General features: G+C 40.0%; 1 protein-coding gene and 2 non-coding genes across 3 annotated transcripts; all 3 read right to left on the reverse strand.

Annotated features, from left to right (window-relative positions):
- Positions 1 to 1,202: 1,202 nt before the first annotated feature.
- PARD3B (par-3 family cell polarity regulator beta) lies at positions 1,203 to 973,827 on the reverse strand. Its single transcript, XM_028510082.2, has 23 exons — positions 973,153 to 973,827; positions 834,050 to 834,151; positions 591,166 to 591,337; positions 524,819 to 524,928; positions 464,660 to 464,748; positions 456,126 to 456,212; positions 450,446 to 450,571; positions 447,863 to 448,218; positions 445,155 to 445,294; positions 443,906 to 444,034; positions 409,337 to 409,522; positions 396,243 to 396,413; positions 391,773 to 391,905; positions 383,835 to 383,934; positions 374,730 to 374,845; positions 339,686 to 339,730; positions 282,238 to 282,444; positions 281,261 to 281,498; positions 185,626 to 185,736; positions 154,916 to 155,218; positions 99,751 to 99,886; positions 55,627 to 55,706; positions 1,203 to 4,632 (listed from the first exon to the last, which is right to left on the reverse strand). Exons 1-23 carry the CDS (start codon positions 973,270 to 973,272, stop codon positions 4,275 to 4,277), a joined length of 3,615 nt encoding a protein of 1,204 aa, XP_028365883.1. The 5' UTR covers positions 973,273 to 973,827; the 3' UTR covers positions 1,203 to 4,274.
- LOC114495829 lies at positions 845,926 to 846,073 on the reverse strand. The gene has a single exon (XR_003684494.1). It is a non-coding gene; the product is annotated as a small nucleolar RNA SNORA57 (small nucleolar RNA).
- Positions 973,828 to 1,084,609: 110,782 nt separating the features above from the next.
- On the reverse strand, positions 1,084,610 to 1,084,716 carry LOC114495785. Its single transcript, XR_003684460.1, has one exon. It is a non-coding gene; the product is annotated as a U6 spliceosomal RNA (small nuclear RNA).
- Between the last annotated feature and the right edge of the window lie 68,717 nt (positions 1,084,717 to 1,153,433).

Consider the following 1,153,433-nt stretch of genomic DNA (forward strand, 5'->3'; position numbering starts at 1 on the left):
TCATATATAACAACATCCAAAATGTTTTTTTTGTAGTACAAATGGAATCATCTTAAAAAGTCTGTAAAGAATTTATTCTCTACCCCCATATGCCAAAATGTGATTCACATAATTTATATTCAGAACGTAGGAACAGACTTGGTATCACATAAGCACGGGAAAACACTAGAAAAAGTGACGGTATCAACAGCAGGTTTTGTTTCTATGTTCCAGTAGTAAACAGCACTGCAGTCAGCACAGACGGAGCAGAGCACGCTCAAGGGCCGAGCCGGGAGCCGGTCTGGGGTGAGCTGGCTCCCTACCCCGCTTGGTGGTTCGGCCCAGTCAGGCTGTGCGATTCTATTACCATTTAAGGACAGGAGGGAGAAAGGGTTTCACTTACACGTCGCCGCTGCATGTGACATCCTAAGCGTGTTTCAGAGACCTAACTTTCACTCTCCTTTTATCAGACAGGTGACTTCATCGGGGTAGCTTATGAAGGATCCTCTTCGCGCTCTCATGGCGGCACCATTCCTTCCTAAGTCACGTGAACGGGCGTGCAGAGAACACTACTGCGGGCTGTTTCTGAGCCCAACTCCCGCCTGCCTCATTGTACTCAATCGGGGCTTTCTGCTGCTCACGGGCTCAGAGAGCAGTAGGGCGCCTCCCTGATTCAGCACCGGTTTGAAGGTCGATCACTGTGGATTTTGGAGTTTAATGCTGATGGGAATTTTACAGACACACACTCCTCTGCACACCACACTCTCCAGATCTCTGTCTCCCCCTGAAGTGCTAAGATGATTCTCCAAAGAGAACAAGTGGGGTGGTTACAGGTTAGGAGAATAAACACCCTTAAAGGCTTGATCTCTATGCGTACCCACTCGTGACAACTCCACAAGGTGCCTGGTAGATTTCCCTCAGAAAATGGGTTAAGTGAGAGAAGATCACGATGAATCTTTGGAAGGGATGATGAGTCACGTTTTAATTTTATTTAGTTGGTGGCAAAAATAAGGCTCCAGTGAACGAACCCTCGAATCTCCTCTATCAGGTAGTAGCAAGGTTAGTGCTGCCAGGTGACCAGGGGTCTGTGGGTCTCACCAAGCTCTCGATGACAAGATCTTTGCTCCGGGCTGTCTTGGGGGGTGGAGGGGGGGGGCGGGGGGGAGGGGGGAGGTGAATGCATACAGACCTAAAAATAAAATCTAAGAATAATGATGTTTTCCCAATGTTTGTTACTCAACTGTGATTTAAATAAACGCTCTTGTCTTGGAGCTTGTCTTGCATCCACTGATCTGATGCAGTGGAGGAGCAACTGCTGTGCCGAGAGTGATACCGCCACAGCCCAGGGACACAACTGGCTAATGAGATATTGTGTTTCCCTCCCTTGCAGAGGAATAAGTTCTTCTGCAAATAAAAGTTTGCAGTGGTGTTCTCGCTTTCACCTCTCTACTCCTGTAAGAAGGGACCAAAACAGAAGCCTTTAAAATATCTAGTGACTTAGGCCAAAACATCATTGCAAAGCTTAGATGACCCTGTGGTCATATCACGGGCCAGGTGGTGTATGTCAGTGGATCTCAGCTCCCTGCGCACCTGCTCCTGGGAGGGTTCTGAGCTATGCGGAGATATCTGATTGAGTTTTTCCAAGGCCATAAATAAACCTGGAACTATTTCCTGCAACTGGGTACCTACTGATTATAGCCTGGTCTTCTAAATACTCGAAACAACCTGTTCTCTTAAACTCTGGAAAGAGTTCTGCAACTTCTGGGTGGTGACCATTGGGGCGTTGGTCCAAAGGCATTTATAAAGCTTATATTCAAGCTGTTCTTAATTGTTGCTTGCCTCGATGGAATCTGTCATACATATAATGGTAGGTTCTTTTGGGCAAGGTCAATGGGGCACACGTTATACTTCAAGCAAAAGAGAAAACCGCTACAACCGTTTTGTGGTCCTCTTTAATAGTGCCTTCTCATCACTGGCTGCCCCTCAGAATTAGCAGCTGCTGCGCTGTGCATACGCCACGAAACCACACTTGGGGCAGCCCGCCCTGAGCCTGCCTGCAGGAGATGCTGTGCTCGCAAGGTGGCAGCGTGGAGAAAATAGGGGCATTCTTCCTACAAAGGCCACCACTCCCCAGGAAGCCTTGGCCTTAATCCAGAAGCAGCCTTCTGGCTTGGTTATGTCCAAGACATTTGGTTAGACTCCGGGCCACCATGAAGAGCTGACTCTCAGAATGCTTCTGAACAGGTCAGATGTCCCCACATGACCACTGTCTTCTTTTCTTATTTTGGTGGAGGGGAAGGCAGCTTTCAGCACGTTGACCTGGAAACCCTGCAGCTCACCTGCACTTCACCTCTAGGTGAGCAGGGCCGGAGGTCCTCGGCCTCTTCGCACAAATTGTGAACAACCTGGAGGTGCCTGGCTGGAGAGAGATGACAGAGGGCAGAACCGGCTTGACAGTCTATTTTCAAGAGGGCCACAAGTAAGTTGTAGTTTAGAAAATGATACCTCTTCAAGTCCGGGAAATAACACCATTTAAGTCTCAAACCAGCAGCTGCATTACTCTTGGTAACAGAACTGTATTTTAAATTAAGAAAAATAAAACTAAACAGGGCTAGATGGATCTCGATATATTTAATCACACTATGGTTTATTAAATCCTATCAGCCAGAGGTATTCTAATGTTGGCCAAAATACCTCTAAATTGAACTCAAGGTGTTTTTATTTGGAGGGGGGAATAAAGAAGGAACGTGAAAAGGCTTAAAGTAGGTTGAGAATCGCTGAAAAATTCAAACTGCTATCCCCAGGTTTTGCTGTTTTTCATTCTTTGTCTGCATTCTCATTTGGGTCAGGTTATAAGTTTTAGGTGTTCTGTTGAAAGAAAAAGAAAAATAGCTGCGAAGCTCAAAAGAAATTGTGATGGGTTTCGGAGGGTGGGGTTTCAGCTTTTCAAAACCACACACCTTCATTCCCTAGCTGGACACCCTGGCCTTCCGCTCGCCCTGACTTTTGTTAATGAAATGTAGCAGATACAGAATGATCTAGTTTTCTGTGTCTTCTCCCTTCCTGTCCCTTCTGCTTTCTTTTTTCCTTTATTATTCCCTTTTGCTCATCAAACTTTCCAGAAAGCATTTTTATCTTTCATTCTCATTACTGGTAATCACATACCTTCACACACATGCACACACATGCGCGCACGCACACACACACACACACACACACACACCCCATCAGTCACCACCATCTACTACCTGCTGGTAATCAACCTCCAAAGGTCACAGTCAGCCCCTCCCTGTCCCTGGGGTACAGATGGCACTGTTTGGCACTGAGTCTGGAATTGGCACCTCCAGGGCATCGCTTCCTGTGCGGCCTGGTCAGGAAGGGCCCTCTTTCTCTCAAGCATGTTTTAGTCCTGCACCCTGAAGTGGGAGGCCGAGAGCAGAGGCCTCGGCTACCGTGATTGTGGGCAGGAGATGTGGGGAAGACTGAGACCCCCATGTCCATGCTACGGTGCCTGGGGCATGGGAGGGAGGATGGTGGGGGGTGGGGTTCAGCCCTCTTCACCTGATCACCTCGGTCCTTGGAATAGATTCCTTCTGGAAGTTCTGACTAGCTTCGCACGTTCTCCCAGGACACTAATACTGCATTTGCATCTGAATTTTATATAAAACGTGAGGAAGCGTGAAACACTTATACCAAATGAATGGTACAAGGAACCTGAGAAATTCTACAAATAAACAATTGCAGTCTTCCTCTGGGTAGAAAACATTTCAAGATCACAAGTCGTGCTTGCTGTTTTTTTCTCGTTGAAAAAAAATCACTCACTTAAGATGCCCATATTTGCAGCCACTCTTCAGACTTAACAATAGGGGGGGGTGAAGGTCGGCTCTGAAGGAATGACGATCCATGGCAGAGCTGCCTCCACGCTGCCAATTCTGTGGGCTGTGCGCACGCACAGGTTCTCTGGCCGGGGGGCACCGCACAGTACATCTCCTTTGTTATTTGCCTGTTCAAATGCCACTCTCACTGAATTGAACCGCTCTAAGAGTACTTCAGATATCAGGCAGTGTCCTTTTTATGGCCCCATCCATCCTCTTTCTCCTGATGTGTCCCCTCCAAACTCCTGTCCTTTCGTTTCCCCTCTAATTAGCAGTCAGGTGTTACAAACTCAGGAAAAAACAGAACAAAACAACCCAACCTAATCTGTACCGATGAGAGTCTTAACAGGAAGAAGGCCTTAAGGAAGGTGATGTTAGATGTCTTCCTTCCTGGGCTGCGTTGAGCTTGGTGGTGTCCAGCTACACGGCTGCGGTCATGGGGTTCTTCTGCCGGGGATCCGGGGTGCGGTAGGGGTACTGGTCTGGGCTGCCCCCTCGGGGCCCTGGTCTGCCCATTTCCTGATAGCCCGGCACTCGGTGGTGCTGAGGGGGCGAAGGCGGAACGTCTTGTCGGAAGGGTCCTTTGTACTGGGGGGCCGGAGGGGGTGGGTAGTACTGGGGATACCGGAGATCCGCTGCCCTCAGATCCGGGGCGCGGGGGTAGCCCCCTTTGGGGGGATGCACAGGGTGAGCCCCTGGGTAATATGGGAGCTCCCTCTCCTTGTAGAGCCCTCGAGGCACTGCCGTCAGGTAGTCTACAGGATCGGCGGGTCCTCCCCTGGAAAGAGAAGAACAGACACGTATCAATGGCCGCTGAGCCGGCTGCACAGCTGAGGACCGCACCCCTGTCTTCCAAGCCAAGCAACAATGAAAAACAGCCTGAACGGAAGCTTCGTACATGCCTGTGTGCCAACCCTCCAAATGCCACCACCCAGAGGTTCCGGCAGTTTTCCTCAGCATTCAGAACAGGTCGGTGCGGCCAACGGGACATACACAGAAGTGACATGTGCCCTTAAAAAGAAGAGAGAAAACCTTCTTCTTCCCTCCTCTCCTTCCTGGTGGCCATTGGAGTGTCCACGTTAGCCCACAGGGAGAAAGCCACACGCTGAGGAAGGCAGAGCAGCAGAAGGCAAGGGCCAGTGTCCTTGACACCACGGTGCCACCCTATCAGCCAGGACTGCTTACACTCAGACCGGTACATGAGAGAGAACTAGGCTGCTGCGTTGTGCATGCCTGCTTGTGCTGGCCTTTATTATAGTAGCCAAACTAGTGTCCTCAGCAAGGCAGAGTCTGACTCTCTCAAGGCTGCGATCATTCCACCCCCTCCCTTCTCTGCCTCTCTGAAGACGGTCCAGCATATAAAAGTAGAAATGTATAGATTATTCAGGGCCCTCAGTTCTCATGGATTACACTCCCTTCTCACCTAGGTCTGTGGGTGCTCTTTACATGGCTCCCAGTCTGGGTCTAACTCACTCTTTTGTCTTCTGTCATGTCCCTGTGTGGATTAGTTCCCCTCTACAGTTCCTAGAAAAAGTCCTAACCCAGAGCTGGGCATCATCCACCTAGAACTTAGATAGAAAGCAATTCCCCTGCGAAGTCAAGAGGCGAGCCCAGGTGAGTAGCAGAGCGGGAGAAGCCAAACCAGCTGTGCGTTACACAGTGTGACCAACAGGCACACAGAAGGGCCCGGGGCATGAATAAACACTAACAGAGAGCGACCCCGTCTAGATCTTTCTGCTAAGACAACAAGCATCTTCCGATCCATTTGCCATAACAGAAGCAATAGGTCTCCAAACCATGTACAGATGACTGCATCTTATCTTGCCCGGGGTTAAACAGATGAGTTCTATTTGCAGCTCTTAAAATCCCATAAACCTTCTGTGCACATGCATACCACCACCACCCCCAGATCCTTCCCACTTTTTACTCCTCCCCTCCCTTTATTATTTTCTTAAAGGAAAACAGCAACAATCATAATTAGTGCAAAGCTCTCCAATGTCAGGATACACACTGGGAGACCACTTGAGAGAAATGACAAGGCTGTAAGGACAGACTGTCTGTGGTTAATCAGACACTGCCAATGAGGGTCAAAATCACCCTGTAATCTGCAGAGTTTGATGTTAAAACAGCTGGGTAAGTTCCCCAAATCGATGAAGGTCTGACAGGCTCCAAGCTCCGAGCGTGTGGGAAGCAGCACGTGGGCACATTTATAAAGATGAACAATGGAAGTCTCTCTCTACTTCTTTATGTCTTCATTTGGCTGCGTGTAATAATGAAAGATAGGTCCTCGAGCTTGGGGTAATTTAGTCAGCGAGAGTTTTCAGATAAAAAAATTAAATTGTTTACGTACAAGTTATTACAGCCTCAGCCGCTATTATTCAGTGCAGTGTGCTTTGCTCTATTTTAAATTGCCCATGACAAATCGAGCACAAATGCATAATCTGTCACTCTAGCCAGGGGAAATTAAGGATCAGGATTTCATCTCCCCTTTCCCTTCAAATTTTATTTTTGATTTAGGAAACTTCCAGCATTCCTTATATATTTTTTTACCATAAAATATCTGAAGCCCCCTCGCCTTCCCCCCCAACGCTCAATTCTATTTTCTTTGGTTCGTGTTAGAGATTTCCGAAATGCTTAAGAAGAAAAAAAAAAATCCTTAACCTGTGCTTTCTCTCAAAATCTACTGGAGATATTTCTCTGCGTGAAGTGAAACATGTGGTTTTTCTGCTCTCATTTTAAGCCCTTGGGATAAATCACTGACATTTGCAACACACAAACATTATCTGCTTTAAAATGAACACACAGCCTGTGCTCCCTGCGGACCCTCTTAGCCTGGATGTTTCCTGTTTAAAATGGAAAGAGAGAAAGGAGGAATTCCAGGCCTTGGACTTTTAGGGTCCTGTTCTCTCCCTGGAGGTTTCTCCGTCTTTTAAAACAGAACATTATAAAAGACAGGCACGCCTTTTTCTTTTCTTTTTTTTTGAGAGAGAGAAAACCCAGATCAAGTGGTGACGGGGCAGAAGCCACCCTAAGAGCCACCACGACAGCGCACGTGGGGAGAGTCGCTATCTCTTCTCCCACACCTCGCCCCGGCGACTCCTCCACCTCCCAGGGCGAGGGCCGGGAGGGCTGCCCTGGGCAGATGGGGCCGAACTCGAGACAGTTCTGTGGTCCCATGTTGCTTCCTCGGAGGGGAGATTTCACGGCTGGGAGCTTGCTTACATGTGGCGGAACCAAGTAAGGTAGCTGTTCTTTGTCAAGCAATGAAATCATGGAAATCGTCTCACTCTGTAGAACTCATCAAAAACAGTTATCGTTTTTAATATTTCAGGGAGAAGAAAAACAATGAGCTGGCCTATAAAAACACTGTTTAAGGTTCAAAGAGTGCTAGAAGAATTTTTCTTTTTTTGATTGGGGAGGGGGAGTTACTGTTGTTTATAACTTTGCTCAAAATTAAGCATTTTCTGCAGACTTTTCCCAGAACATCTAAGTGCTTTTGAATACTGTACACACACACACACACACACACACACACACATTTAAAAGAATGAGTTTTAAATAAAAAAAAAAGCCCTCCTCATTAATTACAGAACTTGATAGGAAAAAGGAAGAACAGGGAGCTGAAACTTTAGCTTTGTTAATCTCGAGTTTCCCTAATCAAAGTTTCTTTATTTGGGTGAAATGTCCTATTGGTAGGACTGCATGGAAATCAGTCTACTCTGGGGCCCAAGAAACGCTTATCACGGTGACCGATGCTGCGTGTCTTGAGCCAACCCCAAGACGCCCAGGCCGCTTCCTCTGGAGACTCGGCTGCAAACAAGGATCCAGCCAGAAGAGGTATCAGAACTTCAAGACCCCTCATTTCTCGTGTGACCTCATGATTTTCATTTGCATGTGTTATTGCTTTTCTTCAAAACAATTTCCCGTCGAAAATCTCACCCAGAAACTATGTTTACTTAAGGAAAGAGAAACAAGCCTCTATTTGCTTTCTTTATAATATAACTCCTTGAGGAAGCTGTCATGAAAACATCTATATTTTTTAAATTTCACTTATTTTTTCATGTTTTTCACTGTTTATTTTTTATTGTGGTTTTGAGAAGGCTCATTTTTGAGGCCGAAAGGATTCAGATTTTGCTTGGAAAACTCACAGGAACGATCTCAGACACACAGTTTCCAATCTCATAGCTGCATGAAATAATGAATGTTAACCTCTAGGTCTAAACATGAGAAAGCTGTATGACACTGACATGTGAAGAAACAATAAGGATCACTTTCTTTATATGAGGCTTTCCTCTTTTTGCAATTTTGGTATCTCACTGTTTTTCATTAAACAAAAAAAGGGGAGCTGAAAATCAGAGGCTAAGCGGGTCAGCCAGCCAGCCCCTGGGTATCAGTAGTCTTTGTTCTATGGAAGGATGGAAGGCATGCTCCTACATTGGCTCAGACAATCCTATATGGGAAAAGGCTCAGTACTGGATGAAATGGGTCACTGAAAAATCTTGAGCTGGGAATGAGGGGGCCATGCTCACTATACTGACTGGAATAGATGAAGGAGAATGAGCAATTTTGAATGGTCCCTTCTGTCCCTGCATTTCCCCTTATCTCCCCCGCCCCCCGCAATTGCACAGAAAATCTCTTTCTCCCGCACTCACTACAGTCAGTCATTCTCACCCCATCTGTCTTCTGCCCTGCCTGGCGGCTAGTTTATCTACTGCATGGAGAGCAAGCATCCTGAAGGAAGGAACTGAGCCTCAAATATCCAGTGAGCTCCCTCAGAGCTTAGCACAGAGCTTCGTACCTCACAGGTGCTACATAGATGTATATTGAATTGACTCAAGGGAGCTTAAAGTAAAGAGAAAATCCACAAACAGACCCAATAACCATAGAGGGTCAGATGCAGGGGGTAGAAGTTGGTGGGCAGTTAGCAGAATAAAAGGAGAGAGTGGACTCTCATTGAGATCCAGAGACTACAGTGGCTGAGGTAAGACTACTCTCTCATTTTTAGAAAAGGAGGGATGGAGAGGGGGGTAAGGGCCAAAAAAGGGGTTGGACTGAGTCCAACACAGACTGACTATAAACACTATCAGGGCACAGAGTATTATAAGAGGTCTGTGCAGAAAAAGTCCAGCCATTGTTAACATAATGAGAATGGTTCAAGTGACATTGATGTAACCAGGTGGCCAAGGAGAGCGGACTGGAATGCAGATGCATGAACAATGACAACCTCACTGTATTAGCCAGTGCAGGTGGTACATGCCATGGAGCGAGCATGTATACTGTGTGGCTGTTGTATTCAAAATGACTGAGCAAGTAAAGCAATGAGTCTGCATCATATTTTATGTTAACTTGAACATTCCTCCATGCAAACTATTCGGATGATTCAGAAAGCCTCACAGGTATGGGCAACTGGTGATTGGCAGTTTCATCGCAGCAATACTTCTGCTCATGTACCACGTCTGGTGCAGAGCTGTTTGGTGAAACATCAAATCGCCCAGGTGACTCAGCCCTCCTACAGCCCAAATTTGGCACTCTGTGACTTCTGGCTTTTCCCAAAGTAAAATCTCCTTTGAAAGGGAAGAGATTTCAGACCATCAATGAGATTCAGAAAAATATAATGGAGCAGCTGATAGCTGCTGGGAGAACTGTGTAAGGTCCCAAGGTGCCTACTTTGAAGGGAACTGAGGTGTCGTTGTCCTATGTACAATGTTTGTTGTATCTTCTTTAAGAAATATCCCCATTTTTCATATTACATGGCTGGATACCTACTGGACAGATCTTGTATATGTCTTATTTGCCAAGAAGAAAAGTATATTGTCTTATCTCTGTTGTCTTACTTGGTATGTGAAACATAGTAGGTGCTTAATACAGCCCGGACTTGAATTTAATTGCCTTGACTTACCAATGAGGTTAATATGACTAAGTGGTACAGGTTCAGTGTATTTACTCAAGAATCATTTAAGGACTGTTTCTGTTATGGTCCAGCAAGGAAATTTTCCTTGTTTCTGTCATAACATAACCATCTAGGGACATCTTAACATATGCATTTAAAAACACAGTATACGTGGTCTCAAACAGAAGGTCTCAGGGAGACAACGCCGAAGGTGAAAACCAGGTACAATCACCACAGTTGCAAGTACCTGAGCTTGAGGACTGATAAATGCCAATCAGAGGTAAAGGGGAGGTCCACTTCCCTTCTGTCACAGAGCTTCCCAACTCTTGCTCCACCAAACGCACACGGTGGGTGACTCACGCAGACCACCCATGCACGGCAGAGTCAGAGGCTCGGGTTATTTAAAGTGCTCTGCCTCCGGTGGTAACTGAATGTCCTTCCCTCCCACTCAAAACAAACAAAACAAAACAAAACAAAACAAAACTCACAAGGAGAGTCAAGTGAGTGGGGGCAACATCATGAAGGGAGAATACTTGAATTTGCTATAGCATATTAAAAGAAATGATTGTCAACCCTTCCTCTTCAAGGATCAGTGACACATCTTTGCAATAAACAGCTGATCACGATCACCTGTGCGCATGGAGCCCGAGTTCCAGAACCACGGCTTCATCCATGCAGGGAGCTCCCTTCAGGAGGGAGGAGAGGTGAAGGTGAACAACGGGAAAAAACAACTAAGCTGGAGCCAGGGGTAAAAATAAAATATGCAGCAAAAAGTGTGAAAGCCATAAGAAAAGCTTCCCCTCATAAAGAAAATTATTGTAGCAGGACCATTTTTGAGGAATATCTCCCACCACATTTCTTAGTCAAAGGACAGAACCCTGTTCCTTTTAATTTCTGTAAAATACTACACGTGCTAATAGCTGCCAAAACAAAGGCAATTTAACTTCCAAGGTAGCCTTCTTGGGTTTCCCTTTGTCGTAATAATTGACTGTGACCAAGTTCGGGGTTAAAATAAAAGGAAATAACATGATGTAACACCGCTGGTGCTGAGAGAGGTCCTTGCTCCCGTTGGCAGAGAGTCGACACCTGGCAGGGCTGCACTGCTGTCAAGTGCTCCATGTCCTGACGACTCAGTGCGGAGCTGATGCTGGTGCCTTCTCGGATTCTACGACAACTACGGTGAAGCTAAAGAAATGATCAGCACAGATAAATATACTTGTAGGTGCTTGAGTCCCCTAGGCTACGTGGCCAGAGATGCTTGCAGTCTGCGTTTGGAAATTCCTCCAGGGTCAGATTTCTAGCTACCAGGCTTTCCCCCTTCACCCAGGCATGGATGGGGTTGGCCGGGCTTAGCAGAGCCTTCTGCACTGTGGACTATGTAGCTATGATTTCTGCAGATTTCACAGAATCATGAAATATAATGATCACCTGACGGCCTATGTCACAGAGATGATTCCGGAAAGAAATCCCACTTTCATCACTCACGTCTCCCACAGCGTTACGACGACCGGACTCCTGCTCTTTGTGAAGAACTGGAGTGGGAAGAGATTTATCGGCAGATGCCTTTGGCCTTTGTTAATACCAAGGAAGTGTTTGCAAAGGAAATGAAAAAGGAAGGAGCATGACCGAGTGCTTGGAAGACATTTCTGAGACAGTTTAAGGCCGTTTCAGAATTTTGATCACCCATATTTAATTCCTCCTTTCATGTTTTGCAACAATGACCACAAACAAGAATTCAATTATTAACAAACTCCATGTGCAAGGAGGGCGGGATCCTAGATAACCTGGTAGCAGAGGTTATCTGGAAAACAGCCCTTAAGACAGGCGTTTCATTCTATCAGATGGTGGGAGGTATTCCCTAAAGATGGTCCTGCTAGAAAAATTTTCTTTATGAGGGGGAGTGAGATTTTTAAAGTGGGTAGTGAGGACAACTGAAAAGGGTAATATGAGCGCATGTATACAGAAGAAATCTTAGAAAGCCAGAACTGCTGTGAGTGCCCACAAAAAAGTCATGAAATCCATTGAGTGATGCCTGCATATAATTACCCCACGGTCTTTTTAACCCCAGGAGAGATTTTATTTAAAGAGAATAGTAACCAAAAGAAGAAATCACCATCACTTGTTAGGCCACTGAAGTTACCCCCCTCTCTCTCTTTCTCAACAGTAGTCCTAGAATTTTAATATCTAAACACCGAAGATTTTATCGAATTGTCATGCAAGAGACAACAGTTCAAGTTTAAGGTCAGACTTGGAGGGCCAACAGGTTCCAGAGTGTAGGGTCCTGAATTCTAAAGATGGTTTTGCCTGCCTCTTAGGAGAAACACTGTTCAGTTTTCTGCCCCAGGTCACTGCCTGGAGACAGGACATTCTAGGCGAAAAACACACTGTTCATTCAGGCTGTTTTCCCTGACCAATTTAGATTGATATTTATTTTTAGAGTCATGCATATAATTTTTGGATAAGGTATTCCTGTGTCTTATCCAAAGGAATTCAGGTATCGTATAGCTGCCATGCCTCTACCTGCCCCCATTGCTCTACCATTGATCTGTAACCCCTAGGCAAGAGGAGGATTTTGATGTCTCCTACCTATGGTATTAGATCATCAGAATCCCTCTTCACTAAAGCAAGTACCACAGTCAACAGGTCTTAAATATGTTCACCTGTGTGTGTGCGTGTGTGTGTGTGTGTGTGTGTATGTGGGAAAGGGCTTTCATATCACGATTTCATTAAGACCCGAGTGAAACTGGGCGCTGCATTTCTCTTACTCTGAAATTCAGAAGCACAGCTGTAAGTGTGGGGAAGAGCGCTACTACTCTAGCTGATGAGCTCGGGAGCAAACTTTGAAAGCTGAATTTAGAATTGCAGATTTGAAGGCTGCCAGGCGCAGCGGCTCTTTCCTGAGTGCCGACAGCGGGCCAGGTTCCCCCCTGAGCATTTTCCCCACGTCAGTGCGCTTGTTCCTCACAGTGGCACTGCGAGGTCCTATCATCATCCCTGGTCTGCAGACGAGGAAACGGAAAGACAGGAAGATTAAGTAACTTGATCAAGGTCACACAGGAAGTAGCAGGGCCCTGATTCAAGCCCACGCGGACTGAGCGGGAGGCCACATGCATGACCACTGAGCTGGGCCATGTTGCCTCTGATGTCTCTTCTTTGTCACCTGCTTGCAATGTGCCTCTTAGCAGCAGGTGAGGGGAGGACTAAGGAGTGTGATTTTTATTCAGTGGAAGTTGGAGCAGGAGATTGGCATGAATTACCTATGGGGATGGGTCCACGTGGAGGTTCCTTATAGGTACAGAATTAAACCATTCTCCCCAGACCTGCTGTTCCTCCAGGGGTCCCTTTGGAGGCTGACATCATCTACAGTCAGCCATTCTAGGAACCTAGGCTCCCTCTGTCCTCCCCACTGCAGCTAGACACTGGGCTCTAGGAAATGCTCTCTTACATATTCTTGGCTGTCCGTCCTCACAGAGAGGGATTCTGACTTTCCTCCAATCCCTTTTCAGCTGGGCTAGGGGTAGTATACCAGGGCTCACAGACAGGGAGGCAGAGATGGGGGCCAGCCTCACAAGAGGGCAGTTCAATAACCTGGAGCCGGCACACGCGAATCTGAAGGACGGTTGACATCTGCAACCGTGTAACTGTCAAGCCAGTCGTCACCAACTCTGAAGCCATTTCAAGCACATTGCACTTACTCTCAAATTAAAACATGGCACAATTTGTAAGGACAGGGGAGTTCAGCTTTCTTTCGAGGTCTGTGTGATCATTTACAATGTTTTGCATATGATGATACTCTCCAATTTAAATCCTGACAACTGGTAAGTTCTTTTGCTTGTGCCTGAATACCGGACTGGCCCCAAAATTTTTTCCTTTTTTTTCTTAACACCAGGTAATCTTTTCTTCCAAGTTTACTTAATGCATCTCATAAACCTCTGGGCTTACTTTCTGCTTTAAGAAATGAGAGTGCTAGTATCAGTGTTTAATTGATAAGGTAGTTGAAAGACCAGTGGACCAGGGACCAATGTGAAAATGAGTGCTACGTTCACTTTTGGGTAGGAAGGGTTTTGACACCGGCACCTCCAAACACCGACTTGATTTCATTGCCATGCAGGTGTCCTGTGGAAAGAACTTTCCTCACCCTTCTCTCACTAGTGACCTGAGCTTCTTGGTCCCACCCTCAATCGGAGGGGGCACGCTGAGGAGGTACAGTCTGGCGCCAGAGCTCTATTTGGGGTTAGTTTGCATTCTGATCATCGAGTCAGCCACAATCATGCTCACGTGTATTTTGGAGATTTCTGCTCTAACAATCTCCCTGACATCCAGCAGCAAGGCGATGGGCCCATTCCCCAGCTTCCACCACATACTAAATGAAAGCACTTGGGGCCTCCCTGTACTGCTTTGGCGTGCCACTGAAGCACCTAGTGCTAATGTTCACCGAAGTATGGAGGGCAGTTCCGGACTTCATCTCCTGTCTGTGCTCAGCAGGTTCCAAAGCCCTGGGCTGGTCCTGGTGGGCACACGACACTGCACTGTTGGTCCCCCTCAGTGCTTCTACCCAGAATCCCTCTCATTATTTGGCAGAATGCTTTGGAGCTAGCATCAGCCCAAAGGAGTCCATATAATATCACATTCTATTCATCTTTCACTTCTGCAGGTGCAATGGATTCCTAGCACAAAGGTTACTGAACTATAGTGAAAATGACTTTCAACAGCTGATAAAAGTTATTAAGAGGGTCTTGGGTGCTGATGATAGCACTGAGCTCCCCTGTCCTGCCTGGGTCTCTTCCTCCTGTGGCCACTCATTACATGGCTGGGGAAATCTGGTTATTAACATCATTACAAACCTTTTACTTTCATATCTCCTTTTATTGAAATTACAGCATCCTTTGTCCTTTCTCTTCCTGGTGTTGCATAGCCTGTCAGCCCAGCTTCTCCGGGTTCCATCCCTGCCTTTGATGCTGGTAAAATCCAGCAGCTAGCAAATCAAGGCTTATCACAGCCCAGACTGATTGGGCCGATGAAAGTGCTCTCATCATCACGTCTTCCTCCTCTTTCTGTCTCCAATGTTCTCGCACAGTTACTGGCCTGAGCCTTTGCACATCCCCCCCCCCCCCACCTCTACTTCCGTTAGCAAACTAATGTGTGGGGCCAGAGCCATTGATAAGTGCTTTTAAGAAAGGCTGAGCAAGACAAGCTTTCATTGTGAGTGAGCTCCTTCAGATGTTATTTCATCCTACATTTGTTCTCTAATTCCCTGATTTATTGATTTATTCCTTGAACAATTCAGAGAAAACTGAACATTCACCCTTGCTTCTGTTTCTTTGAGGGCCGCCCTGCTCACGGTCCTACTTGGTGCCGGTGTGTGTGTGCCAATAATGAGACACCTCCCTGTTTATCACCTGCATCCTCTTATCAGCAGGGCGGTAATCTCAGTTCTTAAAATCAGTCACGAAACGGAAGCTTTAGTAACTTAAATAAAAGCTTATTATAGAGAAGCAAATATTTACAAGTAGGAGGCATCTAATTTAAAGAAATTAATTAAAAGTAAATGCTGAGGTGATTTAAAACTAAGGAGCCATTACCAAATGAAACAATATTTACCATTTGCCCCAGACCAGCTCATTTTTGAACTTCAGGAGAAAGGGGATTCTTGGTTCTCCTCTAGGGCCCCAAGGTGCTCTCAAGGTTTTGGGTTCTGAGAGATCTCAGGGTGCACCTCTGTGTAGTGGGGATAGCATGGGACTCTGGGGCACTAGACTGGGCTTGAACTGAGCGAGGCACTTTGCGGAAATATGATCCAGGTGACTTAACTTTCCCTGGGCCTCAATGACCTCATCTGTAAAATGGGGATATTACTCCTGCCCTTTCTCCCCTTGTGGGGCTGTGATGGGAACTGACTGAGAAAGAGCAAACAATCAAGCAAAAAGACCAATCATACAAAAGTCCTCAATACTTGTTGAATTTGAAGTCACAATCATTTTTAAAAGAAATAAAACTGAATCTTTTGTACGGAGTTTAAGGTGATTGTGCAAAGACCTCGAATGAGCAAGTGAACCGATTGGCAGACAAATCTGAAATGCAGGACTGAGAGCTAGGGACCCTGTGCGTCCCAGTCCACATTAACATGGGCCAGTGCAGGAAGTCCTCTAACAGAGGCTGCGCTTGTAGGCCCCTCCCACATCCACTGTATATACAGGCTTACATGGTCTTTAAGCCATGGTCTATTTTTTTCCACTGGTTGCTGACATTTAAACATTGAGGGCTTTCACATAAAAACTCAGCTTTCCTGTTTTTCTCTAAGTGCAGGCCTTCCCACCCTTTAAGGCCGTACTCAGCGGGAGCTGCCCCCTCCTGCCTGCTTCTCTCCTTGATAGTTCCCACCTGCTCTATGGCTATTTGGGTTTGCAGGTCCTGCCGGGAGGGAGTAGGTCTCACCCTCTAGGTTTCTGCATCTTCAGGCTCCATTTACACCCTGCACTTAGAGGTGAATGGTATCCAAACTGCCCACCGTGAAGAGGGAAAGTGCCCCAGGAAGTAGACTACAGTTTCACCTGGCCCACCTTTAAATCTTTCAAAATAAAGTCTCCATCCATAGCTCTGCACTAGAGAGAGCTGCAGAATGGAGAAGGGACCCTGTCCCAGGGGGTTGTAGACAAGGCATTTCACTTTCCTCGGCCTTATCTTCAACTCTGTAAAATGAACAGGTTGCCCCAACGAGTCACAGGGGTTACGATTTCCTGACCCTTCCAGGAAACCACACAGGCTCCAGTCCAAGTTGACCTCGGGTCACATGGCTGCATTTCAGCCTGACCTCTGCAAGGCTGACCTGGCTGGACTTCTTTACTTATCTGTGCCTTGGTTTCTCCATCTGTAAAGTAATATGTGCTTTTCTTCTCGTAAGAGAGAATACAATGATACAGGTGAAAGGGTATTGGAGGAAAATTGGGGTAAAAAGAATCTAAGATCTTATATTACTTCTGTGGCTCAAAGGTTGCAATTATGAAGGGAAACTTGCCTTGCCTAATGGGATCTCTGGGTCAGACCTCGCACTCCCCACTGAAAGGCCTTATGCAGGTATTTTCCTGGCCAGCAAGGTGATATTGTGCACGTTCGGTCCAGCCCGGGCAGAGTGCTCCCAGACCTCAGTTCCGGGGCAGGCGTGCCCCACTTCAGGAAAACTGGACTGTAGTTCGCCTCCTTGCCCCACACCTTTTATGAAGAATGTATGTAGTTGACTGTTATCAGGTGGTTGAGCAATCTGACGAGGTGTGAACTAGCCTTTTAATTGTTTTCTTTACAACATACTTATCCCATGGCCACCCCAACATCCCATTGGAGAATTCTCTGCTTAGTGGATTAAGGGAGGTTTTAGTGAACTACAATGTTGTAAAACCAAAAGCTGAAAAATACTCCTTGGAGTTTTAGCAGTCATACAGTCATTTGTAAGTGTGCACCACGCTCAGTTGAGGTTAAAAAAAAAGTATCAACAACAGCAAAAATGGATTAAATTGTTAATTACTTTTATCTCTACCACTTAGAAAAATAATAACAAGGAGAATCAAGATGGAAAAAAAGCTAACTAAATTTAAATCCACTTGCTCTTGGTACTGTTTCCAGTCGAAAGACATAGCTTCAGGGAACATTTCGTTCTCAGAGATAGGTAATCAGAATTGCTATTAGAAGCCAAATACTTCCTTTAAAAATAATCCTCTTATCTTTCCTCTGTACTGGCGTTCTAAATCTGGATGGGTGAAACTCCTAGTGTTAACGTCGCCTAGAGGGCTATTTTACTTCTGGGTTGGTGGCAGTCCTAAATGAACCCCCAAATATCAAGCATCCACAAAAGGATATGCACCCCAATGTCTATCCTGAGGACCTTACCACTTAGCTGGGGAGACCAAGAAAGACACGGAAGACAGGAGACAGGGCTGTTATGGGCAAGGCTGAGTGCCAGGGGCTCCTGCGGCAGGAGAGGGCTCCAATGAGGGGGTGCCTGTGGGGAACCTTGAAGGAAGAGTGGGATACGGGCAAGCAGAGAGACCGGACGGTGAGAGATGATGACCCTATTATACACGAGGCAGTTAGTTGAAAGACTGCAGGATACTGGGTAGGAAGGCTCAGAGGCCAGGAAGGTGACCTTAGTGCCAAAACTTACTAGTCCCCAAGGCCATTTCTTCCTGATCCTTTAGTTCTGAATCAGATGCCCCTCTTATGAACTTACTAAATGCCAGTAATGTTCAAAAATTAAGTCATGATTGGTTTAAATTTATACGGTAAAATTATATAAAATCATGGAACATCTTTAATATAATGTAGATTTTATACTTGCGTAGGGAACAGCTCTGCCTCTGGAATCACTAACCACTGTATTTCATTACCTCTTTTCTCACATGTCCCCCAATAAATGAGTTTCATATGGTAAGGACTTCTCCTGAGTTCACTGTCGACTTCCCAGTGCCTGGCACGTGGCGGGCCCTTGAAATGATACTTACTAAATGAATGCTATCTGGAGAGTTTGGGCACTAAGGACTGCTAAATGGAATCCTCTTCTCTTTAAATTGAGTGGGACTTGCACTGGCTGACTGAGAAAAAAGCAATCTTCTCATTTGAGTTTCAGCCATGTGCCTTTCTCCCCATCAACTGGCATCTTTCCTGTTGCCTAGTGACTCAGCTCCCATCTCGGACACCAGCTCCGGGAAATGAGTCTCTGTTCCGATGGTCGGTGGTCAGCTCAGGGGCACTATGGTAAACGAGAGCCCTAGGCTTGGGGTCAAAACTCCTGGGTTCAAGTTCTGGCCCTGCTGCTCGATTTGAGAGAGTTAAATTTTCACATCCATTTTCTTCACTCAAAAGAGGGGATGATACGAAGCTCGTAGGGTGGTTGGGAGAAGGTCAAATTTAGAGATGTGTGGAAAAGCCCTCATTTATAAGATCCTATTCTCATTACCCCTCCCCTTTCTCTAGGCCTGAGGTTCTGCCCTACCCACTAAATCCTTCAAGGAAATGAAGTCCTGGCCCTGAATCTTAATGTCCCAAACTGGGTGCCTTCCTTCACGGCTGGCCCTCCTCTTCCTCTTCAGTCTTCCATAAGGTGCCCTCGCAGGCTCTGTTCTTCTCCGACTGTTGCGACCCTGGGTTTGTGTTCACACTGGCCTCGCCAGTGGACCTGTCCCATCTCCTTCTGTCGGGGCCCCTCCTGGTCGCCTTTTCTGCTTCCAGGTGTCTGCGTTTAGGTCTCAGCCAACTTTCAGCTGAGCAATACCGACTGTCCATCAATGCAGACCCTGCTGCAAACATTAAGAAGCGAGATGAAACAGCATGGGGGTTAGGAGCAAATAAGCCTTGGTTTCCATTGAATGGACCTGTGACTTTGGGAAGCTGCTCTTCTGTGTAACGTAGTCTCAGGCTCCTCACTGGTAAACTCGGGATAGTGATGGTTTTCTGCCTCCCTGTGTGGTTTGATCAGTTAGGGCTATGTTAGAATGTCTGTAAAGCACTTAGGCTAGTGCCTGGGCACGGTAAGTGATGGATAAAGATCGGCCATTGCTATTGTTATTATTTTTCTTCCTGCTCCAACCTTTTTCCTGGTTGTTTATTTGCTTATAAATAAGCAAATTCCTGATTGCTTATTCCTGATTCCATAATGTCTTACATGCTTTTCTCAGTCTTACAAATATTCAAATAAGTCCAGAGGCCTTTTTCTTCTCTAAAAATCTGCTTCCTCCAGATGGAAATGAGGCAAGTTATCACCACTTTCTCAACATTTATAGACTATGTTCATAAAAAAAAAAACCTGTACGAAATACACTAAAATGTACAGTCTCTCTTTGTGCAGTCTCGGTTATATTCTTTCTGACTAGTTGCTATTTATTAGCGTGCCCACACTGATGCCGCCTCCGGGGGAATCGCTGGAGGGTTGTTCACGTTCTCAGAGAGGCAGGCACAGCCGCATGCGCAGTAGACAGGGAGCCGTAGACGCACACATCCAAATGCAAAGGACGCTGGGAGGCAGCCAAAAGACCACGAAGCATGATCTCAAAAAAAGACATTATATCCCCCATCTCTAGTGTTTTGCTTTTATATCGAACTCTCTGGGTGAATGAAGCACGGGGCTGTATCCATTTGCGGAAGCATTCCTGAAGCCTGTGCGTCGGAGGGTGATCATTCCCAGGAACAGAAAGCAGTTTGGGTGCATTCGCCTGACGGATCATTGTTTAGGGGTCCGGCACTCATTCTGCCTTTTAGGTGTGTGACAAGAGCTTCACTTTTTTCCTTTATCCTTGATTTTATTTTTCTCCTTCCTGCCTTGTCATCAGAGTTGGGACAAGGGAAAGTTGCTGTTTTTTCTGCCTAGCACCTGTCCCCTCTTACCCTGCTGGTAGGTATTATCTTATCCTGGTGGTATCCTATCCTATTCTCCAGGGAGTCATCCCATGCCCACTCTCAGTTCTTGCCATCCTTGTCCACAGCTGAGCCACCAGCAGGATCAAGGTTATGGGGGAGTGACTCTACCCATGGCTCCAGAGGTGGCATGTGACCCAGGCCTGGCCATCAGAGCATCCCCGCCCTGCGCACAGTGTTTGTTTATGGTTCAGTACATAAGCCAATCACAGCGACCTGAGACAATTCGAGGACTTCTGTCAGACACGTTGACCTGAGAGGCTAAAAAGATAGGAGATAAGCCAGGTGCTGTGGGCACCCATCTCGGCCCCAGGTGGGAGAGTCTGCCTGAGAACGAAGCCCAGAGAGAAGTGAGCAGAGTCAAGAGATGGGAAGAGGGAAGCCAGCTAGCATTCTCCGAGTTCCTAGGTAGCTGAACCTGAAGATAAGTCTGCTTAATTTTCCAGGTATATTTGCCAGGAGATTTTTGTTCTGTAGGGCCTGTAGTGAAGTACCTGAATAATATACAGGGAGAACGATTATGCGCACCTACTCTTTGTGAGCGTACCTGATGGTATAAACACAAGTTCTACAGGATGACACTCAGACGGGGCAGCTGCCCATTCACTTCAGAAACCGCCCGGGGGGAGAAAAGCTCCACCACCGCTACATTGCCTCAGCTTGGCAGTTCCCAGCATCTCCAGGGGCACAGAGTGGAAAGCAAAGGCCTAGAGTACTTCTCTCTTTAAACTGCGATAGAGAGGCATGGAGTAGGGGTGCCCCATGAATGTCTGGTCCTTGACCAAATTCCTTTCGTCTTAGATGCCTGCACCTAAAACTAACTTTCAAAACTACATATGCAATTATGTTCATATATTTCCAAGAAAGTGAGTAATTCCAAACCCTCGTCCTCCAGCAATTATCCAATAGGTAACAACATTGAAGGTTTGCAAATAATTAGTAATGAGTGGCATAAATATAACACATGCCAGGACAACTCCTGCTTGCTTAGACCCAAGGGAGTAAATATAAAGGAAGACACTGAAAAGAAGATGACTTCTCATCATCTCTTTCAGCCTACTCCTCTCCTGTCCACCACGCACACACGCAGCCTTTGTTAGTTCCTCATCCCTGCCTGTGTCTCTGCTCACACACACCATTGGGGCTGGGGCTGGATCTGGAGCCACTTTGACAATGGAAGTCTGGAGAGCCTTACTTTTATGAGACTATTGGCTCATTCTACAGCATGGTGATTTCATACAAAGAATAATAAGGCTCATGATGTTTGTTTGAATGGCAAACAGATTCTTTCAGTGCCTAAGAACACGGAAACTTGTTTTTCAGGAGCAGCATGAGGCAGCCAGACTTACTTGGGTTCTCTCCCGTGCTTCTGAAAGTGTGGTAAGCATGGGCCAGGGCATCCCAGGGGTCTCAGGGAGTTGGAGTTTGCCAGGCACCAGGAAGGGACGGAGCAACTGAAGACTTCTCGAGAGCTCAAGCTCCACCATGACCTGACCTGGAAGTAAAGCCCAGGTAAAAATGGGCCTCTCTTTTCTTCTTATTTAAAATTGACTAAGGGATAATTTATGTGTAAGAAATGTGTCTGTCTGAAGTATTCAGTTCCATGAGCTTTTACAAATGTCCACAGCTGAGCCACCAGTAGGGTCAAGGTTATGGGTGGCTGTTCTTTTCACTTCGTTCAACTCCCCTTTTCCTTCACCAACTCTTAAACTAAACTGAGCATTGCACAGCTCCACAAAAGACACAAGGAAAATCCCACTTAAAAATGCCTAACTTGTCTGGAAAAACTCCAATCACTCATGTTCGATAAAAATTGTTGCATGCATTAAAAAAAATTAGGGTCTGGATGGATAACAAAAGTGAAAAATTTGAGTTTTAGAAATAATTCTCTGGGACCCATACACAAACTATTCAGAATTGAAACTTGGGAAAACATGCCAAGTCATCTCAGCGATTATGCACTGAGAAATGTTTTATGCATTTCTGTTCGCAGAAATCTTTTTTTTAAGTGACGGAAATACAACCTAAAAAGAATAGAACCAAAAAAGAATTTGCTTTCAATGAAAGAATTCTCACAACTCAATTAGAAAGCCAACCACATTTAATACAAGAAGGGTTTCCACTTAAATTCAATATGATTGAACGTAGAAAATTGTCCTTCCTGACACATGTACCATGTAATGTCTGGATATCCCCCTGTCCCCAGCTGCATATTCTTTCTTGTGTTTTTAAATTTTTTTAAAGTTATTGATTTGAGAGAGAGAGGAAAGGGTGGGGGAAGAGGGAGGGAGGGAGGGAGAGAGAGAGATTTGTTGTTGCACTTACTTGTGCATTCACTGGTTAATTCTTGATCAGGGATCGAACCTGCCATCTTGGTGTATCAGGATGATGCTCTAACCAGCTGAGCTACCCAGCCAGGACCTGTCCTTCCTGTGTCTTTGCCTTAACATTAAGTTGAATGCCTATTATGTGCTAGGTGCTATGTAAGGCTGAGGACACAGTGGTGGCAGGCAAGGTCCTGCCTTTGAAGAGCCTGTGGCCTCTGCTTTCTCTCTCTTAAGTCCACTCTTATTTTTACCCCACTTCTATTGGGTGTCTTGCTCTTTGCAAAGCATGGCCATAAGTGGGAAACTGGGGAAAGAGAGGGAACAGAAAAAGGGGAAGAGAAAAGTAGCACAGTAAATATTTTCCATTTGATGAAGACTAGCAATTCTATTTACTTTTCCCCATTTGTCATGGCTAGGGTTCATGGTAGAGAAAGATTCTAACAATCCATATCAATGAAAAACAAGAAACTAACACGAATAGCCCAGTCCCTGTGTGCTCACCTGAAACCCAGAACTCTGCCTCAGGAACTCTATCTATAGTCATGCACCATTCAGTCAACGGCACATCACACATACGACAGTGGTCCTGCAAGATTATAATGGAGCTGAAGAATTCCTATTGCCTAGTGACACTGTAGCCACTGCAATGTCACAGTGTATTGCTCATGTGTTTGTGGTAGTGCTGCTGTAAACAAATCTACTGCACTGCCTGCCAGTGTTATAAAGTATAACACACGCAATTACGGACAGTATATAATACTTGATCATGATAATAAATGACTCTGTTACTGGTTTATGCATTTGCTATAGTATTCTTTTAACTTAAATTTCAGAGTATGCTCTTTCTACTTATAAAAAAAGCTTGCTGTAAAGTAATATGCTGTATTAAACTGGCAGCAGCCTCATACATCTGTTTACTGCATCTCTTGATTGCATAATTTTTTCTTGTGCTTGATCAAATCTTGTGTTGTTTTGTACAGTAATGTGCTGTGCAGGCTTGTAGCCTAGGAGCTAGTCTACATCGTAGAGTCTAGGTGTGCAATAGGCTCCACCATCTAGGTTTGCGTAAGGGCACTGTATGATGTTTGCACAATGACAAAATTCATAATTGCCTAGAACGTCTCCCTGTCATTAAGGGGCACTTGACTGTACATTAGAAAAAGAGAAATCCACAGAGAGAAATTAAATTTAATGCCAATACAGGGAGGTGCCAGAAACTTCCAATAATTAAAGTATTTTTTACATGTCAGAAATTTGGTGAACAGGATAAATTATTTCTGATGGCCATGGTATTACTGTTCAGACATTGGACTAAACATAGACAGCATAACAGTCAACCACCAAATCTAAATCTGATCTATTCTAGTGCTGATTGTGAATTTTTTCAGTTAAGTGCCTTCTTCTTAAAAACACTAAGTAACATAAAATCTACAATCCAAGTATAACTGTGGTTTGCAAATAAATGAAAAGAAATTTTGAAGAACAAACTAGTGACTTCTTTGATTTTTCATGATGCAATGGCTCATTCAAATACTACCACTGGCTCTTTGAGACCTCTGATTTCTGTATCAGCAGCTTAGACTTGACTCCAAGGTACTGATGTGAGTCTTCTGGTCAACCATGGATGTGAATGTGGGATTTTCTTCTTGAGACCACAGGATGGAGATACTATGGATGTGTGGGTATAGCTCACTGCTCTTGGCTTCTTGGAAGAAAGGCTCCAGAAATTTACACTGCAGATTGTTATCAGAAATTTGAAATAGACAAAGGGCCTACAACTGGCACCATGTATTTGGTTCTTCCTCAGGATTTCCATCTCTCTGCTTACACTGCCCGGTCTCTCCTTTATCCACTAAAGGCCTTAGCATATAATCATAGTTGTTTGAAATGCCTGGTCTGACAATGCCAAACCAACATTCCTGCCTAGTCTGGTTCTGATGTTTGCTATCTTTCCTTTTTAATTTTTTTTGCCTTTTATTATGCTTTGTTGTTTTCTTGATAGCTAGACATAATGTACTGGGTTGAAAGAACTGCTATAAATAACAGGCCTTTAGTAAATGTCAGGGGAAGATGGCAGAGGGAAAGGGAAGCAATCCCTAGTCCTATGATTAGAGCTCAGTCTCTCAGTGAGCTTGTGCCTCTGAACTGTGAGCTTTGCAAGTGCTTCTCAGTTTTTTCCTCCCCTCTTAGGTGGGCCAGGATGGCAGAGTGGGCTGGGTAGTTCCCTTCTCCTGTGTGGAAGGCCAGCACCCGCTGGAGTTGAGTATTGCCCTTCTGGTAGGTCATTATGGCCCGACAGCACCCCCGGCAGGTTAGACTCTGTTAACCGTGTTCCCCTGAGGGTGGGCCTGTTAGGAACAGTGCGCTCCGGCATATTTCAAAATGGTCCCCCTTTTCCTCCCCCTGCTGGAAGCATGAGGGCGTTTTCTCCAATATTTACTAGCAGAATCTGGTTGAGCTCTTGGAGGTGAATCTCACAGGATTGTGGGGGACTCCCATGCCTGAGTCCCCCCTGGAATTTTTAACTCTCCGAGTTGTCCCCACTGAGCCACCAATGATCCCTCTGTTTCCCTATCCTGGCGCTGGTTCCCACAGTGTCTCTGCTTGAGTCCCTGCCCTAGTAAGCCATGACTGTCTCTCCAACCTTGGGGACAGCAGTCTGCCCTGTGTCCTGGCCTCTCTTACGGATCCAAGAAAAGTTGTTGACTCTCAGTCTATTCAGCTTTTTACTTGTTAAGATCAAAGGGTGACTTCTAAGCTCCTAACACGCAGGACAGGAAACTGGAAATCTCCACCATGTATTTGGTGTCAAAGGTTACAATTTGTGAAAAAACATTTGAAAAATAATAGTAAAGTAAGGGACACTTGGCCCGGACTAAAAGCTTGCAAACCCCTCCGTGGAGCGGTAGGAAACTCCCGCCGTACGCTGCCGCACTCCAGCGCTAATTTGTCTCCACTCACTGGGCAGCAAATAAAACGGGCAACGAGTCAAGTAGAGGACAATTTTGACTTAAAATGCATAATATTGTAAAATCCAAATCACTTTTTATGCTTACACCAAACTCCTAAAGAAATTACATCTTTTTATGTGTATCTCAAGTCTATGTATAAAGGTTAATAATGGGAAACAGAATATTTTCCACTGTGCCTTTAAAAAAAAAGAAAGAAAGAAAGAGAAATCATATGGGCTGAAATATCACAGGTGAAGAAAATTACTCAGTAATCTCCCATCAAGCCTCCTTGGATATTAGGCAACAAGAGAGAAAATCATAATGGAATAATAGCCTTCTACAAAAAAGAATTATAGTAAGTTGACATTAGGCTGAGCCGCAGTCCAGTCAAAATGAAAGCAGCTCTGAACTGAGCCTGTCCGGGAGTTTAGAAGAGAGGACAATCAATGTGTGTTTTGAAACTGGCTTCCTCGTATTCAGCCTGCAGTAACTTGAACTGAGAATTGGCTTTTTATGGAGATTTATTACAATAGCATTGCCATTCAGAATAGGCAGCTATTGTCATAAATAAAGAGCAGACACAAAGGGATCTGCAGATCCAAGACGGAGAATTTGTCAAGGTGGCTAAATCATGAACTTACTTATATTGCAAATAAATACACACTACTAAAGCAATCAGTCATTAGGAGAAAATAATTTTTCTGCCCTGGAAAAACCGAGTCAAGCTTCCACGGTTTGAATTTCCCCACCTCATCCAAGGAGTCCTTGGTCTTCCTAGAGTTCAGAAAGCAATGCCCAGTGCCTCTGTGTTACACCCACAAAGGCCTTTCTGATGAAGAAAAGGTGTGGATTTCCTTGAGCACCAATTCTGCTGTGGCCCGAGGGTTGATACTTATGATCAACAGTGCTGATTAGGCTTGCTTTCTGCATGAGACCACAAAGCTACTGCAATCCACAAAGCCCTTCCCGAAATATCAGGGGAGAAAGCCCGCAGACTTCTCATTCCTCCTACTTGCCCTAAAGGTTGAAGAGGCAGGGCTTAAGTGTCTCCCCACATTTCTTTTGGACATTGACATCTGTGTAAGTGAACGTGTTTCCATGTCCAGCTTTGTTGTTTCAGCTGCTACAAGAGCTGGGGATATCAATTACTCCTTGCCTGGAGATGCTGACCTGCACTACAGCTCCGGGCTTCCAGGCTGGCCCCTCCTCCCTAACTGCTCCACATTTCAGTAAATGCCTGTGGAGTCTTCCCGAGGCTACCACTCTGGCCCTGGCAACCCCACTAAATGATTCATTAGATTGGATTAACCCTTTAAACACTACTATTTACCAAAGGGTCCCTGGGGACTCTCACACACTCCATCATTTTTAGCCATTATAAACAGTCGGTCCCAGCAGGGCAGAATCCACTTTCAGGCTACTCAGGTTGACAATGTGGGTTTTGTTAGTCCCAATTTACTTAAAAGCTCAAGACAGCACTTACTTTGTGCAATGGGGCACGCACAGTTTCATCTCCTAGCCTATGCATTCCAACTACGCCCCTCACCATAAACACCTAAGTGGGCATTCCACAAAAAAGACCGAACCAGAGAGGAGTGATCGCGCCAAGGCGATGGGGTTGTGTGGGATCTGTGTTCATGCCTCTGTTCTCCAGGCCTCCTTTTTGGTTGCTGCCATTTTCTGCCCATAATCAGCTGTGTGCACAATGAGTGGTGCCTGCCAAATGGCCATTTGTGGGCGCAATTAGACACCTGTGCCTTCAAACAAGTTGCAAGCACCTAATTGTGCCTGCATGTAGCCACTTGTGGGTGCAATTATCCAGAAATCCAGGTGTGCCCGGTATTATGCACAATTTAAGGGGCAAAAAAAGAGAGTATTTTCCGAAAAAGGAAGGTTCAGGTTGAACACATGCCCTCCAGTCCATAACCCAGGGTGGCTCGGCAGAAGCTACCACTGCCCTGTATATGTGGAGCCTCTTTGTTTTAGAAAATAATGCAAACCGCCCATGTAATTTAATTTTTCCAATAGCCACATTAAAAGTAAAATGGAATAGGTGAAACTGAATTTAATAATTTATATTACTTAATCTATCTAAAATACTAGTTCAACATGTTATGGATACAAAAATAGTTAATGAGCTAGTTTAGATTTTGGGAGGTGATTGTACTAAACCTTTGAAACCGGGTGTGTATTTTACAATTAAAAAACATTCCAATTCAGGCTAGTCACATTTTAAGTGATTGATAATACCATATGGTAGGAGCTACCATATTGGAAAGTACAGGTCTATCAAGAACTATTTCCAATTGTGATTCAGTTGGAACTTTTAACCTTCAAGCACTTTCCTGAATATGTGCAAAATCACATTTCAAGGAAAGAACATCCGAAAATGCCATTTAGTGTTTTAGGGTTGTCAGTGGTTAACATGAGTCTTCATAACAGTTATGAATACAGTAGTTAAAGAAAGGAGAATGCTGAAAATCTGCCTCTAATGCTTTGTGTTATGATTTATGAGGAGTACGTTGAGGCTAGCTTAGGAAGTGACAGGCACAAGGTATGTAGACAGAGTTAGAAGAGGGGGAGCTCGAATTGGAAGGGGGCGGGAATAGGGCACCCAGGGCAGGAAAAGGGGATGGAGCCAAGGCTGTGGCAGACCTCTGCATTTACTCCAATTGATCCAGAAGACCATGGCTTTACGACGAATTTAACAGGAAGTATGATTCCTCTTGGTTGCATGTAGGAATCACTGAATTAAAATTTGGTGAGATACTCACGAAGCTATTTTCATTTAACTCTGAAGTAGAGACGTGACAGCGCCTGGGCAGTGCACTGACAGCGAGGGTTAGACGAGCTAACACGTGAGTTAACACTTAGACCAGTGCCTAGCACACAACAAGCAGTCAGCAGACATCAGTCACTATCGTCTTCCTTCTCACTCTCACCATCATCTTGATTTTTACTATGATGCTTATTTTCGCTTCATTCCAGGGGAGTATGCATCTATCACATACATACATACACATGTATATATATGTACATGTATACGAGGACTATCTGGAAAAATTCTAGCCATCGTTAATATGAGAATGGTTCATGTGACATTGATGTAACCTGGCAGCTGAAGAGAGTGGACTGGAACGAGCATGTGTGAGCATGCGTGAACCATGATAACTTCATTATACTAGTCAGTGGGGGTGGTAGATGCCATGGAGTGAGCGTGTGTATTGTGTGGCTGTTACATTCAAAATGACTGAGTAAGTAGAGCAATGAATCTGCATCAAATTTCATGTTAAGCTTGAACATTGTTCCTTGGAAACTATTTGGATGATTCAGAAGGCCACAGCTATGGGCAACTGGTCATTGGTAGCTTCATCACGACAACATGCCCACTCATGCATCACATCAAGTGCAGAATTTTTGCCAAAACATCAAATCACCCAGCTGACTCAACTCCACTACAGCCAAGAGTTGGCACCCTGCAACTTCTGGCTTTTCCCAAAACTAAAATCACCTTTGAAAGGGAAGAGATTTCAGTTTGTCAATGAGATTCAGGAAAATACAATGGGGCAGTTGATGGTGATTGGGAGAATTGTGTGAGGTCCCAAGGTGCCTACTTTGAAGGGGACTGAGGTGTCACTGTCCTATGTACAATGTTTTTTGTGTCTTCTTCAGTAAATGTCTCTACTTTTCATATTACATGGCTGGATACCTTCGGGACAGATCTCCTATACACATATATACATAGAGTGATTTGGGGGAGGGGGATGACTTCTTCTTTGCATATGGTTTTCAAAGTCTCCTAATCCTTCAGTTATCATTACCATGCACTCAGTTCTCTCTCTCTCTCTCTCTGTGTATATCTATCTATCTATCTATCTATCTATCTATCTATCTATCTATCTATCTATGGTGCATAGCTCTGATTCTCCTATCATTCCTAGTAGACTTCAAGCTCATGACACAGACATTACCTAAGAATTCGTTAAGCCAAGGCTCAAAGTCAGTTGGAGTGCCCTCACTTTCATTTCACAAAAAGAATCCATGGAGAACACGTTTAGTGCTCTTGCTCTGAATCAAGAACAACCAATCTCACACATTTATGTCATAACTAAGTATGTTTTTGTACAATGGGATTAGTACATATTTACATACCTATACTCACAAACCACCCCTTTCCCCCCACAAAGAGTGACCCATTCTTTATTGCTTGGCTGACCTCCCTAAGACTAGCCAGTTCAACAATCCAGCTGCCCTGGGTTCCGTGCCTTGCACACTATTTGTCACAAGAAGCTGCTGGCTAGAATATTTCTTCCTCATGCCCTCTTTTTTTCCCTCCTGCATCAGTTGCCAAGAGAATTGAGTGTGCTCAGTTTTCCTCTGGGTGCCAATGATAGACACCCAGGTTAATTCCAACGGAGACATCCCACTTTCTTCGATAGATACCTACCTCCTCCTCACTGCCCCCTCCTCATGCACCTCAAGAAAAACATACTTTGTTTCTTTTAGCTCCATTTTCTCTTTGTTCCATTGCCAAAAATGTTCCAGGAAAAGGCAATCTAGACCACTCCACAGAATATTTGAGGAAAAAAATATGCCAAGGGAAGCAAAGCCATCAACCTGGAGAGTGAATGGCCAGCTGTCTCTTTCAGAACTTCAACAGCAGCTTCCGGCTACTTCCTCATCTTTCTCTGACCGAACCTGCTTTTTCTCAAGCACAATGACTAAAACAGATAAAACAGGGCTTATTCAATTCTACATTTTTCTGCTTTAATTACCAGCATTGTCATGGTATTCTTCAAAGTAATGTTTCTGCATTCTGTTCCCTTCCATTACATCTCATTTCTGGGTTCAGACTGCAGCGTGCTCCTCCAGAAGGCGAGATGGTATGAATTCGGAGAGAATGCTCACCTAGGGCAGGTGTGGCAAATGTCCCGTGGCAACCACGTTAAAAAAAGTAACTTTCATGTGGACGGCACTTCAACTATGTAATGAGATAAGTAGGCTTGTGTGGCTGCTCACCCAGCACCCTGCTCCCTGGACAGAACGTCCTTTCTATGACGAGAAACACACTGCAAGTGCCAGGACACTTGGTACACGCACGGGCTGTAGAAACACAGCCTGACTGAGACTGGGACTGCCTGCCTGAGGGACGGATTCGGGCTGGCTCGCCCATGTCTTCTTCTGTTATTTCCAAGGGGCAACAAGAAATGAAGACAGCGGGGCCAGGTCCCACATCTGGGAGCTGGTGAGCTCAAAACCCATCCCAGAGGAGATAACTTTCATGTGCCTGAAATCTGGAGTTAGGACTTCTTCCACCACCTTTTCATTCTCGGAACATCAAATTAATTTTTTTAGGTGTCTTTAATTGAAAGTATTAGTTCATTCTCAACCCTATTCAAATGCTTGAAATGTGAACATTTTCTCAATTTAACATATTTTCAAAAATATCCAGGTATTTTATACTCAGATTGTAATCGGTTACTTCCAAGTAACTTTCAGTATGACATAGAATAATTTAGACTTCAACTTGTCATGATAATTTTAAAGCAGGCTACTGTAGTTACTGTGGCATACACACGAGTAGCTTTTTCCAAGAGATTTTACTGTTCTGCCTTTCTGTGACTCAACAAATGAAGAAGGAAACAGCTGTCTATGGGGACGGCTGAAAAATAGGAAGGTTTTACATCTTTCTTATATGATTATCATTAGTAGATCCATTTATGCTTCAAAGTTCCATTCTTCGTGATTAATTCTGTTCCCATCTCTGATCACAGAGAGATGATGTCCCCCTTTTTTCAGGCACTGAAGCATTCCTTGAATTTATGTGTAACTAAAAATAGGCACGAGCATGGCGTTTGGTACCAAGTCTGAGATGGAAGTCATTGATGCATGTTCTGAGCTCGCCCTCTGCTCACGGGCCTGAAGTCCCCACCATGGACAAATGTCAGCACGCCCTCTGTTCCCGTGTCACTGCTCGCACGTCACTCCTATTATCACAGATGTCGAGCAAGGACAGCAGAAGACTGTTGTATTGTGGCGAGGACTGACAGCAAGGGACCGAACCTCCCAGGGGCACTCTGATCAAATGGGCAATTCAGAGATGCTGCACCTCAGACTTGGAAAAGAGATAGAAATTTATTACATTTAATGTTTAAGATAAATCACCACACCCGACTGTGCTGTAAAAATGAGCTAAAATGCTGCTTCACAGACATTATTAAAGAGTCTTAAGTATGGAGCCATTTCTAATTGGTAAAAGTTCACAGACGGACATTTCTTGCAAGCACTCATTTTTAAGAACTATTTCTTCCAGTAAGAAGGCCTTTATTTCAGTGTGAGATATGATCCAGGGGACAGATCTCTCTCTGAGAGCACCGTCGTTATGTTCACGGGAGGAATCTCAGTGGAATCACTGATTTAATTCTTATTCCTCACGTATTTGCTTATGAGACAAAACCAAGGTTAAGAATATTTAAGAATACACTTGGTAAACAGTCTCAGCTCATGCACTCTGTGTAAAACTTCTGCATGTGAGGCAACAAATGTCCAGAGCCATCCCGCTATTATTAGTCTCAACAACAACACCAACACCAACACCAACAACAGAACAGAGCAGAAAATTATCTGTGCTGTCTCTATCATCTTGATTAAAGGATGTAAACATGGGTAATTTAAAATTCATCTGAGGGAGAATATGCTGCCATCTCAATTAAAGGAAAAAGAATCATTCTTCAGCTGTCCCACCTTAGCAAAGGCGCCGACCTAAACCGGGGATGTTTGGCTTCCAAAATGGGACGGGCGCAGCAAACCAATTTTCAGCCACGAAATGTGATTTGCAAAATTGGTTTCAAGTGGTGCTGGCTGCACACCACCTCTGCCGGGGAGTGAAATGAAAACTGTCATCCATTCGCACGAAGTCCCCAACAGCGAGCGTGGCAGCCTCTGGTGTGTGCTGGTTCATAACCACAGCTGCCTTCCCTGCCGGCACGAAGATCCCCCTTGGGGGACGCTGCCTCTCCTGCTTGTTTATTAGAGGTCTCCAACTGCCAGTGGGAGGTACCTCTGGGTCACAGGGCAGAGTAGGAGGGCGGGAGAGGCCAGGAAAATCTGACCAGCCACCATGGCTTTGTGCTCCCTTTTATGGGTCACTCTGTGTTTTCTAATTCCCCCACTTCAAACTTTTTCCCCTGTTCCTCATTCCCCCCTCTACACTTCCTCCCCCGACCCCAAAATGCAGGTTCTGAACAGCCGCATATAAGAATTACAACTTCCACTTCTGTTTTGAAAAGAGAACTCAGGACCCACAAAAATAAGCAATTAAAATGCTAGGAAGAGAAAACATATTTTCATATAGGTTCTAATATCTGAATTTTTGTGGACATATTTGCAGTTTTACATTTTACTGCTTTATTTAGTTGTTCATTGTATTTATACTCTCATAGCAGCAAAACTTTATTGTAACATACATTATAATCAACTTGATAAAAAAATACAGGGTGGGGCAAAAGTAGGTTGTATGTGAAACACAGAGTTTATTCTTGCATTATTACTGACTAATTGCTGTACTACTTTCCATATGAACAACTGTTAACCTACTTTTGCCCTAGCCCCTTCTTACCGAGCACCCACAATCTAGCTGGGCGCTGCCAAGGGCACAGAAGGATTTAGGACACAGTCCTCATCTTCAAAAACCTTATATTCCTAGTTGGGGAGATACGTTAATAACCCCTCCGTCCCCCCCAAAAGATGATGTGACAAGCTTCATCAATGCAAGAATCCATGTAGGGATGACATAGATTCGGACTTACTACGAAGTGGAATCACTTAATCTTTTTTTTTTTATGGCACTTAATGGTTTTATAACAGTGAAATCTGGATGTTGACAGCGTCTCTTGAAAGGGAGACTCCGGGCCACTCCATTGGTCACCACCACATTAATACTGTTTTTTCTTATGATTTTAGTGTTATCATCCACTCTTTTGATGCTGGTTTCTATTATTCGATCTCTCTTGTAAGGGTATATCCTTTATGTCTTATAGTAGACAGATGTTCACCCACTTATGTACTTCACCAATAATTTAACTGCAGCTTCTGTACAGGTGCCAAGGTGATTGTCATGATTGTAGGTGTGCCTGTCCTAATTGTTTAAATGTCACAAACTCATGCAAGGGAATGGTCTTGCTTATGGGGAGGACCTTGTTCTTTGAATGCGCATGGTTATAGAGTCGACAAGGGATTTGAAACTCTTGCTTTGAATGACATGATACTAATGAAACTCTAGCTACAGTTAATCGACTTACAGAGTTTATTGCATCTCATGCACTGGGAATGCCTATCAAGGCGGGAGAGGAAAGAGAGAGGAACTGCATCTGGAGGAAACCCGCTGTGGGGCGGCTGGCGGGGCTCATCCGTGGAAGAGCAGTTGCTCCACAGCCAGTGGAGCAGGCTCTGGGGAACATCCCCAGGGAGAAGCTGGGTAGAAGTCCCTACTGAGTGTGCAGTCACTGAGGCACAGGACAACCCGGTGAGGTGGCCCCTGCATTCGTGCCACCGAAGCTGAAAGGTAAGATACCTGTCTGCAGCCCGAGCTGCTTCCTGTCAGCATTATTCTAGTCAGTGTTCAGGGATAAATGTCAAAGAAGAGCCCACAAAATAAAGGCTCATCTTTTTTTGGGAAGGAGTGGGTGGCTCTGAACCAATCCACCAGGCGGGTCAGATACTCAGGAAGTTACCCGGGTACCTGGGAAAACCAACCGCGTTAAACGGCCTGCCTGGAGCGGGAAACTTGGGCACTCTCAGGGACGCTGTAACATATTCAAGATTCTATTAAGAGAAATATTAATTCCATTGCATTTTTGGTCTCAGGAGAACAAAGAAAAAGAAACTTTACAAACATTATCTTTAAGCTATCCTTGTCAAATAATCAAATATATGCTACCTGCTTTACTTTTATTTTTATTTTTTTTGCAATTCAGCCCATAAGGGATTAAATAAAAAATCCATATACATTTGCTCTCTCTTTAAAAAATTTACCTGTCACTCACTGTGCATCAAATCCTCCGATTCAGTACCTGTTTACAATCTTTCCCCATTTCCTTGGCCCATCTCAAGCCTAAACATCAGAAAAACATTTTCCTCAAACATTCATTTTTCTCAGCTTTGACTGACATTTGTTTTGCTTGTTTGGTTTCTGAAACAGCAAACGGGATACTCAAAAATGTGTCCTGATGGGGAACATGCCTGGCTCTTGCCAGAGCCAGCAAATAGTTAAAGAGGCAGCCTGTGGCTTTCCCCTCTCCCATAACATGGGCCAGTGACAAAAGACAGATGAGCCCTTCTTTGTAGGACAGACGAAGCCACAGGCTCCACCCAAGTCTGTAAATACTGACTTCCCTGTGCCCTCTCTGTGTTTCTAGCCCCTCAGTGGCTTCTAGCCCCTTACCACCCCTACAGGTCCCAATGCGTTTCTGTATTCTAGCTCCCTCTCTTTATTGGCACGGAAAAGAGTAAGATATTATCATGTACATTTTTAGCTCAGAAATTCCTGCTTTAACCTCATCAATGTAACTGTGGAGGGAACATGTTAAAATGACGTGGCCCCGAGTTAGAGCATTAAGTCAATGAGTTTGTATGAATTCCAGCATGCACTAGAAAATGCGGGTCTTTACTACTGGGAATGACTTGGGGGTCTCTCGGAGAAGAAGAGACGACACAAACACGAACAGTTGGCGGAGACATTTTTGGAACTATTGTAGAGGTGCCCTGGCCTACCGTGGCTGGAGCACCTGGCTAGGAGTGGAAACCAAGACCCACGCGGACAGATCACAGCGGTCCACCTGGAGGCCTCTCATGGAGCCACACTCCGAGTGGTGCCTCAGCGACAGCGAGGCTGGCAGAGAACGCCGAGTGGCCGGTGCAGTCCTGTCTGTCGTCTGCCTCTGCTAAGTCCTCTTTAGGCTCTCCAGGAACTCCCACCCTTTTAATGTGATGCTTTTCGCATTCCTGAAAAATGTGGTTCTCGCCATGAAGTCACCACAAATGTTACTGGCTTAGTAAATTTTGATGTCAATTTTCTTTCTAAAAACGACTTTTGTCCACATAGTGTAACACTGTCAACTGTGGTTTCTGAAATTCTGAAATAAGAAGTGTTCTCTCCTCGAGGACATTTTTGCTATTCTGTGGTGAAGTTGTCAACACCTTCTAATCCATAAGAATTTCTCCTCTTCCCCTCAATATATAATTTCTTCCATATTTTCAGATACTTACATCATCTAAGGCAATTTGTTGGCACATTTCACCCCATACTATAGAGAGAAACCACGGCATAGATTTTAAGTGCTGACAGAGAAAGAACTGTTAATTTGCCTAGTCTGCAACCTGTGCAATTTTCTACTTCTTCTATAGAGTAATATAAATTTCCTGATAGTTGTATCGATGTTTTATTAACTAGTGATGCGCTGGGTGAGAAAACGTAGCTTTTCTAGAGACGATTTGTTCCTATTTGTGACTTGCCCATCACATGAATACTCTCTCTCTCTCTCTAAAAAATTTATTTTATTTATTTTTAGAGAAAGGAGAAGGGAGGGAGAGAAACATCTATCGGTTGCCTTGGGAAGCGAACCAGCGACCTCTCGGCTTGTGGTGAGTCACCCACCGCACTGAGGTATGCTGATCAGGGTCTGGATACTCTCAACAGTGAGCAATGATATTGCCTCAGTTTGGAGATATCTGTATCTTTAAACTTCTCTCCTCTGGCAGAAGAACTAAGAAAAACAAAATACTGTTTAGGGATGCAATTTACACTTGCGGCATTATGCTGCTTTGTAAATCTCAAATTTCCATTCTTTTTTTTTTCAAGTTTTTTTGGGTATATACTTATCAACTCCCCATAGGTGATGTATGTGGATGACTTCTAGGTCTCTGTGCGCCCACTCAATATCTGTCAAAGGCCCAGAACTGTCACAATGCTGCCTCTCCATCAAACCTTGCATCCCATCCTCCATCACCTACTGAGGAGAATGGCACCTCTGTCCACCCAAGTGTTCAAGCCCTGGACTCTGGAGTTATCTGTGTCACCAGTTTTCTCTTGATGGCCACACATCTAATCAGCCATCAAGACATGTCAAGGTGAATCTTCTTAGCCAGACACACCTTTCTCCTCTTCCCAGCATTCCCCTCTGTCACGGCCTCCTGTCAGCCCCTCAGCATTTTCCACAGGAATTAGATCAACAGCTTCACATTGTCTTTCCTGATTCTAGTCGTGTCCTTTCCATTTACTCTCTATAAAATTATCAAGGGGGCTTTGCCTAAGTGTAAATCTGATCAAACCACCCCTTTGTTTAAAAGCTTTCAATGGCCAGAAGGCTTTTGAGTAGTCAAACTCCTTAGCAAGGTACGCCAGGTGCTTCAGAACTACATGTCTGGACACTTCCTCGCCTCAAATTCAATGTGGGCATATAAAAGTTTTAGCGCTTACAGTGTATTGCAATCTCTATTTATTTGTCTCTCTGTCACTCCTTACCGCAGCCACCAGACACCAGACTGGAAAGCTCTGGGGACAAGGACGGTGTTTCATTAAGGAGTGTTTTCTCAGTGCCTGTCTCAGTGACAGCCACACAGTATTTGTCCAACTAAAAGTTTGCTGCACGAGTGAATGAGCGAAGGCATCAGTCAATGACACATCAACCGTCTCTACTGTCATGATCTTATCCGACTATAGACCACTAGATTAAATGTCCCTCACAACCCAACTTCTCGAATTTCCTGCGTTCCTCTTAGCTGTCACATTAACCAAGTCAGAGGTTTCCTTCCTCCCATCAGATTCCATCTTGTCTCCATCTTTTCTCTGCTCAGCTTTGGCCAGATTCCCTACAAGTTTCCTCCTACACATAAAATGCACTAAATCGAACTCTAATCTTCTTAAAGAGTTAATGTGCCTCCCTAAATGACTAATTTACTACTAGAGAGTGACTTCGGCACTGGGGAGAATCTGGCTCATTATTTAATAGCCAATAAGGCCAGCTGTTTCATTTCAAGAAATTAATGGTCTTTAAAACCTTTCCATATTGTACCAACTGTGCTTCTCAATGAAGAGCCAAGTGACTTTTATTAGTAAGGTTGATAAAATCCAAACCCTGTTAGACTATGCTAGCCTCCTTCATAATACCAAGAGAGTCTTCTGGGACATCTGGTTATTTTTGCTTTACTTTCCCTGTTGATTCTTTGAGATTATTTTCTTTGCTGAATTTTCTTTGGCTGGTCCCTCAGAGACTGCAAAAGGTGGTCTGACAGCTGCGCTCCGTGGCCCGATGGCTTGACCCCCCGCCTTCCTGGCTTCTTAAGGAATGCCTCTCAGCATTAAGCTTAATTTGGCTGAGACAGTGAGCAGCTTGTTATTTTCGGGTTAGCTCATTCCATCTCTAGCCACCTGAAATTACCCTTATGTAAAAAAAAATCACATTCAGAGGATGTTTTATGGAACCATCTTTCTCTTATTAATACCCCGCCATTAGGCAAAAAGGTCAAGAAAAGGCTAGATGAAGCCACAAATCCATATTATGAGACAAAGATATAACGGCCCTTAAATTTCTAGCCCTTGATCCGTATTTGAGGACATTTGGGTGTTAAGAATAGGTATGAATAAAACACGTTTGCCATCCGCCAGCAGCTAGTGTCTCCATTCTTTTTAAATATAAACTGTTGCCCGTGGCATGTGAGCAACTCTGTTACCATACCCTCCACACATTACATGGGTTATTTATCTAAGTTATATATGGCAGGGTGGCCATGGCTTAATGTTAATATTTTACTTTCTTTGGGTTTCCTGTGGTTTCGTGCTGCTATAATTTAAAGTGGGAGTGACATAGTACTTTTTGTTCTAAAGAAGGCGGCTGCCTACTCATTCTCCTGAGTGCTTCCTCTCCGTCTTCACTTCCTGGGGGTGAGAACAGAGTGTGAGTTTCCAAACGCAGGGGAGGCAGCACTGGTGAACCCACAAACGTGGCTTCTGCCACTTAACCAAGGCACCCCGTTTCAAGGTGCTGGTGGCTGCGATGGGCGAGGGGAAGGAGGGCCCAGAGTCCAGAATTCAAGGCCATTCAACCTGCTTTCTGGGCTTTATGTGCTGGGGAGTGTTGGTCTCTCTAAAGGCAGCACAAAGGTCTGGAAGAGAAGCACAGACGCACACCACGCTCTGTCACACTGAAATGAGAGCCGTGGTGAGATTTCTGGCTAAAACTACTACATTCACTCTGATATTGAAGCTACTCTTCAGCACAGTAAGTTAGTGTTTGGGTGTTTTCTTCTCATAAATGTTGTAAATGAAATCTTCTCTGTGAAGTCATGGTCATTTTATTGAAAAAAATTGCTCACCCCATAGGAATCATAATAGGAGGATTTTAACTAGTGATCCCTTTAAGACTTTACAGTAAATCCTTCTAATTCCATAAATTTTACTGAGTCATAAAATTTTCTCACTCATTTCTTTGCCCAGAAATATATACAAAATATTTTTCATAAAAAACTTGGCATGTGATTTTGGGGATTTTGAGGATCCCCTGAACCAATCAGGGCAAATGAGACATGCCAGTTTAGGACCCCAGATTAAGACTCTGTCTTCTCATCATCTCTCTGGGATCAGGACACATACCCTGGCCCCATGGGCACACAGACTCTCTTAAGATAAGTCTCCTTCCAGCAAACCTGCATCTCCTGTCATAGAAATTAAAAGAGCATCTTCCAATTACATACTGTCCTTGAGGAGCACACTTAGAGCCCTTCTCACACAGCTCTGAGGAACGCAGGGTGCGTGTTGAGAAGATTCGGGGCACATGCATCAGCTCACCAGGGTCACGGTGCTTGCACTGCAGAGGGTCATGGCAGCCAGCTGTGGCTCCAGGTGAGGAGCACACATTTTGCAAGAGGAAGTGCTGCCTTGAGGAAGAAGTCCCTGCAGGGGATTCTCGTGACTCCCAGGACACTGAGGCCCGGGTGCTGAATCAGGTCCCCAGGGTCCATGTCAGAATGCGTCAGGACACGCATGCATTCTGACACAGGGCCTGGTGGCCATGAGAGCAAGATGCAGATGGCTCAGGTTGGTGCACGAGGATAAACTGCATGGATACCTTCCACAATGTTTGTGCAAAGCCATCTAACATTCATGTCTAGAGCACCACGTATTTTTTTATGATTGCAACAATATCAGAGAGGCTACTACTTGCAACTATGTCATGGAAGTACATTGTTGCTTAGGATGACATGTGTGTTCAAAGATTTCCTGATGTAAATAAATAAATAAATACATGAAAAATAAACACAATAATAAATGACTGGAAGAAAACACATGTTAGTAATTACACATTAGGAATTTATTGTGTTGCCTGTGTGGTTTTGACATAGACTTTTGTTTTCAGGAAGATGAGCTTAAGCACCTTCACTGTCCTGGACGTGACTGGTGCAGTTTTACCGATTTCCTACACACCACATGGGTATCTTAGATTAAAGCCCGATGGTAAGGTGAGATGGTGGAGACCACAGGTGCAGAGTGGCCTGGGCTATAAGACCACTCCCTGCATTTGCACGAGTTTCTGCTATTGTTTTAAAGGTTTATTTTATTCTATTTGAGAGAGAGGGGAAAGGAGAGAGGGAAAGAAACATCAATGTGAGAGACACTGACTGGCTGCCTCCTGCACACACCACAGCCGGAGATAGAGCCCACAACCTAGGCATGTGCCCTGACCAGGAATCGAACCGTGATCTTTTGGTTATGGGATGATGCTCCAACCAACAGTCACACTGGCCAGGGGCAAGTTTCTGCTAGTCTTAATTTGAGCAAAGGTAGCATGTTGAAAACTATGCAAAATGACCTGGTATGTGTTTACAGGCATGATCATAAGTTATTACCATTTTTCGTTGTACTTAGGAGTTAGGCTCCCTAGGACCCAGTTTCATTTCTGAGGCTTTTCCATAATCCCAGGGGTATTCCCAGAGGTGCTACTATATTTCAGTGATATTCTGAGCCTGGGCCTGACAGAAGAGAGACTTGTCAAAGACTTGACATCATTTTTTAAAAAATCCTCATCCGAGGACATGCCCAATGATTTTAAAGAGATGGTAAGGGAGGGGGAGAGAGATGGAGAGAAACACGGATGTAAGAGAGAAGCATTGATTGGTTGCCTCTCTCGTGCATTCCCACCCTGGTACTGAACCCACAACCTAGGCATGTGTCCTGCCCGGGAATTGAACTGGTGACCTTTCAGTTTACAGGATGATGCTGCAGCTGAACTGCACCAGCCCGCTCATTTTAACGGACTGTACATTTGAGTGAAACAAAGAGAAACCAGAGATTCATTCTTCTGGGGTTATGTTCTTGAGCAGCTCTGTCCGTGCTAGAGCCATGCACTGAGTCCCGTATAAGACATATAAGTCCCAATTCACAGAACACCTCCTCCAAAAACAAGATGCAGGCATCAAGACTGTCTGGCGTTACTTAATGATTACTTATTTTTCTCTCATCGAAGGCAACCAGGACTGATCCACGTTGGCCCTGGGACTTCACAGTCACTAGTGAGCCAGCAGTGCTGCTGTGCCCTGCCTATGTCCCTTGGTCACTTCCAGCCCAGGAAGTGACTGAAGTACAGCACTGACTGCAAGTATTTGTGGTTCCTGGCTTGAGGCTTCCTCTCACTAGTGCACTGGATGGGCAGAAGTGCTGGGAGTTGGCTCCTTTAGGAGCTACTCTTGGCAAATGAGGAATGGGACTTGGAAGATACATAGCTGGATATCCTTGCCGCTCAGGCGGGACAGGGTGTGCGTGCATCTATACTATTTTCAGAGGCCCCTCGTGGAGTTGCTCCCCCTTGCCCACAGCAGCACCCCGCTTACCAGTCTCCACACCAGCGTTCTTGCCCTCCCTTCCTCACTCCCCTTCCAAGGCTTCCTGGGATCGCTTCCCAAATAAAATAACTTACTCTAAAGTCTGTGTCTCAGGGTCTGCTTTGGGGGCCAACCCAGCCTAAGACTCCAGAATGAGGGCATATTTGACTTTGTTGCTGTTATTGCCACAATAGTACAATGAACTCCTTATATCATCTATTCAGACCCACTGAAGCCTTAGATTTTGCTCCCTTTATCATTCGTCCTCTTTTTCAATTTCTTTCCTTCCCCACCCCCTCTTTCTCTCCATATACAATATGCACACACATACACATATTAGTATACATGCATATTATTATTTCCTGAACCCTCTGAGAATAAATATTTCAGTGCATATTTCTGAAGAACAAGGATATTCTGTTTTACAAGCACAGCACAGTTACCCAAACGATTTCTACTGTTTCTTCTTCTCACCCACCTGCTTACGCTTTATGGGGTCAGAGCTATGCTTAGTCACAGACTGCCAGATGGCATTAAGTCACCCATATGAGAAAAATATTATTTCCAGAATGAAATTACACAGACAGTGATAGATAAGACTTTGCTGTCCATATAAGCAGTGAAGACATGTCACAATCACAGACTGGCAGCCAGGCCTGTGCAATTTGCAATGATCACCTGCCACTTTTTGTACTTTCTGAGCAGGAGCCTCTGTGGTTTATTACATCATCACCCCTGATGTGCCCTGGGGTCTTCTGTTCAGTGTCAATGAGTACGCGTTCGTCCAACATCCTCCACCAACCACTGCAGTTCCCACACACGTGAAACCATTCCCACTGCACATTTCTGGGTCTCCTCCCGGAAGTCTGAAAGGCACCTCCAATCTAGCACCGCCCAAACCACACTCACGATCTTCTCTCCAAACCCCGTCCTCTGCCAGCACTTCTTTTCTGGGGGAAGGGTACCACCACCCATGCTGTTGTGTGCATATTCATTCTGGACACCTGGCTTTACTTACCCCCCACACCCCCACATGCAATCCATCATCGAGCTCTGTCAGTTCTCGTGCCCATCTTCTCCCACCTCTGCTATCATCACCACCACCCTGGTACGCACTCCCCACATCTGTCACCTGAACCACGGCAGTAATTGCTGAACCTCTTTGCATCCACCCCAGCCTCCCTTCCATCTATTCTCCACCCTGCAGCTAGAAAAAAGTAATTGAAAGCCAAATCCGACCATGTCATTATTCTCTTAAAAGGCATAAATGGTTTCTAATTAGTGTTTGAACATATAAACACCCTTAACTTAGCCACCCCTGGTCTGGCTTCCACCTACATCTTCTGCTCTGCCCTCCCAGCCTCGCCCCAGCCACACAGCCTTCCTTCAGTCTCTCTGCTCCCCGTGTTCTCTCCACCCCAGGGCCTCTGCCCGTGTTCTCTCTGCTGGGAACACTAGCCATTTCTTCTCTCTAACCTCTTTCAGACCATAGTTCAAGTCTCACTTTGGTCCCGTTACACCTTATATTTTTTTGAATGGCATCTCTCTTTTTTTCATAATAAGCTGAGTTGCAAATTTTATGTTTACTTTGTGATTGTACAATGACTGTGTCCTCCACTAGACTATATAAGATCCATAGTACAGGGCTGTGTCTTATGGGCTTATTATTGTGTCCTCAAGGCCTACAGAGTACATTGAATTTGGTAGGCAGTCAGTAAATAGTTGCTGAATGCAGATGCAAGGGTAGCTGACTTTTCTAGCTCATCTCTTTGGGCTAATAAATTGTTCAGGCACAATTTACTTGGAACCATTCAAAGCTGATCTGTTTTTTAAAAATCAGATACGAAAGGATTGATCAGAAAAAGGACAAACTGAGGAGGAATTCAAGCTTTTGACAAGGGGTAACATCAGTGACTTGTCTATAACAACCCACAGAAGGCAGTCATCACATTAGCTTGGCCACATTACGTGCAGCACATACAGAAATTACAGAATGCAGTGGCTAGAAGCTCGGTCTTACACAGGGTCCTGATTTGGATGTTGGGGAAAACTGTAAAAGGATCCTGCACGGTCTAGACCATTTGGGATAAACTGTCAAAGGCACCAACATCTCAGCAGACAGTGACTAAGCGTAAATTCCAATCCTGATTTTATAGGACTGTTTCCAGGAGAAAAAGTTCATTGTGGCAAACTCCTTCTCAAAATAGCTCAACGTGCTTATTTTCTGTCCTAAGCCTGTGCTGCAACAATTACAGCTCTTTCCAGTTCCCTGCAGAAGCCAGGCTGTCAGACAGACACTATCGTTTCTGAAAATGGGTCTGCATTTGCCTCGGCTACATGCGAGCAATTAGCAGGCAGAACCCTTATCTGGGCAGTCAACACCCTGTCTCCGCTTTCAAGCAATGACCAAGTTTAAAGGCTCCTAATGATGTCGCCGAGCAGACTGTTGGGGGAGAGTGGCCAACGGGAATTGCCAGGTTCCTACCTAGTTAACATGTCATTCCTTGTCCAGCCATAAGGGTCAGTCTTGCTGATGGTGGGGTGGGACAACCCGCTATTGAGACAAGCCCCAATCACTTCTATCGAGGCTTAATTGAAGACTTGGAATATAAGCAGGAACACAGTCTGGATGCTGCACTTACTGTACCGCCCTTTCCACATTTGTACCACAAATGTTTGCCTTTGCTAGAAATAATGGAGCTGGACCAAGGTGTTTCCTGGCATGATGACTGAGGTCATGGGGCCTGTGTCACATGAAATCCAGGGCACAGATGGGCCCATGTGGCACCTCCATGGTAATTGACTGCCAAAGCTCTCTTCTCTGGGCTTGGAACAACCGAGTCAATAAAAGCCATCCCTCCACAGTTTTCTGGCATGTACGTCTCAGCCGTGTACCCTGAGGATTTGTCAGAACTATACGGTGAAAGAAGCAACAATACTTTCCTGGCTACAAAAACTGCTGAAGTGGAACCAACTGGTATATATATATTTTTCAACTCTAGCATAACAAAGAGGCAGTCTTTTAAAAAGAACAGTGTTTTAAAAGATATTTCAGCTGGAAGGAAGCAGGTGTTTATATATGCTTAGGGGAGCTCTGTGGTCCTTAGTAATTTTGAATGCCTATTAGGAGTTTTTCCATTTTAATGTCCTGCAGTTATATATTGCAATGATTTGAGGGTGTGTATGCGAGGGGGTGGTCAGCACAGTGAGAGCTGCCTCTGTACGGGATGGTCATTGAATGCTTTATCTGTTTACAGCCAGCCTAACACAAGACAACTTGATTCGTGGAGATTCTAGAGGTCTCGAAGGTAGGAAGAGCTGCGCGGTACTCAGAGCAGCCCCTTATTATTCTGTGTGCAATGTCATCCATTCCACTTTGCATCTCTTGGCCTCAGTTTCTTCATCCATAAAATAAGGATAATAATGTTTCAGGATGGTTACTAGAAATAAACGAAGTGACATATTTAAAACACCCTGCAGAGTTCTCGGAGTATTAATTAGATACTCGGCAAGTGTTGGCTGTTGCCCACCCACGCCCCTGGACAAGCGTGCCTGTGGAAGGGTGGTGCGGAGTGCAGTCTGCAGCTGAGGACCTGCGCCATGCCCTCTCCGGGGGGTGGGGGATGGAGCCGCCATGCCTGCAAAGTCAGGGGCGGAGCCATTTACAGCCTTCTTTGTGCTCCTCTAGACACAGAAGAGTTGTTCCTTGTTTTCACTCAGGGGAAGCTTATCGCAGTGATATAAGAATAATAATGGCATACTTCACCAGTATTTTTCACTTTCCCCATAAGTTCCCTACTATTTGTCTCATTGTATTTTATCACTTTTTCACCACCTCTAGGTTTCAACACTTTTCATGTTCTGTGGAGCCCTAAGAGACAATCCACACGGATGTGTTTTTCACATGTGCTGATACCTTCCTTGTCGTGAACTCACGTTATTCAAGAAAAGAGCTGATGTATTCTAACCCCTCCCTAACCTGTCTGTGTTTGTGGCATGGCAAAGTGAAATGAAATGGAAACCAGAAAGAACTGAGTTTGAATTCTTGCTCTGATGCCCCTTCGAGGATGGACCTTGTTGTGCTGTGAATGAGCAGCAGTCACGACGACTGTTACCCAGTCAGCAGGTGAGGGTGACATGAGGCGGCGGGTGGACGACCCCCAGCCCGTAGTAGGTGCTCAATGCACTCACGGTCCTCCTCTTACTCCTTTTGCCTTACCTGTTCTAGTTTGGTTTTCTTTTCAAATATAATTGGCTCATTTAGGAGTAATCATGCCACCTTTGAAACAATCTGTATGCAGATTTTGACACATAAAAACGAAACTAAACCCAGTGATTTTACTCTTAATTATTCCTGTTGAGTATACCATGTGTTCATGTACTTGGGGATGCACTTGCTTTTTACACAAGATGACTGTATGCTAGAGTGATGAAATGCCATTTTAAATAATCATAAAGCTCAGGCCTCATAAACACACACAACCAGACAGTATAATGAATTAATACACTTGGCATGTTCAGAGCACCTCTGCCTGCAGGAGGTTGACATGAGGACCAAAGCTGTGTACAGCAAACCCAGGAACTTGGGCCAAGGGACAGTCGCGGATGGCTGGAGAGATGTAGAAGACAGAGGCAGGCGGGTGCTGGGAGAGTGCTGTATTGTGCAAAAGAGTTCAGCACGGTCCAGAAACTCACCACGATAATCCTAGTGCTTGAGCTTTTGGAGGCAGATGACAGAATGGGAAAACAATAGGGAAACATCCAGGACCACCAAAGAATAAGGGAAATCAGTTATAGAACAACACTCAGAATTGAGCAATTGCCTAAGCACAAAGTAACCTTTCCTTTTGGCTGGAGAAGTGGGAAATACATGCTGAAGCTCCTGAAACATGTGCAAGGGAGAAAACCAAGGATGCCAGCTTACCTAGTTTAGGACAGTTCAAGTTCAAGGTAATGTCAGCTTTGACACTCTTAAAATAGCAGGCAAATACTCTTCATCTAAAAAGAATACCTAACGAGCAAATATATTGTAATTTAGAAGTTTCTATGGAAAATGAGGGAAAAGTAAGAATCTGTGGAATTTAATATATGTGGTCCATCAAAGTTCAGTTAAAAATATTTTGGAGATATCTGTGCTGTAATGGGTCTTAACATGTTTTAAATCACTAATATTCTAACTAAACTCATAATGGAGGCCTTCGATTGAATAATTAATATCAAATATTCTAACTGGCATCAAGGATATATTGCCTATGATGAAATGATGGAAAGTTTTATTAAAATAGACTTTTATCAGAGGAACCAAGTGACATACAAATGATATGGCAGTAGCGTTAACCCCCTGATCTCAGCTCTTGGGCATCTTAAGGCAACATTACATGCGAGGGCTTTTTGCTTTCTTCAGGAAGTTTGAGTTGACAGTGGAGACATCCTAATCTCACAAAGAATTCAGCCACTGCTAATTCATCATTTTGTCCTCTGCATTAAGAGAGGAGGTGGTGTCAGAGAGGCCAGTCACACAGGCAGCTGACTCGACAGGGCAGGGAATTCGAGAACAGATTTCCCATTTTGGGAGTCTGAGGAGCAGGAGAAGTTGAGTCTGCTGGTGGGAAAGAGCTTCACTGATCTTGAAAAGGCATTAAACTCTGTCATCTGCGGGTGTGCAGAAGGTACACACCGGACAAGTCCTTCAGCTCCTCCTAGCATTCCTGCAAAGTCAGGCGGCAACCGCAGCCGTGAGCTCTGAAAGGGCTTTTCACGGCAAGAAAGGGCAGTTCAGATAAAGTTGTGCCACCAGGAAGGTGTCGGAGACACTGGCCATGATCCACCGTATCAGATGAAGTGTGACAGGCCCCTGTCTAGAGTCTTGTGGACAAGGACTGCTTTGAGCTGAAACGACCTCAAGTCCTGCCATGACTGCAGGGAGCAGCACGCGTCTTCTCACGAAGCGTCTTATTTGACACACTGGCCTTGTGGCAGGGAGAAGCACTCAGTGAGGCAGCCTGCGGACTTTGTCAACTGCCACAGGCCCAGATGGCCAACCCCCACCCACACCAGACACACGCTCACACACATACACCCAGTGTGCTGATTGCTCGTGTTTTCATGGAACTCATTTTATCACTGTCCAGATTAGCTCCAGCAAACATCAGCACCGTGGCATTGGTGAATATCTTTGCAGAAGCTGAATGTCACAGCCACCTGCTTAGCAAGTGTCATAAAACAATGCAGGGTTGCCAATGGAAAATTCAACCTAGCTCTGAGCAGAGCAGAGGCTAAATGGAGAAAAGAACGAGAGAAACCAGAGGAGGCGAGTGTCTTTAAGCAGTGAGGTAAATGGAAATCAAGGACACACAGGATGCCCAGACAAAATGCTCTTAGGGGTAATACAAAGAGAGGGCGCTGTGCATGTTGCAAACTTCGAAGTTAGCAGCAGACTTGTGATCGGAGTCTTCCTGGGGATGGGCAAGAGCATATGTGGGAAAGAAAGCTGAAACTGACAGGATGAACCAACTGAAATGTTAAAGCAGAAGTATGCTCTTATGGCGTGTTCTTCTGATCTGAACACAATCCTCCCCAAATACCAAAACACTGGGAACACACTTAGAAAGCAAGTGTATTTTAGGTTCCAAGGCAGCGAGCATAAGCTGTTTGCTCCTTCTAAAGTTGCTCTTTCTACCAGAACTCAGTTCTAGGATGCTGCTTCTCATTATACAGCCAAGTTAAAGCTGCCTGAGAGACAGTTTTTCTCCCCTCAAGTAACTTAAGTAATGTGGGGTTAGAGCAACATCGGTACTGGAAGCCACACGCAGCCTGAGCGGGCCTCTGGCTCACAGCAGTCTTGGGGAAGGGAGTCTCTCACCCCGGGAGTACTCATGAAGATTTCCACCAGAAAATTTATAGTCATTTTGTGTCTTCTGGGTAGAGATTATTCTTAATCTTAAAGAACCAAAGTACTAATTTGCAGATGCTGCTTTTTCAACTCTCAGGAGTGTTCTAACAAAACAGGATCGTCTTTTTGGTAGGCAGAGTATATTGCTTAATGTTCATCTAGCAATTACGCATTAACCTGTTCATATTTCAATGGAAGGACTCGAGGGAATGGGGAGAGAATTGATTTTATGACAGTGTTACAGAGACGGTTGAAAGGCATTACCTAACCTGTATATTAGTAATGTTCTGTGTCACATACAAAGATGAATAAGACACAGTCCCTGTCCTCAGAAGCACTTACGGCTTAGTGAGAAAGACAGATGAGGAGCAAATAATACAAGGGAGTGTGGTAACTGCAGAGTCTGCACCTGACTCTGAGCTGGATAACCTTAGTCTGAGAGGTTAAGTGTACAAAGCTGTAACCAGACTGCTTGGGTTCAAATCCTAGCTCTGCCGCTTCTAGCTGTTGAACTTGGGCAATTTTACTCACTCTCTCTATGCCTGTGTCTTGCCTGTGGCATGGGGATAATAATAGGGTTGCTACTAGGTCATAGGGTCTCTGTGAGCATTAAGCCAGTCAGCAGAAGAAAAGCATTTAGAACAGTGCTGGGCATGTAGTAAGTGCTCACTAAGACTCTTACTGATTTTAGGGAAGAAAGATGTTCTCATATTGGAAAATAGGGCCCTGAAACAGTCAAGAGAGCTTGTGAGGAATTATACCCCACAACTTACTTAAATAAGAACAAATCTATTCTCATCTGTATTCCAGTGTATTGAAAACCTATTATATTTGCGGTCCTGTACCTGGTGAATGGTACAAAAAAATGATGGGTATAAAACACAATCCTTATTTCAAGGGGTTTATAATCCAGTGCAGGTGGAAAGGGACAGCGAATAATCATAATCTAATTTAGGATGTTTTCAGTAGCGCCAGAAAGATGCCAAACGAATATTACGTTGAAGTTGAAAGGGAGAAGAGGTAACAAAGGCTTGGCTTTCGGCACGGGGACTCTGAAGTGTCCTGGAGGTGAAGGGATGGATACGTCAAGCACACAGTTGTAACCGGGATCACAAGAAGAGGGAGCTGGAAGGTGAGCCAAGTTCATTTTCAATCACCATCACAGTGATGAGACTCGAATCCGCAGGAATGGAGGAGGCTGCTCAGGGAGAGTCCACACAAAGCAAAGCCTGGAGGAGGGATCGGTGGGAAGTGTCGGTGGGATGGTCAGAAGCCTGGGGTCACAGGCTGGAGTGTCGGCAGGCTGTGTGGGAACAGAGCCAGCAGGTATAGGCTGTGTTTTCCTAAAGTAGGAAACATGGGGATTGAAGAAGGAAGAAAGGCTGAGGGAAGGGCTTTGTTTTCTCTGATGGACTAGAGTCAAGGTCATGGGGCAAGTCCTGCCACGTGAGCCCTGCCTGGCTATGAATCATTATAGCTGCGTGCTCAGCACTGCCCAGTCCTGAGCCAACAGGAGTATGTTAGCAGTATCTCAGGATTTCCTCCCACCAGTAAATAGAGTGCTGCTCCCACACTGTATCTGTCCTGGGAGCAAGAGCATCATGTTCAGCCTTCCTGGCGAATTTGCACTGGATATGGTCCCCACCACTGGGGAGATCCTAGGCCTGAATCTAAGTCTTGTTGGATAGAGGCCATGGCCTTTTGCCTAGACCCAAGTCAGCATCCTGTATCCCTTATATGAACTTTCATCTAAAAGAATTGCTGTCTCCTAGCATGTCCATAGCATAGCTTATTCTGATCATCTCAGATTACTATGTCCTCTTGCCCTTGACCACCTGGACTAGTGCTTCTTTCTCACAGCTGGCTAATCCTTCTGCCTCAGTTACACTCCCAGTATACCTCCACGCAGCTATTGGCTCTCTCCTTCTCCATGCTCTGGGGTTCTCAGCGAAATGCGTGGCTGAGCCCCTGCATTGATAGCAATAGACAGAGGGAGGAAAGCAATTGCCAGGAGGCTTAAAGATGTAGCCGAGAGAGGGCTAGTGGATGGGACAGGGTACCCAAGAAGCCAGTGAGAATGAACTCTGTTGTATGGGTTTGACTCATTAAAGAGAGGACTGCATTTTCCTCAGAGATAAAATTTAAAAGAGCTAACAATGCTACAAAAAAAAGTCCATAAAATATGTCAGGCAGGCCCTTCACTATGGGTTTTGCTTGTATTACTGTATTTATTTATTTATTAAAAGATTTAATTTATTTATTTTCAGAGAGAGGGGAAAGGAGGGAGAAAGAGAGGAGAGAAACATCAATGTGTGGTTGTCTCTTGTGTGCCTGCTACTGGGAACCTGGCCCACAACCTAGGCTGTGCCCGGACTGGGAATTGAACCAGCAACCCTTTGGTTTGCGAGTTGGCACTCAATCCACTGAGCCACACCAGCCAGGGCTATTATTGGATTTAATACTCTCACCAGAACTCTGCAGAGGCCCTAATGTCATCCCCAATTCTCAGGTGAGGAAACTGAGCCTGGAGCAATTAGGTCGCGGGTGAAATCACACAGGTGAGAAGTGACGGCTGGGCTGTAATTACAGCCCGACTCCGAGTCCTGCCCTCACGTCTCTCCTCAGGAAGTGTGTGTTAACGCAGGCATTGCTTGAGTCTGAAGTGTCTGGAGCAGCAACTGTGGAGCTAATGTTGAATCTTTCGAGGTCATAAAGAAAAGGAAGTGAGGTTATCTCTAGAGATTGGGTTTGTGGGGCTTAGTTGTCTGCATAGAACTTCACGGGAGTAGAAAAGGGTTGGAATGACCACTGGGGGACAGTCAGGGGTGTCGACAGCACGACTAAAAGGTCTGGACGGCAGCCGGGGCCCAGCTGGGGCTGGATAATGTGTGTTTTCTAGTGAAACCCATGAATTCAATTTTATGAGTTTCTCTAGCAACCTTTCGCCGCCCGTGTACGGAGGACGGCAGAAGAGATGTGGAGCCTCTTTGCTCACTCTGTAGGACTCAACACTTGATTGCAAGCCCGGAAGAGTGGTGTCAGGGGCTGGTGCACCGAGCCATCTGCAGAGAAGGGATAATGGGATCCCGTGGGGCCAGGGATGGGCCAGGTGGGAATGACGGAAGCTTGAGATGGGAGAATATAGTTTACTACGGGAGGGACGGACCACGAGGAAGCCCGTACAATCAGAATGGGGCCAGGGAGAACTGAAAGGGGCTGGGAGGCTGCCGTGAAAAGGAAGCTGTTTGCAAAAATACATCCATTGATGTCTGCCTATTCTAGCAGCCTAGGACACAGCGCCTTCCCCACTCACCCAGGGTGAGTAATAATGTGTGTCAGGCAAGGATAAGGGAATGCTTATTTCATTCTGTTTACTACCAAAGAAAACCGGGGGCTGGACAGGATGGCAGAACACCGGCCCTGGTAAAACGCCTGGTGTTTGCTAACGAGGTTGTATTACAACCATGCTCTGCCTTCCAAAACAACACCCCCAGGAAAAAGAAATAAAGTCATTTTCCTTTCTAGACAGAAGATTTAACATTGCTTAACAATAACACTTAGCATCGCTGAGCCCTTAGCCTCAGGCAACCTCATAACTACTAAGTGCTAGAAATTGTCTTGTTCCTGGACTGGCTAGGGCTCTGGCTTTACTCTGTGGAGTGGCATTTAGCCTGGCAGCAGGCTGCATGGGCCCATGGTAAAGATGACAGGGTTCCATGAAAGCAGGGTGCCCCTCAACCTGGGCTACTCACCAAGTCCATGCCTGCTGCACAGCATTTTCTCTCTGTGTCAACGGCTCCAAATTTGGCACATAAATCAAGATTATTGAGTTTATCTTAAAAATTTCGGTGAAAAACCTCCACAGACAACACAGGAACCAAATCAGTCAGCACATTAAGTCCCCCATAAGGTTGGCCACCAACTTCCTAGAGATAGGATTATTCCTATCTTTATTTAAAAATTTAACTCCGTAACCATGTTAAAGCTTCCTGTTGCTGTGACAAAGTGGGGTCTGGTGCCTTGAGGAGGTGTGTTCTCCCAACTCTCCTGGCAAAGGGGGGAGAGCAGTGGAGGCGGTTCAGTTCAGTGGACAGTGAACTCTCCGGGGCCTGGGAGCCAAGAGTACCAGGGTAAATGTCAAGGGCACTCAGAGCGGCCTCTGCACACCTTCTCAGCAGCCAGCAGCATATCTGCTGTCTCTGCATTCTGCAGCTTGGTGGGTAAATACGGAGGCCCCTCCGCCCAAGGATTGGAAACATAGTTGAGGGTCCTTTGCATCTTCCTTTTAGATACAGAGGCGGAAACTTGACTTTGAGCCTGCACTCCCCATTTAAAAACAGTGCCAGGGATCTCTCCTGCATTTGTCTGAGCCCTATTCATCGTCCCTCATGGCGACACGGTTGCCAGGTAGCTACAAAGGTCTGTGCAGCTCATCACTCCTCCCCTTGTGTATGTGTAGGAGTGGGCTGTTTATCAAATTTGTTTTCCACCTAAGATACTTCCATTCAGCTGCAGTTATATTCTCGGGGCTGGCAGGATTTTATCAATTCATACATTGTGATGATAGCTTCAGAGCCACAAATGGCATAAATGCATTGCCTTTGTCAGAAAACACCCTCCGCAGTATTTAATCTAAACTAGACTTGTGTGGATGCAGCCAAGATTGAGTATTTCAAGGCTTATTAGTAAAAATAAATAGAGGTTGGAAACTCAGAGGGCTTTATGTTAATAGTGACGAATCTCGGCGCTTGTAGCGCCGTCATAGAAGCCTGATTTGCGGCCTCCTGTCCTGGACTGCAGGGTCCTGAGGGGACGCACTGTGTCTCTGGTCTCCCTACTCCGAGGGCCTGATACAGAATGGATGAACAACAGATACACTGGGAATGAATGAATGATTGACATTTACAGAATCTTCAGTGTTATTTTTGTGCTTTTGGTTTGTACCAGAAAAATCTATTTCCTCAGTCTGAGATCAGGTTGGCCAGGAAGACATTAAGCTGTTTCCAATTTTCCTTTTTTTTCTTCCCTCTCACAAGAACATACTACTTTCCATCTGCCTTAACCACAATTTCCATACACTTCAACATTAGAAGCCAGAAATTTTAAATTTAAAACAAATTTTGGAGACGACTTCCATCTTTTTAGAATGAAAACAAAATTCGAGGCCAGGGAAAAATAGGGAGAGGCAGGAAATCCAGGATGGGAAGAAACTGTGAGACAAAGTATATAAAAAATATAAAACACTTGATCTAAGGGACATAAAGGAAAAATAAACAAATGGGAATACATCAGATTAAAAAGCTTCTGCATGGCTAAAGAAACCATCATCAAAATGAAAAGGGAACCGACTGTATGGGAGAACATATTTGCCAGTGACATCTCAGACAAGGGTTTGATCTCCAAACTATACAAAGAAGTCATATGACTCAATGCCAGGAAGACAGACAATCCAATTAAAGGATGGACAAAGGACCTGAACAGACAGCTCTCCAAGGAGGACACACAGAAGGCCCACAGACACATGAGAAAATGCTCAATATCACTAGCCATCAGAGAGATGCAAATTAAAAATGCAGTGAGATACCACTTCACACCTGTCAGAATGGCTACCATAAACAAATCAACAAACAACAAATGCTGATGAGGTTGTGGAGAAAAGGGAACCCTAGTGCACTGTTGGTGGGAATGCAGACTGGTGCAGCCACTGTGGAAAACAGTATGGAATTTCCTCAGAAAACTAAAAATGGAACTGCCTTTTGACCCAGTGATTCCACTGCTGGAATTATACCCTAAGAATCCTGAAACACCAATTCAAAAGAACTTATGCACCCCGATGTTCATAGAAGCACTATTTATAATAGTCAAGTGCTGGAAACAGCCTAAGTGTCCACCCGTAGATGAATGGATTAAAAAACTATGGTACATTTACACAATGGGATGCTATGCAGCAGAAAGAAAGAAGAAAGAATTCCTTCCCATTGCGACAGCATGGATGGAACTGGAGGCTATTATGCTAAGTGAAATAAGCCAGTTGGTGAAAGAAAAATGCCATTTGATCTCACTTATGAGAGGAATCTAAGGAACAAAATAGACTAACGAGCAAGAGAGAATCAGAGACATGGAAACGGGGAACAGACTGACAGCTGCCAGAGGACAGGGGGCAGAGTGGTGGAAGGAAGGGGAAGGGGTTAGTCGAAGACCATGTATGCATGACCCATGGGCATGGGCAACGCTGTGGGGAAGGACTGTGGGACTGGGGGTGGGGCTGGATGGAGGAGGGCAAGGGGAATAATTGGGACAACTGTAATACAATAAACAAGCATAAAAAATTAGGACAGGGAGTACATAAAACATAGAGGTACTGGAGCTTTTAAAATACTGTATTTTGGGTATCCTGCCTAATCCGTGTTAAAAATTGGTTCTCTGCTAGACTTGAGATTTTATTACATTTGACAACATACTATGTGGAGCAGATGGTCACTTAGGCTACGCCTATTATAATTTCCAGGATGTTATTTTTGTTATAATTTGTTATGAATTTACACACAGAAGTTAGCACTTTTACAACTCAGCTTTGGTGATAAGTTTACCTTAGGGTCTTCCTGTCCTTTTTTAAAGGAGATATTTTGTAACATTTCAGATTTCTGGTTGTCATTGACCTTTCTTTGTTTTTTTTTTTTCTCCTCAAACTCACTAATTCTCACACTCTCAACTCATTTAACTCCCATAGTGGCTGCACTGGATGTAAGTTTGGAAAGGTTTCCTCTTTGTCATGTGCTACTGATAGCAGACTAAAATTATTCCTCATCTCACAGATAAGAGCGCCGACCTTTGAGAACTGCATCTCATTTTCAGGGGTGTCTAGTTACAGCATCAGTGGATCGCGTTAGGCCAGAGTCGCCAGGTGAACTTTTCCCACGCAGTTCCCCCTTTCCTGCACTGTGCTCCTGCCTCTCACAGATATTTGCTTATGGCCTAAAGATCACAGGCAGATTCGAAGTCGAGCAAAGGACACCTTCCCAGGTTCACATTTCTTTCCTGCATTTTAACACCCACATGAAGCCCCAAGGTTAAGGCTGGCTTGCCCTCGTGGGTACCTCCTAGGACAGAGGATTTACTATTTTATTGTCTCTGAGCTCAGCACAGGGTGTTCAATACCATTTTTATGGCAACGGCTTAGGATTTCCATTCAGGATCCAATATTCTTGCTGACATGTCCAATTCCAATGATATACTCTTTTCTTCCCTTAAAAAATAACCCACAAGTGTCTCAATTATTAGCACAGTTGTGAAGATGGCACCATGGTTGCTGCAGACGGCAGCGAGACAAAATTGTAACATATTCCCTATTTCAAAGCCAGATGTCTATCTCATGTAGATTTCAATAAAGACTTCATTTTGGGGGAGCTGCTGATGGGAGCCCCCCTCAGTGATGTACCTGGGTAAGGATGCGTACTGTCTCTCCATCCCCTCGAAGCGGAGGTTGTGTGCCTTCCCATCTGGACCCTTTCCAGGCACCTGTGGAGAGAAAAGTAATTAGAGATGAAGATCCATTATGCACCCTGGTTACTGACAATGCATCTCAAAATTATAATCAGTGCACAAATGCTGCTGTCGCCTGCCAAAAATCAACCATGGGAAAGCAAGCAAGAATTCAGTATCACTATACGAATTGGCGATGAAGCCACAAACACGGCATTTAACAACAAAGTCACTTCTTTCAAAAAGGAGTCATTGTCAAACTGACTCCTTCCTGTCACCATGCCAGGGACAGTCTGTCGGCTGTACGAACACTTTAAAAAAAATAGGCTTTAATTTTTACAAGAGCTTTAGACTTGCAGAAACACTGGGTAATACACAGCATCCCCTCACACCCGGTTTCCCCATCACTAACATCTCACATCAACACGGCGTGAGTCTCACCACTGACGGGTTAACACGGATGTACTATTGGTAACCACAGCCCACGGCTTGTTCAGACTTTAACTTACTGTCTTTTTCTGTTCCCAGGTCCCATATTAAATTTAGTCATCACGTCTCCTTACGCTCTTATTGGCTGCGACAAGGACTGTAGTTTCAAAAGTACCTTTTCAGCTAAACCTCCCTTTGCTAACGGTGTGTGACAGCCAGCTGCCTGCTGCACAGCGTGCAGGAGGCCCTTCCTCACCCAAACCTCCCTTTGTTCCCTCACTCAGGAACAACCAGAGAGGATCGATGAACTATTTTCTATTCACTGTTGGTCTTTATTGTTTGTTTTTCCTTGTCTGTTTGCTCCCTGTGGTCACCTCTCTTCGGGTCTCTTCTATTGGTGTCTGAAATTCTGAAGGGTGGTGATCGTCCCAGTAGTTTCTTGGTGAAGTGCGTTAGTTCCGTGCATCTAACAGCTTTGTATATAGTCCTTCTGTGTCTATCACACCAACTAAAACAGGATGCATGCTTACAGGTATGTAAAAGTACTTGTTGACTGATCGATTCCTCACCTGTTCATGGCAATGCCGGTGGCTTTGTGGACTACTTGTGTGCTTGCTCTTGTGCCGGGGTAGCCCGCACATAATGGGCACGAAAGGGGTAAGCAGAAAATCTAGACTGTTATTTTAGTGGAGGGGAAGTTTTTTAGGAAATATCAGTGTCAAGGTCTGTAGGAAAAATTTCTCCAGGCAATACGTACTGGATGTTATTTTCTTCCTACTCAAAGTGCTAGCGCTCTATGAAACCGGCATCCCAGCTCGGGTGGTGCATGCAGGGAGGGTCTGTTGGGGAGGTGTTGCAAAGTAAGTGTGCACACTCACTGAGAGTACGGAAGGAAGCCTGTTCCCGGTGTTGATTTATTACAGGAGGCCCTTCAGATGGATCCTACGAAACCTCTTCACCTTCCACCGGCACCTGGAACAGGGGTGGCTGGAGCTGTGTGAGAGGACAGCGCCCAGTGAGCTGCCCGGGCACAGTGAAGACTGCACGGACACACTTAGAAGCAACAGGGAGAAGGCTTCACCTTGATCTTTCTAACAAAGGCCAGAGGCAGGGATGGTGTCAGACAGATGGGACAACTCAATGGCACCAAAAAAGAAGTGGAGGGTAGAAGTGTCGTCAGCCGCTCCCATCTAAGGTGTCTTTTGTTTTCAACCTATTTTTTTTTATGGAGGAAAAATGAACATAAATACAAGGATTATGTTAAAGATGATTAACTGTGGCTGTTGGAAAAGATTATGTCTATGTGTCCCCACTATGGCTGTAGGCATTTACAAGTCATCTTTTTCTTGGGGCCACAGAACTTTCAGCGTGGGTGTCCAGACGGGCTAGGCCTGGTGACCGCAGTCAACATTGGGGTGACTCTAGGGCGCAGCACCCCTGTGCCGTTCTTCTGGTGAGCCACCGGCAAACCAGATTCTGTGAAGGATAGGGCGATCTGTATCCTTCAGGGACGTGCAGTCTCGTTGTTCGAGAATGCTGTGGGCCAATGTACGGCCCAGGGCCATTCGGGATGTCACTAACAGCAGCACAGATAGTACCTGGAGGAGTTTGGGGAGAGGTTCATGGAAGCAGCAGAACATAGGCCAGGCTTCAAAAGGTGGGTGGTATTCTTTCACATCAAAAACTATTCTGTTCTCCACCAGTTGTGTATATCTTTACTGTGCTCCTCTATCAGTATCGCATCTTTAAGGCAATCATTCCGTTAGTGATTACTGAGCACCTACTGCATCCTAAGGCTGGCTAGGCGCTATATTCAAAGCAGGAGCAGGAGCTGGATTTCGTCACTGCTTTGACCACAGAGGGGACAGGCCTGCAAACGGTCATGCTACAGTGAGATCACTGGTGGCGTGTTAGTCTGAGGAAGGAGGCAGCAGGGGTCTGAAGGAGCCGAAGTCCTCCTGGGAGAGCTGAAGGCAGCTTCACATGGGTGTTGAAGTTTCTTCTAAAAGGTGGATATGAATGAGGAGGCGTTTTAGACGGGGAGAAGGGCATAGGAGTAGCAGGAAGAGGCATTCTAAATAATGGGAACAAAAGTGAAACAATATCACGAGGCATAAAAGAAGCACTGTGTTTTCCGGGGACGTCAAGACTTGGGCTGAGGAAGGATCAGGCTGTTGGAAAAGGGTTTAGCAACAGTCAGCAGTACCGCTGGGGCTCTGGCTGCGGCTGCAGCCATCGCGGCCACTGCGGCAAGTCTGTTTTGCTTTTGTTTAAATTGACTTGGTCATTAAATGGTAATGGGAACAAATACAATAAAACATTATTTTAATTAAAAAAATTAAAAGTAGTTGAATTTATGCTTTAGAGCAGTTTTATATTCACAGCGGAGTGGAAGGTACAGAGGCTCCTCATCTGCTGCCTGCCCCCACTCGTGCAGCCCCCCCCCCTGTTATCCACACCCCCCACCGGAGTGGTACATGTGTTACAAGTCATCAGCCTATACCGACCCATCGCTATCAGCCGAAGTCCACAGTGTATGCTAGGGTTCACTTTTAGTGGGGTGCATTTTACGGATTTGGACAAATGCATTACGTGTATCCACCATTATGGTATCGTACAGAATATTTTCACCACCCTAAGATTCTCTGCCCTCTGCCTATTCATCCCTCCCCACCCCAACCTCTGGCAACTGCTGATCTTTTTATTGTCTCCATACTTTTGAGTTTTCCCGAATGTCAGGTAGTTAGAATTGTACAGTATGCAGCCTTCTTGTATTGGCTTCTTTCACCCTGTAATATGCACTTAAGGTTCCTGCATGTCTTTCAATGGCTCGATAGCTCATTTCTTTTCAGTGCTGAACACTATTCTATTGTCTGGATAAACTACAGTTTATCTATTCACTTACTGAAGGGCATCTTAGTGGCTTTCAAGATTTGGAGATAATGAATGGAGCTCCTGTAAACATCCATGCACAGGTTTTTGTGTGGACACAAGTTTTCAACTCCTTTGGGTCAATACTAAGGAGCGTGACCGCTGTGTCAGGTGGTACAAGGTGTTTATTTCGGTGAGAAACTGACAGTCTTCCAAAGCGGACACACCATTTTGCATTCCCACCAGGGATGAATAAGAGTTCTCCTCGTTCCACATCCCTACCAGCATTTGTTGTCGTCAGCGTTCCAGATTTTGGCCATTCAAATGGGTATGTCATGGTATCTTGTTATTGTTTGAATTTGAATTTCCCTGACAACAAATGCCATAGGGTATCTTTTCATAGGCTTATCTACCATCTGAATATCTTCTTTGGTGAGATGTCCATTAAGGTCTTTGGGTCTTATTTTAATTACATTGTTTTCTTATTGTGGGGTTTAAAGAGTCTTTTTTGGTATATGTTGGATAATAGTTTTCAAATGTCTTTTGAAAACATTTTCTACCATTCTATGGCTTGTGTTTTCATTCTTTTGAGAGTGTCTTTCACTGAGCAGATATTTTTTATCCTAATGAAGGCCAGCTTATCAATTCTTCCTTTAATGGTGTCATATCTACAGTTACTGCCAAACCCATGGTCATTTAGACTTTGTCATCAGTGTTAATATTCTAGACATTTTATAGTTTTGAATTTTATGTTGTGGTCTGTGATCCACTTTGAGTTATTTTTGTGGAGAGTATAGGTCTGTGTGTACACTAATTTTTTTTGCATGAGGATACCCCGTTGTTCCAGGGCCATTTGTTGAAAAGACTATCCTTGCTCTATTGCATGGCCTTAGCTCCCTTGGTAAAGGTCAGTTGATTATATTTATGTGAATCTATTTCTGTATTCTCTATTCCATTTCATTGATCTTTTTGTCTATTATTGAACAAATACTACACTGTCTTGATTACTGTAGCTTAATAGATTACTCAGTAGTAATCCTGAATTGAGTAGTGTCCGTCCTCCCATGTGGTTCTCTATCAACATTGTATATGGTGGATATTTTTCATCTCCATGTAAACTTTAGCATTAATTTTTCAAGATCCACTAAATAACTTGCCAGGATTTTGATTGGAATTGCATTGAGTTTGTAGAACAAGTTGGAATTAACTGACCTCTTGACAATAATGAGTTTTCCTACCCAAGAATATGGATGGTTTCTCTATTTATTTTGTTCCTCTTTTGTTATTACAATTTAACATTTATTTGCCACTTGTTGAATATCAAGAACAAGACTAAATTATTTTTTGCATTAGCCCTTTCAATCCCCTGAATAACTGCAACGGTTGTCCCATTTTGCAGAAGAGAAAACTGAGTATAGCCTAAAGTCATACAGCTAGTACATGGAACATATGTGTTAAGATCAGGTCTTTCTGCTCTCAGGGTCAAAGCTCTGGAGATACAGACATAGAGAAGATCTTAAAGGAGTTCATATGCTACGCCAAGGGACTTGATTTTACCTTTAGGTGACAGTGAAACCTTTGAGAAGTGCAACATGATAACTGGTATGCTATATTTATAGGTTAGAGATTATTTTTGCTATAGTGTGGAGTTCCAGTGCAGTCTTAGCCAGAGATAATAGAGGCCTCAACTAGGGGATATTCAAAAGAATGGAGAAAAGGGATTGACATAGGATGCTAAGGAGGGAGTTTCGATAGGACTGAAGAGTAATGGGAAGGATGTGTGTGGAATGACGCTCAACTAAGGTGGACTAAAGGTGGAACCAATGGCAGGGTATGGTTGAGGGCAGGAAGTACTTAGATATACTGAGCTTGAGTCGGGACCTAAGATGGAGATGTCTGATGGATAATTGAGTATAAAGCTTGCAACTTAGAAGTCTAGACCAGAGATGTAGGATCGGGAACCATTTAGCCTATAGATGGTCCCTAAAACCTTGGAAAAGGATTAGAATGCCCAGAGAGGGTCTGTGGAGATGTACTAGAAGAACATATATGCAATGAAATAGGGAATGCTGCTAAGTCTCTGAGAAAGACTATCACTTAAGGAGCAGGCAAAAAAAAAAATCTGAACCCAAGAAGGAGGTTAATAAAAAGTAGTTGGTCTAGATGAAAATTAGGACAGAGTGTTATCATAGAAATCAAGAGAAAAGGATTCATGAAGGAGGGAATGGTCAGCAGTGTGAAAAGCAGTTGAGTTTTCTCAGTAAGACAAGGTTTATGACGTGCATGGTGCACTGGTGTGCTTTGCCAAATCCTCCACCCCTGTAGAGTGTGATCTGAACCACAGAGCCTAGAAAGCTAAGAACTACCTTTCCTAGAATTCCCTTGCAGTCATTGTACTGGGTGTGATTTACTGAGGCAGGAATGACTGAAGGCTTGCTTGGTTTTTCTGTAGCAGTTTCGGCAGGTGTACCAAACATTGCTAGTTTCTGGGGTGGAGTGCTAGCTTTGGAGCTGGTGGCACTAGTGGTGGGTTCCTGATTGTGGCACCTTCCCAATTATGCTGGCTCCTGACACAGGCAGTGCTGTGTGGCTGTGGAGCCAAAGGCGTCCTGTATGGAGCTGCAGCAGCTCGCTCGGTAGCCTCATTATGTAACGTGGCTGGGGAAATTACTCCAGAAAGCTTATCCAAGAATTTATTTCTTTAGCCTTCCTTATGATTCTGCAAGCCCGTTAATATGGTGCAATAAATTTGTTTCTACTTAAACTAGCTAGAGTGGATTTTGTTCTCTGCTACTGAACAGTGACTAATAATGTCTGCAACAGTGTATGTTGGAATTGGCAATGAGATGGTGATTGGTGCTTTATTGAGAGTGATTTCAGTATACTGATGGAGAGAGGAAGCCAGAGTCTGTGGTGTTGAAAATCTTTATAGTTTTCTAATAAATAAACAACCACTGGTTGTACTGTCTTATGCTCTCATGCTCAGAAAATGAGATTAATACTTACAAGTGAATAAACATTTGTTAGTGTCTCCTAAGTAGAGTCACTTTAAGAAGCAGAGACGAAAGTCTTCTCCCTCAGGGACACACTGTTAGTTAATGGAAGTGATGGGAATAACTTTGCGATCCATTATTTTAAAAACAGATTTAACTGTTTTATTTTTTTTCCTGAAAAATTATTGTGGAAAACCACCCAAAGATGACTTCTGTTTACATTTATAAATATACTCATACTTTAACTGTATATATTTTCCCCAACTGTTCATTGTTGGCATTTTCCTGTGCTGTTAGATGCACTTCACACACATGAAGTATCACAGCTACCTAATACCCCATTGGTGGATAAATCATAATTGATCTAATCCCCTCCTGTAATTTGATCAACTTTTAATATCCCCATCAGAAATGGTGGCAATAAAGATTATTGTGTTGAGCACAGAGATTCTTGCAAATAGCTGTGAACGAAGGGTAGGAAATTGCCGAAAGAAGGCTGCCAAAGAGAAACTAATTATAAGTTGCCGTTGGGTCCTTGGGAAGTCAGGCCACTCCGGGAGGGAGTGAGGGGATGGAGAGCAGGCCCAGGCATTTAGGAGCTCATTTCTCATTTTGCTCTCCGTGCCACGAGACTCAGAAACGTTCCTGCTCAAAGAACTCCTTATTAGGTAATTTCCCTCATCACAAAAAAATAAGGTCAGTGGCTTTGCTCCAATTAATTTTTTTTAAAGGAGCCCTTTATCTTACTTGGTGTTGTGCAGATTTTTTTTTTTTTTTTTTTTTTTTTTTGTTGACCTAAATATACGCCTGCTTGAAATAATCTTGACTTAAGCCTTCACAGAAACCTAGTCTTCTTCACAGCACTGTAATGTTAGAACTTATGCTCAGATTGGTGGCACGCTTGTCTTTTTCTACTTAAAACCTCCGGAAGTGAAACTTCAGAGGGCTTACTCAAAACCACCTGAAGAGCTCACGCCGTGGTGGGCCGTGCACAGGGCCGGCCAGCTCCTCTGGCTGGATCAGGGCGGCCTACCAGGTGGGTGTGGAGTTTGGGAGGAATGTTGAATTCAGATGCTTTTAGCCCATGGGAGTTCTCCCAATTTCATTCCCTCAGTGCCTGCTGCCGGCTGGGGTGTTAAGAGCCTTGTTAAAATAAAGCTATTAGTCTTTCTTTCTACAAAAGCAAGGAGCTTGCTGCTTACAGTCAGGGTCCCTTAAATTAGTATGTATTTGTAGCCTGACATTGCTGGAATCAGCAGTTTCCTAAAGCAATGAGCTAAAGAGGCCATTTAACGCCCCCTATTTCCCTCATTTTCAGATTAATGGCAGAGGGGAAGATTTAATACCCTTTCAAACATTTTTTTTAAACAATTCACTAGAAATAAAAGAATAAATCACACAAAATTTTCGGCGAATGTCCAATGGTAAAAAGTGAAAACAATTCAAAATTCACATGTCTTCCAGAGTAGGACACACACGTGCCAGCGCTGTAATTTATGTCCCATAAGTCAATTTTGCCGAGGAAATTTAGAGGCTGCTCTAAATTTCTGATGGGAAGGCTGTGCAAAGTTGCAATGCAGCTTGCTCACCTATATATAACATCCTCATTTACAAGTGTGTCTTCCTCAGACCCATTACAAAATATTTCCTGCTGCCAGACACATCATAAGATTAAGATGCAAAGTATAAAAATTTAGATGCCATTTTAGGAAATAAGCCTTTCATTTCAAGTTGGTATCCTGACAGATATTTTTGCGGTCTCCAGAAGCTTTCTTTTAATTACATTGCTCTTACCTAGGCTTGCAGTCTTGGCTGGAAGACTTTTGAAGAAATCAACATGATGAAAATGTCTAAAAAGTTATGAACTTGGCTTTGAGCATCTTCTCATCTTAAGACATCTGCTGAAATGCTGCATATTTGGAAGGAAACGACCCCATTTAAACAAAAAGAAATTAATCAAAATAGGTTGCTTAATTATTTCTCTTTGGCAATGTGAAGTATATTATTCCTGAGATGTATTTACAAATGTGCTACCTAAGAGAAGCAAAAGTACACACGGTCGTTCAAACCATTATTTCTGAATGTGTTTATTTTCTCTAATTTAACTTCAGTAATTTTGGTAAATAACTGGGTATTCAGCTTATAGACTAGCTTAAAACATCTGCTAGTTTAGAAAATACAGCAAATAAAAATATTTTAAAAATAACTCGTGGGTAAGCCTTTTAACTATTTGTGCCTACAATTTCCTCCCTCGTAAAATGTTGAAATACTGGAGTTGAAATAAATCCTTGAAGTTCCTTCTAACTTATGCACATTTATAAAACTTATCTTGCATATAATTTCCACATTATGTTAATCATCTACACCTCATTAATATAGTGATTGTATGTAGGTACACAACAATTATTGTAAAGCTGAGTGACAAATGTAGCACATTTATCAGCAACATTATGCAGTTATAAGATATTTATTAGAATATAAGCCTTGAATATTATGCTAGCACCAAGCACTAGCCACGTGTACACGGAACCACGGCACAACTTGATAACCTGAACTTTCTCTCTTCTGATTGTCTTTGGAGAAAATAAAATCAAACATCTCCTGCCCAGCTCTGTTTGTGCCTGGGTCTAAGATACAGTTACCATAGAAACTATGATCGTGGGCACAATTTTACAAATGTGGCTTCATCTCTCAGATGTACTTTGTGTGTGCGCGTGCCTGTGTGTGTGCGTGCGTCTTGCCAATAAGCTTGAGGAGCAAACAGGCTCCAGGTCTTTAATTAAAGAGCCAGATACCATTCCTCATTTCCTGTCCTCAATCCATCTACCTACAAATAGAGATATTGTAATGCTGGCTGAAAGATAAACTCTTACTTAATGTAAGACAAAGGTTTGATGAAAAGGTGAATATTCCCTAAGAAATCTGTCTGTTTACTTGTGTTTTCCAGGAAAAGGGTAAATGAGAATTTTGTGGATTCTCACTTAGTTACATTAATTACTAGATACTAGTATTCAGTACTTGTTGAATTTGGTTTCTAATTGTTCCTTGGATGTAATACGTGGATTATTTATTACTTTGTTGTTTTATGGTGTTGGTTCTGTGACAATATTCTTTACTTCTCCTAAAAGAAACAGTTGACCCTCAAAATGTGTCCAAATCTTAAAATGATATACAAGTTTGTTCATATAATTGCTTACGGGTTCATATTATCCCTTTTAACTAATAAGCCTTATAAAGAATACTCATTGACTAAAGCACTCTAGTGTACTTAAAATATACTTGCATTTGTAAAGATTAAACAGTGTAACTACATAACATTGTAAGTTTTCCAGAACATTTTCTTTTTGTAGTTTACGCAGTGGGCAAGTTCCAAGCACTCCCATTTGCAGTTACTCGGAAGCAATGGCTCTGGAACACTGGAAAATCGGCATCACGAGGCACAATCAGCGCTACCACGTCCATCCCTGCCTCATTTGACACACGAGGAAACTAGTCCACGCCTCATACAGTGGCAAAACCAAGATCTGAACCGACATCTGTCTGCCCTCAAAATAATGCTTTCCTCACTCTCAGTTCTGCCTCAGATTTCGGCAGTGATCATTATAAGTCACCGGTGCTCTGTTCCCTAAACAAAGAAGCATGAGACCTGCAATGATGGAATGTGTGTCTGCAAGCACCTTGAATGCGTTTATGGTCATCACAGCCACACCACGGAAATGAAATTGCCTAGCAAATTTATTTTACATAGCTAGAAGCATGAATATATGCCCCTATGTTAATTTTGGTATAGTAAAACCTAGAGATTACTTTCATAGAGTTATGTTTTATAAAAATAGCCTGTGTTATGTACATTTTTTTAGTGTTCATGCATGCTGTCAGTCTATTAATTTGATTTACACAGGACATCAGAGTTTAAGCTTCATCAGAGTCAGGGCAATGCCTCTTTTTGAGCTGGTGCATTCTCAAGGCCTGGCATATCACCTTGTGCATTAGTATTTATCCAACCAGTAAAACAAAAGTTTCAAGTATCTACTCAGTGGCAGTTAACAGAAGGATTCAGCTCATTTTCATGTGATAGTTCCCTTTCCATACATGACATTACAGCTTGTCATCAAAATGTTTCTGGGGAAGTTTTGTGACATCGGTCCTATGATGAGTCTTAATAAGGCTGCCACTTTCAAGCTCTTTTGCTAATGTAGTCCTGATTTTTTCATTTTCCATAAAAATAAAAAACCTACAAACATTCTTATAATTTGGATTTGAACTTGGATCTGGAGTATAAATCAATCCTATTAGGAACCTTGATTATGAAATTGCTTAGAGTGAAGGAAAAACCCATAAGCTGGAAATAATAGCAGAGTAGAGGGGGAACCTTACCTGGCAGGATGAATCACTGGTCACACTAGGCACAACTACTACTGCCGATCAGAATGGCTACCTCAGGTGCAGCACCTATTTGATTCACAATGTTACCGGATCCATGCTACCGTTAATGCGGAAATCAGACACATTAGGCCTAAATTGATGTTAACCCAATTATTTTGCAACTCGCTACTGCATCAGCAGAGGTCTCAAGTTCTGGAAAGATGAATGAAGACAAGAGGAGAGAGGAAGAATTAAATACGGCATTTCTGAAAATTGATGTTCTTGTGCCAAAACCTGGTTTGAAAAACCAAACCAAACACACACACTCTGCAGGGGTTTGTGTTAACTGGTGAACAAAGGCTTTCAGTAACCAACAGCAAGCTACCGTTCCAGCTTTATCTCAGCCCTCTCATATATGCTCAATGATTTAATCCCACTGGGTACTTTATGCATCCTGTTTTGTGCCTTTGCCAGAATGCCCACTTCCTGTGGTTAGGTTAGTGCCTTAAACGTGGCAAGGGCTTAATAAATGCTTATTGTGTGAATGAATAAAGCAATAAATGTTGCTCTGATTGGTTGTATTTGCTGCTGTGGAGGGACAAGAACAGGTGAAAGTAGTAGTGGATATGCAAAACAGATTCTACAGGAGTTGGTGAACACATTAAAATAGCGATACACAGAGAAGGGAGCCTTAAAGGGGGGTATAGATAAACAGAAACACAGAAAGTTCCAAAAGAGAAAGGGAACTATGGAATGAAAATAAACTTGGCTATTGCAATCTATTCTAATTTGTAGCACACAGGTAATTCCTGCCCTAAGTTTCTCTCAATTATAAATTCTGGGATGCATCAGAACACTCCATCCCTCTACCAGTCTGAGTAATATGAATTGTGATCTTTTGGAATATATATATATATGTATATAATCTTTAAAATGTGATTATTTTAAGTCAACACTTAAAGTTGAATTTGATATAATCATTATAATCATTTAATTGGGCATTGATTCATCCGCACAGAATGCATTACTGACTTCTTCAATTTCACCAACACAATTTCCTTCCAAATTATCTTTTATGTAGATGCTGGAAGCCCAAGTGCTATGAAAACTTTGCCAAAATAAAAAGCTTTTAGATTTCTAACGCTGGCTGGACACAAACCCATGGAAGAGTGTCGAAGAATAATGCATGCTTGCCAACTGCCAGCAATGATTGCTTTTCGCATAATTAATGTCATTCTTGCTGTTCGAGTACCATTTCCATCCTCTAATAATTTCCATTAATAGAGGAAGTTGCTGCAATAATTCCTGCATCCTGAAAAACCACTGTGGCTTCTATAGACCTTTTAATCAAAATAATGACAATGAGCAAAGGGGGGGATGGTTAGAGATATTACTGCAGCCCTGGGCTGCATTTCCTTAGTCATTGTTTTGAATCTCCGAACACTATCCAAAGGTCTCATCGTGTTGACTGTTATTATACCAATTAGACCTTGGTGCTTTGAGTTCAATAGCATTGAACCATGTGAATTCATACCAAGAAGAGAAAAGTGTACAAAATTAGTGTATTGGGCAAGCCATCTACAAAAATATAAATGGGAAAAGAGAGTATTTTTTAAAAAGCAAAAACAAAAGATGAGCAGATGCAAATACAAGCTCAGGTCCTGTAAAATATGATAATTGTATAATACTTTTAAGCCGAATCTTCCAGTAAGAGGAAGTGACAGACCAGCTGCAAATCATACCCCCAAACCTGCCAGTTCACACTGTTTTTATTATGCTCTTGCAAAATCAAGAATTCTGCTTGGGATATAAAATTATGCAAATATACAGAGAGCAACAACAACAACAACAATCAGCTCAAGTTTCCTACAGGAACCACTAAATGGCTATAGCTGACGGCTCAGCAGCAGTCCCATGGAGAGGAGAAGGCACCGAGTTCATGCCTCACTGGGGTTCTAGGAACCCTCTCCTGACTTGCCCTACACGCGGAGTGTGGACACTACAATGAGGAACGTCTGGATTCAAGGGGAGTATCCAGTGCCCAGAGTCTTTCCCCTTCTGTCCCTGAGTTGCTTTGGAAACAGTGAGAGCCTACATCAAAGCCTCATTCTTCTTTGCCTAATGTGACTTTGAAAAAAAGTCACCTGAGTCACATCTAGCCTTAATGACTCTCTCTGTGAAGCCCACCTGGGAGGTCTGACAATGACCCTTGAGCAGAAAGCACGTGCTCTGTGCATGACCTGGAGCTGGGCGTGGGGCTCAGGTCCGAAGGCTGTGTCCAGTGACCTGATTAAAGCTCAAGAACCAGGCATCTAAGTTACTGAGGAAATAGTGCAGCAACAATACTTGTGTATGGCTTTTTATAGCCACTGTTAAAATACAAAACAGCTGGTTATGAATTGTGACAACTGTACTTCTACTAACTGAAAAAATCTGGTGGGTACTTTGGGGAGAACAGAGCGATGAGCAAGGGCTGGATTCAGGACTTGGATGTTGATGGCACCTGATCATGGACTTGGCTGGGCTGCTCACCCACTTACGCTAGAGGCTGACCCCTAAGGGGTCAGGACCAATTTTCAAAGTATCTTTGTAAAATGTGCTCGCTGTCTAGTTCCTACATACATAATGAATTACATGTCATCGTATGTTATAGTCATACAGACCTGTGCAACGATCAAAATATATTCTGAGACATCTGATCCATGCTGCTGCCCTGACCAGAGAGAGGCAGGTGTTGTCAATTCCTTGTAAAGTTATTTTGCTCAAAGAGAGAGGCATGACAGTAAGACAACCCTATGGAGCACCGTAATTCCTCCAATGTACATGCCCCTCCATTCTAAATGGAGACCAAGCAGCATGAAGACTTTTGTGTTGGACGGTGACAGGCCGTGGTCTCTGGCCTCCACACAGTGTAGCTCGCTAGGTCAGGAGCACCTGGGCTTGAATTTCACCACCGACTGACTGTGACCTTGAATAAGTTACCTTCTGAGCCTCTTTTCTCACCTACAAAGTGAGGTTAATAATAGCCCCTATCTAAGATAGCTGTTTTGAGGCTTCAGTGGCACAATGCACGTGAACCACCAAGCACATATCGTATTTATGGAGCACACGTATGTGTTTAGTAAATCTTAGTTGTTCCCACTCTTGCTGCAGTTATGTTGAACTTGGCCTTCCTTTCGGTTAAAGAAAACACCTGTAGAAATTTTTTTCCTCTCCTTTAGAATTCATTTCTATGAGCCTCTGACCAGCCCTGGTTCAGCTAAATGGAAGCTTCCTCAGTGATATTTTTCCAAATATAGTCCCCAGACAGAGTGAAGAGGGAGGAAAAGAAGCCGGAGAAACAAAGAGAGGCGGGAGGAGGATCGCTTACTTTCTGTTGTACAATAGTCTATTTTCTACACTTTATATAGGAGGAGTGGCTAGAATTGTAAGATTAAAAAGATGATATGTGTATGTATATATATATGTAAGAGTAAGTAGAGGGATTTACACACACACACACACACACACACACACACACACAGAATCAATCATCTTACTGCTCTTCACAGGAACTACTCGATGCCTAGGATACAGTTTAAATGCCTAAACATGAGACCCAAACCTTTCACAGCTGGCATCATCCTCATTGTCGCCATCACCACCATCCTTGCAGCCCCCTTTCCTGTCAGTTCATCCTACACACCGCACCCGGGCCTTCTCTGCCAGTGGTCCCTCCCTGACCACCACGCACTCCTACCCCCTCACCTGGCCTCAGCTTTCTCCTTCGCCCTTCTCTTCCACCATCAGGTCCTTTGAGAAGCTCTTCAGACAAAATGATTTACTTCCTATTTTCTGAGAGCTTGTAGTATATCTTAAAATCATTGCCTAGAATGGTATCTTTGTTAACACTTACTGTTCAGCACACATTTCAAGCTCAATAAATGCTGAATGATTAAACGAACGAACTATTGAAAATGTAATATTGAAGGTGAGATGTAACACAGGCAAGCAGAGAAACACGTAATCCTAAACTGCCCACAAAAACAGACTTGGATTAGTGTAGCTGGCCTACCTCAAGAGGCTATTAACAACTGAGTACAATGCTCCAATTCATGTGGGAACATTAATTTCACTGCATGGAATGAAGTCAAGAAACAGTAGTCTTTGTGATTTAGGCATTTAACAGTACAGATGTGAAGTGTGTGTTTTATTATAGCATATTGAGCTGTTTGGGATCAAACATAAAGACCAGGACCGTGTCTGTGTACTCCTACTGAGTGGGTTTGCAGAGGATGGCAGCTGGGTCCCATCCCAGGACAGAACAGGCTCTGTGCAAAGGGGAGTGAGGCCACCCCAAACTGCTGGCCTCAGCTGTTCCATTAGAGGTCCTACCACAGTCCGTTGGTGGGTTTTCTTAAGTGAGCACCGCCTAGATTGAGTGCTGCGCTGTGATGGAGGCCCCATCACTGTGTTTTCAAGTCTGAGAGCATCCTGGGCTTCCATGTCCAGGAAGAGGCCCAGCCAGGTATAGGTCCTCCCAGAGAAACAAAGATTCCGAGTCTGAAGGGAAGCATATGTAGCAAGAGGTCAGCAGACAGGAGAAACAGAAGAAAGAGAGAAAGGAAACCAACATCTAACAAGACTCTCTGAGCAAAGTAACAGAATCCTAACTTTGGCAGCTGAGAACTGAAAGGTGGATTCAGTGCCCTTTAGGTGAGTTCTCCTATTTTAGAAGAAAAATGTTCATTTGCTTACTGCAGGGAGTACTCATGATGCTCCAGTGGAGGATGGATGTTGAGTGGAAACCAGCACCTATATATTATCTACTATGGCCCTTCACTGTTTGGCTCAGTTGGAGAACTGTGAGGTGATTTACAAATGTTAGCCTAATATTCCTAACATCCCTAAGATATAGGCAAAGAATATACAGGGATCTTTACTCATCAATGTAAAGAAATTAAGAACAGTGAATTTTTAGGATGAATATCACAAAGAACTTCCTATGTTGTAATCCATTAGGATGAGGGATAATTTCCCGGGGGGACTTGATGTGTATGTTGGAAAATGTATAACGCCCATTTATAATGTCTTTGTGACAGATGCAATGCCACGTCCATCTATAAATCAGATTTACCTTCTGTGCGAAGCCCCAGGGTCCTTTCTCACTGAAGGCTATCCTCATGGGCTCTGACCTGAGAGGATTTAAAATCCAAAGGGCCCAATTACTAAAAAAATCCTCCATCATGTAATTGGCCTTTGGTATGGAAAATAACACCAGTATGAATCCAAGTCACCTGGAAGGAAGGGAAGAGAGCCACAGCTCCTGATTCTGCCAACTGGTCCAACGAAGTCTAGGGGCTGGGTCTCTCCAAGCGTCTTCCCCTAGGGCTATGAGGAACTCCCTTTTGCTTTGCAGACAGCGAAGCTACATAAATTACCCTGGCCATCCACAAATGAGTGGCTAACCATGTGAAGAACACTGAATTTAAACTCAGGAAGTTCATAGGGGAAACATCATTTTCAATTTCAGGGTCATCCACTGGGAGCCACTCATCTCCACAAAGAATGGGTGGACTCATCTGTCCTTAGGAACCGAGACCAAGCCCCATAATTCAAACAGCAGCAAAACTCAAGTGAGTGGGAGCAGGAGGATGCAGTGCTCTGAAAAGAACAGGCACAGAGCCCCGTTCCCTCCATTCCTGGGAACAAAGGAGCATGTGGTTCCAAAGGTATTGGAGTCACTATACAAAAGTAAAAATTCAGAATATAACGTTTTCAATGCACACAGCTCAGTTAACAGCCACCATGTAGTTGCTTTGCCCTGTCCTTCTCACTCAATGGGAATGAAAATACATGGCCATAGTATAAACACCTTTAAAGGTCCCTTATTGCCCAGGTATTCATGAAAACCAAACTGCAAGAACCTATGGAAAGAGAAAAAGCTTATTAAGTGTTGTCAGGTCCACTCCAATCTTCATTAGGCCTGTTGCCAAGTTTTTATTAGACTCATTCTGATTATTTCTCAACCTACCCTTGTGAATTAACACAATGCAGCACCTCCGGGCTTGTTTATAATCGGGAAGGACAATACACCAAGAAATTCAATTTGGGAATAATTCTCCGCTAGTGAGGGCTTGAAAGAGAAATGACCTGATGCCACAGTGTGTTTCTAATTGCTAATTTCTATGAGTCATGAAAATTGGGGATTCTTAAAATGTGGGAGCTTGGCTGTGGGGCAGTTGCCTGAGAAGCTGAAGCAAAGAAAGCAGCAGGGAGGTCGGCATGACCTTGTGCAAAAGAAGAAATTATAGAGGTGGTGGCGCGAACTCACCTACGGCAAGGGGTGGAACCCTTTAACTGGGTAATGTCTTCAAATACCTTGTGGTTTTAAACACTGGGAATTAAGGAGTCCCTGAAATCAGGCCCTACATCAGTAGTTTCATACACTTCTGAACCAAATATATTTCTTTTTATGTTACAAATATCCCAATAATGGTAGTATGATTGTGACTAGAATGGTAACATTCAGTTTGAAGCACAATATTTGCTTACAAGTTATAATGAACCATACCGGCCATGCTGTTTGGGGTTTCTAGTCACAGAGTTGCTAACTGTTTAGTTTTGAAAGGAGTTATAACATCTTCTGTAGAGATGGAGAAAGTACTGCAGGAGGGAGTCTTGGGACCAGGACTCTGCCCCTTTGTTGGTGGAGAACAACCCTGAGGGGACAATGACACACAGATAGAGCATGTGTTAATCGAAAGGAAGGACTTAAGCCCTGGCTGGCGTACGTAGCTCAGTGGATTGAGCACAGGCTGCGAACCAAAGCATGGCAGGTTTGATTCCCAGTCAGGGCACATGCCTGGGTTGCAGGCCACAGCCCCCAGCAATTGCACATTGATGTTTCTCTCTCTTTCTCCCTCCCTTCCCTCTCTAAATAAATAAATAAATAAATAATCTTAAAGAAAAAAGAAAGGAAGGACTTAGATGTCCGTGATGTACATGATCCGTGGCCGTGGCTACTTCCTCTTTCCCACCTGCGGAATTCTTAGGTAGGAGCAGTCCATGGTACTGCCAACACCCGAGGAAGGAGAGCAGATGTGGTCAGGGGCACAGTATGTCTGCATGTTAGACATGGAGCCACGAGATACGCATGATGGGACCTCATGCTCATCGGTATACACCCCTCTGTACAGTGGAAACCTCCTATGTCACAGTTATGAACAGATTCGTGAGTATAATGGCCTCTGGTATAGGCAGTTGGCAGTGAAATCCTAGGTTATCCTGAAAAGTATTCAGGATACTTTTGACTTGGGCTGTAAAAGGATAAAGCAAGCTACACCCAAAGAAAACTCTTTTTACTGTTTTCTAAGCATGTGTTGTATGTTGGATACGCACCTTAGAAAACTAGAAATGACAACCACCAGTGAGAACCATGAAGCAGAGTGAACTTAATAATCTTGCTCCAAGTGACTCACAGTTTTCACCACAGAGCAACCTCTCTGGCTTGTTCCCTGCACTGTCCTGCCTGTCCCATTGCTCTGCCCATGGAGCTACTGGCTTGCCAAGCAAGTTGCTACCCCCAGGCCTTTGTATGCACATTTCCCGCTGCCCTGGAATGTCTACTCTTCCAGATATCCACATGCTTTTTCTCCTTTGCTCATGTCTCTGCTTAAAAGTCTCTCCAGAGAACCTCTCTCTGACCACCTTATAGGAAACAGCCCAGCATCATGCTCTAGCCCCTTAGCCCAGATTTCTTTCTTCATGGAAATGACCAAGGCCTGACAGTTACTCTCCAGTTGCTTATGGTGTATCTCCCTGAGAGCCAGGCCTTGGTCCCTCCCCCATCACCTAAACCATGACTGTCCATATGACTGTCACCTTTATTGACCCTTGGAAGACAGTCGATAAATCAATATTTAAGTGAAAATGTTATAAATCCCTTTCTAAACATCCATTTGTCCTTATGTTGCCTTCCTTTTCTTTGCTTTTCATTTTTTCTTTCTTCTCTTTCCAAAGACTGACGTAAATGCATATAGTAACCCAACTTGAGAAGTCTTTCAAACACCTTTCCTAGCGTCTGTTAGAAGGGGCTCTCTGTCTAGTGATTCTTTTTTTTTCATCTCTTAGAAATTTCTATATGGGAATCTTTGTCTTTTTATACTTTTAGTATTTATTTTATTAAATTTGAGAATGATTTTGGTCACATAGAAGTGATTTAATTAACCCTTATGTTTTCTGTTATTGATTTTTAAATTGAGTGATGAAAGAGTTTTTTTAAAATGCATATTTAAAAATCAACCTGAAAAAAGATGTCTCTTGACCACAAGCTTAATTCTCATTTAGCATAAAAGGTGACAGGGGCTTGGGAGTGAGAGAAGTGAGGAATGTGGTGAAAATGAGCTTTTATTCCCAACATTTATTATTTTGAATTCACCTATGAAAACTTTCACACACAAAAAAAAATCTAGCAGCTTGGGCAGTAAAATAAGCCACTTAAAGCTCTGTTTAGAGAGAGTATGCACTTCGTTTATTGGTCTTCTATCATCAAGGTATAAAACGACACATCCAGGCACTGGACTGGTCCTCACACTTCAGTTGCACTGCTGAATTGTTTTATTGATGAATGTTATTATCCCCCCCCCTTCCTGTGGGAGGAGAGGATGCAAAAATGAAAATTTATAAATTTGGAATTTGGAGTATCTACATCTTCAAGAGAATATGTCTAATATTTTCCTTGAATTAGACAAGAGGGATGGACATATTTTGCTTTCTTTTCTTTGCAGTGGAAGTTGAAACAGTGATTTTGTGTTATTATAACACTCATCACTTCTCCTTCTAATTTGGATGGTTTTTTAATAAAGCTCCATTGATTCCACTGAAAGGAATTCCTCCTGGCAAAAGCAGAACACACATACTGATTGCTAAATATGCGGCAATTATCATATTCAGCAGCACACTTTAATATCTTATTTATAGATGTACCTATCTGTAATTTGCTTTAATTAAGTTGCATTGATTTTAATGACAGGAGAGATCCTCAGACAACGGCTGGTGTCACACGCTCCTATGAGGCCTGGTCTATCACTCACTCTAAGATGTGGGCCTGCGCCTCACCGACTTTCAGCTCCAGGCAAGCCCGTGCAGACATAGTGATGTTTTGGAGAAATTTTCAGTGTTCATACTCAGAATTTATCCTACTGCTAACAGGACAGTATGAATTAAAAGGTTGCTTGGTAGAATGAAAATGGCAACCAAATTTTAAAGTGGCTTCAGTTGTGTATAATGTCATTCATTACCTGCCCGAAGTCACGCTCTTTTGACAACTTACTCTCGATCAGGTGCGGCTAGCAGCATTATTTTGCAACTCCAGTAACTTAGCTGTTGTTGCCCCCTGCATTGCCAATACCACCACACAGATCTCAGAAGGATCCTGGGACCTGATGCATTCTTGAATTCTTAATTATGTTTCATATCCCCTCCCGGTGAAAGTTTGGAGAACACTGGAGACAAGAACTTTAAACAGTTTTGCCTTTCACGACACCCATGTTAGAGAGTGAAGGCTGCCTAAACATAACACAAAGAAGCATGAAGATAGCAAGTATCGTTTGAAGAGCTCTAAAATATTACTCATCATGACCAGGAACGATTCCTCTTTCTTTTTTAATGGATGAAGATGTAAGCACTGCTTCTATAAATCTTTGCACCTCGGAAGGTGCCAACATTCATTTTGTATAAATTATCCGTGTTAGAATGCCAAGGCATGATCACGAAGGAAGACTCAGACAGTTATGCCAGTGTTTTCGCAGATTCTGGTCACCATTTTTCACGTACTGATCATTGCTGCAAGTGTTGATTAATAGCGGTGCTCACACTGCTAGAACGCATTTCCCTGGAGGTAAAGAAAACATTCAAGGAAAGAAACACAAAGAAAGAAATGAAGGGTAATAATCAGCCCGTCCTTCCGCTTCTCTGTAACAACCCTGCGGAGCGTGTGCCAATCCCGGATCCTGATGATCTCTGTTAGTGCCTTCTGAGCCATTACACTCAAAAGATCATCCATATGCATCGGATCACCAATTTGTCAATCAGTTTGTAAGGCAATTAAATGTTCCCTAATCTCCCCTTGCAGCCCCCCCCCCCCCCTTGGGAAAGAAGGAAATGACAGGAGCAGCAGGGCTCGCAGCGCAGTGTTAGGGCATCTCCTGCGTCTGTGTGTGCTCTCTGAATGCCAGGACAAAGCTTCCATGGCAATAACATGCAAGGCTGGTTGGAACTTACTGAGGCTGATTAGCTTATACTTACTTTTCTCTCATCAGTAATGCCATACCTCTTATCCATGGAGGGAGACTAATGAATTGAATTTAGAGAGCGAGAATATTTCTTAATAAATGCAATATGACGGGAGATGTGACAAACACAGATGAGACTACAGCCCGGGGCTGGGTGGGGGGCGGAGCATGGCCACTCTCCTTCAGGCCCTGTGGAGACTTTCGCTGGAGAAGTGGATGATCTTGAAGACGCTCTGTTTCTTTTGTCCAGCTCAGTAAGATCATTTCCTGCTTTGCGTTTCTCTCTCTGGGTGGCTTTTTATCATTAATCTTATGATACGCTTTTGTTCTAATCTTAATTGTCTCTAATGAGGAAAAGACCAGGGATGGCTACATTTTGCAGTTGCCCTCTTGATTTAAGTGGAAAGACTAATTAATAGAAATTATGGTCAAAGAACTTGAGTCCCATAAGTTGGAAGAAGAAAAGCAAGTGGATTTATAATATTATATTTTCTTACACAGAGCATGCGGTCTAGTTCTTCCCCGTGGAGCCGGGTTTAAGTTCATTTGGGCTTTCCCATACATTCTTTTGTGCAGGTCCAAGTCCATGTCGGTACTTTGGGATCAGAATCCCCCTCCTTTGACATCCCATCCTTCACTCCCCTCTGTCCTGGCACTTCTCCAGGGATTCCCCCTCCCCCACTATCGAATTACTCTGTAACAATTCTTGCCCACCTGATTCCTGCCTCAAAATTACATCCTTTCTTCCCCACCGCATCCTCTTGCATCCTTAGCATAGGTCTCCGTGTGACCAATACAGCAAGATGTTGTTCTTCACTTTATCTCTCATTGGAGAATCATTTTGTAGATTATGAAGGAGAGGAATCAATTCAGCTCTCGTCCCTCCAACCATCCACAGGGCAGGACATTTTGTTCCACGACGAACTTCTTTCTCTCTGACCCTGTGTCATTCTGTGGGAGCGTGCAGTGATCCTTAAGTAGTTAAATATTTCCTCTTGTAAGGAGGGAACAGAAGTTCAGAGGCAAAAAAGCACACTCTCCTGCCTAAGTGTGGTAGAGAAGAGTTGCAGACTTTGGGTCATTGGATCTGGGTTCAAAGCTAATGAACCCAGATTGCCAGCAACCCTGTAATTGTCCTGAGCCTCAGTTTTCTTGTCTGTGAAAATGGGTTTCTGTCTTCACTGAATTGCATAGCGGTAATGGTGTGATAACACCTTCCAAAATATATAGCAGTACATAAATTACCACACACACATATATGAGGTGTCATTTTAAAGACAAAGCTTTGAATGCATAGAAATGGCCACATGAGAGTGTGTTGTTGTTGCTTAGGTAACCGCAATGTTGCTGAATTCTCACTCTGATAGCTCCCTTTAGTGGGTCATTCATATTCGGCATTTGTGGAGAGAAGAAGCAAGGCAGGGACCAACAGTGCAAAGCAGATGAGGGCGTGAACAAGGAAGGCTCCCGCGGATGGAGCAGCCTCATTGGCAGGCATGCTCTTGCTACCTGGAACCAGCATTTGCCTTTGGAGCTCCGGGGGAGGGGAGGGTGCTCTCTCAACACGGTAATCTCGGCTGGTTATATCGATAGAATCTCAGCTATTAGCTATTGTGTGAACCAGAACACGCTCCATTCTTGAAGGAAGCAAACAAATCAGAAAAGGGGGATATAAAAACAAGGAGAAGGTAATGAGTCGATAAATGTCTAAATCATTTCATAGCAACCACAAAATCCTTATTTTTGCTATCATAGAACTGACTACTATGAAGTGGTGTTGCATGGAAATGAAGTGAATGCTCTTATGACGCTGGTGCCTACGGCTCGTCCCAAAGTCCCTGCATCCTGTTAAGCAGTTGGGGGTGGTTCTGGTGGCAAAAGGTCTCAAGCGCATTAGGATAACACTTTCCCCCCAAACATCACTGGCAACTTATATGCGGCAAAGGACACGATTTAATATTTATTGACTAGCAGCTCTCAAGTTAGAAGTGTGCAGCATTTCAGTTCCATATGCTCTCCCATGCCATTCTTTTGCATCTTGGGTTGGACATGGGCATACCCTACGGACATTTCTTATCCTTCATAGTGCCGTTGGGTGGTACCTCTCTTTGCCTGCTCATACCCAGTTGGCAGCTGGTATAGTTTCTCTGTGATCTGGTATCATCTTTCACTCATGCTACCAGATGGAGGGCAGATGGGTAATTGTAGCCAATGCCCGAGTCCCGTCTAAGTCCACGCGGGAGCCTATGGGCATGGACCTGTCAGTGAGCCGACTATGATGGCGCGTCAAAGCAATAACGTAAAACTACATGCATCTGTTCCCTACTCTAATAACCTGGAAAAAATGGAAAAAAGAGAGAGAAAAACTTTTTAAAGATGAGCTCTCCTTTCACGAGATGTCACATCCGTAAGAACAGGGGGAGAAGAACCATATAGTGGCTTGTGGATGTCAAACTCACTTCTCGCTAATGGCACCTCCAAAAAAACCACCGGCTCAAACAGGCATGTTAGCAGAGAAAGTGAAGTATAATCAATATGTTCCTTTTTGGTGTACTCAAAATATTGGCTCTCAATTACAGAAGCGCAGCTCCTGTGTAACATTTTCTGAAGTAAAGCAAGAGAGAGAGAGAGTGCGCGCGAGAGAGATCCCAGATTTGAAAGGCTTCGGTGATGCCGAGGGAAGAGCGCAGCATCTAGATTAAAAGGAGTGAGCAAAAGGGACCTGCTGGAAGAACTCGGCCCTGATCTGTTTCTCTAAACTGATGCCTCTGTTGCCACATATGCCAAATTACATTAAAAAAAATCCTGGTGGATCATCTGGTTGTTTCAAGTGTGTGTTTCAGCAGTTCATTATGAAAGTTTATTTTCTAAATTAACTACAAATAAAGAGAAATCTTCTAACCATTCACTCATGCAGTGCTGTCAGCTGTTTTTTTTTTTTTTTCAACAGACATCAAAGGATATCCTCAGCCCATGCCTGGCTTTCTTCATGGAGAAGTTATCACAAACAGGTTATGTGGTCCCTCAGGTTACTATGGAAACTCTTTTCCGGCCATCCACTTACAATGGTAACATTTGCATTACAATATGTTGGAAGTTATTTTTTTAATGCTCAAGTGGGGTCATGCCACCATATCCATATCTATTATTTCAAAATCCATGAACATACATTGATTTAGTCTGTAAAAAGACTTGCATGAGGTGCGCACCCAATGGGTATAATTGCCTGTGCATCGGGTAGCTGTTTGGAACATTGTAAAATACACTAACCAAATTAACTTTTGTCAAAAAAAAATGTGAGCGGTGACCCTCTAGCTGTCATTCCTCATTATGCTAATTTTCTGAATATCTACATTTGTGTTGTCTCTGACATGGACAGAAGGGGCTGGAGATGAGAACATGGGGCAAGTGTGAAAGATATGTACCCTGTCTTCAGAGATTAATAGATGACCCTGACTCAGTTTACCCATGTGGACCATCAAGAATTCAATTTGGCAAGCATCTGTCTAGGGGGGCATTGGAGCAGTCAGCATGAGGCCGGACACAATGTAGGTTCAAACATGCATAAGACCTTATCCGAGTAAATTCTGTGAGGGCACTGGGTGGGATACATTGCGTTTTCCCTCCTGGTGCAGACAGGAAATGGTAGGGAAGCACTGACAGGAAATGGGAGGTGAGGCTGCACCAGGGAGATTATTGTGGCAGTGTAGACAGACACACTGTGGGTGTAAACTCCTCCCTAGGGTGGCTAATGGGACTGCTACTGCACTACCTTCTGGATCCCTCATGTAGACCATTGGCTGGTGACTGCAGTGACTAGGTGCCTGGGAGGCACTCGGACCAAGTAAGAATCCCTGTGCACCACGGACCATGAAGAATGTCTCCTTAGAAGCCATTAACCCATCTCTGACTGTGTGCAGACATCAGGTCCTTGAAAAAGGGAGTGGGGTGAGCCTATGCATTACATGGAAGGACCTTCACATGCACTGCTCTTAAGATGATTATGGAAGTGTCCCGATCCTCCTCCTTTTCACAAGAGAAGCCCAGAGATGATAGTGCACAATTCGAGAAGCATTTATCAGTTACAGACTTTTCATAGGAACAGCATTATGGGATGCTTTAAGTGGGAAGAAGGAAGAGGTGGAAGTTGAGCAGACTCTGATAAGGGTATGTCTCATGCCTGCCCTTACACACTGACACGGAGGCAGGAGGGGTTTCACGGCTGACCTCCAGAGAGTTTCATATGGCAGAAAAGTCCTGAGTAGCCCCACCTTTCAGTGGCCTGGTCAGTTACCATTACAGAGAAGAGACCTGGCCTGCTGTGGCCAACTGACACTGAGACATGAACGATGTGCTTCCCCAGCATCCCCAGACCATCGTCCACCTCTGTAAGAGAAGGAAGAGCTCACTCTTTTCTCCTTTACTGATGTTGGTCATGTGCCACAGAATCAAAAGCCTTACTGCAGTCAAAAATGACTTACTTTTCTATTTTTTTCCCATGTCAGAGGCCAAATACTCTTCTAGAGAAGGACATTAAGTTGTTTCGACAAGATTTGTGCTAACCCAGCGTTCCTTGTTTCCCTGCCGTGTGTGTATATGAGCGTGAGTTTATGTTTCCAAGTGGATTGTTTAATTATCTGCTCCATTATCTTCCTGGAAGCTGTACTTTATTGTATCAAGCATATTTATCAATAAGAAATGAATACCATCCTGGGAACTGACTTGCTCGAGGTAACTTTCATGATAGTTACACTTGCATATCTGATAATGGTTCCATGCTTGTGCTTTTTTATTTATAGCTGCAAACCTCTCATTTGACTTTCTCACTATCCTCAAAGCTAAGAGGGGTCTCAGTGGACACTTGTGTTTCTGAGAGCAGAATTTACCTGGAAAAGGGTGGTGGACATAAAAATCATTTAAAATTATGTTTAAATCACTATTCATTATTGATGAAGATTGGTCTCATAGGTGTGCCCACTCCACACTACCTTAGATGCTACTTCTCAGCATTAGGAAATAAAAGTAGCAAAGTTGCACTTTGGATGTTGCATACCTCAGGATTTTTAAACTCCACAAAAGTGCAATAATCATCGAAGACAAAGCACTAGGCAGAAATTCAATGGTAATCTTGTAAGTTAGAAATTTTTTCCTGTCAATTACTGAGCAACTTACATTATTTTTCTCACTAGAACTAAAAAAGGTGGGAACATGGAATGTGGCATCTGTCGTGTTTGTTTCTGAGTTAAAAATGGAAATATGGCTAGGCAGTAAGTGCCATAAACAGAAGACGAGCAGTTTGACACCGAAGTTGAGCTTGCTATCGAGTTGGAGAATCACACGTCTGGCCCTGCTGCTCGTGAGCTCCTGCGGGCTTTCTGACTGGTGTAGTTCTGGGTGCACACACTTACCAACGTCTCAAGAAAACAGGCCATAAAAGTCAACCACTTTTTCTAGAACTCTACCTTGCAGTATTGGAATGAGCTTTGTATCCACCTACCCATCCAGTTTTGAAGTAAGTCTTTGTCACTACAGGATTGAAGAGCAGCAACTGAACGGGTCAGACCAGCGACAGCTGCACAAGGGTGGGCAGAAGTGCACATCCACTACCCTGCAACCAACACCCGGGTGTAGCTGTGACCGCACAATGGGATGGGGATAGAAGACAGGTCTGAGAGGAAAGGGGAGATGAGACCTAAGTCTGAAACAGAATCTGTTCAAGATTGTCCATGGCAAGTTGGCAAGCCGTGGGATCAAGTTCAAATGGATGACCAGTCCAGGTCAGAGAATCTCCAAAGGAACCACAACCCAAGGGTTCTGGGGGTACCAGAGATAGCAGCCTCAGTGGAAGTCTGATACTCATGAGGAGGTGGAGCCTGTGACCCCAGGAGATAGGAGGTCATAACAATCAGAGCAGGGCTGGCTTGATTCTAAGAGAACATTTGAAAAAGGATCCTGCAGATTCTCCTGTACTTTTCCAGGACAAAGCACAAATTCTAGACTCTTAGGAATGCAAGAAATCATATTTGCAGGAGTGAAGGGGCTGAGGGGCCGGTAGTCAACCAGGCCCTTTTTGAAATTCTCATTGAGATAGAGTTGTCACCACAAATGAAGGGTGACTATTAGTTCAGTGTGAGAAAGGACAGCCTTCAATGATGCTGGCTATTATGTGCACTGTTCTAAATACACAGTGAGCATTTTCTACTGTTTTGTAAATATGGTTCTGTTATTAGATTAGCATCTGCACTGCAGACTTCAGTCTAGAAATTAATAAAGTCATGCAGCCAGTATCTCTCAGTGTGTGGCACGTACCTTCTCATTTTAAACGATTGTAACAATGCAGCTTGGCAGAGAAAATAAAACTTTTGCATATTGATAGGTAATTGCACATACGCAATACTTAGCATTACATTCTAATTATTTTTCACATTTTCACTGTCAACAAGAAAATGCACAACAATTCAACCCTCTGCATTTCTGTGGCCTTTTCAGCTTGGCCCTACTGCAATTATACTGATGTGTAGTCAGAAAGCCAGCTTTGTCCCTATATGTTGCAGAGGTCCTTTTCTTGAAGCAGCAAGGAAACTAATTTGGAAGCTTTACTCATGTCTCACTTTTGTGGGACCATTTTTAAAAAATAGGACTTAACAGTGGAGAAGGGGAAAAAGCCGTCCTATTTTCCACTCACACCACTAGCTGTGCATTGTTTTACTGTGTGTGAGTACGAATAAGCTGCAGCTAGAGAAATAAATGGTCTTTGTGATGCAGTAAAACTGTCTTCATCTTGCTATGATTCATCATCAAGGAGTCCCTTCATCAAGAAAGTTAAGCGTTATAATGGGTCTTGAATTCTGGATTCAATGGCAGTGTGGGCACAGGCAATTTACTGCTGAGCTCCCAGATTCTGGGCGAAAAGACCCACAGCATATAAAATAGGTAACAATTGCATCTGTGCTGGGCACTGAGGAGTATCTGCTAGAAGTGGTGCCAGGGGCCCAGCTGAAAGGAGGACATGGTGCCAGCTCACAGCCAGCCTTCCTGGGGAGCTGGCACAGGAGGATACAACTGTTCCCTCTGAGGGGTGAGGTGGTGGGCTAGTGAGGAGCTCATCCGGACTCTCTCTTGTCTCCAGAGTGGCAGCCTTTCTAAAGAGTACATGTGAAATGCTGAGGGTTCTTGAGGTGGTTCCAGCATGGGAAAGAAATCTAAGAGATAGAAAGTGCTCTCCCCTGATTTGCTGGGCAATAGTATGAGGACGAAGGGTGGATTACAGACACAAGTAACATAGCATGAGAGGGTTGGGACCACCAGAAATCAGGGCACAGAAAACGGACCCCTTGTTCATAGATATCAGAGAAACCGTCTGAGAAACTAAGCAGAAGCCCAGCCCTCCAGCCACTGATCAGGATTTTGGTTCCCTGTCTTCTCAAGCTGCTGGATCTCTACACAGGAGGTGCGAGTTCCCGTCAGCCAGCGCTCCCCTGCCGCCCACGCCCCCACCCCCGGGTTTGGGCTCACCTGTACAGTCAGGTGTAAGGTGATGAGAACCAAGGAAATCCCAACCATCTTGTTTCAAGAACCAAATCGTGCTTTCAAGTAATAATATAGAAATAACTTATCACAACGCTGTTAACGGAAAGAATTCAACAAAATATCTGGCAAAAATGAATGAAAAGAGACTAATCGGGGTGAACATTTTGAATATCATGAATAAAGAAAGAATCCCATGAGATCCAGATAGGGAAAACAGGTCACTTACAAAGAAGAAAAATCAGGTCAGCTTCAGATTCCTCCCTCACCGATATTAAAAAGCAAAATAGCATTGAATTTCTAAGAAAAAAAACCTTTCGAAAGCAGATATGCCATTCATTCACCAAATATTTATTGTATACCTCAAAGCACCAGGCATTGTTATGAGTTGAGATTTATATATAAAGGATATTATCAGATTTCAAGGATTTAGAAATATATGATCTATATATCCTCCCTGAAATAAAATTGCTCAGAAAAGGTAAGCAGATTAACCTAGAGAGGAATCACAATAAAGAACTCCAGGATGGAGATGCCGTAGCAAAGAAGGACTGGCACCAGACCCCGAAGGGAACCCTGGGATGACAGGCAGCTTGCCCTGTACAGAGCAGGAGAAGAGAGCTCTGCCTCCTTCCGGGAAAACGTGATTGGGCCTAAGATCCCACGGGTTCAAAGTGTGAGAGGAAGTTGTGATCATGTCCAGTCCTGGTGCTTTGTCTTTCATATGGAAGGGACTCCACAGAGATGATGTCATTTTTGAATTTGATAGAGAAAATAAGACAAAGAATGTTTTCGTCAAGTCAGAATGATTGAAGTTATGAAATAAAATCATCAAAGTAAAGGCAGCACACGGGGTAAAAACAGCAAACCGAAAAAGGTGTACAAGAGAGAAAGCCTGAAACTGAAAGACAGAAAGAATAATGCCAGTTATGATAACAGATATAAATGGGTTAAACGGTTCTTTGGAAGAAAAAGCCCCAGAATGAATCAAATGTCATAATTCAACCTTTTACAAGAGATAGACCTAAAAAAATGATGCTGGAAGGCCTCAGGAAAAAAAAAGCAGATGGGGCCTTTAACTTAATGTTTATCTGCCTTTGACAGATCAAGATGATAAATAAATACGTACAATGTCAAGGAACAATATAATTTATAAGATTATTTTACCATATTTTTACCAATTATAGGACATACATTTATCATGCTTAAACATGTGTGAAATGGTGATGGCTCTTAATATAAAAGCTTACATTTAATGTCATGGTCTCTTTTTTGTTCTTTTCCTGAAAAGCTGTTAATAAATGTATTGTGTGTATAACAACTATGCTGACTTCTATTTCAGAAAACACAGGGATACTGGTGTGGTATACACTATAATGCAAGTACCACAGGCTGAGATTTTTGTCTCTTGTGCACTCTGCTCTATTCGCAGCACCTTAACAGTCCTTAAAACATAATAAGCATGCAATAAATATATATTATCTAATAAACACAGAAAAAATCATTAGTTTTAATGTAATTAATTGAAATCTTTAAATGGCAAAAGTTACATATATTATATCGTTTTAATAAATGCAAAAATTGTAGAAGTCACTGTCCTTGACTGCAAAGCATTAAAATTATATATTAATAATACAATTTTAAATAGATCTAAATCCTTAAAAATTTAAATAATGATCAGATATGTCATTTGTGCTCAGAGAAGAGATACAATCTTTAATTTTAGAATACCAAGAAAAATAAGAACATTAAGATATTAACACTTCTGGAAGTACACCAAACTAAATTCGAAAGCAGATTCATTGACTTAAATTATATTGTTATTAAACAGGTTTAAAAAGTAACTGAAATAAATAAGCTAAATAATGAAATAAAATGATATAAAAAGTTTGCTCTGTCTCTTTGTAAGAAAAGAGAAATAAGTTTATGAAGTAAAAATAAATGTATTAGAAAAGAAAAACATAATTATTAAATATATTAAGTGATAAAACCCAAAATATACTGAAAGGCTGAAAATCTCAATGTCGTTTTAAGTGATTTTATAGGAAAAAAATAGAAAATTTCCAAAATTCAGTAAAGGAAGAAATCTGTATGGTAAAAGTTGAAAAAGATGTCAAAGAATTACACACAAAAAAGCATTAGGCTAGATGGTTTTATGATGAGTTATTTTATTTTATTTTATTTTTATTTTTTATTTTTTTTTCGTTTTTTTGTTTTTTTTTTTAAAGATTTCATTTATTTATATTTATTTTTTTTTTAGAGAGGGAAGGGAGGGAGATAGAGAGAGAGAGAGAGAAACATCAATGTGCGGTTGCTGGGGGTTATGGCCTGCAACCCAGGAATGTACCCTGGCTGGGAATCGAACCTGGGACACTTTGGTTCCCAGCCCGCGCTCAATCCACTGAGCTACGCCAGCCAGGATGATGAGTTATTTTAAATCTTGACAAAGAGATAATTTTTAAACTATAGAAATTGTTACAAATCATATAAACAGGTAAAAAGCTAACTCAAATGGTTTTACAAAGGTAACAGAACCCTTCTATGTAAAATTGCTAAAGTTAAAAAAAGCTTAGGGATCAACTGCACTTACAAATATAGATATGAAGTCACAACTGAAATACCAGCAACCCATGCCCAGCTCTATCTTAACAGAAAAGCATACAGCATGTGAGTATAGATTTGTTTTTTCAGAATTGTAGGGGCTATTCAGTATTAGAAACGCTATTAATATAAATCATCACATTAATAGAAAAATAAGAAAAAGCATAGGATCATCATGATGGATGTTTAAATGCCATATGAAAAACCTCTGGTTTGTTTACACAAAAAGAAATGCTTCTTTCTCTCTAAAATGCCATGAAGTTAAGGGAGTACTGACAAAGCTGGAAAAAATCTGAATGATCTTTGATTGTTAAGGCTTACTATTTCTTCTATATCAAGAACATCTACCATGCAGGAGGAATAAAAGTATAAACTGTAATTAAAAAAATGGAAAACTCATAAAAAGAAGATATATACATGGCCAATAAAAACATTAAATGCTCAAGAGCAGTTGTAATTTTAAGAAAATATAATCATTGATATTTGCTATGAAATTGGGAATAACTAAGAAAAATAAAAACACTCAGTTTTAATAGGGCTGCTCTGAAACCTGTATAAAACAGGCCATTAGTATTTGTTGACTGCGTTAATAAATATGCTTCTGGGAAGAGTAAACTTATTAACTTTTCTCCAGGCAAGTTGGGTAATTTGTATCATTTACATTTTTTCATATCCTTAAATAGTATCTTATGTTGATTTATGATAAAAATGTAATAGGAGTGTATAGATTTATTTATAATGATAATTATTACATCATTACTTATGGTAAATGATGAAAATAACTTGAACATCAAATAATAAGATGATTAATAGATTATTAAATATCATTCTGAAAATACTGTGCACTGAATGTTAAATTCACATTTTTGAAAATTATTTAATGGCATGAGAAATGCTCACAATATAAAAGAAAGTGGAAAAAGCAGCTTAAGTAACAGCATATCCAGTAGGACCCCAATTTAACTACTACATGTGACATGCATGTATGTGTGTGTGTTTATGGAAAAGAAAATACTCCAAAACATAACTAGTGTTCAGTTATTGTGTGGTCAGATAATAGATGGTTTAAATTTTTGCTTTAACGATTTTTACCAATTGTCTAATTTTTTTACAGTGACCATGGATTACATTTATAATAAAAATTTTTAGCTGTAAAAGGAAACAAGTGATTTCAGGAAAACAAGAAAGACTAGTGTATGCCAACTATATGCACATGGTCTTTAAAATACTTCTGGCTGTATAATTATAACCTCTTTTAATATGTTTATTTAATGGCTACATAAACCAATGGCTACATAAACCATTGGCTGCCAAGTTAAAGTTTATTAAAATACTTGCAAAATGTGTACATATCTGTCTTTAAATACCAACATATATGTAGGTCTGTACTGATACATGGATACGATCAAGACAAGACAACTCGGCACGAGTCACTACATGGCTCAGATAGGATGTCCTCAACAACGTTCATTCATAAAAAAATTGGAGCCCCCAGAAACAAATATCATGTGAGTTCTTTTAAATGAAATAGTATATCAATCAGACATGGAACTTAAAGTACAGACTAGAGTTTTTCAACTTTTTAAAATCCTAACCCATAGGAAGAAATATAGTTTACATATATCCTGGCAAATATGTACATGTGTGCATGCACTGGGTATGAAACAAAAATTTCACCAACCAGTACTAATACTTACTGCTTGCCATTCTTTTTATTCTATTCTATTTTTTAATTTATTGATTTGAGAGAGAGGGGAGAAGGAGAGAGAGAGAGAGAAACACCAATTTTGTTGTTTCACTTATTTATGCATTCATTGGTGGCTTCTTGTAGGTGCCCTGACCAGGGATGGAACTAGTGACCTTGGCGTATCAGGAGGACGCTCTGACCGACTGAGCTTCCCAACCAGGGCCTATTCCAGCCCATTCCAAATCTTTCAAATTGTCAGTTGTGACCACAGAATTGATTTTATGATCCCCTAATAAGTTGTGACACACAGGCTGAAGGACTAACCTCCAGGGCAGACCTCAGTTAGTAACCGGGACAGACGACGCACTAATGTTCCAAACCTCAAAAGGAGAGGCTGAGCCTGAAGACAAGTATCATCATCAAACATATGTGAGAAGCCACCTCCTATTTGCTTACAAGTTCCAAAGGGCAACTGGAGTAGCAAGTGCCCTACGTGCAGACCGAAGAAAAGGCTGAAACACAAGGGAAACATTACAAGGATAAAAGGAAATCCATCCTATTAATTCTTGGTGGGTCTATGTATTCACTTATCATTTTTTCTGTACGATTACTTCTAAATATCTCATTATATTTTAAATTATGTTTTCTGTCTGCCTTTCCCATCAGACATGAACTCCTTACTCACTTTTGAATTCTCAGAGTCAAGTAAATTTCTGGTACAAAGTTGCCACCAAATAAAGGCCTAAGGAATTAATTAATAAATGAATGAACCATATGCCTTGAAATTTGGTTCTGTAATCCTGGGGCCAAAGTGACACAACATAAAAGAAAATGGGTTTATTCTTCTTAACTGACAATAGGACATTAACAGGTTTTTTTCTTACTTCAGATATAAAAATCTTTAAGAAGGCCAGGAAAGTTGTAATAGCTTCCAAATGAGAAGGCATTCCAATTTCTGATAAATTAAATTTATGAATCAATGAAGTGGAAATATTTAATGCTTAAAACAAAGTCTCACTTTTTTTTCCTATTTGCTTGTATTCTTTTTATTCCCCTTTTATTATGTATATTAGGATTAGATTTTTTTAACCTTACACATACGCATCTATATGTAGAGAAAGGAGAACGTTACTCACTTTCTCAGACTGGAAAATTTAACAATAGAACCACATGTAAACCACAAAGTCATAAATCTCATAATATTTTTTCCCAATCACCAATTTAAGTACAATGCTAAAAGATTCCTTCCTGCCATCATTCACATTAATTGGGAGACCATGATCCCCTCTTTTGGAATGTGAGTCTCGGATTCCCCTATAAACCACATACACACCGAGCATACATAGCCTGCTGCCGCAGGGCTGCCTGACCACTGAACACTGAGAAACCACCACAAGGGAACTGCATGGTGATCAGGAAACCTGGTCCATACCAAGTACGTGAAGAAAGGAAAGGTAGCTGGTGTGTGTGTGTGTGTGTGTGTGTGTGTGTGTGTGTGAGATTATAACAATAAAAATAGACTTGCTATTCAGAAACAATTTAGGATTCTTGACAATTGTGATGATGCAGAAATAAAACTGAAAAATGAAGGTATCGCCACATGGTTGGAGGGTATCCATTATCATGGAGAGAGCCGGAAGGTTCGTTAGAGAAAAGACATCTGATCATGACTGGGAATGTCTTTCTCATACAACATTTCTTACTGTTTCTCTAAAGAAGTAACTGCAAAATATTAGTATCTTCACACATGCGTGCGCACACACATACGCACACAGCAGTGAGGCCTTCCTTCTGGGTCAGCGCTGATGCAGTGGCTGGACTTGATGAACACTTACGTAGAAACTGTCGAGTATTCAGTGAATGATTAAACCAACAAAGGAGTGAGTGATTGCAGAGAGTCTTTTTCCCTCGTGTGCTGTTTCAGCCTTGCCATCTAGGGAATGGAGCCATGTCTGGGAATGGGCTGAATGAAGGATGACATAGAACGAGCTAAATCATTTGAAAAAAAAAACCTTCATAAAGATAAAACCCAAGAGCTCCATTACTTTATGAAAGTCTTATCTGGAAAAGAGAAAAGAAACAATTTCTCAATTGTTTATAATAACACTGTTATGCCCTTTCTTCTTAGATCATTTACTTGAGTAAATGGAAAGTTTCCCTGTCAGCCTCGCTGAAATTAGTGGCATCACCTCTTGCCCTTCCCCGTAAGCGCTCTGAAAATTAGTGCTGCGATTTCAAGGTTCAGGGTGAAACACGGAGAAATTAATGGGATTCGGAGGAGGACTGTAAAGTCACAGACTCCAGTAGGAGATATTTGCAATCTTATTCGAAAATGCTAATTCTTCTTTTGGAGAGTGGCAATTTCCGCGGCTCGGTAGTGATGATTATTATTTTAGGGTTTTCTTCGATTCAAGTGGTTTTTCCTGTTTCAGAAAAGAGTTTTCTTTTTCCCACCATAACACCAGACTCATGACTAGTTAACAAGAAACAAACGATGTTAAATTTCAGAATGACTCAGAGTCAAAAAAAAACTTTCCTTCGAGTGAAATGCTGCTGCAGTGATCTGATTGGCTGATGGCGTCTGGGTGGCTGTGAAAGGGATGTTCAGACTCCGGAATCTGAATGCAAATATGGTGCAGATAGATTTTTAATTGCCTTCGTGGTTAAGTGGTACATGTGTTATAAATGCCAGTTAAGTGGATTTTCATGTCATCTACTCCAAACATCTTCATTTTAAAAATTTAGTACCCAAAGTTTCTTTCAGGACCTTTGAGTTCTGCTCAAATAAATGCATCCAACTGATTTTAAACAGCCTGGAGAATAGTTTACGGAGTTTGGAATTCATAGGAGTCTCTGCTACGGTTTTTCCTATATCACATAAAATGGCCATTTCTACCATTGCAGTTGAAGAAAAGAATGTGATTATTGTAAAAGTTGTAATTTTGGGTTTCATGATCCAATGCAAATGGTTGTGGTCTGGGGGAAGTTAACCTATTCTAAACTTGACATCCTGAGCTGGAATTAATTGCTCATTAGAAGCAGAAAAGATTTCTGTTTTTTACTGTAATGTTAGTACAGTATAGCATTTTTTGACATATTATGGAAAAATAGTGTAGTTCTGAAATTTCTTTTTCTGCCTTTTGGTATTTTGGTTTGGGTTTGAGCCAGAGATAGGCTAACTTATTTGATTATAGCATAAAAAGAATGATTACATTTTGACTTTTCAGAGAACTGAAGAAACGATACCCAAATCTGGTGTTGGCTCAATAGTATGGGGTTAAAAAAACAAAGTAAGAGTGATAATTAAAGAGGAGTTCAGCGGAGGTAGAAAACCGATTTTACAGTGCTTATAAATGACTAATCAGAGATTCCCTTTCTTCCAAACTTCTCGAAAGTTTCAGAGCATCTGCCCCGGTGATCCTCCTTTCTTTCTAGTCCCAGAGTTAACGCAGGTGAGAAAATCAGCCTGGCTCATGATTGTGTGACTACGGTGCAAAGTCTTAGAACTTTAGTTTTCTTACCTGTAAATAGGATTAAAGCTACAACTACCTTGTGGAATTGTTGTCTGGATTAATTGATAGAAGGCATTCTCACAGCATCTGGTAGAATCCTCACTGAGTACATGATGCCCTTGTTGATACTCATCTGGCTGTTGTGTAATTTATGGAGTAAATAATTTGCAAATATTCTCTTTGTGTTTCCCTCTCCCTCTTATTTTAAGACCTTACCTAGGCCCTGGTGTTTCTTTGCTTTAGGGTTTTTGCAGAGCTGAAAGCAGAAGCTTCTAAGTTCCTTCTGGTCTTTGGTCTTTGATTTTAGCATAAGGTCATTAAAAAGATTAGGTGTGCCCCCAGGGTCAGGGATGAAAGGGGTGCGATTTTGAAGGAAAAGTTTGTGTGTGGGAGAGGGAAATAGATCTTGACCTTTTTGACCGAGGGACTTTGACAAAGTGCCTTATGACCAGGCTTGATCGTCACTACCTAAAGGGATGAGGACCGTCTCAGTGGTCGCCAGAGCCAGCTTGACCAGAAGGTCTCCCAGATGCTTTGCATGTTGTATGATGTCCTGCGACATTGTAATGAAGCTCCGATAATGATTAAGATGGAATGGTTGTCGGGCTAATGGAGCATATTACTTCCAAACAACTCGGTGTGTGTACCACTTAAATTCCTCACATTTATCGAATGCTTGCTACATGCCAGACAATATTCTTCACCTGTAGTAATCACTCGATTGTCACAATACTATTACATCAATTTTAAGGAAGCCTGAGAGGTTAAATAAATTGCCCAAATTTCCAACTGGTAAGCAGTGTAGCCTGCACGTGAGTCTAGGCTGTCCAGCCTCAGAACCCATGCTCTCATACATTATACTGAGATGTTTTCCATACCTGCCATATTATTATATTTCAAATTAAGGTCATCTGTGCATTTAGAAAGACCAGGTGGGAAGGAAGGAGCGGTTTAGAGGAGCTGTCTCCAGGGCAGAGTTTTAGATGCTGCCGACTGAGGAGTCATGGTTCGTGTTAGTTGCAGCAACTGGCCACGGACCACAGAGGACAGACTTAGAAATGAAAGGTTTCCTCTGGGGAGCGTGAGGACCAGCTTGCAGGAGAAATCAGTGCCACTCTTAGGATCAGATCATCGCTCACCATACGCCAGCCAGACTGAGACATCTGGGGCCTTCAGCTCTGTGTATAAAAGAGAAATGCTGGAGAAACTTCAGGCTGTGGAGTAGCAACAAGACATCAAGAATGTGACCTCAAGGCCAGGGGCCCTTCCTCTGTTTCCTAAGTGGCAGTTTCTAGGGGTAGAGTCCATTAGCCTCCCTCCTGCTCCCTTCTCATAGACTTCCTCTAAGTAGGTAATTTTGCTCTTAATCAGGTTAATCAAATGTCTTCTTCAAACAGAGACGTCTCTGGGGGAGTGTTAAGGACCTTTATGGGTCAGATTTTGCCTCCTCCCCTCCCCAAGATGAACTGCACCGAGAGAATGGTGACATTGATGGGGGGTGTGGGGAGAGGTAACTGGGCTCCTGAACCCTTTAGGGGAAAGGGTGGGCCTAAGTGGTGTGCCATGATGGGGAGTTGGGGGTGATTAAGAGTCAGGAAACCTGGGGAGACACTCTCCAAGACTGGTAAATGGGAAGGGACTAGAAAATATCTCAAAAGTGTATCAGGGAAAGGGGTAAAAAGGGAATTTCTTTCTCCTCCTCTTGGCTCAGACGGCTCCCTGCTCTCGCTCCTAGGTTACTGTTCTGTGATTACCATGAGGTTACCGGATTTTAGTGGGCTTTTGTGGCCTGGTCTGGGGCCCTACAACCAATATTTTTTTTTCCTATAGGAAAGCATTCCCATTTCCAAATTGGCAATTTCTAAATGGGTTTCTGAAACACAGTTTATATCTATGTTGGGGATTGCCTATAAACATGTTGTCTCCTTTCAAAATGATTTACGCTCTGTTTAAAAGCTACAAATTCACTCATATGGTCTTCTCCCATAGAGCTAATATGTCAACATGTTCCTGCGAAACCCTCATTGAAACATAAACAAAATAAAGCTACCAAAAAAAACCACTTCAACTTATTTTTGCCTTCTTTCCTCAAATTTTCACTACTTCCTGAAATCTAGGTGTCACAACTCTTTGAGTGCATTTAATGTTCTACCACTACCAAGTTTGCTAAAACTTCAAAATCCACTATGCACACAGTAGGGTTTTTTTCCTGCCTTGGAACCTCTTCTGATCCCCCGTGCAGCTATTTTAGGAACTCAGGGGCAATACGAGTCTGCTGATGGAGGGGCACCCTGGGAGGGAGATGTTCATGGAGCTCGAGAGGCTCATTGGCAGCGAGGGGGCCAGTTATTTCATGGTGGGGGCCACGCTACAGCAGTTTCTGGATGTGTACAGCTGATGACTCCAGTTCTTTACTTCATTCCATATTTTAAAGATTTGCATAATGGATTTTTAAAAATTGAGATACAATTGACATGTAATTCATTAGTTTTAGGTGTACAGCATAATAATTTTGACATACGTATATCGAATATGATCTGGTCACACACACACAGATACTCTAAGAGGATGTAAGATACAGCAATGCTACCCAAAGCATGAGTCACTTTTAGTCCTTTCAAAGAATTCTATTGCCTTTTCCTGGAGCAAATTCTTAGCTTTGGGGTAAGTCAAACTTTCACTTGCCATATGGGTTCCTGGGATAACCCAAAGATACTGGGCTAGTAGCCAAAAATTCTTCTTTTTCTTTTTACCTAGCCAATGATGGCAGCAAGTTTAAGACTGTAATAGATCTGTTCTTTCTCAGGATAAACAGGAAAATATCTGAAGAAAAAGGCCTTTTCTTTTTCCTAAAAAAATCTAGGATGATGGAGAAAGTTCATATTGTTGTTAGAACTAGACATTAGAGTAGACAAGACCTAATTGTGTCTGATATCAGTTTTCTCTTTCTGTTAATAGCACATTTATGCTTTGGGGACTATCTTTTTTCCTATGTTTGTTCATGGACTTTATGTAGGTCTGTTTCCACTTTCTATTTCCAGGGGTGGCCTTGTGACCTGGTTCTGGTCATTAAGAGTACTACATCTTTCTGGCCATAGGTGTTTAGAAGTAGACATGTGACCCAGGTTGAGTCAGTAAGTTACTGACTGTTGCATTGAACATCAGTTCTAGGACTTCCTGGATGTATCAGAGGTGAGACAATCTCTTTCTACAGAGTTGGGTTGAAGCTGCTGGTGGCTGTCTTGCCACCAGATGGGGGACCCCCCTGAGAATGGTGCCTGCAGAGAGTATAGCAAAACTGAGAGATGGAAAAAGAATCCAAATAGCCTGTATGGAAGAGCTGGATCCAGCTTTACCTGAAGTCTGATATGCCAATGGGCTTTAAAATCATATAAACCCATACAATTTCCTTTTGTGCTTAGGGCAGTTTGTATTAGGTTTCTGTTCTTTGCAGAGCCATTGACTATTCAAACACTGTTTATCAATGTCCTTAGTTTTAATCAGATGCCAGTAAGGAGCAGGGAAGGAAAACGCAGCCTCATCTCAATGCTTGTATTGGACCACTGAAAGCAGGAGCTCACTGCTTTCAGAGGAGCTCACTCCTCTTTTTTCTCATTTTTAGAAAATAACATTCTGATGGTTTTTATACTTGGGTGGCCATTACACACTCCATCCTAAATCCCTTTCTCAAGATGGTTAGCATGATCTCAGCATCCTGTTCTCCCTTTCCTCTGACTGTAGAATTTACTGGATGTGTCTTTCATCGTCCAGACAGCTGCCAAGAATGGTCCCTTAGGTTGGTTGCTAGACCATCTTCATTATAGGGTGAACAAATCTTTCAGAATGTTTTCATTTACTCACCCAACCATCACCTTCCTGAATCAACCCCCTTTGCCAGAAAAATGAATCAACATGTCTCTTATGACAGTGGAAACTAGCATACCTCCTTCCCACCCATGTGTCTACAAACCTCATCTTTAGATAAACATTTTTCTAATTTAGTCAAAGAGTTAAAAAAAAAGCCAGGAGGAGGTATGGTATACTCCATGCAGCTCTTTACAAAAGACAATAATGCAGGTAGTAATAATTTTCTAAAACTCTAGAGCCATCTTATTTCCGAAATTACTTACAGGATATTCATGTGGTTGTTAAATAAGCAGATAATCTTTATCTGCTAATTAAAAAAAAAATCCTGCTTATTGCCAGAGGACTGTGACAGCCTTAACAAGTTTTACAGAAAATAAAATGCCAGCAGATAACAGGTATTATGTTTTCTTTTGGCAAATATTAACACTTCCCAGCTAGCATATCTTGCTTACTTAATTGGGCCTATAAAAACTCACCAGGCCTTTTCACTTGGAGCCATTGAAATTTGTTCTTTACAGCTTTTCAGAGCCTAGCTGGGAGAACAGCTACAGAACAGACTGGCTGAAAAGATTTTTAAGGTCTCATGTCCATATTTGCAAATCTTGCAATCTGTGTGTATTCATTGATTTTAACACAAATAAAGGGGGCACATTAGGAGCTCCTTTGGGGAAAAGAAACACATCAACTTTGAGAAAAAAAGGACAAAGTACGTCTGCTGAGGCAACTCTCCAACGGTCTCCACGGCTTTCCCAGCACTCCCGACTGCACGCCCTGCCTCTGACAGGTTCACTGCCGTTCCTCTGAGCTCATTTAGAAGCTCATACCTCTCTACAAGGTAGCGTTTCTCACATATATTATTGTCCTTTTTTGTTTGGGCTCAGATGTCTGTATTTATGGCTAGATTGTGAGTTCCCTCAAGGTAGAGATAATATCGTATTCTTGTTACGAGCACCTAGTCTACACTAAGCCTGAGTAAATATTTGTTAAAATTGAAGAGGAGATGTAGAGAAAACACAAGGAAAAGAGAACAATATTGGAACAAATGAGGATCCAAGAGAACAGTGGGAAGTCTTCAGCCCTGGGCTGCTGGGCAGGCGTGATAATGGTGAGAACTACCAACAAGATGGCTGGGCAAGACTCAGAAGGTTCAAGGCCAGCCAAAGGAAGACTATTAGTTTCATTGATAAAAATATACTTTCTTTCAAGAAAGAATCATAGATCTTAATCAAGTGATTGCTTTCATCATTTTGGCTTTGAAGACTTTTGTGAGCTACTTTCTTTCTGGCTCATTTTAAAACTACTTTATATGTAGTTATTAGGTAACTTATCTTCCTGACTTCCTTCTTGATAGTTCAGAAGTTCCCCTGGATGATGGGGCTCTGGGGAGTATTTGTTAGGCCTTTCAGTGAAGTACTAGACTTGGGGAGCCCTGACAATATTTTCTGATGACACTGGTCCATGTGACAATGATCTTGTTAGAAAAGCTGAACTACTTTGGTGCTGGGAAGTGATCAGAATTAATGTTATAATTTTAGAATTGTGGGTCAAGCAACCTTGATGGCCACCTGGAGAAGCAGCTGGGGGCCCTCTCTTGGGCCCACTCATCCCCCTCGTGGACTGTTGATCAGATTTTAACAAGTGATGCTGAAAACCAGCATGATGTAGGGACCAAATCATAAAAGCTGCCTTGTTGGGTCTGGCTGACTAACAGGCGTGAAATGTTAACTTTCTAAACTTGCTTTCCTAGATCTCTCCAAACATAGCAAGACAATGGTGTGATTTCTCAGGCCTATGCTGGACAAAAGATACTAGTGTTTTTCCTTGGCTTGGGGAGGAGACAGGAAAAGATGCTGAGATTCTAATCCCCGGTTTGGAGTATCTCAGGCAATGACAAAGACCTCTCGTCTTTTATGACAGAGCATTTTCCAAGCATCCCTTTGGGACACCTTCATTCCCAATTGTCTGGGAAGCATAAAATCTGTCACTTTTGGCATCACTCAACACACCTGAGCATGGGAAACAGAATTTAAAATAGAGATACTTCTTTACTCACTAGCTTGTCTGTCTAGTTATATGTTTGCTTGGCATAGAAATAGAATTATTGAGATGGGAAGGACCCCAGTGCACAGTTACCTAGCTCAGCTTTGGTGAAGGTCAGAGAAATGTGTAAGTCCTGCTAAGGTTAGGCATTTTTTATCCTGTTGGCTTGATATAAAGAGATCACATAAAATAAAGCCAAAAAAGCAGGACTTGCTAACTCTAAAATGACTTGTCTTGTTCTGCTCAATAGTCGCTCTGAAATAGAGGACTTTTCAGTGCATTGGGCATGGTGTTCTGTTTTGGTTATGGAGGAAAATACTTCCCTTTATTTTATTGCTTGTTTGTTTGATTTGATTAAGGGGCAAGAGTTCCTCATCAAAGTCAGTCAGTCAATCTCAATTAAGTTTGAAATGCAGTGAATTGTCATCTACATTATTATTCTCTAGAAATCATTTTCTTCAGGTACCGAGAATTTAAGTGACCAGTTGCCTTATCACTGCTAATGTGACTCTGTTTAGTCCAAATGTCTGTAACAAAACCAATAAATAGCTGTTTGCTCTCACCTATAATCACAGGATGCCTACCTCTGGAAGAGGCCGAAGCTATTTGGCCGGAGGCTGGCTATCCTTCTGACACATTTCTGACAAGAGTTGTTAGAAATCTCTCATACGTGGAAGAGCCTACTGGGCCAAAGAGTTTCAGTTGCCCACACAAGAGTGCGAATGCTGAAACCAACTTTTAAACAGCAGTGTGGAAGTGCTGAGTGTCACACATGACATGCCACAGCACTGAAGTGAAACCTTCCCAGAGGGAATCAGCTTCGACCGTGGACTTGGTTCTCCTAATCCTGACCTTGTGAGCACGGATGTGAGTGTGGAAATCAGAAAAGAACACTTTCCTTCAGTAAGTTTGCCCTTCAGAAGAGCTGGTGCCCTTAGTGGCCACTGGGGATAAGAGAGTTCCTAAGAACGTGGTTCTTAAGAAAGCACTATGAACTGCAGCAGATGGCCGTGACCATCAAGGAGAGGGAGGGAGTGCTGACTCACAAGAGGACACTACCATCACCACATACAGCTGTGCTCTGGTAACAATGTTAGCAGTGAGAGCCATTGTGTATTGAGCACCAAATTCTCAGTCACATTTATTGAACACTCAGTATTCTAAGTGTGAGACATGTACTTTTAATAAGACTCCAAGCACCCTCCACTGGGGCATTTTTCTGGATGCTCAAGAGTCAAATGTACTTTGTAAGTATAGTCTTGCCTTCTTGAAAAAGGCAGGAGAATGCATCACACTACCCTGGAAAACACCAAAGGTTATCTCTTTAGGAGGTCACGATATTCTTTCCTGTTTCAGAACTCTGAAGGATTGACAGAGAATCCTCTAACACACAAATTGTTGTTGTCTCAAAATAAAATGGTCTTAGTGTCTGCTAAGAGCAGAAATATGAATTGTTCAGATGCAAGATATGAACAACTGATATTTCTGAAGATTACCGTTCTGATGCTTACTTCTAATAACCATTTTCCAAAGGTGAGATGACTTTTGTTGCATGTTCTGCTAATGCTTGCTTAGATGTCTGAGACCCCAGAAAGGGAGGACAAAAATTAAGGCTCCATAGATGATGACAATGATAACAAAGATTCTTGTCCTCTTTAAAACAGCAAACATCTGTTCTACCCCAAGCTGGTATACAAGTGCAACAGGGAGTAAATGTGGGAGCAATTAGAATGAACTAACGTACATTAGTGTGCTTTGACTTATGTGAACGGCCACTTATGCAGGAGAGGATGGCTGTGGCTGGTGCAACCTAAATATAACTTGATGTATACAGAACCTCCTTGGCCATGCTCTTTCGCTTTAAACCATCTCAGTAAAGGAGAATTCAATGATTGGAAGCAGGCATGAGCTTACCCAGTGAAGGTCGTAATCAGATGGCCTTGCTCTTCCTTCGTCGTCCTCGTATAACGTGAAGCCTTCCCTGCGAGCCTGATAATACTCCTTCCGCAACTTCTGGATGCGGTCGGCACTTCCGCTCATGGGACGGCCACTGCAAAACATAAACACACACAGTCACACCGGGTACGTCATTCTGGGGACTCACGTTTTGATCTTCTTATTAAAGAAGCTGACCTCAACATTTGGAAGATTCAATAATGTCATTCAAATATGCAAGAAAAACTGTGACATTAGTAATCACGATGAACAAAAAAACAGTCCTGACGTGCATACCTGCAGCATCAAGGGTCAGACGATCTAACTTGAGATTAATAAATGCCTTTTGAGTCAGCAGGTAAGATAAGCTGCTGACCTTTAGCACGATTAAAAGAGCCATCCTATTTTTCTTATAGCCACAGAGTTTGGCAACATTCCAGTGTGGGTATCTCATTTTCTCACCTAACTGTTGCCTATGTGACTGGTTGTTTGACCTGAAGGTCAGCTGGGACTCAGAGTGGGCATCTGTCAGTTTTCAATTCAATGGGACATGGATTTTGGGAGTGGGAGGTGAGGTATATGTACACGTGAATATATGGGAATGGGCTGGGCTGTACATGGGGAAAGGAAAGAAGGTGAAGCCATGCCAAGAAGTAAGAAGGAAAACAGAAAGCTGGTGACAATAGAATGTCTCATCTTGGTGACCTGTCCAAGGTTGTCTCTATTTTAGCCACACTTTTCTCTCGGGAATTACAGCTTCCCCAGTGACCCCTCTTCTCAGCCCCAAACTGGTCAGCCAGTGCCTCCCTTTCAGCTAGTATTTGTCCCCATCATTTCAACAGAAGCAACACCATGTGATACAATTCAGGGCTAGGAAACAAGAGAAGAACGATAGGCAGAACTCAACAGTTGTTCGACTTCTTTGGTTCATTTGAGGTATAACTGAGAGCCCTATTGTGTTGGACCTCAAGTTAAGATCTGGGAAAGTAAAAATGAACAATTCACAGTCCTTGTCTGCAAAAAGCACACAGTCTGGGAGTCAGGGTACTGATAGCGATAAAGAAGACTGAGGTCCACTGAGACAGGTGATAGAAGGGGTCTGCAGAGGCACTGAGAAAATATAGACTGCTGAAACTTTGACAAGGCGAGAGAGCAGGGCCACAGGAGATCTCAGAAGTCCCCCAAAAGGAGGTGACACCTTGGCTGAGTCTGCAAGGATGCATAGATACTGAACAGCTGGATAAATGAGATGAGAAAATTCTGGGTAGAGGAAAGGGGGATGCAAAGGACAGAAATGAGCAAGCATCTTGCTTTGGGGGAATGCAAGTAAGTCACTTGGGACAAGCAGAGGTCCTCAACTTCACTCGTCCTGCCGTACACACCTGTCGGTTGGTATTTGCTTTCTTCCCGCTCTCATTCAGGATGCAAATCAGAATGAAAGGGAGTGCTGGTGACCAGGGGTATCTTGAATTTACGCTAGTGACAAAAGTACATCACTTGCAAACTTTGGTATTTCAACTCAATTTGTAATAGCTCATCAACCATAATGATGCTCATGTGTCATGAGTCTGTGAGAATCCCTGCTCTAGGGCACAGGGTATATGGGAGGGAGCAGGGAGGAGAGACAGGTGTGACAGAAAGAGCAGTGGGGGCCCCACCATGAAGAGCTTTACATGCCCAGAAGATCCCCAGATATGACAGTTGAGCTTTAAGGTTAAATAAGATATCTTATAAAATAAGATCTCTGAAAGCAATAGAAAGAGGTTATCTACCATTTTGTTAAAACACTTAACAGTATACTTGTAAACTATAACAAGAGAGTGGTGAACAAGAAAGTGGTGAGGAAACATCTTTTGGAGGAAAAGCATTCTTCCCAAACTAGACTGTAAGGTAACTGAAAGCATGACCACGTGTCAATATTATCCTCTCTACAACGTTAGTACTGGGTGCTCGGCTTCCTACCTGCCCTACAGACAGTGAGCAGCTGATACCTTTGAGTAAGAAAAGACAAACCTTTACAGATCACATACCTTTATTTTTTTTTAGTGTGTATTTTAAAACCCCCAAACAATTCTGTTTCTATATCATGCCTTTTTGTTTTTTAGATTAAAGTTTTTTTCTTGAGTACTTGAAAAAGATAAGAAAAAAAAGGAAGGCCCAATATGTTTTTCTGAACACTGCGAAGCCATTGGAACCATTTCCTTCACGTGTCAGCAGGAGGAGCTGCCCGTGGCGCCTGCATCCAACGAGCAGGCTGCTGCCGATCACGTGAGTTCACGAGCCTTGCTCGAACTCCCCGAAGGACTTTAACGAACACAGTGCAAACATCACATTCATAGTCTATGAGTTTACCCAAAGAAACTGAAGCATTGAATTCAAGCAGAATGAAGTCATTAGTAATAAAAAAGAGAGAAGAAAAAAGAAACTGATAAGGCACTGTTTTAAAAAAATCTACCATTTTCCTACATTTGTGGTGGGGGAAAAAGTCATACTCAGACTACAAACTATTCTTCTATGTCTATAAATATGTAAATTTGAAAATATGAGTTTGATCAGATTTTAGCTCTCAGAGAGAGGGATTAGGGCAGGAATACAAAATCAGGTGTTTAGGAGTCAGAAAATCTCCTATGGCTGACAGGAACATGACCATTCACCCAGGAAAGAAATTTGGCCTCAGAGAAAAGGAAAAAAAAAACAACAGGAAAAATGTCTAGAAAGTCATGGACCATCTAAGTTCAAAACATGCTGTCCCTTCTCCCTCATGTGAATATTTTAAAGGAGATATGGGACACCATGCTCACCTGTCATAACCTGGGACTGCATCTCAATATTATCTTTTTTTTTCTCTCCAACTCCCATTCTACCTTTAGTCCCTATGTCGTATTTTTTCCAAGTGGGTGTTTTATATAATAAAATCAGGAATAGCAAAATCCGATTTCATTTTTTTAGCTTTTTTCTGCAGCTAACATACACAAGTTCACCATCGCATCAGTAAAAATGATATGTACAGTTACTGTAACCAAAGCAGTTAATTGATTCCATTTTGTGTTGAGAATACAGAAATTTGAAACAGAATCTAAAAATGCCTGTCATAATATTAGCAATAAGCATAATAGTTACAATTTCCAGAAATTGACATAGCAAACATACTTTTATTTACTCCATTTTCTACCCAGAGCAGACATCACTAATCAACTACAGCATTCTTTCCCAATGACCCTGGACATGGTCTTAGAACACTTCTCAGTGATAACTTCAGAAAGCTACTACCAATACACAAGAGCTGGCACTTGAGTTTATTTTTAATTCTTGTGTAATGGGTGTTCTAAATATCTCCACATATTAAATAAATTCAAGGGTAGGTTTTATCATTCTGTTCCATAGAGATGAGGAATCTGAGGCTCACGGCTAATAGATGATGATGAAGGTCTATTAGACTTGAAAAACCAGTCTTTCCACCACTGCATACTGTCTTCTAACCTGTGTCTCTTCCTTCATCCTATTTGTATCTCAGACTCTGGGTCGTCTAGCAGCATATTGGGCAAGAATGACACTTAAGGCTAGTCTTAAGCATTACTTTTCGTGGACTTTTATTTTCTTTTCTCCAATACATATTATCTGTTCTAGTTTCCTGGCTTTATGGAACTTAGTAGTGATTCTAACAAATCTTTTGCTTAATAGCTTCAGAAGTGATGTCAGGTTATGATGTAACTCAAATACTCTTGCAACCATATAAAATCAGGCAAAGCATCAGTAACCCCATCTCCAAGTTGCTAGTTAGAAAATTAGACTTTCTGTATTGGTTGTTCATGGGGTAAAGTTAGCTATTATTATTTTTTTTAAATGTCCTGTTTTAACTGTGTCTATACTTTGTGATTAATGTCACTCCTATACTTTCAACGTGCTGAAATTTTATGTTAAATGAATTTAAACAGTGCAACAAAACAGATTTATTTTGTCATAATTTATTGTAAATTATACTGCCTGTGCCTTTAAAGACAGGTGTGTAGTTAAACAGGCTCTTCCTGTAAAAGTGGAAAGCTGGGTAGCATTGAAAATTGTAATGAAGTTCTAAAACCATGTCTTTTTTTTCATAGCTACCTATGGTAATACATACCCACATGCAATACATATCACAGTAAGGCGTTATGTGCTCCTTTGAAATCTAACCTTATTCTTCCTAGTTCATAATGAATTCAAGTGAAGTACATTTTAAAATGAGTGTTCATCTGGGCATGTCGTGGTCTCCTCCCATTCTTGCTCAGGCTGGAAAAGGAGACCAATATTTATTAAGCTCCTATAATGTCCTAAATATAATATTTATCCTTTATATACTCCATCTCATTTAATCCTCATCAAATGTATGGGGATGACACTACCACTGACATGTCACAGATGAGTACGCTGAGGCTCAGAGGGGTGAAATGGCACAGCTGTTGAATGGTGGACCAGGAGTTTGTGACTCCAAAGCCAGTGTTATTTCCACCACAACACACTGCCTTTCGAGAAAGGCATTAAAATGCAGCAGGCATTTTGTAGCAGCAGTTTGCAGGCGTGTCGGGGCTGAGGGAATTTAGCAGAGCGCATTTATAGCCATACCTTTTGATACATTTTTATTTGCACAGACCTGTGCACTAAAAATAGAGATAAAAATAGCTAAAATAATAGAAATACATGCAATGAAGTCTGTATTCATTAAAGAGTGATGTTGGAGCAGTTGCAGACTGAGGTTTCTGGATAATTAATACTATATTTCTAACAGGCTTATGTGGGAAAACTGGTAGAAAACTGAATGGGGTGTAAGAGAGAATCAGTGGAAGACAAAGATCTCACATGAAAGAGAAAGAAACTCTGGTCAGGACCAGGACTGACTGGCAGCCAGGCCGCTCCTGGTAAAGTTCACCACGTACTAAGAGGGAGTCGATTGTTGACGATGAACCACTGTTGGACTTGTGAATTAATTTGGGATGATTTTGTGTGTATGCCTAAGTGGGCATGTATGTAAATACATGCACCCTAACTGTGATGAAATTATGTATGGTTAACTTCAAAGAGCTGTGTTCTTTCAGATAGCTTCAGGACACGCAGCTCTTCTTCTGAAGGAGAGGTGTTTACTTTTTTGCATTTGGTGAGTACTGCCTTCATTTGTAGGTACCAGCCTGAGGTCTAGAAGCAGTGATGTGTTTAAGCAAGAGTCTTTATAAAATGGAAACTTAACAGGAGATCCCTACATGGATGTGGTAATCCTTACAAAGTCACTGAATAAAACTGTTTAAATTAGATGAATGCATGCCAACAATAATCAGTAGAATAGGGAGTGTTTTCAAGTTTGGGGTTAGATCGATTTTTAAGTTTTTTTATGAAGTTACTATAAGATGGTATTTTGATGTTTATCATTAAATTCTTTATTACGTCCTGGCTGGCGTAGCTCAGTGGACTGAGTGCGGGCTGCGAACCAAAGTGTCGCAGGTTTGATTCCCAGTCAGGGCACATGCCTGGGTTGCAGGCCACGGCTCCCAGCAACCGCACATTGATGTTTCTCTCTCTCTCTCTTTCTCCCTCCCTTCCCTCTCTAAAAATAAATAAATAAATCTTTAAAAAAATCCTTTATTACATAAATATAGTGTTTGCCTTTCTGTACTTACAAAAGAGTGGGATTTTAAAGTTTTTTTCAAAAAGGGTTAGTCTCTTGAAAGATATGGAGTGAAGAAAACACCTTTGTATCCTTTTAAGAATGCCAAGGTGCTGTTCTTTTCCTGTTTCCCACCCCCCCACCACCATGGGAAGGGTTGCTTGTCTTTCTGCATTCAACAGCCTAAAAACTATAGTTTTAACCTTAAAATTCAGTAGTACCATATTTCTGCCTTAGAAAATGGGGTATTTTTTTTCAAAGTGGGAACAGAGCTCTCAAAGTTGCTGAGATTGTGTGGCATTCACACTCTTGATAACATACATAAAATCTAAAATATAATAAAATCTATATGCAATCTTATTTTACTAATTTTACTTTTAAGTCCCAAACTAGTTTCTGGATAAACAAGTTCAGTGGAGGACAGAGATAGTCACGGACACACCTGCTACTTATTTTCTGTTGGTGACTGTGTCGCAGCCTGTCAAGGCCTGGCAGGCCCACTCGAGATTCCGACAGACAGAAGAAAATGCGTGGAGCCGCGAGGATGCTTGACATGCCTTATTCACGGGCCTGCAAGCCCCATGTACTGCAAGCTGTGTGTGCAACGGGAAGCCCCTACCTCCTTAAGTACCAGAGACAGACAAAGCCGGTAGAAAGCCGAGATAGTGTATAATGTAGTGTGACTCTGTGCATGCGAGCCCACTTGATGGTATGGGACCCATTCATTGGATCCAGTCTCAAGGCTATGGGAACCCTACTTATCAGTCCCATTCAAGGTTATGGGAAACTGCTTCCCTTAGTTACCTAGGCACCTGGGTGAGGAAGCCAGGCTGCCTCTGTTTACCCCACAGTGATAAAGATTCCTGTCAAATAAAAATTTTCAGAGATTCTTATAAATGCACTCAGGATCATTAATTCAAATTTGAAGATTTACAGAAAGTACAGACCGACAGCGCTTACCTTAATACTCTACAGATTTGCTATTAATAATAAAAATACAATTATATAGTATCCCATATACCCTAAAGGAGATTAAATAATAAATAATGGCTTTTAATGGGCTTTAATCCTACAAAAATCTTCAAGTGATAGTTTAGCCTTGAAAAGCTCTAAAAATTATCCACTGTAAATATTCAGTGAGTATTATGATTATGTAAATTCTTTGTCTTTCCCCTGCTCCCAATTTCTTATAAAGAATACCCATTTTCTGAAAGGTACTTGACAAGTAAGATTTTTCATGGTTTAGTCCAGTGAAATTTTGGGACCCACAGCTGAGTAACCATGAATAACATTTAGGAGTTCTAATTTCTTGCCAAATTCATCATCACTATTTATGATAGTGGTATCCATTTTCAATTATGTTTGCTAAAATGTTCCCTCAAATAAGAATATGCCTTTCCTCATATGGACATTTAATGTCTATCAGATTTAAGTTATCTTGTTGATTAGACAATTAATTGAGATTAATAACTTTTTGCTGACAATGACTGCCAAAAATTCTCCATTAAGAGTGATGAGTTTAGAGAAGATTAAATAATATTGTTAAAATAATATTATTAACAGACAAAACAAATTGTTCACTTCTAGGATCTCCCTTTATTTCTGGAACTCCATTTGTCAATTATCTCTGACCTTTACTTCTTGGTAGGTGAAGAAACAATGCTTAGACATTTTAAGAGAATATTTAATGTCACAGAGAAAACTGATGGCAGAATATAAGAAATAACTGTGTTCTATGCTTATATATAAAACTTTGAAAAGTATGTATCTGTATAAATCACTAAGGGCTCAACAAAATCACTTTTTACATCAGGATCCTGTGGGGAAGCTGAAAAACTGGTGCAGAGGTTGGTATGCAAGTAGGGTCATAAAGAGGAAGAAAAACCACAAAGCACAATGATGCTCAGCCTCTAATCCTGAGCATAATTCTTTCCCCAGCCATCCTGATGCTGCTTTGGGGCGTTCTGACCTAGAAGCAATAATCTGACAATGTCACTTGGCTTACCTGGACCAGACTTCGCCATGGCAACCTGAGCCTGACCTTTTCGTCTTTCTCAACCTGTTTCCTGCTTTCAGCATCTGCTCTCTTTGAGGTCCTTGCTTAGGATTTTCTGTCCCTAACTTGATGAACTAAACTTTGACTCCTATAGCTTGAAGATTTGTGCTGGAAATCTTAACCCTGGACTAAACTTGACCCCCAATGAATCAAGCTTTAGCAGAAATAAAGATCCCCTGCCCTGGGCACTTTTGATTGCATATTGCCAAGCATTTCTACTCACACTATGAACCACTGCTACCTTTTTATCGTTGAAAGCAATCTCATTGATGCATGAAGGACAACTTTCTCCCACGTGATTGATTGTTGTGACTGTGAATCTCACCAGATCAATGTCATCTTCTCTTCTGATAAAAGGCATTGCTCTACCTTTGCTCTTTATCACTTGAGACAATGCGAGGCCAATCTCTAAGCAGATCATCTCTAATCAGAACATTCTGCATCTCCATCTCCATTTCTAGTAAAGGTGGAAATTTCTTAGGAGTGATCCTGACAGCGTCCTCACAATTCAACAACACGCAAGCTATTATTCACAGCTTCGACATACCATTGTAAGCCTGCAACACATAATTGCGTTTTTCTGATAGTGTACAATGACCTCCTGGCTGTGTTTAAATTTCAGAAGCCAGTTTTGCCATCAGTCATAAAATACCCATCTGAGCTATTCATATTTTGCATAGTATTTTAATATATTTCCTCCAACAGAGGTCAGTGTATTGAGCCTTAAGCAATTTGCACAAATACTGGACACAGAGTTATATATAAGCATATGATACGTATTGTCTCAAGACACTTTTCCAATTTTATTAACAATACAAAATATGTGGAGGTCACAGAAAAAAATAAAGTGTTTCATATGCTAACTTTAGTTGTTTAAGATTTTAAAATAAAGTTGAAAAGTTCACAAGGGATGCTTGCAAAATTAGCCCTTCATTTCTACTCTACATCTTTGCAAAACAAGCATACATAGATGCAAAGAAAAATGGATTTGGATCAATTTGGAACTGTGCATCCACTGTGTCTTTTATTAAAGATGATCAACAAACCATGCTCTCAATTATAATTCATGTCGTTACAGCTATTCTTACATGGCTGGAGTAGAGTGACATTGTATCACAATTGCATTTAACTGATGCACGAAATATCTGAGCTTAGAGAAAAATGGGAATCTGGGGGAAACAGCAATGTAGGTAGTGATAGTGTTCCTACTGGCCATTCCATGTAATAAGCATATGCCCTGGACATGAGATGAGTTGGTTTCTCTCAGTTGGCATGAGTTCCTAAGCACCTCTCATAATGTAAGCCTGACATTGTGCCGAACACGATTCCAGTGTTTCAAGATATGCATTACTTGTACAGCACGGCCCCTTCTATGCAAGCCAACGCCTTCAGCTGGTGCTCCACCAGGGAACAGCCATCTGATGCCGTGCTAAAAGAAACAGTGTTGGCTGGATTTAGTGAGTCTACGTAGGGTCCAAAACAGCCTTCTCCTTAAGTGTTCTTCAAGGTTTATTCTGGCTATACACACTTTTCATCTCACGTAATGGCTTTAGAAACTAACCTTAAGACAGGATTCGACATGAAATGTTACAAGTTTTCTCAAAGAGTTTTATAGTTTGAATAATTAACAAAATATTGATTAAAAGGTAAATTGAAGAATTACATAAAACTTGTATTATTTTAACTCTTTTTCACGTTCTTGAGCTGAACAATAATGGTTCGAAGAGAAACAATAAACTTTGGTTGCTTATACAGTACTTGAGCAAATTAATGATATTATAACACACACATGTCAAAGAAATTCTCTCCAACAACTGCAGGACTTGCAAGATGGAATTATTATCTTCTAGGCTTAAATCAAACACAGCTTGCGTTTTAGAAATACACAGCTGACATTTAGATGGGAATTAAACTTTCAGAGTCAATTCTGGGAAAAATAAGCCTTTGTGAGCTGCAGGCCATAAAACCTTGGGATTTCCTAGGCTTCCATAAAATTCCCTCTTCCTCAGAGAAAAAACATAGATGTTTATGTTCTCCCAAGGGATCATAGAATGCCATCTAAAGCCACTAATTCCCGAATCTGGACACCTAGAACTTTCTTTCAGACAGTAAGGAAATAAGGTCTAATTGACTACAAAATTTTAAGGGAAAAGAAGCAGCTTCTAAAAGATTTAGTGTATGGATGCTATTTTTTCTTTTTTTAATTTAGAGGTGTATATCAGTCAGGATAGGCTATTGTATACTGTGGTAACTAAATGTCAGTAGATTAAAATAGCAATTTCTTACTGACATGACAAGGCTCCCCCCCCCCCCCCCCATGGAGGAGGTTGGGAAATGAACAAAAGTGACAAAGAGAAAAATAAATATATACAAGAACAAAGTTTTCAATTAAAAGAGCTAACAATTGTGATTAGGGGCTCAACGCTGAATGTTAGGAGACAAAGCCTTCTAAATACATGAGGTATGTTAGCTGGTCCTTAGCTGCCCATTAAGGGGATGATAATATCCCCAATAAACTGTCCAGACACCCAGAAGGGATGCAAGGGTCACACAGGTATGCAATTGTGGGGCTGATCTTAATTATCATATATATGGCGTTAAATCATACTACCTCATAAGCCTAAAACTCTGCATGCAGTATTCTCACATGATTAGCATAATAGCAATTAAGTCCAAGAATTTATCAAGGACATTTTTGATATTATCCAATTTCTTTCATTCCTTTTATACCTACATGCTTGAATACTGAGCTCTAGACATTTTAAATAAGGTTATAATAATCAGCCAATCCAAACAGATTCTCAACCCCAAGGAGCCACATGAAAAGTTTACCTATACTTAGGTCCCAGGGGATGTGCAACCCAAGAATGTCCCACTGCTCTCATCTGCCTGGGTGTAAAGTGAGCTCCGGGACCTTTGTAACCTCATGCTGAACTTCTGACACCAGGGATTTATGGGATAGGGATGGTTTAGGTTATCTCCTATGGATTGTTTGAGTTGTTTTAAAAGATATTCGGATTCCTGTGCATCCTGTCGAGGAACATGGCAACATTCTTTTCAGAAGAGAATAGAAACTAATCAATTGGCATCACACTTAGATCAGCTGCTTTTATAAAAGGTTTTCAATAATCCTCTGAATGTTTTCAGATCTGTACAGTTATTTATTTATTCTTATACATTGTGTGTCCCTGGTCCTAATGACGTCAAGGAGATTAAGACCCAGAACCCAACCCCCCGAGATTTCACAGTCATGTGAGGGCTGTGGAGACATAAAGAAAGAATTACAGTGCAATGTGGCAATTATTATGAGGAAATATCACGAACGATAATGAAGTCCTGCAGTAGCTCAGAGGAGAAGGCGGTTAGCTCTGTCTGAGGAGGCGAGGAAAGGCCTCCAGGAGAAAAGGAGAGCAAGCATGAGGAGTGGGGGACTGGGCATGCCCAGGAGGGAGGAACGCCTGTAAAGGTGCAACATGAAAGGTCACGTGGGCAAGCATAGTGGGAGGGTGGGAGTGCATGGAAGAATCCTGGGAAATGAAGCTGGTAGGTCTTGGACAGCTGCATATGCCGCTCTTTCCCAAAGGGACGATGACATGGAATCACTGGAGGGTTTCAAACACGGTAGCGCCCTCATGAGAGTCACTCTTTACATCAGGATAACCCTGAGAGGCCCTTACTTTCTTTGACCCCACTTAGCACAACCTCTGAAGTGACCCCCTATGGGATTTTCCTTGCCTTTATATCCGATGATCTTGAGTGTGGTCTCGAGTTCAAGGGACAAGGCTGACCATATTGTTAGTGAAAGTCACCTTCTATTTCCATTTCCTCACTAGTTGGATACAGTGCCTGGGGGGCCACTTTAGTTTGAGCCAATGGGACACTGAGATTCTCTTTCAGTTTGAAAATGTTTTCTACATCCAGAGCTCTTGTTTAACCAGTAACACCCACTGGTGATGAAGCATGACGCGTCGTTAATATAGTGATAAATTTCCCATTAGCAACAGGGCACTGGCTGCCGAATCAGAGGGCAAAAAGTTAAAAAAACAAAAGAAAGTAAATGAAACCAACCCATTACGGTTGACAAAGACTTTTATTTTTGCTGGCACTTTAAGGGAAAGTAGTCACAGAATCTTAATTAATAAATAGCCATTGCTCCATTCAGGCGAGGTAATGGTAGCGCCTGAGTATCTGCCATGGAGCAATTTGTAGCTGTCTTGGTGCTCTGAAAAGTGAATGAGTCGCTGACTATCAAAGAAGAAGGAAAATTAGGCACTCTGCCGTTGACAATTGAACTCTATAAATAACCTACAGTGAAAATGAGTAAAAAACAAGCCTTCCTCTAGCTTTCAGTAGCCTCTCGACAGTGTGACAGTTGCTAGTTTTTTCAATAAACACAATGTCAATTATGCTTTTGATCCGTCATGGCAAAGTCACGTGTGGAGAATAATTGAGCACATTGAGTATCTTTTTTTTTTTGGCACTTCATATAACAATGCTTTTCTGTTTTATTTACATTGTACTGAGGCAAAGCAGCTGTCTGATCTGTAATCTGTTCATAACGTCAACATTCTTTCTTCCCTAGTTCCAACAACTGTATTAGCAACAGCATTGTAGTCAGCTCTCAGTTATCTGTAGAAATAGATTTGGAAGAGCATGAAAAATAGATGCTAGAGATGATTTGGAAAACTCATTTAAACCAACAACTTTAGCTTCTTTCCCAAAAAGTGTTTTCCTAGAGCTGTAAACAATCCCCGGATTAATTGACTTAAGTTTCACATTCTTTTCCTTGTCCAGCCCCTTGTTTGGTTAAGGTGCTAATGAGAGGAAAAAAGCCAAAAAAAAGGCAGGCGGGACTTAGAAAAATAGAGGAGCTACAAAGACTCAAATGGAGAAAACCAGAATTTGGATGGCTGAGAGTTAACGTGACCCAGGAAACATTCCTCCCAAAGGATTTATTGTGTTCCTGGAGAAATGTAACTTCTCAGATTAAAAAGTAAGCGGTATTAGCGTTCTAAGTGTATAGACGGAAAGCAAAGTGCTATCTGGAACACAGAGAATTAATGAGTAGCAACATAGCCAGCTATAAGGAGCTCGCGGGTGACTGCATTTGTTTCCAGAATTCTGCTTTGTCACGAACTTAATTACTACCCTCCCCACTAACGACTATTTTTTTCTCTCTCTATTTGCAGATATATTAAGTATAGTCGTTCAGATGTCATCAGGTCATCATTTGTTAAAGAAGCTTGCTCCTAGGAAGGAAGAGGGAAGGCCATGGTGAATGGCACTGCGTTGTTTTGTGCATTCCACGTTAAGATGAAAGGAGGAGGTATTGCGTTTTCTTCCAGAAAGTTTCCATTCTACAAAATCATCCTTCATCCAAGTGTAAACAAGCTTACTAGCTAGAAGCCTTTTTCCCCTCCCAAGTTCTATATAAAATGTAAGCCACAAAGCTTAAATCGAATCTCTGATATTATTTTTTTATATATAACTTCTACGTCTTTTAACTGAATGCTTACTGTGTATCTAAGAAAGCTTCTAAATTTATAATCTTCCCCAAAAGTGGGGGTGACTTATTTCCTCTTCTTTGAGGAAGCTTTTTAATACTGTATCCAAAATATCTGGGGAATTGGAGGGAGAAAAAAGGATAGTGGGGAGGGAGGAGGAGCCAAAGGAAAGAGCTAATGGTCAAAATGCATCCTTATAATAAAATGAGCTTCTTAATGGATGCTCACTACAGGAATAACATTAATTCAGTATTAGGACTTTCACTAGAAAAATATGAATGTAATTTATCTTTTTAACTGTCAGCTGCATTTCTAAAGCTCTGAAGTCTGTAGCTTCCAGGGGCCTTTTGTCTTTCTGCCATGGCGGGCATATCTTGGACAGCTCTAAGAGCTTTCTAAGCGATCTTTCTCAAAATCCATTAGCTAATTCAAGGAACCTAATTAGAGCTGCCATTTTGATGGAGCATACTGAATGCTCAGTACAAACTAGTAACACCGTCAATGTTTATTAGAAATTGCAAAACCCAAAGTGCTCCATTCCCTATGAATATTAATGGGAATACAGCAAACAAAATATTTATTAAAACATATGCTTAATAACATCAAGGTTTACAGACAGATATTGAAGGGGAGAGGGAGAGAGGCGCCCACTTGCATTTGAAGGCATGGGCCCACGGACACACAATAAACCAAGATTGATATTTAAGCAGCATGTAATCATTATTTGTATGCCCCTCCCATTTGTCTGCCTCGGTTTTGCACCCTGGAATTCAGCAGCTCACAGCTGGGAAGACAGATGTAAGTCCAGAGAATTCTGAAGAAGGGGGTGGAGGTAGCCTTTTTTCTTTTTTTAACAGCTGCCGAGTGCCACAAATTCTTGTCAGTGAAGTAAGTCTTGCTTCTCTATAAAATCAGCAGCTCGATGCTATCAGTACTCCCTACTGCTATGCAGATCGGGGCCCCTCCTGCCCGAGTCAGTGCAAGTACAGGTGCACACCCCCGCCACACCAGCAGGCTGTTGCTCACAGTCTTCTCCATCTTCTAGAAGGAGCAATGAAAGGATCTCCATGAACTGGGACTGTCCAGCAGCTTTTACTACTCAGCTAAGGTTAAGCCGTGGCTTTTTGTCACTCTCTTCCTCCCCCTTTACCAACTACTACAAAGACTCCTCTGTTGTCTCCTTTTGTCATCTGCCATCCTCTGTTTCAGGTTGATGGCAAGGTGGTCGGCACCTTCCGCATGGCTGAGGCTGCTCTCTTGGGGCCCACGCACACCCTCATCTCTCCACAGGCCTGGACATCGACCGTGCCTGCTACTCTCACCGTCTCTCCCACTGTTCTCTAAACACGGGCCTTCTCTAAGATTCTCTAGCTGCTTGTCGTGTGTGTGTCCACTCTTGAGGACACTGTTTGCTCTTATGGTTTTGATAATCATATCCCTTCTCATGTTCTCTCATTTACTCATCCATCTGTTCAACAGATGGTTACTGGAGTGCCACATTTGGGGCAAGTCCTCAATTCAGCCTACCTGAAGACATCCATCTCTACCTGTGACACCTTGGGGGAGCTCCAGGCACCATGCCCAGTCCCTGCTCCTCGTTTGCACCTGAAATCTAACATCTTACACTCGACTTGTCCAGTAACGATCTTGTCCCCTATTCCCTAAAATCTACTCCCCCCCCCACCTTCCTGGCTTTTTTATTGCTTCTCCACACTCATCAAGGCTTGAAACAATAATTGGCATTCAGAGCACAGACTCTGGAGCCAGACTGCCTGGGGTCAAATTCTGGGTCTGCCACTGCCTCCCCTCCCCAGCCCCCTCACCCTGCCACCTTGGGGAAGTTATGTAACCTCTCTATCTACAAAAGGAGGGCAATGTAGTAAGACCTCAGAGAGTTGTTTTGAGGATTAAATGAGCTATTACATTTAAAGCAGTTAGAATAGTGCCCAGCACATAATCAGATTCAACAAACAAGCTGCTACTATTGTCAATATTATCTTATGTTACTGTTGACTTCCTTTCTCCCATATATTCTACATCCAGTCAGTGGTGATCAATTGCCTGTAGCAATGTGCCTCCCATGTATTCCTTCTTCTAAGAGCCCAGTTCAGACACTCACTGCATGCATCATAGTAACACCTGGGCAACTAGTCTGTCTACCTGATTCTACTCTAGTCCATTGCCAATTTAGCCAAAACTCTGCTCACACAGTTCTCCTGAGCTAAAACCTTTCTGCTCTCTTCCCTTTGCCTCCACTTCCAACCCCAGTGATACTTTTATTGCTTCCTAAACTTACCCTCAGTGTTCACTTACCATCCCCTCCTCCAAGACCTGGTCCATGCTACCTCTTCTACCAGTAATTCTTTCTAAACACTATAATCAAGGTGATATTAATCTTCACTTTTGAAACACCCAATGTCTGGTCATTACATGCAGATGACTTCTCAAATGACCTCTCATGGTCCATATGATCTCTGGTCACAGCACTGGCCGCTGCTTCCCTTTCCACCTCATCACGGACCATTCTCTACTGCATTTAGCAGCTTCTTTCTTGCTTTCTCCTGGTTCCATGGACAACCCAAGCTTGTCACAGCCCCAGGAGTCTGCGATTGCTTTTCCTTCCTCCTGAAATGCTCTACCTCAAGTGCTTCAAGGCAAGCTCTCCCACGTTAGGGAGTGTTCTGCAGCCACCTCATCTGAAGATGCTTCGAGTCACTTCCTATCCAGTCAGTCTGCTTGCTTCCTTTGTAGCACTGATCACTCTGTGAACACATCTGAATTATTTATTTGTTTACTTTCTCCATCTGCCTTCCTCCACAAGAATAGATGTGTGAGACGGGGGACCTTCTATGTCCTGTTCACAGCTGTCTTCCCAGTGTCAGTACCTGGCACAGTAAATAAAGGAATGACTCTCTACCTGTGAAATCCTTCAAGAGTCTTATATTCATTTATTCAGCAAGGATTTACTGAGCAACTACTATTCACCAGAACTGTTCTATGCCCTGAGAATTTAGGGGGCGTACAAGATACACAAACTTGTGGCCTTCTGCTCTTGTAGGGGAGTGAGACAATACACAAACCAATGGAAAAAGATATTAAGCAGTTCTAAGTACCACCAGAGTCTTAAAATATAATGTAATGATAAAATAGTGACTGGGTAGCTACTTTAGACTGAGTAGTCAAGAAAGGCTTCTATTTTAAGTGAAGGTCTAAATTATGAAAAGAAACCATCCAGAAGCATCTTTAACAGGCATGTTCTAGAGACTGAAAATGTTTAAAGCCAAAGCTTAAGGAGAGGTGAGTGTCTGAGTTGGAGGAACCGAGCGAAAGCGCTGTGGCTGCAGCCAAGTGCTCACGGGTGTAGTGGTGAGTGACTGGACAGGCAAGGCCGAGACCCCACATGCTCTGCAGGACCTGGGAAGATCTTTGCATTTTACTCTGTTTGAAATGAGATGATGTTAGAAGAGGTCAAGCTAGGAAGAAACACGATCTGATTTCAATATCTGGAAGATAATTCTGGCTTTTCTGTGGAGGACTGAATAGAGGTTGTTGCAGAAGTATGTCTGAGAACTGGCGGTAACCTGGCCCCACATGGGGTCACGGACATGGAGATTAAGAGATGAATTTGGAAGTTATTTTGTTCCAAGTGCAGGCTATTCCACGAACTTTTCCTAGCAGAAAGCAGTCTTTCCCGGGAGTGCCGATGGTACTTTGTATTTTTACTATGGCCCTTACTTTCCTCTTCAATCATTCATATGTTTTACACAGTTTAAACCTCTAAACCCCAACCACTAATGGCTAAGCAATATGAGGAGTTTAATCATTCTCATGTCTTCTGCAGAACTTGGTACAGTGCCCTCATCTAGGACGTAGTCAATAAATACATTTTTGTGGGAGTTGAAACCAAGAAAGTGATTTAGACAGTGTGCAGCAAGAAGTGGGAAGGAAAGAGAAGAAATGAGGTCAGGGTGAGGGAGGGTATGGGCACGGGCATGGGGGGAATTATGGGAGAGGGTGTAGGGCCAAACCACCTGGCAACACCTCCAGCTGCTGCCACCTGCAGAATGCTTTCCTTTTCGTATTTCTCCTTCCCAGGCTCATAAGCTGAACACTAGGAGTATATCCATAATTGTTTTGTGCAAGCTACTTTGTCATTCCTAGGTATTGCACAGATAGCTCAGCATTTAAAGACATTTCTACACATTTTTGATGTTTTCTCCATTGCATCACAGATTCAAGGCCTTCTGTTTTCTGCCAGCTATTGCTGTAACATCTTGGTGCCCTCCACTCCCTTAAGAATTGTCTAACGAAGCAGCAATGCACTCGGCTTATTAATGTTCACAGAAGAGATGTGTGCTGAAATGGTGTTATTAGAAACCTTTTCTATGCTATTTCATACTAAATATAGCATGCACACTTCCAGGTGAAACTGTCCAGAAACTGAGCTAACACTTTAGAGAAGGTAGGCTGGCACCATTTGCTGACCTTTAGCTTTGAATTAAATTTAGCTCCTCATCCTCATTAGAATCTAACTGCCAAATAGCACTCTCCTCTGATTAATAAAGTTTTCTAATAAGCATATCACTTTCTAGCACTCTGCCGAGGTAGCTGAAATCTTGAGCAGGGCTAAAGGAGGAACTGCCAAATGGAAACAGCGCCTTCCATATCCAGTAAAATCAAAGCATTCTCCTTGCTGTTAAGCCCAGCTCTGGGTGGGAGAGAACAGACTATGAGGTTAGAAATGAGACACAGTCACTGCCTAAGAAGTCAGCCCCACACAAGGCTTAGAGAACCATGGACACCCACTCAATCCAATGCTCTAGGTCAGCAATTTTCAACTGGCGTGCCACAAGAATTTAAAAAACATGCAATATCTAACTATTTAGTTAGGGGCACTGATCTCTTTTCCCTTAGATGGTAACATTTTAAAAAATGAAAAAAGTCAACATAATAATAGCCATCCAGTGGGAATGAATCAAAATTATACCTATTTTTTGTCATATTGCTGAAAAAATATATATTTTTGTGTGCCACAGAATATTAGTAATTAGTGTATGTGTGCCATGAGATGAAAGAGGTTGAAAATCACAGTTCGAGGTTAATTTAGAACCTAACAATCCCCTTTCTGAAATGCTCCAGTTCCAGGAGAAACTGGTTGGACCTAGTAAAGGGACTTAGGCACTCAGAGAAAAAGATGTAAAGGTAGGTTGTTTCTTTTTCCCTGGGGTAGCTGGGAAGCCCTTAGCGCCTACCCATTGCCTCCAGGCTGACGCCAGAAATTCAACCTTATCTTATTCCAAGGCTTTGATCTCCATTAAAATACAGATGGTGCTAAATATCTGCCTCTGTAAGACATCATTCATTTGTGTGTGAGTTAATGCTCTGTGGACAAGCTTTGATACCAAGGTAGAAAGTTGCAGAACCTGAGGGACTTGGTATCCTGCTGGGGCATTGGGTGCGTGGAGTGAGGCTCTCCAGATTAAACCTCTGCTTGCTCTGCATTCCTTTCCAAGTCTAGCCCTGGGTTGGGATATTCATGCCACTGAACACCAGTCATTGACAGACAAAAGGAATTCACTGAGTGCCTACAGCATATATGGTACTGCCCTTTGTGTGAGAATTCAAGAAGAAAATCATGAAAATCATGAAATCTCCCTCAAAGAAACCAAAAAGCTGTTCTCATGCATATACTTTCCCTGGCCATCTGTTGCATGAACACACACCTGCTTGCAAACGCACTTGGAGGTCAATAATGGTAATGGTAATTCGGGGGGATAGGTGGATTTTGTTTCCCATACTATGGAGCTCTATGCTGAAATCCTAGCATGTGCAGATTTATATTTAATTGCAATGAAATACAAATTGAATTCCTCCTCTGACCTCCCTAGACACAGGAGCAAGAAAGAGAGTTTAAAATCTTGTGCTTTTCAAAGTGTTTTTACTGAGCAAGAGCAGGACAACAAGGGAAGATGTCTGTTTACCTCCAGAATGCTTTGCAGCTGTAGCCATTGTATTGCTTTCCCTAAAACCAACACCTCTCGTTTACTCGAGGCATTTAGACATATTCCGCAACTCTACACTTCAGGGCAACTGAACTATTAAAAGAGGGTTCATACAGTTGAGGTATGACTCAAATTTTGTGGGAGATAGCAGCTACAATGGCAAAGGGAGTGAACCTATAAAACATTCAGAAGTCATGTTTCATTCCGCATCCTCTGCTCTGTACCAAAGAGAATATTCACAGAGTTGCTGTAGAAATACACAAGCCAGACTCAGAGGTGGTGTGCTTATCTGCTCATGAAGTATTTTAGATAACTAATTATGTAATAACCTGAAGCATATTCCTTGTTGCATAAAGGGGGGAATGCCGTTCAAGTGGAAATGCAAATGTTCGCAGAGTTATGAACCAAGTCCTACATCAGGGCTTCACAGTAAGGCTTGAAACCCTGCAATTTGACAAACAAAAGGCCGGATATATTTACTGAATTTTGTTTGAAGTGCATCTTCAAATAACTAATGATGCGGCATCCACCCACAAATAAAAAGAAATGTGAAAACACTGTTGCCATACACCAGCAACAGATGCTTTCATTGCACCACTGGAATACACAGGCAAAAGGTTAATATTTTTGCGGGGAAAAAACCCATTAATGCTGTAACCACGAAATAACGTGAACCAAAGGGCGTGATTAGGAGTCGGACTTTTCAGGCAGTAAGTTTGATAAATGATTCCAGAGTCTCAAAAGGAGACAAAATGGTTCATGTGGGACTCAAATTCAAGACTTGATTTTCAAAGTCTTCCGCACACTATAACTCTAATAAGAGGCTAATGCAAAATTCATTCATGATTAAAAAAAAACAAAGACCACAGGCAGAGGATCCAGTACAGGAATTACCATGCTGTGCACACACAGCATTTTGAAACCAAACCGAGGTCCAATAGCCGTGGCATCAGAACTTCCCACTGCACATGCTCTGCTGTAGTTTAGTGCCTGAAAGAGTTACAGGCTGCTCAGAAATTCATGCATTAAGGGTAGTGATTGAAAACAAATGGAGTGAGAAGCCTACTTAACATGGCTTTTCCTCTGGTGATTCTTTTAAGGAAAAAAATAAAAAAGGAAACGTCACCATTCTACCTAATGCATTTGTTAGAAAAATGTTAAATTTAGTCATTTGCAGTCAAAATGAACAAATTGCAGGTCTGCCTAGGTGCACTGGTGGCTCACCCTACATGCGTTCCAACAACGTGCAGGCTGGCTAAAGAGATAGCTAATTGACGACTGTTCCTTCTACAGCTTGTCCATTAGGATAAATCCAGCTTGTGGACACTGAACCTTTCAAAGACAAAGAACTGCATTAATTTTGTACTTCTAGAGCGCTTAATAAATCTGACACTGTCTGCTGGTTTTTTTCCTTTTAGACTACTTGACAACTGCTGTGATCACAAGTTTCAGAGAATCTATTTTCCTGTGTAAAATTAACAGCAATAAAACAAGCTAAATGGAATATGACCAAGTCACAGAGCTTGTCACATCATGGAATTGCAAAACAAATCCTGGAAGCATATTGGGGAGGATTCGTATCACACATATAAATTCAAAACACAGCTCTGAATCAGAGGTATTCATTTAATATCAAAACAAATATGATACCACTTCATTTGCAGAAGCCAATGGCATGCCTAGCACCAAGGGGCAGCCATGTGTGGCCGAGGCTTCTCACTGTAAAAATGCTCAGGACTTTTTCTTTCTTAGGCTGACATTTGTATTGAATCAAGTAAGTTCTTCCTAATTTTTCTTTTCTAAGGGATTGTTCCCCCTATATATGTTTGCAAGGGGGAAGAAAAGCAAAGGGCAGCAAAACCAGCCTTAAGTGCTTGGCAAATGATCTTCCCGAATCTGGACCTCATAAATCCGACAAAATGTGATATTTCAACAATAGGCTAGAAAAGCTTTTCTCTCTGCAATGATGAAGCCCAGCTTCAAAATTTATAGTTTCATCTCAGAAATGGACTATAAAAGGAGGCTGACTTAGCTGTCTATCAACTTGGTCTGACAATAGCAAATAAGGTGGGAGCTTTCAATGTCAAATATACATTTAATATTAAAATTCTCAGATTAAACATTGCAAAAGGGTTTCCTTTGCAACACATGCTAATGGGAGTGGTGATAGATGGAGCCTGGGTTGTCATAGCAATGTCCAGACCCTGACGTGACATTTCTTTCATTATCCACTATGAGGGTCTTATTTTTCTAATGCTGCCTATTCAAAGCGATGCCGCTTTGTGGGGGTAAGGGTGAGTCAATTAAAACAAGATGCAAAGAGATGTGGCTTCGTTCAGTGCATCAAGGGGCCAGGTGTATCATCATTCATTTTTGTCAAGTTGGGCATAAAAACCTGCATCCAAACATGTCTTGATAAATCCAAATACATCTTGATAAATCCAAATAGATTTTTTAAAAGAAATTAAAAATATGTTTATTCACTTTAGAGTGAGAGGAAGGTGGGGGAGAAGAGAGAGAAAGAAACATTGGTATGAGAGAGAAACATCAATTGGTTTCCTACAATATGCACCCTGACTGGGGGTCGAACTCACAACCTACGTATGTGCCCTGACTGGGAATTGGACCCTCAGCCTTTTGGGGTATGGGACAATGCCCCAACCAAGGAGCCACATTGGCCAGGGTAATCCAAATAGACTTTTTGAGGGAGGAAAAAGAGGTTGATTCAAACAACTATTCCTCCTGGTAATGGAACGGAGCTGAGGCAAAATGGAAACTTCTAATGGCAGTTTGGAACAAGCATGAGTTTCCAAAAAAGTTTAACCTTACTAGTAAGTTAAGAAGTTGAAAGTAAAATGATGAGGTACTATTTTTCACTGATAAAATTGGCAAAGATTAAAGAGAGAAAAAAGATAATAGTTGATGCTGTCAGGTACGGGGTGAAACGAGTTTTCTCCCACATTGCTGGAGGGTGCACTATTTGCTTCCTTTTTCCTGGGACATTGTTGGCATCATTTACCTTCTAGAAATCTTAAGAAAATAATCCAAGCTGTATAGCAAGATATATGCACAAAGGTGCTTGTCAGAGAGTAGTTTATAACAGTGAAAACTTTGAAATACTCAAAATGTCTACCACTAAGGAAAGGTTACATAAATTAATGTAGAGTTATGCAACAATATTTTATGTAACCATTAAAAGTGAGGGTTTTAAAAAGATTAATTGGCACAGAAAAAGGTCACAATATAATGGTAAAAATGTAAGATACCCAAAGTTATACAAGCATATAACTATTATATATGTACACAAATGTGTGAGTGCTACAAAGTCAAATGTTACATACAGAGATGGACACATATAAGACTGGAGGAAATACTCTAAATGTTAAGGATGGTCATCTTTGGATTGTGAGATGATTGGTAATTTGATTTTTGATTTTTGCTTTAGCTAAATTTAACATAAAGTAATTATTATAGAACATTTAGAAAAAGAAACATATATATTTAAATGACAAAAATATAAAAAGAAGCCCTGGTTTGTGTGGCTCAGTGGATTGAACACTGGTCTGTGAACCAGGAGGTCACCAGTTGGATTCCCAGTCAGGACTCATGCCTGGGTTGCAGGCCGGGTCCCCAGTAGGGGGCGTGTGAGAGGCAACCACACATTGATGTTTCTCTCCCTCTCTTTCTCCTTCTCTTCCCCTCTCTAAAAGTAAATAAAAAAATATTATATATACACATATACATATATACACACATATGTATACATACATACATATACATGTATATGTATACCCACTTATATACATATATATGTATACATGAATACACACACACACACACATATAGAAGATACATAACACTGGAGCCAGAACTACCTAGACCAGGGTAGAAATTTGGTATTAACTTGGCAATATGGGATTTCTCTTCTATCAGATATAGCTTCCTTATCTTTCTTATTAAGAAGGAAGGCTGTGTTGAAGATGAAATGAGACTGTGTATGTGGAAGTGCTGTGTGACCCATCAGGAAAGCTGCAGATATTAGTTACTTTAAATTTAATATAGAAAGAGTAAGAGCGCATTTCATGCAGGACATAAGAGGTTGAAGATGAAACTTACAAAAATACAGTTTGGTAGTGGAGGGGACATTTAAACTGAACAAAGAAAAGGATATTTCCCTACTCATGAGATGGCACACTGAATGGCAAATATAAAAATACATACACAAAAGGGTATATTGGGAAATGCGTAGGAAAGAAGCATTTCAGTCAGTGCACGCTATCTTCCTGTTGAATTTTATTTCGGCTCCAACTAACAATGTAAGATATCAGCAATACTAATGAGTGAAGCGCACCCCGCTCTCAGGCAGTGGCGAACCAGCCGTGGATAAACAATTTGGTCTTGGAACTACGCTAATGGAGCTTAATAAGAGAGCCAACATTTAGACACTACAGGGCTGAGACAAGATGTGACATCTACCATAACACAGCATCTCATTACTTTGTTGGTCGTCTGAATCATAAACAGAATTTTAAGTTTGTTTGTATTTTTCATAACCGATCCATGAAGAATTAACCTGTGATTTGAAAGGTAGAGTATTGCAGCAAGTAATATGCTAAATTTATGAAAGCAGCTCTCTTTTTATTAATGGGGAAAGGAGAGTTTGTAAGGTCTGGCAGTTGCAAATTATCGTGGGAGATGATTACAGTGGGGGACGCTACAGGGATTATATGTGCAGTGAGAAAACTATCACGGGAGACTTCCTAACCCAGAGCTCTTTCATGAGCTTCTTAAGCAGTTGCTGGCATTTGCAAAAAAGGTTCTAGCTAAAGGGCCACTTCAGCTTTCAGTTTGGGTCATTCTTTTTTAAATTTTTAAAAATTTTTGGTCATCAGTTGCCATCCCTTCTAATCCAGGGGACTCCCCATTTCTGTCCCCATCTTTTCCTATATTCAACCTCCCAGTCTCATCTGTCTCCCTTCTCCCCTCTGAGGACCACAGACTCCTAGGACTCGAAGGGACATCTAGAACTCATGCTGTCTATTTATTTGACTGACCATAAATATTCATGGTTGATGACTATCCGAGGCTTCAAATGATGATTTACAGATTCTGAGAGCTGTGGGGAGCACTTTTCAGCACCTTGTTTTGCCCTATATGGCTTCTGCTTCTGGGAATGAAGCATCAATAAGTTATTTATTTATTTATTTATTTATTTATTTTTAAAGATTTTAGTTATTTACTTTTTTGGAGAGAAAAGGGAGGGAGAAAGAGAGAGAGAGAGAGAGAAACATCAATGTGCGGTTGCTGGGGGCCATGGCCTGCAAGCCAGGCATGTGCCCTGACTGGGAATCGAACCTGCAATGCTTTGGTTCCCAGCCTGCGCTCAGTCTGCTAAGCTACACCAGCCAGGGCTCAAGTAAGTTTTAAGAATAGAGAATTATTATTCCTTGGGAAGGTAATAAGCAAAGTCTTGACATAAGTTATTAAGTTATGATATAAATTATGATTATATCACCACATATTCTATGCGGCCCAAAATATTTATTTCATAAACTCAATATGATGGCTCTGATGTGCTCTAAAGACAAAACTTCCTGTCTGAACAATGGACAAAGTTTAACCTACATTATTTTACTGATTCCTGGAAACCTGCACATCATGGCTCTAATTTGAATAAAACCAGGACGACTTTGAAAGGCACTAAAGAGGAAGTGGGTGTGTGTAAATTCAGAGAAGGTTTAGTTTTTTTTTTTCCTAACCTTCTATGACTTCAGGAGTTGAGTAGATAACTAAAATTATATAGTTTACGTATCCTGCATTACCTGCATAGCACAACAATATGCATTCATCTATTTACACCTTTCAAAAACCAGCACAGGAGAAAAATCGAATTCAAAGACTATAAAAGCCTTGCTGGCTGAAGGGCAGCCAAGCTAAACAAAAGGACCGTCAGACACACTGAGCGCAGGCAGGACCCACGACGCTCTTTTCTGTTCTAAGTAGGCTGAGCGAGGTTCTCTGCGAATGCGCATCACTGAGTTAGTGATGCTTTCGTAAAGAGGGTTTGACAACAATGGAGACTCTCTTGCCAGCTAAACAAAAAGTGACAACTCCATTTGAAAACTGTCCCTAGATATATTTTATGTGCAGAAATTATCTGTGACAGTCCCCATCAAAAGAGAGTTTTATTTCACTTGAACGTAAATGGACAATACAATAGGTTACCTTGAATGTTATCATTTTGTTAAGATATTTTCTAGTGAGTTTCTCATAGGTTACTATTTTTAAACTTAGAAAATGAAAGTAGGCTTTTATTGATTATGCCTTTTTAAAAAAGCCAATGCCTTTAACTTAAGAAAAACATGTACGTAGGTAGAGATATGGATATATCAATTTGAAAACCTAGCTCTGGTTTACATAAAACTGAATGTAAGATGATAAATCATGTTTCTATCGATGGATCCACAGATGGATCCGGGCAACTTCACCCTGAGACTTTTCAGGTCGCTCCCACTATTTGGATCCCACCTTAACAACGGACATCAGCATGGACGCGCCTACACAGATAAAACTGTGAACAACACTCCCAGCCTCTAAATTAAAGGGTATGAGCAAGGACACAAACTTGTAATTCATCAAATGTCAGACTACAAGGATCCGTTCTCCCTTCTGATGTCTGAGACACATTATTTCGGCGCTTGAAAAATCACAACAGACTTTGTTCTGAAGAGTACTTTCATGCGTACCTGTCTGTCATAGACTAGGGTGCTAAGAAATCTGTTTAAGAAATTCCCAGGATTCTGTTTTAAATTTCCTACACTTTTTCATGGTATTTCTAATATAGACCCAAACATTACTTTCTCTGCCTTGTCCCACAAAAGATCCTATAAACTCCTAGGAGGGAGGGGCTACCTCTGTCTGAAACTTCATTAGCTTTATAGGTAGATCTTCAGTGGATTCTGGGCAGAGAAGCTAAGTGAGAAAGGGGATTGTCCTGAAATTACTGAGTGACTCGCCCATAATTCTTTATTCCATAGTCCCTGTCCCACCTTTAAAGCCTTTGATATTATTATTGAATTAAAGAAACTCTTTTATCTTTTAATGGCTATTTCTTCAAAAACAAATAAAATTTACAATAGCATAATTACAAATTTTTGATATTAAACTGGAGTAAGAAAAAAATTACAAAGTATGTGTGTATGTATTTGTGTATGTGTATATATATCACATTCTATTGCCAAAAGCCATTTACAAATCTCATAGTCTGAGTTTTCATTCTTCAGGACCACCTGGATAACAGACAAAAGAGATTTCTAAAGTGAGAGTTTAAGGTAGTTCAGACTGGTGTTCCAGTTCCTGGAACCTGGGGTCAGGGTGGGGCGCTCCTGCGTGGGTGGGGAGCAGGGGGAGTTTGAGGGTGGCTCCACGGGCACCATGGTTAACAAAGAAGGTAGCAAAGAGGCATGAAATGGGAGAAGTGAAGCTCAAAGGGGCCTTGTGGAACAAATGATGACATTAAAGATTTATTTTTTTACCTAATTGTTTAAAGCTACTTTGAAGAATAATAAGAAAGGATAGGTCGCTGCTGGGAGGAGATGCTTTGACAAGATAACAGCACCAGAGAAAAGGCAGAGCAACCTGAACTCCTATTTTCCTTCCATTAAAGAATCGCAGAACCATATAATTTTGGAGCTGGAAAGAAATGCTGAGATCGCTTAGTCCCACCCCCCTGTCTTTATAGATGAGGAGAGATACACAGAGCCATTAAATGACTCATCTGACATCTCTGTCAAGAGAAGGCAGGAGAGAGGCAGAGAAGAAAGGACCATGGGAGAAAGAGAGAAAATACAGGATTGAAAGGCATTCTGGTTGCTGGTACTCACAAGTTAGATCCAGGGTATTGAGAGAGCCGAACAGTGAGCCCCTGGAAGCAGAGCTGGTATCACTGAGAAATTATAGACAGTGGGAGAAGTGTCTAGGTACCGGAGGTGAGCAAGGAAGTCATCTTTTTTTAAATGGCCAACGCAAACTCCGGAAAAACTAGAGGGCAATAAATTTAACACTCATTTCAAGCAAAATCCTCTGGAATGAAACAGTAGAGGCGATTAGAGATTATCACCAGGAGCCAATGACAAATATTAGGTATGGGAAAGAGATTTACAAAATGTAATTTCAAGAACAGCCATTTCTCTTAGTGTTCCAATCAGATCAGGATGACAGGAGCTTCTGAACTGAAAATACTACCCTTCGGAAGTTTCTGAAGCAGAGGCGAGATGGGGAAACAGTGACCTGTTGTGTCTGGGGAAGTCTCTCATGTAGGGGTACTTGGCTGGGAGGCATTTCCTGTCAGAACTGGAATACGATACGTTGCCCCCAAGGTAGGGGCCAAGGACGAAGTGAAATGAGAGGATTCACTGAAACCCAAGGATCAGAGCAGATCAGAGGGGCGAAGCAACCATGGGGAGGCTGTGCTGACCAGGAAACCAGAGGAGTCATATCATCCTGGGAGGCTGGCCATCAAAGAGTGGGACCAGAGAGCTGTGTGACCTTGAAGTCAGGCAGCTAAGACTGGAGCCACTTGGATTCATTCATTCATTCAAAACATATGTATTTATTGAGTACTGGATGCTACAGCAACTGTGCTTGGACCAGAAATACAGTGCCTGCATCAAGATTTCACAAGGAAATGAGCAAGTACCAGTTAATTCCAATATGCGATCCTTCTGCGGTACAGGTCTCCACGGAAGCTTTGGGAGGGTCACTGAGGGGTGGGATGTCTGGGCTAAATCCTGAATGACACCTAGGGCTTAACCTAGAAAGTGACAGGCACAGGGAGGAATGGCACCGTGGTCAGTTGGAGCAATGGTCTTGGGTCATGCAGCTCAAGTTGGGGTCCTTAGAAAACTGGGACGATGGGGTGGGCTTTGGCAAGAAGAACGCAGAATAGAGAGTTGTATTTTGAGAGGCATTTGTAAAAGATGCCACATGTAAGAAGCACAGGGCCATGTTCTCCCACACAGGCACCACACACTGAGCTGTATCCAGGTTAATGCAGCATGCCGAAGGGACAGCACAATGGACCGAAAGAGATGCTTGAGGAATGTTGGACCCAACAACATTTCCTCATTGGCCAAATGCAGGGCACAGACATGGGAACCAAAGCTACCTTATTCTTCTGGACCTTCCTGGGAAGGAGTCCGGGTGTGTGGCTAAGGGAGGTGGGAGCCTCCTGAAGGGCTCCCAGATTTCTGACTTGAGCCCCAGGTGAATAATGGGGCTCTGTATTGCGGTTTCACAGGCACAAAATAGCAGCCACAGTAGGCAGGAAATACTTGCAATTAGAAATGGACATTGACCTGGCTGGCGTAGCTCAGTGGATTGAGCGCAGGCTGCGAACCAGTGTCGCAAGTTCTATTCCCAGTTAGGGTACATGCCTGGGTTGCAGGCGATGACCCCCAGCAACTGCACATTGATGTTTCTCTCTCTCTTTCTCCCTCTCTTCCCTCTCTAGAAATAAATCAATAAAATCTTTAAAAAAAAGAAATGGATATTAATACAGTGAGGACCATGTCTGTTGTTACGTAAACTTTTAGAGACGTGACATCTTGGGAGGATGATCAGTTTACCAAGAATAAGAATGAGACTGAGGGAGAGAGAAGGTTCTGGTCTAAGACACCGCCTTTCACTGTTCCTGGCTAGAATGGACACCTACTGGTGTAGAAGGAAGGATGTGTAGTTCAGTGAGTATCAGTTGGTGTTGTATTTTTGTAGTCACTCATATGCCTGAGTTAGTTGTTGATGAAACCTTGTGTGGGAGGGCCAGGCTTCTCTCTCCTGGCTCAGATGATTGCCTTAAAGGCAAGCTAGGCCATTGGTGCTTTCTTCTTTTATAGGCAAAGCAAAGGCAGATCTGGGAGGTGAGCTGGCCTGCTGAAGGGACTTGGCACTGCTCTGGTCACCCTGTCTGGCTTAGCCCGTGCAGAGGTTGCCTTGCTTAGGTGCAGCCACTGGCACCTAAGGTGGCGTGCATCTCTCTAGAGGTAGAAAAGGCAGGGCTGGCAGATCGGCCTGTGGCCTGGGAGTAGGAACAGGTTGTTTACATGTCTTTTTCTTACCCTACTTTGGAAACTCTGTGAGAGAACAGTGGTGCTTGTCTAGCAGCAGTTTAGGGTTTAATAGGAGGACGAGTTTTCTGCCATTGGAGCTACCCTAAAATAAGAGGGTCCTTCCATGACCTTGAACTCTAGTACCTGGAAATCTTCAAAGTAAAGCATCAGCCAGCATTGGGAGTATGTTGAAGGGATTCTAGTGGTGTCCAATATGGCGGCCAATGACCACATATGGCTACTGAGCTTTCAAAGTGCTGCCGGTCCAAACTGAGATATGCTGGACAGTGTAGAATGCACACCGGGTTTCAAAGACTTAGCATGAAAAAAAGAAGGTAAAATAGCTCTATAGTAATTGTCTTGAATGCATAGTGAAATTATATTTTGCATACATTAGGTTAAATAAAAATATTATAAAATGAATTTTACTTTTTAAAACGAGGTTCATAAAAATTAAAAATTACATCTGTGGCTCACATATTTCTTTTGGGCAGAGCTTCTCTAAACTGAACTCAGACAGCCCCACTCTCCTGACACCAAGCTGGGCCCCGTGGTCCTGTTCTTGATTTTGATGGTTTCCCTGCCAGGGTCGGAAGTCTCGTCATTGAGGACATCTTCCCGTTTACTGTCAGTGGGGGAAGCGCTGATATGCAGCCCAACCCCCCCCAGAAACATTCTTTCTTTCTCTTTTTTCATTCAGTTATAAATGGTTCTCATGTTGTCAACTTTGTGTTGTTGTTCAAAAATAAAAACAAATAATTTAACATAAAATATTGACATTCAAACAAAAATATCCCAAAAGACACACTCTAGAAAACTTTGTGCTTATTTAGGATGCAGATCAATGAAGACGATATCCCTTATCAGAGAAGTTAGTGGTTAGTTAAGGTCATATCTAGTTAAAATAACGCCAAGCCACAAGTATTAGGTGAGTTGAATATAATTGGTTTCAGGTGAAATGATGGAATAAACAGAACCACTGAAACTCTTAATTGAATGGGATGTGGTGGAAAAAATGCATTACTTATTTGTATTGCTAAAACTTCTCTTGTAGGTTTGTAACAGCGCTTGAGGAAAGAAATTTAAATTTATGCCTAGTCAACTGTGGAGACAGAGCATGTTGCTAAGGTGCAGGAGATTTCTCTGAGTGCAGTGCGAGGTCAAAGCAGGGACACTGGTGCAGCATTTACAACACAAATCTCTCCTTCCCAGAAAACAGAACCAGAGCGGCACCAGGGATATTCCGCCCTGTACAGGCATGACCTTCCTCACGCCTCTCATTCACTGATACGAGTAAATGACAGCTGACACTTGGGAAGGTCATAAGAAGACAGCTGCATATTTATCTAAAATGATGTGTATAATCAGTAACGATGAATCACTGCCGTACTCTAGTCTACGCCCTTGCTAATCACAGCGTGGCCCCTGGACCAGCAGTGTGAACGTTGCCAGGGAGCTTGTTAGAAATGCAGAGCCTTGGGCCCCACCGCGGCCCTCTGGAATCAAAATCTACATTTTAACAAGGTCCCCAGGTGATCCGAATGCAGGGGGGTTGAAAAGCTATGTTTTTTCCTTTGTAGAAATATACCTCTCTGTCACAGCTGCTTACTTTCTGTCTGAAGAGCCCCACGGAAGGTGACCTGCTGCCTCTCACTCTGCTTATGAAAAGAGCACCTGAATGTTAGGGATCCTGGCTGGAGGCAGCTTTCAACCCATCACTGGTCAATTAATGCAGCTTTTAGCCGCAATTATTGGACATCACTGCTCCCCACATGCTTCTGACACCTGCACACAGGTTTTTACCCCCTTCCTTCCACGGGGCAGGTTTCCTCCCAGAAGTACCTATTTTCTCTCCTTTGGCATCATTCGATTTTCACCAGAATGGAAAAGCTTTGAATTATCAGTTTTTCTAAAGCGAGCCGCTACTGTCTTTCTTAAAGTAGAATGCACTTGCCACTCAACTGCCCGTAATTGCAGCCAGAGCGGCGCTGACCTGGGGACCATTATTCAGCGGAGTGCTATTACTTTCCACAGGGAAAGTTTATAGATTTAGACTTTACACACACGAGGGAGGAAAAGAGTCCGGAGAATGAAAGAGAATTTTAGAGAAAGAAAAAGATTTTTTTAAAAAATAATACAATAGTCAACCTAGCAGAGTGGGGAAGCATCTAGGCTCTAGATTCAGGCTAACTAGGTAGAAATCCTGGCCCACCCTTGATGTCATTGGCCAGTTCCTTGCAACACAGCTTCCTCATTTGATCCTTGGAAATAGTAACAGTGCTACCTGCCAGGTGGTCAGGAGGAGTAAGTGATACATGCAAAGCAATTGGCACAGTGCCTAGCAGTGGTAAATTCTCAGTGATGTTTAGTGTTGGCTACTATTAACAATGTTTAGTGTTGGCTTATATTAACAAGAAATATAAAATAATTTTATATTTCTTATCACAACACTGTGATTTGGTTTCTGAACTACATAACATTAGGGCAAACTTCAATCTTATTTAACTAAGTATGTAGATAAAAATGTAACAAATTAACTTATTTAAAACACGCTAAAATATCAGATTGCTCTCCTTCACTTTAGACCAGGAAGAAAACTATTTTGAGTTATTAGAGATGTAACAAAATCCTCCTTTTACTACAGCGCAGGCAATGAGCCTGGCCGGTAGAAGGCATGTTGCGGAAGCTGCAGCAGCCCAGTGTTGACTAATTAACTTCTCAAGGCTTCTAAGGGGTCTCGTGGGTATTGTACAGGTTCCACCAACCCAAAGAAGGCTCAAGAAGAGGAAATAGGATTAACTTCTTGATTAGAAGGGTGATTAAACACTGTAACAGGATACCAAGAGAGGCTGCACGATCTCCATCTCTGGGGAACTTTTAAACAGGAGACATAACTGTCTAGCTTGCATGATTTGGGTCTTCTGCCTGGAAGCAGGACATTGAGCTAAATTAAATGAACTCAAAAAGAAAAAAAATATGTATTTAATACTAATGTGTTCTTAATTGGAAGAATTTCCTTGCAATTTATAGGAAAGTCCTGACTGTCTCCAGGTCTCACCTGAGATTCCTAGCTCCCCTCCTTTGTCATTCTAACTGTACTCGACATGACTGTGATTTACTTGTTGACATGCCTGTGTCTCCTCCACTAGGCTTTGTGGTCCATGAAGCTGGGACTCTCATTGTATAGTCACACATTAATACCTGGTGCAGGAGAGGAGTAGGGGGGCATTTAGTTGGATAGAAGGAAAGGTATTTAAAAGAGCCACTGATATTCTACTATGAAGCTTTTATGTGGGTCATTAATTTATTTATTCAATATTTATTGAGTTGAGCTATGACAAATAAATTAAAAAATATTTTTACAACACCTCCTATGCACAAGGCAAACCCCTACCCAAGGAGCTGATGGTAGAGGCAGGTACACAAAATCCATGATTCTGCCACCAAAAGGTCTAGCAATTTCAGACTTGAAGAAGGATCCAATACAGGTTGAAAATGATGTACTGCAATTCCTTGTCTCTCTTACAGAATTACTGAGCCTACTCTAACTCAGAACTCTGCAGCACGTGGGAAGGAAATAAAATACACCTGGTTGTCTGGGATGAAGGTGTTAATGAAGATCCCTTCAATACCATGCTTTCCTGGTCCATTTTCCTACTCGCTAGCTTTTATGCCAAAGGAAGGTCCCTGAGACTATTGCTGTGCATGGCTGTGTGGGTGAGAAGCCGTGGGTTTTCCTCCTGCTGGAAGCTTGCTTCATTCAATTGCTTTCTCAGTTAACTGAAAGGCCACAATCTATCAGGATTTCACTTTCAGCATTCAAGTGACTGGCCTATAAACATAATTTTTAACAGCTTTTCTTCAGCAACTCTGACTGTTTAATTAATCTTCAGCCATTAACCATTCATTTAAAATGCCACTTATGAAATCTTAATTTTGCACATTATCAGCTGGTTCACAAATAGCTAACCAGGAGCAGAAGCGTAATGATCGCTCTCTCCCTGTTCTTAGAGCTCACCAAGCTTACAGCCAATTTTGGCTTCTTAATTAACCATATGCATATAGCATTTAAAATTAAATGACTTTTTTTTAAAAAGAATTAATGCACACTGAAATGTTAACACTGACATCATCCTGCTGCCTTCTGAAGGGCCTGAGGGCAGTGCCTGGCCAGGTCACAGCCACGCCGGATGCCCAGAGGGGCTACGCGTGTGGGAATGTTCCTCACCTGAGTCAATGTCCCATAAATGAGTACACACTCGCAATGGTAGTTTGGGTCCACTGTTCAAGTTCTCCAACTTTTATGTTTAAAGAATAATAATAAATGTCCTCCCCAAGATATTCTTTAACACTGGGCATTTGGTAACATCAAATTCAGCAGCCCACCCTTTTTTGGTGGTTGACCCCAATTTGGTAAGTCAGTTCAAACCAAATAATGGGATGGGGGAGGATATTTAGGGCACCCCCCCAGCCCCCCAAAAAACCCAACCCGTCAGCTGATGCTGAAATGCCTTTTTCTCTAACTAGGCTCTGGTTACTAGATACTTCAAGGAAGTCACTTACAATTTTACAGGTGTCCTCTAGGGTCAAGGTCCACGCTAAAAGCTGGGCACAAAATTGTTTAGGCTGGTTCATCACAGTATATGGGAGGCTTTTCGACCTATGAGCCGTGCCTGGGTCATGTCTGAGACCAGAAGGGTGGCTCACACCAAAACCAGCTGCAAACTTCAGGGACTACACTGGGAGTCTCTACTAGATTTGATTGGCGGCAGTGATATGCTTCCAAATTACACACATTATCCCTTGGAGAATTATGGTAATCCTGGGCACTTTTTCTTTTTATCCCACTATAGAGATTCGAAGGATAAACAAATGAAAAATCGCAAATGAAAATTATGTAGCATCATCTACTTAAGCTCCGTGCTCTTGGAATGAGAAAAATTAATGGAGTGTTGTTTAAAAATGTTTTACAACACTGTGGCAGTGAAGATGGGAAAAACAGCGGACCATTTTCTGAATCACTGTGAACTGAGGTAGAACACCTCAGAATTCACTAGCCACATAGTGTAGGTGACAACGGTGGTTACGAGCCCTGTTTTCGTTATCTTGTACCTGTGCAAATTACTCAGGCTGCTTTTGACTGAAAATGTATGTGCAGGTGTCAAAAAAAAGAAACACCCACAAAAAACCCTACCACAGCCAAACCATTCAGATTGTAATTAGAAACAGAGATGCACTCACTGAAGAAAGAACTTAAAACCAAACATGCATGTAAACAGTTAGAGTCTCAGTAAACTTGGCATTTTGTAATCCTGTTAGCAATTCGGCTTTTAATCCAAGTAAGTACGTAAAACACAAGCATAAGTTGAGTCTGCAATTTCTGAGACTGTATTCCAAGAGAATGACAATAACTTATTCTCCTAGAAGGCCTTTCAGACTGAAATAATACACATGAAAGCCACCTGGATAGTGCCCGACACCTAGTAGGAACTCATAAATGATTTGACATCTGAATCTAAGTATACCCTGATTTTGGAAAAGCTGTAGAAGGCATTGGTCATTGGCATTCAGTTTTTCATGTTCATCTCCTCTGTTGCGGCCCCACAGAAACAGCAACCACGCTATGCTCTCAGGAACTTCCCATCAGTGACATTTCCAAAGGCAACCTCCCCCTACCATGCTCTCATTTGGAGACCCTGTGGGCCATCCTCACCATTTCCATGGCATCATTTAGCAGGGGAGAGGACAGGTGTGTGTTCTTTTCTTGCAGCTCACGTCTCAGTGTTCTTCCTTAGAGAATAACTGATCGGGTGGTGCTCAAGTTCAGCCGTTTCGCTGGTTGTGTGTTTTCCTGTGGTCTACCACAGCTTCCACAATCCTGGTAGTTTTGTCCCAGCCCTTTTCTTTGGGCAGTGAGGCCATGTTGGCGAAAGCTGGCAAGTATCTTGGGAATTGGCTAATCTGGGCACTGATGTGAGTGAAGACTATGAAATGCCAAGACAGTGAAACTAGGTGTACGGATTGCAGAAATTCAGGGCATCATAGTACCAAAAGGCTTCTACATGCTTAATTTCAGTTTAAAGGTTGGGAAACAAGTTTCATGAATGTGTGTGATATCTAAGTTTCAAAATGAATTCACTGGAAAACAAAAAATGTAAAGCAGTAGACTGCAATGGTAATTTTCAGACCATTTGAGTCTGCATGCAGTTTTGAAGAGCCTCAGTTCATAAACTTCCTTTTGGGTCATTTATTTCTGAGAGGGAATGTCTCTAAACTTAGCTATATCAGAAAAAAGTATTTCCAGAATCCATTCAGATGTGGGATTTAGAATCTAGACGCATACTGCATATGAGGATTTTAAGTCTTACATTGCATTGTCTCTCTCCTAGTAGTCAATCACATGGAATTTGAAATTGGGCATAAACCCTAGGTATAAAGCCTAACGTTGTCACTCTGTGGTCTTTGGACACAGTACGCAATACCTTCAAGCCACTCTTTCTTCCCCTCCAGTGTGAAGGTGAGACCATGACTCCTAGGACTCGAGGAGACAGGAGGAGCTACTGCATGTTAAACCTGCAGCACAGTGGCGGGCTCCTATTGAGTGCTCGGCACCTTTTATCCATCATTGTTTTTCCATCGTTCTCCCACTGTGGGCCAAGTTGCCCTTCAGTAGGTCAGTCAGTGAAGAATGTAGCAAATATCAATAGATATATCCCAAAGGAAAAAAGAGGGGACCATAGGAAGCACTGCTGATGTACTATGAGCCTGCTTAACGCCCAGGCAGGAGCTTAGGAAGCATGGTTCTTTAACACTCATTTGAATCCCATAAAATTTACAAATTAAATCCCCACTTATTCAACAAATATTTATTGAGTAAGATTTGGACATAGTTTGTACTATCAAGGACCTCTCCTGGAGAAGACAAATGTTAAATAGTTTATTTTAACTACCAAGGAAAAGTACAGGGTCCTGTAAACATATTAGACATTGTGAAGGATCAAGGAGGAATTAACTGAGAAAGTGCTATTTGAGACTTGAAGTGTGAGTCATTAGTCGAGAGAAACTTGGTGGTGAAATGGGCAGAAAAGGCAATTCAAACAGAAGAGCAGCGCAGGGGAGAGCCCTGAGGTGGAAAGGGCTTGGCACGTGTGCAGGAGTGGAAGAAGGTCTCTAACCAACACCTGGCAAAGAACACACAGCAGAAGCTTAGTAACTGGGTGAGTTAATCAGTCTGCATGCCACCTGCCATCTTTTCCTTGGACTAGAAGATATGCTCCACCACAAATCACGATGTAAGAAAGGTCCCCATTTCCTTCATTACCACATCACAGGGTACCCCTTATTCTCAGCCTATCCAGGGACATGTACTTTCTAGCTTCTAGAGATCGAACTTATTTCCCACCCCTTCACTCATTCTCAGGGCTATGAGATTCCTCATTAATATAATAGATGTCTGCTTTGGCAGTAAAAGTTCAACCTTTAATTGTCTAAGGAAGTGGTTCTCAGACTTGAACTTGAGTCAGAATCACCAAGCAGGCTTATTAAATTACAGGTCTGGGATGCACCCACAGAGTTTCTGATTTTGTAGGTCTGGGATGGGACTCTAAAATTTGCATTTCTGAGAAGCTGCCAGGTAATAAGACTGGTGTTGCTGGCGGGAATCTCATAGTTGGGAATCACATTTAAGGTGTCTTTCTTCATTCAGCAGCTTTATGATCACGATTAGTCCCGTACAGCATTTTCCAAAGGGAAAATAATAAAATCAAAACTAAAGTTTGTGGGTAACTCCCACATTTGCCTAATGGAAGTGTACATTTTTGTGGGTGAGACTTACCAGAAACATCTGCACCCCAGTGGTCAGTGCATAGTCGGTACCCAATACATGTCTGTTAGAGGAATTGAGCTAGTGGAGGAATCACATAATTGATCTAGCTCAGTGGATTCTACACATTATTCTTTGGAAAGTTCTTGTGATATTATTTGTTTAATCCTCCAACAACAAAATTTATTAACTGTAAATTGATGTTATAACACTTAACATGAAAAAAGGGTGAGGGAGTTGCATTTTCGGCACTGACAGAATAGCTTATTTTATTCTCACTTTTCTAAGAATAACCAAAACAACTGAACAAACTAGGAAAAAAAAAAACAAACAACCCAACAACTCCTTAAAGACACTGGAGAACTCCCAAGGCAGCCAGAATTTGAGGGTCCAAGACTGATTTAGAAAAAGTAAGTAAGCACATTGAAATAAGACCAATATTCTGTGCACTTCCTTTGCAAGTTACTTGCAAATTCATAGGTGTCACAGCATCAGATGTTAAAGAAATGGGCAGAGTTTAGTGGCTAACAGACTTGCAGACTGAGCAAAGATTTCGACATTCTCATAAGGTTGGAAAATTAGAACTTATAGTTCACAGTCTGTTAAGAAAGACAGGCCTGATAAATAACCCAGACTTCTAGTTAGGATTACAGGAAGATTACAGTCTAGGATTGAGGGTAAAATGTAAATAGACTACCTTCCCAATGACTAAAACTCCAGACATCTCAATCCAAGGCTGGATTAAGGCAATATGATCCTGCTCTAACTGCCCTTCAGAAAGCAAATATAAATCCTCTCTGGAAAAAATATAATATTAGCTTGAGATTATTTCTACAATTTTTCAAGCAGTATGTCTAGAATTTGATCAATGCATATCAGGAGATAGTACCAAATGACTAAAAACCAAGTGGAAAATAATAAAAATATGAATTGACCAATAGATAATACAGATATTTACCTTATTAGACATGCTTCTTAAAAACACCGTAATTAATATAGTCATGAAGAAAGATAAGATGGAGAATGTTACCCAGAGAAGTAGGATCTCAGGGTCAAACAAATGGACATCTAAGCCTGAAAATTACAATAACTAAAATTAAGAACTGAACAGATGGGTTTAATAAAAGATTGGGCAGAGCAGAGGCAATATTAGTTAACTGAAAGAATGGTCATTCAAAAATAACGAAACTAAAACATAGAGAATGAAAAATAGAAGCAAAGAACAAAGAGCAAGGAATATGTACATTTATTCTTTTGATTTAATGTTTCTATTAAATTTTATTGTTGTTCAACTACAGTTGTCCTCATTTTCTCCCTACCACTCTCCCTAACCCCACCCACCCTCACGTCCCACACTCAATCCTACCCTCCATTGGCTTTGTACATGGGTCCTTTATACATGTCCCTTGAAGACCCTTCCCCTTCTGATTTAATGTGTATTGTATTTTTCCCATTACCATTTAGTCCCCTTATGCTCTCTCTCCCCCACCACAATCACCACACTGTTGTCCATATCCATGAGTCCTTTTTCCTTTCTGCTCCATCCCTCCATTTCCTAACCTGCACCCCCAGCTGTCATCCTACTCTCCTTCTTTTTTTCTTTTTGCTGAAAAAGAAATCTGCCTGGGCATTGTTTTTCTACCTTGTCTAAAGCAGAGGATTGGATCTTCTGCTTTATCTACGTACTGTCTATTCCTTCCAGTGTATTATTTCTTCCAGATACTGCAATTTTTATTTCCGACTGGCCATTTTTTATGGTTTCATGTCTTTTTTCATGCTGTTGAGCTTCCTTATAATCATTACTCTAAACTCCCTATCAGATAAATTGCTTGCCTCCATTTCATCTAGCTCTTCTTTTGGAGAAATCTCTTGTTCTTTCATTCAGGGTCTGCTTCTTTGTCTTCCCATTTTGGCTGCTTTTTTGTGTTTGTTTCTGTGTTAGGTAGATCTGCAAAGACTCTGCTGTAGACCTTTGTCAGATGCTGCTTGTGACTGGCCCTGGTCAACCTATTTGGAGCTATCAGTGATCTACTGTATGGCTTCCTCTGCTGGGTCTGTTTGTGTGCAGAAAGAACGAGGCTGCTCACTAAGGCCAGCTCTTATTGGCTCTGGGACCTGGGTAGGGTCAGCTGAAGTCTCATAGAGCTCCCAGAGATCTGCCTTAGTTGTTAAATTAATCAATGATGTAGCTTCAAGCTGTAATCAGCCTGGCTTAAGCTCTACAGGGTGGGGTAGAGTAATTCCTGCTGGTGGGGCTATTGCTTCTCCTCAGGTAGATGCCATTTGGAGAGGAGTATTCTGCCTGAGAAAGATGGTTTCTGCAGAATGGGGAATGACTCAGCACAGGGGTCCTGGTGGCTGTTCCTTCAGTTCTTTTCCCAGAGCCACCAACTCCAGATGCTCCTCAAGCACCTCTAGTCCATTCTGCCATCCCTTTGCTGGAGCCCAGGATAAGTGGCTACAAATGGGATTTTGTGCATTGGCTCTGTAAGAGGCTCTCTGTGTCTCCAGCCATTTTTTCCCTGGCAGGCAGAAACCCTGGCATGCAGCTTTTCATAGCTGCATGTTATCTGGGTTCCTTCCTGGCTCTGGTGCTGTAGGCTTAGAGCCCAGCTTGGAGTAGACCTTACACTTCTCTGGGGGAACCCCCTGGTCACTGAACCATCCCTCCAGAACTTCTGCTGCCACCTATTGGAGCCCAGTCAGCTCTTTCATGCCTCCTCTGCACTCTCTACCAGTCTTGTTGTGGTGAAGTGGTTTCTTCTGTCTGTCAACAGTTATAAGGCTTCTCTGCAGCTAGTGTTCAGGTCGTTATTCAGGATGATTTTTCTACAATTTAGTTGTAATTCCAGATTGGTCCTTGGAGGAGGTTAGTGTAGCTTCCACTTACTCCTCTGCCACCTTCAAACATGTACATTAAAAAAAAAGTCTAATGTTTTTCTGTCATTGGAGTTTCAGAAGAAAAAGCAAGAGAATGAAAATAAATAGGACAAAAACAATATTTTGGGAGGTATCAGCTCAAAAGTTTCTGAGATTGATGAAGGACATTAAACTACAGATTTAAAATGTACAGAAACCAACAGTGATGGGAAGGAAATGGGGACTCAAATCAATGGTTTGGACCAGAAGGAAGAAATAAACAGTCAACCAGAACAGAATGAAGAAACAAGAATTCAAAAAAAATGAAGAGAGGTTTAGGAACCTCCAGGACAACTTTAAATGTTCCAACATCCAAATCATAAAACTGCCAGAAGGAGAAGAGGAAGAGCAAGAAATTGAAAACTTATTTGAAAACATAATGAAGGAGAACTTCCCTAATCTGGCAAAGTCCAGGAAGTCCAGGAGGCTCAGAGAGCCCCAAAGAAGTTGGACCAAAGGAAGCACACACCAAGGTTCATCATAATTACATTACCCAAGATTAAAATGAAGGAGAGAATCTTAAAAGCAGCAAGAGAAAAGGAGACAGTTACCTACAAAGGAGTTCCCATAAGACTATCTGCTGATTTCTCAAAAGAAACCTTGCAGGCAAAAAGGAGTTGGAAAGAAGTACTCAAAGTCATGAAAGGCAAGGACCTACATTCAAGATTACTCTATCCAGCAAAGCTATCATTTAGAATGGAAGGGCAGATAAAGTGCCTGCTTCCCAGAGAAGGTCAAATTAAAGGAATTCATCATCACCAAGCCCCTACTATATGAAATGTTAAAGGAACTTATCTAAGAAAAAGAAGATAAAAAATATGAACAGTAAAATGACAACAAACTTACAACTATCAACAAATGAACTTAAAAACAAAAACAAACTAAGCAAACAAATATACCAGGAACAGAATCACAGAAATGGACATCACGTGGAGGGTTATCAGTGGGGAAGCGGGAAGGAAGGGGGGAAAGTATAGGGAATGAGTAGCATAAATGATAGGTAGAAAATGGATAGGGGGAGGTTAAGAATAGTATAGGAAATGTAGAAACCAAAGAATTTGTATGTATGACCCAAGGACATGAACTAAGGTGGGGGAATGCAGGTGGGAGGAGGTGTGCAGGGTGGAGGGGAATAAAGGGGAGAAAATGGGACAATTGTAAGAGCATAATCAATAAAATACATTTAAAAAACTAACTAAATAAAAATAAACTACAGATTTAAGAAACTCTACAATTCTAATTCAGTTTAAACACAGCACACACATACACACAAACCATAGTAAAATTGTGAACAACAAAGACAAATTTTACAGCAGTGAAAAAGATACATTATTTTTAAAGTAGTAACAACAGTTTGAAAACAGATTTGAATGAAAACATTGAAAGCCAGAAAATAGTGAAATATTTTTAAAATGTTAAAAGGAATAAAATCTGATAACTACATACCCAAAGAAAGTATATTTAAAAGAATTAAAGATGAAATACAAAAATTTAAAACAAATAAATACTGAGAGAATTTGCCACAGGAAGTTATAAAGAAAATAATAATAATATTCTAGGTGGAAACAAAGTTTCTAAAAGAAATAAAGAGAAATAGAAATATTAAAAATACATGAGCAGTTGTCATATAACACAATTATTGTATTGTAGGATTTAAGACATTTATAGATTTAAAATACATGAAAAATATTCTAAGCATAGGAGGGGTTAAATGCAGTTAAAGTGTTGCAATTTATTTTGGATTACAATAAAGAATGCACATTATTGTCTTCTGAGTACTAATGGTAATAAAACAGTAAAAGGATGTATAACAAAGTCATCTAGGGGAAAAATGGAATCATACAAAATGCTTGATTAATAATCTTTAAAAAGGCAAGAATAAAGAAAAATGTAAAATAGGTAGAAAAAATAGAATATAGAGAGTTAAGACAGAAATTATATGTAATTAAATCAAGTTGTATCTGCAGTATTATTAAATGTAAGCATACTATTACAATTCAAATACAGATATTATCTGACTGGATATAAAAACAAAACTATATACACATGTATATAGGTTTTTATATATCTATATACCTCTTACAGAAGATACCTTTTACATATAAGGGTTCAGGAATATTGAAAATAGGATAAAATATATATATTAAGAAAAATTAAGCAAAAGAGCTGTTGCTATCAGATGAAGTAGATATTACTGCAGTAGTCATTGCTAGACATGAGATGAGTTATAATAACAAAAGCATAGATCTTCCAGAAAATTAGACAATCCTACATTTACATGAACATAATTAACAAGCTTCAAAATGCATGAAGCAAATACTGACAAGAAAAAAAAAATAGATAGAAAAAGAAAATAGATTTTAAAAGAAAAAAATAGATAAATCCACAATCATAGGAGGCTACTTTAATTTTAATAGAGAAAGCAAAAAGATTTACAGAGCATGTTCTTTGTCCACAGTGGAACTTAACTAGAAATCCACAACAGAAAGATAGCAGAAATATCTCTCAATAGTTGGAAACTAAACCACAACTTGTAAATAATTCATGGGTCAAAGGGATAGCTCCAATAGAAATAAAGAACCTTAGTGAATAGAATAAAAATGAAAATGCAGCATATCCAAAATTTATGGGATACACATAAAGCAGTGCTGAGAGGGAAACGTGCAGCATTAAATACTTACATTAGGAAGATAAAAGGAGGTAACACTTTCCTACTCACAACGAAGCCAGTATTACCCTGATACCAAACCTGAGGAGATTACAACCCCCTCCCCACAAAACGACAGACCAATATTTTTTATTACTATAGATGCAAAGTGCTAATCAAAATATTAGCAAATACAATTAATATATGAAAATAATTGTATACCACGATCAAATAGCTTTTAATCCAGGATGCAAGGTTGGCTCAATGTTTGAAAATCAGTAAATGTAACCCAATATGAAGAGAGTAAAATTTATAATGTATCAATTGAAGCAGAAGAAACATTTGACAAAATTCAGCATCCATTTATGATTTAAAAAATCATAAAATTGGGCATTAATGAGAACTTCCTTAACTTGATAAAGATTTCTACAAAAAACTTATAGCTAATATTATACTCAGTGGTGAAGGACAATGCTTTCTCCTAAGGTCAGGAAAAGTCAAGAATGTTCACTTTCACCATTGCTTTTCAACATAGTACTAGAAGTTTTAGATAGTGTAATAAGGCAAGAAAAAGAAATAAAAATAGGAATTTACAGAGAGGGAAGAAATAAAAATTATAGTCACATAAAAATCTGTAGGTGATTCATAGAAGCTTTATTTGTAATATTCTCCAAATTGAAAACAACTAAGATGTCCCTCAAAATGTGAATGATTAAACAACTTGTGGTACATCCATTCCACAGAATGCTATTCAGCCACAAAAAGAAATAACTATTGATATTCACAACAACTTGGATGGATCACAAGTGCATTATACTGTGTGAAAAAGGTCACATACCTGTCTATGTGATTTTATTTATGTAGTATTCTAGAAGTGACAGAATTATAGAGACAGGAAGCAGAGTAATTATAACCAGTGGTTACAGATGGTGGAAAGAACAGTGAATAAAAATAGAGTAGCATGAGGGATGAATTGCCTTTGTTTCTTGATTGTAGAGTGGTTACATGTATGATAAATGGTGTAGAATGATATGCACACATTTACCAATGCCAGATTCCCAGTTTTCATATACTATAATTATGTAAGGTGGAACCACTGGAGAAAACTGGGTGATGAGTACAAGGGACTTTTTTTGTATTATAGTTGCAAGTTCCTATGGCTTTATAAAATTTCAAAATAAAGAGTTAAAAATAAGTATAACTATATATAGTTATGGCTATATTTAATAACTATAAGCATCTGGTTAGGAAAAAAGCAAATAAAAATACATGAGGTCATGGTAGCAAGAACTGTCCATCCAACCTGAAAAATAAATCTACTAAATAGAGAAATGATACTTTGAAATTCTCCATTTAACTTCAATTCACTCCTAGGGGATTAGCAGTAATCTTTTTTTTTTTTTTTTAAGATTTTATTTATTTATTTTTAGAGAGAGAAGGGAGGGAGGGAGAGAGAGAGAGAGAGAGAGAGAATCAATGTGCGGTTGCTGGGGGTTATGGCCTGCAACCCAGGAATGTACCCTGGCTGGGAATTGAACCTGGGACACTTTGGTTCCCAGCCCACTCTCAATCCACTGAGCTACGCCAGCCAGGGTGGGATTAGCAGTAATCTTAATGGCAGAATGGTGTAAATGCCCTGGTAGCAAAAATATGTATAATGTTAAAGTTAAATGGTACTTATTAATGCCAGATGCTGCTTTTTTGTTTACATATATAAACTCAGTTAAATTCTTGTAACAATAGTTTTTTGTAGATACTATGAGTATGCTTATTTTATAGATGAGGAAACTAAGCTACAGAGAAGGTAGAGGGAGTGATATAAAAATATCTAGTCAGGTATTACTCTAAGGACAGGCATGGTTTGGGCCCAGGTCACCTCCTGACTTTGACATACAAAATCTACTTTGTCTGCATTGAAGAGAATATCCCTCCTAGTCTTGTGATCAGAAATCTTGGCAATTTGGAAAGTCAGAGGCTAAGTAATGGCCAAATTTAAAGGAATCCAGAGTGCTTGCTCAGGATTGACTAAAAGTCTGTGCAAAAACAGTGGCTACTGAATTCTATTTCTACATGGGTTCATATCAATCTCAGTAAGCTCTGCAGAAGGGAGGTTAGTCCACAGCACATAAATATTAAACGATCTCTTTAAGATGTTCGATATTTATGAATACTAACATTAACACTATCTTTTATTGCCCTTTCTCATCCCACTGATTATTTATTGTTTGAAAAGATAAATACAAGAAGGCAATTGACCTAACAATGGCCTATTCTTGATTACACATTACATTAAATACAGAAATTATAAAGAGGGCACTTTGGAATTTGTCTTTAGCATCGGCAAAAATTGTGTAATGAAAAGGTATGTGGTTTTGCCTAATAGATTAATGTAAACCACAGGTCACAAGAGGCCTGGAGTAAGTGTGGTAGATCAACACAAACCCAGCACTACTACAGAGAAGTAGGTCCAAATCCAAGGTTTCTGACATGGTGTTGTGTCTCCATGGCCTTGAGTAGGGTGCTTTGCAAATAATAGACATCCAATGTTTTTTAATGGAATAAAATCAATCAATCAATCTATTTATCTATTTATCTATCCATGAGAGATGTCTGGCAGGTAAGGCATAACATGCATGCTCTTTGTACATGCTTATTGGATTCCAACTCTTTCTACTGCAATTGACAGTGAGAAATGCATTTTGCATCACATCCCAGTACTCAGCTATATACATACCCTGTATACATACGCACATATGTAGATTTTACATATGTATACAACTTAAAGAAATTATGAAATAATTCTTACACTCATTATAACATATACAATGACATTTTCTATTCTTTTCTATTCTATTTTCTTAAAAAAATGTTGGTTGTTTTCACCAAATTGATTTCAAGATGTACTTATACATTACAGCCTGCACTGTGAGAAACCCTAGCATAGCTGGAAACTCCTGCGTGGGTTTTGGATTTAGACCTGTGTTGAAATCCTGGCTCTGCCAACTTATTACCTGAGTTACCAGAGGTAAGTTTCTTAATTTCTCTGAGGCACCAGTTTTCTTATTTGTGAAATACAAACCTACTCTGTTATCTAAAGCTTAAATCTCAACATACCATCTCCATTTCAAGGGTCCCCTGCTGCTCTTGAGCTAAATGCTTTATCTTTGATAATGCGGCCTTTAACAATTTGGCCTGCGTTGGCCTTCATCTTTTTCCTCCAGCTGAACCTAATTTACATACCACTCTATACCTCTTCTGATGCATAAAGTTTCCTAAATATTTTCTCTTTGGCCTATGTGCATGTTCTGCTGCCCACTTGATTAATTTCTACTTGTTCTTTAGGTCATAATATAGATTCCCTCATGGAGCCTTCATTGACCATTTCCACCAATGCTGCATTTGGTGCCCCTCTATTGTGCTCCTATAGCATCTTTGGCTTACCCTCATCATTGCCTATCACCATTGTTATTCCAAAATATCAGCTGCATTCTCTGGAAGGCAGAAGACTCTGTATTCTGTTCTGTTCTCTTTGTGTTATTTTATATGTCTAAAAAAATTATGCTCTCTGCACCTCCTCTTAGTAAACAGGATAAGTTAGATGAATATATCCTAAGAACTGGGTCATTTATTTGAAAAACAGTCAGGTCAATGCTTAAACGACAGCTTTAAGAAATCAGAGTAGCCCTTTGGCAAGCATTCTTCAAATGTGCTCACTTACTACCAGTGACTGAGGATGGCAGGGGGGTGGAGGCCTTGGAAATGGATGGTCATTGGGTACCAACCCTCCTTGCCTAGCTCATGCATAATAAAGGGCAAGGTTGTCTACATTTGTCACCCCTGGAAGCTGACAAGTTATGCAGACATAAGTCTAGCTTAGTCCCAAGAGTAGAGCTTTCAGGAGATAGAAAAAATTAATGAGAACATCAAGTTTTAAAGAGAGGGAATGGAGGGAAGTAGAGTTAATGGTATATCAGTTACTATTAGCACTTATCTGGTCCTAGAGATTCTTTCATTAAGAGATTCTCATTATTGTTTAAAAGTCACTTAAAAATTGATGGTAATATGTTTTAAGAAAAAAATCTGATTGCTTTGTTCAACTGATGAAGTTTAACTCTATGGAAATGGCATTTATTACTGGATTCCCAGATTGAAATGAGATTACTTTGGCTCTCTTGGTAGAAACTGGAAAACATATTTCCAAGGAGTCTACTATATTCACTCTCCAAGGCCCCCCACATAGCCTCACTAAGCTACGAGTCAGAAGTGAGAACAGAAAAGCATCACATCTAAAAAAATAAAGTAAAATTAACAGGAAACATCACTAGAGATAGAGATTGGGGACAAACACCAGCAGAGGTCTGAGCTGTGCATGACAAAGCTGTGGCTCAATGAAATGCAGACTCTGAAATCAAGCTGTGAGGTATCAAGTTTCCTGCATTGCTCCAATAGCACAAGATATGTTCACATCCAGCTGTTCACACCTGGCTATGAAGCTTTCACGTTAATACTTTTTTCTATCCTTCGTTACTCTTAAATTTGAATTTCCCACAACATACATTTTCGGTGATCATAAAAACGAAGAATGTATGTCCCCCACTTGTATCACTTAAGTGATATTGGAAGTTATTCACACGGAAATATTTTTGTGTCAGCTATAAAAGAAGGTCGACACAATAAGGATAGCCTCCCATAGGGAGTTAATAAGGATAAATTTGAACAGATTGCTATATGGCATTAATCTGCAACTTTTACATTATTAAAGGGAAGTGAAGTCATTATCTTGAGGTAATCGGTTCATGGTGGATTCCATGGAATGACTCCCTGAAAGCTGCTTGCAATTCCTTTCGCCTTTGCCTCTGAAATACTGTTTCTCAGTGCCCTTTTACAACTGCCAGAGACTTTTAAAAAGACCTTTTTGCCAACTTCCCAGAAGCTGTCTTCTGGGAAATGTTTTCAAAGGGGTAAACTTGACCAACACATTCCATTGGCTGTTTGCCTCTTTCTCCTTGGAAAGTGGACACGAAGCCGAAGCCGGGAGCTTCAGTAGCCACCTTAGAATCATGATGCAACATGGGGAAGAGACCTGAACACTGGGGACGGCCAAGAGAAGAATGCAAAGAGGCCACTTTATAAGGCCAGGGTCACCTAGCTTCCTTACAGGGTGAGATAACTATGCCAGTTGAGCTTTGTGTTGTTTACAGCCAGACAGGATCTGACTCGACAGGATGCTGCTATTGGCAGCTTTTCTGGGCCCCGCAGAATTCCAGCTAGTCCGTTCTGGGGACAATGGTTGAGCCCAGCTCTGAACCAAATGGACATTCAAGTGACATGGCAGGAAGAAAGTGTTAGTTCTAATGACAAGCTAGGGGCATCCAATGAGCTACGGTTTTTAACAAGCAATTGACAAAGTAGGTAAGTGAGTAATAACTCTGTTCTTATGCACTTATGCATGTTATGTGACTGATCTGAAAGAATCTGAGCTGGTTTTCGCCCTTTATCCCCTCACCTTCTTTTCTGTTTCTACTTTTTGTTTCTGATGATTAAAATATACCAGCAGAAGCCTGGGCTAGAGTTTGGAATTGACCATTAACCATGTATCCATGGAACAGGTAGAATATAGCAGGTTCCTAAACCAATGAATTTAAGGGTCAGTGGCTAGATAAAATGAATAACTTTTCTAAATAGTTATATTTAGTTCAATAATCTTATTAATATATATCCCAGTAATATGTAATGGAGTCCAATAGTATATAGTGTAATAGACTTTCTAAATAGATATAGTCAAAATTTATCGAACCAGTACTGGTATAATTTTATTTCATCCACAAACAATTAACAGGAAATAGGATATACTCTTGTCCCTATTTTGCAGCAAGAAATACGATGCCTTGAAAAGTTTATACATTTGAATCAAGATTGTAGGAAGACCAAGCCATAGCCTCCAGTTTTCCCCAAACTGAATGCCTATGCAACTTCATGATCTTTGTAATATATTCTGTATATATCTCTATTTTAATGGAATACATTATACTGTAATTATTTGTGTATGAGACAGTTTCAGCTCTTTGACTGAGTTTCTTGAGGGTAAAGATAGTTTCTAAACTTGTTCGTCTGACCTAAGAAATACAACAGATGCTCTGTGAAAGCTTCCTACAAACACTGGTGAGTATCTCCTGGGAAATCAAGGCTGCTTAACTGGAGTACTGAGGAGCTATCTGCCACTTGCCACTTTCATTTCATAACTGTGGTATATCAGTAAATAAATATTTAGTATGTATATACTAAGTGCTTAAAATTACATTGGACAAAGTCTTATTTTGCATAATTAAGTCCAAATGGACACATTATTTACAAATACCTAGAAGAGAAAAAAGTTATCTTTGGGATTTACTAAGAGCAAGTAATTCCCTTTCTTTTCTGGGTTACTGGGTTGGTAAATTAGGGGATATGTACTTGCAGACACAGTGTGCCTTAATCAGTAAGATATTTGACAAAGTCTTCCCTGATGTCCATGGATGAACTGGAGAATACACACTGGATAAGAGTAGACTGGATTAATAACTAACTGAACACCCCAAAAGGTGTTGATTAATGGAGGTTTTGAGTGATGAGTTGCGGAGATTACATTTGACTTTGATTAACGATCTTATCAGTGATGTGGATGAGTCTACAATGATTAAATACAAGGATAATATAAAGCTAGGAAAAATAGCTAATGTATTGGAGGACAAAAATAAATACCTTAAAGTATTTTTATTGGTTACAACAATGGGCTAAACTTATAAGCAAATATTTAACTTGAATAAAGAGAATACCCTACATTTAAAAAATTATTTTACAAATGGTTGGATTTTTACAATACATTGAAGAAACTGGCTCGATAGCAACTCAAGTGAAAACAAAATGGAGTTTTAGTTAGAAAGTGCAATCTAAGCCACTAATGGCAACTGATATAAAAATTAAGTTCACAGTAATAAGTTTAAAGGATTAAGACCAACAGATGCAAGAGTCCTGTTGATTGCTCTGCTTTTCTGACCATATGTGAAATACAATGTTTATATATCTTCATGCCACACTCAACAGATGGCAATCATAAATTCTATAAACTTAGTAGAGTGTATTTAGAACTATAAGAGAAGAGTGTACTTTGCCCATACAGAGGGCTCACCTCAAGTACCCAGCTTAGGTGATAGGGGAGGTTGTGCCACTGGCCCTTCAGGCCACCTACTATATTAGGCCACACTAGCAAGACAGGGAGTCATAGCAGCTCTACCTAATACATAGAAACAAACACAGGAGGCTGCCAAAATAAGGAGACAAAGAAACATGGCTCATATGAAAGAACAGATCAAAACTCCAGAAAAAGAACTAAACATATGGAGATAAGCCATCTATCAGATACAGAGTTCAAAACACTGGTTATAAGGATGCTCAAGGAACCTGGTGAGGACCTCAACAGCATAGAAAAGACCTAGTTCGAAATGAAGGATACACTATTTGAATAAAAAACATTTTACAGGGAAAAAAGCATAGAGTGGATAAAGCCAAGAATCAAACATGATTTGATATGTATGAAAGCAAAAAACAACCAATCAGAACAACAAGAAGAAAAAAGAATCCAGAAAAAAAATGAGGATAGTATAAGCAGCCTATGGGACAACTTCAAGCATTCCAACATTGGCATCATAGAGGTGCCAGAAGGAGAAGAGAAAGAACATGAAATTGTGAATCTATTTGAAAAAAATGATGAAAGAAAAATTCCCTAATCTGATGAAGGAAATAGACACTCAAGCCCAGGAAACACAGAGTCCCAAACAAGATGGATGCAAAGAGGCCCACTCTGATACACATCATAATTAAAATGCCAAAGGTTAAAGATAGAGAGAATCTTAAAGGCAGCAAGAGAAAAGAAGTTAGTTACTTACAAGGGAGTTCCCATAAGACTGTCTGCTGATTTCTCAAAAGAACACATACACCTGGGGGAGTTAACACCTAAAAACATTTTTACTGATATGGTGTGTGATCAACCCACATGCCAAATAATCATGTGAACTTATGTAAAACTGCAACCATGTCAAATGTCACATTTTCTATTCTCCTTATTGGTACTATTCTAAATTTATTCAGACATGAAGCTTTAGTGTTCATACACTGTGGGAGCCGCTGGTGTGGCAGCTGGTGTCTCACCAGTGGAGACTAACACATTATAAACAGGACTTAACCCATGCTATGTTCGTATCCTGGATGACCAGTGCTGTGCGAATCCAGGCCTATGATTCTGTCATAGTGGCAGTGATTTTTTTTTAACTACCATCATTTACAGATGAATTCTTTCTAAGCAAACCTTTGCTTAGAAAGGCTGAAAGTTCAGGGCCAAACCTTGAGAAGCAGAGAGACAAGAGGCAGATGTTGCCTCTGTTAGGAAGCCACTGTGGACCACACACACAGGATGCATTGCTGTGATACAGAGACATATGGGCAAATAGAGGTTTAGTGATACCAAAGAAAAAGCAAAATGTAAAATTACACTTAACCGTCATGACATGTGAGGGTAAACCATCTCAGGCATTTAACAGCCAGTTGAATCCCAGGACTTATGTCTCATGTTAAAATCCTCAGTGATTCCCTCCCCTACTTCACCTCTGTCCCACATCTCAGGATGGAGTCCAAACTCCTCATCAAGAGTTTGTCATCCTTTTGCCTAGCTCTCTGACTCTCCCATCTGATAACTTGCCATGGACTCCTCTCACTCAGCTTTCTATTTTGTTGAGCTTCTTGTAGTTGCTCTAACACACCGGGCTTCTTCTTACCTCCACGCTGCTCTTTGTGCCTCCAACCCAACAGCTCTGGCTGCAGCAGTTGCCCCATGCTGTATGGTAGTGCTTTCCACACTGTGTTCTCACTGTGTGTTTACATTTTTGTAGCCTCCGTTGGACTGGAAGCTCCATAAGGAGGGGTAGGTATCCATCTTCCTCCTTTTTCCCTTATGAGTACCACACTGAACTCAGGTTTGGTACTGAGCAGACAAGAAATATTTGTTGAGTTATATGTGTCAGGTTGAGAAATAGCATCTTGGAGACATTAATTTATGGAAGGTCATGAAGTAGTATCTGGAAGATAACTGGACCCAGCTCAGCCTTATTCCCACGGCCCTGATTTAACCTGCTATTAAGAGGTTGGGAGCCCACCTGGATACCACTCTAAACCTAGTTATTTTGTAAGTGGAAGTCTGTACCCTTCATTCCTCTCATCTATTTTTCATCCATTTCCCCACCCTCTCCTCTGGCAACCGTCAATTTGTTCTTTGTGTGTCTGAGTCTGTTTCTACTTTGTTCATTTGTTTTGTGTTCCACATATAAGTAAAATCATGCAATATTTGTCTTTCTCTGTCTGATTTATCTCATTTAGCACAATACCTTTGTAGGTATTATGTTATCACAAATGGCAAGATTTCATTTTTGTTCATGGTTGGGTAATATTCCATTATAGCTTATATGAATATATACCATGTGTTCCTCATCCTTTCATCTGCTGATGGACATCTAGGTTATCTCTATAACTTGGCTATTGTAAGTAATGCTGCAGTGAACATAGGGGTGCATATGTCTTTTCAAATTAGTGCTTTTGTTTTCTTCAGATCAATACCCAGAGGTGGAATTGCTGGATCGTATGGTAGTCACAACCCTTCTTAACACAGATTTCTGGACGGCTACTACCCATCAACATGGATGAATAGGTTTTCCAGCCTCACTTCCTATCACTTTCTTTCCCAGGCTCACTCCATGTTCTGGATGCTTCTGAGCTTCCTTGATATATCATCATGCTCTTTCAGGTCACTTCAGCCTTGTCCACGCTAATTATTCTATAAGGAAGACAATTTTTCTACCAGATGTGGTCAGTTCTTACTAATCCTTCCAGAACCAGTTCCAATATCACTTCCTTTTGGAGACTTTTCCTGAGCAGCAGAGTTAGAAGAGAAAAGCTTCTTTTTCCCTCTGTGTACGGTGCATTGTAATGATCTATTTCCACGTGACTTCATCCCCTTCCAAAGAGAACATGACTTCCTGTAGCCTGGAACCATATCTCAGCCATCTTTGTATCTCCCCTAGGGCTTACTATAGTAGCTGGAACACAGTCGGTGCCAAACATACACATACTGAAAGAGTGAAAGACGGAGCAGAGGGTGAAAGCATGGCGGCCTCGAAGAGCACGTATAGTAGTGTTAGAGCTCACAGTTCCTACTGCAGGCCCTGTTGGGGACCCTTCCACCAACAGCTCTTTCCTTAGACTAGCCGGGTCCTGGTGTATCAGGAATGTTTATAAGATCATTGACGAAGGGCAGTAATAAAAGCAATGATAATGATAGTAGGTAAATTATTGAATGCTTATTATGTGCCAAGACATAAACTGCTTGCTTTGAAACTTGAAGAACAAGGAGGAAAGCAATCTTTAAATAAAATTAAAGATAAGGGCAGAATAAAGTAAGTTCTGAGTATAAAGAATCACACTTTGATCTTTTATCCCAACATATGACACCTGTCTAAACCTCCACTGAGAGAACTTCAGATCATTTATGAATGCAAAGAGGTCAGAGTCGAAGGGAAGACTGTGGCTTATGCACATATCTATGCTGGGCAGTAACTGCATATTTTTTCTGGCATCACTCTATAGTAGCTCCAGTTATGATTAGCCTACACAATTTCTTTCCTAGTCAAATCTCCATAGGTGAAAACTAGCTTCAGGGTAGTGTCTCCTAGTGTTCCAAAGAATAACCTTAAGATCTGGGGGCAGAAATCAGTGCTAGGTGACAAAAATTTGGGAGTGTTAAGTGCTGATTGTTGTATGATCCTCATAGAGACTGACAATGCATATGAGTATATTAAAGACAAAAAGACCACAGGAAAGAAACTTGTTCAGTGTTACTTAATCCGGAATTCCCCATAGCATTTGACTAGTGAACATTTTTTTCAACAGAACGCTTCATATTTATTTTCTTGGAATTAGAATTGAGGAACACTGGCTTTGGAAGTTCCTAGAAAAAGGTCTATGCTGGGATTCTAGCAGATGGTGATGAAGACCAGTCTGATTTAGAGAAAGTAAGATTTCCTACGGTCTGAGCCAGAAGAGACTCATGCTTGGTATTATCATTTACATGACAAAAATTCAACCCTATATAAAAGCTTGGGAGAAAGAGGCCAACTTTTAATCAGTTGTTTGAATTAACAGTTTAGTTATTACGGCTGTCTCACACAGTCATAGAAATTTATATTTTCATTTTATCCCAAAGAAAAACTTGACCATCTTTCTTTAATACTATCAACCTGCAAGCCTGACAGTAAGGATTAAAAATTGCTCCTTCCTTCCCACTTGGTTATTGGAAAGGCTCTGAAAGGTAATCAGTCTTGCGAAGCTACACTTTACAGTCTGCATAAAAATGCCATGATTCCCCTGCTTCTCCCCAACCTAATTGAAAGTGCATAATATCACCCAGCTGGGGAAATGTAAACGGTAAACATATGCAATATATCATACTATCACACAAAAGTTGGTTACTAATAGGACCAAAAGGAACCTGGAAAACGAGTCTTTCTTTCCATCTAGAATGAGAGCTCTTTGCGCCTTATACCCTTCCCCCTCCCCCTCCTCCCTCCAGACTTCAAGCTACAGCCAGATTAAACCAAGGTCAGTAAACTCATTCCTTGCCCGTGTAATTCTAAGGGTCACCTAACAATGTATATTGACTAACACTCTTTTATATCAGCCTTTCAAGAGATGAGGCATTTTACTTTTGGCAGGAGGTGGGGTTGGAGTCGTCTTGTTCACTACCTACTTCAATTGCATGACAGACGGTCCTATTATCTCTTTCCTTAGCTGCTGCACCTAAACATCCTTGGCCTTGTCACTTCTTATCTTTCTCTACTTCATCAAACTCCTATTGCCAAGATTATCTCCTTTTCTACCTCTGATCATCCATGAATATCTGTACAGGATCGCATTTTCCATGAGTAGAAAATCCCAGTCTTACTTTTCAACGTCCTGTACACCTCTGCAGTGATCTGATTCTGCTTCGATTATTACGCCTACTTAGAAGTCATCATCCCCTCCTCTGACTCCTCACTTCTTTTAAATAAGACAGTAGGGCTTTTAGGAGAAAGGACCATATTCCTTCAAAGTTTGCACCATTAGTCCTCTGTCACAATATTCCTTCACAAATCACTCCCTGTTGTACCATGAACTCAACTTCTACTACTCATTCATGTCATCTTATAACTGGCTATTGTTTTATTTTTGATAGCTGATACCTTACAGTTAGGTCAAAGCATAGCACTTGTCAAGGATACTGTGTCATTTCAGTTTTAATAGATTGAAGGATATGTTTTTTTCTGCTTCGGAAGTGGAGATGATTTGAAACTTACTGAATTAAAACAACATTCATCTTTCAATAAGTCATACTACCTGTCAACTGGCACTGGTGGATGGTATGGCTTGTTGACCTTGGCATAGAGACCCTCTAAGTGGTCTCTCTCTGGAGACAGTGGACGGCCATCTCGAGGATAAACCAGTGGTCCAGTCCGAGGGGGAGATGGCGACCTATAGACATTTGCTGATGCACATGGTTCCCGGAAGTGGTTCACTCTGGCATAATTGGGGTCCATTTCATCATCGTCCATATCATGCAATGATCCAATTGTACCAGTAGCATAATCAATGAGACCTCTTGCCTGCTTTTCCCTTAGCTCCTGATGTTTTGCTCCGATCCTGAAAATGTAGAAAAGATAGAGATATATGTGAGTTTATATGCTAATACGACACATTCTCCTGACTGTATGTTAATTCTTCCTAGTCACTTTCCTATATTCTCAAGACCATACCATGCAGAAATGTGAATAGCATATTCCACGGGATTATTTTTATATCTATGGCCTTTGTTACAGAGTCTTTACTTTTACAGCAATACTGTAGGTATTTCACCATCTTGCCCGCTGATGGCTAGGCTGATTGCAAAGTCACAGGCTGATTTTCATTAACATTCCTTCTCTGTAAGTGGGATGTGCTCATTCGTGAGAACAGTACATCTTTCGTGTGATATCATGGAGGCCTGCCTTGGAACAGGGATGCATGTTAAAAGAGCCCATCAGAATCTTATACTTTGCCTGCGATTTCAATTATTTGGCACCCTAGAGTTCCAGTGTATTCTTCTAAACAAAAGAGCTTGCAAAAATTGATTTGAATATGAAAAAGAAATAACAGAGGCTTTCTGGTCACTAAAAGCAGTTGGGATCAGATGTAATTTATAAGAGACTCTTAAGTTTTTTTGTTAAATAAATGGGAATCATTGTGTCTCATTATATAGGGACTAGGGATAGAGTAAAATAGTGAAGAAATTAATAGACTCCTGACAGAGATGAATTGGCACATATAAGTGAATTTAATACCATTACTGGCAGACCTCCATGGCGCTAAAGCCTTAAGTGATATTACAAAATGCTTCTGCTAATCAGTGTACTGTGTAGACTACTGGGAATGGGAGCAGAAAAGTACACTTAGGTGGATTCCAAATCCATCTGAATTTGGAGAATTTGACATTTAATCTGGAAAGTGTTAGATCAGCTCTCCTAGGTTCCCAGTTAGGTGTTAAAATGGAAAGGTCACTGTGCATCTTATTGGACAATGGTGATCGGATGGTGTCAGGAGGTTTTCGGTGCTAATGAGCAAAGAATGTAATCTTATACATCACTGGGCAAACGAGGTGTATTGTGTACAGGATGAGAGAGGGAAGATGATGAAAGAAAGACTTTTAACAAAGGACGGTGACAAACCCGAAGTCCTGGGCTCAGAGAATACAAGAGAGCTGTGGGCTAGAAGCGAAATGTCTATATACACTTGGCAGTGTGTACTGCAGGTTCAGATGAGCGAAAACAAAACCTGAACTCTCTCAGAATCTTCTCCTCTTCAAACAAAAACAGCTGTTTTTGCACGTGGCAGCTAGTTTTATTTTACAAAACATCAAACTCTTAGTAAAAATCTTTAAAAGCCATGTTCTTTCAAGGTATTTTCTCTTTTGGCAGAATGGCTTTTTTTTTTTTTTGAGTAGACAGGAGGGAAGGAGGAAAAAATATGAAATATGAAAAAAGGATAGGATGGGAATAAAAACAACCCAGCATCTATCCTCAAGTCACAACAAATGAAAATAAATGCCGGGACCCATCACTGCATATCTCTTTTGACTAGGTCAAGTCATGTACCTCACACTACACACATAAATAATTAGAAGAATTTATATTTTCGCAAAAGAGAGTTTGAATCTCCCAGACATTTTGAATGAAGATGAAAGGAAGATTACACAGTAGTTACCCGGGAAGAGACCCTGCCCATCCTCTTTCAATGTGTGTTAGTCCTAGATTTATGGATGTTTGTTTTGAATAATTTTTGATAAAGGAGATAACCTGCTCCATTCTGCGACAAAACAATCTTTCCAGGGACAGCGCCGACTGGATTATTAGAATGCTCGCTGCACTACGGCGATAGGGATGGATTTCCATTGCTAATAGAGTGCAGGACATCAATAAAGTTAGGGGGTGGGGTTCTGTGTGGTTACTGTCCCTCCTAAGTGGGATGCCTTCGAGAGAAATCATTCAGCAGAAAGATAAACATCTCATGGCTGCCCCATAGGGCTATACTTGTGCATTAATGAAGCAGGAAAACACCAAGCTTGACTTTTAAAAATCACAGAAACAGAACACGAGTATCCACATTCCTTTTTTCATCACTTTTCTGTCTTTGAGGTTTTCCTATTAAGTGTGCTGAGTATGCAGAGATTCTCAGATGAAAAGTACTCTGTGTATGCAGACCAATATTTTACCTTGTGATTTTCCTTTCTAAAACAAAACCACATTTCTCCTTGATCCTTTCCACACCATTAGGTGTTGCAGTAATAATTTCGTATTAGCCACTCAGTAGGTGCAATAGTAACTTCTCTGAACCATCATTATTACTCCATATATCAGGGTCTCTCAAGAGAAGGCAGACAAGGCAATCTCTGAAAAGGGGTGTCGGAGACAGAGGAGACTCAAGAGAGAAATGGAAAAAATGTATATATTATTATTTAATATATTATATAAATATAATGATGTTTATATTAGTATATAATGTAATAATATTAGTATAATATAATATCAGTATGTAATATAATAATATAATAGTACATATTGTATGAATACCTATTTATGTGTATATAAATATTATATATTATGTATATAAGTATATATATATATATATTTTTTTTTGCTTCGACTTCTTGCCCCAATTCAGCATGAGGTTTCTAATTCTTTATAGTCATTTCCACTTAGAGGTCTCCTTATTCCTGGGAACTCAACCTTTTAAGGTATCTATTTTTTAAAAATAGCCCTAGATAACATATCCTTTTTATTGGATGGTACCACCTGGTTCCCAGTTCTCACCAGTACTCTACCTTTAAATTGTTTAAATCTCTGTTTTCCCTTTTCACCTATGAAAACATAGATTCTTTTTTCCCATGACACATCTAGGATGCGTTCTTCTAATTCCCTCTCTCTAACCACAGTCCAGTATTTAGGCCTTAAACAGCCTACATCTGCATTGTCCAACACGGTAGTCATGAACTATATGATGCTATATAAATGGAAACTAATTACAATTAAATAAAATTTAAAACTCAGTTTTTCAGTTTCACAAACCACATTTCAAGTGCTCAGTAGCCACATGAGCTCATGAGTACTATATCGGATAGTGCGGTTAGACACTAATTCCATATGATATTACATTGGATTCAGGTGTATAACATAGTGACTTGACATTTATATACCTTGTGATGTGATATCCCACTTTAATCTGTACCTTAAAAGGCTGCTAGATTAATCTTCCTCAAAGGGAATTTCCATCATATCTCTGTCTGTCAGTTTCAATTCACAACAGCTCACCTGTTCTCCTTGCATATTTTAAATATATGACTCTATTTTCTTATGACAAAGTGTTGCTGTTGAAAAGTCAGATAATAATCTAATTTTATTTCTCTTGTAAATTTCTTATAAGAAACTTGCCCTTTTTGCTTATCTGGTCAAGTTCTTTTCTTTAAAGTCCAATAATCTTAGTAGAAAAGTCCTTTTGGGTTGATAATTTTCAATATGTATTTTTAAGTATATATTTTTTCTATCAGGGAGGATTCTTTAAATTTATATATTTTATTGTTACTGTTGAAGGATGCAAGATAAATATAAAAAAGTCAGTTTTATTTCACTATGTACTATAGTGAAATTAGACACTAAAATCAAGAAAACTATGCCATTTAAAATAGGATTAAAGAACATTGCAAACCTAAGGATAAATTTAACAAAAGATGTGTAAGTACTCTACACTGAAAACACAAAAAATATTGTTGAGAGAAATTATACAAGATTTAAATAAATGGAGTTTTATACTTCCTTCATGGATCAGGAAATGTCATTATTAAGATGTCAATTCATCTAAGTTTTTCTATAGATTAAATGCCATCCCTCTTACACTTCTAACAAGTTTATTTTCCAAGAATTAGCAATGTGATTTTAAAATTTAGATGGAAAGCTAAAGGGAAAAATAAAGCCAAAATACTTCTGAAAAATAAGGTTGGAAGACTCACATTGCTAACTTCAAGACCTACTATAGAGCTTCAGCAATTAAGCCAAAGGTCAGACACACAGATGAATGGAACAGAAGTCAGAGTCTAGTAACACACACACACACAAACACACATTTGGTGAGGTAATTTACAACAAATGTGCTGAAGTAATTCAATTAGAAGGAAAAATCTCTTCAACAAGTGGTGCTGAAAAATCAATAAAAGAAAAGTCGTCTCTGAGAAGAACCGTGGTCCCTACATAACACCACAGCAAACATCGATTCAAGATGGAAGATGAGCCTAAACATAAAGTCCACAACAATAAAGCTACTAGAATAAAATAAAGGGGATTATATGCACAACCTTGGGGTAGGCAAATATTTCTTAGAGAGAATACAAAATAATGAACCATAAAGGGAAACAAACATGAAAGGAAAAGGGAAAAACCAAAAAGAAAACATTCCCTCTAATTAAAACCTTTTCATTAAAAAGCATCAAGAAAATGACAGGCAGAGATCCGAGATGGCAGCAGAGTAGGTAGAAGCTACACTCTTCTCCACCCAGGACCAAAGAACCAAACTGGAATTACACCTAAAATATGGAACAATCAACCTGAATAACCAGCCCAGTTATATTCAGCCTTATAACTGAATAACCAGTTATAAGGCTAGCTGAACAGAAGTCTTATAACCAAGTATTTACAGAAAAGCCACATCAAGATGGGTAGAAACGGTGGAGATGCAGAAGGGATGGCCCTGCTCCTACAGGCAGTGGCTAAGAACCCAGAGAAATATCTCAACTGCAGAGGTTCCCCTTAAGGAGCTTGAGTGTCAATCCTGAGCCAGACTCCCAAGCCCAGAGCACCAGAGCCAGGAAGAGACACTCACAAAACATCTATCGCTTCTTGTATATGCTCTGACCAGGGGTCTAACCTGCAACCTTGGTATATGGCGATGACACTCTGGCCAATTGAGCTACCAGGCCAGGACCTAGTAAATATGCCTTAAGTTATGTCATATTAAGAAGCATACAACTCAGGCCGTCTTACTTGAATGACGCTCAGTTGACAAACTGATGCCTCCATTGCTCATTGGATCATTTCTTCCATTAGTGATTTTTGCCTGAATTATTTTATTAGAGGTTGCAAAATGATACTTTTTAAAAATACTTATTCCTTTTACATTTATTAGTTGGAGTTCTTCTATAAAGAAAAACTTTCCCTCAAAATTTTGGGTGTTTTGCTTACCCTAAATTGTGCATAGTACGGGGAAGGCAGGATAAATGCTCAGTTATTTTTAATTGCTGATTTGCAGAGTAAGGACTTAGTATTCTAGATGTTTCCGGTGGTGTCCAACGAGTTGTTAGCTACCTTTTGGGGGGAAGTGGGGAGAGTGAATATTATTGTGAACTTTATGTTTTAAAAAACTTCTATGTTTTCAATCAAGTGTACTCCTTACTCTTTTTGTTGTGGAAATTGGTCAAGATTTAGTCCAGGGGGGCACTTTATGTTGGCTCCTTTGTCCTCCTGATTTCACCCAGTTGTCATTAATGGCTTTTTTGCTATATGACAAACGAGCCACCCCAGGCTCCTGTTGAGTACTTTGTGTCCTTATCCTGAAAACAGCCACTTCTCCAAGGAATTCTTCTTCTTTTTGTTTTTGATGGGAAATTATCTCTAGAGAACACAGTCTGGGCCCTAGGATGGCTCATGCCATGGGTTGTCATTGCTTCTACTTCTTTTTTACAGACGCAGCTAGGACATATAACTTTTTGAAAAAAATCACAAGCCCATACTGATATTTTTGATTCAAATATAACATCACAGAATTTTGACCTTATTTTTAAGACAGTTATATTTGCTTCTGCTTTCTTTAAATGAAAAATCTTGATTCTTAATACCATTGGTATAATTATTTGTACCATTACACACGATTTTAAATACACATAGTTTTACAATAATAATACCAATATTACTAACAGACCATTGGATGGCAATTTAAGATGTTTGTAGCTCTATTTTTTGGTTAGAAAATATTCCACTAGATTTGTAGAGTCAAACTGCTATGTTCAAACATCACTTGAAGTAATTCATTTCTCTAAGTCGCTATGCAACCAATTTCTTTTACTGTAGGTTTATTTGTTTTGGTTTATTTTTGATATTTAGGGATTGCTTTTTTCCTTTGATTCCATTTCATTTGTTAAATATGTAAAACAACTGCGTATTAGCAAACAGAAAAAGACTGCATATTAGCAGACAGAGATCCTTCTCATTTAAAAAAAGTTTCATAGTAGTCTCCTATGTGAACATGCTTTTGTTTATCTAACGAATCACTATTCTTGGATGTTTGGGTATTTCCAATCTTTTACTATCACAAATAATGCTGTAATGATGAATCTTACACAAAAGTCAGTCCATATTTTTGCTATTGTGGCTTTCAGATGAATTCATAGAAGTAGGATAGCTGGGTCAAAGAGAAAGTCACATTTAATATTCCCAGATTATGACAAATTTCCTCCCATAATTGTTCTATTTTGCATTACCACCTGCACTGTAGAAGAATACCTATTTCTCTTCAGTCTCACCAACAAAACAGGTTCTTGAACTTTGAGATATTTGATAAACATAAGTGAGAAGTAATATTTCAGTGAAGTTTTAATTAGTCTGTCTCTTATTATGTGATGCTGAGTATCTTTTCATATGTTTAAGGGGCATTTTCATTTCCTCTTCTGTGAGGTGTCCATATCTTTTGCAGATTTTTCTAGCAGATTGTCATTTTTTTCCCCTCGATTTTTCAAAGACCTTTGTATAGCAGCAATATTAGCACTGTATCTGTGATATAAGTTGCACACATTTTTTCTGTTTGTCATTTGCCTTTAATAATTCCACTTCAAGTTATTGATCAGCATTCCATACTTTATACTTTACCATCAAACACTTTATAAAATGTTGTGACTTTTGCAAACTATTTCTTGATTGATTTGACTCATGCAGAATGAGTCAACAGTATAGTTCTGATCAACCCGCCCAGTGCTAGAAAGATGCAGCCACTGGAATTCTCTTTGTTGGCTACTGTGTGAGCCCAAACAACAGAGACACAGATGAATAGGCAGTAGAAGAGAAGGTTTGCTGCCTGTAGTGGTGACAGTCGCTGAGGTCAGAAAAGGCTTTTCAGGGGAGATCTATGGGGCAAAAGAAGGAGTATTGTGAAAAGAGATCACAAACTACCTGCTGAACAGCTTTCTTTTTGGACAGTGGAGATAATTTGTCCTGCTATCATTTCTGCTTTTATAATGGCAGCTGCAATTAGGTCACTACCATTATCCTTTGTTCCAGTGAACAGGCCCCGTTTCTTTAGCGTTTCCTTCTGAATGCCATTTTAAGCTGCAATATACCTGGCCAGGAAAAATTACAGCTATTTTTATTATTATTATTCCTACCAGCCAATATAGAGTCACATACAGTCTTTGTGATCAATGTTTCATCTTTTCAACAAAACTATTTTGACTGCATTAATATTTTTCACGACTTTCTTATTCCTGCCTGGGTGTCTGTAACATTTTCTAAACGATCTCTCCTTTTGTCCTGTGCATTTTTCTTGTCAGCCTAAAGCAGACCTGATGTGGAAAGGGAACTAGATTGATGGGATAATTCATCACTTATCTTGTAATACATAGGTAAATTTTCTGGAAAGTAAAATTCACATTCTATAATACTGACATGCAAATTCTTTAATGCTGTTAACGGAATCTTTTCAATGGACTTTTGCTTCCTGTTTTTCTTTTTGCACAGAGACTCGTGGCTATTGTGCCGGAATATGGATATGGTACGTGAATTTGTACTCGTGGTTCGTCAGATGTCATGAGGTAAGGGCAATGCAGATGCTCATGAATGCAGGCCAAGGCACTAACGTTTGCAAAGCCTGTGAGAGTCAGGTGTGGACTCCGAACACTCAAAAACTGGAGATCGCATCGCTGAGAGGGTCACCAGTTCTTTGTGTTGGTAGGATGACCATGGGAAAGATTTCATATCCCGCACAGTCCAGCTCCTACTGAATTTCCCACATTAAATGGTTTGTACGTATTTGACACTGGGCGCATTTCATATTCTAAAATCACGGCAATCATTTTCAATTCCTACCTGTTCGCTGTATTTTTTACAATGTCAAATGGCAAGATTCTCCAGTATTTCCCCATTGCTTCTAAATACTACTGTTTCAAGACAATTGCCATTCAGCAAAGGCTCTCTTATTATTGCAATTTACATTTTCCCTAAATTTATACCTTTCCCAGACCCATTAAACTTCCTCCATTGCTAATGTATTGAGTTCCTGTAATTTGTATTCTCATAATGCGGACAAATTTCTCAGAAGTGCTTAGTAAACATCTTTTAGCTTTCATTGGGGAATTAGCCCCCCAAGGGGGGAGAGGGGACGAATGACACAGTGCTTGCCATCTTCTCTGATAATGCAGGAGTCCCTTACGGCAACCCTAGACAGTCCCCCTACAAATGGTGACCTTAGGCCGTGGAGACATTCAAAGATGTCCAGGTTGCTGGCCAGACTTACATTGAAGAAAGCTGTAAGAATCCGCCCCTTTAAAGGGCACATGGACAAACACTAAGGGGAGGGTGGTAATGGGAAGGAAGAGGAGAGGGTTGGGTGGGTGGGCTGGATTGGGAGTAAAAGGGAGAAAACTGTACTTGAACAATGATTAAAATAAAATAAAAAAATTTAAAAAAAAATATAAAAAAAAAGAATCCACCCTTGAGAGGACTATGCTGGTTGAACAAAATTTACAAGTTATTGGTGTGCTTTATTCTTATTCTTTATGCTTATTGTTACAACATTTGTATGTAGCAAGCAATAGCCTTATGTATTTTTTATAATCCCCCCATTTATGTGTGTCTACTGTGGAAGGCAGAGGGAAAAGTAAGTTTTCTGTGTTAAAATTATCTGGATTACAGCGCTTTAATCCTAGGAACTGTCTGGGGTGATATCTGCAAAAATAAATGACTGGCCTTTGACATGCTGGTGCTTGCCATCATATGGAAAATAATGGGAATAAATCCCTAATGCTGACTGAGTTGCTGTACATCTACATAAACTTCCTGGGGAGAAAACAGGAAGAATCCAGAGAATAAGAGGAAACTAACTACATTTCCCTTTCCTTTCCTTCACACTCTTCTTTTCCATCCACTCTGTCACCTGGAATGTCACACCTAGCCAGTGCTCCCCTGAACGTGTCTTTGATCTTTGTCTCTAAAAGCTTGCTCACATGGAAATATGCTGATGCACAGGGACATGGGCATCCATCCACACCGCATAGGTGGCTCTATTTCCTTTGTTTTCTCAGCCGTAAATGTCAGATGTCTCAAGGTGATGGTCACAGAATTTTTGGGGAAAGGACTCTGGGTTTACAAAGAGCTCCAGAAGGATGATCAATGTCCACAAGGCCTGGGCATACCATGTATGGAGAGTGGACAAACCGAGTGTGGAACCACAACTGTATCGGAGACAGGAACGGCACATTTTGCACAGAATGTCTCTGTCATCACGTACTCTGCATGATGAGGTGTGTTAAAAGAAGCAGTAAAAAGAGGAGGGAACTCTTTTCCCTCCTGTTCCATCTATACCAGAGACTTTAAACAGGTCCGCAGAAATATTTTATTAAACCACTGCATGCTCTGCAGTGCTTGTTAGGATTGTTATTTTTGTCTTTTCAAGATTTTACTTTGTGCTGGAGAAACCATACAGACTATTCTCTGAAGTCCAGACACATGCCAAAAAATGGAACCTGTGAGTCAATTTGGTTTCTCTGGTTCCAACCAGAGAAACGTTTATTATTGAGCGTTTATTATGTACTCAAAACTATGCCAGGCAAGAGTAAAAGCACAGGGGACTTTGACAGGTGGGGGAATCACTGGCTTGTCCATCATGCCTGCAAACGCAGGTCCTCTCCTAATTCCAAAGTGATATCAACAGGGTCTCCTTAACAGGGGTCCAGTTCAAGATGAACTGGCACCAGGAGTATCCCTGTCGTCTGGCCCCCTTCATGTACAGGCTAGAATGGAACATGAGAAAAAGCTGACCACTACCTTTGATGATTATCCCCCCACACCCATCAGAGAAGGTCCAACAAGCTAATCCAGAGGGCACCCACTGTGTGTACAGTGATTCAGCCAATGAGCTGTCGGGCACTTAGTAAGAAGACAAGTACGAGGCATCACTCCATTCCTGCTCCAACGGATAATGAGGAGAAATGTTCAACCACAACCATTGGTTCCCACCTCGGTGTAGTTTGAGGGAGGCTATTTAAGGCAGCACATACCACCCGCACATAGTGTTGAAGATGACAGTGAGGATCTCTTATTTGCTATGAGAGCCAGTAGGTTTTTGCGCATGGGGCCTAATGTCTGATCTATCCTCATTTGTCCCTCCACAAAGACCAACAGACATTATGTCAGACATACTCTGTTGAGCGGTCATTCTCAGTTCTGACCACAGCATTCCATTACTCGACTGGCTCCCTATTCTTTGGTCCACCTCGTGGCTCTTTGCTCCAGGTTTTGTTTATAATTAACATAAGAAATCTCTTAGCAATTGAAAAGAGGTTTGGTTTATCTCCTCTCAGAACCATGAATTGCCAAAGGGACTGTAAACTTGCGAATAAGGGACAGGTTGACATTTTTTATTGCAGTTAGCAGGATACTGCAGTGGTCTGAGTGCTCAAATGTGGGGAAACAGCCTTCATTCCCTTCATTACTATGAGATTTAGACAGTCTCCACGTAATAGCAATAAAGAAGCATACATTTTAAAAGGGAGAAGGGTGTGGCTACAGATCTCCCTGCTGGAAAATCCATTCTTTACATAGCAGCTTGGATGATCAGGTAAAGAATGAAAGTGTAACTGCTTCTCTATTCGAACACTTCCATGTCTTCTTTAACACTCAGTTAACATTAGTCACCTCTCTATGACTTATGACGCTATATCTTCAGACACAAGTCCTCCTTGACTTGGGCTTCTGCCACTGTCTGTCTTAGTTACCTCACTCCAGGCCCGTGGCTTTATTTGCCTTAGGCTTGATTAGCACCTGCTGCTCTTTCTGTCCGAAACCCTCTGCCTTCAGGGCTTCCTGTGGCTGGCGCAGCACTGTGATTTGAGTCTCTGCATCTCAGACTGTATCTCAGACACCCTCCCCAGTCCCTTCTCCCTCTCACATTATTCTATTTTATTTTCTGTATAGTTATATCACTACATGATTTGGTCTCTTTCATTTATCTCTTTACAAGAATGTAGGCTTCACAAGATTAGGGACCTAGTTGCCCAACTATTGATGTGACCCCAACATCTACCACAGTGCTTGGCACATGGCAGGCACTTTTGAGGACAGTGGAAGCAGAGGCAGGCAGAGTCTAGGAGAGAAGGCCATGTGACAATGGAAACAAAGACTGGAAAGATGTACTTTGAAGATAAAGGAAGGAGCCACAAGCCAGGGCTGCAGGCAGCCCAAAAAGACGAGGAAATGCATTCTTCCCTAGAGTTTGCAGAAGGAATCAGGCAGCCTACAACTTGGCTTTATCTCAATGAGATCGATTTCTGAACAGTGGCCTCCAGAACTGTAAGAGAATCTAGTCTTTGTTGTTTTGAGCCACAAGGTTTGTGATAATTTGATACAGCAGCAATACAACAAAACTAATATGAATTATATATAAATAAATGGAATTGATAACTAAACGTGTTTAGGCAAGACCTATTTTCTTTCAGAGCCTGGGATGGTATGTCAACGTGTCTGTCTTGCAATGTAGAAATATACGCAATGAAACCAGCCTCACACCCTAGAGCACATAAAGGGATAAGGTAAGCCAAATGCTGGAAGCTGTCATACTATATGCCACTAACAGATTAAAATTAAAAATATATGTTTACTGTGGAACATAGAAGAAGGAACTGAAATGAATGGCTCTAAATGCAAACACAGTAATTTTATTGGAGACGTTACTGTGGGCTCCTGCGGGCACCACGCCTGCACAGGCCAGTCCTGGCCCATGGCACCTGCGACACCAGAAACGACACTCCAGGAGGAGAATTGTGGGTTTAAAAGAGCTGATGTCAGGCCCTTCCTAAAGATGTTTTCCTACTGTTTCCCCAAAATACATTACACAGTACACATTTTCTTTAGCATTCTTAATAACGGAAAACTTAAAGGTAAGCAGCAATTATTTTATTCCCTTTCTTAGAAAATCTACAGTGACCTGCTTGCAAATACACAGTGGAAGTTGTCCCAGAAGAACCTCTTGGTTCATTAAAATAACCAGCATATTCCAACAGGCATTCGTCCCTGAAATAATAACCATTCGCTTTCAATAAATTAATTATGGTTTTAATGAGTGAAATTTACATTTATGCTTCCGCCTTAAGATCTTCACAGAAGGTGGCCTCCTCGCCCTACGGTGCCACCGAAGCGAGGCCTTTTTCCTGGTAGCCCAGCGGCGGCTGATGGACATGCCGACCCGCCGCCGCTTCAGAAACGGAGGGGCAGGGTGGCGGAAGGAGCCAGGGAACCTGGGTTTGGAACGCAGGTCTGCCACGTTCTAATTTTGTGACCATGGGTGAATTATTTAACCCTCTGTCCCCTGTTAAATGAGAACTATGATAATACCTACGCAGAGGGAGAAGGCTAGATGACTTAGTACTACAACTAAAGCTGTTGGAAGAGTGTGGCTGGCACGTAACTGGCAGCGGTTGCTAGCGAGAACAGCAGCAGTCCTCCATCTCTGACATAGGCGAGGGGCAAGGAGAGAGGAGATGCTCAGGTGACCTTCACGTGCGCGCACGAGCAGCAGTGCCTGAAAAGCACGTGCGCAGTTCCTCCAGCTCCCTCCCAGTTCTACCTGGAACCCCAGATAGAGGAGATGCTTTCACTAACTGCTGTGTAATCTAGGTCGGTGAAATGCTCAGGGGGTGGGTGTGTTACGGCTCTTCGAATTTTTAGCTTGATTGAGAGCAAAGCAGAAAATGCTGCTGGTTTGAATCTGTTGGCCACAAATGTATCTAAAACATACTAATCCTTTAACCTATCCTAAGTGAAAGCACTGAACAGAGTGTTTTTTAGAAGACTGAGAACAGATAACACTTGAAGACCATCCTTCTCAGCTCCAATATTCATCCTGTAACACTTGAGATATTGAGGAGTCAGAGTGGAGAAGCTACACATTGGCTGTTAATTGACTTGATACATTCCATCTACACTTGCTGGCGCCTGGCCCGCGCCTGGCCCTGGGAAGTGTGGCTCATTTTCTCCTGATTCTCCTCCCACTCCCAGGAGTGCAGTGTTTGAGGGAATTATAAAAGAATCCAGTTGGCTGAGCCCAGGGTAAGGAGGTTTGCGTAGTATTACTAACCTGAAAGAGTTTAAAGGGTAAGAGAATTGTATGAAACATGGAACTCGCTTTTTCAGTTAGCCTGAGTTTTGTCATACCTGTACTGCTATATGGGGCAAAAGGGGGAAAAATGGCCTTTTGTTACCCTAGTTAGTTATTACAGTTTTTTATCAAAACTGTAACAAGTTCCATTTGCTCTACCTTTTTTGAATATGGTGTGTGTGTGTATAATTAAGAATATTTGTATATCTATATGCATATATCTCTCTCATATATTTGGAGTGCATAGACTTATATACAACTAGATAGTATGCAACCCACCTATCAACTGGTATATTTTGGCAAAATTTGAGCAGACTACTGGAAAATGAAGCTATCTGCCTGGCACAACTAACTGCTATTTTCCCAGAAAGTTTTGCCCTAGAATTTTCAGCTGTTGCCTCTGTCAGCTTTGGAGAAAGAAACTATAGTCAAAAGCACCCTGATTGCTTGGAAAATCCCTTAGATTTCAAATGAAAACTTTTCCAGAGTCTTACATTCTTCTCTAGTTAGCAGCAAAAATATCATATATTATTGATGGGATTAAGAATTTCAGCTTTCAAAAGTCTCTTCCAATATGCTGCACAGTTATGTTGTACTTTATAATTGATTGTAATGATTTCACTGCAAGTGTCTAGGTGTCCCGGACAATAAAGAAGCTCTGCTCCATGGTCTCGGCTCTGACACTATTTATTCACGGTGACTTCTCTGTGATTACACAGCAGTTTACAGGCCATCACACTATGTGTCAAAGTTTAAATTTATTGTAATTAGTTGTGTATTGGTTTCTCTCCCCTCTCTTAATCATGAACTTGTTGAGGACTAGGTTGTGTTTTACTCATCTCGAGATTTACTCACAGTGTCTAGCTCTTCAATTATTGCTCGCTGAATTATTGAAGAGCTCAGGCCAAAAATAATTAGGAAATCAAAAGTGAATCATAGCAAAAAGTATCTACCCAAATCCTCGAAGTGGAAAAGTTTCATGTAACTGTGATTTAACCTCAGATTCAAAAGCATGGTGGTGAATCCTGTGGGAAAAGATCTGGGGATGTAAAACAGATCTTGGTTCCCCAGGTGATCAAAAATATTAAAAGTAATCGAACTACAAATCTTTCTTATGTGCTTTTAGAACTGACACTGGAAACTATTCAACTGAAGTGACCAACTAAAGGTGACCTTTCACATAAGAAATGTGAAAAATTTAAAAAAGAAAAAGCAAATACAAGATGGCAGAGATTAGCAATAGCTTGTCCAAGCAAGTGCTGCCTGTTAGAAACAAGCATGCTTGTTAGATCTTAAAATTCACAGACAGTAAGTGGAACTCAACAAAGACCTCCGTTGAGGGCCCCTCCAAAGGCCAGCCTCTAGCACTCTTCCCATCTGACCGGTACCTAGGACTGTTAAACACAGAGCCGATTAAGAGACATTTCTGCAGTTCAGTGGAAGGTAGAGGCAGCTGAGTTGATCCTCCAAGGAACGCTGCAGCATGTGGGGATCAGGTGGAGGGTTACAAGGAAGAGATGCAAAGGGGTGTACTCAGTAAACTAGGGTTGGGATGGAATATGCCACCTTGTGTTTGTGCAGATGACACAGTCTGGTGTCCTCTCAGGTGCTCTCTCTGAAGATAGGGGTTCACTTGTTCCCTTAGCTTGAAGGCCTTTGTTCAAGAGAACACATTTTAGATGTTCACCTGGGGTTGGACCTCCTTTTCCTGCTTGAAAACAAACAAACAAAAAACAAGCAAAAATACCCCTAATCTCTGAGTCCTTAACATCTGTTATGGTACTTGGACCACAGTGAGCATGGACCGAATTTTGAATGTATCAACTGTCAATAGAAAGGTATAGTTAATGTCGTATCAACCTTATTCTCATGTTACCTTACTTATCTGAGCCAACCGACTATGTTCACCAAACAAAACGGAAAACCCACTTCTGCTCGGCGGCAGGTGCAGCCTTCAGGAATTCCAGGGATGATGCGTGGAAGGGGCATGCTGTGCTGGCTTCCCCACGTGGTGGTCCGCTCCCTGTACCCGGCCATTTCTCCTCTTTCCTTTCCCATACCTTCCCTTTCCTCCAAGTACTCAGTTCTCTTCATGAATAGTCTTTCATACAGTGCGTGAACTGATGCTCTACAATAATTGATTTAAAATGGAAAACTCCTGCTTTTCTAAGCAGTCAGGAATGATTATTGGATGCTTGAGAGGGGCTAAGAAGTGCAGGGCCGAGCACTAGTAAAACTGTACGCACGCTATCTCTCTATGTGAGTACCAATCTCACAAAGACAGGCGGACACATACAAACACACACGGCCTTTGTAGAGTTTCCAACATTAGATATTCCCACAAACAGTAAAACTTTCAGACAGCTCAGCTCTCTTAATACCAGAAAAATGTACTTTGATGCCACAAACTAATAAAACTTAAGCACTCCTCAGCTAGACTATGTCTGAAACTGCTTCTCATGTTTTGTTAGATGGAAAAATTCCTTTCCTATGTCATCTGATTATAAGGCAACGTAAAAACGAGTGTGTAAATAGAATCATAAACATGTCTGTGTAGTTTCATATGTTTTCAAATGCTCCAGAAAAGCTGTAAAAACATACTACACATTTTACTTTTAACTTGGGATATTTGGAAATCTTCCCCAATTTTCTCTTCTTAATTGGCATACTTTCAGCAAAATGTATTCCTCCTCTCCCGCTTGGAAGCAAAAGCTCTAAGAATATATTTGATAAGTTGAATTCCCATTTTGGTTCACACCCCATATTGGTGTATTGTGTCACTTTAAAAAAATTATCTGAACGTAGGCAGAGCCAAGCTGACGTAAACCGTGGCGGTGCGAGTGATGGCCACGGGCAGAGTTGATTTCGGACTGATCGATGAGGGCTGCGTGACTGGTTCCAGCCGAGTGTATATATTTCCTCTGAACAGTTCTCATCTTATAATGTGAATTGGTCAGTGCTATTAGGCATCCATTTTAATCTGAAGTCATATGCATATGTGAGGCAGGGAATATTTTAGCACAATGTCGGTTTTCTTGGCGCTGAAATTTTGTTTGTTGGTGGAAAGAAGAATTATGCTTTCTCAAGAACTGACTGCCCATTTCTTAACATTTTGTAAAATGTTCTGGTTTCACTTAAAGCCTTTTAGTGTTAGGCCTTACCTGTCCATCCTTTGAAATTGAGAAGGTAAATCTACAATTACTGAGGGTATAACTGATTGTTAAAAATTAGAAAACTTACTATAACAAGTTTTTAATCTGCTGTGTAAGAATATATAGCAACATATTCAATTTAATGTCAAAAGCAGCCAACTATAATACAAAAGCATTTTGTTAAAGCTATGATCTTGCTTTTCCAAAGTGGAATATTTAATGGTCTTTGCATAATTTTTTTCAATGTGCATTTGTTTATGTGACCATTACAAAACACAGCTCTGAAATTTCAAAGTTCAACCAGTAAATAACCCTCTCATGATTTTCTTATTACATCTACTATAACCAGATTAAAAAAAACATATGAGTTACACTATGCATTTTCTTGACTCTGGTTTTTTTCTTAAACAAAGTCGGCCTACTAAAATGTCCTTTGATTCTCATTCAGCTAAAATCTTATACTTTTCTGCAGACACATTATTTGGTTTGAACGTATCTTTAAATACCTTGAATATATATGTAGTTAGCATTTGAAACTTTCTGAGGCTATCACAGCTTCTATTAGAAACTGTGAAACATTTTAGGATTATTGAACAAATATCAATTATCTCTGTGTCCTCAGTGTCAATCTGAATTGGAAATGTGCCATCTTTTACAGTTTCATGGATAGAATTTTTAATTAGCTGTTGATACTGTCACTAATAGAGTTTGCTATTATTTTAAACAGATTTGTCTGAGCAATTCCTTATGTAGTCATTTTTATTTTTATTTTTTTTAAACTGGTGCTTACTATTATAGTAAGGGTAATTTTTAAGCAGAACACTGCACTTTCAAAAATATGGAAAAATTTTAGGCAATCTATTTTATCTTTTTAAATTTGTTGAATTTATTGGGATGACATTGGTTAATAAAATGATACAGATTTCAGGTGTACAATTCTTTAACACATCATCTGTATATTGTACTGTGTGTTCACCAATCCAAGTCGAGTCTCCTTCATCACCATTTATCTCTCCTTTACCCTCTTCTACCTCCCCCCATGCTCCTTTCTTTCCCTCTGGCCGTCGCCACACTGCTGTCTGTGTCTACGAGTTTATTCTTTGCTTATTTCCTTGACCTGTTTACACCAAGCCCCCAATTGTCTCTCCTCTGACGGCTGTCAGTTTAGGCAATCTATTCTAACACATAGTTATTAATTACTTTCCCACTGATTTTTAGGAGTTTCTCAAACTTTAAAAATTACATTCATAACTTATTTTAAACCTGATACTATTTTATACTTCTAGGTCAACCAGGACTTGACTACATATGTTCTCACAAATGAGATGTAAGGAAATGAAATAAGTAGTAGTTACAATCTATGCCCCAAGAGAATTGGGATCTAGACAAGAAGAAAAGACATGAAATTGCAGGAGAGTGTAAAATAAGAAATCATAAGATAAAAACTGTAATGTAAAGGTAACGTGGACTCCTAAACATGGGCGAGAATTTTAGTGATGTTGCCGCCGGGAGAGAGGGGCTCCATGGCATCTGGTGTATCACCAGTGGCTGTTACCGTTTTTCACAATCCCCCCTTTCCACTAAAGTTTTTTATGCCTGCACTCCTGAAATATACCATATTTTGCCATGTATAATACACACATTTTTGCCCAAATTTTTGAGGGAAAAATAAGGATGCACATTATACATACGTAGTACCTGAAATGCCTTGTATCTGTTCTTGTGTTTTGTGATTATTTGTTACATAAAATTTTTTGTACCACAATATGTTTTTAAAAAGCTAAAATTCCTTTACAACACAAAAAAACAAGTACCGAAATATAAAGAAATAATTTAATTAAAAATGAAAACAAAAGTTGTTTTTTTTCCTTGAAAGTTTGGGCCAAAAATGTGGGTGCGCAGCATACACAGCAAAATATGGTAGTCTGCAGCATGCATTCTGACTGAATGGGCTCCATGTGCAGTACAGGAAAGATTCTCCTTTGACAGAGAATAAGCCAAGGGCAGTGTGTCTCATCTACATAATCAGATTCAGTTTTCTCCATAAAGGCAAATCTTTTATTTCTAGAGGATGAAATGAATGGTACAGTACTTAAAAATAATTTCAACTGGTTAAATTTAAGCCAATGGAAGAGGATGAGGGCAAAAAACTAATTAAAAAAATAAGCAACTCTCTAGGACCATATCATTTCCATGCCATTCACTTCAGGGTCTGGCCTCTCAGGATCTGGTTCGGTGACAGGAAAATAGGTGCTGAGAGTCCTGATGGGTGGGCCACCATGCACCAAGGACCCATGTCCACTGTTCTACTGCCGGTGACAAATGACCTCATGCTCCTCAATACCACTTCATAGCCCAAGGGACCATCTTATTTTTCTAAACTCTGTAGCTCTGTCAACCATTGATTTAGCCTCTTCTGCCTCTTGGTTCCAATCTAGTGATTATTCACTTGAAATATAAAGTTAAAATTAGTGCCGTTTTATATTTGTTCATTCATTCATTCACCCATCACTCAACAACTGCTTCTTGCATGCCTCCTCTGTGACATGTAATGTATTAGATGCTGGGAGAAAGAGAAAAGTGAGTATAATGTAGTCCTTGCCTTGAGGAAATTACAAGATCGTAAGGGAGAGAAGGCACGTTTGTAATCACAACCATCTACAATTCAATGAAGCAAAATAACAATAATGTGTATCTACCACATGCCAAGACCTGCTCTAGATGCTTTAATTATTTCATCTTATGTAAATTTCATGGGCACTCTGAAGGCTAGATATTATTTCACTTTTATGAAAAAATTTTCCAAACGAGCATGCGGAGGCTCTGAGGTTTTCAGCAAAACATGCACACTGCACAGCCCAAGCAGAGAAGAGTCGGGCTTGGGGCGCAACACTGCTTGATTTCAGTGCTCACCTTCTTTCAGAGAAACGCTGTCCCTAGGAAAAATGGTAAGTGCACCATTTACTGAGCATCTCTGTGCCTGGCAGTATTCTGAACGCCGCACATCAGTATCTCATTTAGCCCTCACCACCACATCCCGGTGCTCCAACGCCCACAGACCTGTTCTGCAGTTAAACAAACAGGAGACAGGAATATTAAGTAACTTGACCTAGGTGATATAGTGGAAGAGTAGTCTTCCAATTTAGGCGGTTTGGAAAGGTATAGTGGAAGAAGTGAGATTTTCTGAATTCCCATTGAATTCGACCAACTTACGCAGAAGGAGGGCTTCTAGGCAAGGGAAATGGTATGAGGAATGGCACAGAGACAGGAAAGGGCTACGGTGATTGCAAAAAAGTGAACATTCCAGAGTGGCTTGGGTGTGTAGGTCATCTTGGCCAGAAGTAAAAATTACAGTTGGAAAGCTAGGCTATTGTCAGGTACTATCAGTCCAAGAAGTTTGAACTGTATACAGTAGGCAACCCAAAGCCATTAATAGTTTTGGAGAGCGGAATGGCTGATCAAAAGTTACTTATTATTTACTGATTCCTTTACCAACCTGTTATGTTTAGCAATCTCTACTTTAAGAAATCACGATTTCACAAATTATTATTTATTTTAGATCCCCCCAAGAACATGAATACTTAAACAGCATCCATCTAAACAGCCACTTGTTCTGTTTCTTTTTTATTAAATAAAGGCTCTTTTAAATGACCTCTTAAAAAAGCAGACATTTATGCCACAGCCCAAAGCACTTTAACTTCTGTAACTTTCTATACTAAAGTCAAACAAAGGGCACAAAGGAGGAGGCCAGAGTCTGAGACTGGGAGAGGGGTCAGGCTCCTTTAGACATCAGTCTGAAGTCAACTCAGATGCACTATAAGGTCATTAAATCATTGAAGTACAGAGCAAGAACAGGTAGGTGGGAGAGAGTGAACGGCCAGAAAAAGGACCTGTTTGTTCCATTTCCACCAAAGACTGGATTAGAAATATTATCAGTTCAAAGGTCCCCTCCCACCTTTAATGTCATACATACAGCAAAAATGCAAAGTGAGGATTTTGTGCATTTCACGAGTGTGGTTACAAGTGTCTTCTGCAGACGCATACCCCGTGGACTTGGAGAGGCTGACAGTCACCCATGCCATTTGTGCCCCTCCTCTTGAAGTTGTTTCCATGATGCCCAGCACTGGTGACAGCCAGCTCGCCCCCCACTCCTGTGCTGCCATCTCATGCCAAGATCACTGTGAGGTACAACTTGCAAGTGGCCATCAATAAGAAATGAAGAGAAGCTTCTTGAATGGAACTATCTGGCATCATTCCCCGCTGGGCAAAGCCTGCATTCAAGTTGGCCTTCTTCATCATGCCAGTATCCAGTTCAGCAATTTTCACAGATGGCGTGTCTCAGAGCATTCTGGGCTCCCAAAAGCTACTGAATGTATTGTCTGGGGTCTTGAATCCTCAGAGCTGGTCAGTAGATAGTACCGAGCACCTAGAGTAAGCCAGGTGCTTGCTTCATAGATACTACTTTTCACAACAGTCTAAAAGAGAAGCTTCTCATTGAACTGATTAGAACTCAGCATCTTGAAACAAACAGTTAAGTAGCTTGACAGTGCGTTCAGGCAGAGTCAGGTCTTTAACCCTGGTCTGACCCACTCCTGGGTCTCGTAATCTTTCTGCGTGGCCACCACCTGGGCAGGCGATCCCAGTCACGATTATAACAACAATCATTTCAGAACTGGTTTTAAAATACACATCCTCAGGTCCAGCTGCAGAGGTACTATCTAGAGCATATTTCTATTTACATATGTACATCTATACCCATATTATATAATTATCTATTTATTTAAAACAAGGTTTTTTTAACCTTGGCACAACTGACATTTAGGGGCTTTCTTGTAGCGGGGCTGTCCTATGCATTGTAAGATGGTGAGAAACACCCTGATTCTTTACCTACTGGATTCCAGTAGCACCTCTGACAACTAAAAAGGTCTTCGGACATTGTTAAATGTGTTCTGGGGGGGATCATCACTCCCTGTTGGAAAGTGCCTGGGAAATTTGGAAAAAAGCATATTTGGAGTTGGTGTTTGTAGATCACAGACAGGCCTAGGTAAGTCACTATATAAAGAACGTGGGAGGAAAACAGCAGATTCTGGAAGACAATAGGCTGCGTATCCTTTCAGCCCGCAGAATTGCCAGCCTCTGTGAAAACCACTAACCTGGGCCTCCAGAGTGGATGTGTTGTGCTGGAGGCTTTCCAAAGCAGGATACAACGTAACGTACGTCCAGATAAGAAAGGAAGGTGACATATGTACTTTAGAAATTCTAGAAAATACCATTTGACTTATAAAAATTTGATTTTTCCATATTTTTTCAGAACACTCTTGACAAATTATTTGTATACTGCCTAGCCTCAAACTAGTCCACAGTAAATATTCTGAATTCACTTAACTTTTACTTAATTTTTTTTTCTTCAGAGAAACTTAGCTGCTAAAAATCACTTTATCCAAGCAAAATGTACAAAACTGAGGCCTTAAAACATTATCACCATTTCATTTCATGGTAATAAAAAGAGGGACTTGAAGAATACATTCTCAAAAGTGGTTTATCCAAAGCCATGAAAACAGTTGATAAAATGAGTACTGGACTCTCATTCGTAAATTCTAGTCACCAAGTGGCTTTCCACCCGGTGACAGTTACCCAAAGCTTCCATGGAAAATGGTCTTATGAATTCTGCCACTGCTGTAGGCAAACTCCATCACCTGAAATATATCTGTATCTCTGACTGGCATAAAGTTCAGTGCATAACCAAAGTTTATCGATTATGTTGAATATATTTGCATGTGTTTATTAAAAGAAAATATCCAGATAAACAGAATTTAGAACTTCTTTCTTGGTGGTGTTTTTTAAAAAAATTAGATCGAGTATTCTATATATATCTGTGGGATCGCTCTAAGTAGATTAGTATAATTTCTTTTTAGAATGTATTTCAACTGTACTATAATTGGATACAATAATATAATATGTCACTCCAGGGTATTTGAATATACAAGTATCCTCTTAAAACACTTTTTAAAGAGCTGGTGTACTTTAATCTTAGAAGTTTGTCTAAATGGCTATTGGAAAGCATGCCAGTCAAGTGATTCATTTTATGTATTAATCCCGCTTGGCTGACAAGTAGTTGCTAATACAGCACTTCTAGCATTGATTCGAGCTCCATGAAAGGACGCTGGCTCATAAAAAATGCTGGCATGGCATTAGGAGGTAGGTGTTCCCATCTCTTGTCTAGAGGAATATAGTCACGGGCCAAAATTTTTGGTGACCACAAGCATTTCTGAGAAGATAGGTATTACAATGACCAAATACATGTACAGATATCAAAGTCACCAGCCTCCTCCTGTGTCTCACCCCCTCATCCTTCTAAATCAGAAGTAAATCTTGAAAGATGGCCTCTGCAGGAGGGGTGGTGGGGTGTAGCCGCTATGCTGTGTGTTCTTCTCTCTCTCTCCCCCCAGCCCCACCCCCAATTCCTCTTCTAGGAAAGGAGGCCATCCTTACTGTAACACAAGCACCAGAGGTCATTACTGGGATACGGCAAATCTCTCTCATTCACGGAGCTGGTTAGCACTACGAAAAACAAAAATCTGATAGCTCTTTTCTGCCAGTGTGAAATGAGAACATGACCTTGTCCTGAGACACATCATGTAGTAATATTTTTCATAACTTCTGTGCAGTGATGATCTAATAAGAATCTAAAAGTAATTAACTGGATCTCATTTAGCCAACCAAAGCTTTATTCAAATATACATTTTTTTAATCAGAATTCTAAGGGAGCCATAAATTGGGGCATTTTGAAAAACTGGGATCTAATCCAGTCCATGATCTGATCAGGGTTCAGTGGTAATAATAAATTGGGACTATTAAAACTGGGAAGACTTCCAACATTTTATTTTGCCCACACTACAGGACCTAGCAAATTCTACTGCAGAAGACAGGGATATGCAGTGAGGAGTAAAACCATGCTGAATTAATCATTTGAATGTAATCATGCCAAAACATGGGTGTTTTCAACAGTTTAAATACTGCCAAAGTTTAAGTTCAGTAAATAATTAATTATAGAGAGTCTCTTGGCATATTGAAGAAATCAACCTTCTGGTTTCTGAAATAAAATAAGCACTCTTTTTAGGATACAATAATGCAAAAATCCTATCAATTCATTTTGTTGCCCTGTGTATTTAGGAGGGTAATACTTACGTAGGTTACAACTAAAATATTAATTCAGAATATAATACTTTCATTTCCTTTCTTAGAATACAATAAGCATCCTCATTTTTCAGCAGGAACAAATGTTGGCTAAACTCTAGCCTTATTCTGGATTTCATTTCAATTTCCAGTAACATAAAAATTTCCCAAAATTAAATAAAATGCTGAGAGGCTGGGAATAGATTTTCACCCACTTGTATTCTCAAACTATAAATGGTTTCTGAATGTTTTTATTTCTCTAAGATGCATTTCGTTTATGTGGGGAACTTGCAGCTGCATAATTAAATCTCAGTTTGCCAAATATCAAAAACACATGTTATTGATTTAAACTAAGGGAACAGGCCACAAGCAGCTCAGCTGATAAGGCAGGGAGAAGCCTCTGCAGTTCTTGGAAGGCTTCCTAAAAGGCAAGAAAACTTAGAACCTTGAATTCAGACACTGAAGCAGATTAACTTTCCCAAATCCGAGCTTCACTTTCACTTAGACATTCCGTTTGGGCCAGTTGTTGAAAACAAGAGCCATATGTTTTCATACTTTTCAATCCTGGAACTGGAGAGGTCGCCTCTCTTCCCCTCACCTCTTCATTTACCCTCCTAAGATTCTAGTAAGACCTACAAAAACAGCATTTTGCTAACGCATTGCATGAACTCCCCTGCAAAATAATCTCTGACCATGGTATAAGAGTAATAGAGAATGTTGGAGGGCAAGCTCATATTATTAAACTCCCCTCCCCGTACTAGTAAGACGCTTCATTTGGTGAAATTTTATTTCAGTACTACGGGGCTTTAATGGAAGGCAGCCTTTGGTGTCAAAGGAGATTTTTTCCCCCTCAGTGCAATCAATAATCCTAAATAAATAAGGGGAACATATTTCTTTTTTACCTGATCTCCACCTGACTACTGAGAAGGTATTAAAAATACAAGTACAACATGCATGTAGTTAGGTACTTTATAGGTCCAAGAATCTGGTGAATTTCACACTTTGCAAAAGGTTACAAATTTAAGTTCAAGTCTCAGAATTAAAAAAATATGTTCACCAACTGGCTAAGATTATCTCTTGCTTTCTGATCAATGCACCAATTTACATAATCTGAATGTTTAGAAAATGCTAATTGAATTGAGCTTGATAGAAAGATTCTAGAAGAAATAATCTTTGAATACAATATTGAATTCATCTTTCTAGCCATGGACATAGGCATTTGGAACTAATGTTTTATTATGGTCAGTCTCACTGAAGCATGGGAAAAATGAGCTCATTTAAAACGGGGCTTCACAGCAATGGACTGTTTGACTCATTTCAGGAGGGGGCACACAATCAGCTCAGGGAATCAGATATCAGACAAAGGAGGTCCTAATGTACAACGTGAGCCCGAAGCTCAGGCTTACCCCCTCAGAGAAGAATAGAGCATATACTACCACATGGATCAATGTAAGTTCAAGAAAGCCTGCTCTAGGAAATTCAAAGTAAATGCTTCCATACTTAGCTATTTACATATTTCTCAAGCCCTAAGATCTGGGAAAGACCATGGAGATAATCAAAGGACAAATGCAGCATTAACAATATGCAAGATGATTTTTGATGGTATGTGGTTTAATGTATTTAATTACATTAACTTCCATGATTTTGCATTTACATATATTTTATTTATTTGCATATGTATAAATATAAATAAGGCAATGGAGGCAATATATCAATGACTGAAGCTTATGAAACTCTGATCTAGTCCAATATTTCCCTGATGCACTAATTCTCGCTCATTCAGATCCTCAGTAGACATTTGCAGTGGCAACAAGTCACTGCCTCATGAGCCACTCTAATTGTTAAGATGTTTCCCCTTCTTCTGAGCTGAAGGCTACCTCTCTTAAAATAACTCTTCATTAGTGTCTTCAAGAAAATAAGTGTATGAAAGAATGAATAAGGACACACACACACACACACACACACGGAATGGATGGTATAAAATATGTCTAATTCCTCTCCTACGGGCAAGTTCCTCCATCATGTGACACCAGCTAACTGTGCAGACTATGCATTCCCAGGTCCTTCAATGCTTTAAAGGCCTAGGATTCAGCGCTGCCATTCTCTGTGTGTGAGGGAGGCATAGGATATTCCAGGTATTACCTAAGCTGTATCAAATTGGAATTATTGTTTCCTCCTTCACTTTGTACATGAACTTCCATTATGTAGCCTAGGCCTGGATTAAGGTTTTTGGCAGTCATACGCTCATGTTGACTCATGCTAAACCTACCCTCAGCTGAAACCATCAGGCCAATTTCTTATATATTTGGTATTAGAGTCAAACCTTCCACATCCTGTGTTTGTCCCGTTCATTTCTGGACCTAAATGCAAGGCTTTACATATATTCCTATTAAGTTCCTTTGTGTTTGATTCAGTGCATCATTCCAGATGCTTCTGTCATCGGACACATTATCAACCCCTGTGGCTTCTTGGCATTCAAATGTGGTCAACAGTCACCATCATTTGATGCCAATGTCAGCAGGCCACGGTTAAAAATAAATTTTGAGAAAAACTTTTTTCTTGCAAACTTATTCTGATGGAATTTTTATTAGCAATCTTGGGGTACAGTTTTTTCAATAGCTAACAATCCCTGGCAGGGGTGTCCAACCTGTGGCCCGTGAGCCACATGCATCCCAGGGTGGCTATGGATATGACCCAACACAAAATCGTAAACCATTACGTACTTAAACCATTATGAGATGTTTTTGTGATTACATGTTGCAATGTATTTAATGTGTGACCCAAGACAACTCTTCTTCCAGTGTGGCCCAGACACGGCTGGACACCCCTGCCTAGGGTTATGTCATCTGGTGTATATTTCTCTGTGTTATCCACAGGACATCATGAGACAATCAAGTCTAATGTCCAAGACAGCACACTCACCCCTTTGTGAAGTCCAGAGACTTGCACAGGGGTTTTCAAACACCACACTGACAGTGTGAGTGGGACAAGCCATTGGTGGGGGAGGGGCTGCCTTGTGCATGGTAGGATGCTTAGCCGCATCCCTGGACTCTGCCCGGTACATGGCAGCAGCGACTCCCTCCCCCACCCCCTATGCCCCCCAAATTGTGACAATCAAAAATGTCTCCAGATACAGCCAAATGTTCCGTGGGAGACAAAATTGTGCCCCCCCCACCTCCACTGAGAAACACTGTTCTGGACTCAGCATTCCTCCACTCCTAATCTAGTAACTCAATCCACCTGTTATGGCTTTGTCATAGCTATAGTTATGAATAAGCTGCTCATATGCAGTGCCAAATAGTTCCATATCGTATATTAGATATGTGCATAAATAAAAGATGAGATATGGACATCATAATAAAAATAATGGGAGAAGTGGAGAGGTATGATATAATCCTAAAATTTAAAATTGAAATTAGATTAACCCTTAAGTGAAAGTGTTACAAGGAAATTGAGCCTTCAAACAGGAATTATGTGATTTAAAAGTTCATCTACAAGGCTTTTTGTACCTGAGTGCTCATCAAGGTATTAATACTTAGAACAGTAAAAAATGGAAGCAGACTCTATGTTTGACAATAAAAAGGTAAATAAGTTATGGTATACCGATCTCACAGAATATTAGGCAGTTAGTTATTAAAATGACGTATTTTCAAAACATCAGTCACATGGGGAAATGCTGTGAAAAAGTAAGATAGTAGATGAGTGTGTGCTGTATGGATAGCAAGTTGTCAAGGGAAATATATACATAGTAAAAAGATCATAAAATATTAATTGTGGTTATAAATTATGATGGAATTATGCATGATTTTAATAATCCTTTTTATGCTTTTCTATGTTTCCTAAATTTTCTTCATGAACTTACTGCTTTTCTAAGTTTTTCTGTGCACGGGAGCTGCTGGGGGAAAGCGACCCACACTCCCTGAGATGGGAGCATGGGCAAGGGATCCTCCTGTGTGTGCAGACAGTGTGCTTGGTGAGACAGGACGCTCCCGAGAGGGCTCATAAGCTATGATGAGATTTTTAGACTGGGTTATTCAGTCCCCTTGGGAAAAAAATCTGTGTATCATTTTTCATAGAATAAGAATAGTGTAATCTAATGTTCCAGCCAATTCCTATTCCTCCAGTCAGTGGTTCTCTGATGTTAGGGTGCTGAAGAATCACATTGAGCTTACCTATTAAACACAGATTCCTGGGTTTCAACTCCCAAGTCTCATCCTGCAAGTCTGGTGTGGGATTCAAGAATCTTCATTTTTAATAAGCACCCCAGGTGATTCGTTCTGATGCAGGTGGTCCTCGAATCACACTTCGAGAAACACAGCTAGAGGAAGGCTGTGGTTTGCTCTGGATGAGTACTTTTTTGCCTCTGTTTTTGATAATCTCTTCCTGGTTATGCACTACATAGAGTTGGTTTAGCCCCTCGGTGGTACAAACCGGCTCTTTGGAAAAGCAAACCCAGCTCACTGTGTTTGCCAATTTCTGAGGAGCAGTGGAGACTCTCACCATAGCCAATTTCTACGGTTTCCCAACTAGCTCACGGAATCCTCGAAAGCTTAATGATTATCTTCCACAAGCTGTCTTCAACACTATATGGTATACATTTATTTAAGTGCTTTAAATCCTTTGTAAAAGAGATATGTTAATGAGAAACTGAAGTCTAAGATACTACAAAACCAGCGAACAATGGGAATGCTTGAATCATCTTAATAAATTCCAACTGTTTTAGAAAAAAGACAACTTTATGAACTTATATACACTATTTCTTATTTTTTTTCCATAGCCACGCCACGAAGAGTGATGCACTCGCTGAGTTCTTTAAGAGTTGTGAATTGGTTTCCTACGGATGATGGAGAGCTAAGAAATGGGACTCCAGGGTTGGGAACGATGCCAAATGTTCAGCCTCCACCTCCACCCGCTATGGCCCTCGGGCCCCCAAGCTGTTGAAATGCCCCTGGCCATTAATTCTATCACACGCAACCATAAAATCAACTCCTCCAACTTCTTCCCCTCACATATGATTGAGACAATGTTGTCTCTAGGAAACCCCCATCAGAGGTGTTTTATGTGTTCATGTGTGGGACGTAGCCTAAATGAAGGCTAAGAGCACCGTTCTTACCATGTTTTGACCAGACATATTTTTTAAAAATTGGATCTGAAGCCCATATAGCCAGCTGAGGCAAATTTACAGCCTTGCTTTAAGAACAAAACTCCCTCAGGCACCAGCTTCCTAAAGGCAAAACCAGAAAGGAAATGAACTCTTGCTTAAAGACAACCCACCTTATTTTATGGGTTATCAATTTTCTAGCTGGCACACAGTTCTCTGGCTGCTCAGGGTAACCGCCGCCCCCCATTTCCCGCTCCAGTCCCAAGCAAGTGTTGAGCCGCAAAGAATATGAAGTCTTCATTCTAGCAAACAGCTCAGCTTGCTGAAGATGAGGCATAGGATGTGGAGCCTCGCTAAGTAAAGCCAAGGGAGCAGCAACGACCTGTGAGGTGGGCTCACCACACAGATGTCTTTGCCAATATGTGCATTAAATCCTTAGCCTGAATTACATTTTACATTCCAGGATCACCGCAGCCTGGGCTGCGATGGAGAATTCATCTTTCTCGTTCTTAGGCAGCTCCGTCAGGTGACTAGTCAATAACAATGGAAAGCACTTGATTTCCTTTTAACTGCTCCACTGACCCTGGGATGGAGCTTATCAACCTCTCAAAAAATGAGAAAGGACCAAATAGGCTTTTTTTTTTTCTCTTGCCATTGATAATGTCGGCCAATGGGAATATTCTACAAGATAAGGGTCAAAGTTTAACAGTAGATGCTCTTAGCCTGCTCTGTGCTAGAAAACAATGAATAAGTATGATTTTATTCATACACATACTGGAGTATTAAAATAAGTATGAGAGACTCTTTACAAATAAAAGAGCTGTTGTTACTGAATGAAAAGCAAGTGAAAAATTGGACAAACCTGGCTTGATACATGATGAAGTCAGAACTGAAGACTTAAAATTACATGCTAGTTTTGTCACATCTCAGTTTTTCTGCAAGCTTCATTTAGTTTTAAAGGTGAAGAATTTTCAGGAGAAATATGAATATTCAACTACATGTTTCAAAATCAGATATTTACACATGTACTTGGGAGGAGTGCCAGGGTTAACATCGCGGTTATGAGGAGGACCTCTTGCCCAAATGGGGACGTTAAGCTCCCCCAAAAGGAGAATTTGGCCCTTATGAGCTGTCATTGTTTCAGTAAATGGAACCGGCCCTTTAACAGATGGGCAACATGCTTTGCAACTTGCTGATAGCCTAATAAAAGACACTGGCTTTTAAAAAAATGAAGGACATGGACTTCTCAAATTGCAGTACCCAAATGGATTTAGCAGAATAAAATTAAGAAGGCAGACAACAGTTTGACAAAAATTAGAAACAGACTACGGAAATACGATAGTCCTAAACAACGACATCAAAATGATCTTTTTACTGAAAAAAAAAAAAAACCCTGATGTTTAAACCATAGGGAAAATATGCACCGATATAGTCAAAACCAGGGGTAGCATATTATGAAATTGTAAATAATGATATAATAAAAACATGAAGTTAATTTCTTCTCAAAATATAATACAAATCCCCCAAGACAGGCCGTCTCCTTTGATATCAGGTGCCTTTCCCTTCATATCAGTCAGCCTCTATGCCTCTTAAAATAACATTTCTCCAGTCGACTGCTGCAATAACCAAGTGAAATACAGGCCACGAGCTCAATCAGAGCAAGGCCCGGCATTTCCGCTCACCTTTCCCGTTCCTCCTTCATTTTCTCCAGCTCCTCCTCCCTCAGGCTGCCGTGCTTCAGAGGGCCTTTGGCCTCAGCCTTGCCAGCCTTGTCGTCTTTCTTTTTCCCAAATCTAGTGGAACAGGAAGGGGAAGATGACTGTTAACGATGATCATGTTCTTCTTGTGGTACATTTAAGATATTTATGAGATGAACTCATTAAACCCTAATTTTTATTCTAAGTTATACAAGATCATGTTGCATAAAATGGAAGTAAAATAAGATACTGAAAGCAGAAAAGTAATAGTGACTGAATTCTCTTCCTTCTACCCTCCTGCTCCCACTCAGAGACTGATTGTGCAGCGCACACAAAATCAGGTGGTGGAAGAGTGAAAATGTCAAACCATTCATTCAGTAGAGATGAAAGAACTGAAAGCTTATCATTCATATATAAGCAAAAACTGATCGACCTCCTAAACAGGCCTCCTGGACCCCAAGTGGTTCTGACATTTAAGGTTAGACTCATAGGATCATATCACGACGGTGCTGCAAGTGACCTTACCGAACATCTACTTCACTACTCTCATTTACTTCACTACTGTCGTTTTACAGATGAAGAATGGGAAGCTCTGAGAGGCCTCAGGCCTTGACCAAGACCATGCAACAAGTTCAGGACAGGGCTGGGGCTGGAACTTGGGCTGCCTCCTACTCTGCCCTCTTTCCTTCACAGCACAGCCAGTCTCTTATGTGGCTACACGCCTCCCAAGTGCGTCCAGGGTTGGTGTGCTCTGGCACTCCTCCATGCCCAGCATATTTGTTAACTGAGCGCAGCAGTGATTACGATGCCTTATTTTTCCTCAACTTTTACTGACATACAATGGACACATAACATTGTGTACATTTAAGGTGTATAACGTGTTGATTTCATAATTTACAAATTGCAAAATGATTACCACCATAAGATTAGCTACCAACTCCATCCAAGTATATAGTTTACCTCTTCTATTTTGTGGTGATGTAAGATCTACTCTTTTAGCAGATTCAAGTACATGATGTTTTCTTATTAGCTATAATCACCATACTGTACATTAGCCCCCCAGATGTGTTAATCTTACAGGTAGAAGTTATGCCCTCTGACCAACATCTTTACATCCCCCACCCCAACCCTTGGTAACCACCGCTCCGTGCTGTTTCTCTGAGTTTGTCTTTTTTAGATTCCACACAGAAGTGGTGCCATACAGCATTTGTCCTCTTTTTCTGAATTATTTTACTTAGCATAATGCCCTCAAGGTCCAACCAAGTTGTCCCAAACCACAGATGCCCTTCTTTCTCATGACCGAATAATATTCCCTTGCATATGCAGGGTTGGGCAAAAGTGGGTTCACAGTTGTCCATCTAGAAAATAATACAATCATTAACAAATAATAATACAAGCACAGTTGCTGTTTTGGGTACCCACAACTGTAAATCTCCTTTTGCCCTGCCCTCCGTATACCACATCTTCTTTATCCGTTTGTCTGGTGATGGACACTTTCTTGAGGAATCTCCATCCTGTTTTCAATAGTGACTGTACCAATTTACCTTCCTCCCACAGCCAAGAGTGCGCTAGGTTTCCCTTTAAAAGAACAGTGTGCTTCCTTAGCATTTTTAGGAAAATATAATTGCACATTTGAAGTTTTAAAAAATCTGTTAAATTATTAGGAGGGCACATTCTTAAATGACAGGCATTTTTTCCCAAAAGATATTTTCTTCAGAAGCAATCTCCCATGGTCTTGGTATCAACACACATTATAAGAAGAGAAAATGACTTGATGCTTTGCTGGAAGCCAGGAAAAGAAGTCACTCTAACCTAAGGACATTTTTCAAATTACATATTCTCAGGATGACTGCCAACACCCCCCTCAACTCCCATCCCTGTCCCCCAACATCCTGACAAACACACAGTGAGTCAGAATCTCCTCACGGGGGGACCTTGGAAGAAACTCATGTCTTGTTTTGTGTTTCATAAAAAATGGATTCGTATTTGTTTTCTTTTCTAGATTGTGTTTCAGTCCAAAGCAGTAGCTGTTAGTCAAGTGGCAGCTGTGAGCATCACACATGGAAGACATCACTGCTAACATCCATAGTCTTGCTATTAGAATACAGACGGCTTCCTGCTTCCTTCAGAAGCCTGTCCCAGGCTTGACTCTTCTGCTTATTTTTTAAATTTATAATTCCAGTTAACAAATCCTCTTTCATGAATGTTCTCTCTCCCCATTGCCATCTCTCCATTGGCCTCTGCTCCCACTGCATTTTTTCCCCTGTATCCAGTGTAGTTTGGGGATCTCGGTTGATCAAGCATCAGCTGTAATTACATGATCCTCGGCTTCTTTTTTCCCCTCCCTCCCTTCCTTCCTCCCTTCCTTCCTTCCTTCCTTCCTTCCTTCCTTCCTTCCTTCCTTCCTTCCTTCCTTCCTTCCTTTCTTCCTTCCTTCTTTCCCTGCCTCCCTTTCTGAATCTGATCTTTCTCAATGAAGAAATGACCTAATATTATTTATAGACATAAATAGGAAGAGAGAAAAAATACAGACAAAATATAAGAACATTAACCTTCAAATGTAATTGAGATGTATTGGTATATTTAAGATCTCTCTTTAAGCTACAAAACAGGAGCTATCTAAACAATGTGTGTTTCCACGAATACATTCTTTAGTTTCTCAGACCCGTGCAGAAGAGTCTTAGGAATCAACACGATTATTCTAAAATTCTTTATGTAACAAGTTAATACCTTAGTACCCCCAAAATGTCATCAAATATACTAATGTTTGGTTAAAAATAAAAATTGTAGGAAGTGAGGGCAGAATAATGCTTCAGAAAGTTGATAAGGGCAAAACACTGTCAAAACTCTATAGATATTAGGCTTGTTTTTTTCTCCATCTCTTAAATATCTTCTAAATTTGGAGGTTTTGGATTTTCTGAGACAAGAGTAGTCTTGTTTTTGAAAGGTGAAGCTAACTTATGCCCTAGTCTACCTTGATCTTTATTACCGCAACCACTAAAGTGCTTCCCCTTCCTGCAGCTCGAATATTTCACGGGTACTGCAGTTCAAGAATAGCTTACTACACTCCTATCATAGTGAAACATGTTTGATAAAGAAACCGTTGGTTAAGTAAATTCTGCAAAGCATTTCTTCTTAGCAAGCATCATCAATAATACTCAAATTAACCAATTCTACAAATATCATAAATGTTTTGATTCAAAGTTCACGATCATTTACTAAAGTTTCCAATAAGAAGGGCAGCAATAGCTGAGAAATTTATGTTATTAATAGGGAGAACAGTCATGAGAACAAAATTGCAAAACAAAATCTTTAGAAGGACTCCCATATTGTTCAGATGAGTAAATTAAGACCCAGAGAAGTTAACTGCATTTTATTTCTACACACTCTTTTTTAAAAAAGATTTTATTTATTTATTTATTTTTTAGAGAGGGAAGGGAGGGGGAGAGAGAGAGAGAGAGAGAGAGAGAGAGAGAGAGAGAAACATCAATGTGCAGTTGCTGGGGGCCGTGGCCTGCAACCCAAGCATGTGGCCTAACTGGGGATTGAATCTGCAATGCTTTGGTTCGCAGCCCGCGCTCAATCCACTGAGCTACATCAGCCAGGGCCACACTCTTTTTTTTTTTTAATCAGACAACTTCACTACCAGTGGTAGATTTTACAAGCTATGTTCTGCTTTTCACAGCAGCCTCTTTGGGGGTCACTTCCAAGCCATTGGTACTTTCACTGACACGCAGAAAGAGGACTTGCGGAAGTTGGAATACACTGATTCCTCCCCCCCCCCCCCCATTAGCTATTTTTGTAAGAAGAATCACGAGGGCCCTAAATGGCTGAAATTACTGTGTTGCATTCTAGGGTTTCAAATATCCACTGCATTCCAGGCGTCCCATTATCTATTAGCTAGGAAATTTGAGAGTTGGCCATTCTGGGCTAGGTGCCTTGAGGAAATTGCTTATAGGTCAACCTTGCTTTATATAAAAGATATTTTCCTGAAAAATTCTGTGCAACCATATGGTTTTAATCAATAAAATCTTATGTTCCATGTACCTGGGAAGGCTTTTTAAAGAATTTTATGATGGATCTTTTTGTAAAGTGGAAAAATCACCTTTCAACATACCCTTTATGTAAATTTAGATTTTCATGAATTATAAGTCTGCTTAAAACACCTGTCCCTGTTCATTTCTATAGAGAGGTTATATGAAACAGCTTCATGGAAAACTAGCTTGCTTGCTTTTTTCTTCTCTCCTTCATGCATTTGTTTTAAGAATATTTATTAGGCATCTCTTCCGTGTCATAGCGCTTGCTGTAGGTTGATACCAGACAGGACCCTCATGGAATTTACATTATAATAGAGCATTCAGTTACCAAACAAGTGTGTATGTGTGTGTGTGTGTGTGTATATATATATGAAATTGTTAAGTTGTGAATAATGCTATGAAGGCTGTTAAGAGAGACAGTACGAGGATATTGGTCTGCTGGGGAAGTGTTCAGTGAAGAAATGACATCTACACTGAGACTATAAAGGTGAGAGGTTCAGACACGCAGAGATGGGAGGGGAGCCTTGCTGGTGGAGGAATCAGCACATGCAGAGGACCAGAGGCGGGAGAGGCTTGGTGCATTCCAAGCCATGACAGAAGGTCAAAGTAGCTGAAGCAGCAAGAGCAGGGCAGGTATTCGCATGGGGTCCAGCTGGAAAGAGGATAAGGACCATAGAGTGCAGGCCTGAGAGAAGCTTGGGGTTTATTCTAAGGGTGACAGCAGGTCATTTCTTAGTAACTCAAGGGACAGATAAGCTAGTTACGGAAACTGGGGAATTTTAGAAGTTGTTAGAGGGGAAACCAAGCCATTTTAGGAAGTGACACAATGTGATGTATATTTTATTTTATTTATTTATTTTTAAAGATTTTATCTATTTATTTTTAGAGAGAGGGGAAGGATGGGAAAAAGAGAAGGAGAGAAACATCAATGTGTGATTGCCTCTCACGTGCCCCCTACTGGGGACCTGGTCCATAGCCCAGGCATGTGCCCTGATCAGGAGTTGAAGCAGGGGTCCCTTTGCTTTTCAGTACAGTGCTCAATCCACTGAGCCATGACAGCCAGGGTGTGATGTACATTTTCATAGACCGTGCTGGTTGCTGGAGTAAAAACTAGCAAGTAAAAGCAGTAAAGCTAGTTGGGGCCTGCTGCAGGGGTGTGGAGGAAAGACGATGGTGGCTTAGGCTAGAGAAGTGGCCACTGACAAGAGAAAATAGTGATTTGGAAGTGGTGGGTCAAGGGAGAGGAATCAGAAGTTCACTTTAAACATGATTACATCAAAGAACATATATGAATGACCCACGGACATGGGCAACAGTGTGGGGATTGCCCGAAGGAGTGGAGGTGGGCTGGGTGAAGGAGCATGAAAGGGGAAATACTGGGACAACTGTAATAGCATAAACAATAAATACTTGAATTTTAAAAAATAAACACAATTATTTTAGTATGCCTTTAAAAAATCCCAATGGATGGGCTGAGGACCAGGACAAAGTCCTGAGGAACTGTACCACTTAAGGGTTGGATGGTAGGGGCGGGTGGTAGGTGTACAAAAGAGACAGGAAAAGAACAGCCAGAGAGACAAGAAGGAAATCAAGAGAGTGCAGGGCAAGGCATGAGAGGAAAAGAGTGCTGTGGGAGGACGACATGGTCCCAGGTGGATGGACACAGCCGAGCAGTCCGTGGAGGTGGGAACTGAGCAGAAGCCACATGGGAGTGGTCTCCAGAGTGACTGGCAGGTGAGTATGAAGTTTTGTGTCTGTGTGCACCACCACTGCCAGGAGTATAGCTGGTAGGATGGGAGCTGGAGACAGAGCGGAATGTTCAAGAAGGAGGTTTTCAATTTGGCTGATATTGAAGGACTTTTATTTACTAAGTGGGAAAAAATGACAGTGTGAATGGTTAGAGAAACAGAGAACAGAATAAAGTTTATTTTGTTTTGTTTTTTTTTAGTGTGGTAAAATACATACAACATAAAATTTAACATTTTAATACTTTTTAAGTATACAGTTCAATGGCAGTAAGTACATTAACATTTTCGTTAACCATCACCCACCATCCATTTCCAGAATATTCTATCACCTCCAACTTAAATTCCATACCCACTAAACAGTAACTCCCCTCTTCCCCTTTCTGGCTCCTGGTAATCACTATTCTACTTTCTGTCTGAATTTGACTATTCTAGGTACTTCATATAAACAGAATCATATACTATTTGTCCTTTGGTGTCTGGCTTATTTCACATAGTATAATGTCTTCGAGGTTTATCCTTGTGATCGCATACATCAGAATTTCCTTCTCCTTTTTTAATCCTCATCCAAGGACATGTTTCCATTGATTTTTAGAGAGAGAAGAGAGAAAGAAACATTGATGGGAGAAACGTTCATTGGTTGCCTTCCACATGTGCTCCAGCTGGGGAGTGAACTTGCAACCTAGGTATGTGCCCTGACCAGGGATTGAACCCACAACCTAGGTAATATTCCCTGGCAAGGTTTCAAGCTGGCAGCCTTTCGGTGCATGGATCATTGCTCCAACCGACTGACGCATGTGGCAAGGGCAGAATTTTCTTCTTTTTAAAGGTTGAAGGACCTTCCATTGTATGTACAGACCATATTTGTTTATCTATTCATCTGTGGCTATTGTGAATAATGCTACCTTGAACACTGTTGCAGGAGAACAAAATTCTTGATAAGGGAAGAAGACAGATATACAGAACCTCTGGGGAGACTGGCCATACAATAGGAGAAGATTCAGAAAAGAGAAGCAGAAAAAGAAGCAGCTAGGAGAGGAAATTAGTTTGTTTACAGAGTTGATAAAGAAGAAGTGAAGGTAGGCCCAGGTAATTAATTTATCAGATAACATGATACAACATGTGCACAAGAGATGGTTTCTATGCATAAAATGAGATTTCTTGGTATAAATTAAGAAATCAAAGGGAGTAGAATGTGTTAGATTATATTGGGACATGGAGGGCCTAAGCCACCACCTACGCTGGAACAAAGAAGGTATGTGTCACTGGTCGAATACCTGACCATGAAGTTCCCTATTATGGGAAGACACTGAGGCATAGCCACTGGCCTCTTGCTGGAAACCGGTTGAATCCTCACTGCCCCACCCCTTTCCCTCCAGCTTTTCCCAGAAACAAGGCCCATAAGTCTCCCAGACTTTCTGAAACCTAATCAGCCATCACTGATCTGAGGACATTGTCTAGCGAACACCTATACCCTGGACACCAGGGGCAGATCAACAGGTGGCCCACCCTGCCCAGGGGTGTGCTACACACCCTTAAAAACCCTCCTACCCTTTTCCTTGCGGCTGCAGTCTGCTCCGACACAGCCCGCCTGGTCGCAGTGTCCTGCCTCAAATAAAAGCCTTTAATTGGACCTTTTAGACTCCTGGTCCTTCCTTAGCCACCTCGGCTACCTAACAGAATGCACAAGGTGGAAAAGAACCTCAGTAAGGGTTATAGAAAACTATCAACAACAGATTGAACTTATGGTGTGATTTTGCCTAGGTTGGGAGTCTTTAAGCAGCCATCAGAGGAAACAGAATTCCATAATGGTTCATTCACTGACTCTATCAATTACTGAATAGACATTATACATCATACGGTTTACATATGTAGAATTTAACCATTAACAATGTCAACTGTCAGGTAAGAATCAACTCTTCAATCCAATTAACAAAACAAGCCCTTGGCATCTTATTGTTTGCTATATAATAAAGATTTTAATAAGATTCTTGGTAAGGTATTCCTTAATTTCTGAGCAAATATTTTTTTTTCTGTTTCTGTTTCTTTAGTTTTCTACATGCTGATGACATTCAAATACTTCATAGATTTCCATGCACACTGACAAATGATCCAAATACTTGATGTGTACAGCTCTATTTCCGGCTTTTCCACGTCTATTCTCTCATTTAATTCACTTCTTAATTCTGCTAAGTAGTGTCTGTCTACAACTTCCCTCCTAGATCCCATTGGGAAGTTTATGCAGCTATTAGCATCCACTCTTCTTCCACTAAGCACACATATTGTATAACAGCAATCCCAACCAATGGCTTAAGAGGATTGAAAAAGTAGGGCAAGAAAAAAGTTCAGACACTCTTACTCCAAATTAACGGTGAGCTACAAATCCAAGGAGAGTTGAAAGTTTGGAACAGAATGTATTTTTCCTTCTCCAATCAGGAAATATCTTTAGGTATCATTGGTGCATTTGGAAAAGGCTACAAGATCCAAGTCACCATTCACACTAAACTTGGAAATCTCTGGAATGATGTCAGATGTGAAAATGCACACACCTCACAGTCATAATATTTCCTGGACTTGGATGAGGTTCATTCTCCCTGTAACTAGCTGACTTACAAACTGCCCATGATATTGTCCTAGCATTTTATAAATTACACAGTTTGAAACAGCTCAAGTAAAACACAGGGGTGGAGGAGTTCAAAGACCTTTGACTACATTTCCATAGTTTATTCTGAAATTCACCCATAAAAGGTTTCTGTTGTCTGATGTATTCAAATTGGGTTGTAAATTAGCATATGCATATGCCAAAGAAATTAACTTCCACGTATTGTAATCTCATATGGTTTTGTGCACTTCAGCTCTTGCTTCTCCCTAAAATGTATGTTGCAAAGGTCTTTACTTGTTTACCTCAGATGGTTCCCACTGTACTAGTTAATGCATTGATAAAAATTCAGTGAAAATTCACCAATTAAAGAGTTTTTCCTTCTTTCGGTGGGTACCTGGGGGCACTGCCTGCTTTTATGTTAATACTATTGATAGAATAATGAACAAATTTGTGTTTGTTGTAAATCAACCTTGATTGAGAAAGGAAAATATTCAGTTTTATTTTTAGCTTTCCACAGCAGGCGCGATTGCAGCGGCCGACGCCTGCGCCTGTGCAGCCGGGAGGAGGGGCGCTGTGACACGCCCCGCGTTCCGAAGCGGAGGCGGTGTGTTCGCACTCTGTCGGGTCCACACCCTGGCATGGGACTGGAGACAGGGAGTTGCTTTATAGGCTGTGTTAGCAAGCAGAAGCTGAGCTGATGACTTTTTTTTAATAAGTGAGGAAGAACTTAATTTAAAAATCTCACTTGTTCACTCTAACTGGATCGAGCAGTTGAAGCCCTACAAATAATTTTTCGAATTAACATTTTAATTTCTGGTATATTGTTTAGACATTTATTTGCAGTATGTTTACGTGTTTCCAAGTTGACGACAAGCCCTAAAAACAACAAACATATTTAATCCCACTGGTATCTGTATCTACCACTTCCTGTGAGGCCCACCTGCCCACCAAACCTAAAACAGCTCCTTTCCTCGGGGCTGTCCCTAACTCCAGGTTGTGACTCCATCATTGGTGGTCACGGTCACTGTTCCAGTGTTCACTCTGAAGCAGGGAATCTTCAGATCTCAAATGTGCTGATGTTTGCTGTTTAGGACTGAAAAGCAGGGTGTAAGGGAGAGGAGGGGGTGTGGGGAGGGGGATTCTTATAATGTCCTAAGATTTCTGCCTAAGAGGATAAAACACCTGCTGGGTAGAGTCTTGGGCACCTCTCTGGCTCAATTTAACTCCTGGGAATCCTTAAGCTAATTTGCTTTCCCTGACCGAGGAGCTAGGAAACATGAATTTGGAAATACCAGATATATTAAAAGTGATTCTGGGGGGTCCAGAAAATACAGTAAAGCAAAACACACATCACTTACACTCTATCTTCCTAAAAATAAACAAGTGTAAACGGTCTCTGGAAGACCAACTTGTAAGAATCAGATAAGGAATCTGGGAGCCACTGGACAGTTACTTTTGCTGAGTTTTTTTTTCTTCTTTTTTTGTAGCAAATGAAAACTCTACTGTGAGATTATTAAAGCATCGCTCTGTTAGGAAAGAGAGGGAAAAACATGAAAAAGCGGCCAGAAAGTAAAATTAAATGAAAATAAGCCTGAATGAGTGAGCAAGAATGATAAAGATACTAATAAGGTATGATTTTCAGATCCACATGGGGACTATAAAAAGCTTATTAACTGTCACTGCCACACTGGGTTTGAAGTTATTCTATCCCTCTGCTTTCCAGGAGAAGAAATACTCTTCAGGAGCACAGTGAACTTTGATTAATTGCTTTCATGCGCACTCACTGGCTTTGAGACATTGTAGGCAAGCGCCTTAGAGAATCAGACTAAATGCTTATGATTTCTGGGAAATACACTTAACAGGAGCATTAAAGAAATAGATCTTGTTGCATTTTTACATTTTCTTAATGGTTAGAAAGGCTTTTCTTTTGATTAAATGTTTGTTTCAAAGCAGGAGAACATGTGGCTTCTTCCTTTTTATTTTCATGACTGTTAAGTGGGTCTTGGAGCACCTCTGAAGGCTGCTAGAGTCAAAGGCACAACTGAAGGTCAGTGCAAAAACCCCTACTACTGATTCAAACAGATCAGACGGCGGGAGTTCCGGCTCTGGCTGATAGCCAGGTGCTCTGTTCTCATTTGGCATCCACGGCATCCCTTCTTCCTCGTTTCTTCCGTTTTCTCTACCTCTCTGTCCCAGAAACCCCAAAACAAGGGAAGAGTGTTCTGAGACCAAATCACACCTCATGTCTAAACTATTTGTCTGCCAACTATGGGAGGTTCCCCAAATGCTAGGGCTTTCCAGTGATCAACCTGCTAGGCTCTCTCCATACTGACCATAGATTCATCCTGCAGAAGGAAATAACCCCCACCCCCAACACCACAGGAAATAGCTGTGAGGTTCATTCATTGGCAGGTGGGGTCGTTTCAGCAAACTGCCTGGGAAGGGAAAAACTGACTTATGTCAATGAAATTAACTCCAGGGAGGGCTAACCAAAATTCTGTAGAAACTGTAGACCTCAGCTACACATTCTAAATATAATGTAAAATACAACTTATAGTCCAATATCACAAATTAATGTCTATGTAATTTGTATTGAATCCAAGACCAGAGAAACAAATGAGAGTGCTCTAACTTGTTATGTGTAAAGAACAAAAGGATAATATTAAGAAATGACTGATTTTTTTGGGGGGGGGGTAGTATACAATTACTATTCAAAGGACTACTTTAAAGGAAATCCTGGATGTCACTGCTCCATCTTCAGAAGTTAAGAGAAACAGGCCACATTTTCTTTTCCTGGAATTCATCTGCACTAAATAAGAATAAAATGATTGAGCTCCAGATCCAGTCTAATGGGAGTAAAACTTATCTTTATAACTCTGATTAAACAAAAAAAAATTATCACTTCTTTGATGCCCAAATTAGCATCTTTTCTCTAGCATACTGAATTAATTAGTTGAGTGACAAAAGAATTAGTCCATGTAGGATCAAAGCCGAAATCATATTTATCTGAAATTTAAAATTAAGAACACAGCATTAACCCTCTACAGCTCATGTAATATTCTTTTATGTTCTCTATATTCTAAACCTTCTGCATGTCACACAAAGTATAACTTCGGCTTTTTAAAGCACTCTTTTATTTCATTTTTAATATATAAAATCTTCCCTAAAAGACAATGAGAAGATCAAAGAATTTTTTTTCCTGGGGGTGGAAAACTTTTCCATTGTGCCATAAAAGTCTTAAATTATGTGGCTTTTTTTGTCAAGCATTTATTGTACAAGTACAAAAGAAGCAAAATAATTAATGCATGTTAGGGCTGGTAAGAGAACCTTAAACAATAGAAAAGAGTTATTATATTGATTCTCAATAAGTAATACTAAGTTGGAAACTGCTCTTAAAAGGTGGAAGCTCTCTTAACTGGGCTTCTTTTTTCTGAAGAAGAAAAAGCAATTTTGAATAAGGGAGAATTGTTGGGAGTTAATATCTGGGATGTCTGAATTTACTAGAACTCGCACTTAACGGTTTTAATATTTTTTGATGTGCACAACATTGTTACGAAACAAAACAAACTTGGGTGGGCACATTTATCTGTAGTCAGGACGGGATGGAGAGAGGACTCAGGGAAGGAGCACGGAGTGGAGGAGGGTCTGTGCTGACGTTACTAGCTGTATCTGGGGTAGGGCACTGTTTTAGCCATTGTGAAGTGTGAGCTCCTCAAGGGCTAGGGCTGGCTCTCTCTATGTTTTCTCGTTTATGCATACATGCATTCGTTCAACGATACTTGCTGAGCACCTGTTTCGTGCCAGATTCTCTAGCAGGATATAAGTCAATTAGTCAAGCATGGTCTCTGCTCTCATTCTTAGTGTGTAATACACAGTAAAAATTCAACAACTGCTGCTGGGCTGAGTTACAGATGCCGTCTGAATTTCAGGGAGTATATCACTTGTCTCCTTTTTTCATAGCCTCTATCCTAGAAGGACCCAATGGTTCCTCATAATTCAGCATGTTATCCCACCAAAAGCTCCCAAGCTAGAAGATGCTTTCCTTGTAGAAACACAAATCACCAAAGCAGCTTAATCTAGATGTGAGAACTCCAAGCTAGTCGCAGCCTTGATGTCTACAGCCACAGCAAGATCAAACAGGGGACAGACTGTTACTCACCCAGAGAAGGCGATGAACACTTGGCTATCTAAGTGTCACAGGGGGCACTGAGTCACCTAAGGGACCTATCTCACGGTGACCAGTTCTTTCATGTTGTAGAAACACCCTGTTTAAAAACACCAGGCTAAGTTCTAGAATGATATTTAAACCCAAAGCCATCATTAAAGATGATTAATCTGCAAGATGTCATCTATAAAAAACATGATGTCTATCTCTTACTTAGACCTTTAATTTCAGAGTTGCAGAAATGATGACCACTTTAATCTTAGGTTCCAGACAAAGATCTGTGTGAGGTAGTTGCTGGATTCTCTGGAGTTTTGACACTACTCATCTTTGTCATGAGTTCATCCTGTCCTTGACAGAATTCCAAATATTAGTACCTCCCTCTGTACTCCTGAAGAGAAGCTTCTCTTAGGACAAAGAGATTCATTTAAAAAACTTGAGCCCTAACTTAGTTTATAAGGCAAAGGATCAGATTTCAATATTTTTATGTTAGATTTGAATAAAGTTAATATCCCTTTTATTCTACAAGTCCCTTAAGAGCAGGTCATAAAACTGAACAGACCCTCAAGTATAAATGGGCTGATAAGAAAAATAAATATCTATCCTGAATGTTTCCAGTGAAATTATACATAACACTCTGCTTATTTGGGCCAGAAAGTCACAAATCTAATGAAATTTTTTAAGTCTGTGTTGCCTGCAAGAGTCTCTACTCAGTTTTCAAAAGTCTAGAAACTCCGTTTCCTTTTGCTTTACTTGAGTTTGAAAATTTGAGACCCATGAATAAAATAGGGTGGCCAAATACAAAACGAGGTGTAATTGATTATCCTAACTAGAATTTCTTTTTATTTGTTAAGTCCCACAGTAAACACTGTAGGCATCTTCCAGGTCCCAGGACACCTTATCCCGAAGGAGCTCTGCCTAAGTGACAGTCACTTAAGGGTTTTGAGCAATGGATGTTTTCCTTTGTCCAGAGGGGCCACAGCAAAAGACAGTAATCTTTATCATAGGAATAGATTTCCTGTGGGATATTAATATCATTTTATAAAATGAATATAATCATATTCTCCAGCAATAGAACATCACTAAAGAAAGTACATCCAGCATTAAACAACAACAACAATTTCATTTCTGCCAAGGTTTTCTAATCACCTATAATTCAAAAAGAGCTATTACTAGTAACACACAATCATAGAAGTATGCCTTCACCTAGAAATGTATAGGGGCTTAGCACAGTGATGATTTACAATTTGACCAAAGAAATCAGAAATTGATTTATAGTCTGTCCAAAACATCAGGCTCTTATTTGCTTGTCCACTAGACTGTGAAACTACTATTCTGCTATGTAAGTATATTTTCTTGTTCCACTCTTTCCTGTACCAATGGCTAATTTTTCTTTTCTTCAATATCACAGATGAATAATTCTCCCCCGATTCCTGATACTGTTCTACAGTTCAAAATGGCTGCCACTGTTCTCACAGAATCATAAAAGAAACCAATGCTAGGAATGTTATGGATATGTAATGAAATGCACTATCCTACAAAGTACACAGTTAAGTAAATCAGAGGTCTGAGCCTCTGGGTAGAAAATTCCAGATAGGATTTTTGATGAGCATATCTTAAAAAAAACAATGTAGGTGAATCAACCAAGTGAATTAGCTGACGAGTGTTTCCTTATCTCTGAAGCTATTTTTAAATATTAAATCAATGTTGGATCACACCATATAAAAGGAATGATATCGGAAACTTTACTCTTGCCCAGCTCCATATTTATTCAGATGACAGAAGTGTCTCCTAATCTGCCACAAGTCACCGGTCACCTGTGTTTCAGAGAGGCCCTGGATGGCTGGTGCAGGGTAGACAGCAGCATCACTCGGTTGATGGCTGGGCTGGCAGTCCCCACCAGCACATCTGCAACCTGTGTTTGGCTTCAGATTTAATGCTTCTGGTCTCCTCAGGTTAGTTATTTCTAAACTCCACCACCTAATATTGAAGTGACTTCCAATAACTCATCCTTTTCACAAACACTGCAGCCCTATTTGATTCTGTAGAAACCCACGGTATTTGTGCTTTTCATTTTGGAAGGTTATTTGGAAGACCAGGCCAATATATTATTTCAAGTGTGACTAAGCTGTTGTCATTCATTTTACATCAACCCTAACACTTTCTAGGACCCATCCTACTGAGCTCTGCGGGCTCACTAATCCAGTCAATCCACAGATACAAGAACAATAAATCCGACCATTATCTCAGTTCTGTAAAAGTAATATTTGAGTGTATTAGTAACAAAGAAAAAAGCGAACTAGAATAATGTACAGTTTGGTGAAGAAAAGTCTGAACTTACATGTTTAATATGTTTAGCAAGTTAGGGGGAAGAGAGGTGGTCCTAAAAGGTTGGCATTAATGGACTCCAACTCAGGAGATTCATGAATAATAATCCCAAAGCAATTCATTAATATGTTACATCTAAAATAATGATTATTTATCCACTCATCTACTGATGGGCACTTGGGCTGTTTCTAGCACTTGGCTATTTTAAATAGTACTGCTATGAACATGGGGTGCATGGGTTCTTTTGAATGGGTGTTTCAGGATTGTGTGTGTGTGTGTATAGTATATATACTATATATACAATAAAACACATTTTTATGATAAATATACAATAAAACATTGTGTACATGTATAAAACACATATACAATATTTTTTACAATAAATATAGAAAATGTACAACTAAAAACTGTGGTACATCTACACATAGAGTACTACCTAGCAGAAAGAAAGAGGGAATTCCTACCCTTTGCGACAGCATAGATGGAACTGGAGACCATTATGCTAAGTGCAATAAGCCAGTTAGTGAAAGACAAATACCATATGATCTCACTTATAAGAGGAATCTAATGAAAAAAAATAAACTAATGAGCAAAATGGAACCGGAGGTATAGGATCATAGAAAAGACTGACAGCAGTAAGAGGGGGCGGCAGAGGGAAGACTGACCGAAGAAGGCGAGGGGAGCAGTCAGAGCACACATATGCATGACCCATGGGTATGGACAGCGGTGGGGAGGCTGATTGTGGAAGGGGGGGGGGGGCGGGCTGGGTGGAGAGGGGCAAATGGGGAAAAAGTGGGACAACTGTACTAGCATAAATGATAAAATAAAAAAGAAAATAATAATTGCTTGATGTGGCAAAATTTTCGAGGTTACTCATGAGTACTTTGAAATATAAAATTCCATTAAGAACCTATCATGTCATATACAAAGCCATGGTTGTTTACTTATTTATTGGATTTACATTGGATTTCTACATAAGATATACATATTACATATTGATTTGTTACAAACACCAATATATTGTAAAATAAATTTGTTCAATAAATATGTTTAAAATATCACTTATTTAATAATGTATCTGTGGAGAATATTCCATTTGCATTTTTAGTTATAAAGAGATTTGTGTGCAAAGTGTTCTTATTGGTTCAACAATTGTGAAGTTACAGAAAGTCACTTAAGGCTGGAGGGATCTTTGCTGTCATAGTTTCCAACCCTTCTCAAAGCTCAGAGAGTCATGTGAATTGCCTAAACCCACACTGGCCGTTGGGACCAAACGGACTTGAATCCTTTGGTTCATTACAAAGTCTTTCCATCCCATCATGGTCCCCAATTTTTGTACATATGTTATGAATTATTCACCAAAAATTTCAAATCCTTAAGAAAAATCTATTCAATAAAATTCAGGTTCTTTTTTTTTTTTTTAGAAGTTCCAATTGCCCAGAAATGCAATTAGTCGTAATGACAAGGTCCAATTTAGTAACTACTTGGCCAAATACAACATGCCAACCAGTGTGAGGACTTGATGACTTTCCCATTATCTTAAGCTCCCTTGTTCACTGACATCCTTACCCTTGTCCACAGGCAGACCCTTAATGTGTGCCAGCTGATTTGACCAGATTGCTTAGAAACAATTACTTATTATTTAGCTCAATTGGCGAGACCACTGTGGTAATAGGGTCAAGGTCATGGGTTGGCTCCCTTGTGTGGGCCAGTTAACTTGGACCTATTCCATAACCACAGGCTCTACCACCAACACAGACAGTCTTACAAATATGTGCCAGTGGTCAAAAGGGCACTCGCCAAGAATGTGTGGACGGAGCAGCATAAATCCATCAATTCTCCCAGAAAAGCAGCTCAGTGCCAGTTTTGTTGAACACGTGTGGATTAATGGTAACATTTTCACAGGTGAAAGACAGAATATAGTTCCAGATTTTGTAATATTATAGAATTGCAAACCTAGTATTTTAAAAGAAATGTTTGGAAAACAGGAAAGCCTATGGTGAAACAAGTTCAGGCAAACATTTGAGATTTACAGGAAAAATTTTAATATGATCCAGTGATTTCTACTACCTTTTAAGAAAGTTAGCAAATTTGGCCCATCTTTGTGAAATACCTTGATTTTTAGATATTGGCTCAGTTGTCATTAAAAAACAATAGCCTATGGTCCGAACATAAGTTATCTATGAGCTGGATTCAGGCGGTGGTATCCCACTTTGCAAATGCTGGGATATCTAAGCACCTATGTATTTATATCTATGTATGTATATACACATTTTAATGACTGTAGTTATCTTAAATAAGTACAATTCATTGAGCTTTTCACTGATTGACGTCTACCACTCAGCTCTTAGCTAATGTTGAAGCAAGGGAGTCAGAACTGACATTCTCAAAACAAAGATGTGCTACTTTTCAAAGTGACTAAAAAGAAAGATTATTATGGAATGAAATTACTGGTGTTCAACCTGTAGATAATGGAGGATCGCCCAGCCTTCTACAACTCAGCCCAAGTATATTTTTGAATAACAAAACACATGAATTATCAATGTTTTCTTCTGAAAGCCCTCTATAGGAAATCATAAATCAACAGAGCTAGAACAGTAAATTCTGCCTAAGAACACAGTTTTACAGTTTAGACCTTACATCCAATGTTAAAAAACTAAAATAAAACTTTTTTTTCTACATGATTTCACACTACCGAGTAATCTTTTCAAGATCAGTCAAACCTGCCCTTAGGTAGCAAAACAGAGAGGGGGAAATACATTCTGATTTCTCACCAATGCAGGCCATGGGGATTTAGAAAAGGAAGGCACATGATGTAAATATGAAAAGTGCCAGAAAAAAGGACTGGTTATACTCAGTTCGCATTAGTGATTTACTGCTAGCTGATTAACTGATATATGACAATGCCTTATGGATTCCTGCAAACTAATTAAATTATATGTCTCATAAAATGCAGGCTAATCAGATTTCTTATGTCAATGGACTAAATAGGCCTATCAATAGCCTAAAAATATGGAATTCATTCAGAAAATATTCATCAAACACCTATTATATACTAGGCTCTGTTCTAGGTGCTGGAGAGAAAGAAATAGGTTCAGGACTATCTCTGAAGGATTTATTGTATAGTGAAAGCTTCTTGAGCCTGAGTGAGTATTTCTTAGACTAAAAAGACAGGATATGAGGGCTGTCAGAGTTACCGCGGCAATGTTAGAGGAGTTGGACAGGTGATCTTTCTGGTTAATGACCTTAATTTTGTTTATTTTGCAGTTTTGAAAATCTGATTCAAATTAGGTCCTTCCTCCCAGGAAATGTGCATATGCCAGTATATATAATTTCCAGAGGATCACAGATCCCTAAAAGACTAGCCATGCGTGCCTATCCATGGATGTACGTTACAAATATCTGCTTTGCTGCAATGAAGACTCTCCCAGCACCACACATTAATGCCACGCTTGGCAGTGAAGAGCACACATGTAGCTGCATGAGACCACGGAGCTAGGAGGCTGGTATTTTCTGAGTAGGAATACATTCTTTTCGGTAGACTTTTAAGACAGACCATAAGTCTATCAGTGAATCAACAAGTGCCAAGCATTAAATGGAAATCTAAAATGAGTCAAAGATACATAATCCCTATTCGGATCTATTTTGCTAGAGTGCAATCAATTCTCAGTGACACAGAGGATTTTTATCCACTATATAGATTACCCACAGCCTGGGCTTTCCCTTTTTCTCTGTCTTTCCATTTTTATGGCCACCTGAGGACTCATTAGTGCTTCTACCAGAGGATGAGTAGAGGAAGGAAAAGGATATAAAACCTAAAATGAGTCAATTCTGCTACCTTTAAGTAGTTGGGGGAAGAAGAAATAGCTATTACAAGGTTTGTATTTTATGTGAACATTTCAATTATCCATACTCTCCCTGTCAATCTTACCCCAAATCATTAAGGGCTGGCTCTAATCATCCTTGGAATGTTAAAGTGATTGATGGTTGTAGAAAATAACCACAGTAAATAAAAGATAAGGAAACTATGTCCTAAAGAAAGATAAAAACATACTTTCAAAGTCACAGTTACAGAGTCCCAAGGAGCAGCAGTCCTGGGGGCAACTGTATGAATATGCATATCAGATGCACAGACAAGGGTCACGAATTATGTCACAAGCAGGGGGTAAGCGTCCACACAATGGAATACTATTAACACAACAACACAGATGAACTTCAAATGCATTTTGTTAAATGAAAGCAGCCATATCCCAAAGGCCACATATTGTCTAATTCTATTTGTGACACACTGGAAAGGTGAAACTATAGAGATGGAAAACAGATCAGTGGTTTTTTAGGAGTTGGGGGGAGAGTTTGTGGTTGTGGCCCTGTTCTATGTCATCACTGTGGAGACACGACTCTTTGTCCTTATCAAAACCTCTAGAATTGAATACAACAAAAAGTGAATTTTCCTGTGCACATTAGAAACAATCAACCAAGATGTGGGGTGAGGAGTCTGCCAAATAGGAATACAACTGTAACAAATGAAGCTAATTATACTACAAAACACTAACATAACCACATTGAAGGGCTTGGAAATAAAGGAACTAACCTAAATAACATGGAAAAACACTATTTTTACTGGCTGTGATAAGAGTAAGGACAAGTCCTGACTGGTGTGGCTCAGTTGTTTGGAGTATCACCCTGTAGACCAAAAGGCCACGGGTTTGATTCCTGGCCAGGGCACATGCCCAGGTTGTGGGACTGATCCCCAGTTGGGGCGTGTATGAGGAGGCAACCAGCCGATGTTTCTCTTTCACATCAGTGTCTCTCTCTCTCTCTCTCAAATCAATGAAAAAAAATCTCCTCAGGTGAGGATTAAATTTTTTTTAAAAGAGTAAACACAAAAAGAATTATATACAAATACTATAGTTAGTACAAGGGTATGAACTAGCAATTCTGAAACAACTTCAGGTGTATGCTAAAATGGTAAATGAGAAAGTAAAAAGCCAGCTTTTTTTCCCAGGGTGAAAAAGAAATTACAAATGAGAAAAGGGAGAGGGCTACAAGAACATTGTGTTGTTGGGATTGGAATTGGTGGTATCAGCATAAACTCATAGTTTTTAAAAGTATGCACAGATTCAGAAATAAATATAGATGTGTGGGTATGTACAGGTTAAGATAAATATATAGGTTTCCAAAGTCTGCTTGCTGAGAGGGTTTAGCGGCAATGACTCCAGCATGAGCACTCCTAGAACCCCGAGCTTGGTTTCTGAATGGAGTTCTCTAAGAAAAGGAATCGGGCGCCTCCTAGGGAAACTGGTGATTCCCCGGTGGTGCCAAGAAAAACATGAGATGATCCTGGAGCATCACACAGAGCCAAAAAGTAAGAAAATTCTAAAAAGAGCCCTGGCAAATCAAAAGGGAATAGGAGCAATACTGATAGGGCTCCCAATAGCCAAAGCTGGAATCATTTGACCAACAAAAATAATGATAGGACTGGATTATAATCTAAGGAATAAAATAAATATCCATGAGTCTCTAATGTTATAGATAACTGGATAAATAAATGAATGGTAGGGCGAGAAAGCATAGCTCTTTGTTAGAGAAGATTTCCAATTAGTGAATGTAGAAGGAATAAATAAAATAAAAATGATTATTGAAATACCATAGTAATGATAGCTGCCAATAAGAAACACTGATGGATTCTAAAATGAGTGGGTGAAAGTATTGAGGAGAAACAGGATATTAGTCTTAAAATATATCCCCCTAGGTATGTGTTAATTACAAAGGGAAAAACAGTAACTTTGCAGTGAAGAAACCCAACAGGCACTACACATTAATGACAGGATCAAGATTAACATCACTAGTTTGAAGACATATCGATATCATGTGTCCCCTGAAAAGGGCACCTCACTTCTTTAGTATTCTAGCCAAAAATACACAACCTCAATGTGATCATGCTAAATCATCAGATAAGCTCAAATTGAAGGATGTTCTACAAAGTAACCCAAACTCTTCAAGGTATCAAGGTCAGAAAAAACAAGGCAAGGCTAAAATAATGTCCTAGAAGGGGTGTCCAACCTTGTGGTGTCTCTGGGCCACACTGGAAGAAGAAGAATTGTCTTGGGCAACAGATTAAATACATTGTGACACATAATCACAAAAGGAAAAATCTCATAATGTTTTAAGTACATTTATGATTTTGTGTTGGGTCACATTCATAGCCATCCTGGGCCTAATGCGGCCCACAGACCTTTAAGAGTTGGACAGCTCTGTCCTAGGGCATAGGAGACCAAGGAGATGTAACAATGTGGAATCCTGGTTTGGATCTTGAAAGGGAAAAATAACATTAATGGAAAAACTGGAGAAATAGGTTTGTAATTTAGTTAATAATTTTGTACCAAGATTAATTTTTTTATATTATAATAATACACTATACTAACATTAGAGAAAGCTAGGTGAAAGGTAGATGGGAACTGTACTATTTTTTACAACTTTTATGCAAGTCTAAAATTATTTCAAAATAAAAAGTTATAAAGTGAAATGAAGGAGAAGTATAAGGATGATCAGGAGAACCTGAAGAAACGTAGTTCCTTTTACTCTACTCCGTCCATCCCAGTGATTTCTGGTTGCTCCTCTTACTGACCTGCACTCCTCCCATTAAAGGCGGACCTCTCCCAAAGAGGAATAAATTGTCTGCACGTTTCTGAGACTTCCAGAAACGGGCCCATTTGTTTAACTGCCTTCCCAGTACACATTGCTCCCATTGGCTTTTTTTTTTTTTTTTTTGGCTGGGAGTTCACTAGAGTTGAAGGAAAAGGAAATGAAGCAATGAACACAGGGACATTGCTTGATGAAGGATTAACCTACAACTCCACAAAGATGTGGTGGAAATGAGAAGCAGAAATGGGTCGAATGGAAGGAGATGAATTATTCAACACATGTAAACGGTGAACACAGAGTGCCTTCCAGCCTCCCAGAGCTGTGGCATTCTCTCCTCTGAGCAGCACCCTTCGGAGAGGTTATTGTTTAGGCCATCTGGAATGAGCTGATCTATGTGATAGGTAACTTGATTTTGACTGTGAAGGATTGAGGAAAGGTAAATATTAAATAGCATCTGTAATTTAAGAAATATTAAGTTTGAATTGTACGTGTACAATATGCCACAGAAAAAATTTCCACACATATTTTTTAAAGTAAAAGGATTCAAATATGAGTTCTCCATCTCATACCTGTTAAATTAAATCATGCAAGAGGCTGCTTTTTTTTTTTTCTTTGCCAAGTACTAGGAGTTGACCCGGGAAGTACTCAGGGTACAGAATAATGCAGAAGGCATTTATGAAATTATATTTTTAAATAACTATATAATAGCTAGAAGCTTCTCTTTGCTAGTGTACCTGTTAAAATCAGACTCTGCATTTGCTTCAAAAATAAAAAATCCAAAACTAACATTAGACTTCACCGTAATTGTCGACTTTGGGTACATTCTAGAATCATCCCCACAGAGTCAGCATGCACACATAGATTTCACTCAATAAAGTTTTTCAAAGGCTCAGGTTTACAGAGGCCAAGATCGTGCAGCTCTGGAAGGAGGAATATGTCTGCTTGTCAATAGAGCAGCTATAAATTATAACTGTATTTGATTGCCTCTAACAGGTTTGGTGGTGGCAGGGATTTAAAGCAAAAGCAGAGGCAGTTCAGTGACTCTGTAGTGAACTAGCTGAATTATGGAGCCTTTGAGAATGACCATTGCTCATACCTTTCAAATTCACTACAATTTTTCAATCAAAGTCTATGAGAATCAGTACTTAGCTTCACAAACTCTCCTCCATATTTCTTCTCAGATGGTTTTCATGCCTTCCTGCTCCAGGACTTTGAAGGGACCTGCTTAACTACAGCCCATCAGTAGCTGCCTGTGAAGTACCCAGAGATCATTCTCCTATTGTTTTTTTAAACTATGTATCTTTTCTGCTAACTTCATTCCTCTAAACCCTCACAAGCTGTGCCCCTGAGAAGCTGCACCTGGGTGAGCTCCGGCAATGTTAAAACACCCATGGGACTCCCATTTGGCTTTTCCACACTGTATGTGAACAGGTCAGCCTTGGGACTTCTAGGGTGAAATGAAGAAAAATTAAACCTGTTTGACACCTTTCTCTTTTTGCTCTTCCACCTCTCTTCCCTAAAGAACTCCAGGTGCCCAGTACCTCGGCCTCCACTAGGCCCCAGTCTCTTTGTTCACACTGCCTGTTCCCAGGTCTAAACCCCATGGTAGCGATGGGGGAACTCGAGTTAAACTTTTTTAATTTGAAGTTCCAGTTAACAGGCTTGGTAATTACTGCAGGCAAAAAGCTGTTGTTCCAGGAGCTGGAATGTATGACAGGACCTACCCTGCCTCCAGGAGACCTGCAAGCGATGCGCTCTTCCTGACCCAGGAGGACTGCAAGCTTTCAAGCTAGTATCTGAGCCATTATGCTCCAGGGAAAGAACGTCACTGACCAGGACCCAAGGACAGAATTGCTGCTGAAGGAAGGCTAGGGAAATCTCCGGACTGCCGCTTCTATCTGGTTAACTTTTTCCCTGAGTTCAAACCCCTGACCCACCCTTTTCTGCTCCTTCTAAAAAATGTCTCCTTGAGATGGTAAGACGGTTTTTAAGGTACATAACCTGCTTCAGATCCTGGGCCATCTGGATAAAGTGCCCCAAAAGATTCAATTCCTGTCTCCACTAACTGGTTCTAGCAGTGACAGGCAGCATGAATGTGCCTTTTCCAGTTTCAGTAGTATTTCTCAAACTTTTTATAACCATGAAGAGCTTATTTAAAAAAAAAATCATGTTGCCAGGGACTATGTAAACTTTGAATTTCCAGACTCAAAATCTGCATTTTACTAGGAACCCCAGGTGATATATGGTTCCTTCTAACTCTAAAACTGCAATTTCTTATCTCTTCATTAAAACCTTTCCTACAACTCTTTTCTTTTAAGTAAAACCTGGCTTTGCTCACGGCCCTCACAGACGGGAGCTGTGTATTCTCCCAGTTACCTCTCACGTAGTTCTTCTTTCATAGGCCTGCTGTGAAGTGTGTAGAGAAGTCCCAATATATCCGAAGTGCTCAATTAATACTAGCTGTTATTTTCATCTCTGCACACGGAGGTTGTTCCAGCATGTTCCTGCCTCTGCCTTACTACTTAAAGAGTGTATTCTTCCAGACTTATTAAGAAATATAACAAATGAGAAAACAGCTTTTCTCCATTCTCACTGCAGACACCTACTTTCCCGCAGGCCTCCTGTGAATTCATGCCAGTTCCTCCAGGCCCTCCCTGCACCACACCATAATGCTATAGACTCTTACATTCTACCTCCGGTTCGCTTTCTCCTGCCTAGGAACTGCTCAGCAGTGATTTTACCTCCTCCTCCTCAGCTCTCATTTACATTTCATTTACATTCCCCATGGCAGTGATTCCAGATTTTTATGCTGCCATCAAACTGCATGCACACCGCTTCCCTGTTGTCTGCATGCAGTTCTTGGATGCGGCGGCCATGATTTCCTCTGTAGTCCCTGCCAGCACCCTTAGATTTATCTAAAGCAGCCAGCAGACCACCAAGGTTAAACCTCCATGCCTCTCCACCTCCCTCAGCACCTGTCATATTTCTCTCTACTCTAGGTTTGCCTGACTCTTCCAGTTCTCAGAAGCCGATGCTGCCCAAGGGTCTTCCATGTGTCCTAGGGGTGGTAATTCCCTGACTGCTTCCCAGCCTCTGCCACTCAGCCCCACCAAGTCTTGCTTTCTCTGCTTCCTCACTTCCCACATGTTCTCTGACTCATTACTCTGTGTGGTAAGGACATGTGTGGAGTGTGGACTCTGCCTGCTTTGATTCCCAGTCCTCTCTACCTGGTAGCCTTCCATGGTCCTCAGCCTGCCTAATCTGGTTTCTCATCCAGTGGAATCAGATGAAAAAGTGAAGGTAACTATAGAAAATATTACAGAAGATTGTGGGAAGAGTTAAATGAGATAATGTACGCCATGGTGCTTGGAACAGTACCCGGCACATAAAAAACACATGAACTTTATTAAACTACTCTTGCCAAGGTCACTGATGACTTCTGTGGTACATTTTTGGACTTGACTCTCTGTAAATCAGCTGTGGTTGAGCACTGCTGAGCGTAGTATACTTCACGAAATTCTCACTGCTCACAGGACAAGCTTTCTGGGCATGCCTACATTTCTACCTTTTCCATCTTAATGTCTAGAAACACTTTTTCTCCTTGTCCCACTTTCAGTGTACTACCTGAAAACAAGACCTCTCCACCAGCGTGTCCAGACACTCCTCAAAATCAAGTAAAAGCAGAATGTGTTATCTTTTTCTCCAAGGCTCTTCCTCTTCCTGCTCCTCTGTAGCTTACCTCTGCCTGCATCCATTCTCCTAAATTACAAACTGAGGAGTTCCCTCTTTCTTTCTCAGTTCCTTCCCTCTGCCAGTGTCTGTCAGGCCCTTATCTTTACCCTCCAGGCTTCCCCCTGTGTCTCCTGTTATCTGGGTGTCTTGCTCCAAACTTGTCCTGCCTCAGTCCATTTTCCTCACAGTCCTCAGCACATTCATTCCAAAAACATTTGCGAATGTGTATAAATAGTTAAGCCTTGCTCAAAGATCTCTGTTGGCTCCCTAGAAATTTGAAATGGAATTCAAGCTCTTTAGCCTGATATGTAAGGCTCTTCCCAAATTTTCCCCCAACTCACTTCCTTAGTGTTATTTTATATTACTCTTTTAATAAATAAATGAATGAATAAGTTAATGAATGAATGAGGAACTCATCTCTAAGGTCAGTTGAAATCAGAAACTATATCTAAATTATCTGTGTCCGTAATGTTGTTTTTTATAGTACTTTACCCACTGTGAATATTGAATAATAATAATTTCTAATAATAAAATCTAAGAAGTTTCATTTAGGGGAAAATTTAATCCAGTGCAGCTGAGTAAGACAATTATCAGGGTAATACTTGGCACTGAAACTAATTACAAGTACAAGAAAACTAAGAGAGGAGGAAAATTGAAATTGTTTGGCTATGTGAAGGTATCCCTAATTAAATTATGAGATTACCTATGTCAACAGACATCTCTGGACCCGGAGAGTAATTTATACCTAATTACCACAAAGGGCCATTAAAATTTTGCATATAATTAAATGTATCACATATTAATTTAAGTTTTATTAGACTGTACATAACCTATTTATCATTTCTTTTCAGTCTTCAGTGTACTTTGTGTTTATGCCTGGTGATCTGTCTAAACTTTGAAGAATTACAAGGACTTCTAAAACCTTTCTCTTAATTTTCTTGGTTCGGTTCTTTTTATTATTATACTTATAATATACCTTCTTTCTTTACACACACTAAACATTGTCAAACTAATGCACACTAATTAAATTCTGTTGCCTTGACTTGATAGAGTATTATATAGCCATTAAAAATGATGCATGTGAGGACTGTAGCAGTGTGGAAAATATGGACATCATATTGCATAAAAGTAGGAAACAAGATTATATGCAAAAGGAGGCAAGCTATGTAGATAAAAGGCTGAAGGAAAATATTAAAGTGGTTATGTTATAGTAATGAGATCATAGGGAAAGAGCATCTTATCTATATTTTAATTTTACCTAATTTTATATAATGTGAATTTTGATTTTAAATGAAATAATAAAAACCAAAATACTGTCCTCATTCTCTTTGGCCACTAAACCTCCATTTTATTTATTTATTTATTTATTTATTTATTTATTGTTTTTTTTAGATTATATTTTATTGATTATGCTATTACAGTTGTCCTGATTTTCCCCCTTTGCCCTTCTTCACCCAGTACTCCCCACCCCCTCAGGCAACCTCCACATTGTTCATGTCCATGGGTCATGTGCATAAGGTCTTAGGCTACTCCATTTCCTATACTGTGCTTCTACATCCCCATGGCTATTCTGTAACAACCCATTTGTACTTTTTAATCCCCTCACCTCTTTACCCATTCCCCCACAAACCCCTTCCATTTGGCAACCATCAAAATGCTCTCCATATCCATGATTCTATTTCTGTTCTTCTTGTTTGCTTAGTTTTTTAGATCTAATTGTTGATAGATATGTATTTTCTGCCATTTTATTGTTCATAGTGTTGATCTTCTTTTTCTTGAATAAGTCCCTTTAACATTTCATATAATAATGGTTTGGTGACGATGAACTCCTTCAGGTTTTATTGTCTGGGAAGCTCTTTACCTGCCCTTTCATTCTAAATGATAGCTTTGCTGGGTAGAGCAATCTGGGCTTTAGGTCCCTGCTTTTCATGACTTTGGGTATTTCTCACCAACTCCTTATAGCCTGCAAAGTTTCATTTGAGAAAGCAGCTGACAGTCTTATGGGAGCTCCATTGTGGGTAACTGTCTACTTTTCTCTTGCTGCTTTTAAGATTATCTTTTTATCTTTAACTTTCAGCATTTTAATTATGATGTTTCCTGGAGTGGGCCTGTTTGCATCCATCTTGTTTGGGGCTCTCTGCACTTCCTGGACTTGTATGTCTATTTCCTTCACCAAATCAGGGACATTTTTTTTCTTTATTTTTTCAAATAGATTTCTAATTTCTTATTCTTTCTCTTCCCCTTCTGGTGCCCCTATGATGTGAATGTTGGACTTCTTAAAGTTGCCTGAGAGGTTGCTTACACTTTCCTCATTTTTCTGGATTCTTTTTTCTTCTTCTTGTTCTGATAGGTTGTTGTTCGCTTCCTCATACTCCAAATCATTGATTTGACTCGTGGCTTCATCTACTCTACTGTTGTTTCTACTGTTAAAATAAAGATTGTTCTTTATTTCAATTAGTGTACCCTTTGTTTCTGACTGGATCTTTTTTATGATGTTGAGGTCCTCACTAGTTTCATTGAGCATCCTTATAACTAGTGTTTTGAACTCTGCGTCTAGTTGATTTCTTGTCTCCATTTTGTTTAGTTCTTTTTCCGGAGTTTTGATATGTTCTTTCATTTGGGCCATGTTTCTTTGTGTCCTCATTTTGGCAGCCTCCCTGTGCTTGCTTCTATGTAGTAGGTGCAGCTGCTTTGACTCTGAGTCTTGGTAGTCTGGCCTAATGTAGTAGGTACCATATAGGGTTCAGTGGCACAGCTTCCATTATCATCCACACAGGGTACTCAAGGTGCACCCTTCATGTGGGCTGAGTACACCCTCCTCTTATAGTTGAGTTCTGGTTGTTGTTGGCAGATCAATGGGAGGGATTTACCCAGGCCAGTCAGCTGCAAAGATTGGCTTTGACCATTTACCACCAACCTCCACCCTCTGTGGAGCATCAGCTGTGTAGGGACAGGGTTTTCTGGTGCTCCATGGTCTGTAGCTGTCCACTGGGTACACTGACCCTGGGGTTTCTAGAGTGGTGTGGATCAAGGTCAGCCCCAACCTGTGTTTTGCCTGGGGCTACCCTTCCTGAGCTATAAGCAATTTGAAAAGGCTGCTGCTTGTGCTGGGCTTGGAGATTCCCAGGCAAGGCCAAGCTGTGAACCTAGGCTGGCTGCTACTAGTATCAGGCCTGGGGCTGAGGCCAGCTGTCGCTTGTTTGAGAGGATTTAGGAAGTATGAAGCATGAGCCAAGACCAGCCACTCATTCGGAAAACCAGTTTGGGTGGGCTCTGGGTGGGCTCATAAGTTGGGTGGGGTGGAGCCTCTAGGGATTTCCAAGGTGAGTCAAACAGTGTTAGCCAGGTTGATGGAGTTTTAGCTATGGTACCAGCTTGCCAGCCCTGTGGGGGGGAGGGTTTAGAAAAGGGACAATGGCCTTTACTCATCTTGATGCCAACACTTCACTTTCTCCCCGTTGGCCACTGGCACCTTTCAAGCTGCTACTTCAGTGCTGAATCTCAGAGGGAGTGAGTCTGAGTAGGTGAGTCCGTGTGTGGGTTCTTTACGAGGAACTGCTTGGGGCTCCAGAAGTTTCTTCCACTGACTCCACTTTATTTTTTCAGCCAGATGTTGTGGGGACTTACCTTCCTGGCACTGGAACCATGGGCTGGAGGGCCTGGTGTGGGGCTGGAACTCCTCGATCCCAAGATATCCCTCCCTTCTGAGTTTTTATCCACCACATGTGGTGAGGGACCAGCCTGTTCCACTCTGCGTCCCTCCTACCAGTCTGGAATGGTGTACTTTCTTTAATTCTGTAGTTGTCAGACTTTCACTCAACTCTATTGCTGACAGTTCTGAGTGATGGTTGTTCTATATTTTAGTTGTAATTTTGACGTGGTTGTGCGAAGAGGCGAGGCATGTCTGCCCACGCTGCCATTTTGACGGGAAGTCCCTCTAAACCTCTATTTATCCTCCTTGTGTTCTTATCTCATTTTCCCACTCATCATAAAGACTCTCACTTAAAAAATGTGTGTGTGTATATATATAAATATATGTATATAGTTATATATATTTCCACTGCCTGGTGCAGTAGCCACTAGTTGCCTATGGTTACTTAGCACTTTAAACATGGTTAATCTATATTGAGATGCACCGTAAATGTAAAATACACACCGGATTTCAAAGACATGGTAAAAAGAAGGAATGTAAACTATCTCATCTCACTAATACTTTTTTTAAAATTAATTACACATTGTATTGGTTTGCTAGGGCTGCCATAACAAAGTAACAAGACTAGGTGGCTTGAAAAACAGAAATGTACTTTCTCACAATTCTGGACACTAGAAGTCTGAGATCAAGCCGTCAGCATGATTGGTTTCTTCTGAGGCCCCTCCTATTGGCTTGTAGATGATTATCTCCTCCCTGTGTCGTCACATGACCTTCCCGCTGTGGGTGCCTGTGTTCAAGCTTCTTCTCTCTATATGCACCCCGATCATATGGGATGAAGATTGCCCCCACTCAATGGGCCCATTTTAACTGAATTAGCTCTTTAAAGAGACTATCTCCAAATACAGTCACAGTCTCTGGGTCTGGGAGTTAGGACTTCAACAAAATTTGAGTGAACACACTCAGTCCATAACACATGTCAAAGTGGTATTCTGGATATATTCTGTTAAATAAAATGTTACTGAAATAATAAAAGACCTTTACGAAGATCACTACTGATAGTTATTCTGTTTTGTCATTTACACATGCTCAGTAAATATTAAGAGAAAAGTCTGTAGAAAACAGGGCCCTGAAAATAGACCTCAAAAATAAACCTAAACATAGAACTTACCAATAGAAGATTTTATAATGATTAAACATTACATATTTTTAACATGCAGAAATAATAATTTCATTACATGAATCTATATGGATGGGGCAAAGAAGAAAATATCTGAATTATTACACTGATAGAGGGCACCCTGTACTGAACAGTCACTGGATTTAAACAAGATCACAATTATCAGTCCAGAATAATCATCCATTTACTCAAAGGATTAGATGTTAACCCTTCTTGTAGCATAAAAGTATCAAGTATAACTGAGGGTGAGAAATATTGACATGGAATTAAGACTGCCAGCTTTATTCCTTTTTGATATACTGTTCCTTTTTAGTAACAAAACTTCAACAGGAGCTTTGATTGCTTAGTTCTTGAATTTTCCCCCTCCCACTTGGAATGGTCCAGGGGTGTCCAATCTTCAGCCCTTGGGCCACATGTGTCCCAGGATGGTTATGCCTGTGGCCCAACACAGAACTGTAAATTTACTTATAACATTATGAGGGTTTTTTTTTGTTTTTTAGTGTTTGTGTATTTAATGTGTAGCCCAAGGCAACTCTTCTTCTTCCAGTGTGGCCCAGAGATGCGAAAAGGTTGGACACCGCTGGCAGAAGACTGTGCTGAACCTGTTTGAATTCTAATAGTATCTCTTTTACTTCTGGTGGAAGGCACAAAGGAGGCAGCAGTAGAAACACAACAAAAAAGTCTATAATAATTCATGGCTGTAGAGAGAGGTTCTAACAGATGCATCTTCTCTATAAAATATTTCACAGCACTGGGCGTCATCCTCCTGTTCCATAGTCACAGGTGTCTACTGAGTCTAGTTGGGGTCAGAGTAATGAGGGAACTAGGGTTTTGATTAGATCTTTTCTTGATACTGAAAATAGCGTGAGACTGAAATTTTGATTTTCCCCTGGAGAGTCACAGAAACATCCAGCATCTGGGACTACATCCTTGTGTCTGGAACTGACCATCTTCTCTGCTGATCATATTTGGGTCTTTCTAACAAAGGATTTCACCCAGAAAGAAAAACAAATAAAAGCCATGCCTCTGGATTTTCAATATGAGAAGTGTGGTTTGTAAAGAAGAGGAAATCGTGTTTGTATAAAGGTTTTAAAATGTTACTCACTTTGGGTAAGCAATAGAGTTTGAGAGTCATTTCACAGGTCATATTATAAGAAAAGGGACAAATCTTTATAGGAACCCAGTTCTTTCCTCTTTCACCCCCACATTCCTCACTTTCTAGTTCCTTACATTTTAGATTCATTCTTTTTGGAACATGGGTATTAAAATTAAATAACTTGGATGTTAAGAGACATTTCTTCAGAGAGGATATACAAATTTCCAATAAGTACAAAAATATTCAACATTATTAGTCATCAGGGAAATGTAAGTCAAAATGATGGGTGATATTACTTCACACCTAGTGGGATGCCTATAATAAAAAAAGACAGGTAATGACAAGTGTTGGCAAGGATGTGGAGAAATTAAAACCTAAATACTGCTGGTAGGAATGTAAAAAGATATAGTCACATTGGAAAATAGTCTTGTACAATTACTATATTACCTAGCAATTCTACACCCAGATATATATCTCTCCAAATGAAAATATATCCATACAAAAATTTGTACATGACTACACATAGCAGCATTTTTATAATAGCTAAAAGTGGAAACAACCCAAATGCCATTCAATTAATGAATCAATTAATAAAATGTAGTATTTTTATGGAGTATTATTCAGCACCAAAGAGGAATGAAGTGCTGATACATGTTATAACATGGATGAACCCTGGAAACATTACACTAGAGTTATAGAAGACCAGGTAGTGGATGATCCCATTTATATGACATATCCAGAACAGGCAGATACATACAGGTAGGGAATAGATTAGTGCTTGTCCAGTGCTGCAGGGGAGTCCGAGGTTAAGGGAATGGGAGTGACTGCTAACAGGCACAGGGTTTCTTTTTGGGGTAATAAAATACTCTAGAATTGACTATGGCAATGGTTGTACAATTCTGTAAATACACTAATAACCACTGAACTGTACACTTTTAATGGGTACATTCTATTGCCTCTGAGTTACATTTTAATAAAGGTATCTCCACCCATCAAAATTAAATGACTGAGTTACAGTGCAGTTTAAGCTTTCGAGAGGATGATTTATAGTATCTCCAAAGGGAAAAAAGCAACTACAAATGCTGATGATTTGAATATAGGTTATTTTCTCCAGAGAATAATCTGGAAATATATCAATATACACACAAGTCAGGAAACTCTTGAGCCTCTGATGCTGGTTTTCCCATTTCTTACAGGCACAGTGAGCAACCAATAAACACCAACATGAAAGACTATGTCACAGTCACGAACTGCTCTTGATTTGCCAGACCGTAGCTCACAGCTTGGAAGCATCTGTCCATCCACCACATTTAGTAAATTCAACCATAAGGGAAAGTTGGCCCCACCAAGAACAAGTTTCATTACGTGTGGCTATTCATTCCTTATGATACTAATGTTAAAACACCAAGTTGAAGGCTGAACTATTTGTAACTTCAATCCATATTAGAAACCTTAAAACTGAATATCCATTTCTCTCTTAAAATAACAATGCTTAGCAAATAGAGCGATGGAATAGATTCCCACATTACTGAGATGATTTTCAATTATGAGAGAAGTCACCAGTACCTTGACCTGTGGCTAAGGTTGTCAAGCACTTAACCTTGATAGGATAAGGTGCCAACAGAAAAGCCACACAACACCACAAAATGCGGTTGGGGGAACTTCAGCAATACCAAGGTGCCCACAGCTGCTCCTTGAGGGGTACTTGTGGTTCAAATGACAAATGTGGTTCAAATGTAAGAAACACAGCCTGCAGACCACCTACAAACTAAAAGCAACACAAGACAAACTGTATATGGATATAATTATTTAAGGTGACGGTTGCCATGCCAATGCAAATATTACCTTACCACCCACTTCACCATCAACAGATTTCAGTAAGTAACCAAGATGACAGAATGCAGTTGAAGTGCTCTTTTTCCTTAAAGTGCTACCATCATCCATTAGCACTTTCAGACATTCTTAGGTAATAGCTTAAATTCAGCTTTCAAGATACAGGTTCCCCTTTTCAGTGCCAGGGCCATTCTCAGCAGTGGAAGCATCAGGAAGACAGGATGAATTGAGCCTCCCCCCTGGAAATTGGTGGTTCGTAAGGTCGGTTCAGAGCAGCAGCAAGAAACCTCCTTGCTACTCCTCTTGCCCTTTGGCTGCCCTGTGGTTTACAAGCCATCCCTTCCTTCTCCAGAAATGACACACACACTGTGTGTTATCCTGTGCTGGTCCAGCGACACAATGAGAAAAGCAAGTTCAACTTCACCCAAGGAAGTCTCATTACATTCGTTTAATTTAAGGAATTCCCCCCACATTCTGTGATTACATCCTCCTTATTCTGTTAATATTTAAATGTGCTTTTCTTTATGGAATAATGGTTAAAGCAGTTGTAGAGTTTTATTTGCTTATATTTTTAACTGAAAATAAAAACCTGGTTGTCGTATGGTGACCTCCATTTTTAAAAAAGTTGATCAGCCCATGAAAAGTCTGGGAGCTGCTCTTCAAGGAAACAACGTAAACCTACCAACAAAACCTAATTTTGCCCTATCATTAAAACCACTAGTGAGCAAGGTGGAAAACGACTGTCTTCCGCCTTTTCCTCCCCAAGGACTCCTCTATTGTTTGCAAGGGTCCTCGTGTCACGCTGAAGGCACGTCCTTGGGGTATGGCGAACAAGATGTTCTTGGGAGCAGTCCAGCAGGCAGGGCTCGGGGGACAAAGCCACTAGGAGTTCCCATGAGCCAAGCAAGAGCAGTTAAGTCTGCAGAGTGACTTGCTGCTAACTAATGACTAGGGCTCACCATGTTGCATGTTTATTTTAAAAGCATCTAATTTCTATTTTACTCTAGGCCATTTTCTTCATTAATGCATTCACTGAACACACAACAAAATTACTTTTCAGCTTGTATGTTCCGGGCTCTGTCCAAGGTGCTAAGAATGTAAAAGTTCAGCCCTGAAATGGCCCCATGTCCCACAAAAGAAAGTTATACAAACAATAGTTGCATTGTGATTGTCTGTCACGGGGGAGGTAAGAGCATTCAGGTTTCACTGAGTAAGGTGAAGATGTCTCCACAGGGTAGAATGGGGGACTTCAAAAGGGAGAAGACATTGTTCTTCAAACTCATTTTCCAGTCTGAAGAAATAGAATTTATAACTGGATAATAAATGGAAGATGTGGTGAGACAAGGAGATAGTATCAGAACGTGAAAAGGCTCAGAGCCTGTCTAAAGAATGTACATTTAATCCTTTAGGTGACGGCAAGCTACTGAAGGACAGTGACTGACCACTGGAATGAGAGAAAGCTCCTCCTTGCAGTCAGCGGGAAGGTGGAGCACAGGGGAAGGATGCTGGGTGTTGGTAGACCAGTTAGGAGCCCATGACACTAGTCCAGGTGAGAGGTAATGCACGTCTGAGTGAGGAGAATAATGGTGGTGAGTGGAGGCTGGATATCAGGCACAGGTAATGCTAAGAACTGGATATTGAGTAAAACCAAACACAATTAGTCCATGACAAATTTCATCATAGGCTGTGTCCATTCATACTAATGTATTTCACACGATCCTGTCAGCAGACAGCTGCACCCTCTCTAATAGAACCTTTATACTACTGAACTTTCTTTCATTTACAGAAGAGATGGCAAGTGTTTCAGTAGGTAAAGCTATAGCTGCCCCTGAAATACGCAACAGAGTCCCATCAAACTTAACAGCACAGGAACTTACATTTTAGAGTGTTTTGCCAGGAGAGGGAACTGAAGTGTGGGCTATGAAGCACACTAACTTCTGATTCATTCCCTGAGTCCAGAGGAAGACGAGTGATAAAGGAGAGATACGAGGGCTCTCCAACGTTATAGGTGTTGGTTGTTTTTTTCCCCCAAGCACCCTGGATTGAGAGCAGGCACATATTTTGCATGACAAAGTAGACACGGTGGCTCTCTGAGAGCAATGACAAGCCTAACAATCTAATGATCTATCAATACTTTGGAAAGATCAGAGAGATAAAGGTGAGACCATAATGATGCTGTCAATTTTGTGTCTGAAGCATGCCATTGTTTATTTTTAGATTTGAATTTATTTTTTATTGAGGTGTAATTAATATACAGCATTATATAAGCTTCAGATGCTCAACAGGATGACTTGAAATTTGTTTGTAGTGTGACGTGACCACCCAATGAGTCTACTTGATATCTGTCACCATACATAGTTACACATTATTTTCCTTGCAGTGAGAATGTTTACGATCTACTCTCTTCACAGCTTTCAAATACGGCATTATTGACTATAGTCACGGTACCGTGCATTGTGTCCTCATGACTTATTTATTTTATAATTGGAGGTCTGTATCTTCTGAACCCCTTCACCCATTTTGCCCACACTCCACCCTCTGCCTCTGGCAACCACCGACAATCTGTCCTTTGTATCGATGAGCTTAGATTAGAAGTCGTTTTACTTTGCAACTTTTAAAAACAAGTTAATAAGATATATACGTATATGCTACAGAAAACTTGAAAGACTCAAAAAAGTTTCAAGTGAAAATACAAATGCCCTTGTAATTTTCTATCACTAATATCCCATCAGTATTAGTATATTTTGTACTCAGATTTTTGCTTTCTTATATAAAGACTTGGAATCAGGCCATGGATACAGCTTTGTCTGCTGTTTTTTCCTACATAAAGCATTTCTCCATGTAATTAAATGTTCTTGAAATTTTAAAATTGTAATGACTCCACTATATTTTACTATATGGACATACCACTATTACTGTGGTGAATTCCTGCATGTTGAATATTTAGGTTCTTTCTAACTTTTTGCTAAGAAAAACACCACAGTGACCATCCTTTTTGTTTATAAAAGTAATATTATTTAATTGTGAAAGTTTTAGCATTAAAGCAATAAAGGGAACCAAGGACCAAAGGAACGGAATCAAGAATAAAAGGAACAACAAAAAAGGACCAACTGATTTAACTGTATAAACTCTAACACTCTGAAAAAAACAAAAAACAAAAAACGCAACACCTCTGTGATATGCAGATTGTTTTGAGCCAAAGGCAACTTCAGCCACTGGCTCAAGAAACACTTCTGCCCTCCCTTTAACTACCCAGGAGAACTTGAATCAGGGGCCTGGCCTATAATAAGCTATTATCAGAGATAACCCCTTAGGACCTATGGACAGGGCAGGACAAACTTCTGTTTACTAAACATTTCTGTTCTTATCATCCCACAGTGACCTCTGAGGACCCCAGGTGCAGGACCTCATCCCTAGCTCAAAACCCCTTACACGCCTCCACCCGCCTTTCTAGCTCTACACCTCTCCTGCATGGGGCTCCCCGATTCGCTCATGCGCACAGCGTTCCCATCCATATATGTGTGTGTTCACTTGGTTATTTTCTCTTGCTAAAAAACCAGATGAAACAAAACCAGAAATACCCCATTAAAAAAACAGTAGAAGCACAAGGTGGGAGAAATGCTGGGCTTCTTAAACTTTGAGGCAGGTTCTCGGGACAAGCACCCTGAAGCTGGTAATTGTGAAGTTCGTTATCTGTGAGGTTCATTATCTGGAGGGTCAAGACGGTTCCTGCAATGTTTGCTGATTGGCCAATTACTCATACTCCAACTGCCCTTGTTTACCATAGGACTCAAAAGAACCTTAAAAGATAATCTAATCCATTGAGAGGCTTTTAGGGTTGTCTGTTCTAAACCATCTCAGACGCCCGGGAATCTATATATATTGTCTTTAAAGGTCTCTAGATAAGAAGATTTCATAGCCTCTCTTGATAACCCATTCCAGGGTTTAAGAATCTTATTGTCAGGAAATTCTTTCTTTAATCTAATTTAAATCCCTGGTGCTTTAGTTTAAATCTATCCCTTTCCACTGCCCTCATTCAGAGGAGGAGAAAGACCATTTGATCACCGTCCTTTACAGAGTAACTCATCATGTAAACACCACTAGGAGAGGATTGCCGTATTTGTTCTTAGCTTTATATTCTCTTCACCGTTTAACCCTGGCGCCTTTTCACCCTTAGGGACGGCCGGTCCTAAATCACTTAATCATCCTGATGGCACTCTGAAATGTCTCCCTATTTTCCAAGTTTGACACAGCTCTTGTGAACCTTTGTAATGGTTCACAAAGACACAATTCACTAAATAGAGATATCAGGAAAAGTTTTATGGGTAGAGGTTATTTTTCTAGAAGCCACTGCTTTCACCGAGGGGGGATGTTAGGAGAGCTCAGAGTTCTTGGCAGACAAAGATATTGGGAGATGTTTCCGATAGAGAAGAGGGTGTGCTGTGTGGAACCACAGATCTTGTCTTTGCAGCTTCCCAGACCCACGTGTGAGAGTTCAGCTTCCATACCCTGAGGGGACCTGTGGCAGCAGCTAAAAGCTAGACCCCGTTATTACTGCTGACACCTTTGCTAGCGCAGCATCAACCAGTTATTAGTGGGGACACACATGGCCTTTGAGCCACCTCAGTGCCTCCAGGGGCACACGGGAAACTTCAAAGACTGTGGAATCAGGCAGTAGGTGACTAAGTGCTAGATACCCTGGTTGCCTCTGTCCATTGAGGTTCAGTCACAGTTTTAAAAAAATCTGCGAACGTAGCATTGAGAGGAGGCAGACTCGAGTGTCATCCATATGCTGACAGGCAGCGTGATAAGACAGAGTGAAAACCTGGAGGTTAAGAGAGCTGTGTTCTGGCATTAGCTCCGACCCTCAGGCGTGACGGGATGTTTCTATTCCTCTGGGTCCCCACACGTAGAAGGTGGCAAATTACAGATCTCTTAAAGTCTTCAGAAAAAGACACCTCATACATATAAGCTGCTGGAATAACTAGTGACAGCAACACATTGGGTTGTCATCATATGTAAGTAGGGAATTCCTCACCTGTCCCATTTCAGTACTGAACAGCAAATTTAAAAGTTGAATCAACATTTAATTATCAGTCTTTGGGGATTATTCGGGAGAAGTTTAAATTTCTAACTTCACCAAACAAAAAAGTATAGTCTATCTCTCCTTGCCATCAGCATTTGAGTGCTAATGAAATATGCAACTAATTTTAATGTTTCCTAAGTTGAATATAATAACAAAGAAAAAAACCCCAGTGGTTGAAAGGAATTCCCCAGAGTTCCGGCTAAATAAGTACAGATAAAGGGACTGATGGATGAATGGATGGATGGATAGACAGACAGACAGACAGACAAAGAAAGATGGATAGGTAGTCTCTTGCTTTCATGGTCTTGGCTAATTCTGTCATTGACTTCCTTCCAGTCAGTACAAGAGCCGACCACTTTCTGTGCTTCTTTTTCCCCTGTTACAGGGTGCAGCCAAGAGGGGGGACTCCAAATGGGCATTTGAAATGGGGTCCAGAACTCAAGGTGTCCAGGAGATTTTAAGATGTCTTCACCCCTTCCCCCACAGGTGTGAGTTGGGGGAAGGGGCACACGGAGCAAGAACGTGCAGGGCTGTTTTGTACAGCAACAGCTTTGCAGCTAATCCATGGCATAGTCACTTAACATACCTATAGCCTTTGGCCGGTCACTTAGATATGCTAAATAGCTATAGCCATGCTCTGGGCCAGGAAAGGCCCCCCCCCCCCCCCCCCCGGCAAGATGTGACTGGGGGCAGGTCCCCGGAGTTACAGCGCCTGCATGGGAGCTCAGAGAAGATTGGCTCCATGACATGGGGCCCCACCTGCCCAGACCCATGATGGCAGCCAGAAAAGCTGGAAAGAATGGGAGATTGAGGGCAGGTGTGGCCGAGTGTGGGAGGAGTCAGAAATGGGGCTGCAGAGGAAGATTGGCATGGGGATTTAAACCCTGACATGGCAGCCATTGGGAGAGAACCACGCAGTTTTGGCTGAGTGGGGACTCCCGTGGCCCTGAGGGATAGAGGACCATGTGGCTGGAGCGGTGGAGAGAGGACCACGTGCCTTTGCCAGAGTGGGGACCCCCACAGCATTAGTAGGGGGAACCACCACCCAGCTTTAGCAGAGATCCCGGCGACACAGCTGAGGGTTCCGGGAACCCAGGGAGGTCTCCCCGCCAAGATGGATTACTGGGAAGAACGGGGGGCTGTCTGAGCCAAGGACTTGTATTTCCTTTCCTGAGATACGGTACCCCAGACTGGGCACAGGGGGAAGGAAGGACTGTATATGTTTGTGGGTGTTTTAAGGGACTTTAGGATTTTGATGAAGACATTAGGTCACTACTTGTTTGTATAGCATTAAATAAACATTTCCTCCCCTCCCCTCCCCTCCCCTCCCCTCCCCTTCCCTTCCCTTTCCTTTCCGTTCCTTTCCACAAATCTCTGGCATTGAGTGACATCTTTCCTATAGACGGCAGACATAATGGACCTGGGGGTACCTTTCAGTAATAGTATATCATCCCAGGCCCCCCTTGTTGTTCTGTAACACCCCTACCCTTTTCCAAAGCAACCAGGAACATTCCATTTGAAACACTATTCAGTTAGCACCCTGTGATTCCCATGTGTGGTAATACAGCCAAGTGCCATTTTCTTCATCGGCGTTTATTCATTGGCTCATCCAGAGACTACCTGAAACACATCAGTGTGAATAACAAAAGGCGTGAGAAACACCACATTGCGCTCACAAGGTCTATCCTCCTGTGATGATAAATGCCAGCTGTTGCCTCTAACACACCTGGGCACGAGGATTAAGTCCCCAAAGAAGATACATTTCATGAAAGCAAACTAGCATGGAGACAAGTTTTTCTTTCCTAAATGATATTACCTTCTTCCTTTCCTATAGACTAAAAAAAAAAATAGTGCCCTGGGCAGCTGGGGCCCTGCTGTCATACCCAGAGCCCAGACAGAAGGGAAGGAAAGTGGGGACTGTATCAGCAAGCTGGTCAGATGCTATGTGGCTGGGGAAAAAAAAAAAGTTCCAACCTGCTAGGTCACAGCAGACTTTCAAAGAAAGGTCTTGGGATAAAAAAGACTTAAAAACTGCCAACAGCGTGAGCAACCTTTCGTGCTTCTTGAGAAATGATTACATGTGAGTAGGTATTATAATTAAACTAATTGTAGGCCTCCATCAGGGTAGCCACAGCCACTTGACATTCCTGCCTAGCCGGTAAGTGTCTTCATTACCAGAGCCCGCGTGAAGTGTGGAGGGAATGTGTGGCCCCTCTTGAGGCATCCTTGCACTTCATTTAAGCGTACTCCAGTTGACAATAAAAATCACACTCTGAGTTGCAAACAAAATGAGTCTTTGCAATTTCAAGAGGGCTAATGCCTTGAGCTTCCTCCACACAAATAAAAGATGGAGAGGATTAAAGTCTGGGGGATTACCGGCCCAGTCCAAGCTCCTGTGACAGGCTGGAACCTCAGAGCTCGACTGCATCAAAATGCAAAACAAATGCTGTTTGTTACCTGTAACAAGGAGGGCTCAGATGTAATTTCTAGGCTTGAAGGGTCGGGGACATAGAAAACGGTACACTGGGGAACGCCAGGTCTCTTACTTACGTCATAACTAACAACGAAGGGATGTAAGCGGAGGGGATCCTGTAAGTAAGTGGATGGATCTCTAGGAAGTGCATCCAGGAAATCACTAACCTCTGGGACTTCCGAATCATGAAGCTTGGCTGGAAGTTCAGTTTATTAAACTTTGAATGCCTCTGAGTGCCTTGACTCCTGAAATAAAGTCAACAGACAGCTGCAAAATCCTTTTCCTTATTCTGTTGTTCTGGCATCACTGATTGACTTGGAGATCTCTAAGAATTCCATTTCTTACTCTGTTTTGGAACTGACAGGTGCACTGGCCTTGCAGAAAGGGTGTCTAGGCTGTGCTTACCGCAAGGTCTGGGAGATGGGAAGAGGAGAGGCGCGAGAGGCACATTTTGCTTCTTGGCCTTTCCATGTGTTTTTTTTTTTTCCTCAGGAAAAATTCTAATTTCTGTGCAGTTATGCCCTTCTGCTTTGCTTTCTTACTTGCAAAGAGATGTTGAGGATTTACTATGTGCCAAGTACTATACTGAATGCTTTTTATGTCCTACTTCATTTAACTTGACCTTTATCTGACTCTTTTTACTTTGACAGACCCTAGTATATAAGGGGACCGGTCCCAGAAAAACCATGCAATCAGGTGGTAAAGCCCATCTCCTCTCCCACGCTCGCTCTCCTGCTGTCTGGGTTTCCTGTCCAGGCACCCCACTGTTGTGGCCCTTCCGGGGCCAGTTCTGTGTTTGGGAAGGACAGTGGTATCTTCCTTGACTTCTGTTAAATCTTCCCTGGTTCCTAGCCCCTGCGGTCTCAGCTAGGCTTGGTGTGTGGTCACAGCACACCAAGTTTTACCTTGTTAGCTGCTGCTGATGGCTCCCTGGAGTCACATCGACAGTGAACACAGCACTGTCACAGCGCCCTTCAGTGTGTTGGGAAAAAGGAGAGGAACCTGTGGGAATATGACAGCCCACAGCTTCGGCAAGAGTTGGAGACACTTTACGGCTTCTCCAATGTCAGTACTTGTGGGGCTTCTCCAATGTCAGTACTTGTGGGAGGCCTACTCCACCCACAGATATTTACAAGGAAGGCTGTTCTAGAGCTTTCTCATGCTGTCCTGCCTGTGGCCCTGCAGTGCCTGCGAGTCACAATGTTTCCTGAGAGGAGAGCTCCATCACCAGGCGTCCAGTGCAGAGGCACAGAGCAAGGGCAGAAGTCGGGACAGCAGGCTTTTCAGTTCAGCCCTCTGTGACCTCAGGTGTTTACCCCACTCCGTCCCCCATGTTCCCACAGTCCAAACACAATATCTCATTCTCGAATTTATGTCACATGCACTAGTTAGTGTGGGCTAATGAAGGTGACCACTGTAACGAGGTCAAAGTATCTAAGATACTCATATGATTAAAATTACAGACTGGGTTGCGTCTAACAGACTGTGTAAGAATTTACAAACTTCCAGATTCAGATGGTACAGAAAAATAACAAAAGGAGAGTGGGGCATTTTAATTTGTGACCCAGGCATCTCGAGATGCTCCCTGAGGAACACAACACGCAGTATGTGCTCTGCAGCTCCTGTTTACCTGAATTACAGCAGCATGACTGATTGGGACGAGACAGATAATGTTATTTAACTATAAATTTGTTGTGGAAACTATTGAACACGAAGTCAAAATAAGTTATGAGTATACCATAGAAATAAATAGCTATAAGTACAATGGCAACGTGAAAAATCAAAACAAAGGAGGCTATTATTTTGTCCTGACATTAATTGTATAATAATACCTATATTTAATGCTGTGACTCAATTTTGTGTGTCAAGTCAGAAAAACAATTGATATAAAGTATTCGAATCAGCAGTGACTGCTTTTCATTGTCACTAGCTTCTAGCAAGAATCTTCAGAAATGAAATTTGATGCCGCAAACATGTCCAGGGCCATAGGTTAGATAAATGGTTGTCCAGAGCAAATGGGTTTAAGTGGATTCAGGAAAAGGTCTGGCTGTTTGAACCCCCAAGCCCCCGAAAAATTATTCTAAAGACTGCAATTCTTTGAGCTTCCCACTCAGGCACTATGGTGCCAACAGATGGGCACTAATGTGAGATAGAGGCCCGGGGGGGGGGGGACAGAGTGGGGCAGGTGTGGGTAGATGAGTGTGGTGGGGGCCACTAATGGGCCTGGGAACAAGTCGTGTTTGGGAGGAGATTTGTTGGCCAGACAAGATTTTAAAGGGGAGAGTGACGAAGTAGCCAGATAAAACAAAACCCAGTTCTATATGGCCATGATGTACAACACGGAGAGAAGCAAATGGGGCCATGTGTTATCTCCTGGACTTGGAAAGAGTGTTGTCCTCCTAGTTAAACTAGTACGACCTGCTTCTATTGGAGGAGGTGACTAGCTGAAGGTGTTACCTTAAGGGGCGAGATAAAATCCAGGGTCTAATCTACTCAAGGTATATGTGGCTAGAATGTAGGAAGATAGCTGAGACGTAATGGTGTTGACAGACCTGAAGAAGGTGGGAAATAACGTGTTCTGCTGAAACCCACCCAAGAATAGTGGGCAAAGGAGAATCTGCCAGTGTGTCCTCAGCACTGCCCAAGAACAGAGTGGTCTGGGTAACTCTACTGCTTTTTGCCTTGCTCAGCAGGTCGGGCCAGCTCTAAGTGGGGTATTATATTTTATAGAGTGTGTATGTCTCTGGCTGCATGGTAGGATGACACTGAATCTTCCATCTATCACCCTCTCTGGTTCCATGAGCTTCTTACTCTAAAATGCTTTCCAAATATACTCCCCTGCAGAGAAGAACACACAGATAATCAAGGAAACCAAGTACCTAAGTCTGTTGGGAAGTAATTATATCTCACTGCAAATTAATACATTGCATTGGCAATCTGCTTTGTGCATGAACATCTTCCAAGACTTTTTTCCCCCCTCTCTGTATCAGTTGTCCAAATTATATCTAACTAAGGAAACATGGACAAATTCAGCTTTTTCAGTCTGCAAAACTGAGGGCATCATCCTGGGTTGGGGTAGTGAAAAAAGAAGTGAAGAAAAAGAAGAAAGGAATGACAAAGGTATATAATAAGTAGTAGACAGGCATGGTTATAGCATATACTGGTACTTAAAAAAATGCTAATAAAACTGAGTGAAGAATAATGGAACTGCCATAGACCCATGTACTGCTCTGTGCTGCTTAAAGGCCAACAGGTTTGGAGAAATGCATCATTAGGAGATTTTGTCATGTGAAAATCATAGAGTGCTCATGGTTTGACCACTACACACCTAGACTCTATGTTCCAGCCTGTTGCTCCTGGGCTCCAAGCCTGGACAGCATGTCACTGTACTGAGTACTGTAGGCTACTATGACACAATGGTAAGTAACTGCATATCTGAACATAGAAAAGTTACTGTAAAATATATTATGAAAGATTTAAACATTGGTACAGCTGTAGAGTGCACTTAACAATCAACAGAACTTACAGGACTGGATGTTGCTCTGGGCAAGTCGGTGGGTGAGCGGTGAACAGATGGGAAGGCCTAGGGCCACTGTGCACTACTGTAGACTTTCTAACACTGTACACTTGTGCTACGCTAAATTTATAAAACACCGCAAGATTAAATCAAGCTCGAGAGAAAATGATGCAATCAAGACACAAGGTAAACAAGAAACATATGAAGCTGTTGTTGCCAGTGGAACACGACACACTATTTTACAGCAGAGTTTTTTTGGAAGTACAGAGAGTGCACCCTACAATAACCACTAAAAGTATAGTAGGGTAAATATGTAAACCAGTACCCTGGTCCCTTATTATCATCATCAGGTGTCATGAGCTGCATGTAACTGTATGTGCTATATTTCTGTATGAGTGGCACTGCAGTAGGCCTGTTTACATTGGCACTGCCTCAGACATGTGAGTAAGACATTGCTGCACCAAGGTAAGACGGCTACAGCATCACTAGGTGATGGGAATATTTCAGGCCCTTTATAATCTTATGGGACCACTGTCATGTATGCTGTCTGTTGTCGACTGCAACATCATGACTACATGTACAAGAACCCGATAAATAATAACAAAAACTGAGTGCTTTCCAAGTGCCTGGAACGTGGCATGACTTCCTCACCGAGACCTGGGGCACTGCTAGGGAGTTGCCTGTGTCACGCAGTTGGCGTGAGATGGAGCTGGGATTCCGGCCTGGGGTCAGGCCCTTGAGCCCAGGCTCCCAGAGCACCGACAGCTTCAGGGAGATGAACACGGTCATGAGTGGCTGGTGCTGGGGAAACTACCTCACTATGTTAACAAAAATAATAAAGCTGGATTTCTACATCCCTATTTATACTATAATCCAACGTGGAATACAAATGAATTAAAAACTTAAATATGAAAGGTCAACCAAACAGAAGAAAATGTAGAAAGATAACTTTGTGACCCAAGAGTGAAAAAAGATTTCTTAAGCCCCTAAACGCTCAAACTGTAACCAAATTCAATGAAAATAAGACAGTGGATTGGACCAGCGCAATATTAAGAAGTTCTGTTTCATGAGGTAACACCACTGACAAATTCAATAAAGGATTACAAATTGAGAAGGACATGGGGCACTCAAAAGAATAAACAACAACAACAACAACAACAAATCCAACAATAAGCAGACAAAGGATATAAATAAAAGTTGCAGAATAAAAAGCCCTGAGAGTTAACAATTGTAACTGCAGTTATAAAAAGGTGCCCATACTCGCTAGCAATGTGAGAGAGCCATCTCACAACACAACAAAACACAACTTGGTGCGCACTAGAGAAGACACACATTAGGAAAGTGAATCATACTAACCACTGGTGAAGATGGTGGGAGATGGACATGGGCATCGATGCTGTGAGTCTGAGATGCAACCTGGCAGCACTTCCTGCAGGAAGGATGCCTGATTCCCTGACTCCCATGACTTTAAGCCAGATTAACCTCCTCAGACCCACTACAGGGTGTGTGTGATGGTATTTCTTCACGCCTTTGTGTAGTAAAAGGGGTTGGAAGCTACCTAGATGTTCATCACTATGGGACATCAAAGTAAAATGTAGTATACATTAACTATAAAATATGGTAAAGGAACCAATCAGGTTGATATAGAAGTATGGGGAATCGACATGAAAAATGCTGGGTAGAAAAAAAAAGAAACAGAATATTTGCAGCAAAATACCATTTCTGTGAAATAAAAGTATCTATACAAAACAACTTCAATTACTTATAGATATACACCAAACACTTTACATGGAATATATATGGAGGAGAAAGGTACAGGGGTGTGAATTAGGAGTAAAAAGGAGGCAACAGAAACTTGAACACAGAAGGGGTTTTGTGCAGACCAGTGATTTTCAACCAGTCTGCCACAAGAATTTTTAAAACATGCAATACCAGACTATTCAGTCAGGGGCACTAGCCTCTTTTCCCTTATACTGTCAAATAAAAAAAAATGACAACACCACTATAGCCATCCATTGTGAATGAATCAAAATTACATATTTTTTGTCAGATCAGCAAAAAATATATTTTTGGGTGAGGTGCAGAGTTTTAGTAATTAGTCTATGTGTGCAAGGAGATGAAAAAGGTTGAAAATTGCTGATGTAAAGACAAATTATGAGAGAGCTAGGGACTGAGGATTATCGTCCACTCAACTCTTTGCACTCAGTCCCCTCAGAAGAAGAAATAGAACTGAACTCATGTGGCACCGTGCCAAAGGAGATACATTACAGACAAGCTAGCCAGTCGGAGGACAAGCACACTATGTCCCTTATGTTTTGCATATCATTATCATGGAGGCAAGATATAGTAGTGTTTAGAGGAATTCAAGTTATTTCCAAAACTTGTACTCTCCTAAAAGCAGAACAGATGAATTATTAATTTGCTGACAATTTAATTTTCCAAAAAATAGAGGGGTTAATGAGAGAACCTATTGCTGAAAAAAAAAAGTTTTAAATAGAGTTCATCCGAGTAAGGGAGAGAAATGTTAGGCAGAGTCATTCCCAAACATTACGCACTTACTCATCACCAGATTCCCTCCCGGGAGCCACCCCAGAGCTGCTGATTCCAGAGACCTAGAGAGGTCCCAGGAATTGACCATTTTAAAGCAGGGTGCACCACAGAGCACACTTTCTAAGACTGGCGGCACAGACAGTTCTAAAAGATCAGAGGAAAGAAGGGTACCATTCCATTAGCACAGTCTCAGGAAACAAGATGGCTGAAGGGGGAAGCAAGGCATCCAACAATACCATGTTGATGATAGAACAGGAAACTGTACAGCTGAGTCAAAATGCTGTGGAGGAGGTGGGGATGTAAAGAGCAGCCTGTGGCCGATGTAAGAGGAGTCGTACAAAAGAGAAGGGGAAGAAAGCATATAATCAAATGCCAATACAAAGAGCCTGGGAGAAGAGCAGTGTCAGGAGGGGTTAAACCTGAGAGGAGCTCAATCTTTGGAAAAATGCAGAGGACAACAAAAGGAATTTTTAACGCATGTTTAGAGTGACTGCAAGGAATGATTCAGATCCCCCTGGGGCAGGATATTATAGTATTAGCAGATGATAGTAGGAGAGAACAGAAACAGTTGGCATTCTGTTTACTCCCACCTTCCCTATCAGTGAGAATGATCTTTAAGCCACAAAACAACAGATTGACAAGGAACTGAAGCCTGAGAGAGATGATAAAACCAAAGGCAGCATCTAGCTCCTTTTTGTGAGTTCACATCTTTAGGTCCAAATGAATCTTACCCGGGTTCACTGAGGATGCTTGCAGATAGGACCACAGAACTTCTGTGGTGATCTCTGAGCTAGCCTGGAAAACGTGGGCAGTGCAGGAGAGAGAGCCGACGGAAACAGCCTGACTTTTAAAAGGGCAGTAAGGAGTAAGTATGGTGTAAGGAGGGGAGACATTATGAAGATGGCAGAATAGTGAAGTTCAAGTTGCTGGATAAAGAATGAAATAGTTTATAGGAACTAAAAAAGAATGAAAATGCGATAATTGTTAGGGATTAATAAGGGCTCTGAAAACAACTTATGGAAAACTCATCTCCTTTCCATAGCTGAAAGACTCACCATATGATGGATGTTTGCATTTCTATATTTCCAAAGCTTACTAGGCGATTCTGAAGGCCGGCTAGGTGTGGAAGACACACCCCCTCCCCCGCCAAAGCCCCAGATCCAGCTATAATGTGTTTTTCCCCCAGTGACTTTGCTGCATCAATGGCTTCTTGTTTTATCAGTATTTCTTATGCCTGAACATTTCTTAGAACTTTCTGACATCTCTGACAAAGAGGAACATTAAGTCCTGGGCACTTTCCCTTAATCTTTAACAACTACAGACGCTACACCATCTTCTCCCTCCTATTTGATTTCTAGAGCAGTCTGCATAATTACAACCTATAATTAATTTTTTCATAAAACTCTGAAAGGTTCTTTCATTTCTCCAGCTAAAACTTTCCCTTAAAACTTCAGAATCTTTCACGTCACATAGTTAATATCTTCTATCCTTTTCTGGTATTTTCCTTTCTTTTTCTCTGGCATCTTGGGCCCTGCTAAAATAATTTTCCAGTTTTACTCACCCGAGCAAGTTCTTCACCTTTTATTAAACACACATCCATGCCCATGTCAGCCCTTTTTCTCCCCTAACTCAAATCCTTGGAGTTCTTAACGTTTGTCAGCCAGAAAGTAATTCTGCTGTTCTTCCAAACTGAATTTAACCCATGAAGTTTTCGTGGGGCGTATTCTGTCCTCAACACCCGATCCGAAGAGGGTGAGACACATTTGTCTGCAAAGGCTTCAACATCGCCAGAGCCCCAACACACACTCCTAGGGAACTATCAAGACTAATTATGATTAAGCAGTAAAATATGTCCTTTCCTCCCCACTCCCCCCCACACCATGCTTAACATGTAGCAGGCACTCAATCCTTCTCTTTGTTTTATTAATGAGTGCACAGATAAACATGTGTTGGTCCGGACTCAGTGTCAGAGGAGTCTGGCAGGGAAATGACAACAATGGAGCAGAGGTGGAGAGCAGCCACATGATTATTATTCAAATAAGAAATATAATATTTCTAGTTTGGGTGTAGGGCACGAGAAACTTTTTTTCTCAGAAGTTTCTTGTGTTTATTGTTAATGGACTGATATTCTTTTTTTGAAAGATTTTGCTTATTTATTTGTAGAGAGAGGGGAAGGGAAGGAGAAAGAGAGTGTGAGAAGCATCTACATGAGACAGAAACACAGATCGCTTGCTCTCACGTGCACACTGTCTGCAACCAAACCCGCAACCCAGACATGTACACTGACTGGGAATCGAACCTGCGGCCTTTCACATTGCAGGGTTATGCCCAACCAACTGATCCATACCAGTCAGGGCTGGACTGATATTCTTTTCTGCGTACATTCAGCAGAGCTTCCAAATGAAGGATAACATCTAAATCAATTTTAGAAATAGTCCCCCCAAACAACTCCCCTTTTAATACAAAGATATAAAAAGTATATTGCAGTTTCATCTTCAAATTTTATGTTGAACCATCCCAAGATAGAATTGAGAAGCAATATAAAGTTTAATGAAGAATCCGCTATCAGGAGGAACAGGAGGAGAAGGACCTTTCAGGCATTGGGCAGTAAGGGGCAGCTCTGCAAGCTCAAGGCCTTTGGCTGATTTTACACTAGCTCTTTGAAATTTCTGGGCAAGTATGCAAGCTAGTTAGAGGAAAAATATTAACTTCACCCCCATGAAGCTCTCACGATTGTTCAGTCACAATCATTTTCTCAACATAAAAAGAGCGATCACTTACCCTACATCATTGAAGCGGCGTGCAAAGATTCAAGATGAAAGATTTAATTGATCATCTCAAAAATTCTAATATTTGACATATCATTTGTTGATCATTAAGAAATTCATCATAAAGAACAGATTTAACAGAATCACTTTAGGGTTATCATTTTTGCTTAGTTTTCATTGCTGGTACTACCTTTGCAATCTCCCCTTTTTTTTTTTTTTTGTAGAGAGTATGCATCATGGTTCAAAGATTTCTCTATCCTGAAGAATTAATCACTTGCAAAGGAGGAAAAATATCCCACATAATTAGAAAAAATTGGCAGAGTCCCAGTCTCCTAACCAGAACTGGCTACATCATTTTTGGAGCCTAGTGTAAAATGAAAATATGGAGCCTATTGTTCAAAAGTTATGAAGGCTTTCAGGAGGGCAGCAGCAGAGCATTAATCCAGTGCAAAGCCTTCTTCCTTCTGTGAGCAAGGCCCTGCGCAGTGAGCAGCACAGGCTGCGCGCCCAGACAGCCGCCCAACTCCTGAAGAACAATGGAAGGATGAGACACGCCAAGCTGAGAAGTAAGGACCTTCCCAAGAATGGTAAACAAAGACCTATGTTGTTTTGTATCAGAAACGTCTCCTCTCTTCTGTACCCTGATCACACAAATCTATCATTTCTCAATGTGCTCATTCTCTGTATTTCCTACTCCCTCCACCATTTTAAGTTATCACCTTAAATACCTCACTCTGTCTCAAGAGACTTACATTTTGGAACGACCTGTAGCCTCCATTCCTTTCCATTCCAAATTCACAGCCTACCCAATCCAGAGTAAGCTTCATTTCTAGAGTGTTCTGAAAGGCTTCCTGCCCAATTCTAAAATGTTTTGGATGGTAAAAAAAATCTTTGAAAGTCTCTGGGATAAATGCTCTTTGGAAATATCAGTTCATTCTCTCAGCACCAGAAGACAGACATGTGAAAGAAGGAATCCTCACGAGAAAATAAGGAGTTGAGTCCTAAGCTCTGGGCAGGTCATTAACTGTACTGGGTCTCAGCTTCCTCATTTAGTAAATGGGACACTATCTTCCTTACCGACCTCACTGAGAAAACACAAGTAGCAAGTGAGAGAGTGTTTATTAAAATGCTTTGTAAGCTCTTAAGGGCTTTGCACACAAAAGATATTATTTTGGTGATTCTCATTATGTGTTTGTTTCTGTAATGCCAGCAAACTACAGGCAGCTACCAATTTGGAGTGCAAAGAACACTGAGTTGTAAATCAGTGCATCTGGCCTTAATTCCTGCTGCCAGTGACGTGCGGCGGGATGGTGGGCAAGGGGCTCCATCTCGCCAGGCCCCAGTCTTCGCATCCGTGAAACAGAAGGTTTCAATCATATCACCAAGGTTCTTAACAATTCTAAAATAATTTTTAATTCAATTTACTTCTTTGACAAAATGCTTGTTGGGTTCCTTCTATGTACCAATTAAGAACCTAGAGTCCTTGAGATTCAAACACAAGCCAACTGTTTCAAGGCGTCCTGACTACTCGGCATGTTCCAGAAATTGTGCTTCATGTTAGTGGGACACAGATGAGCGAGAGCTGGTCTGTATGCTCAGGGAGCTCACCAGGAGGATAACCAATGAGTTGAAAATGACGATATTCCGGTTCTATAGAGACTTACTCATACGCTATAATAGTAGGAAAGAAGGGTACTTAGCCTGGCACGAGGCTGGGGCTGGGGGTGTGTTCAGGAAAGGTTTTCTGGATAAACTAATGTTGCTCTTGTCCAGGAGCACATTTGTGTTTCTTTTGCATGAGCTCCTGTGGTCCTCTGAAGTTTCTTTCATTCACGGTTAATCTGTGGAACACATTAATTCCAAGCGGTGGCACAGGCTGGACAAAGTAACAGTTTAAAGGAATCCGTAGGACCAGAAAATGCTAGTCTATATGAATCCTTACTAGATTGTATACGGAAAACATCCTGCTTTTAAGGTTAGCAGATTCTGTTCTGATTTCTGCCTGCAAACATTTTGGGGAGACTTAAAAAATAGATGAAACATTTCATTGTTTTTCCGTATGACACAGCCACCGGTGGGGATTACTCTTTTCTACCCTAATAGGGCACTGACGAGTTCTGTGATAAAATGTGGGCTGGTGCTCACCAGAACAGGGAAAGTAGATGAGTCAGCAGCCGCAAGCAACAAGTCAGGGGCATGACACAGGAACAGCTCCCGGCTGCAGTTATGAGCACAGTTTGGGCGATGAAGAATGAGGGGGTGAGAGAGACCTGAGGTTATGGAAGTCTGACACTGCTGGCATGTCTCTGATGTCTCATACCCAGGAACTTAGAAGGTGACATTTGATGCCACAACAGAGACCAAGCACTGCCCGTGTATCTGAGCCAGAGTGCTCACTCGTGAGTCCTTTTTGTTGTTGTTGTGAAATATTTAAGTGACGGTGATACAGAGGTAAATCAAAGCAAATATTCAGTTTTCTTAAACACGTTAACCAATCTAATACAACCCGATATAATGAAATACAGAACTGTGAGTGGCATAGATCTGACTTAAAACTGTGAAGTTAATTATCTTAAAAATAGAGTCCTTCAGGGTCACCAGCTACCATATGAAACCCATTTACAAGACTCCCTATAATCCAGCACATGAGAAACCACAAGAATCTGAAATAAATATCCAGCCAGCAAAGATAATCCATAACTGTACGGTGCAAAGAAAAGCTCCACTATGTTTCTGCTTTTCCTCCTTCACACATGGTTTAAATATTCGCTCCTCCGTGTTCACTTGATGTAAGATTCTGTTATCGTGATGAGGGAATGAGAATACGCCAGCTCTGCAAAGAGGACTAGCTCAGTTACAAACGCCGTCTCTATATACACGCAAAACCCCAGGCTCTCATGGATAGCTGTGTAGCCAGAGCAAACTGGGTCGAATTTAGCAGCTGTAAGACTATTCATCTCCAAATTCCCCACATCTATTTTAGTCTAATAAAAGAGCTTACTGCTCCATAAAAATGGTTTTCTTTTAAACAGTTAGCTTTGGTTGTGTTTCCTCAGCAATTATGCATGTACCTGGGAGGCAGGACGTCTGACAGAAAGACACCGGGTGCTACATACACAAATAAATCCCACGGAAGCCGTAATACACCTCTGTAAGGGAAGTCTCTGGTCTCTGGAAATCAATGTTTCCTTTCGTTTCTGCCCTACGCCACCAATTTTAATAATCTGAAACAGACTAGCAACCAGATTTACTCCTAGAGCCACAATGAGCTATCCTAGAATTAAAACCATTTAAAGAATGGGAAAGTATCACCAGAAACAGAAGGATCGTCTCCAATTTCCAAGACAATTGCTTCTATTGTGGAGTCTCAGGTAGGTACAAGAACTGTAGAAACCTCTGGCTCTGGCACCTTCTTATTTAGTTAGCTGGATTCTCATTCCTTAGGACTTCCCGAGTTTTGGCTGTAGCTTCCTCCTGCCAGTTCACATTGCAAACTTTCCCACTCGCTCAGCACTGGGCACCCTTGGCAAACCGCCCCCCCAACCAAGCCTACAGATACCCTTTCACAGTTTTCCGAGTACACCCACAGCACCTTAACCACAGGAGGTGAGCAGGGCCCACTCTATCGAGATTCACAGGGAAGGAGGAAAGAAAGAGAAGTGACCAGCTAGGATTAAGAGATTGTCACTGATACAACTTCTCCAAGGAAAGATCTCAGCAAAACACTGGTTTAAAGACTTCCACAACATACCCGAGGTGTGAGGTGAACGCGCAGGAGAGAGTGACGTGAGACAAGAGACAATGGCTTCATGACCATTATTCACACACCACAGCCCTGTTTCCAATTGAACTTCACATTTTTACCCCACAAGGTAATATTAATCTTTTGAAAAATAACAAATACAAAAATTTGACTTAGTTGGAAGAGAAAACCAGGAAGTGAACCAAGAACGTAGATAAAACAACCGTTCTTAGCATTAATCTGATATATAACTAGTAAAATATAATCTAAATGCCAAAACGTGTTAAATAGTTTTTAAGAAAACATTAAAGTCATTAACTGTATAAATAATTCAAAAAAGAGAGAAAGGCCAAGAATATACTTTTGCAATTACTAGAGATAAATCATTATAGAAATGATGAAAAATGCTTTAACACAAGGCCAGAGACTTTGATTCATAGAAATACTAAAAATATTGTGGGAAAGTAGAAATGAGTATCTGGGGGACAATCCAGAGACTCTCTTCCTTTCAATAGCATTAGGGTTACAGAAAAGGAAAAAACAAAAATGCAGAGAAGAGAAAGGGCCACATGTGACTTTGCCTCAGACTATTAAGATACCATAAAAAACATGATTAAAAGTTACAAAAATACAATAAAGGAAAAGGAACAAAAAGAAAAGAGTATTTTTGGAAGTGTTTAGAGAAGTGGTGATGGAAGGGGCCCCGACACAAAAATAGCAGCACCACGGAGGGGCGGGGAGCCCCATTTCGAACAAGATTATACTTCTCTCATAACGTCAATATTATTTCAGCGCAATCAAGTGTATCACTAATGTGCAGAATCTAACTTTATGAGATGCAGCAAAGCAGAGGCGAAAGTCGCCTTTGAATGATTACTCCGAAAGTCTAATCAAAGACATTCTCCCGTGTTATCAAACACAGATGTGCAAACGAAGGAGGCTAGAAATGGTTTCTTATTGAAAAAGATTGGCAATAAGATTGAGTACCTTGAATTGAATTCATCTCATCATATGAAATCCTGCATATACCTGGGAGGCGCTTCAAAGTCTACACACACAGAATAATGTTCAACACATGTTTGCCTGTGATGTGCTTTTAACCCAAACCCAATCTTCATAAGCCAATCCAGAAATCCAGGGCTTTCTGATAAACAGCGGCACACAAAGACTACTGACCTAACTGGAGAAACATTCAGATGTTGGGAGAGAGCTGAAGAGAAGCCAGCTGAGCCCACGCGATCACGCCTGTTTGGTGTTCGCTCAGGCCCACTCCGGTGCCTGTGTACGGGGTGTCCACACTCCGGGTGGAAGGACCCTAACGTGTCTGCATTGTACCAGGTGACAAAATTAAATAAAACACTGTGCAACACAGTATCACATTTCCCTCTTTTCTGCCCCCCCTTTTTAAAAAAGGGAGACAAGAGAGCTATTTCCCTTCTTTTTGGCTAAAATATTTCCTTCGTAACATTTTATTTTATGATTGAGAAGGTGCCAGGTTTCTGAATGCTACCTGCTTGCTAATTAAACCCTGGTTTTCATTTCAAAGTTTAATTATATCTTCAATTCTTATCTCTGTAGAATGCTAATGGAAGAAATTCTTAAATACAAATGAGTAATTAACACCCACATATTTCTTTTAAAAAATTGTTTAATGTACCCGAAGAAACCCTGGGTTATAGTGAAGAGTGGGCCATGCAGGGAAGTGATTTCTCTTCACTGTTTATCTACTTAAAAAAAAAACAACACACTAATCCAACAAGAAAACAATAAATTAGTTGTTATTTATTCTCTGGCTATGGCAGGCCTTCCACTTGCCAGTAGAATGTGGAGAAGCAAGCTAAGTAAGGACCAAGGGGGATTACATATGAAATAACTGTTTTTCGTATTTCCTTCTCACTCTTCCTGGAGGTCTGAACCTTGAAGCTTTAGTTGTAGCACCTACGATACATGGCAGATTCCCCAGACAAACAGCTAATGCAACCGTATAAAAGAGCAGAACTAAAGAGATGACCAATCCCTCTCGTACTTCCTGCAGATCCTCTGTGGACGTCTTCTTCTATCTTTCTGCCCCAAAGTGCAGGCATCGTTCTGAACAAAGGACAGAAAACAAGGACACGCAGGAAAGGCCAGTCATTCGGGAAATAGCTATCATTTGGTAAATGGCATAATAAACACATTATGATCTTTGATGCAGTGGGTAATGAGCCGGTATATATACAATATCAATGCTAAGATTATTCTCTCTCTCTGCATGCATTTTTCCTTATTTTACCTGAACTACTCTTTTCTATTTGTTTGTATTTCCCAAAATTCAATAAGTCATTTTGTAACATCATCTAAGAGTTATTATTATTATCCTTTGCTTTTCACTATTTTGTGTCTGTTCTACTAAAAATGAAAATCTCCCTTCTCTAACTGCTGTAGACTATCTGTTAAAAGAAAATAGTCAGAGGCAAGATTCAGTGTGAGGAGACCTGAAGGAAACGCATGTCTCAAAACTAAGGTTGATCGGAAGTTTAAAATTCCCAGTCTAACTATCTCCATGATTTTCTGAGTACTGCGAACTAACCGTTTTTGAAGGGGCAAATGCCCCCATTGTGTGGAATGAATGGGAAACCGCCATTTTGGATAACCCTGGCTCATGTCTGATTTCTCAGTCACCTGTCTGTCATGTCCTTTTCATCTACGGGTAGGACCAATACTCAGAGAGTCCCTTTCCTACCCAGCTCTGTGCTGTTCCTTGCCCATTCCAGTCTTGCACATTTTGGTCTTTACTCCATCACCCAGCCACTTCAGGTATTGGTAACCTCGAGACTCCTGTGACTATACAGCACTTTGATACAAAGGAGTGGAATTTTCAGGTGTTGCTGAAACACTGAAAATCAGAGGATAAGAATGGCAAAGCCACCTCTAATGGTTGTTCAGCAATAAGGGGAGTGTTCTCTGATCACAATGGAGAAGCACTGCCGATATCTCCCTTCAAGAAATAACTTGCCATTCAGCTGCTCGGAGCCAAGATGTAGCTGACAGCCCCTAGCTATTCAGGCTTTTAGGGTCCTCCTCAGTTTTTGACTGAAGGCCACAGTTGTTCCAGGGATCCACCAGTCACCGACTGCACACAGTAGGGTTCCAGAGCCTGGCTATGTCTGCTCAGTGTACAATTCCTCTACCAGGCAATCTCTGCTCTGGAGCTCACACTGGGTTGGCCAAGGCTTTGTTGAATTTGTACTGTGGTCAAAGTTCTTCCCACCCATCCAGGCTTCCTCCCTTTTCTTTTCTTTCTTTCTTTTTTTTTAATCCTTCACAGGTGTTACTCTCTCAGTTAACCTCTTGTGCTCCTATTTTGTTTTCTCCACTGCTTCCTAGAGGATGCAGCTGGTAAACTCTGATGACTATTACCCGACTCTGGAAAGCTTCCTTTGCTTAGTCAAAGCTCGCAAACTCTCCCTAAATCACCTGGCAACAGGCTTGGTAACAAATATGCATATGAGATGATAGAGATCAGTAACTCAAATATTAGTAATATTTGCCAGGACAGCAAATGAAATAAAAAACTTGCAGGCTGTTTCTCAGATTATCCTGAATTCGACAAGCATACTTCTCATTAGTCTTACTACGTTCAAGCTGTTTGTACAAAGGGCTCTGACTAACATACTCTTGGGATTCTTCCTGATCTACTTTCTCTCTTCTGTTATGGCTTTTTTTGGTATTTGTATATTATTTGCAGATTATTTGACATATGTATATCTGAGACTAACAAATGCTGTAAATTTTTATATATTGAATGTTCTTGTACAGCTTATAGTTTAATCATGTTTACTTAATAAACTTAATAAACTCTTTACTTAATAAATTTACTTAATAAACTCTTAACTACTTTAAGTAATTGGTTAACTCACTTAAAGTTTTTTTTAACACCATTTTCAATGACTCACTGGTAGTCTTAAATTTTATACGTCCTAATATTCTGTAGAGACTGGCCACTGAGTCTATATTATTTCATATTTTAATGAGAATGATTTGAATGACAAAACAGCATCATTATAAAGTGTGATAATTATAACAATTCAAAGAGAGGTAACCAGCACCTTTGACAGCAGTAGAAAAATTAAAACCTACTTTGACCAATTTGGAAAAGTGTTTTGAATAAGAAATGCGAAATTTAATGGCAATAAGTAGAGGGCAATGCACTTAGGGAAGAAAACTCCAGTGCATAAGTACGAGATGGAAATGTGTTCAACCAAGGTAGAAAAATACACAGGAGTCACAGGAGGCCACCCACTGAGCATTAGCCATCAGGATAATGGCGCTATTTAAAAAGAAAGCAGGACACCAGGATGCAAGAGCTGAAGTCAAGTGAGTGAGAGCTGGGAAGTAATCAGCAGAGTCATTCTTCATTGATCAGGGCCTCACCATGTGGAGAGAGACAGTGTGGAGAAGATCAAGAGTGTGTGGGTATGATCAGAGAAATGAAAAATAAGAGCTTTGGGGAGAGCAATCTGGAGAAGAAAGAGCTGCAGGGTGACACAGTCTACAAAACTCATGAAAAGGGGACCATATATGAAAGACAGTGCCTGTGCTATAATGGAGCTTAAAAAGCTGGTAGTGTGTCATTGGGGATTTTAGGCAGAAAACTAGCATGCCTTGGAAGCCAGGCAGAGTACTGGTGCAGTACGCCAGGGGAAACCCGCGGTCCTCTTGGAATCTCTTTCATCATCCCACTTTCAGTGGAGGCCTGAGCATCCTTATTCCTTCTCATTCTTGTTAACTCTCCAACAAGTAAGATGAGTGCATAATCACAGTGCAGAATACCATCCGATGTTCAGCCTCCGCTGCAGAGGAAGACGATGGTAGAGGCTGTGGCAAGCTGGAGAGCATGTGCCTCAAACTGTCAGACAGAATATGGCTGGGGGTTGCATATTCTGGGGGTTAATTTTCTAGGGGAAGCCAGGAATCTGCATTCAGGTAGATTTGAACATAAACTTTTGTGTTTTTTTTTTAATTTTGAAAAAAATTCCATGAAAATAACACATGCACATAATTCACAACTTTAAAAGTTAAAAGGTACTACAAGCAGTATCTCCCTGGCCCCCTCTGAGGCTGGCTTCTCTGGCGCAACCCTGTGGAAATGTTTTAGTTCACACCCACCCTTCTGGAAAAATGAGCAGATAAAGATATTTCTTGATTAATCAACTTTAGCCACTATTTGGTGTCCTTCTGTGATGGCAAACAAAGATTTAACTACCTATGTTCCTCACCCTCCTAAACTCTGCCATACTCCTACTGTTACACCACAATTTGGCTTTAAAAAAATACTCGGTTTGATGTTCATGTTGCTCTAACCCTGTAAACATTGCTCAGTGCTGAGCCAAGTAGTGTGCTAATGATCACTTCTTTCTTGTTCATTTTTCCGTAAAATTAATCTTTGCCTCTCTAAAAAATTTGCACAGTTTTATATATTGTTACCAGTGCTTCCCAGTCACTCCAGCACTGCCACCGAATCCCTGAATTTGCCCACTTCTATCTGTGGAGCTGTCAGTCCTGGAGCCCCCGTCTCACCGTCCCACTGTCTCCCTCATCTTGCTGTGCCCCCTGGGGTGGACGCCGCTGTCAGACGGGCTTCCTTCCCTGCAGTTCTAAGTTTCCCTTTGTTCCCGCTGGACTGGAGCCTCGCCTCCTGGACCTGACGTCTTCCACTTTCTTGATTTATGCTCCTTTATCTGGTGAAGATATCCTCCAGTAAACCCCGAGAAGGGATGCATGACAAAGAAGCTGCTCGATTCCTCCTGCCTGATACTGTTTCCCGCCTACCTTTGATTGATAGTTGGCCAAATAAAGCATTCTAAGTGGGGAAATCACTGACATGGGATTTTGAAGGCATTTCAGGACTGGTTTCTAGTTTCCAGTATTGCTGCTGAGAAGTCCAACCCCATTTTTATTCTTACTAATCCTTCTTAGGATCCTTCTTAGGAAACCCTTCTTATGTTGTTTGTTTGTTTTCTTCTCTAGAAATCTCAGGAATCTTTTCTCTAAGTGTTCTGAGGTTGTATGAGAAAACGCCTTCATTGTGCAGGACACTTGCTGTTTTTCTCTCCCTTTGCCCTGTTCTCTCCCTTTCAAATTTCTAATCCTCTGGAGGTAGGACATCACAAATGAATCCATGTTTTGTCCTTTTGTTCCACTTTCTAGAGGAGTCCTTCAAATTTACTTTCTTTTCCTACTATTAAATTTTCTTAATTCATGATTATTCTTCCATAACTGCATCTAGTCTTTTCTCAAAGATAAAATATCTTTTCTTGCTAATAACATTATAATTTTTGGATGACCTCTTTCTTGGCCTTGTCCTCTGTCTCTTTTTCCTCTTCATTCATGTACCTATTTGTTTTTTTTATTTTAGTACATTTCTGAGAGACTTTCATCAAACATCTGGTGACTCATGGTCACTGCTGCATGTGCTGACGTGTCACGGAAAGGCTGGACAGACTTTCTGTGGCCGGGTAGATGCTGTTCATCAGTGAGCTTCGCTGTGGCCTAATTAGTGGTGAGCCAGGTTTGTGGTTGGAGCCTCTCCCACTGTTAGTATCTACAGCTCTTTCTCTATGACTATTTAGTTTCTCCAGAGACAAATTCTCTGCAAAGAATATACTGGACCTAGAGATTCCAAATGTTCATTTGATTCCCTGGTTTCAGCCCCGTCCCTTTTCCTGTTGTGCTCGGTTTCCTCAAACATGGAGCTTTTCTAGTTTAAATTCTCCAGGTCTCTGAGGAGTGGGAGGGGAGGGTGACACTTGGGAGTATGAAGTTAGGGGAGGGATGTCTAAATTCATACGGAAACATTCCACCAAACAACTTGTTTTCAGCTCTTTGCTGATGCCGGCTCTCATTGGTAGTTAATACCTTTAAGAGCTGAGATTTTGAAAAATGAATGAAAAATCTTCCTTTTGAATATGAAAAGACAAATAACTGTTAAATGCCACATGGGAGATAAAGAGTTAAAAAGATAAAATTCCTGAATATTCAACTTTTGAATGAGAACTCTTGAGACATATTTCCTGAACTCAGAGTATTTTCCTTATTTTGGTTCTTCAGCATTCTCTCTCCTATCCAACACATCTACACAATTCTACCTAGAGTCCAAGCACCTTAAGTGAGTGTAAAATGTCCTTAAATTTTCAAATACATACCCAAGCATTTCTCAGAAAGACCATAATGGCAACACTGTAGAAATAGAACTCGTGGCTCCCAAGACGTGGCTCTACGTGAAGACCAGAAATGCTCATTTGTCAGCTGAGGAACTGAAGACCATGTTCTGCATTTCTTAGGAATACACATAGAGAAATTCAAAAATCAGACATACAAAGTCAAGGACCACCTGAAACAGGTGGGATTTGTGCGTTCTCTGTCCGTAGTCAGGCCAAGAAGGAGATGTCAGAGTTGACAGATGGTCTGTGACCTGCCCACAACTGGTGCAGAACCAGATAGCAGCACAGAAATCATTTCACCCATCCATTGTCACTCTCCCTCCAGGGTCGTGCCTGCTGGCCTCTCTCTTTCCAGTTTCACTGGTAGGTCCTCATTTAACATGTTTCTGTGTGTCTCATTTACTCCATATCAACATGCCCCTATTTCTATGTCTTTTGATTATTCCACAGCTGTGGGTCTCTGTGGTCTCCCCTGTGTTGCCACACAAAACAAAACCAACTAACACATTTCCTATCTCCGAAGCTCTGATTTCTCACCATCTCCCATGTTAAAAAATGTATCAGGCCCAGTGGCAACAACACCCTTAAAAGATCAAACACTGCATATCCGCTGGAAGCTCTAAGTTCTTAAGTGTTCTTTCCTTAACCCCCTACCACTTCCCGTGGCCACAAAGGAAATACCCGTCTCACTGTTGGTGTTGTTCTCCCCCATTGAACAGAGAAGAGAAGAAAAGAAAAGAAAGTTCAGGGCTGGCAACTTCAATTTCCTTTCTTTCCATGTACATAGTATATTAAAACATCCTGTACTATATGGGGCCAGAGCAGGTGTGAGGGGCAGGGTCAGTGTGGAGGGGGCTGTTCCAGGGAAGACAGAGAAGATATTGGGGTGGTTAAGAAGGCAGGGGGCTGAGGGGCAGAAAGGAAAACACAGCTCAGGAGGCTCCCACACAAGCATGCCGTCTCCACAGCTGTGAGCCAGGCCAGGGTGGCTGGACTGTGCTTTTATGAGGAATGTGTCAGAGGCTTTGTACTTACTTCTTAATTTTACAGATGGTCAGAGAAAGTGATTATATTACTTGCCTACACTTACCACCAAAGGCTGATTAATACAAGATGTCCTGACACAGGACCCATGTGTAAGGCAGAAGAAACAAGGGAAGGGGGACAAGGGTCCCCGGGGAATCCAAAGTTAAATTTTGAAGCAGCGAGGGCAAACCATGTCTGAAGGCAAATTGGTGAAGAGAAATCATGCTGGAACCATGAAAGTAAAGAATCTGAACAGCATTCTAATTGCGCTCCACAGCTGGCTTTCTAAGAGCCACACCGTTTCCATCCCCTTCATGCTTAGAGTGCGTGGCACTGGCTATCGGCAGAAAGCTGGGGAAGGTGCTGGAGATAAGACGGAGCATGAGGCTGATTCACTGAGAGCCATTAGGAGATATTTGACAGGACAGCTTTCTTATGGGGGTGGTGGGAAGGAGGGGGCGCTTTATCCATTTGGTCATCTGGCATCGCTTTCATTAAAACCTGAAGTAATATAGAGGGCCAGAATGACCTTCGTCATAATGAGGATATTTATTATAAATAGCCTTGAGACGCAGGAGATTTAGCGCTGAGGACAAGGCTGAGAGAAGTGAAGTCTGGGAGTTTCCCTACTAATGAAAAGCCAGATGAAAGAAAAGAGATTTAGTCATTCCGTGTTGCCAAATTGGTAAAAGCTTTTGAGGACAAAGTAGTAATATAGATATCGCCTGGGTAACAGACAAAAGAGATTCCAGGAAAGATTGTGAAAAGCAATTTTCTGGTAAATGAGTCCTGTTTTCCTACTGACTTGCATTATAAAATCAAAGAGGTGTGGTGATGAGAAAAGAATGTTGGCACCTGGATGGAAGAAGGCTCACAGGGTATAGCAATTCACAGAAAATAATGCATTTCAGGTAAAATTTTTAAGTCAAAAATAGTTCTAACATTAAATATTAACATATTACTTATAATACCATGCTGTAATCAAACAAATCACAAAATGAAACCCTGACAATACAGTCAGAGCACGTTCCCCAGAGTTCTTTGGTCATAGAGATGTACGGGTTGCCCTGCCTCATACTGTTCCCATTAGGAGTCTCACAATCTCCAAAGTTTTAGCAACTTGTCCAAGCTTTTCACCAGCCTTATAGCACCTAAGGGCTTAACGTCACATCCAAGGTAATTTTAAAAAAAGGAAGTGAGGTCTCTATCTCAATTTCTAAATGCTTCATGCTGGTCTGGCTGATCTCTAAGATATGTGCGCTGAAGGTGTTAACTTCCTCAAAGATGTGCTGCTCCAGCGAGGACATCTGATGCATGGTCTTCACTCTCTCTCTCCGGAAGAGCTACTGGTAAATGCCGGGGCCTCTGTAATCCCGTGGGCACATGGACTTTTGGGGCTGGGATATTCATCTGTTTTGTTCTCTTATGCTTCTCCAATGCCTACACAAGTGCCTGCCCTATCAAAGGCAATCAGTAAGTATTAATTAAATATACTACTGAATACATTTTCCAATCCTCCCTCCCATCCATTCCTTTCTTTCTTTAATCATGTAAAGAACATTTTCTTCAGACCCTGTGCTAGAGGCTGGGGATGGAACAGTCAGTGACTAAAGCAGACAATCCCTTGCCCAGATGGAACAAGCACAGAACGCTTTTAGATTACTTTTAAATCACAGCAGCGATGCGGCGAGGGTCACCAGAGTGAAGTACAAAGTGCCTGGAGGGTGTTCAGCAGGAGGACTCCCTCCAGTCTCTCCTTGAAAACCGCCGGTGATGTAACTCTCTACTTTCAGAAAAAGGAAGGTCTATTTTGGGACACATACAGTTGTTCCGAAGTTCATCTTTATATTTAGCAAAGATATATCTTCCCAATTTACTGTCTCTATTAATTGCTTTATTTCTGTCTTCTTTTCACTTTGGCTGCCTTTTGAACCGTGGACACAGCTAGTATAGCCCCCCTGTTCTCTCTTCTCTGGGTCGAACATTTCCAGTGTTTTCTCCAATCATTCCCTATATGAAATTGGTTTGAGCTACTTCACCATCCTGGTCAGCGCTCTTGCCGTGTATTCTTAAAGCCTGGGCCCATAACCAAACCAGGTGACCAGAACAGGAAGTCTGATTATCCTCTTCCTCTTGATACTACGTGCTCAGCAAAGTGGGCTATGCTCACTTAATTTTCCTTGGCAGACATACCATGCCATTAACTAAAATCAACCTTACACTTTACCACCCAGCATCTCCTGAGCTTTCAGTTGTATGCATACCCCTTGTAGGACTGGTTATAGCTCTTATTCAGTAAGCCTGAGGTAGGTTCTGAGATCATGTCTAACAAGCTCCCAGGTGAGCCTCTAGGCTGCTGTTCCACAGACCACACTGTCAGGAACAAACAACTAAACTGAGACCAAAGCAGTACAATTTTCCTTTTAGGCGTTAACTCATACTTTCATATTTTTGAGTCTTGATTCAACAATACTTCATGTGATCCACTCTGTTTAGTTCTAAGATTGGTGACTTTACTCTCACCAAAAAACTTATTTTCCTTGATGTTAAAGTGGATTACTACTTGCCTTAAGGTGCCTCTTGGATGATGAACTGTCAATCCAAGTGAGGCATGTCCTTATTAGTCCAGTTTGTTCTTTAGATTCCACATATGAGTGAAATCATATGGCATTTGTCTTTCTCTGGCTGGCTTCAAGCAAAATGGAGACAGATTCACAGATACAGGGCAGGCTAATGGGAGTTAGTGGGTGGAGGGATTGAGCAAAAAAGAAAAAGGGCTCATGGACACAGACAACAGTGTGGTGATTGTGGGGAGGGTGGAGGGGGATAGGTGGACGTGGAAGGGGGTATAAAGGGGATAACTGGTGATGGAAAAATATAATAAAAAAGAAACAACACCCCCAAATAAAACAAAGTAAGGCACATCCTATATAAATATAAATTATTACTACTGTGCCAAATGTTTCAAGTTTGATTATTTCAGTGCATCAACCGGAAACAAAATGGTGTTCAATAAACTTCAAGCTAACTTTATAAATTTTTCATGTTGGCAGAAGCTACCAAAGATATACGACTGTTTAGGTAGTACACACTTCCCTGGACCATTAGCTAATTTTTGTCCCTCCACCCTCAGGTCTTTGGATTCCTTCCAGGCCGGTTTTCCCAGGAACACCTGTTTAATCTGTTATGGTCCTCCTCCTTGTGCAATCTGTAGAATGAAGGAGGGAGAGGGCCAAAGCTAGCTTGGCTGTGGAGCTTCACCCTGGGTCTTCTGGGACATAAAGCTATTTGGAAACTCACTGCAATTCAGCAAAGACCTGTTACTTACAAGCTGGCTCTGTAGAATTCTATTCTTGCTTGAATAGGAGAGACAAATTCCATGGCAAAACATCATGTTATTATACACCCTTTCAGAAGTCTTATAGATTGAGCAGGAGTAATTACCATGAACTGATTTGCCACATGATCATACTGGGGCACAAAATAGAAATGGATTATCCAGAGTAGGTGCTTGATCTCCACACAAGTCAGGGCTGGCTAAATCAGGGCGCCGGAAGCACGGAGGAGCTACATTCCACACCACTGCGACTGCCAAAACTGGATGTGATATAAATAAACTTAGGTTTTCCCATGGTAATATTCACCATATCACTACACTTGACCAATTTAACTGGAAATGAAAATATTTAATAATATAAAAGAATAAGAGCAGATGACAAAATGTAAACACCGTTAAAAGAATGAGTTAAAACATCTATAAGCATACATCGGGAGGAAAGTTTTGATGTGGGGCCACGATAACTCAACAACAGAGTCCTCCTTAAACCTCTGGGTAGACGCTGTGAAGGGGGAATCGACAATCACCCCCCATCATAAATAACATGCCCCAAACTCCTTTGCAAATCCCTTTGCCATTTTAAAATACGAAGTACACTAACTTGATAATTATATCCAAAATAAATGGACTGGACTGCCATAAGCCAGTTGTTCTTGATATAGACACTCATTAAGCTCATTTATGGAAAGAGTAATTAATGCATATTACTTGAACACCCATACAGAAAATAACTGCATTTGACTTGGAAGTAATAGTAAGGCATCTTCAAATGGTCACACTATAAGAACAGGAAGAGAATAACTAAGATATTTATTATGGAAAACAAATTAAAAGTCTCTAAGTAGTATCAGTACTTCCATCAGAGTAAACCTGATGAGAGCACAGAGGAAATCCAATAGCCAAAGAGTCAGAGAAGACAGGGTAGGTCGACTCGAACATTTCCACTTTAACAAAAGTCTGCCTAATAAATGATTCACAGTCAGTGAAAGCATCCAGTGATGCCAAACCATTGTTTTCCAAATGCACGTGCTTTCTAACAGACATAAATATTATGCTGGAATTGTGACAATACCTAAATAATATGTTCCTAATCCTATGCACATTCACTCAAGGGCTTTAATTAAGTATAAGAAACACACAAAGGATGCAGAATGCCAACACTGAAAATCATGTTCAGAGTCGGCAAATTATTACTGCTTGTATCGCAAATAAACCTCCAGTCACAGAGACACTTCCACGCAGATGTTTTCACCAGGTGATGCTGTTGAATGGTCACTTGTGTTTGCCCTGAGAATCGTGGGTTTGGTTGGATTTCTTTAAAACTGAAAATTGTCTGTTGGAAGTATCCAGTTGGGACACCACTGCCTTGGCAAAGGTGGAGACAGTCCCCAAAAAGCTAACAATATTTAAAAATTGATACAGGTTAGGTTAACTTATCAAAGCTTAGTTTGCATTAAAACATTTTTATAGCAGTTTAATAAACATATTCCACTAAAGAAAGAGTCAGCCCTAAAAGTGGTCCTTAAAATGACAAAATGGGAGAGGAGCGAGTTGAACTGAATCCTAATTCAGCATTTAGGCCTCAATCTGCATCCTGGTTCTCATAAGTGGTCACTGTTCTCACCCAGCCAAAGGATTTGGGGTCCCCCGTTACACCTTCATTCTTAAGGGTTACTATGCACTGTAACATAATTACCACCTTATTATTTACCTTTTCCATCATAAAATAAGTTTCTTAAGAGCAAGAGCTATAGATCATTAATGAACATTTCCTAGGTAATTTATTTCTAGGAAATCATAGGCATTTAGCACATGTTTGGTGAATGAGTGAAGGAATGGAAGCTTCTTGAATTCATCAGGGTGTGGGAGTCAGCAACCAGAACGGGCGCTCTCAAGTGTAAGCTGATTGTGCAACAAGTTATTGACTTCAGTGGAAGTTAAAGGCAGGCAGGTAGAGGTACGCACTGAAGAGAGGGAAAGATGAAGATATTCAAGTCCAGGAGCATAAATGTTGCCCTTTTTTTTGGAGAACAAGAGCAGTGAGTCTAGATACAGCATAAGAATCAGAAACAGCTGCTCCTTTGAGCGCAGTCTTTCCACAGTTTTAAGGGAAAAGGCCCAAGAAAATGCTGTATGTTGACTTGCAGATTGTGATGGCTAATTTTCTGTGTCAGCTTAGGTGGAGGGATGCTCCAACAGCTGGTACTGTATTATCTCTCTTGGTGCCTGTGAGCATGTTCTCAGAAGAGGTTAGCATTCACCTCAGTGGACTGAGTGTGGTGGCATCATCCAAGCCACTGAGGGTCTGAACAGAATAACAACGCAGATGAGGAGTGACTCTGACCTATGTGCTGAGCTGGGACACCCGTCTTTCCCTGGTTCTACTGTCTTTGGACAAGGACTGGGTCTCACACCATCTGCTCCACTGGTTCTCAGGCCTTTGGACTCAGACTGAATCACACCATCAACGTGTCTGGTTTCCCAGCTTGCAGACCACAGATTGGGGGACTTCTCAGCCTCTGTAATCAAATGAGCCAATTCTTACAATTAATCTCTCTCTCTCTCTCTCTCTCTCTATATATATATATATATATATATAAGATCTATATCTATATCTATCTCTCTCTCTGTCTGTCTCTATCTCTGTCTTTATCTCTATCTTTCTCTCTCTCTCATTAGCTCTGAAGAATCTGGGCTAATACAGATTTAAACTGAACTCATGGCCAAATGGTATGATGGTTGCATTCACATGTATTCTCTCACTCATGTGAAATTTTCTAAGAATTACTTATGCTGGATCTTGAAAAGTTCTTAATCAAAGAGAAGGGCTCTGAGCCCAGTGTCAGAGGCAAAATGGTGTTGAGGGACCACCATCTTGCTGTATATTCTAATATTGAAATCTGTATTCACCACCTTTCATAGAACCCCAGGTATACAGGGTTTGGAAGAATTACAATAACCAAATTTAAGCTGGTTATAAATATGACACCTTTAAACCTGGGAAGTTATGTGACTCTGACAAAAATGACCCCACATGTTGGTGAAAAAGCCAAGTTTTGAAGCTAAATCTCCCTCTCTTGGGGCCAGTGGTTGTCCACTATAGCTCACTGCCCCTCAGGAGGACATACAGGAATGCACAGTTCACATGGCATGTAGGACTTGGCGTCATGTAATATACTAAACATACACCCCCAGCAAAAAGACTATTCAATATGTCTGACAATTCTACAACCAGTGTTACTGGTCCCTGAGAGCAGGGACTTTCAGAGAGCATGATGGTAATCCCTGGAGATAAATTAGAGCCAGTGGATCATGCAGATATTTGCTGTCTGTTCCTGCAACTTCCCACCAGGTCCCAAAGGTGGGGCAGGCTTCATGATGTGGAAATGACTCATTTAGTGGCATTAGTGGCATGGCTACTAATGCTTATAGTCGGATTGAATTGAAACTACACAGAATGTAAATTCCATAAGATGGTCTTATTTGTATGTACACTTCCCACCATGCACCACTGTTGGTTCTTTGAAAAAGGAAGAGAGAAGAAAGGCAAGGAGGAAGCAAGGGAAGGAGGGAGGGAAGAAGGGCAGGATAGAGGGACAGAGACAGGGAGGGAAGGAAGAAGGTAGGAAGAAAGGAAAACAGTACTTAAACCAGGGGCTTGTTCCTTACCTGGAATTTCAGATACTCTTGCTTTTAAAAGGATGGCAAAGTAAATGCTTTCTCTGTAACTTCAAGATAGAATTCCTTCCTTTTTGATCATGGAGAAATGTATAAAACCCACATTTGAGGGAGGCGCATGTCAATTAGGTTATATCACCAAGTATGCACATCTGCCCGAGGTAAAAAAGGCACATGCGGAAAGAATTACTTGATCTAGTATGTTCTCACTTACACTCCATCCTTCACTATGGTGCGATCTATGGATTAACATTTTGCAGAAAAATGAATTCAGCTAATGATAAGCAAGCTTTCTCACATCAGAATGTCTCCTTTTCATAAAACGTGTAAAAATTGTTAGAGTGAAATTAACAGGCTTTTTGGAGGACCAAGTAGAAAGGTCACCGCGGAAGAAAAACTGTGAGGCTTCCCAAGGCAGAGATGATGTTCTAACCAAGACACGGTCTGTTCTTCGTCTTGGGTCCCTGGATGGACTCGCAGACAACTAACACACACAAACGTCCCTGGAGGCTCCATCAGTATTTTTGGTTACAATTAGTGTCAGGGAAATCAATGGCTTCTCCACAATATGCCCTGTGTTCTCACCTTTCCTCTACTTACTTCTATCGCTCTCAACCTTAATTCATGGTATATATTCAGGTATGTGACCACCTGCTAATTTTATTTTGAGGAGGTGTAATTAAAATGGTCTGGATCATTTATTTCTTAAGAAAATAAAAATTTACAAAGTGGCTGAAAAGCTCTTCTCTGAATGAGCAGCTGGAGACACCAGTAAAACACACATGCGCGTGTACACACACACACACACACACACACTCACCCAAACACGCACATAAAGTTATGTGCTGAAGAGACGTCAACACCCCTTAGAGGTTACAGGTTAGTTCACTGGTTAAAGAAGAATGTGCTGAGTTGAAACTGATCTTTACATAGGCAAATACATATTTCCACAAGAGACCACTCAATCATCCTCCAACCGCTGTTGCTAAGGGGGCAGGGGGAAGAGGTCTACATTTTCCAGAAGAAAAAGAATTCCTAATAAAGTCCATCTGTAGCTTGGCCCTCCATGCTATCAATTAGGAATACTTAGAAGACATTCCGTTGCAAATAAATTTTTTACAATGTACAGAGAAGGGGTAAGATTTCCCTAAGAAATAAACCTTTGATGAACTCCCAAAAGAGTAAAAAGGAAAGAGGCTGCTACTATCTTCCTGGGAATCACAGAAGGGTGTAGTAGCCCCTCTGGTTAGTGCATGGTGCAGTGGCCGGGAACGGAGAACAACGTTTGAGTTTGGTCATTTCATGCTACGTCTTTAGAGGGCATGGGGAATGTTCCAAGACCAGGGTGGTCAAACGTTTTGGCTGCTGATTCTTTCCTTCAAAGACACTCATAGTCAGAAACCTGATTTGGTCAACAAACAAATAAGAGTCTCTCTGAGGGAACTGGGCCTGGCCCTCCTTCTGTGTCTCTGGCTGCCACGCTAGGAGGAAGTTCAGGGTCATTAGGAACCCAGTTCGAAAATCTATGGCCTAGAACAGTGCTGTCCAACAGAACTATAATGTGAGTTACATGCAGAATTTTAAACTTTCTTTTAGCCACATTAAAAAGATGAAAGAAACAGGTGAAATTCATTTAATAATATATTTTATTTGACCCCACATACCTGAAATACTATGGTTTCAGCATAATGTCAATATAAAAACCGCTAGGATGTTTTACATTCCTTTTCCCATGCTAGCTTTGGAAACCAGGCACACCTTTCACACTCCTCCAGTCAGACCTGTGGCGTTCCCAGAGCTGCAAAGGCACTGAGGGGCGTGGCTGCCACACCGCACAGAGTAAATGGGGGATACTCCCCCCTCCCCACGCTTTTCTGCTCTCTTCTCTCCTGCCCAGCACACTCAGGCCCTCTTCTGTTTTTTTTTTTTCTGCATGTGGGGGAGTGAGCTTTTATAAAAGTCCTTTACTAAATGAAATATTTTTGTTTTGTTTTGCAAACTGAAACCATAATTACGAGTTCATCACAATTCAGTTCTATTAACCTTCTAACCACTCAACCCGTGGAATCTTTTTAAATGAAATAGGAAACTACAAAACTGGCTCTGCTACTTACCAAAGAGGAACAAATCATTCACCTTCTCCGAGCCAGTTTCCTCACGTACAAAAGGTGAACGAGAATACCTTTCTTGTACAGGGTTATGGGAGGGGTAGGGAAGACTCACGTCCATCACCTAACCAGGTAGCTTCCACACTGAGTTTTCAGCAAGGGGTGGCCACGGCTGTTTACTGCAAGTGGGTAAGGGGTTGTTCCCCGGATCCTCCTCATTGTCCTGGCCGGCTCTAGTCCAGAGGAAGGGGGGCGGTGGCGAGCAGTCCTGAGTGTTCCTGGCTTCCTAACCTCCCCTCCCAGCCCTCTAAGAGTTCTGCTTAAAGCCTTGGCTTCTAATAAGTGGTGGGAAAAGGAACTCTAAACATTTTCTTTTTAGTCCCTTTTTTTCTTCATTTCTACTTTTGTTTCTACTTCTTCCCTCTCCAGAGCTCCTCTCCCTTCTCTCTCTCCACTTTCCTCTGTCTTCCTTCTCTCCTTACTTTCCTCCCTTCTCTTTTCTCTCTTTTCCCAGGCAATGGACTTGAGGCAAACTGCCAATGAGTTGGAGCTGCCCATCTCTAACACTCTTGTTAAGACTCCAACACTGCTTTAGACATTATGTAGAAGTGCAGCATATGATCACCGATTGTTGTAACCACAAATTATAAATGAGGAAGTTCATCATAATACACACGTAGTACAAGTTTACCTCTGTAAAGTAGCTAAGATGATACAGAAAAGGAGGTTAGCTGAAAAAAGTAAGCACAAGTTGGGAGGCTGAGAGTGGGCCCACAGAAAACATCGTCTTCCATGTCATGACAACACCAACACCGGGTTTTCAGAGTGTAGGAAAGGGGGGTGGAGGGGACCCGAGGGAACACAGTACTCTGTACCCCGGCCCAGATGGGGCTGCTCCGTGGGGAGCTTTCAGCCTGGGTTTCTGGGAGAATGGCTGCCTGCTCATGGGTGTGAGGTCCCGGACACACTGAGACCTGCTGTCAGTTGAGGAGCTGTGTGTGTTTGTAACAGTATGTACAGGTGTGCTTGTGCATACGAACATGTGTGTATAAGTGTCCACATGCGTATGTGTGTGGTTATCTATATATGTGTATAGCCATATACTCGCTTGCGTGCATGTACATGCATGTGCGCACACATGTTAGGTGTGTCTATACACAATGGGGGTGGAGGGAAGCCTCATTCTTTGCCAAGAGACTGCGTACTGTCTCTTCCCTTTCTCTGCCCCCTCCCTCTCTCCTCTTTTTCTTCTCCATACAGGAGGAGAGAGGAAGAAATAACAAAATACCATTTGGGAGAAGTCACTGGCTGTGGTCTAGGTTTCTCCATCAGTAGCTCTAGAAAAAACTGTCTGTTTGGTGAATAAAGACCAAGGAACCTAATCATAGTTTAGAAATTAACATGCAACCCTTCATGATGTGCAATGAAACAATATATTCTATCATGTGTCCAGGTTATCCGCTGTCCGAGCGGAGCGGCCAGCCGGCCAGCCTGGCAACCCACAGCCCACAGTAGCGCCTTGCCCAGGCCTGCCCTTGCTCCTCCGGCTTCACAAGGGGGAGCAGCCCGACACCGTTCCTGCTCCCCGGATGGTGAGCCACTTCACCACACTCAAGGGGCCCGGAGCACTGGCTGGTGAAACGTATACAGAAAACAAAATAATTATAAGTCGTCGTTGCCCTTTGTAACACAGACACCTGAAATATAACTAATGATATCAGGCAGCCGGTGACAAGTTACTATATTCCAAGTTCTCTGAGGGCAGTGCGGCCTCTCATCCATCACTGTACCCAGTGCAGTGCCCCTGCGCACTTGGTGCTTGACGAACATTTGTCAAGTCGCTGAGCGCAGTGCACTCCGGGGAAGGGACCAGCGAATGAGAAGTCCGGGAGCTCTGTGGTGAGGGTCACTTGGGGAAGAAGAAATGTCATAGAAGAGGTGGGACTGTAGGGTTGTGGTTGGTAGTGGGAGCGCACGGAGGGAAAGGTTTGAGGGAAGACACATTTTGTGGTCTGTTCTGCTCCTTTATAGTCCCAGTAGCTGATGAGTCCAGGGCCCACTCACCAAAGCAAACCAACCAAACTTTAATACACTGACCTTTCAGGAGACCTGGGATGAATTCCTTCAAGAACCTGATTTTATACAACTTCCAGTTACTGGGAAAGGGATGGTCTGTGTTAAACACAGGCAAGCATTCTGAAAGACTAGCTCTGCGGCGATTCCAGGTCTGTTATCTTCAATTAAAAAAGGAGGGGGGGGCAACCATTGTAGAAAAGCATAGTGAAATTTAAAAAGTATAGAATAGGCAGGTTTTAAATGTTAAAATTTCTAGCCCTAGTTTCAAATTAATGAATTCATTTGATATTTGAATATTTACAATTACTTTAATATTACTCTATTTTTTGTTGTTATTGTTCATAATGAAATTTTCTAATATTGATTTTCCTGCTCTGATAATTTCATACCCAGTATTAATTTATAAAAACCATTAAGTTACTTATTATCTGCAAGATAAATCAGTGGTGGTTATATAAAACAGCTAAAAAAAATGAATCAAGATCTAATACAACTGAAAATTGCAAATGGTAGCAGTTATTACCACGACTTAGCTGCATCTAAAGCTCATGAGGTTAAGGTGACAATGAGAAGGAATGGGAGAATGCCCATCTCACAATGCGATAGAGAGAAAAGCAGGGCATGGACACTAAAAAGTAGATAAAATAGGGTTTTCTTCCACTCCTCTTATAATATATGCTTTGGAAATATTGGCAGTTTTGACAACTTACCATACCATGGATTATCCTGTATATTTTTTAAATTTCTAATTGAGTGGCATAGTTGCTAATAAAAATTTAATCTTTTCTTGTTATAACAGCTTTTTCTTTAACCTGACACTTTCAGGAAAGAGCCCCAGCTAGACGATGGAATCCTTTCTTCCTACATGAGTTTCTCAACAGAAATAACGGAACAGGGAATGGTCAACCCAGTGATCCTGAGTTATGACTATTCCTTAATTCCGTCACGTGACATTTATTTGTCACACGAGGATTATAATAATAAGAGTAACATGAATACTTATTTCTTTAAATCAGTAACTGAGCTAAGCACTTTGTATACATTGTCTCATTAAATTCCAACATAATGATAGAACTTATTCTTATATTCTTATTTTTTTATTTTTTTTTTAAATTTTGGGCAAGGAAAGTGAATGACTTTAAGGTGGCCAACACTGCCTGGGAGCCGGGCGTCAGCAGTCTAAAGAGAAAGCAGTATGTACAGAGCCAGATGGTTGGGGCCCATTCCCAGCCATTCCGCCCATTCAGGAGCTATTTGCCCATCCTTTCTATATCCCAGTGTCTAAATTGATAACATGGGTACAATAACAGTGTCTGCTTCACAGCATCCTTGTGAAGAGTAAATGACTTGATGAATGTAAGAAACTCAGGACAGTATCAGTACGTATACAACAATAAGCGCTATAACATACAGGTGTGCTATTCCTACCACCGCTGTAACACCTGAGGCCCTGGTACAACCTTAGTTAGCACTGCAAGTAGGCAGGGGTGTCCTCATTTGCAACAAAGCTGGGGAGATGCAACTTAGAGTCCTGTCTTTATAAAAGTGGGGAAATGGAGTGCAGAGGTACAAATTACAGACTGAACTGTCAAGGTCTTGAAAAGCGATGGGAGTGATCAGAACAGTACTAAACCCTTCCATCAGCTTCACCTTGGGATGCCCAGGTAAGAAAACAGTGCGCACGTCTGTTGAAGATCTTTAAAGAGAATTTTCACACTCTTCCTAAGAAGACACACAGAAACAGAGCTGGATGTTCTGACAATCCGACCGAGACATCAAAAGTTAAAAGATCTTACATGAGAGAGATATTTGGTGTGCGAAGCAGAGAATGTTGTAACAACAGCAACAAAAGTATTGAAGAGAACAGCGAGTGCTTGAGGGTTTTCAGCCATTACTAGAAGCATTTGTCTGCTGTGATTAATATTGATTTTTTTCTGTCTTGCTACATGATAGTTATCTTACTAAGTATTTACTATTGTACAAGAATGTAGCAATTATTTCACCTAATGAACAGCCCATTTCACACCAGGTGGTTGCTATAGTAAGTATCCTCAGCCTTGGGCGATGCAACATCGCTCTGCATAGATGTGGCCTGAGACCTTAAGAAATTATTAAAATCCAAAGAAAAATGTTGTATCATTTAATTATACCAAGCTTCAGCCTACCAGGATTGTTTGTAATTTTTCCCCCAGTTTTCCTCAGTAGAATAATACCCTTTCTGGTCCTTTACAACTGAATAACATGTGATCATATAAATGGTAACTGTTGAATAGCTCCCTCGTTCTAGCTCTTAAGAGATAACACTTTCACTGCTACTCCCGGACTCGGTCATCGCTTTCCGCTGCTTTCCAGGCAACGAGGCCCTAAAAGGATTAACCCCCCTCTCTGGGGTTGGAGCCAATTCTTTCAATGGATGCCAAAAGTTCACCCAAAAAATTCAATTGTCAAATGGTGTCTCTAATGGAATATGATTTTTGTTTACTTTAGATTATGCGGTCGAGGAAGTTGTGGCTAAGTACGTTGGCAGAATGGAAAGTGTCATTAAGATGTGGTGTGACTGCTTCCGGCTCTGCTACATAAAATGCATTCATCTTTGCAAAGCATTCCCTATCGCTAGCATACAGTTTTTAATAGGAATTTTCGTATAGGAGCTATAATCAAGGCCCAATCCACTTTGTCACAGCGGCAGGAACGAATGCCAGTGACTTGCTCGGAGTCAGTAAGCTGCATGCCCAATCAGTCTCTACCTCCTACTGGGAACAGTGTACTTCACAAGCAAATCAACAAATTAGGCAGCTTTTCCAGATTCTATTCCCTCAGGTTTAAGATTTCATAAGATACCACATGATTTTCACACTAAGATGCACAAACAATGGAGTCTACGATGATACTGTATATTTGTGTTATTTGCCCTCATAATTATCGGTAAATTATAATAATGGGCTATGAAATTCAAAAACCTTATCTGTAACCAAATTCCTCCAAAGGGGAATAAGGAAAATTTCTGGTCTCAACGTTCGCATGTCTAACTATTCAAAATAGTGGGACTCAATGAGCAGCCCGTCTGGCTGGCACCGAGTTCTGAGAGTGGTTTTCGGCAAGGACTCCTCAGGAGGCGGCCCCGGCACTCAGCATTTCAGCATGCCTACGAGTTGGCCAGGGGAAGGGTACAGGCCTAAGGGTGCAGAGATGACACTTTATTCACAGGAAATAGAAAGGGTCCCAAATGCTGACTGGCTTCATGCTCTCGTGGCACATTCTGATCATTCCACGTACTTATCTGCGGCTGCAGAAGAGAACCAAAGGGGGTCATTGTGTGGTAAGCTGAGACATCTAAGCACTTCAAGGCACTGTGAAGCCACTGCGATGATTTCAGCAGGAGATCAGACTTATGTTTGGGAAGATCATACAGGCAGCGCTGTAGAGGGTGGGTTGAAAGAGAAAGTTAAGACCACTCAGAAGGCCATTGCTTTAATCTGGAGATTAATGAGGAGCATCTGAGACAAAAAGTTCATCAAAAATGAAGAGAAAGAATTTAGATACTTAGGAAGTAGAATTCATGGGACTTGGTCACGAATTAGGTTTTGAGGAGGAGGGAAAAGGATGCATCTCTCTCTTGGCCTCCTGGATAGCCTTAGTAAGGGCAGACGAGCAACGTCAATGCTGCAACATTCCAGCTGATTTGGGGGGTAGGGGATACAGGGAAAGAGATAATGGTGAGAAGAGAGGATGGAATAGAGGGGTCCAGGAATGCCAGCTTTTAATAAGAGGCTAGTATGAGGAGCTCGAAGGAGCAGCCAGAACGCTAAAAGGAATACACAGAGGGAGCAGGATCACAGACCTTAACAGCAGACGTAGGGTTAAGGAAGGAGTGATCTCAGTGGAAATGAAAGAATTCATTTTCAAACATTCCTCATTTTAAAAGAGAAGGTCGAAACATTACACTACAACTGTCCTTGTATCTCTAATTGCCTGCCCTTTCAAGAAAGGAAATTACTGTTTCTTTCTTGAATGGTTAATTTGTGTCAAATAGGATATCCTTGTTTTTTGAAGATATATCAGGTTTTTTTTATTGTAATAAGACTGGCATTGCTCTACAAGGCTAAGCATAAATTATTTCACTATAATGTTGAAATTTATGGGTAAACATTATACATTTTATTACAGCCACTTCTTATTTTAAGTACCATCATGTTAAAGATTTTAAATGTACAGAACTGATAAATTAATTGGAAAAAATTACTTTATAGATTTGCAAGTCCCAAACTGATCGTTTCACAGTTTGGCGTTTATCACGCAATGTGGCAATCCTCACGGCCAAGAACACTACAGCCTAGTCCTATTAGACACGGTAAAAACCCTGACAGAAAGCAGAAGGTTGTAATACTCTCCTAGAGGCATGAAACACAAGGAGCTCATCAACACACTTGAACTTTTCTTGATCTGAGTTGAGATAGCAGATAGGAAACATCAGTATTTCCTGAAAAGCACAGATAAAACATAAACACAGAGAGACTCCACTGAACAGACTCATAATTCTTAGATTGAGGAAAGCTGTATTTTGTGTTCACTTGATAGAACCTAGCTGGAGAGTACTAGAAAGGAGACAGTCTTTAATAAACACCCTTCCGTGGTGGGCAGTGTTGCTTCCGCTGACACTGCCCCGAGGTGGTTATCTCCACACCAGGGTCTATCTGACGGAGGCCTCGGAGTTGTAAGAGATGTTGAGGCGGGCACTCCATACATCATTATTCCTTCCACAGCAGGGGACATTCCTATCCCAATGAGAGATGCGTCCATCCAAGGGCCACACAGAGGCTGCATCCATCGTAAAATGGTCCTTAACCTCTTTTTAGTAGTAAACCATTTTGAGAATTAGGAGGAAATTATGGACTCTTTTTCCATAAAATTATGCATACTCATTTATGGTCAAAATTTTGCATATAATTTTTAGATACTCCTAGGACTGTGTCTTAGAAGTTTAAATTCCATGTGCTTCATAAACACTATCATTCCATGTGGAGTCTCCGCAAGATTAGGAAAAAAAAAAGGATTTGTTTTTTAGAAATTCTTTACCATAAACCTTGACAGGACATAATTAACCTATAGAGTACAGCATAATAACATGCTAGCCTTCACAAAATACTTACAATAATGCTTTCTACCAATTTACTGTTAACTGAGTTAAAAAGAGATATTAATGATAATATAATGACATATACATTACCTTTCGGCTACAAGTTTCAAGGTGCCTCAGAAAGTTGTATTACCCTTTTTATGGAAGATATTTGGTCACAGGCACTCAAAGACATACTCACTTCACAAGAAGACGAGAGTGACTCACTGTGACTAACGAAACCCTGACGTGCAGAAAGAAGACAAGGACCTGTAACGTGCTTACCCCATTTTGTCCGTTTTTGTCTTACCCAGAACCAAACTACCTTCAGTTAGCAACAGAAACGCATTCAGTAACATGTGGCCATGTGCACAGGAGGGTTGTTAGCACCACAGTCATGTCATTTAGGGACAGCCCTGTGACGAGGGACACTCTTGGATACTGCTATTTCACATTCTGTATAAGGTGCAATAAATGTTCATGGAATCACGTCTTTTCTTATTTAGGTACTGATCCTCAACAGATGTGTATCCCCGCATCCTCTACCAACGACATCTATACATTATATTATTATATGCCACATATTACTATACCTCCTCTTCTCTCTCAAGTCACAAGCACTTGCCTTGGGTGGTGTGGCTCAGGGGATTGGGTGTGGGCCTGTGAACCAAAGGGTCTCTGGTTCAATTCCCAGTCAGGGCACATACATGGGTTGTGGGCCAGTAGTGGGTGTGTGAGAGGCAACCACACATTGATGTTTCTTTCCCTCTGTCTCTCCCTTCCTTTCCCTCTCTCTAAAAACAAATAAATAAAAAAATTTTTAAAATATTTTTTAGAAATAGAAAAAAGACTCAAGCACTTGCCTAGAGTCTGATACCTCTCCAATATAAATCACCCTGAGCACCTAACAAATGTAATAAAAAAGACTGGCAGAATATATTATATTTTATTCTCTCCAGGTCTTCCCTCCTCATTAGGCAAATTACAAATTTTGTGGATGAATTTAACTCCACAATTACTATATCATACTCCATCTATCTTTGTACATTTTTGTTTTCAAAATGTGTCTTCAAATGCACAGATTTTGACAAGAAAGGCCCTAAGGTGATCAAAGACTGGGAGTGCTTCCCCAGCTCTCGTCTCCAGTCTTATCAATAAATTATTTGCAGCAAACTAAAGAAGAATAAGCAGCCTGAGAAAAAAGTAGTACCGGCAGTCTAAGAATCTTTCTGCAGCAACTTTAATGATAATCAGCAGGACATTTTCCTATTTACCATCTCATTCAAGCACATTGTGCTCATAAATTTGAAGGTTAATGAGGCCTTATCACAGGGATGAGATATTTGCATGTTTTCACAGAGGTCTTACTTTTGAAGTTTCATTAACCATCAAAGAAATAAACCTCACTCTTGGAAATGTGAATTGAGTCAGTACTCAATGCTGACTTAACTTACAGATTAGACGGTGATAAGAGAGCCCACAAAAAATGAAAGAATGACATATATCGGTTTTCTTGACCTGTAATCATATTTGAAGTCTCTGCCTTCCTCGCTTTATAATTTTAATTTCACTGGTTTGAGGTTGATTTGAGGCCAGCTCTTTACTTTTTTCAAATGCAGGATAAAAATGATGCAATGACATAGCCCTAGCTCCGAACTCGGTTGAGGGGTAAAAGGTCATCGGTTTGCAAATCCTCTCAAAGGATTTGGACAAAAAATGCAAGCATGCATGTATACGCACACACATCCACACGGAGGGAAAGGAGGAGGGAGAAAATGCTAGAGTTGATGGGGTACAGTGTTAACATCTGAGGAATCTGGAAGAAAGATATATAAGAATGCCTTGTACTATTTTTCTGTAACTTTTTTTGCAAGTCTAAAATTATTTCATAGTAAGAAGATTTTAAAAATCTAAGAAAGCCCTGAGTTAAAAAAAGACATAGATGTGAAAACAGATCAAAGATTTCATGGACGTAGTACATAAGTATGCTCTCAGACACAATTAGTATTGGCCTCAATCTTGTAAATCAACAATCAATACTCAAACACTTATGTTGTTTAAAGTCACTGGTCTATTGGCAAGATGCAGTAATATACATTACAAAAGCCATCATCCCTAAATGACATTAATGTTTCAGCTACAGCTGCCATCAATTATTTAAGACTTACTTCCTAAGCACGTTCATAGACTAGAAGGCAAGATTTTCAGAGAAGGTAGGGAGAACTATAGGAAGAGAAACAAAAAATAACTTTATCCTAGTAAGAGGATAGTTTTCTGAGCCATCTAGAATCAGATGTGTGTGTGTGTGTGTGTGTGTGTGTGTACAAGACTGTTTTCATCTGGTGGTCTATCCACCAGATATAGAAAACTGTAAGACTACCTAAGAGAGGAGGCAACTTTCCCCCAGGCTATATATGCCAGCAAAATAAAGGATCAACTTATTGAAATATCGGCCCAGCTAGACTTTCTTCCATTAGCAATCAGTTGAGACACATTTTTAGAGCAACAGCTTAAATGAATGGCTGCATGTCTGTAATAATTTTGACTTAAAATGTCAGCTGTATTTGAGATGCCATGTGCATTTAATCAATGTCTCTACATTGTAAAATAAATATAGTTCAGTGTGACTGCTATGCCAGCCATAAATCATAATTCACAAAGACAAGAACATTTCATGTTCTCTATTGATAGTTGTTAATGACAATACTGATTAAAATGGTATCTGCCTGCCATATTATTGTTAAACAGCTTATTAGAATTTCTATTACATCCTATCACCCACCACTATTTCCACTATTTCTCTGTATGCTGATACATCCCTTGTGGAATAAAACATGATCGTTAGATTTAAAGTTAAACACTGAAAATGTAAAACTAAAGAGCTGAGCTTATCAGTACGTTTTAGCCTATATTTCCATAATCAAGAGAGTTCCTTCTGTCAGAGACTCCACTATTCAGAGGACTTGTTTCTCTCTTTTGGAACTAATACTTGAGTTTTTCCAAATGGATGATTTGGGAAAAAAAAAGCACAAGAGAAAAAATATCAATTGTTATGTATAAGTCACATCAGCCAATGGAAGCAATTTCAAATAGAAAGTGATTGTCAGTCACTATTTCTAAAAGAGGTTTCTTGGAATCAAGCATTAGCTCAGCAATCCATTGCTGGATGCATGCTATGGCCCAGGCAGTTAGCAATAGCAAACTGGAGTCGGATATTCCTAACACCACAGCGTCACTGGGATGGGGAGTAGATAGAGCCCCACTGACTAGGATGAGTAACGGCTGGAGAATTTACACAAAGGCGTAGAGTCTGACTTGCAGAGGTCGGCCAGCTAGTCTTCAAGTAGTTCATTCAGGCATATTTCATCAGAAACACAGGCTATTCGAGAGAGGAGAGCAAATGACAGATGAATAAAGTCAGATAAAATACATGAGGTTCAAGAAGAAATGCCCTGTAACTAGATATATGGGGCTGGACATGGAGCCAGGAGACAGCATACCGGGTGTGACCTGTCAGCAGTAAGTTCTGCTGTAACAGTGCTCTAGTCTAGGACAATGGGCTCTACAGTGGGGTCCACGTGGGGACGGTGGGTTCCAGGCAATCGACTGAGCAGACCCTGAGGTAGGAGCCAGCATGGCAGGGAGGTGGTATCTGCTTAAGAGTCATGATTTCTCAGCGTGCCACAGGTTTACTGAGCTCTGTGGCTGGGCTCCTAGGTGTCCAGTGTGGAGAGAATGGACACAAAGCTAACCAGAGTCAGGGGAGAGACTATGGACAATTGATTTGTCTCTGTGTTTAGTTCCCAAAACTGGGACCAGGAGGAACCAGAAAATTGGGTTACAATTATGAGAAGATATGGGGGGGCAGGGGGTCAGAAATGAAGCAGAGGCTTAAGTATTGGGGAGAACACAACTATTCATAAGGCATGGGTCTTGTACTCCAGGTAGTTATGAAACCAGTGGAAAATACCAAGATGATCCAAACCAGCTCTTATGCAAGCCTGGAGTCATCAGACCTGAGACGGAGGAGATGCTGGGTGAGATGGGGTTAGCAGGCTCGTCGAAGGATTGGAACTGTCAGGGGCGAGTTCAATCTGCTTGAGGGAATAATGACCTATCATGTCCCCACACCTGTATAAATGCCTAGGTTTTGGATTACTTAGTGTGTGTGTGTGTGTGTGTGTGTGTGTGTGAGAGAGAGAGAGAGAGAGAGAGAGAGAGCGAGCACACGCAAGCGAGTGAACGTGGGAGCATTATAATTGAAAATAGAAAAACAAAATGAAGGGAAAAGGGAAAAGGTAGGATAAATAGGAAAAATATTCTCACAGCAAGAGCCAATTAACTTGCCAAAGAGTTTTCACAAAGAGTGACATGTTTCAGTCATCGTACGACTCCAGACATCAACCACCCCAGTAGAACGGGGATGATGAAGGCACGGCGCAGACCTGCAGGCGGCACCATAGTCTGGGCAAAGACTGGGTCAAAGTTCAAGGAAATTGGTCAAAGCCTCCCCTTTCATTTTACAGTCCATCTTCATCATAAAAGCTGTTCCTTCACATACTTTGGAAATTCCAGGAGGCAAAAGGAAAGCAGAACAAATCTATGATATTGATTTTCTACTATCCATCGACTAGAGTTCAAATTTAAAGTGGGAAATTATAGTTCCTGGGGGAGAAGAAACCTATCAATGGGAGAAACTAATACTGAAAGCCCCAGAATTAGGGTTTTTACTGTTCACTGGCGATTCTGTCTGCTATCAGAGTCACCACCATTATTTCTGGGTGATGTGCCTCCAGCTCTCTCCTTCTTGAGTTTTAAATTATATAATATTTTAAGAATTCTTTTGTTGGCAAGTGAGGTGCTGCTTTTAGTCATTCTCTGCTGAGACATTTCTCCTTTGATTTTTGGAGCTGTATGGATTTTTCAGATACTACAATGCTCAGAGGAGTAAATGGTAGCTGAGGTTAAAGCAAGCACAAAACACAAAGATAACAGCAGAGCTGTTTTCTTTTATACCTTCCACTCTCTTGTATTTTTTAAGTTTATAGTATAAATTTTTTAAAATTTGTGGAATTCAAAAATTACTCTTTTATTTTTCAAAAAAAAATTGTTATGCATATAAACGAAGGGTGGAAAAGGAGGGAAAAATTAGGTGATGATTCTTCAGGACAGTGTTTCACCCTGGGAATGCAGACCAGGGTGACTGGCTGTCCTGATTCGCTTAACATCGAGGAGCTTCTTTAGACGGGGAATCTTCAGGGCTTCGCCGGGGATGAGGTGGTCACCCTAATGCAGACCGAAGGGCATTCTGAGTTTGAGCACAGGAGCGGGCAAAGGTAGGTTAATAATAATTAATAATATACATAATAACACAAGAGTAAACTGTGTCATGCACTCACAAGGGTAAACCCACTTTTGCCCACCTCTGTATGTTTAAAAGCCAAATTTTTCATTTTGCCGCTAGTTAAATTTTCAATTCTGGCAAATTAAATATTCACAGTCTGGGCAATTTCCTTCAGTTGAGTGTCATTTCACCTCAGGAAACGTGTTTCTCAGATAATCAACCCTTCTGTATTTTAATCTAGAGACACATCCACCCTCTAGTCACTTCCAGCCAATGGCTAAGTGGTTGATGGCCGTAATGACAATTTATGCACATGTTGCAAGGGCATGAAAAGTGTGCTTTTTCAAGGGAAAGCAAAACTTCCATCCGAGAAGCCAGTTACACAGCTGAGTTTAGATATGAAGACATCTCACTATTCAGTATTTTCACCAATACACAACCAGTGCCTCAACCATCCTAGAATTTACAGGATCTGGGGATGCTCTGGTTATATAAAAGGAGCTTAGTAAATTCTATGTCACTTCAAAACTAGAATATTCATGGCCCACCAGATTTTGAAAAGTTACAGGTAACAAGAGAACACATGGACTTGTTCACTGTGGGCATCTCCAGACTGAGCAGTGGGACTGCCACTGATTAGGCAACGTATCGATGTCTGTTCATTGAAGGAAGGAAGATGTCAGGAAAAAAAAGTAAGAAAAAATTGGTTTATGCTTATCACAACATCCTTCATGCTTTTTGCATACTTAGCAGTTTCTTGCCCAATAGTATTAATTACATTATTTCAGAAAAGATTGGGGATGCTCAGCTCAATCTAGAAAAGCAACTTGGAAAGAGATGTCAAAAATCCACTTATTTAAAAAGGGCCTGAGGTATATATTTCTTTAGGGTTGGGGAGGCAGGGAGTAATTGGAGGGAACACATCTGAATTCCAACGGCACTTATGGTCACAACCTCACCATTCAGCTCCTAACTGTAAATCCTGCTTTCATTGCTGATACTTTCATGTTTATGGGTCATCTTAATTAGACAGTGAGTTTAAGTGAAGGGCTCATAGTGTATATTCTTTCTTGGTTTCCCCAGAGTAGCATTTAATAGATATTCGAGTAAGAACTGACTGACATTTTTTCCCCTATCATTTTAGATGGATATGTATCCTTCCTACTTTGAAAGTACTTTAGGGAGGTCAATTCCACAACCTGCTCAGAAACCTCATTCCAGTGCTTAACAACCATTTTCTTTTTTATATCTAACCTCATTTTTTTCCCTGATAGTGGTTTTGTCCCATTTTCTCTAGCTCTGTCCTCGGTGGGGGTGGATAACAGCCGGTTACTTTACCAGTTAACACAGCCTTCAACCTTTTTGTTGAGCAGAAATTAATAAAAAATAACTCCCAATGCAGTTTACCCTCTTTATTTTTGAAACACTTCCACTGTTTTCATTAGTTTTAATACTGTTATCTAGAATGACTAAAGGGCACAACACTTTAATATCCAAATAAGTCTACTCCAATTAGCATGCCTTCTAAGCCAGTCAGTCAATCAGCAAAAGCTTATTAAGGGCCAACACTGAGAAAAGCATCGGGAGGAGGTCCCTTGGCTTAAAGGATAAAGTCCCACTAAGGATATGAGACAGATAGGCAAAACCCACACTAAACACACCAAGCTGGCCTATTGGAAGCACTAAATGAGAAGACAAGAACTAGAAGAGTTTTGATGAGAAAGACAGGAATGAAGGTCAAAGGAGTCATGAAGGACAGGGGGCTGAAGGTGGGTTTCAGAAGCCTAGAAAGACTCAAAGAGAGGGAAGGAAGGAGGGAGTGGGAGGGAGGTCATCCTCAGAGAGGGTGCAGTCTTAGGGCTTCACAAAGAGTGTTTTGGGGATTAGCAATACTGGTGATACCAGTCAGTATGCAGAAAGGAATGGCAAAATAAACAAAAAGTGATATAAAAATAAATTGGGATAAACATAGAGAGGGTATTAAATGGCCAAACCAAGTAGTTTGAATCTGGCTGCATCAGAATTATCAGAGATTCTCGGGCCCCACCCTAAACCTAACAAATTAGAATCTCAGATGATAAGGTCCAGTGATCTTCAACTTGAACAAGCTCTGTAGATGACTCTAAAGCACAGTTGGATTTTGGAGAACTACTAGGTAATTGGGAATTATCTTAGCTCCTGGAGCTGAATACTATTAATAACTTATATTTGAAGAACATGCTATGTGCCAGGCATTTTCATACATAATCTCATTTACTCTCAAACCATCTTTATTAGGTAGATGCTATTATCATTCCAATTTCACAGAAGAGGAAACTGAAGCACTGAACAGTTAAGTAGTTGCTAAAGAACTGACAGCTAGAAAGAAATAGAGCTGGGATTTGAACCCAAGGAGAATGCTTCCAGAGGACCTGTTCTTCACCACTGTACTATATGGCATTTTAGTATAGAAGGTGTTCATTAAATGTCTGATAACAATGAATGAATGATTGGTAGCTATGCTTAGGATGAACTGGAATGAAGAGAGGGAAAAAGGAGGAAAATCAGTTATGAGCCTACTGAAACAACCTAGTAATAAAAAAGAAAGACCATGATTGGAGTATGGTGTTGGAAATGGAAAATAGGCCCAGATGAAAGAGAGAGAGTACTTTCTGAGTACGAACTGGATGGCTGTGGGGATGGGGAAAAGGAGGCTCCCAGATGTCATGGGATTCCTGGCAGGGCCTCAGACAGAATTAGGAGAGTCAGGGTGAGCTGGCGACTTAGATGGGTGGATGATGAATTGGACTGTAGACATGCTGAAGCTGAGGGTGAGGCAGGGCCACCGGGCAGAAATGATCAGCCAGTTAGCTGGAGAAGCAAAGCTGCATTGTCTCCAAAATCCTGGTGGACCTTATTTAGCAAGGTTGAGATAATAGTCCTAGATGTGCAATCAAATGATATTTGTATATCTCTTACCCATTTTTCAATTTGTGTACCTTCTATATCTGTCTATAATTGTTCTGGGAAGTCTCTTTCTCATTCTATGAGGAAAACAGTTAGGGTTATTATGCCAAAGACTCAAGTCTTGTCCCTTAACTATGAAGCATCTCATGTTATTAAATTGCCATTTTATATGTTGGCTTAGGACAAGAAATCCAATGAATGTCTGAAATAAAGAAGTGTGGGTTCTACAGGCTCTGTGAAAGTACACAGAATTATGCCTGGTGTCAATACACTATTAGATGCTAATACAATAGTAGCAATGACCAAGGCTAGTCTTCGTATTATATCAGTCCAAAGTCTGTTTCACTTTTAAATGTGTCATTGCTTCATCATCCACAAAGTAAAACTACTATTTGCTACATTCAACTCCTGTGCATCCTGAAGACGGTTGTTAGTAAACTACATTGAAATTATCAGATAAAAGGTGCTAAACAAAGAACTGATTCCATTTTTCCCCTCAAGCAAATTATTAAATCTATATATGGCTTTATCTAACAGTATTAAGTAAACATCCTACAAGGACATGACATTGTGCTGGACATGGTAAAAAGCAAATACAGTCCTAAATAGGAAGTTATGAGTATTTACATATATGAATAAAGCTGTTATTAATATGTTTTATTAGTTACTTAATATAAGTATGCAAATAGGTCCATTAGAAAATCTTTTGCATTTTATAAACCCAGCATCTTAAATGATTAGATTTCACCTCAAATGCCAACGGCGTTTATTTAGTAATCTGTATCTTCCACTTTAACACCTGTGAAAGCCCTTTTTAGCATATCAATTTTTCTAAAAGTTGAGCCAATTTTTTTTCCAGTGGACTTCTAATCTGTTAACAAATCTAAACCTCATTATCTGAAAATGTAATGAGATAAAGGGGTCTATTCTTTTTCAATGCTCTTTCATAATTCACATTAACATTAATGGGAGTTGTGCACGCATATTAGGAGGAGAAAAAAACCTTAATTAAACCAATAAGGCTTTCAGTTGATACTGTATGTGATCATTTTTACTGTGTTATGTATGAGAAAACCATCTTGCTTTGAATAGCCATAAACAGAGCTACAGAGTAATCAAGATTACATAGGGTAGAAAGGGAAGGTGATGGAGAGCAATCAGATTCTAAAATGATTTTGAAAATAAGCTAACCATCCACTTTTATACTAATTAACTCCATCTATGCCCCTCATCCATCCATGAACACATTCAAAAACAGGACAAACAAACATTTGCAGATATGCTTGACAGCTGAAAAAATTATTAAGAAGTACAAATTGCCAGTTGTAAAAATAGTCATGGGGATGTAAAGCACAGCACAGGGAGTATTGTCAATAATATTGTAATAACTATGGATGGTGTCAGATGGGTACTAGAGTTATTGGGGTGAACACTTTGTAATGCAGATAAATGTCCAGTCACTTCGTAATACAGATAAATGTACACCTAAAACTAATACAATATTGTATGTCAACTATAACTGAAAAATTTACTTAAATGTTAAACGCAGAGTTATCATATGACCCAGCAATTTCCTGCACCATATGTATGTCCCACTGTATCAAGATATATGCCCAAGAGAAATAAAAATACATATCTATTCAAAAACTTGTAAAAGAATGTTTATAGCAGCATTATTCATAATAGTCAAAAAGTAGAAATATGGCTAAATGTCCATCAACTGATGGACAAACAAAATGTGGTATGTGTATACAGTGGGATATTATTTAGCAATAAAAAATGAATTATTGAAATGCACTACAAAATAGGTGGGCCTTGAAAACATTATGCTAGGTGAAAGAAACCAGCCACACATTGTATAATTTCTTTCCCATGAAATGTCCAGAATAGGTAGATTCACAAAGACAGACTGCAGCTGGGTGGTTGCCTAAGGCAGGGCCATGGGGGTGGAGGGTAAGTGGAAATAAGGAGTGAATGCTAATGGGTACAATGCTTCATTCTGGAGTAATAAAAATGTTCTCAGTTAATTGAGGTGATTGTCATACAACTCTGTGAATATGAGGTCTGTCCAGAAGGTATTCAGTCATATAATATGAAAAATAGAGACATTTAGTGAATAAGATACAAAATACAAGAAACATTGTACATAGGACAATGACACCTCAGTCCCCTTCAAAGTAGGCACCTTGGGACTGCACATAGTTCTCCCAATTGCTGCCACATTATATTTTCCTGAATCTCATCAACATCAACAGATTGAAATCTCTTCCGTTTCAAAGGTGATTTTAGTTTGGGGAAAAGGCAGGAGTCACAGGGCACCAAATCTGGACTGTAGGGGGTCTGAGTCACCTGTGTGATTTGATGTTTCACCAAAGAACACTGCATGAGACATGATGCATGAGTGGCTGCGTTGTCATGATGAAGCTGCCAATCACCAGCTGCCCATAGCTGCAGCCTCCTGAAACTATTTGGATGCAAACAGTTTCCATAGAGAAATGTTCAAGCTTAATGCAAAATCTGATGCAGATTTGTTGCTTTACTTGCTCAGTCATTTTGAATGCGATGACCACACAGTACACATGCTCACTCAATGATATCTACCGTCCCCACTGACTAGTACAGTGAAGTCGTCATTGTTCATGCAAGTGTATTCCAGTCTATTCTCTCTGTCTGTCAGGTTACATCAATGTCCCACCTACCATTCTCGTTATATTAAAAATGAGTGGACTTTTTCCAGACAGACCTTGTATACTAAAAACCATTGAATTCCATACTACAAATCAGTGAATGGGATGATATATAAATTAAACCTCAATAAAACTGTTATTTTAGAGAGTAGATATGCGAATCTAGCTGTTTTCTACTGAGACAAGGAAATTTGCAAAATGTAAAAAAAATTAACAAAGTCAGACACCAAACATACTCTGCACACTGGGCCCTGTGGCTGCCCATTGGTTTTTGCACTCCGCCCATCAGAGGAGTAGCCCGTCTGGCTATGGGTCCCCTTAGAGTTAAGAAATAAATGCCAAAGAACAAGCCTAAAGTGTTTGACCCAACGTAATCTATGCTTTTCCATGCATCTATCTCCATCATTTCATATCACTTGCCCCATTCACAGAGGCACTCTCAGTCACTCCTTTATGCTCTCCTGTGTACAATTTATTCACATAAAGTGCTAATTCTTCTCTCTGGTGCTTTGTTGCAAAAGGACAAAAGCTGGGATGTATAATACAGGCATATAGAAATATTAGCAGCTCTCACACCAGTGGGTTTAGTGGAAGTCAACATCAGTGTGTTCTCCTCTCTGCTTTGCATTTCTGTTATGGGCTCAACACTGCTGGTCATTTGTTGTAGCAGTTTAAGCCCAGGCCTGTGATAGTAACAATGAAAACAAAAAAAAGGGCCACGATTCTGGCAATTTGAACGAAAAATTAAAATTGCCAGGACACTTAGCTCAAGGAAAAATAGGCAAATTAACAAAATGAAGAAACAAAATATTAGTGGCTCATATGGGGAAAGAGAATGTAAATAATGTAAGATGAACTGTGAGGTGAGAAAACTCCGTTACCAAAGAGACAAATAATGAACATAGCAAAATTCTGACTTTTTTTTTCAGTTCCTGTTTCTTTCCCTCTGCAATCACAGAAAGCCACGGAGAGAAGGATGGATGGCTGTACTCATAGTAGCCTTTGCCAGGAAAATTTTATTATTATTATTATTATTTTGCCAAAGCCATATATTTCTTCTCTCAGGCTCAGTATATGCAGCCATTTCCCTCTGATTTGTAAGGTTCTCTGTATTCAATGCATGAGTATTTCTATATACAGCTTGAGGCAGAATTAAGAACTCTGACCTACTTTGGCTTTCATTTCTCATTTGAAATTCCATGTTTCAGACTGGCCTCTACTTCGTGAAGCAAAACACCCTAACTCTAGCCTGTTGTTGGCCTTTTGACTTTGGGGAAATGACTGGTAAAATTTCACTGGCCGGGCTACATGAGCGAGGCTACCCTTCACTCCTATAAAGTTGAAGGGACCCCCAGGCATTTTACATCCATGGTCTAGAAAGAGGTAATGACAGGCAAAACCACATTACGTTTATCGTACACAGGACCTGTAACAGCCGTTATGCGATGAAGGTAAAGAGGAGAAGTGTATGACAGATGTCATGCTCCCTGGAGATAGAAGTATTCAGTCTCTATCTAACCTAATTTAAAAATTGAGTCAGAATGCATCTTTATGGGGAATGTATGAAAAGGCAACTTCTGAGGCGGCCCAGGGAAAGAACTATGAGCTGTGCATTAAGAATATCAAGTCCAAAACCCATCCATACACTCTGTTCTCAAAGACCTGAAAAATAAAAAAAAAAGGAAAAATAACCCTGTTTCTCCGTTTCAGTCCATTTTCATCTTCATGCAGCACCACCAAGTGATAAGATAACCTTGAAAACAGTTCACGGTTACATTTAGAAAGGGGTGAGGCAAAGCTTATAAAGTGTAAATGATTGAATGATTTTACCCATGTCATTACTTATTGTAGTTTATTATGCCAAATTGTCCAGGCTAAAGAAAAAACAGTGTGCACACCTGAAATACAAAATAGAGATTAGAGGGAAAAGAAAAAAGCAAAACAGAAATTTAGTGGGCTTGAAGTCACAGGCACTAGGTGATAGCTGGCTCTCTGGGGAGGGGCCGGGGGGAGGACAGCAGCCAGCCCGCCCAGCCGGTACTGTAGTGCAGTATGTTTGTTTACGTGAATTGTTGTTTACACAACTTGAAGAGAATCTGTTATTATCCCCAATTTACTGATGAGTAGACTGAGACTCAAAGGGATTAATGAAGGTCTGGAGATTTAAATATTCAGAGCCTAGAAGGGACAGATAATTTAACTAGGTTAAGTATTAATTGCGTGGCGGTGATGTCTGTGTTGCTTGTGGTGGTGGACGAAGAGTGTGTGTGTGTTTGTATATATGTGTCTATGTGTGCGCGCACAGGAATGCTCTTTTTTCAAACAACTTGAGGCAAGCTGCCATCATACAGAGTTGCCCTGATTTCAGTAAGATATATAGTATATTTTGGTATAGAATAAATGAACATCAATGCTTTATGTTCGCAAAGCTTAGAAGTAAGAAGTTGATGCCTCTAGATGTTTAAAAATACCTCTCTCTGTCATTAGGGTTCGTGCTTTAGGCTTTCCCGTGCAGACACTGAACCAGCATACCCTCGGGCTCACCTACATTAGCTGAGTTAAGAAGTAACAATACAGGATATTCAACAGATAGCCAATGGAGTTGTTACACACAGCTGCAACCCAGGTTCACCGTTTAGATTCAAGACCATATTTCTTTAGAATGTTTACTTCAGGTATAATAGGGCTTTGTATTCTAAAGGAGACACAATTTCGCTTAGCTTTTTGTGATAGCTTTATGTGAAGTTGGTTTAAAAATAACCTTCCCATATTCATAGGCTGCAAAAAAATTTTTTGAAAAAGCAAGCATAAACGTGATTTGGCATTAGTCCCACAGCGTGCAAAGTTCTGATAACATAGCTGCGGAGAATTCCGAGTAGCCTGGGCAGATGCACGCTCTATGACCTGTGGAGACAGTTACCCAGGGTGAGGTGGCACCATCCCTTCTGACTTCTTACCTTCTTAGAGCACCTGCTACAACCGGGAAAATCTCAATTATTTTGAGTTAGTTGTTTATTCTCTCTCCCTCACTGGGATGTGAGTTCTACAAGAGCCATGGCCTGGATGTCTCGTTTGGCACAGAAGGAGATGACTGCTAATTTCCGTGGGTCGACAAGGTGTTGCTTTGTCCCAGAGGTATTCTAGGCAAATGGCTCTGCTACTTCCTGAGAAAGTCATTGTTACAATAATTTACATGGTTATGCAATATTTTACTTGTTTTTGCTTTAAAGTCAAGAAATCCAAAAATCTCATTCTTTCTGCCTTCACTAAGACACAAAATATACCATAAAAGCAGAAACTTCATTGCTCTATGCCCCGGGTCTAGAATAGTGCTTGATGCAAAGCATGCCTTTAATAGAATTGAATAAAGGAAGAATAATTATTATTGTGCTTGGCAAAGAGTAGGCATTCAATGTGTGTTATTAATCAAATAAGTTAAGGCAGACCAATTTTAAAAACAGAGATGGAGTTTCTGTTGGCAGGTCTTGCAGTTTGTTCTTTGTTAATCCACTGAAAAGGAGTTTACTAGGCACAATTCCTTTGAGTACGAAATCACACAAAAGCATACAGAAAAAGGCACTTGATCAATGATATCAAGGCTTCCCATTCAGGGTTCAAATCCAGCTGACAATTGAGGAAAATACAGCAGCTATGATACAAAAGCTATGCATTTTAAACACAAATCTATGACAGAATTTAATTTAAAGACTACAAGGATTAACAAGGTTATTAAGTGACTAAGAAATCAGGGACTGACTTCTGGAGTTTTCACTCTAGACAGGGCCACTTTTGTTAGCCAAAAGACACTTCTCTGCAGTGCTTAGGAGGTGTCTGCTAGATCCCAGGGAGGCGGCCAAAGACTGAGAGCCATGGGCGTGTCTGTTGTGGGGTTTGAGCTTCATTCGCCCTTGGGCTACCAGGAGCCACATGCTGTCTTTCTGCAGGGTAGTGCCACCCTGAGTACAAGGCCTGAAGGAATCTGAACACATCAGGGAGAAATTTAAGCAGCTCGATCCCCTCAAGTTCTCTCTCAACAGCAGGCAAAGAGAACACAGGAAAGCTACCAAAGGCAGTAGGTTCTAGAGCTGCCTACCTTTCCATAGTAAGTTCTGGCCTGTGTAAGAGCCACAGCCATAGTTGAATCTGCAAGGCATCAGTCTGAAATTAGCAAAGAATAAACATCCTGGAACCAGACAACACATGTAAAGATAAGGATTAATGAGATCCCAGGTAATTTTTCCAAAAGGATCAGGAGTACGTTAAATTACCTAATGAGCTAAAGTGTATTACTTACTTCTTATCATCAACATGAACGGATCAGCTCCTATCAGAAAAGCACACAGCACTTAGCTTCCTACCAGCATACCACGGTCAGCACATTCACACTTCCACCATGCAAGGCCCAGTGAGGAGGAGAAAGAAGAATCCCAGTCCTTGCTCATGCCCTTGGCCAGGTGCCACGGTGCATGGTACAAGTACACAACCTGTATGAAAGCCCCAGGTTCAGGAGACTGTCCGTCCCTGAAATGCAGATAACGGGAAAAATAATACATATTTAAACCACACATCTAACTCCTAGAGAACCTTAAAGCAATCAATCTTTTTTAAATAAGAAAGAAAATAAGTCAATAGCATTTGAGCAACAGATGAGAATTAAAGCAAAATCTGTTGGCTAATGGTAACAGTTTTTGTGTTCTTTGTTGTTGAAACTGTGCATGTCGCAGAAGCTCCAATATGCTCACAAACTCAGATGCAAAAGGCTATGGAAAACACTTGCTATTTTTACACCAGAGATACAATCAAACACCACCTTTCAGATCTTAGTTTTGCTAAAATAGTAGAAGAGAACAAACCCTGAGCTGCTAGATGTCTAAAGGATCCAGGGGGCCCTGTGATTTCTACCAAAGGAAAACAGAGTGTATATTTAACAACAAAAAAAGCCAGTTCTGTGTTATGGAGTACGAACCTGTGAATCAAATAATCTGAAATGAAATATAACATTGGGGCTTAATTTAGTGATATTCTAGAAAATGGGAAGCTCTAACAGTTTTTTATATTTATAGACTACTCTAGTTAAACCTTTCTAGCTGTTTTATACCTTAAACAGGGGTTTTTCCTTGTAAATTATAATACTAAGACATTATAGAAGTAGTTATAATTATAATATAATTATATTAGTTTTCTACTGATGCTGTAAAAAAATACCACAACCTTAGTGGCTTCAGTAATAAAATGGGCTGAAATTAAGGAGTTGGCAGGCTTGTGTTCCTTTCTGGAGGCTCTCCAGAAAGAATCCGTGCCCTTGACCTTTCCCCCTTCTAGGGGATGCCCACATTCCTTGGTGCATGACCTCCTCCCTCAGTCTCAAAGCCAGCAAATATAGACATGCATATAGCATTTCTTGCTACCTTTCTTACACAGTCACATCTTCCTTTTCTACTTTTAAGGTCCCTTGTGATTACATTGGGTCCTCTGGGGAAAATTCAGGACAATCACCTTATCTACGGTCTGCTGATCAGCAACCTTAATTCTCTTTTGAGGTGCAACATCACATATGTACAGGTACTGGGCACTGAATGTGTGTATCTTTAGGTGACCATTGTTCTGCTTACCACAATAATTAACATTAACGGAATGTTTATTACTTGCCAGTCACTATTCTAAACACATTATATGTAAGTAAGCAAATAGAATTTTCATGATAATGGTAGATTCTATTAAGATTCCTACTTTTCAGATGAGAAGACTAAGGCACAAAGAGATTAAATGACTTCCTCAACGTTACTTAGAAAGTAGAAGAGCCAGAGCTGTAGAAGGGCCATCCGTGCTTGACTCTGCCCTGGAGAATTCTGAAGATGCCAGGCTGGCCGGGGCATCCCTGTGGCAGGGGAAGGAGAAAAGGAGCAGTGGGAACAGGCTGTACTTCTTTCATTTGGAAGCGCACGAGATCATGATTCTAGTGAGCCAAGTGGATGCTCTAGCAGGAAGTCAGGCTAAAGCCATCTCGAACTAAAGTCTAGTAGCTGGGGTAAGGAGACTCCAGGGCTGTACCACCTGACATCAGGAGATTCCAGGAAGCCAGTGAGAAAATGAAACTCCTACATCAGTGATTGGTGCAATATGAAGCCCCCTGAAAAGTCCACAATTGTGGCCCACAAAAGGGCACCCGACAGCCCGATAATACCAGATACAACCGGTTTAACTCTGTTTTAATAGTGCCCTTCCCTTCCCCCTGGTTACAGAGACTGAGCAACAGGAGAAGGTGTGATCTTGACCTCAAACTGCAGGTTGTGTTTTGAGTGGACCCTGATGAGCCATGCCTAGTCAGAGGAGGGACCGCGCACGAAGTCTCATCTCTCATCCCCACTGCGTCAGGAGGGCAGGCATGCTAGCCCCAGTCTGAAAGGGGAGAAAGTGAGGCTCAGGGAAGATGTGTGTGTGAAGCCCAGTAGCTGCTGTGTGGAGGGCTGCGAATTCAGAGCCGGGCCATCTGACTCCAGATCCAGTGCCATCTCCACTGGACCACAGAGCCTCTGTTGGTGACAGTCAATGCACCCACAGTCCTGGCCATACACACACCTAGACTCATGGGGGTGGAGCAGGGGTGTGCTTCATTTACACAATTTAGGACTCACATTTGATTTATCCACACAACACTTAGGTACCAAGGGCTCTAGGAATTGCCTGTGTCTCTACCAAGCACTGGCTTTTCTTGGACAATAGATACATAACAGCTTCCTGTCATCACCATGAGTTTCAGAGCCACCCAAGAAGCCTCATTCTGCCTCTGCAGAAAAGGAGCAAGCACATTCTCTGTTTATATTTTTATGCATGCAGCCAAAGAGAAGCAAAAGCTTGCATTTCTTTGAGTGCACACAAATGAATGATTTTACCAGGAGAAACAAACAAAGAAATAAACAGCAAAACCAGCTTAGCCTTCAAAGCAAGCCCATACCTCAGCATGGCACCGAATCCCTTCCTCTTTATTTTCCTTTCCGGATCTTCGTTCTCCTCTTTCTGCTTTTTCTCCTTGACTTTCATTTTGCCCTTTTCCTTCTTCTTCTCCTTCTCTTTTGTTTTTTTGACTTTCCTGGATTTATTTTCCACGTCCTCTAGCTCGGAGTTCCCATGAGGGGCAGAGTCACAATTCAGAGCTCCGTGGCCGGAGTGCGAGCTCTTGTCAGACAGTCCGTCTGTGCAGAGAAATAAAGCAATACTCGTGGTCAGGGGCACTTATGTTTGTGTATCAAGGAAAGTTCAGTGTAAAATACAGAAGAAGAAATAACAGTACTCTGGAGTTCTACTCTTTCATGTGGCTACTTGCGCCCTTTGAAGAGTCCACTGCCTAAACCTGGTGACTTCAAGCCAGATTTGGTGTGGGGAGTGGGAGACGACCGGTTGCCTAGCTAGTCGTCTGAAAGGTTTGATTCGTAGAACAACAGTAATCTCTCCGAACGCCAGCTTGTTAACCTTGATCAGCTCAGACAAGCGCACATGCTGGGCGGGAAACACGCGGCGTGAGTTATTTCCAGGAGAGGTTTCTGAGTACAAAAATAACCCAACTGCTTCCACCCAATTAATGCAGTCAGTCCTCGGGTTGATGCTGCTTCTAATGACTCCAATAAGAATGTCAAGAAATGCATACTTAGTGCTCCCACCCCGAGGGTAAATGACAGTTGGTCCTTGTAGGAAAGTGAAAGAGAACATTTCTTTAGCGTTTGCACTGTAAAATAAATTGCATATTGCCTTATCCAATTCCATGTTCGTTAAGCCAAAGGGCAAAACATATCAGGAAAATGAATTACTTTTAATATCAAAAATATAATTGGGACCCTTAAATCATTTTTCTCCGTAGTTAAGCACACATTCTTGCCTGTGATTCGTGGATAATAACGAGATGAAGAAACCATTTAAGGAAGCATGTCGCCCTACCAGCTTCTAATTCTTCGGGTCCATCGTAAGATTTGTCAATGGCTGCTCTGAAGCTTTCGTTGCAGCCGCGGCCGCGGACCATGTGCAGCCGGGGCCTGTGGAAGGGAAGTTCATTCTTTCTGACCTCGGCAACCGCTGTCTGCAGGCTCTCCAAGGAACTGGACTTTTTCAAACCCAGAGTTGGCCCGAAATCTTTGCTTGGAGATTCTGGAAAAGAAAGGGCAAAATGTTACCTTTTCCCTTTTGAGGCAATGTGGTGTCCTGGAAGGGTTTGTTGTTCCGGAAACATTTCTGACTGGGCAGCTTACAAAAAGGAGTGGTAAGTGGGTGGCAGCTGAGGATAAACCCAAGCTGTGCCACTTTCTGTGACTTCAAGCAAGTGGTTTGGCTTCTTCGAGCCTTAGTTTCCTTTTGCAGTAAGATTTAAAATTAAAATTGTATCATATATATAATATCTATGCGTATATATATATATGCGCAAGCACACACACACATGAATTTGAAAGTTCACAGCAGTTTACAGAGCTTACGTGTGTACATGACATGCATGTGAGCACACACACTCCCCCCCACACACAGAGCCTAATATAAGTACTTTTCCCCTAGTGCCCTCCTCAAGCACCCCAGACATTGTAGCTTGTACTATTTTCATCCCTGTTTTTATAATTATTAAGAACCATACTATGCACAGAAATCAAAGAACATTGATGTGATTTCAATTTTTGTGATTAAAAACTTTACCTCACTCTGGTGGCTATTCGTGTACAGCTAATGCAATTTATTTAGTCTATAGATGAATAAAGCAAAGCAAGAAAGAAAACAACTTTTCTGTGTCAATGCTTATCACTACAAATTATTTCTCACTGGGTGTCTACAAAAGGGGAAACTTTTATATGGCATAATACTTCAAAAAGATAAAAGCAAAACCTAAATAAGTTTAATTGTTTGTGTTCTGATACATAATATTTTTCACTTGTACTGTTTGTCTTGCCCTGTCTCTGCCCTCTGTCACCCAGGCCTTGGCCTTGACCTTGACCTCCATTCCCACCCACAGCCAGGCTCCCAGTTGTCCATAACAGGATTAAGCTATATAAATACCAGCAGCACAGGCTTACTTTAAAGATGGAAGGGATTCTATCAGGGCTCTTTTCCACCAGAGCCAAAGCTCACAATCCTCTCCAGTTATGAAGGGGATTATTATTATGGTGCAGCTATACTTGCATTACTGGAATTGAATTACTTTGCAGTTTTTCAGTAGATATACATTGAGTGCATATTAAGGGGTAAGTATGTAAGTACCTACACTTCAATGTCTAGCATACAGAAGGGCTCACTAAACAGCATTATCTTTTTTTACTATGATTGCTATTTCCGCTCTGCTACTGCCCTCACCGTTAACACTCCCACTAATTGCTTAGCACAGTACTAGGTAAGACAAAGAGTACAAAAGAAGTACAAAAGAAGCACAACAAAGATGAAATAAATGCCTATATAAACACACATAACATTCAGTAACAATACACATTTTATGTTCTGTATATATTAAGAATAGTCAAAATAATGACAATAACGCTGACAGCTGACAATGCTTAGTCCTAAGTGTTTTGTTTTGTTTTTTTAAAGATTTTATTTATTTACAGAAAGAAGGGAAGGGAGGGAGCATGAGGGAGAGAAACATCAATGTGTGGTCGCCTTCTCAGGTGCTCCCAACTGGGGACCCAGCCTGCAACCCAGGCATGTGTCCTGCCTGGGAATCAAACCGGCAACCCTTTGGTGTGCAGGCCGGCACTCAGTCCACTGAGCCACACTAGCTAAGGGCCTAAGTGTTTTACTTATATTAACTTACCCTAAACCTTACAGTTGTGCTACTGCACTATTGTTAGTCCCCAGATGAGGAAACTGAGGCACAGAGCAGTGAAATACCCGGTCCAAAATCACATACTTTGTAAGTGTCAGAACTGGGCACTGTCCTGAGACAGGCTACCTCCACCTTTTCTGCTCCACACTGCCTGAAGCGGCACACTGCCTCTGCTCTCGACTTGCTATGGTCAAGCTACTCCAGCAAGGACACAGGTTGCTCATCTCTAAAATAAGAGCGTTGGTTTAGAATAGCCCCGAGCCTAGTCAAGCAGGCAAACCGCAAAGATTGGATTTTTGTTTACAGTTTAATCATTAACGTACAGGATGAAATTTTTCCCTTTGAACAATACGCATGATGGCAATACACACCACCTTTTAGAGAGTGACCACGTATCTCCCGTAAACACAACAGAGATGTGACTAAGCAAAAACAAAATTACAAGAAATTTCAGGGACATATTTCAGTACCACTTGCGAGTCATAAATACAGAGGATACATTTAAATCCAGAGAGGGAGATCTTTCTTATATTCCCAGGAAGGGTAGTAAGTGGAAGAAACAGAAATCGAAGAAGATCATTTCTGACAAGCAAACAAAAAGCAAGAGAGGCTTGGGGCACTAAAGCAACAGTGAAAGCTTTGGAGTTTACAGAAAATATTTTACACCATTAAGCCCTAGGGAGGTCTGGTATGAAGTTTGGTGAAAATGTGAAGATGAAAAATATCTGAGAAAGCCTCACTCTTCTGTCCACAATACTAACCATCTTTTATTTATTAATTGCCATCCAGGAGATTATATTAGAAATCAAACTGTAAGTATTCACATCAACCTTCAGCAATGGATTCCAGGGAACATGAAAGTGAATAAATCATCCAAGATATAAGACATGTTATCTAAAAGGAGCTCCTCTGAAGCTTAGCAAGAAGTTATATTTGAAAACGAACAAACACAGTGTTAGTCATTCTAAGCAAACTGGATTTTGCAGGATTAATAGAGCCAGCAAGGAATTCACTTTACATAAAGAGAAGCCGCAAATTAGAAGCATCAACTGATGTTGGCCAAAACGACAACCTAGCTCTCTTGGATGTAATGAATAGTCCCTAGTAAAACTAAAAGCAAAAAGGGTGGTTGAGTCCTATGTGGACTCTGGGGGGTTTCAGGCTTGAAAAAACATTTGCATTTATTCCTAGGGAGCAAACAGGATGTGGCAGTGGGAGAGCAACTGAGGGTAGAGAGAAGAACCCGAAGCATTTACAAAGGCTTACAGGTGCATGGGCCTAACGGAACTGAATCTCCAAGTGAAAGGGCACTCTGCCATGGACCTTGACCCAGGCTCACGTTTCCTTATGTGTCAGAAAGCTTCGGACCAAAGGTCAAGGTTACTGGGAGGGATTGTTATGTCAACTCATGGGCATCGGCACTACATGCCAATAGAACCCTTGGAATAAACTACCAACCACGTAACGATTTTATAATGCACAATAAATTGTCACGTTCAATCCCTCCTTTCTGCTCTGACCCATACCAGTTCTAGCTTGGGCTCACATTGCATTGGGAATTCTGTAGCTTTTAAAATGCAAATATTCACTGTCTATTTTTAGCCTATTTACCCAAATCATATTTTTTTCAAGGCTCCCACTAAAAGTAAAAGTCTCTTTGAAGGGATAATAAAAAAAATAAGTAATTAATCAAAATCAAAACCTCGGTCATTCTATGCCATTGAAGTCATCCTAAACTACGATCACTCCTCACGTTTTCATCTGTAGCTGATATGATACTGGCTGCGGCTGAGTTTAAGTAATTGTCTGGGAGAGAGATCTATGAATACCACGTGTTATCAGTCATGGGGTGGACCGTGTCCAAATTTGAGCATTTACTTGTCCCACTTTGAGCCGCTACAGAGCTACTCTGAGTATGACTGTTCAATGATTTCCAGGCCAGCTTAGGTTAGCTGCAAACGCCAAGGAACAAATCATCTTCCAACGTTCAGTAACGAGACTTTATTTTTTAACTCATGACTTCTATGTCAGTGACTACATTCTCTCAGATCCTGATAAACTTATCTTGCCATCAGAAATACGAACTTGACATACACAAACTTCTCACAGGAAATGATAAAGCAGTTATCAAGGGTGCCAGAAGAGGGATCTCACATGTTAAAGATTATTCTGAAGGTGGTATTATAAAAAATATTCTTCAAGTTCCAGGTGCCAAATATTCCCTTAAAATAAAGGCCTCATAAAGAAATACCATTGTAGTCATTTTTAAAGAGATGTTACAACACTGTCAAAGATTCTTTTATTCTCAAATCAAAAGGATTGTCTTGACTTAGACCCAGAAGCCTTCCTTACACAGAGTACAGGGAAGTGTCGCAGTCACGTCTTCTGGCCCCACCAGTCCTCAGACACACTCACCACTCCATGCCATCCAGGGAAATACAGTGTTATAGAGAGAATTAAAGATTTAAAGGAGTCGGGCCACTAATTCCCCCACGGGCATAAAAAATGTGAACAGTGGGGAGTACAGAGCTACTGGGTAGGTAGAGAGGCGTCGCCTATGTAAAAAACGGATTCTTTTTTTTTTTGAATTGTTGTTCAGGCACACTTGTCTCTAAACCAGATTCTTAAGATGCCAAAACGCCAGTGCACCAGCCGTCTAGCTAGAAAGCCTGTTTCACACACAGTGACACAGACATCCTTCCAGTAGGACCGAGTGGGTGTGAGCCTCGGTTTGTCAGCCCCGGCCTTGGATTCCTGCCCGTGCTTTCGGGCTGAGAACTGCTGTTAGTTCCCTACACCCAGGTGATTAGGGTTAGCAGAGAAAAGAGTCCACAGAGTGGTTAATAGTGAGTTCTTACAAGGAGAGGCTGTGGAAAATCCCAACATGCCCCAGTCCGCTACTTAGTAAGTTATTAAACACTCTTAGTCTCAGTTTCTTAATCCGTAAAATGAGGGTAAGACGAAGACAGAAGAGTGCCTGGTACATAGTATGTACTCATAAGACAGTGGTGATAATTATTATTACTGTTATCGCTAACCGTTAGAATAAGCAAAGGCCCAGCACAAAGCATGGGTTCAGTCTACCGCTGCATTCTTAAATACAACCATTTCTTTTGCAAAAAGCTGACAAGGGCTTCATACAAAAATACTATATATTTTTTTCCTTTTAATTTAAAAGTTGACCTGAGTCTTTTTTGCAAGTAACTCCTTACACTTTTCTTTTGAAATAAGGTATACTCATCCACCTGTTCATCAGCCACAGAGGCCGTTGGTGGGAAGATGAATAACGGGGCCCTGGCTGCCCTTCCCTTCAGGCTACAGTCGTGTAATTAGTCAGGGATTTCATTGGCAATGTCTGAACTTCCCGTTCGAGCACTCAGACCCCACATTAAAAGGATGCCTTAATCCAGGAGACCAGTAATTGGATCTTCCATTATTGATGAAATTGCTTCCAATACATACTTATTAAAACATAAGAAATTATTTTGGGGAACGTATTCACTTTGAGATACATGGCCAGTTTTTCTTCCGGCTCAAGTTTAATAATGCACAAATATTTATGATAAACTAACAATAAATAATGTATGTGTTAATCTGCACATTTCAATAACATCGATGGTTCTCCAGGCACTTAGGGGAGATTAATTAACCTAGAGCCCCTCCCTCTAAGACAAAGGGATTGTGCCCTGTTGCAAACTGGGGATCAAGATGATTACAATGCTGCCCAGGGTCACAGTACGGAACTTGAGAAGGCCAGGAATTTGTCAAGATAGCTTTCATTATCATTTTGGCCTTTCTGTATCATGAGCAATGAACTTGGGCAAATAGAATAAAAATGCTTTACTTGCTTCATGGGGAGTTGAGATGTGAAATTAATAGCCTCAAAACTCTTTGAATGAAAAATTATTATACATTCCAAGTAGGAAGTCACAGCATCATTTTATTTTCAACATATCTCACTTTGTATTTTTATTTTAGATTACACTTACTGAACATTTTGTATATTTAATTTTTTTAGTAGTTTCCCTAGAGGCAAAATGTCTTATGTGCTTTAATAGATATCATTGCAAATCCATTAGCCTAGAAAAAAAATTCCCCATAAAATCCAAACGTATAATTTCCCAAATTGTGTTATCTGTGCTGTGTCCATAATGGGACTAATTACTTTCTCGCCTATCTCAGTATTCCAAATATTGATCATCATTCCAAGCTTATCACAGTGCCCCATTTCCTATTCATTACTATCAGGCATAATGTAATCTGGCTTGTACGTTATCTGCTGTCATTTGGGTCTCAGCTCTTTTTCTGGCAGTTTCTAAGTTCTCCAGGAGCAGAGTTGATTCTCTTAAGTCTCAATAAATCCCAAGGTCTTTTATTATTTCCTGAAATTCATGTCAAAATGTTCAATAATGAACTTCTCATTAAGATTCATGTATTTGCATAATCTCTCCTACTCTGTCTTCAAACATTATCTGTTTAGAAGTGAAGATATCTAGAGAAAATAGGGTAAGACGAAGTGAACAAATACAACTAATGCTTTGATTGTGTGTATGGTCATAGCCTTCCAGGGGTTTTTAAATCTTTGCCAAGAGTTGCTATACACTTTTATTTTCTTTACTAAAGACTCCTTCTTTTATAGACTGAAAGTCAAATTCTTATGTCATATTTTGATTTCTCCCCTGGACTCAAATTAGGTTCAACAAAATTAAAAAATGTTGAATTTATTACACTAAAAATATTTTTGTAACATTTATCTTTCTTTTAGTTTCTCTTTTATGGATAAGAAAAATGGTTCAATTTCATTGGTAAATTATTTTAAAAAATATATAAACATATCTCTAGGTAGACTCTGTTAAGGCAAATGAAGAACTCAGACAAATTCACTCCCAGTAGACTGGTTTGTTTTAATCTTTTGTTTTTCCTCTACCTGCCTTATCAGGAAAATTCTACTAGATTAAAAATAAACAAAGAAACAAAGAAACCACTCAAAATTGGCATTCAAGACAATAATGAATTAAAAAATTAGGTAAACAGCATTGGTCTCTGAAGGAAAATGTGGGCTACTTAAACATAACAAAACACCTCACTACTTTTATTGTTTACCTGGAAATAAAGATTCATTTTGAGAGCCAAACAAACTAAGGTGGCAAGCTTTTCCACCTATGAAACAGGGTCAAGAAGATGGATAAATGTCACCTACCACGTTCTTGGTCTTGCCGATCTTTGCATCCTCAGCACAGAGGTATCAATACATATTTGTTGTAGAAATACATGAAGGTGAAAGCAGAGGGTAGTTACAGCACTTGGCTGCCCCTCGGCTCCAGTGCTGTGAGGACCAACGAAGTTTTCCCTGGAGACACACACCCCACAATTGCTTCACCTACTCAAAGCCTACACATGGCTTCCGGTTCTTTGTTAATACAACCCTTCAGCTCTTTTGGGCCACTTTCAAGGGTTTAATCATTTCTACGCTACCTGTAACTACTCATGCATCTTCCCTACATGCTGCTCTTTCCTTTGAAAATAGTCATTCCTTTCTCTCAACTTCTCTCTTCGTAGTATCAACCTTTTCTGCCATTCCACCTCCTTACATGCACTTGAAGCCATCTTGTTCTTATGCACTGCCAAGAACACCTTTATTTATCTTCCGGTTCCTCCCTGAGTATCTTGGTAACAGGTGTTTCACGGTGAACAGAGACTCTTTCAGTGATACCACCCCTTTCCTTTTTACCATTTACTTTTTGTATGACTTGCTGCACACTTTTCTTCTGCTTTCAATTGTTGAATGGCTTATGTATTATGTGAGTTGTGTATTACAATACTCTCAAAATAAAGTATAATATAAATAACTCTAATACATTTCTTAGAAAACCATTAGCATAGCTAGAAGGTCAAACTGATTTCTTGGGTGGTATCCACATGAAGATATTTTTACACAGTGTATAAACTGAGTGTCTGTATTTTTTAGGCTCAAACATTAGTTTTGCATTTTTTGCTTTATTACTTTATCTCTGTTTTATAGCTGACTATACTAAAAACAACTGCAAATTCTCAATTACTGAGTTATTTACAGAACAGAGATAAAGTGAGGTTTTTCAGTTTCATGTTAATATAAATAATGATCTCTTTATAGATACACTTTAGGCAAGATTTCAATCCAGTGTATGACAAGCCAAAATCGAGTCAGCTATCATTGAATGTTTACTGAGTGTTTTTATTGCTCAGAACTATGAGTGGTCCTAAGAGGAATAGAAGACAAGTGTAATTAGTAACTAACATTCCCTTGCTGTTTTATAATTTACAAAGTTCTTTCCTGTACAAAATGAGATCACACCATACACAATTGATCTTTCCCAAATTTGCTTGTACATTCATGTCCAGAGAGAGCTACGAAGGCAGAGAAGGAGGGGGGAGGGGCAGGATAAAATAAGTTAAGCAGTGAGAGCAATTTCACTCACTCCAAGTGTGTTCTGGAGTGAGTGTGTGTCTAGGAGAGCAGGAGTTTGGAGAAATGAACTGTTTTCTGTGAGTCTTTGCTTTTTTTTTTAAATACCTGGGTTACATTTTATTGTTTATCATTGAGAGATCATTGACACAAAATAGTGTGTAAGGTTAAGGTATAAATGTGATGATTTGATACATGTCTATATTGTGAAACCATTACCGCAATGTTGGTTACCACCTCCATTAAATCCTCACATAATTGTGTGTGTGTGTGTGTGTGTGTGTGTGTGTGGTGAGAACATTTAAGATCTACTCTCTTACCACCTTTCAAGTAGGTAACACAGTATTGTTACTATATGTACCATGCTGTACATTAGAAATTACTTACCTTATTACTATGATCTACATCTCCCCGTTACCCACATCTCTCTGCTCCTGGCAAACACCATTCTATTCTCGAGTTCAGTTTCTTTTGATACCACATATAAGTGAGATCATACCATATTTGACTTTCTCTGTCTGACATATTTCACTTTGCATCATGTTCTCAAGATCCAGGTGTGTTGTCACAAATGGTGGGATTTTCATCTATGTAGTGAGGGTGTATCATATTTTCTTTACATTCATCCACCAATGGACACTTGGTAGTTTCCATGCCTAGGTTATTGTGAGTAAGGGTGGGATAAACATGGAAATACAGATATCTTTTCAAAATTGTGATTGCACTTCCTTTGGGTGTCTATCCATAAGTGGAACTGCTGGACCACATGATAGTTCTACTTTTTAATCTTTTGAGAAACTTCCATACTGTTTTCCCCAGTGGTTGTACCAATTAACATTCCCACCAATAGTGTGTGAGGACTCTCTTTTCTCCACATCCTAATCAACACTTATTAACTCTTGTGTTTTTTACATATGTAGTAATCATTCATGTAGGTGTGAGTAATGGTCTCAGCTTGATGTTCATGTCATTAGCATCTTATCACAGGGATGTGACTCTTGTGTTTCAAAATTTAAATCTTTCATGTGTCCCCATCCTTAATCACAAGCCAATCAGTTAATCTGATGCTTCAATTAATTTCAGGGGAGAATGGGTAGGGTTTACAGGAACAGATTTAAAGGGCACATGGACAAAAACTAGGGGGAGGGTGGTAATGGAAGGGAAGTGGGGAGGGTTGGGTGGGTGGGCTGCAATGGGAGTAAAAGGGAGAAAACTGCACTTGAACAATGATTAAAATAAAAAAATAGAAACAAACAAACAAAAAAAAGACAAAGCTATCTTGTGGAAATAATTTGGCATTCCCTACTTTAAGGTGCACTTGGGGGATTTCAAACTGCATTTTGTGATTTCCCACCCCTGATGACTTGAACAACATTCTCAGAGGCAGTGCTTTAGTGTGATACTATACCTTTAGTGCAATACTATATCTTTAATACTAAATCTTAGCACAATCACTGGTCTCCACTCTCTTCCAATTTCTCTCTCAAATGCCCTGAATTCTCACACACACACACACACACACACACACACACACACACATAATGTTGGCCTGTTGACTTGGCAAAGCTACAGAGGTGTGACGTGAGGCTTTGTGGTCTGGACAATTCTTGAGCTAACGTTCTCCTCAATTCCTCTGATGCCTCAGAAATGAAAGATAAGGCATCTATTTTCCTCCAGAATCCTATAATCCCTGAGTGAAGCCCAGAGGAGCACACACGAAGTGACAACACCAGAGGATGTGGAGCAGTCCCCTGACATTTGTGACGTGTCCTCTGAGGGCAGTAAGCTTTCCAAATTTTAGAAGATAGAAATGTATGACTCCCAGCTTCCTCTGGAGTTGTATTTCCAACGAGCTCCACGTTATCTCTTTACTCCACTGATTAACTGCCTCTTCAGCACCCACTAGTAATTTAATCTTGAAAGCAATACCTATTACAAGCATAGGTCCTAGAATCAAACTGTTTAGGTCCATGTCCCAGGCCCATCCCTGCACTGTGTTAACTTATTTCTTTGTGCCTCAGTTTCTCCATCTGTAACACAGATGATAATAGCATTTCCCCGTAGAACTGTTTAGAAGACTATTTGGTATAGAGCTGAAATGTGGTACCTGACACGCAGTAAGTATTCATTAAATATTGGGTTGTACCATGTGTCTTCTATTATGAGCAATGTTCATGCTCATTATAAGGATTCTGCACAACCAAGAGAATGCCAGGAGGGTTTGTTCCCATATCCATACAGAGTGGGCCTGAGTCATCATTAGCTTTGAACGTTCACCTTGTATTCAAAACTTCCACTTTCAAAAATTTTGTTTAACACTTCATCACTTTTCCAATGATCTTTCATGCCTTTCCTTCTTTCAACAGCCCCCAAAGCTTATTTGTTACAGAGGCATTCTCCATAAAGACACCGAGTGCTAAAAATCACTTGATAAAAATAACCACGTCTGGGGCAGCGAGTAAAGAGCTGGTTAGGCTCTTTCACAGTCACGTGACTCTCCTCCCTCAGACAAGCGCATGACACCATCAACGAGATGACAAACCAGACAAGGTCACGGACTTTCGGGGTCATTGGCCGACAGGCATCTCTGTGAATAATAGTGCTGGGAATGCTGACATGTAGCGCAGTTCAGGGCTGCTGTCATTTTGACCTGTGGACAGACGTCCAGAGAAAAGAAAGCACACTGTGCCTGAGTCCCTGTATGAGGGTTTCATGAATGAAGCAGGACTCGTCCTTGAAGACAGACTGAGCATAGGCAGGAAAAGTGGGAGGTGGACAGTCACTCATAAATGGGGAAAAGCATGATATATTTACTGCGTGGTGGGGACACAGGATGGATGGAGTGACCGCAAGGAAAATGACAGTATGGGTGATGGGTGGGAAATAAGTGGAGGGATGGCTTGATAGTATTGGTATTCTGAGAAAAGATAACACAGAAGAAATATCTAGAATAAACTAAAGAGAAAAAAAAACTGCTCTGTTATACAGTAATAGGACTCACAGCTAAAAAAGATAACATTCTTTACTTTCTTCCTTTTTGCCATTTTGACTTCAGGCTTTTGTGAAGCAATTTCTTTAGAAAAATATTTTGGTGCTCAGTCACCTGTCCTCACGGTGAACAGCGCTCCTTCCCTCGGATCCCTCTATGGCCAGGTGGGAGAGCCCGAAGAGACGCGTGTCCTCATCCGCCGCGAGGCGAGCGGTGCTGGCGGCTCTGCCTCCCTGCCCGCCATTCCGACCCTTTCTCCTGGCACAGCTTAGCTGTGACTGTCATGCCCAGACCCTGTGCTATCTCCTCGCAAGCACGCTTTACTATGTTTTGTAATATATAATGATTAATGGGCAGTAAAACTAATAACTTGGGGACACACAAAATAAATGAGGTGGCAAATATGAAAAGGAAGTCCCACTTAATGTTGTTGTGAAATCTGACAACACACCGGAGTTTCCCTATAACTCAGCCAGAGGAGCCCTTGCCAGAGGGAACAAGGTTACAAGAAGGTGGTCTTTCCATTAATAACTCCCCCTCGGGAAAGTCTATGATCAATCTCCCTTGTACTGAAATTCTTGCTGGGTTGTAATGAAACATTAGGGCACATGGAAACACTGCTTCACTCAATCTCAGGGAAGCTCATGGAGACGTAAGAAAAGAATCACATCTCTTTAGTTATCCTGATCTCCCCCTTTTTTTCTATCCCTGGTATCGACATCTATTCATTTTATTCTACCCAGTATCCACTATTGTATCCGGAATGAGCACCCTGTTTTTTGTTGTGTTATTATGTCTGCCCCACTCTTACCCACAAGGGTGCCTATGAGCCAGCCACAGCTAGTCAGTGCACTTCATCCCTCTGGTTGATTCAGGGAGAGGCTGTTGACGCACAGAAGGATAATTGGAATGGGTCATGGTAGAATGATTGGGAAAAAGTCACCTTCTCTGGTACTGGGGTTACTGGGAAGAAAGCCTGGAGCTTCTGGTTAGCATCTTGCCCTTCCATAAGAATGACATTGAACAAGAGGAACTAGAGCTGCAAGAGTGAACATTGTTGACACCGAGACCCAAGATCTAGCCAGGTCTTTATGTAGATGTTCTCTGAACTTCTCAGTTGTATGAGTCAATAAATGGTCTTCTTTGCAAAAACCAGTCCAAAGTTAGTTTCTCTGCTAACCTACAGAGTCTTAATGCCCTATTCTCAATCTTTCATCCATATAACAATTCACTGCTTGGCTCAAGTTAAATCAGACACTCGAGGAGCAGGGAAGATTGTTCCTTGGCTATTATGTCTACTTGGCAAAAAGGATCATAAGTACAGAGTGGACCACAGCAGTGAGAAGTGTGACTGATGCCAGCCTATAGGTGGGCGCATTCTAGTCCCTTACTGGGTAGGTTTTATGAGAGACAAATGCCCCAGCACTGAGAAGAGTTGTACAATACTAAATTGATCTGCTCATCTTGGCCCCTGACACCTCTGTGAAGGGGGTGGGGCATTCTCCAGATCATTACTAATAACTACAGACATACTACTAATTGCTACATACTTCACAAAAATAGAATGGCTTTCCAAAGGTGCATAAAATCAATTCTTCCTATAGTTGACCAAGGGTTCAAACAACCTAGATACAATTGCACTAATTAAATATGTTGTTATGGATGTTAAAGAGAGAAGAGTAATGCTGACATTACTCAAGTTCCTGACCCTCACACTGTACTCTCAAGGCTGCTCACAATCGGGAGGCGTCAGAGCCAACTCACAGGGAGGAGGTGGCTGTTTCTGGAGGAGGGTTTGGGCGGCATAGATTTTCATTTCAAGCTTCTGTTTAACCGAATTTTTGAACAACTATGATTTGGGAACTTACCTGTAAATGAACTGGGGAAATGATGGACAGAAAGCTATCTAAGCTGGTCCCCAGTAAAATCCGATGTAAGAGGCCTCTTTGGTGTGGACCTGGAATGTGAGGACTTGGGGTCTAGGGAAGTGGTTTAATCTCTCTGGGTTTCAGTTTCCTCATCAGTAAAGCTGGAATCATGAAAAATACAACCTCACTGATGATGATGACAATGGTGGGGAAAATAGCAACTACCTGTACTAGGCACACACTGAGTAATTTTATGTGCATGAACCCATTTAATTATATGAGGGATACGCTATTGTCATCCCCACTTTATGTTTGAGGATTTGAGGCACAGACAGGTTAAGTAACTTGCCTGAGTTAACAGAACGCTGATCTCCCGGGTTTCTGTTGAGATCAGAGGAAACTACACACGTACAAGAAAGCTGTGCGGCTGCAGCAGCCTGCCTGTCACATGTTCCCATTAATAAGAAGAAAGGAGGTGTTTTCCTCCACATCTGTCACAGGTGTTGGACCCAACTGATCAAAAGAAGACACAGAAGAGAATCTCTTTGTGAACACCTGTCCTTCAGGAACAGGTGGTCTATATGGAAAGCCAAAAAGTGGCATTGGGAAGCTCCCCAAGCCGGCCAGGATTTAGCAAGACATGGAGAGAGTGTTGGGAGTCAGGGGAAGAAGGCTCTGGGCTGACATGGGCCCCTGAAAAGTGGACAGCATAAGACAGATGGGGAGACACAGCTGGGGACTGAGGGGTGAGGGGGTAGAGCAGCAGCCTGCTGAGAGGCGGCAAGCCCAATGATTGGTCTGCTACAGAGTAGTCACGTGGTGCAGGGACGTGTGTGTGGAGATGAGGATGGACAGAGGGAATGGAAAAAGAGCGAAGAAGCCCCTACCAGCCGGGGGACCAGGTGTATGATTGCCCCCGTAGCCAAACGAGGCCTCCGAAGTCTGTGGTCCTGGGTGCGAACCCGGTCGCTCAAATACACTTGTTTCTTTCTGTGGCCAATAAGCAAGGTATTCCAACTGCACCATGTACCGAGTGGACTTGTTTGCCCGGTGGGTATGACCTAAGCACTCAAAGTTGGGATGAATGTTTTGGTTCAGCAACTATAACAATAGCTAATCTTTATTCAGAACGCACTCTTTGACAGGCTCTGTGCCAAATGCTTTTCGTCCTCTGGACAGCCCCAGGAATATCGTTATTCACCTTTTATAGAAGTCAGCCTCCCCGAACAGACGCCCAGCTCTGCCTCAAACATCGCAGAGCCCTATTTTATTTTAATAATTAATTATAGCACAAACACAAAAACATGCAGCTTTCCTGAAAACTATTTACATCAAAAAAAGAGAGAGAACAATTTGGTTCACTGCTAATACTCCCACAGAAAAAGAACTACTTTTGTTCTTATTTTAAAATCAACTTTCAAGCAAAATGTCATATTTTATTTTCCCTGCCTTGTTCTGGGTAAGAATTTAGAAAGAGCTTGTGATGCATCATTAAATAGTTTTCCCATCATCTTGTGACTGAGTTATTGGCACTAGATATAGCCATGGGGGGAAAAATAAATGTTTATGATGATTTAAAAGACCAATTATAAGCCTTTGCCTTGTTCCTTACTCAGCATTCTGCATGGGATATAAAAATGGCAATGAAAAAAATACTACACTCGAAATTTCAGCGGAGCAGAATGTCAGTTAAAGAATAAAAAACATTAGGATACCATTAACAGTTTCAGAGTAATGGAAGCAAAGTGGGATTGTTTTCTGTTATTATTATTACTTCCATTAATGGGTCAGAGCCTTCCAAGGGAGAAAAGCTGGGGACAATCTAGACACTTTCAATATAGCATTAACTCTTTCAGGTCAAAGGGGGCCCATTTAGTGGACTGTAGCAGCCACTTAATAAATGATACTCTTGTGGCCTTGAAGAATTTATCTCCTGTCTAAAGAGTCTCGCTGATACATTTCTATGTTCTGCGTTCCATCCCAACAACTACTACAGTAAGAGAAAAAGTTAATTTGCAGATAGTTAGGGAGGGAGGGAATATTTCTTACAGTAAAAAATAAAAACAAGCCGTCACAATGCATCAGTCACTGTGTGCAAATCTGGAAAAGGATAATGAGCCTCAGGAAGTAACAGAATTAGGTTGAAAAATTAGAGGTGCAAGACAGAACGATTTTCTTCTAAGGGAAGTACTTGGTGAAATAATTTTTTCGAGTTGTTCGCTTTGTGCAGCTTATATGTCACTAAGTACAGCTAATCCTGTCTCTTTTCAAAAGTTAATGTCAGCTACTAGAATAATCTGCTTTCTTGATTTAATTGCATAGTTTAACCTCTGACATAACCTTTTAATTCACACCATGACAGCTAACCTGACTGAAAGTTTTTCTAGAAATCTGAGTAACTTCCCCAAGGTAAAAACTGCTTTCCCTTGCGTGGGTACAGAGGGGGACATTCCATCTCAGATCATCCCATATGAGGTGGCTCTGGCTGCAGGGGTGGTCTGCTTACTGCAGGGAAGAGGGGGATTTAGTAGGGTATCTGGGATGTTAAAAGTCAGTTGCACAATAATGTAATGTACTCGGCACTACTAACTGCATGCTTAGAGATGGTTAAAATGACAAATTGTATGTTATCTTGCACTATAATTCCTTTTTTAAAAAAGCTTACTTGGTTACTTTGGGAATAGTGATCAGAAGATATTTGGGGGAATGAAAGTACCTTGATTCAAATGCGGTTGTAGAAAAAGAAAACACTATATAGTTTTTGCTGCGTTTAGTGAATTAAATTAAATTTGAAGGACTGAATTACTTAGAATCCCTGGTTCCTTAAAACGCTAAGACGGAGCCTTTGGTCACAATAGTGTAAGGATTCACACCCGTTGGTGGCTTTGGTTTCGTGTGAAGACCTAACCAGGTTTCGGGCAGTGTAGGACCTATATCCAATGAGTTTAGGAAATTAAAGAAAATTCATTAAATTTATTGTGGCGACATTGGTTAAAAATTATATAGGTTTCAAGTGTACAATTCTATAAAACACCATCTGTATATTGCGTTGTGTATTTGTCACCAAAATAAATTTTTTTTTAAATTGAAAGGTGGCAAAATTCTGATGCTGAACCTAGATTTTTTTTCAAATTATTAGGAAAGTTTCTCCACGTGCTGCAATTAAAAAAAAAAGGAAATATGATTTGGGGAAGCAACTTAATTTTAACAGCAAGACATTTCAATATGTTTTTTTCTTAAGTTACTGAAATAGTCAAAGAGAAGATACATATTAAGGGTTATCTTGTAAGAATCACTGGAATTATTAAAAATACCTGGCTCCCACCCTGACCCATGTGGCTCAGTTGGTTTGGCGGCCTTCCACAAAGTCAAAGGTCACTAGTTCGATTCCGGGTCAGGTCACATGCCTGGGTTGTGGGTTTGGTTCCCCTTCAGACAGCATATGAGAGGCAACTGACGGATGCCTCTCTCTCCCTCCAATGTACCTCTATATGTACCTCCCTCTCTTTGTCCCTCCCTCCCCCTCTCTCAAAAATAAATAAATAAAATCTTTTAAAAAGAAAATGTGGTTTCTTAAAATTCTAGGACTGAAGTCTTTTGCCAAAGGTATCATCAAGAAAGAAAAATAAGAGAAAGATCAGTACAGTGAAATAACAAACCAAGCCTAAATGAATCATTTGGGATTAAATTCCTCTGCAAAGAAATATAAAGTGGAGATGGGGTAGATATTTCCTCATTCAACATTTTGTCGTATGTTTTTTTTACTTTAAATTATTTCAATGTGAGTTTTTCTCTTCATAGCTAGATGTTTTTTCCTACGATGAAATGATAATTCTTTGATTGGATAACCTCACTGATGCTATATTAGAGTTTTGCAGCACGATCAAATAAAAAGGGGTCTAGGGGTCGAGGAAAGAAAATCTTTTTAAACAAACATCTTTGATAATTAGAAAACTGGTTGGAAATGTTCTACAAAGCAGATGGAAGCTAATGATGTACATAAGATAAAACCAAGAAGCCACACAAGTAGAACTGTCTTTAACCCCAAATACAAGGCATTCTCACCTACTGATGCATTTCAGGAGTAAACATGTATAATACCTCTTTCTCTTCTTTTTATGGAAAATTAGGTCCTTTCAAGTGTATACAACCTGGCCAAGAGGTTCATTATTGGGCTACTTCCAGATGAAATGGTTTTGTTTTGTTGATTGATACAAAATAGTTCTCTGGCCTCAGAGGAAAAGTTAAGCACTTACATGTAAGACAGTGTCTCCTAGATCTTATTCCAACCAATCTATAGAAAGAATGTATTTTCAGAGCTTAGGAAAATACATTAGATTTCTTGTCTAGTAAGGATTTCAGAGATTTAATGTTGTGCTGGGTACCTGGGGCCATAAAGACCAGGCCAGTGGAACCAAATGGGCCTCTCTAGTGGTCTCCGGCTCCACCTCATTGTTCAGCTACCTGGTCTTCCGTTTCTTGTTTCCAAATAGTGCTCAGGATCTGAGACGCTAAGGTAAATGTTTATTTAACGCGATCAACCCAAATCCGCATCTCTCTAGGCCTGCCCCTCCTTTCCTGCACCTGTCTGGTACTGCATCATGGGATCTTACATCCTTGAAACGTTTCTGACTTCACGTTATAGCTGCCTCTGCCCCTCCCCGGCAGTTGAGCAGCCGCTCTAATTTAAGAAGCCCTAAATACTGTTGCCATGGGTGACACAAGAGCATCGAGAATGGTGGAACTCAACTAATAAAAAGGCTTTCACAGCATTTCAGCCTTTGCTCATAAGTAAAGTTAAAATTTACGGCTTCTGAAACACTGGATCTGGAAGAGGTTAGGTTTAAACGGCTGCTAGTAATAAAAGGAATCAATACACCACAGCATCTTGACACAGCCAGCAAACTGAATAAACACTTCATCCAAATCTACTTGGCCCTGAATTAAAAGAACATGAAATACTGTATTTATTTGGTTTGTCCCACATCCATCAAGAGTTTGCTTCTCTAGGTCTCAGCAAACTCTGCCCAGACATCAGATGTTTGTTTGCGGAATGGCAGTTACAGGACGAGGCAAGGCTCTGGGTAATTAACCAAGTGTTAACTGTATCAGGGAGGCACTTGTAGATTCATTTACTACAAACACACACATAAGACAAACAGCCTGGCCTGAGAAGACAACAGACTTATTTACAAAACTGACAATGCAATTTGATACCCTCTGAGAACCAAAGCCTTCCCGTAGGGGGGGGGGGGGAAGAAAAAAAAGAAAAGAAACAACTGTTTTACAATAGCTCCTTTCTTTCACGCTGAATTCTGAAACTTAATCTAGGTTTTAGAATGAAAATTAGACCTTTTGCAATAATGAACAACATCACAAGTCTGTAAACCAAGCACAATTGTGAATTATATCAGAAAAAGAAAAATAAGTGAAGTTTGAAAGCAGGGCAAGTAAAGATTTTGCCTTTGATGATTTTTTTTTTCCTACTGTAAATTATCCAAAGCACAAAAATACTTTCTACTTTTCTTTGGTGACAAATACCTTAATAATCTGTTAATGTTATTTTTCTCCTCAAAAGTTCACGCATAAGAAAAAAGAGTAGTGACTGCATTTTGTCCTAAAGCCGTTTTTCCCCTCTAGAAAGTATTATATGAAAGCAATTTATGTCAGAGAAAGGCAACCGCTATTCATTCCATCAGACGGAAGAAATCCTGACACAAAGAGACTCTTTTACCCCCCTCTAATAGCTTACGGTTTAATATTTTAAATGTATTTTTGCTTTTCATGGTTCAGCACAAAGTATGACTCTGGAATGAAAATAAGTGATCACAATTTACAGACATCTCAGGTAAAAGAGGGGCACTTCTTTTTTGTAGCTTCGGGCTGTATTTAGGCTCCCTGCTGGGCATAATCTTGAATTTCAGAAACCCAGTTTTATGGCTGGAAACACTGGGAAACTTCCCAGAATGCACTGCTCTCCAGTCTGGTTTGATTCTGTTGGAAAATGAGAAATGTCCTCTAAGTCAGGGTTCACTTTAGGAGAGGGATGTCCTTCTGCAGAAGTGGGACCAGCCGAGCCACTGAAAGCAGCCTGCCTCCTCCGAGGGGTCCTGCACACAGGGAAGTGATGCTGAAGAAGCTTTTCAGAGTTTCAGGGGGACTAGACTGAGGTGATTCTAAGGTCTAAACTTCAAAGACACATAAAAGCAGTGATTTGAAGAGAAATTCTGTTCCAAATGGTAAGACATCCATTTAGCTTGCCCTTTGGACAATTTGACATTTTAATAATGTCATTGGGAAATTATGGCAAATGTACGTAATTAAGAAAGCAAAAAACTGAAAAATGCGAGAGGATATAATGAGGAAAGCTGGTAATAAGATGGAATGTATGAATAGGATGAATCCTCCAGTGTGGTTAGCTCACATCAGAGGCCGTAAGAATGACAGAAAGAAGAGTTAGTTACCTTTCGGGCAACCTGACGGGAACATTTTAAGAAGCAGAGAGTTCTGAAAGGTAACCCACATTGAACCAAGGGAAAGGAGCAGCGGCACCGGCAACACTCACGCTTATATTTGGGCTGTCTTTTGAAAAGCAATGTTGAGTTTGGGGGAAAAGTTCACATAACTAAGGGACTTGGAGAACAAACAGTGTTTTATGAAATTCGGTAGCTTCTTGAAATTCTGACTTAGAATGAAATTCAAATTTCTGAAGGAATTAAGTGGACATAAAGTTTCCATTTCAAGGTTACAAGAGGCTCGCAGACAAATTAAACTTATTACTTTACTGTGAAAGAGTGGCACTTGGCCTCATGGGAGTCTAGCCCTTGTTTCACTCATTTCTCATTAAGTCCCTAAGGCCTCCCCCATGGCAGCTGACTCAAAACCTTCGGCAGGAGCAAGCCCCCTATTCCTACACAATTCCCCTCATTCTCAGAACTTGAAAAAACAATCCTCTAAGTTTCTTCTTTCTCAGCCTCAACAATGGTCTCAGTTCCCGCATCCATCCTGTCTTCTAAGCCTCATGTCCAATCAAGAGGGGCCCTCCCCTTTCTGAGCCCATCAGTTGTCCTTCTTCTCTCCATCCCTCAGGGTCTAGAGATTCACTCAAATCATGTCTTGGGTCTCTCCTATTCAAAACACCCCACAGGACTTCTATCCTTTCTCGTCTTTTAATGCCAGGTTGGGCACGCCCTGAGGCCTCTTCCAAGGAGCCTCCTTTCTCCTTCGTCCCTGCATCCCCTGCCATACGGCTTCCAGCTCCAGAGCACCAAGGTGACCAATTACCTCCTAATTGCCAGAACCAATAAACTTCTCTCACTCCTTATTTTGTTTGATCTCTCCGCAGTACTCGATACTCTGCTTCACCCTTTCTGCTTGAAATCCTCCCCTCCCCCTGCTTCCGGCCTGGCGCTGCCTTTCTTTCCCCTTTCCCCGAGTGTGGGCCTTCTCTGAGGTTAACCCTCCGCCCAGTGCTGTCTCTAGTGATTCCCTTCTCCTTCTGGGCATCTGCTTCCCGGGTTTTGGGTCATTTGATCAAATTACTTCTCCAGGCTCCCCACTGCTTTTGGGAAAAAGTCTGAACTCCTTAGATGGTTGGCAAAGCCCTTCACGATCTGGCCTCTTTCACGTATCTCGCCTTGCCTCTCTCCTTCCTTTGCTCTTCCCCGCGTATTCCAAATCCTAGCCTTTTTGAACTAATTGTCGTGTTACTTCAAAGATGCTGGCTCCCTGCGCAGTGTCTTTGCACATGTTCTCTCTCTCTTCAGGATTCTCTTCTCTCCTGTTGGGACAGCTTTTATTTTCTGAGGTACCACTTCCACCAGGAAGCCCTGCCTAACAACCTCTGCGTCAAGGAAGAAGGGAGAGAAACTTGGTCAGGTTCCTCGTTTTCGTCACCATAAGGCAGTAACAACTGGCATTTACTGAGTGCCCAGCATTGTTTGAAGCCCTATACAGTATTCATAAGATGAATCCTCACCTTGGCTCATGAATGCAAGTGCTATTACTCCTTTTACTGATACAGAGGAAAAACTTGGACACAGAGAGGTTAGATACTTTGTCCAAAGTTGCACAGCAACAGAGTTGGAATTTGAGCTCTCCGTCCCTAGGTTCAGTGACCTAAGCAACATGACACAGATGCTCTGATGACTTACCTATCCTTCTGTCCATTGTATATGTCTCTGTCTTTTTCACGAAACTCAAAGCTTTTGAAGGGACGGATGAAATCATGGTCACCTTTGTGTCAATGCCCAGTAGAATGGACACTCAATAACTATTTGTTGTTTGACTAATTAATTGAAACCTTCCCAACTGTGGTCTCAGAGAGATCGGCCCTCCTTCATTGCTGACAGCATGGGTTCTTATTTAATTGCATCCTGGTGTTGCAAATATGGAGATCACTCAACTATGATAACAATTAACATGTTTGGAGGTCGTCCAAAGTGCCAGAAACCGTGCTAGCTGTTCTACATAAATCGTCTAAATTCATCTTCATCTATGAGGTTTATATTATTATTATTATTATTCATGTTTTAGAGCTAAAGAAGCTGCATCTCAGAATAACCGAGGGCCCCACACGGAGCCAGCAGTGGCACCAAGACAAACCCAGGCCTGTTTGCAGTGAAGTCCGCGCAGCTAACCGCCGAACGAACTCCAGGTCTCCCTACGGCGATGGCAGCCAGGGCCCTCTGGGCCTCCACAGAGACTGCATGTGGAGCTCAGAGGCAGCAGTTTCTGTGTGGATGATGCCTGATCACTGCTGCAAGCAAAAATCTGAAATTCCTCTTATTTCCCCAGGGGAAACGTTCCCGTGTTTCCAAAAGAAGCCACTTGTGTGCTCTTGAGTTCTGCCTCCCTCTGCCGCTACCTAAGGCCCCACCCAAATGCCTTACTGGTATCTCTCCTCTTTTCTGGACTCCCCCATGGTCATGCTTGGCTCTGATGCCTCTGCCTTCTTTTAAATTCTTTCAAAAAGCTCTATCTTTGCTGAGGCTTTTGTGCTTTTTTTCTAACAAGGATGAGTAAGAAAAGAAAGAGGGAAATACCACAATCACTGTATAAATACCAAGGAACTGGAGGCCTTTGAGACTTAATTACCTTTTCAGAAGGTGCATATTCTTTCCAGGTGGTTTTCCAAAGCTCTCCTAGCACCAGAAACCCTGCTGGCTTGCCACAAAAGGAAGGAATGGCAAGTAGGATGAGGCTGCTGAATGCTCTTCCATTCAAATGTCCACTGCCTCCCACCCCCCTCTGACTTCTTCCAAATGTGACTTCCTTGTGCCACCAATTAATAAATGCTACATATAGTGTATTAAGTACATTATATCCAACAAATAAATTTTCAGGAGGTGAACACCTCAATAAGGGTAACAGCTTTAGTTGTTGTACTTGCATCAAGACTACCTCTTAATAGATTTCTCAGACTACATAATGACAAAATCATGAGCACACCTGAGGTTATAGCTTCTGCTTCATTTGTTAAAGAAAAACTAACAGTACTGGCTGGTGTGGCTCAGCGGATTGAATGCTGGCTTGCAAACCAAAGGGTTGCCAGTTTGATCTCTAGTCAGGGCATGTGCCTGGGTTGCAGGCCAGGTCCCCACTAGTGGGCACTAGAGGGGCAACCACACATTGATAGTTCTCTCCTCTTTCTCCATTCCCCTCTCTAAAAATAAAAATATAAAATCTTAAAAGAAATTCCCAACTAAACAATAGTCCCAAAATGGAGTCACTTGTGCTAAGTTCCATGTGGGCAAACCAAGACTTGAAACTTAACCTAACTGTAGTTTCAAGCTTCCTCAGGAATGTTACCTTAACAGGTAAGTCTGGAATTTTATGGTCAGTGCCAATGAGGTAATCTGACACAGAGGACCCCACAAGAGAAGATGAGGTAATTGGTTCTCCCCTATCCCTTCCCGCCTTCTGCCTATATGAGCCTTTCATTTTGTACATCTCTTCGGTGCTCCTTTCTACTTGCTGGATGGGATGCTACTTCATCCAGAAATCATTCAGTAAAGTCAGTTAGGTCTTCCACTTTGAAAGGACAAAGCCAGTGCCATTTGCTGTCACGGCGCCATTTGTGGAGCAGGCCTATGACCTTGTTAAACATGATTGCCATTTTACTCTTCCAAGCTTGTCGCCAGGACTGGAAATTACCGGAAAGCAAGAACAGAACTAACTGCTCCCTACAGCCACAGGCAGAAGCTAACATTGGAACAAACTGCAGCCTCTTGGTGGGTCCACACCACAGCAACCCCCATCCTTTAATCCAATTATAATCTAATAAAAGCTCAAAGCTCCCACCATTCAATTCTGGTGCATTTCTCCACACCTAGCCCTTTCCCTCTCCTGGGAAAGTAAAATAAAACCTCTACTCTCTGCACTTTCTTCTCTTTGTGAATTCTTTCACTGTCTGTATCGCCGATCACCCTAACAAAATTTACTCAGTCAAATTTTGTTTTTTTTAACAATATTAAAATAAACACTGCTCTCATAACCACTAAGGGCAATCTGCAGTAGTATTTGAGCAACTGTATTGATAGGAAAAATATCAGTTAAACTTCTTGTCTTCCAAAGGAACGTCTAATTAAACTTTTTGTCTATAGTTTCTGTTTTCAACAAAATATAGAACTCAGGATTAAAAATAAGAATGACAACTTCAGATTTTTTTAATACTATTATGAAGCCACAACTACCTCTTTTGGGTAACAGAAAGAGGCAGAAGTCTCCTGATTTTTATTGCTGGATCTCTTAAATAAATATTTTGAGATAAGACACATGAACTTGTATTTCATAGCTTCATTAGAATGTGCTTTGCAGAAACTAATTTCTCTTTTCATTATCTTTCTTCTCCCCATACACACTGTTAATTGTATTTTCACTGCATGGTAAATACAAGAAAATTCTTGCTAATCTGTGAAACTCAAGAGATTTTTCCTTTCCAACAGGGCACTGACAGAAGCCTAACACTGGGCCTTAGGGTTGACTTGTGATTATGTTTATATTACCTCTTCATGCACTTCCTGCTCAGTCTGCGATCGTCCCACACAACTGGAGATGCTAAAATAAGCATTACCCACATTGTTTTCTCTTCTCATGTTTAAAAATGTGTCCAAAAGGCACACAAGCAGATAGAAATTTAGAAGAAGCTAAAACTGAAAGCCCTTCAAGACAACATGCAACTCTGTGATGAAGGATGATAAAAACTAAGGAAAGGATAACAATAAAACTTTAAAGTATTAAAAGAAGGTGGAACCAAGATCATGGTGGAGTAGGTGGAAGGGACACTCACCTCCTTCCAGGACCAAACTAAATTTACAACGAAATTATAGAAAAATCATCCTGGATAACCCCCAATGAAGACTAGCTGAAGCAAAGCCTTATAACGAAGGATTTACAGAAGAAGCCACACTGAGACTGGTAGGAAGGGCAGGGGCGCGAGGAAGACTGACCCTGCTCCCATGGGCCATGGCTGAGGTTCAGGAGGGATCTCTCAGCTGTGGTGGGTTCCCCCTGGGAAGTATGGGGTCTCAACGCCAAGCTGGGGTTCCCAACCCAGGGAACCAGAGCCAGGAAAGGCACCTACATAACAACTGACTGTGAAAATTGGCAGGGATTCTGTCTGCCAGGGAGAGACAGGAGTCCATTGGAGACACAGGCTCCCTCTTAAAGGGCCATCGCATACAATCTTATTTGTAGTCACTCACCCTGGGCTCTTGCAGAGGGAGGCAGAGCAGACTAAAGGTGCATAAGGAGAGTCTGGGGTTTGCAGCTCTGGGGAGAGAGCTGCAGGGACAACTGCCAGGATCCCTGTGCTGGGTCATTCTCCCACACCTCAGACACCATCATCCTTGGGTGGAGCACTCCCTTTCATACAGCATCAGACTAGGGGAACGTAATAGCCCCACTCTCTGGACTCCCTGTTGTTCTGTCCTAAGGAGCTTATGCCCTGCTGAAAAGTCAGCTGCCTTGGCCAGGGTGTAGAGGTCTGGACAGACTCAGGGAATGTCAGTGACTGAGCTGTGTGGCTTTGCGGGGAGGGCCATTCCCCCCATTATCCCATGAACCTAACTGGTGCTTCCTCCTCACAGGAGGTCTGCTAGGCCTACCCTCTGGGCTCCCATCCGGCCCACCCTCCAGGTTCCTGCTGGTTCTGCCAGACTCCTGGTGCTCTGCCCAGCTAGGGCTTGGCAAAAGTGGGGGCAGACTGAGTTATGTGGCTCTGGAATGGGGACCACAACCCCCAGCTTCTCCAAAGCCTCACTAGCATCTCCCCCTCACAGGAGATCCACTAGCACCATCCTCCTGACTCCTGGTGGCCCCACCCTGCTGAGCTTAGGACAGAGCAAGTCATGTGGCTCTAGGATGAGGGCCATTTTTCCCGCACAGGCCCAAGCAGTACAGAGCCCTCCCTTCACACGGCCAAATCTTGGTCTGCTTGGGCCTTGTGAACTCTGCTGGCCTCACTCTGATGACTCCCTGAGACCCCACCTCAACACAAAGGTATGTAAGCTCCCAGGGGGTGGCAGTTAGACCTGGTATACCCAGGGACTTTTGCTGAGTGACCTCAGACCCAGAACTGGCATTGAGGTTGGACTTGTATTAGTGTGGTACCCACCACACACCCCTACCTAGTGACTCACTGAAAGCCTATCTCATGCAACCCGAGTATGCCACAGGCTAAATTAGTGAATGAGCCTATACGGCCTCTGACAGGTGAAGACAGGCGAAGGTAAAACTTGGGGTGTCTTGGGACTTTTGCTGAACTACCCTCAGCCTCTGTTCTGGAAATTGCTGCCTTGGTGTGCACTTGGTCCTTTCCACACACACCCAGGCCAAGCAGAGGCAGCTGCAAACTGTGGATCAATTTGTAACTATGAGCAAGTTGCACAGGGCCAGTCATAGGCAGCATCTGACATTGACCTGAAAAAGGGTCCCTACTAGAGACCTACACTCAATACACCCAGTGTCCAGCCTCAGACAGCATCAGAGAAAGACCCAATAAGCTTCACAAGTGGCACATCCAAGGGGAGCTCTCGCAGGCAGTAGGCCCTATCGAGGTGGATTCTGTGTTACGTGGTCAGTACCTGCACAGCAGCTTGCATGAAGTGGAAATAATAAAAGTGAGAGCAGAAACAACAAAATAGAGTCTAAAAAATAATATAAAAGATCAATGAAACCAAGAGCTGGCTCTTTAAAAGATGAACAAGATTAACAAAACTTTAGCCAGAAGACTCATCAAGAAAAAAAGACAAAGGACCTGGTTAAAGAAAAAATCAGAAATGAAAGAGAAGTAGCAACTGACATTAAAGAAATACAAAGGATTGTAAGAAAATATTATGAAATATTATACATCAACAAATGAGACACTCTGAGAGAAAAGGACAAATTCCTAGAAACAATCTTTGAAAACTGAATCAGGAAGAATCAGAGACTCTGAATAGACAGATTACAAGTAGTGATACTGAAGCAGTAATTCAAAAAATCCAACAAACAAAATGGATGGCTTCAGAGGTAACTTTTACCAAACACTCAGAAGGAGATACTCCCAACCTCAAACAATTCCAAAAAACTCAAGAGGATGGAAGACTTCTAAGCTCATTTCACAAGGCCAGCCTTATCCTAATTCCAAAATCAGATAAAGACATACCAGATGAACACAGATGCTAAACTCCTCAGCAAATATTAGCAAACCAGATCCAGCAATACATTAAAAAGATCATACACCACAATCAGGTGGGCTTTATTCTGAGGATGCAAGGTTGGTGTAATATTCTGAAATCAATAAACATGATATGCCACATAAACAAAATGTAGGATAAAAATCACATGATCATATTAATAGATGCAGAAAAAAGATTTGATAAAATCCAGCACCAATTTATGATAAAAACTCTTAGCAAAGTGAGAATAGAAGGAACAGATCTAAAAATAATAAAGGCCATGTATGACAAACCCATTGCCAGACAAATATTCAATGGGCAAAAACTACAAGTATTTCCCTCAAGGTCGATAACAAGACAGGAATGTCCACTTCCACCACTCTTGTTCAAGGGAGTACCAGAAGTCCTGACCACAGCAATCAAATGAGAAGAAGAAATGAAAGCCATCCAAACTGGAAAGGAAGAAGTAAAACTGTCATTATTTGCAGATGACAGGATATGGCATATAGGAAATCTTAAGAATCCCCCCCCAAAAATTACTAGAACTGATAAATAAATTTAGTAAAGTAGCAGGATACAAAATAAATACCCAAAGAGCAGTTGCATGTTGCATCAATAACAAATTATCAGAAATGGAAACTAAGAAAACAATCCCATTCACAGTTGCTTAAAAAAAATAGCCCTGGCTAGTGTGGCTCAGTTGGTTGGATCACCTCCTGTAGATCAAATGTTGTGGGTTTGATTCCTGGTGAGGATGCATACCCAGGTTGTGGGTTTAATCCCTGTTCAGGGCACATACAAGAAGGCAACCAACCATGTTTCTCCCTCACATCAATGTTTTTCTCTCTCTCTCCCTTCCTCTCTCTCTAAAAGCAATGAAAAAATATCCTTGGGTGAGGATGAAATAAATAAATACAAAAAAAGAGAAAATACCTAGGAATATATTTAATCGAGGATATGAAAGATTTTACTTACAAAATTATAAGACACTGAAGAAAAAACTGAAGAAGATACCAATAAGTGGAAGTATATATGGTGTTCATAGATAGGAATAATTAACATCAATAAAATATCATACTACCCAAAGCAATCTCTAGATTCAATGAAACTCCTATTTGTATACCAATGGCGTATTTCACAGAACTAGAACAAATATTCCATAAATTTATATGGAACCACAAAAGACCCCAAAAGCCACAGCAATCCTGAGAAAGAAGAACAAAGTTGGAGGACTCACACTACCTCAAACTATAGTATAAGGCCATAACAAGCAAAGCAGCATGTTACTGGCATAAACAAAAACATATGGATCAATGAAACAGAATGGGCAGCCCAGAAATAAATCAATGCCTTTATAATCGATTAATATTTGACAAAGGTGGTGAAAACATACATTTGGGTAAAGATAGTCTATTCAATAAATGGTATTGGAAAAATTGGACAGATACGTGTAAAAATAAATCAAAGTAGACTACGAACTTATACCATACATAAGAATACACCGAAATGGATTAAAGGCTTAAACGTAAGTTGCAAAACCATAAAAATCCTAAAAGAAAACATAGGCAATAAAATCTCAGACAGTTCTTGCAGCACTATTTTTTCTGATGTAGCTCCCCAGGCAAGGGAAACAAATGAGGAAATAAACAAAAGGGACTACATCAAAGTAAAAAGTTTCTGCACAGCAGAGGAAACCATCAACAAAATGAAAAGACATACCACTCAATGGGACAACATATTTGCCAATAATACATCTAATAAGGTGTTAATATCCAAAATTTATAAAGAACTTATAAAAATCAACACCAAAGAAACGATCAATTAAAAACGAGCAAAGGATCTGAATAGACACTTCTCCAAAAAGGACATATAGATAGATGGCCAATGACATATGAGAAAATGCTCAAGATCACTAATCATCAGAGAAATGAAAAATAAAACCATAATGAGATATTACCTCACATGTGTCAGAGTGGCTATCATCAATAAATCAACAAAAAACAGGTGCTGGCAAGGACATGGAGAAAGGGGAATCCTTTTGCACTATTGGTGGGAATGCAGACTGGTGTAGCCACTATGGAAAGCGGTATGGAGTTACCTCAAAAAATGGAACTACCTTAGACCCAGCAATACCACTTCTGAGAATATATCCAAAGAAACCTTAAAAACTAATTGGAAAGGGTATATGCACCCTTATGTTCATTTCAGCATTATTTATAATAGCCAAGATTTAAAGCAGCCCAACTGTCTATCAGTAGATGAGTGGGTAAAAAAAGCTTTAGTACATTTACGCAATGGGATACTACTTGGTCATAAAAAAAGAAGGAAATCTTACTCTTTAAGACACCATAAATGGACCTGGAGAGCACTGTGTAAGTGCAATAAGCCAGTCGGAGAAAGGCAAGTACCATACTATTTCACTCATACGTGGAATCTCATGAACAAAATAAACCAACAACCAACACAGAAAGACTCTTAAAGAGAACAGGCTGACAGCTGTCAGAGGGGTGGGATGTTGTGGGACTGGGTTATAAAGGTGAAGAAATTAAGAAGAAAACAACTCACAGACAGACAACAGTGTGGTGATTTCCAGAGGGAAAGGGGCGGGGGGAAGGTAGAAGAAGGTAAAGGGGGATAAATGGTGATGGAAGGAGACTTGACTTGGGGTGGTGAACACACATATTACAATATATAGGTCATATATTATAGAACTGTACACCTGAAACCTATATAATTTTATTAACCAAGTCACCCCAATAAATTCAATAAAACATATTAAAAGAATATTTAGCAAAATTAAATTTTTAAATTTTACTGCCATTTTTAGTAGTTAAAATTATAAAAGTAATAAGACATACATATTATAGACTTGCTGAAAAGCCAAGAAGAGACAATGCTATGATTTAGTATAAAGTAATATCATAATTTCTGAAGTGGACTTAAAATTTGTCGTGACAGATTTTGCATTTGGTGCTAATTGAAGACAAATAATTTATTTAATAAAAGGTATAATGAAGAAATTACAGATCTCCTGACATAGATATCTAGATAATTTTGGGTAGAAATTAAGTAAAAATGATGATTTTAAAAATCACCAATGTAAAAGTAAATTATATAAAAAAGGAATATAAAAAAGGATGTGTTCATAAAAACCAATGTGATATACTCTATATTTGTTTAACAATCAATACTGCAGAATTTCTCACTGAAGTGAGTAAGATGACTAGTTGTGTTCTCAGTAGTATTGAAAGTAATTGCAGTGTGTCGAAAAGGGCTTGAAGGTGGAGTATTTTCCTCCATGCATCATGGAATGAAATCAGTTGGCCAATTCTCCTGCAAATTTTCCAAGTTTGAAATTTATCATATATCCTAATCCCAAACGGAGGTGGACATGTCTATTCACAAAAGAATAAAGAAAATAAAGAACACAGGTACTAATTTCTCTTAAGAATTTTAATATTTATGGAAATTAAAAGCAAGACTAATTTATCTAAGATTCAGATACATATGAGGAAAACTGAGCAAAAAAACCCAACATCACCAAAACCTCTGTATTTGTCCAAATCTAGATGATCTAAGCCAATGTCATGGATAACGCAAACCAGAAACCAATCCTCAAATGTGTAGTAAAGCAACCAGAGACACTATACTCACTCATGCAGATCATATGCTATGTGACTCCTGGGGGACCATTCACAAGACTCACATTTGGTCTACATGATTAACTCCCTCCCTCGCCACAGAGATGTACAATAAAGCAAAAGGTGACTTATGAGGATAATAGTTTTCCAAGCCACATTTAGGAATACTCAATTGGGCTGCAGAATACAGAATGACTATATCCATTGTGAGCTCAGCATGATATACAGCACATAGTAGGAATTTAACAGGTATTTGCCAAGTGAGCACATGACTCACTGAACAAACTGAGTGTTTTCCACACTGGAAATTCACAATATTTCAAACAAGAAAGTGACTACCTGATTTGGGAGGAGCTGGTAAATTCTTATGCAAATGCATTTTATATTTTTACTCAGTATTTTTCACCTCGATTCAGGGTTAAGACCAAGAAGAGTGGCCCGAAGTAGCTGCTTCTTTACATAGCTGCCTGTGTTCTTATATTTTTGCTGCAGGAGGAGAAGGTCACGGGAGGGAAAGACTTTGTAAGGAAGATGACCTGAGTGTGCAGAGGACACTCACCTACGCTTCCACGCAGGCCTTGCTTTGCTGCAGCAGGCAGCAGGGTTCACCCTTCAATTAACAAAGGAAGGAAAGCTTTGCTCTCGGTTACAGTGCTCAGAAGAAACAGGCAGATTTCCCAACAATAACGGGGAGTCAGAGAATTCACCCTTTTGTACGTAATTAAGAGTTGACTATATATATGAATAGTTAGTTGCAACTGTTAAAGTAGAAATTTAGGTTAAGGGAAATCACTGAAGCAATCAACACAATTTAATATTCATTAAATTTCTGCAATGTATGTGTTAGTTGCTGTTCAGAGAACACTGAACTTGTTTACAGATCATTTTCAGTGGCTGCATTGCCAAACCGCTTTCTTTTCAATTACTTCAGGCTTTTTAAGTTAAATTTAGGGACAAAACCTAATATATAATAAATGGGAAAAGTTTTATTTGGTTAACTCATCTGTTCTAGGCAAAACTATTTGTTATCTATCTGGAATCCTTTTCATCATCTTCCTTCTAATAAAAATCCTGACTTTGGAGAAGAAATATGACTTATTAAAAATACTCATCTCCGCATATAGTCATAAAATTCTGGGTTACCGTGCACTGGTTTTAAATAAACAGATGTAAACAACATGTCTGAGGCCAAGTATCTAGAAAGCTATTGTTCTCTAGATAAAAGGGGCAGAAGCAGATAGCATGTCTTATGTCTTCTGCCTTTCATCTATCTCCCTTGTCATTGCCTGGCACAGGAAGGAGCAGCAGCCACCTAGGACCTCTGAGTTGAAAGCCACAGGGTATGGATGCAGGAGCAGGAAGCCACAAGGAGGCTAGCACTCGGATGGCTTATGTGAGGAACTGTCCCAGCTCTGGCCTGCCTGCTGCTACCATTCTTCAGGCCAGAGAAAAACAAACCCTTTTGGGGAAACCACTGTCATTGATTATTCCTCTCAGCCAAACACATACCGATTGACAAAACAACTAATTATAAATATTTACTGGCCTCAGTATGCTGAAGCCCACACAATTTAACACCAGCTATTGGTACTATTTATTTATGGCAAGTATGATCAATCAAATAAAAATATAATTATGAAAATGAGGGGATGGATATCTGAAATAAGAAAATATATGACAAGGTGGTAACATATATATTACAGTACTGAATTCTGATAAATCAAATCATGAAACATCTTACAGAAATTAGACTTCTTTCCTTTCATTCAGAGAATAAGGCAAAAATATAGCATCATTTTCTAAGTTTACTACAGGAGGGCTAATACGCTGTTAGAATGTTGTTAATTTAAGATAAAATGACACATGACACAACTTTTCTTTTTTAATTGACACACATTATAGTAGTTTCATGTGTACAGCATAATGATCTGGTATTTGTATATATTGCAAAATGATCACCACAAGAAGTCTTGTTAACAAGCACATGATGGTTTCTTTTAAATGCAATGTGGGAACATCAGTGGAAATGATTGTCAGTGGATGATCAGTTGAGAATAATGGTTTGCAACCTGGAGACCCTGGTCTATGTCTGGGTTTCCTTATGGAGATAATGAGCAATGAGGATCTGTGAGTTACTTCCAAACAATGACTAGCAACCGAACATTTTAATAACTTACATATTTTCTAAAAGTGCAAATATTTCTGCTTAGAGAGAAAATTATGTCAACTTAGGGGTAACAGGTTATTTCAGGTGCAAATTCTGATATACCTCTTCCATAGATGTGTATGTGTTTAAATATATATATACACACACACAAGAGGTATTCAGTCATGTCCAGAAGGTATTCAGTCATGTAATATGAAAAATAGAGAGGTTTCTTGAAGAAGATACAAGAAACATTGTACATAGGACAATGATGCCTCAGTCCATCATCTGTTGTATTTTCCTGAATCTCACTGATGGTTTGAAATCTCTTCCCTTTCAAAGGTGATTTTAGTTTTTGGAAAAGCCAGACATCACAGGGCACCAAATCTGGGCTGTAGGGGGCCTAAGTCACCTGGGTGATTTGATATTTCACCAAAACACTCTGCATGAGATGTGATGCATGAGCTGGTGCATTGTCATGATGAAGTTGCAACACCAGTTGACCACAGCTGTGGCTTTCTGAATCACCCTAATAGTTTCCACAGAGGAATGTTCAAGCTTAACACAAAATTTGATGCAGATTCATTGCTCTACTTGCTCAGTCATTTTGAATGTGATGGCCACACAGTATACATGCTCACTCAATGGCGTTTACCACCTCCACTAACTAGTACAGTGAAGTCAACATCATTCATGCATGCACATTCCAGTTCACTCTCCTTGGCTGCAAGGTTACACTGATGTTGCACAAACCATTCTCATTACATGAACAACGGCTGGACTTTTTCTGGACAGATCATGTGTGTGTGTGTGTGTGTATGTGTGTGTGTGTCTATAAAACTATATACACACATAGTTATTGGCACATTTATTCATGTTAATAATTAAAAGTTGAACAATCAATCACTATTACTTATCAGTGCCATTTTTTAAAAATGAATGGATATCCTGCAAAAATGGGGACTGAGAAGGTTTCCTGTCATTACCCTCTGCAGCAAATGCTTGACATTGGAGTTTCATATGTTTTCAAGTGACTCTGATGGTCTTTGTCTAAAAGGAATCTGATATTTTGCTGAGGCATGAATTTGAGTCACTTTGCAGAAAGTGCACCCAGCTCAAAGTTCAGCTCCTAGGACCTTCAGGGGGAAAATTTTTCTGTGTTTGTCTTTGGATATATAGGAATTCTCTTTAAGTGATTATTTTCTAGATCCCAGTAAGCTCATGGTGAATGCTATAACTCTAATGGGAAATGTGACATATGGTGAAGCTTACTTCTGTGACAGAATTCCTTTACTGTCTCCAGAGTGTAGGCTAGAAAGTCAAATACTCATATCTAGGCTTTGCTGCCAGGGTTGCCGGTGCGTCAATTCTGGGCAATGTGGTCTGTGTGGAAGGGGGTGGAGCCCTTAGCTTGTACTTGGGAGATAGAGAAGCCCGGCACTTCCCTCATCCTGCCTCGTCCTGTTTTTACCACAAGATGGTCAAGAGGAAGAACCCACGAGAATCAGAGACGCAACAAACCCAATACCCACTGACTCTCCCTCCTTCTTTTCCCTGCTAATAGGGGCCTATACTCAGACTACTTGTTATGTCAGAAATATAATCCTGACATCTTAATGTCACTAATAGTTGAGCTTTCTGTTATTTGTAGCCTGGAGCATTCCTAACTGACACAAATAGTATTATGAATTAATTTAGTTCTGTACTCAAAACATTATTGTCTGAAGGATCTGAAGATGCCCCTTTAGGCCATCAATTATTATTTGCTCTATTTCAGGGAGAAAATGACAAATTATACTGGTATTTGTGAATTAGGAGATTGGCAAAAGTGTCAGGAGGAATCCCTAGAAAACACTTAAGTCTGTGATACATTCCAGTGATGGAGAAGAATATAGCTCCTTTCAAGTAATCCAATTCTCCTTGCTTGCTCATCTGGGTAAGTATCCTTCAGATCTTAATTTGTTTCTGCAAGTAAATTTTCTTACTAAGAAAAAGATATTTCTGACAGCTAAAATGACTATTCCAGTTCAGAGGGAAATTACTAATTATACCTTGTCACAGAGTAAAGCATTTTTGTTTGCCAGGTATGAGCTTGGTTATTGAGAATCAGCAGCCCGGGAGCTCCACTGTCCCTAGGGGTCTTAAAAAAATCAATAAAATTCCTTAATATAAATTCCTGAACATAAAAGTTCTTGGAAATTCTACTTAGGTGCCAACATTGTCTTCTCTCTCCTTACTCATGAAGCATTACCTGAAAAAGCCACCCTGCTTCCTTTATCATGTCTGAACTATAATACTAATGAAAATAATGAAGTTGAAAAACAATTTGAAAGAATCCATTTGGCTATAAGAGTATGTCATTATTTCCATAGAATTAAGTACCCAAAACTTTCAGTACAAAAATCTAAATGAGTGTATTTAAAAACACTCGAGAGACCGTCAATTATTGAGAACTTGACTTTGATAAATGGGAAAATTATAATAAAAAAGGCTCTGTTTGGGTTGGAATTTATCTACATTATGTATCTGAAGGCAAATGAACATTCTCATAGTTGTGAGTGATTTAGGTATTTAAAAAGAAGTTTAAAGTGACTTAGATTCAGATCTAGACTCCGTTCTTATTTGCATCAACATCTCAGTTTCCTCATTTATAAAATAAAACAATATCCGCTCTTTCAACCTCATAGGCTTTCTGAAACTGGGTGATTTATACTAATTTTATTCATAGGGTGAACCACTTGCTTGGAAAATCATGCTTGAATGTATCTTTTATATAAGAACATTACATTTTCTTCTTTTTGAAAAGTGCCAGCTCACAAATGAAGTATTTTCTAAGACCGTTTCTTAGCTCATTAATGAGATTATTAAAATGATGTGATTTCTTGTTCTTCCGTTTCTGTTCCAGTCATGGTCACATGATAATCTTCACTCATTTCACATTTCTTCCCCAAAGAGTTAAGAGGTCTTCCCTTTTGCCAAACCTCTGCTGTTTTCCTTAATATTATACTATTTTATATATTTTTTAACTTATTTTGGACTGGCCACATATCTCAGAAGTAAATTATTTTTCCATTTTTCCTTATTTTATTTCTTATTTTTTTCATTTTTTATTGAACTTATTGGGGTGAAATTGGTTAATAAAATTATATGAGTTTCAGGTGTCCAAGTCTATAATACATCACCTGTACATTGTATTTTGTGTTCACCACCCCAAGTCTCCTCAGAAGTAAAATTTTAAAATATTACTTGTAGACCTGTATTTTTGCTTTTTATCCACAAATTACTGTCTCACAACACTAGTGGCATTAGAGCACAAGGTTCTTTCTACTTCATTTCAAATCAAATGTTTCAATGTACTTGAAAGTCAATTTTCTTTCTCTTATGTTCCCGGTAGATTTTTAACACCCAGAGAAATACAGCATCTTCAGAGTGCTGACCAGTAATTTGAATCAATACTGCCTTCTGCCAGGATCTTTTACTACAAAATCCTAAGAATTCTTGTGTTCAGTGTTCTAAAGGAGCCACTCTGACTTGTAAGTTTATGCTCATTTTTCTCCTAATATATTGAAATAAAGTGTTTTCAAGAACCAATTATGTAAGCAGAGCTTAATCGGTCTGTCATCATGCTTATTTACTTTTACTAATGCATGTTTGTCACAGACACGGTGATGCACAACCCCTAATTTACTTTGTGATCAAATCCCCGATGATCAGCAGTTCCTCCTTTGGCACAGTATTAATGAGTTCTTGCAGTTGACTCTAAAATATTTGGGTGTCAGCATTCTTTCTCACTGGAGATGGCAAGCAGTTGAATGATGGTTACATTCACCAGGGCTCACTCACTAAAGGCCCTGGGAAGACAGCAAGTCTGAAGTTTAGCCTTAAAAGAGTTTGATGAATACCCAGGAGAATTGGTGCCATATAAAATATGGTGGCAGCCATTTTTATTAGAGCATTAAGAAAAACATCTTTCTTCTCCTACACAGATTAGATTAGTTTTCTGGAATGTTTGAGATACTTTATGATGTCCTCAGAATTCAGTCTCTTCTGTTTTTAAAAACAAGCCCTGGACTAAAGACTATGCTTAGAAGAGCTAGAGACTAAAATTCCAGCTCTTTCGTATTTCCGTTTGCTATTATTATTTCTTAAATGTGTGGATTCAGCATTTACCCTTCAATCTTCCTTATCTTTAAATGAAGCTAGCTATTAAACCAGAATATTTGCTGCTGATATAAATTAGAATGAGATCAAAGTCACCTTGTAGGACTGCAGAATCATTAAAATTAAGGCATACTATGACATTTGCATGACATTTCTACTTCCGAGCTTGCTTTCACTTTCCCTGCTGCCCAGAAGGCCTTGCCCTCTCCTCTACCGTGGTCCAAATCCAACCAATCCTTCAAAGCTCAGGCCAAATCCTTTCTTGATGAACAGTCCACGCTGATCTTGCCCATCTTTAAGCCCCTGTTGCCCTATTGTCTGTGCCACACAATCTGGCACTTTCTACTTCAGAGGTTAGTATTTACAAGTCACTGGCTCTTAATTGTTTCATAGGGATAATCAGTTTCACCTTCTCCAAAAATTTGTCTGCTCCCACACCTTTTACTTTGCTTGGACCCTCACAATATCTCGTGTGGTACCGGGACACTGTGAGAAGTCAAGTATCACAACTTGATGCCATAATTTGCATGAGTGTTTAAAGGTTAAAGGAGTTCTGTTATCTTTGCTGGTTAAAGTGAAAAAAATACTATTGGGACTACAAAAGAAAAATAAGAAAAAGGAGAACTTACAATAAATAGTCACTTTTGAAAATTCAAGGTATGCATTACTAAAATTCCCAAATGAGTTCAATTACCTTATATTTTAATTAAAAAAATCCTAGATTTAGATTTTCTAAATCTTGTGCGAAAAATGTTCTTTGCTTCTTCTTCTTTATTGTCATTAAAATGGAGGATGGGGTTCTTTTAGTTGGAAATTATTTTAAGAGCCCTGTCTGTACGGGCAAGCCAAGAATAAGGCTGAAAAGCGGCATGTCTCACTGAAAATCACTTCCATTCTTACAGCCCGACTCTAAAAACCACGTGTGCCAGACACGTCTGCCAGGAGACCACCGCCATCGCCAGCCTGCTCCTCTCTCCTCAGTGAGAGTGAAATGGGGAAAGGTATGGAAAGGAATCCTTTTATTGTTAAAAGAATAGAAGCCGGGGTTCAAAATCTAGGTGAGCCAAAATCATGCTTCTTGAAATTAGTCCGAAGGAGAAAGGTGAAGAAAGACAGAATGGGATAGAAAACGGCAACAGAAAACATAGTAATTGCTAATTTTTATTGCAAACTTGCAGTGTTCCAGGAGCTATGCTAAGTACTTCCCGTGTATTAATTCTCAGTGCAGGATGTTATCCTAAAAAAAAAAAAGACTCCAATAATTGCATTTTTGATCTACAATATTGCATGGGGTTATGAGCTACAAAACTAAATTCATTTTCATTTATTTAGTACATTGGGCCGCCACCTTATTATTATCCCTCCTTAAAACACCACTGCATCCTGAATGAGATAAAATACTGTCCACATTACTTCGTGTTCTAAATTCAGTGCATTTTCTGTGTCCAGTTAAACAGTTGCCAAATTCCATTTCAGCTGCCAAAATTTATTCTAGAGGTAACTGCATTTTAGTCTTAGAAAACTCCATTTGGTGGGCCCGGGAGACAGTAAATCAATAGATATTTAATCAAAAATTACTTTTCCTTTCTTAAAATGGAAGTCTAAAAGGCAAAGCATATTCAGATAAGAAGCTGTGTATTTTCAAGAATAGAGTGGTATAATCTTAGTATAAGAATCATTTTAATTTTTTAGTATGATGTTCCTAATGAGTCCTGTGATTGATGTCTTACAGGATGTGCAAGTTACTTTTAGCAAAAATCAAACGCCCTTCTCTCAAGATTTATATTTTATGTCACTGGCAGAGTCCCAAGATGATAAAAATCTATATGAACAGAGGATTTCTAAGCTTTAGGTAATAGCCTGTTTAATTTAATAAATATGTATCTGGTAAAATTCACTTCTGGAAAATCCAAAGATTTGAATATTTCTTAACTTGCCATATCAGCATGTGATTTGCACTTAATGTAATTAATAAGTATCAAGTGTTAAAAAGAACAATGAATAGTAGTTAAAAAAATATCTTCCTTGTTACCAATGTTCCCCTAGGAGAGTTTTTGTCTCCTTTTTGAGAATAAACTAATGAAAAGTGACATTCATATAAGGACACTGCATTGACCACCTCTTCAGTGAAGTCTCGATATCCGTAGCAATATTGAAAATGGTATATCAAGAAGCACTGACATTCCACCCTAATCACTGTAACAGAAATTATGCCATTTGTAGGCAGGAAAACAATGCCATAATTACAGCAGCATCTCAAAAGTCAGTGAAGGAAAAGAAGCTGCAAAACTATTCATATTAATTTCAAAAGTAAATATTCCAGACTATTACTAGCATTCAGAGATTGATGAACAGATATTAACTCCTGAAAGTGCATCCGTTCTGTTCACCACCCCAATTCTTCCCAAAGGCCACAGGTAAGTATGTGTTCGATGCACATTCTTAGAAGCTTTTTCTTTCTCTAAGCCTAAAAAGAAATATTAATTTATCATGGAGAATGCTATTGGTGCTGATTCCATCCAGTTTCAATGTTATGCTCTTCCTGCTTGTTCTGAGGACAGCATACAGCAATCTTTGTAAAAACTTCAGCATTGATACCAGCGAACATGGCATAATGAGCATGCACACTAAAATACTGTATATGTGTGTAATATGAATTCCCAATTTACGATAGATATAAAAAAGTCACTCTTTGAAAACCTGTACCTTTTATGCATATACAATAAAAAGTATTTTTAAATAAGAAGACAATTTATCTATTAACCTGTGAAGATAATACTAACTACTTTAGGAAGAACATATGATAATTTATTCAACATTATTTTACTAAGTGGAAGTATGTGTATAAGCTGACTTTAGTCAGTTGATCAAAACAGATGACTAATATTATAAACACACATATAACAGCATCTTTAAAGAAAACACAAGACTGCATGGGCAAAGTTAGTGCCAATTTCCATGCATAATGACTTCTCTGCACTCTTGTCCCACTAATATTTAAAAACTCGCACAAGGATCACATTTGCATGTTTATGATGTCTTATGAACATAAACATATAAATTGATTTAACTTGGTATCAATTTTATAACTGCTAGAAATTTCGCCTTTCCAGACAGCTGCTCATTTTCAGAGAAACATCGTAGTCATTTTAAGCCACTGAACATGATAATAGCAAAAATGAGACTGATCATTAACTCTAGTAACTGCCTGTGCCTTCATCTGAGGCTTCTAGTTAACCAAATCAATTAATGGCTGCTAACTCTTTAAAAGAATTATTACTTAATTTAATCTGTGCAATCATGTGGACAAAACCAAGATCCAACTATTGGCTTTATGTAGATAACTTCTAAATCTATATTGCTGACCTTGACCCGTCTCTTGAGTTCCAGATTCATATTTGCAAAGCCTTCTTCATCATAACTTGGCTTTCCTTCATGGGTGTTTTTTTTTTTCTATTAAAGATATCACCTTTCTGCTGATCTTCCAGCTTCAAAGTCTCAGGTTGGCTCTGGGTCCCCCTGTCTCTTGTCCCCAAATGTAAGAAATTATCAAGTCCTATCCATTTGTCTTATACATCCTTTAATAGCAATTTTACCCACTTCCTTCTAACAATTGCCTTCAGCCTCTCACTACTGCTTATTGAAAGTAGCTCAGTAGTCTTAGCTGACTCTTGGCTTGTCCTTAAACACTGGTGTTCCTTGAGGTCCAGAGATTGTGTATATTCTGTACACAGATCTTTTTCTGGATATGTGTTTTCAAACATTTTCCCAGTGTGGCTTGTCTTTTCATTTCTCAATAGTATCTTTGGAAGAAAAAGTATTTCTCATTTTGATAAAGTCTAATTTCTTGAATTTCCCTTTTATACTTCATAGTCTTATTGTGTCCTAAAAAATTGTTCTGTTTAGGCCCTGGCTGGTGTAGCTCAGTGGATTAAGTGCGGGCTTCGAACCAAAGTGTCGCAGGTTCGATTCCCAGTCAGGGTACATGCTTGGGTTGCAGGCCATGACCCCAGCAAGCACACATTGATGTTTCTCTCTCTATCTCTCTCTCTTCCCTCTAAAAATAAATAAGTAAAATCTTTAAAAAATTGTTCTGTTTAATCCACCATCACTAAAATTTATCCTATTTTTTTCTAGAAATTTTTCAGTTTTAGCTTTTACATTTAGATCTATGAACCATTCTTAATTTCTCGTGCAGTAAAAGGTATAGGTTCTTTTTTTTCCCTTTTTGCATGTGGGTATCTACTTGCTCCATGTTGAAAGCTTAGAAGAACGGATATGACAAGGTCTGATTTTTAATTTTCAGATGGTCACTCTGTTATTTCCATGACAAAGGGAGACTTCTTGGCAAAAAACACAAAGCTTTCAGGACCTAGTTACTGGCTGTACTTACTTCTGCCTACTGCTTTTTTTTCTTTTAATCCACTTCCATCTGTTTCTCCTTGCTCCTATATACTTGTATTTCCACTCTTTCCAGCCCACCATTTCTTTTTCACCTTGATTATTCCTCCTGGTTTAAAGGAAGGAGCCAATGATGAGGAAGAATGTAAAGATGGAAGAAAAAAAGCTATTAATTGATTGAAGAAGGCCTTGGAAGAAACAGTTGGGGGTGAATTCAGAACAAAAGAGACAGGTGAGCTCAGGATAAAGAGTGATGGATACATCTTTCCTCATACCCATCTCTTTTCCTTCATCTGTTCTGACTCTTGACATTTCTCCCGGACCATAAAGCATTATCCTCCCAGCAGTGAGACAGTAACCTGGGGCCTCGGCCTAGCCCTATGTTGCCATTTGGTAGCATTCTCTGAAATGAGTTAATTACTCCAATAAGTATTTGCATATAGAAATAAAAATTTTAAAGGAAATGATATATCAGCTCTTGAGAAATCAATACAATGTAAAGCAATAAACGAACTCTCCCAAATTTCCCCCCGTGCAGGTACTGCTGTAGTCATTTCAAATGCCACGTAAGCTCCTTAACAACAGAGGTCAGATGTGTATTCCTATTGGGCAGTACTTACTTTGGCTTCTATGACTGCAGAGCATCGTGTACATTTTAATTTACTGAGGACAATTCACAGGCAGTTCTACTCACACCCTCTTAATACTCAAGTAACAACTAAGAAGCTTCCTCTCTCTTCCTCTTTGAAAGCACTGCTGAGACAGTTTCTCATCTGCCCCCTCTGCCACAGCCATATGCTCTGAAATGCAAGCTAGAGGGGCAGATGCATAATCTGGGAAACGGTCCAAATTTGCGACCTCTTTGGAGCCAAGGGTATTGTGTGCGCAATGCCAGCCCTGGCTGCCATGTCCAGAAATTCTAATCCATAGAAACAAAAGATGAAAAGGCACAGAGAAAAAAAGAAAAAGTTTACTAATTTCCTCAGCCACAACTACAACTAGCACCTCCTCCATCTTACTGAAGCTGGCCAAGCTGCTGTTTTTGGTCCCGAGAACGCACGGGGCTCCCTAGCTCCCGCAGACTCCAACAGCAACGGCAGCTCTGCTTCAGAAACAGGACTGTGAGCTGACACCTCATCGGGATGCTCATCATCCCCTTGGCCCATCTCCCTCTCATACTCGATGGTAACACAAGTCTTACGTAGCTGATAAATTGCATTAAAATTCTATAAAGTATCAGCATTTCTGGTCTTCAGAAAGATGAAAAGCTAAAGAGTATCTGGTACAAAAAGAACATATGGGAGGACAGCTTTCGCTGGAATGAACTGGACTGGTTTTGATTTGTTTTAGTGCCTAAAGGACCCATCAAGCAGCCTTCTCAGGGGCTACACTTCGGGTGTGGTCATGGCTAGGAATTCCGTCTAAAGGGCTTCCCCAGGGGTTCAGAAAGAATTCTAATAAGTATCTGATCCAAGGCCCACATAAGCAGTGACAACAAATAGCCAGATACGCCTCTTCTTTCCCACTTTACGACAGGGCACATTACAGTCTGATAAAAGCTCCTTTGTGAACCCTGTTTTATTTCTTCCTATAACAATGAATCACTACAAGATTCTCTAGACAGAGTAATAAGCCATAGCTTGTAACTACAAATATAACCAGAACTTTTTATTATGTGGTTTCTTATTAAAGGGAATTTTCCATTTCAAACTTTCTCAGCATATTATGGACATCATCCTCCACTTTGTTCCCATGTCATGGGGTTTTCCATATTTTTCAAAGGAATATTTTAAATTGGTTTGTCTTATCAAAGGTAATCCAGACCCAGTGAGATAAAACCTAGCTTAATGTGTGTTTTAACCTGCATCGGACCCAAATGGTTATCCTTTGAAGGATAACCATTCATTCATTCATTTGTTTATTTGTTCATTCATTCAGCAAACAATTACCGGACTCTAGACTTCTGTGTCCAGTAATATAGCAATTCTCAAAATCCTGATGATAAAAATACAAATAGTTCTTGGATAAATTAATGCAAATACACATTTAAATGCATTGCTTGGCTTACATAAAATTCAGGGAAATTCTTAAGCAAACCCTTTGGCAAATAAAAAATAAACAAAAAATCAAGCATGAATCATGCTAAGCAACCAAACACGAAGGTTGAGCTGCCCTTCAGGTATATGCTGATACTGGGAATCTGGAGCTTGGGGAAGTGGTGTGATAATGATATCTTGGAGGATCTGGGAGACAAATTGAAAAGTATGTGAGAGTTAAAGCAGGGACCCTCAAAAGGACCTACAACCTCAGTAAAGGGTGGGCTCACAAGCTTCATCCCCTGAATAGAGGACCCCCTCAGCAAAGGGGGTCCAAGACCATCTCTCTTTGTTGTGGCTCTGGATAGGGAAAATACTAATAATATGTTTTTTTAAAAAATTATTAACTTTTGAGAATTTTCAACCATAGGACTACCCTCTTAGAAGTATTAAATCAAATGTTATTTTATCTCAATTAAGCAGTCAGCCAAGAAATTATATAAAAGTGGAATCTAAAGAACAATACAAATGAACAAACAAAACAGAACCAGACTCAGAGACACAGAGAACAAACTGATGGCTGCCAGGGGAGAGTGGGTTTAGGGGGGTGGTTGAAAAAGGTGAGGGGATTAAGAAGTACAAATTGGTACATGCTAAGTAGTCATGGGGATGTAAAGGGCAGCCTAGGGAATACAGTCGATGATACTGTAATAACTCAGGCGGGCACTGGAAATAGGGGGGAACACTGTACAGTGTGACTGGCCCTTACGTTCCACACCTGAAACGAATACAAAATAATGCTGAGGGTAAACTGTCATTGAAAAGTAAAGTGTAAAGTTCTTTAAAGAACTACGATAAATGGAGAACCAGTAGTTTGCTAGTACAAGATGCACTAATACACTGATAGATACTTTTTAAGAATACAAAAAGTTTGCCCATGTACATCACTGAAAATGGTTCACGGGCACGTGGCCACTGAACTAACAGCAGCAGCGTTTTCTCTGAGGTGTGTCAGTACAACAGCAAATGAAGGACTCCAGCACCAGTGTGGCACCGATGTTTCTCATACCCCTGCCATCTCCCGGATAGCACCTCACGATATTTCACAAAACTGTCTCAATTTTACCTTTCTCGCTCTTTGCAGTTGCAGCTTGCCTTGTTTTAAAAAGGCATGCATTTTTTAACCTTGTTTAATGAAAGCATTTTTGCTCAAAAGGTAAGTTTGAACAACTTTGTTTTGTTTTGATGGGGTAGCATTTGTAAATTGGTTTCTGTGGGTGCGTGGTTTCTAATACCCAATAGAGTGGGAATGAATTCACATTTTAGCAAGAAGTAATCTAGGTTGCTTTAAGCTTTCTCTTTAAGTTTTACATATTCATCATTAGTCCTATTATAATTCTGCTTTTCTTGGACACAGCTGGGCATCATGAAACTCTAAAAAAGAACATTTTTATACATAGCCCGATGTGGGTGCCTTACCAAATAAATTACAAAGACTAGATTCCTGATTTCTAGGACAGGAAAAATTGACAGGGGAGTTCAAATTTTCCTAAATATGTTTTTCTTTGGCACTTTTTCTAACAACCCATAAATGAGGTGGCTCATGCTTACTCCCCTCTCCGCTCCTTTTCCCTGAAGTACCTTCGGGCCCCAGGTAGGTTTCCAGCGTGGCTCAGGGTGTTCGGCCTCCCCCTCCTTCCTTTGCCTGGGGTTCTTCTGCACACACTCGGTGCTTGTCCCTGTGCCTAACCCTCCCATTTGTGCCCCATTTCTATGACTAGATTCAGCAAGTGACGCTTTATAATGTTCAAAATGTTTTCATTTATAAAAATCCATACATTTTTCATTACCCAATAGGCACATAATTACAGTCTCAATGCAAAAATTCAAGTACTAGAGATAATGCAAAAGTCCTCCTTGAACCCCAAATTCAATCTTCTTCTCTCAGTAAAGGTAACCGCTGCTACCTTTTCCACATATTTGCATGTATTTATAAGCACGTGGTATTTTCACTGTTTGCACTCCTATTGCTGCACCTAGGCTGTGAGCATGTTGGGGGCAGAATCCCTGTTCTGTACAACTTTGCATTCACAGTACCCGGCATAGTGTCTGACAGATGGTAGGTGTTCAGTAAACATCAGTTTAATAAAAGTTATTGGTTCCTCCCCTTTTCTGCAGTAGCTAACAGAGTTCTCCTGCCTATGTGGGGAAACAGTGAGCCTTGGGATTATTATTAGTGTAAGGGAACCAAGACTGCTGATCAAAGGAGATTAAAAAAAAAAAAAACAGCTGGAGGGGATGTTGTGGGCTGACTGGCTCTGAAGCACAGGTGTGAATCTGGGCAAGAAAACGTGAGAGAAGTTAGGAAAGTATAAAAAGGAAGCCTAGAGATACCCGAAGTTAAAGAAGGCTACAAACCAGAAAAGCCCCCTGCCTGAGGGAGCGGGAGGGTTCCTAGGGGGGTAGGGCCTCAGGAGCTCGGCTGGGGCTCTGAGAACGGAAGACCAGCCTGCGGGTCAGGCGGCAGCGGGTGAGCAGCGCTGTGAGAAGGGCCTGTGGGGATGCGGCTGATGCAGTGGGGTGGAGGGGGTGGTGGCAAGAGGGAGGGCTGGAAGGGCTCTGTGAGAAGGGCCTGTGGGATGCGGCTGATGGAGTGGGGTGGAGGGGGTGGTGGCAAGAGGGAGGGCTGGAAGGGCTCTGTGAGAAGGGCCTGTGGGATGCGGCTGATGGAGTGGGGTGGAGGGGGTGGTGGCAAGAGGGAGGGCTGGGAGGGCTGGAAGGGCGGTCAGTACTCAGTGATGACAGGCGTGGTATGACTTAGACATACTGACATTTATCCCTGTGGCTGAAGCCTGAACATGGCAACAGATGAATGTTTTTTTAAGTAGAAAACACTGTTCTAGTGAATGTTATTCATTTATGAAACATGTTTTTATACTCACACATACACACACCATCTAATATAAAGTAATGCTGAAATTATCAAAGCCAATATAGTCTAAAATATTTCTGACCTTTAGTTGGCAGTATTATACCCTTATCAGGTATTAACAAACAAAATTTAGGTCTCGACACATATTGTAGTATTCAACGTAGATTGGGTATCTATTATGTAAGAGCTCATCTTTAGATTTTCCAGGTTGGATTTTAAACTTGTCCTTCTATGTGTTAGCTAATTTTCAGCTGAGAAAACTTCTGAACTAAAACCATGGTTGGAATGGCTAAATTGCCTTTCAGTTAACACTGGCAACTAGGTTTTCCATAGAAGTTCAACATCCAAGGTCTTGCAAGCAGATAGCTTACAACCTCTCTGGGTCATTGGAATCGAAGTGTCTCCATTTTTTACTCCACAACAAATTTACACATACAGTATCTTCCTTAGAGGAGTGATTTTTTAATTCTAGTGTCAACATAAACCTTCTAAAATAATTAGGTAGGAATTAAAAAGCTTTTTAGCTCCTCCCAAGTCTACTCTTCATAAGGGCTGCCATTATTTAAAGCTATTAGGTTAGCATCTAGTGATTTTATTGAGATATTCTCATTGCAAAAAGTTTACTGAAGATATTCTAAAGCTACATATAAAGGAAAGAGGACAGAACAGATGCTCACACTGTAAGTTAAAATGTATAGTTACTGTGTTTTTGAGAATGTGATTTGTCTTTACCCATGGTATGTCTAAGTTCATACACTAATATTCTGACTGCTGATGGCCTCCGCGAGTCATTTTGAAGTCACTCCCTACTGTTGTTCCTCCCCAGTTGCAGAGCTAGTTCATCGTTGGGTAGAGATGGCTCAGCATACAGTGAAGTTTGATGTCAAACATTCGCTTTGTATCATCAACAATCGTGTCACCGTTTAGTAGTGTTTTCCCTGCAGGTGTTCACTCTGGCATTTAGAAACACTATTAGAATTGTCAGTTGCAAACCACTGTTTTCCAAACATGAAGGACACATATTCCCCATGGATGGTGAGGTTTGAGAGTCAGCCACATTGGAAGAATTTGACATATATAGGAATGGTCTCTTCCCTTTATAAAATTATTTCTACTTCTCCAAATAATTCAAAAAATTTTAGAAACCATAAATTTTCTAATCAGTGCACACTTAAGCATAGTGAATTTTATCCTCAAAGATAAACTGTTTAGCTCTGAATAATGGGAGAGACAGGATAATACAAAAATTATTACTAAAAGTTTTGTAATGTAAATATCAATATACAAGGGCATGGGGAAAAATACGTACCAAAATACACCACATCAACAAATGTTCACTGGAACTCATAATAAAACAGTCTGTCCTATGCATTTATATTTAAGAAAAAATAAATAGAATGAACCTATAAAAGTAAAAATTATAATTAATAGTAACTAGAAATAAATATAGACTGTTACAAAGTCTTTAGTATAAACTTTGAACAAAATAAGGACTTTTTGTGTACAGGACCTGATTCAATTTTGGAGGGTCTTAATGCAAGAGTCTCGAAGGAAAATGGCAAGGGCTGTGCCAGATCACTCTGTCTTTCTGGCATACATGCTGGGCTTGGGGGAATTCTGAGGTTTCAATGACAGTTCAGGTGAAACCTGGCAAAGCCTGTAGAATTCACAAAGCAGGAGTTGGTTGAAATAGATCTGAGCTTAAGTCCCATCACTGACCAGCTGGGCCCTTGATAGGGAGACAGCTTCCGCTCTCTAGGCCTCGATCTTTCAAACAAGTACGTTGATTATAGTAGAGATATATAATGCTCCATTTAGGCCTAATGTTACCATCGGTATTTAGCTAATTATTAACAAAGAAAAGGGGAACAAAAGGAATTAGACATTGAGTTTAATAAACTGGGGAGTGTAAGCCTGTTTGCTTCTCTAGAAAGCTACAACTTCGCACCCCAGGAGACTACAGCATGGCACTGCCCAGGGGAGTAGCGTTCCTCCCGTCATCCCCTCTGGTACTGGACTGTTGTTGGTGGAGGGGAAGGGGCAAACTGGGAAGGCCTTGACCAAAGAGGCTCATCAGTCTAACTAGGGGGTGGGCCTATCAAAAGCCCAAGAAAGCTTGGGACATTGATTGGTTCTTTTGAAAAAGCACATGGTCTGTCCCAAGCCCAAGCTAATATTATCCCAGGGGAACAAAGAAGTACACTCTCTCTCGCTTATAACCCTCACTCACCCTATTTGTTCACACACTCTCTCTCCCAGTAGATTAGGACTATATGGCAGCTACTGGGGCCCACAGTAGACAGTATGGGCTCCATGAGGACTAAGCTTTAATATGAAGCAGAAACTCATGACACTGGATTTTGCTTTGGCCTTGCTGAGAACAAGGTTAGATTTTTTTCCATGGTGGGATGAACAGAGCTGGGAAGATGGAAACCCAGGTGCAGCTTTTATTTCTATCCAAATAAACCATGTCACACCACAATCTCCCATGCATGGGTCCTTGGAATGCTTTCATTGTGATCCCGTGGAAGAGCCTAATTTCCACTGACAACGTCTGGCAAGCCAGCCAGGAGGAGGGAGAAGACACGGACATGGATCCTGGTGAAGAGCAGCCTGGGCCATGCCCTTACGCCATTCTTCCCTCACTTCTTCCCCCTACAGACACACATCTCCTAAACTCTAGGGGACTCTGAGACTTGCAATCAGAGGAGTAGTGGGCAGCAGTAGCTAGTCCTAGGCTAACTTCCTGAATTTGGCCCCAAAGCCCCCTTTTCTCTGACTTCCCAGTGAGCTAAGGCAGCCAAGCCTAGGCATTCCTGTTGCTTCTTCTATACTAAGCCCTTCCTTATTTTGCTGTTCCCAACTTTAACAAACACACCCTCAGAATCACCTGGACTTGGGTTACAAAGTCTTTCTCACATGAAGTCAGGAACCCACACACTACCAGCTAGCCCTAGGCCAATGCACTCAGGGCCAGGTACCCTGTCTGCTAACACTAACAGTCTACAATTCCAACATAAATAGAGTATTGAAAATGTAACTGTAAGTGGTAACAAGATTTTAGTTGGGGGGAAAACCGTAGTTTATCTGTAACCCAACCTTTGTAACACTACTTTGAAAGTAGTGTGCATGTATGTGTGTAGGTATAAAAGTATTATTTTTTTTTACTTTCCCGTCCAATTTTGCTTCAATGATTTAAACACAACTCGACATGAGTTACCTATCATCTACAGTGTTTATTATGTTCTTGGCCAACTCCATTATGTGCAGATTTCAACATTACTGAGAAAATTGAGACCATTATTGTTCTTAATTTCTCACCTCCTCCATCTCAAATTTATCTATACACCCATGCACCCCCACCATTTCCCCTACAATTTGACCCACCTTCTTTAAGGCCAACTGCTATAAAACTACACTCTTAATCCTATCCTCTAACAATTCTTTCTTATTTCTTCATTCTCTCGTAAGTGCCTCTTTCCTCTCTCATTCTTAAAACATGGTTCCGTGTTTCTCATTAATAGCATAAAGTAGAACAATAAAACAATTTCTCAGATACATCTCTCTGGAAAGGCTATCTAGGTGGTTTTTTGCCCCTACTCTTCCTTACACCACTTCTTTAGCTCCTGTTCTCCTGTCAACTGAAATGAACTCTAGGTGAAATGATCACTAATGGCCATCTTTCAATTTCCAAACCTAGTGAAAATTAGGCATCTTCTCAAACCTTCTGTAACTCTGAGACCATTTCCTCCAGAAACTCTTCATCTTCTCATCCGTTAGAGACAGGAGCCCTTTACAAGAAGTAATCCATTCAGGTTACCATTGAGTCTACATGGCCCAAACCTTCTCCATTCACTGAAGAGTAAGTATTAATTCTCTGGCAACTGTACAGCAATATCAGCAAAACAGGCCAGTCACTCCTGCCATCCTCAGTCTTTCCCGAGATGTGAGGCCCCTGGCCATTCCTTCCTTCCTGTGGTGTCAACTTCCTGTCCGTGTTCCTGTGTGACTCACAATTCCACTTTCCCTCCATCCCAGACTTCCACCTTGACTTCTTGAGTACCCCCATCCTTCCATGGTTGCCAAAATACTGTTCAGTTTCAAGCTGTTCTCTGAAAATTCCCTGACTTAATTGAAATCTAACTATCCACTGAGACATCTGCTTCTCCTGCAGTCCTCCCATTTGAAGCTGTTCCTTCTCACCTACACCATGCACACCTGGGTTTGGAGCGTCTCAATTTCCTCCTTATTTGTTCTTTCCACTTTCAAGTGCATTGCTTCTCCGCCCTCATGTAGAATCCCTCCTCCTTCCCAGCTCATGCCATTCTGCCACACTGCCCTCTGCTCCTTCTGTTCCTTCCCCTCTTCTACCTGTGCCTGCGTGGCACTAACTACAGAAAGGCTCTGACACGCAGCTCATGCATTTCCTCTTAATCTACCCTATTCTCATCTTATCACCCTTGTTTTCAAAGGTACTTCACTCAGGAAACATTTGGTTCAAGGAAAATGAGAGACACATGCAGAAAACCTGGACCTAAACTGTAGGCTGGAGCCGAGCTCAAGCAAACACTTCTGAGATCAGCCAACCCCAGGACACATGAAGAGACATGATCGAGAAATAAATGTGTACTGTTCTACTGTGCGGCATGGTTGCAACAGTGGCTGACCAATACAAAGAGATTTGAATTGGATCCTCTTCCTCACTCACCTACTAAGTTTAATTAAAAAAAATGACTCAAGGCTTTATTTCCTAAAGATTGAATATTTCTTATTTTTCTTTCCATTCCCATTGCTATCCATTAAATGTATGCCTACATGATCTTTTATCTGGAATATTGCCATGGTCTTAGCTTTTTTTCTCGCTTTTTGTTTGTTTGTTTTCTGTTCAATTGGGAGGCGTAAGATTCCCTAAGATTAAATATCTCCCTACTTGCTCCTTGTTAGTCTGCCTTCCTGACACAATGAATTGCTTAAAGTTTCTTGAACACACCACGATGTTCTGTGCTTTTATAACTTTCTGCATGCCTGAAATGTGTTAGCTCATTGACCTTTTCTATTTCTCAAACTTTTATTTACCTTTCAGGTCGTTCCATGGAAGCACTTCCTTTCCGAAACATGACAGCTGACCCCCAGACCCAATAAGAAGCAAGCAATACATCCTCTGTGAGACTTCTGCCCTGCATTCTTTAATACAAATGTACCAAACACTTAACTAGGTATTTATGTCTTTCTCCTCTACTGCTCTTATAAACATTTTTTTCTAAAGCAGATGTCATATTTTATGTCATTTTGTATCTCCAGCACTTAATGCAGTACCTGTCACAGAATGGACATTTAATAAATGTGAGTGGAACAGAAATAATTGATGTTGAAATTTGATTTGTAAGAAATTGTAGATTCTATCATAAAATTCAGAGATGCACACACCTTTGCCATATTTAAATAGTGAAGAATCTTACCTCATTTCTAAAAAGACTGACATTTTTCTAATTCAACTCGATTCAATGAATTTTAGAGACTAGAGTACAGTAATGTTTGCAACACAGAAAATGCCAGGGTTGCTTCATAATCAAGTTTGCATGGGAGAATTCTAGACATATTGCTAATTTTTTAATAAAAACTTGCTGAACCCCATGGAAATGTAAAGCAAAGCTGGAACATATGAGAAATGTGTACATTTCTTGTGTGTTCCAATTACAAAATCTTTCAAAGTACTCAGTTGAGATATTTGTCCAAATAGATAACCATGCAGTATTGCCTTAACCAATTGCTAAGGAAAGAAACAGAGTTCAATTCCACTGACTTGAACTAACCCCTAACTCACTAACTCCAAGGTTTTACTTCCTCATCAGCAATAATAAAACATTGCAAAAAACAGCAATCCAATCAGAAGACTCAAAAATGAAAAATTACCATGGTGGTGCTCCAAAATATAAATGCATATTTAGATATTCTCTAAAAATATGGAATACTATGACTCAACAAAATTTATGAAATGTCACTTAATAACTCATTGCTGTCTCATTAAAGTGACTACCCAATCACCTTACATTTTTAAGAGCTCTATCCTTTTGCAATGATCCAGAGATTCCTTTGGCCACATTGGAACACTCTAGATTTGAAGTTTACACACAATGCATTTAGTACAGAATGTAGGGTCTGCCAAGTCAGCAACTTGCATATTACACTCTCACCCTCTGCTATAAAGATGTACATCACATGCTCTTTTGCTATAATTTATACATAACACATGCACATCGCATACACATTTTGTCATACATCTCTTACTGTGCCTCACACATTCATACACATATACATGTGTACACACGCATGCAGGGAAACAAAGGTAAGGATGATCAGATGTCCCGTTCTGGCTCACTGAATTAAAATAGTTTGCTAGAGAAATTATACCTACTGTGTTCCTTGTTCGGCTGGCTGAGGTTACAAGAGGTGAATAAGGATTTATGGACTATCTTGGTGTGTGTACCGTGCCCCCCAACTAGAACTTTGTCTTGCTCTTATATTCTTTTCAGTTACCGGGACTGTGAGGTATTAGGCACATGGTGGTGGAAAATGAAATGTCCAAAAGCATGTCTAACTGGGTTCATATCCTAAACCCACTGGTTAGCAGCTGAGAGACCAAGTTCTTAAATGCCCTGAGCTTCAGCTTCTTCATCAGTAAAATGTGTTAGGATATCAACAGACTTAGTGGCTGCAAGTTACCTCATACAGAGATATCCCCCTGGATTGTTAATGAGAATTTGCTCATTAATTGATAAACTTGTCTCAGAAAAGGTCTAGAGTTACTGCCAACCATTACTTTTACAGACTTGCCTGCTTTACAGCTCTACAGACAGGTGTTTGAGAATATAAGAAATTAAAATAGAAATAGGAAAGCTTTTTAGTCCATTTTGCTAATTAATGTGTCAGAGCTCATAAAGAAGAAGTCATCAGCTTTCTTTAGTACTGCATCATCTGGAAGAGCTGGGTCAGCAAAGATCTTCGCAGACAGTCAATACATATTAAAACAGCTCCCAGCAGTAAATCAAAACAACAAAAAATGAAGACACAGTAAAAAAAGTGAAATTTATAAGTCCTTTCTGTCTGAATGCTGAGGAGTATGAAACCACTGGTTTAGGTGTCAATTCAGTAAGCATTACAGAAAGAAAGAAAGAAACGATAACTTCTCGGACATACTATATGAGTCTGTATAGTCAAAATTAAACCATTTTCTTAAATCTATGCCAAATTTGATGCCATTTTCTCTGGATTCTAATGTTCCCTTATAATATGTAATATAAATCAATATTTATATTATATAAATAATTATATTTTGTTGTTTAAAAATATATTTTGTTGTTTAAAAATATATTCTATTGTTTAAAAATATCATTTAAAATATGTATTTTAAAATATATCATTTAAAATATATATTGGTTTTATTGTTTAAAATATGTATAAATATACTAAAATGTATATTGTGTAAAATGTATATATATTTAACTATATGTAGGATTTGAATATACATGTGTGATATATATCCTACATGTTTTATATATAGGATATACATATCCTACATATATATCTTACATACATATCCTACATATATATCCTACATACATATATACACACACATAGAAATACTCATTGCTAGGGTTTGAATTTTGTTAGAATTCAATTAGTGAGATAGGGAAAGAGGTAGTAGACACCTTAATGGTTTTTTAAGGCTCTCTGAAACTTGTGATTTTTCTTTAAAAAACCAAATGAAAGGCAAAAATTTGCTTCTAACTTCTCTGGGTTGGTCTGCCCATTCTGTAGACACCTCTTGTAAATGGAAAAGGACCCTGGAGTTACAGGAAGGAGAGCATCCTGCCATCTTTTTTGCCAAGGTACGAACGTGAGGTGCTGCCAGGGGAAGGAAGCACCTGAGAGCGGGCACTAGAGGAGTCTTCAGAATATTTGGATTGATTCAAGAAGGGGCGAGGGAACACTACCTTTGAGGCCAAAAATGTTGGAAAGATGATGTTACCTGAGCCTTTGATTTGATCTGAATTCTGAGGAATCAGCCATTTAAAGATGAAGCCAAGGAAAGGATGCCAAAAACATTGTCACAAATTTGGGAGGGATCCAAGCCAGACCAACAGATGGAAATTGGCACAGAATGGCCCTCTACACACTAAGTAGCTGACGCAGAAGAAATTTTAACTCAGATGAATTTATTAAAATCTTGCATATCATCCCGAGTAAGGGGATGGATGATAGATTTAGGTCATCATATACTATTTAGTTTAACTTCCTGATGGTCTTGGATTGTGTGAAAACTGTTCACATTTCTACAATTAAAGACAGACAGAGGGAGATATTCTTTCTTCTTAGTGAAAGAGAAATCACTTTTGTTTCTAAACCTAAATATTCTGGAGAAAGGATCTGGGGAAGGGAAAGGTGAAACAAAGTTGAATGACTCCTTTTGATGTTGGTGAGAGAAGTATGATCACAGAACAGTATACATTACAATTCAAACTCGTAACTAGTGGAGTGGCCACACACTGTAGCAGACTGAGAGTACAGTTATATATTAGGTTAGTTTTTTCAACGTTTCTTTTTTCCACTAAAAGAGGTTGCCAGCATTGGAGAACCCTTAATCCTCTTTCACTACCACCACCAAAGCCTAACGAGAACTTGCAGAACACAGCCCTGGCTGGTGTGGCTCAGTGGACTGAGTGCTGATCTGTGAACCAAAGGGTCACCAGTTCCATCCTCAGTCAGGGCACATGCTTGGGCTGTGGGCCAGGTCCCCCGTGGGTGCTGGGCAAAAAGCAACCACACATTAATGTTTTCTCTCCCTCTCTTTCTCTCACCTTTCCCCTCTGTCTAAAAAATAAAATAAATAAAATCTAAAAAAAACCTTAAAAAAATGCAGAACACAGGAGGGGGTTGCCCATTAAATGAGACATGAGTTCTTGAGCATCATTATAATTCAAGGCTAATTTTCCAAAGAAATAAATATAGAGCATGGGGGGAGGGTATATTCTCGAGCACATAAACTTACAATGTTAGTAGCATATTTTTCTTCAATGCTGCTCTGTATTTTCTCAAAACTGCTAGTAAGGTTTTACAGAATGCTTTCAATTTAACTCTAGAGTGTATAATTTTAGGGAATTATTTAGTGCTCTTCACTGTGTTTTATCACGTGCCACTTTTGCTCCAAAGTTATCAAGTTTTTGGTTCTTTTTCAGCATTTGCTCCGGTTCCACAGATGGCCAATTAAAAACTCAGATGATGCCGTGATAGGATATAAAAGTACTTAAAAATATAAGGATAGTGAATATTGTATGACAGTTCCATTATAACCCCAAATCTTCTTTAAAACATCTGATGGATGTAAATAGTATGGCTCATGTAAGCAACACAGAGACTGGAGCTACGATTTCTATCAATCAGTTAAAGCCGCCACGTGGAGCTTACGATGAACCTACCTGACAGCTTTCAAAAGATGCCATTTTGACATTTTTATTTAGAAGACTATTATAAGTTTTGTACTTAGAATAATTCCTTATTAATATTTTCATATCACACTATATAAAAACATATCATTCAAATTTACCTAAAATAATACAGCAAGATCCTAAGGTAACAATGCTCTCATTTAAAAAGACTGACAATAACTTTTAGCTACCAGCTAATAGTAATTTGTTTGGAAATTAAGAATATTAGCCCTGGCTGGCGTAGCTCAGTGGATTGCGCTTGGGCTGCAAGCTGGGGTTTCGCGAGTTTGATTCCCAGTCAGGGCACATGCCTGGATTGCAGGCCATGGCCCTCAGCAACCGCACATTGATGTAATAATAAAAAAAAGAATATTAGAATAAAATTTGAGTTCTTGGATAAAGCCAGAAAGTTTATCATTGACTCCTTTTCAAACACCAAGTTGATAGACATTCTTAAAGACTGCTTTTACTTTTTACCTCGAAGCCTATCCCAATATGTAAAAAGGCTTTCATCTTCAGGGGTGAAAGTGGAAGAGAACTAACTACAAGCAGTACCATGCATTTAAGATGAAAATAATAGAGGCCATCCTTTGGGGTTCCTTGATCATGAGAACTTCCTTCTCAGGCTCCTAAAAATATTTTCAGTAGCAGAGAATTTAATGGATGAGGATGATGGGAACAATCCTCATCCATTGTGGCAATTAATCCTTTGTCCAGAATATGGCAATTTATCCCTCCGACAGAAATCTTTTCTTTTGTAGTGATCCAACCTCTCAGGCTCTTTATTAGGATGAGCAAAATAAAAATAAAAATAAAAAAGGAAAAAGAAATCTAAGTGTTGTGAACCAGCTCTTCCCTGCTGTTATCACTAGAGAATGAGGAGAAAGAATAAAAGAGAAAAATCATAATTTTACCCTGGAACATGATGGAGGTAATGAGGCATCAAGGCCACTTACTGCTGAAAACAAAATTGGCACATAAGCCCAGGAGATGGTGGTGGCAAAGACTTCTTTGTTTTAGAAACAGAGGGATGTCAACAAATTATAACCTTTCTGTTGTTCAGAGTGGCGATTCTAAGAGTAAAATAGATATTTCTCCCCCAAATATTGTACCTGTTGAGAACAGCGATTGCTGCAGTGTCTACTAGCCTAGTGGCTTTCAGTGTTTTCAACTAATGTGAATGAATGATGGGGAAAGGGTAAAGCACTAGAAAGCAGGCCATTGGCGACGAAGAAGAAGCTTGGATTTGAGACCTCAACATTTCTCACACATGATAAGGAGCCAGGAGACACTTGGAGATCCTTGTGGACTGTCTAGAGAACCTCCAGGAAGCTCATTCTTGAGGCTAAAGAAACAATACAGTTGCCTTGGGTCCAGTCCCTTTTGATGTCACTTAGAAAGACGATTCTTTTTTGAAGAGAAAAGATGAGCAAATGTTCTTATTCTGGAACTTTTTGTCCAATCACTTTAATATGAAAGTCATCATGGGAAAAAATTCCAAACTTTCCTGGGGTTTCTTTATAATGTTTTTTTTTTTGTTGTTCTAAGGGTTCTGCTGGCATACAGGTTTAAGATTTTTGGTTTCAGAATCATTTTTTTGGACACGTTTGTTCTTTCCTCTCAAACATTTTGAGTCAGCATACATTATGCCACTGCATGCAGAGCCAAGCAATAATTCATCTTCGTGGAAGTCAGGGACAACTCATGTATTAATTAGCAAGCCTTTCAGTGACTAGTGGATGGAAATACATTCCAACTGCTCCTCAGACAGAGCCAGTGATTTCCAGGAAGAAGAATATAAAGTCAGTTACAAGGGATTTCTTACCCAATTTGTGTCCAGCCAATGAATGGACTTTGCTCTCATCTGGCACTGAGGAGAAATAAGAGAGACAAGGATCAGTCTGCTTGCAAATCAGCCATTTTTTTGAACGAAATTAATATAGATTTATCATAAGTTAAATCTTTTACTGGCAAAGATTTGAGAAAAAACTTTCCCAGTTTACCTGAGGTACCTCATTTCTAGTGGTAGATATTTTATTTGTTTTTCTCCATTGTTTTTTTAGTGTTCATTCTAGTATAGTTGCTCCATATTTTTCCCCGTTTGCTCCCTCCACCCAGCCCAGCCCTGCCTCCCACAGTCAACCCCTCTCCATTGTCCATGTCCGTGGGTCACGCATACATGTGCTTTGACTAGTCCCTTCCCCTTCCTTCCACCCCTCCCTCTGTCTCCTCCCCTCCCCTCCTGCAGCTAGCATTGGTGGATATATTAAATAGCTATTAAGATACACACACACATGATTTCTATAGTATAACTTAATTTTCTTTTAATTTTCAGTACTCCCAGTTTTTTAAAACTGGATTATTGTTTTCATGTTTGCAAAAAGGAGAAACTAAATGCATGGGCCTGGAGATGTATGATATATAGCAAAACTGTTGAACATAATAGCAGTATATACATTCAGTACTGAACTCCTGTATCTGATAAAGCTGGAGTAAAAGTGAACAGACTTATCATCCCCCTGAAGAAATTTAAGATAGACAAAACCTGAAACAAGAGGTTAGACATCAGGCAACAGAGAAGAGCACTCCTGAGAGATGGAGAACCAGTGAGGTGAGTCCGCCACTGCTCTAGTTTACTGTGTGGCACGTTTCCAGGCTGTGCTGCAGGGAGGGGAACACAGGCGGAGCCCAGCGTTCTCCCCGCTTGAGGGCGTGCAGCTGGGTGTCCAGGGAAGCCAAGGCAGATGGAGTCTGCAGGGCAGAGAGCTGGAGAGGAGAGGGCTATACACAATTCTTTCTGAGACTTGTAGAAGAGGTATTGTGTTGAATACTGATGATCACGACCTGGCATGGCAGAGAACCACCTCAAAGTAAAAAGGGGACAGTGTCCAAAGTTCACACGGGGCTGGAATAGGCACTATTTCCAACAGCCAGAGTGAAAATCTTTCTAATTCACAAACACCAGTTAGAACAGAAGGAGGTACCTTGCTACAGAAGTGGAAGAAAATAACTCTAGATGAACCGGCTCTAAGGAAATAGACAAATTTTTGAAAGACACAAATTACCAAAGCTTAAACAGGGAGAAACAGATCATCTGAATAGCCATATAGGTTGTTTCTTTAATGAATTTTTAGTTAAAACTTTTTTCACAAAGAAAATTCTAGACTGATGGCTTCACTGGTGAAGTCTAGCTACCAGACTTTTAAGAAGAAATAATATCAATTTTTTGGAGAAATCCAGAGGAAGGAATACATCCCAACCCATTCTATGAGGCTGGTGTTACCCAGACATCGGGCAGAAATATTACAGGAAAGCTGTTAACTAATATTTCTCATGAATACAGACACAAGGTTCTTAATCCTGAAGCATCTCTGCATGGACTGTCCTGTTAACATTCAACAACAGCTTGTCATTGCTCACCAGGTGCCACTGTTCACATTGGTCTATAAAACTCTGGTGCTCGTGGGTTGAAGCAAGGTGAGGGGAACTTTACTAACAAGGAGGACCTCTCGCATTTACCCACAACCAGGCAGGTCTCAGAGTAGTACGCCCCTCCTTCCTTGGCCAACTAGTCACGTTTCATTCACCCAGTCACTAAACATCGATCTTTCCACTCCTTCCCGACCCTCCTTTCCTTAGTGATGTCTTTATTTTCTAGATAAAAGCCCTGCATGTCTGTAATTTTTCTGGTATTAACTGCTTAAAAATACTGTTAGAGCTCTCTTTGTACTTCCAGCTGGAGATGTCAGTTTGTGCTTATTAGGCTCCAATTTGGAGGCCAATTCTGTCTTTCCCAAGTCTAAAAAATGTTACAGCGGAATCTACTGTATAAATAAAAAAATACTGGAAAATAATCGTAATGATTAAAAAATACTAGTTGATAATATTTATTGAGTACTTGTAATCACAGGCTCTCTTCTATGCAATTTACATCTAATTCATTTAATCCTCACCATGGTCTGTGAAGATAGGTGTTATTATTATCCTTTCTTTTTTTTTAATTTTGTTTTTAATTATCCTTTCTTTACAGACAAAGAAAGTGAGGCGTATCTCTGAGGTGGAGGGGAAACACAGTCTTTTTAACCACTCTAGTTGTGATGAGTCACAGAAGAGATGTTGTATTTTTTGAATCACCAGGAACATAAATTAAACACTTGACAGGTATCCATGTGTTAGAAAGTTCTTATTCTTTTTATCTGAATATATGTTTTTAACAGAAATCTTTCTGTGGTGACAAGTATTAACAAGTGTTAGCTATAATTTTGTTAAACATGTTTGGAAATCTATAATTTTAGTAGGTCCAAGCTAAAATATCCATTGCCACTTCACAGATGAAAAGTCACTGGTCTGAGTTAAGATCTTGACATGGAAATTTACTAGTTGTAGGCAATTTAATTTAACTTTCTGTGCTTCAATTTCATCATGTATAAAATGAGGATAATGTGGCTTACTCCACAGGTGTGAAGTAAAAATTACATGTGAAGATTTATGCAAAGTATTTAGAAGATCATATAGTAAGTGCTTGAGAAATATTAGCTGTCAACATCATTATTAATGAGAAACTAAATAGAAAAGCAGAATAACATGACAGCTAATAATGAGATAGGTGTGGGTTGAATCCCAGCTTTACCAGGCAAGTTACAAAGTTCTATCTAACCTCAGTTTCCCCATGTGAAATAAGAAATAAAAGCACTATGCAGGGAATTGTGGGAATAAAATAAAAAAAAAAAGATGTACAAAAGCACTTAGCACAGTGCCAGCTACATACTTCTCAATAAACACAAACTTTTGAGAAATGGAAACTGTGAGAGTGGTAAAGGTTATGAGTTTGGTCGTGGTGGTGGTCTCTGCCATGACGGGATTTGAAAGGAATGTAGGGATAAGATGATTGAGAGTGCAGTGTGCTTCCGGCGGGGCACCAGGTGCTTTGAGTTGTTATCTCACGGATAATCCAACACCTGCCACAGGTTTTGCCTCCCAGTTTGCCCGGTTCCTAGCTCATCTTATAGAGGAAGAAAGCAAAGAAAATGTAATACTCAGACTATATGGTGTTATTATTTACAGTCATTCTGAAAAAGAGATTCATAGAAGGGTAGAATTTTGTTGGTTTGTTTTTGCCTGTATTTTTTTAAACAGACATTTTATCCCACTAAATCCAAGCCAATTTACATACTGTAAATTTCCCAGTCATATTAGGTTAAACATGGTACTTTCTTAATTTTTTGGCTGCATACTGAGTATTATTCTTAGTAGGCATACTTATCATTATTTTAATTGACAATTTGAAATTCTTTACAACACTAACGTATGCTATTTTTAAAACCGATGTAGAAACTCCAAGTGAGTGATAGGCATAAAAATTAAGGGTCTCTCACCAAAATATTCACCGACACAGATATCTATCTTTAGGACAGAAGATAAATGAATAAACATAATAGAAAGAGAGAGAACTGTAATGACTTAATTAATAGAATTCATTTTATTTAAAAGGTTAAATTGGGAACAATCATCTTTTATGCACATACTTAGTGCTGGGAAACGATTTAAATAACAGTACCAAATGAGAAAATGAGGTAAAATTATACACACCATCACCACTTTTTTAAAATGACAAGTGTTATAATTAATACTCAACTTCCTTTATAACTCAGATTACCGTAGAGCGACTATAAAGTTATCTCTTGGGGCTGGAACTTAAGTCTAGTCATTTCGTTGCATAACACTGAGATGGCACCGTGAGTGGAGCAGCAGCCGTGTGAGCGTGAGGGCAAGTCATTGTGAACACAGACAGCCCTTATTTACCAGAGACTGGAAAATCACCGGCCTGGGTGTGGGAAAGGTCTTTCCTCCCAAACGGGAAGGTACCAGAAGCACCAAGTAAGAAAGTGTTGATGGAGCAAGAGCCAAAGCTTCTTGTTCTAGTGCTGATGACAGGTTGCTTTTTCTTTCTTTCTTTTTAAATTCTCTTAGCCTATATATTCCCTTTCTTATCCTTCAGTGCTGCCCAAGGGATAGCACTACTTGCTCTTGATTACTTTAAAGGGATATCGCAGTAATTGAAGAGATATCAGTGAAATCCTCAGTCCTTCTGAAGGTATAATTCAGATATTTTATTGTAACTGTTATTGCGTACTGAATACTTAAATACCATGAACTTGTCCCTCCTGAGATACCTTTGGGTGTATTTAGATAATGGGATTTCTACACTAAGCTCGTGCTTCCTAGTATTCAACTCAATATTGATGGACACCACTTGATTTGATCACCGGAAGGTGCAAAGATTGCCATAAGGACACTCTCTCGTGTGGATGGTTGACAGTTTCATGGTCCACCCTCTGGTTCAGGACGATGTGCTTGGAGCATACAGCAGCATGTCTGCTGTCAGCAGCCCGAGACCTTTGAGCTAATTAGACCTGCTCAAAGCCCATGGCACCTTTTTTCAAAAGCACAGATAAACACACACGGCCTTCTAAATTCAGCCAGGTTCATTGTATGGAAGGGAAACCATAAATAAAGAAAATACGGCGAGAAAAATCTGTGAACAATATGGCACGCTGAGAACTTGTTAGCGGCAAACATTAAAGCGCATGTAATACTTAAACATATTGGCTTCCCAGTAGGGTACATTTATATTAATATAGCGATCACTTAAAGTGTTTTATTCTTTTGTCAGGCTTTCTTATACACTTCAAATACATTCTCACTAGGGTGAAATAATCCCCTCGCTTATTGATAGCATTTGATATGAATTGTATAACATAAGTGACTATTAGGAACTGCACTTGCTTAATAAAAACTTGCAGAACAGTGGCAGATTTGGTGAGCTAATGGGCCCCATATGCTCTTCAGAGGCTGACAGAGATGGTATATTGCTAACATGCACAGATCTCTTCAGATAAAGATTGCCATTAGCTACACTTATTCTCTTGGAGAAAGCCAACCCTGTGTCATGAATGGGGAATATGCAAATGTGTTCTGATTCTCACTACTTCATATTCAGGTACTCTGATGTAAAGCAGCACTCTACAATATGATGCAATGCTTGCCTTTTACATAGACAGTGCTATTGCATTTAAGTTTTGATTTCCATATCTTTGACATACTAGAGACTGTGGTTATGAAGGTGGTGTTTGGCACAGCACAAATGTATTTTCTAATGAGGCCGTAAGTACTTCTCTTTGAACAGCTTGCTAGGAAACTAAATATCAAATAATTTCTTAATGGTTAATAAAGTGGTTTCCAAGACTTGTTCCTTCATAACTTAAAATAAATTGATGTAGTTGCCAATATTTAGAATCATGTTATTCTCTTTTTGCAGATCAATGGCTGTATCCCTGATCGATTTCCAGAATTTTTAAGGATGGCAAACCTGTTTCAACTTGTAAATTAAGCTCCGTCCTTAGCAACCATGAGCTATTACTGCATTGATTTATAGTGTTTTCTTATATCGATGACTTTTTAGCATACTGTTTCTCTTTAGGGAGACTTTTTGTGTATCAGCACTATGCATTTTTATATGTTGAAAAATTATTCCATTTCTTAAAAACGAAAAAGGGAAAACATAATCAAGGTGTTTTCTGAAAAAGTGGTTAGGGAATTAGTACAAGATAATGGTGCTAATGTGTGTCTTGCTGCAGCCTCTCCCAGCAAGCTTCCTCAAAGCACCGTGCTGCTCCCTGGCTGTGTGGCTGGCTGACGGTAAGCTAGTGGGAACTCAGTAGCTGAAGCTTCTTCTAACACGACAGCCAGGGTGCCACAGGACGCAATGAGGACCTGCTCCCTCGCCCTTACCCAACTACTCCTATGTTCCGACGTTTCAGTCATCTCTGCAACATCTCCTCCTTCTACATGAAGCCTGGGGGAGCTTAAACCTCAAGTTAGAAAAATCCAATACTTTTCACATGTTCTTACGCCATTGTCTTTATCTCATTAAAGAGTATTGGGAAAATCCAAGCATTTCTTTATAAATTCATTAATTAATTTGTTTTGAATCCATTCAGTAAACACTATCTTTCTGCAAAGAATCAGAAACTGTGTGAGCTCCGAGTACTGCTCCCTCCATCCTTCTGCGAAGGGTCCTCCTGGCCCCGGGAGCCTGTTGTCCTGCACGCTCTGGGCCACACTCAGGCGGTTCTCTAGGTATTTCTGGAGTTCACTCTCTCGGCACTTCTTTCTTCTCTGGGACTGCCGGTTCCAACCACTCTGCTTCCCCCGGACTCTCAACCCCATTGCCTCAACTTAGATATTTAAAAATGTGATATAAGCCCTGGATGGTGTGGCTCAGCAAATTAAGTGCCAGCCTGCGAACCACAGTGTCATGGTTGGATTCCCAGTCAGGGCACATGCCTGGGTTGTGGGCCAGGTCCCTGGTTGGGGGCATGCGAGAGGCAACCACACACTGATGTCTCTTTCCCTCTCTTTCTTTCTCCCTTCCCCTCCCTCCAAAAATAAATACATGAAATCTTTATAAATAAAAAAGAATTTTAAAACTGTGATACAAATCTTACAAGTTTCATGCTATGGTGTTATTTAATTTCTCTGGAATAAGTTCCAAAATAATCACACTATTTAATAAATTGAAACCTTTTTGTCCTTAAAACCATAGCTTCCTAGATCACAGAACCAACGGTCCTATGATACCCTGAGTAACTCTCACCTAAAGTGTAATGGGGAGAACACTAAGCTAAGAATATGATCAGTGACTAAGGGCAACAGTCTTTGGAAGTCCCATTGCCTGCTCTCTCCTGCATAAGGGTACCATGACATGAAGGCTAAGAGTAGGCAATTAAAAAAATTGGGAATAGAGGGCCACATACAGAATGCAGCTGAGCTGCTGAACTGAAAGGAAACCAAGTCTGGACTCGGGGCTCCTTCCCTGCCCTGACGGCATACATACCATACTCATGGGCAGCAGTCACAGGCCTCCCTTCTGAGTCCTGCCACCTGGACCCGAGGCTTGTCTACTGCATGGCTGACCTTTGCAGACAGCTTCCAACTTGCTCTCGACCTCCCTCCCTCTCCTCAACTCTACCGTACCTCTCATTTACTCCACCCAGGTTAGCCCATGCTACACATCACTTTGAACATTTTTCTAACCTAACCAAATGCCTTCTTGAAATTTAACTGCTTAGCAAATAATATAGTCCCCCTAGCCTAATAGTCAGGTTTCAACCATTGTTACCTGTCTCATTACATTTTCCTCTATACTGAAGTCATATAAACCCATTCCTGGTTTTTTCCCAGTTGCATTTATCCTTGGCTGGACATGCCGCAAACCTCACGTGTATAAACACTATTATTCCTCCTGGGCCCAGCTCCCCATAATAACCTCCTCTTTGCCAGATATTCTCTCCATCTCTGTGTCCCCCAGAACACTCCAAGCAAACATAGCATTTTATACTCTGTATTACATTGATTTGTGTGCAACTTCAAAGACAAAGATAGTATTTTATTCATCTTTACATGGTAAACAGTCACTGATTACAAAGGTCCTCAAAGATTAGTTGTATGGAGTCTCTGTCCTTTTTATACAACGACAAAAGGACTGCTTGTGTGATACCCCTCCTGGGAATCTGCTTTCTGGGAGTTCTTGGGATCTACCAGGCTTGGACTGTTTCTACTACTCAGACTGTGGAAACTCCCATGTTTCCTAGACCCTTGATAAACATTTCTGTTATCAGCAAGAAACCGATACTGATTAAACTGTAGGAGAAGCAAGGGCTCGGGCTATCCTGTAAGCCACACAACAAACAGCCATTATTCTCTATTAGCAAGTGAAACAACACACCTCTAATTCCAGTATTTCTAGAAGGTGCATTTCCACACAGTGACTCTATCTTTAAGAGGGAAAAGGACAAAGGAAACTAAAACCTGTTACCAACTCACATACGTCAGAAATCATGCTAAGCCTTTTAACATGTGTTATCTAGCATAATCCTTACAAAAGTTCTGTGAGTTGGGCCCTACAACCTTCACTTTACAGAGCAGGTAACTGAGGCCCAGTGGGGTTAGGTCAGAAAGTTAGCAGGTAGGACAGCAGGGATCTGCAGGGTCCCTGACTTCCAACTACAAATTCCTTGTCCTGTGTGAGTCCGAGAGGTATGATTCTACTAATGGCTTTATGATCAAGAAGTATATACAGGGTCTGGCACAAATAATGCCCCTATTTGATTACAAAATCTCTTATCACAAAATCATACATGTATAACATAATTCTGTAACATGACAACATCACACTCAAGCACACCATATGACATTTTAGGTGAAATGTTCAAATTAAAACTATAGGTTATTACACCCATATTATTACCCTACCAACCACCCTCAAGCAGGCATTACTTCTGCCAACCCTGTATTTCACTAGTCGCCACTACCTACTAAAAGTAGCATTTCCTAACAAACTAAGCGAAAGAGCACACAATGTCTCTTAAAAAGGGTTGTTTCTACTCTCCGAAGTAGAAAATAGAGTTGTCATAAGTTGTCTGGAGCTCACACGCCTGGAAACCGTTCCCAAGGAGAGGCATGAACTATTATTGTTCAGGTGTCACAGTAGTGGAACAGGGAAAAAGACAGCATTAGCTTTTTTGGCAGCCAGACTGCACTGTTGTCAGCTCATCAAGTGTCCAGTCAACTAAAATCCTGGAGTCCTCTTTATATTAACTCCTGTTAAGCCAGAACTTTGTCCAATGAGTACCTGTGAAGAGCCAATTCTGTGCCAGGCATCACGCTAGGCACCGGGATTACAGAAGAGAACACGGCAGCCTTGAGCCCTGTACCGGCGGGGTTTCTAGCACACAGCTAATCTTGAACAGTGTGAGGAGTGTTAGCAAACCTTCCCCAACAAAGCTACCTCCGGTTCTCACCCTGACAGATGTAATAACCCCTGGACTGAACTTTGGGATTCTGTACTTACTCCCTACAGGTCATTATCTGCATAGAAGCCAGTGTCATCCTTTTTAAAACAAAAAACAAAGCAAAAACCTTAATCACGACAGTCCCTTCCTCAAAGCCTCCTACTAGCTTCCAATCACATTTAGAAGAAAATCTAAAAGCTTACAGCCTCCAGGCCTAGTCGGAGCTGGTCCCCAGGGGTCATTCCCAGTTCATTCTGCACAGCTGTCCCCTTGATCAGCCTCCTTCTGTAAACTTGTTCTGACCTCCCAACAGTTCCCCAAACCCAGAAAGCACGCTGCTCTTCAGAGCTTCGGGACATGTTCTTCCACACCGACTGGTGTGCCATTCTCCCAGACAGCCCCACAGCGCACTGCAACCCTTCATTCACATCTCCACAGACATTGCATCATCAGGGGTCCTCCCTGGCCACCTTACCTAAGGTAGGAGCTTCCCGCCCAAACTCACTGTCATTATCTCCTCCTCCCGCTTCATTTTGCGACAAAGCACTCATCACTGCCTGCCATCTTCCCCATTAGCACCTAAGCTCTGTGTAGACATGGGCTTTGTTTTATTCACCAATTTGTTCCCAGAGTCTGGAACAGTACCTGGCCCAGAGTAGATGCTCAGTAAACACCTGTTAAATGAAAGAAGGATGACCAGGGAGCTTTGTGAACAGGTCATGAAGACACTGCACCTAGCTTATGGATTGGGCCTTCCTGACGACTTTGAGGCCTGGAGTTACATAGGGAAGTGTGGAGATCATGTTTGGACAGAGGAAACATGAAAGCCCCCAAAGAGATCCCACACATGGAACCCAAAGATCTTCCATGCAGCTGGGGTGCTCAGGATGAGAGAGAAACTAGTGCAAGACCAGGGAGAGGAGAAAGGAAGGGGCCAGCCATGGGCGATATCAAAAACCCCATAATGAGTTTTGTCTTTATTCTGAGGGCAAGAGGATGCTGTTAAGGGATTTTCAGCAAGAAAGTGACATGATCAGATTTGTGTTTTAAAAAGATTACCCAGGCTGCAGCGTGAAAAATGAATTGAATGGGAGTTAAGACAGGAGGTAGTGGCTTCTTTTTTTGAACTCCAGTACAGGAATTTACATTTATCCCTATTAAATTTAATCTTCTGAATTGTAGCTCATCAGTTCTCCCTATTCAGATCTTTTGGAATCCTAGTGCCGTCTTCCAGTGCCTTAGATAACCCACCAAGCTGGGTGTCACCCGCACATTTGAAGAGTAAGCCTGCTAAACCCAAGTCACGTGCAGGGCTTACGTTACTGAATGGCCTCCTGCTCTTTTCATGGTGCTTCTGCACGTGCTTGTGAGCTGGCTAGCTGGTTAAAGATACACTCGTCCACCACTCAGTGTTTCTTCTCGTAAAGTTAACTGGCCATCCCAGAACTGAACCGCATCCCTCAAGTATCTAGTAAACTGAGCTCCCCAGGAATTTCACCTGCATTTCACCTAGAGCCTGCGGACTTCACAATAACATGGTAACCCAGTTTATTCCCACGTGAATTAATTTTGGCACCTGGTTCCTGGCTGGGGATTGTGTAGCTACTTCTGTTCTTGGCTATAATAGTGCTATCAAATGATTTCTCTTCTGGCATGAACTGAAGTATATAATACTGTTTACATTTCTGCCTAGAATCTACTATCTGCTTAATATGCAAACAGGGCAAAACCAGAGCTACTAGTATGTAATAGATTTTGAAGAGCTGTCATCCAGATTCATTGTTTATTAGAGAATATTAACTTCAGGGGTTTACGGGCTGTCTCTCCAATTCAGAGCACAACCATCCACTTAAATGGGATATACAAAGTTTTGCACACACTCTGGTGAACTGATCTGGTGGTTTTCTTTTTTAAGATTTTATTTATTAATTTTTAGAGAGAGTGGAAGGGAAGGAGAAAGAGAGGGAGAGAAACATCAGTGTGGTTGCCTCTTGCACGCCCCCTGCTGGGGACCTGGCCTGCAACCCAGGCATGTGCCCTGACTGGGAATTGAACCAGCAGACCCTTTAACAGGTCTGTACCCAATCCACTAAGCTACACCAGCCAGGGCTGATCTGGAGTTTTATACTGATCTATGAGATGAGCTCATTTACATCAGCCTCCTTGTTGCATACAAGTGATTACATATATAGATAAAATAGCCACTGCTTTTTTGGAAAGTATTGAGGTAAATTAAGGATTTGGACATGTTTGAACTAATAAAAAACACTAATAGGAAGAATAGAAAGTTGCTAGACCAGAGTCCAAAGTGATGTTACAGGCAGCAATTTTCAAATCTCTTTCCTTTGACCAGGGATTTCTTCGGAGGCCTCTCAGGCTGCCGATGAAGGAAGGGGGAAGGGAAAAGCACTGGCCTGTATCTATGGTGCGTCATCTCCCCCTGCACTCTGCCCTACTCCCCCCGCCTCCTACCTCATATTAATGTTCCTCGCTGTGGAAAGGTTACAGAGATTTGGGGAAACTGATTCAGAATTATTTGGGTATAAATTACTCATTTAATAGACGTTGACTATGTTTCCCCCCAATCTTTGCGCATGCCTGCCTAGACATTCCTGTGTACTGGAAAATAATCCCAAAATATAAACTGTTTTCAAATGTAATAATATTTTTCAACGCATTCTCAATGTAATATAAGTAAAATTGGCAGAGGGTTACATTAAGGGGATAATCAAACATTCATTAATTTTACATTTATGGCTTTATTTTCATATTTTAGAGCCAATAATTCTTTTCACATCTCAGATATGCTGGTAGATCCTTAGGAGGCTCATACATTCTAAGCCCCATGCCTCTAGTGACTATCAGGAGAAACAAAATCCTGGCCTGCTAATGAAACCAGAGGAATGGTTTCAACAATTCAGGGCATGAAAACATAAAGTTGAAACCCTTGCTTGAAGATGGTTAAAAATATGAAAAAATAATGATATGCTGTCGTTCTCTCTGGGTGTCTCCTTCTCCACCTACACTAGATTCTGTGGTTTGAAAATGGCACCATCATTGTCCCAAGCAACCCTGACTCTTGTCCACTGCTCCAGACTAAATATAATTGCTCAAGGTTGACTTTGACCATGGAGAGGGAATCAGGTAATTGCTCTCCGAGTCTACAATTCCAATCAAAATAGGGTTGAGATAACAGTCTCTACAGACTGAGAGCTAATAGAACTCAGAAATCGTGCCCAATTCACCCGAGACTCTCCTGCACTTCTGCACACAAGCAGAAGCTCACAGCCTGGTAGGGCAGCTACGCCAGACACTGGGGGCCGGCTGACCCCATGTCCCGACGACCCTGTTCTCCCTAGCCACTTTCTAGCTAGAAGATATAGGGCATGTCATTGTCCTGGCCAATGAGGTAAAAGTGGAAATCTGGTGGGCAGCTCTCCTTAGGCAATATTGGATTTCTTCATATACGGGGAAGAATGTTGGCAATACCCTTTTGCCTTCTGCTGCCCACCCTGCCTTTCTCTTTTGGTCTAGAACATGGATATGACTTCTGAAGATACACAGCCATCTGCACACTGAAGAAACAAACATGAGGGCAAAAGCCAAAAAATCAAGAACGACAGATTGGGACAAGAGAAGGAGCCTAGGCCTTTCATAGCTTCACTGAGCCACTGAACTGGATCTATTTGAACTCCATATTACATATGACAAATAGACTTCTGCTTATTACACCATTGTTGGCAGAGTTCTCTGAGCGCTGCAGTGGAATGTGCCACTATGTAGTACCATTTTAACTGGTACGGAGTAACTGTTTGTGTCAACCTGAAATCTGTTAACATTCGTCACATGTGCACACTCTCATCCTCTCAGGTGACAGCCCTCAGTGCTGTGAAGTCAGCCAGTATGCTCCTCACCCCCTTCATCCTCTCTGTACCTACATATCCCCACTTCTTTCCACCGTAGACGGGATTATCTGCTTTTCATTCTATTTTAAAATTATTTTAATGCTGCCTATTGATTTTATTCTAATTATAAACATAGTATATATGTGCATTAAAATATTTGAAATATACAGAAATGTACACATAAGAAGATAAAAACTATCCCCCTGCAACTTCCACTAAAAGATAAATCAATGTAAACATTTTGCTGAATTTCCTTCCATGTGTAAACACACACATATACACATATTACATACACTGATATAATTGTGTACTCTGTTTTTGTCGAATGTTTTATCATTAACATTTTTATATCATTAGTCTGAGGATTTTTATTTGTTGCTTAACAGCCTATTATATCTATTAGATTAGCAGTCAATACTTTCCCCAACCTTCTGATTGCTGGAAAATTAAGTTCACTATAGTGAAAAATCCTTAACCTTAAATCTTGGTCAAATCTTTTACTTTTTTGTAGGGTAATTCTTTGACATGAAATTACTGAATAAAAAATAAAAAGAGTGCTAAAGTACCTTATAAAATTACCACATTATCATGTAGTAAAGAAGCATTAACTTCAGTACCCCGCAAACACATACTGTGACAGTAGCACATGAATATTATACATTTCTCAATGTTTTCCAACAAAAATCTTAATTTCCTTAATTACTTGTGAGGTTGAACATATTTCATATACTTGTACATTGGCCAACCGAATTTCCTTTTTCTTCTGTAAATTGTCTAATCATATACTTTTCCAATTTTGAATTGAAATATTTATTTTCTAATAATGAGAGCTCATCATATATTAAAGATGCTAATTCTTTGTCATGTACTTTATGTTTATTCCTTTATTCTCCTGAACAACAAGAAATATGTGGAAAATATGGGTGATGATTAAGTGTCTCTTAAGCAGGCTCTCTTAATCCTATCTTAAGAATGTTGTTGTTTCCAAATTAATTAACTTTTTAGGAAGCTGCTGGGTTAAAAAGGAAATAGTGTAATCCAAAGTAAACTCTTACTATCATTTCATAGTTTTAAATACGTCATCCATACTAAATCTCTTCTCCAGCTGAAGAAAAAAGATTGTTCTCTCTTCCCTCAAATAAGCTTCTCCAAGTATTTCTCATATAGTAGCATTGTATTTTCAACTGAACCTTCTAAAACACACTTAGAAAAGTACATGGCAATGCTCTATTACACACCTGTGTAAGACTGTCGCCTTCCTTTGCACACATAATATTCCTAATCCAGTGATGATACAGCATGCCATCACTTTCTTTCCAGGGGGTGGACAATTACACTGAGCTGTCTTTAGAAATTCTTGCCCTAAAGACTTTGTGACAACATTTTCAATATAATGACATCTCTAAATTATGGCTCGGCTATGGATAAACCCTTTAAGAACTATGCTTTATAGGGATATAGGTTTAGACATCTAAGGATTAATGTAGTTCTTTTAAGAGTTAACTTATTCATCTATCAATATGAAGGAGCTATGCTGGACACTATCAATTAGGTTGCATGAATATGGAACACTTTCAGATTCCTTGTTATCTTAGCACATGAGGCTTGGTAGATTATATAAAAAAATTCTTTGATTAAACCTAAATACTAAAATTGCTTCATGGATGAAAATGTGTGTCACTTATGAAGGTATAATGGGTGAACCTGTCCCAAGTATTTAAACCACATAGAATATTTTCCATCCATTTTGAGTCAATCATGTTTTTTGATTCAGGACTTTTTTTTGGTATAACTTTAGGGTATTTGTCATGAAGTCTAATACTACATGACCCAAAGTGAACAAAACCTCTGAATATTCAGCTCACACAATATTTGGGACAACTAACATGCAATCGAATTGCTCTATATTGATGTAATTCAATTTCATGTTGCTGCAGGTAAAAGCAGGGAACTCAAGAATGTTTTAAATAAAATTCCCATGGTGCTAGGTTTACACACTGAATACACTTTTCTGCCAACAGATTAACAGAAAATAAAAACACAGGATTCATAAATAAGAAGCACAGATTTTTTTGTTAGAGAAATATTTATATCTTTAACTTTTTCTAAGTCTACAAAAGGAAAAATTTCATATTAATGAAAATAAAACAACATAAATAAAACACGCATTTCTTGAGATTAAAGAACACCGATAAAAGTGATGTATAGATTTACACAAAGGGAAAAACAGAACGTCAGTAATAAAAGACGAGGAAGGGCCACGGAACAGTCTGATCTAATTAACCCTCTCCGGCAGTGCGAGTGAATCCAAGTGATCTAAATCAATTATGTCAAGTGATTGCGTAATTTATTCATAGATTCCTCCACTTAGGAAATAAAGCACACAGCCCTCTTCCTCAAGTTTTAAACAACTGCTTTCACTCTTTTCTATATAATGATATTAACAGCCTTGGCCTTCTATATTTCGTGCATTTGACTCTTTCCCCAAGTCTGTTCATTCATTACTGTGGATCTTCTCCAAAAGTTTCACATGAACTAGTCTGGGTAAGTGAATGCGAGTGTAGAGTGCCCCATTCTACACCCTCCTAAAACATCTTTATCTCTATTTTATTTTGCTAACCAAACATTTATTTGCACTTTTATTCATTTACCCTTGAAGTATTTGTTTGCACTGTTATTCATCTATTCATTCACTCTTTTGATGTAGGAATGGGGAACCTGCCTGCTTAGTAAGGTCAGCCAGATCAATCAGGGAGATCAATAGAACTCTGAGACTGCACCCAGACTGCTCTCCCATTATCTACACGTGTCACCAGGCTGGGATCCACTCAGCAGCTACGCATTCTAAAGAGCAAGGAGGGTGCCAAAGAAATGTAAGGTATGACACTGCAGGAACTTCTCATCTGATTGGATTGAGAAAATTTTTCACACAGTAGGTTCCCCAAAGAGTATGCAATTCTGTGCTAAAATTAGTGATGCCAGTGGTAATTGCTTCAGGAATTCAGAGAAAGAGCTGGGGGAAGAATGACAGCTCCCTGGGGCAGGCAAAACTTGAGTGGGTCCTGAATAAAAGATAAAATTTAAATAGGAGAGAAGATGGGTCTTCTGTTTTTAGAGTGAAGACTGAGAAATTAATAAGACTTACTCAAAACAGAAAGATATAATAGTTGGGAGCCCAGACATCAAAGTTAAATGTTCCTGACTTCCAGACTTGGCTGCACTGCTTACTAGCTTTGACACCTTACACAAGTCAGTCTCTTGAAACCCTGTTACGTCATCTGTAAAATGGCAATAGAATTACTGTGCAAACAAACAAAAAACCATGCCTAGCATACAGCAACCACTCAAAAAAGCATCAGCTACTACTACTACTACCATTACAGTTACTACTGTTTTCCCTCTTTTCCATCTTCCTATTCTAGATTAGTAGGCATCATCACTGCCTTGAATATTGAGCTGAGTTTGTTCTTTGTACCATGTGTAAAGTTAAGGCAGCAGTGTCTTGCCACTGACTTGCAGTAAAGCCTTAGAGGTTTTTTTTTTTTTCCTACCATACATGCACTAATCTTTCTGAGGCATGTTGCTTGCAGTCAGCCACAGTCTGTCATAGTCCATGGTTAATTCATGCTCAGTTACAGCCTTGTTCTTTCATGCTGCTCTGTACTTCATTCCTCCCTATCCAGCCGCCAGGGACACTTCCCTGCCCTGGATAGTCTCAGGTTGCGTCCTGTTTCACGCACTGCTTGATGCGCCATTCCACGTGTGTGCCCCAGCTTGTTGGCAACACTTTCCTCACCCTGCTCTGCTGTTGCATGTCGTCTTCAAGCTTCGCAAACATCTCTCTGGCAAGGACATTCCTCAGAGCACTGGTCCTATGAGACAGTCTGTACTCAAGGTTTCTGAGAGCAAATCAGTTTGGGAAATGTTGTGTGTATTGTATCTTTTAATGTTGACATTAAATTTATTGGGGTGGCATTGGTTAATAAGATTATATGTTTCAAGTGTACAGTTCTATAATACATTATCTGTATACTGCACTGCGTGCTCATCACCCAAAGTTTTGTCTCCTTCCAACACCGCATATTCGGTCCCCTTTGTCATCTTCAACCTCCTCCAAACCCCCACACGCTGGTCACCACCATACTGTTGTTTGTGTCAGTGACCGTTTGTTCTGTTTGTTCATTTGTGGCTTTGTGTTTTACATTCCATATATGAGTGAAATCATATGGTTCTTGTGCTTTTCTGTCTGACTTATTTCACTTAGCATGATATTCTCAAGGCCCATCCATGTTGTTGGAAATGGTGGTATTTCATCTTTTCTTATGGTGGAGTAGTATTTCATTGTATATGAGATCTGTCCAGAAGGTATCCAGCCGTGTAATATGAAAGACATCTGTCCAGAAGGTATCCAGCCGTGTAATATGAAAGAGACATTGTAATATGGAAGAAGACACAAGATACAAGAAACACTGTACATAGGACAATGATGCCACAGTCCCCTTCAAAGTAGGCATCATGGGACCTCACACAGTTCTCCCAATCGCCATCAGCTGCCCTGCCATATTTTCCTGAATCTTATTGACAGTCTGATATTTCTTCCCTTTCAAAGGCAGTTTTAGTTTGGAAAAACCCAGAAGTCCAGAGCACCAAATCTGTGCATAAGGGGGCTGAGTCACCTGGATGGTTTGATGTTTTATCAAAAAAACTCCGCAAGAGATGTGATGCATGAGAGGGTGCATTGTCATAATAAAGCTGCTAATTATCAGCTGCCCATAGCTTCGGCCTTCTGAATCATCCAAATAGTTTCCATGGAGGACTGTTTAAGCTTAATGTAAAATTTGATGCAGATTCACTGCTCTACCTGCTCAGTCATTTTGATTGCTACAGTCACACAGTACACATGCTCACTCAATGGCATCTACCACCCCCACTGACTAGTACAGTGAAGTCGTCATTGTTCATGCATGTGCATTCCAGTCCACTGTCCTTGGCTGCCAGGTTACATCAATGTGGCAAAAACCATTCTCGTTATATTAACAATGGCTAGACTTTTTCTGGACAGACCTTGTATATGTACCACATCTTCTTTATCCAATCATACATTAAAGGACATGGGTTGTATCCATGTCTTGGCCCCTGTGAACAATGCTGCATTGAACATAGGGGTACATATATCTTTATGAATAAATGTTTTCAAAATTTTGGTCAGATGCCCAGAAGAGGGATTGCTGGGTCATAGGGTAGCTTTTGTGAGGAATCTCCATTATCATTTTCCATAGTGGCTGTACCATTTACATTCTCACCAGCAGTGTATAAGGGTCCTTTTCCCCCCAAATCCTTTCCAACAACTGTTATTTCTTTTTGTAAAATATTTTATTGATTATGCTATTACAGCTGTCCCATTACCCCCTCCATCCCCTTCCATCCTGCACATTCTCCCCCACACACATTCCCCCCCTTTAGTTCATGTCCATGTGTCATAATTTCTTTAGCTTCTACATTTCCCATACTATTCTTGCCCTCCCCCTGTCTATTTTCTAACTACCATCTATGCTACTTATTCTCTGTACCATTTCCCCCTCTCTCCTCCCCGACTCCCCTGTTGCTAACCCTCCATGTGTTCTCCATTTCTGTGGTTCTGTTCCTGTTCTAGTTGTTTGCTTAGTTTGTTTTTGTTTTTGTTTTTGTTTTAGGCGTGGTTCTTAATAATTGTGTTTGCTGTCATTTTACTGTACATGTTTTTTATCTTCTTTTTCTTAGATAAGTTCCTTTAACATTTCATAAAATAAGGGCTTAGTGATGATGAATTCCTTTAACTTGACCTTATCTGAGAAGCACTTTATCTGCCCTTCCATTCTAAATGAAAGCTTTGCTGGATAGAGCAATCTTGGATGGAGGTCCTTGCCTTTTATGACTTGGAATACCTCTTTCCAGCCCCTTCTTGCCTGCAAAGTTTCTTTTGAGAAATCAGCTGACAGTCTGATGGGAACTCCTCTGTAGGTGACTGTCCCCTTATCTCTTGCTGCTTCTAGGATTCTCTCCTTCATTTTTACCTTGGCCAATGTAATTATGATGTGCCTTGGTGTGTTCCTCCTTGGGTCCAAGTTCTTTGGGACTCTCTGAGCTTCTTGGACTTCCTGGAAGTCTATTGCTTTTGCGAGATTGGGGAAGTTCTCCTTTATTATTTGTTCAAATAACTTTTCCACTTGTTGCTCTTCCTCTTTTCCTTCTGGTACCCCTATAATTCAGATGTTGTAATGTTTAAAGATGTTTCAGAGGTTCCTAAGCCTCTCTTCATTTTTTGAATTCTTATTTCTTCATTCTTTTCTGTGTGATTGTTTCTTTCTTCCTCCTGGTCCACTCCATTGATGTGAGACCCAGCTTTCTTTCCATCAGTATTGGTTCCCTGTGTGTTTTTCTTCATATCACTTACTGTAGCCTTCATTTTTTCATCTAATTTGCAACCAAAATCAATCAATTCTGTGAGCTTCCTGATTACCAGTGTTTTGAACTGTGCATCTGATAGGTTGGCTATCTCTGGGTCGCTTAAAAGAGTAGGTTCTGGGGCTTTCATTTGTTCTTCTGTTTGAGACATTTTTTTTTTTTTTTTTGGTCTGGTCGCACCTGTTACGTGTGAGGGGCGGAGCCTTAGGTGTTCACCAGGGCGGGGCAACCTAGTTGCTGGGTTGTGACGCTGTATGTGGGGATGGGGTCCAAGAGGGAACAATGGCACTTGCTTGGCTCTCTGCCAATTTCAGTCCCTTCTGCCACTTCCCCCGAGCAAACTGGATCTTTCTGGTGCTGATTCCCAGGTGGGTGGGCTTGTGCATCCCATGGGTCTTTCCAATGACCTCACCTGAGAGACTGGGAGTCTATCCCTGTGCCTCAACTCCCACAGGTGTTTTCAATCAGTGCCCCAAGGCTCTATTTCCCAGCGTTGGGATCCTGGGTTGCTCAAAAGTGCCTTGCTTCACAATCACCGCCTCTCTGGGTCTGCTGGTTGCCACCCCTCAGCCATGGTTTGTCAGCCACCGCTTGTGAGCTCAGGGTCCACCCGCTGTGGTCTTATGCACCCCGTCCCAACACTCTTTGTGCCGCTCAACCCCTCTCCACCTGGTTGCCTGACTCCTCCCCTCCTACCAGTCTGAATGAACGAGCCTATTTTAACTCCTTGGTTGTCCAACTTCCACACAGTTTAATTTTCTGTCAGTTCTGGTTGTTATTGTTTCTAAGTTGTTGTCCCTATCTTGGTTGTGCGAGGAGGCACAGTGTGTCTACCTATGCCTCCAATTTGGTCGGACATTCCGAAGGGAACCCTATTTCTTTCTTTTTGATAATAGTGATTCTAACAGGTGTGAGGTACCTCATTGTGGTTTTGCTTTGCATTTCCCTAATAGCTAGTGAAGTTGAGCATCTTTTCATGTATCTGTTGGCTGTTTGTATATCTTTTTTGGAAAAGTCTCTGTTCAGGTCCTCTGCTTCCCCTTTTTAAAAAAATTAGATTGTCTGCTTTATTTTTTTGTTGTTGAGTTGTGTAAGTCCTTTATATATTTTGGATATTAGCCCCTTTTGGGAGGCATTTGCAAATATATCCTCTCATTCGGTGGTTTCCTTTTTGTTTTGTTGATGGTTTTGTTTGCTTGTTTCTAGTTTGATACAGTCCCATTCATTTATTTTTGCTTTTACTTCCCTTGTCTTTGGGGTTGCATTTATTAAGTCCTCTCTGAACCAAGGTCCATAACTCTAGTACCTGGGTTTTCTTCTGTGTATTTAATTTTTCAGATCTTATTTAGGTCTTTGATCCATTCTGAGTTAATTTTTGTATATGGTATAAAAAAGCAGTCTAGTTTCATTCTTTTACATGTGATTTTCCAATTTTCCCAGCACCATTGATTGAAGACTATTTCCTTTCTCCACTGTGTTTTTGGCTCCTTGGGCAAAAATTAGTTGCCCATATACATATGTGGGTTTATTTTTGACCATATATCTTGAAAACTTGTGGAGACTCTTAAAAGCCTAGAAATGTACATAAACATATTGCAGGTTGTGAACAGTCTTGCACTTCAGAAGGCTGTTTAATTCAGAATTTTCCCATCTGCCTTGACTGTTCATTATTAGCCTCTGGCTAGAGGACCTGGCCACTTGTGGTTGTCCTCTAGCCTTGCTGAATGCAGACAAAGTGCAGATGATTTTTTTGGCATCCATTGATTTGTCAAAGCTGCAAATGGGAATCTTGATGTAACTCATTTTTCACTTATTTTGGGTGCTATGACAACTTTTTCCAAACTTAGAAAATGAGTGTAAATTTTTCCAGTTTTTCTGGTGTCACCTTGTTTCACTTTTAAGGAATTTCAGCTGAAACCTGCAGCCTGGAGCCTTTGCAGCCTCTCACAATTCTTTCAGGACAATCCTGAAGTACTTGGGGGTGTGCCAGTCAGTTCCTGGATCAGCAGAGGGTAGGTCAGCTTTTCTGAGCTCACTTGGAATCATCACTCTTGATTAGTCAATTTCCAATTTGATCTCTACTTTAATTTTAATACCATCATTGGATAGAGTTCCTACTAACCTTTTCTTATGAACTCTAGCCAAGTGGGCATCGAAACATTAGCCTTTCCAGCCATGCTTCCTCGGTCCACAATTTGTAGTTTATGTTTGTGACACTGAATATCTTTCTGGTGTTCTTGTTCACTAATTTTATGATTACTGTTTATATCCCTAATCTCTGAAACTTTGTTCATGAGACTATTTCTGCTATACATAGCTTAACAGAAACAAGCTATTGTTGTCTGTTGTCATTGATAAGTCTCAATTATTTAGAAGAATACCTGGCTCAGAAGAAGCACTCAATAAATATTTGTTTAATAAAGAAGGAAGAAGTAGATGGATAAATGAATTTTACATGAGACTAAATTATATTTTCAAGTGTTGGAAAACTTTTCAGTCTTATAAAAGCAGAGTAGTAGGTGTTTCTGGTGACACCAGCCTTTGTACTAATGTGTTCTAAAGCAGTGAGCTATACGCAGGGTGGGGGAAATGTAGGTTTATGGCTGTGAGTATGTGAAACACAGAGTTTTCAAAGCTATTGTAATAATCAAAACCTGCATGCCTTTGTCCATACGAACAACTGTACACCTACTTTTGCCTCACCTTGTATAAATTATAGTAATTTTAGTGCTTTGATAAAGAACTAAAAAGAAATTATTTTTAAAAGATTACTTAATTTACCCAGGATTTAGCAGATTTTATCTTAAATAAGTCTGAGTTCTATGATTCTGTTTTTTATTCAAATTGAACTAGATATTTTCCAACTAATGAAACACAGATTCATTAATTAATATGTATTTTGGAGCAGAGAACATATTTAGATTTAGGAAAGTAGAAGCAAAATATCTGTTTTTCCCCTGAGCAAGAGTTAAGATTTGACCTTTAATGTAGAATAACATTTTATTTTCAGAAAGGTGATATTTAATTTAGAAATTTCAGCCTTACAGGGCAATGCTCAGCTGATTCATAATAGAAAACATAAAGTCAATAGATGTGTAAAAAATGTTTAGCCACAGAAGCAATTTTAAAAGTAAAATAAAAATAACCCTTTAACCCTATAAAATTGGCAAAAATAAAAAAATAATGACACCCAGATTCTTCCATATACTACTGCTAAAAATCAAAATTTCCTTTCTGTGGGTGACTGGTCAAAAGCCTCAAATCTTTATACAACATTTGTCCAAGGAATTATAGACATTCATAATGATACAATAATCATGGTTATTTACAAAGGTTTATGCACTAACAGCTTAATGCATTGCTATTTCTATGAGCAAAAAAATTGGAAACAACTCTTATGGCCAAATATAATATTAGACAAATGAAACAGGCCAAATTTGTTCAAGAGCAAACTTTACAAATAAATGATAATATACAATAATAATCTATCTATATTAATAATATAGAAGCAAAGAAATAATAATATTTAAGCTATATTAGTCTTAAAGGACAGAAATTTAAAAGCATATGTTCAGTACAAATACTTTCGGAAAAATTAGAGCATAAAACATAAATATGTATATAGACAAATAAAAATATGAAAGGCTGAAGATGTTTTGCTTTTTAAAGGACGAACTGCAACTACTACACCTAAAAATGAGGTAGTTGTTCCTCCCTGCAGTTGAATCAGTTTCCACCTGAAGTATTGCCAATAAAAATATCATGCCAGAGAACATTCAGAAGACAATGAAGACAAAGAAGACAACTATGAAATCGCCAAGCTTCATTTAATATATATTTATATAATATTTTAGTATTATATTATCTTTAATTATATATTTATATATAATATTTTCAGCTGATGAAACTCTCATTTCAAAATGCCTAAAAAGAATTTGGTTCACATTTGGAAGGAGAACTTAAGTACTTTGTATAATTCTTTAAACAGCCCCCTTAGCTTCACATTTTTATGAAGATGTTCTTGTATTCATACAAAAGTCCTTTAAGAAGGAATGCAGAATTTCATTTAAACAGGAATGATGGTTTATGAAACAAAGGAAGTGAGAAAGACAGGTTCATTTTTGGCTTTACTTAAAACGCTTAGCTGCCTGCGAGGTGGCGCCCCCATCGAGACGCACCACCAAATGAGGCAGCACCCCACGTGCTAACCTGAGACTCAAGGGGAGCCCAGAAGGTTTCGGTGCTAAAGGACAAGGCCATTTCTCTATTGATCAAGACTTCCCATCAGAGCATAAATAGTGCTCTAAGTATACAGAGGCGAATTTAATGAAGATCTGCCCGGGTCTGTTTTTGGCATATATCGTTGGTGAAGTTTCAATTACAAGCATTTCTGAGCATAGTTTTCTATTTATACCTCCTGTGGGAAAACAGAACCTGGAGTTTCTGTTCCAGACAATGAATTTTAAGTTATCTATGTATTCCACTAAATAATGCTCCAGCTTAAGAAGATGCAATCTTAGTGAAAAACTGCATGGCCAACACTTGAGATCACTTGTGACCCCGTGATTGATTAAGGATCCACATAGTAACCTTTCCCCCGTATTTCACATGCTTGCTTGAAGAGGATTTATTTACACTGATAATGCAAGTCAACCAGCAATTACAAGAAAAATATGTAGATGCAGAGGCTCACCTCTAATAACACTGCTGACATTATCCTCTCCGTGGCTGCAACTCCTACTAACAACATTGAATCTCATGTTGCAGGCATCAGGCTACATGTTTTCATATAAGAGAGATTATTTCTTTTTCCGGATGGAAGCATATGAAAGAATTGTGCCTCTTAACCAGCCATTCAATAAATGATAAATGAAAGCAACTGTGCTTATGGTACTCGTCACATTTATTCATTAGAGATGGTGTGAAGTGCTGGGATAGAATGGGCCCATGACTTAGGGCCCAGATGAAAATGGAAAGTACAGCTTCAGCACAAAAGGCATCATTTTCCAATACACGGTAATAATGAACACACAGTGGAATTATTCTTGAAAATACATTTCTTAAAAAACAGATTTCTTCAGGAATGCAAAAAAAAAAAAGCAGGAAAAAAGATACACTTGGACTTACAGGAAGAAAATTATGTCCTTTGTATAAAGAGGCATTTTTATGACTTTGCTTCTAATGCAAATAGTTATTCTAATTCATTTTAAACAAAATCTGTATTATTCTGCTATCTCTAAGATTTTAGTTATATTACAGACATAGAGAAGTAATCTATAATTCAGTTAATATTAATACTAGCTTATAATTCACTTTCATTTTTAAAAGCATAATTGTCTACAATTTAATTATATGTTAAACTTTAGGTCACTCAAATGTTGGAATTTTTAATGTTTTGAAAGAGGCCCACCTTGGATGGCAGGGCAGCAAACTATTTGTGAGGTCGGTTATTCCGGGTGTCCTCGCTGGTTTCCCTTTTCACGCCAGAGCTGTCTTCCTGGGAGTTCAGCCTGAGTCTCGATAAGTAATTTCTCTAAAATCACTTGTTTTCATTAAGTTGCCACACTTGAGTTATAACCTGTGTGGTTATAGTAACTATATAAATATGTTAAGATACACTAACAAGACCCAAAAAGAATGTTTATCCTTTATCTAATAATGAAAAATACACGATGGTTCCTTTTCCATAATTCTGATGAATTTAGCTTCTCTTTGCAGTTTTCACGAGTTGTTTTAATATATATACATCTATTTTTTTCTTGCATACCAAACATGCCACAAAACAGAATTTAGTCTTCCATCACTGTTAACTCCCTGCGTTTCAAATCTTGTGAACTTGATGTATCTTCTGATGAGGCTATTACTACTTGATATATTTGGGGTGCATATTTGATTTTAAACAGATTTGAGTTTTTCACTATTAGCCATGAAAATATCCAAGGAGAGCTCTCATACACCTCCAATCATCTTTCTTCCAAGCAAGTTACCTTTATTTCTGTCAGTGGGTGTTTACTGGGCATGGTGTCTAGGCCTCTCCCCAGTATCTGGCTGTGTCTTACACTGTTTTTGTCTCTGTTAAAATATTGTACCCAGAGCTGAATACGGTACTATACTTAATATACAATTATATAGAGGCCAGAGTATAGTAAAGCTGCCGTCTTCCTTGATCTGGCGACATAAAACTAGCTTTGGGGTGGCCATGTCGACAGGCAGCTAAAAGCCAGGGGCATCTTTAGTAACTGTTACAGTACCACATCTCCCAGGCTGCACACACGAACATTTCAATCCTTTCAACTGGACTTCAGGAGGCCGGCTTTACCTTTCCCCACCCTACCTAAAATAGGCTCACCTCTCCCCAGTCTTCTTCACTACCTGATTTTGGCCTTAGAAATTCAGGAATTTCTATCTGAAATTTTATTATTTATTTACTTGTATACGACTTTATCATCTATTTACCCAAAGGGAATGAAAACACAATAAGAGTAAAGCCTTTGTCTTATTCACCTAGGATATTGTCTGGAAAATAGTAAGTATCTAAGAAATGCCCCTAAGATGAATGTATCCATCATTATTTGTTCAATTCTTCTATCTTCTTTAATTCCAGAAGAAATTACTAGAATTCTATCAGTCTAACATATAAACCAATTATCTGAGACAACATCTACTAAAAATTTGGAAGGATGCTTTACATGCCTTCATCCAAATTATACATATCTATTCTTCATCAAATTCTGTTGTTTTATTAGAATATAATGGGAAAATCCAAATACAGAGTCTTATAGTATATATTATTTAATTTCTTTCAGAATGACAATGAGCCTGAATTAGCACATTCTGGGAAAGGGCATTCTAATGCTATTATCTATCTTAGGGTGTAATTTGACTCATGTCTCAATCAAAAGTGAATTGAAATACCTTTATAATGACCAAAATAAATTGTACTCATAGCATGTCCCAGAATTATCAGCTTAAAGATTCTATCAAAAGAGATAAGAAGACATCCTTGTTTCAGAGATCCCCATGGAGGTTGCTGGTGACCACCATGGTTTTCCCTTCACATTGTACAAACAGGGAAATTTTCAGAGGATCAATATTGAGATCACTAGTTTCACCAGAAGTTTCTGAAATTCATTAACTTTGTGAAAATTGGTAATTTGCTTCCTGTCCTCCAGGGTGAGACCTCCTCTTCTTAATTTCTAATGATCAGGGACAGTCACTTATAATCGCAGTCCTTTTAGGGTACAGAGATATAAATTATCTGGTATTCCATTTGCTGGCAGCCATGCTTTTCCAAGTCCAACACCTTTCTCTAGTGTAGATGAAGATAAAATTAAGGTAGCAACTGGGTGACTCCACTTTCCACCTGACAGCTGTTAGGTGAAATAAACAAAGGGCCACCACACTTTGTTTTTTGTGCTCTAAAAATAGTTTGACCATCTAATTCTTACAGGTTTTGCAACCTCACCTCAAGCAGCTGTTTAGCTCTTCCTGCACTCACTTATTTATTTATTATCATTTGCTTCTGTCCTCCTTTCTTCTACACAGTCAAGGTTATCCATTAGTTCCTAAAGCAGCTGCATTCCTGTCTTCAGATGCCTCTCCCTTTTCTTCTTCTATGAGATAAGTTATCATCATAGCTCAGCATTTCCTTTTGGAAATCTTAACTCAAGTTTTCCTTTTATTTTTAGGTTTTTTTATTTAGGTATATGCAGCAAACACCATTTCTCTCATTTACTATCAAATCCTCAGTGTTTTGTCAGTTTATTTTGTTCATTAGATTCTACATATAAATGAGATATATGGTATTTGTCTTTCTCTGACTGGCTTTATTTGACTTAGCATAATAATCTCCAGGCTCATCCATTCTGTTACAAAATGTAAGATTTCTCTATATTTTTTATGGCTGAATTGTATTCCATTTTATATAAATGTATTGCAGCTTTTTTGTCTGCTCATCAACTGATGGGCACTTAGGCTGCCCCAGATCTTGGCTATTGTAAATAATGCTGAAGTGTAGGGGTGCATATATTCTTTTGAATTAGTGTTTTGCATTTTTTGAATATATTCCCAGAAGTGGGATCACTGGATGAAAAGGCAATTTCATTTTTAATTTCTGAGGAAATTCCATACTGCCTTCCACAGTGGCTGCACCAGTCTGCATTCCTACCAACAGTGCAAAAGGGTTGCCTCTTCTCCACATCCTGGTCCACTCATTTGTTGATTTACTGATGACAGCCATTCTGAGAGGCTTGAGGTGATATCTCATTGTGGTTTTACTTTGCATCTCTTAGATGACTAGTGATGTTGAACATCTGTCCACATGTCTAAGGGCCATCTGTATGTCCTTTATGGAGAAGTGTCTATTCTGGTCCTTTTCCCATTTTTAAATTGGATTATTTGTGTTTTTGGTGTTGATTTTTGTAAGTTATTCATAAATTTGGGGTATTAACTTCTTATCAGATATATCATTGGTGAATTGCTCTCCCATTCTGTGGGTTGTCTTTTTATTTTGTTGATGGTTTCCTTTGCTGTGCAAAAACTGTTTAGTTTGATGTTTATATTTTCATTCGTTTCCTTTACATGAGAAGGTATATCAGACAAAACATTGCTACAAGCAATGTCCAAGATTTTATTGCTTATGTTTTCTTATGGGAGTTTTATGGTTTTGAGTTTAACATTTAAGTCTAACTCCATTTTGAGTTTATCCTTCTGTATGGTGTAAGAAAGTGGTCTAGTTCCATTTTTTTTGCACTTATGTGTCCAATTTTCCCAACAGCATTTATTGAATAGACTGTCTTTACCTCAATAGACTGTCTATACCTACCTCATGGTATATTCTTGCCTCCTTTGTCAAATATTAACTACCCATAAAGCCATAGGTTTATTTCTGTGTTCCCTATTCTATTCCATTGATCTATATGTCTGTTCTTGTGCCAAACCATGCTTTTTTGATTACTTATGGCATTGTAGTTTAGTTTGATGTCAGGTAGTGTGATACCTGCAAATTTATTTTTCTTTCTCAAGAGTTCTGAGGCTATTCAGGGCCTTTTGTAGTTCCATATAAATTTTTAGAATATTTTCTCTAGATCTGTGAGATATGCCATTGGTATTTTTAATAGGAATTACACTGAAGCTGTACATTGCTTTGGGTAGTATGAACATTTTCATGCCAATTTTTCCTATCCATGAACATGGTATATGCTTCCACTTATTTGGATCTTCTTCAATTTCTTTCTTCAGTGTCTTATAATTTCCTAAGTATAGGTCCTTTGCTTCCTTGGGTAAATTTATTTTCTTGTTACAATAATAAACAGGATTGTCTTTTTAATTTCTCTTTCTGATAGTTCATTATTGGTGTATAATAATGCCACCAATTTGTGAACATTAATTTTTTATCCCAATACTTAGGTGAATTAATCTATTAGCTCTGGTAGCTTTTTGGTGGAATCTTTAAGCTTTTCGATGTACAATATCATACCATCTCTGAATAATGAGTTTTACTTTGTCCTTTTTCATTTGGATGCTTTTTATTTCCTCTTCTTATATGATTGTGGTGGCTAGGACTTCCAGTACTATGAAAGCAGACATCCCTGTTTTGTCTCTGATTTTAAGTGAAATACTTAAATTTTGCCCATTGAGTATGATGTTGGCTGTAGGTTTGTCATATATGGCCTTTATTATGTTGAGGTATGCTCCTTGTATTCTCATTTTGCTGAGAGTTTTTATTACAAATGAGTGCTGGATTTTATCAAATGCTTTTTCTGCATTTAATATGATCATATGGTTTTCATCCCTCATTTTGTTTATATAATGTGTCTTCAGTGTTTAACCTACTTTCTGGCACATGGTGAACACTCAATAAATGTTTGTTTAATAAAAAAGTAAACATTCTGTGTAACTCCTTAATTTTGACTACCTAAAGCTTAGGGCTTACACCTATGTCTTTATACTCTTCCTCCGTTATAAGAAAATGGACATTCTCTTTTGGTGCTACCATTAATTCTGTACTCTCAGTTCTCTTTTAAAAAGGAGTCAAAGTTATATCTTAAATAGCAGTACTTGATTCAGCTTTTATGATCTTCGGCATTATTCCCTTACTGATGAACAATAAAGAAGATCCATGGATATAAAAAAACATTTATGGTTACAAGTGGGGACTACCCCCCAGAAACCAGAATTATCTCCTGGAGGGCAGGCCCCTCGTGGTCCAGGCGTCCCTGACTAGTTAAGGTGTTCTGGGAACCCATCTGCATCAGTGCACCAGCTGGTGTTCTGAGAAGCTGCATTTGGCTGCAGCGAATTTTTTGAAGACTCTTTCATTGCATTTGCCTATTTCATAACTGGTGATTTACTTACAAGTACACCTGCCCACACCATAATGTGTTTTCAGCAGTGTTTGACCAAAAACAGCACGACCCCCGTGCCCCACCCTCCCTATTCACCTGCTCTCACACCCTGAGCAACTTCTCTCTCCCCCTGATGAAAAAAGTCCTCAAAGGGAAACATTTTGCTGATGTGAAAGAGGAGAAACAAAAAATTCCAGAAGCACTAAAAAGCATCAAAACTGAGGAGTTCAAAAACTGTTTTGAGCAGTGGAAAGAATGTCTCAATAGGTATATTGATTGATATGGTGAGTATTTTGAAGGTGAATGAAGTTTAAATATGTTAGAATAAATACACAATTTTTTATAAATAAATTTGGTTTTTTGGGGGTACCCCTTCATATTAACATGTATTAATATAATATAAATATAATATACTAATTTAAAAACCAGCATTACAGTTATTAGAATATACAGTTTTATAAAAATTTTCCAATGCATTTAGTGTTCATGGTTTTTGTCTTATTACTAACAATGTATATGGAAGTACTTCACTATAAAAATAATTTTAAAAAGAATGTGTTCTAAAAGTAGAGCAGGGTTAATTAGTTTTTTCATGTCATTCTTCAAACTGATACTTGATGCCTAGCTGCACTCTGACAGGAATGTCTGACGTTTATGAAAGGGCTCTAATATGACCCAAATATTTACTGCTGTTGATATGAGAAATCACTTGTTACATAATTTACTTCAACTGTGAGTGTCTACAAATAGTTTCTGCCTTAAGACAAATTTTGAACAAGCAACTAACATAATAAAATTGCTGAATCACGGATCTTAAAAGGAAACCAGCCTGTTTATTTATTGCCTTGATTTTAGGGGCTCCTAACACATGCACTGTAGGAGAGCCTGGGAGACAAGGAGCGTCAGCAATGTTTGCAGTCAGGAGATTCTCCAGCACTGTGCCCGAGTGGCCCCTGCGTCACTCAGAGCCCACTTCCTGTCATCCAACAGGGGTGGGACAGCTGGCTAGGTCTTCTGTCTGCACTTCCTCAGTGTCCTCCTGACTGTGTAACAGAGCAGCCCTCTGAAATGGGAGTCCAGGGCCAGTTGGAAACAGGAGAGAAGACACTCAAAAAAAAAATCTTTTGTGATGTAACATTTTAAACTTCACTTTGAATGGGGCTATAGATTTGGTCAACGAATGGGCCAAAATACGGAAGCACTATCCCTAGAATAATTCAGACCAATTCTTAAACAGCATTCCTGGGTCATAAAACACCAGGCCTGGAAATTAAAGATGTTTATTCCTCATCAAAAAGTCTTTGGATGTAACTCTTTGGCATGCTGCCAACAAGGGCAGCTCTTCAGGGGAGAACCCTACGCCAAAGGCCAAAGAGGCAGCTGTGTTATTCAGCTCCTGAGAGCTTCCAGCTCAACACCCACACAAGCTCAATTATGAGGAAATTAAAGGGATCCAGACTGAACACAGTAATTCTGGTAATTTAAATAAATAGAGGAAAGTCTACAATTAGTAGGAAAAGATTGATTTTCTGGAAAACCCAGAAAATGACACCCTAACCCCTTTGAATAAGCATAGTTACATCTAATTATTTAAAAATAAATTTCCTTTTATTCATCATTTTAATCATTCCTGATCTGACTTAAATGCAGCCATATGCATTCCAGCAAAAGTATCCACAAAATACTGAGGCCGATAGCCTCAAAAAATCTATAATGGAAATATAGGAGTTAATGACACTGAGTAAAATAACTGGAGTTTTGCATCTGTTTTGGAGCACATAGAAAAAGTTACTCATTTCAACCTTCTCTAAGTGCAGAGAAAAACTTTGAGTCATTCAGTAAGAGTAAAAAAGATTTAATGTTGGGGGACTCTATTAACATAATTTACTACATTAATGAAATAAAGAATAAAATGAACATAATCATTTTATATAGATCCTTAAAAATCACTTAATGAAATTTAACACCCATCCCTGACTAAACAAATGAACAAATCAAAACCTTTTTAAGAAGGTAGGAATACAAAAAACATATTTAACTTGACGAGAATGAATCAGGAGTCATCAGCAAACACTGAGATGAACACACACATGTGCAAGCACACACGTGTGCACACACACAGTAGAAGCATTCGTGCTTAATTTTTAAGTTTATTTTGATGAGCTGACCTAAAGTTCATATAGGAGAATAAATGCATATGAAGAGCCAAAGTAACTTAACAAAAGAAAAAGAATCAGAGGAAGATGGTCCTGCAAGTTATCAAAACAGAGTGTGATGGCATTGTAATTTCCAAAGGGCGGTTCGGGCATGGGGCAAATGAACATGTCAACAGGACAGGTCAGTAAGCTGACCCATGGACGTCGGGCAGGCGGTGTGCACTGTGACTGCACTCTGAACTAATGGGAAAGGAGGCAAAGTCAACAAACGTTACTGATAATCTGCCTGTTTACATGGAGGAAAACGTTCCCATCTCATAAGACACATGTAACAATACATTACAGGTTGCTACACATTAAAAGAAAACCAAGGTTTTAAAAGTACTAGAAGAAAATAACTAAGTGTGAAACTCAAAAGTCATGGAGAAAAAGATGAAAATATTTGACTGTAAGACAAAAACCTTTTTCATAACAAAAATACCATGCTCAAACTAAAAGGACACATTGCAAGAACTTTTTTGTAACATATATAATATTCTCAAGAAGAAAGAAGAAAAGAACCAATGGAAACATTGGCAAAGGACATGAATAAGCAAGCTATAGAATAAGAAGTACAAATGGACCCTCCCAAATCCCCAAACAGAAAAAAAACTCCTAAAACTCTCAGTGAAACCCAAATTTAATCAAAAGCAGAAAAGCAAATTGTAAATGAAGATTCATTCATATAACATAACACCACACTCAAGAAACACAATGAAGAAACACAATGTCTGATACAGACATATGTACATATAGATGGGGCAGAAATAGGCAGAGTGCTTTCTAGAAGGATGCACACAGCAAACTATTTTAAAATTATGTTTGTGTCTGGGAACTAGGGGAAGGAGACAGACACAACCTTAAAATAATTTGAACTTATGAACAATGACTCACTAGTAGTAGAGTTAAAATACTACCTTCGACTCAGTAGCAAAAGTGAAACAAACAAAAAAACAAACAAAATACAGTACTGGTCAGGCCTGTTAGCCTTTGAAGTTTCTTATAATCTTCATGAAGGAGAAATAGCCAACATCAATTAAATATACAATAAACAGAAAGTTCTCTTTTAACTTTCCTTCCTTTTTGAAAAATGGACCTTGACCCTGCTGAGATTATTCCTATAAGCATAGTAATCAGCCTTTTAGTAAATTCCTTACATTGGTGTAGGGTTAAACACAGAGCACTACACTCCGTACAATATTCTCTTCACCTATCAAACAGGAAAGGCACTTCCAATGTTTACCATGCTGGTATCATCTAAATTTATTCCCTGACAAAATCTCCATAGTTATTGAGCTCACTCCATCGTTCTGGGGACAAGAGATCAGAATGGTCCTAGAATAGTGACCCTCAGAGACCTCTGCAAGGCTGTTAGCTTTAAATTGGCAATTTCTGGAAAGGTCCAAACTTTGATGGTTACTTTAAAAATGTTTTTACAGCATATTTTACCGCTTTTGCTGTATGGTGCATTTTAGCCAATGCTTTTAGTGGGACACTTGTATCCTGGAAGCAAGCAGCGCGTGACCTCTCCCCAATTACGTAAGTTGATCAAACCCTACTATTATTGTTGTCATTTACGGTAGGGGTACAATGAAATGTAGTTGGTGACTGCTAACCATGCATATTTTGCAAGGACTATTTTCAATTTAGAGAGAAAAACTTCTCAGATACAAACTTCTCAGTAACAAAAAAATATAAAAAGAAATACTGTTTCTGGACCTGCCTTAGGTTTTATTTTTCCAGATTTGATCATATTTATTCCTCCTTAAATTTAAAATGGATGCTTTTTGCCTTTTGTACAGATTTTTTTTAGAACCATACTGTTGGCTACTTGTGTTTTTTTTTTAATTAAATGAGGAAAATAGTAATATGTTTCTCACCCATAACAAAGAGCAGTTTGCATCCATTCATCTTCTCCATAGAGAAACTGGGAAGACAGATCAGGAAATGTTTATCAAGCACTCTATGAAAATAAACTGCCCCTTAAATTATTAGTAATAACCTATGTCACTGTCGCACATTATTCCTCTGTTTTGTCACAGGTTCACGTGAGAGAAAACGCCGCTTGCTGACCAGTGCTGAAGACGGCGTCCCTCAGGGCTTTCTGCCGCCTTTCACTATGCGTGATTACAGTGAATGTGTCCCGGTGATCTGTTTAATTTATAGAAAATGGAATCAATTTCTCTTGTTTCATCACGACTGAACATTTTTCTGAACTCCTGTAAATGAGTTACAGATAAGTACTATTTATCAGATTGCTGTGTGGAACATGCAGTTTTGATTATTCTATTTTCTACTGTCTGCTACTAATGAAATATGTAATATGCCTCAAGAAAAAGCATTCACGAAGCTTGGCCTCTGAGCATTCAGGAAGCAATGAATAATTTGCTGAGAATTTATCCTGTACCCACACTCTTCGCTAATAGTTTTCTCTCTCCAGGAGCCCACGGGAGGGCAGCGATGTCCTTGGGTGACTGAAATGTCTTCCGGGGTCTCACCTGCCAGGGCCGGGCTCTGCCCCGGCAGTAGCCAACAGTCACCGAGGTTCCCTGTGGGGCTCAGAATCTCAGTGGAACTGGTCAGGTACAGACCTGGGGCACCTCGATGCCCTCAATCTGGCAAACCCAGGATGCTTCCTCCCTCCGGGGTCACAGGATTAGGAGATGGGCGCTTAAAGACATGAATTCTTTGCTGCCTTTCCTTCCTACTGCACTTCCTACTGCACTTGGGAAGCTCTGTAGAAGAGGATTCATTTAACCACATCATCTTCCGAGGCTCTGCAACAGGTTATACAAGATATGGAAAGGCAGCAGCAAAAGCCAGTGCAGATACAAGGGCCGGGGAGTTACATAAATGCTTGTGGCACTCAGGTTCTCCGGAAGGAAGAATCGTATTGTTCTGACCTATATGGACCACATTATAAAAATAAGTCATTTATCTCTCTTTTAAAAGGGGGTAATTACAATTAAGTCTGTGAGAGGAGACAGGAAGATAGAATGACCATTATCCCCCCCTCAAGGCTTCGGCAGGCCTGGCCCCGTAAGGTTGGAGTTGAAGAAACAAAGGCAGGACATTTGGGAAGACAGATGGGCTGGATGACCTGGCTGTCACCTCACCCTCACTTACCAAGGTCCATGCTCTTTGAGGCTTTCAGATTCATTGACTCGGGCTGCCTGGCGGGTGTCACAGATTTGAAGTTGATGCGCTGATCTGGAAAACATACTGCTGAATCCACTCCAGCGCTGCAGAAAGAAGCCATATACCATATTTAGGTTTCATGTAAAATCTCTCTCTCTCTCTCTCTCTCTTTTAAGGAAACAGTCCTCATTTTGAACAGAGACCCTCATCCCTCTCTCTGCAGCTCACAGCCATGCATTTTAAACTAATTCTTGAATCTTGGGCTTCTTTTATGAGATGCAGCAATTCCTTTTTCACGTATTTTATCACACTCTACAATTTAAATAAAATAATCTCGGGCTAATACCGTGTTTTCCTCTTCACTGATTTCCACTAATTGGGATCCTGCTGCACAGTGTGTAGCAGTAAGCGTGTAAGGCAAACTGGAATGCACTAACTCTTCAAAGGGTATCACCAGACAGTAGCAGAGCCTAACAGCAGGTCACGAGATACCTGTGGGCTAAGCATCCCTTCCTTTAAACACAAGTGAAAGGGGGTATCCTTTAGAGAGAACCATCCTGCTGAATGATGGATGGCTGCCGTAGGCTGGTTTTCTGCTTTCTTCTGGTCCCATTTCTACCACTAATGCTAATGCTGAGCAAAGAGTCTACTCATCAATGACACCAAAAGGAAATTACGGGAAAAACACAGCTGACAATTTAGACACAAGATACATCAAATGTCTGTTATAGGTTTCCTAGTACTTGTAGTCAATCTCAAAGAATTCTATTTCTGTTGAATATTGTATTTATTTCACTTGAGAATGGAAGGGATTATATAAGGGAATTACAGATGATACCTTATTTCTTGATCTGAAAATACATTATATTTATGTATTTTTTAATAAATTAAATTATAGCTACCTTCTCTTTTGGTACTCTTGTATGTTTAGAAAGTCAATATGGTGGCTCATTTTAATGTACATTCATCTTAACCTTAAACACTGTGAGAAGTCAAAGCAAGTATCCTTGGTGAGTCTGAAAGCACTGAGGCTGAATTTTTCAAACAGGTGGGATTTGACACTATAAACAATAACACAACAACAAAAAATAAACTTTTATGAATGAGAACCTTTCTAAAATGTATAGGAAATCTTGGTTTCTTAACCAAATATACTAAAATAAGTTTAATCTTTCCTTGAAACTCATTAGTCATACATATTTAATATTGCCTTGTAGCAATATTAAAATTAATATGCAGCTATCTTAACATTGCTGAATGAATGAATGAATGAACCTCTGTTATTATAATCAAGTGGGGAGATGAAAAAAGTGCCCGGGACCAGCAGCACAGCGCCGGGCTCAAGAGCACACACGTTACAGCAGGTCTGTCCAGGCCTGAGTCCTGGCTGTGCCACTTACTACCTGTGGGACCAGGGCACATTACTGGACATCTGTGTGCTTTAATTTCCTTACGTATAAAATGGGTATAATGATATTCCCTATCTTTTATCTTGTTAAGAGATACAGTAAGTTAAGATTTGTAAAGATAATAGTGTCTGGCACAGGGTTAGCTCCATAGAAGCTTCTAGGAAACAAATACACAGATAAATAAATAGATCTGCTTTAGCTTCTCAAATGACTGAAAATTTCTGCTTTTTGGGATGTCTAGGCTTTTCAGGTTTTTTTAAAGATTGTATTTATTTATTTTTAGACAGAGTGGGTAGAAGGGAAAAAGAGAGGGAGAGAAATGTCAATGTGTGGTTGCTTCTCACTCACCCCCTACTGGGGACCTGGCCTGCAACCCCGGCATATGCCTTGATTGGGAATTGAACCCCAACCCTTTGGTTTGCAGGCCAGCACTCAATCCACTGGGCCATACCAGGCAGGGCTTGGCTTTTTATAGGTTCTTTGCCTTCTCTGTTTTTTCAGCCTCTGGCTAGGTGTGTGTCTAAGAGCCCTTCTCTACCCCTGTTCAGAAGGGGAAGGGGGTATGCTGGTGAGTGCCCTGCGCTGGGCAGCGAGATGCCAGCATCCACAACTCAGTTTACTAGTTCACAAAATGGGCGGTAATGCATTTACTTTATAAGGTTGTAGTGAGGATTAACAAATTAAATGTGTTAATGCAGACGACAGTGCCTCATATGCAATATGAGCTCAGTAAATGAGCTCTTAATCCTTTTCTTTATTTCCTTGGGTTCGAGTGGTCTTTGAGTGAGGGCCTGAGACACTCTCCAGGGAAGAGATTATACATGTTTTCATGAACATTTATCAAGAAGTTTAAATCTAGTCTTTAGAATTTGAAGCTTTTTTTGCTTCTTTCTTGATGTCTGTCTACATTCTCAATAGATAAGGCCACTTACATATAAAGTGTATTAGATGTGGTATCTATTGAGGGCAAAATATGCCAACTGTGAACAAAAGTCCTTGACCCGCTAGTGCTCTTGCCACTGGCCTAGCATAATAGCAATACTTTAATTGTTTCAGCTCACCTTAAAGAGTTCTGAGGTGCTGTTGTGAATGTAAGGCTCCTTCTGAGCCTTGATGTTGGGAAGCACTTGCCTTTAACTATGTTATCTGCCCTTTATATGTGCTTAGTTTTTCATCCTTTGATCTCTTGCGATGATGATGTGGTTTTAGTGTCAGAAAGACTCATGGCCTTCATAGAATCAGAGACTTCAAGAGCCAGGAGGCATTAAAGGTCACCTCGTCTAACTCTTCATCTAGTAGATAAGACATAGAGACCCAAAGAGGAAGCTGATGTTTCAAGGTCACACAGCTGGCCAGTGGCAAAGTTAGAGACGGTACCGTGGTTTCTTGAACTTTTCCCAGAACCACAGAAACTTGGCCTAAAATGGTGGCCAACCTGAGGCAAAGGTGGTTGTAAATCCTGAATCCAAAGAAATCGAAACTTTCCTGTTAGTATAGGTTTGCTCAGTCTCTTATGCGTCTTCAACTTTAGGTTTGCTTTGGTTTCAGTAGAGTGGTGCATATCACGAAATAAGGGAGAACCAAAGGGTTAATCAAAACAGATGCTGTGTGTTACAGTGAAAGCCTTCAGGGAGAAGGTGTGAGGCCAACAGGGACAGTCCTCGTTCGAACTTAGGTCGCACTGCATTTAAAGCCTTCTGCTCAAGGCAGACTATGGGAATCTACCCACATGAGTAACATACTAGTTATCCCACTTCATTGTCTGAGATTACTTTACTAAACTAGGCAGTAATTGACAAATTAAGAACAAGAACTCAAATTTTTAAATTACTCTTGGGAGACAATTATCGCTGTTCCTATCAGGAAAAAAAAATGTGGCAATGAACTTGATGCAATAACATCAAGTAAGGATCTGTCTTAATAAAGTGAATATTCATTTGTAGAAATGTTGAGAATCAAGGATGGTCAAAGAAAAAAAAAAGCTGCTTTGTACATAGACACATAATAAATATTCATGTATATGTATACCTATATATGCATATGTACATTAACTCAATCCACAGTGATATATATGCCTGCTACCATTGCTTTGAATGCGGGCAAGTGTACTTTGAGAACCTTCAGCAGAAGTATCCCTCTTGCAATGCTACCAACGGGTATAAGGCAAAACAGTGCTGACAGCAGACTGGCAGATATTTAAGGAGGGAGGAAAGTGTGGTGTGAGGCACTGTGTGATTAAAGCCCATGTGGGCACACAGTGCACTTAAACAAGGATGCAGCATTGAATTAGCTCATGAGAAAATATTTTAGACATGTAAGTTAGACTAGCAAAACACTTTCAATTTTAGGCTACATATTACAAGTGTTTCCAGTGGGAGAGTGACACAGTGATTCAAGGTGCAATGTGACATATTTTGGTTTTGAGGGGGTAGCATGTGCTTGTGGCTGAGCTAGCTGTGGTTGCCGTGGGTGCGGTGGGAGGCTGGACACTGACGGCAGGCCAAAGGCACATCTTAGATAAAGGCTGTGTTTTCAGCATGAACAACCAGGGCATCTATCAAATTAGAAGCGATACTCAATGTCAAATTATGCTGCCTGATGAATACATAAAAGTAGCAAGAAACACATGCCAGTGTCCTGAATGCAGGGACAAATCAAGGATGTGAAAGACATGTAAGACCAGCCACAAATGTTCAAGGAGCACTGGCTGAAGTAAACACAGGGGAGGAAGATTTGGAGGGGCATGCCAAAAAATTGCCAGAAGCCTCAGGTGTCCATGAGTAGGCTTCAGCAATGGGCTGCTATTTGTGAGAGTGGATGCAGGTCATGTGGGTGTGTTGTGTGGGGCGGGGTGGGGGTGGGGGGACAGAGAGAGAAGTGAGATAGAAGCAAGATAGAGGGAAACACGAACAAATAGAAAATAAACAAATATCTAAACTGTGAATCAAACTATGCCTTTGCCAGTGTGGTTCACTTGGTTGGAGCATTCCATAAATCGAAAGGTCACGGGTTCGATTCCCAGTGAGGGTTCCATTCCTTCTTTGCGGGTTCAGTCCCCCACTGGGGCACAGACAAGAGGTCCCCCGTTGGAGGGCATATGAGAGGCAATCAATTGATGTTTCTCTGTTGAATTGATGTTTCTCTCCCCATCTCTCTCCCTCCCTTCCTCTCTAAAATCAATAAGCATGTCCTCCAGTGAGGATAAAAAAAATAAAAACAAATTAAATAAACTGTAAATAAAACTCAATAACATTCTGTCTGCTGTTAATTTGCCTGAAACTGTCCCTGAGATATCACAGTAGGAAAATATCTTTCTTTTACATTTGCTAATTTTTTACTTAGACACACATACTCTAAACTTCTGTCTAATAATCATTGACACAATAGTACAAATAAGTTCAGTAAATTCCTGATTTCACTTTGGTTCAAAGTGCACACATCAAGTCGGATCAGATTTGTTTTTCACTGTGCATGCGACAGCAGTTTTCTGCTTCAGAAGATGGGCTCCATCCCTAAAGCGTCACTTTCCCTTTTAGACGGCTTTCAACTTTTATTTATTTATTTATTTTGACAGACAGGACAGCCTCCCAGCCTTGTTTGCTCAGCCATCCTGGATCCCTTCCAATCTTTCCTCCACCCCAAGTTTCACACATCCAAACCCCACTGCTGCTGGTCACCTAGGCAACGAGGCAGCTTGCAGGATGGTGCAGGTCACGAGATCCCAGGAGGGAGAGAGTTTCAAAGCTTTAGATTTGCTCCTTCCAACTCAGAAGTGTCTTTGTCTCTGTTTCTTCCTCTTCAACCATGCTGCTAAGCCCTTCTCTTCTTGTGCCAGTCCCTAGTCCAGTGAGCTTGTCTATGGCTTCTTTCGTCCACTCATCCCCCACAATCCAACTCACTTGACTTGATATTGTCATCCAGGCTTGAAACCCTTCAGTGCTTCTCCACTGCTCTCTGGAGAGACATGGTGTGCACGGAGCATGACGGACAATGCCCTTCCCACTGATTCTTCCTCCAGATACCATATGCTTCAGCCGTACTGAACACACCCTGCATTTCCCTTTCCCATTCACTTGGTTTTCCAAACCTAAATTGCCCTTCCCACCGCTTCTGTGCCCAGTAAGCCCCTTTCTATTCTCCCAGGAGCCATTTCAACACTACTTCTCCTGTAAAACCTTCCTCGATGCCTGCAGGCAAGGTTAGTGACCCATCCCTCTGGCTTCCAACAGCATTTTGTATCTAATGCTCAGCAGGCAGGCTGCTTCCTGATGATCTGTGTGTCTGTCTCTTCAAGGGGAGACGGCACTCCTCCCGGGCAGAGGTGTTCTCCAATCTGTTTGAGGTCCGCCTTGCCTCGCTTGGAGCTCCATAAACACTTTTGAAAGGATGAGGGAGCAAATTAATTACTTAATGAACTAATACTATGGAAAAATAAAAAAAAAGAATGAAGCCTGAGATAATAACATAATTCTGATTGAAAGGAGATGACCATTGACTGTTAGGAGGGCAATCCTGGTAAAGTGGTGAGAACAGAAACCTAAACACAGGGGTTAGGGAGCAAGAAGGGGCAAAAGAAACAAAAGTTGCTGTTTCAAATCATGTAATAAACATTTATAGCAGTCAGGGCTGATAGAAGCTGTTTTTCAAGATCATGGAGGAGAGAGCTTTACTAAAAGGCCGGGGGCTGAGGGGGAAGTTTGTGGACACATTGAAGCATCCAAAATGGCAGATGCTAATTCTCAATAATTCTGTCTCTGTAACCTCTCTGAACTCTAACTCACTCTCTCTCTCTCTCTCTCTCCCTTGAAGGTTGTTTATCTTCGTAGCGTACGCAACTAGTTCGGTATTAACAAAAGGGAAGTGAGAAAACTGGCTGAGCCTGATGATGACACTGGGAAAGTAGGGTTTCCCAGTATCTCCAGGGAATAGCGGCCATCGCTCTGCCAAACGGATCAACCTCTGAGTGGGTGGGAAAGACTGGCTTTCCAGTCACCCCAAGGAACACAGACAGCATCCCCTGGGTTAATGGGGAACGATGGACAGGTTAAGGGGGAAGTCCTTTCACCTGAGGCCTGTGCAGTAGAAGCCAAAAAACGGCGACTGCAAAGGAAGGAGACAGACCTGGGAAACAGACTGGGTAGGAGAAAGGCACAGAACCCAGCAGATCCAGGGAAGAGACTGGATAGTTTGAGAGAAAGCTTAACCCTTCCCAAACCCAAGGAAATACAGAGAGACTTAACAAAGGTCCATGTCTGTTTGGCAGCTACACAAGCCAAAGTGCAATGCCCACATCTGGCCAGACAGGGCGGGAACAGAGGCTAAGCTGGACTGCTGGAGCCCCAGACACCAGGGAGTGGCATGGCAGCTCTGGGCCCCAGCTTCTCCCTGAGCCCAGTGGGTGAGGTGCGGTGTAGCTGGGGGCAGTGAATGCGATCCACCAGCTGAAGGAAGTGCCTCACTGAGTGCAGCAGCCTGTCCTTCCTTCCTCCCTCCCTCCCTCCCTCTTTCTTTTCTTTCTTTTCTTTTCTTTCTTTCTCTCTTTCTTTCTTTCTTTCTTTCTTTCTTTCTTTCTTTCTTTCTTTCTTTCTTTCTTTCTTTCTTTCTTTCTTTCTTTCTTTCTATATTTATTTATTTGTTTTTAGAGGGGAAAGGAGGGAGAGAGAGGAAAACATTGATGCTAGAGAAACATCAATCAGTTGCCTCTAGTATGCCCCACATGGGAGACCTGGCCCACAACCCAGGCACGTGCCCTGACTGGGAATCCAACTAGACCTTTTGGTTTGCAGGGTGATACCCAGGCCACTGAGCCGCACCCGTCAGGGCCCGCAGCAGCCTTTTCAAAGGCACTGTGATATATTGCCATGATAGCTTAAATTCCTCCTTCGTAACTGTCCCTGAAATTCCTTTCTCGCGTCACAACAAGAACCTATTTCCAGACCATGCCAGGGCAGACCCAGTCTTTCTCTGGTGACAACCTGAAGGCTTCTCCCCATCCTCCCTGGGGCCAGTCCTCAGTGCCTTTCACTGTGATTGCCTCAGAAGGTATCCCAAGCACCTGCGGTTTTAGTAAATATTAGCCCTCCTCCATTTGCCTAACCCATGTTCACACAGCTAAGACCTGGGTCATATCATGCTACCGCCTTATCGGGCTGAAACCCTGCCTGCTGGAAGCCTGCAGCAAGATTTTACTGTCTAATGAATGAATCTGTGTCCCTCATCCTTGCATCTAGGCTTCGTCCTCTGGCCGATCAGCCACGATACGCGTTGCCCAGATCAGCTAACTTTCCCACCGCCGGGCTGCTCCCGTTACCCTGCTTTCTCCCTGAGATTCCCTTTCTCCCTGGGCTCATCTCAGGTCCACCTCCCGCTCACATGTTAAGATTCAGTTCGCAGGTCACATTTTCCCACAACGTTTCCTCTTCTGCTCTAGCTGGAGGCATTCTCCTCTGCCTGGGGTGTTCAGAGCATTTCACTTACACGTCTTGGTAAACGCCACTTTGTCCCTTGTGTTCTACTTGTCACTTTTACCTGTGAGCCTTCCATCTTCTTGCGGGTGTGGTTTGAAAACTGACCCTTCTTCACTGTATCCCAGCAGTTTTGCATGTATACTCACGATAAACACTGAAGTAACGTATACAATTATTTTTAAATGGAATTTTTAATGCCACCAGTCTGCCATGTTTGATTCAGGATTGAGGCAGGAAATGGAAATGAATGAACCAAATTAAATATGTCCAGATATTCTTTCAAGAAACCCCTGGATGTACTGACTGATCTGGCACATTATTGCGATTATGAATCTAGTTTGTGAAGTTGTCTTTGAGCAAGACAGCTGACTTCAGACATGTAGGAAGCAGACAGGCAAAGGCAGGGAAGCTCCCAGCTAGTAAACTTAGCTGTACCCTTGTTGTGTTGCTTTATTTCTAGCAGACTGCGATAAAAGGTGTAATAGGAATAACACTAGCATGGCTGCAAGGAAAACGAAAAAAACATTTCACAGGATTATCATGGGACATAGAATGGAATAAAATACACAGTTTTTAACAGCCATAATAAATACAGAAAATAGCAAAGGGGCAATTTAATGATTTTTAAAACTCATCAGAAGAACAAAATCTATGAATTCCACTAGTCAAACAGTGTGTATGCTTAGTAAATCTCTTTCTTTCATGCTCGTGTGAGTCTAAAAAACATTGATTTTTTTTTGGTTTCTATTACTGAATGCACATAACATTGGGCACTTTTCAATATTTTAGATTATATATGGTATTGCTTTAATTTTTAGATTCCATTAATTTTCCTGGAACAGCTATTTTAAAAATACCTTTAGGGTTTGCCAATTATAAACAAAGGAAAAAAACCCCAAGAATGATATCTTTTCAGTTTTGTTTTATACCTCCCCACATTTTTCTTTGAGGTCTACTGTTCTAGTTTTTAAATGGACAAAAGAAATTTCAGCAATTTTGTTAAATATTTTATAATATGATGAATCTATATATAACACATTCCAGTAAGCAAAATACAGACCATCGAAGCTTTCAGATATGAGAAGCTTTCACTGGGAAGGAATGACAGACCCTAGGAGATTCCCATTCTAGAAAGAAATAGAGTTACAATGAGGGTGCTGGGTTTTCCCAGGAAACCCACAACAAGGAACATCCATGGCCTATCCTTTCACCGATACCTGTGGCTGTAATCTTCCAGGCCCAGCTCCAGAACGCCATGTGGTGGCGGAGAAGGCGGTGCTGCGCTCTCGGCCCATCCGTCACTGGGCAGCAGTGGCTCTGTGCACGAAGAACAAACGAAGCTGTCATAAACTGGAGGCAGAACGGTTCAGTGCCTGGTTTTGCTTCAGCCCAACTCTCAGGCACAATTTTCACCAACACATAAGCCAACCTTGAAACAAGTAAGTCCGCATTTGGAACGGAAGGGTTTGCAGGAGCGCTAATGCAGCCTGTCCCAGGAAACCTGAGTCCGCTAATATGTTTTTATGCTGGTGACCTGCTGGCAACTCGTGGCAAGTCCATGCATCCTCGCTGCCTTTTCCAACTCAGGAAAGGCTGACACACATTCATTACTTGTGATTTGTGGAAGATTAACAAAGCCGTTTCTTTCATGACAATAGCTTTGTAAACAAGACTCCATAATGAATGCTCTGGATTATATGGTGATTTAAGCATTTGCCTTAATGACAAAAACTACTTAAAAAATCATGAGATACATTATATCTACTAACCATTTAGACACAGCAGAGGGAAAAATGTTCTTTTTGCGTGTGTTTCATAATCAAAAACCCCTGGGTTTGAGGCCTGGGGAGCAAAAGAGTAGGGTCTGAATTTTGGTTTTCCCACTCACCAAAAACACGTACTTTTTCAGCCTATCCTAAAAAAAAAAAACTGGACAGGTGTCCTGAATATTATTGTGGAGATCTTTTTTGTGTATCAGTGTGCTAAGTAACCTGTACATTATGTCATTTAATGCTTATTTTAAACAACAATATTAAATAATGTATAAAAAGCATTAGTGAGCACCCTGGGTAAGAGTATAGTGTGTGTGGCAAGACTGCATGCTTTCAATCATGGCTCCGAATACTATTTTAAGTTGGGCAAATTGGCCCAGCTTCTGTGAGTCTTGGATTTTAGGTCTATAAGGTAGGGATAAGAATACCTTTATTGGAGGAGTATGAAGATTACATAAGATGGTGTATATCCAAGCAGTGATTTATAAATGCAAAGTGCTAATAAACTAATAAAGGATTTATTATTCTATATATCATGAACTCTAGCTTATAGCTATAACAGTCAGAGAGATGGTAAAAAATGAACTCTATGTGTTCTTGATTTCTGGGACAAGAAGTCTCTTTGTCCTTGAAAAGTGCTGCTGGTGACAGAACTCTGACTTGCCCATGTCAGGTGTGATGGTCAATTTCATGTGTCAGCTTGCCTGGGCCATGGGGCATGTAGATTTTTGTCGCACACTATTCTGGGTGTCTCTGAGAAACTGTGTTTTGGGTGAGATTGACACTTAAATCAGCAGACAGAGTAAAGGAGAGTGCCCTCCCTAATGTGGGTTGGCCTCATCCAATCAGTTGAAGGCTTGAATAGAACAAACAATACTAACTTTTTTGAGTAGAAGAGAATTCTTCCTTGACCTCCTTCAAACTGGGACATCAGCTTTTTCCTGCCCTCGGCCTCACACTGAAACATCAACTCTTTCTGGGTCTTGAGACTTTGGCTCTTTAGACTGGAACTGCCTCATGGGCTCTCCCAGATCTCCAGCTTGTCACCTCGCCTCAAAGATCTTAGGACTCGCCTGTCTGTCTCCATAAATGAATGGGCCAATACCTTATAATCTCTCTCTCTCTCTCTCTCCCCCTCTCTCTCCCTCTCTTTCTCTCTCTCTCTCTCACTCACACACACACACACACACACACACACACACCCCTGGCAAGAACTTGCTCCAAGCTTTGCCCCAGGGAACAGTATAAGATGGAGGTGGTTCTCCAGCAATGCTGACATGGCCTTGGGAATGAGGCTTCAGGCAGGAATCTGATACCTGAGATGACCAGGGCACAGAAGCATAATGACCAAAGGTGACCAGCACTGTCCCCCTGCACTGCCCTCCTCTCCCAGTAGCCAGTTGTTTGGTAATCCGACGGCCATCAGGCAGCCAGAGACTCGCTGAGAGAAGCCGAGCAGAAGGACTACAATGCAAACTGGGGACCGGTGACATACTGGGACTGCGTCTTCCCTGCAGGCTCTGATTTCTCTACCCTCAAATTCTCAGTCCATTTTCCATGCTGGGGGTTACCATGATGCCTATGACCATGTAACTTCAGTGCTCAGAAACATTTCAGTTAAGCAACGGCCTACAGAATAAGGTCTGTGTCCCTGGTTGCCACTTTCATCTCCACTACACATTAGCCACCTAAGATTCCACACTACTCCCCAGCCACAAGCCTGGGCTTTTCTGCTACATGTTTTGGCTTATATCATTGCAAAGCTTACTCCACCAATCAAAGCCTCACCCTTCTCCCAATGTCCGCCTCAAGTACTGCTTTCTCTATGAAACTTTCACCATTGCCCTGAGACCTGCCAATACTTCTGTAACAGTGGCAGAGAATAGTGGTGCTCCCTGTGTCTGTGCTCCTCCTTCCTTCCTGGGCACACACCTAGATCTGAGACCCCATATCCCTGCCCTCTTTGTAATTGGACTAGATCTTACCAATAGAATGTGAGTTACTATCGTGAATGTCATGTGACCCCAGTCTCAATGGAGAGGAAAGGGTGCACCTTCTCTAGCATCTCTCTCTTCTCACCTACCAGCTCCAAGCACAGGTACAGGAGGCCCTAGAAGGTGGCCCAGCTACCAGTGGAAGGAGCCCGAGTCCCTTAGTCTCAGCATAGAGCACATCCCCCTGCCTCCTGCTGCTAAACCTGATTGGGCTGTGATTTGAGTAAAGAAAACAGAAACAGACTCATCGATATAGACAAAAGACTAGTGGTTGCCAGAGGAGAGGGGCGTGGGAGGCTGTGTGAAGAAGGTGAAGGGGTTGGGAAGTATGGATTGGCAGTTTACAGAACAGCCACAGGGCTGTAAAGTACGGCATAGGGAACACGGTCAATGGTATTGTGGTAACTGTATGGCAGCAGGTGGGTACTGGAAACATTGGGGGAAATACTTTGTAAAGCACAGGATTATCTAACCACTATGCTATACTCCTGAAGCTAATACAGAATAATATTAAAGGTAAACTACAATTAAACAAATAAAAAATTAAAAGAAATATAATTTCTCTGTCTTAAGAAATATACTCTGTCTTAATCCACTGACATTTGGGTTTATCTATTAATATTTTGGAAAATAATTTCTGTATAACATTTATGACATGCTGCTTTTGCGATGAGATAAGCTATTAGTTTATCATCCATTTATTGATATTTACTTCTTTTTCTCCTCTTCCATCTCTTCTTCAGCATCTTCTCTGGCCAATTTAAGCTTTATTATAGTGATTATTCTTAGTTTTTAATTCATTTACATGAACAACCTATTTATTTTTAAGGCAGTGATAGGAATAGAAGGTAAATATCTTTTTTGTTGATTCTTTGTCTTTGGTACATTGTTAAACAATGTAATCAGAGGTTATAAGAAATATATATATATATTTTTTCTGGGTCTTGATGTTCATTCTACAATTGTGGGCAAAAGCACGTTTATAGTTTATTTTCACATGCAAAACAATGCAACAGTTAATAAGTAATAAAACAAGAATAGACTGTGTTCCACACACTCACAACTGCGATCCTGCTTTTGCCCCACCCCTGTGCACGTGTGCCTGTGAATGCTGATAATGCACTCTGTGGTCCCTACTCCTCTGATGACCAAATGACCTTTACCGTTTCAACATCTTGTACTCTTACTTGTTACAAAGAGTCCCCCCTTCCAGGGCAAGATCAGAAAAAAAAATGAGTAAAAGCATGGTGACTTTAGACAATAGCTAGGTGAGCTAACACTCTGGTTGAAAACCTGCCCACCCTCTCTGCCTCGTACCTGAGGTTGCTTTACACACAGCCACGCCCATTCACTGATGTCCTGCCTACAGCTGGCAGACTTAAGGAGTGACAACAGAGACTCTCTGGCCCCCAAAGCCTAAAAGCCTACTGTCTGGCCCTTCACAGCCAACGTTTGCTGACCCCTGCTTTAGACTGTTCTTGACACGAACAGCAGTGCCTTCATCTTGGCATCCCTGACCGTGTGTTCTGCACAGCGGAGGCATCCAAAAACATCAGTCAGTCTGAAAAGTGTAATTCAACTTTTGGTCCCCACTGTAGAGGTGGGGCCTTACATACTATGGAGGGGTAGATATAGGCTGGTTCCCAAGAAAAGACACGTTAGGGATCATCATCCTCATATGTGTTTCCTCCGAGGACCCCAGGAAACATGGATTCAGTGGGACAGCACTTAGAATTAAACGTTTGATTTGGGGTAGGGGTCAAAGGCTTCAAGGAGACCTCGGTGGGTGACCCTGGGCAGACTTTGGGCAATGAGGGACTGAGGCAGGGGCCGGGGTGAGCATGAGCAGAAAGGGGGGGAGTGGGAGCAGGGCATGGGAGGGCGACGAGAGAGGTGACGAGAGCCGCAAAAGGAGAGGTCAAAACGAACTGGAGGCAAACTGCGCTTAGGCTATCGCGTGGCATGCGGTGAGATCTGCCAGCCAGATTCTTCCGAGAATACAGTGTTGGTGGACTTCATTACCATTCAAACGCCTAATAGGATTTTACACTAACCCCCCGGGATGCCACCTTCATCCTTATTACCATCTTGGCACACCACACTTTTTCCACTGCGGGCACTGCTAGCAATTCCCCAACACAAATGTGAATTTTATGGTGTTACAATTTCTACAAATGTTAGTTCTAAAAATGCCTTTTCTGTGTAACAGCTTGACAGGAATATGTATGTATAAAAAATAACCGTGGAACTGTGGGTGGTATGCACTATTATTACGAAAATAGATGGAACACAGCGTATCAACATTGGGTTTTTAAATACACAAAGGAAAGGGAAAAAGGGAAGAAAAAAAAGTTAATGTTTTGGCTGTAACAGTTCCTCTTCTCACTAGACATTACATTTTGCCAAATCAATCTTGTTTGTCTAAAAGAGCTCCTTTAAAAAGTTGGCTTTGGTGAATCAACAGTCACTCAGGTTTTATGAGTCTTAGTGGCCTGTCACCACCTCCCATGCATCTGACACTCAGGAACGCTCAATGATTCTCAATGTTTCAAAGGTTATGAATATTACAAAGAGGTGATGATCGTGGCATTCTTCTAGAGCAGCATGTTTATAAATTCTGCTCTCTATTTTTTGCCTCTAAGTCAATAGGCTTATATAACAAGTAAGAAAATTTTATCTACTGGCCTCTTACAATTAAAGTTTAATGAGTTTATGCCTTTATAGGCCTCGTTCTTATAACATAGTATATCACAGATACCTAAGAAAATAACAACGTAGATGCTTTTGGATTTTTAAGAAATGACATTTATTGAGTCACTTCTTGAAAGAGCTGGATTTTTTTTTTAATGTTTACTGTAGAAAACGGAGGGCAGGGCAGGGAGGGTGGAAGGAACCCTGTAGGCAGCTGATCTGCCTGGGTTTTTCATCGGTGGGAACACCGCCCCACCTGGGCCCACGTCGCAGGAGGAAGAGACAGAACCTCCTAGGGGTCGTGTGTGGCCACGGACGCCTACAGAACTCCACTTATTCAGTGTGAGTACAAACTCTGAACACTCTATTGACATTCCAAAATATCACTCCATTATGTTTTTAGCACATTGTTTTGAGTATACTGTATTATTTAAAAATTTTTTCTGGTTGCAGTCCTACACTTCATTTAGTTCCACAGCTTCATTATTTTAGTCTTTGTTATTCTTCCTAGATATCATCAACTTCCTTGAATATTTCAATGTCCTCTAAAAATATACTGTGTAATTATCATTTCGGCATCAATATTTTATAGATAGTGAAAGTGAAACAAGATAGGAGTAACGCACCCAATGTTCCTGTGGATGTAACTGGTACAATTAGGAATAAAATCCTGAACTTGGATGGTTGCTGAACATGTTGCTTGAGAATTAAATGACAACCCAATTGTATTAAGGCTGGATATTTTAATATGGTCATGGTGTGGAGAAGGCTGTTTTGCTCTATGGAAAACTAGCCGTCCCTTCCCCAGATTCTCCTGCTGCTGGGACTTAAAATCGCAGGAGGAGATCTTACTTTGTAAAGGAAAATTTTAATTTTTAAGAAGAGGCATAGTGACTCTGGCTGGTGTGGCTCAGTGGATTGAGCACCAGCCTGAAAAACCAAAGGGCTGCAGGTTCGATTCCCAGTCAGTGCATGTGCCTGGGTTATGGGCCAGGTCCCCAGTAGGCGGCATATGAGAAGCAACCACACAGTGATGTTTCTCTCCCTCTCTTTCTCCCTTCCTTCCCCTTTGTCTAAAAATAAATAAAATCTTTAAAAATATATAGTAAGTTGATAGTTGGTGTCTTCATTTGAGCTAATGATAAAACATTAGATTGACATGAGTAAATGCAGAACCTTTCTTTCAGAACACACCATTTCCCCAACTACTCTGAATAAATGTAGGGTTTTTAAAAAAAAAACAATTAATAAGAGACATACTGAGCATTTCTTCATCTGATAAAAAGTGAAGTCTGCTTCTAATGGGCATTTTTAGTATCAGGTAAAAGGATTTCAACAGTTTCAAGGGACCAAGTGAGACAGGGCCCGTGCTGAGGTGCAGGGAGTGAGCCTGAGTCAGACAGACAGGAGTTGAATCCAGGCTCTGTGTGGGTCAAGTGTGTGGTCTTGGGTTCATTGTTTATTCTCTCTGACTTTCTTCATCTGTGAAAGGAGGATAATAATATTACCCACTTCGAGGGTGTATGTAAATTGCTTAGCACAGTAGCTAACAGCCAGTACACAGTAGGTGGCCACAGCTGCTGCTACCACTCACCCTGACACGGAGGAATTCAGAGGGAGGAACAGCATCCCACCCCGATGGAACAATTTAATCTACGGAGACCTCAGTACTAATCTCAGAGTTGAGAAACTGTTCCCACACACTTAACTTCTGGTAACGTCTCAAGTGTAAATATGGGACTGATTACATAAACAACTCCATTCAACAGATCACTGCGCAACTACTGAGTGTGCTACTGTAGACTATTCAAGGACACAGTGAGGTGTGCATAATGTGTTATTAATTAAAAAGCAATTTCTTAAACATTATATATAGTATATTCACTTCCATTTCACTTTATATACACATATTGTGTGAACGAAAGACTTGAAATATATACATAAAATGTTATTGATTAGTATCTTTGACAGAAATATGTCTAACACTGAATTTCCTTTTTATTGTTTCTCTCTTTTTTTTGTAATGAATATGTATTGCTTTTACAATACAATGAAAGTTATTACAGAAAGGGGATTCGGGGAAATCGAAGACTTTTCTTGGTGACCTGAAGTATAGTTTTCAAAGCACAAAGAATGGACGCCCAGTGTTTTCTGTCCGGAGCTCGGCTGGAAATGGGGCCCATGGCAGGTTGTGAGGGAAGGACAGCACCGTGAGGCCGTGACAGGGACGCCCCACTGTCCCCGAGGGGCCTCGGTTCACTGGACTCACCGCACTGGTCCTGGAACTCAGGATAACTCTGTGAATCATGTGATCGCCACTGAATGATTTAATACCAGTCCACACATTTTTTTAAGTTTAGTAATTTATACTTCTTAACTTCCAATATTAAAAGACTGTAAAAAAAATAACAGTTGCCATTTCGCTTCTCCAGGCATGGTTTGTTTTACACATAACCCTCCGTGTTTGGGGCATCAAGCACAGAAACTGTCACTGAAGCTGGAGCCAGTGCCAGGAATCTGCTTCTCACTTCTGAGTCAGTTCTCCCACCCACCTCTCTGTTCACGACTTGGAGTAACAAAGTCTGCACTTACTTTAATTAACTCCCCTTTGTTTCTTTGTTTCTTCCTTTTTTAAAAATGGAAACACACTGGTGTTTGCTCACACCATGCGAGTGGATGAAAATGGATAGACCCTTACCTCTCTGTCTGTCTGGCGGACTGTACGTGCTAAACGGAGGCAGCGTGCCATTATCCGTTCTTCTGTAGGCGGGCACAGCATTTTGACAGTTCTCAAAGCATGGCTTAGAAAATGCCCCACACTCTGCAGCCTCCTACGGGATGGAAATAAAAGTTACATTTGTGTTTTAACTGTGCCCCAACTCGGTCAATGAAAGCAAAGCAAAAACACGATCAATGTATTAATAATCATTCGAGAGTCTATTGGATATAAATCCTCGATCGGGGAAAATCAAAACGCACCTGTGAGTTAAAACATCCTTTGATACGAAATAAAAAACACTGACAATGGGGTGTTAGGACTAGCAGTGCTGATAGCCAACACAAAAGAGGGTTAACTTTATTATTCTCCCTCCCCCCCACCCCCACCCCCACTCCACTTACAACTGGCTTCTTTCAATTTTTCTTCCATCTGGGAGTACAGCTTGCGGCAGTGTCAACACAAGAATACAGTTCATGCCAAGGACGTTTCTCTGCCAACCAGCTGGTTCCCCTCTCTCCCTGTCGCCTAAGTGCACATGCTGCAGGACAAGTCAGAACCCATGCACGGTTGCCACTGAAATGTCACGAGTGTGTCCCACTGCTGACACTGGGTCCCTTGGCCAGGAGCTTAAAACAAAGTGCTGTGACAATGCCAGGCTGTGGTCCTCCTGAGACATTTTTCTTTGTTTTCCCCTTATGTCTCCCTCCTATTTTGAATTTCGGTAAACAAATTGAAAGTGGCCTTAAAACTGCTTATCCAGAATAACATTCCCCAAGCCCTGTTCCACAGGTGTGGGAGAAGCCATAGGAGGGGCTGATTAGAGAGAGCTATCTGCTCAAGAAGAACGAGCCACAGAGGACTGGGTTTTGTTCTGGCGCACACTGAGTGTCTTCCTAACAGATTTCAAGGGAGTCACTTGGAAGCCATCTCTCGGCTGTGCCCTCGACCACGTATGAGAGGAACGTGCCACGAACAGAAACGAAGATCCGAGCCCCCAGCCTCTCTCCTTCTGAGAAAGGCATTTGGCCCAAACCACGCGTGTGATTTATACTTTCCTTTTCAGTTCCAAAAACTCAGTATTGTGCTAGTTAAACAAAATAGTTAGAACATTTAATTTATGCATTCTTAATAACTATAGTGTTTTCAGCTGCTGAAGGTCCTTTAGCCATTTGTCAAGCCTTATTACGCTTTTTCCACACCCAGTGTTTCTGCACCCTTTGCCTCTGTGCTGCTAGGCAAACCAAGGCTGGTACTCAGTGAACAGTGAACTTTTCAAGTTAACGCTGGAGCCCTGGCAGCCAGGAGAGGCAGGACTTACCTTGCATAGCCTCGTGCTATTTTTAATTGAATGTGTTGGCTAACAAAACTATTCGGTTTCAGGTGTACAGTTCTATAACACATAATCTGTACATTGCACTGGGTGTTCAGCACCCCAAGTCAAGTTTCCTTCCATCACCCTTTATATCCCCATAACCCTCGTCTACCTCCCCCACCCCCCCTCTCCTTCTGATAATCACCGTAGTGTTGTCATGCTCTGATTTAACAACAAGAACAAAAAAATTTTTTTTCTGCTTTCCCAGCTCTTTGATAAATGACACAATCGATATCCCAACAACTGATCAGTAACCAGCCTAATTAAAGTATTCAGCCTGTAAAATAGAGCTGTCGGGCAGCCCTCCATTAGTGTCCCAGCCAATAAAAAATATAATGGATTTTTAAACATACTCTGCTTCCACCGAGATGAGCTTGCAGCAGGAAGGGAAATGTTTTGGGGAATGGAAGGAAAAAACAGGTCATAACCCATTTTTTCACACCGAGTCTCGAGGCTCAAATAGAATTACAATCGAACCTCAAGCTCATCCTTTGAAACACATGTTTCTGTTTGAAATGACTTTGATTCAATCACAGGCTCATTACGTATTCTTTGCAAGGTCCTCATCAAAACTGTTTACGTATTTTGTACATCTGGGTAATGTGGGAAAATAACCCAACAACGATATATTTTGACTTTTCTTAAGTAGCTTCTTCAATTTTTATATCAATATAAGGTTCAAGTAACCATCACGGCACTCTTGCCAAGTCTAACCGATGTGCCTGAACGCATGCGCCATGGGGGGACCGCTTTTCTAGGTTACAGATGCGCTTCCGCTGTGCTGGGGGTTGGGGGGCGGGGGTGGACACACACCCGCAACACCCTCGCAGCTCAGGCTCTGACAACGGTGACACACAGATTGGGGAGATCAAATAGCTGCAGATTTTTTTTTCAATTTAATAAAGATTAGCTGTCTTTAAAAGAAAAAATGCTCTTTAATCTTCAAGGTTCCCACGTGATCTTCAACAGCTGAGAGAGTCAAATACCTGCTTATTCCCCATGGAAAGCATGTAAATTTTAAGAAAACTAAAAATGGATCTTGATTAAATGTCCTCAGGAAAATTGTTTTTTGTCCCATTTCTTATTCACAATGGATTCCCTGGCGAATTGTGTATTAACAAGACTTTTCTGAGGATGGGCAAACAAACTGAAAGTTTAGTACTTTCTTCCAATGGCATAACTGTCAACTCACCCCCGAGTGTGAGAATTAAAAAAAAAAAAAAACTATAATGAAGGAGAATGAAAATGATAAAATGTCTCAACTATATGAGCCAAAATACAGAACACTTACCCACTAAGCATTCATATGTTTCAGAGAAACACATAAAATTTGGGAAGATGAGACGCGGGGGATAACTAACTCTTACAAAAGTACCTTTTTTTTTTTACTTTTGCTATCTGCACAGGTATGCTCCTCTACAGCACTGTTCTCCTGACTTTTCCGTTAGTTTAGGTATCTTTTTTTCTAAAAAAAAAATCTTAAGAGAGGTCAAATACCCTGATGGACAGACGAGGTGGTCATCCTTCACACCCATCTCTAACCCCTGAGTCCCGTGAGGTCCCAGGGTTCCAGAGTAAGAACCAAATTAAACCATAAAGGAGTCAACCCTCTCATGGATGGAAGCAATAAATATGGGTTTTATAGCTGTGTACATAAGTAAAACCATTAAATATTCATGGAAGCCTCTCTGTCACTTAAGCAGACACAAATGTTGAAATCGAGTTGGCTCATTATATATAGTCTCCAGTAATTGGCCAATTTACATTTATTTAACATTTACAAGGTTATGTACAGGGGAGTAGAAAGGTACGGTTACTCCTTTCCAACAGCTGAGAACATAACAAAGTAAGATACAGTTTAGGTTTACGGCTTCGGCTTACCCTCTCAGATGAAGTGGGCCTCAGAGGTAACCTCTCCTCATTCATTCCATGGTATTTATTAAGTGTCTACGATGTGCCGGGAAATGAGGACACATTAAGGGATAAAACAGACAAAAGCGTCTGTCATACAAGTCCCAGCACTCAACCAGGGATGTCTTCGCATGGCCGGATAATGGCCAGCCTGGGATTTCAACTCACGGAACCCAAAACTGCCTTCTTCTCTTGTGGGTTTGAAAACCCTTTATTTCTTCTAAGTGGAACTGATTATTAAAACTAATATTTTATAATAGTATGTTTTAATAGTATCTATCCTACTTTAACTTTGCTTATTATTATATTGCAAACATGACTTGTTTTAGAGACTATATGTGTGATTTGTTAATGCTTTTCTTATTAACCACTGTAAACTTTTCTTCTTAAAATAATTTTAACAGCATTTAGTAATTTCTTTACATATAAAAAAGTGTTAGCTTTGTAATATAATAATTGTGTAATATAGAATTATATAATTGTAAGTGAAATGTTTAGAAACACTAGCATTCGAGAATATCCTATGCTTCTATTTCACGTGTTAGGTAAAACTTTTCCTTACATTAAAAAAGTCCCTAAAGAAAACCTAATAGAAGATTTCAAGTATATTTATTTAATCAAAAACATTTATTTAATAACATGAAGCAAGCAGCTTGCTTAATAGATCAAATTTTAAATTAGTTGCATCCCAGCGCTTTACTGCCCATGTGTGTATTATGGGGAGGAGCACAGATAGCTGACTGCATTGTAACACTCTCCACATGGAGCGCTGTGTGTATCTGATTAAGAACTTCCTATGATATGGACACTGCTGACACATCAACCAAAAAGTATATAAAGAAGTTATACACTTCAATAATTTAGTATGTGAATAAAGCCTTATTCATAAAGTCCAGAGCTCTAGGAATTTCTGGGGGGAAAAAGCTAGAAAATATGGACCTGTTACATTTGATAAATTACTTACTTTATATGCACATTTTTACACCTCCTAGTTATGCCTAAAATATACAACCACCTGTTCACCACATAAATCCATCAGAGAACTTCTGGGGCATATTTTTCCAATTTCAGAATCAGTATAAGTCTAGCTACCACACTAGTGATGTGAGTTTACGTATTCAGGGGCCACTTAGGCAGTTTGCTGAGGAAAGGGAAGGTGCGCTCACCTCCATTGGCCTCTCTGGCCTCCTCAGAATCACCAGCTGGATCATCCCTCGTATGTTTCCCTCCATGGACATCGATCTCCTAAGTGTTTCCATAGCTTCGTGGTTGGACTTTCCCAAGAGGGATTCCCCATTAACTGCAATCAGCTGGTCATTCATCCGCAGACGACCATCCTAGTGCAGAGGAAAGAAAAACAGCATTAAACAGAGAGAAGTTTGGTGATGACATGTGGCTGCTTCAGGGAAAAGTTCAAGTTTAAATATGAAATTAGAAAAAAAGTATTCAGCTATTTGGAATGATTTATTGTCTGTGGCAGAAAAAGGTTCTGGAGTTTATCAAATAGTCACAAATACAAATCAGAATGAATTGTGTGAAAGTATTTTTTAGAAATCTTTGCGTCCCAAGATGCAACAACTTAGACATTTGGACAATGTCTCTTACCGAAATCTTTGGCAAGCACGCTAACCTCGTCTGAGCCTGCCATTTGCTCTGGCGGGGACCATGGTGCTGACTCCAGGAAAGGGGCTTGCCAACAAAAGGAAGTGGTCACATCACTTGAAACAAGGGTTTGCGTTTTCAGGCACAGAGACACGTCATGCTTAAATGTCATGTGCTTGACGATGGTAATGTGTCTCCTGATATCCTTGCTAGCTCTATTGAATAGTGCTGAGAAAAAAAATCCACATGGTATTTTCTCTGACACAACCACAAAGCTGCTAGTCTGACAGTCTGCAAAAGAACACGGAGCTGTGAAGTGAAGGACCAATTTGCTGTGATGTCTTCTGGCAGAAAAGCTTGAGAAAGGGGACTGTCAGGCTTTTTCCAAGAAGGTTCTGACTGATGAGAACTTTTATGCAGCACCTCCAGGAAGGAATGGAACCTTACTCAGCATGTGGGTAGGCGGCCTGGACTCTAGACTAGCTCAGTCCCAGCACCCCGTCATCTGCAGCCAGAATCCCTCACACACGGGAATCTGGCAGCAGCCAGCTCTGCCCAACGGAAGTACTTGAGGGGACCAGGGTGTACCTTCTCAAGAGGCAGACTGGAGGTACAGAATGCTTAAAATATTAAAAGTCAGATTAGAGACATTAATTATGTCTTACACCCATTTTCCACCAGGGTCGAAAGTTCCTGCTATGAGATGCAGATACAGTGTTGGGGATGTTATGCTGCTGCTGACAAATTTCACAGAAATAACAGTAGGTGCACATAACAGCTTACCTTTCCAGAGATTTTTTTCCCCATTAATTATCTCAAGTGAGTCATAGAACTCCAAGAAATAAATCAATGTTTTTGTTCACATTTTACAGACAAGGACACTGAGGCAGGGAAGCAAGGTAATTTCCCCCAAGTCGCAAAAGCAACTCAGAGACACACCAGCCCAAGATCAGGTTTCACAAACCTCGTCTCTTCAGTCTCTCTGCTAGAACTCCCTTGTTACTCCTTTCTAGGCTACAGCTGTGCAATGCTGAAATGGGGCAGGGGAAATATTTAAGGGGTTTTGCAGTTGGAAGTATCTGGGATCCATGTTCAAATGAACAGAATGAAATGCGAAAGAAAAATACTTCCTTAAGAAAGGAGAACACCAGATACACAGAGAACAACAGGACCAAGCGTATAGCTCCGGGAGAGAACTCCTGTGCACAAGTTGGTAAGTTTTGACTAATGCAGTAGCAGATGGTCAGAGGAGGCACCTCTGTGAATAGCAGGGAACAGGGTGAGTGGTGAGAGCTGCTCTGGAGAGCTAATGTCCTCCTGGAGAGCCACGGCACAGGCCGCCTGCTGGAGAGGGTGTTGGCCACGTGGGGTCATGGGAGGCTACCCAAAGGGGCACGGCTCTCTCGATGAAGAAAATGAGAAGGCAAGGCAATGGGGCCGATGGAGACGGGGGAGAATCGGAGCTGTAAGATGTCTGAGTGGGCTGCCTCAACAGAGCAATGCCCCCTCCCTTCCCCTTGTTTTCCCTCTCCACTTAACCTTTACCCCAATTTGGAGCAAATCTGGAAATGAGATTTACAGGAAAGGCCAAACGAGAAAGAAATCGCTTCATTTCTGTTATCTGTTTTGAGTGAGGCACATAAGGAATAAGATTAAGGTTACTGGAAGTGGGGGTAAGACAAAAACAACCTTAATGGTTTAGTCCTATGAAGTGAGACGTGACTCAAGAAATTATTCTATTTCGGCATTTAATGGAAGGACTATCGGGCTGAATCTTGAGAAGGAGGTTAGGCGGGTCACACGATCTTTTTCAGAACAACTGGAGATGGGTGTGTGGTTTTTAAAGAGGAGGAGGAAGCAGAAGAGTTGGATCAAGATCCTCGCTCTGTTAACAGGAAATGAGGTCTAGTGTTGGATTTGTAGAGGCTTAGTCTTGGCAGGACACTTCATGCTGTGTAACAGGAAGAAGAAAGATAAAGACTGAAACGTTATGAGTATCTGTGGGATGAAGGAAATAAAATCTGAGTGAGATCCCACCTGGTAACCTCCTGTGAACCTTCTCTGTGAAGTGCGGGGTGAGGGCTGCATGAAGAGGTAATGAGGAGACAAGGAGACATAAGAACATTGTTTTTTCTTTGGTAAAATAATCTCTCACCAACAGGTATTAAGCACACACTTTTATTTGCAGCTACATTCCAAGTCTCAAGCATGCAGAACTACTACTACTACTGAAGCAGAACATGTTTGCTGCATCCAAACCTCAGGCACAAAGGCAGGGCAGGTCACCCCAGGGCAGCTGGGATTTTTCTTTTTTCTAGAAGACATTCACATTCATCCCAAGTGTCACGTAGAAGTGTGGGCACAATAAAAACCCACACACTCTCATTCTGAGGCTTGGCCTGTCTGCTGCTATTGGCATGTGCTTTTCTCTGTAAGGCGGGTAATTTCATTCATGGTGAAGCAAGCACCATGCCGTCCTGACATGAAGCATATTGTAATCGCAGAATTCAGAGCTGCAAGTGTCCTTAGAAGTCATCGTGCCCAACGTTTCCTGGGCACGGACAGATAATGTGATGGTCAGAGTGGATGATGAACCATTCATCGAACTTCTTGTAAGAGAAGCCACTTGGCTTAGGACTTGCTCAACTGGTTAAGGGTGGAGCTGGGTCAGAAGAGCCCAGGCCCTGGCTTCTCAGCATTACCTACTTGCTGACCCTTGTCTTCCACATACGTGACCATGACTACTCCCTACGGCAGCAGGGCTTCAAGGAAAAAAAAAACTTCCAAAACCGTTGGCAATACGTTACATGACATCTCCTGGGAGAGAGCCCTACACAAAAGCCAGTCGATGACAAAGACAGGGGGCTGTACTGGGGGATGGAAGAGCAAAACAGCAAACTTGCAGAGGAAGAAGAGAACCACCTCTTTACCCAACCAGCTCCACACGCATGCGTATCTACGCCTAGTCTGGATCTAAATTCAGTGAGGAGCTCATTGCTCCTCGCTCACCAAATAGTCCTCAAAATTGCATACGTCTATTCTGCTTTGGAATAACTTTGACAGGAAAAATAGGTATTTATGGTTTTATTTTTTTCTACGAATACTATATTCAAGTAAACACTTAGGCACTCGGATGCTAACTCTCATAACTGATTTTACATAAGTGAATTCAAGTATGTAAGGATATTGCTCAGTAATCTTAGGATATTTATTTCATTATAACCTGGGCCATACTCACATTTGTTTTAAAAAATATCCCTTTCTGCTCAATGTTTGTATCTCTGCTCCCCTCCCCTCACCCACGCTCCAAATTTGTACTTTGAAATCCTAACTTCCAACACGAGGTTATTAGGAGGTAGGGCCTTCAGGAGGTGATTAGGTCACGAGAACAGAGCCCTCATGAATGGGATTAATGCCCTTGCTCCCTCGGCCAGGTGAGGTGACAGCAAGAAGATGCCCATTGATCAACCCAAAGGGGCTTCTCACCAGGCATCAAATCTGCTGGTGCCTTGATGTTAGGCTTCAGCCTCCAGAATCATGGGAAAGAAATTTCTGTTGTTTATAAGCCGGCTACTTTATGACATTTTGTTATAGCAGCCTGACCACACCGAGACACCTTCCTTCCTAACCAAAAAGACAGCAACTACACTCTGCCCTCTGACAGCCCCATAACCAACTCTATCTGTCCTCAAGCTAGGAAGAAGCGCAGGAATTTCCAAAAGAAGGAGAACAGTATAAAAATAAGGAGTAACTTCTTCAGGGCATCTTAGGACAAATAAAAACTGGTGTGAGATTGGGTCTTCTTCAGATCCTGGGCTTCAGATCCCATCAGTCCTCACCTGGCTCTCATGCAGGAAGAAGAGTGGAGGAGGAGACAAGATGTTTGAGTTTGACATCTTCCTCTAACTGAACACCTAATATAGGCCAGTCCTCGTGCAAATATTTTGCATATGTTCTGCCATTCATTTCTTACAACAGCCCTTTGATGCTACTCTCTGCTATCTAAGAGACAGAAGAGGGACGCTCAGAGACATGAAGTGACTTGCTAAAGAGCACTAGCATTGCAGGTCTACTTGTTTTCGAATCAGACATGTACCTGTCATGCTATGTTGCTTCTAAAATCAGAGCTCGAGGGATGATTAAAGGCACTAAAAATTGTTCATGGCAATATTTATTAATGTCTTGCTACTTTGTGCTGAAGTCTTTACATGCATTAGACAAATTATTCCTCATAAGAATCATATACATTGGGGACGACTGCCCCGTTTTTTAAAGGAAGACACCGAATATCAGGCCAGCTGAGTGCATGATTACAAGTCACATTTCTAAAGGCAGATTTGAACTAGGTCTGGCTCACTCTGGAGTTCATGTTTTCAACTGCTTTGCTAGTGATTCTTGTCTTTTTGGGGCTTGCAGATTCCTTTGAGAATCTAGTCAAAGCTACAGATTCTTACCTCTTAAAAATACATATTTGCACCCCAGTTTCTCCATAGGTGTGCATTTGGACCAGGTAGTTCTTTGTAGGGGGGGGGCAGTCAGGAGGGTGTTTCATGTGCCCACCAAAGCATATCCATGCCTTCTGGGGGATCCGGTGACCTTATAGTTCAGCTCCCATTATATTCAATGGAGCCTGGTTTCTACCTCTGCCACAATTACTGGTGACATGGCATGGCTTAATCCATCACTTTGGGCCAATTTCTTGTGAGGCTCCTTACCTCTAGAGGTTTCATGACTACCGAGGGGAGAGCAAGAAAGCCATGGTAAAGACCTAGTCTCTGCAAAACCTGAGGCAGCATTTGAGAGTGGGCTGGCTTTCCCAGGGGTAGCTGGCTGGGGTCCAAAGCCAGTCCGCATTAGGCCATGGTGTTGAGAGGATTAATCATGACCAGATGTCAGCTTCTGCCTCTGCGTGTTTCTAAAGGGGCCCTCGGTAAAGCCTTCTGGGGTAGTATCAATACCCAGAGCCCAGACCCCGAAGCCTGACTTCAGACTACAGGGCAGGGTTCTCCCAGAGTGGGGTGGGCCTCCCGGCGAGATGGCACCCGATGGAGGGAGAGGACTGTCCTGAAAACAACTTTCTCAAGGCTCTAAAATCATTCTGTGACCACTTCTGCCTGTTGCACTTTTGAAAATAAAAGGAAAAAAAATCCCAACCTAGAAGAAAACCTTGCAGTCCAGACTGAAATCATTTCACTTCATTTAAAAGCAAGAGCAATGAAAGGAACAGAATAAATCAAGATTGTAAAGTATAGTTTTTAAAATTAAGAAGTGGGATAAAGAGAGTTGCTGAGACTGGGAACACATCAATTCTTGTCTGGAGGAGTCGCTGCCTACATTAGCCAATGCTTTCCATCATATGCCCCATGACAATTTCAACCAAGATTAACGGGACATTCTTCCCCAACCACAGCTCTCTTTTTTAGGGACAGTAAATTGCATTCTGGTGTACACACCATGGCAACTTGACCCACACTCTTCCTTCTGTCCAAGACGTCCTTTGCATTCCTGCTCACCTGTTGGATGTGTATCCTTTGTAAGAAGGCTAAGCAACTGCCTTCCATTCATCATTTTCTCCATAGGCAGAATTGCTCAATCATCTCAACATCCATGATACTTTTATATTTGTCTCCCATAACCCAGATCACAGTAGAGTTGTTTACACACTTACTCTATCACCCTACCACCTCTACAGGTTATGGAATGAGTCGTCTCAAGTTCCTCACTGCAGGTCTTCAAGAAATACTTGCTAAGTTGAGTCACTTGAAAAATATTTCATTCAGGTGCTTTGGGCCTGGTGTAAGTTTCAACTACAATAGACAAACTGTTTAATTTACAGACTATGACTATGAGAGATATGTGAAACCGGGCAAGCTTGGCTACCCCAGCACATGTTCGGAGAGCCTTTGTAATTCTGAAAATGAAGCTTGCTTACCTTCTGTGAACTGACCCAATATCCTGTTGTTCAGCTCTGCAAGACTCTCTATTTATCTAATTCAGTTACTGCCGTAAAAGGCTCAGTTCAGTTCTGTGGCAAACCAGTGAAGTTTCGGTAACATACCATTTACTCAGCACCAGCGGCATGAGACTTTTTTTTAAAAAGACATCTGAAGAGTATTTTTTTGTGTGCATCAGAATCTACATAAATCCATTCTGATATAATGTTTTCAAAATGTATTATAACTCTTTCCATTTTGAACACCTCCTGGAAACATGGGCATAAATAAATACATCATAACGTAGAGCCTGTATTATAGTCACTACTGAATCTTATCATTTCCTCAGCAAGAAAGTTTCAGAAGCAGTGACTTGGGGTCGTCACAGTATTCATTGGCCTACGATGAAGTAATCGCACTTGGTGCTCATTTCACTCTTTTTCGGTCCCCAGTCATACCAGCTTCCTCTCCATCCCTTCCTATCTCCTTTCTGGTTTTCTGCTTTCAGTTTACTTTGGCCTAGAAAGCCGGATAATAAAAAGCTTACGAAGGCCTATGTGCGATACATGAATCAAAAAGATTCTGCATAAATGCCTAATTGGATTAGAATCTCAGAGGCCTTTCCAACTTATTGAAAATTATTTACTTAAAAAAAATAAACAGTGCTCCTGTTTGTGCTATGATGGCTAAAAGCCTGGTTACTAGAAAAATGAGCCCCAAGTAGAATATCTAGAACAAAACTCTGAGCATATTATAAACTCCTATCCATGCCTATCATGAAAGTGAATATAGCTTCTTAGGTGAAAGGTACTGTTTGCAGATCCAAAGTATCATCATCTTGGAATATCAACTTTCACAAGATTATAATTTCCTTTTTGATTAGATCTACCAACTCTTTTTTGTTCAAGCCTACTAAGACAACCATGGAGTTCAAAACATACATCAAATTGATGTAGACTTCCAAAATTTCATCCAGCATGGTATAAATTTATTTTTCATTTGCATGTCCATGCATGAAATAAAAATGTGAGAGTGATAAAGATCAGCAAGAAAAGTAATGATTGATGCTGGTGTTGTGGGATTTTAAAAGTAACGTTATATACTTATAAAATAGTTACTACTGCAGAAAGTTCATATAGTCAGGCTTCTCATTTATGGGTTAACATTCACTAACATTTTCAGCTTTTTAGCAAAAGGAAATTGGTTAAAAATAATTGGCATAACATTATCATTTTTTTCTCATTTTTAAATTAGTAATTTCATTTTTTAAGGTAAAATTCTTAATGGATAAATAGTGAGTATAAATTTCTCCTGGTAAAGTTTCTGTTTTTGCTTTTTTTAATACTCACCCAAGGATATACTTACTGATTTTAGAGAGAGAGAAAGTGGAGGGGAGAGAGAGAAAGAGAGAGTGAGTGAGAAACACTGATCTGAGAGAGAAACACTAGAGATCAAACCTGCCCCACTGGGGATCGAACCTTCAACCTTTTGGTGTATGGGATGACATTTCCACCAACTGAGCTACCTGGCCAGGGCATAAAGTTCCTGCTTTTAGTAGTCCACAAGATGTATAATGTTCCTCTGACTAGGATGAAATGCTAGAGCTTGGGTTCTAACGTTTGAGGATTTGCAGTGGAGCTATTTTTCACTCAGATTGTATGGTCCTTTTGTCAAAGGTAAAAATCTGGAAGACATGAATACGAGTGATGTTCTTTACGGTTCTCTCCCAGTACAAAACATTATCAATTTTAAGGGAAATGAATAGTTGAAGAAATCATTTAACATTAGTGTTTCTTAAAAAGCTGTCCCTTTTATCTTCCTTTGAATTCATTAATTATAGATCTGTCACATGATTTATAGATGCCAGCAGAGATGGAGGTGGAGATTACTCATGCTGGGAACTCCTACTGGACTCCTGTTCAGAGCCTGGAAGCTATTAAATGTTCCTTACTATGAAGAGACATGAAAATTTAGAATCAAGCCCCTTGTTCCCAGAAATTCCAGGACTGTGCATAGTCTCTCCAAAACTTCATATTTTAGTCATTTTAAAAATAGGAGGATTGTTTGTATTGGATAAAACTTTTTCTTTCACCCATTATTAAATAGTGTAGATTGTGAAATTCTGCATCTCTCAGAGGGAAGAATTCGAATTTCCTAAGCACACAAAAATCAAATCATTCAAATTATGTCTATTTCATATTCTGAGTGCATGCATTTGCAATTAGCTATGGCAGGCATTTTTCTTTCACCTAATTTCATCATCATCAAGTAGTATTTATTAAGCACAAACCTGGCTAATTAATTTTCTAGAGAATAACAGGAATTCTTAAATGCATTCTCTCTTTTTAAGAGCCCTTAAATAATCTACCTTATATATGACATTATTCCCTAGGCAAAAATTGTTTTTAAATTTAAATTATTACCTTATTATTTCAAAGTTTCCATAGGACACATTTAAATCCCAAAGTAGAGTCAAATAAAAAAAATCACGTTCTGTGAGATTTGTTTTTACTACATGTTAATTTTCTATCTTTAAAAAATTGCTATTCTAGTTGTATATGTTTCTAAAAGTGATTCATTTTTAGGTAAAAAATAAGCAGTTTAAATTAGTATAATCAATAGATATAAAAATGTATTTATTTCAAAAAAGGTTTAATTAATATGGTATGTCAAAAGCAAAAAAAAAAAAAAACAAAAACAAAAAACAAACAAACAAAAAAACCCCTGATCTCAGAATTCAAAATGTTTGGCAAATAAGAATGAAAATATCTAAGGCCTTCGATCTGCTAGTCAGGATTTTGTGTGTGCCTCAATGGAGAAAAGGAAGAGCTACTTTTTAGTGGATTTTGGGAAAACGGAGTGAGTATTCTTCCCAAGGTTTTTTTTTCTCACTACAATGAAGGCAATGTTTCTTTTTCACTTACCAGTCACACATTCACTTTAAATTCCAATCATAAAAGTGAAGTTTTAGAAAAGCATCCTCATGACACACTATTTTTATTCAATTCATCATTGTCCTTGGGTCATGAGACGTTAACCCATATACTTGTATGTAGTATATATTGGTTCTGGAAGCACCTGCCCTGGACTTCAGGGGCAAATGCCCAGGAAGAAGGACAGCACTGAAATGAAACTACGGAAGACAGTAACCCATGGTATTGTTTAAGCATGTTAGTATCACTACGCTGACTTGTACTTGGCTGTTACGGTGGACGGTTACTTTGGACATCACAAGGGGAGCTCAGAGGGATGCTCAGGAGAGGTCCGCAGAGACCGCAGGATGCAATCACATTCTGAAGTGGCAAATGCTGGGTCCTAACATGAGTGGGGAAGAGTTTCTGGGCTTCTTGACTAGAACTTAAATATTTAAGCATTTGGATAATTCTGAATAGAGTAAAACACCATTTTGCTTGCCCTTGGAGTGAGTGACGGATTCACTTCCAAGAGGCAATCCTACTGTAGCTTACTTCTCTATTAGAAGTGACTCAGATAGGAGCCAACATGATAGAAAGCAGTAGCCTGAAAGGTAAGGGGGAAAAAAAAAGAGGCCCTCAATTAGAGTCACAGTCACTCAGGGAGGGTTTTACATCTGGTAAGAAGCAGCCTATCTGTTCACACCAACGGAGGCCCCCAGGAGAGCAGAGCACAGAAATTCCACAGGAAGAATTTGGTCATAGTTTTCAGAGTAGTTTAGTTTTCAAAAACCCACCTTCTCTAAAGGGAAAAAAAAGACCTTGAGAGCCAATTAGTGGTATGAAGGGCCAGGAGAGAAGGACTGTATTCTGGCAGAAAGGTTATTTTGCTGGTACCAGGTAGAAACCTGGGGCCAGATGCTGAACCCCATGTCCCCCACGCTCCTCTCCCCTTTGCCCCAGGGACGTGCAGTCTGCTCCACTTGTGTCTTCTGAACGGGGTCAGGAACAGAGTCTCAGAACAATTTTTGTAAAACATAATCCTGTGTCACAGAACAGGTGGCAATGTTTTGAGGGGGAACAGTGGAATATTGGAACAGCAGAAGGAGAATAGAAAAAACTGTCTCTTTTGTACTTAATCAGATGTCTTGCGAGCAGCGCTTAGGCCTCTTCCCTTTACACTGCGAGTAAACAAGACGAATGGATACGAAACACTCACAATAAGGCTAAACTCATGATTGATGCCCCTTGCTGTTTAAGATCAGCTATAAATATGCTGTCCAGTGGTTTTTAATGGTGTGACTGTCTGACTCAGCAGACCAGTGTCAGGAAAGAAATTTACATAAATGGAGAGTGAAATCTTTCTGTAAGAAACAGGACTGTTAGAAAGTGCTTAGGTAAGGAGATGCTCACTTGCACAAATACAGATATCCATATTAATCCAGCTCTCCAATATCTGCTTGAGCTTAAGTTATTGCCCATAGAAAAGCTAAGATGTTTGCTTTTAATTTCCAAAAATTCATTTCAATTTCAATTTTACTTGGAATAAATTCTGCAAATAGAGCTGTCATTAGGAATGAGAAGAATAGCATCCAGCTGATGTCCACAAACGTGACCAAGACCCATCCTGAAACACAGCGCATGCTCAGATGGCTTGGCCAAGAATGACAAGCCTGATGCAAGAGAATTCCAGGGCAACAGTCCCTGATCTCCAGGATATGAATAGAGCAGATGAAAGAGCCTTCGGCTCAGGGCCGCAGAGCACAGAGTCTGAGGTCAGGCTGCCTGGATTCAAATCTCAGTTTAGGCAATTCCTGGCCATGGGACCACAGGCGCACAGATGCCATGTGGACAGGCATTAACTGCTGCAACCTGCAATCTCCCCTTGGTGAAGTGACATGATAATAATCCAGTGTGAGCGTAAAGAATAAAGCCAGAGAAGCCACCCAAAACACCTTTCATGCTATCTGGCATGTATTTACACTAAGAATAATGAATGTTATTTGCTGCTGTTGTTTTATTACTATTATTTTCCTTCTGCTCCTGATTCTGCATTTCTGAGCCAGATTGGAGAGTCAGATAGGTTGGATGATGGGCCTCAATTCTTCATCCTTCTCTGCTTCACAAGGGCAAAGTGTGGGCGGGCTATGTCTCCTCATGCCATGGACTGACTTTGAATTCAACCATATGACTAGTTTTGGCAAGTGTGTGTGTGTGTGTGTGTGTGTGTGTGTGTGTGTGTGTAACAGTGAGCCAATTTGGATCCCAGATCTTAGGAAGCTTCATACATTGCTGTGGGCCCTCTGGCAACTCATAGCATAAGAAGAACATGCTGCAGCTAGCTTGCTGGTCCAAGACACAGGTGAAGTGTGGGGAGCACAGTTAGACTTGTCAACCTATGGTGTGACAGAGAGACACTGGCTTGAATCTACAGCCCTCCAGCTGCCCGGCAGAGTCACGAGGGTCCTGAGGAAAATAAAGACTCACTGATGTCTGTTACTAAATTTTAGTCATTATTTATTATGCAACAAGAGCTACCCGATCCAAGGAATGCATTGAAGAATCGTCTATCCACAATGCATTTCTTATTTTTCAAATGAAAAGACATTACCTCAGTGCCTATGTCTGCAACAGAAGTGATACGGTAGGTTGAAGAAGAAAAATGCTTCAGCAAAGCTAGGATTCCAGGACCTGGGCTGCTCCTATAAATCCTAACTAGGCTCTCTTGACGTTTGTGTAGGAGGTGGCATACCTTATTAATACCAAGATTGTTTAAATATGGCTAACAGTTATAAAGTTTATCATAGGCACTGCGCTAGGCACTTTATATATTTTGCCTCTTTTTGTCCTTATGAGAGCACTGGGACATAGGCACCACTAATTGTGTTCTTTTGACAAACAAGGAAACTGAGGCGTATTGAGGACAAGCCACCTGCCAACATTCGCAGAGTCACTAAGGTAGGGTTCAAACTCAGGGGGTCTCATTGTCCATCAGGAGCTGATGATGAGCTCAACACGTTTCCCCCTCTGTAAGCACTTTATTGCTTTAATAACATTTTCTGTATCACTTTATTTAGTCCTTAGAACCCGTGGGTTAGGCATTATTTAGTATCTCTATTTTACAGATGGGGAAATGGGAACACAGCTGGTCAAGTTCCCTGCCAGCCGGCGGTGGTGCTGGATTTGAACACACACAGTCTAGTCCACTACACACCGCCCTACGTTAACACAGCTGTGATCACACTCCCGGTCCATTGTGAAAGGGCAGAATCACGTTCTTCCTTTTTTTTTTTTTTTTTTTTTGAAACATATAGACTTCTCCTAGTTCAAAGGCAAACAATGCACTCCCAGCACCAGTTATCTTCCAGTGTATGAAATGTGATCAATGACCTTTAGTTTACACTACAATCACTCGCAGGCTCCACTGAGCTTTTTTTCTTGCTAGCACAATTTTTTCTTATTTGCTACCTTCACATCGACTTATTCTTTTTTAGTTCTGTTTTTCTGATGGTGTATTTTTAGGTTCAAGTCTTTCAGGTTGCAAATTCAGGGTAATACTAGCAGAGTAATAAAAAAGAGCGCAAGGAAGAATGTTAATCATGCTGGGTTTGTAGACCCATCTCTAGGAAATGAAACGAGCCACTTAAAGTATGAAAAGAGGCCATTGTTGCCCAGACGTGTTCACACATCCATTTCCTGACCACGGCAGCAGAGCCGCAGGGGTCTCACACCTTCACACACGTTCTCCAGCCGGTCCTCCAGCACGAAAGCCACTTATCTCCACACTGACGTGGAAACATCATTCTTACCCACCTTAAACGCAGCACCTCCATGGATGATGGATTTGATAAAAATCCCCAGGTCTGTTCCAGTTTCTCGAGATTTGTTTCCTTTCAAGCTCACCCCAAGACCAGCAGAGCCAGAATCATTCAGGGGGATCTCAAAGGTGAGTTGATCAGTTGTCTCCGGAGAGAGAGCATGGCAGTCAGGTTCTCCTTTCTGATGGGGAAATGCACATGAAAAGAGTGAAGGGAAGAGAGCAGGTTAATATTTACACACCCACATGGCCAAACACGGATGCATTTGGGAAGAGAGGATGACTGGACCTCTAACAGTGTGTTCCAGCTCCCACCGGGCAAAGGGTGGTCTTTCTCCCTGCAAGGGGCTAACACCACATCCAGGGGGTGGCGGGAGAGCTTTGGGGAATAATGTTTGGTCATGGGCAACAGAGAGGATTCTTTGGCAAGGCGGAGCCACGCCACTTGAAACATAAGTATTTGAAATTTCAGCAAAAAATTCTTGATAATTAAAGAGGCTGGGCATTAGACTTAGGGAATGTTGGGTACCAGAAAAGACCTTAGAGTTTACATGGTTGTAGTCCCTTTATTTTACAGATGAAGAAACAGAGCTTAGTGCAGAAACAAGCTAAAATTTTAAAGAAATATCTGACTTATATAATTTAAAACATATCATTTACCATGAAAGCAATGCTACTGATAAAGATTGTCAATAGAATACAGAACACTGAAAAAAACAAAATGTTATTTTAAAGTTAGAGAGATGTGATTTATAATAGAGATCACTGAACTACATTTTACTTTGTCAAAATTCAGGCCTTAGGCATGCTTCTTTGGGTAGAACTGACTGGCCACTTCTGAACCTAAAAAAATGGTAATGCCCAATAAACACTGATGTCCTCTCTGTTGAATGACACCTTGCCACAAGAATAGTTGCCCTTAAAAAACACAGCATGTGGTGGTAAAAGGCACACTTAGGGTTCAGGAATCCCCAGAGAAGTCCATGGTTAATTGTATTGCTCCTTAGTGTTTTCAAATGTGCACCAGTGGTAACAAGAAAGTGTACCCCAGCGGTAATAAGAAAGTGCTGTCCACATGGTAAACTTTGCAGGTGCCCGTCTACATTCCTCTTAAGCTTGCGGAAATGTGAAACTCTGCCACGGGGTTTGAAATTTGAAAATGAGATAGCCCTGGAAACCATCAACTCATTCTAGGCCAGTAGTTCCTTCCTCTCTATAATTATGTCTAGAGACTCTCCTCTGAAGGTCACTCTGAGGGACTCTTATGTAAAATTATGTATTTTAAAAATCACTGGGCATGTCTGAATGTCAGTCACCAAATAGCAACTATAAAATCAGAGGTAGCAAAGAACCCATAATTAAAACAGGATTAGGAGGCCTGAGCATAGCCAGACCCACTGGTGTGGCGTTTTCAGCTCCTACCGAAACAGAGAAAGCCCATGTCAAACTTCACAGAAGTAGTTCCTTCATTTAATTTCACTGTAAACCAAGTTAGCTGTAAATATTTTGACAAGAGGTAGCTTTAAAGAAATGAAACTTTATTGCTTAATTTAATAAACCTATTATAGGTTAGTTCTTTTAACTAATTCATTTCATTATAATCTAAGAAAAAAATCCTATTATTTGATTCAAACTAGCTGTCTTTTTTCCATTGGAATGCCAGAGTTAGATACTAAGTGTAAATTACTGGTCGTCATCTTTGTCTTCCAAAATGCCCTGTTGAGAACCCACAACATTTCATAATCATTTACGTTTCCGGGCTTCTCTGGGAGTTGGTTAATTTATGTCTGATAAAGTTCTACTGAATTAAAATATAAACTAAAGAGCCGCTATTTTTACTAGAAGTGTGTGCAAGGGACAGACCGGGAGGCTGCTCTGGCTTCTTATCTCCCGGAGACCAAGTGACTAGAGCACAAGTCCTGCTTGAGTGGCACCCCCAAACCACCGTGTTCTGTGCCCACACCAGCTGCAGACCGCCGTTCAACTCTTAGTAAGTTCCACAACCACCGTCTGTGTGGACACCTTTCCTTTATCACATAAGTGGTGAAAACAAAATGGAAGTCAGGCAATAGTATGCTTATCTTTTCATTTTAAACTTAAAATTGATCTTTTATAAGTCCTTGATGTCTACGAGCGACAAACTAGTGCTAAGAATGATTGGTTCTGTGCTGAGCGCTTTACGCATATCAGTATGCTCACTGTTTGCATCAAGCCTTTGGGGATAATTATCATGCCCTTTTAGAGATGAGGACACTGAGGCGCACAGCAGTTTGTAAGTACTGTGTGTGTGTACGCACCGTGTTCATGTGTGTGTGCTGTGTGTGCACGTGTGTAAGCATCCTGTGTGCATAGTGAGTACCACGCCTTGCCGACTGTCAGTGCTGAAGTTCTGTGGGGCCCACGCACTGTGGCTCTGGTGTTCGACTCCTAGCTGCTGCGCTAAGTGTTAGGGTCTGCGACCCACCGTGACTTGGCCTCACCGCAAGGAATTCCAAGACAGAGTCCCACAGTCACGACGTCTCACATTTCCCACCCAACTGCAGTGATGCTTTATGTCTTTCTTATGCTATATCAGGCTCAAACCATAATTAGTGGTCTCTAATAACGGCAAACTTTCCAATGGCGAAGGAAGCCATTACGGTAGTTAACATAGCCATTTCCTCTGTTAGAAATAAATGTCCCTTTACCTAATGCACAAAAAAATCAATATGCTGAATGCCTTCCTCCAATGATCTTGGCTCATCGAGTGACTCTGAAAATTAAAGTTGGATCTTGCCAGACAACATGAGGGAGCAGGACGGAAAGAGGCCTGAAGTCCTCAAGGGGGCCCCAGAGGCAGGACCTTCGCAAGAGCCTGATCCCAAAGGATTGTCCGGACCTTAGACTCTCCTTGGCTTCCTGCTCTTCGGACAAGAGCTCTTCCCAAACTGTGTCAGGTGCATCCCTTGCTTTTCCCATCCAAGACGTCCAGTGGGGGGAAAAAATCCAAAGAGGCAAGCCTGGCATAGTGAGGGAAATCTTAGGAGTTTCGTTTAGTTTCTGTCTCCTCATTTTCTCTTACACTTGCCGTGAGAGGCCACGTGTCTACATTCCACGTGCTTGAGGTTCCTGGAGCAGGGTCCAGGTGGGTGCTCAGATGCCCGGACTGCGTGTGCCCAGGCCTAACTCCTAGCACCTGCCCTGGGCCAGCCACATGGGATCCTCAGCTCAGGCTTTCCCAACCTCAGCACGACTCACATCGGGGACCTGATCATTCTTTGCTGTAAGGCACTGTCCTAGGCATCGTAGGATATTCGGCAGAATACCTGGCTACCACCTGCTGGATGCCTGTGGTAGCTCCTTCCCCAGCTGTGACAACCAAAAAGCCTTTTGACATTGCTAACTGTCTGCCGGAGGCAAAATCACCTCCAATTGAGAACCATGGCCCTGAATCAACAATTGCCAAATGTAGTCGAGGTGAAGGCCACCAGGATCCAGAGAGGAATTTGAGACTTCAGAGGTGCCTGTCCATGTGTTCCCAAGTCCCAGGAGGGGTTGGCAGTAAAAGGTTCATCAGTGACCACTTAGTTAGTCAGAATGAACTATTAGGGAATTCTGCACTTAGTTATATCTGGTTTTACAGCATTTAATTTTCCAGAGGCAGGAATGTGATCTTTGTGGCACGAACACAGTAGGAAAAGTGGTAAATATTAAACTTATTGGTTCATATGCAAAATACTACCTTTTACTTACATAAGAGTAGAGAAGAAAAAATGCGGCCCATCAGCGGTATTAGGTTAGTTATGCTTGTCTGTATGTTATTTTTGTACTCCTATTTATTAAGAATCATAGAATGATATAAAATAGCATTGACACAAAGACATAATCATGTGAGAATATGGTATGAAATTAAGCACAAAATCTTATGTGTACGGTTCAGGAAGTCTGTCCAGAAAGTATCCACCCTGCCATGTAATATGAAAAATAGAGACATTTACTGAAGAAAATACAAGATACAAAAAAACACTGTACACAGACAGGACAATGACACCTCAGTCCCTTTCATAGTAGGCACCTTGGGACCTCACACAGTTCTCCCAGTAGCCATCAACTGCCCCATCGTATTTTCCTGAATCTCACTGACAGACTGAAATCTCTTCCCTTTCAAAGGTGACTTTAGTTTTGGGAAAAGCCAGAAGCCACAGGGCACCAAATCTGGGCCATAACGAAGCTGAGTCATCAGGGTGATTTGATGTTTTGCCAAAAAACTCTGAATGAGATGTGATGCATGAATGGCACACTGTCATGATGAAGCTGCCCATCACTAGGTGCCCATAGCTGCAGTCTTCTGAATCATCTGAATAGTTTCCATGGAGGAATGTTCAAGCTTAACACAAAATTTGATGCAGATTCGTTGCTCTACTCACTCAGTCACTTCGAATGCAATGACCACACAGTGCACATGCTCACTCAATGGCATCAACAACCCCCACTGACTAGTACAGTGAAGTTGTCATTGTTCATGCATGTGCATTCCAGTCCATTGCCCTTGGCTGCCAGGTTACACTGATGTTGCACAAACTATTCTCATTATATTAACAATGGCTGGACTTTTTCTGGACAGACTTTGTATTTCACTTATGTAACATATATACTTTATATACATACTCAGACACTGACCTGTCTACCTATTACCTACCTGCCCCCTATCCTGCCCCACCTATTTCTATAGAAAACAACTTGGTTATCTACTGGCATTGGGAAATGGACCACTCTAACGTAGTAATATACATAAGTAGAATATATGCTATATATATTCTTTCAATCTACATACATAATATGCACTATGCATATATATCCTATAAACATGTATGTGTGTGTCTAGTGTATTTAAGCTCCTCTTAGAGTCACCAATGACCTCCACGTTGCTAAATTCTCACCTTTCATCTGCCTTGTTCTCTAGTAGCATTAGACTTTTTGAGCCCCTACTTCTTGAAATCCTTCCTTCTCTTGGTCCCAGGACATGATTCTTTCATAGTTCACGGTCCACTTAACCGTGCACGCTTTTCCAACCCCCTTGGCAGGTTCCATCTCACCAACCCCTAAATATCTCAATGTCTAGGGATCAATCACGTGACCTTCCATTTTCTTTCTCATTCTCCCTTTCTAAGTTACCTCATCTAATTTCCTGGTTCTCGCTATCATTTTCACAGTCATGAGTCACAAACTCATATCTCCACTTCTCTCTCCTAAACTACAGATGCATATAACCAATTTTCTAGTGATCAACTCCATTAGGATTTTTACCTTGAAATTACCATAGGCAAATAGATCATCCCTTAAATTGTCCCTCCAGAACAAGTGAATGGCAATTGTATTCTTTTGGAAATTCAAGCAAGAGACCTCAATGTCATTGTCAACTCCCTTCTTACCACACACTCGACATCCAACCCATCAGCAAGTCCTGTAGACTCTACCTTAAAAACACACACAGGATCCTACCACTCTGACTATCTCAACCACTGCTTCTCACCTGATGCTCTCTGTAATAGTCATCTCCTTTCTACTTAACTGCTTCTACTTTTTCCTCTTCAAGCTGTTTCTCAACACCATAGCCAGAGTGGTCCTGTTCAACCAAATACCCAAAACCTCCTAGTGACTTCCCACCTCACGTGGACAATAACCTAGTCCTTAACCATGTCCTGTAAACTCCACTGAAGCTGGCTGCCCCGACTCTGATCTCTGAACACATACATCTCCAACTACCCTGCACCTACCACATCGGTCTTCCCATTTTCTTCAGCAGCACCTGCACACTTCTGCCCCGAGTCTCCCGCATCACCTCAGCCCCTACATTCCTGCCAACCTCCTTCCCTCATTTCCTTCAGTTCTCCATTCGAACACCAGTTTATCAGTGAGGAGTTCCCTGACCATTCTGTTTAAAATCACTTTAAGGGCTTCTCAACACCACCTTAGCCGTGTCCATTATCCTGCTTAATTTCTCTGCATAGCTTTTATCATGCACTGTGTATTGACTTGCTTATTTTCAAATAATGTCTCTTGAATGCAGAAAGTTTTATAGTGTTCTGTTCTTTTCCACCAATATATCACCAGTGTTTAAAACAGTACCAGACTCAGAAAAAGGTACTGTATAATTGTTGAAAGAATTAATATATGAGTACATATCCAACAGTATGTGCTTTTGTGTATATATATTTGTGAATTGCATTTGTGGGACTGTATACACCATATGCAGATGAATAAATTGCTGGCACCACACTTAATTCCTACAATTCCAGATTTCATTAATTTAAATATTTATACAAACTACTTTTCATATTAAAATAATAATAAAGTATCACAGTTATGAGGACTCTTAAAAGTAATGTAGTCCAATTTCCCTTTTCATACCATACTTCCCACTTCTAGGAGAGATAACAACCCAGTTCAGCTTCAACATCAAATCCTCAACAAAAGCACCGTGATGTGTCATAGCCACCAGTTTGTGAGAGACATTGGGCTGTTCATGGTTTTAAATTGCATCATGTACCTCAAATCATAAGTGAGCCTTGCAAGCAGCAACATTCATGGTCCATTTCATCAACTCTGGGCAGCACTGTGATCAAGTACCACATGCACATTATCTATCTACTTATCTGTCTATCCTTCCATGCACATACATACATGTGTGCACACACATACACACACGTGTAAACAGTGTTTTGCACACACACATGTAAACAAAAGTTTCATGAGAAAATACCCAGGGTGCAATGGATTCTAGTATTTTCTAAGTTATTTAATTTTTTATAAGCTTTGAATATAATCCACTGCATTAAAATAATGGAGAATAGTTCTCAATTTTAAAAACACTGCAGTGATATATAGGTGTGTATGTGCAATATCTTTATTAAATAAAAAAGAGTAAAACCAAATGGTAAGTAAAATGTTCACTGCCTTTTCTTTTTTAAGTTTTATGAGCCATCTTAATGCTTTATCCTATCCATCTCCAGCCTTAACTTGTTAATGTTTTTTAGGTAAGCGTTCTATGAGTTCTTGTAGCTGTTGATCTGTTATCACCCTAATTATATATATATATATTTCCTTCTATTTTCCATTCAGTTATTTCTTTTCCTATTTCCCCATTCTCTCATTTTATTCTCCATAATACTATGGCTATCCCTAAGCATACTAAATAACCTGTCATGGTTGGAATTCATGAATGAGACTGATCCATTCTGGCTCACATGACAAGAGATAATCTTTGCAAACCATAGTCACTCAACCAAATTTTTATCAAGCATCTACTATGCACTAAACACTATAATTGGAAATGGCCCGTCTATATAGAACATCATTGGCAAAAAACCTTGTTGAACAACACGGGAGGACCTTGCATTTTCATTCACAGTTATTATCTGAGAGGAAAAAATAGACTTTAAGCATAGGAAAAGAGGAAGCAGGGGAATCTACATGGCTGGACCTTGCCAGATATGCTAATCGTTTTTATCAAACAAATATCAAAAGTAATTACTTGGTGTGAGAGGAGGAAAGAAAGGCAGGAAGATGGATGACTAGGGAGGCATCTATATTATTAGCTTAAGAGTGTTCCAAATGGGGCCATTTCTGGAATCACAAATGTTCTTGTATTGTAAAGCAGTGCTGGATTCACGTATGCAAGTGGTAATAACCCAGCTTCCCAAAGCCCGGGGGAATCCCCTGGTCTGCAGGGCCAATGTTCAATTTCCCAGAAGCCCAGGTCAGACCTGAAAGCATCCATGCTGAACCTTTTATGGCCCTCATTTCATTAAATGCTGTGTTCTTGGCTCAGCATGAGTAAGCTCTGGATGTCTTTGCCTTGCCTCCCAAATGTGTAATTAGTCTGTGTTGTGAGCAGCTTACTTTATGCAAGACTTATGTTTCACATGCAATCATTTTGTCAATTACCAAAACTCAAACAAAAGGGCTTTAAGAAAAAAACGAACGATTTTTTTTCTAACATCAAGCAAAAGCCATACCTGGCAATTTTGCCAGGATATTTTATAATAAGCTTAATCACTGTTGACTTTTTTTTTAAATAAGTAAATTTTAAGGAATTTCAGGTGATGAAATTTTTGTTATAGCTAAATAAATTTTCACAATAATGAAAGGATAAGACACCTGCAAGACACTTAATTTTATGAAAATTTTTAATCTTCTAAAAAAGCACGAGTAGCTATTATGAACATGAAAGCTTTTTGGCCAGTTGGATTATATAAAATTCAAAATGTGGATATCACCCTAGAGTGGGGATCAGAGGCTGATTCCAACAGCTGGGAGGCATTTTATTTTAGATTATATTTTTCAGAAAGTAAAGAAAAGAAGACAATGAGCGATGAGCGGGCACATGCAAATGCAAATGGTAATCGAGGGATGATCATCGTAATAAATGGTAAAAGGCTTTCCCACCACTGCTGCTAATATAGAAATGAAATCAGCAGAACTCATGGTGGTTTACAAGTGGATAGATTATCTTTTGAAGTCTTTTGTCTTCTGGACAATATAGACAAATTACCAAAATGAAGCAGAGATCATGGTGCAGATAATTTTTTAAAAAATATACTGAATTATACTATAGGCTGTTGAGAATTAACACAATGATCAATATTATACATCAATCATAAGGAAAGGAAAAGTGTAGGTTAGTGTTGCAATAAGTAGGAGAAAAGTTTTATAGAGCTACATGTAAGTAACACTGGCATTTACTTTTAATGAATACAAAATTTTAATGTAGATTTCTTCTAGTTAGTTCAATAATAAATATTTAAAATATGTCCTTATGTGTTACTCATAAGTGCACATTTATTCACTTTAAAATAATATTTTTAAATTATTTATTTAAACCCGCTGCCTATTCTACTTGCACTGTTTCTCTTTTCTTTTTTTTTAAAGATTTTATTTATTTATTTTTAGAGAGGGGAAGGGAGGGAGAAAGAGAGAGAGAGAAACATCAATGTGTGGTTGCCTCTCACGTGGCCCCCACTGGGGACGTGGCCGGCAACCCAGGTATGTGCCCTGACTGGGAATCGAACCTGCGATGCTTTGATTCGCAGCCTGCGCTCAATCCACTGAGCTACGCCAGCCAGGGCTTAAAATAATTTTTAACCAAAGACCTGACTGAAGAAGATCTTATAAAATATTTGTAATTGACACACTTAATTTTTCATGTGTTTTGAAAGGGGGTAGGAAGAGGAAACTACTGAAAGCAAGAGTTAACCTCTGACTGAATTTATCAGAACACAGGTTTCTTTAAGTAAAGGATTAATCTAATACCAGGAAACAAATGTCAAAAAATGGCATTCTTTCTTGCCTGTTCAATCTAAAAGTACCTCAATTTAATACTAAGTCAGAGATTAAAACTAACAAAAGTAAAGTAAGTCAGAGTTAAGATTCCCACAGCAACCTCTGTCCCCTCCTACTTACAGAAAATATACTTGAAACATCAGCAAATTCAACAGTTTAGTGACACTGGCAACTTTTTTCCTTTTCAGATAAAGATTTTAAAAATGAATATAATATTTTGTCATTAAAAATAATGTAAGTGAGTATTTTATATTCAGACAGCATGGAATTTTATAAAACTAAAACCTGCTTTGTTAACAATGAGAAACAGCAGGTCTTTCTGTTCTTTCTACTTCTTCCTATTAAAGGTAGATTAAAGAAACCTGATTACAAATGTCTTCAATATGTTATAAGCAGTAACTCAGTGGTTAATATATAAGAATCCATGCTCTGATAGGAATATATGATCCAAGAACAAACACTGTGACTGTAAGAATTTACTGATCTATGAAGGAGGCAAAATGGGTCTGATTCTAAGAGGAATGGATCTGGTTGAGAAGCTGGGTTCTTTTCACTATCTTCCAGATCACAAATGCTTTGTATGCCAGGCTACCTGCACTTAACACCTTTAAAAGACAATGCAACCATCAGGGACAAAAGCCAAACATAAAAACAATACGCAGCACCTCATGGAAGGGAACACACCAGTCATGGGGTCTGCTTCACCCACAGCCCGGCCCACTGCTCAGGAAGGGGGTGGCACTGAGGAAATTGTGGGTGACCTCTGACCCCACAACACAACGGTCAGTCTGCAGGCTGCTCATGCTTCCTGAGGAAGTCTGGCCTGAGACGGTCCAATTAGAGGAGCCTCCAGGAACCAATGAAGCCAACCGACCTGGTTCTCCATCATGCCTGGCTCAATCTAAGGTCTAACACACAGGGTTACAATCATTGCACATAAGGGAAAAATGATGAAACATTTTAGGAAAGGAGTTTCTTTATTCTGGAACTTCTCAGGGCTTCTAAAAGGTCAGTATATGTGTATTTCCTAACACCTGAGCATGCAACGCATTTCTGCATGAAGCATATTGTAGAAACAGTGTTCCTTAGCATACACTTAACACAATGGAAGGAAGGTTAGGCTAGAAACGAACGGAATGGAGCAGAGATGTTTCCAGAAAGAAACATCGGAGGTCAAGAACAAAATCCTGGAGTTACCGCACACCTTCATGGTTCACCTTTCCAGTCCCACATTTTCCTGAGTCACACTTTGTGCACATCCTATAGGTCACAATTGGCATCAGCAGCAACAGAGTGCCACAAGAGTCCCGGCCGGCTTCAAAGGACTCAGAACGGCAAGAATGTTCTAAAGTGTTTACAATGAGGGAGTTCTAATTTCATGGGGATAACTAAATGGCTAGTTTCCTTATGAGAAATTCTAAAACATCATTACTATTTTTCAGCTTTTGGTTGGGAGACTTCTGTTGATAGTTTAAAGACAGTAAACTACAGGTTGCTCCCACTATGATTTTAGGAAGTTATACAGTCACAGAATAAAATCTTCAACCATTACAGTCAACGTGTAAGACTGTTCTACACAACATCCTCTATTCTTGGTGTATGTGTCATTATTTAGGGTCCAATAACTCTTTTAGTAAATATAATATGGCTTTCTTCCCGACTTAGGAATTCCAAAGGCGGGAATTACATCTCAGTTGCCTACATCTCCCTAGAGGACCCTGTTAAATGTTCTTTCTCTTTAAGGCACACAGAGTCACATTTACTTAATCACACTTCAGTGTAAAACAGTACAACCACAGCCTCAAGAAAGTAATATGCATTTAAAGGAGGAGGGGCCATTTCTGCTTGTTGGTTTTATGGCTATGAGAAAATCAAAAGACAAAAATATAACCTCTTTAACCCTCCCCTTTTCTCTGATGTCTGAGCTGCATCTAAGGACACTGCAGCTGGAAACCAATCCCCTTTAGTACACTATTAGTGACAAATATCCCTAAATTCCAAATAGAGTTTGAGAAATCTCAGTGCGTAACAATTTTAAGTTCATAGTACATGCTTACTCTTGTAAGGAGAATGTTCTTACCACATATATATTTACAAATAACACATACGTATGTTAAATACACCATTTTTAGATAGACATATAATTTGCCTTTTAATAATTAATCTGTTAAAATTAATTTTCTGATATAACTGACTATAAAATAAAGTCATGTAGATTCTATAGAGTAGGAAAACCCATTAAAATTATACTGTGATATGCCTTCCTATCCTCGTTACTACAAACAATTTTAAGGGAGAGAGGAAATCAACCCCGGGTTAATTGTTGGGGGAAAGTGAATGAATGTATCAGTTGGCTATTGCCATAAAAATGTTGCATAACAAGCCATCTGAAAATTGTGATATCAAAAATAAGGCATTTTTTTCTGGCCAACACATCTGCAGGTTGAAAGGGGTTTGGCTGATCTAGGCTGGGCTGGGCCCGGCTGCCTCCAAGCTGTGTACCGGGTGCACATCTGCCTGACATCCAGGGGCGGGCAAAGATAGGGCTACAGCCGTGAGCTCGTGGGACGCGGTGTACTCTTTCAGTACTGTTAATTCTTGTATTGTTTTTTTGTATTATGACTGTAAACCTACTTTTGCCCACCCCTGTATTTCTCATCTTCCTTAGACCCCTGCAGAGCTGAGCCATGATTTAAAACACAAATGCAAAAATATGAAATTTTAGAGGTTTTGATCATAAAACATCCATTAACATCTCACTGGCCAAATGAATTCATAGGGCCAGGGCCACAGACTACAGCTGGAAAAGTACTCTCCACACACCACGAGACCAAGACAAGAGCATGGATGTATAATGCTAGTGTTGGAAGTGAAGAACTGAGACCAATAACTGTATTCACCCACTGGTGATTTTTATTTTGACTCATGGGAGAAACCAAGGGTTAGTGATGCATCACAGGGCTTATGTTTCCCTTAATCAGGTCTTTCTCTTCTGTTTTTGGCAATATTTTCTTTTATTTTTAGAGACTGGGGAAGAGAGGGCAAAAGAGAGGGAGAGAGACACCTACGTGAGAGAGAATCATTGATCAGTTGGTTGCCTCTCACATGCCCCCAGACCAGGGACCGAACCTGCGACCCAAGCATGTGCGCTGACTGGGAATCAAACCTGCAACCTTTTCCTTTGTGGAATGACACCCAACCAACTGAACCACACACCAGTCAGGTTCTTTCTCTCCTTTTAATACTACATATTCTATTTGACACATACATCCTTCTGCTATCAGCTGAATGTTTGCGTCACCCCCAAATTCATACGTTAAAACCCTAATCCCCAGTGTGATAATATTAGACGTGGTGGTCTTTGGGAAGTGATTAGGTCATAAGGGGGAGCCCTCCTGAATGGGATTAGTGCCCTCAGAGAACCCACGGAGCTCCCTAACCATTCCACCACATAAGGATACAGTGAGGAGTCTGCGGCTCAAAGAGGGCCCTCACCTGACCACGATGGCATCCTAATCCTGGACTTCCAGCCTCCAGAACTATGAGAAGTAAGTTTCTGTTGTTTATAAACCATCCAGTTATAGCAGCGTGAACAGACTAACACACCATCTCATAGTCTGAACTTCACAGAGGCTTCTGGATCTGTACCATTTTTCAAAGGTAAAGGAAGCAGGTAACCTAATTCTAGCAAGATCTCTCCTTCCACATCCCTACACTGCTCTTGCCAAGTTCTTGAAAGAGTCTGTTCAGGAGGCGCCGGAGTCCTAAATAACTGGCCTGAACTACTGAATGTTGCCTTTCACTTTACACAATTCTTCTTCAGGATGCACCTTCCAAATGCTCTTCTGCCTTGCCATTATATATAGGAGAGCAGGACAAGGGTAAGGGAGCAGTTTCTATGGCCTTAATTCCTGTAAAATCAGCGTGTAATTACACGAAGTTTAAAAGTTCAGCACACTTCCAATCAATATTTCCCCAGCTGTAGGCTGAGCAGGACTTCTTTCTTTCCTGAACTAATGGATCTTAATTTCCCAACGACATCAAGTGTGTTTTAAAGGCTAAGTAAGGACTATCTCAGTTCAGTTCATATCTAAGGAATTTAATTAAAAAAAAACTTAATCCAACACAGCACCAAGTTTACTTGCTGAAACATGAAAAAGGAGAGACTCATCTAAACACAATGAGTGAAAAAAACATTTTAGTTAAACATTTTCCTGATGGTACAGCCCTGCAGTTTTTATGACATTCAATGAAATCACATGTAAGAAAAAGTTTATTTCATATGTATATGTGTATACACCAAGTATAGAAATTATCTTCACCACCCAAGAAATTTTACATTGAAGGTTTAATGGAATAAAAGACTCTTTACTAAGTATCTCTAAACACCCCGCCTTTACGCTGCAGCATGTAGGACACCGCCACCTCCCCTGATTTTATCAGTGGGAGAACAATCTGCACGCATCTGAGCTTCCATGTCAGTTTCTTTTTCCAATTCTTACAATTCTCATCACTTTCTATTTTTACAATTATTTGCTGGCCTGTCTTCACTCCACAGCACCATTGTGATCCCATCGCAGGCAGGAATTACGTTTAATTCAACTTAGAATCCAGTTTAGCTTCCAGTAGGATGATGCATATGTATAATAAATAATTGTTCAATGGTGACTTCATAAATTATTTTGTTGACACTTCTCTGCCACAGCGCCCTTCTTAAAATAATAGCAATAAAAGATCAAAAAAGTGATTGCTATATAGCTTACTTATCTATAAAAACAGCATTTCAACACTTCCAGCCTTCCACGTTCTCGCATGCTTGTTAGATGGAAATAAAATGAATTACTTAAATGTTACAAAGATCTCCTCTTACTTTTTAGGTGGAATTCTTTCTACCTAAACATCACTCCCTCCCCCAGTCCCTCTTTGACACCCACTGGCAAACTCTTACTTCCCGTCAAAGCCTGTCTGTCTTCATTGTCACCTGCTCTCTGTGGCTGAGCCCTTCTCTGGGTTTCCTTAACACTCTAGACATACCATAATTAGCACTAATCACACTGTATTATGGTTATCTGTTATTATATAAGCCTATGAGAATTTCAAGGCCAACAAAGACCATTCTACTTAAAATTTATGCTACTAGTACCTATTCTAATGCATGCCTGAGAACAAATGTATGCAAAATAGTTTTTAGAGTGTTGCTGACAAGTGCTGCATCAGTTAGTTCTCCCTTTGTAGCCCCGTGTGGGCCATGTTTTCTACTAATATTCAAAAATAGTTCAAAACTCTTCATTAAGTTTCAGTATGTTGCAATAGAGACCGCTGTCACAGCCATCGCCATCATCAAATGGACTTTTGTTACACCAGGCTGTGTATCCGGGGTATCTACAGCAACAGTGGTTCCCCTTTCCCATTGTAACAGTGCTAAGTAAGCTTAATCATGACCTGTTTGCACTTTGATACCTATGAAGGGCTGAGCTATGCAAGAAAATAGCTTGCAAATGTTTCTGCAAACTCACATTTATTTTGGCTCATCTGATCTCTATATCCGCTCTTGAGTTTTGATATGGGGTGGAGTAAATCTGTCATTCACTTCTGCTTTATTATGACAGCTGGTACTATTTGGCAACTACCTTGTTCAAATTAACCCTTAAAAATACTTTTTTACATTTGAAACTAAGACTGTATCTGTATCAACTCCTAAACAATTGGTTGAAAAGTTTAAAATCACTTGCTGAGACAATTCATTTGTTCTAAATTAAAACTGAAGACCAAGTAAACTAAAGATCATTTTGACAGGTTTTTTTTTTTTCCCCAAAAGTAAGCTGGGTAGTACTTGGGTATAAATACCAAGTAAAACACTCTTAATATACTTGGTATCTCCCCATCTTCATCTTTTTAAAATCATTACACATTAGGCTCAGATAACTCAGAATATATTTTACATTGTGTTTGACCTGAAAGAAGAATCAAAGTCATAATTCAAATATGTTAATGACTGGCAAAAGAGACACCTAACCAATTACGTTCTCGTTAAGGCAGTCCTTAATCCCAGCCTTTGTCTATGTGGATACAGAGTTCATCCCATTATTTTAGCCACATCAAAAGCAGGGCACTGGCTAAACAAATATGTGTGATTTACAAAGGCAGCCATATTTTAGTGATACAAAGCAAGCTGTCCAGTGCTTAATGGGGACCGTATGTTCAGAAGCTTCTTTCAGTTATTTTTTTTTCTGTTACACTGAATGAAAACCCAATGTACTTAAAGAATGAGCTGAGAGAGAGAATCCAAGAGTCAAAAAAATTCTAGAATTATCAATAAGTGCAAATCATTTTTAGCATAACTCAATACAACAGGTATGTATCAATTTTAACCATTATTCAGCATATCATAGACTGTGTCCTCTGTCTAGATCACTGACTTCTAACGAAACTATCTGTGCTAGTAGAAAATTCAGCTGCAACTTCCTAAGAAACATTAACAGTGTTCCAAGAACATTGTGTATGATCAAAACCCCACTTTCCCCCCTACCATTCTATTAGGAAAAGCTCCCACACTTTCTTAAAGAAAAATGGATTTGGGAACTTTAAAAAAAAAGTAGAATGGTTGTCCTCTTACTTTCCTCACTCTCTGGTCTGTGGTCATTAATGTCCACTCAATACCACGCTCAGTCATCTGTCACTCCAGGGACAGTACTTTCAATTAAACCTTTTCTTTCATCCAGGAACGCCTGTTTTCATTGACCACTGCACTTTTTATATGTGTATTTATGATAATCTAATGCACATCTCCTCACGGGCGGAATGGCCTTATGAATCCTCATTGTTCTTACACCAGAAGAGAAGTGAAAAACAAAATTAGCTCCTGCGGAAGACAGGAAGGAAAGCACATTTGTTTAACATAGCAAGAGGCCTTTCACTACCTGCCCAATGGCCTAGACCATTATACTGCCCTGGCCTCTCAATGTGCTGGCTGCCCTTGCCTGGCTGCTTACAACTGATAAGACTTGCCGGCCCCCTCGAGAGTCACTGAGAGCTGAGGGTGAGAGGCAAAGCCACCTTCGGGTTACATTTTCAAAGATTTCTGAAGTAAGACATTTACATGCTATCGCTATTTTCTTCTGGGGGGAAAAAAACCCTACAGGTTAAAGAGGAACCTCTGAACTATTATCTGGCAGCAAAGGCTGGACTTTTAAAAAAGTAAGTGACTTCTTATCCAGCCATCCCACTTCTGGGAATATATCTGAAGAAAAAGAATATATGCACATATATGTTTATTGCAGTGTTATTTACAATCGCCAAGATTTGGAAGCAGCCCAAGTGCCCATCAGTAGATGAGTGGATAAAAAAGCTGTGGTACATTTATACAATGGATTACTACTTGGCCATAAAAAAAAACCCCTTTCCTTTTGTGATAGTATTGCTGGACCTGGAGAGTATTATATTAAGTGATATAAGCCAGTCAGAGAAAGACAAGTACCACATGATTTCACTTATTTGTGGAATCTATCAATAATAATAATAAACAAACTACAATTATAGAAACAGACTCATAGATATAGAGAACAGACTGACAGCTCTCAGAGGGGAGGAGTTTGGGGGGGCTGAGTGAAAAGGTGAAGGAATTAAGCAAAAAAAAACAAAACCAAAAAAACAAAATATACCTCACAGACAGACAATACTATGGTGATTACCAAAGGGAAAAGCGGGTGGGAGGGGGTAGAAGAGGGGAAAGAGAGGAAAAATGGGGATAAACGGTGATGGAAGGGACTTGACTTGGGGGGCGAATGCACAATGTAATATACAGATGATGTGTTATAGAACTGTACACCTGAGACTTATATAATTTTATTAACCAATGTCACCCCAATAAATTCAATAAAAATCCATATACTTTAATAAATAAAGAAATAAGCAAGTGACTAGCTTCTTTGTATCTACTTTGTCTTTACTTTCCTTCCAACTAGGAAGCACATGATATGGTTTCTATTTCAGAAGCACACAAATTATAGTGACAGGTTATTAACTTAACCGCCATGAAGAATTACATATATATATTTTTATAATCCTGCTCAGTTATGTAGCTGAAAACTAGTATATTTCTATCTCTGCACGATACAGAGAATAAGTCACTCCTATGTATGTCCTCAAATATAAGCCAGTTCAGCAACTCTTCATCTTTGTTTAATTTCCCTGCATGCCTACATAGCATATAAAATTATCAAGTTAATAATTGCATTAATATTTATTTATATAACTTATTTACAACTTGTCTAGTATCAAAGAGGAATTGAAGTGGCTTCAATTGATAATTACATTGAAAATATCTGTCAAGTTTTCAACGAATTGCTAATGTTGACACACTCCTATTTTTTCAGTAAAAGACTCTAGAACCCAGAGATTTTTAACTGCATCAAGGATAGCCAAAACCTTAACCAATAGCATCTGAAATTTATTTACTTTTTTTATGTGTAATACAAATTAGCTTTAAATAAACTGACCATAGATAAAGACAATTTCTAGTTAGAAAACAAGTTATATGTTATATAAGTTTGTTTGTAAACTTGGTTCCTGCAGCTTGAACTTTTTTTCTCTCAAAAACAAAACAAAACAAAACTGATAAATTGAACCTAGGTTTCAATTAGATAACAGATTCATTTACTCCACACTATCTCTAAAATATAACAGCAGGTAATAATTTACATCCTATTGGATGGGCTGTATTTAAGAATGTTTTAGGAGAAAATACACCTAAACTTCCACTTTAGGAAAGGAGGAACACATTTCCTTTTCAGCTGGCTACGGAAGGGACGTCTCTTACGGATGGTGCCCACAGCTATGACGACGGCATCCGGCGAGGCCTGGAAGACAAGCCCCGCCTGCGACGATGAAGTACTATGGCAACAAGCACCACAATGGCTGGAGATCAAAAAGGTGCACATGAGAAATATGTCTGCTGGCCGTTTCTTAGCTCTACATTTCCTTGGCAGAAGGCACTCTTTAGGTCACATGCTCCCGAGCATTCTGAAAGGTGGAACAAACAGAGGTGGCCTCCCGCTCTCCATTCACATGGCAGACAGGTCATTCACGGTTCTGCACTGTCTGTACTGAGTGTCCTGCCAAGATCTGGTGTGTGGAAATTCACAGGAGAGTATTTTGCATCAGGAGGAGATCTAAGAGACCACTTAGTTCAGTCCCCTCATTTTATAGGTAAGAAAACTTTTCTCCTTATTTACTGTCAAATCACTTTTTCGTTGGGTAATTTAATTTTAGTATTTATTAGTTTACCACTATCCACACAATCCAACTCCTACTCCCAGTCCCCGATCCAGGTAGTGGGTGTTGTCGACATGAGAAACACCCAAATCTGTAGAGAATTTTATGAGTTTATTTGAGCCAAACTGACAACAGTGCTGGGAAGCAAAATCTCAGTGGGTTGAGAACATGCTCCTGAGAATGGCAGTTTTGCAGCTTATTTTATATATTAGAGGAAAAAGGATGAGACGTAAGAAGGGTCACATGAAATCTTCAGTGGTAGATTAAGGTGGTGGGAGAAAGCAAAGCAGGGAAATTTCTGGGGTTGGATAAAAGATAAAACAGAAAGACAGATTCCTTTACACTGGTGGGTACAGGATGGTTAATAATGAACATTTATAGCACACGCACATGGTATTCAGGGAACAAGACTACAATGAGGAGTTCTGTGGTCCCGTGCTCTGGTGGTGGCTGGGCCCTCAGGGGTCTGGAAGAGGAGATTACTCTGACATTTCAAAGGTGATGTGATCTTAGATGCAAAAAGGCAATAGCCTCATTGAAGGTTGAGATATGTCAAGGAAGCTACAGGCCCAGGATGTAACTACCCACCATGACTCACTTGCAGTTAGGAATTTATGTGTCTGGACCATCCTGGGTAGTTACGATTGGTCTCTGAGTTGGCAAGGCCTGCCGAGGCTGCCATTCCATCCACAGTGTCTACTGCAGAAGAGTAAACCTCTGCGTGTGGTCGGAGGGAAAGGGAAAAGCATATCTATCCCTCATCTACGGAGAGGAGTATCTAGACTAGGAATAAGGATTTATGTTTAATGAGAATGCCATAGTTAAAAATGTTAAACAATGAAGTATTGAAATGGATATGCCTTGTTTACTTTTGTATCTTTTGCACTCTCTTTGCACCAAGAAAGAATTCAAAATTTTTGTAAATGTCATTAAGAAAGGCAAATAAACCTAAAAAAACAAAACCAAGACTAAGCAAACAACTAGAACACGAACAGAATCACAGAAATGGAGATCACAGGGAGGGTTACCAGTGGGGAGGGGGAGAACGGGGGGAAAAGATACAGAGAGTACATAGCATAAATGGTAGGTACAAAATAGAGAGGAGGAGGGTAAGAATAGTATAGAAAATGGAGAAACCAAAGAACTTATATGTACGACCCATGGACATGAACTAAGGGGGGAGGAGAATGCTGGTGGGTGAGGGGAGGTATAGGGCAGAAGGGGATAAAGGGGAGAAGAAAATTGGGACAACTGTAATAGCATAATCAATAAAATATACCTTAAGAAAAGAAAGATAAGGCCCAAGGAGTTAAACAATCTTTCTAAAATTCAAACATCTAATGGCAGTCCCGGTCCAGTAACCCGGAACCTACGTCCCTGGCTTACGCTCCTTCTCCTGCAGAACAGTGCGCTCTCCGAATTCCCTAACCCAATGTGCGAGCTTATTAACAACATCGACACCTATGAATCATGCCTCCTGGAAATGTGACCTTGCTAATCTTTCCATGTAATCATGGAACCTGTCGTCCTCTCCCTTGGATATTGACTGGCCTGGGGACAGACTTCGGCCAGAAGAATGAGGCCGAAGAGACCGTGATGGCAGCGGAGGCAAACATTGTGCTCGCCTCCCCCCACACCAACATCCAAATTACGACTGAACTACAGAACTGTCACTGGGAACCATCAGAAGTCTAGCTAAACAGAAGTCCTATGACGGGGGATATCGAGACTGAAGAAGCCATATGGAGTCTCGTAGGAGGGGAGGAGACAGGGAACAGGCTGGTCCCACAACCATGTGAGGCCAGTGAGAACTGAGAGGGCTGTCTCAGCTGCAGAGGTCCCCCGGAGGAGTGAGGCATCCCAGCCCCACAGCAGGCTCCCCAGCCCAGGACCCCAGTGTGAGAAGAGAAGTCCCTCGAACCTCTGGCCATACATATCAATGCGGATTGTGGCTAAGAGAGACAAAGGGCTGCTGGAGACTCAGGCATTCCTCTTAAAGGGCCCATGCATGGATCCACTCACTGACATTCCCATTTGGTCTAAGCTCCAGCCCAGGGGCAGCAACTTGTAATATGCCAGGGACGCACAGGGATGCACAGGGAGGAACTGAATTATCTGGCTTTAGGACGAGGGATGGAGGGGCAGTTTTCTCCCGGACAGCAGTGGTGGCACATGACATTGTTCCTTTGTAGAGCCTGCACGTGCAGGTGGGCACCATATCTGAGTTTCCATTAACCCAGCTAACACCATTCACCTGCCCTGGTGATTCTGAGACCCTACATCATCCAATGTGTGGGCCCAGCCAAGCTGTTTCCAGTTGCTTTTCCATATGAACAGCCTGTCTTGGCTCATGCTACTGAGTTTTATAAAATCACTCAAAGATTCGGAAACCCCAACAAGGGTGTCTGGCTTTGGCATGCCCTGTACTTCTGGCTAAGCAGCCCAAACCTGGCACTAGCTGCACCCGAGCTCAGGTTGCTGCTTGGCCTCTCCCAGGCACCTCCAAGCCCAGCAAAAGGGACAACCATCTGCAGACCACTTTGTAGCTCATACCAAGGGGCCCTGGACTGGGCACGGGCAGTAGCTGACCTCAGGCTGCACCAGACACCCTCCCAAGAGGTCTCAGAACCTGCTGGCTAGCTGTCCACCATGCCAGATCACCACTCAAAGGGGACGCTCAGCAGGCTCCAGAGCCCTGCTACAGTAAATCCTGCTCTGTGGGGTCGGCCCCTGCACAGTAGCTCCTCTGCTGTAGTCCACAGCCGGTCCTCACAACCAGTCAGCCTGCAGGTCAGTCCTTCCCATTGGTACCAACACAACACATTCAAAGTGATGTACAAAAAGGACCTACAACCAAGATTACTCTACCCAGCAAAGCTTTCATTTAGAATCTAAGGATGGATAAAGATTTTCCCAGACAAGAAAAAGCTGAAGGAGTTCATTATCACCAAACCAACATTGAAAGAAATACTAAAACGACTTCTTTCAGAAAAAAAGACAGGTCAAAAATATGAATAATAAAATAGCAATAACAACATACCTATTGACAATTGCTTTAAATGTAAACTGATTAAATACTCCAATCAAAAGATGTAAGGTGGCTGAATGGATAAGAAACAAGACCCACACCTATGCTGCCTATAAAAGACCTACTTCAGATAGGAAGACACACAGACTGAAAGTAAAGGGATGGAAAAAGATATTTCATGAAAACAGAAACAAACAAACAAAAATGCTGGCTTAGCAATATTCAGATTACAGAAAAAAAGACTTAAAACAAAGGCTATAATGAGACAAAAAGGGACCCAGCAATTCCACTTCTGGGTATTTATCCAAAGAAACCCAAAACACTAATTGAAAAAGATGTATGTATCTATATGTTCACTGCAGCACTATTTACAATAGCTAAGATACAGAAGCAACCAAAGTGTCCATCACCAGATGAGCAGATAAAGAATAGTGCTTACATAAAATGGAGTATTACTGAGCCATAAAAAAGAATGAAATTTCGCCACCTGCAACAACATGGACGGACCACGAGGGCATTATGCTAAGTGAAATATGTCAGACAGAGAAAGACAAATACTATGATTTTAATTATATGCAGAATCTAAAAAACAAAACAAACAATAACATAGAAACAAAGTCACAGATACAAAGAGCATTCTGATGGCTGTCACATGGAAGGGGGTTAGGAAGACGGGAGAAAGAGGGAAAGGGATTATGAAGTACAAATTGCCAGTTATAAACACAGTCACGGGATGGAAGTACAGCATGGGGAATACAGTCATCAACACCGAGATCCATAACCATATACAGTGTCACATGGGTAATAGGGTTCTCAGGGTGATCACTTCGTAAGTTATATAAATGTCTAACTGCTATGCTGTACATCGGAAACTAGTATAATATTGTATGTCAACTATGATTAAAAAAATGAAAAGTATTTTTTTAAAAAAGAGAAGGAGGCAGAAGTGACACTATCTATAACTTGCAAGTCTAGGCCTTAAGAGTCCTTGCATCTTATGCGTTTGCTGTCCTGAGTTGTTATGTCAGGGGGCCAGAGTCTGGAAGGTAAGAAATTACATGAAGGAGGACCAACATGCCCCACCCAAGAGCTGGTGCCACTGACAGGCAGGTAAGGGAGGCAAGCGGCATGAGTTGGCCCAAACACGGAACTTGCATACGGATAAGTCATGAACACTGACTTTATAAAAGAGGGCCTCAAACAGATCTTAAATTCACGTTCAATGGCATTTCTACCCCTAGACATGGTCCCGTTATGGACTTGCAACTTTTGCACACGCAATAGCATAAGATGTCAACAATATTAGTCCTATAAGTAAAATATTCCTTTCCTCTACTCTCCCTTTTCCTCAGTTTTCCTTCCTGTCTTGCTTCATGCTTCTCCATATCTTTAGAAGTGTTTTCCTCTGCTTCTCTGAATCCATCCACAGCCCAGAGTCCTGTCTCCTAAATGAAGTTTTCCATGATTTTAAGGCCCTGTCAATTTCTTCTTTTGTATAACGAACTTCTAGTTCACTGTTAACCTCTTGGCTTTTTCCTTAAATTTGTGCTACTACTGCCCTCCTCTCAGCTTTCTCCACAGAAGACAGGCACTACGTTGTATTCTCTCCTTGTTTCTCTAATGGCACTTAGCAACGTCTATAAGATCCTGATTTAGTACATCTTAACGTACCTATGGCATGGCACAGCATCCAGCACAAATAAATATTCAATAAGCCTTTGATTGGCTAATCTGGAAGTAGTAGGTGTTCAATAAATATTTGTTGAATAACCAGACCCCAGTATTATCCATGTGGACCCAGAAATAGAGGGACATGAGGCCCAAAGGGACAATTTGGAACACCAGCCTCAATGAGCACCATTTTCATCTGGTCTCCAGGAGATGGAGGGCAAGCAAGTCACGGGTATGATGTTATAGTTAGATGTTTTTGTGCTCTTCCATATTTGTGTGTTTTGCTTGTTTGTTTCTGTGTGTTTCTCCCCTTCTGTGGGAAGTCAAGGGTCTATAGATGAAATACGTGGCTTCTGGGCAGGAGACAAGGGGGAGGAGGAACCCTCTTGTGTCAGGCTGAAAGCAGTAACTTGCCCGCAGGGGGTTAAGGCCCACAGGTCCCTAAACCAAGAGTCACGGGTTCCAGTGCATGGTGGGGAAAAAGCAGGTTTACAGTTATCCATATAAAAGATAACACAATAATTAATAAATAATACTACAGGAATAAACTGTGTTTAGTGTACTCACAATACTCACAACTGTCAACCTACTCCCCTCCCCCCACCTCCCCGTCAGCAACAGTGACGAGCAGAGGCTTTGTTATTCTGGGGGACATTATTTTTTCCCCATTCTACTACCATTTCCATATATCATGCGGCATTTTAATGTAATTTCACATAATATACTATTACCTTCCTCTTCATCACCACCTGACATCTTAGTGTAATGTATAAATAAATATATCCTGCAATTGATAAGTACCACATTGAGTGTTATTTACTTCCAGAAAGGCAGGATACCAGATCAGAAGCAAGAAAGGAAAGGATAAAAGGAAGGAAAAGGAGAGAACAAGGAAATACAAGAAAACTGAAACTGAAACAACATTTCAAGCTGTTAAACAATGCCTCCTTAGATCCCCAGCCACTAAGAAATGCAAAGAATTAATTACGGAAAGACTGGTGATAAAAGTCCCTCATATAACTCCATAAGTGGTCAGGAAACATAATTGAACTTGTTTGTAATTGAATATCCTGCCATCAGGGCAGATTTAAAGAAGGGTAAACTTAAAGAGACGGAACAATACTAAATGTTCTTTTGTCTTTTTAGCGTTTGTGATAAAACATTCTTCGTTTAAAGGAGAGCTCGGACTGTGGTGGGCCTTCATTTAGGCAGCAACAGAAACGGAACAGTATGTGATTTGTACTGCAGCATCTTAATTTAAATAATTATAATATCTTAGAGAAAAAGGAATCTTAACTCCTTGGATGTTTTATTATATCTGACAAGTTCAGTAAAAGGGCACCTATTTATTGGTGCATTATGCGTCATATGTTCTGCACACTCATTAAAAATAATGAGAACACACTTAAAAGTCATTGCTCAGAGAATCTTTGGGGACGGAGCCTGGGAGGAGGTAAGTGGCAACAGATTGTTATTTAAGTGTCTATCTCTGCTTTATCAGCCCTCAGGAAAAAAAAAAGTACCAATCTTAAGCTGATATTCTTTAATGATAAAGATCACACATTTTCCTGAGAAACAGGCAGATGAAACATGTTCAAAGCTCTAAGGATACTTTCAAAACCAAACGGACTGTAGTGGCAGTTTCACATGTGTGGTATTTACTTTGATAACAGCTGGAAAAGTCAACTACAATCAATTAAGGCAGTACTTTCCCCCCTTAATCTTTAAATATCTTTTACAAAACGAATGCATTTCCTTATCTTGCACCAAATGTACCTTAACAAATGTACAGATCACAGGAATAGAGGTAATTAAGCAAATCAAGGTCTTCCCCCGAGTTTTGTAACCACCTTCTTACCCAGCTGCTCCGTATCAACAGCTGGCATGAATTACTGGTAACATTTGGCTAACTGGATAATAAGAAGGATAGAGTTTGTGGTTGGTCATGATATTACTTTTTTTCTAAGATGTTTAAACACATATATTCAAAACTTTCTTGTTTTTTTTCTTTCAGCCTTCAGAAGCCTAATCATGGCCACAGAAGCCACTAACAAGACATACTCCTTGTGCCCTCAGAGTAGGGCTGAATCTCTTGGCTCTTCATCCTTAACTTTGCAAGAGAATGTAATTAGGCCCCAATCCTCTGAAATGTCACGAGAGCTTCTTTCCAGCATAGCACACTCCTCCTTCCACCACTTTCCCCTCTCCAACAAAACCAGTCTTGTGATAAAGGCCATTAAGTATTTTCATTCTGACACCTGGAAGCCATACAACCAGGCGAAACGGCCAGCACTTCCTCCATCTGTTTTAATAATGCTGAACCAGAGCATTTATCATCATCTATTTTACCAAGACTAGATTTTGCTGACAAGGGTTCAGTAGAATTCTTTCAGGTATAAGTACTTCCCAGGGAGTAGCAAATGACTATTAATCCCTCAGCCTTGTGGGTTATTGAACGCATTCAAAAAACTGGCAGAGATTGAGGACCCAGAATCTCAGTACACAGCATAAGTGAGCCGAGGAGGTATGATGCTTATCTCCGGGAGGTGCGAGTCTCACTTACAGAACATCCCTGATTTCGACAGGCAATGTGAATTTTGAAAAGGGCCAATATCTCTGGGCCCCATTTTTACTATATAAATGAACAAACACGCGAGCAAACAGAAGAAGAGATAAATGGGAACAAGTAAGTAGTTGCTTTGTGATAGCAAATGAGGATTACTTTCTTAGGACCTTTAAAATCTTTGCATGCGTTCAACATTTGCGGGGATGGTAGAGTGCGGTCCATGCCGGAGGCCGATGGAGCATTTCTTACCCTATGGCATCTCATGTTGGAGATAAAGGGGAAGGGGGAAAGGAAACTTGTGTACCTGCACACAGGTTACCAGCACCCCGATCTTTTAAACTTCCCTATAAATACCTCCCTTTGTTAAGTGTCTTAAATCGACAAATTACAAGGGGGGCATGTAACAAATTTTGAGCACAACCAAACTGAGCATGAAAATTTTAAAGTGCAATGGAGTTGGGCCTCAAAAAGTCCAGTACAGCTGAGTTTGCCTCAATGAATCAGGTGTAATTGAGTTGAGTAACTGGATTGTGTTTGGCACTGGCCCTCGGCCAAAATGAGAGGCACGTGGCCAAGGAGACATGGGGCTTAAATTTTCCATGGAATATTTTTCACACAGGAAGAAATTGTTTGCAGAATAGAAAAACTTGAAAATTTGATTATTGAGCCTAGACAATTATAGTTGCTAAATTACCCTATAGTCCTTGTGCTGTATGTAATGAAACCACTATTCCTAGGGTTCTCGCCTTAAATGAACCTCAGAAATAACTATCTGGCAGACCTGCTAAAACATCTCTTTGAGCACCATCCCCAGAGTTTTCAGTTTCTTTGGTCTGGAGGGAGCCCGAGAACTTGCCTGTGTCTCAAGTACCCAGGCGGTACTGTACTGCTGGTCTGTGGCCACACGGTGAGGGCCACCATTCTAACACATCACAGTAGCCAAGATGGAAACATCTAAAGACGCTTTTAATACTGTAAAAATACCTGTAATATTTTAAAATACAAGGTAATAATACTTACCTATCTCTTCACGAGAAAATTGTACTAGATTATGCAAATGTCCTGAGATAATTTAAATGTTAAACCACCTAAACTGTCATTTACATTCAATACTAACCAACCGCACCCTCTCGTCCTGTGTAGCTATAATTAAAGATTGCTAATGCCCTGAAATCTGAGGAAATCTCTGCATATTTTTTATTTGGTTTAAAATAATTGTAGCAGAATGAATAATGCATTAGATAAAGATTAGGTATGGATTAGGGGTAATAGCTCCTCTAGCAATACATTCTTTAGCCTTCTATGTCATCTGCTTTAATAATGCAGAGCTTTAATTTATTCAGTCAACAAATATTTACTGAGCATATAGTGTGCACCAGGCACAGGAAATAACAAAAGTGGACATTATTTGAGACTTTCCATTTGCTGGCATCGATGCTCAGCTAATTCTCACAGTTATGTGTGGCTGTGACTACTTGACAGATCAGGGAATTGAGGCACTGAGAGGCTGAGTAGGGTAGGAGAGCAGGATTCACATTCAGGCCATGAGACTCCCAAGCCTGGGCTTTTACTGACTTTCTCTACTGTCTTCAGGTCTAACGGAGAGATTCCAACAACGAGGTGTGGCCCGGGGGCATGGGAAGGGGAGCCTGCAAAGGAATGGAAAACAAGGTGGGGCTCCGTAATGGACATCTGGGCGTTCCAGGCAGCTTTGCCCATGGGAGGGGCCTGTAAGTAGAATCTGAAGGAGCTGTGAGGGGAAAGGAGGGGTTTCCTAGATGGGGGGTGGGGGGGAGGCTCATAACAAATCTTTGGCAAGGAGAGGGCCCTGGTAACATTTTACTTAAAAAAAAAAGACTTTATTTTTTATTTTAGAGAGAAGGGGAGGGAGGGAAAAAGACAGGGAGAGAAACAATGTGAGAGAGAAACATCAATTGGTTGCCTTTTGTTTGCACCCGGATAGGGAACCAAACCTGCAGCTGCAATCCAGGAATGTGCCCCATCTGGGAACTGAACCGGTGGTCTTTCCCTTTGCCGGATGATGCCCAGTCAACCAAGCCACATCAGTCAGGTCTGCTGGTAACATTTTAGACAGATGGAAAGAGTTTGGAATGGCTAGAAAGTAGGGAGGAAAAAAGTACTGATGATCACAGGCCCATAGACCAGCTTGGGATCCATGGAAGGAATACAGTTCTAGGACACAATAACTGTTTTCTCCTCCAAACCAACCTAATATCTTTTGATGCCATCCCTAGACATCCAAACTCAGAACTTCAGTTATCAATATTTCTTACTCTAGCAGCCCGATGTATATCAAATGCCCAAACTGGAGTTTTCTAACATCATTTTTCTTTCCCCTCATCTTTCTATCTCTTCCTCTCTCTCAGTTACCAATGGATGGGGAGCCCTAACTGTACACTTAATATCCCTCATTCAGATGACCGATGATGATAACAGTAACATCTGTTGAATCCCGTTCTGTATTCTAACTACTGTATACACATCTCCTTTAATGTGAACAGCCTCTTAGGTGGACAATAACCTGATCCTCATGTTAGGGATAAGAAATGGGGGCTCAGGGTGGTAACTTGAGGCCATTCAGCCAATCAGTAATAGAGCCAGGATTCAACTCATGTCTGACTGGTCCCAGATCCCAAGGTCCCAACCGCTACATGATAGTGAATTACAATGAGCTCCTAGCAAGTATCCTAACATCCTTTCACTCCTTACAATTTGTTCCAAATAACACTTCTCATGTTAGCCCCTTGCTCGGTAGTTTGTCAAGTTGGGCTATTCACAATCTCCTTGAAGAATTTTATATCTTCCAGTATCTCAGCATTTGAAGACACTACTTCCTTCCACCCCCACCCCCCTCAGCTTTGCATTTTAACATTCTACTCAGTCATCAAAAACCCTTCTGTAAGTCTGTTGTGTTTTTAAAGGTTTTCTTGGTGCCCAACTTTTAATCATGGTAAGTAACATTTTATGTGTAATTTCATCAACTCATCATTTTTCTTTTCTTTATGGGCCAGAAGCTCCCGTAGGACAGAAACACGCCTTATTCACCTCGGGAGTTTACGCTGCAGAGACTTGACTAGGATTAAATACAAATTGGCTGAGTGCAAATACAGTAAGAAGGCAATGGAAATTGTTATAGGGAGAAGCAGAAATGGGGAATATATCTCAGCATGGACTCCATCCTGAACTGTATTACTTGGAGAATCCATAAAATATAGCAATGCATTTTACTCTTTGAACAATGATTTAAATTTCAACCCATAACTTGGGCACTTTTGTTTACGTAGAAAAATAATTCTGAAATTATTCTTCAATTTCCACTACTTATCCAGAATAACTGCTATAATATCCATTCCTCTTTAAGTACCATGGTTAATTAAGCATGGAATCATTTGAATCAAATAGCCAAAGGGAATAAAATAATATATCAGTTAAATGAGGTTCATCTAAAACTTCAAACAAAAATGGTTGCGTGATTTATGATGCTAAATAATTTGACATTTGAAGATGTGAATTTTTCACTTAGGAAGACAGAGAAAACCAAGAAGGAGTTGGAGCCACATGCCACTGGCTAAGGTAGTCCCAGGGACTAGTAAATTTGGCAATGCTGAAATACACCATGGGCAGCACCATTAAAGGAGTCTCCACACATATGTGCATCCATTTTTTTTTTCCACAAGAGCAATATTCCTCAGTGAAGGTCAAATCAGCATGACAACCATGGCTAACTTTTGGATTTCTATCTAGCCAGGCAGGAGCAACTTGCTTCTTTGAAATATAATTAATCCCACTTGCAGGGGCCATCACTTAATAGCAGGCAAACTTGGCAGGTAGAAATTATAAATACATTTGAAATTTTCTCAGCTGGTTTTACCCACCAGGGATTGCTGTGATTTTCAGGATAATTTAAAGATAAGGCAGTAGGTCAGAACAGGAAACATTAAAGAGGTTAATGAAGAAGTGGCAGAATTTTCCTTTCTCCACAGTAAACGAAAGGACCCATACACATACATGCACACAGGACAAATAGCACAGCGTTGCTCTCTCTCTGAAGCTCTTAAAAAAAAAAATAAACACATGAAATAAATAGAACACCTTCAGTTTTTCAGGATCTTTCCTAAACGGAAAGAGAGCTTCATGCAACCTTTTGTGTTCAATTTTTTTTCAGGTATCAGGGATGGAAAAGAACCTGTAGACCAGTCTGTAACAGAACAGACCAAACAAACCACCGATTAAGGAGCACAGTTTTCATTTCAAGTGCGGATGCAGACACAGCAGTTCCACCTTCCGATACTGTTACCAACGCTAATCTCAAAGTTCCTTCTGCAAAAATGTTCCTTATGTGAACACCTCTTTAATAAACTCTCACCCAGTCAGGGGGTGAGGAGATCAAAGGATCTTCCAGATTGGGATACTGGAAAGATTACCTTTGAAGCACAGTTCATTTGGTAAAGATACTAGAAAGAGCTAAACAGTTGTAATGTTATTATACATCCACTCGTCTCATTTGATTTTCAACCCAGCTTGCCACAAATAGAAAGGAGGGTGGCTTAAACGTGTTGCTAAATTTATGAGACTAACCAACTGCTCAGGAAGGAGGACGTGGCCCGGCAAATATGAGAATTCAGCACACTTCTCTTATGTGGCGGGCGGGAGAAATGACCAGGAAATGGATGCTATGGCCTCTGGAATGACAGAGGGTCACATCTGAGAGGCCATCCTATACTGGGGCTTCCTGCATAACTGCTGACCACATGCTCCCTTGGCCGTAAGCGCTAAGACTTCACAATAAGCTAGTGATAACAAGGAAGTGAGGAAGATTTAACTGTCAGAAAATAGGCAGGGCTGCGCTGTGAAAGGGTATGGAGCTCGCGAAACAACAAGGCTTAACAAAAGGGAGAGGATTCTCAGAACAGAAAAACAATAAACACGGTCTGTTTTCTTCAAAGGAGATACAACAAGACAAAAGCAGGAAGTGCTGTCCTTCCTTCATCCTGCCAGGTTTTCAATGGAAAGTCAAGTGGGCACATCAATCACCGTAGGGGAGAAGAGACCAAAGTGATACCATCCTCAATTTCTGTTTTTGAAGAAAACTACAAAGATGGATTGCATAGCTCACTGTTCTTCATTTTGCTCCTTTGAATAGTCCGATGCATGCCACGCTCTGAAGGAATGAAGTAATTTCCACCGAAATACTCCTGTGTGTGCCAAGCACGGCCTCTCTTTAAACCTGCTGTATGATTTGTGCCATGTATCTCGCAAGGCAGAGACTTGGGGCTGGAAACAGAATGCTCTCCTGTATTTCTCTAAAACAAAGATTCTGGGCCCACATTACTTAGGGGCTTTCAGCCTCAGAGGCCCTTGCTTTGCTGTGGTTACAAAGAATATTCCACATACTTGGATAGTTAGAAGGCAAATATTTTTTAAAGAGTTGAGATGATTTGCCAGGAATTCTAAGGAAATGGCTACTAATTAGATGCCCTCCAAATTTTGTATAAAGCTAAAAACAATGAGAACAAATAATTTATTTGCACTCAATCTCATCGTTGCACAATTAATTGAATATGTTCTCTGGTGGGTTCAGCCTATGATGTCACTTTCTGGGACAGAAATCAAATTTTCCTAGATTCTATTAAATGAAAGTGAAATAATATATACAGGCTGTTCTGAATTAGGGATTTGGTTGATCATAAAAATTGTTTATAATCCAGTATTTTGGATACCAAAATACATTTTTAAATAATAAAAAACAAACAATGTTTGAAATAGTGGCTAATCCAAGGCAAAATGGCATAAATTGATTTACCCCATAATACATCTACAGTATAGTATTCTGTTCACAGTACTACAGAAGTGGTAATGTACTAGAGAAATAATTATAGCTCACATATACTGATAACTTACAACTGGCCACAAGTTACGCTAAAAGATTTACATGTATTGTATCTTTTAATTCTCACAGTAATGTTAGGATACAGATGAGGAACTGTTACAGCTGAGTCTCAGAGTGATACTGTGACCTGCTCTACAGCACACAGTGAGTGGTGAATACAGAAGGTGGGAGCGGGGAGTTGAACTCCAGGAATGACACTAAGAGTTAAGAAACGTAGATCTCTGGTTCCTACTCCTTGTGGGACCCTGGACAGGTTACTCTACCACATGAACCTCTGTTTTCTCAACTTCTAAATCGGAGTTGTACTCACAGATTCTTCCAGTTCCCTTTAGTCTGAAAAGTCTATTATCCCATTTGCTAAATTCCACATGTAATTGCCTTTGATTGAAAACGTACGTATTCAGAGTTTCAAACTGGGATAACATCAACATCCTTTCCCCCCTTACCTGGGGGAGGGCCAGAGCTTCTAGGAAGAAGGACTTAGCAGTGGCGTTGAGAATTCCAGCAGACGCATGGAGAGGGGCACACAGAACTGATAGATGGGGAACCAGGGGCACGTGAGGGTTTGAGTTTCCAATTGCAGCTCTGCCCTTGGAACGCATAGGGGCAGATCGGAAAGTTTCTCTTTCTATGCAGGGTTTTACACCTTCCAGGACCATAGTGCAACAGAATACACAGTTAAAACTTCTTCCCTTGTTCTCCTATCCCTGAAACAAGTACTACATAATCCCGTTGAGGTTTCAAGAGTTTTCATCTCCAGTAACCAAAGAAGTGGACAGGAAGTGAAAGGGCTTCCGGCCACATATACACGCTGCTTTCTTTTTCACTGTTTCTTTTCACTTAGACTTTTGTAGTGAAAGACTAAGGTGTTTGGATAGTAAAGGATTGACGGAAGAATCTATCTGAATTACAGAGAAAAAATCCAGACTCCAGTTTCTGCAGCGTTTCTTTTTTAAAAAAGTAAGGCGCTTCAGCGAGGAGTTGAGACAGAAATTCAAGATTCTGCCTCCCAAAATGGTTGGATACGGAGGAGAGCAGTGGAGGCAAGGAGGCGGGGAGTGCAGCCCTATGGTTTACACCACTCCTTCTTCCTTTCCCTGTTTTCCTGCGAATCATCTCAAAGCATATAACGGGGCACAGAAAAAAACATATCAGGTGATGGGAAAGAGAAATGAAACTCCAAGCCACAAAATCGTGGAGGAAAGGGGCCTTTGGCCGGGAATAATGAGCATTAATATATGAGAGAGGAGATTCAGCACGGCTCTAGATTCAAACATGAACGTGAACACATGTAGCAGAAAACTGGGCTCAGAGTAGCTGTCTTAAAGTGTGTGTAGTTTTATAACCTTATCAATGCGAGAAGTTTTCCTTAGAGTATCTTAGATAGATGGTGAGGCAGGCTCTGTTTCAATATTCTAAATACCCATTTCTTTCTTGGACAGTTCCAATTGTTAAAAAGTGTTTGGAACATTAGCATTTCCAACTATTGGTTTTGGTACAAGCTCAGACAGAGCAGAAAAAGACTCTTATTTTTGTATCTCAGAACCTCCAACTTAATGCACAGCAGATAGTCAGTAGATTGTTAGCTTAATACACAAGTAAATTAATGGATATAAACCATTTGAAGCAATAGATTAAGTCCACTTTCTGATCCACAAAGTAACTCTTTACATATCTGATAACAATGATCGTGTGTCCTAAACTTGCTTTTTTTCAGGCTAATAATCGTTTTCTCAACTAACGCTCTCTGTTCTGATGATCTCACTCTGGGAACCTATCATATTACCCATATGTACCTTTGTCATTTCTTTTAAACATTCAACAGAAATAAAATAAAAACCAAAGGGTAATAAAAATCCTCTTAGCACATTTACTCCTCTTTATTAGCCATAAAAGTCCTTCAGAATTCTATAGCCTTCTTAAATATTTCAATAATAAAATAAATAACATGTATTCATTATAAAAAATGAGAAAATGAAATTCTCTCATGTTCCCGACTATTCAAGTACATTTCCTTTCAGTTCTTTTTTTAAAAAGATGTTTAAAAGTAATTTGATCATATTTCATATACCTTTTTATACTCTCCTCTTTTACTTAACAATATACTATGAACATTTTCTCATGTTATTATCAGTTCCTCACAGAGACCATTTAAAGTACTTACATTTCATTAAAGAGCTAGCCAGTTATTTAGCCAACCAATACCATAAGGCTCTACAGCACTACAATAAATAGGACTTGGGAAAAAAAACTAATGTGCATGATTTTTTTTTCACATCTCTGCTGATCAATTTGGGGCAGATCACTAGAAGTGTAGTCACTAGATGTAAGGGTATATATTTTTAACAAGACTTTTGAAATACTCTTCCTCAAGATACCTGCCCAACCCGCAAAGCTAGGTTGTTAAATTGCCTAGTTATGTCACTGTAGCTGTGAGCAGTCCCCTTCCATCATCCTCATCACCATTTTGAATACTTGATTATATTTTTACTTCCTTTTAGACTGCAAATTGTAGTAAGGTAGCTCTATGAACATTTTTGCTAACTGTTTTGCATAGGCCCTACAACATAACACATACTCGATGTACATTTTATTTAGTTAAATATTGCTAAGTTATTGCCTCAAAAGGGCCTTTGAATTTGTACCTGCATTAACACCCTAAAACTATAATACCCCAAGTGAAGCAAAATACTCTTGGTGTGATTGAACTGTTACAAAATGAAGCCTGTGACTGAGAACTCATCTTTCAGCTAATAGCAATTTGCTCAGTGTATTAAGCTCTATCTTAACATTACCAACTCTCGGGGCAGAAAAGCTCCTTCTTGGCGGGCAATGACCAGCGATGCTGTCTCTCCCTGCTTGGTGCTCCTCAGCATGGCCACGAGCTCCTCCTGAGTCCGTCCGGTGACATCTCTGCCATTTACCTATGGGCACCATCATATGAACAACCACGATTACAACACTTGACATCTTCTACCCTAATTGGTTTTGGAAAGTAAGCAGCAAATGGGCTCCCCATGATCAATGAAGATCTGGAATAATGAATAGCAAACACATGGGCCCAAACCAACCATGTTTAAAGTAGCAATAATGCACCAACCATCATTAATTATGGTGCTGGACAGTCTCAGACAGTCAGTAATTGATATGAACAGTTTCTCCTAAGACATCACATTCTTCTGAGGAGAAAAATCAAAGTGAAAGACACCAGAGAATGATTCCTCGAGTAATAAGGAAGCACATTTCAGATGCTTAATGGGGGCCATTTTCTGCCTAATATGAGAAGCAGAAATGGACTAGCGTCACATGGCTAATGCCTCTGGAAATAGGAACCTTCTATTATCATGCTACAGTGTTCTCTATGTTTGGAAAATTATACTCATCATCAGGTTATTACAGATTATTGGGAACTCTCGTTTGCTGCTATACCAAGTCATTCCGTACATCTTCTTTTATGACCTGGAACTGCATACAAAGCCATGTAGTGTTGCTTCCAAGCCATGGGAAAGTTAAGTGGAACCCGTTTCAATGAAGATTGATTTCCTGAAAGGTGAGCTGACAATATATGTCCAGCCAAGGAGGCTGTGCTACCAAACAAAGTAAATGAGGGGAAAAGAGCCTCTTGCATTGGGTAGTTCCAAATACTTCTCTATAGGCGTAGATCAACCTGAGACAGGCTGCTCCATTCTTGAGAAGTTTAAAGGAATTGTTACCAGGGATTGGGTGTAACTTTGAAATTCTTATCCCTAATTAAAGGAACTCTTTGATCCAAATTCCCTCAGGATCCTAAGAGGTGAAAGCAGAGAAAAGAAGACAGGGAAAAGTTTTCAGTTCTGTTTGTCCCATTATCACTGGCCTTACTGGGGGCTTACAAAGTTAGGCTGCTTACTAACCACTTTTATAATTAAGGTCCTTCTCTAGTCTTTGAGTAATAATTTTCAATATGTTATATTCAAAACATAAATATTAATATGCATGTTGATATGCTTCTTTATTTAAAAACCAAGAAATATTTTATCGATGATATTAATTATAATTGCTTACCTCCAAAATTCTGTCCCCTGATTGCAGGCGGCCATCTTTTATTGCTGCTCCCTTGGGCAAAATGTTTTTTACAAAAATGGGACCAGGACCATGTATGGAAGAGTCTCTGGTAACCACAGTGAACCCAAGTCCTTCAGGGCCTAGTGTATAAGACCAGGAAAACGCACGGTCACCTTAAGCAGGAGTAATGTTATATTCAATCCTACAGCAAAGCTACCTAATTTAGACTAACGCAGAATAAGTAAAATATTTACATTCCAGTAAATATTTTAAATATGCTTCCATTGTTCTGATTTCAAATACAGATCGTAGTTCCTGACAGGCTATGATGCTATCAAAGTGCATCGAGGGCCCAATATAGATGCATAACACTTTTGTTTACTAAGGTCCCAGAAGAAATGTCATGTTATCCATACGCCTGGGAGACAGATTTCTCAGCAAACCATCAGAAGAAAGAGGCCATCTGATGTGAGTTTTGTTGGGCTCTCAGTCAGCGAGCAAGCCCGTGGCTGCCCCTCCACTTGTGTCTCTTCCTTGCCGGCTGCACCTGCTGTCCCTTCACTCACTCTGGGTGCTCCTGTCTGTTCTCTTGCACCTGCAAGCTATCTCTGTAAGGACATGTTTTTTTTTTTTTTCCACACTAAAGGTATGCTCAGATTGCTCTGCCCTAAAGAATCCTTACTTTGCTCTTACTGTGTCTTCAGTCTTCCATCACCAGTGACCCACCTGTGAGCATACCCAGTAATTCTTCCAATTTTTGACTTTTCCCCCTTTTCTAGTTTTGACACTTTTCACCATTTGCTTGAAATTTGCTCCCCCCTTGGTGTCCATATATTTCTTTTCTAATTATGTTCCTATCTCTCTGATCACGGCATCTCTGTCATCTCTCTTACCCAGTGATCTCCCACAGTAACACAGATGTCCCAAAAGGATCTGTTGTGGAAGAATTTTTCCTCTGGACTTTCTGCTTTGCCCAGCTCCTGGCTCAAACTACCATGTCCCTATAAATGACACCTAAACGTTGTTGTTTGGCCCTAGTCTCTCTGGCATCAGCTTCCTAATCATCACTGTGCACATACTTCCACCAGCATTTCAAACTTCACTATGAGCCAGATCTTCACCATTTCAAATCCAGATCTTCACCCCTTCAAATATACTCATCTACATAAAATTCTGATTTCTAGCAATGGCATCTCCATCATGCAAGCTACTCTGGCTGAAGCCCTCAGCAATAACAGTAATTCTTCTCTCTTCCCTCCTACATCCAGGCAGCTCCTAAGGCACACATGTATATATGGCATATATATATATACATTTTTATATATGGCATATATATTTACATATGGCATATATGCGAGTGTGTATATATGGTGTGTGTGTATATATATACATATACATACACGCAATATATCTAGACACATGCAATGCAGCCTTTACTGATCTTTCGCTGTTTGGTTTCTTCTTCACTGTGTCTTTTTGCTGTCAGATTAATCTTCCCAAGGTGAAGCTATGATGTCACATTGTTTATTTTTAACTTTTTTTTATAGTTGTTCAAGTACAGTTGTCTCCATTTTCCCCCACCACTCCCCCCCACCCCAGTCATAGTCTTTATTTTTGCGTTCAAGGCTTTCTGATGGATTTTTAAGGGCACATACTGCTTTTGAGTCACCTATCCTCAAAGCACTCAACCCTATATCAACACATAGTTGGATCATCTTTATGAAAAACACAAATTATGCATTTATATAAAGAGCCTAACTTCTAAGCATACTGGAATATTTATGCCCCCCTTCAATGCATTTTCTTCCTAGTGTAGAATTCTCATAGGGGGATGAAATTTTTACCAGAGGAAATTTCAGAATAATCTCTAGTAAAGGTGCATGTTATTTGCTTTTAATATATGTTAATAAGTATTCTAAATCTACCTGATGATCATTAAATTATCTATTAATAAAGACAAGAGTCAAGAGTCTACGAGCTCTTAGTTTCATCTGAATTGAGTCTTGAAAAATCACATAGGATCACAGAAGGTGGCCGTGGGGGAGGGGAGTGACAAAATAAAGACAGCAACGCACGGATGCTTGCATGTGCGTGATAATGCTGCATAAATATGCATGCGCACACATGATGTGCTCCCACTGATCTGCATTTAAATGGAGAGAAAGATTGAAAAAGAGGAAGAAAATGTTATACATGCCTTTGAAATTAATTATGTTTTAAAAAATTGTTTGCAGTGTTGAATTAGTGAAATTACTAATTATTACGTATTTGCTTTCTAAAGAGGAAATTTTTTTGCTGGTCCAAAACTATCTTTGACAAGCAGAAACAGTATGCTTTTTGAACTTGGCCATGGATATTTCAGAAATCACTAATCTTGCTCCAAACAGGGACACCTGAATTTCAGTGTCTACTTAGTATTAAATTGTGACACAGGATTGCTGTTTCTATCAAGTTTGCAATGATTCTTTCCATTCCCCAACTCGTCTCCATTATTTTCTTGTTTCAAATAATCTGTACTCTCCAGAAGAAAAGATTAATAAGAAAGTACTACAATTTCGAGAAATTTGTTTCCCAAGTATACACTTAAATCTATTCTTTGACACAATTAAATGAGGGGAGAATTAACAAAATTAGCCTTAATGCATTTCTCTTAACCAATTTAATATGTTACAATAATAGAATGCTATTAAGTGTAATTTAATAATTACCTTTCTTAAGGTCAATCTTAATTTTCTTTGCATTTTTCTTGCTGCCAAACCCCATGAGAGGGGAAAGTGAGGGAGAGGATGGCTTTCTACCTATTCTTGGTACTCGGGGGCTCTTGCTTTGTTGCAGGGAAGCTGACACGTCTTCTTCAGGACTGCTTGCTCCCGTGAGATTCACTGACTTTATTCCCGATTTTCCATGCACTGACGGTGGTGGCTTTGTTCTCAAAACACCATCGTTACCAAAAATGCTCAGAGGTCCGATAACCGACTTCTCATACTGTTCACGGTTTTGAGGGGGAAGCACGTGGAGCAGCACGCAGGGTGCTTTCATCGCCTGGCGGAAGACGTCTTGAGCCCTTGAACGAGAGTGAGAAAATGTGTAGGGACACTGCACACAGGCACGCCTCCGCCTAAAGCGCCCGGCAGCACACAGCGGGCGCAGCACAGCAGCACGTGGCGGGCGCAGCACAGAGCATGCGCACAGGAGAGACCCCCCGACCCCCCCCCCCACGCTACTGCTGCTGCCCGCTGGGCTCTGCCCACTGAGCTCTGCCCACTGAGAAACAGTTACCACTCCCGTCTGCCCTCGAGGTGCCCTGCCCTAGGCTACACATGCATCAGTCTCTCAATCTTCTGAACAACCCCCTTAGATTAGTAAAATTAGCTCTCATTTTGCAAAATGAAAAAAAAATGGAGGCTTAGAGAGATTAAGTCATTTGTCCAACAAACCACAGCTTTTAAGTATCTCTGAATTTATCCAGAAGTGATTACTGACGTAAATCTAACAGGAAGCTTTATTTTTAGATGGAAGAAAAATCATCTTTCATATTGTTCAGATTATCAATTAATTTCCTGTTAGGACTTAGTTATAAAGTACAGGACTTCTCTAACATAAGTTGTGCTTTCCAAGTTCGGTTCTGACACGACGTTTCCGCGCAGGGGCATTTGGTAGGTGTGTCGGCTCTGCCGGACGCCACCGCGGGTTGTTAATCCCATATGTGCCCTCTGGGTTATTCTGGTTACTCTAGGATAGACTGACTGTATTCCTTATTTTTTTGTCTTGGCACTTTGTGTCTTTCCTTAGATTTCCCAGTACTTTTTCTCTCCTTCTTCCTTATGCCTCATGCTGAGGTAAAATAACTCCCTTCCCCAGCCCTTCTTGCCAAAGAGATGCGCGTGAGAGGGCAGAGAAAAGCTGGATTGTCTGGGAGGCAGAAACTTTTTTGTTCTTCAGTTTCTCTTTCCTGTTTCTTGACACTCAGGAGTGATGGCGGGAATCCCAGCAGCCGTCCTGAGACCACGACACACCTGCAAGGTGGCAGCCACCGGGGGGAATGGAAAAGCAGAAAGATGGAAGGTGTCTGGTGCAGCTGCCACAGCAATGTTGGACTGCCACCTGCGAACCCCTTGTCCTTAGAAAAAAGACATTTTAATCTTGTTCGAGCTACTTTTATTTCAGGGTCTCTGTTACTTAGCAACCACCCTAAATAATAATCATAATTCCAAACTGCCACTCAAGCCCCCTGTACCTTACTGAAGTGCTTGACTGTCCACATGGCAAGCGGAGGGGGGAGAAGACTTCACACGGCAGCCCATCTCCCCAGTCAGTTCCTTGTCCAGGAGTCAGTTTCTGCTCTCAGCTGACTCTATCCTGAACTTTTATGGGCCCCAATTCCCACCTCGCTAAAATGGGGATCTAGTGTTTGCTGTACACACCTATCAAGTACTTGTGACAAGCACAGTGGTACATAAAAACAATGCCATTATGAATAATGACTATCATTTTATCTATTACTCATTATTTTCAGAAATAGACTATTACGCCTTCATTTTCTCCCACACTTAAGCAGCCGGTGCCCACTGCCCCTCAACCTCAACCACGGACCCCACCTCCACACACTATATTGACAACTAACGGCCACTGGGCAGATGCATTACGAGTTGTTTTGAACAGAAACAAGAAGTTGGTGATTATTACTAGGAAGTATTCACATTTATTTTCTTGCTCTAGAATCCCCCCTGCAATGCCGACACATATTTTAAAAATATATGCAGACTGCTCTAATTCATAGGTCCACAAACCTATTCCCATAACATTTTCATGCACAGAGAAATGATTTCTTCAGGGAGAATATTTTAATTTTTTCTCTTTGTTTCCATTATCCAGTGAGTCCTTCGCAGACATCTCTCACAGGCATTTAGTTGGAGGAAGACTGCTGACACCAAGTTAGTTAATTAATAAGCTGAACTAACAGTCTGTGAAAAGAGTCATTAAATACCAGTCTAACTGACCCATATCCCAAGGAAAACAAACCCATCTATCGATGCCTCAGAAAGACAGCCAGGCAGGCAGGCTTGGTCTGGCCTATGGCTTACCATTCCCGGGCACAGCCTACCAGGGACACACGCAGGCCCCTTCTGAGCATGCTAAAACGTAAGATGCCTTTGAAAACAGGTGTTCTGGGGTCATTCAAAGGGAGCTGACAGAAATTCTACCTAGAATTTTTATCGTAATGAGCTTGGTAATGATTATAAACATTCTAGGAAACAATAAGTAAATAAAGCAATGGAAAAAATACTCACTGAACAAAGGTTTTGTCTGCGAGGTCCACACTGTTGATTTTCACAATGCATTCGTTTTCATGAAACAGTCCTTCCCGCGTAGACCTGCTGTTTTCCTCGATGCCGCGGATGAAGAGTCCTAGAATCCTAACAGGAGGTTTGGGTGGGAATGGAACTACTGAATAATAATATGCTAAGTAGGCCTTCACTTGCAACTATTCAGAAGTATTGATTTCTGTTTATGAAAGAAATTGTGCTTTATATTCAGGCAACTCTTTGTTTTTTAAACCCTTAGTTAAAAGAAAGACAAAAAAACCCCAACTCAACTCAGTCAAAGAAAAAAATCCCTTCAAGAAAAATACACATAAACATCTATCCAGAGTACATTAATCTACAATCCCATTTCTAATGTTTATAGTAAAACTTAGGAATGGCTCATGGACCTCGGTGACATTGAGGACGCAAAGACTCCTGGTGTGGAGGACGGCTGACCACGGTACATCGAGTCAGTGCTCAAGGAGCAACATGATATTAGTTAACAGGAGGGGATTATTCACTGTAATTTTTTTGGCAGTCTTACTACGTGTTCCGATAATTTGCACTTTAGAAGTAAACATGTAAGTACAGGTCTGTGGCTCACTTTAGAAGGAAGTGTGGTCCCCTTTGTCAGTGCCCCGGAACCCAGGGTGTGTGAGTGTCTTCTGTGTGTCCAGGACGGAGGGGTGTGAGGCCAGGTTGTGGGACCAGGGCACTTGGTTAGTACAGGCTTAGAGGACAGTAGAAATTCAAACTCTGGGCACGTCCATAAGCCTAGACTCTTCATAGAAGGATATGGGAAGAAAGTGGGACATAAACTGGATCAGGAGAATGAGTAGAACTTGGATAGGAGCAGAGAGAAGCTGCAAGGAGGCAGGACAGACCCTGTGTGCTGGCGTAAGTGGGGCTTGTATGAGGAGCAGTGTGTGAAGCTAACAACCGGAGAGGCCAGTGCCCCACAGAGGGGCCTCGAACACCAGCTGGTGGACTTAATGTGATAATGCTGGAGTGGTATGCCCACCAGCCGCTGCTTCTGAGCACGGCAGCGGCGTGATGAAGGCAGGACTTGAGGAAGGTGTCTGAAGTTTCAACCAGGAAGGGGCCAGATTCACAGAGGAAACCTGGAGAATCCTGGTGCTTTGTGGTTGTGGCTTAAAGTCAGGAGGGGAGGGAATTGGGAAAAAAAGGAAAGGAGAAAGAAAACTTCAGCAATAAAAATAAGGAATTAAATTTTACATGTATATATGTATGTGTGTATGTGTGTCAATCTGCTACATATGAGTAATATCTAAATTGAATACTGAAGTGTACTAAACTTGTGTATCTTTTAGCTTTTTCTCATTTGAGGGATTTCCCTTCTCTGTGTAGTGTGTCAGGTCCTAGATGTATCTCAGGGTAAGGGAAAGATATCTTCCCCAGGAGTAGTTTGCTGAGCGTGGAGAAACTGCCATCTCCTCTTCTCATGTTCTCTCTTTTTTCCTCATCATTCTCCCTCATATAGAGGCCTCGTGTGCTTCTACATAGTGCCTTCGCATTACAGCTCAAGTCTAAATAACATATGAGCACACTGAACGCGTGAATGAGGGTCAGCCATGGAGAAAGGGCCATCGCTAATAAAAGCAAAGGAGAAAAACAATCTTCCTGTTTGGAGCAGCCACAAAGTGGAGCTTCTGCCTCCAGGGCCTCAGTTTGCTTAATGAGCTCAAGTCATCGCAAGGTGGCAAAAGGAGAGGCACATGCAGTGGTACTTGGAGCTCTACTTCCGAAACGTTCAATGAGTACAGTATGTGTGTGCCAGAGAGAGAACGGCAAAGAGTCACACCGCCCATTGCAGGGAAGGCTCAGGGTCGCGGGCCCAGAGTGTGGTGAGGTGTCCCGCTTCATTTCCCAGTTCTCGTAGGTTAGTGAATTAATCTCATTCTGTGTGGAACAGCAAAGGAGCCAAACCTGGCATTTGATAAAGGACCTGAGACTCAAGTTAGTATTTTTAAGATACTAATCCTACCTTAATCTCCTAACATAATATTAAAAGTTGAACTATTTGACATGCAAAAATAAAAAAGTAAAAGAAATAGAACAAAGTAGTGTTTCTTTTCTAAATGAAACAACTCTGTAACAGTTCACATTTTGGATTTTTGTTATGGTGGACTCAATAACATGATCCATTAGGGGACTCACATGTGGTTATAAACTAGTTTATGTAAGCGATATTTTTTTAACAAGCATTCAAGTCTTCCTTTAATTTAATTCAGTACATCATCAGTCATGTAATGTTACTCCCTAGGATTTAATTTCACATTTTGGGAGATGAATTAATTCTTTCAGGCCACTGGGTTGCAATTTAGCTGGCATATTACAGCTGGAGTATGCTATGTGAACCCCCTGATCTAAATAACCTAACTTTCCATGAAAAATTTATTGACAGAATAAGCCCAACTCTAAAAAGCCATGTGTCAGAGGTAATTTTGGTAAAATGTAAAACTGACTGAATTTATTAGTTGGTCTCTGGCGCACCACTCCTGCCTTCACTCTTCCATGGAAGGAATGGATTCCCACCGGTTTGATTTCACCCGGACCAGTACGAGAAGGCTCCGAAAAGACTCACTCATTACCCACTTTGCCCCAAACTGGTGGGCTGCAGTAGCTGTCTCATTTGAGACCAAGACTCTCAGGGTTTAAAGATTAATGCTGTGAGGAGTTACAAACTAAGATAAATCAGTTAATTTGCATTAATAAAGGGGGCTGAATTCCACTGCCCTGCAGAATAAGAAGGGTAACAATTGCTTCTTGGCCTTTGGGTAATCATTTAGGCACCACCCCACCTCTCCCTGGCGCCTGACATTCTTCCCACAGAATCACATGGCCAGGATGACTGTACTCGCTTAGCATGTTTATCTAAACATCTGCTCTTCTCACTCTGTGTCACTCTTTACCCATCCCTTCCTTCTCTGTCATGCAATATTTAGCTGTTCTTACTCTGAAAGTAAGGTGTTCGTTTTTATTTACTGAAAAACAATTAGATTCCATGGTTTTAATTATAAAACAAAACCACGTTGATTGGTTTTTAACTAAAATTAAGTTGTTTTTTACCTGCCGGAACTCATTTTTTGTGTGTGTATTTGTTTTGTTTTTACTGCGCAAGCCAATGGTTCTCCATACAAGCAGCATTTAGCACCCTGTACTGTGTGATATCTAATGAATCCACTGAGCCTTTATCTAATACAACAGCCACTGTATTGTAGTTGGGGCATTCTAACTTAGATTAGGTTTCTAATTCAACAACAGGTGTGGCAGTATTTAAAAAAACATTGGAGGCAAAGCCAATTACAGTAGTCCTAGTAAATAATTAAATGTAAGTTCTAATTTAAACTAATGACACAAACCAATAAATGGAAGGAAATTAAGGACTAAGTATACCACTGTGACCTTAGCTCACCGCCACCCCTGCTCACGCAGTGCGACCATATGGCGTTATGAAGTCAGACACTTGTTTGACACACTCTATACGTGGTTGCATCTAGACACATGGGTTGAGTTAAGTGTGCTGTTTCAGCCTGGACTCATTACTTCTTAACTTTTATTGGCTCATGTCTCCACTTCCATATTATTTTTATGTTTTTAAATTAAATTTCCTTTCTATAATACTAGTGGATAGCCAAAAAAAAATTTTTTTACACAAGTATTTCACCAAGTTGCTGAACAGTTGACCATGAACTTACAAGTTTGTTGTTGAACTAAGCTTTTCTGTTGTAGCCAAAATAATAATAATAATCCTGATAATTCACACGTTTATATGATGTGTGTTTTACAAGGAACTTTCACATTGTTAATGTCACTGAATGCTCACTACCTTGGTGTGAAATAGGTATTCGCAAGAGGCAAATTTAGGGGACTCGCTCGAAGTTCTAAAAAAGAGAGCACTGAGAGTCAAATCCAACTGTTCTGCGTCCAAGCCTAACACTCTCTCAACTATTCCATGAGGCTTCTGCTAGAGATCACAACCGGGAAGCAGAAGGGAGGAAATCAATAAATTCTGGTGTGTTTTCCTCATTTGAAGTGAGAGAAGGTGATTTCTGGTCTAAAGGGTCAATTTGTTTTCCAAACTATTGAAAATGAAGTATGGTGATTGCCACGTGGTGTGTTTCTTCACGGTTTGGAAATCAGGATGATCTTGTGCTCCATTCCAGCTTCATTAAGCTAACGGGCCTGGTAATTTAACCGCTCTGGTATTTCACAAAGCTCTCTCACTGCACTTCTGCCAAAAGCCATTAGACTTTCTCCTGACAACTGGGTAAATACTCTCCCTGTCTATCAAAAACAACCTCGGCTTGTCCTGTGCCATCACCCGTAACATTTATAAACACGCTTATTAACACATACAGGAAATGAAACAATAAAAGCCACTAGTTTTCCAGTTCATTTCTTTTTAGGGAACATTCATTCCAGCAACAGCTTGGCATCAGATGTTATTTGCAAAAAAAAAAAAAAAAAAAAAAGGTGATGACTTTGCAATTACAGGTAGCAGATGGCTACCTACTCAAAATAATGCCAACCAAAATATCATGAGTGAATCTGCTCTTCCCACTACATGGCAGACTGAATTGAGTAAATATTCAGAATCAGTAAATTAATACTATATAACCTTTGGGAAAATTTCTATTTTAGAGAGAGCAATGGAGTGAGAGCAAGTCAGGAGATACGGATTTTGTGTGACCTTGAGAAAATCAACGGATTTTTCTGGTCTTTGGTTTCCTCACTAAAATAGGGCATTCTGTCTTTTCAGTGATGCATTTAATTTAAGTCAACAAATTTAGTAAACTAATTAAAATCATGTCCTTTGAGATACTGATTTTCTTTTAAGTTTCTTATAGTCCTTGTCAGTATCGATTTAGTGCTAAGGCAGTCAGTCATCTTGTCGAAAAGTGACATAATATCTAATACTAGTTTTGTATGGTCATTAGAGCGGTATTAGTAGGAGTATTATCTCTCAGGTACACCCTTAATTTCCATCGGTATCCAGTTATATAGACATTAGTTTCAAGAAATGCTGACACAATCTAAATTACCACATAGCAATATAAACATTTTAAAGGATGTGGTAAATTATTTTTAATTGATCATGTTTTATTTTTTAAAAATAAATAGTCTGATGGCATTTTACTGCTATGGCTAAAATTATCAAAACCTATATAGCTTCTGATACAGCTACTTACAATGTTATAATGTTATACTATTTATTATTCTAAAGTCTATATACCAGAGGAATGTCAGGAAATATAAATTCGGAGTTACTATATTCACTTGTTTTAGTGTATTTTACAATATTGAAAAATTCAGTCGCAGTATAAATCTAACAACATGTGAACTCTTTTCCAAGTATTCTGTTTATGACATATTACTGATAAGAATACTTTAAGAAAGTATTTCATAATTAATTGTAAATGCAGCAACTGAGATTTATTTTTTCCCAATTCTACTACATCTTCAAAGTAAATGATTTGATTTTCTTTCTAACACATAAGTGGCCAACAGAAGTATTATCTGGAGATGTCCATCGGAATAACAAAGATACACACTTAAACCTCTTCTGAAAAATATTTGGGAAAATGAGCGCCAGTCAAATTTTTCATTAGCATGAGCTTTTGATACAAGAAAAGCATCTTACCTTCCACTCAGAGAAGAAAAGAAGGGCACTACATGTATCCCCAGGGGGCCTCCTTCCCCGGAAATCTCCACTGTTCTTGTCATATCACTGGGGCAGAAAAAAGTAAGAGCAACGATGAGTCTCTGCTAAAAGACCAGATGAGGCACATCAAAAATTTTTTTAGGTTTATATCAACTACTATAAATTTAACAGCAGAGATAAAAATCAAAGGGGTACATGATTTATAAGATTCGAGAAATAAAATGTTTCAAAGACTATCTGATTTCTCATTTTTCCCCTAGAAGAGGAACAAATGGAAATGACTCCCTACAAAAATAACTTCCTACTTAATCTACATAAATCAACATATTTAAAAGGATGTACACAAAATAAAATTTCTCCCCATTGAGACACACTTGAAAATTACTGTACAGATGAGAAAATTCATAGAACTAAGCACATCTATGCTTAATCATAAAGTATGATTCCTCCCTAAAACAGAGAGAAAATGAAATAAAATATGGATTTATTAGAAAAAGCACAAAATTATATTTTAGAGCTTTTTGAAGCCACATTGGTAGTATACATGTGCATGTTCAAAGCATTATAAAGCAAAATTTAAAGTTGCCTTTCAATAAAGCATCAGTTGTATTCAGTGGAACAATTCCAAATTTTCACCTCCTATATTTTTTTTAGCGGTAGGAAAAGAAGTTGCAAAGCCTGAAGAAAACGTATTACAGAAAGAAATAGAAAGCCTGACCCACCTAACCTACTCCAGATTAAGAAAAGGATGAGCTAGAAACATTAATGAATAGTGTGTATGTCTGAACCGTACAAGACATTGGGAGCTTTTGAGTAATAAAAAAGTGGAACTAACATGTTTTTATAAACATGAAAAAGAATAACCGTGAACAATTATTGGCTCCTTTAATTCCAGAGAGAGAAAATAAAGTTGCCAGAGGAAAAATGATAAAGTTGAAGCATACATCCCACTTGCGGAAATTGTAAGCAGGTCTGTATTGTTTCCTATTTACATGAAAATGACCTGCAAACTAGATGTCAAATTAAGAGCTACAGCTGCCAGAAATGCTTCTCTGCTCCAAATTGAAACTGGTGAAATTTGGCTCCTTGCTGGAAAGTTGAGAACAGCATTAAGAAAGCAAAATGCCTGATGAACTCTCGCTGCATGAAGTATTCTCTAAATTATCAGCAATCTAAAATAAATACATTAAATATATTCTCATCAGTGGCTTAGGCTTATTTTTAATGTGTTTTCATGGCAAACCTATTATCATTAAGAATTGCAAAAAGAAAAGCATGTCAGTTTCCAACACTTGTGAGATATGATGGAATTTCAAATCTGATAATAAATTTCAAATGAATCGTGCTCAGATATTGCTGATAGATTTGAAACTTGTTCAGTCAGGCAGGTTATATCAGATGCCTGGGATAAAAGTTAGAAACAAAACAAATCTTAGAGTGATAATATCATGGGATAAAATAGATTCTTCTCTGTACTTTCTGTATGAGAATATAGACATTGTATGAATGTATGTATCTAAAATACTATATAAATGTATGCATTAGAAGTCATGAATATAAATTGTTTGGTGGGAAGAGAATGTTATATAGCTTTTAATGGGCCACAAGGCAATCATTTTTATATAATAACAGATATATAGTGCATTTGAAGGCATCTCAGGAAGACTAAACCCAAAACATTCACATTCTAGGGTTACTGTGCTGTGTTACAGACTTCTAAACACAGAGACTAAAATCCTATTTAACCTTGAAACTTTATTGTCTCTGCCTTCATGATGTATTTTTATAGTTTTGTACTTAGAGCATAACTCTTATCTTTCCTAATAAATGTATTAAGTATCCACATGCTGATAGACTCATGTGTCTCATATAAAGGTATGTGGAATGTGTTTAGTCTAGAATAGAACTCAAGATTTCAGTTTAAGACGTTGTAGAATGGCTTTATGCAATCTCGTTTTTTCTATTTTGCAAATATTTCTCTGCCCTACTTAAAACCCCTTGTGTGAACTTGACTTCTTTGTATCATACTGATATTTACTCATTAGTCATTATCAATCCACTATTTTTATATTCATGTAATAAAGTAAATCTCACAATCTGTTAATCAATCTTGTTTCAAATACTAAAAAATTGGGGGGATGCACTTTTAAGGTTCATCTCAACTTTGTAAGATTTCCTTTCTCAATATTTCAAAATAAACATTTATGCTATCTTTACACATGACAACACAATTTTTGGCTTGAAGGATATTTGACAGCTGTTAAATTACTACCATAAAAATATTATTATACCAGAAAAAAACATATAAGACTTTTAATTTTGTGGATTGTAATATGCAGGCACTTTTAAAGAATTAGATCTATTTAATATAGACAAACATTGTAAGTTTTATACAGACCATGTTTTACCATGCTTTTTATAACTTGTTATCTGTTATTTGTTTCAAGATAAAAAGAAAAGCATTTTAAAAGAGGATGTCTCAGAAGCCAGTTCATAAAATTTTATTTATTTTAAAAGGGAAAAAAACCCACACAGTGTTATATATACTTAACAGAGTACAGTAGAAATCTCTCTATATATACTGTTCATGGAAGCCAAACCCAGCAAATAGGGCTAAACGCAATATCTTATAGAGTGAAAATAAGCTATTAAGGCTATTTGTTTAGGTAAATTACAGCACAGAGTTCAGGGACCAGTGAGCAGGATATACACACATTTATTTACATATGCAGGGGGAAGCTGAGACTAGAAAATGAAATGAAAAGCATATTCTAGCAGCAGAAAGAGAACAGGATTGGCCACTACTTCTGAGAAATAGATAAGAAATGAACTGTAGGGTAAAGGAAAATACTTCAGTTATATAAAGAAAAGTTGAGTCCTGCCTGGTGTGGCTCAGTGGACTGAGTGTCGGCCTGCAAACCAAAGGGTCACCGGCTCAATTCCCAGGTCAGGGCACATGCCTGGGTTGAGGGCCAGGTCCCCAGTAGGGAGTGGGTGAGAGGCAACCACACATTGATGTTTCTCTCCCTCTCCTTCTCCCTCCCTACCACTCTCTCTAAAAATAAATAAAAATATTTTTTAAAAATGTTGGATGGTTTCAATACAATCAAAATAGCTAAGCTTATACAACTTTCTATGACATACTAAAACAAAAGCAGATAGTCAGAAAACATTAAGTCCAATAATAGTATTAAGAAAGCTAAACCTCCTGAGATCCAATGACAAAACTGATTCAATAATCACTGGAACCAGCTGCTACCTATCTAAGAGTTTAGGACAAAGCGATGGGTGATGGTACAGAACCAGTGGTTAAAAATGAGCCTGCTCTGAATGGCTATTCTGGGAAATCGAGATGGAGGGGGTGCCTTTGGTTAGAGTGACGTGAAGCTTGAGGGAGAGAATACTGTACAACGAGAGCTGCAGATGTTTGTATGTCTTGTTTCTTCCCACACGGCAAAGGGACAGCGTTTTCAACATTATGGTTATTTAACTCGTTTAGGGAGGGAGGAGACAGGACTGAGGGTTAGGGAGGGGAGACACTTGGTTCCCAAAGGAAATCATGATTCACTTACGAAATTCAACAGGAAGTATATCCTAGTAGTGACGTGATGTCAGGTATCTGAGGAAATCATTTCAACTAAGACCAAAAGCATCTGTTTCCTTACTTGTACAACGAGAAAATTAAGATAAATCCCTAATAGAGTTGTTGGTTCTAAAGAAAAAATAGAGAAGCTAACAAATATGCATTGTATGTCAGTATCTGGTATATGCAAGGGGTTCAAGAACTACCAGCTATTAGTATGATTATCAGAACTTTCTACAGGAACAAATGAGCTTATGGATTAAAAGGGAATAACCTATTTCAAGCCTTGCAATTTTTCTCAATTGATTTCCTCAGTAAGACTTAAAAAAAATCTTTAAATACTGTAGGGCTGAGGAGCATTTCTTCACGAACCGACTGCTGACAGCAAGAGAGGGGACAAAGGGCTGGAACGAATGGACAGAAGGCAGCAGTCAGTGTTCCTTAGGGACCAATGCACAGATCTGTCACACGCAAGGGTGTGAGCCAGGAGCTGCAGAGTTAAACGTCCGAGAGGAGTTTGCATAGGGCACTGAAGTCGACCTGATGGTAAAATGCGAATATACTGAGTAAAAATACCACAAAGGATTTGTTGTTGATGATGGTGGGATTCACTTAATTCACTTGAATTCAAAAACTATTAATTGAGTAATTCTAATGGGGAAGTTCTGCAAGGAAAAAAAAAACAAAGGGCCCGAGGAGTTCATAACCTAGGAGGCAGGTTAAGACAGGTAATAAAAAATTATGCAAAGAAATAAAACAGAAGCAATAGTAATAGTAGTACCTTCTCGGTGAAAGGAAGCTATCATCGGGAGGCTCTGTGCTAACTACATTCTGGGTATTACACCAGGTACTCATATCAAATGTATGCAAGCACTTACACCAGTTCCATTTTATAGATAAGTAACCTGATGCCCTGAGGAGTTAAATAATTTGTCCAACATCACACTGTTTATATAAGGTAGAGTCAGGAATCAAACTGGAATTGACTGCATTCCAGAGCAGTTGTTTTAAACCAGTCTGGCATGTACTTCAAAGCAGAGGCACCTTCTGAGCAGGTTCAGAACAACAGGGTACAGGACCAGAAAGGGAAGCTGCAATCAGGAAGGTCTTCTGAAGCAGGCTGCATGTGAGATGGACTAAGGGCAATAGGTCTTTGATCAGAAGAGGGAAGAAAGGTGGCAGAGGTTGTCCTCAAAGAAAAGCCATCTGCACTGAGGCTGTGAGCCAGGATGGTGTGGGCACACGATTGGGGGTTGGGGGGAGGGAGAAAGGGAGGGGAAGATGGAAAGAGTGAGCGAGAGAGAAGGAGAGAAGGGGGAGAGTAAAAGAGACTGACTGATTGTGGTGGGTAGGAGATAAGGTTGAACCATTAGTTTGAGATCAAATCTCAGAGTGATGTGTCAAATTCTACGCTGAAAAATTCACACTTAATATTGTAGAAAATGAAGTCAGTAAAGGTTTTAGGACTATGGAGCAGTGTGATAAATGCTGTGGTTTAGAAATATATACCTGGCAGTGATAAGTGTGATCACTTAGAAAATGAGAAGACAAGGGAGAGACTGGTACTGGAGACAGGAATTAGTAAATTACTGCAATCATCTATCTGATAGGCAATAAGATTTGAGCAATGGTCATAGGCATGCAGCATTAAAACATGGAGGAACTTTGAGATACTACTTTGAGATGGACTCTGCCAGAAATTTGCTAAGTGAATGGATATTAGAGGAAAGGAGAGAATGGGACAGAACGTGAGGGAGGTTTGAAGCCTGGCAAAAGAGGCAAGTGTGGGGGAGGCGGATTCGGGGAAGTGTCAAGAATGAGGTAAATCAGGAATGAGATCGAAACTAGGGAGGAGGGGAAGGTCTCTGGCAGCCATCACTTGCTATTTAAAAAAGAAGCTAAAGTGTAATTTTATAAAGAAAAAGTAATTCCTGGAAACGTCTTGCTTCATTGTCTTCTTAAAATCAAAGTTGGCCTGGCTGGCATAGCTCAGTGGATTGAGTGCGGGCTGTGAACCAAAGTGTCGCAGGTTCGGTTCCCTGTCAGGGCACATGCCTGGGTTGCAGGCCATGACCCCCAGCAACCGCACATTGATGTTTCTCTCTCTCTCTCTCTCTCTCTCTCTCTCTGCCCCTTCCCTCTCTAAAATAAGTAAATAAGTAAATAAATAAAGTCTTTAAAAAAGATCAAAATTAATCGACTAGTGATTTACTGGAGATAGATATTATAAGACTATTTGGGGACTACCCTCTAAGTGTTAGTTTCCTTTAAATACATATGTTTGTGTTAATAATGGATAACCAGTTGATAGTTATGCTTATCATATATGGAGCAATGTATTCTATCCATTCAGTCATCCAGTCAACAAATATGATGCTATTCTATTCCAAGACTTGTATCAGGTGTCAGGAATCTTAGTCTTGAATCCATAGTCTTGTTTGAACAAATGACAAATAGTTACAATAAACTGTAGTATACAATTGCAATTCATGTTCATTCAGCCTTTCATTTAGCATTGTACTAAGAGTACTTGCCAATAGTGTATCTCGTAAGAATGAGTTCAAGTAGTGAACTCACAAGAATGAGTTCAAGACATTTAGAGATGAATTCTGCAAATGGTTTACCTAGCGTCTATGCCACCTGCAGGGAAGTAAGCCCGAAGTCCTACACTTTGGCCAATCTCTGTGGAATACCAGACCCTCCTTGCCCTTGGAGAATGCTGACCAGGTAACTCAGCTGCAAATGGCTTCATAATGTCTCTTCTGTTGTTTCATCATCACCCCATACCAGTTAGAACCAATGTCCTCTCCTACGAATGTAGTTTCCAAGTCTTCCCCTGCTAGCTATTTTTCCCATGCTGTTAAGATTCTTCTGGCCCAAGAGTCTCCAAGTGCTGGGACTTTGCACACACTCTGCCTTCCGAACTTGGCCTCAAACTGACTTCGGCTGATTTCTCCCATGCTGGTGCTGACCACATGAAGTTCCCTAGCTCTAGTTGTGCGGCATGAAACTAAACACCAGGAAAGTGCATAAAACAGGTAACACTAGTGTCAAAAGATTTGGAGATGGGGGTGGTGGATGTAGACTGGGTCTTTAGTGGTACTTAATTGCTCTGAACTTTGCAATTCCTTAGCTGACTAAAAGTGATGATAAAACACAGGTGAGAGGCAGTTTTGATAATGAGATCATACCTATATTTTAATTAATGTTATTTTAAAAAATTCCTATACTCCATTTCTCTTAATTCCTCATACCTAGCCAAATCTTAGCTAATTTGATTATGCAGCCATAAACTGAATAATTGGTCATTCTTGACAACAATGCACATAACATTTAGCCATGATGTTAACAAACTTCACAAAGTTAACATTAAAAAAGTAAAATTAAAGTCGAATAGAATAAGAGGATTATATTCATTATTCCTACCCCCCCAAAAATAACAATCTTTTTTTTAAATCGATTTTTAGGGAGAGAAAGAAAAGGAGAGAGAGAGAAACCCTGACTGGACTGGAGATCAAACCAGCAACCATGGCACAGCCAGATGAGGCTCTAACCAAGTGAGCTGCCTGGCCAGGGCCATGCAGAAACAATCTTGTCTAGCTTCTGAAAAGATAGGTCCCTGAAGATTTTCTGTATCAAATTTTTATTATTGTGTAACTCATTAATCAAAAAAATCTACATAAAGAGTAACTATGTCATCTGGCTATAAAATACAAGCTTCAGGAAAATCCGCACATTAAAGCAGTGTAATAAAGCATGGTCACATATATGTTTTTAAAGCTAATGCCATGTAAAATATTTGCCATCTATTAGTAACTGGACTGAATTAAAGGAATATGTTGATTAAATGAGTAGGTGAATGACCATCAGAAGCATCACTTTCTGGTGTTGAAGCCAACAATATTAAATATGCAATAACTTTCATTGTATAAAGTGTAAAGCAACTTAGAATGATAATGATAATAATATAGATAATGATAATAATGATGTACTAGTAGCAAATGCTCACAGGGCTTACTCTGACTCAGGCACTATTCAAAGTGCTTTACATGTATTAATTCATTTAATCTTCATACTAATCCTCTAAAGAATTTAATATTATTTCTGTTTTACAGACCAGAAGTGAAGGCAAAGAGAGATGAGTAAATTGCCTAAGTGATTAGAACCAGTTAACAGCTGGGCTGGGAATTGAACCCAGGTAGCAGCTAGGGCAGAACTGGAAAATTAGTGCAGAGAAAAGAAGTATCAGTCCAGATGAGAGCAACAGGCTTTGTATAATAAATTACTTACATTAAAAACATGTCCCTGGCTGGTGTGGCTCAGTGAAGTGAGTGCCGGCCAGAGAGTAGCCAGTTCGATTCCTAGTCAGGGCATATGTCTGTGTTGTGGGCCAGGTTCCCAATTAGGGGCATGCCAGAGGCAACCACACACTGATGTTTCTCTCCCTCTCTTTCTCCCTCTCTTTCCCTCTCTCTAAAAATAAATAAATAAATAAAATCTTTTAAAAAATATGAAAAATCTTGGCTGATAGGCTGGATTCATTTTATACACATCAAATAAAATACTGCAAAATTGTTAAAAGATAATGCAAAGCAATATTCAAAGAGCTAATGCCAAGGTAAAACACTCAACCAAAATGCACTTTACACTATTGTTCAAAGAGAAGAGAAAAGTGGTTAAGAAATTCAGGTTGCAGAATTGTTGAAAGGATTGAGGCTCATCTGTGTATATGCTTGTCATGAAGTTCCTGTATCATATAGAGAATATGAGAGTAAAGAGTAATTAAGTTAATTAATTTTAGAATTGGGACAGGTTTCGCACCACTATTCTAATTATCTTGATCATCCCTATAAAATAAAAACACCTATAAGCTATGAAAGAAACAAACACTGAATTGAAGGGAAATATCCCATTCACACAAAGAGAATACCTCAGTGCATCCTTAGTTTTCGGTGATGTCAGTAGTTCTGTCTGCACACCATTCATAACTTCCCCATCTTCTAAGTGTTGTATGGAATCCTGTGGAGAAAGAAACCCATAAGCATGTGGATGCTATGTATGTAGAATTGAAAATTTGAATGAAATGTCTCAACATGGAGAGTAAATGGTTTTACTCTGGATATATACAATATGCTCCAATTTCTCTGAAGACTGGAAACAGGTGTTAATCTTTTCAGTGCTTTCCATTTTGTTTTCTCTTCTGTTTGGGTTCTGAAATACTCAAATGGGCCATTTACACAAGGCAGTATGTGAAGAGCTTCGGAATACATCATTTAGGGACCTGCTACTCCACCATAAGCTTTTGGGACTCAATGTTCTCAATCAGCAAAACAAAGGGGTATCAAAGGGAAGGTGCCATTGATGTATTAGCTTCAAAATACTGTACTTATTTGTGTCCCCCTCCCCCAGTGACACTAAAATATGAGAAAGCAAAATCCATGGGAAAAACGCTGCCTGGCAAGGTCACTCTGTCAAAAGTGTAATAGGAATATCGCACAAGAAGAAATCTGGAGTTCTTCGTTTGGTATGAGCCTTTGATTCTGAGGATGATCTGCATCACAGAGAAAGCAAAATTAACCATTTGATCTCTAAGACGGTAAACACTCTTCCCCTACAGAGAGGTAAGAGTGTCGGAGAGGCCCTTTACTCCAGGACAGTGGTAAATTTGAGCTGGAGGTCATATGAGGAGAGACCAGGCTCTAGAAAGCACACCTGATACAGATCTCCATTTATGTACAACATTAGAGCTCCATCAGGCTTCGGAGCGGCACTACAATGAAGTAATTCGGCAGATACGCTGCTGTTCGGAAGCAGAGTCACAAATAAACATGTCAGTCAGGGACGCGGGTTTCAAAGAAACAACAGACCACATGGCGAAGGACCCATTCTTCGCAATCGGCACCTGTACACAGGGCTCTCACGGACCTGAAGGTACCATTTCAACCACAAAAACACAACATAGGAGTTAAGAGTTGGCCATAACAGGATTAGGTTAATATCTTGAAAATAAGAAGACACAGAGCCACAACTTAAGCAGCTTGTCATAGTGAATCAAGCGAAAATACAAACGTATTTCACTTTTAGACGAAGAAGCAACATTTCGTATAGGGATTGGTAGTTTTATGAAGGACTTGCTGTACATAGATTTTTAAAGAAGAAGTATTTGTTTTCTCCTCTCCAAAGATCAAGAAAGGCACCAAATCTTAAAAGATTTGAACACTTTCAAGCATTTGTGTTTTTATGAAGGGCTAGGTACAGGTTTACATAGAAAAGACACAGGGCTGGGCAGGTGCAAAAATACTTAGGAAGACAATTTAACAAAACACCGACCGAATTTGTGCCTGTCACACATGTCAGAACATTTGATGTCAAAATCACGAACCTTCCCAGCTGCCTGTTTTGCACAAGGCAGCACTCCAGGAAGGCACGTCCATCCATCTCGTCCTCCGTGTGTCAAGCACGGAACACAGCAGTCATCTAAGAATGTTAATGGATGAATGAGCTGGGTGCAACTGAGTTAGTTTTCAGTTGCTGTTTAATAAGTGACCCCCAAATTGAATGGATTAAACAAATAAACATTATTGTTCATTTTCTGAGAGTCCAAGATGGAGAAGCAGCCTGTCTGGGAGGTTCGGGGGCGGCAGCTCTCATGAGGTGGGGGTCAGATGCCAGCAGGACCTCGGCTGCAATGCCCCCAGGGCTGGACTGGGGTTTTCAGACCTACACTTCCTCTTCTTTTTTTTTTTTTTTTATAAAAGCTTTATTAAGATATAATCCACATAACATTAAGTTCCTCCTTCTAAAAAGCACAATGCAGTCATTTTTAGCTTTTTAACAGTGCTGCACCTATCTCCACTGATTTTAGAACAATGTCAAAGCCCCCAAAAGAAACCCCAGATGTATTAGCTGTCACTCCCCATGCTCCCTGGCCCCCCACTGCCCCTAGCAATTGATTTGCTTTTTGTCTCTAAGGGTTCTCCTTACAAACATTTCACATAAACAGGATCATAACATGTGCAGCTTCTGTCTCACAGTGTTGTGTAATGCTCTCAAGTCTCATCCACGCTGCAGCGTGGATCAGTATTTCCTTCAGTTTTATAGTCAAATGATATTTCACTGTATCGATACAAGGTCTGTCCAGGAAGTATCCAGCCAACACACCATGCAAAATGGAGACCTTTATTGAAGAAGATACAAGAAGCAGTGTACATAGGACAATGACACCTCATCTAAGTAGGCAACTTGGGACCTTACACAGTTCTCCCAATCTCCATTAGGGGCCACGTCATATTTTCCTGAATCTCACTGACTTTCTGAAATCTCTTCCCTTTCAAAGGTGATTTTAGTTTGGGGAAAAGCCAGTAGCCACAGAGCATCAAATCTGGGCTGTAGAGGGGCTGAGTCACCTAGGTGATATGATGTTTCACCAAAAAAACTCTGCATGAGACATGATGCACGAGAGGGCGCATTGTTGTGATGAAGCTGCCAATCACCAGTTAGTTGCCCATAGAACCATCTGAACAGTTTCCATGGAGGAATGTTCAAGCTTAATGCAAAATTTGATGCAGATCTGTTGTCACTTTGAATGTGATGGGCACACAGTACTCAACTGCACCTACCGTCCCCACTGTCTAGTACAGTGAAGTCGACATTGTTCACACACACATTCCAGTCCATTCTCTCTGGCTGCCAGGGTACATAGAAACCTTTCTCATTGTATTAACAATGGCTGGACTTTTTCCAGAGAGACCTCATATACCACATTTTGTTGACCCACTCAACTTGATGGGCATGTGTTTTCACTTTTGCTGATTATGAATAATGTTGCTATGGACATTTGAAATAATAGTCAATTATGGAATAATGTTAACAGAAAGAAGTTCTTGTGTAGGCATATATTTCAGTTCTCCTGGGTATACACCTAAGACTGAAACTGTTGTATCATATGATATGTCTAGGTTTAATATTTTCAGAAACTGCTATACTACTTCCAAATGTATGCACAATTTTATATTCCCATTGGCAATGTATGAAGATTCCAATTTCTCTGTATCCTTGCCAAAACTTACTTTCCTTTAAAAATTTTGTCCCCATACTTTTGCATGTGGAATGATTTGTATTTTTGTGATGTCTAATGATGTTGAGCATCTCTTCATATGATTATTAAACATTTGTATATTTTCTTTTGAGACATGTCTAATTACATGAATTTTTACTATTGGGTTATAAGAGTTCATTAAATTGCTATACAAATTCCAGTTCTCCCAATTTTTTCCCTTTGCCCTCCTCCACCCATCTCACCCCCCACTCCCAGAGTCAATTCCCACACTGTTGTCCATGCCCATGGGTCATTCATTCATGTTCTTTGTCTAGTCCCCTCCCCTTCTTCCCATCACTATGCCCCACCCTCCTCCCCTCTGGTCACTTTTAGTCTGTTCCATATCTTTGCTTTCTTTTTTTAAAATATATTTTATTGATTATGCTATTACAGTTGTCCCATTTCCCCTTTATTCCCCTCCACCCTGCATACCCTCTTCCACCCACATCCCCCCCTTTAGTTCATGTCCACGTGTCATAAGTTTAGCTTCTACATTTCCCATACTCTCCTTACCCTCCCCCTATTTATTTTCAACCTACCTTCTATGCTACTTATTCTCTGTACCTTTTCCCCCTCTCTCCTCCTCCCACTTCCCTGCTGCTAACCCTCCATGTGATCTCCATTTCTGTGGTTCTGTTCCTGTTCTGGTTGTTTGCTTAGTTTCTTTTGGTTTTGCTTTAGGTGTGGTTGTTCATAATTGTGAGTTTGCTGTCCTTTTACCATACATGTTTTTTCTTTATCTTCTTTTCTTAGATAAGTCCCTTTAACATTTCATAAAATAAGGGCTTGGTGATGAGGAACTCCTTTAATTTGACCTTATCTGAGAAGCACTTTATCTGCCCTTCCATTCTAAATGAGAGCTTTGCTGGATAGAGTAATCTGGGATATAGGTCCTTGTCTTTCATGACTTGGAATACTTCTTTCCAGCCCCTTCTTGCCTGTAAGGTCTCTTTTGAGAAATCAGCTGACAGTCTGATGGGAACTCCTTTGTAGGTTACTCTCTCCTTATCTCTTGCTGCTTCAAGAATTCTCTCCTTCATTTTAATCTTGGGTAATGTAATTGTGATGTGCCTTGGTGTACCCTTTGAAGCACATAAAACTTTTTAATTTTAATGAAATTTAACTTTTCTTTTTTGTTGCTCACATTTTTGGTGTTGTATCCAAGAAACACTGCCTCCTACAAGACCACAGAGATTTACTCCTGTATTTCTTTCAAGAGTTTTATAGAATTACCTATTACCTTTAGGTTAATTACTACTTTGAGTTAACTGTTACATATGGCATGAAGTAAGGGTCCAACTTCATAACTGGCATATGAATATCTAGCTGTGCCAGCACTATTTGTTAAAAAGATTCTTTTTTCCCCCAACTGAATTGTCTTGACACGCTTATGAAAATTCAGTTGACCAAAATGTAAGGGTGTATTTCTGGACCCACAGTTCTATTTCATTGATCTTATGCGAGCCTCATGCCGGTACTACACAGTCCTGAGTATTGCAGCTGTGTACTAAGTTTTGAAACCAGAAAGTTTTTCTCCAATTTGTTTTTTTTCAAGTTTGTTTTGGCTACTCGGGGTCCCTTGCATTTCCACATGAATTTTAGAATCAGGACATCAGTGTCTGTAAAAAAAAAAGAAGCCACTGGATTTTTTGATAAGAACAGCATTCAATCAATCAATTTATGGTTTTATCCTTTTAACAATATAAAGTCTCCTAATCTGTGAACAGTTAGTAGTGGTTGTTACTTGAAATAAATATTCTTTTTGGCTTTGTAATTATGCATAGGTTATATATCTCCGGGACGACAAAGAAAACATTGGCATTTTTGCTCTAAAGTTCTAACTAACTAGTTTTGCCTCTTGATCCCTCCTCCACATGGGACTGCCATGTTGGTCCCCAGCCGACGGAAGAAAATAGCATACTTTTGGGATCAGATCAACATTCTTCAAGGTTAAAAAGACTATTTTTCTAGTTCTAGTTAGATGGTAAGTAAAGACTCTATTTATGTCAACAACATACTTAATGCTCCAATTACATGGAAATGTCAATTAGAATTTGAAAGCAATATTGGGCCAATTGCTACGTAATGATCTGCTCAAGGGTAATTCTGAACTGACTACAGTTTTAGAGCAATCATGTCAATAACTACAGATTTAAAAAAGAACACACACAACACAAACTTATATGTCCGAGAGTCGAACTAGTTTAAAAGTAGCATCAAAAACCCTTTGCTTTGCCACAGCTAACAAAAAGGGCAATAAGTGTAGGTTATCATCTCAACTAATGGGCAGCATTTGTCACTTGCCAAAATCACATCTATATATTGCAGTAACAGAATTCTCTGATATTCTGTAGCGATGGGGCCGGCAGACAAATGCTTAGGGCATCCTAGACGGACACAAAGTCAATTCCAAATTTACTTCAGCAACACGGCAGCAATGCAGGACTTCAAGAGGTACAGGCCAGGACCGTTCATTCATCAACAGAGTTCATAAAATAACTTTTTCTAAATATTAAAAATAATGGAGAAAGAATAATTTAGGAGCATTTAGGATTTTCCCTCAAGAAATTAATTACATGGGGATATAGTCACAAAACCAAAGATATCTAAAAATAAAAATTATATTTTTCTCATAGAGTATTTAAATGACTTTGAGAAAAAAATCTGTAAAACTAGGACTTAATTTGCAAGTGAAAGGGAAAAAGATCACTCTGAAGAAGCCGAGGTGTAAACAGCTGGTACTGAAGGGCCACGGTCAGTTTCGGCTTTAGACCCGAGGAACAACATGTGATCTCAAACCCTCAAATGTGCTCTAGGAAACACAATGGTGTGAGAAGCTCCATACTTGACTTATTAACAAAATTCTTACAATTTTTATTTTTAATGTTAACTTGAAATAGAGGGATTTGATCAGCTGCATGGAATATTAGGGCACAAAACTACTTCAAAAGGTATTTTGTCCTTCCCTCTGGCCACATTACAATCCTTTGCCCTTCCATAAAGTTCAGCGGCAGGTCGTGCCTCGGTAACCAGGCAGAGGCCTTTTAAGAAGCTTGTTCTTTGCTTCTTTTATCAAAACAGGGGACAGACTATCATGTATGGTTCTCGCAAGAGACAAGTTTAATTACTACAACTTTTAAGAAGTGAACTTTTTTAGCAACACCTTCAGGATCACGGGAGCATTTCTGACAGGCAGAACGAGTTAGATTTAAACATCCCCGCACTATTTTTAGCTTTAAAATCAACACTTAACATAAATATTCCCAAACCAATTAGCAGCAGCTGGAAAGTGAAGGTGTTTACATTTAGTGAGCAGGAGTGCTAACAACCGCCAGCGCTCACAGGCAGCATGGAGGGGCCGCGCACCAGGCGGGGCTCCCCCTCTCCGGGGTGAGCGTGGTGCTGGCGCCAGGCTATCCTTTCACAGATCACAATTGGTGCAGGCCGCTGACCTCATCCAGGAGAGGGTGTTCGCTATGCAGCATCCTTCACGTCTACGTCTCCACGTAAACTTAGCACGTTTGATAAAACTTTTGGGAAGAAAACCCTACCCAAATTGTCATTGCTTTACCCTAGCTGACCACAGCCATAAAACAATATTATAAACAGTTTTACAGCTCAGATTTTCATCTCTCAGGTGAGGACTAAAATAGACGTCCCTTTGACGTACACTAGGCGAAAATACACAGCCGTGATTGCTTTCCCCGTCAGTGCATTTCACCCATATTTGCAATGACTTGCCCACAACATTTTAACTGCAACTGAGTTATGTTTCAAAAGTTCAGGTGCATTTTAAAACAAGGTTTGCATTCTGAAAAGTCAATTGCACTTTTTTAAAAACTGCATGTGAATTTTAGAGTGAACGTAATAGAAAAATTACACAGAGAGGTTCCAAGTGCCACATATATGTGTCTGGTATTCATACATAAACAATGTACACATAATGGATAAACATAATGTAAATATAATTTTAGGCATACTTTCAGAATATTTGTTTCAATTTTTAGAACAAGAATATCTGTGCTAAAGTAAAAACAAGGTGCATATAATAAGCCCACATATGAAATGAGCATGCATTTTGGTAGTCAAGCAGTTATTCAAGCATGGTCTAACAATTGTTCGTCATGCCTTGGTCAATGCATTTCATGGAAACATCTCTCAGCTTCACAGACACTACCCCAAATGTTTCAGTCCTAGTAATTTAACATGCCCGTAATTTATTTTATATATATCAAAATAAACAATTAAATATAATAAAATAAAGAAATGTAAATTATATAATAAAATAATTTAATATAACATGTGATGATATATAATGCATATTAGATTATATATTCATATTTCTAAAAACTGGCTAGACAACTAGAGATTTGAAAAGTGCTGAATCACAAGTTTCTTAAGACTAATAACTGCACTTTCTTTTATTCAATACTTGTACTAGAGCTCCGCACACTCGAGTGTGAGTCAGAATCACCTGGAGTCCTGTGACAACACATTGCTGGGGCCCATCGGATGTTCTGATGGAGCAGGTGCAGGGTGAGGCCTGTCAGCTTGCATTTCTAACAGGGTGGTGATGCTGCCAGTCAAGGAACAATGCTTTGAAAAATGCTTCCTTAACGCAACTAGTGCACATCCTCAAAAACCCTGAACAATGTAAACAAAGCCCCGGACACACTGTGCTGATGACGAGCTGGCCTAGTCAACTCATTTCAGAGCTAAGGAAACTCAAACCCAGAAGAGAGCAACTGCTCCCTTTCTGCCATAGCGATAATGACAAACCCAGGACCTAGGATCCTTGATTCTCAATTCAGTGTTCTTTCTGTGAACCAGGGTCAATGGCCAGAGAGTTAATAAGTGTGGACCTTATTCACTTTATGGATCCTTTAAGCTTTCAACAATGCTAACAAAACTCTAATAATGTCTTGAACATACTTTACCTTTCTTTCAAAGATTTCAAAAACATTTCACATGTAACTAGATGCATATTTGTAAAATCCTAAACAATTTTTTTGGCATTCATATTTGAATTTTATACATGGACATATTGAAGTACAAAAAGATTAATATTTTGTCCCAGGTGAATCTAAGGGTCAAGGAAAGAACCAAGATTACTTAGGACTGGTATCTCTTAAGAATTAGACTTGCATATAAACATTTTAAGTATATTTACCTTGTAATTTCTCCTAGCTACTAATTTTAGACAAATGGGGTAAGGAAATAATATCATATCATGATTTACATGAAAAAAAAATCAAGTGTTTCATTATTCTAGAGATTGATCTCTAATAATAGCATTTTTTAAGTAAAAAGTTTTGTTTTGGGAACACAATTAATTGGATTATAAATAATCTATTAATTACTCTCTGGCTAATCTTGAAAGCAGTCAAAAACACCAGCACCAAATGGGTTGCTGGAATCCTTGGCTGCGTGGTGAGTGTGCAGACACACACACGCTATCGCTGCTGAGCCATGGGGTAAGGTACCTCAGTGCGTGTGGGGTAAAACTTTTGCACTGAGTTTCAACAGCTCTGGGCTTTGTACCCTGAAGGTCAACAATCTTCCAGTTGACTGTCTCACAGAGCTTGTGCAGTTTTGGATTATGCACTACACAGGTGAAGCACCACTGACTCGTGCCCTGGCATCATCCCACAAACCAAAAGGTCATGGGTTCTATTCCTGGTCAGGGCACATGCCTGGGTTGCAGTTTCAGTTGCCAGTCAAGGTGGCCATGCAAGAGGCAAATGATCAATGTTTCTCTCTCACATCGATGTTTCTCTCCCTTTCCTTCTCCTTCCCTTTCCCACTCTCTAGAATCAATAAATGAAAAAAAGAAAAGAAAAGAAATACCATTGACTCTCAACACACTCACATGAGTTGGCCACATCTGTGTCCAAGAGATACTGAATGGTTTTAATAGATTTAATACAAATAAATTTGAAAGGAGAAAAACCAAGGTACAGCAGTAAAATTAAGCTCTGGTCTGAGACAAAGGAGACAGAGTTTCCAATATTTCTCTCACTGCTTTGCCTGGTGACCATACACTTAGTTTCCTGGCCTCACTTTCACTATCTGTCAAATGGGGACAAGAAGACTTCTATTTCCTTTCCAGGTATAAAATATCCCAAAACTTCGTGGAGGGACACCATAGAGTCAGGCGGGCAAGCCCTCACTAAAGAAACAATAAAATTCTTCGACAGGTAAATTTGAGCAAATATTTTCTTGGAAAACTTCCCTTGAGAAGCAAACTCTCACAGAGATACACAATTTTATACTTTCTCAACATACTGATTCTAAATAACGTTTGAGGAACAAGTCTGTGGCATGAATAAATAAAACTAAAGCCTTCCCTCCACACCTCATTTACTTTCTTTACATCTTTCCATGACACTTTCTCGGACATCTCCTTTCCTTATTGTTAGTAATTAGCACAGTTAGAGTTCAGTGTTAAGATTTCCCAGTATTCTGACTGAGATTCGAGAAGACAAATTTTAAAATAAAATTTAAAAAATGCATACCTTTTATACATTTGCTGAGTTTTTGGGGGGTGTGTGTGTGTGTGTGTGTGTGTTTTGTTTGTTTGCTTGCTGTAGAAGTGCATACAGTGGCCTTAACTACACCTGATACGAGACAATGGCAACACAGCTATGAGTTTTAAACAAGGTGGGGAAGAAGGGGCAAATTCGGTTTGGTTGGTGAGAAGTGAGTGGACTAGATACATTGACCAATTTCATGTAAATATCAAAAGGGAAAGCCAGTCTATTTCCTATGCTGTGCTTCACACCCCCGTGACTATGGAACTGTGATGGTGCCGGCTGGGTATTGGAAGTATCAGGGGAGAACTCTGTAAAGTGATTGTCTAACTACTACATTGTACACCTGAAAGTAATACAAAATAATACTGAACATAAACTATAGTTGAAAACATTTAAATTTTTAAAAAAATATTAAAGCAAAATAAAAAGAAAACCACTACTGATACCGTGATCAGCAGTTCACTGCTCTGCTGGTCTTTCCAGCAGAAGACCAACACCCATGGGTGTGCCACCTCCCACTCAGATGAGGTTTAATGAAGAGCTGCTTTCAAACCCTCAGATCTGTGCAAGTTCAGAAGTTCAACGAAGACAGTGTGCATGCAACCCCTACATCAATGTCCACTGTTTCTTCCTCACGCTCAAACAACATTTTTTAAGAATGCTAAAAATAAGAGTGGCAAACAAATACATTTTTTCAAATACAAGACTGACACCAACAGGTCTACAATGACTACTTGGACTTACGATTGGATTATTTTCTCCAACCAGTTACAGCTAATTTCCCTGGCTCTCTTTATCATTAAATGCTACCACACGACTTGCGCCCAGCACCTCAGTTTACTGAGATAATGCCGCGTATTACCGAAAGGATGAAGATTCGGGGCAACAGAGCACACGCTCCCATCAGGTCTGCTTCGGATCATGCGTCCATCACACAGCACATGATCAAAGGTATTGTAAACATCTGCTTCTCCTCCCTTTAATCTCTGTTTAAACTTCCTCATCTTCTCAAATATTTAGAATACAGGTTTGTCAGAATGGGCGGTTTGATGGCACCAGGGCCTCATGTATAACTCCAAACCATCACTTAACGCTGGTAAAAATACATAAAGACTTGATGACGCCGGAATAATTCAGCAATTATAAAACATTTCTAGCTGAACCACTTTCATTTGGCTGGCTGAAATATATTTCAGTCAGGTTTGACTCTGGTAAGTATACCACACGCTTTTAAGTAAAGTTATATAGATTCTGGGTTTCCACAGGAGAGTGCAAACATTGAAAAAAATTCATTATTTAGGGAATACTTTCATTTGCACGGGCATTTCACTTGTGCTGCTGGCACAGGCACATGCGAGCAAAATCCTCACTAGGAGAAGTTGCTGCAGACACTTTTGCATCAACAGACCAAGTCTGTGGCTGTTTCAGGAAGGGAAAAAAACATAGGGACTTATGTGGAGGCTTAGCCTATTTGTATGTTTCAAAGAGAACTTCTCAAAAATAGAAAGCCAAAATTCTCTGTTGGAAAATCCTCTGTCATTATCAGGAGAACCAAGTTTACAACTCATCTTCATTCATGAATAAGGCATGTTCAAGGACTTTGTAAAAAAGGCTTTCTTATTGCTTACACACGCAGGCATTTCACTATCTTCTCATCCAGCTTACATGGCCAAGTGCACTTATTTCTCTCCTATGACCCTCATATATTTTCCCACACAATCACTTGGCCATTCACTTTGTCTTTTTTGCACTTCACTTTGTGACACCTTTATTGGAAGCCTCTGGTTGCAAAAACTACCTTACTCGCTTATGTTGTAAGGTCTACTGAAAATAAGCAATTTGGGGAAGAATTTTTTTTGCAGACTGCCTAAGATGCACTTGAAGCAATCCTAACTATGACATATATGAAGAATGAAGAACAGCAGAAGGGGAAAAGCACTGTATGGAAAAAAGAAGTGGGTGATCCAGAGCTGGCTGCATTTTGGATTTTAACAGCACATGGAAAGAGCTTTAAAAAAGGTGCAGAAGTCTGAACTGCTGACAACAGCTGGGTCACGGGTAGCAGTCAGCAAAAGGTTTGTTTTTGCTTTTGCTTTTGGACATAGAGACACCACAGCAAGCTGGAAGAAATTCTGCAAAAGGAGCTATAGACAAATCAGAATGTACTGTAATCAGTCTAGGAAGCCACTGCCTTTCTATTCAAATACAAATACCCTTTACTTAAAAGTGTTCACAGTGCTTCAGGGGTTTGGGAAACCACTATCCTATTAAACAGATCACTTAGGTTAACTGTCAGCAGCTAACATGTAAGCTCCTTGAGGGCTCACTGATATATCCTCAAAATCTAGACGAATGCTCGGCATAGACTAGATGCTCAATGAATATCTGGACACACCAGCTACCTAGAACACCTCTGCCTGTCTGGCAAACACCCACCCATCCTCTAACAGGGTGGGCCCCTTCTTGCTGAGCACTCCGCACAGACCCAGTGTTGCTCCTCAGGGCTCCCTGTCTGCCATGCAGCAACTCTCCAGCGACATTCATCTCAGGGTAGGCAACGATTCCTTTACAGGTCTGTCTCCCTTGCCTGGTTTGATATCCTTAAGGTGGGGATGTAATGGGGTGCTGAGCTAGAGGCCCCCAATAAGGGGAAGTCCCTCACTAACCTGGCTGGGGGAAGCAGAGCAGGGCCTTTGAGAGTTACTTCGCATATCTAAAGAAATTGGCCAGTGTTTTAGTAATGCTAATGGCTGTGTGCTCTGATACAGGGAGATGGGCTGACTCTGACCCCTGATGAAGCCGTGAGGCAGTGCCCCCACTCCCTGCACCAGCAGCTTGAAGGTGGCTCCTAGGTCACAGGGCCATGCCTGGCCAGACCAACAATGGCAGCCGAGGAGGGCAGGAGATAGGAGGAAGGGCAGATGTAACCCAATGTGGGAGGAGTCAGAAATAGGGTTAGGGAGGAAGATCCACGCTGGGATTTAATTTAGGCACAGGGCAGCCATGCTGTCTCAGCCACCTGGTTTGAAAGGATGCAGAAGGACCCCTGCTGGCCTGCCATGAGGAAATGCCTTGTGCTTTTGGATTAGGAGCAAGAGGCAAGCCAAGCACCGGTGACTGCAAGAAGCTGGAATACAGACGGGAATCTGACCGGCTAAACTACAGACTTCTACTTCTTTTCCTGAGAGACAGCACCCCTGACTGGCCTGGTCTGGCAAGGGGAGGCAGGACTGTGTGTTTGTGGGTGTTTTTAGCTTCAAAAGGGAGTGGGATGTAATGGCAGGATTCCACCATTACTCTAACCCTGTATAATTTTTGAATAAATAGTTCCTTTTCTTTTCACAAGACCCTGGCATTGGGGGTCACAGTTTTTTAGCGGCAGGCAATAGAACCCAGAGGAACAGAACCCAGAGTGGTTCTGTTTCATGGAATGTGTCTTCTCAATTCTTGTATACCTATCACCTAGCACAGGCCTGAAAAATGATAAATATTCCACTTCAGAGGTGTTTACTTTATAAAGAAATCCTTTCCCTAGAAATCCTTCCCCTTAGAAGCTCTTAGGTTAACTTTCAACAGAAGAAAATATATCCCAACATTTACGAACCCTCTACAGTGTACAGATTATTATGCTGGACTCCGTGGGGGGAATTCAAAGATGAATATGACACTGTCTTTGCATTCAAAGCTGCAAGCTAGCTGGAACCATTGCCAGAGGCATCTCTGGCAAGAGAATTTAAAGTGGAATTGAAAGCTAATCTTTATTTATGGATTGAAATAATTGAAGTAAAAGAGACTGCACCTATTTATACCTGCCTGGTTATGTTTCTTCATATATGCTTTTATATTTTATTTATAATAATGTAATTTAAAATGACTTCCATTATTTATAAACTGTATCTAAACCAATATTTAAAACTGTCTAAGTTCCACAGTTGCTGGAAGCTTGAATTTGCCGGCTCTTGCCAGCTGGGAAAGGAATCCGGCCACGTGAAACCTCCAGATCTTGAACCTTCAGACTGGAGATTACTGATCACGGTGGGGACCTCCCACCTGAGGCAGGGCTGTAAGCAAGTCCCTCCCCAACCTCGCCCCCCCCCCCCCCCCGCCCCTGCCTCACACTGCAGTTATGCTATTTTGAAACTTTTGTACAATATTCTTCTCTTCTTCCAGCTATCCCATCTCTTTAGATCCAAACATGGTCAAGGCAAAGAAAACTCTTGGGTCAACTGTTTTCTCCCATTGGGCACCTCCTTATTGTTCAATGGCTATGGGTCACCAAAGGCCTCCAGACCCTTCTCCCCTATTATTTTCAAGAAGGCCCTGAAACTCTTTCACCCACTCAAGAATATCTTCAAGTACTCCCTCTTCTCCCTTGATTTCAATGGAGGCTGGCCTTCCCCAGGGACACTGCTTGCACAGCTGCCCTCTGAAGTAGGACAGGCTCATTCTCTTTGTGCTGCCAACGCCCACCCTGGACCTGCTTCCAGACTGAGATCCTCTGTTTCCTCCTTTAGGGCCTGCACACCCTTCTCATTGCCTTCATCTGTCGGTCTCCAGCTTGGTCTCCACCAGTTCCTCCAGTCCCACAATTTTAAATTATTTCTCTTTCTTCTTCCATGCCTTATCTCTCACTATCATCCCGTGGCTTCCGCTTCCACAGTGCTCTAATGCCTTAACTTCACTCAGTACCTTCTTTCTGTTTCAGAAACTGTAATCAGAAGGGAAATCAAGGATATACCAAGGGAGAGGTTCCAGGCTAAGTCCTCATTGCTCATCCATGAGATGTTCTTGATGGCTCAGGGCTAGCAAACCCACGAGCAAAGCAGGATTCACTCAATGCACATTTATTGAGGATCCCCTTTTGCACCAGGCACCATGCTAAGCACTGGAGATATACAGAAAAATAAAAGCATGCACGCATATGCACTCACATACACACACTGCACCTTAATGAGCTCATTCTGGGGAGGGAGGGGAAAGGGGACAGAGAGAAGGTGGTAGTGACTGGCCTTTCTACTGTTCCCCTTTCGTATGCTCTATAATTCAACTCATCTGAGCACCCGTCAGATCCCAACTATACCGTTATTATTTCTTCAAACTCAACTCCTTTCCATGTGCGACAGCAGGTATATACAAATAGACTAACAGAAATTAACCATTCTCCATGCACAACAGTGTTTTTAAGTTGTTTGGGGGGGATCATCATCTCATCTGCAAAACTAACGATAGTAATGTTTCCTCTCCCAGTAGAGATATACATATGCACACACACAGAATTCTGCATAAATTTTTAGGGCTTTTCAATCTCCCCAATCTTGACTATGATCTCAAGGTTAAGACCTGATATGTAGCTGCTAATCCAAGTTCAGGTCTTTGACAGAATCAGAAGAGATTTATAATACAGAAATGATAATAAATGTTTTCACAGACAGATCTTTAAACAGTGATTGCTGCATGGAAAAATAATGAAACAGAGGAGGTGGTAGCTGCTACAGATAAAAAGCCTAAGTGAATATGGGGAGGGTATCCCACTGGCCAGACTTCCCATCAACTTTCCCGAGAACCTCTGCGAAGGCGGGAAGTGCCGTATAGACGAAGATGCAGTATAGACAAAATGTCACAAGTGCTGCGATCATTTCTGAAGCCTCCTTGACAAGCTAAGTCACTCCTGCGCACAGACCTTCCAGTGTGAGTGATTCATATCATGCTGTGGTAGAATTACAAATCTCCATGTACTCTGCATGTTCGTCATATTAGCAGTATACATGAAATTTCAAATGTTACATCTGTCAGTACTAACGGTCTTATATTCTTGTCCAATAGTCCATTTGTTGGCTCTTCTGGGATTGACAAATCCCAGTTTGGCGTCCAATACTTAAATCTCTTTCTTCTCCAACCCCTGCCCCAGGCAACTCCTAGAAGTATGTGGCAAAACTAGATTCTAATTAGATTTCTTAATTCACAGTTTTAGAGCTGATTCTAACAGACAATGACGGTGTCAGCTCTGGATTAATCTTTGAACCCCATCCAGATCCACCAAAGAGTCATAGTTGGTGACACAATTCCTAGGACAAGAAATTTAAATGAGGAAAACTGGTAGAGGATGAAATCCACAGATTGTTTGTAAGTTCTAACTCCTCTTACATAAGAGATAAAAACCAGCTTTATAAAGGACTTCTCAAAAATCACTGGGCCGATCTTTCCCCTATAGCAAGTACATCACTGCCATTTCTCCCACCTGCCCTTTCGCTAGGCTTCAAAAACAGCAAACACGGTCTAATAAATGTCACCTGACATCCTCATGAACTTTGACATGGCTTCCAGCTTACAAAGGTGTAAAAAAGCAAGGCAGGTCCAACCATCTTAGGGTCTCTGTTGGAGTTTTATCAGCTTATTTTATAGTGGATACTCATTTTTTGAAGATACTCATATTTATTGAATAAATCAAGCAGTGAACAAGCCAACCTACACGCCCTGCTATGTGATTGTGAACCAGACTACATACCATGCTCCCCCCCAAAGAAATGTGGGCCAGTGCATTTTTTCATAACTGCATTCAGAAATAACAAGCCAAAGAGAAACTGTGTCTTTCTAGTCACTCAGCACATTGTCAATTTATTAATACTTATATATATTTGAACATTCCCTGAACTATACTTTTAATAAGTGATGAACATAACAGAAAGAAAACTTAAAAAATGAACAGGTATTTTTTTAAGATTTTATTTATTTATTTTTAGACAATGGGGAAGGGAGAAAGAAAGAGAGGGAGAGAAACATTAATGTGTGGTTGCCTCTCGCAAGCTCCTGACTGGGGACCTGGCCCACATCCCAGGCATGTGCCCTGACTGGGAATAGAACCAGTGACTCTTTGATTTGCAGGCCAGCACTCAGTCCACTGAGCCACACCAGCCAGGGCTGAAGCAGGTATTATTGATATCTTTAATGGATCACTTAATGCTATAAGAGACAACAAGACAGAGTCTCAAATAAAAAAAAAATCTTTCTAATCAAAGCTTCTGTTGCCATGAACAAAACAGAGATTTTCTTTTTTTTAAAGAACATTTTAGACCAAGTAGAATTTTTTTTTAAAGACAACTTTTTAAAAAGATTTTATTTATTTATTTTTAGAGAGGGAAGGGGGGGAGAGAGAGAGAGAGAGAGAGAGGGAGAGAGAGAGAGAGAGAGAGAGGGAGAGAGAGAGAGAGAGAGAGAGAGAGAGAGAGAGAGAGAGAGGGAGAGAGAGAGAGAGAAACATCAATGTGCAGTTGCTGGGGGTTATGGCCTACAACCCAGGCATGTACCCTGGCTGGGAATCGAACCTGGGACACTTTGGTTCCCAGCCTGCGCTCCATCCACTGAGCTATGCCAGCCAGGGCAGAGATTTTCTTTTTACTCAATATCTGGTAAGGTTTCTGCCACAACACCATTTCCCAGCCTTTGGCCATGTCTAACCAGTGATACAACCTCACACCTCTAACGAACTCCTAGAATTGCATAGATAAGTGTGTGCTTCTGGACAGATAAGGGTTCTTCACCTGAGCGGACATGTAAACCCCTCTCTTCTCTTCTTATCACCAATGAAATACTTCTACTGTTGCTGAGGGCACTCACTCAGGGGACGTGTCTCTACAAAATAGAGTTAAACATTTTTATCTTTAGTTAGTTATATGGTTTAGTTATATTTAATTATATGGTTTAGTTATTAGCTTTAGCTTTTAGTTATATTTAGTTATATGATTTAGTTTAGGTTTAGTTATACAGTTTACGTATATAAGCTTAGTAATTACTGCAGGTGGAAGGCTGTTGTTCTAGGAGCTGGAGTGTATGACAGGACCCGTCCTGACTCCCAGAGGCCTGAGAGCAATTTGACCTCCGTGCCCAGGAGGACTGAAAGTGATCAAGACGGCATCTGAGCCACTGTGCTCCAGGGAAGGAGTGTCCGCCATCCTGATACAGATGAAGAGTCACTGGGATGCTAGGAAAATCACTAGACTGCAACTTGTACCAGACTAACCTTTTTCTCTGAATTTTAAATCCCTTACCTCTCCTTTCTTTTCTCTTTACATAGAATGTTGGCTTGAGATGAGGTGTTAAGATGGTTTTTAGGGTACATAACCCGCCATCTTCTCAGATCGCCGGCCATCTGAATAAAGTGCCGTAAAGATTTCAATCCTTGTCTCTACGTATTGGTTCTGGTAGTGACACGCAGCATGAACACCGACTTTTCCAGTTTTGAAATGACCTCTTCACTCATGAGGCACTCAGAGCAGATTAAAATTATAGCATTTAACAACTCTTCAGAAAGAATGGCAATAGGAGGCAAAAGTAATTATTCTATATAATCAAACACATTGCTTAATTTTCTGTGAGTGAACTTCTTGTGGAATGATCAAACTACGAATACGACAGTAAAGAAAAACCTTGATTTTTACTCATTCTTCGAGTCTGAAATATATGCATGCAGAAAGGGTAATGGTCAGCACATCCACTGGACGTAAAAGAGTAGTGTAAACAAAATAACGTATTCTGTCTTACCACTGCTCCAGTAAACGGAGTGTCCCTGAGATTTCAGGACCCAGTCCATCATCTCACCAGGGGGAGAAATATCTAATGATTTGGGATTTGGTGTATGTAGGCTGCCATGCCTAGTGCAAAGAGTCAGAGTATGCAATATGTTTGGTTCATTTTGCCCTCCCCATTCAGGTGGTCAGGTGTCCTCATCAATATGGGACATGGTTTTATGTATGGGCACAAAATCAGGAGCTTGAAGAAAAGAGGGGTCATACATTTTGCACCATTCTATACACTATACCTCCCACTTTGCAGTCAGCAGTCATTCACATAAATCTATATTATTGACACTGATGGGTACCAGGATATATCACTCCAAAGTATGTCTCTTTGACATCAGGATTATTTTGAGCTACAAGCAATTGAGAACCAGAAGACACAGAAACTACTCTTTACCTCATCCCAAATGCCTAGAAATAAAGATTTCTCCTTTTGTGAAGGAAAGTTCATTTTAGAAAGATGTCTTCTACAGTCTGAAAGACTCTTACCTACATAAAGAGACAATCTTATTTACCATAACATTTCCTCCCCTTATCTTCCTATAACTTGCTTCCTAAGCTCGGGGTCCCCAAGTCCCTTTTCCTTTCCCTTAAAGTGGTAAATAAGCTCCAATAATTTGGCCTTCTCCTAAAGCCACATTTTACTTTGTAAACTCCCAGTGTGCCTGTGTTTGTACATAATTGAAACTATTTTTTCTTGTATTAGTATGTATTTTATCAATTTGATTCTTGGATCTCAGACACTGAATCTAAAAGGACAGAAGGAACAAGGTTTTTTCTCCCTCACAATACAAAGAAATTGAGGCCAGGAGGCAGAAAAGAGACAAAAAGTCATGAAAAGGATTACGAAAGGAAGAGTACAAGTCAGTGATCTGAATTTGTCTCACTCTACTCCCAGGCTTTTGGCCTAAAAAATAGTGAAAATTGAGGGTCAATTTTTAATTAACATAATTCTCTTCCTCTGCATTCTTATGGTTATGATCCAAATGAATTGAAATAGAGAAAATTGGTTGGCTTTTCTCCCATTATTTTTCAAAGCAATTCATTCCTCAAATCCAGTTTATCAAATTCCACCCTATTATCTTACAATGCAATATACCAGTCTACTTATTTTATTCCTATCTACCTGAATAATTCAATCCTTACTGTGTCCATGTATCTAGATGTCTTGCCTTAAAGTAATTGATTTCTTAAGCATAAGCTCTGTCAAATTTTGATCTTTCCCTCTAAAGATGTTGGCTCTGTACAATTGTCAAATGCACCACTGAATATGTTTCTATCGTGACTCTCAGGTTCCACTAGGGTGCTGATTCCAGTGTCTTAGTGTGTGGGTCTGTTACTGGTGTGGGGAGGAAGAACCTTTCCTGTACCCTTCTAGGTTCTTCCGGCTGGTCTAACAATCAAATCCATATACAACAGATAACCAAGAGTAAATAAGCAAATTTAATTACGTACATATATACAGGAACCTCAAAGACATGAGAGAGCGGAGACCCCACATACACACACCAGAGGTCCAGGGGCAGAAAGAGAAGAAGGCGGTGCCTATGGCACTCAGCACTAAGGTTGATGCAGGGCACCCTGGGGCTTCAGAGAGGAGGAAGGTCACGCTCAGGATGATAAGAAAAGCAGATGTTCAGTAGTTACAAGTTTGACCTGCCCTACAGATAGGTCACAAAAATATTTCTGGTGATACCTCTTATTATGGGCAAGGTTCTTAATTTAAATTCTTTAAGAGAGAAGTAAATGTTTCTCTTGAGCCCACAAGGTCTCAACACTTTCAGCTCAGAATTGTTCACATGCCAAAATGGCACATCTTTGGGAGGTCTGTTCTGACTCCTTTCACAGAGACTGGTAAGTGCTTGAATTAAAGTCTCAATGCAAAAACTTTAGTTTGCAGTTGCAAACTCTTCAAAGCCATTTATTTGATGCCATTTATTTGACCGTTTTGTAGAATCATATTCATCTGGATAGCTCTGCATAAAAATAGCTCTCAATATATAATTGCTCTGGACTAGAGCAGTTGGCCTAAACTTATCATCCCCTACAAATCCGCTGCCGTGTTTGAAACCAAGCTTTAAGGATTTCTCCGGCATGGGTGCTAGTCAGCACCAATATTCATGCGGAAAGATACCGTATCCATTCTGCTTGTTCCTACCCTGAATAGCTATTTTGATGGAATAGCTATTGTGATCAGCATCGCTTTAAACCTGGTAGAGGCTTTTTTTTTGTTTGCTTGCTTGTTTTTTATAATGCTGTCATTGGTGATATCACCTTGCCGTCTGAAACACCTAATGTTAACAAGGATGAAATGGCGACATGCTTTCCTGGTTGATGCCCCATCTGAACCGCCACCTTTCAGAGACTTCCTCTGCCCACTTTTGGATGAAGCCAGAGCACAGCAACAGATTCTTAACTGTAGCTCTTTCATTACTCAAATAATCTCATTACAAAAAGATGCTTTAAAAAAGAAGTACAGAGAACCTGCTGAAAGAGGACCATTTTTTTCCTGTAATACTGAAGACAGCAACGAAAAGAGGAAAACATTTACTGATCGAGTGGTATGGTTGATGACTTATGGTTGATGACTTTTCAAAAAAGTCATCAACTATACTGCTAAGGAGCTGTCAGGACTATGAAAAGCCAAGTTCTGCCCGGATTTTGGCCTAAGGACCACTGTAAATTGATTAGCATAAAAAAAGAAAGCAACTAATTTATGGGAAGTGTATTTTATAATGAACAAAGAAGAATGACAGTTTTAATTAACGGAGGAACAAGTAGGTGTTGTTGTTGTTTTTTAAGCTGAAACTTAAAAGAAGAGCACAAACCTCTTTCCCAACCTATAGAACATTTTTCATCTTCTGTTTAGATGTACTTTTAAGATCAGACACTTCTCCTTTGTTTTTATTATTTATACTCTTCTCATCAAAAGAAGAGTTTTAAAAAGCATGAGGAAAAGAAGTAAATAAAAAGGCTTAATTAATTTTGACAGTAATCGCATTAATATGAACTGTTAGATATACTTCTAAGGCTCTGAGCAATGAAAGCGAGAGGCGGGCTGCTAACAATGTCCGTATCTCAAATCTAAATTTCAATTATCTGCTATATTTACAACTTCATGCTTTATAATGTGCCGGAAGGGATGGCTTAGTGGTCTTGGTATCTTGTTTAGAATTGCTCTAACCCCCAAATCACACAATGTAATTAATCCCTTAGTCTTTGTGGGGGCTGGGTCCATAGGCAAGTCACTCCAACACTTGCGGGTTATTCGCCCAGGGCTTTGAATACTGGTGGTGGAGTGATATTAGGCTGCTCTGCAACCTTCGCTTCTGTTTTATCATTGCGGCGGGCCATCCTCTGAATGGAGAGTACTTTCTCTCTCCATACATTAGAAGTGCTCCCAAAGATCCCGTCAGTGCAGTGAAACAGATAAAGCAGCAAGGGATTCATTACTTTTAAAACATGACAAAAATATTTAATAATAAAATATGGTCATAGTAACTAAAGTTTTCCAAACTGGACTGGGACTGATGCAGAGACAGCACAAACACGCGTAACGAGGTGCGAATGGAGGTCTTGGTCTCTGAGGAAACGAAAGAGGCCTCTGTGATCGCTCCCTCATAAACCATGTGCTTCGTCCCTGTCTCTCCTACTCTGTGCAAATTTTCCTGGGAAACAAAAAGGCCACAAGAGAGCTCACTTAAAACACTCCTGTCATGTAAATATGTCTGCACTACGTGGCTTTCCAAAGAGCTGCACTTTGATATTTGTTTCGGAGAGTATACTGTTTGTGTAATGTTTACTGTCACCCCGGAACAAAACCGGCAGGACCCATTGAAGTCTTTACTAAAATAGCAAATTAAGTAAGGTTAGGCATGCCATAATTAATTAGACCAGCTCTTCTTCACTGGAGGGGCCAGAATCTGCACTGAGTGATGATAACCTGCAGTTACTAATAAAGCTACATGTTCTGTGCTAGCCCCATCGCCACCGGACGTAGAAGGTGTTAAACTTGATCTCCCATTGTTTGTCAGCACTCCGCATTCTTTTCTGTAATGAACCATTCTGACCATCTTCAAAGCTACCAGCACAGCCCCTGAAGATAAAAGATGGTTCCAGTTACAGAGAGAGAGTGACAAATCTGCCATTACAATGGAAGATTTTCACACACTTTTCTCAGTAACTAATAGCTATCACAGACTACAGGATAAAGGGTATTTAAATATCACCACTGACGTGTTTGGTATAATGTTTGAATGGACATGAAGTGGCATCTGGCAAACAAGTACCATATAAAGAACACACAAGCAACATCTAAGGGGAAAAAAACCTGACCATATACTCTAACATAAAATGACCTGCATAATCCCTAAAGAGACCATAAATAAGCACCTTGTCCTCTAATCACAGTGCAATTAATAAGTTAAATTTAATAATAAAAGGAAAACTAAAAGCAAAAAAACCCACAGTCACATATTAGGAAAAAAAAATAAAGGCACTTATATAAATAAATAACTCAGCTATCAAAGAGCAAATGACAATGAAAATGTAGAAATACCTATAACTATATGTTTAAAAAATTTTATATCAACATTTAAAACTTGAATACTTATATTATAAAAGAAAGCTGTGTAACCCATGGTAAAAACACCAACTGAAAGGGCAACGGAGGGCTTCATAACATAAAGGGAAGCTCAGGGCACTGTCACCTGAACACCATGCACATGGAAAAGGTGGACCCCACGATGCGATTCAAAAAAGCAGTAAGTTCACAGCGCCATCTGTGAAATATTTTTTGCTAAAAGAACTGATCCTGAATCTAATCTAGCCTCTATATTTAACTGTTAAAAAAAGCAGGAAAAGATAAAACAACTTAAATGATACCACGAAATTAGCAAGATTCTGTACAGTAAAAAATTACCTGTTTTTTCCCAAAATTCAAAGAACTTAAAAAAATAGGGTGAAGGATAGTTATATAATCAGAATCCTAAGGTAACGACAAACAGACACAATGCGTGAGCATGCTTTAGATCCTATTGAGAACAAATTTGACTTCTAAATACTGTTTTGGAGATATTTGAATGAGTTTCAATATGAACAGGGTATCAAGTGATACTTAAATAAGTATTTATTAATTTTGTTGGATATGTTTAAGATTTCCAAACTGTTAGTGATGCTTACTGAAATATCATATAAGAAATGGCATGATATCAGGAAGTCACTTTTCAGTATTAAAGTAAAATTAAAAAGAGGGAGAATAGATTAAACAAGATGACAACACATTGCTGATTATGGAAATTAGTTGACAGGTGCATGGGGGTTCATTATACCAATCTACTTTTGTGTATATTTAAAACTTCCAATAATACAGAGGCTAAAACTGTTTTTAGGAGTATTTCCATAAATTACTTTTTAAAGATTTTACTTATTTATTTTTAGAGACAGGAGAAGAGAGGGAGAAATAGAGAAAGAGAAACATCAGTGTGTGGTTGCCTCTTGCATACCCACTTATCAGGGACCTGACCCACAACCCAGGCATGTGCCCCAACTGGGTCTTGAATGGGCAACCCTTTGGTTCACAGGTCCACGTTCAATACACTGAACTACACCAATTGGGTTTTTCTATAAATATTTTTTATTTAATTTATTTATTTTTAGAGAGGGAAGGGAGGGAGATAGAGAGGGTGAGAAATATCAGTATGTGGTTGCCTCTCACGTGCCCCCTACTGGGGAACCTGGCCCACAACCCAGACATGTGCCCTGACTGGGAATTAAACCAGCTACCCTTTGGTTCGCAGGCGGACACTCAATCCACTGAGCCACATTAGCCAGGGCGTAAAGTGTTTTTAAAAAATAAAATATGAGGCTTAAAATTAAAGAATAAAGCCAAGAAAGGAAGAATAATAACAAACACAAAAGCAAACAAGAAAAATGAAATAGAAAATAAAGCCACAGCTTAAAACTTCAAAGCCAGAAAGTTGGTTCTGAAAAAAAAAGGTAAAGAAAAAGAAAACAGAAATGCCACTGGTAAGACTGAGGAAGAGAAAGAAATGAAAAACAGGAAGCACACATAGATGACATTAAGAGCAAAAAAGAGGGTATTGACAATGAACTGGCTGAGGTTTTTGAAACCATAGTTCGCCCCTTTCCTATTGTGGTGTCGATTTTCGTAAGTGCAATCAGCCTATGACTTGCTCTTTTCATACTGTACTTGCCTAGCTTTTATATTAAGAATATAGTAAGGATATACTAACAGAATAAGTTGGAGAGTCCTTCCTTTTCTTTTTTCTATTCTTTTGAATTATTGCTTTACTACTGAGGTTATCTACCCTTGAGGGCCTGGGTGAATATCACCAATAAACAGTCTGGGACCCCCCTTTTTAAATGGGTATGTGTTACCTTTTAGTTCAATTTCTTTTATAATCATATGTCTAATTTGGGGTTTTAATTTTTCTTAAAAGTGCTCTAGTAATATATTGTCCATTTAAGCAAAGGTTTCATACTATTGGTCTAAAGTTGTTTAAGTAATCTCTTCTAAAATAAATTATCTAAGCTTCCACTATAAAAAGCTATGGAAGGGCAAAGTAAAAAGAAAGAAAAGAGTAAAAGTAAGAATGGAAACTAATAAAACAAAATATACCCATGATAGAGAAATATAAATTAAATCTAAAGCTAATTCTTTGAAAAGATAAATAAAATGAACAAATTGCTAGCCAGAATAATTTAGAAATTAAGTGAGAAGACACAAATTACTAATGTCAGAAATGAAAGAGGGAATACCATTATAGATGCCTTGGATAGTTAAAGAAAAATAAACACAAATATTACTTATGGCAATACATCTGTCTACTTCAATGAAACTGACACATTTCTTCAATGATACAAATTACCAACACTGACTCAATAGAAATAGAGAACTTAAAAGGCTCTGTGTCATATAAAGGATTTCAATTTAAACACCCTCCCACAAAGACCACTACTGGCCCAGATGACTACACCACACGCATATTAGAAAGAAATAATACCATTGCTACAAAACCCTTTCAGAAACAGAGAAGCAGGGAACACTTCGTAACTCATTTTATGAGACCATAATTATTCTGAAGATAAGATCATACAAAGACATTACCCCAAAAAGAAGAGCATAGACCAAGCCCTGGCTGGCGTAGCTCGGTGAATTGAGCCCGGGCTGGGAACCAAAGTGTCCCAGGTTCGATTCCCAGCCAGGGTACATTCCTGGGTTGCAGGCCATAACCCCCAGCAACCGCACATTGATGTTTCTCTCTCTCTCTCTCCCTCTCCTTCTCTCTCTCTCTCTCTCTCTCTCTCTCTCTCCTCCCTTCCCTCCCTAAAGATAAATAAAATCTTTAAAAAAAAAAAAAAGGAAGAGCATAGACCAACATCCCCCATAAACAGAGATGTAACAATTTTAATAAAACATTATCAAATCTAACCCAGCAGTATAGACAAAGGATAATGTATTGGTATCTTGACCAAATGAGGTCACCTGAAATACAAGCTTGATTTTACATTTAACAGTCTATCAACGTAATTCACCATGTTAACAGAGCAAAAAAGAGAGATACAAAAAAAGAGTTTCATGATTAAAAACTCTTGGAATGTTAGGAATAGAGGAAACTTCCTGAACCCAACAAGAGTAATCTATGAAAACCCTAGATGTAACATATTTAATGACTACAGACTGAATGCTTTCTACCTAAGACGGGGAAGGTGACAGAATATCGGTTCTTGCCACTTCTATTCAACACTGGAACCAGCCCAGTTAGAGAAGAAAAGGGACTAAAAACATAACAGTTGGGAAGGAGTAAGTAAAAATTTTTGTTGTTGTTAAAAATAAAACGATGCTGGGTCAAATGTGCATAAACATAAGAAAAAAATTGACCTCTAGTTTACACCACAGAAAATAATAAATTACAGGTAGATTATAGAGTTAAAAATGAATAGCAATAATAATAACGTTTCTCAGAAACAACAAAGAAGAATATATTCACTATTTTGGGATAGGAAAAGACATATTAAACAGGACACAAAAAGCACTATTTCTAAAGTAAAAGACTAATAAATTGAACTACATTAAAAGTGGCTCTTCATCAAAAGACACCACACAGAGCGTGAACACAGCAAGCCACAAACAGATATCTGCAACACACATTTTCAACAAAAGGGTTCTTGCAGAAAATATATAAAGGAAACCTACAAGTCAACATAAAAGGGAAGAGAAACAAGAAATTCAATAGAAATATAGGCAAGAGATCTAAATAGGTACTTCATAGAAAAAGATAAAAATATGGCTAATAAACATATGAAAAAGTGTTCAATCTCATTAATCATATAGGAAAGACAAATTCAACCCTAATTTGACACCACCACATAATCTATCAGGACGGCTAAAATGAGGAAGCCAAATGTATCAGCTGCTGGTGAGGCTGGGGAACCCCTGCTGTTTCAGCGTGGGTGCTGGTGTGACATAGAGCAGCCGTGGGAAAATCTAACATGCACACAGCCGTCAACTGCTGAGTGTACAGACTCCACCAAATGTGTGCATCTGTGCACCAGAAGACAAATACAGGAACACTTATGGTGGCATTATTAATAACAGTTTTGAAATAGAAATAACATAAATATTTATCAACAGGAGAAGAGTTTTTAGGTAAAAATAATAACACAAATACAGTGATAAAGCAAGGAAAATTTAAATAGGGAAAAGTGGGTCTAGTTTTTTCTCTTTCATAGTAAAGCTTAAGATATATTGCCTATGGTAGGTGAATCAAGAAGTAGATGTTTAAGTATATTATTTAAAGCTATAAAGGCAACCATTAGTGGAAAGATAGGCATTAACCTGAAAATTGTATGTTAACCAACAGGAGGTAGGAGAGGTGAGTGGGAGGTGAGGGGGGCAGGTGGATGAAATCCTTCATCTATGATAGCAGGTAGACAAGAGCAGACATTACATTATACTAACGACATATCAAGAGAGGGCAATGATATAATAATTAATTTAAAGCTATATGATAGCCACCAAAAAAAAAAAAGGAATAACAGCAACTGTGAGCAAGCTTAGGGTTTGCCTTTGGGATTGGGACTGGATAGGAGTCAGGAGGCCAATATTCATTTTATTCTTTTTTTCGTATAACTGTTCAGCATGTGCGTATATTACTTCTATAATATAAGTGCTAGAAAAGGGACATAAAAGAAATAAAAGGCTCTGACTGAGGGCCTGAGGAGTTCTAGTCTCTCCCGTGGCTCAGCAAGACGATCTTATTGACAAATGGTTGCAGTGGGATATGATCATACAAACTCTCTTAGAATCCTAAAATATAAGCTAAAGCCATTGCCTGTGATTTTATAATTCAAAGAAAATGAAACTCTATAGCCTTTTAGCTTTCACTTTAGCATAGTTATATTAAATATTTTTGTTTTGAAATATGCCTTTATGACATACATTTTCAACACATATTAATCATGTATAATCAGAAGAACATATTGCTAATTTCTAAAGATTAACTTACAAGGTAGTGATATAATAGGTTATTTTGTCTTTGAGACAAAATAATTTTAAAAATCATGATTATCTTTTGTAATATATTATTTCGTGTAAGAACAGATCTATCTAGTTTAATAAACCTACTTGTCCTGGTTAATAATATTGTATAACAAATCATCCCCAAACTGAATGGTGTAAAACAATATGCACATTTGCTTACATATCTATACTCCCCAGGTCTGTGGGTCAGGAATTCTGTAGGTCGAAGCGGGGCAGCTCTCACTTGGGGTCTTTTGTAAGGTTGCAGTCAGGTACAGGCTAGGGCCACAGCCAAGGCCGCACAGGTCTGGGCTTCCACAGCGATGCACTCACTCCGCTGGCAGTTTCTGCAACCTGGGCACTGGAAGCTCTGCCATGGTTGTCAATCAAAAGTGCCCAGACATGGCCTTTCCACCCAGATGGACTCAGTGTGATAGAACTTCTCACTGGCAGCTGGGTTACTCTCCAGTGAGTTTCCCAAGGGAATCAGGTGGAAGCTGTGTGGCCTTTTAGGACCTAGTCTCAGAAGTCACACAGTGTCTGCTGCACACTAGGAGTTGCAAGTGAGTAACCAACAAGAAACTACAGAACCATGGAGAGAATGCACAACCCCCCTCCCCCCTATGGAAGTGGTGTCAAATACTTTACAAACACATTTTACATTTACCACACTACTCTATGAATTTAAAAAAGTAAAATACTACAATTTTAAATTAATAAAGTCACATTTACTTTGAATTTCTACCTTAGCAGAATACTACTGTGAAAAGAATACTTTTAATATATAATGAATTATAAATAACATTCATTGAGTGGAAGAGAAAGAGAAATTACTATGGAAAAAAAAGCAAACAAAAAACCCCCAAAGACTTGGCTCATCTTTAGAAAAAGAAATATTCTTACCTGAAACTTAAAAGAAAAACTGCAAGTCATAAAAATTATGGGGAAAGATACAGTGATAGCCATAGAGTGAATTTAAAATACAAAATTGTTACATCAAGTAAAAAGAGCAAAGCTAAGTTAATAAACACCCAGTCAGAGTTTTCAATGCCTTAACTTATCAACCAAAGCCTTTATAGCTCCTAATTAGTTCAGGTCAAACATTTAGCCTCAGTAAGCTATACTTTAACCAAAATAAACTATAACATTTAACCAAATAAAGCTATACTTTACTCTTAATTACATAAAATTCCCTTTTTGGAAGCCATGTATGTTATAATATATATATTAACTAATTGTGGGATCAAAATCTCAATGAAGTAATTCCTAATTGTTCAGTCAAGAATCAGAGGTACAATTTTAATCCCTACGTGAGTTCAATGTGTGACAAATGCAAGTATCTCCTTTCTATTAGGACAGTGGACCAGTTACTATGTGTCCTATTCCTTCTTGTACCTCTTCCCCACCCCAACATTAACTTCCTATGGCCACTCTCTTCTATTGTTTAAATAAGAAAATGAGCTGTGAAGGTGGGTATTCCACAGAACAATCCCTTTAAATACATGTTATTCTTTAATGTTGTTTTATTTTTTCATCATTTAAAAAATATTTTCTTTTATTTATTTTTAGAAAGAGGGGGAGGGAGAAAGAGAGGAAAAGAAATATCAGTGTGTGGTTGCCTCTCACGTGGCCCACACTGGGGACCTGGCCCACAACCCAGGCATGTGCCCTGACTGGGAATCAAACCGGTGACCTTTTGGTTCACAGGCTGCACTCAATCCACTGAGCTACACCAGCCAGGCAATGTTCCTGTTTTCTGCAACCTATCCTCAAGTGTATATTCACCTCAGGCTTCTCCATTGCTATTATTTCTCAGTTACCTCTCTCAATTATTCTCTAAGAGATCTTTGAACTGGTTTTAATTTATTTGGAAATCATTTAAAATTTCATTAACAACAAGATTTAGGGAGCAGAGGGACTGACTCCTCATTCCTGGTTTCTTCACATACAAGAGACCACTCGTAGAACTAGAGAACAGTAAAGGAATGAACTCCACTGGCTGCCTCTAAGGTCAAACAACTAACAAAATACTAAGAGAGCATGCAAGACGTTATTGACAAAATTGCTAACCTTTTTTTATTTCTACACCATGGTTCTTAAAAAAGGAAAACAAAACAAACTCAAAGAAGATTGCCTGACCTCTTTAACTGATAAACGGGAAAAACAAGTCCAACAAAGAACTTCAATTTGCTCATGGTCCCAAATGAAGTCAATTCCTCGGCCCTTTCAAGCACAATGGTTTCAGACATTTCTCATAAATAACGATACTCCTTCCCTTGCTTCCAAGTCACCTGTTGACTACATCTAGATATGTTATTTTAATTGGCGATGAATTAAACCATGTGCAACTGGGGGACTAGACTTAGGGTTTATTTTTGTTGCTATTAGTGAGATGTAATAAGACTGGTATTTCCGTGGGCTAACAGATCGCACTTGCAAAACAAGTCTTATGGTCAAATAAATTTGGGAAACACTAGTTTAAATTATATAAATTTTTCATATAATACTCCTCAGGATTTTTAATTTGCTACATTGTGAGCCCCCGTGGAGGGAATGTAATGGGCAGCATTTCCCAGTCTTATTTGAACTGGGATTATCTAGAGAACCAGAAATCTCTGGAACACACTTGGAGAAGTCCTAAGCTACATACACTGCATGTGAAGTATATTAACAATTATTGAAGCGGGATCTAGCCTGAAGTTCTCATAGCATGTGGTCCTGACTATGTAAAGGGTAATTCCTACAATTTACTAGCTAATAGTTGGAAATATTCTTGAAGTCCCAACAGCCAAATAATTGAGATTTTTTAATGCACTGGTGACCAATGGTTTTCCCTAGTTTCATTGATTTTGTTAGTTGCATATGTGTAGTTATGTAATACAAGACTTGGCCGACTGAAATGTCGACCAACCAGCTTTACCTCTACCCTGCACATCAGAGTATTCAACATTTCAGGTAATTTAAGCTACTTATTTAATTTGAGGGCCACATTTTTAGTTTTTAGTTTCCTCGTTGCCCTTTCTAAAACTTTAAGAGTCAATTACTAAACCATTCAGTGTCATGAAATTAGGTAAAACTGAAGGTTTAAAAATTAATTATTGTGATTTCCCTGTTAATTATATAAAATAAAATTTGTTATTTAATAAAATGCTCATATCACTTCATAGCTTTAAATAATTATAAGCAGCTGTTCATTGTTGGCATGGGGTATTTTGTGTTTATGATGGGTGAAGTTTAGTTATGTTTTTTAAGTATGAGGGTTATAATTATGGTTAAAATTTGATGCATAGTATGAATGACAATACAAAGCAGAAGCATTTGTTTATAAAAAATATTTAACTGTAGAGGCCAAGTAAAATCTCCAAGTCTTTGGGTAGTGTCTTGGGTATGATATTATATCAGAAAAACTGTCTCCTCAGAAATCTCATATAGGTATGGCAACTAGAGTTAACATTTATTAATTTATTTCTTATAAGGAAATAGTCACACAAAAGAGGTGCCATTTCTCATTTTCTTGGAAATAGGTTAAACTTTAGACTCCCACAGGCATATGTTTCTTAATGTATGCTTGGAAATTTTCCCCACTTTTTATCAGGGTGAATGAAAATGTTATTGAGCTCACTTGGACTTTCTACCTATAAATTGCAAACATTTTTAATCTAGAAGGGTTTGGTCATTTTGTTCAAAAAACTCATTTTTCTACCATAATCATTGGGGGGAAAAAATCTTTACAAACATGTAACCAAAGTTTACTAGTACAGAAATTATAAATTTCATGAAAACCGCCCCCATTAAATTCACTGTCTGGCTTCCTAAAAGCTCTCGAACACTTTTTCACTGTGAAACTTGGTGTAAATATCTATAGGGCTAGAAAAGGCTGCCATTACAATACATTATGTGTAATGCCCCATTCAAAGTCAGATTTTAAGTAGTAATGACTTTAAAAGGCCATCCTATATAGTCCTCTTTATTTCAGAGTCATATGAAAATACTATTTATTAATGAGTGTGAGTTACATGGCAATTTTTGCCTTTGGGCACCAGGACAAAGTTAAAAACATTCAGTGTGTTACAGAACACTTAACAATTATAAAAGCAGTCAGGAGCACCATAAATCACAATTATTCTGAAACAATACACCAAAAAATGCAATTTAAACTGATAATGTATCATTTAATTATATTTTGATGTAGAGCAACATTTGTCTAAATGGCCTAGGAAAATATGGAGTCTTGGAAGATTGTTTTTATTAAGAAATAAATTGGAGAGCTGGCTTTTTAATTTTTTTTTTGAGTGTGCATGAAACAAAAGGGCAGTCTGAGACTTTGGGTGCCCCTGTTTCCAGCTTAAGGGGAAGCCAGACCCCGAACGTCACAGATTTTGTGATGTACAGAGCCCAGCAATGGAGCAGCTGCTGCTAACATTTCTGATACACCAGGCAGTCATGTAACCAGGAGTTCACCCGATCACAGTGTTTTCACCAGAAATGATGCAGAGGGCAGAGCTACTAAATCAGCATCGTTTTCTAGGAGGGTAAGTTGTTATTCCTCCTGGGTGAAATAGTCATTAGACGACATATGATAGTTTTTTTTTTAAGATTTTACTTATTTATTTTTAGAGAGGGAAGGGAGGGAGAGAGAGAGAGAGAGAGAGAGAGAGAGAGAGAGAGAGAGAAACATCAATGTGCAGTTGTTGGGGGTCATGGCCTGCAACCCAGGGATGTACCCTGACTGGGAATCAAACCTGCGACACTTTGGTTAGCAGCCTGTGCTCAATCCACTGAGCTACGCCAGCCAGGGGATAGTTTTTCTTAAATAGTTATATAAACCAATATTAAGCTTTGCTGTAACATTCTACAAGATAGATAATTTTCTCCCATATTACCAACTTTTAAGAATTCAAATGCGTAGGAACCTCTTCATACATGCAAATGTGTTATATAATATATGGAATTCTTACCATAAAAGCTGATTAAATAAAAGTTCCTTTAAAATATTTGCAATTAATAAGTTTTTGTTTTTATTCAAACAGACAATTTTCCTATTAGTAAAATTATTTCAGAAAGCATTACATAAGTCGAGACTTTTTGATTTAAATATTCGAAATAAAGTCCAAGCTTACAAATCAGGAGCACCGTGGCTAAGTGCATCCACTAAGGGGAAAAAGAATCCCACATCAATATGAAATAAACAGTGGATTTTTAAAAACAAACAAGGTCAATAAATGTCCACTAAGATTAGCTAGGGAACAGCCCTGCTGTTTGTTCATTAACAGAAGCTGTTAATAAAATAAAGAGGAATATTTGCAGGTCAGGTCGCTGGCATGTATGGCTATCAGGAGAATCATACCTATGGCTTCAGTACATTGTTTATAACCAATGAAACTAAAAGGCATTAGGGAGTAATTGTTCATATTCCTTGCTTGGAATTGCTTTAGGTTTTGTATTCAACGTATCTTTCCAGTAGCAGCTACAAATGTCACACATGTGCCTAGGGCTTTTTAATGGTGTCCTATTCTGATCGTTGGTGTGAATCGAACAGAGTAAGGACTATCCTTGCTCTCTTAGGGAAGGAGGGAAAAGGCAACAAAGAAACCTAATCAGGTCTAAAAACGAATTTATCCTATTTTGTACAAAGCAAACAGAAAGAGTCTGGAGAAGATAAACTAATTTCCACCAGTTTCTGCCTACCACATACACACTAACTCAATTTAGATTGATCCGATAACGTCTACAGACTTACTACCAAGACTCAAGGTTACTATATACATTTGGACTTTTTCTTTTTTTCAAAAATAACATGAGATGAAATGTTGTCTAAGCTCCTTTTAATTTTATTCTAGTTTTATCTTGGTCTCTTACTTCAAAGCAATTAACTTTTCTTTTTCTTTCTTTTCAAAATTTACCACAGCAGGACAATGCCAGAACCAATGTTATGTGTAACGCAACTTTAAGTCACAGGATGATGATTTTTAAGAGAACACACCTTGGTTTACTTGAAAAATTCTGTGTATGCAGAAGAAAAATAAATAGTAGCTTTATTTTACATTTTAAAAAGAGGCCAATTTAATCATGAACAAAAATAACCATTTGTTCAATGTGGAGGCAATGTTAAGATAATTGGAATAGTAACCAAGAGAACTAAATCTGAACTTTCTTATTTTCCACTGATAGCTTTTTGCTAATAATATTTCTGCTAAATTTCAAGAGCAGAGTTTCAAAAATTTTAAAGATATATCTTAATTTATGAAAAACTCATTTATTCTCTTGGAAACAGAATGTACAATTTGATATTAACTAAGCAAGCACTGTGCTATATGTCATATACTAGGCAAATCACAAAGGATACTTCTGTTATCAATGAACTGAGTTTGATTCTCATAGTATTTTAATTTTAATAATCTGATTTATAGATATTATTTTCAAAAACTATATTATCACTGTTACTAAATAGAAGTAGTATAATTAAAATAAAAAATACTGTCATAGCAAGTAATATGTATATTTTAAATTTATTAATTTGAGAGACAGAGAGAAAGAGCGAGAGAGAAGGAGAGAGACTTCAATTTGTTGTTCTGCTTATTTAGACATTTATTTGTTGATTCTTATATGTGCCCTGACTAGGGGTCGAACCTGCAACCTTAGTGTTATCAGAACAATGTTCTAACCAACTGAGCTACCCAGCCAGAGTCATAATATAATTTTTTAAATAGTAAATAAATGAAGTTACAGAGAAGGATTTTTTCTTTCTTATTACATTTGATTTTCATATTTAAATTCATTTCTACAAAATAAGAAAATGTTATTTACATCTTAAAATATCTGAATTATAGGCTCTAATATAGTTGTGAGCCAGTGATATGAAATAAATTTGGGTATCTCTTCTTATCCTTTAATAAGTAGCTTTATTTATTTTACTTACAGGGGTAGTCATAAATAGGTTCACAGTTGTAACACAAATAAATAATATAATAATTAATAAATAATAATATAAGAATAAACTGTTGTGTTTTTTGTACTCACCATTATAAACCTACTTTGCCTACCCCTGTATTAAACTCAAGTACAAGTTTACAAAATTGTGGTCAGTCCTTAATGGAGAATTCTTGAATATATTATTCAATGCCCATGATTTACTATAACAGAAACAATGACTTCAAACTATATCTTATTTCTTCATAAAAAATAAAAAGTACTAAGTTTACTTTTATGTGTAGGATTACATAGATTTATAACAGAACATATAAGAACTCATTTTATTTATATCCAAAATTTTAATATAGATGCACTATACAATGAAAAAGACTTTGTTTTATGGTATAATATCCCATTAATAATGCACAGTATTCATTCTGTAATAAAGGAGAAATGGAAACTTTTCCCATTTCTTCTATTAAAAATTATCTTTAGTGACTTTCCACAAAGAGGAAGAAGAAATGTCAAGAATTGATATGTTTACTTAAAGTGCACAGAAAAAAAAAGATAAAATAAAAACAGAAGAAATTCTAAACAACAAGCTTAATTCAAAAACAAGATAAACATAACGGTGTACCTGAAACATAAAGCGGTAAGTGAAGCCCAAGCCATATACTTTCTAGACTTTATGAGAACAGGTTGGGAGATCCCAGGGGATGTCTAAAATGAATGCCAGAGGAAGCAAGTAAGAAAGAAAATGATGAAGAATCACTGTAGTTTGAGATAATAGCTAATACATTTTCAGAACAGAAGGAAGAGATATGTCCTTGGGTTGAAATTGTTTCTCAAATACCACACAGAAAAAAAATACTGAAATGAAAAACATCAAGAATAAAGTAAAAATGCATACCCCCAGCCAAAGAGTGACAATTAGACTTGCATCAATAATAACAGATTGACAGTAGATAAAGAGTAATCTCTTTAACACTTTAAATAAAAATAGCAGTCAACCTAGAATTTTGTACCCCACTAAACTACCATCCAAGAATTAGGGCAAACTAAAAGCATCTTTGGGAATTAAAACAGTTTACGTTTCACATATCTCTTTCATAGAAATCGTCGAGAAAGTACAATGATGATTTTTAAAGCCAATTCATGGAAAGACATGAGTAATTAATTAATAGCTTTAAAATGTTAATTATCAGTGTTTTTTACTTGATTTTTTTTCTTAGAGAGAGACAGTGAGGAATGGAGGGAGGGAGAAGGAGAGACATCGATTTGTTGTTCCACTTATCTATGCATTCATTGGTTGATTCTTATATGTACCCTGACCAGGGGCTGCACCTGCAACTTTAGTGTACTGGGGCGATGTTCTAACAAGCTGATGTACTCAGCCAGGGATAATGACCAGTGTTTAAAGCTTAAAGATAAAACTTATATTTATAGATAATAGTAACAAGAATCATAAGAGTAATAATCAACATATAATGTACAAGTGACTGTCATGTTTAGCAAGGCAAATTCTTAATAACAAAAATTTATTTTAAAAATTAATATGTGCATGTAATTGAGGAATCTCTCTACATACACATTCATATACATACATGATAAAATACAAAGTAGAAAAGATTACTTCAAATGACTTTATTTTTTAAGCTTTTATTTATTTCTTTTAGAGAAAGAGAGGGTGAAAGAAAGAAAAACATCAATGTGTGGTTGCCTCTCAAGTGCCCCCTGCTTGTGAACTGACACGAAACCCAGGCATGTGCCCTGACTAGGAATCTAACCAATGACCCTTTGGCTTGCAGGCCAGTGCTCAATGTACTGAGCCACAACAGCTAGGCTAGGGATCAAATGACTTTAGACAAAACACCTTGATGGTACATCTTATGTTGTTTGTAGTAATATTAATGCTTTTATTTTGAAACTTTTAAAATAGTATAAATCAAGCATGTTAAAGTTAATAGCAATGAAGACTTTCACAGAAATGAAGATCACTAGGAGGGTTACCAGGAGGAAGGGGGAGGGGGAGAATGGAGGGAAAAGTACAGGGAATGAGAAGCATAAATGGTAGGTACAAAATAGACAGGGGGAAGTTAAGAATAGTATGGGAAATGGAGAAGTCAAAGAACTTATATGAAGGACCCATGGACAGGAACTAAGGTGGAGGAATGCTGGTGGGAGGGGGCTACAGGGTGGAGGGGTATAAAGGGGAGAAAAAAATGAGACAACTGTAATAGCATAATCAATAAGATATAAAAATAAATAAATAAATAAATAAATAAATAAATGAAAAGACTTTCAGGGTGAAGAAAAGCAACCAAAACTCAAAGAAATTAAATTGAATGCTAAAGCTGAATTACAGATATTGATCTGAACTTAAGATTTTAAATAGATACATTTATATATTTTCTAACCCAGGCCAGAAACCTGATGCAGAAGTAATGTATTCTCAGAGAAAAGGTTGCACACCTAGGAACTGGGTTTTTGGTCCAGGACCATACCATTCTCCATAGATCTTTAAAGAGAAAATTGACAGCAGTCTACGGTGAGGAAGGTATAAGGTAACCCTGGGAAGTCAGTTGCAGAAAGTGAGAAAGTTTATAAAAATTAAGTGATGTCAAGGACACAGAAGCGAGCCTAAAGGGATTTCCCGCTCACCAAAGCTGAGGCGTCAGAAAGAACTTTGAGTGACTGACACGCACTACATCTCTGAAGGTCTGAATCCGACATGTTCCTCAAGGAAGAAAATGTCAGAGAAAACTCATCTGTCACCCTTTGGTATGTCTATGAAACAAATGAATTACTCTGAAAATCACTGAGTCATTTAAAGCAAAAAAAAAGCATTTTTTCCCTATATTCCTAGTACGAACTAAATTTCAAAGTAATCAAATAGCTCCAAATGAAAGTTGAGAAAAGCATTATAGTATAAAAGAATGCTACAAGTGTAGAAAATGGAAAGAATTTGAAAAGTGTCATATATAATGCTAAAAGAAATGATTGCATCAGGATAGAATTATCAAATGTTATAAAACTATTGACAGTAACTAGACATGGTACACAAGTAACTCCGGCTGCAAGGAGAAGAAATTCATGTTTGCAATGGAGGGATGAGGCTGTCACCTTAATCCAATAACCAAATTTAGGTCATGATCATGACAAAACAGATATTACTTGGTTTTTTGATCTGATGCATAACATGTATATATCACCTATGATATAATCTTGCTAAAAACATTTAAATTTAATCAAGACTTCAGATATAACTTCCAGTTAACAGAACCTACAGGGACTAGAGAAGCAGGTCAAACTATCGCAAGGAAACAAGCAAATCCATAAGAACATGATATACTAGAGGACAGTGGGTTGCTTTTTCTGCAAGCCAGTGCTAACAGAGAGCCTTTTCTACACTAGAAAGAAGTAAAAGGCATGGCAATCAGATGTGTTGTCTTGGATTAGACGTGTGGTCTTAGATTAAATCCAAATTTAAAATACTATTTAGAGGAAAACTGGGGATATTTTAATATAGATTAAGTATTAGATAGTATTAAAAATTGTTTGATTTTATAAGGTATACTAGTGTTATATTACACCATAGAAAAAAGACTTTCTGTTTTTTGAGATACACACGCATTTTTTTTAGGGGTGTGGACACCCTGGGCCCTGTCTTGCCATGCAGATCCTTTAGTGGTCACTGCCTATCAGGGAACTGGGCTCAGGGACTTCACAGCCTCACAGAGGCCAGGTAAAGGAGCAGCATTGGGGGAATTTAAGCCACAGAAGCAGGGAGAAGAGCCACAGGGTCAGGGGGAAGATGAGAGGGACCAGGGTGTTCTGCCGAACATGCCACGGGGAGGAATGGCAGGACAGGGCCCGTACCCATTACTCCTACATTTTTATAGGTCGAATGTGAGAGTAACCCTGTCAGTGGCAGGAAGAAAGAGGCAGCTTGGCACCCAGGCAGAGCAGAGTGCAGACATCCAGCCCTCTGTTGTGGTGCAAGGCCAGCTGCCTTGAACCTGGAGATTTGGGGTTTGTGGAGTTTTTTTGTGCCTGCTGCTACTGCCAGGGAGCTACTGGCCCTCTGGAAATGAGCGGAAGTGCAGCCATACCCACCCAGGGTGAGGGCCATGGTTCTGGTCCTAGCCAGCTTCCTTTTCGGGCAACCCAGGGCGAGCCCTCAGGGTCATTTCGGCCAATTCTGTCTTTTGTACCACAGTGCTTAAATCTACTTGCAAAATCTTATTTTTAATTTTTATTATTCCATGATAACATAATGGGTAACAAGTAAACAATACCAATAAAATGTATAGATTTGAAACAAACAAACCAGAGCTGTCAGTCCAATGGTAATCGGAAATAAGACCAAACAGAACAGTCATCATGATAATTTTAAAAGGTTGGACTAATCCATTTAAACACCTAGTTAATCACAGTGGATTTAAAATGTCCATTATCTGTATGCCCCTTATACCTCTTTCACACCAAAAGGATGAAAATAAAGGAATAGAAAAATACATGAGGAAAACTATCACCAAAACAAACTGGTGGTTGTAAATGTATGAACCAAATATATTTTAACAAAAATTACTTATATGGATAAAGGGAGGAAGTTTAAACAAAAGGACACCTCAATATGATAATAACCATGAACTGTAAAGACCTAATAACAGCCTCAGCATACAGGAGACAAAACCTCACAAAGTTAGAAGCAAAATTTGACAAACCTATAACCATAGGTGGAGATTTAAGTATACTTTTATCAGAAATCAGAAGGTAGGATGAACATTTTTTTAATTCAGTTTTTTTTTTATATTTTAATGTAGGATAAAATTTTAAAAAATATTTATAGATACATATAAATTACATATATAATACACACACACACACAGAGAATTTTGAACAAAATGAACAATCTTGAGGTAACAGAGAAATAAGTAGGAGATATGCATTTATTTTAATACCTATCTTAACTGCTCACCATAAAACTGTATCATATAAATCTCTTTGCAGATGCTGTGATTAAGTTAGCAGTGAGTCTAGAGTGATATATTCATACACTTTAAAATGTATTACTAAATATTTCATAGGGCAAAGAGCAAAATCACAATAAAATCAAAGCATTGTGAAATGAATTATAAGTGAAGGTATTGTGTATCAAAAATTAAAGGATGCAGCCACAGTAACTGTATTTGATAAGGAGAAAATATATTTTAAGTGCATTTATTTAAAGCAAGTAAATGAAATATAAATAACCATATAAGAAGCTAGAAAAAATAGAACCTAAACATTTCTTTCTCTACTCTTACTTTACTTAAAACTAATGTGAACTAAAGGAAATGAGAGTGTAAGTTAATAAAATAGAAAAAAAATTAAGGAGTTAAAAATCTAAAACTTTCTTTGAAAACAATTCTAAAAAACCAGTCACATAGACAAATCTCCATTAAGACAGAGCAAGACAAAACAAAAAACAGAAAATATACAAATAACATTATTAGAAATGGGGAGAGAAGATAACTACACATATAATAGAGATTATTTACAATTTTAGATTGTTTATACCAATAAATTTTAAAAGCTTGTGACAATATAGATAAATTTCTGGAAATTTTAAAAATTGGCAACACAATACAATTTAGGTAGACCAAACAGAAAATCTGAATAAGCCATCTCCCCCTTTGTTCCACACTCAGAGGGACAAACATCTCACACACACACACACACACACACACACTCAGAGTCCCAGGATGCAGAGGTGAGTTTACAAAAAACACAGTCTTGATACTAAATACAACTGATTCACAGAAGGAGGGAATAGCACAGTACAAGCTCCCTGCTCATTCCGTGAAGCTTACCTAGGGCATACCAGGCATAGTGCCAGCACTAAAGAAAGACAATGCAAGAAATAAAAATATAGAACTATTTTGGTTATATAGATGATAACATGTGAGTTAAGTAGCAGTAAGTTGAATTCAGCAATAAAACAGAATACATTATGGCCAAGGAAGCTTTAGCATGGCAATGTACAGAAGGCTGGACATCAGAACATGTAGTGATGAACACATTAATTACATTAATTTAATGATTAAAAGGAGAAAAATTATCATCTGAATGAAGTAGCATTGATGAACAATGTTCATTATTTTAATTGACACCACAATACCAAAATAATAAATAATAAATAAATAAATAAATAAATAAATAAAAATGGATCCCCACACATGTCCCTTAAAAATTTACAGGTGAATTTAAGCTTAAATATGAAAAATAATATAAAATTTTAGGAAAAACTAATATCGGGGAATATCATGTGATTCAGAGTTGGAAATTATTTCTTTAAACATACACACAGACAGCACAATAATAAATATAAATATCTTAAAATGGAAAACCTGTCTGTAATTTTAAAAACTCAAATTATGACTCAAGTCATAATCTGGAAAGATCTTTCCAACACCTACAACCAAAAATGTCTGATACTCAAAAAACGAATTAGAAAACATAAAAGCAAAAAAAAAATTCAAAGAATAACTTGGTGACTAGAGAGAACAGTGCTGGCTTCCTACTAAGGTCATTTCATTTCACCTCCCTCCCAGTTAGAACCACCGGTTCTGTTCAGGTAACAACTCCCCACCCCTAATGCATTGCATGGCACTTCGAGGAAGCCAACTCCGAGACAGTCTCAACTCTTTCAGTGTCCTTTTTGGCCACTTGAGAAAGATAATGAAAAATTGGAAATAAAAGTTAGATATACTCCTTAAAATCAGATGACTCAGAACTAAAGAACAGCTATAAATATGGGGAAATAAAAAGTAGGAAACATGTTCTCTTATACAAATCCTTACACTGAGAATTAAGATCATTGATAATTACCAAGTATATTACACTGATTTATGTTCCTACCACAATTACATGAGAACTCCCATGTGAATAAGCCATCTTTGTCATTGCACAGGTGAAGAAACCATTCCTGGGAAGTTGAGATACTTCTCTAAGGGGACCGAGTTCTGCCTTTAAGCTTACATCAAAAGGTGGGTCACAATTCCTAGCCCACAGGACATGTGCTGCCATTGTTTAACCTGAACACCCTGTGTTCTTGACCAGGTAGAAACAGCCAAAATTATCTTTTGATCTTTTGTTTGGCATTTTCTGCTTAGCTGATTCCTCCACTGGTCCAGGCTTCCTCGAGAGTTTTAACTGCTTCACCAGAAATGAGTTTCTCTTTTTGCTTGATGTTAGCCAATCAACCCAATGTCAGAACTCCTGCCAGAAGAAGAATGACCGCTGAGAGGGCAGGTTTGGCGGTTCTACAGAACCAGATTAAGATTAGTGCCTCGGCCCAATAGAGACCAGAATAAAATACTCAGAATCTTTGGGAAAACTTTATCTGTTCTTATACTTGGTGGATGGCAGTTAGTTTCTTGTGATACATTAACTTTTCCAGACCCAAGAGAGCCTGTGTCCTGAACTATTGCTTCTGCGTCCAAAGACAAAACTTCTTCTAGGGAGAAAGTCAAGTGATGGTCGTTTTTTTTGTCTTGTCTACTTATTCAGTGAGGCTAATGATACTAAATATGACATATTAAATAGCAGTAAATAAAAATACAAGCTTGTGTCTTAAAAAATGTCATGTCAAGGTGTCATGGTCCTGTCAGATTATCCTATTTATGTTCCACCGTCCTTTCCTCTTTGACAGAATTTCTTCCCACTTTCTTCTGCTTCTTTTTTGGTTTGGTTTTGTTTTCACAACTTCATACCATTTCGTGCAAAATGTTACAGCTAATTTATTTTCACAACTCCAGTGTGTTTATTAATTTGTGAAATACCTTGTGATATTTTCATGCTACCTGCTACATTGTTGATTAAATTCATGGAGATTGTACTTCTAAGGCTTCCTTCCACACCCCGTTGCAGGAGGCTGGCCACAGCTCCTGGTGCTCACGCCAGGTCCAGTCTCTCGGCATTTAGCTTCGTACTCTTCTTCCCATCACTGGAAACTGCAAAGTGTCTTCATTTACAGTGCGGATTTTTTGGACCCTGCTCTCAAAGATTCAGATTCAACAGATTAGCCTATAACCCAGGAACTGGCATTTTTTTTTTTTTTGCCAAGTCTTCAGGTATTCTGAGGCAAGTCATCTTTCAGTTACTCTTTGAGAAAGAGTGCATTCGAATTCTTCTCCTTAGGCCATGTATTACTTCCATATCCTTGTTTGCTGTGAATTTAATCACTGAATTCTGCATGCTTATGTAACACTCATCCTTCAAGGCATCATGCTCCTTGAAGCCTGCTTGACCACGGGGGCATGAAGCTCTTCTCAAACTTACTGCCCTCACTCTCATTATCGACTGTTTATTCCTGGCCTTGGATTTGGGTATATGTCCATAGGAATGTCTATCTGGTCTTCTCATGCTGGAAACTACTCTTCCCCCAAGGAAACCATGTACCACACGTGGCATGGCTACAGACTCCTCCTCCGAACCCTGACCGCCACGGCTGACTTAAAGGAGCCACAGCTGTTCCAGTCACTAATCTGACTTCTCTCCTAGAGCCGAGAAAAAGCCCAGTGCCTCCCTGGCAATGCAGAAATTGGAGTTGTAACCAGGCATTTTCCCCCCGTGCTGAGGAAGCTGCTCTGCAGATAAGCGTGATGAAGGCTGTCAGAGAATGAAGCCGAGGAGACCACCTGAATTTGATTCCCGAGTTTCCTGAAGCCCAGCGGCGTCTCCTGCTTCCCAAGATGTGGGTACCGAACACGCTCATAAGATTATATATAACAGTCTCAGAAAAAAAAATGCCCCTCATTTTTTAACTGGCATATTTTAGTTGTACTTTTGTCATTTTCAATTAAAAGAGTCCTCAAATTGTTCCTGGCATATAAAATTTAACTCTGTGTGCTTTCCAATATGATTCGAGTTCCCACTGCTTTGCCTCCACTCTCTTTCCTCAGCCAAGAGCATAATAGTTTATACCCGACTCTCCTCTACTGAACTCGCTCTTAACAAGTTGACTCACCACTTCAAGGTTCGAACTCCTGTTTCTTTGATTTTCAAGCACCTCTACTCATGCCTTTGCCTACAAGCTGATTCTAAGTTCTGTATGTGGGTTGTCAGAACATTCATCAACCTTACTACACCAAGGTGAAACTGGGAGTTACTATTGACATATCGGTATGCTCTACTGCCTTATCTGAGATCTGTGGGTTTTTATTTTCTAAATATTTGTGGCACTTATTAGCTTTATGAATAATTAATTTGACCTTTACTTAATCTCTATGTGCCTCATTTCCTTATCAATAAAATGGGAATATAAATGCACTCAAATCATAGGATTGTTATGAGGATATCTAGGACAATATATTTCAGGCACTTAGAATAATGACTGGCAAAAGTAAGAAAGTGTGGTTATGGATGTTTGTAATTATTACTGAATCAGTCACTGAGTTTATATCAATTAAGATGTCATGATATAATTCAGGTCTTTGCACCTCTGAATCATATTATAACAAATTTCTAAGTATTTTCTTATCTCTGTCCTTTGATTTTTGCCAAGCTGAACCTGTAAACCCTCTACTTAAAACTCTTTGATGGTCCTCGCATATAAACATCAAGCTCCTGTGTGTGACTCATATGGTCCCTCATGATTTTGCCCCTCATCTCTCAGGGTCTTGCCAAAGTGCTTGCAATTCCTCAGGGAATCCTCACAAAAAAAAAAAAATGATTTCTTGCACCTGTCTTTATTTTTATAATTCTCTGGTTAAAATGCATTTTTCCATGAGTTGGCTTGGTTGGTTGTCTCCGATTCACCCTTTAAGACTTAGCATTTCCATACAATGTCCTCCTCTCAAGAATTATTTTCAAATTCCCCTGTTAGTTTTCCATATATTTTCCTTGTACATACAAAAATCATTGCACTTGCCATATTATATCATGATTTCCATTTATATGTCTATACTCCTCAATGGATGAGGGAGAGAGACACATAAATGAGACTTCTCTAGAGGGAGGCCCATGTTTTATTCATCTTTTAATCGCTAGCAAAAACCATGGTACTTGGCACAATGTTTGCGAGATGAAGGAAGACACTGTAAACCATTCTGCAGCGTCAGCCCAGCATATGGATAAAGGATCTCAGAAAATTCACATAGTCAAAAGTGGGAAAATATTATGAGAACTTGACAAAGCCTTCATTTTCCAGGTATAACAGCAGTTGGGAATCATGTAATGAGCCAAATCCATAAAAAATTTGTCTTCAAATTAGGCCAGAAAAAAATTTATCTTGAAATTGATGCACAGATTCATGGTTTTAAAATATTGAATTTTACATGTTATCTTTGGGCCACCGATTTGAAAAATAGCAAGAACTTTAAAACCAAAAGTCGGTTTGGAAATTTCTAAGGTAGATTGCTTTAGACTAAATGATGCAGTGAATCCTGTGGTAGAATAGAAGCACACAAAACAAATATTTCATCCAGAGGGTTTCTTAGCGTGAGGTGTGTAAGAAATGACTGTAGTGTGCTTTCACAATTTATCTGTATCAGTACTAAAGGTGCCTAAAGGAAAAATATAGAAGCAGAAGGCATTGGGAAGAATTTTTATTCTACTTATTATTTTAGGGAAAGTAGTCTACAGATATTAATTAAATATCTGGTCCCAGATCAAACTTTTCCTGATGCATATGTTCAATAGCACACACTTGCACAAAGCCTCTCATGTCTAATTTACCTACTTATCAAAAGAGGTCTATAAATCCAGAAAAAACTCATATTCTGATATTAAATGGTCATTTTTGTAGGCTCCATAATTTATTTTCCAAAATATATACAGAAAATTAAGTTAAATCACATTTTCAAATTGTTGAGAAAGCACTTATCAGAGGCTAAACGTGAATGACCATAATCATATCCTCATGAATCCTCCCCCCACCATTGCCATCATGTTCAAAATGAGAGAAGCTGGAAAATGACCGGAGGGATGGAGTTTGAACTACATTAAAAATGCAGAAATGGCACAGGACTCTCAGAGGTCTATGACTGCTCTGCTTTATTTGGTGATGTAGATATAAAATATAAACAAACATATTTCATACTGAAGTCCATTTGTTCATCATTTAACAGTGAATGAACACAAAAAACATGTATTACCTTTAAAAAGACAATTCTTTACTTAAATATGTCCTTTAAAATCTTTTCTCTATAGAAAATTAACCTGTTAGAATCTGAGAATCTGTTCATTTCTTTCTTTCCTTATGTGCTTCTTTTATTCATTCATTTGTGCATTCATTCATTCATCTACCCAGCCATCCATTCACTCATTCAATCAGTCATTACCTACCATCTGCTAAGTTCTGGGCTACAAAAAGCACATTCTCTGGCCCCACTGCACTTTCACTCTGGAGGAAAGAGGGAGACATACAAATACAAATGATAAGTATTCAGGACATAAGTATGACCGTTCTCAGTGAGGGAAAAGGGGGGGGGGCAGCAGGACCCAGGGAGGGAACAGTTGGCTTGACCTCTGAGCACAGCAGAGCTCCCTGAGTCTGGGAACCGGGTGACATGAGAGGCACCCACGCTGTGCTCTCTAGGTGTTTTCTGTCTAATCTCTGATATTTTGGGCCTTATTAAATGCTGCCTGCTGCCAATAATATTTTCACCCTAATCTCAACAAATGCCATATCATAGATTACTTTAAAAATTATTGCTGAAATGGCACCTAGGTGGGGAATAAGGTTTCCAAACTAGATTAAAAAAGGAGGTGCTGTTTTAGCCTTGTCTTAACCATTGAGAAGGCATCAGCCCTGCAGACAACTGAGGAACAGTGATTCAAGATAGAGGGGGCAGGAGGAGCACTCCGGGGTGACCCTGAAAGGCAGGGGCTTTCAGAGAGCTGGTGGGGGGGACAGGGGGACAGGCTTGAGCCATTTGAAATTCCCCTGTTCCTTAATGACCAGTTCTTTCCTATTTCCTCCAAGGTTTTCAATGTACAAAAATGTTTACAAGGAAGAGAACCATTTCACATCAAGAGAGGAAAGCCAAGGCTGAATTTGTTGGTGCAGTTTCAACATTGCCTTACGAATTGGTCTTCAGAGGTTTTCTGGTTTGTTTGGGTTTTTTTTTTTGGTTTTGTTTTGTTTTTAAATGAAAACAAAGGTTTTCCAGAGTTTCTATAAGCAAAAGATGTTCAACATACATTTAATGTTTAACTTTGAAGTCAATATTTTCTTTTTTCTAGCTGTGTGCTAAGTGTCTTTCTTAAATTAAAGCTAAACTTAATCAAATTCAGATTTTAAAAAAAAGATTATTCTCAGAACTACTTCCAGCTCAACTTACCACCTTTTCTTCCTTCATCAAACACATATTTTTAACAAATATATATATAGTACTAATCATGCACTATAAGAATTTTTACGAATAATCACTCATTTATTTATCAATAAAACCCTATGAGGTAAGCACTGCTGCTATCACCATTTTATAGATTAGAGAAGTGAGAATGGAAATACTTGACAAACATCAACCAGCTAGTCAGCTGGCAGGACTAGATTTGAACCCAGCAGTCAAGCTTACGAGTCCATGTTCTTAACTACTCCAGCCTGCCGCCTCTCCTGGCTCACAACTCCTTCCTGTCATTCTGGACCCTTATGAAGTCACAATACTTTGAGTTCAAAGGATGAATCTCTAAGCCAAACTTCATGGAGAAAATGCTGATGATTATTGTTTCTTCTTTCCCACAAAAGCCTTTTAGAGACCTTCCAGGCAGATCTGTTACCCATTCCTGGGATGGTGTCCAGCTTCTAGAAAAAGTACCTTTCTCTCATAGAACTCACAGAATGTATTATGCGGATAAACAGTGATTATAATGTCCAATGCACAATTTCATGTGGTCATGCTCCAATCACAAGAGTCCCATGAGGTTTTCCATACGTAACCATATTTTCCAAATCAGACAAATGCCTTCCTAGTTTCTAGAGCCTGCATGACTTCTCTGTGCACGACCCTAGTGAAACTATAATCCTAATTGGATTTCTAAATATTAGATTCACATGCATGATGTTAGTTAGGAAGCTAAAAATAAAAGCTGTGGCTATCTCTAGATTTTATGTGCATGCATAATAATTTGTCATTTCCCTTTTATTATATTTAACACGCATTAGAAATTCGGTCATTAGAAAAGACCTTTAATTATCAACATTCATTATTATCACTATTATTAACATATATTAAGCACCCTCAGTCTGCTAAATGTTACACTCGAGATAAAAGGCATTAACCTTGCGATTCCACTGTGAGCGAGATAGGAGACAATCTTCTTCTTCCAGACAGAGAACAAAACTATACTCGCCTAACTTGACGAAGAGCCAACAGATGAGTCAGGGATAAGACCTAGTTGTCTTAACCACTAGACAACTGAATAAACAAAGAGTGTCTATAAAAATCTGCTGCTTTAAGCACATCTGAATCTATTTTTCCATATGTATTTTTAATGCCTACATCAGATATTTTTTGTGTGGTGGCAAATCTTTCTGCTGCAGAGGGATAGCTAACTTTTATAAACAGTCAAGCCATTTGAGACCCACTTTACAATGTAAATGTTGGCATCATATAGAACAATTCCATTTTTGGTAAAAATAAAATATGACTATAAAATAGTGAAATAAAAATTTTTAGGAGGCGGCTCATAAACTGGCTTTGAAGGCAGTTTCTAGTAAAGATTGCCCAGAGCATTTCAGCAGTGGCAGCATCCACGAGACAAAGGTGCAGAGGCCAGGGTGGGCCCTTTAGGGCTAACGTTTAAGCGCAGGATGAGAAGAGGCTGTACTTTGGATTAAGACTTATTTGGAATAAAACTCTAGCACTTCTACTTATTAGCCATATGGCCGGAGGAAAATGAGTTAACTTGCTTGAGTCTTAGCTTCTTCATCCACAAATCAGAGTCATTAAAATGGGACTTGCAAATTTTTATGGGATAAAATATCTGAATAGATACAATAAAGTGTCCACATCTGACGTGAACTGGAAACTGAGCAGAGAAAGTCTCACCTTCCATGATACTCCGGGTAATACTATCTGGTCATTTGTCGGCCTACCTAGCACACAGATTAATGCTATTAAAACTGCAATTAAAGTCCTTTGTGGTTTAAAACAGGCTCTTATGCAATGAGAAAATATACTCTATTTCTTATACAAACCTTTTATACATGCCCCTTGTTCTTTAGGCACAATGCTAAATTAAGGGTATGTGGAAGGAAATTCAATCTACCCAACAAGGGGCTCAGAGTCTAATAAGGAAGATATAAAATGTAGAAAATAATAAAGAGGTATAAAGAATTATATTAACAGTATGCCCATGTGCCAAAAGTAGAGAGTAGTTAATTCTGCTCATTACAGAGAGGGGTTAGGGAAGGATTAGTAAAGAAAAAGGCCATGGAGATCATCACACTGGATTTTGAAAGAAAATTGGACATTCATTAGGAAAAAAAGAAGAAAAAATGACATTTGTCATTTGCCTGGCAGAAAAAACAGCTGGGCAAAGAGACACAAAAAGACTTTGCATATGTGAGAAACTGCACACATGAGTGTCTAGTGTGATGTGGCTGGAGATAAAGCTAAACACATAGACTGGGGTTAGGTTGTGAAGTCATGACAAGAACCCCAAAATGAACCCTCACCTGTAGGGTCAAATGATTTTTGACGAGGGTGCCAAAACCATTCAATGGGGAAAGGATAGTCTTTTCAACAAATGGTACTCAGAAAACAGGATATTCGCTTGCAAAAGTATGAAATTGGGCCCTTACCTAATATTATATGCATATATTAACTCAAAGGGAATTGCAGACCTAAACATATGAGCTAAAACTATAAAACTCTTAGATGCAAACTGGCAAGAGCTTCACAACATTGAAGTTGGCCATGATTTCTTGCATATGACACCAAAGATGCAAACACCGAAGTAGACAAACGGGACTTCACGAAAGTGAAACACATTTGTGCCTCACAGGACACTATCAAAAGAGTGAAAAGGCAAGCTATAGAATGGGATAAAATATTTGCAAATCACCTGATAAGGAATTAATATCCAAATATATGAAGAACGTCTAAAAGTCAACAAAAACAAACAACTTGAATAGACATTTCTTCATGAAAGACCATGAAGAAATGGTCTTCATTTCTTCATATAAATGGCCAGTAGGCACATGAAAAGATATTCAACATCACTAATCATTAGAGAAATGCAAATCAAGATCACAAGATGCCACCTCATAAACATAAGGATGGGACTACCTAAAAAACAGAAAATAACATCTGCCGGGGAGGATGTGGAGAGACTGAAACCCCTGTGCACTATTGGTGAGAATTTAAAATGGTTCAGCAATGGCAGAAAACAGTATAGTGGTTCCTCCAAAAATTCAAAATATATTAACCATATGATCCAACAATTCCATATCTGGGCATATACCAAAATAATTCGAAGAGGGTCTGAAAGAGATATTTGTACACTTCTGTCTGTGGCAGCACTATTCACAATAGCTGAAGGATGTAAGCAACAGAAATACCTATCAATGGAAGAATGCAAAAGCAAACTGCAGTATATACACACAATAGAACATTACTCGGTTGTAAAAAGGAAGGAGTTCTGACACATGCTGTAACATGGATGAACCTTGAGGACATTATGCTAAGTGAAATAAGACAGCAACTGAAAGATACTTCCTGTAACATTTCCTAGCACAGTCAAAATCACAGAGGTAGGAAGTAGAATGGTAGGAGAGTGGGTTTGGGAAGTTATTGTTTAATAGGTATAAACTTTCAGTTTTGCAAGTTGAAAAGAGTTCTGTAAATGGATGGTATGATGGTTGCAATAATGACATAAATGTGCCTAGTGCCACTTAACTGCGGACTTAAAAATTATTAAGATGGTAAACATTATGTGTACTAACCCCAATAAAAAAGAGAGAGAAAAAAAGCCATAGCAAGAAATTTAAAATATTTCGTGCATGTGTAGGCAATGGTTGGACATTTCAAGGTAGATATTCATAGGTATTTAATAATTTTCTTCATGAAACAATAAGGTATCATCTCATCCTAGTAAAATCTCTATTTTCATGCCTATTTGTTTATCACTGGAGTATTCAAAAAACATAGCTAAGTGTCAAAAATATATTTTAAGTGGAAATTTTTAAAAAAGACAGGTGATTGACACAGCGCTTGAAATTCAAGGCAGAGAAAAAGGAAATAATCCAATTTCTTTAAGCAAGCCCACTCTTTCTGACTTCCAATGCTTAAGAATCTACCTCTTCCTTTTAAAGGAGGGTAATCCTTTATGGTTCTTGCAACACATCGCACCGTTCCCTCAAAAGGCAGGGAGTTCGGTGGGGAGAGGAGGCTGGAAAACATCAGGACGATGTCAGTCTGAATGAAAGTTGTCTGCCAGTTGCAGCTCAAAAAGATTTGCCAAAGTAGCGATGTTTTTACTGGTTCTGGTCTGTCAGAAGGCTTTGGATTTTCCAGTGCTTCACACCAGCAACTTCAAAACTAACTCGCTCCAGATGTCCCTGTGATCATCTAATCAGACATCAAAAGCTGTACACTGTGACAAGCTCACACACTGCTTACCAGGACGCTGTGTTTCCGCAAGCGTAAAACACACACAGTAGCTACTTTTAAAATGTGATTCATCTAAATCAGAATTTCATTTTCAAGTATACAGCTATTAGGGAAGAGGCCACCCTCTGGAGAAGGAGAAAAGTCCTTTAAATGTCTCTACCATGCCAGTTCTGCATGAGAGTTTGAAAGGGAAAACCAAAATGAGACTTGCACTTCAGAAGAATTTGTGTTGTGAGAAAAAAAAAATATCCCCCATCAAAAGAGATATCTGAGAATCGCACCATGCTCAAGGAGAAAACGACGCTTTTCTTTTCCCCTCATTAGGGATTGTCTTGCTTCTTCTCAAGGTGAACGCTCATTAACCCTTTCCGTCCGAGACAACGGTATTCAGGAAATGCCCACAACATGGAAGGAAGGGACGTGTAGAATCGGAACACACAGGACGTGATCTACATCCTTGAGCTTTCATGTTAAAGTACCATGACCTCCTTGCACTTCCATCTTCGGACTGGAGTAGTGCTCCCCCGCCAAGCCAAGGCTCCAGTGTGCACATGTACGTGAGTGTGTGCTTCTGTGCTGCTGCCTGTGTGTGTGCATTTGGCTTTGGGAAAAACATCTATTTCTTGAGCAATATAAATAACTTCTGGTGTTTTGGACAGAACTATAGCCTCATTCCATAAACATATAAATATTGAGACACTAAAAGGAAATTTAAAGTTGAATTCATACAAACCAAGTTAGTAATTCACATCTGGAAAACTGAAGTTGCTAGTTTGGATGTCTGAGGCCCTAAGAACAGCAGGAGTTCATATAGAATTTCTATTTATTAGTTCCTTTTAGTTACACAAGGTTTCTGAGGAAATCACCCACAATTTAAATAATTTTCTGAGGGTCACAGAGTTTTGGAGGCAACCAGGACATGGGATCTTGACCTTTAGAATAAAGCTACTTCAAACATCGTCTTCACCAAATTTCAAACAGCACTGTCAAATTACATTTGCTCCTACCTTGAGCTGTTTATTAGTGTTTTGCTAAGAAAGGCCTTGTAAATGTTCCCATATTCTTGAACTAATTCAAATACCAGGATTTTTATTTTCTTCAAAATCACTTAAAACCAGATGAACTTTTTAAAGAAAACGGAATATGAGAAAAATTTGGAAGGGGAACATCTTTATTTTTATGGGCATAAAAGATGCATCCTGTCCAGAAAATTCTAATCTACTCAAGAATTTTCTAACTTTTTAAACACATTTAATAGTAACTTCCAAAGCCGTAACTACCAAGAGTAGCTTTTTGAATGTAGAACTCATAGTTTTATTGACAAAGAAGAACTCGGATAGTTGACTCTATTGCATGCATATTAATTTCTATTCTTTGTTAATATATCTTGGGTGCTAACAACATCACCTTTTATAATGGTTAATCTCTAGAATTATCAATGCTGGTCTCTTTCTATAATGTCTATTCTTCCTCAGAACCAGTTTCTACGATGGACTTTTCAAGAGCTGCAAGAAGGTGAAATGGATCTCAGAGCTGACACTGCTGATATCAGCCACCCACTCGCATTTTAATTCTAAGTGGAGGGTTTGTGTCTAAACATTCTTCTTCCCTTGACAACACAGGTAACACTGTCCTACAGCAGGAAAGTCTAAACTAAAAAGCTACTTTAGGAGCAGAACAGTATGTTAAACAGATTATTGCCCAACTTTTACATTGTAATTCACAAACACAAACAATCTATATACACACAACTATACACACCTTTACAAAATAATTAAACGTTGTTAAACTGAATTCATCTTGCCCATCTCAGAAGTACAAAAGTTGTAATCATCTAATCACATGTTCACGTGTCAGGCACCGTGCTTGGGGGCTGGAATACAAAAGTGAATATGGTGGCTCATCCCGCTGAGGCGCTCAGCCTTGTAACATGTGCAAACAGGCAGTTGTATCCGAGAGAGACAAGAACTAATAGAGATACCACACACGGCAGCTCCCTGGAGGGGCTCCAGAGGCTGAGCAGAGTGCAGACTTCCGGCAAAGGACACTCGTTTTCATTGTTGACAATGCATGATTTGATCATTTGATACTCGCGGGCAGCTCGCTAGGGCTGTTTAACTGCTTTAGGTCTGGTCTTCATAACTAGGTTGTAAGTATCCTGAGGACAGGGACCATATTTTATGCTTTCCAGATGGTGCATGGCAGGAGTCTTGAACATCTGAGGGATTAATCAATTAATGTTGACATGAAGGCAAAACCCATTCAATTTTCATTACGTGCAGGTCAATCTAAACAGCGAAAGATGACATGTCACGGTTACCTTTTCAATTTCTGAAATTGACCTCTGCATAGTGAGCCTTCTTTAGACTTTCAGGTCTGGACTAGACTCAGGAGGAATGATGGGGGAGCACGCACCTACACAGGGGTCACGTTTGCCAGCTTCTTTGATTAGTCATGGTACATACGTTCAGACAATCCGATTCTGATTCACCGACGTCTACAAGATTTGCTGAAAATCTCTGTTGCAGAGTAAATTGGACATCTGGATTTCCCCCACCTAACCTTGAGTCTTACAAATATAAATGCTTCAGAAATTAAGCTACCTACCTACACTTGCCAAACTAAGTAAACATTTGGCCCCATGAAATATTAGATGGCAGCTTTATCTCTTAAAAACAAAGCCATATGAAAGCCATCGCTGCAATGCGTCTCCAAGCTCTGGTCTTATCAGCACGCAGCGTGAACAGCTGGAGTTACAAACACCAGGACTATTATTAAATCACTGTGTCAGGAGAGGGAGAAAAAAGAAAAACCTATGTAGGCTTCAGTATCTCTAAATAATGCAATTATATATTACATGCTACATCTGCCTCCCTTTTGCTCTGCAGTATCCATCTCTCTTCTTCGGAAGACAATGGACAGAGCCCGCCTTCCGATTTGCATTGGTATCTACAACAATTAATTTGGTTCCAGTGTTTGCACAGTTATTTAGTTGTGTACCTGATGGATAGAAATATATTAGTTGGTTATCCAGAATTTTTGTGAAGTTTCTATGTTAGATTTTGACAGTAAGTGACCCATAACCAAAAGCCCTCTGACATCTCAGTGGCAATTCAATGATTTGAATCCTAAAAGCCAAGCTATTTCCATTTTTCTGTTGTATCATGATTATTTCTTTCATGGGTTTGAAAATGCTTAAACTGGGAGCAACACTGACTATAATTTCAATATATGTGACATACAAGGGAAAAATTCTGAAATCAATTATATGCAAGGCATAAAGATAATGCTTTTGTTCACTGGAGATACTTTCTCCCACTAGAAGCTACCTGCCACTCTCTTTGCTGAAAAAATACCTCAAACTCCGAAGAATCAACACTGGATTCTCCCTTCTCCTCCCCTCTGAACAAGGAGGACGGCTGGAAATGCATCCCACCACTTTTCCCACAGCCAGTCCCTGCCCTTCCTCCCCGACCTCACTGTTGCTAAGAATTAGTTTGCTACTGACTGAAGAGTTATTTTTGGTCTCTCACTGCAGCAATTCAAAAGCATCTATTCATCTTAACATCTTGAATTTACATACGATGTGGTGGATAGAAAAGGTGAAAATACGATGAAATAACCTTAATTGTTTAATACATATTTGCAGGGGTGACAATTTCCACTTTACTTCTTAATCTCTGTGATTTATCATACTTTGAGAAATGGTGTCTTTCCCACATTATTTCATCCGAAACCCCAAAACTAGCTCTTGCTCTTTTCTTTTCCTTTTAAAATTTAATGACAGTGATGGAGTCTCCTTCATGAAATATACACACACATCTCTCTCTCTCTCTCTCTCTCTCTCTGCCCCTATGCCAGGGCAAAGACTTCAGAGAACTGACAGACCATGTGAGACACGGACTTCCAGCTTCACAGGCGCGAAGGCTGCCATGTTATTACTATTGTGTGAAATAAAGTGTACACGTTATTGACATGGACTTTAAGAAGACAGACCAGTATTTGCTTAATTTATTATGGTGATGTAAGACAAGTAATAGTTTTAGAACAAAGTCATTCACTGTCTGAAAACAACCACAGCCTTAGAGTGCTCGGAAATCCACTTTTTAATTTACTCACCCTGCAGGATCTTTTTTGCTTTAGGGGGTTAAATGTGAAACTATAAACAGTCATTAAAACTCAAAACAACCATAGTAGTTAACCGGATATTAAGAAAAAAAAAGCACATCTGTTTTAGAGTTCTCTTCCATCCGCAAATTCGGGGACATCAATTTCAAGATCCCGGTTTTATGGCATGCCCTGAAGCCAAGAACACCGGATTACAATCAAGGCGGGGAAGGTGAGGCGTCCCATAAGCTGACTCTTACTACAATAACTTGCCCCCTAGGATTCTCTTTCTTAATTCAAAAGCAGTCAGTAGAATTGGATTTTCTATGGACTTGGAAGAAAAACAGTCATTACTAGTTGCGCACTAATAATAATGCTATTCTGATCAACCAGATAGGTTTATGAAAAGAGGAAGAAAGGAAGGAAAATTTTCACGCTGTTTATCCGGTGGTGTTCTACGTGACAATGGGGTTCGCTGGCTTGTCATTGTTCAAAGAATCTGAGGCTTGCAGAGAATCAGATTTTTCTAATTTAAATCCTTTTCAAAACTCCCACCTGTCTGAGGGTGTCCATCTTAAAGAAGCAATTTGTAATAACTTAACCAGGTAGAAAATAAGTCCGACTTTTCCAACTTCACAAAAACACATAACTCCAGGCATCAAAGAAAACTCTTCCCTCTACAGTAAGCCTAATGAAGTGCAACTAAAAATAACAGTCATCAACTGTGGTTTTAAAGGCAATATTTCAACATAATCAAATGTGTCAACTATTCAGCCTTACGGCTTCTTATGCTCTGGGTTATAAGTAAGTTTCATTTCTTGGGAAAGATTGAACAGTACCCACTTGGGGCTCTGCCATCTGTGAATTACTTACATGTGAAAACTCTGCTTAAGAGATGGAAATTTTGATTGTTTTTTCCTTTCGATATTGAAATGAAATGCAATTGTAGAGAGCAATTTAAGCAATTATTTCTCATGCTAGTTGCTACATGGGTACATTATCACACACTCCCCATATTCGTCATCACTTATCAAATCATGGGAGTCCGGGGTGAAGTCACTGGGCTGTGGAGGAGGCATCGAGTAGAATTACGGAATCGGAGAGATGGAAAGGAATCTGCAGTCTCCCATTCTGCACTCCCTGGGCTCGGGGCCCTTGCCACAAAGAACCCTCTCTGCAGTGTGATCCGATGTGGGAGCCGTGGTCATGTGACATGGCTCCCTGGAAAGACCTCTTGTCACTGAGCAAACGGTCAAAGTGACTATAGGGCTACAGTGTAGGGTGCCACATAATTCATCATCCACGGGCGAACGCCGCTGAGAGCTAGTGGGGACACTTACTCATCAGGCATGGACTGGGACTGCCCCAGGCAAACCGAATCACACTGCTGCCCCGGACCCCGAGTGCAACTCACACAGCCCTCCCGAGGGCCCCCGGCCGCTTCATCACTGCCTTGTCAGGTTTTACTTCCGTCTGGGGCTGCTCCGTCCAACAAAAACAGAATGTGATCCACGGATGTAATTTTACATTTTGTAGTAGAATGGTTTTTAAAAAATAAACACAAGTAATTTTAATAATATATTTTGTTCAACCCAATGCAGCAAACTTAGTATAATTTCAACATGTTGTCAATACAAAAATTATTAGTGAGATATTTTGCCTTGCTTTTCATATTTCAATCTTTGAGGTCCAGTGTGGACATCACACTTAAAATACACATTTACTGCTCAACAGGCACATGGAGCCAGTGGCCATGACACTGGACAATGCAGTTCTACCCAGTCCACAAGTCTGAACATGCAGGGATGAATCAATGGAGTTATAATACACACACGGACACAAACGTACTTTTCTTCTAGGTAAAAATAGGTACACCTCCATGTCTTCACTAACTAATTTGCCTAACCTACACAAGAGGGCAATTACACTATCTATCTGTCTCTTGCCCGGGGTGAGCCAGACCCTGGAGCAGATAAACCTTCACCTGGTACATTCTTTTGGGGGAGCAGAACGAATGGTCAAATTAGAAAAGCTGGGTAATTGCTGAGAACTTCTAGGCCTCTTCCCAGAAAACTGTGTGTCTTGCATTTGTAAATGCAGCCCATACATTCTGGGCACCCTTCATGTACTTGACACTAGCGATAAAGAGATAAAAAAGGCACAATGCCTGGACGCTGGGCTGTTAATGCTTAAAGTTTTCACGGAGATTATTTTACGACTGCAGCGAGAAGGATGTGCTGCTATTCTGCAGCAGGTCAAGGACCAGACGCTGTTCTCTGGGTCCCACGTCTACACTTCATCATCCACAGAGAGCACTGTGAGAAAAAGAGGAAATATGTGTTTTCCTTTTTACTGTTTCCTTTTTACATGTGGACTTGGCCCATGTCTTATAACTTGCATATTGTTGGATAAGAGCATTTGGAATGTCAGCATTTCTTCCTGAGTCAGGATTTGCATCTTTGTTAGTAACAGTGTATCTCTCACCCCAAATACTCCAACTTAGAACTCCGTGGTATTGTATTTTGGTAAGGACACAGAATCTATCAGAAAGAGAGGAGCCCTCACCCCCTCTAGGAAAAGCAATACTGATGTATTTCCAACTGGTCTAAACACAGAGCACCAGGGATAAACACACGGAACTAACTGGCGGCTCTTCTGCATGTAAACGATGGCAACACAATGAGACGCACTCTCATTTTAGGGTATCTGACATTGTCAAAATATGCAGTAAATTGCAGCTTTTCTCTTTTATGTAATTATTCTCTTATTTACATAGTTCTTTTTTCCTTCCTGTCCAATACATTGAGACGTAACACGGTCTCAGTCAGTGTGCGTTCAACACATACATGCAAACACATGCAAGCACACACCACACCACACCACATACTGCTCCTGTTTCTACTAATCAGTACAGCAGCACGCCTACACCTAATTTTTGTTAATTCATTTTCCATTACACATATTTCCTTAAAAGGATAGAGAGTAAGAAGTATTACATTTAAACTACTTTCAGGATACTCGCTTCTTTGTCCACAGGAAAAAAAATGCCAAAATACTGCCACTAACCTATTAGTAACTATCTAATGATTTGATATAGTAAATTCTACCTCAAAGAGATTGACACAGTTTCTTGATAAGAATGTTCTATACAAAAGTGGAAGAATCCATTTTGTTTATTCAGCATCAGCTGATTTCTCAAAAGAAACTTTGTAGACTAGATGAGATTGGCAAGAAACAGTAAAAGTGATGAGAAGCAAGGACCTACATCTGTGATTGCTCTACGCAGCAAAGCCTATTTAGAATGGAAGGGCAGATAAAGAGCTTCCCAGACAAGAAAAAGCTAAATGAGTTCATTTCATCACCACCAAACCAGCATTATAGGAAATGTTAAAGGGTCTTCTTGAAGAAGAGCGAAAATATGAACAATAAAATGTCAACAAATACATATATATCAATAATTAAATATAAAAAAACAAAATAAGGAGAATAGAAAAGGCTCATAGATACAGAGAACATTCCGATGGTTGCCAGAGGGCAGGGGTCAGGGGATGGGCGAAAGGGTGCCGGGACTGAGAAGCACAGATCGGCGGTCACCGGACAGTCACGGGCTGTAGAGTGCAGCACAGGAAGGGGTGTTGCCGAGGAGCACAGAGGCAGGACCCACGGACACGGACAGTATTGTGGGGACTGCCTGAGGGAGTGGGGGGGGGCTGGATGGATGGGGGCAAAGGGGGAAAATTGGGACAACTCTAATAGCATAATCAATAAAACATAATCAAAAAGGCATCCTCATATGCCTGTAAATACTCCCTTTTCCATAAGGTGTTACAGACAGTATGACTTAACATGGGGAAGAACGTTGCTTCTAGGAACCGTTTGCATTACTGAAGACCACTTGTGCAGCGATATGCAGCCAGTAACCAGCAGCCTCTTCTCAGCCCATTTCAAAGAAGGAACCACAGATGCAACTCTTCAGAACTACTCAGGGTTAAGCAGGGAGACCCACAAACCCATGTGAAAGGAGGACGTTATCTCTTTAGGAAACTATTCTCCATGTAATCCATCAGTTTATAAGTATAGCATATGAGTGTATCTGGTTATCAGCACTCTGGGTATGCAATATTATTTTCCTTTAGTTTTAATGTTAAGTTCTAGAAACCCAATACTAGTGCCACATATCCATGATATGGGTTATCTTGAAACTGTATCACCATTCGCCATGTTGGGACTTCAAAAGCATTTTAGTGACACACTGAAAAGATATCAATGACATCCTTGGGCATTATGAAGCAGGAGGAGGATGGAATTCAGCAGGGTAGTGCACAGGGTAGTCCAGGGTAAGGGCATGGACTGTGGAGCCAAACCACCTGGGTTGAATTCCTGGCTCTGACACTTTCCAGTTGTGACCTGAGACAAATTGCTAAACCTTCCTCCACCTCCGTTTTATCATCAGTAAAATGGAGACAAACACACATGTTGTTCCTTTGATGCACAAGTTCAAATGACTTAAAACACTGCTACGCACATGGTCAGTGCTGTGTAAACAAAAGCCATTATTACAACTAAGACTAGTAATAGCTCATACTAGTTATTATTGTAACTAATATTATATATCCTATCAAAAGGTCTCTCATGGTCAACTTACTTAAGACTGCAAATCTATTTATGGGTAAGGTACTTTGATATTTCATTAGAAATGCGAACGGCAAGATACCTACTAGAATAACAGGTTTCAGACTCTGGCCACCGGGGTGTGCCCCGCTCAGCTGGGCGTCAGCAGGTGGGCCGGGCGCCGGGTCACTGCTCCTCCTCACCAGCAGCGGAGTGCCTGTGTGACAAAACAAGAGGTGAGAGGTCACAGGAACCCTGGAGGGGAGGGACTGCATGGTACAATGCCATTTAATTAAAAAGGTTTACAACTGGCTTTCATGTAAAAACATTCTATTTCTTACGGATGCTTGTAAATTAATCCATTTAATGATCTTTTGTCGTCTGTTCACAGAATGTAACATGGAAACAAAATCTTTCAACTCTCATCTTTCCCTACTTGCATTTCAGAATAAGTCACTGTACTTAAGCAAACACTGTCAGGCCCGGCCAATGAGGACCATGTTCCATCTGAAACTGATCTAGAAGATACATTTGAGTCCTGAAAAGAATTATTGTCCGGCAGACCAGTAAAGAGGTTCCCACAGCCAGTGCAATTTGCTTTTCTGTAGAGCTGGAAGTATAGTTATTACTGCCATTTGGGGCTTCCCAAATCTTCTGAATGATGATATATACAAAAATAAATTATTTGCTGGGGTTATAGCATTAATGTCTATTTAAGTACACAAAGAGATCAGTTTCATTCTCCTCTTTCCTCCTAAAGTAGATAAAACTGATAAGGAAAAGAAATTACTTCTTCTAAAAATATATCCTGATTTCTTTTTAATTTAATGAAAGCTTCCACTATTAAATATTTGAGTCAGTTATTAAATTCTGAAAAAAAAAAAAGATCATACCATTAGAAAGTTCAAATGAAATTCAACCTTAGCAGAGCTAGCGGCCTAACTATTCTGCTAGCAATTAGGCCTAAAATAATTTGTTTCATGCAAAATTGGCCACTATGGAGGAAAATCTCAAAAAAATCCATTTGTAGTTTAAAATTGCTCTCGTATAAAAATTAAGTTTTTATTTGTATGCTTGTGGGTGTGGGAAAAAAGTGGAAAACAGTAGAAATGCAATTCCCCATTAATCAATATTCTGAAACTAATTCCCCAATTCTCTCAAGCTACTGCCGTTTAAAATATCACATTTCATACTTCATTTTATATGGTACAGTTATAAAAGGGTAAATCTATTTAAAATTATTTACAAATCTGAGTTTTCTACGTGTTCCAACATTCTTACTCTGTCTACGAAACAGAATTGCTGATACTTTCACCCTTGTTCAGATAAAAGTTGCTTTTTAATAAAATTACTTATTTTATAATAAGAAATTATCATGCTGCTTAGGATGAAACACTATGCCAAAAGGCATTATGAATTCCAAGTTCACATTCGACTATTTATTTCTTATCAATAGGTACTTCACTACATTATTCCCCCACCTTCTCCATCTCCATCTAAGAAATTTCTCAAGCAAGTGACACAGCAATGGTTGAATGGCTGGCAACTGTTCCTGAACAAAACAGTTAAAATCAGGGAGAGCAGAAGGAATACGAAGTACCGCACAATCTGAAGGCGGCAGAGCTCCCGCCCTGCACCACTATATTGTTCCCTCCTTCAGGTAAGCTGAAGACTAACTGGCTCCCGGGTGAAGCTCCTTTATTACCACGAACAAGTGAACAAGGCAGTCTGACTATGATATCCTCAGAAGTAACCCATTCTCTTTAAGATTGAGAATGAGGCCAATTTCATGAAATTCTGGTTTGTTTGCAAGCATTTAAAGCAGATCCATACAATGCACATCAAATTGGAGAAAAACATATGAATAAAATATAACAAAACAAATGAAAAGCAAGTAAAACCACCATGATGCCAAGGTCAGTAGAGGGACAGAAACAGGAATGTGAGGGAATGACGCTTTTAGTTACACTGAGTCCTGTGCATTCATCTGAATGTTTATAGAATATGTGTTTGGAGTGTGCTTGTGGGGAAAAGACCTGTTGTTTTTTCTTGTAGGATAAATATGTTTTCCTTAAAGAATCCAGGCTAGTTTTCCTTCAACTTTAAGGACATGGCTGTGACTCCTCACTTACTGTTATGTAAGACATAATTTTATAACAACACAATTGTATTTGGGTGTCTGGATTCAATCAACATGCTGTGCTATGGCGGTGCACCTCCCATAAGAAGGCACTTCGGTTCTGTGCAAGTGTGCGCGCTGCTCGGAACGCACACAGAAAGGGACTGTCAGATGGCTACGTCTTTCTCAAACACACTCCCAACTCCGTGGGAATGTTTCGTTCTTCTCTGCACTTCCTGTATACCGCGCTTTGTCTCCTGTTGAGTTACCTCCTCATTTTATTTTGGCTTTCTTAATGTGTTAACAACAAATCCAAATCATTTCATATTAGAATTAATAAGGAGCGTCTTTAAATGTGAACTCCTGTCTCAGAGAATTTTGGCAATTCAAACTTTACTTTTAAATTGTGCAAGTCCCATTTAAAGGTAGGTGTTAGGAACAGACTGAATTCCTGACTTCAAGACAAACTTAAAGACACAGGAGATATGTCCTAGTATGTAACAGAAGGCAAGGAATCAACAGTACTGAGGACGATTTGGGTAAATGCTTGGATATATGTGATGGAGTAGAAGGCATACCTCACAAGCAAGCCTAACTAAAATGAGAAGGGAAAAACTAACCTGGTATTAGGGAACCTCCTAGTGAATAAAACACAACCCCTGCACTGAAGGAGCTCATAACCTAACAGGAAGATTGGAAAGCTAACACAACGAACTACCATGCGTTGGTACAATGGAGACGACCATGGGTTTGGGGGTCAAATAGACTGAGCTTCACCTTTCCTGGCTTTTTGAACTGCTTGGTGACACATTCTCATCTTTTAAAACCTGGTGATAACAACACACTGCAGAATTGATGGGGGGCTGAAATAAAATAAGGCACGCATGGCACTGGCTAGCACGTTGTGCTCACGCAGGAAGTCCCCCTTCCCTGGATATACAGGACACAGTGGCACTTGCTGTTGTACAGTGTTCCTTACATGCTCAAAAAGCAGAACTCCCGAAAGTCAAGTTAATTTTCATGGATGAATATGTAAATTAAAATAGTAAAACGTAATTCTTTGCTTAACCAGGTATATAGCCTTATTATAGAAAGCAAAGCTTTTTAAGGAAAAAAAAAGATACTAAAAAACAGGTAGTTCACTGGTATTTTTCAGCTAATTGAGAAAAGCCTCTCAGCTGTTAGAGGCAAAAGCCGTCGGTTCAGCTCAAGAGAATAGCAGTGCTACTTAAAATCATAGTTTCAAAGCCAGTGGCTATAAAACCCAAATAAAAGAAGAAATTGCTATGCATTTTAAAGCATCAAGTTTTATGGAAACAACTGCATTATAATTTTCCACACAGTTCAATATTCACAGCCTCGTGCTGCATCTAGGACTCTGCAGGGCAGGCGATGTTAAGATGAGTAGCCAAGGTGCTTCCTCTGGCTTATATTTTAAAGGGGACGTGACAGCACAGACTGTTTTAGCGCACAGAACGGCGGTACCAGTGCAGCATTCTGGGAGGGTGATGTATGGGTTATGGAGCCTGTAACAGCGAACACACACACTGTAGCCTGGGTCCAGTCCCATCTCATTCATCCAAATGCACAGAAACTTACTGCAAGCCAAAGATATAGCCAAAGAGAAGCTGTGCCCCTCCATGCACAAGGGCCCCCAATTAGGTGTGTAGCTGCTGGTGACTCTGTCCTGGCAAGATAGGATCCTGTCACATCAGGTGAGTTTGACTCTCCCTGGAGCACTGCCTATATATATTTAGAGCTCACGTCACACTCAGGAAAAACTCACACTCTCACTGCTCTTCCCTTTAAGGAGATGGCTGGATCCCTCAAGTTCGCCCAGGCCTTGAGCCAAGCAGCATTAGACCCAGATCCCAGGTGTCTCTGAACAATGATACATATTCCAATTGTAGAGCAATCACCATTTTAATGACAGTAAAACTGGAGTTAAAAGGGGTACAGTTCCTTGTCTAATGTCCCCTATAAATGGAATGAAGAGAGCCTTAGGAAGATCACCTAATCCATTTTGAAGAAAAGAATTTTTGAAAGAGACAGAAACTAGTTAAAAGGCTCAAACTGGTACATCAATGAGTCTCATAAGATATAAAGGCCAACACAAATTTATCTATGTAATTTTAAGTTTCTGTCTCTTTGCTGTAATATCACCCACATATGCACACACACGCGTGCCTCGGCTGATTATTTCCACATTTAGAGGATGTGTTTTGGATGGAGCTGACTTCAATGACAGATGATATGTTACACATAACATTCTATATTGGGCGTTTTGAAGGATGTCTCAGAAAGACAGGCAGCTACACAGATTGAAACCACGGTCTAGAAGAACTATCCATGTGATGCTGCAGTGGGCTGACGGGGCATGTGTAAGAAGGGGCCTGGAGCACAGAGAGCCTGGAAAAGCCATGGGAAGGAAAGGAATGGGAACCCAGCAGTCATGGGCAGAGATGCAATAATAAACCAGAAGAAAACGTGGGAGAAATTAGCACTGACTACACATACAAAGCAAGCAAGGAGGGGCATAAAGCAGAAATCTAAAACTTGGGGAACAGTGAGCAATAGGAAAGTTTCAGGAAGTGTTTTTGATTCGTTTCAGAAGAAACCATGCCTCTTGGCTTTAGCCCATGGAGGGTTAGAATTTGCTTATAATCTAAGATATCTTTTTTTTAAAAAAAGATTTTACCCATTTACTTTTTTAGAGAGGGGGAGGGAGGGAGACAGAGAGGGAGAGAAATCTCAATGTGTGCTTGTCTCTCCAGCATCCCCCACCAGGTACCTGGCCTGGCAACCCAGGCACGCATCCTGACAGGCAATCGAACCAGTGACTGGTTTGCAGGCTGGCACTCAGTCCACTGAGCCACACCAGCCAGGGCTAATCTGAGATATCTTGATACACCTGAAAAATAAGACACTAGATTTTCAACTGGCCTTTCATAAAGACGAGTATGAAGCTCATGTTGGAAATCACATCAGCATCCAGGGTAAGTGAGGAGAGACAAACAGGACCTAAACAAAGATTGAAAAAAGAGGAAGAGTCGGTGTAGGTCTATCAGTATCATCACATGCAAAACAATGAGAACATCAGGATGCTCAATCCTCACAGAATCTCAGGGAGAACAAGGGTACGTAGGATGGCAAGTGGTTAACAAAGCCACAGAGGCAAGCCTAGAGAAAAGGTGGGGCTGGGGGAAGGACGGAGAAACCGGAGTCCACATGCAAACTGTTTATGTACAAATAGGGGTAAATCCTGGTCTTTTCAGAGTTTCAATTTTCCTGTGCTCTAAGGGATTACTTCTGTGCTGCTGGATTATCAAATCACCAATCACTTATTTGAAGAAAGAAAACACACTCTCCTTCCAATTCTACTGACACTGCTGTTTAGGATAACAAGATAAACATGAACGGGGCCAATGCCACTGAAATACACCTAAATTGGTAAATATTCACCTTTGCTGATGACAATAAATTGTAAATGGTTAAATGTCTTCTAAACTTATAAAGAGGTAAACAGGAAAATATACATTTACCAGATAATCAATATTCATAGTATGTTAATAATATTAATACTATACATCGGTGCATTTGGGGGTCATATAATACATTTCCTTAATAGACCCTGTAACTAGTCAGCCTCAACAAGAACGCCTTTGCCTTGTAGTTGAACACTTGCGGAACGAATCTGACATTAATTGAATGAATATGACCTTAAAATACAGACGTGTCTTCCAGAGACATGGTGCCTTCCACAGGCAGGTCAGGCTGTGGGTGACCTCCAGAAAGCTGCTTTCCCTGAGTCTAGCCCCTCATCAGCTAAGCAGGTGTGCCAGATAAGCTGCACCAAAGTCCCATTCCAGATCCACAAGGAGATAATTCTATGATTTATATAGCTAATAAGAAAACTGAGGTCCAGAGAAATTCAGCTTTTAAGTCCTCTGAACTTGATTTCTACTCCAGTTTTATTCAGTTGGCACTTCTATGGAGGGGTCGCATTCTCTATGTGGGTAGGTGCATGGAAGTAAGGGGGATGATATCTCGTTAATGCAGTAGCAATTCTTTCCATCTACAGAGGTCAATAGAAAGAAAGATCTGAATAGAAGGATACAGATAAAAGGAAAGAGTGGTGGAAACTCAGTCTCAAAAGGCCAACGTAATCCATAGCCACATGGGAATATCTGGCAGGATGCTTGACCCATCAGTCAGGACACAATAGCACCTCTCCCGGAGTGCGTGATCTCTCTTACAGACGCGTCAAACAGCTTGACAGCCTTCTCGTCTATTCGTCCTGTCAGTGAAAAAAGGTGAGTGAAAGGGCACGTCACTTGTTTGGGGGGGAAACCAGGTTTTCTTTTTTTATGTGGATTTTATGGGTTGCTGATAGGGCTTTTCAAATGATGCCTAACCAACCCCACTGCACTGAAACCCGGAGACCTGTTTTTAACAGTGGGCAGTGATATCAGTAGCAGCACGATTTATGGCCAAGTACCAACAGGAGATCACTTTCACGACAGGAGCGCCTGCCCCGGTTCGCGCCTGGCCTGTGATGATGAGTGCGGCAGCTGTGACGGGCTTTCAGACACCGTGATGAGGAAACCACGCGAGAGAAGCCAAGTCAGATTCAAGCAGGATTTTAGCTGTCCAAATACTTTAGTCTTAAGTATCACTCCATTAGGAAAATGACTCCCAGGATTGCCATAAAAGGAGCAAAGAAGTTCACATTGATGAACAGTATCATTTTTCTTTTATTTTGGGTTGCAAAAACCATGCCTGTTCAAACAGGCAAATGAATAGTCACTCGCTACACGATAGGTATGAGTGAGCACGTACATGATACACTGCCTTTTAGTATTTGTAACGCTGCCTAAATTGGAGCACTACTGCTATAAAAATAAGCAGCGGGGTTTTTAACAGACTTTCATTGGGAACCGTCCTTTTCCTCGAAGATGGTTAAGCTTTCAACTGGAAGTATATTGTTGCCACACTCCTGGGGCACGTGCTTTTTCTTCTATTGAAGTTTTCACATTTTACCCTGTTGACATATACAAATCTAGAATTTTATGTATTGTTTAAAATACTCCACCACATCAGTTCAGCCGTGTTATGTACAGTCAGTGGAAGCTGTGTGTCAGACATGAACAGTCCTAAGTTGTTCCGTGAGGAACACTGATAAGCAGGAACGGGACAAAACTCCCTGTTTGAGCAATGCTGATGGAAGAAATTCATAAGTGGTCACTTGGTTACAGTAAAATTCAAAAGATTAAAAAAACAACCACCAACAATGACAAACTACGGAAGAGGTTCAGCAGGAGCCAAGGCCCTGGTTTTTAAAAGGCATACACCCTGAAAAAGGAACAGAACATTAACAGACACAATTAAAGACGCCTAAATTAATAAAGCCACATAAAGGCTCCTGAATGGTGGCGGTGACAGGAAGAAATCTGACACGTGCATGACAACCTCCGTCTTCCTGTTCTGCTATTCACAGGGCTCCTTGCTTTCCCCCAGCCCACCTCTCCGATTACAACGTGGGCTGCCTTCTTTGCCAGGTGGGACACGTCAAACGGGACTGCCTGCCATTGCCTGAAAGTGCCCTGCAGGCCCTGACCTCCCCGAGCATGCGAGCTCTGCTCTCTCAATTACACTGTAATGCTACAATCGGTTCTAATCCCATCTATTCTTTAAGTCGTAAACAATCTCCACTTCTTCAGAATACCCAGACACGTCAAGGTTTGATGTGGAGCTAGTGAAGCGTAACTTCAGGGCCCTTGATGGCATGGGCGCCTTACAGGAACCTGAGCACATGATCGCGTGATTACATGATCGTGTAAACTTTACATAAGTGAAACGGCTTAACTGCAATCGATTAATATTACCTCTTTCAACTCTAATGTCCCCTCCATCACACTCTCCCTCCTGTCGGGTGAACCTAGGGGGCCAGAAGCATTTTGGGGATCCAGTTAAGGAGGAACTGAATTGGGGACCTATTTCCTTTGAATACAGTGGACGATATTTGTGTGGGTCACCAACACTGCTGTGTATGGTTGCTAGGCACTCTGGTGGGGAATACAGATACACCCCTGTCACCCACTGTGCGGTTCACTCAGCTTCATCACGCAAAGAAACGGGGCCGGGCAACACAACAGAACCACTGCTCCTTTTGCCCCAGGAAGGGTGTGAGTGCTGGAAGATAAACCAGGTTCAAAAGGTATGGAGCTAGAAGCTAGTCTGTAGAAAACTCCTTTACTCACCCAGTGTGTAACAGTGTACACATTTCAGTATTCAGGTAATTCAGTTCTGACTAATACCTTGTCAACTGCAAAGTTCTTTCCTACATAGAATGTACTTGAAAATGTGGCATAGAACTAAAATTCGTACGCTAGTAAGACATAAACCTCTAGCAGTTTCACAGATTACAAGCCTGGTTAACACATCCAATTATTTAAACAAAAACCATTTTGATTAACCATGCTAGAGCAGAAATCAAATTATCCATTTATTTAATGTACAACACAATTGATGTTACACATGAAGAGGTTATTAAAGACCACACAGTCAAAAATTGTAGGGAAAAAGCGTACAAGTTATTTTTAAGCACTAATTAATATGTAGTCAATTAACATACCATTAACAAACTTTTGTTTTTAATATTTTCTGACATCCCTAGAATATTAGCTTCATTAAGTTAATAAATTGTGATTTTTTCTCATTCTAAATAAGTATTGATTTTCATGTTTTTTTTTTAATTTAAATTATGTGTTCCTTTTCTTAAATAGCAATCTTCCCAGTTCCATATATTGAGAGCCCCACCATATATTGAGGTACAGAGCTTCTGTACCTTCGAGCACATGTCACATCCTCTTTTTTCCTTGGGTGTATAGTTGCATTTTTCTTTTACCCCTTCATTTACTCATTTAACAATACTATCTAAGGCCGCCTTCCAGACCCTCTAGACTGGCACACAATACACAGAGGTCCTGATCTTGTGGAGCTTATGCGCAGCTGGAGGAAGGCAGATGCTAAACAAGTACACAGTGAGTGTGGGCATTTACGATAGAGAGAAAGCAAGTTCTTCCACAGGAACAGGAGAGAGAGTGACGGGAGCGGGTACCGTGGGTAACGTAACATTGTAGCCAGCGACTCCTCTCAGTGAATCACTGAGGATCCCTCGCAGATGGGGCACTTCACAGGTGCACGCTGAACTGAGAGCTAAAGAGAGCTAGAGGAACAAAGGCCAACATCGAAATTCAGAAATCTTTGGAATCTGAAGTGTCCCCGACTAGGACATGTTTTTTGCCCATTAGAGGTGTCTGTGCCTCCAATATGTAAATAAATTGCTACTGTCAGGTTTGTTTCCCTTCACCTAACACGTTTTTTCTTCAGCATCAACGTTTATTTTAAAACAAACACCATTCACACTAATGCGGCATACGTTATCACCCTTGCGACTTAATGATAAATGAGCATATAAGTGACATCAACATCAGTGCTAAACAATTCCAGGAGACGCCCTGAAATATTGACTGCACGCTTGTCAATTACTGTGGTTTATGGGGCAATCTATTGCCCGGTCAGCTGATCTTTCAGTTTTCTATAGTTTACAGTCTTACACCCTAGAGACTTACGAGGTTAATCTACAGTCCTTAGATTTACGGCAACCCATGGAATAATTAGAAAAGTAACAGTCGAGTTTACTTGAAAAGATCCTTCAGAAGAACTTGCTTTTACACAGAATTTTGAAATTCAGGAGATATATCGATTGATAAATAAGTATAAAATGATGACTGAGGTATTGATGGGGCAGATAGGCACATGGTCTTAGCAGCCAGAGACAAGACATTCGTTCACAGACCTTGGTAAGATCTGCTCAGCGAGCAAGTGGGCATAAGCCAGGGGACGGAGCAGAAGGTGCATGCAGAGTAAGGAAATCTGCCTGAAGAACATTACTAGCAGGTTTTACAATGAGAGTTTTCAGATAACCTAACTCAAATAGCAGTGAGGATTCCAAAAGAGGGACAATCTATAGCACTTTTGGAATGACATTTGTACCTAAGAATACATAAAGAGTGTTGACTAAAAGAATAAGTGAAGATATCCCAGTGGTGTCTTTAGCAATTCCGTTATAAAAACCATGAAAGGAATCCTAATATGTGTCCAGTGAAGGTCCTGGGGGATGGTGATTTTGGTCTCTATGAGGATTTACGAAACCTTTGTTGTGCCCTAAATTTTCGACACTGCTACCATTGAGTTGAGGTCAGCCTCTGAAAAAAAACAAAAACAAACAAACAAAAAAAAACACTCCACTAACTCTTTGCAAGCCGAGAAAGGGAGAGACCAGCAATGCCTTCAGGCCATTCAGCTACAGTTGCAAACAATTACTGACAACATCAAAGTACTAAATTCAAATCACCAAGTCCTTCATGATAGATGAGAAACATCCACAAGTCAATTTAAGGCATCCTGGGCACAAATCTCTATGATTTATCAGCCACATTTGAAACCTTTGATCATGACATTTCATTGGACTGTTCAAAGTCCCTGGCGGGACTGGAAGAAGTGCTGCATCATGCAGCCACTGTTATCTCTGAGGGACGTGCAAAGGGCGGTTTTCTGCCAGTGTTTCTCAGCTGGTGTGCCGTGGGCACACTGGTGTGCCACGAGAAGTTTTAAAACATGCACTACCTGAGTATTTAGCCGGGGCACTGACCTCTTTTCCCTTAGATTGTCAAATAAAAACAACAACAACAGCCAACATGACAACAGCCATCTGGTGTCAATGAATCAAAATTACACCTATTTTTGCCAGACCTGTGAAAATAAAAAATATTTTTTTTGTGTGCTGCAGAATCTTGGTAATTAGTTTGTGTGGTGAAAAAGGGTGAAAATCATCAGTGCCTGTGTGCCTCAAATACTGTTTCCTGTTTGGCAGCAAAGGAACCCAGCATTTCTCAGAGCCTCACTTCTGAAGTGGAAAGCACAGTTGCCACTTAACAGAAGACAAAATTCTAAACAAGAGTCAGTCGGGGGAGACTCGATTCAGAACACAGCAACAGGGCTTCCCTGGCCGGGAACATGTCGAATGAAGTTGCCAGGGGAAAATCTGACTGGATCTTGTCCTGCCCTGCATGCAGATTTTTCTGACATCTGTAACTGTGGCCGGAGACCTATTGGTTGACCCTCAGCTACACCTGGAACCCAGGGAGCAGCACTGAACTCAGGCGCCTGTTACCTCTTGCATCTGGTCGGCAGGGTCCGTATTTAATCCATGGTGTGGAATGGGCCCCAGATGTCCAAGCCTTTGTGACCTCGCATCAGATAACTGAAATCTAATCTACCTGAAAGTGTCCCGGAAGACCACCCAGGTGTTGCGTATGGCTTCTGTCTTGCTACTAAACGTGTGCATCACACAAGCGGGGGTGCAGGACACCAGTGGATGAACGCACCCGGGACAGAGCCAGGCCGGGGACCACGGACCATTACTGACTTTTCGGCATGACTCCTGGCAGCAGAGCCGATGTGCACCCACATCCAAAGGCCACAGGGACAACACTGGACTGTGTTCTATGGGTCTTCAAGGGAAGAGGCAAACTGCTCTCGAGAACGGCATTGAAGCTCTAACTCCCAAAGGAAAAGACATCTGGGCTAAGAGGGCTCCTGCTGAGTATGGGGAATACGGAGTGTGGTTTAAATTTACTTTCTACAGCGTGATTTGAGGGAGTCACAGGAATGACTCGGGTTTTATGAATTCATGTAAAATAGGTCTACGACCGGAAATCTATGACTATTTTAGGGGACAGAACAAATTAAGTTTACATGGTTATTTTTTCCACTGGTCCTAGGAATAAACCCAATTATACCAAAATAAGAAGTGTGTGTTAACTTCAACGTGAGTCTCGTTTCATCCGGCTTATGTCACCAGCCCAGTGTAGGCCCCGGGGCTGCGTGACACTAGGTCCGTACTCAGTGTAACTGAATAGCATCAGTAGACAGTGTTGATAAGTCACAGACGGATGAGTTAAAGCACAATCTACCAAGATTAGTGAAAAACTGAGAGCCCAATTTAACAGCACAGACCCACCACCTCTGAAAAGCGTTCGCGTGCAGGTGCTGATAAGAGGCCAGTATCTACATCGGGCAGTATTTGAACCTGTCCAACGGCTCCCGAGACAAGCCTCCTGGAGTCAGAGATGGAGGATCAAAATCTCATCTTCGGGTCTTCTCAGGGCAAGCATGCCAATACACAGTGCTGCTTTTAAAAAAATAGATTGACAAGGGGAAAGGAGGAATTTGCCTTATGAGGTAAGAATGAACAGCTCAGATGCTATCGGAGTTGTCTTCGCACAGAGCTGGTCTAGGCCCCCTCACAGGACGGTGTCTGTCGGGGTGGGAAACACACACAGAGCTCTTTCTACAGATGACAGACTCGGGCCTTGTGTGAACCAGGTTGACTGCTCAGGTGTGCAGTGACAGATCATGTAATTTGTTCCTTTCAGGGACACACGACAGCCACCTGGGATGTGTGACGGGTGTCTTTGTAGCCTGTATCACTGTTTGGTTGTGTTCTTGAAATCGATCCAATATTTTCGCAAAAGTTTTTTGATACTCCTTGTCCATAGCCCCTGGTAATTTTCTTTTATTAACAACAAAACAATTTTATTTATTTATTTTTAGAGAGAGGGGAAGGCAGGGAGAAAGAGAGGGAGAAAAACATCAATGTGAAAGAGAAACTTCGATCGGTTGCCTCTCCTGAGCCCCAGCTGGGGACCAAACCCGCAAACTACACCTGTGCCCTAACGAGCAGCACCTTTCACTTTTTAGGACGATGCCCAGACAACTGAGCCACACCAGTCAAGGCAGCCCCTAGCCACTGTCAAATGTAGCTCTTAAATGGTCTTCAAAGAGGAAAAATGAGCAATTTCAGACTAGACTCACATGTCATAATAAAAAGACTTACTACCCAGCAAATATTGGATTTTTAGCAGAGCTCGTGAGAGCACTTTGTAGCAAAGGGTAAGAAAATGTGCTCTCCCTTGGGATGGACGGAGCAGCAAGATCACAATAGGAAGGGTCAGACAAAGACGAAGACCGGATGAGTCCATGGCCTTGATGGCTTCCACGCCTAGATACTAATTTCATAAGCCCTTATGTTTAAAATACAGATTTCATAAACCCTTCTGTTTAGAATGGATTTTATTTCCTATCTAAAACAAACATATGGTATCAAACAGTCTTTTAATGCTCAGATTTAAATTAGTCTTAAAGAGATAAAAGGACTGAAATAGTTCTGCTATTTGAGTGCGCTTAACGATGGGAATATTTATATAAACATATTGGCAGAGGAAATGTTAAGTTCCCTGCATCTATGTGGGCCTGCGTCTCATGTTAGAAGCAACACATTTACGTACAACATTTGCAAGTGTTGTACATAAACATGGTGGCCCGGATGACGGGGAGCCCTGCTCCCGGCAACTTCTCAGCCTTCGAACAATTTAATTCTCACTCACAACGGTGCCCCAGGACACAACCCACGTGTCCGTCCATGAGCGATGGCTTTTTTTGGATGCCCCCTGTTCACTGCTAGTGTTGTGCTAATATTCAACAAACAGGCAGAGTGTACCCAGGCAGCCGGGTGCCAGGTAGAGTTTGCTCGGCTTTCTCTGAAGTTCACCTCAGGGGAATCTCTGGACCCTTGAAAGCGAGATTTTCTCCTTCTCTGGGTTGCAATGCATTCATGAGTCTTGAAATCAATTTAAGAGGCCATGATCAGCATTCTATACTGTGAGTGACATAGGAAATATCAGACTGTGTTGCACATGGTAAAGATATGCTTTGTTTTGTGGAACAGTGAGACACACATGTGTGTGCTGCGTTGCAATGTAAAATGCATTTTCTTGCTTTGAGTCATGGTTAAAGTGTTCGGAGGGGGGAAAAAAAAGCTATAAATCTGCCTCACTGGAGGATGTTAAATAGCAGGTTTGCAACCCCGACTGGCTTGGGAAGTCTCTGGGGGATTGCAAACTCTTTAAGGAAATATATCTAGCCCAGGAATGAGTCTGATAATCAACTTCCAGAGCCCTTCTGTTTTGGGGGCTTTATACCCTGTTCAACATTATGATGCTCAGGCATTTACTGGAAACTTGCTAAGTGCTAGAAACTGTGCTAAGTCCTGGGAAACAAAGATAAATACGACATGGTCCTCGACCCCAAAAGAGCTCTGAAGAGACTGACACGATAATGCATGACAATTTCACTAAAGATATCCAAGAGGGAGAACTATAGCTGTAGCTGTTGGAGAGGGCTTCACGGGAGGTTTGATGTCTTAGTGGTACTCACATTCATTCATCCATCCATTCATCCACCCACCCACCTGCTTCCTGCTTTGTTCACGGCACCAAGGTAGAAGTGTGGGAAGCTTAGATGAGTAAGTTAAGGGGTAAGTTAAGGGGGAGCTCTTAGAAGAGCTCCCCACCCATTGGAGGAAAAGACTGACAGGACGAGGTAGCAGAGCAACAGAAGTGGCAGGGACCAGGCACAGAGACCCCACGGCATGGGAGGGCAACCTCTGCTGGACTTACAGAGGGCCTCCTGTTGGCGGGGGCGGGGGGGGGGTGGGGGGAGGCGGCGCTGTGAGTATCGGAGGATGATGGCGGATAGTGGAGGAGGCTCTGATACTCTCAAAAGAAGCTGGTCCATATGTTAGACAGAGCAAAATAATGAGAACCAAGTGCACACATATTTGTAAACGTTTTAGAAACTAAATGTCAGAAACATAAGGCAGGAGCTGAGACAGGGCCTCGTACTCTGGCACTGGAGGTCAGGTTTAAATCAAAGGGGTGGAAACAGAGACAATGGCATCCAACTTTAGTACTTTCTTGTTTTAAATCCTCATTTCTGACCATTTCCGTTAGAAAAACAAATCAACTCTTTACCAAGACCTACAAGATGATGTAATCAGGCCTAGCCCCTGTCTCACCTGCCTCCCCTTTCCCTTAGTCACTGCACTCAGCCACCTGGCACCCTGCATGGCGCTGGACCTTCCTAGGTGCGTCCCGTCAGCCCTGGTGCCTTGTACCGGTGGATCCCCTGTTCGGAATGGTCTTCTACTCTCCCCTCTCCTCTCACAGTTAGTCTCTGTTCCTTCAGCCTGTTCAATGTTCTTCATCGCGATGTTACCATTGTAAACACTCTGTGCATCTGTTTACATGTATCGTTTCTGACTCGGCCAGAAAGAAAACTACTTCTTTTTTAAAAATAAGCTTTTATTTATTTATTTTTAGAGAGAGGGGAAGGGAGGGAGAAAGAGAGGGAGAGAAGCATCAATGTGTGGTTGCTTCTCATGCATCTCCCACTGGGGACCTGGCCCTCAACCCAGGCATGTGCCCTGACTGGGAATCCAACCTGCGACCCTTTGGTTCTCAGGCCAGTGCTCAATCCGCTGAGCCACACCAGCCAGGGCAGAAAGAAAGCTTCTTGAGAGCAGAGTTTACCTTTTTCCTGCCGTATGCTCAGATTCTAGCATGCTGCAGGCACTGCACATGTGTTTGTTTAATTAAGAAAAAAACTGGGACAGGTATAGGTTGAGCAATCATACAGGGGCCCGGGTGGGTCTGAACCAGGATAAACAGAATTAAATGACAAATCAGCAGTGCAGGTTCCTGATTTAATTTATAAGGTCAAATACAAAGTGTCTGTTGTGTCAGGGGGTCAACAGATCCCGGGTCGAGCATGAGGGATGTGGAATAGGAGTCACCCTTGGGCCTCAGAGCCAGGCCGATATTAAGCGCAAAGAGCATCTTAACACCTTACGTGTCTGCTCAACAGGCACCTGGACCCCTGATTCAGCTCCACAGATACAGAAAAACCAAAACACACAGCATCTCGCTGCTGATTCTCAAGTGCGTACACAGTTAAACCGAGGCAGGCAATCTGGAAACCAGACCACCCGAGAAAACACTGTGGCACACATTCTGTCAACAGTCACAAAGTAGCAATTAAGAAAACAATTTATTTATTCCAGTCGATCCTTCAAGGGAGTGGAGGGAAACGACTCCAAGATAATAAAAGTTACCCATGATGTGAGCAGTTAGCTATTTAGCACACCCAGAGAACCCGGTGCGTGTGTCCCACGGACAGGCCTGCGGGAGGCGCGCTGACATTTTTGGCAGTGACAGCAGTCCAAAAGGAACGCAGAGCCCCCGCGGGCCCCTCTAGCGGGCGCCGTGAATTGCGCTGATTACGAGCCACGAGCAGGCAATCACTGGCACAGAGAAACTCCTGACTCACAGCCGTGAGCAGTTTGCCTTTGCTATCTAGGTGTCACAGACTGAGCGCACCCCTGCCTGACCCGGACTCGGCATTAATACCTGAATCACAGCCTGGGGAAGCTCGGCATTCCACTGCTGGGAAGAAGATAAACGGCACCAACACAAAGCGAGATGCAGCCCTTTTCAGTGTCGCTAGTTAAACCGAATGCGTTTAATCTTTCTCTTGCATCTCAAATGTCTGTCATCTTCTCTTGGTGGAATGAATGATAGTCAAACACTCCTGCAGAAAGCCAGTTTCTTGAAGGCTTTTCTACAGACCAAGCGGCAAACAGAATAAAACACCCTGGTTACGTTCAGCACCACAGGATACAAATCATTAGGTTGCCGGAGGGCATGCTGTTTGTTCCTGGTTCTACAACCGGAGGAAACTGCGTGATCGTTAATGGTGGTAACACCTACCTATAGCATTGGATTTCTGTACTATGTGACATGCATGATCTGCTCTGGAAACAAATGGTCTGTTTCATTAACTATCACGGTATGAGTGTATCACACATCTATAGGGAAATTACCCATATCAAATAGTTTCTTCTCACCTTGGTCCAGCATGATAAGGAATTAAATCATAGTGCCTTATCAGAAAGAGTTGATCAATATATCTGGACAAATGCCCACTTAACCACCACCTCTATTTAGCACAGCTAGTAGTATGTCCTATCATTTTGGGGGGGGGGGGGCGGGGGGATTAAATAGATACAAGGTACATTCTCAAGGAAGCGTGAACTCCTGCGGAAAACGACGGTGATGCAGGCATGATCGTAGCTAACCTCATCAAGAGCTCACCAGCACCAGGTGCCATTCTGAGTGTTTTTGTGTGCCTGTCAATCTTCAGAGCAATTCTAAAGCTTGAGGACGACTATTCCCCCAGTGAAGAGCTAAGGAAACTGATACCCATAGAAAGTGAAGTAATTCACCCCTGGCCAGACACCTTGTACACAAAGTGGGATTCCAACCCAAGTGCTGCCTTGGAATGCCTGCAACCTGACCCCCGACACGGTACAGCTTTCCAAGGAGACTCCTGGGAAGAAATCTGCTGCATATGCTAATGTCTATTGACACATTCGGTTTCTTAAGGAAGGACAGTGCAGTCTTACTAAACACCTGAATGGCTGAATCCATTAATGCATTCTTTAAAGGAGGAAAGCCTAACATCTTCAGTTATATTTAATTCAAGTTGTGGAAGAAATAGCACTGCGTAGAGCATCCTTTTGTAACATTTTTCCTGGCTGCGGTGCAGCCCAGGGCATCGGAGGGCATCGCTGGAGCACCACAATTAAGGTCCTTCAGAAACTGGAACAGAGTCGGGCTCAGCGTAGCCCCAGACCCCCGCTCCCCAAAAGCCAAACTGAGAAAAACAACACTGCTGCTAAAAAACAAATAAATACATGAAAGTGAATGTAAAGCAGGCGATCTGAGGAAGGTGTGCACACCAACAAAGACGCAAACCCAGTGACCAGGGTTCCCAGAGGGAACTCCACAGCTTTCCCTTTCTTCCATTTTCTTCCCGGGGAGGCCAAAGGTGGGGACCTGTCTTGGCAGCATTGCTGCTGTGGTCAATTATTATTTTAATCGACATCGTGCTGTGTTAATGAGTGCCAACCATGTGCCAGATGGTGTCGAAAACAAAGCCTTCTCTGCAATCCCGCCCGGTGGGATCACCGTGTCTCCTCTCTGTGAAGGCGATCACAAATGCGTAATGAGCTAACTCCGATGCAACCGAATTCTAATCCCCCCGGCGCTTTCTGATTGGGCAGCGCACCAAGTTTTGGCATAGAAAAGGCACCTGGAGTGCTGTCGGATGATCTCTTCAGGGATAATGGACCAGGGAACTGAGCCTGTAATGATTTCATATCAGTTTGTTCAAGTTCAGTTGCTATTAATTGGGTTCAAGTTCAGCTCCAGTTCACACAATCTAAATAAATAGCTGTTGAAACCAGCTTAGTGCCTGGCACAGTATGTATCTTTGTAACTAACAAGAAGCAAGCGGAAGAGAAAGCTGTAGAGGGAAGCCTTGCATGCATGCTGTCTGGTGTCTCCAGTCTACCTAGTGGACATGCGGAGTAAGGGGGTGGAACCCCGCCGTGTGCTGGCTCGTTACAATTGTGCCTGGTTATACTGCTTAACCGATGATAATAGTCTAATGAATAGAGCCTCAAAACAGTTTGAAATGTAGTAAAATGGGCACATAATTCTTGAAAATACCTGCAGGCAAAACACTGGCTTAAAGTTAACCTGGTTTAGAATCTAAAATTTCTCTGTATTTTGCTTCCCTCTTGGCAAGTCTAAGGCATTCATTCTATTGAAATCTAAGTAAAATCTGAATAAAAAGTTTTAGAAAAATTCATTGTTACAGAAAAGGAGCAATACTGCAGAGAAAAAAAATCTATTTAAAAATAGGGCTCTGCATATTTTATGGAAGAAAATCAATCCCATATCTATTTTGTTCTAGCCCATTAAGACTTACTCTAAGTTGGTTGCAGTAGAGTAAAATTTGAAATACAGTTTTAAAGGCTGTTTATATGAAATTTTGAATGAAGTTACTTTCTAATTCAACTTTGGCTAGCAAATTCTGATTTCTGTTAGGATTCAGTCATAAATATTGTATTTAAATGTGGACTATTTTGACAAGATACTAGCATGGTTATTTAACAGAGTAATAGAATTACATACTGAAGGCAGGGTGTGCAGGTAATATTAGACACGGCGTATAATATGAATCCAATTTTTGTGACATAGTAACACACTATTTAAAATATACCTAATGTAACTGAATATAATCATTAGATTTATTTTATTATCTATTTATATTACTAATTACTGATTACTAAAACAGCAAATCATGAATTGTATTTTTTTAAAACAGGTAATTTCTGCTGTTTTGGCATTCTTTATTTTATTTCCTGTGGTAAAAGCAAGAGGTGTTTGATTGGTATGGCAAATTTGGCACCATGGCAATATACTTGAACTATAAAGTATAGTGTTTGAATAAAATATTCAAAGTGCTATGAAATGAAAAGGACCCAGAGTCCCTGTGTTTGTTTCTACTATTTATTTGATGTATGAATAGGTCAGGTTCCTTATCTTCCTTGCATCTTAGTTTCCTCATATTTAAAGTAAGAATTAAAAGAAAAAAGATACAGGTCATTGAAAAGACTGTGGAAATTAATGTATAATGTGTCCAGCAAAATGCCTCTAACATTATGGGTGTTCAATAATAGTTGTCCCCTCCTGCTTGCTGCAGAGGAATCCTACACAGTGTGGTTCCACTTTGCAACCAGTCCTTCCAAAGTTACCACTTCTAGAGACAGTATAAGAAGCTGCTGAAAAGCTGACCCCAAAACGTGAGCCATAATAACCAGTGCCCCCAGCAGGGCCCGGAATCAGGAAAGTCTCCAATATATAATGTACTTACTAGTCACGATACATTGTATTGTTTCATAACAAAGTCTAAATAATTATATCCTACATTCCAGTTATTCATAATACGTTTCCTAAACCCCAGAGGTGTTTTAAAACTGGGATTCAGCCCCTGTGGATGCATTTCTGTCGAACTATTGACATCGTCCTTTTCAGAACACCTTTCCAGCTGTAGACCTATCTACACGGCTTCCTGCAATCATTCACATTTGCCTTATTTGCTACATTAGAAATTCGCAGTTCTGAGGCAACCCATAGGTAATTGTGCTTTCTTGGCCCTTCTGTCACCCATCACCTTTCTCTGAACTCTGTCGCCCCTTCGGCTGAGGTGTTCTGAAGCAAGGTCACTCAGGGAGTCCCTTCCTGGTCAAATTTCCAGTTCAAGCAGTTTTGGTCTCTGGAGGGAAGGCCTCTGGCGGGACCTCCCTTCAGGCTGACAACTCCCATCTGTTTCCTATTAGCCTGCCCATATTAACCTTTGCCTTGTTTGCTTGACTTTGCCCATCTCTAATTTCGAACTGAGAGCTCAAGGATAGCAGTGGAATGCAATGTTCTAAAAGACTAACCTTGAGGACAACTCAACAGTAGAATCCCTAAATGAAGGGTCCCACCCCCGGGGACCTAGGGCTTTAACATTTGGAGGGAAATGCACCTTAAGTCAATATTACCCATCTGACTTTGAAACCGCACAGGCAGAAGTCTGAAAGGTAATTTCACATACAGAACCAATCCCCTGAATAACAAGTGTAAATGGATCCCCCGGATGCTTCATAAACTCTCAATTCCATAAAATGTTATCATTGTAAATGTAATCTTATCTCAAAATAAACTTATTTTTACCTGAAAAATATAAGCTCTTCTTCTTGTTTAGTATTAATGAATTTATAAGAAGGGGTATTTTTCCTAAGGCCACAGAAAATCTGTGTGTGTTTGTGAATTTTTAAGAAGACTGCAGATGGAAACAGAAGAACACTTCGACTTAGTTCAATGAATGTGTGCTAAGCACCTATTATGTTTCTGGTTTTATAGGTAATATTAAGTAGCAGAAACACATTCCCTCCCGATAGGGAGTAAAGACACAGAGGGACACCCGAAACCAAGCCCATGTTAATGCACACAGTGTGAGGCAACATCGTCACGAAGTAGGAAGCGCAGAGGTGCAAACCCCTGAGTGCTGTCAGTGCTACCCAAGAAGTCAGAAGAGTGTGCAATGAGCAAGAAAGAGGTCTGGGTGTCGCTCAGCATTCAAGGTGGGATTAGGACGGACAGAAAATAGGGGAAGTCATTCCGAGTAAAGGGAAATGCAGAGTCCATGAGGAGTGGCAGGAATGGCCAGAGCATGTAGAGCTGGAAAAGAGGCAGGTAGGCGGAGTGAGCAGACCAAACCACTGTGACTACACCAAAGAAGCAGCTTTGTGCCGGCAGTCCTGGGTGTGTGAGTATGAGCACACATTCTACCTTTCCATGGGCTGTAACTTTACCACCACTGAGGCTGGCGCCGTGTTTATGATGGAGAAATACGGGCTCCAGGGAACACTGTCCTGCTTGCCAGGCCCTGTCCCTCGGCCGGCGCTCTAAGTGACTGACTTCCGCATTTCCATCCCCGAGATCCTTTTCTCTCTCCGTACTCTCTCCGAGGTTCTGTCGTTGTCACTCTGACTCTTTCAAGGGCTATCCACTTCGTTTTAACTTCAGGGACATGCTTATCAAAACCATAATGAGATACCCCTTCACACCCCCTCGGATGGCGATCCCAAAGAAGGCAGACAGTAACAAGCATTTGCGACGGTGTGGAGAAACTGGAACTCTGAACACTGACAGTGGAAAAGCGTGGTAGGGTGGCGGCTATGAAAACAGCCTGGCAGGTCCAGAGGTGATTAACTACTGAGTTACCACGTGATCCAGCAAACCCCCACCCCAAGCATGTATCCAAAAGAAATAGAAACATGTGTCCACACAAAAACTTGTTATGTAAATGTTTATAGCAGCACTATGTACACTAGGCAAAGAATAGCAACAACCCAAATGCCCATAAACTGTCGAATGGGTAAACACAATGTGGTAAATCCAGAAAATGGAATATTATTTATCAGTAAAAATAAATAAAGTACTGATACTTGCCACAACATAGATAAACATTGAACTATTATGTTCAGTAAAAGAAGCCAGTCACAAAGGATCCGTTATTGTATAATTGCGTTCAGAATAGGCAAATCCCTAAAAACAGAAAGCGGAGAAGCGGCTACTGAGATGGAGGCAGGATCAGGGAATGTAGGGAAGGAGGTGAGGAGGTACTGCTAAGGGGTAGGGTATCATTTTGATGTGGTTAAAGTACTCTAAAATTAATTGTGATGACAGTCGAACAGTTCTGTAAATACAGTGGCATCACCGAATTATACACTAAATGGATGAACTGCATATTATAAATGAGGTGGTATAGGTATTGCAGGTATAGGCTACTGATGGTGACTGCTTTAATAGTAGAACTTACTGGTCAAGCAAAATGTTTCATGAAACACAGTAAGTACAACTGAAAAAGCAATATTTTATTAATCTGCAGGTGCATTTTTTATTTATACAGCTAAGTCAAACTGGTAACCTTCTGGCCACTTTTGTAACATTTATTTACAAGCTTAGGTCTGGAACAAGGACGCTCTCCTGACGAGGCAGATTCTAGGTCTATAATACATTTACTTACGGACGCACATTTTTATGCCACCTTTCAAAAGCACTTACAGTCAAATGTTTCTGGAATCTGTGCAGCATCATTTGCTTCTGCAAGAGATCAGTTGGAAACGTTTCACCTTTTCCAGTGTTTCTGCTTCATAAATGAGAAACTGGGGGCTTAGAATGAGGGCCGTGGTTGGAGGGCTAACACCTTCCACAGTGCCTGTCCTCCTAACTTCCACCCTTCTTTCCAGACTGAATGATCACACTGCATGTTCTGGATGTTAAATGGAAGCAATTAGGTTATGAACAAGCAAGCAGATACATCACACCTTTTTATTCCTACTGAGAGTGACTGTCTTAAAGCATCCCAAGTCCCTCAGCTTTTTGTTTTTTGAAAAGACAGTTTTTTTTAAGATTTATTTATTTATTTTTAGAGAGGGAAGGGAAGGAGAAAGAGAGAGAGAGAAACATCAATGTGCGATTGCTGGGGGCCGTGACCTGCAAACCACATTGGCATGTGCCCTGGCTGGGAATCGAACCTGCGATGCTTTGGTTCACAGCCCACATTCAATCCACTGAGCCATGCCAGTCAGGCCAAGTCCCTCAGTTTTGTACTCCTGGTGCTTATTAGCATGGTACCTGGAAACAGCATATGCTCACTAAACACTTAAGGAATTAATATGTGAAGAATGAACTTTATCTTCAAGTACTCTAAAAAAAAAAGATTTTTTTTTAAACTCTAAACTCTAAAGCTCTAAACTCTAAAGCTCTAAACTCTTTTAAACTCTAAAGCAGTACTTTAGAGTTCTCGTGCTTCATCTCTAACCACCTAATTGTCACCCATGCTTGAACTAATTGTGTTATAAATCACACTTATCTTTTTCCTCTGGTCAGCTCCTCTTTTGATCTCAACTGTTTCTGTTGATGGTCCCATCTTTCTGCCAGGCACCTGGTGACAAGGCCAGGATTCAGAGAAAACAATTTACATGGGACAAGTCAGGGGAGTCTAGATCCACTTCACTCAGGCCTTCAGAGTTGAGAAGAAATCAAGGCGTTAAGAAAATCACTGACGTGGGTGTGACGAGGAGGAAGCGCTGGGTGAGTGAGCATGGCAGTGCCTTGGCAAGACCAGTGAGCAAAGGCTGGCCAAAGGATGAGACGTTACTGCAGACAGCAATCGGAGCCAGGGCAGGCATTCACACTCGCAAAAAACATGAGTGCAGATGAGGCCCTGGTAAGGTGCTGTTGGAACCTGAGGTCAGGGAGTGGTTTCTCTGTAAAATGTAAAAAGCAATTCACAGTAGACACAGAGTTTAGCCATCTGCCAAAATGTTCTCGGGCAAACAAGTGATGGCAGAACAATCAAGATGTATCTTCAGAAGCAAGATGTATATTTAGTTATAATATGACCAAAAATGGAAAAAAGAAAATTTGATTTTATTCAATAAAGGTCATGATATTTATGGCAACAATAACTACTATATTTCATTTACTAGTGTATAACGTTCTGTCTGCGCTACTGAACCAACACAGCTACCTTAAGCATTTATAAATGACTTCCACTCCGTTTCCACAGGCCAGGCACCTTATTGCACACCTTCCATTACATCGATGAACCCTGCGGAGGTAGATACAATTGCCTCATTGATAGAGGAAGAATCCAAGACACAGAGAAGACACATAATCTGGGGAACACCCCAGAGGTCGTATGTGGCAGAGTCATACCCAGGTCTGTCTAACTCCCAAGCCCGTGCTCCTCCCTCCACACCACTATGGTTTCTAGACACAACTTCTTTCTAAATAACAAAATGCAGACGAGGAGGTGTCTGGGGCCGTAGAGGTAGAATTCACAGATTATTTGCGGGGCTCTGAAGAGAACAGCATGCTCGGCTTCTAAACATATAATCCAGGATATTTAGATAGAAAAATCTTCCAATAGAAAAAAGAGTAATTAATTCATCAGACAGCTCAAGCTCCATGGAAATATCCCTGATGGATAATCAATTTCCTTTGTTTTCATTCTTTTTGCACTGAGTAACCTTCTGCCCCATGATGTGGTCTCCTGAGCACTTCCCTGAGCTAACAACCCCCGTTCCTGAGACAGATCTTTCCCCTGCAGTAGAGTGTCCATGTAGGTTCACAAATCCATCTCTTAGGAGGGTCGGCCCTTGGAGTGTGTTTGCCTTTGAAGAAGTTAATAAAATTGCACATATGGACCCTAACAACAGAGAGGCCTGCTTATATAGAACTTCACAGCGCTCAGAGGACGTTCACATTTATTCCGCACCACCGTGAAGTCGATGTCCCTTGAATGCATCCCCTTTGTGTCCCTACCGACACCGCTCTGTGTTTGGTTATTTTCAGAGCAGGGAATTCTGGACAGGGCATGGTTTTGGATGAGCCCAATGCGATAGATCTGTGTGCAGGTCCTCCTCGCCTGTTGACCTGAATGATGTAAAAAATGCCCAGCTGGTTTTTCTGTTCTGGTTCCTCCATCACAAACATTAACAGGCATAGAATCTAATCCTGCCTGCCACTTACAACATCTCTATAACTCTGAACAAGTAGCTTAACATCTTTACCCCTCAGTTTCCTCATCTCTAAATGGAAATAATTACAGCATTAACTTGTAAGAATTGTGAAGATAAGGAATTCCTATGAAGTGCTTGGGGCAGTGCTCAAAACACAGTGTTTACTGAATGCATTCAGCTACTCCTTCAACTACACTGCATACGTTTGTGGCCCCGTTCATTCACAGCTTTGGATCTGTGTCCACAGTGTGGCACCCAGTGCTTCTACAATGTGATGTCACATAAGTTTGCTCCAGGACTTACAATGGGATCACATCCCAATAAACCTTCAGTATCAATACATTGAAAATATTGTGAGTCAAAAATACATTTAATTCACCTAACCTACTGAACATCAGAGCTCAAGCTAGCCTACTTTAAATGCGCTGAGAATACAATATCCAAAAACAAAAATGCTGACAACACAGCACAGTGCAGAGCGGCGGTTCTCTACCCCTCATGGTCACGTGCCTGCACGGGGACGGCTCACCGCCACAGCCCAGCCTCACAGGAGGGTCTCATAAAGGTTATCGTAGCCCAGCAAAAGATCGGAATTCAAAAATCAAGGTTCGATTTCTATAGAATATATATCAGTTTCACACCAGTGTTAAGTTGGGAAAATCATAAGTTGAACTTATGATCAGAAACTGTATTTTTAAGCCTACTTCATATTGTAAGTGAGGCTGTTATGGGCTCTTCCTTAGTCACCACAATTTCCTCTTCCCCTTTGAGCCTTTGCTTCTACTATAACATACGGTAGACTATCAGGTCAGTGTTTCTTCTATTGCTATTTTCTCATGCCCATCTTAAGCCCCAGCAATTCTGTGAGTTACTCCTATACCCCTCTAACCTCCAGTGAATTCTTGCTCTCTGGACTGTTATGATGCTTATGAAAGTTATTAATATATATGTTTTATTTAATTTTCATACACCCATCTGATTTTCCCTCCTAGATTGTTTCAACTTTTTAAGATTGCAATGCTTGGCTGTGTAAGAAGGTATGTTGAGAAGAGAGCGAGTCGGGAGTTCAGCTGAACAGGAAACACATTCTGTATGCCTAAAAGGACGGCAGTCCAAGTTCGGAGAAGCCACAGACAGTAAACACAGAAGACCAGCAGGCACCACAGGACTAGGTCAATGCCTGCAGACCACAGTCCATGAAACCCTGTGATTCCAAAAGAAGCAATGGCACCCAGAGGTGGTTCCTAGATTTTTTTGTTCCCGTGGGAACCAGAAGTAAAACCACTTTCATTTCCTTTAAATGTTGGAGGTCCGCATAAAATTTCTTTGGAAAGAAATAACTCCCCAGGTTAAACAGCATCTGAAAACCCCAGTAGCTCCTGAGCGCCTGTTCTGGGCAGGATCCTGACCTGGGAATAAGAGGTGTGTATGTATGTAACACGTGGGGAGGCCAGTGTGGCTGTAGCATGAAGAACAAGAGGGAGCCTTGGCCCATGTGACTCTGTTAGTTGGAGTGTCATCCTGTAACCAAAAGGTGGGTTTGATTCCCAGTCTGGGCACATGCCTGGGTTGTGGGTTCAGTCCCCAGTATAGGAGGCAATGAATCGATGTTTCTCTCTCACATTGATGCTTTTCTCCCTCACTCTTTCCCTCCCTTGCCCTCTCTCTAAAATCAATAAGCATGTCCTTGGATGAGGATAAAAAAAGAAGAACAAGGAGGCAAAGGGCATGATATGAGCCCACAGAGGTGGGCAGGTGTCAATACAGGTGGGTCTGGCAGGTAGAGAAGTGTTTGAACTTCATTCTGTGTGTCCGAATAGGTCATTACAGATCTCAATGCCATTATCTGATTTGTAGAATATTTTAAATCCTACATTTATATTTTATATTTGCATATCATATTTTAAATTATCATTTAAGCTGCTTTGTGGACAATGGATTGTAGGGAGATCAAATGGAGATTATTGTAGTTGTGCTAGAGAGATGATGGTGGTTCAGCTTAGGTAGGGAAAAAGACAGTTTGGGGACATAACTAATCTTTCTAATTTTAAAAAAATTTATAGATAAATTGACTTAAGTGTAACTGTTGCGAGTCAGGTACTCAGAACATAAAAATGCTGTAGGCAGGCAGGTGAGATTGCAGATTTCAGAGGTCAGCAAACAGGCTAAGATTATAAGGCTAACAATCAGTAAATAACCCATTCTTTCATTCATTAATTTCTTGCCTACTGAATAGGTAAGTGCAGGCATTGTGCTCATCCATGTTAAATAAGGCTGATTGTCCAAGAGGAGGTAAGAAGAGGTTCCCAACAGCTGGTGCGAGAAAAATAGATGCAAAGGACAAAGCAGGCAACAATACCCTCTCCTGCATCCTCCAGTTTGTTCATTCATTAATTCATTCGCTTCAATCATTCAATCATTCACTTCCCCAATATTATTCAATTCAATATTCTATATTATTGAGTTGGAAAACTCAAGACTGGGTCATACCATCATGAGTAAGACACAATCTGTATTTCCCAGGAACCCAGGTTGTCTCCTGCTGTGGAGAAAGACATGTAAACATGTCACTATCACGTGAGGTGCTGAGCTGTGCATGGGGCACAGAGAATGTTGCCCCTGCAGCCTACAGCACAGCTCTATATACATAAAGGCACTGAGACGGGAACATTCCTCCTGCCTAACATGCACTCAGCTTAAACTCCATCTCTTTATGGAGGTTTTCTCTAACTCTAATTGAACTGCATTCCCTAAATACTCTTGCCTTTGTAGCGCTTCTCAGAGTGTGCAGTTATATGCTTGCTAAGTGCCTGCCTCTTCTACCAGACGGCATGCAGTGTGTCTGCCCTGCTCTCCACCGCATTCTCCACGGCTAGCTAGCACAGCACTCATCACAGAGGAGATGCTCAATAAACATTAGTTGAGTAAGTGATGTTTTTAAATCCAAGATGATCGTGGGTGTATTTGGTTAGAGCATGCCAAGCATCTTTATAGAAAAAATTAGCTGCCAAAGCCTGCAAGTAGATGTTGATGAATAACATTACTCAGACCCCTTCTCTGCAGCCCGCAAACTGGGCCCCCCAGGTGTGAACTACCCTTGTTGCAACTATCCCTTCATGCTCTGTACCTGAGAACTACAGATAAGAAGGTAGTTCCACCCCCAGGGCTTCAATAACCACACATGTGACAGTCACACATCAGGATAAAAACACCAGGACAGAAATCTACTTGTGCCTGCAGAGAGGTTAAAACAGCACTGGCTGAAGTCCACCTGTCAGGAAATTTCTTAGGTGAAAAAACTTTCAGCTAAGTTTTGCAGACTTAGTTGAAAAGGCCATAGGAGTCTAGTTGATATTAGTGACAGCTTGCAAAAGACATTTTATTTAGTGTATGGTGCAACTCGTACTTTCATCTAATTTAAAGTAGCAGCATGCAAATATAAACGTAAGAAGCCTTTCCGAAAAATTCTCCAAGTTCCAGGAGTGAAGTTGGTTAGCAAGACAATTTAGAGAGCCAAGTCTGCAGCTGGGCTGTTGACAAGGTGAGTCCCACTACACTAATGAAATCGCCTCCCCCACCCATCATAGGGGACATTGTACAATGACTAATATAGTTGGGATATCATTAATGTGGGGGTAGGCAGGGGAGTGCCACTGGTATCTAGTAGCTGGAGGACAAGGATATTTTTCAACGACCTCCAATGCAAAAGTACAGGACAGCCTCTCCACAACAAAGAATCACTCAGTCCAAAATGCCAATAGTCCCAAGGTTAAGAAATCTTGCACTGCACCACAGGATACACGAAGGAGCCGGAGAATATATGCTCTACTACTGAAAATTAAACAATCTCATTGGGGATAATGACATTTATACACAAGACCATCCAAGCAAAAAAAAAAAAAACAGTTTCAAACCTGTAACAATAACTATTTGAATAATTAAACTGTGGTTATAAATTATGAATAGCAGAAGAAGACGTGTGAACAAAAGAAGACCACAGAAAAGAAATTAGAATTGGCATTTGAAGAACCAACCATACAAACCACCCTGGGGTACGACTTTGCCTGCATGGGGAGGGGTTGGACAGGAAGCTGTCGCCTCACCCAGAAAAAGCACATTTGCTCCTAAACTTAGGATGGAATCAAGGAGGGACAGGCAGGTTCCTAGTCTCCCTGGGGAGGGACAGCGTGTGAGCAAAAGTCGAAGACACTGAAAGTACTACCTAGATTTTAGGTCCATTGGCAAAGAAAATGAAAACCTTAAAAATATCTTATTCTTCTACTTACGCTAGACAAGTATAAGTTACTAATTTTAGAAATGCTGTATTTTGGAGGTGCCTTCCATCGGGGAGTTCAGGACAGCCTCTCGTGTGTCTGCTACCTAGCAGTGCAATAAATCACTCGCGGCGGGACTTCTGTGGTTTCACCTTGAGGTACTATAATAAATATTTCCAAGTTGTTTATAGCTTTCCATGATCCTAACACTGAAAGGAACAGGCAGGTTTACACACTGAAAACTGAGGTAAATACAGGCATACCTAAGTTACACATGTAGCTAAACCATTATCTTCAATGAAGTTGCACGCGTTAAGCTATTAGGTGTTTATTTGTGGTTGGCACTTTAAAGAACAACCCAAGATCAGTAAAAAATCCTTGGATTTCTAAGCCGATTCTCTAAACATTACACAACTGACCATTTTCATCTACTCTTATTTCCTTAAAAACCTACATTCTAAATCAGCCAGAAGAAATTCAGCAGTATCATGGAAAACAAAATCCATTCTATTCTCATCTCAAAAGCTCTGGGCAGGAGCATAAGCTGATTAGTCTGTTAAAATCTTCAATTCTTCCTCTAAAAGTGAACTTTGTAAGAAACACTATTTATCAAGGTTTACACTGAAATTAGAGAAGCAGAAAAAAATAAAATACTAACTAATGCCTGGCTAGTGTAGCTCAGTGGATTGAGCACGGGCTGCAAACCAAAGTGTCGCCAGTTTGATTCCTAGTCAGGGTACATGCCTGCATTGTGGGCCAGGTCCTCAGTGGGCGCCACGTGAGAGGCACATTGATGTTTCTCTCTCACTTTCTCCCTCCCTTCCCCTCTTTCTAAAAATAAATAAATAAAAGCTTTAATAAAATAAAATAAAATACTAACTAATGGTGGGCTAAATATGGAAATTCATACATCCTAAAACCTTATCGCAGAAAGAGTGCCATGCTGAAAAAGATACAAAGCTGCAAAGACAAAGAAAACAGGAGAGAAAATGAGAGCAGGTGAGTGATACAAACAAAATGTGGGAAGATGGCAAGTGGAGATACAAGTAATTATTTTACCAGATGGGAGAAAGCTCAAAAATAAGATGTGGCAGGAGCAGGGAAGCCCGTTGAAACTGCAGAAACCTAGCAACGCTCAAGAACTGGGGGGATCACGGACCTCTCAAGGCCAGGGTAAGGATGACTGGCAGGCAGACTGACAGAAAACCTATAAAATGCCCAGCTAAGTTTTGCCCCGTTTTGATCCATCAGCCTGGGCGCTCCTGTCTTGCACACGGCCGGGTCACACTTGCTGGCCGGCCTGACTGAAGCGGATGCATCTACAGAGGGAGACGCCAGGGTTGCACGGGGTGCTGTGTCGCAGGGGACTGCAAACCACAGAACTAAGGAAAGGCCGCATTACTGAATAGTGCGATTCCGCTCTCTTCCCATGCAGGTTCCCAAATCTCTGACACCCAGGCTTAATACTCCAGGCAAGGAGCCGTGAGGAGTCTTCTCTGGAGAAACAGAGAACTGAGATGCACAGCAGCCTGCCCCACGACAGCCCCGGTGACCCCTGCCTCCTGGAATCGAATGCTGGTAGTCCCTTGGCTCACTTTACCAAAATTAGTCTGTGTGATGTCTACACGGTGGCAGGAGAACTGATGGGTCATTGGGATGTCATTTCAGAGATTAGGTTATAAAACCACACTTCTCTCTTGAACCACTCATTCTGAGCGAAGCCAGCTGCCATGCCCTAAGCAGCCTCATGGACACACCCGAGTGGCGAAGGATGAACAACAATCACATAAGTACAATCATGTAAGTGCACTTAAGACTGGATTTGCTGACCTAGTCGAGCCTTGAGATAACTGCTGCCCCAGCTGACAGCTTGGCAATGACCTCTGGGGAGACCCTCGGCCAGGATCACCCAGCTAAGCTGCTGCTGCTTCCTGGTACTGAGAATACGTGCACCATAACAAACATTTGTCATTTTAAGCTGCTAAGTTTTGGGTAATTTGTAAGTAACTAACACAAGATCTGCAGGTGAAAACATTCAGGGGACCCAGTGAAAAGTCAAGATGTTGGTCCAATTGGCTTAAGGTTGCTCCCAGTTTAGGAGATGCTCCACTACCACGTGGGACCCCATACACACACGGCCTGTAAACAGCTTCTCTACGGGATCCTTTTCAAATATGAAGAGGCAGTTGAGGGTAATAGGAAATTGAGAGAAACCACTAAAATAAATTACCAAAGGAATCAGAGGGGAGAAACTCGGAAGTAACGCAGACAATGCGAGAACTGAAGACTAAATACGGAATACTGAAGACAAAAGAAAGACACTGCATTTATAACGTAAAAATGGTATGATATAAAAAGGAGCACTCAGGAAATAAGAAAGAGCTCTTAGAAATTGATAGTACAATGGTAGAAATGAAAAATAAATACACCCAAAAGTGCTGGAGGATAAATTTGAGAAAAATCTCTCATAAAGTAGTACGGAGACACAGAAATGGAAACTAAAAGAGAAAATCATTTAAAGTTAGAGAATTGATCCAAGATTTTTTATCCTGCAACTAATATAGAATTCTAGAAAAAAAAAGTATAGAGAAAATAGAAAAGGGTATTACTTGTCAAACTGATGATACGAAACAGGATTGAGATTCATATGAGTTTCTAGGTTAAAAAGTCCAATGGAGGGCCCCGCTCACTGAAAATGCACAGACCTGATAATGCACATCACTGAATCTTCAGGACACTGGAGGGAAACAGAGGATGCTGAAAGTTTCAAAAGAAAAAAAAAATTCACGCACAGGATCTAGAATGAGAATGGCACTGGACCTCTCTGAAGCAACACAGGGAACTGGAAGATAAAAAAGCGATGGCTTTAAAATTCAGAACTGAAAACATTTCCAGCCTAGAGTTAAATATGCAGCCAAACTATAAATCCAGTGTGAGGGTAAAATGAAGCATTTTGGGGAAGGGGGATATGAGGTCTCAAAAAATGTTTGCTTTCACGTAATCTTCCTTAGAAAGCTACTGAAATGGTGTGCTTCACAAAAATCAGGGAATAGAGCAAAAACGAGAAAACATAACATTCTGACGGAGAGGAGATTCAGCCCGGGCAAAGGTAACGGGAACCCCCAGGTTACCGCTGTGCAGAGACCCTGAGAGAAACCAGCATGGCGGAGGGGGAGGGCCCCAGGAGCACGCCAGTGGGGTGATGCCAAGGAAAAACTGAAACTGGGACACTGACATCCCTGACCATCTTGTGGGCAGTTTTTTATTTCTGTTGGAATTTTTTAAGTAAAAATGTTTTATTTATATGCAGTAATTACTTTAGAAAAGTAGCATAATGCAAGAACTGTGATCACAAAACACTACATGCTCTGTGGTGTATACACACAGCACACACATATTGTGTGTGTGAACATAAATATACATATATATTCACACACACACAGAGGAAATAGTAAGTAAAATTGCAGATAACTTTTTATGATAACTTTTGGGAAAATGGGGAGAAGAAAGCTTAGGGCTGTTCCCATAAGAGAGTTTAAATCTTTATCTTCCATAATTAGAAAGACAAAAGGTAATGTCCCAAATTGAAAAATCAATAACAAAAAGGGCACAAGCCTTCTATTCAGAAATACACCAGCACTTGAAGAAACCACCAAAATGATTGTGAATTGATGTCTGACAGTAGGAATTAGGGCTGGGATATTGCTTTCTATTAAACCTTTGAGATAGTACTAGACTTTTTAAACTTTAGACATTTTTATTGATAAAAATTTTAAAAATAGGTAAAAAGGGTGAGTTAAGAGATACCAGACAAGAAAAATAAAGAAGAAATATGATATTCACATGAGTAAAGGTGAATATAAGCTTAAAAGTACTAAATATGATAAAGTAGATATTAGGAAATAATAAAAGGTATAGCCCCCCAGAAGAAACCTCTAAGATACACTGACCTTGAACTTGTATGTACCAAAAATATAGCATGTTTTTATTATGTGAAAATAATTTAAACAAAATATAAATACAAAGAAGAGTAGAAGATGCAGTAGCACCTTCTCATGCTACTGATGATTGAGATTTTTTAAGGAATGAGATTTGACTTTAAACTTGGGGTCACATTGTAGTGTCCCCAAGTAAAATCTTTCATTTCCAACTTTTTCCATGTGTTCTATATGTTGTGCATTAAATAATGCATAATTTTTGTAAAGAAATGTGATTTATAGGCACAAGTCTTCTTTTTTCACTGAAGTGAGTAGTCCGCGTGAAGACCAGTTCTGAAAATATGTCTAGGCTTCCTTTAGTATGAGTATTTGATGAAAGTGATGAATTCCCCTTCCCACTTTCAGAAAATATTTGCTTTTATTTTTAAACTAAGGAGATGTGCCTTTCCCTGCCATCAGCTCCACTGAATTTTGACATTAACATTAATATTTTTAGAGACGTGCTTTTGAAAAGTGTATCTCCCCCAGGCTGCCTCCCACTTGATCACGCCACTATGGCCCTTCCCAGTGCTGCAGAGTCAACGGGAACCAGCTCCACACACCCCTCAACTAAATAAACTGGGAGATGAAGGAGAGATGTAACGGCTAACAATCCTTTAAGTTTAGAATAGGGCAAAAAGGGTCTTTTTCAAATCAATGTAAGACTTGCTAGAAATGATATTAGTCAGAAGAAGTTAGAGTTTCTTTTTTTTAATATGTTGTCAATGTTACTTATTTTTATTATTTTTTAAAGATTTTATTTATTTATTTTCAGAGAGGGAAGGGAGGGAGGGAAACATCAATGTGCAGTTGCTGGGGGTCATGGCCTGCAACCCAGGCATGTACCCTGACTGGGAATCGAAAGAAGTTAGAATTTCTTGTTGCAATAATATACCGCATACATTATTTCCGTGATGCAGGTAAAAATTAGTCCCTGATTTAAAGATGACAACCTTTGCATCAGAGAGGTTAGGAGATTTTTCCAGGATGATACAACTTCTAAGTATATAGGTCACAGAGCTATTCTTACAATCAAGAATCAGGTACGTGAGAGACATCTCATAAATGAATATTATAATACAAGTTACATTATGACTAATCATGATAAAATAGATAATCAGAAGAGAAAGGATAAACTTTTAACACATGAAGTAAAGCTCTGGCTGGGTATCTCAGGTGGCTAGCGTGTTGTCCCAATACACCAAGGTTGCGGGTTTGCTTCTGGGTCAGGGCACATGTAAGAATCAACGAATGAATGCATAAATAAATGGAACAACAAATCTCTTTCTCTCTTCTCCCCACACACTCCCACTCTCTCTAAATCAATAAAATAATTAGGTAAAATAAAGACAGTACCTGACAGGTAGTAAGTATACAAATATTTGCTGAGTGAATTCATTTATATAAAGCAAGTTGAACAGATTTATATGACACCTTATTTTCATAATGTGTGATTAGTTCTACTTTGATGTAACTTTTCTTTCTAATAATATGGAGGCATTTGGAATATACATTGTATTTAAAATAATACAAAATTTGTATCATCTAAATAGTGAATACTGTGATATGACTGCCAAGTACTTCCAAAAAAATTTAGAAGGTATAAATTGATACTGGGAGTCTTTGAATATATTTACTTGGGGTGTTGGAGGAGTGTATTACCAAGAAAGCACATGCATTATGGTCCCATTTCTATTTAAATAGGGTTTAGAAGTCATATATGTAAATAGAAGTATGTTACATTTATGCTTAGATGTGGTTAGTGGGATTACAATAACCTATTTTCTTCCTTTTGGTTACCAATAGCTTTAATTCTCCTACAATGAACACGTTACCTAAACATTACCTATACATTTTTAACATGTGATTTAAAGGTAGAACTTTCATTACTGGCTCCAGGTAGGCTCTGGCTTGAGCTAGGCTCTTTATAGGCAGAATCATAGTTGTTCTTCATGACAACCTGCAAGGCTTCCCTTGTTCCCATTTCACAGGGAAACTGAGAAAAGTGAGGTGCTCTCTCTCATCTTTGAAAATGTAATTTTAGTGAGCCAATGTAGTAAGATTTCCCTCAGCAGGCCATTTCAACCAGTAACCCCATTAAAAATATGAACATAAATACCCCTTTGAGGAAGGAAGGAAGGAAGGGAGAGAGGGAGGGAGGGAGGGAGGGGAGAGGGAGGAAAGGAGGGAGAAAAAGATGGAGGGAGGGAGCAAGGAGTGAAATCAGCTTGAGTGTTCAAAGAACCAAACTGAAACCAGAGGGTTGGTTGTGCAGTGTGAACTCGAGGCTTGACATAATTATACTGACTCTCCCACTAAATCTCGGCAGAAACTCTGCTTCGGGAAGCAGAGGAGTGCAGCAGACAGGCTGCTGGAGCACACCGCAGGGAGAACCTGCAAGCCTGAAACAAACGTGACAGGAATTTTGAGAGTGTACCAGGTGGAAAGACAAATAGCACCCTTTCCATGGCGGCCGAGATGCTTTATATCTAATTTCTGGCTTTAATCCGAAACGGTCATCCTCGCATATTTGAAGTGATAATAAAGAGAAATGCATTATTTATTTGCCATATGTATCTTAATTTAATTTATGAAAACATTATCGATATGACATTGCCTTGGCAACTTAACATTTTCCACAATGGACACGCATTACCATCATCTCATTTCATTTCCTCCTGCCTTCATAATATTACCTGAGCTTTGTAGGAAAGTTCTCGGGATAGTGATGCAAATCAAAGGTTCATTACCGAGCCCAGTGAAATAGCATTATTGTAAGGACATTTCATGAACGGTAACTACTGTGCATGCTTAGGGCCTGAATTGAAATGATAAAATAGAGATTTCATTTATTTTTATAACAAAAACTTATTTGAAAAAAATAACACCTGGGCTTCCAAATCCTCACTCCTCAATTCATTTACTCACAGGGAGAAGAACTCTCTCAGAAGCAGGAGCCCAGGCGAGAATGTTCAGGCTATTTCTCATCATCCACGCTGACAATGCACTGAATGATTAAATATTCTCTCCCACAGCTCCCTCCACGAGACAGGAACAAAAGAGCCCTCGGGGATGAAGACCCAGAGGGGGTAATTTCAAGAAGCAATATAGTGATACCCCAAGTTTTAATAAGAATTCAGGCACACTTCCACTACGTCGCTAACCTAGCCCATCTCCCGAATTACACTGACTATGAAATTGCCCAAAATGCCTTCATTCTGTTTCTGGAATCCAGTCTAGACCAATGAAATGAAAAGGGCTTCATGCCTCCCCTAACCCCTGGATCCTGTTTTGGTAATTCACCTTGACTCACACCAAGTGTCTACAATAGGCCGGTTCCCAAGGAAGACACCAGGGGAGACCCTAAGACATGCCATGGCCCCTGCAGGGAGGCTACTGGGAGGATCTGATGCATGCAAATAATTTTATTTATTTATTTATTTATTTTTTAAAAAGATTTTATTTATTTATTTTTAGAGAGGGAAGGGAGGGAGAGAGAGAGAGAGAGAGAGAGACATCAATGTGCGGTTGCTGGGGGTTATGGCCTGCAACCCAGGCATGTACCCTGGCTGGGAATCGAACCTGGGACACTTTGGTTCCCAGCTCGCGCTCAATCCACTGAGCTACGCCAGCCAGGGCTTATTTATTTATTTTTAATTAAAACAATCTAACTTATAGAAGCAGAGAATAGAATGATGGTTGCCAGGGGACAGGGTGGGGAAATGGAAAGTTTTTGTTCAAAATGGGCATTAAGTTATAGTTGCAAAGACGAATAATTTTACAAAATTGCTGTACAACACAGAACCTATCTTTAATACTGTATTGTGCACTTGAAAACCGTTAAGAGAGTAGATCTCATATAAGCATTCTAACCACAGGAAACAAGAAAGGGGCCACGCTACAGCTAACAGAGGTGCTGCATGTAAGCATGGCCTTGAGTGTGGTGCTGGTATCACAGGTGTATGCATATGTCCACCTCATCAGCATGTACACATTAACTGTGTGCTATTTTTTGGTATACAACACATACCTAAATAAAGCTAAAAAAGTCAGACAAACAACAACAAAAAAGAATTCACCCATTCCGCAGATATTTTAAACCTCAGTGCTGGAGACATAACAAAAGGAAACGCAGGGATCTGCGTTCTCTGGGAGCTTACATCACAGACCACAAACATAAGCTCCAGTCGCCGACTGCATTAGATGTGGGTGAGGGCTGTGGAAAACCAGAGCACCGTGCAGGCCAGGGGCAAGTGGCAATTTTAAAGGTGTGGTCAGGACAGACCGCACTGAGAAGGTGATTTTTGAGGAAACACCTGATGGAAGTGAGATAGTTCACTCTGTGGATCTTCAGGGGACTGACAGTGTCAGGGCAAAGCCTGAAGGTGGGTGCATATCAGGCATTTGTTCGTGACAGTGAGGAGGCCGGCGAGCCTAGCCTGAGGGGAGCACGTGGGGAAGCGGTGGGGCATCAGGTCAGCCAAGTAACATGGGCGAGGCCTTGTAATCCTCCACTGGGATAGGCAGAATCCTGATACTCTCGCCCAAGAGGTCCATGTCCTAATCCCCAGAACCTGTAAATACCTCACCTTGGATGGAAAGGGGAAATGAAGGTTACAAATTAAACAAACAAGGTTAATCAGCTGACCTTAAGAGAAGATGTTCCTGGATTACCTGGGTGTGTAATCGCAAGGGTCCTTTAAGTGTGGAAGAGGGAGGAAGAAGAGTTGATGTCCCAGTGATACAGCAAGAGGAAGGCCCTATGGGTCACTATTTGCTTTGAAGATGGGAGGGGACAGGAGCCATGAACACAGGTGGCTAAAAAAGAGATTCTTCCCAGACCCTCCAGAAAGGAAGTCAGTCCTGCCAACCCCTTAAGTTTAGCACACCAACATTCTAGAACTATAAGACAACCAATTGGTATTATTTTAAGCCACCAGGTTTGTGGTAATATTTTATGGCCAAAATGAAAAGAAATAATCTACCTACTGTGAGAGTTTGACTTTTACTCTAGATGAAATAAGGAACCACTGGATGATTTGAAGCAGAAGAAAGACATGATTTGAGCTACACTTACAAAATCTGCTAACTGCAGTGGAAGAACAGACTGTGAAGCAGCAGGGCTGGGGGTGGGATTGCAGGGAGAAGGGTTTCAGATGGGGAGAGGACGGACCCCTGGCCAAGTTGTTGGGGTGGAGGCAGTTGGAAATAAGAAGGGGCTGGATGATTAGGGTGAGGAAAAGACACTGCCACGGGAGAGCAGAACGGACTCAAAGACAACTCTCTGAAAAAGAAAGTGCTTGATTTGGACCTGGAAAGACCAAATGCTTCCCTTCAGGTAGAAATGCCAGTGGGGGGAGGTAGCTGGGTAGGGCTGAGCACGGGGAATAGCTCACACTGAAGAAAGGATATTAAGGCAGAGAGCTGAAAAGTTCAGTATGGAGACCGTTCAATGATATGGTCTGTCTAAAATGTCAGCGCTAGACCATGATTTCTTCAAGGATTTAGTTTTTGTTCTCTGGATATAGTTTACAGTCTGCACAAAGGTAGGAACAGGACTGCTCGAGAGAAGGCCGGCATTTATTTATGACTTGTTTGGCTGGTAGGCGAGGAACATACACTTTCACCTTGTAAATGCTGTCTGCCACATGACCATTGACAAGCTTTAAGGGAATTGACCGGTGGTTGGGGTTTTAAACTACTCACATGAGTAATATGAATGTTACTAGTAGCTACTTATACTAGGGAATGGAGTAAATATATTTTTGTTTGGGGAGGTTTTTCTGATATTTCTTGTGAAATTTTATCCATAAAGGAACCCAATTAAACTTTAATATACAGGATATTTCCGCTTTTCTCTTTCTTAATCAATCAATACTGTATAAGAGATACATGTGAGAGCCTATTTCACAATTTAGTCTTCATTACTAAAAGCTTCTCCCATCTCGGGGTCACCCTGAATTACTTTTACTTAACAAGGTCCACATCCGCCTGAAACATGTTTCAAGCAGTGCGAGTCTGGGGTGTTCTTGCAGAGCCTTAGGGTGCTCACTCCACAGCCGGCTCTCTCCCCTCAGCTGCCAAGCATGCGGGAGGAGCGCTTTCTGCTGCCTGCTGACATCTTCACGGAGGAGTTCTGACCGATGGGTGGAGAGCAGAAGCAGCAGCTTAAGTTTCTGAGTCAAAGGTTTTTTATGCCTGTGTGAGTCCATCCAGAGTTATCACCCCGGTGTGCTAATCAGGAAGGCCAGGGTTTCCAGAAGGTAGCAGTGCCTGTCTCCATGGATCGCTGAGTCACCACATGCAGACCGTTGCTCTGAAGAGTGACTCAGATCTGGGGTGGACTTTGCATGCAAAGAAAATGAATTCTGTGTATGCAGCTACCAAGTTACGTGGGTTTAGCCCAGTCAAACACAAATGGCTATGAATCAGTAACAAAAGAAAAATATTCACACAGAGTCCATATTCCTGGGGTTCTATCTCACAGCTTTAAGTATTGGATACTTTTGCAAATAAGAATTTAAATAGCACTACTAATAGCAATAAAGTAAAAATCATGCACTTACACACATAGGACCAAAAAACAAAACAAAACAGAACAAAAATACCCCTAATACCCCCTAATGTGTAAAAGATGACTTAGGATGAATTCCTGGTGTTGGTGTTTTCACCATAGAATCTTTGCCCCGTAACTAACTCGCCATAAGGCAACTTTGCCATGAAAAAGGTAAAATAACTGGTTGATGGTCTGCTTGTTTGGTTTCATTTTTCATTGATGAACCAATCAACTACCTTCAGCAGACAATGCATTTAAGCTAGTTGTGAGTTTGGTTTCAGTTTTCCATTAATGAAGTTCCTGAAGTTATCGGTTTTTATATTATATATAAACCTTAGCCCTCACATTGGTTAATACAGTGATAAGCAGATGTGGTAGTGGTGATGGTCTTAAAAAAGTTAACATGTCTTCCAGATGATGATGATTTGCTCTATGAGTTGGTTCCTTATTTAGAAACACACTACGCAGACCCAGGGCCTCTTGGAGGGTGCAGAATTGGTTGATCCCACATGTCCCACAGATTGAAGACAAGTGCTTAGGTACAATCTACAAAATAAGATCAGTTATTTACACAGCATTGTCATGAATCTACACAAATTTTAAATAGGCTGGTTAATTTTGCCATTCATTTTTCGATGTGTCATGCTCTTTTTAATGTCCCTCTTTAATTTGTTGTGATTTTATCTTTTTTTTTTAACAGCAAAACTGCCTTATGGCCAATTAGTTCAGGGTGAAAATATTTGCAGCAAAGATGCTTAAGGTGAAAGTACCTATAGCCCAAATTTGCAGGGTGCCATGCATATATTACAGAAATTCAGCATCTCAAGCAATTTGGACGGAAGTAAGGATAACATGTTCAGGAAACCAGTGTAAAAAATAAAAAAACTCTTAAGATAGCAAGACTTTATCATAATAAATATGTTAAGTTAGTATAAGATATTTCTGTAAAATGTGAGAGTAGAAAAAATGAACATTTCTCAAATTAATTTACAAATGTAATTATAAGAATGCAAGTTTAAGTTAGTAAATTAAACTTAAGTTGACATTTGGCTATTTTACCTATTTCTTTAAAAGTTTTCATATCCTCTTTGGGAAAATGGGGGTCACCTTATATTTGACTGTGCTGTATATTCAGGGCACATATGATATGTAACATAACAAACGTGAATTGTCAGGGAAATATAATCAACACCAGGACAAAGAAGGGGAGTAACTCCTCCAGCACGAGCTACCAGCAGAAACACTATCTAGTCCCCAACCACCACAGGCACTCCGTAAATATCAGCAACAGGTTTTACAGGCCACACCTGAGCAGGCTCACTCGGCATAAAATGCAAGGCCATGGTCTCACTGAAAACACAATTTAACAAGCCTAACGCAGCACATCAAGCTGTGCAGCACCAGACCTGTTAGGATAGGAAAGGGCTTATTGCTAACGTTGCCCTGTCCAGAACTTCTCCCACATGGGGCATCTGTTCTGCCAGCCCCTGATCGCTCTGATAATGTTTCAGTAACAGTTTTGCTAGTAGAGCAGGGCTGCCCTCCCAGTTTACCCCCACAGATGAACAGTTTTTCCACAAAGGCAAACGGAGCAAGCCAAATGTATACTTCAACTTTAGTAGTGCTTATATTTCTCATTGATAACAATTCTGCAAACTCCCAGGCTGAAAGAGCTTGAAATGTATACTGCCCTTGTATCCTATAAGTAAATAGACTGTTTTTCTGAACACTATTTCGTTGAGATAAAGCTTTAAACTTTCTGTGGTCTTGAATGCACGTCAAACATTTTCCTTATCATTCTAAAAGTTCAGGTAAATGTATCATGTACCGCTTGCTTCCTAAGAAAGATCAAATTCACTGAAGTAAATTGGATAGTTCTCAATACCACTTTATCTTTATCACCTACAGAACTATTCTTCAACTGAGAGTACTCCAGTTCCAATGGCCTCCTTGTGAATATTACAGCAATTAAGGAGAGCACTTTAATATATAGGGAAAAGAAGAATGATTATCGGCGAGATTGGGACTCTGGAATTAAGTTTAAACATCACAGGAGAAATGGTCTCATCTCCAGCGGATAGAAAAGATTTGGGGCACTTGGCATTATTATCAGGTGAGATTGAAAAGGAACATGTTCCAAGTTCGAAATTCAATTTTAAATAGTTTCTCTGCATATTCTATAGCAAGTTACTGAGACTAGGAGAAAATGCTGCACGAATCAAATTCAGAAAGTATGGGACCATGAGAATTCTAAGTAAATGTTATGAAAAATCATTCTCAGGATGGTCGTATTTTGAAATGTACTTCCACTTAACAGGGCAACACTGGCCTTTCTTCTCATTTCCTATCCTTCCCTATTCATTTTTCAGGAGTGAGGTAAATGATGATAAAGATCATGAATGACAAAACCATCACATTTTAGGGTTGGGGTGAATCTCATAGGTCGTTGGGCAACCAGGAACACTCTGCATCACCTCCAACCTATAAATGAGATAGGGGTCTACGCGTGAAAGGTGATTGCACTTTTTCACACTCCTAATTATGGTCCATATCGGAGCTACACCCCAAAATTAAGCAGATAATTCACTCCTGATGAAACATTTTCAACTAGTCACAGTTCACGAATGGAAATTATAGCACAATCTCATTTAAGAATACAGACACAAAAAGAAAATATTAGCAAACTAAGCCCAGTAATGTTATAAAAAAACCCAAAACTTTATTTCTAATTGTGAATTACCCTAGGAAGACAAGTTTGATTTAAACTTGAAGAATCAAACATAAAATCTACCATGTTAAAGGAGAAAAATATATAATTGCCTCAGTCAATATTTTAAAAATTTAGTAATATTTAATATTCATTCATGTTAAAAAGTTTTAGTGAGCTAGAAATTGGAAGATATTTCCTTATCCTAAAAAAATCTTTCTCATTTATTCTCTAATCCTTATACTTTTCTCTTGCCTTATTATGTCAGACCTTAAATGTTGAACAGAAGTGATGATAGTGGGTGATATCATTCATAATCTTTACGATAATATTAAATAATATATGAATAAGCATATGACTATATCATAAATGTGTTATAATTCTGTAGATATGTTTATATACACAAATAATATAAATTATATAAAAATACATAATGCTCAATATTGTTATATGATTTCTCCCCAAACTGATCTATGGATTCAATTAAGTCTCAAACAGAATGAAAATCAAAACATGCTTAAGTTCAATCACAATAAAATATTTCATACCCATACAATTGGAAAAATTAAAAAATTTGGCAACATTAAGTTTTGATGACCATGTAGAAAACCTGGAGTTCTTTTACACTTAGTAGTAGAGAAGAATTTGGTAAAATTGCTGTGAAAAATAATTTGTCATCTGATATATCTGAAAAGTAGTATACTCTATATGAGTGAACAATTTTGTTCTTAGGTAGGTATATTTCCTAGATGAAACTTTTACACATGCTAATCAGAATTTATGGAGACAAAGGTTTATAGTCACCCTGCATGCAAAAACCTGGAAATAATACAGATATCCATTACAGGAAAATGGGAAGCTATGCAGGAGTGAAAATAAATGGATAACAAGGACATTTAATGTGGTGGGTGCTTCTTAGGAATGAAACATTAAAAAGGCAAGGTGCAGATGAATTTTTACTTGAAACTCCATTTGTAAAGTTCAAAAGTCTTATAAAACTGAGCATGATCCTCAGGAATAATAATAAGTGGTCAAATTATAAAGGAAAGCAAAACATGATTATTCCCAAGAAAAGTGAAATGGATGGAGTTGGCAAGGGCCACACAGGGCACATTAAAGGTGATGCTAACACCCACTGTTTGCAAACCAGGTGCTGGGTGTATGGGTGCTCACTGCATTGCTACTTTTTCTAAAGCTCTGTGTTGGGTATGAAATCTCTTTTATCTACTTGAGATTTAATTTAAAAAATACATTTCAATGGATTAAAAAAAAAAGTCTGGACTCCTTATTGGCTATTGGGGCCTTTGGATAATTTCTATTTCCTTGTACATACAATGCTATTCATTTTGTCTAAACCATTCTTTCCACTTTCACTTGCCTCATCAATGCCTCGCTTCCTTTGAGAATCAACCTCTCTCTCTCTCTCTCTCTCTCTCTCTCTCTCTCTCTCTCTCTCTCTCAGCCAGACTTTCTCCTGACCACCTCCTTCCCTGGACTCTCCTCCTTTTCTTTTCCACTTTAACAATCCCTCTCCTGTCCAGAGTTTTACTTTACTAAGCCTAATGCTCTCCAGGTCCATCCATATGGTTTCATAGTATAAGATTTTCCTCTCTGTTATAGCCAAGTATTCCTTCTATAAATATACCACAACTTTCTTATCCACTCACCTACTGATGGACACTTGGGCTGCTTCCAAATCTTGACTGTTGCAAATTATGCTGCAACAAACATAGGGGTAGATATATTCTTTTTTTTAACCTTTTTAATTTTTTTAATATATTTTATTGATTATGCTATTACAGTTGTCCTATTTTTCTCCCCTTTATTCCCATCCACCCTGCACCCCCTCTACCACCAGCATTCTCCCCGCTGCCTTAGTTCATGTCCACAGGTTGTACATATAAGTTCTTTGGCTTCTACATCTCCTATACTATTTTTAACCTCCCCCTGTCTACTTTGACTTTGAGTAAATTCCCAAAAGTGGAATTTCTGGATCTAAGGCCGTTCCATTTTTAATTTTGGGGGGGGGGGGCGGGGAGGGAACTCCATACTGCTTTCCACAGTGGCTGCACCAGTCTGCATTCCCAGCAATAGTGCAAGAGGGTTCCCTTTTTTCTCCACATCCTCACCAATACTTGTTTGTTGATTTATTAATGATAGCCATTCTGACAGGTGTGAGGTAATATTTCATTGTGGTTTTAATTCCCATTCCTCTGATGATTAGCTACATTGAACATCTTTTCATATGTATATTAGCCATCTGTATGTCCTCTTTGGAGACGTAGCTATTCAGGTCCTTTGCCCATTTTTTAATTGGATTGCTTGTTTTTTGGGTGTTGATTTTTTAAGTTCTTTATATATTTTTTTATATTAACCCCTAATCAGATGTATCCCTGGCGAATACCTTCTCCCATTCAGTGGGTTATCTTGTCATTTTGTTGATGGTTTCCTTTGCTGTGGAAAAACTTTTTAGTTTGATGTAGTCCCATTTGTTTATTTTTTCTTTCGTCTTTCTTGCCCAATGAGATATATCAGAAAAAATATTGCTATGAGTAATGTAAGATTTTTTTTGCCTATGTTTTCTTCTAGGATTTTTATGGTTTCAAGTTTAAGTCTTTAATCTTTTTTAAGTTTATTCTTCTATATGGTGAATGAAGGGAGTCTAATTTCATTTTTTACATGTATCTCTCTGATTTTTCCAACACCATTTATTGAATAGACTGTCCATATCCCACTGTATGTTTTTGGCTCCTTTGTCCAATGTTAATTGATTATAAAGGTTTCATTTTACTTCTGGGCTCTCTACTGTGTTCCACTGATCTATATGCCTGTTTTTATTCCAGTACCGGGCTGTTCCGATTACTATGGCCTTATACTATAGTTTGATATCAGGTAGCACGATTCTTTCAACTTTGTTCTTCTTTATTAAGATTGCTCTTGCTATATGGGGTATTTGTGGTTCCATATACAGTTTGGAATATTGTTCTAGGTCTGTGAAATATACTATTGGGATCTTGATAGGAATTACACTGAATCTATACATTGCTTTGGGTAGTATGGACATTCTAATGATGTTAATTCTTCCACTCCATGAACAAGATACATGCTTCCACTTATTTGTATCTTCTTCAATTTCTTTCTTCAGTGTCTTATAATTTTCCAAGTACATTCTTTTACATCCTTGGTTAAATTTATCCTTAGGCATTTTATTCTTTTTTGAAGCAACTGTGGGTTGGATTGCTTTTTTAGTATCCTTTTCTGAAAGTCCATTATTTGTGTATAAAAATGTAACTGATTTCTGGATATTTATTTTGTATACTGCTACTTCACTGAATTTATTTATCAGTTCTAGTAGTTTTTTTTGTGTATGTGTGTGTGGAATCTTTAATGTTTTCTATACACATTACCATGCCTTCTGCAAATAGTGACAGTTTTACTTCTTCCATCTTAAATGTCACTTTTGTATTCTGCTTGTCAGCTGAATTAACACAGAGAAAAATCTGTGAACTCCCCAGAAAGGAGCTAATAGAATGAAACCACCCCCCCATATGGGATCATAGATGATGTTTCTAACTTTTTCTGGCACGTGATTAACATTCTTGTTGAATGAAAAACAGCAAAATAGGATTAACATTCTCAATCTGAAAAGACACTGAAAAGGCTTCAGTCTTGGTACGTTGAAGAAAGTACTTAAGATTAAATATGTATTTAGAGTTCAATTTCTTTACTCAGTTTGTCCCTGCAGTCCCTGCAATACTCACAGACTGCTGGCCACACACAAGGCAGTGTTCCAGGGCATGAACGTACACTGGTGCACACAACATGTACTGTCCCGGAGTGCACGCGACCTACCTTCCAGAAGACCACGACAAATGCATGAACAAATGTGTGTCACCTTTATCATCTGTGAGTGAAAATAATGGAAAAAACTATTCTGAGACAGAGGTAATTCCATAAGAAATATTCCTGATGAAAGTACATATTTTATCAGTCAACAAGCATTCCGTTCTGGTGATACTCTCAGAATGCAGGAAAATATATCTTCCAAATGGTTTTATTCCTAGAGAAAATAGTCTTTTGCATTTGCCTATCACCCCAGGGCTACATTTTAAAAAACACATTTATTTGTAAATTAATTGCCTTCATTTTACTAGTAAGTGCTTTTATTTTTTTTCTTTTTGAGTATTTCAACCAGGTACTTCATAGTCTGTATTTTCTCAAAGTCAAAGCTATTCTCTTGTAAGGAAAGACACCTTTGGCAGTTGTGTTAACTGTTACAATAGGACACGAGAGTGCTATTTCATACACCGAGCCAGCACTATTTAGCAACCTTACAACACAGTCCCTTACACACCTGGGAAATTTGATTCAGCACCTGTACTATTGTCTTAGCATTCCTCCCCAAAGGACACATTTTTTCCAGGTAATAAAAACTACCTTGAAAAGGGAGAGAGCTCTCACATTTTGAGGAACTGCACTGAGGGAGATATGCAACAAATGACTGTTGAGAATCTTATCAGTTGAGTTAAAATGTTGCTGCTGCATTTTATGGCAGGAAGTAAAAGGTTGGCAGAGACACGGGAGAATGCTGTCCATCAAGTGCCTGTCAAGTTATCCACGGAAAAGGTCATTACAATGACAATTATTCTTCTAGTTGATATTGTATTAGGAATTTTTGCCCAAGAGATTTTTTTAAACTCCATAGAACAGACTGAGAAACTGTGAACAATCCTTAGCTATGAAATCTAAAAATCACTCCAGAATATTAATAAGAATACACACCAATATTAATTACATACTTTGGAGACATAAGCTTGCTAAGAATACAATTATTCTAAGTGCTGGATGCTTTCCTCTCACTCAGAAATAGCTATCAGAGCCACAAAAAAGGAATGTCGCCTTTGAGGGGCCGTCCCGTTAGTCTTCACATTTAGTTTGATGCATTACAAAATGAAACTTACGAGCTCAGAGAAAGGTTACCGTGATTTACACTAGAAAAGTGATGATTACTACAAATTGACAATTGTCAATGCTGAAATGAATCCCAGTTTAGTGCTGGTTTGTGCTATCTATAACACTTCACAGTTCCATAGACATGGTTTAAGGAACAATGATTCAGAAAAGTATATTTTGAAACGACAATTCCCTGTGTACTTTTGCTGACTTCCATTCCTGCAGCCTCTGAGGATTCCTTTCCGTCAGCGATGGCACTTGACGGGCTTAGTGGAACAAAGGAATCCGGTAGCATTTGATTTGCCATCAGAGGCCACTATCGAAGTCTGCAAAAGGTGCAACAAATCTGCCACATCCGTGAAGGTTTCTAGCCCAAGGCCCCACTTATGCCCTTCTTCAATGCAATCCAGCTGCTTCCCCTCCTCACATCCTTTCCTGCCTGTGCCTCTCCCAGACTCTTTCAAGGGCCTCCCTCCAAATGAAGCCAGCTTGGTTCATGGGGCTGCATCACTTGTTTCCACTTCCTTCATTGGCTTTTCGCATTTAACTACATTGACATAAGAAAGGCTCCCTGCTACTGATAGAAGAGGGTGGTGGATACTCGGTGCAGCTTCCGCAAAACCGTCTGTCCATTTCAGTCAAAGCCAGCCATGTTCATGTCTGTAATGCATGGCAACAATGTGTTAAAAGTCCCTCCTCTTTATTTTTATGCAGAATCCTAGCCATGGTGCATGTTTCCTGAGTTCACAATTCTAACTTAATTAATCAAGTGGGAAACCTCTCCTTCCAGTACAAGGAATTCGCTGTTTTGATATCAACAGTGTCCACTCAACAACTTCAGCATTTGGTCTGGGTATCCAAGTTCACATGCGTAACTGTTCATCAGGAAGAGGAACATTAGGAGTTACCTAATTTTGCTATGTGAGCTCTTTGGAAAGTTGACATTGTGAGAGGAAGAAAAGAACGAAGAGAGGGAAATGAAGAAAGATGGGGGAAATGAAGACGAAGAAAGGAAAGGAAGGCTTAAAATAAAGAGATAAAGGAGAAATGGAGGAGGGGTTAAGCCACAGAATTCTTAATCTTGTAGTGTACAATATTACTGCCTACGTTGGGGTAAAGTCTGCAACCATGATTAGATGTGCCAAATGTGATGGTGAAGGTTGTGTTGGTGCCGGAGCTCCACAGGACTGTTTGCTGGGACGATGGTGAATGAAGACACCATGGAGTCCCCTGGGATGCCAGTAGCGCAAAGGGGAAGTGATTCTTCACCCCAGTCGTTAGTCCATGCCTCCTTCTCATTGCCGCTGCCAGACCTGAGTCCAGTCTTCACACACCTGTTGGTTCACGCATCTGCAGCGCTGAACCCATATCTAGTGTGTAAGTGGGGGAAAGGGGAATTACAATTTTAACGCCTGCAATGTAGAAAGGACCCTTATCTTCCTAATCACATCTGAGTCCCCGGAGAGCAGAAATGCCCTCCTCCAAATTCCAGTCCCACTCCATCTCCAGCTACTGAATTAAACACTTCCCAGGAAAACGGACAACTCACATCCTGTAACATCAATTTTTGGCTTATCTGTTATACACATTTATCTTCAATATTAATGTTATTCGCATTAAATACAGAAAGGGAACTTTTACTCTTCCTAGGGGCCCTAGCTATGACTAATCTAAATTTGAAACTCCTTGAAATCATTTTGCCAAATCTTCCCTTGAGTGTTACTCAATTTTAATTCCATTCCATCTTTCAACATAAAACTCCAACAATTTCAGTGATAAAGTAGCAGAACTTATATGTCTAAACATATGTGAAAATTGTTTTAATATTCTCAGTTGACTAATGAGAAGCTTAAAAAGTCTTGACTAGTATTAATACATTTTAACAGTAATATATTAATATTTGTCAAATTATGCAAGTCAAGTTCTTCTAAAAAGAACTGTATTTTTATTAATTCTCTTGCTAATTTGGCCATTACATTATAAATACAATGAATATTTCTCATATCTCAAAATTTCTTTAACAATTTTTATTTAGATAGCTTTACAGGTAATAAAAGCTATCTGAATATTTTCTCCATACATGCTGAATTTTCTCCTCTAAATTACCAACTATATTCATTAGTTGAATTTAATAATATCAGATGTCTTCCTTTGGTTTTCACTTTCTCTAACGAGAGCTCTCTCCTGGCCCACCTTCCTTCCCCTGTCTCCGTACAGCACACACTCACTCTTAGGCTGCTTTCTCCACCACGGCCTCAGTCTGAAACTCTGAAACTTTCAGTCCGCAATACACACATTACAGAGACAGCAAGTATATTTGCTCAAGATTTAATAACACCAATAGATTTCAGCATAAAACTACAAAGTAAGGAAATTCTTAAGTGATGCCTAAACAATGTCAGATTCAACACCCAATTGGACAATCAAAATTGCATTGCCCCTCCCGCATTTCATGGTATCAACCACTTCAGCTTCGAGTCATTGTGCTGCCTCTTGGAAAATACCCTGGCTGCGTCTACCTACACTGACTCAGGTGGAAAATGGAGGTCGTTATCCACATAATCCAAGCAAAACGAGACAAAAAGTGTCCCAACTATTTGTATACTTTAGGTGAAGTAGTTTTAGTTACCTACATTTAGATAACTATGTGTGGTATCATTTTAGAAATACACAATTTGAAATTCTCCCAAGTAAAAATCCAACCAAGGAACAAAAAGACAAATCCTGCAGACACAGGAACCAGTCTGCACGGCAGCGGGGGCGTGCTGGCACACCCCTCGACTTGGGTGGGTCTGGGAGCCGGCTACGGTCACACTCATCCCCCAGCCCTCCAGCTGGGCCTGCGAGTTGGAGGAAAGGGAGTGAGCTGTTCTTCCAAGCAGCTGACGAGGGGTCACCAGCAGCAATTCCTTATCAACATCAGTACTAAGTTTTGCAAATGGCTTACCTTTCAAAAACATAATTAGAGTGGTTTTAAGGTTCTCTAATAATATCCCTCACATTCCTTACTCACTGCCACCCAATTTAAAATGTTATTTTAAATATAAATTATACCGTTGGAATAATTCAAACCATGAAGAAATAAAACAAAAAAACAAAATTCTTTCCCTTTTGCATTTTCAGCTTCAAGTGCCCAGTAGTTACTCTTTTATAACATTTCTATTTTTGACTCTTTTGGGGGCTAATTGTTAATAGTATAATATACTTCTTTATTTTTCCAACTTTAAATAGCACTCATTGATCCCTTGCTCTGAAGGATAAGGAATTTTCCTCATGTATAAACCTCTCCCTCCCTCGTCTAACCAATCCGTACCCCTTTAACTCCCCGACTTCCTTCAAGTTTCCGTGCAGACACCACTCTGTTTAATGCTGTGCTGCCGTTCTCACCACCAGACAGCCCCTTTCTCCTTATTCCACTTTAGTGTTCTCCCCAGCACTGGTAGCGCTTTCCAACACACTACATCCGTAACTCATTCCTCAAAGTTATTGTCTCCTCTCGGTAGTATATAAATTACAGGAGGACAGAGAGTTTTTTGTATTTTTTTTTTTGTTATTTACTGTTATACTTGAAGCACCCACAAAAATGCCTGGCATATATTCATTGAATGAATTTGTTATTAATTGCCACTTTAATTTTTTGAATATCTTCGCTTGCTTGACTCAGGTGGTTCTGTCTGCATTTCTCATTCCCCCACCACAGACGATGAAGATATCAACATCCCTATTCTATTTTGTGAGTTTCTTCTAAGGTGTTTTGTTATTGTTGTTGTAATGATTAGTTCGATATCATTGTTGTAAAGTATTCTGTCATATGAATATACCACAATATATCATTTTGTTATGAATGGCCATGTAAGCTGTTTTTCAATTTGGGACTATTAGAATAAGGATGCTGTGATACCTTTCTGTGAGTGCTGTGTACGTGCTCTCCTCCTGCTGAGTAGGTCCCTAGTGGAACTGGGATTGGCATGGCGAGTCATGGGGAATGTGGAAGGGCAGCTTTAGTGGACACTGCTAGAAAGTTTTCAGAAAACACTGAAACAATCTAACTTTGCATTAGCAGCGTATGAGAGTTCTAGTTACTCCACAGCCTCACCAACACTTGGTATTATCTTTTTCATTTTAGAACTTCTAGTGAATTATTAGGTCTCACACTTAAAAAAAAATAGACCAACTTTTCATTTTTTACTTTAAATTTATAAAACCTTGCCAAGATAGTATGGAGAATATCAGTTACTTCTGTGTTAGCATTTGCATCGCCATGGTACATATGTGAAAACTAGTAAGTTAACTTTGGTGCGTGACTATTGACTAAGCTTGTGACTTCATTTGGATCTCACCAGTTTGCACATTAACGTGCTTTCTGTTCCAGGACAATTCGGGACACCTCATTTATTTAGTCATTGAGATTCTCTGGCCTGAGACCATGTTACTCTTTCCTTGCTGTCCACGAGGCAGTTGTGAAGAGGCTGGTCAGGCATTGTGTAGAACCAATCTGGGTTTGTCTAATGTTTTTCTTAGATTACCAGGGGGTTATAGATTTCAGGGAAGAACACCACCGAGGTGAACTGCTCTGCTCATGACATCATGGAACATGATGGAACATGTATCAGGGAACGTGACAGCCGCTCGCTTCTCCCTGGGGATAGTGATCTTGATTAGCTAGTTCAGGGAGGGTTCATTGGGTCTCAACACTGTACCCTTATTACTTTTCATTTTGCATATCCTGTTCTTTGGAAGTGAGTCCCCAGTCCAGCCCACACTCAAGGGGAAAAGGCATGGCTACGTGTGTTATTTGGAACTCTTGTAAAAAAGGTTTCTCCTCCCTACCACTTCCACCACCATCTTTATTTATTTAATGTCATTTATCACTATGGACTCATAAACATTTAGTTCATACTTTGAGTTATAAACCAATACAACATTATTTTGTTTTCTAATTTGCAATGTGAATTTACTATGCCTTTCTGTGAAGATTAATGAAGTTCAACCCCTTTATCTATTTACTGGTGATTTTAATATCTATTTTGTGGAGTGCCTGTTAAAGGATTTTGGGGTTTTTTTCTTTCTATTTCTCTATTTAGTTGCCTCTTTTTTCTCTTGTCATTTCTGAGAGATCTGCACATGCACTGGCAGGACCCTTTATCCGGTGTATGTATTACACGTATCTTCTCCGAGTCTGCAGCTTTTCTTTCCCACTCTTTAGGGTTATCTTTGAATGGACGGAAGTTCTTTATTTAACATAATCCAATTTATCAGAACTTTTACTACAGCTAGAACTTTTTATGTCCTGTTTAAAAAATAAGCTTAACTCTAAATGTATGTACATATTCCCATTTGTTGTCTTCCAAAATTTTTTTCTCATCTTTAATATTTAGATCTATAATTTACACAGCAATGATTTTTATTTAGGGTGTCAGGTAGGGACTGGGATTTTTTTCCTTTATAATGTTGAATGGACTCAACATAATCCTTTCCACACTGAGGACCAGTGTCTAACCTGACATAAAACTGTGAGGGTCTGTCACTGGAAGTTTCTCTTCTATGCCACCCATCTGTCCTTGTGCCAAAATCACACTGAATCAAATGCTACAACTTTATAAATCTTGGTATCTGGGGAGGTAGCTCCTATAGCTTCTTTTATTTTTCTCCAAGGCTGTCCTGTCAGATCTGTCCTAGCATTATCTCTTTGTTTGCCTTCCTTTGTTTAAAATTTAATCTATACTACATTTTTTCCCATTACCATTTAGTCCTCTTATACCCGCCTCTACCCAGCAATCACTTGAAGTGGTTGTTTTCTTAAACAGCTGGTGAATGGTAGTTGCCCATTGGTTCTTCGGAATGAAAAACTCAGTTGTTTGAAAATAACAAGTAGCTTCAATTTTTGTTGTCAATACATTGATCTCTTCTGAACGAACTTTGCTTCTGAATTAGGTGGGGGACATGATAAAGCATGTTCAGTGACAGGTCTCACTCCGACAGACAAGCACACGAAACAGGCAGGCAGGCTACTCACCCCAGGCCGCACACCAGAAGGGAAAAGCCTTTACTTCAGGCGGCCTAGCGGCCCAGTGACGCATCTGCTCATCTAGTTCTACTCACCTGCCATCTCCCTCGCTTCCCACTCCCCGTGTTTCTTATTAACCCAAATTCCCACTTCATAGTTACTTAAAACTGCCATTTGTATTAAAGTTTGGGAAGGGGGATACAAAAGAAATACATTTCATGCACTTTTTGTAAACTGAAAGGTGATGTGCTTTATTAAATTATAAAGGTAGTAGAATATAGTCACCAAAATGGTAATAATACATAAAGGTGGGTACTATGTTTCAGTGTATTGTGTGTGTGCACGTGTGTGTGTGTATATACATTTGTAAATATTACCTATGCTATGTCTCAATAAAAAAATAAAAAGTAACAACGATTGCACTGAATTGTAATGACCTTCAGGAAAAAAAGTTTACTTTATGGCTTTCTAGTTTTAATAGGTAGGTTCTATGACAAATATATAATCAACTGTTTGCTAATGTTAAAGCATTACTGATCTATCTCTACCAGCACCTTATTTTTTTAAAAAGCTGCCTCAGAGACACGGAGACACAGAGACGAGGTACTGGTGGTGGTCCATCGCCATGCTGCTATCTAGAGCCACGCTCCAGCATTGAAAGCCCAGCTCTGGCCCCAGGAGGCTGACTTCCACTCAGTAACCCCGTGCATCGCATAGGCCAGTTCCTCTGGCTGCTGTAGGGTTTGGCAATGAGGAAGCAGAAGGGGATCAGTGGGTAGAAAGAGAGGGATATTAGAATGTACATTTTAGGTTGTTATCCCCCACTGGGCTCCCTCTCTGCCAGCTCCACCTTTGAAAGTGGCAACACTGGACAACATTGGGTCACAGGTTCTGATCCTCCGAGGACCTTCCTGCCACATCTGCACCCACAGCCCTCGCCAGGCCAGCAAGAATTTTCCGCCCTTGCCTTTCTCAGGCTTGGGCTGGTAAGAGCTCTCCAGTCTTTTTAGAACACGAGTGCCTCACTTTCATCAATGCTCCCATTTTAAAATTCTCTTCAATTACACCTTTGAGCATGCCATCTGTTTCCTGTCGCCACCCTGACTGATACAGAAATCTAGGTCAGCTGGGTGAGTGGAACAACATTAAAAATAAATTGTTATTCCCTTGGGTAAAGTATTGTCAAACATGAACAGCATGCACTTACCAATTGTAAAAGAAAATTCTTATGAATAATATGCTGGATCAGGGTGAGGACATGAAAGTAAATACTTGAGTTAAGTAAAGATAAAAGAAATCAAAGCAATTACCCTTCCACAAATCTCTAAAAATAAGCACAAAGGTATTATTTGAAAACTTTGCAGCAATTATACTATGTGGATTAATGTCCCTGGATATTGCTTTGGCTTCAATAAACTGTTTTACCATTTATTTTATAAGCCTGAAGACAGAAAAAAACAAATTTATTTTTGAATTAAGAGAAGGCATAAGATGACCAAAATCTCCATTATGATAAATGAAAAGAACCTCCATAATGAGAGAGAGAGAATATAGTGTCACGCATGGAGAGCTGAAAATGGGAAAAGGGGAGAACAAAAGATCAGATCAAAATTAAAAAAACACAAGAAGATTTAACAATTTTCTTCCAATGATTAATAATTACAAATGTAATGATGAAAATAATACTAGTACCTAGTAGTTATTTACCACTTACTATATGCCAGGCACCATGTTAAGTGTTTTATATCTGCATATATATATATACAAATGCTTTTGTGGCTCACAACTTCATTAGCCCATTGCTAATATTAGCCATTTTACAGATGAGAAAACTGAAACGCTTGCCTAAGGTCACCCAGCTTGTGAAGGACAGAACCGTATTTGATTCATGCAGTCTTACCCCATGGCTCATGCTCATAACTTTTACACTATACTGTTGTAAACACGTTATATACCATCCACATCCTTCTCTCCCCCTTATTTCTTCTGTAAATAATACATTGCCTACCTGCTCAGCTAAGATATTACAGAAGAAATGAAGTCAAATACATTCAGGTTACATTTTAGGCACTGAGAAAAGAACCAATTTTCAAGAAGATATGAATCACACAAGAATTTTGCCTAACCTCTCATAACTTTTCACCTTAAAAAGATGGAACACAATCATATAAAGTATGTGATAACTACCAAACAAATGATAAGCTTTATTTTTAAAAGTGGGGAAATAAGGTAATCTAGGAAGTTCTTTTATGTAAAATTAATTTTTCAGTAAGTTTTTAAAGATGGTGGTGACTACTTTGAAAAGGAGAAAAAAACACAACATTCACTCTCTAGATTTCCTCTAAGGGAATTTTCCAAGATGGTCCAGATGCTCCTTGTCAATACAGCCCACAAGGTAGAGGAATTCACTTACAGGATAAGCCTGTTTAGATACTCTGGACATTCAACTGAAGCATGGTGTTTTGAATCAGAAAAACAGAGAGACTGAAAACAGAACATTCTCAAACTTTATGTATCAGGTAAATAAATGAGGCTGAGGTGTATAGCCTATAGACTCAGAGAAGAAAAGACCACCCTTGGGGGTCTATGTGTGGTACTCAGTGAAAAAGAGGCAGGGAGTGGGTCGTTGACATCTACCTCCTGCTTGGAGCTCAACTGATTCTTTTGAACACTGAGTTTGCTGAGCTTACCAGGGTAGAAATCTGGTCTCCAACTTCACTACCTATAATTAAAGAAGTGTATTTGACTGGAGAGTCTTTGAGGAAAAGAATAAAAAGATGAATGGACAGATAGATAAAATATTCACCCATCAACCCATTAAGTCCTTGGAGACCCATCCTGGGCAGCAGAGGACATTGTTGGTGGCAGTGGGGAGACTTGGAATTTAGTTATTTCTTGTCACCTAATAGGATGCAAAACTCACGCTGCCCAAGACAGAGAATCATGAAAACTGTAGAATCACAGATAGTCTACAAAGTTTAAGTTTTATTATTTCCATGAGCCTCTTCATCAAGCAAAGACTCAAAGAAAAACAATGAGCCCAGCAATGGAGAGACGTTGCACCTGGTAACAGAACACACAGAGAGCTTTCCTGTCCATCTAAATTTACTTATGGGGTAAGATCTTTGTCAGCTACAAGGTTTTGTCATGGTATGCTCTGCATTATTATAAGAACGGTTGTAAATTATAAAAATGGAAACCTAACCAAGTTTAGAGACTCACTCAGCAATTTACTTTGTCAACTAGATTGCAAGCTGCTTGGAAATGAGTTTATGATATGTGATATTTTATATTCTTCTGGTAGCCTAGCATAAATACTTTCCATCCATTGGACCAGCAATAAATAATTATTGATTAACAGAAGTCAGGGACGGGCATGCCACCATCTCCTGCAGCACTGACATCAGATACACCGATTTCAACAGCTACATTCTCAAACCCAGTCATCGGAGAAGAGCAGATGTTGGCTGCACAAATGCTGCACTCTGTCATGGGGGCAGTTCAATGTAACAGCAGACTCAAGTCCTGAGGTCAAAGGACATTATTACTGAACTGTGAAATAAGAAGTTTGACCCATGATTTCAGATCTCTGGGGCAGAAAGTCTATTTGTTTTAAAAACACAAGAAGAGTTTAATTGATCATCACAATCATGCGGAGCCAGATGACACAAAGCCATTCAGCTTGCTGTTATCCATGCCATTTTTCAGTGCAAAAGGATATGGAAACACCATTCTTACTAACAATTTCAAGAAATACGGACACTGAAGTAATGGCTCCCTTAGTCAATATTATCTTAAAACGCCAAATGCAAGCATCGTGACTTTAAATAGGTTGTGGTAGGGCAGGAAGCCCCTCCCGAATTCTCCTTGATCATGCCATATTCCACATTCGTGCATTAAGTAACCATAGCCAAGTTTTCCACATAAACAAAAAGAAAATAAGCAAGATGGACCACATAATTTCCTTTACTTTAATTTTACACACAGGGGAAAAAAAAACATAGAGCCCCAAATTTCTTCCATATGTAAAGGAGCTTGAGGAGTTTTAACAGAGTCTCTTATTTATCTAGAAGAATAATCAGATTTTTGTCTGGCATTTTTAGAGCGGTACCTGTATTTTCGGATAGCTATCAAGATTTTTCTCATTAAGTCCACGAATAAACAGAGGGAGAACCATTTTCTGTGTACCAAATGATGGATGCGTTGTTGCAATGATAAATTGACAGGGTGTGGTGGTGGTATCTGGGAGGTTGTCTTCTTTTATCTGGTAAACATTAAAAAAGGGCAAACATGAGAGAGATAGCTTTTCTCATGGCAATTGCTAGCAAAGGCTGTCACCTTTTCTTATCACCTTGGAACATGATAATGAACAGATCAAGCTGTTTCAGTATTTCTGACTTTCATTGAGCTGAATCAAGATCTCAGTAAAATTTCAAATTGGGTATAGAGCAAGGAAATAACCAAATGTGTGTATATTGGGGCATAATTCATCATACGGCTTTATCAGATAAAGCAAATGAGAAAATCCTGAGCCAGTCATAAAAGCGTGTCCAACTCTGAGTGACTTGTCCTTAAGATGGATCTTCTGTAAATAATTAAATTAGTGGGCTTTTTTCCCCTTGCTCATCTGGGCGGAAAGAAAAAAAAAATCAAGCACATGCACACACACACAGAAAAAAAAATCCCAAAGGCTAAACCTTATGTTTAAGTTGTTAGTGCAAAAAAGGCTTTGCCATGTATTGAATTATTAGCAAGATGCTTAAACTTCAGACTGCAAAAGAAAATCAGCACAGTTATTATAAATAATTCGTTTAGGTGTGATTAGAAATTTATGAGAAATGTAATCTATTTTACAGTCACAAAGATTTATGTGTATAAAAATCTGAGTCATATTGTTAAAAAGGTTTTAATACAGATAAGTAATATGAAAGCATTTTGTAATAGACATGTGAAACCCTACAGAGGAGGCTCGGCAAAACAGCACTGATGTCTAGAAAATGAAGAGCCATTCCGCTGGGTCCTGGCGGGCTCAGACCACCTGGTCAGGAGAACAGGAAAGTCAGGACTGGGAGTAGGAAAGGAGGAAGGGGGGCTGTGATGGTGGGTGGGACAGGGAGGAAGAAGTGACTACGGGGTGTGTGGGTTGGGGTGGGGGTTCTTTCCTCTCTTTTATCAAACATACGAACTGCAAATCATTTCATCAGTGGTCCAGGTGAGTACAAGGAGCTGCACATGACAGCATGGTTGAAAATATTTTCACTACTCAGGGACTAGGCCTCTGCAAACACGGCCTCACTGGACTTACTATTAAAAGCAATCTGCAAAAGAGGCTTGAAAACCCAGGGGTCTAATATCAAGTGAGCAGTCGGAAGGTGACCTTTCATTCTGCTTTTTTATGAGAGGATCTGCAGACTCCATCTCAGTGCGCATCCAGCATCGGCGAGAGGCCAAAGGGGAGATGGTGAACTGGTTTTTTTTTGTTGTTTTTTTTTCTTTGAGGTCATATAATCGACTTAGAGAACACGGCTAAGAAAGAAGAATGGAAGCTTGGTTTTTATATACTATCTTACATGTCTGGGTAAATAGCTAAATGCAAATTTCCCTTAATACTTTTTATTAGAGTCCAACAAACTTAGTGACAATTTAGCTACTACATTCAGGCATTAGATATAAGTACAGAAAATTAATTAAAGAGGCAAAAGGAGAACTGAACAAGGTAGTTGCAAAGAAAATTGCATTAAGACTAAAACACAAAGACAAATTAGAAAAAAGACAAACGAAAATGTTCTGTTAAGATGATGAAGATTTTTTTCATTGTTCTTACATAGAATTCTATTATTTAATACATAATATCTCTTTAAAAACATTCATAAGCATGTAGAGTACTTTCAAGCAAAACTCATCTTACTTTTACAAAATGTTATGAAGTGGCTGCCTGTCTGTGAAGTATACACATATCTACCATCGATCTGTAATTACTCAGAGGAGGCAATGCTAGGTATACAGAAAATTCCGTATTTGATCGTTCAAATTTGTACTTAGCTAACACAAACAAAATATACTCCCATGTGGTAATTACCTTTTAATGTTTGTGAGGGGTGGCTCGTCTTTAGGTATTGACTTTATTCTCTTATTTAACCAAGTACCTCAGGCTCTTTCCCACAGTATTAAAATTAAAAAAAAATTTCAATGTATAACCTGACCACTTCCCCAAAGTAACATTCGCCTGTGCTGCAAACGAAGTAAAATAAAACCCCATACCACAATAGCAGAACGGGGCCAGGAATGGGCGGATGGGTAACATTGCGGCCTTCTCGGTCCTGCTCTAGCTCCTGATGTGCCAGAAAGCATGCACACAGTTTGTTGACTGTAGGACTATGACGGATGATAGCCTGGTGAGGTTACCATAGCTAATTACAACATCATTCATCTAAGCTTGCATGGGAAAACATATATATACCAGGCTCCTGAGGAAGAGAAAGAAGAGAAAGGAAAGCTAGGCTAGAGCTAGCTGTTAACTCTTGAATAGTCAGCCACAACAGGAACCAAATAGGACGGAACTCAGTGACCAAATTATGACTTATGGATTCATCCAAGCAAATGACCTCAGTTCCCTGGTAATTTCAACTTGCAGTTCCACAGCCCACAGCAGAGAGCTTCCAGCAACAAGGGACCCTCACATGCTGGTGCGCTTTGTAGTTGGAATTCAAAGGCTCGGGCAGAGGCCCGGCCCGGCCCCGAGCTTTAGTTCTGCTATGTGTGTGGTGTGAGCGTGTTTGTCTAGGATCAGATGCCAATACTTAAACTCGCATTACGGGCACGGCAGCTACTTACATACTGCAGCCTAATTAAAGGAATAAACTTCCCCCTTCTTTATTTTTTCCTGAAGTTCAGTGCCATAAAGGGATTTGGTTTCATTCAAGATTGAGACAAATGTTCCCATATGCTTCCCTTATGCAGTGAATTATCAAAATCAGAAGAAACCAGTCACTGTTTCCAACTTTAATCTATGGCTATACAATATTTTCTGAGAACTACTGAAAATAAAGAGCAAAGAACCCAGTGTTTTGAAAATAATTATAATAAACACATAATCATAATTTCCATTTCAGTTCTGAAGAAGCACAAACACACATGGAAGCAATAAAGCATCTGAGGCACCTTCCAGCTTTCGAACCTCAAAAACAAGAATCACTTTCAAACAGCAAGTAGCTCATCTTCAAAGTTTCACACACAAGAGGAGAATAAAGCCAATACCATTTCAACTGCAAACTTTAATCAGATTGGCTTTGTATCTGAGTAACACAGATCACAAGAGTAGCAACAACCAAGTTTAAAGGACTTTTTATCCTGACATACTATTTGAATTAAATTGCTAAAATAATTACAACTAAAGAAATATTTTCTCATGGCAGCTTGAACCCAAAATAGCAAGTTTCCGTCAAGAAGTACTGAGAAAAAGCATCAACATGTCTAAAATAAAACTACTAATTAAGTGGGGCCATGGGAAGAAAAGTGACGGGCGTGTGGCATCAGATTCAAATTCAGCTTGGAATTCATGAAATTCTCCTGAGGCAATAATAGCCCAGAAGAGCAAGAAAGGTTTATTTTATGGATGAGAAAACTGTGGCCTGCTGAGGGACAGGGATGCATGAGGAAGTGACCTGGATGGTCTGAGATAAGAATATTCATGTCTATGAAAGGCCAAATGTGTTCCACTTTTTTTGGGGGGGGGGGGGCGAGTGGTGGGGTGGGTTGAAAAAGGTGGTCCTGATAGGTAAAAGTTGAATGGCTTTTCTGGGAACACATCTAAAGGAAGTGCTGTAGGGTCTGGGACCAGCTCCCTGTCATTGCTATTCAAGGGACAAGGACCGGGCCAACCTTGGGCCTGGTGAGGCCTTTTGAAGAAGAGTACAAGGTCATAGGGGCAGCACAGGAACCGCTGGGGGAAAAGCTAAAGAACTTGTTCTTCCACACTTCAAAACAAATTGTTCTCACGCATCTGTCTGATTTACAGAAGGCCCCATGTGCAGACATTTGGAATGTCAAAAACAATGCAACGGTATCCACGCTGCAGAAAAACAATCACCTGGGAGTCCCATCAACATAATGCTTTTGGTGCAATTTTCCCCTAAACACACACACACACACACACACACACACACACATCCGTACACATGTGTGCACAAATATGTAATGAAGAGACAGGAGCAAATTCATTTCAGAAACTTAGACAAGGATTTTTTTAAAATGTTCTCCATCTTAATTTTCTAGTCTTTATTCCCTTATTAGCTTTTGATTTACAGCTATTCATAGTATCTGTTTATTAACTTACACTGTATCTCAATTCCAAAAGAGATGAGGTGCTACTTTATCACATATCACATTAAAAAACATGGATAATTTAAATCTATAATTACTTCAAAAATGTCCTGTAGTTGGAAGAGCGCTGTACTAGAAGTCAAGACATGTAGGTTCCAATTCTAGTTCTTTAACCAGTTATCTGAGGTCGGAGCACACACCCTCCCTAAGCTTTTACTTTCTCCTTTGTAAAGTAATGCCAACTGTCATCTAGACAATTGCTGCTTACCGAGAATCTTGGGAACTGGCTCTTCCTAAACAAGCATTTCACAAAGGGGTGCTAACGATTCTTTTGGTGGAGATGGGTCTCTTTGCTGTAGGAGTTCTGAAAAGCACTAGGAGGACCCTCTGCTGCCCACTCGGCAGCCTCCCCATCCGTCTCTCCCGGCAGGCACAACTGACCCTGCCTGCTCAGCAAGTACGCATGAATGAATCAGAACAGCTTCTAGAACCTAAGTGCTCCATAAATGTTGCTTCTTAAGTAACAGCACATAGAATCAAATATATGCTGAAATCCCAAAACATGTTAACAGGGACCATATGGTTCTACAAAGAAGACTTGGACAATTTCTGAGTCAGGTAGTTTTAAAGTGCAAATGGTCTCCGTAAATTTGATTCTTAGCAAAGTGTTTGTTCCACCGTGTCTCTCCTTTTAAATTGGCTATTGAGCAATCTCTAGGCTACAGAGTAAAAAGCATCAACCAATATTAGAAACAGAATCTTAAAGTGTTAGTATGATTTGCTAGTTAGGGCTGAGTCAGGACTTGGTCACTTAGCATTACATTAGAAAATCCATTAGAAAATGGTAGGAAATACTTTAGACGAATGAAGTTGGAATTATGTGGTTGCTCACTTGATTTAAAACTCTTACAAATTAAAAATATATATATCCCATCCTCTTATAGGATACAAGACTATATAAACCCTCTTGGGTCAGTAGATTTCTTCAATACATTTTGTAATACTTCATTGTTGACTAAAGAATTAGGATGTATATATATGCACACACACACATATACATATATATATATTACATCTACTGTACTATCTTGGAGATTTGGACAAGGCATCCAAAAGGAGGTTATATTTGAGCTGGAGCTTAAAGGTCCACAAGTTCACCAAGTAGATGAGAGGCAAAGGGGTCAGCGGGCTACGGGGAATACCTGCAAAGGCATAGAGGTTTGAGAACACGAGGCAAATCGGGGGAAGAGTAAATAGCTCATAGTGGCTGCATGTTAAGGTGACTGTAGACGTGTAGCCAGAATAAAAGTGGGCGGAGAGGACGTAGCCAGATCATGAAGGGTCTGTGAATATGAACTTTCTGCATATCCTGTACATAAATATTTCATCTTGGAAGATTAAAAAAAAACAACAATAGGAGGGGCCAGTAGAGAATGTTGTTGGTTTTCAGCAGAATATTATTGACGATACTTTTGTGTTAGAAAAAGATATAAAAAGTATACTGAACCTTGAGTTTAATTTAATCCCAGATATCAGTAAAAAATTTTTGGTGATTCATATGACCCAATCGGAAAAATGTCTAGATTCCTAACATTTGTTAAATTGTGTCTCCTTAAGTGAGAAAAGCCCGAGGGCTGATCAATATTACACTCCCCGTCTTCCTGAAGGGGTCTCCAGAAAGAAAAAACAGTGAGAGTGAGCCCTAGTTCCTGCTGCACCAGCCTGGGCATATGGGCCCCATGAGAAGTGGGACCAGTTCCAACGGCCTCCAGGAGTTGCGTGGGGAGCAGGGATTAAGGGCTCTGTGTTTGGCATTTTATGTGCACAGTGTGATGACAAATCCCTGGGACACAAATGCTGTTCCTTCTCTAACCATCCCTCCCACCTTCCATGTAAATGGGATGGATCTCAGGGTGGGCCGAACAGTGCCACTGCTCTGGCTCTGGGAGGGACTGTGAATAGAGTCTGCTGCCATGCACGTCTGTCCATCCTCAGAGGACACTTGTCCAGCCTGCCACTGCACCATGCCCTGAAGGCAACAAAAAAGAACACAAACAAAATGAGGAGAAACCAAAGCTGGTTGTGTTGCTTCCTTCCTTAATTTCGCTGAGAAACTGCATAAGTGTGTTCTTTTCTTTGCTTTTCAAGTTCCAGACAGGAAAAGTGCTCAATCTGATGGAACTGTGAGTGTAGATAAGGGATGATTTTGTCATCATTCATCCCTGCCCCAATTCCTCCAGCTAGTTCTGAGGAACCATCCGAATCAGCTTGCTCATGAGTTTGGACATGGTTCTCTGTGCAACAGGAAACCACTGCAGGAGGTTGTTAAGCAGTAGAGTTATGTAATCGATTTGTGATTTAGAAAGGCAGCTCCGGCTGACACAGGGATTTGGAGAAAGCAGCACAGCACACACAGAAAGAGGTCATTCGATGCCTGTGCAAGAGTCTGATTAATGATGAGGCTCTCCTTGCTGCGATGGTCATGGACATGAAGGATGAAGAAAGTGGAGATGGTGGGAAGAAAAAGGAGGAAGTGGAGATGCTGCCATGACTTCAGACCGAGTAACTGGAAGGCAACACTGGTCACCTAATGGGGAAGGTCATCCCATCTCATCCTTCATCTACAGTCCTGGGTGAAACGGAACTTGAAGCCAAAGAATTCGCTGTTTGCAGAGTTTTGATACATATTCACAAAGTTAATCCCAGGAAAATAACACCAAATATTATTTTATGTTTTACTATTTTATTTTATTTTATTTTATTTTATTTTATTAATAGAATATGTGAGGGACACAGCAAAATTGCTCCTGACACAGGAGCCAGCAAGGGTTCCAACTCTGGCCTGGCCACCTAATAGTTTTGTGATTTTGGATGCGTTACTTAATTGCCTTGTGCCGATCTCCTCACCTCTTAAATGAAGGGAATAATAGAACTCAACTAAGTATTATGAGGCTTAACTGAGTTATTCCGAGTGAAGGATTTAGAATGCTCCATGCATGGCCTAGATCTCAGAGACTGTTTTATAGTTACCATTTAATAAATACTATTTTCTATCTCCGTCTTACCAAAAATCAATATTGAAGAAGTAGAAAGTCCACTTACAAAGAACAGAAACCTCAGCTTACTTTGCTTCCTGCATATGTTACGTTGCTGAGATGGTTCACAAAAGAAACCATGAATAAACTGAAGAAAAACCAACTTTGTTTTTCAGAGAATGCTCATAAGAGAAAGGTAAAAACAAATTCCCAGACACAGGGGTAGTCTGAGGTTCAGCCATTTGAAGACCACAGTGCTTGCTTATAAATAGAATATTAAAACAAGCAAGAGCAATTTTCTCCTTTCGTCTTCCCTTATTGCCTAATTTTCCTCCCATGCCATTTGCATAATGGATAAAAAAAAGGCATCCATTATGCAAATGAATGGCAGGGCTGTGAGGCTGCTGAAGCCACAGACCTCGCTTCTCATGAAGAGAAGCTGCCACCAACCCCCCCCCCCCACCCCCCGTGTTGGTGTTCCAGGACACTGCTTCACTAGCTTGCTTTCCAGAAGATAGAGGAAACTCGTGAAGACTACAGATCATTAATTTCCATTTGGTTATCTTAAAAAGGGCACTACAGATGCTTTTCAGAAAATCAGTGCAAAATATGGATATTCAGCATTGTGGTATGTAAAATAAACTTGACAGCATACATTTTTTTTCAAATGTGAAAAACCAGTAGTATGTACACTTTTTACAATTTTGAGCATATGCTTTGCTTTAAAAAGCAAAGTGGAAAAAGCCTCTGTTCTAGTTTGGGAATTAACCGATAACAGGTGCTTAGGAGCTGTCTTGAGATGTATGCATACATTCAACAGGAATAAAAATTGTTTTAAGTATCAAAATATTGAAGTCCTCAAAAACTTCATAATGTTAGCCTGACCTAAATTTATCTATAAGAAGATCACCAAAAACTGACATTTTTTTTCTCTTATAGTTGTAAATTCACTGAAATGTGGGAAGAATGTTTATTTTTTCCTTCTACCCACACCTTCAACACAAATATAACAGAAAAAGAATTCTGAGCAAAATTACTGGGTGAGTTGCTCTTGTTTGAATAAACCAGTTGGACAGAATTAAGAAACCTGCTTCAAAATGTTTTTCCCAAACTCTGAGATGTGTATAATAGTTTGGGAGAAAAAGAAGGTGTTTTAAACAGAAAGTGACCTTTATTTCTGGTCTAGATTCCTTGATCATGCTTCGCTTATTCCAAATGCCATTTTCAGGGGCTTTTTTTTTTTAAGTGAGCCTCATAGGCTAGAGACGAAACTCATCGCCTACATCCTCATCCCCCCGCTATGATGTACGAAAGGCACACAATTCAGACTCAGACTCACCTGCATTCCAAGGAAAAAACTGCATCCACTTGTCTGAGCCTCAACAGCGGCAAAGAGCTATGCAAAATACTGCTAGTACTACTAACGTAGAGAAAGAAACCAGGTATTTTTTTAAAGAAAGATACGAACAAGGTAAGTCACAAAATAGAAGCAATTCATAGCAAGGCGATGTACATCAACCAGGTGGAAAACATGCCACAACAAACACACGTACCTAATTTCAGAGCAGAAGGGGTTACTTCGATTTCCCCACCAATTGGTTTAAACGCAGCCAGTTGGGCAGCCACTTCTGTCTCAAAAGCGTCTGGGCTCTGCCGGCCTGCCGGGTTTCCACTGGGGCTCTCAATCTTGTGGAGTGGTTCTTGCTCGTCAAACACGGCAATCAGCTGCAAACAAATCCAACAACACTAATTACTTCATGGGACACACATGTGGCCCAGACACTGTAGCTGCCTGAGATTTACATTTGGTTTTAAAGAAAATGGCCTCTGAAAACTTACAGCTTGAACGTGATCGTACCCACAACTCTTAATTCAGTATTATGTCTAAAAGTACCACTGCCAGGATGTAATGAACGGTTTATTTGTTGACTCCTGAAGTAGAGAACCAATTCTGGTTATCTCTCTTGAAGGAATGAAACAGCCACTTCCTCTTCTCCCCTTTTCCAATAAGCCTGAATGGACTTCAGGATCTCTTTTAAGAGTTTTCCAAAAAATAAAAGTTCAGTATACAGAAATAGAACAATAAATGTTATGAAACCCATAATCATATCTTTCCTTTGAGACCCAATCATAAGGAAGGGCTAAAGTGTGCCCATTTACACAGGATTTGTGTCTATCTGGTACACACGGATAACCCATAGTTATGCATGCATTTAGTTTTGTCCTTTTCCTCCACGACTGACAATTTGACGAGTTTAAGTCCAAGGAATGCCAATTTGGATGAGAATAAACATCAGCACCTTTAACCTAATGATTGCCATCTTCACCGCCACTTCATTTCACATGTCATTAATATAAAAATGCTTGCCAATTTCCAAGTCATTTTTTTATAAAATAAGGGCAAAATATCATAAAATAGTCCATTAATGGGACAAACACCGCTGTATGCACAGTGACGGCAACCCGGCAGAAACGGCCTTTTTGGCCAGCCGACAGCACTGCCCTCCAGGAGCCCTGAACGCCTCTTACTTTTGGTGTGCAAAAGCCCAAATGTGAGCGCCGTGGGCAGTGCAGAGAGTGGTTTGTCAACCCCGTAAAGTGCAGTGTGTGCAAGTGTGAACCCTGCTAGTGAACCTCCACATATTTTCCATTCACTGAGTAAAACAAGCCTATTTATGACCCCAACATTTAATCAGGAAAGGCACTCAAAGCCCCACTCAGAAGGGAACCTTATCGGCCACAGTGTTAATGACACAAGCGCGGGGGTAACCAGTCAAAACATCACAAATTCCAAGTTCAAACGTTCCAAAGAAATGAATACGATTAGCAATATGCAAATTGGATATTCAAAAATAATTGTCATAATTCATTGCTCATTTCCAGTATGGAGACTTGTTTAATTGGAAAACCCGACATTCCTCTCAACACAGGAGACAAATGCTACTCCAAAGGCATTCCTTTAATTTCTAAAAAGTGAGTGCACACATTTTCTCCTTTTATTTGGTAGCTCTGATGAACTGATTTCAGAGAAGGCTTGCATGGATTAATCATGAAAGGTTATTCTAGCATAAAAATAATCCATAGAACTATCTCTTTCTAATAATCTGGCCAAAGTGAAGACTTGAAAATTTTAAATCCCAAAGAGGAAAATAAAGTCAATTTTTAAAATATGGTGGAAGTGTTATTTTCATCCCTATTTCTGTGACAGTTATAATTTCAACTTCAGATACTGGGGGATTCTAACACATATTAGTAACATTTATTTTAGTGCCCTAATCAACTAAGCAACGTGGCTTACTATACAGGTACTATGAACAGTTTCATGTAAGTTGAGAGCAATACCTTACTTTTCCCTCTTGTTACACCCTTAACTCTTAATGTATGTCTTAAATATTGGGCCAAAGAGGAAAAAAACAGAACACCAATCCAAAATATAATACAAAAGCCATAATAAATGACTCATAAAATAAATAATTATCCATGGCTGTTATGTCACATTTTTCTTAAGATACTTTACTATTTTCCAGTTCAGAAAGTATTCAGTAACAATGTTATACCAATGCATGAAATAGGAAAACAGTAATTTGGAGATTGTGTTTCTCAAAGTGACAACTAAAGAACGATGTGTCACTTTGTTCTTTGCACGGATGCAACCATTTTCCAAAAAGAAAGCTGTAAGAAGAGAGGCCATACTGAGGAATATTTGTAGTTGTCCATGCGGCTGTTGTGCCCTAAAGAATGTGCTCTACCATTTGAAGATACAGGGAGTGCATGGCTTTCTCGAGGACCATGCTAGTGAGGCCTAAGGTCTCCCCAGACTTCATCATCTCTGTCGTTAGCTGCTTGGTCTGTCTCCCAATTCCGTGACTGACAGAAATTGTCTCTGCAGAGCCCACTCTGAATGTATGGGTGAAGTGCTGATGAATGAAATACAGTCTGTGTCCTTGGAAGGAAGAGGACCAGTCCCTGAATCTGGGGTGCCCAAAGTCACCGGCACCGTGGGCGCTGGCTGATGAGACTCCCCGTCCAGCGTTCACCTCCACAGCTACAGTGCATGCAGGCTTAAACTTGTTTCAGCACTGATAATCTAAACCGCATGTTGTAGGTGCTTGTTAGCTCGATTACTTGATTCATCGGGACACTTACAGAACCGGATGGCAGAGTTCCTAGCAGACACCATTACACAGATATGCTACTTAACATAAACCACTGTTCCGGCTCCTGGGCAGAAGGCGTGCTGAGTTCCAAAGTGTCCGGGGTATGAAAACGGCTTCTGCTCCCCGCCTTCAAACCCATTCAAAATGACCTCTTGCACAGAGATGAGCTGGACATGAAGGGAGAAATTCTATTACATTTTCTCTTGTTTAAACTTCTGTGGCGTGGGGAAGGTTTTTCACTGACCCCATAGACACTGCAGTCAACTAACTTCTACGCAAAATACAAACAGGCAATATTTGGTTTGGAGCCTTCCTCTTCTGTTGTCTTACCCACCTTCTGGGGCCTCTGCCCGTCTCCTTCTATGATGCCGGAATTCTCACGTCACCCAGGGCAGCGCTGACATTTCCCAAAGTCCCCATGATCCAACATGACCTGTTCACACAGCCTTGACTTCCAATCAAAACTCCTGTTCCCACAGGTCTCTGTTGGAAATTAAGTATCTAATTCCCAGAGATGCACAGAAAGCTCAGGCTACAAATATATTGTTTATTCTCCCACTCTAAACAAAAACAAAAACAAAAACAAAACAGCCTTCTCAGGACTCACTTGCGCCTACAGGTACACCCCATTTCATCCTTCCCTCTAAGGTAAAGCTTGAAAAAGCCGTGCACAGAGCAGTTTCCAAACTCTCTCCTGCATTTCCCACTGAGGTCATGCTAGTCAAGCTCCCTCCCCTCCACCCTGCTGGCCGGGGTCTGGTCAAGGTTGGAAGCAGTCTGCCGATTGTAAAGTCCCAGGTACTCCCCCGGTTTGATTTTAGGACACAGCTGATCACCACTTCTTCTTTAAAGTACTTTCTTCACTTTCCTTTTAGGCAATACATTCTCTTTCTCTCTCTTTTAATAATTTTTTATTATAGTTGACTTTCAATATTGTGTTATTTTCAGGGGTACAGTATAGTGATTAGGTATTTACATAACTTACAAAATAATTACCCAGGTAAATCTAGTACCCGTCTGACACCATGCATAGTTATTACAATATTATTAACTATATCCCTAGGCTGTACTTGACATTCCTGTGGCTGTTTTTATAATTAGCAATTGGTATTTCTTAATCCCTACCCCTTTTCCACCCATCCCCCAGCCACCCTCCCATCTGTCAACCATCAAAATGTTCTCTGTATCTATGAGTTTGTTTGTTTGTTCACGTTATTTGTCTTTCTCTGTCTGACTTATTTCACTTAGCATAAAACCCTCTAGATCCATCCACATTGTCGGAAGTAGAAAAATTTCATTCTTTTTAATGGCCAAGTAATATTCCATCGTGTGTGTGTGTGTGTGTGTGTGTGTGTGCATTTAACTCTCTGAGCTCTTCATTAAGTTTCTTTGTACTTATTCTTCCTCATCTCTAAAACTGTTCGAGGATATGTCTAAATGTGTTTGGCAATCTCTTTGTCTAGTGGCACAGATATAAGCATATGCCAATAAATCCAACCCAGAGCCTCTTCCAGGCACATCTGGTCTACTGCCTGACCGAACACGTCAAGAACTGAAAAACTGAAAAACTGCTCTTCAAGAGCTTTTACACAGTATTTTTACATCCCATTTAATGGAAATCCATCCTTCCAGTAGCTCAGGACAAAATCCTTGTATTAACCCTTGATGCGCTTCCCTCCACCTCTCAGTTGCTCCGTTGCTCTGTCTCATATACACCCCCACACCCGATTTGTCAACAAATCTCAAAATGTAACCAGAGTTCAACCACTTCCTGCTGCCTCCACTGTCACCCGTCACCACGGTCTCTCCCCTGGATCACGACAACAGCTTCCTGACTGGTCTCCACGTTTCCACCCGTGCCCCTTTTCAGTCCGTTTTCCGCAGGACAGCCACTGTGGTCTTGCTCAGACATAAGGCACTTCACGTTGCTCCTGCAGTCAGAACGCTGTCTCACCTCCCCATCTCACTTAGAGCAGAGCCCGAGGCCTTGCAGTAGCTTATACAGTAACGGGCTCCCAGTTACACTTCAGACCTCAGGTTCTGACTCTCCTCTCCCTCCTTCTCAGGATACTGCCTAGCTACGCTGTCTCTGGCTCTGGTGCAGTGTCTTTGCATTTGCTATTCTCTCTGACTGAAAGGATCTCCCACCAGATATCCACATGGCCTGTTCTCCATTCTTCAGATCTTTGCTGTGATGGCAGGCTTTCACTGGCCACACTGTATACGATGCAGCATCTCCGTTATATCCTATATTAGCTCTTCCTTTATTTTTCTTTACAGCATTCATCACCCTCTCAATGTTACATCTTTTCTTTTTTGCCTTATTTTATTGCCTGTGTCTCCACTGCACTAGAAAGAAAGCTCAGAGAAGACAGTGATTTTGCCTATTTTATGACTGGCTATAGGTCCATCACCTAGAAAAGTAGACATGGCATAATAGGCACCCAACATATATTTCATGGAATAAAATGAGTGAAATGAGATAAAAACAGATACTAAAACCTAATAGAGAGACAAAATAAGATACCTAGATTTTTCATGTGTTTTTTAAACATTCAAATTGAATGTTTTAAAGAATGAATGCGTACAAACAACCCCTACAGTGCTCAAAGTGTCATCGTCATTGTTTTGGTGGTTGTTTTTGTAATTATGGGGAGGAATTCCTCATCTTCTATTCAGCCACGGGAGAAGCTGCGTCTGCAACACCACGCACCTAAAATGGAGACCATGTGTCCTTTCGGTCCCTTTCAGGCTCATTTTTGAAAAGGAGACTCTGCTCAGTGGTTCTGTGAAGGCGTGGGAGTATTGCGGGAGGAGTGGACAGTGGGTGGAGTGATGGGAAGGGCTGGCAGTGTGGCCCCAGAGACTCCTCTGCTTGCTCTTCTGCCAATATGCCACTGTGATGGATCTGGTGTGAAGCTTCTGGGTGTGTGTGAGTTCCCCAAAGGTGTTTAAAAACAAGTGTGAGTAAAGCTCCAGGGGAGTGGAGGAGTAACCTGAATTGGCATGCTTTGAGCTCAAAATTAAAGTGCTCAGCTTTACTTAAAAAGTTTGGCTCTGGCTGGTATAGCTCAGTGGATTGAGTGTGGGCTGTGAACCAAAGGGTCGCCAATTTGATTCCCAGTCAGGGCACATGCCTGGGTTGCAGGTCAGGTCCCCAGTAGGGGCCACATGAGAGGCAATCACACATTGATGTTTCTCTCCCTCTTTTTCGCTCCCTTCCCCTCTTTCTAAAAATAAATAAATAAAACCTTTAAAAATAAATAAATTTACAAGTATTTTATAGTGTATCCGATTTCTGTGCTTGTTTTAATAAGAAAAAACTTTCTCTTTAACTGCCATTAAATTTAAGGCATCAGGAATATATACAATGTTTATCTTATGTGTTTTGTTCCTCTATTTGAGTGGTCAAGGTGGAGTGGTCAGCTATTTATAAGGACCTACCTTATAAATAAGACATAGAAAAACACGTAAAAATATATTAATGAGATAATATGTACATAAATTATTTCCAATAACCGTATTTCAATGGCCTATGCCGATGATGTTCCCAATGCAAAGAATAGGCGCTAGATTTGGCGGCAACAAGTACCCCCTGACCACTAGCGCCCCGAGGGGCATCTGGCAGGAACCTCTGAAACTAGGATTGGCCTAGGAAAACTATCACCCATATAGTTTATTTTAGAGAATATTTTAATTTTTTTCACATTTACCTTGTCATGGTTAAAATAATGTAAAAGTCACCGCCAACAAAACGAAGGTCAAAAAGAAACTAAGGTGCTTCGGGTAACTCCCAACATCCGTGACCCTGAGGGACAGACTTGATCCAAAGAGCCACATCTCCTCTGCAACTGCAACTGCACGCCGTCGCTCTCTCCTCACGGGCTCACAGACGTTTCTCTCCTCACATGAGAAGGCTCCAGGACAGGCCTCACTAGCAAAGGTGTGAGTGTGTGCGTGCAGGTGTGCTGGCTGGGGGCTGAGGGGTAGCGGTGGAATATGAACTTTCTTCATAACACACCAGGGTGCTCAGCACGGAGCCTGCTACACACGGAAGGCTGAATGTCCACTCCTTTCCTTGCTGGAGTTAACATTCCCTGGCTTGCAGACTGAGTCCCACTTGACTTGTTTATTCCTATTCTACTCTCACTTTGTTGCTTCTCTTTAATCTCTTCACAGGGTTGACAGAGGAACAAAGGAAGTACCAAGATCAAACACATCGAATAGGTAATTTCTGTTTTCATTTTTTTTTTTCCTGGCTCTTCATCACGCAGGAACACATAACCCTTAGACGTGCACGCGGTCCTGTTCTTCCACCCAGCAACACACGGTTTGTGCTGTCTGTTCTCTTTCTACCCTGACTCGAAGCACTATCCTGATGCCTTTGGTTTTTACACTGACAAGTAAATATTTTAATAACAATGCCATGAAGGGCCTTTAGTGCAGGTCCTTCAATATTCATGATGTGGTTTGCGCTCTCGTCAACCTAGAGCATTCTATCACTTTCACAGCCTGAGTTTATAATCTGATGCTATTATCTCTGGCCTACATAGAGAATAAAAAAAGAATGATTCAAATGCCTGTAGAATATAATACACTGTATTTTTTTAGAAATATTTTTATTAGTAATTACACTGAGAAATGCATGGCTCTATTTTAATTACACGTCAAGTGAACTAATGCACTGCTAAGAAATGCTTGTTTGCAGTATTGAGTTCTGTGGGTTAAACTGTTAAATTTAACAACCTCGTGCTATTTTTTACTGTTTGAGACAGATTCTGTATTTCCAATAACTATCAAGTAAAATTAAAAGACAAAGAAAAAAAACACTACCCTACAAAATAAAATTGGAATCATTTGTCTCAAATCTTAATAAACACAATTAAATCTAAGCAAGACTGTGAAATTACAACAATTTCACAAGTGGAGGAAAACACATTATCACCTTTGGGAAGAGGGTGAAACACTGCAGAATTTCATTTAAATGTATGCATCTGCTTGCAACTAAATAACAATTGGTGATGGGAGCTAATTTTATGCCACTTTAAACAAAGGTTGGAAAATAGGTTCTTCTCCTTCATAGGATTTTGACAGCGAGCTAAAAGCATTTAATCTGTATTTTTAAAATTAGCAGGGCTGTGCATAGTATCTTAATCAGGTGCTAGCCATCAGACTGGCATCCTCAGAGCAAGTTTGCAGCCGCTCAGATTCTCAGAAAGTTCCATCAGCATTCAGTAAATGAGATGAAACCAATTTTCAGTCCCTCTCAAACTGAAAATCTATAACAGGGACCTTTACAAACTTTACAACTTTAAGCTTCATTAAAAGAAAATAACGTGATTTATTTAACTGTACTAAGGATGTTATTTATCATTATCACTTTTTAAAGAGGCAGCTGCCTACATTGCCCTATAATAAAAAAGATATGCCTATTTAAAAACACCCATATTTCAGCTAAAAATACATTGACCTTCTTTAATTACGTAGTTACTAGAAGCCAAGTATACATTAAACACATTTTATACTAAATCATATTTTTTCCCTCTGACTTGAATTAAAATTTCAAAGATAATGCATTATTATTATCATTTGACAAGTTTGAGGGAATCCTGAGTTTGTTTTTGCTGCATTCTTTACTTTCCTTAGTAAGAGAGCTCACCATGCATGAAGCAACACTCACAACTCAGGTCTGATACACACAGGGGACCCCGAGGAGCCTGTCCTCTGGGCTCTCCAGCACCCACAGCAGGGCCAAAGGGTCCATGGAGGTCAGGTGCCAGCCACCAAGCCCTACTCCTAGGGGACTCCTGGGCCAGCTAGAGAAAAAGCAAACAGATGGAGAAGTCTGGAGAAGTTTCAGACATAGTCAGCATAACACAAATGCCAGAGATTTTAAAAAACTGAACATACCTGACTTGTTAGTAATAATATTTCCACTGTCCCTAAATTACACATGTTTAAAAAGCAGATACACAGGAAAGTAGAAGATACGTGGGTTAAATTGGCTAGGGAATCCTCAGAGATGACCCCAATGCACTGGGTGGTTTGCCTACCACTTACCCAGGGTACTACTAGACGGTCCTGATAAGAGTGGGCAGTTAGACAGACATGAGCAGAGAAGGACCAACAGACCAGACACAGACGGTCACCAGGGCAGAAAACGGACCCTAGCCCCCACAGTGACCTTTCCTCCCCTAGTATGTCTCTGGTCAAGCTGTTCAGATCCCGACGTTTCAGATGCCTGGTGATGTGGTTCGGTCCCTCCCCTGACCTTCCTCCCCTGGCATGTCACTAGTCATGTGGTAGACCCCCTTAGAGGAGGAACACGGGGGCAGGAGAACAGCCTCACAGGACTCCCACACAAGCCCATGCACAACCGCCCTCTTAAGCACTAAGCTTTCGGGACAATGTGGTTCTGTCCAGCATCAACTAATCTTAAGAACAAAGCCTCAGTCTGTTGACCACAGAGACAAGAGTTTTGGTCAAACTAGAGATAGCATCTAGGCCTCAGTTTTGTTTCAGCTCCAGGCCCAGAAAGGCAGCAAAGCCAGGTGGGGCAATGTCATGGCTGATGTCAGGACCAGCTGTGATGACCATGACCCAGAAAGGGCACACTTGGAAAGCTGATGAATATTTTACTGAGACCCTCCCCAGGGACCTCCCCTAGTGTCCCCACCTTTGGAAAGCTGATAAAAGGCCTCAAGACAAAGGACCCTGAGCTCAGCTCTCTCTCTCTGGAGCAGACTGTGCCTTTCCCCCTCTTCTTTCCTCGGGCATTTTCTCTCTTTCTCGTTTTCCCTCTCTCATGCCTCCATCTTTCTTCCCTCTTTCTTCCCTCAAGGCACATCCCTTTGCTTCCTTTCTCCTAAGCTCCAAGGGCCCTCTTTTGCCTCTGTAACTTGTTTCCTGAGCCCACGCAGCCCAGCTGGCTCACTTCTTCCACAGCTCACTTCTACCTGTGACTTTCTAAATAAACTTTGGCTTGTATTTGAGTTCCTTGGCTGTGAATTCTTTTCTGAGCTGAATTCAAGGTCCAAAGTCTCACATCTGGGTCTTTTTGCCATTAATAGTTCCTCAATTTTATTCAATCCCAAAGGCTTTGAAGGTCTCAGGACAGAATGTATATAGAAGGTACACATTACTGAAGATGAAGATACAAATTGAGATTTTTTAAAAAGGTTTTATTTATTTATTTTTAGACAGAGGGGAAGGGAAGGAGAAAAAGAGGGAGAGAAACATCAGTGTGTGGTTGCCTCTCACATGCCTTCAACTGGGGACCAAACACACAACCTAGGCATGTGCCCTGACTGTGAATAGAACCGGCGACTCTTTGCTTTGCAGGCTGAAGCTCAATCTACCAAGCCACACCAGCCAAGGCCAGGTTGAGATATTTGAAAAAGCATGGACACATGAATATACAATTGGCTTTTCTTCAAGTTATTCTTATCTAAATCACACATATCTAACCTTTTTGAAAGAATATTTCATTAGAAGCAACTATATCTCACACTAGAAGACATAAAATAGAATTTGGAAAAATATTTTGTTAATTATAAAGCATACATGCCTTTACAATGTTATGAGATCCAGGTTGAATATATTTTACTGGCTCAGTTTTATTTTCCCTACTTCCTTGCAATTTCTACTCTCTAACCAAATCAAAGTGGTTGCTGTCTCAGAAACATATGATTTGATCATTTCTTTGCCAAGGCTCAGTGCTACCACAGCCACCCACAGGTATGTGAATAGAGCAAAAGCAATAATTTACTGGAATCTGAGGATGATTTCTCTCTTCAGGGGTCAATGGCATGGCACAGTGCCTCTGGCTGGGTGCACATATATCCACTCCAAGGGCCTCTATTCTCCTGCGGGTTCCAGTCCAGCCCCCTGAAATGTACCCACAACACTATTGCCCAAGGGTTCTTTCCATCACAGATCTGGCATGAATTCTTCATTACATATTCTTCTGCCTTTCAAAATGAAGTTCAAATCTGCCATAGGAGGCCCTTGATCAGGTTCTGTGGTGTTTCTACAGCACTGTGTCCACAACTCTATCATCACAGTCACATGGCACACAGATCCTTGATGCTCTTGCCTATATCTATAAGTGAACCTACACTGGGGGGTAACATCATTAAAATTTTATAGTTCATAAATACTCATATAATCCTCATCGTGTGCTAGGCACCATTTGAAGTGCTTGCATATTTTATTTTATACTCATAGGAAACCCTATGAGAAAAGCACCATCATCCCCATTTTACACATTGGAGAACAGAAGTACTACTGACATTATGTTCCAGACTCTTACTGTGGTAACTGGAGGATAGAAGGGGAGCAGGTAACAGAGCGATTTGTTTTCTGCTATATCCAAGATGGACCTCAAAGCCTCTTTTATGTGAATGTCTACACTTTTGTGTGGACACTATCTTCCGGTGTCCTGATTTTCCACGCAATTAGGAATACAGATACCCTCCATTGCCACACATCCTCCTATATAGGGTAAGATAGCTTCTGCCCATACTGAAGGATCAATGCAAATTTGCATTCCGCAAATTCTTCATCTAAAATCCACTTTAGTATATAATGATCCCAATCCCATTTCCCGGCGGACTATATTAATGCATCTGATTCTCTTCCAGAGGAAGCCTTTTGAAACTGGAAAACTAATTTGCACATTACTATACCTAGTTTTGAAACAAACACCGCTGTACAGTGTTCTCCATTACTTCTGACTATCAGAAGAACCCTGCTTATTTGTACTAATGACTGCAATCCAGGGTGCATTGCTTAATTCTGTGGATTAATGAGTAAGCAATCAAATGTGATTTTAAGTCATGAATATAACAAACATACTATTCATTTATTTTGACAAGTATTTTAATTTATGAGACTTGGCTGCAAATAGAGCAGTCGATTTCGTAAAAAAGAAAGGAAGAAAGAAAGAAACCTCTCTGCTTTTAAGACAACACCTTTGAGACAACAAACCTCTGCAGAGAACAATGACAAAGTCACCACCTTCTAAAGACAGATAAAGAACTGATAGGTTGCTAGAAAAAAACAATGGGATCTTACTATATCATTAAAATTTTCAAAGAGAATATCATTTGCATGCACTTGAGCTGTATGCAATATCTTTGTGGGTTGCAAACCACACAGGACATACTAATTAAAATAGGTCAGTGCTGGCCTGAAATACGCGTCGCCTAGCCTGTCACCCTCATGGCCTACAGACAAGTTTCAGCAACGTCACATGTCCCTGAGGTGGCCTTGTGTTCCAGGCCTGAGATTCCCCCAAAGCCAGGTAAGGCAGTGAGTGGACTACAAATACAAAGAAGGTCAGAGCTCCCTAAAAATGAGCTGCTGACTAATTGGTACTACATTTCATCAGACCGGTTAGGGAGCAGACGCTTTAGCATGGACACATTTAGCAAATTGGCCTGAGCACTGGATGATTGACCTCACGACAGGCCCAACGATGTTCTTCCTTCCCCGGCATTTCATGACAGCCAAGCAACTGGTGGAGACCGCGGAAAGGTCAGCGCGCAGCCTGAGTGAGAGACGAGGATGCACTTCTCTTAAACATCCCATTCAGACTCAGACCTGCCTTGTCATGAGTGACAGGGCTTCAAAGCTGATATTTTTTAAAAAATTACCACTTCTGTTGCAGGTGGGTTTAGCTGCTGAACTCCTTCCATCTGAGTGGTAGGGCTAACCTTTTCCTTTAGCTTCTAATTGCTCTACATCTCTTTAACTAGTGATAATGTGGCTAACCCTGCTGGGGTGGGTGTTGACTTGGGGAGCATCTAAATGTCAAGATTTGTAATTGTGATTGTGGGTTTATTATACTCACGGAGAATGATGTCTTGCTAATTGGGGCCTGGAGACAAGAAGCCTGGGGTCCCTGCCCCTGCTCGCAGTCACGGGAGATACGTTACTTCCAGGAGTAACTGCATTTCAGCTCTTGTCTCTAACTGTAGGGAGCTGGTCTTTGCAAGTCAGTGATAACTCTGTAATTTTGGGGCCTAAGGTCTTCCTAAAGCATCGAAGCTATATTCTATAGGCATAAAAAGCATGATTTATTTCCAAATCTAAAACTGAAACACATTGAGTATACTTATGGCAATAAAAAAGGGAATGCAAGTTTTAAAATTAGGACTGGATCCCCAAATGCAGGTTGCTAGGACCATCATCAATACTGGGTTTCTAAAGGCAGTCTTTAGACTCCAAAACCCAAGGGCTGCTTTTGAACTTGGTTACCCCAGGCCTTTATGTTTTCTAGGCAAAAAGAAAAGTGTGGGGGCAAGGAGATGTGGAGATCACACACTCCCCAAGTTCCCTACAGTGTGTGGTGGGCGTTGGCTGGAGATAGAAAGGATGTGGGAGAGGGGGAAGGAGAACAAAACTTCAAAAGGCTATCACCAGGGAGACTTCTGAAAGTATACAGTAGTAAAGACACACAAGATCATCAGAAATCCCAGAAAACTTCTACTGCATTGTTGGTGTTTTTCCCCCAGTGTTCTTTTCTATGTATGACGTATTTATCTTAACATTACTTGACCTGTACTGCATAGCACACAATTTCATTTTCTGATATTTTTCACTTAGAATTTTCTTATAAGTAACTTTCTCTATTTTAATCTACAAAAAATAAATTTACAATTGAATAATATTTCATAACATAATTACCCATATCATAAATAATTTTACCATTGTGGATACATGAAAGTAGAGGTTATCTTTGTACAGTAGTATTATTTTTTCAATCATTGCTAATTTTGCTGACAAAATTATCTCCTCCTGTTTAAAGGTCAATTATTTGATTACTACAAATACCAAAAATTATTGTATAAGCCACTTTTATTTCTTCAGTGGATTGTCTGCTCATAACCTTTGTCTTTCATTTCCATTTCACTTTTAGTGTTTCTTATTAATGCATATAAACTCTTTCTAAGTATATTAAATTTGTCTTTTAATCTTGCAAATTTATTTTTCACCAGTTTACCTTTCAATTTTGTGTATGATGTAAAACTTTCATTGCATGGTATTCCATTCACTTAAAATCCTCTATTAAATCTTCAAAGGTCACTTGTAAAGACTTACTCACCTGGAACCAGTAATACTTTACGGTGGACAAGTAGTAAAATAATGTTGGTTTCATTAAATTTACTACATTGATAGTCCCCTAAGAAAGAGCAGGTGGGAAATGTTTTGATTGATAGGCTTTTGGTTTTTAAATCATACCTTCATATTCTAAACAAATACAGATGGACAAATGCTATTAAAATAAAAAATCACAAATAAAATTCTAATGTTTCAGTGGGTTTTGTAATCCAAGTGTCTATCATTATTTTCTGCAAATTCTTCATGTTGAAATTCCACATTCAATTTATTATTAAAATGAGATAAATATATTTACAAAATTCATTAAAAGGAAACCTTTCATGTGCTTAAAGACTTTAAAATTCTCTTAGTTATTTTTGTCTTCCAGACAAGAGAAAGTTTTTGTGTTACTATCTTTTAAACTTTCTTCTATATCCCCTACTTTCCAGCCCTCAATCATGTTGCTTTCCCGTAAGCTCTCTCCCTGCCTGTCAAATTGCCAAGGATTAAAACCTCCTGCAAGCCCTGACTATTGACAGTGATGGATAAAAACAGGTATATGTGTCCTTAACTCTCACCCAACCATTGTTCTCACTGTTTATTTAACAGCATCACTGTCATGGGTCAGCTGACCTACGGCCCTGATGACTACTGGGTTTCTCGCCACATTTCTCTATTTACCTAAAAGCTCTTGGTTATATTCCATCACCCAGTCTGCTCTGCCAGCGAATTCCACTTTCATAGAAGTTTTAAACTTAATAACATTAATTTCATCTACAACATGTAAGTAACATGTGAGGAACTTCTTAAAGAATCAGGAAACATGAATTCTCTCAGAGTTAATCTATTCAATAAATAGGTAATGGTCTGTTTATAAATCTACGAAGTCAATTTAAAGATATACACCCAGGACAATATTTAGTTAGTTATATACACAGGCTAAAGAAGTACTTGTCAGAGGTAAGAGAGAAAGTAAGAGAAGTCAGGAAAAATGGTGTCAGAGGGGAACATGCTGGCAGTGCACTTTAAGCATCATCTAGTTGAAGGGATCCACTGGATCACAGAAGGAGCCTGCATCCCATGAACAGGAATGCCCTTACTGTGAAATGGGTGTCACATGGGATTATAGTGTGGTACCATCAAATTCATATTTCTAGGACCAAGTACGTAGCATCTGGGCCCAGTGAAAAATAGAATGTAGAGCCCATGTTCAAAAATGTTTAAGAATTTCCAGATAGTGAGAGCAGAGCATTTAACCAAGCTCAGGGAGGGCTCTGATGAACATGGGACCCTGAGCAACTGTGCAGCGAACACTCCACCAAGTTGGCTGTACTTGAAGCATGTGACTTTGTAACCCTATTCTGCTGTCATGTTGGTTGTGGAATAATCTCTGATTGCAATTGAACTTCATCACTCCCTCCACAGGGAGAAATGCAGCCAGTGGGTATGCAATGTCTGGTCCCCTTAGCAAAAGTTATGCACATACTTAGGGACCTGGCGAACTTTTCTGGCTGGCGTCAGAATCCTTGAGTCAAGTCGACAACACAGAGCAGTGAGAAGGCAGAGCTGATGGAACTACAGCACTTGGGTTGTGAATAAAAAGAAAAAAGGTTCAAGCATATTGCCTAGTGATACCTCTTCTGTAAACTCCCTAATCTTTTTATTTTTTTTTAAATTCTCGTCTGAGGATACATGCACTAATTTTTGAGAGAGAGAGAGAGAGAGAGAGCAAGAGAGAGAAGAGAAACATTGACGTGAGAGAAACATCGACTGGTGGCTGCTTCCCACTGCCATGTACATGCACAGTATCGAGCTGCTGCACCTGCTGTTAATCTTCCCTTTACTAGAATCTGTAGCAGTTGGAACCTAGACTCTGGACCCAGGTTGTCTGAGGTCAAATCCTGGCTCAAACTACTTTTTAAATACACAAACATTACTTAGCTTCTCTGAGACACAATCATTTTCTTCATCTATACAATAAGGAGGGTAGTAGCTAACATTTATTGAGTTATTACTATGTTCAAAGCACATAATACCAGACTGTATATTCATTTCTCATACCACTGCTAGGAGGTAGTGACCATCAATATCTCCAAAACTGGGGGCACTGACAGGCTAGATGGATTACATGGCCAGTAAAGTGATAAAGCCAGAATTAGAAATCTGTCGGTCAAACTTCAGCACCTCCCCATTATTCTGGGCTTACCTCTCAAGTTGTTGTGTCACATGAGACATGACTTACCAGAGTGCCTAACCACAAAGAGTGCTCCTTTAATGCTAGCTCCTCGCTTTCATTAAAATAATGATCTTTATCATTATTATTAATCAAAAGTCCTATTTATCCTTGAAGACCCAACTCATTTTGTATCCTGGGTAACATCTGGTATCTAGAAAGTGCTTAAATGTGTATGTAGTGTAAGAATTTACTCTACTACTAGCGAATTAGAAATACACAAAGTCAATTTAAAGAGACCAAGTAACTCCCAGCCTGGAACAAAATCTGAATATTTGACTGATAAGGTAGACTTGATTTATAAAGCATAGATAGACTAATATCCAACAGATACAGACATTTTCTTTACAAAAGTGTGTATATATTATATAAAAAGATATATAGTATTATTAGTAGATATATTACCATATCAAGTGATAAGCATCAAATAAAATTTCTTAAGAAAAACAAGATGCTGATGGGAGAGGGAAAGACTCTAATTAGAGCATATTATCCATTCCCCATTTTGTACCTAGTTCCTACATGTGGGATATTGATATTAGAATCAGGAGAAATAAATCACATTTCCATAGAAATGTAACATAATCTATTAATAAAATATAGCTCCAAAAAGATCTTTTTGGAGCTATATTTTATTAATAGCATCTTTGGCTCAGATGGAAGGGAAGATGCTCGCCATTCGGTAATAAGTACTTTTTCACACGGGGCACATGACTAGAAACGCTGTGCAGCATTTTCTCAGAAAGGACTCTAGAAAGCTCACCCAGTTAATCAACCGTGGTCTCCATCCTTATAATTTATTGTGTTCTTATCGAAAAAAGGACTTGGAAAGGTTCCTGTGAAACATAACAAAATACCAAGATCTGTCAAGGATAAACATGTTTCATCCCCAGGCCCTTGAAGTCAGTGAAAATGGCTTCCAACAATGAATCACCAAAGGAAGAAGCTCTCTTCTTATTGGACTAATAGTAATAATTTCTATGAAACGAGAGGAAGAATAGAAAGCGGAGGCAGGCGAGCAATGGAGAATGCCTGATACTGCAGTTAGAAAACCCCGTAACACAGGTACGTGAGTACTGGAGAGGAGTCTGGTGAGACGACAAGATCCTTTTCTTCTGCTTTTCAATGCTCACGTTCAGCCTCTGCGTGCTGGGGAAATTGTTTTAAATGTGCTCGTAACTGGAAGCTTTTGGCAAAGGTGAACCCATTTATCTAGTCAAATCCAAAAGGAAGTCTGAAGTAAGTGCACGGCGTAACATGCAAATTGCTCAACTAATGCAGCTAAACTTGACAAATGGGAGCCAAACACCACACATCTCTAACGGGCTTTCTTCACACATAAGTGGGGGGGGGGGCATCATTTATGTGTAGCTGCCAAATACTATATTCTCACTAATTTAATAAGCAGGCACCATTTTTCTCTACCTCTGAAAATTTATGTTGGTCTTTGGACGAGTTCGGCTGCCTTTTTAAATCTAGTGGTCTGTGACCATGGAGGGCTTTAGCCAAAGGGAAAACGACTCCATAAATCCACAGAGGCTGTCTTGCTTTAAGTTATAGCTCGAAGGCTTCGGGACTATATGAGAAGACTTGAACAAGAAAAGTCATCCCACACCACCACATATGCATAGAAGATTATCCTATTTTACATCAGGAAGCACTCCCCAAGCTTTAGAGCATGCACACACACAGTCAGGCACAGACTTGGCAACGCCCATGGAGACCTGCTACCTCACTATCAAGAGATCTGGTCAAATTACATTAGGAAGCACATTAGTGTTCACTGTGGTTTTCTGATACAAAAATATGATTAGGATATTTCTGCTCTTGATATTTTTCAAAAACAACAGACCTACTGTCTCAAAACAATTCACTACAGTGTCACTGGAAGGTTATGTTGCTTCAGCGGATGACATGCCACTTTCCTCTGAATTCGTGTTGGACATCTTTAGATCAGCAAAGGTGTTATTTCATAACCTCCCAAACTTAACCGGCACGTAAAGTGCACAGAAATTTTCTTGAGAATACAGATTAGTGATCTAGTCTAATAAAACAATTGGAGTTCCACAAAAATTAAATAAATTTCTAAAGTCCTGTAGCTAGTTAACACCTAAATAAGGAAAAGAATCTAGCCAAAGGCTAGTTTCAAGTAACAGCTTAAAATAAAAAATGTGCACACCTTTAGCTAGGTCTTGAGTTCCCCTGTGTGCCACAGTTCCCACCATGCTGGGTGGGCATATATGCAACACGCTGTGCTTGTTTATTAATTTGCCTAGCTCCTAAAATCATTTAATTTGAGACTCTTGCTCTACGTCTGATTAGAATATATAGGATTCTTTCCACTTTATACTTCTTCCATGATTAAATGCAATTATCAAATGAGGCTAGACTTCAAACTTTTGGCAAAGACTTTAATTTCATTATCATATGCAAAATAAGTGATGTTTGCTACAGAAAGAATCACTTCCTTAAGTCACCTGTCTGGCGCTGTCGGCAAAATACACGCCTCTGTGATGGTGAATTTTATGGCAACTTGCCTAGGACTTGGGTGCCCAGGTATTGGGGCAAACATTGTTTCAGGGTGTGTCTGCTAGGGTGTTTGGTGACGAGATTCACCCTGGAATAAGGAGACTAGGAAGCAGGTCCCCTCCCCGGGGAAGGTGGGCATCAGCCAGTCCACAGAAGGCCTGAAGAGAATCCGAAGTTTGAATAAGAAAGAGTGTTCTCTCTCCCGCCTCCCTGCCTCACCATTTGAGCTGGGACACTGGCCTTTCCCAGCCTTCAGACCCAGACCGAAGCACTGGCTCTCTCTGGCTCTCCACCTGCCGGCTTTCAGACTGGGCTTTACGCCATTGGTTCCCGGCCCTCAGGTCTTTGAACTCACACTGCAACCACGCGCTGGTTCTCCTAAGTCTTCAGTTTGCCGACAGTGACTCTTGGGACTTAGCCCCCATAATCAGGTGACCTGAGTCTTTAAAATTAACATACACACACATGTGCCCACATGCACATACATACACATCCTACATCCCGTTACCTACATTCGACCAGCTGTCTTCTCTAGAAAACACTGACTAATAAAGTCTCCTCACCCAGAGGGCAGAATAATACCAAAGTCTATACAAACACTGTGACGGGTGATAAAACAGCTGAACGAGCAAGATGCCGGGGAAGGAAGAGGGGGGAAGGTTCCTTCTACGTGTGCTTGCAGGGAAGCGGTTGAAGAAAGTAGGGAGGGGAAGGTGACATTTAAGCTGGACCTTAATTAGCAAGATTTCATAGGACAGTAGGATCGGGAAGCCTGACAAGGCAGAAGGAACCACACGCACAGAAAAACACGGGAGCTGGAAATGGCAAATTCACTGTTTGTGAAATGCCAACCAAGTAGCCTGACGTGTTTGCAGAGCAGGTCCCTGGAGGCTGTGAGGAAAAGAAAGAGGGCAACTAAGTCTGGGCTGAAAGGTTAGAGACAGAAAATAAAGGACCTCGAGTGTCTTGCCCATGAATATTTCCTAAAATTGGTACAAGGTTTTATGACTTAAAGTGTGCTCATTAAACTCCCCATCCCAACAAGAACCTAGGAGGAAGGCCACCTTCAATCTCTCTGGGAGCAATATTAGATGTAAACAGAGATCCTGTGTGAGAGAGGAGTACTGTGTGCCTATCGCTTCATCGCCCCTACCTTAGCATAACCCCACAAAAGATTAAAATCCAGAGTTTGGGCACTTGCAATCTGAGTTATCTGGCATACGGAATTGAAAAGTTGCTCCACATGGACTGGTGCGAGACTTAGAGGGTGAGGGGTGAAGGCATGTGTGCGTGCGTGTGTGTGTGTGTGTGAGAGAGAAAGAGAAGTAACAACAGGCAGGCAGTCTTAGGTGATAGCAGGTATAATTACAACAAATCACTCTACCAGCACCGGCAAAAGCAGAACTTTTCAAAATAAAGCTGTTCTAAATGTAAAAAGCTCACTATTATTTTTACTTGAAAAAAAACTTGATTATAAAACATCAAATCAGTAGGATCATAAAAACATAAAACTATGAAATCGCTGATCACGCGACAGAGTGGACAGCCGGGCACACCGTTCCTGGTCGGCCCGCCTGCGCAGCGTGCACTACACGGGCGTCCTTCCCTCGTGGTGCGGGGCTCACAGAGGATGGAGGTGGCGGAGGCAGCTTTCACGCCTCTGCAAAGCCAGTGAGGGGAGCTGGCAGCTGGCAGCTTGATGGGTTGTTATTTACTGAAGGGCACATCTCCTCGCCCTCTCAGGTGTCCCAGAGGGAGCTGGGGGACAGGAGCCATTGGTGGGAGACCCCCCACAGTCTCATCTTACCCTCCACAGCACAGCTCTGGCTCTGCCCTTAGAGGTCTCCACACGGAGCCCCCACCCACGGAAGCTGCCTCATTTCAGGGGACCACTGTAGAGCCACCTACCTCTTCTCCATCTACAGCTCCTTACAAGGCTAACTTTTGAAGTCAGTTGGCTTTGCTTGTTTTACTGTACTTCATTTTGAATGTATCAAATGTTTCTTTCATTCTTTTGTTTTCTGGTTATTTCCTATTGTCTCATTTTTCTTTCTTTTTTTTTTAAATCTTGGTTTCTAAAGCATTTGTAATACTCTTAGTTTAGTTTCCTTCAGGTGATGTTAGGTCGAATGTCTAATCTCCTTTTACAGTTCTACTAACTTACTGCTAGCATTCTTTTTAAAGTTCCCTTTCATATTTTTACTTTCAGCTTTAATTTTCTTATGTTTTCCCTCGGAAAACTCCATTCCTGGTGTGACAGCTAACACTGTCACTTCAGTATTCTGGGCTTTGCCAGTGGCAGAGAGGGAGGACAACACAGAAACGGCACCAGAGAGAAGAGCATTCTCTCAAACAGGACAGGGTGGTTTTTCACCCTGCCTGTGCGGAACAGTCTCTTGTCCTCCCCTTATTTGGCCCCTCCAACACTTTTATTAATATGGGCCCAATAAAATAAAGCACATTCCAAACCCGGGACCTTAAGACACCTTCCTGCTTGCTTTCTCATGGCATAAACCACTTTCCTCCACTCTGAGCAGTCTGTAGGGTCTCAAATCTGGCGCACATACTCAAGGGCAATGTTCGACCAGAGGGTCCCCCTTGGGAGAGAACGTGAAGTCAGCTGCCTGGGTGGATCTGGGACCGCTGACGGTTCCACTGGGGAAGCAGCGGTAAGGGCTCGTGGAGGGATCTCAAATTCTCTCCTGTAGCCGTCAACCTGCCTCTAACCTGTCAATCTCTCGTCACGAGTCACAGGAAGATACATTTGGCAGATGAGGGTCTTTCAAGTTACATGAAGAGAGAAGATGTCTGGGTTTGAGAAAAGCAGAGAGAAGCTGTTTGGAACTGTGATCATCTCTAAACAATTTTTTTTAAGTCAAGAATCATTTTTAAAAGTGGCACATTTGACACAAAATACTTCCTAATTCTTTCTTCTAAAAAAAAAAGGTATCAACTTAGCTTGCAAAAGTAAAAATCACTTTATAAATAGTTTACGGATTTTCTACATATTCCACACAGTGCTGCCATTATCCAGGTCTCGCCCCCAGGTGACGGAAAACCGGCCGCACAGGGGACTGTTCCTGTTAGCACGTCCTGGTAAGCAGCACCACACTCGTATGACCGCTACTCCTATTTTTTAAAACACTGACCTTTCGAAAAAGAAAATTAAAGCTCCGTTAAGATGTTCAAGTCTGTGGAAAGAGTGGAGGGTTTTTCTCCCACTTGGCTTGTCTCCTGGGAACCACGTCAATAAAATTTAGAATTCAGAAATGTTTCAAATGTTCTCAGAAAGGCTTGTGATCCTTCAGAGTCCCATCAATAAATCAGCTCACAGAATCTGGTAAGGTTTATTTATCTGACTAGAACTAAGGAATTTGTACTAAATCACTACATTTTTTGAAATATTGGTTCTCAAATGAAATATCAAAACAGAGAGAGAAAGAAAAAAATATCGTGACCTGACATCTTAATGCAGCGTTACTATAAAAACAGGGAAAGTAAAAGTCACATTTCCAGAGACAGTCAATTTTAACTGCAACCAGCGGCAAGACACCCGTTGGTCTCAGTTACTCATTGCAGTGGTGGGGGCGTCACACCTGCCCCGCTTCACTTGTGACGGCCTGAGGAAGGTTGATTTACACGTGCAAAATCCAGCTTGGTTCAGTTGTACAAAGGAGTAATCACTAAATAACTACAACTCAGATTTTCTTTCATACATCTGAATCTAGTTACCTGAAATAAATATCAAAGAATCCAAACAGCTCAACAGTGCTAGAATCAAAATTGCAAAAGACCAACGAACAGATATGCATTTAGAAATGGCTAAGTTCAAGTTCTACACTTCTTTTCATACCAAATAGTCCAGCAGTTATATTTGACATTTAGAACATACCCGAGGATGTAATTTTTAAAAACATACACCCTCAGAATGCTGTGATAATGACAGCTCTAAAAAAAAACAGATAAAACTCAGTTTTTAAAGAAATAAATTTTTTCCTCACATTCTGCACAGTCTCGGCTCATCATGTCCAGCATCTAAAACTGTCGTCGAAGGGAGAATAAATCTTTCAGGACAACTTCCTTTAACTGGAACCAGAGGTTAAAGACCCACGTTGGAAACCCTGAAGCACAAAGGAGGACTCCAATATTCCCTGAGCAATTTACAATGAGCTTTAATTTGCCCACTTAGAAAATGTGATTTCCATAGGAAAGGTGCAATAGTAGTAAATTCTCGTCCTGCTAGGAAGCCTAAGAGGCTAAAACAAAACAAAATTTCACCACCTATTTGCGCATTAACTTGTTCATGTCACTGATAACGAGGTTGTGAAATACATTTTCAGGGCATAATTATCATTCTAAAAGATTAATATGTTAGAACTTTCTAAAACAGGGCAGTTTAATCTATGGTCAGCAATGGAACAAAGCTTTCAAAATATTTTGCATTCTTTGAAAAGTATGATAGGGATGTTGTTTTCATTCATGAATCTTGAATTTTAATGTAAACATCCACAAAATACAACACTGTGGGTAGCCCTCTAAGTTACGAGATAAAACAAAATGTCGTGGCTAAAGCTAAGCATGTGGAAATAAACACGTAACAAACCTCAAGGTTTGTCACTATGAGACGTGTGTTTCTAACTCCTTTGTGTTAATTGAATAGACCATATGACACTGAACATCTGCTACTCGATCAACTAACTTGGAGATGATTAATTTGCTTGCAACACATCTTTTATGGCTCTTCCACTCTTCCTTGCACCATGGTTCTTCTTCTTTTTGCTCCTAATAAGCTGTCATGAATATGAGACCAAGCATGCTCTCCTACTGATATTGGTGGCTGTGCACTGGTGAGCCCATGCCTTGAATGAGGCAGGTTCTCCCGGAGTATATGCATTGTTGTTACTGGAATAACGGCTGGCCAGTCTCAGCCACTAAACCTAAAGTCCAGTTTTGAGGTGGTGCTCAAAACCACTGGGACAGCAGAGCCAGCCTTGGGATCGTTCCACCCATATGTCCATAGCCAGTGAATTGTTCCCATGGCTCCCAAATAGTACCTTCTTGTAGCACTACTATTTACTGCTTCTGCTTATCTTCAAATTGCCTCAACATAATTTTATGTTTAATGATATTCATGTATATGAATCATGGAACCAATTCAAGACGTAAAACATGTAGATGAAACAAATGAGTTAAAATAAAAAAAACTCGTAAGTTACTGAAGGGACACAATTAAACAACGTGTACTTCTGCAGTCACGCAACTGTCATTCTGCAAGCCGCAGAGCCCAGGGTGTCCCAGAGATCTTTCACAACTTTTTGGTTTGATGCTCTAAGTCCCAGAGGACAATTCTGCTGTTCGGATATTATCAGATTTCTTCAGGAGGAAGTAAACACGAACCCTGCCTGAGAGAGGGGCCCGTGTTCTCTGTCCTACAGCCAGTCTGGCTCTCAAACTGGACAAGTCATCAGGTACTTTCAGGTTCTCCTTCAAAAGCATACATTTTCCTATATTGTATCCTAGAAGTATTATGGTATGAATTAAAACCCCCCACAGAGCCTGGTAAGCTCTCACATGGGTATTTTTCTAAAAGGACTGGTGTAACAAAGCAATGCTTGTCTTTCTTATTTCGGGGGAAAAAAGAAATATACTTCAACTTACAAATTTGTTGCCAAGGTAATCGAGCAGGTATGTTATCATGAGACACCAGAAAAACCACAGGGATAATGGTAATTTATGTACATTTGGGGACAGTCAATGACCTGAAAAAAGGCATGCCAACTGAGAAGTAATAACATGATAATAAATAGTAAATAACTTTTGATTATTGTAAGTTTCCGATAAGTGGTAGAGTTTCCCCAAAGAAATAAACAGTTTATCAATGATTTGTAATAAGCTACAAGGCCCTGTAAATTGTAGATATAGAGAATACTGGCTTTCTATTCAATAATACCTCTTTTTATTTCCTAAAGGTATTGCCCAAGGGCCACATTACACAGTGTATATACCAGGGCCTTGAGATGATAATGTACTACTAAAATGCAATATTCTTTGCCTCAGCAGCTGAATGACAAAAAATGATAATCTTATTCACAGATTTTTTAAATTTCAGGAATGATGTATATATCACAAAGGTTAATTTTTAAATATCAAAATAAAATTTTTAATATCAAAATAGAATGGTCATTTATAGTGCAATTTCTTGATTACTTTGTTATTTCGTTGGCTTATTTAAGAATGCCGAATGACACAGAGTACTGAATAGAAGACGTCTGTGACATATTTGGTCCTAAATTTTGCCACCTGCCCTCTAGTGATCCAGTCAACAGCTCAACCATGACTGTGAAGAACAATGCCACCTCCCTTTGAAATCAATATATCACTCATCCCTCATTTTATTTGGGTTAATGGAGAAAGAATCTGGCATTATTTTTACATAAGGTATAAAAAATCCTTTTTATTTTTTTGTTTTACAGGGTAGGGAGCTGATAACTAGGTTGGCCGGGGCCTTTAGCCTGTTATGGACCTGTTTGTACACAAGGCTCCGTGCTAGGCAGTGGGCATGGACACTGGTCAACAGAAGTCACCTTTGCCTTTCTGCCCCCTATGAACTGGCCCAGTGGGTCTCTGCCTGGTTGCACATTAGAATCATCTGAAGACTGTTTGAAAAATACTGATGATCAAGCTCTAACCACCGCTTCAGTTGGTCTAGGATGACATCTGAGCAATGGCATGTTTAAAAACTTCCCTGGGTGACTCTAAGGCACAGCCATACTGAAGAAGCAGTAGTCTAGAGAACAAGAGGGGAGTAAGATCAAAAGGTAATTGTAAACTTTTACAAGGGTGGTATAGGAAAAGTATAAGAAGGTATGAGGGTGATTAATGAGACTGAGGAGCTGAGGAATTAGTCGAGAAAGGCCTCTCTGAATCTGTGGTGTTTCAACTAATGTCTGAAAGAGCTCAAAGACGATGGAGTTGGAAAAGAGAGTGTGTGGTAAGGAAGGCCTTGGCGAGCAGGGAGAGCAGGAGAGAGCCAGTGTGGCTGGAATGCAGTGAGCAACAGGAAAGTGCTGCAGAAAGTCACTGGAGAGCTGGCAGGGGCCAGACCTCACTGGCCCATAGAAGGCTGGGCGCAGGACTGTGGATTTCTCTGAGTGCAGGAGACAGCTATCTGATGCATTTTTTATGTGACATTCAGGTTAAGGGAAAGCACAATGACTTCTTCTCATTTGTTGAATATGTTAATTAAAAAGTTAATTTAAAAACTACATAGGCAGTCAGACAGAGAAAATCAACAAGACTCCAACAGGCAGAAGGCATCCTTCTCCTCTTCCTGGGACAAATGGCAATGATAAAAGCAGTTATAAAAGCTGAGGGCATGCCCAGGAGTCAGGCAAGAATGTCCCCATTCCTTCCAATTTTGACCTCAATATGAAATTTCCTAACCAAACTTCCTTGGCAATGGGGAAGACTCCCCAAAGAGAAGCCTCTTAAAATGGAAACTATTCTATTTTATAATCACACAGGAGAACTATAATTTATTCAATATTTACTTGGGGGCCCAGAGTTTGAAATTTATTAAATTGCCTGTTTGTTCTTAGTACCACAGAAACCAAGAAACATAAAAGTAAGTGAAGAAAAGTGAACAGACATGGGTTGAGGAGACCATGGTAGCTGGTCACAGCTAGAGAGGAGGCACGTGTTCAACCAGCTGAGAAGGAAGAACGTGTTGGTCTCACCATAGTTCGTCCGTCACAGTAACCTCTACTGATCAGTAACGCGTATTCAGAATGTCAGAATGATGCTATATTTCAAGAATCAAGGTCCAAAAACATTCACATGTAAATGTTAGGTAGTAACTTCTTGGGCGATGCCACTGAAAAGCTTATATTGTCTGTGAAGCTAGTCAATCCTGGGGTATCCCAACGCATGACATAATGGCACGCACCAGCAACCACAACCAAGAGCTGAACAATCATGTAAAGGCACATTTATAATCTTTCTGGAAAAGAGATCCACAGGATTACAGTCATGTAGCAGTTGGGGTTCCCGAGGCCAGCTGAGTGGGTAAGGAAGGGCAACTATGCTGGAAATATCGTATCTGTTTATAAACTGAAGAATGGGGGAGAGTCAGCATGCAGGATTCAAGTGCCTTCGGGAAGGAGTCAGGCAGACAAGCCACTGTGGTTCTCTCCATCTCGGTCCTGGGATCATCCTAAGTCAGTGATTCCCTTCACCCACGGAAAAATTACTGGGGACCCCAAAGAACTTCACTTCATGTGACCTCGTGCAAGTTATTCAAGCACTATATGTCTTCAATTCTTGGTCTTTAAATGGGGGTAACAGCACCTAGTTCTGCTGACTATCTTCACAATTGAATGTCCTATTATTACAGGATATGCTTATCATCTTGTAAGTGCGTAATACACACTAACTATACTTCTGCTGGTAATCTCTCTCAATCTAAATGCCTGTGTGTTTTTCCATCAGTTTCTGTACTTTTCATTTTCTTTTCTTTGATCTATCAAACTACATGTATGTCCATAACACGGTTTTAAAGATTTCACCATTGTAATTTCTTTACTTCTCTGATAGGGCCTCATCATGTCGCTATGTAATCATGATTAACACTAGACATATTTGTATTCACGGAACTCATACCAAAGCAAAGAATAAGAGGTCGATGGTGGTGGTTAGGAGTTTGGGTGTGGTCAGGGAAATCCTCAGTTCAAATCCCGGCTCTACATCATACTGGCACATGGCTAAGACGTCTAAACCTCTGCTCCCTCCTCTGTAACATTAGGACAAAGATATAATTTTTTCAATGGAATTGTTAATAGGATTACATATGATGGGCAGTGTCTGTCATATTTTGAGTTCTCGGTAAATGTAATATTTTAAAAAGCAAGAGAGAGAAAAAATGCTAAAGCATATAGCCTAAAGCACACGAGAAAGAAGAAAGATGATAACCTAGAATTTTAATAGATAATCTACAAAGTTTTACCTTTGTCAATTTATGTATAAGTAATACAGCATTTGGAAACCACAGATGAAGAGAAAACTAAAGAATCATCTTATTCGACACAATTGCTACTAATATGCAGAGAAGTCAAGGACTGTCCCCACTGAGGACCCCCCAGCCGCACGGCACACGGCCCGGGAAGACCGTTAGGTGAAGGCACTCAGAGTGCAGAGCGGGGAGCGCAGAGCGCGCAGATCCCATGGGCCTGGGGTGAACCTGCGTCTGGGACTTCGGGCTGGAAGGGCAGCAAGCGTGCCGTTTCTCCTGAAGCGCCTGGGAGAAAGACCGCTGAAGCAGTATCTATCACTGTCCTCAAAGAACATTTTAATCAAAATTCTTCGATGTAGAAGATAAAAGCTATACCTAGGGCCTTCTCTGAATCTGGTACACAGTGTATACTCAATTAATATTAAATAATTTGAAATTTGTTTTTAATTACTCTTTTGGTGAAATTTTAAAGCCTCAGAATAGCCTACAATTACCTACGAGTTTACAACCTATGATTATAGAATCTGCAGTTGAAACAATGATGTTTTAAACCAGAGAAACTAGAAGCTCCATTCAAATTAGGTCTCAAAACATTATAGACACTATGGTTTAAATAATATGGCCTATGACTTGGCAAGCAGCTAATTCCTAAAGAATATGTATCAGTTACACATGATATACTTGACAACAACAAACAACTTTTTTATTTTATTCTCATCCGAGGACATGCTTATTGATTTCAGAGAGAAGGGAAAGGAAGGAGAGAGGGAGAGAAACATCAATGTGAGAGAGAAACATCGATTGGTTGCCTCTCACAGGCACCTCCAATGGGGACCAAACCTGCAACCCAGGCATGTGCTCTGACTAGGAATCAAACCTGTGATCTTTCGGTTTATGGGATAACACTTCAACCAACTGAGCCACACCAGCCAGGGCAACAAAACACTGCTCAAAATATGAGAAAGATGAGACTTGGACTGTATTTTTTTAACACACTCTCAGAAAATTCTAACACAAGAGATGCAGTGATCTTGTGTGAAAAGGACAAATGAAGGTAAAAAATATATATATATATAAAAAACAAGAATTAAAACAGTGAATATAGACAAGGAAAAAGAAGTAAAACTGTGGGATAAGAGTGACTAATTGAAGTCTGATTATCAAGTTATAATCAGGCATCAAATAACCAATGCGATTTTGTAAACAAGGGCAAGATGGCAAAAATAATAAGATCTACTGGTCATCAAACTACACTTGTTTGTCAATAAATTTGTGGTCAGAACAATTAAATCAGTTCTTTCTATTATTAACTCAATGAGTGATATGTATCAGACCCAAACGTCACGGGAAACCTTGGATGGATATATCCTTCAAGATTTTTGCCCTTCCATAAGGCACCCCCAAATAAACTAATAAGTGCACATCCAAGGTCCCAATTTGCTTTCCAAACTGATCCTTTATCCAGAGGAGCAGGGATGTGGAATGTCCAGACAAGGGCTACAGTTTCACACCTCAATGCGTAAAGGAAGACAGAACATTTCAATTAAAAAAAAAAAAGCATGGTTAATAGGTTGCAATTTCAATAAATAAGTTTTAAATATATATTAACAGAACCTCAAAATCCTTTCTATACATTTAATAATTGAGCATTAAAAGACATATCTTCTCAGTTTTTCCCTTCCTAGGGAAGATTTGTTTTCAATACTCAGAACTTGCTAAAGCTTTCAAAAGTTGAAGGTTTTTGTGCTCCATTCCTGATAAGCCTTTTTTTAAGGATACAAGATTTCTTTTATTGAGATTCTTTGTGAGATTTTTTTCACTATTGTTATTCTATTACAGTGGAAACTGCACAAAATAAACAAGCTAAAATGGTGTATAAGATGTTCTGAAATTACGTAATTGTGGCCTGGAATATCTTGACCTGGGGCAGGAACTGGTAATCTGTTGAAGCTTGATCTAGAAACTGAAGTGTTAAGATTGTGAAAATTCATGTATGATAATAATCTTTCTGAATGTGTGTTATATTTTAAAAAATACTATAGATACTAAGGACATTCTATAATTTAATATGTAGTCTATATTCATATTTTCCTTGTTTATCTAAAAGTAGGTTTATTATTTACATCTATCTTAATCAGGATCCAATCGAAGTTCAAGCACAGTATTTGACTGCTACTTTTTATTTGTTTAATCTAGCGCAGTCCCCTTCCTTTTAACTTGTTCCAAGACCCTGAGAGTTGTGTTGAAAACATTCTATATTCTAGGTTTGTCTGACTGGCTGCTGGTACCTGTAGGCAGAATTCTAAAACAAACTCCCGTGATGTACGCCCTTGTGTCATCCATCCCCCACAGTGACAGCAGGACCTGGGAACACGAGGGGACACCACTCCCACCAGAAGGTTGGCAGATACTGAAGACACACGTAAGGTCCTGCATTGGTGGGCTATGAGTTCAGTAAAAGGGAGGTTATCCCTGGTGGCCCAGACCTGACCGAGGAACCCCTAAGAGACATTCCAAGCAGCAGAGACATTCTCCTGCTTACTCTGAAGAAGTAAGCTGTCATCCTGTGAGAGGAGGGGCCACGCGGCGAGGATCTGAAGGTGGGCTCAAGACCACTGTCTGGCCCACAGGCATACAATTGCACCCCAGGGAATTCTACCAACCACCGGATGGGGCTGGTCAGAAGACTTTGAGTCTCTGATGAGATGTCCCTCCCAACTCTTTGATTTCAATCATGGGAGACCCAGAGCAGAAGACAAAGACAACCCACACCCTGAGTCCTGTCTTGGGAAAAATTATGAGATAATAAATTTGAGTCATTTGAAAAAAAGACATACCTGCTAATTCAGTGGCCACTTCACTGAGTACACTTCACTAATGAAGTAATTGGTCGCGTTTTGCTGTGGTTGATGCATACAGGAAAACCAGATCAGTGACTTCTAGACAGGTGCATCATTCAAAAAGCACCATCTAGGCAAAACGTGAACCCCAGTGACCTCCAAACTGGTGATGTTCATCAGGCAAGCCAAGCCCAGTAAAATAAATCTCCTGCCCTGGCCGATGTGGCTCAGTGTTTGAGCACTGGCCTGTGAATCAAAGGTTCGCTGGTTCAATTCCCAGTCTAGGGCATGTGCCTGGGTGTGGGCCAGGCCCCCAGTAGGGGATGAGCAAGAGGCAACCACACATTGATGTTTCTCTCCTTCCCTTACTCTTGCTAAAAAATAAATAAAATCTTAAAACAAAAAAGCATCTACCTGTCCTCCCCATAAAGGGTCACTGTCTCTCTCATGCTGCATTAAACATATTTTCAACAGAGTGTATCTGTTCCCTTTAGCTAATCTTGCAGTAAAATGATATTAAGTAATTAACAGCATGGCTATGATGGAAACAGATGTCACAAGCGAAAAAAAATTGGAGGCAAAGCGATGAAGAAGATAGAAAACTGGCCTAGAATCACGAGTCTTGGCTTCTTCCCATCAGCGTCTCTGATTGTAACTACCCCAAGCAGGTCATTTAACCTGCTTACACGTCAGCCCCCCTTTCTGCGGCCATCTGCTTTGCTTATAGAAACACTGTGACGATTCACAAGTGACAATATAAGTGCTTTGAGCTCACAGGAAAAAGGCTGTATAAATGTCCTATGCAAGGTATTATTACTCTGATTACATGGGAGTATCAAGCAGACTTTTGTATAAGTTGTAATTTTAAGGGAGAGTAATCCTCAACAGCAAAGGCAATACAGCAGATTATTGTCACTTTCCAAACACTTATTCTAGGCAATGATATAAAAGATATGACAAGAGAGAGAAATAACTCCAAGTGAGATGCTGAGCAGATGCAAGAGATAATGACTAGCTAAACAGGAAAACTTACAATGCAGAGTGATTTATTAAATGTAGGTTTGGACCAAAAGTCACTAAAAAATGGACTCTGATGGGTTATAATAATATCTGGTATTTAGTAGTCCATTCACAACATTAAAAGCAATTTGGGGCCCCAGTAGGGTAGGTCAGTTGGTTGGAGTGTCATCCAGATACACCAAGGTTGCAGGTTTGATTCCTGGTCAGGGCACATAGGAAAATCAACCAGTGAGTGCACAAATAAGTGGGACAACAAATTTCTCTGTCTCTCTCATCCTTCCCCCCCCTCTCTCTCTAAAATCAATAAAAATTTTAAAAGAAAAGCAAATTGGGGCTTTATGGTTACAACCATTATTTCTAACACAGCACATATTTTTAAGTAAACCTAAATCTTCCAAATGTCAGTATTTCTTTTAAGTGGAAGTTAATTGTTAACAAGTTCTATACAACATTTTCTATAAAATGAACAAAACATTTAATAAAGCCACACTTCATTGCCTAAACCCCCTTTATTTCCAATTACCAATAATCCAATCTGCCTATGTTTTTATTTCTTAATTAAAGAACCTCTGAGGTATCAGGGTATCATCAATTAAAATCAAATGTAAATTAATTGTGGCTCTAGATCCCTAAACGCGTACACCATTTTTATTAGCCAAAATTCTACTCTTCCTCGAGAGTTTTTGGGTAGGTTTCATGTATCTGTAGCTTAGGAAATAATTTTACTCTAACTAGATATGCACATAGCTGTACAAATTCTATTAATTCTAATGAGGAAAAAAGTTATTCATTTAAACTATTCTAAACACTGTCCTTACAGATACCTTAGAGCAGTAAGTTCTTAACACTACAAGTACCCTAAGTGGTTTGAGATTCAGGTCACTTCAGGGCTCACTCCCAGACTGCAGCATCTTGAAATTTGCCACAGAGGATTTAAGACTTCAGGTAATCTAATCGTAATGACCCTTTGCAATCAGTTCTTCACAAGCCAAACAAACTAAGCACAGGAATAGCTGCATCACCTGGTACCAAGAGCCTGACACACAAGAAATGTAAGTTTTTTTAATGAGATATCATTGACTAAAGGTAAAAAGGAGAAGCACAGGTTTAACTACAGTTTGTTAGGGATAACACAAGATGGTTTTTATTTGTGTGTTTATTTAACCTCTCTTCCCTTTCATAAACTACTTCATTCTAATTAAGATATAAAAAATTTTAGAGCAAGTAAGGTTCACAGCAAAATTGAGGGAAATGCACAAAAATTCCCCTTACAGCTCCTACCCCCACACATGCACAGCTTCCCTCAGTGTTGACATTTCTTACCGTTGTGGTGCCTTAGTTACAAATGATGAACCTACATTGACACATCGTAATTACTCCACCTTCACAGTTTACACTATGGCTCACCCTTAGTGTTGCTCAGTCTGTGGGCTTAGACAGATGCATAATGACATGTATCGCTTATTATTATGGTATCACACACCAGTATTTCACTGCATTAAAAATCAACTGTGCTCTGCCTGTTCATCCACCTACCTCCATCCCAATGGACGATGCCCTGTGGCTGATCTTTGTACTCTTCATAGTTTTGTCTTTTCCAGAATGTCATATAGTTGGAAGTATACCATGTGCAGCCTTTTCAGATCGGCTTAAGTTTTCAGGTCCTGCTAGTTCTTTTTTTGTGTGTTGAATAGTTTTCCATTGTCTAGATGTAACCAAATTTATGTATCAATTTACCTTCTGAAGGACATCTTGGTTGCTTCCAAATTCGGGCAATTATGAACAATGTTGCTGTAAACACCCATGTGGGGAGCTGGTGTGGATATGTTTTCTATTCCTTTGGATAAATACCAAGGACTATGATTGTTAGCTTGGGTGGTAAGAGTATGTTCAGTTTTGCAAACTGCCAAACTATCCTCCAAAGTGGCTTCCTGTTTTGCATTCTCACGAGCAATGAATAAGAGTTCTTGTTGTTTCAGAACCTTGCTAGCAATTGGTGGGGTTGGTGTTCTGGATTCTGGTCATTCTAACGGGTGTGTAGTGGTATCTCACTGTTGCTTCAGTTTACATTTCCCTGATGAAATATGATGAGGAGAATCTCTTTCTATGTTTATTTGCTAACTGTGTATCTTCTTTAGAGTGTCTGGTAAGGTCTTTGGCCCACTTTTTAATCAGGTTATTTTCTTATTGTAGAGGTTTAAGAGCCCTTTGTATATGTTTGGTCCCCAGGCCTTTATCAGATATGTCTTTTGCAAACATTTTTTTCCCATCTGTGGTTTGTCTTCTCATTATCTGGATCCTTATTTTTTTTTCACAGTAAATGATTATACTACTGTTCAATTCCTGAGCACATTTATCTCTAGTTAAACAATATTTATTAGCTTAATCAGAAATGTGTTCTTTCTTGACAAAATCGTTTCATATTTCTGTTTTCCTGTGGCACTTAAAAGTGTTTTCCTTTCCTTTACAATCAAAAATTGCACTTCAGTGAACACTAAGTACTCATTCTATACAAAAAGGATAGAATTTTTTTAAGAATAAATTATATTTCACCTACTTTAGAAATAAATGGTAGTTGATGATAAGCAAAATAAATTTTTAGGATAAAAATTAAACAGAAACCACTGAAGACAGATGTTGACTTTTTCCCCTAGGGGGGAAGTTAAGAATTAAGTGGAACTGTTTCTTTTAGCAAAGGAAAAAGAAACAAAAATTAAAATTTTAATCCCATTAAACAGATGAAATACAGTCAAATGTAGAGGATTATCCTGAAATTAAAATCTATACTCTGACAAGAAAATCTTAGGCCCAAGCCTGAAAATTACTTTGAGTTATGGTTTTCAAAGGGCTATAAAAACTATTTAAATGCACAATTTATATATCATCCTTTATACTGAAATAATATACCACATTACATTGTAACCTACCAAATGCATTAACAATTAAAAAATCTCTAAGATAACACCATGTGGAGCTCACCTCCGACCTAAAGGAACAAAAGACTAGAATCTGGCGAATCCAGATAAAGGAATTGCTAAATAAATCTATTTCTGCCCAGCATCAAAGGCCATGAGGTCTGCGTGGCTGTGTTAAATACTGCTCGTGATCAAACATTTAAAAAAGCAACAGCAAAGTACTGATTACGAGCATCTGAGACAGATTCATACATTCCGAGAGGCCAAGCAAACTGAGTTGCAAATATACTCCTCAGTTTTGAAAATTTAGCAACCAGATTATATTCCTTTTTTCCTTCCTGTGTTTTAATGAGAACTTACAGTTCAAAGAGGATTGAAGTAAATTAACCAAAGTCAGTGAGTGAGTTAGTAGGAACCGGTCTGAGAGCTAGATCAGATCTAAGCATCCACAAGGTCTTCAAAAGGCATCAAAACCTGGAAAGCTTGCCAATATTGTTTTTCCTTAGGAAAAAAAATAAACTTAGAAAAGATTGTTTTTTTTTTCCCTTTCTTTCCTAAGGAAAAACAATATTGGCAAGCTTTCAAGCTTTTGATACCTGTGTCAGTTTGAAAACAAAGGTGATACACTATGAAAAATCTCACAGTGATATATACTACATGTATTTGAAAATAAATAACAATTAAGCAGATCTTTTCCAAACCCTAAAATGAACACTCCTACATTGAAAAGAAAACTGACCTACTGAACAATTATCATTTATTAAGCATTTTCCATATGCCTGGTACTTGCCAAGGGTCTGAATGAATCATCTCAACCAACAGTACATGCTACAATTATTTCTATTTAAAACAGTGAAAAAATCTGACTAACATCATACAGCTAATATGTGGGAGGCAGGATTGGAAGTAAAACAGTTTGACTCCAGAGTGCTCTGTACACAATTCTTAATTTGATATCATAAATATCCTTGAACATCTACTTTTTTTTTTGCTTTGGTTCTATATAAAGGCTAAGCTGTTTCTTCCTTCAGCATCCAGCCAATAAATGGAAGTTCTCCGGGGCCAAGACCATCACATCGACCCAGAGAACGCTGCTTGCTTTCTTGTTTGGCAAAACAAAAAGGCAAAATTATAGACAATATCAGACATATAAGACAAAAGAACTTCACCATTGAATTGAGGAGATAAAATATATGGAGCACGTGTTAAACTTGGTTTCAGACAAATTTTATAGTAAGAAGGAGAGCAGAGGAAGTACGACGAGCCGTGGACCTAGCAGAGGGGAACAGGGCGCTGGAGGCCGCTGCTGGGGAGAGAACTGCCTGAACAAGCACTCAGGGGAGCGCGGACAGTTCCTGACGTCAGCAGCAGCTGGGGGATGAAGCGTCAGGCAGGGAACAGGCCCCGTGGGTTACGAGTTATAATGGCCTCAAGACAAGTCACAGGGTTGGACCGCTGTGTGGGGACCCGCTCCTTTAACAAAGACTTTCCCCTGAAGTGGTGAGGGGGCAGGGCAGATGGAGAAACTGAAGGCTGGATCATTGTATTAAGGAGAGAGAGGGAGGAAATGAAGTAAAGTTGGTGACTACAAAGTAATTAAAAATGTTAGACAGGAAACGAAAAGGATAAAAATAACATACATTAAACGAATACAGGTTTTTTTTTAGAAATAAAAAAATTGAGTGTGTTTTTATGTATAGGGAGTACAGACTATATACAGAAAGGAATTAAATATGTAAATAGAGATTTTCAAACCCTCTAGGAAAATGTAATTGTTTACATTTCTTTAGGAAAAGTTTAGGAAAGATGTAATTGTTTGAGAAAAGTCCCAGAGACTCAAGAAGATGGGGGGTTATGATTAAAAACATAAATTAAAGGGCTGGGCTTGGCAAAGAAGAGCTCTATTTATTACTTAGACACAGTAAATAGAAGCAAATGAAAACATACCAAGATTTTCATGTCGAGGGAAGGGGGAATTAAGGGAGCTAAACTTGGGTAGCCTTAATATTCTCAGCAAATTAAAAGTTAATGTCATCCCGCTAACTGTAATAAGAGTAGGGATAGAGCTGGATTTGGGAAGAATTAAATTGTCTAGAGTAGTCAAAAGAGTGAATAAGAAAAATAATGATGTCTTATGAGTTGAGGCACAACATTTGTTTTCATTTGCTGTTTTGCCAGCGTTCTAGGGAAAAGAATTTCTCCCAAATGTCCCAAATGCCGATCTTCTGGGGAAGAACCAACACTTGCCTATGTAAGCTTCTCATTTAGTTGATCTTCTGATAATCTACAGAACCAAAGGAAGTAACGTTCCATTCAATTCACATTTATTTAATCCTCTACAAAGATTGCTGCCTAACCTCATCCTGGCTGGAGAGTATAATTCTGTATACAAATTTAAGTACAGAAGAATATCTCTTCATTTTACCACTTAAACACAGTTTATCATCCATCATCTCTTGTCATTTTATTATCAATTTACAATTTTTATTTAGCCTCCTATAAGATTGTAATATTAAAATGTTTTCTTAATATAAAATAACAACAAATGACCTGTCTTGACCCACTGTTCAAGTCACCAACAACTGGCAAGTTTGAAATTCAGATACTTGGGGATCTTTAGCATTCATGTCAGTCAAGTGTCACTGCGTCCACTAGCAGATTATCTGACTGATCCACAAAACAGCCCTTTTGCTGCTAGTGTAGCTACTACAAAGCAAAGAGTATCTACCTATGATGCACACAGTAATATATTTTATTAACAATAAATTCTAGCCCTGGCTGGCGTAGCTCAGTGGATTGAGCGTGGACTGCGAACCAAAGTGTCGCAGGTTCTATTCCCAGCCAGGGTACATGCCTGGGTTGCAGGCTATAACCCCTAGCAACTGCACATTGATGTTTCTCTCTCTCTCTCTCTCTATCTCCCTCCCTTCCCACTCTAAAAATAAATAAATAAAATCTTAAAAAAAAATTCTTTTCAAAACATGTTTTAAAAGTCCTTGTGATTTTATGGAAACTATTTGTGATTAAATTCAGGATTGCTAAAATGTAAAGCATTGTGATCACAAAAAAACAGATCTGTGGAACACCCACTGATCAGGAGGATGAGGGCTTAGTGAGTGGGAGTCAGTTGCAGATATCAGAACAGTAATCCAATGTCTCCGTAATGGAAAGGGTGGCCAGGACAGAAACCATTCCAGGAGAGACATTTTCACCTAAGAAACACTGCACGGCTCGAAGACCAGACCATCTTCACCTGCTCCAGTCTGTCATGTGGTCAGTTACAATCTCGACCACTCCACCCTAACCACGGCTAGCCTTGAAGAAGGAGATAATTCAAAAGTTAAAGGCAGGTTCGCCAAAAGATGAAAGAAGGAACCTGGGAAGGACAGTAAATTGATGTGCCCCAAGCCCACTGACAGTAAGGGCCGGCAAGGTCCTTTCTTTCCTCCCTGTTTGGGCTGGATGCTCGGCCACCCAGGGCACTCAGATGATGGGACTGACCAAGAGGCCTTTGATGAATCTCCTCTCTGGAAGCAATGTTTTCTTTATTGCTTCACAAATGATTTCTTCATCACTTCACCTTGTTTCTTAAAGAATAGCAATTTATGTTGTGAATCCATTTCCCAGTTTTAGGTACATTTTATATATGTTCTGTAATAAATCTTTGGATCATTTGTCTTTGCAATGTAACTGAAGCTGGTACCATCAAAGGTGGAGTCCATTTTCCCCGCGTCCTGAATCCAGGCAGACTTGTGACTTATTTTGCCCACAAAAATTTGGTAGGACTGATACTGTGCTATTACAAGTCTAGGCTTTTAGACACCTTGCACATTTCTGCCTGCTCCTTTGGAAATCTGCCACCACGAAAAGAACAAGGTCTAGGATGCTGAGGGTAAAAGATCCATGAAGAAGAGCCCAGCGGTCTTGGTCAAGGTCATCTTAGACCACCCAACAGCCAACCAATTCCCAAACATGGGAAAGAGCACACAGCCTAGGTCGGCAGGTCTGCCCTCCTGACTCCTGACTGCCCGAGAGACACGGAAACCCAGTCAGAACAAGAACTGTCCAGCTAACGTGTGAACTCACAGGCAATAAAAAATTGCTTGTTATTTTAAAGTCACTGAGTTTTGTGATAATTTATTACATAGTTGTACTATGGCAATAGATAACTGATGCATGGTTTTACTCTGAGATACATAATTTTTTAAAGAAAAGTATATAAGTATATATATATGCATATATAAAAAAGTTGTCATTAATACTTCAGCTATATAGCTTCCAATGGATTATTAGGTCTTATTAAGGAGCAGAGATAACAGGCTACAGTAAAGACTTGGGACTTGTTACCGAGACTCCATTATTAGATCTTCTTATTTTTATAACTCTTCTCTAGTGGAATGGATTCCTGTATCAACCCAAACCCTTGATATGATTTTTAAGATTATAATTCCAACCTAAAATAACTAGAATAGTAATTTTCCAAACACACATACAATTTTATTGTTAGTTTTGATGTATCTTCCACAATGACTCATGTTTTCACAATCACTGATAATATGCTCTTCTTCATTCCCGCATAGGGCTATGGGCTTGCTGCTAAAATATTGATGAGAACAAAGATTCTTTTCTCTCTCATGTCTGGACTTTCCTTGAATCACTAATAATAATTCCAGTTACGTTATACTAGCGTCTTTCAGAGAAACATCCCACCGTACTACTGGAATTAATTACTCCCCTGCCAGTGCAGGCACCGTTTCAGGGTTAGCTGGGCTTTCAGAGGACACATACAGATCTTTTGTCACATACGTTTGGACGTCATAGTTTAAAAACCTTAACCTATAGAAGAATACTATTTGGTACAAAAAGAATAGGAAGTGTATTTGCATTTGTCATTCATCACATAATAAGAGAACTCCCCTGATGGGTCTGCTAGACAACTGACTATTAGGACATTTTTGTTACGGTCTAGCCTTGGGTTTTGGGACACTGCATTGGAAGTCGGGGGGGGAGGTTCAGTGGCTCAAAGGAGACAGATTATTAACTGGAGAAACGTAAACGCTGCTATGGAAACCTGGTCTGCTTGGGAGAGAAGTAACAACATGGTTCCACGGGCAGAGCTGACACGCAGCAAAGGGATCCTGCCAGAGCACTGCATAGCAGAGCACTGCATTGGGACCTCCAGCTGTGTAGTCCCCTAGCGGTTTCATTAGCTTAATTGGAACTGGGATTAATTAGCAACACTCAGGCTCTATTCTTAGTGGTGAAGGGTGTACCAATTCCCTTGGAGAACTATTTCACCGAGGAACTTCTTTAGAGAAAAAGAAGTTGCTTGAGAAACATAGTTTATATAGAATAAACTGATAAATATCTGCTTTATATGTTGAAGGAACTAGAATAAATGGCTCCTATTTTTCCACTCAAGTTCCAAAGATAAAGAAGTAGGCATTTCTCAAAATGTGGGCAACCAACATCTATTCCCTATGTCCAGCAGGCCCTGATTTTCTCTTAAGAAACTGCCCTTGCGGGTGGTCTTGCTTGATGACAAATCCAGGGGTCTGGTGCTCACTAACACAGCCAAAGGTTCTAGATATTTCCCCGCTCTCTGGCCTGGTGCAGTGAAGGGGTGGGAAGGAGGCCTGAGCTCAGTCAATACTGTTCTGGACTCTGAATCCTCCTAAACACGCACAGGATGGGAAGAGATCGGTGTCTGCTTGTTGCAGAATCACGTCCTGACCAGACAGATCATTCCTTTGAAAGAGCAGCTTCACTCCCATCTTGCCTTGATTTCTCCCATTCACAAATCAACACTTCTCAGCTCCCCTCTGGTTTTTATGGCCCTCGTGTTTTTCAAATGTATTCCCTCTTGTTTGATGCAGCCACAGCTGGTATTTGCTGCCTGGAATTAAAGAGGTCTAACCATTACAATTACTATATCAAAACATGAATACTCCACATCAAATGCATGAGGTGGGGGGGGGTGCTTTGTTTCAATCCAAACTACAAAGTTAATCAGTACACTCAATAAAATAATCAAAATTGATTTCTTTTCCTTCATACTTACTGCTGTCATAAAAAGAGGTAAAACATCCCCTTCAGTCTCAAGATTTCTAGCCTCAAAGGTATAGGTGTGGTGAGTAACTACATTTTTCCATTCTTACTTCTTCCCCAGATTGTCTGCCTTTCCACTCAGGGAAAACTGATTACCATTCCCATATCTGCATCTGTTATTGGCTTTCTTCTACCTTTACCTGTTAGATATTTTACACATGACAGAATTTCTTCCTCCTTTGATTCTAATTTATGCCATTCTCTTCATTGAAAATCTTTCTCAGTATTTAGCTTCTGGGAAGTTGTCTTTTATTAACCTCCTTGACTGATCATTCCGTTATTGCAAATGCAATTCAACACTTACATGTGTCACCTGCATTGCATTTTCACTGATTTTAGTTTGTGAATAGTTTTGGGATGTGTGTGTGTTTTAGCTTTGCCATTAAATTTTCAAGTTCCCCAAGAGCTGGAACAAAGTCTTTTTTTTCCCAATCCTCAATGTTTTTATGACAGAATTCAGACAGAATTTATGACAGAATTTTATAGCAGTGGGGATTAATACTGTTGAATAACCACTTTTACAAAGATTTTCAGAAGATATTTAAGATAAAATGGGATCTCGAAAAAGGCTATTCACAGATAAGTTTAGTAATTTTATAGTAGTTGGTATCTTGATAGATTTTAAAAACATTTAATTGTTCTGAATGTACATGATTTTAACTTTTCCTTTTGAATGCTGAATTAAAGAAAAGAGGGTCAACAAAATTAATCCTCACTTCTTTGAGAATGCCAGTCTCATATGACTCGGACCAAAACAAGCTCCCAGCAGCTATCCACACTGTGTATAAATGATCTACTACTAACTGCATGGGAAGACATCACTCATAACACTTCTAACAGCTTGAAAGAGAAAGCATCTTCCCCCCAGTGAAAGGTGTTTTTGTTTCAGGTTGTCCATGGCTAGTCTTTGTCCCCCTTGTGAAGTCCCTGGAGGCTCACGTTCGGTAGGGCGGCTGTTTCGGTTACATCGTCAAATCACACATTTGCCATCCTTCACTTGTTCCAGGACGAGATGCGTTGCTCCAGGTTTGCCTTCACAAAGGATGGCTCTAGTCCTTTGTGTTATGGCTTCCACAGAGCCCCTCCTGAGTTTAATAGGCTTTGCCCTGTGACATCACTCTGTCAGGTGCTGCATCACCAAGGCAAACAGTGCACTGATGACAAATCCTTCGTGTTTAAAAAATTCTGGGTTATATTGAAATTCAATTCAGATCATTAAAACTTGAATGGCAGTTTTAGACATTTCAACTTCTGAAATTGTGGCTATCATTTTCTGGAAATCAACATTATCTGTGGATATAAAAATCATTAAGTGTACATTCTCTATAGGTCTTACGTCTCTAAAGGAGTAGGTGTATTTGGTGAAGTCAGTATTAGTGGTATCGCATTGTTTAGTAAATCTCACAGATAAGTCACTGCTCAATTAAAATAATATTAAGAATCTTTTATCCAAGTATTTCTCAACCCTTTTTTTTATGATTGCTTCCCTAAGGAGTCTTTTAAGATATTGTTTTTCTAATTGCCACCCCACATGAAATTTTAATATACTGCATATCTTTTATGTACCATATGCATATCTACGCTTATTGATCAAAGGAGTAAGTATAAGGCTTATAATTTTTATTCAATGCAGAGCTAAGAATGACTAAGTACTTTTTTAAAAAGCTATTAACATTTAATTTAGCTTTATAACTCTTTGTGCTGAGCAACTTTTAATGAAACTTATTTCATTCCATAAATTTCAATTATCAAATATCATATGAAACTAATTTACATAAATCCACATTAGTGATATAATCAAATTTCTAAACAATAATTCAAAATTATTACAGTAAAAGCAACTTTACTGGAAAATTTTGATTAATTGTTAAAATCATATATTTTAATGAACTGAGCTTTTGAATTTTACTTGATAGGAAAACATTTTTAACTTAACCACTGCTAGATAATCATTCAAGTATTGTCAACATTTTTTTTTCTTTTTCATCCCTTGAGATAACTTGTATAAAAGTGATAAGATATAAAACTATTTTTATTTATTTCTAAAGCCCCAGTCACACACAAAAGCACTGAGGGACAAATGAAAAAGAATACCCGCAGGGCAGCCAGTGGCAGCTACCAAGCGGACACAGGCCACCTCTCCAGTTACGACTGTGCGGTGCCACCGCCGCAGCAGACTGTGAGCCCTTCGGCCACGGTGGCCTGCTCTCCTCGGTCCCACAGCCCTGACCTTGTACGCGTCTGTGTGCCTCCCGTGAGTGTGCTCAGTGCCGCTCCCAGGATACCCGAGAAAACCCAACCAGAGAAATGAAATGCTGAGAGATAAGATGTTGTCAACAGACTGAACTTTTCTGGGACATGACACATTGTAATGTATTTTATATACATAACATATAATACATATATACACATTTGCTCTCTCACCCCCAAAGAACTGGTTTTCATTCCTTTGGGGGTGACATCTGACAATGAATGCCCTGTTTTTTTTTTTTAAAGAATTCATGTGCCCTTCAAGCTATAAGCCTAATTTCCTTCTTCCTTTTACCACCAATGTCTTTTAAAGAGCTGTCAATATGTTCAATGCCATGCCATTCATTCACTCCTCAGTCAAATCCAGTATGATCTCTAGGTCTCCTCTTCCACCGAACTTGCCTTGGCGCTTGACAAACTCTTAGCAAACATTCTCCGCATAGACAAAAGACCTCTTACATTTTTTTAAGTCAACAGTACATCCTCAGTCCTCCTTTGCTAACTCTGCCGTTTTTGGTAGTGCTGACCATCCCCTAGCACATGCCCACTTCACAATACTTCTCTCTTTTCTGGATAATTGCTCATTTCTGTCTTTTCTCAATTTACTTTGGTACAATTTTTCCTTTAAACACGGCCTTACCCTCAAGATTTCTTTGTTCAGCTGCTTCTCTAGGCAAGGTAACTGGAACCATCCCTATGGCTTCACTTATTCATTGTACACACAAAAATTGACCACCAAATATACATAACCTCCTCTACCTCCTGACCACTGCTCAGAGCTATTTGGAACTCCCATGGGAATGCCAGATTCAGCACAAACCAACCTGAGTTCATGACTTCACCCTACCTCTACTGAGCTTGGTCTTCTCATGTAAATGGCATCACCATCTACCACACCCTGTTTCACCCGGAGACCTGGGAGATATTTGTGCTTCACCTTCCCTTCTTCGCCACACCACCCCGCATCCTGTCATATCCAACCCACCTGTAGAAGTACAAACATTAGCTAGTAATGATTTCAATATGTGTCATACATTTCCTGCTTCCACTGTCATTGTCCTAGTGTGGGCCCTATCTCTCATCTGGTCTACTGCAAGAGTCCCCTGTTAAATGTCCCTTTTATTTCTTCTCTGGTCCTTTTATACAACTGTCCAATCTTTCTTTCTGAAAATTCAGGTTCAACCACAATATAGACCTGTTCTAAAGGAAAAAGATGACCCACTCTTGTCTACAAAATCAAGACCTTTCCCATATGCTCCCAAACTGCTTTCTAGTCTTACTTACTACCACCACAATGAATGACTGTTTGACTGAATAACTAATGCCCTCCCATGTCTCCGGTTTTGTTCTTGTTCTTTCTTGAATGCTTCCTCTCCCCTTTTCTGATTGTCCAAACATTTTAGTAAACTTCAAAAAGAAACAACAGTCACTTCCTTCCCAAGTCCGCCTAAATCCCCCCGTATTCTGTATTTGTCTAAGATGATGCAGTGGAGGCCTGTTGTTTCAGCCTCCTCTAGGCTGGAAGCTGGCATATCATTCTGTAAATAGGTTTTGCTAGATTGTTAGCTACTTTTGCACATTCAATAAAGTGCATGATCTTAGACAGGAGCACTCTTTAACATTAAAAATACCTACCCATAACTTGCTTTTTTAATGGGAAAAATAATTCTCATTCCCTCATACATAGACAATGAATGAATTCTATTAAAAATGCTGAAGGCCTAATGAACCAGCACTGATTACTTGGTCTCAGGTTTGTAAAGAGATATTCGGAAATGAAATAAAATTCATCAAACCTTAGGAAAGATCTCCAGTTTAGCCTCACTTATCTTTTGCACATCTGCCTGACCACATTATCTTAGTGCTTAAGCATCGTTTTTGCATTTCAATGTGGCATTTTATCAGATTAATGCCCAAGATATTCCAGCTGCGCTGCAAGTCAGTGAGTGGACATATAGGAATATTATGCATGGCTTGTATCATTGACATTGAGCAAAGGAAATGTGATTAGCACCAAATTGCATCTGACAGGGGAATCAGAAACCTGTCAAACACGATGACATGGATCCAATGTTCAGAAGACGAAAGGGGGAATAAAGGAGCAGGGCAGTCTGGCATGGAGACAGCAATGAAACACAACAGCGATGATAAATTAATTCATTTACTTATGAAAAATTAGAGGCTTCCACGCACAGCTCTCATTTATAATCTTGTCAATCTGTTTGAGTAAATAAAAAGGCTCTACATGATTAGTTGAAAATACCAGCAAGTGAGAGAAAATGCAAAAATTGGATTCTTGGCCTCATTTTTAATCAAATACAATAATTATTTGGTATGAGCCACAATGGTCTTTGAAAGGAATTTGTCACTGGTGGATATACTCCATCACCTTCTATGTAGGCCTTTTTCCTGGGCTCAAACTGTAAAACCCCAATGCATAAGAGCGTAACAGAACACTAGTTTAATCAGACAGGTTATTCAGATGAAGGGACACACCATGATGACCTCTGTGCTTTGCTCTTAAGGACGCTGATATTCAGTGGTTGTAGACGGGATGGCAGTCTCGCCCTAGGAAAAGCGATGGCCTCACAGAGACCAGCACATCCTGGTGGTTCACGGTCTAGACCGAGGGCTTGGGTGAACCTTACGCCTTTCTGTTTTAACCATGCTTCAAACTGAAGGGGGCACTCGGACACATAATTAATTACCCAGGACCCTGTAATTATTCTTCAAACACACTCCCAAAAATCTATTTCTTGCTATTATTCATGGAAAGGGGAAAAGCTCTCCTATTGTCCCACAATTAGCACGACCGCGGAGACAAGCGCTCAGGGGCTGGCTCTTCAAGAGAGAGCCACTGCGTGCCTAGACAGGAGACCCTCAGAAAACACGAGACGGCCTGGAAGAGGCGGCTGACGGGAAGGAAGGTTGGCACAGAGAAGTCCCTGAAACCATTCATCTCAAGTCCCCCAGAAGAGCCGCTTCTCATATGCAAAGTGTTCCAGAAATTCAAATGAGCTATAATGTACAGATCTCCTTCTAAAAAACCTGAATAATAATAAGACTTTTTTTTTTGGAGAGGGGGGCTATTTATTAGAAGAAAGAGGAGTTATATTTTAAGAGGAGGGTCACACTGATATCATTAACAGCAACTCCACCCTAGAAATATTCCAGACGCTCATAACAGGAGACTAGATAGATAACTTGTGGAATATTCACACGATGCAATATTACCCACCCTTACAAGGGATTTAACTACTATAGACCCCAAGAAGGGGCAAATTCGAAAAGCACTGAGTGACGAAAAGCCTCACACAAAGGAATGCGTTCTGTATAATTCCATTTATACTGGTGTTCTAAACCAGGCAAAACTAATCCATGATAGAAAACCACCAAAACAGCGGTCACCATTGGGGGCTGCAGTAGACGCTGATGGAACAAGGTGCCTTTCTCAGGTGAGGGCGATGTTTTACATCTCAGCAGGAGTTTGCCACACAGGGATGTGTGTCACAGGCTAGCAAATAACACGCGTGGGGTCTGCACATTGCATCATGTATAAATTTCACTTGGAAAAGATCATACACAGTCTTGCACTCTCATTGGTAACGTGAATGCTGAAGTTTTAGGGGTGAAGTACACTTGTGTCTGCATGTCACGAGGCGTGCCTGCATCACAAACGAGGTGGCCTAAAGAATGGTTAGAGGGACAGACAGGTGACAAAGCAAATAGAGTACAGTGTTAATTACAGAATCTAAATGTTTGAGTATAAGGGTCTTCACTGTGTAATTCCTTCAATTTTTCTGCACACTTACCATTGTTTTCTTAATAAAATGTTGAAATAAAGGTGTGGGGGATTAAAGAGGTAGTAAGTATGAGTTCTAAGCAAAGATGGAATGTAGTGGGACCCACGCTGTGTGTCTCAAGTACCGCAGAGCAAGAAGAATGTCACCAGAGCCATGAGCTGCTGTGAAGTCATCAGGACTGAGCAGAATCTGGGTGACAGCCAGAGGCTCTTCAGAGGGGACAAGTCACCCACCAGGCAGAGTCAGAAAAGTCACAGACTCTGTCACAAAGGACAAATGACATATCAGAGTTTTATCAACTACAGAATTTTGCCATAACTTTTGCAAGTTTTAGACCTCAGCAAAAAAGCAAACAGTATTTTCTATGTGAAGTTTCAAAGCGAGTCTAGTAAGGAAATTTCCCCCTTAGGAGAGAACACTACTAAGCATTGTGACGTTTAAAAAACAAGTTGTCTATCTGTAATGTTTAAAATCCAGCCGCTTTCTTCTTATCTTAAGAATGTTCTCAAAAACGGAAATTTGAAGGTGAGTATTTTTCATTTTTTTGTACCCATTTAAGTAACCATTTATCCCTCTGTGGTTTAACTCCACTCTACAAAAACTCTCTCCTGCTGTTAGAATGTCTATCAGATCTTAATAAAATGTATCAAACTATACATATGGTACACTACAGGAGTGTATTAATTTTGAAAGCTTTATTTTAATTGCTTTAACCAATCATGTAAGCTCTTGTAAACTAGTCTAACAAAAAAAGCTTTCACTAGTCTAAACTGCAAATTCTAATATTAATTGGATTACAATCACTTTTGGTATTACTAATGCCAGAGTTCACTATTAAAGGAAAAAAACCCTTATATTGGCCAGTATCCACAAATCATAACATCATCCACAATAACCTTTCATAACCTAAAACAATTAACTTCTTATTTGAACAAATGAAGTGTCTGAATAAAAGAAAAAATACCTTTAATTGTCACAGGTCAGTTAACACATTTCTGATCCAAATCGGAAGCCAAATATTGTAGGAGTTAGTATTCTCTCCCTAGATCATGAAGATGGAACTCCCAAATTTACGTCTCAGTCCAGCTCTCTTTCAAATCTCAGGTTTCTGAGAGCATTCATCAGATCGGAAATTCCCTGTCTTCCCCACCGAGTCAATCATTTCATCCTTCCAACTGCTCAGGACAAAACTCTTGGTGCTGTCCTTAGCTTTTCCTTTTCTCACTCCCCATGCCCAGTAAGTCCATTGGTCCTGACTAATTGGAACAGAAGCCCCCCACGGTGTCTTCCCTGAGTTACTGCTGAGGCCTGCCGACTGGCTCCCACCTTCCACCCGGCCCGGCCTCCGCTCCCCAAGAGGTAGTCAGACTATGTCACTCCCAGCTCAAAATCCTTCGCCGGCTGGCTTCACAGACTGCAGAATGAAAGTCAAAATTCTCAGAATAACCTACAAGGCCCCATTTGATCTACCCACTCACAAAGCCCCAGTATCTGCCAGGCTTCAAATACCACTCTCCTAGGGAGAACCTCTCTAATGGCCCTATTTTAAATTGGCCAACTCTGGCTCTCTGTGTACCCGCCCTTCCCACTCTGTATTTCTCCAGAGTACTTCTCACCCTATGGCATGTTATATATGTACCTCCTTCCTTGTCTTTAGAGAGGGCTCCATTTGCTAAAATGTTAAAATCAAAGACGCAGGACTTTTTACCCATTTTGTTCATTGTTCTATATGTCCCCTATATCTAGAAAAATGCCTAAAACTTTGTTGACATTCAGCAAGTATTGGTCAAATAAAAATGAAATGAAATTTATTTCCTATGCATATGTTCAGAAAAGAAGAGTGACTTAGTATCGGGAGTCCTGTCCACATTTTGAAAAGTTATTTATGTAAATGGTAAAGTAAAAACTACAAATAACTAAGAGTATGGAATATACACGCTCATTAAGAGAACTCCACGAACAAATGGATAAATCACTTCAAATTACAGTTTTCTCACAGAATCTTTTTTATTATAAAAAATATCTACATCTTTACACTCTGAAAATATTTTCTAATTTAGCTTTTCTTATAAACAAACTCTTCTGGATTATTTATCACTTAAACTGCAATTGCACTGATAGAAAAATAATGTGAATTTTAATAAATCCCTACAGCATTTTAAATTTAATATGCTACCATAAAAATTAGACTATTCATATATTACTTCATCCATTCTTTGGGTTAACCAAGGAAATTTTTTAAATATTACATGTCTTCAGAGAGTCTCTAACTATTCTGTGGACGCCAAAGAAAATGCTGCATGTGATTAAGGGAACTGTATCTAAGGAAGACCTATAAGGTTCAAAATTATATATCTTTAAGAAAAGTGGCCTAGTCAGTAAAATAATGTTTTCTGTTTCACAAACACACAATATATTCCCGCATCTGAAAGTGTTTTTCATAAATAATGAAAAGTGAATAGCTATATGCCATCAGACCCTAAGGTTGTTTTTTTTTTAATCTTGGAAAAAAACACTGTCTTTACCTTCAACAGTAATTTTAACTGTTATTTCCAACAGTTATTTGTGCCTTCAAAATACAATCATCACAAAAGCATCCACAGCAGCCATCTATAAAACATGACCAGGGCAGCTCCTGAACTTGGAATCAGCCATGCAGACCTATCGAGAACGCTTACGGGCCCACCACTCAACCTTCCGGCAGTCAAATTCACAGCCGCAAACCGCAAATGAATTTTTAATTACTCCATATTTGATTTTTTCAATGCTTTGAGACAAGCAATTGGGAAAGGCACTTTATTTGTCTGATGTCATTAATGAGCATCAGTGACAGTGAGACCACAGAGAAACCTAGCAAAGGGGGTATGTCGAGTATTAGTTAAAAAAAACTTGCCAAAAATCTCTAAAGATTTCACAGAAGCTCCAAGTATTCTTATGACTATTTCACACTATGAAGGCGTTCGAATTCTCAAAAGGTTAAGCTCTCTAAAATATCTTATGTTTACCTGTAGGTTTTTACATGCTGAAAGAGTTTTGATTTGTTCAACTAAACTTCAGTGGCATTTTGCTACATATAACCCTACAAGTGTTAAATATTTTGTTAAATATTTATATTGTACATATTGATAACTAAAGTTATATGGGAAAATAATGACTATTAAAATGTCCTCAATTCAAAATTTTCCTTAAACAATGCGTAACAACTTTAGACATTACAATTATTACCAAAGGAACAATGGAAATTACTCATAAACTTAAAATGAAACAGCTTCATTTGGGGGGAAGGCTTCTCCAGAGAGGGGACTTTTGTAAAATTAAAATTAAATTTTATTAATTACATAGTTTATTAAGTGTAGAACGAGCCCTTTGATGAAATAAAAAGAAAGTAATATAATTTAACTTGGAGGAAAAAAACTGGCTGAGCGAAGGGAACTAAAAGAATATACGTTCATATAGGGATAGTTAAAAGGAATTAGCTAACCATGTTCTCTATTTCCATGTAGGAAATGTCTTCCAGATGTGACAAGTGTTTCCCCAGGCCATTCACTGAGAGGTAGAGTTGGGGTGCAGATTAATAGCTGAATGATTTTCTCAGTACCTCCGCCCCTGCAGTCCACCCAGGGGTTCCAAACAGGTGAGGAACGAGAGGGAGGGGGAGGGCTTCTCCCTACTGCCTCTCCAGCCTCTGCGTTCATGGCTGTGGGCCTCTCCCTGGCTGCGAGCCTGGTACAGCTTTCGGGAATTATAACCCAGCCCGGGTGACTCCCACGCAGACCTCTGAGCTGTGGGCTGGAGCCAGGAACATCTGGGCAGCCTTGGGTCAGAAGTGGTGGAGCCTCTCCCTACTATGCGGTTCCTCCACTCCGGGCACCACACACCAGCCCCTCCCAGTCTGCTGGAGGCTCCTTCCCTGTCCTGCCATCTGCCCCGCAAACCTCCCTTGGTTTCTGTCCTGCGCTCTGCACAGCTGCCGCTGACTGGTCATGCTTCCTGGGTTTAGGCTGGCTGGCAGTGTCCCGAGGAGGTTTTCTTCTGGCTCCAGAGCAAGCCCTACACGATAAGCCAGCCAGTCTCCTTCTGGAGGCTGGAGGTGGCTTTTGCTTCCACACCCATGGTCAGAGGTCCCAATTTCCATCGTGTATCTACCTATTTCATTTCCTTCCTTCTGCACTTTTTTCTCTTCCTCTCTTTTCCCTCTAGCTGTCATTATACCAGAAGAAAAGAGTGAGAATGAAGATTGGAGAAATTTCCATTAAATTTAAAGAAACAGCTTCTCACTTTTTAATTGTCACCATGACCAAAAATAACAACCGACCCTCGCGGAGAGGCTTGCTGCACACAGAAGATAATGCCGAGCCACAAGGTTTCCAAACTTTCTAGGTTCCCAGAGCCTTTAGCATCTCAGTCATTTTTTTCAGAGTGCAGTGAGGCCAAATGAAATCCTTAGCAGTTCTATTCATTAAGTAGTTAGGTACAAGGAATTTAATTATTTATGTCCTAAGAAACCTCAGTAGCCATTGGAGAAAATAACACACATAAAGCAAATGAAAATATCTTAATTTAATATTTAAACACAATCACTAACTAAAAGGCTGTGTGTGCCGATCGGGCACTACACAACTTCTAAATCAGACACACCCCCATTTTCTGTTCTACATCATCTTCACACAGTACTTGTTTTTTTAGAGTAGCAACTGATGAAAACCCAGCTTCGTGAGGATATGACATCATCAAAAGAAATATAGGGATCTATTATTGAAACTAAACTTCCCCAGGCTAGGGGTCCGTGGGGTGTGTCACAGAAGTTTAAGATGTCATGCAGTGCCCCTGGGAACTTACTGGGAGGTATGCTATGGGCACCCTAGCTCATAGTTTGGGGACCGTGAGAACTGTGATGCTAAGCATTTTTGCATTAGCTCAAAATCCTCTCCTAGTCATACAAGGTCAGTATTGTCCACAGAACAGGCAACTAACAGAACATCACACAACTCTTAAACGCGGGGCCGGATTCTATTCCAGACTGTCTGACACTGGAGCCTAGGCTCGTCACCAGCCCATAACGCAGAGGACACACACAGCTGAAGGACACAACAGAGCATTTCCACGGAAGGTATGAAATTCTGCCCATGGAATATTTTTAGGAACCAGTCTCTCCAATTCCCATCTCTCTGTGATGGCTGTAAGCACAGCATTTGGGGATTTATGAGATAAAGTATCTCCTGAGAACATAATATTAAATGCAATATTGCATCCTTAGGAAACATTAATTTGAGAAAGTTAAACATTTGAAAAATTCATTTTATAAACATATGATGCTCATTTTACCTGTAAACTAAATTACCATCAGTGGGCTGAGTCCATTTCCATGATAAATGATAACAGCCCCTTTGAAAGTCATCACTTTAATGCTTCCAAACATCTATTTGTTATGATTACTATTCAGATTTGCCAGGTGAACACAAAAAAATTTTGATAAATGTAGGGAGAAGAGAACAAAACAAGAGCTAAACTAAAAGAGGGCCCATAATAACGGTGGAGATAATAAAAGAGGACTCAACATTCCTCATGGATTGCTTTCAGTTTTCCGTTGAGTTTTATATTTAGCTATTTCCAAATTAACCTTTCAAGTTTTTTTCTCTCACTGCTCAAACACTTGACAGACTTACCAATGTTCAATACCAGATGGCAAACATACTTCGGGCATGCTACAAGATTAATTCTTAGTGGTTCTTAGTGGCTACATCTCTTTAAAACAAACCCACTTGAAATGCATTTAAAATTTGTATACTTTATACTTAAATTTGATAATGCTGTTACTACAGCACACATTTGTGCTACATGAGATATCTTCTTTAAACACATAAAACTCACCATGAAGATTCAAACACAAATACAATGGATCTATAAAATATTTAACATGACATGATAACAGGTGTAACATGACATGATAACAGATGTAACTTGAAGGTCAAGTATGTACTTTATTCATTTGGGTTATTTCCTTAGAAATATTTAGGGAAGATCCATAGCTATAAAAACATGTGATTAAAAGACTGCCATAATCTTTCCCTGGCTGGTGTGGCTCAGTGGACTGAGCACTGGCCTACAGAGCAAAGGGTCGCTGGTTCAATTCCCAGGCATGGCACATGCCTGGGTTGTGAGCTACATCCCCAGTCTGGGGAGGGGGGGTGAGAGGCAACCACACATTGATATGTCTCTCCCTCTCTTTCTCCCTCCCTTCCCTTCTCTCTAAAAATAAATAAATAAATAAATCCTTAAAAACTAAAAGACTATCATATTTTAGTATATAAATCAAGAATTAGCATTACTTCCAAATTTTCAAAATTGTTTACGTTGCAAGTTAATCTATTTTACTTGCTTTAAAATTATCATACACTGCTTCTAAAACATTTAAGCTAAAATACCCCATATGCTCCTTCCAGAGATAAAGCTAAGCAAATAATCCAAAAAAAAACATTGGTCCAGAATACTGAGAGCATTTCTACAACAGCCCTTAATAATCCCAAACTATCTTTGAATTTGGGTATTTTAACTAACAAATTCATACAAATACTTCATTGTATCCAATATTATATTAGTTTAAATATGTTCTATGTCTCCAAATCTTCAAGTCCATTTTGCTACGGGCAGATGATCTGTGCTTAATTTTAACTTTCTGTTGGTGCTGACAAACAGCTGCATATACCCTGAGGCACAAATATCAAAGGCTGAAATTCACATTTAGTGCATCACTGCAGACTGAAATAAAGGTTTCTGAGCCCAGAAGCAAGTTTCTGATAATGTTCTTCTGCCTTGGTGAAATGGCGACAACTTTGGAAATGTAAAACAGAGAAGTTTTCTGAATTGTTAAAGACATACTGATGAGCTCCTGATTCTCAAAATAATGCAGAAAGGAGAAAATATAAGGAGCGTCACAACCTCTGGCCATTGGTGTTCTCCAGACTTCCTTGTAATCGGGCGAAGACCTCTGAAGATGGGGAGCACAAGCACTGAGCTTACCATGTACCCGGCATGTGCCGAGTACCTCACACAAAGAAGCGTACTGAGTTAAGCTTCCTTCCTAACCTGGAGCCACCTGAGTGTCTACCCCACCTCCCTGCTTGGGCACACTGGAAACAATAATCACCCACACACTGTCTTGTTTGTCTGGGCACTTGTTTGTTTGTAACTTCATTTACTCAGGCTTGCTCACAGACACACAAAGAGAACATAAAAAGAGGAAACACAATGCTATGAAAGGAAGTGGTAATTGATGAACAATGAAGTAACATCCTTACAATCAGGGTCCTCCCTTACTCTTAGATTAGGTTTTACTCCTTTTATGGACCAGCCCATCAGAATAAAGATCCTGCTCTTAAACTGATCTTATTCATTGGTATAGGCAAGACCCTGATTTCTCCCCCAGTAGCCAAATATCTCAGGGTCATTTCTGATTTGTCAATTTTTTTTTTTTTGCTTTTTTAGGTTTTCATTCAATCCTGTTATATTTAATTGTTTTCTCTTCATCTAATCATCTATTTATTTTAGCTAGAAAGTAAGAAATCAACATATATTTTTACAATGGTTATTCCAAATGTCCTTCCCAAATTTTCTGCCTTTCTAACTTCCCTTCCTTAGATAATTCTTTTTCCTTACTAAAAAAGGTTCTAATTATTATTATTATTATTTTATTATTATTTAACCAAGGCCAGTTTCTTACAGCCTTAGCTCAGCTATCCATTACACTAAGGAAAAGAATAAAAATTCTCAGCCCATTTTATAAAACTTTCAAGTGCCTTTGTTACAACCTCTTACATATCCCAGCTGCTTTCATTTCATTCCATGTCACTTACTAATGTTTTCCTCCTCCAATCAAATCTCCCAATCTTCCATGCTGTCTTTCCAAGAACATTTTGCTTCGCATGCTTTCTTCACATTTGCTCACAAATACTCCTTCCCTCTATCTAATCAGCCAGTCAGCTCAAAACACTCAATCCCCTTCTATGTCATTTCTAGAGAAGAGACAGGTCATGACCCTTTTCTTCTTGTATACTTTTGTTTATACTGTTTCTTCTATCTGGAATGCCATTAGTTCGCTTATAGAAAAGAAAGAATAATGATTTAAAAATCTAAATGTCTAGCAACAAAGAAAATACTGCATAAATTATGGCAAATTCATGCACTGGAATATTGTGTAACAAATTTGCTTTTGATTCCAAAAGTAAAATCACTTATATTCCCACCATGTTTTTAAATGATACAAACTAAATGGGAGTTCTTTGCAAAACTCTGAAATCCACTCACCAACACCAACACCAACATGCAGAAAATCAGATGAACCACTATTAACAATTGACTATGTAAGCTTTCATGTTAGTTCTCTTACTGCCTTTATTTTACAGGTGTGATGGTTAATTTTAAGGGCCATGTTAACTGAGCCACTGAGTGCTCAGCTCTTTGGTCAAACATTCTGAGGGCTCCTGTAATGATGATTTTACATGAGATTAACATTTGTATCAGTGGACGGAATGGGCTCCATCCAGTCAGGTGGAGATCTGACTAAAACAAAGAGGCTGACCTTGCCCGGAGAAAGAGAATTCTTCTGCCTGACTGCTGTGGACCCTGACATCAGCTTTTTTCCTGCTTGCAAATTCAAATAGAAACATGGGCTCCTTCTGGTTTTCAGGTCTTTGGGCTCAACCTGGAAGTGAACCCTCAGCTCTCCTGGATTCTCCCGTTGCAAAATCACCCTGTAGATCTTAGGATTTGTCAGACTCCATAGTTATGTGAAATAGCTCCTTATAATAAGTTGCATCTTTGCACACACATACACACACACACACACATCCTGTTGGTTTTGTGTCTTGGGAGAACTCTCATGTAACAGGTGAGGACACTGAAGAGCATACAAGGGAAGTGACATGCCCTTAACTTCACAGATCTAGGAGGTGGGAAACTTCTCATGGAAACCACATAATCTGGCTTCACAACTGGAGCTGTGAGCACTACACTCTATTTATGATAGGGATATTCCAAGAGTAGTGCACACAGATTTATCTTGTTTTAGGGGGCATATACTTTCAAACATTCTATTATGAGTGATATGAATGGGCATTTATGTTGATTTTTTAAACAAAAATACTAACAAAGCTGCAATAAATACCCTATGCCTATCTTCATAATTTTCCTTTCATTTCTGTAATATGGATTCCCAGCCAAATATTTTCTAAGTGAGAGAGCACGGGCATTTTTAATTCTAATAGGTGTAGATGTAGACAAACACTCTCCCCAATGTGGTACCAATTTACACTCTTGAAAAAAGTATATCACAGTGTCCTTCCTTGTTTTAAGGTGTGATGTCTGTATGGTTCCTAAGTGCATGACACCTGAACTCTTCCTGCAGAACCCTGAGCTATGCAAACCCCTGGGGACAAATTCCCTTTGGCTTCAATTCCTTACAAATAACAGAGTGAGGCCTGAAGAGGAACACAGCTGGTAGTAGGAAAGCACTCAACTGTTGTGCCAGCCAGATGATGCATGCTTTTCTCTAAGCCACAGGGGCTCCTGAAAGTTGTCATTATTCTTAACACATCGTACCTAAGACAAATACACCATTCTGCATAGAAACTCCTCGGTCAAACATTCTTGTAGACCTACAGAAAAAGGAACAGCTCTCCTGGCTAGACAGTCTGTTTGGATCTTTGGTAGCAGCTATTACTCTTTTAGACACTGTTAATTCACATGGTTTGCAGAAAACTGAAGAACTATACAATGATTGCATCAAGCCCAACAGAACCCAGACTCTACCAAAACAGTTTCTGCTCTTGATTCTCTGGCGCTTAAGCCAGTTTCTTATATTCTTTTGTATCTCCGAGATTTTTATTCTTTATAGAACATTATGCAAATGGTAAAATAATTATTTTTGTAGGAAAAATTATCATGATTCTCCCCAATGTGCAACTCCAAATACATATTTTTTTCTTGGTAGAATAATTTAAAGGTACTTCTGACATTTTATTATCCTAGAAGTCTGATGCATAAGAACAGTGGTGAAGGAAGAGATCTGGTATTTCAGTTCAATTTCTTCCACTTGCTTTTTGTATGAACTTGGGCCAATGATTTATATAGGATTCAATTTTATCTTCAATATATGATAATTAAACTTAAATATATTTACATTTCCTTTTACCTCAAAATGTTTATAATACATTGGTTAAGAAGTCTTAGAATGTGTTCATATTTTTGAATGTTCTTACTATTTCCTTTGTTATCATTATTCTATTGCATTAAAAGCTTAGAGAAGAAAAAGTATATCTGCTTAACTCATTTGGTATAAAATAGCATCAAGGGGCTCAGAAAATGCTTTAAATTATTTTGATAGACAGGCTAGTAATGATATAATTTGTACTGAATCCAATGCATGTCAAAAAAAAAAAGAAAAACCTTTAAAAAAATTATAGAAATAAGTCTGGGAAGTAATGTAACTCAAGACAGTATGATAACATACATAGAAAACACAATTTTATGACACTATACTGACTGAAGCCCGCATCCCATGAAAATAAGGGCATGGCTGGGCCTAAAATATCCCTTGCATTACTATCAAGAGATTCTGAAAAGAATAAATTTTTCTACATGATCCCCAGCAGGGTACTCTAGAGAAATTAGCTGCATTGGGAATCCTCCTCCAGAAGACTGTATAACATAATGTAATTTGTGCTCAAATGAAAAAATAGAAGGTATACTAAAATTTAAGCTTTTAAAGACAAGACCGAGAAGTGCGGCTTCGTGGGTTCAGATCATCTACCACAGATCTAGTCTTAGTCTTCCATGGACATTTTCCTAGTTGCTAAAAAAGCTTACATGCTTTTCACATTTCAAAAGGAATTATATTTGCTTCATTTTTCAATCTACCTAGTTCTCTAGAGATGTGTTGAAATTTCCAAAGAATGTTCATAATCAGTATATAGCATCATTCTCCAGCTTATCATCCTGAGTATCCCAATTAAGATGGTTTAGAAAATTTTGTAGATTAGAAAATGTTTAAGGTAGCCCTGGCCAGTGTGGCTCAATTGATTTGAGGGTCATCTTGTAACCAAAAGATTGCAGGTTCGATCCCCGGTCGCTCTAGGTGCATATAATCCCCTGTCCAGGTGCCCAGGGGAGGCAACAATTGATGTTTTTCTCTTGTATCGATGTTTCTCTCACTCCCTTCCTCTCTCTCAAAAGCAATGAAAAAAAATAAACGTCCCTGGATGAGAATTTTTAAAATGTTTAAAATAAAAGTAAGTCTGGGAGAAACAAAACTTGGTGATCACATAAGAATGCTATATACTGATTATGAACATTCTACTAAGAAAGCCTCCCCGTGGCTGGAAGCTAGATGGAATATGACAACAAATTTTGGACTCACTCCTTTTACAAATATTAGTTAGGCAGCTAATAAATCTTTCACACTGGTTATTAAACAGAACAATAGTTAAATTATCAACATAAGAGAAGGCACTGAAATTATAGCCTGAATGCCACACTGAGCAAAAGACATAATTAACAGTACCAGTCCAGCCACCATGCATTCATTCTCTAGTTAATAATAAGGTCTGCTGCCCATACACACAATTGGCACAGGAGCAGGATTCTCCCTCGCTGATATTCATTTACACACACACACACGTGCCAATAAAAAGAGAAAACAAAGGAAAAATAGGGCTTTGGCATCCTAAATGCAATTTTCATTTACTGAGACGATGGAGTTACTGGGGCACATCACAGCACAGAAGGTCTGACTCGATGAGTCCTCTGCATCCTGACAGGGGTATTTTGAAGCTACATACAAGAAAGACAAGAATGGTTCGTTTCACCCCTTTGAACAAATGGTTACCGTGATTTCCAAGTACTACACTGTCCCCGCTCAGTTTAGTCACAGGAAAAGTATGCAACCAGTTACACAGTTCAGACAAGAAAGAAAACGTGGCGCTCCGTGGATCACAACCCACCATCAGGAATTCCTCCCAACACCGGGAGCCAGCAAATCCCTTCAACCGAAAGGAGAGTGATGGCCACAGCTGCCCCTGGAGTCTTGTTCCCCTTGCCTCCCACCTCATTCAGAAAGACACGTAAATTTTTATTTTCTTACAGTAACCCCTAAACTCTTGTGTTTCTGCTCCCACTGAGGCAGCAGCTTCTCATTTCCAGGAATGTTTTAAGGTGTAAAAACTGCTGCACGGCTGCCTCTGGTCCTCAAGTGTCATTACATTTTTTTCCCCCACTAACCCACTTAAACCGTGTGCGGAGTTCATTCACCTTGAACACTCCAAGTGTGGGGCAGCTGCCCAATAAACTCGAACGTTAACACCTCCGCTCCACTTCCACTCACTATGCCTCCTTGCATTTCCCCCTTGTGCCCACCACGCGCTGGAGCTCCTCACCCCGAGCAGATTGGGAGACTCTTAACGCAGCTCAGAGTGGGGGTGCAGTCTCTGGGAAGTCAGTCCGGACGGATAACAACCCTCCTCTTGTTAAAGCACTACTGCGCCCTGGACAAAGTTTAAGAACAGTTTCATTGAGTGATCCAGAGTATATTTGTATTTGGGTACTCCGATGCCTCGCTTTTAAATGGTAAAGATGTTTTTCTTTCAATACAAATCTTAGGCTGAGCCACGATTTATTCAACAGATTTAAAGAAAAATCAGCGGTGAACGGAGGGAAGGGTCAGAACCCCCACTCTGTGACTCCCCTCTGCTCCACCCCCACCTCCCGCACTGTGCCCGGCGTCACGGGCACCAGACACACCCATTCTCAGCACCCTTCGGGAATGGCACTGCTCCTGCGGGTGCTTCTTAACAGCCAGCTTCTCGGTCCCTCGTTAAGATGCAGGGAGGAAGGAGGAACACCTCTATGTGGTACTGCTGTGGGAAGGATTTCTGTATGTTTGCTCCATAATTCCCACAACAACCTACACATTTAGAGTTTAAGCTATTTTTTCGTGGAACACAAAGAAGCCAGGATCGAAGCCCAAGTTTCTCTTATTCCAAAGCATATGCCCTTTGCACTTCACTAGGCCGCCTCTCCAAGGCCTGATGTTAACAAAACTCAGTGTAACAGTGATTCAATACTGTGCCCACACTCTTTATATGATACATTTTTAAAATCTTAAAAGAAGGTGATTAACACTATCAAATGGGTGGACCCAAAATCAATTCTGAGGAAGACAGAGTGAAACAACACAAATGCAGTGAATCATATAAACACTTATCAAAAGGATTAATGTACATTTTAAAAGAAAAATACAAAAAATAGATATTATATAAAAGATAAAAATAGATAATATCCCAATTAACAGCCCCATAATTTTTAAAATTGCTTTTCAATTACAGTTTATATTCCATATTATTTTGTATCAGTTTTGATGGGGAGGAAAAGGACCCTTTGTGCACTGTTGGTGGGAGTGCAGATTGGTGCAGCCACTGTGGAAAACTGTATAGAAGTTCCTTAAAAAGTTAAGAATGGAACTCCTTTATGACCTAGCAATTCCACTTCTGGGTATATAAATCTGAAGAAACCCCAAAACACTAATTTGAAAGAATATACACAACCCTATGTTCATTGCAGCATTATTTACAATTGCCAAAATATGGAAGCAGCCCACATGTCCATCGATATATGAGTGTATAAAAACCTGTGGTACATATTATATAAAGGAATACTACTTGGCCATGAAAAAGAGTAAAACCTTACCATTTGTGACAGTATGGATGGACCTAGGGGGTATTATGCTAAGTGAAATAAGTCTGAAAAATGCAAATAGCATATGATTTCACTCATATGTGGAATCTAAACACAAAAATGAACAAACAAAACAGAAACAGACTGATAGATAATGTCCCAATCTCAATTTAAATTTTCTATACAAAACCTTTCAGGGACATTCCAGAATTTCTAAAAAAATGAGTAGAAATTAAAGAAATTATCATAATTATAACTTATAGATGAGTATAATCTGATGATAGAAAATTTGCCTGTCAACTAAGAGATGATTAAAATTAGTATAAATACAGTAGAAGTAATGGTTTACTCACGGATTTTGAATTATACAAAATTTCCAAAGGTACTTGATAAAGTTTCTTGGAAGAGGCTATAAATGAAAATAACCTCTAAGTTAACAATTGGTACCTGAGGTATATTAATAAGAAGTTAAGCAAAAGAAAATAAACAAATAAATAGTCAAATTAAGGTCTATGACCAGGCCTCCATCAAAACAGTTAACAGTGGTAAGGGTTAATATTTGAATTAACTTGTTTAATAATGATTATAGGTGTTTTAATATCAATAGGTTGGGTCGAGGTAAAGCTAAATTATTTTAATTAGTAAAACTATCCTAGATGATGAAGAATGCAGGAGGTGTTTCACAAAAGAAAGCAATAAAGACTTTTTAAAAGTTTAACAAAGGGCAGTACTGAATTGAACCTAAAGAACTGTAAAGGAGTTGTTTGAAAAAAATGAGAGCCTCTTTTATTGTAAGGGTACAATATCCTCTGATGGGAAGATTTCAAAACCTTTATTTGTGGTAGAGATCAATGGTGTTCTTTCAAGTGGCATTCAATAGCAAATGGGATACTTGAGCACAGAGAAATTACAAACAGTAGCCCGATAATTACACATTGACAACATAATGAATAATCTCAGCACTGAGTCAAGGTTAGTCACCTAATTTTAAAGAAGATTCTATAGAGACTGTAAATATAGCTCTGTAAATCTCCTCTGTTTGCCACAGGTTTTTAAAGTTTTAGCTTCTCTAAAGCTCAATAATGGTTAGAGGCAAAATAAGATTTACATATAAAAGGCCACTGTAATGATTGCTTTTTTTAATGAAAAGGTAGAGAGGAAGAGATGAAGATAATCAGAATTATATTTATTCCTCATTTTATTTCAGATCAATAACAAGAAAATGAGGAAATTTTTCAGGAAATTAAAGGACAGAAAATTTGTGAACCAATTGGGAAAGCTTCTCCTTGCAAATGTTACAGTGTCCTTGGTTTGCCGGCTTCGCGGCATTGAGATATTACCAATATAAACAAAATTGCTAGGTTTCAAAGAAAGAGGTATGTTTTAGCAAGTTATAATGGTTCTAGACAATTTGTGGTTATGGGAAACAGAATATAAGTACCCACACAGGGAAGAAATTCCTATGTGTTACATGATGTGTCTAGAAGAACTTGTTGCTCAAACACCAAATGTTAGCCACTGGTCTCATTATAAATTAAAAAGCAATATTTATACTAACTTGAGTAATAAGAAAGGTACATTTTATTCAAGCTGTTGCTAATTGGTTTCAAACTCAAACTTCTGCTTCCTTATTGCCCAAGTGCTTTTTCAGCTCCATAAGGTAAGCTAAAAAAAACCACACCTTTTCTCTTTTCAATATATATACTCACTTAAAACTAGAAGTAGCACAAAAACCTGAAGAAAAACAGCTTTTCTGGTTTATATAACTGCTACAGACTGAGTGTCTGTGTCCCTGCCAAGTCACGTTACATCCTAATGCGCAATGTGATGGTACCTGGTGATGGCAACTTTGAGAGGCGCTACACAAGGCGCGGGGTGAACAGGACCAGTACACAAGGGGAGCTGGTGAACTGGACCAGTGCCCTTATAAAGAGGCCCCACAGAGCTCCTCACTCTTTCATGTGAAGTTACAGTGAGAAGACAGATGTCTCTGAACCAGGAAGCGGGCTCTCACCAGACACCAAATCTGCCAACACCTCGACCTTGGACTTCCCAGGCTCCAGAAGTGTGACAAATGAATTTCCCTCCCTTATAAACCACCGATCTGGGGTGTTTTTGTTATAGCAGCCTGAGCAGACTAAGACAATGATAGATGTGTACCGACTATCCTCTCATTCCATGACCTCAACCATGGTTCACCCAGCTCTATTCCCCATGAGTACTCTAACTCAAACACTTGCTCCAGCCATAGAACACCTTGAAGTATTCTTCTTGTCATCGCCACTTATATTTCTAGGAGTCGTAAACAGTGCCAGCATTCCTGTGACCGGTGGACCACCTCGGAACTAGAACAGCGATTTTCAACCTTTTTCATCTCGTGGCACACAGGATCTAATTACTAAAATTCTGCAGCACACCAAGAATATATTTATTTTTTGCTAATCTGACCAAAAAAAGTAGGTATAATTTTGATTCATTCACACCAGACAGCTGTTGTAGTGTTGGCTATTCTCTGTGTTTTATTTGACAATGTAAGGGGAAAAAAAGTCAGTGCCCCCAACTAAACAGTCAGGTATTGCATGTTTTAAAAAATTCTTGTGGCACCCCAGTGCGCCCATTGCAGGAAAGTACACATCAAATTCAGGGGCCGATGGTGGGTTAACAACTTCATTTTGTCCAACTGCAGTAACAAGAGGTGAATTAAACTGATTAAAGATCCTAGAAAAGCAGGACACCTCATTTAGGGAAATACGTAGGAGATGACTATAGGAACAAATAGCAGACCATTGTTTACACAGCTTAAAAGCATGTAACTACTCAGAAAGTATCTCTGGATCCTTGTAAGTCATATTTAAATCCCAAGCCTAGATTTTAATCCCTAAATTTATCGGTAAAGAACACTAATCAATTAATGTTTAGAACCATTTGAAACATACCTTACATTTCCAATAGCTCTTTAAAGAAAATAACACTTCCTGCCTAAAAAAACTGATGTTTTTAAAAAAGAAAGTTATTCTCTACAATAAAGCTTCTGAATTATAGTTGAAAGATAAGAAATGGTTGATGGATGTTTTGTTGTTGTTTGCTTAATAGTTTTTATTGTGATAAAATATCCATAACATAAAATTTACCAATTAACCATTTTCTAAGTGTATTAATTCCATGGCATCAAGTACATTCCCAACATTGCACAGCTGTCTTACTGTCCATTTCCAAAACCTGTTATCATTCCATGATGGTCAACAGTTTTTAGTTAAGTTTTTCCTTTAGTCCTGTTACTGTCTTTAGAAACACTTTGTTAGTTGACTCGATCAAGGTCTATCAATTATATTAGGTTTTCTATTACTTTAAAGTTATACTAGCAATAGTCTTTTGTTCTCTACTGGTGACCCTGACTGACTGCCACAACATTCCAATTAGGAGGCAGAAGTTAATGATCAATGTTCTTTTGGTAAATTTCTAGCTTCTTTGAACTAAGCTCAGAATTAGTTGGATCCCTTTGAGGTGACTTAGCCATCAAAAACTGGAGCTTCTAAAAATGCTGTGCTGTACCTTTGACTGTATCAGTGTCGACACCCTGGTTATGATATTGTGCTACAGCTTTGCAATGTCTCATCACTGGAGGAAGCTCAGCAAAGTGTACACGGGATCTTGTTGCATTATTCTTTCCAACCACAGGTGAAGCTGTAGTTATCTCAGGAAAAAAAGTTTAATTATAAAAACAAAGCCGAGTTTTTAGGATACAGTCTATTTACTCTTTCAGTTATCTGCCCATTTTTTCTGTGATCTAATAATATGATGTTTATCATAACCTATACCCTAAAATACATAAAATTTATTTATGCAACTAGTCACCAACCCTTTGTCCTTCAAAATTTGGTTGATGGCAATTACACTATAGTCTAAATGAGAAACTTCTAATAAAGAAAGACACAAATACAGCAGTCCCTCCTAAATCCAAATTCTCCTGATATGTCTAAGCCCTATAGCAAAAACAAGGCTGGGAGAATGAAGAGTATTAGTAAACTTTTAAAACATCTTACAAATTTGCTTCCTGAGAATATTTATGAAATAAAACTACAAATAAAAAACAGTAAGTCCTAGCTGGTGTGGCTCAGTAGATTGAACACTGACCTGCAAAACGAAAGGTCACTGGTTTGGTTCCCAGTCAGGGCACACACCTGGGTTTTGGGCCAAATCCCCAGTTTGGGGCATGTGAGAAGCAACTGATCAATGTTTCTCCCACATGGCAATGTTTCTCTCCCTCTCTTTCTCCCTCCCTTCACCTATCTCTAAAAAATAAAATAAGTTCTTAAAAAAGAGAATAAACACTTTAAAAGAATGTGTAAGACACTGCAACACTGGATATGTTGATACTGACTAATATACATTAACTTCCTTTTATCATCCTTTACTTGCTAAAATCTTTTCAACCTTTCTCTTCCCTACAGATGCAATTAACTACTAATATACTCATTTTGATGTGTTAGAGATCATATCCCTACCAGGCAGCAATTTTTTCTTTTAGACAAAAGTTCAAAGCCTTTCTTGTGTTATGACCTCCAAACAATTAGGCTCAGCCTGAGTCTCAGGGATTCAGAGTAGCAAGGATGTTAACAATGGTTAAAGCTTTAGATAACCTTTGTTTAATATACTAGACCAGGCTGAATAGATATTTCTCAACTCCCTTCTTAATTCATAAGACTACAGAATAGTATTTATGTCTGTATAACTACCTCTCAAATTGCACCATTACTAGTCTCTAACAAAGAGTATAGTTAACAATAACAAAACAATATTGATGATGATTTTAATTGTTAACATTTATTAAGCTCTTACATTGTGCTAGGAACTGGGTAAAGTTATTTACATATATGATTTTAATCCATCATTTCAAATCTCTATGTAAGTTTTAAAACTTATCTCCATTTCACAGATAGAACTAAATTTCAGATCAACTAGATAAAAGCATCCAAGTTGTTACCACTGAGAGAGGGGCCCAGGGGGGCTAACTCCAGAGCCCTTGGCTAAACCTCATCAATAAGCAGTGTACCGCCCTTAGTTAATGCCCAGAGACAGACATGGGTCACAATGTGGAGACCAAAGCCAACTTTCATTTACCTTCATTTACTTTCACTATTGCTTTCATCCCCAAACCTCAAACCTTGCTGACATCTAAACCACTCTCCTTTTCAAAACCTAACCTCTAATTGTCTCATTTACTAATTATCCCAAAGTACAGTCACATATTATAATAGCAGCAGCTAGCATTTGCAGAACGCCATTTAACAGAATAAACAAGTGCACACAGAACAGTGTCAAAGGTCACACAGAAAAAAGTTTGGTTCAAGCACAATCTGAGCAGAGAGCCTACAGATATTTGAAGCTGAAGTTGAAGAAAAGTCGTAAGGAAATTACTTATGCTTGAATTTCATTTCAGAGGACTATGTACTCTTTAGGTAAGTCAACAGTTTTGTTCTTTCTTTGTGTCCTGTCTACCTTTTCAGACACTGTTTCCAAAACAAAAAATAAAAAAGGACAGGTGTCACTCCTTTCCTTGGACTCCCTACAAATATTAAGGAGGAGCATTCCTTTTGAGTATTTCTAACGCCTTTCCTACTGCTTGCTCTCATGTGTATAATTTCAGTTTCCATAGTCAAAAAGCCATAAGAAGTGAACTTAAACAGAGATACAGAGATCATGAATTAAATCTACATAGAATCTGATTAAAGAGAAAAAAATACCATGGAGAAAAATGCACAATGAATCAGTTAATATTAGTTCTTTGCTTTTGGAATTCACTAAGTTTGAATATATTTACTTCAGTAAAACAGCAAATTTTTAGTAAAGAATTTAATGCAAGAATGATATACAAAGAGATCTGTCCAGAAAAATGCCAGCCATTGTTAATATAACGAGAATGCTTTGCATGACATCGATGTTACCTGGCAGCCAAGGAGAGTGCACTGGAATGCACATCACGAACAATGACGACTTCACTGTACTAGAGCAGGGGCACTAGACGCTGTTGAGTGAGCACATGTACTGTGTGGCCACCGCATTCAAAATGACTGCACCAGTAGAGCAACGACTCTGCATCAGATTTTGCGTTAAGCTTGAACATTTTGGAAACTATTCGGATGATTCAGAAGACCACAGCTATGGGCAATTGGTGATTGGCAGCTTTATCACAACAGCGTTTCTGCTCATACATCACGTCTCATGCAGGGTATTCTGTCAAAACATCGAATCTCCCAGGTGACTCAGCCCCCCTACAGCCCAGATTAGATGCCTTGAGATTTCTAGCTTTTCCAAAAACTAAAATCACCTTTGAAAGGGAAGAGATTTCAGACCATTGATGAGATTCAGGAAAATATGACGGGGCAGCTGATGGTGACTGGGAGAACTGTGTGAGGTCCCAAGGTGTCTACTTCAAAGGGGACTGAGTTGTCATTGTCCTGTGTACAATGTTTCTTTTTTTTTTATTTTAATAGATTTTATTTTTTTCACATTTTTTATTATTGTCCAAGTACAGTTGTCTCCATGTTCCCCCCTCGACATCCCCCTACCCTAGCCATCCCCACCTCCCATCCTGGATCCTGCCCCCCTTTGGTTTTGCCCATGTGCCCTTTACACATGTTTCTTGTATCTTGTATCTTCTTCAATAAATGTCTCTATTTTTTATATGACATGGCTGGAAACCTTCTGGACAGACCTTGTGTTTTTCTTAGCTTTTATTGCCCAAACACCACATGGTATTGTGAATGTCTGTAGAATAACAAATGAAAATTTAAGTAATCTCACTCACAGACAGCATTTAGACACGTGATGCAGTGGAAGTGGCTCACGCTGGCTGGGCCGTCCCACCACCGTTTACAGAAATGCTGGTCTGCACGCCCTTCCCTTTACACCGCCACATGCACACTGAATTACAAATGCAAAAAGCCTTCCTCCTTCATCATCTGCTTTTCCAAAAATATATTAATTTAGTCCACATATTTTTAATCCACTTTGTCTCTGCCTTAAAGGAATAAAGCCCATATTACCTTTATAACAAATTTAGTTTTATTTTTCCAAATAAAATTTATTCTTTTTGATAATCCCTCCTCTTACAAACAAAAGGCATTGTCTTTTATTGCTGTTTGCAAGACAGTTTCCAATATTTTATCTAGGTAGTCTGTAGTATTTGATATTTTTAAAATATGAAAAAATAAATCCGAGGAATTTATTTTCCTGAAGTTAATATGAAATGTCCATCTCTGAAGCAGCAATACCACCACCCAGGGTGGCCTCCAAGCAGTGCTCCACAGTGTTTACTTCTGTATTTCCTTCTCCCATCACTCGGTGCAAACCATTTGTATCCAACATGGTCATTTGCTACAACCTTGCAATTTACTGTGACCACCTCCACGTCAGAGAGAATCACAGAATTATGTATCCTAAGGAGAATTCAGTCCAGTTCCTCCTTTTAAAAAAGAAACTGAGGGGTGTTTGACTTGTCCACAGACAGAAAGTGAAGTGAAAAAATAAAAATAAAAATGCTTATGACTGTAACATGGACCTAACCACGTTTTTCTAGTATTCCTAACAAATGAGTTTCAACTTATTCCAACCCTGGTTTGCACTCCTTTCTGTTTTTCCTCACCTCAAACTATTTGTTTAAAGAAAATGTCTATATAACATACAACCTTGCAAAAACGCAATTCCATTACTACAATTTCAACAGATTCAAGTAGAATACACACATTCTTTACAAAGGACACCATTAATCTCTGAGTACCAACATGTATAATTCATCAAAGAAACCCTTAATGCCCTTTAAATCACCCAAAACTTTATAAATGTTATAAATAACATTAAATCCATTTCAAATTTCACTGCAACTACATGGCTGAAATGGCATTTTTTTTTTTTACTAAAATAAAAAGTTTAAGATAAAGTCTTGGTGACTTTGGGAAGGACATGGTCATATTTTCTATTTTAAAATAGCTTTTTACTTACCTAATATAAATGCAACAAGCTCAATACTGCATTTTTATTTCTTGTTCATTTTGCATTAACTGCTATAAATTATATACTTTGAATAAACAACATAACTTAATAAAAACTATTCTACTTCACCTTTAACAATAGCTCCTTCTCATCTTTGAGGGCCAGGCTCAGGAACTGTCCTGGCCAGTCTGGGGGCCACTGGCCACACGTGGCTCACGAGAGCCCTGAACTGACAAGCATGATGTGTGGATGTAAAACACACCTGAATGTGGAAGACTTAGTGTAAAAAGAGAGCATAAGCTCTCTCAATAATCTTTGTATTACTTACGTTTTGAAATGATAATTTTCTATATAGTGAAATGAATAAAAATTATTTGGCCTTTTTTTTACATTTTAGTGGAGCTACTAGAAAATGTGTAAAATGACACATATTGCTCACAAGCTCCTTCTTTGGACAGCATGCCTTTGGAATCTGCACGCATGTGCTGACTCACTCGCTGTTTGTCTATCATACAAATACCATCTGGTCACTTAGCACCACCTTACAAAAATCACCCTCCTGTGACCCTGTATTTCTCTCCAGGCACGCTCCCATTTCTCTACCTAACTTCTAGCATAGCCCTTCAAAAAACTTTGCTATACTGCCTCCACTGCTTCTCCACCATTTCACTGAAACAGATTTCTTAAAGGTGACCTGTGGCTTCCAAGTTGCGAATTCTCAGCCCTCCTCTTTCTCACCCTATGTGGTTGATCATTTTCTCCTTGAAATGCTTTTTCCTCTTGGCTACCAGGGCACCACACTCTCTTCTCATTTTCCTCCAGTTCCAGTTCCTCCATTTCCCCCACCTTTTTCTGGCATTTGGATACGGGAAGGTCCCTGGGCCAAGTCAGAGGCCCGTACTTACTTCTTAAGGCTGTTCACCCAGTCTCATCTTTAAAAAACCCTTTCTATGCTGAAATACCCACATGCCTTTCTTCACATGGACCTCTTCTATAAACTCGTCTTTTGTAACTATCTGTGAAATGACCTTCTTGCCTAGATGTGTAATAATTACCTCCAACTAAACACATATAATAAGGACTTACTGACTGGTCCTTCCCCCAGCCCAGATCCCCTCAACCAGTCTTCCTCATCTCAATAAACAGAGAATCCGTTCTTACAGTTACAGGGACAAACTCTTAAAATCACCCTTGTTTCTTCTTACTTCCCCGCATCTAATCCATCATTAATTCCTATAGGGGTGTCTTCCGAATGCACCCAGAACCTTGTCCTGTCTCTTCACCTCCACTGATGTCATCCTGCTTTAAGCCACTGATACCTCCCACCTTGATTCTCACCTCCTAACCCATCTCCCCCGTCATCGACTCTCAGTGCAGCAGCCGGAGCAATCCTCTCACTGCCCTGACATATCAAATGATTTCACTTCCCTGCTCAAAACCCTCTCAGCTAATCTAATTTATTCCAAGTAACAGCCAAGGTCCCTACTGTGGCTACAACCATCTGAGATCCTCCCCTTCCTGCTGTACTGAACTGACCTCACCTGCTCCCACCCTCCATCTTCACAGCCAACTCCAGCCACAGACCTTCCCTTGCTAGTGCTGCAACAGACCCATCTCAGCGCTTTGCCCTCCTTGCCACCTTGACCACATTTTTCTCAGTGAGACCTTCCTCTTCGCTCCATATAAGATAGCAGTTCCCATTCTGCCCTGGCCCCTGTTGCTCTCCCTGCCCACCTATCACCATCTGTTCTACATTACTTTAACTGTTTTCCTTTCTCACCATAATGTAAGCTTCAAGAGGCACTCAATATATTTGTGTTAAACAAAAAATAAATGCAAAGCATTTCACTAGCTGCCATGTACACAGACAATCTAAATATTAATTATTGCCTTCAAAGACTCCTCATTCTGAGGCAGACAGACATGGACATACAAACACAGGGTCAGAAGTGCCGCGACAGCAGTCATCCGCAGGGCTCCGGGAGTGCTCGGTAGAGGCACTCCTACCTGCGCGCAAGGCTGGAGGATGGGCAAACTCAGGAGAAGTCTCCCACAGGGGAGACTTGAAGCTGAGTGCTGGCTGGCAACGACAGCTCTTCAGGTGCAGCAGGGATGAGAGTGGGGGAGAACTGTCCCAGGGAAATAAAACAACATACTGAGGGGCCCAAAAGGATAAGTGAGAGAAGTCAATTTTAGAAGTGAGTAATTGCTTTTGGCTCTCATATTGGTGTCTACGTAGAAAGCAGAGATGGAAATAAAGAAGATGGGAAAGGGAAATACAGGCAGAAAGACCCACGCATGCCAGGACAATTACAAATTAATTTAATACGAACAAATGTACATGCATGTATGCAGATATATCCATATGTATGCAGGTGTGTATGAAATGCACATATGTGTGTGTAAACGTATGTGTGTATACGTATAAGCATGTATATACAAGGTCCAGCAGAAGTAACGCCTGTTTGCCCTGGCTGGTACAGCTCAGTGGACTGGGTGCCGGCCTGCAAGCCAAAGGGCCACTGGTTTGATTCCCACTCAGGGCACATGCCTGGGTTGCAAGCCAGTCCCCAGTGAAGGGCTCACGAGAGGCAACCACACATTGATGTTTCTCTCCCTCTCTTTCTCCTTCCCTTCCCCTCTCTCAAAAAATAAATAAATAAAATCCTTAAAAAAAAAAAAAAGAAGTAATGCCTGCTTGAGTGTGGTTGGTAGGGTAACAATATGAGTGTAATAATTTATAGTTTTAATTTGAACATTTCACCTAAAATGTCATATGGTGTGCTTGAGTGTGATATTGTTGTGTTACGGAGTTACATGCTTATGATTCTGTAATTAAGAAGGGGCATTATTTTGTATATGCTCATACATGAAGATGATGACAGAATTCTTAGGAATACATTTACGATCTTCTACTCAAACCTCCTATCTTTCTTTTGCTATATATTATAATCTTAATAGGAAATTTAGAAGGCCACAAGATGATATAAATATGAAAACCACAATATCCCTAAATTCCAAACATTTTCTCTTCTCAAAAAAAAATAAAATAAAAGCAATATCCTGACATCTACTTCTATCAGTTCACAAAAAGAGTTTATAGAAGTAGGTAGATAGCAGGATTAATGCCCGATGTCAAAGCAAGTTCTTTTTTCTAGGAATGTCCTCTCTGCACTGTGGCCCAGCAAATGGTTCATCAATTTACACAAAATGTTCCTTGGCAGAGACTCCCTTCCGTTGACCACACGCTGCCAAGAGCCAACTCCCAAATGGTGGCCCGCTGGTTTTTCCTTTACTGGCAGAATCCAGATCAATAAGTGATCTTTAGCACACACACAAAAAATTAATCAGAGTGAAAACAGATAGGATAGCTAACTTCAAAGCTTGATTAACGTGTGAATGGAAAGCAGTTGTGTGCACAAAACTCTGGCAGGACTTTTAAAAGATGGTATGCATTATCAAAATGGCATACATTATAATAATAAAGTAACCTGAGGATACAGTTTGGGGAAGAATGTGGCTGGTTTTCAATGCGACTGCAGTGAGCATTTTACTGCAGTGTTGCAAGTATCTCTTCATAAAGCAAGATTACAATCTATCCAGTGAAAATATTTGCGTTATTTTGAACACGGATTAAAACATTTTGTGTGGATCCAGCACGGGAGTGCCATATACTATGCACGACCCACTGTGGTACTTGGCAGAAAATAAATCACTGAGCTCTAAAACCTGCTGCGGTTGCTGTCTTCATTACAGAGACCTCGCATGCAGCATACAAAAACGTCTACGGTGTTTACAGCACCTGGATGCCTGCACTATTAAACATCAATACAATCTGTGTTTATATCATCTCCATGCTAATCAGATCGATTACTACTGATACAGCGTCTTGTCAGAGTATCGTAATGCTAATCAAACAAATGGAGCTATGGGGAGATGATTCAGATATATAGGTATTTAATAACACGCTGCTAAAGTAAAAAAGAAAAGAAAGGAAAAGAAAGAAAGAGCCCAAAAAGAAAGAAAGAGAGAAAACATGCAAGGTGCAGCTGTGTCATGGGCAGGCAGATTTCTCGCCAAGTCCTGGGGGGGTGCTGTTGTAATTTTGTCAGCAGCCATTAAAAGGGGAATATAATACAGTTTGATGCCATAAAATGGACTTGAAAGGGAAATGAGATTACTGCTGCTGCTTAACATGGCAGAGGTAATTAGCTGCACAGGTAATTAGATACAGATTCCTAGCATATCCTAGTGGAGGCAGTGGATGATGGCAGGAGATAATATCTCCTGCCCCTTGAAAAGGATCAATGTCACAGTTGTTTTAGATCCAAACAACATCCGCATCAAACATTCTAATCCTCCAGACAGCAAAGATGCTGTAGTAGCTGCAGTGCAACGCGCCATCACTTAATAAAAATGAACGAGGGACTGGCGGCGGGGCAGGCAGGGACATCTCTACTGCACAGTGGCTGGCAGGCCTCAGGCCATGTGTCTGTCTATCTCAGTTGTCACTCCGTGACACTCTCAGTTGAGAATGTCTCCTGGCTTCTCTTCAGCTAATTTCATTTATAGCAAAATTCTCAGACAAAGACAATGAGTGGGGGGAAATCAATGATAGCGCCCAAAACATGGAAAATCCATTAACACAGGGATCCTTTAAATAATTACCCACTGAATTTAATATATGTCTAATGTACACACATTTGGGCCAAAAGCTTATATTTCATCAACTTATGTCTGGTCCTACTGTTGGATGTGAAGGCAAATAAAACTTCTTGACTGGTGACCCAAAATTAATCTCTCTTACTACTAGAAAGCAGGAGAGTTCCCAGTACTACTGGCCTGTTCCGTGTTCTGTCATCTTCTGCTGAAAAGATATTGACTAATAAAATAGCAAATAAAGCTCTCCATGTATTTATTTAATAAAGATTTGTGAAATGACTCCTAGATGCAGTGCTGAACCGAAGCATACAGTCCTGCACACACTGGGGCCCCCGAACTGTTATGGAGGCACCTACCCTGCCAGCTGGGAGCCATATGGATTGGAAGCGTGGTGAGTGCTGCCCAGCTGCAGCACATGGAAAAGGTGAAGGAAACGCGGTAAATCCTGCATTCAGCTGCAATAAAACTGACAGCCCTGGAGAATGCATACCAACAGTAAAATCCAACTTCTGGAAAAAAAAAGGCTTCATGCCTCTTTCCTTGAGAAAAGAAAAGAGATCACAAAATTCAGATGGTTTTAGGGTCAGCAATTTGGGGCAACTGACTAGAAGAATCATGGCTACTAAAAAATAAAAGCAAAAAACAAACAAACTAAAAACCCAGTTCCTCAGTGTCCTGAGAAAGAGACTTTCAGTTGTCTACTCTGAAAGAGTCCTTCCACCTTCAAGTTTCTCATCCCTTCCGCGCCTATTGTGAGAAGTCAGTGGTGGACTGAGTGGAAAGGTGGACACTGTTACTGATGATCAGAGATACACCTGGTCACATCTGCTGGCCAGTGGAAATCATTTGACATCAGGAGTGTGGACTTTAGTCAATAATGTTCACTTTTCGTTGAAATGTTCACAGTACTTTGCATCACATTTTCTCCTAGATGTCAGAATGGTTGCTGTCATCCTGCTGGCCTTGAACAGTTCACATACAGGGCCAGCTTCATGGGTGTGCAGCCTCCGCAGTCCAAGAGTCCACGCTTGGCTTGGTTCAATGTTCTGCTGATGCTGCCCTGGATTTCTTAACGTCTCAGTCCATTCTGAACAAAGCGCTTCATTTTCATTCTGCACTGTGTCCTGCAGACTATGTAGTTGGTCTTGTCCACTGAGGAAGCTGGCAGACATCAGCATCCCTTTTATCTGTGATGGAAAGACAGAGAACTGCCCGATTCACCGAAAGGCATTCATTATAAAATACTTTTGTGTCTTTAACTCTTCAGGATGCGAGATGAACTGAAATGGTGTAGGAGGAGCAGAGAAGATGTTGAGGAAGATCCAAGCATCAGGGTGTAAAGTGTGTGAGGCAACCACTTCGGTGTGCTCCCCCCCTGGTCTGGAGTGGCCCCAAAGAACTCAAAGGTCTGGAAAACAAATCTCGAGTAGCTGAGAGGCAAAATAAAAGAGAAGTGTGGCTGACTCGGGGGTGTCCCTAAAATGTGGGGCCATCCCTGGGGTCCTGAAGCACGGACCTGAGGGCCCAGTGACACCACATCTACTTAACCATTTGCACAGAACATTCCTCTTCTGCCTTTGCTTATCCGAGAGACAGATAGCCTACTAAAGTATCATTTGTAATTTTTCAACTTCTAGAATCTACCAGTCTTAATGTTCCACAGGACATCCTTCTATTCTTTCCTAAGCCAACAAAATTGTTTCTTACTGTTCCACCGGATTCTCAAAGGTTTCCACTGTCATGATTAATGGATTTTCTCAGACCTTGTCATGTTGGCACCTCCACACCTTCTAATATATTTATGTCTCTTTCGACACTGACTTCAAGGCCTTATCTTCTCCTTCTACTGTGAGACACAATACTTTCCTCAATGCGTTATCTGCCCTCTGATTGCTATCATCTCTTCTCTCCTAGAAAGATACCTTGGTCCCCTGTTCTAGGAACCCAATTCCCTCTGCAGGGAAGGCTTCACGACCGCCATCCTCACCCTCTGTCTTATTGTTGGTGAATCTCATTATACACTCGCCTATTCAATGACAATGCTGACACGAATGTCTAGAAAAGCATGCATTTCAACCCTTCTAAAATCCTCTCCTACCTTCAAAACCAGGGCTTGCGTCTTACAGCCTGCTTTTGTCCTTTCGATCCAACCTCCCCATTGCCCTCCTGCTTCTCACCTCTCTCTAGTGGCCGCACCATGCAGCACCCTGCCCTTCTCATACCACCCCTCCTGGTGGGAATGCTGGGGACTGATGCTCCCACATAGTGCTTGTGATCAGCTCAACATTTCACCACCTCTCTGAAACAACTTTTCAGGCCACTCAAATCAGTAGTGAGCTCTTTGTCATAAACTCAGGGCACCACATCCTGCCAGCCTTTACTACTCAAACCTATGCTGTCTTGTCTTATGCCTTCTGTAGAGTTGTCCCGTATTGCTATTTAGCATTTCATGTGTGTTCATGTTATGTCTACAGTTACACTGTCTTCATTTCGAGGGCAGGGATGTAATTTTAAATTTGTTGACAATCCCAAAGGGAATGAAATGGAGCCAAGTAAAGAATAGCGCTCAATCAATATTGCTAAATCAAAGAAAATAGCATTCTCATCTGTAGCAGTTTGGCCTTCTTTGGATTTACAGAGCAGTTTACCACCATTCTCAAATAAATTAATTTTACTTTTAGAGTCATATAATTTCCGGAGTGTGCTGCTTTTAAAACTTGCTATAACCAGCCAACAAGCAGGAAGGACATCCCAAACGTGGTTGGGCTTTGTCTGGATAAAAACTATTACCATTTACTCCTCTAAATCACAAACAAGTAATGGCTTCAGCTTCAGTAATATTCCACTAATGCATTTTAAACAAAGATATATGCAGGCGACGGGTGACTCAGCTTCCAAAATAGACTTAAATAAAAATAATCACATTGTTTTAGAACAGAAGATTGTGTTTAATTGGTAATTTGTGGGTTCAAAAATGGAAATACACTAGTGTGGATTCTATTGCTCTGTTAATAAATGAATTACAGTAATATAATCCAATGACTATTTGTCTCAATTGAACAGATAACTTTCCCTAAACAAGAAACAAAGGAACCTAAGAGATCTAGTTTACCTAATTTTGAACAGATGAAACTGAAAACTGATTTTTAAAAAGAATGCCCAGATACCTCAATGTGCTTCCTGCATACAATGCTCAGCGTAACAATACTTACCCGCAGGCCTCTGAATGCCTGCGGCCTCAACTCCCTGCCGGACACCAGCAGGGACTGTGAGGCAGTCACCATCATCAGGCTAAAGTTGCCTCTAAAAGAATGCCTTTGCATGACACCCTTGATATTCAACAGACCAAATGTCCAACTATTCCTCAAAGGACAAGAATCCCCAGGATTCCTCAGCTCTACATTATTCTCAGTCCACGAAAGACATTTATTCTTCAGCAGCTCCAGGCAGCTCAAAATGAACCAAATAGTTGCCATGAGGCTTGCCTGGCACTGAGGAGATATTATTGATTATATTTGTTTGTATGATTTCCTATGTTACCTAGACGCCAGTTTCAAATATTTTTAATTTCTGATTCCTGCATCCCCAAAGCAAATCCAAGCAGGTCTTGCTTAATAATAGCAAGTATTTTCCTTTGTTGAAAACTAGTATTCAGCCTAAGGACCATTAATCAGAACTGTCAAGTGTGATAGAAATACAGAGGCTAAAGAAAAATTCATAAAACATCAAGACCCAAAGCACTGGCAGGCAACACCCAGGAATTCACCAAGTGAAACCTCGGAGCATTCCCAATCTCCACTGGAGACACCAGTGCTAGAACAATGGCGGCAGCTCTCTTGATGTATCATAATGAGGGTCAAATGCTTATGTTCCATGGCGTGATTTATGACGGGAACTCATAAAAACAGACTGAGAACACAGGACTTCATTTTTGACTTTGGCTCCTGGAAAAGCCCAAGGTTAAGACTTGTCTTTCCCAAATCCCTGTGTGAGGATGTAACCCACCCACCCAGGCCGGACTCATTAGATGACTGAGTCTTGTCTTCTTTGACAGTCGGCTCAGTTTGGCAAGTGCTTTGTAGGTTCCATAAACAAAACTGAAGGCTTCCGACAGTTTGAAGAAGTACATTATAAAGCCTCAAAACTGTGGACGGGAGGAAACTACGGAACAGTGGGTTTACAATCCAGCTCTTCTTTGAAGATGTCCAAGGGCACCTTGACATCACTTAGACGAGGAAAGGTGGGCGAAGCGAATCTGTTCAGCTGACACTGTGAGGCTGTGCCTGCAGGTCACACACGGTTCAGAGGAGCCACGTGCGGCTCATGCAGCATTTGCGCCACAAACACTTTCTGAGCGACCTCACAGTGTGCCCTACCAGGCTCTACCTGAGATATAAAACTAGAGCCACTGAATCTCCAAAGTTTTCCCAACTCAAATCTAACAATATAGCTGAAACACATCACATTATTGTCCTCCACAATAATCAGGTTCAATAAACTCTGTCTCATATCTCAATATCCTTCTTTTTGTCCAACACTTGTTTTAACAGACAGTCTCTAAGTGGAACAAGCATCAATCTCGAATGAAGTTCCAGTTTACTACTCTCTGAGACTATTTTCTTATCTTTGAAATATGAATAACACAATTTATCTCACAGGACTCATAAAGATGAAACTAAACATGTACCATGGCTAGGATAAATGGTGTTCAATAAATATTAGTTCTCTCTGAAGAAAAATTTATGTACACACTCACACATGCAATTGCTTTATGTTTGTAGAGAACATTTCACTATTGCCAGTAGGAAATTTTCTATTCTGCGTAGAGTTTCATTATTTCTTCAAGGGAAAAAAATGTAGAAGGTTAAAAAAAAGATTCACTCTATTGGCTACAAAGCCACAATTCTATTCACAAAGTATCCAGATGATAGAACTCTACGTGTATAGATCCTTAGTAACGTAGGTCTGTTTCATTTATTTCAACAGCTGCATTTCGAATTTGTTGACATAATCTACTCATATTTCCGCCCCACCAGCTCTTGACTAGTAGCAACAGCCTCACTGCAGTGGTCCTCCAGGACTCAATGGGCTCTTAGATACCTTCTACCTGCCACTACCAAAGGCTGGGGAGCCTAACTTTTAGCCCTAGAAGAAATCGAAGACTTAGCTACTACCTTGCATTTATTCCTGCAAAGAAAATGTGGTTCATGCATCTGAATATAGAACACACGTTAATTATAAAAAATGAAACACTGAACAACAACTTAGGTCTCAATAGCATTTTGGAAAAGAAAACATTAACATAATTACTACTGGAGACTCTGAGTGTTGGTGAGGATGATGAGGGGGAGGAGAAGGAGATGATGGTGATGCTGATGATTTCTACCATTGCCTGGATACATGCTATTTGTAAGGTACATAGACCATCTCAAATCCTTCCTTGGTGAAGTATTTAAGCAAAGGGAAGTAAAGAGACTGTAAACAGCTGGCCCCACATTCCCATTTTGCAGTTGAGGATACTGAGGTTCAGAGAGATTAAGTAACTTATTCAAGGCTGCATAGTTCTAATAAGAGGTAAATTCAGAATTTAAACCAATTTCCATTGGTTCCAAAGCCTCTACTCTCCCCTTTACTTCACATTGCCAACAGAAGAAACAGTTACTGAAAACAACAAAGGTAATTCAACAACCATTAAGAACCTTATTCTTACAAGCATCTCCAGAGATATGGAGAAAACGTATAAATTATTTTTTTTACTTAATTAATAAATAATTTACTAATTAATAAATTATTTATTAATTTATTTTTAGAGCGAGGGGAAGGGAGGGAGAAAGAGAGGGAGAGAAACATCAATGTGTGGTTACCTTTCACGTGGCCCCACTGGGGACCAGGCCGCAACCCAGGCACATGCCCTGACTGGGAATTGAACCAGCGACCCTTTGGTTCACAGCCCATGCTCAATCCACTGAGCTATAGCAGCCAGGGCAAAAACACATGAATTATTAATCTGCATGACATCTCAAGCAGATTGGAGAAAATCAAGGAATACATTCTGGATGTGAACTGCAAGTTGTCTTCACAAGAACAACGGAAGCTCATTTCTGTTCACAGAGAAGTCTAGTCTGTTGTTCCCTGTAAAGTTACACAAAGAATGGGGTTGGGATAATCCCCCAAGTTCCTCCAGGACTCCCAAACGCATCCTGAATGGTATGTTGTGGTACTGATGGTTAACTTTCCAAGGTTCTATTACAGCTGTTTCGAATCTTTAGAGAGAGCCTTCTAAGTCAGTGACTGAAAGAAAGGGCACAGTTTTGCATTTCTAAAAATCTCCCAGCTGTTGTCACGTGGGCCATAAACCTCACTTTGAATAAGAAGATTCTAAACCAAGGCCATAACTCTGAGAAGATCCTGTAGCAGGATCCCTGGTTTGGAGCCCAAAGAATCAGCCTGTAGACTTTGAGGAGGGTATTCTGTCAAGGAGCCCGACTGCCAATACATTAAGCAGTCCTTCGTGAGGAATGGAAGAAGAGAGGTAAGTAAAACAGAAATGCATAGAAAAATCTTTTGTAATCAGCCATATGCCAGAAAACAAATCAATCCAGTGGCAAAGTGGTCTACTGACATTTCTAGATTACCCAACAGCACGCTAAATTTTAGAAGGATTATAAAAGGAATATCAGATTATTGTCCCCATGGAAGATGTAATATAGAAAAATATTTAGAGCAATTTGTCACCAAATTTAATGATAACTATACATGGAATGGGACTAAAGTAATGGCAGGTAACAAGGATTTGTCACTGGAGTCCTACTTCCAGGAAACAGAGGAATGGTACAGGTTTTTAAACATGAGGAATTTACAAAACCACTTTTTTGAACAATGTTTTGAAACTAAAACCAACCCCAGCCACTGTATTCTAAGGCATGAAAGTTAGTTCACAGCTTCAAACTTCAGGGCAGCTGAGACTCTGCTTTATCTAAAGGAAAAGGAAGAATGAATGTACATCTAAGAAGGTCTTTGTGCTGCCTGATACCAAAATGTGTCTCAGAGATACTTCATTCAGGGCTGCCAGCTATCTACTGGGCCGTCCAAGAAGGAGAGCCACTGCACAACCCCAGTCCCTGGGACCTGGCTCTAGCTAGGCTGTCAACCTACTGCAGGTTCGGGGACAGCGCAAAAGCTCTGGGGGTGGAAGGCTGCTGCCTGGACTACACTGATGCCTCCCACACCCACAGTACTCCTGCCTCCCAGTTATGAACTTAGTCTCTTTCTGAACAACCTACTCCTCCTTCGCCACTAGCCTGGCCTGGAATTCACCAGGAGTTTGCCCTTGAAAGTATCCCATTTGGTTAGCATCAGCATGCCACTGCTGGGGACTACCTATGAAGTCCAAGAGTTTTTCTTATTTTTAGACTGAAATATACAAGTTAAAATAAATTCCCCAGCCACTCAAAAGGACAATGGTGAGTCATTTATGACTAAAAGGGGGGAAAAAAAGCTTAAATCTTCCTAGTTGTTTGCTAATTTCATTAAGCAAAATTCAAAAGATTAGGTTACACTGTCAATGTATAATAACCAAAGTTATGCAGAAAATATACCACATCCTGCTGAAGAAACAAGCTGCCCATTAAGGTTTACCAACTTACAGATATTGGATCTGGTTCATCGGCTCTGATTTCAGCCAAAAATAAATAATTTCATTATAGTTTTGAAAACAGTACATTACATCAACACAGATGACAAAAATCATAGGGGATGGGACTAGTTACAGAATGTGTGTGAGTGACCCACGGACATGGACGACAGTGTGGGGACTGACTGTGGGCGCAGGGGGGTGGGGGTGGGATGGACGGAGTACGGCCAAGGGGGAAAAACTGGCACAACTGTAATAGCATAGCAATTTTTAAAAAAAATTAAGAAAAAATAAAGTAGCTAAAGATAATATCTATAGGTCATGTTTTCCTAAAGCACAGACCTCAAGAAGACCGCTTGCTTCTACTTAGCTACAACATAAACATGAATTGTTTTCAGCAGTGGGAAGTTATTTCACCAAGATGGGAAAAGTTTCATAGACATGTCCTAACCTTACATAACAGGTAATTCCAATGATACAAGGCTTCTCTGGTTTGTTTTTTTCTTAATGAAAGATGATAAAATATTAATTCAAGATGCCAAGAGACACACAGAAACAGAAACACTGCAGCACGTTTGTCCTATTATAATCGCAGGATGTTGGCTCCACTCCTGGATAATTATTGCATTAGTTAGCTCGGGCTCCCTATAGGATTATGCAATTTTTTTAAGTCGTTAGACCAGATATCCTGTCCATGGGAAAGTCATGTGTGTGCAGCCCCACATCAGCTGTACATTTCGGGACGATAACAAGGCTTTTGCCTACTCTGCTGTACGCCAAGCTGCTACGTACTGTACGGAACTTGCAGGCAGCCCGCCAAAGCTAGAGATGGGGAGCAGCTGATAATTCCAACACACCAAGTGACGGTGGAGAACAAACCATTCTTCCAAGCTTTCTCAAAAAACATCACTGACAAACCTTTTCTTTTCTTGGGCTTTGACAGCTCCTTTGAAAACAGTGAGAAGACTCTTTCAGAGAAGGGGAGCATTTTAGAGAGCAATCTCCACGCATCAGAAGTTGGCGGCCTGGAAAAGAAAGGTGTGGGCCCAATCTCTTCCTTTTGAGAAACATAATCCAGGTACAGCAAAGAAATAAATCCTTTCGGGGTCACATTATGTCTGATCAATATAAAAGGATGCTTAGCCATTTCACACTTAATAAAACAAGCAAAGTTAAAAGAACATTGCCTTCCTTTCCCAGTGTAACTCTACTAATCATGAGTTAGAGTCCATTTAAATCTGACTGGAGTCTGACACCTGGCTTTTGTTGGCCAGTCAACCCAGCACTGGCAAAAAGAATAAGCCCAGTGATATCCAGGATCTGCAAACCTAATTTCAGAATCAAGCAATGAGCTGAAAGTACAAAAATTGATTAGGTATAAGAATACACATACATGCCAAACCACCTCCAACCAAATACTCAATTCCCCAATCTTTGAGTGCTGATAAGAGACAATCTTTAGTAGATTTACAAAGGACATGCAAAGTGAGCAATCAAGAGTAATTTTAGAATATTCTACTTGCCCTTACAACCCATTAAGGCATGTGGTTCCCAAGCCAATGCTCTGACCTAGATTTTTAATAAATTGCCCATTTTGCGGTGGTTTCCTCCATGAGTGTCACACTAAGCAAACTTAGAGCTGACCATGGCATTGTCAGACACTCAGCAAAGGGAGTGATTTGGCCCATGTCGCAGAACATGAGTTAAGACAGGGATAAACATAGCCTGATTACCTGTACTCACACATTATGGGTTCAATCCCCTGGCTTAGTTAATACCTCTGCTTCACTTCATGATTCCACAATCACGAAGCTAAATAGACTAAGCATGTCCTGGGAAGTTATCCCATGCCAAGCATTAAAACAACTACTCTGTCGGTCGCCCTGCCATGGTCTCTGCTGGGATCACTGCCTGAGCTAGACAGAGGAAGCTTCAAAATCCACGCGGCATCTGGTAACAAAAATGGGTTCATTTCTTTCACATTCACGATTTTTAAAAACTGAATGGTCAACATTAGAGAATGCTTCTAGAAATCATGTCTTCATGTGCCTTTCCTACAAAACAGCTATAATTGAACCATTCTGAAGTGATGACAATTACAGGAGTGGAACATTTATAGTGTACATCTTTCCACATCCCAAATAGCTAAGGGCATCTACAGCAACCAACAATTACAGCTTTCTGCTTTAAGTGCTGAACTTTCTGTAAAGAAAAAAAAATCATTGTCAATCTTGTAAACCTAAATAACTACTGTATGCTTCATTTCTTTCTTCCTGTGCAGCATTCCTATAATTTACAATTTTCTAAAAAAAGACATCACTAATAATCACATACATTCTGTCAAAGCTAACAATAAAACGTTCTGCTCTTAACCCTTATAAATAGAACAGCAGGGCTCACTTCATGTTCACCCTTGACATGGCTCTTCAAAAATTAAAATTTAAATTCATATGTATATGGTATGCTTCCCACAGATATACACACATATATATTAAAAGTACAAAAGTATAAAGATACTTACACAATTTATTGCCCTTAGCTAAGAAGATTGTGTTTTTTAGGAGCCTATATATTACATATGTATCTAACAGCTTACTCTTTCTATTCCAGGTTAATTGAGATGTAATTGACAAATGCAAATCATACATATTTAAGGTATGCAATGCAATAATTTGATATACCTATACAATGTAAAATGATTACCACAGCCAAGCTAATTAACCCCCCCTTCATCTCACCTTACACAGTTACCTTTGGGGGGTAGTGGGAGTGGGGATTCTTAAATTCAACTCTCTTAGCAAGTTTCCAGTATACAGTACAGTATAATTAACTATAATCACCACGGTGTACCTTAGATCCTCAGATCTTATTCATCTCACAGCTGAGATTTTATGCCCTTTGACTGACATCTCTCCATCCTGCTCACCCCCTTGCACCCCAGCCTCTGGTAGCCACCGTTCTGCTCCCTGCCCCTGTGAGTCCAGCTCTCTCAGATGCCACACAGGCGCTCACGCAGTGTTTGTTTTTCTGTGTCTGGCTTATTTTGTTGGGTTCGCCAGAAAGTCAGTTTATTTTTTTTTCCGTAAAAGAAAAGACACATTTTTTCATTTTCACCAATAACTTGACTGATTTGGATATTTTGAGTATGTCAGCTATCTCCCGAGTGGTATAATGTTGACTGTCCTCAATCAACGTCTTGATTTGATCACTACCACCTTCGACTGGTCTACCTGACTATGGAGCATTGTCTGGCACGAAACCTCCAGCACGAGACTTCTCGAACCACTCTTGACATGCTCCAGCAGTCACAGCACCTTCTCTATACACTGCATGAATCTTTTTTGTGTTTCAGTTGCAATCTCAGGGGGGAAATATTTTTTAAAATCTTTTTCTTATTGTTGTTCAATTACCTTTCTTGAGATAATAAAGTATAATGTGCTGAAAATGTTGGATGCGTTCTTCCATCTTCAATATTAAAATGGCTACACAAAAATTCACCAATTTTGATGTTTTTTTTAATGCACACTGTGACAGCTATCCCAATACAATCTAACAAAATTGTTTTGAACAAAGTTAAAGACAACTAAGCACTACTAGTGCTATCTTATGGAAAAAAACACATGAAGTTTTTGACCAGCTCAATACTTAACATAATGTCCTCCAGGCTCACCCACATTGTTACAAATGGCAGGACTTTCATCTTTTTTTACGGGTGACTAATAGCTCATTGTGTGTTATATACACATACACACATGCATATATAAACATAAGTGTATAAATGATACACCCACAATGTATTTACATATATACACACCATGATATCTCTACTCACCCATCACGAACACTTAGGCTGCTTCCATATCTTGGCTACTATGAGTAACGCTGCAGGGAACATCGGAGTGTAGACATCTCTTCGAGATACTGATGTCACTCCGTTTGCACACATACTGTAATGTAAAATTGCTGGATCATCTGATAGTTCAATTTTTAATTCTTTGAGGAACCTCCATACTGTTTTCCACAGTGGCTGCACCAATTTGTATTCCCCCCAACAGTGCACAAAGGTTCCCTTTCCTCTACACCCCTGCCAATACTTTCTACTTCTTGTATTTTTTATGATAGCCATTTTAACACGTGAGAGGATATCTCGTTGTGATTTGATTTTCATTTCCCCAATGACTAGTGATGTCAAGCATCTTTTCATGTGCCTGCTGCTCATTTGCATATACCTGTTGGCCATTTCTAAAAATGTCTTTTCAGGTCCTTTTGCCAAATTTTAATTGGCTTACTTGTTTTTGTTTTTGTTTTTGTTTTCTACTGAGTTATATGAGTTCTTTATATATTTTTCAATAGATATGTGATTTGCAAATACCTTCTCCCATTTTGTAGGTTGTCTTTTCGTTTTTTTGACTAACAGTTTATTGTTATGAAAATCTGCTATACTCTTATTTCAACATAAAGTAAAACCTTCCTGGGTATAAAAAAAAAGTCAGGAAAAAACTGAGTCTGTACTTAGAAAAACAGAGATAGACTCAGTTTTAAATCAGCCTATATTTCTGCAGCCCAAAACCATTGTTCCGATTTTTATGTTTGACCATTTTTTTCCCCCACATTATTGGACAGTAACATGTCAATTAGCTAAGTCTAATAAGAATTTAAAGAATTTATATAATTATACACCTAGTTTTACTGCTTTGCCTAAGATCATTGTCACCTCCTATAAAGTACTTTTCATTAAAAAAGGCAATTTCTTCAGTCCTTTGATGGGACATAATTAGCTTTTCTGACATATCAAAGTCACCTTGCAACTCTAACTCTGTTCTATAAAAAAAACACTAAAGCCAGGTGTGCTGTTACGTGATTTTTTTCTTTACAGTGCCAACAGAACTGTTGATGGATGCCTCTGTAGTTTAATACCTGACAGTAGGTGCAAGTAAATAACATTTTTATTTAAAAAAACTATAATACATAGTGATAATGAAGAGCAGAGGCAGCTTTTTCATTTACAACCTGTCTATAAATTTTGGCAGGAAATTGAAACTAATTTAATACATTCAGTCTGAGGAAGTTACTCAGTTCTAAGAACACAGAATCATAGTTAAAATGCTGTAGCTGGAATTATTTTCTCTGGAATGAACAAAATAACAATGTAGGGCACCTCATTGATGTTTCAAACGAACACATGGTATTTGGCTAGACTTGAGTAGAAACAGAATTTTTCTGTCTGCAAACGCACTGCAATTATTGTCATTACTAAATAAATCTTAATTTGCTACCCCTCACTATTTGAACAAATTAGTTGTTGTTTTTGTTTTTAGAAAGTCATTGAATATTCAGCCTAAAATACTAGCATCTTTGGTGATGTTCTTTGGTAGACCCACAAAATTATGTACTTCGCTTGAAACACTCTCACTATACAAAATTTCTCTAGAGGAAGGCTTTCATTGACATCATCACCTTTATCTTCAAATGAAGGGCTTTCAGTCAAGATTTCAGACAACGTATGGCAGTGGCCCCTACTGGTAAAATGTAACACCTTAGTACAATTTAAAATTGATTAAGAATTGGGCATGATGGAAACCACTCCAAGGAAGCAAGACTGTGAATGGAGATCACCAGGCCGGGACCCTGTGAAGAGGGAATGACTGTCACAGTAGAGGCATTGCTGAGGCTTGTTGAAAGAACTAAAAACAAAAAAAAAATCAAGATCTATCATCTTCCTTGCATTTTATTTGTTAAGTTTGCACATCTGCAAGGCTAAAAGCAGTGTGCAGTATTTGCCACTTCTATGTTTTTTTGTAGAAAATTAAAATCCTTTAACTCAATCCAACAATCATTTCACTGAAAGCCCATATAAACATCTCTCCAACTGCCTGATCAAGAATGACTGAAAATTCTGGTTTGCTCTACAAAAGTGTACATTACCGCTGGCTTTAAGAATTATGTGAATGGATGCTAGAGATACCAGTGCAAAGCTTCTACCAAGGACTGATTCAGTTAAAGCCATTATATTTGCAAAGAGGGCTTTCCAAATGAGCCCCTGGATTATTGCACTTTATGAGACAAAATATTTAAGCTCAACATAACATAGGATGCAATTACTGAGCGTCACGTTGTCCTTTTGTGCACTATCTAACTAATAATCCATAGCCTGGCTGACACAGAGATGGCTGTCGCTCTGTTTCTGGAGGCCCAGGCCAACCTCACTCAATGGGCTCTGACTCTGCGTACAATTCCTACTTCACGCCTCGACTTCAAAACACTCTGGGCGAGTGCAGTAAAGAAGTAGGTCCAGAGATGGAAGAAAGCCCCTGCCAGGGCTTTGAAGAAATCCTACTCTGAGTTAGCTAGTCCCCTCAGGGGCCCTAAAGGGTTCTCCCTGCACAGTTGTTTCTCATTCATTCTTTAGCAGGGTCCTTTGTAAGCTATCAGCGAACTTAATGACATGCTGTAAGATTTTGGGAGCCTTTACCTTAATCCTGCGTTTAAAATTCTTCAAGTCCATTCCCTTTTACACACTTACAAAGAGATGCGATGAACTTTTTAAAAATTCAAAATGGATTAAGAACTGCTCTGTCGATAAAAGTGTCACCTGCATATAAAACATCAGATAAAGAATGTTAAATACAATATATAGTCTCTCTTATACCGTCCCTCTTCGAGACAGGCCAGCCAAAACTTCTTACACTGCAGTTCGAAGTGGCCCCATGGACCTGTGGTGGGGGGGGTGGGGGGGCATGTGAGAACATGTCAGCAGTGCAGACTCTCGGCCCCACTCCAGACCTCCCTCATCAGAATCTGCATTCTGGCAAGATCTTTAAGTGATCTGAATGCACATTTAAGTTTGAGAGCACTCCATCCAAAGCTTTTCCCATGACCTACCAAGGAATTTGAAGAGATACAATTATTAGGAACTACACCATCTTCATGCTCACTGTGAACAGACATAAAGCCAATGGAGCTCTTCAGTAAGACCTTGATTACTTGTGTCTATTTTTATAAAATTATATATGACATATATTACATATAAGCACATTTTAAAACATATAGATCGAGCATGGGAAATGATTGCTCATGGGTACAAGATTTCCTTTTGAGGTGATGAAAATATCCTAATCTTAGGTTTTGGCCATAGTTGCGTAACTCTGTAAATAGACTAAAAACCACTAAATTGCACACCTTAAATGGGTGAACTTTACAGGTCGTAACAGTAAGACTGTTAAAAACAGATTAAATAAACTTTTAAAATCATAAAAAGAACAAATAGCATTAGTCATAAGGGAAATGTAAATTAAAAATACCACAAGATATCACTCCGTGACAACTAGGATTGTTCTGGAGGAGAATAAACCATAGTACAGTCACACAGTGGAAGAGTATTCTGCAATAAAGAATAAGCCACTGCAGTGTACAACTATATGGTTAAATTTCACAGTCATTATGTGGAATGACAGAAGTCAAGCCCCCAAATTATAAACTGAGCTTTTACTGATAGGAAGTTCTGGAACTGACCTAGGGTGATAAAAATCAGGGTCGTGACTGCCTCTGGGGGCGGGGAGAATTGACTGGAAAGGGGCACAGAACAAAATGTTGGAGTGACAAAAAGTTCTCCATTCTCTGAGTGAAAGTTGTGCAAGTGATGACATTTGGTAAAACTCTCTAAAAGTTTCATTTTAAAATCTTTGCCTTTTGTTGTATGTCAATTATACTTTTATAATAATAACAACAAAAAAATCTTACTTCGCTTCCTACACCCATATATCCTATATGCCTTTAAAAACTGGGAGACATAAATGTTGCATTTAGGTCTTCCTTCTCTGTCTTTGTCGGGTATTGTAGTATTCTCTTAAGGTGGACTTGCTCCTAATGGTGCTTTATTCAAACTTATTCAATCTAAATTTATTACTTTTTTGTAAAATTCTTCACAAGTGCTTAGTTTCTGCAAAACGAATGCACATATCTCATCGTTTTCTGTATGAGCCACTTGAATCGTCACAAGCACCAATTAGAGTTCTCACCTACAACTCAGGGCTGCTGTCAGAGGCATGTGTGAGGAGGGGCTACGGGCTGAATCCACAGTGAGAGCTCCCACACTCCTGGCATCACAGTTGTAGTCCTCTCTTTGTCACTTGTTTGCTAGTAGCCTGCCTCTTCTCTCACTGCCAGCTGCCTCCTGTCTTTTCTTTCTCCCCAATTTGCTTCTAGAATCATAATGTGGACTCGGGTGTGACTTCAGCAGAGACACGTCATGATCAACCAACCCAATGTTGTTTATGGTTGCCTTCTCACACAACACCGTTTCGTTCTTTACTACCATGCTACGCTTTTATATTGTTTTATTTTTGCAACTTGTTTACTATCTGGCCCCATTCACAAGCAGACCTCATTGGTGTCATTTACCATGTAATGCTCAGCAACTTGAAGAGTGTCTGGCACAACAGGCATACTTGAGAAAGTGCATTGGACCGGTGGCAGGTGCTGGCTGCACACATGAGGGCTGAATGGCTAGGGAAGGAGGCACCGATTTGAGAATCAAACCACTGAGTCTCAATCGCTCACTTTACTAACCAGAATAATTCAGATCATGGGAATGAACCCGTTGAGCTATAACTTCCACACTTGATAAAATGGCACCATGCCACAAGTAGCAGATATCACTGCTATGAAGGATTAAATGGCCTTCAAGCCTTCTGTAGGGGAAGAGGCTGATAATGAGCTCAGTCTAATTGTTTGTAAAGAACACACAGGCAGGTCTTGAATAAGATTCTGCCTGTAATAGCTATAAGTCTTAGTGCACCCCTTCTTGCACATATTTTAACTGTTTTGGTCCTTCCGCTAGATAAATGTAAGACCTCTACTGATCTATTAATTAATTTTTATTATGTATTATTTTATAGTAGCTTACCATTGCTGCAATATATCTATTTGTATTTATAATTTATCTAACATCTAGATAGACAATCTACTCTTAGAGTGAAGTACTTATTAAAGTCAAACCAAGAACCATCTGTCTACTCCTTACAGCCTTTGGAAACTGTTTAAAATACTGTTTACTCCTCTAAATTTGAAAAGCAAATAAGGACAGAATAGAGAGGGAGAATGAAGTTTAAAGAGATGCAGTTCCCAATAAAGGAATTAGGTTAAAGTCTACAAGCAACTTAAATGAGACAAAGAAAGTGTAGAGTTCAAATAAGTACTTGATTTCGGTAGTATTTGCCAAATTAGGTAAATGAAAATCATCCACATCATCATTCAGCTATCTGAACAGAACAGAGCTAAAGCTAATCCAATTAGAGAAGCACACAGAAGAATTTATTACAAATAGTTTCTCAAAGTAAGCAGATGACCTTTAACAACTTCTGTCCCAACAGATATTCGGCAGTAAGACAGAAGTCTGGGCATATTTCTCAGGCCCTAAACACACTGAATAACAAATCCAGACAACTGCGCGGCTGGCCCAATAGAGAGCTGGGAGAAAAACAAAACCACCACACACAGAATAAATGGCATTCTTCTCCGGAGCGTCCTGTAGGCATGCACCAGTTTCACTGCTGAGACCTTCTAAACACCGCGTGCACAGGGCATCTCTCACAGTCACGTCTGAATTCTAACCAAAGCCTTTAGGCAAAACTTTTAGTCCTCCTTTGTGAAATATGTTCCACTCTTAAATAATTATATATACATAGATGCATATATATACACACGTATATGTATATATATATAACTGTGTGCATACATTAAAACATGTATTATGTATATAATCCCATGTATCTATCCCAATGTGTGTGTGTATAAAATTTAATGATGAGTCCTGAAAATATTGCCATATGCTCCTTTTCCCATCACTTTCTGTACTTTGCAGATTTTTCAGAAAATTATACTCTTTTGGAAAAGAAAACAAATATATGTATTTTTAATGACAAAACATTAATCTGGTATGAGTGTTAAGGGCAGTTGCATCTGTTCTTGTATGTGTGTTTTTTCTTTGAGCTTTGTTTTGGGGAATTTTTATGTTTGTTTTACCACTGCATACAAAATGATAATTAGAGAACTTGGAGGTTATCTGTTCATTTTAATGAGGCTTCCAAAGTGTGGATTTTTCCATGTTCTCTTTAAGGTGAAAGGGCAAGGCTTTTAACCTGGGCATCAGGCACTTACTGTCACGCACAGTCCAGTAGACCCACTGCCAGTTGCACATTCACAGAAGATCTCATAGCTCCACCTAGCTCCAGACGAGGGAATTCAGGAAACAGTGCACAATTACACCCAACAGGACAACCGAAACATAAAAGGCAGATGGGGAACAATTCAAACGAGCCATTACGCAAGCCCTGGGTTCGTGAGTGCAGGAAATGTGTCAATTAACACTGATTAAAAAGAATATTCATTAATTAATTGGAAGTTGATTTTCTCAATAAAGAAATCATTCATATGGTCGTTATTTACTTTTTTAGCACATCATTTTTAAAAATACAGAACAGATATGTGAGAAGATTAGAACTAAACTTTTTTTCCCCCCCACTGAAAATTTCCTTCTGTCTCACATTGTTCTCACAGTGTTCTCAATGCTGCCTTGAGATCAGGAAAACAAAGAGGAATCTACTTCTAAAGTTAAAATTAAAGGATAAAACAGGATATGATGCAGAAATCTGACCTGATTAGTGTTCCTTTTTAAAATCCAAACAATAGAATCTGTTTTGAGTTGTTTATAGTCCACAATAAATCAAAAGGAAATTTACACAAAGCCTCCAAATGGGATTTCATGAACAATCTACAAATATTGTAATATGAAAACACAAAAAAATAAGCAGTAAAATATTAAACAATTAATGGAAATTCATCTAGGAAAAAACTTTGGGCCTTAAAGTAAAGAAATACTAGGAAGAACATGTACTTGAAATAGAGAATTTATCAAAGTACATTCAAATTAAATCACACTACATCACAACATATGAAATTGGAGTTCGCATTTGATATTACACAAACAGCAACATAATGTTTTTTTTTAAATGTCTCCAAAATCGTCAAATGTTTTCATAATGGACAGGCAACATCACATTTCTCTAAATACCTGAGGACCTCAAAACAAACATAAAATCCCTGAAATCAGAACCAATTGGTATTTATACCAATTTGATTAGTTAGATTTCAAATAAATTATTTGAAACACAGAAAGGAAACATTCTATATACTTCTTTCTTCACTTTAAATACTAACTCATTTTCATGTGTTTTTATTCCATTGAATTGCAAAATTCTCCAAATTAACATTATAGAGCTTTGTGTAAAAGGGTATATTGCATTGTTTGTGTATCCTCGCAAACTCCTCAACATGAATGTACATATGGGATTCTATTTAGCACAGTGAACAGATGACCCTAATGAGCTAGGACAGCTCTGGCCTCTAATGTCGTACCAAGTGGCTCAGGACTTACAAGCTAGTTCCTACTGGAGCTACTAACAGGAATGTGTAGACCTCAACATACAGGACAAGATGAGCGTAATTATGATTTACAGCCAAATCTTTGCCACTCTTCTCTAAGCTGTGATTCCATGGATGTGCTTCTTACACTTGGCAGATAGACAAGATAAGCATTTTGGTGACAAACACTAATTTTTTTTGCACATATTTAATTTCACTTCAGTGTGGTAGCACCCCTGTTTTACTTGAGCAGTCTTTCTGGTTTTGGTCACCCACTAACTCTGTCATTCATCTTCCAAATCTATCCTTTTGTTTGTTTTCTATTTTCTAAGATCCTCCTTTCATCACCTCAAGGCTAGGTTACTGCAACAGGTCTCCAAAGTGGCCTCTCTGAACCTCCAGCATCCTCCCCCTCAGTTCCAATCAGCACATGTCCTCGTGGTGAATCCTGATATGCCTCATGACCGACATTTGCTCAATAACATAAAGATGCTCCCATGGCAACCATGGAACATCGCAGCCCCGCTCAACTTGAACTGTCAAGGCATCCACAGTCCTTCTAGAGTCTTCTAGGCTCTCCCAACCACATGCCCTGTCCTTCAGCCATGATAACCAGCTCTCTGTCTCTGCTGTGGCTAAAGCACATTCCATATTGGGAGTGGCCTTTTTATTTCTGTTAACTAATCAAGACCCTCTTTCCTCCAGGCTCATTTCAATTCTGACTTCTTCTACAATGACATGTTTCATGATGGCCCAGCCCAGCGTATGGTCTCATTCCTCAAACTCCCCGCAGCGTTCACCTATGTGGCTCACTTGCCCCTTAATAAAAGTGTCCAGGCACCATGATTTGTCTGTGTGACTTCTATCCCTGGAATACAAACCCTTCGACACAGAAATCACAGCTCTATTATTAGTGCTATCGTCACCCTGACTCGCTCAGAAGTGCCATTCAGTAATGAGAAAGCCATAGGTTTGGGATGTAAGCACACCGCTTGTGTGACCTTCATTTTCTTCACCTATGATGTGGAGACATGGCTATCTACACCTCTGTGCTTGCTGTGAGGATGCAATCCCCAGCGCGAGCCAGAACTGCACTGCTTATCCATCCCTGCCCTTGCTAGCCATGCCAAAACCTAGCATGCAAACAGTGCAGACATTTGGTGAGTGCCCTTAGAAACAGTCAAATTAATTAATACCATTTTTTTAAACTTCAGCTAAGGATATTCTGAATTACAGTTACAGTAAGAGGTGTTTTGGTAGTTATCCAATTAATTGTCACGCTTAGCACTTTCTTTGGCTTAGAGCCTGACAGAATACTTAAGTTTATTTGCTTCTCAATCTAAGGGGGACTTTCTCTGCATACTTCCCCCATCCCTCCTTAAAGTGCTCAATTTGAGGGCCTTGGAAAAGAGAGCCAGGGAAAGAGAGAGAAATGGGCTATCCATGATAAACGTGAGCCAGGTTTACCCTTGGGTCTGGGTGGGTGTGGGAACTGCTGGACAGGCTGAAGCCGTGAATTCTGCATCCCACTCCATACTAGCTGTAGCCCTAACAGTGAACACCACGCTGACCGAGGGCTAAAAGAACAGAAACTGAACCAACTGGACAGTATGCACCTACAGCCATTATATAATTGTTATATATAATTATATAGAAATGGACATTCTGAAATTTAACTATGAACTAAACATTTAAAATAACACACATGTACCTTTAAAACATAATTCCCAAGCACTTGAGGAGCAAGGAAAGGGGGTACCACAAAATTCAAGGGAGAAAGAAGACTGGATACCCACAGAGCTTTGTTGCCTCTCGCCATTCTCAGTAGTCTTGATTCTGGCAAATACAAATGTTAATTGCCTCCGTGTCTCCGTCCAATGCTGCAAGACTGAGTAAAAAGCAGCACAGTCAACAAAACTGTCTCCATTACAAAGAAAACCTCCTACTGCAAAAAAGAAGTGATCAGAATATTTTGTTTCCTCAGATTTGCAAGTATTGCTGTAGTCTCTGTAGAAATAAATAAATTCAGTTCTAAGGTTCTAATTTTACATTTGGCAGAAAAGAAAATTACCTGTGGTCTAATAAGCTAAATATTTCTTTTCAGAGAGATCAAAAGCACACGCTTCCTGTAATTCAGCATTTGTCAAAGTTTGGTTATGAACCACTCACATCAGAATCTCCTGAGGTGGGAGAGGGGAGCAAAGGAAAACTCCTGGGACCCAACCCAGGATTTTTAAATGAAAATCTTTCACCATGTTCCCCAAGTGGGTTTCTACTCACAAATTTAAAAAGCGATGGAATGAACAGAAAAAGACTAAAAAGATTCATCTTCAATGGTGGTATACAGTCCCATACAAACCACATCATATATAATGCCTCTTGCTTTCACAAATAACATTTGCCCAATGTAAAAAGCAGATATTTGGTAGCAACAAAAGTCTTTGAGAGGAAAAACTATACATCAACAGCCTAAAAGGTATGTATTACAGTGGTCAGTGGTGACTTTCATATTTCATAGGTAAGTGGGTAGATGTGGTCTGATTCTCTACTGTTGACTTTTAAATACTGACAGGCAACCAGCAGTCACGTCCTCTGTCCACCTGGCCAACGCTGCTCAGGACCTGCACGATGCACCCGGGCCTGGGCAGACTCTCCGGACGCAGCCAGCCCCAGCGCAGCGTCTACCCCATGCAGCCCCTCCCCACTCAGCAGACTAAGAAAAGCTAAATGACCAGTTTAGCACAATCCACCCACAACCTGTCTAAACCCAATGTACGGGTCATAAAGCAATATTAATATAAAATTCAATAAAAGCAAAGCCTTCCTAAGTATTTGTTAAAGTAACAGTTTGATCAGGATATTTTGAAGGAAAACTCAGAAATTCTCAGAAGTTTGGGGTCCTCCTCATCTAAAACATTGGTGGCAGGGTGAAGAAAAGATTGAATGATTTCTAAGGTTTCTCTAGATTTAAAATTCTATGACTGCAGCATGCCACAAATAATTTGAAGCCGTATATATTACATTCTGTTTCCTTTTACTGGCATTGAGTCTATGGGTAAGTTACTTAATCACTATAAACCTCAGTCCTCCCATTGATAAAACAAGGATAATGGCACTAAGTATTACCTGAGTGGAATTATTGTGAAGGTTAAAGGCAATAAAGCTTTTAAAGCACTAAGCACTATCTTTGGCTCACTGTAAATTCTCAATAAACAATAGTACTTCTATATAAACTTTTCTCAACAAAATATGTCATAGTCACTGGCAGTTAAGCACGGTTCCTTTACATTTGTAAAGCCCAACTGCGCCACGGCCATGGGAAAGCTAGTACCTCACCTGGGTCCAGCCCCACGTGAAGTCATTCGCATCAGCTCTTCGCCCCACCAGACGTGAGTGCCACGTGCAGATGTTTTCATAAAGCACGTCCGTGCTTTACCCAGATGGCACCTGAAATGTTCCCCTCTGGGGGGACTTGCCCCTTGAGGTCCGACTCTGTCTCACTGAGACCCCACTGCACAAGAACGCCTTGTCTGTGCAAAATGCCCCTTCCTCTCACATGCTTTTGATGGTCGAGTGTCTAGATTAGTCTGTTTCAAATCTCAGGCTTCCAGTTTGCCAAATAACACCAGTTAAAGGCCAATAGAGCAGTAGTAGGACTTTATTTTCTTTCTTTTTTTCCCTTTCCCTTTTCTTTCCCTTACGTAACCAAGTAAACCCATTCAAAAACAAACGTCTGCTCAATACATCCCTGGAAACTAAAAGGAGCTGTGTGAAATGAAGCGGCAAAACGTATAAAACGGTCAGGGATTTCTCTTTCATTACTGTTATCAAATTTCAAAATTAAAAAGTCAATAAGGGTATAATATTTATTCAGGGGACACAAAGCACACGGAGTAATGCTCAAAGGTGCATTTTAAAGACCTTCAGACACGTTAAGGAAGCCAAAGTTATAAGACAATAAAAATACTACTACAGCCCATTAAGCATGCCGTAATGGAGCTCAGGGATGATGTAGCCATGTTTTACAAAAAGTTGTTTTCACCCATCTGCCAAAGAGGAAATTCAGTACAATCTAAATATTCCCAGACAGGAAGATGCAAGGAAATTTCCAGGTAACACAGAAATATTCTTCATCACCCAAGTAGACCTCAAACACTAACCTGACTTTCAAGGGTACTCAGAAGTACAATAAATCAGAGAAGAGGATCAAACGGAAAAGCTTCTTTTTTTCCTTTCTGATGCTTAAATCACTCTGATTTGTCAGCGTCAATAGCTTAAAATTAATTAGGTCAAGGTTCAGGTTTTCAATACCCTGCATTCATTGCTTCTGAAAAAGAAACATGTCCACACACGGCGGTGTTGTATTTTTATGATACAATAGTTCACATGATCATACTCCTGAAACGACGGGTCACAGAATAATGTTCGGTTGTTTTTTCACTCCATGCACAACTTGGTAAAGAAGATATCTGAGAGCTGCATCACTGTTAGTGACTGCTGTTGACTGCACTCTCTCTCTCATCATCCCACTCCCCACATCTGCAACAGCGCCCACCCCTGGTGAATAGGTGTTCAGTAAATGTTCTTCAATGAATATGCTAATTATGGAATGACTAACCATGTCTACTTATGAATGGGTGGAGGTATGAATATATACATGTGTACAAACACACACAGACGTGGCTTGAGAAGATTCAGAAAGGAGGGGCAAGAGCTCTCCTGTTTTAAGTGCCACCTACGTGCCCAGCTCTGACTTAGTGTTTCACTTACACATTGGGATGCCTGAAAAGTCAGTTTGGTTTTTCCGTAAGATGGTCCTAGTAGTGCTTAGTTGTTTTTAACTTCATTCAAAACAATTTTGTTAAGTTGTATTGTGACAGCTGTCACTGCATGCATTTAAAAAAAATCAAAATTTGTGAATTTTTGTGTAGCCATTTTAATATTGAAGAAGGGTGAAGATATGCAACATTTTCAGCATGCGATGGTTTATTATTTCAAGAAAGGTAAAATGCAACTGAAATGCGAACCAAGATTTGAGCAGTGTACGGAGAAGGTGCTGTGACTGACCGAATGTGTCAAAAGTGGTTTGTGAAGTTTTGTGCCATAGGCTCCTCGCTGGACCATGCTCCAGAGTTGGGTAGGCTAGCTGACGCTGAGAGTGATCAAATCAAGACATTAACTGAGAACAATCAACATTACACCACGTGGGAGAGAGACGACATACTCAGAATACCCAAATCAATCAAGTTATTGGTGAAAATGAAAAATGTGTCTTATTTTATGGACAAAATAAGTGGGCTTTTTGGCCAACCCAATAGTTTCACTTGACCCTTACAAAAACTGGCAAGCAAAGCTCACAGAAAACAAGCAATCAGAACATACACAATCAGCCTTACAGTCAATAAGGGGTGGAGATAAACTTTGAACTCCCGGGATATATTTGACTTTTAGCACTCCGGTGTGCTACTCCTCTGCCCATGGCTACCAGTAATGGTCCATCAGGAGCAAAACAAACTCATGTAGCTAAACACTGGGCACCGGGAAGAACCACTAAGCGGTGCAGGACAGGATAATAACCCGGTACAATCCCTCCCCGAAGACACACAATGCAGATGAGAGGGGGGACCTGGCAGGAGCGGTCTGGAAAGCAAGCACTTCACGCTAACCCATATATCTGCAGCCATTTAATTCTTACGATGACCAAGATTCAACGATTAACCAGTGCTGGAACTGAATTCCACGTATCTTTTTGGCTTTTATCATTCTAACATACGAATACTGAGATCCATTCTTCTTCCAGTTAGACCAGTGGTTCCCAGTCAGTGGCAATGTCCGGTAACATGTTTTAACTGTCACATTGGGAGAGTGTTACCAGCATCTAGTGGGTGGAACACAGGGCAGCCAGGGCTAGAAATCTTGAGCTATAATCAATATCCAAAGCACCCATTTGATTCCCTCACTAACGCAGTTGAGTGCCCACACTGTCCTGAGCATCGGTATTATGGTGTTATGCAAATAAGGCAATGTCCCCTGTCTGAGAGTTCTTACATTCAAAAGTGGGACGTGGGCCTTAAGGATGAGCGAGAATGGAGCCACAGGAGTAACCTGGAGTATATTATAGTAGTACAGGGAAAAGACGATGGTGACTTCAAGATACAGAAGAGTAGAGGTATAAAAATAGAACAGGAAACAGCCTATTTGCTATCAAAAGATTTCCCCAGTGAAGCACTATCAAAATAAAAGCAGCACCCCACAGAAAATCAAATCACAGATGACAGCTTAAATGCAAATAATCCACTTAAAATTTCATTTGAACTGTAAACAGTGGGGATTGGCAAAGTTTGTAATAATAAAGCCTTTATTCAAATTCAATTTTTACAAAGTTCAATGTTACTTTGCTCTCATAGTAGATGCATTCTGGAAGGGTTCTGCTTAATGTGAAAATTTGTACTTGTGGGAAAAGCCAGTGACTGATTTGGGAATTCTCTTTTCCTTTGTCACAATCTAAACAGTTTTCTTTGAGGTGCTACAGATCTCGTGTACTTATGCCAATGTATGCTTCTAGATCTATAGCTGAAGGGCCATCCTCAACTTACAAATGGGTTACCTTATGAAAGTTCATCAGCAAATCAGTTACTTGGAACCCAGAATATATACTACCAGAGAAACAATATCGTGTTGTAATATATATATATATATATTCCTTGGCCAGGAAACAAAAATCTATCTAACTCACTCTGTATCTGTGTTAAAATGCCCAAACTAACAACAGTTTTCAACATTGCTGCTATGGGAAAACATTGGAAATTCCCATTCCTAATGCCTTACTGACAATGAGAACGAGGGAAATGAGAGACTCTCCCACACCCTGACGCCCGCCTTGCTGCAGACGCGGGGCTGTGGCAGTCCAGAGCCCTGGGACTGGAGAGATGAAAGTCTTTACCAGGGCCCGAAGTGATGGGAGGACGGAGACTCCAGTGGCAAACAGAGACATGGGAGTCGAGCTACAAACGTTGATGCCAACTCATTCAACCAGTGCCTGGCTAGAAGCTGGAGACGCGGTGATGCATGCAGCTGCCCCCTGTCCCTCACACCAGAATGCAGAGACCTGGAGTTTGTCGCGGCTCTATTCTGCTCGCTTGCTTGTTTTGTTGATTAGGTTCCACTTACAGGTGAGATCATATGAATATAACCAGAGACATTGAAATTAAGAACAAACTGACAGTAACCAGAGGGGAGTTGGGAGGGGATAATGGGGGGAAAGGAGGGAATGGCATCTAGGAACATGTATAAAGGACACATGGACAAAGCCAAAGGGGGGTAGGATAGAGGGCGGGAGGTGGGGATGGCTGGGGTTGGGGGAATTGGTGGGGGGGGGAATGGAGGCAACTGTACTTGTACAACAATAAGAAAAACAATAACAAAGAAAAGAATTTGTCATATAGTGACAGAGGAAGCAAGTGGTAGAGGGAAAACAGGGTGAGGCAGAGGTGGGATCTGGTACAAGATGCGGTGAGTGCCCTAATGAGAGGTTCCCTTTCTAGAAGGAAAATGGAAGAAATAATGAATTTAATAAAAATCATTCAATAAAAACCTTACCGATTTCATCCCGCTGAATTAGCTCTCTCATTTCACGGAAGAAGAAAAAAAAAACACATTCAGAGAAATCTCATTGTGAATCTGTAATAAGGTCTGAAATTCTTGATAATCAAACTTCTATTAATATAAGTGTCTATTAACATATGCTTTCTGGATCTTACTTTGCTTTTTCATGGCTTCAAAATAACTGATACCAAGTCTTCCTCTAGTTCATAAGTTGTACCCTGGAGGAGAAGGAAAAGCCTCAGCGATTACTAAAAGAAGAAGGGACCTTAAAAGCCAACTTCTTTCCTTTGCAGGTGAGAAGAGACTTGGAGACTTCATCAGGAGATGAAGTCGTGCACCTGAGACTAAGGCAGAAGGCGGGCTGCTGGCTTGTGTGACCTGGCAGTTTCCAGGCAGTGCCCCGTCATCAAAGTGCTGGCAACCAGGGAGAAGCAATACCTCTGGGAGCAGACATTGTACGTAGACTATGAAGGCGCACTCCTCTAAGCAAAGGCTCTGAATATAATTTCCCACTTATGGAAACCATAGATCAAAAAGTCATCTATGATTTTAATCACATTATGTAAGTATGGAATGAATGTTTCTAAAACATCAAATTTTCTAGAAAATTAATGTTTGCCCTACAGATGCCTAAAATAATTGACTATATTTTGAAGAAACTTATTTTAAATTTCTTAATTACAGTCTACTGAAATAAGTTTTTTTTCTCCTTGAATTCTTTAAGCCATCATTTTACTCCTCAGTAATTGGGTAGTTTCTATGGGTTCTCCATTATGTGAAGTACAGCTGGGGCTTGTATCCAATGCTTTCTTCTCACAGTCCTTTAATTCCAGTCAGATGCTTCTAGTCTTCTACACACTGAGAGATCGGATCACAAAGACGGAGAGTGCTGTGGAAGGTAGGGGTCCAATGGCTGTAAGAGGGGGCTTATCAGAGTTAAATACTCATTATGATGTTAATTTTGGTGGCTCAGAAGCATCTCAGGTGACACTCATTCTGAATATATCTTACTTAGCTCTTTAGATCTCAGCTCAGTAGCACTTCATATTATGTCTAGAGGTGGTTTTCTGAATAACTGAGATACTAAAAGTTTAACCTTCAGTAAGCAACGTTGAATAATTGTGAGGAACATACAAAATTTTGTCTTTTTTCTATTTCTAGCAATGTTTTCATTTTTAAATCTAATTTCAAACACTCCTAAATATTTTTCTTAATACTGTTGTTGATACATGAAAATAATGATTTTATAACAATCAAGTTGCATATTTCAGTTGAAAGTGGATATAACTTATTAGGTAAATGTGATCTAAGCTAATTGATGTTAGAAACACAATATCTAATCAGAGGCATGTGAGGAAGAGATATTAGGTAGCAATAGGTGAGAAAGCTACAAATGAAAAATTGTAGCAGCCCCAATGAAGTCATTAGGAACTAAATGCCTATTTGTTACAGGTGGCTTCAGAGCCTCCGGAAAACAAATGTGATACATGTGGTAATGACTGTAACCCCCAAAGTAATTCAGTGACACAACTGCGTACACCCTGTGCTAATAAAACTCCAAGCCCATAAGTCACGTTAGCCAAACCTGACTTCACCCCGCATTATTTCAGCAGGCCGAGCATGGCTGAAGGGCACTTTAGGTGTACAAATGAGAACCACAGTCCTAGTCCCTACTATGTAAAACTACAACTTTATTATACCATATAAATGCAGGGAAACAGAGTCATCAATAAAGATGTTTTAAAGCCTCATAAAAAGGGAGAGTGGATCATATTTTTTGTAAATAAAGTTTTGAAGAGGTTACCTGTTCAGTAATAAAAAGAGCGAGTGTGTGCAAACCTTCAGTCCCCACAGTCGGTGCAGATGGTCTCTGAAGGGCTCTTCCAGATGAAACTAAGTTTAAGTCACACCAGAGGGGGCACACTTGACGAAAACTTAGTAACAATGATTCTTTGCTCTCCCAGCAGTTCACAACTGAATATCTTTTATCAGTCTCCCTTGTGCCAAAACGCTCTCTGTGTACAAGCTGGCAGCACTGGAGAAGTTGTCTTCTCCTTTCTTTCCAACTCTTAGCATTGGTGGCCAAATGTGTCTTTGTTGCTCAAATAGTCCATGCCATCTGCCAGCAGCTTCTCCAACCTGCACCGCCATCTGCCAGCCTCTCTGCTTCTGAGTCCAGGCCATGCTGCCTGTGTGCTCTTTCAAAAGGCTTTCTCCCCAGAAGAGAGAGAGAAAGAACAAACCAGAACCTTCCAATTTTAATCACTCTTGATAATCATCCCAAACATTGTTCTCTAACCCACGGGTTCTCAAGAGAATAAAAGGCTCAACAATTTGAAGGGTAACAATTTCCTTTAATTTTTTTCCTTCCCTGTTGGAATAAAGAATTAGATGGGTATAGTACATTAATACAAACAGTCGTTAATATACCATGTTTTTATGGCTATGTTCTCCTTTTGTTTTTTAAAGGTATTCTTAATGATAATAAATTGCTCTTTGGATAAAGAAGCAAAGGGGAGAAAACAATCCGTATTCTTAATCCTGATAGTTTTAAAAGCAACTTTGGGTAGAAATTAATAATTCAGTTGAATGTTGTTAGGAGTATAATGTTAACTTTATGCTGCACTGCACTGTTCTTCATTCTAATCTACTTAAAATTCCTGACTTTAAAGTAGAAACAACAAGAGCTGCATAACAGTCTCTTAACGAGGTTAAGCCTAAGGAGTTCCATTAATATCCTCCCTAAGGCCACCAGGAAATTCCTTAAAGCAAGAGGGTTTCAGGCTTTGCTGTGGATTATGCTCAAGAGGTTTTCTTTCTAGATTTGTTACTGCTGGGAATTTATCTAACGTCTCCATCACTCCCCAGGCTTCAGAGGGAGGCCCTTTTTATTCCTCATCACTCATCAGAATCCCCACATAACTCACCTACCATGAAATTTGGAAGCCCTGGCTATCCCAGTACCAAAATTAAATTAGCATTTAAGTGAATGTCAGGAATCAAGTTTACTTATAAGAAATGGTATCATTCTACCCAAATGTCAGAAAATATACACAAAATCTGAGGTTCCCCAATCTTTAAAAACAGATGGTAATGTTCTCTGCAGGCATGTCTGACCTTTAGAAATGGTGGAGGGTGCTCTTATTGTATTAACCTTCACATTTCTTTTAAATCTTTTAGCTTCTTAAACCACAGATCTTGATGTCGGGGCATATGGTTATTCTAATCGATTTCTAAAAATATGCCATGTTTTCTATCCCCAAAATGTGTGTAGTAAAAAGTTTTTAGTTTTAATTTACCAAGCTTCTATCTGCAACGGAAGAGTAAATATCACTTACAGTTGAATACTTATGAGTATCACTAAGTAAATTTTCAGAATAGCTATCATTATCCACATTCTGCTCTTTTTAAGTAAAGAAATTAGCTATTAAATTTTGCTCTAAAGTGTCACAAATACTTTTTTCTTGAAGAATAAAATTGTTAACAACAATTATATAAAAACAGTATTTAATTCACATTTAAGGTTTTACATTTCAAGTTAACTAAAATCAGGACATGGAAAACTTCTTAAAGACTTTCAGTTTTCCTCCGATAGTCAGAGCCATGCAGAATGTCTGAAACATGGGAATGTCACATAATTTTGTGAGAGCCAAAAGACAAATATTCGGAAATATAAAATTGTTTTTAAAAATTCTAATTCAGATCACAAATGAGTGTGTTTTAAATGGAGGTGATTTCTCTCTGGTCCTTGAAATTGAAAGAGATTTTACCAAATGATGGAAAAACAACAACAAAGAGGTAAATATAATGGTCTCAGTAAATTATCTGATAAAATGATCAAGAAGTTTCCATAAGTTTAAAGTTACTAATGTACTATTGGATCAACTGATAAGCTAATATAAGGTTAGCAGTTATAAACACAAACAGATCAATTCCATCGAGAACTGAGTTGAAAGTCAAACGATAGAGAGCAAGTGTTCAGAACCAACCTCAAATGATTAAGGATCTGTTGGGAGATACGTTTGCCTCAGTCCTTCTCTCTTGAGATGAACTCTCTTCCAAATAGGACCACTCATTAAGGCACCAACAGTGTGAGAGACTGATAAAAATTATCTTCATTCTCAGGAGTAAGGGTTACCTTCTGGTGAGGAGCCTCTCCTCTAAAATGCAGCTCTGACTGGTATGGCTCATGTGCTTGGGTGTTGTCCTGCAAAGCGAAAGGTTGCCAGTTTGATTCCCAGTCAGGGCACGTGCCTGAGTTGTGGGTTCGGTCCCCAATCTGGATGCGTGCAAGAGGCAACTGATTGATGTTTCTCTATCCTGTTGACATTTCTCGCCCTCTTTTTTTCCCTCCCTTCCCCTCTCTCTAAAAATATATAAATAAATCTTAACATGCATGGTGCAAAGTCATGAACTGATGAAGAAGCTGTGCCCTCCAGAGCCTGTCAATGACATTGACTGAAGTAGTTGAAAAAAAGATGCTGAAGATTCACCAGGGAAATGATATGCACCACTGGAATAATGATACAAAAATGCATGAGTTTTGCTAATTTTTTTAAAAGTATATTTTATTGATTATGCTACTATAGTTGTCCCATTTTTATTCCCCTTTATCCCCTTCTGCTCTGCAACTCCCCCTCCCACCAGCACCCCTCCACCCTTAGTTCATGTCCTTGGGTCATACATATAAGTTCTTTGGCTTCTCCATTTCCTACACTATTCTTAACCTCCCCTGTCTATTTTGTACTGATCGTTTATGCTTCTTATTCCCTGCACCTTTTCCCTCATTCTTTCCCCTCCCCCTCCTCACTGATAACCCTCCATGTGATCTCCATTTCTGTTATTCTGTTCCTATTCTGGTTGTTTGCTTAGTTTGTTTTTGTTTTTTTTTACATTCAGTTGTTAATAATTGTGAGTTTGTTGTTATTTTATTGTTCAAATTTTTGATCATCTTCTTTTTCTTAGGTAAGTCCTTTTAATATTTCATATAATAAGGGCTGGATGATGATGAACTCCTTTAGCTTGTCCTTATCTGGGAAGTACTTTATCTGCCCTTCCATTCTAAATGAAAGCTTTGCTGGATAGAGTACTCTTGGGTGTAGGCCCTTGCCTTTCATGACTTGGAATACTCCTTTCCAGTCCCTTCTTGCCTGCAAGGTTTCTTTTGAGAAATCAACAGATAGTCTTATGTGAACTCCTTTGTAGGTAACTATCTCCTTTACTCTTGCTGCCTTTAAGATTCTCTCCTAATCTTTAATCTTGGGTAATGTAATTATGATGTGCCTTGCTGTATGCTTCCTTGGGTCCAACTTTTTTTGGACTCTGAGCTTCCTGGACTTCCTGGAAGTCTATTTCCTTTGCTAGACTGGGGAAGTTCTCCTTCATTATTTGGTCAAATAAGTTTTCAATTTCTTGCTCTTCCTCTTCTCCTTCTGAACCCCTATGATTCGGATGTTAGAATGTTTAAAGTTGTCCTGAAGGTTCCCAAGCCTCTCCTCATTTTCTTGAATTTGTTTTTCTTCATTCTGTTCTGGTTAAATGTTTATTTCTTTCTTTTGCTTCAAATTGTTGATTTGAGTCCTGGTTTCCTTCCCTTCACTGTTGTTTCCCTGTACATTTTCTTTATTCACTTTGCATAGCCTTCACTTTTCCTCTATTTTGCAACCATACCCAATCATTTCTGTGAGCATCCTGATTACCAGTGTTTTGAACTCTGCATCTGATAGGTTGGCTCTCTCTTCATCACTTAGTTCTATTTTTGGAGTTTTGATCTGTCCTTTCATTTGGACCACATTTCTTTGTCTAGGTGCACCTGTTACATTGTAAGGGGCAGAGCCTTAGGTATTCACCAGGGCAGGGCAACCCATGTCTCTGTGTTGTGGTGCTGTATGTGTGGGGGAAGGATCCGAGAGGGAACAATGCTGCTTGCTGGGCTCTCAGCCGGCTGGCTTTCACTCGCTTCCCCAGCTACCCACATACAACTTGGGCCCTTCTGATGCTGAATCCTGGGTGGGTGGGTTTGTGTATGTTCCAGGACCCCGTGGTCTCTCCAGCAAACTCTCCTGTGATGCCAGGAGTTTCTCCTGCTCCCGCAACCCCCACAAATTTCTATAGCCAGAGGTTTGGAAGCTTTATTTCCCTGAGCTGGAATGCCGGGTTGCATGGTCTGTCTTGTTCCCCAGTTGTTCTTCCTGGTTTACTTGCACGCAAATGTGGGGCTGCCTAGTCCACCAGCCACTGCCCTGCCATGTGTCTGCTCCACCCTGGCTGCCCGTCTCTGCCACTACTACCAATGTTTCTTCCAAAGAAGAAACCAATGTTTCTTCTTTAACTCCTTGGCTGGTGGACTTCCATACAGTTTGATTTTGTGGCAGTTCTGGTTATTTTTTTTTGTTTTTAAATTTGTTGTTGTCCTTCTTTTAGTTGTACAAGCAGGCAAAGTGCATCTACCTACCTATACCTCCATCTCGGCTGAAAGTCTTCAAAGGAGCACTTTTGAAACTGCTGAGTGGGAGTGTGCAGCCCAAAAAGAGAATAGCAGTCTTATTGAGTGGAGGAAAATGCTGGAGTTCAAACATCAAATTTTGCTGACTTTTTAAGCAATAACTGATGAGTAGAGAGATTATTTTTAAACTTAGAAAGTGGTGGGAAGAGAGTCATTTAATTATACTACCATGACATCACACAGCTGTTATTTGCCTGGCCTGAAATCTTAGAAGTCCACATACCTTTATGTTAAAGAGGCTAATATTTATTTTTCTACTATTCATCCTTTTGCATAAATGATAGAATATTCTCTCTTGAGAATACATTTAGCCCTGTACCCCAGTGATATCAAACAATCTAAAAGTTACGTCTACCAAGGGATATTCACCATAGGGCACTTTCCACCTATTCCTGGTAGGAAAAAAATTGGCACCATCACTAGAGTCCACCAGAATATTTGGATTAAATCTATTTTCTGCTTCATTGTCATGGTCTTTGCTCAGGATGTCCAGACTGCTTTGCAGCCCTTACTCCCTTCCTCATTCTAAATGAGACTCCTTCTATTTTCTCAGCCAAATTTTTGAAAGGCTTTCCTTCTAATCCGCACCCTTAGTATAGATTACTCCCATCATTTCTATCTTACTGATCCACCTTCCTTATTACATTAAATAAGCTCCTATGTAAAAGAATAATACAAGAAAGACCCCCCTGCCACTGAGTTCTGACTGAACTGCACCACTCCCATACAGACCTGAAAAAGGCTTGGTTCCTCATTTCTTTGTCCCAATTTACTCTTTATCTTCTGTTTCTTGATCCCTTGGAATTGTTTTATACCCATTCCTCCCTAGCTTCATCTTACATCACTGTTTCCCCTTCTGTACGTAGAAGACTCAAGCCTTGCTCTTCCATCTCTCCCTTCAGGTCTCTTATAATCTCTCCTCTAACAAAATGCTTGTATGACCCCTTACCTACATTTAGATAAGACTTCTCTATCCTCTGTCAAATCCTTCACTTCTTCTAACTGGCATTGACTGTAACTTGTAGTTACACATTTATTTGTGCAAGGACTTATTAAAATGGGTCTCTCTAGCAAGACTGATGCCCACGTGGGTAAGGATCATATTAACTACATGCTCACTGTTGTCTCCTCAGCTTCCAGAACCATGCTTCGTACAAAACAAGCGCTCAGTTAGTGTTTGAGGAGGGGAATGATTGAACATCTTCAAACTGTTTTTACATCTTTGGGTTTTTTTTTTCAATATTTTATTTATTTATTTTCAGAGAGAGGGGAAGGGAGGGAGAGAAACATCAGTGTGTAGTTGCCACTCGCATACCCCCCTACTGGCGACCTGACCTGCAACCCAGGCATGAGCCCTGACTGAGAAGCCAACCAGTGACCCTTTGGTTCACAGAGCAACACTCAATCCACTGAGCGACACCAGCCAGGACATTTACATCTTTGTTGTTTTGTGTAGTTCATTCATCACTCGTTTAGTTATTTGTTGTGAATGCCAGCATGACTTTGCTTGGCTAAGCTTGTGTGCATGAGAAGTTTAATACTCCCCGACTCAGGACTCCCCAAACTCCCTGAGCCTGCCTACTCTTCTGTGTAGTTCTGTCACACACCCAGACTTCAGGACAGCCAACACTGAATTGTTATTCCCAACTCAGCCCAAATGTGACATCCACCAAGAGGACTTCCGTGTTTCCCCAAGCTGATTGAAATCCTTTTTCTGTGCTTCCAAAATCCCCTTTCTGTTTTGTTATTATGGAGGTTTCAAATAGTATTATAGTTGAAAACTTATCCAACTGTCCCTCTCACAGGGAGCTCACGTGCACTGAGACCGTGACCAGAGGCTGATGCCTTCACCTCTGTGGAAATACGCTAATCCCTAAAATCCCACTGCCTCCAGAACCTGTTTGTGTATATGGATTTTTTCAGTGTTTAAATATCAACTCCGATAAAATCTGTGCCTAATGTTTACCACGTTATTCCAATTTGTGGCTCAAAAAGTATGACTATTCTTTTTCCAGATGGATGCTTGAAATATTAGGGAAAAAGGAAAGACAATCATCATATACTTTATTATAAAATTACATTTATGTGTTCTTTAGGAAGTTGCAAAAAGCCTTACCTAGTCCTACCTATAAGCATACATTATATATAATATTCTGCATAACTACAATTATGAAACATGAAGAGCACTGTACTCCACTGGAATTTAAAAGCAGGGCAATCACCTAAACACTATTGAAAATAACAATCCCCAAAAGGTAGATAGCTTTTACCAAGCAAAACTTGGTCAAGACTTAAAAATAAAGACCCTAAAAAATAAAATAGCTCCCAAATGTGTTAAAAGGCAACGATGTGTCAAATAATGCTGCCATTTTATTTTCTAATACCTCTACTTACATCACAGTGCGGGAATTGTAACAATTTGATACTCAAATTTGTTTCATCAGTTAAAACCATCTATAAAAAAGAGTTCATGCTTGGTCCATGGGTTTTTGTGTTGTTGTTTTTGAGGTCATTATGTTGTCCAGTTGATAATGAGCATTTCATTGCAAGGTGGCCATTTGTTAATGACATAGAGCTAAGCTTGCTAATCTATTTAACGTACATAAAATAGTTAATGGCAAAGTCAAATACAGTTTAATAAAGAAAGTGATAAGTATCAAGGAATCTTGTTTTAAAGTCACTCTTAGAATAAAAAGCTATAAAACAATTTTTAAAATCTGAATCTAGCTTGGTACAATGCTTATTTACCAGTCATACTGATAAGCAGTTAATGTCTATTCTTATTATGTTCTCATATTTGAATAATCCATCATTTCTGAAGCCTTGGGGAAAGTTACTTGGATTAGCATGAGAGGTACGGGGGTGGCAGTGGCAATAATTATTTCTTACCACACTCTTCCAGAGCACACAAACAGCGAAATCACACTGCACGTTGGCAGGCAGACTTGAAATATTTCCTGTTCTTGTTCACTAATCTTTATTGGTGACTGATGAGGAAAAGCAGAAAGGGAAGTATGTGCGTCACCAAGTAGAATAAACAGGAAATAAAGGAGTATGCTGGTATAAACTAGGGTAAGTCCCCGTGCTACATTTTCTAACGACTTACATCACTGATATTCCACTGACATCCAACTCTGCATTACTCAAGTTTTTCTGACCTTTAGGAGCATTTTCCCAGCTCTAAGGAAAATTCCTACTAGAAAAAATAAGCACACTGTAATAACCAAATGCAGGCCTAATTGAACTCTGCAGTGTAGAAGTGAGGAGACCAACAGTACTTCTATACTTCTTCCTCGTACTTCACCAGATGGTAACAATATGATTCTTTGAACAGCACTCCGTGCAATTTGCCAGACAGTCATAATGATCAAGCTACCAATATGAAGACAACATATACCATGTGTGGAGCTCTGTAAGACATTATGTAAAACCATAAAAGATACATTAAGCACAGTCCCTGCTCAGGCTCACAAAGCATACAGACTCATAGGTAGAGTCATGTATTTCAGCATTTGGTCAGCGGTTGCTTAGATGATGAAGAGCCAGTGACTCTGGGAAAACCTCCCAGCACTGCCTACTGGAATTAAGCAAATACAGTGAGCTTGTGACACACATTTATATCAGCAACTTCCTGCTAAGCCAGGATCACCAAATGTAACAACTTCACCAGTCTTTTACAGGCTTTCATCACATGCACCCCATTAATCATATATGCATGCACATGCTTTCACTGATTAAGGCAGTTCACCAGGTTCACCTCTCAAAAGCTTATGAGCCCCAGACACAATAAACAGATTCACTTTCTGCAAAATATCAAAGGGAAATAGTGGCCTCAATTACTTCTTTTATACTGGAAGGACAAATTCAATAATGGGATATTTTCTTTCCCATTGATATCTATCCAGTAGGAAAATCAGAAGAAAAAGTAACAAAACAGGAATGTCATATTACCAAATATCATATTACCAAATCATGTTTTAAATGAAACAGTACACAGATAAAAAAGTAAACTAAGCTTCAAGTAGCAAATCTGCAAGCACTAAATGCTGGGGCTTTGCCAAAACAAACCATCCGAATCACTCAATAGGACTGACCACCACTGGAGACCTAGCCTGTACCAGCTCGAATAGAGCTGTACATTCATATACATGCATGTGGGTGCAGCCATAGGTAGATATGCATATATAATATATGCTGACCACTCAGGTATTAGAAACATAAACACCAATTTGTTTCATTCTCTGTGCACTAATGCTCAATCTCTCCGTTAGCAAAAACCACCACTACTTCCAGAAACACTAAATTGCAATCTGCTCATTTTTCTAAGAAATAATATACCCACTTAACTCCACATTTTGAAGATTACTTAGGCCAGCTGAAAAAAAAAAGTAATGCTAAGTTAAGTATAGGCCCTAGCCATAATAAGGAAGTACATACTCCCATGGATAGAAAAAAAAGGGGGTTTGAAAAACTATTTTTTTTTCTTTTGAGGTCTGGCCCATTCTTAAAAATGCTTAGTGAAGTGTCACAAACAGTCAGGATTCAGATGCTCATGAAGCCCTAATGTATAAAAATGTAGTCCTTTAAGGATTCTTTATGTGAGTGTTTGGGGATGATAACATTATACTAACATTTAAATTTCATCAAAAGGTTCAGAAACTAGATTACAGGGATGTCAGCACTTCACTATTCCCTAAATGCCAGCATGCTTCTCACATTAGTTAGAATTCTGCACCTCAAACTCCATTCATTTAAAAGGTGGCGAGGTCAGTGTGCAGGCTAGTCACATGCTGAAACAGCAAAGCAGAGCGGCAGAGTTCAGAAGTCTTAATTACAAATATATTAACCCAAAGAGTTTCTATTTTTAGAGGATATACATATAGGAATTTATGAATTAGGAATAATCATAATCCTCAGGAGACTGAGTGTCTTGTACATCTTACAGAGTATTCATTTTTTATCTGCTTGAAAAATGACAGCATCCTAATTATTCTGTCAAGGTTAATATGCCCCAAATTAGACTCTTAAACCTCAGTGGCTGCCTTTCTCCAATAGCCACTGCTTCTCATCTGTGACATTTTCCCTCCCTAAAATTATGTTTTGCAAGAATTTTCGTAAAGTCAATTTGTACACCCAAGCAACCACTAAATCAAAGAACTAGAGTGGTACAATCATGAAATCAATGATAAAACCACCTTAAAAAATCCTACCAAGTGCTTTAAAAAGAATCTTAAACATGCATTTTAAAGATTGTTAATAAGCTTGAAATTTCAACTTCTAGTAAGATAGATAAACTTTCAATGGGGAACATACAGCCAGATAATATATTTTCATTCAAAAAAAGGAAAGTTTTGAATTAAAGACAATAAAGAATCCATAGAGGCAAATATTGGAATGAAATATGGACCCAGGAAATTAGTAAACACTAAAGCCTAATTTTATTCTGAGAGTAGATGACAAAACTTAGTCACACTGACATTATTCATGGGCATAGGATACAGGAGAAAGGAAATAACCCCTAGAGAGTGTTGATAATAAAGAGTTTAATGTAGGCCTTCATAATAGACATACACAAAAAGCTGGGACGTGTAAAAAAATCTATACCCCATGGGCAAGACTGACACGTAAACCTGACTACCTTGACACCTGCAGTAGGTGAACCCCCGGGGGATGGGAAGTCACATCTGAATACACACCTACTGAATTCCCAAAACCAGAAGCTGGGAATGTAATTTAAAGTTATTCTGTCAGTAGCGCTCCCAAAGGGCTGGCAGGAAAAGAAAGATACAAATTCCCAAACACTCCCCACAGTATTCTAAAAAACACAGCTGAAAAGAAGGGGGTAAAAAAAAAAAACTTACAAGGCACCATAAATGAGATGGTGAGACTGCAGAAACAACAGAATCAAGTCTTAAAAGATATCACATACTAATTAGCATATTAAAACTGGGAATGTAAAATAACTGTTTCATGTATTCCAGAGATAAAAAGAAAGCTTTAAAAACATAAGACACCATAAACATGATGCAGCTGGCTCTACATAAACAAAGGAGAAAATATACCTGAAATGAAAAGTAAGATCAATATGTAAAGTAGAATAGTTGACATTATTGAAGAAAAACTTGGTGAAACAGAAGGAAATGTAAAGAAGTAGCCCAGATGCAGTGCGTCCAAGTTAAGAGGTGCAAGATACAAGAATATGGGAGTCGAGAACAGTGAAGACAGAAGTACACAGTCTAACCCACATCTAGTCAAAGTTTCAGAAAGATAATATGCAGACCACCTCTTCAAAGTGCTAATTGCTGTTGTTTTCCAGAACTACTGAACGTTATCAAACTTCGTATGTAACAAACGTCAAACAGGATAAATTTGGAAAACAGAAAACAAAAACCCATAACCATATACTTCAGAGTAAAACTCCGGAAACAAAAAGAAGAATTTCAAAACAGTGAGAGGAAACTAGACCAACCACGAAGGAATGTAAGCTCACTAACAGCTGATGCCTTGAGTGCACAGAAGCCACGGTGCGGGGACCGGCTCATCCTACGAGCTAACAGTGATGGTCAGTTTACAACCCCACACCAACTGAAACTAATTTCTGAAAGCAGAAATAAAGGAGACAACAAAAATGAGTGTGTTCACTCTTTAAGACACTGTTAATCATGCATGTTAAATCATATAGTTTTTAAAATGAATCTAGGCAAGCTAACTCTGAAATTCTTACGGGGGATCAGATAGCTAAACAACAAGCAGTACGTTCTGAAGATAAACAAGATGAGGAGACCTGCCCTGCCAACAAGTGTACCCTATTAAACACTGCAACCCTTCCCCCAGCCTTGTCCTTCTCAATCCTGTGCTTTAATTGTCCTTTTATTCTCAAAAGTGAGATCAGGATTCATCATCTTTTAACATGCTAATTAATATTGTTTATGGGTCCAACTCCCCATATTAGAATATATGCTCCACAGGCCAAGGATTTTTGTTTTGTTTGCTGAGTTGTCTCAAACATTTAGAAAAGTGCCTGCCATATAACAGGTATTCAATAACTGTGTTGAATAAATAAATAAAATGAGAAATTTAAAGCTATAGACAAAATGGCCAATGGACCACAGATCTCAGAAACAGACCCATGCTATTTATGGCATATTTAATCACTGGGGAAAGGGTGAATTTTCAGTATATGGTCCCATAGTTAATTACTTATCCAAAGGGGGAAAAAATAAAAGTAGACCACTAATTCATATAACATTCAATCAGTTATAGGTGGATTAACAATTTGATATAATGCTTTTAAGACAACCAAACCATATCTTTAAGAAAACAACCAAAATGTCTAACAAACCAGAAAACAGATGGAGAAATCAATTCAGATGTATTCTTCCAAATAAGGATTATGTAATAACTAAGATGAAATCAATTTACTGGGCTATGATCAATTTTTTTTAAGATGAACTAAACAATACAAGAGTGCTCAATTCCCAGTAAATGTTGGTATTTTGCCAAACTTCACTTTCAGTTCTGCTGAAAGTTCGGTTCTGTGTGTGTGTGTCCTAATTGTCACTAAGGCATATTTCTTGTAGTGGCTGCCGGTCAAAATTAATTGGGAAGCACCGGTCTATGGTAGTAACAATGGGTGATCAGCAGCTACTTACTCATCATCAACATGGATGAATTAAAAACACAATGTAAGTTACAGAAAAACAGGTATCATAAAATTCCATCAAAACACAAACATGTCTATGCAAACAACATATTGATTAGGGATACAGAAATACATAGTAATCATCTATTCCTTAGTGCATGTAGCAACTACATGAGACTGCTTATTATACTATCGAAACTGTGCATGAATTTTTAGATGTGGTCTTTGGTATATGTGTTTTACAATAACACTAGCAAGCTTAGAATATGACTATTTAAAATATGCAATGCGCTTGATAAACAGAGAATGATCCCTGTTTATGGTTCTGTAATTCCCCCCTTTCACCTCCATGGTGAGACGGTGAGTAGGAAGAGGAGAAGGGACACTGGTATTTTTTGTGGTTCAGGAACTCAGACACATTTCAGGCAGTCAGAATCCTCTGGCACGAGAATTGTTTCTTCTCGACAAAGAGACAATACATTCATCCAAAGACACATAGAGAGCAATGAGATAAATATTCTCAGGCATATGAAGCCTGAGTACTATTTTTGACTACAGTCTAATACTTCACAATATCGTCATCGTAATAGATATAAACATTTCTTATTGATGACCATAAAGGATTATTACTTTTGTTTAGCCATTACAATTCTGCAATGTACACACCTGTGTATTTCTCTAGGGTAATGCATTTAAACGTAGCATCAAAAGTTTGCATGTTTGGTTTTGACAGCTACTCCCTAACTGCCCTGCCAGAAAGGCTTTGTTATTTTTCATTCCCACAACTGTTACATGTGAGTGCCTGCTTGCCCACATCAGTATAAGGGCGCCAGCACTGGATATGATCAATCCTTATGTATATTTGCCGATCTTCACAGTACTTTAAAATGTCAATTCCCAGATAAATGGTGTAAATGATAACTTTTTTCATTGCTGTCATTCCTTTTCTTTCTGTACATTTTTTTGTTTAAAACCTTCCTATTTCTTTCCTAGTGTTTTCATCATTTTCCATTTTGATTCATAAGGACTTCTTTCATATTCTAAATTAATCCTTTGACTGTTAAATAGGTTGCAGGAATTCTTGACCATTCTGTCTCTTACCTTTTAATTATGTATATCGTTTTATCACATACATGTTTTCCACTTTATGTAGGGTTATATGTCAAATGTTTCTATAGGTGAGAAGGATGATTAGTATCTCCAAAAATATTTTTCAAGTCAATTATTATCTACACAAAATACCTAGAAAACAATTGTTTAAACAGTAAATCCAATAGGTTTGAGATGAAGGTATACTTGTGAAGGTTACAGTTTTATCTGAAACAAAATCAGCTGAAATCAGAACCTATTCACTCCTTCACCTGTACAAAGGCCGGGGCACCCGCGCAAGGCTCTCAGCGCTGAAAGGAGTCGGCTGCGCTTCCCCATCCCACGGAGGAGCGAGTCCGATCGGATGCACGCGTGCGATCCTCAGAACCTGTTTCTCATGTAAAACATGAATGGGTGTCATCAAGTTTGCTAAAAAAATATGGTTTTTCCCTTTACACTGTCTGTTTATTTAGAAATGTGGCCTCTAATACCTGAATGCACAGTGTTAGAGAAATGTATTTACAAAGTTGTTTGGTTTTTTTTTAGTCCAAATGAAAGTATGATTCCTTAGGGATAAATTTCTGTTTAATTTAGTGACATAGTGGTGTAATAAAACCATTTCTTATTTAGTTCACTGAATGGATAAAACAATAAATAAATACTTTACCCATATGATCAAAAGATTTAGTGAGCACTTCAATACATTTAGTATTTTTTTATTGCTGTAAAAATAGTTTAATGCTATCTCTTACATACCTAACAATGTAATTTTTAGTCTCTGAGTAAAATCTGGGCAACATTAATATATATTCCCAGTTGGTATATTATGATTCTACAATACAGCTTATTATAAAAAATCTATAAGCATTATGCAGAATAAAGATTATGCCCATCTAAGCCTAAGATTTTCCATATGAAAAAGTTGTTCAGGACAGAAAGTTACATCTTAAATTATCAGAATATACAGATTTACATAAACTAGTTATTTTCATCTTCATACTTCCCTTTAAGTTGGCAGGAAGGCTGTAGAACATAATGAGAGGTGGCTACATACATTTTTTATGGCTTCTAGTTTATTCCCTTTGAAGGTAATATTAACACCTGTCAGATTATACTCTATTACATCCCCTCAAATTGACTTTCAATTCAACACATGCTTCTACTTGCAACTCTCATTTAGCTATAGTTAATCTTTAGCATGCATCATACATAATCCTATTTTAAGATATGTACTCTGTGAGAATTTGTATCTCAAAAACTTTGTATCTTTCTTCATCCTCAATAATTGACCTAGAAATGTAGTTCAGTATGGAGAAGATGGGTTAAAAGGAGTGGAAGCCAGATGTTAAATGCAAATAAAATCACATATAAAAATATAACTTTGTCACATGTAAATGTATACATAGAATGTAAGTCAATAATGTAGGTTATTAATAAAGTTTGAAATAAAATGCAACTTATATTGTACTTGTTACATTTTTATTTGAAATCAATGTCTTACAAATTATCTCATGAAAATTTAGCAAGTTGATTGGAGATGAAATGAAGTTTATAACTCAGGAGAAGAAGTGCTTTATTGTTTGCTCAAAAAATACTTCCTGACTACTACCATATACTATCACATACATGACACTATGCAGGCTACATGTATGGAGTAAAAATATAACACACAGCCCCAGCCATCAAGATGCTCATTTGAATTTAGTATTTTTTAATATGTTTATTGATTTTAAAGAGAAACGATGGAGGAAGAAAGGGAGGGAAGGAAGGAGGAGGAGGAGAGAGAGGGAAAGAAACATCAATGTGAGAGAGAAACAACGATCAATTTCCTCCCATTTGTGCCGAATGGGGATCAAACCCGTACCCAGGCATGTGCCGTGACTGGGAATAGAACCCTCAGGCTTTTGGTGTATGGGATGCTGCTCCAACCAACTGAGCCACAGCAGCCAGGGCTTGTATTTACTATTTTTAATAATATATGACTAAAAGAACATCTCAATGAGGCCTTTTTTTCATGTCTCATAAAGCCAAACTTTGACAGCAACTATTTTTACAAATTAAAATATTAAACTCGCCATTTCTAAACTAACATTGCTAATCAAACAGCTTTAAGTGGCTATAATCTGTGGCTCAGAGTGAAACTCATGTTGTTGTTTTTAACTTACCTGAGACTTTTGTACTTGTGATGTTACTAGAATAATGTACTGTAATAAACACGGATAGATGAGTAACTTAGGAAAGATCAAGTGACTCATGTGACTTTTGTACAGAAACATTACGTAATTCCATGACATCAGTTTAGATAAAAACAAACACAATGAGAATCCATATTCCAAAGGCAACAATGATCTTTGAGACGGGCTCATTTGAGGTTAGGTTAGATAACATCAGATCCTTCTTGGCATAGGTCTTGGCCAACTCATTTTTTTTCTCCCTAAATAGTTTCTATATCCTCTCCACCAATTTGTTGAAATTATTTAGCAGAGTTTCAGCCCTTTCATTTGTGCCTCACCACTACTCACATACAACATTGTCAGTAAGTAAATTAGTGCTGCCTGACAGGGGGCACTACTGTTAGAATGTAATTTTAAAAATCAAAGACAAAGACAAGCAACCTCGAGAGCTTCTGGTTAGCAAATGTGAACAAAGAAGAAAAGGCAATAAAAACTCTTAGGGAACAAGCACAAAAGCAAGTTTTGATACGAGGAGGGGACATTTCAGGGCCGAACAAAGGCAGACCATCGTGGGCAACTGCCAACCTGGCTTCAAACACTGGCTGAGTTAATTAAAGAAACCGAGTCCTGTACAACAGGGGATGTTGCAGCATGGATGTCACACTACTCGCCTCACAAGGCTGGATGAAAGGTCTAATGTCAAGACGCAGCACAGTATTTAGTGATTCATAAGTCGTAGTTTCCTCATCTGTCCAATCGCAAGGCTCACTGCCAAACTCTTGGCCAAGGCTTGCCTCGGTTTTTCTATTTTTCCTGCAAGCTTTCACTAGTGCGACAATTTCCAAAATGGGGGCCCAAGATTGGCAGTTTTGAACACGTTCAAGGTGTAAATTCTCAGGCCCCAGGTCAGGACCACTAAGTCAGAAAATGCAGATGAAACCCAGAAACCCATGTCATTAAGCGAGGCTTCCGAAGGGCTTTGGTGCCCCCGTCAGTCTGAGAGTCACTGTTATTGTGGGTCTGAAGCTCATGAAAATGTGGCCAAGCCTTGTAAAGTGACCTCTGTTCCCTTATCCTTGTACAAGGTTTCCTGGTGACTCAGTCCCTTCATGGAAGTCAGCAGTTTGGAGGAATACGGTAGCAGTGGCCGGGGAATCGGCTCTGGAGAAATTAGGGAAGCAGGGCATAGTCCAGTCCTGCCGCACAGGGTAATTTTCCTCATCAGGAGTCTGGTTGAAACCAAGCTCTAAAATGTTTTAAAGTTTAAGAATACATTGTTTCGAAATCACTTTTTTCCAGCACATTTGCTCAGAAATCCTCCCGAGCTGTAACAGAAGCCATTCTCCTGCTCCAGGGAGTTTTTAAAAGACAAATTTAAGTGGGAACATCCCTCTAAATTTTCAGGCGCATTTTACAAAATTTAATAAGATTTTCACCTCCATTCTTGAGGGACAGGTTTTCTTCTTTTCTGACACTGACCCCTCACCATTTACAGTAACTCTTCACACCAGACACTGTCAACATATCACTTCTCTTTTCTTTTTTTCAAGGCTCTTATTTAATCTTCTTCATTTGGGCAAACATTATTCTTTAAAGAAAATGAAAGCATCCAAGGCCACCTGACTCTGCAGCACATAAATTCCGTGTAACTGCTTTCCCCCCTCACACTACCACCCATACACCCATGCTGGTGTCAACACCTGTGATATTTAGTAGCCACCGGGGACTCTTATGTCGCCTCATTTTAGAAGCCAGACAGATTAGAGATGGACTTGACGGATTACTGCTTTGAAAAATAACTACTATTAAGTGTGTATATACACACACACACAGAGACTCCTGATGTAAGGTCAATCCTAAAACAAGAAGTAAATATATTTTAAAACTTTTTAATTTTTCAAATAATTTCTAGTCAGACTAAAAATTATTCAGTTATTTAATTTCTATGCAGCAGCTAAATCTTCTGGAATATTACCAAGCTGAATTGCATTACTCATTTAAACTAAATTCAGTTTGTTATTTTTTCTAACTTCCTACAAATAACATAAATGTTTTTTCTCATTCTTTTAATTTTTAAGTTGTATTAACACTATATACAGTCATTTTTGCAAAAATGTAGCTGATTATTACTGTGACACAGTAATGACAATTTGTATTTTATACAACGGGCTACTTAAAGGGCACAAACATCTTAATTACAACAAGGAAATGACGATATTTCCAATAGAAGAAGAGGAGAGAACATTGTCTTCACTTGAAATAAGGAAAAATAAACCACATGAAATTTATCCTCATCATAAAACAAAGTAAAGCCAGTACTTCAGTTTCTATACAAAAAAAAAACCAAAACCCTGCATGTATTTGAAGATTTGCGTCATCTGAGACAAAATCATTTACACAGGAACATATTGGAGTCATGGTATTCAAGAATACCCAGGCAGACACTGACACTAACAAGACACCATTCTAGAATGCTACTTGTTGCATTTGCAACTTGACAAGACACAACAGTGGCATTTTTCAGCTTTACAAAAAAAATTAAAAAAACAAAGGTGCACTGTCAGAATGCCTGGAGTTTTTTGCCTTGCCCTCATGCACGTTCTACGCTTTCTAACCCAGTAATTTTGCATTAGCATCAGTTTTCTCATCATGGGCAAGCACTATCTATTGGGCTCTTTGTCAAGGATACCCTTGAGGCTATAATCTCCATTCTGCTGTGTTTGGGAGCTATCAAGCTGTAATATCTTTCCCATCAGATTCATCCTATCACATAAGACAAGAGAAGCCCTACCAGATGGAAATGAAAAATAATAATCAGAAAACTGCAACTTTAATCAAGAAACTAGAACTGCTGAGCAAGCTACTTTGATTCTGTAGGAAAAGACTGAAAATTAGGTATAGAGGCATTCTTCCTTCCCCTTTTTTTTACAAGAGATAAAAAAAACAGAGTACAAATCCACTCTCATTTATTAACTTTTCAATAAGTTTCAGTCTTTGAGGGGTACAGCATTACATGCATTCTGTGTCTAGTGGCCTTAGCAAGAGGGTTGCTTTGGAATTTGGCACGAGCCACGCCACCGATTCCACGAGCATGAGTCACCTTTCCCCAGATCGCTCTGGTTTTGTTCAGTTTGCCACCAGAATCACTGTGTTGCTCTTTGCTTTGTGCACCTAAGCACATCTCTTGCCTGGACAAAATTCAGTTTCATCTTGAGCATAAACACCTTCAATTTGAAGAAGAGCTGTGTGATCCCTCTGGTTCTGGAGATCCCATTTACAGCCAGCAAAAGTGGCCTTGGACCACAACCTGCTAGACACCTTTGTTGCTTCAAAAGTCCTATTCCAGCAGCCTCCACAGACTCCCAGATGGTAGACGGAGGAAGGCCGACATTTCTCAGGTTTTATATCACGTAGACCCCACTTTTTGAAAGTTCAGTTTAGCCACTTTACATTGATGAAAGGCCTACATTAGTGCTTGTTTTCACAAATGGAAAAAATTGAAAGAGGATTTTCACTTTGACACAGAAAAGGGCGCTCACAGGTGACAAAACAACTGAGAATGTTTCTGCACATTTGAAACTTTCTCGGTCCCTTAATTTATGGCCCTTAAATTTTGATCACTCTATTTTGATATGATTTATTATACTACTACTAACTTGAAGATAAGCTGATATTTTCATTATGTTTATAATACTAATTATATTAATTGTACAAATTCTGATGTTCTGATGAACAAACCTCGGAAGTACAGCCCTTATCCTTACTTGCTACATGTGTGTGTTTGGAGGTAGGAGAGAACTAGCCACAGTAGAAAGGAATGACGCTTTCAAGTAAAATATATTAATATATTTTGTAAGTGGCACTGGAACCTTTATTGTTAAATAAAATAAGTTTCTTCACATGTTAAAACCACCAGAAGCCCAGCATTGCAGATGAGGAAAGCTTTTTGTTCAAGTTTTCAACTTCCCCACACCTCTTTCAAAGTATTATAATGAACAAAGTATTGTTCCTTATGAAGAATTTGGTGACCAGCTCTTAGGATGGTCTCACTTTCTGTCGATTATGCTAATTTTATTTACCTCCCTTTCTCCTTCACTTTGTGTGGGAGAATGCCAAATTGCAAAAAAAAAAAAATAATTAAATTAAAAAAAATAAAGAGACATCAAAGAAATGGAGAGTAGAAGATACAAGGAACTGCCAGTGTGTGGGGGAAAGATGAAAACAAATCATCTCTCTCTCTGCCTCTCTCTCTGTCTCTCCTCTCAAAGAACACAAAGAGAATTAGGATCCAATGGCCATTCACCTCAGATTAAAGCAGGGAGCATATGCAAGGAGTTATCAAAAAGCTGTGAACAGGCTTAAGATAAATATTTCTAAGAGGAAAATGGAAAATATGAGAGTTAATCAATGGGCACTTTGAGTTTATTGAGTTATACCTGTAATACCTAGGGGTTTTCCTAGAGCTAGCTCACTGAAATTAAGAGAATACTTTCACTATTTCAACAAAATATCTACTCTCATGGAAAAAGTATAATTGACATGATAATATATTATGTGCCATGTTATTACAGGTGACCTTGACCTTGGAAAGTTATGCTACTATTAGAGCGCAGACTTGGTGCTCTATAAAGCAGCAGTGAGATAAATATGTCACCATTATTATAATGCCCCAGAGCACCAAATTCACCAAAGAATAGTAACTCAGAACAGGGCTGAACTTACAAGGTTTTCACTTTAACTTTATAATTTTAAAATTCTTTTCTCAAATTACTATCTATCCAAGCTAACAGAAGACACTCTAGAACTATCTCACACAGATTTTGCTAAGTAGACCAGTCATGTCATTTCATGTCTTGAAACTTTATTCTTGGTCAATAATGTCTGCACAGCGTGCCCTTCCTTCTGCTCCTGGGGATAAATTCCCATTTGCCTCAATATCTGATTCAACTATGACTTTCTATGAAAAGCCTCTTGCTTAGCACTAAGCTCTTAGGATCTTATTGTTTGCATAGCCCTTTGTCAACCACTCTTCCATAGCACACACTCTTTCTATTTAACTGTACACATAACTGTCTCTCCCTTACTACATATGATCTCCTCGGTGATACCAATGTCACCTTTGTCACCCCAAGGCCTCAAGTACTGTGCTCAACACAGTTTGTTGAATGAACCAAACTGAAAGTGGGGTGTTGGGAGTAAGCCTTAGAAAAAAGTCACCCAGGACAAATGATGTTCTTCTCACATGTGATGAGTCATCTGGTAAAAGAAAAAGCCGTCATGATCACTAGTACTCTAGAGAGTAAACAGTAAAGGGAAGCAGAGATCAGGTGAAAATTTCTAAATGAGCAGAGCAGCCTAATCTGGGATGGCCTTCTGGACAGAGCAGGGAGCGTGCCCCCGGAGGGGAGTCGGCAGGGCCCCTTCACACCCTCACTGAGAACCGAATTTACCGCCACATTCAATGCTGAATGTGACGTGCACAGGGGAAGCTCCCTTTTGAAAAAAGTGTGATTTTAATATTTTTATCAGAATACAATCCAAACATTTAAAAGACCCTAGATCCTTTAGTCAATGACAGCAAATTCAGTCATTAAAAGTTAAACCAAACATATTCACCTCTAACATGTTTCTAGATTTTTAAAAAATAAGGCATCTTGTAAAAGTCTATTTTGAACTATTTACTATCTGACAAATATATAATAAAAAGGAAAAGCTTAGATTTTTATATAGTCGTCTTACTTAATCATGAAAATTTACCAGGTGGCTTCATTGTGTGTTATATCATAATAATTTATGTGAAAGTAGGCGACTTCAGAGGTCCTACTGAATACACCAGGGAATGTTAATTAAATGCCCCATGTTTTGAGGGTGAAACATCTAACTGGGCACCAAGAAGGTGATTTAAAAGCAGGAGAGGAAGCTGTTGTTGTAGAGGACTTTAATTTCCAGGGACTTTTTCCTTTAAGACCTTTAATTTTACATAGCATATCAAAATTCACTTTTATAATATATTGATGACCAACAAAGTATATACTCATTGTAGAAAATCTATGAACTAAACACCTTAGGAAAAAATCACCCATAATCCCATCTCCCAGAAAGAACCAGTTAGCATCATATTTCTTCATATATGTCTTCACACAAACACACGTGCACTCACTCACACATATGTACACACACACACACACCATATTGTGCTCTCTGGTATAATTTAAAGATATTTTAGAAATGCATATGGTCGCCATGTTATCTTTCATCTATATATGGTTCTTAAGTTATGCATAAAATAAAATTTATATATTTCATATTTATGATTAACTTGCTTCACAATTTCAGAGAGAGAAAATTCTAATTTTGAGGTGCAAAATGATCTTCTCTAAAACACAGTAAAATAATACCATCCATCCAATGTGTCTCCCTCAGTAAGTGCGATGGTATCTAAATATACACTGAATTATCCCACATAAGCCTAAAGAGTTCCATAATCATTCAATGGAGAATAAAGACATAAAAAATTATAAATGAAGCTAAAAGTTTCATTCATGTTAAATGCTAATTTCATAGCACATTCCAACTATATGGAAAAACATATTTGCCAATGATACCTCAGACAAGCGTTTAATCTCCAAAATATATAAAGAACTTACACAACTCCACTCTAAGAAGACAAGCAACCCAATTAAAAAATGGGCAAAGGACTTGAACAGACACTTCTCCAAGGAGGTCATACAGAGGATCCAGAAACACATGAAAAAATGCTCAGTATCGTTAGCTATCAGAGAAATGCAAATTAAAACCATAATGAGATACTACTTCACAGCAGTCAGAATGGCCATCATAAACAAAGCAACAAACAACAAGTGTTGGAGAGGTTGTGGAGAAAAGGGGACCCTAGTGCACTGTTGGTGGGACTGCAGACTGGTACAACCACTACGGAAAATAGTATGGAATTTTCTCAGAAAACTAAAAATGGATCTGCCTTTTGACCCAGCAATCCCACCCAGCAGTCTTAGGATTATATCCTAAGAACCCTGAAACACCAATCCAAAAGAACCTATGCACCCCAATGTTCATAGCAGCACAATTTACAATAGCCAAGTGTTGAAAGCAACCTAGGTGCCCATCAGTAAATGAATGGATCAAAAAAACTATGGTACATTTACACAATGGAATTCTACTCAGCAGAAAGAAAGAAGGAGTTCCTACCCTTTGCAACAGTGTGGATGGAGCTGGAAAGCATTATGCTAAGCAAAATAAGCCAGGCAGTGAAAGACAAATACCATATGATCTCACCTTTAACAGGAACCTAAACAACAAAACAAACAAACAAGCAAAATATAACCAACGACACTGAAATAGAGAACAGGCTGACAGTGACCAGAAGGGAGAGGGGAGAGAATTTCAGGGGAAAAGGGGAAGGGTTTACAGGAACAACTATAAAGGACACATGGACAAAAACTAGGGGGAGTGGAAATGGGAGGGGGGTGGGGAAGGATGGGTGGGTGAGCTGGGATAGGAGTCAAAGACAGAAAACTGTACTTGAGCAACAATTAAAATTTAAAAAATATTTAAAAAAGACACCATGGGATCAACTTAGCTTGTTCACATTCTGTTTTTCATATGATAAGCCATCTAGTCCTACACTTTAAAATATACCTTGTATTAATTAAAAATAACAAAAGGTAAAAATAATTGGACAATTAGCAGCAATGTATCTACCACCAGTTTAAAAAATAAAGTGGTACCAATACAACTGAAAAAAAAAGAAAATGCATGTGTTTATTTCACCTCATTTTCAGATGTTTTGATAATTATTAAAATATTTTTAAATTAGGTTTGCAGATTGAGTACTTTACTCCAAATTGAACTTGTTCATTCCTTAGACCGACAAATCTCCCTTTTCCAGCCACCACACTGCTTTTCCAACACAAGTATGGGGAAAGGAGAGGAGAAGAGAAAGAGTGGTAAAAATATGCTGCTTCACACCTGCGTCATTCCACTTTCTGTACCAAAGTACGTTTTTTGGTGTGGATATCATCTAGCAAGTAGAATGTAAGTTTGTCCAGAGTGGGGCACAGGGTGCCCTCCCTCATCTGCACAAAGTGCCTGCCTTACTCAGAGACAAATACATGCCTCCTCTAAAGAGCTCATTTTAGTGCTGCACAGAAGTCTCCAGAGCTTTCCTGTAATTATCGCATTTGATACACGCAAGGCTCCTGCAGGGTACCATTTCATAAATATTGTAAAATCACCCTGGTTGAGGTTAAGTGACTTGTCCCAAGTTTAATATATAAGGTAAGTGGTGACGCCAGAACTTAAATGCAGGTGTTCTAGCTCTAAACCTAGCGCTTTTTCAACCACATCAACTACTGCAATCAACAGGGTACTTAGAATCAGAACTAAAAACAATTACTCATCAATTCATGAAACGCAGGTGTCTTTTTCAGCCCACGCTGACACAGGAAAAGTGATTTGATCACTTTCTGTCTAATAAACACTCTGCTGCTGAACTGTGGGAGGAGGACGGGGTAGGAGAAATTTCCTCTTTCCCTGTGTTTTAAGCTTTTGCTCGTATTTTCCTTTTTCTGGCTCCAGTCTATTAATTGTCAAAATGCCTCTCCGGAGTGGAAATGTATTCCTCTTAATGAACTGTTTTTGCTCTCCTAGTGAAGATCATAATAAATATATACATGCTACTCAAAATAATTTTAAGACCATTTTTATATTTCAACCCATGCTTTACCAATGGCCAGATGCATCTCACTGTACCTTCACTTAGAGGTACTTTGTCCAGTACCATTGTAATGCAGCTGCTTACAGGATTCGTACTTCATTTGAGAGCAGAGAGAATGTCACCAAAGGGGTGAAGCGGGGACTGGGTTGAAGCAGCTGGAACACTCCTGATGTGGGAGATTGTGAGGCTGGAGGCAGGGAAAGGCAGCTTCTGTGGCCGGGAAAGGGGACAGAGAAAAGCAAAGGGGATGCATCGGGAGAGGTAGAGCTGCCAGGACACTCAGGGCTCAGGGCCATGCTTAATAAAGACCCTGGATTTTCTTCCGGGTAAATCTATGACATTAAAAGGTTTAAGCATAGAGAAGATATAAGCTGATATATGTCTTTGGTTAAACTAAATCACTTCCAATACTGGTCTGGAAACCAGTGTTGATTTAGTGCTCAAGCTCTGTTAAGCAGCTAAGAATCATGGGACTGGCTACTCACACGTCTTTTCACCTTTCCCCCAACTGTGGAAGAAAAAGGGAGGGTAATCTCAAATCTTCCTGCGCTGTAACATTCAAAAATGCCAGTGAATATCAAGGGTTTTTAATGCTGAATACTTGGACTCATCAAGATTTATCTGTAACATGGTCTCCATGTGTATGACTATGAAATTCCTGATGATCAAACTATAATAGGGCATGCACTACATGCTCACCATTTTTCATGATAAATGAAAGCATTGTTATGTAATAAGCTAGAATTTGAGGGTATTTTCAGTGCAATAAATCTTCCTCTGTAACTTTAATTGCCTGCTTAGAACAATGCTTTTTCTTTTACTATAGCAATAATGCTAACTTACATCTGTGAAGCACTTCCGTGTTAAAGCAGGTTTGTTCTCTCATGATAGGGGCCAGGTGTTCATTTTCCATTTTCTCTTTACAGTGCCCAGCATACTTTGCTATACAAGTAAGAGTTATTTTTCTTTTAAAGACAACTAATAACTACCACTTGGAAATGCCACTGAAAAGAAAATGCGCTACCTTGGTGTGGGGGAGGGGGCAGCCTCCCACAATGTGGCTGTGCTGTGTCATAGCCCCGTCTGACCATCGGAGACCCTGCGTGGTTGGTTCCTCAAGCTTCAGCCCCAGTGCACCAGCCACAGCCTGGAACCCACTTTGTCTTGCAGGTTACTCTCACCTCAGCTCCCTCACCAGTCTTCTGTCACCTCCACTGCACCTCCACGGCACAACCCTAATGCTTCTGTTCTAGCTATTCTTTTAATGTGACATGGCCATTCTTGCCTCCCATGAAATTCAACTCCTTCCAGTGAGAATACAGTATATATGCAGACAACGTGTGTGCCATGAGATGATTCAATATTCCCTCACTTTCTGTATTTGAATGGCTGTTTAATTCTTGTCTATACAGGGGAAAAAAAAATCAGCTACCACTGAATCAACTCCAAACACGAAAGCAAGCAGGGACACTGGATCCTGTGGAAGTACGATTTTAAAATGTCACTCAGACAGTGCAGAATATAATCACTAATATTTAAGACCATTAAAATGATAATGGGACACTCGACTTGTGGCTCTCCAAATTAGCATCTACATATACCCAGGAGTCCATAGAGCCAGTGTAACAAGTTCTATTCAATACAATTTAGTTATCTGGTAGCAGAAAACATTCTGGAAGCTTCTTTCACAGAATCCATATACCCCTGTTGATTGGAACAGTCTCCTCTTACATAGGAAGGCCCCGTGGCTACAAAGTAGGAACTATGAAATGAACCTCTACAGTGAGAAGGCTTTTGTCTGAAAGGCAGTCCATTCTGTAGCTGCCAAATATGTACAAAAATAAGCCAAGTCAATTCAGTGCATTTGGTTTGGGTGCAGAAAAATTTGTCTCCCTCTAATTGTAATCAAACCCTGTTCTTATGCATCTTTGGCACATCACCATTTTCTTTTACTTTTCCTCTATTCTAGACTTGATTTTAATATTTCTGCTATGTGATGCTTAAATAAGAGCAGTTTTATTTCTGAACACAGTTATAAAAACAATGAAATGTCTTTATAGTAGCTTCCAATTAAGCATGTGGATTGAGTTTGTGCAAGTTTTTATATAAATGTGATATTTAAAGAATGTTGTCCTCATTTTTTAGATGCAGTAATAAGAAATTGTTCTTCTTTTCCAATTACTTGTAATGGCCACCCAGGTCACCTCTCAAATGCTTTTGATCTCAGCCTCCGTAGCTCGAAGAATAAAATTACATTTCTCTTTGAAGTACAGTTTCCTATTCCTAATTTTTCTATTCATAGCAAAGTTCACGTAAAATTTTTAAATTACATAGCATGTAAGACAAAGCTATTGGGTTAAATTTGGGGAATGAAGGAGAGTCCAGACAACAGAATTTTCTTACCTTGATAGCTAAAGCCTATAATCTATTCAATTAATAATTTAAATGGTAAGTATAAGAACTCAATTTACTCAGCTACTTAGATTATAAAAGTAGCTAATTATTTAAAAAGTATTATAGGCATATTTCAGCAAAGATAGCTTGAATTCTTCATTGTAAACACGTGCTCACCAGATCCTGGTTAGGACATACACTTCACACATATAACGGAGACCTAGGGGGCAGCACTTGTCCCGGGGGAGTGCCCGTCTCTCTTCTCCGCAGCTGCAGAGGATGGAAGGTGTCCACCGTCTCCGGTGCCCTGAGAGTCATTGTCGGCTGCACAGCAGCTTTTGTGGGACACCTGCCTCATTTCCCACTTCAGAGACAGTGGTGGGAAGACTGATCCCTCTTTTTGAAGGAAGTAAACTTTGTCGCATGGACTTGAAATGTTCATTAATCTAAATCTCAAATAAGAAGAGCAGAGTTCGAATCCATGTTCATTAAAACTGTTTCTTAGAAAATTCATATGCTAGATAATTTTAGAACCTGTTTAGCACCATGCCCACAAACAAGGTGTTATTTAAACAACTCCGACAATCCAATGCAAAAGCTGTTGCTCCTCCAGCGGCAGCCCTTCCACTTGGGACTGAATTTAAAAGGGCTTTGGGACGGTGACCTGGAAACTCCAGCTTACCCTATGACCCTTCTCACGTTTTCTTTATTTAATAACTACCAAATTTTTCAGACTGTAAGATGAACTGGACCGTAAGACATACCTAGGTTTTAGGGGAGGAAAGTAGGAAAAAAACTTTGAAGCAAAAAATGTGGCAAAATATTTAATAACACAAATAACAAAGGCTGCTGCTCCCCACCCCCCGCAATCAGCCAGGTAAGCTACATTCGGACTGTAAGACACACCCCTTTCCCCCCAAATTTGTGGGGGGAGTGCATCTTATAGTCCAAAAAATACAGTATCTATCATATTTCAGGAAAAAATATTAATAAAGTAAGAGTGTGCAATCCCTGTCCCCTACCGAAGAGCTTACTAACTTGGCTGAGAGAGACAAAGCACCAGGTTAGTACTCTGAACACCCAAACTGGAATCCCTGTTGTGCTTGTAACATGAAGAAGGTAGATTACTATTGTTGGGCCTCAATTTCACATGTTAAAATTGAGATGACACTAGTTCATTTTACATATAGGTAAAATAAATTCCTAGCACATAATAGCCATCCAATCAGTGTTGGTTGACTAGAAATTTGTAGAAAAACACTTTAAGATATGCTTTTTCTGCCTCTGACATCCCCATTCCTTACACATTGCTGCTATGATACATAACCCATGAGTGACCACTTATGGAGCTTTTCTGATGCATTAAAAAATGTCTCTGATAAACAAAAGCAAGTACATATTTAGAGAGGTTGCAGGACAAGATCAGTTAGGATTTTGTCTAGGCAATAGCCAAACTTAATAAAAGGAGTTTCATGTTTTAGTGTGTTGCTCTACAATAAGACTAGGGGAGGAAAGGTAGCCATTATTTGGAGACATCGAGGAAGGTTTTGTGTAGAAGGTGGGAATGCAACAGGCCAGCCTACAAAAGGCTAAATAGGCATTCTATGAGGAAGACAACCTGTGGGTCTGGGTCCAGATTTTTCAAGCCTTCTTGAAAAGAAGGTATTTTTAATTTAGCGCTGCAGTCAACAGACAGCCAACAGCATTTGAGTAAATGAGTAGCTATTACTAGCCTGCTCCATCATTTTGATCATAGTGTGCTAAAGATATTGACTAGAAGAAGGAAGGAAAGCCAAAGATTAACAATTTTGAATTGGAATTAAAAATAAAGATAAATCAGGTGGTAAAGATTTTTTAGAGAAAGCAGAGAAGTGGCATTTCTAAATGGAAATATCTTCTTGGCTCAGAACAAGCACTTAAGTGAAAGCAGATACTGGTATGACACTAATCAAGAAAGACAAAAGTGAAGTCCTGATACACAAACAATTCCCTGGATTATAGTATAAAAAATAGCTCTCAACTCTAGCTGTGCATCAGAATCACTTATGGAGCTTTTAAAATGTGTCCATGCTTGGGGCCTCACCCCAGAGGCTGTGATCATAGCCAGGGTTAAGAATCACCAGAGCAGAGAAAGAACAGAGGGCAAAAACTGAGCCTCAGGGAACTCCCAAGGCAAGGTTGGAAAAGGAGCATAAAAATGAAGCAAATTTTACAGGAGTAGAAGGCAAGCCAGGAAAACGAAATCTGGCAGAGTCTGAGGAAAGAGGAAATTTCCAGCAAGAATGGATGATCTCTAAATGCTGTCGAGACATCAATGGTGAGGTGTCTAATTTGGGAGACAAGAGAAGAGGAACCTGTCTAAACAATGTCTGGCTCCTAGTGGGTGCTCAGCAGACAAGTACTGAATGGGTGAGTCCTATGAAACTGGCCGTCTCCTCCTGGGGCTTAGATGCTCCACAGTTCAGGAATTCTATGCTGGACCAGCCCTGTTCTGGAGCAACAATCTTCCCAGGGTTGAAGTGGATTGATTAGGTTAAACTTGGGGTTGTAACCTCCCACATCGTAGACTCTACTTTGAGTATGATAAAAAAAAATGGCCATCTGGCATAGAAGAAAATTTACCAGGTTTCAAAGCGGAAAAGATTCATTCATTCTTTCATTCAGCCCACCAGCCAGCCAGTCAGATATTTATATACCCATTCTTCAACAGCCATTTACTCCAGGGAATGAAGATAGCACTTCAAAACTTAATCTTCAAGCCTCATGATTTGCATTAATTTGCATATAATTTTAACCTATTTCAAAACTGTAGCAAAGCACATTTAACATGCATTTTTTAAATAGTTGGAATTCCTTCTGACAGATTTTTCAAGCAAAAGCACATTTTTATTGTGATCAGATTATTTTTTTTGCCTAATATCTACCACTGTTCTTCCACATGTCTCAACTTCATGAGAATTTAGTTTTGTTATCCTAAAAATGCCAGACTAATGGGTACTTTTAAAATTATCGCATTAATGTTCTTAATGCAAATTTCAGCTTTGAAGTTATTCATTAACAAAAGAGAAGGCCATATCTCTTTAACTGAGCATGAACTCTCTTCCTACTTCTATTAACTATCACTGCCATTCTTACAAAAGTCTTAAAGGAAACCAATTAAATTAATATTTCTATGAAATACACGAATAGTTCCTCACCTCTGTCACCAGCTTTTTTTCTTCATATCAAAAGCTCCCTATCTGTAGTAATTTCATGCATTTCTACCACTTCACTGATTTGCAAAAACCTGCAAATGTATAAGGCATGATGTTGCCAATGCCGGATTGCTAGCATTAGTTCAATACACAATATTTCAACAACTATAAATATGGATCACTGCTTAATTCAAATTTCATATAAATAATGACTCATTTTTCTAGGGTTTTTTTTTTCACTTCCACATGAAATCAATCAGTACAAAACTCCATGAATTTCGCATTATAGGACAACAACCGAAAGGGATGGAAATAGGACTTTCAAGGAAACAAAGGCAAAAAGACAGACATCTTAATTTTTCTAAATAGGTACTTTTCTCACATATTATATGTGCACATAGATCAAGAAATTTTAAAAAATCTATTTCCAAGGGAAAGGTAGTACTATCTATCAGTATTTTAACAATTTTTTTATATCACAGCTATAACAGGTAACCTTTTACAATAAACATCTAAATATATTCTACTGGTAAATTGCTGTGGTGTTACTCCTAAGATATCTGAAAAATAAAACTCAACTTTTGCTCTTAGGAGCTCAGAGGTCAATGCATGGAATTCATTCACGGACTGGAATGGAATTAAGACTCTGATTACTCCTCTTTGACAGCTCAGAAACTCTGCCTCTGCCAACTGCTGGAGAAGAAGAGTGGCTGCAGTTGGACCTACACTACTAAATCAAGAGTTTACATGGAGGATTACTGCCGGAGCACTACTAGTGACCGGCACTCCCGCTTCACTGCAAAGGCAGGTCGCGCTGGCGATGGAGCCACAGCAATTTCGGCCCGAAGGCCTGGTGTGGGCCAGGAAGGTTAGGGTCAGGTTCTTTTGTTCCCATCCGATAATATCCTTCAAGACTACGGTGATTTTGTGAAATGTCATTTCAGAGGCTCCTTTCATCTTCTTTTTCCCATAATTGAATTTCTCATTTGACTTGGAATGTCTGGAATTTCTTTAAAAGTAAAAAAAAAAAAATCCCGAAAAGCTGAAGTCAATTTTTGGGAAGTCCAGTGCAGTGGGAGTGAGTCTAAGAAGGAAGTTAACACCGTGGCTTGATTATGCAGCCAATCTCACGCTAAGGTTCGCAAGATGTTGTGAAAGAAGGAAGTGACTCAACAACAAAAACAACTAAAAAACTAGGTAGAGCAGCAGTCAAGCACGCATAAAATGATAGTCACCAACTACTACCTCCCTAAGAGCTACATTCTGTACCCTCATCTGGATGTGGATGGGGTGGAGTCAGGGCCTTTTTCAAGTATATGGTTGAAATTCATACCAGCTGCAGTGGATAACTGTCAGGAAATGATATGAGAGTGCAGTATTTATGATTTTGTCTACACTTCATTCTTGAGTCACACATGGATTCTCGGATGAGAATGAAGTTTTCTCTGCTTGGCTCTCATGAGAAATTTTGCTGCCACCCATATAACAAAAGAGCTGTCAAGGTTGTATCCTGGTCATATTAATGACTGACAAAGTTCCTATGCAAAAAAAAAAAATCAGCTACTCTAAAACCACATCCCTAAGGCATGAATATGCGTGACCCGAAATATGGCAAGTGCTATTCCTATTTGCCTCAGTCTAGCAGGCTGTCTACAGAACTGCTCAATGGTACGTCAAATTTGTGTTTCTCTTCCACCATCCTCCAGAGGGCCACACTTTCCCCTCCTAGACTTGCTGAACTGTTCCCTGGAGCAATCTATAGTTAATCCACTACTGTAATTTATCTGCTACTCAGCGGTCCCAGTTCCTTCAGATGATAAATAAGAAAGCCTAAGAACAAATCAATTGCATTCATGCTCAAGAGACTGATTACACTAATAGATAATAGCTGGATCATATGTGACAATAAAACTCTGACCCACAAACTCGCAGTTACCACCCAGAAGGAGTACCATTAGGAAGGAATTGCAAGTATTTAAAAAATGCATGTTAAATAGTCCGGATTTGGACAGTGACAATCAGTTTCCCTATTTACTTTTCCCCTGCTTCTAATTCAGCAACAAGGAGAGAAAACCAAATATGCTTCCAAACCAATCAAATCAGTTATCTCACTCCTGCTGACCCCGCCTCCAGCTTCACCATGCCAACAACCTCCAATCCGAGCATACGTGGAACTTTATTTTTTCCACATTACAGCTTTTCCACTTCCCTGTCTGCCTTGGAGTCTCTGCCAGACAAAAGCCATGGTGGTGGACTCATTTGCTGTAGCAAGCTCTGAATAAACAGCCTCTGTTCCGACCATTTGGGTGGTCTTCGTTTACTCCCACATGCTCAAAAGCTGAATGCTGGAATGTTCATTGCTTCAGTTTCCAGAAGCCTTGGATTTGTAAATAAAATTGTAATATATTTCCATAATTTCAAAGCAGATGGGAAATGAGAACTAGGAAGAGTAGAAATTGGCATGCATACATTCTAGACCAGCCATTACCATTAACTTACATACTTATGAAAAGCTGAACTACTTCTGGCCTCATTTTTGTCGTTTATAGAATGAAGTGGGAAGAAGGCACATGATGACAAGCATCTTATAGCTCTGATTTTCTGAATACGCCAGTTAGGAAACCCATGATTCACTCGAATAAGGAACATTCAAGAAGAATTTAAGATAAGGGCCATGTACAAATGTGCGGGCAGGTGTAGAGAAACCTCAGGATAAGAATCCGTACTCCAGATCTAGTAATCCCTGGGCTATTAGCATGCCTGAGCCTGAAGGAGCAAGAAGAATGGGCCTCAAGATTTGGAATGAAAGTGTTGGGGAAAGAACTCCTTTAATATGACCATGGTCTTTGATAGAGGAATGTAGCCAACCTAAGGGAACCCCTGGAGAAGGGAGCAAGAGGGGGGAAAAAAGACAAAGCCTTAACTTCTCTTTCTTCCTCTCTCCCATTTCTCTCTAGTTCTTCATTAGCCAGGCACAAGTGGAACTGAAAAGAAGGGATCTAGACAAGTTGGCCTCCCTGTGTGCCAGCAGAGTGAAAAGGGGTGGAGGGTAGGTTTGGGGAGAAAAAGGACAGATGGTAATGCCTTGAAATTGTACACGGATTTGGCTCATAATGCTTCTGTTTGGAGCTCAAATTTGTATAGTCATATTTTTTATCATCCAAATTCCTACCCTAACTTATTTCCTCCTCTTTATCTTTTTCATTTTCATTTCTCCTTCTTAACTCTTGCTATCCCCACTGCAGTCCTTTACTTTTTCCTGATAATAATAAAGAAGCATTAGTGACAAAGAGAATAAAAGTTCTCAGTAAGCATCCAGAGCATCTCAGTAAGCAGTATCTCTTGGCTCGCACTATTGCTTTTCCTGTATTAATTATGGTGATGTATGTACACACTAGACTGTAAGGTCCGTGAAGATAGAACTGCCATCTCTTATCCCTGCATCTTCTACAATGCCCCATGTTGTATATAAGTGACACTCACATTCCACAATTCCTAAGCATTTCACCATAACACATATCCTTTCTTGGTTCTTACTCTTCACCGACACCAGTAATCTTTACACCACTGATACTGATCAGATAAAATAAGAGCACCAGATAACTGAATGTCTCATAATAAACATGCAAAGGGTATATTTTGTAGCACAAGAACAGAGGTTAGCCCTGGCTGGCGTAGGTCAGTGGATTGAGTGCGGGATGCGAACCAAAGCATTGCAGGTTAGATTCCCAGTCAGGGCACATGCCTGGGTTGCAGGCATGGCCCCCAGCAACTGTACATTGATGTTTCTCTCTCTCTCTCTCTTTCTCCCTCCCTTCCCTCTCTAAAAATAAATAAATAAATCTTAAAAAAAAAAGAGCAGAGGTTAAAAACTACTGGGAACACTTGCTGTGGGAAATGAAAAACAAACTGAAATGCAGTGCAACTTTAAAATCTGGTAACTCCCATTCCTTCAAGAGATGGATTCCAAACCAATGCTGAGAGTGGATGAAGTTGAAGAGTTTATCAATATGTGGCTAATTAATACTCTAACCTTACAAATGAAAAAGCTCCTGTTTGCAAAAACTGTTTCAAATGGTAGTTCCATTGTGGCAGAATGCTTCTCTAAAAGGCAACCCAAGGGCTTAAATATTTTGTTCTCAATCAAGGAAGTTAGCAGGAAAAATATGTTCCATGTTACACAGCATGAAACAACATTTGATGAGCTAAATCTGTTTTCCTCATTTCTTCTCTCTCAGTATTTACTCAGTACCATCAATAAAGAAAGTAGGGGTGTTGCCTTCAACCAAAAATAACTGGGAACAAGTTGTGCAACAACTTAAGAAAGATATTTATTATACAGATAGACATAAAAATCCATTGAAATAAATGGATTTGATTTGAATAGTAAAGTCTATTTGTAGACTGATTAAATTTCCTTTCATTATAAACTCATTACCTGCTAAAATGAGGCTAAAATAAGCTAAAGTTTTTAAATAGTTTTAAAAATTTAGAATAGACTTAGATTTATAAAAACACTGTGAAGAGAGGATAGAGTCCTTTATACATTATACCCAGTTCCCCTTGTTATTAACATTTTGCATTAATATGGCACATTTGTCACAATTAATGGACTAATATTGATATATTAACAAAAGTATATACTTCATTCCTGTTTTCTTTGTTTTTACCTCCTGAAGTCTTATTTCTTTCTACTCCAGGATGGCCAGGATTACAGTTAATTTCATGTTTCCCTAGGTTCTTCTGGGCTATGACAATTTATCAGATTCTTTGTTTTTGATGACCTTGACAGCTTTGAGGAGTACTGGTCAGGTGTTTTACAGAATGTTCGTTATTTTGGATTCTTCTGAAGGCTTGCTTATGATCAGACCAGGTTTGCAGATTTTTGGAAAGAAGACCACAGAGGTAAAGTGGTATCCTCATCACATCATATCAGGGGCATGTGCTATCAACATGACTTAGACCACTGCTACTCTGGACCACCTGGCTAGTAGTACTTATCAGTTTTCTCTAATAAAAGTTTATTCTTTCCCCACCCCCCACCCTTTCCACATTGCATTCTTTGGAAGGAAGTCACTATGCATAGCCCACATTAAGATATAATGATTTGTTCTTCAACCTCTTGAGGACAGAGTATCCACATAAATTACTTGGAATTATGCACAAGAGACTGTACTTCTACTTTATTTATTTACTTACTTACTTACTAATTCATTTGTATTAGTATAGACTCATGGATATTTACTTTTCACTGTGGGTTATATTCTCAAAACATACTTTTTATACTGCTGTTCATACTGTTCCACATTTGGCCTTTGGGAGTCTCATTCACCCCTGTAGCCATCTGACATGCCCTTATCATTGGGGGATTATTTGAGTACACCAAAAACTTCCCTTCCTTACTGGCACTACAAGATGATTTAGGCTCTCTTGCATAATTCTCATTCTAGGCTTAAAATCAGTCATTTTCTAAGAACCCTTTGCTTCCTTCTATTCAAATATGTTACTAGAAACCAAAATGTGGGTGTTAGGAGTACCAGTTACTGCTGGTATGTTGCCTCTAGGCACTCGCATCCTCCAAAGCAAGGAAATGTATATTGGTGTAATAACCAATATTACATGTGTAACTATGTATACATGCATGCCTGTGCATGTGTGTGTGTGTGTGAATACTATCTCCCTCTGTGTTAAGCCAAATATGCATTCATACTGATGTCCCCAATTCTAATTCACTACCAAAGGATCATTCTAGCCTCTCTCTTTCCTTATTTATAAACTTGCACTCTAGCTTATTCAATGTTAACAGGTCCTAAACTGTATTCCTGCATATTCTCCCATGAAAATACCAAGATTTTTAAATAAAAGAGTGATTTTCCAATTGATAGGTCAATCCATATTATAAGACAAATTATATCAAGGTACTGATAATAAGAGATACTACCAAAGGTTTCCTTTGTCCCTATGAATCCTACCTAGTCAAAGCTAACACAAGCAAGGGTTTTAGTTGAGGCTGAAACGTTCAACCTTCACTTGATATTTTCTCTTGGGGCAAGTTATAATTGGATGTCACACCTATTAACTCAACTTCAGTCTGATAATTATTTAATAATTTTCCTCATATTTCTTCTTACAACTGCATTTAGAATAGCATTAATATATGCAATGATAACATTTTGAGACATATGAACTACTTAAAATTGTAATTACTGTATGACCATCCCACAAAAATCACCAAAACTACATGAGTACAATCAGATAAATACAAAAACAGTACTTAACTGTATTCTAGATTTCTATAAAGGTCCATATTTTTATAAACCTTATTTTAAAAAGAAACAGCCTGCATTAACAAACATATCTTCAAAATGAGACCTCCATGTGAATAATTAATATCTACTTTCATTTGTACTCATAAGCTGATTAAACCAACATTTCCACTTACTGAGAGAACTGATGATTATAGGTAAAAGATACATAATACTCCCAAGGTCATGCATTTGTTAAATGGAAGTCAGGCTACAAATCCAATTCCTTTCACCCCTTGCTCTCTTACTTAGGGAAGAACTACTAGTTTACTCTTATTACTATATTTTTGGATTCATTATCACTCAAGAGCCTTTGCAGAATAAGTCATTATACAATGTGTCCAAATGGCTGGTGACTGTTAAAGCACATGCATATCTGTCTGGTGAAATTATTCTTAGCAGTAAGCAGCTTATGCCATTAGCATGTACCTTCACTGATCAACACAAAGAGAGAATTTTGGAGTAAACCTTTATGCCAACTTCACCCTTCAAAAATACTCCAAGTAGACTTCTGCTCCAGCCAAGAGTAACTAACAGGGACTAAGTATTTAATCTGCTTGCCCCAAACAATTAAAAAAAAAAGACAAAATATACAAAACAGCAATTTGCAATTTAATCAACAGGCAACAAAGGAAACCTGATACATGAGAAACATTTATGGTGAACCCAACAATTGCTTCAGTTTACTGTCCTCAACCACTTTCCGGGCTACAGACCAGGGGGATGAAACCCAACAGACTACCTTTCCAGAAGATGGAGCTGAGAAACTGAGGAGTCCCAGGCAAACAGAGGTCATAGGAAAGATAAGGGAGCCATGCAAAGAAGTGACTCCAGGGATCTGCAGAAGGTCTCTGTCAAATAACCGGCTGAGTATTGATCAGCACATGTCTATTAGGAAACGATCTGAAAGGATTAGAAGTAACAGTGCTAGCCCACACACAAGACCAATGATAGTGCTTCTTCCCAGCATGCAGACAGAACCACTTCAAAATTCACCAAGAACAGGGCAGAGTACACAGAAGGTTCAAGGCTCCGTCGTGGGGAATAGTTAGACCTATACTAAGCACTTACATGGTCCTACCAAACAATTTTGTTATCTGCAAGAAAAGTAATTTATTTTTTCCAGTTTTATTGAGAAATAGGTAATTGGCAACACTTGCATAAGTTGAAGGCGTACAGAATAATGGTTTCATTTACATATATTATGAAACAAAATGATTAATACAATAGGTTTAGTAAACATCCATCATCTCATAGTGATATAAAAAAATAAAAGAAAAAAATTTTCCTTGTGATGGGAACTCCTACAATCTACTCTTTTAACAACTTCTTATACTTGCATGACAAGAAAGGTTTGTGCAACATTGATATAACCTGCCAGCTAAGAAGAGGGGACTAGAACGTGCATGCATGAACAATAATGACTTCACCGTACTACTAGTCAGTGGGGGTGGTAGTCGCCATTGAGTGACCATGTGTACTGTGTGGCCATTGCATTCAAAATGACTGAGTGAATAGAGCAATGAATCTCCATCAAATTTTGCATTAAGCTTAAACATTCCTTTGCTAAAACTACTCAGTTGATTCAGAAGGCTGCAGCTATGGTCAATGGTGATTGCCAGCTTCATATGATATCCAAGGTCTGTTCAAAAGGTATCCTGTCATGTAATATGAAAAATAGAGACATGTATTGAAGGAGATACAAGCTACAAGAAACATTATACATAGGGCAATGACACCTCAGTCCCCCTCAAAGTAGGCACCTTGGGACCTCACACAGTTCTCCCAATCGCCATCAGCTGCCCCATCGTATTTTCTTGAATCTCAGCAGCAGTTTGAAATCTCTTCCCTTTCAAAGGTGATTTAGTTTTGGGAAAAGCCAGAATTTGCAGGGTGTCAAATATGGGCTGTATGGGCTGAGGCACTTGGGTGACTTGATGTTTCACCAAAAAACTGCACCAGCATGATGCATGAGCGGGTGCATTATTGTCATGAAGCTGCCAGTCACCACCTGCCCATAGTTGCGGCCTTCTGAATCATCCAAATAGTTTCTGTAGAGGAATGTTCAAGCTAAACACAGAATGTGAGGCAGATTCATTGCTTTACACACTCATTTTGAATGTGACCACCAGGCAGTACACATGCTCACTCAACAGCATCTACTGCCCACATTGACTAGTACAGTGAAGTTGTCATTGTTCACCCATGCACATTGCAATCCACTCTCCTTGGCTGCCAGGTTATATCAATGCTGCACAAACCATTCTCATTATATTAACGATGGTTGGATTTTTTCCAGATAGACCTCATACATCTTTCTCTAATTTATGTCACTTAAGCATATAATGCCTTCAAGGTCCATCCATGGTATCCCAAGTAGTAGGATTTCCTCATTTTTATGGGTAAATAATATTCCTCTGTGTGGGTGTGTTTATCTCAAAACCTTTTTACCCATTCATCTATTAGTGAACACAGGTTGTTTCTATACACTGGCTATTGTAAATAATGCTGCTGTGAACATGAGGATGCAGATACCTTTTTGTTAGTATTTTTGTTACCTTTAATTCCCAGAAGTAGAATTGTTGGATCATATAGTAGTTCTATTTTTTTTAGAAACATCCATATTTCTTTTAATAGTGGCTGCACCAATTTACAATCCCACCATCAGTGCACAAAGGTTCCCATTTCTCTACACCCTTGCCAATATTTGCTCTCTTTTGTCTTTTTTATGATAGCCATTAAAACAAGTGTGACATAAAATCTCATTGTGGTTTTTGCATTTCCCTAATAACTAGTGATATTGACCATTTCGTCCTGTACCTGTTGGCCATTTGTACATTTTCTTTGGGAAAATGTCTATTCACTGCTATTAAGTTGTATGAGTCTTTTTATTTACATATAATTATATATAATTAGAAAGTACTTTGAATGGAGTGAAAATTAAAACACAGCATATCAAAAGATGCAGGATGCTGTTAAAGCAATTCATAGGGGGAATTAAGACTAAATAAATGCATATATTAAAAAAGAGAAAAGAACTAAAAATCAGTGATCTCAGCTTCAAAGTTAAAAAAAAAGAAAAATAGAAGAAAATAATTGAGAACTAAGCAGCCAAATGAAAATAATAATGATGAGAGAAGCAGAAAAAATAAAGAAAATTAGCTAAATGAAAGCTGATTCTTTGATACATTAAAAAAAGAAAAATCCTCTTGGCAAACTAATCATGTTAAAAATGAAGAGCAATTAAAATAAAAATAAACAATAACAGGAATGACATAGGTAATATCATAACATAGTCTACAGGTAATACAATTATAGTAAGAGAATGTTATGAAAACTTAATGCCAATAAATTTAACAATTTATATTAAGTGCAAAAATTTCTTAAAAAGCACAAACTATCTAAGTTCACTCAGAAAGATATAGATAACCTTGAATAATCTCATATCTAATAAAAAAATGTAACTTTATTTTAAAACATCCCCACAAAGAAAACTTCAGGCCCAAACAACTAAGGAAGAAATAGTGTTAATTCTACTTGAAGTCTTCCAAGAAATGAAAAGGAGAAGATACTTCATAACTCATTTTATGAGGCCCAGGTCACACTGACAACCACATAGAGGCATTACAGAAACAGAAAACTATGGAAACAGATGCCACAATTTGGAGCAAAATTTTAGCGAATCCAATTCAATAATGTATAAAAAATAGCATGAACAAGTTGAATTTATTACATATCTATGTGTATTCAAGAATAGTTTAACATTTGAAAATTAATCAATATAATTCACCTTATTAACAAAATTAAAAAATAAAAGCCATATGGTCATCTCAATAGGAGCAGAAAAAGCATTTGACACATCTGATATCAATCCTGCTCTTTAAAGTAACAAACCAAACAAAACCAAACCACTGCTCAGTAAACTAAAAGTATAAAATAAATTTCAACCAGAAAAATAGCATTTATGAGAAAGCCTACAGCTAATGTTTTACTTGATGAAAAATTAAATACTTTCCCTTTAAGACCCGATACAAGACAAGTATATTTACTGTCACCTATTCAACACTGAACCGAAGGTTCTAGTCAACAAAACAAGGCTAAGCAAAAGATATAAAAGACACTCAAGTGCAGAAAGGAAAAAATACATTTCTTTATTCACAGAGGACAAGACAATCTATACAGAAAATCCAATAGAAAAATATATAACTAATGAATGAGTTGAGGAAAGTTCTAGGATACAAGATCAATATAAAAATCAATTGTATTTCTATGTTTTAGCAACAAAAAAGTTAAAAATTGGAATTAAAAAAGCAATACGACTCAAAATAGAATTTAAAATTATGAAAAACTGATATAAATCAGGTAAGCGATGTGAAATATCTATATACTAAATCAAAAGAGATTTCTGAGAAAATTAAAGAAAAATAATAAACGGGGAGATATACCTCTTATAAAAATTTCAAGGGTATAGAATAATCAAAACAATTTTGAAAAAAAGAACAAAGTTTGAGGACTAAGTTCAAGACTAATATTATTATAAAGTTATAGTAATCAAGATAGCTATGAGTTCGGAAATAAACCCACACACATATCGACATCAGATTTTCAAAAAAAGTGCAAAGGCAATACAGTGTAGAGAGCACAGTCTCCTTAAAAAATTATACTGAAAATATTGGACATACAGGAGCAAAAAAGTGAACTAGGACACATATCTCACCCATTATACAAAAAAACAACTCAGAATGAATCACAGGCCTAACTATAAAACCTACAACTACAAAATTTATAGGAAGAGAAAATTTGCAACCTGGAACTAGTCAAGGTTTCTTTACTATGACATCAAAAGCATGACCCATAGAACAATCAATTGATCGACTTAATGTCATGAAAATCTAAACTTCTTACTGTATTTTCAAACGAATGAATAGTAACCCACAGACTGAAGTATAATCAAACCATATATCAAATAAAGACTTTTACCCAGATGCAATCAAAACTCAATTAGAAAACAATTAACCCAATGAAATAAATGGGGAAGCACTTTAAACAGACTTTTTCATCAAATACAATGTATAAGTAGCAAAAACACACACGAAGAGAAACACAACAGAAGCACAAACTATAATTTATATCTATTAAAATAGCTAAAGCTAAAGACCTTAACCATACTAAATGTTGATGAAGATGTAGATCAACTGGAATTTTAATACAATACTAGTAGAAATGTAAAAATGTACAACCATTTCTGGAAACAGTTTGTTAGTTGAAATATACACTTATCATAGGATGTAGCCATTCTACCCTTAAATATTAATCCAAGAGAAATAAAAGTATATGTTCATAAAAAGATTCATATATAAATATTTCTAGCAGTCTTAAATGTAATAGTCAAAAATTGGGGGAAAAAACTCCATCAACACGTAAATAAATAAATTGTGGTATACCCATATAAATACACTACTTATGCAGACTGCAACATCAGTACATCTCAAAGTAATTCCAGTGAGTGAAAGAGGCCAAACACAAAACAGTACATGCTGCATGCCTCCATTTCATAAAAATCTAGAACATGCAAACTAATACTCAGAGATAGAATGCGGCTCTTGTGTGGGATATGAGTGCATGAGGGATGGATTATAAAACAGCTCTTGGAAACATTTGGGAAAATAGATATGTCCACTCCCTTAACTGCGGTGACCGTTTCATGAATGTATATATATGTCAGAAAATAATACTCCAACAAAACATATTTTGAGACAAAATATCTCCAAAAGGGCCATTAGGGACCATAATACAAATAGCACAAGGTGGTGGTGCGGGGTGGGGGGCAGTTAGTGGGGAAACTTACAGAAGCATTAGTTTGCAATGTCGGTGAAGAGAGTGGAGGCCGGGGAAGAACTTCTCTGCCCCGCTTGAAGAACTAACAGCTCTACTGCGAAGTCAGTGTGTGAGGATGTGTGAGGCCAGCGATCCTTGTCCCTGGGATTGCACTCTACTGTTTTTCTCTCTAATAGATTTACGAAGCGCTATATTGGGAGCTATTAATCTAAGGAACATTTTTAGTGTGTTATCAGAAAGATAGTATCTTTTTGTATTCTGGTAAAATATACACATTGTAAAGTTCACCATTTTAACCACTTTTTGGTGTGATGTTCCATAACATTAACGTCACACACACAATCAAGTACAGTGCCAAAGATATAAGAAAACAGAAGAAGAGAAAAGAAAGCATGAAGCAGAGTCCCAGAACTGTTCTGTTGTACATTGATGCCCACCTACAACAAAGGAAAGGGTAAAAGGAAAAAGGCAAAGACAAAAAAAAGAAAAAGAATAAACATACTTAGAACAACATAAATTCAGATACAACAAAGTATAAGGGAGAAGCCAAAACTATAGGTATATTCAAATAATTAAGACAATAATTTTAATTACTGAAATTAATTTCATCAATAACTAGGGGAAAGTATGAGGAAAACTCAACAGTAACGAAGAGAATACAAGGATCACCAACAGTAACCTCAGAGGTCTGTGGACAACCCTACCTTCTTTATTTCCTAGATTCTATGGAGACAAATACCCAGAAACCAGACCCGTATCCCATCTCACCCTGCACTCCCATTTCAGTAGGCACTTCCAACACTTCAATCCAGCCAATCAGGAGACTAGAAGGCCCTAAGAATCTGTCTCACCCTGCCTCAAATTCCACAGCACTAAGGGGCCCAATTGCGCTTAGAAATCTATAAGTCAACTTCTATTTCTCTCTCTTGCCCCAAACGTTGTGCTGAGCCCTGTGAGAGATGAAAGAGAGACTTCAAACATTTATGCAGGCTTCACAAACCAGTAGAGTATGATGCAATATACTCTAAAATAAAGAATAAAAGGGGCGATCTGTGATAAGCACTTCAAACTATTTTCTTACAACAGACACAAAAATTCCACCCCACCCCAACCTCAGGGGAAACAAGAGACCCAGGCAGAACTTCATGAATACAAATGCAAGGCACAAAGAGATTCATGCAAGGGATCCACAACTGTACAAAATGAGTATGCAAACAGGTGACTTCACTCTTAAGTACTACGGTGGAGATAAAACTGAAAATCTCTTTCAATGTAAATAAAACTGGTTAACAAAGGCAAATACAAATAGAAATGCAACCCAGTATGGAGTTTTTATGAGTCAAAACTTAGTGAATTTCTTATAGAACATGTTGGAGATCATTTCAGTATCTATGAATGTGATGGTATTTCCCAAAAGAATTATATTAATTTTAAAATGGCCTCCTTAGCATTTTAGTCACCAAAAGAAATGTGTTTTTAAATTACACAAAGCGTTTCTCCTATCTCATTTGGCCAATGGCATTCTTCCAAAAAATCTCTTCTGTTGTAGAAACACTGATATAGCAATAAATTTCATTTGAAAAACTTCAGAAATGTAAGATGTCTCATATGCTAATATGAAATATATTTATTTCCCAAAGAAGGGAAGGCAAATAAACTACCAAGATCAGTGGAATAGTGAAGTCTCTTTATAAGTGAACATATTTTAATCTGTGAGTTCGAGCTCTCTTCTTTGTATCCATGTTTAATGTATTTTTCCTGTAAGTCAGTGTTATTTACAGGTGTACTTTCCTGGTACAGTAGTTATTTTAATAACTTTCCCTTATTAGAAAAACATAATACAATAACAAAAGAACCATGCAAAACAAGACATATTTAGCTCCTCGTGTTACGAAATGATTTTTTGAACTGATTAGATTTTCTTTCAGGTAATAAAATTATTCATCAATAAAATGTGGGAATTTATTTCAGTAGTCTATTTAAATAAGAAATAGAAGAGAATATTATATCTTGACTCTTATAGAGAAACCATATTTTAATCAAGAAATGTCTCTCACATGCTATAACTCTTTGTAAGTTGTTAAATTATTAATGATATATAAACCAGTTTGTTTTCCTGTGAAAGCTAAAACTGTTCAATAGTATAATTTTCTTAATCTAACAAATGGTTTAAAATGAGTGTGGTCAAAAACCAATGCAAATTTATCTAAGTATAATCTAGCCAGAGACATCTGTCTATTCAAAGCCAGATCCTGCGCTGTAGTCAAAGCGCAGGATCTGGCTTTGACTACAAGAGGCCAGACACTGGAAACCACCACACCAACCACGTCACCATGCTGAGTACAGCTGTCAGCCAGGGATGGATCGTATGGAAGGCAACAGACCCACTCAGTCTCACAAGACCTTGTATGACATGTAACACAATGGATATTAATTATGTCAGGGTGTTGCGCCCCCAATTATGCTCACTCTGCCTTTCTGATTCTAGCAATGAGAATGAAGGATCATAACACTTCACTATGTGACAGGCTCTTCTGTTTCAAATGAATGGTCTATGTGGCGAAATTCAGAGGCCAGTGAATCTAATCTCTGAGTCGCCTTCTCCTTCTTGGGGGTGGTGAAATTCCTTTCTCTGGCCTGTTTGCGGGATGCTGGTGGCACTCTCCAGGTGGGATCCATGTCCTTCCCATTGTCTGAATGGGAGGCACAACTGCCTTTTGTACAGTATCGTTCAGCTATGATACTTGCCCTCTTTGTGCAGTGTCACATTACTCCCTGTGAAATAATACCAGGTGACGGCATTTCTAAACACAGCCACTCAATTGTGTCACGTGTTTCCAAAAGCAACAGGTCAATCATTGTGTGCTGCAAATCCTGGGATCCCACCGACAGAGGACGTGATGCAGAAGGGCATCGTGATTGGGGAGAGCAACTGGGATCCCAGAGAGCCAACGAGAGTCACCAGCATGGCAATGATGATATCTCAAATACTAATGATAGCTCAAACATTGATGGAGAAACACTTTCTCCATCCATGACTCTTTGAACTAAAGTGATTATGAGTTATGCCCTACCTTCTATCAGAAGACTTAAAGTAGCTTATACATAGTGACATAGAGACAAAAGAGAGAGAAACCAAACATGTAGAGTGACCAGGAAATAAGTGTCAATTGCCATTGTTAACACAGACTTAACTTTGAATTCCTGGTCACCAAGACAGAACTGGGAGGGCTGACACACCACAGAGGGCCCTTATCTTGAGAAAAAGGAAAACGATGTGCTGTAAGGGGAAGAAATTACCTCCTGTTTCAGTAAACTCTAAAAATAATTTATCACATTGGTTATAATACAAGAATATTAAGTATAAAGTTAGAAAAATATTATTTAGCTGCTGCTTATAATTGTTCTGAAAGCAAAAATATTAAAACAGAGTTCTAGAAATGCACTTCTTGGCAGACTTAGCTAGTAAATTCCTTAATAATCTAATCATATAAAAGGTTGGGCTTTTCTGTAGCATACCTCTCTTGGGAGAGAGCTTGGGCTGCTACCAAGTACTCTTTGTTGGGAACAGAAGAGAAATTCATACGCTGCGGTGTCAAGTGGCAAGATTGGCATCTCGCTGTCAGCTCTAACCAGCCAGCTGAGCGCTTTTCTCTTGTAAAAGGAAGCACCCACTCCCGTCATTATTTGCTAACAAGCCCCAAACACTCCTCACATCTGCCCACTCTTCTCAGAAGTCCATCCTGGGCAGACTGGGAGTTTCCCATGTTCTTGGAGGCTGATCTGGCACAAAGGAGCATAAATGACTAACACTGATTTCCTGTTTGGAATGCAAAGAAATACCCCTCAAATCACTATCTATTCATTTGCACAAAAGAGGTAAGGCTCAAGAAAATATTATTGTAACCTGCCAAAGGTATTACTGGATTGATCAGAACAGAAGGAAAATCTCTTCCTTCCCTAAGCTTGGGAAAATATGAAAACTTAACTCAGTTATTGTTCAGTGTTTAGATTTTGAATATACCTCTTCTTTCCATGACTAGTACTATCTGTCTTGGGTTTTAAGTTTCAGAGGGACAATGACCATATATGCCTAACTCACTTTATGTGGAAACAGTCAGTTTATTATAATGGTTTATATTGATGATTATGATAAAATAATATAAATTACCTAGAAAGGATAAGTAAGGGCATTTTCAAAGGCAAGGCCAATAATCAAAGGAAGAAACCACGTGTGAAACAGCTCAGTGTCACACTCTATTCACAGTGGAGCACTAAAGCTGGCTCGCGCCGACTCAGGGAGCCGGCTGTAAAACTTCAGGCACTTTGTGAGCCAGCTACTGAATACCTAATTATGTAAATTACATGAAGTGAATGTTAAAAACAAATGCAATAAAATCTCAAAACTCATCACTTCCTCAATATTTGACATGTACTGTTACCTGTGCTTTTGAGGCTATTTACATCGACTTATATGGGTATGGTGAGGAGATTGTATAATGTTTTGCTGTGCAGTTTTACTGGCCTTCCACTTACCAACCATGTTACTACGCTGGAATGTCCAGAGTGGGAGTACTTCTATAGTGGTAATTGGCACACGCTACACAGCAGCCCCACCCACCTCACCCTGGCCTTGAGCACCGGCTGACAAATGTTTACCAACACAGTATGCAGATGCTTAACCGGAATGAGTTGAGCACCGTGTCAGGCGCCATGGGACAGAGAACCCCAGTTACCGCTGTTGAAGGACTGCTAATGCCAAATTTAAGGAAACAATTTTCTGATACTGACATTCTTTTTTTTCTTGAAGTAACAATACATCTCCTTGGTTACGTGAAATTTACAGAGATTTGATTCTTAATATCAACGGCTGACTAAAACTCTTGTATAAGGGAATTCTAACCTTCAGAAGAGAACAGTAGTGCTGCTCTGAACATTACCAATAACACTTATGAAACCCCTAAGTGCTTCATGGCTTGTATCCAAGTCTACTGACCACTTGTGACTGTAGTAGATTTAGCTTCTTTCAATCTCCCCTAGTTCTCTAAAAATTCCACCGCCTTTAAACGTACCCATATTGAGAATGATCTCAATAACCCTGGGTAGTCTCTGGAGTCATAAAGTGCCAGAAAAGTACCGAATTTTTCAGACTGTAAGATGCACCTAGGTTTTTAGAGGAGGAAAATAGGAAAAAAATTTGGAGCAAAAAATGTGGTAAAAATATTTGATAACATAAATAACATAGGCCGCCGCCCCCCCCCCACCCCACAGCAAGCCAGGTAAGCTACATTCAGACTATAAGACACATCCCCTTTTCCTCCCAAATTTGGAGAAAGAGTGCATCTTATAGTCCAAAAAATATGGTAGTTATAAAACACTACATACAAACATGCTCCCATGTGAATGCATTCAATAACAGTAAAAATTCAGTCTTGAAAAGTTATTTTGACATGTATGTAATGATGAAAAGGAAAGAAGGGAAGGATTTATACTGAAAGAGGTCAATATAAGTAAGAATATAAAAAGACAACAGAACTCATTGGAAATACTTGAACTATACTCTCACTTAAAGGATGACCTTATGCATTATAATCCTAAAAGTATATATATTTTTATTAGCACCGACAAATAACCAAAATACACCTATGATTAAGTAAGGAGTCTGCTCACTTGCAAGAAAAGTTAGGACTATTTTGCAAATCAACTGAGGTACAGGAGAATTGCTAAGAATCCCTGAATGATGAAGGCAAACAGTCCTCTAAAATATGAATGAAATATTCTGGCTAAAATTTAAACTTGTTCTCCATCAAAGGGAAAACGAAAAAATAAAAATTAAAAGTTGGAGCAGAGCCAGTTTCACATAGTTTGCAAATACAAGCCACTGTCAAAATCAGTCCATACTATTGTTAGTGACTTCTCTTGATCACCAGGGATTAAACAAAAACTGGTCTTCCATTTTTCTTCCTTATTCAGGCTCATGACAATCAAGGACATTTTTTTTTTTAAAGAAAGCCAAAAGAGCTGTAAAAGAATGTCAGTGATACTGCGTGCCACCAGCTGTTTGTGAAGTGCCAAAAGATCCTGATGATGAATGGGTCTGTATAAAAAAAAAACAACCTTATTATTATGTTCAGTAACCCAGATTAAAAGAGATGTAGGAGGTAATCAAGTAATTTGTGTATGAGACATCTAAAAGAATTAAAATTAGCTGAAACACACCAGGTTGTAAACTCTTAGCATTAGAAACCATAGGTCTTTCTAATTGACTACTTAAGGAAATCTAGGACTTCATCATAGGACTGAGTTTGTACTTTGCATGCGATATCTGAAGTGCCGGGGTGCTGGGTACAAGTGGCAGTGGGTGTTGGGGGTAGAAGGATGGCAGTGGTGGGCAGAGAATATGTGATTGTACATTGAAAAATCCTAAATTCCAAGGTATTGTTCTTTCAGCTTCTCTAGCTATTAAAAATAAAATCAGCTTCATTTCAAGGGGAAAATCAGGGCTTTGTCTGGTTTTCTTTACAATAAAGCACTGTGAAAAGAAAGGGTACATATTACTGTTCTTTGGTCAATATAACACTTGATAAAAAACACAAAAGCTCTGGTCCCAATGATTTGTTTTAAGATTTCAGGTTTAAAGCCATTATTGCTGTATTCTTTAATAAGCAAAAATAGTGAAGCAGGTTCAAAGGGATAATATTTTAAGTACTTTTGGAAAAAATGTGAGAGAGAAGAAATACAATATGTTCTGATATTTGTGCTTTTATCCATAAAGTTCAGCACATATCCAAAACCAATCAAAAGTCTAATAAATGTGTATTTGCTACCAGATTCACTATTCAGAATTTTTCTATTTACCAAATTGGTGAAGTCTTTCTAAATTAGATTTTTAACACCCCTCTGACTTTCATTATCAGATGTCTCGAGGGCATTAGCTCCAAAGAACTTTTTGTTAAATGTAAAAGATATAGTCTAGCATTCTTTCTGAAACCACATCCTAGTACACATTTTAGTAAATGTGATAAAAGTAAGTTGCAGGCGCTATAAGGCAAAGGATTATTAACATTAAAGAACGTTTAAAAGTATCCAAAGTTTCTTGTTCTTAGATCTCAAGGGCAGAAGTAATGTGGATTAATAAATAGGCATAGCACAGGAATCGTGAAAACCAATCATTATTAAGCACTTCCATTTTTTATACTCTAATAACCTGGGAGTAATAATAACAAGTATATAGACAAGGTCAACGGTATAATGGCCCTGACCCTAGCAAAATCTGATTACTGGTACAATCCTTGTTTTACAAGAGCAAGGCAATCTGATACACTCAAAAAGAGCAATGCAGTGAAAAGTAACCAGAAAACTGGGATCTGAAGTTATCACTGCCATGAACTTACTATTCCCACTTGAGTCCCTGACATGGAGTCTCACTTTCTACCGCTGCAAATTGAGCCTCCTTATGCAAACGGCTTCCAAGACTCATTCCATTCCTAAAATCCTCTGATTCTCCAAAATTCTTCTTTGAAGAAACCAAATGGAAAGTGAGAATTATTTTTGAAATTCATTCAATAAATAGCCAATGCTTTCTTGTTGCTAAACAATGATTATGAATGAATATTAAGATTACTATGAATGGCAATTTTCTTACATGTATAAATAGGATGGGATGATAGAACATGGGTAAGACACTGTCAATGGGAAACAATGCTATACAAGATAGTATGAAGTAATACTGTAGAAAACAAGGGCTAAGTTTATTTATTTTTTAGATTTTATTTATTTATTTTTAGAGAGAGGGGAAGGGAGGGAGGAAGAGAAATATCAATGTGTGCCTGCCTTTTGCACACCCCCTACTGAGGACCTGGCCTGCAACCCAGGCATACTCCCTGACAGGGAATCGAACCAAGGACCCTTTGGTTCACAGGCCAGCACTCAATGCACTGAGCCACACCAGCCAGGGCTACTAAATTTAAATCTGGAGTGAAATGCTGTCGTTTTCATTCTGATAGGGGGTAAGTTAGAAGTCTGGCTGTTGTGTTCAAGGGTTCACAACTCCACACAGCTGTCAGATGACTAAAGAAAAGCCTTAAAGCTTGCTCCAATTCTAACATGAAGAAGGTTTTACTTTTTTATTGCCTTTTGAATGAGCATTTTTTCTTATGCTACAAACTTAAGCCATAAAAGTTAAGGACAATCTTCCAATTTCTAGACCCTTCAGGACACTGACAAACACTAAATAAAAACAACAACCTAGAGGCCATGATTTTGGGAAAAATTCATTCTCTCTTATTATTGGTTGGTTATCTCAGAGGCTGCTTCATCTGTAGATACTCTAAATGGCAGATTCGTGGATGGTGCTTTGGAAATAAGGTGATGCCAACTCCAAAGCAGAAAATCATTCAAACAGTCAGTGGTACTAGAGTGTAAACATCAAGACCCAGAGGATTTTCTGCCTCATATTAGGTCCCTATCTCTTCTCGGAAGCTTAACTGCAAAGGAAATAATTCCCAAAGCTTGGGTAGATTTAACAACTCCAAGACTTCGTTAGTTTATCAAAAACAGGAGAGTGACTTAAGTAACTTCCACTGAAGAGTCACTAAAATAAACCCCCATGATGAAAGCTATATAAAGTGGAATTTGGGGCTCCCAAGACGACCAGGAACGCTTTTGGAACAGTGCCACACCCACCTGGTTCACTGCAGAGCGACCACCTGGAGGCACGTAGCTGGTGGAAAGACGCAGAGCAAGAGGTCTGAATTGTTCCACAAACGCCCCATTTTTCAAAACTATAATAAAGCTCAAAATTCACCCTCACCAAGTGATAGAATTTATATAAAGAATGGGAGGGGCCACACAGCTCTTGGAAATGGAGGACCAAAACTACTGTTGACAATAATGATGCGATCAACTTAAAATTCCTGAGAATAAGCAGATTAGCTTTATGAATTTTCTGAAGTTTAAACATATAATTTTCATGAACTGACTCGGGAATACTATTCGATAGCTCTCCTGGTAGTCCCTGCTTCATTACAGAATTCAAATAAGCCTTCGCTGTATCACTTTCCTCAGGTGTATAGTTCTGTTATGCATGTGACTCAGAAGTCTTATTTCTTTTAAGGGATTTAAAATAAATATCAAATATCTTTCCATTTTTGCACCTTTGTGTTTGTCATAATTATATTTTAAAAATTACAAATGTTAATACTTTGTCACAAAATAAAAAAGATTTCACCTACTTAAAAAATATACTCCATTTAATAACAAGGCATGACAATTGTTTAACAAAGTCAAGTAACATAAATGTAAGTGAATGAATGACAAATTTTTCTAAAGTTCTAAAAATTGGTTATCTTAATTCATGAGACACAGCAACAAAGGAAATGTTCTACATAATAAACATACAATTTATATAATACCATGTAAACCATCCTGTACAAAAGGCTCTCAAATACACTATGATCTCTGTGTTTGGAAAATACATCCATAAGCCTCTTGCTATTACTTTAACCTGCATAACCATCTATGTATCTTGTCCTCTCCTACCTACTTTTATGCGTATCTCACCCAGTATTTTTAGATGAGGAAGCCAATGCCCAGAGCTTTTAAGCGTGTGTCCTGTATCTGAGGACAAGGGGAGATCTAGAGCTAAAATCAGGATTCCCAACCGGAAGTTCAGATGTTTCTCTAAAAGAAAACTTACTATCAGAAATGACAAGGCATGCAAAGGTGGTTCAATTTATTAGGTCTGAAATATTTGATACAATATGAGAAAAGGTCATCTGCACCTGGATGGTTTACTTTTCCTAAAGAATGAGTCGGATTAAGAATTCCACTGTGTTCATCACAAAACCACCCACAGACAGACAGGTAGCTTGTCATCCCTTTTACACATCCCAGGCTGTGTTGCTCTGTGTGCAGCAGGGGACGCCAACAGCCCCTGGGGAGCAGTGAAGCAGGGCTTTAAGGAGGCATATGTCCCATGGATTCTGCCCAAGTAGAATTTCAGGCAGAGGAGGGCAGCTAATTTTTTTGACCAGTATCAGCATATCTCAGACCTCTAATCAGAGTGTTTGGTTTTCCTATGTAACAGTCTCCATTAATGTGTGTGCATTTTGCTGCCCCAGTACACCCAGTAAAAAGCAAATGGATATTCGGCTGGATACTTCAGATTCTAAGCGTAACCAACAGGAAAAAAGACTGATTTCTGACTTGATACATAAATCATCCAGGAGTCATTATAAAAGTGAATTTATTCATAAAACGTGTATTAAACATCTACTGCAGACGAGGAAATACATGGATGTTCAGAAATGATGGTCGGGATGCCCCAAAGGGCTCAGCCCAGCAGCACCAACAGACAAGTTCAGTTGAATTACCACACTCTGCAAGACAGAGAACTTTCAGAAGGAGACGCCCAGAGTCAGCAGGAAAGAGAGAGAACACAGAATATCAAAGTCAGTGTTGAGAGTCCCCCCCACAGTTTTTTTCCTTTAAAGGCAATTGACTTTTTAACAATGTTTTCTCCTTGAAAAGTGGTGGAAGAGAATTAATTTACACCAATTAAGAATATATTGAGGGTCTCAAATTCTGGTATCTAATCAAGAAATGTCTACACTAAACTGAGAAAACTGAACAACTTCCTAACTTACGTGGTCAAGGGAAAACAAGGCTAATCTTGCTCATATTATAGCTGCTCTCCAGAAAACTTGTTCACCAAGAGCGTACCTAGTGTAACTAGATAAAACTCACACTGAGCTGGGGATGGCCTTCCAGGATTGCCACCTTCAATGGCAGTGGTGCTGAGCCTACGTATTTCGCCAACAGAAATTTCCCATCGGGGCTGGAGTCTCACTCTTCTAGAAGTCCCTGCCTTGGCACCTGATGATACTTAGGGAGACTTTTCTCTCTCCCATGTGACAGGTTGAGGAAAGGTAAGAAGTGTCTAAGAGGGGAGAGGGTACGATAAAGCCTGACATATCATATCAGGGCCTTTCGTGGGTGGATTCCGGGGCGGCAGGTTAAATGTGCCCCAGGAGACGGGCCCCCTATCCTCAGGGTGAGAAACTCGGCGCTCTGCACTGAGCAGTGTGCCCCAAGAGGAGGGATTCAAAAACAGACAGACGCTGAGGAACTCCTAGGCTGCCATTAAAAAGAATTAATCCTTTTAAATTTGATGACTTGACGCCGAAAGCGGTGCAAACAAACAAGAAACAAGTCTGTTTAGCTGATCTGGACTCAAACAAAACAAAATATTGACGTCCTATGTGCCTGGAGAACTAAGCAGCCCTCTAAGTCACAATCATTTCAGGGACCATGGCTGGAAAATAGTCTTTAGTCTCATTGATATTTTTTGTCATAATTACATTGAGAGTGGGAGCAAAAGGCTTGCAATTTTCACAGTATTTGATGCTCAGGGTGCCTGTATTATGATGAGTATTGTTTTTCCTTTCGTTGGTGGGACTGTCGTGTACCATCTCTAAAATAACTTGTTTTAGATGTGCTGTTTTGTTATTTGCTCCTTAAAGAAAAATCAATATAGATTTTTTTAAGTTAAAAAAAAAAAGGCCTTACTCCTTATAAATTCCTAAGGAGCCTAGAGCAATACAGACAAGGGGAAATATATAGGACAAAAAAACGTATTAGCCAGACTAAGTTCCAGTGACCTCCTTTGGTGCCCTGAGATGCAGTAATTTTTCAAATGTTTAGCTCGCTGCCATCCAAGGAAATGGCAGTAAATCCAGGCCACTGTGTACAGTCCGCAGGGTATGCAGGTCATTGGAACTCTGGGCTCCAGCAATTCCCAGAAAGGAGCAGAATCAAACAAGCAAACAGAAGGCAAACAGGAAGCACAAGAAAGGCATTCTTTGTTTGACTGAGACTCATTTTTCAGAATCCAAAATAAAGGAATTCAAGTACCAGATTAAGTCTGTGTAAAAAACACACCTAGAATTTCCTGACTGTGAGATCCCAAAGAAGCAGGCTATACCCATCACCATATACTAGTTTCTAACGTTGCTTGAATAATCCACTCCACCTATGATTTATGTCATGTCCAAAATCAAGAAAGGAGCAATTTTTTAGTTCCACACATCTGTACATTTTGATGCATTAATGGTACCCAAATGAAGACTCTAGCTATCAGTTAATTAAAACAGTTTGTAGAGAGAAGAGGTAAAAATAAAAACCTACTAATTTATTCAACTTATACATATCTGCTGAGTACCTCCCACATGTCAGTCACTGGGCTGAAGTGTCAGAGACGAAATAATGGGAAACAAGCTGCCTAGTGTCCTAGATAAGGGAACGAGCCTGTGGGACTCCTGTAAGAAGGTCTCTGTCTGCAGGTTTGGTGGGGCATGGCAGGAGCATCTATGTAGCCCTGAAGTGTCACATCAGGAAGGATGGCCAAGGAGACCTGACTTCTGAGCTGAGTCCCAGGAAAGAGGGGAGCTGCCAAGTTGGGCATGGGGGTGAGGAGACAGGGCAGAGCAGAGATCGGGAAGCCTGGTTCACCTCAGTGCCTGCTGGCACGTAATCAATACTATGGATTCCAAAGTCTGTGGGAGAGGATGGAGACAGGACATTGCAGGTACAGAGGGGTCAGATCACAGGAGGGGAAGAACTTACCTAGTTCCTAGGAAGAGAGGCAGACTGGAGGAGCTCAGATGATGAGCAAAGTATTATAAGATATAAAGGGATGATCACAGATTAATAAAAATTTATTAGTAAAAACTAATTAAGGTTTTAGAAATACAATTTTCTTATGGTATAAACAGTAGGTAAAATATAATCATGATTTCAGCTTGGGTAGTTATTTTATCAGTATTTGTATTGTGATTTATGTTTGTGTACTACCTGTCATTATTGATTCTTAGAGTTTCATGGTCACTGTATTTAACTAAGTGTTTGATTCCTCACAGCTAATGGGGTAGTATAACTCCATTATCAATGCTGAAAATGTAAACTTGACCAGAAATCTCATCTCTGTCAATGAAGTCTTCGGTTATACACCGAGGTTACATATGCAAATCAAATGTCTAAAACAGAAACAATCTGCCCCAGAAGAACGTTATTCTTGGTATTTGGTTCCATGACTAGCTCAGGAATAGCTATTTGCCACATAAGATGACTAAGGGTGAGTTCAGTTATACCTTGTAGCCACTGAACTTGACAATCAACCTTCAGGACCCGACACAATTTCTCTTCTTGTTGATAGATTCCAGCATCTCAAAGCAGAATTGGTTCCTTTGGCCCTGGCATTGAACCCACTACGTATGAACACAGCCTTGTCCTTTTCCCGCAATGGGCTGTGAACCCACTGAGCCTGACTTTTGGCACAAAAAATAATAATGGCTTGTATATTTATATTTCTCCTGGGGGAACTAAGAAACAGTCAAGAAGTGTTCCCTGCTTTCTTGGTGCCCACCAGCCCAGCAGACCAGAGGCAGAAGGCAGAAGGGTCTGCCTTGGCTCTCCCCTCTCCTTTTGGAGTTTTCCTTCCCCTTCCTAGTCTCCACCCCACTGCTTCAGGTCCTGTAGAAACAGAACTGGGGATGAGCTGGGAAGGGACATAGCTGAAGGGTAGCAAGGGTTCTGCTCACGCAGAAGTAGAATCCGTGGCAGTGAAAGGAAACGTCAGTGTCTGGGCACAGAAGGAGCACCCCAGATAGACGGCCATGTCAGGGGCACGTGGGGGTTGAGAACATCAATACTTTAGACACTCTGGGTACTAGTCTTATACCAGAAAGGCCCGGGCTGTCCTTTAAGCATAAAACTTATAAAGATCTTCTGCATAATAGGAATTTAATAACCTACTGCTCAAAACAAATAAACCAAAATACTTCTTGCTATCTCAGTCATTTAGAGAAAAAAAAAATTGAAAACTGCATTCCCGTGGTAAAGACCTGCCTATCTGACAAGTTTGCCAGAGCATGTAAATTCTGTGGAGAAAGCCTGTGCTGTCCCAAGTAAGCAGGCATGTGAGATTTACAACAAAGCACTTCCCACAAGGCGAGCCTTCCCTGAGACAGGGAGGAAAACTAACCTTTTGGCCTGAGATCATCCTGTATTTACCGCTGCCCCATCTTACCACCCACTCACACTGGAGTGTGTGCAGTGCACTGGGCTGGCTTCCAAGCTCTTTACGTGTTCCCTTATTTAACTATCACAACAGCCCGATGAGGTCATGGGTTCCTAGTCCCTATTTTCCAGCAGAGAACACCTTTGAACCCTGAAACTGTGGCTCCAGAGTCTGCCCTGTCAACTGTTACAACAGGTAAAGTGTGAATTATGCCCCCTCCCCACGAAAAAAGGAAAAGAAAGCTAAAACCAACTTTATAGTCTATACAAAAATACAAGCCAAAAGAAATCTTATATACTATAAGACCGTAAGTAAAGTTAACTAGGAAAGGCTATAAATACAGTAGTAGTATTTTAACGACAGAGGGGGAAATAGGTAAGGACACAGGTTCCAAAGCCAGGCTGCGGGGGTGTTACTCCTAACTCTTCCCCTTACTATCTGTGAATTTCAGTGAGATGCCTAAAATCACTTGGGATCTCGGTTTCCTCTTCCGGAAAATAGGTTGTCTGTAAATGAGAGTCTGGCTCATAGTGAGTGCCCCTCATGCATTAGCAATGCATTATGAACTGACTGTGCCCCCAAATTCATTGTGTGGAAATCCTAACCCCTGGTGTGACCGTATCTGGATGAAATCTTTAGGATGGAGATTAAATGGGATTATAAGGGTGTGGCTCCAATCCAAGAGGACGAGCATCCTTTAGACACTGGAGATCGCTCTCCACGAGTGCACACAGGCCACGTGACAACACAAGAAGGTGGCTCTCTACAAGCCAGGAGGGAAGACCTCCCCCCACACCAGCCCTGACTAATACACGCGGATTATCGCTACTCCAGGTGCTCTCCATTCAGGTCAGCTTCGACCACTGCATGAGGTCACCGGCAAGTTCCTCACTTCACTGTCTCCCTGGCAGGAGGGGACAAATCAGGTTTCCCAGCTCAGCCAAAATTCCTTCACCACCAGCCCAGCTCTACGAGAAAAATAGAATTTATGGGACAGACATTTTCTTGTTGAACCCAAATGAAAGGAAAATGCCACAACAGGTAGATAGAAGAGTAATTTTCAAAACACAATCACTGCTTTGAAAGTATAAAAGAATCACGAATCTGAAATACCACCCTTCCTCTTGTCAGATGTAGTTTGAACTAACCAGCATTTAATGCGGCTCAAGTTATTATTAGCAACCCACAGTATAAAAATAAACAAATTAAATACAATGTATTAAAAATATTCATACTTCACTCTGGAGGATAAGGAAATTGTAAAAAGGGATAAATAATGCATTGCCTAATTTAAAAGACCTGGTGGAGAACTACTTTTTTTGCAGAATTATTAAAAATAGCTTTAGTTCCACTGAATTTCCTTTTTATATGGATGATTTAAAATGATACAAACGGATGACTCGTGTGGCTTTATTTATGCAGATAAACAACCAGGACTGTCTTAATATATACTTAGCGAACACTGTCATTTTAACAAGGAATGGAACTCGTAAGTGAATTACAAATATGGAGAAAACACATTCTCTCCTGCACATGCCCTGTGGAAGAGTTATTACAGAGACCAAGGGAGAGCCACAGCTGTAACGTGCCGGAGAGTCAGAGATTCTTAGATAATTAGGCTGATCAACATTCCGGCTTAACAAAACCAGTGACATTACACTCTCCAAAACAGAGTCTAACACACTCTCAGTTCACAACATTTGCCACTTCAGTTGTTTAAATAAAAGATTTAATTTTTATCATTTCTCGTCAAGCAAACTTTTAACAGCATGATTAGCCTAGAAACTTGCAGGGTAAGAAAATGCATACATAGTAAAGGCTAAATCCACGATCAAGGTTGAAAAAGCTATTAACACATCTTAAGATATTTTAAATGGCACAATTCATGATGCCACAGTAACAACAACAAAACAGACTGTGAAGCGCTTTGATTCACAGGAGCAGAATTGTACTAAAAAATACGTGAGCGAAAAAACAGAGCCAATAACAGGCTCAGGTTGGCCGTACCCATTATAGAGTCCCATTATACTGAATGAAACACAAGGTTAGAAACCTTTCAAAAGGCATCTAGTTTTAAATCAGTAAATCATTAATCTCTGTAGTAACTCACATTTCTGACAAAAACAAATGATACTTAATTTTTTAGTAGAAACTCGACAATGGGAAGCAATTTTTGCAACTGCTGCCATTGTTGCACTCGGACTAGGCTGACGGCTCAATCCCATTGCCAAGATCTTTGTTTTCATCTGAAAAGTAAATACTCAATTTTAAAGCTATTGCTTTATTCTACAATACAAACAACTGTGGAAATAAACTAATTTTAAGAATTAGACTGTGCAGTGTGAATGAGTAGACAAAGTGATCCACGTCTCAAGTACGGATGTTTACATGCACACTTTTATTTTAAAAATGTTCACAGAATTGTTTCCTAACTTTTTATTTACCAACATTGTGGAACTTTGTGCGTATTATCTACAATTGTACATAAAATGCAATGATCTGCTCTAATAAATTCCCAAGAATCTATAATTGAGCTAAGAGGCAGAAAGAAAGCTTGTTTGTGTATTATAACATGCAAATAAATCACTATTGTTACAGATCACCAACATCCACTCTGCCGGCGAGAGAGGAGAGCACCGCCTCCTCCAAAGGGAGTGCCGCCCGTTCCGGAACCAGACGACACGCCAAGGACAGCGTGCGTGTGGCGGTTCCCACTCCCGCGGTAATGTTCGCGCCCATTCAGGCTATAATCCTCGTTAAGCTTCACATTCAAAAGTGCAATGACATTATTTTTTCTTTCTGAATTAGATGAAATTTCTCAGAACAGGCAAGAAAAAAATCTTTATCTGCTCTCATCTTTGAAGAGCTATGACTTCAAGAATGTATTAATACCAATAACATTTTGCAATGTCAGTATTGCCTGTTTATGTACATAACCATTAGCATCTATACGTACACATATATGAAAGTTCCCAAATTCATCTGTTTCTGCCCAGATTTGCAGCTTCTACGCACTAAAAAATCACTGCACTGAATGGTAGTCAGGAATTATTGTAGACTCCAGTTAGGATGGTTCTAAACATTTTTCATGGGGGAGCGGAGGAGTTAGCTTATGAAAAAGCTCTGTAACAAATACAGACTTGGTATAAAAGCCTTTTAACCTAACAGTCAGAAATATCCTACAGAACACATTTCTATTATTTATAAACTATTTAGAACACATTTCTTTTATGTATAAATTATTTTAAAATCTTAGTTTCATGCAAACTTCTCTTTCTTTCTAGATTATAACCAATTATTTAATTATTTCCTCTCTCAAAGGCTAAAATGGTTTAAAAACCAAATGCCATAATTTTAGATAATAACTAGTACTGCTAAGGTTTCTATAGTTACCCAGAAAAGGGTCATGACTGTCTGAAGCACATACATTCTCTCTGATAATTAACCACATCATGATAGACTGACAACACTTAATGATTAATTAGGCTAAGAATTCAAACCCTTAGCAGGAGGTAAAAGCACAGAATTTCATAATGTGCTGAATACCTCCCAGAGAGACACAGAATACAAATAGAGCTAAATTTTAAAATTCAGGTTTGCAAATTCAGTATTACTAATATAAATGTCTCCTTAGGAGTCTCACAGCAGAAGAAATTAGAGATTCTCTGCCTGGAAAATACAGCCATGCAATCACAATGAAGCTCTTTGCAAAATAGCTCAACTTGATTCATTCAATGCAGCCTTATATACAAAATTCACTACTTTCCTCTCTTCTGAAAGTCAATGAAACATACAATTTAAAGTTCCTTCAAAGAGCAAATTGGATACATCACCTGCATGCTACTTCTGAGTGTGTTTGGTGTTTTACAGCTTACAAAACATTTTTGCAGACTTGATGGTCCCTGATTTCAGCAAGTAAGTGGCTAGGTCCAGGTTTGAGAGTTAGAAAGAATACCAACCACCCTATCGCTATAGCTATGGGACCCTGGGATTGCTTAACAGGGCATTTCTATTGTGATGTGACCCTGGCTAATCAATAAAGTGGTTGGTAAAAAACACGAAAGAGCAAAGAATATGTCTTCAGTTCTCTAGATTTCTGGCCTATACTTTCCCATTAAATCATCAGAACATTCCATGTTTGACTTTATTCTGACCTCCAAAAAACTGTCAACTCAAACACAATCTACATTATATCCTCTGTTTGAGAGATATAAAAAAATGAGTAATTACTAGACAGTTTACTAAATATTGCTAATGGCCCATATAACCAATCCATATCAGTTGTGTTAAAGCCATTAATCCTTTCATTAGAATATATTTATTAAACTGCTGTTATGTACCAAGCACTGCATTGGCAGTTTAGCAATTTTAAAAACTGGAAATAATCCCTGCTCTTATGGAGCCTAATTGTCTAAAAGGTGTCCAACCTGTGGCCCACAGGCTGCATGCAGCCCTGGGGGGCTGTGAATGCAGCCCAACACGAAATCATAAATTTACTTAAAACATTGAGTTTTTGTGTGATTATATGTCACAATGTATTTAATGTGTGGCCCAAGACAACTCTTCTTCCGCTGTGGTCCAGAGCTGCCAAAACGATGGACACCCCTGACTGCTGTATAAGGACAATGAAGTCTGAAAAGAAGTCGACAAGCCTCGTCAAAGAAGGTGGTGTTGGTGGGGAAAATAATAAATCAGAGACTATGGAGAGAAGAAGTCGGCCAGTGAAAAGGACAGGCTAAAGCATCTCACGTGTGGACAATGCATGTGCAGAAGAAGCGAGTCTGGCAAGAGCCTGACACCTTGAAAGCCAGACAGCTGGAGCTGCATAAACAGAGTACAGTGGTTTGAGATGAGGCTGATGATGCAGGCAGGATGCAGCGTATAGAGCTTTGTGGGCCATGTTAGAGAACGTTAAGTAGGAGAGTGACCTGATTAGAAGAGCATGTGAAAAGGATCACTGCTGTTTATTAGGAAAATGGAAGGAAAGGGGGAAATAGCAGATACTATGACAACAATCGAGAGGATATTGCAGTAGTCCAGGTAGAAGATGGCAGCTTGGATTAATGATGGACGCGAAGTCAGCAGGAAGGATTTGCTGTGTATTTTGGAACATTAATCAATAGGACTCGGCAGTGATTGTCTTGTGGGTGATGATGGAGGAGATGCTCTGTCTAGTTCCAGTTCTACAGAGTTGTCGTATTCTCAACCACGCTAGAAATTTCAGATTTTATCACTATACTTGACTACTATCATCCAAGTTCAACACATTCTCCTCAAAATTATGCTCAGGTAGACCAGCCCTCTCCATTATCACCATCTCAGTTCAACAAATTTGTCCTAAATGGCCTGCATCTCTACAATCTCTCTCAGTTCCAACACAATTTCTACCTTTCAGCCAGTGCTGCTTTTTTCTGAATTGACTATAATTTCACTGCTTCAAAATGTTCAATGGCTCTCAATTAACAACAGAATAAATTACACATAATAACATCTAATTTGGCAGAAAATATTTTGCAAAGTTGTGTTTTAATAAAAGCACAAAAAGCAGAATACATAGGATGATAAATTCAAGGGTATAGATTAAGACATAGTCACCTTCTTTTAAATTCACAGAAGCCTTCATGTTTCCTTCCATTACTCTCTTTCTGCACTCCCCCACCCCACCCACCCCCACTCCACACACAACAAGCAGTGTACTAGAAAGAGTACCGGCCTGAAGTCAGGATGCCTGGGTGATAACCAAGGTACAATGCCTTTAAATGTTCATATGAGTTCTATCTCCAAAGAAGAAACAATTAGTTGTCTATTCTTATATCAAATGCTTTGTAACCATCAGAGTTGTTTGACCACTACTCGGTAAACTAATAATGTTCTGTACAATTTGTTTACAATTGTCTTTCTGGACTTTCATTCCTCTTAGTTTTCATTAATTTGAAAGCCAACTTTCTCCACAACAGGGATGAATGCATCACTGTGTATTTATCATTTTCACTTGGCAAAGGTGCTATCAGGGGCACATGAGGCAACATTCAGATATAAACCTTTGGCTTCCTTGTGCTCTGGGGCATTATCATCCACTCGCTTGCCTTCTCCTGAGCATGTGCGAACTCCTACTTGCCTCACCCCTGTCATGCCAGTCATCTCCGTGCGATCTGTGGATTACAGCCTAGCCATAACTAAAGGTGAACAAATCCTCCTCCCCAGGACTTCAAATTTCCTTCTTTAGGGGAAGGAGAGAGAAGAGACATCACTGTGCACCCCAAATTTCTCACACCTTCTCTCTAGTGTCTTTGGTTCAAGGTAGACTCCTACCACAGTGGCTCTGTGATTTGGCTGCTCAGGCCCAAGGCAACAGCTGGCAAACTTCCCACTTCCCTGTGTCTCACTATGGAATAGTGGCCAAGTTTTATTAAGCATAAGGCAAAGTTTCACAATTATGTTCTGTCTATGGGGAAGAAAGAATAGGCTTAGAAAAGGGAGTCATAAATATTGCATACGATTCTGCTTTTGAGAAATGGCCACTTGCCTACTGAAGCTCTAACCAACATAATGAAATATCACTACTGGAAGCCAGACTACCACAAAGTGATAAAGATATTCTATCACTAATAATCTACTCTGTGCTCACGCAGGTAACCTAAAGAGACAACTATGCTATCATCTCACCTCTGAGTCTAACAAGTTTATTTGGAATCTATTTCCAATAAATTACCTTCATATTAAAGATCTTATTCAATTAATACTTGTCATCCTATCAAGCCACTCTTGCAAACACTCAAAGCTTTCAACTCTCCTTCTCCTCACTCATGTTAGTCCCAAAGCTAGAAAACATATCAACAACTGTAATTGCTATCTGAAGAGTATTTTTCATCATTTCAGCAAAACTTCTCAAGAGATTGTGTCATTCAATAATATTCATACAGAAAAGGTCAAATAGTAACAAAATTTTCTGTTAGAAGATCATCAGACCACATATTTGGTTACTGGCAGCTTTCTCTAGCTTGCAAACCCACAGAAATGCCAAAGCTTCTGCTGACAAAACAAGTGAAAGGAAAATAATTTCTGCTATGAGAGTTAAGTATGGCAATGCTGTTTCCTACGCCAGTCTTCAGACTTTTCGGAAAGATGCTATTACAAAATCTCCCCCAAGAGAAGTGGAGGCACATTCAGGCAGAAAAGATTTTAAACAGCAAGACTTAGTCTTACTGACTTAACCACGTTTGTTCAATCTCTCTCCTCGGATAGCAGGGAGCTAACAGAGTCTACATACTGAGGGTACTTGCTAGAAACCAAAGCCCTAAGAACCAGCCAAGAGAGACAGCTGAGTCGGCAGAATTACTCACTATCTGGGGCTTTAGAAGGGGAAGTGAACAAAGAGACTTACACACTCTGAGGGCGGCATTCTACTCTGATGGAAAAAAATTGGGACTTTGTCATGAACTCAGCCAAGTCATAAGGATTCCTCGGGTTGAGACCCTGGGTGTGAGGTCTAGGAGTCCTTAGATTCAATCCTGATTCACTATCGCCATCAGCATAACCAAGGACAAGCTAATTAACTCTACCCTTCCTCAACTCAAAACAAGCATAGTAAGAGGCGCTTCATAAATGTTTTGGGGATGAACTGAGATGACTTTAAGTGAAAATCTAGGATAGTTTCTGCCACATAAGCATTCAATTACTATTACAATCATTATTAGCTATATCTGTGATCAATATTTAATATAACAGACTTCATTAAGGAGAAATATTTTGTAAAACTGCCCAAGTGTAGTGCTTAATGTTCTCATCGCAAAAAAAAATTGCTTTTATGCCGTGCATCTCATTTCCTGATAGCTCATATATGAGATTTCTCTTATGAGTGTTTACCAAGTAAATTACTTTAACTATTGGATTTTTAAGTTATCCAACAATATCATCTCCATTAAGCATAATTAAAGCAGAATGGAAAACTTCAAGGTTATTGTAATCCAGAAATTCAGATAATAGGTATTTCTGTTGACAATAGGAAAGGAAATTACACATCCTGAGGATATCCATTGGCATTTCTAGGCCTTTAGAGAGCATCCAGTGAAATGTTTCTTCCTAGAACATTATTGTAATGAAAAGAGTCACTAATCATAGGGATATGTATACTTTTCCCCTTCCTCACAAGAAGAAATTATTGAAGAGTAACACTAAAGGAGACACAGGAGATGAAAGCTATATTGGGCCAATTCTGACTGTGGGTGCATTTCAGAAATATACAGAATGATAAAATGGTAAAAATGTCATAGTAAGGTTTATACAAAGGTATGGTAACTGTTTTTCAGGCTATAAGTAAAAAATCATTATTCTAAATGGTGATTCTAAGAAATGAGCCTTCAGAAAGTAAAAGGAACAAGGTTTAAGCATGAGTGGGACAGAAAACACTAGGGACAGGCGTTTGCACTGGTGGTGAATCTCAAGAGCTTTAAAATGACCAGCGTTTACCCAGCTGACCTGTGACCCCACTTATACTTCAAATCTACTCTTGATCACCTATTCGAAAATGTGATTTCTATACCCACTCACGCTTAATTCTTTTGAATATTCATTTCCAAACAACCATATCAGCTATTATGTGGCACAGGTAGGTGCTGCTAATTCAGAGGAGGACTAAATAAAAACTCCCCATCCTCACAGGCCACGTATTCCAATGCATGGGAGAAGACAATAATACATAATATTATGTCAGGGAGTAGTGCGTGCTGTGAAGGAAAGTAAAGCAAGACAATAAAGAGGGAGAGAGGTACCACGGGACACGTGGCAGTGAAGCAAGGCTTCTGGGAAGACATGGTGTATGCTGTACGCTGAATGTCTGTGTCCCCCCCAGACCTGACCTGCGGAAACAATGCTCAGTGCAATGGCCTTAGGAGCTGGGGCGTTTGGGAATTGAGTGGAATGGTGCCCTTAGAAATGAGTCTCCACAGAGCTCCCCTGTCCCTTCCACAACGTAAGGGACAAAGTTAACCATAGAAGCAGGCTTCTCCCAGACACCAAGTCAGCCAGCACCTCGATCTTGGTCTCCCCAGCCTCCACAACTTTGAGAAATAAATTTCTGTTGTCCGTAAGCTACCTAGTGTATGGTGTTTTTGCTGTAGCTGCCCAAACAGACTGAGCCTCGAAGAAGAAATCAGGATGCAGCCAGGCAGCTAGCTGTTAAATATTTGAAAGACGAACCTTCCAGGCCCAGGAAACAGAAGGTACAAAGGCTCTTATTTGGGAAACTAGAAGTTCCGAAACACAGCTCTGAAGCTCTGTGGCTGAGGTTTTGCAACCCAGCGGAAAGGAGGCCGGGGCAGCAGGCAGGCCCCACACCAGGATGAACACCTCAGACCTTTCCCTAAGCAAGGGGGAAAGCCACTCAACGGTTCAGAGCAGGATGTCGCCTAGTCAGATTTATAATTTTAAAAGGTCATTCTGGCAAGTATGCGGGGCATGGAGGGAAGAGGAAGTCAGGATAAAAGGGGAAGCTGGGAGAGAGGTTAGAAGGCTACTGCAGTGGTCCAAGAGAGGTGATGATGGCTTGTATTACCCCACCCAAAGCCACAGTGGAGATTACAAGAAATATTTGGCTTCTGGGTAGACTTGGAGGTGAAGGCAATTCGAATGTCAGAGGCAAAGGCAATACACAATATGTGAAAACTTTCTGAAAAGAAAATAATCTTTTACCAATTCATTAAAGACCTTCGGCATTCTTTAATAAATAATGTCATTAATAAATCTATCCATATCAATTATACCCAATTCTTCCAGAGATAACAGGAAAATTATCTTAATGTTGATGTAAAATACATAAAGTCAAAATAATAAAATCCCCTTTTGCATCCAAGGTAAAGCGGAAAGTTGAGAAGAAACAGGAGATGGCTTTGAACATATTGAATCTGAAGATGCTTTTTTTTCCTGTAGCCTAAACTACTCCAGCAAGCACACGTCCATTTATTTTTCACAACAACCTACACCACATGCTGTTTTATGCAAATCACACAGAACACAACAATTTCCCATTTGCTACATTTCCATGGGGATACTAGAAATTTACCATTCACATCTTTCAGAAAACTCGATATTACTGTAATTTTACGGAGAAATTGAAGTTGCCATCATTTAAGTTTAATTTTTTCCTTATTTACTCTCAATCCTATCTCTGTCTCTGCTTTCTTAAAAATGTGCTTGTCAACTGTTCCCTTATGAAAATGAAAACTATAAAATGTTTAAACTTCCTTTATATTAAACTTGAGTGGTTGCTGGGGAATCCAACCACCTGAAAAATAAAATGCAATGTAGTCCTGTTAAAACAACACATCTTAAAACCACAAATAGCTAATTTCTTCTCAGAATCCTCACCCACTGGGATCAACCACAATTGTGCTTGTCTATGAATTAAGACTTTTTCCACCACTGACTTTCCATGTCTGCCAGGAGTAAGCAAATAACAGTAAATTGGTCACTGTGGTTACAATGCTTCATCTGCAGACTAGGAAAACCTTAACCCATTCAGTTCTAACTCTAATTAAGAAGATAAAAAGCACACGATATATCTTCTTGTGTGTGAAGTGCCATTATAAGGGCAAACATCTCATTTAGTGAAATCTAAAAAGTAAGTTATATTTACACAATACTAACTACTACGGTAAACAGTAAAGATGCCAAGGCTTACTAAGACAGAGTCTAATCTCCGTATTCAATATGAACTTGTCAGAAAGAAAGGCACTCTCACCAATTTGTTTTGTTCAGGCAAAGACAAAGTAAAATAAGCATAAATTGTTATAAGGAATTCTTAGAATTTAAAACCATTGAAGTTACTTCAAAAATACAGAAGAAGACTGCTATATAAAATTGTTTTCGTCTTTCTACTCTACTGAAATGACAAGTTTTGCACAGTGAGCACATACGCGGTCAACAGATTTTAAAGTCTCCCTCCAGAAGTCATATGCAGAAAATACTGCTGTTCTTATGCACAAGCATCAGTGACATAAAAATGCAACAAAGTATAATCATAAAACCCATAGCTGTGTGAATAAATGTATTTTTTAAGACATTCAGGAAAAAAATGCCTCTTTAAATCAAACACAGCAATTTTAAATGGTTCCATGGCAAACTATAATTAACCAGTGAGACACAGAATTGCACAGAACAGTCCTCTTATTATTCTCCAAGGGCCTGAGCTGCCCGACAGCAGAGCTGGCACAGCCGTCGCTGGGTGTCCGTGCACACCACACCTCATCAGCCTGGGTGCAGATAAATTCCTAGAGACTAGAGGAGTGCCACCCAGCACATTCTTACACACACACAGTCTCCAACTGAGGAACCCAAGACAAAAGACAAAAAATGGAACCCGTTTTGAGATGGAAGGGGAAAAACTCTATAAATTACTATAATTACTTTAATAGCCATTTCCGAAAGGATACTAACAAAGGCCTGGTTTCCTCAGGCACGCACCCGCACGCCTGTTCGATCCTTGGAGGGCCGCGCTATTCTTATCTTCAATTCTTACCTCACACCAGCCATTTGCTAAACAATGGGCCTCATTTGTATCATTTCAATTCCGTCCTGATTGGATGTTTTTCCTTCTCCCAACAGAAACATGACAATCTGCAAGTTATTTGTTAGGAAAAGCAGGGCTCAGACTGCTGTTTGCCAAAATCACACAAGAGATCAAAATTTTCCTAAACACGTCTTGGTCAATGATAAGACAGCCACAGAGCCCCTGACAGTGGAAGCTGCCTGCGGGGTGTTACTAGAGGTGGGTGGGGCCAGGGGGGGTGAGGGGTGAGCCGGTTCCTGGGGGTGCCAGGAGCGCCAGTAGTTGGGAATGAGAGATCGGATCTTTCAAAGGGGCACAGAAATAAAAATCTTGCATAAACCTCCCAAAATATTTCATGCTTAATGCGCAACAGATTTTAAAACACATTTATTGACTGACTTAATGAACAGTGAGTGATTCATTCTGAAATGTAACCTCCTTGCCACATTATTTTGAAACTTTTAGAAGAACAGAGAGCAGAGTATTATAGTCCAGACTTTCCTACAGGAATACTACTATTAGGTTAATTTCTAAACCAACTCTGCAAAGTAATTTCCTTCAATCAATCCCATATTAAAATCTCATAATATATCATTTTGCAAAAGGGTATCTCTCTGCCTCATAAGTTTTACAGGCACATTAGTTTGCTAGTTATTTCCTTGACATTTTTATTTTAGTTTCTCTTGGCTTTTATTTTTGATGGCATTCAATATGAATTTTAGGAGGATGGAATATAAAGATTTCACCAATATACTAGAGTCTGGCCTAGATTTGTCAAAGGAATTGAAACTTGGACTATGAATATAACATGAAACAAAGTGTAACAACGGTAATGCATTGAGAGTAGTATAGTGCACTAATATTTTAATAGTGCAATTTAGAAAAAATATCTGAAGAAATGTGTAACAATGATTACTCTGGATAGTGGCCAAATGTAGTGAAATTATATTCCAAGGGGCTTTTATTTTTTTATACTATACCCTTCTATAACATATAAATTTTCTACAAAAAAGGATTTATGCTTTTATAATTAGAATATTAAGTATTATTAACAAATGGACTATTTAAACACATAAAATGGTCAATGAGATTGAAAAGATATTTTCTTTTTTAAAACAATTTTAAAAAGAAGATATTTTCTAAGAATTGTCAGGTACTGATTAGATAAAGCAGAAAAACTTTTACATCTGTTTCGCTGTTCTGATAAACTATTATTTGATGTCTCTTTCTGCCCATCATATAAAATAAACTATATCAAATTATGTGAGAAGTTAGAGCATGACACAAATATCAAGTGTGTGAGAAATGAAACACAACAAGCTAGCACTGAGTGCAGAACTTTATAATTCATTCGTTTTTAAAACATGCCAAGTAGTACAGGAAACCATCAATATTAACTGCTTCCTTCATAACCATTTGCTGGCTACACCAATTGCACTAGCTAGACAAGTTCAATGGGCTCTAAATTGCTTAAATTACACTTGGTTTTATACTCCAGCACATCAAGTACCACTAAATATTTCAACTGTTCTTGTCAAGTGTCTTCCTAAGCAAGGCCTACAGGTGTCTGGAAGACTCAGGGCCATTTCTGCCATTATTGGTTTGTAGCCTAAGGGCACCTGACAAATGCTCCACTTTCTTTTCCCACTGTAGCTTTAACTCACAAATATTGAATGATGCTTCTTTCAGGCTTTGTATTTTTAATTGCATAGCAATAGCAGAAGAAATAATACAGTTGAAAGATGTTTGAAATTATCAGTGCCTTGGACCCTTTGAAAGAAAGGCACAGAACACAATCCCCCCATTTTATAATCAGGGAGCAGGGATACAGAGAGGCCAGGTCACACAGCTGACCAGAGCAGACCCCAGAGGTTTCTTCAATTCAAGGAGCAACACCCCATTCCACTAATGTTACTGCAGTAACAAGATGCAATAGACCAATGGTTCTCCCACCTCAGAGAGTATCAGAGTGCCCTGCAAAGCTGGTGAAAACTCAGATTACAGGTGTCCACCCCAAGAGCTTCTGCTTCGGTAGGGCTTGGATGGGGATGATTTTCCCCAAGTTCTCAGATGATGCTACGGCTGCTTTGGTGACTGCACTTGGAGAGCCCCCTGCACAAGCACCATAAACCCAGAGGAACAGATTTCCTCACCTCTATTTTATCCCGGTCAAACCAGTTAAGGTAGGTCATTTCCCCAGTTAATTAAAACTCAGTTTGCTGATGTCATCGTCATCATCATCATCATCATCATCTGGTTGGTGGTAAATCTCCATTTCACTTTCTCTCCATAACCCAGAAAAGGATCTACATGACTTTTAACTTCATTCCTCTTCCCCTCCAAATCCCACCGAAATTTCGTAAAATGCATCAGTTCTTCCTAAATTGATTAAAACAAAAATTTGTCAAATACACAACTGCTTCCAGAAGCCAGGCAGGTAATATAAATGAGCGAAGCAAGCCAGTGCTGCACGAGAGAAGATGGAATTAACTACTGCACCTGCAGAATGCCTGCCTTGCCAAACATTTTAAATTTAAATAAAACATGTTCTCCACACACATCCACCTGCATGCCAAATCCTGCCCGCAGGTCAGGCAGCCAGCCTGCCCAGACCGAAGGCACATGAACACCCAGGTATGTAGTATGTTCCTCCAGTTTTTCAAGGTTCAAAAAAGTTCTTAGAAAAACCTACAGAAATTGTGAAGGAATCTTCCCACAGAAAAGAAACCTAGTCTCCTAATTAATCCTCGTCTCTAGAAGTAATTAAGTATAGACCAAATGTTCATTCCCTATATATTACAGATTATAGATTAAGAAAATCATTCTATCATATAACCATGGAAAACATTTGACCTAATCAATGACCAACACACATCATCCTTTCACATGAGACTCAGTACTCAAGCAGGGATGTTATCCTTGAGGGCGCTCCAAATATTCTTCAGATCTCTGTCTGGCATGATGTACACGAGAAATATCTTTTAAAAAACTCAGGCTGTGCACTTGTTAGTAATTTCCACTATTGACAGTCAAAATGTATTACTTATCTCCATAAAAATAAATTCATAAAGACCTATAAAACTTTTAAAATCATTTTTACTTTCCAGGTCTATGCTCTTCAGTTTAGTGGAAACTACTACACTAGCATCTGTTTGTAAAAAAATAACTCCTATATTCTGAAGAGCTTTGAGTCTTTTGCTAATATAGCTAGGAAGTCAATTTGTCTAGGCCAGGGGTGTCAAACTCATTTTTACCGGGGACCACATCAGCTTCACAGTTGCCTTCCAAGGGCCAAATGTAATTTTAGGACTGTATAAATGTAACTACTCCTTAACCAGGGGCAAGGAGCTTGGTGCTACTGCTGAGTAAAACAAGGTGGGGGGCTGGATTCGACCCGCAGGTCTTGTGCTTGCCACCTGCAATATAGGCAAAGTTGCCTATGTGTCAGACCTGAAACATGCAGTTACACAAAATAGTCAAATAGAATTAAAACTTTGATCAGTAAAACTAAATTAAAAGAACAAACGCAAAGCCAACTTAATCTGTATATGGTAACTTTACATAGGGGGTTCTTTGGCGTTGTGTTAGCTAGATCAGATTTAGCTGTATCGAACAGCAGAGGTGTTGTCAACGGTGAAATAGAGTTTAGAATGCACTATGATCCAGAATGCAAGAGGTGCAGATCTGGTGGGAGAAATCATGTAGCTATGCCATAGGGTTGCACATTATGAGAAACAAGGGGCAGTGCAGGAAGCTCAATGATCAGCCACAGCAAGAGAAGCAGTTGACAGCAAAGTTCTCTGATCAGCAGCAGGCCTCTCTCTTCCATTTCAAGTCATTATAACATTGATGAGATGGCATCAGAAATTAACTCTTGTTTATATCAAGTAGCCTATGGTAAATTGGTTTTGTTATGTCATTTCACTTAAAGTCTCAGATCTTATGGAAAACATTAAGTGAGGACTTTACTAAAGAATGTATGTATTAAAAACAGTAACCAATGGGCCCTGACTGGTGTGGCTCAGTGGATTGAGCTCCTGCCCATAAACCAAAGGGTCAACGGTTCAATTCCCGGTAAAGGCACATGCCTGGGTTGCTGTTTCAGTCCCCAGCTGGGGGTGCACAAGAGGCAGCCAATCAGTGTTTCTCTCTCTCATCGATGTTTCTCTCCCTCTCTTTCCTTCTGCCTTTTCCTCACTCTAAAATCAATAAGCATGTCCTTGGGTGAGGATAAAAAGAAAGTCAATGTACAGCTAATTCCTAATTCAAGGCAAATAATAGTTACCTACAGATGTATCAAGGCTCAACTCTAGGTTTACTTCTATCTTAATACAAAACCTGCCTTTGGAGTTTCTAGAAGTTTATTTGATTTAGCTTTAGAAAAATCTTTATTAGACAATGCTTATTTATTAAAAGAAAAAAAAAGAAGATTGTGGTCTCAATGACAAGACATTTTCCTCAAATATTAAAGGCAAAGATCACATTCATCCCAGAAGCATAAGGGAGTAAATGAGAGATTTTTTTACATTGACAACCTGAGTTATACAGCCATCATAATGCCAAGGCAAAACATGTAAGAGGTATTGCTGTACCACATGCTTTCACATTCCAAAGTACCACAAATTTTAAAACAAGGCTTGTAACTATTTACGCCAAATATATATGTTTGACATAGTTCATTAAAGCCGATACAAAAACATTTCTATCCTTAAATATAAAAACTAGACAAGCACTTATTCTTTGGTTTTATAAAAGAAGTTTTAAAATATTTTAATACATATAAACTGTGATAAAATTACTGAAGGCATCATAGTATGAAATTACACTTTAAAGAAACTATAAAAATCTATTTTTTATACTTCTCTCATAGAAATACAAGCTCCCTTTATCAAAGAAAACCTATGGGAGAATTTAACACATGGAACAAAAATAGCCCAGAATCAACCAAAAACAGAACTCTTTTTTGAATTGATTTCTTTAAAACCAAGACAGCACGACAGACTGATGCAGTGGCTTCAGGTTCTCTACTTCTGCTCTCACCTTAGGTGGTGTTACCTTAGAGGTTGCCTCTTTAGCAAAAGTACTGGTGTGCCTTGGAGCACTTCTGCATTAAGATGGGAACTGTAAAATGTGGTCACTCCAACTTGTACCTTCTGGAATAGCATAAAGCTCAAGTGGCACACAAAGGCATAGAAGCCGATGGAAAACTAAAATGAACATTCTGGAGTCGCGACTTGCTGGCCGAGATTCATCCTTGGGCATGCAGGGACCATGGATTTGGAGTCAGGCTTGCATGTCAGGCCTGCCCCTGAAAAACTCTGTCATCAATGGCTAGATTGCGTAGCCTATTGGAAGTTTACTCTTGTCGGTCATAAAATGCAATCATAACACTTCAAGGGGCTCGTGTGAAGATTAATTTTTTAAAAAATCTGCAAAATAGTATAAATATTGGAATATAGAGGGTAGTCAGTAGTTTTGGTAGGTATTATTTAGAAGCTCTCCTATAACATGCAGAATGAAATTCCCCTAAAGAGAATGAAGCACTTATAAATAAAAAGCAAATAATTCACACATCTTGAGTTTCATGAATCCGTATTAAACATGTAATGACTCACATCAGTGATGGATAACACACGTTTTAAAAGGAAAGACATTTGATAGCATGCTACTCTTTCCCTCACTAAAAGTACATAGTATCCTATAATATATCCAAACAATAAATATTTCTTAAAATCCTAGAGAACATACAGCTTTCTACATTTTTTATCACTCTCAAAAAAACGGCAAGATATTTAAGAGATAAGTTTAATTATGAACCAGGAAAATTCTATTTGCCTCAGAGTAAAAGGTTAAATTTTTTAAATTTCCTTATTAATAAAACAGTTTCAATATATTAAAAGAAAAACTACAGAGGCCAGATATGAAATGTAATTTATAGTGTCATGATTTTTTAATCACAATATAATAAAATATTGCTCAATCCCAATTTTTTATTACATAAGGTATAATTTTTCTGACTTTCCTAAATATTCTACTACCTGAGTCAGACTCTCTTTTCATTAGTCATTTCCTCTATTGTTTGCATACAAGAGGAGGTCTCCGCAAAACACAGATAAGTACACACACTTCTTCACTTCACAGTTCAAAAAGGAAACATACATATAAACTATTCAAAACTGCTACAACCCACCAAGGGCAAAGTACCACACCAGTCTCACACCAATGTCAGTGGGTTTCTAGTACTTTATATTGATACACACACGTATCTTTTTTTTAAATTTTATTTTAATCATTGTTCAAGTACAGTTTTCTCCCTTTTACTCCCAATCCAAGCCCACCCACCCAACCTTCCCTTCTTCCCTACCATTACCACCCTCCTTCTAGTTTTTGTCCATGTGTCCTCTATACTTGTTCCTGTAAACCCTTCCCCTTTTCTCCTGAAATTCCCTCCCCTCTCTTCTCTGGTCACTGTCAGCCTGTTCTCTATTTCAGTGTCTTTGGTTATATTTTGCTTGTTTCTTTGTTTTGTTGTTTAGGTTCCTATTAAAGGTGAGATCATATGGTGTTTGTCTTTCACTGCCTGGCTTGTTTCGCTTAGCATAATGCCTTCCAGCTCCATCTAAGCTGTTGCAAAGGGGAGGAGCTCTTTCTTTCTTTCTGCTGAGTAGAATTCCATTGTGTAAATGTACCATAGTTTTTTGATCCATTCATTTACTGATGGGCATCTAGGTTACTTCCAGCATCTAGCTATTGTAAATTGTGCTGCTACACATGTATCTAATACAGGCTATTTGGTGACTTTTATTTCAGCATAAGGTATGGTTTCAAATAGCGCCAGGGAGTGTGTACATTACATAAAATTTTTTAAATTGTTTTTAACAAAAGCAGAGATTTTCTAACCCACCGCTCTTCATTCCATATAAGGAATCTTTCATGTGTACCAAACTCTGTTCGTGTCTGTGTAGAGAGTAAGCAGAGAAAATAGATTATCACAGTAGTGCAGCTGAGACAGAAGGGCCTAAACTGAAGCAAAATATTTAACAATTGGTTAAAATCCAGTATAGATGATGATGTGGAAAGACAGGTATCCTTATACATTTTTAAGGGAATATTAAACTAGTGGCATCGTTTTGGAGGGCTCTTTGGCAATAGCTATCAATATATAAGTATATAAACTATTTGATACAGTAATTCCCCCGAAACATATTTAGAATAACAACTGACCAGAAAGGATGCAAAGGTTACCAGAAGAACATAATTAAAATAATTTATATTATAGCCAGAAAATAAAGTTATAATGGAATACAAAAAGCCAAAAGTCACAAAATCTCTAAGATATAAGATAGTTTTTAAAAGTTCACAAAAATAGCCCTGGCCGGTATAGCTCAGTGGATTGAGCATGGGCCTGCAAACCAAAAGGTTGCTGGTTTGATTCCCAGTCAGGGCACATGCCCACGTCGTGGACCAGGTCACCAGTAGGGATTGTGTGAGACACAACCACACATTGATGTTTCTCTCCCTCTCTCCTTTCCTTCTCCTCTCTATAAAAATAAAAATAAATAAAATATTTTTAAAAGTTCACAAAAGTAGATTACTTTCATTGCTATTATTTTAAAATATATATATTTTACACATGCCTGACACTTTTCTGGAAACACAATAAAGCACTAATAATGTCCTCTGCAGAATTAAACTGTTGATAGGCATGTATAGAAATTTTCTCTTTATGTTAGACTTATCTGAAAAGTTTTGATTTATCAAATATATATATATATAATACAGTTTGAAACATGCTAACACCATAAAAAATAAAGGTATGTCCAACCATACATATACATACACACGCATACAAATTTTAATTCCACATAGAAAGAAAATAAAAAAATAAAGTGTTGGACAAAGCCGAAGGATGGTAGGACTGAGGGTGGGAGATGGGAATGGGTTGGGGGGAAGGGTGGGGGGAAAATGAAGACAACTGTACTTGAACAACAATAAAATAAATAAAATAAAACCCGTTGGTAAAAAATAAAGTGTTGGATTACAGAAATCACTTAAGTAATTGCAGTCATAACAAATTATTCTATGAAAAATGCTAGGAGGAAGAAGGACAATAAGGAAAGACTGCCCACAGCTTACATAGGACAGAGGCATCTGCCCTGGGAAGCGGAAGAGTCAGAGAACTCGGAGTGACAGAGGCGGACCTAGGAGGATGACAGGAAGTCTCCACGAGACATAAGTGGGCAGCAACAACATCAGAGAAGGAACGCTGAGAAACTCCACTCAGACATATCCACAGGAGATACTGTGATGTCACGGATGGCATAATATTGAACCATTTTAGCATCCTGAGAGGAGGACAAATACAACCACGATGGTATCTCAGGGCGAAAAAGTGTCTGATGTAAGTGGAAGAAGTCATAAACTCAGAGCCCAACAAAAGTCATAAAGAATGCCATGCCTGACTTTTTATTTATTAAAGAATCTGGCAAACACATTATCCATCAGTGATGCCAAGAAAAGATATGGTCGTTCTCCTTCCAGTCCATCCAAAAGGAACCTGCCTCTAAAACAGAGATTCTCAACACTGTGTCCCATCAGAAAGTCTGAAAATTTCCCTTTCCGAAGCACCTGCTAGAAATTTTTATTTAACTGGCATGGATGCAGTGGAAGCACATGGAATTTTCCAAGTTCCTCAAGTAATTCTAGAGTGCAGCCCACGCAGAGAACCACCGCCCTAAAACATCCTGCTTCTCACACTTACAGACTAATCCAAACTTTCGTCATTTAAGCTTGTCCCATCTCTCAAATGCTCTTTAGGTTTAATCAGAAATATAAATAATTCCATCAGAAGCTTCTTTCTCTCCACAGTTGCAGACTGCTTCACTGCTGGATCCCAGTGAAAAACAAGCAGTATTCATTCCTTTGTGCAACCCTCTCTTACATTGATTCTGGGCTTGGCCACATGACTTGTTTTAGCTAAGACACAGGCAAGCACTTAAGCTTTGGGGCTTAATCTCTTGGAAACACCATCTTGGTACCCATCTGCCAAGCTTTAAGTAAGTCCAGCTGCAGAGAGAGACTGCATGCAAGAAAACCAGTAGGTCCTAGCTAAGCCTGGGTGAATACAGATGGAGCAACCAACCCGAACTGAAACCCACGTAAAGAAAACACCAGCCGGTCAACCCGTACATTTGTGAAATAATAAAAGTCATTGTTTTAAGGCACCAAGTTTTAAAGTGCTTTGTTGCCCGATGAATAATTGAAGCATGTATTACTTGTAACCTCTACAATTAGTGCTTAAACAGCATCCTGGGCTCACCACTACCCACTTAATAAAGTTACACATGCCCAACTCTAATTTTTCTCAAGCTTGATCATTTTGCTCTTTATGCATCTTATTTCTGTTACTCTGCTTAGAGCAGTATTCCTGAACTTAAGGGATCTGGGAACTATTTAACAAATGTTCTGCACATTTGTTAAATAGTTGTTAAACAAAAAAACAAAGTCATCAGAATGTTTCAGTAAAAATTAAAAGTTTTTAAATTAATAATTTTATATTGCTGAGACATTATTTGCTGTTTGCAGTCCTTCACTACAGTGTCTTTATCTGAACACAAGCTAAAGGTCAGATTCCACATCCCTTTCGTTTATTTTCTTACTCTTTATTTTATATGAATTAGAAACTCCTTTACCATTACAGGGCATTAGGAATGATAGCAAGTGTTTCGTGATGCTCTCAGATAATTCAGAATATTTGAAGCAAATACAGATCTAGAAATTCTGGGGAGATTTCTCATTGATATGTGCCTTCAGATAATCAGAGGAAATACCTATCACAGGTAAAATGAGGCCGACTGTTTCTTTCAACACAAAGAAATCTTTGCATTCTGCTGCAGCATTTCTATTAAGTTTTAAATACACTATTCAACTCCATCTAAAAGAAAAAAATCATCAAGTTGGGGGGGAAATAAAATTCTTGGTAGGAACCATTTGGAATCAGTCTTCTTCAAAACCCCCAATAACTTACTCTTTATGTTTATACACTGTGATAAATGCAGCTCTGAAAAGGCAGGGCCCAACTAGTCAAGAAACTGAATCACCGCAGAGAAATACCAATCAGGGAACCCCTTAAAATAATATGAATAAATTAATCCACGGGCAGGAAAAAAGGCTTTTATTCCACTTTTCAGATAAACATATTTGAGCCTCTCTGCCCTGGGCAGCCAGCATTCTTCAGGAGGATACAATGCAGTCATATTTCTTTGCCCAGCATGCTAGGTATATACTTAGTGACTGCAATTCTATCCAACTCACAACTTTCACTATTTTCTTCATGCTTGAATCATAAGCAGGATTGATGACCAGCAACTGCTTTTGGAGGAAAAAGCAGGAGATGGACAAGTACTCAGGTAAATGTAATTTACAAAGCAAATACCATACTTTCACCCCACCCCCAAAAGTGTTTTACTCTCTCAGTAGATCTCAGTGGATGCTAACCTATCGTTCTCAGTCTAGGTCAGAACTCTCAAAACAATCACTCCTTTTACCCGTGGCACAGGATCTTAAGTGATAAATAATGCTAGAAGTCATCAAACGATTCTCTCTCCTTAGAGTGTAAGTTCTGTGAGAGCAAGGACTCCATCTCTTTTGTTCAATGCCATATTTCCAGTATCTGAAATACTTCCCAACACAAAGTAGATTTTCTGGGGAAAATAAAAAGCATTTGTTGAGTAAATGAATATATGTAGTTCATACATTTCAAACTATGAGTCAGTCTCTAAGTCTCAGTTGTTTTGTCTCACTATGAGAAAAACGTTAGTACACAAAGTCATGAATGTTCCTTTACACATTGGTGCGTCATTTAACAAAGAGGTACTGCCAATAATTAATCAGCTTTCTCTCTACGGCCTTTTGTCATTAGTGCTTGGGCTAGTTGATAAGCTTCTTGGTAGTCATGTGACAGGTCACACCAAGGAGGTACATTGTGAATGATGCCTCTAGGGTTTTAGCCTCTATCCTCCCCTATCTTTGGGGAGCAGGGGAGATCATTAACTTTACATCAGAAAGATTTATTTTGCAAGTTTTATAACAAGTGACTAGGAGACAGTGGATCGCCAGTTCCGTAAAACCTGAACGCTAGACACCCTGTGCCATTCACAGGTTTCCTTTTTCGGAAGCCTCTGGTAAATGATGGCACCAGCAGAGTCCCTTCTCCCAGCTCACACAGGCTTAAACTCAGTATTTGAACTAGAGTTCAGATGCTAATATTTTCATTCTATTTTTGTCTTTTCATTCATGACTTTCGAGACATCAATCCATTTTGGTATGCATGGGAATTGAAACAACACAGTAGTGGGAATAGAAAAGAAATATTTAAGCAAACAAATCACATACAAATAACATAAAATATTTTATCAAAGTACTTGTAGCTTTATCGAGGAATCCAGGGAACCTAGTCTTCAAAATGTAGTAAGATTTGTGGATAGGTGCTAGTTGTTTCCAAATACACTCTTTCATTCTGAATAAAACAATCCCATTGGACGCATCACATAGCCCTCTAGATTAAAGAGCACATTTTATACACTCCTTTGAAGCTAACTTACAAGGCCAAACTAAATTCTGGTCAAAAAGATGTAAACCAAATGGTCATGAGTGACCTTTAAAACTTGTGCTTGAAGGAAAGGCACATTCCCTTCAATCCTTTCTTGTCCTGGCCGGAATGCAACACAGAGGTTTAGGCAGCCATCTTGGACCATGAGATGAAAACCACCCACGGAAACTGATCAAAACAGAACAAAATGAAAGAAAGAAGCTGGTCCCTAACATTAGAGGACATTGGCTACCTATGGATTTCTTTTTAACATTTAAAAGAAATAAGCTAGCTTATATCATTGCTGTTTAAGAATCTGCAGTTATTTGTGCCTAAATCTATTCTTAATACTATAAATTTTCTGCAAAAATAATATGATAATAATGTCAATAATATATCACACTTACATAGTACGTACCAGACTTTATTCTAAATGTTTTGCAAATTTAATAACACATTAACCCTTAAAACAACCTTATAAGGCAGGCACTATTATTTAATACTCATTTTATATATAAGGAGATAGAGGCACAAACCAGTTAAGCAACTTGCTCAAAATCACACAGCCAGCCCTGGCTGACATAGCTCAGTGAATTGAGCATGGGCTGCGAATCAAAATGTCGCAGGTTCGATTCCCAGTCAGGGCATGTGCCTGGGTTGCAGGCCACAGCCCCCAGCAACCTCACATTGATGTTTCTCTCTCTTTCTCCCTCCCTTCCCTTTCTAAAAATAAATAAATAAAATCTTTTAAAAAATCACACAGCCAATGAGAGGCAGTGCTCATATTTGAACCCAAAGAGACTGGCTCCTGAGTTCCCTTTCTGAACCACTGTGGGCTCTATCTATTGCCTCTAACATTTATTCATAATTAAATATGCTATACTGCTTCCCATAGTCAATTATTAACATTTAAAATCTGTGGAATGTCTGTGAATGAAGTTGCCTCATTATTCTTTTCCTCCCCAGTGCTGGGCCCCAGTGAGCCATGGAGGTCCATGGACCCACTCTGAGGTTCTCAGGTCATTGTGTTACACAGCAGAACTGAAACTGTCTCATGGTGGCATTGCCTCCCACAGATGCCCGCACTGCTACAACCCCATCAGGCAAGCAGAAAGTTACCGTCATGTTACACATGTCCGCGTCAGCATGGCTCCAACGGCAGACTGAGGCCTGCTTTCAGCACAGGCGTAGTAGAACCAACCTGACCATCAATTACCTGTCACAGAGTATGGGCCAGAAGCTCAACAGTAACATGAATATTGGTCATTGTCTTCAAATGTATAATAAACAACTCAGACTACACATGACTGTGAACTTCATTCCTGACCACTGAATGCATTCCAGGAACCAATGCTTAATAATACTGTACCATCTGATTTTGAAAAAAAAATTTCATATGCTACTTTGTGACAATAGAATCAAAAGCTGTTAGAGCACAAGGGAAATCAGAGATCCATTTAACCCAACCTTTCTTGTTTTACAAATCAGAAAACTAAGGCATATAGAAATGAACTTATTTTGTCAAAATCATATAACAGTTCTGTGATACAGCTGGGCCCAGACCCTGGGTATTTCAGTCAAGTATCAACAGAGATTTGGGTTTGTTTGTTTGTTTGTTTGTTTAACTACACTACCCTTTCACAATTCTAAGTAAGTTATATTCAACATTTTTATGAATAGGTGAACTAAAAGTTCCAAGATTGAGCTGGAATTTTTTTAAATAACTACATGCAATATGTTCAGCTATAAATTCACAGAACTTTGTGACTCCAAATTTTTATTCCTACCTATGATGGCTTGTTTCTGTCAGATAGACAAATTTCCTTAATAATGTATGATTCATAATATCATTCAGTAATAGAAAATTTTTAACACATTTGGAGCACCTAACTGCAATACAGATGAAAAGCGAAAGAAAGATAAAGTAAAGTGTGTCCCGCATTAAAAAATCTTAGGTAATAAAAACATGACTAATTACAACTTTCAATGGAAATTTCTCACTTTCAGAAAGACCTGAAATCTCATTTAGTGGTGATTCATTCTTGAATAAAAATTATAACTAAACAAACCAAAGGCCTCTGTATATAGACAGAAATGTACTGTATACCTCCCATATAGGTTCTGGCTCCTAAATTCTGAACAGAACTTCTGGTTTCACCTAAAAGTTACCCCAAAATTCAACTGAGTATCAAAAACACATTATTTTAAAGTCTATGTGTTTAGAAAGCAAATGATTATTTCCATTTTGCTTTTAAACTTGTGTCAGGAAATACGGTATTCACATAAAATGTGCCTGTTTGGTGCGGTATTGGAGGCCCTAGACGGTGTGCAGGGTTGGCCAGTGTCCCAATGAAGTCTCAGAACAACCCACAGAACAACTAAAACCCTGCAGGTGAGGACCTGCCTGTACCTGAACGTGATGAAGATATTAATGTGGAATGGGGATAGCCCATCTCAGACAAGTTACTCCTATTCCAAAAGGCTTGGTAGTGATTTATGGGTCGAGATAGTACAAAATTAGAAATTAGAGAATCAAAGAGAATGGGGATCAACTTAAGAAAGCAAAGTAGTCATTCTCAGACTTGAACAAATTATGCCATCGGAATAATAAATTCAGGTATAAACCTCATTGATACCTGCGACAAAAATAAAAATAGGCTGAGCTACATAGTTCACTTTTTCTTTTTTTTTCTGCAATGTTTTCTTTTTCAAATTGTATTGTTGTTCAGGTACCGCTGCCTCGCCTTTTCCCCCATTGCTCACCCCACCCCACCCCGTCCCCTCAACTCCCACCATCAGTCCCCCCACTGTCCATGCCCATGAGTCCTCCCTCTATTCATGTTCCTTTGCTCGCTTGATTTTCTGATAAGAAAAAAATAGGCAAATTTGTGAAGACACCCATTTTTTATTTATTTACTAAAAGTAGCAGTTTATCAGGTGTGTATTTGTGTAATGCTGAATCAAAGGCAAAATGGCAGCTGCAGCATTAGGTAGACACGTAGAAGCGCTCACCGTATTCCAGACACGCTACCAAGAAGCCCGCATTGACCACACCATCTAACTATTGCAAGAACCTTAGGATCCTCCATTCACAGATGAGAAAATGGGCACACACAGATATAAAGACTGCCCGATGCTCGGAGTTTGTAAGTGACACACGCAAAGCTCTAAAAGCCACACTTTTAAAAGTAACCTTCCTTTCTGAATACTTGTAACTAGTGTGCTTTCTAATATTTTACAATGGATATAAGAAAGTGTCCCTGAGGTATGGTGACTATACTTAAATATTTTAACTTCGAAAGCCTGTATTTTTTCACACAACACTTCTCTATTTCACTAAGCAAATATCTACTAAGACACATTATACGCTGGGATCAGCAAGGTGGGTACATTTGCCTGACATTTGACAGACAAAATTTATTATGTAATAATTATGATTCAAGAATACACTTCCAACAGATGGTTCTCCTATGGAGCCACTATAACACATAACATTAAATTATAAGTCTGATTACATTTCTCTGGGAATAATGTGATTCACATACTTTGCTTGCTGGCATGCTGAACTAAAACATTAAAACATAGCAAAATCCAAAAACATGCCAACCGTATCCATGACACAGTTTATCTCAATTTTCAACAACTTTGGCCAAGTGCTCTAAATCTCAGTCAACTCCTCGTCGACCAATTAAAAAATATTTACTGAGCAAGTTTCATTTGAAGATTTCCATTAATACGTAGATGCTTTGTAAACCACGACTGGAGGACTTGAGATGGAAATTCTCCTGCAGAAGAAAACCTGTTCAGGTGGGAGTGGCAGTTTGAAAAGCATGGCCAGTTGCTGAAGAAACTCTGGAGGCTAACTAATGCCCATCAGCAGAACCCACGGTCCTCCTTTCCTCACTGAGAGGTGGATTTACCTTAAAGCTTGTGAGGCTTAAACTTAAGGGCCCGTCTTTAAAGATACCCTTTTCTGGCCTGGGAGGAAATCCAGTGTTTTTGCTTAGAGGCTTTCATAAATTTCCAAAGGAAAATATTTTCTGTTTTGTTTTCTTTAAAGAAAAGCCCCAGATTCACAGCCCATCACACCTGGTTATGGCCCTTGCTGGCTCCCTTAAGACTTTAAACCTCTCCAACTTTTGCAGTGCTGATTAGCCATGAGCCCATGGTACATATCCCAATTCAAGAAAAGAACTTCCTTCTACTTTTCTTCAGATATTTACTTCAAAATCAATTCCTTTCATTGTGATTCTTGTCTACCTATCGCTGACAGGTGGTAGCAGTTCTAATAAAAACTCATAGGACGATAGAAAAAAAATGAGTATGAACTTTTCCACAGGCATACGACATAACCTTGTTTTTATGTAAATTCAACCTTCAAAAAATGCTAAGAACTGTACTGGCTGTTTGCCTATGGTGAAATTGTAGCATTATCATGGTTTATGAGAAATTTTTAATGCAAAGCCTTTGTAAAAGTTACTCCAATTACATTAATCTGATTCATATATAAATTTTTTTTCAATTCTTTTTGACAATTTTCAAGATAGTCAAGCAAAACAATCCAGCTGTAGAACACTTGAAATAAGAAAATAATAGTATGTATTTTCTTTTAGAAAAGCAAATAGTTCCCCTCTTCATTAAAAGTTAGATGATGATATGACTATTTTAAAGAAATAGGATAAACTACATCTTCAGAATCAGATCTTGGAGTACCATCTCTCAACTCTAAGGTCTAAAGTGATAGTGTTCAGATTTCCCAATGACACCAATGACACATAAAAAACTTGAGTTAACTGAGATGTGGCAAATTCTTATTTAATTCTTTGCCACCTAAGTAAAAATGCTGACATCGGAAACTCCTTGAAAGCCACACCTGTTTGCTCTTCTGCGTGCATCACAGTGGAGTCATCCTCTGAAAAACAGTTCCACATCAAAGCTCTTTTTCTTTCACACATTTCAACCCAATTAGAAACAAGAGAGATGAGTGTTAACAAGACAGTTAATTTTAGAAAATGTATGCGAAAAAGCCAAATGTTTTTAATTACTGTAATATTTTCCACATGTAGAACTTTATCTTCTTAGGCATTAAAACAATATCTAAAACGAAAAAAAAAAAAAACCACCAGAGCCATCAGCACGCTGTATGAGGTAATCAGCTGTTCACAATTTATTTATGTTCGGAAACGTCCTTGACCTTCTATCAGGTAGGTGTGTATGGAGTATTATATTCACGTCTTCTCAAGCACAGTTAGCCCACACGCTCTCATCAAGTAAGTACTCGAAGTTCTTGCGCATGTTCCGGTTATCATCTAAACCACAGCAAGAACTAAGGAAAAATGTGATTCAGATCCTATTACTCTTTTTTATTTATGTTTTTCAGTGTGGCTTTATTTTTGGAATGAAAAAAAGATAACACCTGGTCTGCGGTCTCATTAGCTCAGACCTGAATTGGTGGGATATGAAACTGAAAGAAACTAGCAAACCCCAACTCTGAACCATCTATTTTACCACTCATATTCTCTATGAACTTAGAATATTTCCCTAGATGCAATTTATTCTGCATATTTAAGAGACATCTCTCATTAATATAAGACAGTCTAGAGATTTTTAAAAATCCGTAAAGCATTTTTTACAGTTCAATGCTACATAAGATTGTTGTTATAGTATACCAAAAGTATTCTCCTCAACCAAAAATTAGTATGGAAGTCTTGAGAGAAAAAGTCATTAAAATGAGCTCTGTATTTCAATACCAATAGAAACCATGCCTTTTAAACATTGAACAAATTGAGAAATTGCTCATTTTATATTCAAATGACCCTTGTTAGTATTACCATTCTAAGGAGAAAGGCTACAATCTTTGAACTTTTGTACTTCAATTAACAGATGTTTGGAGGAAAAAACAAAAATTCCCTGTGAAAATGTAGAATTTCAATTAATTGTGAATTTGACACAGGTTATAAAAAAACTTATCTTTGATATTATCAGTGAAAAAGGGGTTAGATCAAGTACACAAAAGCATTAAATGGTAAAGTCTGCAAGGAACAAATGATCCTTCCCAACGAATTAAAAGGAGTGCTATTAAAATAACATTTGAACACATTCTCAGTCATTAGTTTACTAATATGGACATGAGTGCATTAAAAACAAGAAAATTTCTGAAAAATACCATGTAAGACATTCCCCTAACTCAGTATTAATACTTTTAAGTATCACCCAACACCATTTTATTTCCCCTCTGTGGAACCATGGTGCTCAAGGTCTGGGCTCGGACCAGCGGCATCCGCTGGTTAGAAACTCGACTCTCTGGCCCTGCAGAAGACCTCCTAATTCACCCACTCTGAGGGGCTGCCCAGCAAGCGTGCTTTAACGAGCCTTCCAAAAGATTCCAGTGCGTGTTAACTTTGGGGAACCACTGCCCTAAAAATTATGAGATGAAGCAATATTCCTATGGTTCACTTTAAAAGTACTCAAACACAAAAAGGAAACAAAAAACAAACCTCATCCCCCTACAGTTCATATCCTACTTCCCCATACAGCGGGCATCCTAGTAAATTCGGTCCTCAGCCCTGATCCAGGCTAAGGGAAGAGTGAACTCAGACCAAGAAACAGTGGCAGTTGATTCCCAAGCTCAGACCACTCTGCTTAAAACCATCTTACTGCCGTTAGCAAGGCTGAAGTTTTTGTTATCCTGCAGTGACATTTTCTACGCATCTTCAGCTGTCATCCAGTCCTCTACGAAACTTTTAAAAAGTTTGGCATCTGACTAGGTAGGTGTACCTACATTGCTGACCCTGATTTTACTGAACACTGTATTCAACCACATTGTTTTAACCTGCATAAAACTCACTTTGCTTACACCGACATATTATCACAAAGACCTCAGTACACCACAGTGCTCCTCTTACCTAAAGATTTTCCTGAAGCTCTTGTTTTTCACATTACACAGGGCCTGTCATTCCCACATCACAGTGCTGGAAGTCATCTTCTGAGGGAACTAGGTTATTTTTATCTTATCAGCCCCGAGTGTTGGGTAATTCATGTTTTTTTCCTTCAGGTTTGATTTTAAAATGGTAAGAACCAACTTTACAGCCTAGTAAAGGTGTTAAAATTAATACCACGAGTTTGTATACTAACCTACCCTTGATTACATGTTTATTTTTTACAAATAAAATTATTTTTATTTTTATTGAATTTATTGGGATGACATTTTAGTAAAATTATATAGGTTTCAAGTATATGATTCTAAAATAAATCACCTGTATATTGTACTGTTTGTTCACCACCCCAAGTCATGTCTCCTTCCATCACCATTTATTACCCCTGTCCCCTCAGGGGATCACCAAGCTGCTGTCTGTGCCTATAAGGGGTTTTTTGGCTTGCTTATTTTTCCTAATTGTTTTTACTTTTTACCCTTATTTCTCACTTATTTTTCAATCCTGAGTTATTACGTTTTTTGTCAGTTTCAAGTCATTTTGTGGAATGAAGGAAAGCATAAATAAAGGAATGAAGAACGAAAACTTCCTTGAAGGATTCTTCTAGTCATTACAAATAACATATGTAAAATTGGTAATAATTCCCAGCACAGAAAGGGTTGTCAGGAAATGTTAGTTATCGTTATTAATGTTCAGGTGAATAGCCCATTTAAAAGCCCAAATACAAGTTCCTTAACTTTTTTCCAGGGCAAGGGTGTGACCATCGCTGTAAAAATCATTGGCTTTAACCTGGACCCTGACACTACCCAGAATGGGTTTACCCCCAACACCATCAGTTCTGAAATTCCACCTTCCCTAGCCCTAAGTGTGAGCTTGAACCATTGAAACCCTCAGGTTCTTTAAAGCTGTCCCGTTCTTCCAAGTTTCTGCCCCTTCCTGTTTTCATTCCTTTCCCTACTCAGACTAGTCCTCACAACTAAGTTCTACTTTCTCACTTGCCAAGTGTATTTTTTTCAACCTCTGTTTCCTCAGTCCTTCTGCTGCATCTGACTGAACAGTCCCACCCTGTATTAATTAGCCACTTCGAAGGGAGAGTGCTAAGTGCTGAGGGAGGATGGAGCAAAGTGGTGACTATTGGTCCAGACACCAGATCTCCAACTTCAGTCACACCCCTAGAAACCCTTTAATTCACTCACACATCTCACTGCTACTCCACATCTCGGTACCAAGACCTTCACCACATTCTTCCAGGCCCCCGCCCAGCCCTGTCTCTCTCACTGACACCCACGCCTCTGCTCAGGAAGTATGTTTAGCTCCCAAACTCAGACACACAGTCGACTGATACTCCCTGGTCTCGGAGAATAATGTATCTTTTCTGCTCAAGGCCAACAACTCATCTGACTGGCCCTGGACAACTTTCTTCCTGAATCCTCTTAGACCTTGTTTTAGCCATTGAACTCCCTCTCTCTCATTCACGTTCTTTCATCTGCTTCCTCTCCAATTTCTCATTTCCCACTGATTAAAAACATTCACTTGTGTCTCCCATCTGAAAAACAAGAACTCACAGTTTGAGACTGGCAATTAATTAGGAAAATGTGACGTGAAAGTCAAAAAGGTTTGCATCAATTAAAACCACAAACCTCAGGTTTTTCCCTTATTCTTTTCTCTTTCAGCCCAGCTTGAGTCGGAGCACACAGGACCTCACAGGGGGACACGGTGATGGAGGGCCCGCACTGTGTTTCACCCGTGGACTTTGTCTTCCATCCACATGTGTTGGATGCAAGGGAATGCATATTCCAAGTTGGGCCAATCTCAGTAATTTTTCTGGTACAAAGATCTTATAATTCAGTCAGGCATAGTCTTACAAAAAAAGAGATAGTTTTACAATTCAGTGGCTCTGGTTTAACCATCTCTACTGAACCCACTTCAACTGCAAGCTGGAGCAGAGAACAGAGCAGACCAACGGAGAGAGGCGGCAAACAAATCCGGCTTCCTGACAGCTTTTCATGTCCCTTTGCAAGGTTTATGCTTTAAATTCCCTACTTCCGGGTTGTGTTAGATTCTTAAATCAGGTTTTTGTTGTTATTACTACCAACCAAAAAGTTAAAATGCTTCTCAGTGAGAGAAACAAGGACTTCTCCCTCTGTTGCCTGTCACACAATCCCTCCTAAAATGTAACAGTGACCACAGACAGACCAGGGTTAAAGGGAGGGGAAGGACTTGGAAACGTCTGGGATTACCTTACAGGTGATAACTGAGTACTATCAGACTGATCAGGGTAATGTGAGAGTGAGAGTAGAGTGGAAAGTGAAAAGGTGAGGATGTAGAGGGGAAAAAACAATTTGAAAGGTCACTTAGAACCTGCAGGGAGATAGACACAATAAAAAGGCAGAAACCCAAATGAGTCTGCTAGTAAAAAAGTCTGGTGAAGTTCTTGTCCTATCTCACAACACCATTAAAGCAATATAACAGGTTCTCCTTCACCCACCGTTTGCACATGATGAGAAACCTTACCAGCAAACCCCATAGTATTATTCTTTATAACAGCACATTTTTCAAGGAATGTCCATAATATCTAACCTAGTTGAGAGCTTGTTTTAAATTCCCCATTTGAAAGTAAGTGCAACACTTAAAACAAAGAACCATAGAATAAAGATCAACTTTAAAAATCCATAAGCAATTAAGAATTTCAAAAAGAGATCAATATTTAACTACAAAAATATACCATACTATAAAAATCAACTCAGAGGAGTAGCAAAAATATTTCCAAGTCCCTCTCTAACATAAAAGCAGCTTTCTCACATGAAGGCAGCTTTCTCAATAAATTGTAAACCAAATTTAAAAAGTGAAAGTTCATTCATTTAACCAGTATTTATTTTAGTGGGAACCTACTATGGGTTCCCACATATGCCAAAACTAAAATTTACATTTTTAGGTTATATTGAAATTAGGAATAACTATCATTCAAAAAATCAATAAACAAATTTTATAAAGGGTTAACTTACTCAAGCCGTGTAACCAGTTACTTCCCAAGCTACCACAAGATAGGAAGTGTGGACTTCCAACAAGATAAAATCTGAGAAAAAGCCTTGTGAGAGGAGACAATAAGTGAAAGCTTTCATTTGATGAAACAGTGATATTATGTTCTTGAAGGAGGCAACTGATGCCTCTTTTCAGACGGACTCCGCCTCTAATCCACCAGCAGTAACACACCCATAATCCACATACCACAGCACTGCAGTGTGTTCTACAACACATACCATAACCCTATGATGCATTTTAGGGCTACAACATATAGAGTACAATTTCATAACCAAGTTAACAACAATTGTGCCATCATTAAAGTCATCTTATTTTACTGCGAGGGTGGCTTTACACAGGGCTGAAGGCAAAGGTAGCTCGACTATCAGGAGATTGCATCAACTGAGGAAAGGATGTTGACGCAACCTCCCCCTTAGCACTGGAAGGGAAGAGTTCTGACTAAACCCAAACGGCAGAGCATCAGCTTTCACTGTATTCCCACTTCGCTGCCCTGATGGGTGCTCTCAGCCCAGCTCCCTATAGAGGGCGCACACCTAGTCACACCCTCTTCCTTCCCCCCTTTCCTCAGCACCTTCTTTCCACCCTCAGGTCGCTGTCAGTCTCCAGCTCCACAGAGTCCCACCCTGCTCAGGGTGTGTCTACATCATGTGATTTTCTTTGTTTCTAGCTCAAAATCTTCAGGGGACAATGGCAGAGACAGTATTCTTTTGTGTTTTTTTAAATTAGTATACAAAATCAAGAAAACTAAGTTGACGTGTATATACACCTATCATATGTAATAATGAATAACTAAAATAATACACATGAAACTGTCTTACATGGATAATTACTAATACTTTTGCAAAAAGATAAGAAGGCAAAATTTATGCTGAATGCTAACACCAACAGCAAAAATCTTAGACAGCTGTTCTCAAACTTAGCATGCATACCCCTGGCCATGGCCTGTTAAAACACAAACTGCTAGGCCCCAAGCCCAGAGTTTTTGAGTGAATAGGTCTAGGGTGAGTGCTAAGAACGTGCATTTGTAAGGACTTCCCAGGTAATATTAATGCTTTAGAGACCACACCTCTGGACTTTGAATGTCAGCACTGCTCAGTGCTAAAGTTCTACCTCAGGGGTTCATGAATTCTTAAAAACATGATTTTCAGAGAAGCCCAATATGTAATGAGTAGAAAGAACAATAACAGTGTGTCTCTTCTGAGACAACCACCTAAATTGACTTAACACTATATCTGCTAAGTGTCAGAAAGCATAATGTACAAGCTATGGTGTTAAACACTAACAGAAGAGAAACCCCAAAATAAGATGTGATTTTTTTTTTTTTTACAAGGCAACCAAAATGGAAGGTCAACCCAGGAGGTTTTTCAGGACTTTTCCTCTCAGATTAGTGAAAATAAATATAGTCTCAATAACATATAGACTAACAGAAGAATAAATATGGAGCTCTAGGTTTAAATAAAACACCTGAAATGTTCAAAATACGGAATAATGAATTAAAAGTTTATCATGAGAGGTTTTTCGAGGTAAGTTAGTACTGCAAGTGAGTGGCTGCTACAGCACATTTCTGTTCGAGGCCCATGAAGACTTAGGTGGGTGGAGTCCTGGCTGGGGTCACAGGGGTCTATCGTAGAACTGGGCATCATCAGATCGCCCCGCAAGCAACACAAGAAAACATTCTGCTGTCTTTTATGTGAGAGACTCAAGAACAAGGCAAATAAAATTTGATTTCATAAAAACTGTGTTTATGACTTTCTCCTTTCTTTTCTAGCACTCTTATGTTTTCCATCCTCTTATTTCCAAAAGTCGATAGCTAGCTTCTCCACCAAATTCTAACAGTTCATTAGTGATGACACAGGAACAGAGCAAAACCTGCCATACTTAATTACGCTGCGATCTTCTTAACGTACAAAATCTATGCCTCATGCAAATTGATTCCAATTATTTTTAAATGAAATAAAAATGCTAGTTAGCAAAAAAAATGTTACTTAGCTGTGAATAACATATATGGGTAATACATATTTTTTCACCCATCCCAGAGTCTGAATTTTATGATTTAGAAGTCATATTTGCTTCTTCTTTGGCGACAATATTGTAACTTAGAATATCTGAGAACACTGTAAGTCATACAAAATACCAACTTATCAAACATCGAAAATAATGTTGGGACGTGTCTCATTTAAAATAAATGTGAAAGAAGATTTTTAGATGAACACTCAGTTGTGCTGAGAACCTTGAGGTGTCACACATGACCTTGACTGCCCTGGGGTCACACAGTCCCAGCAGAGCTCAGCCTCGGAGTCATCCAGGGCCTAACCCAGACAGGAGGGTGAGGAGGCCTCTGGGGATGTCAGCACCAGGGGCTCGGAGCCACCCCTGGTGGTGGAAGCCTTCCCCAGACATCAAACAGCAGAGACAAGGCCCCCCTGCTGTGCCCTGCCTGAATTCCCAACCACCCCATCCATGAGCAGAACAAAATGGTTTTTGTTTTACACTTTTATGGTTGGGCTGGCTTATTAGCTACAACAGATATCTGGAGCGTGCTAGCAGTGAAGTTATGGCTGAATTTGATTTGCTGTAGAGCAGTTGGAAAAGAAATGTGGTAAGCATATAAAGAGAATTAATATTCAGAGAATAACTTTGAAATTATAATACAAAGAACTCCAGAAAGAGCATCACATATTTCCTTTAAAAATGTTCATATTTCTATCAGTGATATGATTACAAAATAAAGCTGAGATTTTTTTCTAAGAAGCAAATGCCTGCCTTTTTACATTGTATTAAGACCAAAAGTTTTTTCTAATCAAAATGTCTCTTATTTAAAAAAAAAAGATTAAAGAGATACAATTCCTTCATCATTACAAACAATTTTTGTCTCCTCGAAATCAGAGAAGAAACCCTTAAGCCGAATTACAAGCATAAGCCCCTCTTTGAGCACAGGTGGGACCCGCGGGTGCGGTGACACGTCATCCCTGTGATTATTTTGTGTCTAAATCACAGTTGCACTTCAGAGAGAGATTTTCTGATAGACTTGATGCAATCATGCCAGCTCTTTAAAAGGCAGAGAGATTTTTTCCTGATTTTTTCCTGATGGTTTCAGAAGAGAAAGTCAGGAAAGATAAAGCATGAACAATAAGATGAGGCTGGTGTTCAGATGGAGGGGAGTATGTGACAGACAATGCCGGTGGCCTCTAGAAAAAGACAGCCACCCCACACCACAGCCAGCAAGGACACAAGGCCCCAGAACTACAACTCCTGTGAACTGAATTCTGCCAACAGAGCCCCCAAAGCCCCCAAATATAAGCTCCGCCTGGCTTGACAACCATGACTTTGGCTTCGTGAGTCCCTAATCAGAGAAGACAGCTCAGCCTCCCAAACTGCTCAGCGACAGAACTGTGAGCTGATAAACTAGTCTTGTTTTAAGCAGGGAAGTGTGTGGTAATTTGTTACAGGCAATATACCCTTGAGCCCCAATCTCACCAGCTCCATATAATGGTAAGTTTTAAGGCTTTGTTGTCACTAGTTGCATTTTCTTTTTAATTTATTTAAAATAACTTAATAATCAGTTAATCTTTAGTTTTTCAAACAGACAAAAAATTATAATTGTAGTACTCAAAAGTTTCCCTCCTCTACACAGAAACATAAATGCTTAGTAAACCAGTGGACTTAGTAAAACTGATGTTCAAGAACAGTGAGGAAAAGAGGGATGTGCCTTCTTAAGTGGCCACATCTTTTAAGAACTAAACATTTCAGAGTGCCTTGAGGTATGCGGTATTTCAGAACTATCTTTCCAAAAAAGGGACTACAGATAGAATTTTCAACATTTTACCATAAAAAATTTCAAGGACACAGAAAAGTCACAAAGGATAAACTGAATATTCCTAACGGTCCCCCTGGATTTGACAACCGGTGTTGTGCCACAGTTGCTTCATTCACACGTGGGTACATAAGGTCATTGAACCACGGTAAGTTGCAGACAACGGGAACTGCCCCATTGTCCTTCTAAGAATGAAAACATTCTTGTCATAGGCATGATGATAATGTCATGTCAAAAAAGTCAACGGAATTCCATTTTGGCTAATGGCCCAACCACCTACATTTTCCAATTTTCCAATTTTCCCACTTGCCCTAAAATGTCTTTTATAACTTTTTTCCTAGTCAGAACCCAGTCAAATTCTACACACTGCATTTGGTTCTCTCTCTCTCTCTCTCTCTTTTTATGAGTTAGCACTAGAAAAGTTCCCCTAACTCTCCTATTTTTTTTTTGACACAATTTTTGAATAGTCTAGTCCAATTGTCATGTAGAATATATCACCTTTAGAATTTTACCAATATTCACTCCTGGTGTCCTTAATCTTGTTTCTCTATCCCTGATATCTCTAATTGAAAATTAGATTTAAGTTTTGTTTAGATTCCAGTTAGGCAACTTGAACAAGAACGTTTTTTTATCAGGTGCATTTCAGGAAGCCCATGATGTCAGGCTGTGCACTGCCAGTGAGGCAAATTTTGGTGACAAACACGGGTAACCACAGGAAAGGCACATGTGCCCAGTTAAAGTGGTCACCGGTTGCAGGGTCATCTGCGAATGTGTCCTTCTCCGACAACCTCCCCAAATGGTTTCAGATGACTCTTGATCAAATCAATCTCTACTTTAGGATTTTCAAAATGGTGATCTTATAAATTCTATAATTCTGCTTAAATTTATTAATTGGCAGACTGCTGAAGGGAATTCTTCATCAAATAATACTATGGTCTTAAACAACTTTATTGGGAAATAATTTACATACAATAAATGCATCCATTTCAATGGTAAAGTTTGAGTTTTAACAAACATGTACCATTGTGCACCCATCAGCACAGTCTACAGACAGGACATTTTGACCACTCCCATTCCCTCCCACTCACTGTAGTTAATTCACTCACGTCACCCCTGAGAAACTGCTGATCTAGTTTGCATGATTATGGTTTTGCCCTTTTAGAATTTCACTTAATGGAATCATATTACAGTGTGCAGTCTTTGGTAACTGGCTTCTTTCATCTTGCAAAATGCTTCTGAGATATATCCATGCTTCTGCATGTAAAAATAGTTGTTCCACTTTACTGAGTAGAATTTCATTGTATAGAATAGATATAACACAATGTGTTTGTCACCAGGTGATGGACATTTGGGTTCTTTCCAGTCTGAGGCTATTATAAATAAAGTTGCTCTGAACATTCATATACCAGTATTTGTGTGAACATGTGTTTCAGTCCTTTTGGGCAGCACTTAAGGATGAAATGGCTAAGCAAGCGTAGGTTTAACTTCAGAAAATGTCAGGATGTTTTCCAAAATGACTGTGCCATTCTGAATTACCACCAGCTACGTCTAAGAGTTTCAGTTGTTCTACACTCTTGCCAATACTTATTTTTATTTTTTATAATTTTAGCTGTTTAAGTTGGTACAGGGATATCATTATAGTTTTAATTTGCATTTGCCTGGTGACTAGAGACATGGTGCACCTTTTCCAGGTGCTCTTGTATATCTCTATTTCTTCTTTTGTGATGTGTTCAAAATTTTTGCCCATTTTTTAATCAGGATGGTTTCTTGTATTAAACTGTAAGAGTTTTTTGTAAATGTCAGCTACTAGTCCTTTATCACATATATGTTTTACAAATAGTTTCTTACAGTCTGTGGCTCATCTTTGCACTTTCCTAATAGTGTCTTTTGAAGAACAAAAGATGACAATTTTGATAAAGTTCAATGTATAATTTTCCCTATAGTTCAGATGCTATATAAATAATACTTTCCTAATCTACAAACTGAAAAACTTTTTCCAATGATTTCTTCTAGATATTTTATAAATACATTATTTATTTAAAATAATTTTTGTATTTTTTTTTGCATATAAATATCCAGTTTTACTAGCACCATTTGATGAACAGATGTATTGCAATAAATTTAATTACTTGCATGTAATTAGATTTCGGCATGTTTTCCAAAAGTTAACAGATATAAACATGATCTATTTCTGAATTTTATTCAGCTCATCGATCTATTTTTCTATCCTAATGACAACACCACATGGTTTTTACTTAGATATTTTTATAGATCTTGAAATCAGGTACTGTAAGTTCTCTTAATCTTTTCCTAAAACTGTTTTTGCTATTTTTGGCTCTTTATATCTCCATATAAATTTTAGAAGCAGCAGCTTACCAATTCACACACACAGAGACCTCCACACACAAAAAAAGCCCGCTATGTTTTGGTGAGACTATATTGACTCTATATATTTGAGAGAGATACGCATTTTAATAGCAGAGTAATCTGACCCATAAAAACTTCACTTCGTTTTTCAGATCTCTTTTCATTTCTCTCAGCAATGCTGTGTAGTTTGAAATGTACAGATCTTGCACATAATGTGCTATATTTATCCTCAGTATCTTATGTTTTATGATCCCTTTGCAAATGGCATTATTGTGTATTACTATGCACACTGCTACTCTCAATTTTTTAATTTACTATTTGCAGTTTAAAGTCTTTATTCATCTCTGATGCTGAACATTCCAAATTTTACCAACGCAAGCTTTGTCCAGCTGGCTTCCTGATTCCTTGTGAGGCCACCTCATCCACTGAATGTCTCCTAGGTTAGGGAAACTAAGCTTCCCGAGCTTACTTTGTTTCTTCCCTGGTGACGCCCTTTAACATCTCAAACAAATGTTCGCCACTCCTTCAAACAAGCATCGTGAATGGCAGCGCAATGGCAGGCCCTCTGCTGGGAGTGAGAGGGAGACCTCAGTGAGGCACACAGGGTGCCATCTGCACCCTCCCTGTAAAGTTGAGACAGAAAGGCAGAGATTGGGCATTCCTAGGTTGAAAAAATATTTGTATTGAATTAGGTATTTTTCTCCAGTAGTCTACCCTTACCATAAAACTCAGGACTGTAGAGATAAGTAACCATCCAAATACTAATATCTACCTAATGACCAAATATCCATGATTAAGGTAGCTATTATCACTAGAATTAGACACAAAATACGGTTTTACCTAGACCAAATGTGTTCTCAATATTCTACTAATTGTTTAAATTTGGAAGAGTCTCCAAATGGGAAAAAACCCCAAGGCGTCCTTATTTCTTCCTTTGCGAAGAGATGCACTGCAATGTTAGACTAAAGATCAGTGGTCTCCTGCCGCGGTTTCCTCCCCAAGCACCAGGTTATCAGGGCGCTGACAATAACCACAGAAACCAGGACCAGAGTAAAAGTGGGCTGCTTCCCCTCTAACTCCCCCTGCACACGCGCTCTTCTTGCGTCCTCTTCGCCAAGCAGGTCCTAGAAGTGACACTGTGCCTGAGAATCACGTCGGGTGTCTGAACCCCTGCTCTTCTGCTTTGCGCAGTGGCTTGTGGGTGACAATGGACTTCATGTGTGCGCAGTAACCAAGGCAGTGTTTTCCTAGCTTTTTACCAAGTGATACATTGGTAAACAACTTCGCTTTTTTACTCTAAAAACCATACTCCAAAGAACCCCACAACATACAATTATTTTTTTAATGTCGAAAGAGGATGGCGAATTAAGGGTAAATCAGTAGGTGTATAGAAAACAGCCTCAGCGCAAGTGCAGCCTGAAAGGGAGAATTGCTGGTCCAACCCATCCTTCCCCTGTGAGGGGGAGGTGAACAACTTCGGGAACCGAATGAACAGGGCATCCGAGAGTTCAGGTCCTTCCCCTCCGGTGCTCACAGCTAAGAAGGCAGTAGAGCAGAACTGCAACTCGATCTGGTCAGAACAGGTTCGAGCCCAACTGTATACTAAGAACTCAAAAACAAACGTAACTTTCAACTAGACCACACACGTAATGGTATATTTTACTTAAATGCAAATCATTTCACTTTATTCAACTGTAACTCAAAGAGCTCCAACTTTTATTTGGTTAATGTTTTTCACTCATGTTTTCATGACCATGTCCGACTTCAGTCAATTCAAAGGTGGCTGTATAATGAGCGCTGCATAGAGTCCTGCCCAACACAGCTCTCTGCTGAACTAATTCAGAGAAAAGTCATCTCTTGAGTTGCTATTTTGTGACAACAGATAAACTCCTAAGTGGGTCTTGATTGCTTTCACGTAATCTAAGCCCAATTTAGAAGAAATATTAAAACTTAATCATTTATAAACCTATCACTAATTCATAATTCATATGCGGAATGTTCTTTTGTTAGTAAAATGTAATTTAACTTTGTTTTGATTTTAATCACAGACAGTGGTAGACAATAAAGGAGCACAAGTTACTACAAGAACCAACAGCCCATAAATGTTTTGATTGGTTTTAAAACAGATAAATTCAGTAAGTGGTGATAAGCATTGTAAACCACTTTTTAGAATCCACAATAAAGTAATAGCCCTAAGGCAGAAGGATCACCATTCATTGCTTCAATGACTGAAAACCAGAGCATTAAGTGTGTATTATCATTTTACTACAAGCAATAGCAACAAAAAATGCAAAAACAAAACTAGGAACAGCTTTCCATCACTAGGGATAGGGATATGGTCAGAGCTTACAAAGCACCCATTTGCAAATAGCCAGTGCCCTCCAAAATATCTAAAAGTGTGTTAACTAATTTCTCTGTTTCCTACTTTTCCAATCTCTTAGAATTCTGTTTCTTTTTTAAAGCTGTTGCCACTGAAATTTGACCACTGAAAGACTGATTTTGGTCAAACACATTCAATGCAAAAAAAAAAAGGAAGCCTACACATCCCAAAGAAAGAAAAATCGTGGCAGAGAATTTGCCATCCTCTGCAGCACCAGATGGCACAGATAGAAGGGTGTTGTGCACTCCAGGCTCAGCAAAGAGGTAGTTTTATCACCATCATTCATTCATGCCCCAAAGGTGCTCGATCCAAACTGATGTGGAAATTCTTCGATGACAGCTGAGACTGAATTCTTCCATCTGTGTTTAATTCAGAGATTGCATCCTTTATTCTTCGATGAGGGCCTTTCAGAAATACAACTGTGCAATTTTTTGTCTTCTGAAAGACAACAGCCTTTCCACTATTTTTTCCTCTGCATCTATCTGCAAAATTGCTTTTAGGAAAATGGCATAAGTTTAAGAAAGCATGCTAAGTACTCTTCCATCTCTACTTTTAATATCAATTTGAGGCCTTGCAAAACTACATACTAATTTTGCTATATATGACAAAATGCTAAGGTACAGGAAATTTGCTTACAAAGCAGAATAACTATGCTATAGAAATTAACCATCTAAAACCAAAGACAAAGTAGCATTTAGATAGATACAGATATTTATATACATATATCTTAATGTATATATGTGTGTGTGTATGGTGAGATATCTTAAACAGTCTGAAACTGGAGATGAAAATGAAAGGAATAATAATTTCTGTAAAAAAAAAAAACAAAAAAAGGAGGAATCAATGATCACAATAGAGCTACATAAACGCTAACTTGATTTTTCTATTTATTTGCCCTTTCAGGATGGAAAATAACAGGATGTAAAAAGTGAAAAAAAAAACAGTTAAAGCAAATATATAATGAAGAATGTGGGTCACTACTAGATTATAAAAATAATAAATAATTTAACAGTGTACTCTAGTGACTTTTAAAAACAAAACCAAAGCATTTAACCAAATACCTAAATGGTACTCTGCTACATGACACAGGGATACACTTGTCATCCTCTGAAGGTTCATGTAATTAATACTACCTGAAGGGGATAATTTAAACAAAGTTGAAGCAAAGTTGAAACAAAGTTAAAATACAGACATTATTGATATATTAATAATTTTGACATAGGAGATGTCTAGTTGGTTCCACATTTTAAGATTATATCACAGAAATCAAAACTCAAGCATCTTTGAGATGGACAATCATCTGTAGGTTTATCAGCATGAGAGTTTTAGCGTTACAGGAATGAGAGCCAGGGGAATGAGCCAGTTAATGCCTCCAGAAGCACAGTTTGCCTCTTCTTATTGCAGAGTTAGGCAAGAATCCAAGAAACATGGTGAGAGTTTACAAATCTCTAAGTTCTTTATCCTGCAAAAGCTGGTTCTCAAAGAAGCATCAGGATCAATGTGGGGAAAAACCTGGCAACCAAAGGAGCCAAGGGCTTGGTTTCTATACCCAAGTGGCCCATGAATGCTGGCAAATAGTAGCTACAAACACACTGTTGCATAACTATATCAGACCCAATTAAAACTTTCAGGCAAATGTATTATTTTGTATCATCACCAGAGGAAGTTCACTAAAGGCTTTGTGTCATGCTTTACCCAGGGAATGTATTGAATGGGGCCTCACCCCACACCTACCAAGACTCATAACACATTCCAATTCCCAGACTCTATATTCAGCCTATCGGCCTATCCTAAAACAACAGAGAATGAACATCTTTCTCCCTCTTGAGGGATAATATTTCCTCCAAGTCCTGAAAGACAGTGTCTTCAGAATCAGCCCTTCCATTCCCAATATCTCTCTCATTATCTTCAGAAGTTTCCTTTTTTCTTCTTTTGTATCAAATAGTCTTGTGTTGAAAGTAGAGAAGAATCATAAAGCAGAAAGATAACAGGAGTGCATTAACATAACCTCCATTCAAATCCCAGCTCAGTTACTCTACACATACATGGCCTACACAACTCACACTTTGAAATGATTTTCTTTCAGTAACCAGAGAGGAGGTGGGAGGGGATAAAGGGGAGGAAGGGGGAAGGGTTTTCAAGAACTATAAAGGACACATGGACAAAACCAAGGGGTGGTGGAAGCAAGGGAGGGAGGCGGGGATGGCTGGGGTGGGGGTAGTGGTGGAGGGTAAATGTAGACAACTGTACTTGAACAACAATTAAATACCATATTTTTCAGACTATAAGACACACTTTTTTATCACATTTTTTGCTTCAAATTTTTTTTCCTATTTTCCTCCTCTAAAACCTAGGTGCATCTTATGGTGCAGATCCCAGATGCACCTAGGTTTTAGAGGAGGAAAATAGGGAAAAAATTTTTGAAGCAAAAAATGTGGTTAAAAAGTATGTCTTATAGTCTAAAAAATATGGTATTTAAAAATAGTCTATTCAATAATAACCTTAAACATAAATGGATTAAATGCTCCAATCAAAAGACATAGAATAGCTGAATGGGTAAGAAAGCATGACCCACACATATGCTGCCTACAAGAGACCCAACTCAAGACAAAAGTCCTACACAGACTGAAAGTGGAAGGCTGGAAACAAATTTTCGAAACAAATAGATAGGGAAAAAAAGCCAGGGTAGCAATACTCATATCAGACAAAATAGACTTCAAAAAACGGCCATAAAGAGAGACCCAGAAGGACACTTCATAATACTCAAGGGAAAAATCACCAAGAATACATAAACATTGTAAATATATATGCACCCAACATAGGAGCACCCAAATACATAAAGAAAATCTTAGAGGTCTTCAAGAAAGATATGGAAGCAACACAATTATAGTGGGGGATTTTAACACCCAGCTGTCAAAAATGGACAGATCTTCCAAACAAAATATCAACAAAGATATTGTGGCACTGAACAATGCCATAGATGAAATGGACTTAACTGATATACATAGAGCCCTTCATTCCAAAGAAGCTAAATACACATTCTTTTCAAATGCACATGGAACATTTTCAAAGATTGACCACATGATAGGACACAAAACAAGCCTCAACAAATTCAAGAAAATTAAAATCATACCAAGCGTTTTCTCCAACCACAAGGGACTAAAACTAGAAACAAACCCTAAGGGAAAAAACCCAAAACACTCAAAATCATGGAGATTGAATAGCATGCTATTAAACAATGAATGGGTCAAGAATGATATTAGGGAGGAAATCAAAGTTTCTGGAAACAAACAAAAATGAACTCACAACAACCCAAAACTTATGGGACACAGTGAAGGCAGTCCTGAGGGGGAAGTTCATAGCGATACAGGCCTACCTAAAAAAAAAAAAAAGAAACATTTCAAACAACCTAACCCTATGCATGTAAGAGCTCAAGGAACAACAACAAAGACAGCCCAGAGCAAGTAGAAAGAAGGAAATAACCAAGATCAGAGCAGAATTAAATGACATAGAGACTAAAAGCACAATTCTAAGGATCAATGAATCCAGGAGCTGATTCTTTGAAAAGATAAACAAAATTGGCGAGCCTTTAAGCAGGCTCATCAAGCAAAACAGAGAGAGGACCCAAATAAACACAATCAGAAATGAAAGAGGAGAGATTACAACTGACACCACAGAAATACAAAGGGTTGTGATAAATTACTATGAAGAACTGTATGCCAAGAAATTTGAAAACCTAGGTGAAATGGACAAATTTCTAGAAAAATATAATCTTCTAAAACTCAATGAAGAAGCAGAAAACCTGAAGACAATAGCAGCAGATGAAATTGAAGCAGTAACCAAAAATACTCTATTCAATAAAAAATAGGAAAAGCAATTATCTTCTTATCTATAACATGGGAATAACAATAACAATTTTACTGTCGCACCTAACAGGATCTTCAGGAGGATAAAAGGAAAAATGCAAGTGAACACGCTTTGCCAGATGTAGAGTACAAGTACGTGATACAAAATAAATCATTTATATGACTAAGCTCAATCTAACAAACACCCAATTTCTCCTTTACAGTTCACAAACTTCTTTTTTGATTTTATTTTCAGTTTGTTTTTTCCCATTACCATTTAGTCCTCTCATACCACCCTGCCCCCAGCAATCACCACACTGTTGTCCATGTCCATGAGTCCTTTTTCCTTTTTGCTCAATCCCTCCACCCCCTAACCTACCCTCCCTGCAGCTGTCATCCTGCTCTCATCTATGAGTCTGTCTGATTTTCCTTGTTAGTTCAGTTCATTACATTTCACATATGAGTGGAATCAAATGGTGTTTGTCTTTTTCTGACTGACTTATTTCACTTAGCATAATGTTCTCCAGGTCCATCCATGCTGTCTCAAAGGGCAAAATTTTCTTCTTCTTTGTGGCTGAATAGTATCCCATTATGTAAATGTCCCATGGTTGTTTTATCCACTCATCTGTTAATGGACACTTGGGCTGCTCTCATATATTGGTGATTGTAAATAATGCTGTAATGAACACAGGGCTGCTTATGTTCTTTCAAGTTACTGTTTTTGGTTCCTTTGGATATATTCCCAGAAGTGGGATGGCAGGGTCAAAAGGCAGTTCCACTTTTAGGTTTTTGAGGTATCTCCATGCTGTTTTCCACAGTGGCTACACCAGTCTGCGTTCCTATTAACAGTGCAAAGGGGTTCCCCTTTCTCCACATCCTCACCAGCACTTGTAGATTGTTGATTGTAGATTGTCACTGGTGACAGCCATTCTGACAGGTGTGAGGTGATATCTCATTGTGATTTTAATTTGAATTTCTCTGATGATTAGTGATGTTGAACATCTTTTTATATGTCTATTGGCCATCTGTATGTCCTCTTTGAAGAGCTGTCTATTCAGGTCCTTTGCCCATTTCTGAAATATTTTTCCTAGTTCTGTGAAATACATCATTGGAATCTTCATAGGAATTGTGTTAATCTAAGGATTGCTTTGGGTAGAATGGACATTTTAATGATGTTAATCCTTCCTACCGATGAACATAGTATGTGCTTCCATTTATTTGTATCTTCTTCAATTTCTTTCTTCAGTGTCTTATAATTTTCCTAGTACAGGTCTTTTACACCTTTGGTTAGGTTTATTCCTGGGTATTTTATTCTTTTGGTAGCAATTGTCAATGGGATGGTTTTCTTAATTTCCTTTTCTGTTAGCTCATTATTGGCATATAAAAATGCAACTGATTTCTGGAGGTTACTTTTGTATCCTGCAGAGCCAAACTTCTTGATTAAGCTGTAGACACTTACTGCTGCAGTCCTGATACCTTGTACTCTTTGCTGAAGTGAGCCCTCACGATGGTCATCCCTCCATTAAACACAGCCCGTTTGGCCGACTCCACAGGAAACACTGCTCGTGGTCTGCCATCCCGAAGCCCTGGTCCTCCTTAACCTCTTCCGAATTTCCTTCTCCTTGATCATATCACTGTGGTAGTAACGCTGTGCTGCAGTCACTTTTCTGAGAACTTTCCGGAACTAGGTTGAGAATAAACCATAAATAATGGGTGAAGATATCCCACAGATAATCCACATGTTTATTTGCTATTGTAAAATTATGGAAAACCACGACTGAAAATTTTTCACATACCTATGTTTAGAAACAAGTTATCAATTTGCAGTTTTCTACATAACTGACTCAGGAATTCTGGACAATGTTTTAGTTTACTGAATTTGAAGTATTCTTGAGGGACTGTAAGTTAAGTTCATTAAAAATGTAAATCTAGCTCTGGTACTGGTGTGGCTCAGTAGATTGAGTGGCAGCCTGAGAACCAAAGGGTCACCAGTTCAATTCCTGGTCAGGACACATGCCTGGGTTGCAGGCCAGGTCCCCAGTAGGGGGTGGGTGAGAGGCAACCACACACTGAAGTCTCTCTCCCTCTCTTTCTTTCTCCCTTCCCCTCTCTAAAAATAAAGAAATAAAATCTTTATTAAAAAGAAATGTAAATCTAGGCCATTAGCGAATACTTAGGTGTGGTCCCTCAAATGGAATTAAACACACACACACCAAAAACATGAGAGAAATTGGCAAGAAAAAAACTGCTTATCACCAAGGGTTGCCTTACCTACCTAGCTGGTTGGGGCCCATCAGCTCTGACATCGTCTCCCATTCTGGCCTTCTTATTTGCCATGAAGTACTTCCCCTTACTGCATCCTTAGCGACCTTTTCAAAGGAGCTTCAATGAATGATAAGGGAAGAAACCAGAATTACAGGTATAAGAAGTAGACTGAGAGCATCATGCTTTCCTTTAAACAACTCATTTAAGCAACTTGTCTAAGAAAGGAAGAGTGGAGATTAGGGAATTGCAGAGAAATAAATGAAAGGAGGAAACATAGAAATTTTGTTATTTGTTTTCCCTGTTTGGTTTTAAGCACACAGAGCAGAGGTGGGTCAGTAGAGTAGAAAGGTTGAAGACAAGGAGAGGAAGGGGCTAAGGTGAATGAAAGGTCTGGGATTAGGAGGAAGGAAATGAGAATGAAAGGGCAAGTGGAAGAATCAATGTTGAGAAGAAGTAATTCCAAGTCTCGAGGCCAGAAATTAGTAATTATTTTAGACAATAAGGTGAGGAACTGAGCATGTTTATTCAAGCCTCAAAGTCTCTGATTTTCTTCTGTAAGGCAGTTAGGAATCACCAACTAAGAGTTAAGAGGCCAGGGATGTGGCTGGGGCTTAATGAGAGGGGAAAGATTTCAGAGCCACTGAAGGGAAACAGGAACCAAGCCAAGTAAAGACACCCAGTACGTGGGATATAAAACTGAAAGCAACAAGTGAACAGACAGAACAAATAAACAAACACTCCTACACTCAAACAGCCATACGGTGGTTACCAGAGGAAAAGGTGGGTGAGGAGTAGTGAAGGATAGAGGGGGGTTGAGTGGATGGTAAAGGAGATTTGATTTTGGGTGGTGGACAACAATGCAATACACAAATGATGTATCATAGAATCGTATGTTTGAAACCTAAATAATATTATTAACCAATGTCACCCCAATAAATTTAATTTAAAAAAAAAACAGTTTGATGATTTTCTACAGGAGTGCGCAGCAGCCAAGGTATAGTGGATGAAATACCAAAAGAAGACAATATGTCCATGTTTTTAATCTCTGAGTCTCTAGGCTTTTGACTCCACTGCCCTAAAACACACCCCAACTCATGGGCTGCCATCTTGAAAAAGTGTGAGATCAGGGATGAATGAGGATGAACCAGCATCTGAACTGGGAATAAATTTTAAGTGATGCTATGAGTGAAGGCTCAGCAATTCTTTACCTTCAAGGTCAAATTCACATTAAAATTGCATTACTCTTCATAACAAAAGGTGCATTTCTTACCTGTCACTGTCGAACATGGAAATGAACAAAAACATCCCTTCCCTTTACTGAGAGAAACTGCTGCTGACAGTAAAGAACTTCCACGTGTGCAAGTGTGGCAGAGCCACTGACGGGCATCCTGCAGCCCTCACTGTACTCAATCTGTCTGCTAGCTAATGTTAATAGCCACTGTTTGCACAGGCTGTCACTGCTGTGTTCTGCTTCTTAGCCTCCTAGTCAGCATGACATTTTTCATCCAACTGAGCTAGTCCATTTCTGACTTCCACTGCGCCAACATGGTCTGTCAGCTACTGTCACTTCCCAGATGTCAGTGGCTATGTGACACTGGTGGGGATCATGTCAGAATTGTCCTTGAAACACTTACTATCACCTCCTACAATAAAGTTAGCCACAGAAGTATTTCTTTGGTTTTCTGTTGTTTTCTTTGAAATCCTCTTTGAGGTCCCCTAATAAAGGAAAGCAAGAGTTTACTAAATTCCAGATGAATATATTCCAGAGCCTCAAACTCATTAATGCTTTATACCTAATTGCTTGAATATGTAAAATATGTAAAGTAGATTTCGCAGACTCTCAACTCTTGTATGAAAACAGTCCAGTGGATATTAAATCAAAAGTTAGCATTAAAGAAAAGAGGTCCTTCTGACTTGATCCAAGTTCTAAAGTGTTTTTTAAATTTTAAGATGTTGCAAAATATGAATTCAAGTGATTAGAAGGGAAATATGTGGCAAATTAAAAAGATTACAGCACACTAAATAGGTAAAATTACTATGCTCACTTTAGTTCTTACTTTATATTAACCATATTTCCTATCATGTTTATTAAATTGAAAACATTAAAATACACTTCTATATGTATGTTAATGGCACTTCCTCTCTTGCTTTTCCCATGTAAGGAAAGCTAACACCCTTTTCATGATTCCTTATTCTTTAAGTTACATCCTCAGTTGTGTCTGCCAAACTACCTCTTTGTGGCCTACACGGAGTTCCTTCTCCTGTTGGATTAACTGAAATTTTGAAATGGATCATTCAAATAGCCAGGGTTCAAACAAAAAAGGGAAACCTCCAAGGAGAAAACTTAGATTCATTTATCCTTCTTCATATTCAATTTCCCTCATAGTGAATCTCCTGTGTTTTTAAATGTGTTCCCCACTGTATCTCAGTGTAGAGATTTCTATCCTGCTGTACTTTTTTATGACACGATGCCACTTTCCCAATTCTTACTCCCTCTTGCCCGCCTGGTGGCCCAGTCAAATTCTAACAGTTATAAACAGTCTGGATCAGCCTTTGCTCTCTGTAACTTCTCTCGCTCTCACCCACACCCACCCTATAGCATCTATCGCCTGGAATACTTCTGAATGCACATAATCAGACTTCCAAGTTCACCTTGTCTCCCCAACAAGATCATGAACTCTTTGAAAGCAGGGACAGTATTTTCTACTAATTTGTCTCTCCTACTACTCCCCTTTCCACGTAGTCACTCCATAAATAATTAATAAACTGAATATCAAAGGGCTACCTCTCCAAGTTACGCAGCACGCCTATTATTCAAAACAAAATGTTGTAGATAATCAGGGGAAATTCCTGGAAGGGAATTTTTAACTATCCACTGATGACAGAGGTCACACCTAACACAATGAAAAGCAAATTTATACTGAATGAGAAAGCAGTAATTTAACAGTAAGGGAATACCTGGATGAATGACACAAATAATTAATTCTAAAGTGTATTCTCGCTGTGAATACATTACTGAGTATTGCTCCATGTGGGGCATGAAATCCATAAAACATTTCACTCTGAATCAACCATAAGATTGGTGGATATTATCTTTTTTCACATTTTATATTAACTATTTGCTAGAAAAGGCAAGCTTGCTATGAAAGAGAGAAAAGAGGCTAAAAATTAAGACTTTGATTAACAACAATGCATAAGAAAAAATAAACAATTGCCTGTCAAACATTCCTTAATGAAAGTAGCTACAGACACAGCTCTTTTATAAGGTGAATGGAGACATAGAACAACGAAAAGTGCTTTGGAATGTCAGAGGTAATATCAATGCTTCCAACAGAGTCGTACATAAGGGGGTTCTGAGCAGGAAGAGAATATAATGAGACCAGTATAAGGAAAAAGGTCTTAGTCATAAGGTTAGTAATTGTAAGAATAATAATTTTCATGTTCTTGTTTTGTGCCTGGAAGGCATATATAAGAACTCAAAATCAGCAAATTTATTACCAGCACAGAAAAAAAAAAAATCACTATTTCTTGCCAGAAGAAATTTGGAATTTATTCTCAGGTCATAAAAATAATTAGGTTAGACCAACATGTCAATCCTAATGTGCTGGCCTCCCTGAAAACTCTTACCTGCTCAGCCTTCAAATTACCACCACCATGCCTGCTCTCCCCTGCAAATGATCGTGACCTTCAGCACGCTAGCCATCCTGCCCTGGCCCTGGACTCACAACTCCCTCTAGTAAGTGACTCCCACTCTGCCCTCTTTACCCATTCCTCATCTCCAGCCCATTTGCTATTTTAAGTGACAAGACTACTTTTGATTTCCCTTAAAAGAGCAAGGTAGCGTTAAAACCGGAGGTTCTATAAGCTAAACATGCAACAGAGGAACTCCCTTCATAACATGTAGTCAAGCGTTAAACATTATTTATCTTCTGACAGGTGTTGTAGGGAATAATGAAAAATCCATAAACCGAATGGCAAAACCTCCCTTTTGTCCTCTCGCCAATCTGAGAGAATACAGATGACAACATTGGTTTCCTGAGAAACATAATCAAGCAAAAACTTTCTTCACAAATTGCAAAACATATATATTATGACTAAAAGAAATGTCAGATAACTCAAAGCAATTTATGAATTCACCATAAATCTACCATTCTTATTTTTTAATACATTTCTTAAATAAACATGAAATGCACTGAATCCACAAATGGCTCAGTCACCTTAAAACCAACTTACTTTGTTCAAAACTTATGCAACAGCACCTATAAGTTTGTGTTAGGGCAAAAAGATAAATTTCTAACAACTTTAGCTAATTTTTCTTAAAAAAAATTAAAGACTGCTGGTTCAAGAGATACCTTACTCCATATTCAAGAATGGACAAAGTATTGTATATGGGACATCAACTATTCATTTTCCAGAGATAGGTAAAGTATCAAAATAGTGGCATTTATAAAAATAATACTACTACTAAATGTTGATGAAACAATCACCCTTTCTACACTAATCCCCAGCCACCATCCTTGACCCACCATCTGCAGCCCAACAAAACAGCAGGAAGCAGTGGGTGAAAGTGGGCTGCAGACCCCACAGCCTCTGTCCCTCTTCAAATGACCGAGGGACAGAAGGACAGCATCTTGCCTGTATTCAGAGGACATCTCTACAGAGCTTCACACGGTGAATGCATTATGGACTTGAGAAATTTAAACACTCAGAAAAGTTGTGGCATTTCCTCATCCCCATTAACAAATGCAACATTACACAGAATCAATAAACATAAAATAATTACAACACCTGTCCAAATTCCAAGAGCACGTATCAGCCCACGAGCCTCATCTCTTGTCTCACAGTCATGCATTTTAGAGACAAAAGATGCCTCGGACAAAAGGAATACATTTCCATTTGTGCAATGGGCACAGTACCCAAGCAAGTAAGCCCAGAAAGTAAGCCCATCTAATCCAAGAGCACTGCCGTCCAAGAAGCTGCCACTGCCAGAGCATTTGCCAACCAGAATTTGCCAGATAAACAAATGTGTTCCAACATACAAGTTAGACACTTTTAGAAATGTATTTTATGTCATTATAAACCATGACAAATTTATTGCATAACATCTTGACCAACTAAGCAAAAGAGTCAACTTTCTACCCAGTAATGCACTCAATCAGTGGGATCCAATATTTGTCAATGGATATAAAGCTTATTGAAATCTACCTAGTTTATAAAATTGAAAAAAGAATAATATGTCAGAAATACTTCTTGTTATTTCCTACTGATATTAGTTTCAGTAAAATCAGTAAAGGTCTGATATTAGGGATGCAAACACTAATGATTGTTTAACAAAGGCATCATTTATTCATTGGGTGCTTTTGTGCCAAATACAGTGCAAAGTACTAAAAATATCAGTATAGTGTTATACAATTTACAAAGTGCCTCTGCAGAAAAAAGTGAACAGTCCCAAATATCACAAAATCATTGTTAGAATAAAAGCAGCCCAAATCCATTAGCTTATTCACTAAGAGTTCATCCACAATGCAAGTCTATAAGCATCATTGAAAAATGTAACATTAATTTGAGTATAATAACTTAAGGATACCAAAGCATCACATAGAGTTTTATTTAAATAATTATTAATAAAAGTTTTGTTGCTATTTTTAGCAAATTTGTTTTTACAGTTTTACATATTAGAATGAATTTTGAGGAACATAATTCTGTCAATGAGAAAAATGCTCTCTTTGTCTTCTAAATATTATACTATATAATGAGGTCAGAATTTGTAAGTAAATGGCTGTTAAACCATATCCAACTTAAAGATATGTTAAATTTGGCTGATATTTCAATAAAGATCTAGCTTTCTGTCTGGATCTATAAAGGCCTAGTCCACTTTCCTAACCAGCAACCACTTGTAGAGCTTCCCCTTTAACAGAGCCCTTCCATTTCTGGGAAGACCTGGCCCTTTTCACGTGCATGACTCATGCTGGATTTTGGGCCTCCTGTAGGTACTCAGTATACCACCACCCCAGTTTTCCTTATGCTAACTAACCTCACACTCCATCACTGTCTTTTCTTCTCTACCATTTGACCTTAAATCATTATTATTCTTGAGTATCTCAACCTCTTAACCTGCCAGTAAAAAAACAACTAATCGTGCCCTAGTATCTATCTGCTTTTCAACAGTAAAACCCAGTCAAGTTTTAGCTGCGCTCTTGCCTGTAGTTAGAGACTATCTTCCTGGCCTCCCTTGCAGCTAAGTGAGGTCTCATGACTAAGTTCTAACCACACATTCTGATTCAGTACGTCTGAGGTGGTATGAATTGTCATAGATTAAATTGTAATCTGATACAAAGCCCAGGAATCTTTTTATTTTAGCTCCCCAGATAGATCTAATGTACAGACAGGTTTAAGAACCACCACGAAAGTATGATAGAATGGTAAGACAGAGCTCTGAGAGCAGAGATGCCTGGTTCCACTCCAAAATCACCTTCTGCTCTGCCTTCTCCACAAGAGAGAAATAAACCTATCTTGATTAAAAACACTGTCATCTGCTCTTTGTCAAAGCAGTGGAACTCAGAAGCTAATACAACCCTTCTAGTCAGCAATGGATCATCTGGATGCTCACTAATTGCTCACTGACAGAACCAAGTCTGCACTGTCTGACCAAGTTCATGGATAAATGATTTTTTATTTATTTTTATTTTTTTAAAGATTTTATTTATTTATTTTTATAGAGAGGGCAAGGGAAGGAGAAAGAAAGGAAGAGAAACATCCATGTGTGGCTGCCTCTCACACACCCCCTACTGGGGACCTGGCCTGCAATCCAGGCATGTGCCCTGACAGGGAATTAAACTGGCAGCCATTTGGTTGGCAGTCCAGCACTCAATCCACTGAGCCACACCAGCCCGGGCTTTTTAAAAATTTAATTTTTTCCCTTTTGCTTCAAGAACTCATAAAAATACAAAACATATCAACTCATTCTTTTTCTTTTTCCAATCATGCACTATATGATTCTTTCCCATATTCTATCTAGCCATTCAATGGATATCCTTGTTCCAACTGATTGATCATTTTAATTGTTGTTTATATATTAAGCAATATACAGTTTTTACCTTGATTCCAATATTTTAGGTTGAGTTATTTTATCACATTTAATTTTTGAGAGGCTAAGTACCATCCTTTCATTCAGTTTGAGGCAGACCACATACAAAAGCAGAGTTCCAGCTGCGACTCTGCAAGCTGCACCAGGGACTGGCCACGGTGGCAGAAACGCCCAGGTGGCAATAGACCTACTGTGGCTCCTAGTTGTTGCCTATTTGCTTCGGATAATGACAAATAACAGGTGCCATCTCATACTCGGATGTTTTTGCTGACTTGCAGTGATCTAAAATTTTAAGAACAAAGTTTGTGTTACCACTTTAACATAAGTAATCCAAGCCACCAATTAACGCATCGCTAAAGGACGGTTTCCTGTATTTTCATCTGAGCTTTATACAAATTCTGTAAAGGCAGCATAGTTATATGCCTCTTGCAGATACTGACAAAGGAACTTAAAAAGGAAGTAACTTCAAGAGATAAATACTTAAAATTTTTACTTTAACAGAAAAAAGAAGAAGGGAAGTAGGATATGAATGGACACATTCCTGGGATTTATTCACAACTCTAAAATAGTACTTAAATAGTTTGGTTCCTGATGTTATTACATTGCACAATGAAGTTTCAGGTTACTAACTTCTTATCATGTACTGTCAATGAGGAGGTGAAATATTAACCTAATTTGGAAGTACATTAAAAATTATATAGATCATCTTGAAATTCATGGTTATAAAAAAGATACCTATGTGAGTAATAATACTTCTGGTTTCTCTTTATCATTTTAATGTAATTGAAAACATTGAAAAAAGTTTTAATTAAAAATAAATAAAAGTTTGTACTATAAAATAACTGTCTGAAAAGTTAAAATAGCCAGTGAGTTACATGGGGTTAAACATTTGCATATTTTCATCAAAATTATCGGCTTTAAATAAAAACACATCAATTCACATAGCATTACAGTGAATTGAATTAGCAGTTAATTTACACTTTAACAATATCTATTATTAAGATGATCAAATATGTTCACTCATATTTTCTGTCTATTCAAATATCAGCTTTAATATCAAAAATAAGGAGACAAGCATGTGCAAGCACTTGGGCCTAATTCCTCAACTCTCTGCTAATCCACTAGGCCTTGAAAACACACCTCCGTCTACAAACATTCCACACTAGCCTTGTTTGCCATAGAATGATTACTCCATTATAACTATTATAAGAAAGTACTTTCAACTAAAGTGACCCACAACATGTGCTTTTGAAAAGTTTCATTAGAAGCATTTCTTTACAAAATGAAGTCAGGTAATAAGTAGGAAGTCCAACAGTATTATAAAATAAAACTATAGATACACTATTTTCAAAACAGGAAATACAACTGTTCAGGCTAATCAGCTCTTGTCTCTCCACTAGATAATAAATTTTCTCAAGGTGTATTTTATTCATGGTTGTAAATTCTACCAAATGTGTCTTGAAATGAATCAGAGCTGTACAACTGTCAGCTACGTAACTATGTCATGGGTAATCGTGATTACCCATGCAGTAGTACATATATATCCTATTGCATGATGCTTCTGCAATCTCTGAGGAACAGGTGCACATGTTATAGGACCTGCCCCAAACTCAATGAAGCTGACTGACTAGCGATGCACATCTCTCCAAGGCAGCCAAGCACTTGTTTGACTTGGCTTACAGAGATAAAATAAAGAAATCTGGTACTCTCACTCCCTTTTGAATCTGATCCAAGACTCAAGAGGCTATTGCCAGTCAACAGTGGATACTGAACCTAATAAGTCATGACAGTGCTGGGGATGGAGGCCATGAGCAAGGTCAGTAAGCAGTAAGAACTAATCAGGGGGAAAGGGGAAGAGAAACGGGAGACAGAGACTAGATCCCCAAGAGAAAGACAGATGAATAAAGCCAGGCACCTCCTGAGAGAATAACTGCCTCAGGTCCTGAGAACATCCCCATCCCTGCTTTCATTTCAGAGCGGCTACCTTCCTGCTCTAGGGTTCCCTGAAATGTCCATGCTTCATTACAATAACACACTTTGAACTAGTCTGAGTCAATTCTGCCCCTTGGAACCAAAAGTGCCATAATTAGAACATTTGCCTTACATTTGAAAAAATGCAATACATACAAATTCGGTCCAAGGTGATTCGGCAGAACTGTCATCACAAATGTCAGTCACTGTGGCCATGGAGCACAGACACTGAGAGCTCACTAAGCTGAGGCTGTGCCTGCCTGGTTGCCAGTGGCTGACAGACAGGCCAGCAGCCACACCCTGGCTACTGCTGCTCCATCTACCTTAGGGAAACCTGCCACTTGTGACTCGCCACCGCTGCAGCCGTCTCTCCGGACACTTCTGCTACCCTCAAGCTCTTTTTTTCCCGGTTTGGCTTCCTGGCTACCTGCCTACCTTCAGCTGATCTAGGGATGACTGTAATTCTCAGTACTTACTTTATAATAGTATCTTATTTAAATTATACAGCATTACTTCGGGTGTCTGTTGGATCGCTCCTTTCCTAGTCCCTTAGCGACTCCTGCCTTTAGCCCATGCCAGCACCAAACTCACCAGACACCCAAACTGGCTAAATTGAAATCATAGAGAGGAAACAAACTTCCACTTGTTTGTACTGCAGGACTAACTAAGATGGGCAAAAAATGGGAGGAGCACTTTAAAGAGGAGAAGAAATAGAAAGACTTAAGTAACAGTTTCTTACTTAGCATCTACAAGCATGTAAATTCGATTACGAAGAAAACCATATAGAAGTAATTAACAAATTTTAATTATTTAATTATTATGTAGGCAGTGATCAGACTTAAAGAAGTTAGAAATGCTTTAATATTAAACCAAAATATATCAGGCCTATGTACCCAAGTCTCAAGTTGCCACTGAATCTGTTTCCTACAGTTGAAAAATGTGTTTCCCACAAAGGTTCTTACTGTATGCTTCTCAATCTTAGATCACCTATTAAACCTGCAATCACTATTAACTGCCACACTCTGCAGTTATTAATGGAATCAGATGCATATTCCATTGAGGGAAATCCAGGTGGAACAATGTAAAAATGAAATTTCTCCCTAGTGTTCCAAATCAATCTCCATCAATATAAAGAAATCAGGTAACCTTATCTATACATGCTTCTTCTACAGCACATCATTTATATAACAACCCATTCCCACTACCTTGTCTTCAAAACAGTCAATCTTTTGATACATATTCTTTAATGATTCAGGTTATATGGTCTCATTAAGTAGTCACTCCTTGTCTAATGCATTGTAATTCTGGCCCTTTAAGAGTGTGCTTCTCAAATTTTAATGTACAAACAAATCACCAGGAGTTTTTGTTATGGTGCAAGTCTTGACTTAGTAAGACTTAGTAAGTCAAGACTGGGGCCCAAGATTCTGCCTTTCTGAGTGATGCAGATTTACCCCTTAGGAACAGTATAGGGCTCCATATGTTAATATTTATCTGCCAAGCACCTATAGATCATCTAATGAATGTGCAGCACTCATACAAATACAAGTAAAAACTGGCCCCTACCTTTAAAGTATACACTTCGATGCAGTAATGTTCCAATGTTAGTACACATAAGAATTTCTTGTAGGGCTTGTTAAAAATGTAAATCCACGGCTCACTCCCTGAAGCAGAGCTTCAGAATGTCAGGGTCAAGTCCCATGAGTGTGCTTGTTAGGCAAGTCTGATGGTCCACACTGAGAAATACTGCTTTAGTGGAGCAGGCAGGCAATTACAAAATTCTGTGACAGGCTGACTTTGATTCAGTGCAGTGTAGAATGGAAACTGAGGGGATGGGACTCTGGGACCAGGGGCAGACTCGCAGAAGGTATATGAGTGCGCCTGGCAGTGAAGGGAGAGAGGAGTATAAAGGTCTGTAGTGAGGATAGGCCATGGCTGGACCTCAAACCAAGAAAAACTGAAAGCCACATCTGGAAAGAGGTGTGAGATAGGGAGTGGGGTGGAGGTGTGTGTGGAAAATAAGTTGGAAAGACCAACCAAAGAAACGTCACAAAAGACTCATGACTCTAGACTTGATCCCTTAGATCTTGGGGAGCTAATTAAAATGAACAAAGGGAGTTAAGAAGTCCTAATTCAGCTACAAAAAACTGAGCATTCCAAAGTCTTTTCCCTTTCATAGAAGACCACTGTCTTTCTCATATGTCTTGCAAATTCCAGACTGGGCCTCCCCATACACTTTGCACAGAAATCTGGTTTACAAACAAAGTAGTCTGGGTTTCAGTTTAAGTTCTAATTGATTAAGTGCCAGGAATAATCAGTTTCATAGTCAACAGCAGTAGAAATGTAGAGAAAAACAGCATCTGCTTTTAAAAATGTTGAATAAACTGATATAGCTTAAAAAGCATATTTTTTAAAATGACAACTAAAATTCTTGTCTAGCAAAATCTACAGGAAAAAGAATCCACCCACTGGAAAAAAAATGATTGATTTCCAAAAAGCACACTTTAAAAAATCATTCTCAAAATGTGTGTCACAGGGAGTTAAACTGTACTAGGATTAAGTACAAAGTCATCAGTAGAGACAGAATTCCCATATTAAATTAAAAATTTTTAAATGATTGGTTCATAACTACTAATCTATTTTAATTATTTTATTATCTCCAATAGTTCCTCACTTGTGGTTTCTGAAGACTAAGATTTCTATAGAGCATTCCTTTCAAACGCAACTATAACCTCAACTGAAACAGTTTAGTAGCGACTAGGAAGGCGCACTCCGTATTCACTCCAAGAATGCCTTGTTTGTAAGCCTTTGAAAAGCTGGTTCTTTGTAGGTGTCCTGTAATTTTGTTTTTAAAGGATAATTTGCCACCTCTTGTTGCTTTGGATACCTCTAATTGTGACATGGAAGCTATTCAGCCATTAAATGTAATATCATTTCTGTTGTATAGCCTAAAATGAAAATTACAGCACATCACTCTATAACATACTGTCAAATTGGAAAGTGAATGGTGAATCCACAAGCAAAGTGATTAGGTATGAGATACTGACGACTTGCCATGATTTTTGTTTTGTTGGTTGGGATTTTTTTTTTTTTTTGTAAATTACAGTGAAGAAGTTATCAGAACTTTCATTTCATATAATTTGATGTCATAAAAATAACTAGAGAGTATAATGGAGTGTTCTCAAATAATTTGGAGTGCTTATGTACATATTCTCACTGTGTCTCATTTCTTCTCCCAAAATACTTTCCTTAAGTTACGAGAGATTTTTCCTATTGTTCTCTGTGGAATGGCAGAGCTGAACGACCAATCGCCTTGCATCTGTCAGGGCAGGTTGGCAGCGACAAGGGACCAGTATGCAAACTAATGCAGGCAAAGTCTAGTACTGGCTCACGTAACTTAGTCACAGAAATGGTAGGAACCTTATTTAGATTTTCACACAAACTAAAAAAAAATGGAAGAAAAGATTTAGAAGACAAAGAAATAGGAACACTTAGTGTGTGTTGATTCTTAGAGGGTTCTTTTGTCTGAACTAACAAATGTGTTATGGCTAAGCTTGGAAAGAGTATTTAAATAAACATATTCTAGCCAGTAAATTTCCGTTATACAAGGGTATGGAATAGCAAACCTGAAATTACACTGGGTAAGTAATAAGATGAGTAAGTGCATAGTATAAATAGTGATAGCCAGATTTCTCATTCTCAGAGCAAGACACTGTATGCAAGGAGAGAGGGAAGGCTGGAATTATGTCTGCGGCAGTGGATTGAATCAGTATCAGTATAGCTTCAGAAATTTTAATAGATAAACAAGCCAGTAAGGATAAAAATAAACATAAAAGTGCATGCATACATGTGTTAATAAACATGTGTTTCCTAGCTTTGTATGCTGAGGAGGCGTAGAAACAACACATCAGTAGTAAGAAATAAAAGTAGTGCCTAGATCTTCCTAAATATTATTCTCCAATAAAAGGATCCCAAACTTGGAGAAATTACTGATTGCAGGGCTAGAAAGAAAAAAAAAATTACAAGATGATTACCGAAAAACGTCGAAGGATGAATGGATAAATGAATGACGTATACACATACTTTGGAACATTATGTAGCCTTGATAGGTGAAAGAAACTATGGCACAAGTTATAGCATGGATGAACCTGGAAGACATTATGCTAAGTGAAATAAGCCAGTCTCAAAAAAATAAGCATTGTATAATTCTAGTTAGGCACCTAAGAATAATCAAATTCATAGAGACAGAGTAGTAGAATGGAAAGTTAATGTTTAAAGGGTACAGTGTTTCACCTGGAGAAAATGAAAACTTCTGGAGACAGATGATAAGGATGGATGCACAACAACGCGAATGTGCTTGCTTAATGCTGACCAATCACACGCTTAAAATGGCCAAAATGGTAAAAGCGGTGTTACTCATATTCACCACAATAACACATAAGGAAATAAATACATAGGTAATGAGAACTGATACATTCAACTTGGCAAACAATTTGTCATCTGGTAAATGATGAAAATATTTCTCTCAATAAATGTACTCCTCTGCTTATACCTTAAGTATATTCTTAGCATAATATTCGCAGTACCCATCCATGTTGTCACAAAAATGGCAGTATTTCATCTATTCTTAGGGCTGAGTAGTATTCCCTTTTATATATGTACCACATCTTCTTGATCAAATCATCTGTCAAAGGACACTTGGGCTGTTTCTATGTCTTGGCCAACCACGAATAATGCTGCAATGAGCACAGGAATACGTATGTCTTTATAAATAACTGTTTTCAATTGTGTGTGGTAGATACCTAGAAGAGGGTTGTGCGGGGTCATATAGTAACTCTATTCTTCATTTTTTTGAAGAACCACCATACTGTTTTCCACAGCAGTTGTACTAATTTACACTCCCACCAGCAGTGAATGAGAGTTCCTTTTTCTCCACATCCTCTCCAACACTTGTTATTACTTGTCTTGCTGATAACACTCATTCTAACAGGTGTGAGGTGGTATCTCATTGTAGTTTTGATTTGCATTTACCTAATAGTGACATTGAGCATCTCTTCATACACCTGTTGACCACTCATATGTCTCCTTGGGAAAAGTGTCTGTTTGGGTCCTTTGCCCATTTTTTAAGTCAGATTGGTTGTTTGCTGTTGCTGTTGTTGAGCAGCATGAGTTCTTTATATATTTTGGATATTAACCCCTTATTGGAAGTGTTGTTTGCAAATATCTTCTCCCATTCAGTGGGTTACCTTTTTGTTTTGTTGGCAGTTTCTTTTGCTGTGTGGAAGCTTTTTGGTTTGATATAGTCCAGTGCATTTATTTTTGCTTTTATTTCCCTTGCCTTTGAGGTCAAATTCATAAAATCCTCTGTAAGACCCAGGTTCATAAGTTTAGTACCTATGTTTTCTTCTATGTAATTTTTGTTTCAGGTCTTGTATTTAGGTCTCTGATCCATTTTGAGTTACCTTTTGTGTATAATGACAAATATCAGTCTAGCATGTGGCTATCCAATTTTCACAGCACAATTTATTAATGATTCTTTCATTTCTTCATTGTATATTTTTGTCTCCATTGTCAAAACTTATTTGCCCATGCACATGTGGGTTTATTTCTGGGCTCTCCATTCTGTTCCATTGGTCTCTGTGTCTGTTTTTCTGCCAATTCCATGCTGTTTTGATTATTGTCACTTTGTAAAACCATACGGTTTCACCCATATGTGGGATATAAAATTGAAAGCAACAAATAAACAAGCAAGACAAACAAAAACTCGTAGACACAGACAATGGTGCAGTGGTTACCAGAGGGAAAGGTGGGTGGGAGAGGCAGTAAAGGGGAAAGTGGGTCAAATATATGGTAAAGGAGGAAGATTTGACTTTGAGTGGTGAATACACAATGTGATATACTGATGATCCATTATAAAATTATATACTTGAAACCTATACAATTTTATTTAGTAATGTCACCCCAATAATTTAATTAAAATAAAATATTTAGTTATGATTTTTTAGCTTATTAAAAACAAAAAGATGATTGTTTTGTTGATTAGGTTCTACTTACAGATGAGATCATATGGTATTTGTCTTTCACTGCCTGGCTTCTTGCACTTAGCATAATGCTCTCCAGATACATCCATGCTGTTATGAAAGGTAACCAGAGACATTGAAATAAAGAACAAACTGACATGAACAAGAGTGGAGTGGGGAGAGGGATAATGGGGAAAAATAAGGGATGGGTTGTCAAGGAACATGTATAAGGACCCATGGACAAAGCCAAAGGGGGAAGGATTGAGGGTGGGAGGTCAAGGAGGGGGCAGGGGAAAGTCGTGGCAGAAAAATGGAGACAACTGTACTTAAACAACAATAAAAAAATGAAAAATAAAAATAATTATTTTCAGTAGTGCTTCAAAAAATTAAAAATAAAAAGATGAAACTTTTAAAAATGCAACTACCTTTATTCCTCAATCACTTAAAACATTTAAAATCTTTTTTAAAAATTTTAAATAGGTTTATTGATTTCAGGGGGAGAGAGAGGGAGAGGGAGAGAGAGAAAGAGAGAGACATCAATGTGAGAGAGAAACACTGGTTGCCTCCCATATGCACCCCAACTGGGGACTGAACCTGCAACCTACATGTGTGTCCTGACCAGGAATCAAACTCCCAACTCGTTGGTGTATGGGACAATCCAATCAACTGAGCCACACAGCCAAAGGCAACATTCAAAATCTTTTAAAGTTAATATTCCTTTATTCAGCAAGTTCTTAATCCTGAGGCACATATAAAATACTAACCATGCAAAGGTACAATGACCCTTAAAATTTAGCCTGCAACTCTATAATATTACAAATTGGAAATTTTTATATTTTGCCTTAAGATGTCTCCATGTTGAATTCCAGAAATTGGGTCCTAACCTATACAGATATGTACTAAAAACTGAACACTTCAGATATATCTCGTATGACACTACCACAGAGAAATCATCTGCTTCCCCAGCCACAAAGCAGATGGTCCACTGTGCTTAACAGTAGCTGAGTTCTAAAGAGAACTAAAGGTAGCATGTACAATGATATTGCAACCCAGAAATCATACAAACGGGAGAAGAGAATATTAAGTAGAATAATAAAATGCACAGATACTAAGACTAACGGTCCTAAGACTAGTCCTTTCCACATGAACAAACACAATTCTAGAATGAGAACGGTAGGCCTGAAACTCACAGAAAATTGATAATAGCTAGGAAGCATTTCATTTATGCTTTCCCTCTTGTTCACTTGTTTAACCCAGGTGAAGCATGGTACCGTGTTCTACACCTTGTGGAGATTATTTACTGGTTACTCACATGACATGAGCCCAAACCCTGAAAGTCTTGAATTCTCCCACCGTAACTAGACCAAAGTCATGGGGCCACACAAGCATTTCAAAACACCCTTATAATTCTAGAAACCAGAATAAAATATAGCAATAGGAATGCAACAAACTTATTTTACCATTTTGTATGTATCCTGCTCCAAAAAAATTACCTCTGTTTCAATTGAGTTTCAGCCATCTTCTATATTTATAGTGCAAAATGTTAAATTAGAAAATTCCATGCACCAAAATAAGATTTTAAAAAATTAGTTCTTAGATCAAAAAAAAGGGAAGAAATTTTCTTTTATCATTCAATAGTCCAGGTGGATAAATTAAAGCACTTAAGAAAAATATTTTGAAAGATTTCTATAGAAATGATTATCAATGTAGATTATATTTGATTACAGCTTCTTGAAAGAAATACCACCATGAAAGACTTTGTAGTTTCTGACCCAAAACAACATTAAAAACATAAAAAGATATACCATGCCCTCAAGGAGACATTTTTATATATAAACTTGCCCTGGTAAAATTCTCCAAGAGAAGAGTTTTACATTACACTTGGAAGTGAATCCCTAGAAAGAAAAATAAAAACTAAATTATCTGAGATGACAAAAATCTAAGTTCTTAGAGATACTGAGAATTTTAAAAATATTTTATACAAGTGAAGGTTATACAGTTATATCATTTCACTATGTAACAATTTAATCAATGAATTCCCAAGCCTAGATATTCTTCACCTGTGTCTACATTCTCATGCTGGACGATCATTCTGAAATCCAATGACTGAAATGTTCATGTGCTTATTTTACAAGCCAAAATCAAATTGTGTATGTATGTGTGTATATATATATTTTTTCCTCATTTTCTTCTGAGAGCAGACACTATCAGGGTGGTGTCTCAGGGTGTTCAGGGTGGTGTGGCTAGACACTATTTTTTCCTTATTCTATATAAAGGACATTTAATTCTTCCATAATCAAAAATCATACACCATTAAAACACATGCATGCACTGAAAATCTGCCTTCATAATTAGACTATTTTCTTTTTACCTAGTTAAACAGATTTTTCCAATTATAAAAAGAGACTTACACCTCCTGGTTCAGAGGCTCTGAGTCTTGAATTATACCCCAGACCTGTTGCTGGTCCCAATTTTAGACCAGGCGACTACGTTTCCAAGGAGACCCCTCACACTGTGCCCAGCACCCCCAGGCTCCCACTCCAGGATCTCTCCAGCGACCCCTTCAGCATGGACCTTCGCAATCTTCAATATGGAACACTTTCAAAGTGAAATGAAAAGCCCAAAAGATTACACCCATAAAAAGGTTGTTCCCCATTAATATTTAAAAGAATTTTAATATTAGGGTTCATCACTTAGTATTTAGATTACAATATTCACTTGAGATTATAAAATCAACCACACAAATATCCACTAATATGGAAATTATGTGTTAAATTACATCAATATTGAAACATAAATTATAATCCCTTTTTTGAAAATATACAGACCAAAAGTTTGTTCACAAGCACACACACACAAGTTATTCAGTCATAATTCATTTACAATGAGTTATAATAATTCATAATTTTACTAACTATAGTAATTCACTTATTCAGTAATCAGCCACCTACTATATATATCCAGGCACAATGGCCTACATAGGCTTTCTCAAAAAGCCTCCTAAAAACCTCAATAATTTCATCTCTTCTTTAACTCTCACTTTAAACTGTATGCCAGTCTCACAATTTAAGCTCCTCCATGCCAAAGGAATACATGCCATTCAGGAATGATAAAGAAATTAACTTGGAGTCCTACGCTTGCTTAATTCCCTCTGGATCACCATTCAGGTTGTCAGCATCAGATCCCACGCGTGTGGTCAGGAAGGGTGCACAGAAAAGCTCCAGGATGTGGGGATGAGGTTCAGTAAGCACCCACTGTGCCATCTCAGACGTCACGGCAGCCACCCTACATACTCCCCTGCTCAAAATACCTGGTGCTTCCCAAAGCTAAATACCTGGATCCTTTCCATTATTCCTGCAAACATAAACAGACAGTGCAAGTTGCACAGGTCTGCAATGCCTTATCCAGTATTCCAACATCCAAAGTGCTCTGAACACTCAATTGGGTTTTTCTTTATTTTTTAATAAATTTCGTATGAACTGCATTGACTGGAGGCCATTTATCATCTTTATCCCACTGAGTGTGAATGTGACTGTGTTTCACTAGAGCAGTGTGGGTGCACGTCACTAGGGGGTACTGCATCAGACCGATGGGGGTGGTAGTACTGAGTATATGGTTTGTGCACCTCTCACCTTCTTAAAATCTGAAAAATTTTCCATTCCAAAATCCAGCTCTCTTTCAGAGCTTTTAATCCCTCTTTGTTTCCGGTGGTGTCCCTTTCTCCTTCATAAAAGGGTCTAGGGTCATAGACCCTAGACCACTCTCTCTACACATCAAAATGGTTCTTCACCTATTCAACCTCTAATTTTTTTCTCCTTTGAAGGGAATATGTCACACCAAACTTTTCCAGATCAACCTCCCTGGGGCGGGCGACCGCACTCCATCCAGTTTCCTGGAGTCATATTCTACCACTCCTCTCCTCATTCGCACCTCACTTCTTCCTCTCCCCTGTCCCTTGTTTCCTTCTTAAACTTAAACTTGGATGGATTTTTTTCCTACTCTTCAATAAATTTCACCCTTACAAATACATGCCAGGCATGCTCTCTCTCACTTCCTCTACGTTTCTGCAAAACCTTCCTTTATAAAGGCTTACAGTCTGTCTATCCTCTGTTTTCATTCACTCAAACCATTCACACAATCATAGAGCTTTCACTGAACACCCACCCACAGCGAGTTCTTGGAATGAATAACTGATCATCGTTGAAGGACCTCACAGTGTTGGCTGGGGAGGAGAGAGCAGACGGGAAGAGACAGAACTGTAACCAACTACCACAGCACACTTTGCTAGTGTTTGGCTGCAGAAAACCTGCTCTATCCCACACACTTTGCTTTGAATTGCCCGTTCCTCTTCTCTTATGAAACCACAATGATTTGTGCGATTTTCCTGAAGGTAGAGATGCATCTGTCTTTTCTCCCGCTCAGACTAGTTAGTACCTAGTCAGTGTTTTGCTCATGACAGAAATTTAATAAACACCTATTCAATAGGCCATTACTATATTTGCTTATTTAATAGCTTATAGTTGTTTTATTTGTTTTAGTATATTTTATAGCAATTTTATTCATACTATGTGTAGCATACATAGAACTATCTGTGTGCTCACTATTAAAATTTTATATGACTAACATTTCAAAATGACTTCATTCACGACTATTCTCAAATGTCACATCCTCAGAAGAGCTTCCCTGCACTACTTTATCTAAAGTGCCTTTTCCTCCGCAGCCCCCGAGACACTCGGTCTGCGTTCCTTTACTCCGCCGTGTTGGTCTTTACGGCACTTACCACGCATTGCTCGGTATATCCTTGCTGCTGCTTTGCTTGTTGTCTATTTTGTCCCCATAAGGATAGAGGCTCCACTGAGGGAGACACTTGTCTTTTACATTTCTTCAATATCACCAGTGCCTGGCACACAACAGGTGCCCAACACTAACCAAAATGGAAATAAATCAAGAATAAGGTCTGACCATGATCACGGCATCCCTGAAAATAAGATATTGAGTCTCAGCGTGAGTAGATGACTAATTCTCAATTAATTCCACCCTCCCAGTATTATACTTGATAGTGTTGCATGCACTGTGCAGTTTTTCTTCCCACTTTGGTGCCAAAACAGCTTAACCTTTTATTAAAGTGTCTCTGGTCCAAAAAACATTAAAATTGGGCCGCTCGAATAAATACTACCACATAATGACTCGATCCAGTTCTCTGCAGTAATTAGTACTCTGGTGATGAAATGTGCCTCTAGGTTCAAAATTTTATGTTTTGACAGTTGGAATCTTACCAAGCATGAAATGAACCAATAAAAAATTCTTTTTTGTTATTCTCCAAGCATTAAAAATACATATATTCTCAAAATATAGCAGTAATGCTCTAGAAAAAAAATATGACCCCGTCAGATTCAAAGGGGAGGGTTTATGTAGCATTCAAATGAAGGGTCGATAAACATAAAATCCCTGATAACCATAAGGTGAAAGCAACTCCTATTTAACAGGCAAGTGCATCTCAATCACCTTGTTTAACAAAGCAAGATAATGTGCATTAAAATCTTCATTCCAGTCAAACATCTCATAAATACCATATCTTTCCGGTTTTAACTGTTTCATGATCCTGGTGTCTTGAATCATGTCGAATTGTTCTAGATAAGATTGCTTTTACATGAATCTAGTTTCCCCTCCATGCCCTTGCATCCCAAATAAGCATGACCCCGACAGCATTTCAACAGCTGAGCAAAAACTCACTCACAATCACTGGATGTCGTGCTTCTCACCTGGAGTCACACAAACTACAACTTTCAAGTTTAGTTTTACATCAATTGAAAAGTCAAAGCTTCAAAGGTCCTGAGCATCTCTGTGAATGCAAACATATTCTCAATGATGTCCACATTGTTCCCTTCAAAGTAAAAAACAGTCACAGATGAAAAGTTCTGAAGATGAACCATAATCGCTGTACTTAGTGCCAGTGAACCGTACAAGCAGAAATGGTTAGAATGGTCAATTTTGTTAAGTATGTTTTACCACAATAAAAAAAATACTCCTTTACGAACTACCTCTCTTACTTGAATGTTAATTTCCTGATATTTTATTCTGAGACATTTATGCTTTTTTGTGAAGGAATTTTATAATCAATTTCCTAAATGTGTACTCCGACACCTGTAACAGGTTCCAATGAACCTTTTTGATATTTGGCACACATTCTTCAACTTCCTTTAATTTTTTAAGGAGCCAAGAAAAGTGTTAAAGGAATTACTAGAAATGTGCCTTAATTTATAGCATCAAATTTGCCACCATAAAATATGAATTTTCCTTATAAATTATGTAGTAACATAGAACAAGCTTTGTGGTAGGTGGTCATGGACACGCTCAGCATGTGGCAGGACACGAGGCAGAATCCAGGAACACCGCAGTAAGTGATACTGTAACTGCACCCCTCTAAAATGAAATGCCAGGCTTAGAAATTGGTTATTTTTTAATGATTAAGCTAACGAGTTCTGAACTTTTAACCTATATGGGTTTCATAATTACACAGCTTGAAATCCTCATCAAAAAATCTGTCTGCTCCTGAAATTCAAATCATCACATAATCTTGAATAATGCATGGCAACTCTACAGAAATTAGAACATTTCATAAAAAAAAATTCACAACCTTGGCTTTTAGAAAAATCTTTACAAGAGCAGAAAGCAACAGAAATAAATTAGTTGTTACTTCCTGTGACTCTCCAGCTCAACCCCTGTCTCTATACACTGTATCTCTTTAACAAGAAGCATCTTATTGCTTTTTACATAAACTACATCAGGGGTATGGATTCATGGCACGAAGACTCTAGTGCAGAGACAATTCTATAAAGTTCCAGATACCACGATCATGAAAGAGCAAACTGCTGTGTCTAAGCAGAGCGGTGAAGAACTCTGGCTTTAGAGATCTGAGTGTGACTCTTGGCTCAGCCACAGACTGGCGCTGTGGCAGTGGGCAAACCACTGAACTCTGCTCTCTTAGCAGATTTTTCATATATAAAATGGGGGTGACAGCTCTACTCCACTGGATAATCCTAAAGATTCATTCAATGAGATAATGTAAGTATTTTAGTAGTGTGGCTCATACTTGGTAAACTTTCAATAAAGCAAATTCTAATTAGAATCATAGAAAGTACTCTAATTACAATCTTGTAATTCTATAATAAATATTTTCATGTTTAGTATACCTTCCTCGGTAGAAGGTATCTATAAGGATGTTTATATTTAGTTGGTAAGAAGAGGTATTCTATAGATTATTAAAATGCTACACAATGGTTAAATCCATAACAAAATAATACTCAACAGAAAACAGATGTTTTACACATAAAACAGATTTAAGATTTTTAAAAATTTAGACTTGCCTTAAACTCTTCATATATGTATTCCAAGGAAAAAAATGTTTTCAAAGCAAATTACAGCTGATAACTTACCACTGTTTTAAGATAAATGTGAATATTCTTACAAACACCATAACAGAGATCAGAAGCAGTACCTAGCTGCTTAGGTAGGCAACCAGCTCAATAATCCCCATTAACATGGTCATTTACAATACTTAACTGTTTTCTAAACAGGGACTCTGTGCTTAAAGTTATTTTCCTAAAATATCCCAAGAAAATACATCTTGCTTTCAAAATTTACCTACAGCCCTGGATGGTGTGACTTGGTCAGCTGGAGCGATGCCCCATGGACCGAGAGGTCGTGGGTTCCATATCCAGTCAGGGGTGCATGCGCGCCTGTGTTGTAGGTTCGGTGCAGTCGGAATGCATGTGAGAGACAACCAATTGATGTTTCTCTCTCTCATCGATGCTTCTCTCCCTCCCTCCCTCCCTTCCTCCCTCCCTCCCTTGCCCTCTCTCTAAAATCAATGAGCATGTCCTCAGGTGAGGATTTTAAATAAAAAATTACCTATGGTATCTATAGTAATTATTGACCATAATTATAGCAAAAGCTTCAGACAGATAGCAAGATGCTAAAAATCCTCATTCAAACAAGAATACAACACTACACTGACATTAAAATTACTTGTCAAAGAATAAACACATAGCAAATGATGTGTTAAGTTTAAGAAAAGCATGTAACTGTACCAATTTTGTATGTTTGAATATCTTTATGAAAGAAGTTTATATGCCTGATTTTTAATGATTATTTCTGCTTGGTGTGATTACAAATGATTTTGGTATTCTTTTTACTATACTTTAAGTTTTGAGGTTTAACAGGTATTGACTTTTTTTAGTAGTGGACTAGTTTTGTATAATTTCAAATGAAAGGAAAAAACCTGCAAAGGTGTCTTTTGTTCAAAACTCCTGTCCTACCACCTTTTATTCTTAAAATATTACTTGTTTAGCACTGGCTGGTGTAGCTCAGTGGATTGAGCTCAGGCTGGGAACCAAAGTGTCCCAGGTTCAATTCCCAGGCAGGGTACATGCCTAGGTTGCAAGCCATAACCCCCAGCAACCGCACATTGATGTTTCTCTCTCTCTCTCTCTCTATCTCCCTCCCTTCCCTCTCTAAAAATAAATAAATAAAATCTTTAAAAAAAAGTTAAAAAAATTATTTGTTTCGGTGCTGGGTGTCACTCAAATGCAACAAGAAAGTCACGTATAAAGGTTGCCTGGCCTTGGATGAATTCTGAAAACAAAGCATTCAGACTCTACTTGAAACACCATGACCAAGGCACTGGCGTTACCCCAGAGTGAGGGATGAGGAGCACAACGTGCCTGCCAGGCTGCATGAGTGCTTGCAGCTCCAGACCCAATGAACGGTGAGAGGAGAGATTTTAAAACAATGATTTGGTTGAAGTATTAATCAACTGGATGTCATAATAAAAGATTATTTGTAAAGAAGTTAATCCAGAGCTGCATTCCTCTCCTTATATGAAGACAGTATCAATTTTTAAATCTGTCATTTATTTTATATAAAGTCTACTACTGTCAAAATAATGTTCTGAATATTCCAGACATAATTAATTTCATTGTCCAAAAATTAAATTTTCAAATAAAGTTATAGCTGAAATAAAAAAAACTTTAAATTCCAAATTATCATGTTTACTTTTGGTAATATTAGGCCATCAGATAGTATAATTGAATAAAGAAAAACTTTCCCATTTAAGGGGAAAATATTTAATTTTGGAAAAATCTAAGCAGTCTGCTGAATTAAATTACCAGGAAACAGACTTCCATAAGTATTCATTTCAATAAGTCTGATATTTATTTTCAGCTTCTGACTCGCAATGAACAGTAAAGATCTAAAGAACAGTACCTTAAGGATGTTTAATATTCTACTTTTATTTCAAATATCAATAAGGCAAGAAGTATATATGTTCTCAATCTAGGTTTTCTTGAAACATTACAACTTGATACTTTTTCTGTTTGTGTTTATATATTCAAAAGATACTAAAGTTTAAAATTAAAACTTGGCCAACCAGAAGTTGCATTCCATATTTTAATGCATTATATATGAGTACAAAATTCATCTCAGATTGAAGTCGCTGTCAAGTGCAAAATAGTTCATCCATTATATTCAATCACTGCAGTTAAATACTTCCTTAAATAGAAGTTTCCATTTGGAAAAGAGACATCTAAATAGCTTGAGTGTTTATGCCTTTGACATTAGGTCTCCCTGAGGAAGTGTCAACAATTATTTTTATCATTTTTTCCATCATTTTCTTCTTTATATTACTCTTTGTTGCTTGTTTTATTTTGACGTTTATCACATCACTTTTTTCCAAGTCATCAGCACCCTGAATCCGCAGACTATTTTCCTAACCTGTCACACTCATGCCCCCTAACCCCAACACTCCTCACTTCACCCTGAATCTCCCTAAATACACCAAAATATCCCCTGTAGTTTGAGGAGAGGGGCAAGTGTTGCAGCTAGCTCAAAAGAATCTGATTTTAACTGCCATGCTGCTATTTCAGAAAATAATGACCACGACTGAAGAACCACTGTCTTCATGTTAATGGGAATATAAAATGCACTATCACAAAAATATTCCCAGTGTCCGTACTGTGAGCACTCCCACTGCCGTGGTCATGGGAAAAATCCCCATGATTCCCTTAGATGATTCTCAGGGTTCCCTGAGCTGCCCTTGCTCTTTGTAATGTAGGTAACAGTTAGAAGGAAGAGAACCCTGTGTCAGCTCAAGGGCTCCATTTCTTTCTAGACGATGTCAGAAAACTCGGATCATTCGAAAACTTCACTTCTCAGAGGAAGCTGGAGTATTCACCACATTCTCTCATGCCACTGAAGAAATTATTTAAAGGGTTATTATACTCCATTCCAAGTTGTAGCAAACTTCTTAAACGGCCTGAGTGTTCTTTTTTTAAAAAAAAAATGTGTTTGCTTTAAACATAGTTTTCAGTTTCCTGATTAAATAAGAGTACATCTAGTTAAGAAGAGATCCCAGCATTTCAGGATTAGCTGCAAATATTTCTTCGTGATGGTAAAAATAAATAAATAAATAAATAAAATTTAGGAAAACTGGATCAAGGTTGTCAGAAGAAATGGCCTCTGTGTTCCTCTGTAAGGCACACATGACTTGACTATTTCTAAGTATCTAAAAAGGCCAAAACCAGGGCTTTCTGATTCTCCAGTACTGAGAATACTGGCTGTCAATATTGAATTTCAAAAAGAATCAGTGAAATAATGAAAATTTGTGGCAAACATAAATCTAATAGTTTAACATCATGAATAGTTTCCTTCTACAAAATCAATAATCATAGATAAGGAACTTAAAATAAAAACATATAACTCTCACCAAATAGAAAAATTCCAAATTGATCTTTCCTATTAAATCAAAGTCCTGCAAACTAAACAACTGAAATACATATTTCAACCTGAAGCAGCTTAATTCTTCCACTGACAATTCAAAAACTCCTGAAAGGAAGAAGCTAAGTAACTTGGCAGAAGCATAAACAAAATTCAGACAAATTTCCAAATTAAAGATGTGTAGAACTAAAAGAAGGAAGAACAAACAGGCGCTGATCCAGTGAGAATAAACATGAGTGGGAAAATGAAGCCCAAACTCCCATAACAGCATGTAACAATGAGGACGCTTTAATCTGTGAGTCACAGAAAAATGCAACTGAAATAGGCTTAAGTATAAGGTAACGTGTGGCTCATACAACTGCAGGTCCCCAGTTAGGATGGACTGATTTCAGAGTTGACGATATCCACTGGCTCACAGGCCCTGTCCCTGAGCCCCCTGGGCTGTGGGTCCCCTTTCATGACAGGTTCCACCCCATGCTGGAAGCTAGACGGCTGCTGCGGCTCCAAGTCTCTAAGTGAACAAATTCACAGAAACCCTCGCCCACAAGATGCAGAGAAACACTTTACCAGAAGGCCTCAGCAAACCTCTCCTTGAACATCTTTGCACGATCCCATGACCATTCTCAAAGTAATCACTGGCACAGGGAACTGGATCACAAATGACAGGCCCCCAGACTCCCACTTGGAGGTGGGCAGCCATACAGACTAAACCATACGGGTTGCATACTGAAGTGAGAGAGAACCTTGAATGAATTTGGAGTTCTCCTAGGAGGGAGATAATGAAGAATGGATGCTGGGTGGGGAAAAAAAAAAATAGAGCTGTACTCCAGTCGGCTACATAGGCCAACCCTAAATTTCTAAATTGAAATTCATGTCCCATAGGCTCATGGTGGGCCCGCAGAGGGTCTAATGAAACTCCAAACCTGAAAGAGGGATTCCTGGCAAATGTTTGCTCTACTCTTGCTTATATATTCTCAATGACTGAGAGATGGTGCTCTATAAAGCAGCTTGTGCTTCACATTTTATTGAGCTGACATGTACTTCCTTAACACTTCACTGGCCCACCTTCCTGGGATATCAGTGAATGAATCTATTCCTTCTTTTCTATAATCACCCAAGTATCTGAGGACAGTCATAGCAGGTTCTCTTGAGCCCTCTCTTCTCCAGCACAGTCCAGCTTCTTCCGTCTTAGCAACATTAAGTACTTCCATTTTAAAATAAATCACCTGAAAGCTTTGTCAAATTTCCCTTTAAAAAAGTGGCTCTTTAGGACACCACATTATACCATCACGCTACATTCATTTCAAACAGGTACAGGGTGGCTATACTAAGCTAGCAGCCTAGAACATCAGCTTCTAACCCTGTTACCAGGAATCATGAGATTCTTCAACTTTTGCTCATATATATAACTGCACATTTCAGATTGTCGGGCTATTGGAACCATCTCAAATCATATTAGCTTCCAGTCTTTCTGGTCTGTTAATGGTTAAGTGTTGTATAAATATGTGTTTCATTTATAACATTTTGAATTTAAGATTAATAAAGACATTATATAAGAACAATCTTCCATGCTATTTTACTTTTCTGATTAAAGTCTACACAAGGAGCCTTTCTTCTTTATTGCTCAGGAAATGTCACTTGATCCCCCAAAGCTGATTCATAACATCGGAAGAAGGGAAGCTAAAAAGAGAATTTAAGTTGAAGCAGTAAATATAAAGTTTGGTAATCCAGCCAAAAGTCTCTACAATACACTTGATTTTTAAACAGAAAAATTATATACTTACAGGACTTTTTAAAAAGCTACAATTTAGGAAGTGAAGTTTAAGGAATTAAATATTCTTATTTACCAAAAATATATTAAATGTAAGGCATCTGTACATGTAAATGGAATTTGGAACAAATGCCTCAATGAAAGTGTTATAAGCCTTAATTTGATTCTAAGAGCAGCCCCCCAAAAGTCCAAGTGACTTGCAATGTAGCTAATTAATAATATAAAGTAAGTTCGAGCTCATGGAAAGAGAAGAACTAGCATAGTAAAAGATTAACTAGGAGTCTGGTACATGACTAGTTTTATGAAATGGTTCAATAGCTAATATCTCTTGGTGAAACTATCAAGGACCTAAATCACCACTTGTTTAAGTTTCAGGGATCACTTGTCAGTACAGGGCAATATCCCTGCTATTGGCCTTTTCTTTCTTTTTTTTTTTTTCTTTTCTTTGTGCCTTAAATCATGGGATCTCAGGTATTCAAGTGTTTTTCTTCTTTTCTTTCCATAATATTATGTCTTATTTCTTGAGAGCTCTCATAACCTAAAACAGACAAACAGACACACACACACCCCATTCAAAGACTCACCCACTTCCTTTCCATTTTAAGAAACCTAGTGCTAATCGTTAAGAAGAAGAACCAGCTAGTGAACACATAGACACAAATTGTATCAGGCTCCGGAATCCTGAGTAGCTCTGGGAAAGTGTCCTTGTACTGTAATGTATTCTTTCCTTGCTGTCTGTGTGTGGGAGCTGTGATATCCTTCCTTCTCACCTATCAAATCCCTAAGGGCAAATCCAATCTTCTGTTCAGTAACCTGCGACTTCTTACAATCCCCACCACCATTAAAAAATGTCCCTTATTTCCCGAACACCTCGTTGCATGATGAGAAGTGAAGACTGTTTTCCTCACATAAGCACCTCCTTCCTTCCAAACCTCTCTCAGATCCCTCTCTCCTGGGTCAGTGTTCTTACACCATAGTAACTCCTCCCGGACAAACAAGTGAATGTTTCCTTAAATCCCTCAGGATTTCTGCTGCAAGGGGTGAGAACAAAAGAGCTATATTTGTTTGGTACATCGGAGTTCAAAGTGTCACCATATACTTAATTTCATTTGATCCTCCTCCAAACCCAGCGTGGTCAGTAGGGCAGAGGTGGCTGATTTTACAAATGAGGAAACTGGGTTGAAAGAGGTTAGAACAATAACCAGGAAAAAAAAAAACTAGATTCAAATTGCCAAAGCCCCATGCTATACTATACACTCTACAATATACCTTTAGCGAAGCTGGGTTTAGCTAGGTATTAGGCGGAGGCTATCTGATTTAAGCGATACACACCTAGGCACTGATGACGGATGCCCCATTAGCACCCAGAGGCATTCGCCTTTTTCAAGGAAGATATTTTATAACTTATATAGCTTTCTCTTTGGTGTAATTTGAGGTATTTTAATGAAACTGCTATTTATAAGTTATATAAATAAAAAATAGATGTATTTAAAAAATAGTGGCCCCATGCCTCTTGGGCATAGATATACCTATACAAATAGCTTTGAAAGAAGTTAATGTGTTAGAGCACGTTGGAAGAATCGGGTCCAAGAACATAGCATATGGCTATAGGCATGTGGTAACGGTGAAAATGCCCATTGTTTTCTTTTTTGAGAATTACGCCTTTAGCTCTAAGTCAAGCATTATTGTAACCTCAAGTTGGATTGTCTTTTTCCCTCCAACCAAACTTGAAGTTTTACACATATATCAAACACTTTCTTATATTCTCATCTTCACGGTACTCAAAAGCCTAGCTAAATCACAGGCACCAGCAAGCCTGATATGTCCTTTCCGGCCCCTAGAGGACACTCTGCGTCCCTCACGTGCACCATGAGCGCCCACGCTTCCCCCACACACACATCTGTGCGCAGACCCCCCCCCTCCTTTCTCTACAGCTGCCAACCTGCTAAATTGCAGAAGGCGCCAGGGAGAACATATCTGACATGGCCATCATCTGGACAACTTTGGTTTAAGTCACTATCTCCCAGCACCATTTGTCTTTGCCACAGTAAGGTCACAAAGGCATTGAATCAAAAGTGCCCCTCTGGGGTTGAAACGTGCCCACAAACTGCCTCCTACTGAAATATTTAAAAGAGACAAGGCAGTGTGGTGAAAGAAAAAGAAGGACTAGCAGAAATCTTTCACTCTAGTTCCAACTCTATCACTATCTAAAATTAAATATATCTACTAAACACTAAAGCACAGGTAAGAAATACAGGTATTAAAAATATATTAAAAGACCATTCCAATTGCAAAGGAGCATATAATTCAGTTAGGGATATAAACTAAGGCTCAAGTTACACCGTGATAAAAATCCTTACAATTTCTTAAATTGGTAATTGATAAATGTTATTAGGCAATTGTATTTCTTTAAAGACTACTTAATGATTTCTACAAAATTACGGAGCACAGAGAATTCACTTAGGATTGGGATGGTCGACAAACATTGGTTGGAAAAAAAATAGAATCTGACCTGGATCTTAAAAGATCAATAAGAATTGAGCCTCAGGAATAAATACATTTTACATGGACATAATACTTTTATTTCCATTGTACTTTCACATACAACTTCTTACTTTTCCCGATGACACTGTCAAAAAGACATCACTTACCACTCTCATTTATCAAGGAAAAAACTGGAGTTTAGTGTGGTTAAATGGCTTATTCAAACCTGAAAATATACACACACATATTCATCCATGCATTCAACTCCACTCTACAACTATCTGAACAGTTATAAAGCGCTGCTGCAGACACCACGACACAGCAGTGAAGAAAACAAAGGCCCTCTCTTCGTGAGGTTTACACACTGTAATATATAGAATGCATCTTGGGTAGGCAGGGAGAAGGAATAGGGACACGCTAGACGAGTGAAACATTAAGAAAGCTATGGAGCAAGAAAGCACATAGTACATTAGAGAACAGTCAGATAGTAGTTTTATTACTACTGAGGTTTGAGTTTGAGAAAGATAATTTGGGGGCATTCTGGGAGTTTGAGTTTGAGAAAGATAATTTGGGCCTCTGAATATAATGTATAGATAAGAGGTTTGGACTTGATTCAGTACACACTGGATAAAAAAAGGGTGTGACTTAAGCGTCACTTTAGGGAGAAGGTAATCTATATTAACAACAGTAGTATGTTAATTGCACTTAACACACACTGCTGACTTACTATAGGCTAGATACCCTCCTGAACACTTTACATGCATTAACTTATAAAGCTGGTACTATTTTTAGTTCCAATTGTCCATGAGGGAACTAAGGACACACACATAGCAGAGCCAAGAAATGAACTGCCTTTGCTGTGGAGAATCCAAACTCTCAGCCCCTCTGCTTGCACTCACGCCATAGAACACGTGGCGGGCAAGAAGGGAGCTAAAGGGAAGCCCACCAATTCCTTACCAATTAAGTAACCCTACCTTAGATTTTATGGGTTTTAATTTGATAGCTGTAGAGATACAATGAGGGGAATGGACACATGAGGGAGGTTAAAGAAGAATGGTTTATTACATAACTAAATTTTAAAAACAAGTGCATGTTGAACCTTAGAAGACTACGAGATGACATTCTTATCTATAGAAATAAGGTCATCAAAGGAACATGTATAAAGGACACATGGTCAAAGCCAATGGGGACGTTAGGACTCATGGTGGGAGGTGGGGGTGGGTGAGGTGGGTAGAGTGCTGGAGGGAAAATGGAGACAACAGTACTTGAACAACAATAAAAATAAAATAAAATAAAATACAACAACAAGAAATATTTTAAACAAGAAATGAAGTCAAATATAGGAAGCCAACTTGGAGGGAGGACACTGAGTAGTTTTCATCTGCACCAGATGGTACCAGCCTTCTAGGGAAGAAATGCAGAAATGGACTCAGGAAAGACATCAGCTGGAAGTATGGTGCCCTTTAAGCTCTTCTTGGTTCAGATATTTCTCTTGCAAGACTATGGGATTAGGCCACATGATGGCTGAGGTCTCTCTGGATCTATGATTCTATAACTGTGTAATGCTAAAAGCACAGAATGGTTTTTTAAAGTTCGAGATGAAATTTTTTGGCCAAGGTAATATCTTTGTTCTTTACTGGCTTCTACATTTATTTCTGAAACATTTAGCACACTTTGCCTCAAATATCATTTCAACACTTCAATACCTATAAACCAAAGAAAAAACTTTAGGAGAAAAAACCTAAAACCCCATATTCTTATTTGTTAAAAATCAAGTGTTTAAAATACGGGTTTCCCCTTGAAATAGGAGTCTTACTGATAAAATGAGAACTCAAAAATTAAGTAATTAATTCAGAACCCTCCCCCCTTTTTTTGTTATGGAATCCTACTTAATTTAGCATACCCTGTCCTCAGAAAAACACAATATATCTCATACTTTGTTCAACTCCATACTGAAAGTATTACAGTACCTACTTCATCACAACTAGCCATTAACCTTTCAACTAGTGAATAGCAAGATGAGAAGTCTGAACCAAAAGAAGGGGTTTTATAAATGCAAAGATTTAGCTTTAGACCTTCTTAAAAAAACTCACAAAAGTATAGGTAAATATCAGTAGAGTTGGTGACCATGAAGACATGAAAACTACCAGTTGAAATATAAAGTATGATTTTACTGTCCATGACTGAGTCTGTGGGTTTTACTAAAAATATAGTGAAAATTAATTTAGAATGAAATAGAACCAAATACACCATCACATTCAGGGAGTATCGCCTGTGAGCTGGTTTCTAGGTAACTGTGGACTCCACTAGAGGGCAACAGAGTGTGCTCGGAAAGCAACTTGGACTTAAGGATGGTGTCTGGTTTTAGGTCATAGTTCATTCAATGTGCAAACCAGCCTCCGCTTCAAAACCACATGCCATCTATGAATGCTTCTTATATTACCAAACACTATATTCTGATGAAGGTATTCTTATTCTAATGTTAATTCCATATCATATTGGCATTTTGATCTGTTAGTAATATACAAATCCAAACATTTTATCATAATAATAAAGAATCCTCCCATAAAACTATTAAAACAATTTAATAAATTTAATGAAGATTTTTTAAAAGACTGTGCTGTAAAATAGTTTGATGTTTTAATACTTAAATTTAAAACATTAACGGTTAAATAAAAACACAGGAAAAAATAAAAACACAGGAAAAAATACACTAATAACACCACCATAATATTATTAATATAACAGCTAACATTTGAGCACTTACTATGTACCATACTGTACTTAAAACTTAAGGTAGTTTTCTTACACTACCCCTATAAGATAAAAACTAACATTCTATCCATTTTACAAATGGGAAACTTCAGGCTAATAGAAACGAAGAAACTTGCCCACGGACACATAACTAAGGAGGAATAAAGTGGAGCTGAAACCTTAATACCTGGGTACCGGGTGTCACATATGACCCAGGAAGCCAGCTCACCCTTCCAAGGCCAATCTACCCTAGCTGGAGTCCAGGAGGTTTTGGCATCTCTCCAAAATAAACTCTGATAACAGTCAAAACTTTGTGAAAAATAGAGACATTCTCCCAGTATACTTTCCCACATAATATAGTTTTCCTTTTGTATATTCAGTAAAACCATGGCAGTAATCCAATTTATATAATACAAGTTTTAGACTCTAGTATTTCGGTATTATATTGCAATTGTCTTCTACAACCAAGTCAAAATAATATAATGACAATTCACAAGGAAAACAATCATTGAAAAAGTTCAACATTCAAATGTTCTCACAGTCAGAAATTAGCAATTAGCGAACAATAAACTTTGCAGTGGCTTGTTAAGCATTAATCTTTAGACTTCTTAGAGCTGTAACATATTGCAGTGACAAACTGATAAAGGGATGTCACTGGCTCTTGGGGATGGCACCGAAATGACTTCTACACAATGGAAGAAAACAGCATAACATTGAAGTCCCAAAGAGTGAGGGCTCACCCAACGGGCTGAGAATCAATTTGTGATAGACTTTGGAAGGAACACACAAAGCAATCAAATAATCTGCAGATGTATTCCCTGTCCTACAAGATCTAAAAAGCCCAAAGAGTATGAAACCTGAGAAAGCCATTATCACTTTAAAACTTTAAAATTGGATAAGGAACAGTGTATAAGTATCCTATTGCTGCTATGATAAATCACCACAAATACAGTGCCTTCAAACAACACAAATTTAACTTACAGTTCTGGAGAAGTCTGAAATGATTCTCAGTGGTCTGACATCAAGGGGTCAGCAGCACTGAGTTCATTCTAGTGACTCTATGGGAGAATTCATTCCCTTGCTTTTTTCCAGCTTCCAGGAGCTGACTGCATTCTTTGCCTACATTTTCAAAGCCAGCACTGGACAGTCCAATTTTTCTCACACTGTATCTCTCTAATATGAAATCTCCTGCCTTTCTCTTTCATTTATAAGGACCCTTGTGATTACACTGGGCTCACCCAAATAATCCAGAATAACCTCTCCATTTTAAGGCCCTTAATCACTTTTGCAGGGACCCTTTTGCCACAAATTCTGGGGATTAGCATGTCGATGTCTTTGGGGGCTATTATTCTGCCCCCTGCAGACAGCACAGTGCATAATTTGTGCACATTCTGCAATCTATCTGAAAAGTACCTACTGGAATATAGCATTTATTTATTTGTGTCATTTCTCCAACAAATGTAGTCTATATAAAGTCCACTCGGAATTAAACTGTACCTGAACTGAGTAATCTGAGACCTGCAAAGGGGGGTGCAAGAGAAAGCAACAGAGGTAAAACTGGCAGGCATTTACAGGAAATTAGATGCAGGCTTCAGGCAAAGACAGTTGAAGCCAACTATATATGCATGACACACTAATTCTGAATTAATTTTGTTATATTCCATAGTTCTGTTATCTTTCCTCAACAATCATGTAACTGTATAAAAACAAATCTTGATTACTTATGATTGATGAATTTTCATAATTAGAAATTACAGGTATAAACACCCAACACACTGTTTGGCACATTGAAGAAGAACCACACAGAGTGTTGAAATATAAACTCCAGGCTCCAGAGTCTGATTCTGCCGATTACTATACCTGTGTGGTCTTCAGCAAGTCACCTACAGCTTCTGTGGCTATTCTCAGAAATTAAAAATAGGGGTAATATATGGTTCCTGCCCACAGGGTTGCTCTAAAATAGAATATGTAAGTGCAAAGACATTCTGGGCTACTGTTAGTGCTCAATAAAATATTAAGTAGTTGTTATTAGGTGAAATAAAGCAGTAGCCTTGGGCAGCTGGAGAAGAGACATTAGTGAAAAGCTGTAAGTTCTTAGATATTTATCCCGGAGAACTTGAATCACCAGACTGATATATAAAACTGAAGAATTCTGAGAATGACTGTCCCAACTGGATAATTATTAAGTGTCATCACAAATCTTATACAACTATTATTTATCATAAGATACAAAATTCCAAAGCTGCTCCAGCCAAAGGAATGAGAGCGGTAAGACCAAAGACAAACTATTTCTGGTGCCAAAAGTTCAGAAAGTCATTGCTTTTATTTAGAAAACTGACTAAACTATATTAACCCCATGTCAGATTTTAAGTAAAATACTATTTAACCTATAATTTTAGCCTTTACAGAAGTGTACTCTATGGCGATAAATGACCTCAGACTAGAGTACTCTCTAAGTTTCTGCTTTTCCTGTTTCATCCTTTGCAGCTAAGCTATCAAAGTTCCTAATTAAAATTTCTTACATGTAGTGAGTCTTCTCTAAGAGTTGAGGTGTGTGGGCTTTGGCACCAGGATTATGTGCATCCATCAAGGTTGCTAGGGGCTTTCCATCTATATTCTAAATGCAATAGATTATTAAATAGCCAATTTGAAAACAGGTGAGTTGTAATTTTATCTAAGCTCAATGTCTCAAAGGCTCTTGGGTGAATTTCGTATGTCATTAAACATCCAGAAGGATCATTTATAGTTACTGCTTAATCTAAAATGAGAAAAAGTAAGGCAGAATAAAGCCTGGCAAAACCTTCTTTCCACACTAGACATATGCACTATGAGAAAATCTGAAGTCTGCGGAGAGGATGTAAGGAAAAACAATCAGTGATGCTCTCTTGGTTGCTTAAATTATTTTTAAAAAGAGATAGGAGTACAATATTTTCTGGCAATATCAAAAGTATAAATTCCCGTGAACTCTGCAGAACAATACAAGTTAGGCTTCATGGAGAAGAGAAAAGTACATTACAGGAATGGCTAAATGTCAACCCAAACAGCACTAACCCTTTGCTAGCATTTTAACTAATTATCTCACCCTTCCACCTTATCTCGTAGTGACAGTGAAGTTCCTTTAAAATGGACATTACATGCAATAATGCTGTTTCTGAATCTAAGGTAATTAAAAAGAATTCTCTAAAAGGAAGAGCTCTATAGAACAAATTATTTCTCTGGGCACTGTTCATGGAAACAACCTTGTAACAAGATCTTGGATGAGCTAAGGTGAGACATTTTCTTCAGCTCTTCTTAAACTTGCCACTTTTTGGCTTTTCGTGTTAATACACTGGACATCGGTGAAACTTGAGAAAGGAAGAACTTCTTTATTAACAACCCAAGTACCTAACCTATTTCAAAGGATGAAGATGGCTGTGGAGAAGCAGCCGAAAGTAAAATAGTGATATACAGAAGTCAAAGTCCTCCTTTAAAGTTATGAACACAATCAATATGTTATTATTCACTGTGAGACCAAACAACAAAAACAACAAAAAAGAAGTATGCATTCAAACCATGTAAAGACAGAGTCAATTGTAGGGAATAAAGCCTTCTTTTTCACTCATTAATTCAGTAAGTGTTCTTTGAGACTTGAGTTTGGATAAGACATTGTACCAGATGTTATTAACACAAGGAACATAATAGAAATAAAAATATCCTGGTTCATGTCCTCTAGGAGCTTACAATCTATTTAGGGTGACAAGTCCCTTATAAAGTGGCTAATTGCAATGCAAGGCAAACCAAACCAGGATCAAGTCCCAACAGGAAACAGGGCAAATAAGTGGGCAGGATGTCTGCAAAGACTAATTAAATTAGAAAAGCCCAAAAAGATCTTATGAAAAAGATGTAAATTTTACCTAAGTTCAATAAATCACTAATTTGCATTCCAGTCCAGCTGGTTAACACACACGTACCCATGCACCCATACCTGATACTGCAAAAAACAATGCAGAGAAACGTGTTTATAGATATAAATTGGCCTGGTGCACACGGCACGAAGGGTGCACAGTAGGAACTCTGATGCAGTGATCTCCCAGGGACAGCTGTAGTTCGATTCTCAAGGACACATTAACCATTGTTAAGAGGCGCCTAGCACAGAAGTAGTAATAAACAATACCCCAACATCAATAATCCAGTTTATTGCAAATGAACACTTTATACCTTTTTTATTTTGGCATCAGAGGAAAAAATTCCATTAAAACAAGATATTTTCAATGGGATTATTCCCAAGTAGGTGGCAAAACATGTTCAAACTTTTTCTTGGAATACTCAATTCAGTGTTTTACTTTACCAATGAAAACAAAACTATCGCAAAGATAGTTGTGGGCAATTACTTTAAGTAATTACCTTAAGTAAGTAAGTACTTGTGGGTAATTACTTTTGTGTCTTCACCACAGTTCATTACAAGGCTTTCCTCCCCATTTTATTCTCTACTTTGAAACATGTTCAAATCTCAGGCATAAGTTGAGTATTTAGCAAGGGCCAAGAGTAAACTCCAGAGACATCGATGACAGTGAGAAAGAACTCCGACAGCCTCAGAGCCTGACACTAATTTACTGAGACATATCAGGAACTCTTGGGAATGAAGTGCCTGCTAATTAGGCTACCCTGAACAGGCTCCCAAGCTTTGACAAAGTTTCTCCAAACACCTAATGGAGAACTTTGATTTATGAGCTATCCAGGTGAAACCTGAACAGATGGTATCTTTTAATAATAACTGACACATGAGTTTGTTAAGGATCTCAATCCCTGGAAAAACACATAGGTCTACAGAGGAAAACAGAGAGGAGTATTTTCACAGTCATCTACCTTATCTTTGTCTTCCACAACATCTGCCAAGATATCATCTGGATCCAGAATTCCTCCATCTGTGTATTCTAAGTGGTGGATCTTCACCCAGTAGCCAGGATCCTGTAGAACCATCAACAAGTTTCATGACTCAAGCTTTTCAAAAAAGTAATACATGTCTTAATTTAAAAGAAATGAACTGGCTCATTAAAAATATGCTCTAGTAATAATAAAATGTTTAAATGCCAAAATCAAAAGTTAGCTATTTACTTCAATAAATATTCAGCATTTTATCCTGTTTGATGTGAATAAGTAAATCAAAGAATATATATACATTTCATCGAGAATTTTTTTATAAGCTACAATTTAGGTAATCCCAAGAGTACTCTGGAAAAGAAAGATCTGCTTGAGGGTACTTTCTGAAGCTGAGGATTGGAAGTTCAACTGAGATCCCAAAGCTGCAGAGGAAAAAAATCAAAAGGCAGAAATCTGGGATGGCAGTAGCAATCACTTTGGAATGCACGAATGACGTGGGGCGACCACCGACCCTGTGCCCACTTGGAGCACCACGTGCTCTGCGGGTCCTCAGCTCTGAGACTTGCAGTGAGACCGGGAGGAAGGTCTCCCCTGGGTTCCCTCTGCTGTAGCGCAACAGCAACTCAAACTGTGTCAGAGTTGAAGTGGGGATTCACTCAGCTGGGGTACTGATTTAGGAGACTTCCAAGTATTGTTTTAAAAACAACTGCTTAGGGGTGTAAGGCTTAAGGAAGGAACTGTTTTCTCAACTTGATATATGGCTAGCTATACTGATACTACAGCTTAGAATTAAACAATGTAGCTCATTCAGTTACTTATGCACTTCCCATTTCTAGGAAAGGTATGAGGGTGAAGCATTATACTAACGAGACAAGAACATGAACCCATGAAAAAAATTAGTAAATTTTTTACCAGAAGAGCAAAGCTATAATCAATTTGGTTCTGTGATTCTTAGAAAGCCTCTCCAACTGGGAAACTTTTGAGCTATAAATCACTTAGTTTCCAATAAAAGGATACCAGTTTGTGAAAAGAAATGGAAATTCTAGGATAAAGCTCTCAACCTTTACTACATAAATCTTTATAAAGTATTAAGAACTAACATTACCCATGGAATTCAAGTGCAATTCTACAAAAACGAATAGAAACAAGAGGAGGTTGTCACACAGCCTCCCCTTTAACTGTCCTGTACTATTAAATAGTAAGTCAAGTGCAGACCATTAAATAATAATTCTTGTAAAGCATCTATGCAAAAGGCTACTGAAATGTGGCCCAAATACATAGCTTTTCAGTAATCGGACTTGATAAAGTAATGGGCTTTAAAAATTCAAAGGAATTCTCCTTAGCTAAGCTTCTGACATTTCAAAATTAAGTTTTCTATAGAGTATCTTAAGAGATATTCCAAGCACAATGAAAGGAATTCTTTCTGCTTCTAATACTAGGCTTTTAAGTGGAAACATTAATGATTTATTAAGAAATTTTGCCTGATTCTTTTGCCCAGATACAGTCTACAAGGATGTGAGCAATGATTATACAACCAGGTAAGAAAAGCATAAGATACCCCTCAATCAGAATCTTTAATCAGAGATCTTTACCAACTCAAGGTCATTGTACTATGAAAGGTGAGCTAATGATAATAGACTAGGTTCTAAATAGGGAGAATACTGGGGTTCTAAATAGGAAGAATACTGGGGTATACAAAGGCCACAAGACTATGCAGAAAAGAGAGCAAGAAATAATTCCCCCAGTAATCTTTCAGATCTCAATCTTTTTGCTACAGCCATGCCACAAGCAACACACTTTTCCAAACCTACCCAGGACTTCTGGCTTAAATCTATGGAGCATTACATTACCCTGGTAAAAAGAGCCTTCCTACAAAAGGAGCTCAATTTAATTAATTTCTATTAACTTCTGTTGAGTTAGTTTTTGATATATTACAGCACTATAGATAAAAATCCGTTGATTTTAAACATGTTTATAATAGATGATGTATTCTAAAAAGTTTGCTTTCTTATATTTAATTACTTAAAAGTTGGCATTTATTAAGTTGTCTACTTTTTTCTCAGGTTCAGTTTGTAGAAGCAGATGTTATCAACTAAGACTAAAGTAAACAATTACCCCTCAAAAACAACAGTACAATTTATAATATACATCTTCCTGTCTAGAGGTAGGAGCAGAGAGAAGAAAACCAAAGGCTGATTGAAAATACGGAAATCAAGGAACAGCAAGGGAGAGGATCTGATCGGGGGCAAAAGGTGCAGCAGACAAGCAGCAGCAGGTGGGGTTATCAAGTCACACAGCCTCTCTCCCTCCCACGAACTGGTGGGATCTAAGTGTTCTGGAAAATGAAGCACGGGAGTTGAAACTAAGACATTTTTTCCCCTTGATTCAAAAGAGTACAGAAGTTAAAGGTTTTACAGAATTAAGGAAAGGGATCAAAGTAATTTGTTATATTTTGGAATCACATATGCAGCACCCCCTAAAAAAGTTTTTAAATGAAATACATGTTGACAGAATATAAAAAAGACTGTGCAATTTTAACTTGCCCCATTCCATATTGATATTGCATATCATTTATGTCAAAGAAGGAATGGCTAATTGTGATCACATGTCTAATCCTGCACAAAAACAGAAGCTATATGAGAGGAGCCTCAGTTAATATTTTACACATCCAATAGAGGTAAATGAACAAGCACAGTACACACCAACTGTGCTTTTTGCCCCCATGGTATTTTGGCCATGGTGAGATAGATCACTATAAAAATATGCATAGAGCATTAACAGCCAACAGCTACCACAAGACCATAAATTCACTCTGACTCCTTTATGCATGTAAAAATTTCAACCATTACCTTGCAGTCAACATTTTGCATTTCATTTACTTGCTTTTATTACCATCAGGAATAAAACTGATCAAACATGAAAAGATGTTCACATACATGTCATGGTTCACACAATTAATCACTTGGAAAAATATACTGTATTTTTTCATGATTGTGACACTTAATCTACTTTTAGATTGTAAAAATATCCAACACATATAACTTTTAAATTATTTTGAAAATGTCTCAAGAACATGTGCTATGAAATAAATCTTATCACACTCCTAGGATCATTAAAGTATTGAAAAATCACATAATATACATTATGTTTTGTCTACTTCTGATAGTATCTTATCTGTTTTTTTAAAATAATGCATGGTTAGCCCTGGCTGGCGTAGCTCAGTGGATTGAGCGCGGGCTGGGAACCAAAGTGTCCCAGGTTCAATTCCCAGCCAGGGTACCTTCCTGAGTTGCAGGCCATAACCCCCAGCAACCGCACATTGATGTCTGTCTGTCTGTCTGTCTGTCTCTCTCTCTCTCTCTCTCCCCCCCTTCCTTCCCGCCCTAAAAATAAATAAATAAAATCTTTAAAAAAAAGTAAATAAATAAAATGTTTTTAAAATAATGCATGGTTAACTTAAACACTATTGGAGTTTTAAAACAGTCAACAAGGATGAACTGATACAGGAAACTAAAACATATGCATTCTGGGAAGAAGACAATTATGGGGTACTTTTAATGATCAATGTAAAAGTTGTTCCAAAGAGGCATGATGTTAACAGCAACAGATGTTTTTTCACTGCAGGTAGATGACATGAAATTTGCCCCTATTACTTAGAAAATTTATATTAGCCATAGTTCTGAAGAACAACAATTTTCTATCTCCAATACTTGGAGGAGTGAACTAGCAAGCCAGACACTAAAATGCTGTGACTACGAGCACTGAGATTATGTCAATAATCAAAAGAGGGAAAATGTGGAGGTTTCTAAATAAAATGCCTGTGGTCCAACAGGACAGAAATACCCTACAATGGTGGCAAGGTCGGAACAAGGGGAAGTCTCTGCAAAGAGAAGCCAATGTCCAGAGGAGGGCTGTGTTGATCAGTGGTTGTAATCACAGTGCTCAATAATGTAACTGCTTTTTTGTGGCTTGTATTTTCACGAGAAAAATCTTAACCACTGGAATAAGAACAATTGTAGAATGAAAGTTAATGGAAAACTAGAATTTTCCTTGTAGCATTGAACTCTGTGAATTTGGTGGAATATAGCCAGAAAATAAGATTTTTAACATGTCCATCATTATCTTTATTGTCAATAATCATCATAATAGCATGTAATTTGTTTTACTACCTACTATAGGCGAGGGCATATAACAGGTACTGCATGTTTTATATGATTAAACATTTATCATGAAGTGGTTACCAATCCATTTTAGAAGTGAGGAAAGCAAGGCAAAGGTAGGTAAATTAACCTACTCAAGGTCAGATGTTTAATAAACAGCAGAGACAAAGGTGCACTTATTAACAGAGAAAAAAATTTTAGATGAAAGAACTTAACAAAAAGAACCATTATTTTTAAGGATAAGTCAGGGGATCATATCCATTCTTATCACTACTTAATTATATGGATCCAGGCAAATCATTCCTCTTGGCCTCAACTGCTTCATCATTAGTGATCCTAAAGGACCTACGGTCTTCTGCACAATGTACCACAGAGAGTCAAAGTGTAGAGGACACAAAAGCACAATAGTGGAAAACTGTAAAGTCTTTGCATAAGTGTGTCTAGTGTTTCACAAGTGAGGGAAGGTTCCAAACTTAAATCCTCAAAATCATGAAATCAAATCTTTGGTAAGCAACGAAAAGAAGATTTTCCTGCAAAGGAAGAAGTTGGGTCATTAGAACTTGTGTAGAGAATTATGAAGTTTTATATGCAGGCACATTCTAACTACTTCTATCATCATCCTTTGAAGTCATTCTCCCCTCTGTGCAAGACCAGGAGAGAATCAGGTGCCCCAGAATGCACCCAGGAAAGACACAGTGGTCAGAGCCGGTGTGGAAACTAGGGCAGGCAGGGCACAGGAGTAACACCAAGCACAGACAGCAGAGGGAAAACAAGGAGTTCCAGAAAGTGGTGCCAGAGCAAAGACTAGCAGAGCAACCCTGACATGTGAAAGGAAAGAATTAAGCCAGAAGAGGCACAAATGAATATAGACTTGATTATGAGCTAGTCCGGTCTACAGAATACGCCTCTACCTTCCTGAAACAGATCAACCAAAAACAAACTTGAGAAGTTTGCCACCTGATACCACCTTACCCAAGTACGTTTCCAAAGAATTCAGGAAAACTAGGAGGGACCAAGAGGTTTTATGCTGCATTGAAAGTGATACCTGGAGAGTTCAAAAACAGAACTATAAATTTCTACTTCTAGCTTTAAAAATCTATAATCTAACATCAGGTAAAAGAGACCTTAAGAAATATTACTAAAAGTAAAGGAGGACATCACATGATGGTAAAAAAGGTCTAACAGAAAAAAAAATTTTAATTCTAAATTTGTACATACCTGATAGTATAATTTCAACACATATATGCTGCCAAAATGAACAAATTTGAAAAATTCACAATCACAGTGTCAAATTTATGACAGAAAAATAGAAAACAAAAAATGTCAGTGAGACATAAATCATCTGAACAACACAATTAACAAAGTAACCTAAATTATTTATATTATATACATATACCCAAAACACTGCACCCTAAAAGATTAGAAAATACTTTCTTTACAAGTGCACATGAAATAAATATACACCAAGTTTTAGAAGTCTAGAATTATTCAGACTATGTTAACTGATCACAGTGGAATCAACTACAGAAAGGTATCTAGAAATTATCTGGCTGTTTGGAAATCAGGAAATACATTTTGAATAATCTATAGATTAAAAATGTAAAAATTAGAAACAGTTCTAACTTAAAAACAATTAAAAACAAAAGTTCTGTGATGCAGCTAAAGCAGTACTTAATGGTATATTTATGCAAATATTAGCAAAAAAGAAGACCTAAAATCAAGGGGCTAGAAAAAGAAGAGCTAGCTAAATGCAGACAGAAGAAAGAAAACATAGAGCAAAATTCAACGAAATAAACAAATATAAAACAAATATATCAAACTTGGTTCTATAAAAGGTTTCATAAAATTGATAAATACCTAATAGGAATGGTCAAAAGTAAATGAATAAATTTCCAGCATCAAGAAGGAAAACAACAAGAGATATCATCAAAGATCTTACAGGTCATCCAAGCTATGAAACTGACAATTTATATAAAACAAACAAATTCTTTGAAAAATACAACTTATCAAAACTGGCAGTAGCCCTGACTGGCATGGCTCTCTTGGTTGAGCACCATCACAAAGCGCAAGGCCCCCAGTTGGAAGTGTGGTCAGAGCACATGCCTGGGCTGCTGGCTGGTTGGGGGGTATGTGTGAGAGGCGACTGAGGGACAATCAAACATGTTCTTCTCCCTCTTTTTCCCTCCTTCCCCCATCTCTAAACATAAATAAGTAAAATCTTTTAATAATGATTAAAATGACAATAAAAATAGAAGCTATGATAGTACAAAATGACAATTAAATAAATTGAATGTATTACTTATAAAAATCTTTCTCATAGAGAAAATACCAGGCTCTGGTGGAATACTACTCAGCCATAAAAAAGAAGACAATCTTGTCCTTTGAGACAGCATGGATGGACCTAGAGAGCATTATGCTAAGTGAAATAAGCCAGTTGGAGAAAGATAAATAATGATGAATAAATAATGCTCTATAATAACCCATCATAAATAATGATGGGTGTTGTGGGACTCAATAAAATAGGTGAAGGGATTCAGAAAGAAAACAGAACAGTACAGTGCACAGTGATTACCAGAGGTAAAGGGGGAGGGGGATGATAAGAGAGGGTGTAAGGGGGATAAATGCTGATGGAAGGAGACTGGACTTGGGGTGGTAAACACACAATACAATGTACAGTTAATGTATTATAGAAGTGTACATCTGAAACCTATATAATTTTATTAACCAATGTCATCCCAATAAATTCAATTAAAAAAGTAAAAAAAATAAGGTAAATAAAATAAATAAAAAAAAATACCAGGCACTGATTACTTCATAGTTAAAATGTTCCTAATGTTTAAGAAAGATATAGTGTTTATCTCATACAAATACTTCTAGAAACTAAAAAAGAGAAAATTTCTCCCATCTCTTCTTATGAGAACAGCATAATATTAATACTTTCCACGGACAAGAAAAAGTATAAAAATAACAAAAATCTACATGCAATACACATGCAAAATCTTAGATTTATCTAATTCAGTGATATATACAAAGGATAATACACCATGACCAAGTAGAATTTATTCCAGTAATGCAGGAATGGTTTAAAATTCAAAAGTCAACCAAGGTCACTCACCAAACCAAGAGAGGAAAAACAAGCATAAAAATTAGATGATCATCACAGGAGATGAAATACAAGCACTTGAGAATATTCACCACCAATGCACAGTAAAAAGTATCTCAGTCAATAAGACAAGCCAGTAACAAATAGAAAAATGAAATTTTTGAGAATAATATTTATGATGGCATCAACAATAAAATATTTAGGGATGAGTCTAACAAAATATATAAAACTTCTATATTAAAACTTATAAAGAATTGGAAAAAATTCAAGAGGAGTTTCATAGATTGAAATCTGTTTTGTGAAAACCAAAGCTCAATATTGTGAAGATGTTGATCTTAGAATTAACTAAGGTTAGGGTTAGGATTGCAGGGACGTTGGAGCAGCCAGAATTCTCAGGTATCTATGATGGGAGCATATATTTGTACAATAACTTTGGAAAACTAGTAGTATCTAACAGGAACATCCTACTCTCAAGTATATATTCAACAAAAACAAGTATATACAATTACCAAAGACCGGCACTAAAATATTCATAGAAGCTTATTCCTTACACCTACACAGCTGCAAACAAACCAAATATTCATCACCAGTAGAATGGACACATATTGCAGTGGAATACTAAACATCAACACGAATGAACAAACTACAATATAACGTTATGCAATAATATGAGTGAATATATGCATAACATTAATCAAAAGCACCAAATACCAAAAAAAAGCACATACTGTGTGTGATCTCATGCAGATAAGCTCAGAAACAAGCAGAATTAATTCACAACGTTAGAAGTCAGGAGACTGCTTACCCTTTGAGAGAGGAAGAACAGTGAGTCAAAAGGGGCACAAAAGCTTCTGGAGTAAGTCTACTCCTTGATGTGTGTACTGGCTACACTCATTTGAGCACTTTTCTGTGTGTTACACTTTTAAAATGTTTATATGAAAATGAGGAGAACTTTTACTTCTAAAAATGTGATTTCTTTTTTAAACTCTAATACCTAATAGTTCCCTTCACACATGACATCTTGACAGGTACACAAAATAAAGAACACTAAAAAGCTATCTGGAACAAAATTCTTTAGAAGTATAGGAAGGAATCTTAATGCAAAAGAAAGAAAGGGGATGTAGAAGTCTCAAAAACTGGGGAGGCCAGATGATCCCACTAACGGGACATGGAGCTGACTGACCACATTATTGACAGCCTCTAAGACCCATGGTGGAGGCTATGGACCACAGGCTCAAGTGAATCAACAGTGTGACCAGTCTGCTAAAAATGTCACCACCACTTTAAGCTATGATAATAGAAGTACTGTGCCCAGAATAGAACAAGTCATAATCTCATTCTATACGACAGTGGTCATGCCACACTTAGAGTATTTTTTCAAAATTTAAGAGATGATTATTAACAAACTGAGGAGCACTCATACGGGAGATAAAATTTGGCTCACTCATCAGAAGGCATAATTTAGGTTTGCTTACATTGGAGAACAAAAAAGGAAAAAAGAAGAACCACAGTTTATAGGACACTGAGCCCTTGATGTTACCTAGTAAGGCCCAAATTTCTTACTGTTAAAATTATCCCTGGGAATCTCTCAGGGAGACACCACACTGGAAGCGTAACTCCTTTGAATAACTCGGACACTCCTTGTTTTCAACCAGGACTGCAGCAAATCATTGTCTGTTCAATTATGTACAGATAAAGTATCTGGATCATGTAGGAGACCATGTTCTGTGAAAACTGCTTATCTTACACCCTTCCAATCATGCTCCAGCCATAAGCACATGGGAGCTGAGACAACAAAGCCGTAGCAGAGTCTCTCATTTTGTGCTTCCCCTGAGATACACACCATACAGTATTCAAATTCTTATCCCGCTCTTTTTCTTTGGCTGAGCTTTTATAGATGAATTTGTCTAAGTTTTAAATGACCACATGAGACTCCCATCAAATGAAAAGGCACAAGAAAGATGTGCTTGTTATCCTGGAAAGTTACATAAACAATAAAGAAGTAGATTGAAGCTCAACATAAGAAAGATCTTTCAAAAACAGTGGTTTTAAGAGTATATTAGGTTCTGTGATGAAATAGTGAGTTCTCCATTCCCGTAAGAAGTTAAGCAACAGCTAGATTGCCATATCTCAAGGATGCTGTAGGGTAAGGAGAAATAGAAATGACATGATCCTGAAGACCCTTCCAACCCTCAAACCTATAGCACCTGGAACCTTTAAACCTCCTCCAGGCTTTACATCAAGGCAATGAGAAAACATTCTTGAAAGAAAAAGAATCTCTATCTCATAAGAATACTGTTTTAAAGCCCTGGCTGGCGTAGTACAGTGGATTGAGCATGGGCTGCGAACCAAAGCATCGCAGGTTTGATTCCCAGCCAGGGCACATGCCTGGGTTGCAGACCACGGCCCCCAGCAACCACACATTGATATTTCTCCCTCTCTCCCTTTCTCCCTCCCTTCCCTCTCTAAAAATAAATAAATAAAATCTTTAAAAAAAGAATACTGTTTTCAGTAGTGCAGCATAGTTCCACAATTACTGCGCATCTCTGAGCAGAAAGTCGATAAGCAAACCACTGTGTTTTAAATTTCCTAATTCATCTGACGATACTAGTGTCTTGCTGTGTGACCTAAAAATTCACTAATTTATATACAATTTTTTAAAGTCTTCCAAGGTAAAAGAATTACTCTGGGAATGGAAAAAAACTGAGAACTTTATATTACTTACATTATTTACAAATAGGTTAATTTCTTACTTTAAAACAACTCATCCCCACCGCCCTTCCCCTCAACCACCAAAAAATTGGTGTTTTCGAACCCTGACCAGTAAATTCTTAACTTCAAAAACTAGTAGGAACTCATTGTTTCATAGACCATCTATACCAGCTGTCCTGTTTGACAGGGGAGGAAACAAGAATATACACAGATTAAGCCACAAGGGAGGTAGTTGTTTTTTTGTGATACGTAATCCTAAATGAAAGTAATTGCAATATAACAGCACCAACAATTCCAGGAGAAATTTTCTATTTTACCTCGTAATCAAAGTTTTGATAAAATTATTCTCTCCTTTTCAAGGAGGAGGAAATATATTTAATCATCAAAGTATACATTTTATTTTACAGTTTACTTATCACTTACTTTCTAGTTTATTTATTAAATAAACCAGATATTAAAAAGAATGTTAATAAGGCCATGTCATTTTTCATTTAGCTTTGTGAAGTATCCATAATCTCAGGAGTCTTCTCTATATAAAGAACTTTAAAGGTTAATTTTTCATTCTGGGATTAACCTAAATTTATTGAGAAAAAAAGGTTCAGATATCTAGATTAGAGCTTTAAAAAAATAAAGGATAAATTTTAATTATTTTCAAGTCTACAGCCTATGTCATCTCAGCGCAATCTAACTCTTCACAAGAACATGTACATTTCCTTTTCCTATGGATGTAAGGGTGAGTTAAATGCAAAAAGGTATAAGTCATATATAAATCTTTAGGATAAAATATACTTTTAATCTTAAAAGTAATCTTAAAACCAAAGTTTTATCAGAAAAAAATAAATGTTAACTTCTGAAATTCATAAAAATTACATATGCATTTAATTGATATATCTATTTCAAAAGATTCCCAGTATGACTTTTAAAACATTAAACTGTTATTAACTTAATAACACAGAAATACAGTGCTTCAAATTTAAATTCTGTTTCTCATTCATTGTTTTCAGTGAAATTTCATAGTCCAAAGACCTGGATGCCAAGGTTTTGGAAGCTTCTGTGCTCCAAAGAAATACAAAGACTTCAACCAAAGAATGGAAGCAGCCATATCCCCAATGAGAAGGAAGGACAAGCTAGAAATTTTAAAATAAGTTATTCATTACAAAACCCCAAAAAGTATTTGGCTACAAAATGGATTTTAATAAGAATATAAGAAGCAAATTAATACAACTCAAGATTACTTAACGCAGCCAATTAAATACTGCTATGTTGCTGGCATCTTTTTAAAGTAACTTCGAAGACTCCCTTCACAGATACTGCCAAGTGTGTGTGTAGCTTTGCATATATGAATGAATGAAGAAAGTTTAAAGCATTCTACAGGTAACTACCATGACCTCTAACTCTTTATTCAAACACAAAGTTTATGCTCCATCACTGAGGAAATTAAGACATAGAAAAGAGAATTTTAACTTACATCGCAAGAGATACTGGTGGCAGTGTTTATAAAAATCAGTTAACTAAAATAAACATAAAGACCTCATCAACTTTATTCCTGCTCACTGTTTACAAGACGGCTTTTCAGTCTAGCAGTAAGAGGAATGGTGAAGGATTATCTGTCTGTGATTTTCAGAAGTACTGGGACACCATTGTCTGCTTGTTTCTCCAGAGCAGTCATTCTGGAGGATACAGATGGATCATAGATACAGCAAAAGGGAGCACAGAAGCACAGGAAAGCAGGTAGAAAAGGTCGAGCTCACATATCCCCTGCTCAAAGATCCCTTCCTGACTGTCCGTCTGAAGCTGATTCTCTTCCACATTGCCTGTATCAAACACTACATTATTTTATTCAATTATTTGTTACCCATGTGCCAATGTGCCAATTCTTTTTTTACCCATGTGCCAATGCTTGAGGACAGAGCCAGTGGACTGGAAACCATGGGCATAGAAAACATGACACTAAAGGGGCAGGAGTCCTTTCCCTCTGCCTCCTTATGTTACAGGGATCTGACCGCACCTCCAACCTCTACCAAGAAGAGGAGGGTTGTTCATTTTTATGACTTGTTCTCCCCCGACTAGAACATGAGTTCCTTGATACAGAAGTGTTCTTCACATTCATATCCCCAGCACCTAAAACTACTTTTGGCATTCACTATAAATTTGTCATATGATTGAAGATGAGGAGAAACAAAGGGATAATAAAGGAGAAAGTGAAAGGAACTCATAACACTAAAATAAAAGGTTGAACCACGTGACCTAGACCTTTTGATAAAGCCAAGGGCAGTAGAAAGAAAGTAGAAACACTCTGGATTGCACCCAATGGCACTTGTTGTCACTTCTGCAACAAGTATAAATTGGATTTTTACAACCATCCAAGAACAAAATGGAGGAGAAAAACCCCATCCTTGCAAAAATAAAACTTACATTTTCAGTAAGGAGTGAAACCAGGCAGAAATTAACAAACCAAGTAAATTATTAAATGAAATGATATGTTAGGAAGTTGTAAGTGATTTGGGAGAGAAAATAGAAAAGGGTGAGGAAGGTGGGGAGCACAGAGAGCTTATATTTTTAAATGGGGTATTAGGTCAGGTTTTATTGAAAGGATGGCATTTGAGCAAAGATGTGAGGAGGCAAGTCAGTGGCAGTCTGGAGAATGGGAGTCAGGTCTCCTAACAAAAGGCTGGGCCTTTGGGCAAGTCCGTTTGCATCATTTATAAAAAAAAAAAGTCTCTGGCTGGCATAGGTCAGTGGACTGAGCACAGGCTGCGAACCAAAGCATCATAGTTTCGATTCCCAGTCAGGGTACATGCCTGGGTTGCAGGCCATGACCCCCAGCAACCGCACATTGATGTTTCTCTCTCTCTCTCTCTTTCTCCCTCCCTAAAAAATAAATAAGGAAAATAAAATAAAAAGCTTTAAAAAAAGTCAAAGCTCAGAAAAAGGCTCCTTATCCCTTACGTGGCCACTGAAGTGGGAGAGCTAGCCCACTGGTCAGCTGAATAAGCATGGCATAGACAAGAAGATACCAAATGGTAGCAACTGCCTGTCTAGCCTGTGGAAGAATGCCTTGCCCCACACCAAGTAAAACTTTTATACCACCAGCTAAAATTCTACTGCTTTTTCAACATCACTAAACATATTAAAAAGTAACTTTTTGTTTAAATAAAAATATTTCCAGAAATATAGAAGAAGAGGTCTATATGTTATTTGCATCTCAGGTGTTCCCTTTTAAACTACTGCAGTAAGACATTCCAGGTGTGACTGGGCATGGACAGCATAAAGAAGGTGATTAACTCTGCCCCTCAAAATGAAATTATTTAGCTGGGAAAGTATGAGCATTAAAGTAGGTAAGACTAGCTAGAAACCCAAACTCCACCCTTTACATGAGAACAATGCCATCAACCCTCACCAAATTGTGAGAAATGCATTACATATTCAAACACAGGCACATATATAGTAGGCACACAGGTGTACACCTCAATATATTTTCTTTCTCGGTAGCACACTCTTGAATTCTACAATGGCAGAGCCATTTCTTTCTAACTCGTGTACTGCTGTAATTCCAACATCTGGTACAATTTATCTTTATCACAGATGTGCAATAAACAGTGCCCGTTATTATTACTGTCCTGCAATTATTCAAACCTGAGATTTACTGACAGTTTAGAGGGCAAAGAGATCTCCTGGGCTTTAAAAATAAGAAAGTCAACAAAAGTACACAAAAGATCCAGAAAGAGAAGTGTCAGAATGCGAGGCCAGTTTTCCTTATGTCAAAATTCTGACCAGGAGGAAACACTCTTCCCCACTTTCTCTCTATGCTGATGACCATGAAATCTATGTAGTTTTGCCTAAAATTATGGTATCACTATACCATTGTTATACTATTCAATTGTAAATATAGAGGAGGAAAAAACCCCAAGCAGAAATGCCAATTCTGGAGCAGGCAAGCAACAACAATAAGAAAAGGACTCAAACTTCACCTTATGAAGAAATATTTCTAAGATTATAGAAAAATAATCAGAATGTTGAAGAAAAGTTTTCTGAGAGTGTATCATAATATCATTTCTATAAATTTATATATATTTATACATCTATTCCATCACACATACATATTAATATAATATAAAAACTGATGACTGTAGATCTGTTCTTTATTTTGCAAGAACATTAATTTAGTGCTTTTTTTTTTTTTTTAAGTTGCAGATAGAAAGCCCAGGCTGGTGACTCATTTGGTTGGAGCATTGTCCCATACACCAAAGGGGTGTGAGTTTGGTTCCTGGTCAGGGAACATACCTAGTTTGTAGGTTCAATCCCTAGTTGACATGCATACCAGAGGCAACAAACCTATGTTAATGCCTCACATCAATATCTGTCTGTATGTCTCTCTCTCCTTCCCTCTCTCTCTCCCCCATTCCTCTCTCTAAAATCAATAAAACATATGCTTGAGTGAGGATTTAAAAAAAAGAATGATCAGTTAACATATACCCATGGTTATACTTGTGAATACCATCCCATCCTTTCTTCCTTGGAAACCATCCCCAAACAAGGAAATCTAAATACAACACCATACACTCTATCTTCCTGAAACTGGGAGATATATGCAATTCAAAGCATAATACGAAAGACAGAAAATGGATAAAGAAGTAATGAAATATCAGGGAGGAGGAAGGTCAAACCCAAGTGTCCTTAGATGGAGACAACTAGCATGAAAAACAAACCAGTCCACCTGGGAAACCTGGAAATTAGAGGGCCCATGAAAAACAGAAGTAGGTGGGGTGAGGTTGGTGGTCAGTGGTCACGGTCAATCTTTGCAACTGACTGGCTTTGGTAAATCCCTCTCATTGACCTGTCAATAGCAACCAAGACTCAACTACAAGAAGAGGGTGTATTCAGCCCACACAAAGGGCACACCTCTAGTACCCAACTTAGGTGATAGGGGAGGTTGTGCCACTGGATCCTACAAGATACTTACTACATGAGGCCACACTACCAAAACATGGAGTTAAAGCAGCTCTACCTAATACATAGAAACAAATATAGGGAGGCTGCCAAAACAAGAAGACAAAGAAACATGGCCCAAATAAAAGAACAAATCAAAAGTACAGAAAGGAAAAACTAAACTAAACGGAGATAAGCAATCTATCAGATGCACAGTTCAAATCACTGGTTATAATGTTGCTTAAGGAACATAGTGAGGATGTGAACAGCATAAAAAAGATCCAGTCATAAATGAAGGATACACTAATTGAAATAAAGAACAATTTACAGAGAAACAACACTAGAGCGAATAAAGCTGAGAATCATATCAATGATTTGGAACATAACGAAGCAAAATACAGCCATGCAAAACAACAAGATGAAAAAAGAATTCAAAAAACAAGCATAGTATAAGCAGATTCTGAAACAACTTAAAACGTCCCAACATTCGCCTCATAGAGGTGCCAGAAGGAGAAGAGAAAGAGCAAGAAATTGGAATTCTATTAAAATAATGAAAGAAAACTTCCCAAATTTGGTGAATGAAATAGACATGCAAGTCCAAGAAGCACAGAGCCCCAAACAAGATGGATGCAAGGAGGCCTACTCCAAGACACTTTATAATTAAAATGCCAAAGGTTAAAGAGAGAATCTTAAAAGCAGCAAGAGAAAAACAGTTATCTCTAGGGGTGTCCCCATAGGACTGTCAGCTGATTTCTCAAAACAAACAGTGCAGGCTAGAAGGGATTGGCAACAAATATTCAAAGTCATGAAAAGCAGAGATCTACAGCCAAGATTGCTCTACCCTGCAAAGATATCATTTAGAACCGATGGGCAGATAAAGAGCTTCTCAGACAAGAAAAAACTAAATGAGTTCATCATCACCAAGCCATTATTATATGAAATGTAAAAGGGACTTATTTAAGAAAAGAAGATTGAAACTGTGGACAATAAAATGGTAATAAATACATACCTGTCCATAATTGAATTTAAAAAAACTAAGCAAATAAGAAGAATAGAGACAGAATCATGGATTCAGACAGCATTTTGAGGGTTGCCATATGGGAGGGGAGTGTGGAGGAATGGGTGAAGAGATGAGGGGATTAAGAAGTACAAATAGGTAGTGACAGAATAGCCACAAAGATACAAAATACAGTATAGGGAATGGAGTAGCCAAAGAACTTCTATGCATGACCCATGGACATAAACAATGGTGGGGGGATTGCCTGAGGAAGTGGGGGGGGGGGGGGCTGCGTGGAGGGGAGACAGAGAGGAAAATTGGGACAACTATAATAGCATAATTGATAAAACATAATTTAAAAATTATCGGAAAATGTATTTAAGTAATGAAGAAACTCCTAGTTGCCAACCACTATCTCCCCATCAAGAGGCAAGAGACATAGTATCTAAAGAAACTGACCTTTAGTAGGATCCAGACTCCAAGACATCAGGTACAGAAAAGGGCTGAACACAGAAGGCTATAGACTGCAAATAGGGGTCTGCACAATTAATGCTACACATTGCCACCCTGTTCCCTCATCCAATCCCAGAAAAACTAGCATCCAGGCTTAGAGCCAACCTTCCTCAGCCACTCCTCTCAGGCAATTAGAAAACTCTGTGCCACCAAAATGGAGGACCCAGGAAACAGAAGACCCAACACAAAAGAGATGGGAAATTAATTTCCAAAATATAGCAACAGCTTTAACATGAGAGCCATGCAGGAGGTTAGGCAGCAATCATCCCAGATTGGATCAGCACTCCTGCAGGGCTCCATAATATCAGGGGAAAATACAAAATTGATGATTCTATGACAATTTTAACTTTATGGAAAATGGTACTGAGAGTCATTTCAGACAACAGTTACGAAAAGAAAAGAGAAAGCATGAGTGTCAAAGAAAACTAAACAAAGGTCATTAACTCGAGGAGAACCAAAAATTTGCAGAAGACAGGAAGCAAGCATCGTTACTCAAGAGCAAGCAATACCTGCATGGTTACAACAGTGAAAATGAGGGGGGAACTCAAGAGTTAAAAACTATTAACTTTAAGTTACAGTTAACAGGTTTACTGATTAGTGCTGGTGGAAAGCTATTGTTCCAGAAACCGGAATGTATGTCTGGACCTACCCTGAGTCCAGGAGGCCGGCGAGCAATTCAACTTGTGTGCCCAGGAAGACTGTAAGTGATCAGGATGGTATCTGAGCCACTGTGCTCCAGGGAACAAACATCCCCTGACCAAGTGCAGATAAGGAATCACCAGTCGGCAGATAAAGAGATGCTAACAAAATCACCACACTGTAGCTTTTATCTGATTAACCTTTTTCCCTGAATTCCAATCCCCTTACCTACCCTTTTCTTCTCCTTCTAGAAAGAGTCAGTTTGAAATGAAATGTTCAGATGGTTTTTTAAGGGTACATAACCCACTGTCTCCTCAGATTGCTGGCATATGAATAAAGCGTCCATAAAGATTCGATCCTTGTCCCTACATATTGCTTTTGGTAGTTACAGGCAGCACAACCACCAACGTTTCTGGTTTCAAAAACACTGAATGTAGATTTAAGCAAATCTTCCGATAACAATTTTGAACAAACAAGAGTGAAAAGGAGAAGAAGTTGTAAGAAAATTGCATTTTTTAACTGTCCTAACAGAGCATAAAGAGACTGTCTAAAATTGATGAATCAAAAGATAGTAATAAATTCATATTTTGAAATAAAAGTACACTGGTATCCCTTGATTCATAAATTATTTAGAATTGTGGAGATAAATACTAAAAAGAAAAAAAAACATTTAAAAAGTTTAGAGTGGCAGCTTCTTAGAAGCAGGATGGGTAGGAGGGTCTCAACAGACCATTGCTTTTTGACAAAGTCTTTTAGCACTCTTTGACTTTTTAAACAAGAAATCAGGGCCCTGGCTGGTGTAGCTCAGTGGATTGAGCGTGGTCTGCTAACCAAAGCATCACAGGTTCGATTCCCAATCAGGGCACATGCCTGGGTTGCAGGCCATGGCCCCCAGCAATTGCACATTGATGTTTCTCTCTCTCTTTCTCCCTCCCTTCCCTCTCTAAAAATAAATAAATAAATAAAATCTCTTTTAAAAAAAAGAAATCAGCACACTATGGCCATCATCTACATTTGTAAACAAATTTTCGTGGGACACAGCCATGCTTACTGGTGAAAACAATGTGTATGGCTGCTTTTATACTACAGCAGCACAACTGAGTATCTTTGACCAAGGTCATATGGCTTGCAAAGGGTTAAATATTTACTATGTGGCCCTTTACCAAAAAAGTTTGCCAAAGCCCTGGCTAGTGTAGCTCAGTGGATTGAGCTCGGGCTGCGAACCAAAGCATCGCAGGTTCGATTCCCAGTCAGGGCACATGTGGGCCAGGTCCCCAGTGGGGGCCACATGAGAGGCAACCACACATTGATGTTTCTCTCTCTCTTTCTCCCTCCCTTCCCATCTCTAAAAAATAAATAAATAAAATATTTTTAAAAATAATAAAGTTAGTTCACTCACTATAAACTTTAACAAAAAAAGTTTCCCATATCCTGCTTTAAACCATGTGTTAGAATTACTTTGATTTTACAATAAAATAGTGCATGTGGGTGGTCCAATTGTACAAGGTCTGTCAGAAAAAAGTCAAGCCATTGTTAATATAATGAGAATGGTTTGCATGATATTGACATAACCTGGCAGCCAAGGAGAGCAGACTGGAATGTGCATGTGGGAACAACTACCACTTCACTGTACCAGTCAGTGGGGGTGGTAGATGCTGTTGAGTGAGCATGTATGCTGTATGGCTTTTGCATTCAAAATGACTGAACAAATAGAGCAACACGTCTGCATCATATTTTGCATTAAGCACAAACATTCCTCTGTGGAAAGTATTCAGATGATTCAGAAGGCCACAGCTATGGGCAACTGGTGTTTGGCGCCTTCATCACAACAACATGCCCACTGATGCATCATGTCTCTTGCAGAGTTCTTTCATGAAGCACCAAATTACCCAGGTGACTCAGGCCCCCTACAGCCCAGATTTGGCACCCAGCAACTTCTGGCTTTTTGAAAAACTAAAATCACCTTTGAAAGGGAAGAGAGTTCAGACCATTGATGAGATTCAGCTGATGAGGCAGATAATATCATGGGGCAGCTGATGGTGATTGGGAGAACTGTGTGAGGTCCCAAGGTGCCTATTTGGAAGGAGACCGTGGAGTCATTGTCCTATGTACAGCATTTCTTGTATCTTGTATCTTCTTCAATAAATGGCTCTATTTTTTATATTACATGGCTGAATACTTTCTGGACAGACTTTGAATTTCCAGAGGCAACTCTCAGGACTTTGTTTCAATCTATTTGATTGTTAATTCCTTCTCTCTAAAGAATAAGCATTCCTGATGGTCTGGACTTAGTCAGAAGCATCTTTTACTTTCCAATGCCATTGATAACAACTAGCATACTTAGAGTCCCCCAACTTTTCCCACCCTTCTTTCTCCTCATAAAGTGATTCGAATATGCTTATTTCCTTTCATGGTTACTATTATCTTTAATGAATAACTTAAATTTCTGCATTTAATTCTATCATCTAAAGATAGCATCTCATCTTTCTTTAGAGCAAAACATGACATCACATTTTTTACTTTTACTTTTCTCTCTCTGCCCTTTCATTTTCCATTTCCATCAGCTCTACCTCTTCTTTGCCTTTACATTGTCAAAGTTGAAAACATTCGCATTCTCTTCTACAATGATAACCATACTTTGTCTATAATTTGATTCCAAAATTTGAAAGTCAATGGATGGTATCAACTTTTCTGTCAGCCTAGATAACAGTGTTCCCTGACAAACCAAATAAAAAATGACTTATTTGTCATATGCTAAAGTCATAACCCCTAAGCCATTGAAACAGGAATGTTCAAATATGTGCTCCTTACAGTTTTCTCATTTTGTCAAAATTATGTTGGATTACTTTGATATATAAGCTGTAACAGTTGACCCCAACAGCAAAAATATATAATAAACTATCCCAAAATATACTTTCATAATAGTTTATATGTATATATACACACATTATACATGTGTGTATGTTCACAAACAAACATGTAGTGGATATAATCATATTCAATAGCAAAATAAATTGTGCCCAATTTTCTGTAGGATAGAAATATCATTCTTTGAAAATAAGCATGGTTGCCTTTGATATAAAGTAAAAATAAGCTATTTTCTAAGAAAATTATAAATCCCTGTATCTAAAACATGAGAAGAAAGCCCAATTAGCAATAAAGAAGAGAACCGTTAGTTTCCTATTGCTCCTATAACAAATTACCACAAGCTTAGTGTTAGGCAACACGCATTTACTATACTACAGATCTGCAAGCCTGAGGTCTGATGCAGATCCCACTGGCATGGAATCAAGGTGTCGGCAGAGCTGAATTCCAGTCTGTACTCTCCAGGAGAGATGAATACTTAGCTATCTTAATTCCACATGCTACCTCGGTTATAATTTGACATGGAACATAACATACACAAAGATTTAGAGAAATAGGAAGTAGATGAGAGGGGTCAAATACAGCATATTGCCTTTTTTTAAAGTTATCCTAACAACTCTAATACTTATTCCCAATTAATTACAAATGAAAATCAGTGAGTTAGAAGACCCATCTCAGAGATGTGTTTAGAATAAAAAGAGTTATAATCTAATAAAGTAACTAAAAGATGTATCTCCAGAAATTTTCACTGTTAATTTCTAAGCCCAGCGTTCATAAAATGAGGATTATATTCAATTTTTGGCCTGACATTCCAGAGAATGTTACCCAAGAAGAGCTTTCAACTTTAAACAGAAATATGAAATAGAGATAGAAAATTTAGGATTAAAATAAGTAAATGATAATTTAAAGTAAGCCAAAATAATATTAATCTAAAGCACAGAGACAGTAACCAATCAGAAAAAAAGGCCAACTAACAAGGCCAGATTCCCTACTTGACCTTCAGTGCCACACCTATCAACAGAAAAATACTTCCAACCAAACTTTCTTCTCTTCTGCTTCTTTGATCATTTCAGGTTGGGGAAAAGATTACACTGCCTTCAGAGCCAATGACATTTCACAAACTTGAAAGGCTTTTTATTTTACACCCCTTCCACAATGGACATCAGTGTTGACTATGAAATCATACCTTGCTTTCTTTTTTCCATGGAAGAATAACCAAAGCTTTGAATCCCTTTATAACTACCTCATTAAGCCAACTTTTTAAATACTTTTTTTCTCTGAAATTTTACAAGTCTTTCACGTGCTAAAAGGCAGAATCCAATGCATTAAAGCCACAGAATAAGGCATAGTGGAAATATAAAGATTCTACTACAAAAGCAAAACCTTTTCACTATTTGTGAGTCCCCATGAAGGCAGGGGCTGACAGAAACAAACAAAACACACAAACACAGAATTCAAGACAATAAGGGAGTCAATTATAAGATCTGTAACAAAGATGAAAATATTGAGGAAAAAATGAGAAAGTAGAAAAAACTAATACAGTTTCTACATGTGTTGAATGTGAGGTATTTCCAGGTGATCCAGGTTAAGATGTCTAACAGGCAGATTAAAATATTGGAATGGATCTCATAAGAGAGGTTAGAGCTAAGACATATGTATTTGTAAGTCAAATGCACAGAGTTAATACTTGGAGTCAAAGAAATCATAAAATACCTGGAGAGTTAGAGAGTTTTATGAAATACATCAAAAGCAGTGCTAAGAGGGAAATTTATAGCACTGAATGCATATATTAGAAAAGAAGGAAGATCTAAAATCAATAATCTAAGTTTTCACTTTAGAAATTAGAAAAAAAGAGCAAATTAAATCCGAAGTAAGCAGAAAAAAAGTTACAGCAGAAATCCATAAAATTGACAATGAGAAATCAACAGAGAAAAATATCAATGAAACCAAGCTGGTTCTTTTAAAGGATCAATAAAATTATTAAGTCTTTAGGACAGGCTAACTAAGAAAAGCAGAGAACTCAAATTACTAATATCAAAAATGAAAAAAAAGACATCACTACAGCTCCAATGGATATTACAAAAAAATAAAGCAATATAAACAACTCTGTGCCCACAAATTTGTAACCTACATGAAATGGGCCAATTCCTAAAAGACACAATCTGTCAAAACACATGGAAAGAAAGAGAAAATGAAGACCATATCTATTAAATAAGTTAATTTAATAAGTCATTATAACCTTCCAAAACAGAAAGTGCCCAGACCAGATGGGTTCATTAATGAATCAAACAAACACTTATGGAAGAAACTATACAAATTCTCTATAGTCTCTGTCAGGGGACAGAGCAGAGGGAATACTTCATAACTTGTTCTATGAGGCCAGCACGACCCTAATACTAAAACCAATTGAAAACATTAAAACTATGGAACAATCTCTTTCATGAACATGTATGTAAAAATCCACAGCAAAATATTAGCAAGTTGAATTCAATAATGTGTAAGAAGAATTGTACACCACAACCACCACCAACATTTATCCTAGGTATGCAAGGTTTGGTTAACATTCAATAATCAATTAATGTAATCCATCCTATCATTAGGCTAAAAACGAAAAATCACATGATCATATCAACAGATGCAGAAAAAGCTTTGACAAAATGCAATACTCATTCATAATAATAAAAAAGCTCTCAGTGTATCATATTAGAGGGGCACTTCCTCAATTACATAAATAACATCTACAGCTAACATCGTACTTAATGATGAGAAACTCCAAGGTTTTCCATTAAGATTAAGTATAAGTCTAGGATGTCTCCTTTCTTCACTCCTTTTCAACATTTACTGCTAGTTTTCACTAATGCAATAAAATAAAAAGTAATAGGTATACGGAAGGGGAAGGAAGAAATAAAACTAACTTTGTTCACAGATGACATCAGTGTTGATTCTTTGAGATTTTTCTACATAGCCAAAAAAAAACCAAACTACTGAAACTAAGAAGGGATTACACAGAATACAAAGTTAATACACAAGTCAATCATTTTCCTATATACTAGCAATGAACAAGTAGAATCTGAGGGTATAAGCAGTATACTATTTATGTTAGCACCCCCCAAAATGAAGTATTTAGGTGCAAATCTAATAAAATATCTGTAAGATTTATATGAGGGGGCATGGGAGGGACAAATAAAAGAAAAGGGATTTTTAGAGCAGTAAAAATAATCTATATGATAACATAATTATGGATCCTTATTATTATCCTTTTGCCCAAACTTATAGAATATATAATACAAAGAATGAACCCTAATGTAAACTATGGACTGTGGGTGATAATAATGTGTCAGTGTGGGTTCATCAATTATAACAAATGCACCACTATGCTGAGGAATTGTAATAATGGGGAGCCTATGCGTGTGTGGGGACAGAGAGGACACAGTTAAATCTCTCTACTTTCTCTCAATTTTGCTATGAATTTTAAACTGCTCTAAAAAATAAAGTCTTAGCCCTGGCTGGCGTAGCTCAGTGGATTGAGCGTGGGCTGGGAACCAAAGTGTCCCAGGTTCGATTCCCAGCCAGGGTACATGCCTGGGTTGCAGACCATAACCCCCAGCAACCGCACATTGATGTTTCTCTCCCTCTCTCTCTCTCTCTCTCTCTCTCTCTCTCTCTCTCTCTCTCTCTCTCTCCCCCCTCCCTCCCTAAAAATAAATAAATAAAATATAAAAAAATAAAAAAAAAATAAAGTCTTAAAATTTTTTTTAAAGTAGATGGCTTCCAAATGTCTAATGAGACATTATTTTTGAGCTCCAACCTGACATCTCAGCATAGATGCCTTACAGATGCTTTAAACCTACAGGTCCGAAACTGAGGGCATGACCTTCCACGTCCTACGTACTTCTTTCCTCAGAGAACAGCAGTACTTTTCCAGTCTTGTGAGCCCAAAATCTAGAATTTGTATATACCCATCTCCTTCACCTCTCTATGAAATCTATCTACAAATTCTATAGATTCTAGCTTCTGAATCAACTTCAAATCTGTCCACTTTTCTTCACTTCCACAACTACTTCCCCAGTAAAGTGAACCACTGACTCCTGCCTCACTATAGCAATGGTCACCTGATCATCACCTGTCCTCTTCCCTTCAAATAATCCACAGCCTTCCTGTGGTCATGTGCTTGGGCTCCTCCTGCTGCTTTCATCCAAAACACCCTTCCTCCTTGCCTGAAATGACCTTTATTTTTCTCTTCCTTATTTTAATCTTTGCCTTCATCTCTCTAGGCTCAACTCAGACACTTCCTCATCTCACATGGGGATCCTTCTCCAAATCTTCAATTAGAATAAATTTCTTCTTCTACCATGCTCCCACATTACCTTGTTCACATTTTGTTTACATCTATTTCATTTTGACTCTATGATCAGTTGTAGCTATGTTTCATTCTCAAGTGTATGCGCAACGTCTTCTTCATCTAAACATACTCCCTCTACTTCCCCACCCAAGACCCCAGCCCAGAATTATAAAGCCAGCATGAGTTCAACAAGCAGCAAAGTCAATTAGGGGTGGTCACCATATGGATAATATCCTCTTTAGACATAAAAAGAATGGTTAGGACTGTAGCAAGTTCAAGAAAGGAAATCTGCACTAGTAGGCAACAAGAAACAGTCAATCATCATTCAATAAACAGTTACCAAACAGCTTTAGGTTCTGTGCAAGGAGCAAGTCACAGTCACAACATTTTTGAAGAGTTTGGCACTTCTCACACAGTGCCCAGATGTTCCCATGATGCCTTCAAAGCCCTCTAAAACTTGGTAAGAAATACACCAATCAATGTCAACGCCAAACCTCACTTTTCAGTAATTTCTACTGTCTCACAGTACAGTTCTATGGAAAAAATATGAAAATTAACAGGCTGACTCATCAAAATGGAACTTGAATCAAATTACTTCATTTTGCAGATGAGGAAACTGAGGAGTAAATTAAATGTATTCCCTGAGGTCACAAAACTGGCCTCTGACAGAGCCAAGATCACAGCACGATTTTCCTGAGTCTTGGTCTAGAGAGTCGGCACTTGCTCTGTGTAAATTAGAAGGGGTCATAGGCACGGAGAGTTGGAATGGTTGGAATTTCATATCCACTGGTTGAGGAATGTGGCTCACTTCCTCTGAAATAAGGAAATTTGCCATTGGGTGCGGGGCCCCAGCCCTGAACCAGATGGCACAGAAGAGCCATGCCTGGAAGAATATACTTGTTGTGCTGGCAGAGCCCTCGTAGCCCTTTTAACAGGAGCCAGACAGCTGTAGGGTGAGGCATTCTTGGGCTGACTCCACCTTTTATATGGTCAATAGCCATAGCCTATTCTCCAAGGCTATACCAACGCTGTTCACAAATTTTATTTATACAGTATGTATATAGAATAGTTTTTTACAAATGCTGAAGTGGGGACTTTTTAAAGAATTAGAAAAGCCTGGATTAAATACAAAGTAAAAAAATACCAAGAAAATCACAGCCATAAACACAATTAATACACTGCAGGCTTTGCGGAGCCACTCCCCAAAAATTCTTAACATTTCCAAGTCAAAAAAAAAAACATTGCCTCTGCAGTCTTCTTTGTTGAGAGCAAAGCTAAAATTGGCTAAAACTGAACCAAGCAAAAATTTACATTAAATATTTACATATGAAGAAGTTCCCATTAAGTAGAAACTTTAAAACTAGTGCCCAATAAACATGATAAAGAATGAGGTAGAGAAAGGGAGAGAGCTGGAAGACGCGATTTGTCTTTGGACGGCCTCACTCCAGCTCACCCTGTGTATATCCACTAACGAGAACAGGAGACAAATTCTGACTCCTTCTACTACCTGACATTCGCATATCTAAAAGAAGACTATTATCAGGAAATATAGCCAAAAGAATAAACCCTGCTAATGAGTCCATATTCTCAGAAGCTATTTTCCTTAAGTTCTTTAGAATGGATTTCACCTGAGCCCATATGGGCCGATAAGAAAAGTTCCTTAAACACCAGAATCAATTCTTAAATGTGAAAATAAAAATAGCCTTGCATAAGTGCTTTTATGAAGTCATTACCATTCAGTATCATGTCAAACAGGAAAATCAGCATTCTTCAGCATATTAGACCAATGGTCAAAAGTTTGCTTTTAATGACTAACTTGAAGGGAGAGTGGCGAGCATTTAGCTATGCCTCAGCTAACAAGAATTTTATTTGCTTTATGTATTTGCAGGCCACAATTTCTACAGTTCATTTGGCATACACAAACATAGTAAATACTTCCAAAGGAAAATGAAGGTATTTCTCCATTACTCGGAAAAAAAGTCTAACATCTGAGCACAAGCAATTGATATTTTAATTCCATTTTCAGTTTTATCACCCCAGACATTTTCTGCCTTGCCATTTACTTTTGCGATTCAAAGAAAGAATGGATATTCAGGAATGTCATGTACAGCATGGTGACTGTAGGTAATAATATGGAACTACACATTTGAAAGTTGCTAAGAGAATAGATCTTAATAAGAATCCTGAAGCACCAATCAGAAAGAGTATATGCACCCCTATGTTCGTAGTAGCATTATTTGCAATGACCAAACCTGGAAACAGCCCAAGAGTCCATCAGTAGATGAGCAGATAAAAAAGATGTGGTACACTTTTGCAATGGAATACTATGTGGCTGTAAAAAATAAGGGGCTCTTACTCTTTGCGACAGCATGGATGGACCTGGAGAATACTATCGTAAATGAAATAAGCCAGTCAGAAATAGATAAATACCATGGGATCCCACTTGTATGTGGAATCTAATGAACAAAATAAACTGATGAGCAAAATAAAACTAGAGGCATGGACACATGGAACAGACTGACAGATCTCAGAGAGGAGGTGGGGCTGGGGAGACTGGAAGAGATTAAGATTAGCCAAAGAACATATATGCATATATGCATAGCCCATGGACACAGACAATGTGGTGAAGGCGGGGGTGAGTTTGGGTGGAGGGGGGCACAGAGGAGGAAACTGAGGACACTTGTAATAGTATCAACAATTAAATAAATAAATAAAAAGCTGTTATTACGAGGAAAAAATCTGTAACTACAGTGATGAAAGTTAACCATATTTATTGGGGTGATAATTTCACAATATATACAAATATTGAATCATGTACATTTGAAACATACATTGATTATGTCTCAATTAAAAAATGAAGGTTCTCAGAATAAAGCCTACCCACTCATACAACTAACTAATGAGCAAGTAAGTGATTATAAAAAATGAGGTTAAAATATATCAAAGCAACAATATTAGCCTCAGATTATATATGACTCAAGTAAAAATTCCATCCAGTTAAGGGTCTTACTCTTTGAAAAACATGAGTTTATTTGCTATCATGGTTGAATATTGAAAAAAGATTTATTGCATTTTGTTTCTCATCTGCTGTTCATTAAATGTACATATAAAAATCTGTTTTACAACTTTAGCTAAAGCACACATGCCAAACCACCCCTTTTTTAAGGGCACCATTTCATTCTAGAATAACACAACTGTATGTGACAGTGAAAGCTAGACCTGGCAAATGTCTAAGTACCAAATTAACAAATAGTTATAATTTTTAAAATAGTTATCTACTATTTGAGGCACATTGTGGTAACTACTTTATTATACATAATGAGATTAATCTTCACTATAATCTTTATGGGTAAACAACACTAACACTGTTACACAGATGAGGGAAAGAAGATTCCAAGGGATGGTACACCTCCCAGAAGGTCCAAGAGCGGGTAAGTGGGGGGACCACACCTGGAGTTTGCAGGTGCAGGCCCAGCCCCACATTTCACGTACTCTACTGCCTGCCCGCCCATCTGCCTTCAATCTCATGTTCACAGTTTCAAACCAAAACAAACTAATTAGTGAAATAATTACCTTCATTTGGTACGACCAGTAGACCTATTAGAGAAAATAGAGAGGGTATTTACTTCCAGAAGTGTGCCTGACCTTAACATTTATATTTCAGAGCATGGGTGTACGTTCCACACATATGTTTAAATACTGACACTGTAACCAAGAACAGGATGATATCTTACCAAAACAGTATCAAAATTTGGTAAGAGGATGTCTGAATGCAGAGCTCAGGATAAGCTATGGGGAACTTCAGGAAGGTGAGTGAAATTCACAGCAGGATGACAGGATGGGCAAAGATGGGGAAGGAGGGATGTGCCAGCCAACAGGTAGGGCCCAGGCTGAGGATAAAGGTACTGATGTTACAGGTCAGAAAAAGCTCATGCCACCTACCCATAACAGCAAATTTAGAGGAAGAATTACTAAAATGTGGCAGATGTAGGTGCCTCGTTAGTGCATTAAGTAGCATGTCAGCCTCATAAAATGTAGGAGACATAAAGGGAATTATGTGCTTAGAAGGGGGAAGAGGGGGGAAATAGCATATTCCACGTCTTCACAGTATACAATGGTGTTACAGTACGGATGTAAGTCTGGAAATGCAACGTGGGGATTCAGAACATCCAGGGTGGGGGCAAAAGTAGGTTTACAGTTGTGAGTACACAAGCTACAGAGTTTATTCTGCTATGAGTATTTACTAATTATTCTACGGTTTTCCATACAAACAGCTGTAAACCTACTTCGTCCCAGCCCATGCGTACTAGAGTGGCAGTTCTGCCTACCTGCCCATCGCTGACCTACCTGAACGCTGGTCAGCAGACAGGCAGCAGTCTGCCAGACCTGTCCACAGGGTCCAGGAGGTCAGAACTGCCATAACAACCCTGTGGTGTTATTTGCCTTATTCACTGTGTTGCCCTGGGGGCTACTGGTGGGGAAAATAGCTGGTGCCCCCTCATGGATAACGTCAGAGGCGCCAAATCCTATGAATAGTCATGTTATTTTCACATTACTCATTCCCAGTTGAAAAAGAAAACAGTTTCAAGATCTTTGATAACGCAATAAACACTATAAATTTCATTAAACCTCTACTCTGGAATATACATATCTCTAATATTCTCTGTGACAAAACAGAATATATGCATAAAGCACTTTTGATATATGATGATTCTCTAAAGGAAAAGAATTTGTGCAATTAAGTTGCAGGCAGAACTAGCTGTTTTCAAGAAACATTATTTTTACTTAAGAGAACAACAAACAGACAAACTGTGGTTTTTCAAACTGTGGTAATTGACATTTTTCTTGAAAATTAATAAAGCCAGCCTGCCACTTGGCAGTAATAAAAATTCCAGGTTTTAAATGAAAATTAGAGTTTTGGATGACTTCTATCCACCATAGTGAGCTTCACAGCTTCCCAAAACTTAAAGACCTTTATGGTAAGATTAGTGGTGATATTAATTAACATAATTCTGATACCATATAATGGAATATGTTAATATTTAGAATATCTGTATAACATCTACACACATTTTCCAAGGGGCAAATGTTTGATGTTACAAAATCATGTCTAAGTAAAAAATCCATTCAAAATCCAAGATAGAACAATGGATTTTAAGTTCACTGATACGGTTTCAGTTTCTTCCTTGGAAAAAAAAAAAACTATGGTACAATTTTCAAAAATAACATATACAATTTTCCAACTACACATCTGTGTCAGGTCCAATTTTCTTTATAAACCCCAACCAAAAGAGCATATCAAAACAGAGTGAATGTAAAACAAGATGTGAGAGTCCATCTCCCATTAAGTTAGACATTTTTAAAACAATATGTGAAAAATATAAAAACACTTTCCCAATATTTTTGTTTTAAAAAATAGTTACTTCTCAAAAAATGTGATTTTGTTAGTGTATAATAAGCTTATTTATGAATACATTTTAAAATCATTTAGACATCTCAGGTCTAATGGGTGATACAAAACATTGACAAATACAAACCACAAGACCTTAAGTTCACTGAGGTCCTCAAGGATTTAAGAGAGCAAAGGGGTCCCGAGACCAAGTGTCTGAGCACGTCTGTAGCAGAGCAGTGTGTTTCACATGGAGCTGAAGAAAGGGCGTCTGACCATCGTGGCTCATTCTGCCTCTGGTGGTGCCGTACTCGGTTTGATTATTGAACGTCTTGTTTAGAGATTATTTTTTGAAGGAAAAGCAAATTGCAGCTGGGTTCAACCCTGTGGACTACAGAGACTCCAAGACTTGCTAGAGCAACATCCTCTTTTTTTTTTCAATATTGTTTTGTATTAGGTTCAAGTGTACAGCATGGTGGTCAGACAACCATGCACTTTACAAAGCGTTCTCCGAATACTTCCGGGCCCCTCCGGCATCATACTTAGTTATTACAATATCATTGACTACATTCCCTACGCTGTATTTTACATCTCCATGACAATTTTCTTGGTAGTTCTTGACACTGCTTCCAGGTATTCTTGCTTAGCGGGAGGGACACAGCCAGCAGGAATAGGAAAGTCGTCAGCACAAGGGTAAAGGCTGGTAGAAAGCGAAGCACCCCCATCTAGGATGAATTATCTCACTGGATAATCTTTCCTAGGACATTCTTTTGGGGGTAAGGTAGGGAGGAGGAAGAATTACTGCCTGTTCCTAAGAAACAACCAAAGGTATGACTGAGGAGGAACTGGGTGCCTAAACAAGGCTCTTGGAACTACCAGATCTTAACAGGAAGAGCGACGACTGCCAATGACTACTAGCCTACCTTCAAAGGAGTGTGGCGCTGTGGGAACAGCAGAGGAGCTAGATGGCAGTACTCTCTGGGCAAATAATCAACACTCCACTACTCAGTCTCATTAACACAACAGACAAGCAAGCAAAATACAGCCAGAGACACTGAAATAAAGATCAAACTGACAGTAACCGGAGGGAAGGGGGGAGGAGGATATTTGGGGGGGGGGGGGCGTCATCAAGGAACATATATAAAAGACACACGGACAAAGCCACAGGTGGGATAGGACCCAGGGTGGGAGGTGGGGATGAGTGGGGCAGGGGGTGTGGTGGAGGGGAAAATGGCGACAACTGTACTTGAACAACAATAAAAAAATAAAAAAGAAGTATTCAGACTCTGAAAAGGAAGGAAATTAGGGTTTAAACTCCCACTGGACTTCTCCCAAAGTTCTATGACAATTTGACAATTACAGGCTTCATTTCTGACATATCTTACAATGAAGTATGGCATGCCCTGTACACTTGCTTACTAATACTTTGAAATTAAAGTTATATTGAGTTAAGATCAAGCAAGATTTTGGTAGCACCCTTCTCTAGGAATTATAAAACATCACATAATTGCTATTATTGGTAAAAAATTAATGACTTATGTTCCTAAAAGAAAATACAGAGCAAAAAAAAAAGTTTTTCATGGGGGTAGGAACAGGGGTGAGGTTACTGAACAGGAGAAGTAGTAACTTATTTAAGGGAATATAATTTAATACAGGAGTAGTGACGTCAGAAATACACTTTGGTACCTTTATGGAGCCCAGATCAGCACTTAACTAGAGACTGGCTTGTGCCACAAATGATTATATACCATCTGAACTCCTGCCAGAGACAGTATTGATATAACAGTATATTAGCATCCTTTTTAGAGGCATACATTTCTGTTATTTATTTTCATACTCCCTTCCAGCTTTGCATATTACCTGGCAAGCTATAGGTATTCAATAAAATAACTTTGTTTTAAATGTTTAATGGCTGGGGACGAGAGGGGAAGATATTTCTCTTTAGGAGACTTGAAAGTATCTGGTTGTTGCTTTAAAAAAAAATTGCAAAGACCAATTGGAAGGAGACGGTTAACTTCAATGACCAACATGGATAAAATGGAAACTATTGATTGAAGGAGAAAACCTTCAGAGCAAGGGAGGCAACACAGAGGATGGGAATTTATAATTTCGAGGGCCCAATACTCAATAAACATTTGTTGAATGGCATCTTCCCTAAGGGGAACAGATGAAAGGAAAGGACTTTATCTAGAGGCCTGACTGAGAGCAATCAGCAAGCACTTCACACCTCTTCCACACGCACAGACCTTTCAGGCTGGAGGTGAGTTATCTGCAGGGACTTTTTCAAGTAGAGTCACATTGCCTTGAGGCCCCCACACAGAGAGAAAACAGGTTTAGCTCAGAGTCTTCCCATCTGAGAAAAAGCATAGCATTACTGCCAGAATGATATTAAACAGTAACTGGAGCCACTCTGTGCTTAGTGTGAAAAGAAATTTTGTCCTGAACCTAGATGTTGCAGTGTAATCTTTTTCAAAAATAGTGCCCACTATTTATAAAGACGGATTAATGTTAGTTCAATGCCGCTATTAAATAATGTATGAAAGTACTTAAAACGATGATAAAATGGTCTCAATACCACCATCCACGTGTAGGGAAGTCCAGAACAGGGTACAAACCACAGCCTGACCCATGGAAGTGTTTTGTTCGATTTGCCCAGTATTTTAAAGAGGGGATATTCTGCATAGGAATCTGGTTTTCCAGCAGCTCTTGAAAAAAAAAGTAATGCGGTCTGTTAAAAGTAGACCTGTATTACAGTGTGAATTAAATGGATCTAGCCCATCACGTTGCGCACACATGTACACAGGCACACACACACAAATTGTACTTCACTTTGGCAGTCTCCAGCACCCCGAAATGCCTTCACATAGTCCACCTCATTCATTTGACTCCTGTCCTGCTCCACTGGGGCTGAGATAAAAACCCTGGGCCTGCCCAGCTGTTTCACACAGAGTATGAGAGGATCCCTCTTCCCAGTGCCAGCCACTGAACGTGCAGGATGAGAATACAGAAAAAAAAGTGACGTCTTTGAGGCTATCTTTGTGAGCCAAATATTAATGCAGTGGAATGCAACACCATTGTCCAATTTTGTCAAAATTACTAGGATTCTTCCAACTAAGTAATAGAAAGCTAAAATCTCTGCTATTGATTACTCTTTGGGTCAAGAGCATTTCATAACACTCAAAGCAGAAACATATCTAAGAATGCAAATTGAGGACTTAGCATTTTCTGACATCAGCATATCTACCTTGCTATTATAGCCAGGGAATGCTAAAACGCCTCAAACAATGTGATAGCTGGCCTGGCTACTTAAACTTTCAAGGACTAAGCCATTTGCTATAAATACCTTCAAAGAAATGGAACCAAGGTAGTACATTTTAATATCTATAAGCTTTTAAATGTCTGCAAAGATCATGAGGATTGATTGGGCACTTGACTACTGCTTTGCATAAGTTATTAGGAGGAATAAAATACTCACAGACACATTGATAATAGAAGATTACACCATGGAAATAGAAGCTGGGATACTTCAGCATGATGACTTTTGTTGGATCCTGGGGCCAAAGTGTTTTTAATAGTAGAAACTTACACACTGGAAATGAGTAAGAATTGTTTGAAATGAATGTGAGTCTTACCCACAATTTCTAGAAATTTGTTTAATGATAAAAATGGTATCTTTCTGCTAAGTATTTTGTATATAATATTTCTGTGAATAGTTCTCCAAAGTTTGAAAGGGAAGGAAAACACTGTTGAGTGTCTCTCCTGGGTGTTCTGCAGCTCTTCCTTCACCAGTCTTCAACCTTGAGGTCACTGGTGAGAAGAATGGTCACCAATACTCACAAGAAGCTATGGCCTGCATTGTGGCTACAAACAATGAAGAAACTGCTTCCTAGAAATTTTTTTTTCAGCTCATTTACAGTATTTTTGGACCGTAAGATGCACCTAGGTTTTAGAGGAAATTAGGAAAAAAATTTTGAAGCAAAAAATGTGGTAAAATATTTAATGACATAAATAGCACAATACTTCACCAATGTAAATGTAAACAGAGCTCAACAGCAGCATTAACCACCATTATTCCTCCCAAATTTGGAGGGGGTGGGAAATGTGCGTCTTACAGTCCAGAAATACAGAATTTATTAAGACCAAGAGATATTTTAAGAAACTTAGGGACAATAATATATAATCCTTTTTTATGTTCTTTAAGCTGCAGAATTTAATGAAGTAGAAAGTCTATCTACAGGGATGCAAAAGAAACTGTATAAACCAGTTCCACACCTAGTACTCAATCCTACGCTTACTATTTAAAGCAACTCTAGTTTGCCTACTGTCTTCTACAATAGTTTTGACATTAAGAATTTAATTAAGGTAGTCTTTTTTAATTTTTAGTCTTTAAAATGTCTTTGAATAAAGGTCAAAATATAAAATTCCAGCATGTCCCAAATGCAAAATGAAAAATTAATGTCATCTAGCAATCAGAAAAACGACCTGCCACAGTAGAGTATTTTATAACAGTTACACATTTGTCTTTCTTTGCCCAATAGGTTTGGATAATGTTTAAGTCATCCTTGAATCATTTAAGCTTCTAGCACAGGGCTTTGCACCTAGACTTATCACTTAAATCTTAAATACCCGCCAAATAGAAATAATATAAAATCAAATGTATATATATATATATATATATATACACACACATATTGTCAAAAAGCTCTTATAGTTTAATTTTTAAAAATTAGTAAGTATTTTGCCTGATTGGGCACTCAGTGATTTGAGTGCCCACCTGTGAACCAAAGGGTGGTCAGTTTGATTACCAGTCAGGGTACATGCCTGGGTTGCTGGCCAGATCCCCAGTAGGGGGCACTCGAGAGGCAACCACACATTGATGTTTCTTTCCCTCTTTCTCTTTCCCTTCCCCTTTCTCTAAAAATAAATAAATCAAATATATTTTTTAAAAACTAATGAGTAATTTTGTAAAGTTCCTTGAGTTTTAGTAAAATGTACCGCAGTTTGGCAAACTACATTATCAAAACAATGTAATGGAGGAAAATTTTGACCATTCACACTACTTAAAATTAAGCACAGTGAAGAGGTTCAATTCACTTTGTATCTGTTCTAGGTATAATCTTCAGACAAATATTCATATGTAAGTGAATGATCATGCTTTCATTTGTCTGTTTCATGTAATTAGTTTAAAAAATATGGCCTGTAAAAAGCAGGCCGTACAAAGATTTAAGCACACAGTCTTCATTAAGCTCTCAGCTAAGTTCCAATTCTCTTCAAAGTGCCTTGGTTTCTCCCGCAGGAATTATGACTCATAATTGTTAATACATGAGAAACAAAGTTTAAGTACAAGCAAGTGTGAAATTATAAGGGACACATCTGGAGTAGTTTCCTCTATTTCTCCTCCAAGTCTCTAAACTCTTAGCAAGGAAAGCACGTGACAGAGCAGTGAAATGTAATATGTGGGTCAAACAGGATTGTTCAGAACTCACCAAACGTCTATGGCAATCATTTGACCCTGGTCCCAGGAAGCAGCCGTGATAAAATTATTCCTGTGACTCGGGCACACACTCTGGGCACCCAGAGACATCATTATCTTATCCTCAATGGCTCAGGCTATGACCTCAGAACTGTCTAGGACACTAGAGGCTCAGATGCCAGAATGAGATGACCTAAGAAGCCACTACCAATGAAATAATGTGAAGCTTATCTATTCTAAGCATGAGGAGGTGGTGGTACATGAGGGTTAGGTATCTGTCCTTGTGACTTTCACAAGCCTCCCTGGTCAACCCAGAGTGAGAGATTCTGTGAAATAATATTAGCGTGTTAGAAGGCAGCTCACACTGAGAAACTACCTGAAATGAACTGCCTTTCAGAAGTGTAAAACTGGAAACACGGAAAGAGCAATGGAGAACAGTACAGAAAGAGACCCCCAAGTGAACAGGTCCACTCCAATCAAGAAAGTGGCCTGAGAACTGGAGGGGTCCCAACATTTCCCGATGTTCCCTCATTTAAGAACGACTGTCCTCAAATCTCCTCAGCCGTAGACGGTAAGACCCTGAACAGTGGACCACACTGGAAAATAAGACTAGCACAAAGTACTATATGAGGACCAAACTTGAAATTAAACTGTTCATATTGTACATATTTTTTGTCATTTGAACTCTTAGTATGTCCATGCTCAATGTCTTCTACCCACTTTGCCACCTCAAGAAAGCCTGGTTACCCATTAAACATCCAATTTGAATGTTGTTTCCACCGTGGTGCAGTGGTAGACTGATTATAAAAATAACCTAAATCGTTCCCCTCCCTGGGTCCATGGCTTCTGCCCTTTGACTTTGCAGCACTTCTCATCAAAAGGTGGGATCAATTTCCATCCTCCTTGAATTGCTGGCTGGCTTTCTCACTTTCCCCGGCCAACAGAATGCAGCAGAGACAGTCATGTGCCAGTTTTGAGCACAGACCTCCAAGGGCCTTGTGTGCTTCTGCTTGTCTGTGGAAGGTTGCTCTGCCATGGGAAAAGGCCCAGACCACTCCGCTGGAGGAGGAGAAACCACCAGAAAGAAGTACATCCAGATAAGCCATTCCAGGCCAGCCTACAGCCAGTAGAGCCCCAAATACCCAAAAGGGCCCAGTGAACATCAGCAGAAACACACTCCAAACCTGTAGCTGACTGTAGGCGAGAGAGTAAAAAACAGTCAAAGCCAAAATCAGCCAACCCACTGATGAGTGGGCAACAATAAATGGTCAGTATTTGAGGCTACTGAGTTTTGTGGTGCTTCGTTAGGTATTGTAACCTAATACAGGTGTTCGTGCTGATCCATTTTAAGTCTCCATAACAGATTTAACCACATCTTCTGTGTCCCCACAGTACAGGTTTATAATGCCTTCACATCACAGAACAGTTAAGCATGGACATGGATATCTTGGGTTATGATCTCAGGGACCACTCCATAATCATCTTTGTATGCCCCAAACCATAATGTATTGTCTATATAGATGCTTAGCACATGTTGAATAAAAATGAACACATGGAGTACAGTTTCAGAAAATAAAAATAAGGAAAGGGTGCTTAAAACTTCCACAAGATGGAATGACTTTTCCACTTCCGGAGCAAGAAGAGACACACCTAGTGTAGAACAGACGAGCAGAGTTTGCCAGAGACAGAGAAGTATGAATGGGAAGAGAAACAAACATAGCTAAGACACGGAAACTTAGGCTCTATTATTTTTACATGACTTTAGGGAGAGGTCTGAGTTGACCGAAGCACTAGGCAATCACAGCCCTGTATATAAAAGTGAAGCTTAAAAACAGAAGGAGTTCTCCACCTGGGCAAGGAATTTGGCGGCAGAACTAAAAGAAGAATCAACACCGAGAGATGAATATCTCCAGCAAATGAAATGATGACAAATTTCTAAAGTCACAAGAGCTCTCTCCTACTCTAACAGTCATGGTGAGTAAAACCAAGAGTAAAAGCAACAAACCTAATCATTCCAGAGAGAAAAGGGGTGTTGCTCCTTTGGGGTTGCTATTCCTCAGCAGTACATTACAAGACACTCTTGTGTCAGAGAGGCCTCCAAGAATTCTGCCCTGAATGTATCGCACAGTCTGCTCTGTCCTCTAGGGGCTGTAAAAAATCTACCATTTCTCCCCTCCTTGCTCCCTCTCTCCCTCCCTCTCTCCATCTTCCACTCCCTTCCTTCCCCACTCCCCATGCCATTCTGGTTCTCAGTCTCAGTGGAGAATGTTTTCTCTCCTGTGCATGTCCTCTCTGCCCCTTGCCTACCTTTTTTGATTGAAGATCCTTGTTAAGCTTCAGAATAAATACTCCAAAGTAAAGAGCTTATGATCAACATTGATTTTGTTTCATATAAATCACTTCCTTCATGAGGCCCCTCCTAAAATTTTAACTTAAGTCCAAAGATATCTTTTAGAGTTAACTCTCCATTATCCATGCTCCAGTGGAAAAATAAAGCCTACTATATGGATATAAAACACACTGTCCAATCCTGCATGGCATAGGAACTTCCTATATGTAAAAGCCCATCATCCCAAATTAGCTAAGATGCAGAACAATCCAATCTCACTGAATGGTTTTTTACCCCAGAGTCTGTCATCATCAGATAATTGGAATTAAGCAAGGTGGTACTTAAGGACTCTCACTGAGAAATATCCCAAAACAGATGCATCTATTTGTCCATGACACTAGGAATAAACCCTTAAATTTAGTTCTACCTCAAAGCTAGAAATGAATCCTTTTTATGCAAGAACTAATATTAGGTCACCAGAGCCCTTTCATGCTGAGATGGTTTTCCTCAGCCAGCTGAATTGTCTTGCCTTACTTATATAAAGTGTACTGGATAGATGCAGGCACCCACCTAAGTCAGCCAAGCAGCAGGGCCTCAGGCTGGGGCTCAACTTTCTTTCTGCAAACTCTACAATTTGCAAGACGAACCTAACCTCAGGACCTCTCTACAGAATGGGTAGAGAAGGTTACATGACAAAGAATACTGGTGCAGAAAGCAGGACCAACAAAATGCCATTGGTCCAGTCAAAAGAGCATAAAGTATATAAAACAAAATGAAGTCACTCATGTCAACCAAGATGGCTGTCCAGTCAGCCCTGACACTTTGGTTCAAGAGGGAAACTACCTAAGTCAGAGCAGACACATCTGGCAAGGAGACACACCTATGGTATCTGTACCAGTGGTCAGAGCAGCCACATCTGCAGAGCAGGATCACCCATGGATAGGCTCCTGAGCAAATTCCCCACTTGCCATCAGGGGTGCCAAGACATATATCAAGAGACCTACGAGGGTAGAATACACCACTTCTTGTATATTAAGGTTCCAGACCACTGCTGAGACAGCCGGGCTCCACACACCAGAGTGCTGCTCCACACCACACTGACCTCCCTTGGCATCGGCTGCCAGAGGCTCTACCCTGCTGGACTGAGGACTTTGTCTGCCCTGCTGCCCACCTGGAAGGAGAATTCTTCCTTGCAAGACACTGAAGACTCCCTTACCCACCGTGCTCTCTTCCAGACCCGCAGACTGAGACTCTGGGAATCAGGTTTGTTATTCCCCATAGACTGTGCTGTGTATGTGTTATATTTCTCTTAGATTGTTAGAACGTGAGTAGGATATTAATGTATGCTGATGTTCTACTTTAAGTGACCCTGCATTCAATAAAAGCTGAGTGAATAGCATAATTACCGTGTGTAACTCTGGTCTATTCTGCGGTGCCAGGCTGCTCAGCAGGCAGCTAGCTAAGTAGCTGCTTGGCTGACTAATAGGAAAGACTCTATCGTGAACTTACACTCATGACACCTGGGTCTTCAAAGCAGTGATGTGGGTAGTCCATGAAGACACAAAAGAGAAATATTCATTGCACAGGTTTTTTAAGCTGAAGTCTTTGGATGAGCACTAGGGGTTGACAAATCCGCATGAGTAAATGCAAAACTGTGTGTGTATACATGTATATGTGGGTTCATAAACAGTTATTTTTATCTGGGGAAAAAATACATAGATGTCATCAGGTTCTCAAAACTTCCCCTCAATATTCAAGAGCCAGTGCTTTATGAGGTCAAATGTGTCCCAAATATCAGGTTCCCTTCAAGGAGTAATTCAACTTATTTTCTCCAACATTAACCTAAAGCTGACAGAGACCATGAGAAACAGTTACACTAGGAGTCTGGGTGCCACATAAAACACTGTTCTGACAGATGCTTTTCAAAATCACATGTATTTACAACGGAACAAGCTGTGTTCATACTTTAAAAGTAGTTATAACTAGTGTCACAGGTTCGATTCCCAGTCAGGGCACATGCCTGGGTTGCAGACCATGGCCCCCAGCAACCACACATTGATATTTCTCTCTCTCTCTCTTTCTCCCTCCCTTCCCTCTCTGAAAATAAATAAATAAAATCTTTTAAAAAAGTAGTTATAACTCTAAGTGTTAATGTGACCTTTTTTGCCATAATACTCATCTTTCCTTCTCATTCTCCCACACACGACCACACACACACACAAAGTGAAAAATGTAAGGAGACCCTTGTGAGAGGAGGGAGAGTTTAGAACTCATCCATTCAAAACAGGCAACAAAGCAAACACTTCTGATGACACTATCACTACAACAATTTTGAAACTCTTGTTGAAGACAGTGTGGCAAAGGACTCGTAATCCAAAATACATCTTTAAAAAAGTATTTTCAAAACTCAATAAAGCCAAACAGACCAATGAAACAATGAGCAAAAGGTCTGCACAGGCACTTGAAAGAAAGTGTTTATCACTTGAAATTACAAGCGCAGGCAGGGATGTGGAGCAATGAGAGCTCTCATACAATTGCTGGTAGGAATGCAAAATGGTACAACTGCTTTGGAAAGTGATTTAGCATTGTATTATAAAGTTAAATATATACTTGCCATATAACCCATAACTTTTTCCACTAAGTACTTGCCCAAGAGAAATGGAACAGGTTTAAAAATAAACTTGTATATGAATGTTCATAACATCTTTGTTAGTAATAGAAAAAACTCAAAATAACTAAAATGCAATATATTCAACAATGGAAGGTCAGGGGTGCATATCCAACAGTGAATGTATGGGAATATATACATTTGTCAAAACTCTAAAGGTATGGAAACTGAATTATAAATAAAATAATGCACTAAGTACTTACAGTTTACATGGTTTTAATGTAATTCCAAAAGCATTTAAAACTTAAGAAGTAGCAGCATTTCCTAAATATCTGAATAGCCTTAAAACTCATCCCTTTGACTAAAGAAAATATCAGCAAAATAAAAAGGAAACCAACCATATGAGAAAATACATTTGCAAGTGATACCTCAGACAAGAGTTTGGTCTCCAAAATATACAAAGAACTCACACGACTCCACTCCAGGAAGACAAACAACCCAATTAAAAAATGGGCAAAAGACCTGAACAGACACTTCTCCAAGGAGGACATATAGAGGGCCCAGAGACAAATGAAAAGATGCTGAGCACCCCACTAGCCATCAGACAGATGCAAATTAAAACCACAATGAGATACCACTTTACCCCAGTCAGAATGGCCATCATAAACAAATCAACAAACAACAAGTGCTGGTGAGGTTTTGGAGAAAAGGGAACCCTAGTGCACTGTTGGTGGGAATGCAGACTGGTGCAGCCACTGTAAAAAATGCTATGGAATTTCCTTAGAAAACTAAAAATGGAACTGCCTTTTGACCCAGCAATTCCATTGCTGGGACTACACCCTAAGTATCCTGAATCACCAATTCAAAAGACTCTATGCACCTCAAAGTTCAAGGCAGCACAATTTACAATAGCCAAGTGCTGAAAGCAATGTAAGTGCCCATCAGTAAATGAATGGATCAAAAAACTATGGTACAGCCCTGCCTGGTATGGCTCAGTGGACTGAATACCAGCCTGTGAACCAAGGGGTCCCTGGTTCAATTCCCAGTCAGGGCACTTGCCTCAGTTGCAGGCCAGTTCCCCAGTATGGGGGGGACATTTGAGAGGCAACCACACATTGATGTTTCTCTCTCACCCTTCCCCACTCTCTAAAAACTAAACTAATTAAATAAAATAAAACATAGCAGCTATATTACATTACACAAAGGAATACTACATAGCAGAAAGAAAGAAGGTGCTCTTACCCTTTGCAACAGCATGGATGGATCTGGAGAGCATTTTGCTAAGTGAAATAATCCAGGTGGTAAAAGACAAATACCATATGATCTCACCTATAAGTGGAACCTAATCAACAAAACAAACAAGCAAGCAAAATATAACTGGAGACATTGAAACAAAGAACAAACTGACAGTAACCAGAGGAGAAGGGGAAGGAATAATGGGAGAAAATAGGGGAAGGGTCATCAAGGAACATATATAAAGGACACATGGACAAAGACAAAAGGGGCAGGATTGAGGGTGGGGGTGGGGGTATGGGGCAGGGGGAGTGGTGGGAAGAAATTGGAGACAACTGTACTTGAACAACAATAAAAAAAGAATTAAGAAAACACCTCTTTGAAGCTTAAAGACTTATAATACTTTTCTGCACATTTAATAATATCACCCTTATTAATGTGTAGTGACCTTATCCAAATATACATAACACTAAAAATCTTTTTAAAAGTATAATTATGTGCAACTAATGAAAGTAAAATAATAATAACAGCAAGGAATGTGAACAGATTCCAGACTGTGTCACAGTGCTAGGCCTTAGCACCCAGATTAAATTTAGTATCTCCCTTAGCCAACAGGTATTCTGCCTCCTTATCAGTTACATTATTTTCACCTTTTAAGATTTCACAGCTTTTAAATCATTCTGGCAACCTACCCCTCTAAAAAACTGTCATTTAGCACTATGTATATATTGCATTTAATTATTCACTGCATATTTTATCTCTGCGCCTCTTTTAAAAAGTTCTAGAAACAAGAGTCCTTAAAAACATTTAAATTATACTTTTGAAATGCATCAAGCTAGAACTGGATATTGCGGTGATGAGAGTACAGTGTTGTGGGTTAGTTTAGAGATGGCACAGTACACCAATGTTTCTCCCAGTCCTGTTTCATATCACTCAATATGAACCCAAAATTTTACAATGAATCAGAAATCACAGGGTTACGAATAAAATATCCAAATAAAGCATATAAGCCACATACAAAAGGTTGATAAATTTAAACTAACTTTTCTGGTCATAAGATGTAAACCGGTAAGCCACAAATGGGAGAACAGATTGGTAACAACAATATACACCAAGGGACAGACACCTAAAATATATAAGGAATGCCTCAGAAAAACAAAACTGCCAATCCAATTCATAAAAGTCCAATAAAACCTTCACAGAAAAAAAAATGCCAATAAACACATGAAAAGTACTCCACTCTACTGGTTACCAAGGAAATACAAATTAAAACTACAGCGAGATACACTACCCACTCGCCCAAGTAGCAAAAGCAATCATTCTAATAATAGCTAAGTACAGATTAGGATGTGGAGGAACCAGAACTCTGGCAACAGAAATGCGAACTGACATAACTAATTTGCAAAACTATCCTCATCATCTGGTGAAGCTGATCCGATGACCCACTCAGCTACAGACTAAGGAAAGTAGCACACTGCCACACGGGGGTGCGTGTGTGAGACGGTTCATTGCAATCTGCTCCTAACAGCCCCAAGCTGGAAACAACGTAAATGGTCATCGAGAGAACATATAATTTAAAAATTTTATGAGGGACTTCCACATGAAATTAAACTACAGCCTCATGCAGGAAATGGATGAATCTCACAAATGTTGAACAAAAGAATTCCAACACAAAATTGTGTGAGAACATTCACATAAAGTCTTAAAAACATGTAACACAGAACTGAAATGTTTAGAATTCAATACTTAGGCAGTCAAGGGAAATAAGGAATAATTGTTTTGAGTTCAAGGTAGTGGTTTCTCGTAGCGCAGGGGAGAAGGGTTTTAATAAGGGTGCTTAAGGATTTTTGGCTGCAGAAGACATTCCATTTCTTCCTCAAGGAAGTGGTGATATAAGTACAGGGGCATACAACTTATAATGTATAGTTTTTCTATAAACTGTACATACTTTATGAATGTATGTGTGCCTACCATTTTAAAATATACTAAATGAAGATACTCACAAAAAAATAAATAAATAAATAAACCAAAATACACCAAACAAGTTGACTGTTTAAAATCAGATTAATACATTGGCTACAACCAGGAAACATCCTTTGAGGAAAGAAAAAGGGGGAAATATGATTGTAGTCATACCTAATGATGAAAGTAATTGAAAAAAGCCATGAAAAGGCACTGACTATCCAGAAAATGTATCTCAATCATTTTATGCTGCCACATCAAGAAAGTAATGCTGACTGGTGCAGCCCCTGTGGAAAACGCTATGGAATTTCCTCAGAAAACTAAAAATGAAACTGCCTTTTGACCCAGCAATTCCACTGCTGGGATTATATCCTAAGTATCCTGAATCACCAATTCAAAAGAACCTATGCACTCCAATGTTTGTTGCAGCACAATTTACAATAGCCGAGCACTGGAAGCAACCTAAGTGCCCATCAGTAAATGAGTGGATCAAAAAACTATGGTACATTTACACAATGGGATTCTATGCAGCAGAAAGAAAGAAGGAGCTCCTACCCTCATGATGGCCTGGATGGAACTGGAGAGCATTATGCTAAGTGAAATAAGCCAGGCAGTGAGGGACAAATACTATATGCTCTCACCTATAAGTGGAACCTAATCAACAAAACAAACAAGCAAGTAAAATATAACCAGAGACATTGAAATTAAGAACAAACTGACAGTAAACAGAGAGGGGGAGGGGGAAAGGGTTGTCAGGAACATATGTAAAGGACCCATGCACAAAGGCAAAGAGGGGTAGGATCCAGGGTGGGAGGTGGGGATGGCTGAGGTGGGGGGAAGTAGAGGGGGAAAAATAGAGACAACTATACTTGAACAATAAAAAAGAGGAAAAAAATAGAAATATTTTCTTCAAGTGCTTTTGGAATTTGAAATTGTTTAGTGAGATGCATTTTGTTCTAGTTAGCCAAAAAAGTTACACAATCACTCTGTTTGCATCTCATAACAGCCATCATTTAATAAACACTTAAGCAGTAACGTACTCTCACAAGACTGGACTATGAAGGTGAGTCTTAGGGAGGTAACATCAAAATTTGACTGCTAACTTAGAGGCTGATGAACAGTAATGTCTACAAACAAGGGTATAGGAGTTGGAAATCATAGGAAAATTCCTTATAAGATATTTCACGTTAAGCAAAAGCATAGGTTGTTGTTTAAGAAAGCCATCAGGCCAAAGATGATTTTCCCTTCAAATAATTAGAAAAATCTCAAAGAAAAAAATAGAAAAATATAAATATTCCTCTTGAATAATCTCCATTATGAACATCAGTCAAAAACAAATTTAAGTTATTGCCCAGATTCTGCCTAGAACAAATAATGGGCACACTTTATCACTTTATTTTTCTAATATATTACTGTGCTTGAAGAAGTACATATTTTACATCAGAAGGCCTGAGGTTCTCCCACTGTTTATTTAACAGTTAAGCAAATATACAGAGCCAATGATGTAACAGGCTGTGCCTCGGCCTCAGTGACTGAGTGTAGATGGTTGTCAAACAAACACACGATGACTTCTCTTCATTTACACTCTCATGGCTTTAACATCAAATAAAAATTCTCCGCAACTCTGTAAAGAATCTGAAGTCTCTGACACGACACCTCAAGGTAATTCCTGCCTGAGCCACCCAAAATTTAAAAATGTTGTCTATCAAGCACTTACTGAGTACATTTTAGGGAAGTGGAAATAAAGAGGGGAAAGATAATTTTATTGGTTTACCATCTATGAAAGGGAGTTCATATCTGCCATAGGTTTATAACCTGTTCTTTGGGGAGGAATATTATATAAAAATATCATAAGAATATATGGCAAATAGGTCCTGGCCAGGTAGCTCAATTGGTTAGACCATCGTCCTGAAACACCAAGGTTGTGGGTTCAATCCCTGGTCAGGGTGCATTCAATAATCAACCAATGAATGCATAAATAAGTGGAACGACAAATCAATCTCTCCTCTCTTTCTCTCTCCCTCTCATTCTCTCTTTTTCTCCCTAAATCTATAAATTAAAAAATGTTTTAAAAATCTATTTGCTTTTTTAAAAAAGAATATATAGCAAATACATGCAGATCCGACTCTTAACATAACATGATTTTATGTACAATAAACCTCAGTTAGGATTTGATGTATTCTAAAATTTTTAAATTGCATATTCTTTAAAAAAAAAACTATTTATCCTATGAGAAACCCTTCACTTTTTCTTTTATTAATGAGTTAATAAAAAGAAACTCAATTTCCTCTCTATACCTTTCTCTAGAAGGATAATCCCAGTTGAAAATGTTTCTCAATCTCCTGATAAATGGATGCATGTTTTGATAGCTACAGCCTCACATAAATGCCCTTATACTACTATTACCATTGATGGGAATCAGAAATGTCCCTAGCATCATAACATAACCAACTTTAAGAGTTTTCCATGTAATTTTGGTGCTGAACTGGCAACTTCCCTGTGACAATATCCATTTAATCACTAGCAGAACCATACACCATTAAATTACTATGGCTGGTTCATAAAAAGCAACACGATAGCCATGTTTCAGTTTAAACAATGGCATGGCAAAAACCCAGCCCAGCACCGTGTTGACTACACTGCTCACATTCCCGCCCCATGGCTCCCTGCTCCTTTGGTCCAGTGGCTTCAGGAGGGGCCCTTAAGCCAGGGCCTAGGTGCAGCGGAAGCCAGGGCAGCAACAGACAGTCACACGGAGACAAGCTCTGGTAGAATCCCATATAGCTTTCCAAGGAATATGATAAACCGAGAGGAATCAGAGGATCAAACGGGCTGACCTGCTGCATACACACAAGCTCTCAAGTTCCGCCCTACCCTCAGGTTTATGTTGGAAGCAATTTAATTTCTAAGTAAGGTAAAACCTTATTTAGTCATTTGAGATAATGTAAGCCTCCAGATGTTTGCCTCTGAGGTAAGCTGATGATTTCTTCTTCCCTCTCAGTATTTCTGAATGGAAGAACATAAGTCATTTTGTGAATATTCTTCTTATTTAAAGTCTTCCTTTTCAGGTTCTACGAAGAGGTGCCATCTCAAAAAGGGGACTTTTATTAGACAATAGTTTTGTTCTGAAGTACAATGGAAGCTGATTTCTCAGAAATTCAAGCATTGGGAGAATCGTTGTGACAACTGGTACTAAGCACACGATTTTCAGTGTTCTCAATACTGGAATACTCCCAAAGAATGGATTTTATTGCTGTAATTACAAACTAATGCTAATTATACATGAAAGTGTTGTTAAACCAAGAGTATGAATTACAACCGTGGTGTGTCCAAACACGACAGCAGGCCTGACATACGAAGTCAATATACACTCAAAGAAACTCAGTTTCCTCTCCAAAAAAGGGAGGGGGGCCAGTCTAGGCATTATTACTTACATCAAATCAATTTTCATTTACCACAGGCATGAACGGCCACATGTTTAACACTAATTTGGGTAAAAATATTTTTCAAAAATCAAGATGAAAAAAAAAAGCTTTTCAACACGTAAGTGCACACCACACCTGCCCCCACATTCCCTCTCCAGAGCTCTTAGCTCCACCTAGACTTACCTACTCATTATCTGAGAGCACATTTTGCAAATTTTTTCTTTCATTTTTACTAAATGTTACCAGTCCTTAAAAGCTCCAACTAAGCATCTGCTCATCCCTTCCCCTGCCAACAATAGAGAACTCTCCGGTCTCTAAATTTGTGTTGCATTTAGCCCATGCTGTCTTGCATTATTCCAAATGCACTGTCTTTCTAGATAACCTTCTGGTTTTTTTTAAGGGCAGGGCCCATTCCTCCTCCTTCAGTCATCCCACTACACCTAGCACAGTGCCTCAAGCCTTATAGATACTTAGTGAGTGAGTATTTGCTGACTGCCTAACATGCATACATTCATTTGCTTGAAATGGGAGAGCTGGCAATATCAGTCGGGATTCTGGCAAGAAGAAATGGCACACTCCAACTGAGTAACTCGAGAGAACTTAATAAAGGCCTATTTACAAAATGTATGGGCAAGGTTTATGGCAACCAAAAAGGGACAGTGCAGTATGTCAGGTCTAGTAACAAGAGCTAACCACTCCCTGAAAGGAAAAGGAGTGACAGCAATCACTAGAATCCTGGAGAGGCCTCCCTTGCTAGCCATGCAGATGTGGGTAAAGAGTTACAGCCGACCGGGCAGGGAGGGAGCCAGGGTGCTGATCACTCTCATCCTTCTCTCCTTTTGCCTCACGTTCTCTCTTCAGTCAGTACACCTCCCACTGGTGGAACAGTTCTGGAAGCCAAGCACAAGGGTGCATGTCAAATGCGTTCCAGAAGGGGCACCACCCTCCCTAGGCACCGGTGGTGAGGAGGAGGGTGAGTGAAGAGTGTATCTGGAAGGACAAGTAGAGGACACACAGCTCGGACAGCACGGGACAGCAGTCAAACTGCCGGCACTGGGCTCAGACAGCTTGCCTCCCCTCTCCTACCCCCACCACTTGGACAGCACATCGTGGAGCTTTCTGTGCTGGTTTCTGCACTGGATAGAGATAATAAGAACATCTATCTTCAAAAAGCACATTGGCAGAATTAATTTTACTATATATGTAGAAGCACTTATCACAGTGCCTAATACAGAGTAAGCACTAAACAAAAGTTACTACTACTACTAATAATAGTGATTTTCATTCTTATTAAAATCACACTTCCCTTGAAATTCTGTTCAGGAAATCCTGGTCTTCAACAAGGAGACCTAGAATATCTGAGTTTAATGTTCTTCCCCACCTTCCCCTAGAAATGCCTATCTGAATCAGAACTGAAATTCAAGACGATTATTGGAATGTTTCCCTCCAAACACCACCCCACATAGGAGAGATTTTTGTGTTCAGTTTTCCCAGTCCCTGGACCCTGAGGCTTGGTGTCTAACTGCCCCCTGCCTGCTCCAGCTGGAGTTCCCAGAGTACTGCTGGCACTGATTTGTCAGGCAGCAAGCTGGGATTTGTTGGAATTTATGATTTATGGCAGAAGCACAGACTAAGAAGAATTAAAAAGACATTTGCCCAAGGACATACAGTTGATGAGCACCCAAGTCAGCTGTCCATGGAGGGACCTAAAGGCTTAATAGACAATGAGGGGCAGCCTGGGTGCTGGGATTAAAGAATGACACTGTCAGCTTCAAGGGAGCATAAAACTCTGTACAGCGGCCTGACGTGACCTACACGTCATCAGAGCCAGCGGGCTCCAGCCTGAGTCTCATGTAACAGAGCACTTATAGAGAACACATACCATGCATAAGGCATGATTCATGCATGGTCACATGAAGGCCAAAAACCATAGTTTCTGCTGGCATAACCCACAGAATAATGAAATGGCTTAATATTATATTCACATGTCTATTTTCATTAGACATAGCTTCTGTGTAAAATCTTGTTAATACAGTCTTGAATGGGTGACAAAAATACCACTTCCAAAGACCAGTTTGCTCTAGATAACAAAATCGCACTTAGCTAAGCCAGTATGCACACACACACACACATATACATGAAGCAGTGATATTCGACGTGTGAAAACCAATTCACTACATTGCAGTTCTAGGTCACACCTCTCCAGTTCTCTCTGCACACGGCCACATTCACTCAGACAACCTTGGCATGTCTAATCACTGTTACATAAAGTAGTAGATGATATCTGCGAAATCACTGCAATAAACTTACAGGGTTGCTAAGCAATCTTTAATGATTTGCTGGGGAATGGCAAACTTCCACTTTTGTATGTGCCTGACACGCAGTAGGTCCCGAATTCTGAGACCTGATTACCACATCTTCAGTAAAGTACACACATCACAATCTATTCTTTGTACACTTAGAGACCATTGCTTGAGGCTTTCCAATTTTTTTTTCTATGAGCAAATGCATAGTTTGATTGCTGAGGATCTACCTTGCTCATTTTTATAATCCAGTCACAGCTTTATTCCTTAACATAGGACATGGACACTCCTACAGCTCAGAAACACCAGAGAATCAGGCTTACTTTGCCACCCTCACACTGGCCACCTCTACAGCCAGGGTCTTCTAAGACCTAACATCTCTTCTGCATCTCTCTCTGGTGCGCCACCGCAGTGAAATGCTCATTCTCCTTTCCAAACGCTATGTGGCCTTCCAAAGCAGAGGCCTGAACTGTGCTGGAGCTTAAAGGACATATTACACTTCCAGCAAATGAGCACTGTGTTTGGGCTTGGGGCCTTGGGCAAGGGGGAAACTGAGACCAGTTTTCTAAAGGTTTCATAGAATGTTACAAACTCATAGAAGGCTATTCAGGAATGTAAATCAAGAGTAATACAGTATTTTTTAACCTAGTTGTTTTACTTCTGGGATTTTAACCTAGAGAAATAATCCAAAATATGAAAAGACCACATTCACAGAAATGTTCTCTCTGTTTACAACAGTAATATCTTAAAAATCAGTAAGTGCCTAATAATAGGGGAACTGCTGAATGGGTTGTGCATATATCTCAGATGTTCTGCATTTTTTAAACTGGTGGTTATGTCAAATCTAGACGTATATTAAATCGGGAAGGAAATACACTGAACTGTTAACTATGGGACAGGCATACAATGCTTAGAAACTTTGTAAAATTTCAAATAATGTATCTATCTTTAAAATGTATTAACTTCTACCGTGAGAACTTATAAAATTTGTCTTTCAGTACTCATTATAAATCCTATGAAAGGACATACAAATCTTTCTGTTTATATCTTGAGTTTACTGGGCACGCTGATAAAAAAGACAAAACTACAATGTACTCTAGACCACCTGTATACAAAAATAAATGGTAATGGGACCACAAGGGAAATAGAATAATGGATTTATGTATTTCCTTTATTTTCTAAAATTTTGTAAGATGGGTTTTTATTTTATACTAGAAATATTGAAGAATAGCAATAATTTTTAACGCCTTAGAGAGAGATAACTTTTGGTAAACTGCTAATGAGCGTTATGAATCTCTGTACAGAAATATTGTAACAGTGTTTTAGAAGCCCAGCCTACAGAGAGAAGGCCACTGCTAACTATACGGGTTGGCTAGAAGTGCCACTAGGGCTGGAATGTAGTTGTAAAACAATAAAGTGTAAGTGTTAGACAATTATCATTGACCTGTGGTAAGAAAAGCTAGAAAGAAGGCTAAGCACAAGAAATCCAGGCTACAATAAAGTAAGGCTCCAAACCCAGAGGGAAGGTCAGATTCATGGCCCTGAGAGCACAAGACGGCGGGAAGGCAAGAGAACAGGGCTCCTGAAGGCACCTGTCCAGTTAGGGAGATATCAGAGCTGCTTTTTATCAGATCTCAAGTGGATAAATAACACCAAGATAGACAAAAAAAAAAAAATACCTGCCTGAGAATATTAAAAGGACTTTTTTAAAAAACACCAACTGGATCTTCCGAGTCTTGGCGAGGAAAGCTCTGAGACAAACAATGACACAACAGGCCTGTTGATGCCGAGCGTGTGACCTCTAGGTCCAGCTGGCTCGTTTGACCTGTGCTTGCTGTTTGTGTCCATGCTGCGCAGTCGCAAGTCTAGAGTCAGGTTCTCCCAAAGGAAGAGCTCAGTTAGACATGCCCACAGAGGTGCCTACGCTGGGGGCTACAGTATCCGGGGCACTGAATAAAAGAAATGAAGCATTCTCAAAAACAAGGGGCAGGCTTTGATGAAAATGTCCTCTCTACTTTGATTCCCGCCCCCAATACTCACTTGATGTGATAAATTAATTAAAACAAACATATGTAATATTTAAGCCAAACAAATATTTAAGCCGTTGAGTATTCACCTCAAGAGAAGCCTGCAAACATATAAATTGAACTATGAAGGAGTTCAGTTAAAGAAGATAATTATGAAGGCTTTTCCAGCAACCTAACAGAAAAGAAAAATGGTATATTATTCTGCAAGAATAAACAAACCTTGACAAAAAAAGTTAATCAAAAGTCCAATGGTTCAAAGACTCATTATTTTTTAATAAGATGGGGAAATGATTTCTATTATGATATATTAATAATTTACAAAGCATTCTCACATGTATTATCTTCCATCAAAGACTTGGGATACAGATTATTACTACCCAATTTCATAAGACTGGGAACAAGTGATGGGTAAATGGGCAAAGCCAGACCTCAGACCTCAATCCAGTATCCCTTCTATCATTCTCTTACTAGAATCCATCTTTAGCACCTCCCTGTAGTGATGTGGCATACAGAATACTGCCCAGGTGTTTGCCCCTCATTGAAATTGAACTTGAAATTCCTTCCCAACATATGTAGGCTCATGACCTGTGAATCAGTATATGATCTCTTTTAAGGAAGAATAGATAACATTTTCAAACACCATGCTAATTCTTTAGGAAGCAACATATGTTAGAGAGGCAAATATAAAATCAAGTTAAGGAAAACCATGTAATTCTAAATTTTGGTTGAAAATACCAGCATAAATTCAAGAGGCACTTTTGTTTTTAAAAAGGTCTATCTACTGGAAAAAAAACCCCAAAAAACAAAAAACAAAACTAGATACCATGCCCAGCTCTTCATGGAGCCCGGGTATCTCTCAGTGTGGAACTGGACTCCATGGAGAGCAGCTGACCTGGCCCGGGGTAGGAACGGTCCAGTGTGAGCCTGGAGATGTGGTCACAGCAGAAAGCAAGCAAGCCTTCAAAGACTGTCACCCTGCAGAGGCTCCCACTGGTTAAAAGATGAGGAAACTTGAGCAAAGAGAATAGCAATAGGTTTATTACCTATATGTTCATAATAACATTTATATTTTATATGGTACATACTCACCTCTAGGAAACTAAGGAACCAACTCATTTTCTGAACATCAGCAGAAAAGCAAAAGTATCAAGGCTTCTGCCTGTCCCTCAGAGTGCAAACAGTTGATGGAAATATCTCTTAACTATTATTCCAACTAACAAATGAGGAAAGAATATTAAAACATTACCCTTTTACAAATAAGTAATGAAGCAATGGCTCTAGACAATGATCATCCACAGCCACTAAAATCAGAGAGAAAGATAACTATATTATGTGATATCTGGAGTACACAAAACAGCTACACAAAACTCCTACCCCCTCAAAAAATTTTCCTTTGATTCAGCTTTCAAAACAGGTCAATTTAAAGCAATAGAGACACCAGAAAAAAACATATTAAACACTGCCATGGAATGCAATCAACAAAAGAAAGACTACAGAGAAGGGCAGAGGACAAACGATACTGTTTCTTCAGCAAATAAATTATAAGAATGAAAAGGAGATGCGAGGAGGACCCATATATGAGAGACTTAAGAGATACGAATTAAATGCAATGTATGGGCCTTGTTTAAATCCCGACTCAAGGAAACTAACTATACAAATATGTGAGGCAGTGAAATTTAAACCTGGGTCTATCAATTGATGATATCAACCTGCTCATTGTTTCCAAGTTTGAAATCTGATGGTGATACTTTAAAAGAATCCTCATCTTTTAGCACTACACAGGGAAATATTTTTGAATGAAATATGACATCTGAGATTTGCTACAGATTGTGCCAGGGATGTTGGGGTGTAGGTTACATATTCGAACAAGTTTAATCTGGAAGTGATTGTGGTTGTAGTAACATAATGTAGCAGAGGATATGTTTTTTTCTTACCTACTTATTTGTAAGTTTAAATTTTAGCACAATTATAAAATATATTTTATTTAAAATTGCTCACTACTATATATACCCATTTATCCTTTGTGTTAAACTCAGTGGGAATAAATAAACCCTCTTGTACTGAAGGCTTTTATTTTTAAGGATCATCAATTTTAGCTCCAAAATGCAAAAACGTTTTCCTGAAAAAACCTTATATTAGAATATTAATTTAAGCATGAACATTAATAAATAGGAAATACCCTAACACATAACTCTTTTTATCATGCTTAAAAATTATTATAATACTTCCCACAACAAAAAGTTACGACTGCATGGTGAAAATGTATATGTGCAATTACATAAATTTTTCATAAAATATACAGTATATCCAGAATAAATCATTATAAAGTAATGTGTTTAATTTCTTACCAAAACAAAGATATCTATCTATAAGATCGGTAAGATGTCAGAAAACACAAATCACAAATATTTGTCTATTCCCTTGCTTTCTAGGAACACCTGCCACCCCAAATCATTCTTGTGTCTTCAAAAATTGTCAAAGTTCCCTAAGCAGGCAGTTAACACATAATTTTAACGTCACCCCTTCGGGTCCCCTACAGTCTCTTTACACTAAGTTGACACCACACACAAGCCCCATCGCCTTTGCCTTGTCACTGCTTTCCTCCATGAGCACAGCAGCTACGACTGCCTAACAAAAACCAGTGTGGATCACACGGACTCCAACACCGTTAACATACAGGACAGAGAACACCAGGGGGGTCTGGTTTATGTGGCTAATGCGAATCACAAGCTCAGGATTTTAGGTTCTCATTTCAGATCACTGGAAGTTAAACAGAGTGGCGTACTTCCTTGTTTAAGGCACACAGAGAGAGACCAGGAATGTATGTACTCTAGGCCTAACTTCATTCTCAACTTTGGAGATACATGACTATGTGTGATGCTATATAAACATCAAGATTTTTGGGGGGGTGGGGAGGGCGCTATATTTGTTAACTATTTCTTGACCTGACCAGGTCTACAGAGTTTGGTATATAGTAATTTTATAAGAAAGGAAATATTGGATAAGTTAGTATGTTCTTTTTAAAGAGAAATTTCAGAAAGATACTAGTTTAACCTACAATGGAATATAATTCAAAAACCGCAACATGTGAGGCAACGAGACGTCAGTAGGATTTATGTTACAGAGACACAGTGAGATGGAACACGTCATGCAAAATGCCCAGAACCACGCCTGTCCCCGGTGACAGGGTGCAGGTGTCGGCTGCTGTTGCCACCACTGCCACTGCCACCACTGCCACTGCAGCTCGTGCCTCTGGTGACAATAAACTACCAGGGAGCAGTGATTAAGAAGAATAAGAGCAGGAAGAGCATACAGAAATGCAGAAGTGGTAGAAAAATTAATCTACTGCTTATTCTGATGGAATGAAAGGATAAGTCGTGTGGCTTGGTTGCAGACACGATGTCTGTCCAGGGTTTGACAAGGCTCTTCCAATCGGAGAAAAGAACACAAGCAAAATGCAGGCAGAGTAAAACCGTTCACACAAACATGAAAGCAAGTCTTCTGGCAGGAACATGAGATGTAAAAATGCCAACAGAGTAGGCAGGGGGCAAATTTCTGATTCTTAGAAAGCTAATTCTGCTATTGTACTTATTAACAGATTTTCAAAGAACATCATCTCTCCACTTGAAGTTTTCTACAGATTTCAAAGTCATTGTTTTATTCTTTTCTTCTTGCTTCTCTTTGAGCAGCTACAAGTTTGATCATCTCTTTTGTTCTTCTGTAAAAGCTTTGGAGGGTGTCCAACTTCATGAGGTCTTTTTGAAGCAAGTTTAGGCATTGGGATGCACATACTTTTGGAATTGTATGTGAGTATTTACTAATTATTATCTCCCGCAAGCTCTTCCAAGCAAACATTGTTAGGCAGGCAAAGACCTAACCAGCCTCACCATATATATTTTACAACTGCTACACTCCACGGGGTGGGTGTCTGCTTCCCTGCCCCTGCCCCATTATACTAAAGAGACGTGTTTTGTTTCTCAACAGAAATTGCCCCAGTCAGGATGTCAAGATATTGTGATCCACAGATAACATTACCAATGCACATTCAAACTTCTCCTAGGTAAGCAGATAATCTCGAAAGCCTGAAAATGCACACCAGAAAGCTTTTACTTATACAAAAATATGTTAAAAATATGAGGCTGGAGGGTTTGTGCCTTTCTGAGCTGTGTCTTCCACTGGAATTATCCCTTTGATGAAGAATTTTGAAGCAGCTCTTCCCCACGTGACCCGCTGCTGTCCTTCTAGCCTCATTCTTCCTGTAGGTAGTGTAGTACGGCCCAGGTCCCTCAGTGGTGGGGCAGCCACCTGCAGAAGAACCAGTGGGGGTGTGGCCAGCCTGCCATGGGGTCCACAGAGCAGCCTGAGTAGAGGCCCCTTCCAGTTTTGTTTGCCCTGCTTGCCCAGTGGGGAAGTACAACCCTGACACCCTTCTCTAAGGTGGGTCTACAAAGTGAAAAATAGTGTCACTGGCAATTGGATTTTAGCTGCTGAAAACCATATTCGTTTCAGCCAGACTTCTTGCTTCAAATAAAAAGTATTGTTGTGAGCTGGAAAAAAAAATAAAAAAGAATATGATGCCATTATGAGTAAGTTCACCTTTCCCTAACCCTGAGTGTCATGGTCAAAAATGAAGTCATTGATCACTTTTGAGTATCTACTCAGGCTCCACTGAATAATGAGGATGGGGGAATGTTCTGAGAAATGTGTCGTTAGGCAACTCTGTCCTTGTGCGAACACCAGAGTGCACTTCCACAGGCCCAGATGGAAGTGTACACTACACATCTAGGCTCTATGATACAGCCTACTGCCCCTGGGCTACCGGCCTGGATAGCATGTCACTGTACACGACAACATGAGACCAGTCAAGCACAACAGAAAATGATGCAATCAAGAGACGAGGTAAACACGGGATGTCTGATGCTGGTGCATGTTACATGCTGTGTTACAGCAAACTCTTTTATATGCAGAAAGAGTACACTCTAAAATAATGACTAACTACCATAAGTACATAAACCAGTAACACTCACTTACCACCACTATCGAGAGTTGTGCACCGTACATAGTTGTGCTGCTGCACACTTACACGACTGGCAGCACAGTGGGTGGTTTACACCACCAGCACCGTGACCGTGGGAGCAGAGCACTGTGCTGCAATGCTATGAGGCTACAGTGTCACTGGGCGAGAGGAATGTTTCAGCTCCATTATAGACTTAAGGAGCCGCCATCGTACTGATGTGGTGTATGTGGTCTGTGGTTGACAGAAGTGTCAGTGTGCCGTGCATGACTAGTTGCTCACGTGCTTATGTGCAGTTATCTGACTCTTCATGATGTTGCAGGGAGAGAATCAGCAGAACTTTAACACAATTTTTTAAAAAGCAGCAGTCCAGTTCTCCCTATTTTAAGTTTATGCATGTATACATCACCCTTATGGCAATAGTTTTTTGCAAAAATATTCGCTAATTCTATTTGTTCACCAGCATTAGCACCAACAGCCCCAACAGAACCTGCTTCACAGACTAAAAGCTAGCTTGACATTTTTCCTCTAAAGAAAAAGAATGGCCAGAATTGAAGCCCAAGTCTGTGGACACTACACACAAACTTTGCCGTGGCATTGCCTAGATGAGCCTGAGGCAGTGGGGAGGGAGGAAGCAGGTAGCAACATCCTTTGGTCACCAGAGGGAAGGCTAATCATTAAAGTCCAAAAATTTTGCCCAAGTCAGCCAAGTCAGGCAGAGATGCAAGCATCTAGATTATAAAATGTACATGTAAATGTTAAAAAGTTTTCAAAACTGAAGTTGTTAAGAGATAACTGTATGAGAGACACTATAATTTTAAGTGAAATGCTACTGTACAATCTTCAAATTCATTTCCTGAAATCAAAAGCCTGGAATCTCAGCTACCTACCAATAAAAGGATATACTATAAAAAACCTACAGTATATTCATACAAGAAAATAATACTTATGAATAAAAAGAAAAAATGCTGGCAAATGTGACATTATAGATGTTTTTCAAAACACCATGTTGAGTAAACAAAGCCAGGCAGAAAAGAGTATCTATTGTATGATTCCTTTTACATCAAATTCTAGAACTGGCCAAGTAATTCTAGTACTGGCCATCGGGAGATGGGGACCAGTTCTCGAGGGGCATGCGGGAATTTCTGGGAGTCACAGCAATGTTCTGCATCTTGAGAGCAGTTTGGATGGACACAATTATCAGATGTGTGAATTCATTATGTAAATTTTAAATAAAATATAAATTAGTGTTGAGCTCAATGATTTGCACACTAAATACAATTTACTTTGAAATACATCAATAAATGATGGATTAATAGACATAAACTAGATGTTAAATATATGGGCATTCCCGTGGACTTCTTTTAATTTTGCTTAACTTTTGAGAAATTTCAATCAGAAAATGTTGGGGCAGAAGGCAAATTCTGATTTTCTTCAAATGGGAGTAGGGGAAAGCTAAATAACAAAATGTAGACAAAAAAACTTTACTTCATTATTACAGAAAACTTCAATTGTATTTGCCAAAAGTTTAAGAGAACAGATTTAAAAAAAGAAGAAGAAGAATCCAAAAATCCAAAGAGAAGGAAAAAAAACAATAACTCTAGATTTTTACTTTTTTTTTCAGACCTTCATATTTCTAACAGGTTCTTTTTTCCTCCTGGGTTTGTTTTCCTAGCATGTAAAAAGACATTTGTAAATCTTACATTTACCTATGCATGCCCAAATGACATAACTGTGTCTACTTCATGAACACTTCTAACTGCAGTAACAAACTGTTTTTTTTTTCTTTTCTTTTTTTGTTGGAAACATTTACCACAATAGTAGGACTTGAATATAAAAGAAAAGTTACACTGTTTCTCAGCAAATAGACTCATGGAAAGAAAAAGAGTACAGAGAATGGCAAGGAGTTCATTCCTAAATAGACTTAACTAAGCTGACTTGCCAAACACATAATTTGGTGTCAGGTTGCCCTCTGTTTACACGAATGCAGTTGCCCATTTATCAAAACCCACACAAATCACCCATCTGTGGGGAAAAATAAGTAGTTCTACAAAAGTAAAGCCAAATTTTTTATCAGAAATAAACTGTCACGTCTTTATTCCAGAGATATTAAAGTTACCATTTATCTCATATACAGAAAACTTGAATTGTCCATCCCATAATACTTCACAATATGTAACTGAACCAATTTCAACTTGAATTTTATAATTTTAAGCATATCTATGGTCTCAAGGAATTAAAAATGTATGAAAAATATGATAAAACAGCTATAAATGATACATCAGTAAATCCTCACATTCTTCTAATAAAAAGGGAATTTTCATGGTATATAAAGAAAAATATAATATAAATATAAAGATGCTATACATTTTATATTGAAAAATGCTGAGTCAAGCTTCCCTAAAAGCTCTGAGTCATAGTCACCTAGACACGCTGAGTGCTCGAAACCTAAAAATGCTGAGTCATGGTCGTGAAAACACACCGATTCGTGGCTATGAAAATGCTGAGTCGTGGTTATGGAAAACACAGACTCATGCTTACCTGAAAATGCTGAGACATGGTGGTAAAAAGTGCTGAGTCATGGCTGTGGAAACCACTGGGTCATGGTCATAAAAATACCAAGTCACGACCACCTAGAAATGCTGAGCACTCACTACCTAAAAATGCTGGGTCATGGATACAAAAAAATGATGAGTCACATTCATGAAAAATGCTGAGTTGTAGCCCTGGACTGGCATAGCTCAGTGGATTGAGCGCGGGCTGCGAACCAAAGTGTCGCAGGTTCGATTCCCAGTCAGGGTACATGCCTGGGTTGCAGGCCATGACCCCCAGCAACCGCACATTGATGTTTCTCTCTCTCTCTCTTTCTCCCTCCCTTCCCTCTCTAAAACTAAATAAATAAAATATTTTTTTAAAATGTTAAGTTGTGTTTATGTAAAACACTGAGTTATGTTTATGAAAAACCCTCGATCTTGGTTACATAAGAACCCTGAGTCATGTTTTCCCAACAGCCACACGCAGTGCGGGACACTGCAATGCTGCCTCTCCCACAGACCTCACACACAACAGTGCGCCCCTACAGCCCTGCCAGGCTAGCAGGGCCGGCTACTAAATTCAGACAGAAAGTGCCCGAATCCCTTGGGGGTTGCTACTGCAGCTGTGGGATATAGGGGTTGATGGCATTTTGCTCACGGGGATGAATTAAAACATATGTCTTTTGTCATCACTCATCCCTCTCTGAGACAAAGAATTAATAAGGCCAGAGCCCAAGTCGGTCACAAAACTACTCTCCTTATGTAGCTAATGGCTGGCTGTAGGGCAGCATGGCCTAATGAGGGGGATCTACCCTCCTCTAATCCACGCTGAACCAGTTTGCTAGAACTCTGATGGATCAGATATGGAAAGATTTACCATGGGAAAGAGGACTGGGTTGTGCACACAACAACCCCAGCTTACTTCAGCACCCTAATACCTATTTTGTCCACCAAGGCAGACAATTTTGTACAAGTGGCAGAGAGAGTTGCTGGCCTAGAGGAGGTAGAGCTACTGACACAAAAGAAAGGAATGAGACAGGCAGAAAAGAAACACACGGGAGGAAAGAAAGGAAGAGACTATAATTGTGAAACATAAGCAGAAAGGCCCAGTGAAAGTAACCCACAGACTATGGAATGGTCTGGTAAAGGCTAGGGTAGATAAAGATCACAGAGACAAAAAGTCTAACTGCATTCTTGTAAGTTTGTGGCAGCAACTGAAACCTGAGCAATACTTCCAGCCCATAACACCCACTGTTGCAGAATGTTCTCTTATTTATGGTAACCCAGAGAGATTTAGGGGGCCCATGACTGCCAAGGATGGCTAGGGAAGACAGTTCATTCTAACACTGACTCTTGGAATTAGGGCGTTTACCACCACACCCCTATAAGGTATATGTCTCCCCTATCTCTGAGTATATGCTAGGAATTGACATTCTAGCTGGCATATGCCTACAGACCACCATGGGGGAGTTTCACCTCCAAATGCAGGTTGTGAAGGCTGTTTTGAGGGGGCATGCCAGGCATCCCCCCGTGTCACTTCCCACTTCCCACAGAACAGTGGCCACTAAACAATACCACCTTCCAGGTGGCCACAGGAGATCGGGGAGACCGTAGAAGAACTGGCTACAGTGAACAACATCAGACAGGCCCAGAGCCTCTACTACTCACTTGTGTGCCCTGTCTGAAAGCAGGATGGAACTTGGTGCCTAACTATAGATTGCAGAGAACTAAATAAGGTAATTCCCCCTCTCTTTGTAGCCATACCTAACAGAGCCAGCCTCCTAGACCAGCTCAGCCATGATCTGGGCACATATCATTATGTATTAGATTAAGCTAATGCTTTTTGCTCTATTAATATTGACCCTGAAAGCCAAGACCTTCACCTGGGAACGTCACCAGTGGACATTGACTGTTCTGCCTCAGTGTTACCTGAACTGCCCTACTGTTTGCCATGGCCTTGTGGCGGAAGACTCAGCTGCATGGACCGTATCATCCTCTGTGAAACTGTACCATTACACTGATGACATCATGCTGACCTCTGATTCTCTTAGAGTTAGAGCATGCTGCTTCTCAGATGCTGGCTCACCTCCAGGGTCGAGGATGGGCAGTCAATTCCAACAAAATCCAGGGGCCTGGAAGGTCTGTCAAATTCTTGGGTGTTGTTTGGTCAGGTAAAACAAAGTGATGCCTGCTGCCATGATAGGTAAGATTCAGGCTTTCTCCATCCCACAGAAGACAAAGCAATTACATAATTTTTAGTGTTGTTGGGGTAAACTGGGGTAGGTTTTCATACCACACTTGGCTCAGCCAGTGCACCCCCTTTATCGCCTCACCCACAAAGGAGCAACCTGGGATTGGGGAGAAGAGGCCTTTAAGGCTGCGGAGCAAGTGGTGAAGACTGTACAAGCACTGAGAGTCATAGATCGGTCTCAGGTGTGTGATTCAGACATCCACATCACCCCTGAAGGCTACACCTGGGTCCTCTGGCAATGGCAAGGGTACACCAAGGTGCCAATTGGCTTCTGGTCCCAACTCTGGAAGGGGGCAGAGGCTTGATACAGCCCAATTGCACAAATGAGTGCTGTTTACCAAGCTCTCCTGCCTCCTGAAGCCATTACTGGACTTCATTTAAAGAGAAAATATAAAGAAAAATACCTCTGTGAAATCAGTGTTCAAATTTGATAAAAGCTAAATCTATAAGTAATATATTCAAAAACAAAGGTTAGATCAGTCTTCATTGCAAATGTCATTCCAAGGCATGTGTTATACATACATTTAGAGCTAACAGCAATGCATTGTTTTAATTGAACAGAGGGATCTAATTACTTGGAATAAACAAAGCTGAGGCAGGGGAGATATGTCTAAAATCAGCTGGTACCAATGTCATCCCTTTTATTTATTACCTCTGTTGCTCATTCTTTGTTAAAAGATTTACTCCAGTAAGGCAACAAGAATCTCTCATCCTGTCAAGGATCAGTGGTGGTTTTCCACTAAATGGCAACAGCAATGTTCTCCATCTGAACCGCATGGAGGACGGCCCTCTCCAGGCAATCCCTGAAGGAGTGTGTTCCCGGCCCCCTGCTTCAGAGTCACTGTGCTGGAGAAGTGATGCCCGTGCTTCAGTAGAGGGCGCTGTTTCCTCTGACTCAGCTCAGCAGCCCCTGAACTTCTGACAGGGTAGAGGGCATGCACTACTGGCATAGTTTCATAGTTTTATTCTTGTGAAATCATGACTACGGTCCTGGCAAAATATTCATCTCTGTCTTCAATAAATGAAAATGAGGACAGAAAAGACAATCTACAGACAAGGAGAAAATACTAGCAAATTGTGTATTTGACAAAGGATTCATATCTAGAATATATAAAGAACTCTCAAAACTCAACAGTAAAAAACAAATTAGAGAATGGGGGGAAGACATGAAGAGACATTTCCCTGAAGGCACATGAGCACAGGAAGAGATGGTCAACATCACTAGTCATTCGGGAAGTGTATATTAGGACCACAATGAGACATCACTACACACTTACCAGAACTGCTAAGAAAAAAAGAACAATAGTGATAACACCAAATGCTGGATGTAGATAGACTGGCTCTCTCCCACACTTCCAGTAGAAAGTAAACTTGTATGGCTGTTCTGGAGAACAGTTTGACAGTCTGAAAACTAAATATACACTTAACATATGGTCCAGCAATGACACTCCCGGACATTGTGCCACAGAAATAAAAACTTCGTCATTTGTCCACACAAACTCTGAACATGGTTGTTCTCATATGGGCTTTGTTTATAACTAAAAACTGGAAACAACCAAAATACACTATAGTAGGTGAAGGGTCACACAAACTGCACAGCAATGAAAGAAACGAGCTATTAACACATGTAACAACTTGCAGAGATCCAAAGACATTGTGCTGAGTGAAAAAATAAAGCCAACTTCAAAGGTCACACACTACATGAATCTGTGTATACAACAGTCTTGAAATGACAAAATCACAGCGATGGGGAAAAGGTTACTGGTTGTGAGGGAAAAGGTAAAGGGGGAGGTGGCACAGGGTATGGGTGTGACTGGACAGGGTCAGCATGAGAGATTCTTGTGGTAAAGGAAGAGGCTGTATCTTAATTGTAATGGTGGCTACATGAATCTACCCACGTGATAAAATGGCATAGACCTAAATACACACTTTGCTGCAATGCCAATTTCCTGGTTTTGATATTGTACTACAGCTGCTTAAGATTCAACCAATGGAAGAAACTTACTCAAATGGGTAAGTTCTACCTTTGAAACTTCCTGGAAATCTATAATTATTTTTAAATAAGTGTTTTTTTTACTTAAAAATAAACCAATTACCATCTGAGAATACAGCAACAAACCACTAGATACACAATACGAAAAACTAATTTGAATTCTAGAAATTCAGAACTGGAGATGAAATTTATAGCCTATCATCTCTGAGATGGGATTGGCAAAGCAAATGACAAAGGCATAAAATGTAAGGGGAAATATCACTTCAATCTTAAACTACAAATTTTCTTCCCACTAGCTCACTATACATTAGATGAGTCGTAGCACTAATCCAAACGCTTATTGATAAACTAACACATGCGGTAGCCTTTGCGGGACACAGGATGAAGCCTAGGTCAGCACTGAAGGTGAAAGAGCCAGATGGTCTGAAGTCAGAAACTGGCCCAGCCACTGCAGCGCCATCTTGGACAAGTTGTTTAACCTCTTTATGACTATTCTGCCATCTGTAAACTAACAGAATTATAATAAATATAATATGTATTATAAATGTCACATAAATACTAGACTACAATTATATAAAGAAAATGATAAAAATATAGGGTCTAACACAAATAATGCCCCCTTTTTGTTACAAAATCTTTTATTACAAAATCTTTTATTACAAAATCATAAGCATGTAATTCTGTAACATAATAGCATCACACTCAAGCACACCACCTGACATTTTAGGTGAAATGTTCAAATTTAAACTATGAGTTACCATACCCCTATTGTTATCCTACCAACCACACTCATACAGGTGTTACTTCTGCAGGACCCTGCATTAGTTCAATATAATCTTTTATGAAGAATTAAATGAGGGAATCTATGTGACATGTTTAACCTAACAACCAGACCATACAAAAGCTGAAAAATGTGAGCTATTTATTTCTCATAAAATTTCTGATTAATTAGGGGATGAGTTACACATCATTGTCTGTACAATGAAGAGACTATCTGTACTCAACGGAGAATGACACGCAGGGACTACACAAAGTATTACAGAAGTTTAGGGGCAACAGATCATTTCAGATACAATAGAGTGACACTGGCTTTGTGGAAGAAATGGCACTTAAGTGGTTTTTGAAGGGTGGGATTTCAACGAACAGATATGCTGTCCGTCAAATCAGTGGGTATCACACACATGGCACTGGGAAGATGGGAAAGTGACAGGCGTGCTCAAATTGTCCGGCCTTGCTAACTGCAAACACAGAACCCAGGCTGAAGGACTCCTGCTTGAATTTCCCAGGGTCCCAGACTGGGCCATCACCAAACATTTCCCTTGCTAAGAGTTTGAAACAGTAAGTGTACTGTAACGGGAGGACCAATGTCAGAGCTGAAATAACCAGTTCTCCCTGATGAAGTAGAAAGAGGTGAATGGACTGGTGTTAGAGCTATGATTAGACAAATTGACACGTTCAAAGAGCAAAGTGATTCATAGCTACCTACACAACCTAAGACACACCTTATGAACACAAGATCTCACTCGTCACTGTTCATAAACAAAAGCTTGTATTATCCAAATATACTAATGATGGCTAGTTTAGAGTGAATGCTGAAGGATATTCTATTTTCTTTTCCCTGACTCAAAGAAAGCCTTAGAGATAATGGGGACAGACCACATAAAGCTATTTAAATAAAACTAAGTAAAGGATTTCTAGGAATGTTTTACCATGTTTCAGAATAAAACTAGGAAGTGAAATATATGGCTCTGATTATAAGAAATTTCAAAAAGTCAATATTATAGCTTAAAAATGGAGGAAAGTCAGGTTGATAACTTAGAGATAATATTTGATTGTACTTCTCCATTCTCAAGATATGTTAAACAGAGTCAAAATTAATTCAGGGAGATTACAAGTTGGGTATTTGGGACTAGATTGCATTATTTAGTAAAAATATCATTAAGCAAGGGATCAGTTTCTAGAATTTATTAAAGCATAGTGCTCAAGAGGCTTGATAGTATAGGTGGGAGCAAATACATATTTGAAACTGAGTAAGTTACTCAATCTCCAACTTAGTGCAAAGAAAAAATATATATATATAAATGTACACACACAGTATACACACACACGTGTGTAGAAAGATATCCCTCATTTGTTTAGAAGTTTTGTTCTCCTAACCCAAACCTTTTTATATTAGTTACCCTTATAGCCTTGAGTATTTTCTAGCTACTTTTTTAATTATCCATAACATGCCACATTCTTTTATGTTAGAGCATTTAATAGCCTTTTGTATCCATTCACTAACTAAGCATTTATTGAATACCTACTATGGGCTATTGGAGATGGAATTATTTTCAAATCCTAAAAGAAAGAGAGAGAGAGAGAAAGAGAGGCATATGTAAACTTGGCATTCCTCTTATTTGATGCATACATGTCAGATCAGATGTTGGGTATGGCACTTAAATATCCTTGGGGCTGAAATACCAAAAGTAACTTCATCCAGACGAAGGCTTTAAAGAGTTCATTGGTTTGGGCTATATACCCTGGTTTGCTGGGACTTGAGAAAAAAAAATGACATTTTCTGGAAGAAATCTCCAAGGACAGGCATCAAAGCTAAAAAACCTGCCTGCTTCCCTTGCTCCCTCCTGTAACTCTCTCTTAAATAATGACCACTGCCACAAATTGTGGGACATAGATTTCTCAAAGGTGACTGGGCAGAGTACAGCAGGAATGGAGATAAACTGGAAGGAGAGTGGAAGAGATCATCAGTGTGGAAGGGGCTGCACCTATCCCCCTTGTGAAACAGAACTGGCGGGGGCGGAGGGTGGAGTAAATCTCACAAGCGACACTTCCCACTCCAAAATGCCAGTGTGCATGATAGGGTCAGTAAAGTTTTCCAAAATTCTGCCAGCCACACTGGGGTTGGAGGAAGGAGGCCCTGCAGGCACTGGGAAGAGCTTTTGGAACCAGCACCACACAGAAGTGCACTAGCAATGCTAGAGAATCCGGGGCTGTCTCAGGCTGGGCCACCCTAGTGCTGAACTACTTGGCTTCTCACTACTACAGAAGAACCAACAGACAAAAAAACCTGAGGATCCCAAACTTGCTTCCTATCCTTTCCTTATCTATTGTGTAAGAAAGCAATCAAAGAATTTCTTCCTTACCCCACTATTAGGTAAGAACATCCCAGAGAATCCTTTTACAGGTTAAGGTATATTAGTTGCAAGCAATAATTGAAACAAAAATAGAAAAGTTATAAAAACTATCACTCTTTAGTGACATTTCACGACATATCCACTAGCATTTCTAAAAAGGCTGACAGCACCAAATGTTAGCGAGGATGTGAAGCCCCCAGCACTCTCATTCACTGGTGTTGGGTGTGTAAAATGGGACAATCACTTTGGAAAACTGCTTGGTGGTTTCTGTAAAAGTTCAACATGTGACTCTGCAAATCTACTTGTAGGTATTTGCCAATGAAAAACAAAAACATCCACAAAAGGCCTTGTGCAGGAATGTCCACGGCAGCATGAGTTGGAACAGCTGAAAACTAGAAGCAGGCTGGATATTTAACAAGAGAATATATAAACCCACTGAGGTATATTCATGCAATGGAATACTACTTAGCAATAAAAAGAAATGTCATGTTAATACACAGAATAACAAGAATGCATCTTAGCATTCAGAATGAATTTCAACGAACAAATGTTAAGTGAAAAAAGCCAGACCCCCCCCCCCACAAAAGCATATACTGTATGATTCTGTTTACATAAAATTCTAAGGTGGGCAAAAGTGGCCCATGGTGATAGAATGAGATCAGTGGTTCCTTCTGTAACTGGGGAGAATTAGTTGAGAAGGGGCAGGAGAGAATGCTATGGGTGATGAAAATGTTCTTAGTAGCTCACACAGTTGACAGTATTCTTCTTCTCTGTGTTATAAAGCTTCAAACAGGAGCCTGCTACTTGTTAATGGGAAATCCTGAGCCAGGGTCCAGCCATTGTTGGAAATGTCACAAATACTGGGCAACAAAACCAGGAGACAAGATGGTGATGGATGCATCACCAGAAAGAATCAAGGTTTAAGGAGCCAAGTTTATGAATGAAAATGGCAGGCATGCCTTCTCCTATGTGGATAAAAGTCCTGGACAATGGAGGGGTTACCCAGTAAACTTTGGAAGCCTGCATAGAGACATTGTTCAAGCTCTGCAATATGCTAATTCCTCTACTTCGAGGAATTATGGGAAATAACACACCATAAGTAAATAAACCCCACTATAAACAACCTAGCCATAAAGGTAAGCAATTCAAGGGTATCACTTCTGGACCAAAAGCATTTAATTTCCGGAGTCCAACCTGGCAGGCTTTCCTTACCTTACTGTAAATAAAGGTCATGAACGCCCGTGCTGACCTGGAGACCCATGGAATGCTAGGCTAACACTGGGAAGACAACTATTCAAGAGTATCGCTTTGATGCCTAGAAGACTATGTGATTGAGAAATAAACCTCTGTTGTGTTAAGACACTGAGTATCTGAACGACTGGGTTGTTAGTTACCATGGCATAATCTAGATTATTCTTACTAGTACAGCCTGCTTTTAACATATTTCTAAAACTCATCCATTCAAAAGAAATAATCTGATTAATAATCAGATATGTAAGACACTAGGATGGCTCCACTAAGAGGCCCCCATTACAACAGGACTTAGTCCCCACGCTCTCGGTGGCTATGAGTTGGTTTGGGAGAAATAGCATGCACTGCAATAACCACGGTATACTAGTGTGATGCCCGAGGTATTAACGCAGCACTACAGTGTTGGATCTGGGCCTCCCAGAACCGGCTCCTCTCTAAGCTACAGGAAACCACAGGTACTCACATTTCAAAGTAATTAAAACTGTGCCATACATGTTATTTGCCAAAATGTAGATCAATACTTATCAATATGAGGAGGGGGCATTCAGAATAATCTACAGAACTTCCTCAAATTCCTTTCTTTCTTGCCTCATTCCCCTCGCAGTCTCAGACACACCAAACTGTACACCCCTTGCCATAGCAAAACACCATTACTGGTCAGGAGCGTGTAGCTTGAACACCCCTGCAAAGCTAACATACAATGTGGGGCTAAATATACAGTTCATGCCCCCACATGTTCTTTTTTAACTTATTGGGGTGACACTGGTTAATTATATAGTTTTCCAGTGCACAATTCCATAATACACCATCGTTACATTACATTGTATGCTCACCACCCAAAGCCAAATCTCCTGTCACCGCATATGTGACTCCCCTTTACCCACACTGTTGTTTTAGTGTTAACCTATGCAGGTGCCCCATGAGTTCAGACCTGGCTTTAATGCCTTCTCATGTCTTCTGTGCCATCGGCATTATTTCAGAGTGTCGCCTCTGGCAGATATTGGCACTGTTCACAAATACTCCACACACAGTCCTGCCCAGCACATGACAGCATCACACTTTCCTAGCCTCTCTGAGAGTAAGGTATGCTGCTGTGACTTGCTTTGGCCAATGAATCATGAACAGAGATGACGTGTGTCACTTCTGGGCCATGGCCTTTAACAGCCAGACGTGAGACAATATGTAGTGTTTCTCCAGCATCGGTGCTTGGGAAGGCTGGGTTGACGTGGAGCTCCATCGGCCTCAGCCCCTGGGTGTGCACACGGAGTGGAGCCCCACTCCCAACTCGCTCTGAATCCCCAGAGGGGCCAAGCAATACCACTCGGTTGTCCTGAGTCATTGGGGGTGGTCATCCAAAAATAACTTGGACAATCCTGACAGGACTCTCTTCCGTTATTTCTGAACTGTTACCTCCTGCTGGCATTCTTTTCTCTGCAAGGTTTCAGACTTCTTTGCCTCCTGCCCTTCCCAACTTTTGTACAAAAAAAAAAATTGGCCCTTAATCAGAATAACTAACCGATTAGAAAACCCTCCAAGCACTTGATTCATCAGAGTTGATAAGACACAATTTATACTCTTTTATGACTCTAAGCCAAAATGCTATAGCTGGCTGTATTTAAGCTTTTTATTCAGAGATACAAGAATGAAAAGAGGGAAAAGAGAGACTGAATGGGGGTGAATGGCCATTGGTGGGTGGGAGGGATAAAGAAAGAACTACACTGGTTAAGGATTCAAAGAGATCAGAGAAACTAAAAGGGTTCTGCACAATACATAGGAAGCATTCTTCCATGGTAAAGTGATAAATATTAGACCTTTAAAAGCAAACATAAAGTTCAATCAACCATGAAGACAGACTTTAGCAGGTATGTCCCGGGGCTTAAAGCAAATGTAGCATTGGACTCAAATAAAATCAAGAGTGCACCGATTGTTTTCTCATATTCTCTTTTTACTCATGGGAGTCTACTTGTAAGGAATTACACCAAGGTGTGCGTCTGCTCCCAGAAATGCTTCCAGTCATTTTGCTAATATGGGGAGGGGAAGGATGGATATGAGAAAAAATGGAGCCTGGCAGGAAAGGGCAGAGATAATGCTGACAAGAAAGACGGGGTTTATAAAACATTTATTGGTCATAAGTGTTAAACATGTAGAGACTACTTAGAATTTGAAATTAAACAAACAAGCAAAAAACCAAACAAACAAAAAACAAAACACAACTTTAGCAATGAAATCCAAAAGTTTAGAAGATGTTCTGTTATGTGTCAAATAAAAAGATCTGGAATATGATATGCAGAATCTTTCAAAAAAATATTTCTTAGGAATAAAGAATAAAGGAATGGACCAATTTTAAGCATGATAAATGATTAAAATGATAACATTAGAGAGAAGGCAGCCTCCACAGTGCTCAGTCCTGAAGACTTTATTATACTCCACTATGTGTCCTTCCCGGCACCCAGGGGTGCAAAATGGCAGATGCTTAATAAATGCTTAATATAACCATTTAAGGGCTTTACCTCAGAAGCATTGTGATCTAATCACAAGCCTTTGATTGCTCCTTGACTTTCAGTTTTAGTCTTGCCCCAAGGCCATCCAACATATGTAAAATCTCTGTAAGCCCAGAAGAATAAATTACTACTAAAATGTGATACGACTTTTTGGTCAGTGGCTTCAGTGAGATAAAGCTTAGATTTGTTTATCAAGTCTCACTTTCTCCACTGGCACAGTGTCAAAAATGTCTTCTCTAAGGAAAGACAAAAGTGGGCCTAAAGTATAAATTCACCCTTAAATTATCCTAATATATCTCAGGAAGACTCATCAGTTGATAAATACAATAGTACACTAAGCAGATCCTCACAGAAAACCCCTGTCTTAAATTAATGGGACGATCAAGGCATTAATTTCAGGAGCATACCCACAAGCCCTTGACCTCTGTTACAGCCACAGGGCAAAGCAGCTTAAGGAACATGGCTGACTACACCTTGTCAAGAGGTATTTAACTACAGCATGCAAGTCACAGATGGGGACCTTTAAAAGACTGCCAAACCCTTGTGCCTAATGAGAAAGACCCACGTAAAGTTACAAACAGTATGCCTTTAATGGTGTTTTTCCCTGTTAGGTGGTAGTTAAGTCTCAGGGTTCATGACCTGCAGGTGGTGGGGTGGGGCAGGGCAGAGAGTAACACAGGAAAAATGGGGACAACTGGAAGTGAGCCACAAGAATTTTTTCTTAAAAAAACACAAAATTGTACAATCTCTATAAGGTAGTGCAACATATATGATTGGCTTTTATTAGTTTTATAAGCAAGTTAGGGTCTTCAAAAAGTATATAAATCTTGGGGGGAAACCAGATTGCTTTTGTAGGGTGCCTGACATCACAAGATTGGTTCACATGGCTTTAGATATGAATGACCCAAGTCATTCTGATGGCAGCTTACACTTAACTTAGAAATAAACCAAGTGCTTCTGTCAAAAATGTTGGCTTATTCCTCCCTACCATTGCATCAACTTAGAGTACACCGTTTCCCTTATCAAATAGCCTTTAGCGCTCATTTTTGCCATATCACTCACCCTGTGGCAAAGGACACTATTAACATAACTGCTTGATAATAGTGACAACTGCCATACTTGATATAGGCTCAAGACATTTTGTACTTTTGTAAAAGCAATGAGTGAACGGGAAAAGGACAGCTCTGTATTCCGCATCCAAGAACAATGATCAAATGCCTGTCGATTAATTCCGCGACCATCCCTCAGCTTCCACGAGAAGCTGAAGACATGAGCTCAGCAGTGGTCATGCAGTGAGGCTGCCGGACTGCACGCATTTATAATGCAGAGAGGTGTCCCAGTGGTGACCTTCCTCAGTCTCGGCAACTGACCAGCAGCCACAAAGCCAATAGTCAGCCCTTGGCTAAAAGGGAATAGGAGGAGATAAGGCAGAAAACTTCTCTAAAAACAAGGAGGGCACAGCCTCAGGTGAAGTCCAGGTGATTTAGGGCAGGAAACATCTCAGCAAGAAAGTACTGAGCAAGAAAAACCAACAAACTAATGTGGAGGCAATTAGAAAAAGGGAAAACAAAAAGAGAATCATTTGTTCAGGAAAATATTTATTGCATAACTACCGAACGAACACAAAATGAGAGAAAGAAAAAAAATCAGAAGTATATTTTAAAAAGAAGGAAGAATATATTCCCCCAGGAGTATTTAGCAACACGTGCAGGTGTTAAACACACACAAATCTAAAGACTGCAACACAAGACACTCCTGGATAAAACTGAAGGGCTTCAGTCTCACCTTCCCCAGCCTCTCTGTTGTCATTCATTCCCTAAGTCCTCTTTCATGCCTTAAGAGTCTAGAATCTCTGGCTGCCTTCAATGCATGAAACACTCTATGAAGTCACACTAGGAAATGTGTAGCTTGATCTCTTGCTCCTAAGCATTACCACAGGAAAGGAAGTGGATGAGAAAGGACACCTCAACCCAGAGGAATTTCCCTAGGAGATGGGTCCCCGACCCATCTTTCAGGTAGCACCATCACGTTCCAGGGGTGGTCACGTCCACGGAACATATGATCGCAGTGTTCCAATCACTCTAAACAGCATTTTATTCATGTTCATGTATTTACTTTCATCTCCACCACAACCCAACAAAGTATCATTTTATGGATGTGGAAACTGAGATGAACAAATTAGCTGTCAGAGGTCCCTCCGGTAGTAAGGGGCAGATCAGGGTGTCCAACCCAGGATGCTGCAATGCCTGGGCCTGCCTTCCACACCCCATGCCTCGGCATTCATCAAGACACACCACTTCCTCATAAGGTTAGTTTGTGGCCCCAGGGGAAACGTTAGAGACACGCATGTGGCCCAATAAGAAGAACGTATTTCAGATCACAAACAGTTTAACAAAAAGAGATAACAGATGAGAAAAAACTCTCCTCTGTCCAGTCACTGGAAGAAATAACTTTGGGAAAAGTGAGGTTATGCGGTTTAAAATGTTGGAGAGCATCCCTAAAGTGCATTCATTTATGCCGGCTGCCTTCGACTGGTTTACATTGGTATGCAGACTGGATCTTGTCCGTCTCCCCAAAAGGACCCAGACTATGCCCTCCAGGAGGGAGAGAAGAAATTCTGCCTGGGAAGACTTCAGAAAACAGCAGGCATGTGAACTGCGCCTTGCAGGAAGAAGAGTTGCCTGGCAGAGAAAAGGCTCACTGTAGCTTCTGAGGTTTGAGTCTATCTACCATTACAGACTAAAGAAAACTAGAAAGAATGGGGCTGAGGTCAAAGCATCAGCACAGGAGGACAGCTGGTTTCCACAGGAGGCTCCAAATGGCACCGTTTATCTGTATGAATTTACACCAGCCTTGTAGTAACCCTTAACCTTGTACGCTTTCCAGAAGGAATTTTTAAGTTTTTTTATTGTATTTTTTCCATTACCATGTATCCCCAGTCTACCCTCCTCCTCCCAGAAGGAAGGTTGAGACAGCCCTGCAACTCTCCAAATGAGAAATCTTGGAAAGGAGGAAAGAACGTCTGAGAAATCTGAATGACTGCAGAGAGGAAAAATATGTTAGATTTTTTAAAGGGAGAAATATAAACTATAAAAGGTTTAAAACAAAGACATACGATAAAAGAAAAATAGTTTACAAATGGCCAGGTTTAAGGGAAGAAAGAACTCCACACAAATTGCACACACATATTGGCCAAATCTAATGCTAAACTGCTACATTCCTGTCAGGTTCAGGGGAGACCTCACAGCTCCAGATAACACAATTCAGAAACCACAATACGCAGGGCAATACGCAGGCCTTACCACATGAGCTCATGGAAAACCCAGTTCACGGCTCTTAACCACCCTGTTAGCCACACCAAGAAAAATAAGGGAGGGAGGTGGGAAGTAGTGGTTGGAGATCTCCGCAGAGCAGACGTACTGTACTGAGAAGGAAACCCTGGAGGGCGTGAGAATTAACTGTTGGATTCTCAGCAGCTGGGGAAGGAGCTATGTTTGACCACCCAGAGGACTGCAGCTGAGGTTCTCAGCAATGGGAGTTGGAGGTGGATGGTCCACAAAGAACTCAAAAAGCCTGCAACGGTCAGAAGGAACATCAGCCATTCCAAGAGAGCGCATATGCAGGAGTATCCAATAGTATTAATCGAGAGTTTTGTTGCCAGTGGTAACAGATTAATGACCCCCCCCCAAAAAAAGTCCTATTCTTCAAACCTATAAGTTTTTATGTCAGAGGTGAATAAAGTCTGCAACTAGAACTAAGATCACTTGATCAGCTGATTTTTAAAATGAGGGATTATCCTGGTTTATCCAAGTAGACCCAACTTAATCACAAAAGATCTTAAAAGTGGAAGAGGAAATGGCAGGACAGAGTCACAGAGATGGGGACACACCATGAGGACTTTGAAAATGGAGGCTGGGGGCCTTGAGCCGGGGAATGCAGGTGGGCTAAACACTGGAAAAGACAAGGAGCCTGGTCCACCTTGATTTTAGCCAGTGAGACTGTCTGTCTTCTGAGCTCAGAACTGTCAGATAATAACTTTGATTTAATATGTTAACAGCAGCAGTAGAAACAATACACCACCCCACTTACTAGCCCTCCCCCTCCCTACTGCCCCAGTGAGTGTGTGAGACCCTGAGGTTACTAAGCTGGGGAAAGAGGAACAGAAGTGAGAGAGGGAGAAAAGGAGCCAGCTGTACCCCTTTTCCTCTTGCTGGTAACATCCCCAGAGCAGGCCTGAGCTGGGCTTAGGGCATAACCATTAACTTTGAATGAAATTTGAATTTTTGCCTATTCCACTAGACTATATTAATTACCAACAGGAGGGCATTTTATTACTTCAAGTTGACCAGAAGAGTCTTGGGACTAGCTCTACATTTCACCCAAGGACATGGGAAGAACTATGGACAAGGACTAAATTTAAAGAGACAGTGGGAAACAAAAGTAAAGTTGTCCTCTGATTATCCCCCTTCAGTCTTGCTTATTCGGCATGACAGTGACATACAATCGAAAAGGAATGGGAAACAGAGCGCTCAGAGGAGGGGATAGCATGGCAAGTCAGAAACTTGACTTCCTGCTCTACTACTGATTTTTACATTTGAGAAACAATGAAATTAATGAACGCACTGTAAAGCTACACAAAAAAATGAACAATATAAAGGAAATGTTGAAAATAATAAGATGGCGTACTACCGATGGTATTAGAGATGTACACACACAGAAGAGTGGGGATTTGGAACTGTATGAAATCAAAGGTGAGTCAACACAATTTTCTTCCGTTGAACTCTGCTACTGACTGAATATCTGTGCCCCCTCCCAAAACGTGCACGTTGAAACCTGATGCCTGATGTGATGGTATCAGGGGGTGAAGCCTTAGGGAAGTGCTTGGGTCAGAGGGCGGAGGCCTCATGAATGAGTGAATGCTCTTATAAGGCCCCACAGACCCTCCTCATCCCTTTCATCATGTGAGCACAGAGTGAGAAGACAGTAATCACTGAGAAGGAGACACTGAGTCCGCCAGCGCCATGATCTTGGACTTCCCAGCCTACAAACTGTGAAAAATGTTTGCTGTGTGTAAGCCATCCAGTTCACAGTATTAACAGCCTGAACAGACCAAACAACCCCAAAAGGAGATGATTTCTAGATGATCCTGGTGAGTTGAACACAGGTAGATCTCTTGGCAACTTCTCTGTGCACCCCCACCCCCAAAGTGTCATGAAAATAAAGAAATTTAAAATGTTCCAAACCACACGAAAAGGACAGAAGTGGTGGCTGCCACAGATGAGAGATGGCAATACAACTAGGAAGGCTGAAAGCAGACACATGGGCACTTTGGGACTTAAAGCAGAGGCAACCAATAGCTGAGCCAATACGGAAAGAAACCGAGAAGGAGCAACCAAATATTTAGGATGAGGAGGCCCCCAGGCACCCTGAAGGTGGAGAAAAGGGCTGAAAATAGAGAACTCTGCATAGGCAAGCATCTCCCCAAGTCTAAGTGAAAAATGGAGAAATAAAGAAGAGACTTTTCACTTAGGATATGAACTTTGTAGACATTAAGCCCAGTTAAGCAAGAGTAACCACTGAGAAATAAAGTGGAAGTCTGCACTAATAATGTATAAGGCTTCCCCCGGCCCACTTCTCACTCTAAGCAACCTGGACACTGGTTGGCCAGGCAACACCTGGGAGGCCACCTTGGAGGCATTAGATCAGAGGATTCCTCCAAGAGTGAGGTCCACAGACTGGGAGGCACAGAAAGGACTATGAAACTAGAACTATTTTCATAGTAATACTTTCACAATACCTGCCTTTCGCCTGTTGAAATGTTGCACTATGGTACAAACGCAACAGTGAGAAACGCTGTTCCTTTCTCAGCAAGAATCAAGGCAATGGCACAAAACTGTATTCACCATATTCCTCATCATTAATACAGGGTTTTAAAGAGCTGAGTTCACTTCAAGACCTTGATGAAGCAGTAAAACTAATTTTATTAATCTCCACCTCGGATCACACATCTTTTCAACGCCCTACGTGACGGCCTGAGAGGCAGATGTGAAGCCGTTCTGCTGGCCGCTGAGGGGTGAGCACGGCCTCCAGGAAAAGGACACCTGCTGACATCCGACCTGCAGACTGACCCACGGGCTTCTTCCCAGGAAATGCCTTTTCTACCCGAGGAAATGACTGACAGAGGAACCACAGGTATTCAGACTGGAGTGTCTGGGAGACATTTCCTAAAAAATGAACACCGTGAGCCTGCCACTTCCAAGACTAAAAACTGACAGCACTTTTTTGCCGAGGATAAAATTTCAATTTTCAAGCAAAAATTTAGGGGTTTGGTTAAGTTATATCCACCACCATGGCCTTGACAGTTTTCCATTCTGAATGATTTTTCAGATGAGACAGATGGTGACATGAGCAAATGTGACACTCTGATATTGTATAATGAGATCGTCAATATTTGGGAGACTGGCATAACTCAGTTGACCAGTAGTTTGCAAATGACTAATGTATGTTACTAAAGAACTCAACCACTTGTTGAAAATTTTGCTATAGTATCAAGAAAATAATATCCACAATTATCCAAAAATACTATTGAAATACCCCACCCTTTTCCGACTAACACAGCTGTGCGGAACAGCTATTCTCCGTGCACTTAAAACAACGAACTGCAACAGGCTGAACAGAGAGGACCCAACTGTCCTTAGGGTCAACTGGAGGGTCCCGTTGTCTTTGACCGAGGTGCACATTATGGCGATCTACAAGAACGTGAAGCAACTCCACTCTTCTTCATAGATTTTGTCTTGAAAACCGTTATTTTACATAAAAATAAGTTATTTGTGTTAACACGTAATGGGTTTACTACTGCTGTTATTTTTAAATAAATGAAGTAACTATTTTTGTATTTTTTCAGTTTTGGTTTCTAGTACATAAACATTGGAAACTGCAACCCCCGTGAACAGAAGCTCTACAGCTGTGCGGTCCGATACGGCGACGAGAGGCATATTGGCTACTGACCACGTTTTTGAAATACGACCAAACTGAATCGAGATATGCTCTAAATGGAAAATATACACTGGATTCCAAAGACTTCACATTAAAAAGGGTGTAAAATCTCTCAAATTTTACATTAGCTACATGTTGAAACAATATTTTGGATGTATTGGTTAAGTAAAATAGGTTAATTTCAACCTTTTACCCATAATGTGGCCATGAGAAAATTTAAACTTACATATATAGCTTGTATTTTTGATTTGCAGAAAGAATATTTCTATTGCGCCGTACTGGTCTATAAAGTCCTTCATAAATTTTAGTATGTAAAAGGGTCATGAGATCCACGTTTTGAAAGCTGCTACTCAGCAGGGAAGATGGGCTAGCTGAAGAAAACACAAACCTACTTGGACACGTAGGGGGCCCATCGGGGCACATATGACCCCACAAGGAGAACCACCACCAGTTAACAGGCCAGAACACAGATTCACTCAAATACGAACAAGTGATAATGGTAAGCAGACATTTGTGGAATCCTCTGCCATGAAGGTCTGAGGCCAAGACAAATAAAAATAAAAAATAAATATCTCTGTGCAAAGGCAGTATAAATAACAGAAGAAAACTTCAAAAAATACTTTAATAAATATCCTCAGAGATGGAAAAACACGGCATTTGTGAAAAAATATCAGTGGTTAAAAATGAACACTCATAAAGCAATCAAGCAATTAAAATTGTACTGTCAGGAAATTTTAAAAATCGATAGACAGATAAACCTCAGAAAACCTTCAAAGTAGAACAAAAAAAGAAAGGAAAAATAGGTGAAAAAATATAGGAAATTTAGAAGAGCACTCCAGAAATTACAAATTGCCAAATAATACAAGAGCCAGAAAGAATGACTGAAAAATTGCGTGTGCATGTTTTGGGGGGAAGGGGATTACAAAATAATGCTTCCCAAAAATGAAAGACAAGTCTACAGACTTATAAGCCTTAGCAACTGTCTAAAATGTTGTAGAATCGAAGGAGAAAAAAGAGGAAAGGTTTGGAGGTGCAAAGCAGGAAGAGGAGACATTTTCAACAATAGCATGGAAAACTGAAAACAATAAAATACTACCTTTGAAATTCTGAAGGGGAATGACTTCAACCTAAAATTTATGACCTTGATAATCAAATATGAGTAAAATATAAAGACATTTACACACATGAGTTTAAAAAAAATAAAACTTCTGAAGAATTCTTTCCTGAAAATCCACCAGATGTGTTTGAAATGTATTTACAGTAGTATCACTAAATAAAATAAAACCGTTATTAAAACCAAGAAAATACATACTTCTGTATAAGCAAAAAAAATTAATTATAGTATACTACGTGGCTCAGCTTTGAACTCTGTTTTACAGTCATACTAATGTAAAATCTGAATACTGGCTTGTAGAAAAGTTGAATAATGTAAAAACTGAACATTGATCTTAACTAATAAAGCAGAGAAAATGCAGAGTGGGTTGGGGGATATAAAATAGGAGGAAGGAATGAAAAAGTACTAAATCAAAATTTATAATAGGATCAACTGAAAACATCTTGACTTTTAAAATCTTAAGCATATTACTAAGAAGTGAGAAGAAACACTTAAGGAAGCTGAGAGTGCCTTCCACTAAGGGGTAGGATATGAAATTGCCGATATGTGTCTAAAACCTTTTAACACATACATAGTTTTAAATGCCTTACTTCAAGTAGTTTAAATTTTGAAATATTTAAATTGAAATCACATAACAGAAAGGCAATATATAGTTAACTTTATAAATATGTTTCCCAAGAAAATAGGCATTTGCAAAGAAATTTGGAGTTTATTAACTTTTGTAGACAAAGCAATCTCACCCATGGAAAGCTATCAAGATCAAATAAATGTATTTGTAAATGGTGTAAACACATTTTCTGCCCAATTTTTGTTTTAAACTAGATATAACTGGAAAGAAAATTCAGTGATTCACCAGGGATCACAAGCTGGGAACCACAGTCCGACCCACCCTACAGACCTGTGTCATTCAGGCTGTACCGTTTGCTGTTGTTCTCATGTAAAAACAGAGGAGAATGCAAATGAACCCAGATTGTTATCATTTCTCATAAAAGCAAAAATACGGCCACAGCCAGCCTGCATTCCATCTAGGTACTAACCAATCAGAGCCGAGCAAAGGGCAGCAGGAGGCTCCCCAACCTTCAGCATCACACATTCCAGCACCAAGCAGTGTGTACTTCTCTGTACACGCCTCTGTAAACAGGGAAATACAAGATAGAACAAGAAAAACCTCTCATATTCATTCCAAGAATAATCAGAAATATCACACATTTCCATAGCAATAAAGAAAATTCTCATTGTCTAAAATGAAACAGATGTTTATTTCCCAATTATTCATCCAACCCCTGCAGTAATCTGACTCAGACTCCTGGTTTAAAAGTTTATAGGCTTGAAAAAATGAATTCAATTTAATTTTGCTATGTCCTGCAAGCTTGCATTTACATATTTATTTTTTCCTATGCATTACAAAGCTCTATGAGACACAGGCAGAGGAAATTATTTAAGTAGATCAGTTGTTGTTAAGTAACTGCAGACTTATTCCAGTTTAATTTGTAACTCTATACATTAAAAGTATTGAAAATCAGACTGCTTTATTGTTTTCTTCATTTGACTGGATTTATTTTATACATATTATAATCCTATTCTTGCAAAAAGTCTGCAAGATCTCAACCTTAGAGTAGGGGTGAGGAAGAAGGGGAGAGACAGTGTGACTTTAAAACAAAGATGCCGTATTAGTTTTATTTACATGCCACAACATGATCTCCAAATGACCTTTGCCTCCCAAGTAACATTTTAACTAAAGTGACAGAGAATGGAATGCCACATTAGAACTGAAAGCAAGATAAAAGGTAGAAGTGCTGTACCAGAGGGAAAGTGGAGTGGGAGGATGTAGATGAGGTAAAGGGGGGATAAATGGTGACACAAGGAGACGTGACTTGGGGTGCAAACACCCAATATAATATACGGATGATGTGTTACAGAATTATACACCTGAAACCTACATAATTTTATTAACCAATGTCACCACAATAATTTCAATGATTTTTTTTTAATGTAGAGGTCCTAACCTACTGCGCTACATAATATTATTCATGACAATGCTTTCTGGGGTTCAAAATGTCAGCTTTAACTATGCTGCAAATTTTAATAGGATGTTTCTAAATGGGTGTCTTAAGAGGGCTACAAGGCTTTCTTCTTAGCACTTTCAAGATGACACTAACTACTCACCACCTGGCCCTCCGAGTAAAGAAAATCTCTCCAGCTGATTTCCTTTCATCTCTGATGTGTTTAGGCTCCTGCTGAGCTAACCACTCCCTAGCAGGATAGAAGCTGGAATAAGAATTTGGTTTTGTGTTTACAAAACATCAAAGTATAGGCAAGAAAGCCCTCGCTAAAGGCTTGCCTGTACAGAATTACTTTGCCAGCAAGGTGCTCCTCTACTCTCTGACTGCTGGAGGGCAGGCATCAGGAAAGTGGTTTGGAAAAGCAGAATATGCTATGTTGGAACAACCATTTTCAGTATAAATTGTGAAATATTACTGAGGTCTTCAAAAATCTTAAGAGCAATTTTTCAGGTATGCATCAGTTGAATTATATGTGAATACTGCTATGCAAATAATACACTTGGAATTGTTGGAAAGCAGTGACAGAGACTGGACCCACTGGCCATGGATTGTTCTCAGAAGGCTTGGAGGTGGAGATGGTTCTTCTATGCAGAGAGAGAAGAGCCTGCCGTGGACTAAGGCATCAAGGAGATTCTATAAAGGACAGGGAAACAAAAACCCAGAACTATGCTAATAAACTACTTAAATGATCATTAATATTTGCCACATTAAACTAAAAAAATACCAGATTTGATTTTTTAAAGCATATTTTTCTTTCTTTCTTTTTAAAATATTTTATTTATTTCTTTTTAGAGAGAAGAAGGGAAGGAGAAAGAGAGAAAGAGAAACATCAGTGTGTGGTTGCCTCTCATGTGGCCCCCACTGGGGACCTGGCCCGCAACCCAGGAATGTGCCCTGACTGGGAATCGAACCTGCGATGTTTTGGTTCGCAGCCTGTGCTCAATCCACTGAGCTACACCAGCCAGGGCCTTGATTTTTTTTTTTTTTTTTGAGTAATACAGACTTTAATTTGTCCTAGATATTTTCCCACTGCAAAACACTTAGTAAAATATTTGGGGGTTAAAGAGTTGATGTTAGGTTCATCATGCTTTACTTTAATACTCTCAAAGACTTTGTTTTAAAAATCAAAACTTTTTCAATAGATCCAAAAGCCTACTGGGGGAAATACCTTAAAAACATCATTCAAATTTAACATTAGAAAAAAAAAGTATGAGTAAAGCTATAACTTTTAACCAAGATATCTTAAAAGTGTAACTGCAGAGCAAAATAGCAAGGTATTACCTGAACCGTAAATTCATCATAATTGAAATGATTTATAATACAAGACTACAATCAGATTATTAAAGTACATAATTATCTCATACCCTTACTTTAAATCAGAGTTTCAAACCTCCCTCTCACCCACAACACATTATAACCATTCTCCTCTTAATCCGAGAAATGCACATTAAAGATTGAAATCCTTTCTCTTCACCAATATCATCACCATCACACAAGCATCTGTGTTGTATGTGTGTGTGATGAATATTGAGCAGATCATGTAAAAATCAGAATATCACAACCTACTCCTGAGTATTTCCCAAGTAATTGGCACCTCTACACCCCTATGCGGTGGTTTATGAATGTTAACAGCACTCCCAAAATCTACTGGGCCAACCAGTTGATTTGTTTGTGCTAATAAAGTGTTTATGCTTTCAAAACACATTACACCCTAATCCCATCTCCTTCCAGGCATAACCCTGAGAAAACAAGACCCAGCCAATTCAGAACAGTTCCATTTGGCTTGAGATTCTGGGAGCGAAGGAGCGTTCTGCAGAGCATTACTCCCAGTGCCCTCCCCCCAGAGATGCACAGCCGCCCACACACACTAAGGGTAGGAGAATGGGAAAGGGCAGATATTTCTTTCCTGGGAAATAAGCCAAAGTGAAAGTTCTGGAGGACATAAACATGTAACAGTTAGTGGAGAGCCATGGAAACCTTCTCCCCAAGCAAATGTGCTTTGCTGCAAACTTTTCCTTGCCCCTTACAATATTTAGTGTTCTGTTGAAGCAAGTATTTTTAAAATCCACAAGCATGTGCTATTGAAGATGCCTAAAATTAAAAACAAACAGACTCCCCTTTATTGCCTGCCTAAAGCCACTAACACATCCACTCTTTATCACCATAAATATTTATGAAGTAGCTGACTGCTGGGGATACAAACTATTTTGCAAATTCCCCCTTGCATGTCCTGCCAGGATTCTAAACTGAGGGTCCCAGTAAAACCCTGAAACTAAACACAGTATGGCACACACAAGTGGATCTTTCTGGACAGAGGATTATTAGGTTTCCCAATTGTCAAAGGGGTCCAGGGCTTTAAAGGCTATTATGGCTCTAAGGGGATGACCATTTACATTAATAGGTCATAATATGCATTAAAAGATTCTCCCAGTCATCCTAGTTCAGTCACCCTAAAACTCCTAAGCAATAGCACTCTAAGCAACTAATATTAACAATATTCAGAGTTAATACCCCTCTCAGGAAGTCCTTTAATGCAGGTCTCCTAGTAGGAATGTGGGACTATATCCCTTTGGTTCTCTGGGCATTAAGACCAGCTGGACAGCTTCACAGGTACAGCCATTCCCACGACCTTCATTCCACTGGTTTTCGAATCCTTTGCTTCCACTGTACTATTTATTTTATAATTTTATGCCTATTCTCAATCCCTGTTTTTTAAGGCCATTCACAAAATGACAAGTAGATACACAAGCACTACTTTCTGGTCCTTCCAAGACCCAGTTAAGCATCATGTTGCCAACCTAGCATGTTCAACAGAAGCCCCACTCTGCTGCATATTCAACCAGTCAGTTATGACCCTTGCTCCTTTAACTGCCATTGTTACCTTGAACAAGTCATTCCCTGAGACATACAGATTTCTGTAGGGTGGTTAGGTCTTAGAACGCCTTAAAGCAAAGTTCTACGGTAAGCCTTCATAAGGCTTACACTATAAAACAAACAAAAAACTTCCCAATCATTTAATAAATTTGATCTTTCATACAGTATGTAGTAATCCATAATTTCCTTTTGGTTACTGAAATTTTGATCTTCTGAACATTATCGTATGTTTATGGACTAACTTTCCAATTGGCTGAGATCACTATCACTTCAAATTATCGGATGTGCTCAATGTGGGGAAGCCCGGAGACCTAGTGACGTGTCTGGGAGCCTGTTCTGTAGTCAGCGGATGCTGGTTCTGGGATGCTAGCACCGTATGCCTCATATTTTACTAACTAGTGTTTACTTTCAAGCAAGAATCAAAGTAGGGAACAGGGGGAAGAAATGTCTTTCTTTAAAGAGAAATATATGAAAAAGATGGGAGAATTTTTGAGGCTTTTATATTTCTAAGAAAAATCTTAGAAAATGGATTTTGTTTTGCTTTCCTCAGGTAGAAGAGCATCCAAGTGAGTCTAAAGACGTGTCTCTATAGACTCACCTGAATTGAATGTTCTAACCTAATGAAGTGCACACAGGGGTAGCTTTTACACAAGCTTGGTCCTGTTAGCCTAGTGGTATATCACTGAAATAGGTAATGAGGCCCAGGGGCTCATCTGTGGCAGCCACTGGAGTTTGTCCATAAACTGTTGATGCTCATGTTCTGAGACCAATCACACTTTACCACCCACTTGAACTTGGGGTTGATCATGAATTGCCCAAAGACATGTGAACCAAAGTAAAACGGGCCTGTCTGTGCAGAAGCTCTAACAGCCAGTACATGGATTCACACTTCTCTTTTCCCTAACTTCCTGTAACCATGGAAGCCTGTTTAAGATACAGCCTCTGACAGCGGAGGCCCCAGTGATAAAATGAACAGAGCTCCTTATGACCCTCCAGGGGCTCATGGCATGACCAAGAGACAAACTAGTCACTTTAAGCCACTGAGGTGTTCAGCTTTTGTTACTGCAGCATAACCTAAACTTTCTTGACACTACACCTAAATTTAAGAACCAATATGTAAGGAGCAGTTCTTTGCTAGACCTATGGGACACTCAAAGATGAAAGTCAGGGAAGTAGGTACTACCTGGGTAGTACCACCCTTAAGAAGTATATACTAAAAACAGAGGGGCCAAACATAAACAAGTTTTGGCCATGAAATTAGGTTTCAGTTCCCATCTGTTGAAAAGCCCTCTGAAGCCTTGTGGTAAAACCACTTGCTAAAGGAGAGTAGGAGAGGTCAGCTTTCTATTGACAAGCAACAGTGTGAGTGAAGACAAGGGCAGAAAACACAGAAAAACATGCCAGTACAAGAGACAGTTGAGTGGGGGGGGGCAGTCAGGAAATAAGGTCGGACATAGAAAGTGCAAAGACTGTGACAGTCCTTGAATGCCTCACCATAAAAAGGCTAAGAGCATCCTGGCCAGGTGGCTGAGTTGGTTGGAGCAACATCCCATACACCAAAAGGTTGTGGGTTTGATTCCCGGTCAGGGCACCTACCTATATTGTAGTCTGACTCAGTCAGGGTGTGTATGGGAGGCAACCGATCAATATTTCTCTCTCATATTGATTTTTCTCCTCCCTCCACAAAAAAAAATCAATAAAACATATCCTTGGGTGAGGATTAAAAATTGTTAAGAGCAACAAAAATAAAAACAACCACTATATCCCAAAATCATCAGTAGAAATGATGCTCTTCCATGAGATAGCAAGAAAAGCATTCCAATAATAGCCCAGGCCCAGGAGATTGTGACGTGGCAAAGTTTATTCAGGAGGAAATCTGCCCCTGGGTTTACAATGTCCCATCGCCCTCTGTCCTGCCATGGAAAAAGTCCAACAGAGCCTTCAACAAAACCAAAACAAAGGCCAAGGTCCAGAGTTTGTTTCATATCAAAGCTTTGTCCTTTGGGAGCCCATGCACCTGCCATGGGTCCCAGTAGCTTCTAGACCTGCATGGTCACATGTTCCCGAGTGAGGGAGAATGTGCAAGTGACCAGGGTGGGTGCAGGTCACTGGGAGAGAGAGAAAGAGAAAAATAGAGAGAGAGAAGAGAGATTGAGTGAGCTTTTTCCCCATGGGATTATATTAACTTGGGTTTGGTATGGACCAGGTGCCTTTTCAAAATAACCAATCAACTTTCCAAGCTTGTGCAGGCTTTTGATAGGCCCACCCCTAGTTAGACTGACAGGCTTCTGTGGTCAAGCAGCTCCCTCTGCACCCAACAATCTGATACCAGTAGAGGGAAGGGGAGAATGTTAATCCCCATGGCCAAGAAATGCTGTAGTGCTCTGGAGTTTGAAGCTGTAACTTCCTGGTAAAGCAAAAAGGCTTATGTTCCCCAATTTATTAAACTCAATGTCTAATTCCCTTTGCTCTCTTTATTAATGTCTAGCTAGCTACCTATGGTAACACCAACACCTTTTAGGCATCACATAGATCACTCAATGCACTGTCATAAAAACCCACTGAAGGAGGTACTTTTTTACTCAGTAAAACAGAAAGTATAATAGTAAGGCGCAGGTAGAGTGCATTGCCCAAGTCACAAAGCAGGTAAGTACAGGGACACTTTGTTTTATTGTATTTTACTTTATTACACTTTGCAAATGTTGTCTTTCACACCAGCAAAAAAGTTATGACTCACTTTATTACAAGACTCTCTTTATTGCAGTGGTTTGGAACTGAACCCCAAAATATCCACAAGGTATACCTGTAGCAGAACCAGGACTTGAACCTGGACAGTCTCATCCCAGGGTCTGCGATATAAACCACTACACTATACTTTCAGCCACAGAATTTAGACTGTCTTCTATACAGGCAATGAGACCCATCTATACTTTTGGGAAAGGAAGGTCCACGATTATTAGAATCCTGCTTCAAAAATAGTAGTTCTGCCATGTATACTATGAATCAAAGAAAATAAGAGAGGTGTATAGGTAGAGATACCTTTTACAAATTAACTGAAACCAACCAGGTAAAAGGTAATAAGTCCCTGTATTAAATTAAGATAGTCCCCAGTAACTATGAATCAATAATTCAGAAACCTGTGATGGGGCCATAGTGACATGGCCTCTGTCTATTACTGTGTGGGGGCTGAAAGCTCGTTGCACATTCCTTGCTATTTCACTCATTCACAGGGAGAGTCTAATTCCCTCTCCTTAAGTCGAAGCTTTTTTATAGACTTGCTTGACCAGTAGATTGTGGCAGAAATGATGCTCTGGGACTTCTGACACTAGGTCCTAAGAAGCCCTGCAGCTCCTGTCTGGCTCTCCAGAAGCACCCTGCCTGGCAAACAGTAGGGACCCTGAGTAATCTTGTAAGAAGCACAAGTGCTTTGCTAAGAGACTTTGTCAAAAAGCCCCAAGAGTACCTGGAGAGGGCCCAGCTGAGGCCCACCTCCCAGCTATCCACGCCTGGATGCCAGGCATCCTCCAGACCAGCTACCAGGTGAATATCACCAAGTGACGCCAGTTGACTCTGTATGGAACAGAAGCACCCCCTAGGCAAACTGTGCCAAATTTCTAACCCCAAAAAAGGCCACAAGATATAATAAAGTAAGTAGGTTAAGACAATGTTTTGGAATGGCTCGTTACACTGGGATGGAGAACTGGAACTCGGTGCTTATTAAAGGAACCCTGAAGATCAACCAAATCATTTGAATGCTCTGCTCCTCACTTCACCGTGAATGAGTTAGAATTTGTGCATATGGCTCCATGGACCAGCCTATATCAAATCTCACAAGTGTTTCTTAAATCACAGTTTGAGAAGATTAGAATCAAAACCACCCACACAGTAGAAAGGGAAGCAGAAGGGCTGCTTCACCACAAAATGAGTGATACACGAAAACGTACATTGTTACTCATCTCCTGCTCCCTCCACAGTCACTGTCTACTCTGGCTTCCCTACGAGTCACTTGGGAAACTTCTGAATATTGCCCGGAGTTTTAAGCCCCACCTCAAACCTGAGAGAGGAACATCCAAGTGATTATAACTTGCAGCCAGGATTGAGAGCTGCTGGTCCAGAGTTAACCATTAATATTTTATTGCTTTATGAGCAACAAAGGTATTTAAAAAGGCTTCCTACCAAAAGAATCACTCAGAAGAGAAAGAAAGGTTTGGCTTCATTCCGCAAACTGCAGGGAAGATCTCCAGGTACCACTTAAGTAAAAGTGATCAGAAAGAATTACAATGTCTTGCCTCCCCAAAACTCTAAAATTACTTTCATACGTGTATCATTTTGGTATTATTTTAAATATATAAAGTACTTTTTTAAATCTCCAAGCATGTTTCAGGAAGCAGTTTAAAGCACATGACTTTCAGGAACAGATTTATATTTCTGCTTGAAAAATGTGTATTAGAAAGACTGGAGATTGGATGGCTTTTAAAGGGAAACTTTAATTTGAAAAAAGCCTTGCTTCTATGTCCCAAGCTACTCCCCACCACACAGACTGTAATCTCTCAGTGAGCTAATATCCAAACTGTTTTTCAACAGGAAGAATTCCAGAATGGATCTCTAATATGTAGAGTTTATACAAAAAGAAATAGAAATAACCTCCACCGCTTTTGTAACAAAGCATTGCCCTATCCAATTTTCAGTGGTGAGGAAAAACATTCAGGATGTAAAGGAGTATGACAGTAGGCCATTCCCTGTCAAACAAATATTCTCTCTGAACACTTAATATTCAGGGATTAGGAAATGAGGTCATTAATGATAAATATAATCATCTCAGCAGCTATATTCTCTCCCTCATCAAGTGCTATTTGAGTATGAATGGAAATGGCCAAATAGTCTTCTTTGGTAAATATTTATTGCTCAGCCAGCAAACAGTAGCTACTACTATGTGCCAGGTAGTAGTGAATCAGGTCAACAGAAATCACCCAAGGATTTCCCAAGAGAAGGATGAATGAACCAGATAAACACAAGAGTTCATGCCCAGGTGGGATTACCCTAGAAAGGCATGAGGTTTTCTCCTCAAGTGGAAACCAAGTGAGAAGGTAAACAAACGTCTGTCACAAGGATGTGAAACGCTCCTGGAACTAGGAAGTGTTTCTGCAATACTCCTGTTGGGTTTGCACTGCGTACTTCACACTCTGTCTGGGCAGGGTCCTTTCTGGAATTAGCCAAATGCATGTGTGGTTGGTGTGAATCAAGTCTAGTCCATGTAGTCTATAGGGCACAGTCTCTATCAGACTCTAGTTAACAGGCATTAAGGGTCTATGTTTTTATAACACAGGATTATTAGGGCAGTGAGAATGTACTATGGTTTGATCTAAAAAAAGTAATATTGAAGTTGGGTGGGGTGGTTAATTTTCAATATGTTCATTGTCTGTCCCTGAAGATACTCAGGGATCCAAAACAGTTCATGAAGACTTTGTGAATTACTTTACTTCTCAAGACTTAATTTGCCCCAGTAGAGAAATTAATGAAAAAAAAAACACTAAAGCACTTTTTATGAGGATTCCTGAAGTAATCCTGGTGAATTAATCAAGACCTACAAATTATTTCAACCAGAGCTAAAATACTTCCTTTCTCATACAAAATGTACTATTAGAAAGTCAGATCCAGACAAATAAAGAAAATTCTCTAAGACGTTGACAGACAGCAAATTTAATAAAATAGGAGTTATAAAGGCATAAAAGAAAATTAACTTAGATGCCTCAGGTAATGTGATAAGGATTCAGTATTTCCAACTTTAAAAACTATTCCATCTACACTTCCTCATGCCTCAGGTGATGTGATAAGGATTCAGTATTTTCAGTTTTTCTGATTTAAAAGTCTATTCCAGCTATACTTCCTCATTCCTGTGCTGAGCAAGAAGGCTATTTTATTGACCACTTTAACAGATAAGTGAGCACATGGCTATATAATTTAGAGAAGTAAATTTGCTCTTCTTAAAGTTTCAGAGGGTGCTATTAACCTAGCATCAGTAATAGTTGTCCTGTGAACTGTTTTTCTAAAAGTAAAGAGGGATTTATAATAATTATCCTGGTTCTACAGCTTGTTTCAAAATACTTACTGACGTCTGCTAAGAGGAAACAACTAACACAAAGAGGTACAAAGAGAGCTCCTCTCCCATCCCCTGGGAAAACAGAATCTGTTTTATAAAACCCATACGACCAAATGAGTGAGTGAGAGACCCTTCGTGTCAACCTCTGACTTGTGTATAACATGCCATCTCCTAATCAGACCAAGAAGTCTAAGGAACCTGTCTTTTATCTTTTGAAAGATAGAATTTTTACCTTTCTATCTAACCCATAAAAACCAGCAGAGAGCTGTTTACACAATAAGACCAGGTTGCCTTTTTAAACAGGGACTCTTACTCATGAAATGTGTGGTGAGAGGTACAGTCTGTGACAATGGAAAACATAACCAGGACAAAATGCAGTTTCAAAACCAACATTCTGACCCAAATGAACATCTTATTAACCACAGATTAGGAATGATTGCATAGATCTAATTATAATATCCTACCTTCTCCTAAACTCAATACCAGTCAGATTTTCACTGTTTCTTTGTGTTATTACCTAAGAAATGTTTTGGGCAGAGTTTGTAGAAAGAGAATATAAGACTGAAAAATAAGACAGTTGAATGAAAGAAGTGTATTTAGCTTGGAGGAGACATTCCTAAGAGTGACAAGGTAAAGCTTCATCTGGAACACAAACAAAGACACATCTCATATTTGCATTACTTAGAACATTTATAAAGTATTTTCACGAGCAAGTTTTCATTTATTCTGCCCATGTGATCAAGTTTGTATACCCATTTACAAAACCTAATACTGAGACTGAGTGACTGAATGGCAAATACAGAGCTGAGGTACAAACTAGGTGTTCTCTCTTTCCCTACCCTGGACCGGAAATGCCTCTCAACTAGGGCATCGAAACCAGTAAACTCTAGGTCTTAGTTTCTTTGTGGCCAAAAGTTACTGTGATTAGAAAAGGCTAGCATACCACCTCCAGTAGGCACAGGAAAATAAATTGCTTATAGCAACTTCATTGTAATCAGCAAAGCAAAAAAAGAAATTTCTATCAACTTCCATTCCTTAAGAAGATGAATATCATCTGTTTGATAATTTAGAAGATGAAGTTTACCTTTGACCCACTAAAGATTACTTCCAAACTTGTGTTTTAATCAGGGACCACAAGAATAGATAAATTTTGAACAATAGCATTCATAGGATAATAGTGACAATCACTTTCACCAAGTTTCTTAGACTCTTAAACAGTTCATAAACAACTTCAGTTCTACCTTATGATTTTTTTTCTTTTAACAGGAAATCTATATATTAAAGCACTGATTCTTGATTCACAAAGAAATTCATTTGGAGGAGTCCATGTATTTAAATATATATGTATATACTTATATATACATATTAATATATACACATATATATCATTTACATATAAGAATTCAAAATTCTTATCACATATCATAATCACTCTTTAAATAATCAAATTTGATGAGGAATTCTAAGAAGGTTCCACAATTAAGTTTTTTTATATATTAAAAAACAATATAGCAATCACCATTTAATGTGTAAGACCTAACCACTGCACAGATGATGTTCTAAATTTGAACTTGAAAGCAAAACCCATCAGTGTGCCTGCTTGATTTCTTTAATCTATTCATGTAGGTTAATTACCTGACACTCATTAAGATGACTCTGGGCTTCTTTAAATTTCTGACCATATTAACCTTTCCAACTAATCCTTATTAGAAAAATATTAAAGAGTGTTCATTGCTATTATAAATTGAATTTGAAATGATGAAACAATTACCAAATAAATGGAGTAGAAAACGAGGTTATATGCATGAGAGGATTCAATGCATCAAATATTTTACTTCTATTATTATAAAATAAAGGTCTTAAGGTCTATACCCAGAAAATGTGCTTAAAGATCAGTCTTTGAAAGAAATATCCCCACTGTATTCTTATCCCATGAGGTGACAAACAAAAACCTCAATTTCATCATTGACAGATTTAGTGAGAAAAAAAATATTTTAAACTAAACAACTGGACAAACAGCTTTAACTAGCTAGCTCAGTAAGTCTACATAAAACATTCAATGTTATGAGTCTAACATTCCATGTAACTCACCTTGCAAATAAAAAGGTAGAGAAACACAAAGTACTGGTCAACATTGAAAAAGCACAAAATATGAGTGAGATGTTACTTTTAAAAGCTGAAACCTTATCACTTCAGTTCTAGAACCAAAATGAAATTCAAAGACATTTCTTCTCTACACAAATTTCATTTAAAAACTGTCCTATGCCTTTCAACAACAGATATATCATCTCTGCAGGCTCCTTTTCTAAAAATATTATAGTGTTAGTGATGGTATTTTATAAATGTTCACTTAAGTTATACTAGAGGCTATACTGAAAAAAAAAAAAACACAAAAGAGGTGGACAAGTTTAGACTGAGTTAATAAAGTGAAACAATTGAGAGAATTAAGGGGAAGATTAAGATAAAGGGGGGAAAAGATGCAGAAGACATTTACAACAAATGACCAGGGATTAAAATCCTTAATATAGAAACAGTTCTCTCCCCACCTCACCCCCCCAAACACAGAACAAAGAAAAGATTGGTCCTTTGTCCATTTTTTCCTTTGAAATTATAAACAACCAAAGGGGAAACACAAGTGGCCGTCAATCCTTACAGCAGAGATTATTTTCACTAGTAATATTTTTAAATGGGAAAATGTTCAACCCCCCACCCGTACTGACAAGAATTCAAAAAGACAGCAGTCTCAGACTCCACTGATTGGATCCCTTACCAAGTTCTGTAGAAGACTATACCAAAGTTGTGAAAACACGCAGTGGTTCTGATTTAAAAATTAACCTAAGGAAATAATTACGGATACTCAAAAGAAGTGAGCAACAGTTGATCATGACAGAACTGTTCATCACTGGGAAAAATCTGTAACAACCTAAATATCCAGGAATGGTGCACTGCTTAAATAACTGGTGGTGCATGCATACTATGTAATATTACATGCACATAAATATGTATATTTTGTGTACATACACATTTTCTTTAACTTAGTCCTTACATAAAGTCTATGTGCCAGGTACTATTCTAAGCACTTTCCAAATATTAATTCCTTTATTCCTCCTAACACCATTATATGGGCACTCCCATTATCCCCACATTAGAGAGGAGGAACTGAGGCAAAAGGTGAAACAACTTACCTAAAGCTACCAAGCCAGCAAGTGGAAGCACTTGGAGAATATACACAACAACATATAAATAAATAATAATTATCTCTGATAGTGGAATTAAAAAGAGTTAATCATGTCTTACCTAACTACACTTTCTAATTTTTGCAACTTGAATATGCATTTTTTATTAAAAAAACTGTTGTTTAAAATGCACAAATTAAAGAATAACACAGGAAATAGGTAGGGATCAGAAATGTAAATCCAAATCATAAAGACAGAGATAATAGTTGAGGCTTCAAAATAGGAACGAAAGGAATGACTACAAGACAAAAGCAGAAGGCCAAGATCTGAGGTGAAGTTTTAACTTGGTGGTCTTAACTGGTAAATGTCAAATACTCTAGAAAGCCATTCATTTGGAGCTGTATTTCCAAAGGCTATTTATACATAACAGTAATTCCATGGGACATGAAAAGATGTGCTGTGATCAGAAGGCACCACCATCAATGGTTTTATACACTGGATTAAACAAAGGTAAAATTATTTCTCTGCTGTAAGGCAAACCCTCAGTGACTCTACCAGAGGTTAGTATTTCCCAACTTATTTGTCTGTGAACTTTTCTAAGATTTCCTCATAATTCCACGGCTCTACAAAAGATACTCTGAAAAAAAAATAACTGGTTTGTAACATTTCCACTCATTCATTCATTCAAATATCAAGTGCCTGCAATATGCTAGGCCCTCCTAGGGATAGCAGTGCATGCTAACAACAAAGGAGACGAGCTCTGGTCCCAACTCGCCACTCCCTGGCCCATCTAAGACTGATTACTCAAGAGTAGAAAAGGGTCGATATCATCTGCTCCCCTGTTTCTCTAACTGAGATGTTTAAGGACTAAAGTCAGTTTGCAAAGCATCTTCACACATGCTCTCAGTATAATCCTCTGCAAACAACTGCCTTCTCTCCACATTCTAGGGCTAAATTGATTTTACTTATACTGTATCCTCACAGTTCCCATAGTTCCCATTACCTTGCCTGGAGATCTGAGGAGGTATTTTTAAAGAGCATTTCAGGGGGACTCTCAGTAGTGAATATAAAGCACCCACACTTGATGACTTTTAAGGACTCTATTAGTGAGGACTTACTCATGGGAACCCCTTAGCTATCCTATGGGCATCAATGGTTCACATCTCTACAGAAGAAAATCCTCCTCAGCCCTTGCCACATTAGAGAAACAGCCCATTCTCGGAAATGAGTTGTGGAAGCATTACACAGTACTGTGAAATAGTGTCCTAATCACAAATCAGGAGCAAAATCGAGCCAATGAATTAGGCAGGTTAATTTCCCATACCCAGTTCCTCAGCCAGCTTAAAACCTTAAAAGCCTGGAATTTCTGCCTTTACACAACATAAAATATAGACCACAAATACAAATGTTCTCTGCAATGATTTTTTTTCTTGCTCAGCTGTGCTTACTTGAAAGATTATTTGGAGGGCGTTCCATATTTTTATCCCTGGTAAGGGTTTTGTACAACCAACACTCCTTACTCCTTACCACGAGGCAAACAAGCCTCTCTGCTCCCAAAGCCAGCAAAAAGCAGCCCCCTTCATGAGCAGCAGGACAGACTCATCCTTGATCCTGGAAGTCGACTAAACATTTTATTGCCTTTTTGCTAAACAACTAAAAAAAACCCAGCCATGTGGCTGGCAGGCATCCTTTGTTTCCAGCCTGGCAAAAGAAGGAGCATGTAAGAAGTTACTGGGAAGATAATGTTCAGTAAGGCTCCACTATCACACAAGAAGCCCTGCTCCACCAGTCATCATCTCTAAGAAGGAAAAGCAAAGTAGGAACAAAATAGACAGAAAAAGAATAAACAGTGAGGCCAGGCAGGCCAGTGGTTGATGATTTGAGGGGCTGAGTGATGGATACATACATGGGGGTGAGGAGCTCAAAATCTATTCTAAGTGTGAAGATTTTCATAATAAAGTTTTTTTAAAATGAAAGATGGAAGAAATAATGGTTTTTAGACAATAAAAGCTGAGGACTTTATATTCTTTTATCTCATGATTTCATAATTCTAAATGTATTTATGAAATTCATTCTCTATCAAAAAAAAAAACCTACCACAAGACTCATTATAGTGCTGTATTGTTTTTACTTAATTGTCTTCATACCCAGTAGTCAGAGAGCTCCATGAGAGCAGAGCACATGTCTTGCTCGCAGCATTTAGAATAGCACCTGCAAATGATCAGTTGCTCAAAAGAAAAGAAAGTTAGCTGAATGAATGAATAAAATCTTATTTCTTTGTTTCCCTGGAGAATTCAAATTGAGCCCAATAGCATGGCATCCTCTCATTTCCCTTAAAAATAAAATTCTAAATCTCAATTTTTACCAGGGCTCTAATTATCACAAAACATAAGACAAAACAAGAACAAGTGAAACATCTGAAATACATACTCATTCTACTCGTGTGGTTTAATACAAACATGCTTGACTCTCTTAAAGAGATTGCCCAGTCACAATGTGATGAAAAGATCTTACAAAATGACTGTTTCCAACTGGATAAAATATATAAATGTCCTGCCTCTTAATAAACACCAATAATGCTTGATATTCATCTATAAATTATTTCTTCCTTCCCACTCAACCTCTTCCTTTCACACCCCCTGCACTCCCCTCTGCCAATATTGTACCAACACAGGCAGTAGTCTCACCAGCACTGGGAGGGGAGTGACAAGAGCCAAACCGTCAACCACTGTCTTGCACACACTATCCCCTGGGGTACCCATCCTCACCACAGCCCTCAGACTCCATCTCAGTCTTTCATCTGTTCTGTCCTCGGCCTCATCATGGGACCTACCACCAATGATTTAGAAAGAGAAAAATTCCCGCTGTTAGTAGGGGAGGAGAGGAGGAGGAGAGGGCAGGCTAGACTTTGCTCTCCTTTGGGGACTGTAAAGGGAGCCAAGGTCTTCTTGGCACCTCATGCAGGCATTCTGAGTGCCTTTTCCCACAGAAACAAAAAACTTCCATGGCACTAAGTTATAATGCAGGTAGAGCAATGGTCAAACAGGACTTTCAGAAGTGAAGCAACATCCGAGCATCCTGTAAAACAAAGGGCAAACTTGCAAACAAGTCTGGGAAATTCTTAGAGCAAGCCCTTTCCATGGTAGACTCAGAGCCCTAAGGAAGAGGCATTTCTCTAGGCAGCTCACTGAGGCAACATTCTGATTTCTAAGAACCCTTAAAGACAGGAATAGTGAAAAAAAATTCACAAAGGGACCCGATTAAACCACCTTACAGACACCATCGCAACCGAGGCCTCTATCTTTCTTTAATTCTGTGACATTTACATTGCTGGGTTTCAAGTCCTTTTTATTTTCTTCTTTGTCCTATATTTTCTGACATTTTCCTCCAGTGAGTATGCACTACTTTCATAGATCAGGAAATAAAACACCAACAGAGCTAGCTGAAAGAAAGAAAGGAAAATATTTCTCGCACTTGGAAAGCACATTCACAGCACTCGGTGGTGACGGGAAAGGGCGATTAGGAATTCAAGTGCTGCGTGTGGCAGTTCAGCACCGGAATCCAAAGCATGTGCACTGCAGTTCCACGCCTGGGTGCAGTCTGGCTCCACCACTGGACAGATGTTGGATAAAATAACTTACCCCTTGCTTGTACATCTGCAAGATGAAGAAGATTAGAGTTCCTGCTCAAAGGGCGATTCTAAGGATTTTATAAATCTGTGTAAGGCCTTAGCACATTCCTTAACACTGTAAAGTTCTGCACACATGGTCACTATTGTCACTGTCTCTGAACTCCTTTCACATCTTATTTAGAATGATGATCGTCTTAATGCTTTGCTCTTATTATGAGCGTGTATGTTGGTAAAGTCTATAGAAAAGGACTAACCACTGTATTTCACATCATGCTAGATAGATGCTATTATGAATACATGGTTATATTCACCTAAATGCACAAGAAGTCATGATAAGGAGTGACATAGCAAAACGATGACTGAGCAAGGTGTGCAGATCTGAACAGTCACGACTCTTCTGGCACTAGCACTGGCCTCACCCTGTAACAATGCGGGTGACCTCACAAAGCCCTTTCTACCCACTATCTGCCTTATTTTAATCAAGTCATCTTAGACTCCTTTTTATGTATTCAGTTCTGGATATTTATTCGGGGGCAAGTGTGGTGGGACCACTTTGTGACATCTTAGAGTGCCATAATCACCAATACCATATTAGGACTCATGACAGGGTTTTAGATTCAAAGAGCAGGGAAGACACTGCTGTTGAATTCCTTCGTGAAAGCTTTCAGTCGAGTCATTGTCACACTAAACACTTAGATGCCACCACAAACGTTCCAGAGGGTGCTTGCTGGTCACAGTTGACAAAGGGAGCTAGGGAAGACAAAGGCAGAAGGTAGAGAGGTGTGCAAGCCAGAGGATATTTGAGAACAAGCACAGGTTCTGCATTTTTTAAGACCTGGAATCAAGTTTGACCCTGCTGGTTAGAAATGAGTCCGAGTCATTTCTGATTCCAGAGTTTCTGGCAAATGAGATGACTCCATGCTCTACTCAGTATTTATCTAGAAAAATTAAATGGAGCCAAATAATGCCCCTCAATAGATGAATGAAGAAACAAAATTTGCTATATCTATACAATAGAATATTATTCAGCCACAAAAGGAACGAGTACTGATACTGCTATGACATGAATGAACCTTGAAAACATGCCAACTGAAATAAGCCAATCACAAAGAACTGCGTATTGGTTCTGATACCATTCACGTGGAACGTCCAGAATAGGCAAATCTAGAGAGACAGAGTGGAACTAGGGGTTGCCAGTAGCTGCAGGGATTAGGGAATGACAGCTAAGAGGAATGGAGTTTCTTTGGTGGGGTAAAGAAAATATTCTAAAATTGATTGTGGCAACAGAAGCACAAATCTGAGAATATACTAAAAGTTATTAAACTGATTTTATTTTTTAAGTATCTATGTATTCATTTTTAGAGAAGGGGGGAGAACAGGAGAAAGAAAGGGAGAGAAACATCGATCAGCTGCCTCTCTTGTATGTCCCAACTGGGGACCACACCCACAGCCGAGTCCATGCCCTGTCTGGGAATCAAACCAGCAACCATTCACTTCGCAGGATGATGCCCAGCCAATGGAGCCACACCAGTCAGGGCCGAACTGATCATTCTAAATGGGTGAGTTATATGATATGTGAACTCTATCTCAATGTAGCTATTATAAAAATAAACTGGTATCATAAAAAGTACACATAAAACAAAGTTTAAAAACATCAAGATGTTTTACAAAGACAAGTTAAAAGTAGAACACGTGATTATTTCATTTAAGCTTATTTTCATTTTTGGAATTTTTAGTATACACAATTATCATTAAAACATATTTTCACGGATGCTTTTCTATTCACAATACACACACACCTTTTATTACAAAAATAATTATTTTAAGTAGGAGTGAAATACATGGATCAGGCATGCTCTTTCCCTTCCACTGGGCCATAAAAATATTGTACTCAACTCATTTTATGGATTTCCAAGGGAAAAAAAAGAGCCACCATTCTACTCACTGCTGAGAACATGAGTAGGCTCAGCATTTTTTTTACAAAGTACTCTAGCTCCCTAAAATGGATGTGGTTAGTCCTCTCAGGCCCTTGGCCTCCAGCCATCTCCCACATGGCCTCAACTGCCGAGGTCACGACGGGGTCGCCTTTCTCCCCTGCCCTCCAGGCGGGTTTGAATTTCAACCATACCTAAGTGATAACTGTCTATCTTTACTTGCATCTCAGATCACAAAATTGCCAGTACTAGTAGAAAAAAAATGACACACAAATTATTCAGTGTGGGTATCTTATCAAATACATATGTTTTTAAAAGAAAACGTTAGCACACTAAGAGGTAAAAAACACCATATAGTAATTTTGCACTATGCCTTCATGATAAAACTCATGCCATTACATATGAACACAGTATTTTTAATTCATGTTGCACAGTAGTATTCCAAGAAAATAATAATGTCCCAAATAAAAAGTATGTAGACATTTGGGGAAATGTATCCAAATCCTGCACGCTTCTCAAAGACACCACTCCTCTCATCCAGATGCAGTTATAAAATTAAAACACAGAGTTATTTTTGTTACGTGCCCATCTTTCCCAAGCCTGACACTTGGCACACCATTTGCTTATGAACCTTAGCCCCTAAGCCCCAACGGACATTCTTTTACTACACCATTGAGTTGGCAGCTATTGTTCTAATTTCCCGACTGATGAGCCAAACAGTTAATCTGTTTTAATACACAATGCATAAAAGGTTTCATTTCACTCCAGAAAAGAGAAAGAGACACTTATAATCACTGGGCATTCATATTTGAATGACAGCTAAACATAAAGGAACATCAGGCATGCAGCCATCTGGAAAAAAGCTGGTATTCTTTCATATTATCTGTTCTCAAACCTTAAGACAAAAGGGTCAGAGGTTGGCCCAAGACTTCCATTTAGTAAGATGCTCATTTCAAATCCATGGCCATTAATAAACATTCTGTCAGCTCCACAATAAAAGACAATCAGCTTCCCTCTTTTTCCATTTGGTGCTTCTGAAAGATGGCTTCATAATACACATATACATGCACACTTAGAATTATTTTATTTACCAGGATAAATTGTATGTGCCTGCTTAGAAGTATTATGTTTTTAGTTCTAAATGAAAAAAAAGGAACATAGTTTCCTAGGTATTAACACACAGTAATTGAAACATTCATTTTAATACCAAAGACAAAGTAGGCAATCAACCTGTGCTTATTATTAAAATTGCAATTTTTCCCCACTTATGTTATATGAACCCCAACTAGAGATACTAAATTTATTATAAAATGCTGAAAAAAACATAAAATAGAGCAAAATATGACTGCCTATCTTTAAAACAAAGCCTTATTTTATGTTTATATATAACTTGAAAACACTTTTTAATCCTTGTTACTGTCACCCAGTACTCAGCTTTACGAGGAACAGAATAGCTACTCAGTCCTTCCTAAGAACTACAGGTGAAGTAATTTAACTAGTTCTACATTAAGAGAGGTATTTCAACACAGAGAGACAATCATAGACTTGGGCAGTTTATAGAAATGGCTGAGCCACAGTCCTAAAAAGAAGTTCTGCTAACTGTAAGCTGCATTTCCCTGTAGACAGTTTGTAGTTGCCTCTGGCCATATGCAGTGTATTCTGTCTTGCTGCTGGAACAGCCACAAGAGTAAGGTCCCTAATGGCAGGTTCCCAGCTTCTTTCTCCCCACCCCAGGCATGAAAGTCCGCATCTTGCCGTCTGCACGCACAGGACAGGGGGGCTCTTAATGACTGATCATTGGCATCAGCACCAGTGTCAACAAGAATAAACTAAGCCATCCATAAATACAGCATTTGAACAGTATTCTCACCACCATTCCCTCATGCATTCTTCATAGTCACAATGAGACAGGGAACAGACCACTCAAAACAGCAGCTGATCAATGGAGGACTAGAAGTCAGGGCTCAGATTCTCAAGAAGCAAACCCCCATCTCCCACCCCCCAATCAGCCTACAGGATCCAATCTCTCCTTTGTAACTAGGAACTCTTTGGGGCTTGTGGCCCATCAGGCCCTCCTATACTCATCCACTCACCCAGAATGTTGTTGCCACTCTTTGTGGGAGGTTAGGGGGAGGGTACTTAGCTCCACACCCAGCCCATACACATCCAGTACTTCTAAGAAGGCTGTTCTGCAAGATGGGTCTTGGCTCACGCCAAAGAGCAGAGTACAGAGAGACCTCATGGCCACCTTACGGCCACCTTAGAGCCTTGCTATGCTGATGTGTTCATAGTGGAAAAAATTTCTCTGCTGAGGGCAACCAAGCATTCTAACATGTCTAGAGCAGTCCCAGTTCACACCTGCGGTCCAGGCACAATTATCACCAGTGCCCCTTTTACTCCCCAGCGTGCCTCAGTCTGAATAATAAATCATAAGGTAGCCCTGTGTATACCTGTCTGGAGGAGTCCTGGGTATAGTCTTCATGCCCCCTCCCATGATCCAGGACCATTCCCCTTCCCCCACCTTCCTTTTCCCACCTTTGAGAAATGGCCAGGGGGAACTAGCATGGCTACACTTCTATGTGAAACAGCAACTGGGTGCCAGGGTTCAAAGAACATTGAACACAATCCCCTGAAACATCCTTTTCCACCCATACCCCTCATTTCTTCTTTGGATGACACCTACTATCCAAAACTCAGCTCAGGCACCCCCTCTAGGAAGCCCTCTTGAATATTCAGCCATTTCTTGATCCCCAGAGAGGATGTCTGCATTAGGTGTTTCTCTGCTTCTCTTTCTACAGCTTCCTGTGCATCCAGCTGTGTCACACAGTTAATCTGCACCTCCCACTGGACAGTAAGCTCCTTGAGGGTAGAGGCTGTGCCTCCTTGTAGGGTCGTGCTGGACTGGGTCTCCCAACACCCATAATGGAAGGCTGGCTGGAGGGTCCCTGTCCAGAAGGAATGTATATTGCTTTGGGGAACAGATTGCAATTCCCTCCTTATCTTCTTTTGGGAGTGGCTTCTTGTCCTGAGACTGCTTCTTGACTGTTTCTTTCTGCATCTACTCACTGAGGTAATATAGTTTAGAGTCACATGCAAGGCATATGTGCCCTTTCTCTGAGACCCCTTAAAACAAGTCTTGGACTCAGGACAGTGTGGTCCTGCTTTGCCGATTTGCTACTATTGATGCCCCCCCACCCCATAATGTGAGTAATTAAGGCTATGTCGTCCTCCTTGGGGTTTTTTTTCACCTTATCCAAATGAGCAGTTGAAATCCCTGGGCTTGACCTCCTGCGTTACATTCCTGACCTCTGTATCTTCAGAATTCAGCTCAATGCCTGCTGTAGACTGGGCATTTAAATAATGTTCAGCACGTGATTTTGGTGGGGGCGATGCAAAATGTCAAGGGCCTTGAGGTCTTGGTCAGTGGGTAGAGTTTCAAATATGGACAATGAAGACAAAGGAGTAGGAAATAATTTGAGTTAAAAATTACCAAATTAAGCCCTGGCTGGCGTAGCTCAGTGGATTGAGCGTGGGCTGGGAACCAAAGTGTCCCAGGTTCGATTCCCAGCCAGGGTACATTCTTGGGTTGCAGGCCACAACCCCCAGCAACCACACATTGATGTGTCTCTGTCTCTGTCTCTGTCTCTCTCTCTCTCTCTCCCTCTCCCTCTCTCTCTCCCTCCCTAAAAATAAATAAATAAAATCTTTAAAAAAAATTACCAAATTTATTTTTAGAAAGATATTTTTGACCAAAGGGGATCTGGAGAGCCTCACCCAGTCTTCACAACCTTTACTATCCAAACAGATAGTTGGATAATCACACCTTCAGCTGTTGTGTTGTATCAGACCATTTCCCTCTTTCCTACCACCTCGCCTCCTTTAAAAGTATTACCATCTTGCACTTGTACAAAACTTGAAGTTCTGGCTTTTGGTTTCGACTGTTGTATTCCTAACACTCTCCCTCACTTCTTTTTGTTCTTACCATAATCTTAAGGGTAAGTAGATTCTAATACAGAGAAGTTGATTTGCCCAAGACACATACATATAGTAAATTTCTATATGTCAACCGTGAAATATGAAACAAAATAATTCCATTCCTAATACTCCCATTGTGTCAATAGCACCACTGTCCTTGCCACCTTCATTAAAAACTATGGTCACCTGAGATTCAACTTCTCTGTGTCATTGACTACCTCCAATAACCCTTTTGATTTTCCTTATCTTCCTTTCTGACCCATCCATCCTAGGCTGAACCTTTCTGGTCCCATCAAACATGAACCCAGAGCCAACAACCTTGAGCAACAGCCATACCAACTCTTCTAGATTCCATTCTCTTCCAATTGTAGGGCATTCCAAATAATCGTTAATAGTGGTATAATACATTAATACTGGTAAAAGTACTGCCTTCATTTAGTCACACCAGTGCTAGAAAACCTATACTGGCTCCCAGTAACACCAATGTCAAGATCAAATTCAACAGGGTTGAATTTTGTCTTCTTGGTACTTGGTCCTATTTTATTTATCCTATCTTATTACTACTACCTTCCCACATGAACACTGTCCAGTCAGATCAGCTTCTGTGCAAAGCTGCTCCCATAGCTATTATCACACCGATGCTTCTGCTCCCCATCTCTCTCTCTGTCAAGGTTCAGCTCTTCCCTCTCCTGTCTTATGAACACTTCCCAACCACTTTGCTTGCAGCACTTATATTTTAACATATGTTTTGCCACTTAATAATCTAGTGTCAGAACCTTTTATATTCTGTCCTAATTATACCACATAAACACGGGCTGCCTTCTCCACTGTACACAACTCCTTCATGATGGAGGGTCCTATTCAAAGCCCCTGCTGGTCTCACCTGCACCCGTTTTCCCTGAGCCTTCTAGTGAGACTTCATCGAAACTCACCTGGTTTTATATGAAAATTTAATCATATCTTCTAAGTCTTTTTTTAATGTGGCATCCAAAAGAGTGAAAATGAAGACCATGAGCCATATGAAAACCACATTTTAGGAGTAATGTTGGAGGAACAGGAAATTTTTAGGTTGAAGGAGAGATGCCCCAGCTTTTTCTGTGGCTCTGGAAATGAGAGTTCAAAGATTCCTGCATTGAATGGGAACTGATACAGATAATTTCCAATTTTAAATGTTATAATTCCAGTAAAAAATAGAAAAGCTTTCTCCATGAAACTTTTCTTCATTAAGGGGAAGAGAAGAATAGAATTTGTCTTCAAATGTATTTTTAAAGTAAACTTGAGAATCCACTTTAAGTGATATATACCAAATGTTTAAAAAGCACCTTGCACTAAAATATTCCACAATAGAATTTTATTTAAAAATAAATATTAAGAATTATTTTCAACATAAATGAAATTACCAAATACAGTGATATAGTACATTTAAAATCATAAAAACCAAAAGCCCAGGAAATATTTGCATTTTTTAAAAGATTTTGCTTATTTTATTTTTAGAGAGAGGGGAAGGGAAGGAGATAGAGGATGAGAAACATCAATGTGTGGTTCTCTCCCATGTGCCCCCCACTGGGGACCTGGCCCTCAACCCAGGCTTGTGCCGTGACTGGGAATTGAACCTGCAACCTTTTGCTTCGCAGGCCCATGCTCAATCCACTGAGCTATCCCAGCCAGACAAATATTTGCATTTTTAAATACTGGGCTATGAAAGTTCCTGCCGGAACCAATCAAAAATCCAGCATCAAATAATTGTGAGGGCCTTTCCCAAGATGAATTCTTATGATTCAGTTCTTGAATTAAACACACAGGTTAGCTGCTTACTCCAAAAGTTTTGCCATCCTCAATATTAAAAACCATTGTTTTATTATAGGCCAGCTTTATCTCGTGTGTATGATGAATGTGTCTCTGTAACTCCCACGTATTGTTTAGCTTGTTCTGCATGAAAGAATTCTAAATCTGACATAACCAATAGAACCTCCCTAAGCCCAATTCACGAAGTCTATGCAGCAACATGAGAAAATTGGTTTGGGTTCTAAGTCAGATACCATGTCTTGTTACAGTGTGTTTTTTCTACTTCGATCAATACCACAATAATTCTAATGTGCATCTTCCCTCTGAGTATTATGAAGGGTATATGAGCAAATAAAAAACCAATTGAGATGACCCAAGACCTGCTAGTCTCCCTCAGAGCAAAACAGAAAACAATTGTGTTGGAGCTGAATGAACTTAATTTTAGTAATTCAGGGCTTTAAAAAATGAATTTAAAATCAGTGAAGTGGCTTTTTTATTTTTTGCTTTGAATCCAATACATAAAAAGCTACTTCTTGTGTTTAAATGTCCTCATAATGTAGTCCAAATACCTTCACATTTCAATTATAGGAGAGCTCCAAAGTGAAAGTATCTATCAACAATTTCACTTATATGTGGACAATTCATGGCCTATGATGGATAAAAGCCCCCTAAAAGTAATTAAGGTAGATGGAAAATAGAAAATTCAATTTTTTTAAGATTCACTCAGTTTTAAATAATGCAGTAATCTGAGCAGAATTAACCATCATAAAATAGCCTTTTATCTTCTTTATGTTCTGTAAAAGATAAGATTTATCCTATAAGCATCTATCTTATAATGAGCTTTCTGGCTTTTCCGTATGAGTTATGTCTTCTCCATCTTACTGGCATATCCTCTGCTGCACCATTGGCATACCTCCCAGTGTTTAAAAGTCACACACACACACACATACACATACACACAAAAACTTTACAGGACACAAACAGTCAGTAGTTTCCTAAAATTAAGTGTTTCCATTCATTCCATTTTTGTAATTGCACTTATGTAATATGGTCTGGTTTGTGCCATTATTCAACACCTCTGTATACCTCAGGAAAAACTGTTACATACTCTAGACCCCAATTTCTCTATTAGTAGATATTAGAAGCAAAAAATTATTTAAAAAATACCATATTCATCAATATTAGTCACATGTATTTTTAATATTAGGTAATGGGGCACAATGTTTAAATTTTGAGATTTATCATATTTAATATTGACCATTAATAATTCATGTGCTATGTCAAAATATAAAACTTCCCCCAAACTAAAAACAGTCCAATTAACTGAAGGATAACAGACATGCTAGGAGCTGACTCCCTGGCAAATCTTCCTGGCGAATATGTTGGAAAGAAGAGTATTTATGAAAGTCATAAATTCCAGTCATGCATGTTCTTTTTGTTGTAAAAAACTGTCATTAACCACAGGTTAATTCTGAGGAAAAATAAAGTCAGAACATATTACTGGAATTTATAGTTGGCAACTCAAGCAGAAGGCTAGAAATTTGGAACCGATTTTAACCCTCCTCTGCGGGTAGCCTCGGGGAAGCATTCAATCTCTTACTATTTAACTAGCTTCATCCTCAAAACAGGGGCAGGCCTCAGTATCTAATTATTCTCACAGCCGGTCAGGGAGACGGGTCCAAACGGACACAGGACTTCAGAGTATGACCCACAGAAACACCCAACACGGGCACCGGCGTCAGGGTGAGGACGCGCTGTCAAAAATACCTCTGACACCTGCGGTGTCACTGACTGGAGCCCCTCTGCCGCCTCTATTGATTAGAAGAGTGTCAGGTATGCACTTATGATGGAGTTAATCAGAAAGCCATTAGAAAAGGAACACGGCATTGTATTTATTTTAATAAAGCTCCCCTCGTGACATCAGACTCATTATCCGAGCCTGAAGAGCGCCGCGCTCTGCGGGGGGCCTGCAGCGGGAACCGCGGGACGGCAGGGCTTGGCTCCGCTGGGCGCAAAGTACTTGGCCCATCAGGCAGAACAAATAAAAGGCAATGTATTATAATTCCATTTTTCTTTAAAGCGCCTTCAAATGATACAGTAAAGCACAGTCTACCATCTCATCCACATGCACGGAGTCATCAGACTTCAGCAATATAAATAGAAAGTATGTAACTAGTCCACAAAGGAGCATGTGCTTAAGATCTAACACAGGTAAGTTTACCAAGGGGTCTTTTTAAACATATATATGTATATATTTTTTAATGTAAAGGCTGTAAAACTGTAAACACATTAAAGGGAAAGAGATATGGCCCTGAATTGAAACCAAAAAAAATGGATTAATGAAAAGGTGCACACCTGTATTAAGCCTTTTGATCGTACCACTTATAAAAATCAACATAATTATCTGCTTTAATGTGATTATCCCCCCCACCAAAAAAAACTGTTGTTCCCTACTCTACCTACAATTTACTGAGAAACTCCCATAAGACTGTCCTTCATGAAAACAGCATCCAAACACAGAGCTGCCCCAAATATACGACTTTGGCACATCCGGATGACCACAGGCTGGTCACCTGCTGGTTTTCTCTCAGGCCCCTCTTTTGCTCTGGAGGGAGCCACACTTTCCAACTGAAGTCCCAGTGCAAGACCAGAGCCCATGGGCAAAGAGGAGAGAGGGAAGGACTTTTCTCCTGTCCCCTTCTGCTTCAGGTGGCATCTCCAGCTCCCTCTACTAGTCTCTGCTCCTAATGCAGAGCTCCCCACCCCCACCACAGTCCTAATACCGTCTTAGACTCCTCCGGCCTCCTGGCTCCAGAGACGCCATCAGCTCCCACCATCCCTCAGGCCTAGGGGTGATGTAGCTGCTTCCCTCTGTTGCTGGCCTCAGAGTTGCCTGACTCTCTCCAGTTTGCCTCCTCGACTCTTACATCATCTGCCGTCAGTACCCTGTTTTTAATTCCCTTTGCTTGTGAGGCCAGGAGTGATTTCTGGACCCTGAGCTAAGAGTCAGGAGACTTTTGTTTATTTAATCCTGTCTCTGCTCTTAAAACCATGTGACCTTGGAAAAATTCATAATCTTTCTAGACCTGAATTTCCTCATCTAAAGATGAGGGACTGAACTGATGGTTGCCAGATGGGAGGGCGGTTGGAGGGCTGGGAAAAAAAAAATAGTGGAGGGATTAAGAAGTACAAATTGACAGTTACAGAACAGTCAAAGGGATGTGAAGTACAGCATAGGGAATAGAGTCAATAATATTGCGATAACTATGTGTGGTGCCAGGTGGGTACTAGACTTATGGGGGGGAGGGATAATGTCATAAGTTTTAGAAATGCCAAATCACTATGCTGTACATCTGAAACTAATATAATACAGCATGTCAACTGTAATTGAATTTTTTTAATTTTTAAGTAAAAAAATAAAAAGAGTTTAAGGCAAAAATAATAATAAAAATGGAATGGAGAGCTTTTAAAGTCCCAATGTCCAGATCATACCCCCTACCAATTCTATCAGGCAACAGTATTTTTTAAAACATTCCACAGGTGGTTTTGATGTACAGCAAAGTATGGGAAAAACTGCACTAGGAAGTTGGAATGTGTGCTTATGTAGTCGCCTGTTTTCTAGAATATTCTAAGATTTAGAGTAAGAATAGCACATTCTCACAAATTAACTTGGCTTGTTCTTAGTATCTTAACTTTTAGTGTGCTCCTATCTAGCCATCTTCGATTGTGCCTTTTACTGGTACAGAATATGCACACCTAATCCACGTGATACATTATACTCAATATCTAAATATTCAATTATCAAACAAATTCCCAGTAGTTAAACTGACCAGTCATATCATAAACACCCGGAGGAAAAGGCCTGAGATTAATTAGTTCCAAAGGTCCCTTGGGCAACGTCAGCTCTGTACCGCCACCTCCACCCTGTCCCCGCCCCCACCACCCTCGCTGGGGCCTCCTGCTGCTTCTGCCCTCTATGCGCTTGAATCTCACTTCTCTCTTGCGCTCCCTCAGACAGCTGAAGTCAACTCCACAGAGCACAGACGACCTCTGCCTTGAACCGAATTCCATCGACAAGGTACTCCTGGCTCAAGCCTCGCCTCACTCCACAGGCATCACCTCCTGAGCTTCTGGTCTCCCTGGCACCTTCATCCACCACTCCCAGCACTGCCTGCCAGGGAGAGCCCAGGGAACTTTCACCAGCAGGCTGCCGCTGGTAGCGCCAAGCCAAAGTGAGAGAAAATTAGTCCTGAGAATGCTGTGCCAAGATCTGAGCAAGGCTGAATGATGTGCTAAGTCCACATTGCTACTTTTCATCAAAGAGAAATTTGATCAACCGTGAAAATAATACTTTTAAACCACAAATAATGACACTGTGATTCTGACTCAGTGGATCTGGGGTGGGCCAGGAATCTCTTTATTTAATAAATACCCAGAGGATTTTCACACGGGTGGTCCTTGGACCACACAGGAGGAATCATGTCATAGGTATACACATGGTGTTGCCTTAAATGAAGCAAATGGCATCTATATGGATATGAAGATACTCCTGTTAAATTCTTCTTTCCAGCTGTGTAAAAACTTTCCTTCTACAACTAAGAACTGGCAGGGGCATGACTGGGCAAGGGGTCAGGGAGAGGGTAGGGAGGAGCTTCCCCATAACCCAACCTGGTTCAGGAGTCATACTAATCTGCACACCCTAGCCATCTGTAGAAGAGAAACCTTGAGGTCAGGTGCCCCCCTTTGGGGAATCCAATAATAATAAGCAAAAAAAAAAGGCACTACATACTATATTCACTCAAACTTGTGAAGAGTTCTGAGCATGTCACCCCAAAATATGCTGCTGGCATATTATTTGGAGGTAAAGACACTTGAGAAATAGCAGGTGCAAGAAGGGAATTCTGACCCTCATTTTTATTTCTGAAAGCAAGAAAGGTGCCCTCCCTATACCAGGAAAAAGGAAGGCATTCCATCACCAGACATGAGGAGTCAAGGGCCCAGGGAAAGCTGTACAAAAAAACCTTATTAAACTAACCCTTGCCATCCTAGTCGCTTCTCCATAATTTACTGCCCCTAGCCCAGACCCCTTTGTTTTATAAATTCTTCAAGAAAAAATGTATTGTTTCTTTGTCTAAAAGACACACACAAACACACACACACACACACACACAAAACCCTCTGCTCTGGTCACTTCTTTGGGTCTTTGTTCCCTAGTGAGGGCTCCCATGATCAGGCAAAAATAATAATAAAAACTTTTATGTTTCTCTCCTGTTAATCTGTCTTTCATCAGTTTAATTCCAGTCAAAGACCCTAAGAGGGTAGAGGAGGATTTTTCCTCCACTAAGCTTGTTTCTCCCCCTTCTCAATAGTTCAGAAAAAAACTAATCCAAAGAAAGATGTCAAGGACAAAAAGAAGTCAACATTTATCTTCCCTTAAGTAAAAGAAGTCAAGGGTGCTGGGAAAATGCCCTCACTCTCCTAGGACAGACCACTACAAGGTCAGTACTACACTTGGCAAAATGCAGCACTAAAACCCCTTGGAGTCACCACACCACAGAGCAAGAGGAAACCTTAGAAAGTTCCCAGCTGTGCAGGGCATGTATTTACACAACCTGTGCAGAGCTCTAAGAATGTAGGAGGTGCCTCATACCTCTAGGACATTTAGGGTGAGTCAGGGCTGCCAGCTACCACCACCACTTCCCCAGGACAGAAAACCAAAAGGAGAGAAGGCAATATTCACCCAGCAACTTCTCCGTGCCAAACCACTTACATGCATCGTCTTATTTAAAATTCTCAACAACTCTAAACTGTACGCATTATTATACCCACTCACAAATGGGGAAACCGGTTCAGACTGGCTGCAGAACTTTGCCCACAGTCACAGAGCTGGGAAGTAGAACGTAGGATTGGAACTTGGGTGGAGGAATTCCAAGTTAGTTCTCCCATCAAGACCGTTGTAGGCTGCAACCCAACTGCCTAGATTCAACTTACTAGCTGAGTAACCTTGGACAGCAAGGTAGCTAACCTTTTTGCGCCTCAGTCTTTGCATCTTTAAAATGGGAATGGTAACAGTACCAATCCCACAGAGCTCCTGAGGTGACTGTAGGTGAATCCATGCAAAGCCCTTACACAGTACCTGGCACATAGTAAACACTCACAAAGTGGGCTGCTGGACGTAAAAGCCTCCTCCCCCTCCTCCCCCGCCATACCTAGTTCTGCTTCCTCACTCGTCTGCGGAGTTCACTCCCCCACCACTCTGCCTTTCTCCAATGAGAATTTTTAAAAAATAAAAATCCATATAGCTATTTGAGTTCAGCATTTTAGTTGTCAAGTAATTATGATGCATCTATCAACACATAAGAACACAGCAATGCTTTAATGACTGTGGAATAAAAAAGCATAGAAGGTAGAAGAACAGGACATAAATGTACTTATAAATGCAACTCAATGTCTAAAACCCCTATTAGGAGATTAGATGACCTCAGAAAGAACAGGCAGGCTTGGAACAGAGTGCTCGTGCTACAGCCACGAGCTCAGTGAACTAACAGCAGGCAGCTTTCTGTTCCTCCACACCCGCCCTCTAATTAAACTAATTGGTTTAAGATAAGTTAGACTTCTTGTGTATAAAGCCCTAAATGGTCCCTGCTTTGACAAAATGTACTAGGATATATCCAGTGTCTTGCATTTTACTAGAATTAGGGATTCATAATTATATCAAACAATCCGATACTTAGGAAAGAAAATGAGGCTTTTCAAAGTGGAATAACTAGTCTACTTAAATTTAAAATTTTTCTGATAGAAGTATCATCTGTTTTCCACAAGAGTACTGCCACTTAAAAACATACTTGAAGAAAAGATGCTATTGCATCCAAATTTATGGTTTCGCTTCCCCCAACTCTCTTCCTGGGAAGGGACTCACTCAGTGTGTCACACGAATTGTTATTTCAGGGTTTGACAAGATCACAACCTCTCTTACGCTGCCCCATTCAGAGCCCTAGGGGCCATGATCCTGCCATATTCTGTAAATTAATAAGGTCAGATGGCAACAATGTGTAGAGTATATTTTTAAGAAAATAGGTACTTCCAAGTGACACGTAGCAAGTAGGAATGTATACATTAACCTGTACTTCAAAACTGAGGTGATGCCCAGCATGATAAATGCTCCCTCACATTAGTGGAGTTACTTGTATGTATTTGCTATGTTTTGTCCAATATAGTACTTTCAACATCCCATATACATCCGGCTGCCTCTGTGATGAGTGACAGGATCGCCTAGGGTCAGAGGAGAGAAGAAAAGGAAGGATGCACGGCAACAGGAGCGCATCAGTATTAGAAGACCGTAGTGGAGCCCTGGGTACGTCTGTGGGTGTGAGTCATACAGAAGAAAGACAGCAGCCCCCCAGGAGAATGCAGAGGGCCGCGACCATCTTGCTGGGTTACCGGGGGACTCACTCTAGACAAGAAGGAAAACATGGACTGAAGGGCAGGGTGTCAGTCCAAGACAGCGGATGAAACGAAACAGAGAGAACACTCCCCAGAATTACAGGCTGCCTCCTGGCCCCTCCTCTCTCCCTCTAGCAGGACCCCCTCCTTCTAGGGGCTGATGGACATTTTTCTCAACCTCTGTCCTTTCATTCCTCGCACCCACTACGGTGCTTATCAGTTCCCACGTCTGTCTTTCCTCCCGGAGTCTAGACTATGAGCCTCTCCAGGTCAAGAACTGGCTTCCTATAAACGCTTAGTCAATGAATGAATAAGGAAGAAATGGAATTGAATTCTCTTTGAGCTTGTAGGTCAAATTAGATTCATCTCCTATAACAAAATCACTTGAGAAAACAAAAATAAGCATCAAGAATTTTTTGATACACTTTTAACTTGTTATAACCAAACCCTAGCGTTCAAGTCATCGTCATGAGAGTGGCGATGTGGCAGAAAGCATAAAATCTAAGAGAGAAACAAGAAATGCGTGCACAGAAATCTTAGCTATTATGGTCAAGCAAGGAAAGAAGCCTCCTCCCCCTCTATACGGAGTCTCCGCCCCCACGCGGGGGCCTGCTGTGGGTGGAAGGGAGGAGGAGCTATCGTTCCGCTCCCACGGCTCATCAGCTCATTGAGAGAGCCGCACATTCCACGTCGGCATGACCCTGACTCTGTGGTGCAGGAACACTTTGTGGTAATAATTTCCATTTGTTTAGTCTATAGTGATTACTCTCATACTTAATTGCCCAAATTAATCACTTTGGCCAGTGCAACTCAAATCATACTTCTCCAATTTTTCAGGTCACAACATTTCCAGGAATCCTACTGACACCAAGCATAACAGAGCCAATTTCCTCAAATGAAGTCCAAACGTTCTCTTCTTGACACAGAAAGCTGCTGTCAAGGGCATTTCCTCCAGAATCACGTTCACCTGGCCACAGCACAGCCCTGCTCATATCACTCCCCGGTCACACTGGGAACTGCCAAACCTGAACCGCAATAGCTGCTGCCCCGGGCCTGCCCGTGACCCACAAGAGCCCCGGGACTGTGGACAGGCACTGGGCCTGGCTAAGGGCCAGTTTTTCTATCTGTGAAGATTATAAAAAATACCGACGCCATGAGATTGCTCTGAGGATTAACTGAGTTCATCATGAAACCCCTAGACTAGTGCCTCTGCACAGTAAGTCCTCGATATATGGTAGCCGTGATTCTTATGGACAATTATGATTTCCTTTTCTCTCCCCTTCCCCAGCCTGCCCAAAAAAGGCCACACTTTCACCTAGGATGGTATTGGACTTGGATATCTCCTAAATTTCTCTTAAAACGAGGTCCGGTGCAAAGACTGCCTCCTCCCTCACAAGCCTTCACTCTTAGGTCCTCACTCCTCAGCACACAGAGAAACGAGCATCTCCGAGCTGCTCCGACACTGGGTCTGCAGCATCACTCCGCTGCTTTTCTGCCTTGATATCTGAGTAAATCCCATCTCCGCACATTATGCCCTGTCTCATGGAATAAACATCTAAACATTCCTCTATACAGGTGCATATGGCGCGTTCTTAACCACGATCTGCGGAAATATCCACAAACACGACACTTTCGTTGCTTAAGGGAAAATGCCAGACTTCAAACACACATTTTGAATTTTTATAACCTGTTTAGGCCTTAAGCTTTTGCATCATTGGAAATGGGGATGATAAATCAAGCACCCAAATATTACATCATTATAATAAACTAGTTCACATCTTTCCCATGAGACAAGGATTACTCATGCTCTTACCCCTTCAGTGAGCACATTACCTGCTGTGTTCTGAACTCTGGCAGATGCCATCTTTTATGAAGTCACTTTTACATGCCACACACACATGCACACACTATGTACAAGGAAATGCTCACCACACAGATGCCCGGAGACACACACTCCAGACCAAATCTGAAACACAGCTACATTCCAGAAGGTGAAAGGTCTTCAACCTTGGAATCTGTGATCCTATGAGTCCACTGAGGCACAGCTTTTAAAATGAGAATGAGTTCGGCCCACAAAAAAGGGCTCTCTAAGCTAAGACCCTCCCTAGTATAAATTTATTATCAGTTCCACCCCCTTTTTCTTTTCACTCTCCAACCTTAAAAAATCTTTTGCACAATTTTAAACTAAGACACCGATTCCGACGAGAAAAGGCACTACTCAGAACAACGTGAACTAGGGTTGCTCAGTCTCAGCACTACTGACGTGTGGGCCAGTGCTGCTCTGTTGTGGGGAGCTCTGCTGCCCGCTACGAGATGGTTGGCAGCATCCCTGTCCTTTGGCAAATGCCAACAACACACTCTCACTGCCTGTCACATCCAAAAATGTCTCCTGACATTGTGTGATGTCCCCAGGGGACAAAGGCATCCCCAATTGAGGGCCACTGATCTAAACAAGTTGTGACTCTTCCCTACCAATTTTAAATTCCCTTCAAGAGATACTGAGACAGGAGATCAAGGTTCACATCTCCCCTCTACTCCAGGGTCGCTGTGCAACTATGAGTCAGGCAGCCAGGGCTTGGAACCCAACTCTGCCACTTTGCCGCCAGAGTGACACTGGAGTAGGCACTTAGCCTCTAGGCCTCCGTTTCTCCAACTATAAGAGAGTCATGATGACAGTAAACTTCATACAGTTTTTGTGAGGATGAAGCAGGTTAACAACAGAGTGTTCGGCACTTGTCTGGCAGGTAGTGAGCACTCATGAAATGCTAGCTATTGCTGTCATCATAGCCCTACACCCTCTACTCCTCAGTTCCCTCATCTGTAGACTAGAGAGGCAAAAATCAGAAGTACTTTGCTTTTGCAAGAACTAAATGAAATGATAAAATGAAAGCACCTGGCATGGAGTCTGGCACATCATAAGTATTAATGAACACTTGTTGGCCCCAACCTGTATTTTTTAAGAATATATAAATAAATTACTTTGATATCTGCAGAGCTAAATTTACAAAGCTTACTTACACCACCATACTGCAAGAAAATGGCTGATTCAGGACCTGAATAAATCAACTCTAAATATGAATGTGTGTCTGTATGTGTGTGTATATATATTACCTGCCATACACACACACACACACAGTTCAGTTTTACTTCAAAATTTAATATTATCATGTTATAATTATCAAGCAAGTGGCATAATTCAGCACGAGAGAAAAAATATCCATTAAAAAAAGTTCCTGGCAAAGAATCATTCCTCAAAATATATTAGCTATACTTTTGTTGTTATTATGATCCATGACCAATGACTACAACCCACCCATGAGCACTGTCCAGATACAACATAAGGAAAGCGTATGGGAGCTTGTGGATGACTCATAAATACCCAGCACAACCCTGTGGCCCTGAATGCATGAGTGGGGGAAGAGACTAGACATGGAAATTGTGGGAAAGTATCACTGGTGATACCATTGTGTAATACAGCCCTTTCACTTACACGCATGCACACCTGATGCTGTCATGTTGACAGCCACTGACCTACCGCATTGGCTTCAGGTGTGCAGAATTAACACTATCTTTAACTTAAAAAGAAGTGGGTTACAACAATATGCAGGTATCCTTGCTTTACAGAGCAGATATTGCTACGTGAAAAGTAAGTTCATGGACTGATTCCCATTCCACTCATCTTCCCCCTTTTCCTGAGATCGCACAGAGACACGTTCAGATGTGCATTGTGCCCCAGGGAACCTGTGTGGAATTTTTAGGGTGGATTAAGGTAGTTCTACCTTCAAAGCTAGCAGCACCCCTGCTGCTGGTAGGAGGCAGGTGTCTACCAATTACTGTCTTTAGGGTGCCTCCAGCTACAGTATAACTTTAAAAATAATCAAATCTTCAAGTCCAATATTCAAAATCAGACCAAAACTAGACAGTGTTAGGACAGAGCTAGTAATTGCAAGATTCTAGTTGGTACTACAGGGACCCTAAAATAAGAGAGGTTGGGGGTAATGCAGTACCCAGAAAGGAAGACAAGAGGTTATAACCTGGGAACTTTATAAAATAAGTGACAGAATTTTTTATTCTTTATTTATTGATTTTAGAAAGAGAGGAGAGGGGGGAGAGAGAGAGAAAGAGACATCCATTTTTGTTGTTCCACTTATTTGTGCATTCATTAGTTTATTCTTACACATGACCTGAATGGGGATCAAACCCACAGCCTTGGTGTCTCAGAAGTGACATTCTAACCAACAGAGCTACTTGGCCAAGGCCAGAATATCTGAATAACGGGAGCTAAAAGCCATGTATCATGGCTCCCTGTAACAAGGGCGGGACTGCCTGAGAAGTGACAGGATAGAAATAATAGACTTGTATCTCCAAGGTTATCTAAGGGGCCAGCAAAGACTGATCCTACTAAAGAAACAGCAGGAATTGGCCAAGACCAGAAGCTGAATTCACTAGGTGAATGGGGTGTTAAATAAGCAGACGTATCTCAGTCTCCAGCGTTTCACTGGAGCAGCTCTCGGAGGCACTGAGGGATGTCAACAGTCCAAGAGAACTGGGAGGGCAGCAGGTAGAGCCCTGAATCTCTGGCAGAGATGACGCCAGACTCGAGTACCACATCATTCGAGAACATTTCCAGCTTAAGTCCATCCTACACAAAAGGGAGGGAAAATGCCTGTTTATCTGCATCAAGTGTCAAGTGGAAGATTAAAATTTTAAATACTTTCTTAGCATCAGTATGTTTCAGAGAGTCAGTAATCTACATGTTCTTGAACTAAAAAAGAAGCCTAAACACCACATATTCCAAGCTATTTAAATATTTAAGCCCTCTACAATGTAAGTTTTAGGTTTTAAATGAATAGACTTTAAAAAGAAAAATGCAGTAAATATATAAAGAGCTCACCACAACTGTTAACTATTAACCAAGAATAAATTCATTGGAAATATAGCATTAGGAGACACACAGTCATGAACGTCCATTTTCATAATTTCAGAAACCATGCATGCTTAATTAGAATGCTGATTAGAATGAAGCCATATACCTCATTGTCCTAAATAAGTTATGTTTGGTGGACTACTCAGAACCAAAAACCAGTTCTTGTGAAATGTTTAAGTTAGTCTCCTTGTAACTAAGGACTGCTCCTATGACAGCCAGAAAGAGTGTCAACAAATCATAATTAAATCAATGAACATCCAATGACTAAAGTAGAGTCACTCAAAGAACAGAAAACTGAAGCTCAGAACCGTTTAATCAATGAAAAAATACTTTGAAGGACTAATGAGATTTAGTAAAGGGTTTTTGCCATTTATTTATACACTCATGCATCTAGTCAACACACATCTCAGTGGAAACTACATATCAAGTTCTATGCTAGTTCCTGGGAATAGAACCCACAACCAAATCTGCTCAAAGTCTACTTGAGAAACCTGACTATTACATTGGAGACACATTTAGACTTTTATGGTGTATCAGGCACTCTCTAAGCACTTCTTTGTGAAATCATTTAGTCCTCTGTAACAATGCTACAACCCCATCTTACAGATGAGGAAACGAGGCACAGTAAGTATAAGTTGCCCAAGGTCATACAACTAGTACATAGAAGAGCTTGCATTTAAACCTAGGTAATCTCACATTAGAGACCACACAAATGACAAACAGGTCATGTTTCCTCTCAAAACTGAGATGTCCCCATGCTAGGTGTTAAGCTTCAGACCACTATGTAAAGACCAGGAAATGTAATCTCTTATGGGTGCTAAGTACCAAAATAAAAGGGGACACTCAAAGTGCCCACTGAAGGGAGGGATAATTCAAGGAGTTAAAAGTACAAAGTGCATGTTTGAAGCCACATGTGTTATGAACAAATATTAGTTGGGGGTTCTGCTATAGTTCTTTTTAAAAAGAGACAACACAGAAATGGAAATCAAGATTTAGGAGACTAGAAGTCTTCTTTCTAATTAACAGTTACTAATACTATGAACTATCATGCCTGGTACCATGGTTCCCAAACAGCTTCAACTTAGGAGCTGTACACAACAAACGAACAAGCAACACACAGTGAGGAGCAAGTAATAATAGCCCTGGGCCCACACATCCAAGAATAAGAGGTTCTGACACAGTTACTTGGTCAGTTCACAAGCGAAGTAAATGCCCAATTGGCCAAGCTCTTGAAATTGATGCTGAGACACACTGGAGGTCCTACAGGAGAGGGAGAGACTGGACAGAGGAGTAAAGAGACTGGTCAACCCTGGGCTCAGCGGGGGCCAGCAGTGCAGAAAGCAGCTGGGGATTAGCCACAGTGACAGAGCAGGCATCCAAACATTGATGCCCACGAGCAGAAGTCAACTGAGAGAGCTAAGTTATCCTCGTAGACTCTGACAAATGAGAAGAAAAGAGCCAGTGGTGGCAAAATAAAAGGCAGATAGATGATCAAGTCTGAAGGACAATCAGTGACCTGAACCTCAATGCCTTAGCACCTGCGGGCATCTGGAGACCACTCTGATGGCATATCAACCAGAACTACAAGAAAGCAGGGAGCATAATCACCTTACAGAGCCAAATCCATCACTTAATAAGTACTCAACCAAAACCAAAAAACTATTCTAGCTGAGCATATGGCAGGGAAGAAGAAATTATAATGAGACATCCATACACTCAAAGAGAATGGGCAAGGGACCACTCCACCAAGCTGATGGCTGATACTGACATGGCAGACTCACCCAACCTCTCGAAGTCTCAGTGGCATCTTTGGTAAGACAGGGGTGAATGGCGGCCCCCATCTCTGAGGCTGTGGGCAGTGGCTGAGATAACGTACACACACCGTCTGTGGCTGACGAATGCTCAAAGAATGTTAGGTACTATCATCACTACTGCCTACATCAATGTCGCTGTCATGATCTCATAACTGTAGCCACAAAAAGAGCTTACAGTCTAGTGTAAAAGATATCAAGAGTGAAAAATCAGTGTAGATAAGGAAAGTATGGAGATGGCAGTGTGGAGACTTGGCTCAATTTCTAAGTGTCTCTTACATCTCGCTCTAGCATCATATTTAAGGTAAAAAAAAATAACCCAAGACTGGGGCTAGAAGAGCAGGCAAGATGGACTGGTACAGCAACCAGCCATACTGGCCTGTCCCCTACATCATCTGTCTCAACATGTGGTCCCTGTGACTTCATCCGAAGATCATTGTTGAGTCGATTATCTAAGGCAGCAGAGGAATCTCAAGTTCCATTCCTTCTAGGAGGGCATATAACATTCCACTCCCCAGGCAGAGTGGCCATTTCTGAGACGCAACGCTGTATAGGTGAGGGGCACTGTCAGACAGAACTACAGTTACCTGCAAAAGGGTAGGAGACACACAATATCTTCATTGTGTCTCCTTGGCTGGAGAAGTGTTTGACACATGTCTACCAGCCAGTGAATAATGGCCACACAAATGAATAACTGATGTTATGATTTTTACGTATACAATTTAAATAGCTTTGTAGAGCGTCTAATTACTGAGCTCAGCTCCTCAGAGAGTGAAGGAACTAAGGTACTGTCAGAAGACAAACCACAAACTTACTGTGTTTATAGAAATATTTCTGATATCAAGAAATTAAATACATATCTGGTTTAACTGGCTTCTGATGCAATGCCTGAAAACATCCCCATTTGCACTAAGCACAGGTCAGATTTCTCATTATGAACATCAGTAAATGTTCTGGGTTAAAATATGAAGCACGTTTAGGATGCTGCTGATGTGGACAGAGGTCAGTTTCTTCCCACAGTGAGGAGGGAAGCACCTCGAGCTGCGTTCTTTCCTCCCCACCTTTCCCCTGACAATGTCTGCCCCTCTCCCTTGTCACCCCTGCGCGCACCCACCTCCTCACCCTCCTTCAGCCTCTCCTTTTATCTTCTCTTGTTTCTGCTTCCCAAAGGAACTAAAGGCAGACGCCAGGCACCTCATACTGTGGAAAAGCTTCCATTTCCAAAATCATCTCTACTCAAGACAAGTGTCCTTTTCCTTCTGGCCAAACACCTGACACAGTCTCTGTTCTCCGTGTGGCCACCCGCTGCTGCTTCTGAACTCTTGGCTTTATTTTTTGTTCCCCTCCTCCCCAGTTGCAGGGTTCTGTCCTGGATCCAGGTGGTAACTCAAAAACTGATCTCTGGAACCTGATATCTCCTTTCAGAGTGAAGAATAAAAGTTATGCAATTATGAACCCATTCCTACCATTGTTTGCATAGCAGTGCACCGTGGAGACCTTGAGCCCTTTCTGTCATACATACATGTAGCTGTGGCAATAATAAATACAAACACATTATTTAATTCAGAATTATTATAACATATCATAGGCCTACACCCTCATTAATTTATGCTTAAATATTTCAGAGTTCATAATACTTTGGTATGAACTTAAGTTTGTTCTCCAACTACTCATTCACTGATACACTTTAGTAAGTGCTTTATGTATGCATAGTGCTATTTAAGGCATTACAATGCATTAAAACAAACAAGCAAACAAAAAAAAAACAAAGCATTCTGCTTTCAAGGAGGTTACAATCTAATTAGGAAGGTGAATTATATATATTTCAGACAAATTGATTTCCCAAATAAATTAAAGATGCAAAAAAAATTTCAAGGGCTTAACTCTACTTAAGGGGTTAGGGAAGACTCTTATGGGAGACTTAGAGCTCAGAAATTGTATAGAAATATACACTGTTAATTATAAATGAGTTATCTATTCATCATATTTGATCATAATAGGCCCCTAAAAGACCACTCCTTGGAAGCAGGTAGAAGTTATTCCTTAGAAATGTGCATCTGAAAGTCATAGATCATAGCTGGGAAAGGGCCTTAGAAATAAGCTACTCTGTCCCTGAGGTCTTGAGAGCTCAAGGCCTCGCCCACAGTTTCAGAGCAGCTCCTCACACTCACAGAACTGCAGCGCCCCACCCCACGGCCCAGACACCAAGTCCAGTGCTTTTTCCAAAACCCCCACGTGGATCTGTTTGCCTTTCTTTGCCAGCCAGTCTAAGTTAGCAGATTTTCTACTCAAAATATTGCCTGAAGTACTAGAAATAAAGTATACAGAAGTCAGAGCTAATACCAACAGGATTTACATGGCTCAGTTATAACAGCTACCTATTTGACCTTTGGTTTTTCCCACTTGCACTTCATCCTGTACACGGTCCTGGACAATCTACCTACAAGTCAGCCTTTAATTTTTCCTTACTACTGCTTTCTCTGGCCTTTGGAGTAAAGCTCCTAGCCAGGCATTCAAGATTTGATATTCTTGAGAGAGGTTCTAAAACCACAACATTCTCAACTACCAGTCCTCAGTAATTGAGCCCCCTACACCAGCCAGATAGATATAATCCTGACCAGGACAACAAAGAAGTTGTCAGGCTTTATTCTACCTGCTGTTCTTTGCCAGGCTAATCACAGGAGGCGGCACAAAGCGGTGAATTGTCATCCCAACCTCAACTGTAGTGATGAGGTCTGGTCTGGCCATACCTCGTAAACAGAGCCAAATTCTTCAGGCTCCCCACCTATGCCAGCTCTTGGGAGTAATGGACTCACTACATGAACCAGACACTCTCTGGAGGCAAGGTGCACCATACACAGAGTACAAAATGCTTTCCTTCCCACTGGGGTTTGAGTTCTTCAATTTACCATGCATGCTTGGTGCCTCTATGGTCCTCATATACACAACCTCATCAGACTTGGTCTTCAGAAAAGGCCCAATATTTTGACTCCCTCAGTACTGGTGACCAGACAAACCTCCAGTTCAATGATCACCCAAACCACCACCTATAAACTTCACCACATACTTTACAATTCCAGGCCCAAACAAGGCAAGGCATGGCAAACATGCATGAAAATGGTTTTTGGGGTTTTTTTTTTAATGCCACCTTGGTAATGCTTAATATCCTGACCTCTGAGGCCACAGCAGCAAGTGACCCCAGGCATACAGAAGCATTTCCACTTAAGCATCATCTCCCCATTGTTGCCGAAACATGTACTTTTTTATAGTGTTCTCACCTCCCCGCCCAACTAGTTTGCATCACCACCGCATGGGAAATTTAGTGTTCAAAGCTGCATACCTCATAACATCAAAGCCAAAGGAGAAGTAACTAAAGTTTCTCTAAACTATTTTTATTTACAAAAGCCTATCTTATATCTTATCTTATTATATTAGATATTAGATATTATCTTATCTTATATTATATCTTATAATAATATCTTATTATGCAAGAATCTACCTAAACAACACGCCCATAACCAAGAACACAGCACCTGAGACTGGCTGCAACACGCATGTGGGAGGTTTGATTTGTCAGATGGTATGAAGTCCACATTCTTCACGTAACAGTCACATGAATATCTGTCATTGTTGATATCATTGCTACTACACATTCTGTCTTGTAATTCCAACCTATATATTGATAATTTATATACAGCATTATTTAAACATTTATAGTATACAAATCTACTCTCCATGAATCCGAGTTTAAAGAAAGGCAATGTGATTTTCCACAGCACCTCCAGTCCTACTATAAAGATGAGTGATCATCATCTCTGACTTTTTGAAAAACAAAAGAAAGGAACTGTACAAACGGAGATGATTCATATTTAGGGAAGCCCCTTGGCAAGAGAGTCTAAATGTGGAACTCTGAAGGAAAAGCAAGAAAGCAGAACTGCGCAGGCCGCCCTGACCGGAGCACCACCGACTCAACATCGCCAATTCTCCACGCTCAGTAGGTGGCTGATGAAAAATAAAAATACTCTTATTTAAATGTTGACATTTCGGGTATGTCATTGAAAATAGTGATACAGTTGGGTTATAAAATACAAAATAATGTCCCTAATTTTTGTCGTAATTTTGTTAATCAAATTTCCATGGTTTCAACCCCTACTCCAGGCATGCTAACAGTACCGTACCCTACATGCCAGCTGGTGTTCTAGCAGTATATTTTTAATGTTTTAAATAAGTTTTGCCACCTCTTTTTCAGAGAAATCTTTTAACTTCAAGATAAAGGTAAGTACAATCTTTTGTACTTACATGTACATCCTCCTTAGGTTATCTTTAAAAATAGTACTAAAGTAGGCAGACAACATATTCCTGTTTTCAAAGAAGTAGAATTTATTCCAACCTTCTGTTGCCAGACCCTAAGTAGGCTCCCAGTCAATGACAAAACATTCTTCTTTCCCAACCGTAGTTCCATGGCAACTGGTCTGTTTGTAACTCCTTTTCGATAAAATATAATCTTGGGTGGAGATTATGAAAAAAATTTTTTTGAAGTTCATGGATTTGCAGACCAAGAGAAACAGCTTCTGCCTACCTGAGGAAGCAGTGTCTGACTCACTGTGAACTTGTCTCCAATGCTGTGACTCCAGCAAACAGCTCTCAGAGTGGGGCCTGGGAGCCCGGGGCATCTCGAGGTCTGTTGAGGAGGCCCATGGAGCCAAAAATCTCTCCCCAAGCAATTCTAAAAGGTTATTTATGTTTTATTTGTCCCTTCACAAATTTATAATAATATTTTAATCTTTTCAAAAATACTTCTAAATGTTCAAATATATTAAACTATCATTTAGAATTTAATATTTTGTTTAAAAATAAAAGAAAATGTATAACTGTTTATATTTAAACATGGACATTAGTTTAAAAGGGCAGATTAGCTACTTCACATCCATTAGGGTAGCTATTATATTTTTTAAAAAAATAAAAGCAAGAAGGAACAAAAAAGCAATGTTGGCAATGAATCAGAGAAACGGAACCCTTTAGACGTTGTTGGTGGGAATGTAAAATGGTGCAGCCAGTGTGGAAAACAGCACGGCAGTTCCTCAAAAAATTAAACATAGAATTACCTTATTATTCAGCAATTCCATTTCTGAGTATACATTCCAAACAACTGCAAGCAGGGACCCAAACAGATATTTGTACAGCTATGTTTATAGACCAATCTTAACAACAGCCAAAAGGAGGAAAAACACAAGTGTCCCCCAGAGGATAAGTGGATAAATAAAATGTGATGCATACATACGACAGACTATTATTCAAACCTGAAAGGCACAGGCATTCTGATACATGCTACAACATGGATGAACTGGGAAGACATTAAGTGAAATGAAATAAGCCAATCACAAAGGACACATATTGTATGATTTCACTTACATGAGGTACCTAGAGTAGTCAAATTCACGGAAACAGTGAGTAAAACAGTGATTACCAGGAGACGGGGGAGGGGGAAGGGGAAGTTGTTTAATGGATACAAAGCTTCAGTTCAGGAAGATGAAAAAGTTCTGGAGTCGATGGTGGTAATGCTTGTACAACAATGTGAATGGACCTAACGCCACAGAGCTATACACATAAGAACAGTAAAAATGGTAAATTGTATGCTACATATAATTTATCACAATAAAGAAGTCCAATATATAAAAAGGGGGGATTAAAAAGCCTTCCTTCTCAACAGCACAGCTATACCATCTACATCTAAAGATACCAAAAAAAGGCAAAACTAACACACCAGGGGTCTCCGATCCATGGAAGGATCTACTAGGAAGGAAGGAAGGATGGAAGGGTTAAAGGAAGGAAGGAAGGGTTAAAGGAAGGAAGGAAGGAAGGAAGGAAGGAAGGAAGGAAGGAAGGAAGGAAGGAAAGAAGGAAGGAAGGAAGGAAGGGAGGGAGGGAGGGAGGGAGGGAGATTGAATAAAACTGAAAGTAGACAAAGACATGAAAGTTATTTTTTCCTTGTCCTTAACTGGTATTAGTAATTTACATAATTGTGTCTTACGCAACAGAACATTTTCAAGTAGTTAAGTTATAACATCATTTTGAAATTAATCACTAAGAATTTACAGAAGTGAATATTTTCAAATGCAGCTAAGATGAGCACTTTAAAATCCAAAAATGATTACAGCTTTTCAAAACGAGACATGAAAAAGCCACTGAAGCACCTTACAAGGCGAGCTATTGTATTGCATTAGCTGAAGAAGTGCACACAATGCCTGAGACACTAAGAAAACCTCATACAATTGACATTGCTGATGATGTTAGCTTAAAAAAGGTATGACAGTACCACTTCCCAGTGATACAGTAACTCCTCAAATGAAAGATCTGGCAGAAAATGTGAAGACTGAGTTAATATCTCATCTGCAGAATTATACCTTTGCCTTACAAATCTATAGATATGTCTGAAATTGCAGTTTCTTTGCTAAGAAATGACTACTTGGTGCTGATCCCGATGGAAGAACTTTTTTTTTTTTATGTGAAGCCTGATGATAAACACTGGTGCTGGAATGGTCCACGTATTGAATAACTTGTTGGAATCTCATGGTTTATCCTGGAATAACGATGTTAACACTTGCATTGCTGGTGAGGAAGCAATGGCGGTAAAACCGCTGGTGCCTTTGCTCGCATCGGGGCAGTAAACTGTACTAGCACTCACTGCATTCTTCACTGCCTCTCACGTGACTTAAAAGGCAGAGGGGGAAACGTATGAATAATTGATGCCCTTGATGAAGCAATAAGAATGTTGTCAATCTTAAACCCTTGATTTCACATTTTTGACACTTTCTGGAGAAGTAGGAGGTGCACAAAAAGTACTTCTGCATAATGACAAACAGTGGCCACCTTTGAGAGGAGCACCCGTATGACTGATTGAGTTGAGCTGAACTAAGTGGCATTTTCATGGAGCGCCATTTTCATTGAAAGGCTGACAGACGAACTATGGTTTTTTATACTTAAGCTTTTAACAGATACTTCTCAAAAATGAATGATGTAAACCTGGGCACTTCATGGAAAACAAATGATGGGATGTGTTGCCAATGATAAAGCAAAAATTAAAATTTTGGAAAAACTGTATCTGCCACTGGGAGCTTGACAATTTCCTAATACTTACACCTTTCTAATGAAATCGACGGAAATATAAGTGTATGTGTTTTTTTTTTAATTGTATAAGGAAATGTGTCAGTATTTGGAAGAGCAGTATAACCTGGAAAAATGGGACAGTGGAAGATTTGGAAGAGTGACGAAGCCCAATAAACCAATGTCTTCCACATGACCAATGTATGATGTCAAAAGATCACACACGGATAAAAGATCTATTCAATGTACAACAGAAACCAATGAATTGTAATGGAACAGGGTTTGAAAATTTTCATTGGTATGATTTCAGATTCCACACTGCAACCAACTAACCGTTAAGAAACCATCACTTACTGAGAATTATTCCCATGATTATATTATATTATATTATATTATATTATATTATATTATATTATATAAGATTCCATCTTGCTTTAGAGATCCTCCTTGCTTGCTGACATAAACAACTAGGTCGGGAAATTCCACATGACGTGGAATTGCAAGTGACCTCTAGGAGCTGAGGTTCAAAGCCAGGGCCCTCAGTCTACAGCTGCAAGAAATAAATTCTGCTAATACCCTGAGTGAGTGCAGAAGCAGATTCTTCCCAGTAAAGCCCCCCGAGAATGCAGCCTAGCTGAGATCTTGAATGTAGCTGGTGAGATTCTGAGAAGTCAGCTAAGCTGTACCCAGATTCCTGACCCACAGAAACTGTGACATAATAAATATATGAGAAAGAATGACATACAAACCATCACTTGTTGCATTTGCATGTGGTATACAAAAAGCATGTCTACTGTTAACTGAAAAAGCTATTAAATTATTCCTCCCTCTTCCTACTACATACCTGTGTGAGGCAGGATTTTCTTTATATATTTCAACCAAAACAACACATTACAACAGTGTACATGAAAAGGCACATTTGAAAATAGAACTATCTAATAACCAATCATCAAGGAGACTTGCAAAAAAAACATTACTCTGTGCCACTCTTCTCACTAAATTTTTTTTTCTTGTTTTGGAAAATAGTTATTATTCATGACAATAAGTGATCTTGTTATAGGCTCATTGTTATATTAAATCAATTAAATATATTTTAATTTGTTTTAACTTCTAATATGCAAAATAGAAATTGTCATAGTCCACATAAGAAGCACTCCCAAGTCCTCTAAAATGTAAGGTTGAGAGAGAGTGTTGGGACCAATAATTTTGCAACATTTCTATCTCTCTGTCTCTGTCCCATGAAACACTTCCCCCTCCTTTCCTCCATTGATCTAAATTCTGTCCGTTTTGACATATGGCAATGCCAGCTGTGAGCACTCTGCCTGCTGAATGCCCAGAGAACTCACCTGGTATCTGGCTGTTGCTTTCTGAACTTTCAATAGGCATACGTGTCTCTCCAACTGGAGAGTAAAGCCCTGAAGAAAAGGGACTGTACTGTGTGCCCAATGACAGGGACTCAAAAACCCCTCCTGCCTTCTCCAGGCTAACTTCATTATAGAATGAATAGGCATGCAATTAAGACCAGCCCCTGGGCTTCAAGCAATGCTTGATACAGCCACACCACAAAGGACGTGGGATGAGATGGAATTGGGGCAAACGTGAGTCTCTGAAAGGTCACCAGAAGAGGCAGGTAAGGTACATGTTTATGTGGAAAGGGAAGTACTAAACGTTATCAGGCAAGAAGACCTTTATTTCTCAATAAAACAGAGTGCAAGTTATTTGTGTACAATTTTGGAATTTTGCAGGGGAGGGAGGGGAAAGGGGGAGAGAGAGAGAGGAGAGAGGAGGGGAGAGAGAGAAACATTGTGAGGAACTGACAGAATTCCCCGAATGACTCCTACTGTGAAAGCCAGGAAAACGCATTAAACTGAGTAGCAATTGTTTATCAGTTGAATTGTGTCCCTCCCCCTGCAAAAAAAGAGATGCTGACTGCAAACCCCTGGTATCTATAATGTGACCTTATTTAGAAACACAGTTATGCTGCCACAAGCTAAGAAATGTCTCAGGCAACCACAAGCTGGAAAAGGCAAGGAAGGCTCCTCACTCTGAGGCTCTGACAGGCACGACCCTGTCAACACCTTGATTTTGGACCTCTGGCTTTGAGTGCTTTGATAAACTAAATTTATCTTGTTTTAAGGCCATCCATTTATGGCCCTCTGTCATGGCGCCTCTAGAAAACTAGTAAGCGATGGAGTGAAGGACCCCTCAGTAACCCGTCACATTTCCAACTAGTCCTTCCTCGCCAACCCCCCGCCAAAAAATCTGAAATGCAAATCTAGCTGCAGCAACCAGAAAAAAAAATCTTTTAACTAGAAATTCCTGAAGTGTAGTTAGATTTTTATAAGGTTCTGAGAAAATGTCTCTGATCAGACACTGCTGTCAAAACTCAAGCCCACTGAATCTCTATAAATGTGCTTTTAAATACAGAGACAAGGATTATTTATCCATCTCGCATTTCCTCAACAATCTGCTACAAAAGGAAGTAATCCAGAACCTAATATTTAAAGTTACCAATACTATTAATATGTCATGATAAAAGAAATATAGGATGACAAGTAAAACTCTTTTCATGTCTCCAAAATTCTATGAAGCAACCCAGACTTCTAGGCCAGGAAGACCCTTAGCTGATGTGCTGCGCATTCACAAGTCTCAAGGTCCAAGATTCTATACATACACTCATATGTGCTACTTGACATTTTAGTCCATGGGAAAACTCATTTGTACACTTATAGCACGTTCTTGACTTTAGGAATTTACCTTCAGCTTCACACTATACCTCAATCTGTAAGACAATGGGATCTTAGTGCTATGGGGACTTTTGATGACCCATCCAATGTCCTCTAAACATCTGGTAGCCAGCCCCATTGGCTTTCTAAATGTGGACCCTACCCATTAGTGGACAGTGAAATTAATTCGATGTGTCCCAACAACTTTTTTAAGTAAAAGAAAAAATAGACTAAAAATATCAGACGGTGTCATTCACAGGAAGAGTACATGCACTCATGAAACTTTTATTTCAGTTGCCTATATGTTCTGTGGGTGCTGAGTCATGAAGGAAAATCTTATTATTGCTGTATTTATCGGTCAAAAACCCAGCAGGAAACAGATGGTTCACTCAAATTAGGTGCTTAGGAGTATAACAAAGACACTGTTAATAAAGGCTTGCACAGGGTTAAGAGAAGACATTGAGAGGTAGTGCCCCTAACAGTGGTGAGCCCTTGCCGCCAGCTAGGACTCGAGGGGCCAGAGAAAGAAGCAGGTGCCAATGCAGTGAACACAGGGAGGGCTGCCTGATGGGAGCTCTGGCCATCAGTAGAGAGGCAGGCAGCCCACAGTGACCTCGCAGGAAGGGAGCTGCCCACCCTCCCTTCTTCCGTGGGTGCCTCCCCCATGGCTGACCCCAACTAGAAGCCAGAGAGCTAGAGAGTCCACACCTCTCAGCCTTTCGGGTCACAGAGAGGACTGGAGAAAGGTCAAAAGCTCATCTGGAGGAACAAGCAGAGGACTTCCAGCCTCCTCAATCTCTTATCACAAAAGTCAAAAAAAAAACAAAAACAAAAAAGCAGCAATATACTCCATGCATTCATCAACTACTCTGAACAGTTTTATTTCTGGAGGCTGCATTTTTTCCACACCTGTCTTCAAATTCCAATCCTGCATCAAGGCTCTAATCTGATGCCAAACAACCGATGCAAGAGATTAGTATCTAGATGAATGCATGATTTATGACCTCAGCCAGGCCTTGGACACTCCCCAGCAACCCCGTTATCTGTCCTCAGCCTCCCACCTGTCTTACCCCTACCTAAAGGTCTCCTGAGGGCACAGACCTTGTCTCACTTGTCTCTGTATCCCCAGGCCTCAAGGAAGAGCACAGGGGTGTAGCCACTGAAATGTCTGTTGAATAGTGACTACAGAAACCTCACAGGCTCTTTCTCCCCATTTCTACCCATAGACAGTTAACTCCCAAGTCTGATTACTTTGCCTGGAAATCTCAAAGACAATTTCTGATTCTGCCTCAATATGTCTAACCCCTGCTCCCACAGCAGGGACATGGACCAGTTTCTCCACCTCCAGTCTCAGCTCCCTCTGTCTCCATCCCCCAAAGCAAACCATACGAAACAGCAGATCACAGTATCAGCACCCTGCCTAGACTCCTCAAGCTCTTTAGCTAGTCATAACGAAGGTCTCCTGGCTTTGACCCTGCCTTTGCCAGAACAGCCACATCCCTTACTACTCCTTCCCACAATCACCCGTGGGAAAGTTCCAACAGCATTCTCCTCTTCCCCAACTCAAACGACCACTTGTTTACCTTCAGTCAGATGTAGGTGCTCAAGGTCTCTGTCTCTGCCTCTCTCTCTCTCTCTCTCCCCCCCCACCCTCCCTCCACTCCCTATCCCCATGTCCTTCCCCATCCTTACTGAACTGGCAAGTGTCTATTCATCCCTCAAAGCCTTGCCTAGGTACAACTCCTTCAATGAAACCTGCAGAACTTCCCCAACTCTCTCCACACCAGGCAAAGTCAAAGTGAATCACTGCATTTGTCCACCACTCTAGGGCTTCTCCACCTACCTGTGCTTTGTTTATTTACATTGTTCTCTCTGCTCTTTTAGTCTGTAAGTCTGATGGAGGCAGGGTCTATGCCTTATTTTATTCTATATCTCCAGCACAAAACACAATGCTTGATGCAAAGTCACCTCTAAATCATCTCTTTCCAAATAAAGTGACATTTAGATTGTTAGATTGTTACAGGCAACCACAGCAAAGCATGCACTCCTTGGAGGTCTAACTAAAGCTTTCTTGAGTGCATGATCTACATTTTATGTGATGCAGATAGGACTGCAGTTTTTTTTTTCCATCATTCTTAAAAATTAGGTATCCTATTATCTCTGTATCCCTTCCCCAAAACAGGCCAGCTACCTGTAAAGAGGAAGGAGTACAAATTATATCTATACACCCCTTGTCAAAAACCTGTTTCACTTAGAGGTCCCTCTTTCTAGGGTTCATGTCTCTATAAAAGAATTGGGGTAAAACTCATCCTAAATCTCCCTAAAGAGGTATCGGAAGTCTATAACTGGAGCTCCCCAAAAACCCTTCATTTCGGCCTCACATAAAGCAGTAAGATGGGTCTGATCATTTCCCCTGTCAATGTGCTTCTCTGGTCTTGCTGGTAGTGTCTTAGGCAAGAGCTGCAGACATTTCTGTTATCTGCCTCTGTTACTGAGTGGACCCCACCGGCTCTTCCTCCAGGGTCCAAGACCACCTGGTGAGTTTAATAACCTCACCTGGAGGCAGAAGACAGAGGCAGTATTAGGAGCATTTGTCTGGGTGATACTTGGCACTGCATCTGATAGGGACTAAATCGAGTAAAACCTTCTTAACCAGCTGTCCCTTGGTATCCACAATTCCATCTCATTGCAGTCCAAAAAGTGAGGGTCCAGCAGTCTGAGGAATGACAGGGCCCAGAGATGAGAAGCAGACCTGGCAGCTCCTCAGACACAGACACTGTGCCTTTCAAAAATAAGGAATCCATGCAAATGGAGATAATCCAAAATCATTTTTAAAATTACTGTGAAATTAATGAATAGGATACTGAAGATCACATATAGTTTAAATATAAGAGACAGTGCTTTACAACTCTTCATGACACAGAAACATGATGTTCCCCATTTGAAAGTTAGGACTACAGAGCACTCAGTCTCAAAAATATGGCAAGTGAGTCAACCTGTCAGAATTTAAAGACAATCAGAGTGGCAGATACAATGGACCACTGAACCACCGCCTGCCGCAAGTGTGCATGTGATGAGGCATTTGAATGCAATCAAGAGAAAAGTTGCATTTAGTCTTTTAGAAAAAAAGAAAAAAGCAAATTCATACCAACTATAAAGATTCCAAACTTACAAAACGTTAGTTGAATACAAGGCCAGTCTCATTTTTATGGGAAAAAAAAAGCAACATGAAATTTAATATGATTTAACAAGTATTGATGGCAGGGGTGTCAAACTCATTTTCACCGGGGCCACATCAGCCTCAAGGTTGCCTTCAAAGGGCTGAATGTAATTTTAGGACTGTATAAATGTAACTATTCCCTTACAGTTAAGCGAGAGCTCGGCGCTGCCACCGGGTAGAAACAAGGTGCCCAGCCAGATTGAACAACGTGGAAGGCCGGATTCAGCCTGCGGGCCTTATGTGTGCCACCTGTGACTTATGGTATTCATATTCCATCAGCAGGTACTATGCTCAAAACAGGATAGGAAAATAAGAAGACCCATTTTTGTCCTTAAATACTTGATAGCACAGTAGGGAAGACACAGCAATTGCAGGATGTGGCAGAGCCTGGCGAGCTGCTCACCATATCCAAGTGGGCTGGTCTCACCAGTGGAATGCTAGCACAAGTGATGCCTGCCACTTCCAGGCCAGGCCCCAAATCTCCTGTGGCCTCCTCTATACTCTTTATCCATCTGTCAGCACAGTGCAGGAGACCTACAGAAAACCCCAAGGCCAAAGGGAAAAGCAGGTAGGGGATTGTGTGGGTCCGAGCCCCACCTCCCACCCAGAAAGAGAACCCTTCACTGCAGCGATAAGCTCTGGTCATTTGGGGTTGTCTGTTAAGTTAGCAGACCCTGACTAATAAACAGGAATGTAAGAGGTAGTATCCAAATTCAAAGCACAAGCATGGGGAGCTCTGGGAACACAAGAAAGAGGGCAAAGGGAGGGAGGAGATTTTTAAGGAAAAGGAAGATGGAGCCTCATCCTGAGGGAGGGACAGGATTTACCTGGGGCAGGGCAAAGTGCCAAAGAACACTAAATTGCATGTCAAAATTTAAAGGGGACAAAGGGATAAAGAAGACACTAGACAGGTAAGCAAGGTGTGGATTTTCACCTAAAAGCAATGGGGAGCCACTTGAGTATTCCCAGAATTACTCTGGACATGATCAGATTTGTGGCTGTAAGGCCGTCAATGGAAAATGCTTTGGAGGAGTTGAGAGCCAGTAGAGACACACAGGCCAGCCAAGGGTCGGCTGCAGTTCTGCACAGTAGAAATGAGAAATATCATGGCTCGGGGTTGGAGGTGGATCTGAGACATATCACCTGAAACTAAAGGAACTTTCTGACCAACCAGAATATAAGGGAGGAGAGGTCACCGAGGAAGGAAGACATTCCAGGTTTCTGAATTAAACCACCAGGTGAATGACGGCACCAGGAATGGAGAACGGGGACAAGCAGATTTACAGAGAACAGCCTGGGCTGGAAGTAAATGCGGACTGTGAAGGGAGTAAGGACCAGAGGCAGGTGGATACTGGGGTCCACAGTAAGTTCGGGGCTGGAGGTGTGTATTTAGGGAAGCCCTGAAATAGATGAGATCCCACTGAGAACAAAGCCGGAAAGAAGCCTAATGTACCAGCACACAAGGACATAAAGAATTTAGGGAAAACCTGCAAAGACTGAGAAGAGATATGCTTTACAATCCTGGAAAGTTCATAGGTAGAGAGAGCTTTAAAAGTGTATTAAAAATTAGGACTGAAAACCATGGTTTTTAGGTACCAGATCTTGATAATCTTTTTGAAAGCAGTGTAGCTGAGGAAGGCATGAGAACCAGGGAACTGGGCTAAGCAAGCACATGATGAGGCCTTAACAGATATTTCTAATTCTCTAAAATCCTCTCCACTGTTTATTTCAATACCTTTAGACAGATGCAAATTGAATAAAATATTAATGTATTTGTAATAAAAGCAAAACTGCATTAAGGAAGCATGAAAATACCTCAGGGTGGCCCCCAAGGCCGTCACAATCTGGCCCCGGTTAGTCTGTGCACCGCCACCCACCCCCCCACCCCCGGGCTCCACTCAACTCTGCACAACTCTTGTCAACCAGCTAATGCCTTCTCACTTTACTCCCCCCACCTGGAGTGTCTCGTCCCACGTTCTACCTGGCAAATTCATGCTTCAGAACAGCTTCAATGTCTTCTGTTTCAAACAGCATTCCTTATCTCCACTGTATCCCAGCAAGCACGAGCCACAGCTCATTCACATGTGTGCCTCGTCCCACGGAAGGCTGTGAAACTCATCAAAACTAGAGACAACCGCTGATGAATCTTCATGCTTTTGTCGCCAAGGCTGGCTTTGTGACAAGTTACATTGGTAGATCTTCAAAGAACTAAACTTCTATTACTCAGCTTCTTGTGTAATCCTCTCCCTTGAATATAGGCTGAGCCTGCTACATGCTTTAGCTAACAAAACATGGCAGAATGCACACCAGCTGAGTTGCAGGTCTCAGCCGTAACAGCACCTGGCAGCTTCCACTTTTGTACTCTTTGGAGCCCTGAGTTGCCATGTAAGAAGTCTCAATGTCCTGCTGTAGAAACCATAGGAAGAGGTCATGTGAAAATGACCCGATGCTAAGACTACATGGAAGAGAACCTAGAAACCCAGCTGTCAGCAAGAACCAAGGCTCCAGACATGAGTTCCCCAGATAAGCCATTATAGTCAACCCCCAGCTACTGAAACCACCCTCTCTGGGGCACTGGTTTCAGGTGGTATCTCTTAGATCTGTTGCATGTGGAGGAAGGTGACAATCTTGAACATCCCAGACCTAGAAAACATCACACTGAGCCCTCTCCATGTATTGCCGGCTATTATTTTAAGCGACTACATCTTTGGGTAGCTCCTAATGGAGCAAGAGATAACTGCAATGAATGACAGCAAGAGAACAATTTACTCAACAAGAGACTTATCAATAGCCTACTATATACCAGGCACTAGTACAGGAGCTAGGGATTCAACAATGAAAAAATAGATACAGATCTTTACCTCTATTGAACTAACATTCTAGTGGGGAGAGACACACAACAAATATGGTTAAAATAATCAGCATGGTAGTTCTGTGGAGAAAAATAAAGCAGAAAAGGGCAATATAGAGGGTGACAGGAGGGGTTATCATTATAAATAGTGTGGTCAGGAAAGTTTCATGGAGAAGACAGCAATCTTTTAAAATAGAAAAAATAAGGGAGTCGGACAGGTGGATTACTGCAGGCAAATATTTCGGGCAGAAGGAACAGCACACAAGGCAGAGCCTGTCTGGCGTGTCTGAGTAACAGCTAAGACATCAGTGTGCACGAGGGAGAGTGAGATGGTTGGAGGTGAAGTCTGAACGGTATGAAATAGTATCTCATAGTCCCCAAGACAGCCCAGGTTCGGTGATTCACTAGGATGAGACGCAGGACATATAGCCATTCTCACAGCCATGGTTTATGAAGGTAAAAGGAGAGAAAGCAAGACCAGGAAAGGAACCAGGTGTGTGGGTGAAGTTGGAGGGAACTGCACGCGAGCTTCCACGGGTCCTCTCAAGGTGGACCCACCCCTCCAAGCAAGGAGTTTTGGCAACACATGTGAAATATCGTTTACCTGGGGGGCTCGTTAGAGACTCAGCATCCCAAGTTTTCACCGGGGGCTGATGACAGAGACCCCTCCTTTCCCTGGCATCCACAAAAATCTCAGACCTCCAGAAAAAGAGCAGGTATTTGGCACAAATTATATTGCTTACATAAACAGTTTTGGCAAAATGAGTCATTCTCTTCAGGGAATGGTGGAAACCCTCCACAAATCTAAGTTCCCAGATGCCAGTAAAGGACCAGCCTTAAGAGCGGGCCGAAGGCTAACAGTCCCAGGGTACTTAACTTTTTCCTGCAGACAGCCAGGCCATTCATGCAGCACATCACAGGCCATCTCACAGAGCTGAATAGAAGAATGAATGGCATGACACTTGACTAGAACTTTAAATGATCACTTTAGCTTCTGTCTGCAGAAGAGATGGTAGCAGGGGCATACATAGGAAAACTAAAGTCCATTGTGGTGGGGGGTGAGGGGCAAGCCCTAGCAGGCTAACAGAAAAGCTAAAGAGAAGTGGTCCGATTCTAGATATATTGTGAGAGTAGAGCCAATATGATTTGCTTTTGACTGCATATGAACCATAAGAGGAAAGGGGCAGTCAAGGATTATTACCAGGATTTCTGGCCCCAGCAACTGGAAGGAGGGTATAGTCATTCAATGAGATGGGAAGACTGTGGGAGGGAGGGGTTTGGGGTAGGGGATCCAGAGTTCAGTTTGGGCCATGCTAAGTGTAAGGTGTCTCCCTAACATCCAAGCACAGGTGTCAAGGAATCTGCTATATTGGAGTTTGGAGTTCAGAGGAGAGATCTGGGTTGTCACTAAAGAGGTGGGATTTGGAGTCATAATGCTAGATGAGCTCATCCAAACACACCTAAATCTCACTGAAAACGTCCCAAGTTTTGTTCTCCACTCCTTTTGGTATTAAAAATGGAGGATGTATACCTCAGGCTGGTGCTTCTCAGATGCAGACCTCAACTTATTCTATAATTCAGCTGGGTTTTGCTCATGTCTAAATACAGGATTTAGGATTTTAAAGGCTCTCTCTACTACCTATGGATACGATAATAGAGACGCCTTTCCAATGGCAAAGTTCTCAAGAGAACAGATGGCAATGTCTATGAGCAAGTCAGGCTGAGGACGGCCTCGGATCTGAGCTTTGGACCAGTGGTTTGCAAAGGCAGCTGAGAGGCATCATCAGAGGAGCTTGGGACCTGAACTGTCCATTAAGGTAAGCCATTTGTGACTTTAAATTAATTAAAATGTAAAATTTAGTTCCTCAGTTGCAATACCATGTTTCAAATATTTACTAGTCATATAGGGCTAGAGGCTATCCTATTGGAAAACACAGAGAACATTTCCATCATCGCAGTCAGTTCTTTTGGACTGCACTGCTTCAGACTGTCTAAGAGAGGCCCAAAGTTCTGTATTGTAATATATCCCTTAGATGGTTTTAATAATCACCTCAGCAAACAGTCTCATAAAAACCTGCCATTAACACCTGCCCAACTTACACCTGGCTAACGGAGCCATCTGAGCACAGCATCCAAACTGCAAATCGGGGCTGTGATCGCCCCAACCCTGGCTCGGTTGGAATCACCTAGAATGCTTTTTAAAACACTTATATCCAGTCTCCACTCCAAACCAGTGAGTGAGAATCTTGGAGAAAGGATCTCAGGCATTTGTATTATTTAAAATGTTAAATGTTAAAATCAGAGGTGACTAATAATCAGCCGGGGTTCAGCCCCCGAAGGATATGGCTCCATCACCCCTTCACCTGTGACACATAATTTTGATGATAAATTAAACTAATTACTCAATGATCCCCATCTTGACTATTTAAGAAGACAATCTCCTCCCTACTAACTACTTAACTAAATTGGATTTAGGGCCCGGGACACTGATAAACTACCAGAATCCAAAGACAAGTGATCCCATAATTCTTGCCCATTAGTCAATGCACCTCCCCACGAAAGTTCATGAAATGGGAGGGTGTGGGGAGGCGGCAGACATGTCCACTTCCCAGATTTCAGAGCATAATTAAAACCTTCCTCAGCTTCTGCAGCATCCTACCTACTTCGGGCCTTATCTGATGCTGACTCAGCTGGTTCCCCACATTCCACAAATACCAGTCTTCTCTGTTTTTTTCTCAGCAAGAGGTGGATGCTTCTCTGTTGCTGCCCACAAAGTCCAGAATAGCCTCCTTGGCCTTCACTTACCCTCCAAACTTTAGAAACCTTGAATCTAGCCTCAATCTTGAAATCTGACTTTCTGCCACCTAAATTATTCAGGGCCCCAGAAGACACCGACTTAAGTTACATTCAGTTCCCGCCAAATTTTGTTTTCTGTACAGCACTTCCTACCTGGATGCCTAAGAGGAACATTTTTCATACTTGATTTGCAAATCCTGCAATATCTGCCTCAGATCTGTACGGTGAAAGATCATGGAGAGGAACTGTGGATGTCCCACCTCTCAGCAAGAAACAAAATTGCTCTCGTTATGTTGTTGTAGCGATTTGCAGATGGAATTGCCTTTTAAAACAAACTAAAAAATTAACAAGATGGGGAAATTCCAAAGCAGAATAACCTACTGGGCTGTGTAATTCATGACAGCCTAAGGACCTAGAGAGGCAGTTCTAGGGTTCAAATCCCAGTTCTGCCATGTACTAGTCATATCGCCGACTCTTGTCCCCTCTCTGTAAAGTGGGAAAGACAGTACCTAGTGGAGTAAGTCCTGGTGGAGTAAGTCCTTTGACACATGTAAAGACCCTAGAACATTGCCTGCACAGTGTAAGCACAATTCATGTTGGTGATTATTATTGCATGCAGGTTTTAAAACCTTGCCGTCCAGGAACAAGCCTTTTCAATTGTTTTTACTGATTTAAAGAAATGAACTTCTGACAAATTGTTTTTCAAATTGAATTTTGACATTTCTGGTCTTTTCCCATTATTTTCTAAATTCAATGGATAAAAGCATGGAATTTGTCAGAGTATTTCTTGACATTTTAGTTCCATTAGGAATTCCATTTAATATTAGTTAAGCCTTATTATGATTACAATATTATTTAAAATGAAACTATGAGAGAGGAATATTTTGGGAGGGGAAAAAATATCACTTGCCACGTATTAAATTGAGATTTTAAAAGCCAAGGAAGGGAGGGAGAATTTATAAGCTGCAGGTGACCTTTATATATTAGTGAATGTGGCATTTAAATGTAAACAGAAAAATGTAATGCCTGGTAATAATAGTAAACTGGATCAATACAATTACATTACGGGTTCTGTGATATTATAAATTATGCTTTCAGTCCAGAAATATCAATAGCTTTTTAACACCTTTTAGGATCAAATTATAATACACTAAATATCATCTAGTTAGTTCCCTGTGTGTTCTTTATAAGCTTATAGCTTATTTCTATTACTTAGCCCCATGTACTAAACTTCCAAATGTATATGATTTTAGGGCATAAATTATTTTTAATAATGAGTTAAAATAAAATAACTCATCATTTCATTATGACAATCTTTCAATAAGATCTACTTCAATAGTTAGTCTAGAATAATGTTACTATCAACCTTAGCTTACTTTCAAAGTTAGTGAAACTTGACTTCAAAGACAACTGGTTACACGTGTAAATGTCAGTTTAACTGAATTACACAATGTAAACAGCACACGCTATTGTAACAAAGAAAAAAAGCATGAGGGTGGATACTCATATAGTTTTATAGGCCACTTTATTTTCCTCAGTTCTATTAGTAAAGAGTTCAGCTTCGGATATTATATTGAATGTATGTACAGACCTTTCACTAAACAATTCCTGAATGTTTGACTGATCGAGGCAACACAAACATGTATTTATCCAAAGTAAAAAATTTTTCTGTATAATAATTTTTAGTGGAAGCACAGAAGGTGCAGAGATTTTTCTTAAATGCCCAAACTATATATTTGGAAGGAACAAAATTATTTTTATGCCTTGGATAACCTGTAAGACATTGAAAGAAATTACATCTTCCCATCATTACACTGGTCAACACGCTATTTCTACAGTTCTCACAGTGTGAGAATAAATGTTGAAAGAACAGTTGGCCTCTAGAGCAAGCGTGTATGGTGTGCCTGTTTCAGCAGGGTTTGGGGCACACAGGATGTTCCACGTGAATGCCTTGAATGCTTTCTTCTCCACTGAATACACAGTAGCTCAGCATTTTACCCAAACACCTGACATGAGTTCTAGTGTCCAGCTAAGTCTTTCTGAACACGCATTCCACTCTAAAAAACCCTCTTTCTGGGCTTCACTTAAGTTTTACTTGTTTCTGAGTTCAGGGACAGAGTTGGGGACAGTCTTGGTCTTCATCTCAATAGTCCTCCAGGACGAGACACAGACCACATGGGTAGTAAATGCTCATGAAATGTGCGGCATTAAACTATAAGCCCTGGAAATGTAGACTGCTTGGCGTAAGCAAATAGCATCCTTCCACCAAGTTCCTTCCCAGTCAATCAGGGAGGACAGGTCATGAGGTTGAAATTCCAAGGCCTCCATCAGTTCCAACTTCCCAGTATGTTACTTGCACCAATCAACTTCCCAACTCCGAAGAGCCAAATGCGGTGGGCCTTAGTGGATCAAAAATTGCACCTCAGGTCAGCAGCACCTTCAAGAGTTCCCCTGAAAAGTATTCCTTCAAACAACTTTCAAAGCAGAGCTTCTCAAACTCCAATGGTCATTCCAGTCACCTGCGAACTCGTTTAAAAGTGGACTAAGGCAGTGAGTTTGGATCAGGATGCCAGACTGAGCGTTTCTAACTGACCCCCAAGTGACTCCCAAGCTGCGGTCCCTCCCACCTCCCTTTGAGAAGCAAGGCCCACAAACTCCCAAGGACAGCAGTTCACTTATATCAGCAACATTCAAAAGTTGTGGCCACAGGTGGTGAGAAATCAAGTTGCCTGGGTGCTCTGCGTCCCCTGAGAATCGCCACCAGGTCTTCAAGGCACCTGGCAGGTGCCTTGGCCTCTGAGCGCTCGCAGATACACAGCCCAGCAGCCGCGCCCCCCTCCTCCCTCCCGGCGCGCGCCCCCAGCGCTGCGCTCACCTTCTCCCGGGTCTTCAGGTACCGCTGCAGTGCCTGCTGCGTGAGCTCCCGGACACGCAGCTGGCCCTCCTTGCAGGGCACCACAATGCCGATCCTGCCAAAGCACACGGTCACTTTCATCCTGGCCCCTGCAGACCACGCTGGGCCTGGCCGAACAGGTGTTTGGCTCCGCGGGTGCAGCCCCCACTCTCGGGGGACGCGCAGCACGGGCAGGCCCGGAGACCCGGGGCGCCTCTCTTCGGCGCCCCCTCAGGGCCCGGGGCTCGCAGCAGCACCCCTTCGTCCCAGGGAGGCGGCCACCGGGGGGGCGGGAATCTGGGGTAGGGGAGGCTGCGGGAAGGACTACCTCCCAGGTGGCCGGGGACGAAGGGGTGGGGGGCCAAACGGCGGCACCGCGACTGGGCTCCTCCTCCTGCTCTTGCTGCAGCCCTGGCCCGGCCGAGGCGGCTGCTACGCGCGCACCAAAGCGAAACTGCCGGCCCGGCGCAGCTTTGGCCCTGGTCCTGGCCCTGGAGGCGGCGGGGTCGGCCCCAGGCCCCGGGCTGGAGTGGGCGGTGGCGGCGGCGCGCGGGGCCGGAGTTGGGAGGAAACTTTTGCGCCGGTCCCAACTCCTCCGCGGCGCGCGGCGCTCTGGGCTCCCGCGGCCCCCGGGCCGGCCTGGGCCCGGCTCTTAAAGGGGCCGCGGCGCTGCCCGGCCCCGCAACTCACTCGGCGGCGCGGAGCCTGGACCGCGCTGGGCGGTAACTGGAGCCCAGGAGCCTGGTCCCCTCACTGGGTCTCTCCCTGGCTCTCTCCCTCTGGCACACACATGGAGCCCTGGGGAATTGTAACGGGACCTGAGAGCTACCCACCGGGGACTGAAACCAGATCTCATAAAGCACGCTTGAGGGAATAGCTAGGAGACTGCAGAGCTACATCCTTAAAATGAGGGGATTGGAGCAAGATTCACGGAGAACCCGGGAGCAGGTGCTTCTTGGCACGCCCACCCAAACGCCTCAAGCAGTGGCTGTTCACAGGTACTGAGCTGCAAGGATGGCGGAAGGGCCTGTTAGGAATTTGTCTTAAACACAACACCTCATCTGCCCTCTGGAGCCCTGAGATAGCAAAACAGAAAGGATTATTGAAGATAACGTGGCAGCCAAATCATCCCTTTTACAGAGGAAGACACTGAGTGTTCCCACAAAAGTCACATCGCAGATCCAGATGTGACCACATATGCTTACATGTATTCTTCTGAAATGTGCCTCCTGGGTATTTTTATTATTTTTTTAACGGGAAAAAACAATTTTAAAAACGAAGTTCATGATTTGGAAGATGTGTATCCATCACCAATTGAAATAGGCATATCTGGAAAAAAAATTCAACAAGTAACACCTGCATCACAATTAGCTCACACATCGAATGAGCTCCTTTGCGCCCAACATCAACCCTGTAAAGTAAATATTATTTTCCCATTTTGTAAATGAAGAACGGTGTTCAGCGAGGTTAAGGGGCTGAGCCGACCCTGTAGTTAGTTATGTTGAAAGGAAATCAGCATAACCGATTCTTCCGATGCTGAATTTCTGCTCTCCCCGAGCAGTTTTCTCAGCAATCAGGTTCATCCAAAATGATCCTTGGGGCTACATCATATGTTTCTATATAAAAGGGTTTGTTCCTATGTCAAGACACACTTCGATTGAACTTGAATTGCCCAGGAAAGTATGATAATGCACAGGAGATTAAATGTATAGGCTTGCCGACTTTGAGAGTGTTCAACTTTTTAAACTCATTCCTACATGTAGTAAGTATATATTGGTTGTCTTCTATGCACAGGGGCTTTATATATGGGTCAATGGCATCGAAGAGGATTACACAGACCAAGTGGATTTGAAGAAAATATATTAGTAAAATTTGGTAGCAAATCCAATACAAACTAATTTAAATAAACTAAAGACAGAATCTATTTCCTCCTAAAATTAGAAGACCCAAAGAGCACTCTTTTGGGGCAAGATTGAAACCTCTGAAACTGATGTCCTCAGGGACCACCTCTCTCCATCTGTTGGTTCTGTGCTCGTTTGTGTTAGACCCAGTCTCGGGCAGGGTGTCCCCAAAGGAGACAACAGTGGCCACTCTGGGTGTTGTAGGTTTACAAAGCCTTAAAGCCAGCCATCTCAAACATCAGTAAATCGTTCTCTGGTGAGGACTTGTACATCCAAGCTTGGGTCTCATACCCTCCCTCTGGCAAGGTGAATACAACAATGATTGGCCAGAACGGGTTCACATGCCACTATATCATATAGACTGAGAATAGGGGAGGGGGTGAATGCTCAACAAATGGGAGAAGAAAAGACATGAAGCCATCACAAAATATAAGATTGCTTCCCAACTCTCAAGGAGCTTATGGGTGGGAGGGAAGACAAGACCTACAGGTGTGAGAAGTTAAATGGAAACTATAAAACAACAGTGAACTTGATAATTCTATTGAACATCATTGATTTAGATATCTGCCAGGCACTGTTTTCAGTGAATATAAAATACATATATCAAGATATATATGTATTATGTAGTGTGTGTGTGTATGTATACACACAAAAAAATGAATCATATATTATATATCTACATTTTTCCTTTACAATAATCTTATAAGAGAGGTAATTTTGTTATCTTCCTTTTAGAGATGAGGAACTGAGGCCAAGAGAGGTTAAGATCACAGTCTTAGAAAGTAGCAGAGGCTGGATTAGAATCCAGACAGTCTGACACCAGAGTCTTCAGTAACTGTTATGCTGATTTTACATAAGTACCAAGTGAGCAGAGCAAACAAGCAAATAAATACTAATACTGTGGATTAATGTGTAACCCTTTTAATATCGGATACTATATGGACATGTAGAGTGGTACAGAGCAAACTTTTAGCTGATGAAATATCTTTGCATGTTGCCCTTCTTTATGCTTCCTGGCTTTTCTTTTCCCTTCACTATTGCTCCAGAATCCTCCTCTTCTCCTCTAATAATGAATAGCTCCTGCTCTTCTTCACACCACAAACTTCCTATTGGCCCAGCTTCAGCCCCTCCCTAGAGCCCTGACTTCAAGAATGTCCTGGCTTTGAGAAGCCCTAAGTGAACCATGAAGAATACCCAGACTCTCCAAATTCCATTCCCAGAAAGACTGGAATTGGGTCTTGTGAGATACAGTAGATTGTACTGAGATGAAGGAAGGCGTGAAACTAAGCATGAATATAAACAATGAATTATGCAATCCAGCATGCCATGGAGTGAACTTTAATGACCCCAAGTTAGTAATTGTAAGAAGAGTTTAGTGTTTATATTTCATGTTTATTAAATAGCCAGAGTTAATTTCTTATTCAGCCTTACCATAGCATACAGAGAAACACTTGGTCATATATTAGGAAGATCTATGAAAGAACATGGTTGCAACACACAGACATTCATGCCCAGCAAATTCCTAAACCAATATTTCATGTCCCATGGGACCTCCTGGGCAGAAGACAATAAATAATTTGCCTTGATTAATCCTAGAGGATTCTAGGCCTGGGTTCCATTTTCTTGTTTTGCCTGTTGGATGGGTAAATACTGCCTGTGGTGTTATATTTTCCCATTTGCTATCCAACATCTTAGCAAGCTTTGGAGTAGCCAGTGAAAATGTGTTATGCAGAGACCAAAAATACTGACCAATATTATTAGACTGCTCTGCTTTATAAAAATCCTAACTAAAATGTCAGGTACCATTAGCTGTATATTGAATAAAGTATGATAAGTTTTAATATATAGTTGACTAGTCCTTCATTCTGATGTTCTGCACTATTAAAACAGAAAGTATTTTCACCTTTCAATGAATTATTTATAACAGCATTATTTATCACAAAGATTAATTGAATTAGAGATAATCTCTTTTTAAGACCCTTGGAGCAATTAGTATAATAGACTATATTCTTAGCTTCCTTATGAAAGTAGGTGCCAGAGTGATATCATAAGAGAGGAAAGAGAAAAATTAGTATGTTTTTTTTTTTTTAAATCCTGTTCTTCCATATTTAAAAGCAAAGGATCTGGCAAGAACGCATTTTTATTGAGATGTTTGCCTCTAACTGCCTGATGGCATTCATTTGTTGACTGTTTCTTTGTTGACTGTTTCTATAGTTTACCTAAGGCACAAATAACAATGCTTTCCATTGTGGGCTATCAGCCTTTTGAAAGTTTTTTATTCATGCCTGTTTTATAGTAAGACTCGCAAGTCTCCACAATGACTGGGCTACACCACCCCTCCTTATACTGAATTCCACTCTATGAATTCTAATGTCCTACCTTGATTTATGTTTTCTTGAAAAGGACTTAAATCATGAAATGAGTGTCTCTTTAAAAACCAATAACAATAAACAAACCAACCAGAAGCAAGGGAACTGTTCCAGGGATGTTGCATTAAGAGTTGATCCATAGCTGGATGCTCTTTCCTCGCTGTGTGATCTCCTTCTCTGAAGCAGGTTAGGGCCATGGGCACTGAACATGAGTGATAGGTCCTACTCAGAGTAGCACCAGGTCCTCTCACCACTAGGCTTCAATGGCAGACTTTAGAATGGGCCAACGGCAAGGATGAGGAATGCTCTCAAACAGCCTCAGTTATGCGAGGATAGCTCCTGAACTGAGGTGAAGTTGCAATCAAGAATTCTCTTTTTAATCCTACTCACCTTTTCTAAGGCCTCCTTGTATTGCTCACGTATACCTCTTTAACTGGAGAAGTGAGTTGGTGTTCATGTAATCCATAGGAGGTAGAGAGAGAGAGCTGATACTTGGCACCAGATGCTTCAGTGCATAAAAGGATTGCAGGCAGAGCTAGTAGACTAGATCTGGATAGACCTATGTTCCAAAGTAGCTAGGGAGTCTTTAGCCAAGCATTGCTGTGTTCCTTTATGCAACGGGATGATAAGCCTATTTTTAAGTATAACATCTACAAGGTATACAATACATAGTAGGCAAAATATATTGTCCCCCTTCCCCTTTCATTCCATTTACTACCATTTCTAAATGCCACTTATTTTTCACTGGGATTGAAACTACTTGCAAAAAGAAACAAAACAATTGATACTTGGAAGCTACATATCAAACATTGACATCAACAGTTTCTGAAGCCCAAGTATACCTTGTCTGTAGTGACAATGCCACACTCATAGCAAAAACAGTATACTCTGTGTTATATTTGACAGTCTGCATGTTTAATTTGGTGTTCAAAGAGTAATCCTGGGACATAGTAGTCTAGTACCTGAGAATCCTAGAATAACAGAGCCAAAAGGGGCCTTGGAGGCTATGCAATCTCATTTTACATTTAAGGAAACTAAGAACTGGAAAGGAAAGGTGACCAACAAAAATTAGGACCCAGATCTTCTGTTTTATAGTCCAGTGCTCTCTTTACTTCCCTGTCTTCCTGGTAACAGAATTTAAAACAATAGCTATTTGACCAACATTGGCTCAAGTTTTTGAAGTTTCATTGGGCCAAGAGGTGATGTAAGGAGTTCATTCTCCTATTTATTCCTGAACTTGCAGTTTAAACTTAAGATTCTGAACCCTTGTTCTTCCCATAGTTGTAAATCTCAAAAAGATTTGCTAACTGTTAGGAAACAGAAAATCATGAAAGGATTTTAAGCAGGGCAGTGGCGTGATCAGAGTTGTGGGTGGTAGAATACAGAAGACCTGTGAGACAGACAAAACCCCCTGCTTAGTTTACTCGTTCCATCACTCATATCTCTATTCAACAGTATTTACTCAACACCTATAATCTGCTGAGCATAAAATGAGGAAAAAGCTTAGACTCTAGTGAGAAAGGCAGATTATAAATGACTAACCAAATGAACAAAATATTCACAGATTGTGATAAGGTGTAATGAAGGGTATTAACAGCAGGCTGCTGACAGAGAATATTGGGATAAGGAACAACCTGTTTAGATTGAATGAACAAGAGAAAAAAATAACTTTGGAAGAACTTAGAGAAAAAGGAACAGCAATCACAAATATTCCGGAGACAAGCCCGAGACTGGTGTGTTTAAGGAATTAAGAGAAAGCCAGTTTGGTTTGTGCATTAACAGACCAGAAAAGAAATCAGGGGATGAGGTTGAAGGGATTGTCTACAAGAATGGCCTCCTAGAAGGTTTAGGTAGTATTGATGATGAGGAAGGACAAATTCTAGAGATCTTTCAGAATTTATGACCAATCAAAGATTTTAGGAGGCATCAAGAAAGACTTGGGTTTCTAGTTAAGAGGTGAAATCATTAATTAAAGCTATAGAATCTTGGAAATGGAGGACTGGGGATGGCGGGGAAAGAAGAGTAAGTTCAGTTTGGGACATTTTGAGTTTCATGTGCCTGCAATGCAACCACGTAGAAGTGTTCAGTTAGATGGAAACACAAGGTTTGCAGTGCAGGAGAGAGTCTGGAGACTAGGTATTTAAATTTAGGAGTCATAGATTTGGAGTTAAACTCATCAGAATAGAGGATATCATTCAGAGAAAGAAATTTAAAATAAAAAGGCAACAGAGCTTACACTAGAATCCTGGAAAATGCCAGTATTTAAGAAGAAAGAGGTCCAGAAAAGTTACCCATGCATGTGATGATGCATTATTGTTCACTAGTCATTATTCTTATTCTGTATACAGTATTAACAGTGTCAAATTGTGAAAAGTAAGGGTGCTTTTGACCTAGTGAAGACAAAATGGTAGAAAACAAGAAATCAAATGTTAAGAATGGAAAGCAAGATAGTTTGACTGGAACAGATAGGTTCCATAGGACCATAACGTAGGATATAAAGTTATAAAGATATGGAAAGAAGGAAGTGATGGAGGACAATGATTGAAAGAGAGCTGTGAGCATTGGACTAAGGAGCATTGATCTGTTTCACCAGAGAAATAACGTCTAGGTGCTTGAGCAAAGGAGTAACGTGCATAAAATAGCATTTGACAGTCATTATTCTGACATCTTTATGTATAAACAATTAGAGTAGAAAGTAACTGAAGGCTGGCAAGGATCCCAAAAAAGGATGTTTGAGAGAATCACATAAAACTAAATTTAAGTGTAATATCATTTGTGTATATATAGTTGTAGAACATCCCACCTATACATTTGTTTATCTGAAGTAGTAGACTATACAATTGCTTAATGTCCAGTCCTACTATTCTATTCCATGCACGGGAAGCAGGGAAGTGCCATTTGACTCAGGGTCCAGTCAAGTGAACTGAAAATGCACCCTATCTCAAACAGAAGGAATTAAATACAAGAAATTAATTATACTGTGATGGAGGAGCTGAAAAGCCAAACAGGAAATGGCAAGGCAAGTCAGAGATTAGCCACTGCAGGAAGCTGCTTCTCTCTCTAGGGTTGGCTGGATGCAGGAAGGAGGTAGTGTTAGCAGAACCCAGAAGCTGGGCATCCTGGCAGGAGCTAAAACCATAGCAGGACTTTCTGGCAGAATCTGGGAGCACAGAGAGAGGGGTTATCCATAGAAGACCTGGAACTATAAAGAGCTGCAGTCATGGAAACACAACCAGGGGAGAGAGAGAAAGAGAGTGCCATACCCACCCCTGGATTCCTTTCTCCTGCTCTCTGTGCTTCCACCAGCATTTCACACTAGTTCAACTGGCCAGAAGCCAGTTAGCAAGGAGAAGGGCAGAGAAGTATTGGAGAGCAAATACAATGACTGGCTCAGGTCTTCCCTGGTAGGCTACTACAGTAGTTCATAAATAGATATTTTAATTTTCCCCACCATTTTAGATTTAGGAAAAGCACTAAAGTATTTCCAATTCAATTTAGTATATTTATGAAAATAATTTTTCCCAGCCTTGACTAAATTCATGCTTTTCTCAAGAGAAAGTACTTCTACATTTTAACAATGAAATATAAGCTGTTTCTTGATTGCAAAATAACTGTAAATTTTCATCATTTAAGAAATAGAAAATTCCTACATTAGCTCAGTCATCAAACTCAAATTAATAGTTTTGTTTAGCTTTGATCACATAAGACTATAAGCAACAAATCCAAAAATTCTAGTAATATTGAATACTAAAGATGCCTGACTGCAGGGTCATCTGATAATGTTTCATTTATTTTATATGCTATAATTTTAGATGTTAATCCATGGGTTCATAATGGAAGCTTGGAACACTATGAAAAATTAAAGGTGTGATTTCTTTGTATAAAATTATTTGAGAAAACCATTAATACTTTACCATGTGTATACATGAATAAGTATAATTTTTATTTCAATACTATCAGAAAACTTCATTTACTTAGTATTTTTTCTTCACGAGTATTCAATCTTGTTAGTACATGTTTTTACAACTTTTTGCAAGTATCTTCAAACTCTTTTATGTAACCAGGATACAAATATAATAAAGAATACACATAAATTATATGTGGACTTTATATCTCACAGATTTGAAAGGAATAACTTCATAGCAAATATTGTGATCCCTACTACTTTGCTCTTCTTTCTCAAAATTGCAGCAGCTATTTGGGGTCATTTATGGTTCCATATAAATTTTTGAAGTGTTTGTTCTATGTCTGTGAAATATGCCATTGGTACTTTAATAGGTATTGCATCGAATCTGTAAATTACTTTGGGTAGTATGGACATTTTAATGATGTTAATTCTTCTGATCCATGAACACGGTATATGTTTCCATTTGTTTGTGTCTTCCTTGAGTTCTTTCTTCAGTGTTGTGTAGTTTTCTGAGTACAGGTCTTTTACTTCCTTGGTTAGGTTTATTCCTAGATATTTTATTTTTCTTTTTGCTATATCAAATGGGATTTTTTCTTGATTTCTGCTTCTGCTGTTTTATTGTTTGTGTACAAAAATGCCTTTGATTTCTGGATATTGATTTTGTATCCTGCTGTTTTGCAAAATTCATTTATTAGGTTGAGCAGTTTTTTGGTGGATTCTATAGGATTTTCTATGTACACTATCATGTCATCTACAAACAGTGACAGTTTTGTTTCTTCCTTTCTAATTTGGATGCCTTTTGTTTCCTTTTCTTGTCTGATCGCTGTGGCTAAAACTTCCAATACTATATTGAATAGAAGTGATGAAAGTGGACAACCTTGTCTTTTTTCTGATCTTAGTAGAAAAGATTTTAGTTTTTGCTCATTGAGTATGATGTTGGCTGTAGGTCTCTCATATATGGCCTTTATTATGTTGAGGAATGCTCCCTCTATTTCTACTTTGCTGAGTGTTTTTATCATAAATGGGTGCTGTATCTTATCAAATGCTCATATTGATATGATCATGCTCATATTGATATGATCATGTGATTTTTGTCTTTGTTTTTGTTTATGTGATGTATTACATTTACTGATTTGTGAATATAGAACCATTCTTGCATCCCTGGGATAAATCCCACTTGGTCATGGTGTATGATCTTTTTAATGTACTGTTGGATACAGTTTGCCAATTGAGGATTTGTTGAGGATTTTAGTGTCTATTTTCATCAGCGATATTGGCCTGAAGTTTTCTTTCTTTGTTGTGTCTTTATCTGGTTTTGGGATTAGGGTGATGCTGACTTCATAAAAAGAGTTTGGGAGTCTTCCATAAATGGATTAAGAAACTATGGTGCATTTACACAATGGAATTCTATGCAGCAGAAAGAAAGAAGGAGCTCCTACCCTTTGCAACAGCATGGATGGAACTGGAAAGCATTATGCTAAGCAAAATAAGCCAGGAAGTAAAAGACAAATACCATATGATCTCACCTTTAACAGGAACCTAAACAACAAAACAAACAAACAAGCAAAATATAACCAAAGACACTGAAATAGAGAATAGGCTGGCAGTGAGCAGAGGGGAGGGAATTTCAGGGGAAAAGGGGAAGGGTTTACAGGAACAAGTATAAAGGACACCTGGACAAAAACTAGGGGGTGGGGTGGAAATAGGAGGGAGGTGGGGAGGGCTGAGATGGGAATAAAAGACAGAAAAGTGTACTTGAACTACAATTGAAATTAAAAAATGGACAAGAAAAAAAACTTCATGGCAAATAAAAAGAGCTATCAATTTGTCAAGTACACAGTAAACAGTTGGTACTTGATACCCCTAAAATGGAAGTCTAACCAATGAGTTTCATATGTTGATCATGACCTTTACCCAATGACCTTTTCCTAGCAGCAAGCTCCCTTACTGTAGCCCCTACTCAAAACAGCAGTGCCAGGCTCTTTGAAGGACTAGGATAGCTACTGATTAGACCAACAGTGGCTCTTGACTCAAGGACAGCCATCCATAGCCTAGCTGATGATCCAAAACATAACCTGATACCAAGAGCTCTACCTGAGAACATAATTGGTGACTAGCCAAGCCAATCAAACTGATTCCTTCTAGTATGGAAGCTGGAGAACAGAGATGATTGGTCACTTGTTATTGAGAGAATTGAAAGGACAATTCAGTTTTTGAGACCCCAGTGATCCATGAGGAAGAAGAAAGCACATTGGAACTGCCTCAACTCTCCATTGACCACCTAGTACCCATCTGCAGGTGTGGTCACAGGAACCAGTCTTTACCCAATTACATTTTTCAATACACTATTCTGAGTGAGACCAGTCCTTAAACTAAAAATAACTATCCCTGGAAAAAAACCACAAATATTAATAAATTCAAGCAGAAATAGGTTATGAACAATAAGGTATTGGACAATAAGTCATGGACCCAAGGGTTTTAAAATGCATTGTTGCCAGGATGAATGCAGGGCCTACATGCAATGAATTGGATTATAATTGGAGTAACCTAGAGGTCGATGGATACTTGAATAAATTTTCTTGAGAAAGGGAAGTCAAACACTGGTTTCCAGGAGTTGGTAAGGATATCAGGAGTGGGGAAATCCAGTCTAAGAACAGAGCCAAGCCTTTGACTTTTCTAAACTGCAGAATAGAGGGATGTATGTTTCCCTCTGAAGTCCAAAATAACTCTGTTTGAAGATAGTCAAGTATGGCCAACACACTCAGAAGCAATGAAACTGCATTCTTGAGAAATAAGAGAACTCCTCGAAAGAGCACCTGAGCCCTACCATAGTAATAGTATGTGCTGTGATGCATCATAAAGATCCTCCCTTTAGAACTGAACACTCACGTTCCTGGTCCTGGGATTGTTGGAAGCTGATGTTGTCAGAGTTCTATTGTTCAAGAACTTCCCTCAGTGGAGTAGCACTCCCCTGCCCCAAATCTTACCTCATTCATAGGGAAGCCCCCATTCTCACATCCACTGTGTGATCTCTGGTATGTGTTTGGAACAGAAGAGAATGTAAGGGTCCAAATCCCATGCCTTAAGACTAGTCAGCTCTGAAAGGTTATCACACTTACAGTAGACCTTTGTTGAAAAGGCACCCCCATGCATTTCCTCCCTCTGCACAATCCTACTTCGGTCACTTCTACACAATAATAGATTTTGAGCACACTCACTTCCCAGTATATTTTTACACGTGAATCTCCATCTCATAGTCTGTTCTCAGATAACCCAACCTAAGACATAAAATAATTTTTTTAAAAAAACCTCTATTAAGAACTCACAGATACAATACTTTGCATATAAATGAGAGCTCAGGTAATGGCTGATCCACAGCCTTAAAGATAAAAATGAATGAACACATAAATAAAAGAATGTATTGTACATGCTTCCAGATATTTTTTTAAATACCCAAAAGGACAGACAAGCAGCAAATGAAACTAGAGACTTAGTGAATAACTCAGTAATGGTGGCTCACGTTGGTCTCAACACAATGGCCAAAGCTATTATTACCTGAGTGCTTTTGCCCAGCACTGCTAAAGGCATAGAAGAGTCAACCTGAACTTCCAGCATCTTGGAGAAGCAGTAATTGCAAGGAAAATACACCTCTGATTTCTCATATTCTGATTTAAAATGTTATTTGAATTTTATATTAGGCCCCATAGAATTTTTTTGACAGATTTTATTTATTGATCTTTAGAAAGAGGGGAAGGAAGGGAGAAAGAGAGGGAGAAAAACATGGATGTGAGAGAGAAACACTGATCAGTTACCTGTTATACCCTCCCTGACCGGGGACCAAACCCACAATCCAGGCATGCACCCTAACCAGGAATAGAACAAGTGACCTTTTGCTTTTCTGAATGACCCCCAACCCCCTGAGCCACAACAGTCAGGGCCAGACAGCCTATTTGAACTGCATTAAGTGATGAGGCTTTCGTAAAGGAATCACTCATAGGTGTGGACAGCTTTAGGCAAACCAAGTAGAATGTATGAAACTGAGCATCTTTATGACTGATTAAATTTAGCTTTAAATCCCAAGTCTGGAAGTTCTCTCTCATTCTTTCTGTCTCTCTGTCACTCTTTCTCTCTGTATCCCTCAGAGACCTAGCTTTTCCCTTGGATAATCAGCAACCCCCAAAGCAGCAGTAACCCAGACCTGAGTAATGGTCACACAGTCCAGACCTCTGGCCACTAAAGATAATGTCCTGACCTAAGTTATGTTTCTGTTTCTGAGCCCTAAGTGGAACAACCCTCTGGCTACTCTCCTTTGAGACTGGACAGTGGGATGCCAGAAAAGACCTCAGAGCTGTCCTCAGAAACAGAAGAAATAATTCATCACCCTGACCTCACCTCTGACCAATTAGCCCCCAGCATGACCCTGAACCCTCCATCCACTCTGTTTTGTGATTTTGCCCTATATAATCTGTAACCTGAACATCATCAGGGAGTTTGGATTTTTGAGTTTTAGCTTCCTGCTTTCCTGGATGGCACCTTTCATTGGTAAAATAGCCAGTATTATTCACTGCAATTCTTGGTGTTCAGTGTTTGGCTATGCTAATGCCTAGTAGTTGAACTCTTCCTGTTCTATGATGTGTATAGTACTTCAGGATTAGTAAAATGAGGAGGTGTTACCACCTCTATGCAGATGGACATGGAAAGGGACACCTGATACAAACATTAGCCTAGGTAGAGATGTAACAGGAATAGAGCTGGGAGAATAAATACACAAATGATATATTCACCTATAGCTGATTTCCTACAGGTGTATTTCATAGGTCAAGTCCACTAGAAGGCAGAGGGCAAGGGAGTCCAATGAGGCCTTTGGAGCTGAGGAGGGGAGAAAAGAATGGAGACTAGTCACCATGAATAATGCATTTTCAAGGTGTGCAATGGTGTGGACCATGGACTTCCCTTCTTGGCATTTTACCCATTCTAGATGTGGTCCCATTAAGCAAGTTTTCTTGAGGCACAAAGGTTTCCAAAGTCTCTTTATCTCTCAAAACACATACATTTTTTTAGATAAGAAAAGCCCTCATTACCATTGAAGCGGATAGGCTTTTACTAGACTATTAAGAATTTCTAGGGATGCTTGAAATGTTTTATCTATTCTCTTGATGTCAGTTTTTGTTGGGCAACCATGCTTTCAGGTAAAACATCTCCTGGTATCATTGTTAGAACAAGAACACTGACTTGAAAGGATTATTTTTATACTTCACTTGGCATTTTCTTTATTCTCCCTAGACAATGCTATCATATATTTTAAATACATTATATTATTATATATTAAATATATTTAAAACATTAAACTAAAGGCATGGTCTAGATTTATGTCACAGAATATATAGTCTCAGATTTGTGAGCAACTTACGAATGGCATAAGTTTATAAGGCAGTTGTAAAACCTGTAAGCTTATTAACTTATACAAGTTTATGAGGCAGGAAATTGAAGATTGGCTTCCTAAGTTTGTGTTCTCAGGTCAAAACTGGTAGCTGGTAACAGTGAAGAAAATACGTGGAAAAATCAGATTTCTTTTTTAAAGATTTGTTTGAACAGTCACATCGACATCCTTCCCAAGTTAAAATGTTTCACTTTTCAAGATTATGCAGGGGTGCAAATCACACTGCCCCTTGCCATGTTGTTGTCCAGTACAGAAGTACCTGGCATTTTTAATATCATCTCATCCTCTCCCTACATCTCCAAGAAAACTTCTTTCAACTCTATCTAGTTGACTTCAGGGAGCTTTGAACAAAGTCATCAGAATAAAATAATGCGTTAATTTCTAAATGTGCACATTAGTGATGATTATTTGCTAACAGTGAATGGCACCAGATGTTAGACCTCGGTCCTTGCATTTTGGCTAAGAAAGAATTCAGAGTCAAAACTCAATTACAAGCCTAAGTTTATTTAGAAAGCCACAGAGGTAGAAGAAGTGAATCATGGAAGAAGTGAGCCAGCTGGGCTGCATGGACTCAGGAAACAAGTTACGGAAGCAAAAGAAGGGTGCTTGGAGCTTAGGAGAAAGAAACCAGAGGTATGTGCCTTGAGGGAAGAAAGGGGAGAAAAGGTGCAGACTGGAGAAAGGGAAAGAGAGAGAGAGAGAGAGAAAGAGCACTTCCCCTGAAGAAGGAGGTGGGGAAAGGATAGAGTGTGATCCAGAGAGAGAGAGAGAGCTGCCTGAGGAAAGAAGAGGGTGGGGAAAGGCACAGGTGTGCTCAAGAGAAAGAGAGTGGCTCTGAGTCCTTTGTCTTGAGGGTCTCTATCTGGAGGTCTCAGGTAATGATCTCAACAGAATATTCCCTGCTTTCCAGATGTGTCCTTTCAGGGTCATAGTGTCTGCTGACTGGTTGGCGCCAGGGCAGGGGGGTCATTAGTCAATGGAGCTGGTCCTCATGTCAGCCAGTGTGTCGGAGCATGGCCTTGCTGCTTTTCTGAGCCTGGAGCTGAAACATGACTGAGGCCTAGATGCTATCTCTAGTTAGACCAAAACTCTCTCTCGCTCTGTGGTCCACAGTCCTGAGGCTCTTTTCTTAAGCTTATTTGATGCTGGTCATAATCTCATTGTCCTGAGGGCTTAGTGAGTGTTTAAGGGAATGTTCATGCAAGGGCTTGTATGGGAGTCCTGTGAGACTATTCTCCTGCCTCCTGTTCCTCCTCTAAGGGATCTACCACATGACTAGTGACATGCCAGGGCAGGAGAAGCCAGGGGAGAGTCCTAACCACATAGCCAGGGATCTGAAAGGTCAGGGAGATATAAACCGCATGACCAGCGATATGCTAGGGGAAGAAAAGTCTTTCTGTACATGGCCTATTGATCCTAATATGCTCATGTCTGTCTAACTGCCTACTCTATCATATTGACTTGGAAGATGTCACTCAACATTAGAAAAAAGTAAAAAAAAATCAGCTTTGGAAAGAAAGGAATTATGAAATTACATAAGAATGATAGTAGAGCACCTCAGAGTTAAACAAAGCAAATCAACACAAAAGGATGAGGCCAGAGCTAGTAAAAGCAAACCAGAAACATAATTTGTGAAGGGCTGGCTAACGAACTTCCAGATTAAGTTTCAATGCAGAGAATAGAGAATGGCTGCTCTCAAAATGTGGCAATTAATATATTTAAAGCTGTGGGACAATGACATGAACATATCTAAGAGAAAAATGTGTTAAAAGAAAACTCAGTGGCAGAATGAAGAAAAAGGAAAAAGCAACCAAGAACTTGGCCCATCAGTCCCCAACAATGATGGAGAAAGAGGTTCCTGCACCTGAAGATTCTAGTTATCTCTTTGGTTGATGCTCTCCATGGTGGAGGAACAATGTATTTCAAGCGCTCTTAGCTGAAGAACCCTTCATTAAGAAAACCTAATTCCCATGGGTTTGCACTTAACATTCACGGAGCAATCTTGATTGTAGGTTTCCTTTTCATCTGTTTGTGTCCTGGAGAAAATGTGAGATCCCAACACCTCTTTATGAATGTCCAGTCTAAGTGGCACCTTGAAGCCCAGATGCCTGGGTCTGAACCCGGGCCCTGTCACTACCTGTGACAGGCTATTCAACTTTTTTGTGTTTTACTTTCCTAGTGTAAAAGGGAATTAACAGTAGAAACTGTGGACCTTTTAGAAGAGTTACAGTAACTGATATGATAAGATAAAAGACTTCAGAGCAGCGGTTTTTTGACTGATACTTCAATTGTTGTGAATTCAGTTGATTGGAGTCAGGTCCCCAAAACTTCATTATTTGCGGGCACTGAATGGCTTCATATCTAAACGCCCAGGCTAAGAACCAGCCTCTGTGACTACCTAAATCATAGAAGCCTTGGAAATCACTTCTGGGCCACACTACCTTTCCGTGGGCTGTGAGGGAAGAAAGGGACAGAGTAGAGTGGGAATTGCTTACAAACATGCATTCCTATAGCTTTATGAGGGCAAGTCTGGGGACAATCCGAGAACTGAATCCGGCTGTGGGGCAGCTTCTCAGCCTCTTTACTTGCCTTTCCCTTCTGACTTTCACCCTGGTAGAAAAAACCCAGAAAACTCAAATGAGACAGAGCTGAAAGTCCTTGGAAAAAAGACACTGTGCCCATACTAGGTTTTATTGTTCCAATCACTTTGCTTAAGGGCTCAGGTTCGAAGGCTTACGTCCAGCTTTTGAGGAAGTCCACTTATAGAGGTGTGTCTGTCCTCTGCCCTAGCCTGTCTAGAGGCAGACAAGAGTCTGTAAGAGTTGCCAATTCAAGCTTGGAGCAGGACAGTCAAAAACTAGGGCAAAATGTCAAAGTCTGGTTCAGAATGTAAAGGTGATACTGGCTAAGAACAAGGATTTGATAACTGGTCAGCACAGCAGGAGGCGCCCAATTTGAACAGGAGTAAAAAAGCAGAGACTGAAATCTACTCCTAAAGCAAAGTCATTTGGCACTGGAAAGGTGACCAGATACTCCGAGCAGTGCCGTACTTTGACTCCAAACAAATCACGGAACAAGTTTAAAAGGTACATGAACCACAATTTTAAAAATGTGGGAAAAAGCCTAGAAGATAAAAATAATATAAAAGGTAAAGGCACTGCATCCCTGAATACACTTGTCCATCCATAAACCTTACAAGTGAAGTCCTGTGAACTGAATCCATCAGCGTGCTCTCTCCAAATTTCCCACTAGCAGTTTCAAAACCACCAACAAAGTTTACATTTGGGATGCCGTAAGCTCAGCTTCTTCCACAACGCTCTATTTACCCCACCTGAACCCCGACTCTTCAGTAACATCATCACTTTTCTTGAAAAAGTCTCCAACCAAATCACTCTTTAGGCAGACTCAGCTCTCCGTTGCTTTTCCAAGACACTGATCTTACCATCGAGCAACTGCCTCTGCTTTCTTTGAACACAAGCCATCTGCTTATTCTGCCCTCTCTGCAGCTGTTGCATACTCACCTTAGACACGGTACCAGTTGGGGGCCTGGCAGGATACAGATGGTGCACACATAGGGTTAATTGAAAGGATCTTAACGAGGGGACAATTTGCAGATGTGAACAAGGTAATGGGAGCCAACAAGGGTTAGTGTTGAGAAATTAGGAAGCAAGAACCCTACTGGCCTGAGGCCTGAAGATGCGGGAAAACTGGGTGGCTACCAGATCCTAAGAGGGAGACACAGCTATAGGAAGGAGTCGTTTGACAGCATCCGTCACCAGGAAAGGTAGCAGAGCCACTGTCCAAAGTGCCTGGTAGCCAGGAGACTAGTTAGCCCAAATGCTATTGTCTCCTCTTTTCCATTCTTTTGATCAAATCCAACTTGCAACCATGGCAAGGAAGTCTTAGTGATGCAGTCCATAGGAGTTGGCTTGTCCTGGGGCAGAGCAGGGCTGGCAAAGGATCTAGGAAGGCAAACAGAGAGTAATTGGCACAGACATACTCTACTACTACTCTTTTTAAATAGTATTTACTAGATGTCTTAACTTGATTATAATCTGTTACCCCAATTCTGTTACCCCAAGCTAACTACTATCTGTATAGTTGTGGGTTCCAGTTTTCATACTTAATGAGATATCATGAGCATTTCCCTATCTCACTAAACATTCTTTGAAAACATTAATTTTTTAGTGGCTGCATAGATTTCCATCTTTTGGGTTCTCTAAGATTTGTGTACTCATTTCATTACTGTTAACATTTACAATATTTCTAAATTTTTTACTATTAAACATAATACGGAAATGACAACTCTCATATGTCAATCTGATTATATTCTTAGAAGAAAGTCTTAGGAGTAGAATTACTGAGCATAAATTCATATACATTTCAGGGCTATTTATGCGTATTGCCACATTATAGTCTGCCAATAGTATATAGGAGTGCCCATCTCCCCAAGCCCTGGGCTCCTGAAAGAGCGAGTCTAACATTTAACTTCACTTGCTATAGTCGTGTAGAACAATAGTCATAAACATACAATAATAGAGACATAAATAATGTGGCAGCAAGTCAGGGAAGGAAATAGGAAGAAATGTTGATTATGGAGAAGAAAGTAGAAAGGAGGCAAGGGCACATACAATTTCACTTCGTATTCTCTAGAACCGGACACATTGTGTAACACAGACAATGTGTTTGTTGAGGTTTTTGAACACAGGAATCCAGTTTCTAGCTTGCATCCTGACTGGTGAGGTGCTCTAAGTTAAGAGATAAACAAAAATCCACCCTGGCCCTATCCTGTGAACAAAGCCAGTCCTACCTAGAACTGTAAGGACTGAGTACACCTAAGTCAGTCCTGGGCAACAGTGCTGGTTTACAGGTACTCGCCCAGGGCCACACTTGAACCACTGCACCCTGCTTTTATTTCCCTTGCTCCTCAATGTCTCTTTCTTTAGCTCTTGGTGTCGGCATTTGGACCTTCACTATGTTTGGGTCATTAGTTTGGACAACACCTTGGGGTTTAGCATTGCAGTTTAAGAGCACGGGTGGCCAGCCAAAACTACCTGAGTTTAAGTCCCAGCTCTACCACCACTAGTTGTGTGACATTAGACCAGCTATTTAAATTCCTTGAGCTTCAGTCTTCTCATATGTAAATAGGCTAATAACAGTACACTTATGCTGTAATAAATTTCACAAACTGAGTGGCTTAAAACAACACAAATTTGATATTTTACAGTCAGAAGGTCAGAAGTCTGAAATGATCTTTACAAGGTCAAAATCAAGGTGTTTGAGAGGATGGCATTTCTTCTGGAGATACTAGGGGAAAATCCCTTTCTTACCTTTTGCTGCTTCTGGAGAGGCTGGCTGCGTCCCTTGGCTCATGACTGCTTCACTCCAACCTCTGCTTCCATCTTCACATCCCTTCTGCCTCCCTATTACCAGCACACTCTGATGACATTGAGACCACTTGACCAGTCCAGGATAATCTTCCCACCTCATAACTTAATCACATCTTAAATGTCCTTTTTGCCATGTAAAATAACACAATTACACATTCTGGGGATTGGGACATAGATAGACATCTTTGGGGAGACATTATTTTACCTATCTCACCACCTCATAAAGTTGTTGTGAAATCATAAAAGACAATAAATAAATTATCTATGAAAACTGCCCAACACAGTGCTTGCTGTATAAGGAATAGGAAATAAAACTTGGCTATAATTTTAACTAACCCTCTTCCTCTCCTCTCTTCCTATTCTTCAGGCTGCAGACTCTCTTCATTTGTTCACTTTATCCAAACTCCTTCCCTCTCCTCCTTTCTGGGGAGGAATTTTACAAACAAAAGAGAAGGATCTGGTATAGGGGAAATTGATGAATTCTGTTTTGAATGTGTTGAGTGTGAAATGCTTGCAGAGCAAATATAGCAATGTTTAGTAGGCAACTGGGAATATTGGCTCAGGAGAGATACTAGGTCTAGATATAGGTTTTAGAATCATGGGTATAGTCAAATTTACAGGATTTGATATAACAGAGGAGAAGGTATATAAAAAGAAGAGCAAAAAATTGAAGACAGATCTTGGGAAAAATCAAAATTTAAAGAGAAGGAGCAGGGAGAGGCAACTTGAAGGACACTATGAATAAATGGATGGAGAGGTAGGAGAAGTTCAAGAGATAGCACTTCTAAGGCTAGTGTCAGAGAGGTTTCCATTGAGGAGAGGTGAGGTAATAAACTCTAACACGGAACAAAGAGATGGGGACTGAACTTGGCAAGTAATGGCATTTTTAGGTAGAGTTTTTGCTGAGTGGTAAGTACATAAACCAGATTTTGGTTGTCATATATACTTGTTGCATGTTTCAATGAATTGCAGGATGGTGAGGAATGGAGAGAGTGGGGGTTCATAAAACTGTGGCTGCTAATAAAAAAAAAGGAGAGATGGCAGCTTAAGTGGTCATAAGCAAGGAATATTTGTTTTAAGGTAAAGAAGACTCACCTGTATGTATAGGTCTTGGTGAAAGAGCCATTAAAAGGCTAATATTATTGATATAAGCTCAGGGTGCTATGCATGGAGTGAATTTTTAGGAGGTGCTAGGTGACAAGGTAGATGAAACACACAAGGGGCAGGTAAAGACAGATGAGGTGATGGAAACGTCTGAATATCGAGGGGAGCATTTTCAAGGAAGTTCCTACCCGATTGCCTCCTTTTTGTGTGTGTTTTTTGTTTTTTGTTTTTTCCTCTGAGGTTGGAGTTAAGGTTGTCTATTCAGAATGCATGATTAACACTGGGATCCCGTTACTTTACCATCAACATTCTTTGGCCACACATATCATTCCCAAATCTTTTCATTGTTCATGGCCTTCAACTTAACTTGACTTTAGACACCTATCCACTGATCCCTAAACCAGACCTTCACATCATTTTAAACTGCTTTCTCTCAAAGCTCTCAGTTTCTCAGATCCTTCTCTAATCATGATTCATACACTTTTCACCTATCTTGCTCCTTCTTTCCATTAAATTTCCTTTTTGCTGTCTCCTTGACCCTCCATCTCTCAACCTTTCTCCTTGTCTTTGAATTAGTCTGCTTTTCTGCCAAGCTTACACTCTATATTTAGCTTTTTCATATTTCCACTCTCATATTTCTGTGAATGAATACAAAGGATAAATTGGCATTTTTCTCCTTCCCCACATCTCTTTCATACAGAAAACACACAGTTTGAGAATGAATGTCTGGATTGCAGCTGTTTGGGAAGGTTCATACTATCTGAAATAACTCTGGTCCTGGAAGACTAGTTAAATTCTGGGAAATTCCCAGAGTTTGAATATGTTTTTGAGTAGGCCCAGCCTGCACCTTGTGGTTAGCAGGTGGAAATCAAATCCTGGTTTTGATTAAGAGCACACACCCCCATTCCCAACCTTAGACTTTCTGAAGGTTGACTTCTGTTTGTCTAATTTTTATTCATTACTCTTTTCCATTGGAAGAACCAAATCACCTTCTGGCAGTTGGAAAGCATGGTATTATTTCACCAGGACTCAGTACTAAGTCAGCTCAGGGGAGTGTGATATATTTTGGACTCTGAAACACTACAGAGTTAGGGATCACAGTTGGTGCTAATCTGAAAAAAAGAGAACTTGGTAAATTATTGATATTTATTTGCAAAACATGTTCACCATTACCCATCTTATCATTTTCATATACTTTATTTGTAAGATAAGAAATGTTAGCTCCTATGTTGATGGCAATTAGGACAATTCTTAAAAGGAGCATGAGCTTTCATAATATATATGGGCTAGGGGGATATTATGGAAAATTAGACAAGTGTCAGTATATAAATCTTGTTTCTTTGTATGACCATGTACAAGTTACTACTTCTCTTTGACTCCTTTTACTTATCTGTGCAATAGGAATAAATATACTTGCTGCATATAATTCTTGTTGGGATTTAATAAAAGTGTGTTCTAGAATACCTAGCCTAGAAAGTGCCTGCTGGTGCTTCTGGTGATTTCTGCTGTTGACTCATCACCACCCCCTTTGAAATCCAGGAACTAAATTTCCCAGGACCCCTTTCCCAGTGTGGTTCTGGGTTATAGTTTGCCAGTGAAAATCAGACATGGCAGTTTCTCTACATGGCTTTTTACAGACCTCTCTGAGACCCTGCATTGCAGTTCACGGGTCCCCTTCGCCTAGATGCTCATGACTTCTAGACTCTGTGGGTGTTCTGATTATGCCACCCATGCTGGTGCATCAGAGAAGTGGTTTGTGACAGGCTCTGCGTCCTGCAGTTGCAGGTGCCCGACCCTTTTTCCCCCAACTTGAGATATCTTTGTTTTATTGACCAATCCTAGCTTGGTGCAGTACCAGAAATGTTCTATGAAAATCATCCTTAAAATTATGCAATTTATGTTTGGAAATAATCTCACTGAAACATTCACTCTTTGCTTTTTTAATTTTTTTACAAGTTATTTTTGTTCTATAGGTCTCCAGTGTTCCAAACTTCTTTATTAATTGTTAAGGCAGATTTTACAACCTGTCAAAATGGGAATTTTATGTTTGTTTATCCATTTCTGAAAATCATCAAACATCTAATATTGTGACTACTTCTAAAACTGGACGTTATTGGTATTTTATGAGCCTCTTTAATTAATCTGACAAACTGAAATTTATGACTCTTACCATTGCTAGTCTGTGTTATTATCCCAGTCTGTTCCTCCCTTGATGATTTACTGAGACTGGATCTCCTGTTAAGAGGTTAACAATTAGTTTTTCATCTATTTCTCCACAAATTATTCTGTTGCATGCATATACCAAAGTTATAATTCATGAACAAGAGTTAATGATGTGGGCACTCAATGTATTTTCTAATTGTGTTGGTAATTTTTTATATATTTTTAACAGTGTGAATATGTGATTTTCAGAATCGTTTGCTATTATCCAGTCTCCTTGCTGGACAATCTGGAGAACTGGAGTCCCAACCCCTGGGTCAGGGAGGGGTTTGGAACTGAGATAGGCATGGGATAGAGGGGAACTGAAGGCTGATTTCTAGGCTGAGTTGGAAAGTAAGACAGAAAACTAAGATTTCAGAAATGGGTCATGAGCAAGATGATAGTGGCAGGTGTTTGTTGAGCTCCTCATCTCAGCCCCTGTTCTAATCTTTACACACATCATATATATAATCCTCAATCCACAAACATAGACAAGTGCCCACCATCTCAGCAGGGTACAGAAAGCACTCCAAAAAATGTGATCACAAAGACAATTTAGTGAAGAGTCTATTTATTTAGCAGGGTGTGGGCAGCATTATGAGAACCAATAGGGATGGTGAGGCACCAGAGCCTAGTATAAGTGTGAGCTTCCCTAGGATGTAAGCAGAGAGAAAAGGAACATTGTTACTAGAGCCCAGTTATTGCTAGCACCAAGGCGGACAAGCCACTGCCAAAGCTGCTCTGAGAGGCATAAGGCCACTATTAGATCTGCAGTGCTGAGAGGCAAGAGAGGACTAAGAACTATCCCAACCTCTCCTCTGCATGCTGGTCTCCCACTGGCTATGCCCAAGTGAATCTCAGGGATGCTATCTATAGGCGGTTAGACTCCCAGGGCACAGAAGGAAGGATTATGGGCTTTGTCTGGGGTGAGAGCCAAACAGAGATTAACCAACACTATGTTCCATTTTACAGATGAGGAAATTGAAGCTCAGAGTTGTTAAGTGCTTTCCCAAGGTCACATAGCTATAAAGTGGTGCGGCCAGGATTCATATATTCACACCTAGTTAGTCTGATCCCAAGGCTCTGGAAGATTCGTCAGGGAAGCAAGCTGATAAGATAGACACATGCCGAAATCCTCTGGGTTAATTGTAGAGAAAGGGCGTGATTCAGATGGTTGAAGTTATAGCTGAATTCTTAAAGAAGAGCAGTTATGTTCAGACAAACTTACTGAGGATTAATCCTTTTGTATACGGGGTGGGGAAAAGTAGGTTTACAGTTGTATGTGAACAGTTTATTTTTGCATTATTATTTATTCTTGTATTATACATTTTGTATATGAACAACTGTAAACCTACTTTTGCCCATCCCTGTATAGAATCCACTTCATTTTCAGGAAGATACATGTGCACAGAAATGTTATAAAAGTATCTGTGGTTATGCATGCATGATGCCAAACATCCAGATGAAAAATAAAATTCACTTAATCTTTCTCAATATCCAACTTTTTGACAGCAAACTACTTGAATCTATCAGTCAATTCACTAGCCAATTTTGATAACAATAACTAAGATTTGGATAAGTCTGTAGTTTTAACAAATCTTTCATATGCATTACCTCATCTAAACTATATAACAAGCTTAGTCTTTTACACTTCAACTCCAATTTTATAGGTGAAGAACCAGAGGCTCAGAAAGATAACAAATGACTTGTTTGACCCCCAACAGCTAGTCTGGGCAGATCCAGGTCTCCAAAGTCTTATCTTCTGTCTGTAAGTCCCATGTATTTTTCCCTGGCTGAGAAGAATCAGTGACAAAGCACAAACTTCAGCACCTTACCCCCACATTTGGGAAAGTATTACAAGAGAGTATATTATTTTGCATCACCAACAAGGAGGAAGGTAATTCAAGAAAGGAATGAGTGTGGAGAGACAGAGACATGAGAAGGACAGAGCCAAGGGATGAAAAAGAGGGGGGGTGGAATCAGTAAAAAGAGAAGTAAGTGGACAAGGCTGCAAGGCCATCCACTGACAATAAAATACAAGGCATTAAAAACCAAAGGAACACAAAGGAAAGAATAAATGAATGGGACTTCATCAAAATAAAAAGGATCTGCAGGGCTAAAGAAAACATCAGCAAAATGAAAAGGGAACCAATTATATGGGAAAATATATTTGCTAATGATACGTCAGACAAGGGTTTGATCTCTAAAATATATAAAGAACTCATGCGACTCCACTCCAGGAAGACAAACAGCCCAATTAAAAAATGGGCAAAGGACCTGAACAGATACTTCTCCAAGGAGGGCATACAGAGGGCCAGAGACATATGAAAGGATACTCAGCATCACTAGCCCTTAGACAGATGTATGCTAAAGCCACAGTGAGATCCTATTTCACACCAGTCAGAATGGCCACATCAATAAATCAACAAACAAGTGCTGGTGAGGTTTTGGAGAAAAGGGAACCCTAGTGCACTGTTGGTGGGAATGCAGACTGGTACAGCCACTATAGAAAACAGTATGGAATTTCCTCAAAAACTAAAAATGGAACTGCCTTTTGACCCAGCAATTCCACCGCTGGATTATGCCCTAAGAATCCTGAAACACCAATCCAAAAGAACCTATGCACCACAGTGTTCACAGCAGCACAATTTACAGTAGCCAAGTGCTGGAAGCAACCTGGGTGCCCATCAGTAATTGAGTGGATCAAAAAAAACTATGGTACATTTGCAAAATGGAATACTATGCAGCAGAAAGAAAGAAGGAGCTCCTACCCTTCACAACAGCATGCATGGAACTGGAGAGCATTATGGTAAGTGAAATAAGCCAGTTGGTAAAAGACAAATACTATATGATCCCATTTGTAAGTGGAATCTGTATAATCAACAAAACTAACAAGCAAGCAAAATGTAACCAGAGACATTGAAATAAAGAACAAACTAATAATAACCAGAGGGGAGGGAGTGGGGGATAACAGAGGAAAGAAGGGAAATTGTTGTCAAGGACCATGTATAAAGGACCCATGGACAAAGCCAAAGAGGGAAAGGATAGAATTGTGTGGGAGGTGGGAGTGGGCTGCGGGGAGGGCATGGAAAGTGGTGGCAGGAAAAAGGAGACAACTGTACATGAACAGCAATAAAAAAAAAAAAGAAAACAAACAAAGGAAATCTGAAATGAAAAGAGCTCTTATTACAAAAAGCACTTCTGATACAAATCTGCTAGAGGTTCAGATGCAGACTTTGTTGAGCTGCCAAGTGAAGGGAGCCAGGAAAGAGAGGGTTTGGTTGAAGTGGGCTGTTACAGGAGTATGGGGTCAAGCAAGAAAATGCACTCCGTTCGCCCAAGGCAGACACCACGTGTTCGACTCCTAGTAGGTGATTAGACTCAGAGTTAGCTTAATTTATATGAATTTTCCACGTCCCAAACAGATATTAACATCATATAGACATAAATGATAGCTGGGTATTTTTGTGAAATGAGCTTAAAATTACTGAAATAGAGGAAAGAGCTGGGGTCTCTGCCTCCCAGGTGCTATATCTTGTTTTTGCTCTTCTGATGGGATGCAAGAAAGAAAAGTTAGATTTGCAAAACAGACCCCTAGGGGATCCATATTTAACTTCACCTTCACCATCCTGGGGAGCAGCACAGTTGGGAGTACACTTCAGAGGCTGATGGCATTATTTAATTATGCTGATGTTTCCCTGTGCTCCTTGTGCTCCCTGCCTGGCGTGTTAATACGCTACCAGGTGTATGTGTAGGGGGGACGGTGACCGCACAGAAAGGAGTGGCTTTGCACCAACATTCTCATTGTAGTGTTTAGCCTCATCATGCAGAAGAGATGACTGATGAGAAATTAATGCACAGACAATTATGTTAGGATAATTAAAGATCATGAAGTTAAAAAGGGAAAAAGTTTAGGGTTCTGCTGTGTCTCTGGAAACTATTGCTCTCAGAGATTCAGTCTTGTATTTAGATTTTCATGTACATGTCAGCAAATGAAACGTTTCAGACAGCATTAAACATAGCTTGAGAGAAGGGAATCTTGGTATGTATATTCCATATTTTGCCATTTTTTTAACATTTATCTTTAGATCAATGTATTTTTACTGTTTATTTCTCGGCTTTCTAATGTCTAGTTTATTGTGATGTATGTGTCTTATTGGCTCATATGATGCCAATTAAAAATATCTACCCTGAAAGCTGGTTTCCTATTTTTTTAATATAGCTGTTCTTATGCCACACATGCTTCTAGATGTTTTTCTTCCTTTCAGAGCCAAAATGTAGTGTAAACAGTTTAAGATCATTTAATTCCAGTATATATATTCTTTATTTGAAATTGGAATTGATCTTCATTTTGTGCTTTTGAAATAAATGTACTATTTCCAGAAATTTACGGGTCTTATGGTTGCTTGATTTCTCTTCTATATCATCTTCAGTTCATCAGCCCAACCCTGGTTGGTTTTATAATCATTTTAGGACATAATCCACTTTTTCCACATTGTTATGAATATGAAATCAGATGCCAGAGTGACATTTCGTTCTCTATCCTTGAACTCCCCAGTGTCTGGGGTGAAAGTAAAACTCTAGTGGGAAACAGTTTTTATAAAAATATCCTTGGTAGTTCTCTTTAATCCCTTTAATTTGAGCATCTGTAGCCATTTAATTCTTACATGTACGATTATTGGAATATTAAAAACAAACATATACAATATACTACAATACACTGTAAATAACACTACAATAATGATGCCAATGCCAATTAATACCTTTTGAGGGCTATGACAGACTACCATTGTCCTCAAAGTCTGTTTCTCTTTTCTTCCCATAGTAACACATTTCCTGGTTTTCAATCAATCACTGCCCAAGATAAAGATAACGTTTCCCAGCACCCAGCCTAGGCCATTTGCTGACCTTGGGAAAGGCAGCCACTCAGCGCAGAGCAACAAGCTATAAAGTCCCTGAGTCCCCAGCACAGTGAATGCCATATAACCCCTGGCCTGACATCTTGAATATTGGAGAGAAATAAACTTCTGTCTTTTAAAGTCATTGCTGTTTGGGAGTATTTCTGTTATTTGCAGCTCAATCTAATTGTACATATTATTATATGTGGTCCTCTGTCACAGACAGTTGGCTGGTGTTTTACCTTTCTTAATTTTGATAACATCCCTACGATAGAAGTATGATTATTTTCCCCATGTAACAGCTGAGGAAATCAAGGCTGAGCGGTGTTGAGTGACCTACCCGTGTGAAGTGAAACCAGCTCTGTCTCACTCTTAGCATCTGTGTTCTCCACCACTCTGTCTCTACAGGATTAGAAGGGACCGGGGAACTGATGCCTCATTTTTATGGGTAAGGAAATCAAGGCTTAGGGATTGAATGTCATCTGCCAAAGGCCTCTCATCAATTCAGTAGCAGAGCTAGGACAGAAAGCTAGGTCTCCTGGCTTGAGTGCTCTCTTTCTCACCACACTGCCTCTGAATCACAATATACCAGCCTTTGGGAAAAGGTCCTTCCTCAGGCAGGGCAACTGTAAGCCTTAGAAACTTAAACACAGTGAAAACCATTTTTCCTGGTCTCTGGCTTGCTAGCAGCTGCACCCTCTGCTTTATTCTCCTTTGACCTTTATTCTTACCTGTAGCAACATTTCCACTAACAAAGCCACTACTTTCCTCCACTGTCACATGCCTGGGGCCAGCCCAGTGATCCAGCAGTTTTTTGGTCCTTCCAGGACCAACTGTCCCACGACTGGATCTTCTATTCTCTGACTTTTGTTAGGCATCCACTTTACGGTCTGGGCCTGGTGCTGAACCCCAATGTGGCTCCTCAGTGGCTCCCAGCCTGCTATTTAGTGCCACACCCTCTTGCTCCTGACCCAGACAGAATGAGGATTTGGGGGAAGATGAAGAAGAGAACCAGAAGCAGCAGCAATGAAAGTATTACTGTTCTTACATAACTTTATTTAACAGTTTTCTAGCACTTTGGTCAGATAATGATGGAGTGATTGTATCTGTTGCTCAAGTTGGGACCCTTTTGAAAGAACAATAGAAAACCAGGACATATGGTCACTTGTGGCAATGAGGATGATAATGATGATGGATGATAATGATGATGCTATGTAAGTGGTTATATATGAACCTTATGCCAGGCACTGTTCTCAGGGGGAGGAAGATGGAGTGATTCCACATTCCACTTCCTAGCTCTAGTTTAGAAAATATGTTCCCTGCGTGGTGCTCTTAGGAAGAAGTATAGTATATGTCTCATTTAATAACATCTTCCTTTTTGAAAGTTGCCTTTTCTCTCCACCCTTGAATAGGTTCAGTATTTGATGAAACTCATGAAAGTGGGAGGGACCTGTCTCTCCCTCCTTTTTTCTGGGATGCACTATAGATGTGACTGACTCTCAGGAAAACTTGTTTCCCATTTGCTGATTTTTTAAAGTTAATTCCTAACTTCTTTCACTGATAAATTAAGAAAAGTATTGCAGGTACATGCAGATATTTTAATTAGCCTGGAGTGGCAGGTGAGGGATCTTAGGCACCCCAGGTAAGCCTCTTGCCTGAGATCGCCCAGGGAGCTATTGGGAGAGTCAGTTTGGGCTCAGGCAGCCTGCACCAAGTCTGCTCTTAGCCACACTACATATTCCTCCACCAGGGGCTCTCAGTTAACCCTCACAGTAGCTCTGGAAAACACACTCTACTGTTTACAGTTTTTCTATGCTGTTTTGAAAAAAAATGTGAAGACAGCATAAAGTTCATTAAAGAACAGCATAGTGACACTTGTATGCCCTAACCCAAACTCACCAGTTGTTAAAATTTTGTCATGTTTGTGCTTGCTCTCTCTCTCTCTCTCTCTCTCTCTGCATGCGTGTATGTGTTTAATTTTTTTCAGGGACTATAGAAAGTGGCAGACATCATTCCACTCTGCCCATAAATACTTCAGCATACATCTCCTGAGAATTGGGATCATCTTCTAAATAGCCAAAGTATCACTATCTTACACAAGGAATTTAATATTGATGTCATAATGTTACTTAATAGGTTGACCATATTTAAATTTTCTCAAGTATCCTAATCATGTTCTTTATGGCTACATTTTAAAAATCCTGGATCTAATCAAAGACCATGCTCTGCATTTAGTTGTCATTTGTAAATTCTCCCTTATACATTCTATTTTTGTTTTTAATATACAGACCAAAAAAAGAAAAAAGACTTAGAGTACGCAGCAGGCACTGCTGATGCCCTCCTCCTATCCCCAGGGCTCACCCAGAGCTACAGTGGCACCTGCAGCTGCTGTGGGCACTTCTGACACAAAGACAGCTTCTCGCCTCAGGTGCCATGGTCTCAAGGCCATTCAGCTTTCTCCAGAAGCAAGAGAGCTTGCTCAGCCTGCTAGTAGGGCAGCCTGGAAGAGCTGAGTGTTCCATCACTTTCAGGGACAACTTTCAATCAATGAAGTTCACCATATGATCCAGCAATTCCACCTCTAGTTATATATCCAGAGAGAGAGAGAAGAAAGAAAACAGCATAGAGAAGAGATGAATATGCACTCTCATATTCATTGCAGCATCATTCATGATAGGGATTAAGGTTAAGGAAACAACTTAAGTGCTTGTCAGTGGGTGAGTGAATGGATAAAGAAAATATGATTTTATATAATGGAATATCATTGGCCACAAGAAAGATGAAAATCCTTGTCATTTGCAACATAGATCTTGAGGACAGTATGCTAAATGAGATGTCATAGAGAGAAAAATGCTGTATGATATCACTTAAATGTGGAATCTAAAAAATTCCAAACCCATAAACACAGAGAGTGAAATGGTGGCTGCCAGGGGCAGGGGGGTGGGAGAATAGAAGAAATGTTGTCTAATGTTGAACTAGTAGACAAATATGTGCTGGTGACCTATCGTGAAGTACAGTGAATACAGACACCAATATTCTATGGTTTCATCAAACTTGATAAGAGACTGCATCTTGATTCCCACAACAGCAACAACAAAATGATAATTATGTGATAGAGGCACTATTGCTACAATGACAATCATATTACGATATGTAAATTGTCAAGTCAGCTTGTTGTAACCTTACAGTATTACACGGTATTACCTGTGAAATGTATTTAAATTAAAAAGATAAGTTCACAAGCTGGTGCATGAATAACAGCCCACCTCCCCTGAAAGAACAATCCTGTGGCCTGCTCGTCATCCCACCCCATGGACGTGGAGGACCTCCTGGACTGCTGAGCTCTCCCAGTTGTAACCCACCAATAGCACAGGGTGGGGAGCTTTCTCCACTTTCCTGTGCTTCTCCTTCCACTCACTCACTTGTGATTCTTGGGATTACCCCCCAAGTAAATGACCTGTACCCAAGTCCTTGTTTAAGGGCCAGCTTTGTGGGAAACTCACACTACATTGTCCACCATGATGCAGTTAACTGGTGACAAAGCTGGGGTATGGGCCTTGGCAGCCCAGCCACAGGGCTGAGGCTCTTAACCCCCAACCCAAACTGCATTTTACACACAAATAAACTTCCCTAGAAGGGTCAAGACACACTTGCCTCAGGTCTCACAGTCAGTAAATTAGGGCTGAAATGAAAATGCAAACTCATATTTCACTCATGGAAAAACTCTTAACAGTAATACCGTATAAGCCAGTAGAGCCTCTATAATGTGGAACCTGACCACAAGGCCAGCAGAGACTTCTGGACAGATCACTTCTCTTCTTCAAACACTGAACTATAATTTTTAATTTTTTACTAAGTAAAGATTTTCTTTATTATAATTTATAAATCAACAACTGTTCACCAAACTATGATTGAGCTTAAAGAGTTGTGCTGGGTTGGGGAGTCATCTAGTTCCTACCCTCAGAGAAATTATAGTGTAGTCATTGTAATTTATTCTTATATTAACAACATTCATAATAATCTCTCTCTCTCACACTCACACACTCACATACTCAAACACACATACACAAACACATACATACTTCTATCAATACAGAGGATTTGTCATTTCCTTCTCTTTTCCCCCAAGATTTCTCATAAAATTTCTTGCTATGCCACATCTCACACTTCATTGTAGTGGCCTGTTTATCGATCTGTGTCTCCCACTAGACTCTGAGATTCTCAAGGGCAGGGATCCTGTTTTATCCTCAGCACCCAGCATTGGCTTTAGCAAATAGCTAATAATCTATCAATGTCTTCCATATGGTCAGGGACTGTACTAAGCATATTAAGTGAATGGTCTCATTTAATTTTCAAACTAAGTCTATGAGGCAACATCTATTCTTTAATAGACCCTGGGGTGGGGTGAGCTAAACAATTTTCCTCAAGTCACACAACTAGTAAATAAATGAAGGAGACAGGATTCAGTCCTAAAATTTGTCATCGCCCGTTGTCCTTATCTACACTACGCAGCCCTATTACTTTGCTCTTCTAAACCAAAAGATCACTGAAAATGGTTCTGATCACTTTAAAACTGTGCAAAATACCGTCACTGCCAAGCCTCTCGATGTGAGCTGCATCCCCCAGCAGATGAGACAGCTGCCTTGTCTCAATTAACCTTTACTGAGATCAACTTGGGTTGACATTAGCTCCCTAAGCACCTCTTCAATCACTCGTTCATTCATTCATGCATTCATAGGTTTTCATTTCAAATCGCTCCTTTGTGAACCAAGTTAGGAAATTCTCATTTTCACACATCACCTATTTTGATGGATTCTGCTCGGTTATTTTCTATTTTCATGATTGACCAGCAGCCGTTTATACATTTTTCCAACCATCATCTCCTTTGCAGCAGTGGGCCTTCGACCTGTGATTGCTTTCAAGGAGGCATATTACCAGTAGTTGTGTGTGTGTGTGTGTGTGTGTATTTTTACTGTGATTCCCGGTTAGCTTCAGTTTTCAAATGAAATTGAGCGAGGTGAGTATCTGTCACTTCTGAATCTATGAAATCTTGAGATATATATGCATAGATTTAGATATGGATTTAGATACATATTAGATACATACTGGGATATAGGCATATCTGTATATATCATATATATATATCTGTAGGTGATATAGATGTAGATATAGTTATAGATATATAGACATAGATATAGAGATAAATTTTAGATAGGTAGTCTGCATCCTTCGGAAGCCATGGTATCAAACTTTCAGCACCTTTGTTAGCACTGTTGGAGGAAGGTGTAGCCACTGACTTGGAGGGTGGAATGTCAGCCACAGACATTTCCTGTGGGGTGCCCTAGGTGGTTTTTGTAAATAAAGTTTTAATGGAATACAGCCACACCTATTCACGTATGTATTGTCTACTGTTGCTTTTGTGATACAATGGTAGAGCTGAGTAGTTGCAATAAGAGAATGTACCGTCCGCAAAACCTAAAATAATGTATATCTGGTTCTTTACAGAAAAAGTTTGAAATAGAGAAAAGGGCATGGTTATAAGATTTCTGTTTGAATCCTGACTCTAGCACTTAATAACGGGGAGCACTTGGCTAAATCATAATTTTTCTCAACTCTGGTTTTCTGATCTATAAAATTATGTTAGTAATGAATGACAATATATGAGATCTGTCTGGAAAAATTCCAGCCATTGTTAATATAACAAGAATGGTTTCTGTGACATTGGTGTAACCTGGCAAGGAAAGTGGACTGGAATGCACATGGGTGAACAATGATGACTTCACTGTACTAGTCAGTGGGGATGGTAGATGCCTTTGAGTGAGCATGTGTACTGTGTGGCCATCACATTCAAAATGACTGAGCAAGTAGAGCAATGAATCTGCATTAAATTTTGTGGTAAGCTTGAACATTCCTCTGCAGAAACTGTTTGCATGATTCAGAAGGCCACACCTATGAGCAACTGGTGATTAGCACCTTCATCACAACAACATGCATGTTCACGCATCATTTTCTTGCAGAGTTTTTTAGCAAAACATCAAGTAACCCAGGTGACTCAGTCCCCCTACAGCCCAGATTTGGTGCCCTGTGACTTCCGGCTTTTCCCAAAACTAAAATCACTTTTGAAAAGTAAGAGATTTCAGGCCATTGATGAGATTCAGGAAAATACGATGGGACAACTGACAGCATTTGGGAGAGCTGTGTGAGGTCCCAAGGTGCTTACTTTGAAGGGGACTGAGGCATCATTGTCCTATGTACACTGTTTCTTGTATCTTCTCCAATAAATGTCTCTATTTTTCATATTACATGACTGGATACCTTCTGAACTGACCTTGTATATTGAAAATACTTCATAATCTGTAAACTTTTATCTAAATTTTAGCTGTCTGTGGGAAGAATAGCAACTATATTAGTTACCTATTGCAGCATAACAAGCTACCCCCCAAACTCAGTGGCTAAATATAACAATAATTTATTACTTTCTACCACCTGTAGGTCAGCTGGGTGTTGCCTAATCCTGGCAAGGCACAATTGAGTGGATTTTCTGGTCTCTACTGGACTCAGCTACACACTTGGTGGCTAAATGAGGGTGGTTTTTCTGTGCTTACCTCCTACCCTCTTCCTGCAACCAGTGGATGAGCATAGGCAATGTCATCGCATGGTGATGGCAGAGGTGCAAGTGATCAAGCCCAGTTACGTAAGCACTGTTGAAGACTGTCTATGCATCATTACTGCAAACATCCCATTGATGAAGTTCACACAGTCAAGGTCAGAAGCAGGGAATTATGCTTCAGGCATAGCAGGAGACCATTGCAAAGTCACCTGGCAAAGCATATAGATATAGGGAGTAGTGAAGACTTAAGATTACTCAGACAATGTACTAAAATTTTTTTTGAAAAAAAAAAAACAAGCATTCCCAAATTGTGGTGATGAGAGTAAAAATCAGTACACATTATTTGGACTGCAATTTGGCAGCACATCAGAAAAATATTATATTGGATTGGCCAAATTTTGTTTGGTTTTTCTGTATGATGGCTCTAGTGGCACTTAGCATCTTTAACTTCATTTGAAACAATTTTGTTAAATTGTATTGTGACAGCTGTCATATTAGTCAGTTTAGTGTACACTAAAAACTTATCAAAATTGTTGAATTTTTGTGTAGCCACTTTAATATTGAAGATGGAAGAAAATTAGCAACATTTTCAGCATATTATGCTTTATTATTTTAAGAAAGGTAAAAATGCTGCTGAAATGCAAAAAAAAATTGTGCATTATATGAAGAAGGTGCTGTGACTGATAAAATGTGTCAAAAGTGGTTTATGAAGTTTCATGCTAGAGATTTCTCATTGGACAATGCTCCATAGTTGGGTAGACCAGTTGATGTTAATCATGGTCAAATCATAACATTAATTGAGAACAACCAACATTATGTCATACAGGAAATAGCCAACATGCTCAAAATATCCAAATCAATAAAGTTATTGGTGAAAATGAAAAATCTGTCTTTTATTTTAAGGGAAAAACTAAATGGAATTTTTGGCCAACTCAATATATGTGTATGGCTTTGATTGAGCTTTCACATTTCTAAGAATTTATCCTAGGTGAATCATAGATGTATACAAAGGTTTAGTCTAGGGGATCATTCTGCGCGGCATGGGAAATGTAGCCCAGCCCCCATTTGGAAAGGCCAGTGGGGACTGAGATCTGGTATATAGGACCCATGCTCACAGACAGGTTCTCTCATGGGGAATCAGGCCTTCATTGTACCTAGGCTGCTATGAGACTTACTTTTGCCAAAACTCCCTCACCCTGGAATGAGGTAGCAAATGCTTACTGCATATCTCTAAAGTAACTTCCTAAAATCTGTGCTAAACCTCCCAAGTATGGAGTGTAAACAGTTCAGCCACTTTTCCCCTTGATCTGTAACATCCTTCTCTTTGAAGTAATTAGCAACATTCTTTCCTTTGTTATCTGTAAACGGTAATCACTTACAGTGAACCTGTGCATAGTAAATGAGGACCATCCTCAGTGTAATGTACTCAGAAGAACAATAAAAGCCTGTCCAGGTAGGGGTTGGGGCTCTCTCTCTCTCAGAGAGTAGCCATGCCATCCCTTTTTCTCCACAGGACTTCTGTAGTCCGTGTGAATTCATCTCTTGCAGCCACAACACATGGATCCTGCCAGCCAGGGTCCACATCAGTTTACCAATAAAAATGTTTACTACAACATTGCTGATAAGGGTAAAGAACTAGAAACAAATGTTCAAAAACTGAGGCATGGTAACTAATTATGGCTTGTCCACATGATAGAATAATATGGAACTATTAAAAATGAGGATAAAGAAGAATAATGCAGACAAAAACTATGTATAATCTATTGCTTAGTTTAAAAGCTCATAAAATAGTTTCTATAACATATTCATATTTTATTAAAAGTGTATATATATGCCAAATGTTAACAGTGCGCATATATATATATATATATATATATATATAAATATTGAGATTAGTATTGAATTTTATTTTTTACATGTCAGTTTTTGGATAGTTTAAATTTTCCAAAGTGACCACATCTTACTTTTTTAATTGAAAACTGTTTAAAAAAAAACAGAGCAAATTATCTTTTTTTTTAATGTGGAAAAAGTGGATTGTAGTAGCAACTATGTATGTCCTGGATTGCTGATTCTTGCTTTCCGTTTTCTTCTTTGTCCTCCCAGAGGCATTTAAGATAATAGGTGCTTCACCTATTGATCAAAAATACACTTTATTTCAAATGAATAAACTTGTTGGGCAGGAGTCGCTTGCAGCTATGTAGCTATTCATCAGTTGTACCACTCTTGTTTATTCACTGTGAAGTAAAATTATGATTATTCTCTATCTCTGCCTAAATATTTCTTATATATACTACTCCCTTACTACTTGAAAAAAAAACCTATCTTTTAACTTTGAAACACCTAAGAGAAGGCAGATTGCAATGGCACTGTGAGTTTTTATAATATAAAAGTATTAAAAATAGTATAGTTGCCCAGGTTTGACATATTAGGAAAAAAAAAAAAAAACAAACTAGATTCAGACAACATATGGGACTCACCTGCATTCTTTTCCACTCAGTCTCTGACCTACTCTTATATTTCCTGTTTTTGCATAATACTTGTTAAACTGTGGAGAGGATGCTGCCCTCTCCATAACTGTCTCTGGTCAGTAGAAATGTGTCCACAAAGTATCATTTTTATTTTCAGATGAAGACGGCTCATGAATGTCTATGGACAGAACTGGGCACTGCATTATGTGTTAAGAATACATAGAAAAATAAGACAATGCTACTGGCCTTAGACATATAGGCTACTTATTTCAGAACAAAACAAAATAATAGTAACAATAATAATAAAATAACAAATATGATCATTGCAAATATCATATGATTGTCAAAAAAAGAAATAAAGAAAATGGTTTAGCCACAAACATTCAAAGACATGAAGTACATATGTTTCAGGGTCTGCCACCAGGGACCACATCCCACCAATATTCAGGTAATGCTTACTTCAATGACATTAGTGCACACTGAAAATTACAAAAATGTGCTTGTAATTTATATAATAATTACAAGCTGTTTAACAGAAAACATCTTTAGGGGAATGGTTAAATAAATTATGGAATCACTACACAAAGCTATCTAGTGATGAAAATGAATGAACTCAATTTGCAGGCATCAACAAGGATGCCCCACCAAAAATAATGTTGAACAAAGTAGCAAGTTGCAAAACTATACCTATATACCCTTAAATGATTCTATTTCTATAAATCTTAATAATATGCAAAATAATAGTAAATATTCCTTAGAGATACACATATAGTACGTAAAGTATGTCTATATACTAGTTGTTCACTATCTGTACATTTGTTGGGCATTAGGAATGATAAAAATCCCAAATTCAGCCAAGGGGTATTGCTGAGGGTAGAATGTATTTGAGGAAGAGTTTATAGAGGGCTTCAAATGTATTGACAATATAATCCTTTAGTTGGATGGTGAGATGGAATTTATTATATTGCTTTTACAGCATTCTGTATGTTTCAAATATGTTGTAATAAAATTAAAAAAAAATGCTCTGGAAGGTCCTGGTAGATGCTCCTAAATGGAAGTGTGATCTATATGAAAGAAAATATTTCCATCAATAGTAGATACAACAGTGACAAATAGATGGAACAGGATTTACAGCAGTGCGTTAAGGTAGAATGCATTAACGTAAGAACTTGAACAGTTTTTAAGAGTATGAACTCCGTGTGACTATGCAGAGCCAAGATATTTTGTCCATCTCTAAACTCATTGCTCCTGACACAAAGATTTGTACCCAAGGCCCTGAATTTCAAGAAACTGCTTACCAAATGTTGGGGAAAGTTTCCATGCCTGAGAATTTAGTGCTGTTAATCTTCTGCCACATTTGTGCTAGGTCCATTAGACCATTTCAGGTCTTGTCTGTTTTTATTACTTGTTATATTTCTAGTAAAGTTAAAGCTTTTAACACTGCTTGGGTGCCTATGAAGTTGATGAATTCCTCTACTACTGATGGTGTCTCATGCTGATCCTCTAATGGGTGCATTGAAATATAATCTGCTGGGTTATTTTCTTTCCCTGGCCCATGCACAATTTTATAATCATAGCCATGTAGATATTGTAAACCCCATCACTCAGAGCACATTGCCTCCATGAACTGTGAACTGCCAAATATTGTCACGAGTGCCTGATGATCTGTTACCACATAAATGCAGAGCCATAAATGAGCAAGAGACTATGAAAACCAGGAAGGCTGGCAGGCCTCTGTCAAACCCCTAATGTAGACGTGACCCTCTGAAAATGGATCTTGCCTAGAAGAAAGAGCACTTTCACCTGGGTTGGAATGTAAACTATATTTTCACAGTTTCGAGAAACCCTTCATAAATCTGGTTGCAGCATCTTTTTATTTTAACTGTTAGATAATGGCCTGTAAGTTTGGATATAGCAAAGCATACAAGAGCCATTACTTTACTTTCTATTTGTCAAGTGGCTGGAAATACACAAAATTATTTTACATGCTTGATATTATAACAGTCTCCCAGTCAACATGGCAGCAGAAAACCCAGATGTCTGACTGGGTCCCAAATTCTAAGTTCTTGGCCGGATCGGTGTGGTTCAGTTAGTTGAGCATCATCTCACAAAGCAAAGAACAACTGGTTTGGATTCCCCATCAGGGCACAGGCCTGGGTTGTGGATTTGGTCCCCAGGTCAGGGCGCATGCAGGAGGCAACCCATCGATGTTCCTCTCCCTCTCTGTCTCCCTCCCTTCTTCTCTCTCTACAGATAAGTAGATAAATAAATCCTTTTTGTTTTTTGAAGTCTAACTTCTTGAGGAACTGAGATGTGTGTGGTCTTGGTGTCCGCACCTGTAAAATGGAGTCTCTCCAATTGTCAAATGAAGATAATAGTTTCTGGGTCCTGGGGCGCTGTAAAGGTTAGTTCATATTCAAAAGGAACTTTGATAATGCAAATGCCTGCATTTTCAGTAAATCGAGGAAAACAAGTAATAGGATACCTAAATTTTGATTTTTGTTTTTGATACTGCAAAGCTCAATAAAAATTATAGTATTTCCTTTCTATACCCCAGTAAATCATCTTGTGCACCACCTGGGGGTATGTACACACACTTGTTTAATTTCAAGAGGAATGACTATTCCACAATGAGCATCACTCTGATCTTACTCCTTGCAATATAATCACACTCCTTACAAGATCTAACTCCTGATGGAGAACCACGTGGACCTCTATCTGGGTCAGGTAAGATGAGCAGCACCATTCTAAAATAATTTCTCTTTGATCACCCTTTTTGAAATGTTTTCTTATAATCCACATATTTCTCCCCAATTGAAGTGATGGGAATTACAGAGTGAGCCAGGAGAGGGACTGTTTAAGGTCATCTACCTCACATTCAATGCAGTGAGATAGCAATAAGTCAAAAATTGCATAGATGAGTCAGAAAGCAAGAGTAGGCAGAAGTAAGATTTAACCTATAAACTGGCTGGAAATGGGCCACAAATCTGGTGCTGAGCTTTCTTGCAGCCAAATGAAAATGGAAATGCAATTGCCCATAAACTTCATAGTGATCACAAGTTAAATATTAATCTGTTGCTCAGGAAATAGCTCAAGTATTCCTATAATTTGACCAGAATAATTTTTTTCCATAGGGCTTTTATGTCACAGGGGACTTATAGTTGTGCCTCATTTTTTCCTATCTAAGAAGAGGGGGCTGATCTGGATCATTTCCTTGGGCCTTCTAGCTGTTTCGCTCTGCTATTTTGCTTTATTATTATGTTAACTTTTTGTTTGTCTTACATTATCTGACAAGAAATGAACTGTGGACATATTCTTCTGGTCCTATTATTTAGTTGTGTAGAATGGCAGAGCTAAGTGTGAGGTGCAAAATGGAAAGCTCTCTCCTTAAAGATGAATGTAGGTCTTTGTAAAGACTCTTTGTATTCTATACCCAGGGTTTGGAGCCAGTAAAAAACTTTTTATGTCAAAATACTACATCTTCAATCATCATTATCTTTGTGAATAATCACCATTCATGATATAAATGAGCCACTTTGCTCATTGTTGGTTGATATAGCAATTTGCTGAGTGAGTGGCTTTAGGTAGAAGAGCTTCAGTAGTTTTTTTAATTAGCAGGTTTTATTTTTAAAGCAGTTTCAGGTATACAGAACATTTGCAGATTGTACTCTGAAAGTTCCCACATACTCCCTCATCTCTCACTCAATTTCCACCGTTATTAACATAATATGTTAGCATAGTGCATTTGTTATAATTGATGAGCCATCATGGTCATTAAAGTCCACAGTTTACATTAGAGTTCACCCTTTATGTCTGCATTCAGGTTCGACCTATGGGTTTAGTCAAATGCAAAAATGTCACGTATCTACCATGGCAGTATAATACAGAACAGTTTCACTGTCCTAGATTTAAGTGGGATAACTCCAATAGTTATTTTATCACCTTAAAATACCTTATGTAAGGCTACATCATTCATATTCAAAGATAAAAATTATATAGTGCACAAGTGTTCCCCAAATACACCAAATATTTTAATTTAGCATAGAGCCAGCATTTCTTTCCTAATTTAGGATATTTATTTTGTGGGGGTTCATTTTCATTTTTCATAAATATTTATAAAACTTGAAAGGTTGTCTGGAGTACTCAATCCTATCATCAATTTATTATTCCAAAAGAGCACATGGTGGTTCACCACAACACCCTGATGTTACAACAAGATGCCAAATGATATATTCAAGTGGTAGCACCTAAACAGTCCTTTCTAGGGAACATTGCACCCTTCTAAATATTCGATGAATTCAGCAGAGTGATTTAGTTCTCCAAGTTTTTAAGAGTTGTGGATTTACACTCAGTAGGAAGGATTTCTATCCCAGAAATAGGGAAGCATGCCATTCTTACATTATTTCTCCATTTGTCCTTGGGAATCTTGCCTGTGTAAGAAAAGGACCTACTGCTCAGATATCCAGACACCTACACGTGACTTTTATTTCATGTTCACATGACCCTGATGTTTCTGAGATCCCAGGCATGGCGGGCATCTGTGACAATCAGGCAAGTTTTCAGCTTTAGTTAGTGAGCATATATCCTGAGTGAACACATCCATATGAGGCAGAGAGAGACAGAGAGAAAGAGATTTGTATTTACTTCCATGTGATTCTTCAATCACTCTATAAATATTTATTGAGTCCTTACCATGTGCTAGGTATTGGGCTAGATATAAGAACAAAAGAGGCCAGTGAGGAGATAGACAATAAGCAAGTATAAGACAGAGTAAATGTACATGAATGTGGTATTTTAGAACACAAGAGTAATTAAACCCTCTCAGTTCACAACTAAGTTGAAGCTAAGAAAGGTCAAAGGTCAATGGTAAAACTAAATGGTAGAGCCTGGAGTAGAACTGACTTTTAGTTAAGCATTTCCCAGCCTCCCCTTTTATTTTTGCTTAAACAGCATTGCATTGTTTTGATAAATCTGAAACATCTGTAGTACTTTAATTTGTGCCAGCTATATTCCTTGGGATGGTAAGAGGAGAAGGAAAGTGTCTACAGAATTCTAGTGAAATTTAATTGCCTTGGGTAAAATTTAAGCTAAAATTGTTAGCTGAAAGACATCCATAAAGAGGTATGAAAACACAAGAGTACTGTTGTTGCTTTTGTCCAAGTTTGTTACAGATTAGAATTTCATCACCGCAGTTAAAGGCATTGGGGATATGTTGAATTACTTTTCTGATTGTATCTTAAAAATTTTTCAACAGCTGAGTTTATTTTAGGCATTAATCTTTGAGGCTGTCTCAAGAAAATACAAAAATAAAGTGTTTTTCAAATAATAAGATCTTGTAACAAGTTCTGAGGGTCACCTCCATTCAAATATGGCTCAAAAAAGACAGATGAACCATGGAGCGATTGAACTGTATCTGGTAAAACTGACCAGATAATAGAGGTATCTCCTCCTTCCTATCTCTTGATCTGAGTGATTCACTCCAATGCAAATTCTGACCTACCTCTTTCATTCAGTTTAAGAAGAAAAAGTATAAAAGATATATTAGTACATGGTGCTGGATCAGTCACTGTCTTGATTTTATCTCTGCATTTTCCATTCTGTTAAATTAGATTCTTCATTTTTCTTAAGGTTTCATGTTTCTTCATTTTATCATGCAGCATCAATAATTTCTCTACATTTGCAGCTAAGTCAGGCAGTAGAATACATCAACTATATTTTTAATGGTACACATGAAATTGCACTATAATATCCCAAAGGCAGAAGACTAATTCTATTAAATTACAAATAAATGTAGAACATTCAAGGAGGCTGGAATTACAACAAATGGTATGTTGTCTAACATATGGAAAAGAATGTTTTCTCAATAGCTAAAAATTGCTTGTATTGTCTGAATCTCTTAAAGGAGTTTTAAGTTGTGTTTAAAGTAAGGTAATAGAGTGGAACACACATTTGAAAGGAAATATTATATTATATACTAACCATGTTCTGGGGAAACTTTTCTCCTTGCAGGTGTCCTGCTTCTGATAATTTGCCGTGACCCATGGTCCATCTGAACCTAAGAAATAATGAGTTGAAAAGATCTCAAATTAACATCTCTTTGCCCTTTATAGTTTACAGTGGTGCTTTCATATAATTAGATCATTTTGATCCTATTTATGACCACACAAGGAATATGACTCTCAATACCTTACCTATTATTCCTATGGCCCTTTATCCCCAGGGTGCTGAGTAGGAAGAAAACTGACACTATTAAATACCTCCTGTAAGACTCATTGCTTCGAGTTCTTCTTCAAATTCTTTTTATGTCTTTTTGTTACCAGAAGATGTAAATATTCAGAACATGAAGCATTTCCCATTTTAATCAATAACCACAAATTGGGAAGTAATGAGAAAAGGAGCAGGAAGAAAATGAAGTAAACCTCCAGACATGGAGGAAAAGGTAAAAGCAAAGTAACTCTAATTGTGGAGAACATTAATTTTCCCTAACGCATGCCTGGGAATATCACTGCCCAAAGCCCCCCTTCTCTCCTGGCCCCATTCACAGGGCATGGCAATCTATCTGCATGCTTGCACAGATAACCAAACCATAATGCTTGCAGCAAACATCCTCACTGAGAATACCTTGCCTGCATGCTCAACCAGGGGCCCCTCGCTGACAGTTCCCTTCTGGGAAACTGCATCTCCTGGCCTGTGGGGGTCTGCTGCTTCTCTGAGGTGGATGGAACCAGTGCATGGGGCTCATTGGAAATGCTGGATGGAGCTGGAAAGCATTATGCTAAGCGAAACAAGCCAGGCAGTAAAAGACAATACCATATGATCTCACCTTTAACAGGAAACCTAAACAACAAAACAAAGAAACAAACAAAATATAACCAAAGATACTGAAATAGAGGACAAGCTGACAGTGACCACAAGGGAGAGAAGAGGGAATTTCAAGGGACATTGGGAAGGGTTCAAGGGAACAAACTTAAAGGACACACAGACAAAAACTAGGGGGAGGGTGGTAATGGGAGGGAAGTGGGGAGGGTTGGGAGGGGGGGCTGGATTGGGAGTAAAAGGGAGAAAGCTGTATTTGAACAATGATTAAAATAAAATTTAAAAAAAGAAAAAAAAAAGAAATGCTGGGCAGTTATGTCCCCAGGAGCGACCCTCAGCCTGGGAGAGATGGGCTGTGGAGGATGTGCTTAGTTGGGTTATTGGAGAAGCAGATGCTAAGAGGGAATTCAAAAGGGAAATGCCCTGCGAAAGGAAATAGGGAGGGAGCCAGGAAAGCTGAGGAGAACTGTGAGACCAGGATGCGTGTCTGACCTGAGGAAGTCCGTGAGCAGGAATTTGGTCATGCATCCCACATGGCGGGAGCAGGGATGTTAGGAAGTGCTCAAGCTGAAGTCTCCAAGAAAGGAGTCGCACATCTGTCAGGAATATATCTGCCTCAGTAACCCCACCACACCAAGTCATTGGTGGGAGCAGCCCGTGGGAGGAGCGGGCTCAACACACATGTGGCCAGGAATTTCGTGCGGGAGCGCTGGGTCCTCAGCCCAATAGTAACCCCAGGAGCTGGTCTGCGGCGTGCATTATCATTGGCTCCTGCAGTGGATTAGCAAACAGCTCTGTGAGGGGACAATTTTGAGGTGTGTCCCACCCAGTTAGTTCCCTGATGGGTGCACAGCAGGACTGGGTCCCAGTTGTCCATTGCAGAAACCCATATTTTGGGGGTCTCCTCCCTTTCTTGTCTCACTGCCCCACTCTCACCATGCTTCTGGGGGTCACCTCCCAAATAAACTACTTGCCCTAGATCTTTGTGTCAGGGTTGGCTTTTGGAGAAACGCAAACTAAGACAATGATTTTTACTTATTCTTTTTAAAACCACTTTATTGAGGTATGACTGGCATGATAAAACCTATACATATTTCACCATACAATGCCTGAGTTTGGATATAAGTATACACATGAAATTTTCATCACCATCAAGGCCATAATCATATCCAGTACTCCTGAATGTTTCTTCCCAAACCTTCCTTCAATATTATTATTTTCCTTTTGTGGCAAGAACACTTAACATAAGATCTACCTTCTTAGCACATAGTAAGTATGCAATATCATATCGTTAGCTGCAGGCATTATGCTATAAATTGACAGCAGACCTCCAGAATGTATTTATCTTGCAAACTGAAACTTTGTATGTTTGATCATCACCCTCCCCTCACCTCTGCAACCTCCCTTTTACTCTCTGCTTCTATGAGTTTGACTATTTTAGATCTCACATATATGTGAGATCATTCTTCAATATTTGTCCTTCTGTGATGGCTTATTTCATTTAGCATAATATCCTCCAGCTTCATCCATGTTGCTGCAAAGGAAAAATGTTCCTTCTCCTAAAGGCTGAATAATATCCCATTGTGCAATGTAACACCTTTTCTTTATCCATTCCTCTGTAAATGAACATGTTGTATCTGCATCATGGCTATTTTGAATAGTCCTGCAATGAATATGGAGTGGAGGTATTTCTTCCAGATTCTGATTTCAAGTCCTTGGGATAAACACCCCAAAGTGGGATTGCTGGATCATATGGTTGCTCTATTTTTAACATTTTAGGAACTTCCACACTGTTTTCAATAATAGCTGTACCAATTTATATTTCCACCAACTGTGTCCCAGGTTTTCCTTCTTCCCACATCTCTGCCAACACTTGTTATCTCTTATTTTTAGTAATAGTTATCCTGACAGGTATGAGGTGATATCTCATTATGGTTTTGATTTGCATTTTCCTGATTATTAGTGATATTGAGTACCTTTTCATATACCTGTTGGCCATTTATATGTTGGAGAAGTATCTATTCAAGGTATTTTGTCATTTTTTTAACTGGATTACCTGTTTTTGTTTTATTTATTCTTTTTGCTATTGAGTTGTATCAGTTCCTTACATATTTTAAATATCAATCTCTTATCAAATATATGGTTTACAAGTATTTTCTCCCCTCCCCTAAGTTGAAAATAGTTTTCAATGTCATTTAGTTACTAAGCTCTGTCTACTTTGAAGCAGGTCCTTTTGCCATGGCTGATTTGGGTAGTCATGTTTATGCTCAAAGTGGGATTACTGAATCATCAAAACAGTTGGTTATTTCTCTCCAGTGGCCCCAAAGATACCCATAACTCTTACTCCTCTCCTGAATTCTACCATCTCTCTGATTCTAATTCTTGATCTTTACCTAAAGAGGTTTGAATAGACCTCAACAAAAATGTTTCTTAAAATCCTTGCTTAGAATTGTTCTTTCTGAGCCAATCACACAAGAATGTTGTTAATTAGGGCTGAAACAATCCAGAGTGTTTACAGAAATACTCTATTTTATCTTTGAGAGCTTTGCACAGCTTATGCATATTTTGCCTGGTGGTTGAACGTGGACCAAGGTAGCAAAGAGAGAAACACTTGACTTTCACACCAGGTCTGTCTCCTAAACCCAGGAGATCACCTACACTCTCATTCTGGCAGAAAAGAGTGAATTTAGAATTTCACTTCTGTCTTATTGAACCCTCTATTAGCAAAATCATCAGTCAGGTAGTCAGAGCAGGACTCTAGTCCCTGACTTAAGTCCCCAGGTAGATTTGCCTTAAAGTTGCTATGGCAACACAGATGGTGTGCCGCACTGTACACCAGCCTATTAAGTGAAGCCGTAGTGAGGCCACCCAGACACATTTCAGCAACTCGTTCTTTGTACTCACTGAGTCAGACTGAGCCAGCACCGAGTTGTGTGCAGGACATTCTCACACAGCACTCTCCTGACACCCCCCTGCGCCTGCCACCCTCGCCACAGATGAGTATCATTCCTGTCCGAGCTCCTGTCCCCTTCCTTAGATCTGCGGGCCTCCTGCTGTTACAATCCAGATGACAGGATCATGGTCCTCTCAGGAAGCCCCCACTCCTAATATGCCTCTGTTCATTTTTTCTATTTCAATCCCAAATTATAATGGGGGGAGTGTGACAGTTATGGTATTGTCAGGGATTTATTATTCAAATAAATAAGTGCCCATTTTCATTGCCATTATTTTCATAGGAATAAATACATTCCAACAGTAAAAAATTAGAAAGAAAGTTATCTTAGGGTAAAAGAAGATTGTTCCCAGAAAAAGACATTTTTAACTTTACAGTATCATTTATATATGTATGTACTTTTTCCACATGCCAGCACTGGTCTGAGAGCTGGTATTTAGGAACTAATATGAAACAACATGAATGATGAACACTTCTTGTGTGCTTATGTGCCAGGCACTGTGCTGTGACTTTACACACATTATCTCATTTAATGCCCACAACAGCACTTGAGGTAAGCACTGTACTGTTCCCACTTCACAGGTGGATAAACTGAGGCAATGAAGATAAGCAGCTTATTTAACATTACACAGTCGGGATACAAACTCTGCACTTGAACTCCAGGCCCTGCATCTTTAATCCCTCTGTTTTACTGCAGTGGTTTGCAGAGTATGGTCAGGAACCAGCGGCATCAGCCAAACCTGGGAATGCATGGAAAACACAAGTTTTGGGTCCCACTGCAGACCCACTGAATCAGAAAGGGAGGTAGGGCCCCAGCGTTCTGTGTTTTAACAATGCGGAATTCTGAGATGTGCTAAAATTTGAGAACTTTTACTGTATGTCATTCTATGACACCTTAATACACTACTATTTATTCTCTATTTTATACCTCTTCGACTTTCATTTTCTGTAGTATAGGTCACTCAATAAAACATTAATTAAATTGGAAAGGAATGCAACCATTGGTCTTGGATGACAATTTCAGATGTCTATAAAGATGAGATGCTAGGTTAGAAAACTTTTTGAGATTTTTGTATCTCTGGAAGTCCCTACTATTGTTTCTGTCTTGTGTGTATTTGTGATAATCAGGAATTACATGAATATAAAACTAATACGGCACTTTGCTCGCATGTGCGATAATCCTTAAAAACACAGCATGAATTGTAGCAACATATGGCATTTAAAAATAAGCTTTTCCATTCTGCCAGGGAATGCAGAACTCGTTTTGTTTTGCCACAGAGTGTGTAATATTGGTAAGTAAAGGTTCGAAGAAAGTGCCTTTCTTTATAATACATCAGAAAGATTTCTCTTTGTTATGCGCAACCCTGGGCTGCATCTGTCTCACAGGTGCAGATCCACAAGACAATTCTCTGAACTGCTTTTAAAGAAACGTCCTCTAGAAATACAGTGTCACCATTACTGGTGGCATTAGAAAACAGAAAACTTGCAGTCTTTCAGCTGAATTTCATCTCATGTGATGGACTAGATAATGCGTGTGATCGAACACTAGTAACATGCTTTGAAAAACATGAAGGTTAAAATTATAAAAAGAATTTGAAGTGGCATAGATATTCTGCAGCTTTTTTTTTATCAAGGGTTTAATTGAAAACTGCCTTCATTTCACTATCTCAAGGGTGACATTACATGCCCATCACTGAAAGGAGAGAGAGAAATAATTTGATGCTCCTTTTTTAGTCTCTTGGCTAGTAACAACTTCCTTACCCATCAGGGTGAGTTTTTCACACAGAATTTGTTAGATTACTAAGATTTAATAATATCTATTTACAGAGATCTAAAGGGTACTTTTCTATTTATACTGCATTCCCAGATGTCTTTATTATTATTTGCTAAATGTAATTGGCAATGTATACTCAAAATGTTCTTCCCAGTTATGATTTCTCTCTCTTTTTTTTTTTGCAGAGGATATGTCTACATAGAGTAATGTGCTAAGAAGACTATAGATTTCTGAAACTTTTTTAGCACCTCAAACAGAAACTCTGTAACCAGTCAGCACTAAGTCCTCATTTCCTCTACTTCCCCTTCTGGAAAACTTCATTCTACCTTCTGCCTCTAAGAATTTGCTTATTCTAGATATCTCATATATGGGGAACCATACAGCATTTTTCTTTTGTGTATGGCTTATTGTATTTAGCATAATGCTTTCAAGGTTCATCCATCTTACAGCATGTATCAACGTTACCTTGTTATGTGCGTAGTGTTGCATTGTATGTAACATATACCGTGTTTTGTTTATCCATTCATCTGTTGATAGACACTTGGGCTGTTTTCTACATTTGGTTATTGTAATACTGCTATGAACATTCCACCCTAGTTATCCATCAGAACCACACATGGAACTTTAAAAAATACTGCTACCTGGGCCTCACCTCAGGCCAACCAACTTAGACATTCTGAGGATGAGGGGGGATGAGGGTCATGTGTCTTTGAGTCCCCCCAAGTGACTCTGTGGCATAGCCAGGGCTGCGAAGCACTGATTTATGGCCGCACCTCGTGTTCTTGCACTTCATTGCACTTCACTGATATTGCAGTTTTTACAAATTTAATGCAAGACACTCCTCCACCAGCAAAAAGATTACAGCTCACTTTACTGTGATACTTGCTTTATTGCCATAATCTGAAAACAAACCTGCACTGTCTCGGAGGTATGTCTGCCTGTACATAGGCCTAAGTCCAAGTCTGGGTGCAATTTCTTTAAGGGTTATTTCTTAAAATTTAGTGTGTAGGAGTTAGCATGGAGAGTGGCACCTGGAGGGCTTTTTGAAGAGATAAAGTTCCAGTTCACAGAGTGGGAGAGTCTGATTCATTAGATATTAGAGAGGATTTAGGAATCCTGTTTGTAAACAAGATACTTTTCAGGGGAGTAGGTGGTCTGGAACCCCACTCTGTGGAATGCTGACTTCAAGGCTGGTTAGCCTGACATAGAGAAGCTGCACATCCTTGTTACATTCTGATTATCACACCATCTTTGCATCTGCAGTTGCAGGAAGCTATGTGCCATAGGAGAAACTGAGGGAAAGCACAGGAATGGCTCAGAAAATGCCATTCGCTATAACACAGCCACAGTTCAGGACCGATCAGAAGATAGCTGTAGCACGCCTAACAAAGGGGAATGAACCCATCAGTAGAGCAGAGTTGAATTAAAGATCTTGGCGCTCCTCTCCCACTTGGCTCATTTGCGAGTTCTGGCCCTTGTTGTATTAATCAGTTCTGATATTTGAAGGATTTTATAGTTAGTTTGCATCTACCAGTGGCTTTTTAAAAAAGAGGTGTTAAGATACTTGAGCATCAGTCTCTTACACTTTTCTGACTCCCGTTTGGTGCGTGTTATGAATGCATATAAGATAGTGACTTGCATCAAGTTGTGCCTCAGTTTATTAAGCTGGTGTTCATTTTATAAGATAATATTTTATACCATAATACTCCAATTCTGAAATACATATAATAAGTAGATGCATACTATATATATATTTTTAACTTATTTAGAAACAAAACATCTCTTTTTATATGCTTTGCTTTCTCCAGTCACACTTCCAGGGGTGTTGATCAATTGTTCCACACCCAGGTGCCAACATAATGGAGTGACAATGCATTTTTCACCTCCTCATGTTCGCTACAATAAAAACGCTTTCAAACTCATCCAACTTTCTCTTCTGGTTCCTACATGGCAAGGTTACTGGTATCTGATATGTCAGACATGAGAAAAATTCTCTGCCTTCACAAGTATGGACAGAAATGCAGTTCACTTAAGTGTAAAAATTGTGAAGGATGTAATTTTGCACTCAAACTTTGATTGCAATAATTCTTTCGATTAACATGCCCTGTTTCTTGCTTGCTTGAGCCCTTAAATCTGACAGTCTTCTCTTCCCATAACAGAACAAATAGAATTTTGCCAAAATACAGCTTGGAGGGAAAAGAAGAGTTGGCAGTTTTATTACTCCTCTCTTATTTGTATTATCCTCGAAGTTTAACTCCCGTGTTTTGACAACATTTGAAAAAATGCTCTTAAGACTTTGTGCTGTCCCAAGAATGACAAGTTCATGGCAAATTTTGACTGTTGTGTCCCAGCTGGGTCACATAGCACATGGTTTCCTTTCTGAAGACCTCCAGGAGCTAACATAGAAAGGCAGTAACCTGACAACGTTGAAGGGTAAGTGGCAGTGATACGGCCCTCTTTCTTTGGATCCTGATGTCAAGATACCATGTATTCTGGGTCTGGGGCTCTAGCCTTGGTCTGAAAATCCATAGCAGCTTTGATATGCTCCTGGCTAGGCCCAAGAGGGCTTAAAAGTTGAAGTATACAGGTAGGGTTTTGTAATCGTATCTTAGGATTAAAACCTACAGAGGACCTGGCCCTCTTAAAGCATCTTCTGGGTGAATCTTACCAAAATGATCACGGCAACCAAACAGTCTCTAAAAAGGAATGAGGGATGAACTATGGATGTTTAACTGGAGAGAAGAAAGGTTCAGTAGGGGACCTAAGATTGGTCTTTAAGGATCAGTAAGAATTCTGAGTCTTCCTGTGTATGTGATGGCAACAGCACCCTGGCTCTCTGGCTCATGGTGGCACCCTCAGCACCTGGAGCAGGTTTGAATATCTCATCAATGGGCATGGTCTCTAGGATTGAGGAGCAAGACTGCAAGATTGCTGTTCAGCTCTTTCCCTGGAGCTCAGCCAGCAGCTTCCACTCAGCTCTAGCAACATTGTCCTGGCCTTTGGTTGCAAACAACATGATTCTGTTAAGATAGTATAATTTGAAGCAAGAGGCAAGCATTTTACTTTTTTTTTTCTTTTCTAGTGGGAGCTTGTTGTCAAAACAATAAATACTAAAATATTAAATTTTAAACTAATAAGACCATGGGGAACATATATGCCCAGTGGGGATTTCTAGCAAAGGTTTCAGTAAAGGCCTGCCTCACAATTCCAGGGAGTCTCCAGCAGTTTCACTGACCTTTTGTAGGATTCCTTGCAGCCCATCAGGTGCTTGGTAGATATTTATACTGTCAGGCTTGTCAAATTATTGCCACTCGATGAATGTAATGAATGATACAACAAAATACATTATTTAAGTGCTATTAATAGAAAAAAAGCACTATACATTTTTGTGGATGCCACATCTTTGCTGGAATAAGCAATTCCTTGAGTAGCAATTGATGCTAATGGGAAAGCACTCTGGCTTCACATCATCCAGCATGTTTATCTGATTCTCAGGTTCAAAGTCATTGTGCAGCCCGAGACTTCCATGGTCTGTAACTGTTGTTCTGAAGGGTGTATATGCTCACAAGTTAGCTAACCTTGTGTCTCTGTTACAACTTTCTCATGCAAGCTCAACAGGTTTTATTATAAGTAATTTCCTGGAAGATATGATTGTGACTTGCTGTAGTCTTCTTGTCACTCATGCAGAAGACTGCAAAGGGATGGTATGTTAATGGATTCACCTCCATCTAACTGGCTTTCAATGTCGTAGGTCCAAAAAGCAGATCTTGTTATTTCCTAGGAAAGAGTAATACCAACCAACCAAAATCAGGGCAAAATGATGTATGCATCAGAAGATGAATTTCCATGAAAGCTCAAATCACCTCATCAGATGGGATAGTCATTTTCTTAACACTGGCACACCCTGTCCCACTAAGGAAATCTATAAGGGAAGGCACTTGGTAATCAGATGGTCACTTTTGTCACTATGTCATCAAAGTATAATGATAATTTATGATTAATGGCATTAGACAAAATAGCTTAACATTTTTCAAGTGCTTATTAAGGCACATTCTAAAGGCTTTACTCTTGATCAACTTATTCTAGTCCTTATGTGTTAAGCAGCATTCTAAATGCTTTCATGTGTAATTTATTTCACTATCTATGACCTAGATATTATTATCATCATCTCCATTATACAGATGAGAAAACAAACCATTGGGGTTAAATAACTTGCCTGAAGTCACTGGTAAGTGGTGGAATTGGGATTTGAACATAGGCTTATGCCCTGGTTTTGCCCCCAATATACTCTTCCACTCTGTGGGGATGTGTCTAATACCGCTGCACCATCTTCTCAATGCACCCCTCCTGCCAGATGATAATATGAACTCTAAAGTGTTACCCCCTCACACTCATTTTTTTCTGATTTTCAAGTTGCTGATTCCATAATGTTAATGCGTGCTTTCTAAGAATATATTTACCTCATTGATTAGCCATGGTGAAGGCGTGACCTTTCCACTTTAAGCCTGGGCCCCCCTATCTTTCAAGGTGACTTTTGCCTATATCTGACCTTATCCATCATGGGCTGATTTTGTTTGTGTGCCCTTCAGAGTGCTGGGGATGTCCTTTGAAAAAAAAATGGCCCACTTGGTATTGTCTACAGATAATAGTCAAAGGTTTTAGGAAAATATGCATGCAGTGAAAGACCTCAGTTAAAATTCAAAAGGGAAGAGACAGGATGGGAAGCATGTGATGAACCAAGTCATCATACACCTCATAGTATGTAGTCCTGGAATCTTTACTGACATGATTGGTAAATATACTTCTCTTTTTATTTAACTTTTGCAGAGCACCATGCCCAGCAGTGTGCAACTAGTAAGAAGCAGTTACTGAAATCTGAGAACAATGTAAGAGGTAGAAAAAAGAAATGGTGGTGCAAACCATATATAAGCCAAAGAGACAGCTTGTACTTATTCCTTCACTTCTCAGAGAGAAAAAAATCAAATATCAATGAAGCAGGCACTTGCAATGACAGAATTCTGTCAATACCAGTTGGGGGAGTGTATTCCAATTACTTGTCAATGTACTCTTTGGTCACCAGAGACTAGGGCTGTGCCTACACAATGGCAAATAGAAGGCTCTTTTCAAACAGCCAGGGCCTCCAAACATTTCAATATATATTATGATGTGAGAAAAATAAGATTTTCTAGTGTCTCCCTCACATATTATCAGAAAGTTTTAGCATGTGACAACGATCGTGAATCTCTACCATGTGGCTTAAATGGATTGTGTACATTAACTATTCCATTTGAAGTCTCCATAATGGGCTGTGCTTTGCTTATCCCTGGCATTATTTTGCCATTAGTACAGTACTCATGAGAATAGCTATAGCTAGATGTTTGAAGTAACTAGAATGAAAAGCTAAAAGATATTTTGAACACAATTAAACCACTTAAATATTTCTATTAAAAGAAGAAATGACCATATTGCAAGTTAAAAGTAATATGCTTTAAAAAAAATTGCTATTAAATACATGTTAATAGAACAATCAGTTAACAGTCCAGAAGAGAGTCAACTGGAGTGCTGGGGTGATATTTAGTGAGTGTACTCTTATTGGTTGATGCTAACTTCTGATTTGTTGGGCTCTGTTCTGATTGGTGGATACTTTGTTCTGGTTGACTAATTCCTATCAATTGTTAAATATTTTAATTGGCTATGAAAACACTTATTAAATATTTTGAATATGAACTTCACTTGAAGCCATACTGTAACATCATATAGCCAATGATATCCAAATAGTCAGAATAGTTATAAGATAACACAATCCTTACTTATAAAAGTACATCCTTGGATGTATTTATTTATTCAATTAAATATCATAGCATAAATATCAAAAAGAAAGCAATAGAATGGAAAAAGCCATGGTATATTTACACAATGTAATACTACTTGGCTGTAAAAAAGAAGGAAATCTTACCATTTGTGTCAACATGGATAACCCAGAGAGTATTATGCTAGGTGCAATAAGCCAGTCAGAAAAAGACAAATACCATATGATTTCACTCATATATGGAATCTAATGAACAAAATAAACCAACAAACAAAATAGAAACAGACTCATAGATACAGAGAACAGGCTGACAGCTCTCAGAGGGGAGGGAGGTTGGGGCTGGGAGGAAAAGGTGAAGGGAATAAGCAAAAAGAAAAAACACCCCTCAAAGTTAGTAAATATTTAAAAGAGATAAACAGAATATATAAAGAAATAAATTCTATAATAATTACATTAAAATCACAGCCTTGTTTGAAATTAGACAAATACAATTGAACAGTCATCCAGTAAATTTCTCAAGTTAGCAAAAGGAGTAAGTGTAAGAAAGCTTCACTTATTAGGGGCTGGGGGACAGTGACACATTTCCAATGGCTGCTGGCACAGTGGACTGATGTGTTGCTCTGTAGGACGATTTGGAAGTAGTGTATAGACACTTATGAATCATAGTTTGTTTGCTTTTCCTTTAGGAGTTCCAGTTTTGGAAAAAATGCCTTAAAAATGACCAAAAAAGAAATAAGTGATATCCTACACAGATATTTGCACCATTGGTATATATAATAGTAAAACTTTGATAATAATTTAGGTGCACTATAAGAGGGAAACAGCTAAACAAGCTGTAGTATGTTAAGAATGCAGAACATCAAATAGGTATTAAAAATAAGAAATGAGTAATCTTTACAATAGATGAATGAAAAAATGAATCTGAAAATAAAGTAGACCCAAATATTCCAAATATACACCAACTGGACTATGGAGAAAAAAACCCCTATAGGTGTAATTTGTTTAATGTCTGGGAATATTGGGTTTGATTCTTTATTCATCTTATGCTACTTAAATCCTCATTGGCTTGCTCTCTTGTGAATATAAAAACAAATGAAGAAAATAAGGGAACACATTTCAGAAATGGGTCAATTTTATATCTAAATGAAATTACTCCATACATCTCTGATGTGAACCCATACGGAGCTGCCTGGGAACCCCATCTGATGCAAAACAGTAGGAGCATGCACAAGAGGAAGAAAAAACAAGTAAATGCACGTAAGGTCAGGAAAAATAGTCTGAGCATTCATCATACTTGGCTGAAACAAGTTGCAAGAACAACCCCACCCGTAACTAGTCACAAATGATCTGTCAAAATAAAAAGTAAAATAGCAGCATATGCTGGAAATTTTTGCTGTTTTTATGATATGCAGAGAGACATTTTCCTTCACACTGCTGAGAATCCAGCCCGCTGTTTGCTGTGATTTCAAACTTTTTAACTGGGCAAATTTTCGACTTCTTTCTCACCCTGCCTAGTGATCTTCAGCATCCAGGCTGAATGTGTCTGTTTGATATTTCAAAAATAACTTTGTTCACCAGAGCATCTATTTCCATTTAACTCCCCCCCTCCACCACAATTAACCATTTACTGGATGTTCTGCACAGACTCAGATTTGCTTTCATTGGTGTCATTATGAATATTAAAAATAGAGTTTCAGGCGAGAACATGTATACACTCCCCTGTCCTGTACATTTCTCCGAGAAGCACAACACTGCATAATTTTTCCAAGGCAACCCCATTTTCACCTTGCCAGCAATTTGGCGATTCTCAGTTCTCAAAAGTTGACTGCTTCACATTTGTTTTCTTGGTAATCTTGCAGCCCATTTGCTCTGCTTCATGTTGAAAGTCTATGTAAGATCTTGACCTCCATATGCCATACACCAATAGATCTACTCTTTTTTAAAAAATTTTCTTCTGTGCTAACAGGGAAAAAAAAGAAAGTGTTTCATGACTTGTTAAAACAGCATATGGATTAAATGTTTAAGATTAAAGTTGGGGGGTCTCAAACCTTAGGCAGGGCTTAACTACCTGTAAGGGCTGATTTTTGAGAGTAACAATATCTTTCCAAATTTTTAGCACACACACACACACATTTATCCTTGAAAAATAGGCTCAGTTAATGCACCAGGCCTATTAGGTACTTGCCCTGAAGGTAATCCCACCTCTGTTTTAATAGTCACATAAAAGGGAATGATTATAGGGTAATAAACTAAAACCAAAAAAAGTGAAAGCCAGCTATATATACAAAATAATGGGAAGATAAGTATTTAAATGAATAGTAAATTTTATTGTATGGCCATTTTCTATACATTTATTGAACAGAGTTTTTCCAAGCATCCAAGTGTGATATCAGGTTCTACAGAGCCAACAGCATTAAGGCAAATTTTCAAACGTCAAGAGACATCTCTTTGTTGAGAGAGATAGAATTAACATGCCTGAAATAATTAGAAAACAACAAGTGCTAAATCATGGGACTCACTATGCATTTCAGGAAAAAAGAGAGCGACTGAGCTGCAGAAGCAAGTATATTTTAAAATGGAAGTACAGTGTGAAGTGGTCATTGAAGAGTAGGAAGGAAAGAAATGAGCAAAGAAGAGAGAGAGGATGGTGGGCTGGCATGTGCACGGCCAGTGTCCCTGGCAGAGGAACAGCATGGGCAGAGACCCAAGGGAAGCATGAGTGGGGCAAATGTGGGATAGGGGATGTGGTTAGATAAGGAGGGCTGAGGATGGATGGCGGAGGTCTGGACTCTGTGTGATAGGTGATGCGGCTTTCTGAAGAGAGGCCAGCACTCAAGGAAGAAGTGTCTGGTACTGGCTGGGGAGCGGGCGAGTCCAGACATGGGGGCTAGAAAGCTGCTCCCCTCACTCATGTGTCTGTGAGTTCCAAATATGATCTTCTCTTGGGGAAAGAGAATAAAGTAGAAGTTTGGGGGAAAGTCAAAGAAGATAAGAGAGAACTTGATGGGAGTATTTTATGGTGGCTACGTCTAGGGAATAGGGTTGGGGAGTGTGTGGTAAATGGGGGACTTTCCACTTGATGATATACTCTTCAAACATGTCAAGACAAATTTGTGTATGTGTGTGACTTTTTTTTTTGCAAAGGCCATGTGTTATCTTTAGGGAAAATTAAACAATGTTATCTTTAGACCTATGGAGGGCTTTAAAAATAATGACATCACTGGCAAATTCGGGCAACTGTGGAAGGGTGCTGGCCTCATTTCCAGTAGGTGAATCTGTACACGCACGTGTGTGTGCGCACACACACACCCCCCTAGATCTTAGGTGCACAGTGTACATTTCTTTTTGAAAGATTTTTATTTATTCACTTTTACAGAGAGAGGGGAAGGAAGGGAGAAAGAGGGAGAGAAACATCACTGTGTGGTTGCCTCTTGCGCACCCCCTACTGGAGACTTGGCCTGCAACCCAGGCATGTGCCCCAACTGGGAATCGAACCAGTGACCCCTTGCTTTGCAGTCTAGCAGTTGATCCACTGAGCTACCCTAGCCAGGACTGTACATGTTGTTAATCATCTATTTTCTGTTTCCCAGAGCCTTAGGCTTTGTGGGCCTGGAGCTGTTTTGCCTCTTGCCCACTGCCGCCTCCCTTTCATGATGTCCCTTCCATTCTATCTCTGAGGCTTCCATGCCAGAAAGATCTGGCCTTTGCAGCAGCGTCTCAGTTGTCGTGGTCTACTTGAAGATATTCTACTGAGTCTTTCTCAAGTTTCTCAAGGCTAAAGTCCCCGATGTCCTTTGCATTCTCCCAGGGCTGTGTGAGTTGCTCTGCGATCCATCTTCCACACTTGTCCAACTTGGTGAACCTGACTTGCAGTCAAAAGTGCGCCAGCGCTGGTGGGTTGGCCCGACGCCAAGACTTTGTTGACTGCAGCCCTGCGTGTGGATTAATGCTCACAAAGCACACATCCACTAACAGGCTATCAGGCTTTCCAACTGATTTCATGATTTATAGAAGAGATGGCCCTGCCTCTATAATATACAGCAGTGGCATCATATGTATGAACTAAGAGACTGCAGAATAAATCAAGCCCCAGAACCCTCAGAGGCTACATGTGTGCCAGCTGGTCAGCGGGAGCTTTGTGATGTAAACAGTGAATAGGCAAGGATTTATTTATTTGAACTCTAACACATATGCGTGACTTTGCATTAAGAAAACTCTAAGGAGAGTGCACCACATTGTATAGTAAGGAGACAAGGGGTGAAGAAAAATGTGTTGGAAGTGGTGATTTGGGCAATAATAATCACAGAAGAGGAATAGTTTTGTTAAAATAAAATTAAAGATCTTAATGCATGACCACAATAGTTACATATCTGAGAACAAAATGCGGTCTCGTGTGTGTTACTTCTACTGGTTTTGCTTTTGACCCTGTCAGCTGTACAAACTGCTCCTCACCCACAGGGATTCTTTCCTGGAAGTTCTAAGCTTTTTCAGAGAGATAATGTGCCGATGACACAACAGAATTTTAATGCTTTCTTTCACCAAAGCATGCAAAATTATTTAAACTAGAAAAAATGTCACAAACTATTAAAATCAAAATTCCTGTCTGAAATTGTAGGACAAGTAATATTTATGATTTTCAAAAAAAGAAGACTTTAAATAAAGCCAAATCCATAGACTTTTGAACAACTACCAAATATATTTTGTCCGAAATTTAAATCCTTTGTTACTTTTAAAAAGACAAAGAAAATTTAAGTAGGATGAAAATCTATAACATTTATGAGGTTTTTGGCAAAATCAGAACACTTAACAAAATTCTTTTAGTAATTTTACAGTTTAGGGAAAAAAACTGTCTTCAAAGAACTATTGAGATTCCAGGAAAATCCAGGCACTTTGCCAGGGGTTTGACATTAAAGAAGAACAATAGGTCCTGCCCTCGTTGAGCTTATTTCCTAGTGGGGGAGACAGGAATAACAAGTAAGCAAATCCATGAGATAATGATACTTCATACGAAGGCAGTCAGTAGGGCATGCCTAGGGGGCACAGGGATGGGGCGAGGAAGTGCCATTGGGGCTGTGATTTAAAGGATGCAAATACGCCAGTAATGTCCACAACATTCCCAGCAAAGGGAACAGTGAGTTGAGGCGGTGAAAGGAGGCCGTCTTAGTGGTTGGGGCAGAAATTAGGGGAACAGGGACTCTTAGGGAGACTCTGGCCTGCTTTTGTGGGATCTTTTCTGCTGTCACAAGGAATGTGGGTTTTTTTCTACAGCAAAAAAAAAAAAAGCCATTGGAAAGTTTTGAGCAAGGAAGTAGTCTGATCTGATCTACATGATCCTATTTACATTTGTAAAAGATAACTTTGGCTCCTTGAAGAAAGTGGATGAGAGGCCCCAAGAGCTGGAACAGAGAAGCCCCCAGTGTTACTCAGGCTAGTCCCAGGGAGAGGGGACGGTAGCTTGATGTGGGGGTGACAGCAAGATGGACAGAGGTAGACATGCTTGGATGTGTTTGAAGGCAAATCGGGTAGGACTGAGCAATTAGAAAAGAAGAATCAAGGATGACTCCTAAGTTTTTGGACTCAGTAATGGTGGATAATGGCAGCAGTGTACAAGGGTGAGAAGTCTGATGAAGGAGAAACAGGGCCAGGGAAGAGGAAAAAGAGATAACTGAGGCAGACAGAAGAAAATGATGGGGACAAAGAGGCCTGAACGCAGATAGATCATGCGGTTGAATGAGGCCTGGGATGAAGCAATGGCACGCATGGGGTTCAAGAGAAAGTGAGCTGAGTGCTAAAGTCCTTAATGAGATCAGGAAGAGGATGGTGATTGCTGAACACCTGAAGAGGAGCAGGGGCGGGTCCTGAGTTTCATCTGAGCTGGGGTTTTTAAATGAGAGAGGCAAGACCCATTGAATGGACTGTGCGCATGCCCAGAGAAGACTGCAGGGGCCGACTGCCCTCAGGGTACAAGGCAGCCGCAGGAGCACTGGCAGAAGAGTTTGAGAATACTGAAGCATGTCCTGAGCGGGCAGGTGTTCCAGAGGGCACAGCGATGTGTAACTGATATATGCATATATCTTACCTCCTTTGACCTCATTTCTTTCTCACACAGCCAAACATCCACACCTTTGCACCTTGGAGCTAAGGCTCTTATCTTTTGACCTGGATCCTCTGGCTCACTACAAACTCAGAGAGTTGCCAGATGGAGGCCAGCCATGACTCCTCTTGATTTCTGTGGGTTAGAGGACATTACCAGCAACTTAGAGTTCTCTGGGTGGTGACAGAGAAAGAAAAAAGAGCCCAAGGAAAAGAAATTCCATACTAGACACACAAGGCACAGATCACACTGATAAATTGTAGCCAAAAGTTGAACATATCATTGTTCCCACATGCAGGCAGGTACAGAAAGCCTCACCTGTGTAGGAATAGAAATCTATGCCTCTGCCCTTAGTCAGAGATAATTTGTGCACACCTTAGGACCTTAGGTTGAGTCACCGTGGGTAGTGTAGCTGCAGGTAGGATGAAAGTGGAGTTAGAAATAATAAAGGTAGAGAAGAAATTATACCGAACAATTGCTCTCCAACTCTGGAACCAGAAAGAGGAAACAAGGAAGACCCCACCACACATTTCCCGCAGTGGTGGATCCATAGGCTATAAGGCTTCACGGGCCTGAAGAGGTTATTACGGAATGCCCTGGGTATTTGGTACACACATCCCAAGAGCCAGAGGCACTGAAGAAGGTTATCTGAAGAGTCTCAAGCAATAGGGTTCCTTCCACTGAAAAACTGTATTTTAGGTTGCAGACTCAATTACTCACAAACCATGCAGTCCTGACAGTTTATACTTTCTACCTGGGACAATGAGATAGAGGAAGCCATTTAAAACTTACCACCTCTCCCTCTCCCTCCTGTACGCCAAAACTCTACAGCTCTAATAAATCCCAAAGGGACCTAAATGCCAAACCACTACTTGCTTCATCATGCACTTTATTGGCTTGCATATAGCTTCAACTTGAGTTAAGTCAAGCAACTTAGTTCATTCCCCCAAAATTTCTAGCTATGGTATGTGAGCGATAACCTCTAGTATACAAGGTTCTGAGTTCAGTCCCTTTCTAGACCTGGCTTTCTTTCTGTTCAAGGTTGCAGACTCATCTTTAACTGTGGCCCATGTGAGACCGTTTGATGTCCAAATAGATTCAGATCAGAGTCTACTTCATAGATGGTGTTCAACAAGGGCTGTTTTCCTTATTCCATTATCATATCCTTACTAGTCTTAGGGCATTCTTACCAGCACATAGTCTTGGCATTTTCTATTCTTTTTTTAACCTTTTAATATTGCTAATAGGATATGCAGAAGTGATAGAATTTTTCTTCCCTTGGCCTCTTAGCAATTAAACAGCTAAAGCTGGAGGGCTCAGAAAATTGGATTTATTATAAAGATTAAATATAAAATATAAGAGAAAATCAGGGGTGAGGTACTAACTCATAATGACAAGGCAGAACTGACAACATGTAAACAATTATTGAGGGAGGCTTTGGTTAGGGTAAGGTGGTAGGGTAGATTTGCCAGCAAATGGAATGGTAATAGCCCTTGATGGTTTAGGAAGAAGTCAGCTCACTATCAGCCAGAACACACTAGGGATGAAGAGAGAAGAGACAGTGCAAAACTGGATTTCTGCCACAGGCTCAAAAAAATGCAGGAACACTCTTGGTCTTGGGATACTCAGGCAAGAGGATACGTTTTGGTTTCAGTGAGCACCCCTGTAGTCCCACAATGATAGGACTTGGTACAACTGCCAAAGCAAAGATCGGATGGCAGAATCCCAGCTCATTGCTAGGACTTGGTCAAGTCAATTTTCCCACCCTTGGCAGGGGAGAAAGTGTGACTCTCGGCACAAGAGTGATATGAGTGGCCTAAGGATTGGTCATCTTCCAGGGCACCTGAGGCCTTTCTCCTTAGACCTAGCACTTCCTTCAGGCAGAATTTTATTTTTAAAAAAGTACAGCAAAATTTAATGGAAGGAAATTGAGCCTGTTGCAAGTACTCAGCCAGCTACTGCAAGTCTTGTCTGAACTGGCTCATGGACATGCTTGGCTGGTGGGCAGCTTTTACGCCAATGAGAACTCTTCCAGTCACAGCTACCAGATTATCCCTGGCCCAGAGGAAGACTGCTCTGGACAGGTGCTGGTTGAAAACACCTCTTCTCCCTGAGGTTCTTCTCAGCTCATAAAAATCTGAATTACTCACTATTCGTGTGTTTTTTTTCTATAGATTCATTGTCTCTGATTTGGTGAACCTGAAATGTCTTTCACTGGGAGGATATGTGGGTAGAAGGTGTGTGTGTTGATTTTGCTTTGGAACATGCAATAAACAGAGCTCTCCACAGAAGAACTCTAAATTAGGTCTTTGAATCTAAAAATCATGTGATTGCCATCACAATCAACCGGAGCCCCACTTGTACATCTATCCCAGGTGATGGTAGCCTGGGTTCCGGAACTAGCTCATTAGGCAGCTGCTTTGATCTTCACCCTGGAAATGTTAACATTGTACGGCTGATACTATCATGGGCCTCAGGTAGCAAAGAAAAACATGACATTTAGTTTTCTCAATCTATAAGCAGTTTGGCTTTCTTCATAAGATAAATCAGGAAAATCCAAAGAAACTCTAGTGTAGCATGTTGGTATTTGACAGCCATGGAGTATATTTTTCTATTTTAAGAGTTAGATGCCTCAAGTGCAAAAGCAAGGGAAACAACTGCATATTAAGGGTTACCAGAACCAAGCCAATATTTTCCCCAAGGCTGAAAAAAAAAAGGTACCATTTAATAATACATGACACAACTCCCACACTTGGCAAAGCAATATTTTAAAACTAAAATTATATTGTAATTAGCCTCTCAAAAATGTGAACACTTCAATATAGGAGTCCATTAATAATCTAACCGCTGCTGCTGCAAAGCATGTTCCTCCCACACGTGTAACTTAATTAAACTCAGTTTCTCGTTCCAAGCGTCAGACAGTCCGGAGGAACAGGTGGCTTCCAACTTGGAGATAATGGAAAGATGAATCTCGCTATGACTTCACACATCCAGATGAAATTATCTAAATGTCTTCCCTGTTTTTTCTTCTGGCAATTTCTATTTCAAACACAGATTCTGATTTTGCTTTATAGGATTTAAAGTTCAAGCATGACCTAGGACAATTCTAATGAAAATTAAATGTAGATTTATACAATGGTGTGTGTCATTCCTCATGCAGAGATCTCAAAAAGCCCTTGCTTCTTTTATAGAGCTAGGAGGTTAGGTAAGTGCTAAGAATAATTACACACTGAATAGTGTGATTTCAAGGACACTGACAGAGGAAAACAAATAAAAGCTATAACCTCTAAGTACCATCTCTTTCATCTCTAATGGGCTGTAAGTCAGGTGTCATAAATTCGAAAGCTTGCAGACTCAGGCTGTTGGCTGGGATGAGTGAGGATGGCTGAGTGTAGGAGAGGCAGGGATTTTCTTAACCGGAGAATGCACACTCTGTCTAGACTGGCAGCCTCCACCCCACTCCAGCCAATCTTCACTTTGCCATCACAAGGGTCGGTCGGGGTTGTCGGATTATCTGATGATTCAGGGAAAGAAAATTCAAATTTTTAGGTGGAATCTCTCCATTTAAAAAAATTTGGTAGCTAGTCAAAAATTGGAAAGCCATGGGTGGTCCAAACCAAACCATATATAGGTCTAGATCTATCTGTGGGGACCACCATTGCTTAGGACACTGATCTGCTTTGCCTCCTAAGAAAAGAGGTGTTCTAAATTGTGGGTCAGACATGCCTTGGAGTAAACCTGTGATCTGAAAAGAAACTTTGGAGAGGTCAGAGGAGAGGGCCTATGACAATGAAAAGATACAAATCACAGGGATGTCAGGGGCACAACTGCACAGAAAAGAGAACTCAGGTCCATCTGTCCATTCTCACTGAGTAGGTTTGGCCCTGCAATAGGACAGCTGACACTGGTGATATTGAACGCAGGAGCACTTTCCTGGGCACTCGGGCTTCTGCTGGCTCGCCTTGGTGTCCTACAGCCAGGACCTGGTGATACTCTGAGAGTTTTCTCTCAGCCTAGAAACGGTGCCAGAGAGTTCATCCCATGCGCCTTCCAAAGAACAGCCTTCGCGCAATGGCAGGTGGGAGTTGGAACATTACTACTCCAGTTTCCCCACCTTCAGTTCCCACGCTACCTGCCCACAGAGTTCCCCCACAGGATTGAGCCCCGAGTGTCCACAGCAGTGAACATCTCCTGGAGCACCTCTTACTGTTTTCCTGTCTTATTTCCCTACTCCCTCCCTCATACTTCCTAGGATCCTCACCCAAACCATTTCAACTCAAATCTGTCTTTGGTTCTACTTCTGGGGGAAACCAAGCTAAGCCCCTACATTACTGTGAGAATATCTCCTGAAGGTCTTGCTTGTCTTAGGTGAAGTCAGGCCTTGGAAGAGATTTTTTTATGACTGAATAGGCAGTACCTTGTTCTCTTATCTACAGAATCGGGATCGTTTTATAAAAGCTGACACTCTGTGCTCAAAGTATTACTATGAGAATTAAGTAAGATCATGTTCATATATGTGCTTCCCATGTTGGAAAGTGTAACATGAATGTTGTTTTTATAACTCTCCTTGTTATTAAGATCCAGTAATGGTGTGTCTCTGGGAACACAAGTTGGGAGTGATGGCAGGGAAAGAATGAGCAAGGAGAGGTTCTTTGCTGATCTGCCTGGTAAGTCTCAGAGCAAACGTGTCTGGCTGCATGTGGCAGCTTTTATTAGATGCCTCCAAATTTATGACACTGCAAGAAGGTCGATCAGTCCATCGAGGTGGTGCTGTGGAGGCCTCTACTATTTACAACACAGTTAATGTGTTTAGAAACTGAGTTATTGTTCCCAGGACTGGGGAAAAACGCAAGTGGCCGACAGAAGGCATAAACCCACAGCTTCACAGAGAATTTCATCTGTGTAAACTACAGTGACTAATTCAAACAATAAAGTATTTAGTGTCTATGAGACTATATATCATAGAAAATTAATGGGTCTTTTATATTTGATTTAATGGCCTTTTAAAGAGAAAAAGTATAATCACAGTACAATCAACGAAATGAATGATATTTACAGGTTGAATAATAATTAACTATAGGAAAAGGGAGACAAATTTTTCTTGAGCACTTCTGACAGTTGTGGCAGCTTTGAGATGTGGCTGGAAATAAATAACATTATTATTATTATTGTGTGCGTGCATGTAAAGCTGGACGCTTTAAACACTGCAGGCAGCAGGCACACACGGGCATAGCTCGTTTTATTTTGCTTCACTTTATTGCTCCTTGCATTTTTTTAAAAAGCTGAGGGTGGGTAGCAACCCTCCTTTGAGGGAGTCTATTGGCATCATTTTTTCAATTGCCTTTGCTCACTTTGTGTCTCAGTGTCACATTTTGGTAATTCTAGCAATATCTCAAACTTGTTTTATTACTACTGTATTTGTTATGGTGATCTCTGATCAGTGATTACATCTTTGCTCTTACCATTTTAACTGTTCTGGGGCACCATGAACTGTGCTTGATAGAGGCAGCAGACCTGATTGACAGCCGTTGTGCAGGTTCTGACCGCTCCATTGACCAGTCATGCCCCCAGCGCTCTCCCCCTCCTTGGGGCTCTCTATTTCCTGAGAATCACAGTATTAAAATAGACCAATTAATAACCCTAAAATGGGCTCTAAATATTCCAATGAAAGGAAGAACTGTACATCTCTCACTTTAAGTCAAAGCTAGAACTAATTAAGCTTAGGGGGGAAGTCATGTTGAAAGCCCAGACAGGCCAAAAGCAAGATCTCTCGGGCCAAATGGCCAACTTGTGAATATAAAGGGAAAGTTCCCAGAGGAAGTCACGAGTGCTGCTCCAGTGAACACACTGATGATGCGAAAGCAAACTAACCTCATTGCTGACATGGAGAAAGTTCTCCTGGTCTGGATAGAAGATCAAACCTATCACAACATTCTCTTAAGCCAAAGGCTAATCTGGAGCAAGGCCTACTTCACATCTTTAAAAGCTGAGTGAGGAGAGGAAGTTGCAGAAGAAAAATTTGAAGCAAGTAGAGGCTGGCTCATGGGGTTTCAGGAAAGAAACCCTCTTCATAATATGAAAGTGCAAGATGAGGCAGCAAGTGCTGATGTCGAAGCTGAAGCAAGTTATCCAGAAGATGTGGTTAAGATTATTAGTAAAGGCAACTATACCAAACAACAGATTTTCAATGTAGACACAACAGCCTTATATTGGAAGAAAATGCCACCTAGAACTTTCATAGCTAGAGGGGAGAAGACAATGTCTGGCTCCAAAGCCTCAGAGAACAGGCTTAGTGTCTCATTAGGGGCTAATGCAGCTGGTGACTTTAAGTTGTAGCCAAAGCTCATTTACCATTCCAAAAATTCTTGGGCCCTTAAGAATCATGTTAAATCTCCTCTGCCTACGCTCCGTGAATGGAAAAACAAAGCCTGCATGACAGCACATCTGTTTATAACATTGTTGACTCAATATTTTAAGCTCACTATTGAGACCCACAGCTCAGAAAAAAAAAGATTTCTTTCAAAATATTAATGCTCATTGACAGTGTACCCAGTCACCCAAGAGCCCCGAGGGAGGTGTACAAGGAGATTAATGTTGTTTTTATGTCTGCCAAAACAACATCCATTCTGCAGCCCAAGAATCAAGGACTAATTTTGAGTTCCAAGTCTTATTATTTAAGAAATACATTTTGTAGGGCTATAGCGTCCATAGATACTGGTGCCTCTGATACATCTGGGCAGAGTAAATTATAAACCTTCTGGGAAATGTTTGCCATTCTAAATGCCGCTGAGAGCATTCATGATTTGGGGGAAGAGGTCAAAATATCAACACTGACCAGAGTTTAGAAAAAGGTCATCCCAACCCTCATCAGCCTCATCAGTGACTTTGATGGGTTCAAGGCTTCAGTAAAGAATATAACTGCAGATGTGGTAGAAATCACAAGAGAATAGAATTAGAAATGAAATCTGAAGATATGACTGGATTGCTGCAATCTCATGATAAAACTTTATTGGATGAGGGTTTGCTTCTTATGGGTGAGCAAAGAAAATGGTTTCTTGAGATGGGAGCTTCTCTTTGTGAAGATGCTGTTAGAATTGTTGGAATGACAATGAAGGGTTTAGAATATTACATAAATGTAGCTAATAGAGCAATCATAGAGTGTGAGAAGATTGACTCCAATTTTTTTTGAAAGAAGATCTGTGAATAAAATGCTACCAAAGAGCATTGCTTACTACAGAGAAATCGTTTATGAGAGGATGACTCAACTGACATGGCAAACTTCATTGTCTTATTTCAAGAAATTGTGACCGCCAACCCAGCCTTCATCAGCCACCACCTTGATCAACCAGCAGCCATCAACATCGAAGGAACACCATCCATCAGCAAAAAGATAACTTGCTGAAGTCTCAGATGATGGTTAGCAATTTTTAGGAATAAAGTATTCTCAATTAAGGTATGTACATTGTTATCTATATGCAATGCTATTGCACACTTAGTAGACTTTAGTATAGTCTATTAAGTCAAACATAACTTTCATATGCACTGGAAAGTCAAAAAATCCATGTGACATGCTTTATTGAGATATTCACTTTATTGCAATGGTCTGAAACAGAATCTGCCATAGCTCCAAGGTATGCCTGTACTCTTTCTTTACTTCTTACAGTACCTGAGTTGCTTTTTAGAGTATTTTTAGTAAATCATGGTTTCAGGTGATTATTCTTCTCCCATATTGCTAGGTGGTGGTTCTTCTTTTCTTCCCTTTCTCCTCCTCCTTCTTCTTCTACTTTATCAAATGTTTGTTGAATTAAACATTCATTTCACCTGCCTTCTTAAGATAGTGGTCACTGCTAGGTATTCTTTTATTTTTCATGAACACAGACATTATATTCATGAGGAAAACACCCAACAATTCTATGAACACTTAGCTTTTTCACTGGCTCTCCAACATGCCGTTGCTTTGGTAATTCTCAACAAAGTATTTTATGCAAAAGTTTTGCTTAAATATTTAAATATGAATTTCCTTTCAAGAAATAGCCCTATGTTAAGGTTGCTCAACCTTAGCATTACTGAAACTTGGGGCTGAATAGTTCTTTGCTCCGGATGCTGTCCTGTGCATTGCAAGATGTTTAGCAGCATAATTGGCCTCTACACACTAGATGCCAGTAACAACCCCCCAATGGTGACAACCAAAATGTTTCCAGACATTGCCAAATGTCTCCTGGGGTGTCTGTGTACAAAACCACCTTTAGGAAAAAACAACTGCACTCTGTGTAAAATAGTGGTCATAAGATATATTTAAGGGTTCTCTTACTTCAGGATCATTGGGGTGCACTGAGACATGCTCGAGAAACAGAGAACTTAATGTGACTGCTAACTCTGCCCTATGCAGTTTTTGAACAATATTTTTTCATCTGTCAGGTAACATGTACCCCACAGGGTGGTGTAGTGTGAAGATTAGAATAAAAAATTCTATTTATTGAGAACTTAGTATGTTCTAGGCCCATTCTAGGTACTTTCAGCCTTTGCCAGTACTACAATTATCCCCACTATACAGATGAAGGAACTGAGGTAATTTGCCCCAGGTCTTAGAGCTGGTAGGTGGCAGAGTTGGAAGTTCACCCAGGCACAGTGCTTTTGAATCTTCCTCTCCACCTCCACATCACACAGTCCCTCTAAGATGGAGTGGGTATAAGCACTATGTAAATGGTAAAGCAAGAAATCCATTGTTAATAACCTTCCCGTGCATGCCCAGACCACTCTCCCTCGGGCTAAAACATCTTAAGCATTTTAGCTGGAAGCCTCTCTGTCACAATATTTTCCATTTGCCATCGTTCACTTTTCATTTCTACAGGTTTAAATTCCATACATCCTTGGCCTGGCTCCAGCACTACCACCTTGAAGGAGCTCTCCCTCTTAGTTCCTCTTAATTTCTGCCACAAGTGCTTTATCTCTCCTTGGAGCACCTTCATACTTCATACTAACTTTATGTTGCTCATCAGCCTACATGGCAGTGACACGTGTGTGACTTGTTCCCCTCCAGCAGCACACTCCTCATGCTCATGAGGGACCATCAACTGAGAGTCCCTCACAATGGCCAGCATGGAGAATGAAAGATTTCTAAATGAGTGGATGAATTGAAGGGATCATTGGATTGAATAACAATAACTTTTTCTTTTAAAAAAAATTTTTTTAAAGATTTTATTTATTTATTTTTACAGAGGGAAGGGAGGGAGAAAGAGAGAGAGAGAGAGAAACATCAATATGCGGTTGCTGGGGGTCATGGCCTGCAACCCAGGCATGTGCCCTGACTGGGAATTGAACCTGCGACACTTTGGTTCACAGCCTACGCTCAATCCACTGAGCTACGCCAGCCAGGAACAATAACTTTTTCCTACAGCCATTTGCCTCTATTTTATAGGTGAAGCAATTGGGGTAGGGAGAAGCCACCCAAAGAAGACTTTTTAGACTTTCCCCATACCCAGATGGAACCTACAAATACAGATGCCACCTCCTCTGTAGTATAGAAATTAGCTAAGCACAGCTACTTGCATAAAATAGTGACTGCATTGTGCTTGATGAGCATTGGGTGACAAAAAGATTCTGAGAGTTGTGATCTACCAAATGCATCTCTCTCCTCAAACCAGGGTGATTTTCTTACCTTTTTTGGTTGTTGTTTAGGTCATTGCTGTTGAGCATCACATTTCTCTGATTGATGATTTGCCATAGATGTTGAAAAATATCTCATTGATCGGGATTTACCAACTCTACAGGCAAGAGATCATGAAAGGAGAGAGCGGCTGACATGGGCCTGATTACTTTGCTTACAAAAGCTTTTTGTAGCTGTCATTATCTGGGCTTTGCTCCTGTATACTACAGTGTCAATTTCTTAGAGAGATTGAGCAGGGCTGCCAAAGGCATTCTTCTTTGTCAAATGTTGCACTTATTATTGAGTTTGTACCCAGGGAAACATTTATCTCTTGTGGCAGTCTTGCTGCCATGCTTGCATTTCTGACACCAGATTCGGTCCCAGTGAGGTTTAAGGAGGTCTTGTTAGAGCAGAAGAGTTGGGTGTTGAATGAATGAGAGTCATTAGCTTGAAGATGTGTGATCAGGGTGTCAGCATAGTAAATGCTGCAAGGATGGAGAGTCACAGGCCTTTCACAGCTGGAGATGCTCAGAGTCAGCTCACTTGAGATCCTGATGTGTTTCTTAGACATGCCCTTGGTTGACCTTTATTCCAGACTATTTTTAAAGGAGGCAATTTCACATGGATTCTTTATTAATGAGAAGCAATAGCTGTATTCGATTTATTGGTGATTCTCAGGGTTGTTTTTTTAAGTCACAGTTTCACTGCATCCTAATCCAAAATACATTAATATCATCAAAACACACAATACAATCAGAATGATCTCATTAAAATGGCATAGTCTCATGGATTGTTTCTTCCCTTTTCTATCTGCTTTTAAAATAACCATGAGACCAGTACATCTCTAAAATAAGAAGCAGTCTCTACCAATTGCATTACCGATTGTTAGTCAAGTGCTACAGGAGACTGTAGCTTATGATGCAAGGGGAAGAAAGAATGTAATTTCTACTTCTGATGCAAGAGGCAGAAATAATCCAATTTTGATGAATGGTCCATGTTTGGGCACAGAATTAAAACCTTTCTCTTCCTTGTAAAGTGAACAAGTGGGATGCAGATGTGGCTGAGAGAAAATTAATACCTCACTCTTTAAGTTTTCTGATCCAAGGGACCCTGCTAGGTTTTCTCCCCCAGGGCACAGCAGTATCGGGGGGAGGGGGGCAAACAAACCTCAGAAACTTGACAAGTTGTTTTTTTTTTTTAGAAAAAAGGTTTATTTTTTGCAAGAAACCAACTTTCCTTCTATCTCTGACTTTGAACACCGTATGAATTCAGAACATAGCCGCTGTTTAAAAATATTCCTTCAAAATAGAAAAATAAATTTGCCTGTACATGGAACATTTCCAAAGAGAGAACATGAACAAACAGGTTTTTAATTTCAGCTGAGAAGTAGACCTTTTGGTCCAAACTTAATTGCAGATGAGAAACTCTCATGTCTAGGACTTAACTAGCTACCACCGGATGATGGCTTACTTTAAATACACACATTGAAAGAAAACAAGTTATTTATTTATAGAGGAAATGGATAATTAACCACATACAACATCCCGATGCAGTTAGAGATCTCAGTTTTCCAGAGATCAAGTAGCCGAGGAAGCTTCAGTCATTATTGTGTCCCTCAGGAGCCTGTTCTCCTTTAAACCAGCAGCACTAAACTGCTTTTCATGTAAAAACAGACAACCTGGAGAGCTGTACCTTACAGGGCTGCATAGAGAGTGGCTGTGTGGCAGCTCCCAACCTCTGTGAGAGTTTAATCCTTGCGAACTGCATCTTCACCCATAAGACTTTTTCTTCCAAAGAAGCAAGAGTCTGACTTCATCCATTTTATACTCTGCTGAGTTTTGAAAATTGGAAGCGCATTGTTCAATTAAGAACCAATTAATGTGACATTTCAGCATGAAAGAAGTGTTAGGCAATAGGAAACCACTGCAAACTAATCCGTGTAAAGTTTCATTGACTCACAATCTGCTGTTTCTTAAAAGCCTATGAGTGTTTTGCACTTGTACCACCTCCAGCTCTTGGCACTTGAGCTCTTCAACTATGTAGGGTCAAGTTGAGTCAGGATCATATGGCGACCTTCCCAGAATAGCCCAATTTCTGCAAAAATGTGCACAGCATGGGTGTACTCTATTCCTCACACGGGTACTAAGTCATTACTTTGCAGCTGATGTTCCTGTTTGCCATGTGACTCAAAAGATAAATAGCAACCAGAAACTCAAAGGGCATGCTTTCAACCCAGTTCTCTCAAGCATAGTTCGTGCTGTGAACTTCAGTTTCCTCATATCTTAAATGGAAGCAACAGAATCTGTTCAGTGGAACAGAGCGGCTGTGATACTCATTACCAGAAGAGAACAAGCCCTGGGTTTTTAAATAGATGCCAGCCTCAGCAATTAGTCCATCAACTTAAATTCTTCTTGCAGTTTCAATTAGATTGAGAACCCTTCCCTGGTTTCTACTCAGGCTGTTGTGCAACATTTCTGCACGGCTAACAGCTGTCTTATTCCACCCCAGAGAGAGCTCTATTTCAGCTACTCCTGCATTCCTAGTTCATAAAGCACCCCAGGATCCAGTGGGTGAAAGGCACTCCTTAGCATCACAAGATGATATTTGCTAGTAGCAAATAAGCTATGGTAAAAGGACAGGCAATGACAATACTCTTGTTAACAAGTTACTCAACACTCTAATTGCATTCACTCTACCAAGAACTAGTTGGACATCAAAGAACTTGGAGCAGCAGGTTACATAGAGGATTTCTTCTTTTAATGTCCAAAGATGTCAAAAGAGAAAATCAAAAACAAAAACCCAAAGATGAAAGCTAATAGTCTCTTAGCATCATCTCCCATGTCAACATGAATAGGCTGGGAGATACTCTACACGGTTGTTTGGTCGGTTTATTTATTTTTAACTTCCTTTAAGGCACCTTTTCAAATAATATTCTAAAAGAAACCGCTTCCCCGACATTCTCCTCAGACCCAGAGAACTGCAGTCAGTCCCCTTTCCCTTCGTCCACTCCATCGCCATCTCCATTTTCTCGCCCAGCCCTTCCCACCTCCTTCTACAGCGCGCGTCTTCAGGATGCGGAGGCACCGCAGACACTGCCGTTAAACTAAAAATGAAAAGGCCTTTCAAAGTAAAAGGCAACTAGTGTCTATTTGAGATCAAAGAATAGCTATTTGAGATGCCCTGATCTAGATATGTTGATACAAAGTATCAACATAATGGTGTATGCATTTAAAAAAGTGAGAAAACTATAACTGGTAACATTCAAATGTGTTAATGCCAATAAAAGTGAAATCATAACCAAAATAAAATTTCTGCTCACTTACTTTTTTATAACAACAATCTTTTATATTTATTTATTATCACCTAGGGATACCATGATCTGTCTTGGAAAGTAAACTGAACTCCAGTTTAGTCATAAAGAAGGCCCGTTAGTTTATTTTATTTTTTAAAGATTTCATTTATTTATTTTTAGAGAAAGGGGAAGGGAGGGAGAAAGAGAGGGAGAGAAACATCAGTGTGTGGTTGCCTCTTGTGCACTCCCTACTGGGGACCTGGCCCACAACCCAGGCATGCACTCTGACTGGGAATCGAACCAGTGACCCTTTGGTTGACAGGCTGGCATACAATCCACTGAGCAATACCAGCCAGGGCAGAAGTTCCATTCATTTAAAAGACAGTAGGTATTTAGTGAGTGGACCCAACTTTAGAAGTATAAATTTACTTTCTTTACATTATAAAGGCTATAAGATATTTTTAAAATGGTAACCAAATATTTGTAGCTTGTATACTTCCTTTCTCATTACAGTATTTGTCATGAAGATGAATTAATATTGTGCCATTTTCTGTTCTCATTACAGTCTTGGTCCTAGGATGAAATATAGATGTTTAGTGTTTTTATGAATTATAGCAGAAAACTGTACAATATTGACCTTTTTAATATTCTGGTTTCTGACTGGCTGGCATTTCCACTCTTCCTCCTCCTCTTATAACAATTCCTACTAATACAGAGGAAAAGTTTAGAGTAGGTAGCCAATGAGAAAGCAGAATGTTAAAAAGGTCAACAAAGTACAGTGTTTTCTATAAATTCAAAAACACTTATTAAGGCATTGAAATTCAGATACTATAACTCATGCTTATAGCAAAACTTGTCATTCATATTTGTGAAAAATAACCCTGTTTTAAAGCCTTCTCGTTACTGTGACTGAAGTACAACATAATTATTCCAGACTGAAAACAACCTCCTAAATATTTTACATTATAATAGACTGAGACTTGCAAAAAGTAGCCATTGAAGGATGCAGGCAGGCCACAAGAGACCCAACTGGCAGGGAGCCAGTGGAGGGGGACCCTGACCCAGTCTTCCCTCCCACCTCTCATCTCCCACAGATGCCGCTCACTGGCTGAGCCCAGCTGGAAGCCGAGGGACCAGAAAGGTTCGTTAATTCAACTCCTTAAAGTTCAGCCTCCAAAGGTAGAGGGCAGAGCAGAGAAGGTCAGGGCCAACAGTGTCATTCAGCAGAATGTGTGACGCTGGAGAGGGCCTTGACAAAGGAGAAGGGGAAAGTGGGAAGGGAGGTGTCCACTATGCGACAGCAGAGGACATGCTAAACAGAGGGAACAGCGTGAGCGAAGGCAGAAAACAGCCTCTCGTGCTCAGCACTAATATCAACAGATAGCAGTAGACATGGAAACTTATTCTGAGTGGTTGTAATGCTGTTCACTTCCACCAAATGCCACAACTGCCTGCTCTGAGTTCTGGTAGGGCCCCTTCCTTGTGCCCCTTTTAGGTGGAAGGGTGGTGATGGGTCACCACAGCTGGCAGCCTCATCCTCCATTGTTGGCTTTCCCTTAACCTGCCACACCTTTGTGAATCATCCCTTCCTTACCACTGGGGCTGATATGCTCCCTTTTTGAATCCTGTCCGGCTGGTCCTCCACTGACCTCCAGTGAAGTGGCCACTGTTTTTTCTCTCACTTTGTGCTTGTGCCCCTTGAGTCCTTGCACCAGTCGTAGTGCACAGCCCACGTTTGTTCATCTCTACAAACGCGGAGCTTCCATGGTCTGGAAGCTCCTAGAGAGCAGGCTGCGCCTGTTCCTTCGTCCTAGGCCCAGGGTAGGTGCTAAAAGGCTGAATGAGCGAGTGCCCCACCGAGAATACTGCCCTCTATTAAAGTCAGCATAACAGACATTTATGAGAGCAGGTGGAATGTCACAGCATTTCGGAAGGTCTTAATCCTGCTTCGTTGTCATGAACTCTGGTAAATGGTTTGGTCACTCAAGCTTAACAGCTTTAGAAACTCAATTCTTTTTCTCACTCGGAGTTTAGTTAATTGATTTAAATTTGCCATACTCAAGAGATATGGATTTTTATAATAAAATAAAATAATATCATGTTAAGAGTTAATGATAAAAATTGTGATTGCCAAATGGACAGCAGTAATTTTTCCCTGAATTTTATTATTAAAATTTCAAACATGAAAATCTCTGAAAGAACGTAACATCCTTATGCTCACCCGTGGCCTAGATTTAATAACTATTAACATTTTCCCATACTGGTATCATTTAATCACCTACATTCCTGTGTGTATACAGATATATGCATCTATAATATTTTTTTGCTGAATCATTTGAAAGTAAATTGCAAACGTCATTAACACTTCACCCCTACGTAATTCTGTATGCATCTCCTAAAACTATGTCTAATTGCCTTCTAACCTTACTGCCGATATCATACTAAGAACACTAGCGATAATTCCTTGAGAACATCTAAATACACTTCCATGCAGCATGTTTGCCAGTAGACTTGGGGAGCAGGGGCACCTTTGGCCCCCAGAGCCGCTCTGGTTGATTTCGATTTTATCTGGCCTACAGCATTTTTTCTAGATGTCAATATCTGTCAGCTCCTGCTGCAGCCGCTGAGATGAACAAATTTCACCGTGTGTCTATCTGAGAGTTGAGCAATAAGGGGCGTTCTTTCTGGCCTTCTCTGGAAGCTCATGCTCAAGGAGGAGGCCAGGACTGCCTGAGACAGCAGGAGGTAGGTTATCAGCAAGGACGGCCTTTAGATCCCTCCCCTTTATATCTCTATTTTTTTCCCTAATCCCAGGCTGGGGTATGTTACCTTCTTTCTTTGAGCTGAATTTATTTCTATCTTTTTCCAAGAGAAAGGGGAGAGGAAGATTTGGATATAAAAGAGGACTCTCGTGTGTAGCTTGTAAAATAATCAAGCATCTCCACGACCCTTGCTGGGAGGCCGCCCTGGGCCATCATCCTCTCGCTGGCTGACACCTACAGTTTGCATGGTTGTGCTGAAATGTATGCTTTGTTTGTTGTATCTGTCAAAAAAAAATGTAGGTCTCTCATTCTTAATTTACAAAAAAGCAAGGGAAGCCCCTGAACTAACAAAATTTAGTTGTTTTGATTGATTTTTTTCCCTCCTCTTGTGGATCAATCAACCAATTATTTTTTAAAATAAAAAGTTCTTCACCTTTTGGTTGAAACATTGCACACAGAATTAGATTTGCAGTGTGAGGGCTGCTTGGTGAATGCTGAATGAGCATAAAGGGGAGGGGACCGTCTTAAAGGCCCTCCGTGAAGTTAGGGGCACATGATGAGCCAAGCGCCCTTCCAGAGTGAGCAAGTCTCCCAGAGGTCAGCTCCTCTTCCCTTCTGCTTACTGACAAGAGTGTAGTGGCCGAAGGGAGAAAGCCAGAGTATTTCCCTCCCTCTCTCTGCTTCTCGTGGGGCTTCCAGCTTTGGGCCCATTTCCCCAAAGACCCCAACTCCAGCAAGACGACCATTCCCACCATGGTACTACTTCCCATTCAACACTTGTGATGACACCACCTCCTCCTGACTTCCCTCCAGCTTTTAGCCATTGGTAATCTCTGAGAATACCCTCACCATCCTCTGTGTGTCTTCACAGCTCTTCCCTACCATGCAGCTGACTTCCTGTGTTACACGGCCCCTGTAAAGATGTAGGGGAGTTTCTGTTTCCTTGCCTAAATGCTCAGACATCTTTCCAGTATAGTCATTTCATAGCTTGATACAAGAATGTCAGGATAAATTCAAAATAAATATGATTTTTCTTCCTAAGTGCTCTCTATATGGAAGGCACCAGGTCTACTATGCACAAGGAAAGAAAAAACAAGTCTCCATTTCAAGAAGATCACTAATTAGGAGAAGGAATAGAGCAAGAGCTAATTTTAATAAATGATGATAAATGCTGTAAGGACAAAAATTATATTAAAAATGCCATCAGAACTTTGTTTTACTGTTTACTGGCTAGCTTTGGTGGTGTCACATGGACAATGAGCACTAGCTTAGAGAAAGGCAGGCTCTAGCCTGACTCTGCTACCCCTGTCAGTGCTGTGGCATCGGGCAAGTCGTTGAACCCCTCTGGGCCTCCATGTCCTGATTAATAAGAGGTAACGGCTGAGTTTTCTTTCATGTTGCAAACATTGTTACTATGGCCTTTTCAATTCCTCATCTAACAATTCTGAGAGCCGGCTGGCACTTATTTTAAAGTTCTTTCCAAAGGGCATGACTGGGGCATGACTCACCGCTGTTTAACCCAGGACTCCTGCTTCTTCAATCCTCTGCACAACACAGGAAACATGGACACACACACACACACACACACACACACACTTTGTTACTGCTATCCACCATCTCAACGTTCTAGACAGTCCCGGGACCTATTGGGGGGCTGCATGGTTAGCAACCTGTACAACCCAACATCAGATATCACCCTCTGAGAGTCAGTGCAGGAGCTGAAGAAGAAGAATGGGGGAGTGGGCCCCCAGTGTGGGGCTCTGCACACCCAACTGGGCTGCATCCAGCTTGGACAAGAACAGGTCTCTCTGCCTGAGTTCTCCACAGACGCCTCCATGACGCATCTCACAGACTGTGAGTGACAGCTCCATTCCAGGTGGACAAAAAGCAGCTTCTTTATGGGGGAGCCATAGAGGCAATCAGCCACTTAAATACATTTGTAAAAGTACATTTCTCGCTGGAATGCTTTTTTAGTTACTACATCATCTTAAAAAAAAACCTCTTAAGCAATTAAACGTACGATACTTGAATATTTAATTCCTGCTAATGCACAATTTAAATATTCTCTTCCAGATAATTTGCTTATGGCCTGTAGACTTATTGAAGGACCTTACAAAATGTCTTTGCAGAAGCATGATGACGCCTTTTGCTGGTGGCAATCAACCACAGAACGGCATTTCTAGAACTATCCCAGCACAGTATTGCTATAGGTGCTGGAGGTGCAGTGGTGAACAACAGACAGGGAGTCACAGAACTTAAAAAAGGAGAAGAACATTTAGACTGGAGAAAAATGCAGTGATTTTAAGTGTAGTAAAGGCAGGCCTTCAAAGAAAGCAAATTTGCCATATTGTTCTCCAGAAAGGTGTAATTTAATATCTAATGCTGAAAACAGGCTTGCAAATATATGGGAAAAATTGTACTTCACCTCTACTGAATGTTCAACAAAAGCCAGGTTTAAATTCTAGCAGCAAATTCAATTTTAGAAATGATGGGTTTCAGCCCTGTGAATTGAAGGAAGTCCAGCCCATTTGCTGCGTTTTCAGTTATCAAGGGGAACGGCATGCTCTTTATGTGGTAGACCAGAATCTCTTCCTTTTGATGCCACAAGAGAGTTTCACGTCGCAGAAAGAGTTTGCTCTTCTGTCCCCCTACTTCTCCTTAGGCATGTACTGAGAATGGAAGGGCCTCCCCTGTCCTTGCCCTCCTTTCCCACGGCCCTACAATCTGTGTCTTTTACCTCCTGGCAGTGAGCAGCTGCTGGGTTTCCTGCGTGTCTTTTGTGAAGGCAGGAAACACAGAGGAGGTGCCTCGGAGACTGAGGGCAGCTTTCCCAGTGGCATGGCCTCCGCTCCACCCCACTGGGCCCTCCGCCAAGGGCACTGGGTAGCCGTGTGACCAACCCCGGTCCTCCGACACACAAGGGTCTCCCTGCCCCCATCCTGCTGCACCAGCACCAGGCTACTGGAGCAGTTCCATTCCCTGAAAACAAGGTGCGGAGTCAAGAAAGATTAACTGGATGCTGAGCTTCTGCAAAATCTGCAATTAGACATTCGTGACATTCTGGGTATGAAAAGGGCCAGGATCACATGCTCCACAGTCTTGGGCATTTCATAAAACATCTTCAGCTTTTAATTGCTTTGTCTTGTTCTTAGCCACAGTCTCAATGAAATAAGAGACGGTATGAACATATCTGTTACAAATTAATTTGGCTGTATGTAACAGAAACACCTCCAATGCCAGTGGCTTACACATAACAGAAGTTGAATTTTTGCCCGCATAAAGGAGGTTGACATGAGCTCAGGCTCTTTGTAGCTCATTTCTCAGCCATCCCTAGGGTGTGGGATTAGACCAGTTCTCAAGCATTTTGGTTTCAGGATCCCTTTACAAAGCCGTCAAAAATCATTAAGGTCTCCCTAGAAATGTTCTTTGAGTTGGTTAACATATTAGTAATTAAAACTGAAAAAAACTTTTGCATTTATCTAATTCACTTTAAAATAACAATAATAAACCCACTGCACATAAAATTAATAACAGAGGATTTTGAAAAATAATTATATTGTGTAAAAAAATTACTGCACAGAGTATCATTGTTTTAAGTATTTGTAAATCCCTATCTGGCTTCATAGAAGACAACTTGAATCAAATATCTGCTACTTCACGCAATCTTTCTCAATGTATTTTGGTTGAAGTCTATGTAGAAACATTCTAGGCTGCACATCAATATGTGATTAGGAAAAGGAATTGAAACCTGTGGACCTCCTAAACAAAGGTTTGGGGACCCTGTGTGTCCTCAGTCAACACTTTGAGAATTGCTGTCTTAAACCTCATAGTCTAGTGTAGCTGCTGGAGTTCCAGCCATTGTATCCACATTCAAGGTATCATGTAGAGAAAAGGTTAAAGGCAGGATTGCTACTCTCCCTTTAAGAATTCCTCAATGGACCACAGCATTCCTGCTTACATCTCTTTTGCTAGAACCTTTACATGGCAACATTAGGCTGCAAGAGAAATGTTTTAGTGGGGCAGCGATGTTCTCAGCTAAAATTCTCTTAGAAAGAAGGAGAAAAGGCTACTGAGAAGCAATTAGTAGTCTCTGCCACAGGAAGCATGAGTTAAAAGCATTCCAATGACCCAGACACTTCATTTGTTGTTTCCATGACTGCAGAGCATCAAAACACCAAAGATCCCTTAGCAGTCCCCCTGTGAAGAAATTATTGTTTCCCTTGGTAAATGATTGGTCCATGGCGTTCAAGTGCATTTTAAAGTGTCTGCAGAAGAGCAGGGTGTGGGGTGGGAGTCTCCAGCTGAGAAAAGAGGGCAAGTTTTGGGCTTTCTCAGAACTACTGACAAGCCCCAAGTAAAGAAAGAATGTCATGATGAGATTTTACTGCAGCTGTACAGATATTTCTCTATTTTGAAGGACTTTAAATAACACAAACAATAGCTGTCAAGAACAGAGTTTGTTCTTGGGGGGAAAATAGTGTTCTCTCTAGCTAAGAATAACAACACAGAAGTTTCTCAGAGTTAATAAGAAACTACGTTTAAAAACATTTACTGAAGGAGTACTCTGTGCCAGTCAGCATTCTAAGCAGTTTTTGTGTGTTATTGACTTGTTTGATCCTCATAGCAACCCTAGGAGGAAAGTGTTATTATCATCCCCATTTTTTGGTAAGGACATTGGGCCACAGAGAAGTTAAGCCACTTAAATAAGATAGCACAGCAGATGAGAGCAGGTTTGGTTCCATAGTCTATGTTCTGAAACCACTAAGCAATACTATACATATATTCTGACATATGTGTATATGTCTATATGTCTGACATTCACACAGGTCTAACACATATACATGTCATATGCATGTATGTATAGACATATACATAGGTCTGTGTGTCTGACACATACACATGTATGACATGTACGTGCATGTGTACACATATGTGTATATATATTCTGAAGAGCTAGGAGCTAAGAATAACACCTGAGGAAGATCATTGGATGAGGTAAAAATTCATTGCAATAGAGTTTAGGAATACTGAAGTTTGGTGATAAGCCACATATTACCAATAACTAGATGCTATTGTTGCAGTACTTCCTATATTAAAAAGGAAATATTAGCTATTAGTAAAAAGTGTCCCTTAAATGCATTGGAGTGATATTTCTATAGAATGATTGCTAGCTGATTCACCAAAGTAAGCCTCATTCCTCTCAGCCCTTACGTTCAGTAACCCAAATCTAACACTATGTATTCACGGCCTGTGACTTCAGATGCGCGTTCCATCATTAACCCAGTGGCAGGTGCCTCAAGTGTGAGCCTATGCACCTAACAGGAAGTGGCACCTAATAGGAAGTGGCACCTAACAGGAAATAATCAGCCTGGTGGGATGTACATTAATAATCCAAACCTTTGCAGCAGAGGGTGCAAATTGGGAGCCTGCAGGTGAAATCTTGTTGATGATACGCTTTATTTGGTTCATACAGTATAATTTTTAAAAAATATTTTTCTACTAAAATCCAGGACCAAGATTTTGCATGAGAATACAAATGTGAACCTCTGCCTCTTTTGTGATAGATAGGCCATGCTCTCTCCAGCTCAGCTTAGCCCCCTCCACTTCTGTCCTCCCCACCTAGTCCCTTCAAGCATTTATGTTACCCATCTGTCCCCTGTGGACATCTGAGTTCACAACCCTGTCTTTACAGATATTAAACTCCAAGTCATGTTAAGCCCCAATTCTATTGTAGCAAAACCTATTTTCCAATTACTTCACCTGCAATATTCAGTTAAACTGATTAGTTAGTCACAGCTTATCACAAGGTAGATTCTGCAATCAGCAGAGACATAGAAGTTATGATTCTAAATTGCCTGCTGTTTGGTAAGTGATGGGTGGAAAATGACAGGACAGGGCAGATCACAAAATAATGGGATCCATGTCTGGGGAACAGTCATGCAGAGTCTGGAACACAGTAGAAGCTTACACATTTATTGACAAAGGTTTGATGGTACATAGGCAGAGGTTTACTGAAGCTGATGGAATTTCTGGTCTGTCTTGATTATTACTGTTACCCCCGTGAAGGTCGTTGATGTTGTTTACCAGATATTTCTGGCTGGCTGACTTCGAGCATAGGGTAGGATTATACTTCCTACCCCCTGAGGTTGGTTGGGGCCGTGCGACTAGCATTGTAGAATGAGTTGTCAGTGGAGGAGATGTATCATTTTGGGCCAGATCATGAAATTGCATAACAAGGTCCTCCAGACCAATCTCTCTTCTGACATGGTGACAATTGTTTGAGACAATGGCAGCTCTCTGAGCCTGGAACTATGAGTGGCTGCCATGGACAGAGACTTCTGCCAACTCGTGACATGAACAAGAAATAAAACTTTGCTATTATAACCCAGTGAGACATCTGGGGCTGCTTTCCCCTGCAGCATAACCTATCATATCCTGACTGAAACAATCAGTAAATGTTCATTAACAAGCTCTAAGTTAAGATTTTTAAAAGTCTGAATTCCTTAACTTGAGCCATTCTCAATTTAAAAGTAATAAAAATGCTTCTTTAGGTCCTATGTCTCCATGACTCACTGGTTCTAGATCCATCTTCTGATACCTCATGTCACCCAGGAATTCTTATCCAATTTTCCCAGCATTTATCCTTTGTATCTGAGCTTGTCAGTAACAGAGCTTTTCTTCTTGCTCAGAGAAAGAGACGCATCACACATCAAAAGACAGAGTGACGTCTGAAAGTTAATGTGCAGGGTCTTTCCAGGGCTGTATTTTGCAGTAGCCTGACAGTCAGAGCCCACAGAAAATAATAAGCATCATTTCACAGCTCCAGAGAGCCTTGGCACAAGCCTTCCTACCAGCATATGTGTGCTTACTTTGTAGTTGCTTTGCGCCTCACTGAGCTTCTGTGTATCATGTGTCTACCAGAATCATTTGCTCGTGGGGAGTCACGAAAGCTGTACGCAACTGGAGACCAACAAGACCATTGAGCATGCATATTCCACATACCTCCTGGGCTCAGGCACATGCTCTGGTGTCCCACTGAACTTCACTTAGAACGCATAAGTTCAAAAAATAAAATTATTTCAAGGTGGCTGTAACAGAGCATCAAACCAAGTGTGGGGCCCTGTGTGACTAAGATTGGACCTATGTGGCAGGCACCTCTAAATGCCTACCCAGCCAGCCTCCATTTCCTCTTTATGGGGAAGAAAAATGGGGGTGGGGGTTCAGTTCAGATTGTCAATGTGCTCAGCCAAGGATCTGTGTGTCCTAGCCTTCCTTGAAGCCAGAGTGATGGTGACAGAATTCTGAACAATGAGATAGTGGCACAAGCCTACTGGGACCTCTAGGAAAGTCCTGATTTTAAAACACATTTATTCCTTGTTTCTTGTTTTTACTCCTGCTTAAAGTGGGGATATGAGCCTGGAGGATGGGCAGCCAGTGGCTCCTGAGGCAGTGAGCATGAAGGTAGGAACATATGGTTAGGAGGCTGGAAGAGAAAGCTGAAGAGGCTGTGGATCTCCCAAGGCTCTACTTCTTGTGTGAGGTAAATAAATCCCTGTTTCTTTAAGAAGCCTCTGTTAATCGGGTGTCTGTTGCTTGCTGCAGAATGCAATCATGACTTTTTATACCTATCAATTTTAAATACCACCTTTATCATGTACTAAATTCGCATCGATGAATGATTCTATTCCTATACTCTTGAACAGTCCCACTGAATTTTAAAATACATTTCCATGCTAAAATCTTACTTTTCAAAACAGCTATGGATTTATAGCATCTTTTGCAATCTGTTAGGGCAATTCCCTTTGTTCTCTCTCTTTTTTTTTTTTTAAAAAAAGGCCTCTGCTAATTCTGTCCATATTCACTTCCATATGAATTTTAAAACAAGCTTGTCAAGCTCTGCAAAAATTCAGTAGAATTTTGGTTGGGATTATATTGAATTTATGGATTCGTGCAGGAAGACTTGAAACCTTTAAAACTCAGTATTTCCATTAGGAACACAGAGTTTTTGAGATCCTACTTATATCCTTCGGTCGATTTTTAGTTTTACTTACACAGGTCTTGCACATTCTTGTTAGATTTGTTGCTAGGCATTATATCTTTGGTTCCCATTGTGAATGGAATTTTGTTCCCATTGTATTTTCAAATTGGTTTTTGCTAATTTATAGTAAAACTATTTTCTATTAATCTTCTTGATTTTGTATTTTAGACAGTTGGCTAGATTATTTCCACTAGGTGCTTTCTGGGATCTCATTTCAGCCCTAAAAGTACTAGAAGGTTATAGATCTTTGTAATTGGAAGAAGTTATATCTGGTCTAGGTCAAAGAACAACCTTTGTGCAAGGTATGAGATTTCATTGTCACCATTATTTAAGGCTGTCCGAAAGTTTGTTTGTGTGTTTTTAGTGACAGGCTACTTAAGTTTCCTTCAGGTACCTCTGCCCTTCCTTATTGTTTGATGCCTACCTTCACCATTATTTCCAAGGAGACATGATATGGTCGGCCGAGTAGACATTGCAACAGAAAATCCCAAAATGTTTCTGGCATTGCTCCTGGTGTTTTTAATGCTAGTCAAGATCTCTTTTTGTCCCTAAATTCAAAGACCTAAAACCTGAATTCAGATTCCCTTTACTAGAAAAAATATCGAAGGGCCCAACAAGTTTTTTGTTAAGGATTTTAGTGGTCTGGCTTACCTGGTTGCAACTGAAAGGCTGTCAGCCAAGAAGTCCTATCTTCTTTCACTCCACAACCCTTATACTCTCCAAGTCTCTAAGCAATGTTTCTTCCTTTGATAGTTAAAACTATTTAGCACTCAACCGCCAATGTCTTGCTTTTGATCATGGAAATATACACGCCTTAATGAACCAGTGTTCAAACTTGGACTTCCCATGACAGCTGCATTGTATGTTATGCATGTATCCTCACATCCGGAACATTTTAGGCTCTTCCAACCAAAATGAGCAGTAGGGGAGAATCAGGGAGAGGTGGAGAGCCTCATTTTTTCAGAAAGATAAGTCTCTGAAAATTTTTCCGAAAATATTTGAAGATATCTCTGAGGGGCTGTGATATGAAAATCAAGAGACCTGGTTTAAAACCTGACTCTACTACTTACTATTTCTGCCACTTCCATTGTTCATTCTCAACCTCCCTAAGTCTAGTTTTCCTCTTATAAGAATGTTACAAGATTAAAGTGAGAGAAAAGAACTGTGTAAACTGTAAAGTGCAGTACATATGTGAGCTGTTAGTAATTTAGGAATGCTAAACACTTCTCCTTTTTGCCTGCTATAATATGCTTGGGGATGCATAACTCAAAGGGGAAAAGAACCCCAAAACATCCCCAATACATGAGAAAATCATACTTAAGAATGTTGAAAACCTTTACAAAATATATAATTAAAGTAAATTCATGACTTACAATAAAATATTGATGAAAATACTAAAAAACAAGTCATAAAATATAAATGTGAAGCAGGCAGCACTGTTTTGATGTTTGAACTAGTAGCTAAGAAATCTAAACAGGAAAAACCAACTGTGACAGCTTGATTGAGTCAAATGCACAAAATTACCTCATTTTTTTATCAATCTCCATGCCTGACATCTTTTGCTAGGTTTGGAGAACATACACTTCTCTGGTTGGTTAGATTCTGTTTCTTGATTGTGTATGGGAGGCACTGGCTTTCAGATTATCATCAAAATCACTGCAATAATTTCCTACTGCTGCTGTAACAAATTACCAAAAACTTAGTGGGTGATAACGCGGATTTATTACTTTACAGTTCTGGAGGTCAGAAATCTGAAGTGGGTGAGCAGACATGCATCTCTTGTGGACTCCAGGAGAGAATCTGTTCTTCCCCTTGTCCAGCTTCTACAGGCTACCAGCCTTCGCTGGTCCATGGCCCCACGTGTCTCTGGCCTCTGCTTCCACCCTCACCTTACCTTCTCTGACTCTGACCCCCCTGCCTCCCACTTACAAGGACCTTACTGGTTACACTGATCCACTTGGACAATCCAGGATGCCCTTTCTCCATCTGAAGGTCCTTAAGCACCTCTGCAAAGTCCCCTTTGCCACATAAGCTACATTTGCACAGGCCTCTGTGGAGGTGCATATCTTAGGGGGAGGGAACATTATTCAGCCCATCATAATCATCAACAACAGTTAACATTTATTAAACATTTTTTGAAGTGCCAAGCACTGTTCTAAGTACCTCGAATACATGAAATCATAAGGACCTTATGAGGAGGATGTTATCATTCTCTCCACTTTATGGTCATGCCATGGAGGCACAGAGAGGTTAGATAACTTGCCCAAGGTCACACAGCTAGCATTTCAACCCAAGTGGACTGAATCCAAAGCCCAACCTCTTCATCAGTATGTGCTTGAGAAGTGAACAGTTTGGCTGACTAGACTTAGAGGAAGAAGTTCCTAAAGATAGTTGATGAAGAAACGATAATTTCATAACAACAGTGGTAATATCTCATATTTCTTTATTGTGGCTTTTCAATTTTTACAGCACTTTCCCAGGAATTGTCCCATAATTCTATAAAAATTTCCCATATTTCTATAAAGCTCAGAATAATTTTTTTCTCCATCTACTAAATCTTCTTCTTCTTTTATTTATTTAAATAGCAAGGGCTCACAGTACACCTTCCACTGAAAGTTGTCTACCTGCGGGTTCTGTCTGTTCCCTGCAAGACCCTTACTTAAAGGTATAACAAGTACCCCACCAGAAAAAAACATTTAATGTAAGTGACTTGACTACTGAAAGTATTCACTAAATAAGTGTTCCATTGAATAGCATACATGAGGCAGGGTATTATTTAGGATGTAATAAAGAACCTACGAAATAGATGTGGTAGGTGTTCCTTTGATGACCCCCAGTGACCCATGCCTTCCAGTATTCTTGCCTTGTAGTCTCTCATCTGCCTCTGGGCTGAGTCTGTAACAACTGTAACCAATTGAGTATAATGGAAATGATGTTGTGCCTGCTCTGGAACCATCTTTGGTTGGCCTGGAGGTTTCTACTTCCTGCCTCTCTCTGCTCCTTTTGGAACCCAACCGCCATGCTGTGAGCAGCCCGAGCAGCCACAGGGAGGGGCACAAATGGAAGTAGACTCAGTGGCCCACTGACAGCCCTCATAGAATTCCAAATGTCTCCAGATGACAGCAACCATCCCTGGGCCCCAGGCTATACCACAGGCAATTTCCCAGACAACCTGCACAACTATAGGAGAATGAATTGTTGTTTTTGAGCCTCTGGGTTCTGAGGTGGTTTGTCATGCTGCAGTAGATTGTGGAAATACCAGGGCAGTCTTATTTCTGCAGCACAGGGGTGTCATGCTCTCTTTTCCTCCTGGTAAGCAAAGTTCAGTGGGATCACAGAATCTCCAACAAAGAGGCAAAGACTCTGAGGCTTGCTTGACCTGCAAACCACTGAATGAGGCTCCTGCAGCTTGGAGCATGCTCCTTGCAGGCCAGAGACTGAGAAGTAAAGGCTGTACGTGACCTTCAAGTTTGGGGTCGTGAATAGTTGAAGGAGGGGTTGCTGGAACCGTGTGCTGGTGTGAATGCCTCAGAACCTGAGCCTGGATATCCTGTCTGTTTTTTCCTTTGAGAACTTAGTGACTGACACATGCTTTCCTTTCCTCTTTTCCAGCGGGCACCTTCTCCTTCTGGCCTGGTAGTTTTGTTTTCTTGTTTTGCAGTCTTTTGACTCCTTTGTTGACTCCCTGTCCTTGATCCAGGCCTTTTTTTAGGTTCTAGTTCTTCGCTGTGAGCAAAAAACACCAAATGCAGAGTAGAATGGACCAATGACCCTAGTTGCCTAAAGAGACATTTTGTTTAAGGCTCTGGTCTGAGTTTGGAGGTTTTGCAGAAGATCCGTGGCCTGGATTCACAACAGGCCGGTGTGCTAGTCATGAGAGGGAGACTATAAACAATCATGGGGCTTGAAGGAATGTGGCTTGGGGCGAGTGTGGAGGGCGGGAACGGGGCAGTAGTCTTCAGAATGCAGAAGACATCCTTCCCAATTCACAGTTCTTCCTCTCTCACTCCTTCTCCTGCCCCCTTTCTAAGACCTTGTATGAGAAGAAAAGGCGTTTGGTCCAGCACGAGCTTCTTGTGCTCACGTGTTGGTTTGGGATGGGAGTGAGATGGGCAAGGGATGGAATAGGACCTGAGCCCTGCAAGAGAGACAGTGAGAGGAGCCTCACTCTTCTCCAGCCCCTTCATCTATCACCTGCCAGTGTAAACTCCATTCTGGACTGGCAATGGGCACTGGGAGGAGCAGGAGCAGGGTAGTGTAAGGAATTGCCTAAGTCAAGTGTGGGGGCTGCTATGGGAAGAGAAGAGGAGTCTGGGAAGTTGATTGAAATGACTGTACTCAGGGGAGAACACAGTCCCTATTCTCCAGCCTTGCTCAGAGAGTGTGAATAGTGTGTTTCTGTAAAACAAGGTATAGTTGCACATGTAAAAACATGTATAGGCAGTTTGTTTAAAGGTTGGTTAAATTGCTTATTTACTTAGCAATTATTTACTAGTGTTTGTTGTCTGCCAAGTCTTATTCTAAGCACTTTGTGACTGTTAACGCATTGAATCCTCATAACTACTCTGTGAGAGAGTCAGAGGACAATAGTGTTTTTATCTCCATTTTACCAGTGAGGAAACAGAGGCTCACAAGGGTTGAAGGACTTGTCCAAAATAGAGTTGCCAGGTTGAGCAAATAAACATACAAGATACCCACAGGAATTTGAATTTTAAAATAACAAGTGATAGTGTTTTTGTATAAGTGTGTATCATATATGACATCCTCACAAATGTTTACTAACAAACCAAATATTGCATGTAATATATGGGACCTACTCACATTTTAAAAAATGACCTGTTCTTTATTGATCAAGGATCCTGTATTTTATCTGGCCATCCGAGCTCCTCAAACAGACTACCAGTAAGTAATGGACTCGGATTTGAACCCAGAATGTGTGGCACTCTAGTCCAGGCTCATAACTATCTTGCAGTGGCGGCTCTCTGCGGAGGATAGACTGCTAAAGTAGTAAGACAACGCTGATGAAGTCATGTTTTCTGTGTTGTAGGACATCTGAGAAAGAACGAAAGGCGTTTTCTCTTCTCTCTCTTGGAAGGGTGGCCCAGGTTTGTACCCAGTGGCTTATACTTCCCTGGATAGGAAGAGAATTGATAACCTTTAATTTTCCAAAGTCCAGGCCCTTGATGCCATGGGGATGAATTGTCTCAAGTAGTTTCTCAGGGTGGAGAGGATTCAAATCCAAGGGTGTCCAAAGGTGGGAGGCTGGGCTGTGAGATGGTCAGAGATCTGTACCAGGATAGGAGGGACTCAGATAGGGCCAGATGCATATGACCCCGGAAAGGCTGGACACCGTGTGCCATACTTGGAGTCTCAGCTGCGCAGCCCGGCGCTGGTACAGAGGAGGCAGAGCGGGGGCCTCCTGGGGTCAGTAGGGGCTACAGTGGAGAGCTCAGAGAGGGCTGCTGGAACCTCCTCCCAAGTTTTCAGTACTTTTTAAACCACACGTTTCATGTATGACTTCAAAAGGAGAAGAGGAATGGATCCCTTCCACATTGTGTAGTGGGGTAAAACCTACCCCAGCACTGTTAAAATGAATATATGTGGTGAGCAGTTATTGCATGCATGGCACTTGCATAAATTTCTAATTTGATGCTTACAACAGCTCTACTATCACATAGATCAGGTCACAGAGTTGGAACACGTTTGCACTTCAAAATACGGATCCTTCTCAACCTAAAGCTCAGGCTCTTCGCTGCTCCATTGCACCACCTCTCCCAATTCTGAACCCAATTTTAAACTTGAATCAAATGTAGCGGTTTAATCCCCTGATGCTGGGGGATGCAGTTCAAGAATCAGGTTTAGGAAGGTTTCGCTCCTCAGGGTATGCAGAGGAAAATCATCTCCAAACATCAAGTGCTGCTGGATTAAAGAGATCATATTTCAAATAGAGTTGTTATTTTTTTTTTCAGGATTAAATACTCTCCTTTTTAAAACCCTGGGTTTAAAAACGTTAAATATAGACACTGGTTTGGTGGAGCACTAGCTGGGAATGGGACTCTCCCCAACACTAATGCTGGTGTGTGTGACCTTAGTCTTAGCCGTGCATCCAGTATCGGGTGTCTGGGTCATTTGGCTACAGTCATGCTTGTGCCACCATTTCTTGACATTCAGAGCTCCGTGGACCCCAGGCGGGCCCTGCGGAAACCAGAAATGTGGTGCACTCCAGAGAGTCGAAGATGTTTACAATGTGAATCAGCAATTAATAGCGACTTTTCTCCCACCTAAAAAGTCACATCTTTCATACAAGCAACACTAATTATGCTGTTTAGTTTTGTTTTTCCAAGGCGAATGACAAGAAAAATGTATAACCAAGGGACTGGTTGACAGAAGTGAAGAAATATGAGACAACTAAAACAGAGAATGAAAAATAATGAGAAAAATGATGAAAATAACTGAATTGTGTGACTTGCTTCACTGGTAATGAGCCTGAACTAAATAAAGAAGTTGCGTGTATTTACGGAACTTGCAGGAGAGGTGGAGGATATAGTTTTCTCCCAATTTCTAAATGGAGTTTGTTTTTAAACTGGTTAGATAATGGAAAAGCAGCATGAGACAGCTGTTTTGGGGGGTACCCTAGCTGTGTCCTGGGGGGACCATAAGAGGAGCTGGCCCCATAGACAAGGTCTGCTTTTCTCCCCTTGCCCTTAGATTCCACTCTGCCTGGACTTACCTGGAATTTCGCACCCATTCATGCCCAATTTCATCTTCCCACCCTCTATATTCATTGCCTCCCTCCATCCCTCCCTCAGGCCTGCTTAATGAGAATTTCCCTTCCAGCCTATATTAATTTCCTATGGCTGTGTAACAAATTACCCCAAATCAGGTGGCTTAAAAAAGAAAAGCCCTGAAATTTATTTTTTCACTATTCTGGAGGCCAGAAGTTTGACATCACAGTGTTGGTAGGACCGAACTTCCTCTGAAGAGTCTAAGGGAGACTCCTTTGCCTCTTCTGGCTTCTGGCGGTTCCAGGTGCTCCTTGGTGAGCGGCTGCAGGAGCCTGTCAGCCTCTGCCTGGCTGTGTCCTCTTCTCCCTCTGTCTTTCTCGCTCCTCACTGGATTTAAGCCCCACCCACATAGTCTAGGATGATGTCATCTTGAGATCTCTGACTTAATTACATCTTCAAAAACTCCTTTTCAAAATAAAGTCAAAACTAGAGGTTGGGGGTAGATGTATTCTTTGGGGAAGAGCCACCGTTAAACCCCTTCTTAATCCATGGGTTTATTGCTCCCTAGATAAGAGACTAATCAATCAAAATTGATTGTTTATAAGGCACCAAGGCATTTTTAAACACATGCTTTCCTTGCCTCTACAATTTTCTTACAAGCCCAAGATGTTAAAGACCATCATTTTCTTGTCAATTCCTCAAACCTCTCTTGAAACTCATTTCACTTGGTGTTAGGGTTCTACATATTCAGTTCACACTTAGGAGGTGCCCCATCTTTGTTGCTCTACTTTGTAGATCAGTTTAGCTTTCCAAACCAAAGCTTGTACATCCTGGCTTGCCTGAGACAGTCCTAGTTTAAGCCTGCTTGTCCCAGTGTCCTTTCTGATTAGCACACTCAACTCTCAAATCCTGGTTTGAATGAAACTCCTAGCTAGAACACTTCCCTTTCAGGAGGAGAACTTGAGGCATAATTGACAGAAAGGATTCTGTATAGTGAATGATGAGTGATGAGGAATGAGAAGTTTTTATCTGACCTTGAAAATTGAGGGGCTAAAATAAGGGTTTGGGAGAGCTGAATGAGAGCTGGCATAAGAATAGGTCAAAGTGTAGATTAAGACCACACTTTTGCTCCACTGGGGAAGGAAAGAATGAGCATCTCCTAACAGCCTTGGCCCTCAGTTTCCCTATCTGAAATGATCCTAGAGCAATTAGCTTTTGAAGTTTCATAACTGAAATGCAGGTCCAGCTGCCTGCCGCTACGATAGCCAATAATCTAGAGGCAGGTGCTGATGTAAAGGAACGTGCTTTATTTGCAGATGCCGGCCATCTGGAAGATGAGGGACTCATGTCTGAAAACCCATCTCCTGGGCGATGGAAGATTCATGTCACAAAGTCCATCTCCACCTCTCATTGGAGGCAGAGGTCCTCTCAAGGGAGAGGGTTGCAAAATTCTGTACGTGCAAATGAGCACAGTCCATTCTAATAAGGTAAGTGATGGTTCGGAGTATGTCATCCTGGTGTAACCATCCTGGCTTCACATTATCCTGGCTCCACAGTTGAAGGTCAGCAAATCTGCTGGAGCTGGGGTGCTTGAAGGCTGGGGTCTGTATCTTTTGAAGTTAGTTCTTAGGATTCTTATACAAACATGCTGTTTATCTACAAGCTACCTTATTAGCCCAAGTTGGCACTTGCAGAAACAATGTCAAAAGAATGGTAGGGTGGGTTGCAATTTCCCACCATCATAGTTTGAGTCTTAGATCCTATCCTATCTCATTATTTTGTTCGGTGAAATATGGTCTTTAGAAGTAAACAAGCAAAACAATCCCCAGAATGATTTGGTGACAATTTAAGCAACTTATTCTTTTTTTTTTTTTTTTGCCTTCCATACCCAAAGAACCAGGGACTGTGTCTCTCAGGGAATGTGCTCACAGGACTATAGCCTTATCTTCACCTCTTTGTCTATCTCAACGCTTAAAACACAGGGGCTGTTTAAAGAGCGCGGTGTATTGTTCTTTACTTTGTGAGAATATACCTGACATTTTCACTCCACCCTCACAGTCTAATAAGTCACCAAAGGGAGTAAGAAATGGTACAATCACATTTGAAAATAGTGTGGTAGTTTTTTAAAAAGTTAAATATGCACTTCCCGTATGATCCAGCAGTTTTACTTGGAGGTATCTATCTAAGAGAAATAAAATTCTGTTTATAACAAGAATTGTACAGAACTATTGATAGCAATGTTATTCAGAATAGCCCTCAAACTGGACAAATCCCAAATATTCATCAATAGGAGAATGATAAACATGATTATACAATTATGAAATGGAATAGTGATTAACAATTTAAATAATCATTGATTAAATCAGTCGATCACTAAGTCCTATGGATTCTGTTTCCAAAATATATCTGCTTCCCTCCGATCGTTACCACCATGCTAATCTAAGCTCCCATTATTATCCCTCCCTCTGACAAATGTCACAGTCTTCCCCTGCATCGGCTCTTCCTTCCTCACACCTGTGCCCCACACAGCAGCCAGGGTGATCGATCTCCTAAAAACATGAATCCGATCTTGGAACCCACTTATTAGGACCCTTCAGGGACTCCTTTCTTCTGGACAATGTCCAAACTCCTCGTGGGCCACCGATTCTGACAGAACTGGCTCCCTTCCTGACTCTCCTGCTGCTGCAGCCCCCTTATTCACTGTGCTGCGGTCCCCACCCTTCCTCCCCTGTCTCTAGTGGGTCAGACTCCTTCCAGCACTGGGGCCTTGCAATGCATCCCTCCCCATCTTCCCTTGGACAACCTACCCCTCTGTCTCCTCCAAAAGAGGAGAACTTGAGGGAGGTCGGACTAAAGCTCTTGTGTGTTCCAGTGGCATTCTGAGCCTTCCCTTCACGGCACCCTCACAATGATTGTGAAAGAGGGTGTAAAGTGATTATTTGCTCATAGTTTGGTATTAATTTCCTATTACCATTCTATTGCATCACCATAAGCTCAGTGACTTAAAACTACACAAATGTATTATTTTATACTTCCAAAGGTCAGAAATCTACAATGGGGGTTGCTGGGCTGAAATCTAGGTGTCAGCAGCTTTGCACTCCCTTGGGACACCTTAGGGAAGGATCCATTTTCTTGCCCTTTCCTGCTGTTGAAGGTCACCTCTATTCCTTGGCTCATAGCCCCCTTCCTCCATCTTCACAGCTAATAGCATAGCACCCTCTCTCCTCTCTAGCCTCTGCTTTGCTCTCACAGCTCCCTCTGACTCTGAGGCCTCCCTCTTACAAGGACCCCTGTAATTCATTGGGCCCACCTTGATAATCCAGACTAATCTCTCCATCTCAAGCACCTTAATTTGACCACTTTTGCAAATTTCCTTTTACTAAGAAAGGTAACATGTTTATAAGTTCCAGCAATCAGGACATGGACATCTTTGCCAGGGTTGGGGCATTTTTTAGACTATCATATTTTTCTCCCAAAGTTTAAAGCTCCATGAAAGATAAGAACCCCGTGTCTTGTACACAGCTGAACTCTGACTGCCTGGCAGGTGCCTTGCACATCATAGGTGCTAAATAATTCATTTGCTGCATAAAGTAATAATAGTAAGTCCCCTTGCATGCCAATGGCTCAAATTTCATAATTTCATATTTCAGTTTCATTTCCATGTTTAAGACTGGAACATCTTTTGTAGCTCTGTAGCCTTTAAGGAGAGAGGGCCTGTTCTCCCTGGACCTCCTAGTCTCAGCTCATAATTATTCTTAAAAACCACCTGAACCATTATTCAATTATTCATTAATTCTGTTCACAGATTTTTCCTGCATTAAATTGTCTTTGCCTAGTCATCTAACACTTAGGCCCAAACTCCCTTGATCTCCTCTGGCTTTAAAAATCTCCTCTTCTGTCCCATGAACTCCATAATTCACATGCACCAGTAGCCAGCCTCCAGCCAAACAAGCTTCTAAGAGACTTAGGACCCCACACTGTTTTTGCAAGCCAGATGTCTTCAAACTCTGTTCCCAACCTCTCTACACACCATTTCATTGGCAACTCCACAAATGGAGAATGTGATGTTAATATTCTGAGAGCCAAATGAGAGCACAAAAAACTAGAATTGCAACTCAATTATACCCGTATTATCTTAACCTATGGCATGTTGAGAATCTCAGAAGATGGAAAAAAGAGAAAGAAAAAGGTGTATGTGTGTGTGTTAAGCCAGACACACTACAACCTCACATTGAACCCATTTTAAAATGGGAACTTTCTACTATAATGGTGGTTGCCAGGACCTGAGGGGATGGGGAATGGGAAGTTATTGTTTAATGAATAGTAATGAATAGAGTGCTCCTGTTTTGCAAGACCAAGAGTTCTGGAGATGGTGGGTGCTGATGGTTGTGCAGCAATGTGAATATACTTAATGCCACTGAAATGTGTACTGAAAAAAAATGATAAACATGTGCCCTGACCCGGGTGGCTCAGTTGGTTGAGCATTGCCCTGCAAAGCAAAAGATTGCTGGTTTGATTACCAGTCAAGACGCATGCCAGAGTGGCAAACCAGTCCCAGGTTGGGGCACATGCAAGAAGAAATTGGTGTTTCTCTCACACATCAATGTTTCTCTCCCTCTCTTTCTCTCTCCCTCCTCCTCTGTCTAAAAATAAACAAATTATTTTCAAAAAGTAAAAAAATGCTTGACACATTAAATTTTATGATATATAAAACATTTTTTAAATTAAGAAATGGAAACTTTCTTAGATAAGTGAAATAAGTGAATTATTCTAATCAACTAAAATAAAAAGAGAGAAAATTGGGTCAGTCAAACCAATTTCTTCATATCATGTGGTGAAGAAAGGAAAAGTCAGTTACCTAATTTCTTCTATTTTTATAGCTATTTTGTTCCTATTTAGACACGCAGTCTGAATGTAAAAGCATTACCCAGCTGGTAATTAAAGTTATTAACTACACAGAATTAGGGCACTGTAAATCTAATCCCACTCATGAGCATCTTGTTTCACCTAATTTGTTATGAAATCTTGACTTGCTTCACAAGGACCTTATAAAGCCCCTTCCCCAAACCCAAGAAAAAGAAAAAAACAAAATGGTGAGCAATTTAATCATTAAGCCCATTGTCTCCACCTAACCTTGCTGGACTTTCAGCACGATGTCTGGATTTAGGAGGCTGTGAAGCATTATTCATTTCTCATGGAGAGGCCAAGTGAGTTGGGATTAGCCTCAACAATGCACCCTGCTATTTGCTATTTAGCCAGAAGCAAAGTTCTCATCCAACACAATGCTTGTGCACATTCAGCTCATTGCTCCTCTGTCTGTGCACATCCCCACACACAGAGATGACTTTTATAACCCAAGTGACAACCATGTATCCTGTGGCTCTATTCCCACTGGGGACAGGAATGATACTGCTTAGCTCCAGCATTTTATCTCCTCAGCGGCTGACTATCTCTGACTCTCTAATGCAATTCTCTGGGAAAAGGACTCAAGTTTTCTTGTAGTTTTTACACAGGCAACATATGCTGGTTATTAAGAAATTTTCATTAATAAAGAAGCATTTTGACTTAACCTTAGGTGGACACAAAAATATCCAGGCATCATGACAATAACTGCACTGGATAATTATGAGAGAATTTTTTCATGAAAAGGGAAATCAAGCTGAAGAAAATACGGCCAAGAGAGTCATATGTAGCCCATTCTTTATGTTGGATATTCAAGCCTGTGTTTCTAGTCATAAGTAGAAAATTAAATTTTCTAAGGGGAAGGAGATTATTTCATTTAGAGTGCTGATAATATTACAAAATTTGAATTTCAGGATTATAAAGCTATTGCCTGCCTTCTGCCTTTGGGTAATGTGGGTCTCCTTGGGATTGGAGGGTAGAGGATGGAGAACTCCTGATACACAGGAAGCCAGTGTTGCTACAAGTACCTGCCTAAGAATTACTCATCACTTTGGGTCCAAGTACTTACTCCAGCAAAAGGGGCTGGCAGGAAGTCTCAGGCACTTTGAATTGAGCTCTTCATGCATCAGCAGGTAAACGACAATCACCGCTGTAAGAGGAGGCTTCCATATGGAAATGTTATTCCCCCTGACAGTCTCATTGTTGGGAATGGAGCAAAAATCAGTCTTTCTAATCAATACCTGTATTACTTTCCTATTGGCCTTGTGGCAAATTACCACACACTATTGGTTTAACACAAATTTGTTATCTTATAGTTCTGAAGTTGGGAAGTACAAAATGGATTTCATGAGACTCAAATTAAAGTTTTGGTGGAGTTATGTTCCCTCTGAAGATTTGAGGTGAAAATCTGTCCCACCATCTTTTCCAACTCATAGAAGTTGCCCTCCATCCTAGGCTCATGGCACTTTCTAGCAGTCTCATAGCTCCCAGACCTGCTTCCGTCATCACATCTTTTCTGACTCTCCTGCTTCCCTCTTTCTCTTATAAGGACTATGATTACACTGGGCACATCCTGATAACCCAGGATTATCTCTCCATTATAGGATTTTAATTTAATCACATCGGCAAAAATCCCTTTTTCTCTGTAAGGAAATATATTTACAGTTTTAATGGGTAAGACTTGAACATTCCTGAAGGTTATTTTTTTTTCCTTAGCACACTACTTTTTTCCACTTTCAAACCACAAACTATTGGCCATTTCTATACTTAACTATTTGTTCTCTACTAATTTTAACTGACCAGCTGAGACTTCCTTTACCCCCAAAGTATTATTTGTAACTTTCTACTCCTTTATAAGATTCAGAGCTTCTTGGAAAAGCAGACACTGTATATTACTTATATTATTTACAGTCCTAAGCACAATGAAATAAAAAAGTTGATAAATGAACATATTGAAAATTAAAAACACCTGCTCACCAAAAGATATCATTAAGGTGTGAGTTTATTTCTGGGTCCTCTAGTCTGTTCCACTGATCTATGTGTCCGTTTTTATGCCAGTACCAGGCTGTTTTGATTACTATGGCCTTATAGTACACTTTGATATTAGGCATCATGATTCCCCCAACTTTATTCTTTTTTCTCAGGATCACTGTTGCTATGTGGGGCCTTTTGTGTTTCCACATAAATTTTTGAAATATTCTAGTTCTCTGAAATAACTCATTGGAATCTTGATAGGAATTGCATTGAATCTATAGATTGCTTTGGGTAGTATGGACAACTTAGTGATGTTAATCTTTCCTATCCATGAACACTGTGTGTGCTCCACTAATTTGTATCATCTTCAGTTCCTTTCTTCAGTGTCTTATTTTCTGAGTACCAGTCTTTTGCATCCTTGGTCAGATTTATTCCTAGGTATATTCTTCTTTTTGAATCAATTGTGAGTGGGATTGTTTTCTTTATTTCCCTTTCTGATGGTTTGTTACTGGCATATAAAAATGCAACTGATTTCTGGATATTCATTTTGTAACTGGCTACTTTACTGAATTCATTTATCAGTTCTAGTACTTCCTTGGTGGAATCTTTAGGATCCCGTAGATACAGTATTATGTCATCTGCAGATAAAGACAATTTTATTTCTTCCTTTCCAATTTGGATGCCTTGTATTTCTTTGTCTTGTCTGATTGCTGTGGCTAGGACTTCCATTACTATGTTGAATAGGAGAGGTAAAAGCAGACATACCTGTCTAGTTCCCAATCTTAAGGGGGATGCTTTTAGTTTTTGCCCATTGAGCATAATGCTGTCAGTGGGCTTGTCATATATAGCCTTTATTATGTTTAGGTATGTTCCCTCTACTCCCACTTTGCTAAGAGTTTTTTTTATCTTAAATGGGTGTTGGATTTTATCAAATGTTATTTCCACATCTATTGATATTTAATATTTGACAGGGGAAGCAAGCATATACAATGGGCTAAAGATAGTTTATTAAATAAATGGTATTGGGAAAACTAGATGGATACATGCAGAAAAATGAAACTAGACCACCTTCTTACACCACACACAACAATAAATTCAAAATGGATTCAAGAATTAAATGTTAGGCCCCAAACCATAAAAATCCTAGAAGAAAACATAGGTAGTAAAATCCCAAACATTGTCCATATATATTATCTGATATATCTCATCAGGCAAGGGAAACAAAAGAAAAAAATTAACCAATGGGACTACATCAAACTAATAAGTTTGATGAACAGCAAAAAAACTATCAACAACATAAAAAGACAACGCATTGAATGGGAGAACATATTCGCTGATACATTCGATATGAGGAATATCCAAAATTTATAAGGAACTTCTAAAACTCAACACCAAAAAAAATCCAATTAAAAAATAGGCAAAAGACCTGAATAGACACTTCTCCAAAGAGGAAATACAGGTGTCCAATTGACATATGAAAAGATGCTCAATGTCACTAATCATCAGAGAAATACAAATTAAAACCACAATGAGATATCATCTCACACCAGTCAGAATGGCTATCATCAATAAACCAACAAACAAGTGCTGGCAAGGATGTGGAGAAAGGGGAACCCTTTTGCACTGTTGGTAGAAAGATTGGTGCAGCCACTATGAAAAGCAGTATGGAATTACCTCCAAAAATTAAAAAAGGAACTGCCTTATGACCCAGTGATTCTACTTCTGGAAATTTATCTGAAGAAACCCAAAACAATAACTCAAAAGAACATAAGCATCCCTATGTTCATTGTAATGTCATTTATAATCACCAAGATATGGAAGTGGCCCGAGTGTTCATCAGTACAAGAGTGGATAAAACAACTATGGGACATTTACACAATGGAATACTACTCAGCCTCAAAAGTGAAGAAAATTTCATCCTTTGCAGTAGCATGGATGGACCTGGGGAATATTATGCTAAGCGAAATAAGCCAGTCAGGAAAGACAAGTACCATGCAATTTCACTCATAGGTGGAATCTAATGAACAAACTGAACTAAGAACAAAAGAGAGACAGATTCATAGATAGAGAGCAGGTTGACAGATTGGGGTGGGGGAAGGTTAGGAGGGTGGAGGGATTTAGCAAAAAGGAAAAAGGACTCATGGACATGGGCAACAGTGTGGTGATTGCACGGGGCAAGGGAGTTATAAAGGGGAAAGGTAAGACAGAAATACAATACAAATAAATTTAAAAATAAAGAAAAATAGTTTTATTATCTACAAAAGATATCATTAAACACTGGGGCAAAATTAGACTTTAACAGGAATTTTTGCCTCCAGCCATGTCTAAATAATAGGAACCTGAATTATCATTTTTCTGAGACAGCTAAAAAACTGAGCAATATATATGGCATAATGTTATTTAGATTTGGACAGCAAAAAATGAAAGACCATCCTAAGAGATGGGAAACAAATACAGAGAGTCCTACACTTGGTCTGGTTGCTGCCAGGAGAGAGTTTTGGCCACGAGACAGAGAGTGGAAACCCAGGCGGAGTACAATAGTCTCTGGGTGTTGGGGAGAAATGAATGTCTGTGTGGCTAGATTTTGCAGGGTAAAAATCAAAGTCAACAGAGGTCTACATAAGAGTTCTGCTAGAGTCTTCCACTGAGTACTAATGAGTGTAGGTTTGTGAGGACACTATCCAGGTGTAGAGAAAGATCTTTTTGAAAAGATAAGAGAGACAGTAACAGGAACTCTCACAAAGACAGAAATAGTTTCTGTTCTCATCAGGCAGAGTGGAAAGCCTCATAATGTATAGGCAGAGTTCTCAGAAGGTTTAGCTTCAATATTGAGACAAAGTTACCCCTAGAATATAATGCCACTCTCGTACTACGTAAAGTTCAAAAGTAAGTTCTAAAAGCATTAAACTGTAAGTAACTCAACTGCACCTTCCCCCCAGAGCTCAAGAACATATATGAGAATACAAAAATATCCAGCATTCAAAAAAATAAAATTCACAATGTCAGACATTACATTCAGAAATGAACAGAATTAACATTTCTGATTAACAACTAAAGCAGGGAAATGTGACCTATGCTAAGGACAAAAATCGATTAATTGAAACTGATATAACAAATATGCTGATTTTAGAATTAGTAGTCAAGACATTAAAAGAATTATTATAACAGTGTACCATACATTTAAAAGGCTAGAGAAAAGATTGCACATGAAGACTAGAGAAATAGAGGACATCAAATAACCAAAAACTGACTTTGTAAATGTGAAAACTACAATATCTGAGGTGAAAAATTCACCAGATTAAAAATTGGAGAAAAAAGGTTAGTGAACTTGAAGACGAAGCAATAGAAGCTATCCAAAATGAAACCCAGAGAAAAGTTTAAAAAATTGGAAATTAAAAGGAGTGGAACATCAGTGAACTGGGGGACAACTTTAAATACCAAATATACATGTAATTGGAGTCCGCAAAGCAGAGGAGGGATTATTTTCATTCTGATCTATTTTGAATAAAGCTGCTATGAATATTCATGTTAGATAGATGTGTGCTTTTAACTCTCTTCAGGACACACACTGGAAAGAAATTGCTGGGTTGTAGGGATCATGTATGTCTAACTTCTTAAAGAAACTCTCAATTTCCCAAAATACTTTTAGAAGTTTACACTCGCTCCAGCAATGTATTAGAAGTCTAGTTCCTTTAAATCATGGCCAATGTTTTGTATTATTGCTCTTTAATTTCAGTCAGCCTAATGGGAGTCTAGTGGCATTTCATTATCTTTTTAAATTGCATTTGACCATCTTTTCATAGGCTTATTGGCCATTCCTATATATATATATATATATATATATATATATATATATATTTCTTTTTAAAATAAATGTTAGAGCCTTCCAGTTAAGATGATGGTGTAGACAGGCAGGCATGGCTCTCCTCTTTGCACAACCACATCAAAATTAGAACTAAAATATAGAACAGCCATCACTCACAACCATCAGAAATCAAGTTGAATGGAAGTCTAACAATTATTGAATTATAGAAACCACATCCATCCAGACTGGTAGGAGGGGTGCAGACACAGAACAGGATGATCCCACACTCACGTGTGGTAGGTAAAAATTTGGGAGGGATATCTTGGGAGGGGGGAGCCCCAGCCCCACACCAGATCCCTCATACTAGAGTTCCAGTGCCAGGAAGATAAGTCCCCACAACTTCTGGCTACAAAAACCAGTGGAGATTGAGTCCTTGGAAGACACTTCTGGAGTCCAAAGAAGTTCCCCTTAAAGAACCCCCAAATTGACTTGCCTACTCAGATTTACTCCCTCTGAGCTCCAGCACCAGGGTAGCAGCTTGAAAGGCACCAGCAGCATATGGGGAGAAACTGAAGTACCTGGCATCAATGCAAGAAGAGGCCACTGTCCCTTTTCTAAACCTTCTACCCCACAGAGCAAACAGAGCCAGCAAGCTGGTGCCATATCTGAGACTCCATCAACCTGGCTAACACTGTTTGACAGACCTTGGCGATCCCCAGAAACTCCACCCCACATGATTTACAAACCCACCCAAGCTACTTTTCCATATGAATAGCTAATCTTGCCTCAGGCTTCACAATTTCCTAATTCCTCTCAAAGAAGCAACAGCTGGCCTGAGTGAGCCCCAGGCCCAGCACTAGCAGCAGCCAGCCTAGATTCACAGCTTGGCTTTGCCTAGGAATCTCTAAATCAAACCAAGTAGCAACCATCTCAGATTGCTTTATATCTCAGGAAGGGTGGCCCTGAACAAAACACAGTTGGGGCCTGACCTTGACCTGCACCACCCTGGAAACCCCAGGGCCAGTGCACCCTGTGGTCAGCTACAGACCACATCACAGCACCACCACCCTAACTCTGCACAGCTGATCCTCCACAGAGGGTAGATGTTTCTACTCAGCGGTTACAGCCAGTCCTTGAAGCTGACTGGACTAGGTAAATCCCTCCCATTGATCTGCCAACAGCAACCAAGGTTTAGCTACAAGAGGAGGCTGTATTCATCCCACACAAAGGGTGCTGCTCAAGTACCCAGCTTGGGTGACAGGGGAGGCTGTGCCACAGGACTCTACAGGACACCTACTACATTAGGCCACACCACTGGGACACTGAGTAAAAGCAGCTCTACCTAATACATAGAAACAAACACAAGGAGGCTGCCAAAACAAGGAGACAAAGAAACATGACCCAAATAAAATAACAGATCCAAACTCCAGAAAAAAATGCTAAATGAAATGTAGATAAGCAATCTGTCAGATGCACAGTTCAAAATACTGGTTATAAGGATGCTCAAGGAACTTAGTGAGGACCTCCACAGCGTAAAAAGTATATCCAATCAGAAACAAAGGATACACTAATTGAAATATAGAACAATTTACAGGGAAAAAAAACAGTAGAATGGATGAAACTGAGAATCAGATAAATGTTTTGGAACATAAGGAAGTAAAAAACACCCAATTAGATCAACAAGAAGAAAAAAGAATTAAAAAAATGAATATAGTATAAGCAACCTCTGAGACAACTTCAAGCATTTCAGCATTCACATCACAGGGGTGCCAGGAGAAGAGAAAAAACAAGAGATTAGAAATTTGAAAAAATAATGAAAGAAAACGTCCCTAATTTGGTGAAGGAAATAGTCGTGTGTGTCCAGAAAGCACAGAGTCCCAGTTATGGTGGATGCAAAAAGGCCCACTCCAAGACACATCAACTGAAATGCCAAGAGTTAAAGATAAAGAGAGAATTTTAAAAACAGCAAGATCCATTTCTAATTTTTAATTTTTGAGTTATCTCCACACTGCTTTCCCAAGTGGCTGCATTCCCATCTGCATTCCGATCAACAAAGCAAAAGGGTTCCCCATTCTCCACATCCGCACCAGCACTTGTTTGTTGATTTATTGATGATAATCACTCTGACAGGTGTGAAATGATATTTCATTGTGGTTTTAATTTGTATTTCTCTGATGATTAGTGACATTGAGAATCTTTGCAAATGGCTATTGGCCATCTGTATGTCCTCTTTGGAGAAGTATCTATTCACATCCTTTCCCCATTTTTTAATTGGGTTGTTTATTCTTTGGTGTTGAGTTTTGTAAGTACTTTGTAAATTTTGGATATTAACCCTTTATCAAATGTATCAGTGAATATGTTCTATTCCGTGGGTTGTTTTTTTTTATTTTGTTGATGATTTCCTTTGCTTTGCAAAAACTTTTTAGTTTGATGAAGTACCATTTGTTTATTTTTTCTTTTGTTTCCCTTGCCCAGGTAGATATATCCAAGAAAAAATATTCTACAAGCAATGTGTAAGATTTTGGTGCCTATGTTTTCTTGTATTTTTGTGGTTTCAGGTCTAACATTTAAGTCTTTGATTATTTTGAACTTATTCTTGTGTGTGGTGTAAGAAGGTAGTCTAGTTTCATTTTTCTACACGTATCTCTCTAATTTTTCCAACACCACTTATTTAATAAACTATCTTTAGCCCATTGTATGTGCTTGCTTCCTCTATCTATAGAGCACATACTATTAATTGACTATAAAGGTGTGGGTTTATTTCTAGACTCTTCTGTTCCATTGTTCTATGTGTCTGTTTTTATGCCAGGACCAGGCTGTTTTGGTTACTATGGCCTTGTAGTACACTTTGACATTAGGTAGCATGACTCCTCCAACTTTGTTCTTCTTTTCAGGATCACAGTTGCTATGCAGAACCTTTTGTGGTTCCATATAAATTTTTGAAATATTTGTTCTAGTTCTGTGAAATACCTCATTAACCCAGCAATCCCACTTCTGGGAATATATCCTAAGGAAACCAAAACACTAATTCAAAAGAACATAAGCATTCCTATGTTCATTGCAGTGTTTTTTATAATTGCCAAGATATGGAAGCAGCCTAAGTATCCATCAATAGACAAGTGGGTAAAACAACTATGGGACATTTACACAATGGAATTCTACTTGGCCATAAAAAGGTAGAAAACTTTACACTTTGCAACAATATGGATGGATCTAGAGAACATTATGCTAAGTGAAATAAACCAGTCAGAGAAAGACAAATACCATATGATTTCAGTTGTATGTGGAATCTAACAAACAAACTGAACTAACATGAAAAACAGAGACAGATTCATAGATGACAGCTAGTGGTGGGGGAGAGGTTAGGGAGTAGAGGGATTGACCAAACAAAAAAAGGATTCCTGGATATGGACAACAGAGTGGTGAGTGCTGAGGGGAGGGGGATATAAGGGGACTAAAGGGTAATGTAAATATATAATAAAGATTATATATTAAAAAATAAATCCAAAGAAAGGGGGCAAGAGAAAAGATGTTAGTTACCTATGGGGGAATTCTCATAATACTGTCAGCTGACTCCTCTAAAGAAACTTTGCAGGCTAGAAGGGACTGGCAAGAAATATTCAAAGTCATGAAAAGCAGGGACCTACAGCCAAGATTGCTCTATCCAGCAAAGATATCATTTAGAATTGATGGGAAGACAAAGAGTTTCCCAGACAAGAAAAAACTGCAGGAACTCATCATCACCAAACCATTATTATATGAAATGTTGAAGGGTCTTATTTAAGAAAAAGAAGAAGATGAAGACTATGAACAATAAAGTGGCAAAAATACATACCATCAACAACTGAATCTAAAAAACAAACTAAGTAAACAGAAGAACAGAGGCAGAATCATAGATACAGAGAGCATTTTGATGGTTGCCAGATGAGAAGGGGTGTGGGAGAATGTATGAAGAGGTAAAGGGATTAAGAAATGCTAATAGGTAGTTACAGATTAGCTATGGGGATGTAAAGAACAGTATAGTAAATGGAGTAGCCCAAGAAATTATATGCATGATTCATGGACATGAACAATGGTGTGGGGATTCCCTAAGGGAGTGGGGGTGCTAGGTGGAGGGGAGCAAAGGAGAAAACTTGACAAGTGTAATAGCATAATCAATAAAACATAATTAAAAAAATATTCTAAAACTAAAAACTGAAAATAGCTATTTTTTTTCTATATTGCAAATTTCTGCTTGTGCATTGCTTTGGGCCAGTGCATGCAGACAGGCAGACCCCAGGAAAAAAGTACTGAGGTTCTGGAAGCAATGCTCTGGTTTTCATCAATATGGCCTGTTAAAATGCAGAGTCCAAAGGAATGGGGTGGAGAGAGAGAGACTGATTTTCATCTTGTCATGGCCTTGTGGCTCCATTCACTAACATTGCTCTTTTCAGAAGTAATGTCTAACTTCTTGAAATGAATAAGGAGGTACACATAACCATAAATCTTTTAGGGAAAATCAGCATTTACTGCACACAATTTTAATAAACTTAATCAACAAGAATCTGGAGATCACCTGGCCTTGAAGACTCAAACTCTGCTGTCAAATTCTGACAAGAGAATTTATAAATTCCTTCATAAATGAACACCAATTCACAACCATAGAAGTTTCTGGGCCTGGAAGAAATTTATGAAATGAGGATAAGAGAATTGAGTGAGATACAGCCTAGCTTCTTGGGATAAAAGCACTGAATTCCTGGTTTCTTATCTTTTAAATGTAACAAGACACATTGGTCATATGTGTATTTAGTTCATAGTCTCAAATGGAATACAAATCTTTGTTTTAAAAATAAATGTTTGTTGAAATCTCTTCTTCATTGTTTTATTGGGTTATTTCTCTCCTTAATATCAGATTGTAAGAGTTCTTCATGTATTCTGGACACAAGTCAAATATAATTATTGTAAATACTTTCTCCTCTTCTGTGGCCTTTATCATTTTCATAATGGTGTCTTTTTAAAGAGCTTTGCTGAAATAAATAGGCATATAATTAACTACACATACTTGAAATACAACGGGTCTTCAATGTCACTTTGTTCAACGTCATTTTATTGAAATGTTGGTAAGATATTATAGAAAGTAAACTCTTGTGGCGTTTTTTTTGGCATGCAGAAATTTATTACTACTACATTTTTACCATGCAAACTTACGATCTCAGTCTTTCCTTCTTGCCTTTGCAGAAGGCCAGAAGAGAGACATTGACTAAATTAATAAGCTTAGAGTGGACTCCAGTAATGTCACCACAAGTGTGACCTTTACAACCAAATCCTGCAACCAGAACTTCATCTTTTTTCACATAACTGTCATTGGGTACAAAGTCTGTAAAATTTTTTGCCATTATTGATCAGCTGGACCCTGATACATCCTGGCACAATGTGGCTGTGTGGTTTCAACCCGTACTTTTTCCAGCACAATTCTCTTTATTTACATCAAGTAACGTCTGATGAAGTTGGTTTCAGTATACACTGTTTCACCACAGTCCCAAGAACCTATTGATGATGCCAAGTGAGAACTTGCTGTATACAATTTGATCAGTTTTAACATGTGTTAAACATTTTAAACACTTTAAAGTGTTTAACATGTGTTAAACATTTTAGCATATTTAACATGGGTGTTATACACCCATGAAAAACTGATTATAATCAAGTTAATGGAAATTTCCCTCCTTGTCATAGGTTTTCTGACACCTCCTCTGAATACCTCTTTACCACTCTTCCATGACCATCCCCAGGCGACCACTAATCTGCTTAGGTCACTGTAGATTATTTTACATTTTTAATAATTTTATATGCATGAAATCATATAGTGTTGCCTTTTTTTCTCTGGCTTTTTTCACTAGCATACTTATTTTCATATATATCTATATAGGCTGTGTAAAAATACTTCTCTTCTTCTTGATGAGTAGTAGTCCATTGTATAAATATAGCACAATTTATGTATTTGTTCACCTGTTGATGAGCATTTGAGTAGTTTCCAGGTTTTTACTATGAATATTTGTATAACAACCTTTGCATGCATGTATGGTTTCATTTCTCTTTGGCTTAGAATCAATTAACTCAGCATTCAACCTTAAGAGATAGGAAAAAGAGAGCAAATGAAATGTATAATAAGCAAATTAAAAGAAATAACAGAGACCAGAAAATAAAAGTTAATGAAACAGTAAAACAATTGGTAAAAATTGATGAAAACAAAACCTGTTGTTTGGTGTTGTTTTTGTTTGTTTGTTTTGAGAAGACAACAAAATAAACTTTTACGGAAGGCTGATCAGGAAAGTAAGAGACCAAAAGTTTATATATGTATATTATTTACATATAATATCTATAATGTCATCAAATGAAGAACTCCTGCTCTTCAAAAAATAGTGCTAAAAGAATGAAAACAAAAACTCAGACTAGGAGAAAATATTTGGAGTGTATATGTCCAACAAAAAACTAGATTCAGAGCATACAAAGAATTCTCAAAACTTGATGATAAAAAAAAAGCCCAAATAAAACATGGCTAAAGATTTGAACAGTCACCTCACCAAAGAAGGTATACAGAAGGCACACAAGAACATGAAAAGATGCTTTAACATCAACAGCCATGAGGAAAACGCAAATCAAAACCACAGCAAGGTGTAGCTACATAACTACTGGAACGTCTAAGGTTAAGAAGATGGGCCATGCCACGTGTCGGGGAGGCTGTGGAAACTGCTGGGTGCAGGGCACGTAAAACGGTACAACCACTTTAGGAAACAGTTGGGCGGTTTCTCAGAAAGCTAAGTATACATCTACTAAATAACCCAACTATCCCACTCCCCAGTGTTTACCAAAATACATCTTTAAATCTGCAAATTTGACTAACCCAACCATGGGAGGAGCTTCAGATTTGTGGTTTGGTTTCCTTCACAAGAAAGTGTCATGCTGATGTCTAACGAAAATAAAACATTATTGTTGCTTCTGACTTGCATTTCCCTGTTGCTGACTGGAGAGCCCTGTGTAGCCTCCAAGTTGGAATATCATTTTATGTCTTCCATGAATCACATTATTTGAAGAAAATCCTCAACATTTATTAAACACCAATTATTCTCATTAGTACATTTTCCCTCTATGTTTGCATGAAGGCCTTAAAGCTCTAATAAACAAAGATCTACAAACAAACAAAAAAATCTTATTAAATTGATCCCTTTTAATCTCCCTTTTAATGTATTGTACCATTATTTTGCATATTATAAAGTATCTATTTCTTATTGTCTAAAATCCCTTATTAGCTCAACTACCTTTGAGATATTTTATTTCCCTGGCCTGGCTCAGTTCTCCCATTATGGTTTTTAGTTCCTATTTTTCAGTGGAAAAAGACATTTTAATTAAACATAGCTTCATTTTGGAGTCTTTAAGACAAAACGTCAGCAGGTAGGAACCCGACTGCTATGTCAAACCTGAAAACAGATTTGGACACGGGTAGCAGCAGCTGGGTTTACCGATCAGCCGACGTGATGGGAGAACCACCTCGGGTCAAGCCTCTGTCTCAAGATCAGGGAAAATCAGTTTTCTCCCCAGTAAAAATAGAGCGACTTGTTTTCAAATCTCTGGGCTTCCAGCCGGCGCTGATGTTTTCATTTGGTTCGTGACGCGGTTCTGCCTTCCACTGTCCTGTTGTTGTGACAGTCTTTGTCTCCACCCAGGCAGCACGAAGACCCCCGCCCCCACAGAAGGGACTGGTAGCTGCTTTCCTTGCACTGGGGAGACAGACCTGATATCACAGTAAGAAAAGATATCTGATCCTTGTGGTCCCCTTTGTTTTCTCTCTCCCAGCTCTGCAGCCCTTTTTATCTGTAAATTTTAAAAAATTGTACATACATTTTCCGAATGTGCTGCATAATACAACTTCATACATTTAGAAAGCTGACAGCTGCCCTCTGAGGTATAGCGTGACAGCCTAAAATCCAGAAATCAATCATTTAGATGGAGTGATCCTATGCTATTGCTCCCAGTATGTATTGCGGCACCCAGGAACCACTTATTTGAGATATGCCATCATAACTCTGATAGATTAAAGCACCACATCCAGGAAACAATTGTGTGTGTGGGAGGGGTGGGGGATGCTATCATAGATCTGCCATGTTACAGCCCAGAATCCAGCAGCCAACCGGCAAGCCTGTGCCGAATCGGAGCTTCCAGAAACCTGTGAAGCAGCAGGATGACAGTTCTGTTCTTCAACAGCCCATTATGAGCTAATTAGCATACATGAATTGCAGATTTGAAGCATTAAAGTGATGTACAAATCATTAATTTTTTGTCAAATCCATGTCATCCTTGTGTATGCCTTCTTATTTTAATGTTGCATGACAGTGGAAAGAGGTACAATCCTCTGTATAAAGAGGAGAGATTTGGTGTAGCTGATATAATGAGATCTATTTAAACATATGTATTTTTCAGCTCTGAATATATCTGCTTGGAAAAAATGCTACACTTTTCCCATTAGGGTTAATTGTGAAAGGATGTTAATGTATTCAAAACCCCAGGGGTAGTTCTACATGTTGTCTGAATGAAACAAGGGATGTAAGACCAACTTCACATCTGAGCTTTCCTTTTAAAAAGTCCTCCTTTTGATGAATTAAAAGAACCATAAATTCTTTCTCACTGACTATGGAAGGTGTAACTGTTTAGAAAGAGAGCTGAGCTTTTGGGTATCTGAGAGATCCAATGTAACAGATCTATTCTTGTAAACCTAATGCCAAATGTACTTTATAAAGATGTATAATGCAATGCGATGGAAAAAGGAAAACAGCATCAAAGCCAATTTTCATGCTGCAAAAGGCTTCTAAATATTAATTTGTGGTTTTCTGCATTGTTTCTGTGTATTTAATTACTAAAGCTATTTGTGCTTAAAGAAATGCTTGGTGTTTCATTTGAATTTCTTTTTTCTTATTATAGCGGTGTCACCATGCTTAATTTGTTAGCACTATAATAGTTTCCATGGTAACAGAGTCTAATATTATATATAAATATGTATGTGTTATATATATGTGTGTGTGTGTTATAAATATGGACTATAGATGATTATGACTTCATTCCAAAAGCACATCTCAGAAGACATAGCTCTTAAGGAAACCCTGATTAAAAATGCAGTTATGCTTAGTGATGCAAGCCTAAAGATATGGCCACAAACTTGGTTCCCTTTTGCACACGGGGAAAAACGGAAGTTCTGTGGAAGAAGGAGGTGTTTGCCTGCTCTCTTCTTATAAGTTCCTGTCTGCCTGAGAGCAGAGTCATCCATGCCGAGGGCCAGACTCTATGAATCTTTTTCTTCTTCCCACTTCCTTCCCCACCAACATTTTATTTAATTTTTAAAAATTATTTATTGACTCATAGACAGAGAAAGATAGAGATATCAATTTGTTGTTCCACTTAGTGACACCTTCATTGGTTGCTTCTTGTATGTGCCCTACCTGGGGATTGAACCTGCAACCTTGGTGTATCTGGATGAGCTTGTAACCAACTGAGCTTGCCTGGCCAGGGCTCCTTCCCCAGTAACTTTTTAATCACACAACATCTAGATAAAGTGAAAACCGTGGACAAACACCAGGAGAGATGTTTTTCCAAGGGAAATTATAACAAGAAGACCGAGGGATTGCACTGAGGAAGGAATGGAGAAGGGTGAGGTAATTTGTTCCATTTGTGTTGGTGAAAGAGAAAAATCCATAATAAAGACAAACAGATATATATGTACCACTTCACTTGGGCATTTCATGTACCTCTCACTAAATATTTAAGTATGATATTATAGTTTTCATTTTAGAGACAAGAAAACTGAAGCTCAGAGTGGGCGAGTTAACACTGTTGTGAACATTAGATTTGCCAAAGTCTGTGTTCTTTGTACAATGTCATGTGACTGCCCCAAGGCCTTCTTTGGTGCAAGGTACTAGCGCTGTAAACCCACTCCTTTCAGACTAATTAACATCCTACGTAGCCACACATGCAGTGGGAATTTGGGCAATGATGATGATATGGAGATTACTTTGAAACTAAACTAAGAATAAATCTGATAGAAAGGGAGAATAGTGTGGCCATTGTTATTAGTAGGTGTTATTTTCAGCTTCATGTGACAACATGAACAAAACAAACTACAATGGCTTAACTAAATAGAATTTTTGTAAGCCATCACAAGCCCAGAGATAGGCAAATTTAGGTTGGTATGAAGGCACTGTAAAGCTATCAGGGACTCAACAGTTAAGCAGTTGCCTATCTTTCCACTGTGCCACCCTCAGTCCAAGGCTAAAATTTTTATGTTCTTCATGTTCATAATATAGCTGCTGCCCCACTGGACATTACAACTGCATTCCAGGCCAAAAGAAGAGAAATGAATGAATAAAAGGCAAATAAATAAACCAGTTGGTCTCTCTCTCTCCCTCTCTCTCTCCCTCCCTTACACCCTCTCTCTCAGGAAAATCACAAATTCAAAATTGGATACCCATGTTGTGCTTTGAATCATATTTTTTTTTTGGTATTAACCAGTGAAGTGTCCAATGTCCTCTGGGAACTGAACAAAATATAAAATGCTTCACAAATATGTGTGCCATCCTTGTGCAACTGCTATGTTAATCTTCTCTGTATGATTCCAATTTTAGTACGTATGCTGCCAAAATGAGTGTGAGCTTGTCTCTTTTCAGCAATAAACAATAACTTTCAGGAAGTCCTCACCAAAAGATTATGCTTACTTATATGTCATTGACCAGTCTCGTATCAAAAGCCACCCCATAGAGGCAAGGGAGTCCATGGAAGTGAGTTGTTTTAACTGAAACTAATGTTGCCCTAAGTAAAACAGGGGTTCTGTTAGGAAAAAATGGGAGACAGTCATTGGGTAGGCAGCAAGCAATTGTAATCTTTTGTGATAGATATCAAGACTATACAGCAGTGTAGAGAAAGGAGCCCTTTACATAAAGGAAAAATAGTAGGAGCTTATTCTGGCGTATGGATAAACACCAGCTTGGATCTGACTGATTTTCTTTCTGTTTCTTGGGTCTTTCTCTATTTAATACTTCTAAGTTGAAGTACTGAGTAGCTACCTAATTAGTATTTAACCATGGGCTTGTTTTCTCTGTGTTTCTACTTCCACTGTAAGTTTACGGCAGTGTATACAGTCTGAGCAAGTGGGTTTTGCAGACACTGTGTCGTACAGTGGTCAAGAGTTAAAGAGTCTCATGGAACAGCATTCAGACTTGAGCTTCACTTCTTATAACTTGTGTGACTCTTAAAAAGTTTCTTAAGTTCTCGAATATTTGATTTTCTCACCTGGTAAATGAGGACTACAAAGATGCCTCTTTCAGAGGGTTTCTATGAAAAGGAGAAGAGTCAATGCACATAAAGCACCTAAAGGAATCTCCAGCACATGACAAGCATTTCACCAATGTTAGCTATTATTATTATTGTTCTCAATCAACTTGACCTGGATCCAAATCATGAATCTGCCATTTTCTTGGGCAAGTTACTAAAAGACTTTAATCCTTGGTGTCATCATGTGAAAAATGGTTACTCTAATGCACCGTTGGAGATGGGAGGCATAAAAAGTACCTGATAAAAGGACTGGTAACTAGTGGTAGTGGTAAACACACTTGTTGTCTAACAACATCCATCCCCCTTCTCCCTGACTATAGGGTTTCATTTTTTTTTAGGGTGGCTTTATGTCCTGCTAATATTAGTCTCTTCCCAAACTCCCTTGCACTAGAGAATGATAAAATTCTAGACAATGTAATGTAAGTAAATTCCCCAGAGAGCTCCTTCTCTCCTGAATAAAAAGACAATATCTTATTTTTGAAAGCCCTTTGCTCTATTTCCCTTTCCACTATATGTACAGGGGTGTTGCAGGTATTTTGAAAGCATAGGACAAGAAACACAAACTAATAATGACAAAGCAGGAAGTTAGAGTTTGGATCCCTAAAAGCATTGATGAAGCCCTATACCAGCTTTAGATTGCCCAACTCTAGAAGTTTTATGAGAGGGAAAAAAAACTCTTAGTAATTTAAGTCAATATTCCTTCAACTATATTTTATATGCAACCAAACACAATCTGTGGTGACATAGGTTTTTGCCATGTGGAGACTGTATTAGCAACCATCATCATCATCGTCATTTCTCTCTATGACATGCCACCAGGATGTCCATACCTGTGTTCTATTCAAAGGGCTTGACCATGGCCCCATGGAAGAAGTTTAGTCTGCAGAATGCATTGATCAGGACTCCCAAAGGGTCTTCAGTTCCCTGGAGGGAAGTGGAAAAATCCTAACTTCTTCTGGAACTTGGGAGCAAAGACCAGGCACTAGTCTGACCCAACCATCAAGTCTGAAGGGGCTGCTAACCCAGGAGAGCCCTGTGCATGTATTGAAACCTTCTGCAGTCCTCTGGGTCTGTAGTCTGGAGATGTATAAGTTCATTGCCCCCTAATTGCCTACAGACACCTGGGTGACAGTGAGACTACCTGGGATGGGGCTAAAGAGAGATCAATGCTGGGTAATTGATGAGTAATACTGCAAAGATTATTTTGTGGTCAATGGTAACCACCAATAATTAGAGATGGATGAAGAATAACAATCTCCCCACAACCTCTTCACTAATTTATATTGAGAGTGAGTCTCTGACCAAATTGGGTCTCACATAAAGATGTATATTAAACATTTATTAGGAAGCAGACACAAAAAAGCTCTATAAGCTATTCTATGAGTTTGATGAAACTCTAGCTCTTAGCCTTCAGGTGTTCTAACTCTACCAGTGTGTGCAATGTTCACTTGAGGCGGACATGGCTCTCCTCTAGAGGCAGGTGCAGTTAACCTCACAGTAGCTCTCAGGCCATCAGAGGGCTAGGTAAATAGGCAGACACTGGACAACCCAGGAAACAATATCCCTAATGGTACAGGCCACAGGGTTTTCTAGATTGTTATCCTTGTTAAGTAGGCAGGATGGGAGTCTGTAGAATATATCATGGAATCCACGTGGCTTTATTCTCACTGTTTTCACTATTTCACACCCTTTTCTGATATTCCTAAATCCTAACTGACAAGTCAATTTTTACCAATGGAAATCCATTTTTAACATCTATTATGTAGACTAAGAATACTCTGGTGTTGTTGGAAGATTAAGATAGCTACAGCCTGGCTAGGAACCAGCTCTGGAGGATGGGATATATGAAGGATGGGCTATCTGAAAGCCAGCTGATGACTCGCAGGGTGTAAATTTGGGGTTAGGGCAAATGATCACCCTAATGATGTGGCTTAAGCTGACCGACATAGACATACATTAAGAGCCAAATCAGAAGTAGATCTCATGTCCTCTGACTCCCAAGTGTGAAAATCTTACCACTATAGCATCCTATCTTGGCGTTAATCCTGCAAACAGTCTCAATCGTTGCCTTAAGAGGTAACCTTTGCTAAATTAGCCTAATAATAGAATGAAAGTAGCAAATTTAGTTGCTGATATTTATCTTGGAGGAACATGCAAATGGGGTAAGGTGGGATTAAATAACTGCATCAAATGATGAAAATTTGGATTTGTAAGAGATTTCAATGTAAAATAACAAATGGCTGTTAGAAAATTAAGAGAAAATATGATAAATACTGACTAAGAAGTTCAAAGCGAAACTTGCCTTGTTATCTTGTCTCCTCTCTTTCCGCCCTTCCATGTCTGTATTTTGTATTTCGCAGTCCTGCTCTGATTTCATTACCATTTATGTTCATCTCTTTGATAATTTCTTTTGTAATTAATAAGCATCCACTCTATGACTTCTCATTTATTTTTACATGGGACATTAGGGGAAAACAATTAAAGAGTTCCCAGATAGGATCACTGGCTCGTGGTGGTATATTTTAAACTTTCAAAGGAGCTAGGGTTCTGCCGTGGGGATTCAGCGGCCACCTGAAGAAATAAAGAGGATCTTACATTCCCCACCCCATGTTTCTTAGAAAGGCGAGGCTCGCCACCTACTCAAATAGAGCGGAGGCCTTCTGATTCATGCACTGGCTTTATGTAAATGTGGTTAGTGCTCTTTGGCTATTCTTCTGAAGGAAAATATGTGCTCTTTTGGTTATTCAACGGATGCAGAGGTGAAGGCTGCAATGGCCAATACAACACATCGTGAGGATCTCACTATCCTGGAGAGTGTGGTACAGGAAGAATGAGCAGGCGGATTGAAGCCAAAACTGTGATGCAGTCGTTGGCTTTCCTGAGGGGGTGGGGAGGGGTGAGTATAATAAATTTCCACGTAAAGAAACTAGGACTCCCCCCACTGCATAAAAACACCAATGGTATATTAATATCTTACCCTTTCTCCACCTGGGAAACAAAGATAATTTTTTTAGCCTCCTTCACTGAAAGGACAAAAGAAAAAGCTCTTATAAAAAGGCTTAGTTAGACACTAAATGTGAAGACACTAAATGTGAAATCAGTTCTTAATGATAATCTACTGAAGTCTTTATTGTTTGATCTTCTGGGAATTAAAAATCACTAGGTCTTCCTTGAAATTCTCCCCTGGGAATAGCATGTGGCTGGCTCCTAGATTCTGTGCAATTAAATTTCCTGGAGAGGAGGGGCCAGGAAATTACAGTCCACTGAGTCTATAGATTAAAATATAAACAACTAATAGGTAAATGGGTTAAATAGCTAAGTGGTGGTCCATTTGAGGATTGGCCTTTTCTCTGTTAAACCTGGTATCAAAGGCTGAATGCCATGATAAGGAGTTCAAAAGTACCCTAAGCTTGAAACAGCTTTGAAAAAACCAAGCTGCTTTAACTGATATAATTATTGTGGATTCATTGAAGTCTGAACAGCAAAGTATTTAAAGCACTGTCAGGAAATATTAAATCTTCCTCTGATTCTAGGATTTAAAAAAGGTAAGACAGCTCATTTTTTACATTAAAGCAGGATTGGGCCTGATTAATATTTGAAATATTTTTTCCCAATTTCGGCAGCATTAGATTTTGGCTAGTGAAATATAAATGAACATCAATTGCATATGACAACTGCTGATCCAAACCACTTAAAATTCCCTGAATGTCCCTTTCTCTCTTAGACTGGCTGCCAGAGTCTCATCATCAAAGGCAGCTCCATGGAGGAGGCCCTGCCTAGGCTGTGAGGTTAGAGAGATAGCCCTTTGTTTTGTGAAAACAGGAATCGCTATCAGGGCCATTACAACCTTCCAAGCTAGGTCACAGTACTCCAAGTCATTCTGCATTGCGTTCAGATTCAGGGAGCTCAGAGACTTGTTGCTGCCTTTTTGTTTCAGTGGAAATCAAATCTACTTCAGCCCCCACTTCCTCCTGCTTCAGTCTGAGACCAAAGGTTTAAGAGAACAGTATCAGCATCAAATGTTAAAGCCGTAACAATAAAGATGACCAATTTACCTAGTAAACATTTTTGCTGATGATTTAGAAAATAAATGAAGACTAAAAAATATGAGCTGTTTTTTAATTTGTCCTTGGAGGGAAATTTAATCATGGTTAGTCCTTGGCTATCATAATGGGTTCTTTGAAGCAACCTCACAGTCCAAATTAAACAGTGCATTATATACAAACTAATTTAAGAGATGAAGTTGATTTGGCTTTTCGGAATCAAGGGCCTTATGTTTCCATTAGTGTAGTTTAAAAATATGGTAACCAGATTCACCTAAGACTCCAAGCTCTCTCCAACTCCCTCTTTCCCCCCCACCCAGATTCGATTTCAAGATCTTATCTAAAAGATCTATTAGAACAAAGACCCCACTAATTAAGTAGCTAACCCCAAGACTATGCTGTTAGCCTGTGGGGGGTTCTTTCATTCCATTAATTTGAGAGCTGTCACTTTATCTCCAGTGGTAATTGGTGTGTGAAGTCTGTCTCTACCTGCTTGTATGGGAGGAGATGCCACCGTTTCCTCTAATTGAAGCTCAGTTCAGGTTAGACCAGCTCATCCTACATTTGTCTGGGTTAGTGATCTTGAAAAATGCATCCCTTAAAATATTTTGAAATGCATCCCATAAAATAGTTTGGAAAACATTACCCATGCAAATGTTTTGTGGTTAGCTAAGGCTGGAGCTGATAGAGCCAATAGGCTTAGCAGATTTTGGATTGATTCTGCTCCCCTCACCCAGGCTGCTCTTTGCTGTATGAATTGAGCACAAAAGGTCACAGTGAATCAATCCGGGCCTGGGTTTGCAAAAATGTGAATAGAAGGTAGTCAGTCATGGTAACTCCCGTTTGTGAGAAGGTTATTAAAGTTCACTGGAAAACAATTTCCCCAATCTCACATTTATAATTGAATACTGCTGTTGTGAGGTTTCAATGAGATGAAGTATGTGGAAGTGCTTCGAAAACTCTGTAAAATAAAGTCTGAAAGGAGCTGTGCAGCTATTAACTGCGCTTTATGCTAGAGAATGGGATTATGGGGGAAACAGCACTGTCTCACTTATACCCTTCTCTCATGTTTGAGTTGTTAAAGCTGCAAATATGTATGACATAAAATCAGCTACACACACATATATGTATATGTACACACATGTATATGCATACATGTATGTGTATGTGCATTTATATACATTATATAATTATATAATCATATATTATATAATTATATAAATGTGTAATCACACTTATATATAAATCATATATGAGTGCGTGTGTGCCTATATGTATATACACACGCACATATATATGAGTCTTTGCTTTTTTAAGTGTTTTCCACAGGAAAGGATATAAAAATAGTCTATCTTAGAGTTGCAGGTTCGATTCCCAGTCAGGGTACATGCCTGGGTTGTAGGCCATGACCCCCAGCAACCGCACATTGATGTTTCTGTCTCTCTTTCTCCCTCCTTTCCTTCTCTAAAAATAAATAAATAAAACATTTTAAAAAAATAGTCTATCTTTAGTCATTAAAACTTGCTGTGCCCTGGATTTCAAATGATCAAAACAGAAGTAATAATCAAGTTTTTTTAAGGAAAAAACAAATCAAATATCATATGTAGTCAAGAATAGAAAAAATGCAGCTAGATTTTTACAGGATCATAACATATTCTGTAAGTGTGATTGGAAGATTCTGTTTTAAAATCTGAAATGAGATCGTATTTTGCTTTTGGCTGTGTGTAAAATCAGCATGATCATGAATATTCTGGGGACTTTGTTTGAGAATTAAATATTATAGGCCATCTCAGGTCAACAAGGATTGTCCCATGCATAATTCAGTATAAATATGATAGGGACAAATATAGATAGAGAAACCCCAGATAAACTGGGAGGAGAGGAGGTGCCTAAGGGCACCCCTAATGAAGGGAAAAGCACCCACCTTTTATCCTGTGTTTAAGAAATCCTTTCCCTGCTGTTCCCTTCTTCTTCAGTGTTCTCAGTCTGGCCCCTAGACACCCAGGCCTCCTTTGGACTTTGGAGTCAGAAGATAGGAGTTCTAATTCTAGCTATGCAATTGAAGGGCTGCTTGAGGCTGGGTCCATGCTTTAAAGCTTATGGAACCTCCTTTCTTAAGCGGTGGTCTCCAGGATTAAATGAGATTGATGACAAAAGCACCCCAGAAAGTGCACATCCACAAACAAAGATAAGATGGAACATTATTTACTTTCCATTCTAGCTTGTCTGTGTCAACATTTATGCAACTGACATCCCATTGCCTCAGGACCTTGTTGTCTGTGGTTAATCCGATAAAGTAAACTCTGCTCCCAGTGTGGGGAGGTGATAATGAGTTAATTTAGTACCCTTCTCAGGAAATATATTTACATTTGGAAGGAACTAAAAGAGGCTTTTCCTACTTTGGTTTGGGAAGGGGAGGAGGAGATGGTGGAAAAAGCTCTGAACCAGGGCCTTCCCCTGTGCCAGACATTCTGATGGGAGCTCTGGATTCATTGTTTCTAAGTCCACACGACAAACCTATGCGGTGTGTCCACATGCAAGATTTCATAACAAGCATTTGGCTTCCTATCAGTGGATCAGTTCATCAGGAAATATTGAGATTGCAATGTGATCAAAGTGGAAAGAAGCATCATTGTCTGGAACTTGCATCTTAGGAGAAAAGCTGTAGCTTGCTGTTCAGCTGCATTGTTCAGTGCTTTGTTTATTTTAATAATGGGCAATCAGGATTATAAGAATGTGTGTGCAACCCAAAGCTATTGATAGTGTTGGAGCAGATAAGAAAAGGGTTTTCTTTCTCTCTAAGTTAAAAAAATAAATAATAGTATAGTGAAGCTCTACACAGCAAATGCAATACAGACTCGACATTTATCAAGATTTCCCCTCACTTGTTTCCTCTGTCACCCCTTTTATTCTGAAATATATTAAAACAAATGAATCACTTAGTGTTATTTCAGCCCTACAAGACAGTGATGGAAAAATGATAATTTTTTTCTTAAAGAAGAATTTTTCTTCACTGACCAGGACTAACTGCTAACTGATTACTCTGAAATACAGTTTATACAGGGAAGTTAGGCCCGAGGCTTAACTTTCTAATTTTCTCCTTTAATTGCCCATTGTCAGAGTGAAGTATTATATGTGGGTTATCTCCAATGGTGACCAAGGTGTGTGTGTGTGTGTGTGTGTGTGTGTGTGTGTGTTTTGTTTTGTTTTGATTTTGCTTTTCTTGCTCTGACCAGACATCTTTGTTTGAGGACCTGTGGCTTTTGTAATGTATTCAGTGTTGTTGCAGCTGTCAGTGCCCTGTCCACACTGTGGCCACGCTCACCATCTTGGACACGAAGCAGGCACGCGCCTGCCACTCTCTCTACACCTGAGAGTCCTAGATCATCTTAGGCACAGGACACCAGAAAATTGACATGCTGGGACGACTACCCAGTCAGCGATGTAGGAGGGTAAGTCCGAGGCACGTTCTGCACAGTTTCCCAGGGGTCCCAGCTGGATTGAGTCGCAGATGTCCTCCACAGCAACCTGCTTATTAACATATCTTATATCGGCTTTCTACTCTTTCTAGTCTTGCTTTCCCACTCCCTGCCCCCTCTCCCCTGGATCATTCCCTATAACCACATGCATGCAAATGTTCTTCTCATCGTCTGCTCCTGGGGGAACCTGGACTAAGAAAGGTGACAGCAAGAGTAGTTACAGGAAGCAGATACTGAGAATGGGGTGCTGATGGGATGGATGGGGTAGCCCTCATTACTGGGAGTGAGACAATACTGACCTCTGGCTCTGTACAGCGGCACAGTTTCTTGGATTTCACCTATGGGGGGTTGAGAGAGGGAACCTGCTGAGGAGTCTGAACTGGCTCATGCAAAAGGTTTCAAATGCTGCAAGGATATGGGGCACAGTTAGTTATGAGGAATTAGTTGGCAGTTGTTAGCATCCACGGGAAGGATTAAAAAAGACTCGGGTCAAAAATCTATCAACTTCAGGCATGGTATGAAAACCAGAAAGCCTCAGTGGTGGTATTTAAAGAGACCCTCATCTCCTGTCTTCAGAATGCTATGCTAATGAGCAGACCCAAGATTTGAATGTAAGAGTGGGGGAACTTCAAAGAGCCTAAATGCACAGCTCCAGTGTCTCCTACACTGGAGTCCAGGACTCCGAGACCTGGAATGAAAACTTCAGGGTACATGTGCTTGTGCCCTGTCAACAGCCCCCACCCTCGCCGCCCTTACCTCTGACCCCTGGGCCAGCTGGTGCGGGCCTGGCCCCTAGAGGAAGAGGCCCTCCGTTTTCTAAAGATTATGCAAAATCTTTACTGAAATGAATAACTTCAAGATGTGTTTGTTCTCTTAAAAACCTCTACCCCTTTCCAAGTCTCTTTATTGCTTCTATACCTGCGTTGTCCAACCCAACAGCCACTAGCCACCATAACTATAAACCAATTAAAGTGAAATTAAGTCAAGAATTCCCTTCCTCAGCCCCACTAGCCACGTTTGAAGCACTCAATAACCATATGTGAACAGTGCATTTCCATCTTTGCAAGAAAGTCTATCGGGCAGGGCTGACTTAGGCCAGAGATTGGCAAGCTTTCCTTTAAAGGGTCAGATAGTAATTGTTCCAGCCTTTATAAGCCATCAGCTCTGCCACTGTAGCATGAAAGCAGCCATAGGCAATACATAAACAAATGAATGTGGTTGTGTTTCTTAATTTTACAGTTTTAGGTGTCAAGCCCATGGCCCCTCGAGTGCTAGGTCTTTAACAAAAACTCAGAGCAGATCTTCGAGTGGAGCAAGAAAGAGGCACTGAAAAAAGTCCATGCTATGAACAGAAAGATAATTATTTACCCAAGGGCTTATGAATACCAACATGTTTGGAGACAACATGCCTGGGAATGCAACTTGGAGCTACTCAGAGAAGATGAATATGAGGTTCGATGGGGAAGAGTGTGTGGCTGTGAGTGCTGGCATGATCTCCCATCCTGGCAAGGACCGCTGCCAGTGTTCTGGATGTCAGCCGCCCTAAGAGGTGTGTAGTTGTGTCTCACTGTTGTTTTAATTTGCATTTTCTTGATGACATATGAGGTTGAGCATCTTTTCATATGCTTATTTACCATCTGTGTGTCTTCTTTGGTGAGGTGTCTGTTGAAGGCTTTGGCCCACTTTTTAAATCAGGTTTTTGTTTTCTTATTGCTGAGTTTTAAGAGTTCTTTGTATATTTTGGATAACAGTGCTTTTTCAGATGCTTCTTTTACAAATATTTTCTCCCAGTCTGTGGCCTATCTGCTTTTTCTCTTGATAGTGTCTTTTGTAGAGCAGTTTTTAATTTTAATGAAATGCAGCTTATCAATTATTTCTTTCATGGATTGTGCCTTTGGTATTGTAGTATCTAAAAAGTCATCACCAGAGCCAAAGTTACCTAGATTTTTTCCCATGCTATCTTAGGAGTTTTATAGTTTTGAGTTTCACATTAAGGTTTTTATTTAGGTGATTTGTTTTAAATTAATTTTTGTGAAAGGTGTAAGGTCTGTGTCTACATGCATTTTTCTGTATGTGGACATCCAGTTGCTTTAGCATTATTTGTTAAAAAGGCCATCTTTCTTCAAGGTCATATATTTTTCAGACATACGGGAGCACTGGAATGTGTGAATGCAAATAAGTCTAAAGGATATAAACTCTGGAGAGAGAGACAGAGAGACAGACAGACAGACAAGCCTTCCCTAGGTGGGCAAAGTTTCATTTACTTTTTACAACAACTCTGTGCTTAGGGATTATTATCAAACTACTTGCTCAGGGGCACATAGGTCAATTCCCACTAGTCCAGAGGAAAAGCAGAAATCAGGAGGTATGTCCTGTTTGCCAAAACAAATGACATTTTAGCCTTTGTCTAGTTGGCAGCATTTTGACAGTGTTAAAACCCTGCCCACTGCCCGCTGAAATCCTCCCCACTGACTCTTGTAATACTAAATTTTCCTTCTTTCACTCTGGCCCATCCTTCTCATTTCTCTCTTTCCATCTCCTTAGCTGTTGGTATTTTCCAGAGATCCAACCACAACATTCTTCTCAGCCAATGTCTTTCCTGGATGGTGGCATTCTTCTACTTCAGTTGCCCAAACCAGTGGTAATGATTCCCCCCAAATTTACTACCAATTCAGATATTTCCCTAATTTCCTAGCACGATGTCCACATGGATTATCCCACAGCAGTTCAAACCCAGGCTGCCCAAACCTGACCCCATCTTTTGCATTGCTTATTTCAGAGAATGAAACTACCTGGAAAGCTCTCAAGACTGAAAGTTGGACATAATCCTAACTCTCCCCCACTCCTGCTTTCAAATAGTCACTGATTATCTTAATGTCTTACACCCGTGTTCTTCAGCAGTCTCTTATATCCACCCCTTCTGTCCATTCTTACTGTTTATATCTCATTCTAGATTCTTCTCACTTTCTGCCTACTTATTGAAACAATCCTTGACTTTCTCTCCAGCCTCTAGCCTGATTCCTCTCCAATCTGTCATCTGTCACACTGTCATCATGGTCTTTCTAGTGCCACATTTGCTCACGTCCCTACCTAAAACCCTTCAACAACATCCTACTGACTTTGAGAAGTGATTTAACATGATTTCTAAACCTATTCAGTTAGGTAGTCCCCAGTTCTTCCCTCTAAGATCATTTTTCATGGCTCGTATTTGCATTTTCCTTAGAGAGCCACACTTTCTCTTAGACATTTCTTGCATGCTATTGCTCCTTCCACAGAGTTGGGATGCTTCTACTTTATGTTATGTTATGCCATTCGTTGTACATTATTTTGATTATGTGTTTGCTTCTGTCCTTTCCTATTACAGTATAGACATCTTAAGTGCAAGCACAGGTTGGCTTTAGCATCTACAGCCTTGAATAGTTTGGTTGGCACTTACTTAATGGATGAGTGAATGAAGTTCCCTCTCTGTGGCTAAGCTCTGTGCTCTGTTGGTTGTGACTGCCTATTCTGATTTTGCCTGGGGACTTTTATGCTTTCATGATGATTCAGCTCTTTCCCAATTCTCAGTGGCCTGATTTAGTCATATAAATGGTTTTGGTATGGTTCCTCTGTGATATTGTCCTATTACGGCATTCCCTGACATCAGACTTTATGTCTTTGAAGATGTAGACATTGTTCTGTAGATTGTGCCTCTTTCTACACAGTGTCCCATCCCATGTAATCTCCAGACTCAGTTTTTGTTTTGTTTTGTTTTGTTTTAAGCTTGGAGTTCCCTTAACAAAAGCTGAAAATGTTAGGCAGCTTCTGTCCAAAGGGATATACTCTGTCAACTACTGGTCTTCCTTCGCCACTTTAACAGCAATTAACCCTTTGAGTCCCAGCTGCCTAGAAATAAAACAGCACCAAGATCACTACACCGAGGGTTCAAGGTTACTATTTTCCTTCTTGTGCCCAAATTCCAAGCACTGAGTTGGCTGGGGATTTGGAGTACCTACTTTAGATCACAGGGTGAGTTGGCTCATTCCATCCCAGTTATTAATTCCTTGCCTCATGCTGGACAGCCCTGGCCTGTTTGCTCTCAGACCCATCTATACGGCAGGAAGCCTAAGGTTTGAGGCTGCTGTTCCAGGGCCCATGTCTGTGGTCTTGTGTTTCATTTAGTGCAAGGCACTGGAATAATATTAGAGGATAGGAACAAAGGAAGCCAGGGTATTTTCCCACTGCCTGTTAGCTTTGAAAGTGTCTCTGGCAGTTACTGAGTTTCTTTTTTGGCCGGAGACCCCGTTAGGCAAGCCCATCATAGTTCTAACTTTCAATGAGTGCCGATAACTGTCTTCCCCATTGCCCTGCACTCTACCATACTAATGGCTTCCTGTTTTGGCTCATCTCTGGGATGGTTGCCTTACTGTCTCCAGACTGATTTTTAGTTCTTCCATTTCCTGTGCAACCAATTACTTTAATTCTCATTGGAAAAAAAAAAGAGAGAGAGAGAGAGAAAGTGGTTTCTATTTTTTGGGTTGAGTTCTGACCAATATCCCCTGATACATTCTGTCCCAGTCCCCCTATCACTGTGTGTGGGCTGCCTGAAGTTAAGCACGCTGCCCTGGAGCTCCTGCAGTTTTAAGAAGTGGACCGTGGCTGACTCCACTTCACCCCCACCTCTGAAAATTCTCAGACTCAGGGAAGTCCCTTCAGCTACGCACAAGGGCTGTTAGGCAGCAGCGTTCCCTAGTCTGAGCTGTGTGGGATGATTCCCCAACAGTCCCAAACATTGTTGCTATCTATATGACAGCAAAGAAACGGTTTGGCAGAAGCCAGTCTGGGCATCAAAATGCTGAGGACCATATGTTTCTGCTAACTTCCTGCCAAAATGTTGTTTGAGATATGAAGAGTATAACTTTTTAATCCAGAATTTTAAAAAAGCAAACTCTAACCCAGGGATACATTTTAAGTTAAAAAGGAAGAGAACAAAAATGAATTTAAAATATAGTCAAACTGCTAACAGGTAGTGATTGAGATTGAGGGATTAAGGGGGTAAAGTCTAGGAAATGTTTAAAAATCTAGAGGTTCATACTGCCTGCCGCATCCTCACCTGTAACCTCAGGGACTCACCCCATGCACAGTGGTCTGATGCGCTCTGAAGGAGAAACTGAAGACAGCGAGCATTCCCATGCAACTGTATCTCCTCTCACATACGCAGCCAAACCTTGCTCACCTTCTTGTCTCCTGATGTGTGGAATTCTGGCCTCTACCTCAGAGTAGATCGTTGCTTCCTCTGCCTCTAATATTATGACTCACCAATCCCCACTTTCCGTTTATTGGGCTTAGGTTTTGGACTCAGCTCTGATTGCTCCCTTGATGGTGGCCACCTTTTCAGCTTGGCTGAAATGTCCCCTACACTCCTCAAGAACTGTGCCAGCTGTGTTGGCCTGAACACCCTCCTCGACACCCTCCTACCACAGAGGGAAACATGGCACTTACAAAAGATAGAACAAGAAAGAGCAGGGTGGCAAAATCTAGTGCAGAGACAGGACAGACATGAAGAGCAAAATAAGCAGATTTTCTAATGCATAATCTTTCATTCCTTGTCAGAAGTCATAATTTGTAAATTTTAAGATGCATTCAAGAATTATCAACAATTAGAAAGAGAGAGAGAGAGAGAGAGATTGGTAAGGAATTGTGACCACATGTTCCAGTGATTCAGAAATTCCAGTAGAATGATTTTAAACATAGACTTCACGCTGTCGGTGTCCTACCCCTAACCCTAAGCCCGCTCCACATCACCTACAGAGAGTATTTTGCCAATGGTGTTTTGCCTCTCTCCGCCTCTGGCGGTTCTCTGACTGAAGGAGCATGCCTATTTGTTCACAGACAGACTGGAAGTGCTGGAGGGTAATGCCCCAGGAATGAGCTTGATTAGGATCAAGTAGGTAAAAAATCTACTGAATTTTTGAAGAAATGGTATTCCTCCCCCCAAAACCCGAGCCTACAGTACAAAAGGCTTTTGTTTACCTCTCTTATTCAATGTAGTATTGGAAGTCCTACCCATAACAATCAGATAAGAAAAAGAGATGAAAGGCATCCAAATTGGAAAGGAAGTAGTAAAACCATCTTTATTCGCAGATGACATGATTCTGTACATAAAGTACCCCAAAGATTCCACCAAGCAACTACTAGAACTGATAAATGAATTTAGCAGAGTAGCAGCATACAAAATTAATATCCAGAAATCAGTTGCATTTTATATTCCAATAATGAACTAACAGAAAGAGAAATCAAGAAAACAATCCCACTCATAATTACTTCAATCAGAATAAAATACCTAGGAATAAACCTAACCAAGGATGTAAAAGACCTGTACTGGGAAAATTATAAGGCACTAAAGAAAGGAACTGAAGAAGATACAACTGAAAGCACATACTGTATTCATGGATAGGAAGGATTAACATCATTAAAATGTCCATACTACCCAAAGCATTCTATGGATTCAACACAATTCCTATCAAGATTCCAATGATGCATTTCACAGAACCAGAACAAATATTTCTACAATTTCTATGAAACCACAAAAGGCCCTGCATAGCAACTGTGATCCTGAGAAAGAAGAACAAAGGTGGAGGAATCACACTACCTAATATCAAACTGTACTATAAGGCCATAGTAATCAAACCAGCATGGTACTGGCATAAAAACAGACACATAGATCAATAGAACAGAATAGAGAGCACAGAAATAAACCCACACCTTTATAGTCAATTAATATTTGACAAAGGAAGCAAGCACACACAATGGGCTAAAGAGAGTTTATTCAATAAATCATGTTGGGAAAATTGGACAGATATGTGCAGAAAAGTGAAACTAGGCCACCTTCTTACACCTCACAGAAGAATAAATTAAAAATGGATCAAAGATTAAATGTTAGACCCAAAACCATAAAAATACTTCAAGAAAACATAGGCAGCAAAATCTCAGATGTTGCTCATAGCAGTTTTTTATCTGATATATCTCCTGAGGCAAGGGAAACAAAAGAAAAAATAAACACATGGGACTACATCAAACTGTAAAGTTTTTGCATGGCAAAGGAATCATCAACAGAATAAAAAGATAACCCACAGAATGAGAGAACATATTCATGGATATATCTGATATGGGATTAATATCCAAAATTTACAAAGTACCTACAAAACTCAACAGCAAATAAACAAACAACCCAATTAAAAAAGGTGCAAAAGACCTGAATAGACATGCCTCCAAAGAGGACATATAAGTGGCCAGTTGACATGAAAAGATGCTCAACATCACTAATCATCAGAGAAATGCAAATTTAAAATAATGAGATACCATCTCACACCTGTCAAAATGGCTATCATCAATAAATCAACAAACAACAAGTATTGGTGATGATGTGGAAGAAGGGGAACCCTTTTGCGTTGTTTGTAGGAATGCAGACTGGTATAGCCACTGTGGAAAGCAGTATGGAGATACCTCAAAAGTTAAAAATGGATCTGCCTTTTGACCCAGTGATTCCACTTCTGGGAGTATATCTGAAGGAAGCCAAAACATTAATTTGAAAGAACCTAAGCACCCCTTTGTTCATTGCAGCATTACTTATAATTGCCAAGATATGGAAGCAGCCAAAATATCCATCAATAGATGAGTGGATAAGACAACTATGGGACATTTATATAATGGAATACTACTAGGCAGTGAAAAACAAGAAAATTTTATCCTTTGCAACAGTATGCATGGACCTGGAGAACATTTTGCTAAGTGAAATAAGCCAGTCAGAGAAAGACAAATACCATATGATTTCACTCATATGTGGAATCTAATGAATAAAGTAAACTAACATGGAAAATGGGGACAAACTCATAGATGGAGAGCAGACGACAGCTTGTAGAGGGGGTGGCTAGAGAGTGTAGGCATTAAGCAAAACAAAAAAGGACTCATGGACATGGACAACACTGTGGTGATTGCTGGGAGGAAGGAGGTAGAAGAGGACTAATAGGTAATGTAAAAAAATATAATAAAGATTAAATTTAAAAAAAAAGGCTTTTGATAGTTTCAGCTGTACAACAACCTTTGGCTCCCAACCCTTCATGAACAGAGCAGATGTTGGAGGCTACAGCCAGAAGGAGGAGATGATCCCTCACATCCATTCCAGGTGTTATCAGGAAAGGTGATAAACAAGAAAATTCCCTCACCGAGGACAGAATCAGAGCAGAGCTAATCAAGAAACCTCCCTTGCCCTGGGTCCAAAATGTGGCCGGCAGGGTATTAGAACTCCAGATAGGTTTCTCTTTCTTCCTTTGTCTGAGTAAGAACATTTATTGTGGCAATTCTGTTTTCATTCCACCCTTGTACATAGGACAGGACAAAATATTAAATTTTTGAAAGTTCACTGGTGTCTGGGCTAGGAGCAGGCACATCCCAACTTGATAGAGACTTGCATATCACCTAGAGATCCTGCACTTGAAGCTAAATCCAGTGGATTTGGGGTTGGCTCTTTGAGGGTGGGCAGGACTGGTTTTTGTTGGGGAGAGTAAGGAGCAAAGGGGTACTGGGAAGCATAAAGCAGACTAAAGCAGAGCTATTGGTGCTCACTATGCCATACATAAATTCCTGCACATTTCCTCCCTAGCTTCTCTCGTAAGTTGGGATCATGTGACTGGGATCTGGACATTGGATGCATGTGGAATTGCTCCATTTGACTTTCCAGCTCTCTCTTCTTCTGACATGGTGACTTTGGGAACCTCATGTTCCTGATGGTGTGTTGATAAGGTCAAGGGGGACTGCCTCACATCCAATGACTTTGTGTGAGCTACGAACAAACATTTATGAAGTTAAGCCACTGAGATTTTAGGGTTTATTTGTAAATGTATCGTATCTTAGTTGACATTAATATCCTCTCCAATTCTTTCAGTGAATATTAGTAATGTGAGAAATTTTGAGCTATGTCTTAATTCGAGGGAAAAGAATAGCTAGGAAGCATTGCTCTGGGCAAATTTGGGATGCAGGCGGGCAGAGTTCTTTCTTTTTATTTCATAGTAGAAATTACACAGCATAAGATGAAATAAGATTTTAGAATTTCATGAGATGACATTTCATATAACCTGAAAATTAAATCCAAATATCTAAGTATTTCCAAACAATTTTTGGAGAAAATCAATTTTGCAAAAGGTTGTACTCTGCCATTGCTGAAGGTATTGGTTCAGCCACTCTATTAGATCTCTCTTGCCTTCTCGATACAAGGTTATTTTTTTAACTTAAAATCTTTCTTATGAGCACAAATCCATGAGTTTGCCCATCCCCCCCTCACCAAATCTTAGTGCTGTTCTTTCATCTTGTAGGTCATGAAAGAGGCTTCTCAAGAAGAGTAACAGCATTGTTTTGAGTGAAAATGCACAATATAGGGTTCTATGAACTGCAAACATTTTTAAGAGCTTTGACAATGCTGTAGACTTACACTGTCACCTGTAATTCTGGACATTTTATTATTAAATGATTTAGAGCCCCTGTACCACGGCAGAATCCAATGCCAACTATCTGGCACTAACAGGACTACCTGAGACATTAGTTTCTTTATCAACTTTTTTGGCATTTCTTGGTTGAAAACTAGAAGAAAGACTAGTCATCAGAGGAGTGCTACTGTCCTTGCCCTACAAAGACATCTGGAACAATGACCGTGCCCCCAATGTTTGGAGGTTAGAATTTGGCATTTGCCAGCTAATAAAGTTTGCATGAAAACACTTGTCTGTGTGAACCAGTTTGCTGATATTAGCCTTGAGATATTCCAGCTGGACTCCACGCCCATCACTCCATACTATGATCTTATGGACAATGACATGTGGACAAAAAAAGAGCTGTTGGCCACTGGAATAATGAATGGTTTTCTTGTTATGAGACTGAAGTGCAGACCAGAAATTATTTGCTCCAGCTCCATCTGTTGGCTTGACACTTTCTAATCACCGGGAAGAACAAAAAAGTGAGAGGAGATGCTCATTTTCTTCTAACCAGAGGCTTGTTCTGCATTCCTTCCTGCTTTCTCTGTCAGCACTATCACCTCCGTATGGACCTCTTCCTCTAGGAATCCACCGCATCCTTCATTCTTACTGAGAAATGAGTTCCTATGGAAGACACGATGGGCTGCCTACCCAACTTCCTTTCTTCCTTTCCAGACCCTTTTTTTTTTGGTATCCACCCATCCACCAAAACTAGGGTTTTCTGTTTTTATGAGTTTGCTATCTTTATTGCCAAAGTTGTACGCAGGGGTTTTTATCCTCCACTTATAGGAAGTTCTCCATTCTGGCAGTAAAGCTGCTGTTTTTCATAACCCCACGCTGGGGCAATCATCTTCAGGCCTCTTGCACTTGCTGTGCCCTTGGCATTGGAAGATTTCTTCCCAGATTGCTCCATTACTTGCTTCTTTATTATTTCAGGTCTTTGCTCAATTGTTACTATCTCACTGAGGTCTTCCCTGACCACTCTATTTATTTATTTATTTTTTCTATCTCTACCCATAGAATTCCTGATCCTATCCTCTGATTCATCCGACACACTATGTATTTTTTTCATTTCTTTATTTTGTTTCACCCACGGAGTTATAAGCCCATGGACGAAAGGGTTTGGTCTGGTTATTTATGGTGATATCCCCAGTTCCTTAAGAGTGCCTGGTGTATAATAAAACAATTTGCAGAATAAATCATTGAACTGAACAGATTTTGTTATTCCACAGTCACACAAATGGCTCTGAAGGGTCAATACATCTTTGGTGTGGGTGTGGACAAGTCTGAGTGGCCCAGCAGAGCCAGGCCAGTGCTGGACCAAGCCATTTGGGTCTAGAGCAAGAGACAAAATCAGTAACAATAATCCTGTCTTTACTTAACATTTTGAAAGTTTGTCCACTGTAAATATTTTGCATAATTTTGAAAAATACTATTTTGAGATATTATTTACCTAAACATTGGGTTTTTCTTGCCATTCTAAATTTTGTTCCTAAGGTAAGTGTCTCACTGGCCTCCACCTAGTCCTGGCCCTGAGTGGGCTGCGCAGAACCCTGGAAGTAATCACTAATTACTAAGTACTGACTAGGGCCTGGAAGACCCAGAGCATCCTTTCCCAAAATGCTCCAGGGATGGTTCTCATCATACAGTGTGTGAAGAAGGGAGGAACTCTAAGTGTAATCTTTTGAGGGGAGCTCTGAGCCCGATGTCAAAAGAAGGGATTTCCAGACAGACCATAGGGATTTGTGACAGGCCATTAGTGATGAAGACGATGACTCCGGTGATGATGATATTTAAAGTGCCAGAGTATCTAATAAAGGAATTAGACTATCACATCAAAGCCTAATGCAAAAATGACATTTCATCAAAATTTTCTTTGATATCTTAGAATAAGCCTAGTACATCCCGTTTTTCTTCCAACGTCAGAGCAGACTGGTGTTTCTCCTTGTGTGTACCAGATGAATAGCTGGCTTAAATTGAAAGGACATGGTGTATAACACACACACACTTATAGATACCCTGAGGGGCGGGGAGATGCTGACGGTATGAGAGGCACACAGGAGCTGGGACTGACTGATGGACCCAGAAACATGCAGCTCCCTTCTCATACTCGCTTCAGATCACACATTCATCTACTGAGCACACAAATTCAGTAGCTATTTTATCTTTTTTTCTTGATCTGTTGAGAACCTACACCAAGGAGAATCAGCCCATGTTAAACATAAGATAGAATTCTACTATCTTGAGTACTTACTAATATCATTTTGTTTTCACAACAGCGGTCTGATGTAGGCACCCTTATTGTGCTCCTTCCATAGATAGGAACACTGAGGACCAGATAGGTACACTTCTCCCAAGGTCATCAGAGAACTGTTGAATCTTAGAATTGAGAATCCAAATAAGAATTCAAAGACCTTTCCTTTCCCCTTTCCCCACTGTACAACACTGTCAACCTTTGCCTTCGATGTCTTCAGTCTAAGATAGCAGAAGAACTTGACCTTAGTCCATTCACAGTCATGCCCTGTGGCTATTTAATATTACTTGCCTTTTTCCTACATAGTATGATAGAAAGGACACATGGTCTGGAATATAGGTGGCTGAAATTCTTCTCTTTCTCCTGCCACTGGCTTCATTTGTAGTGTTAGGCAAGTCCCTTGATTTCTCAAAGGCTGAGTTAAGTCAATTTTAAAATAAAGTTTATATATTCGGTTATCTTTCATATCACCTGTTTAGCTCGAACCTTCCATTATTCCATTTCATGATCTAACCAATCTGTAGCTGACACAAAGTACTTAAATGGAAAAGATGCATGTCAACATTTTATTAAAAAGTTACTGCTTTATACCATTGCTCTAAAGCCAAGGCAAGATTTGAAAGCAAACTAGAAAATAATTACAAAGAAAGAGAATTTCAGGAAAGGGGATGCACTGAGCCTCAAAGATATTACTGTGGGCACGTGTGCTCCAAATACTAAGAATGTCTGTACCACTCCTATTGTACAAAGGCAGGAGATGTTTTCAGAGAAGAGGGCTTCACAAATCTGTAGCTCTGCCGGACTCCCACTGCTCCAGTGTTATGTGCTTTGGGTGAGAACATCTATGAATAAACCAACCATTGCATGAGTAAACAGAAGTAAAATACTCAACTTCATCCCCTTGAGGAGAAAGCCTGAAGCTTATAAACAGACTGTTCAGTTATTCACACAGCTTAACTAAAAGGTTTTGAAATAAACCCAAAGCACCTGTGTCAGAGTACAAGCTTCAAGGAAGAAAACTGGGTTGGAGATATAGAACCACACAATGATCTTGATCACAGCCAGACACCAACACTCTACAACCTTTGCCAACACCTTGACAAGGAGTGATGCATACTAAACAATAGGATCATACTTTATGACATTTATATCATTCACTACCTATGTTTATACTTCAGTTGACTGTGACTTTGTTATACATGGTTCATTTTAGACGGTGAATTTTTTTCAAGCAATATTTAAGTTATAAAGTCCTTTTCTTCTACTCTTTCTTCCAAACTCCCACTCTCCTTTCCATTCTTATTTCTTAACACATGTTTATTGGTTATGTTGTTTGTATTCAGGTGCTCTGCAAACAGTGTTGAACAAAAAACAAATATCATTTCTGTTTCACAGTGTTTTTGTACTTTTGTACCAGTGCAAATCCTATTCCAAGTATATTACAGAGGATGTATGAACTGGGGGAAAATAATTGACATTTGCATTCACTATCAAAGTGACTGTCAGCTTCCCAGGACTGGTAGGAACTCATACAGAAATGTTCCTGTTGAACAACATAGCCCCTACAGCTCTTGTGTATGGGATGTCTACTTAACCTCCTGGAGAAGCAGCAGGCAACATAACTAAATATGCAAGAAGTTTCAATAGTCACTCTCACTAAAATAAGAGATAACTCTACAGCAAATACTTTAGAGCTCCCTCGGAAGACTTTACACAATTTTACTTCATTTATTTCCACATTTATTGGACACATACAAAAGGTGTTAGCTACCAGAGTATATGCTGTAGATTGATAATTGAGCACCCCCTGTTAGTTGCTGGGCATTCAAAATGAATGAGACATGGTTCCTGCTTTCACTTTGTTCACAGTGTTGTTGGAAAGAAAATATATAAACCAATCATTGCCATAGAGTGCAATAGAGAACAGTAATCAACATATTAATAAGGTACTGATGTAGTTTGGAGAAAGAAGGTATTAACTCTATCCTCAGGTAGAGAAAGGCCAGAGAAGGCCTCCCAGAATAGGACATTGAAGAGAGTTTGAAAAGATGAATAGGAACTTTCCAGGCCAAGGGAGTGGGGAGCCAAGATGGGGTAGAGAGAGGCCAATCAAGTGTGAAGGGCATTCCAAGCAGACAGACATGCATGTAGGCAGGCATGGAGGTATGTAGTGAAGGAGGGGGACATTCATAGACCTGTGTTTTGGGATCTTACAGCATGAGACTGGATGTGCTAAAAGATGAGGGTGAGGATGGAGATAGGGGGCTGATCCTGTGTGTCTGCTACAAGAGCTTGGATTTTCATCTTCTACTCTAGGCAAGGAGGGGATTGCTGTTGAATGAGTTGAATACAGACTGGCAAGGTTATATTGTTTTTCCCAGTTTCCTTGGGTTTACGTTGGATAAGACCCTTTCACAGCACCATGTAAGCCACACTCAAAACTGTCCCTTTCCTACAATCACCAGACGGTGGTCCAAATGCCTCAACTCCCCTATGCCTCAGAGGGAGTCCTGCTCACACCTGGAAAGCTGCATTCAAGTTTCATGTTCCAGCACCTAACCTTTTGTCCCATTGCTATTTCTCTCAGAGCCCATGGAAAGAACTTTGGTCCTAAGAGAGGTTGGCTGATTCAGGTCCCTCTTGGGTGTTCGTCTGTTGTATATGCATAATCTGTTATGTATGATCTGGTGGGTTGTAAGTAACAAATTAACTCAATGTAATTTAAATAAAAAGAAACATTTCTAAGACACCATTTAAGGATGCAGTGGTAGCTCAGGGAAAGTAAGGGCCATAATCCAATCAGGCTTCAAGAAGGTTCTACCTGGGAACTGGAGCATTTGGACATGTGGGCAATGTTCTCCCCCTTAATCTCATTTTTATCTCTTTCTTCCTGGCTTATGTATTACTTGTCTTTTTCTCCAGGCCAATTTTCTTTTTTTTTCTTTTTTTTTTAATCATTGTTCAAGTACAGTTTTCTCCCCCCTACTCCCATTCCAGCCCACCCACCCAACCCTCCCCCCTTCCCCCCATTACCCCCCACCCCTAGTTTTCCAGGCCAACTTTCTTAACTCTGCAGTCAATATGAACAACTTTAGTTCCTGACTCTGTATCTTCTAGGTCTAACCAAATTGAAAGACTGCCTGAATGCCAATTCCAAATTCCTCGGAGAAAGGATTTGATCAGCCTGCCTTGATTCAGGTATTATCACTGGCCCAATCAGCCATCTCTTGATGGGTACCCCATCAGGAGGCATCCTCAACTTGGCTGGCAGGTTCCCACATCCATGGTTTCAAGACTTAGAGGTAGAGGAGGACAGTCATAAAGTAATAGAGTTAGTGGAGAGTCAGACGGACATCCCCCCGCCAAACCAAAATGTTATTTTAAGTAAAAGTTCACCATTATGATCTTTTTATTTCCCTCAAATAAGGGTTTGAGTTTTGTAATCTCTAAGTTTTCTTCTAATGCTGTAATTCCTTGATTAAAGGCACGAGGGACTGTCAGGTACAATGAATATGAAATTCTACGTATCTTGCATTTTCTAGCAGGTGCTGAAGTTCAGAAGACATTTTGCATTGTCCCAGCTACACTTAGGGAAGATCTCACTTAAGCTAATACTTACTGCTCATTCACTAATCACCCTGCATCCAAGTAATATCTCACTATTTGCAGGAAGCAAACCCACCACCTAATCACAAAAAGTTTTCTCCACTGGCAATATTCAGTAGAAAACACTGCAGTCTTTAGCAGCAATTCCCACTGTGGCATTAAAACAACAAAACCACCATTAAAAACTGAAAGCTAAAATAGCAAACCTGAGTCTCCCAAGCTGACTGCTTTCAAGGCATTGGTATGTGAAACTCTGGGTGATGCACAACTTCTGGCATATTTGTTTTTTTAAAAAAGTCAATATCATTACCTTATTATTATCACACTTCAAATGTATAAGCATTAACTAGGTAGATAAAAAATGGTCCCAGGGCTCCCACGTTTGGCAATGCCACCCTCATTACACTTAAACATTCTCATTCTTCAGTTACTCCCTTGCTTTCCCGGGCTAAAGAAGACAAGGGGTTAAGGAAATGTACACAAAGACCTAAAGCTATATATGAATTCCCATGAAAACCAGAAAGAAAGGGAATAGACAATGCACATTAGTACCCCTTCAACCTCGTGCATAATTTAGGGCTCTCTGCAGGCTGATTTAGTTTAGATCTGCAGTCTTTTACAGACTACATTCATATATCCTTATATTATAAATCTACTTATTAACTTTTGTCAGGAAATATTCTGGAGGCGATATCTAGTCAGAGGTCTTCACATAGATCATCATGGTAGACATGCCATCTCAAACCCCCTGATTTCCTTTAGCCTAACAATCCATTTCTTCCTGTCATATATTTATTAGAAGCCCCCAAGCATGAGGGGCAAAGCAGTATTTTCAAATGGACAAAAAAATCTTCATCCTATATTTATTTCCATTAGTAAGAAAGAATATGCAGATCTCTTATGGGAGTGCAGCTGAGGGATGCAGAGGCAGTTGATGAAAAGACATTCATTTGAAATACAATTTCTCTGCAGTTGGTGGATCCCCCTCCCCACCCTCTCCCCCAACTGTCTGGACTATGTCGGGGAGAGGTTACTGAGCTATGCATGTATTTCCCATATTGGATCTGAAGCAGGAGCAGAGCTAATGTACTGTGTATTCAAATGAGACTCTTGAAAGCAGAGCTGAATTGAACTCAGATGCAAATCGCAGTGGCAGGAGCACTTTCTGCTGCCCTTTGTCCTTTCTGTCTGTGTCCTTAAGCACATAGTCAAGGACTCCCAGGGAGATGTTTAGCCTTGCGATAAAGTAAACAATCTTGTCCTCCCCCTTTATACAGACAGGGTCGTGATGTGCCCTGCCTGCTGAAAATGTGACAGCAAGAACATTCTCATCTGAGATGGGCTGTGCTGGGGGGATGGTCCCTGAAGGACTGACCAGACACAGAACAAGAAAGAAAGTGAACTCTCTGCTGGGGAACACAGGAACACCGGAAACAGGAGGACCTAAAATTCATTAGTGCTAAAGAAAAGGAAAAGATGGATTCTTTTAAGCATGAATCGAAGTTGCATGATATTTGTAACTACCCATAATTAGTGGCTCTGCACCTTGCAACCAAATACAAGACTGAATAGCAAGACCAGTGCATCAGGAAGAGGGACCCTTTCCTACTTGGGATGCTCTGAGAAAAAAAAAAAATCAGATGAGGCCGAGAAAATGTACACTGCCCTACTCTTCCCTGCAAAAGGTGCTGAATTCTTATTTAAGTGGTACATTGGGCTTGAACTTGGTTTTTGAGGGGAAAATTCTGCGTCCCCTGAGTCTGCTCCCTACTAATACCTCTGTTCCTGAAAGAATCCCTGCCCGGTACGGCTTCCGCATCATACACAGTATTTCCATTTGACAAGAAACAAGCCCAGGCACACTCACCAAAAGCCACCCGCCACCACGGTGAAAGCAAATTAAAGTTTCTGATTCCAAACGCTCCCTTGGTCCTTTGCCTTTCTGCCTCTTCTCTTCTCATCTTGGGTCCCCTCCCAGGCAGAGGTTGAAGATCACTGGCAAAGTGACGCATGGCACTGAGAGAAAACTACCCAGACCATTTGGCTGGAAACGGAGCTCTAAAAAGCCATTTAACAGGGGGCATGGGGAGCTGTCTCTGAGTATTGTGTTGGTAGCTGAACTAATATAAGAATAAAATAGCATGGGATCTCCTTTAAAAATTGCTGAATAAAACTCAGCAGGCTAATTTAAATATACAAGCTAATTATGTGTTGCAAGTGAATTAAAAATATGGAAAGTTTCACAAGGCTGATTGATTTTTGGGGAAAATAATTTTATTTCTGCTAACTAAATGGCAGTGCCAATTGTAGGAGTCCATCGTATTCTTTCTTAGTTTTCATGATCCTACTTATTATTCATAAGAAAGAGAAGAGTCCCATTTCATAACTGTGTAATGAGAAAGATCCTACTCTGAGTAGACAAAAAAGCAAAATTTTGGAAGGTGAAACCCCTTATAGCTTCTATTATGTTGCTTGGTTTGTTGCAACACTGAATATTGTGTGTGTGTGCAAGGTAATTTGGGAAAACTGAGCATGTGTATAGAGTTAGTATACATGGTATGTGCAAGAGACATAGTCATGATAGAATTTAGTTCCACGGCAAGCAAGAGCCCAGTTTTTTATCCTTGTGATGAGTTTTGGTCATGCTATCAGGTCCATCACAGGAAGGGGAAGTATTATATTACATCATATTATATTACATTATATTTATTATATTTATTACATTAATTATATTACGGTATGGAGCCTTGAAAGGCACACATAAAGTTGGCCCTAGCTTCCTTATTTTGGCTTTGCCGGTGATAGCTGAAGATTCCCCACTGTGGGCAGAACTGCACTTCACCACAAAAGATATCACTTCCTATGAGTTATGGTAAGTGCACCTTTTACTCCTATAATGGAAATTATATACTTTCCCCATGCTTAGTAGCATCTACACCACTTCAATTATTTTATCAAATGAAAAACCAAGGTAGCGAAATATCCAGTAACACACTGCATTAGAGAGACCCTCAGACATCAAAAGAGTGTATGTTTCTAGGGCAGATGAAGGACAGGATGGATGGTGGTATGTTTGGAAGACAAGTCTCTGATTGCCCAATGATGGCAGCAGGTGCACAATGGAACCTTTGGAACAGCAGTTATAGCTAATGTACAGCAGCAGAAATGGGCACGATTATCACCAGTCTGGTTGTTACAGAACAGACCCAGGTGGAGGGGTGGGGTGAACAATATACTATTACCGAATGGACCACCCCCTTTGTGCTCCAAGGGCCCCTGCCCCATACTAGGTTCGCCTTGCCCACCACCAGGGAAAGATGTCTCTCAATGCCAGAGATTGGTGAAAAGAAAAGGGATTATTTATTAAAGAGTTATACAAATTTAAGAGTAATAACTTAATGTCTTCATTGAGATCCCATAGTCCTTTAGAATACCCACAAATGCACAGTCCTTCCTTCCCTACTTTGCCCAGTCTGGGGTACCATACTCAGAAAAAGAAATAGAAGTCTGTGGTTCTTCTCTGCCCAGGCTATGTGGTCCCAAAAAGATGCTGCATGGTTGCCATGCCTGGGTTTAAATCCCAGCACCAATCTTCCTCTACCTCACCGTTTCCGACTCCTCTCACAATTGCCCACAGCTGCCAGCATTCCTGTATTTTTCTAGCTTTACTGGGCTGCCATAGTAAGTCTGGGCAGGTGTGGCCCTGTGGTGTGGAGCCAATCATCTCCAAGCTCTCACACAGGTGCTATAACCAGGGGGAGTTGCCTCCCAGTTATACCATAGGTTAAAGTTACTCACATCCCCCTGGCTCAAAGCCTGGCTACAGCTGTTTAACATATCTATGAAACCAGTTAAAAGTTATAGATATGTTAACTGACCATTCTAGAGGTTATCTGCAAAACTGTTGCTATTCAAAACAATTCTCAATGGCCCTGCTCCATGCGTCCCATCCCCCAGCTCAGACTTGTGGGGGTGAAGATATCCTATATATTTTTTTTCTAATATTTCCTGGACACCAAGTTCTGGACCCCATTACAAATCCCTATTTGTAAACCCCCCCCCCCCACACTGACTTTGGCTGTACCCTGTTTATATGATGAGCAAAGATAAGTGATGCTTGCCAGGCAGGACCAAGCCTTTGTTTGAGGAACACAAGAGTAAAAGTGCTGATAGATAGGTGGATTTTAACAGGCTGCATCTGATGGTGAAACATTCTTTGCTCGCTGTGTTTATCCAGATGAGGCTTCCTGCTGAGCTTGATGCACCAGGTTCCCATGGGGCTTCTATACGTGGAAGGGAAACAGCAGCGGGTTGGAGAACTTGGGTCTGAATGTTTTTGATACGCTCTGCGTGTCTCAAAACAATGTAGTTTTCCCCATTTTCCAATTAATCACCTTTTCCAAGAATCTTTCTTGGGTGAAGGAAGACTGCAACAAGATATTTTGTAGGTCTGCCAGAAGATTAGAGGTCAGGGATAGAAATAATGTTGAAAAATAATTAATTAGCTGACATGCCTCAGAATACTCTCCTTGGGCAAAGTCTCCTGAAATACTACAGATGGATAAGATAAATAAAAGGACAGATGAGGAAATAGAGTGAGGATTTTCAAAAGGAAGAAAAATCTGATTGCTTTCATCTGTCTTTTGAGGGTAATAGATGGTAAGGGAAAAAAAAACAATAAAAAATAAACTATTATAAAAAGGGGGAAAACATTTTAAAAGTGATTTGCCATCAACCTACCCCACAGTATTTCTGTTCTATTACAGTTATCAGCTGGGTCCCCCCCCCCCCCAACACACACACCCAGTGAGTAAACAGCAAACTGATTCTTCAGGAGCAAATTGTATTTACTGCATACACAATTAACCATCATGCTTACATGTCTTACAGTTGTTTTCATTCACAGTCTGCTTGTGTGGAGGAACTTGGGAATACACAAGTGATCAAACCTCAGCAAGAATTATCTTCTACTCAAGAAATCCAATCTGCCTCCAAGACGTCAAAGATGTCTCTACCCCTCCCCGCATCCCAGGACCAATGAATGCCAAAGACCAAATAACTGATTATCTATCTAACTTTCTAAGATGTTTTCTTTCAGTTTGGACTTAATATATCTTGCTGTGATCTTTAAGGACAAAGGATAGAGCTTGACCTCTCTGTAGTTCTTCCTGATTGTTTATAGTTCCTGAAGGAGGCTGTGTGGTTATGGAATGGGTTGGGTTTTAGGGAAGTTAGGTGCTGTAGTCTTCCACTGACTTTTGATCCTTCAACAATGAAATGGCAGTTATGGAAGGACCCTGTGGCTCCTCAGCTGTGTGACTTCTGGCCCATGCAGAAAATGGTATGTTTAGCAGAATCATCCCTGACAAAACCTGAAAATTGGGACAATGATTACCCATTGATAGAAATGGATTATACATCTGACTGCATATTTTGACAGCTTGAATGCATAATCGAGGGTGGTATAAGAGTTGACACATCTTCACATCTGGAAGGAGCAGCGATCAGGGACTGAGTTTAAGGAACAACCCAAATCTAAGTGATTCCCAGATAATAATAAAAAAATAATTGGAGAGGCCATAATAATTTAGCTGCAGTGTGGGATTCTAGATTTAGGTTCAAGTAATAATAATAATAATAATAATAATAATAGCAACACTAGTGTTACATTTAGAATGACCTGGGTGCTGTTTGAAGTGCTTTAAGTGTATTTAATTCCCTATTCCTCACAATGATCCCATGAGGGAAGTTATAGAGTGATTTCCACTTATAGATGAGGCAACTGTGGCCCAGAGAGTTTAAGTAAATTGGCTTGAATAGCTAGTGAACAGTGGAGCTAGACTTGAACTCCATGATCTTGGCCATCTCACAAAACAACTCATACAGGGAAGTGTATTTTTTTATCAAGGTTTTCTTCCCCGTATCTACAATTACCTTTAGTGCTTGTCACTTGTGAGTAGAGAAGATGGTTCTGACACATTTACTGTGAAATTTTAAATACTCAATGACAGGGACATGTTATCAAATAAAACATTGAAAGATGATATTTAAAAATCCTCAATAGAATTTTTATTTCTCTGGGTACCAACTCCCAAGTCTCTTGTTATTCAAAGAAGGCTCGTAGTGATTGCAAGCGTGTGCATTTCAACCTGCTCTCGAAGAGAAATTACAGTCTGTAATTCGCACTCACAGGACCCAGTTCTTCTTCCTTAAAGCAGTTGTCACAACTGCAGCAAACTTGATGATGATGATGATGATGTTGTTGTTGTTGCTGCTGCTGTTTGTTATTTGTTCAATGTTTATCTCTCTCTCTCTCTCTGAGCTCACCGCTGTATTTTTGATTCATAGCCTGGTACCGGGTACACATGCTCAAGAAATATTTGTTGAACAAATGAGTGCATAAATGAAAAAATGGTTGCAGCCCAGCAGCATCGTCCTATCTTCCCTAAGCCCATTTTTTTCTCTCTAGCAGTTATGACCCCATGGAAATGGGGGCGACATATGGAATTCTTACTCTGTGCTCTTGCTTGGCAATTCATCAAGGAATTTCCCTGTTCATGAACACATTCACATGCTTGCTTCGTTTCAGAGGGAATTCAGTGTGCAACACAGGGGATTTTTTTCTTAAGGACGTGATTATTCCTGGCTTGATCCCGGAGCTGTAGCATGGCCACGCTTGGTGCCGAGCTCACGTGGCATGGGATTAGGCTGTCCTTGTTGTGCGAAGTGACTTGGACACATTGCGTTTGTGAGAGTGGGGTGTTGCGGATCACTTTACAAAGGCAACAGCTGCAGCCATTACTCCAGCAGCTATGTCATAATTCGGTGCGTGCGACACCTCTGCACAACGCACGCAACAAAAGCATTTATTCTTCTCATCTGTCATTATATTTCCGCCTCTCATCTCTCTTTCTCTCTCTCTCTCTTTTTTTGTTTCTTTTCATAAGTGGCAGAATGCATCCCGAGTCTCAAACAATTGGCTTTTCCCCAGAAATAGTTGTGAGGCAGCTGCTTTCTCATAGCATGTTTTTGAATGGTTTTATCTATATTTATATAATATATGTGTTTCTTAAAAAGAAAGAGGCCTTTTGAATGCAGGGCCAGTTTCAAAGCATATAATGATATTCAATTAACCAAATATGGGCTACACCTCAGTGGCGTGGCTTAGGACAAACACCGTTTGACTCTTGAGGAGAACAGGACTTTCATGGGATTAGCCCGTGCAAAAGACACTGAGTCCTTCTAACAGGCCAGAGGAGAGCACTTTTCAGAATGCATTTATTCCACCCACGCCCCCAAATGATACAGGATCTAAGATGGTGAGAGATAATCCTCCAATTAGGTTCCGGAGGAAACCAAGCTGAAATGGCTTATCTGGAGTCACACAGTTAATCAACAGTAGAGCAGGATTAAGCTCCGGGTTGCTGGATCTCAGCCATGTGCATATGATACTTCTTTTAAGCCATTAGTCTATGAGCGAACTTGACAATCATTGGTGTGACCGACGTTGAAACATTAGGCTTAGCTACCCTGAGTCAAGCATGACAAGAGTACGTGGCGGAGGCACCACTGGTACGTGGCAACAGGTTTTCCTGGCTATTCCATCTCTTTCCCTGGAAGTGTGACACTCTGGCCCTGTGGGCTTTATGCCTCCCTCTATTTCCAGAGCCAGGAAGTGTTCATGGCTTACCTTGAACCCGAACAGCAGGCTTTGCCTAATGTAAGCTGCCAGTGTGGGCAGCTGCAGGGAGGACCAGCAGTCCAACTAAACTGAGAGACTGATGAATACCCCAAGAGGTCAGAGAGGTCAGCCCAAAGCAGTGGGGAGTGGAGGAAGAGAAGACAAAGAAAAAATACTTATTGAGTTTCCACCAGGTGTGCTATGCACAGTGGTAGATGTTCCTACTCTTGTTTTCTTAATGAGATGATGTTTTTAGAGGTTGCATGACCTGCCCACTTTCTGGTAAAAACAACAAGGCTTTGAACCTCAGATTGACTAATTCCCATGTTCTTCATTGGGGCATTGCTTAGGGCTGTGCCAGTTGTGACCTGGTACAGAGATACCAGGCAGAGGAAGTGAATAGGAGATGAAGTCCAGCCAGGACCCTCCTGGCCACAGTATCCATCTGGAGACTCTGGAGACAGGGGCACCTTTTGCCAGTAGTAGCCCCTGTATGGCTCTTCCATTTCATCCCACTATCCCTGTGGACTGAGTATCCAAAGACTGGGGACCAATGATCCAAAAGTTCACACTTGACAAGGATAGCCCCAGATAAATAAGAGTATACACTCCAGGGAGAGTTTTATCTCATTGCCTCTGTTATCGCTTGCTTTCTGCTGGGTGTAGGCAGCCCCAGACTGATAGGGGTTGGTCACAGTTGGAGATGGCCCATCTCTTTCAGGTAAATCCTGGTCCTGATGCAAGTAAGATCACATGTGCCTGGATTTCCTGGAGAAAATTTTTGCTGAGTTCTGTTTGTCCCTTGCTTTTTAACTCAGGAGAATTTAGTGAAATTTGGAGCTGAGAGAGGTAGGAGGCAAAGATTCAGCTGAAATTGCTAGAAAAAGCAAAGCCCATCCAGACTTCCAGTTCTGAGTCCTATGGCAGCAGTATAGTACATTTGAAAAAGAAATTGGGGAAGAAATGCAGCCTTCACCCCAGGATGACCAGGTTAAATCCCCTTCAGGAAATGAGAATAATTTGTATCCAAGGTGGAACCCAGACCCCAAAGCTACTTCAAGAATATGATCGTTCCAGACAGACTGGCTTAAACAATGGGGTAATTCATTATCTCATGCAAAAGGAAGTTCAGAAGTAGGGACAATTTCAAGGTTTGATTCTACAGCTCTGAGATATTTTCAGACCTAGATCTTTGTTTGTTTTTGTTTTTTCCCTTTGCCGTCAATGTCATCTTTATCCTAAAGCTCGTTCCCTACATTGTCCCGTGATGGCTGCCAGGGGCAACTGGAACAGCATGCTTTAGTGTTTATTTCTAGTTGGATGAAGCAGGCAGACTTTTCACTTCCAGAAACTCCAAGCAAGTTTCTCATTGCATCTCATTGGCTTAAACTGACTTAATTTTGCCCATCTCTGAAGCGATCCCTGGAAAAAGGGATGGGACCACCTGGTTTGGTTTAGACTAATTACCTGGGGTAGGATGAATGTGGGAAGTCTTCCCGTTCTCCTGCAAGATGTCTCTTCAACCTGAAATCCCCACTTATAAACCTATCAGTCAGACTTCAATCAGAGAAGGAAACTGCTATGAGTGGCACAGAATAACAGATTCATTAAAGAGATTAGATCTTGTGGGAGTTGGTGAAGTAGTCTGTGCAGGCTGCTGCCGCTGTGTCTCATGTTCCTGAAGTCATTATAGGTCAGTGAGACTAGCAATCGGGGAGAAAAGCTGGAGGAGCGGCAGGTCTGGGAGTGCCAACAAGGTGAGCCAGCAGACCAGTGACGATGTGCATGGACTGCCAGAGTGCCTGGCGCTCAGCACCAAACTCAGAGCATTACCAAACAGCTGACGCTTCACTTTAACTTCCAAATCTCATGCAAATGTCTCTTGTAGTCAGTGCTGACCTGGAACCACACGAGGGAGAGAATTTTGGAGGGATTTAGCTCTAGCTTAATCGCAAAAGCAAACACAATAAGAATAATCAACTGCAATGATTCTCAATCAGGGGTTATTTTGCTTCCCGGGGGTAATTTTACCTCCCATTTGGCACAGTCTGGAGACGTATTTTGGTCACCACAACTGGGAAGAAGCTACTGGCATCTAGTGGGTAGATGCCAGGGATACTGCTAAATGTTCTACAATGCACAGGGCAGGCCCATGACGATCAAGAATCATCTGGTCCAAAATGTCAGCAGTGCCAAGGTTGAAAACCCTGATCTGGGGTGATGACCTGCTGTCAAACAGTCATGTTATTCAGACTGTCCTCATTTCAAGCTCAGAGCAGGGAGAAGCCACTCTTTAAGTTTCTTTTGTGGTGGGAACAGGTGGCATATGCCTGCATTTGAGAATGTAGCACATGCCCAGGACATGTGGCATCTGTCACACACAGCCAATTTTAAAAGAGCATTACTTAAAAACCCAAACAAAACAGTAACAAAGTTTGCATCTCCAACTCGGTTGCAAATCCATGAAGAACACAGGTCATCCCTTTTATCTCTCTGACCCCTCCATCACCCCTACAGTGACTTGCATCTAGGTTGGCATCTGTTGCTTCTGGACTGATTTGGCTAGGGTATAGGGTCTCAGCCAGCCCTTCACATGCAAACACACATATGTATGCACAGACCTACTCATAGATAGGAATTAAACACTGCATCAGCAGTGGGCTCACTTGCCTCTTGGGACATGGTTTAGGATAAGATGGATGTTTTTCTTCAGGAGGATTTTATCATGTTGAGAAGAGAGTTGGAATGCCAGTATTGAAATATTCTATGAAATTCTCAGCAAAGCTCATCCTGATGATTTAATGGCACCATTTGTGGCAGATGTCACTTGACTGATGAGAGATAAGTGGTTGGAGAGAAACTAAGCCAAGCAGGGTAGCGTGTCTCTTTGAAGCTTTTATTTTTCCATTGAATTGCTGTCACTTTCAGGAAATTCCATGTTATGGATTCAGTCAGCCCAGGAAGCAGTAGGAAATAGAAAAAATGGGAAAACATACTGATCGATGGCAAGTTGCTTATGGACCTGATGTTGCAACTCACTGGCATGTTCATAATATAGCAAGAACATATCTTCTAAAAGGTCACTAATCCTGCTGGGCAGCCACTGTTCCTGGTTTCATCTGAAGGATATGGGCTCTGGCCAGCCTTTGGGGAAGTAGGAAGAGAACAAGTGAGAAGAATTTGATCTATCCCCTGCTTTCACAACTCCAGGTGAAGTGTGGGTATCTATTCTAGAACATTCTAAAACTAAGAAAATGTAAATATATATGCACAATATACAGAGTGCATGTAGAGTTGTCGAAATGAGTGAGGCATTGGTGTCTATGCAGGTGTCTATATAAGCTATGTTACTACTATGGTATAATTGACATGACATTATATATTAGTTGTAGGTGTACAACATAATGATTTGATATTTATATATATTGCAAAATGATCACCACAATAGATCTAATGAACATCTGCCATCATACATACAAGTTTTGTTTCCTATGATGAAAAAATATTTTGAGTACTTTTAGATCTACTCTCTCAGCAATTTTCAAATATGCAGCATACTATTATTAAGTATAGTCATCATGCTATACATTACATCTTCACGGTTCATTTATTTTATAATGGGGCCTTTGTATTTGTTGACCCCCTTCATCCAGTCTATCCATACTCCCTCTGCCTTTGACAATCATCAATCTGTTCTGTGCGTCATGAGCTTGGTTTTTTTGTTTTCTGGTTTTTTGAAATTCCACAGATAAGTGTGATTATACAGCATTTGCCTTTCTCTGACTTATTTCATGTAGTATAATGCCCTCATGCCATCACAAATGACAAGATTTCATTCTTTTTATGGCTGAATAATATTCCGTTGTGTGTGTGTGTGTGTGTGTGTGTGTGTATACAGTATCTTCTTTGTCCATTCTTTCATCAGTGGACACTTAGGTTGTTTCCATATCTTAGCTATTGTAAATAATGCTGCAGTGAACATGGGAGTGACAATATCTTCTTGTTAGTGTTTCATTTTTTTGAATAAATAGCCAGAAGTAGAATTGTTGGATCATTAACCTGTATTTTTTAAGGCATTGGATTAGCCTCCCTTTTATTCCTCTTAGTTATTTGTTTGGGGTTCCTTTTGAGTCTTCTATATCAGAACACAATGGTAGGAAGTAATAGAAAAACAAAACCAACTGAAAAGAGATTTAGTGGCTATAGATACACAGAAAACAGATACAACTGGATCAAACCTCCAGCTCTACTTCTGGGTGACTTTTTCCCTAAAGCTGGCTTTCTTCCGCATGGTCGCAAGACGGCTGCTCTCAGCAACTTGCTACACATTTTCTTTTTCATGTGCGGGGACTTCAAGCACAGCACATACCACAGTCATTGAACACGTGTCCTACTTTCTGATCCAGTTGAATTAACTGTTCCGCTCACTGTGGTGAGGGAAATGCTATACCCTGGCTGGGTCAGGCTGGGGGTCAGGCTGGGTGGGTCAGGCTGGGGTTACTCATCCCTAAGCCACCATTAGAGGGATGATGCCATGCTGACTGACTTGTGCCCCCAAGCCCAGGTTACACAGGTGTCACAGTGGGGCGGGCATATTTACAAAGGAAAACCTGGTTGCTGTTAGGAATGGGGCAAAGGGAGGATGCACTCTGGGTAGAGAAACAGCAAATGCATCCTCTATCCCTCCAAACTGGCAGACAGAGGCAAGAAAAGGTTCTTATTTTGAACACTGTTTCCCAGCTAAATTGTGTTTTGCAGGCCACTTAATTGTCAGGGAATAGTATTAAGATGTGAAAAGGTAGGGGAGAAATAACGGACTATGAACAAACTGAGTTTAGTTAACTATTTGTTGTTGATACTAACTTTCATTTTGAAACTGAGAGAAAAAGAGAACAAAAAAAGAGTTTTCTAAATTATTTCTCAATGGAAGCCTTGCTTCAAAGAATTCCTACTACATATTTTAAGACATGGCTTGGGAAATGCTACACCCTGATGCTTCCTTTGATTTAAAGAAACTCCCTTTAAGGTTTCTAGGCTAATAATGCTCTAATTATCTCTTCTGATTATGAAGATAAAGCACACTTACGTAAAAGATAAAGAGTGTGCCCTGGCTGGTGTAGCTCAGTGGATGGAGCATGGGCTGCGAACCGAAGGTTCGATTCCCAGTCAGGGCGCATGCCTGGGTTGCAGGCCATGGCCCCCAGCAACCACACATTGATGTTTCTCTCTCTCTCTTTCTCCCTCCCTTCCCTCTCTAAAAAGAAAGAAAGAAAGAAAGAAAGAAAGAAAGAAAGAAAGAAAGAAAGAAAGAAAGAAAGAAAGAAAGAAAGAAAGAAAGAAAGAATCTTTTAAAAAAAGATAAAGAGTAACATAAAATCAGTGATAATATTTCTACCCAAAGGTAACCACTGTTAATATTTGGATGTATATCCTTTCTCATCTCTTCCCTCTCACACACATACTCTCTCCCCTACACACCTAAATATTGAGCCCAAAACTGAAATGATATTTTACATACTGTTTTGTAACTTGCTTCCTTTAATGATATGTAGCAAAAGTTTTTTTCCATGTCAATAAATAAAAATTGATTTTATAATTAATGGTTAAATAATACGTAATTCATGAGGTAAACCATATTTCATTGGACTGATTTCCCACAATTAAAATTTAAGATTACTTTTTAAAATGTATTATAAATAATCTCCACTGACTACTCTTGACATGCATGTATATCTTTACAACCTTGGACGCTTAACTATTTCTTTCCTTAAGATATATGTCTATAAGTAGACTTGCTGGGTCAGAGGACATTCATATTTTAAGGCTTTACTATTCGTTTTGAGCTAATATTTTATTAACAATATTATATGCTTAATCTTGGGAGAGGATTTCAATCATGGGTTTTATTGGATGCAAGTGGTACAGCTCTGAGCTTTCGAAGAGCAAATGGCCTGCGAGCTGTAAATATTAAACCGAACCTCAGTTCTGCAGTCTGGCACTCGATTGTTCATTTCAGCATAGCAGGGGGAGAAAGTGGTTTTGATAGTGTAGCAAACACATTGATCTATTGAAGTACTACCCCAGACATATTTAATTTCTGGGGAAATAATTGGGTCTGCAGGAATAATTATAGCTATCAAATTGTTTCTTCCAAAAAAAAAAAAGAAAGGAAAGGGGTTTTAACCATTAACTATCAGAGTCGTAGCTCTTTTGATCCTCAGAAAAAGAAGCAAGAAACCTGCCCTCAAATGGGAGGGTAGGCAAGGGGGAAGAAAGGAAAGGGGTAATCCTTGGGGTTCTGTCTTCTCCCAGCACACAAAGGGTTGACAGGATCTCAAGCTGCATTCACCTGTCCGCCGCCATAGCTTTTGGCCTCAGCCTAGGGGTAAAGGGGGCACAGGTGGGGGCCAACTGCTGAGAGAAGAGGCTTACAGTTTTGTGCTTTTTGTATTGCAGGGCAAAAGCCATGTGGCTCTTGGTTATAATGCTGGTTCACACGCTGTCACACATTCTCTTATTTATTCATCACAACTACTGTAACGTTTGTACCATTACAGCCATTTTACAGACAAGGAAATGGGGATCCAAGAGATCAGGGCCAAAGGGATGTGGAGTTCTCCTATGCACTGCAACAGAGCAGGAAGTGGGGTTTGAACCCTGACGCTGCACCTCCAAGTGGGTGACTCTCTGCTACCTCATCATTTTGTATTAGTTTTCCTATTAGTCATGAATGACTCCTCTGTGCCAAGTACTTTCACATAAATAATCATACGTACTTAATTTTCAGAAAAATCCTCTGGAATAGACTTTACCACCTGTGTTACTTTGCTAAAACTGTCATAACAAAGTACCACGAACTGAGTCTCTTAAACAACTGAAATTCATTGTCTTACACATCTGGAGGCTAGAAGTCCTAGATCAAGGTGTCAGCAGGGCCATGATTCCTCTGGAGACTCTGAGGAGGGGTCTGTTCCAGGTCTCTCACCTATTAGCTGCTTGGTACAACCTTCGGGTAGTCAGTCTCTTGACTTGTGGCAGCATAACCCCAATCTCCCACGGCGTTCTCTGGTGCATGTCCTTCTTCTAATGTCTTTTTCTAATGACACCGGTCATGTTGAATTAGGGCCCACCTTGCTGCAGAATGGTCTAATCTTAACTAATTACATCTGCGATGACCCTATTTCCCAAGAAGGTCATATTCTGAGATCCTAGGGGTTAGGTCTTCAACATATGAATGGGGGGAGAGGAGGGGCACCCAATTCAACCCATAACACCATCTCCATTTTTCACATGACAAAACTGATTGATCTGAGGTTGTTGAACATACACACGTCAAGGCCAGGATTTCGAGTCAGCTTTTCTGAGCAGGAGCCCACCGTATTTTGCTATTATACTTCCCCTTCCCCCAAATAAATATGGATTAGATCAGAGCCAATGTGACTGAGGCATAAGCAATTGTCATGCAAATTGTACATTAGAAATGCAAATAAAATGTAATTACAGAGATGATTTAATCCCAAACCAGCCTATGTGGTGGACTTAAAAGGGCATGCAAAAGTCACAGGAGAATATTGATTTAGAGAATATAGGGCTTTCAGACATGTGAGGCTCCTGGTCAGAAGAATTGGATGATTAAAAGCTAGGAAACTAGGAAGAGAATAAACTGGCTTTTCGGCTAACTGATATGTGTTAGGAAGAGAAAATAGAGGACAGGATGCTAAGTGGTGTCCAGAGAATGCACGTGTGAGGCTGAGTTTTCCCAGATCATGACACCCTGAGATTCAGGGCACGCCTGGGCTGGCAGGCAAACAGGCTGAGTAATTCCAAGTGGCGCTGAGTGTCAGCCCTTTACTAGATTACTAGAGCAGAGTGCCCCGGGTTACCTGGGACTGAGGGGATGCCTAGAATGGGATTTTTAGTGCTAAAACCTGCACTATCTCCGGCAAAAAGGGGGGGTTGTCACCTACTAGGGAATGAAACCCAGAAGTCTGCTGTGAACTTGACTCATTATTGAGTGGGGCCTCCTGGATTAAGGACCACGACAATAAATCAATAATTTGCCAAGGAATCCTTAAGCTTCTGGTGGAAATAGGATGCTGTCAGATGCCACACCTAATCAGTACATAGCTTTCCCCTCTCTAGAAACACACAGAGGAGTTACAGTATGGTTCCGCTTTCCTGTTAACTGAGAGGTGTTAGGAGACGGGGGATTCCACAAAGATGAAAATCAGACAGGCCTTGGTCCTTTGTTAGTAACCGTGAAACATGCCAAAGGCTAAAGCACCCCCACTGAAGAAGCCTTCTGTTTTACCCCCTTCTCTCTAGTCCTTGCTCTGGGCCCTCATGTGAATAGACAACAAGAAGAGAGAATCTTTCAAATTTTCCTGACCATGAAAATCAACTAAGGTCCTTATTAAAAGTACAGATTCAGAGAAAAATTCATTCAGCATCTCCAGGAGGGTAAAATCTATTGCACATACCTATATGCATGTATGTATGTGTGTATACACACCCACACACATCTCAGCTTCCCCAGGTGATTACTAAAATGAAACAAGTTGTGGGAACTCAGGACTGGGGGCCATGCCAGTGGGAGACCATGTACCCATCCTTCTCTCAGAAGAAACTGAGGTAGTGTTCCCCCCACCCTGCCCCCATTTCCATAGTCAGGGTATATAGAGGGGATAGAAGCTGAAGAATAGACACTCCTACTCAGTCAACTCATCTGTTTCCGGGGGCTTTATTTCTGTTTCCCAACACACACACTTTTGGAGAGGAAAATAAGTCATTTTCATTCTACCTTTCTAAGTTTTCCAGCTGGACTAATAATCAAATTAATGTGAGACAGATTGACCAGAGACAATATTATTATGGATGCACATACCAGGGCTCCGTCCCTAAGACTATGTAGCCCAAGGAGCTAAGGAGGAGGGGGTGTATTGTACTTTGGGACTTCAAAAAGGAGGACAACAAGGCACAGGGAGATGAAAAGCAAACGTTTGGTAAACAAATGTTTTCTGGACTAGGTTTGACAGTAGGGCACAGCGAGGACCTTAAAAAATGGGCATTGCCAGGTTCCTCCCCATCCCACTGAGCTCACGTTAAACCGTGTGTAGTCACCTATGACAATCCCTCCATTCTGGAGCAGGTCCTCTATCTCCATTTTTTTTAGGCAGTTAGAGGGAAGGGCAAAAGTTTCACTGTGTCGTTTGTTTCTTAAAAATAACTAGCTTAAAATAATCAACACCCCTGAAAGGTCATGTTTTGGGGTGGCACACTGCTTCCCCTCAACACCTGAGAAAGAGATGGGAAGGGTTTTCTCTTCCGTGGTGCGGCCTCTGCAGCCCCACCTGCTAGCAGTGCTCCTGGCAAACCCCAGAGAGCGCAGGCAGAAAACGGGGTGGGTTGAGTGGGGTGCTAACGGAGCCGCAGCACGTGGCAGGTTAGGGCGGCTTCACCTCTGTTTTGTGCTCTTGTCTGGGTGGAGGACTAGGAGGGTTCCAGATTGTTAACCAGCGGCAGTTGGCAGCTTTATTGTTTTTTAATTAAATAACCCCCAGCCACGCGAGCACACACCAATCTCCCACCTCCTCCTCCTCCTCCTCATGAAACCTCATTAGGCAGGAGGACTATAATTAAACCCGGAATCCACCGCCGACACTCCACTCCCTGCCATCCATCTCTCCGGCTCCTGCGCTGGCTGCGGGCAAAAACGCAGCTCTCTCTCCTGCACTTTATTGGCAGAGGGTGACTAGCAGGGAGAGGCCATCTTTATCTGTCACTTAATGGGCAACTTGGCCCTTCCTCCAGGGCAACCAGATGTGCCTTTTCCCTTAACCACCTCCACCGTGGATGGGTGCCCATCAAACAAAGCAAGACGTCTGCCCGCAAGGGCCAATTTACCTCAAACAGGTGAGGCCTTTGATTCCGAGAGCGAGGGAATTTTCCTGACGTTACTTTGCTGTGCATTTGGGCCCAATACGTCAGGAATATTTCCACATGATTGAAAGTGGATCGCCCTCAGCATTTTTAACTTATGCCTATTTATGTCTGACCAGGGGCTTATGGCTACAGATGAGGCTGTTTTTCCTAGCCGTCCCCTCATTCTTTTCTGCCTTGCTCACAGGGTCAGTCTTATCCTGAACCTTATTCCTTCCGCAGCTCCCTCCTCTCACCGTTTGGTCTGTCTCCTGTTTCTTAACGCTCTTGCTCCTGATTTTAAATTTCAGATTCTGTCAGTATGTGGTGGCTCTTCTAATTAATATCAAGAAACCAGTTTCTTAAGACAGGAGCAGACTCCTTTAAAAATTCTTCTCCATGGAGGTGAGGATAGGGAGGAAATAAACACGGTATGGCAGGGCTCTTTTCAGACATAATCTATCGTGTAAAGCCACATTCCTCTCCCCACCCGCAGCGTGGGCAAAGCTCTGGTGATATTGTTTCCTGCTAAGCCCCAAACTCGGGGAAAACAAATTTATCATTTACATCATTTCTCTCTGTAGCTCTGACGATTCATATTACCACAGAACCTGACATCTCCACTTTCCTTCAATTGATAAATAATCTCTTTTTGATTTCTGTAACTGAGAACATCATAAGCCCAACATACAAAGGAAGATTCATTGGTCATTTATTTCACATGTGAGCTCCTTGAAAAATTGAGTCTGTATCACCACTTGGGCATTAAATCCTGACACACCACTTATCATATTTTGATTGTTTCCAAGAGAACACCACATTTTAACTCTTTGGGAATAATTTAACTGATCAAATACACAGCATCTGGTTGTTATGGTAACTGAAGTTCTAAAAATAATATAAAGGAAAGACCACCTGTAATTGAAATCACAAGGAGTTGTTATGGTAACTGGAATTTTAAAAGTAACTAGGTTAAACTACATTTCATTTTATCTAGCACTTTACACAAACAAATTCTGATTAAAATATCAGGTTTAATTTAATCAGTTAATTAATGTCACTAAATGTCATTTATCTTATAACTCTCATTTACATTCACTGCTGAATTACCCAACTTGCTAATTTATAACCATTCTGTCTTCAATTTAACATTCTGGCACCTGGGGCAAAGTATGTAGCAAGTGTGAAGCTAGGATTGGATATCAACCTAAGATCTACTCTGCCTCTCATTAGGCTCCTAAAGCCTTTGTTTCTTTATCTGTAAAGTGGGAATGATAGTACCAGCTGGGATTTTGCTGTGTTACTTACACAGATCAAATAAAATTATGTACATGACCATGTTTGATATTCGAGAACCTACTATGATGAAATACACTATTATACTATATTCTTTTGTCTACACATTGCTTTGGTATGGAGTTTTATAAAAAGAAGCCATGCAAAAATAAAGTAGAAATGTTTACACTTGCAATGCTGAGTAAGTGTTTTGAATCCAGTGACAAATTAATGAATGGCATTTATCATTTTTATCTCCTGGCTCAAAATTCTTAAAGAAAAATAGGAGTTGTTTGGAAGCTAAGGATGGTATTAAATGCTTCATCGATGTCCCCTATACTGCCTTGCCTATAGTAGGTGCTTGAAAGCTATTTAATGGATTTATATTGATATACAATATATTTTAGTAGTGAATTCCACATGCATGAGGCCAAATGCTGAAATAATCTCTCATAACATTTGAAGTATCCTTGTCTTAAAAAGTGAAGCAGACATGGAAACAAATGGTCTCCATCAAGCTTTAGTTTCCAAGAAAGAAGAAGGAGGGGCCAACTCGACAGGAAGGTGGATGGTGTGAATAAATTTAAGAAAGGCCTGATGAGTGGGTAAACCTGGAAGACTATGTACCAGGCCTGGGAGGGCCAGGATGTAATGAAGGTCATGGCATTCATTGGGAGCAGTGTGTATGAAGGCTCACACATGTTCCACTAGCCATGTGTGGTAGCATCAAGAGTGAGGGCAGCAGGAGCCGAGACAGGGACATACAAGGCCCTGGGTCATTTTTGCCATTCAGCACTGGAGAGGCACAGAACTGAGTGTTTGAGACTTGGGGGAAAATATATAAGCTTAAAAAAGAAAACTGCAGAATTGGATTTAATAAATGTTTAAACATCTACAAAATGTAACATTGAGCCAACTTTGTTAATTGCCATGTTTACGCCTCCTAAATATTTCATTACACTTAAAACTTTAAGGTTAAATTTTACTCACTTTGCCAGAATTTCCAACTATACAAAGTGATTGCCAAGAAATCATAGCCAACTTCAAATTAAATTAGCTATCAGTAGCCAAATTATTTCATAAGCAAAATTGGATTTTTTTACCCCCAAATGGGTGTATGTTAACATATTTGATAGACTGAAAGCTCCAGAAGCAAGAGTTTTTAAGGCCCACAAAGTTCTGAATAGAAAAGGCAGCTCTTTTTGTGAAAAGCATGCATAGGACTTAAAAATGAGAGGAAACAATGAACAAAATAATTATAAGACGTGAGTACGTACATCAAAATGACAACAGCACAAGTGTAATAAGGAGGACAAGGCTGTGCTATAGAAAGGTTAATGAGCCCATACACAGTAAGACCTGAGTTCTGTTCCAGGCTCCATTACCTGGAGCTCAGTTTCACAGCCTTGGGGCTGTAGGCAGCTATGCTCAGTGCCAGCAACTGTCAACGTTTATCGCGACTTCACTTGAAAGCTAGTAGCAAAGTTGAGGTCAGGTGGTGGCGGCCTTCCCTGATCTTTTTTCCTTTCCTCCTTTGCAACAGTTTTATAATTATTCAGTCTCCTGCATTACATTCCTTCCTGCTTGAGATACCTGGAGTTGATTCTGGTTTTCTGACTGAGCCCTGATGGATGCCCTATTATTATTATTATAGATGTCATTATAGCTGGAATTATTCCCCAGTCTTAGCAACAGGGTCTGGTCTTATACACAGCAATACCCCTTGAGTCCAGTATGGTGACATGTGGAGATGGCAGTGCACCTTTGTGCTGCTTCCTCCTTCTTTGTGCAGGGCCAAAGTCAACTGCAGATCAATCTGGTTAAACCAGAAAAGCACCTTCCTTCTCAGTACAGAGCTCCCTACAGCTACTACCAATCAACAGACGATGACATTAAACATGAAATCTATTTGTCATTCCTAATCTAGCTGAAACAAGTGTTTGTTGAAAAACTACATTAAATGCACGAATGTAAGAGAACCTTTAGTTACACTCTTTGCTTTTTAAATGAGAAACACATACCCCTTAGTCTTCTGCTGCTGGCCATGGTTGCTTTTTACAAGAAAAAGCAAGAGTTAAAAGCAGGGAGAATTCTAGAGAAAATGCTTTCTTGGGAAAAAAGTAAAGCGGTATTTACAATAATGATGCAACTTATGTAATATCTTACAAAAAGTATTTCCGGTCCAATCTGCACTTATGGTCCCTGATTGGTACATGTCCCTATCTATAAATGTACCTCAATATGAAGGACTTTCCCTTTTCTTAAAAACTAGAAACTGGATGTCTATAGGTAATATTTTAGCTGATGCTTTATAAATGAGGCCTATTAATGTAATGGCTTTTAAAGGTTTGTTGTTGTTGTTATTGTTGTTGGTGATTTTAACCACAGAATTCTTAAACCAGAAAATTTCCCAAGTGGCCTGAGGTGCTCCTCTCCACCTGCACCTAAAGGTTCTCAGACTAATGGTCATCATTTCTTCCCCTCGGCGGCTTGCTTCAAAGTCACTGGTCTTTGTCTAACTTTTATATGTGAAAAACCACCCCTGCGTCACTGTTCCTCTGCAACCAGCATATATGTTTTTAATTGGCTTTTTCTTTTCACTGCTTTCTGAAGGCTACCTACTCAATCTTGAGTTGAAATTTTCTCATCAAGTCATCCATCATTTTGCATACATTATTTTAATAGCGAGGCCTCAAATATCTGGGCCAAGCTAGTTAATTTTTATGAGGTTTTAATTACCTTTGTTATAAAAAAGTCTGAATTACTGATGCTGTATTGTCCTTCCTGCAACAGTAATATTGCCTGTTTAGGTGTTAAGATTGCTTGCTTGTATGTTAATACATCTGGAGGATGACTGTTTTTAAAAGTACTAGTTATTTTGTGATTTTTACTTTTGGCAATATTGTAATTACTAGCAGGAGATGGTCCTCCTACTGTAATCAACTAGAAAACAAGACCTGTTTATCAGCCTTTTTTAGACACTGGATAGCAGGAAGCATGGGACTATAGTCCATGATGGAAGGAAGACAAATGAACAAGGTGAGCCCTAGAATCACATTGGCCTTCTATGGGTTGGCCAAAAAGTCTCTACAGTTTATTCCGTAAAATGAAAGACACATTTTTCATTTTCACCAGTAACTTAATTGATTTGGATGTTTTGAGTATGTCAGCTATCTCCTGCTATTGGCTTCTAGTGAGTAGAGGCCAGGAGTGCTGCTAAGCATCTTCCAGTGTATAAGACAGCCCCACAGCAAAGAATTACTCGACCAAAATGTCAGTAGGACCAAGAAACTTCCCCATCCACTTTTGACACATTTGATCAGTCACAGCACTTTCTCCATACACTGCACAAATCTTTGTGTGTGTTTCAGTTGTGTTTTTACCTTTCTTGAAATAATAAAGCGTAATACACCGAAAATGTTGCTTATTTTCTTCCATCTTCAATATTGAAATGGTTACACAAAAAAACCCATTTTGTTAAAGTGTTTATTAAACGCACACTGATATGACAGTTGTCACAATACAATCTAACAAAAGTGTTTTGAATGAAGTTAAAGACAATTAAGCATTACTAGAGCCATTGTATGGAAAAACTAAATGAACTTTTTGCCCAAAGCTATATCTTAAGGTAATTTCCAGACCGTGACTCGAGGAAGGGAAACCCAGGCAGAGTACAGTGGCCTTGCTAAATTAAAAAGACAGAGATTAGAGTTTGAACAGGTTAAGGCAGCTGCAATTTACAAGACAGAGTACTCGTGAAGAGAAACAGCCTGCAAAATCAGTTGCATCTCCACTATTATCCTATTCCCTTTGTTTATTTTTTTGTTTGCTTGCTTGATTATTTTTACTTGTTGCTCTAAGGTTTACAATGTATATCTTTGGCTTATTCTTGACATAGGGTATAAATAATCTATATAAATTATAATATATCGTGACCAAGTAGGGATTATTCCAGGATGCAAGTTTGGTTTAACATTTGAAAATGTATTCGTATAATTCACCATTACTAGAATAAAAGGAAGGGAGGATAAACTCATTGGAACCTCTCAACAGAAGCAGAAAAATTTTTTGACAAAATTCAATATCACTTTATGATAAAAATCTTGCAGCAAATTGGGAATAGAAGATAGTTTATTTAATCTGGTGGAGGGCATCTACAAAAAATGGAGCAAATGTCATTCTTAGTGATGATATTACAGATAAAAACATTCCTTTTATCAGTAAAAAAGAGAGGTTATCTGCTATCACCACTTCTATTTAAGATTTTACTGGAATACCTAGCCGCCCATGCAATAAGACATTAAAAAGAAATTAAAAGGCATATAGATTGAAAAAAAGAAAAACCTCTCTATTTTCAGATCATGTACGTAGAAAATCCTAAAGTAACTGGGGAAAAAGCAACTACCATTTGTAGCTCAATTTATCAAGGTCACAGTAAAAAGATCAATATTAAAAATCAATCATATTTCTGTATACTAGCAACAAACAGCTGAGAAACTACAGTGTTAAAACATCAAAGTATGTGGAATACCTATACACATATTTAACACGTCATGTGTGAGATCTATAGGTGGAAAACCACAAAAAATTGCTGAGAAAAATTAAGACATAGGTAAATACAGAAAAGTATACTGTGGATCAAATAGAATTTATCCCCAAATTGATCTTTACATGTCATGCAAAATTCTAGTCTAAATCCCAGAAGAATTTTATATAAAATTGATAATTCTTAAAGTTGTATTTAGATGCAAAGATCTAAAATGGCCAAAGCAATTTTTAAAACTAGCACCTTTGGAGACCATATTGTTTAACACTAGTATTGTTATAAGAGTAAGTTTACCTATAGGTCAATAAAACAGAATGGAGAATACAGGTATGGACTCACCCATGATTTCCAACAAACTCCAGGTAATTTAATGGAAAAAGAAAAATCTGTTCAACCAATAACTGAACACTGGAAAGTGGATGTTATAAAGAAAATAAGCTTAGACCCCTCCCTCACAACTTGACATTTTAATTCTAAATGGCTCATATTTCCAAACATAAAAATTAAAACTCATACACTTTAGTAGAAAATACAGACAAAACATTTTGTACCTCAGAGTTGGAAAGATTCCTTAAATAGGGCAAAGAAAAGGCATTAAATATAAGAAAAATTGATAAATTAGTATTTATCAATACTAAAATCTCTTGCTTTTTGTGAGGTGGCATTGTGAAAGACATACACTGGTAGTTAATATTTGTCACACGCATATCTGACAAAGGACTTGTAACCACAATGTGTAAAGAACACTTACAGTTTGATAATTAGAAAAGACAATAAGTAGTGAGCAAAAGATTTTAACCAACATTTGACAAAAGAACACATATGAATAAACAATACGCACATTTAAAACATCTCGATTTCATTGGTCATCAGGGAAATGTAAATTAAAGTACAATGTATACTCTGGTTTCTCTTCAGATCATATAAATCCTTCACCTTTTAAAAGCACAGCATGCTGCTACTTAACTCACTAAAATGACAAAAATTGAAAAAATTGACACATTGTTGGCAAAGGTGTGGAGCAACTGGAACTCTCCTACAAATCTGGTGTGAATGTGAAATGGTGCACTTCGGAAAACAGCTTGGCAGTTTCTGTGCATGTACCGTGCATCCCAGAAATTCTGCCTCTGGGAATTTGAGAAAAGTAAAAATGTATCTCCATATACAGACTTGTACGCATATACTGAATACACATCAACTACTGGAATAACCACAAGATGCACCAGCCAATGAGATGATAACAAAAAAAATATTCTTATCCTGTTAACCTCTCAAACTCATTCCTTATCTGCTTTGATTCTTGTAGGAAATTGATTATTTTATATATAGCTAATATACCTATTTAAGCAATGAAAAATCTTGTATGCATTACATCATTCATATACCTTATCAATTCATTTTACACAGGTATATATTATATAGAGACCTACCTTTCTGGGAGAACTTTAAATCGTTATCTCCTGCACTGTTACATTTTCTTAAAATTTTTAAAAAGGAAAATACTATATTGGTATCACCATATACAATTGAATAACTTTACTAAAATTACAGTTGGTCTTCCATACAAACAGGTTCTGCATCTGTGGATTCAACCCACCATGGATCACAAATATACATTTTTAAAGCTGAGAAACTTCCAAAAAATGAAACTTGAATTTGCCATGCACTGAGCACTATGCTGAATCCACACCAATAAAGTGATGTGTTGGTACAACCTACCATAGCCTATACATAAATATAGGTTATACATAAATACTGCACCGTGTTAGATAAGGGATTTGAGCACCCTCAGATTTGGGGGTCAGTGGGGGTGTGGCACTAATCCCATGAGAGTACCAAGGGCTGACTGTAACAGCACCACCATAGGAGGCGCCTCCCTAGTCTGTGAGCAATGTCTTCCCCCTCCTTAAAGGTATGAGCTCTCAGAAGCTGTATTTTTATCACACGACTCTACCCTCTCAACTGTATCTGATCAGCCTGACTTAGGACTTTTTCTATCAGTTATAGCCAAAAGGACAGGTTCACAGAGTAGAACCATGGCCACTGAGGGGCCTACCACCATATGGATTGAAGGAGTTCCATTAATGGAGATCTACGACTCCTTTTGACTTTTGATATTTGACTATTTTATGTGTTGCCGAGACTACAAACACTGTTGTCGCCACACACAATCACACACAATTCTAAGGATGCCCCTCTGGACAGTCATCAGCACTTAAGCAATGAGAAGTGATGCAAGGTCTTACCAAGAACAACAGGCCTGTCCAGAAAAAGTCCAGCCATGGATAATATAACAAGAACCGTTTGCACAACATCAGTGTCACCTGGGAGCCAAGGAGAGGGGACTGGAATGCACATGCATGAACAATGATGACTTTACTGTACTAGTCAGTGGGGGTGGTAGACACCATTGAGTAACCATATGTATTGTGAAACTGTAGCATTCAAAATGACTGAGCGAGTAGAGCAATGAATCTGCATCAAGTTTTGCATTAAGCTTGAACATTTCTCTGTGGAAACTATTTGGATGATTCAGAAGGCCATGTTTATGGACAACTGGTGATTGGCAGCTTCATGACAACAATGTGCCCACTCATGCATCACATCTCATGAAGAGTTTTTTGGCAAAACATCACATCACCCAGGTGACTGAGCCCCTCTACAGCACAGATTTGGTGCCCTGTGACATCTGGCTTTTCCCAAAACTAAAGTCACCTTTGAAAGGGAAGAGATTTCAGGCTGTTGATGAGATTCAGGAAAATACAACAGGGCAGCTGATGGCAATTGGGAGAACTGTGTGAGGTCCCAATGTGCCTGCTTTGAAGGGGACTGAGGTGTCATTCTCCTGTGTACAATGTTTCTTGTATCTTCTTCAATAAATTTCTCTATTTTTCATAGTACATGACTAGGTACCCTCTGAATAGACCATATATATGGGCTGGTTGCTATTGCTGCCTTTAATACATGTTTACAGGCACTAAAATGGCTAAAACGTAAACAGTGGGAGGTAAATGTGCACAAGAAGAGCACTTGGTTAATTTGGTTAATCAGCTTTATCCTTAGCAGCCTGGCAGTGACCACAGAGCATGCTGGAAACTCACCGCAGGGAAGCAGGCGGGAGTCAGAGAGGAGGGAAATTAATGCATCATCATGACCCATTGAGTCTGATTCATGCTGTTATCTGTGTCTGAGGGTCTAATTGGAGGGAGCAGTTGTGGGCACTTCGGGACAGCAGCCCTTCCTGGTTTTGGCTTTAGTTTATGGAGATTCATTAAGCATGACGCCAGAGACATAGAAAACAATAAACAGGTGTGGAGTAAAACTTCCAGTCCATCTGGCTCAGGCTCAGAGCCTCACACGTACTGGCCTGGGCTCCGGGTTGGTTCTTCCTGGCCGGTGGCTAGGAGACATCTGAGAACGCAGTTTCTAGCAAAGCAGTGTGGGTATAATGGAATCTAGGGAATTTTGTGCTATAGAGGTTTACATTTTTGTTCTTATTAAAGATTTTTGATTTTGACTTTTAAATAGATTTCTAAATAGATAGATTTACAGATAAGCTGTGAAGATAATACAGGGTCCCCATACACCTCCCTTCCCTCCAACTAGTTTCCCCTATTATTAACATTTTACATTAGTATGGTATGTTTGTCATGATTAATAAACCAATACTGATACACTGTTAGTAAATAAAGCCCATGCTTTGCTATGATTTCCTTAGTTTTCACCTAATGTCCTTTTCTCATTCCAGGACCCAGGATACTCTGTCATGGCTTCTCGGGCTCCTCTGGGCTGTGACAGTTTCTCAGACTTTGTTTTTAATGACCTTCACAGTTTGGAGGAATGACTGGTCAGCTACTTACTTCATACAATGTCTTTAGGTGGGATTGCCTCATGTTCTTCTCCTGAAAGCATGTGGTTATGTGTTAGGGGGAGGAAGACCAAGAGGCAAAGCGCCTGTCTCATCCCATCACAGCCAGGGATGTTCTGTCAACATTAGTCATCACTGTGGCCGTCAACCCTGATGATCTGGCCAAGGTGGCCAGTATTGCTTACGCTTCTCCACCATAAAGCCACGCCCCCTCTCCCCTGGCTTTTCCATACGTTCTCTTTGCAGAAATGTCATATGCCCAGCCCACACTGACGGAGCTGGAGTTGCGCTTCACCTCCTTGGGGGCAGATCTGTATGTAAATTAGCTGGAATGCTTCTGGGAGCATTGTCTATTCTTTAGTCTGTTACAATTTGTCTATTCCCCAATTTGTTACAATACTACTTTATGTATTTTGTTTCTATAATATTGTTACAGCTTTGGCCAGGGAAAACTTTTTAGGTTGGCTTCTATATGTCTCTGACATTCCACCATCCCTGTGTTTTCTTTGAAACCTTCTTCGCCTTCTGGTGTTATAAGAAGCTCCAGGCCTATCTTGTGTACTTTTTCCCTCAGGCCCAGAGTAAGCTGTTTTGTGGAGACCTGCTTCTTTTCACCAAAGAGTATGATTAGAAACCAAATCTATGTATGCATCTTGCTACTAGAGTATCACTGTTTTCAGTCCTCTCAGCTGACAGAACAAGGAAATACACATGTGCACACTAACTCATGTATACATGCATGTCTGTACTTACTTCTCTCTCTCCCTGTCTTTCCCTCTCTCTCTCCAGCTAAGCATGAGTTCATACTGATGCCTCCAACTTTAACCCACTTCCACGTGGGTCATTCTAGCCTCTGCCCTTGCTCCTCTGTAACATCGGACTCCAGCAGTGGGGAACTTGCCTCCTACCATCATGTGTCTGTTTACTTAATTGTTCAGTTCCAGTATATAGGTACGGTGTTGCATACTTCTTTGAGAAGCAGAACTCTATCAACCAGAGTATGGTGTTTTCAGGCAGTTCTGTTTGCCTTACAGATTTCCAGTTACTAGTTCAGCATCTTCTCCTCCTACCCTCCTCAGCAAGATTAGTTGATATAGTTGTAATATGATTAGAATCTTTCGTCATCCAGTTAGATTCATCTGTTATTATATCCTGAGATGCCCCAATTGCCCAACTGATTTTTTAAAAAATTATCATATGTTAAGCTTCACTCTTTCTGCTGTAAAGTTCTACTGGCTTCAGTAAGTCATGTCAGGTGTTCCCCACTACAGTATCATATAGAACAGTTTCACCAAGTTAAAAAACCCCTTGTGCCTTACCTATCCAATCTTCCCCCATCACCCTCCACCTCAACCCTACCAACCACTGATCTGTTGATCTTTTCTATAGTTTCGACTTTTCCATCAGGCCATAGAAATGAAATCATGCAGCACCAGCCTTTACAGACTGGCTTCTTTCACTTAGAACAGGCACTCAAGGTTTACCCATGTCTTTGCATGATCTGATAGCGCACTCCTAACAACACCGAGTGGTGCTTCATTGCATGGACGCCCCACAGTTTGTTGTCAACTGACCCATTGAGAGCCATCTCGGTTGCCTTCCGTTTTTGGTGATGATGAATAGAGCTGCTATGAGCATTTTCGTGCAGATCATTGTGTGGACATGTGTTTTCAAGTCAGCTGGGTAACTATCCAGGAGCACGGTTGCTGTGTGGTACAGTAACACTGTGTCAGGCTTTGGAAGCAGCAGCCAAACTATCTTCTGGTGGATGAAAGTTCTGGTTGCTATGCATCTTTGTCAGCAATTAGTATTAATCGTTTGTTCAATTTCTGCCATTTATCAATAGGAATGTTTGGGTGTTACTTTGTTGTTTTCATTCAAAGTTTCCTAATGACAAATGTTTTGGGCATCTTTATATATGCTTATTGGTGATCAGTTTACCATCTGTGGTGAGGTGTCTGTTCAGATCATTTGCCCATTTTTTAAATTGCATTGTTTTCCTATTGTTGAATTTTAAGAGATTTTCATTTTTTTATTTTATTTTATTTTTGGTATATTTTGAATACATGTTCTTTATCAGACATGTGTTTTGCAAAATTTTTCTCCCAGTCTGTGGCCTTTTTAAAAGCAGAATTTTAAAACTCTATAAAATCCATATATTTTTAAAAGTCCAATTTTAATAAAGCACAAAGTAAAGGGGTTTTCCATAGATTATGATTTTGGTACTAAGTTCTAAAACTTGTCACCAAACCCAAGGTCATGTATATTTTCTCCTATGTTTTTTTCCAGAAGTTATAGAATTTTGTTTTACACTTAGTCTTATTAAGTTTCAACTTGCTCATGATATGATTTTCTAGGCCTCTGGGCTTTGGGAAATGGTAGTTTATTTGATAAAGCATATTTTTCTTCCTGTGTCTGTTTTTTCCCCTCAGAGATGGAGCAGAGTTGAGAAGAAATGATTGGCGCCATATGAAGGAGCTGTTTCTATTATGGATTTAGAAATAGTACAGCAATAACATCTCATGAATTCTTACAATGCATGCTTAAGCTTGATTTAAAACAAATTGAGCTTCATTTAAAACAGAAAGTCCCATATATAAATCCTAAACTTTCCACCTATGCAAGGACTGACGGAACAATGGAGAGAAGTAGCCCTCCAGCTCGAGGGTTGGAATTCGGACTCACGTCCTTTCTTTGGAAGAAGGAATGGAAGAGGCGGGGCAGATGTCAAGCACTGAACTCGCCCCGCCCTCCACATCCACCGACACTTCCCGCTGATGAGGACATTTCTTTCATTGTCACATCAGTTGTAGGATGTTTATTTCCCTTTTCCTTCATCGTGAAAAGGAAAAAAATTATGTCTATGAACTTCCTTTTGAATACTGCTTTGGCATATTTTAAAAGTTTTGCTAGGAAATGTTCTTACTGTTGCTAATTTCAAATTTTCTGCAGCATTAATTTTTCTCCTTGACTTGATAATAATAGCTTCTCACTTTCTAATCAGAGTGTAAACTGTATACTTTTGGCTTTTTGTAATTTTATTGATGTGTGATCTTTTTATTTATTTATATATTTTGGGAGATGTCTTATTAGTTTTGGAAATAAAGGTAGAGCCTATCCTTGTGGGGTATGAATTACATTTATATATTTTTTAATATTTTTATTAGCCATCAAAAAGAGAAAGCTATTATTAAAGCTATTAGTGCTGTACTTGTGTCCATCTCTCCCAATTTACACAGATTTCACTTTTTGTATTTTCATATATTATCCGATGCATAAAATTTTGTGACAGTTTTATATTCATTGTGAAATTTACTTTCTGACATCTTCATCCCATTTAATATTTATGCTTTACTTTCTTTTATATTTCTTTTTTTATTTTATTTTATTTTAATCATTGTTCAAATACAGTTTTCTCCTTTTTACTCCCAATCCAGCCCCCCTCCCACCCCTCCCCACTTCCTCTTTTATATTTCTTATTGGTATTATGATTCTTTTTTATGGTATTTGCCTAATATATTTGCCCATTTTCTAATTTAATACATTTTTATTTAATAATTTTGTATCAAGTGGGTCTTTAGAAAATGCTACATAGATGCATTTCTCTTTTCTTCTTACGCAGTCTGAAGATATACTTTTTAAATGTAGGACACTTTCCCAATTGCATTCATAGGCTTAATAAACATATTTAACCTTATTTTCCTATATTATTTTGCAACTTCTCCTATCCTCTTCCTTCTCCTCCCTTTTGCCTACTACCTTTCTCTGACTATACGACTGTATTTTCCTTGCTTTTGTTGTCTCTAATATTTGGGAAGTGATCCATGTTCTTTCTTAAGCTACTAATAGTTACTTCAGTTTCAAAATCTACTTCTGTCCAGGGGTGGCGAATGCACAATGTCATTCTTTCCCAGTGAAGATGGTGTAAGTGCATCTGAACAGTTCCCCATTTTCCCACTGATCCTGGATAGCACCTCAGCAAAGCCCTTAGGAAGTCATGGCCAATTAAGAGTTGGAACATAAGCTGAAATGTTTTTACCATCCTTGCTTTTTCCCATTTGATGAGGTAAGCCAGTGGGTCCCAAACATTGCTGCACATTGGAGGTAGATGAGGAGCTTTTCACTATGCCCCATACCAATGAAATGAAAATGTCCGAGGGTGGGAGGCAAGCCTTGGAGTTTCAGAAAGATCCCCAGGGGATCCCTGTGCACAACACAACACAACGACCACTGACTCCCCTTATAGTTTTACTTCCCATCCTCTTCTCTTCTCATTTCTCCGTCATTATTAATGTAATTAAAATGGTCTCTTCTTTTCCTTTTCTTCTCTCCTCCCCTCTTCTCCTCCCTCTCTTTCTCCCAACCATTGCATATCTTGCACTTTGAAAATATTGTGAAATTGGCAACCACGTTTATAACCACACTTACACAAACTAATTTGGATACCATTCAATTCTAAATGGTTCGGTGTTTGTGACCAGTCTTTTCATACAATTACCTTCCCATATTGAAACACTTAGAATTATGTTTCCTCTCTCAGATGATACATCTTCAATTTTCTTTTCAAGAAGTGAACATGAATGATACATTGCATGTTTGAGAGTGCTTTCTTGCCTTCACACACAAAATTTGGCTAGGTACAACATTCTTAGATGACATTGTTTCTCTTTAAAATATTCTGTGGATGTTAGTCTATTATCTTCTAGTGTTTCAAGTTATAAAAAAGATGTTTGAGGCCAGATCTGATTTTTATTCCTTTGTAGTTAAATTTTCTCTTTTTTTTGTCCAAGGTCTTGCAAATTTTTCCCTTCATTTTTCCAGTCCCAAAGTTGGCCAGAATATGCCTGGATTTGGTCTTTTAAAATTCATTTTGCTTGGACGCAATGGGTGCTTTCAACCAGCAAGTGAACATAGTTTTATAGCTCAGGAAAAAGTTTTTTTGTTTTAAGCTTTGGCTATTTTTTCTTCTATTTAAATTAATCTTCCCTTTAAGAACACATATGATTTGTGTTTGCTTTTCATTATATACCTTCTGTATCTATCTTATATCTGCCATTTTAATCTCTCTTATTTTTGCTTCTGGAATTTCTAAAAGCTTTTAAAGTTCATCTTCTGCAAGACTGACTTAAAGTTTCCCAACAGGATTCATATTTTTACCACTAGTCAAGTGAATTCCATTTCCCATGACATTAATCCAGAGGATCTTTTGGGTTCTGTATCTCAGTTCCCTTTTAGAGCAACCTGCTCTTGTTTATGTATATGCAACTCTTGTATCTTTTGGGTGATATTAATTATGGTTTAATTTTTAATGTTCTCTGTGCAGTGTGTTTATTCCAGTTTCTTTTATTTGCCTTTGTTTTTTACATTTGTCTTTACACTAGGTGTTTTTTTTTTTTAATTTATGCAAAACTTTGATGTTTGCCCATATGTAAAAGTGGCAGGTGCTCCAGGGCTGGCGGGGAGCTCTCTGGTGTTCTTGGTGCAGCGTGTCCTCTGGTCCTCTGTGAGTCAGTGAACAGCTTTGACTCGCCCCACTGTCAGTTTGTTTGCTTGTTTGCTTGCTGGTTTGTACCACAGGATGGTCATACCCCCTAGAGAAAACTCATTCATCTTTTTCCAGAAAAATAAAGGCCCACATTCTGGAAGCTAATAGAAGAAGGGACCAGAGCTCAGTATTCGGGATGCCAACATGTATTTAACCCTCCTGGGTTTGGTACAGACTCTGGCAGCAGGGGGGTCTCTATTGGTATCCCCAAGTCTACAGATTCTTCGATTCACCCTATCACATACACCTCAGGCTTCACTGGGGACCAGAGACAGCACTCAGCAGAAGTGTGTTGTGGAGAGGGTGATCTAGAAATCTAGAAATCTTGTTTCTAAACCTTCGCAACCTCCCTGATGTTTTTGGCCTTTCCTCCCTCGTCCTATCTACTACAAGAAGTGGTGCTGCTGCTCCCTGAGTCTTCAGAGGGGGTCTGTGATACACAGCACATTGGTATCAGCTGTTCCCACGTGCAGTTTAGGATGTGTTTCTCAGATCTGTTAAGTCAGTTTCCATGTGTCTATCTGTTTTTCAGCTTCAAAATTTTGCCATTATTTTCTCTTCTGTTTCTCTACCCATGTTAAAAACATACAAAAATACATATAGTGATTTTTATAAGGTCTTTCAGAGGGAGTGAGGTTAGACGTTAGTTCAAAGTTCCATCTTTGCCTGGAAGTCCCATCAGTTTATTAGATCTTTTGGCATCCTTGTCAATTCTATTGATCTGAATTGTAATCTCACATTTAATCTCAGATTTATGACTCCTTAAGCTCTTGATTTATAGTGGTTTGTCTTCCTGCAGTCTTTCAAGGATTTCTGGCATCTTCCCGATGTTATCTTCTGAATCATGCAGTAGATAGATCCTTTTTAGAGATGAGCTCCTTCTTTGAGTCAAATGTTTCCGTTTCTTTACACTGTGATATTTTTTCATGAACCCCATTTACGTTCATAATATCTTTGCTCATTCTAGCATAAGAATAAATATATCCAGACTTAGTGTTTATTAATAGGGAGTTTCCCAGAATCCTCTTCTTTGAATTCCGTTGGCCAAAACTGGGTCACATGTTCAAGGGAGCCTGGGAGAGTCAACGACCAGCATTTTCAGCCCCTTGTGTGTGTCTGTGTGACAGTGGAAGGGGTATTTGCAGCAAGAAAAAAAAAAGTGACAGGGGATGGCTGGGGCATAGCAGCAAACAGTTCTTGCTCCCAGCCAGTACAAAACCATGATCATAATTCTCTGTAAGTCAGTCATGGACACTGACTAGCACAAATGAAGTCCTCGTTATGTGTATTTTCTACACCTGGTATACTCTTTCTGAATGACATCTATATAGACATAGCTAACCGTAGAATAAAACAATTTTGTTTCTGGTTTCGTGCTGGCTTCTAGGAAACTCCAGGATGAATTTATGGTCCGCCACTGGTAAGCGTTATTTCTCATGGTGCATATTCTCTGAACTTAATTCACTTCCAGCTTCCTATGAACTTCCCCAAGCCTTAAGTTTCCCCAACTCCTTCTCACATAATCCCATTTTATTTCATTTGGACCTATTGTATGTATTTTCACAAGCATTCTTCCACCTTAGATCCTTTTGGAACAAGGCCAAATCTAAATAATAATTATTTAACTGCTGATGTTTTTATAGCCAGGTATTAAATTATATTTGAGAATTGGGACTATATCTTGCTGATCTTTATATCTCCTATGTTTCCTTATACATAGTAGCACCCAATAAATATTTGTGGGATTGAATTGATGCATCCCTGGGGCCACTTGAGTCCACCAATCTTCTAAACGTGGCCCGCCTTTTATTTTCTGAGGGATCTTAGGATTACAGGTATCAACCAACCGATCTGGTGTTCACAGAGAGATAGCTAGAAACAAGTTCTTCCCATCTGTGAGGTGCAGTGTGTGAATTCCCGGGCTAGCCTGAGATTATTATATCAAACAAATACTTAAAAACTATTGATCTAATTTGACTAAATGGCAGCTCAGCCAAGCCAGCACACAGCTGCCAGAGTCGCACTGGGCCACAGCAGCTGGAGACAGGCGTAGGAAACTAGAAATTATGCCGTTGCAGCCCCTCCAAACCATGTTTGACATGCTATTTATCTTCTCCCACTGAAACTCGCTCTTTCCAAATAAATGGGGGTGGGTGGTAGCTAGGGGGTTGTTTACCTTCTACTGAACAAACAAGTCTGAATTAGGAATTAGGATCAGTGAGTCTGAAGTGATGAACGCGCTCACCCTGGCATTGCTTAGAAAATGGGAAAAATGAATTAGATTACGACTGGAAGGACTCGTTGGTCTGGAGAGCGGCAGGGACTTAAGTGCAGGTCTAAGGCAGCGCAGCCTCCGGTTTCCTTTAACGCCAGTGAGGACCTTTCTCGGGGCCACAGGTGGGATGTGGGCCCCTTGGAGGGCGCTGGGACTGGCTGGAAGCCAGCAGAGACACAGAGAGCAGAATAGGGCCTGTGATTTGCCCTCTATTGGCACGGTAATGCCGCAGTTTCATGTCCTGTGGTTACTACCTGGCATCTTATATAACACATTCACCATCTTGGAGAGCCTCAGGGCATCACTTTTTGTTTCACGGGGTGTATTAGGAGCCGTGCGGTGAGAGAGCCTGTGAAGTGAATGAAAGGATTGTTGTTTCTTAAGCAGAATAAACAGGATGTTTTAGGCCATCAACAGCTGTCCTTGATGTGCTATATCCTTTTGGAATAACACACAACAACATAACACAGTTTGCTTGAAATTCTAATTAAAATGAGGTACTTGTCTCCTGCCTCAGCCAAATGAAATTATGGAACAAGACTTGCAAGCACCAAGGACTCATTTCAACAGTGCAACCAGCCTGGAGAACAGGAGTTCCTAGGCAACAAACGCAGCTTCCAGAACCATGGGACTCGGGGTGGCTAGCGGTCTCAGCTCAAAGCATCCGTGTGCGAGTGTGTGAGAGTGTGTGTGACTGTCTCCCCAGAGCAGAGAGCTAAGGCCTCACATAGCAGTAATAGAACATGTGTTAATATTGACATGCAATATAATACACTAGAAGCTTTCTGTAATGCCAGGCTCCAGCTGCACGGCATAGACTGACCTTTTAGGTAAAACCACCTTATAATTAAGTCCATTTGTTACATCAGAAATGACTGCTCTGGCTGAGCTCCAAGGTCTACCACTTGCATGTTGCCTCATCAATAAAATCCTAATATATTAATAAAGAGAGGCATTTCATGTCTCCAGATAGTTTTCTGTGGCCCTAGGTATATTTTAAAATCAGACTCTGTGAGAAATGAAAGGAGAGAGTGCAGGAATCCATAGTCACTCACTCCAGAATAAATGCTGTGGATGCGGTTCAAATACCTTGTGATACAGTTTACCACAAAGAATGTGCACTGGTATTATGAGCACTGTCTAAATGCCAAACACGGTATATATCCATGGTGTCCCAAAGAATCCCTGACATACCATTATCATTCCCACTTAACAAATGAGGAAGCCCCTCAGGAAGGGAAAGTAACCTGCCCAAGCCCACCGAGATCATCAGTGGCAGATGCAGCATTTGAATGCAGGCAGCCTATTCCAGACCCTGGGTTCTTCAATGCCAACAGCAATGGCCAATATGTATATAAAGCCCATTACATTTTTGAAACATTTAATCTTCACATTGACTTTATCAGGTAGTTACTAAAATTAACCTCATTTTTATCGATGAGAGGAACAAAGCACACAGAGGCCATGTAACATACGCAAGGTTGCCCACCTGGTAGACGGCAAGGCGGAGGGGCCCAGAGACTGCGTTCTAACCATGATGCACTTCTCCTCCCCATTCCCTGCTGTTCGAGCACAGCAAGCCTAGCAAGGCTTCACGACCCCTCTGCAGAGGGTCTGCATCAGTTGCATTCAGTCAGTTTGGAATTAATATCTTTCTTTATAAAAGCATGAAAAGCCATTTTTTTAAAAATAAAGGGCTTTCTGATAAATATCCCTTTATATTTGCCTTTGCTTTGCTTTTTGTGGATGGCAACTGGCATCCAGGAAAAAGAATTAATTGGGTGAGATAAAGTGTAGGGTGATGGAAATTACTGAACATGGAGATTTGGGAGCCATCCCTCATTTGTAAGCCCCAAATGACTTCTTGGCAATCTATGAGTGGTTTTGTCTTAGCTAACGCTTAGGCTGATGTGGCAGATATTTCCATCTAAATCTGGTGGTTGGCAACGGAAAGCTAGGAATAAAATTAGGCCCATTTACTTAAAAATAAGATTATTTTCTCAGAAGTCCCCCCCACCAAAAAAAATATTAAGGGCAACTGGTGCCAGCAACTACACCCTTATCCAAAGCCAGAAGGCTGAGGGAAGAGAACTGCAAACAGGAACTGTCCACGGAAGCGGTGCAAAGTGGGCCGGGGGAGGACCGCTTTCCGAGGTACGCCAGAGTGATTAATTAGGTTTGACATGTACATTGGCATGTGCTCGGGGAATACCAGCTAATCTTAATATTAACTTGGGAGCACACTATAATTAACAAAGTATAATTTTTTGCATAAACCACATCCTATAACATATCCAGAAGTAAACCAGAATGCGGTCTGTACAGAGCTCATTTCATAAGGCCACATTGCAGATGTAGATCCGCCTGGAAGAAGCAAATACAAGTGGTAGCTTCTCGTGGTTTTGAAAAGAAGGTGATAGAAACGCCGATAGAATTCAAAACCAACAAAATGTGGCTTCTGAAATATTTTGTTTTCAGGGTGTCCCTTCTGTCTCCAGAAACTGCAGGTTAGCGTACTCTGAAGTGAAATTCGGGTCATGTCTGGACTCATTAATAATAGCTATGGCTTATCAGGTACCTACTGTATGCCAAGTGATTTTTAGAGGCTATCACATTTACCCTCCCAACAGCCCTCAAGAATCAGTAACATTACCCTCATTTTATGTGTAAGGAAACTGAAGCTTAGTGAGTTTAAGTAACTTGCCAGGGAGATAAGTGTCAGAACTGACGGAGATGCAAACTCAGGTCTATTTATTTCCAAAGAACTAAGCCTACTGTCTCTAAGAGAATATATTCGGAGCGTTCCCTATGAACCTGCAAAAATTTGAATATAATTGGGGAGTTCTTTTGGAAGGCAAGTGGTCCTAATTATCGAAAGTGTAAAGGCAATTCTCCTCTAGGGTACAACCTAAAGATAAATTTACACATGGACTCCAGAATGTTCGAACAGGGTTTGAAATCACAAAAGTAAATAAAATAAAATCATAAGTAATATTCAATAGAATAATATGTAGATAAACTGTGATTCACCCTTGATATGGAACATTAGGCAGCTGTTAAAGAGAATGAGGTAGTGCTCTATGTACTGATAGAAAAATATCTTCAAGTCATATTGAATGGTCAAAGCAAGTTGCAGAACAGTGTGTATTGGATGATCCCATTTGTTTTTTAAAAGACATGTATATATTGTAGAAAAAAAACTGGAAGGAAGATGGGGATCATGAGATGGGGGAAAAACTGGTATACAATCGTAGAAAAAAACTGTACGGAAGCATTTCTGTTCCTGGAAGGGAGGTGAGAGCTTAGAAAGAATAAACAAGGAGGGGAATAAAGGGAAACTTTCAATTTTTGCTTTCCAAATTTATATGAATGTTTGAATCTTTTATAGTGCGAAAGGACTCATTATTTACTTAATGTAACAAAAACGGAAAAGTGGACATTTTAGCAACTAAAATCACATGGCAGAAATGTGTTGGTATTTTCATAAACTTTTAAGATATGTAGTGTACAAGGTATTGTCTCTCATTTTTTTTAGGATTTTGTTTGTTAAATATTTTCAACCACCCCTCCCCCAATTTCTGCACTTTAACCATATTACAGCAATGGATATTTAATAATTATTTCAGATAAGAGTCTTTGTTTTGCTCTGTGATATGTTACAACATAGGAATAAGACTCTCCAGAAACAATAATAAGAAGCAACAATTTAGGTCCCCTGTTCAATCATTTCACAAGCTAATATGCCATAGGGAACATCACACTTAGATGAGGACCCCAGCCCAGCAAGAGTGAGTGAGGACTCACTGGCCTATGTTTTGCAACTTCTGTGGGAGAGTGCTGGAAATTCACTAGAGGCCCTAAAGTATCTGCCTGAGCTTCAAAGAGTCTCAGACTGAAGGAGAAGGAGAAGACAGAAGGCCTTTCCAGAAGGAATGCTATGGCCGAGGAAACACTGCCCTGGGCACTCACAGAATCCATATTTATGGGCATCTGGGATGCTGGAAAATGGTTCCCTGACTGTTTCGCCTTCGAGCCAGGGTGCGCACACCACGTGGTCTAGTTCCAGCACCCCAGGCCACACTCAGGGCTGGTGTGAGAGGTACACTCTGTATTAGATTAGCAGGTCGTGGGACGCAACAAGCTTGTACCATTTTGCACTCAGTGAAAAGAGGAAAATATAATGTTTCCCAGCTATATAAACAGCTGATCCCAGATCTGTCTATAATGTTGCTCAAGTGACAATCCAAATGGATTGAAAGACAGCTGAAATGATCAGGCAGCCCGGGCCACGGACTCATTATTTTGCTAGTGCAAACATGGCCTCTACCAGCACATGGCCATTGTCATATTTGTCTCAGGAACATCAGCTGATGACGGTTATTAGTTTGCATTTTAAAAAATATGTCTGGCTATCTGACAAGATTTATATCCAAATTAAAATAATAACCAGAATTCAGGCGAGTGGCTTGTCCTGCAATTGTCCAGGGCAATATTATTACAGCCTCAGATGACAGCTTCCCTCTTGTTAGTCCTGAAAGCTATGGGGAAAAACATCTGTAACAATAGTTCCTTTTGCTTTGGGAATGTAAAATCTTTAAACAACTAGAACATGCCGCTTCTGATACACTTCTGGAACATATAAAGAGCTGCTTATGCCAGTACCTCAGGGGTAATGGTGTGGATGGGAAAACATCTCATTCTTCACAACTCTAACACATCACGCTTATTACCCCCTAAATTTGGCTTTTGTTTGGTTTGCTAATTATATTTCCTCCTAATCTGCAATTATCAATTCTCCCATCCTGTTTTACTTTATCCTATTATCCATGTAAGTATCATCTATTTAAGATCATTATCTCGTGGAGAGCCACCATCAGCAGTATTTCCACATTGCATGCCAGAGGGAGCGTGCTTGGGGAAGCATAGGGGGAGAGGACGGAAGAAATGGCCGTTGTTACTGTGGTCAAAAGAGGAGACAGCCTAGATGTGACCTCCCTTTGTTCCCATCGGTGCCATGGAGGTGGTGGCACATGGTATAAAGAAGCGAAGACCTAGAGAAGATGTGGCAGGTAGAAGGCCATGTGGGGACTGAGCAGCATCATAAACCAGTGTGACACAGGACATCCTCAGTACCCCCTGGATGCAGTTGTGGCCTTATCGTCTCTTATCTGTTCTATGCAGTGTTCAATGGCATGCCATGCACCAGCGGTTCGTTAAAATATATATGATGATGGTAAATACAGATTAAAATAAAGTGCTGAGAAGCCAAGCCTATTAACTCACCTTGAGGTCCTTGCCCTGGTGGAGAAGTCAGGCAGAACAAATGGGCCTGTACCGCTCTGAGCCAAAAGCCCCCAATGGGAGGACGTGGCGATCAGCATGCATGGAGGAATTAATGACACACTCCCTTTAATGTTCATCAGAATTGAACACTGCTAATTTACAGCACTTCAGCATCTCAAGGCCCCTTAGAGTCTTTCCAATTACACTGGTAGGGAGGTGACTGGCTCATCCCTGGTGCCCATGGTGAGCCCTCGGAAGCAGAACTTAGCAACAGAGTCCTGGGGTTCCCGTGTGCCTGTCCTAATGAAGCCACATTGTTCCCGGGGTTCTTAGTTCAGGACCCTGCACTCATGCAGCTTTTCCTTCGCCCTGGTTTCCCATACCCAGCCCGGAACGGAGAAGCTGAGTGGTCACACAGCCAACTCTGGGAACAGAGTGTGCGTAGCCTTATATTTCTAGTTAAAAAGCAATATATCTGAAGTCAGGTAATGATTTCCATTTTGAGTAATCTCATTATGGACATCTATTCAAAGAGTCTATGTAGCACAAGCAGAGTGACTGGAAGACCTAGGATAATGTGCTGGCTTTTTTCCCTGTGCCAAATTAACAGTGAAGGCCTTTTAAAAGATGCTTCATTGGGGCTCTCTTGTTATCAAAAATATCATACAAGCTGGAGTTGGGGCCTGAGTGCGGTTGTACTGCTGAGAAAACTCTCACAGCTGGATGGCTGGCTGGCAGGGTCCCACCACTGAAGGAGCTCCGAGCAGAGAGTCAGGCTTGTACCCAAGGCCCCAGGGCGCTGTTCTACGGTTCTCTGTTGCAGCCTAGCACAAGGAATAATGGGAGGAAAAAAGTCTGGGGGTGTCTAAATGGCAAGCACATTTTCTACGATTATCTTGCAGGATCAAATAAGGTGTATTGTAGAGGATCTGTTTTATTTAATCCATCTCAAATACATTTATCAGATCATTTTTCCTACCACTCTATAACCTCCAGCTGTGTTCCATTATTGTCTAAAAAAGTTGAAGATTCTCACCCTGACATTTACAGCATTCCCCGAACTTCACATGCCCACCACCAGAGAGTCTTGTTAACCTAGAGTTCTGGCGCATTTATCAGCCATGGGGGGAGGCCTGAGATTCAGCCTCTGTAATAAGCTTTCAGGTGATATCCATGCAGATAGTCTAGTGACCATGGTTGGAGCAGCAAGTTGCCAGAACATTGATTCTCTGACTTTGACTTGCGTTGCTAGAATCACCAGAAGAAATTCTTAAAATAAAGACTCCAGGCCCCACTACCAAAGTTTCTGATTCTGTAAGTCTGGGGAAGGAGGCCAAGAATTCGCACTTCTCATGAGTTCCCAGGAGATGCTGAGGCTGCTGGTCCAGGGGACACACTCTGAGAACCACCGCTCCAGGCTGGCGGTTCTCAAACCTGATTGCACACACATGTCGCCTAATTAAAATGCAAAGACCTTAACACACACCCATTCCCAGCTCTACCCTTAGACAAATGAAATCAGAATCTCTGGGAATGGGGCCTCAGCATCAAAGTATTTTTCAAATCTTCAGGGATTTTTTGATATGAAGAGAGAATCACTGCTCTAAACCATGGCTTCCAGCATAACTTTCCATATGTCCAGAAAGGAAAAAATCAGACTGTGCTCAGCACCAAATTAGCTTTGTACTATTATTATATTTCAGAACTTTGGTTTGAATTGGTTTTTCTCCCTGAAATAGCCTTCTCTACCCATTGTCAAAATTCCATCTGTCTTTCGTGGTTTATCTGGAACACCATCTCCTTCATGCAGCCTTCTGCCAGGCCTCGGGCCATCCAGGAGCATCGCGTCTTGAGTTTTTCAGCTACATTCCTCTCTAGTTTCAGTCTCCAGTGAGAGCCTCCCCAACCTCTCCTTCTCCCTCCTTCCCATCCCTCACAGCCCTCCTGGGAGCCTCTTTTGTAAAGCTCGTGTCTGTGTAGGGTTATCTCCGTGTCCCTTGGCCTTCCCCTACCAGCTTGCAAGTACCTTGTGGGAAGGAGCTTTGTGTTGTTATTCATCCTGCTTATCTCCCCCAGAACTTTGGGGTGCACTATTCCACCCTAGATGTCCCTTGTTTATTGTCTATTGAGTTGTCCTTTATTTGTGCCTTTGTGGCCCTTGGCATACATGTTCTCTCACAATATCATTTGTGTGTTTGTCTTAACCTTACCTACTTGGTATAACCTTCGTGAAGACAGGAACTGTACCATGCACATCATTACGTACCCCCCCCCCACACACACACACTCCACTAAGTCTTTGCTACTCAAAATGTGGTCCATGGACCAGCATTGCATCACCTGGGGCTCCTTAAAAATGCCAGCTCACAGGGCCCACCCAGACCTACGAAGTTCCAATCTGCTTTTTAACAGGTTATATGAGTACATGTGAAAGTCTGAGAAGCACTGCTTTAGAAGGTGAAATTGCAAAATAATTAAGAGAATGGGCTCTGGACTCAGCTTTCAGGCCTAGGTTCTTGAGTGAGTTACATAAGGTCTCCACACCATAGTTTCCTCGTCTATCAAATGAGAATACTCTTCATCTCATAGGGATTTGGGAGCATTAAATAATGTGGTGTCAATAATTAAGTAAAGTCATGTAAGTAAACACTCAGGACATTACACGCCCTCAAGAAGGCAGTATGAACTATTATTACTCAAGTAAAACTGGTTCACTGCAATTGAATTTGAACTGCCACCCAGAATAGATAAGAGAATGAAACACAGTTCTGCATGGACTTCAGAAACATGAAATGTAAAAGGTAATAAATAAAAATATCAAAAACCCTTTAGCAAATATTCAGGAGCATTTCAAACCATTCCTGTGTTGAACCTTAAGCAAATCAGTGGTTGGAGCCTTTAAAATTACCATCCCCCAATTTTCTGCTGTGTCACCACCAGGTTTTCCTTTGCTGCGCTATTCTTCCAGGCCGCCTTTATCCTGCTCCACCTAAAGAACAACTTCATATAGTGTATTTCGTTTGTCCCACCCCCAAATCTGTTGCTGTGGCGATTACATCAGCGGCCATAAAAATGTGCTCCATGCTTGGCTGAAACATGTGCACACACTGCCCCCTAGGGGATCTACTCTGTCATGACCTCCAAAACCAAGAAATAACCGAATCACTCGGGGTGCGTGTAGTTAGCTGAGAGGGAAAGGGCTGAAGCCTTGGCTCTGACAGTCTGTGAACCTTTGAAATTACTACGGGGCCACTGCGAGTGTTAAGTAATAATCATCTGCACCAGTGTGGGCCCTCACTAGAATTTGTGAAGCAGAATTTCATGACTTGAATTTGTTTTCCCCTAATGTCAGGAATAAAGTTATTGACCACAATGAGAGTCTGGAATGAGGACCTACATTTGAAACGAAACTTGAACTACAGTGTATTTACTGATATGAAAATAATACATTGTACCCCATATAATGTCCCCAAAACATAAGATGTAGAACGAACCCTAGGGTAAAGCTAGCATGCTATGACATGCATACAACAAATAATTTTTGAGAGACCATCGGGTACCCGGTAGTGTTCCAGGCTCCCGTGGTCCTCAGCGAGCAGGAAACAGATCTCCGCTCTCCTGGAGCTGAGATTGTAGTTAGTAGCGGAGAGCGCCCGCTCTCCTCCCCCTGCAGTCCCCTTCAGCGGCGGTGTGCTTTCCTTGGTCCTGGGGAGGCACCGGCTGGCCTTGGAGTGGGACACAGTGTGTGCTGGTCACTCCAAAGGCGGCTCACAGACAACCCTGTCTCTTTCATGCGACCCAACATGTTTGTTTCTCCCCGCCCCCCCCCCCCCACCTTGTTCATTGCAGGGCTTTCTTGTTTGTTTATTTTGAGAGGGGGAGAGAGACACCCTGGTGTCTGATCCTTGTCTTGGACCTGGAGTTGGGGAAACAGAACAACGAGATTCCACAGAACAAGGAAGCTTTTACTGCTCTGCTTCCCTGAGGCCCTCGGAGAATCAGACTGACTTCCAGTTCCATGAGGCTCCCCCAAAGACAACAATAACCAGTTCAATGGCTTCATTGGAACCTACAAACTTAGTGAGTTATTTTTCTCTTAAGTGATGATCACGTTCTCACTCTCTCTTCACCTCCTGGTCTCCAAAGCTGCCTCCTGACACTTCATAACTTCCTCCGCATCACCATTTTGGAGGCACACCAGCCAAGCCCCCTTCGCCATTGGCATGCTGTGGAGATGGCTGGAGTCCTTTTGCCTGCAAAGTCACTGGGGGCCGGGATTGCTGTGGTCCCTGAACCCTTCCCCGGAGGCCTACCTGGCACGGGAGCTTGAGGAGGTAGTGAGGTGTGTGGGGATGTCATTCAGCCTAGCACCCCTCACGTGTGTGTGCACGCCTCCCTGGTTGCCCCTGCACACCGTGGTTTCCTTCTCCCTCCTCCAGGACTCTCTGGCACTGGGACCCAGAACTCAGAATGAGAGAATGTCTTCCACCACACAGTTCTGCTGGATTTCAAATACAGAATTCACACACACTTTCCATCTGCCAGGCACTCCTGATCCATTAACTGCAGATTGTGTCCTTCTGTGGGTCAGCTTTGCTTGTTTGGTTCTCTATGGAGTCTTCAGAACTAGACAAGTACCCATCACCTCATAACATATTCAATAAAGAAACTATGGTTATATCGATGGCACACTATCTGTGCATGGAACACTGTTCATTTCTTATTATAATTAGTCTTCATAACAATCCCTCTTTCACAG

This window comes from Phyllostomus discolor, chromosome 4 (assembly GCF_004126475.2).
Source record: "Phyllostomus discolor isolate MPI-MPIP mPhyDis1 chromosome 4, mPhyDis1.pri.v3, whole genome shotgun sequence".
In the NCBI taxonomy this organism is placed as follows: domain Eukaryota; kingdom Metazoa; phylum Chordata; class Mammalia; order Chiroptera; family Phyllostomidae; genus Phyllostomus; species Phyllostomus discolor.

Coding starts and splice junctions, on each gene's coding strand:
- PARD3B (XM_028510082.2), bottom strand. CDS start 973,272: ATGAAAGTGACCGTGTGCTTTGGCAGGATCGGCATTGTGGTGCCCTGC. Junction 444,035..445,154: donor CAGGGGACAGAATTTTGGAG/GTAAGCAATTAT, acceptor TGGTGCCCATAG/GTAAATGGCAGAGATGTCAC. Junction 409,523..443,905: donor CTTTTCTGCCCCGAGAGTTG/GTAATGTTAAGA, acceptor TTTCCCCATCAG/AAAGGAGAACCTGACTGCCA.